This window comes from Bombus huntii, chromosome 12 (genome assembly GCF_024542735.1).
Source record: "Bombus huntii isolate Logan2020A chromosome 12, iyBomHunt1.1, whole genome shotgun sequence".
NCBI classification, from domain to species: Eukaryota; Metazoa; Arthropoda; class Insecta; order Hymenoptera; family Apidae; genus Bombus; species Bombus huntii.
This window is the reverse complement of record NC_066249.1, coordinates 10797687-11788618: the sequence shown is the minus strand read 5'-3', so window position 1 is coordinate 11788618 and position 990932 is coordinate 10797687. Positions and strand designations below refer to the sequence as shown.

General features: G+C 41.5%; 10 protein-coding genes and 3 long non-coding RNA genes across 28 annotated transcripts; 6 read left to right on the top strand and 7 right to left on the bottom strand.

Moving 5' to 3' along the window:
• The first annotated feature begins 84031 nt into the window (after positions 1–84031).
• Positions 84032–84900, top strand: LOC126871987 (uncharacterized). Its single transcript, XM_050631412.1, has one exon. The coding sequence runs from the start codon at positions 84151–84153 to the stop codon at positions 84898–84900; it is 750 nt and encodes a 249-aa protein (XP_050487369.1). The 5' UTR covers positions 84032–84150.
• Positions 84901–85186: 286 nt separating this feature from the next.
• Positions 85187–88358, top strand: LOC126872082 (uncharacterized). The gene has a single exon (XM_050631604.1). The coding sequence runs from the start codon at positions 85187–85189 to the stop codon at positions 88235–88237; it is 3051 nt and encodes a 1016-aa protein (XP_050487561.1). The 3' UTR covers positions 88238–88358.
• Positions 88359–88480: 122 nt separating this feature from the next.
• On the top strand, positions 88481–89774 carry LOC126872084 (uridine diphosphate glucose pyrophosphatase NUDT14-like). The gene is made up of 3 exons (XM_050631607.1): positions 88481–89034; positions 89298–89371; positions 89539–89774. The coding sequence occupies exons 1-3, from the start codon at positions 88592–88594 to the stop codon at positions 89694–89696; spliced, it is 675 nt and encodes a 224-aa protein (XP_050487564.1). The 5' UTR covers positions 88481–88591; the 3' UTR covers positions 89697–89774.
• On the bottom strand, positions 89756–91695 carry LOC126872083 (beclin-1-like protein). Of its 2 annotated transcripts, none has more exons than XM_050631605.1 (5): positions 91476–91695; positions 91095–91255; positions 90623–91035; positions 90060–90548; positions 89756–89983 (listed from the first exon to the last, which is right to left on the bottom strand). In XM_050631605.1, exons 1-5 carry the CDS (start codon positions 91585–91587, stop codon positions 89866–89868), a joined length of 1293 nt encoding a protein of 430 aa, XP_050487562.1. In that variant the 5' UTR covers positions 91588–91695; the 3' UTR covers positions 89756–89865. The 2 variants fall into 2 exon arrangements, with proteins under 2 accessions (XP_050487562.1, XP_050487563.1); XM_050631606.1 differs by having other exon boundaries at positions 91472–91680.
• A 745-nt stretch (positions 91696–92440) lies between these two features.
• LOC126871526 (uncharacterized) lies at positions 92441–220741 on the top strand. Of its 3 annotated transcripts, none has more exons than XR_007691679.1 (4): positions 92441–92774; positions 93016–93123; positions 94289–94357; positions 220172–220741. It is a non-coding gene; the product is annotated as an uncharacterized LOC126871526 (long non-coding RNA). The 3 variants fall into 3 exon arrangements; XR_007691680.1 differs by lacking the exon at positions 220172–220741 and adding an exon at positions 99884–100277; XR_007691678.1 differs by lacking the exon at positions 220172–220741 and having other exon boundaries at positions 94289–100277.
• Positions 220742–239362: 18621 nt separating this feature from the next.
• On the bottom strand, positions 239363–743034 carry LOC126871971 (homeobox protein homothorax). 5 transcript variants are annotated; one of them, XM_050631394.1, is made up of 14 exons: positions 740855–743034; positions 728143–728402; positions 718509–718650; positions 709632–709682; positions 685576–685626; positions 676233–676424; positions 593496–593625; positions 521134–521142; positions 469643–469750; positions 439454–439602; positions 364293–364369; positions 273377–273435; positions 247404–247551; positions 239363–246379 (listed from the first exon to the last, which is right to left on the bottom strand). In XM_050631394.1, exons 1-13 carry the CDS (start codon positions 740867–740869, stop codon positions 247406–247408), a joined length of 1389 nt encoding a protein of 462 aa, XP_050487351.1. In that variant the 5' UTR covers positions 740870–743034; the 3' UTR covers positions 239363–246379; positions 247404–247405. The 5 variants fall into 5 exon arrangements, with proteins under 5 accessions (XP_050487351.1, XP_050487349.1, XP_050487348.1 ...); XM_050631392.1 differs by having other exon boundaries at positions 239363–246376; positions 247404–247572; positions 740855–743033; XM_050631391.1 differs by having other exon boundaries at positions 247404–247572; positions 740855–743031.
• A 50514-nt stretch (positions 743035–793548) lies between these two features.
• LOC126871914 (uncharacterized) lies at positions 793549–797548 on the bottom strand. The gene is made up of 2 exons (XR_007691783.1): positions 797275–797548; positions 793549–796761 (listed from the first exon to the last, which is right to left on the bottom strand). It is a non-coding gene; the product is annotated as an uncharacterized LOC126871914 (long non-coding RNA).
• A 304-nt stretch (positions 797549–797852) lies between these two features.
• On the top strand, positions 797853–799302 carry LOC126872186 (uncharacterized). Its single transcript, XR_007691903.1, has 2 exons — positions 797853–798197; positions 798290–799302. It is a non-coding gene; the product is annotated as an uncharacterized LOC126872186 (long non-coding RNA).
• Positions 799303–799475: 173 nt separating this feature from the next.
• Positions 799476–800630, bottom strand: LOC126872184 (exosome complex component RRP46). The gene is made up of 5 exons (XM_050631807.1): positions 800363–800630; positions 800191–800304; positions 799979–800100; positions 799767–799910; positions 799476–799695 (listed from the first exon to the last, which is right to left on the bottom strand). The coding sequence occupies exons 1-5, from the start codon at positions 800460–800462 to the stop codon at positions 799513–799515; spliced, it is 663 nt and encodes a 220-aa protein (XP_050487764.1). The 5' UTR covers positions 800463–800630; the 3' UTR covers positions 799476–799512.
• A 137-nt stretch (positions 800631–800767) lies between these two features.
• Positions 800768–806244, bottom strand: LOC126872185 (radial spoke head protein 6 homolog A). The gene is made up of 11 exons (XM_050631808.1): positions 805579–806244; positions 804399–804588; positions 804057–804265; positions 803796–803883; positions 803365–803616; positions 802790–802912; positions 802531–802684; positions 802200–802352; positions 801658–801874; positions 801220–801410; positions 800768–801134 (listed from the first exon to the last, which is right to left on the bottom strand). Exons 1-11 carry the CDS (start codon positions 805695–805697, stop codon positions 801076–801078), a joined length of 1755 nt encoding a protein of 584 aa, XP_050487765.1. The 5' UTR covers positions 805698–806244; the 3' UTR covers positions 800768–801075.
• A 5453-nt stretch (positions 806245–811697) lies between these two features.
• On the top strand, positions 811698–974395 carry LOC126872189 (papilin). Of its 9 annotated transcripts, none has more exons than XM_050631821.1 (39): positions 811698–811857; positions 911952–912012; positions 928246–928433; positions 931481–931541; positions 941211–941293; positions 942600–942750; positions 943099–943222; positions 943345–943425; positions 943533–943705; positions 944076–944211; positions 944885–945228; positions 945769–945948; positions 946158–946331; positions 946715–946897; positions 947474–947615; positions 947826–947941; positions 948147–948510; positions 948755–948964; positions 949253–950200; positions 950445–950790; positions 951053–951177; positions 951265–951474; positions 951859–952257; positions 952645–953001; positions 953269–953445; positions 953637–953816; positions 954554–954733; positions 957260–957475; positions 957613–957783; positions 958603–959016; positions 959599–959811; positions 960041–960226; positions 960787–961023; positions 961543–961865; positions 966895–967045; positions 967397–967906; positions 968489–968644; positions 968734–968847; positions 970776–974395. In XM_050631821.1, the coding sequence occupies exons 1-39, from the start codon at positions 811838–811840 to the stop codon at positions 970976–970978; spliced, it is 8607 nt and encodes a 2868-aa protein (XP_050487778.1). In that variant the 5' UTR covers positions 811698–811837; the 3' UTR covers positions 970979–974395. The 9 variants fall into 9 exon arrangements, with proteins under 9 accessions (XP_050487778.1, XP_050487779.1, XP_050487782.1 ...); XM_050631822.1 differs by lacking the exon at positions 811698–811857 and adding an exon at positions 814559–814712 and having other exon boundaries at positions 949256–950200; XM_050631825.1 differs by lacking the exons at positions 811698–811857; positions 954554–954733 and adding exons at positions 814559–814712; positions 956481–956651 and having other exon boundaries at positions 960041–960217.
• Positions 974284–980280, bottom strand: LOC126871986 (potassium/sodium hyperpolarization-activated cyclic nucleotide-gated channel 1-like). Its single transcript, XM_050631411.1, has 8 exons — positions 979735–980280; positions 979420–979641; positions 979062–979257; positions 978833–978967; positions 978272–978479; positions 978006–978197; positions 977705–977928; positions 974284–976333 (listed from the first exon to the last, which is right to left on the bottom strand). The coding sequence occupies exons 1-8, from the start codon at positions 979965–979967 to the stop codon at positions 976052–976054; spliced, it is 1692 nt and encodes a 563-aa protein (XP_050487368.1). The 5' UTR covers positions 979968–980280; the 3' UTR covers positions 974284–976051.
• A 115-nt stretch (positions 980281–980395) lies between these two features.
• Positions 980396–990612, bottom strand: LOC126872220 (two pore potassium channel protein sup-9). Its single transcript, XM_050631912.1, has 5 exons — positions 990202–990612; positions 989179–989334; positions 984146–984489; positions 983742–983860; positions 980396–983291 (listed from the first exon to the last, which is right to left on the bottom strand). The coding sequence occupies exons 1-5, from the start codon at positions 990326–990328 to the stop codon at positions 983033–983035; spliced, it is 1005 nt and encodes a 334-aa protein (XP_050487869.1). The 5' UTR covers positions 990329–990612; the 3' UTR covers positions 980396–983032.
• Between the last annotated feature and the right edge of the window lie 320 nt (positions 990613–990932).

The following is a 990932-nucleotide window of genomic DNA, read 5'->3' as shown; positions in this document are numbered from 1 at the left end:
GATGACTCCCACCACCATCACCGGAGGGGCCGCTCTTCACCCCGACCCTATGGATCCAAGACCTAAGCATCTCTCTCTTTCTCTCTCCTCTCTTTCGCGTCGTTACCTCTCTTTGTACACGCTTTGCGCGCTTGGCCTCTCTCGTATGTCCAGCGCGGCAAGCTCGTCCCGCGCGTTGTATATACGAACCGTCGTGGATACGCTCGTGGTGCACGCACGTACGCTGATCTAGTCTCCCTCCCCCCCATGGATGCTTGGTGCAACACGTTCGTACGTAAGTATACGATTGTGTAAGGAGAATTGGCCGAGACCACGCTGACTCGTGTGTTGGTATTACATAGCGTATGTATGTATGTAAGTGTGTAGACGGCCAGAGACTTTGGATTTCTATCTCTGTCAGGTTAAAGAGGGATCTCTTCTCTCGCAATACCTTTCTAGAAGGCATTACATGATCGTACACTTGCTGCCCTGGACGGTGGATGCTGGATCCTGGTGCACACGCTGGATAACCGCGACGATCCGCTCGCGTATATCTTAAGATCGGTTTCATCGCGACCGTTCGTAAACGCCGTTTGTGTATTCTCACCTCGTTGAACGCGAGAGGAGATCGAGTTCCCCGCTTGTTCCACGACACGACAACACGAGGAACGTTTACGTACTTTCCATCGGGTTCGACGGCGCGGATTTCGTCGATCGGGAGTCAGATTCCCGTACGATGGAGAATTTCAGCACGGAAGTCTCTGACGATATCGAGATCGAGTTGTCGAGCAGTTGTTCAGTTTCCGTTCCGTTTTTTTGCGTTTGGGAATTAATGCTGTTTAATGTACGGTTACACGATCAGAAGCGTAATGATACGAGGATGAAGGGAGAGAAGGGAAGAGAGGGGAAGAAAAAGGGAGACAAGAGGCCTCGACCGCCGAAATTATGTATATTCCGGAAGAATGATTTTGGACGATGAATAATGGATAAGTGGCTGTCGCGTGTCCACCGTCATTATATTGCGGATCGGGAGGCATGGCTCCTCGGCGAGAAATGCCATCGGCGCGGTTCGTCATTGAATTTCTGCCCCCGTATACGATGTTCCGCGTAATTCCCTGTGTCGAGTTATCGCGCGGGCCGAAGGGACGGCCGGTTAAATGGCAATAAATTATCAACGGTAACCGGGCCTCTGGCGAGCTTGAACTCCTTTCTAGTCGTGTCTCGTAGCGCTTGTTGCGCGTTATTCCGCGAAACGGAACATCGCAAAGAAACTTGTAGCGCCTAACGTCGACCGATTTTCACCGACGTTTTAAATACCTTCTAAATCGATTTACCGTAATGTGTTCCACGTTTACAAGCAGTAATATGGATGATAAAATTAATTTCCCCCTGGTAGAGAACCGCTCGATCGCGTTAGCCTAATTGCGATCAGCCGCGCTCGATCTCGAACATTTATTTCCACCCCCTGCGTCTCTCTCTCTTTCTCTATCTTTCTCTCTTTCTCCTGCTGTTCGCGGAAGAAAAACGAGCGTTCATTTAACGATCCCCGCGGCGATCGAAATTAAATTTTCGCGATCCTCCCGGCAGCCCTGATCTCTTCCACTCGTTACACCGGCGAGGTCAGCTCTGGCTTGAAAGAACCTGTACAGCCGAGAGAGACGATACGGCGCAACATCGGAGTCGCCTCTGGTTTCCCTCTCCGTCCGACCGTCTCCGCGAAGGCAGCCCCGCGATACCCGACGAAGTCGAGCTACGACGCTCGGATGGTAGCGTGCCAGTATGGTGCACCGTGGACCACGAACGGACGGATGGACGGACGGACAGCCAGTAGTAGTGGGATACTGCTGCGCCGGTGATGCTGCCTGGACCGCGTCTCACCGACTTCTCTATCTTTCTTCCTCTCGCGTATAATCCCCTTGGTCCCCTTGTATAAATGGTTGTTCGCGTCTCTTTCCCCCGTAGCCTCTCATCCTTCATCTTTTTCCCGTCTGCCTACCGCAGCCAGAGAGCAGTAGGTACTTATATCCTACTCCATCTCTTCGTTCGTTGGCGCGTTCGGTCTTCGTCTTCGACTGGCTTTACCTCTCGAGGGCCCCGAAGAGAAGTTAGCCGGCGGGCATCATGGTGGCTACACCGCTGGCTTCTCGCGTCTCTCGAAGCGCTCGCAACACACAGAGTGTGCCCCCCGAGGGTCAAGGAACTCCCTCGGGAACAGGTTCACCTCCTCCTCCTCCTCCTTCTTCCATCCATGCCGCGCTGTACTCCCTCTTCCCTCCTCCTATCGTTCCTTCTTCTCTTCGTGGCATGGCCCTCCCTCTCGCCCCCTTTCCACCTTCAGCCGCCCTATGCCCCCTCCGGTTCGTACCTTAGGGTTTTACTTATTTTCTCTTATTACCGGCTGGTGGGCATGTGGCCACGCTTAACGCACTCACACGCCTTACCTCGCGGAGTCATTGGTACACGTACGTGTGGTATATACACACGATGCGCGCGTTGGTCCAGCTCGGGGCCCGTCAGTCTTCCTCCGACCCCTCTTCTTCTTGGGAGCATCTTCTTCTCCGTCCTTCCCGCTGTTTTCTTCGAGCTGTTCCCTCTTCTCTCGGCTCTTCTTGGGTACTCCAATATGTGAGCACATTATTACAGCCGCAACAGAGGCAAGAGCAAGCGCACACGGGGCTTTTCAAGGGGGTTACACGGGACTGGGGGGTCTGTAAGGATGGGGCTAAAACCCAAGCGAAACGCACACGCGCTTCTGCCTGCCTGGAGAAAACGCGTGTGCGGTACACGCAAGGGTGTTTAGGTGCAGCCACCACTGTTCTCCGCTCTCATCGTCAGTTTCTTTTCTTCCTCTCTCTCTTTCACACATTCCCGTTGTATCTTCTTGTCCTCTTCTCCGCGTTTCTTGCTTCGCTTCTTCTTCGCTCTTCCTCATCCTTCTCCGTGCCACGCTGTCCCAGGCCTGCCTTTTCGTCAGATACCAGATTCCACCTGTGCTGCCTGTGATATCTTGCCCGTTGCTGCCGTGCTCATCTGCCTTGTCTTCGTTGTCTCCCCTCGTGTCGTGAGACCATCTCGGATTCGTTCACTTGGGGTGTTTCTACTCTTCCCTCTCCTGCCTGCTCGAGTATACACTGTCGAAATAAGAGAAATCGTTCCATAACGAGGATAATTTCGTCGTTCCTTCCATATCGAAGATTTTCTTTAAGGAGATACACGGTTTCTTCGGTTGTTTTAATTTCTTCGAGACGAAAATTTATTAACCCTCGTGACGATGGTTCTTTTCCCGATTTCTCTTCTGGTTTTACTTATCGAGATGCGTTTCCGTAGATGCGTTTCCTTGCTCATTTCCATTTCGATTATTCCCGTGGGTATTATTCGTGAGTCGGTTTACCGAAAGGCCTTCGCAAAATTAAGGCGTAATGGATACGCGACGGGATACAAACCGCGCGAGCGTATACGCTGAGGGATTTTAATGATCTTTCTTCAGGTATTCGTCGGCTGGCTATAGATACCAGATTCCAGCTGGGCCGCCGCCGCGCCGCTTGAAAATCCACTGCGTCTTCCCGTCGTCGTCATCGCTTCGCCGACCGAGAGCTTCTTGCCTCTGGCTTCTGTGTTTGATACACGCTGTCGCGAAATTACTATTCCCTGTTGACGTTCCTAAAGGAACTCCTACCGGTTATGTGACGGAAATACGCGCCACGTCTAGAACGTAACTCTTCTCGGTGTAAACAAATTTACATCGGGAAATTGACTCTAGGTTTGCAAAAAATGAATGAACCGAGAATTTACTTTAAATTTATTTCGTAGAAAATAACACTATGGACGCGAATTTTGTGGCCTAGGAAAACTTCAAAGAAAAGTTGGACACATTATCTGATAGCAATTTAGGAGGATCCTACACAATCACTGAAGAAGAGTTCCTTTTTGAAAAATTATTCGAATACAAAGCAAAATATGACTCTAACAGAGTAATGTCTCTTGTAAGATAAATATAAAATTTTGTAGGTTTGTTCAAAATGAAATGTCTGTAGATTTTATGAAATTTTCTACAATCGTTACTTGATAGAGTCAAGGAATCTCATCGTGTTTAATCTGTACATCTTTCACTGTATTTACAGTACTATTATATATTATTAAAAGATTTGAGATTCGATTTCAGATTCATCTCTGTTTATTCATATCCTATTATCATTACAGTTATTATCTAAATCTAAAGACTGTCGCATGAAACAAATACAAAAAGTACAACCGTACAAATATGAGTAAACAAGCGTATCAAATTAATTTCGTTTGCTTCGCCTTAATTAACAAAACGACTTTATCAGGAAAAGTGGAAGAGATAAAAGACGAGAAAAATTACTCAGGACGGAGTGCTGGTTGATCGATTCCCGGGAGAATTTGCATGCGTATCACGAAGCATCGAGGAACCCGGTGTTCTTCCCAGTTCCGTTAACCACGAACACACGTCAGTTGTCCTTCTGACACGGCACGTTAATTGCTCCGGCTGAAATCGTGTACCCGTTACGTAGTCACGAATTAAAAATCGCATACCGCGCTGTGTTCGCCCGTCTTGCGCGTCGAAATCGCGTCGACTCTCGCTAAATCTAAACGGAGAACGCTTCCACCGTGGCCATGCAAATGTTCGTGGCAGGATGGTGCAATTAGTATCGGTTCGATGGCGGCGAACCACGCGGGAAACAAGAAAAAGGTAGCGAAATCTTATCGCGAATTCTTAGCCAGAATCGGCATCGTAAACTCGCACAATTAAAATCGAAGGACGAAGAAACGGCGAATTATTCATCGAATCGAAAGGCTCGAAAGAAAGCGAAAAAACGTCCGTTGCTTACGGCTTCTATCTTATTAAGTTACTCCAGCGGCTAACAACGTATTAATTCTCGTTCGAAAAGAGGCACAAAACGGTAAGAATAATAGCCCCGTGTATTCAGCCGTTGTTGAATCGTTAAACAGCGAGGACTAATAACACGTCGAGCCTTCTTCGAACGAGTGGACCCATCGAAGAATAAAGGGAAAAAACGGAGGAGAAAGAGAGAGATCCTTCCGCCATCAATAATGTATAATTTTTCTGCGCTGCTTATTGAACGCCTTTTCATCGATGCTCACGCGAGGACACCACGATTTCATGAATTAATAACCCGTGGCCTGGCTAAACATATTATTCAGTAAATTACACGTACCCGTGGCTCGCGCTAACTCGCGTCACGAAATGGGATACAATGCCGATTCCTTAGGTAATTACGTTCGTGCCTGCGAGACACGTTTCGATTGAAACGTGTTAAAAACGTTTGATAAGCGTTGTATCGCGTTGACGTATATGTACGTCGCTAAGTACTTACTCTATAGGTATACATATAGAGTAGACTGCGATTCGAAGTAGAAAGACGAGACGGTTTCTATGTCTGGAAATAAAGTAATTAAGAATAAGAAAATTGCTTTGGAAGCTCCGTTCCTGTCAGACACACGTTTGAAAATCAACAGAGTATTTAAGTTTACCTTAATAAATTCAAAGTTGTAGGACTTCTCTTTCACAATCTTATAATTTTACTTTAAATAAGATAATCAAATGACTTTTCTATTGAATCAATTGTGCAGAAAGGTTATCTGATATTATGAATTTCACTACAGTCCACTTTGTTCTCTTTGTACAGCTGTTAAATAGCATCCAATTATCCTTTTGAGAGAGTATCATATATTGTTGTAATTTGTTTTTAAATGAATACGACGCACGTGACAAGTAATACTATGAATAGTCCACCTTACTTTTACTCGAGTTTGCTTTATTCTTTTCATTGCTTAAAATATGGTAGGGTCACAAGAGAAAGAAAACTCCCAACATAATATTATCATCCTTAATTTCTATTTCATATTAACTCATACAACCATACTCCTACCCCCATTGTAACACAATTTACGATCCACCGTGTATACACGACGAGTACCTGCTCTATGAGCCTCTAATTCGTCCTTTGAGAAGGCGCCTTTCAACCGTGGGGAAACGTGGAAGGAAGGATCCGCAGCCGGGTTCTCGTACCGTTAATTCACTGACGTTGTCAATAACGATCGAAGACGGGCGAAGATGTATAGATAGACGGCCGGATAAAGCGGAGATTTATCGTTGTGGTGGAGGCTCGGATCCTCGATAACCGAACCAAGAAAAATCGACTAGCGGACGCTGTTTAATGTTCGTCACCACGTAAAAAACCACACCGGAGCCTAACTCCAAAGCCGAGCGGTTTACTATTGGGTGGTCGTGTTGCGTTCGTTTTGCGGGCGTAATGCGCGACCACGACGCAAGACGATTTTGGGCGCGGCGGAGAAAAAACTTTGTAATTACACGGAGGATCCCGTGATTTTCTTTCTGGTTGTCTTGGTCGTTAAACGGGGCGGGTCAAGAACGTTTTGGCCCGTAATAATCGAATCATCGTCGATGACGTTCCGGTATGGATACATCGAGAATGCCGCGAACCGGCTGATCGTTCAATTTTCTGCAGGCTGACCAGTCATCGGGGTGACCAGCAACATCGAACAGACCACGAGCGTGTGGCTACGTTCGAGCCATGGTAGACCAGGCAGATAAAAGCAGGCTCGGTTAATTAATGGCAGAGAAAACGGGGCGAGATAAGCAGCGCAAAGAGGGTTTCGTGGTGCGTGCGTGATTTCGCGTGATGGTGGACCTCCTTCGTAGCACTGGCTCGAGCTTCGACGCGACACAAGCCAACGTGTATGCATATTGTGCTCGTTAAACGAAATAATCTAAGCCGAGATCGGAGTAAAAACTCGAGTAAGGACCTATCTAATCTGGCGCGACGGTCGTAGTGCCGCTGATCGGCATCCATGGGCTCGCTCAGCCTCGTCGGTCTCGAGGGTTCGATCATTAGGAACTCCCTTGCTCCGCCGTGGAGCGAGTCCCGAGATATTCTTCGTTATCTCACCGCTTCCAGAGACGTGCTCTCCTGACGCGTGGAAAGGAAAGAGGCATGGGAGAAAAGGGGTGGGAAGGAAAGTCGATCAGCGAATTTTTAATTGAAGATTTAATGAGACTCGCCGGATTGACGTCGAAATCGCTCGTGCAATTCGGTAATGATTTTCGTGATATTGATGGGAACCTGATCGCGTGCTTGATTCGTTGTGGATTTATAAAGTGCATGGGAAGCTGATTTTGATAGTAGCACGGAGACGACCGCCTCGTGAAAACTTGGGCGGAGAGAGCTCGATTAATTCCTTGATAGCGATCTCCCGGCGAGGTTTACGGGACGAGAAGGTGATTCGATTTTTTCGGATCTGTGTTTCTGAGATGCAACTTTCTCTGGTAAGGTAGGGCGAGAAAATAAAATTCTTAATGAAAATTGGAAACTTTGTCGGTGTCGGCGTAGAAAGCGGCTAATAACTATAACGATGATGGCTGAGTATTTAATTAACCTCTGACTATGAGAAAATTAAAAAGAAAAGCACGCGATGAATGACGTGATTGAAAAAATGTAGACGAATGAAAATACAAATAAACGCAAACGCAACCAAGAAATGGAAAGAAAAAGAAATATGTGGAAAAACAAAAGTCATATTTCATTCTCGATTATTGCATTAGGTCACATTTCTTGAAATACCGATTATAATATTTTTACAGAAAATCTAACAAGAATATCGTCGTATATATTAATATTATCAACACAAACCAAACAACATATTACCAACACTAATCTCTTAATTATAATTTAAAAACTCGACAAAATCTTCAAACCGTCAATTTTTGCTAATTCCAACGGTTACAGACAGCGAATATTCGATTCATGACACAAAAGAATTCAATTTATTGCCGTGACACATTCTTCCTCGAAGCGAGAAGAGAGGTGAAGAAAGAGCGTAGTATCCTTAATTCCAGGGAGCCAGCGATCGTTCGATTTGGTGCGTCTCGTCGCCAGCTTGGTTCTTGTCTACTGATCGTTAGTTAAAATCCCATTAGTCCGAAAGATCGCCGGTTTTCTGGAGGAGCCGTCTGTCCGTGTCAGCGGTGTAGCTGCCACCGCCGTGATATATTGAGAGCGAGCGAACCCTGGCTTTTTAACGAGTAACCGAGTGTCCTACCCCGTGAGAGACGATTTTTGGGATGAGCAGAATCAACAGGTGTCCCTTCTACCTGTTTTCAGATTTTCGTGTTTCATCGAACTTCGTTTAACAGTTACGGAAGCAAATATGATTATCGAGGTTTGTCCACTTTCAAGAAAGATCGAAGGCGAGCTCCCTTTCACGTCTGGTATATCAACGATAAAGTGATTTTTACGAATTTCTCTTTTCTATTTTGAAATACGGCTATGAATGATACATTTATTTGCATAGACAAAATAATTGAAAGCTAGAAAGGAAGGGAGAAAGAAAGGAAGAATGGAAGAGAAGTATTACTTTCAGTCCTACTGATCCCAGGATTTCAATAGGAATAACCCAATATTTGTCTGACAGGAATACAACCTACATGCACACTAGGAAATTTTAAATTTGTTTTTCCATATCTCGATCATGATTTTTAACTATAAACGATCACCGTATCTTGTTCGAGGTTCCTACGAATTTTTAGCTATTAAAATACTTTAAATATTAAGTAATTAAAGCAACTAAATATTAGGTTGTCCCAAAGGTTTCTATCTTTTTATAAGGAATTTTATTCCAATAGAACAAAATGGATGATACATAATTCAATAAAACAATATAAAACAAAAAATGTTATGCATCTGTTATTTCCTTATAAACGTTTTATAATATAAAATAATATAATAAAGAAAATTTTGGGGCAACTTAATATATCCAATAATTGTTACAAAGGTTAATTAAAACCCTGTCTCATTGCATGGGTCGGTATTACCTTTTACTATAATTTTATCTTGTTAATTTGTATATTTTAAATAAGCTATTAAATTTATCTCCTCTCTACATTTTTAAAATTGCGAAATTTGAGTTTCGTTTCATTTTAATTCATACAAATGATTTCATTCAGAAATTTACCTAACAATTAACGAGAGGTCGAACCGCAGTAAAAAGAAAGCGAAGAGAAAGCGAATCCACAGGAAGAAGCGAAAGCAAGACTAACGCCGAACACCAATGTCCAGACACCCACTTTGAGGTATTGGGTGTTCCAGTCACTAAATAGAAACACTTGTCCCATCAATTAAGCAAGTTCATTCGGAAAATTGACCATTTATCCTCCCGAAACGTCCTTTGTGAAAATTTAGGAAGACCTTTTAGATACGCACGATAGGTTATTAATGACTTTTGGTCCTCCTTCGTTAAGGCTCGGTGAATCTTTGGTTTAAGGAACCCAGGAAGATCGTACTTGATAAAGGATTACGGTTGGGACTCTCAGTTTGACGACGCGACGAAGTATAGATGGTCAGATTAACGAGCGAAATTTGAGAGTCCATAGAGCCATTCTACGATCGTTCGAAAGACCTTAAGGAATGTTTTAGGTATTCTTTTTCTATCTTCTAATAGACGAGCGTACATAGCGAGGCACGAGGCATAAATTCCAAAAATATTTCGAATATCCTGTCACACGCATGTTGTAATATTATAGAATTCCACTTTTGAACTTCGTTTGTTAAAATGAAATTTTGCTGTTCGATTAATTTACTTCTATCGATCGATTCCATTTACCTAAGCTTGAAATCTTATTACTCGAAGAAGCAATCAGAAATAGTAACAAAATGTTAATCTTCGATTAAAAAAATTTATCGAAGTACCGGAAATCGTTACTTATGTTAGTAGTAATAATTTTTAGATGTAAATCGTGGCTAAAAAATGAAAAATCGCGTGATCCATAGAAGCAAAGAACTTGAAGGGAAATTTAAAAATTCCTTTATCTTCAAATGTTCTACGGTAAAAGACCTATCGGAGTGCAGGAAATTGCTATTGATATTCGCAGCAATAATTTTAAATTAGTAGCAAAATTGCTACAGGATTCAATGTGGATATAATCAGAGAAATGATTGCAAGTTCTTCGACAATAATCATCTGTACTTGCACGCACGTAGAACATTGCGAAGTAGCGAAGATAGTAGTGAACACGTTAAATACCCGGAGCAGTTAACACAGTCACAAACGTACATAATAAACGCCCTAGAATACACCTGTTAATTACGACCAGAATTTCCAAGGGCCAAAGGGAAGCTGCTGAAAGCAAATCGTGCGTACATCCTGCGACACAAGGGCGCCATCGTCGGAATCCCGCAGATCCTTAAGAAATTCCCGGAATGTCTGCGCGTGGAAAAGTCGAGATATACACACGCCGCACCAACGAATTCCAGGCAGTTAATAAGCTTAGAATAAACAGCTCGAATCTCGATGATATTATTTATAGGAGGAAGCGTGGTCGTTCGACCGCGTCATTTTCACTCCAATTGCGTTTCGTGATCCTGAACTCGAATCGATAATGAACTCTTGCGGATTTTTCGTCGCTATATACTCCAGAGAATCGTCTCGAATATCGCGCGTATAAATTATAACGACGGTCGAACACGGATCAGTACGTAATTGACGGAAAAATTATTACCGTTTCCAGATTAAAATCGTGAAACGGCGGCAGGATGGGTTCGAGCGGTATTGAAATTTCTTGAGGTAAACGCGAAGTGTTAGAGCGTTGCTCGCGGGAGAAACGTCGCGATTGCTAGCGAAGATTGCCGTAATCAAGGCTGGTAAACCGAGCTGGCCTGTTAAACCGAGTTTTGTTAGTCGGTGTTTAACGCGGCTCGAGTCAGAACGTTTGGCACCTCGTTCTCTCGTTTCGCTATAAATTCTCCCGCTGGTTTATTGAAATACAGGAGACCGCTGATTAGTCGGGATATCGTGATTAATTCGCGGAATTACAATTGTAAAATGGGCTCGCATGACGTCCAGGCGTGTACGCTCGAGCCGCGGGAAAGAACACGGGAAACGTTTGTTTGTTCTTGCTGCAAACTTTTTCTTGGATTTCAAAAATATTGTTACTTATGGTTCAATGATTCTTGAACTGAATCGCAACCATGGCGTGATGATAAATTGCTTTTAATTTGTTGCAGTGCGTATTGGAATTTTAGTCTCAGATAAATCGGCGAGACGCTATTGATTTATTGAATTACGATAAAATGAAAAGTAAAATTAAAAGTCTCGCTTCTTACTAGAATCAAGTTGCACGCAGTAGTAGAATTTTGCGTGTTGAATACAGATTTCACTAGGGATGAAACAATTAAGTACAGATGCAATTATTGTTATTAATTATTGACAATAACAAGTATCAATCTGATTCTTTAACCGTTCTTCTTCCAAGTGCATTAAATTTCTAAATAGACATTATATGGTGAAAGAAAATATGCAACAACTACTATGACGCAAAGTAAATTCGCCTAAATTGTCGAATAGAAAGCTTGTTGTGATGTAGCTGTCTATTCTGTACTCACCCTATTTGGGAGTCACAAAAAGAAATGTCACAGTTTCAAGTCTCAAAAGCCTTCAAACGAAGATTTTATTCGAACTTATTTAAAATTACACATAACTAATATTCTACAAACATATTCTCCTCAAATCCATTTTAAACCACTAGAAATCCCTACAATTGTACATATAATAATTTTGGAAAGAAAGCTACTAATTAATATGTGTAACTAGACATATCAAATCTAACAACTAGTAGTCCATATCCACCAAAGTCTTTCATCCTGGCACCGGATTCTCGTATCTTCATACGATTTTTCGAATCCGGGAAAGTGCATGGATGGGAGAAAAATCGGCTGACATCGATGACGCCTAAATTTCGTCGAGGACACAAAGCCCGATTCTTATGAATGCCTTTCGGGTACGTGAATGGCGTATGTATCGGCCCAATGGCGACTGGCATCAAGTACCAATCAAAGAATCCCATTAAATTGCAGGAATTTCTTGCCAACCGGCTCCTCTCTTCTCCTTTTCCCTCCCCCGCTCTTTCTCGATCGGTTGCACTCGCTGCGCCGGCGAACTTACTCGCGCGCTCCCTCGCGCGCACACCAACACTGCCGTCAGTTTTATTACTGCTGCGTGTAAGTTTTCAGAAATAATACCGTGGCAAAACTGAATACGTACGTATATAGGATGTCTCAGAAAGTTGATACTAAACTTCAGAACCAAGCAGTGCTTGAAACAAGCAAACGAGTCTTGATAAACGCGTGTCTAAATATTAATTTCGCAGTTATAAAACGTTTTGAACTACGAGCTTGTAACAGTCCAAGAGGCTTTATTGCGCGAAGAAGCTTTCGGAGATCAGAACAATTCCAAGCACTCGGTCAGCATTACGTTTGATAAGATAGGTTGATAAGATGAGTGTGGAAAGTCGAAATTAGATCGTATTTTTCATCAGGTTCATCAAGAATCTACGAGAATTCAGATATAATCTGTCGAAGAGTAGCGTACATGAAGAGATTGTTAGCTATATGTATCACTATACGAAGAATCATGAGACTACCAGTTGGTATCTTCTTACCACGTAACAATTCTAGGTAACTCTGAAACTAATGATATTTGGTTCCATGTACACTCCTGCTGAAAAAACTTACGGCATGTTTCACTCTTAATAAAACTTCAGTACTTTTGTAGATTATCAATTTTGAGCTATATACACGTTATTGTATATATTTTAATACACTAGCACTCTATATACTACAATATATACACAGTATATATAATTAGATATTTTCTGAGTCATATACAGTGTCAAGGTAGATGATATTCACAGGAACATCGTTTAACAATTATTTTACTGTCTTCAGTTCTAAAGTAAATATAACAACTGTGCCAAGATCTTTGAGCGAGGATGTAGATCTTACTGCTTGTTTCTACTAGCATCACATGCTTCTGAATTTTTGCATCAACTTTCTGAAGCGCCATGTATGGAACGTTTGTATGGAACGCGCGAATAGCGACGAAATAAAGGAGTCGAGTACATTCCTCCGCTTGCTGGTTCCTTTTCGGAACGTTTAACAAGTATATGCTTTAATAAAGATAAGGAGAAACATCGAGCTTATCGGCTTGCTCGATGCTGCGGAATAGTCGCCGTGTTGCGTGAACCTCGGGTATCCGAGAACGGTGGCGATTAAACGCGTGAAAATACAGAAAAAAATCGTTGCACCTCGTTGGTGAGAAGCGTTCCATTACGCGGGCGATATTTTAGCGGGGAATGCTCGGAGTAATAAAGTCGAACGTTCCGTATCCCGACGTTTCGCGTGTTAAACGAACGCTGCCCTTGCGTGCAGACGGGTGTAACCCTTTTTGCGTGAATGGCCGCTATATGAAGAAGCACGTAATGTATCGGAGAGAATGTATCGAGCACGGGTATTTAATTACAAGGACACGTCTTTGCGACTGCTAATAGGCACAGGAAAAACAACCCTTGCGGATGAATTATCTTAAATCGGCTTCGTATACCTTATTATGAATCGCATTGATTATTTCTTATAGTTCTGGTCCGATTTCTTGTTAGAAACGACAATTTTGAGACAGATTACTATTGGTGTTCTCGAGAGAGGTTTTTTTTTTTTTTATAACTGTGAATTGTAGCTAACTTGTGAATTGAAATAGATTGGACCGTTCGTCAATGAAGATTCTTCTATTGGTAGTTTATAGCAACGTTGATTTTCTGTACGTGTAGTTAGTAATTTCTCGAGTATACTGGAGGGAATATTTTAGGAACGACGATTCTGCAATTCAGTTTTCCTTCTATTCTACCACCGCTCATTTCACTTTTTATACTCTTCCGCACATTCTGATTTCTGCCTCCCCCTGCGCTACTATTTTTCACTACACGCAGTCATCCCAATTTTTTAAGCAAACTAGACTAGATTTTCTATCAACGACGTTCACTCTGCAATCACAGTTACTTCGTTCGTAGGATTATATAATCCGTTTATTTACTAAGTCGGTTAACTCCGCAAAGCAAAATGCAGGGAGAATTGATAGTATAAGACAGACATCAATAACGTTTAATAAAAGTGCTCTATATGAATATACATTAAAACTGAAAAATTTCAACAAACGGAGCTAGCTATCTTGGGCGGCTCATATATTATTCCGAAGATTAATTTTATAGAATTATATTATCGGCATAATAATGGAACGTACTTCTATCATGATAGAAACGTTCCGATCGAAATAGCAAATATAGCTTCATTAGCGTGCACAGCGACAGCACATTCAACTTTCAAACAGTTCTCCTTGAATCTGAAAAACGGAGAAACGTTCGAAGGCGGTTAGCTAGAGGTGGTCGTGGACATCAATGACAATCGCGAGAAAGCCACGTACGAATAAAAGGCAAAGGGGGGTCGTCAGAGCATTATTCGTGACGTCTAGACGTTTGCATTGACGCGACAGTCGTCAGGATCCGTACGCCTCCTCGTCCCATCCCCGTTTCTCTTCTTCTTCTTGTCTTTCTTTCTCCTTTCTCTCTCTTTCTCCGGTTCTCCATTCAATGGACCGCTCTTCAGGGTCTTACGGTGGTACTCACGCAAAACGCCGCCACGTGACGGGCATCCGGATCGTCGATGACCGATGGAGATTCCTCCCCGTGTCCCGAACAGGATCGACGAGTAATTGCTTTGGTGGAGCACGGGACACGGTGCATTGGCCCACGCAAATCTGGTCTTTGTCCTCCCTGGGGAGGCCATCGGGACGTGGACAAGCTCGGCTACCTTCGGTTTCAAGCTTGTGACTCTGTTTCTACGCGATGAGACAGGGTGTTGAACTTGAAACTCTTGGAATTGTACAACCATGGTGGGCGAGATAGGGTTTTCAGAGTTTTCTAGAGTTTGTTTGATATACAGGAGAATATTACAGCAATAGTTTCTATTTACAATTACAATTTGGAATTTTTGGAATTCTATTGTGATACCATGATACTAATTTTAGAGTAACGAATAATATTTCTGATTACGGTACAGATTTTGTTTTATGTACGTGGAAACTTCAAATTGGTGGTTTTATTTGTAAAGTAGTTTGAAGCTTCTGGAATTGTATTTGCGATAGTAATTTCAAGGTAAAGAACAATGTTTCTGGTTGCAATAATAATATGAAATGTCTGGTTACAATGAGGTTCTTGAATTTCATGTTTCGTATATAATGGAGTCTCCATTTGGTAATTTTAACCAGATTTTTGAACCGTTTGAGTTGTAACGTGATAATAATAAGAGGTTAACAAAGAAGTTTCCGATTGTCGATTAATGGCGATTGAAAAATAGTTTCCTACGTTCTAAAGAAATGGTAATAATAATGGGATTCCTTGATTTTGCTCTGCCATCAGTTAGGTCTAGCAATCGAATTTACGATTTGGATTTTCGATATTAAATTCGTTCAGCTTCAGAGTTATGAAAATGTTCATACGTCGGTATCTCGAATATCTAACCAGCGAGCGTATGCAAGAAAATATAAATACACCTCACCACTCCACAAACACTCGCGCTTAACCGTTTGCGGCTTAACATGCTTCTCCTGTTTCACGTCTTGCAACCTGACTTACTCATTCCAACACCTGAAACATCTACACGTGTACTTTCTAATGTCACAAATCGATACTTTACACCGCTAAACGTTGTCGTTAAAGCAACTTCAAAAAAAAAGGAATTATGCACATACATTATATTTCATCGGACGATTCGAGTTTCCTGGACCACGACTTTTCCTTCGACTTTGCTTGCTATCAGCCATTAGCTATGGATCGTTTAGCAGACCAAAATGAATCCTCAAGGAGATGTTAGAGTTGTAAAGCAACGGGAAAACGAAAGTTTCGTACAACATCTTCGATAAATTGTTGATTGAACAATTGTAATTTGAATTGTTTGATTTTATACCATACGATACGGAACTGATATATTAAATGGGATTTTCCAGAGTATTTCGTTATTACATTAAACATTAATAATCGTGCTTCGTAATTAGGAAGTTTAAAATTACAGGAATTCAGGGAATACGGATACTTGAGAAATATCCCAATAAGAAGTAAGATTCTTGAAAAATATTCGATAAATAAATACAATTAATCTTCAATTTCTAGAGATGTACTGCATAAAAAAGAAGAAGAAGAAATCGAGATTTTTATCGGTAAGGATTTTTTCCACGCCTTTAGGATCTACGTATTGATCTGGTGGATTAATCTACGGTTAGTCTGGTTGAAAAGTAATGATCGATGATAGCGAACCATGTCGGGCGTTATCCGCGATCAATGTCAAGATACTGATCGTGGCTCATCGCGATTTTCAATAACGACCAAGCATGATGCAAATGCCACGGCTACGTAATAGAGGCACGCATAATACGCGGTGGGATAATCACGTTATCCTGCGCGAGAGAGCAGAAAGTGTGTCTCGAGCTTTGGTTAGAGTACCAGTGATCACAAGGATCCCATCTGTTCACGATCCCCGCTGTCGGATCTAATCGCTCGACTCCGAGAACAGATGAAAGGAAACGGCACGAGGCCGTTGTTGCTCGCGTTCACGGTCGTTTCGATTGCGGATAGATTAACCCTTTCAGCGGTGGGATTCCGTTGTGGAAGGAATTCGTCGTAAATGCTACTAGTGGTGTTGCATGCGCTGAAATTTGTATGGTATCGATTATCTCGTTGAAGCGTAATTTGGAATAAATCTAGAGTTTAGAAATACTTCGGGGTGAGATCTGTGGCAAATGTAATTGCTGGAAGGTCCTTATGATGACGATTTTTCGTTGAGATACGATTTGAAACAAGTATGGGAACACATTTTTAAAATGTAGAGAACTTTGCGAAGGAATTTATGGCGAATGCTATTAACGAATAGCGGTTTTCAGATTTATGTGGAATTGAGTGTGTTAGGTATGAATAATTTAGAATAAATTCAGAGTTTAGATATTCTTTATGCAAAGATTCGTGGTAAATATATTATTGGTGGTGGAGCATTTAGTCTGAGATCTACACGGCATCTGCCACTCATGGGGTAGTCAACTTGTAATAGATAAATTTGCCGTATGTTTAGAAAAATAAACGACAAAGGACGTTAATATAATACAACTTCCAATTTTGGAATTTGCAACGGTAATATCGTAATTTCTAATTTTAAATTCCCGAAGCTCTTTTGTTCAATCTACGATTTTCAATTCTATAGCTTGGAAAATCTTTGCTTAGAATAAACTTCAGCATATTTTACAACAGACATTGTAGCTAATTAACCGTTAATTTACTGTTTCTTTGATCCAACAGCATCTAAACGCAATGTCTTCGGAAGTGGTCGGTCCATCAACGACTTATCTTGCGGTCGAACGCACTAGGTCGTAGTAATCACGGCCGATCCGGGTCTCAGCCCCAAAAACCGTCCGATATAGGACACACCGACCTTATCTAAATATATCCTCAAGGTGGAAACAGGCCAAGACGTTTTAATTAACTAATTAACATTCCTGGTGCCGTACCATCGTTCGACCGACCTTCGTTATCTACCAAATCGAACTTCGATCTAACCAAAAAAAGTTTTCTCGAGATTTCTTCGATGTTTAAACTTTCGTCCTCGTGTTGGTTTCGTTCGTTTCTTTTTGTACTCGTGTCGCTGGAATTTCGACGTAAAGTTGCCTTTAAAGTGCTGTGCTTTTGATGCAGTTTTGTGTAGTCGGATGGGTCTCGAATGCGATATTAAGAGTTAAAAAATTGCATAGGCATCGTCTCACCTCCACTACTACGTCCCCCGCGAGAATGGGTCCCCTATGGGCCCCTCACGGAGTGATTCTGTCGAGGCAGGCTAATCGGTGGGGAACACTGCGAGCACGCTTCGCCGCCTCGGTTCTGCTCGAGAGCCTTCGGGGCTGGTATTAATAAACGGGCCTCGATTCTCTCCACCGGGATTTTCGTGTACCTTTCCGAACCCTGGGTCAGAGACCCAGCTCAATTTCATTCTTCAGGTACGCTTAGTGAGCACGGTGTTTGGTACAGGATATCTTGAACAAGGGTTGCACGATTTACTGGAATAATTTAATGGCAGAGTGTCGGATTAAGTTGATAGAGAAGATGAGTAATTACTGAAGTGATATATCGGAGGGCTGGTTTGAATTAATTCTGAGAAAAATAACGTTATAAATGAGAATAATCTGTACAAAATAAAACGTATTGCGAGAAATATTACTATCGTCACAGAATCATTTTATTAGATACAGTTACTATTACTTTATTTGGAACAATCATTCTCAAACTTTGTAACATAGAAAATTTCGTCCTCTAATCTCTATTATATAAAGAAACATAGGACCAACACGTTTCTAAAAGCTTTGGGAAATCCATGTTACATCTTTTAAAACTTTCATTAAATTAAAAATTTTACGCAATTAACAACTCTGATTCGTCAGAATAAGGGAATTTCTGAAATTCGAATTACAGATAGCCTGATTCCAACTGAGAGATGATTAATTATACAATTAGAAAATTTCTAAAATTCCGATTGTTCAATGAGTAGAATTCCCAAAAACCTACCACCGTATCTTTGTTCTGAATCTCTTAAAAGAAACTAGACCAGTTTTACTCGGCGGGGTTTAACCTCGTGCATACGATTCAATTAACAAGTGTACCAAATAGGAAACACGTCAGGCTCGTGTTCGCGCAAAGGAGAATTGGCAAATTAAAAGCGGACAGATCTCGAGGTATCCGAGTGCCGGCGGCGAATTACACCGCGTGATTTAGCTCCGTGGTATCGCGTCGTTTATCCTATTCGGAGATTAGCTTGTCGCGAGCAATTACGTTCGCTTGACAGCCGATAGTGACACCGTTATATCTTGGGCGACTGGTTAACTTTGCCACTGAACGACAACGGAATACAACGACGCAAGTTGAGAGGTTTCGACTTCCCAACGGAGGGGAATTTCGTGGCGCTTTTAGTCGTTTTGTAGCGAGGCTGCGGCGAAAGTTGTGAAGACCGTTCTCGCGGGTCTGTTCTTTCACCTGTCACATCTTGACAGTCGTAGGAGGCCGAAAGGCTAATGCGTTCGGCTAACCGGATTACAGCCACGGATTAGGAGCGGTGAAAAGAAGCTGATTTGCCATCGAGGAGAGTCACGGCTAAGGTTCCAACTCTCACGCGGTTCGCTTCGACCGCAAACATTTCGTCCGTGTAATTAGAATCATAATGGCCGGCAATTTGTCCTGCATTGTTCGCCAGACGGAACGTTTCAAAGCGAATATTTTGAATAGGAAATTTTTCCAAGCAAATTTCATTCCACGATTTTTATCCATTTTTAGATGTCAGATATTTATCGGTTTTCTGTATCTGTCAAATTTGTTTGCAAGTATAATTATGGTATTATAATTGTGTTACTTGGTATGGTTATAGTAATCTAACAATATATTTTTCAAAGTGTGAATAGAATTAATGTTGAATAGAGAAATTTGTATTAAAACATTATTCTATATCTGTATATAAACATCAATAAAATCTGTTATTGTATATTGTTTTTCGTATTTATGTGTATCTTTTTCCTAATGAGTCCATAAAAACAATCGAAACAATAAGCAATTGTAAACAAAATCATCCAATCCGACCTTGAATGTTTAGGAGGTAAACAGGTTTAAGAGCGATCCACTGTACCTGAGAATTATCTAAATCCAACATGAGGATTGAAAATGTTCTATAATCCACGTTTCGAAAGATAACACGTTAAGATAATTTATTCTTTCAATTAATTATATCACATAAAAATATCCTAACATCACAGTATCGCTAGGTTGAAGTTCAGCAAATAAAAAAAACTCCTTAATTTTAGTTCTTCAAATATTGCCTGTAAAATCCAGACTAACCAGGTATTAAGATATTCATAAGGGCAAGTTCAGAAATATTAAATACATTAAATATCACATAAAATTCGCCCCTAATTTCACAGCAAATAAGGGTATTTATTTTAGGTGCAAATTGATTCGAAGAAACGCGCCGCGTGATCGATACTCGTTCGCGTAAACGCGGCTCCGCGTGCAAAGGATTTTACTACTTGCTCCCCCTGTTTCCCTCTGTTTTCGCCTTTACGCTTTTACAACGGAATATTACATGGGTGCCGGCGATTTACGAGGAGCATCGGCCGCCGTAAAAACGCTTCGTAAATTCGTGAAAGGACAAAGAAGCTGCCATATAAAGTTTACTGCTACCCTCGATGCTCTCGTTTCTCCCTCTCAGCACCTGTGCGTTTCACTGGCCGTCTATATACCTTTCACACGAGCCAACCTAACCGCTGATATAATTTCCGGGTAATATACTGAAACGATGTCTGTATCAACCGAAGTGATTTCCCTTCTTCGGCTTGGTTTAACCCTTTTCTTATGAGCTCGTTCGACGCGTCAGATCAACGCCGATCAAGTTTCACTTGCTCAAGTGCAATTTCCTTCATTTCCGCGTATCGTTTTTTCGTTCATTACAGAAGCAGATCAAAGTAATTTTCGAGTTCTTTTTTTCTACGATGATTACATATGGAGTAGAGAATTATATAATGATTCGCATTAATGGAAGAAGAAAACATGCGAGGATTTTCTAGAGCTTTCACTGAAGAAAAAGAAAATACCGCGAGGACTCCTCTTAAAGTTATCGCTGAAAGAAGAAGAGGAAGAAGAAAGTTACGGAGGATTTTCTAAAGAAATCACCAGAGGATCTTCTCCCGCTTATTTCCTAATAAGCATGCAAAAGTTTTCTAGAGTTCCACCGAGGAAAAATCGTAGTAGGTAAAAACATTCCTGTTAGAAGTATTGGATTCGAAACTATGTTTCGGACAACAATTATTTTATGTGAATCGGGTGCAATTTAATACCATCCATGAGAATAGAAACGATAGAAGCCAGAATTGTCTCGATTCCGCTGTGTTCTTCGTTGTGAAAAGGATATACCTAAAGAAAAGGATAGCAGCGAAGTAACTTGTGCAATTAAATTCACTTAGAATCGTGTGAGAAAAAAGATAGACAGAATCGAATACCGTTTTTTTTGTGAAGGAACTAGGGGAGAAGAAAGATTCGTTCTACGTCATCCTTAGAAATTGATACAATTATGCGGGACAAAACGATCAATTTCTTAGGAACCGTCTATTCTTTGTGCCGTATTTCCCTCTCTCTTTCCTTCTCCCCTTTTTTCTTTTCCTTTGGTTCACAGTTCGGTGTTAAAGTCGCCGGTATCAATTATAATACCCGAAAGGTAATAATGGCACGGCTCTAATGACAATGGCCAGACCCTTTCCACACGCAACTAGGATTAAATACGAATTAATATACGCGGCTCGAGGCCCATAGAAAAGCAGCGTGTACGGTCGCAGGCGGTTTCGTAAGGTGGCGGCGAGCTACCACTTTTTGTGTCAATTAATATTTCGTCACGGATCAGAGCCGGTTAAAAGGAGCGTCTAGAGGGCCCTGCGGGTTCTTACGGGGCCATTCAAGCGCGCCAGCGGCCCTCGAAACTGGAATATCGAGCCACGATTTTCTTCTAACAGTCGAGCGCTTTGGTCCCACGAGTTCGATCGACCACCGTGCTCCCGTGTTATTAGAACAACCACGGCTTTCAAAATGGGTCCCCGTATTTTGCCATTTCTCTATTCCTTCATATGTGTATAAAATTTTGATCAAAAATATGGTGTCTATAGATATTTATATTTATTTTCATATATTATCGAATAACAATAACAACAGCAACAGCAACAGCAACAGCAACAGCAACAGCAACAGCAACAGCAACAGCAACAGCAACAGCAACAGCAACAGCAACAGCAACAGCAACAGCAACAGCAACAGCAACAGCAACAGCAACAGCAACAGCAACAGCAACAGCAACAGCAACAGCAACAGCAACAGCAACAGCAACAGCAACAGCAACAGCAACAGCAACAGCAACAGCAACAGCAACAGCAACAGCAACAGCAACAGCAACAGCAACAGCAACAGCAACAGCAACAGCAACAGCAACAGCAACAGCAACAGCAACAGCAACAGCAACAGCAACAGCAACAGCAACAGCAACAGCAACAGCAACAGCAACAGCAACAGCAACAGCAACAGCAACAGCAACAGCAACAGCAACAGCAACAGCAACAGCAACAGCAACAGCAACAGCAACAGCAACAGCAACAGCAACAGCAACAGCAACAGCAACAGCAACAGCAACAGCAACAGCAACAGCAACAGCAACAGCAACAGCAACAGCAACAGCAACAGCAACAGCAACAGCAACAGCAACAGCAACAGCAACAGCAACAGCAACAGCAACAGCAACAACAACAACAACAACAATGACAATAACAATAACAAGATAGAACTTCTCCGAGATGAAATTATTTTCGAAAATTAATTTATTTCTATTACTGTAAGATCTTACGTGTACAAAAAATAATTCAAACGCATTACAAAATTTTCTATCCTTTGGACTATTACAATCGAAATCAGAAAAGGAATTGTATTTGTAGAAAAGTTTATGTGTGCCACTTCTTGCTTGTAGAGACTTGTATTTTTAAGATGTTTTTTTTATTTTTATTACAGAAGTATATTTTGTAATGTACCGAGTGAGAATTATTCTAAAATTTGTAATGACACTTACATTCTTTTTTACAGAGGCAATGTTGGACGTATCGGTGGCATCGCCTTTTAACGCTATTAGTAATTATTTACAAATGGAAATTACTTTTAAATTCTGCATTGTAATAGTTTCATTGGCATGCAGTATATAAAACGATGAAAGAACAACATTTTTTAATTTTTGCACTTACAGCGTTGTTTACAAGAAGCTTTCAATTCTTGGGAGTATTACCATTTGTTATTGGTGAATACTATATAATTTGTTAAATATCGCATGATGATCGGTAATGGACCACAACTTAAAATTGGCATATTGTAAAAATATATGTATTTAATATTATAGCTGTTTTTTAAGCTTATTAAGTTTCATCCAAATCAGATAACGGATACTATGAATCATAAAATCATTAAATCCACTACAACTTGCAACTATTACACGTATCATTGCAAAATATCAATTTGTATACAATAAATTGGAAATACTCAGTGACGTTAACAAGATGAAATTCGCAGAATCTAAGACCGGTAGATTTTTCCCTCAATCTTTAAACTAAAAGACACTTTTGAAATGTTTCCAGGGAATCGATATGTACTATGATTTCCATGCACGTGATCCAATCCATGAGATTACATACTCGATAACAAGAGTATTTCGTTCAAGCAATCTTGGTAAATGAGCACGTACATGGCTTAATTAGAGCAAAGTTGAATTCCGTAAATCAAGACATGAAATTCCAAATCAACCGCTCTTTGGTACGTATCATGATCATACGCGATTTTCCACGATAAAGAGCAGCCACAGGGAACGTGTGTATATTTGTACGAACGAGCGGAGTAGAGGTAAAGTTTCGTGAAACAGCAGTCTCGCAGTTTCGACGCGCTCCGCCGGCTACAAATTTATGAACCGATAATGGGATATATTATTATTTACGAGTAATTACCGCGAGCCGGCGAGTAACGAGCCAGTAAATGCAAACACCATGGACCGTCGACGTCCGGCTTAATGAGCTGGAAAAAATCGGCTAGCCGAGGATTATTTAGCGCGAGGAGTACCGTTGATCTTAATCGATGCACCGCGGAATAAGCACTAAGCACTGGTGAACGTTATGCTACGTTTGCAATGCGGAGTTTAGTGTGGAGCTTGATTGGAACTGCCTGGGAAGGGTCTATTCTAATTTCTGGTTTAGAGGTTTACCGAGCATGGTAATTACGTGTACAGTTGAGCCTGCACCCGTGGGATTTGTTACGAATAGTCGTAAATGCGGATATATAGGGTGCGGCAAAAAACTCGTGATCTACTGTAAAGTTTGTAGAACATGGTATAAGCTATCTTGAACCCATGGCTTTGATCGCAGTAAGCCTCAGTATCTAAAAATTAGGAGTATGAAGAACAAAATTCATATACGTACTCACTAAGGATCTTTACGTTTGATTGTTTCGACGAATAAAACGACTGTTGACCAAAATGCATATGGTCGTAAGAATCATCAGAGAATCTTTAGAACACGCAATCGCTATAACCATAGACTAACAAGTTGTCATGAGAGACTTGCAGTACAGAAATTGATACCACGAGACATCCAGTTCTTCCAGACTAGTTCAAACAATTATAATAATTCGTAGAATTCGATGAACATGAAACGTTCGTGTGAACGATCTCGATTCAGAAGTTGGTATTTATGAGACTCGATACGAGTGATTCAGAGTCCATGGAATTCGGTGTGCGAATCAACTTATGACTCACTTTATGAGACTTCGTATGAACGATCGTGAATCCATAAAGCACGGTAAAAATGACATCAAGACTTATGGACTGTCTAAGTTGCACAAGCAATTCCAAAGACTTTAAAAAGCACGTATTACAAGTTAATTTTTCCCAAGTTTTTGCATCCTACTATTTTCCCACAAACGCGATAATCATAGGATTCCTCGGACGCTTGCAATATGCAGCTTATTTGTCATAGTATGAACAAGCCTTAACACATTCGTGCGAAGGCTCGTTCATTTACGGTTTCTTCGCGATCCAAGGATAATCGGGTAGAAGGTTGGTTCGCGGCGGAAACCAACGATACGTCCGCATTGTCCGCTGATTCAAACACCCGCGATTCCACCTCGAGATTCTTTCTTGCCACTTTCTAAGTAACTATCGGCTACACGATCCATCGATTCTTTCCGGACGAGCGAACAAGCAAATAGCTTCGCTATAACCGGTAGCTGTACGCGATATTCTTTTTTCGATTTTTCTATTTTCCTCGTCGTGAGGCGCGTTAATATCGTCCGGTTTCAATAAACTACGAAATAAAGATCGGCGTGCGCTTCGACGTAGCGAAACTTGCTTCATTACACAACGCAGCTGGAAAATAACGAGCGAATCGTTTCCACGGACGCCGACGTCTGCAACGAACGGACATCCAAGGCCAGGGAATAGCCTTCCGCTCTCAAGGATGCGCTCCCGAGACTCCTATCCTCTTTACGCGACTTTAAACTTCTGCTCAGGTGCATTAAATCGGCGGATGCGTTATACGCTGTTGGCGGCCGACTCCTTCTCGACCCAAGCTGCATCCTCGTTCCCTTTATTGCGGCTCGCAATCAGAATGATGCATTAGCGTTCCTCGAGCTTTCAATGTGCCATTGTTATTGCCAATAAAATTGAGTAGCCACCGTCCCCGAACGCCTTCGTGACGCGCACGGGCTTTTGATCCTCCGGTTCGCCGGCGAGGGTGGTTCTACACGGTGTCGAATGTTTTATGAAGATTATGTTTGATTTGTATATGAGAACTTTTTGTGAGTTTCAAGGTGATGAGGCTTTTTGTGGCTTGTGTGTGCTGTTCAGATTGGAGTGTCGGAACGTTGGTTAATTCGAAACAAGCAATTTATCTTTTGTGTTGATGTGTGTAAGTAGCTTTTAGAGGAGAATTTCAAGGACTGATTCGACTTTTCTTCCCTAAGCTCTTGCTCTCTTTTATCTGCGTTTAGCTGGTTCAATTCGTAAACTGTTTTATTTTATATCTTATCTTTGGTCATTAATTCCATTAGCTATCAAGCTTCACATAATTTTGTATTTGAAGTAAAATAAATAACAGTCAAAGTAGAATGTAAATCGTATGATAATTTAAGAGAAAGTATTTTAAGATTTGTCGAATATGACATTTTCCAGTATTTTAAACACTAAAATCCTTTTCGAACATCGATAAGTATTTTTCCCACAAAACATTGAAATTTAACCGTATCGTTTATAATCTTTAAAATCTATAATTAAATTGGAATTGAGTTAAAGCGGAGACTCTGAATAAAAAATGGATGAGAATGGTCGAAAATCTCTGGAGCATGAACAGAGCATCGATAGAAGCTTCTTCTTAACCTTTCCCTGAGCTCAGTCTCTTTCTCCTCGTATGAAGCGACCTATCTGAATTTCTATGCCCTGGCGAGAGAGCATCGTGCTCACGAATAAACGAAATGCCATCGTACGCGCACCACTGTCCCTCATAAATATCCCTAGAAAACCGGGACGATATCCAACGAGAATGTATGCTGTGTCGCAATACTGGTCGCGTTAAAGCTCGATGCAGACCAGCGAGTTTTGTAATGCGCTGCTGTTTCTCGAAGGCTATTATTCTCTTGTCTGAACGTCACAATGCTCTCAAATATTTCAACGATAACTAGAGGATTCGCAATGGTTAACTCTAATCTCGGTAGAGAGGAGCAACGCAATATCGTTACAAATTTTTATCGGTAACTGGTGATTGGTGGATTTAGATTTATGTTTCCAATGACGCAATGCATTCTATTTTTACGTTTACGCCAAGTATGAAACTATAATAAAAGTATGATTTTATCGAAATTAATATTCGCTTTCATTAAAATTAGAACGGTTGCACTTTCTTCTTCCACACCAATTTCATCCAATCCCAATTAATTAAATTCCAATCAAATCTCCTATTCTCCCCCTATTATATTTCCAGAATAGACCGCAGATTTTTACGTATTTACGAAAAATTTGTCAAATTTAAAAGAAGATGAGGAAATACAGAGAATTCGGTGCGTAATATAAAAAAATACATACAATATCGAAAGTCGTTATCGTATTTTTTGGACGAGAGAAACCTCTGATTTAAGCTTCATTTTCTTAATCCTGGTCGCAGAAATATGGATTTTGCATAAATATCCGCTCATGAGTACGTGAATACATAATTAAAAATATAAATCTGCGGAATCACCAGCGTGAAATCAGAATGACGTCTCGTGGTTGGTCCGTGCAGTGTTTAAAAGCTTGATCGTGATCGTAGAAACGCTTGCGTGCGTTTCGATGCATCTTCCGCGACGTTTTCACTCGTTGATCCACGCTCAATCCGCTTATTCGGGTCACCATTGCGCGAGCGTCTCATCTTCGTTACATTCGCTTAACGAGCCCTGTCCATTGGAGAAATAGCGTCTCTGAACCTCGTTAAATATACGTGGCTTTTTGGCCCGTTTAAAACAGACGCGACACTTTCGCCGAGGAACTTGAGGGAAATGGGTTATTCGGTGGGAAAGTTCGTTTGAGTAATGTGTGAATAAATGGTACGAGTTTTTGAGGAACTTTGAAACCGTTGATTAAGGAACATCAAGTAGTTACACTGATTTATGGGTAGACTTTTTAACGAGCACGATTCCTTTCATGTTTACTGTGTTTTAATTCCATTACCAGTTACTTGTACATTAATTTAACGATGGAAAGATTGTACGTTAATTTGATTACGCCTCGCAAAACGTACGAACGGGCTGTTAATCAAAATTTAGTATCAGTTAATATATTTTTGACGACAACACGGTATGAATTATTAATATATTCGCAGCTGGTAATATTCATTTTACGGAGCTATTAAAGTAGAAGATTGCAAGTTTTTGCAAGCGAGGCAAGGATGGGAATTTTAAGATCTGTATCATTCATCGTTGTTAAAAAATGAGTACGAGAAATTCTCTTTTTTTTTCTCGAGTTACTGACAATTGGCCTACTCTACTTTAACAACGAAGAAATATATTGCGATATTACATGCCAGCAGTCTTTAATACATCAAAAAACAACCGCACAAAATTTCACGCAACAAATAAATTACGATTTTTCAATAACAAAAATCCCACAAACACACTTCTACCTACTGAAACCCTGACGCGGCACACTCCTAACCACTAATCACCACTGTCTATCGCTAACCCTCTCCAATGCCGCAGTAGCCTCACCACAGATCAACAAGCAATACCTTCATCATTCCTCCTCCGAGCAATTTGTAATGCCCGAATATCACCCAGGTTGCCTCTCTAACCCCACGATATACAAACACTTCCTGTTGAGGATCCAACAGAGAAAAACGATCTCCGGAAGCGGGCCTCGGGGGACGAGCTCGGGAATCGTGGAGGATACGGCATTAATCTCGCGGCGGCGGCGTTTAGAATCGAGAGGAGAAGAGAAGGTGGTTGCGGGCGTAGGAGAATAAACAAGGAAAGAGAACAAGAGAGAGAGCAAGATACAGTGAGGTGAAAGCGGTAAGGTGAAGAGTGGGAGGGGGAGACAAAAAGGGGATCGTTTGAGTTCGAGTAAGCGAGGTAGCGTGCCCTGGGGCCCGAGCAGACCGGAGCCGATGTAAACGGGGTCGTTGGTTGCACCGAGCACGGTGCCAGCGCCACCAGCGTCGCCAGCGACTGCCGGGGACCGGGACAACAACAACAACAGCACGCGGACCTGGTCTAGGAAAGCTGGCGGCAGCCGGAGGCGGCCTTTATGAATGCAGTCCTCGCCGCGTTTATGCCGGTAGCTGCAGGCGTTTATAAATAAAGGCTCTATCTCTCTTTCTTTCTCTCTTTCCTCCTCTCTTTCTTCGTCCCGTGTCGCAGGATGGAAGGGAACAGCGCAGTGACTCGAGGTTGAACAGGTGGATAGACAGAGCAGAGTAGAGGAGATCGGTGCGTGGTGAGCGCGGATTCAATTATTCCGCGATTACAACGCGACTGGCTGGCTGCTCGACCGGACTAGCTGCGTACGTTTCTGCGGAGGCAGTTTGTTATACCGGCCTCTAAGTGGGACGTTGTCGTCGATGGACAGTACGGAGGGTGGGGCACAGGGAGATTGCCTGCTCCGTTCGTGAGAATATGCGCGCGATTGCCGGGAAAAAAGAGGAAAATGGAATGAGCGAAGGGTAAAGACGAGGATGTTTAACTGGATCGATTTTGAGTTTCAAACTGTCTGTAGGGGTGAAATTGAAGATCGGTAAAGGTGGGACAATTGTTCTCATCTTTGCAAATGCAAAAGTTACGAAGTGTTAGTGTAGCAGTATCGTATACCATATAAACGAAAGTTACGGGAGAAGAATATGCAACAGAATTGTTACATGTTTGTTATGATTAAACAAAGGAATTTTAATACGACACAATTGAAAATGGAACAACCTATTAGGTTCAAAGGTATTTCAAGTAATCTTTTAAAAATAGCTGGCAAGTTAACGAAGTTTTGTAGAAGCCAAATAATTTCTGTGTTGCGATATTAAAGACATCTTCAAAATTTGGAAGAGAATGGAAAGATACGTGTTTAGCTGCAAAACTAAATAAGGGGTTATTATTGGTCAGCTATGCTCGTAAAAAAATAGGAAATATGACTTAGCACATTCTTCCCCTGTAGTCTTTAAACATAAAACAACGAGTATCTTTATCATCTTCTACTTCATTTATTTTCCTATCAAGATATAGTGTCTACTTCCATTGATGACACAATTATTGATCCACGTTATCCCTTACGTTATTCACACTGCACGAAACGCAAAATAAGGGTAAATTCGTTGTTCAAGCAAGAATGACAAAGCAAACGGTGGATACACGATGGAATGTGGTGGGTCTCGCGTCACGCAGGACACAGTCTGATCGTTGAAATAACGAGTTCACATTCTTCGCTACGGTTGCCGCTGGAAGAAACGGGAATTTTCTGTGTTACGAAGTCGCGTCGGTTTCGTAAGGATGCTGGCTGAATTTTTGCTTGACCACGAGCAACGAGGAAATCGATCCACTGCTACCACCTTTAGCCTCTCGTTATTTTCAAGTAACGACTACCGATTATCATTTATATCCTGCCTTAACGAAGCGTTAAAGACACATTTATCGTCGCTGCTTTGAACTTGCTACGTAAGTAACTGGCGGTGGATAATTTGCTCGTAAATTTGCTGCCTAATCGATATATTGTGGGAACGTTGATAGCAAGAATTTGCATATGAAATAAAAGAATATACAATTTGATAGGAATGTCTATAAAGAGTAGGTAGTGGTTAGTCAGATACTTGCCGAATAAAAATCAGCGCATTATGCGGCCGTTTTACGGACCCCATTACGCATTCGGCAGTTTACGCGCAGCTTCTGAAAATTGCGTATTTAGTTTGTTTATAACGAGTGGCATACAATGTTTGAAGAAGAAGAGTACATCGCCATCGAAGATTTTGTAATTTATCTGAATTGAGATAGAGAAAAAGAAAATACACGAGCATTGGAATATACATACCATGTGGGAAATATGAATATGGATAATCGTTGAATGGGTTAGTCTTTATAGAGAATCGAGAGTGAAAGCAATTTTCTTTAGTCGAGTCATTTGCGTTGTTAAACCATTTTGTGCTGAGTTGTAACGTTGTCCTGAACTGTATGCTTAAGATCTATCACCTATTCGGTTATACGTATAATAAATTATATTTTGAAACAGACTAAAATTAATTAAACCGAGACAATCGTCGAGACCTGCACTAACATCGATAAAAAGAAGTTTAATAAGTCAATTTTCTATAACTGGAATATACTTGACAGAAACTCTAATCAGAATTACGTATATCTAAATTTAATGTGAAGCATAGTTCCGAATAATTAGTTAAATACAAATAAATCATTTAGCAAATCAGTGACGAACAAGTAGAACTAAATTAAAAAAATACGGATACGCGAATACGTGACTTCAAAGTCACGTGGCGTTACAGAAAATGAAATGACTAGGCAGACATTATCAAGCACTAAAAAAATCGCGAAGACAAATAAATTGATCAGAGAAATCATACATCCGATACCATCAATTGCCCGATGATTCCCACTGAATCTTCCCTGGCTCCATTAAATAACACAATTTCCATGGTACCGCGAAATTGTCGTCGATTGGAACGCGTCATCGGCGTAGTATAGGCGCGGATGCTAATTTTCCGCGGCAAATCGATGGTCGCTTCGTCGCGTTATCAATCGCCACCGGCTCGAATGCCGGTTCCCGCGGCGAGTCATCAGTTTCGAATTATCGCGATTCGCCACGGCGCATCAAGGACTTATCATTTCGCGTGTCATAGCCGGGCGCCGATTCGCCGGCGGACAGGACGCCATTAGCGCGGTGTCCAGGCGTGCGCGTGAAATCGATTCATCGGCGATACTTCGCGTCGCTCGTTCATCCACAGCCTAATATCCATCTTAACGGTCCTTCCAGCCCTTTTACTATCGTTCTGTCCTCGGATTTATCGCGTCTTTCTTAATTAGTTCTGCTTCTTCGTCCCGCTCGTTCTACTGGTGGCCGTGCGTGCGTGTGACTTTCGGATCGGTTGTTCCTGGAGGTACAACCAGTCGGTGGAATCGGCGATGGTTCAGGGTGTGTAACCGGGTATATGTTATCGAGGAAGAACGGGAACGAAGCACGTATAATTACGTGGAAAGAATCGAAGTCGAGCGTGGACGGAGGGGTCTCTGGGTCCTTTCGCCAAGTCGAAGGATCAAAGAGGACGATACCCGCGCGATATGCTGGCTTCGACCGGTCCAACGATGCGTCACGGTTTTAACGGGGGAACGAGTTCGGGTATACGCGCTCGACGAAGGCGTTCCCGGTGAATTTGCGTGAAACGACTCCGCGTATCGGTGTGCTACGGACCAAGGATAAAGGTGGTAGCAGCGTGATGGAGGGCCCCCCTTGGACGAGAGCTGACTCGTGTGGAGAGAGAAAGGAAGGGATGAGAAGGATCGAGACGAAGAAGAGGACGAAGCAGAGGACGAAGGGAGAAGGGAAGAAGGAGTAGAAAGAGGAAGAGTGATGTACAAGGAGAAGAAGGAAGAAAATCGGAGGTAAAGGCAGACAGGTACTCACGGGCAGACCAGGTAGCCGAGGCTCGAGCTGTTGCCTCTGCACCGAAGCCAGATACTCTCTGGGGTAGGCAGCCTTGAGCCAGTGAGACTGGTTTCTGTTTTTGCTTCCATAGTTCCATCCTTCGAGAATCTTCGTCAGTCCGTCCTTCTTCCACTCTGGCTTTTTCCCTGGTTCCCGGCTGCCTGTTCGGTTGCCATCCTTCTTCTGTCTTTTCGCCTTCGATCCGTGTCTTTCTTCATCGATATCTTTCACCGGTCCCTTCTCGTCTCGACTTTTTTTTCTCCCTCCGTGCTTTCTACTTTTTCTTCCCTCGTCACGGGGGCACGGCGAAACCCCCTTCGTTACCGTGTCCACGGTGCTTACCCCTTTTGCGGCTCAGTACTCCGATAGTTTGACATAATCGTAAGGGAGAATTCGTGAACTTGCATTAGAAGTTGTTCCGTTAGTTGCTTTGTTTTATGGAGTATGAAGAATGATCGCGAACGAGGGTTACGTGGATCCTCTGTGCTCGAATCATTTACGAGCTTTTCGCAGCCGAACCGGGTAATTATTTAGACTCTTCTGACCAATGTATACACATTAAGCGTTTTTTATCTGCTACTAATTAGTCAATTGGCAACGGTATAAAGGAATATACAATAAATATCAGTTTCATGCTCGATAAGTTCGTTCATTACGGCCGCATTCGTTGCACGTACCCTGCGTCTCCCGGTCATTTTATTGTATTTCCGGCCGTATCTGTCCGAGAAGGTAACTGGCAATAATGAAAATGTCCGCGACACTAAACGCGAAGATCCTGCGATCGCCGTGGCTTTTAATTACGGCGCGTGCGGTTTTACGAGTGAGCTGGAATGGATCTAAAAATTCCAGGCGTTCCCGTCGAGAGCTCGCAGCTCGTAGATGGGCCCCCATAAAAATTTCTTCCGGCGAAGTATGACCAAACCATCGTCTGCCTCCTCTAACCGCCCCTTCCTTTTACTCTCCTCTCTTTCTTTCGTTCCATCGTATCTTTTCCTCAACGTTTCCGTCTTTCGAATTCCGTCTTGCTCGCTCTGCCTTCCTTCTTCCTTTCACCATCGTCTTTCTTACCCTCTCGTTCCTTTTCTTTTTCCTACGTGTTCCCCGCCCTCCTGGTCGTTTTCGTTGTTCTTTTCACTCGTCGCCCTTTCCGAGTGAATTATTCGACGCCATTAAAAAGCCAGGAAAGAAATATACAAGATGATGTCACGGCGTGCAAGGTTAATTCGAAGATGTTGAGCCTGGTGTTGCCTCATTTAAGAAATCAACCTGATTTATACCTGCGTAGATTAAACGGATCTACGTGACGCGAAACAGGAATGCCCGGGAACGAGGACTACGGCCGGCGCGGCGCTCATAGATCCTCAGGCCTCCTAGGTGTCCGCGTAATAAAGACATCCCCGACCTTATTAAAATACTGCGAACAGGTAATGGGTCGGTAAAAGAGCTCGTTCTATTGTGGTCTCGAGATCGATCAACCAACGCTGGGTTAATTATCGCCAACGGGCTTTGCACAATACACGGTCAGAGATAACTCGGTAAGAAAGGATTAAGACAAAAGACTCGGATCGCATACCGATAGCTGTACTGTGCAATATATCGTCAAATATCGAGCAATTAATTAAATATCAGAAATAAAGTTACGAGTGTTTTGGTAATCGAGTATTTATTATACCAGAAAATTGTCAGTGAATAATTGGAAATTTTGTCATTTTAATTGGAGTTAGAGAAATACAAATAATTGTGAGAAATGTGGAGTTGGTAGCGTACACTGATCGCAAGAGCTTTGCGAAGGAGCACGGATCCTATAATGCACTATAAACGCTACAGTATTATAAACTTCGTTTAATCGTGTATCGAAGGTGTAATTTTTCAAGAAATGTACAATTTTTATGGAAACTAAGGAAATATAAATTCCCCGCTTTTTAGAAGCAATACTTCAGGGTTTCGTAATTATCCCGTGGGATCAATGTGAACCGCTAAAGAACCACGAAACCCACAACGACATAAGATGATTCGTTTCTTCTACTAAATCTATTAGGCAAGAATTAAATAGTAGCAGATGAAAATAAGAATCTTCCACTATCAAAACATCAATATCACCAAAATTCCAATTTCCATAGCATAGAAATCCAAATATGAATAATTTCAAAAGCAAACCTCACATCTTTCTCAATTTTTCTAAAGCTTTTAACTCAAAAACGGGTTAGAGATTTCCGTAAACCAATTCATCCTTCATAAAACACGTCGCATAAATACCCAATGCTCGGACGTAAAAACAAACCTAAAAACAGGTCGCATTAATAAAATATCAAAATACGATCGTTTATGAATCATCGCAGTGGTTCTATTCAACCCACAGAAGTATAAATTCCGCGAACTATGGAAGCAAAACTGGTGGGTTTTGCAATTTTTCCGCGGAGAGCTGGCTGGAGCTACTCCGCGAGGGGGCCACGGTGGCGCGATAAAGCGATTTCTTCCCTCTTCTTCCCTGCCCCTCGTTCATCCTTCGCCGATCCCTCGTCGCGGGCTCTCCTTCTTGCCCCCTCGACTCGACTGCACGGTGGTACATGCCGGACAGGTTGGAACGGACCCGGACTGTACACCGGATCAGGACTCGTAGCATTCCTGAGTCGGCTTCTTCGTGCACCACCCCGGTGTTTGCCGGTGTGGCGGAGAAGGGGACGCATCCGTGGCGGACTTCTCCGTTTCGTAGCTGGAATCTGTTCTTCGTTCCGTCGCGTACACAAGTATCAATGGGGTCCAGAGGCATTAACATTAAGTAACAGTACCTGCCGCATACTAACTGCCGTATTATCGCTCCACCGGCCGTCTTGTCCCTCATTCAACCCGTACCCCGTCACCATAATCAGATACCATGGTCCGGATACTTGACGGAACAAGGACGACGTCGACGTAGAAGACGAGAATCACGACGACGTTAAAGTAAAAGATGAGGACGATGATGACGTCTACCACGATGATGTGTTTGTAGAAGACGAGGGCGATGACGACGTCGACGCAGAAAACGAGGACGATAACGACATCCACAAAGATGACGACGATGGCGACGTCTACGTAGAAGACGAGGAGCATGACTCGATGTTCCTGCCATGAACTGAATTTTTCGTTCCTTATGTTCCATTGGATTGGCGAACAACTTGCCTCGATGGCGAACAGGTCGATGCACGGGAAGCCAGGGCCATCTCACGTGCCAAAAACAGAACATTCGTGGTTCGGCCAGGGTTCGTTCAACGTTGAAACTCGTCAGGTTTCATTCACGAATCTGCTACTGCCTCGAGGGAACCAGGAACGTATGATTTGTCGGATGGACCGATCGTTCGATCCTTCGTTGCTATTAGTTTTTGGAAAACAATGGTAACGAGTAGTAGCAGAGCTGATGGAACCGCGTTTTATTTTGTTTTTTAGTTAGGGAGAAGCTGTTTTTTGACGTAAACAGGGAGTTATAGCTGGTTTCGTTGGATTTTTCTTCTTGGTTGCCTGGTTTTTTTTTTTAAAAGAAATGTTTGTTCGAAATGAGAGTTTGGAAAATATTCGTTAGAACGTGGCTTGGGAAGAGAAAGAAAGAGAAACAGACAGAAAGATGTATGTAATTGGAGAATGGTACAGAATCGAGAAGTCGGAGCCAGTGTTATTTCATTGCTTGCGGTTGCTTCGGGAAAGGAGATAATGGAACATCGGGACGACACATCGGGAGCGAACGTGAACAGAGTTCGTGATTGCTTCAGGTTTCGCGGGCATTGGTACACGGGAAAATTACAGTCTGTGTTGCGATGAAAACGCGACAGTGGTAAATGACAATTATTAAATGCCTCTTAAATGCCAGGCGGTATCTTTTTGCGAATAGAACGTTGCTGACGAGGTATGAAAGCATTTCGCGGCTTGTTACTTGAGTGTAAGTGTATATAAAGTACTCGATACATGCATTCATTAAATGTTTATAAATCCACACAAAAACTCGTCATCTGAGGTAAATCTTAAAAGTGAAAATTTGTTGAAAGGATTATGTGGCTAGCAACGAAACGAAGACTTTTCGAAAGTATACAAATTTTCAAATATAAGCTTTAAGAAAATCTCTCTCTAAACTAATTCTCTTATAATCATAACGTACAAAGACGTATCAAAGCTACATAAAAAGTTCCCCTGTGCAGAAGTCTAAAACATAATTAATTTCTCAAATATCCCTCCTCCCACAAAGCTCTCCGATTAATTTTCATCCTCGTAATCGTGCTCCCGATTCTTCGCCACCATACCGATTAACATGGACGAGCAAGGGGATCGTCGTCTGGCAATTACCGATCAGCCATCCGCTAATGCGATAATTCTCGAACGATCGTGCAACGAAAATAATCCTTGCGGCAACTGTCGGCCTGCTCTCGAGTGGCCCGCAGCTAGTTACCACGCTAACTTCGCCCGAGGCACTCTCGTCATCATTATTTCCATCGTGGCAAAAATAGACGAGTTTCCAATCGAGCGTCGGAGTTACTTCGTCATCGGGATCCTCTCGCCACGGCAGACGTCGCTCTCTCGCGACAAGCGTTTCACGATCGCTTCATCGCGCCGGCCAATCTCTCGTTGCACCATAAAACAATGCACACGGCGAATCTCCTTGAGATCGGCAATAAGTAATAACCGTGACGGGTAAGGCCGAGAGAGCCAGGGCCCGGTGAGCAACATTCTTAAAGGGGTCAGCCCGCGTGTCACGGGAAGAAAAAGTCACGGAAAGAGCGCCACGGTTTGCCACGCAGTGCAGCTGCCTGTCGAGCTCCTCTTAGCGAAACCTTCGCCAACGTTTTCTGTTCATTTTTCAGCTATATCCTTCATTGTCACGCAGACCTTCTACGATCCTGTCTTTTTTTTATCAATCTTGGATGCTTCTGAGTACATACTTTGGCATTGAATTATGTTACGTTGTTTGTGAAGCTTCGTATGTTTCATTCTTTGACTTTTTGCAGTATCGAAGACCTCTATTCGAGTAACTGTGCAGTCAGTTAAACGTAAGTAGTAAAGACCGATATCTGTATGAGTCCGTACTAGTTTAAAAATTCATTTTGGCAGAGATAGGTTAATAAATGGTGTATGTTTGCAGTGGGACGTAAAGAAATTTCGATGCTGATTTAATTTTGCAACGAGGAACAAAAATAATTTAAGAAAGAAGTTCAAAGAATTTCTTAAATATAATCTCAAAAGATCTTTCTCAAATCAACCGACTGACTCTTTACAGAAGCGAAGAGTGCACGAATTTTTTTGTATAATAATACCTCAATGTAATGTGTACTATGTGTAATAAGTACCTACTATCCAAGATAGTTTCAACGGTGTATAACTTGCATTTCTTCGGAATTTATAAAGAATATCGGTTTCTCGAAAGTTACGGCCGCACCCGTGATTAAACAACAATACAAAGCACATATTACCGGAGGGTCGACACAGTACAACTTCCGGAACATGAAAAGGAAGCAAGAACATCACCGATAGTTTTCCAACTTCGCAACGTATCTGGCCGATTTATGAAAGAGGTGAAAGCTCGATGTAAATCAGGGACGCTCGCCGCTCAATTAAGCAACAATTTATTGCACAATTATGCGGGATCTGTACGGCTACGTTTTACTTGAACACCGTGGAACGAGCAATAGTAATATCTGTTGCATATGTAAGTCCAGCGACTACCGGTTCCTCCGATCGCGTAATATAGTGATAATTAAAACAGAAGCTAATAAACACTCTATTGAAATGCCGACTGTTTCCTTTCATTCTTTTTATATACATTATTACAATGCTTTTTACCTCTTTTATTAGAAATAATTAAAGAAAGAGAAGGGTACATTTTCGATATGTCTTCGTATAGGTTTAAACTAGGCTTTTTTATTTATATATACACTTTGATGGAGTTTCTTTACTTTTTAATTATATAATTAATTGCACACATTTGTTGCGATACGTTTGTTAACTTGGATTTTTACCTTATACGAATGTCTATTTTGTTATTGGAGTTCAACTTCTTTATTCCTTAGATTTTATTACAATGAAATTTCTAATTTTTTTCATTTCTCTTTCCAAAGCATTTTTGAACCACTTTGAATATCTTGTTCCTTTGTCAGTGAAAGTTGGTCGTAGAACACAGAATGGCACTGTTATTTTATATACATTATTATTTTCCAAACGCTTCTTTTTCAAATAAAAAGAAACATATTGAACTTTAGTTTTAAAATGTCATAAACCAACATGGTACTTTACTCTCCTCTTCAAACCAAATACATAGCTGAAAGAACTCTTCCTTGATAAATACAGCCTGAAAAGAAGAACCTGAGCGTTCATCGACCATAATCAACATACCTCCCTGTTTCTTAAATCCATACCTATATCCACATTCCCCTCTCCATCTTCAAATGTCATCAAACATGTTCGAAGCGGAACAAAGTCGATTTCGAAGGAACGGCGGACAAATCGACGCTTAAAAACCGCTCGATGGGAAAGGTGCAAGAAAGCGAACGTATTGGAACGGAGGGACGCGGTGGCACGGTAATGAGGCTGCGTCCCGACACAGCGGGCCTTTCCGAATGCAAGAAATCGAACGAACGATATCCCGTCATACATACGTAATGGCGAGTCGCTATTATCGGGATATTCGCGGACCGCGAACAATCTGCCGATAATTCCGATCTAACGTCGAGACGCCGGTTGTACTACCGTGCACATGTAACGTACCGGTTAAATAGAAAAAGGAGCAAAAGAGACCGTGTACACGGACACAGAGACGCCGATCGTCGACGTTGCACCTAATACGAACTAATTGGATGCCGAGTTAATCATAGTTTCTCTACCTTCCACCAGTGCCGCCCAATTATCGTATCGGTATCTACCAAGCATTAATTAAGTTATTTTTAACACCTGCTTTGCGTTACCGTCAACCACGCGAGAGAACCTCTCAGTTAACCTGCATTTTTCTACTGAAACGAAACTGCGTATCTACGGGGGGTAGATTGAGAAACGGGGTGAGTTTCTGCGATAAACTGGCGCTCTATGCTTGTTGGCTTCCGGGTTCAACTACTGGTAAGATAGGAGCTATTAGTAGAAATATGTTGGGTTATGGAGAGCAAACAAAGATGATATTTTGATTCATTTATTTAATCCCATCGTATTACGTAGCACGAGGAGGCAAGTTTTAAATATAGCGCACTATAAATTTTGTATCATCGTACTTAATGGAATCATTAATATTTTCTGTAAAAAAATGAAGATACGTATCTCTCACATTTGGTGCTATATATATAAGAAATCTTTCCTATTATCATATTATCAAAGAGTTAGTAGAATGCGAAATGATAAAAGAGGTTCGAAGTTTGTTGTTAATTTTTTATCATTGATACTTGATTATTATTTTATTGAAGTTAAATCAAATCCATCGCTATTTGTTTGCGAATAATGTGAGTTATACACTTCTTTAAGATGATTTTAATTTTCATACGGTATATAAGAAGGTAAGTACAGAAGATATTATAGGATCTATTAAGATGATTTTAATTTTCCTATGGTAAATAGAAGGTAGATATAGAAGATATCAAAAGTATGCGAATCGCTCGTGGCACGAGTTTCGTGAGAGTCGTGCAAAGCAAGCAGCGATTTAACCGATCATTATAGTGAGAGGGTGCGAGAAAGCGACTTTCGGGTGTTACAGATGAAGTTTTCTATGTTTAAAAAGGCTTCCTCTCGGCTTTGATTGTAGTAGCTGTTAAGGTTTCACTTTCCCTTCCCGTTGAACTCGTGAGAGTGTTCCCTCGACCGGCGACGATCATTTTCTCGATTCGCCGCCGGCTCTAACATGCAGAAAACGCATGAATTCTCGGATGATCGCTGAAGCTGGGCCGCATTGGGCATGGTTGAAGCTTAGATGGGTGACTAGGAACTTTTCGACTGGCTATTCGGACTCTACTTCAATCTGCGAATTCTTTATGGCGTGATCGTAACAAGCGCGAAGAAAAATCATGTTGAGTGATCTCGCGTCGTTGATTACTTCCGTTCGGAGAAAGATGCACAGACGATCGAGTATAAGAGAAGATTCTTATGAGGATCTTTAAATTTTATCTTTGACTTCCCTCGCATTACACTTACATAGTTGCATTATCATTCTGGATGTGATGTTAATATTCGAAGAAATGTCACCTTTCGAGGAAAAATCGGGCTGATTATGAGTGATCTCGCGACGTTGATTACTTCCGTTCGAAGAAAGGACTGAGAGATGACCAAGTAGAAACCTAAGGATTCTTCTTACGAGGATTTTCTAAACCTTGTCTTTAATTTCTGCTAAATTATCGTTAGCTACGTTGCTACTTACTCCTTTTTTAGCCCGAATATAATCGTAATGTTCTACTTTCTGTGAAATGTCTTTCCAAGAAATCTTTGGAGGAAAGGTCAGACTGCTTGTGTATACATTATCTCATGATTTAAGATTATCTCTCTACGAAGGAACAATTTTTTCGAATTTTTGTATCTCAATTATCCTCTCGTTTATACAAAAAAAATTTCTGTATAGCATTCTAAGAAAAAACTGTAGCACAAAAACTAAAAAGTAAGAATATAATTCGTAATTTCTTGTTTTAATTCGTAATTTTCTATTGATGCAAGAATACTGGGTCGAAAACGACGCAATCGATGTACCAGGATTAAACTACATTTTTAAACTGTTTCAACAATCGTCACCGCATTACTTACGCTACAATTAAATTCTACAAAAGTCATATGGATTAATCGAAACTGTCTTTTTTCCCCATTACTTAGCCACCTTTCTTGGAACTAACGAACATGTAGAAATTATCTTTTTGTTATGCGTTCTTCAAAATTGAATATTATACTCACGTATATTACGTAAAGGAATTAAGAAATTAATAAATAGTGTTGATTTCTTTAATTTTCTCCCGTATAGAGTAAAATTCCGATATTCCCATTTCCCAGCAAATCCACGGCGAATCAAGCGAATACAGTTACTCATTCAACCCTAGAATCCAGCAGAATTCTCTAATTACTCTCCGGCATACAGTGTCTCCGCTCATGTCGCGAATAGTTGTGGTTTTCGTGCGCCTCCTCCTACCCCCTCAATACCCTGTACAACGTTGGTAATTACAAAGCAGAGCGGGTTTCACAAAGGAGCGACACGAATCTCTAATTACGCATGGCTTGAAAAGGCGCGGTTTTCCAGCTTCCTCGCTCTGGCATCGCGGCGTAGGGAGAGGCGTGAGCGTCCAGGAGATTACAAACGTGCGGCATCGCCCCGTTAGTGGCGGGGTGGAATCGCGCGGGAAAGCGGACACCAGGCGGACGCAGTAAACAGAGCGAACATACGAGTCACCGATCGCGATCCGCGATAACGCGGCAATGCACGCTGATAAGCGACGCCGTGATAATTAACGGCAACGGGCGAAACCGGCTCCTTCCTTTACGCTTGTGCACGCGCGTTAATTGTATTGCTGTCGCTCGTTACCAGCGACGATTGACCCGCACTGAACCGCCTCGCGAGAGAGCAAACGAGTGCGAGGAGGTTCTTCGAGAGATCGTAGAAATAATAACGGGACGGGTTTGCAGGGATAAGGAATATTCTTCGGTGACATCGCTATGGGACACCCTGCCTCGTTACGGGAGCAGGAAGGTAGGTCGTATATACGTTACGACAGGGACGTGGGATGTGTTGAAACGTAGGCGTCGATCTCTTCATTTTCTACTGTTATAGAACGGCGGAACGCTGCAGCTTTCGTGGAAGACATGAATATTGTATTTTTCGGCTGAGTGACATCGTGCAGTGTGAGCTTCGATGAGAATTGTTCCAGCGTGTGAGTTGAGATGAATGTGGATGATATTTTAAGCGGAAAAGGTATGTGAATCACAGGGAAGAGATTTGTTAAAGAGAAACTGTTAAAGATAAATGGAAAAAAATTGCAAAACAGTTTTGGCAATGAGTATTTCAGAGAAGAATTAACAAGGTTGAAAATAAAATAGATATATTTGTAATTTTAACATACCCTTTTAGACTTCTTTTAAACTTAACAATATAATCACGGTAATATAGTCTCATAACAGAGCTGAATACCAAAATGTTTCACACAACACACATAACATGTTCACAAAAAATATGTACAGGTATTCGAATATTTTTGTGAGCTCGTGAACGCAGCAGCAGCAGAAAATACGAGGGAGGAATCTGCTTATAGCCTGGCCACTCTACAAATCAACAAACTCAACTACCACTGATTTAGACAGAAAACAAACATTCTGGAAAACTTTTTCTCTCGTCACCTCGTTTAATTGAAGTTTCTGCAAACGACGTTCTAACGAAGCCAGGTATCTAACAGACGACAAGATGGAAAGAACGGCGGCGGTGGGTCGTGATCGTTTTAAGTCCGGAGTACCGTGAAATTCCGGGACGACGGAGGCCACACACACGGATTTCCGTTTTCTCGCCGATGATAGAACTCGGCGCGCGGTCGCGGCTGAAAGACGAAGCTTAGTCACGCCAGTCATGCAACGAAATTCACTACTGTATCTGAATTTGCTTCCCACACTGTTCGAGCCGTCGGTCGTCGTCGATCGTTTTCTCCACGTGGAGAAGCCATCGGCTCATCCTTCGTAACACCTGAGCTATTACCTGTCGTTATTGAGTCTTAATAGGTGCACCAGTCGTTCGTTGGATGTGCTGATTATCGGTTTACCCGTCAACCTACGCCCATGCACCGGTAACTGCACGCTGTTATGCGTGTCCGACAGTACGAGCACAAACGAGCAACTGTTCTCCTGGTGAGCACGCGTGAGAATTGCTAAAGGGAAGACTATTGCCTGATAGTCATTTAATTTTCACTCGTGTGTAGGATATTATTGCTGTTTAGGAAAGGCTAGGATACGGGAGTAGAATCGAAACGTTTTGCTTAATAGGACTAATCACTGGTCTTAGAAATGCCTAATCGTTTGAACGGAATAAAATCACATAAATCAATGTACTAACCTTTTTTTCGTTTCGTTATTAAATATTTTTTTGTTGTTCCATTACGCATATTAAATTCTCGATTCGATAGATCTAGAGTCTTTTGATCGAATCTATACGATCTAAAATCTGTATATGTATCTTACAGATACAGAAAGTTTTGATTTAATGAAATTGATTTTATCTCACTTTCAAAATGAAAAATTACTTTCTTTCTGTTGCATGCCTACCTGTATGCATGAAACGTAGTAAATAGACAAACCGAATATATGAATTATATAACGTGCCACACATGAGTGATACTGGCCTATAAAAATTTACAAAATATTCAGAATAGACTTTATTATAAATCACCACTGTTATTCACGTATAATATAGGTTCGTTGGAAAGAACCAGAGACGCGATATTGATAAATGTGTGGAAGTTATCTCTCGCTGTTTTCGAACTTTTGTTAAGCTTCTACAAACTGAACGAAATAAATCAATATCCGAATTAATTGCTAATTTATACAGGTGCACGTAGCACCGAAGGGCACTTTGTAAGTATCATCGAGTTAAGATCGAGCGGATTCTCAACGGCTCGAGAGAATGACGTAAAAAGGAGGAAAAGCAGCGGACGCCTTAAGGCAAACATTCGCCGGCGCTGTTGGCTGCGGTGTAATAACAGAGGTTCGCCGTGTGCTTTCGAGCAACGCTTGATATCACGGCTCCCGTTTGCCATACGGAATGCTTCGTGTCTCGATACGATCGCGGATCGAGTCGCCAGATACCACCGAGTCAGCGGTACTATCTACCGTTGATTTTTGGTGGAGTTCACCGTACTAATATGAAGATGCTCGAAAATAGTTCTAAGCCGAAATAAATTAATAAAAAGGAAAGTGTTCTAATACGACACAATTAAATTAACTACCATTGATTCGTGGTTGATTTTATCATACTAACATGAAGATGCTCGGAAGGAGTTCTAAACTAAAAAAAGCTAATAAAAAGGAGTAAATGTTTTAATATGACACAACTAAAGAAGAGAAGAAGCCTGTAAATTGAAAGACGTAAATTGTAGATTGGAATAGATATTTTCTAAAACGTTCACGAGGAAGATAAAGTAAGAAGGTAGTTCTGCTAACGTAAAATTGGTTAGTATTTATATTAATCTCTTCGCAGCAGCTTTTGTTAATAAAAACATATGCGTAAAAGTATTCAAATAGCTTGTAAGTAGATACAACTAATTTTGATATAATAAGTAGCATACAAGATAGGAGTGAAGCCGGTTTTATACCATCAACTAGCACTTCTAGCAGCTGATTATCCTACATTTGGTCTCGGTATCGTATCAACAAAATTATATTTTAAAATAGCTCTCCTACAAGAAACTACTTGTACCTATCTATCTACCCCTATGTTCTTTATACATGATAGATTTTTTCCAAAAATTATTCGTACGCATAAAACGTGTGTAACGAGAAGCAATCAACAGCAACATTGTTAACATGTGGAAAGATAACTCTTGCAGGAATATTCGGTACAATTATCCGAAGTAGAAACTACACGTTCATGATCAGGCAACGGGATCTACTTCCTTTACAGGGCTACCTGTTCTATGACCTTAAATAGTAGCCGGACTTAATAATCGAAATTGCTCGATCGCGGAGGGAATAACGATCGAAGACAGCAGTCACGTAGAGCCTCGTGGAAAATTTATCGAACTCACCGGCGGCGATGAGCCGGCGATAAAATTCACGACGGATTCTACAAGCTTGGATATATACGATAAATATAAATCGCGGTTTTGAGCTTTGTGCCGCGACGCCGGCCCCCGGGTATCGCGATTCCTGTTTGCCAAGCTGGATCGTACCACCGCGGCCGATACGATCACAGATCGACCCGCCAGATATTACCGGGGCCCCTCTTCCTAAGCCCGCGTTTCCGATGTTCTGTTTGCAAGTCGCGAGCTTCGAGTAGCCATCCTCGATCGAGTTTCCAATCGGGACCCAATATCGAAGGCCGTCAAATGCCCGGTTCCGATCGAGAGATCCGACAGATTGCGCTTCAGGCCTCGCCGCGTCAAAATGGATTAAGTTACGCGGCTGCCATTGATTCCTCGCACGCCCCCTTCGATCGATCTACGACTACGATCTACGCGAACTACATATATCTTTATCCTGCGCTTCGATTGCACACAGGCGGGGCTCGTTACGCACCTTTTCATTGTAATGGATGTTAGACGTTAGATTCAGCTAGCCGGTGGCAATGTGTAATTTTGTATGTGGTAGGACTCGGTGTAGATATAAAGTAGGACTCGAATTATAATACTATAAGCGTAATACTATCTACCTTTCTCAATAGTGATTGAATTTTTGTTTAAAGATAAGGTATACCTTACAGGATTTTGCCAAACTCCAAGAATTCATTTTTTTGTTTGTTTGAGAGATGTACATATTAATTTTAATGCCAAGGCCACTGATTAATCACTTAGTATTTTAAAGAGAATGTAGTGTCGTAGAAATAAGAAAAAAACATATGAGAAATTCCAGAAATAAAAAATGACGTGAGGACTGTGGAGAGAGAGTTCCAGGTATAAAGAGTAACACAAGAATATTTAAGAGGAAGCCATGGTTAGAAAAAGAGCAGCGCAAAAAATGAGTCTCAGTACTAAAATAGCAATGCAAGGACATTAAAAAAATTGCAGTAACAGACAGAAAAAAGATTTCATCAATAAAAAGTAGAACAGGTTTATCAAAAATATATCTCGAAGGACTTTCTTGATCTTGATCTGAAGGTTCTTTGACGAGCGCGGCCTTCTCAAGAATATCTTAGATTCTTAAGTACTAGTTTAGAAATGCAGCAGCGTGTTTAAACTGCGTAGAAGCAAGCGTACAAGAGCGCGCAGAAGATACTCTGGAATTTCTTTGGTATCTGCGAGTTTCCAGGGATGCTGAAATAATTGTCATTCTCCTTGCTACGGAGACTCGTCCTACCTTTCTCTTTCATTTTGTCTCTGGACTTTCCTCTCGTTAGAATATCTCATCTCATTAGTATCCAACGAAACCTCCTCAGCCACACCTCTAACGCGTACTTCTGTCTCTCGGATACCAACATCCTCGACATTCCAGCGCTAAAAGAACAACCAGTCCAAAACAGAGCTGACTTCCTGAACCGCTACAATATGTAGGGTAAAGTAGAGTTATTTGAGTCAAGCTAAATAATTTGTGTTCGTTCATTGTAGCATATAGTATATTGATTTTCAACATTTTTCATTTCACAGCAGACATAAACTAATTGCTAAAATTCTGCGGCACATTAAAAAGTATACCATATTTGGTTCAAGATGGCTATTGTCACTTTTTCCTGGCAATTTAAAGGAAGAGCTCTGACAAAGCAGAGGATTGTACGAAGAATCATAGATGAGCAACTATGTTATTTCAAAAGCAATTCTACTATTTCTTTTATTTCCTAACATTTATTCCTCAGCTCGGTAGCCAATGCTACATGTAACAAAAAATTCTTGCCGGTTGAATGTCGCGAGTATAGAGGCCCGAATCATCGAGCCTCGACAGTATACCCAAAACCATATCGTTACGTCACTCTCTCGCCCTATGAAACTCCCCTTATTTCGTAAATATTCAATCGGCGTAGAATTAGAAGAAGTGAAAGCAGCGGCGACCGCGTTTTTAATAGCTGTGTAGGTATCGCTACGTGATACGAGACGAGGCAGAAAACGAGCCGCGCGCGAGATCTCGTAAATTGGCCGATCCGCACGGCCAGAGCTGGAAGCCTGGAATCCCAGGCACTCGAGCGGTACGCCACGAGAATACTAAGTTTACCTTCGATCCGGTTACGAATCGCCGTGGGCCGTGTCGGGGCCGCAGATGCGGCGACGGGACACCGGTGCTCGACGAGAACGGGGCGCCCCCGTGTTTTGCGCCCGCGGGAGCGTTACGCCGCCGACGCATCTGGACTGGTGTAGAGAGGAGACCGTGAAAGGAAGGGAGACGAGGGAGAAAGAGAAAGAGACGGGTCGCCAGCGTCAATGGGGAACCCCGGTGGCACGCACCTGTGTTCGTTTTTCAGCGGTGAATGAGCGCCCTCGCCGTTGGGGCCATCGGTGAACGAGGAGCCCTGCACGAGGGCTGCGAAAACGTCCTTTTAAAGGGACACGCGCGACCACGCATCTGTCGCAATCACCGCGGCATTGTCAGCAGGCCATAGGCGATTTAAATGGGGCTACGCGTTTAGTCGCCGACCCTTCTATCCACGCGCCTCCTCTCCTTTCAACGTACTTCCGCTTTCAGTTTTACGACCATTGGCGCCGCTTTTCGGAACCATGATTTTATTAAGCCTGCTATTATTTACGTGGGCTGTTGTGCATGCGGTTTAAGTTTGGGGAGCGTTTAAAATTTTTAATGGATAGTATTGTTGTTTTATCCTGCAGCAGTCGAGGCGCTGGGTTTTCAGCCAGCCAGGATTGCGTTGCATATTAAGTACTGTGCTCGATATTGTTATATTAATTACTGTATTTCTTCTTCTATTATATTCTACGTATTATATCCTCTGACAGGCATTTGAACATTTCTTTCATTTTGCAACTGAAGGTTAACACATAAGCGTGTCTCAAATATATTAATCATCTTCTCCAAGATTAAATTATTTTTCCAATACTTGCTAGAAACACCTATTACCATTCTAAATAATCCTAAAACAATTATCCACAATTATAAAAACAAATTGAACGTATCATATAACCAAGTAACCACAAACTTTATACTCATAGAACAAACCTGACACGCTTTCGAGTCTTCTGTCCCTTAAATTAAGGAACCTATTTCGAATCAGGTTTGGCGATTCAAGAAGCACCTATGTCGACGCCAATGGTCGGAGGTTTGGCGTCGCAGCTTTGACGAATTTCGTGTTCACGCGTTATCCCGCACGCGCTTGGTGTCTGTGCACGGGCAGAATCCACGTGCGACAGCTTAGGACAGCTCGTAATTCGAGAACGGGAGCGTTTGCGCGTTCGTTCGCCGCTTCTTTTTATCCTGTGGCTCTCTTGTTTCCGAACCCCCATCGGCTAGCTTCCCTTTCCACCCTTCTTCGTTCGTTCTTTTCGTTTAGGCCGCGAGGCTAACACCAGCGGCGCCAAAACGTAAGACGAAACCGTGGAGCCGCTTAAACGAACCACCACTACGCGTGCGCGATACGTATCTGCTTATGTGGAACGCCACGAACGGGTTAATCTTTCAAACGTTGTGTTACGTTGGTATCCAGTTGGCAACTTGAGTTACGGTCTCTCGACGAATCGATGACGATGACGTTGCAACTGACGTAGTGCGAAGAAATGGAAATGGAGATGCGGATGTTAAGGTTGCAGTTGTGTTGCGTGTTTCAAGAGAAAATAGTAGAAGGTGTAAAACGATAAAGCGTAACGCTAGCCTAAGTTTCGACGTATGAAGAATTGCGGTAACGATTAGGCTGCTCATTTTTATGCTTTTGTGGAGAACCTGAAGTTGTATGATGCGCAAGGATATATAAAATAGTCAAAGTAAAATACTCGTTATAATATTCAACAGGTAAAACAGTTCTCTACTTAAATTTCATTTCTTTAATTATATTCGTAAATACATGAATCTGCGTAAACATCCGCTGTTTAGTAATGGTGGATACATAGCGAATCACATCGATATAATATGTAGGTGCTTAGATATTAATATTATTTTATCTCATATTCAGTACTTAAGCGTAATTCTTTGCTTCATTTTCTCTATGTTGCCGCAGCTGCCGCCGTACAAATATCAATAAGTAGTATCTATGTATCTTATATTATCTTTCACGAAAATTCTATTCAAACCTTATACCCCTAGACTACCAAAAAAAAAAAAAAAAGAATTTCACTTGTGAACAGCTAAGCCTTACTGTCTCTTACTGTCTTACTGTCGACGTATCAAAATCAGATAATTTACCGTTAAGATTTTGTATAATGTTTTCACGAGATGATCTCGATAGCCAGGTGCAACGAGGGAGACGTTGACGAGGGATGCCACGAGACAGTTTAGTTAAAATGGAGTGACACACGGGTGAAAGGATGTTGAGGACACTTGTTGTCTTCCCAATGGCGACAGACGGCTCTTTTCCACATCCTGTCGTCGATTGATCGCGTACCCTTCGTCATATATAAACTGATGCAGCATCATGAACATCTCTTGGGGTTGATCGATGGTTTAGCGTCATATTTCACGACTTTCATGTCATGTACTCGAGCGACGAAGCTCTAACGAAACGAGGAAGTTTTATTGTGTCATTTTATTGGGGGTGAAAATTGGTAAAGCGATAGAGTGCACTCTATTAGAGGCATACTTGTGTCTGACTAACGACTGTACTTATTCTACTGAAATCTATCTGTCGTATTGCTCAATATCGCCTTTTTATTTTATTGCATATATCTCTGATTTCGCGTTAATGAAGTAGATCATTACTGAGTAAAAGATAGGAAAAATAAATTATTGAAGAGTATAGATAATTTCTATCCATATATATAAGCCTAATAGTCCACAGATACTGTTCCTTATTTTCCATTTTAATGGTAAATTAATATTTGCTTCTCAACTTGTATCTTACATATGTTGTATTATATTATATTGCATGTAGTCTATAGCTTACCCACAATATATGCAGACTGTTCTAGACGAACATGTCATATTTTTATAATAGTAATCGCGCGAAAACGTATGTGCTATATGTAATATCTGCAGGAAAGTACACTAATGAGAAGTAAACTAAGAGAAGTGGACATAACTAACCAATTTCTACATATGGTCATTTGTACAAGTAACAAAAGTGCGCATGTCCTGTTTTCAAGATTGTATCTCAAAATATACTCCTATTACATCAAAAACCAATTAGATTTGCATTCCCTTCATTTATCCAACCACGGGCAAGGCACCATCCACTTCGAGTAAATCAAAAAACCTTCCCAAATTACAGATCCCATCGCCGAACGCGATACCAATAAACCGAAGATACCTGTTCCTGGCAAAAACACCAACCAACCGAATCTGAAAGTTGCAGGTCCTGTTTATTCCGAGGCATAACAGATTGCTTCCGCAATGTTCGCCTCCAGGCAGCGTAACAAAGTTCGGACCAGCGTGGGGAATCGTTTCCAACGAATGGCAAAGCGATCGAAGGGAAGAAAAAAAAGGGTGGAAGGAGAGAAGAACGAGAGAGAGGTAGTCGCGGAAAAACGATCATGCGCGGTGCGTAACGGAACCGTTGATCGATACGGCGTAATCCAGATTGGCTGTGATCGGCGTAACCCACGATTCGCGATCATTAATTCTCATCTAGCTCGGTCTTCACCGGCATAAGATTCGAGATCTATGGCTGCAGACGCACGTGGAGATTTCATGCGATTTTACGCGGAGCCCCGGAGTGCTCGTGTTGCTGTTGGTAATGATGATATTGCTTGGAACTTAGGCTCGAGTTGGATACGTCTAAGCAGACGGATGGCTGAAGACTGATCGATCGGTTGAATTCCGATGGAATCGCGAGTGCTGACTGCTACAAGGTTATTAATTACTATCAGAAAGATAGCAGCCGCGATTTCACCTCGATGCTCGGATAGACGTCGATGAATCGTTCGCCGTTGGACTAAATGCGGTGTCGAACGGTGATGCATCTAACGTTGCATTTGCTCTCTTCGATATGGTGTCGATCTTACTACTTGTGAGAGGCTGTTTTATTGTTTAAGTTGATCGCAATTTATTCCTGGCTTGAATTTTCTTTTAGAGTAGTTGGCAATGTTCTACATTCGACTGATAATATCGATACATATCACTAGGCTGTCATTACCGATTACATCTTCAGTTTGATTATTTATCTTCTGGGTTCGTTTAGATTGTTTATCCATATTTCCGACGTTCGCTTTTTTATTCATATTGGACTTGTTTATTTGTATGAAACTGTAGGTACTTTTATGCTTCTTTACTACTTTAATGTTGTATTTATTCGATGTTTACTAATATACATAATAATATAAGAAGGATAGAAGATTTCTAAAATATTAAAATATTAAAAAATAAAAAATGTACAACAAGGTTTCCAATCGCCTTATTAATACGGCAATTAAATGTAATGTGTCAATAAAACCCATTCTAATGATAAACCAATTACAATACGTCGACCGCTATTTTAGCGAGGCAATAACGCGTATCAAAAATTGGTTGTTTGAACCGAGTCTGCCAACTGCCACGCATAATTCCTGTATCTTAATAGCCGCGATCAATTCTCTCGGAGAGAATTCGAAGAGGAAAAAAAGATCGGCGAAAGATAAAATTACCGTTTAAAACGGATTGATCCTATTAATGTTTCGATGGTTAATGGTGTGCGTGGACACGCGTATTACGCAATCGCTATCTCGTGCTTATGTTCCTCGAAACGACAGGAACGGCAAGCTGAAAGTCTAATGCAGAACGTGAGATCATTTAGAATCGACGGGGCACTGTCGATATGCGGGTATCGAATTATTAATTACCCTAACCTCGAACAAGGCGTAAGTTTGCACGTGTATTAGTCTCCTCTTACGAAGCTCGCCGAGAAGCTGTCTTTCATCGCGATCCTTCTCCTGGTTCTGTCGCATCTTAACAATTTCTCATAATGATCCATTTTATTGATTTCGTTGACCTCTTAATTCGATTCCACTTCGATTTGATCTTCGGTTAATTCGACATGGTGATACGATAAAAACAAAGGAGTTACGACAGAGATCCTTGGAATCGCGAATAAGAGATCGTTAATTATTCCGAGTTGATCAGCGATGATTCCGATAAAAGAGATTACGTCAAACGGAATCACGTTGAAACCGACCGAAATAATGGTAATAAATGATCCATAATTCACGTTAATGCAGATACAAGTTTATAAATTGCGCTTGACAACCAGTCAGCGCGACCTCGTGTTTCTTCTCGACATAATTCATTCGGTCTTGCCGGGTGTCCACGGGAATAATGCGAGCGGGATACGAAAAGGATATCCCGAAGGATTTATTTCGATAAAATATCGTACTCATAGAAGCATCGTTACACCCTAATACTAAAATTCACAATTATATCGCATGATATTCGAAATTAGAAACTAATAAAATAAAACTGATAATAAATAATAATAATTAATAATAAAATAAAACCATCTTACTATTAAAAATACCATTAAATCACTATTTTACTACAACAAATCAACAATACTAAAAATCACAATTATGTCACAAAATATTCGACTCTTAATGAAAATCAATTTACACAATCAGATAAATAAAAGCTAATAGTTAGTGTAATAAAAGGAAACCATCTTAGTATCAAAAATATATATACTGCTATTCTATTACAAGATATTCGAGCTCGATTCAAATGAAGAACACAAAGCTACTACATAGCCATCCTCCTTAACAAATCTACCTTCTTCACCGTTCGTAGCCATCGCACAATCATGTTCCACTACAACGTATCACGTTATTACAAACAAGCTCTCGCGCACGAGTTTCGTGGATTAAAAAGCCGACGATGCATCCTCATGGTTGGGCCGTTCGCAATCGATCTTTATTACACACACAACATCGTTCGATTTACACCGCAAACCAAAAGTCACGATCCCCGGGGCCGATATCAGCGCGTGGAAGGTCCATCTGCCTGGAGGCCTACCTGGATGACTCGATCGCTCGCAGAATACGATCCGCGAGCGGATCGCGCGCCTATGAATATGAGGCCGGTGCACGAAGGGAGTTCACAGACGGGGGTAGAAAAATAAGGTAAAGAGGGCTCACGGCTAATAATCATTAGCCGGAGATGCGGGAGCAGATATCGGCCGGGGCAATCACTGCGGCGCTCGATCAAACGAATGGAACCCCGGACCACGGAGCGAGCTTACGTGCCGTGATATCTGCGTCACGATAAATCGACGGATTTCTCCACGGCGAAATGTTTTTCACGCTGATTCCGTGCCTTTGTGTCCGGACTGCCTGTTAATGGAGCGTCTTTGGACACTTGCGAGTTGATGAAATGTTTCTGTTTGCAGTTGAAATTCGATGATGTTATCTGGTGAATTTTATTCTTCTTTGTTGTAAATTGGTGGAGAAGAAGAAGAAGGAGAAGAAGAAATTGGGAATAATACACGTGTATTTAATGCGAGTAAGATTTTAAATAGTAATGTCGAAACTTTGTCAATAGTTGTCAAGTTTGAAAAGGTAGATTTTTAAGAGATTATTCTAAATAAAAAATGGTGTCTATATGAATATGCGCGGTAAGCTATAGTTATTAGAAACCTACCGTAGTACAAATTGAATGCTTTCACTATCCTTATTTTCTAGTTGTTTAATTATTTTGTTGCTTTATTCGTATCACGTATGCTTTATAATGTAAAACCCTAAATAAAGTCAAATTTATCAAGGTTTCCCAATAAGTGTAACGAGCAGTACCGATACTTATAGCCGGCAGCGTATACTAGTTTTGAACCACAAAGTAGAAGGTATCATGTATTTATATCTTACAGAACATAAATAACTCAAAAGAAATTAAAATCTTCTAAAAAAAAAAAAAAAAAAAAAAAAGACAGCCAGCATAAGCAGGAATATTAAATTTACATCCAGTAATTCCCTACCAACTCCTGATCTTAACAAATTCAAATTTTATCATTCACCATATTAGTACATTAATTTCTCTCATCTCCCTAACTACTTCCGCATAATTTCTCGCCACCTCTAACCCAAAAATATTCGAACTACCATTTTATGACTATCTCCAAGCAGATGTCAGAGATTCAATAACAAATGCAAATATATACCTACCTCTTTTGATATCTAGTCGTCGATAAATTCGAAATCGCATTTCCTCATGGAAAACTAGGCTTTCCATTTAATGTAAAAATTCGTCGAGGGCTGACGAATTTTACGATGACATCAGCCTGCCCGCGGTGGTTGCGGACCATCCAGGATGAAAGGCAGGGGACGAGGTAATTAAGCTTAACGCGCATCGTCTCGCAAGCCACCGGCGATTCCTGTCCGCGGTATTCCACCGTAGGTTTTGCCGCGGCTGCGTTCTGCGGTTTACCGCATGTCCAACACGACCGCCACGGGGTCTGCGCCTCCATCGACCATAAACCATCATTACGCTAGTATATACAAGCGCATAAGGGGCATCGCGGATGGATCGCCGCGTTCCCGGTCTCCCTTTGCTTCAACCAGCGCGCGGACAGCCGACATCCTTCGCGAAATTTCTGCTAATATTTCCAACCAACCGTACACCGGTCTCCGGTGAACATGAGATCGACTTGATCGGAAGCGGTTCCCATTAAATCGAATTTAATTTCCGATCCAGCCGACCTCGGGCTGCGAATCTTTGTTTTAGCGACGTTCTTGAATAGCAGTTCAAGAGGTAGAAGTATTTTTTTGTTTATAGAATTTGAAGGTTTCAGAAATTAAAAATGCGTTTCATTCTTTTCGATTATTCGATGAGCGAAGGAGCAAAAGAGAAAATATTTTTAAAACGCGAACAGGAGTTGATACCGTAGGAAAACCGAGAAGATAGTTTGAGTTAGGGAAAGATTTAGATTAGATTGTAGAGTTTCTCAGATTTTTGAAAGAATATTAACATTATGCAACCACTGACGATTAGGACGACAGTATAGTAACATAAGAATTTGGAAAAAGGTTTTGGTAATTACATAAGGGCCAAAGTTCACGAGCCGATAAACTTTATTTTTGGAATCTACTGAAGGGTATTAAATTGGTTTATGTTTCTCTTTGGAGTTGAAATTTATTCTCCGAAGGACATAAACGACTAATTTGTAATTACTTATTTTGATTAATTACTATTACTCAAGCCCGGACTAAAATACGAGAAAAGCATAAAGTATAGTAACAGCCGCGGTAATTATTAAATAACGCAACAAGAACACGTTTTATGTCGCGTTCTTTCACTCGACGAGTAATTTCATAAATTAAAGTTTCACTGGTGGCCGATCATTCCCAGGGAAAACTGGTAGTTGGATAACTTAATTCCAGGCACGCGACAATTTTCACGTAATACGAGAGAGAAAGAGAGAAGCAATAACCAACGGCACGCCTATACGCGTTCGTAATTACAATAACCAATAAACCAATTACAGGGGATCAGGATAGCGAACCGTGTATCAGGTGCGTTGTAAAAGAAGCAACCCGATAACGGGTGTCGAAGGCGCGAGGTAATGCCTCTAATAACGTAATCAGTGATAATTTCCGGCTTAATGGTATATATCCGCGCATGTAAAATCAACGTGATTCCCGTTCCCGAGTTTCAGGGCCTGTTCATGGGAGGGACGCCGATAAAACTGGGACCGTTAAAGATCAACATAATTAAACGGGTATTTATAACGAGCTCGTGGTGGACCATACGTACTTATGTGGCCTTACGTACGTGCAAAAGGGTTAACGAAACGAACGTTAATGGGGGCGATTACATCTAAGCGGCTGAAGATAATTTGACTTCTTATCGAGTTGGCGTTAAGCAGTTTTGTTCATTAAGGGGACTGCAAGTAAAAGAGCAGCTCGGTTTCCCTCTCCTAACACTCGACGTAATAAAACGTGTTTGCCGTAACAGGCCGAACGGGGCCGGGCGACTACTTATCAATTACAATAATGGGACTATTAAATAATAATGGCGGACATGTTAGGTGAGCAAGAGCAAGCTTTTATGGCTGCAACTTTTATAATAGGGGGTAGGTGTTAGGCGGTGCTTTGGATTTATAGACGATGTAGTAGTACAAACACTATATCGGCCTCGGGCCGACAACTGCTCTTCAATCTTGTAACACCGCTCTGCCCTCGCTTCCCGCCTCATACATATGCCCGTCTTGTTTCCCTGAATCCTGTAACCGGTGATTTTTTACGCTCCCCTTTCCTTTTTCGCGGCGATCCTCTTTTTCTTGCGATCATCTTGATCGTAAAAAGGTTTATCCTGCAAGCAGACATCCGCTGCTCCTCTTGTTCCGGGCCAATCGAAAAACGGGGATGGAACGAGGGAACGTGAAACAGGCTCTTGATGAAATTATTTTTATCCGGATTATCGTCGCTGTGCAGATTCGACGAAAAGAAGGAAGAGCAAGAGCAAGAAAGGAGAAAAAGAGTGTGATATTCTCATTGGATGGTGCACGGTGTGAATTGAGATCGAACGCAAGACAGGTCAATTAATTAAGCGCAACGCTCTGATTAAAAAGGCTCCAAGGCAGACTCGCTCCAAATCTTACGCACTCCTCCCGCGATTAATTTCCTGTAACGCGCGTATTCGTTTGTTGAAAGGAGGCCACCGACCGGTGGATCTGCGAGATTCACCATCGGTGACAACCGGTTCCTCGCGATAAAATGAAAAGCGACACCGTCCGGCCGGGACCAATTACAACCAGATATCTCGCCGCGTTCGACGATCAAGCGGCTTCAATAAAACTCTCATATTCGAGCAGAGAGAAATTAGTGAGGAACGTCAACAGCTCTCAGCCTCTGCCTTCGATCGACTTTACGAGCCTGCACAAGATCGGCTGAGAACGGAAGGAGAAAATGTACAGGTGTACAAGAGAAGAAGAGAGAGAGCGTAAAAATAAACGGTACCACGAGTCAACACGGTCGAGCACGCTACGAAAGAACGAATTTAATTCTCGAAACGATTCGACACGCATCGCGATCGACATTGATCCTGGATACCCACCACGACCGTGTCATTTATTCTATTAACTTTCATACCACCTTCTGACTTTTTTCGATTTTTTTCCAACATCGTCTCTCGACCCATCTTTTTCTTCCATGATTTTGTTCTCCTCCCCTTTTTCTTCCCGTTTGTTCTCTTCCTCTCGTTGCTCCCTTTTTATCGTCACCTCCCGTTCGCTGAACATAAGACACAGCCAACGGAGAACAGCCCGGAGAGCAGTCCGGAGAGCAGCCCAAGCAATCCGCCTTTCGTGTTGCGTCGATTCCACGGTGTTAGGCACGGGAACGGCCTTCTTGGACCGCCTAGCGTGATCCCGAATGCCCACAAAAAAGCACTCTCTATAACCGTGATACATGCTACAGATTTAATTGGACCGCCGGATACCTGGCCGGTTTTATTCTCTGTTCGTCGCGTTTCTGCCCGTCAATGCCATGCCGACGGTGATCCCTGGGAACTTTTAGCACGTTTTCCGACGGTTGAACGCTTTGGATTCTTTTCTTTCCACTCGAGACGACGAATCTTGTGGTTCGATAGGTTTTATCTGCGGATTGACGAGACAGGTATAACTGGACTCGAGAAGCGGAGATATCGATCGAAGAAAATCGAGGGAACTTGTTAAAAGTCTCTTATTTCCAATTAATATTCTGTAGGATTGAAATACTTGGATTTCTTAACATCTTTGAAACACGCGATGAGAGCTTTTCCTATTACTTACTCCTTATTATGGAGTTAAAATGTTGTTTACTTATGTTCTCTTCTAATGACAGGGAATGAAAAACAGTCTTCCAGTACATCGTGCAAACTAACATTTAACTTCTTTCATTGTCAAACATACGCGCACTGCTTACTGAGGCAACTTTCTATTTTCTCGATGTTAGAGCTTAATAACTTTTAAACGATTAATACGATTCTAGGAAACTCTGATCCTAAAGGAACAAGAAAAAGCAATCTGAATTTTTAGCAAGCATCCCTCATAAATCACCTCATTTCTCGCGCTTACTTTCTAAGAATTCTAGAGCTGCGTGTGCAATATTGAAAGTCATGGAATAATGTCCTTAATAGAGCAAGAATTTATCAGGAACGCCGGAGCAGTGCGCGTTTCCGTGTTTCGTCTACAATACGCCTTAATTAATCAATAAAACGCCGGTATTATCCTACGTTGCGTCAACGGTAAGGCGAATTCAATTAAACGCCAACATAATACCTTGGAACCGGCCGAACAAAAGCAATCGCGACGGGAATACAACTTCGAATTTCCGTCCCTTTTGTTTGTAGAAATCCACTGCCAGTCCTTCTCCCCTCGGGGATTAGCCTGTCGTCTGGTGAACGTCTAAGAGAGCCGTGTGTATAACGCGTAGGCATCCTCCTACGTGTTATCATTCAGTGGGAATTGGCCACGGTGAACAGGCTTGTTTGCTACAAACGCGGCACGCAGTGGCGCTTATTGTTACACACCGACTCGGCCAGCACGTAGTCGTACAGCTCGTGAATACCCATCGAAAGTGGATGGTGTACAGCGGCGGAGGCGTACGATCGAACAATGATTCCTCGGGTCTCCATAGTTAGATACGTGTTCATCGGCCACTCGAATTGGATTCAATCGACTTCGCTCGGCGGAGACGTTCATAAATCATTCGCGTGGCCGGCCTGGAAAAAGCAGGTAATCCACGAAACGAGGCGCGTTTAAATACAGGAAAATTAATGATCCAAGGAGATAATCCCGGCACGGTATCCAACGCGTCTTGGTCGCTTAACGAGACGATTAATTAATCGCTTACATAACGCGGCTGGAAAGTGGCCGGCTGTCTCTCTCGCCGACAATTTCATCATCCTAGCCGGCGGGCTTGACAAATAGTACACGAATTTCTTGCCAGTTACCTTCCACTTTGTAACCTCTATTGACACATCCGCGGACCGAATGGCAGTCCTCGAGACCACGGATCAGTGCGGCTTGCTTTCTCCGATTTTCGGTCCGGGGATCTAGATAATTTGTGATTAATTAGACATTATAAGCGTTATTGATGGGAACAGCGGGGTCGGGGTGACCGAGAGCAAAGCAAAGTACCCCACGCGCGAGACGGACAGACGTACGAGCGTTACGAAGATCAGATCAGGAACGGTAGGTGGTCCATCGAGGTTTGCCAGTTTCGTTCTCCTTCTTCACTCTGCTTGAAAGACGGAGAAAAAGCTCTGGCATCTTCTCGAGAGCTCCCCCTCTTCAGGTATCTCCTTCTTTACCCATCTTCCTTTTCGTATTCCGATCGTCCCTTCTTTCTTTCCCCTTTCAACGTCGTTGCTCGTCTATCCTTTTTGAACATCATCCTCCTTCCTCCATCGCGTCCACGTTCGTTCTTTTCTTCTTCCGTCTTCTCACAACCCTCGTCCCCTCTCTCTCCTACCTCGATCGATCACGATACTCCTTTCCTCTTCTTTGCAGCATCTTCCCTTCCACCCAAGGTAAGCCACGGTACACGGAACTTCTCCTCGACTACCAACACACAACCACTCGACTACCATCGGGTACGCAGCGCGCCGAGAAAGAGTACCAGAGAGGGGTACGTGCAACACACGAGGGTGATCCTGGTCGAGCTTCTTCGTCGCGACGATCCCTCGATACGGACAGACGGAAGAGCGGGACCACCGATCGAATCTCAGTCGAACATCTCCTTTTCCCTCCCTTCGCGTCGATCGTCCGCCGAATCTTGCTTCGTGCCGATCCACGATCTTCGAGGCGCGACTCTGGCGTGCGCGAGCTTTCCCCCTCGACGTGCCTCGTCGCGAATACTTGGGCTCGGGAGGATCCTTCTTGTGACCCCGTGGGTCGTTACCTCTCGACCGACCATCCCGGTGGCCCGTTGACGAGACACGACCGCCCCTGGGACGCTGGACGCAACGCGCCGATCAAAAAGACGACCAGAGACGATCGTCGATCCCTGCCTGGCTGGTGTATGGCCAGGAGGAGAGCCTGTCGCTATGTTTTCGTGTAATTCGACGTGAAACGACCACTGGTTTGGATGGAGTGTTCCTCCTCACTGTACAGAGATGGTTTCGTTGCTTAAGAGTAAGCTTGCCGAGGTGTTATAAGATGGGTGGTTATATTAGCTTTATTTGTATTGTATGTTTAGGTATTACGTACGAATGAATTTTGTAGATTCATGGGAAGAATCGAATGGTGGAGGAAAGGATATGGTAAGACTAGAAATGCGACTGTTGAAATTTTAACAATTATGGGACATTATTAACGCTGCTATTGAAATTCCAACAATCGTATCGATATTCGCAAACCCTAGTAAAGAGTATTTTAGAAACTTGTTCCTTTCTGTGAGATTTTTATCGGCAAAGATAGAAAAAAAGAAGTGGATATATCCCGTGAAGGTTTCGCAAGTTAATTAATTTTTTAAATACATGTGGAAGGATTTATATAGAATGCCAAATTTTTACAATACGCATTTATATATCTGTTGAAACGAGATATTATTGGAAATTACACTCTAATCGAACGGATATCGTTGGTAAATATAAATCGATTATCCTTCGTTAGGACAATTGAGTAAGATCTTATATGCACGCATATCCTCTCAACGAGAAGTGACGACCTTGGTATTCGTAACTTGGTAACAAAACCCGACCTCGCGGGATGCATCGAGGAATTCCATTCAACAGGAATCCCAGCGATGCGCTCGCCTCTGAAAGAATCGAACGTTGCTTGTCCCGCGGCTATGTCCTCGACCCTGTTTCGCACCATTTTGTCGGCACTTAACCGTTGAAGTCATCGCTAAATCGAAACAATCAAGCTCTTATAAACATAGAAGAATAGTTACAAAAAAGAACTATTAAGTCACCATTGGATAAGAACAATACGAGTATAATTGTTTTGGAAGTTAATTGAAGGCTTCAGCTAGAATTATTTGACAAAGCGTCGCGACAGATGTTCCGACGAGCGAAACGAGCGACAGATTATCGGATCAGAGAGTCCCGTCGATTGGTATTTATTCCATTCGTTTGTCCCCCGTGTTTATCTCGATTGAACGACTGCTCCGTTGCTAATACGATAATTCTTATCGGGCGCCTCTCTCGAATGGACGAAAATTAGGCCCAGGCGCGCCGCAGCGAAATTTCGATCCTTGTACATACACGGTATCAGTCTGCATCGTTTGTGAACACAATCTCGGTAATCGAGACCGGTCCAAGTCCTGGTATTACTATTTTTAACGCAAAAAACCCATGGATCCGTACTGTAAGCGGACACTGGCAGTTTGCCGTTCGGACATTGAATGTGAAAGCTATCGTTAACGCAAAGAAAGGGGCGAGTTCGAAGAAACGAGACAGAGTATTGAACGTTCACTTCTAGGAAAAGTTCATTTAATTCGACTTTCGCTCTCGAGGAAGGTTTGATTCGCTTCATTTCAACCAAAACGAAGGAAATCATGAGGAAGATGTTTATTGGTTGTCGAGAGGAACAAAGAATGATACAGGATGGAAATTTTGAGTGATCAGAGGAAATTATGTTTTGTGTAGAGTTTCCCAAATTTGGAGACAATCCGTCTACATCTAGGGGTTATATAAGAAATTCTACTAAAATCGATATGTAACATTTAACAGGAATATCATAATTAAAAATAAATAATATTAAATAAATAACGATATTAAAGATACTCTAGAATATTAAAGATCTCTACAAAAATAAAGAAGAAAAATTTCAACACTTTATCGAAAAACGCACAAAATATGCGTAATATACAAAAATACATAACTATAGTATTTTCTATTATTTAGTACCTAGTTAAAATAATCTTCTATCTAAATTCCGTCTTTTTATTTATATTCATGAAAGTATGAACGTGCATAAACATTCGCAGTCTAATAATCATAGGGACAAATAAAATCCCGCAGTTAGCTACCACTGTGTAATCTAGCGCATTATACCGTCTGATAATAACAAAACTTAACGTCACTGTCTCCAATTGCTCATCGTATTAATTGGTAGAAAGACTTGCCTGTATGAAGTCTCCATAACGTTCCAACCTCGACCCTAACCACCCCGTCTAGGACATGTTTTTTCAAAGTTCTCTGATGGTCGATCGTGATGAGCCCGAGGGAAAAAGGCGGTTACATCGACTGGATCGGATCCGTGTCACAAGCATTATACACGCGTGTACCCGCGTGCGGCGATCGCGCCGGATCTCCTCGGCTCGTTTTCCACGTGGATGGGCATGAGCATGAATCATCTGGTAGGTGGCCGAGCGTTCACACTCGTCGGAAGGACGAGGAAAGGTGGCCGGCTTTCGAGCTGGCGTGGAAGCGGCTAGTGGACAGCTTTCTCATTAGAGACGAGGCTAGTCGCACGGATCTTTGAAATTCCTCACAGAGATGTTACGATTATTGGTTGTCGTGGCGGCACGAGAAAAGAAGAGAAAAAAGGGGAAAACTAGACGATGGGATATGGGAAACTGAAACGAGGACTGAGCTCAGCTGTTTCATGGCAGACGCTCAGGTGCCGTCGTTTTAATATGAAAATATTGCATTTTGACGGGCGCCAAGCTCGCTGAGTCAGTTTTATCTGATTTTGCAACAGGACGTTTTGCAACATGTTATAACACGGCTGTGACTAAGATAGCTTAGAGCCAAGTGGTCGTTGATTTGCTTAAGAGTCGTTTTTACAGGTTTTAAGCGGGCCGTATTCGTATGTAGGAAAAATATCAGAAATTGTTGTTGGATCGCATATATATGTGTGTGTGTATGTATGTATGTGTATATATTTGATAGGCGACAGTTAAAAACTGCAAATACTTGATACTTCTCACAGATTTGCATATATATATGCATCGTATATATATATACGTATATATACATAAATATATGTATACGTCTATCAAATTTCATGCACAGCGTAAAATCAATTTTGAGCATTTAAATAATGTCCCTGCTTAGGTCACTATTATTAGAGCTTTGAGTATATCACAATTTATACACACATATTTCTACCAACAATATACAAGCCCCCTTTCTTGTTCCAATAATACAAAAATGTAAGATTTCAGAATTTTCAGATTTAGAAATTTCTTAAAAATGTTTACAAGTTTGCCTGTACTATAAAAGATCTTCTACTGTCAGACGTCGTACAAATACTTAAAAAAGTGGTAGTCTATTGACGACAGATATACAATAAGTAAGAAAGACAAGAACGATAAACACGTTTCATAGTTCGATTTGTTCACCTTCTGAAACTTTAACTCCGATACAGGTGGGCGGTGTTATCGTGTAAATGTCGTTGGACTTTCCCGACATATTAAAACTACTTGCCTAATACGTCATCTTGTCAAATTTGTAGTACGTGCCTATACAAAACTTTAAATATCGCTGACAAAAATCGCAATTTACATCCAGACAAATAAAACAGAGGGAATGACCCCGAAGAGTCGAGGGGAAAAATAATGCGGACTATTGTCCTGTGAGCGTGCAGGTTTCGCATGTGCTGGCCGGTATTCATCAGGATGGATGGCATGGTTATTGGTTGCAACGAGGGAAACAAGAAACGGCTGCAAAGGTGAATGCAACAAAGAGGGAATCAAGAGAACAAGTCACTCATGGACTCGTAATTACCCATTGATCGTTTCGATCGACTCGTCTCGTCTATTTCGAGACCAACTTTTTCCACTTTGTGATTTCTGCTTTTCTTTGCCTACGAATTTTTTCTTCCTTCCACCCCCTTGATCGGATCTTTCGCAATCGTCTTCGATTCCCACCTTCTTCAGTTGCTACGTGACCGTTCGTTCCGTAGTTTTCGCTCGACAGCTACATGTTGTCTATCTTTAGCCGACTTCGTGGTAATTACGAGGAGACGTTGAACCTCTGTCGCACGATTACGTGCGCCAAAAGTGCCGATTGTCTTCCCGGATTTACGCGTGACGACGATCGTCAGTCGATCGAGAGTAAACTGAACTGAAATATCGATGCTCCAGGCACGATCAAGGAGAACAAAATAGCGTGAATTGTGCGAGAAGAGGTAAACTATATGTTTTGTAAAATCAGGCTTATTGCTTTTAATGTTACGTGTCGTAGACAGGTTAAGAATCTTGATAAATTCTTTCTGAAACTGATCGATTTTGTAGATAGATGGTAATCTACAAGAGTTCTGAACAAGTTGTTCAATTTTAGAGCACTTTATTTTAATTTGTATTCTGCATTTCATGTGACAATTTAATATGATATAGAATACAAATAATATTGAAATATAAATCCAAAATGAAGTAAGTTAAGTCTAATCCAAGCGCTTGTGATCACCTAGGATTCAACAATAATAGTTGAAAGTTACTATATATTAAGAACATTGATTTGTATGTAAAAAATTTGATATTAAACATTTTAGCAGTACTAAAACATTTCTTTTAAGATCACATCAATTACTATGTCTCTAATCTTCTTTAAAAATCTAACTGGAGTACCCTGTATGGAAGAATATATCTATTTCCTTAATTGACGATAGTTGTATCTTTCGTTTGTCACCGATAATACACAGAAACACTACTATTCATTATCAAAAATACATATCTCTTATATTTCCTTATCTTATAACGACAAAAGAGTCAAACTGAGAACCACTGCTCCCAACACTGCGCGTTAACCAGGGACGTTAGTAGATCCTTAATGAGGCGTCGATTAGATCGAACCGATATCGAGGATCCGGAGGATCCACGAAGCATCGCGATGACGAATCGCGAAACACGACCTGGAGAATCTCTTTGTGGTGCAAAAAGACCACACTGAGCTCTGTCCTTCTTCCTCTTGCTCCAAACTCCGCATAGTTTTAAAAATCTTGTTCGAGCTTGTTCTCAAACAAAATTCATCGTTCCCGATCTCATAAAACCGTCAGCCCACGGTATATCGGAATCTCTATACAACCTTGGCACCGCTGAAACAGGACCCTGAAACGATCGGTGGGCCAGGATCAAACGTGACAGATCATTAATTGCATTTATTGGAGCCGGCGATCGAAAGATCACTCTCGAAGCGTGGGTCCACGAGGATGAAACGTCGAGGAGGTCGGCGTAGGTCGAGTCAGGAGGAAAAGAAAAAGACGTCGGAGAAAAAGAAAAAGGAGTATCTCGAGGCCTCGAATCGGTTGGACCCGGTTTTCGTTCGGCAGCTTTTACGAGTCCGATCGCGGCGTTATTAGTAGGACGCTTTGTGGTACCTGTGTTCCTTGAGTTGGGCCCTCCCTGCGGTCGGTGTTTCGCGTTTACAGGTGCACCTTATACGAGATAGTCTTTACACGATCATTCGAATAAATTAGACAATGGCCGGTTGGAGGGGATAAAACGGGTTTCAACGGGTGAACGCCGAGATTGATCTTCGAGTTTCTCTTCATTACGCTCTGCATCCGATTAACCGACGATCGAACCTCTCGGGAATGCTACAGAGGATAGGAAACGCGTTAATCGTACGGAATGGTAATGGGAATGCATCGAATGGCGCTAGCATGGGGAAACCAAAGCGCGTTCAGACGTAACGATTTTGTTTCCATATTTATAAATCCTTGGGATTGAGACCATGGGATATTTGTTGTAAAAGAAAGTTTTAAAATATGTGTTAACCGACCTTCGGGTAAAACTCCTTGACGATGGATTTCCTATCTTATATTTACTAAGAGCCCTTTATAGGGCTCACCAGCAAATGTGTAAGAAATACAAATTTACGTAACCGCTATTTCACGCTATGAATATTATATTTGCAGTAATTGTTTTTAATACACAAATATAAACATATTCAGAATTGGCATGTGAAATTATTCGACGGATCTCTGAATGCTACAATCTTATAAACGAAGTAATGATCATGACTTGACATCTAAATTCGATTCGTTAAAGTAAGTTTTTTCGCAACTTTATACACTATCCCACGGTTTATGAAGATATATTTATTAAGAGAATAATATAATAGATATGTATACTAAACGAGATAAAGACAAGAACTTACTACAAAAATTAACATAAGAACACTGTGTGAATGAATACTTCAAAATTTATAGTACGAGAATTAACTCCTAAAAATCGTTACTAGTTCAATAACATATGTAGTATGCCGAATTTTCTTCAATTTTAATTACACGAGCCTAGTATGTACTCCATGCAAATAATAATTGCTATCAGTCAAACCAGTACGAGTTCCAGTGATCGTTTTCGGCTTTCATTAACGTCCACATTCTTTATTTAATTACCCAAAAAACAAAACCAGCAGATAAATTCCGACAAGAGATAAAATAAAAAGAAATGGCGATTTAACCGCGAAATAAAGCAAGCTGTTGATCGTTTGTGCAAGGTAGACCCTTTCGCCGGTTCCATTCGTGGTTACTGTTATTGACATAACAGACGAACGAGCACGAGAAGTCGAGGCGGCTTTCGATTCGATTTCGAGGGCAAATCGACAGCCTGTACTGGAAGATTGCCCCTCGAAATAACGGGAACCAACTCGTCAATACTCCGCAACCGTTCCATCGACGACCGAGTAATTGGCGCTGTAAAGAAGGCGCGCGAAACGCGCCATGAAAAAGAATTCTCCCAGCGGACGGTTGAGAGTTTTGTGATAAAACAGCGAGATCACTTGTGCGGCGCGACAACGCGTCGTCCTCGTCATTCGCGGATTAGCCGGCAGGAAGAAACGGCCCGGATTTCGATCAAGTTCTCACGAGACTGAGGCCATTTTGACGGACGCTGCAGGCACGTCGATACGGAGGAACGATCGGAACGGGCGTAAAACAATGCGGCAAGAACGTACCCGGAGAATTATAACTGTTTTCAAAATCGAAGAGACAAAATCGTAATTTCCGCTGGATGTTGAAGGAAGAAGTGAAGAGAACGAAAAAAGGATCTGGTTTTTTGTCGAACAATAGATTGCTTCAAGTTTAATCGAGTCGAGCAATAGTCTAAGACTATTTCTATGTAATTGTTTCTATGTATATCGAGTAGTTTGCAATTGGTTCAAACAAATTTTTTCTGAATGAACTTCTCGGTTTTGGGATGTACTTTTATACCTATACATATCCGAATTTTGCAGATGTGTGAAGGATATGGTATTATAGATCATTAAAATGATCTAAGACTTATCTATTTCGCGATGGTCACAGCATGTAGCCTTATTTAAGGAAATAACAATGACAATGAAATGTTGAAAAGTACGAGCTTGGGAAAATTTGTTTGCTTATCGTATTTGTCTCTTCCTCTGACGTCTTACTCTGTGATTGAAAGTAAGGAAGTTAGGTGGAACACCGTGTAAAAACAATAATGAGGCCCATTCACCAAGTACAAATTAAGCAATTTTTAAGACTACGTAATGGATGTCTAACTAGTACAAGAAAATTCCATTCCCAGATTCGAAAAGAATTTTTTAGAAGTTACTTATCTCCCATTACATCACTTTTATACAAATACACAAATTTGTTCGAAAGAATCATACGAAAAAAGTGAACAATCCGTACATGGCGAATTACACGCCTTCGCTCATTACATTTTCTCCGCCTCTTACAAATCTCGCCGAAAAACCAAAAGAAAAAGAACCCGGGAACGAAAAGAAAGACGAAAAAAAATGCAGTTGAACGAAGATCTTCGAAAGTATCTACGTAGTAATATTACTCACGGAGCCCCGCTGGAAAAGGTGTTTTAAATAAACGTTCGGGGCAGCGTATCGGATACACCTTTGCCTGTACCAACCTGTACCTACCTGTCTGACTGGCCGACGTTCAGCCGAGAGCCAACGTACGCCGGTATCTGCGCTAGAATCGTAAAGGCACGAGTTTTACGAGCCGTCCCGTGAAATTAATACACGTGTCTCGCATTCTCTCGAATTCGGTGCCGATTATATACCCAAGGTTCCTAACTTCAGTCCACCGATGTTTCTCTTCTCCGGTAAGATGTCCCCCTCTCACCCTTCAGGCTTTTATTTATTTTCCAGTTTCGGGTTACCTACTCCTCCTTGTCGTGGCCGGCTACTAATTGATCGCCGGCTAATCCGAAATGCAACAGGCAGGGCCGCTCATTACCGTAATGAACAATAAAAGAGGACCGTACCGCGTAATGAGCCACGTCTCGCTGTCCTGAGTCTCCTCTCGACGTAAAGGGTTTTCGAGGCGGAGACGACCGAACAAGAGGGTGGAACGGGGCCACGTTGGTAGGCGACTTCCACGTCGACCGGCTGAATAAATGAGCCGGTGATGTGGGTTCTTGCCACCGTGTTAGGAACGAGCGCGTCCGGATACGTTTTCGCTCGACTCTTCAGACGCCTGGCGTTATCGTCGCGAATCGACGCGAACGTCCGGCAGATTCGATTCCGCGAACCGCGATCGCAGCTTGATGGCTCCTTCCTTTACCTCTAGTCATTGGTACGCGTCTAGTGGAATGTACAAGCTTGCTGAGAAGCGGGACACCTAAATTTGTCTTGTTCGAATATAACGAAAAATGTGAAAAACAGAAAAGCTTCTCTATTTGAAATGGGAAATTAAGCCAACTTTGTGCTTGATTTTATCTTCGAAATTACTTGGAGGTGATAGATAGTATTTTAACTACGTAGCACTATATAGTTTTAAGTTCATAGTATTATGGTTCGGGCCAAGACAAGGTTCGATCGATGTAAACGTATATAATTTTTAAAGCAACAGCGAGTTGTTGGAAAGATTGGTTTATGATGGAATAGTGAATATCCTTGAAACAGTCAGCATGAAGAGAAGGTAACAATTTAAGCTGTACTTACGACTGTCCTATGATTGACAATGTCATTATTTGTACTAGCAATAAGTACACGTTACGAAACGCATTTAAAGAATAGATTTTAGAATGTTCATAAAATTCTTTGAAGAAAGTCTACTTTAACATATAATGATGATATATCTGTTGTTAATAAAGTTTATTGCGAAAATCTAACGCGTTTATTCATGCCCGCTTATCTCACACAGATATTAAACTAATTAGGAAGTGAAAATCGCGACGATATCTGTACAATAGGCATAACAAGAGTTCATTACCATGTAGAAAGCCATACGATTCCTAATAACCAGGTAATAATGATTTGTACCTATAACTTACATGCTTATTATGATCCGGCAATTATGAGTATTATAGTTACGTGAAGATATCCGTAATTTATATACAACGATACCGTTTTCGAGGCACCGCTTCGAAGAAGAAGAAGAAGAGGAAGAAGAAGAAGAAGAAGAAGAAGAAGAAGAAGAAGAAGAAGAAGAAGAAGAGGAAGAAGAAAAAGAAGAAGATGGAGAAGCAGAAGGAGAAGAAGAAGAAGAGAAAGGAAAGTATTTTTACGTAACGAGCCGATTACCGGATCGAGAGCGTGGCCGTGCCGGATCGTTCCGTTAATTTTCGATCGACGATCGTTTTATATCGAGCAACACGACGACTTACAGATGTAAGAAAGGGTATCGCAAAGATTTTCTGCACTATCTCTCAGGGGCCCCCGATGGGCTTTTATTGCCTTCAGATCGAGAACAGATAAAACAGTTTCCGAACCCTTTGTTAATCTCGCTGACCGATGATTTTGTAACCAGAACGATCGTAGGCGTAACCGAGCCGATCGGTGCCCGTAATTGTCTGGGACGCGGAATGCTCTGACGGTTGTTGCAACTTTTCCAGCCAGCAGACGCCGGACTTGGCCCGATGACGAAATTGATTCAACCGTGCGATTCCCTGCGCCCGTTGTGAATCTTCGTCTTGTGAAACATTGATCAAGAATATATCGGTTCTTTGGTAAGAAATCGATCGTTCGTAGGAAAGAATCGTATCACATCGTATCGTTGCTAAAACGAAGAAAAATGGGAGCAACATTAGCAAACTTGTCGAACGCGCGGAAGTGTTTCGTAAGTCCTGTAATACGTGCCACGAGACGTCACAATGAGATAAAGCGTACGTCAACTACCTCGACGGTGAACGTGGATTCTTAAGGCTGCGTTTACACAGTCGGGTTTGTGTAAAGATCGGCACATTTTAATTAAAATGAATTACTGTTAAAAAGACACTGAAGATCAAATGTATGATGCTAAATATTATGTAGAATCGTGAGAGTTTATTTAGATAGGAGAATTGTAGAATCACGTACCCATCATATACTGTATCTGTATAAGGTGTCTTATGAATTTTTCAAATTTCTAATTAAAATTGAAGAAGCTGATCGGAAGATAGTCAGAGAAAACTTTTAGTTAGGTAGTTTTTATAGGATTTACTGCCTAACTATGTAAACAAACCTTAATAACCGGGTCCGAAGACAATGGCGGGACATTTCAAGGAACATAAAGTACCCACACAGTTCTCCTTGTAGAGAGTTTAAAATGGGTGGCGCAACGGATGCGCCTAGTCAGTTTCCGTCTTTTCAGATTTGCGTATTTTCTTCGCGATTAATTCCCAAGATTTAATAAATGTGTTGGACATAAATAGTGGCAACTACAGGAAGTAAGATAAGAAGGAGAGCGGTCTTCATGAAAGTAGAAAACGTGTAAGACGTTAGTTACTTTCGCGATGTTCTGGGATCTTGTACGAAATAACTGATACTTAATCCATATACCATTCCCGAAGATGTTGGAATTAAGAAGATATAAGAAGGCAACCAGCAAGATACTCATGTACATAAATATATTGTCATAAAATTTTGTTCATAATAACCCATGCAGGAATAGCAGCTAATAAAAGGACCCTGCTCATATTTCCATCTAATCGTTTCATCAAATTCATTCCTGATATTCTCTCAGATACCAGAATATCTCCTTACCTTCACCCTTTAACGAAACGTTTTCCTTTTATCCCATCATTCAAACTGTCCTCGAACGTACATACATCAGAATTTAGTGGCGATCACGATCATCCCGTAACACGTTCCATCACAAACAGGCGTAAGCTTCTCGTTAACCCCATTACAGCGCAAATACAGGAACAAAGCGATCTTTAAACGAGAAGCCGATAATCTCTGTATAATTTCAAAAGCTCGAGTAAAGCTTCGTGAATATTAGGCTGCTACAGATAAGTAGATATGGATATAATGACGAGGCTGGTTCGTTTGAGTGAGCTACGTACGCGTCTATTCGAGGACGCTAACTAAGATGCTATCTAACGACCCCCGCTGTGGCCCCATGATGTATCGATCCTATATGCCCCTGTCTCAACCCCATCGGTATTTGCTTCACCACGAATCGTTTCAGTTCGCTTAAATTCATTGGCCGGCTGCTGATGGAACAGCGACACCGACACCACCGGTGCCTGTTCCAGAATCGTCTAACAGAGAGTCCCAAGACGAATCTGGAATTTGGAAGCGGGTCAACGACAAACGTCCGGGACTACCATTTATGGGACTCACAGATCCGATGAGAGATTGACTGATCGATGGGTGACGCGACCGATGATATCGAAGCCAGATAAAACTGGTATGACGGTCTGGTTGCGCGTGCAACGGTCCTGACCACCATTCAGGGATGTTGCATGATTAACGAGGAAAACGAATGAGGGAATTCGCGACGTTTAAAGAAACTTAAGTGAACGAGGAACAAATTTGAAGTCGTAAAAAATAATATCGCATGTTAGGATCTATGTTAGAAGAAATCTCAATAGGTTACCTCCTAGTGCTCTTTGACACATACGAGCTTGTGTTGTATAAGTGATATCTGACTAACTTTCTAGCGATCGCAAGAAATATCATTTATTCTTATATAAAAATAGAAACGTGTGAATTAGGTTTCTCATATCATGACAATGTATTCGCGTCAGTTAATTCTCGTTAACTGGAAGTATCGAAATGTTTGGAAGCTGAAGGGGTAATTGGAGAATTGCAAAAGAGGTAAAAATAAAAATTAATCAAAAAAGGTTAATTGTGACGTATCATTTAGAACAATGATCTACATGGTTCATGTTCTTCAAAAGACGGTTCTTTAACCTCTTTCTTTAAACCTCTGGAGGGAGTCACGCATGATCAGAGCCATTAATGACTCGTTAATGGCCACGGTTCTTCTACTTCAAAATTATATCAACGACGAGAGTCACGATTGCGTTGCGTTCTATCGTCCCGTCGGTGGTCCACAGTCCCCGGAACACGTGAGACAGCGTGACACGATGAATTTGTCACGGGTTTGGGTCACGCTACGTGCTTCAAACTACTTGTTCCGTCTTTTTTCTTCGTAGCTCTCTACGATCCCTCTTTTCTCACCTCGACTACCCACCGCGAGCACGTGCGATAAATTTCTCAAATACAGTTGCTTTTTACCGTACCCGTGGAAAATACTAAGCTCAAGCTCATCCATGAAACTGTGAGATTGGAACGAGTTCGATTAAAGACTGCCGCGAACCGCGCGAAGAAACTCTGGCTCTTTCATCATTACTTTCTTTTTACTGAACAATTTCTTGCTACCTGAACAAAGTATTTACAATCATAATGCTACAAAAAATATTCTTGCACTCATTAAGATTAGTTACAGATAAGACAAAATCTTTATGTCGAACTCACATTAAATCAGTTTATTTAATACTAAATTCCAAATATTTCTTAAAGATAAAGGGAAAGTGATTTATTTGCTATCACGAGCGACTAAAACGTCTTTTTTATACTCTGTGATACTTTCCTCGCTTAGTTATTAGTGCGTCGATCTGTACTTCAACAGCTTCTAAGCATTTCTAATACGTATCATCCTTATCGAATTACTTAACAGAAGACACCATCCGTCGTATCTTTCCTGAAAAGTAAAACATGTAGCTACTTGCGAAACTAATTTGTGGAAGCTGAAGACATACAAGGATCATGGGAAGGATGTTGAATATCTACACGACACACATCGCACTTAATGACCCGTGGAATCGTCCAGACACGATTCCATTTCCTACTTTTGACCAGCAATTAACAGTTCTCTTGGAGTGTGCTCCAGTCGTGTCTTCCGCTGGTGGATACTAAATTACAATCACAGATAATAAACAGGAGACCGTTCCTATTAATCCGACATTTAAAGCTAGTTTCAAACGAAAGACGTTGCAAAAGCGGCTCTAATTTGCCTCTGTAACATTCCCTGTATCCATGAACATTTGTAACAACGATCAACCGAACTCTTTCATCCAGAACACTCTCGATATCGCTTCAGCCTTCTGTGGAGCGCAATATTTAATGCGTTAATAGCGACACGGCTGCTAAACACAGTGCCTTTAACCTACGGTAGTTATTCTTGATCACTCGATCTTTAAATCGTCTTATCTTTATTTCGTTTAAAAGATCGCGTTAACTGGTCGCGAAATTATTTGAACGAAAGATGCGGACACGACGTCGACTAATGGGAATGGGAAATTGCTGGCAGAAATCACGCTCAAAGCTGATCGTCTGTATGAAAGAAGCGTTAAATCAAAACCTCTTAAAGATCGTCACGGTTTGCGGATCGAGATGAACGGCTCGAAAATCGTTTCTTAACCTCAGCTTCTTTTTCACGGCGACAACGTTGATCGTACACGTGCTAGGGTAGGATCGAGTGTATCAACTATCTCGGGGGCGATCGCCAAAAACGGAGAGAAAAAGAAACTACGGGCTGCAGAATATCGGGATACAAAGAAGAATCGCGGGCAAGGGCATGCGCGAATCCGCGCCTAATCACGAGTTTAACGCTTTTTACGACGTCTACGGACCTTCTTTTGCCGGAGTCGATCGTTTTCCCACAGTCAGCACGCTGGCTCCTCGCTCGGCTAGAATCGTGGCGGTTCTTATCGCTTTTTCGTCCGTTGCTCCTTTTTCTCTTACGTGTGTCTACGACCGTCGATCGTTCCACTTTACACGATTTCGCGGCAAACCACCGAAACACTACTGCTTACTAAGAAAGAAAGAATGATCGGGAAAAGAAGTTTCCTTGAACGATCCAAAAGTTATATTCTCGGCTTGTTAGAAGACACGCAAAGTCAATTTTATGATATCAGCAAAAAATTGTAAAACTGAGCTATGTATTAGTACAACAATGATACTCGTGTTTTCCTAATAAAATTATGTTCTTTAATAAGAACAATGTTATAACCTAAAATAGAGTGGATTTAACTCTTTCTTTAATAGCAAAATTCAGCCACTATTAGCTACACTGTTAAAAAAAATTTTTTAATTGCTAAATAGTTGAATAATTAACAAACTTTATATTCCAACCCAGTTTCCCTGTAAGTTTATTTTTCTTACAATTAGTTGTGTTATTCTTCTAGCAAATCGACGATACGGTTGCTTGATCGATCGCCTCGCGTGTCGAACTATAACTCAAGCCAAGTAGAGATAAACATTTCGCAAGTTGAGGTGTTTTTGAACGATTCGATATTAAACCGTCCGATCGATGCTCTAGTTGCAGCGAGCAAGACATAACCAGTTGTTATATGTTCCGTATGATCCCTACTAAATGCTGCCCCGCTAAATTCTTTCTCTGTCATCCTATATCTTTTCTGTATCCTATACATGGGTGTATATTCCAGACCAAACGTTGTTTTGATTCAAAGCTACTCCAACAGTACTGATCGAATTATGTAGCTATAATAGAGCTACCAGTACCTTACGCTATCTTTCACTCCACATCTTCAGCGGCACTAATTAAAAGCTAACGCCGTCGTGTAATTGAAACCACCGATTAAATCGTATCACACTTCGAACAACCAAGAATTAGATCCAAAGGTGAGAATCGATTATACCAATCTATCGAACGTCCGGTAGCAAACTTCCATCTCTTCTCTAGTATGCACAGTCTGTCAAACGTCAGATACCCTATAATTATCACTTTACATGTTCTAATTATTGTCGTTGATATCGTATAATTAAAGATATAGAGAATCGTTGTACATGGGATCGATAGATAAAAATCGATCGAGAATCAGTGATCGCGTTGTTATCGAGCCTCTGGCAAATAATCCCTGCTTTTTCACTGAGATCTGCTTTTCTTGCACGCATTCATTCGTCCGCATGATCGAGTCCGCGCCACCTTGATTTTATCGTAGACGCGTGGAAATAAATAGCTTACTCGAACGAGAAAGAACGGTCTGTTTCAGATTATGTAAGTCCACCTTGATCATATCGTCCTGGAATAGTTGATTCGTACTTCAAACTTCTTTCTCTTTTCTGTCATGATTTTAGAAACGCGTACTGATCGGGGATACGTCGACTGTGAAAATAGGAACGATAAGGTTTCTAGAGTTCCACGAAGATCCATGGCCGTGGTAGACAGCCGCGTCTAAATCGTAGGATACGGCGTCTGAAATTTTATGCGATCGCGTGATCACGCCTCCTCCACGTTTTCACGAGTCCTGACTTGGATGCAGCGAAACCGCTGGCTTCCTTATCGCTATTAGAATTACCATTTCGCGCGAGTTACTTGAAGAATCTCGTTCCAACTATTTTTAACCATGTTTCAGGCATATCTTACACTGAAGTGCCACTTTTTGCAAACTTAATAATAATGATATAATGGTAATGTGCATATTAGTTTAAAAATATTGCAGTTCATATCAAACGAGATAAAGAAAATATCCGAGGAAGTAATTAATTCTAAGAAAATCTTTCACTTGAAACTTTTTAATGAAACTTGCGTGTTGCACAAAAGGCGACCTAGTTATTTTTGAGAAAATTAATATAGAATATCGAGCTATTTTTGTTGTTAAAGAATATATAATGAATCAAGAATGTTCAAAAGTGAATGAAAAAGTAGAAGTGCCAAATACAGCAGCGGACTGAGTCGGAAGTTAAGGAGGCAATGCGATCATTCTCTATGGTTCTTAAGCATTAGCAACAAGCAAAAATGTTCTCACACCGATCACCGTACCGTGTTTGTAGACACTGATCCTGTAAACGTATTGTAGTCAAGTACACGGTGCGGAGGACCACGGGCTGTATAACACATAAAACGGGCGCATAAACGAGATGCTATCGGAGTTGGAGGAGGTTCCGCGTAATCTATCCAATTATCGTTCGATCAGAGCTGTATTCGTGATTGTTCGGACCCTCAGCCACCGGGAGAGACTTGACTGCTATGAAGAACTAGGGTTGTCTGTGCAAGAAATGAACACTCTATGCAAAACGACGTTGGAGAATGCTATTATTTTTATGGGAACTTTAACCTTAGGTGATAAAATATAGATTCTACGTTTAGAAAATAAATTAGTATTTCGTTGCTGAGATACTTATCCTACAAAACTTTACATTATATATAAAATAATATCGAAACATTTTTTAAAATACTTATGTTAAATAACGAAACGCTATATTTCGGAAATAAATTAGTCTTTCTCTAGTCGGTTATACTACTTTGTTACTATCTTCTATATTTTTCGCTGTATAATTACTACAATGAAGACAGGAAATAGAAGCTTACTTAAGTTGAAGCACAATTACATAAATTAGATGTTATAGTAATACCACTGATCATGTCTGTTCCCTTGTAGTTAAAAAATGCTGAAAAATAATTCTGCTACTAACAATCGCTGCTACTAAATTTACAAACAACTCTCCCTCTTTTCTCAAATACATTAATCATCCACATCGTCCCTATTACAAATCTCCTGTACAACGTAGCCAGCCACTCGTCGCCATCCAGTTATCAGCAATTTATTAGTTATCGAACATAGAACCACTTGCTTCTTCATAGGACTCGATTCACGATGTGGTTTCACAGGGTGGGGTCACCGAAGGTTGCGCAACTCGTGGCTATTGCGCGGCGGTGCTGCCTTCCACACGATTGCCACTTTAAGTGCGCCATAATGGCAGTGGGCTCGCTAAGAAGAACGCGATCTTAAGAAACGGCTCACGGTGCCTCGGCACAGGGCTCGCCGTTCGTCTCGGTTTCGCTTGGTCTCTCGTGAGGTTGCCTGTCTCGATTGCTCAGGGCCCCGCGGATGCGGATCGCCGTTGGGCCTTTCACTGAGGCCTGCGGGCTACGGGTCGCGACCTCAACGTGGTCCACTCCCTCTTCCCTTCCCGCCCCCTGCTCGTTCTCCTCTTGCCTCCTTCGCCTCCTTCACCTCACTTCATCTTTCTCCGTCTTTCTCTCTTTCCTATCTTCCCGCTTTTTCTTTTTCTCCAAACATTTTTACCTCCCTTCTCTCTTACCTTTGTGCTTTACCTAACCCGGCTCCCTTTGCCTACTCGCTCTTCTCCGGCTTCACTTCGGCTTCACTCCGGCGGCGCGGCGGCGTCTCGTTGCCTCTCCTCGCGTCTCATCTCAACTGTCCAGGATCCTTCGTAGTCGTCTATTCTTAGTCATTCTCGTTAGTAAAAGCCAAGACGATGACCAATGGGAGTTCCCGACGGTTTAACTTCACCCGCTGGATAGATGCATCTCGCGCGGCTATCAGGATAGATTTGGGTTATCGGTGGTTAGGAGGTTCGGATCGGAGGTTGACATCGCGGCAAAGAACGGGTTCTTGGGAATATAAGAGAGGAGGACGATATACTGTTCGTGAGGTAGATGTCGACGTAAGTTCCCGCGACGTTCCCGCGAGAAGAAGTAGCTTGCCCTGATTTTCGAGGCGAGCGCATACATAGATCGAGCGGCTCGTGATCACGACCTCCGCGATCGGAAGAGCTTAATCATGCGGGAACGTGTAGAGTCCTACGCGACGAGTGGTATAACTCCGCGGAGAGAGAAGAATCGATCGTTCCACCGTAGGAATCAGGTACCCGGTCAAGCCACTTAATTTCTCCCGACTACGATTAACCTACGTTCCACTTCTATTCAGTAACCGGAATTTAATCGCGCGTTCATCGACGAACGCACAGGATTACGTGAATTTCTTAGCTACCGGCACCGTACTTCGACTTTACTTGTGCTTCGTCGCTGTTGCCTCGTTAGGGGAAACACTTGCGGCTGTAATTAACTTTCTGCCAGCCGCGGACAGAGGAATTCATGACGCTGCGCGATACGATTTTTGTCATCAGCTCCGCTACTACTTCCTAACTGTATCTCCGTAGGAATACGTCGTGTCATCGACGAACGTACGTATCCATCGACGAGCTCCGTTATCGTTGCGTAACGAGCTTGAAAACGCGCGAGAATACGCTTCGTCTGTAGCCAGCCCGACCGCAATTTCTTCAAATAATCCGAACGCATCGGATATATTAATTTCACGCGGCTGAAGGGTACCGCGGTAATTTTCAAATTACAAGTTGCCCGCAGGCGAAGTTACAGGCTGTGGCCGTTCGAGGCACCGGCCTTTAAGACATTGTCTAAATAATAGTCTAATGGATAAGGTATTCCATGGCTGAGGCCCAGTCGGTGGTGCCGTTTCCAAGACTTGCACCATTGTGGTTACGCTGGCAACGATAGTCTATATTCCCTTACGACTAGTTTCATTCCCCTTTAAAGTGTTTTAGAGGTTCTCGAAGTGGGTGCTCGGCCGTTTTCTCTGGCAAACTGCCTCTCGTCTCTGGATCCCGGCTTGCACTTCACCGGCCGCTCAACGGTCGTTGCTAACCCGGTTCTTGAAGATTCATCCCGTGTCTCGTGCCGACGTGGCTGGAGCTCTTATGGTTCCTGGTAACGATCTTTTCCGATAGGTTACACGATTTAAACGCGAGCTGCACGTGCATACACGGCCCGGTGAGGCCGCATAATTTCTAGAACGTATTATATTTACGCGAGAAACTCAAACGATCGTTGAACGGAAGTCCTTGGTTTCTGGAAAAAGTGTTCGTATGCAAAAAGTGTTAATTTCATTACGAGATCCTTGAAATCTCGTTGGCTGTCGAGGATTGAAAGGTTTCTCAATACGAGGAAGCTCAAAGCAAGGAAGCTCAAAGTCGAAAGAATTGACACTAGCCATCGTTGGTGAAGCAAATAATCATCTTCTCGATATTCTTTCGAAGGTACGAAAAGAAACGCGACGCTTCTCTGCTGAAGAAGCACGGTAACAACGAGTGGAAATCATAACAGTTACCTTCCAGGAATCAATTGGATCGCCGTGGTAAAAACGGATTTGTGGTATCGAATGACGCCAAACCGCCTAAAAGAAATTCAAACATTTTCTATCCGCCTTTCTTTGGATTGAACAGTTATTCCAATACCATTCTCTGTCCTAAACAATCGTACTTGACAGCATGTTACAGCGATTGCAATGATTTCTTGGCAAGATTGTTCGATTTTTCCTCGTACATTTCTTTCACTATAGCTGATAGTCCAATTAAAATTTCTAGAAAAATATCAGGAAACCTATGGAGTTCGTTCACCTCCGTGTCTTTAGCGACCGACCAAAATTTCCCTTTAGAGACGAGGCTGAACGAATTGACCTTGAGATAAAAACTGCCCAATTCATTTCGCCGATAACATTTTTGGAGCGTTCCGACGAAAATGATTGTTACACGTCCGAGTTAACCAGTCACGAGAGATCGTCGTAAAACAAACGTCGGGGTTAACGTGATCATCCTTTCATCTCTCGAATACTGTGGTGACTGTTGTCACGAGTCACGGTCGCGGCTTTGCTCATTAATTCTGTTAATTTGTGACGCAATCGAATGAGAATCTGGAAGTGTTATCTCCAGATGGATATATCCTACACACGTCGTAGCGTTGCTCTTTCTACGACTACTGTATATGAATGGATCCAATAGTCAGAGAAAACAACTCGGTGAGAATTGCATAACGATTTCTCTCACTTTTTTACTCTTCTTTTTCCTCTCCATATTTCGTGAAGGATTACCATACAATGAAGTAAACCGGGGAACGTCTAGAATGGTAGCGGGCTGAAGTTTATGACGTTGAACAGTGTCAAGCGGTAAATAACTGGCTGTTAATTTGTAGCGGCCATCTGACGCGCGGCTTAGCGCGTTTACTTACGGTTTCCGGCGAGCAAGAAATTGCGCCGTCCGATAATCATCTGCAACGTTATCTGGCTTACGATCACAGACCGTGTCCCCCGTCCGATACGGCTAAATTAGTTCTGGGAACGCGATTACTCGCCACCATGCAAATTGAAATAACATGGCGTGTTACGCCCTCCGTATCTTCCTTTGTATGTATATGTATACGTCCGTATGTATGATATTCTCTTGATTAACATTATTTTCGTCGCCTAATTACGCCTGATAACGTCATGATTTTAATCGAGCTACTCGGATCTTGATTAAACGGTGTGCGATAAAAATAGGTACATGACGTGGACTTCAACGTTGATTCTTAATTCGTTTCACGGTAGCACGTATCTTTTTGTACAGAACAAAGGAACCAATCGGTATCGGAAGATTTATAAATGTATCGAACGAGCTAGAGACACGATATTAATTCTCGAGCTTTTAATAACCTAATAAGATCATTGGTAGCAACGATAACGACCATCCACCGATCGTGCAGCGAAAGGATCTCAGAGAACCACCTACGGCTCTTTCATCGTGGTAAAGACACGCAGCAGAACAAATTGGGGTCCGCTGGGTTGTTTGACAAATTTCGTCTAGCGCCGCGGGAGAGTGCCTTCTAATATCCTCCCGGTTGATTCTTCCTTGTTCTCCGGCATCTCCCATCCCCCTCGCTCCTTCTTCCATGCCCTCTGTTCCAGCACAGTTGGTTCGCCGCCGCCGGCCATCCTTTAGCATTCGTTGCACGACCACTTTTCTCCTGCTCTATGAACAGGTCCGTGTGTTCCGTCTGTACTTGTGTGCAGAAGAATCTGCATGTACATGTGTATATGGATGCGCGCGAGCACGAGCTCGAGGAACGTTCGTACTGGAGCGTGCAATGCATACTAGCACGATAGGTGGTAGGACGTGGAGGATGAGGCCTTCCTTGGCTCTGAAGAAGGTACCGCTATCGCCCTCTGACCTCTGGAGGCGAGCGAACGAGGCCTCCTTCCACTGGCACCGGTAATTTTGCCTTCGGTCCTGGCTTCCTGGTGCTACCCAGATCTAGATCATCGAAAATCGGAGAAGAGGGTCTCTCTGGTTTCGCGAACCTGGCTCTTCACGCTGAAGATCAACGTAGTAGATCGATTTAACCAAAGAGACTCCCTTGAAACTCTCTTGTGCACGCGATATTTCGATCGCCAAACAGATTCGGAGAGTCGATAGTTTGCTTCTGTCCTTTTGTTCTTCTCCCCCCATTTGTCTGGGATATTTTAGGAGGCACTACATTGTTCTGTAGACAACTCTTCTATTAGGTCAATTTACGGATGTTACCCAAAGGAAGTAAATGTTCGTTGGTCTTAATGAAAGTTGGACCCTGAATGGGGACACTCACAGACTTTTACTTGGAAAACGGAAATCGGATGGCAGAACCAGGGAGTCGCTTCGCGGACTTTTCTCCGTGGGAATGGAACATTTACGAAGTGGCGTGGAGCAGAAGCACTCGCATTCCGAGGTAAATAGCAAGCGAGCCGACCGGTGCAACAAAAACATCGGACGTTAGGCGAATTCGAGATGAGAAACCGTTCCTTTCGAGAGAGAATTATTCAAATTGCCGATGAACCCGCCAGTTGGAACAGTATTCCGCGGCGAGCACAGTAACAAGTACGTAGAAGCGGTGGGCGCGCGCGCGCGAGCAAGCCCAAGAACAACTGGAAACGGGGAGCTCTGCAGAGGAAATAATGTCGTGGGATTGTTTCGCGCGCTATCAAGGTTTCAACGAGTTGCTTCGAGGCCACGCGTCCCTCTGGATGCTGAATAAATGAATGCACCGCTGGATATCGGACGACAAATGATTCGATAGATTATAAAATATAAATTGAATAAACGAACGTGAATAACTATCGAGGCAAAAATGTTTAAGCTGTTGCTAACTGCATTGCAATGTAATAAAGATTCTGTAAGAAAATATGATAAAATACTAGATATATAAAATTCTCCTAACTGAAAAGTGGAAATATAAACAGAAAGAAAAATTTCTATTAATGTAAGAAACTACATATGCTTCATGTAAATAACTACCTATAGACGCTACAGCAACATTCCGCAGCGTGCAATATTTTCTGAAATACCCTAATATAATACTATATCCTCTATGTTAAAATTAGTAGCAATATGTTAATCAAATAATGTTGGCTTACCAATCATAAACATGTATTGAATGTACAAATCATACCTACAGTGTTCAGATCGAAAATCGATATGTTTGAGGATAATGATCAACATCATCCATGTATATTATCCATGTATGTATAAATGAGCAAATCGTTTGCGTGTACAGGCTCATCATGGATTAGCAAGATGACTAATCCCAATACCGGACGTCGGGACAAGGGTAACCGCTTTCGAGCAATACCGAAATAACGGTTATCGGCGAGAAGGCAAATTAACCTGACTGGATTCGAGACCGCTACCGTGGAAAAAATCGCAAATCACAATGGTCGATCCTTAAGTGGCCGCACGGCATTTAATTTCACTCGAGCTCGCCGTTTTCGCTATATAATTCTGATCGTTGATACCGAGCCGCGAACAAAAGCAATCCCGCGAGAATCTTGAGTAAATAGCAGGCGTGTACGTCCTCCGGTTTCTACCACGATTTAATCGCAGTCAACATTATAACCAGGACAGCGATCATGTGTAATTTCTTTATAGACTCCGAAACAGACTAAAATGTGTCAAGGAATTCGAATAGTATGGTTGCGGAAACTGTTACTTATCGTTTTTAAAGTTGTTGGATATATGAAGTTATGATCCTGTTTTACGATGTGTTGCAGAACTTTCTGTGTAAATTTTATAAAGGCATGGTGCTATTTATTACGGAACAAACGCTGAAATCTCTCCTGGCATCGTATTTAAAATCGTGCACAAGTTTAAGATTATAAAGAGAGAAAACCAGTATCTTATATAATCCCTAACAAGACTTCGGCAACTTGTATTATCGAAGCGTAAAATGTGTTTTTACTTCGAACCAATTAACTCTTCAATTTATATACTGTACAAGCTCTCTTATATATTACAGACAGAATATTACCCGAAGCACCCTTTTTTTAACACTCCATATACCTGCTGTACCGATGCAAAAATAAATACTATTATTTTTTTTGGACACAAGCTGATAGCAGAACCGATACCATGAGAATTTTAGTACCGTTCTAAAAAGCAGCATGAAAATTAATAACCGTGGCCATAAAACGCAATTAAAAACAGTGGACGTCTGGCGACCAATTTTCGGCTTAACAAGCCCCCTTTTGAGGCTAAATACGATCAAATTAGTGGCCAGCCAGTTCGGTATTTATTTCCGGTCATCCGGATGCCGGTAACCGTTCGCGCGGATTGCGGCCCGCTTGGATTCCCAGGCAAGCGAGCAAGAAATGTCTCCCAATCCTGTCCGGAAAGTGATCATCGTTGCCTCGAGTCGCACGATTAAGGACGCCATTCTCCGTCTCCCTGGTCTCGCGACCAGAGAAAAGAAGCTTCAAAAACGGCCTGGTCGAGTGTCATCGTTGCCAGGTAGAAGATAAAATCGGCCAATCTACACAGAGACCTCTTTCCCCCTTTCTTTTTCTCCTTTTCTAAGGTGAGTCGATAAAAGGCGCTTTATACGAACGTTACTCTGTCCACGCGGTTGGGGACAGTGAAGAAAAGGGCAGCGACAAGAAGACGACGCGTTTTGAACGGTGTAGAAAGAGAGAAAGAGATGTTCGTTCGTTTTAATCGCTAATCGCCAATTACCTGAAGCGTCCCGCGCCCGAAACCCCCAGAAGCATTTTAACGAGCCGCCGTGTCGCCCGGTCCGGAATTTTACTTCTGCCTGGTCGGCTTCCAGAGCGTCTTCCGAACCAGAGGCCACGGCGCATTCACGATATCTCTTCTCTCTCCGTTCTCGCTTTACAAGCCTTCCTCGACCATACGACTGGGTCGCCCCTTTCCGGCTGCCTCGATCTTTACGTAGGATTCGAGTCTTCTTTCACGTGTGTGCGTGTGTGCACCCGTACCAATTAGCGCATACTTCGGCCCTCGGTGTTCGGCTGGTCCTAACGTTGGCCCAGTCGGTCGCTTTCGGTGGCCAGAGTCCAGAACAGAAACCGCGGCCACGGAATGGAACGAATCGTTCCAAGGTTGTTGTTTCACATTTCGGCATCTTCTGAAAGTCTTAGCTTCCGAGGAGAAAGGAAACTATCGCGCGGTTCCTATGACTGCAGGTTGCAACGGACGCAAATGGTCAGCTTGTTCGCGAACAGGCGGCGATTACGGATTATCACGGGCTGATGAGAAAGAATAGGGATGTAAAAGGTGTAGAGCTACCTGGGATTACGCGGTGTTTCGGATACACTCGACGACACCGAGTAGCGGGATTATCACGCGGCTAGCAAAAAAAGTGACGGTTTTGCGACGAGGCTTCCCTTTAGATTTTCGTAACGGTTCTGGCAAGCTGTTTCACGGCGCAAGATTAAGTATACACCACTGTGGGAGCTAAGTAATAACTGCCAATGGAATTAGAGACGCTGTACGGTCGCGTATGCTAGATGGGATATACGTGACTATACGTCGACGCGATTTTTATCGGTAGACTGATGATGGGATATCTATAGACACGGAAGCGAAGTATAGGAAGAGAGTCATTGGTGTATCGGTGTTTAGATTCCCCTTGGAGAAAATTGTCGTAAGAGATAATCCATCGACGCGCTAACTCGATGATGCTGAGAATTTGTAGGAATAAATAGATACATGTATAAATTCACCGATGTCATCAATCATACATCGTACTCGCGATTCGATTGTTACGCATTCGATCCGTCATTCACTCTCGACGTACTGAACCTCCAAAAATTCCCGGTATGAAAATTATTACATACATATAAAATATCATCCTACCTTCTTCTGGATCTTCTGTCGATGCTAATCATTTTCAACACCATCCAATTCCAAGATGTCCTGTTTCGGTGGTAGCGACGATCAAATCTACATGGTCGAAATCCTGATTCACAAGTTGACGTTGACAAAGAGTAAAATCAAAGACATCGGTGAATATCCAGTTACAGTGAAGGTCTCGTTTCTTGATTTCCCCACATTTGAGATTACGCAGCACGACTTTTACTCGGTGAAACCACCACCACCAACCGAGGATGGCACCTTATACTTCATGATAGGCAGAAGTTGTCTGTTTATCAAGCAACCGAAACACCTGGTAGCAGAATTACAATCAACTACGATGAAAGTCGGTGTGTTTCGCCTTGGGGACACATATCCCATTGCTGAAACCGAAATAACGTTACCTGGTTGTTTATGTGATCAAGTAGCAATGGCTCAAAACGATCCAGAAAATCTGCCAAAACCGTTCAAGGTAAAAGGTAGTTTCAATCTGCTGGATCCTGGCGAAAATCCCTCAGGAACATTGGAAATGGAAATGAGGATGTCGTGTTTCGGTAGCTCGATCATGACTCACTATGAACTACATCCTAAGTTCTTCGCCTTTAGGAATAAGGACCGGGAAAGAGAGTTCTGCGTTAGACGCTTAGTACCATCTAGTTATCAGGAAGGCATTGCTAAGAATATTTCGGAGTATCCGGATAGAACGACTCTTGATGAACTGAAAGGAAAGGCAAAAGAACAACCATCAAAAAAGAAGAAAGGAAAAGGAAAGGGAAAAGGTGGAGAGGGTGGAAGGCGAGCCAGATAACAGCTTTTAAGAGCGTTATTAAGCATTAAGAGCGTTAAGGGAATTATTTATAAGATGATCACCTGATATAGGAATTCTGTTAATATGGGTTGCCATGGTAATCATAAGAGGCACATTAAATACAAAACTGACCGATTGGCGTGGTTAGGTATATAAATTTATTGGCCATAAAACGACCGCAAAATTAATGGCGCGTTTCGGCTAGTCTCTCCAGAAGTTCCCGCGGGTTCGCGATTCTTTTCTAAATTCCCGTGTGCAACGAACATCGAGCAAGACAAAACGGAAAATGGCTCTGAAAAGGAAAATTGTGAAATCGAAAGAGGAACAGCTCTATATGCTCGAAGTGTTCGCCGATCAAGTGACTTTAAGTCCCGAAATTATAGACATTAATAAGGATAATTTACTCGTATGCGTGAGATTCGTCGATCTGCCAGAGTATGAGATAAGTGTCCCTCAAAGTAAAGAAAATGATAATAATAAATCACCTGGAGATTCTAAATTTGGAAAATCGTGTTTGTTCGCCAAGACTCCTAATTCCCTGATTAGAGCTCTAAGATGGTCACCTATGTATTTAGACCTATATCGTAAAGACGTTGCTTGCTCAAACAAAAATGGTGCTTTTTTGGGAACCGCAAAAGTGTCTTTGCCTACTTGTATGTGTAAGCATGTGATTGCTTCACAAAATGACACTAACGGTTTATCTACGCCATGTACAGTAAAAAATTCGTTCGATGTAACCGATTCTAGTGGGAAAACGTCTGGTAACATAGCCGTAGTTTTAAGATTATCGTGTTTTGGAAGCAGTATCATCGAGCAATTTTCTCTGAGCGGCAAATCTTTTATGCTGGAGGACTCACCACTTCAAAAATTTCTATGTCCTTATATTCTTCCAGAAAGTTCAAAGGTTGAAAAAGATCCGAAAGATGAAAGTGGTTTGGATAAATCATTACTGAAGCGACCAGACTCTTCTCCACGTATTCCAATGGATCATCCCGCTTTTAAGACTCTAACAATGGCCGAAAAGCTCAACGATCCCAAATATCGAGAACTGATATACAAAGCCTATCCAGATGAGCCGACGTGTAGCTGCTTGCCCAAGAATCGTTCGATACATCCTATGATATGTCCATCAGGCTGTACTTATCCTTGCTGCATGAAATTAAGAAATCCCGATGTACTACTCAAGGACGAGAACAAACGCGTGGAGGATCCATTAGCCAATACTTACTGCGTTGACAATACCCTGCCTGCGTTGTACGTTCTGAAACAGGATTCTTCGTCTAGTAAACCAACTAGATTGAAAGGCGGCGGAGAAGTAGAGCAGATTTATCTGGATCCGTCTAGTTTCAGATGGATCAATTACGATACTGATCATCCCTGGTACAATGAAAAGCATAATATGGAAAGTCGACTAGAAGGTGGCGGCGAGGATAGAGATATGTCCAGCTGCAGCTGTTCCGGTGGCCCGGTTATGGTTTCGGCACAAGCAACTTCCCGAGATAACGACGTAATTCCCATCTTCGATGCTTGCACGCCTCGTATAACGTCGACTGGGACGACTCCTGGTTGCATTTGTCCTGGAAAAGATGTCAAATTTCCTAGAGGAGCTGCTAAATGTATGAAATCACCGTGTTTGGGGATAGATTGCTTGATTCGAGCTTTCAAAGATGCACAAGACTTTGTAGATTCCATTGGGAAAGTACCAGGATTGCCAGGACTCGGTTTAATGGATCCATCAGAGAGTCCTTATTTTGGTAGAGATATCAACAAAGACTACGTGCCTCCAGATCGACTAGCATCGAAGAGGAAGATACCACATGGGACTTCGCAACCAGCAGTAGCGACAACGACTCCTACTTGCACCGCTCCCTGTAGCATCAAACCTATGGACGATATGCGTCCTCACGTTGTTGCTTACTCGTCTTCGATTGCACGAGGAATCGTGCCGCCTCGGTTGGGAATCGTCCGCGAGGCTATACCTGTTTTACCAGAGGCCGGTTTACCAACCGCGCCTGTAAAACATAGGAAGAAGGAGGAGAAGAAGGACGAGAAAACGGACAAACAGAAGGAGCTCGAAGCCACGTCGTCCGCGCTGATGGACTCGGAGGTGGGTCCTTGCGGTGAACCGAGATGCAAATCGAGGAAAAAGAAGCCACCAGATAATGGTAGCGCGACCCAGAGTAGCACTCATGTCTTTTCTAAGACGCGGACCGGTGTAAAGCGTGCCGCCGCTACCGCGCCAAAAGCCCGTCGTAAAACGAAGAAAGGATCCAAACGGGACTTGAAGCGCCGTAGTCCGCACTCGAAGCAGGACAATCTGACGGTACACGCATCGATACACGATCAGCACCATGATGCTAAGACGGTGATTCGACGAAGTGCAAGGGAAAGATCTCTAGGACCTGGTGGTGATCGCTATGTAGCTGGATCAGGTATTATGACCTCGCAACAGGCATTTCCAGTCAGCAGACGAGTAATGCGATACGTCTACTTCGTTGGTGATTATTATCCTGGGATTCACTTCGGTCACAGAGACTGTATCGACATACCCATGAGAGTCCCGGCTAACATGGGTTGGTTATGGAACACGATGGACAAGGCGGGAAAATTGAAGCCGCGCATTGGTTGGAGGCCGGGTGCCATTGGCCGCTATTTGTACGAAATGCTGCAAGATGCGAAGGATGTCTCTATGGATGAAATAGAAGAAGAAAAAGCAGGAATAGAAAGAACTGATCGTGCTCGAGCCGATCGAGGAAAAGTCGATCGTGGAAGAGCCGATCGTAGCAGAACCGATCGTGGAAGACTCGATCGCGTAAAAATCGATCGTGGAAAAACTGATCGCACCAGAATAATAGAACGCGCGAGATCAGCACCTTCGCGGCCAAAGAGTGGCACAAGAAGACAGAGAGCCGGAAGAACTATGAGTTACCAGTCGATGCAGAAGCAATCGAAGATGGAGGGAGAAGATGAAGGATCGGGATCTCCACCGACTTTACATATTCACAGGAAAGATGGCACTTACTATGTAACGATGTATCCCATTAGGCAAGAGACATCTGCCGAGCCTCGTTTGTCCGAGCCAATGAAACCGCTGCAGTTTAAAATCGTGAAGAACAAGGACGATGCTTCTATCACGTCTAGCTCGACGGCGTCTGATATGGAAATTGAATTCTCTCCTCCCGCAGCTGTAACCAGGTATCGTAAAAAGCCTGATGTTGTTCACGTTGATACCCAGGTTCGTCAGCAGGAAATTATAGACGCGTACAAAGCGGAAGAGTTTAGGAGAAAGGCTAGAAGAGGACCTAGGAGGGAAAAGAAGTTGAAAAAAGAGTCATAAAAGAGTTAAAAAGAATTCGTCTAAAACCGAACATTGAATAGTGAAATTTGAAACGTACGATATGATTACAGCATAGAATAGATAGAAACTTTTTGAACAATGGTACAGAGTGTTGGAAAGAATACATTAATACCGTTTGATATATTCTTATCTTACCTAACACAGATAGTGGAATGATTTATGAATGTTACTTGAACTTGAAACTATTCTAATGCAAGTTTGAGACTGCGCATTTCAGTTTGGTATTGAGTGCGGCATCTGCAGGTCTTCAGCGCGCATGTACATCGAAATATTACCGACGGGAGTTAAACGGTTGAATTAAATCGAATAATCAGTTTCTATAGCGCATAAGAAATGGATATAAAGGCACAAGAGAAGCAAAATAAAAATATACGTCGAAGAATACTCGATGTGCAACAATTACGTATAGCAGAATGTCCGTCGGATTCACCGTGGATCAGACCCGTTCGGATACATTACCAACAAGATGGCGAACAGAAAGATTGGGATGTGGTAAGAGCACATGATGGTGTGAGTATAATTATCTTCAACATCAGCCGAAAGAAACTAGTGTTTGTTCGACAATATCGCCCAGCGTTCTTTTATACGTTTCTTCCGGAGAAACAAGGCCCGGTAGATCTTAAACAATATCCACCGTCACTGGGTTTAACTTTGGAACTTTGCGCCGGTATTGTGGATAAAGATAAACCACTTGTCGAGATTGCGAAAGATGAAGTAAGAGAGGAATGTGGATACGAAGTGCCAACAGAAGCCTTTAAATATGTCATTACTTTCAGGTGTGTTAATGGCAAGCATTTATTGAAATTTTAAAATTTTGTTGAGTAAGTTGTAGAGTAAAGAGTTGTCAATATTTCATTTCGTGATGTAAGAAATAATAAGTGAAATGTCATAGTGTCTGTATACGCGCATGTTCTGTACCTTTTTATTCTGTCCATATGTAGAAAATGTTTTATTAAAAATAATAATAATAATAACAATAAATATATGTCATTTGTAATTTGTTATATTTAGTTTTTATTTTATTGTGGGTTGATTATAGGTATGTTTCCACTTCAGTCTGCAAACATACACTGTTTTACGTGGAAGTTACAGATGAGATGCATACACATCCTGGTAAGCTTAATTATAAATATATTTGTTTTCAATATTCCTCTATTTCTAAAATTATATTAGAAATAACGATACAAGCTTTAAATAAATTTATAATGTTCAATAAAATGTTTTTGAAAAAATCTTATGTCTTTTATCTTTATAAGTTTGAGTAATTCGTCAAATTAAAGGAGGGGGTGCTGCATCTGAAGGTGAACTGATCGAAGTGGTGGAACTAAGCATCCCAGAAGTAAAAGAATACATCAATTCTAAGGAAGTTCAAAGTCCACCTTGTTTATTATATGGTGTCACCTGGTTTTTAGCTAATAAATCTCAACATTGTTCTTAACTTAGAATCAAATATCTTTCAAACTTGTTCAAAATAAGTATTACTGATTGGACTCTAAATAAAAGGATTATCCTTTAACTGAGTTTATTTACAAATAACGTGTATGTACATAAATGAGTGTAAGAGAGATGTATCAAGACTGGATGAATTTGCATAAATTAACATGAAGCTAATGTTCAGCCTCATCTTTTGTGAATTGGGAACTAACCCAAGCAAGGCCCCATTTTAAATTCGTTAACAAAAATTTCAATGCCTTGGTCCATTGTTCTTCTGAATTAAATTGTATTCTGAAACGCAAGACATAGAATACATTCATCAAATAGATATAATGGAAAAAATCATACTGATATAAACAATAGTTACTTGATGGAGTAAGAGTTTCCTGTTGCAGAATCTTCTATCTTTCCACGATCCATTCTATATGGAAGACAGAATCCACTGTCTCCTTTTTCCACTTGTTCTTTAAATTGTTGCAAGCAATCAAGAAACGCCACCATTGCTGCATCAAATTTTGTATCCCATAGAAATTTAAATCCTCCACTTCCATATAATGGTAGTTCTCTGTGTTGATCTAAAGCTTCAATATAACTGTGATTACCAAATGGCACTAAACGAAAACGTTTAAATGTGAGATTCATTTTTCTAGCAAGAGCTGTTAATAGCAAAGTGGTCTGTCCCCAAGCAGCGTTTATTTCACTCCAATCTACTGGTGCACTTGGTAATCTACCTAACCGGAAGGAATTTATAGTTCCAAAGTGTCCTGAGTGCCAAATATGAAATGTAGCATTGAAAACGTTTGTTTTCTTCAGTCTCTCTAGTTGTGAAGCAGCATAAGCTAACTGACACTCCAAGCTAAATAAAATTATTACTGTTAATGAAACAGAAATATGAAAGGTATATTTAATGCAACAACTTGTCATTATTACCTACGGTATTCATCTTCTGCTAATATGAGATCTCTTTTGTGTTTTGAATATTCCTTCCAATACCTTTCTTCTTCGCTTTGTAACCTTTCCCTTTCCCTTTCTTGTTGAGCTATGGCATTTCTGGTAGCAATTTCTTCCTTTCTCAATGCCTCTAATTCGCTTATCATTCTTTCTTCTTCAGATTTTACATCTTGCAATTCTTTTGTGAGAGTTTCCATTTCTATATCTTCATGACCCTGATGTTGTTGCTCTATTTCTAATTTCTTTAAGTACTCATTATAATCTGACCATTCCCCTTCAGTCATTCTCAGTTGTTGATCCATTAATAATAAAAGACTATCCGTACATTCATCACAGAGTGGATGATCAGCACAACTACTACTACTAAGGATATCAAACAATGTTGCCCGTACCTTCAACAAATAAATTCCATTAATATTTCTCGTAACTAAGTAGTATAAATTTTAAATACCTTTAAATGATGACTTAAACTTTCTGTTTCCCCAGAGTCCCCAACTAACATGAATCCATTTGTTCCATTTGCAGATTCAGTTAATTTGAATGGTGGCACTAAATGTTCCATACTTCCACTTTGGGGCTCTAGCTCACCCACCACATGTTGTTGAATGGGAACTATATTAATAAAATTAAATTAATATAAATTAATATAAATGAAATATTGATGGTGAATATAATCACTCTTAAGATATAAATAAATCATAAAAAGTCGTAGAATAGCATAATTTAAAAATATTATTACGGGGAAAAATGTTATCTCATTTTTCTTCTTAATAGAGATAAAATAAGCAATGAAACTTATAAAGTCATATAGTTCGAAATAGAAATTACCTACGTGAAAGTTCGGCTAGCGTGTGTTCTCCGAGATGATAAAAACTTGGATCTAGTCTGAGAGGTTGTAGACATCGTTGACACGCAAAACTCACATTACTTTTCATATCAACCATTTTGATGTTTGGTTATTGAAAAGTAACTTCGGCTTCCGATGAACTCGGTACACTATTTATAAATACGCATTTGACGCTTGGAAGACAGGGTCAGCTGATTTTACTTCTAGAATCTTCCGCAAGGAGACGCTGGTATCTGCGTGTATTTTCTGTTTGGCTTATAGAATTTTGTTTTTACAAATAAAATTAAAACAGAAAGATGCTGGGGAAAATTATTAATTATAAATTATATTAAGAAAAACATAAAAAGAAGCACACAAATTACGTATACTTTATACAACAAACTTTTATTGTACACAAATATCGCGTTAAATTAACTTTTAACAATAACAGAGGTAAAATTAATATTTTTATAATTTTTAATTTAAATTTTTTGTCTTAATATTATTATAATGTAAAATAAATTTAACAATTTTCAAGAAAATACCGCTTATTGAACTTTAAGTAACCAGGTTGGCCAACGTTTCCAATATTATTCTAAAAATTAGAACTGGCCGGAACAAACTACGCGCGTCATCTAGCGGTAATTCGTAGAGTAGTACGAAATTGGTAAATTAAACTGGTAAAAATGTAAATAAAGATTCTCTTGTTATCTTTTATGCTACATTTAACTATTAGGTTGTATCGTTGGAGAGAAAATTACTGGATACTGCATCTTATTGCAACAAAAAAATAATATAAACATATGTATAAAGTACTATTACAATTTCCTACTAATAAATAATTTTATTTCGTATCAAAAAGAATATCGTCTTTAATTATCTTCTCTGTTCATTATTCAATTTCATTTGTTTGGATTTTAAACAATGTACTACGAAAATATTGGATATATTTCTAATCTTTTTCAGGAAATGCTTTACTCATGTACGTATATGCATCTTCTAAGGAGGAAAAAGGGAAATATTGAAAATTTGTTATTGCTCCTAGTCCCAGACTTCATAATTCGTTGACTAGGAGAATATCTATGACGTTAATATTTCAATTTTTCGCGCGGTTGCGCGAAAGCAGTCGCGTACCATCCATCCAATAAGGGATCGTCTAGGCGAAGCTCTAACACGGACAATCACTCTGCTCACGAAAATTTATGCGTCAATATGTATTATTCTGTTTGAAGTAATTTCGACTACATAGTATTTTTCTGGATATTCTATTACTGTTTATTGTTTATTATTACCCTTGTTTAATAAGTATGTGTTTATATAATTGTTTCTTGGATATTGTTATCACGAAGTTATACATGTATATGTATAGTTTCTTGTTCCTTTTCCCTTAAGCATGTATTTCATACTTTTATTTTCCAATAGCTTCTGTCATATGGTTTTGAGACAGAATTTGAGTTCGTTTACTTTTTCTTTTTTTTTTTTTTTTGGTGTAATTAATTTCACTCTTATACATTTGTTTTAAATCTTTGATTTTCTTTCCCATTAGATGATTTCAGAAATTATTTCGAAGATGCAGAGGGCGCCCTGACAATTATCAGTCAATTCGGTGATTTTGAATACAGATTTGCTGACGCCATGATTTATCGTAATAAAGGTAAGAGATATAACGTATACGAATTACTTTTATTTAACTAATAATTATTTTTAATGAACAAACGCGTAATATATTTTATATACAATTGATATATGTACATATATACCAAATATGCTCTTCATAACACATAATTCATATATAATATAATTAAATTATAAATAATTTTATATTTCATTCAAAACGTTAAGATGAAAGTGGAAACGGTTAAAGAAATCATTTTTAAAATAGTTCTAAAATATTGAATCATTTCTTTATTTTAAATTATTTCTTTGCTCCAATCTATATTGTAAAGTAAAATTGTGAATAGTTTAATACAGTAGATTTTTATATATTATGGATTTTGCTACTTTACAACACAAAAACGATATAACTTTTTTATTTTGTTCCGTTTCACACGTAAATTCTTTAGTGTAACCATGCCACTGATACTTTATCAACAAACCTTTTAAATGCTCAGACACAAATATTGTCGAATATTTATAGAATATCACATAGCTTATTTCTGAAAAACATGTTTCGCTAAAAACTTCGATAACAAGGTGCAGTATAATTTTTAAAATCAGTTATGTTATCTTTATGCTGTTCTTATATATTTGACACTATACAAAGATATTTTATAACATTTACAAATAGTATTTTACATCTATTTATATCTATTTTAAATGCGTAATTCGTGTCTGTAACATTGGTTATGTTAGTTCGTAAAATAAATAATAGTCAGTTCTGATAGATTTAGAAAAAATAGCAATACTTTTCTAAATAAACGTTGAATTACTAAGTCCTTGTTATTTTCAGAGAATTTTTGTGATCTTGCGCGGTCAGTAGAATCAGTGTTTGCTGCGTAATAATATTTTCAATTATATAAATTATATAATTAATAATTTTTTTAAAAGAATTTATAATTTCTTTAAATACATTTTAATAATTGTAAATTCAATTAGAATTCATACGCGAAATTAGAGTCAGTGTTTGCTTGCCGATTTGTATAAATATTTCTTTTAAATGTTCGCTTTCGGTATTAGAATCAGTATTTCTCTCAAGAAGACCTAATCTTTCCAGGAGCCAAAAATAGTATGCATCTTTGTATATACAATAGCAATATAGTAATGAAGAAATAAAATGTGTTCGAAATTTTGAAAAAGTTAAAAGTAAACATTTTGTATAGTTTCTACTTCTATCATGGGGCCAATGAGTCCTTTGTGATGACAACCTTTGTGTTGCAAGATCCAAAGATGTGAGTATTTTTTAATATTGTACTTCAATTAATTCTATTTTATTATTATTAGGATTTCAATTTTCATTATTATTATCACTAAAATTTAGTTGTCACAAATTTTCAACTAAAATTTAATGTCTGCGCGATATTTGTCCCTCGGCTATTGCAGCACCGAAGGCAACGTTCTTCGTATCTGATCGTGAGTCGCATACATTTTTGTTCCTCCGATCATTCAATCATGACGTGCGATAAAAGGTCCGAATCAGTACGGATGATTGGTTAAATCATGTAGATTTTATGATTTTATGATGAACAAAATTTTAATGAGTATAGTGATTGCGAGACTAGAGAAACAGAAAACATTATATAAGCGATCATGTACCATTGCGAAATGCAATTCAGTTACAAATTAATTAATTTTTGTGCCATTTGTGAGACAAACGCGTTTATTTATGTATATTGTGTTATGATTTTCGATTTTAATGCATATAGTTTCAACGTGTTCATAATATAAAACAGTAAAGTTAAACTGTGGCCAGGTCGATGGTCGATATAGTAGGGAACCGGGAACTGGAAACCGGCTTAGGTATACAGGGCAGCACAGATGATGTATAGAAGTATGGCGATTGGCGAAATACGTACGAATCGAATTGAAACTAGGAATTAATAAATTTTGTTATATCTATATAACAAAAGATCTTAATAGTATCTCCATTATTAATAATTTATCTCTGTGCGTGTTAGTTTTCATTATTTTTTAATCATTCATTTTATTATATTAATAGTATTGGTAATATTTATCAATATTATATTATTGTAAGTTATTGTGATTTTTCATTATTTATTAATAACTTATTTAATTTATTCATTTCGAAAATAAGAAATTCTCAAACTTTATACATATTATAGCACTCGTCGGTACGGTAGAAAGTAGGTTGGTACTATAGACGAGTTTGTTGGTACATCTTCACAATAGGCACATCGACACACTGTTTTTCACAAATTTTATAAGAGGGCAGTAACAGAGTTCCTGGTTGCTTCTGCCCTCTATACGGGAGATCTTTAAATACTTTTAATTGAGAGAAACAAAACAGGCGATAAAACTTAGCATACATTTTTTAAATTCATCATTAATTCCATTATTTCAATTATTGTATAAAATTCATGTTTCCCATAATGGAAAGTGATATTCTAACTCCGAACTGCTGGTTCCAAAGATTCTTCCATTTCATCCATTTCAACAGACAATTCTCCTCATTCTAAGCAGACATCCAAGCAATTACTTCACTATTCTTCCAACTACTATAGTCTATCACGCAATTCACAAAATCTCTCAAGAAAGAATACTACAAAAATGCAACAAATTTGCCCACGGTTAATCTCCGCGTTTTCAAAACTCTTTAAACTTAGCGAAAAAAGAAAAGAACATGAAAAGAGAAAGAAAGAACAAGCTAAATCCTGAACATGTCCACGAATCCAGCGGCGTTTAAAAAGAAGCAGGATATCTGTCGGTAGGGCCACGCCCGGTCGCCAATCACAGCCAGTACCGAGCTTCGACGTGGATCCTTTGTGTCCTCCGGACCCTTTTAAGTCCCTCTTTCTGACTCTCGGGAGCCCAGGGACTCGGTGGCCATCTCTGGACGTCCATTAAATACAGAAATGAGCCTTCCAAGAGCGCCACGAACGGGTCGAACCAGATCCTCTGGTCGGGGCCCCGACCATCGTAGGAAAGAACGAACCGGCAGAAAATAAGAAAGTGCAAAAGAGAACGGCTATAGGATAAAGAAGGATAGAGCCGGGTCAGACCGGGCCACGTTTAGCTGAGGTCGCCCCGGGCCCCCAGACCATTAACAAGGAGCGGAGCAATTTATGGACCGGCTCGCTCATTTCCACTTTATTATTATTTTCTCATCTCATAGATGGTCTTCTGCATCGTTTTGTTCCGTTCGTACCCTCGGCACGCTGTTCCTCTCCACGTCGTAGCGGTCGTTCCCTCTTCTGTTTCCGTTTGGGCCTCTCCTTCTCTCCCGGAATTAATACCCACGGCGGAACCGGGAGAGCCGGTGGCGCAACACCCGAGTCGTCGATGAGCCTCGAATGGAACTCACGGCCGGGCAAAAAATTGCGGAACGCGAAATATTATTGCCCGGGACCGCCTCTGCTCTCTCTGCCCCGACCAACCGTCGATAATGCCGTATAGCCAGCCGTTCCTCTCTTTCGCTAATTCCACCGAGTCTTCCACTCTCTGCCCCCGGAAGTCTACCATTTTTACCTTTCTTCGACGACCGCGATATCGCAATTATAACGAATCATTCATTATATCCGATATAATACAGAATTTAATAAGCATTATGAGCTACATACTTGCTTAAAAAGCAATATCCTCTAGTCGTTAACAATCAACTTGAAACACATCTTTCTACCACTACTGTAAGGGGGCTATATGTGTTAGTCGATTTGTAACATTCGTTTGCTCAATGTCAATCGTAATGATTAAACGTTCGTTGTCCCAACGATACCCAAGAGTATGCAACCGAAGGAAAGGATCAAAGGGGTCAATTCGGAGTCGGCGTACACGATCGTCGAACACCGTGGCTGGCGAGGTACAGAGCCAGCTTGGCGACCGTGCACGTCGTTCTAAGTAAGTAACGTTTCTCGGTGATATAACCTCGCGTGACGGTGTGCCACCACTCGCTCCGATAAATCCTCGGTGCGCGAGTTAATTTTAAACGGTCACGACTTCCAGCGGCGATGACAACGCGGTGTACGTCAACCTTTCCCTACCGATAGTCTGCCGTCAGCATCACCCGCGGCTCGTTCAACCTCTATCGGCTACAAACTCGAAGATGAGCTCTCCATTTTACGACTGGGGGCCACGGTGAATGCGCGGACGCACGGTTGCTGAACGAAATAGGCGGCTTTCGTTGCCTCTTCACCGGGATGGAGGTGGACCGAGTCTCGCAAAGGCTCCGATCTCCTTTACCCTTATTTCTGCTTCTTTTTTTTTTGTGTTATTTGTTCAGTCCCTCGCGGCCAGTCGAGCCTTCGTTTTCGCTGTTTTCTATAGCTGGCTCGCCCATTGGCGCAAGGGTAGTTGTTATGAAATTAGCATGAGCGATCGGGCCGAGGCTACGTAGGTAATCGCTTGCAAGGCTCCACGTTGGGATTGGATAAGCCGGTTGGAACCGGATGCTTTGCCCTGTGCCGCCAATCGTGAGCTCGAGACGGTACCATCGCCACGTCCCATTGGGCTGCAACGATTTACGAGCCTTTTGCCCCCAACGTCTTTGCACCGTCGATGAAGAAGATCTTCCACTCTTTCCACGCACCCCCGTGTGTTCCGTTTCGGCTTCTTCTTCATTCCACGTACGCCGTTGCAATTAAGAGTTCCGATGTCTCAATGGAAGCTGCGTGCCAAGATTACACCGCGGACCCGAGCTATGCATCTCTGAACGACCAGCTCGTTCGGTTAACTAATTGCGTTCATTAGGCGATGTCACTTATTGAGGGATTCTTTCGATCGGGGCTGGATTGTATCGTGCCAGGCGAGAATTTTCGAGACTTTGACTGACATACCCGATATCCGTGTGTTATGGTTCTTAGATTAAGGATATTACAATAGACGCGTGTTCTGCTGAACTATGGTTTCGACGAATAAACCGAAACGATAAAATACGAAGATTACGGAGGAAAAATACGATGAGTCATATTTCCTATTTTTCTTTACAGAGAAGCAGCTTTTAAATTTCGTTCGTTTTCAATGTTATGTCGTCGTGTTTCTTCGAAATTTTTAAAACATTGTTTGTCATAAAATTAAGATATCAGAGACGTTAAAACGTTCCTTATGTTAATAAGTATGCTTTTGACTTCTGCAAAATTTCGTCAACTTCTCAGCTATTTTTAATCCTTGTTTAATTTTTAAGCTACATCTTTAGGCCAGAACAGACTTACATTTTTGATAAATTCATAAAGCCAGTTCATTGGAACACGCATCCATTGTAACCACAGCCTTAGAAGCGAATGTTAATCATTTAAGAAGCCTGATGCGTATTAATGCGATATCTGGCCTGTTTTTAATTAACCCTCTGCCTCGATGTTAAGGGCGGGGAAAGTATTTCGATTCGGACAGAATTCCTCGAAGTACGTCGCATATATTTGCATACAGAAAGATTCAATTACGAACACAGAAACGCTGCATCTGTTAATTTTTTTCCCAACTGGTGGCAATTTTATTGAGACGTGTATTTATGCCTCCTATAATTAAAGCAACGATGGGCGACCGTGTATTCTTCCTTATAAATTACGTAACACGTTCATTTGTTACTCGTTTCTTATTCCATGTCGTACCACCTATGCTATATATTACTTCGCTGTATTGTATTAATTGATAAACCAGTTAGGTTAACCTGCCAACCCTATATACATTCTATCGTACACCATCCATATTGGTTCTTCGTAGAAAGGAAATAGGAAACTTTCTTGAAGCTACACATCGTACTTTCTTTATAAAATAGCCCACAACTCGAGAAACGTATTTTTCCAACACAAAGTATTTCTCTAACATTCTCGTTCAAAAGATTTTTCTCCCCGATAAATTCTACACACCAAATGGTATGACATTTAAACACAAATACGTTTCTTAATCGTGTCCGTTTCGGAGCAACACATTTACTAGGAATCCGATTTTCATCACCTACGATGTTGTATGTTAACAAATAAGTTTCATACGGCACCTATCTGTTTCTATCTTATAAAACTTCGCATATGCAGAGCATAGGGGAAAACGTAAGTGTGATCCTTCTTGTCTTCCAAAATGTTAAGTCAAATACAATAATCTAAACCAAATAACTTGCAACTTGTAAAGTTTGTTTCCGCTTTATAAGTCTGTCATCATTGTGCAAGGGGAATGTAATACTGAAAGCTCGTATCTTGCGACTCGTCAAATTTCACTAACGACATTACTTAGATCGCGCAAGAGGTTCCAGCTAGTCATGATCTTTCTACTTACAGAAATGCCGAGCTTTCTCAAATAAAGCGACACGTTTATCAATCCCCCGGCAATTAAAAGGCAAAATCACGAAGGAACGTTGCTCTCGCCCCTTTCGAATTCCCATCGTTCGTATTTAATTACATACATATCAATAATTAGAGGGCAGGGATGGCGAGCGCGCGACGCTCGATATCGGTCCCGTGCATCGGCCCTCATCGTCCGATATTATCGTCCAACGAAACTAATTACACGCGCCGTGGCCCGCAATTAATACGCGTCGCGGGCCTCGCGGATCCTCCCGTCGGAATTGAGTCGTCGGCCCTGAACGGATTCGTTCCAGCGCTCTCGTTTCGAACGAGAGCCGAGATCGGTTCGTCCGGCGTTGCAGGCCTGTATTCGACCCTTTTTTTGCGCGGTCCCCGGTGAAATTTCGTGGCGTGGTCCATGAATGGAATCCAGGGGCCGAACAACAGTAGCTCGAGCTGCTGGAGCGACAGAGAAAGTCGTTTGACGTTTGACATGACTCGAACTGACAGCCGCCTTGTGTAAGACAGGAATCGTGCATCGTGAAACTGACACTCCCGGGGTCCGTGGCGCGCCCGTCAGGGGACCAAGATGCGATTTTGGGACCGTCGGGGATGATGGATTCCCGTCACGCGTACCATCCTCTCGCGGCCACAGTGGAAAGCTTCTGCTAGGCGCTGTTGGTTCTTCTTCTTGTGTTTGGTCAACGATGGAACTCATCAAACTCGTCAAAGTGGTGCATTTTACATTTTCTCTTTTACTATTAGTAAAAACGTGAGAGCATTTTTGATAAAATGAATGACAATGCTTACTTAGGAACAGTTATAATTATATATAGAGTGGTTGCAGAGAGTATTTTATATTAAGTATTACGTTATATTGTATTACGTTATATTGTATTACGTTATATTGTATTACGTTATGTTGTATTACGTTATGTTGTATTACGTTATATTGTATTACGTTATAATATATCACGTTATATTATATTACATTATATTATATTGCGTTATATTATACTACATTATATTAAATAACGTTATAATATACGACGTTATATTATATTACGTTATATTCTATTACGTTATAATATATTACGTTATATTATATAACGTTATATTATACAACCTTATATTAAATAACGTTATGTTATATTACGTTATATTGTATTACGTTATATTATATATCGTTATAATGTATCACGTTATAATGTATCACGTTATAATATATCATGTTATATTACGTTATATTCTATTGCGTTATATTATACTACGTTATGTTAAATAACGTTATAATATACAACGTTATATTATATTACGTTATAATACAGAACATTATATTCTATTACGTTATTATATATTACGTTATATTATATAACGTTATATTAAATAACGTTATGTTATATTACGTTATATTGTATCACGTTATAATGTATCACGTTATATTATATTAGGTTATATTATATTACGTTATATTACAAAGAGTATTATATACTGTTACTTTTCAATGATGGTTTTTTCATTTAACATTTCACCTTCATAGTATTAAATTAAACTTTTGTAGTTGTATGAAAATATATAACGCTAGATGGTTTGAAATTTAATATACTCGAATCTAATTGATCAGCATGTAAACGTCTTAATAATTACAATCGAATGTTTTCATTGTAGATTTATACTTTTCTTAATTAGAGAAGTAAGTGATTTATCTTGATGCATTTTTGAGATATAATAAGAGCTAATTCTGTGATACTATGTTTACTCTCTACGTAGTAGGGGTCGGATGATATACGAGATATTGGAAAGCATGAAAACGGTGCAAAACTGCGCAATTGCATTTGATATTTTAAAGAATTGTCATATTATTGCATATATGCACCGCATGTATCAGGTAGAACTTGAACAAGAGGATTCTCTAATAAGATCGTGCGATAACGGCGAATTGAATAAGCGCAAATGACATGCAATAGTGCTTCGTCATCGGAGAACGTATTCCAAATAAACGTCGTACAAGAAATCTCACTTCGTGTATTCGTATCTATATGTCGATCTCTCAGGTGTTTATATGATTAATTCATTGGATCATAGGTGTCCAAGAAGGAAAATTGGTGTAACGTTCACACCAATCGTTGAGAATAACGTAATTCCTGGTGAAACCGGGATTCTGCATGGTGTGACGTTATCTAAGCGTAGATCGATTAATTTCATGCTACAAGTTCTACGTTTGACAGCTGACACGACTGGAAGTGACACCCGTTGTTGGTGCACGCGTATACCCGTTCACGCAACACGCGTAAGGAAAGGGAAACGTACGGACACGCACAGACAAAAAGAGAAAGAGATAGAAACGAAACGGTAGGGATTGTTTTTTTCGATCTGTTTGGGACCCCTGGTTGGAACAAGGCCCGATTTGGATGATGGATTCCCGTCACGTAGCTCGTTCGCTAAACGTCTCCGGTGAAATTCCCTTGATACGTCTGATGCGCGTATACGTGCCGCTATAAACGACGTTATTATCGATAATCTTTTATGTAATTCCTTGGCGAATTGTTGACTTACGACTAACAGCTTGTGCGATCTATGACTTCCATGGTGAACGACCAATCGATGTTCCTTTTCCTGCTTTAGGCACTGTGACATTTAGAAAATGATCTTCCTGGTATGCTGCGATACTTATAATTCGTTTAGATAAACTTCGTTGGATACTTAATGAGAGGGAAATGACATTTTTGGTCATTCGGTCTGTTCTTGCGCTTTAAGGTCTACATCAATGTAACATGCAATATTTTCATTCGTACAAGGAAAACTTCTTTTTACACGTTACGGTACAATTTATTACGCTACAACGCTAGTTATTTTTGTTGAGAATTGTGGATAATAGTCGCCGAAATATATGTACAACACTCACATTACACACATTAGAAACGATATTAAAATAGTTTCATATTTATTTAATATGTGATTTACAAGATATTCGTAGATACACATTGTACGTGTCTCAGCATTCTTTTTGTCTCACCATCTTTTTTACCACCATGAGTACGGAACAGTTGCATTCTTCTGTTCTACGAGACGCTGCGCACACATATACTCCCACACACACTCATACTCATATATGTGTGTCACTACTACGCGGCTAATCCAGTATAGCATACAAAATTACATATATCTCAATAATTTTATTTGAGTAATATGATAAATACGCGTTATTTTTATTCCTTCGGTCACACAGCTATATTTCAATGAACGCAATATACTTAATTCGAGACGACATATTTAAAAGATTTTTCGTAACGCAAGAAGTCTCCACACCCTCCAATCTTCCGACCTAATCCTTGCTCCTTTTGACAAGCCCTCGACGATCATCAAGATCGAGGTTCCTAGCGGTTCCAGCTCGAACATCGTTCACCTCCTGTCCAGGGATCCACCAAGTATCCCGGTTGATCCTCGAACAGGACACGGTGGAAGCGGATGTTTACACAGGAGACAAAAAGCCGGCCACAATGATGACGTTACGGTTCCGTTGTCGATCTGTCAGCCTCGCTTACAAGCCATAACGTTGCCCCCTCGAATGATTAACCGGTCTTTGGTGATCGGATCGGTCTCGTCGATCGGATGAAGACCCAGTCAGTAAAAAGGAAGCAGAAGATCAAGACGAAGAGAAAGAGGGAAGAAAAAAAAAGTCAGAGATCCGATGGTCGAGTCGTTTACTCTGTCAAGGGGGCGAGGAGATGGTGAAACGAGACCGAAAACTGGCTCTGGTGGCGAAGATAAAGCGCGAAAGAGCGAATCGTCGAGCTTCCGACGGTGTTCCTGGTACGTGTAAGCATAACGCCGCGAAGGAAAGGTCAACGAACGAAGGAGGAACACGACCAGAACCCCGTGGCGCGACGCCGCTCGATCCAATCGCCCGACAAGATTGATGGTTTCTTAATAACCGAGAAAAACCGGCGAAACGATCGACGCAACGCAGCACTCCAGGTGGTCACAATACGCGTTACCACTCGAACGACATGGTTTTTCGCCGCTGACAAGGACCATTTTCTCTGCCCACGTCTCTTGCTCTCTGGGCACCTTTCACAGTTATACTCGCGGTGGTATAACTCTTCGGTTATGCGAAATGGAGATCAATGGACTCGTCGCGTGATAGATTAACGTGCTCTTTCTTCGGAGAACCGTTGTAGATAAAATAGTTTTTAAGTTCTCTTTCTGTCTATTTCAAGTGGCTAGATACATACGTGTTTCAGAGACGGTGGCTTTTAGGTGTACCAATACGTCAGTAGTTTGAATAACCCGATGTTAATATCGTGTTTTCTGATAAACTTACACGAGAAATACTATCTTATTATGTAAATTTGTTTCGTAGCTTCGTACTTCGCGTGTCATCGATACTTGTTGGTAATAAATCGAAGAAATTGAAAAAGCGGATCAAGTAGGTACATTTTCTAAACAGGTAACGTGTTTAAAATCTTTAGAAGCACGTAGATTCTTTTATTTCAGTATGTTAGTGGATTTTTTCCATCTCTTTTACCTATCCTTAACGTAAAACACTGACAGTCGTACAAAAAAGTTAAACTTGGACAGAAATTTATTTTACCTTCTAAATATCACAAGTACTTTACTCTTGACATTTTCTCCATTTTTAACCCACTTAACAATTAACCCATTTGCATCGTACAGAGCTACATTAAATTTGTCCTTATCGCAAAATATATTTCTTTTATTACATATCACAGACACCCTGTACATTTTTCTATATTCAACAACTCAGATTAGAACATTAAAATGCTGATAAATCTTGCGAAGAATTCAAGCTCGTGTTCTTCGTGTTCACAAGCTGATTATCTCAAGATTATAATCGAAACCGTATGTCAGTGTCTGCAAGATTATCGAATCCTGGAAATGAAACTCGGCGACACAGGAGGGATTTCTTGGTGAGATCGTTGCGAAGATCGTGCGAATAATTCGTGGCGCTGGATACCGTGGCCAGGCTGAGGCGCACACCGTGTTACCCTTTTTTTCGATGGGCGCCGGGGGAATAAGAAGAACGAGCAATTTCGCCACGGCCGCCGCCTACGTCGGTGCTCGAAACGAGCGGGACAGCGAAGTCAGTTTGGTTCTTGTCACATTCTTGTCAAGCGGGACAGCGTGCCACGTCAATCTCCAGCTCGCTACGCTCCACCACGTTGTCCGCCTTCTTCGTCTTCGTGCGGCTCCACAGCACGAGAGAAAGAGAGGCTGAAGCCACGAAGCCTCTCTCGGACGGATAGATGGACGGACAGTCGGACAAGCGCTCGATGCGTCAAAGAAAAATATAACCGGCTTCCCTGACGCAGCCAAACTGCCTCATTAGCCCGGTTTACCCGCGAAGGCGTACCGTTCTGAGACGCCCGGTCGGACACTCGACTCTCCTCGATTCTTCTCTTTTCATTGGTTCTCAATCGTTTGCTTTCGCGTAATCAACAGAGATGAAGACGAGTCGAGTTATTGAGAGATAGATTAGTGTTCTTGAGGAGCAAGTATAACGAGGATAAAGGAAATGTTTTTAAAAGATATTGCTTCCGAGGATGATTGAAAGCTGAAGAATTTCCAGTTGGAAAGTTTCCTGACAGCTATTGTCGGAAACGTTCTTTCCATTATGTGCATCTTCGGTAAATTTAATTAAGTAATATCGACAGATATTCGAAAGTATCCTATTAATTAGGCAAGAGTCGACAGGATAAAATGGGAATTATATTTTTCTAAAAGTAACGACGATATTGTTCTGCACATAAATAACAACACGGTGTTACCGATATTATTTTTCAACGATTATTTGTCATCTGGTATCAAAAAAATTAATCGTTGGTATAAATATTATCGACCGAAGTATCTATCAAAGTAGAGACATCGAGGCTGTACGCGAAACGACTGACAGTTATCAAGGCATCGTTCGCTCGATGAAGTGGAGCGCGAGATGGTGGAAGTTCGGCCGCCAGCTCGTCGCTTTGGACAACCTTCATCGACGAGTCGGGTGTGTAGGGAGCGGAGTGGAAGAGGCCGCCGAAAAATACGGCGGCGAATGGGCCCAATTCATCGCGGCCACCGCGGCCATCGATCAATCCGTAGCAACGAGGGAAAAGGGGCAAAGGGAGAGGCGACTGGAAGAAGGAAGCGACACGATGCGGCGAAGGTAGCCGCTCGATGTTGCATACGGAGGGACATTAATTGACACGAGGTGGAGGCGGGGTAGGGAAGAGCGAAGGAACAGGGTCCCGAATGCTAGCGAAACGAGGGGACCCCGTTCTCTTCATCGACGTGTAGTAAGAGAAAGGATACGCTGGAAGGGGACGAAAACAACGGGTGGTGGCTGTCCAGGAGGCAACGATGCAACAGCAACAACGCCAGGAGCAACAGCAACAACGAAGAAAAGGATGAGCACGTAGGCGGAGCTCGTGCTTTGTTTCGCCGCTTAGGTTCGCATTGGTCGCGTTCGAAACGAACTTCCGAAGCAAAGATCGTCTTCCGTCAGGCACGTGATCGTCGATTGTTTTCCTCGTCGATTCAGCTACTGCTGGTGGTTCGTTCATGCGAATTCCATGCCTGTCGCTTCTTTGTTTCTTTTAGCGTCTTTTCCTCTTCTTCTTTTTCTTCTCGTGTTTTATTTTCGTCCTCTTCTTCTGTCTCTTCTTCTTCTTCGTCTTGTGGCACTGGCTGTGCGTTGTCGTCGTCGTTGTCGTTCACGTTGCTTCTTAGGCACACTGGCTCCTCCGAGGCTGAACTAAGATTTATGCCTGCCGCCAGTTGAGACGTTTGCGCGAAGAGATTGGACGAGATACAGGGGAGGGCCGCTACGCCGTGTGCGCAGCAGAGACACCGCCGGTAACTGGACGATGATAGTGAAATATGTACGGGATCCGTTCGCCGGAGAATCGCTTCTGTACACCTGTAACGCTTTGTAATCGAACCAGTCCGCTGACTCTCCATCTTGCTGAAGGTATCGATGCGAGACGTTGATCGCCGACAGCGAAATTTTGATGCACGACCGACCATAGTTTTTAGGAGCAAGGGATTTGTTTGTTGAAGAATGGTGAATTACAGAGAATTTCCGACCCGTGGCGTAATTATGGTCTTTTATGAGTTATTAAGTAGTAACGATTTATTTTAAAGTAGTAATGATTACGAACGTTCATATTGCTACTGTTTCGTGATTTTAGAATAATCTCTACGAAATCATTAATGAAAAAACATAGTTGCAACACTGTTATAATAAGAACCAATTGCTATGGTACTCGTAATAACGTGACTAGAGAATTTATCGTTGCAATTAACTAATTGCTGTAATTTGTCGACCTCTCTTACTCATGTTGGCATAAATAATTTATAATGCAAATGCAATTCTGAAAATGAAAATACAAATTTTATATATAGTGCAAACTTCACGACTCATAAAGATTGAAATTATTCAGAAACTTAGAAAGTATAAAATTTTAACTCCAGTATGGGAATGATGATTGCATAGCTAACCTTTCTCTACCTTTCTCGTGGGAGACTCTAGCTTAACCCATCTACAGATATAGCTGAAATAAACCCGCATCGAAGCTTCAAATGTATAGTTCAAAGAAAAGAATGAAAAACGTTGTTCGTTCGATTTCTAACGAAAGTAAGTAAAGCTATGATTTTGAAAGCAGGATAAGAATTGTTTATTTAAAACATTAGGAGTATATTAGGATTTTCGAGTCACACAGGTTTTCAGCATTTCTACCGTACGCTGCTAGGAAATATTAAAGGATTATGTATGATCGCCTAGGGCGATCGGTACCCGGCGCGCCCGTCAGGACCGTCCAAATAACACGTTTCTGTTTAATTTCACTTTACTACTGTAAAATTGCCCGGTAATAACGAAAATGAAACTGCTCCGGCGTGCCCACTAATAATGGTGATCCGTCTCCCGTTTCTTTCTTCCGTGGCACTGTCCCGAGATCTTTCCGACCAGTTGCGGTTTTAAAAAACTCAACCTTGGCTGGAAACTATCGCCGATTCTCTTTCAAAAGAACGCTTCAACTTTTATCCCCATAATTTATCTCTTCACCGAATCTATAAAGCTCCTGTTCACGAACCTTTCATCGATTTTAAATCTTAACTTACGTGTCCCCGTATGTTATTCCATAATGTTATCTTCGAAGCTGCGCAATTTCTAGTTTAAAACGTTTCATCGGTTTACGACGGTACATATCCATGTAGAATTTACCTAAAAGAAGAAGAAAAAGAAGACCATGCGATTGGTCTGGGAATGGATCCGCGGGAACGGAACGAAGATTCATGCAACGAGGGACGATCGTCGCGACAAGCTGCCAGCATTCATCAGCGAGCTGCCTCCACGCAGAACGACGCGATTTTCATTAAGATCCGCGCGTGCCGTCGCGTCGCCTTTCCTCTGCACTCGTCGTAACGAACTACACACTCCGCTCGAGCGGTTATTAAATCAGATCCACGGTAAATAACGCGTTTCATCGTTTTCCCTTTCCCATTCTCAGGGCTCGACCACCGTCTCGTTTCATCTCTTTTTCCCCCTCGTCTCTATCCGCCCATCGATCTCTTTCCCTTGCTGTATCTGTATCTATAATCGCACGGTGAACCCGGTCTCGTTCGTTTCGTCGCTAATTATTTTAATTGGCCGGCGCACATTCAAAAGAGATACTAAGAAGAGGAAGGTGGAAGGTTCCCCAACGGCGAGTCCACTTCGATTACCGATCAGACTCTCTCTTCCTTCTGTTCGTTCTTCTTCTCTCTGTTATTCCAAGTCACCCCCACCTCGTCGGTTCTGTCTCACCCCGTTCCGAGCCACGGAATCGCTCGTTAGCATATTGATTGGCGATGACGGGATCTCTCGCTGCGGTGGGCCCGCCTCGAGAAAATTAAATGGAATCGCGAATTAATATCGCCGTTCTAGTCTCCGCGATCGCGATAACCGAAGAAGGCGTCCTTGGAGCCCGATCGTAATGGTTGAAACACGGCGACAGCCGACTTGTGGAATCTTCTCTTCCCTTTGAAAGGCGAGAGTCTGGCACGTGTTGCTTCCTTCTAATCGTTTCGAGTGCAGAGAAGAAGGGAGAATAAGAAATTTCGGCGCACTAGTTTCCGATGTTCGTTTCCTCTCTAGAGTTTACTCGTGCCGAGGTGGCGTTGGATAGCGAATTTAGAGAATGCTGCTTCTTTTCGTTCATTATATTTTTCAGTGCACCTATCGTACTGGAAATTTCTTTCCAGTTTTCGTCTCTCGCCAGTTTCGCCTGTGGTTGTAAAGATAGGCGAAAGTTTCCCAGAACATTTCATGTTCTTTTCTAATACCGAGCCTCCTAACATTTTAGGGAATTAATTTAAGAAAAGTGAGTAAATTGGTTTTTATTAATCCTTTAAATATGGTTGTGGTCGATGAGCGAAGATATAAGATTGTATCCATAATGATACCGTATTTAGCTTTGTCGTTCTTTTCGTTTGGAGAGAACAATTTATGAAAATGTGCCCATACTTGAATTATTAATTTCCAGCTCAAGATCTAGAAACGGGTTGGATTGCAGTTTCTATATTTAACTACCTATTTATCCACACTTTTTCCTCCAATCTATTAATTCAATAACTACTGTAATTGCCGAAACGAGTGTAACGTAATTCTCGGAGAAAGTTACAGATTCTTTAAAAATAACACGTTTTCCATTTGGAAAATTTGAATACGCATTAACTCGATCTTAATTACTCATTAAGCACACTCTTTTACGCGAATGGTCGACGCGTCACTGTCTGTCGATCGGAATCGATTCGAGAGTCGCCGCGGTGCTACACGTAGGAGATAGGAAAAAGAAGCAGCGAAACGATCGGGGACGTGGAGTCGTGAACGAAGGGAGGAGGGAAGGGGGTGAAAAGCGGCGAACTCCCTTTAGGCTTCGTTAGTCAGCCAGCGACTTATCAAAGAGCAGGCCTCGGCCGATACAATGGCTGAAAATCCTGCAGCGTTGCTCTTCTGTAAAAGATGGCCCGGCTGTCTCGTAAATTCACCAAAGACCCGCACGGTCCGTTTCTACTTTGACAGGCAGCGCGGCTCTATACGTAAATCTGGCGCTGCAAACTTCGACGCTATTATGTTTCGACAGGGCTCTCCGTTCGACAGTAATCGATTACGCAAGCAGCAGACACGATTATCGCGTTTCTTTGTTTTGCCTCTGGTCGCCATCCTTGTATTTCTAATGAGAAACAACACTCTGCTAGGTGATTGTACGTTGTACGTTGGTGAAAGGTACGTTTGGTATGCAGAGTCTCTATAAATGCCTTTGTCGAGATACGAATTATTAAAATGGAAATTTTTAATTCAAGTAAAAGTTGTCTGAATAGGTTCGTTCCTATCGGTGAACTCGTGTAAGGTTGTTGATTTCAATTTTGTAAAAATACCGTATCCTCACTGTGTTTCGATATGCTTTTGTTAAGCTTATATTCTTAAAAAATAGTTTAAGATCATGTTTCTGTACGTGCTACTTCTAGAGGAGTAATTGTTTCAAGAATATTATTAAATCAGTGAAAAGTAGTTATGTGTGCTTAAAGTTTAAACCGTAAGAAATGTGGATTGGGATAGGATTATTTAGTTGGGCAAGAAAATGGTATGTTTCATAATAATACGTTTGTTTATAACCGAAACATTTGGAGAATTAGAAAGGAACATTTTTTTATGGTATACTAAGCATCGCACGTGTCCGTGTATGAAGGTACGAATCTACTTGCGTTATACGTTTCAAGCGTAGAGCAATCGTATAGAAAGGAATCTTGGAACATTAATCGTTTCTAATTAATTACTGATTTAGAAAACATTCTAAGCTGACTAACAAAGATTAAAAACCAAATTACATTTGCATCCTAAACGGAACATCCACAAAATCTTCTTTTTATCTATATTTTACTCCTATTTTTTTCTAAACTCGATACTCATCGCGCGTCCCTTCGTCAACGGGTCAATTCCACGGAAAATGCAGCCGTCTCAAAAGAAAAAGGAAAGAGAATAAACGAAAGAAAGAAGACGACACGTGGAGAAAAATCTGGGATCGATGCTATTTTATGCCGTATCCGGACAGATACTGGTGTCACTAGGAGTTGTGTCCGGTCGCAGGTCAGTCGCCGGAGATGTTAGAGGGGATATCCTAGATCGGGAACGACGTTGACAGGGCTGGAAGCCTGGAGGGCGGGTGGATCGGGCCGCGGCGTCGTTTCGCGGGCGTCGTCGTTTATTTTGGCGAACGCTTAAAACATTGTCCCGTTGAAGGACTGCTGCCGTTCGTCCGGCGAAACCTGACTCGCGTTCGAAACGGCCGCGCGCGGCGTTTCATTTATTCAAAGTAAGTTATTGCGATCAGCCCGGCCACTATATTACCGGCCAAAGACTCCTCTCCTCCGCCGTCCATTTCTCTTTCCACCGTTTCCGTCTCTGTCCGACAACCGATCCCGCGTTCACGGTCGGCCTCTCCTGATTTCCAGGTAAGATATTCATCTAATTCCCCCCCGATTAGCTGGCCCCGCGGACGACCGAATGGCGATCCCTGGTCGCCGCCTATATAAGCTTCTCAACCGTTTGGACAGCTACCACTAACTTCTGCGTGGCTGGTCAATCCGTTATATCCCTCGCACACGAACGCGATCCTCGACTCTAGGACGCGTCATCGTCCCCTTACCAAGCGATGGATGCCTGTTTTTCTGCACACGCTTCGTTAAGGCAGTCTCCCCTGTTTACTTCTCTGTCGTTGATTGATCCGCGGATAGATTTGTCCTCGCAGCTTGTAATTTCTGAATTCCCTGGTGTTCCTGGGTGGTTTATACGGTTCCGCGGTGGAAGGAGACGAAGGTTTCAGTGGACGATGGCAGGTTGATGGGGGAAGTTGACAGAGTCTTGTAGGAATCCTATTGATGACAAGAAATTTTTTGTTGGAGGAGTAGAAAGTTCTACATGCTATGAAATACGAAAATATTTCTCACATGTAAATAATATAATCTTAGTGGATGAAGGGTGCCTTTGATTATCGACGACTTTTATTGAAACAATAGAAAACTGTGCGCTTCTATAATGAGAATCTAAAATAACTATAATATATTCAGGCATACAACACAATATCTTATAATTAGTCGGCTGATCACTTAACCTGACTTGTGACCAAAAAATGATTCGTGACACACAATGGTACCAGATACATGACAATTTCGCTATATCTGTTGACCTTCTGAAGAACCTGCAATGCTTAACAAACACGTCTTACACGCTAAATCGTAAACTGGCCTTAACAACATACGATCAAACGCGAAAGCTTCAAATTCTTTGATCTTACGATTAATCTAAGGTCGAAGTTCCGAAATCTTCAATGATTCCGTTAAACAGTTTCTAAGGCTTCGGGCGATGGACGAACGATGATCCTGGAGGACGTCAGGAACGGAAACACAATGGTGAGCCGGACGGAGAACGGAATCGTTGGAAGTTGTCGGATCTGGCCGCTCAGTATGCCGGTGCGCGTCGGTGGAGGACCCCTGGGAAATTTCTTGACAACGGCTGCCGCGCAACGTGGGAACAATTTGCAAGCCCATGGCGGTTCCGAGCCACGGTTCGTAACATTCCTAAGCTGAACGGTAAACGGTTATTCGGGACGCGTCCTCGTACGTGCATCTACCGCGTATAGAAAGAGGAAGAGAGAGAGAGAGAGAGACTTCGTATCCCTCGTGTGACGCCGAAGACGCTGGCTGGAATTCCGGAATTCGTCGGCGAAATTCCATTCCCCGCCAAACGTCTCGTGCGTTCCGGGCTCGTTCGTCTTTCGCCACGGAAGACGCTTCTCTCTTTTGTCCGCGCCTCGCGCTACGGAACTATGCTGACGTACTCGGAAGAAGAATTCTCCGGCAAGGTTCTATTTCTCTCGAAACCGGTAAAACGGCGTCCCCCTGTCCCTGCTTTGTCGAGTTTCCGCGTGATTGCTGTCAGAAAGATGAGAGGAGATGAGAATCATTTTCGGAAGTTATGATGTCTCGGCTGGACATCAAGGTACTTTAATTGTCGGAGAAAATTGAACAGCAGCGCTGGCTTTGGAAGTTTGTTGGAAGAGATCTTGAAGTTTCTTCGTATCACGTTTCTTGTTTGTTCCCTCCTGATTATGATGCAAACGTATTGTAACATACGGTAAGAGCGGGAACTCTTCTTAAAGAATTGATCGAGTCAGAATGTTTTTTATGCGCGATGGGATTAAGTATGACGCGAAAGACGCCTCAATGCCGTTTGTTCGGAGTTTGTAGTATGATTAAAATATGAGTTTGCAGGTCCAACTCGAGGTGATTTGTTATTGAATCTCGGAAAGAGACTGCAGGGAACAGGGGATCCAGTTTAGATGAGAGAAAGATGAAATAATCGAAATTCTTTGGAATGGCTATCTTTTGGGTAGTGACGTTATCAATTTGAAAATTGTAGGTTCGAATGTTTTCTTACGATGACTTTCTTCTCCCTAACCTTGCTAACAAAGCAAAATGTGAATTTGTCGATATATTTACATGAATATCGTTTATGGAAACATATTTCATTCAGAGTCTTATACGTTTCTGATTGTCTTCTTCAACTTCTCGATGCAGGAATTGATAATAACGACGATCGGAACCACGATAGCTAAACTGGAAGGGAATGAGAATAACATGCAATATCGTATAGGTGACAATGATCTTCATGATATCTGACAATTGTAGTGATAAATTTTACACGTATAGTACGTGGTAAACAAACTCTATCAGCGATAAATAACCCATTCTTTTAAGAACGTAACCAGTGTTCACGCGATAGATCACATTATGATTCCTGACTCGTATCAGAAATACGATCTTTGATTCGGTGTTATCCGAAGAAAGGAGCAGATTTTAGGCTGACGGTTACGCGTGGATAACGTGCAGGAAACGGAAAAAGAGGTCTGAGATGTCGCCGTTGCCGTTGGCTAGGAGAATTGTAAACGTCGACGCGGCTGACACGCGTATTTCGAGCACGCGGCAACGAAATCCCGTCGGTTCTATTTGTGGGGTGGCACGGTGATGTTTCACATTGACGGGACGACGAGTCTGTTCGGTTGTACGCGGTCGCGCACGTTGAATCTTCATAGCCGAGGAAAACTCGCCCCTTTTTGCCATTCGAACGTCTCCCGCTAGACGTTCCGCGAATTTATTCCGGACCCGCGCGATCTATCGCCCGGCATCCTCGTAAATTCTGTTCCCGTCGTAGGGGGAATCACGGCCTGATACGATCCTGTTATCGCGGTGATTAAGCGTTCGTCGTGTCTTTCCCGTTTTCCGTGGTTTTCGCTTCGAATAAAGGTAATATTTACACTGGAATTTAAGTTGGTTGTACGTTGATAAGATAACATCTTAGGAATATTAAAAAGAATTTTTTTACTGAAGGGCAACGAAGTTTTTGCTTCTTCGAATGGTAGAAATAATTCGGTTGCGTAAAAATATTAGAATCAAAGGAAATTTTATGTTTTTAATATTTGATAGTTTTAGCGAAAATCAACTCTCGTCAAACGAGACTGGATCGTTACTATAGTGATCAAGCCAAGAATCAAGTGAAGATGTTTTTTTATTTTAGAAAATATAATCAGCAATGTAGTTTGATAAAGTAATACATAGAAAGTAACAAACGTGATTGTTAACTTAGCCTTCGCTGTTCGATGGTTAGAAAACCGTATCTTGAGTGCATGGAGCGTTTCATTATTTCTGTGATTGAAATTCTGTGAAACCAAGTTGCGGAAATAATGGCATGCCATATGATTCCACAGGGCGATTAATTATTGACTTAACTGTCAGCTAAACATATTACTATGATAACATTATCACCGTATTATTTTCACGCTTTGGAAAATCTCGTAAAACCTGAACGTTACCTTGTAATCTGAGAATCAACACAAATAATAAATCTTCACGCGTTTTGAAGCAGACTTGTTTTAATGATTCTTTTTAGAATCATGGCTGCGTTTTTAATTGGAAGAGTATTAAAAGAATCGTCACCTCGCTAGACCTCGAGAGGGGTGTCGACTATTTCTATGGGAATGGGGTTGGAGGCGATTGTTTCAGGAGAGTCGACCAACCAAAGCAATCGTATGCTCGTTACCAGGCTCATATGGGAAGCCATGGTGAATTCACCATTTGTATATCAGTTTGTGTGAGTGACAGATAATGCACACCACCTGCGTGGCCATCGTTTGCGTCTATGCACGCGGTTAGTTCGGTCAAGATGGCGATCGTCAGGCCTCTCGTGCCACGAGCGTGTTCATTATAGCGACCGTGTACCTGTCTTGTTACGCGAAAAATAACGCGTGAATAATAATCTCTCATCGTTGTTACGTGTGAAAGTGCTCTGTCCTTTGAACGTTAATTAAACGGCGTCTCTCTGCTATTCCAGCGGTTGTTAAACCAAATTGAACTACGTAGATTTACTCGGCAGATATTATAAATTACAAGTTCCGTATCTTTAATGTGTTTTGGCTGTTTGATTATTGCGGATGGGATAGTGACTAAACAATTATGATGATCCAAAGGCAATACCTTTAAAAATTTTTTAATTCTGATACATGCGAGGGAAGTAACCCGTATGAGTCTGATAGAATATGTTTTGAAGCAATTTTTAGGAAGGTTGTTAGGTTGCTACAATTTTTTTATCGTTAAAACCCATTGAAAGATAGGATCTCGTTATGAATGGAACGACATATGAAAAAGTACAATTAATCAATTTTTTTAAATTCAAGTCTATCATAGTTTGTATTGTTATACATTTAGATGCGTTACTTTCGTATCGCCTTATTGTATTTCTTCCTTTAAATCTCTACAAATCGTAAAGACACGATAAAATAGTATTCCCAGTACAACTTATCCATTTTTATTCACATTCAGGGTAAAAAAATCTCGGACGATCGAGCGAGTATCGGTGCTCTCGAAAGTATAAAACCTCACCCAGCCCTTGACAGACGAACAAATTGCAACGAAACCTCGAAGCACATTTAAAACGACTTGAATGGCGAGACCCACATCGATCACGCGAATAGTCACGCGAACGTTGGGTGGGGTTCTCGAGAAAAGTGGCGGGCCCTTCGTAACCAATGCGTTGTTACCGTGCCTCGAATTGTTACCGTAATCCGCAACCATTATGGTGGTCGTTCGAAAACCCTCGACCATGTGAACGATCAACTCGAGGAACTCAGGTACACCCACGCGTACGTTTTGAAGTTCGCGCTCGATTTGCGAGGAATCGCGGTGTCCCAGTTAGATGTTGCTCGAATGTATGGGAACGATTCAGCGGCCGGATACGAACGAACACTGGAATGGTTTTCGGGAAATGTCGTCAGTGACGCTGGAAATATGGAAAACGTCACGCCGATGCAACTCGAGTAGGAGTTGTCAACTTTCGGTACATCGATCGAATTTTTATTATCAGAAAGGACTTCGTGGGTTCGCTTGAAATATTTATTGATATTATACAGAATTTATATAACATCAATACGTCTTTTAACTATAGTATATATTTCTATATACGTAATACGAGAGCAACGTAAACTTTGTGTAAGTTTCTCTTAATGATGTAGAAATTTTCTTTTTTAAAAATGTCTACGAGAAGTGGAATCTAATAATACTTGTATTTTCACTACTTTTTAAGATAGTTTTATCGTAATGAGATTTCCAAACATAGTTACGATTTAATCTCCTCTCCAGTACAAATGATTAAATGTCAATTGTAATTTCATTTTCTACATCGTACGTATCTTATTCTTCAATCGACTGTACACAGAATACTACTTAAATTCCTAATTTACACGAACTTTTATTTCTAACCAAATCTACGCCTCTAGTGCGCTCTTCGCATAATAAAAACGTTTACGGCGTACGATCTGCCGATTAATTTAAACACTGGAACCGTCAACCGCTGGCGGAAGTCGAACATAAAAGGCAAATATATCGGCGGCTAGCCGAGAATACGAGGATCCAAAGTTTCGACATCGCACAGCGATTAAAACAGGCCGACAAACCATCCCTGGGCCATCAGCGCCGGGCGAAATTACTGCGGGGCCATTAAACGAACTTTAGCAGCGGCGTTTCACGAATAATCGTGGCGCGTGCGAAGAAGGTAACGGTGCCGGCTTCATAAATCCGCCGCTTTTTCATCAGCGCGCCGCCATTGTAATTTCGTGGGAAGGGTGGATGCGCGCGAGGCGGAAGAAAAATTCGGGCAGATGCTTCCACGACGAGCCTCGCTGGATATGGTGGCCTCCTTCGCGGGTTCCACGTCCGTTATCGGTTTCGAGGAACTCGCAAGAAAAGCAGAGATGGGGGCCGCCGACAGAAAGGGAAACAACGGCCGAGGGTGTAAGTAACGAGTTCAGAATTTCATTAGCGGACGAGCGGCGAGATTATTTTAAAGAGATACGGAATTACCTGATTAGCGGGGAAACAGTCATTAACTCAGGCGAAACTAATTAACGCTAGGCCCAAGAGGAGCCGCTGTTGGAGCAAGGGCGAGCCGTCGAAACCGCGACAGAACTTTCTCGCTTCTCTTTCTTCGCCCTTTTTCTATTTCGGTTCGTGGATACTTCGAGATATGTAGAGATTGTCCTCGCGATGGAAACCGATTCTCTTGTTCGTAGTTGATATCTAGATGAAAATGAAAGAAGTGATTTATCCACGCGAATGAGATATTTATATACTCTTATAATATATTTAATATGTAGATGGAACGTTGATTTAATTCAAATTAACCTGGAGATAATTTTAAACTTTCTTGGTGGTCTGCATGTCACAATCGGTTAATGTTTCAACGCAACGTATTAAGAAAACATTTACGATTCCGCGGGAAAGCATGGTCCGTGGAGCATTTCGTCAGAACGCTTATTTAAAGGGAAACGTTTAACTATGCGTCCATTATCGCAGGTCGGTGTGAATTACGCAGAACGCGTGGTTTCGTGCGTTTATCGAGAACTAGAATGTTGAAGAACCCTTGTCGTTCCACGCGGTAACGTGCCAATGACATCACGAGTATATTACATTGTGTATAAAAATTCTCTGAGATAAGACTTAATTTCCTGCTGGTTACTTTATGATTTCCCCATGATTCAGATAATCAGAGGCAACAGACAGCGGCGTGACTCACGCCTCGACGATCCAATTAGTGGGAAAATAAACACGTTACGCTTATAATTAGAGTATCGACCGCGACGAGATTTTTCAATCGAGATCTCCTGTTATCTCGAAGGTACTGTGTCATTGAAGAAACAATAATGCTCACTCAACGCTTTTATTCGAAGGAACTAGTGCGATAATCGTTCTACTAGGGTAATTATCAAGTTCCAAGCGGATCCTTGCGAGACGAAGCATATCAAGGCGTATTAAAGCACGAGGAAAGACTTCATTGGTCGGACGGGGCGAGAATAAAATTAACCCGCGTCCCTGAGTAGACAGCATTATCCTGAGTACGGCGATTCATAACCGTAACAAGATTAGCCGAGCTCAACCCTACCGTCCGGCTTTTATTGTTTACACTTCCCTTCTTATCCTACTTCCGTCAGGGCCCTCTTCCTTTTGTCTTCCTTCGTGGTTCCTCGCTGTCTCCGCTCACCAGGGATCCTAGGTGTTCCTCGAATCGAGTTACGAATTAAGAGAAATGATCACGCAGATGATACATAGCAACGTGAATGAAGGTGACTGGAGAATTTAATGTTGGTAGTTTAGAAACGCTTCCTGTACGATCCTCTTGCACGATAATTTACCAAGTAATAATATTGGTAAACTGACAAGTTATAAAAGTTTCTAGATTTCCCTCTACGAATTTTACAATTTTTCGTCGAATAAGATAATTACAGAATTTGTAATTTGTAAATGAAGTAAAATGAAGCAGTGACTATTTACAACCTTTCAGAACAACATCTTTTGACTTTGAGAAAAACTTGTTTTTATCAATTATTCGTAATAGGAACATACCTACCTCTTCTGATATTTTTAATAATATTCTTATAAATTAATTTAGCAATAATACCGGTAAAGTAACAAGTTGTAAGTTTATAGATTCCTGTTTTTTAATTTCGTAATTTTTCGTAGTTCAAGTAAAACGGAAACGGTAGGAAATGAATGGTAAAATGGAGCAGTAAGTCGATTATTTACAACCTTTCAGAACCACATTTTTCGACTTTGAGAAAAATTTGTTCTGATCAATTATTCGTAATAGGAGCATACCTATCTCTTCTGATATGTTTGTAAGAAGGACATAATGAAAAAAGATTTGCAATCTTGTTAAAAACAAATAAGTTTATTACGTAGTTAGTTAACAACCTATAAAGCACAATGTTAGGCATACGCAACATCAAAACATAGAAGCATAGACAATAGAATAGTCAGCGTATTTAAATGGGAATTTGAACAGGAATGAATATAATGGTATATACATTCGTACAAATGCAACGAAGTATAATACACGCTAGCTTCATCATGCCTCGCTTCCTTCTGTTAATAGTGAAAATATGTAGATCTGTAATGTTCTAATTCTTGGACGTTAATAAGGTATTCATGAACTCATAGCAACGAGTGATTCCAGACGTTCGAACAGTGGTACGCATTGCCAGCAGTTCATTTCCATAAATTGTGATCCATTAACGATGTTGCGTAGTATCTGATGTTAAACGGGAGGAATAATTAATCAGTTGCCTCCTTTTGCCTCTGCTCCTAATTACCAGTCGCGTTTTTGAAAAAGGTAAAACAAGAAAGGAGAAGAACGTCGTACATCTTGAAGTTGGGAATTACACGAAAGCTCCCGTTTCTCAACATTCAGCACAACATTCAAGATCTTTCACTAATTATCCCGTAATCACGGTTTAACGAAACTATTGTTTTGCTCCCTTTTCCATGGGATAAATCTGAAACGATCCCACGATCATGTTGAGAAGCATCGTCAAGTTTCAAGTTAAACGCTATCATTTTTTGCTAATAGTAAAATATGTAGTTATTTTTCTGACGATTATAATAATGATGGTATTTGTAATGATAAGTTTTCCTGTATGAATAGTTTGATACGAAGTTGAGGAAATTAGCGGAAGATTCTGAAGAGCGTTATGAATTCATTCATTAATGTCAAAAAATTCACCATGCTAAAAAGTCATACAATGGTCCTAAATATTCTTGATTCAGATCTTTGTTTACCATTTTTCGTTACACTGACGATCTTCTGGAAACTTGCATTTATTAACGATTAACTAGTTAAGGAAATATACGACTAGGAAACAATGTCATTTTGATAGTTAGAAAATACTTGATAAAAAATCTAAAATGAAAGAATAAGAGAACCTACGAAACGATTTAATACAAGTGTATTATAAACTGTGTTTTTAAGGAAGAACTATAGAAAGGAGGTCTGGCGAACAATAAAGCATATGTTATACATTCGTATTATCGTTAAATATTTATCCGTTTTGTGACCGTAGACGAGGAAGTATATTGCCCGCCAGTCAGGTTTCGTAATTCTTCGACCAGTCACATCCGTTTCGTATAAATATCTGCTATCTGATCGAAAAACGACTGTTTCCATTGCTTTTGAACGCGTGTAATTCGCTAATTAAATAAAGATACGGGCCACCGCTCGTGCCGGCGAACTGCACAATTTCGCGCCGTATATCCCACTGCTCTGCTTGCACCGATAAAAGCAGCTGCGATAACAGGAGTACGAACATCATGGCTGACACCCGACACAACGGCCGCACGTCCATCGTGATCGCGATTGTCGAGAACGTTGAATCGTTTCCGTGGTTGGTCCTTGTTCCTTTCTTGTCTCTCTTTGTCAGAGCTGGTTTTTGTAGCGAATTAAAACATCCGTGGTTCGCAGGTGTGAAAAAAAGGTGAAGCATACTTTATCAAGGACTTTGAGAGAAATGATTACTTCCTTCGAAACCTACATCCAACCTTAGAAACTCTCGCATTAACGCTCGAACCTGTCTGGGAAAGTTGCGATTCTCGTTTCTTTTTCGTGGTAACGTGGAAATGGATATGCAATAATTTGGTCGCTGTTATCACGATCAAAGTCGATGGTGCTTTCCTAGACGGGGATCCGCACAACGCTACCTAATTATACGAGGTCGTAATGAATCGCGGGACGCCATCAGGAATACGTTCGTTAACGCAACGAAAAAAACCCGCTTCTTCACGCCAGGCAATTATCGCGTTAATAATTTATCCGGCTGAAATATTCATAGATGGTTGTTCGATGCAAAGATGTTAGCTCGAGGCGGAGGAGAACGAGAGACGAGAGAAACAGAGGGTGGATCTCACCTTCTTCTTTCGCTTTGCCACTCGGTTCGAGGGTTCCATCAAGAACCACCTTTTACCAAGTTAATGCTCGAATAAAATTTCGCGCTGGCCGTAAGGTCAGCTACTGATCATCCCCTCCGGGGGTGTTCGTTAAGCGAGAAATTTTTCGAATCTCTTCGTCGCACCCTCATAAAGTTTGCGACTAAAGCCGGCGACAAAAATCCTCGGAGTTATGGCTGAGCCGTTTTAACGTGCAAAGCATGCAGCTCGTTTTTAGCCGTTCGTGGAAGCTCGAGAGGGTTGTTCTCCATCTCTCCTCTGTTCTAACCCCTGTCTGCTTTCTTCTTTTTTTTTTTTCTTTGCTCCTGTCTATTTTACGCCGCTCCTCTTTCTACGGAATTCGCTCTCTTTCTCGTGGTCGCCGCCGTTCCTCCCGCGCATGCAATTCCCATGCATATTTGCGCTGTTCTTTACGAGGTACATTTTTTCTCCCTGTCATCGTCTTGCTGGATATTCGGGAAGGGATACTGCAGTAGCCAAGAAACGTACCTTGCTCTGCCTTTCATGCTTTTAATCGTAGCGGATCTTACCAGAGAGCGAATAGTAAAACGTGATGATTATTAGTTGAAACATTGACTGCGAATATTTGACAATCGTAAAGGATTTATTTATATTTGGTGAAGCCTCTTTCTAAAACTTTTTCGAAGTATTTATACTTTGCGAAGTATAATTCTATAAGATTGATATTCAGATTTACAAGCATCCAGATTAAACAATATGTTTCGTACCAAGTAGTGTTTATGTTATTTGACAAAAGTAAAACATTTCACAGAGGCGAATGAAAATATTATTCGAAGTGTTGTTCAAAATGTCAGATATTTATCCAATCAAATATTCTAACGCCGACTTTTCTGGTCGATTTAATATTGCTACAATTTTGCTATTATTATGACAATCACTTAACACGCGTTACAGGAGCGAGCATAGATTGTTCTCAATTTACTCAATTATTTCAAACATTGGTTCTCATGGATTCAGGTTACAATATATTATGCGTACAAAAATATACTACGCGGCCATTTTCGTGCCTTTTATTACAAAGACACTTAATCGTGTTCGCTATTAAACCGAGTAAGAATTTGCGTACTGAGAGGTTAATCACCTGAAAGAGCCAACTCGAGATGATTGATTCTGCACATTGACCATAACGAATACCATTAACAGGAATCACGTTCAACTACGTCGTTCACCATGAATTACTGACTTTGATCCTGAAAGTACACGTAGTATATCAACGAACAAGCTCTCTGATGATCCGCATCCCTCACGGTTCACGCGACGTTCGATCGACGGCGACGATGATCGTGATAGTTGAGCGTGATCGTTATGCATCGATGAACCCGAGAATGTAACTTCATCGTGGCTGGCTGGCAGCCGGGCATTCCGGGCTGCGTTCCGAACCGGTTTCGCTTTACAATATAACTTACGACGGCAGAAACGGACGGTCGATAAGCTGATAAACAAATCTGTTCGCTACCGAAGGAACGATTATTCTTCGACCCGGTCACGAGTAGGAGGGAATCGTTACCACGCGAAACTGCCTTTTAATCGCGCCAATTTATTGCCCGGTCGCGTTCCATTTTAATTAATAAAAACGTAGATCCGCTGAAAATGCTTGATATCGAGCGGTAGTTGAAACAGACCGAGAACCAACAAGGGTACAAACAATTTCGTCCGGCCATCCACGTTTGTATCGTAATCCGGCCTTCGTGGCAGGGATTAATTAAAAACGGATTAACCGGTGTCTCGTGAATTCGTGATGTATTCCTGGCTATCGGTAACTACAGCCGCTCCATGCCTACGATATAATTTTATATCGCGTTCGTGTAGACGTTAATGTTCGCATTTAGAACCGTACGTTTGTTATGTACGTAATAAATAAGGCAGTTCGTTGCGCGTTGTACGACGAAATTGCCACGACTTAGTGCCTAGATTTTTCGGTTCCCAGTACGACGGTGAAAGCTTGTGGAAAAATGAGCGAGTAATCGAGACAAAGCCGATGCGATTTCTCAAACGATGGTGTTGCGCAAAGTGGAACGAATACCTCGTATAAAACTAGTCGAGAAATATTAAGACTCTTGTTTTATTTGTTCAAATTCCTCCGGACGAAATGTGTTTTCTTTTATTAACAAAATACACGTGCCTCGGTGAGAGTATCAATTTTCTCGAGCCCCGATCTTTTCGCAGTCTCGACAGGTATACCGCGGTAGCCAGTACGCCACTAAGTACATAAGAGCGCGAGCCACTGGTGTTGCAGATCGATACGAAAGAAACCGCGGCCGAAGAAACTCGTTACGCCGAAGGGACCACAAAAATCGAGAAAAATCCTTGCGACGAAAGCCGACTACGTCCGGCAGACGGTTAAGGGCCAGTAAATATCAGGCCGCGTCGGCTGCACGGAACACGATGCAAGTTTACGCTCGGTCATATACGAGCCGGCACGTGTAACAGGAAACTTACCTTAACCTCTTCACCCTGCCACACTTATTTCGTGGTCGCAGCCGTTTTCATGGTCTTGGCTAGTAAGCGATTTCGAGAGAGACTACCGGAAGGTACTATACCGCGGGTGTACGAGCCACGTGAGCACTCAGAAATAGAAGCCGCCGCGCTGTCACTGTCAACGCCTAATGAACAATATATATAAGGCGGCGAACAGCCGGCTAAGAATCCAAGATGGCCACCTGCATCCCGAAGGATCGCTAGGGAATCCTGTGATTACATTCCATGCCTCTACCTCTACACGGCTTGCCAGCATCCCCGTCTCGCACGCTTCCTTCGAAACCATCCTCCAACCCGTAAGAGCTCCGGATCTCCCTGGGACGTTATTTCAAGGGAGCCAAGCGTCTTGGATAGTTTTAGAACATCCTCGAGTGACACAGACACAAGGCTACTGGGTTCCCAGGAAGGGAGAGGTTTAATAAGACTCGCCAAGCTCGATTTTACGTACACGTGTAATAGCGAAGAAGTTGTACTTTGATCAGAGATATTTGCTGTGAGCAACGTTTGTTAGAGATTCGGAGTTATTTAGTTCGTTGTTTGTTAGATCCGGGTTAGGTTTTCTTCATTTCTACGTTTCCGTCTATCATCGAAGTTTGTTGTCCTAGGATTATAAAAAGCACCAGCTCCGAAATTCCAGTATTTTTCTAGTGCTGTCTTAACATAATGCTTCTTTATTTTGGAAAAATTTATTCTCATTGAATAATTGTCTAAATATTTGGAAATAGGACAATTCGTAAGTCTACGTTGTAAAATTCGAGAATTAGTCATATTCATCTTTCTTTATTTCTTTTATCTTTTCCCAATGATCGAGTAATCAGAAAATAACTTAGTTTTGTTTCATGTATTATCCTCTTTACTACTTGTCGATGAAAGATTATCGTCGGTAGCACTTTCTAATACTCTAATATTCCACATATTCTCCTATAAAGGATCATTATTTTTAAATTATACGAATCGACTTCAAACAATCTTAATACTTGAACATTCCAAATTTGAAGTCGTAAAAAAAATTATACAAATATCTGAAATAATATCGTGTTAATTCTTCTTGTTTAGTATGTATAACGTTCGATAAAAATTTGAGACAAAACAAGTAATTCTGCCGATAGTAAAGATTTCGAAGTGGTATTTAAATGTCAGGGAACAACCTATTTTATTGCATTTTTATCGCACAGTTACATAGAATTATACCTGTCACAGCTGTTCACGAGCGATCGTGGTCTAGCGATAGAAACCTCGCGCACGAACTCTGTGACAGCGTCGGGGTCGAGGATCCATCGATCATCAGGGCATTACGATCATTTCGACGTTTCCGTCCCACGTTATACACGCGGGACAATATATTCCCATGTACCTTATTCGATCACGACTCTCGTCGATCGCAAATCGTACACGTTGATCGCGGCACGTCTAAATATCTAACTATCTGACAGTCTCGACTTTCGAAAAATAATTTCCACCACCAAATCTTAATATAAATACATAAGAATAATACATTTTCGTGTTATCGACCGACTCGTTTTATTAGAAAAATATTAACAAACCTTCGACATTAGCAAGCAATCGTTCAACGAACGACTCTTTTACGACCGGTCGATAAATTTTCATGCGCTATTGAACGCGATGGTTATTGGATCGTAATTATACGCGCAGGTTCATACATTCTTTATACTGATGGAAGGTTCGCGGCTGTATAAACGACATAATCCTCTGAAAAACAGTAGATAAGACGTCACATGAGCCTGATAACGATAATCATGCATTAACATAAAATTATTGCGAGCCGAGCTGTTTCTCTAAAATGTCTGGTAATAAACCGTATAACGTAGTATTTAATAGCGAATAAGGAAATTAAGAGCGGAACGGTAAGTCGACATAACCGATTAAAAAGCGTAACAGAGACGTGTATTTTAACGGGGACGCATTTCACGCTGCGACGAAATAATCGATTTCAATTTTCCATTGAGTGGGAAAGAGTGCGCGTAAGAAACGGTTGTTGCGTAATTTAAGTCGAATCTATTTCACGTTTTATTGACATTGGCGTCGATGCCGATTCCGTAGCCGCGTAACGTTTAATTTAATGAACTGTCAATAACCGACTCAAATCGACAGTTAACCGCGGTTCTTTTTTTTTCTCCCTCTCTGGCTGGCGGAATCTGCGAACATCGAGCGTTGTTTATGCACCAACGAGAGGTAGATTACATCTGCAATGGAAAAAGATATTCGACGCTGCAAATTACGTGTCAGTGTGAGCAATAATTACTCGTTTGATGAGCATCGTTCGGAAACGAAAGCGCGCGTTTTATTTCCAGACGATCGAGAATTATTATTTTATCTTCGTTGATTGTTACATCGATATGTTGTAATAAAAGTATCGTTATTTTGCTCGCTTAATTTAGTCGTTCCTTGGTGGGTAATTGATTGGTCGGCTACATAGAAAAATTTTCGAAACGAGTTCCATTACGGAAGGCGTTGTTCGATTTACGGGTTCCGCATCGAACGCGCGATATTTAATTTCGCGTATATAATAACAAATATAAAGCCAGATCGCGGTTTCGAGTCATCGTTGCCACTGTCACGCATGATGAAGCTTTTCAATTTCACTCAACAGATAACACTGCTATAAATATTTCGTATCGATTAAAACGGAGGAAGGAAAACTGCGATCGAAAAAAAAAAAAAAAATGAAACGCAGGAAAAAAGAGAGGGAAAAAGAATAAAAAAAATACATTACTCATGATAATCACGGGCGTATCGACGTACCACTTTGCAAATTGCGTTCATAAATATTCATCGATAACGTTGGTCCCGTAACGAAAGCGGGAACCGTCGAAAGCGCACGAAATTTATCGATCAGCCTGCTCGATCTCGAATCGACTCGAGATCGAAACGTTTTATCCCAGCCTTTCTTAATGCCTCCGAGATTAATATCGGGACAGTAGAATGGAGAGAAATTTTCATCGTCGGAATAATTCAGATCGAATAACGTTAATAACTCAATAACCGTATAATTTTGCAAGTCGCAACGCATCGAAATCTTTGGATAGTAATCGATTAAGCAATTAAAATCCTATTTGTCTCCTGACTCCGGAAATTCTAAAGCTCACACAATGATATTTGAAGCGCCTACATTTTTTAATTTTCCAAGTCAAAAAGCGTAACGTACTTATCCGCGCATACAAATTTATAGGAGCTATAACATTACCTAAACCTAGCTAAATTATCAATTACCAGTTCTATTTTTCTCGGATTTCACAAATTCCGAGGTATAATACTCGAAACATTCGAATTCAATTCTCTAGTTGAAAATTTTACAACTCTATAAAAAAAAAAAAGGAAAAAAGAAGAGTAGCGTGCCATTCAATGCATACGAATTTACATTAATTTAAATCAATACCACAGCAGTCACGAAATACTCCAACTTTAAATCAACGAAGATTAGCATTTCGAATCGCTATTTTCTATGCTCCAACTAAACCCAAAGAACTTGAACACCGGCGCACAGTCTACCAGCTTTCATTCATATCAAAGACGTTGCATTATTGCGTTGACGCGACGATTGACTTTTGCAAACTGTGAAACCTAACAGCATAGCGCGAGAGAGAGAGAGAGAGGGGGAAGGAGGGAAGAAAGGAGAGACGAAGAAATGAAAAAAGAAAAAAAATACGTCGATTGCGCAAGGAATCCGTTCGCTGTGGCATCGACTGCATGCGAAAGTCGGTTTCGAACTGTCCGCGCGTTTTACGCAATACTAATTATGCAAACGAGAAAGGAACTCACTGGAAAAATGCACGCCGGGAATAATAATGCTGTCGATCATGCTAATGGCGGAAGTGAAGGCGAGGATAATCGTGGAGGTAATAACAATGGCGTACGCGTCTCGCCGCGACCGCTGACTGAGAGCGTAGAGGTGATAAGGTTGACGTTAATGCATTGCGATCGGAACGGTACACGATCGCAAACAGTTTCGTCGTCTTTTCTAGAGTTTGGCCTGCCGGCGATTTCGTAATTTTGAACAGACATTGGGGAAATGGTTGTATGGCTGTCGTTAGCTACGACTCCGAGCTGACAGTGACACCATTACCCAGGGAATTGGCGTCGTTAATACGCGCCGCCGCTAAATCATGGAAATATCATCGGCGATATTAATCATCCGACTTTTACACGATTACCTATATGACTATTTCCGATATTTCTAATCTTTGAAGAGGAATGTGGTTGAATGATGGCAATATCAAGGTAGTTTTTATAGGAAACTTGAAGAAAGATCGTTGCTTGCGTCTTGTCATATATCAGAGGTTATTAAACTGACCGAATACGACGCGCGCTTAGGAAGAAAATACGTACACGGTAAAAAGTGGTAAAATTTTAGCGAGGAAATTAGAAACTTTAATTAACCCTCGACCCGCACCATCGAGACCTTGTCGTACATTGAGTGATTTTTTGAGTGTATGCAATTCTTCCGAAGGCGACAGAAATTGCTGTAGTTTTGCTAAACGTGGGCTGAAGAGTAGTTCGATTAACGCGATCACGTCGCGAAGCTTCACGTTCAAGAATAAATAAGTACCACGTCCCTTTCGTTCGCCGTGGCGTTTATTTTACGTTTTCGAGGTAGACGTTATTAGAAAATTCCGGGCGGCGCGCGACTACGCGAAACAACGCGAACAATTGGCCGACTTGGTTTTTGCCCGGCGCCCAGATTAAAGTCGACTTTACGAGCGAGCTTCGCGAGGTAGAACAACGGATCCGAGGAAGTTCATCATCATCAAGTCGCGAGGCACGCTGCGTGACCAGTACGGGACACGAACGTAAAGCGAATTTATACCTTTTACGGCTACCGCTCGTTAGGTCCACGATTCAATGACCTTCGTCCCCGGTTTTCTGCCTCGAAGTCGCCTTTCGACGCGGAAAGCTTCATTGCCTTAGTATCAACGTGACCAGATCGCTAGATATTTTTTGAATGATTTGTGGACTTGTACTGTTCACTCTGATAACCAAGTTTGAATATTCATGGGCGTATCCTGAGCTCCATAATGGACGCAAAGCTCCGATAAATATGGATCACCATTATGATGGTTACTAAAGATCAGTGACTTTTATTACAAGAATATTCGTTGAAATAGTTGCGAAGCTTATTAGATTTTTGATATGTTTTTACAGCAAGTAAATCTTAATTCAATAAACCTTTCGTTTCTGAAATACAATTACCTTAGTTTATGCTAGAAAAGGTAGAATTTACAATATTCCGTACGCTCGTAAGATGTTACCCATCACAATATGTTAATTCATTGCACCATAATATCGCTACGTATCTTTGGAAATGCAGCGAGATTGCTGGAACGCGTGTACATGTCAATGGAGAACGCTTAATACGACATAATTCAATAACTTCAAGTGGCCGTATTTCAAAAACGTAAGGTTCGTGAATATCGGTTTATTAAAACATGGAACACGTGTAAATCTTTCTACTACAATATATTATCGAATATTATCTGTGTATTCCCTTCGATGTTAACTTTTGTACGGTCGTTCACACTGTTTTAAAGGTTCCATTTATATTATATATATGTATATATAACACTATTTTCTCAACTTTTATGTATCTCGACTATTAACTCGAATATTAGCTTATGTTCTTACCTAAAGAAATTATTCCTAGTAACTAGCTCTTTGTCATTGATCAATTAAATCAGATATTCCCAGATATTTTATGGTTTTCAAAGACAATATTTCCCATTTCAGATTTAACTTGCATATATTTATTAAACTTTTGTATCACGCGTATATTATTTATTACGTATCTATTATTACAGTCATGCAAATAGAGGAATAATGCGACGCTACTAAATTTCCCAAAATAGATATGAAAATCATCTTGCAATGATTCCTTTACACGGATAATAGACGTATTTCAGTTAATACAGTACAAGACAATGTCCTTTCTTTTCTCTCTTTTGACAGTAATAACAAAATTCTTATCGGGTAATTTACATAAATAAATTTTATCATAGAAAATGAGATTCGAGGATCGCGTCCATCGATCGAACGCCGACGGAAAAATAGGTTCTTATATAAAAGAATGGCGAGCGTTCTATGAGGTTACGGAGGCTCCGCCGTCGACATGGATAGCCTGCTGGTAGCGGTAATTATTCCCCCTCGCGACTTAAATACAGTAATCTTTGAGTTTCTTCGGCGCGTTGTTTATGGTAATCCACCTGTGCCGCTATAAATATTCCTGCAAATACAAAAATTGCAAGGCTCGCCCGCGCCGCGATCGCGATGGCCGCCGCTCACGCCACAGGAAATCACCTGTGGACGTTAAAAAAGGACGAGGCCCGGTGAAACTCGGTTACGGGACGCGCGCGGCCACCTCACCAGTGAAATATTTTCGACAAGCCCTCGTTAAGGGTTTCACGCGATTATTTTTGTCTGGTGAACGTATGTGTGTAAAGGATCGACGAGGAACGGAAGTGGATGCTCGACGTTCGATCGTTCCGCGATATTCGATGGCATATGCTAATTATCGGGCTATAATTGGATTTATTGCACTGACACGCGATCACTGGGATCGGTTTCAATTGTAATTTCAAATAAAATTTGCATAGCTTCGAGTGACATTCGAATTTAATTTTGTTGCTTTCGACACATGTAGGTACATTGAACGCCTAGTACAAATCGATCAGAAAGTTGATATCTTCGTCATATTTTGAAAATTATAGCGGAACGTTTATCAATTGTTAATTATTTACATTTTTCGTATAATTGGAACCGAGTACTCTGTTAAATTTAAAGTGCAACGGCAAGCATGTTTATATCATTCAAGTTCTATGTTTATTTGTAATGTTTAAAACTTTTAGAATGTGGCTGGGAACACCCTTTTCAATTAAACTTGCTTAACTCAGGCATCTGTACAAAATGAATTGCGTTATCAACTAACTATCGTTATTTAAGATAAGAATAGTTTATTTAGACGGAGGTAAAGATTATATTAAAGAGTTTCATTTACAGTATATCTTATACATTTGCAATAATTTGGAAGCGTCCAAGTACTTGTAGCCTTCAATATAAATGTAATTTCATATAAGCGTTTGATTTTCTTCCTATTTACCTCCATATTTAAAGAACACAGATTAAGGATCGAATTGAATATCATTTACAATTAGATCATTTTGAATCATTACAAACAATTATAAATAATTCATCGTCAAGATCCTATCGTAGACGTATGATCGCTATAGCAGAATCCTCCGACTAATCGTTGGCAACGGAGAATTCCCATCGTCGTTTCTCCCACCGTGGCAACATCCTCTTGCACCACATTCGAGCGCGTGACTGTTAAACTAATCAAGAGGAACGAGCTGCGGGGAGGACGAGTCTCGCGAGCAATGCAAATTACAATTCTCTTTTCATTCGTTCCAGGCACCGATCGTCATTTCGCTTTCCCATTTCGCCCCGGCGGATTCATACTCACGACTCCAATCCGAGACGTCGGTAAATACGTTCGTGCTCGCACGATATTTGCGATAGACAGTCCCTAACGAACAGCCGGGCGAGAAGACAAACGAGTTATTCAGTCGATTATTGTCTCCGCCCACGCCGTGGGCTCGATCCTCCGTCTTCGTTTCTCTGCTTGGCTTTCTGTCTTCTACACGGCTACTCTTTCTCTAGCGTTGCCAGGCGTTATCGACCAGCAATGTTAATGTTAGATGAGCGGGGGCACCTGGCGCTCGCGTTGTAGTTATTGTCACGAGTCGCTGAAACTTTAATCGGCTTCCTCACCTGGCTACCTTTCTCCTATTTTCTTGGAAGAACGCGCCCTTCGACCGGCGCGCAGTCGACGCCGCTGTATTTTCACGTGAATATGCAGCCCACGGTGTGTACATTTCATGGCGTAAATTTGGTCTTTGGTGGCCTCGTATTTAGTCCAGTGTGCAAAGATAAAAATCAACTTGTATGGAGGAGAAGTTGTTATTCAGACTCTTGTATAATTGTATAATCATGGAATTAAAAGTAGTTAGATATTTTTGAAGATAAATCAAACTGAATTAAGTTGGTTCTAATCCTTGAAAATGTGAATGTGATATAATTTATTTTGAAATGAAACAACACGTAAGAAGGTAATAAGAGCTCCTTGAATAAAGAAATTATTACATATTGAGAAATTGGCAACCTGAATGGCTAGTTAATATTTACCAAATGGAACGATAAAACGAAATAATAGAATCTATGATTTCATTTATGAGTCTATGAGCAATACTTAAATGAATTAAAGGCGTTTTCTAGCTTTTACTCAGCTTTTGATCATTGTTTCACGAATTCGTTACTTACACAGATGAACCTACTTACACGATATCTGTTTCCTTGACAGATTCAGTTTCAAGTTCTATTCCTACCCATTGCAGTACATCATATCGTGTTATTCAATATTAAAACACAGTATATGCAAACGGAAACTATTTCACCAAATGAACTATATTCTCCTGACTATTTTATCATCTCCTAATGTAACTACTCTCTCATTTTCTTAAAAGCTTCTATCTTCTAATAAAATTCTACTTGTAAAAAATTCATAGTAATACTCTTCAGTACTGAATCATCTTAAGCGTATACCATTGCAAGAAACCAACTAAAATATTACAAGAAACCCACGAAACCACGAGAAACGTTACAAGGAAATCAGCCGTCGAACCAACCCGCAGACTGTCAAATCCAACGATCGAGTTTTCAACTTTATAATTTCACGATGCGTTCCTCCATCGATTACTCTGTTTGTTAATAATCCTCATCGTTGTCGCGTGATAATTATTCGAATTAAAATTTCTTAATTCGACAATTTAGAAAGCGTAACGTTCGGAGCACACAAATTCAGCCTGATTTAAATGAATATTAAAAACATCATGACATCCTCCGCACATATATCAGCAGGAACTAAATATATCAAATCGTCATTTTCTACTTTGTCAAACCATCCTGCCAACTGTCAAATCTAATGATCGAGCTTCTTACTTTGTAATTGCTGGATACGTTCTATCGATCGTCGTATTTCTTAATAATGCGCATCGTAATCGCGGATGCACGGAACGCGTGTCAGACGCTAATTATTCTCCGGGATGTCAGACATTCCGATCCAATTACCAGACGCGAGTCGACAATCGGCCTCGATTCCGGTTAAGTAATCGCGCGTATTACCAGTAATTACTGGCCGCTGGTATCGTCGATTTATCGGGCCAGAGTTTTCAGAAGGTACCGCTTAAATTAGCCTTCCGCATAATGAGATAACGCGGGGGTATCATTTGTCTCGATCTCTGGAGGAACCGAGCCGCGATGCAATCAACCGCGTGCGCGCGCGCTTATCGCCGCGGCCGTATCGTGTTCTAGTGAGTTGTTATTGGATTATCCTTCTTCGGCCGAGTTCTTTCGTTCTCTGGTGATTAATAGCCGCTCTTAACGGCGAACAATTCTGTTACGTATATACGTGCGAGACGCTGGACCGTGGCCTGCTGCATCACCCTTATCGAGCATCGTTTCCTTTTCTTCGAAATTTTATTGCGTCGGTTTGCCCTAACAATCGATTGAGGGAATCGTTAGCGAATCGATGGACGATGCGAAAGAGGTTCCGTTTCTTTCTTCTATTTTAAATGCAGTGTGTGTAATTACAAGAATTTCTGATTTTGTAGTAGAAACGCGATAAGAGAGCTCGAAGAATTTTCATTCTTTAAGTAATTAATCTATGGTTACGCGTGGATGCGTGTTTTGATAAATTGCAGTTCTAATGAATATGAACAGAGGAAATGTATTTATGTGTAGACAGATTTTTACGAGTGTATGCATTTTGGTTTACAGATATCTCAATTAGTTAGAACAGATATTCATTATAACCATAGAGCCTTAATCATTTGTACGTGATCAAGATCTAAAAGAAATTCGAGGTATTAAGCTTCTAGATACCTTAATTAATTAGACGCTTGATAACAACGTGGAAAAATCGTGATACGGTTTATGAATTAATTGTGAAAAACACGAGTCATGCTTGTGCTACATATCAAAGGCTACAGCTTACGAACACGATTCCGATTCGTGATCTATTCCTGGATCAAGATAAATAGTCATTCCACTTGCCGCGCGTAGTCACAAATAAAAAATTGTAGACCAATCCACGTTTTATTCTATCTACAAGCAACACGGCGAACTACTACAATCTATGAGAAACTATAATGTAAACCAGAGTTTCCTAAATCAACACGTACAGATACGAACAACTTCCTCCGACTCGCAATTCGCTCGTAAACCGATAACCCTACCGCCGTAAAATTGAAACAAGAAGGCCTCAGCGTTTCACGATCAACCGCATCCCTTTTAGAAACATTACTCAACTCTTCCTTTCGTTTCATCCCTTGATTAAACCTTTCTGAGAAAAGAAGAACACGAAAAAATAACGGACCATCGTGCTCCAATCATTCATTTTGTTGCTGATTCTCCGCAAAGCTTCGATCTTCCGGTCTGTCTTCGCGACTGCAGGCGCCACCGAACGAGCCATGAGACCGGAAAACAGCATTTCCTCGCGTTTCAGCGCGAACTTTTGACAAGTACGAAGGGGAAAGTAGCATCGAAACGAAAAGTCACGTCCACCGCGAATCCCTCTCTGACTAGACAGCAAATAAAAAGCGTCGTTCTAATAATGTCCGCGAGTTAAGTCGACTCGTTCGCGCGTGTCACATTTTTCCGTTTAATCGTGGCACGTACGCGGTGAAGTGGATGCACGAGGGTGGCGCGATCTCAACCACCGTGTATCTGGTGATACAGTGGCGCGAGAGAATATTTCAGGGGATGGGTGGTGGATGGGGAAGGGTGGGACTGTTGGAGCTGGCGAGAATGTAATTATGAAGCGGAGATCTACGGGAGGAGATAAGGCCCCGCGAGCGTGATGGATGTTTTCAGCGTCTGCTACGCGTCTGCTCCGTATTACTGACTTACGAGCTCGCAACTATGGACACCGTTGTCCTTTTCCCTCTTCTCCTCTTTCTCTTTCCATTGCCTCGTTGTGTGTCGCTATTGCTCTTCCACCACCTTTTTCGCTTAACCACCAGTCTCTTCTTCGTCTCTTCTGGCCCGTTTCTTCGTCTCTTTCCTCTTCTTCCTCTCCTTCTGCGGGTCTCTAATGCCGCCGATATACGCCCCGGCAGTCGGCCATTCTATGTAAATCACGTCGTAAAAGACCCGACACCACCACTGGACCTTGAGGAGGACCGTAGGACGTGTAGGGCCTCCTCCAAAGGACGACGTCGTGGCACGACATTAAAACGGACGACCGCTTTGATCGCAGGGGAAATTAGAGTGCCGCGGACCCGATGCCGGGGTGTGTACTTTGAATATCGATTTCTTTTTCGTTCGTTCTCCTGTTATTCTTCTTTTCCTTTCGTCCTTCTTCTCCCTTTTTCTTTTTTTTCGGTACCCGGTTCGTCGCTCCGTCTCTTTCGTTCCCCTTGATCGGCCCCTTTGGCATTGTTGCCTCCTCGATGGTATTGATATTGCGGTCGAAACGCGCGCGAGCACGTTAGAAACCCTGAATGGCGGCCTTTTATTGATAAGCTACACCGTTCGGGCCAGAAGCCGCCGCTGGAAGATTTATGGAAATTGGATATTAATGTTGCATCGGTGGCGTTCCTTACTTCACGGACGATCACGGAATTCTGACATTGTAAAATTGCCACTGTATATGCGTAATTCTTACTGAATTCTCATAATGTCGACAGCTAGTTGACAAACCAAACGATGGAAGAATCCCGATAGATTCCTATTAACAGTGTAAAGGTTTTATCTTGTGAATGAGACGCAGAATGACGATGGGAGCCGCTAGAGTACTTGTCAGAAAGGTAAATCAAATGCTTCAGACACTGGGGATAGGAGGGATCGGATCGGAAGTCCTAATTATCAGAACTGACAGACGGAAGGAGCGTTTGCGAGAAAGTGTCGGCATCGATGGACTTTTGGCGGCGAGGGTAGGGAGAGTGTGTACAACCCTATTAATCCTAATATTTCCGCAATCTTCAGGTTACTACAATGAATTAAATCCTACATCTACGATGCATCTAAATCGCATTAATCGTTCTCAACAGTTTCAACAGCAAAGTTCTTTCATCACCGTCAGAGTTCTAGACACGCGTTTCCCGCGAGGAAACAGCGCGGGAACGCGTTGCTGGCTATCGAGATTGAGAATCTATCCTGGCCACATCCCCAGAAAGATCGGCCAGAGGGAACGAAATATTCCAGCAGGCAATTGCCGGTCGACGAGGAACCAAGTCTGCCCCACATACGCGCCGCTGTGTGCACCGGACAAGTTCTCCGGGTCCCGCCCAGGTCTGCCGGCCAATAGTCATTAGCTGGGCCCATTAAACCCCCGGACGTGCACGCACGCACGCAGTCCGCGGGGCCACACGGTACACCGTGAGCGGGTACGCGCGTTTGCACGAAGGCGGTTTCGATGGTGGTGTACGAAGGACAGCGCTAGTCTGCTGACAGAAACGATCGACAGGGATGGAAGAGAGGAGGGCTGAGCAGAAGAAGGGGGGAAGCGTGTTGTCGGAGGGCAGAGAGAGGGGTGCGCTTGGTCATGGAAGAAGGGTAGGAAATGGAAGAACTGCGAGAAGAAGCGCGAGAGAGAAGGAAAGTGGAGAACGAGTCGTGGCGAAAAATTTTGGACAGCTGACGATGCTATTGAACGATTGCTACGGAGATCTGATAGATTTCTACTTGTGTGTTCTTGGAATAGTAAAATGAAGGAGTGTTGCTTGGAATTTGGATTGTTTTCTATATCGGAAGGTTGCTAAAACGGTTGGTTAAAAATAGATTAAAAGTAAATTGGTAAAAAATCGCTCAAGTGATTAGTTCAGATGGATTTTTAGTTTTTGTCTTTGGAATTTTTTAATGAAAATGAATTATTAGGAGTTTGAGTCGACTTTTGTCCAACTCGTTTGAGTTTCTAAATTGAATTCGTACTGCGATTCTACAGTTTCATTTCATTAAATGACGTTAATCAAGATACCGGACTCTACTTACTAGCCTACCATTCATCTGCTAGAACTCTACCAAATCTGTATATCTACATTTTCGTTTCTTTCATGCAACCAGTCGCGTTACCTACTTCATCTATCAAGTCTGCGCACAATCGTTTAAATCTATTTAATTACATTTGCTTCGTATCCGCGAAGCGAAAGTGGGAACAAATCTCAATAACAAAGGAAAAGCTTCACGCTGTGATCAATTAAACAAAGCAAAACGAATGAGAAACCAAACTAAAGAATGTTTGAATAGTCTGCGTAAAACCATTTACATCTTGATCTAGGAAAGTTGATTGTGTCTACTTCGTATCTGCAGAACAGAACTGAAACAAGATCCATGTGGATAACGAAGAAAAATCTGCGCGTTATAATTAATTAAAGAAAACAAAACGAACGATAAACCAAACTGAAGGAGTATATTTGGAAAATGAAGGAGAGAAAGAGAAGACACGGCGAGGGGCACGTTGGAATGGCGTGTTACGTAGCCGTTGGCTCGCGATCGTCCGGCAGTTCCGGCGAGGCGAAACGCCAGCGCGGCGAGCAACTTCATGGTTAGCGGCAGGTCTGGTAGCGTCTCCCGGTGAGAGACGGCGAAAACGGTGGGGGATCATGCACAGGAGGTAGAGGCGGGCCCGAGAGGCGGCTTTAACGCCCGCCTTCCATCGACTTTATAGCGGCTGATAGCGGACAGCGTAATCAAACGGCACTTGCCGCGACGTCGAGCGTTATCGTGACTCCGCGTACTCGCTCGCTCGCTCGCTCGTGCGCCACCGTTTCTGGCTGCCGTAGGAGCAGGGAAGTGGTGCCCGTCGACGTGTAAAATGAGCATAATAATGGCCGAAACTGAACGCGACCGGAATCGTGTGCCACTGGTCCCCGCTGGTTTACGCCGCGCGTTAAGTTACCACGCTTACGAGCCTCTCGTAACTCCATCGTGTATGGAGCGATCAAGCTTTCGCGCGGTATCGCCAATCTTTACGAGGTTTTACGATCGTTTTGGGGCGTGACTTCTTCGCGTGCTTCTCTTCGACGCTTGTTCGGTTTCTTTTCACTATAGAACCGCGTTTCATGGTCACATGAGAAACGATACTCATGCTCGTACTCTCTGATACTCTTAAACAGCTGCGATGAAAGATCGATACTTTTAATTAAAATTAAAATAGAATTTCAAATAGAATTGTGAGCACTAGGGAGCTCGATAATACACGACACTATTGACACGGTTTGAAGTTTACACTGTAAACACTCGAAACACTTTCACTTTGGTTGAACGTCGTAAAGCTGTTTGACGGATCTTGGTCGTGGCATTCCGCGAATCCTGTGGGATTCAGGCGCGACAGGAAAGACGGTGAAGACACTTCCGTGGCGAGGTACGTCGCCTCCTGGCATCGTGCGAGGAACTGCCGCCAGTCTGCTGGCGGCGTGAAGCAGAAGAGGCAGAGCAACGAGCGGATATTTCAGCTGCCGGCTCCTGCTGAGATGCGGCGATTATGTTTGTCCATTAATATGCGCCGAGACAAGGCAGCTTGGTCCTTTATCCGCTCGTCCGCGGCGCTCAGTGGGTCTCTGGGTCTGCGGGTCTTCTAGGGCCTCCCGGTACGTTCTATCATTTATCACCGGGCTTTCACGCACACTTTTCGTCCTGCCCTCTCGTTCCATGCGAGAACGACCGTTAGTCTTCCACCAGAGACCGGCTTGGAAACGAACGACTCTTCTTTCTGCTGTCTGATCGAGAGTCTTTGACTTCTCGAATGTTTTGGTCGAACGTGAGCAACTTTTATTCTAATCGCCATTGATAGATGTAAATTTGTTTTGTGCAATAGTTGAGATGACCACTTTGATTTTGATGATTGGTTTGAGAAATTACTTGATTTCTTTTGGCATTTTCAGCCGAATAAAAAAAGACTCGTTTAGGTAGCGATGCATCTAGAGATCGCTCCGAATGTTTCTCTCTCTTCTGATATAGTGTCACATGATTCACGCGACAGTTCTGTTATTGGTCGTTGTTCGTTTCTAGAAACTCCATCTGTCGTGTAGTACAGCAGAATTCCATTTCTACGTATTTATATATTTGATCGTGAACTCGTATCGTTTGAATGAGAAATCGTATCGTGGTAAGAATGTAACGAATTTCAGTTGTATGAGTTATTTGTCTCTCGACAAATTCGCATGAACAGGAAGCTCATTGTACAGAAAAATTGTAATAGCGTGAACACACAGTGTACGATTATTTGCGATACAGTTTTCAACAGAACTTATCGAGCCAACTTCCGGGTTGAATACGAGATTCACAGTCTCTAATGGATCAAACTTACTCAGACTTCAGTAACGAAATCCACCAATAAGGATATTACAATAACAAGCGGATAATTCCTTCCGGAAGTGGCACGAGGTATCGCGAAGGCGTTAGGAGCTGTCTCCTTGGATGACGAGCGGATTTCGAGTATCATTCATTATTACAGCAAGTAGCCTGTCGTGACGAGACACGGCTCTCTTCCATTATTCCCTTGCTACGTAGCAATGTATCTCAAGAATTTTTCCGCTTCTCCATTCTCATCTGCATACATTTTTATCATTTCTGTTCGCATAAATTTCTGATCCCTTCTCACAAAAAGTATCTTCCAATTATGCTTATACAAGGTAATAATTCAACCGTGCATCTCCTATCATAATAAGGAGGAATAAAAGCTAATATCTTCCCTTTCAAAGTCACTTGGAAACGTCGAATACCAATTTACTCTCGATCCCTTGATTCCTCCTTCCAGCTGGCGGAGCTCCGCTGGACGATTCTATAATTTGGAAAAAAACGAACGCCCACCGAGTGGGACCGGCCGAATCGATCCAATCAACGGGGCCAGTCGGTCGAAATTAGACCCGAGAGGAAGCTCGTCTCCTAACGAGATCCATCGTTCCAGGGTGATCACAATGAACGGAGGCGTCCAGAGTCGCGGCTGTCAGCTATTCGTGAACGAAACCCGGGTTACCAGGATATTAATAACAATTCCTGGTCGGTTCCACGGCTGGGTCCGGCCGGTGATTTAGTAACTCGTCGGTTAACTCGTTCCTTTTTTCCCCTTCCTCGGATGCGGATAGAACGGCGGGGCTCCAAGAACACCGCGTCAATATGTTAATCCACGGAATATAATCCCCTCGATACGAAAGAAGGACCGAGGTTATTAAAGCTCCCGAAGGTCCTGTCCTTGTCCACTGGAACACATTATATACCCGGTACGTCGTCGTAAATATGAAATATCGAAGCCCGGATCCACGAATCGTCGGTTTCGTTCTGGGCCACGAGATCGTCCAGGGCGACGATGATCGTTTCTAACGTCTCCACCTCCTGCGTTCTCGGTTATCTTTCTCCTTCTTTCTTCTACGCACGCTCCTCCATCCCTCTTGCCACTCTACGCCGTTGCAACGTGACTTCCATTCGACTGCTATGCCAATTAAAAATCTTCCTTTCGGCGATTTTACGAGAGAACCAGAGAGAAGAGAAGTTCTCGAGCCTAGCGAGACCGTGGGATCGAAGCACGACCGGATCCTCTTCTTCTCTATGCTTCTATGGAATTACCGTCGGGGACGAGGAAATAATGCCCTCCACGTTCTCTTGTTGCACCACGATCGGCTGGAACTCGAGGACTTTTGTCCTCGTTAATTCCAGCCCGGGTTCGCCGGTCCTTCCTACGAGCGAGCTAACGGCTTGGAAAAATACTTGCGGACGGTTTTTGGACATCGCGCAGGATTATGGTCTAGGAATATTAATGGAAAGGAATTTGGACGCTGAGTTTTTCGGGAAATTATTAGGGATATACCACGGCTTGAAACTTGTTTAAATTTTGGACTAAGTTTAGTTGAAAGGAAATTGTATCTAGTTGATTCAGTGAGTCGGTTGATTTTATTATCTTGGAAATGGAATTTCGTAAGAGCGTTAAAAACGAAGAAAATCAAAAAATTTGAGGGCCGCATTTCAGAAAAAATTATTGGCGATTTATCACGACTCAAAACTTTTTTAAATTTTAGATTAGGCTTAGTTAAAGATTAATGTAAACTAGGTGGTTTAGTTCGAGGGATGATTTTATTACTTCGTAAATGATAATTTATAATAAAAATGAAAATATATTTTTTTAACAGGAACGACTTAGCAGTGATATCTCATTGAACGACAAAAATTCAGAGGATCGAATCGGGTTTCTGTCTTCCATTAAGTGATTCGCTGCGATATAAATGAAAGTACGGTTCGACTCGTATTTCTCGTGGCGCAGCGAAAGAGAGAGAGGTCAGGTACGAGACCGAATTAAATCTGTGCCATTAGCGGCAGTATTTCCCGCGCGTTCTTCTGTCCATTCATGATCGTAATCGGGGATTAAACAAGAACGAAGCTCGCGATATCTGGCTATTTTGTGCATTGATCGCGATAAATTGCGTCAGATGTAATTGCATCCTTTTCTTCCATCCTCGTCTTCTCGTTTCGACTGTTAGAGACGGTCGAAGAAAGAAGCGAAGCCGGTCGAAAAAAAGTCAGGAAGTGGAAGAAGGAGAAAAAGAAGGAGAAGTAGGAAAAAGAATTGCAGCGAATGGAGGAAAAAGATTGCGATAAATTGAAGTGCAAGAGGAATTTGAAGCTCGCCGAAGAAAAAACTGAAGCAGATTCGGTGGCAGAAGAAGCGATAAATTAAAACGTGGTAGGAATTTGAAGCTTGTACAGGAGGGGGTTGAGCAAACGGTAGTAAGAAAAGAATTAAACGGCGAAGTACAGGCAGAATTACGGTACAGGGAGAACAGTAGGAATTTGTAACAAATTGATGTACAGGAAGAATTTGAAACCTCTGAATAAGGAGTAGAAGGAGCCACGGTAACAGGTATTGAAGAAGTACATTAAATTCTGTATTTCTTTTTATATTCTGGGCCCTTTCTAATGCTCTACAGCACTTTAACAAAGAAAAAGAGGCATTTTTCTAAACGTTTTTCAACATGCATGGAAACTTCACTTGGAAAGAAACTTGCATTTTTTTAAATTTATTGCCATTGTCATTGGAAGTTTCAATCAAAAGTATTAAGCGACAAATGTAAATTTAAAACTGGTAGTAGCAGCAAAGAAACTTTCTTAATTTTCATAGACAAGAATTGATATCCTTCCCAAGAGAAAAGGTATAGATTCGGGGGATGATGACGACTGCGTGACCACTGGTGCATTTATCGATCATGCAAAGATCGAAAGTATGAAAATAGGAAGAAAACGAGATTTTTCCGTGAAGCAGCCGCTAATTTCGCGTGCTGCGCAATAAAAGCGTCGTCGAGTGTATCTCACGAAGCAAGCACGGTTATTTATCGTTCTGGAAATTGCGGAGTGCTTCTGCAGAGTTAATATCGTCAGAATATAATTCTATCTTTATAATGACGACGATCTTTTCTCGCGGGCGAGTCCAGGCATATTACCGGTAGTTTATTCTCCACCCGGGAAATTTACACCCTCTGTGTCCCTATGGTGCTCGGTTCTCCGTTGGAATTTTCGGTAAACAGCTTCTTGTTACATTTTAATTATTCTTCGCCCCTTTATCGCTTCACTTCCTGCGTCGTGTTGTACAAATAGGTTCCGCGTTTCTTGTAGCTTGAAACAGGGAACTCATTGTGCTTTGCCTTGCTCGAAATATTTTCTGAATATTCTATTCGTGATTGCGAACAAGTATCAAATTATTTTCCCGTTTTTCTCGCACTTTAGACCATTAGATCAACACCTTGCCTTATGAATCTTTCTATGGCTACATACATCAACGTTAACTATTTACTATGCAAATTTTACTATACAATGTTTTATACAACACGTATTATTTACAATCATCGTAGTATAATTTAGCTGTTGTTCCAACAAGGTAAATTATCTATAATATTCGAAGAAGAATCTTAGCGTATAATTGTAACGAGAAATTCTTTCGGAAAAGTAATTCTTTCTTTCGTATGTTGTTCAAACTTAAGAACCTTTTTAACGACAGAAGAAAACACGAAGAGAATGAAAACGGAAGCAAATAGAATTATCAGACAAGTATAACCTACCTCCTATTCGACGTACACGTGACTCTACATTCTGCGTTATAAGACGAAGGGTTAGACGATAAATTTCTACATAGAGAAAATTAGAGATCTATGTAATACAAGACAAAGACAAAAATCTCTACTAAAAACTAATTTTGCAAAACGATATTAAACCTTTTAATACCATTGAATTTTAACAGTTCAACAAGTAACCACCAAAACTCCCACGAAGGTATCGAAAACTTGCACCTCGTCGTCGAATTAAACAAACGAGAGACCTATATGGAAGGAATGTCCGAGCATCCCCGCGAGACAATTCCACCACCCGACAAAGAGTAACCATCTAACGTGGCGAAACAAGCATGTTCGCGATCCCTTAACGAGAAGCCCGTCTCTGGAGTTTACCCTGGGGCCAGCGTCCGTTCTCCGCTGGCACGATTTTATCTTCGAATTCCGTAACTCGATAAACAACGTCGAGATGTCACGGCAGGTCCCGTGCGCTTCTTCTGTTCGAAAGCAGGGCCTCGTGCAGCCCCGTGTCTCGTAAAGATCCCTCTTTATAGCCGCCCCTCTCGTTTCCAGACCGCTTTTATAATTTCCTTTTTGAAAAATCTCCGAGTGGAGCCAACGGCCAGCGCCGCGCCGCACCTTCTGCCCCTTTTTCTTTTTCTCTGCCTGTACCTTCTTTTCTTATTTTTTCTTTTTTTCTTTACATTGTTATTTCACGTTCGCCATCTCTGCGTTCCGTCGATTCGCGATCCCGAGCTTCCTCGTTTCTCCAACGAACGAAGATTTCATTTTTTCGTCTTTTCTTCATGGAGGTTCTGTATGAGAGAAAGAAACAAAAAGAGAAACGGCGCATAGAATACGTTCTTTCAATCGAGGATTCCTCTCCATTCACGAGATGTTCGAACCGCAGTTCCTCGTCGCGTCGTTCGTCCTACACTGTCGCGATCGTATTAAGATGCGAATTCGGAGACGGCTAGCCTCGTTGATCCGAATTTATTGCGACCGATCCTCGCGGATAAATTCCAGTCTTATCGGTCGTACTCCTCGCTTCTTCGTCTCGGTGGAGGAAACTTCGTTTCTTACTATTTTCTTCGTCCTAGACTTCGTTTTGTGTTCCTCCGGCGTAGGTTTCTGTTCGTTCTCTATTGGCTTGTCATCGATATCTTGTTTCTATTTGCCTTTTCCTTTTAATACCAGTATTGCAGTTCTTGAGAGGTGTTTCTCGACTTTAGTTCGACGCCTTTCATTCTGGAACCATATTGTGTATCTACTATCTAACGTGTTCGATCTATATATTTACATCGGTAATTATAATTACGATGAAAATTGATAGTATACAATCGTGTCTCTATTTCAGACGTTCGATGTCATATAATAGTGAATTTGTTTAATATTTAGGTTTTAATTTCAAGCTACAAAACTCAGTCGCAGACAATTGTTGTTTTTAACAAAAATGTGTTATAATACGTATAAAAATGGGTACAAAAAACAAAATATAGTCTGCGGTGACTATTTTGCTCCTATTCTGTGTGTTAAATAAAAATTAACGTATTGGATGAAAGTCCTCAATATTCCATTTGTCAGCGCTAGAACGACCTGTCCTTAGCAACTAAAGAAGCAAACGAGTCTGAAATTTTTATCAATCTTAAATATCAACCGATTAACTTTCATTAGTACTTGGCAAAAGCAAAAGATAATTCTTCCATCAATTGCGGACTCACCTTTGCTTAACACCTAGTATAATTTGATTTGTCATAATCCCAGGCGATTTCTTACCACTCATACGAAACATAACTCTCGGTTAATCCCATTCGAAGTCCGATCTGAAGTGTTCTCGCGAACAGAAACGTTGAACGTTGCCCCTTTCTCCCGGGAATTTACGTCGCGTTACTTCCAGCGATTAACGAAGAGGTACCCCAAGCAGCAACGACGCGTACAAATTGCAAGCAGCAACATTATAATAATTCCTCCCACTGTGATACCGGGAACTTCGAGTCCATAAACACGCAGGAGACCTGAATTTATCGAACGATCGCTCGAAACGCTTCTGCATTCCTCGTCCGCTTGAATTCCGCGATTTAACCGCGTGACCCACCGCCACGAGAACGCTCGTCTCATCCTTCGCTTATTTCTCCGCGTTAATCCGCGATCGAAGCGCGATCCAATCGCGGAGAACCCACGCGTCGACGTCAGGATCCGAGTCGATTGCAATTTCGAAATATCAACGAAAGAACAAAAAGAGAGTAAAGGAAAGTGTGCATATTCCTACTTGTAAGTATTGGGACATCTCCTTATCTATTATAAAATTCGATGACTCATCGTGTTACGTCTGGCGACACTCTACCCAGACCAGGCCACACACCGCGGGCAAAATGGCAACCAGATGTCCGCACATCCTTACTGCGTACCCTCAATAGTCTTAAGGACCTATCATATATCTCAGGAATTTTCTAGCTAAGGTCCTTCAGACCGAACAAACATTTCTTTACTGAATTGTTTCTAAAGCTTATTGTTTACTACGGGTTGACTCGGGAAAGTTAGTTTTTCTCACGTATGATGCTTACCACTAGCAACATTCTATCGAGGGCGGCTAAGACCCTTCCTAGTCCACCAACCTTCTTATCATCCAATCAGAAGCAATGTCTGCTGCCCTCACTTTCCTAACCAAAATTGTCATCAACAAATCCGATGGTCCCTTGCGTTAGACACACCCATCACTAGCTTTCCTCCGACACAGCATCGTCGCTTTACTTCACTTATTCTTCATCGTTAGAATAGTCAACATATTTTTACCGGGTTTCTACCCTTAAATCAATCACTTACTTAACTTATACATACGTATCAGTGTAACTGTTTTCGTTACAAAGTTGTTGGAATAAACATTAATTTATACCTGTTAATTCAGTGTAAACTCAGTTGAACCACCCCTATTATCGTAACAGAAATCAGGGGATCGATCAGTTCGTGGCGTCGATTATCTAATCGTAACGGGAATTTACGACTCCCGTTGACGTGCTTTCTCGCGATCGCGTCTCTCCGCGAATAGTCGAATAAACACATCGAAATTATCAAAGGAACGACCAGAAAATAAGAACTTTCTGCTTATGCAAGATGATGATTCACAGTTCAAATTTGCAGAAATTATCTGCAAGAATCACAAGGGGAAAAATAAACGAAGATTGATCTATGTATTGGCCCTGGAATTTTTTTTTAACTGATTTCCACAGATAAGATTTGGAACAAATTATATGGAAAATTGATAGCAAAATGTGCCTAAATTTGAAGGTGATTTGTGAAATCGTTTACCGTAGAATTAATAATACAAATATAAAAAGCAAGAAAAATACTTCATTCTATTACATGTGATTCATCAGATTGTCATTACAATACTAAAAATGCTTACAATCTTAAGTTTCAAATAAGACGATAATTCTTAAAGAATGTAACAATTTTCTAATGATTACATAAATTTATTTTCTTTCCTTTAAGTGTTATGATATCTATGAATGAAATTTGTTCACGAGGGGAATCGATCTTTCGGTGACGATAAATAATTACACGGAATGAGGTTCCTTCAGGCAAATTTCGTTCATGATAATGTGCGATGCTTGTATGGTTTTTAGCGCGGGAATGATTTTTAATAAGCACCGAGGTAGTTTGATTAATAAACGTCGATTACGGGTCGTACAGCGACCAAGATCGTCGGCATGTATCGCGGCCAGCTTTTGATTTACAGGCGAATTTTAGCTTTAATGCCTCACGTTGAACCGTTCTCCTCGCGATGATGCATACGTCGTTTGGTTAATAAACCGTTTCACCGAGCAAGGAATCGTTTTTCGGGAAAAAATGAACGAGATCTTTCTTGATAGCGTGCCCGTATTTAGGTGGAGTAATGTACCTAAAGAGGATTAAGCATGCTAGAAGTAAACATTGAAACTTTCCTTTGATGTTAAAATAATTAGAAGAAAACTATTTCCAAGAAACGAGAAGAAACTCACGAAATTAGTACCAAGAAAATTAAAATCCTCCACTTAGATTTCGTTTAGCATTAATACGTAAAGAAAAAGAATTTTTAAGGGTGTTTAAAGGAAATTTAAGCATTTAAATTCAGATAAATAACAATCGTCTACTCGGGTTTCATTTAACGTTAATTATTAAAGAAGAAGAATTTTTCAGAATTTTTAGAAAGAATTTAAGAAACTAACATCAAGAAAATTAAAGTTCTCCGTTGCTAAAAATGAAGTATTTTCATGGGTTTTTAGAGACAACTGAAGAAACTAAGACGTGAAAAATAATAATTAATCAGTCGTCTGTATAATTGGCAGGAATATCCATGGACATTATTCTCGAAGGGTCTCGATTAAAGCGCCCGGTTTTTTACCATGTCAATTTCTCTTTTTTCCAATCGATTCTTTGCAGTGTCGACTCATTATACACGAAATTTAGTCCTTCAAATTTGTTTCCTTGTACTCAATTCGATGATCGAGCTTCGCTCTTGCCAGTTACACGTAATCGTGCTCGAATTCACCGGTGAGCACGCATTCGACCGCAATTTGCATAATTCACGTATCAACGATCTCGCTTTATTGCAGCAAAGAGAGAGAAGAAAGAAGCGACGCGAAAAGGAGAAAAAAAGATCGAAAGGCTTGATACTCGAGGTTATTATTCCGTCTGAACGAGAATCCTGAAAGAACGTGCGGGCAAATATTTAAAGCGCGGTAATATTCCGCGCGGCGCACGCACGAAATCGCACGAGGAATAATAAAAAGGGACGTGTTCCGATGTTTTCCATTTTGAAAACATCTGTATATATACTGGCTCGTTAGTGACGTACCTGAACGAAATTTCAGTTAAATTGGAGTTGATCCGCTAGTCGCTCATGAACGCAAGGCGTGGTTCAAGTGAAAATCTCGATTTTCGAGATGATTATTCGTGTCTTGTTAAGTTTTCCAGCACCACTTCGTAAGAATTATTTCCTACTACTTTCTATAACTATGTGATTAAATTTTTACTTCGTATCAAAAATCGTACATCAATTGTGTAATGACAATGTGAATTTTGCTATTCTTTCTATTCGGATGTTTCTATAGCAGAGCCATTTAAATCCTCGTTCTTCTTAAAAACTCTAATCCTTTGTTTCTGTTCGCTATTGACATATGCTGTTCAGAAATTTTTGCTTCAAAAAATTCCTCCGAGGCATCAATGACATCTCTTACAAAGTTTTAGCAAACCTCAAAGATTAAACGTATATAATAGAAGGATATCAAGCAATAAGAGTACTGTTCCGATATTTAAATTGCATTTATTCGAAGACAAAGAAAGGTGTATATTCAAAAGTGCAAAGCTTATTACTATGAATAATTATTATAATCAACTATGAATTTATAGTACGTTTGAAAAAGTGATTTGATTCCCCTTGAGTTGGTTTATGTTCGTTGATTAAAATTACTGGAAAAAGGGCCTGCTTCTTGTCGCAGCAGTCCTTTATATTCAATTACATTGTGCATTCTCATCCAGTACAGTATCACCAATACTTCCAAAAGCTCGTAATCAACCGCATCCTTACGTAATATCGGAATCAATTAAGCGGGAATCCGTGGTTGCATCACTTGATCGTGGCCGTTCCCAAAATCGTTCGTATCGTCGACAGCGGTGCATGTTGCATCGTTTACACAGCCTCACGCTTGCTACACGTGCACGTGATCGAGCACGGAACGCACGTCAGTTGATTTAGTGTCAGATTGGTCACGGGTTGTCGCCTCACCCTCCGACCTGCAGGTTCTCTCGCTTTCTTTCCGTTGCAAGCCGCAGCCTCCTTCTCCGACTAGGCCCGACACCCGCAATATTTTTTCGATTTTTCCCTATCCTCTTTTTCTTCTTGCTCTTCCTCTCGTTGGCTTCTTTTAGTTCCTTTCTCGGGCAGTTCGTAAGGGCGCAGCCCGGGATCTTTGATCACCCCGCCGACCATCGAGAGCGACCTGATCATCCGCGGTCTCGCGTCGAAAAGAAACCGATCCCCCGACGCGTCTTCTTCCTTTTCTTCCATCTCTTCTTCGAGCTTGACTTCTTCTTCTTCTTTCTGGCCTCTCGTAGGAACTCGAAGGAGGCCTGGGATCATTAGTCGAACTTTCTGCTTCGTCAGAGGATCCGGCGACGGAATTTTTCGAATTGTCCGCAACGTTTGTTTACATGGTTAGCTGGGTATTTTGTGAGAATTGTACACTGTAACTATGGACGAGGCATATTTCGTATTAATAATTATCTCATTAGAACCTGAATAGAAATCTGTTTGGAAATATCGTTATGCAAGTGTAATAGACAGTTGGAAAAACGATTAGACTTTTTTCTGATAAATCCGGCAGAATCATAAGGATGAGCGAAAAGTCCTTGTATTCAGCGAAAGTGTCATTATATATTCAAATAAGACCAAATAGCAACGCGTGCTACTGAGCGATAAAAAATACTTCTTTTGTTTCTGCAACGTACCCGCTGATCATCTTTCCTTTACTACTTTACTTTATTTTAGGTATTTTGAGTATTGTTGCACATCCTGTAGGTAGGTTATATATTACATTTTCCCATAAACACGTTTAAAGTTATTATTTACAAGCATGAAAATTTATCGCATAGAATTGGCAACTTATAATTTACGAAGTTTCATTAATTGAGTTCTGCAGTAGGAAACAGGAAACGGTCAGAAATTCTCAGGAAAGGTCGAGTTACAAGAACAGTAGCATGACGTTGGTGCCGAACCCTTGTTACAAGGGCCATAATCACGCGTGTTTCCAAGTGACACCGACGATATAACAAGCGTTCGGTGACTTTTATTCTCGCTCGCGCGAGAACATCGTAATCTTCGGGGCCGGAAAGTTTGTTCCGTCGCGTGGCCTACCATTATCGCGATTAAACGGTCGAAAACGTTCGTAACTGCTCGCACGCTGCAATTTCGTGGTGCACAGCTGTGATCCGTTCACGGACAGACTGCTCGTGCCGTGTTCACCACCCCGTTTACCCTCGTCCGCTCTCTCTTTCTCCTTTTTTCCATCGACCGAGGCCCGTTTCTCTTACTGCCTCCTAATGCCTAGGTGTGGAAATGACTTGTGGGATCGGCTGGTAGCGGAATGGCAGAAAAGTAGTACTTTCGAGACGATACCCTAAATCATGGAATCGAGGGAGAACCGTACAGCCGGTTTAGCGTCGGAACAGATCGTTTTACTCTATTTTCTTTAATTCTTTTCCATTCCTCGAGATTGCGACGATGTTACGATGGTGTCTTGTAAATTGATAAGAGAAATCAATGTACCGAGCGTTTGACACGGTAATTCGAACTGATTGCTAACTAGATATCAGTGGAAGTCATTTGAGACACGTGAAAAATGATTTACTGCTTATGAAAATGCATTCTACGAAATTAGATGTATAGAATTTGGATAGTGTAGCGAAAGAGCAGAAAATCGAAGAATATCTTGATGTTCATAAGAATTGTACATTCCTGAATATAAAGTCGATGAAAGTCAAGAAACACATTGCACAAGTAAAAAATCGTAAAATGTATCCTTCATAGACATTTCTGATTTTCAAATGAAATCTATGAAACCGAGGTAACTCGTTCTGAAAACAAAGAATCAAAAACTGAATATGGTAGAGTAGAAACTCACGAGCAGAACGGAGAGCGAACGGGAAGCGTTCGAAGCAGAGCGAAAATGGAAAAAGGCAGACAACGGTACAGAAAGGAGTGCGTATTTGATCTTTTTCATTAGAAGGTCTGGTCTACTCTTTCGAACGTTCACGATTATCACAAGTACCACAATTAACGTTTCGAATATACATATAGGTTCGTGCTTGAGTAACAATGTCCAGTTACATGCTATAATACTTCGTACAGTTTGTATAATGCTTCGCATAAAGAAAAGCAGGAACAAAAGCTAATGAACGTTAGGTAGCCAGGTAAAAGGTATTCACGTATTTTGATTAATTAAAGAGACGCGCGATGCTGAGCATACGCTTTGAATACGGCTTTTTTCGTGGGCGGGCAAACGCAAGCGTCGAGACTGAATGGCTGATGAATTTTTGAAAAGCGAGAAACGCGGCTAACGGTTTGGATGGGTCGTTTAAATGCGAATGTGGGAAAGATGAAAAGGAAATACGCCGCCGCGTTCGTCCCCCATTTGATCAAATAAATACCTCGAAGCTAAAAGTTGAAATAAAAATAGAAATAAAAATTCCATCTCTGTCGGAATTTTTAATACGAGAACGCAGATGATATTCAATTATGGAATTCGTAAAAACTTGCGACAATCTCAAAATTTAATTATTCAATTTCCAAGGCACGAAAGAGTGATTGTCAGGCAGAGTGGATATTCGAAGTGTAGCAAAATGAGCGAGAGACGTCGATGAATGAAATGGAATTTTTTAACCTGGCGTTTTGTTAATTGTAATTATGTCTAGGTAGGTGGCTAGGGGCGAACGTTAACGAAAAATGTCTGGGTCACGGTGGGGAATAAAATGAGAAGAAGGGGGATGACGGCATGACGGACAGGAGGCGTTTCAGGGCGGAGAAGGCGTTTCCTCTCGTGTTCACTCGTTCACCGGCTGTTCCATCGTTTCCTTTTTTCTCGATCCATCGAACCTACCGCTAACCTCACTTCCTTTTTTTCCCAGAAGAAACGAGAGATAATCGAACGTGTCCAGCTCGTAATCAACCATTAAATCTTTGTTCGAAAAGCCACGAACATGGTTCTCGTTCGAGCATATCGTTCTGTGCTCGTCAGAATAAACGAAACCGTAACGATGATACGTCGACGAATCTGTCGATCGTGAACTAGCTGGATCGTTCGTGATTCGTTCCATCGTCCATCATAATAGGTCAACCAGAAAAGTAAACGTCGCAACGACAATCTGGCAGAAGTTCCCGTGAAATAACGGTCCGCTCGCGAATGAAGGATGGATGGGCCGCAGTCGGAGATCGCGTGACAAATTATCAATAACTCGAACCGTGAGTCTAGCAAAAAGACACTCGGGCAAGAAGCGAGCGAGGAAAAGGAAGACTAATGACGAGATTGATGTCGGCCGTGGTTGTACGAGCGTTGTAAAAGAGTGGCCGACGACAAGCGACGACGACCGGCTGAAAAGGATCCTCGTATCACCTTGCCAAACAACTGTATATCATTTCGTGGTTCCGTCGCGGGAGAACCAAAAAAATCGCTTCTCGCGCTCTATTTCCCGCCTGGATCTATTTTAGGGATTGTATTAAGAGCTCCGAGTCGACGTATCGATTTAACACTGTATTTTTCAAAGAAGCTGCTCCTAGAAATTGGTCGAGCATAAAATACACTATAAAGATTTTAATAGAAAATACACGTAAGACAAAAACAAGAGATAAGACATAATATGTGAAAAAAGTAGAAGAATAAATTTGATAGATTTTTCGCCAGACAAATTAATTCAAATCTAATTTTCAAGTTTCTACGACGCGTACTTAACATCGGCATTTAATGGAAACAAAACCGAACGGCCAATTTTTCTTAATTTACGTGCCTTGTGTTAATTTTGAGAATTGACAAATCGCTTCGACCAAGTCTAATTTCGTTCGGAAGACGCTTGTTCGACCAGTAAACTGGAAATGCCAGAGGAAACGGGAAGATGAATGCAAATCTCCGATTCGACGTAGATAATACAAAATCGTTTTGAAACGGCGAAGCTCGAGAGGGTAAGAGGCACTTAAGGCTGGCTCGGTTAGAGTTTCACTTAAACGAGGAGTTTATCCGAAACGAGCTCGTTTCGCGGATTAAAGCGTAACGCCGCGGACGGAACTGTCTGCGGGGCCGCGAACAGATGGCAGAAGACGAGGCAGTCCGCCACCAAATTGGCCGGTAAACGTAACAGGCCGCCATGTACAGCGCGTATAATGAGTATGCACGGACCGTGAAATAATAAGGCCGCTTACATGGATGCGGAACGCCGCGCGTTCCCGCGAGAAACACGTCTGTGCGCGTGCTGCAATTCGACGAAGATTTATATGCGATGCTCGCGGGAGAATGGTCAAGAATGTCTGTGGTCCAGATTTCAATCGTGTCCTGCTAAATAACGAGAATCGTTTAGGGAAAGGTAATAAATCATTGGAGGGAAGAGTTCTCAACGTTTCCGTGGAACTCGGGGATGAGTATTTGATCGAATAGTAGGTATATTCCGAAGGCCGTGCAATGGAATAATTTATCGTCGATGATTTTTATCGGGAGAAGATTTCACTTTTCTGTGGAAGTAGCTTCTTTCGGAAGAATGTGCGTGTAAGTCAGAGTGGTTTTTTTTTCAAAAGAAGGTGGAAGTCTAAGGCTGCGATTGAGATGGATGCGTGTTTCGACGAACAGTCAAAAGACGACAAAGAATTGTAGGAAATAAGAAAAAATCGATGTACTGGGACAAATTCGTGGAGTCGTTATTTATTATTTAATATTTATTATCGCGTGATATTGCACGATCGAGGTCATCGTGCTCCATCCTCAACGACACTTGTTCGACTATGACTAAACAAAATTGGATCAAACTCCGCAATTTACGGGTATTCTCTTTTTCTCTCATTAAATCCTACACGAAAGAAAGCTGGTAAAAAGGAAAGGGGAAGAACCGCGAAAGGAAGCCCGTGTACCTCGACGCCAATACTCCGGCTCCTAAATACTAATCACTGAGCCGGAGGCTCCACTCGAGGGAAGAAGTAACGGTGCGAGAGAAGATGGCGAAGAGGAGGAAGGAGTGGAAAATGAAGCGGGAGCACCTTCTCGTAAAGCAACGGAGAAAAGAGCAGGATGATGGAAGAGGAGAGGAGAAGGCAGCAACAACAGCAGCACGGGCCAGCAGTTGGTGCTCGGCTGTATTTTAATTATACCGCAGGCTGCGCGAGAGCCTCATCCAATCTCGTTGGCCCTCTCTGTTCCTTTCTCTGTTCATCTTTCGTTCTCCACCTCTGCGCCTCCGTCGGCCTCCTCTGGTTTCGCAGGCCAGCCGTGGTACACCACCGAAATGCGAACAAACAAAAGCAGAAGAACCGAGGACGGCCCACCGGCTTCAGCCCCTTCAACCACGCTCGTCTCGCTTGTAGCCTCTGATGATCGTTACTAGTATTTCCTTCCTTCTTCTTTTGGATAAGGAACAAGATATCTTTTTATGCAGAGAGAACTACTAGAAAAGCGGACGAATATCAGAACAGGGAAGGAAGGGTGGATGATGGCTCGGAGAAACGACGAGGCAGATAGTAAAAGTCAAGCTCGATGGGCGGTGATGAGTAGTTTAGATCCTTTTACTATTAGGGACACCGAGAAGTGGAGAGTCTTAAATACTTCGAAACTACTTCCGTAGAAGAAATCTAAAATTCGATACTCCCGCGAAATTAAAGACTTGCGTTCTTAGAAACGAGGAATTGGAAAATAACAAATTGGAAAGCTAAGGATTACAGTGCACGAGTATTCTGATAAACTGTCTTTCTATTGAATCTGAAGACCGAAATGCTAATACTCTCGAGTCTTCTATCTCGACGAGTTCCATTGTCCTAAATTCAGTTTTTTAAAAAGCCACACCGTTTGCGCAATTGCCTAATACATTTTTAGAAATTCAGCTGTGCTCTATTTGCATCAGGGCAAGATGGATAGAATTCTTTAACTTGGAATCTCATGCTTCCGAAACTTGCTCTCACGAATCACAGTTCTACTTAGAAATCGTAATAGTATCAAGAAATTAGATCGAAAGCTACGTAATCGTTTAACAAGCGAGTATGCTACGGCGAATTTAAAACATCTTTGATACCGAAACGCAGTAAGGAATCATCGATCCGTTGCAAGGTAGAAAAAGAAACCGATATATTAATCCCCTTATGCATCCGAAAATTTTTCATTGTCGCGAGAGCTTGCTCTGGCTGCTCGGTTCATTACGCATAACGAAGCGATGGCTCATATCGATGCAAAGAGCACGCGGCTGGCCGCGTGGATACGCTTCACGCCAGCAGATTACAAATTACGCTACCAACCGTCTCTTTCCTCTCCTGCACTCCTTCACCCTCCTCGTTCCTCTTCCCTCCCCCTTCTCCTATCTTGTCGTGGTTCCGTTCGCCTTCGTTGACAAATAATTAATATTCATTACATATTAACGAAGCTATCGCATAAATCGCGGCGCCCGCGGCAAAAATGGTGGCAAAATAGCGGACGAGCTGGCGGTTGTTCCGATGGAGAGTTCCGCGGGACACCGACAGATGTAGCGAGGAGTATCGATTGCAGTGGAAAAGGACGAGCCAGCAGGTTGCGAACGGCGGTAGAGAATGGTACTTCAAGGTAGTAGAACCTAGAACTGGATCTCGAGGTGATAGATGAGAAAATATCGTAGAAATTGAGAAAAGAACATTATAGAATTTGAGGAAAAGAAGTGGAGGAGAAGAATTTCAGGATAGATATTTTAAAAGTTAGACAAATGTAGTTTGGGACATTTGCCAGATTGAAATGGTTCTGTGGAGAAGGAAAGAAGTGTTGTATCGTTTAGAGGAATTTATTGTAACAGAACGACGTGGGAGATGGAAGAATTTTTTTGAATTTAAGGGAAGAGGAAATTAGATAGGATTTTGGAAAGGCAGGAAGACGTAATTTCCCGACGTTCCTTTGATCGGAATAATCTTGTGAAAAATGTGCGAGATATGAGAACGTGTTTTTAAATCTGAGACGAACATTTGGAAAATTAAATATAATTTCTGATATCGATTTGGTTTTGCGAAGAAAAAGATGCGTAGAGATTATCTAAAATATGTTGTATAATTTAAAGAAATTTATCGTAACAGAAAAAGAATCTCGATTCAATGTTGTCACCTTGTAACCAAAAGATATGATTTAGTGCTGAAGGATTCACACGGTTTCTTTTGGACTTCGGTAAACGACAATCATAAAACAAGCTTATTGCACGATTTCAACAGACCTGAAGCTACAATATCGTAACAAAATATGAAGTACATAAATCACGGAAATCTCAAACTTTTTTACAACATCTAAACGATCGCAGTATCGTTTCTCAACGTACCGTGAAAGGGATCGACAACACGAGATCTTCACCTGTCTTCCCAACTTTCCCTCTCGAAGCGACATAAGCGTGAATACCAGAGTTAGGCTCATTTTTTTAAGCGATAAAACGCCGTTTTATCGGCTCGTTTAAGGGTTATCGTACAATAAAAACGGTATTATTATCAGTTAGGCGGTAGGCAAGGTCAAGGGCCAGCGAAGAGAATAGAAGAGGGTCGAAGTCCTACTCTTCGGAAGCGACTTGTGAGAAGCACGAGTGACTTTATGACTCGTAAAAAGCTTGAGACCTCTATTCTTCACCCTCTTTCTCTTTTTCACATTCGATCCTGCCTTCTTTCATCGTCGAGGACACACTTCCTTTGTTTGTACGAAATCGCAAAGTTCGGACTATAACGGAGGAGTTTTAACAATGAAAAAAGAACCTTTAGGTCTGATACATACAAGTATAACCGCTGAGCGTACAGATATAGAAAATATTTTCAAAGTAACATAGTGGTTATGATCAGTGAAACTAATCCCCACTTGGATCCTACTCTTTCAGTTTTATACATAAAACTACGAATTTGGATAAATGTCCGCACCTGAATAATTATCAGTCCAGTAGTAGCTAATATGAAAGAAGCTGGAACCAAAACTTTCTCAAAATTACTATTTATTGCTATTAATGATCAATGAACAAATTTCTCCAACAACCCAAGAAGATGTTTAGTCTTCAAAGTATTAGATATTAGACTCTTAAATTACTAAGAATCGTATTAATAATATTCAAATAAATAAGGATCAGGCAGTGTCTCACAACTGTCCGGTAGACTGAGCATGTCAATGGGTTAATTCTCTAGAATTTCGAAATGCCTATAATTTCCATTTCTCTTTATCGTGAAGCTACGTCTAGCTAATCTCGCTAGCCACGGGGACTCGTCCAGGCTTATTTAGAGATTTTCAGATTAGATACGCGCTCAAGATCGCTGGATATGTCTCGCCGTGTGGCAGCCTTTAATTAACTCTTCCGCGATTTTAACGGGGTCCCTCGAAACATACGGCGGATCGTATCTCTCGGTGAATTCTGATGCGAAATAAATTCAGAGTCGAAAGATCGTGCGGTTTCTGAAGAATGTCGCGAAGATGGAAAATAAAGATTGCGCTCCTCGCTGCCCGCGATAATTGCTCGCTGGGAACGCGACTTACCAACGAGCGACGTTGATGAGTTTATATGAAACGTCTGGAGCGGAGACTTCACGCGTAAATTCTGGCCGTGTAACAGGGGGAATTGGGTTAGTCGACTGGTTTTGTGATATCCGTTCGTTTAAGCGAGATTGATCTTGTTTTCTCAAAATAACTTTTTATTGCTTGTTACATCTCTGATTCTTTTTTTCTTTTTGCTTTCTTATTTCAACTACCTCTTTGGTATTCGAAATGTGATTTTCTCCTTTTCTACTTCCCACGAGTATTACAGTTTATTGTTTGATACAAAGAATAATGAAGTCGAAGTACCATGTTTCAAGGTAGCAGAAGATATTCTTCTTAATATCATTATTCAGACAATGTCGTAGGATTTCAAACATATGATTTCATCAAGCGGATAATGCATTAACACTTTACAGCTCACTGACATTGCTGCAATGGAATTGGCAATATGAAAATTGTTTCTTTTATTTGTTTCATTAATAACGAACGAAGAAGGAAAAGATACTATATGAATAAATTTAGAAACATCTTAAACCATCTTCTTCTCGATATACATTTTAAGATGCTTCACTGTAAGTTAAACACTGCGCCAATGTGCTTGGTCGATCGTATCATAAAAGTCTTGTGAATGTAAAAGGTTAATCGTAAAAACCTTCATTAACAATGCTTGACTACTTCGCGTTGATTAGATCCAAGTTTGGTTGATTTATCTGAATTTTGCTTTAATATAATCTTGGCTACTATCAAGTGCCACTCGTTTATTAAAATCAAGATTAAGTTCGCTGGCTTTCTGTAAATACACGAGGCAAAAGTCAAGGGAGCTTTAAATAAGCTTGAAGCGAGAGAGGAAGGAACAAATCGCGGAAGCACGAAAGGGGAACGAATTAATCCGGGTGTAAGTGGAAACGCGTGTCCACGCTGTAAGAGGCACCGTTTGAGCATTGACCCTGAGGGATTTGACAGTGATCGATCGATATATTTCCCGGACAGCCGGCTTATTTTCAGAATTCATAATTCATCTAGTCGGTGTGACACGTCAACGTTCGCTTTCACCGGTGTGATAAATAAAACAGGCAAGGATATCGGTACCGACGAAACGTACATAAGTGCTGTGTCAATGGCAAAACGTTGACTAGTCGGTGGACAACCGCCCGAGATTTATTCCTTCGATCGGATCATTGTTTTCGCGTCGTAATAAATTTATACGTGTAAACATGATGAATTATCCTTTTTTTTTGCCGGAATTGGACCGCTTCTTGTCACGAACCACGTTCAAAAAATTGTTTCTTGTTTTATCGTGAAAAAACGGAAGGAAGAACGTGCTTTATCTTCCCATGGTTGTATCGAATATTTATCGACGTATAATTGCTACGAGACTGGGTAAACATTGGAATAGTCTTCTCGATCGAATTCGAAGGGAAGTTGTCATTTCGAATTAGCGGAGGTGAGGCGGAAAGATTGATCGTTGCGAGATTGTTGCAAGCTGGCAGCCTTTCGTGCGATGGAAGCACAAGCATCCGATGTTACATTCTTAATGACATCCACGTTTAACCTTCCTATCTGACATTTTGCCTAACCTCCGTCGACGTTTCTCGGAATCGCAAGCAGCGTTTGGCGCAGTCGAAGGTTACATACGTCGCAAATGGTGAAGCGCGCTGAAATATACGCACGGTGCTTCGTGCATCGACGCGACGCTATAGTAGAATAAAGTACGATTCGAATAATTAAATGCGAAGACAAGAGGGTATAAATAGCGTCAAATGTTCCTCAATTACCATCAGAAAGGAGTTCCATCGTATAGCAAGTGAATATTAATTTCTTTCGTAATTTATCTATGCCTTTAGAACTCTCGTGACACTCTCTTGCAAAATCTTTTAAATCATAGGTTATAAGTTATCAATTTCATTACCTAGAAATACGACTAATACATTCGATTCTCAAAAAATAAATGATTTACTTTCATAAGTAAGGAGGTGTTGTAAATAATAAGTCGCAAGGTACATGAAAAAAAAAGCTTTTTCACCATATCATTATTTTTCTTTACTTTTCTATTGAGAGACTTGATAAATGTGACTTTTGAACGACTCACACGTATACCTTGACGATTCGTCAACTGTGCAGCTTGATAGAGGTTCGACTGACACATCGATAGTTCATCATAATTTATTATTGTGCCAATTTATTGACAAAACTGATCGAGACACTCAAATGTCGCGATTATCATAATTATCCATAACGATAATTAAAGACCACAAGGATAAAACATGATAAGCCACATTCACAATCTTTTATAGAATAGCAATTTTAGAAATGAACACGTTGTCGATCAATTCCACATCACCTGCTATCTTTTCATTACTTTTCAGAATTAAATATTCTGAATATTCTGAATTTGAATGAATTATTGAATGATTTACGTCAACCACAGGGACATCTAGAAAATATTAAAAACATTAGTTACATATGCAGACTAATAGTAAGCAAAAATTTGAAATTGTTTTTCGTTTCTTAATGTTATCTAGCTATCTACGTTATCTAAAATGTTTTATTATTTATCAATCGTTCTAAAATATCTAGAAACTTCGGTCACCGGTGACCATTGTATCAACGTGTTAATGGATTAAAAAAGCATTTTTCTTCCCAATCTTCTTCCGTCGAATCGAACATCTACGCGAAACAAAAGGAGAAAAATGGAGGGCCAGAACGAGAGTTCGTACGGAACGATATATTTTTCCGCGTGCAACGCGAGACGTTCCGCGCGTGTTGCGTGCAACCGCGACGAAGGCGTCTCCACATTGGCGGAAGGGCTGTTTGAGATCCGAATGCGCGATACGTCGGCGATAACGTTTATGTAGCGTAGTTGGTACGAGCGGTCTGGCGCGAGCAAACTTCCTTCCAGGTTGTACCGGAAACTCATTGTAAATCTCGGTAGTCAGCGAGGAGGAGCGAGGACGGGCACGGTTGCTCGCCGCACGCGGACCCACGCCACGGTTTCCGTGTGCCGTAGCTGAACACGATAACGTGCGCGCCGCGGCCGGGATTCCACGGGCTTTCTCAAATATTGAAGTTGGCCCCGATCTTCTCTGCCATGCCGTGGCGACGGGCCACCGCCGCCGCCTCCGCGCCAAAGGTGGCGTCAACGCGATCAGGAAACACAGCTGGCGTGCCTGAATTAATCGCTGTAAATCTTGCGCGACACCGGCCTCTCTGCTTTCGTCGTTCTCTTGCACGCTGCGGCCCGTCATTCGCACAGACTGAATATAGTGTAGATATTTAACCGGTGATGCATGTCCAACGGATCGACCTCCTTCTGCTGGTCTTTCCTCTTCACTTTTTTTCTTTTTTTTTGTGAAGAACGATTGGGTTCATGGACAAGTGATTTTGGGACGATTAGTTTTGATTCTTTAACGGTACAACTCAAGATACACAGAGAGAAAGAGAAAGAAAAAGAGAGAGAGAGAGAGAATAAACTCATATGCTTGTAAATTTCAGCTCTTAAATATCATCGTACATGACATAATCATTAATATTTCTTTTTCATAAAAAAGTGGGATAATTATTTTATAAGTTCATTTGTCTGTATCATTTCATTACACTGTCAGAAAGTAATAATCGGTGTGAGTGATACGAAGCGTGTCAAGTTATAGGATGCAGTGACTATTAATGGATTTGTTTGAATGAAAGTTGAAGATCTACTTTTGGGTTCCTGCGGTCTTTATAATAATCATCTAATATTGAGTTCACCGATTCTTCTTGCCGTCTATAATTTTCTTATTCAACTAGTAGAACTAGAACTTCAGGTTCAGGCAAATGAACTTAATCGAAGGAAGTTGGTTTAATCGAGCATATGAACTAAAATTTTGTTTTAATGAATGGAATTCTATTGCATTTACGATCGTAAATCTGGCCTCTATGTTTATGTAATATTGTTTATGACCATTTCCTATTAAGAGACGTCTAATTAAAGAAGCCTTGTCTGTTGAGACTGCCAGACACTGTTTAGTATGTCGCATCTTTGAGGGTTTTTTTCTAATAGGAACATGTCGCAGACAGGAGTGATCAGGCATCAATAATTCATCGACTCTAGGACGATTACTTTCTTTTCTGCACTCTCAGAAACTCTTCAGACTTCCACGATATCAAAGAGAAAATAAAAGTATGAAGGAAAGGAACAACGAGATAATCCTTTATGTGTTTAACAAATTTGAGTTTTCCAAGTTAGTGACGTACAGGCAGTGGACGTGGGACGGCTGGGGCGATAATTAACCGCCTTATTCCGTATACCGGGCACCGGGCACAAAGAGGAAAGAAGACATTGAAGAATGAAAAGCTCGGATGGCAGTCGTATAAAGAAGGATTTTCGATTCAACGGAGGGAGAAATCCTTATAAGTTGACGCGCCTTGGATCGGTAATCCCGGCTATCTTGGCAGAAGGACGACAGACCACGCTCTCGGCGTGCACCTCTGATGCACCTCCCCCGGCTGTTTTGCATACTGCAACGTTCGCTGACGCACACGGCCGTATGCAAAGTTCTGACGAGAAACAAATACCAACTAGTCCGTGGATGTTCGAGAGGTGCGTGCACCTCATTATAAAGCAGCAGCCGGATCCGCGATGAGATGATTCGAATTTACGGTAGCGCGCCGCTGGGTTTCTTCGTTTTTTCCACGCTGGAATTCGCCGCGACCTTTTCCACGCGGAGACGCTTCTCTCAAGCTTTTGCTCGAACAGCCGATTGTCCTTTGATTAACGTGCTCAGGATGTGCGTCGCGTCCTGCTGGAACGGGTATGGTAACAATGTCGGGTAAAAGTCACGGTTGCTCCTGAGAATTTGTAGCGGCCTCGTCAATTTCTTGCTCAGCTCGCGAGAATAAGGTATCAGGAATTGTATTAGTTTTGCAGATTTGAGAGATGGATTGTTTACCTAATTTGTCGGCAAACGTACATGGTATACCTGATCTACCGTCTGATGTATCTTAATTCTTCTAATTTGTGTCGTTATTCAATCCGATTTATTATTGATTTACATTGTGTATTTAATTTTTGTAATTTATTCGATTCGTCTAGTTCGCTTGATTTATCTGATTCGTCTAATGTACCTTTGTGTCATCTGCTTGATACAATTGCCCATGTACAACCTGCTTCGTTTGATTCACCTAATTCTTGTAATTAATCAGCTCGATATTATTGTTCTTGCAAGATTCGTTTCGCCTTATTCACCTGATTTGTCTGATTTATCTAATTCATCTAATTGATCTACTCGGTACGACTCTTACGCGATTCATCTGAATATCTCGATTTATTTAATTCACCTAACTGAACGAATTTATCTTCTTGATGTGGCTGTCCTTATATCGCTTGCTTCATCTGCTTCACCTGACTTTCCTGATGTACTTAATTCATTTACCTAATCCGTTTGACAAGACTTGTTTCACCTGTTTCGATTAAATTACCGCACAAGCTTTCTACCGCCTTTCGATCTTCAGGCGTTATCTACAGTTACAACCAGAGAACGCTATTATGTTAGTCATGACAGTGCTAAAACTAAGAAGATTTATCTAAGAAGATATCGACCGGTTCACTCGTTCAAATATCCAGGTACCTGAAAGCATCCGCGGAATGAGCAGTTTCAGCTACCGCAGGAGTCGTTTGCGAGCGTTGTCTCGCGCTCGCGTACGCGAGAGAGAGTAACCTGCATCCTGTCGCTGCAGTTGGGTGCATTCGTTGCCTCTCGACCTCCTGCAACTCGATCTCCAGAGGAGAAAGAGGCCGGGTAGATCTTATCGCGGGAAACGCAGCCGGTTCGACGTAGCAGAAAGATAAAAAGGAAAAGGAACAGGGTGTTCGGAGAGGGCGAGAGAGGGGAACGATCCGCGACATCCCGGTAAATTAACTCCGTTTGCTTCGTTCTGCCTCCCTTCGCGTCTCTGAATTCTCCACTCTCGTTTCGCCTGTTTCACCTCTCTTCTCTTTTCTCTCCTTTCTCGTACTTCTCCCCGATTCTACCGCCTCCTTCGTTCGCCTCGTGTAATTACAGAACGCTTTAAATACTCGAAATGCCTCCATACCGTCGGCGACGGATTTAAAAGTTACGTGCCGCCGAGATCGATAAAACGCGCGATCCATAAATTTCCTCCTGGCGAAATCTACGCTCCTATCTTGTCCTTTATCGTGTACCAGGGCAGAAATGAAGCGAACACATCGGGGACAGAGGTATTAAGTTGACGCGGAGAGAATAAAATATCACGATACAGAAGATTAAAACGATCGTCGTAAGACTTATCTCTGAAAGACAACCCTTGAAACTAATCTCTGTTCGAACGAATCGCTTTCTATCTCCTGAACAACACGACAGATTAAATAAAGCCAAATGAATATCGAAACGAATGAATAACTCGGAATAGTCGCATATATTTTTTTTCCCCATATAGAGATCCAAATCCACTGTCAAATTTTTAATTACTTGCGAAGAACTCTCTTGTATCTCAATCTCACTGTGCCTTTAAAAATTTTATTCTTGCAACGTTGTAATCAAATTTCCACGTATTCTACTACCATGTGTACCAACTCTCCATGGGCATTCTTTGCTTCATCCTTCCAACTTTATCAATATTCTGAAATAGAAATTCGCTTGATTTTCCACCACTCGTCACACACACGAATTTCCACTGCCACAAGATCTACGAACGCGGTTGGAACCACGATGCTCATTACCGCTGCACGTTGCTGGTCTCAGAAACGTCGCTGGCCGCAATAGTGGAGGCTGTAACTCAATGGTCCCTCGACCTAGCGACCGTGAACCAACTGCTGCCGTGGCCCACGCCCACAAATATATATATTTTAGCTTCTCGACCTATGCGGTGGCACAGTAAACACACTTCGACCACACGGTGCACCGTACCTCGACGATATCCGAGAGAAATCCTGGAGAAATCCGCGTGATAACTAACCACGGATTAATATATCGTCTCGTCGGGTCACTCGGATATTGCTTCCACTGGTAGACGATCGATACTTCGTCTAAGTTTTTGCGCTTTCGGTGACTTCGTTTCTCGTCCCTCGGGGAGTTTGCTGGAACAAGGGGGCGGGTGGATGATGGAAGGAGTTGCCGCTTTGGTTCTGTGAAACGGGAGCTTGAGAAGGGTTTGACTTAGTTCTCCTTACTCGTTCTCCTTCGCTCGTGCTTCGCTAGATCTTGGGATGTCCGTGAATATTTCGCTGCTCAGCAAGAGCAATAATACGATTTTAAAAAAGTAACTTTTTAGAAGATGAAAGAGACTAACTTTATTTCGTTAGACTTGCAATTAAACAGCGAAATAAATGTTTGACGATGATACTAGCTAAATGATTGATGGTGAAAGGCGAAATAATTGTTGGTTACTTCGTTTCATTGGAAGAACTAAGTGTTTACGAAATCAAACGAACTTGTAATCAAATATTTCTTCGTCTTTCTGTCTCTTACAGAAAGATTTATCTGGTTAACTAAATGGAAGCAAATCTACTCTAAAGGAGCAACGCGTTTAGTTTGTCCAAAATGAGCACCAAGTCTCTAAGTATTCCAACTTCTGCCCTCAAAATTGGCTGCAATGAAAAGAAGCTTAAGGTTCGTGTCCTCGAAACTCGGAGGAAATGCTTGCGCGACCACGACCACGACCGCGACCGTTCCCTCATAGCTTCCAGTGTCCGTCGGTTAATGGAGTCTGAATATTTATTAAGATACTTAAATCGAATTCTCCGGTTTGGATCTCCCTCGATCGAGCTCTTTCCGAAACAGTTCGTCGAGCATCAAGCATAGCTGGAATTAGCGAATATTTCGTTTGCGTGATAAAACGTCCACTAGCTGCCTTCGTTTCCCAGCTCGACGAGAATCGATGGCGGCGATAACCGGCGTGTTCACGATTCTTTCGTTCACGTTCCGTGGGAGAAAGGAAGATATCACGAAGCGTTATCGGTGCCGCGCCGCGGGACATCGCTCGAGTTTGCGAAACATCGCATGCAAAAATATTCAGCGGCGAGCGTCTCGCTGAGATCCGTGAATTCAATCTACCGAATGATTAAACATCTCACTCCGGAGAGAGATCAGCCCCGGAGTGCTCACCAGTGCCAAGACGAGAGAGAAAGGAAGAGAGAGAGAGAGAGAGAGAGAGAGAGAGGGAAAGAGAGAGAGAGGGAGAGAGAGAGAGAGACAAAGAACGGACGAGCAAACGGAGCAACAGGGAGAAAGAGAAACGACGGGGAACTCGTCGGGGGATGGGGAATATAGGATGAGACAGCCAGAAAGGCTCGGGGTATTCCTCTGCGAAACTTTTTCTTTTCTCCTTTCCTTTATTTTTATCTCGGAAACCGACCGCGTCCCCGTACAAATTGCCTTTCGTCCCGCTTATCTCGCCGTGGCCCCTCGTGCGCACATATTTAATTAGAATTAATGCTCGAGCCGCGTGAAAATTAGCATCGTGTCCAAGCTCGACTCCGCTCTCTCCTACCATCGCCACCTCTTGCCCGTGTCTTGCCTTTCTCCCTGGCTCTTACGTCATTACCGGAAATAACCTGGCCTCGCAAGGTGCGAAAACCCGAGTCGTTCGTGTGCGAGTTCCACGGCCGTCGAGGCCCACGAGGAGTGGCCAGGGGTCGTTAAAACTTGGAATTCTTATCTGGCCGGATCGCGGACCGGTGAACGCACCTTTTGCCTCCCGACTCCATCTGCTCTCTTTCTCGTTGCTTTCACGCGTCAGCTACGAGTGGCTGATCGGCGCCATCGTTGATGGAAAATTCGACGGTGACTTGTTTGGTGTAATTTTGGTAGATGGAAAGTTTACAGGAAGAAAAGTGGGAATTACCGTCAGTAATCGGGTCGGGTTGATTGGGACAAACTATCTTTTCACGTTTAAGTGGCTTTTAACGTAATTGGAATAATGGTATTAGTCGTTTTAATTTTGTTGTGGGTAATTTATTTTCAACCATCAATTAGCAGCTCTGAGCGGTATGTATCCAAGCTTTAATTTTTGTTAGAATACTTTTAGTAGAAAGCTGCTATATTAGAAGGCTATGGGAAACTATCGTAGCCACCTGTAACCAAACAATGCCAGTTGAGGGCTAAGTTTGATATAAGAAGTTTCTATGAAGTTAAATTATTGTTTCATACTCGATTTCTCCAATTATTTTGGATATTTTTGGTAGAAGCAGATATGATAAGCAGCAATTTGATCGGATTTCCACTGTTACAATTTGTCGGATCGCGTTGGTTACATTACAGAAATCTAACTGGGGGCATAAATCATGCGAAAGTGGATGCGCGTGCATTCAGAGAAGCCATCGATGGTGTACGGCGTGGACGGCGGACTGTCGATCCCTCGTATCGCGATCGTACATCCCCCGGGGAGGGAGTCAGGATTTCGCGGGAATATCTTTTCCTCCTTGCATGCTACGATTTTCGAGCGTCGGACATATATTATATTCGGCATTCAGCTTTTCACGCGAAAATAGCATTCCTCCCTCGAGTCCAATACGATAACTCAAGCTCGTTGAAACAACGTTATACACGCTGCTCTTTCTCTAGCAAACACTCGCTCGGACTTGCGTATGTATCATCCGTTCGCCAGGCTTTGCATTAGAAACGAATTCTCATGGATCATCTGTCGTGGTCACCCTTAATCTTCGAATTTGAATATCTGCAGAGAAAAAAGCGACACCTTCTTCCACAGATTTTAAAGTATCGGCAATATTTTGTCTTCTTTATATAGCTGGAAACTCGTATTTCTGTGAGTGGAAAGTCAAAGAATCTCGAAGATCTTTTAAATGTATGTATGTAAATAAGTGTATTTCAACAAAAATTCTATAATTGATGAATCATATTTTAATAGAGGTTGTGTCACACGTCCAATGTAGTTGATAGTTGTGTATGACAGCCTCCATCGTAAATTTTGTTATTATCGTCAAATGTCGAAGGGGTTACATCACAAATCAACTTTACAACCGATATTTTTACATTCTTATTGTCTAAGACCTGATTATTTAATTGACAAGAAACCACTATACTATACCATACTATATACAGGTTAAAAAATATAGTAATCAACGAAGAATTTTTGACTTATTCGTATTATAAGATTCGTATTTCTGTTACGTTTTTCTCTAACAGATACGTATAGATTACTCGTATACTATACGAGTTAATTAAAGATAACTACAATGAACGATTATCAATAGTTCTCTCTTGCTTGGTTAAGATCACAACAAAAATTACACGAGACATAGTTGTCACTTCTGGTATGGCCGATTCCGCGTTTCTCCGATGAAAACGACGCATGACGCTTTAATTACTTTCCTTTCCAGGCCGGACAGTCGGCCATCTGAAAACTGATAGAACGTCCCTCATCTTTCCGGCGGTGACACACGAGCTCGAAACTAGCTCTTTTGTCGCGCCATTGTTCAGCTTGGAAGTGGCACGATGGGTACGATTCGCCGATCCAATTATCTAGCGACAATGTCTCGCGCCGCATCCTGTAGGCGGAACACAGGCTGACAATCACGTTTCTATCTGGCAACGGCGACGCGGACGTTGCCTTCGCGCTGCCTCATCGGATCCGATCGAATTGTTCGAGCTTTCAGTTTCGTGCCTTCATTCCATGGACGAACGAACCGGTCGCGAAAGTCTTCTACAATGAGAGTCGGATTTTATCGTAATTTATATTCTAATTAGGTCTCATACTTGCGTAAGTTAATCAGACATAGGAGTAGATTTGGATAGATCGTATTTACGGAAGGGTTGTATTTCAGCCTCTCAGAAACTAAACTTATCAACTCTGCTTTCAGTTAATTTCGTTATTTCATTATGTAAGAGTGTTCGAAAAGATAAGCAGTTATTATTACTATTAAGTTGGAAAGCGAAATTAAGTAACTTCATTCAAACTACTATATATCACTCAGCATGATCGGTTGAGGATATACGTAGTATCGTTGCGTTATATGGCTATAATAATATATAATAGACCACTAAAATTTAGGCTGTTTCATTTTATTTTGTATGTTGAATTCTCCGTTACATAGCTTACTAGAGTAATTAAATTATCGTAAATATTTAAAAATTAAATAGTCTCATCTTAAACCGTTATAACTTCCCAATGCTTCAACGATACTACTTAAGAGTTAAAACAAAAAACTAACCGTCGAGTCTACTGAAATCTATGATACAATAGAAGGTTATACAACATTTCCTTAACCTATCATCCCTAAAGACATACATCAATCGTAAAACACGAACCACGTCGCTCGCCATTCACGTACGAACGATCGCATTAATGGCATCCAGTTTGAGAAGGTCATTCACCATCTATCCACAAGAACGCTCCCCGTTCAAAGTAGCATCATCGATATCCCCGCGTTCCTTTCGACGGCCTCGATGAAACACGCATCGATCGGAACGTGACGTGGATCCGATCTAATTATCCAGCGATAGCGTCTCAGCGTCGCGGTGGTCAAGTGACAATCGCGCTTCTATATCTGGCGAACGATATCGTCCGGTGGTTCTGGCCGCGTTGCTTCGTCGGATCTGTCAGGGAGAACCAATCACAGCGGAGCCGTTCCCGTGCCGGAAACCGGAAGCGAAGGAATCTCGTCTGACGGTGTACGTGGCGTACGTACGCGTACGTACGCGCCCGTTTCGCCAACGCTTCTCAACGTTACCGTAAACGTGTGTTGGCCCACGGAGGGGAAGGATATTGAGAGCGACTCGCATCGCGCTGGACATAATTTCCGCCCGACGAGATCGGAATTGCTAATGACGTCACTACCGCCTTCGCATCATTCAGCAGAGTACGAAATGCTGCCAGGTTTGCGCCAGAATCTCCGTGCCTTGGACACAACCAACCCCCTCTCTGTCCTTCGATGTCAAAGGGTCTGGTTAAATGTCGCCGGGCCAAGGGTGACACGGCCTTTTCTGAAAGTAGGAAATCGTTGATCGATGCGATGGGACAAGATCTGACAGGTAATTTGTGTCGTGAACGGTTTGGAGAGGTAGCCTCCATTATGAGGAGATTATTATGAGTGAAAGTTCGAAAGATTGAGAAATTAATGAATATTTAGTATTACGGTATCTGTAGGGATGAAGGAAAGATTCGAAATATACATATAAATTAGTATAGGATGCATACTGCAACATGGAAATTTGGCCACGTGAAATTTTTCAGAGTGTAATATAATCAAGAAGAGAGAAAAATTTGCGTAAATCATCGAAGAATTGAGACAGTGATTTGATAGTCGAAGTGGTGAGTTCCGAGAGAGTTAACAGTTTTGAAAATTGACATTTTTTTGGCTAACTACTTGGTTGCACATCACTCCTGAACATTAGTCTGTCCTTTGTTTCAAAGAGATGACTCGTAAGTTTGTTTAACCTCCTCTTATTATAGTCGTAAAACACAAATTTCAACGGATCAGCCTCTAAAGCGTCACCGTTGAAGGTAATCTACGTTCTTCCTTTCTCTCACGGTTACGTCTAAATCACGCTTCCAGAGAACAAATATCCTTATTTTATCCTACTACATAAATCGAGTAGCCGTCGAACTAGTCGGCGAAAACGCGGCGAGTTAACAGATTAATGTCCCAAAAGTAGTCTATGCCCGGATCCAGGGGAGAACAATGCTGCCGAATCTCCCGCGAGTCGGCCGGAATGAAATTCAATTGTTAAGCACGCAACGAGACGTAGTAGATTTACGATCGCGCCTCGATCTTACAAATTCGAAAGCGTCCTACGTTCGTTGACGGCTATACGCCGCGATAAATATTTCCCGCCGTGATCATTGTCAGCTCGATCGAACGAAGAAGAAAAGACAAACGTTCCTGATACTCGTCATCGCGCCACCGTTCTTTTCCTGCTGAAACGATTTTATTTCATAAAAACTGTCTCCGGCATGAAGAGCGTCCGTCTACGAGTCGATATTCGTTCGCGCCGCTGTTTCTTCGCGAATTTCAATCGGTCGCTGTCGTTCTCGCCGGCTGTCTTTCTCATTAGTGTCACACACACGCCGATGAGGTTTTTCATTAGTCCCGCCGATGCATTCCTGTTAGACAGCCCCGTGGTGCCGCTTCGACGCGAAACCTGGGAGCGAGAGCCGATTCGCGAGGGGGTGGTCGCAGTAGGGTAAAAAGAGCGGCGGCCGGAAGGGGTCGGGAGACATTTTTAATTACAAGCCGGAGGTAGTGGCCTCCCTCGCGCTCCAAATACTCGCCATCAGCTGCCAAATATTTCCGGCATGTCAGTGGATGGCCAGCCCACCCGTCGTCCTCTGCCACCCTCTTAAAACGCTCTCGATTCCTCCACGGTAACGAGTTCGCCGAATTAGTTTGAATTTCTACGATTCCGTGTCACTTGAAGGAGGGTAGACTTCTTTTTCCCTGCAACATGAAACCTTTAACGTATAGGGTTAAATGTTAGATCGCGTTGAATGGTATTTAATCGAGGGTGAAGTGAATTCGAATTTGATGATCAGTAGCAAGAGATAGGACAGGTTATACTCATGGAAGGCTTTCGTGCAAGGCTCTTGCGCAAGGTTGTAAGTTTTATTGGGATACGATTAATGATGAATTAGTAAACCCTTTCAGGGAACGTTAAAGGCAAAGTCCCTATGCGTTAGACTTCTAAAAAGTGGAGAGTGGCATCGACGACGAAACATGGGCGCAATTTTATCGTCGTTTTACATATTACATATCGAAGCGCTTCCATTTGATCAGTCCATAAACCCCCCACACGTTTTTATTCTCCCCCTGACGTTTGGAATATCTGCACGCGGACCTGGTAATTCCCGCGGTAATAATTCGTGAAACGAAACAGAACTGGGAACGTCACCTCGAAAAAGCGTCGACGAAGAGTGACCAAAACGAAAAGAAAGGAAGGAGAAATCGAACAAACGAAAATGAAAAAAGTAGTATGCAAAAACGGGGAAAAAGGAAACGAGAAAACGTAGATATATCGAGCCTAACTTTCATATTTGTACGATCTATATGGTGGCTAGCGTGGCGACAGGGACGAGGGGGGTAAGAGGCGTGTTTTCCCTTCCGCGTGTGCAGTCTGTGGCGAGCGTTCCTCGCACTGGTAGGGACGATTTAATAACGACGCGGTAAATTAAAATGATAGACGTCATCCCTCGACTGGCGGCCACTGAGAGCCCATCAATTAATGGAAGCCTCTACTTCATTTGCCTATAAATAAATAATCGTCGAGTGCCTTCGCTCGTACAAGAGGTGTCACTCTGCGTGGGACGGAGAACGTGTGGAGGTGGAACGATGGAGGACGGAGGATGAGAAGCCAGCGGGAAGATGGCTTTCAAATATTAACGTCGTCTCGTGGACGTCACATACGTTACCCTTGCCCCGACGTTCTGTGTTCGAGCAGATGCGTACCGCTTCTATGTAGCGTTTTTCTCGCGGGACAACACGAACAAAGTCGAATTTTGAAGGATTATTTTACTCCTTAAATTAAAGTTATCGCAGGTACAAAAAAAAAAGAGGATTGAAATTTATTCACGGCCATTGTAAGGCACATAATTCGATAAAAGTTTTAATTTTTATAGTGTCTTTAACTCGATACGATCCCCACCAATCCTCCCGCTTATTTCAACAACTTCTTGTCCACAACTCTTACCCCTTGGCTGTTTATTTGCTTCGTGATCCAAGAAAAATCGTTGCACCTCGTTGAATAGGGAAGGCGATGCGAGCTCCGGTTGTTTTAATTAGTTTTTAATTTGTTCTGTAATGGCGGGGCGTGCCTTTATAATTCCAGGTATTTTTACCGCGCGACTCACCCCTTTTCGCTGGCTAGTTCGCGCGCCGTATCTATATTCGTCCCGAATAATATTCAGACCGTGAATAGTCGCTGGGTATCAGCACTCTAGGGACGACTACATCACCGGAAACTTTCTGCAACGGGGAAGCCACGAGCCACTGCTAACCAGGTAGAATTAGTTTACAGTTAAAAACGTATCCTTATCTGCCGCATTGCTACCATTTTTTATCCTACCGGCTACTTATCTCCTCCGCCTCACGGGTGATAAAAAGAGGTCGATTAAATATATTAACCCCGCTTGTCTCGCGGATAGACGACACTTTATCGCCAGCTCGTTGGATTATCGCCGTTGGACACCCTTATTTGCAAGCCTTTAAATTCGGAAAGCGATAGGTTATGAAATAACGCTCGCTCGTAGTAACTTAGATGGCAAAATGAAATTTTATGAACGTAACGGAAAGTTCCGCTTTTATTCGGGCAGCAACGATGAATAAAAAGTGGCCACATCGGATGCGCTATTTCGGTTTGTATTTTCCAGCCGAACCACATTGATGAAGTTCTCCCAGCGCAATAATGTTTAATTGTATCGGCGAGGCTCGCTCGTTTACTCGTGCTCGGTCCCTCGTGAAAAATAATTCGATGCTGTATCGATAACGAAGCGAATGAGCACCTGTCACTCCATATAATTAACAATTATTGCGCCGGACCTTTATTTCCAAAAGCCATGAATAATCGTGAGCCCGGTTTTTGAACAAACACGGCGAACGGAAACTTCGACGAACTTTCTCAGTATCTAAGGCACCTCAACCTCCAAAAAGTACGAGAAAGCTCTGTGCCAGGCGCAATAATGACTTCGAAGCTGTCGAAATCGCTGCCTCGTAAAATCTCGACGAGGTCGAACTTTCCGACCGGTCAGGAGTTAACCTTCCGCAACAAGCGGCGCGAGTTGCTTTCGCGGCGGCAACAGCAAGGTAACGCGGCAGACAGAGCAGTGATCGTTCCGGAGTAACGAGGACGAGGAACGGCCAAGAGAAGTGCCGCACCTAACCCCGAAGAGAACGAAGGACGCACTCCGTCGGCGGGTAAGCTCAGGATTTATGGTAGCGTCGCGACGTCCGTCTTCACTCGCCGTGACGCCCTTCCACCACTTGAAAAGTCCAAGGTGAGAGCGCCACGGGGAACGACGCAGCCAAAGCTACGTCTCTCTTCTTAGCTTCTACTTCTACGCGCACCGATTTCCCTCAACGTTGCAAAAAGAACAAAAGAGGTGTCGCTTTATCGTCGGTGTTTCACGAATTTTATGAAGAAATTAAATTGTTCTGGTATTTTGTTAGAATATACAGCAAAAATATTCGTAGGTTTGCTCTGTCTGAGTAGAAGTGTCTTCATCTACATACGTGATTATATTTGCAAGGCAAAAATGGTGTCATAAGAGAATTTATGATACCTTTTATAGTAAATTTTATGCTCAAACTCAGTCTATATAAAAGGTAGACTATAAACTAGGTTAAAACTTAAAAAGAAAGTTTCATTAATATGTTTTCGAACAATCAGTACGTGTTTCATAATAACGAGGATAAAAACAAAAGTAAAACACATTACTAAAAAAGAGCAGAGGAGAGTATATATTTGCGCAGGAATATCTTTCACGAACAAAGACATTTCACAGACAAAGACATTAATTTATGTACGTAGAATTTCGGCAAATAGAAATTATTCAAGCCTAACAATGCCACCGTGAATCGTGTTCCAAAACTTCAAACTTCTGAAACCAGTCCCATTTCTTCTCAGCGTTTATTTTTCTTCTCGCAATTTCTATTCCCACATATCGACATCAAAATCACCCTCATTACAAAAGGAATGAAACAATACAATTCAACGTACGCGTGCTTTCATCGATCGACATGAAGGAGCGGAGAAAATCGGAGAAAATAAAGAGCAAGAAGGTCCCCGCTTCCCTTGCTCCCACGAGCTTATCATCGGGGGTTAATGGTACGAGCGGCTCGCGTATTTCACGAGCACCTTTCGTGGCGCGCCAGCGAGGCTCCGCCGTGGAAGGTTATCCCGGTGTATATATGCTCCACGAGTATCTGGACTTATGATGGAAACAATTTAGAGGCTTTGGCTGCGAGGCGGACATGTGCGGCGGCCAGATCTGTGCACGGAGCTACGCTCGGCTCGGGGATGTGCTCAGGGTGCGAGCAACCGGTCACAAGGACGAATACGATGCCGTGTGTGCCACGTTGGAGGGAGTTAAGCCGCAATAAGTCGAGGGATGAGCGCGAGATGTGGCCGAATCGTAGCTCGCATACTGATACCATTTTCCCGTGGATGTTACCGAGAGAGAAACGGATATCCAGCAGACCCTTTCGCCATTCCCTCCACCTCCTCACCTTCTCTTTCCTCGTTGCTCCAACGTGTCGCGGTTAGAATTTTCAAGTAATTTCAGCAAAGGCCATCCCGTGTGTCAACGATCCGGTCCATAGGTCCCTGTTTTAAGAGGGATACTCCGTTTGGTTGAAAAGACCAACGATACGGAACGAAAGCGACTGCTCTTTCACTCGAAGAGCTATGGTACAACGTTCTTAAATCGTCGGAGTAATTGCGGGTAATTCGAAGTTCCGAGCAATTTTGTGATCGACTGTGTTGCACGTCGACGAACCGGTTCTATCGGGGCAGCTCTTTTTGCTCGCCGCTACGATGCGAATGGAAACCGGGCGTCTTTCCTCCAGACTCGATTCAGTTTTATTTACCATCGGATTAACGAATAGTTGTCTTTTTCTTCGAACCACTTGTTTCTAATTTTTCACGTTCGGGGAGATATTTGGAATTCCAGTGTATCTGTTTGAATTCCATAGACTATCGCGTCTATTCTTACAATACCGTATGCCAACAAATAACTTCCATATAATAATTTAAATATCATAATTTAAATTTACCATGCATAATCTGAAATTATATGCGTACCATATCGAAACCGTGTCGTATGCAATGAACGTGTTAATTTCTCATGAAAATATCTGTAATTATACGGGATGAATTTCTAGAAGATTTAGTCACGGAACTTTGAGTAGTCTCGTACGAGCAAAGGCGGCCGCTCATTCCGATATACGTTTGCCAATAACCCCAGAGGCCATATACATTTTTATCCTCTCGGTGCCAGGAGACCACCTACCGGCAGTTTAATACCTTTGCATCGAAACCGGCAGACCGGATAAGCGTCCCGATGCGAGACCGAGAATTATGGATCCGGTAGCCGCACCGCGTGGATCTCACGCGGTACCTTGTCGATCCCTCAAACGATCGAACGATCCGGTAACGACAGCGGGAGCAAGCGGAGAAGCTGCCGCTAACGAGTGCTTGAAACGAAATTGCTCCATCCCAAAGTGGAACGGTTGTTTTATAAATTTCATCGGCGATACTTAATCGACCTGGCGCCATCACGCTGCAAGTTTTATGCGTTTGGCGATAGAGCGTGCTGCTTCGAGGACTTGTTTCAGTAACAGAAATTATTAGGAAGACATGTTTTGTTAATTTTATAGTATGGAACACGTTTTTGTAAATGTAATATGTTTATGGGCCCATAAAGTGCAATTACAGATTTCTTTTCTACGGTATAATTGGCTCCTCTTGTAAGCGTGTTTCACGAAATTTACAGCGGTGTACGAAAGTGCCTTTAGGATTGAATGTATTAATATCGAGTAAGGATTTCGTGGAAAAAATTTCTTGCACGGGTTTGCATTGATATGATAATTTTATGGTTTCATCTGTACATTTACAGTACTTTAAAGAAATGTTTTATATATCAGATAACGACGAAAGTCGTGTTATTTTTTCGTGATACAATGTAACAGAATTATTCTATTTATTGAGTTTATAGTTCCCTCATATTAAAGTGCTTTTTCTTATAATCAGTGGGAAACAAGCTTAAACATACAGGTCTTATAAAAGCCTCATAATTTTGAGAAGTGATGCTTTCATAATTGCAACCACAAAGATTCTAAAGCCCATTGTTTCGACAAATTTGGTAGTTCTAGCGTAAGTTGTCGATTTAATTTCCAACAACAACAAGTACAAATCTTCACTCACTCGCCCCACTTTATCCATTGACTTCAAAATCTCCAAAAAACAAACCAAATGTTTCCAACATTCATTATCCATCATATACACTTTACATTCCTTTTGCTACATATGTTCAGTAAAAATACCTTGCTATTGTTAACACACGATTCTGTATTGAAACAGTGAGCATTTCCTTCATTCCATTATTACTTACAAGTAGTACGTGTAAGATTACAATTATTCAATAAACGTCCATCGATTATTGAGTCCTCGAAACATCAATATCATAATTACCAACCCACGAAGGTATCTACTAGGGTACATGTCCCTGTTAACAGGGTCCGGGATCAACTTTAATGTCGTTTTGCGATCTCAACGGATCGTGACCGCGGATGCGAAGGATCGGGATCGCGGAAACTTTGCCATTTTCCGCGAAGCACAGCAGGTGGGGCCGGTGCAAAACGGCACTCGAGCATTCCCCCAGCCAGCAGCCGGTAGCGTCAAAGTGTCGCAATGCGGTACAGAAGATCTCATACGTGTTTTATAGGCGTCGTTGTGTAAACCCCGTATCGGTATGGAACGTTGGCGGCAGGGACGAGCAGGGTGAAGAGAACGAGAGAGAAGCTGGTCGATGGGATGAAACCGCGTCTACGACGATGGAGTCCATGTTCCCGCAGAGCTGTACGGGACGAGCTGAAACGAGAAATACAGCGGCTCACGGGGTTAGATACGAATAGGATGGAAGGGGAGGCGGGCGACGGGATGATAGCGAGGTCTGATTACGTATTTACTAGGAACGGAGGCAGAAACGGAAGGGAAAATTCGCTCGGTTCCGCGGTTCCACGGACGGCTGTGCGACTATTTGAATTATGCATGGACACGGCTTGCCTACAACGTGTATTGTTTGCGCTACCCGATCCTCCGATTCTTGAGGCTTCACCGCGCGCACGTATGACGTCGGGCGAAACATACCCGTGGTCCCACGGTCGTCGTTGAAGTTCGAATTTAAATTCGGCCCCGTTCCCGCGTCCTTCCGCGGTCACGCTTGTCTCTCGTCTTTACGCACGTCGAGGATATTCGAACTACCCAGCAGATAAACGCGGTAAATGCATTTTTATCAATCTTTTGATTTCACTGTCGTTTTATGGTAGGAGAAGAGTATCTTAATGGGACGTAGCTGAAAATGAAAACAATTTGTTAGGTCTAAAGGATGTTTCACCATCCTGATCCTCTGATTCCGTAGGGTTATTTTGCATCTATAATAATTTTGGTTAGATTGGAGTTAGGTTGCTTGATTTTTGAATATGCATATGCAAAAATATCATTCTGTCTTTTCTCTGTCAAGCAAATGCGGAATGTAATAGACGAAGATAGAATGCTAGAAAATTGAGCGACTTATGAGACACCAGTTGGGAGTTGATATAATTACCAGTTGGAATTTAGTTTCTCAACCATTATACAGAAAGTCTTCGCGTCAAAGATCACCGGGCAGAACCACATTCCCGAACACAGCACAGCTATTTTCGGCCTTCTCGGTCGGTTCCACTCTTCCCCGTGTCGCCGTTAACTTATCCCGAAGAACGTGGCGCGGTCGCAACGTGAAACAATGCTCGTCGATAGCCGATATCGAATCCGAAATGGAACGGCGTAGTGGTGGCAGCCAGCAGCCGGAGCTTGCACCGTGCTATTGGAATTTACTGCTTCGAATTTCACGGTGCACCGCTTGCTGGAATCGTCGGAGAAAGCTTTCCTTGGCTCGATTCCTCCCTTCTTCTGTCTCCTCACCTCTTTCCCTTTACGCTCCACCCTCCACGCAGTCCGTGTATTCCTCTTTCAGGAAAGAGTTTCGCGGGGCGACAGTTTAAAGTGCAAGACAGAACCATGGCGCTGTACATTAGCATTCCGCAGCTGCGACGACGTTTTTCACCGGGGCTTGACAAAAAGAAAGGCACGCTCGTCCGCGACGATCAACCGCGCGAAACTGTTGCGAAGGATGGTGCGGGGATAATGTCGAGAATCGGCCGCGAGGGCTGTAAGCCACCCTCGAAGGAAGTCGAGGAATTTTGCAGCTTTTGCAGAGTGTTCGTGTGCCCGTTCATCTATCATTCTTTTTTCTATAGCGACGTTTTACTTTGGAGATTTAACGTACACGCTGTAAAATTGTTGTATTTGTGCTTTTAAAGCTGTGGTCAGATTTATTAAGTTAAAGCTTGAAGCAAACGACCTGAGTTCAAGTAATTTGAAATCGCTTTGCTGACGTTGGTCGGCTGGAAGCTGGTCGGTTAGTTGGAAACTGGTATTTTATTTGATAAGAAATATTCTTTTAAGTGTCAAGAGCAGCTGGGTTTCCTTTTACCATAAATGGTAACGTTATGAGCTGGTGTATATTGTGAGTACCATTTGTAGGTATCTAATACTTGAAAACAAATTTCTTGAATTCAAATTGGGTTTAGATTAAAGCGACATGGATTCATGTAACTTGCACACACTTAACCTTTCACTTACGCACACACATTTAAACTTGTACTCATGTACTTTAATTTAAGCAACTTGAATAATCTGAACAACGAACGTACTTCGTGGAAAGTACACCTTTAACAGGCATTTTAACTTTAACTACGTATAATAAATACGTAATAAATGCAGATCTGCAAAGTTAATATAAAAAATCTTGAATTATCCAAATTTTCCATGCATTAAACCGCCGTATAATACTTGGCATAGCACAATACTAACATCGGTGCAACCTTAATACGGCAAACAAGACAATGTTGGTATAACGCGTTATGCAAACTTACAATTCAGTGATATCCTATATTACGAGATACAATCAATGAAAAAAATATAGCAAAGTCATAAATTAAAACACTTAATGGTTTCGTAATATCGATTGATATATCGCAGTGCCTAAAATTATACTGTTATGAAAAGCTATACATATGCATAGAATGAAACGAGTCTACTCCTCGAACTTCAGATTTGCTTCAAAATAATCTCCAAATCCAATTCACTCCCAAATTCCACACCATGCTGACGAATCTGGTTCCTCGAAGACGCAGGAACCGCGGGTGGTGCAATTAAGCACGATACACGTTCGTCGAACGTGCACGTCCTTTAATTTTCCTAATGGACATTATAGCGTAGCGGGGCCACTTAGCGTGACATTTTCATCGGGAGATTTTCGTGGGATAAACACGCGGCAGTCCCGGCCACGAGAGCCCGGAGTAATGCTTGCGGTTCACGAGGCAGTCGCGCGGAGCTTCGTCCTCCGGTAATCCGGCGTGACACATCGCCGATGCATCGAGCTGAACACCGCCGCCGTTGGGAGAGGGAGATGCATTTGCAGCCGATTGTCACGGCTCTGTGTTTCTGGCGAGGTACCAGACGAGGACAGGGACTAAACCGAGACACGAGTACGCGCCGTTCACTAAAGCGAAACAGAGATGCAACGATACAGAGTGGAGAAGGCCGGAGGGGGAAGAGAATCCGTTGTCGCGGCGCGGTTGCCTTAAGTCGGTTGGTTGTTAAGCCGCGAGACGAATTCCCCTGGACGGGAACGTTTCTTGCTAATGCCAACGCCGTCCCTAATCTGCCTTTCGCCTTTCCTTCATCCATTCCGGCTGCATGGCTCGTTCGGGATCCTTAGCCAGCGGAAAGCTCTTTGCGTGCATTAGCGTGCGCCTGTCATTTGCCTTGTCCATGTTCGAACGCCGCGTGCCCACGGATTTTTCAGTTTAATTTTGGATTTGACGAGATCTCGTGTGACTATACGAACGTTGGTTTTATATATTCGATATCTTGGAAATGTGACTCCTCGATGTTCTAGGAATGCTGCATTGCAGAAATGTTCGTAATAGAATTGTGAAACGAACTATTCAGGGGACACACGATGAACTTCGTAAAGTGAAAAGTACAGAAGAGCGATGATATTACAATTGTTTTTAAAATTTACCTCAATATTTGACATTATTATTATTATTCGTCGTTACGAATGAATTTATGGAAGTAAGTCATTTGTTTTTTGAGAGCCGAATATTAATCGTGTGATCGTGTAATGACGTTAAGAAATTAAAGAGAAGTAGAGATAGCTTGGAGTTAGGAAACAATCCTAACTGATGAACTAGTTAAAGTGCATTACCTTTCAAGATTTAACAATTAAACTTCCAACGTTTTTTCATCGGAGCTATAAAACCATTCTGCAAAATGTTGAAATTACTACAACTCCAACCAAACGAAGATTACCGAAGGGAAGTAAAAATGGCCTCTCGTGGGACCTTATGAAAATTTAGCCAGCAACAGTCTTAAATCTCATTAAAACGCGGAGCTCGCCTCGGGGGTGATCGAAGGGGGTTCGCAATCGAGACAGAGAAGAACAGAAAACTCGCAACGATATAAAGGGGAAAAGTGGGAAAAAGAGAGAGAGAGAGGAAGAGGAAGAGAGATTCAACGGTTGGCTGACGACGTTTCGAGGGAGTAGTGACTGCAGGGATGCCACCCTAATTACCCTTGGCTCGATAAAAAAAAACGAATTAAAGAAAAGAATGAGGTGGAGCCGAGGGTGGGCTGCTCGTGACAGCTAGCTAATCGGGGTGTTTAAGAGTCTACATTGATCGCCCAGGCCTCGTTAAAACCGGGCAGAGGAAAAGGCTCTCGCCGCCTTATTTTTGCCAGGCGTGATAATGGGGGTTGAACGAGGCGACCTGGGAGGCGGCGGAGGGTGAAGCGGGGAAAGGCGGAGCGGGGGCCGAACGAAAGAATGCTGAATCGTATGGCCACGCTTGTGATTTACGGGCCTGGGCTCGCGCCACTTTGCATACCGATCGACGAAATCGCGCCCGGCCATTACCGGATGGCCAATGAGGAGCCCACAATGATTCATGTATTACGTGCAAAAAATTGCCGGATAATTTGGCCGATAATTAAACGCGCGATCGATCGGCCCTTTTCTCGTAAACGCTACTTCATCGTATCTTGGGAGAATACCAATCATGCGACTACGAGTGAAGTGGCTTTCGTATTTTGCAACATTGAAATTCGCGGTACTTTGATATATTAGGATTCGGAGATATCGGTATGGTTATAACTAACTTGCAGTTGCTCTCGTTTTCTATTCCTACGATTTATGAGTCTTCGATGTTCGCTTTAATTCTCAGATATTATATCTACGTGTATATCTATATAGAATCTTGTTAATCCTAGCTTGGGTAACTGAATATTTCAACTATGAAAATGATAGAAGAGTATAATTTTATTGACAGCCGCTTGAAACAAATTCAGATCTACTATTGAGTTACATACACTTCTTGTAAATATGAATTTTAAAAGAAAATGGGCGAAGAACGCAGCATTTCATTATAAAATTCCACAGTTAAAATACTTGAAATATTCGTATGAACTGAGATAGCAAAGAACGTTCAAGAGATTCATCAATATCAATTCCAATTATAATTTGTAATTTCTTTCTGTAAAGATTAAACGCACGGTATCATTTTTTCAAAATTTCTCGACAGCGGAACTGTCTTACTCGCCTAAAGCCAGGCTCTTCGTGCCAAGCTCATGCATATTTTCGAGCTGTTTCGAGAGTCGAGACGAAGCCAAGGCGGGATCATCGATTTCGACGTTAATAATGAAAAGAAACGAGATAACTGTGCGTCCGTTTCCCTGGACGACGTGGAGGGCTGTCGGCGGGGGAGAATCGTAATTAAATAAAGTCAGCTTCTTCCGTTCTCCATTATCTGTTATCTGAGCGTCACGATGCCGCTGCCGTCGTCGTGACGCCGACCGAGGCGCGAGTCCGATATTTTATTTATTTAGATGCCGAGATGAGAAAAAGTAATCAAGGGTGCGCTAATGGATGGCCCCAGCTCTTCCTCGTTTCCACCGTCGGACAACTTTTTGCTTCTGTTTCCTTTGCCCCCGTTGGCCCCATCATCCGCCATAATTACGCGGCGACTGAACTCTTCGCGCGCCTGTCGACTCGCTTCGAATGAATAACGCGTATGAAACTCGTCCGTCTCGATGATAATGACGCGGTTCCATCTACTACTTGTTTGATCCAGCGTTTCTTGAGTATAGAGTCGCACATTGTGATTAACGGGTAATTGCTGGAGAAGGAAATTCGCGATGATGTTTTGCCGAGAATTATGTTACGAGATTAGATGGAGTGCAGAAATGGTAGAAGTAGATCGTACCTTATGTGTCAGACAGGTTTTAATCGCTTTATGATTTTTTTAGCCTTAGACGGGTTTCAGTCTTTTTTATGGTTTTTTAGTTGTAGGGACGATCTACATAATACCTTCTCTTATAATGATTTATTCTAGTTAACATATATAATCTAGAATAATAATGAGACAATTTTACAATAAATTTAAAGGTGAATATAATATGTGGAACATATATAACATTGATGAAACAAATCTGTATCTAAGTTCTATTTCTCCGCTTATATCCATAAGAGTATGAATATGCATAAACAGCCGCATTATTATTAAATATCCACTCACTGATAACATTTCAATTTACGGATTAGACACTTACCCACTAACTTGGTTACAGCACTATTTCCTTGATTTAAATCAAACTCTAAATATAATCTACGTAAGAGAATAGTGTGAACTTAAGCAGAAATTAACCCGTAGATTTTCTTCTCCTTTGCCAATCTATGGCTCCTTTTTTCAGGTTCCGTTTCCTCGTTCCTAGTTTCCCGCGGTCGGTGCAGGGACCATCAGATTGCGCTTCAAGGAAATTGAAACATCCACTGCCTAGAGGCGAATCGAGACCATGATTTAGAGTGCAATTTTGAATTATGCGTTCTCCTATATTAAAGTATTTCGAATGCAAAGTCATTTCGCGCGATACCCTTCTTACACCACCATTTCCGGCAACTACATTCTCTACTATTTTTTTTACGAAAATTTTCTCTCAAAACACGATTCATCGATGCTCGTCGGAAATTCAACGTCGTAAGTTATTAGAGCGGTATTAAGGCGTTTCAGTTTCGACCGAATTGGGATTCGGGGTCGGTATTGAATCTTTTAGAGGGTAGCTTACGATATTAATGTATCGAATATTGGTTGGTCGATATAAATCTATCAATGATTCAGAACGCGTCAATTTCGAACGAGCGAGTCGCTGGAACGTAAGAGGATAAATGAAAATTGATCGAACTTCGGATTCTGATTTATAATGTGAGGAAAAGTCAAGGAGCTATTACTTCCTAACTTCCACCAAGTTTCTTTTTCATTGCCTTATCGTTTCTTTTCCACCTATCCGATTTACCACACTCGTTAAGCGATCAGAGCTATTTTTCTAGCCACGACCTTTTCACTCTCAGTCGTAAAAGCAGGATTGCACCAACCACAACATTATTTCCAATAAGAGTATTAATAGATTTTACTCATCTTTTTTACTTTGTTATTTGGTCGATAATACTTGCCTTCGTACGAATATTTCATTCTATACGTGTATGATTTAATCATAATCAAATTTTTGAAAATTCTAATTCCTAAAATATGTTGCGATCTGTGAGTCTTTAAAGAGTAGACGACATCTCGATTCTTTGTTAGAACCTTTATACGACCCCCTCAGAATTCGAACTGATCAACTCAACTTTTTAGCAATTACTAAATTCTATCACATAAATACACAATTAATATTCAATTATCGAGGGACAAGTTACTTGTCGTCACGAGTTCCATTATTACAAAAACTTGACATAAGCAATAGCAATTTCCAAGGTAAATGAAGAAAATAATGTTCGTCACATCATTATCTTTTTCAGCTTTTCAATTTATGGCGCCGATCAATGTGTCTTCTGAACGGTTTGTATAACGGATATGTATTAACAGTTATTTTCGGTACCTTCTCAACCCCTGTTGAAGTATTCACGAGTCATACATTCTATTCTACGCAACGAACCTCTACTTTCATCCTCACTTTAACCATTTAAGCAACTACAATTTACTCGGACACCCAGCGACGGTATATCCAAAGTAACAACGTGTTTTCCCTCGATAACGCCATAATCCAATCTTCCATCCCACCAACCTCGACAATCAAGACCCGGAGCAGCTTTTTCCTGTACGGAAGGCCCATCGACGAAGATCGATCAAGTCTGATGACGAGAACAGGCGTTGAAGAACATCCACGCTCGTTTGTCCGATCGTCGTCGGCGCGATCTCCCGAGGAACGCGAGTAGCCGAAATCGAATTTGTCTCTCGCGACGATCCATTACCGAGCACATCCCTTCAGCCTTTTTCTCGAGTCCTCCGTGACGTCGGCGGCGTAGGAAAACCGGTGCTCGCGCACGTCTACACAGGTAGCGAGGCAGGCGACCAGGCGGGACGGGCCATGCATTATGTATAATACATCACGTTATTGGTTCTCTCAGTGATTCCACCCTTGCCAGCCTTATCGTGTACCGCGCCACGGCTCGGCCTAGTAAAACATAAGCATCGGGAAACGATAAATAAGGGAAACGTGGGCCGCATGCCGCGCCACGGTTCCCGCAGAAAGCGTGCGCGGGGAAAATGTTCTGGGTCGAGCTCCTCTTTCTCCTCTTTTTCATTTGGATCTCGTGGTTCGGAGAGGGTAAAACTGGTAGTTGTATGGTAGCCAACCTTTTCACAGGGCCACCCTTGGATTCTTAAGGAAGGTTCGAAAAGCAGAACCACTCGACCCTCGACCTATCACGTATGCACATTTCATGCCACCCTCTGCACCGCTTACGTGCTCTTTTCGATATTGCGCCAACTTGTTTAGGTTATTTAGGTTGTTTAGGTTGCAATTTATTAGAGGAATTTTGTAGAATTTGCGAATGGACGAGTTTGAAATTCATAGGAATGATTCGTTATCGAATTTCGTTACCAGAATTACGGGTACGATAATTTACTATATTGCTTGTTTAGTATCATTAGTTAGTAGTAGCTACGTAGTGTGTAACTACGAATGTCGGATTTATTAGTACTTGTTACAGTTACAATTTCATGTTGTTAATCGATACTATTTCTGACAAATTTGTTTTGTGTAAATATTACAGTTCATACTAGTTAATTCCAAAATTATCCGTGCATTATGTAGCCTTTATCAATTACAACTAACTGCAAAAAAGGGAGAAAACGAAAGTAAGGGGAAAAAGAAAAAAAGGTTTCAGAAATTTATAGTTATTAAAACACTCTAAATTGATTGAACCAGCTATAAACTGCTTCAAATAAACTGCTTTAAACCTCACGAAAAGAAAAATAGAAGCACACAGCCATAGTTTCTATTTTCTTTCTATATTATCCGATTCATAAACTATCATCTTTCTCTAAATCCAGCCTTATCCAGCGCTCGCTAACACGGTAACCCATATAAAAGGTGCCAGGGTTCGCGGATATTTTTCCAGCGTGATTCCAACGAAGCGCGTTTCCCTCGAGTCCTGGTATCAGTCAATCGATCATCTCGTCAGTGTCGTGACACGGTTGCTCGACACTCGATACTCGTCGTTCATCGGCAGCCACCATGATAGAACAGGGGGAAAGGCGGTTGGTACAACGGCATTCGTCACGTTATCAAGTCGGCCGCACACGCCGCGTGTTGATACACAATTATGCATGGAAACGTGCCGACAGGGTGGAGTCGCCGCGCCGTTCGTTGGCTAGATTCTGCTCGGAGACGTTCTTTCGTAGAAACAGGGGGCTGTCCAACGTTTATCATACAACGTTGAGTGCCAGCACTCCGGTGATCCATGACTCCTTGGAGAACGCGACAGAACGAGGGAGTCAGGGAAATAGGTTTGAGAACTTGTTCGCACAGTGCTGAAGCGTCCAGCTTCTCTGGTAAGAATACGAAATCGAGTGAAACAGCAACCGGTAAAGTTGCGTGGGAGACTTAACTCTTCTTATGCGAATTTAACATTTTTACTTTGTTTTTTACAAGTACCACCGGTTGAGTATTTTAGTTTAATTATTTTAAATAACTGTTCAATTACACGAATACAGCTTCTTAGGGATTAAATCGATCAACTCTACATTTTTCTAATTTTTTAGTTTCATTATATAGACATACAATTAGCGTTTTACTCTCAAGAGGCGATTGACTTTCACAAATTCATTTATCGCAAGAGAATGACATAAAAAATGACCTTTCTGTATGTTTTTATCGTGGCTTCTAAATGCATCATATCACAGGTTTTATACGAGGCCACGAGGTGTCTTAGTATTTAAGAACAGGAATATATTAGGTTGTCCCAAAAGTTCCTTTCGTTTTATAAAGAAATAATAGATGCACAACATTTATTGTTTTATATTATTTTATTGAATTATGTAGTAATAGAACAAAATGGATCATACATTTTGTAATAATAGAGCAAAATGGATTATACATTTTGTAATAATTGAACAAAGTGGATAATGCATAACTCAATAAGATAATATAAAACGAAAAATGTTGTGCATCTATTATTTCCTTCTAAAACGAAAGGAACCTTTGAGATGACCTAGTACTAAATATTTTTATCTTATCGCGAATATCCTTACTTCGACTTCTGCAGCTCCTTCGATCTTCAATTTATAATCTATCTATTATCGCTAACTACGATGGCGGCACTAAACTTGAAGAAACGCGTTCGATTTAAGAATTCCACGACAATCTCCTGAACCTCGGTCGCCATATCTGCCCGGCACGCAACACACAATAATCTTACCGATGCACGAAACGTCTGCGGGGCACTTTACATTCTCGTGATTTCCTGTCGTTCGGCCATTCTCTCTCCCGTTCTGCATTCATCGACGGATCTCTCCGCAGGCTCTCCTCTCTTTCTTCGGCTGACGAATTTATTGCATCCGAAACGGAGCGAAGATTTCGCGGGACCGTGTGAAAGCGAGCGACTCGCGCGCGCGAAAGAAGCTCCCTTTGCTTGGCCCGGGACGCGGAATCTCATTTAGAATTCATGCAGTACGTACGACCGAGACTTCAGAACAGAGTAGATCGTCCTATCGGGCTGCAGGGGGTTTGGGGGTGGTTCTTCGTGGTGTTGGGAAAGATCCTGAGCGTCGGGAGAATAAGAGAACGAGGAAGGATGGGGACATAGGGAAAAGGAAAGGGGGCGAGGAGGGTGGCAGCGCGGTGACACTCTCATTTCGGGCAAAATTTACAAGCCGTTCCCTTGCGTGCCTCGCATAGTCAGACCTAGTCCAACCTTACTATGTAGATATTCTCGACATAGCTAACGGTCTGATGTAATTCAACGTGCGGCAGCTACTATTCGGTACTTGTCTTTTAGACTCGTTTGACGGTGAGCTGAATTCGGGGTAAATAATTGGATGGATAAAACAACGTTTATTTGATATTGAGAATGGATAGTGAATGAGTATTAAAAACGGATACTGGTAGTAATAAGATATTTTAACTGAATGAAGACCATACAGGAAAAATATGTTAAGTTCATTTTTGTTGATTTTGTAACTTAGATTACTTGGTAGCTAAAAAGTAGTACTTCGATATGAAATTGTTATTATTATTATTCGAAATTGTTATTATTATTATATATAAGCCTTAAGTATACAATTTTGTTACAAGTCGTTTGTGGATGACAAAGTTCTATTAATATCATACCTGAAGGAGGATTGTGAACAGAAAAAATCTATCGAATCACAAACTTTATTGATGTTTATTATTATGCGATTAACGCAATTAAATCGTTTAGAGATCGTATGGTAAGCTTCTTGATGTAGTAACATACGATTTCTTCTGAATGACATATTTAACTTAAAAAGAAACAGTATCTCAGGACACATGATAGTATCATTTAGCATTTTATGTGCCATCAGTAAGTCAAGTATAATGGGTCTGCGACCCATTCGATGGGCCGTTGGTACTTGCAAACATGTTACAAATGTAATGCTGATATGGAGATCAGACAGCTCTCAAGTATTCCAAATCAGGACGGACACATAAACAATACAGAATTCTCAAAGTATTAATATTCTTAAAAAATTTAAATATGCAGGTAACCTAAAGCTTTAAATGCACTAGATAGTTATATTCACGTGTTTAGTAAAAGACAGGTTCCTCCAGAAAGTGACGCCAAGATTACAAATATCATTTACACTAGACAAAATTGCTGAATAACTTGATACATTCAAAGATATAAGCTTTTTGAAAATAGACAATTAATTAGCAGAATAATAGTCAAGAGTACTCGTCTTCAACTTATAGGAACAAACATGAGAATCTTACGAACTTTCAACACTAGAACCAATAAAATAATGTCAAAATGATTAATTTGTCATAACATAGTAAGGGACAAAAGTTTGTTTCTTTTCTAGCATTATGTATCTTATGTTGTAAATATTTTGGTAGGAAAATTCCATTTTTATTTCTTGTTCTTGATACAAGGTTTATATCGCATATTGCCCATAACTCTGCTGATAGAGCTACTTGAATTGTAGGTGTTAGTGATGATAATACCCTAAGTAACCCATACATCAACGCCACCCTGCTTCTTTTTGGCTCTTTTCAATAGGGCGTCCTCCATGTACTCGTCATCCACGAAACACCTCACTACCGGTCGGCACGCAATGATCGCGAGCTGCCCTCGCGATATCCCTGCTGCTGGCCACGCCAACGGAATTGTTGCGCCATTATGGAAGTTACGTGGGCGTGCACGATCGCAATTCGCCGCTTGCCAACTTTATTTACGAATTGGATCGGTCGACGGCACGAGAGCAAGGGATCGAGAAACCTGTTCCTCTTCGCGCGGCTCTTCCGCAAGCCAATCGTGAGTCTCAGGTTCGTTTCGCAGCACAAAAGGCAAAATTAACGATTCCCTAACGAATCGATGTTTATTTGACTTCCTCATGGTATGTGCTACAAGTGGTGGAAGGTTTATCATTTGTTCGGTACTTAATTTTTGGAACCGAAGAATGTCCACATATTTTTGTTTGAAGTGTAAAAATGATATGGAAATGTGTTCAGTACGTCATAGATGGAAGATAGTTCGAGATAGGACATTTCTTGAACTTCGAAGAAAAGTAATATTACTGTCTGACTATTAGCGCCCAGAGTGACCCATCCTACTTAAATACTCGAAATCATAATATAAAAGACGTTAGGAATTCGAAGGAAAGTAACATTACGACCTGGCTAGTAAAGTTTAATCCGACCTATTCTACTTAAACTGTCAGAGTCAGGTATCTACGTAGCGATTATAACAGTTACATAACAACTCTTACGTCCATGACAGATTTCATGTTCTCTTCCGCTTCTCGTAGCAACCTAAATTATTAACTAGACTGTAAATGTTCATATATTTATGAAAATATGTTAAAATATACAGGGTGTATATAAAACACAAACTATCGAGATTGAAGTTCTCATTATAAAATTTGGGAGATGGAACAATGCAAACAACATTTCCTAAACTGTATTCGTAACCATAAGTCCATAAAGTTACAAAAACATTTCACAATCAAATAGTACTAAACAATGTCTTATCACATCCAACACCACAAAACATCACTGCGCTCATATCCGCAACATCTCGACCCATATCTATCCCACGTCAAATATCGCCAGAATTCCAACACTTTGTTCAAGAGTCGAGAGTGCAAAGGTCCTCGAGTCTCGGTTCCAGGTGTGCATCCTGCGTGAGGTCGGGATTCTGGAAGCGGAGACGTTGCGGGATAAGGATATGATAGGACAGGACAGGGTCGGGCGGGGAACGGTTGCGCGAGCGTGAAAGGTACGTGTCGCCGCGAGGGAAACTTACATGCATATCCTGAGGGAGGTCGCGCGGCGTCAGGTTGGCACAAGGGTGGCAGAAATTACGGCGTCTCGACGACGCCACTTCCTAAGTCTGGCCCGGCATTACTTTACCGCCGCGTCTAACCCCGTATCCGTGGCTCTCTGCCGCAAGCTATCCTCTTTCAGCTCGCAGCATCCACGCTAGTCGTGGCCCAGGTGTTGCTTTCCAGCCGGTTAAAGCTACTCCGTCGTTCCTGTCTCACAAGGAAACGTTGCCTAGGCCCAACAACGTGTATCGAGCCTACTCGACAGAGGGTGGAGGCGACTTGCACGGCTTCGAGTTGACTCTGCTTTCGCTCCGTTGGAGCACCTGCAACGCCCAGCTTGCCATGTCGCGGGCGAAACGACGAACTTGATGTGCCTTCCGGGCTGATGCAAGTTTCCCAAGAAGTTTTCCTCCGGCTGGTCTTCCTGAGTTCCGAGAAATTTTAACGCGTGGCCCCGGGAATATTAAATTTGTTTAACAAGCTCCTTTCTCTCTTTCTCTCTCTTACTCTAGCTTACTCTTCCTTTCTCCCTTTAATTCGCTGTCTTTGTTCGTAGAGTGGTTCGGTTCTCGCAGTAAGTTTCGGTCCTTCGTTCGAGCCTTCGGGAACTTAAGGGATCGCAAAGGCTGAAATTAAATTTCGTCTAATTAACGACTGCAGACGGGAACGGCCCCGGTGATAACCTCTCCGCGGAAACGTTATTGCCATTCTGCAAATATTCCTGGAACTTCGCTCGTGATTTTATTTCTCGCTAGATGGCTGGATAATCGAAGACGCACTTATTAATACGATGGAAGAGAGAGATGGGAAAGTTTGCATATAACCGTCGTAATTGCTGGGCCGTTGAAATCTTCTTCATATAATAAAAGTTTTAAAGCTGATATACTTTTAAATGGTTACTTTTAGATCGTGTATTATAATTTGTAACATAAATCGCGTATATCTGTTTTATGTACTAGTATAGACAGTTGAAAAACATCATTATATTAATATAATATCCACTTTAAATGAGTTGAAATTTGTCGTAAAATAATATTCACCTTCCTAAAATCAATTAAAAGATTATAAGAAAGAATGTAGTATAAAGAATCACCATATCATAGGAACGATAAAAAAGAGTAATAGGTGGAAAATATAAATGTAGAATCTCAGGGGTCAAGCTGATTACGCCATTTTTCTTTTTTTTTCACAATTTTTCAGTATTAATTGATTTGAACAATTAATACTGAAAAATTCATTTAATAAATCCACAGCAGAAATGAATCAACCGCCTTTTATATTAAAAATTTTGCAACGCAGATACCTGATTAATATCCAATTCTAAAGGAACATATGATTCACTTCCACAACTTTGCTTAATGCAAGAAGGTGACATAAATAATATTAAAATAATACAATAAGACAAATTTCAAAAAGTAGCTACATCATCGATTTCCATTATTTTACGATTGTACGGAGTAAAACCATTGCTATCAACGTTCTCTGCGCATCCTCTTCGACTACCAACCCCCGTGACACGTTTCTCCATACATTATCGCCGACAATTCGCCAATCAATCTGCGCCGCCTAATTATCGCTTAGAATCCATCAATCGGTCGCGTGTCCCTTTTCGCCATTCTTCGAGCGGTTGGCCGCGATCTCGCATAAAGAAGGAAACGTCGCGACTAATCCGCTCAGTGTGGTGGACAAAGCCGTTCGTCGATCCAGGCGGACGAAGATCGTGGCCGGGATATCTTCATCCATATCAATTACTCCGCGATTAGATGGATGAAGATACGGATGCCGGGGGAACCGTCGCGGCTCTTCGACGACAGACGGACTCGCGCAGACGTCCGGGTGGACCCTTGCGGCGAGGACCGGAGGTAAGAGGCCCCTCGTGATTGACAACGAGGCTGCCACGATCGGGGACCGGCTGATTCTTTGATTGAACGCTGTCACTGGCCCGATAAGAAATGGTCCGTCGAATATCTTAATGAGAGTCGCCCGTAGAGAGTCTGGCCTCCGCCTCTCGGAATACGGAGCCCCGTTTGCGTTTCACGTGGCTAATTAACCAACATAGGATCTATTTACACCGCAGGGTATCGGTCTCTCCTGTTGACGTCGCGAATCGAAGACGCTGCCAATTAACGTTGGCCAATCGATCTTGCGCGCGTACCGCGACGTACTTGCGGTAGCGCGCTTCGTTATCGCTGGCCAAGTGTCTTTTTGCGTGGAAACGTAAACCGAGGGGGGTGACTGAATCGATCGCTGCAATTAAAGGAGGCCGCGTGTTAATTGATCGGCGAACTTGCGATGGATCGGAGCAGGATTATATAGATGGGATGTCGAATAATGAACAACGTGGTGAATAGGTCTGGAAGAATTCTGCGAGGATATGGATTGGTGTACTTGAAGTACAATATGTAGATTTCATGTTTTTCTTATTGCGGGTTCAATGGATTTCATATTTTTAAATGAAATTGTGGAACAATTTTTATACTCACAAGCAGAGGTTCGAAGTATCGCTCACGTTTTGACGAATTTTTCAAGAATGGTGCGTAAGCTTTGAAAAAGCAGAGCTAATAGTATTTTTAATTTAATGTTGATGTTTAATACAGTAGCGTCTCGTTATCCTAGCTACAAGTCAAGACCATAACTCGCCAGTTACGAAGAGTGATATGTTTCTAAAAGATCCCAAGAATGTTTCTTCAACGTTGAATAACATTTGTTCATTCTATATACGTAAGAAATACTCATTCCACAAACTCATCTTCAAAATAGTTGTCGAAGGCCGGCTCGTAACTGGCTGTCGTTGTTCCTAAGCGATTAGATCTTGAACTATTAAACAGCAACACCCACCCACACAGTAAACTTTTAAACACTTACCTTCTCACTGCTATATTCAGAAACTCCATTCCAAGGGAAACTGTAAAATACGTTAAAAAACCACACGTTCGGTATTAAAGTTTCTTTTCTTTCTTTGAATGGCAAACAAAAGAACAATATGGACAAATAGTCTAATCTACGATCGATAAGGAGCGGACGATCGCGATATCGGTACGCAAAGGCGGGTTTCCAAAGCGGGACTAGCATCAGACAAGAGGACAGGGGGAGAGTGGGAGTAACGTCGGTCGAAGGGAAGCGTGGAAGAGTTAAGGAGATGCGGTGCATGTAAGACGCGGTCGTTATCTTGTCGATCAAACAATTAACAATGCCAGCCGGTAGAAGCGAAGCGGTGAGGAAGAAGAAACCGGCACGCAGGAGGTGCACCTTGATCAAGGGGATCCACTGAGTCGAGAGATACCGGCACGGTACAGATAGAAGGGACACAGAGGACCCGATCGCCTGTGTAGGGGAGCCTGGCCTCTCGTCGACGTCTCCTTTTCGCAGTGTTACCGTTAATTACCCATTAATTAGCCGTCCCTTAATTGCCAGTGACCGTGCATGGCCGCGTACTAGTCGAAGGACAAGGTCGAGGTTATATCTGCTGCTCTTTGTGATCGAACACCGTTGCGACGATCTCCTTTTTCACTTCCTTCGATGAAGTCTAATCGCGAAATCACCGTGGTAAAGAGATTAGGTTCGAGGATCTTTTCAATTTTGGAAATTCTGTCGCTGATTAAGTTAATTTTATCTTTTGAAATATATACAATCTGGAAAATGTCTGTAACTTAAACACGTGGGCGAAGAACCAAAAAAGAGAGAAAAGGATGACGAGAGAAGTAATTAACCCGATTTTACATTGAAATACTCGAAACTGAATATCGCGTTTGAATATTTGAGTAAATCTTCGATAAACTGTGGAACTAAATTCCTAATATACAAGCATCCAAATATTTGTTCATCATACACTAGTTAATAATAACAAGTTCATATAAAATCAGCTTGACTCATCTATTACACTTGGAGAGGCAAAACACGAATATCGCTGGCTGAAACTATACCACATCTAAATTATGGTATATCTACAATTTAAAGAGACCCTAATGAAATTCCTCAGAAGAAATCTTTCTTTCCTAGAATACATTTACATTGTCTGAAGTCTTCGATTTCAATTACACGAGATATATCGAAAAAAAAGGAACTATAAATATAGCAGCATCGGCGGAGAAGATATGTCTTAAAACGTATCTCAGACTCCTTGCTTGAACCTTCTCCACAACAGGAACTCATCATCGAAGGAAAAGACACATCACGACCGCATGAAGAAAGCAAGGAAGGATGGTCCCACGATACTGGAGATAGTCGTGGGGGCAGAGCGCGGTCGGACTCAAACGGCGAAAAGCGATCGCTTCATAAGTCAACGCCAATCAGGGAAACGTTGCGGTGGAGGCTGGGCGCCGGTTCGGCTCGGATGGAGAAGAGGAAAGAGCCGTGGAACGTCTGGGGGCCGCGAATCGCGGCGCAACAAGAAATATAGCACGAGGGCCGCTATTTCACCCGCTAAAAGAGAACTGGCAGGACGCCCGGTTCGACGAAAGTGCAAGAGAGAAGAATGAAGAGAAAGAGAGAGGCCTGGCAGGATATAATGGCACAAAGCTTCTTTGAATCTTAGAGCCTTGCCGCCCCGCACTGGTCTTCGCTATCGACGATCTGCTGCATCGTATGCAAATCCTCCTCCTTATAAATACATCAGCCTCCGCGGATCTTAGTTGCCCCTCTTTCAGCCTGGGCCTCTCGGTTCTCCGCGTTCGCCTAACCCGCCGTCCCGCTGTCGGCGCATTGACAGTTGACTGGGGGACGCGGCGTCGCCGGTTCGAATGAATATTCGAATCGGCCGACTTTGTGTCCGCGACGGAACCAGAGATTGATGGCCGAGTCGATACGCTGCGGGATGCTGCCTCCCTCGACAGGATAGCGCGAAGGAAGCTTGAAAATTGCGCGTTCGCTACGTGCAACTCGGTGGTTTAGGTGAGAAGCACGAGGTGGTAAGTGGTTGCGAAGAGTCGATGACTAGGATTTATCGCGCTTGAAATTTATTGCGATAATGAGAGTATTTGTTAGAGTTTACCAGAATTTATCATGGGAGTATATTTATTTATTACAGGAGGTCGTAATAAGTATCGACTTAGGTTTGAAAAATTCTTAGAATTTGAAACAATTTGAAGATAGTGTGATTTTACAAAATTAACGCTTTGTTAAATGATAACATATATAATATTTTTCATGTAGTATTGAGTGTTTTTGCGGGACACTCGTCTTTTCTAATAATTTGTTGGGGTTTTAAATATTCGTTGAAATAGCTTCTCCAGATTTGTTTACTCTTTTCTTATCACAGAAGAGAAAGTTTTGTGAACATCGGAATGAGCGATAGTTGATTCTAATGATTGAACGTTTCTTAATTTTTTTCATCGAATTTTATATAAAAATGTTTCTCTTCAATCTAGAATCTATTTTATCAGCAGTATTCCGTAAAAGTACATAATAAATAATTCTCTTTAAATCTCTCGAAATATGCAATGCACAAAATATTATAGAATAAAGCAATCATTAAAAGCGCAAAGAATTTCCAAGCAACTTAACGTACAGTTTACAAAATTAAGAAGAAAAAAGAGAATTAAAAATAAGTTTAAAAACAAGATGGGAAATCAAAGAGAAAAACAGTCAGTGTTTCCATTGTTTTCTTCTTCAACAACTATTCCCGGTACAAAGCAGCACCCAAATTACCAAAACACTTAAGAATCAATAGACGCTGTGAATGGCCGATTACTTTCGATCACCATCGAAAATCGTCGTTGTCTGACTGGAATGGCGATTTCGGGTGTCGATTTTTCTGAGAAAGATCGCGTGCTTTGGCAATCCGGTCAGGCCTGCCCCCGGCGGTGCGAACAAATCGTTATAATCGACACGACGCATTCGGTACGCTGGCTCCGTGACAAGATGTGGCAGGATAAGGATGATACGTGTCTCATTGTACGAGACCACGCCGCCGCCACGGGGGCCAGTCAACGAGGGCCGGATGATCGGCTCCATCAAAATGCACCGCACCTCTTCTCAACCTCGATTCCCATTGTGGATGGTCTTTCAAAGCCCGTGATAGCCAAGCCGGGCCACTACCAGGACACCTGCACGCCGTTGCATTAAATCACCATCGAAACACGTCCAAAGAGTTTCTCGCGCGCCTCACGGTGGTCCTCATCTCCATGCGCCCTCACCGCGGAAAGCGGACGGACACGCGCCCATTCCCCGACAAGATTTATCGCACCCGTCAATGAACAGGCTACTCGAAGGGGTGAGTTCGGTGAGAAAGAGCTTGGATTGGTGGATGAATTGCGACAGGGAGAGTTTAGGAGTTTTTAGGTGTAGAAGAGTTACGTCAATTGTTATAGTACAATATATATTGTGTATATATTTGAGCTGCAGGAAGTATTTGCACACCGTTGTATTTGTTATTTATTTATTTATCATCGGGTTAAAGAAGAACACTTTAGTGTACAAGTAACTATGCAATTATTATCATCGTGGAAGATAAGAAGATACGAATAAGACGGCATCTAAAGATTGTATGTGAACAAGAAAAGTCAAGGACCTCGTAGATCTCATTAATATTTATTTATTTATTTATGGGTTGAATAATAGCCCTTTGGTGTACAAGTAAATATGTAATCATTGTCATTGTCTATACGAAAGCGAGACACGAATAAGACCCAGCCTAAAGGTGGTATGTGAACAGGAAAGGTCGAGAACCTCGCAGATCTCATTAATATTTACAATGATGCAGCTGATACAACTAAAAAGACCATAAAGAGCATTATATAATTCTTGTATGAGAAGGAGACGCTTTAAGTCGGACTGAGAAACATACAATTTAAAACAGGATTATAGTATTTGGAAATATAGTACAAATAGTGTTACAATATTGAGAATTTGGTTAATTATGACCAAGAGTATTAAATTTTGTATATTTTGAATAAGTTTTATCATTAAAATAAGAATCTTATAACAAAAATAGATATTATAATAGATATTGAGATTTTATAAGTGCTACATTCTTGATATTTTATTTAATAAAAAATGAATCTATCATTCTTACAAAATAAACGAGTCTCAAAATACGTATATGTTAACATACACCTTCGTTTATTCACAGTTTAGTTTGTTCATTTTCATTTTCAGTTTGTAAATTTCCATAAATTTCTACACGTTTCTCAACACCATATAAATTTACAAACGTTCTAACCACCCGACCACAACAATTTTAATCTCATCAAAATCAACGTGTAATACAATTCCACATTGTATGATAAAAAACATTATTGTGTGTTGCGAAACAGAGACGCAAGGTCACAATATACAAGCACAATATGTTACGTTATTACCATAAAAGGAACAGATATCGGAGATCTTGCAACGATTAAAAGATACGTTTGAAACCCGGTCTAACAGTTTTCTTTTGGCCGTGTTTCCCGGGGTGAAATGAATTACTACAGTCTGCGTGGACAGGCTCGTTGAACGCAGGAATTACGCGGGCCAGCATTACGCCATGTTACATCCACCGTATTTCCATATTTTTAATTCTGCCGCCGGTGTAACGAGAAAAATGTTACCTTCGCAATTATAGATAACAAATGGTTTGTTTGGTGGTCGGCACGTTTTTCGGGGATGGACCAACACGGACGTAGCAAGCGTACACCGTCGTTTTGTTCCCTACAAACTTGGGAACGACGGAAAAAGGGGGACACGGCGCGGCGGCGGCCCACGCGCAATAATGCTGGCCTGGAAAAGCTGAAAAAGAGGGCCAGAAGGGCAACCATTACTTCCGACGTTTCGCGTCCAAACGATCGCCATTTGTCTCGTCGCAGCCGGTATTATGCAAAGAGCCCTCTGCCATTCGGTGACTCGGCTCGTACTGCTAGTGAAAGTTATAAACAAACGGCATGCCTCCGTTTTTCTTTTCCTGTTCCTCTTTCGCCATCCTCGTCCTATCATTCTCCATCTATTCCTCTCTCTCTCGCGCGCGCACGCGTAGCCGTCACCAAACCGGAATACGTTGGTGACGTACTGCGAAAACAAGGTCAACTTTCATCCCCCGAATTTATGAATGTTTGAGAATTTTTCGTCCGCCAGTGCGGGAATTTGTGGCTGGCATTCAGCCCAAGAATTATAATCGTGCCTGCATCATGTCCACACCGTAGAATTATGCAAATTCTTGGCTGCTTCAGAGATGAATGAGTTGGATTAAAAAGAATACGAGGTAGGCTGGCTGTGGCGTGTTCTTTGGTTTGTTATAGTAGAATGCTTTTAGAATAGTTTTTGAAGTATTTATGTGTACTACAATATTGGGATATTGGAGATTGAGGTTCTGGCAGGTTGAAGGAAATTGGATAGAGATGCTATATTGTAGGTGTTCGTGATGGAATTTTCAAAGTTATAGGGTGTACTTCTGTTCGTACCTTTCGCTAGCTACCAGCCAGCGAAATACGAACGTGATCGTATGGAAACGCGGGTCAAGAGATGACCAGATGAAGGCGAAGACAATGTATGCCCCCAGCGCTGCTGGACAGAGACATCACAACGTCTCGAACGTGAGTATTCTCCGCGGAGGATCTTGGAGATACCTTCAATCACGATTTATTGTCCCCGATATGTTCTACCCTTTGGACTTTGTATGATTTCTAACCTAAAATATACATAAAGATTTCTATACGAAGAAAATATATACATTTTCCTCATAGCAAAATATCTTGTTGGCCCAAAAATTTTTGTTTTTGCAAAAATTCTACAGAAATTTTATTAAAGTATGGATAATAAAATATAGTTGGAAATAAGAACAGAAATGGTATGTAATAAAGAAGTTATATTTCAAAGATTCCACGTTGGATTCTCGGACGAAATTTCTATTGTTTTCGAGAAACGACGATCGCTGGTGTTCCTCGCCGAGTGGACGTATAAAACGTGCAGGAACCGCAGTAGTGAGTCGGGTTACGTGGTAGACGATGGTCGATCCGACGGCCATTAGCTCTGGGTAAACAGAGCCATACTTTATTCGAGGGGCGTCACTCTTCCTCCAACGCGATTCCGCTCCTTTTTGCCCTGAAACTCGTAATGTTCTGTGTCAGAAATACGCTCGAGATCGGAACGGCAACGGTGTTCGTTTTCGCGTTTAAACGCAAAAAAACGCAACCCCTTCTTGGCTTCCTCTCTATCATCCGTAAGGAAGTATCTCTTCCTTCGCGCCGATCGTGCTTCTTGCCGTTTTCCTCTTTGTTCCTGGCAATCGAACAATTTGGGCCTATTCCTGGTACTATTACTTTCGAAGAAACGAAAAATTTAGGTCGATTATCGCAGAAAATTTATCTTATGAATTGAAGTAAAGAAGTTTTGTTAAGTCGATCAAATATTCTTTTTTAAGCAATTCTGATCGATATTCTAATTTGTAGGTCTTCTGGGTTGTAGGCAAATTTTTATTCATAAATATAAAATGGAATAATAGACATACTTAATAATATGATAACAGGTTTCCGCGAATACGGCTGGAATTTTCTTATTTCTCACAGGACATATAAGGACAGGATACATAATCCTGCCATTTGCAGTCAAATTTTCACGTGACACCATGCATCTCAGTTCATTCGCGCATTCTTCATATCACTTCTCATCGCACACAAGCAATCACATTTGGGATCGATACTTCTAAATATTCGTTCGATTCTTAATCCATATAATTATAAAAACATGTTTCTCGAATACCAAGAATATTTTTAAAAATCTCATCCCTTTTTACTCGGAATTTTAAGAATTATCATCATCATAGCATCAAAATTAATTCAATCTACGAATTGTGTCCTCCATGGTTCACTTACTCGTAAACATCTTCTCTCTCTCTCTCTCTCTCTGTCTCTGTCTCTCTCTCTGTCTCTTTTTCTCTCCTCCTCCTCCTCCTCGTCGTCGTCTGCCTTTGCCTCTCTTCCGTGGCAACTCCTTGACTTGTAAATAAAATATCGTAGTCACGAGGAAAAAAAAGCGTCATGTAACAAGATACAAGCGTCATCGGATGACGGCGTCCGCGTCTGCACGGAAACGGAGGCCGGAGGATCGAGAAATACACCAGGAGCGGAAGCATCGCAGACGGCGGCGTCGGCGAGACATGGCGAACAGTCAGACGAGAGCGTCGATCGAAGAAACGACCTTGTCGATCCACGACATGCAGACCGCGTCTTCCCTTTCGCGGAAACTCGTGGCACGCGAGGAGACGGATTTTACGAGGAGGCGGACAAAGTAACGCGCGCAGGTTAATTGCCGGGAAGGGCAACGCACGGATAATGGCCGAATAGCAGGACGGCAACGCGTCGAACTTTCTTCGAGGGCGCCTTCTCATTGCGATCACGTGCCTCCGTTTGCTCGTCGCGTCTTATTATTTTGTTGCATCTTTTTCGCCATACCACGCAGTCGAAGATCGGACAAGTTATGATTTAGGAATAGGGAAATGAAGTTTTGCTTGTGTGAGTTGTTTTCTAAAGAGATTGTGTAACATGTTCTAATTGGTTGTTCGATTGATGGTACGATTAGTCAGAAATTTTAGTTTAGATTGGTTAGAAGAATTAGTAATAAGAGTATGTTCCTTTCTCGCAGTTTAACTGTCAGTGGATTTAGTGTGCGTTAATCAGACATAGATACATAAAACGCTGAGAAGTTGATTGATTCATTACAGGCATTGTTTTTTTTTAATTTTGACTGAGAACTTGTGATTATTTATGCTATCTCTTTGTAATAAGTAAATGTATGAAAACATGTTACTTGTTTGTTAATTAACGAAATTGGCAATTTCATTGCAAGTGTATTTAATTGGATCTTATACTTAATTCGTATAAAAGTGATGCTAGAATTACACAATTCGCACTATCGAAAGTATGTGGTTCACATACCAGCAATCGACCAATAATTAATACTTCATTCGACTGTGATTTTGTGTTAATATTTCTAATTGTAACAAATATATCAAGAATCTGTAAGATTTGTATCTCATCTTCGTAACTCATACACTATCTCCACGATATTTAAACAACCATCGCATCCACTGAAGTTTAACAGAAACCAAAAAATTGAATCTGAACCATCATCTCCACAACACCTCATCTTTACATCATTCGAAAACACTTTAGACCATCAACAATCGAGACGACCTAACGCCACGATCCCTGCAGAAACCCCATTATTCCCAGAGGCCTGTGGTATCTCGTGCACGGTACGCGCCACCCCCTCGAGCGAGGTTCCGTTGAATCTGTCGGAAAGTGGCTCGTCGATACGTCTTTTCGCGGGGGAAGCCAGTCACCGGGATGGCGATTCACGTCGAAAGCTCCAGCAGGGGATAAGGTGGCCGTGGGCCAGGGCCGTTTAACCGGCGATAAATCCCGGCGTTGGGCTTGGAACAGCCCTGCGGCAGATTCGCGGCGGGGAAATATAAAAAGTCGATTCCGCGGCCGAGCGAACGAGTTCTCCAGGTATCGGGGGACCCCGAAGAAACCCCGAGCAAAGGGGAGAAAAAGGAGGACGGCGAAATGACGGTGAAGCAGACAGAGAGACGATGGAAAGAGGAAACGAGCGAAAGACGAGGAAAAGGAGAAGAAGAAGAAGAAGAAGAAGAACAGGAGGAGCATGGAACAGGGACAGTTTGTGCACGACTCGAAGACGAGAGGAAAAGAAAAGGACCAGGCCTCGAGGATAAGGAATACGCTTAGTGGAGAACGGGGCCACAGGAGAGGAGGGAAGGATTCGTTAAATATACGAGTGTATTGAAATTCCGCTTGGAGACGGAGCGCGATGGGACCCGGTCGTTGTGGAAGGACAAGATCGCATGACGGCTCGAGGGCTTGGGAGCCTCCCGCTGTTTTGAATACGATCCACCGTCCGTAAGTCCTCGTGTTTGCCGCGTTGTGTGCAAGCGAACCGCCCGTACACACACCGGGTCCGTCCTACCACGGAGACGACAACGACCCGACGCGACTCTCCGCCACGCATACCGTCGTCCACTCTAATTTGAATGTAACAACGTTCCGTTCGCCCGCAATCCGATACCATCTCCGAGAGTCTCTCTCTCTTTCTCTCTCTCCCACCCCAGGGTACGACGAGTACCTTCCCTTCGCAGCAAGATTCTCCCTCTGCCTTTCTTTCTCTCTCCACGCCTTCCTTCTACAGTTCGCGGTGTCCTCTTGCTGCATCCGCCGCTAGGATCGCGGACAAAGAGTATCATTACTGGATCAACGATGGTTCCGTACTTGGAAAGGTATCGATATCGTAGCCGATCCGTAGTTGGTGATCGTTCCTTGGTGCGAAATTACGAAGGTGATGATTTTTGATGCGATTGAGGGGACGGTAGTGTAATTTGGTTTGTATGGAAATTGTTAAAGATTCTTCTGAGTCTGTCATATCGATTACACGTTAATCCTCACGTAATGTAGTTGGTTCTTAGTTGACGATGACAATTTTTTTTTAATTTTTTGGAAACTTAGGACGATACAAATAACAAAATTAAGCTCGAATATAAACGTCTCAGTTTACCGGAAAGACCAAAGATTAAGTAACGTAATCCAAATTCTTCGCTTATAATGAAGCAGACATACTAATTGAGAGGTAACATTAGTTCATGGGTACTCGTAGTAATTCACTTCTCGCCATATTTTTGCTAAATCAATCTTCATAAACATCTTGTGGTACATTTGCTCGGTGAGCATCCGATTTATTCCCATTTCGTTTATCCTTACAAGCTGTTCCTGTTATTCCCGAAGCCTGTAAAATGAACACGTGAAATTATACAAGCAAAAACGAATCGAAAGTACCATCTGCAAGATACAAACGTCATTCCGTAACGGCAGAAACAAAACAGGCAATCGTCTGTTTAATACAAGCCTCGGAGCATCTAAATAAAACGTGTGTAATGCCCGAGCTTACCGTCTCCCCGTACGGGTATAATATCCGATTACAGCGTACAAATACGACAGGTACCGAATTAAATGCACGTCGATTGTGTCAAGCAGGCCGTCTGTACGAGCGGGACGTTACACGAATTTACCGTAATGTTGCCTGCAGCGATTCATGTCAGCCGTTCAATCGGGCCGACAGTCTTCGTTTCTCTCGTAGTGCTGCTGCTACGTATCCCCGAAGCACCACGGGGAAAAAAGACGAGCAGCGGATGATGAAAAGGGTGAAACGCCTCCCCGCCGGGGCTCGATCGTTCATGACAATATTCGGTTACACATGGTCCCGTGTCGCCTGGCGAATACGTTGTTGTTTCCCGTTGCGATGGAAAATTACCTGGAGCGTTGTACGTCACCTGCCTCGTCCTTTTTCATTCCTGCCAGCCGATCGGTTGAGCCCAATAGACATGCGTGTTCTCAAAACGTCGGCTGAGCGTGAAAATTCCAGTTTATTTTTCGCCCTATTTCGATACGAAGTGACAGATAAACGCTCCAATTCGTATAGACAGGTATAAACGGTGTAACGCGATTAAAAGTTAACGTAAATGAAGCGAAAGAAATTGAAGATTAATCGATACCGATGTATCTTGCCCGCGGAATTATTCCAACACTATTCACGCAAACTTTCGACTAGTATCCTTACGTTCTAGGTGATTACGATAGTTTGGACCAAATTTATTTTCGATTTCGCGATATTTTAATTTTTCTATACCTCATATGATAAATTCCATTTTGTATGTGTATATGCGATGGTTTTCGCCATACGCAAAATTAAATAATTTCATCTACATTCTTATGGATCATTTACTATTCAACGATACGAATAAAAGGTCAAAAAAACCTTCTTTTAGTTTATGTTCTACGTAATAAATTCCATTGATGACACAGAATAGAAGCTATGAAATGAGATGTCCTAAGATGGAACAACTCCGTTTAAACTCTTACGGATCGCCTACAATTTAACAACACCGATTAAGAATTAAGACAACTTCCTTCAATCTCATCCACAGAAACATACAAATTACATCTTTTATCGCTGTTATCATTCAAATTAGCGGCTGACATCTGCTGTCAGTTTGTGAACCACTGTCCCAAACTACACGCGGATCCTCTCCGCCCGACAAATGCGAAAAAATTCGAAAGAGCAGCAGAAACACGGATTGTTTACACGATCGGGCAGCCGGACCGGTGTTTGGTTATATTACATGCAGAGTGCGCGATGACGGGGACGTGTCTCTGGATGATTGACGGACGACGGTGCACCATGTCGCATCGCAATGCAGGACGTCGCCTGGCTTCCCGGTAGCCGCATGACGCGAATCCGCAAGTTCTGCTGTGTCTGTGCGTGCCCAGAACGGGAGAAAGAATGGGAGAAAGATCGCGTTGAGGTGAGAGTGCGCCGGACACAGTGTGGAACAAGGGAGAAACGAACGAAGAAAAGGGAGATCCATCGTGAACGATTGCGAATGCGTGGATGGTTCGGTTCGCGCCGAGGCAAGGACGATCCCTTATCTTCGGATGGCTCCTCTTCTACGAACTCAAGGGCTCCGCGCCAAATTACTATAAATAGGCGCTAATCGATGCGGTGGGAAAAACGAACGGACGTGGATCGAATACCAGTCATCTTCGTCGAAGATGGAACCATGACTTGCACTTGAGCAAGGAGAAGATTTTGGTGACTTCACTTTCTCGTGATGTCAGATTTGGATTATCGTCGGCTCGTAGGAATTATTTTTTATACCATTATCGATGGAATGAAATATATTAACAACGATATCTGCGGAGTAAAGAAAATCGAGTTTTTTAATCGCAAAACTGATTTAGAAGCAACCCATATTTGATCAGAGAAATAATCACGAACTTCGTTGAACGTATGTGAGAGTTTATAGGACACAATGAATTTTTCCAGCGAATATATGAGCCAGTTAGAAGTCAACCTAATCAACTATATTTTCCAAAAATATCTTAAAATTTTGGATGGATTTTGCTTAACACATGGAAGAATTCATATCATTGAACAAATTTAAGAATGTTAGATCGCGCAGGAAGAAGTGTCTGCTCGTGATTAAAACGATCTATCCTGTAAGAGAATATTTAAAGTATTCTAGAACGATTCGTTTATTGAATCTCTGTTACTTTAGTTTCCAATGCTACAAATAGTATTTATATTGATTCATCAAGATGCGAAACGATATTTTAAATGAAGCATACATGAGACACGATACATAGTAGATTCCCCGTGACCGCCAATAATTCCGTGGCAAACGCAACATGTTAGCTCAGCCATAGTAGACCGAAAACGGTCTGGTTCGTGGCATCGTTCGCGGGAGACACAACAATTGCCCCGATAAATCTATACCGACGATAGGAATCTTCCGGCCGGCTGGACCGTTGGTGGGCTGAATATAAACCGTGACATATTCCTTTCCGCCGATGGAGAACGTCGACGTCTACCGTTAATTAGTTCCTGACAAGAGAGCCGTTTCCCCCCTGTTACCTACACCCTCGTGCCACCCGATCTGACTCCCCACCACCACTCTACCAGGTTCCCCGTGTGTCTGGAATCGCTTTTTTGTCGTTATAAAGTAACCGAACGTACGTACGTCAAGCGACGCCACTAGACAGGGAGAAAAGGCCAGTCGATTGGTAAATGGAAAATACGTAATCCGGCCGACGGGTCCGCGGACAGCCGAGGACAGGCTTCAGAAAATGAGTTTGCCAGCAGCCTCGCATCGCTGCGTGTAACATCAAAGAAGTCCAGCCTCGTTCGTTGGACGTGCACGTCGTCCATACGGCTGTTTCACGTATACACGAACGAACATAGAAAAATGTATGTATGTGTGTGCGTGTGTATTGGAGGATCAGTAGATCGGTGTCGATTGGGACCGGATTCTGGCATCGGTGTGTCCATTCTTTGTCTCGAGAATAATAATTATCACGTCCGTTTGGCGATTCTTTTGCGGCGACGATATGTAGTATCGTGAGCCACGTTTTCGTCGGGCTAGGCAGGCAAATTAAAATCGGTATCGGGCACGGCGATATTTCACAGGCCGATTGCATTACAACGACGACACTTGTGATTGGTTGTCACCCGGGCCTTTGTGTATTTTTTAAACGGCCGATGCGACTACGCTTTAATCGTCCGCGGCTCGTGTTGTTTCTCGTTTCAGAATGCCCGATCATGGCTGTCCTTTTCTACTGCGTGTCGATCGCTCTCCGCTCGCTGACTTTTCCTCGATACATGGAACGAATGTTGTTTCCTTTTCTCGTGTCGGGTAATTGATTATTAATTATGATTGAGGAAATCAAATGGTAAACGACGTTGTCAAAAGTGACAAAAGTAAAGTAAGATTATAGAGAGGCATACGTTGTAGATATATTTTTAGGAATCATTTTAGGATTTTAATCTTCTGATTTGCAATGTTTTTGCGTTAAATATAACGCAATAAAATACATTTGTAGGTTTTCCATGATAATTAAGATCGCACGAAAGGTTGACTAATCACATTCGAGTTCGGTTGTCAAATTAATATTCGATTCCGATGGAGGTCGAAGGCACATTAATGTCGAGACGTATAATTGCTTAAAAAACACTCTTGACATGCTTTTAAAATTATTATTCCGCGAGGATCCAGTCTCTCTTGTCAAAAGTTTCTGCTTCGTAGACGTAAATTAGTTTTCGATGGACACTTGGGTCTGAATTTAACTTCATGAATTTTACTGTATCTGTCGACGATAGCGACAATTTCCTCGATTCTGACAATACTATCCTACATAATAGAAAAATGACAGCTAAGACATTCCAAGATGTAAAATTCGACGTATAGAGGAACAATGGAGATTGATCTTCTTCTTTGATCCAGAACAATTCTAAGAGATATTATATTCATATTTCTCTGGAAATAAAGACATTCGTACGTTAATTTGTAGGATATAAAATACGAAGACGATTGAATATGGTTTCGAGTGAAAACACGGATTGTCTTGCAAACAGGTTAAAAACATTCGATACAGCTGGAGAAATCCTATACGGACGACGAGATTCTTAGATTAGATGAATCACCTTCGACTGCAAGGACCGAGCCTCACGGAGATAGAATTCCCGGGTGAAGAATTTTAAACCCGCTCATTTAAGAAGAAATGCTTCTGTTACGAAATCAACTTTATCTACGTATCCAATCAATTGAATAATCTTCTGTCGACGACTTATCAAATCGTAATTTCTTTGAAACAGAATCTCCATTTATCTTTGACAAAAGTATAGATAGAAAATTTAGATAGAAAATTTCTAGATAAAATACCGTATGTCTCTACTCGTAGTGATTTAGCGTAGATGGAAAATTAAGATAGGAAATATTTAAACAGAGAATTTCTTTACCACAGTCGTGCACAAAACTGTTAATTTTACAAGAAGAAGAATTCAAGATTTCTTGGCGGAAATCAGATGCACAGACGATGGAAACTTGGCGGAGTTAACCGAGCAGAACGTATAACGTTACCGGAGCTAAGGAAAATACAACGTGGACGAGTTTCTTGAGGATCTCGCGTATGGAATACGTAAAGGCTTGGCTATTGGAGAACATTTATTTTCCGGTCGAACGTAAATTTGTTTAGGGGTGGACATCTAAGGGACGAGTGGTGGCGAACGGTTCGCCGTTACGGAACATTTGCCGCGAAAAGTGCTTTCAACGTAGCCGCGTCTTCGGTCGCCTTTCACTTCCGGTGATCCTGAATTTCGGCGGCGTCACGCTACGAGAAAGAGCTCGCGTTTCCCGTAGATAGTTCCGCGATATTTTTCACCGAGCCGGCTGAAACGAATCTGAACAGAGTGGAATGTCGTATCGGGAAACGATATCCGACGTTATTGTAGAAGCTTCGTGAGGGCAGCCATCAACGAGGCTTTTTGATATTTGTTAAAAGCCATTTCGCGAAAGATCTATTACGGAAAATAATCTTCTTGTTGGTGAGTTTCAGTAGCGCGAATTTTGTTGTGCGGTTTACAATCTACGTGTAGGACAGCTATAAACTATTCATAAGAATAATAATTAATTCAGGATCAAAACAATGCCGAATGATAATATCATAAACTCTAACTGTTATTTTTCTACGATTCTACAAGTTATTTATTAAATTTATAGGGTGATGATGGTCTTACGACGGAACTGCCATATACCACGCTGTATATTTTCATTTTAGTTAATTCAGGAACTGCGTTAAGAACGACTTTACAAAAGGAATACTTTAAAGATAGAAAGAGATATTCAGAGCTACCGTAGTGGAGCTGCTTAGAGTTCTGTGAATTTACATGAACATATCCTAAATGGAACCAGAGGTGTGCAGTAATAAAATACCTGTGAATCTGAAGCTGTAACAAGTGTTTCACGAATATCAAAGATATACAAGTATGTAGTAATTCCAATGGATTTAGAGGTGCACTAGCTACAGCTGTTTGCAGATCATAGCTATTCATTAACAGAGTTTTACTTATTGAGAATCGACGAATAAACAGTTCAAAATCCATTGAATTAAAGATCATAATTATATGAGAATTATTTGGAAAATATCATTTTCGGAAGTGGGCTTCTATTTTATTAGATCATGTAACTGCAAAATCTATCTTCAATGGATTCGCATACCAAATATATTACCATATATTCTATCAAAACTTTGTGTCGACATAAATATAATCTAACATCATTCGCCGGTACGAGCAGATCATAGGCAACTAAAAGGCCGGTTCCGCCGACAATTTTATCAATCAGAAATCCATAAGGTCGCCGTCGTGGGTTACGATATAATAAAACGAAGCATCCTGACGGACCACAAGCCGGTACCGTATTTATATGGGACTCTCTGTCGTGTGGCCTCATGTATGGTGCACAGGCGTGTCCAGCCATAGACAAGGTAAGAAGTAAGGACGAGTCGTAAAACTTGGCCATCCGGGCGACATAAGTTCACGGTGTAACGTGACACGTGAACGAGAATCTCGTGTCTTCGATGACGACCACGGTTTCGAGCTTTTCTCCGACCCTTGTGAGACGCTTTTAGATCCGAGTACTCTTCTCCGACGCGAGCACCGCCATGGTAACGTGGCGGGTCGCTTTTATGAGCGCATCATCCGGATTTGTGCTTACTTAGGAACCGCTACCGTGCGCTGCCAGTCTGACCGTCTATGGGAATAGAGATCTTAAACGATGTTCGTTCGTGAGAGACCGAAATGGTCGTCTTTATCGTCACGATTATGATTTATCTCTCCTCCTATTGCTTGAAGTATCTCTTCCGGAGATTGTCGTATGGTAATATGTGATGTAGAGTCGAGCCTCGAGTTGAATTCAAATAACTTCGAGTCACTTGTCAAGCTTCTCCAATACAAATTTTTATTGCAAAGTGTCTCCTCTAAGGATTATCGTATGGTAACAAGCGATACAGAGTGAAGTTTTGGGTCGAATTCAAGTAATTTCAAATTAAATTACTTGTTAAATCTTTTTAAGTTAATTTTCTATGACGTAAAGTGTGTTTTATGGAAGTTATCGAATAGTATAATAAGCGGATTCGGATCACTCAAGTCGTATGAATTCAAGTAGTTTACCTCAAGTTTGTCTTTATATAAACCAAGTTACATAAGTGATTTGAATTCATGTCACCTAACTTTAGGTCGCCTAAAATGAAGTATACTTCAAAGATTAAAATTCGTTTTTGAGGAACTAATATGGGCAAGCAGAAATAATATTTCGTTACTTACCAATCCTCGTTTGTTTCAAGTCAAGAAATAGTTGAAATAATATCAACTTTGTCTAAAACTTAGAAGAGTTAAAACTTCGAGTTAACAAATTGATATTAGTAATATAATTTCAAGAGGTTTGAAGACAAGTGACTCGAGCAATAACAACTAACACGGAAACTTGTAAGGATGTTTGAACTTAGATAACCTGATTCATATAATCGAGACAACGAGAAAGTTATGGTACGAAGTATATTTCTTGAATATTTAACCAAATAGATCAAGCAAGCATACGACTTTTTCATAAATCAACTACGAATGAATAGAAGGATCCTCGAGCATTCTTCTCGGAAAAATATTATCCGAAAGAAATAAATTGACAGTGGATACAACAGGGATGAGACACGCGCGATTTATCCGAGTGGCAATATCAAAGAAAAAGAGGAGAATTCCGCGCAGATGTATCTCTCGCGGAAATAATAACCATGGCGTTATCGTGTTTTTATCGTGCATCGACGCGCTCATCTTTAGCCAATAAAAACTCCGCCGAGTCCAGTTCTATTAATCAACATGGTCACGCCCGGTTCCGGTCCGGTCGTTTTCCATAAAAACTTATCGCACGGTACGTAACGTTTGTTAAGTGATATCCGAGCAGCCTGTGGCACAATGCACGCCGTGTAATATTTCCGCCCCGTGCCAAACGCAATCCGCGCGCAGTAAACATTCATCGGATGTTGTGAGTCCGGCTAGAGGAAGCCTTGGCGAATTGATGGATTCTGAACGGGCTAGCTAGACGGAATTCCGAAATTATAGATTGCCGATTAGATACCACTTTGAATCGATAATTGCCCGCGTAAATTGTAATTTTTTACTCCTCTAGGCGTCATCTCTTAATTCGTCGATTTTCTTAATTTGCTTTATTTCTTCTGCGTTATTTTGCCTTTATTTTAATTGTCTTACGACATGATAAAATTTTCATTACAATTTCACTAACTATTGCGACAATAATGACAATTTTTCACATACAGTTTCCGGTAATAAACTCCATGCCACTTAATAGCGTAAACGTAAATATTTAAACAAATCCACGAATTTACACCTACGCGGAATAGATGAACAAATTCCAATCGCGATATTTCACATTTCGTTCGCCATCGTTCACCAAAATTGCCCGCAGAAAAAAAAGGAGAACAAAGCAGGGAAAAATCTCACGGACTGAACGAACGTGGAAACAAACTCAAATTTTCTATCAAACCGTGAAATCAAAAATACTCGGACAGCAAGTGCTGGCCGGAAACGAGTCGGCAATCATTTAACCCTGGCCCCACGGGTTCCCGTGGGCTAAAGCGGCCGGGTGTATCTGCAAATAAGGTATCGATGGCAACCGGTTGGCCTCGGCACGGCGATCGTTCGGTTATTCGGTGGCGTGCTGCAAATTTTGCATTTGTCCGGAATCCCTTCCGGCCTTTTTACGCGGCCAGCGCGGGATAGCGAAGAGCGAACGAGCGAGCAAGCGAGCGCGAACGCGTAACGGCACCCATAGGTACACACACGTCGCCGATTATACGGCGACGCCCCGAAATCGCAGGTCGGTCATTAATTTCGACGCATAAAAATCAATGAACAGCCCATAAACAACGCCGCCCGGTGTACGCGCTCTCCCATTTTCCAATTTGCAATTGCGAATCGCGTTTTTAATTATAACGAACACAATGGCAGCCATGCACCGAACGGCACACCATCCCCTACCCTCGTGCAGAACTCGTTCTACCCCTCCCGAACCAGCGTGGTTTCAGCGATTTTTCGCCGTCCCTTTCGCTCCGTTTCGTTCCGTTCCGTTCTCCACCGTTTCCGTCTCTTTTCACCGATCTTTCCATTTCCCTCGTTCCCTCGGTCCCCTCTATCTGTCTCTCTTGTTCGCTCACGGCACAAAACGACGCGACCGGGAATGACATCCGGCTGGTCTGTCCCACCCCCCGCCAATCCCCGACACATCCCTTCGTTACCCAGCGAGATATTCCGTTTTCACGATAATTATTGTCGTTCGATTTCTCTCTGATTCTATCCTTCTCCGTTCCTCCGCGCTATTTTCTGCGGATCTTCTCTGTTTGTTTCCATCCCTGCGCCCCTCCCGCCGATTTTCCGGCCTCCCACCAGCGAGATTCGTGTACCAAAAATCGCAGCCAACGCGCGATAACCGTTCGTCCGTCGCAACGGCAAACATTTTACGCGTTGATGTTCTCCGCCCTTTTCCTTTTTTTTCCCGTCCTTTTTTTTGGCGCACGTTTTGTCCTCCTTTTTTCTCCTTTCCGTTTTGTTTCCTCTTTTTCCCCACTTTTTTTTTGTTTTGCTGTTCGATTGTTTGTTTGTTCGGTCTGTTCTCGTCGAAGCGCGCAGCTTTTTTTTTGATCCTACGCCCCGGCCACCCCCTCACGATCGCTCTCTTCTACCCCATTCCGAAGCGTTTTTACGAGCCGTAAGTGTTTCGAACGCGGACGCAGAGTGAATTTTACAGTCCGGTAATTTTTCTGATAATGTCTGACGATTAATTCCAGACCCCTTCAAAGCGCTTTTTTCTCCCGCGTTTCACTCCCGTGGAAAACACCATACTTTTGGAAAAACGATCGTCGTCGTTTCGACGACGAAATCACCGCTGTAGTTCCACGTCGATTTTGTCCTACTCTTGTTCCTCTCGTTCTTCGACATCTAGAATTCAATATATACACCAGTATATAATATATATATTACGTACATACTATACTCGTATCTTTGCGCGACGTTGATGATTGGTTTTGCTTCGTGTCGGCAACAAACGACACCGCGTGCTTCGCCGAGTTTCTTGGAAATCTCACGGAAAATCGCGAAACCATTAATGACACGCACTGACGTCTATTCGAACGTATTATCGGCTGGCAATTGTTCGGTAATACGTTGCGCATTTTATATTCTACATACGTCATACGCATCAGCGAGCGCGGAAATTTCAACGGTGCCACCACCCAGCCCGAGGGGTTGCACACAGCGTCATGACGGGGGTGGCAGAAGGACGCGGGCGGGGAGGGCGCGCACCGGTGGACGGAAAAGCGAATCAGCTTTCAAATAAAAACGTCGAATTCACACGCGCGGCCGCGTCGAATGCATCCTCTATAATTTAAAACGGCTACCGTGAGCGTTGAAGCATCAAATAAAAACAATCGCGTCGCGGGGATATGATGTAATGAACGATATCGGATTTTCAGCTAATTTTTAATCGCACCGCTGCGCCCTCGTTGGAACCGGCCGCGGCGCGGAGGCAGCGGCTGGAAAAACGCAGGTTTTGCCCGGGCTTTCTCCGATCGGTTCGAACGTTGAATTTACATCGAGCTTCGAACTCGTCCTCGGCTTTGTTTAAATATTTATGAAATTCTTTGTCCCGACCGACTGATAATTCTTGCAAACCGTGGGAATTTCATCCCCTTTCTGTACCGCGTATTATCGTGTAAATTTCTTTAATGTATATCTCCCCATTGTTCCCGATATCGCGAAATCGATTGTCGATGGATGAGTAAATTTTTCCGCAAAAACACGGCAAAGCCAATTAAACTTTTTTATAGGTTTAGCTGTATATTAAACTCTACGTAGCTGTTAATGAAATAGATACGAATTAATATACGTAGATTATGTAGTGTCATCTCCTTAACAAAGTGCACAGAGGTGGACGAGAAACAGGAGCACGATGCCCTCTGGGCGAGAAAAGGAAAAACAGAGAAACGAAAAATCGCGAAACGTCGTGGCATCGAGCTTTGATAGAAAATATCTGGAAAGAACAGTAAGAGGCTTTTCCATTTTATTTCCTCTTTTTTCTCTGCGGCCATTCGAGGGGGACGCGGAATTGATTAGAGGGCGCGTAAACGTCGCGCGTAATTGACGGTGAAAGAGAGGAAAACACTCTTTAGGGTGTTGGCACGACTACTTCCGTGCGACGCAATAAAACAAAATACCGGCTCGCTTTTGTGCCGGCGCGATGCTACGGGCTTACGCAGCCGTTAAGAGTTAACGACGTAACGATTATGTCGCCATCCGGGATAATCACTATCGCCACCGATACGAATCTTTATAACTTCAAACGCACCGGAAAACACGCTCCAGAGGCACGCCCCCGGGAGTGTTTCACGGTGAAAATGTACCAAATGCCCGTAAGTTTCCGCGATCTGCGGGCATTTTGCCGGAAACGAAATGCCATCTCCTCTTGATTATTGCTAAAATAATTGCAGAGGGAAGAATACTTTATTCTTTGTACGATTATAATATGGGAAGAGCAATTCTGAATCTATTATATTTCAGTTGGCTTTTAATTGAGGTTTAATTGGATGAAATTGATCGATCAACTTTACCGACGGTGAGATTACTTTGGTGAAATGTTAAAATAGTAACAATTACTAGACTAATAGAAATTTAAATGAACAAAAATACATATATAAAATACTTGAAGAAAATTCTATGTAGATGTAGAATTTCTGTAGAATTTCAATTCTATGGTGAAACGAATTTCTATTTCAGCCTCGCTTCTTTAGTTGTATTCATTATTAATTTTTATTATTATTTTATATCGTTGTTAATCATTTCACTGTTACTCACGCGTCCTACTACTGGTACTAGAATTCAGAAATTTTCATCGTCAGCTCCAACTTCCGTTCGACGATCAGGTTGACCTGTGGCTTTTCATTGACATTCTTAGGCTATCCCACACCAAATACATTTCTTTAACCAATAATACGTTCCTCCTCGTTGCCTGCAATTGCATTTTCCATCATTCTACTAAGTTTCCTACTATGTTTTCATAAAACTCTTACCATCAAAAGTTGCACTATTTTAATCTGAATTTTCGAAGCCAAACCAAGTATTAAATAATAACGCAACATCGTGGACATCTTTATGCAATATTTGCTGAAGAAATAATTTTCTTGAAAAATTCCGTGGACCCTCGCCGCTCTCAATGAACATCCCTTAAAATCTTGAAGCAAAGCCTCTCAAGAAAAGCTTGAAAAGTCTGGAAAGAAAATCCTGAAAGCTATTCTTAAATTTTTCACTAACCATTTCCAAGCTTATCAGAAGCTCGCATGCTTCAGGCGGCGCCAGACTCTGCCAGATATTCGTAGAGCTATCAGCCGCCGATTACAGAGAGGAATCCCTGGATGTGAGCGGAACTGTTGACTTCTCATTTGTTTTCTATTTCTAGCGGCGATGTAACCGGTCTACGTAGCTACGTAGTGACTTTTCTTCGCCGGTATAGGTCGGCCAGAGAGGTATAAGGGTAATCCCGTGGGGTGCCCCGGAGGGAGTTTCATATAGAGGGCCGCCGCGGTGTGGCCTCATATATAAGGATTTATCACGGCTAAGTCTCCCGTATATTGCTACGTACCGAACCCTGCTTCTTCGTCCACGAGCTTCGCTATATTCTCTCTCGTTCTTCTCTTTGCTCTTGCCTTCATACGAGCTTCTCTGTTCGACCAGTCTAAATGCTAGATCTGCTGGCCTGTTCTTCGACTTGGTGCTCGGACACCGAGTCATCTTCTGGCTCATTTCTAGGCCGGCGATTTTCTACCTAGATTTTAATTTGATGTTTGATCTTGCTCGTTTTTAAAGTCGTTTAATTTTTAAACAGTAGAATGAAATTTTTATTGAGTATGTATTACGATAATTGAACTTATAAACTTTATGAATTAAAAGAACAAAACAAGCGATGGTATTATAAGTGTTATTCTTTAATATTCGCCATGGAATTTATTATTATTTATAATGTCTGTTCGCAATTAATAGGTTCGTAAAAGTGAATCATTTGTCTTTTCAAACAGTTGAATGCTGGTTATGTTTTTGGATAATGGATATGAGAATTTCACGAAAGTAAAGCTGGTCAATGATAATGAAGTCATGTTTACTATATAGGAGGATTTTCGTTTAGTTGATTAAGAAAATATATGTGTGAAGTTTAGTGTGGATGTTTGAGTTGCATTAAAAGCTTTTCCTTTATTTGTTATATATATTGTAAAGAAAAGAACGGTTGTTACATTTACAAGCAATGAACATAAATGGGAAACCGGTTCACCACGCTATTAACAGGTACACCATAAAGAATAATAATGCGGCTCAGCTGACTCCTCGCAAACCTCATCAATCTGCGAGAAGTTTGAATTTCAGATGATAAATGCGTGGCTGTTCAAAAGAGTTTCGCTCTGCTGTTTCTTCCAGACTTTCCACTTCCAAGAGAACTTTTCTGCGAAAATGTGAATATCCCAAGAAAGTATTGCAGTAAGATAAATGAAATTGTTTATAATAGACTGCGTTATTTTTTCGTTTCTATTCGTTAAATCGTGAAATAAGTGTTATACATATACGTACATATACCAGCATGGCCAATACTCACCTATTGGCACTTTACTTATCGCAGTCATTAATCTTCAAGAGTTGTAGCTACAAAATGATATATCACATTCATTTTCATTGCCAATCGCTTACTATAAACAAATTTATTTAGTCTCCTACTTATCTACAATTATTTTCCTAATTATGTATTACAAAGAAATGTAATTGCTTTTTACGTCGGCACATTTAACTAGTCGAAGATATTTGCATTTCCTATTTATCGACAGACTCAACTTTAGTTCGCGTATCATTTAAATTTATTCTTCTCTGTTACAAGAATCAATAACAGCATATGTTCTAATGTAGTTGCACAAAGATTATTAAATTAAAAATCTAGACTAATCGCTTACAAATGCGTTACAAAACTACCATTCATCAAAGTGGGAATACACCCTCGGTTTGCAGATTACACGATTCCGAGGTCCACGGAACAGGACGCATCCAATTGGGAAAATAAAGTTATTTGGAAACCACGGCGAGGGCGCATTAGGGGTTCGCCGCAAGTACGGGCCGATAAAACCTTTACGGGTAACCATGACCTCTTCGCGTTCGCGGGACGTCCCATGATGGCGCACACTGGGATCTAGAACATCTCTGGTCTTTTCTTCTTTTTTTCCCTTTTCTCCAGCCAACCCGCAAAATATCTCCTCGCGCCGTTTATTCCGAATCAGATCCCGGATCCACTCGTATGACGTCGCTTCCGTTCCCTCAGGGATTTCAACGTTTCGCCTCCTTTCCGCCTCTTCCGCCAAAGAGATCCGCTGTCCTCTTCAAGCTCGCTTATTCGCGCGTTCTTTCACGAGGGGTGGAAGCTTGGATCGTCCGGAAAAGTAGGGTAGGTTATCGAGAATTTTCCGCTGTTTTGGGACCGGAGTGGCACATCTCGCGGGGATAAAGGATACTTTCAGGATGTCGGTTTTTAGGCAACCATTGTGTTCCAACACATCATCGGGATACGAATGGGGTGAGAGAATGTGATGAGTCACTTTACCTTATCGTTGAACATTTCTTTTTTTTTTTGTGAGAAATCGAAAGATGTTTGGAATTATTTCTATCGAAGTAATATACACTCTCGTTCATATATAACTGGATGCTTATAATAATTGTTTAGGATAAGGATAAATAAATGTTGTAATTATGAAATGAAATTAATATATTAAGAAGGAAGCTGTAATATGTAACATTGTGTCTTATGTCTGATTTAAAAAATTCATTTCAATGAAAATTACATTTGAGACTAATAAGCGTCTATTCATAAGAATTATGAATTGATAAACTCCAGAATCTTAAATATTCTACTGAATTATCGATCCAGTTACTCAGCACAGTAGGGCTGTGCCATTAATCTACAACAAACTATCAACATTTCTAAGAAGAAAGCGACATAACAATAATTTCTCTTATCGGATGTATCCTTACTAAAATACAATAAAATCACCTTAAAAATAAAGAACAAACTACCTACATTAAAAACCCGTATAGAATTTGAATAAACCAAGTCGCTCTTCCTCTAAAAAGAAAAACCTTTTACCTATCCGGAACAAGGAACTCTTCCAATATCCGTTCTCTGGGTGGAGCGGGATCGTCTGAACGTTTAAACGAAATAATCCGGCGGAAATTCCCTCCGTCATCCGGAGTTTAATCGCGTATAAGCGCGCGTTCCACGGCTCGTTCCGACAATTTCGGAATGTCTCGGCCGGTTGTGGCAGCCGACGGAATCGCGGAATTCCTCGTAGGTGCTGGGACCAGGATGTTTCGGCGGGCCGAACAGCGTCGTCGTCGTCGTCGTCGTTCTCTCCTCGTCGCATCAACTCGCGCGGCCACGGCATCGTTAGCGGCATACCTTATCGTTTGGAGCACGGGACCCAGCCGTTTGGAATGCGCAAACACCAGTCCGTTACTTGCCAGGGTCTTCCTGCGCCCTACCATATTAGACGGGATAGAAATGGTTGTCTCTCGTTTCGGCGAGTTTACACGAGAAGATTGACAATGGGGGAACGCGTGAATCATCCCAAGTTTCCGCGATTTATACGGCCGTGAATTCATTCCCCTGGATGGGTCTCGTATATTGGGACAAGTCGGTTTAGCTGCGACGAGAAATTGGTACTGAATGATTTAGTCGAACCACGCTACGTCCCTTGGGTCGTTTCGAACCTTAACGTGTTCTTTTTCGTCGTTAAAAAGTTCCTTAAATTTGAGAGAAATTTGAGAGATAGAAAAGTTGAACAACTTTTATATTTTGTCGTTTCAATATGATATTACCGTTGAAATATTAAAGGTCTCTTTATCTCCGTTGAAATGAACAAACGATCAAGGTAGATCAATTTTGGAAACCGTAATAACGGTAAGATTTTGACGTCGTTAACAAAATACGAGGATGATGTCTGACCATGTATTGTTTAAAATCTCTGTTTCAAGCTACAAGGCAGATATCGAAGGTGCAACAAATGTATCTGTAATCTGTAATTGCTCGATGAATTTAATATTACGATAATAAATAAGTATTCCATGCGAGAATAAAATATTTCAAACGCCTGAAACGAATTAAGCACGAAGTAAAGTTGCACAATGTAATGAAATCCAGCCTAGAAAAATCGACCTCGCCTGTGAATAGCTACCCGAAACGAATTTTATAATTCGCCTTACGTAGGAATTATCAACTTGAGAAAAAAGAAAAGAGAATGGGAGAGGGAAATAGGTGAAAATATTAACGATGGGACGTGCTGAAGAGGATGAAGTTACGACCTTGGGTAAGGTCGAATTGCCCTGCAACGGACGAAACATTTCCGTCCGAGCGTGTAAAGCGGCCTTTAGGCAGAAGCTGGGTTCTATCGCAGTTCGCGAATTCCGTCCTGTCATTTGTAACTGTCGGGCTGCTCATTACAATTCCCCATTCCTCGCCTCTGAACTAACCCCCTTCCCCAAAGCCCCGAGCGTCCCAACCCCTCTCCACGCTGCCCTCGAACGTCTCGTTTCTGCAGCGGAGGCAACGAAGGGTTCTGCCGTTTGTGCTTCCTCGCTTTCTCTCTCCTCGTCTCCTCCTCTGTCTCTCCTACCCCTTTCTCTTGACGTTTATGCGCAAACGCAACCTATTTTGCCCCCATGAAATCATCCCCGCGAAAGCGAAGAAGAAGAAGAACAGGCTAATAAAAATATTAATTTTTAATCGCTCGTTTAATCGTCTTTCATCCTGCTCGAGATCGAATCCTAATTTAACCGGTTCGACGAGCTGCAACCCTTTGTTCGTAGGGGTGAAAGGTTAGGATAAGGGGATTTTATTCTATCGAGCGCGGCAGTCGGCGTGACGAATAATGTTTGGAGGTAAGTTCGTCGCGATGGGGGATTTATTGCGGTCAAATATTGGCGCAAAATTTTGAAGGTTACGCCGGCCCGCTGACATTCTCGTAAATTATAAATATACGAGCGTAACCGATAAATCCCGCGTTTATCCTGCACCCTGCAGATACATCAAAATTCCATCCGATGACTGTCGTGCATGCTACATCGATCAGGCTATCTCTTCGATAAACGTGTCTGGCTGTAGATCAAAACCGAAAGACCGTTATCTTTCTTGGATCGTCAAGAAGCTTCGAGTACAAATTCTTCCGCCCCTCGGAAGTCCGTAAAGCATCGGCGAGAGTAAAGAAAAAGCCCGCAATGGTTCCATTCACGGGATACAATACACGGATCTTGAACGAGTCATCCCGGAAAAATATTCCTGACAAAATCGGGATGACTGCTCGACGTTCTTCTGTTTGCCATCCTCCAACTGGAATCAGCCACCCCCGACTTTGGATCGGCCATTTTCTTTATTACATTCCTTATTTCCTATCCACCAGCCTCTGTAACTGTAATACAAATTCCTATTGTGATTTATGTTGATATCAATGGCAACCCCTCGGTGTCGTGGCGTCCGCTGCTCTCACCCCTGCGTCCCCGTGTCGAAAGGACGCCCTCCACTCACCCTCCTCGTCCAGATATTATGCTTTATTGAATCAGAGTTGTCACTGTTATTGTTGCCTTCTCGCCGCTCTCCCCTGTCCCGCTCGCTTCTTCGACTCGTTCGTTCGTTTCATGGCTGCCAGACCAGACTCTCTCTCTCTCTCTTTCTCTCTCTGTGTCTATTTCTCTTAGGGTGGTTTGAAACCAGCCTGGGGTCTCTATGAATTTTATTAATAAAACAACATCGGCGAGCGGCGCCGACAAAGCGACGACTGACAGGCGTTACGCGTGTATCTCTGTTTGGAGCCGACGAGCGTGGAAAATTTGCACGGCTCCCAACCCTCTCCGCGGAAAGGAAGCGCGTCCCGCCGTCGGATCCCGGTTTTCTAAAGCGGGACAAGCGCGAAGGCACCGCGCTACTTATCGTCCCCGAGGGCGGACTACCTTTGTGCCACGGTTTCAAGAACCGAGCGCAACATTGTCGGCTCTCTCGCACAAGCTAATAGCTAGTAACCCCGAGGAGACTGGTGATTTTTTTCTTCTCTGGTGATGAGTGACTGGGAAGTTCTGTGAAGATCGAGTTAACATCGGCATTCTTGGTATTGTTTGGGTTCTTTAACCTTTCTATGGTACGATGATGCGACAAGGAACGTAACATTAATTATTCTATAATTGTGGATTAAGCTGATTTAGATTCAGGTAGTTGTTTTATAATTATTGTTACAGATTTAATAAGGAGCATGATGAGTGAGAATTCTGTACTTCACACATCAGTGTAACAGTAACATCAGAGTGGATAAACAACAAATTCTTGCTGAGATCTTGAATTCAGCAACAATGGAGATAAATAAAATGTTATGTTCTTCTCTCCCTGCTATTGCTCTTCTTCCTTTCCTTGCTCCGCGCTCCTCCTTTTTTCACACCTTTTCCTTCGATTTTTATATTTTCATTTCTTTCCTCTCTCCTCTTTTACTCTTCGCATCTTTTTTGTTACCCCTTCCCTGATTTCATTCAATAAGGAATTTCTACTAAAATTCTGTTTTTGTCTCAGGTGCATTAGCATTCAGTTTGTGGAACCGGGACAATAAAGGAGAGCTGCTGGAGTATACGCGTGGGAAATATCGTTTCGATGGAATCAATGACCATGCATAGGCCACGTGAACCTCGAAGAATTCACGGTCCTCGGTAATAGAAGCAGGAAACCATACCTGCCGCGTCATTGGCCAACCATTCGCGCGCTTCGCTCCTCTGAATGGGATCTAAGAAGCAATACTCCCATTAGCGGCCGATTGAAACGGTGCTCGAACGCGGAAAGCGAGAGTTGGCAGAGAAGGAATGGGCCCAGAAAGGAAGAGGCTGAAACGAAAAGGGAACACGCGTACGTTTACACAGTACACACGGTAACTTGCGTCAGTGGCCCGCTATAAACGTGATTAATGGACACGAGTCGTTTACCATTCTGATACTCTTGCTGCAGTCAGAACAACAGTGTTCCTTCACCCACCGTCGACCTTCTCCCCTTGTTCTTTCCACTCAACACCTCCATGACTGTCTGTCTTTTTCTGTCGAGTTCATCGTGCTTTCCAGAAGGGGACGCCTTTCATATTTTTGAGAATTTGGTTCGAGGAATAAATTTAGGAATAACGCTCGGGATTGTCAGGAATTGTGTTTTAGACATCTTGACGTTGATGGCAATTGATTATTGAAATAGTTGAGCCGATTATTAAACTAGTTAGTAGTACATATCTTGAATGTGGTTCCTTGAATTTGGTTCTTATTTTTCGAATAATATTCGTATCATAATATAGAATATTGTTTGAAAAATTAATGAGATAAATATAAATATACATAGACGTACATAGAATAAACATAAGAGGACATATATTCGGCCTTCGAGATACAAAATGCAAACAAAGATTACAATTTTTCTACAGATAAAAGTTTCAATTATCCTCTGATGCTAAACGACCAATTGCCAAGAACACTTTTCTAAAAGAAGCAGTTCCCATTGAATCATTCTACGATATAAGCGAAGAATACAACAAAGATATTATAAAAACCAACTATCGATAACGCAACGAAGACACGGTTGAACATTCTCACAAACCTTTTCCGTCGTTCGACTATAGTCTCAACACATCGGATAGCAAGACGAACATCCCTTTCGCAGCCGATGACAACTCGCACGATGTGTGCACATGCAGGAGTATTCTCTCACAGAGGACAGCGCAAACATTCTCGATTTACACGTTAGCCATTCCATTTGGCTCGAATCGGTTGGAAGCCATTAATATTGGCCAGCGTGAAACCCACTCGAGGTTCTGGCTCGCCAACAAGACAGACAACCCTTTGCTCCTGATTCTCTGAAATCGTCTAAATCGGGTTAAAAATTTCTCCAAACAACTCCTTCTCCTTTTTCTTGGTCTCTGTCACCCTATACTCTTCTTCTTTCATCTTCAATTTCTTCCTTTCTATCTTTTGTTTTTATATTCTTCTCGTCGTTCGTCCATTTCGCTCTTTTTTTCAGTACGAATCTTTGCCAGTGATTTTCTAAAATTGTTTAAACTGATGTAAAAATTCCGCTAAAAGTCTCTTCCTACTTTTTCTATATCTCTAGGCCTATACTCTTCTTCGTTCACTTTCAACTTCATTATATTTCCATCCTCTTATATACTTATGTTTCTGTTCGGCCCTATCTTCATCGTTCGTCTAATTCGTCCTTTTTCCAGTACGAGCCTTTGCTCCTAATTTTTCGAAATCATCTGATCCAAGGACGAACATTCCTCTAAAAATCTTCTCTTCCTTTTCTTTGATCTCCCAACCTCGTGTTATCCATTCTCGTATACTTTTCACTTTCTCTACTAGCCGGTCCTCGTCACTCGTCTAGTTCATTCTTTTTCCAGTGCGATTCTCGAAATCAATAAATACATATTTGTTCGCCACACAGCGTATCAACTATCAATGACACTAATACCATTAGTCGTGATCTGACGCAGCACGCGCGTGTGATTCGTGCTTGTCGACGAAAGACGAAGACAGACACTGTTGGATCTATGGGTCAAAGGGAGGTAGGATGAGAGTGGCAAGAGAGTGAGAGAGAGAGTGAGAGTGTATGTGTGTGAGAGAGAGAGAGAGGGGCGAGAGAAAGCTCCTGTTAGAACGGTTCCTCTCGTTCCCCGTGATTTCCGCAGAGTCACGTTACAAATGACTGCGGCCGCCTTCCATCCTCGTTATCGAAGTGACATAATCGTCCGTTCGTAACGCGCCTGCTACCTCCACGTATCGCTACGTAGGCTAGGTACGCAGAAACCCGAGGCGCCACGCGCCGCAAGACCGACGTCACACAATGACGTACCAGCGTTTAATAATCCCGTATCGTCGTCTCTGTCTATCAGGACCGTTGTCGGCGGCTGAGCGTTCATTAACTGGGAAATACTGGCCTGTCGTGGTCAAAAGATACGCTGCTACTACTTGCAGCCAAATGGCCGAGCGCGACGCACGTAATACGCTCCAGTTAATGCTTTGGCCGATGTTACGTGACTTCGATTAAAATTAACTCGTTCCGCTCCTTTCGGAAGATCGACTTGTGGTTGTGTAACGAATTTCGGATTTAAATTTCAAGAAGATTTCGGATTGACCATTTTGCCAGTTGTTGCGAAAGGGTTTCATGACTGATCTGGAAAATTCTTGTTAGGTAGAAGGGAGAAATGATAAGTACGAAAGATAGAAAGAGGTGGAGCTAGAATCAAAATAATGGACATAATTTTTAAATAAATAGTGTAAGAGCTAATGATTATATCGACTATGTTAAAGATTGGTTCATTGTAACTTCTGTCGTGTTATTATATGAAAAGTCTTTTATGATCGTTTTCTGGATATCATTCCGTACGTAACGTTTTCTTTTAATCTTAAGCTATTTATTTGTAAAATCAAACAGTGAGTGTTGTAACTTCAAAAATTAGAGAAAATTTTTGTTACTGTTTTTATGTCACATACGTAATCACGATAATACTTATGCAGTGACCTAGTACAAAGTTTCTGTGATCGAACCAGTTAAGCAAAAACGCCTCTGACTTACAATGAAACAACGTAAAATTCATCCAATTCCCTGAGATATTATGGTAGATCCAGGAAAATCGAGGATCACCGCAAACGAACGGACAAAATCGAAAGGAAAGAAAAAGGGACAGGTGATGGTCGGTGAAATTAATGGACGGGTATCACGTGTAATCCTGTATAGGACAGTAAACAGTGCCGGGAGTCCCTTTCGCATTCTTATATAACCATAAATTATGATCAAAGCCTATGGGGGTCGTGTATTCCCCTCCGGGATTACCGGTGGCAAAACGAAAGCAACGCTGTTACGTTATGCAGTCGTGGACCAGCTACCTTGCTTTACTTCTTGTCACTTTTTTTTTACTCTTTTTACTCTCTTTTTACTTTACTTTTCTTCCTTTTCGTTTAATCGCATGGGGAATAGGCAATTACCTGGCACGATTAAAGCAAGCTTGATCGGAAGACGTTTCTAATTTCAATCGAACCGATTTCGCTGTTATCCATACGTTCAAATCACGGTTGATCGAAAAATTAGTTCATGACTTGCTTGGCTAAGATATTGCAGCTCCAGAGAGCTGCTTCTGCTGCTCGTAACTCTTTGATTTTTCGCGCTGTCTTCCATCTGCAGTGCTCCGTAGGCACGTTTTCTATTAGCACAAATGCAGCAAGAGATAGGTAGCTACTGAATGTTAACATACGTCGCTGGTTCCGAGTATACTAAATCTTTTTCTTTGCTACTTATGGATTAATATCTGACAGAATCAATTTAATTACAAACTGGAAGTTTGCATCGTATATCTTAATTCTTATTTGGTTTTATTTTATTTTAAGATTTACTATCTTCATAACTTTAAAAATATCGTTCGTCGTAATATTTATCTATTTAATATTTGTTTTAGTAGTTATACCTTTTATTATAGTCGAAGTTCATCAATTATGTATACCATTTATATGAATGAACTATATAAGATTCTTCCGATCAAACTAATAGGATTTTTTCGCCTTTAACTATTTTCTATTAAAATATTCCTTCCTGGTCACAAATATTAAAATATTAAAATTATGAAATCGAGGGAACATACTTGTTATGTTTCTTTTTCCTACCTTCGTGTAGAAACAGAAAAATTGTAAGATACACAACATTTTCGTACATTTACCTAATTCGAAGTTCCTACAACAAAATGGGAAAATCCACTCCAACGTCGACAATATTTCCTCCAACCTAAAACTTGTCTATCCTAAAATCATTAAGACACGCATCATTAGCTGCCGACATTTACCGAGACTCGAATCCTTCGGACAACATCTCGTTCAATCAGCCAAACGTAACATAAATCACTCGAATATCCCGCGCACATGTTCGTCCAATTTACGTTCCCCCCTCTACCTAACCCAAACGACTGACTGTCTTCGGTTTAAAATGCTAATTTCAAATCCGACAATAAAAAGGGCCGGTGATCCTGTTGATCAAAAGGAAAGAAAAAATATACGAAGCCGCGGCTCACGGGGAACACCTGCTGCTCCCGATCGGGAAAGAGTCGGAGTAAATTACTTGGAACGCGGCAGTTTTCGCGAAGGACGATGGTTCACCGGGTAAAGCCTGTGGGAAGGGTGTTGCACACAACGCAAAAGGGTGACGGTTCCGTGTATGTGCGTGTGCTAGGGCCACGCCATCTGCGCCAATCGCGGTTACTCCGTTACGTTAAAGCCCCTCAGCCAGTTTCCAGTTGGCAGTTCCAGTACGGTCGTTTCCAAAGGGTTTCAGAGTCGTAGATTCACTCGGTCGGTCGGCCGCCAGCCCGCCATTACTCATTCCAGCGACGCGAATACACGCCACCCTAGACCGCGCAAACAATTTGTTTCAACGAAGGGGGACAGGGGGTGCATCTCGTTCCTGTGTGCAAGTCGCGCGAAAGCGACGACGAAATCGCGGAATGAAGAGGCCTGGAATTCGCTTCCGGGGCTGATTTCGCGGAATTTTCCAGGTACAGGTTGCAATCGAGGTGAAATCATGGAATTTGTGGCGTGCAGTGATGTTTGGCGAAGAAAATTGCAGATCTTGTTACGAGCCCTGCATGTTGAATAATAGAGGGACGAAGGAGGATGTATTAGGTTGATTAATTAAAATCTATATTTCTGTTACCTTTCAACATAGTTTAAGGAAAGCGTAATGCATTTAGAAGAGATAAACGATGTTACCTGTTTGTATTAAATAGATAAAGAGTTTAATCAGGGCAGTAAAGAGATACGGAGATGATACTAACGCCTACCACTCTTAGCTAGTTAATCCATTTTTCCTATAGAAAAATCATTTTATTTATCATTTATTAATCAAGTATGATTAAAATTGTTATGAAAATCTCATTATTGGTACATCTTTATAAAATTTTTAAGCTTCTTCCAACACAAAAATAATATTCTGGTCGTTTATTCTCACATTATAATTGTGAATAAGAAAGCTGAATATTCGTATAACTGTTGAATCATTAATATCATTGCCAAGCTTTTGAATATTAAGGAACTGAAAATTACCCAGTAATGGAAATTTTTATGATTTATTAGTACAATATAATTGTATTACCGAGTATTATTATAACTGTTGAATAATTCATGTATTCCTGAAATATTTCTGAGTGCCGAGCAAGTTTATAAATCTCGATTTCATATTCAATTGCAATTAAGATTTTTCTAATGGAAGATATATTCGATAGATTTAATAATTTCTATCATTTTTCAAAAATCCCTCCTGCGAAAGTAATATCAAGCTAAAAGATTGTGCATTGAATTTAATATATACATACCATTATAAATTTTCAAAAGTTTGAGACTTAAAATACTCGCGATATATTGTGTAATATATAAATCCAAAAATCTCCATCTTAAAGGCTATCTTAAATTCCTAGTAATTTCTATTAAGAGAATTCTACTGCTGACCTACACCATCACAGATAGACGTTCACCTAAATAATCCAGCTGGAATGCACCAGGAAGCGCAATGTGTCGAACGACACGGACATCCTCAAACATCGTCATACAGCGAGATTACTCCGGCAGTTTATCTTCCTTCCACCCGATAGTCAAGGTGCTTTCGTTATCATCGGCCACGCTGTCGGCGGCATAAATTGATACAGATGCGAGTTAGCTGGAGTTTTTCGCTTGTGTATTCTCCTGGAATGGCGAACAGGGGTTGCATCATCTATGGACGAAATCGTTCGCGAAGGAGAAAGGTTGTCCGCGGCGAAAAATGTCTGGATCGCCACAGGAGCATGATGTTCTTTTGGAACGATTCCCATACGAGAAAAACGAGCAGGAATCGTTGACCTCGATAAACGCGATCGTTCGTTTGTCCAACCACGAGAAGCGAGCGATTCGGAAAGGTAAACCGATAATGGTTACGCGAACTAGCTGGACTTCGCGCGTCGATTATGAGTAAAGTGGCCGGAAGAAAAGTGACTTTTACAAATTATCATTAGCATCGACTAATAGGAATTTAATACTGAGAGGTTGCTCTATGTACTTTTATTGGAAGGGTGTAAATTTGGCGGAAGAAGAAATTTTTGACAGCAAAGATCGATAAGAAAGTTTGCTGAAATTTAAGTTGGTAATATGTACACTCTTGTGAGTACGCGTGCACTTACGTATTTGCAAATTTTATGCATTTATTATGCTGTTTTACTATCTTAATGTTATTTTTAGCCAATATTATGTAATATTTATTAACAAATATTGATAAAATTATTGTAAAAATAGGTAAGAAGAAACGTACACATAAGAGTGATATGAAGTTATCAAGATGATAAAAAACAGTTTCAGATGATTTCGTGTCCCATCGATTTGTCCTTTACGGTGCGATCTACTTGATATGTTTATGTCCTGTAAAGTTTGATATTTCTATACCTTTAGTTGGATATCAATCATTTAAGATTCATAAACATGAGAAAAAAGCGATGCATGCGTTCTGCTGATTTCAGTCTTCGTACGGTTTTTTTTCTTATCTTTATAATAACTTTGCCAACATTGTTCGTTAATAAATATCGCTTATGTCATCCAAGAATTGTATGAAAATTACAAAGAAACGTAATCAATTCATTAAAAGAGCTATATTCCTAAGATGTTTATGCGAAGTCCGCAAATACGTAAGCGATCAGATACTTATGGGAGGAAGCGTACATTTGTGGGAGGATAAATATTATATAGTATAAATTAGCGAAATTTTAAGAAAAGTAAGATACATCAAGGTTTTATAACGAAAGACGCAACAATCTTTATGAATTTTTAATCATGCGATATTTTATTCAATTCTTTACACCTTAACTAATTGTGCATATTTGATGAAAAATGTTTCATTTATTTCTTCGATAAAGATTCTAGAATATCGATACTAAAATAAAACAAGGTTTCGCTATATAGAAAACCCGAAGATCATCAAGAATTTTTAATTGCACGATACTATTACACTGATTTTCTAAACGTCAACCAGTTCTAGTCATCATACCACTAACCATCGTGAAAACATTTTTTGTTTCCTTGTGTGATTTTGGAAATAGAAAATAACAAGCGGTATCAAAGTTTCGAATGACGGATACGAGTGGACCTGTCTATAATTAGAGTCAGAACCTTCTCTCTCTCAGGGCGCGGTTGGATCCTGTTGTTCCTGTATTTTCGATGTAGGCGTTGTTCGAGTGTCCCGTGTAAACAGACAACAAATAGTCCAGGAAGGCCGGATAAGCCGCTAACATCGGTGCGGTCTATGTTCAATGCGGTAATTAACGGTGCGATGTCACATAGGGCCTTTAATCTCCCGGTAACGATTCCCGTGGCCGCGAAGTTCCTTGAAAATTAGCATAATAATATATCGTCGTCTATCTCGGCCAATTAAACGGCCATAAAGCCGGTCGAGCTTTGGCGACGGCCCGGACTGCCACGACGTCGTAGCAGGCTAACTCGGGCTGCAGCTATTAATGAATAGTGGTTCCTCGTCGAGGGTGACGGAGAACCATAAACTTGTCCCTTCGCGACTGGACGATCCTTTGATTTCTCTTTTCCTTCCGATTCCGTCGCTCGGTGCACTAGGCGTTTTCGTGTCGCTTGTTGAACGCAAGAATTTAACAGAATTGGAAAAAAATATGATACTAACTTGTTTTATAATATGTAATACAATTCTATATATAATTAAATAAATAGAATATTATCGATGAAATCTTATAGATTACGAGTTAGAAATTACGAGTGAGAATAAATTCTGTCATATGTTAGTAGAAAGTCTGATAATAAAATGGGTAAAGTGAATTTTACAAATTATGAATTGATAATCATTGCTTTATTTGACTTAAAATTACAGAATTGTTAAAGCAGAATTTGCGCAATAGAAGTTTGTAAACTTGGAACGTATCGCACGTCGAATCAGTCGTTTTATTAGTTGATAAATTTGTGTTCAAGAGGACAGTCTACAAATCCACGTCTATCTTCGCGCGTGTATTAAAAATACGAACGTGGATAAGGTAAGAAATTGTTAGAATAATAGGAAACATATTATACTTAGATTAAAATAAACTTCGTTATTTAACTTTTGTCGCTGTATTGTATTAAATGAAAGTACGTACGAATTGTGAATTGGTTCAATAATTATCATTATTGTCAGAGATTATCTCGACTTCAACATTTTTTTTCACGAAGAAAGATTAAGTATAAGTTCTTTATCTACAGAGGGACAGGATGACAATGCGAAGGTTTTTCGTTTTCAGATCCATCAAAGTAACCGATAACCATCTCGCTATTTCTCAGTCGCCCCATGGGATCTTCCGATTTTCTTGCTGTAGAATCGTTGGAATATTTAGACCACAGCATCGTTAAACGATCGTTAACCAGGCCTCCTTGGGTCGAACACAGGATGGATAGAACGATTTGTCAAGATCCGTGACGTGGGTCCTGAGAGGACTTCCGTTGAATAGCGGAAAGTATCAGGAACATAATTCCGTTAAATCCTACTGTATCGTAATTTTATCTTAGATATACTTCGATCTACCATTAAACGAACTTTACAAAATCAACATTTCTCTTTTCTTTGTTACAGAAACAAATATCGCTTCCCACTCTGTCATAAAAATCCCGATATTGGTTCAAAGAAAAGTAGCCTAACAGTCATAATTGTATCAACATAATTTTTTCCGCATTCTGCTATGTCACAATCTCATCCTGAATCTTGATCAGCCTCCCCTAAACATTACAAGATCAAAATAACGCACCGTCTTCCATTTTTCAGTGCGAACGTAGAGGCTGATTTAAAAGAAAATAGCCTAGTACTCGCATATAAGTAAGAATATCAAGAAAATTCCTTTAAGTACTGCTCTATCGAAATTTAATTCCGAACGTACGTACGCACTATAGACAACCTTTCATGAATTTTAAAATATCAGAGATCTTTTCCTTATTAGAGAGCATCGACTCCTTCCATCCTTTCCCGTGGACAACCAGATTAAAAGAAAGTAACGCAACAACTGGAACGTAGAATTATCGGAAATCGTTGGAAGCAGCGAGCCCAGGGATACTTGACGATCGATTAGCCGGAAGCGACGCCAATCTTGCCGTCGATTTTCAGTGCGCGCCTCCCTCGGCCGCGCGAATAGTTGGGGGAGGAGAGAGGAGGATGAAAGTTCATTTGCGCTTAATGCCGCGCGATTAATTGCCGGCCGACTACTCGGCGAGAGGTTGTAAGGCCATTTACGGGCGGCACTCGGGCCCGTGTTAGCCGGTTGCCTACAAATTCGTTCGCACTCGAATTCCACAGCGCGTGGTCGCGAGCCCCCGATTTATCGGCGACTTCCGAGCCGAGGGAGGAACCGCGGAAACGGTGGACGCTCTGCACGACGATCCCCGTGGACGACGACTGGACACGAAGCTATTTTGCCCGCTAGGCCACGACGACAGAGCCGTGCTGTGCGAGAAACGAGCACGGAAACCGAGCAAACGCGAGGCGACAGGCCGCGGCAACAACTCGTTCTCGCGACAACTCTTCTCCATTTCCGTCCGACCGTGTTCGAGGATCGAGCCGCAATTAGCAACGACGACCTCTCGTTGACTCGGGGCCCCCGATGCGCGAACCAGCACGTAGAACCAGCCACGGAAACGGCATTTGAATTGCATTCGCTCCGTGAGAGCATTGCCTGATTCCCGCGTCTGCCGACGCAAGAAATTGCGAGCGAGCTGTGGAAGGCGAGTTGGATTAAAATAAGGAGGGGAAAGAGAGGCTTGAAACGGGCGTCGCAGGACGAACAGGCCGTATTCCCTCTCGAGAGGGACACGCGTAAATGAAATGGGACCCGGTGGAACTGATTCTTTTCCTTCGAGGAACTCGTGACTGGTTGGTTTATCGGTGACTCGGGTTGGCGGATCTCGGGATATGGTGTGGGTTGGATGAAGGAGAAGGTGGAGCTTACGTCTTTTTTGTTAGCTGGATTTTGAGGGGATTAGAGCGATGGTACCCTCGGTGTAGCTGTAGTTACGGCGTATCGAGTCGATGAATGTTCACAGGAATCGTTCTGAATTTTGTCGTCGTTAGGAGATGACGCGGTGGTATATTTGATGGTACGTATTCGTTTCTCGTTTTATATTTTTTGAGGATAAAATATCGGTTAGATTAATTATTGATGGTTATGATCTGGAAACGACGTCTTAGCAAATAGGTTTCCTGTTCTTTGATTTCATCTGTCTTTAGATGCTTGTGGCTTCTCCTTTTGATTAATTTAATGGCTTTCTAAATTAGCTTTATTACCTATCGTATTTTCTACGAGACTATAATCCTAAATTAGTAATCATTATCAGTAGTCAATGCTTATAATTATTGTTATATGCACCACGTGTAACTTAAAGTAATCACATGGTAAATTCTAGTATCAAACTTGAGAATCGATGTGAATTTCATTTCCGAATAGCCTATTACAACGAATTACTTAAATTGAACCTTCAAGCTTCAACGTGATCTAAAATATCCATTTTATACTATCAAACCCCTTTCCTACGTCAGCTATATCCTTCTAAAGATTGCACGCACAATAAAGATCATCCGAGTCTAACAGAGAAAGCACCGTTACCAAATAAAAAAGAAGCGATCTAGCAGAAAAATAGAATGACGAAAGAGAAACGCAGAAGAACGGGAACCAGAGAGGATGAGAGAAAAAAAAGAAGAGAGTCGCTTGTGGAAGAATATCGCGCGCAGACGCCCGGTAACGATCGAGCGGCGGCCTCCGGGGCAGCTTGGTTACAACATTACAGCCGCGTGTTTTACAGCTTCACGTCGCGTCCACCGGTTCGGCCTTAAATTTCTCGATCGTCGCGACGGTGGTCCGTGGGAAAATTGGCGTGTCGGGGCCGGGACCAACGGGCAAAAAATTACATGAATTTCTAAAGGGCAAAGGACACGGGGAATTGTCGAACGGGCCAGCAGCAGTTGTACGCGGACCCCGCGGCCGCTGTAACGCGATCCTACCGTAATTCACGTTGGTTTTACGCTTTATGCGACACGCAGAACATTGCGCGCGGCGCGCGCGAATTTACGGGGAGGCTACGGCCGCGCTAGAGGCCACAGCTCCGGACAAAACCTTTGCGACCGGCCCCCAGGCTTGATGGACGCCTGGCCGGTATTGGATTAAACGCCTGGAAAAAAAGAGAAAAGGAAATAACAACGGGCAGCCGCCCGAGCAGAGCAGCCCTCCTCTCCTTGTTTCTCCTCTCGCTTTTTCTCCGTCTGTGCCAAGACTTTCCGCCGCGGTTCGCGTCGCGAACGTGCCGATCGCGATACGCCCGACCGGATGGAAGAATGGTAAAATATGCAGACAACCTTTGTGCGCCGAGCCGAGGTTTCTTTCGCGAATACCGCTTGCGCGATAGAGACGTGCATTTTTATTGTTTCAAGGAAGAAGCTGCAAGTATCCGTTGTTATCTGCTGGATCGACGAAATATTGCGATGGGCTGAAGGGAAAGATGAATGAGATGATCGATTGCTCGGTAACGGGTGAATGATTTTGGTGAATGGGTGATACACGCTTGGAATAGGATTTTTTGGGATATTTGTGTTGTTTGGTCGTCGAGGCTTAAACCATTTATCGACTTCCTTCCTTTTTTATCTGCGTTTTATATTTTTATTTTGGGAATCTCGAAGGATATCTTACAAGGATACTTAAGAAATTTCTTTGACGGTTTTAATGAATTCCGATATGTTAATGAGAAATCGAAGAACCGCGTAGTAAAGTGTCTCATACAATCATACGTACGTCAAATATCGGAGATGCAAAAGATTTCAAGTTTTTGGTTGTTAGAGGGTTATTACGAAAGAAGTCGTAACTTGAGGTTAGGCTGACACTTAATCATACGGTAACATTTGATGTAATATTTAAGAGTTCTAAGAAACCAAAAGCCATTACAACAAAAGTTCAAAGTTCGCATACATTTATTTCAAGCCTCTGACAACTTTCATAATTCTCCTATTTTATCGTACCATATTTAATATTCTTCTTTTATTGTAGAGCAATCAATCGACCTTCGTTAAAACTATAACCATCGTTACCTGACGTTTACATTTTACAAAATTCATCAAATTTTTATTAAACTAGGATGAAAATTTATCCGCCAACGGCCAAGCATCGAGTCCGTTTTTCGTTGCTGAACGCATAATTGTAAAAATGTCCAGAGCGGTGGGCAGCGGGGTCGGTGGTCGGGGAAAACCATGAATCCGGAATAACGCGTACGATTTTAAACGAACGGCGTTAATCTGTTCTGCAAACTGCGTTACAGCGGAGCGCGCTCGTCGATTTTATTATGTGAACGCGTTCATAGTTAAACGCGCGTAAATTTCGCTAATGTTCGAATGGGGATGCAACGTGTGACACGCGCGCGCCTGCATCGAAAAGTTGCGAATAACCGTTTTTATATTTACACGGTAATCCGACGATAAATTCGCCGCTCTTTTCGCACCGGTTCATCGGTATTGCAAGAGCGCGCGCGCGCGCGAGTTATTTTAAATTTTAATTTCGGTCCGGTCCTCTCACAGCGAAAAAAAATCGTGCATTGTAAATTCGTCAGCGATTTTTCATTAAGCTTTAGCTTGGTCGTCTGAACACGCTTTAAAAACCGCTTTCTTATCGTGCTGAATTCTTTTTTTCTGATTCTTAGTTTCACCATGGAAAAAGAAGGAAAGCGGAGGATGTATTTGATTGCCATGGAATAATGTTAAAGAAGTGGTTGATCAAAACGGGAGAAATATTTGACAATTAAAATACTTGGAATCGCAGTCGCTTGAATTTATACAGTATATGTTGCAGAGCCTTACAAAGTTATCTTTGGTCAGAATCCATTGACCACTCTCTTAAGCTGCATATTCATCGATGACTTAAGCTTTCGAATGTGCACGGAGAAAGAAACATGTCTGCACATCTGTTTTTCTTCTTTGTATTTTTAAAGGGTGCGAAAAGTTTTAGAAGAGCTTTAGGAAAACAAAAGTGAAAGTTGGTTTATTCGAAACGTGGCGCAATAGGAAATTATTAATTACTCAACTATTTATCAATGAAACAATATTTCTTTTCTTACGATTTAACTAATATTCTTCCAATTTTGAGAATTTCTAATAAACTATTATTTTAGACTATTCTTTAGTATTCAAAAAACGCAGATAAGAAATGTCTTAAAGGCTTTTTACATTTCTTCAAGTAAATCTTCTGAGAATGTAAATACTGTTTCATCCATGCCATCCATTTCTAACCCGAAAAAGAAAAAATAAATGAATATCAGCCCTACGTTAACGCTTGGCCCAAAAATTCCAATAATCCACAGACGAAAACCACTTCGCTTCAGTCCAGCTCTCGAGAAATTCCAAGAAAGAATTCTATCCGACTCCGAATCCCATCCGGACAGGTACGCGCCTCGATACACTGGCCCGGTATGTCGACCTTTAAAGATTCAATGGCTGAGCTATCTGCTGGGTGGCTGGCTTTTGTACGGAGTCTGCACACGAGTGCTCGCAACACAACATCGGGGACACAGGTTTGCTGGAAAAAGGGTTGAAAGGGTAGCGATAAGAGAGGATGGCTAGCCGGAGTGCACGGTCCAGAGAGAAGAAAAGAGGAAGCGGCTTGAAGGGAGAAGAGGGAGGAGGGTTTGGCCTGGCTAAACAGGGGGTAGAGGCGTCAGGGGTGGCAGTCATGCATTGTATCGCGAGCTTTTTGAGCGAGCCTGCTCCAGGGACGACGCCACGACCGTGCTAGCGCCGGCAGAGGGTGTTTCGAGAGGACGAGGGCACGGGGGTGGGTGGGAAGCGAGCCGCGGCGGGAGTGAGTCGGTTGGTCTGGTGGGCGAACGTCTGTCTGTTGGCTGCCAGCGAGCCAGTCAATCATTACGGGCTGCGCAAGCGCCTACGACCCACCTTCCTTCTCCTCCACTCACCCTTTTCGTCCTTCAAACCCCCTCCCATCGTCCGTCTCACTCTTCCCCTTTCGCTCTTTCCGCGAGCGCGTCTCGCTTCTCCTTCGAATCATCCTCTCGTTCTTCCTCGCGTTCACCTCTGCTTGTCCTTCTCTCTCGCCTTCTCTCCAGCTCGTTCATCCCCATCGTTTCCCTCAGTAGCGAGTTCACCCCGTTGCTCCGTGCTACAAGCACGCTACAATGCTGCGCGCCGCCGCCCATCCTGCATATTTAAGCGAGCTGTCTTGCTATGCAGCCACCCGCACCACCTACGCCGACCGCTCGACGACCGTTCTCCACCATCACCGACCCCCGCGCCAACATCCACTTCGCTTTGCCGCGTTCGCTTTGTCCGCCGCTTTTGTACAACCTCTATAAAGAATCGCCCCACGCGTTTCGATGTATTCTTCTAACCAGGGGCATTCTTAAAAGAGGACGCGAAAGTGAAACGGCGAATAAAAAAATAGGATCGACGTGAGAATAAAAAGGGATAGAATGAGAATAAAAACGGAAAGGAATAAGTGCTACGTCCCATCGAATATTAAACACCGCCTGTTACACACCATTAAAAAATGTATCGAGTTATAAAACATTTAAATTCTTCAAAAATGCTGGTTACTCTTTTAAAAAGCAACACCATGCCCCGACTTTACCATCGAACTAAAACCTCTACAATACACCCCCGACACGGTGAAACGATACGCGTCCTCAGGCGCCACCAGTGGCGAGGGTGGCGAAACGATGAACCGTCGCGGCTTTCTGTCGGGCATGCGTGTAGGTTGGCGGCGCGACGAGTCTGTTCTACGGGGGTGGTGGTCGCGCGGAGGGTATCGGAGGAACGAAAGGGTGGTATAGCCCGGCAGTGGAGAATGGTGATGGTGGTGGTGGAAGCCCGGGGGTTACGTTCTGCCGGCGGGATGGTAGTCGCGCAAAACCAAGGGTCGCCCACGGCTCCGCTCGGCTCGTTCACTCGCTCGTGCTCGCTCGCTCGCTTACGCCGCTGTCGGCTGGCCGGGGGTGTTTCCATGGATACGGCGCTCGCGCCTTGACATTGACAAATGGCTGACCGAGGGTGAGCCGAACACAGCGCCGCTTTTACATATGCAGGGACACCCATTTGTCCGCGCGGGGGTGGGACAGGGGTGGTGGACGCTGGCAGACAGAGAAAGAAGCCAGAGGACAGAAAGTGGGGACAGTGACAACGACGACCGTCGGCTACGACCGCCGTGTCGTCTACTAATTCGCGATTCTCTGATCTACCCTGGTCGTGCGATGCGTGTGCCGTTCGCGTAAAACGAGGTCGTGAAACGGTTGCAGAACGATCGTTCTCTGTACTCGAGCGACGATCGTTGGTCCCGATACCGCCGCCGTTAGTTAACTGTTAATCTTTTGTAATTGATACGCCGCGCGGCATATCCGTGGAAAATGTTGATGCGACCGCGCGAGCAAACGGGCACACCGCTGAGTAATGAATTAGGGGATGAATTTAATCTTGGAATGGCTGGCTGACTGGTCGGCCTGCACGAGGCCACATCGAGTTTGTTTACCTCGTTATTTTTCGGGACAGGGTGGGACGAACGTGCTTGGGGAAATTCCTGTCACGTATATATTCGAGCTGGTTGATCGTGGAGATTTTCGCCGGAGAAATTGTGTTGGCCGTTTCTAGCGAGTCAGGAGTGCCGATAATTTTGACAAAATTACTACGTCTCTTTCATCGGGGACGATAAATTCTTTCGATTGAAATATTCGGATTTATTTCGCGTCGCGTCGAGCCAGACGTGAAATGTTAATGCGTGTAATGTCTCCCCGGGTGGCTCGTTGAACGGAAAGAATGGAAAAATTAATGTTTATTGAAGGACGATAAAGCCGTCCATTATTTCGCACGATGCTTTCGGTTCTGAACGGAAAGGCGGACGCTGAAAAATAACACCGGGAAAGCGTTTAAGAGATAAACGCGTAGTTGACGCTGCCTCTCAGATCCGATCGTCTCCGTATCGCGCAACCAAGTTTTCGCGATTCTAGTTACGCGCCGAGCGACTGTTAACGATCTTAATGGAACGTGTTTGCTAGTCTGAGATCTTTCTTTTTTATCAAATTAACCCCTTAACCTACAACTACGGGCATAGCCCGTATTACGATGATCGGTCCAAATATGATATATAATATAATATATAATAGCTTGTTTACGTTTTCGGCCCAAAATTTTCGAACGTAAATCGTAGATTAAGGGGTTAATGGCTAAAACAGCACTTGTACAACAGCTTTCGTTTCTTTTCCATTTTTGAGACATTAAGAACTATGCAGTGAAATAACACCAAGAAGTTGCATGAACATTCCTGAAAATGGCAAATAAAGTCACTTATATAATGTGTCATCAAAACACAAAACAGATATTAGAATAGTAAATATTTTAAATACATAAAAAGTTTCCATGATAAAAAAGGGGTATTTTTTTTTAACGTCATAAAATTATAAGATCTAATTAGAAGGAGAAATAGTGACTTAAAGAAAATATCTAGAAATTTCTACGAATTCCCGTTTACATCGATGATATTAATAAACAGAATTCAATAACGTAAATTGATTGAAAAAAGTTACAAATAATATTGAGTTTATGCAACATAGGCTTATGAGATTAATCTTATAAGAATGCAAAGCCGCTTTCAAGCTATAGCTACCAATTTAGTAGATGATATATAGTCTCGTCAAAATATTCTTCTTGAAGGAGCAGGACGTTTCTGACTTCTGTGGTTTGGTTGGCAATTCGGTACGCGAAGACATCGAAGAAAACAACATCCTAATCGCGTCCCAGGAGAGAAAGCGATACCAGCCCCTTAGCAGCGCTCCCTAATAATGACCCTCGAGTTCGTACGGCATAAACGGCTGCCTATCGCGCATTACTACTCCGAAGTGGCCACTCCCTTCTGGCAGGCCAACCTCGAGTCTAATATCTCATTACCGCGCCACCAGTCAGCCGTGCCGTGCTGCCATTACGAGATTGTTTGCTCGCGGAGCGTCTCGTCTAATGTATTGCCGACTTCCTGACGCGTTCACCCGTGTCTGACGAGAGAACCCGCTCGTTCAACCAACTTTCCGCGATAATCAACTCCCATCCGTTATCATCGCTTTCCAAAGTCACCAAAATCTCATTAAATCGGAATTTTTAATTAACACCCGATATCTTCGATATCTTATTTATATTTGCCATTATCTAATTTAACAAAAATTTATGTCGGACAAGATTTCTTATAAAAAGTAATTTTTCATTAAGCTTTTGGTACCTTTGCTTGTACTCAGACGCAAGAATTCTTATTTTGCTCTACCTTATTTTACGAGTATTTCATTCTATCCGTCAAAACATTGACCATAATACCAGAACTCACCCCCGCAAAGCTACTCACGCGTTACTTCGATCCATCTCGGTGGCCGTGCCACCCCCGCGCGCCAAATAAAACGAAAAAAGAAAAACAATCGACGCAGCGAAACGAACTGTCGCGATGGCGAGAAGAAAGGGGACGCCTGGGATCACGATTTGTCTCGTTAGAAGGTGGAAAACGTCGACGACAGAGCGCCGAGTCGGCGCTTTCCCGGCTCTGACGCCCGCCAGAAAGCATCGACGGCAGCGAAAATAATTGGTGCCTTCCCCTTGATTCTCGACACTCGCGTAACAAGGTCCATTTCCATGGAATAACCATCAGCGGTAATTGGCACCTACGGTGGATACGCGGCCCCTATCATATTTCAGAACGAGCACAGGCGAACTAGGAGAGGGTGGGGAGAGAGTGTGGATGGGGTTGGAGAGAAGGCAGGAACAGGAAACACGGTCCAGGGGATGCGACGATGCGGATCGCAAACGCGTGTTTTATACATCGACGGCACCCTTTCGTTTTTCAGTCTGACCGAGGGGGTGACCTTTGCGGATAACAAAGCGGAGCCATCGACAGCTCGCTAACGATTCTCCGTTGCGTCCACCTTGCCAGAATCCGACAACTCGTCGTGCATCCAACATCGTTCGAACGTCATTCGAGGCACGTTGGAATCTCATTTAGTTTGGTTCATATGTCGATTGTGTGAAACGGTCCTGACTATGGTCCGACGATTGGGATGATCGAGAATATTCATGGTTTTCGAGGGTTGATAAGGGTATCTATAGTTGAAATATGTAGCGTATCATGACTTACCTGCTTCGAGAGAAAGGAAGGTGAATTTTCAAAGGCTGTCGAGGTTGAATTGCGATAGAGTTGATAGAGTTGACTTGGTTTCTATAGTTTATAGTTTATATAAAGTGGAAACTTGGCTATTTTTAAAGATCGTATGAGAATTTTTCAGGGATACAAGGTGAATGTTTACTTTATTTTACTGGGTATGTGAACTATTTTTAATGTATAAAATTGCAGCAAAATGAAATTAACTTGATTTGAATATGAGAAAATCGGCCAAGTTCCGTAGACTTCTAGTAGACGGGAAAAAGGAACTGGAGCAACGCCTTGTCACTCGTGATAAAATGCGATGCGCGCGTGATGCTCCAACAAAATTGAAGGACGATTTCTTTCGCGCAGTACTGTTCCCTCGAACATTTTTCAGAAAGAGTCTTACAAAAGAACCAATAAAAATAAGAAAAAGGAAAAATAAGGAAAGAAAAACATATTCGAAAACGAGACGTACGAGCATCACACCCACGTCAACGTATTTACTCGCGAGCACTGTGAAATAAAAGACTGGACACAAGAGGGCGTACACAAGATGTAGCATTTAATGCTCACGTTTCAAAAAAACACTATACAATGGACACTCTCTAACATAGACCACCTTTGACATCGTCCTTCCTTTCATCGTCATCACGTTGCGATCCGTGAGTGTTTTGAACACAATCGATCCGGGCCAATTCACGCGATTGATCGACTCTGTTCCCTCTATGCCAGAGACGCCGTCACGCGTCTCTACGCAAGCCGGGGACGCGTGTACGCGCGTGTCCAGACACATTTTCTTGTTAACGGATGGACGCGTGTGTGCACGTAATCCCACGTATATGTTAATACTAATATTTTACATCGACAGGTATCAGTTTCCGTTTCACTGTGTTTTGTTCTGTTTCTACGTGTTTCCTTTAGTTCCGTTTCACACGCGTCTCTCTCTCTCTCTCTCTTTCGCTCTCTGAGTTGCTCGAGAGAGAGGTGAGAATATACGTAGATCGACGCGAGGGATCAACGAACATCCTCGCCCCGGGGATTCTCGAGGGGTCGAAGGAGGAACCACCTCCCGCACGACCACACGCGTATCGTAATTTCCGCGTCGTCGCGCTATCACAATCGTGCTGAAACAACGATCGAAGAAGCGGTGTTTTTTTCCCGATTTCACAAACACAGAACACAGTTCGATTCGATTAAGTTTTCTTTTTTCCATTTTTTTTTTTTGTTCAATTTATTTACCGTTCCTCTTATTTTTGCATTTTTTAATCTTTTTTACTTAAGAGTGTCAATAGGTCGTCAATACGCAAACAGTTGAAAAAATCTGATTCCATACCGATATAATAAATTTTTAGCTTACTATACACATCATCGTCACCATCAGCATAATCATAATCATCATCATATATCATCATCAGTATCATCATTGTTGTGAATAGCATCATCATCAGCGTTATTTCGTAATCATTTCATCGCTTGATGATCATAATGACGATTAGTGGCGATCTTCAGGTGGCCGACAAACCCCGCCCAACACTCGTTATCGCTGTCGTCATTATGATCATCGCCGCCAACGCCGGCAACGCGGTTACTAACATCGTCGTTCTTCCGTAATTACACGATAATTATACATTACTCTTTCTTCTTCTCCTTTTTTTACACTTTCGCGCCATCTCTTCCTTGTCCATCATTTCTTCCTAGTCGCTTCATTCCATTCGCTCGTTCATTCACGTGTTCCTTTCATACACAGCATTTATTTCTTCGATCGCACCGTTGTCTCGCTACCACTCTATTTCTCTCAGACTCTTTCTCTCTCATTCTCACTCGCGTTCTCTCGTTGCCCTATAGCCGCTCTTGTCGTCGCTCATAAAATCTTTGTTTTAAGTTTCTTTACCTTCTAACATGATTATTACTTAGATACCTTACTGTTACTTCGTATACATTTTTAAGGCGATGATTCATTCAATCGGGTGAACTCATTTAGAAAACGAACAGCCAATAAACGTCGTCCGTTCGCCGCCGTCTTCACATTCCTTTCATAAGCGCTACAACATTATGTTTTCTTTCCTTTCGTTCTTTCATTTCCCTTTTTACACGCCTATACATCTCGCACCAATTGTATAGGCTCTTTTCGTTAATCGTTCATGCGATCCTACTTTTATTTTCTATATTTTTGTTTATTCCTCTTTCCTTCTCCCCCCTTTACTCTTTTCTTCGCCGGGTAACGCGTCGCCGGGCATTTCCACGAAAATATTGATCGCGTTCTCCGACCACGGGGGTGGTGTGTCAGCGAGCGGGGTAAAAAGACGGAGTCGTGTTCGTACGCGAGTCCACCATGGACGTTGCACTTTCGCATGCTGCTACGGAAATGCGCCGACGAACGTTCCACCGGCGTCTGTTCCATCGGGATTTTCATCGGACATCGATCTTCTTCATGAAAAAATAATTTAATCGTCGTTGTCGTAGTCCCTAGTCGCTGGTAAATCGGGACATTTACCGTGTATCAATCTACTCGAGAAATTCATCACAGACGAAAACGACGGCCCAATGTTGCTCATTTACATTCTCGTTTTATAATTTCATCTGTTTGGAAATATTGTTTCATTTTATTTGGTAAAACGATTTTGATAAAGCTCTAGCTAAAGATTCCCATTGAAATTTCTCGTATGCGCGACGACGAATCGGCGCGGAATCGGAAACGATCGACGGAACGGTCATTAACAAAACTAAACAATATATCGTACAACAAATAGAATTCGGTAAGAACACTTCGCTCCGTAAACGATCGTGCTCGATTAGGTATCATTTCGTCGGCCATCATCCGCGTTCGTCTCCATGATTGTCTCGTATTTGATAATCGATTATGTATTATACGATTGTTCATCGGACGTCGCGAGATCGTCCCCTCTAGCATTGACAAGGTCGAATTCGGATAAAAACGAAAAAATTCCACGTCTACGAGAACGACGCTGCTTATTCAGTAAAATGGTATAAAGTCTCAGTCCCCGTGACGTAAAAAGCTCTTACTAAAAATATTGGGAGAATTTGCATCAAAATGTTAAAGAACACGTCGTAGCCGCGGGACGATTTCGAACGCGCGAGATTCTACTATTTTCGCGTTTTCTCGTATACGATGTATCCAGGTAACCAGGTCGTCGAGAAATTTCAACCGGGAAAACGTGATGCTAACGCGTTTTCATGTTCCTGCTTTTCTCTTTTCAGTTTTTTATACATTTCTTTTTTTAGTTTTCGTATTTTTCGTTTCAAGTGACAGATTCGAATTGTCGAAATTTGGAAAAAAATTCGCGGATGAAGGATCGCACGATCGATTGTCGCATTCGTGAAGAGGAGCTACGCACGCGTACTCGCGCTCACCGATCGGAAAATCGGTCGCGATGGATCTCGACGAGTGTCGGAAATTTCACCAATTAACCAGGACCTATAACTGACTTCTCTCGCACCTGAGTCTTTCGGTATACGTAGGTTATCATTTTTTTTTTCTTTCAGTATACTAATACGCCGCTCGACCGTGGCTAGAAAAAAATCGAGCGTCGTTTCGCGTTATCGTTCCGTAGAAGATTGACTTTTCTCGCAAATACAATTTGAAAGATCGTATTTTGAGATCGAACAGGGGTAACGAGAAACGACAGCATCGATTTTCTCGTGAACGTCACGACTCGCGGCAAGAGCAGTGTGTTTACATTAAAATTTTTTATACAAGAATTGCGTGTATGCGGGCGTATTGAAAATATCGATAAAATTTGTCTCGTATGCTCTGTGTTTCTTTCGTTCGTTCGCATCTTCTTTCTCCTAAGCCTCTCTCACAATTTCCCTTCTCCTTACCTTCGTTCCGTTTCTCCTGTTATCGAGCAATTCACCCGATTATCAAAAAGATACCTAGGACGAGCTATTTCGAACTTCACGCTATTCATCCTTCCATGCGTTGATTTATAATCGACGTTTAATTTAATTAAATTTTTAACACTTTCTCTCTAATTCATGTTCTCTCTCCTTTATCCTTACATCACAAAAATTCGCTTCGCTTGTGTATACTCTTTGCTTGTATCGCTTCTTTCTTTCCCCCTTTCTTCGATTCTTTTCTGCGTTTCTTGTCTACCGAATAAAATTAAACGTTGAATCAATGTTTGGAAAGTAATTCAAAATAAAAGTACGAAATAAAAATTGTTCACTAAAGAAATTTTCAGCATCGTAACTGCGTCAATTAGTTTGTTAAAAAAATTGTATGAACAACGGGGTAAGTAATTTCTGAAAGGAAAACGATACGGGAAGGACGAGAAAAGTGTCGAGAAAAGTGTCGAGATCAAAATGGCCCATCTTACAGTTGCGATTTTATTCGACGATCTGTTTCGAGACAGTTCTAAGGCTAGTTCCATCCAATATACACAGCGATTACAGTCACGAGCTGCATTCGTTTCGAGAATCCAATGGAATTTCGATAGATCGTGAATACCGATCAACAGTTTCGTAGAAATGTCGTCCATGTTTCGGACGAAATTTGATCTCGTTCTCAAACTTATTCTTGGAAATGGGAAAAATTTCGACGAAGCTGCAACCAATTTTGGATCGTTGTAAATATTCGAAATTTCATTGATTTTGATGTTTCTCTTTGCCCGAGGCACAATGCGGTGTCGTTGGGTTACTCGAGAATTTCACTGCGATATCGTAGGCAGTTTTGCTAGAAACTTTTCCATTAATACAAAAATTAAATCGATGGGCGGGTTTTCTCCTTTTTGACAGCAAACTAGAAGGATTACGTCTTATAGGGCCAATTCGTTCTGTTTTGAGACATAGGTGAATAAAAAAGGGCATGACATTCGTCTCGATTATTATCTTTAATAGTATTGAATGAAATAAATAGTATCTTCTTTAAGCTCTTGATATTTATTCCATATATATATATATATATATATATATATATATATATATATATATATATATATATGTATCCAAAAAGTGACTAATTGGAGAAAGGAAGAATTACAAACTAAGAGAAGACGAGAACGAAAGAAACCAACCAATGTGTTCCAATACGATACTCCTCGTTGTCGCACGTATTTCCCGATTCAACCTCCACTGTTCGCCGAGGATCTCACTGGTCCACAGATTCTCCGTTTATTACCGAGCCCTTTCACCTCCCCGCGGTGCGGCTAGGGGAAAAGAAAACGGCAGGAAAAGAAAGGAGCGGAAAGACGAGAGCGAGAGAATTCTGCGCGGTCGCGAACATCTCTCGTAAAGCCTTGCCAATCTTGGGTATTCCTTTGCCCTCCTCCCTTCCCACGCTCGCCGCGGTTCAATTAACTATTTATATATATACACAATATATTATATTAATTAAACTTGTAGATCGCATGTAGTTCGCCTGTTTTTAGATTCTCGCGCGTTCCTTTCCTTTCGTAATTATCCTTACGGTGCGGGGAGACGGGGCTTGGGTAATAACGCTCATTTTACGCGCGCCTGTGTCTACGTGTTTTCCTCTGTATCGCTGTATATGTTATATATGTGTGTGTGTGTGTTTACGCGTGTGTATCGTTTTCTATACGTGTGGAGTCGGACAGGTCGGGGAGGAGAGGTCTAACTGTGTCATCGAGTTGTAGAATGACGAAGAACCGTCTGATCTTCTCGCAGGTATCTATATTTTTGTGTATATATGTATATATGTATATACATATATATTTATTTATATTTATATATATACTTTTTTCCATATATATAAATATATATAATCCCTCACCAACTGTCGCTTGCGTATACTATTCTCCTTCCTCGCGCTCGCACATTTTCGCGCACTATCGTCATGTCTGTTTCGGTGTACTTTATCCGCTTTTGCCATCCGTTTCTTTACTTTTTTACCTATTCTTCTTGTTTCCCGCTTTTTTCCTTTTTTTATTCTTTCGACGCGTCTCCTCGATCCAGTACGCACATCGAACACGGCACAACACACACGAGAATAATTATCGTCCCAAAGTCCAATTAAAACGCTTGCTTGTATATATATATTACAATCGGGGGAGGGGGGCGCACATGTTACTTCAGTGTGTGTGTCTGTTATGTATATATTTATATTATATGATAACTCCTTCCTTTAATTAGTAAATTCATTTATAATTAATAACTGTACAAATTTCAATGTCACCTATATATATGCAAGTGAATGTGATCGACGCTCGAGTCCGGCACACGCGTCGATTTCATTCTTCTGTCCTAAAAGTTTCTCTTTTGTTCTGCTGCGTCCTTTTGTTTCGTTCGTTTATGTTTTTCTATTCTTAAATTTGTTCCATTCAGTTCCTCACATTGCCTATATTCTTTACCCTCGCACCGTTTTTTCATTATCGGATTCGCATTTACGTTTTGATCGTGCGTACATGCGTTTGTTAAACGTTTATTAAACGTTTGTACCGACTATTTCTCAATTTTCCCCACACTTATCTTCCTCTCATTTCATTTCCTAGTAGGCTTCCGAAACGCCACCCACCACGTATCTAAAATTCTTTTCCCTATATATATTTATTTATACACCCATATATATCTATACACATGGATGCGCATCTGCGCGCGCGCGTTTGTGTGTATATATATATACATATATATACCGTTCGATCATATTGAATTCCATTCTCCGTAGTTTCGTGCCTCCAGAACTTCTGAATTTTCCGTTTCATCGTCTCTCTCCGCACGTGGATATCTATCTATTAATTAAATCGGATCTGAGTTCGCGAGTACCGGGTTTGCCTTAGTTCTCCAACCCCCTCTACCACTTTCGTTACTTGTATTTTTCTACCTTTTTATTTATCCCGCTTTTCTTACCACTCATTCTTAATGTACACATGCCCGCTAGAAATTGCCTATATCACTCTGTTCGAGGTTACCTCGTTCGTAGCCCCCAATGTCCTCTCTATATAATCGTTAATTAATAATAGCTCGATCGCGACCGTATTAAAATTTAACATTTAAATTCTTCGATCACTACAATATTACACCGCGACATTTGTACACAGAACAATCACATGAATTTCCATCGTATTACGCGGCTCCTCGTACTCTCGTCTTCGTTCAAGCCGCGCGTCTCTCGCCATTTGTTTTCTTTTCTCTTTCTCTCCAGCCATCTTGCTTCCGGTTCCACGCGATCCACACGCCCCGTGTCGGCCTTTCTCCGCCAACGGAGCCTTTCTCTGCTTTGGCGAACGAATCCGCCGTCCTTTGACTCTCTTTCTTTCTCCTGTTCTTCACGAGTTTCTTTTGCCCCGCCTCGATACTCGATTTCCGAGCCACAACCAGACCGACGGCTGTTTTTCCGCTTCCACCGTCCGCATCGTGTACTCCTGGCTCGAACAGCTGGCACCACGAGCCTCGACGTGCGACGCTGCCGAGAAATATCTCTCCGCTTCCGCGTCGATCACGCCCTGGAGGCGACGAATCGCTCCTTGTTGCCCCCGTGCACCTTGCTCTAAACGCCAACCGGAGCACGCTGCGTTTCCGTCACGCTGCTACGTTTCCCGTTCCGCAAGAATCGTCATTCCATCGCCTACCTTTATTTGCGACTACTGCTGCAATGTGACAAATCATATTCTATTAATAAAACCGTTCGTTTTCTATTTGCCCCGAGGACGATGGAAAAAAGCGTTCTTCCCCGCTTTGTACATGCAATTTTCAAAGCTTCAGGGATTGTTTGATTACTGACTTGATTGCTATATCCGGAAGTGACTGACTGAATGGTAATTTGAAATAGTACGAGAATCTATGATTTGTACAAGTCTTCCGATCGTACTTGGTGGAAAAGAGACGATAAGGCCGTGAAATTTGTTAGGAGATAGAATCGATGTGCTTCCAGGGGTGAAGTACTTTGAGGTTAAGACATGAGAGGCTAGTTTCAACTGTGCGATATGTTTATACCTTTTAAAAATAAGAACGCGTATTTTTAATGTAGTCGTAAATTACTTTTTGTCAATAAATGTTCTCACAAGCGCTTGAAAAATGGGACAATTTTTATTGGAATTATTATTCAACGGGAGATATCGTGAACTTTAATAGCATTCAATCTTGATGAAATATTGGAAGCAGTACAGTTTCGATGAAAGACATTTCCCGTTTCAAGCTTTCAAGAATTTCTTTACAACCAGTCTGTTTTTATATAGCCACTTAATACTTTGATTTTTTCGATCAGGAACTTTCAGAGTCACGGAATCAAAAAATGATACCAAACGCAATAACAAAAGCAGTCACATAATATAAAAAGACAAGCAAAGTCCAAGAAATTGAAAATCCTACACGAATTAAGAGATCCATTCACGACCTCGCAATATCATTTCCACCAATAATACCAAGAAATACTTACAATTTCCCAATGATAAGAACGATGTTTCATGTATTTCATCAAATTTGACCCTTTATCCGGGTTTTCATTAACGTTTACCAATTTAACCATCCGTTCGATCTTCGTTTCCGGCTATCAATCTTTCCATCGTCATCGAGCTCGTCACCGACTCGATTATCAAATCAACGATGGCCGCCGGTGTCGTGTTCGACGTCGCACGTACAACACGGAACCGGTCGAACTACTTTCCCACGTACCTTTATAAGTGATGTCCATAGTACTCTGGCGGGTAATGGTACTGATTGTGGAAGGTGGGATCACCGGGCGGCCGGTGCATCATGCTCGCCGCCTGTCCGTCCATCATGTAACCCATCGTCGCGTCCGGACTGTACGCCCCGCTCGGACCTGCGGACAATGGCGGAAACACTACACGTTACTACGGTTAGATCACTGTCCTGTAATTGGCGAGGGGATATTGGAAAAGCTTGTTGGATCCCTTGAAACCGTCATTCGCTTGCCGTTTTCTTCTCTGCGGTAAATCAAATGACGTTTTCGTGAATTTAAAAATGCGATCCAACGAGCTGTGTATCGTTTTCAGTCAATGTCACGTGCTTAAGCTTCTGTTTCTTTTTTTTTTAATTTTGGGGATAATAGGGGAATAGCAGTTGATGCGATATATTAGATATTGAAAGGAAGAATCAAAGATACTAGGATTCTCGCAATCTCGAAGATATATCATTTCTTTTATTTTAATGTGTGGCTAGAATCTTTTATTCTATTCTAATCTCTCATTCATTAAAGTAGTTCCACCTTTGCAGATTGCCACCTTTGAATTCTCTTTTATGTACGTTTCTTCTAAATGATTAATTCTAAACCTCGATAACTACTCCGAATCACTAGACGCCTTGCCATAAATTATCGTATGCTGCAAGTTTTCCACGCAGCAAAATCTTCATTTGGAAGCGATAATCGACATTTAAACTGCTATATTCACGATTATTTCGAACACAATATACAGAAGGTCCACGGCAAAGTTCACTCAAACTTAATTAATTCCCCACTTTTATTTAAAAAGAACTACGATAATTTGCTTAAGAACTGAAACGGCAATGAATATTCGTGACATCGACTACATCGACGCGTTCATGTCACCTGAGAAAATTCATCATCCTTGTTCGAAAGATAGGGAATATCCAAAGTGGTGGATTCTCCTCGAGAATATCAATATATTCATCTATCTAAAACAAGATCCATCCCCCACGCAACCCTAATACCGGGAAAGAGGTACGGACCGGAAACGCACACGACGCCAGCAATTCACTCAGGACTCGACATCGGGGAATTCAATCTTCGTCTTCGTATATCGAAACGGTCGATGCGACGACAGCACCTCTCTCTTTTCGTAAGCGGTAATGGAGCAGGAATCCACGGGAGGCTCCCCTAGTTTTAATGTCGGTATCTTAATGTATATTGCCGCGATAAATCAAGGCCACTGATTGCGTCCTACCCTCGGGCACCAATACGCGGTGAGACGAAGAGCAAATGGGACGAGAGGAAGAAAGAGAGCGGTGGCGGCGTCATCTCGAAATCTCGTACCGGAGGCCGGCCATTGTCGAACACTCTTCTAAGCCTTTCTTATGCCAAATCTGGTCAGGCTATCTTCCAGGGAACGATATTGCTCGTGTATGGTCGTTTATTGCCTGTCGAATACGAGCTCGTTTTGCGAGATCTTTTGTGCGGGTCAGGCTGTTGCGTTAAGTCTTGGTTTCTTGGTAAAATACTACAGCGAATGCGAGTAATTGTTCCACGTGTTGATAAATAGCGATGGTATATATATATATAGAGGAGGTGTGTTGGGTGCTGGAGATTGCGATAATCTGGATGGATAGCTGTATGCGAAAGTAATTTCGAATAACTCGTGATTTATCTCAAGGGGAATTATTTCATCTTCGCTGACGAGTATTGTAATTTGAAAGTTCGGTATTTAGAACGATAAAATTAACAGATTTTGCAACGCGCCATGTTTATTGCGTGTACGAAGCGTTCTTTGAGATACTTTGATTTTTATTTAGGTCAGATTCGCTTAATTATAGTGACATGGATAGTTATTCCCTTTCGAAGAATAAAGCGTAACGTTTACTCAATCTGTAGCTTCAATTTTTCAATAAGGCTCACTAGATAATAATTATGTCTAATTTTTCAGCATTTTTGCGTTTTATACGGTGCAGTAGTTAATAACAAATGTCTGCTTAAGTAGATACTGAAAAAATTGTAAGAAAAGAGGCTAATATCCTAAAACGCAATCGCAAGATTTTTACCGGAAATTCTCTTACAGTAAGGAAAATAATTTTCATACAAATTTCGCAACTGATAATTAATCAAATAAGTGCGATATTTATCTCTGTACTATTCAAGGAACAGATAATTCTAGGACGTGACGCGCTGCAAACAGACTCCTCGCGATTTGCTTCGCGGCCGTACCGTAAATCACAATTATCGCGAATGTTTCTTTGCCTCGCCAATCTCTATCCATCCCACGACTCTTTCGTTTTCCCGGACGCGTGTTTTTCTGCCGCGAATTCCATACTCCGCCAGATTCGTTCGCTCTACCCCACGGAGGAACTCAAAGAATTGCAGATTGACGAGGGAGCACCGACGATGGCACGCAAATAATTTCATCGTAACCTCAATTCCCTCTCCGTTTCTTCATTGAAATAAACAACCAAAATACCATTGGATGAACCAGCATACCATTTCCTGCTGGAAATTGTTGTTAAGTTGCTGTTAAGTGCGACGAAGATGTTGAAAAAGCAATTTGTTATATTAGAATAAGTTTGTCATTTACTATATTGAAATAAATTTGTTCACTTCTTAATAATATATGCACTTCAAGAAATATTATGAAAATATGTTAGTTATACTAAATCAAAGTAGTGGAAAGATTTAAACAGATGGTCAGAATTTTAAGTAACTAGTAGAATGCAATTTAATTTGCTTGAGATAGATGACTTGTAGGATCACCTACTGAGCACTTACCGACATTCCTTCATTTAATTTGAAATTGTTTTGAAATGTAGAAACCCCTTTCCTATAACGAATCAGTAAAGCGTCATACATGATCTCCTTTCGTATGTATATATATATATTTATATATATATATATATATCAAATATATATATAAATATAAATATAATATAAATATAATATATAATATAATACAGAATATAATACAAATATAAATATAAATATATATATATATATATATATATATATATTTGAGAATATATTTGAGAAAATGAAAAGTAGGAATAATACCTAATACATTGGACAAATAAATGTCATATATGAGCTCTTGCCACCCTCTTTCAACATCATCCTTCATTACTCAATTAATTTTAATTTAATTCCCTAGATTGAATAGAAATTAGGTACAGTATTCTGAACCAATTTACATCCTTCCTCAAAAGATTCCAGTACAAATAACAAAATCATGGTATCTGATAGATCCTATAGAATATATTCAAGCAACTTCACAGTAACACCAACCAAACACATTCCCAGTAAACGCACACCCTTTCCACCTCTTCTTCGTCTTGACTCGACGCGAATGTAACTTTCGATTCGCGACTGATTTCGCGAGGAATAATCGAGAGAAGAGACTCCGCGAGTGCGCTTAACGATGCAATTTGCACACGGAGAAAAAGACAAGAAGCTGACGCGCACAGTGGCGTATTCCTCGAGTGCGCGATTTCTTCGAACGCCTCCCGCGCGGCCGATTCCTTAATTTCCCATACTGTGGCCGGTCCTGGACGTCCTGGGACGCCCCGCTGCGTTATAGCGCGGTTTAATCACACTACAAGCGTGCGTCCCTCGTTAGTGGAATATCGTGGCGGCTATAACGCGAGATTACATTCCATGACAGCCTTCGTGGGCAACGCGAAAGACGCTCAAAGGAATCGTTCTCGGACCCTCTTGTTTCATCGGGCTCGTGATAATCGTTCCATGCACCCGTGATTGGTGGAAAACGGTTCTTACCGATCCTTTTCGCCGCGGGATCGCACACAGGGAAACGAATCGAACGTTTGTTCGCTCGTCTCCTGTCAGATGCTGCAATCTCAGCTTGTAATTCTCGTTTTTCTCCTCGTTGTTCGAGCAGGATGAGGCGTAAGAGGCTGTAAAACGATCGGTATGCTCGTATGACTTGTCTCGGGTGGATGATTATGATCCAAGTTTTTGTTGAAAGTTACAGTCTTGTAATGGTAGTCGATAAGAACTTCATATGGAAACGTGATTTTAAACTCGCGATTATTCAGAATGATATTGAAATAGGGATCAGTTACTTCGAAATAGAGTCATTGTATTAGCGTAAAAGCCATATAGGATTGCGATAGAAACCACTTTTATAGACTAATCGTGATATTGAAGTATCTGTACGAAACCAAGGAAACTCTCTCGGTAGTATAAATAACAATGTTACTGATTCGAAGTCCCACCGACACATTATAAAAGATGGAAAGGAATACAGTGATCGTACCGGATTTCAATATAAGTTACGTACAAAAACAATCAGATGCAAAATGATACGAAGAAACGAACTAACACTATGGTATACTGACACCATGAAATACAATTACGATATTCCACAGCGTCCAGCTCTATCCTAAATAACTTACATTCTCGGACACCCTGTATAACTCACTATTTTGGCATATCGTAGCTCAAATAACGAAGCCTACAAAACCACGCTATCGACCATTATCGAATCAAGAACAAAAGGATCGATGGTATCTCCAGGTCGTCAGGTTCCAGAGTATCTCAAACGCTTTCGTACCTTTCATCGTGCTTTAATACACAAAGACGAACTATCGGAGGATATGATCGCCGCCTTAATGGCACTTCTTACAGCGCCTTTGAGCCTCGTGGAGATAGCACTTCACAGTCGTAGAGGGAGTTCGTTAACCGAGGACCCTTCATCACGAGTGTGTATACCGCGTTACCTTTCCTCAAGCTCGAGACGTGCAAGCATTCGAGGACCGATAGACCAATGACACGAGAGGGTCACATTGGTAACGACGAAAAACTTGATGCAGCGTAATAAAGCTCGTACTTAGCTCGAAGCGTGTTACTAACGCGCGTAAATCCGCGAAGTTTCTCGCCTAGGCACGCTTCGGACCCTCCTCGAAGGGGTTTAACACCGAAACTACGAGTGCAATACCGTGGTGGCCGGTCATTTATTTTAAAGACACTCCTGGAGGATGAGGTTAATTGCAGACGCGGCAACTTGCGAGAAAGTATGTCGAGGATGCGCCTGGGAGTAACTTTGGTGTGTCGTTTAAAGGGTCAAGACGATTCAGGCCAAGGATTTGAATCTTCGAATGGCGTTAGAATTATGTTTGTTCTGACTTTTGTGATAATTGTGAATATCTCCAAATAATAAGCAGAATACTTCAATAAATAAAGATGTACACTGATTCTACTGGTAACATGTAATGCCATTGTCTATGTCGTGATATTCATACAAGATTTTTTTACCGAACATATTCTACTTTTCAATTATTCGCGCGAAACTGCTCCAATTTTCAATCGCACCGCAGTTATATAGGAAAATGAGATTCCAAGAGGGAAGATTCTATTCTACATTTCCGATTTATTGTATTTTAGACAGAAATTCTACGCGCAGCCAGATTTCTACGCGACACCCTTTCTATATATTAACACTTAATTAATACGGATCACTTGTTGAGATATTCACACGATTTTCAGTCAGTATCATTTTTAATTCTATCAGATCGCTCACTTTAACATACACATCCGGGCACGTAATCACTTTGTTAATATAACAATAATCGACTGAATGAAATTATGTATATTCGGTACTATATTTTATTAGAGATCTATGAAATTAAAGAGAGGCCGATTATTCAAAGCGAAGATCGCGCGAGGGAAGTGTCAATACTCCGTTTCCTTGACGTCTGGCGATTTATAGAATTGAATAATGACTGAATTAGCGACGATTACAAATTGGCTGGCCGCGTAATAAATAGCCAGCGAATTGATTAATAAGGACGCGTTAAACTGTGCATCGTTATAATCGATGATAAATTATGTGAGCCACTGCGGATGCAGAAACGACTGGCGAAATTTATGAGACGGTTCCCGAGCCGTATGTATCGAGAGTCGATGAAATTCGATGAAGTCCAAAAAAAAAAAAAAAAAAAAAAATCAGGATGGACTATCTCGAAACACGTTTACTCTATCGTTATCTACGAATTGACATTAATATCGTCAAAAGCTACGAGAAACAAGCTGTAATTAATGGACATAAATTAGGCTCGAAATAAAATTAGCGATGGTAAAATTCAAAATCTTATCATTACGTTGCGGATGTTTATGTGTTTATAGAATATATAAAGGTGCAAGATCGTAGAGAATGTATGCGAAGAATGCGGTGAATATATAATGTGCAAAATTATACAAAATGTCTATAATGTAGTAGCTATTGCGATATTTAAACGGTAAAATATATCTCTACCGAGGGTCTATTCGTCTTATATTCATGAATTTTATAATCATAAAAAAGTATAAATTTTGCATAAACTTCCAGACTGCTCGTGATATACACATAAATGACAAAATAGTAAATGTCTCGTCACATAATTACATCGTGGATGCTACGCTATCGCTATCCTTCTTATCGAAAATTTCTAAAATTAGACAGAATACATGTGATATTTAAAATGCATAGTCCATTTTTTTAGCACTGCGTAGAGTATATAGACGACGAAAAACTCGTGAAAGTTTCATCGAACGTCTGATATTCATCTCAGCGTAATTTTACAAAACTACACCTACACAATAATATTTCAAATACACAAAGTATATAAAAGGCAAATTTTCATAGGAATCTCACGTCTCTAGTTATTTAGAAAAATGTGAAACCGCACGAACAACTACAATCTACTGCTCGGCCACGTAACACAACCAACTCGTAAAAGTTAGATCAAACAGCCGCATCACAAGCGCTGCGCGATAGATTTCCTCTCGCGCAAAGTTTCGTCCGCGATTACCTCTGATCAGCGTGCCGGAGCAAACCGCAAAACACGGAAAGACACCTTCGTGCAGCCACTAAAGCGTATCTATTATACCGGCGAAGATAATCCCCTCGGAAACGAGGTAAAACTTCGAAATCCGTTTTGCGGGGGCGTATAGAGGGAGGAAAGGGTTGGGGGTGTGCCTTCTCGGTGGCGCGTTCGCCCGCCAACACGGGAACAACATTAGTAACTTATGGTTGCGGCCCAGCGGCTGGATGGCTGCTTGCGTTTCAGACGTAGATCCGGAGCTACGGAACCGTGGTAAGAGGTCGAAGCCTAGAGAGACCGGCTGCAACCAAGACGAGCGTGGAATCCTTTTGCGGGAAGGGGTTAAGGGGTGGAAGGTGAACGAAACCGAGGCGAACCGAGCTTCTGAACTTAGTTACCCAGCGACACCGTGAGTTTCGGCCGGAGTTCCAGTTCGAAGAGCCTGCCCGGTTTCCAGCCACGGAGAGGGCATAACCCGGGCGAGCGCGGCAGCTAGGAGTTTGCCAGGGGCTTTCACCGGCGGAACGCGGTGTGAAAACCGCGGAAGAAGGGCGGCCACCGAACCTGAGGAGAACCAGCCGAGAACCGTGATAAATATGAGCAGTCTAAGTAACAAGCATCAGTTCCCGGAGAGTTCACGCCGTGGCCGAGTCTAGTAACGAACTTCCGGCAAGATTTAAAGGAGCCGGCAAGTTCGACCCGCCCCCCGTGAGCTCCCACCGAAATTGACGACTTAATTAGCGACGGGAACCGACTGCGAGCCCAGCGAGTGCTATGGATCTGTTTTCTTGGAAAAGTTGAGATATGGTGCAGTAGTTGTCCATGCCTTACCGACATATTCTAACGTTCTATATGGTGGAAAATTGTCGTGAGAATTTCTTTTTTCTGCAAGAATATCGTAGTTAATCACTGATGAATACGAACATAGATTCGATGAAATTACATTTAGTCGTTTAACGCACTTGAAATTGATGATGGATTGCGTACGTCATATGTATTTTTTATCTAACCTGATCGACAAAAAATCATAGTTAACGAAGGATATTGAAATCTTTCTACTATATGAATGGTCTACTTACATGAACCATTTGTCCTTCGACGAATTCAGATAAATGGGGTCATACTGCATATACGTCTCTAGTTTCTAATACTAAGTAGCAAACACATCACGTTACTTCGTATATCATCGTGATATACGTTTCTAACATGTACTTCAAATTTAAGAATATCAACATTTTGAAACCCAAAATGGTCTCTCAAGAATGTTTTGCTAGAACAGTAATGCACATCGGGAGGCAAACTACCCTTGAGTCCCATGGAAGGAGGAAGAGAGAAAATCGTCACGGTTAGTGGGTAGCAGAGGGAGCCAAAATCCTCCCTCTCCCCTTATACAGCCCTTGTCGTTCATGGGCAAGCAAATTCCGAGAGGTTGCGGAGTCAGACACGGATAAGAAGAAGACGGGGAAAGGGAAGAGTGATTCGTGGAGCGGAAACCGGAAATGTGCTCCGGAACCTTCAACAATCCCTCGATGAAACTATTGGTCATCCGCGACGCAATACCGGATACGCCGGATCTAATAACTCATCCGCCTGCTGCCTGCTCTCTCCCACTCTTCGTCTCTCTCTCTCTCTCTCTCTCTCTCTCTCGCTTCCTCTCTCTTTTCCTAACACTCTTTCCCTTCGACTATCCATGCTGTATTTTTTTCTCTGTTTTTCGCTCTCTTTCTATCTATTCTCCTGTAACGGCGTCTCCCACTTTTTCTCTCGTGCCGTGTCGTCTACCGTTTCCTAGCGCATTGTTCGTTTCGACGGCGATCGAAGATAATGTCGTCGGGCGAGGAGAGAATAATATCGGTGTCACGGAGGCCAGTGTGTATTGTGACGATTCCACAATGAATTCCTGCCGAATCGGCGGCGCTATGTCATTGCCGGCTCGTACATGAGATCCGTAAATGGTATGATTAAAACGGCTAATGGAAACAATTCCGGAAACTGGTTGACATCGTCACGGCTCGCTTGCCCGGCCAGTCTTTACATCGCATTGTCAAAACGCGGATCCCGCGGTAATTCATGTCGGATATCGTGGTCAATGTTTGCCAACTGAAGGTTTCCGTTCTTTATCTCTTACGATACTGAATATTTTATTCGATCAAAATTCCAAATATTCAAAATTACGAGCGAGAACCGCGAAGGCTTATTGGAAGATCCGAAGAGAGCACGTACATTAATTATCTGACATTTGACATTTTATCTCGACTGATTCATATCCCATACAAGTTACTTTCGAAACCTGCTCATAATTTCAATGAATTTTTATATTCTCGTAACCAATAATATATTTGTATTTTCGTATTTATGATATCTATATATAATTTGTATATTTCTACCAAATTCATACGTAACACGGAAGAATATAATTTACGTGTTAAAACTATTCTTCATATCTCTACGGTTAAAGCAGAGTCGAACGAAATAGAACAACGAATCTAGAAGGTTAAAAAGTCTGTACCTGGAATCACTGGCTACCGAGACCTTCCTCAAATTCAAGATACAAAAAGCAACAGCTCTATCCTCAGTAAGTCACCCTATCCGAAGGAACCCTGTTGAGTGACGAAACAATACTCGCTGGTAGGACTTAAAACAACCTCTCTGGAGGATGTTCAGTGTGATATACGACACGACGTAATTGCAGGAATTTAATCAATCAGAAACATACCCTAACGTGAGTACACGGCAGTTTCCTAGCCTTGCCAAGCCGAGTTAAGCCCCGAGGGAGTCTCATTTAAGATAAATCCAGGAGTCGGCGACATCGAGTAGAACGGCGAACTCGGGTCATCGTTGTCGTTCCGATGATGAAACGCTAGGACTACTATCCTAGATTCACTCTTCTTTTCTTCAGTTAACATCTCCTCTTCTCGGTCTTTCTTTTTCTCTCCTCTCGAGAAGAACGTTTTCTTCTTCCTTCTTTTGGTCGATTTTTGACTTCGCCTCTTTCTTCTCTCGTACGTGCAGAAACGTCCACGCGAGAGGGGCGAGCGTGTACACGGAGTGGAAACGGCCACACACAAAACTCCCCCTGCAGCCCTCTGATATATAGCCCCTTGGAGGTCGATGACTTCCGCTATTTTTCTTCCGCTGTCTCCAGCAAGCAACTTCCCTATCCTAACGTGCACCCCGCCCGGCCGTTTCGGTACTTTCCTACGCTCCTGCTCTCGGATATCCAGCGGCGGACATCGATCGAGACCAGCCGGCTGTTCTGTTGCACCAGAAGATCCCGTAACACCGACCAAATCTTCGGGAAATCGAGACCACGCGAGCCTTTGTTTGCCCTCGGAACATCGAACAGCCTCTTCGATCGCGTTTTATAGCGCAAATCGAACGACAACTGTATTTTTAGTAATGATGTTTCGCGTTCGAAGAAAGAATATAGAAATTATGTATTTTAGAAAATTCCGAAGATTGTTCTTTAGCGGAATTTGTCAGAAATTCTTTTTGTTGAATATAAGAGTCACGCAAAGTTTAATCCTGAAGTTCTGAATGCAGTATTTTTTAAAGTACAGTAGAGATACAAGTGAGTAGGCAGGCAATGGGAATAGGTATCGATGGAATTTCATGAAATACGGCTTCATTATGCAAAAATGTAAATATCAATCTCAATTATTTACTAAGTAATTAATGTGTTATAAGGATATATAATAAATAAAACTTCGCTACTACTACGCTAGTTCTAGTTCGACTTTTAAATATTTTATAGTAAGAATGCTCTGGATACGAAAGCAGATATATAATAAAAGATTAAATGTAAAATAAGGTGTACAATAATAGAAATTATAAATGGCGCCGAGGTATTTTTATTACAAATGGGAATTATAACAGAAAAAATAGTTCACTTATGACATTCTAATTACTAGCGTTTCATTTATCTAATTGCATTCTGGTGAAAATCATATCATCCTATCAATTTGTTTTATCCAAAGCTCTTACTTGTTCACAAAAATTTAATCCGCGAAAACGTCACAAGAGAAAAGAGCAATAACTCTAGGCTTCTGCAAACAAGAAGACATACTGTATATCAGAGAGAAGAGCAGTATTGATTCGCCTTGAGCAACGTTCAACGAAGTACTTATTTACGAATGCATAAGCAACCAGCGTTACAAGACAGATTTTTATCGTACAAGATGCAGAGCAATCTCCCTAAAGAATGAAGGAGAGAGAAGGAAGATAGGAAGGGGGCTAAGGGAGAGAATGGGAAGAGGAGGAACGAGTATACGAAAGCGGGACGGGGTAGCAAAGAAGCTACTGCATTTATGGATGTCCTCCCCGTGACAAGCCGAAATTAATTTACCCCCTACTCCAGACCGTCGAGCGTTGGCATATTTTAACCCAGTTCTTCAGCCTCCAGTGTTTTTTTCCAACCCCTCGACCGTTCACCCTCCGCCCTCTGTGTGTTACGAGTCCACATAAATTTCTATCGAACGGACACAGACGGATAGAGATTCGCTAAATCCGCCGAGAGGCGATTCGATAAAACCCGTGGAGCGCTCGCGGCTGACTGGCTCCTTAGTTGACGCGATAAATAATTAATGATCGAACGGCCAGTATGGGCCGAGGAGAAAGGCGAAGGAGAAGGAAGAGCAGACGCGTATTGCTGGTCCATAAAACATTTAATATTTATAAGGTACGAAACGGAGGAGAAGCGAGGGGGCGGCAGGACAACCGCCTGACTCGGATATATATTATCGGATCTTATGCGGCCTATACGGTATTTAGATATTTTAATTAACCGATCGGCTATAAATTATGATAATTAAGGAGGACCAGCGCACGGGAACCTGCCTACGCTGTCGAGTTTCGCGTTGTTTTGTCTGCACCAGGGATCTATAGACGAGTTAACATGTGCATGACGTATCGCCGTGGATCGTCTCGTCCCGAATTCGGGGATTAGAAACGTTTCCTGAATTCCCGGGTGTTGCTTATGTAGTACGCCATATGGCAAACCGAGAGACGTCGTTGGTGAAGGAACGGGATCGTTAAGTTGGATTTTGCGACCGTTTCTTCAAGAGCTACTTACTCGGCCTCCTCGAACGTTATTTTACGTTTATGGGAAACGGTTTATGCGTAAACTGAAGTTGAAGAGAGCCCAGGGAGACGTAGAATCGAGCGTAGGAGCTAGCAAGTTACTTATTCTACTGATCGTTCTATCGTTAAAGACCTTCGATATTTGGTGTTTAATTGTGAGCCAGCAAATTATAGATAATTTGTCTGTAATTTGTTGGCGTATTTAAACCGAATATAAGAACGTATGTAATTCGACGTCCACACGAAACGAGAATTCCTTAAAAGCGCTTTTTAACGTCAATCGAAGGTATCGTCTCTCCCTCTGAATATTTATTAGGAGTCCCGCGGGGAATCAAAGTGGACGTCAGCAAACAGAAAGACGCATCACTCGGCACCTTGCACGGGCCTCGATTAATCAAGCGTCTGGAGAGCGAACGTCATCCTGCGATTCCTTTCAATTCCACCCATCGTGCGGTAAGAGACGAAGCGGAGGCATTGAAATAATAATGCACAGCTAAAGGTGGACGAGGAATTACGATTTTAACGAGGCCAGCGGATGCAACAGCCCCGTTGGGGGCACCCCGACCGCTGGATTACAGAGAGCATTCTTAACAGTGTCAATAAACGGAGGTTATGAGAGCCACAAACGTCGGAAGTGTCTCTCCTTACGACGGACATAAATAAGCCGAGCAGCGGCTGGCTGGTCGTTTAAATGTCGCGAAGTAACTCCCTGGCCCGAGTGAACTTTGCTTCGACGCTCGGCTTCCTCGCTGTAATCTGTGGCTGCTTGTTCTTTGTATTCTTTATGCAAGAGACTGAGTGCTCTCGCATGTGTCTGTTTGATGGTCGAAGAATATTGATGGGTGTAAAGTTTAGTTTCTTCGTTGGAGGTTATTGATCTGAGCATTTTATTTCGGTGAGAGCGTGCGGGCCAAATTGAGGCAGCGCTTGATGAATTATTAGGGAATATTTTAAAATACACTCTTTACTGGGAGTTGCAGAAGATGTTTTAAATTGAGTGATCGAGATATGATAGAAGGCAGTGAGATATTAAGGTAGTGGAATATTACAATGCAACTATTTCTAGGCACCTATTTACTTATAATCATTGTACTTTATATTGTTAAACGAAGTTCACTGGTCAAGAGATGAGACCATCTTTTAAAGTGACTTTGTTTGAAAGGATTGGTCAAGATGTTTCTGTCCTCCTGATGTTATAAGTTTCTTAAACTACTGGAAAATAATACACGATACTACTAATCGTTGATACTACGATGGACTACTGCATGTTAAAGATGCCTAGCTTTTTGTTATTTACACTTTCTAATGATATCTAAATCTCGACCTTCGTCAAAAGAATGCCATATGAATAAAATTACATTTTTCAATTATTCAATTTCACTTTTACAATTCACTATATCGATTAATTTTAAACTAAAAATTAATACGTTTCATATACTACCAAATATTCGTTGCAAGATAAAAAGGAAGACTAATTCTATTCTTTTCATTGGAAACGATTACAGCAACAATAGTAAGAGATAAAACCACCCTATAATATTTCTTCTAATAAAAAAAAAAAAAAAAAAAAGAGAAAATTCACGCATAGACCAACACACAACTGAATGAGGAAAGAAGCGAGATGACGCGTCGATCTCATGTCGTGGAATCAAAAAACGGCCCGATGGACGATAGAGCGACTTAACAGCCGAGGAACGGCGTCGATGCGTTTTCACGATACCACTCCCTGCCCCTTGCCTGTCCCTCGAAGCGAGCCAGGTTTCTTCCTGCTTGCCATTACCGCGGCGGAGCCTTGATGGCGAAAGTGGTCTAGGGGGCAAACGGTCAACGAGACTCGAGATGAGATAGAACAGACCATTATGGCTACGCCGATAAGATAGGTCCACCCTCCGTGATACGTAGTAGCCACGGTCAGAACGTTCTAGGTACGGGTTTGATACACCGGACGCGATCCACGGCATGAAAAATCTAGTTGGAAGAGACGAGAATGGGACGATAGACGGGGGAAAGCAGAGGTGGATGGCGAGGGGGTGGCGGCGAATGGAAAGGGGGAGGACGAAGCGAGGGCGGTGTCCAGCGCCCCCGAGAACTCGGACCTTATCTTTTCATAGCGATCGTGACCGTCCAAGACTTCATTTCCGTGCTCGAGGAGCCACCCCAGCGTCGGTTTATACACGTAACGTAACCGGTAACAAAATGGACCTCTTGGCTCGTTTACGTGGGCACGGATTTCGTTGGAGGAAATTAGTCGACGCGTTGTATTCGACGGGGTAACCGCGTGTTCAGAATGCGGTATCAGTAGCTCTACGTTATTAGCCGATGAAACGATTTACGGACAAAAGGTATTTCGATCTAAGGATGAGAGTAAAGTCAGCGTATTTTCGAAGGAATTCTTGCGGAGAAGGTGAATATAGACTTTTATTTTTGTCATTTCGGATATTTAGACAGCCTGATAAAAGTTTCTAAAACTACCGACGACTGAAATATAAGATTCGTATTTGGTTGAGATGAAACGTATATGATGAAATACATAATATAAGAGAGACAAGCTTTAAGCTACGTATTTTATAAAGACTTAAGAGAGACCCTGAAAAATGTGTTGTGTCAAATCTATTAAATTTTTATAAGAAATTAAAAATGGATGGTTTTAACCATTCCGGCAGTTTTAATATAGCGTTGTACGTACAAATACAGCGCTATATATTGATGTGTAAAAAAGAACTGTAGCAAATCTGTAAAATTACTATGAAAAGTTAAGAATTACTTTTACCCACTTCCAGAAATTTGGTATTAAATGCAATGGACATTCGTTTGTTATTCAGAACAGATTAAATTTAACACAGAATTTCGTTAACGATATCTATGGAGAAACTGATGTGCAATGTGCTCGAATCGAGGCAACCTATCGATTCCATCTTAATATCGACAGACGCAGAGAAATTTCAGAAATTGATAGTTTATCGAATAATTCAGAACGGTCAACCTCCGTCGGCTCAATATTACGTTTAACCACTGAAAACTGAGCGCGTTGATCGAAACTCTAATACGACCGGATGCAATTTCCCCGGTTAAGCTGGTTGTGTCCCAGTTCCACTCACCCTCCGGCAAATAATAACATTTCTATAAGTCGGTCGTTTGTATTCGACGACTGGCGCTCATGCACCCCATTTCAATTAACGTATGATGTATGTCGTATAAGGAGCCGTATCCAGCACCTTTCAAACGTTGGGGCCGTAATGCGCGAGGGATCGCCGCTCTAAGTAACTCTATATCACGTCTACGTGACACGAAACGCAGAGAAAAAAAATCTTATATGGTCGAGAAGGACAAGAATTGTCCTTGATCTTTTAACTGTCCCCTCGGTTTCCATTGTTGTTCTCTGCAGACAATGAAATATCGCTCCTTATTCGTCAAAGAATTCGTTACACAACACGTGTTGACGCAAGAAACGTTTATCTGAATATCGTGGATAGAAGGATGTTAATTTTATTAAGACACGATGGAGTTTGTAAAAAATAGAACTGGTGACTGGAGTGCAAATGGAAGATTTTAAGATATAAAAATTCATAATAAAAAATATTCAAAGTATAATATTCGTTATAATATTTGGTAGATAAAGTAAATCTCTGCTAAGACCTCGTTTCTTTAGTTGTGTTCATAAACATGTAAATATTATACAAATATCCGCAAATTCATCCTAACACGTGTTACTCAAATCATCTTTGTTCTCATATAAGAGAAACTCCAACGATCTTTACTTCCGCGATAATTTGCAAAATATCAGTCGTCACACATTATACAATTAACCAAAGTACTACGTTTTCTATATTCCTCATTATTATATATCATTACGGTCTACTTAATAAAGTGACTACCATATTAATTAAGGGTCAGCAAGAGCACCGTACCGCCCAATTTTTCGCCCAATTCAAATCTACCACGATGTCTATATCAGAGCACGAAGTAGTCAACGTCGGCGCTTCCGATGACGTTCTCGGGAGTTGGTTTGGGTGACGTACAGGGTGTTCGCAATTTCTCCCGATTCCCGACCCTAGGACATCCATTTTATTTAGCGCACCGGTGGACCACGAGGCAAGTGAGGGGGACGTTCGACGACCAAGGGGCTTTCTCTTTTTCTCCATCTACCGATATCCCATCAGTGCCAGCAGGAACGTTTACAGCGGGCTGGTGTCCAGCCACCGACAGAGAAAACGGAAAGAGACAAAAAGAGAGAAAAAGAGAATGAGAGAGAGAGAGAGGGAGAGAGAGAGGAAGAGAGAGAGAGAGAGAGAGAGAGCGAAAGAAAGAAGAAAATAAAGAAAAGAAAGAAGAGAACCTTCTTCACCATCCCCCTTCTCGACGAGTTAGCCAGATATAGAGTGGCGCGGAGATCGAACCGCACCGAACGGGGTGGAGAGAGAGACGGGACGGAAGAAGGGAACATAGAGAGCGTGGGCTGGGGTGTCTGGACCGCTCTCCCGAGATGGACACAGAGAATCGCCATTACAAATTGACAAGCTTGATTGATGGTCAGCGCGGAAGGGACGACGCCAGCCGATCCGCTGGCCGGGCGAGAAGAGGAGAGAGAACGAAGGATAGGCCGGGAAGAACGACGAGAAAAGGGGAATCGAATGTGCCAGGAGACCGAGGGGGTTGCGACGGGCCGAAGGGGATGCCGGCCAAGTGAGATGGAGTGGATGTAGTGAACGCGCGCGGCGGACTAAACTGGACTCCGCTTCGAGGGACCTTCTCTCTTTCCAACATCGGTCAGATAGCGTTCCGCGTGCAATAGGGAACGATAAGAGGACGGGGACAGGGGGCGCGTTATCAACCGAGACCTCTCAGCGAGTGCGTGACGAATGGTCCGCGAGCTGATTCGCAAGGGGCTGCTCTCGCGGACCGATCCGAATATTCGATGAACTACGCAGGATCTTTGATCGTACGAGTTTCGTTAAGGCGTTTCGATCGTTCGGCTCTAGGGGCTGAAGGTAAGGAAATGGGGTTGATGCAGTGGATAGATCCGACTGATATTCTTTGAATTTTCGCTGGACTTTGAAGAGAGTGTAAACTTGGTATATAACAAACGAAGTCACATCGAGTAATTTTCTGTGTATGTGTTTCAATTTTTTACTATCAGAATTGAAATAATTTTTTACGCCACGGATCCTGCATTTATGTGCAATAACAGAAATGTCTTCTCTAATTTGTATTTTGATTTGTGATCTTAAAATTTGAAACACTAATTTTCATTTAATCATCATTCATTCATTTTTAGTTTATACTAATTGTAAAAGGGAAAGAATTTGTTATTCTTCTGCTAATTCGTGAAATCATATTACAAAGCTATCACCCTGAAATGTGACCATAAAGTTTCTGTCTCGCAATAGTATCAAGCAATTAAAAGGATATTACACATACGTACATATATACGTACATCCCTCAGGAGATTAGAAAGATCATACATTAATATTACTTTCACATATCTAACGTTTGAATCTTACACGAACAAAAAACATCCTACCACGCTCCAGCCAGCGATCAACCACCCAAAGCGTCCGCACCAACCCTATCCGATTAGGATCAGGCCGTAACGCGATTACGTCGCACGCATGCGACCAGTCGAATTAAAAACAAGCCGGCCAATTAAACACTAATCGCCGGATGCGCTGCGGTGTCGAACCTGGAAGGGACATCGGCTATTAACAGTCGACGGTCACGGACGTTCGCTTGTCGATCTCTGACAGCATGGGAAAACGAACAGGCGATCGTAAACGACAATCGAGCTTCTGTGAAAGTGAGCGTAGAGAGGAAGCTGAAGACGTCGTGGAAAAAACGAAAGAGCGGAATCGTTCGGTTGGAACGGTTGGTGGAACAAAGACGGAAGACAGTCGACACGAAGCCGACCTTTCCCCGTGATCTATGGCTCTGAACTCCCATATTCTCGCGCTGACCCTTGGCTACCGAATGCTGAGAATAATAAGCAAACCCGGCAATTAAGATATCTTCGACTGAGTCGTCACGGCTAGCCGCTGATTCCTTTGCCCTTTTCTTGGCCATCGTTTCTCGGTACGCGTAAATCGAATGCGTCTCGTAAAATCGAACGCGGGCCCGGCCATGTTTATTGGGACTGCGGTGGCAGGCGATTCGCGATAAATCGCGCTTGTCGGGAACGACTGGCCGGAAATCGAGATTCTCCTGGTACTAGAGAACGCAAATTCTTGGAATTACTGAGAATTTCGTCCTTTTGATATCAAAACCTTTGGAAATGACAATCCAAGTTACCAAGATTCTAGCTGTGGGAACATTGCTGTCTCGTCTAATGTTTTTTGTTTAGAGCTTTGAAAATAAAAAATTTCTTAATTGTTGAGAATACAATTCTAGAAGAATTCTAGGGTTCTAGAAGCGTCATGGTTCTCGAAACTAGCCCCTTTAGTAAACGTTTATATTGGAAGTTAAAATTTTCGAAACAAACATTTTTTGGGTGACCAAAATTTCAGACAGCGTTGTTCTTTTAGCAAATGCTCACGTCTAAAGTCCCTTAATTACCATGCTTTTAGCCCTATGCTGCTATTTTAGCCAATAATTACACTGAAAATTTTGAAAATAAAGACTTTGTCAGTTATCAAAATTCTAATCTTCCATATATTACCTTCTTTTTACAAACGCCTCCATTGAAAGATTTAAGAGCATAGAACTTGCAAGTTATCAAGATTCTAATCTGAAACAGGTTGTTCTTTTAATCAAGGCTTGCGCTAAAAGCTTTGAAATACTCAAAGGAGAAAGAAATTTTCTCTTTCGATTAGTAGCACCCTAGTTTGCAAAGAGTGCAATTAATCATCGTCACCATAAAACTCCAATCTTGGAATTCCAATCGTAGGTAGGTGATGAAAAACACTCGACCGACTTCGTGCTATCAGAAACAGCTTGTTCAACAGCGGGAACGAAGGGAAACAACCGTTGGAAGGTTCGCGCGAGCTTGGCCGACGCCTTTTATCGCGGCATCGTTACGAAATGCACCGTACGGTCACAGCTTTACGGTACTTCGGGGCCGCTGTTACGTTTTTACTGCGTCGTTTCACGAGCACGCGAAGGGACCACGATTCTGGCTATGTTGCTTGCGCGTCGTTCGCGCGTTGGCGTCGGGACGTCAGGTTATTGGGCTAAAGGTAAAAGAACGCACGAGAAACATTCTACTATGAAACATAGTAGTTATTCGTGCCTATAAAACGATAAACGTTTCATTCAACCAGGAAGAGATGATCGAACTGAGTTTCAAATTCCTTAGAAGTAAACCAAGGGAAATTTTAGGAAATTTTTGTATCGCGAAATTCTTTTTGTGAATTGTGATAGTACGAATGAAGTAAATTATGATGCGAAAAGTTAATAACAAAAGAATACGTATTTAACAAATTGAACAATTTACGAACGTAATGTGTAGGTTTGTAGGTATAAAGAGTTGCAAGGTTTGTGTAGTCGATTGTTTCGTGATTAAGGGTTGCAAATCTCAGGTGATCTGGCGAAACACTCGTGAAACTAAGTTGCTTGATATTTATTTCCACAAGATCATAGATCACGTATGTGAGATTTATTCTAAATTTATCAATCACCAGTGGATTGGATTTGAGATTTTTTACTACGCAATTATGAAATACTATGAGTTATTACAATTTCATTTACTTTGTTTTAGCTATTACTAACCGTAAATATATTGTAGCGTTGATGGAATATTTTAAGAGGAGCAAGAACGCTGGTTTACATATCTCGTTACCGTTGCACGCTCATTTCTATAGCCGTCAGATTTTTGAAAACGTTGGTAGTTTATTACGAATGATCGGTGGTGTTTTCACGCGTTTCGCCGACACACGTTCCAATCAGCAGATTGTGGAGCTTTGATTCCGTAACGGCCCGTAATCGAATTCAATTTACACACTGACCATCCGATTTGAAAGTGTAATGTAATATTTTAGGAGGAAGTGCGCAGGGAGCAGAGGCGGAGGTCTCTCTGTTTTTGAACGATGCTCGCAACGTAGAATTCACTAATAGGAATTGGCGGCCGCGTTCCAAAAACACGCGGCACCCCTGGATCATAAAGCGACGTCGATACGCAGAAATTTTACATTGTTTCGCGTACAAATTGGATGGATTCTAAGAAGCGAGAAGGCAACCAGAATTATTGACAGAGCAACCACTGAATGGCGCGCTGTTAAACACAAGTTCCTTAGCGAGCGAGAACATCGCTTACAATTAGTTATGACTGCATCCGACTTTCAATCTTTACACACATATATATATACAATATATCAACTAAACTACAACTACATTTGTCTTCGATGAAACTGACATTAAATGTCAGTGTACTACTGTTCAGTGTACAGTGTTCCTATTATCAACAACTAATAAAGAGGAAATTTCCCCTACAACCCCAACAATTCGGTCTACATAATAGGATACTTAAACTTTAAAACCTTTCGTAGCTACAAAACTAAATAACTATCCACTTTATAGAAAGAATAAAACGTCCAATTTCCCCTTTATTCATCAGAAAATCCAAGCATCATCAACGGAAGAGATAGAATCTTGCAAAAAAGCTAAAAGGCACTTAGTGTAAGAAATCAGCAAACCATTCATTTCTACTGTGATCTTAAGGTTATTAAATGGTCCAGGCTGAGTTCATCGGCGATATCGTCCGGATCTAGTCTGTAGCTCGAAATTAGTGTAAAATTAGCCGTGCTCACGCACGCCTGCTATGGCAGTAAAGGCATTCGTGCGGTTTTAACGCTACCGCCCTCCTAATACCAGCCGTAAAACCGCGATCCCTTTTAAATCCTTCCCCATTCGATGGTGAGCACGATACACGGACGAACAGCCACTCGAACTATAAAGTATAAAGCCACGACGCATCGTTTTACGACGTACAAGCTGCCTCCGTGTCTCCCCGAATCCGGATTCTATTAGGTTTATATTGTACCCTCCTTGCGATCAAAGAGACACGCGTTGGGGATTTCCTTGCTCGAATGAGTATAAGGGCATGAGAGCCTGTTACTTGGAAAATTGCCTTTTTCTGCTGTGTTTAGCGATGGGAAATAAGGTTCCAATCGGAGGAAGTTTAAAATCGCCATAAGCAGATTTGAATTATTTACTCGAAGGATTACTTTGATTGGTATACTTTGTCATACATGACATTTGTTCTATTCATTATGTATGTATCCTATTGTGTTCTGTTGTATATATTCCATTTACTATGTATGTATTATATCATAATTATGTGAAATATGCAGGTGTAATAATAGAGCTATAAATAACCTGTTAACCAGAGAAGAATTTAATTTATCACTCGGTAGCCCATCCCTTGGACATAACAATTTCTTGAGATGGATCGTCTTTTACAAGGATTAAAACCAATCTAAATAAGATTAGTTTGCTAACTTGTAACTCCATAAGTCCAGCAATTTCTAATTAAAGAACAATCCGGCTAACAGGTTAACTGAAGCGGATAACCGATTTCCTAGCCATTCATATCTGTCAACCTAGTGTTTAACTTTCACCACAGAATGCTCCGAGTCTTCATAAACGCCCAAGAAAAACGCCATTACCCCGATACAAACTCGGTTCTCAGTAAAACCGACAAATCGTATCCGCTCATCAATATCTTAACCAACCATCGCCAGCCACGACAAGCATCCTCCAATCATCCTTATTATCATCAGTCCTCCAACCAAACCAAACACGTTCTCTTGCAACTGCAAACTAGAACAAGAACCGCGCGCGATCTTCATCATCAGCTTTATTCCTCTGGATTCACACGTTGCAATGAATCGTTATCGAGGCAGAAGCGAAGCATGAAATCACTGATTGCGCCGGTTCCATCGTTATCGCGGGGCAAGAACGTGGCCATAGCCAGGAAACGAGAATGTTTGCGCGACGAGGATGGAAGCTGGGAATAATAACAATGGGCCGCGGGCCACGCGAAGTCAATGCGGAGCAGCTGCGATTCGCGTAATGAAAGTATGATTGATGATCGAGTCGACGCGCGTCATTAGCTCGACACGAAGAAGCGCGACGACGCGGAGGATGCTAACAGTCTACCTCTTTCGAGACCTTTCTCTCGTCCCATCCGGGGAGATGTTGCAGCCATGTCGCCGTGAAACGTGTTCTGAATTAGCGATCTGGCCTAATATAATTCGAACGAGCTCGACGTTCATCCCTCAGCTCCGAGTATTCTTTTACCGCGACGGACGTAATAGTCCCTGATAAAAGAACGTGGGAGACAAATGGGCACCAGAGCAGCGGTTCTTTCGAACAGTTGAAAGGTAGCTACTAATTTATAGTGACGAATAAGAAGGAAAAACACAAGCATTAAAACCATCTTATTATCTGCAAATACATATCACAAATGTAATATAAATCCATCCTGTTATGTGTACAATGTACAGCGTAAAGAGAAACGAAGTAGAATACGTAAGTAGTACGAAACAGTACAGTAAGTAGACAGTAAACGAAAGAAAACAGGCATTAAAATCATCTTATTACCTGTAAACACAGATTTTACATAAATCCACGCTATTAAATCCGTAATCCGTAAAATGAATTAATATATAAAATATAAATCATATAGAGATATGATCAGTGTATTTGATATATCAATCAGAAAAAGAAATATGGATTACGGTTGTTAACTAAAGCGAACAATACAAATCGTATCTCAAAGCCATCTCGATCCGCAAATAATTAATGAACAGTGAAGAGCGTCCACGCAAATTGCAGAGACAATTTTCGATTCGGGGTTTGGAAATAAAACGTCTCAGCCAGCGACCAAGGTTGAAAACCGACGAAGGCTCGAAAGTTGGACGATCCACGGGGGATCAGCAGCATTTGAAAGACACATTCATCTCGCTTCCGTTGGAGCAAAATCTGCCCAGGGGCCTAATGCTTCGGCTATTAAGGTTTAATGGACTGCTGATCGTCTAGAAGCCAAGAGGGAGAACGAACGATGCCAGGATCGAATCCCGGAGGAATCGGAAAAATGGATGAGAACGAGGGCGAATTGCACGTGATCTTGCGAATATTTCTTTCACAAGAAAAGAGTCGAAGCTTCGCCCACCTTTAGAAATATTTCCTGGTCTCTGTGTTTGGTCGAATGGTCCGCAAAATTCACGTGTAACGACATCAATTTCAATTCGAGAGGCAAAGCTCTTTGGGAAGAGACTGAGAGAAACGTTGGTACACGCAAAGGAAAAGGGGTTGCGAAGTGGCCCGTGATCAGGATTGACTCGGGATGACAATCTAACCGTACACGGGTTTCCACTTTACTCTTGATACGGACTGCGACATTTCGGCTCGTTAGTTCCCTCTACCACCGCTCTTTCTCGAACTGGAATTACCCTGACGGTGCACGCATGCTCGCTCTCTAACTGTCGCGATTTGCTAGCGTAACATGCTCCTAGCTGGCCAACGATATTCCCAAGTTAGGAGAGTAGGACTCGATAAACGGACGTGGCTTTTGATTTTGAGAGAAATATATTGGATTTGAATGAAATCGTGTGGTGCCTTCTAGAATTTGTTGACGGCGACAGTGACTTTTTCATTCAAAGTAGATAATGAAATGTTATTGGTAAAACATTCTTAATTTAAGAGCGGATAAGTTGAATAAATATTAATTAATAATTTAGTTCCAGATATAATAATGTAATAAGAATTAGAATTTAGAATTTCTTAAAGATATCAATGATTTTTTTACAAAAAAAAAAAATATTAGAAGCATGATAAGCTTATGGTATGAAATATAGGTATAAAAAGAATCGTTTTCGTTATATTTTGTCGCGAACAGATTTTTCTATCTTAACTACAATCCAATGATTTCGTAATGCTATCCAAGCAAACTAACTCACTTGCGAAACACAGGAGAAAGCTTCCGAGAAGGCAAACTCGGGGCTGGAGCAAACAACCCGTAACTCAGTGAGTGTTTATGAGCGAGTCAGTCGTAAAAATACTCGCTGTATCGAGCATTCTCTCTCGTTTCGAGCGTTTAACCGAGAGAAACAACCCCGATCGCCGGCAGGTTAGCTCATCTACGACGAAACAAAGAAACGTAACGAGAGGAAGGTCGAAAAAGACGCGGTTTGGGATTGAGTCGAGGGGTGAGAGGCATGTTGACTGCTCGTAAAACCCGGTCTGATCACCGCTACCAATTATCCCGCCGTTATCCGAACGTTATCCGAAACGTTATCCACCTTTTGCCCGACCAGGGCCCTCACGAAACAGCCCTCTCCGCCATCATCCGAATCACTAGGCGAACCCTTGAACCCCTAGAGGAGAGGTCCACAGAACGAAGAGAGCGACGCTACTTCCACGATCCCCAATATCGGGCTAGGTAACCGTTGTTGTCGCCTTTTACTGCAAACGAAGTGATTCCCTCCTCGTAAACGCGACGTCTTTACAGATTACACGGCCCGGAAACCGGAGGTTCCTTGTTTTTCTTTCTCCCTCCTATCGTGTTTCGCTGCTCTTTCCCGCTGCTTGAGTATCAAGGGAAATTTTCGAATACGCTATTAACCCTCTATATTTACAATACGAGTAGAATTTTCTTTTCTTTTCTACTTTTCTCTTTCCTTATTAGAGATAAGAATCAGGACTTATATATATTTCAGGATTTTAGTATTAGTAGAATTGTAATAAAGTACAATATTATAGTGGAAAACAAATAAAATAAAGTATAAAATAAAGTATATAGAAGTAAGAAAATATGTAACTTTAAATTTCCTGAAATATAAAAATTAAATTTTCTTAAGCATTTTCGCAACAAACTTCCTTCATTTGGTACTTTAAATACCGAATGCCTGGATATTAAATATTTATTTTAAAAGAAACTCTGCGCCAAATATTATATACTTGCTAACTAAATTTTCTAAAATAAATTATTCTCCTATACTTTCATCGTGTTGTCTAATTTCCTGTAACATTTTTCTTTCGAATAATAAATTCTCGATTATTAAATTTCTAGGTCAAAGAAATGCTACTTAAACAAAAAATTAAGAATATTTCGCAAAGCAAAATTAAGGAAGAGAATTCGTGTTTTGTGATGTGCATCAACTCGATTAAGATTGAATTCGTTTCTGCAGGGGAAAAATGACAAAGTGCAGAGATCGAATTCGAAGTCGGAACGTTAACGAGACAGAAAATAGAGAGGTCGGACGAAGTACACGATTACGATCGACGATAATCGAGTCACGAGGAATAATTGCCTTCCGCCAAAGAAACAAAACGAGCTACCGGTTAATACAGTTAAAATTGTTCGTTTATTGATAAATGATCAAAGTGCTTGGAAACGCGAATACTTCCGAGCAGCCGAAAAATACATAAATCGCACGGACAACACGTCGCGGTCAATTCTTCGCCAAATTATGAAAGAAGAGATGAATTAACGGGCAACGTGATTGTCAGTTCTCAAATACAGTTCCTCATGAATATCTAGAATCGATGTTATATGTAAAAAAAATACATCAATCTAATCATAAATCTAATCATATGTCAAATAACTGTCAGCTTGAAGTAATAAAAATGTGTTAACAAAGATATCTAATTATAGAAAAGGGGAGTATAATTGATTAACTATTTAACTAAAAAGATTTTTCTAATAATCAATAGATCATATTTTTCTTAAAAGTACTCTAAGAAATTATGCTAGAAGAAGAAATAAAATATTGCATATAATATAATCATTTGCTGTGATATAGAGATTAAAGAATATTATAAATCATATAATAAAGAGCAACATTACTTTATGAAATTATAACATCTACGTTAAACAACATAATAGGTAAAGCAATGATTCTAATGGAACGATCTTAGGTTAATAAGAGATATCGAATTCGACGAGCCCTTGTAACTAGGTTTCCTTCGTTACAACACATCGATCTACGTCAAGCGATAAGGACCAGGAGTGTAACCCTCGTGATAAGCCGGATAAACGTATCCGTGATGCATACCCGGCACAGGTGACATGAAATTATACGCATCTTCGGTCTTGTATGTATGTGTGTAAGGGTCTGTTGACAGAATTGGGCTCGTCTTACCGGCTCGATTGCTCTGGTCGATCATGGGCTGGACGATTCTACGCCTCGCATTGATGAACCTGTAACAAAAGAAATGTACCAATTAGAAATGGAATGTAGAATCTTTAGATATTCGATAATTCTATTTAAAAATATTTCTTCTTCTATTTAATCAGTTGTCTTAAGGCTTCCTTAGTGGTTATGTAAATTTTGTGTTAGTTATTTATTGCTATAAAATCATATCATGGAAAATATAAAAACATTATGATTTATATTTATAATTTTATAATTATGTTTGTAATACACATTGAAAAATTGCAGGTCAAGATGCAGATGAGATTTATAAATATTATTAGAGATGTATCGTATTTTTGTTGAATCAATACCATTAGATATGGCGTTGACTATGAAATATCATAAAAGTTAAATATATATTTAATGAAGAAACATTTATAGAAACAGCTGAGTGCAAGGCTCGTCATACAGAAAAGAGTGTCTATTTTAATTATCCCTTCGATATACGTATGAGTCACTCAGAAGGGAACCGAACAATTCTACTTTCTGTAAAAGTTCTTAATTTCAGTAGCAAAATATAGATCAGAAATATGATCAACTTTTTCCATTTTCGTTAACTCCGACAAGAAAATCAACAGTTTCAAATAATTTCATTTTTATAACCTCGAAACCCATTTCTACATTTCCAAACAAGATCTAAGAACATTTGTCAATTTATCTACCACGTTAAATGCGAACTATACATTAGCTTGCTGAAGAAAAATAGCCTCAAATAAATCGGTAATGCCACCAATCAGCGTCTAACGTCGGTCATTTAGCTGCTTACGGATCTCCCCGTAGCAGCGTCCTTGGCAAGAAATCTATTCCGGTAATCAGAGATAACGATAACAGTCAGGTAGCCAGACGTATTCATGACTCATTATGTAGATCAGTGGATCATGGGCAGCGGGCATTAGGCGATCGGCGTGATAAGGTCGAAAGCTCGGTCAGAACGCGCATACGTACGTCGATGTATCGTTCATCTCAATTTGGCCGGCCGGGGCGGTTACCGTCGATATTTCATCGGCGTAAGGTCGGTAATTGTCGGACGTAATTTCCGGCCGAATCGTGTATGTTAATTTGACGAAGTGGCCGAGCGAAATGCACGCCCGAAAGAGAACTACAGGTGCGCGCCGCAATGACCGGAATCGAACTGTCCTCGTTCCATCGATCACATTTCGCCCTATATCTATCTTCTGTACGAAATTCTTGTTTTCTTTTTCAGAAAGTAAAGTTTTTTTTGGAAATACAGACCAACAAATAGCTTGTATAAAAAGACTGACAAATGGATGTAACTTCTGATTGCAAAGACAAAGCTTAAAATTTGTACAAATCTTTAAAATGCAAATCTTTTGTATCGAACTGTTCCAATTCCAATGATCATAATTTTTTCGCTTCTACCGTCCTTTTATAATTCTTGTGTACTTTTAGAGAAGAAAGTAGTGGGAGAACATACAGTAATAAGTTTCTCGTATAGAATAATGAAAATTACAGGTGGATACAATTGTTCATTGCAAACTGCAAGACAGTTAATTAGATTAATCTAGGTCAATTCATCACGATTCTCTTGTTTTTATCATTCGTTAAAAATTATAGATCTTCATAGTAAAAAATCGGAAGTGGATTAGATTTTTACCCATATCTATGGACGAGATATCTCGCGTATTACCATTTCCCTCATTATGACGTATGACGAACGTATCGCAAGATACCTCGCCAAAAAAGTGACACAGTTTAATTCCTTTCCACGATTTAATTAACAATCACATCCATCAATTGTCCAAAACGCTTCGTAAAACACGTCCTCTCAGGATCATTTGTGTAAATCCTGACTAAATTTTTCAAAAAAGATCCTAGAGGAGTATATTCTCCTCTCCATCGCTTCGCGACCTATTATCTGGCTAACAACGAAGAAAAAGGAGGCGGTGTGTTGTCGGCGGAAGACGGAGCAGCCGGGGCCGACAAGAAGAGAGAACTCCCGGGATCCTCGATACGTCATTAGCCACGGTGAAGGAGCTTCCATGCGAGCGCTTTCCAAACAATAGATCTGCGGTCTATTTCGAGTTTGGTAGAGGTCCAACCTGAGAGGGAGGTTGCTGCAGGCCACGAAGAGGGAAACGAGAAAGAGAGGGAGGGCGCGACGGAGAAAGGAAGACAGGCGAAAGGGCGTACGTCAGCCGACGTCAGCGTCGCGGCGCCCTAATGGGCGCAGACGCCGGAAGTGATTGGGTTTCTGCTCGACTGACTCGGGAGCACACCCCTCCTCCCTCTCTCATCGTGGAAAACCATGGTTCCGATGGGCGAGAAGAGGGATGAGCGAGAGAGGAGGAACGCGGTGGCAGCTGCAGCCCCTCTTGTTTCGCGTCGCATCTTTCTTGTTCGGTCTCACGCCTGGCCGGCTCCCTGTCCGGAGACTTATGAATAATAATTATTAAACTCTAACGCTCGACGCAGCTCAGCCAGTTGCGAGTGGCCGGTCCGACCGGCACGAAACTCGCGCGTAAGTCAACAACGGAGATTTCCGGTTCAATTAGAAGGAATTGGAGAGCTGCACGGTTGGACGAGTGTCGATGGTATGCGCGTGGATACTATTAAATAGAACAGATCCGCACATTGCATACTTTACTACAGAAAAGAAATTCTTTGAAGAAGTAAAAGATTCTTGAAACAAACTGCTAAGAAAAATCAAAACCTGACACTTTAGAGTGAATGACAATGCGCGAAACGCCATGAAAGCTTTCAAGATAAGAGAAATCTAGATCGATTTTAATAGCGAATATATCGCGTACTACTGTGACTATTTAATCTTCCTCCGAGTTCCTTCAGTACTAAAGAAAGAAATGATAGGGTTGACACCCTCTTAAAACAAACGACAAGTGGACACGAAACACAGATCGTCGATAGAGCACAGTATAGCGTACTTGGAACGGAGAGCAGCGGGTGTGTAAACGCGCGGGAGGATCGTAACACCGACTACCCACAAAGTCAAGGCCTCGGCTATCGTTGGATGAAAGAGTATCCCTGCTTGTATAAACCGAGGGCCCCTTTCCAGCCCCCAAATACTCCTAAACGCCTCTGGTTCCCCTTTGGCGGCGTAGGCAGCGTGTCACAGCCAGCTGACTACTGCCGCCAACCCCCGCGTCACCCTCCTGGCAACCATCCCCGTGGCTGAAATATCGCCCGAACAATGGCGCACAGCCCCTAGTCAAAGAAGAACAGAGGCGGAGAAGAGAGAGAGTTAGAAAAGGGACGGAAGCAGTGGCAACTGCCCAACCTTTTCCCTCTCTTTCTTTCTTTCGTTCTTCGATGTGTGGGAGGGGGTTGGAAACCGGTAAAAATATCTTCGCCACCGGAAAACTTAAGCTCACCGCACATAGAACGGACAGGATGAAATTTTACAGTTGAGGTAGCGGCTGGCAAACGGTACTGTCATCCCTCGACCCTCCGGCGGCCTCATCGCGGGGTTGGTTTCGCGAATTGTCCGTTAACTCTTCGTTGGTCAGCTTAGATCTCTTGTTTTCACGAAAATAGTGGAGTTTTAGTTAAGCGTCTGATGTTTCAGGATAGTACGAGTGAAGTTTATCTTTTTATAGAATTCTATAGGCTATGGTTAAATAAATATTACTGAAAGTTCTTCTTTAACTGTGTACGTTATTCGGACCTCTAATTTTCTTTTTTAGAAGTTCTTTATTTATGGATTCTTTATTTTTTGAATTTTTTCTAACCTAAATTTTATTACAAACAACCAACTAAAACTTGAAAATTGATTCGCCTTCAACAACTTCTTTATTCTACAGTTACAGGAGCTTCCAATTAAGGGCTGATCTAGTTTACGGCTTGATAACTGCTAACTAAGACGTTTAACAAAATTTTACGATAGACACTAAAAATCTACAATAAAATAAACCATTCCATTTATTCCAATAAATTCCAGCACCTCCAGACACATCAGAGGGCATCATCGTGCAGTTGATCGACAGATAGGAAATTAGTTTTTACGATTATTATCGCGATCGAGGAGGCGCGAGAAAAAAGCGAGCGCGATTAAAACGGTTTCGCTAGTATTTTCGCGGGAAAGCATCGCGAGCGGTGATGCACTTTTTACGGGTTTGTTATCGTGGACGATCGTAATGGCCCGGTAAAATTATCGGTTTACGACGCGCAGGATTCACGCCGTGTTCGGCTCGCGACGCGGCAAAGGGAGAGGCATATTGCGTCGTGCCAACCCCCGTGGGATGACAAAACACTTTTCACCGCGCCCTCGTCGCCGCTTTCAGGATTTTAATGCAGTTTTGATTATGAAGCCGAAGGGATGAGGTGGGGGGCATCTCGGTTTCGCGGCGTGAAACAAACCCCCGTCACGCGAGGGGTGAAAAGAGCCCGGCTCTCGCCGCCTCGTCATCGTTCCGGAAACGAATTTGAATTTTTCATGGAACACCGTGCCCTCTCTCTGTCTTTCTACGCGTCGAAGACGCTTTAATAAATGCGTTTAACGAACCCTCCTCAATCGAGTATATCCGAGGGATGGTTTTAGTTTTTCTGGAAATTCGAATTGATGGGAGAATTAAATTCTTATACTTGAATAAATATTATTTATATTTGAATAGAATGGAATTACTAAGTATTTCCATGAGTATAATGCGAGTGTTTTAAAAGTAGAAAGAATTTAGGTATCTACACCGGAAACATGAATTAAAGAAGTGCAAAGAGGGTTGAAATGAAATAATAAATTCGTAAATTGCAATCTTTTACCATTATGAGAATCTTTATACATCTACAGGAAAATGTATAAAAATTCATAAAAAATGTTCATTATAATATTGTAATACTCTACTTATTAAAGTACTCACTAGTACACACAAGTACTAGTAAAACAGTAAAGTACAATAGGAAATTCAACAAATTTCTATTCTTCTATGTTTCTCTTTTTTAATATGCCCATGAAAATATAAATTTGCGCAATAAATATATAAATAAACGTTCGCAATTTATATTGATCATCTTATATGTAAAATAATTTTACTAAGTAATCAACCTCTGAAAAGTGCATAATCCGACATCGTTTGAAGTCAATTGACGAATCGCTGATGCTCGATGGCGAGGCTTAAGTTCATCGTTACGTTTTTATACGAGTAGGGAGAGAGGTAAGAACATATGACACGGTTCTGCCATGGAAAAAGATATAAAAGCCAGAGTTACGAGAGGGTGTCTCCCGCATGACCTTCCAGCGCCGTGACGAAATTTAGTACGCTCCAAACGCATACATGAATAATGCTCGAATTTGCTTATACGCCGCGTGGATTCGATTCGTACGGTTTCATGGGCATCTACCGTCGTCGTGAGTATCGAGCGAATCGTCGGCCATTTGCGCGTCGACTTTCGGCAAGAAACGGCACCGTCATCAAAGCGAATTGCGGAAATGAAGTAACTTCCCTTCTTGGATGAATAATCTTCTAGAAGCGAATGCTCAGAATGCGGAAAACCTTTGCAGAGAATGTATTCAAGCAGACTTTACTTTCACAAACAAAATATGTTTCCTGCTTTATTATTAATTTATTCGGCTTCTTTCTGATATGAAAGAAATTTTTCTAGAATAACGTATAAATATACGTACAAAGTATTGTATTTCTCCCTGCGTGACATTCTTCTTCATATACAACACTCGAAAGTCTTGGAACATGTGTCATATTCGTTTCACAATTAGAAAGAAAGATATATCATCCAATTTTGAAGTTTACACATCAATAAAAAAATTACTAAACAATTTTCCAAAAAATGTATCGAATCTAAATAATTTATATTAAATAACAGTAAAAAGCGGAAGCTATCGTTCTTTATAGCGTAAGCGTTCTTTATAGTTCGTGCTTTATACTTCTCATTTACCTCGTACATGTTTTCTATTTTAGTCGTAAGAACCAATATTATCCGGTTGAAAAATTTCCCGACTTTCATCTCATCAAACAAACCCGTACTATCGAGAGTTTCTCAACGGCGGTCGAATTCGTTTCGCGATGTGGTAGAACAGCGGTGGTAACGATGATTACTGTCGCGCTGGCAACATTTACTCTCCGGCGGCGCTCGCAATTATCGGAGAGCTTCCATTAGTTAACTGCAGTCGATACGCGGCGGTGCACTGGGGTCCTCGCATCAAAACATCATTACTGCACGGACACGAGAACGCGCGATAGTCAGGCCAGCCAGCGAACGAGCTGGTATTGGTAATCAATTTCGCTGCTGTACAGAGAACCGCGGACTAATGCGACGCGAACGGCGAGCTTTCGCATTAGCGAGGCTCGAACAGCCGTCCCCGTGATCATTGCCCATTAGAGAATGAATCGAATCGCCTATCGAGCACCGCGGAAGCTTCCCGTTGATTTCCCGAAGAACCGTTCCTTCGAGTGGTTCGATAGATACAAATCTCGTATATGTTTTTCATGTTTCTACAGATTACGATTGGTTGAGACTTAATTCTTCGTAGTTATTTTTAAGGAAGTTATTAGAACTTGCGAAAATAAGAATATTCTTAAGCTTTATAGAAATATTATTATATGTGCTACTTAGAAGATTAAATGATTAGAGAACTCCATTTTCTGAAGATTTCCTTAATACTTTCGACCATTCAGAAATTAAACGATTAATGCAGGTACAGTCTACTAATCTAATTTCTGTATAACTCACATCTACTATAAGATTTGTAACCTCAATATGATTTATTTTTGGAGAATTTATCTATAATCTTCATAGTATCTCTATCTATACCTATATCTATAGTTCTGTATCTAGTGAACACATAGTCAGGCATTTCATTAATACGAAGTTTCATATTTCTTGATAAAGTATTTTCAAAACATAATAAATCAACTAAAGATTGCATCGACACGTCGATTAAATCCGATTGCAAAAGCTTAGTACTTTGCAGAAAAACTCGAAGCCTAGGGTCACAAAACGCCAACGAGAAAGAAAAACGGAGGTGACGGTGAAAAGATCGTCGAGCCGCCAATATCCAAGCGTTGCGAGCGATAGAGTCATAAAGCAGGCTCTTCCACGTCGAATTTTTATGCGGCCATTGGAATCGCATGCCTTTCAGGACAATTTTGTTGCACCGGCGAGAAAGAAGGAGCGTGCGAGCCTAGCACGGAGGACATACCAAGCCGATGGTTGTAAATCCAGACGCTCATAAGCCGGCGATGCCAACCGCTGCATTTACGATCGATAAAATCATTTTATCCGAATATAATGCGCGCTCGATTCGCGCGCCATACCTCTCTGCCTCCACCTCCTCCGACCTTCTTTTCTTCTCGCTCTTTCGACGCTCTTCTTCTTCCAATCCTCTTTTTTCCGTATCTCTTTCTCCCATTCCCTACCGCCTATCCCTTTTTCTCCTCGTCGCATCTCTTGTTGGCTCTTTTTCGATCGCGATCGCGATTTCATTGTGATGCATTCGAGCGATCGGTTCGCGCCGCCGGGACCCCGAATCCTCGTTTTCTAACCCACACCCTTTGACTCTCGCCTTTTCTCTGTTCCCCATTCGGACAGCACTCGCGATACATAATTCCCGTTCGACAAATTCAATGAGCATTGTAGACCGTGAGCATCCTTCCAGCGTGTAATCGGGTTTCCTGGCGGTGTTGCGGCCAAAATCGCGGCAGTGCCGCCCCCGTGCCTCCGCCGAATTTAGGGGTTGGCCCGCGTGGCCACATCGAAAATTTGTATCCAAGCGCCTGCCGCGCCATCCCCGATTTTATCAATACTTTATGATCTGTTTAGCGGCCGATACTCACGCCCACGGATATTGAAAAACTCGCCTCCCTCTGTGCGAGCTAAACGGAATCGATCCACGCTGCTTTTCGCCTTGCTCGCTGGTGTTTAAACTGTGGATACACATTCGATATGCCGTTGATACTCATGTGACTCGCTACTTTCTGACGAGTAGTTTTGTGCTATTTCGTAGATAAATTATAGCTACGTGTACGAAACTCTGGTAATTTTACAAAGCAATATTTGTAACGTGTGGACTGAGGATTTTATATGCATACCAGAAGAACAGGTTCCTTTTTACTATTTTCTTCATTTTGATGTTACTCGAGCAACTTGTATAGATTCTTAAATATAAGTTTCCTGAAGGTAGATGATAAACCAAATAATTAGACAAACCATTAAGCGACGAATCATTTTCGAAATGTTATCATTTTAAAAATGAAAAGACAGGTTTGGTAACACGGAATCGATTATTGAGATTTAGGGTTGCTTCGCAAGAAGCTACATCAGGAACTTAATGAAACAAGACCTGAGCCTCTTGCACATTTAAAAGTCACAGATGACAATTATTAATATTAACCAATTTTCTCCCTAACAACAGCAAGTTTAATATTAAAACAAGGAAAATTGTACCTATTAGTTCTACGATATAATTTACCCTCTTAAGTGCCTGAAATACTAAAATCGGTAATAGAAATTTTTAACCTACAATTTGTCATTTATTAATTCACTAATATTATTAGTTGCTAGTTATCAACGTGAATGAGAAATGTGATATTAATCTACTTCCCGCGAAAACAGTAAAAACAAGCAACGCATAAAAGAAATAAAGTGAAAAATAAAAATAGTGAAACAAAAAGTGAGGGAACGGTGGCGTAAAAGATGGGAAGGAAAAAATGCGCGGGCCGAATTTCTGGTGGCTCGAGGGGGTTGTGGGGGTCGCGGCGCTGTGCCGGCCGGCTATGAGCGCGCAACGAGCGCGCGCGGCGATCGCGCGTATCGGATACGCGTAGACAGGTTATGTGTGTCAACAAAGCGATTTAACACGCGACGTGTCACTGATAGCTCCCGCCGCTCGTTGCCACTGCAGCCGCACGGCCGCGTCGCATCGACGTGTGCAGCTCGGCTGCGTTTAATCTATGGCCGTGGCGCAACGCTTTTTCGGAAAATTCCGACCTCCGTGGCGAACACCACCCGTCCGCCCCCGACCATCCACCCCCGTGGTTCTGCACCCCTCACCTCCGTGCCGCGGCCCGTGACCGGTTCGGTTCCCTCTCAGCCGCCCCGCCAGTGGAATTTATATAATTGTTTTGCCGGGGTCGCCACTAAATCGTGTTCCGAAGCGCGATAGCGCCGGCGCGTCGTTTCGCGCTGATGTTGATGGGCGGTTCGACGATCCCGCCAATAAAAGGATCCGGAAAAATGTTCGACGTCCGACGCGACTCGCCTGCCCGATTTTCGCCGCTCTTCCGCTGACTTTTAACGTACGATCGATTTTCCTGCTTTTACAAACGAACTGTTCTTTTTTTTTTTGTTTCTTTTTTTCTTTTTTAGAGCTGTGTTTCGTTGGTTTTTTTCGGTTCAGAGGGGATCAGGCTAGTCTCAAGTGATTGAAAAGAGCGTAGCGAGGTTATTGAATGGAATGGAGCCGTTTTTGGTGATGCTGCTTTTAGGGATTTGTAGCTGAGGCAGGATTTTGACATGCTAAATTTGATATCTTGTATTTTTGGCTGTAATAGACATTGCACTATATTAGACAGGAAAATTTGGTAATATTTATTTACTGAGATGAGAAGGATGAGACTTGAGATTTCTCGTCGTCACATCTAATTACATATTAATTCACTATAAATTTACTATCATTGTTATCTACGTGAATAACGGATCAATCACAATATCCCACACTTCATAATCCACGAACTTTATCAACCCCTAAGGGACCCTGTTTATTAAAGAAAAGAAAAAGAAGAATTTGCATAGCCTACAAAATTTTTGAACATCCTATACGAATTCTCTAATATAAATGTAATATAAATTATCAAAATCATCAATGTGTCCAATTACATCCAAACTAATGTACTTATGATTTTAAGAATACATTCGAAGAGCAGCATCGAAACTCTGAACCATCGTCAATAGAACATCGTGGCAGAGAAACGTCGAGCCAGGTTGTCGCCATTTCAAGCCCTTTGAGGGCAAGCCTGTTCAGTTCGCGGAAGCAAGTTATTGGGTCCACAGCTGTTGCAACCCTCCCCCGTTACTGGGTAGTGGATACTCGAACCGATTGTCACCGGCTACCTCGTCGTCGGGGTCAGACTCATCTCGTCGTCGGGTCGAGGGTTGATACCCGGTTGCGCCGCGCCTAACATTCTCTCCCGTCCGTCTACTTTCCTCCCCGTTTCTATATTCCATGTCTGCCCCCTTATAGCCTGATTTTCACCCTATCTGCGTCGTCCCCGACGAAGGCGTCAGCTTGTAACAGTCTCTTAAACTCTCCGGCACCCGAGTCACTATATGTACCAACTGCTGACGCCGTTATAAACTGCTATACCCCCCCCCCCCCCCGTCTTCGTGGCATTCGCAGGAATCGCGAGACCAGACGCACCAACTACGCAAATAACGATCAGACGTTTCGCGAGTGCGTTTACGCACTTTTCGTAGGAAGAAGTATATTAGATTCTTAATCTTGAGATTTTTAGTGGTGTACTAATTAATCATTTCTCTGTCATCTGTAAAATTGACGAGGAAAGTATTTATCGTTCAAGATGTATGTACGACGCTAACCAGTCGTATTGATCAAAAGAAGAAAAATATTACTTCGTACCACTTCACGTTTCTAACAATTGTCATTCGTAATATTTTTATCTTTCATTTAATAACCAATTGAGTCAATTTCACCATGCCACTAGACATTCTTTCTGTAATTGCCCCTATAGTCATAATTTTTTCTGAAATAATAGAGAATTGTCCTTGGAAACTTATACTACTTAGTATTTCTTGTAACACTACTGTTACTAGTACTGCAATCTCAATGCAGTTTAACAAAAACTTCTTATTCTTTCTTCTTAGATCTCGGGAAAAAGAATTACGAACTGCACCTGGATTATTATTCCGAGATAGGCTATAAACTTTCACGTACTTTATATGCTAGTGCACAAGACACGATATTTATTGTTAAACGTACCTATCGTAAATTATATTTTATGAAGTTTCTCCGTATGGTCCCTGCACCGATGAACGTTACGACACTCTACAAACTTTCTACTTTACTTCCTTTAACATGCAAGTCTCCAATATTCTCATTTTCCCTCTTCTTAGTGTCTCTATTCCCATGTTTTATTCTTTGCATATTTATTACACCAGGACTAAATAAAAAATAATCTTTAAGTACAACAAAATTCTCTCGAAAACTGAAAAGAGACATTGTCTCCACCAACCAAAAGAACCGAAATGAACCACCAAAAGACTTCTACCTCGCTCATTCCACTGATAAGTGAAAGAAATCGAACTAGAAGTTAAGTCGGACCAAGGATTGACTTTCACCACTGGGTGCCTCGAATTTAGGGGCACGTGGCGGCAGTAAAGCAGACGCGTCGGTAAGCACGCCGTTTCTGTAGGCAAATGTGGTTGTTTAGGCTTCTAAAACCGCGGCCGTGCCATCCGTCCCAGACGGTGGCCCGAGGAAAAAGATACCCATTATTCCCGATCTCGACGATCTCTGTGTTTCACTCGAGTAACTACTTTTTATTCAGATTTCAAGCGAGAGGAAAAAGCCTGTCGGAGAAGGCCTGCCTCGCGGTGGAGAGATAAGGGGTCGTTTAGATTGACCGTTCGTCCTCTGGATGGCCCTAAAGCGTCCCGTTTACCATCTCTGCGCGCCATGAAATCTTTTACCTACATCTCCGCTCGGTCGTGCACGTGGAAGCGTTACGTACATCCAAGACGTTTCTCATTCTGACGTTTGGTCCTTCGCGCGACCGGCTGCATCGCGCGGCGTCGCGCGTATTTTCGCGCGCGTGCCTCGCGGCTCCTTTGCCAGGATTCTGCTCACGACTTTTGATACCGAAAATTCGAGGATCGTGGAGAAATAGGGGAAGAGGAAGCAAACGAAATTTATGGAGGGTGAAGTTGGAGTTTTATATATTTGCCCGCTTGAATCGGTGCTGAGTAAGATTTGTGTGAGGTCTGGAAAACGAGACCGTGAAAAAATGAAGAAATATTCTGATAACGTATAAAGAGAAAGTTTGAATTTGTTTGCTACTGTAACTGGTTATGTGGACCAGTAGATTTTGTAAAATAGTTCTCGTAAACGTTGTACTTGAGAACCTGTGAGCTAAATTTCAGAGGAACGAATATTTAAAAAATACATAGCATATATAATATATAATATATACATAGTATCGATTATGTTCAATCATAAACTTAGCATCGTGCACCTGAAAGTAGTTATGTATTTGTATGAAACTGATTAATCACATCCTCTTATGATTGTTTCTGATCAACACCTTCCCCTCTCCTTTTCCCGACAAATACTAAATACGCGGTGTAATTGTCTTACACTTTATATATTCAAAAGCAGATACCTTATTCGAAACTGAACTGCAAAATTCATCAAATTAGTCAATTTACGCAGAACTGACAATAGCACAACAATATAGGTACAGTACGTGTTCTAAATATCCCCATCATAAACCTTCCTCTTATCAAAGATAATCACAGCGAAAAGATTATAAATCGCGAAACCAATTAAAACAACGGAAACTAATATCCGCGCTTAAACAAGTTTAAAAACATTCCTTTGATAGCGACGAGAAAGAGCGTAAAAGAGAATAAAAGGGGAAAAACGAAGAAGGGAATAGTGAGAAAAGAGAGAAAGAGGATAGGGGGGAGATCGAAATTTTTATCCGCGAGAAATAGAATATGAGAGTGGTTTATGGGTTTACACCGCGGGAGGATTCACGGGGTCCAGCCGGTATTTTTTATATTCCTACGGTCTTTCTCTCGTTTTCTCCGGCTCGTCCTCTTCGCCCCGCCCCCCACGAACCGCGGCATGGGGGCTCGCCGTGTGCGCGGAATTTGAATCCTCTTGTAATAAAGTCCGGGCTTTATGCGACGTCTGGTACCCCGTGCGCTCGTGCAGCCCGCGCATTTACCTACGAAAAGGTGAAATGTATACAGGTAGGTTCCGCCTATATGGCCTGTGTCGCTGATCAGGTATAAAACGTCGGTGACCGCGTCCCGCTCACGGAACACGTAAATAATACCACGAAATTGTTACCAGTCTCCTTCCTTCTTCTTTCTGCATTTTTTTGCTCGCGTTTCCATTTTATCTCGCCTCGTCTTTGTTATTCGTTTTTTGATTGCCTTGACTTTAGAAAAGTCGAATTTTACTATTGAGATTATTATGAGAAATCGAAGAACTTCGAATCATTAATCTAGTTTGGAAAATTGAATAACGTGTTTTGAAACAATAAAAACCAAGATTTGTACTGTATCTAAGTTTGTTGGAAACAGGATATGAATCTTTTTGTCGAACTTCGATATACGACCATAACAGTGGATATTTCTAAGAACGGATAATATTAGAACTATCAGATTAGAGTGATCAAAATGAACCAATCGTAATTATTCATAGAAATTCTATGAATTTACAACAGAAATTTAGAAATTTCAATATATATATGCATAAAAATTTGGTTTTTTCTTCGCATCGCATCTTTCATTTTTATATCTCCAGTACAGGTTTTATACTTTAATGATCAATAGTTCTAGCGTTAATCTCTTGAAAAGTTTTGTCACGTAAATATGCGTGCATTTAATTTTCTTCAAACAAGTTTCCAAATTACACAAAAATCAAAATAATTGCTTTCGAGCATTCAAAATATTTCTCAATATTATACGCCCCGTTAATATTCGCAACTGTGTTTCAAGAAAATACATCTACAGAGTCAAACAATCATTATCTTCCTCTATCCTTAATAAATTCATCCTCTATCCTAAAGACATTAATGTGCCGTTCAAACCCTCAAACGCTGCAAAAATGACATCATACTGCCTGCTCTGTGAGGTGAACGACCACTAGTCTTACAAGGAAGAATCGCGATTTTCTCATAAACGTCGTCGCATAAATCATACAAACTCGTACTCATGGATCTACATAATCATAGAGGTTTCCCTCGTGAAATTCGTGAAGATCGTACGCGAAACAGGTGAAATCGTGAGAAACGAAAATATCGGTGTCAGTTTCGGTCACGGTACGAACCACGACGTTTAAAGTGGCGACGACTCGGTCGAACGAGGGAGAAGTGAGGAAGGAGCGGAGCCAGTGCAGTTCTACGAGTCCTCCGGTAATTTGTAATTCGCAGGTGGGAAGCGGAGAGATGCGAGATACCGGGAAGATTTAGTGGAGAGGAGCACGGCGAACGAACAGACACGCCGTGCTTGTCCGGCCTTTTTGTAAACGATGTACCGATGTTGTGCGTGACTATAACGAGGCGACATTTAGAATCCGCCGACTAAATTTTTCCACAGCCGTTTTTCCGCGCGACCCTTCGGATCTCGATCCTCCACGATAGCTAGGAAATTCTGCTCCGCCCGTGTTTCATCTTAGACTTCAAATATCGACTTCAAATCTAGTCAATTTATATATTTCATTTAAGAAGAGGAAAGTATTTTCGAAAAATTAATTCGTGGAGAATAATTGCAGATCAGGAGGGAGAAACGTGATTAAACACGTGCTTGAAATTAGGGATGCAGTTATTTTAAAATTTTAATTCGCTGTCAATTAATTTCATGATAGTGATATTTCAGATATTGATTACTGTAGCATTGTTACAAAAGCTTCGTGTGTTTGTGGAAAATTAAACATTTTTTAAACGTATATAATATTACCGGAATACTTGTTGAGATACTTTGTAAATGATACAAATCTCTAGCTAATTTCTATCATTTAGCTACGTCCACAAACATATGAATTTGCATAAGCACTCACGGTCACCTGACCTCTCGTATTTATCAGATCGTTCTTGTTTTATATAGCTATGTCACACTAAAAAATACTCTATTTTCGCGTGACATCAAAAACAAAAACGTATTACGTTTCTCCCATATATTACCGCACCATACCACGCTTTGACCATGGTAAAAATTAAATTCTTCCATTCTCATCACACATCGACAATACCAAAAGCATTCTTAAAATGCCATCTCCTCATTTACATCTCTGCAATGCATAAAATTTTGTAACGTTGTTCATCGAAAGTCGATCGATTGTCGCGAGCTGATCTCGATGAGAACGACTCGTCTAATCTCTCGTTAAGCTTGAGGAGGGTGCTGGAAGCGCAGGTCGGTGTATAATTACCCAAAACGGGGCGGAGGCAATGACGTTGATAGCGAAGTCGAAGTAAATCGGATTACTCGGATATCATCTGCGTAATGTATGTATGCAGGCATGTATACACGGTCACCGTGTATACACGGGGGTTGGTTGGTGAGTTAGAAATCGGCGAGTGTGGGTGGGGTGGCGTCGTGCAGGGGTGCGCCTCCTCCACGCTCGAGGGAAATAAGGGTGACTCGGGTAGATAAAGGGTGCAGTGCACGCGCGGGAAATGCCCCGGCTACGACATGTTTTTCTAGACAATTTGTTCGGCAACATTAATCACCGGGAACGCCACGAAATGCTCGAAGGGGTGCGGGCGAGCGAACGGAGGGGGTCGATGCACGGCGAACGTCATGCTTCCTGTCCTTTATCCGCGCTTTCGCAGGAGAACGCGGCATCGACGGCCAGCGAATCGTCGATTAGTCGATTCTCGCGAGAATGACGCGTTCCATCCCCCTTGCTTCGTGTTAGGGTTGTTTTATACTCGTGACGTGGAACAATTGAAATCGTGTTTCTCTCTCTCTCTCTCGCGCGCGCGTTACGATATCATGTCTTACTGCTTTCGAGTATTTTTGAAAACGATTTTTATCGGAATTCTTGACAGTTTATTTGATAATTTATCGAAACTCCCAGGAGAATCGGGAAAGATACAACAGTGTGAGAAAGAACTGAGGGAATGCTTATGCCATACTATAAATAGTGATTGAGGGACGATTCGGAGAGTGTAAGTGGTAATTTGGTTGCACGTGACAAGAATTTGTTTTGTACTAGATCTTTAAGAATAATCATACGATTCACAAGTTTTCTGCGAATCGTTGAATGATTCAAAGAGTAATTTGGGAGCCGAAAAGAGAGAAAGAAAGAGGGTTTGACAAGAATAACGAGCTATTCCTCGACTTCTGTTCCACTATCTTACTTTACATTCAATGACTAGAAACTTGTCTGCAGCCTAACTTTTCTACAATAGTTTCTATTCTTTGTAGTACAACAATTACGAGGCAAGGCAAGCTATAAGACAAGAAATTGGACGAGACTATGGAGTGTTGATTTAAAAGTCTATCAAAGGTCAAGTATATAAAAAAGCACCGAATAGTGTGAAAAAATTGATTATCAAATACGCGTTCATAACTAGTCATTAATCCGCATTTGTATTTTAAATCGCGCTTGCTGGCCGCGTTTGTGAAGCTTATACCTCGTCCTCGAAGCGTTTTCACCCTCTCCACTCTTCCCATCCATTTGCTCTCTCGTCCAGGAAACTACGAGACGCAATACACAATGCCGTGAGATGATTATCTGGAAAACTAATTTCAGCAACGCGCGCGCGAGCGCGTTATTGCTACTGCCACCCCCTGCCACGCGTTGCTCTTCATCCCCCGCCACGTTGAAGGTGTCAGACTGACGGTTGTTTTCATTACACTTGGAGAAAGAAGTTATAAATCCTGAAACTACCACTTTTATTATGTTTCGCGTTCTCTGCAATTGAGAAGTTCGTATTTATATCTCCAATTCATTGTTAAGATTTCATAATACAATAGAATTACGTTACTCGTTCAAAGCAATAGTCGAAAGATCGAAGCGACTCGTTATTCTAACAAAATCCACAAGAAATGGTCGTTTTGTGGGATAGTTAATTTCCCTTACGGGAAGTGGTGATTTCTTGTAGGCAATTGGTGGGCTACATTTTACGTTTCAACGATACGCATAAATATATTCTTCTCGCTTGAGAATATATTTCTTCTAGTTCATTTGGAATATATGGCGCGTTTGGGTATAGTACATGGAAGATGGGTTTAAGAAAATTGGTAGTTTGATTTGAAATGCAGGAAAAAGCAAATAAAGCGTAGGATATCGAACACAGAGAAGGATACGCGATTTATTAAATATGATACTATTTAATAAATATTGGGCATAGTACATAGGAAAGAACATATCTGAAAATATATTACAGGCTGAAAAATATAAAAATGTGAAATATGAAACGTGTAATGGAAACGCGTGTTGTGGGAAACCCTGAAGATGTTTACCTATCGCATTAAATTCCAACCCTTCTTACCACCGAATCACTCCATCCTCCGAGAAACCTAGATGCCAGACATTTGTCTCCAGATAACAACGAAACGACGACGACGAGAACGAAGCATAGTATAGCCGGTCAGTGGCAATTGGTTGGAATCAGACTGGGGAGCGCGGTTCGGTCGGTAGCCAATCTACTTATCGGCACTTCGAATGTATTCCACGCGATGACTTGCTTCCTGCCGCCCCAATCCTCGGCCCCAGTCGCTAGCAAATATAACAGCCGACAATTTCCTATAAGTCCAGGGCGCGGCGTGCTCCGCCACACGGTCCACACACTCCTGACATTGGCGAAACTTTCGACGTGGAAATTCCAGTATGGACGCCGGACGCATACGTCCGTGCACGCACGTACGGTGCGGGGCTATTTGTAATTTTCATTATCTCCGCGTAAAGGGGAACATTTAGCCGTCGCGGCACGTAGGGAGTTAATAGGGGAACCGGTCCTTGGGGGGTGTGCACGGCTTCGTTTTTGGTTTCGCCTCACAGCTTCGACGTGCTGTTCTCTTGCTCTCCCTCTGTCTTCTTCTCTTCGTGGCCAGGTGATTCTGCACGCTGCTCGATCCTCGTTATACATCTTCCTGCCACGGAGATCGATCGCTTCCTGTTTTGATAATTCGCCCCGGCCCGCTGATGCATGGCCCTCCTTGGGAAATACTGCGATCGCTTTTACCGCGACGCGACGCTTTGATTCACCAATTTATTGCCACTGACGGCGTTGTTCTTGCCCGTAACCAGGGAAATGCTGGGAAACGTTTCGATTGTTTATGGATGGTGTTGAGGAAGATGAGAATTTCAACGGTGGTGAGGGACTATCCTTGGAGTGATAGTGTTTTATGCAGCGAACAATGAATAGATGGCATATGGATGAACTAATCTTTGTATAATGCGACGCATAATAGATAAAGAGAAAATATACATAGGAATGTAAGAATAAATAATTAGGAAAAACGTCAGCACGAGTTACAGTTAGTTAAACAGAACCAGAGCGAAAAACGTGAAATCAGGAATCGAAAGCCGTAAGCTATCATATCGGAAAGCAAACTCATTTTATCGAATAAACAAATTCAGTGATAAAATCCATCGTTCATTACGATCGAAGATTCAAGATATTACAATCCATTGTCATTGAATCTAAACGTCATAAAACAATGATAATTCTCCAAAACTGACCTCGATTCTATCACTTCGAATCGGACGAAATTTACGGCCTCAGACAAAATTGCAAAGAGAGAGAAATAGGACCTGGGAGTAATTTAGATAGCGAAGAGGCCGTACGTCAGCGATCGGGACGCGTTCGTGACTCTCGACGCGATCCACGTTTGTCGATTCAGCACGCGACACCAGACGCCGTTCCTGGACGCAACAACAATTTCCTGAAATCTGACGAAATTGGCCCCAAAGGCCGTGAATGGAAAGGGCAGCCGCGTAACGCCGTTTATTGGCTACTTGAGGGCAGTTTCTATGCGCGACACATTGTCGCTAAATAACGCGTGAGAGTAGAGTCACCTCCTGGTACACCCTCGCTTCCTTCTGAACGTGTAGAACGCTATCCCACATGCTCGGTGCACGAGATGGGTGTGTGTGGGACAACAAAAGCTTCCACGGAAGTTACGAGTGAGCCAATATGCGGGCCAAAGCCTTTGAGATTCGACGGAGGCGATTGGAACGAAGCCGTCGATGACCAGCTCCTTCTCGCCCCTCTTCCATCGCAGCAACATCGTAAAGGGATTAGGTGAACGCGCAGGAAGAATTGCGGAGGCTTGTATTTGCATCGATTGAACATAAATCTAATATACTCTTTTCTACCAAATATGGTCGAGACAGTGGGAATTTTGATCGAAAAGAAAAATATTTGTGGTATAGAACGTTTGATATTTCGTAGAGAAAAAGATAACATTGAAGTACACATAGAAGTTGGACTATCACGGAAATCAAAATGGATAGTAGATGAAAAAATATATAGTGCAAGAAAAGGAACAAGTTTTTAAGTATATATTTTGAAAATGGTCAAAAGATTCTGCTGTAAATCCATATAATTTTTGTAAGAGGTAAAGAACTATTTTTGCCACTTAGTTATTCTAGTATTAATTATATAACATACGTAGTTTTCTCCAGTTTATTGGCAGCAATTGATTAAACTTTTTTCATAATAAAAAGGAAACAAGTGTCATAATGAAAATGGATGTAATATATCTTTTATAAAGTAGCTTAAATCCGCAAATACCAATGTTCTGGATCAACGAGCTATGAAATGTGGCGTATTACTTAATTTTACAAAAGCATCGGGAAATGTATGTTCCAATATATGTTTCAAAGGAAAAATTCATCTCTGAAGAGGCAAAGAAATATTTTAACGATAAGAAAAAATACGTTTAGGAAAGAGCACAGCAAGGTTGATCTCTAATTTCAGTGCTTGATTAAAATCTTCCATAACTCGCCGTGTCAAAAAATCACGAGTAATTCCCAAAGTGTTTTCGCCACTTAAACAATCGGACCTACAGTCTCTGGACGAGCATCTCGGTTGTCATCTCTATTATCAATGTGTGTTCCCTATTACGCTTCCCCGGATGCAGGCTCATCCATGCACGTACACAGCAGGCTGAGAGAAACGTAACGTCGAAGCATAAAGGCTGCGTCCGAGGAGTCATTCGACCCGCGTATTCCCTCGTGGCCTCTATTAGGAAAGTGTGATGGAGTTTTGCGAGCGCGATTACACACAAATGAGAATTATCCCCCTGGCCGTGACTCTCTGTTCGCTCTGTCTCTCTTCTTCTCGGTTATTCCGAGCAACTGAGAGCAAAAAGGGTTGCCCGGAGTTCAACCCTTTCGCTGCCACGTCGTTACACGTCTCCGCTCGTGTGTGGGATAGGTGTCGGGCGTCGCGTACTCGAATAATGGTCGACGAAGGGGAACAATGGATAGAAAATTGCTTTATACCCCGGTTCTTAATACGTCCGGGGCTGGAGGTTTCCTTCGTAGGAAATTGTGTCACGATGGCCCCGGGTTCGGTCGTTGTTCATTGCAAGACACAGTGCAAGTGATAGAATGTAGAATTTAGAATTTGGTACTTTTCCAATTTTTCGTTGCGTTTCTTTGGTCATTTTAATAATTTAACACACACGCTTGTGACCTGTCTTTTTATTCGTTGAAATAAGATTGATTTATAAAGATTCGAGAATTATAGTATAGTTAAGAATATTTCAACAAATTGATTTGTGTAAAGAAAAAATATCGATATAATAGTTCAAATAGCAACGTAGAAATTCGTGACGTTAGCTAAGAAAAGTAAGAGACAAGAATCGATACATTCTTGTAAAAACAGACCACACTGAAGTAGCAACGAAAATATTCGAGAGACTAATCCGATAAGTCGATAGTGATCCTATTGTAATTCGCTTAGGAAATTTATGCGAGTATCGAGAAACGATGACTATTTCTTTCAACGTTTCCACGATACGATATTCGTACCTATACTCTCCAGAATTTACCCCACGAAACGTTTTCCCAAATCAAATTTCAGTTACGGTCCCACCGCGGCAGCCTCGGAATCATAATTTTTCCGGCCATCTCATTTGAGAGCGGGAGAGCCGGGGTAAGCAAGCTCGGCCAAAAGAGGGAAACAGGAAACAAGAAATGCAGCGGCGTACGTGCCGCGTGTGTCTGGCTTTCGTGTTTTACATATTTCTTCCCGGAGGCTCGCGCTATTTTTACATGGTTCGCTCGTCGAGAATATATATAGAGAGAGAGACGCAGGTGCGGCGGGGCAGGATCGAGATTATCGGCGAAGAACCGAACCGGAAACCGGTATCCCGGGCACGAAGCTCCTCCATCACTCTGCGTGGAGCGGGTTACGCCGCCATTGCTCGCACGACGTGTACGTAGCAAACATCCGCGCGCAGTTTCCGGAACGGTGCCCTCCACAGCGTCCTTTTCCACCTCTTCTGCCGCCTCCACCATTCTGCATACTCCTCCTACGACCACCTTCGGCCTCAACCGATGGATGCACCACCGTCACGGACCACCTATAACCAAATATATGGGAACACGTAACGTTCCCCTGAAGCAAAAACTTGACAAAGCTCTGCGGTATTTGAAGAAAGGCAAGGTTGTTGATAATTGGCTCGGTTTCAAGAAAGAGATCTTGGCTGGAAGAGAAATAGCAAAAAGAGTTCTTAGGAAAAGATTCTTCTCCTATGTGGGATACAATTTTGCGGAGATCGGTAAAAACGAGATATCAGAGAACGAGAAAGATACGTTAAGAGCACTTTGCTTAATCGAGACGACCAAAGAAGACAATTCGATGCCAAGAACGTAAAGGGATGCAGGAAATCTCCATTCAATTTCTTCCATCGAATACTCGAAGCGGAGTCTTTGCCTTTCGAAAACGATCACACTGGAAACACTATTTCGAACGCGACTCGAGGAAAACTGGAAAGAGAACGAGAAGAAACAACGTCACGAGACGCAATCGCAATTTTCCAAGCCGGAAGCGAAGTGTCCCGGACGGACGGTAGCGAGCCGAGGGAAAAGAAAAACTCCAGACGTCGCAATTACGGAACAAAGATCAACAGACCGGAAGGGATAACGAGCTCCAGAAAGGGGTGGTTGTGTAGCGCAGGGTGTACGTCGCGCAAGTAAATAGGCGAATTCGGTCGGGCGTGGATGGCTTAGTTGCCGCGATGGCACACCTGTGGAGCAAATTTACGAAATGTTTACGAGCGTCTGAAGGGGCGTCCAACCCCGACGAAGTCCCCACCACCCCTTCGAACCGTATCCTACGAGAGAGAGAAAGAGAGACAGATATGGTACAATGCCGCGTCATTCGGTATTATTACATCGTCGCTATCACCATCTCGCGGAAGCAACGACCACTCTTGAATCCACTCTTTTCCGATCTTCTCAGTCTCGTCTTCTTGCCATACTGTTCTTCCTGTAAGGGTTACATTCTCGACGATTAAAACAATATTTTGTTTTTCTAGTTCGTCCTTTTTTTTTTGAGACAGAGATGTGAAAATTTTGATATGTTTTCTTATATAGAATGTGGTACGTCGAGTGATTAATTTTAATATTTTTTTCTTTATAACTTTGTACTTTTATCGTTGAAACTTGCGGATGCATTTTTATATACACGGTCATATATATTAAGATACTTACTAATATTTAATGTGATCGAATGCTTTTAGTTTCTGGTTGTTTCATTAAATATCATGGATCTGTTATTTAATTTACATCGTACGTGTCTTATAACGTATGATATTAACTAAAACAAAATTAGTTAGAATTGTAATGTAACAAGTATCGAAATGACCTACTGTTTTTATTTTCTAATTATTTTGTTATAAATTTGTTATTACACGTCCATTGTATGTGTCTTATACTATAAAATACCAATTAAAATACAATCTGTTAGTTTTCCAATAAATGTAACGAATAAGCGTTCTAATACCTACGATCGGCAATGAACATCAATAATCAAAAACCAAATGTACGACACGACCAGTCTAATCCAGCTAATGAAAACCCACGATCAACGTATCTTTACTACTAACCACTACACTCATCCCTATTTATTCATCGAGTTCTTTCGTCGTTGGAACAAACGAGTGCTGTTGGTTGGAAATGTTTCGCTGTAACTCACTGGCGAGTTTCACTCTATGAAAAAAAGGCGACGCGTATATAGCTGTATCAATTACAACAGTGTATTCTTGCGCAAGGGTAGATTGGCCTGCCCCCTCCCCGTTGGCCACGATTTTTCTCTCCCGGTCTCCTTCCACCCCTGAGTTATGAATGTGCCCAATTACATCTTAAAAGCTGTGCTCCATTAATTTTCACAGCTGCTGCCGCTTAATTGGGAGCCCGGCCTGATAATAAACCCCGGAGCTTGCACCCAGGGCCCACTACTGCGTTTATGGCCTGCGAGCGCTGAAACTTCGTGGGGAAAGAATAGAAAGAGAACGAGAATTCGGCGGAACCGGCGTCTTCCCAGACGATCGCATCGATCGGCCACTGCCTTTACCCCACCCTCTCCGCGATGTGTCGTTCGCTTTTACGACTCTGACCTTGATTCCCGTCCACATAACCCTCACTAACCGTGTAATCTGGTTCCGAATACAAGCAATAATAAACGGGGTTGCGTATCTGGAGTGCGAGTGAGAAATTTTTAATTGGCTATCTGGGATTCAGATCGAATTTCATTTTGTTGAATAAATAAGCAATTATATATACTGCACTTGAAATAGGATGATCTTTTCTCAGTAGTTATCTATCTGCACAAACTTCTTCGCTACTTAATAATTCTGCATCACCAGAATCACCTTCGACCATTGTTCATGTTTTTCTTTTCCTAGCTCGATGCACGTTTTAGTATCGAATTGGTGTAACTATAAACTACGATCGCCGTAATGAGGAAGTAAATTACAAAGAAATGGAATTTTCAGACAAGTAAAAAAGCTATTCATGGTATATTGCTTTTTCTGAAATTTATCTGAATATAAAAAATTGACAAATAGGATAAATGATGTTTAAAATTAACGTATCTCCTTAAACTAACCTCTGCAATTGTTTTATCACGACTGTTGATAAATCTTATGCAGCAAAATCTGCAATTTTTGACCAAACTTTTTCCACCATAACAAAATCCGCCTTGGACGGCGATAAACCGTGGAACACGACTAGGGCAGAATAATCCTAGCGGTGACGACACCGTGGCTCGCATTTCCATAGATCATTTCCCTGAAACCGCGGACTCGGAGGATCGCAACGTTGGAACAACAATGACGCGGCGGGACGAGCGTTCCATAAATCGACGCGGACCCTTTTCAATAGGAATCGTTAACGTTATTCCATAAAGTTCGGCGCGGCGCGATTCGAGCGAGCGGCAGGTCGGCTACGGAGACGGATAAATCCGCTGGTGGCGGCGGAGCATCAAGCCGGCATTAAAAATAACTGATAGGGTCGTGGCAGCGATTTGCATGCGCTCGTTACTCGGCTTCGAATGTTCCTATACGCGCGGCAACAGAGAAAGAAGAGAAAAAATGAAAGGGAGAATCACGACCGTGGACGGTGAAGCTTAAACCATCATCGCATACCTACTAATACCGGCAATATCTTTGTCGCGGTATGCCGAGGCCGGCCACGAGCTTGGAAACTCTCTCGCGAACCTGAAAGCTGTGGCGCAACTTTGTGCACGCGGCCAAGCGAGCGAATGATCGCCTGTGTATACATTCGACCCGTTCCACCCACCGCGACTAAACATCTCTCCGTCCACTTGCGAAACGTCTCGCGGTAATATTACCCGAAGCAAACGACCAGGTAAGCCGTGGCCGCGCCACCCAAGTGGACCTTGTTAGCACGGATATCCCGGAGACGCACCACCCAGAAACCGGAGGAGCGTGCACACCGAGACGCGTAGAGTATCCAGAAAGAGAGCCAGAGCAGGAAGGTCCGCGGGTAAATAGAGACTCTGCTTTGTGGCTTCATTATCGAGATAAAGCCGCGGCCGAACGGTGAGTGACTTTATTGTAAACACGCCTCCTAGAGATTCAATACTCTTCGTGGACGAAATGATGGATGCTGAAGATGCAGGTCTGATTAGTTTATAATATCGTAGAATTACCTCAAATAAGACATAATTTTGAAAACAAGGCACATGTATACATTTTTATTATTGATTGAAACGAAATACATCTATAGATCGGAGGAAGACTGAGCACTTTGTTATATAGAGGTAAATCATTGCCAAGAGGAGTCATCTTGTAAATATTCGATATTATCAGTGAGCTGATTGGTCGCTCAAAGTTCAACCTTAATAACTAATAAAACGTGTAGTCACTTATGGTTACCGATTTTATAAGGTGATCTTAGGAATTAGCCAAATACATTTTTTAATCATCAGTCTAACTACGTATAGTATCAATTTGTACTATAAATATACATATATATATATATATATATATATATATATATATATATATATATACACAATATAATACAATATAATACAAGTGGGACAATTAATAATTCACCACACGATTTTTATAGAATCTTTCGAATAAATATCTTTAGAATCTTCACGTATTTCAAACGATTCGGTTAAATGTTCGCTTCGGGAAAAAAGAAAGAAGGACGACTTAAACAGCGTCACGGGGCTTCGGTTGACGCATGGGGTTGTCGCATATCGAGTCATGTGTCATTGGGCCGTACAGAATCGGGAAAAACCAGGGTAAGCACGGGCTTTCTCCTTGCTCCCATGGAATGGTGGAGGAACGAGGGCTCGCGATCAACGAAAAGAAGAAAAGGAAAAGCCTGGTCGGGGAAGAGGGGTAGTGGAAAGGGTACGTCGAAAGGGGAGGTGGGGCAATGGCCCGTGAACCACCGCCACGACGTAATGACGCGGCTCTCCTTTCAAAGATTGCATCGCAGGAAAAGCTTCGTGCGAAGCTGCCTCCCCTACGTCTCCTGCCACACCCCCGTGCACCCCCGCGCCGGTCGATTCCTACTACAGGAATCGATACGATGGCTCCAGGAATCCGGAGGGTTTTACGTTAAAATACTGCAGAAAATAATGGTCCGATATATACCTTCGACCGTGAAAGGATGGCGCTTCGTTCACTGCACGTCTCATGCTCTCATTCTCTTTTCTTTTCTTTCCGTTTGTTCTTTTCTCTCTCTCTCTCTTGTTTTCTCTCTCCCCCTCTCTCTCTTGAATCAGTTCCGAATTACCATGCACAAGGAGCGCATCCCTCTAATTGCAGGCCGAAAGCGATCGGCTTTGAACCGGCGCAGGAAATTGGTAGGAAGGCAATTCATCCTGTAGCAAGATAGCGGACAAGGGGACAGGCTGGAAGGACTCTCGAAACAGACTGGGTGAGAACGTGGATCAACGTGATTTCGTGGAATCGAATCACGATAACGCGGCTGTCACGAAACCCTTTCGTGAGCGTCAGCGATCTGTCAGTCTGGTGACGACACTGGCCGATCCTTGGGAATGGACGAACCATCCGCAGGATCGAACGAACAGGTTTCTTTCACAGAGCCCGTCGATCTAAATCGTGTCGGCTGATGGAAATCACTTTGGGTGATTATTCGTCGATCCCCGAGAGCAACAACCCCAGTACCTTACGGTATATTTAGTAAGTATTACAATGTTAAAAGGTAGGAATTTTCCTCCTTTAACTATCCTATCGCTACCCGAATAAAATTTTGGAACTAATTTTGCAACTAATTTTACGCCTAAATATTCAATTTTCACTCGTATGCAATTGAAAAGAGAGATGTCTAGAATTTTCTAGAAATAAATCTCCTTTGGTAGTTTAAACGAAGACTATGTTGTATGAATACGTTTGACACGTGTCAAATATGGCAATGTAATGATATATGTATCCGAGTACAAAGCATAGGATTCTCAACTACGATACAAGTCAGCAAAAACAATTAAACGATCCAGCGGGAAAGCAGGGTCCCCACCGCAGCTATAAAGGAACGATAAAAAGGGTCACCGGAGTTGGAAGAAACACTCGGCAGGGGATCGAGATAACGCAGAACTTTTAAGACGGCGGTGATTTGATTCCGCGCGAACCCTGCCCCCCGTATTCAAAGTTATAAGAACCAATTTAAAAATCCAGACTCTATCTTTCCTCCCGTCCACTTGCCACACGGAACGGGCTCCACGCATCCATCCGAAAGTTAAATCCCGTAATCTTAGTTAAAAGAGGCAATTATAGAACGGACTACAAGCGCAGATACGAATGAACCGATAAGGGGAGAACTGATCGTCCTCTTCTTCGTACTTCCGCGTCTCTAACTCTTTCTCTATTTCGTCTCTTTTATTCGTTTCTTCTGTTTCTGTTTCTTTTCTCCTCTCTTCATTCTGTCTCACCGACTGGAAAATAGGAACAGTCTCTCAGCAGCGGCACGGTAAAAGCGTCTCTCCTTCCCTGCAACTTAAACGACGAACTTTTGTGGAACGTCGAGGCAAAGTTGCAACCGCGACAAAAGCTCTTTTCTCGCCGCACCCCATCATCCCTCCCCTCTCTCTCTTCTCCTCACCCCGTCAGCCACGCAATAATAGGCGTTTCTATTCTTAGCCAGGCTGCCGTTAGCCATCTTAGGTGCACGCCAGCGACTTCTGGTTCAACCGTGAGATGTTTATTTGCGCTATCTATCACGGCCGAGATAACAAGACTGTCGCGGAACTATGCTCGCGAGGTAATTATGCGGGAAATCGAAAGTGACGCACTGCGCGTATCCGTAGGCACGCTCGCGAGATTTGTACGCGTCGCTCCTTGTCGCTTTAGGCACTTCGACGCGAAGCGTTATGTAATTTTCCTTTTCTGTTTTTCTTAGTCTTAATCGAAGCTATTCTTGGAGGAATGCTATTTGTCCTCTTGCTATGATATGGGATAGATTATATTGATCTTGTTTTATTCTTGTGGCATGTATTACTGTAAACTTGAATTTGTGAATATTGTTTTGCATTTATAAAGAGATTAAATATTTTGATATTCATATATTTGGCGCCAATTAGTATATAATATGTATTTTTTACATGTGCATTATAATTTCTTTCTCTAGTCAAATACGGTCGTGACAACATGTGTTTAAATTAAAAGTACAATTTCGATAATTGTAAACGTTAAATTTCAGGAACATTTCTGATATGAATTTATTGATCATTTAACTGCAGGCAAAAAATAAAATCTGACAGTGGAGGAAGAGACTTTTGAATTTTTTTGACATAATATTCATGGTCTTAATAAGAACGCGTAGTGTGCACGTATTGCATGAACTAAAATTTCAAATAAATATTAAAAATAATCTATTCGAGAGTCCACTAACAATATTCTTATCTTATAAATCTGCAAGTAAAATGAACGTAAGTCGAAAACAAATCAAGCAGCGTCAGCTTTCCAGCAAACTGTGCACTGTCTCGACGGGACGCATTCCCTACTGTCGCGCTATTTGTCAACGAGATCTGCTCGATCGGACTGTACGCTTTCTCGTGGAGAAACGCTGCCTAGCTAACCCGAATCCCCGAACTAGGCGACGTTTCGGGCCTAATTTTCACGAGCTGGTGATCGATCACGTCACGTTCCAGCCCGGCAAACACGGCCACGTGCATACATTTCCACGGCCCCGAAACGAGCCCCAGGCTTTTAGCCCTGGCTCCCTTTCCCCTTGGGCCGTGAAAATGCGAAAAAGGCAGCGCTGAAATTCAGCCCTGCTCCTTATCGGCGTCGACCGATTTTTCGTGTTTACTCGCGAGGAGACGTAGTGCCGGCAATACATCAGACTGAAACGCGCGCGTGCAACCATGTTTATGTATAAGTCTCGCGCGGCCACTTTCCAGAGCGGAATTTGGATCGAGGAGGACGAGAACATAGCATGAGGGATCGACGAAAAACCTGATGGAAATACGTGGATTAAATTGATTTTACGTGTTCGCGTGTGTGTTATTTCACATGCATGAGCAATGGGCTGGACATTATTGGTGGAAATGAAATTATTGCGATAGAGCGTCGAATGCGTTGATTTCGAAATTATTAAGCGTTTTTTGAAAATACATTTTAGAAAAAATTTACGAATACCAACATGATTCCTCTGCCATTTTCGTATTCGTAGTAATAAGTAGCAATAATTATAACAAATCATCTCATATTCGAGCTACTGGTAGCATAGAAGATTCGTTCTAAAATAAAGTCAAGGGGCTAACATTAATTTTCATATAATTCAGATTTAAAATTACGTGTTCGAGACAAAGCGTGCAACATACAGTGGAAATGAAACCGTTTAAAACGTGATATCAGTGTATAACGGTATTCGCAATCCCCCAGAAGAAAAAAGACAAATCGTCATGGCTTTGTCTCAAAATTAGCACTGGTTTAATTTCCCGCCGGAGGCTGTCTCCGAATAATGAGGATTAATTCCCTGAAACACGCGGCGTCCTCGTAATTCCGCGCTATGCGTATATCAGCAACGTCCATTCGACTACGAAAACAAGTACTGCGTGTTACAACAAAGTATCACACTAATATATAACATTTCGTAAAATAACATTCTAAACTAGCTTCGGCAAAACCAATAAAAATCAAATTTAACAATACGAGAAACTTTAACCACGGACGTTCCCAAGAGAAAGCCGTTCGTATCAGCTCTTCCAATAAATGTACGTGTTTCGTTTGTTTACGAAATTCCACATTCTACTTTCGTTTCGCTCGGCAGTCCGTCATGTCGTTGAATCGTCCGTAGGAGCAGAACGAACGGTGACGGAGGACGAGAGAAGCAGAATGGTGGTCGTGAAGGGGTGGGGAAGATTCGTGGATAGCGTAGGTTGAACGGACGGAACGAGGGATGGTGGAGGATGCCAGCAGAAGAGGGTAAGAGGGTGAGTGAGAACGAACAGAAGAGAGAGAGGAGGGCAGCGTGTTTGCAGATCCTCTATCGGCCGCTTCAACCCCCCGATCCCAGCATCCCCATTCCCGGTAGCCCGGCTTCGCCTCCACCAGCAGCTCCATCCGCCCCTGGAGCTCGGATGGTTTGGGGTAGAGCGGCAGGCGGCGCGAGGCAGATAAGAGAATTGCACTGTCAAGCCGGAATGATATATTTGACCAACATTTCCATATAACCCCGGCAGAGGCGCTCTCGCGCATCACTCCGCTCTCTTACTCTCGGATTCTTCTCCTTCTTCTCTCTTTCCGTTCCTATCCCTTTTTTTGCCTCTCCTCTTTCTCCTCCTTTTTTCCCCTTTCTCTCGTTTTCTTCCTCTCCATTCCCTTCCCCGTACAATTCCAGTTATCCTCCGCTTCCGTTCTTTCGATTTGTTCGATTCGTTTCCTCTTCTCCGACGATTCGTTCCACCCTTTCGCCCTGAACGCCGCCGCCTTTTATTTCCTTCTTTCTTTCGATATTTCTTTTTTCACCCCATATCTTTTTCTCGCTTTTCTCGATTTCTCTACCAGCGGTCCAGCCACCTTTCTCCAGCGCTCTCTATTTCCCGCCTCAGTCTCGATCTATCCTCTCGTCCCCGGTCAGCCGCCGCCACTGCCGCTACCGCCCCCGAGTTGCAACCGGGAGGCGATCTGAAATTACGTTTGGGGTCAGCGCGCTTATTGACAGTTTTATACGCCGACATTCTTATTACAAATCCGGCCGTCCTATAACCGGCCCGGAGGTGGAATCTCCGTCTCGATACCGCACCCTCCACCGACGCTCTCTCACCCCCTCGCAGGCAGATCCGATTTTCTGCTACGAGCTCGACGTCGGCGACACGGAAAAATCGAAGGAATTCGTGCGCCCTCCGGGTCGCGATAGATCACACGGAAAATGTCAAAGAAATGGCGATACGCAGGAGAAGATTTCGTCGATTTTAATTTAACATAAGAGTGTAAGTTCTTAATTCCTTGTGATCATTAGCTGGATACACCGCAGGAGGTGAATGAGTTAGAAGCAAGAGGGAAATTAAAAAAAGTAATGAAAACGACGGAATGACGTGTCGTTTCTATCGGTTGAAATAAAGCGAGCGTCGCGGTAACCAGTCGCGTGCTTTCTAGCCTTGAATAAGGGGCAATACAATTTAGATAATTAAACAGATATCAGGGAATCGTTATCTGGCGACTAGATGTAAAACAGTTCTATTCCATTGTTGGAGAAAATCTCTTCCGTTATCTGCCCCTGCCCTACCCTGTTTTCGAAAACGAACCAACCGGCGCCGCGTTACGCTTAATTCTCGCTAACTTATGGCAAATACACGCACATGTGCATACGATGTTACACCATGGTCCTTGAATATTTTACTATTTTTTATTCCTTCGATAACCAGAAACCCGGTAAAAATGGATATAAACAGGAGTTTCTAAAAACGACTAGATTCACTCGATATTCTTCGTAATTAAATCTCTGCCATTTTGTTTTATCGTTAGAAAAAGATACTTGTTCGGGATTTTGAGTGGCCGTCCGTTTATGGCTCGGTCAGCACCTATCCCTTCTTTGGGAAATTCCGAATTACCTGCCTTCCCTGGTGATTCCGAGGTCAGGAAATACTTCAGTCTCAACAAGATCTTACTGTGTTCATAACATCAAACTTTACTTTTATACAATAAGTGCAAATAAAGTGCTAAATTACACAAACACTCGATCTATTAAACCTCCTCCACCTTGAGCTCTAAGTCATTCAAGGTACGCGATATCGTCCGATCGGTTTGACCTGACCGGTTCCTCTTTAGTTGATAATTTGCAGCAATACTCTCCTTTTAAACATAATCGAATCCGTGTTTAATGAATATCCAAGAAAAAGTACGATGTTCTTTCAACAGTAAAATGAAAATTAAGTATCCATAATTAATTGTTTATAGAAATTGTACAGATATACAATGGTACATTTTTGGGTACTTAAGTGACATTTTATAAAACATACAGGCTTGCTTTTTTAATTGCATTATATATCTTTTAAAGTATCGTTGGCATCTTTAATACAAGCTTTGTATAATATCTAATACAATACTGAAAAACACATCTTAAATGTTATCATACGTATCCTATAAAAAAAATTGGAAATATATAGCATCGTATATAATTTTGATGGCAAAGAAATAATTATTTTTTAAACTCGGAGCGTTTCTTCGTTTCATTATAATTAACCAAACAATTAATTACAGTAAAACCTGATCTAATAGACACATTCCAAAAACCACATTTCGCGAACTGTATTTCCACAATTCTGGAATAACAAGCATTCCTAATGCATGAGACTATATCAAACAGGAAACTTCCACTTGAAAATATTTCTGCACATTCTTCAAACGTATCATCCATAAGAAAAATATTATTCAAACATGGGAAGACAGAAGAAGTATATCGTAGCGAGAACGAAGAAAGGAAGAATTAATTGCGTCGGGGTTGGGATTGAAAATTAATCCGCGCTGACTTACGGAGTGTCCGGGCAGTCGCAATCAATTCACCGGGGATCCTTTACCGCGTGAATCAGATCGGAATCAGCCAGAAGAAACTCGCTTACTGAAATCAGCCGAATCACGCTGACGCTGCTGTTTATTCCCGGACAGTTCTTCCAGGCGAACGATCTATCAACTGCGCGTACAACCGACTGCACGGTGTGATCGCAGGTGCAGTTTATGAAACGTGATTTATCTTTGCCGCGTCGATCTTATTTACGCGATTCGCGAGCGCAAACAACCACGTGCCTCCCTAGGTCTCGCGCAACCATCAAAACGACCGCGAACACTGGAATTTATGTCGGAGCACGTGCCTCTTCCGGTTCTCCTTTTATTTCACCGACAAGTGTTCTATACGCAATAGTTGTACATACGTCTTCGGTTTTTCTCATTACCTTTTCCTTATTTTGCATAATTTCTGCAAAGGAAATTTCTTTTCCTTATGTTGGATAATAAACGTTGTTCATTAGATTTTCTATAATTGTAAAAAATTGTCAATTTAAAAATTTCGTTAAAAAATCGTTAACAAAGTTAACAGCCATTTCAACGGAGACAAATATTTTTGTCTGGATGTGGATGCTATAAGTTTCTCACTTTGGACAAGTTTATATTCATAAGAAAGATTGATCCGGAAAACGTGTTTCTGAATGTTACGTAAAAACGAGTACATCTTGTTTCTAGGAAGATGATTAAACCACTAACAGGTATAATAAACTAAACCCTTCTGGACAGATCTGAAAGATCGATACACAGATGAAAATCATTGTTGAACGCTCCGCAATTTTAAAGCCTGTATTTAATTTTAAAAATCTTGATCATTCGGAGCCAATGTTTATTTCGAATATTCCGCAAAAAAAAATTAAGCAAATTCGATTTCTAGATGACTGGTTGGAGACAAAAAGAAAGATTCACGAAAGAACGTAACGACGGACAAATTCTCTGGGGAGATCGGTGGCCACGGGCGCGCGGAACAAGACGTACTTTTTCGAAGCGGGCCACTCTCGGAATATCCACCGACTGGCGTCCCCCGTCGCCAGCGATTTGTCAAAACCGGCGTGGCGCCTGTCATTCGTCTCTTTACTGCGCGATCGTTAACGTGGGGGAGGTGAAGGAGGGCGAAAGAAAGAAAAAACGAGGATGGACCGAGGGCTCGCCAAAAGAAAGACAAAGAAACGCGGGATCCACGGCGATATTATCTCTTCCATACCGCCGCGCAAGTTCCCCGTGGCACAACCTCGGCCCCCCGGCGAGCGCTGCGTGTGTTAATTTGAATCGAGAGAGATTACGCGGGGACTCCCCGCGGTGAGCAGCCATTTTGTATCAAAATGTCGATAAAGGAAGTCAGTGGTCGACCCCTGCGCCCGCGTGCACCAGTCTAGCGATCTACGATCCGTCTTCTAATCGTCGACCCCTGCACTGTTTTTCTCCTCATTGCTTCGAGAATTTCTCTTTTAGAATTTGTTTCAAGTTTGTTACCATTATTCTCAGCTTTGAATTTAACGTATTCACTGCTGATGAATTTTGTACGTCTCGCACATCATATTGAAATATTGTTTGTCATTTCAACGTGGCACCTTGTAATATACACGTGAAAAAGAATAAACTTATTTAAGCATTTATTTCAAACATTCGAAATATTAAAGACTTTACGATCGACGGCTTATTTGATATTAAAAATGTCATGAACCTAAATGTCATCGTTCGTTAAAGACTGCCGCAATTTTATGAAGACGGTCAAAAACATGGAAAGAAACTTTATTCACTCGTCTAAATATATGATATATTAAATACTTTGCTATGAATATTGTATCTGTTTGCATATATTATGTATTCTATACATTTTTACACACTTGAAATGTCCTATGTAAATACGTAAATATCCAGGCTTCTTTAATAAATTTAGTGCAAGTCACTGTGATATCTATGACAACCAACGTGTTAACTTAATATAGCGTTTAATGAAATTCTTAAATGGCTACTTCTCATAAAAGGAGAAAGAAATACAACAGAAGAGAATATCCTTGCGCTTTTTCGAGGTGAAACATCTCTATGCATTACTCCAGCCTCTAAGTTACCCAATCACCGGATACGTGGAGCAGTTCACGCGATTCTCCACGGGCTAGGGATGGCCATTAGTCATTTATTAGTTCGCTATTGTTGTCTCCGGATTCGATCGCAATCTACAAACGTGTGGACTCGAAGAACGTTCAAACATCGAGCGTGTCGATCACAGCCGGTCAGTGGGATTAATTTAATCCAGCGGTTCAGCACATTTCAGCCCTGTTCGAATTTCCTAGATCAAATCTACCGACAGCAGCCTCGTTTCGGGAGGCGGTGGGTGGGTCGACAGGAATTCGGTGCCGAAGTTATTGGAGTTCCTCCGCTGGAGCGTAGCGGAGAGCATTCCAGGGAGCCGTATGACGAGCACCAGAGAGGACGTTGACCTGCCTCGGAAGATTTATTCGACCATCTGGTGAACAGGTGAACTTTTCCAACTCTAGTTGCTCGTCTCTGCACGCATCGTTCCAGAAAAGAGAATTTTGTAATATTAAATCAAGCTACTATTATAGATTACGGTGAAAATGTAACTATACTACCATCTGTGAAGTTTGTGTATCTTTATAATTAACGCAGTTGGTATACGTGTAATTTTAACTGTAAATATAATATTTTATTGTTTAAAGTCATCAAGTAACTATATATCTAATATTTTACATATACCTTCTGCATGTTAATATTTCGCAAAGACAGGCATTCAGAATTAAAATCGAACAGTTGTATATTAAGTAACATATATAAATTATGATAAGCTTCTAATATTTCAACAAATCTTCGAGAAATCACGAGAGAAGGTATTAAGCAAAGGTTCTAGAAGCCAGAAATGATTGAACGTACATATGATTTAATGCGCTTAGAACAAGCCTAAATGCGGAGAATTCTTGTAGTTGGACTTTGCTGGATCTCCTATTCGCTGGAAAAGGTGGAAGAGGAGAGAGGGACGCGCGAAGCGCGTTATATCATTGCCGACATCGTGTAATTCTGCTCGAGCGTACGCGATATGCCCTCTTCTAGCTCGCGCGGCAACACTCTGCACCCCATAAATATCTCTGAATCATCGTCGGTGCCCTTCGTTGTTCTCCCGCCGCTCGAACACATCGCCGGAAACGCGGATTCGCTGGTCACGATCTTGTGTTGCCTCGGTGTCTCGCGCAACGCTGAAGAAATATGGTGTCGCATCCGAGAAACATTTTCCGCGATATGTTAATTTTACTAATCCGTCACACTATTCGGCATTTTCTCGTCGCATCAAAAGCGGTGGACACTGCCAATTTAGGCAGTCACAGTAAGATTTATTAAGAAATCCAGAAGTTTAGACAATGGGAAAGTTTTGAAAATATTGCAACCTTCGCTCGATCTAATTCTTCTTCAAGAACTGAATAGTGAGACATGAATTAGGAAGGACAATAACTAAAATGTAGATTGCGACATAATCATGTACAAAATGCATGAAATATAAGGCTGAAGAACTTGAAAGAAAATAAAAACTTTCTGCATAGAATGAATTTAATAAATTCAATAGAGTTAATCAGTTAAATAAAAATTCATCTTTTACGTGGAATAAAATATTAAATGTGAATGGAACGATTTAGAATTTATTCGGACTATTTACCTACATTTTTACGTTGAACCAAAACACAGAATGATCATAATTTAACAGCATCAGGATGAACGACGATCATCAGGATTTCCTGCGCTTGCAGTGTCAAATGCGAAAAATACATACTTCTAACTTTTAAAAATAATTTTCCTGGTACCTTCCCCGTTCCTCTTTAAGATTTTCTGCAGCTCCAGTGTCAAATACAAAAAATACATACTCTTAACTTTTACAAGTAATTTCTCTACAATTTTACTACTGTCCTTTCCCATAATCGAGTATACTCGATTACTCGCGCATCAGATCCCCACAAACTTTCTTCCTGCACTTAAAAGCCAACTTTCCAAATCCTATCAATTTTCACTTCAAAAATTCCTTCTGTGGCTCCATCGCTAACCTGTCGCCGATATATGGTGTAGGCATTCGGGAACCATGATCAATCGTCGCCCCTTTGTCCAGCCTGTACAGTTTTCAGCCGGCACAGCGATTTGCCGATCTCGCGCTTCCTGTCGATAGTCGGGCGTTGGAAACGGGTCGCGTATTGCGGAACACGCGGCGGCCAGCAGTACGGCCGATCAAATGCTTGCCGGAGCGTTTCGCGCGCGATGCTCGTTTGCGCGGAAGACGAGCGGACGCCGGTTGCGAATCGGGCCAGAGTCGTTGCTGGGATCGCCGAACGCGATTGTTTGCTGCACGGCCGATTAAACGATCATTGTACGATTCGACCGGGACCGGTAGTGGCGCGAGCTGCGAGCAATCCGCGCGGAATATTACGTTTCCAGCGCGCGGATACCACGGAATGGCCCGTTTGCGTTTTCGTCACCGCGGACACTCGCAATTTCCAACGAAGTAAGGTACGACGAGATGGAACGGTGAAACTGCGTGAGAAATCGTTTGGCGTTTTGATCGAAGGGAGATGCATCGTTTTTCGGAAAATTCGATGGTTCACTTTTAGGCCGTTTGTAGTTTATAAATTGGACGTTTGACTTACTAAACTTTCATTTATTGCATAAATGTAATATGATTGATTCCAAATTGTTAAGCAAAAACAACGTGTTGAACTATTAGGCAATGATAAAATGTGCATTGCTGTTTTATAAGAGTAAAGATACGTAGAATTTCTGGAATTTTTCAAACTATTGCGGATTTTTTATTTGTCTGTTCTGCTGGTTATTATATTAGTATTTTTATCAATGTATCGCGGAAAGTTTAATGTTCTATTGAAAGGTACTAAGAAAAAGGAAAGATTACTGTCTCACTTGGGAAACAATGTCTACAAATTATGTTATAGGTATTTATGTATAGTATGAAGAAAGGAGGAAAAGAGATCACCGAAATCGTCCCAGTAAACGTCACGCAAAGAAAATATAGCTTCCGACGGAAAACCCCCTGCCTTTCTGACACATTATTTGGCACAAACATGTTTATTCTCACCCCGTGCGGAAACATCGTGCAACATATGCAACCCCTGTTTTCATCGTCACCCTATTAATGCCACGAATAAACAGTAACGTCATCGTGCTGTCCATCAAGTTACAGGACGGAACCGTAGAAAAGCTAAAACGGAATGATTTCCGTCGAAATTCTTTAACATTCGACCCAGGAGGGATCTAATTTATTTCGTTATTTCAAAAAAGAAGTCACAAATGTTTAAAACTCACGAAACTGGAGAATCTTACCGACAGATCGCACAATAGGTAACAGCAGAGTCCAATGTACTCACCTGTAACAGAAATAGAAAATAATCAAAATTAATAATAATTCAGTTGCAAACTGATTACGAACAAGACCGTATTATAAATTTATCGTGACTCTGGATAACATAAAAGCCACGAAATTCAGAGTATCAGAGATTCAAGATGAAATCTCGATTCCTTTTTACGAAAACCAAGGGACACTTTCTCGCCAAACTCTTTTTCAGGAAAGAATACAGGAGAGGAAGGGGAAAAGGTACGAAAGACTTGCGTGCCACGCTGTGAAAGAGATAACATGCATCACGTGACCGACGCAAAGGGTGTGAACAATCTTCGCGGATACAGACTAAGCAGTAGTATTTCGTTCAACTGTCTCGAGGAACATCGTGGTAAGATGAAATCTCTTCTTCACTGAACCCAGTATTTAGTAATTTCTCATGTGAGTAGGAGCCGCAAGAGAGGTCAAGGACACTATATCTTCGTCGATCCACGCGCGGATCTCTTGATGGAGCCTCGAGAAGTTTTACGAGCGCCTGCAAGAGCGTGTCCTCGTAGTCAGTGACACACGGCAAATGAACGAAGTTGGAATAAAAGGTAGGATGAGGTAGTGGCAAGCAAAACGAAAGAAAAAGGAAACGTTTCGAGAGTCGCACTCTTCGGCAAATTCGCGAGATGCCTGGCCTGTCCGGTGAATTCTCGTATCAGGTTCCACGGCGCGGTAGGTACGCTAGCCTATCGCGATCTTCGACATTCCATCTAACCCAGGACGAGGAGTTCGTCTTCCACGAAGAGGCCGGAGACGTTCGAAAACGATGATGGTTGGACATTGAACAGTTTTGTCATTCCGAGGTCAGTCAGAAGTTATGGAGACATTGCCAGTAAAATATCAGGCCAAGATTATGAATTTCAGATTAGGTTTTGGGAGAATGTGAATTTAATAATAGATATGTTGGAAGAATTTAGTGATTGTCTTTAGTGATTATTTTTAGTATTTCTTTATATCTTTCCTGAAAATATAGAGAACATGTATTAGCTTTATCAGAGGCGAATTTATTAAGACCAGACCAACTATCTTTCATTTTTTTCAACAGAATAAGACGGACGTATGTGAACATTGAGTGTTCAAAATCTAAATTTATAAGTTATAAATATAAATGAAAATTATTCAGCCACTTAGCCTTATCTGTTACCTGAGATCGACGTTTTGACTATATTTATAATGTTAAGTAGTCAAGATAGCCTGACAGTAGCAATTAAAAGCTAATGCCACCCATTCGTAAAACGCTTGTCTACGATCAAGCTTGAATTAAAGAAAACTTAAATGTACCGATACTCCGAGCTATACTTATAATATATACTTATAAACTCTAGCATTCTTCCAATCTATTTTCTAGAAGCACTCCCTTTCTTGTATACCCAATCGAACATGTCCGACTGAATCCTACATAATTTATCCGCATCACCCTCTCGACAACACCTGAAGGTACTCCATCCCCGGCTTCGGAAAGTGACCGGCGCTCGCGATACACGATCTCGAAGCAACGACAAACGTTTCCTGCGATTCATAGATTCACCTACGCTGCCAGTTCAAATTTACAGCGGTGGATGCTCGCATTAAATTACCGCGACGCGCGTTATAACTCTGACCGCCCTGGCAGGCCACAACGTCCTCGTCGCCTCGATAATCTTCAACCGTGTACACGTAGTAAATAGCGAGCGAACCCTTTCCGCGTTTCTTCGAAGCATTAATATTTCTACGAGCTGGACGTTCGTTCGCCTACGAAGAGCCTGTTAAATCGTTTGTGAGGGACAGCTGCGAGACGTGGCGCGATCCATTGCATTTGAATTCGTCGATAGAATCATAGGTGGAAACAGAAGGTGGGACCTTTCACCTGCCACCGTGTTCTGCACATGTTCTCGTGGATAGAAAGCGGATAGACGAGAGGGAGAATCGACGCGAAACAAATCCAATTGGACGTTCCTATGCCCGGTTAGAGAGAGACTCGTCGCCACTGAAGACGTCAGCTCATAAATAATCTGAAATGGGACACGTAGCGTGTACCGCGGCCGCGAAACGTGTCGAAGATATTTATTGGCCAATGCGTCCGCGTGACTCTTATCGATACCGAGCTGATCAATTACGGATGGTTGCGAAATCCTTGCTATGCAAAAGGAATACCGGTATATTGAAGATCGTAATGAAGCGTCGTGTTTTTATAGAGTTATTCAGTGCCACTCGCTTAACTTTCTTACAAATATCGTAGTTGGAAACTTGTATGTATAGAGGGGAAGGTTTTTTAAAATAGTCTTCAGATGTAGAAGTTATTTTCCTTTGCAATTAAAGACAATGACGTAGCAAGTTCTGTTTCGCAAATGAAATTATAAATCATTAATCGTTCTTGTAGCCATCGAGCGATATAAAAATTAGAAAATCAACAAATTATCTCATCATGCTTTCTCCGTCTGATTTTCGATTCTTAAATGTTCTTCAGAAACGGAGTTTTAAGAACGAACGCCATAGTACCAGAAATATACCCAATATAGACAAACTTCCAATTCGGCGCGACTTTCAACATCCACCCCTGCGCCAGAGGACAGATCGGTGGACGATCGGGTATCTATGCGTGAGTAAGGAGGATTCCGCTCGTTGGTTGAATAATTGCAAGCGGCGGTAGACGGAAGGTACGAGAGAAGGCGGAATCGCGGGCGAAACTTCGCGTCTATTATTACCACGATCGCAAGAATGCCGTGGCAGACGTGCAGAAGAAGCCTCGGGGGGAGCGGACGAGGGGATTTCGCGAGGGAGAGACAAGAAGCGGTTGGGAACGGTTAGTAGCCGGTGGAAGAAGGACGAGACGCGAGAAAAAAGGAGCAGCAGATAGAGGAGAAAAGAGTACTAGAGAGAACGTAGAGTTGAAACGAGGTGGTGGATCGACGAGGGGTGGAGGCGGCGGAGAGGGTGCGCGCAGCCCCCTACTTACGTAATTTTAAATTAAACTGTGACGTTTTCAAATTAAGGTTTTTGCCGGAGCAGCCAGCTCTGCTCGCGCCTCTCCTCTTCTCTTCAGCAGCCGTGCACGTCGTCCCTGCGGCGCTTCAACGTGAAGCTCGCGTTAGACACGAGAGCGTAGACCGTGGGACGGAGACAGAAAGAGGAAACTTGCGATATTACAGCGAGCTTTTTTCGTCTCTCTTTCTCTCCGCTCCGTTCCCCACCAAGCGACCGGTGAGTGGGAGCGGTGGGTGCGGAAGCGCGCGTAATTTAGGTACCAGGAAATTGGTTTTCTCGACGCTGAAATAGAAGAATGCGATGCGCGACGACCGGGGCCCCGCGCAAAAAAGACGAGCGGGGTCGGGGAACGCGATGGAGCGGTGTATAGCGTCTCGAAACGCGCGATTCCTGTCCATCGGGCGAATTCGACTCGAAATTTTTCCGACGCGAGTTTTATTAAAACTGCGGAGGGGAACGTCGTCGTCGCGGCTCTTCATGGAAATTCCATCGGCGAAAAGTAGGAAGGAGCGGAAAGCGGCCATTGTTCCGGGCGCAACGCGGAAAAAGACAGCGACGACGACGCTACTAAAAGTCACGACGAACTGGAAATCCACTTCCGCATCCTAATTTCGGGAACAAAGACCCGACGACAACGTTAATCCCTGGGAAACCGAGCGAGGAGAGTCGTCGTGCGAACGGAATTTTCACAAGCATTCGTTTAGCAGTCCAATTATTCGTGGCGACAGCTCTGTTCGAATTCTCGTTCCCCTTTTTTCTTCCTCTTTTTTACGTCGCTTTTACTCTTACGGTTTTTATTCCATCGTTAAAAGAGATCACAATGGCCGTGTATAAGAGCTGAGTATCGCGGGAAGAAACCCAGCCACGATGGACGTTTCTGCTTGCACACGCACACACTTTCTTTTCATTCTGGAGCGTAATTAAGGGAATAGGGACGTGATTTCTTTCTCGTAATGGAGAACGTTGAAAAGAAGACCTCGGGTAACGTGAAAGACGCTGTAGAATATGTGGTCGAAATTGAAAAAATGTATACTTCGTACCTTTGTATGTACGCTGTTCTGCGTAAGAACTCGGATACTTTAGACAATTTGTAGTGACAGTATTTTAATTTGATCAGGGCTAGTTAATATGTAGTTAAAAGCAACATTTAAATATCATACTGTGCCGTTCATGGAATCAGTTTAAAAGAACTTTTGTAATCTAATTCATAGCTTGGAAATAAAAATATTTGAAGATCAAGCTTCGCATAAAATAATTATACAAGATTCGACAATTGCATACCCAAATTTCACTCTTACTCGTTGACATTTAAAAATCAATGAAATCTTATCATAACATGAAAAGCAGTTAGAGCCTAATTTTAAATGATAAACAAAGCTTATTACATACACTTGGTAAGATTCTTCGCTCCATTACAACGAATCACTGCTTCTTCGACATGCGTTTGAGGTTAAACCCGTCTAAATACGGTCACAGATAAGCTTGGCAAGATTAACCACCTAGCGAGTTGCGCACCGGTGGATTCGTGTCTCTCCTTTGCGCATCGTTCGACGATAATTACCGGTCGCGCTCGCACACAATCGAAGTATCCTGCAGCGAATCCTGCGTCTGCATCCTGTGCAATGCGTGTCCGCTAGGGCCAAACGCGGAACAGTCGTAATTGTTCGGTCGTCGGGGCCATTGAATAAAATACAAGCTACCGGTCGCGTTGTCTGTCAGTCCGTCAGGCCTGTCTGTCCGTCACGCTGACGTGGGAAGACGCCGCGTGGTTCCACCCCGAAACGCCTGCTACCGAAAGCTAGTTACGATTGTTGTCGAGAAACTCGGAGTCATGCAATGCTCGCCCATTCCCCTTCCGTCGCGCCGCTTCCTCGTCTTCTGCTTCCTCGATCGCCCGCCCCCGCTCTCGTCACGAGCAATTTCATAGTCATGCAATCATAATCAACTCGAGATAATAGTTTTCTCGGCCGGCCACGCTGTGCTCCGCATAGACGCCTACGGCCGCTGCGGGACAGCCAAGGACTTCCGGTTATGATGGACCTTCTCTCGTTTCCATAAGAGTTTCTGCTAGAATTCGTATCTTCCTAATATAAACGCATTCTCATTATCTTGTGATGATGATTCCTTTTAAGAAGTCGAAGTGTTTTGTAATGGATATCGATGTTAGGTAGTCATCAGATGGAGAATTTAAATTGAAATAAGAGTGGGAGGAATGAAAAATAAATTTCTCGTTTAAAGATGAGAACAAGTATTTCTCTTCTATGAGCGAATTTATTGCTCCAATATGACTATGATTTCAGTTAGGAAATTGAAGTATTTCGTAATGGATACCGATTTTAGTAAAAACTGGTCGAATAACGAATTTAAATTGAAGGAAGACTGGTTAAGGACGAAAGGAAGTTCCTCGCAATAATTTTTCTACGACAAGTGAATGCGCCTGTTTTATTTCGTAGTAACTATTTCTTTCAAGAAGACTTTTATAAGCATCAGAGTTATCGAATGCTGAAATTAAATTGAAACAATGGTAAGCGAAAACGAAGGGAGAGTTTCCTGTAATTTCATACGACCGATTGAACGCGACGTCGTCGAGATATCACTAGCTGCTTCTAAGACCAACGCGTAATTTGCCACATCCTGTTCCAATTACGAGCGTCTGTTAGCTTCCAGCACGATTTCTTTTCTGACCACCTTCCATTTCACGAAATCCTATTCCAGGATTATTGAAGCCGTTAGTATTACGGTTACGCAAAGAACCGCAAGCTAACGAACGCGGAAGAAGGGCGAAGCCGTGGAAAGGGTAGCCAGCGACGAAGTCAAAATATGTCAATGGCCCTGCTGCGGTAGACCGCATAAACAGTTACGGGTCTAACCCCGAGGAAAAGAGTGGGGTGGCTTTGAGTCATGCGAGGTGACGTGTCGACAAGCCTAAGTGCGCCATCGTCTCGCCTTAAACAGGGAATAATGAGCGACGGTGGTTTCCTTTGCAATCGAAAAGAATATGCACCTTTACCGGATGCGACGAGTGCGCGGCACGACGACGCGGCAGCAAGAAACTGGGAAACCGCAAATTGTGGTTTCACCGATGAACGTGCATTCTTTTCTGTTGGAAGCTTCTAGCTGTAATAAATCAAATACCTTGTCCTAATCACGTTTTCTTTAACGAATCTCAAATGTAAGGTGTGCATAACCACAATAGATTATCTTTTTTTTTTAAATCAACAACTTATATTATAATTAAACGTTATAAGTGAACACTTCATTTTAATTCATATTCTATACGCAAGTATCTTATTCGATGAAAGTGATCGATGGTTTCTATCATATGAAACATACAATAAAAAATAGAATTAAGTAAGCCAGACTAGATTCCATAAGACTTAATAATATTACTTGAGAACTATTAATCAATAATACCAAGAATAATACTAAACGAATCAACACGACCTAAATACGCTTTTCCAAGTACTAAAGCCTCCCTAATACTCCATCCAAATGAAAAATTCAAGCACCCCAGTTTTCGCCGCGTTCTCTCATCGAGACTGCGCGAAAGGGCTCGTTGACAATGCTATTCACCATGTCGTTCTATCAAGCGTGCTCTGGAGAAAATAGCACGGGGAACCCATAGTGCATTAGCCTAATCTAATGACGTAAAGAACTAATAAGCGAGCCAGGGCTGAATCCGTTTCCCATTCGGGGATCCCTTTTCCTCCGCCGTTCTCGTCATTCTATCAAGGTCCTTCCATTTCTTCGCGACCCCTCCACCTCTGGGAACCTTCGCCATCAGGCCCGAGGATAAACTATCTGGTACCCGTAGAGCTAATGCATCGCACAATAGATCAATTACATACATTAGTGGCTCCATGGATAGCTGAGGGTGTCTATAAGCTTTTCCTCGTCCTCCTCTCGCTGGTTCCCTCTGTCTGTTTCCCGTCTTCCTTCGACCTGGATCATCCCCCCTTCGTCTCCCTTGGGCTCCCTGTCCTGGCTGGATATCGATATCTCGGGGTAGCATCGGTGCGGAGGCGCGAGTATGAACCGGGCTTTAACTGGCCATTCTCCGTGGCGCGCGCGTAGGCTTACCAGACGTCTCCCGCAGTGTAATGAAGCTTTATTATTAATACTCTTTCGGGTCGCGTTCAGCTCGCGCGCGCCAGAGGCCAGCCGAAGGTTTAATGATTTTCGGTGCGCCAGTTAGTTATTGGGCTCTTTGTCTTGAGAAACGGTCGACCACGGGAGAGCACGCGATGAATTGTACTGTTCTTTATGATACAGACGGATATGCCCGTGTCCCAGCAGCCTTTCTCTTTCTCCTTAAGAAAAAATTCAGTGTACTCCTAGCCCAATTCCTAGACAACTCGTACTTCTACAGTGGATAAGGTTATCAAACTCCAAGAATCGAGTGGGACAGTTGGTTTAAATAGGTGGCTTGCCAGGCGCATTGCAGAGTTGCGTAAAATCGAGTTCCCGACAGTGGGAATTTACGCATTTCTTCGAGAAGAACTTTCGAAGCTGAGGAATAAGGTACGGGACACGAGGTAAGCCGCGAGCGCCATCGTCATCGCCGCCGGCGCCGGTAACAACAGCAACAGCAACGACACGGCAGCAGAAAAAGGCGGAGTAGAGGAGAAGAGGAGGAAGAAGAAAGTGAACGAGAAGCGGTACGATGACGACGAAGAGGAAAAGGAGGAGCACGACGACGAAGAGGACTACGACGACGACACGAGACGTCTCAAGCAAGGCGAAAGCAAGCGGCGCGGGCATGCGAGGGAATCGTAAGTTAAGGTGGGACGGCAAAGGAGGAAGGTTAGCCGGCGTAAACATAAAGTTCCAGACTTACGACGCGAGATCCCCGATAGCTCGTCCGCGGTGGGCATAAAAGCATTAAAAAGCGGCGAGGCAAAAACGCAAGTGCATACATACTGGTACACACGTGTAGATACGATTCGAGCATGTGGGTGAGAGAGAAGAGCTTATATAGGTATATTCAAGAGACTGGCTCGTCTTATTCTTCTTCTTCTTCTTCCATTCCTTCTTCTTCTCCTTCTTCGTTTGCTTCTTCCTCCTACTTCTCCTTCTTCTTCCTTCTCTTCTTCTCCTGGTTGTTGGTTGCATGCGTTCTTCGCGGTAGACCCCCGCGGCGACCAACCTGTCTTTCCAACACCGTTCCCCCCGCTATCTCGCCGTGGATATCCCGATAATACCAGACCGCGTCTAAATTCTTTTATAACCCTCAAGCCCCGCCGCTCGCCGAGGGAGCACGCATCGAGCCGCGATAACGATAATCGACGAGCGTGAAGTCCGGCCGGACCGCAACCGTCCGCGTTCCGTTCGCGTTGGATTACTCCGATGCACGCCTTTGATTGTATTTTTTCAAGCATCGCGCTGCCACACGATTACTCGCCGCCGATAACGCGCCGCCGTCAGCTTTTTAACCCAGTCGCAGAGCCACTCCGCGTGGATTTCCACCAATATAATCCCTGATTCATCGGTAATTTGAGTTACGATTGCTCGAATGATAAGAACGACTTTCTTCTATCTTTTGCTGAAATTACTTTAAGCCGGTATTATGGCTGGTATTCAAGATTTGGATCGTCGAATGGAAGTTGGTTGATCGTGTGGCGAGTTAAGGAAAATAGCCGTTTTTATGAGTTCTAATATGTTGGTTTAATTAATAGTGCTATAGCAGGACTATATACAATCCGGTTGATGATATGTGGAGGAAATGGATACTCTAACTGTAGAAGTGATTAGACGTATAACCGCTTCAAATAAGGTTAAAGCAGCTACTGAGTGGTATTGATATTTCAATGTTAGGAAATGTCCAGGAAACATAAATAACTCAAATGAAAATTAATGAGGTCATATGATATTTCGTGATAATTAGAGTTATTACTGTACCGTATTTGTGAAAATAATAGAACTTCCATAAATTTAGTAGCAGGATCTGAGGTTCATTGAATTTTATATAGCCCAATACTCCATCTACGAGATGTACTGATCAGAGATTCCATAAACACGATTCAGCTATTCCAAGATCTATTGAACTTTAGAATCCTAAACTGTAGTTGTAATGACTACACAATTATCATTACAAAACCAGGGTTAAATTTCAAAGCCCTAGTATACATTTCACTCCTTTACTCGAAAATGCTCTTTCAAAACCGTCATTTCTAACTTCAATCTCCACCATCTCTAGCATCTTTACAATGAGACGACTTGAACACAAAGATTAGTCAAGAATCCCAAAAATTCTTAATGGAACCAGCATAAATAGTGCGATCGTAGATGGAGGAGGAGGACGTACAGTCGTGTCCAAAGTGACGGGGGACAAGCGTAAAGAGGCGAGCGCCGTGCCCTTTGAAATATAGGCTCCCCGGCGATAATGATGAACCGTGTTTACACTGGAGGGAGCTTCGAGGGGCGCCTCGTCGGGGATCCGGATCGGGGGCGGGAGGAGACGGCGGGTCCCGGGCCAAACGGGGTGGAAAAGGTGGAGGCGACTCCTTTCTCATGTAAATACGATGTAGCCGCGTGTAAAGGCGGCTGACCGGTCGTGTATGTGGCACAATGTCGGCTGCTGGCCCCTCGCGGGCCACGCAGAGCTTCACGATGATGCACCGAACCCGAGCCCGAGGGGGAAGAGGGTTATATGGTGCCTCGGTGCTGATGGTGGCTGAGAAGGAGGCGAAGAAGTGAAGGTGGAGGACGGCCGCCCGTAAAATATATCAGCCGCTGTGTGACTTCTCGGGGCAGCCACAAATCACGCGACCCCCCGTCGCTTCCCGCCAAGCCACGGTGTGGGTGTACCTACGTACACGTTGCAGCGACCACGAGTACACCTTCCTCGAGAGCATCGGACCCGGAGGTGGTGGGTGATCCTGCCAAGCTTACTGGCGGCGGATGTTTTCTACGCTCGGGTCAATGCTTGATTGGATACACGCGTGTAAGTATGTTTTTAGAGTATTCGTGTGTTCCAGGTTTTAAGCAGCTTCTTTCTGGAAAGTTCCTGACTGACTTTAGAAAATATAGGTCCATCTGGGCAGACTTTTTTCAGGTAAGTAGAAGGTTTCGAGGTCTTCGCACAGAACATGTTTTTGATTAGACGACTATATTCAGACGTGTTGCATTTATAGATTGATAATTACGAATATATGAAGTCCTATGCACGCAACGTGTCCTAGTCCGAACACATGATAAATTAGTGGCTTGAGTCTTCCACTAGTGTGTACATTTTCAGAGAATATTATAAAAATATAAAGATCGTAGCTATGTAAAGTTGTAGAGAAATGAAATAAGTTACATCTCGATTATAAACAGATTTTATTTCAAATTAATATAACGCAATGTTATGTTGATAGATTCGAGGCAATCTCGATTTGGCGTCATACGATTATCAAAATCGTATCAGAAGTTGGTATTATATGATACATTATTAATTATCATTCATCCCCTAGTATAGCTATTTCCAACATCGACGTTGCTTTAGAGTACGTTTTCCAAAAGGCAGCTGTAACGTTAAGCTTTGTATATTACGTAGCACAAAGCGGACGCTTTTCCTGGCAGCGACACAGAGACACGAAGGAAACAAAGAGAGCATCTCGGCCGAAAATACACCGAACGACGGCAAAGTCCCGATGACGAAGAGCACACGAGTGGGGTTCCGAGGAGCGTGCGTCCCGAGGCAGCCTAATCCGACAAACCCATGTATCATCCGAAGTTCGTTAGAAACCTTAAACGTGGCAGTGGTCAGGAGGATGAGGGAGGATATCATCTCGTATCCAAGCTGAGAGCGTACAACGCGATCAAGCTGGAATCTTCTCCGGTGAATACTATTAATGAGGGCCCGTCCGGGAACGAGAAGCAGAAGAAACGGGGAACGCAGAGAAAAGATGCTGAACCAGCCGGCGTCGAGGGGCACACGGGGTGGGTTCTCTTTTCAAAGGAGCTGCCTTTTGTTGGTCCACGCTACGAGCGAGGAAATAATGCGCCGTGGAATGTGACCCATGCACCTCTTCGACCGTGTGTGGATCAACGTGTGCTCGATCCTGATGCACGCGAGCGGGCACCGTTATGGTACGGACAGAGGATGACGCTGGACGATGATGACTTTTTGGGGCAGCCGGTTTTGAGGCAGATGGCCGAGTGGGGAACAATGTTAATATTGGATATATCTTGGAATGTTTCGGCCGCACGAAACATTCTTCAACAATTTTTGATTTTTCTTACTGAATCAACCTATGAATTGTAGGAGAATTAGGTAAAGAAATTCCTATGTTCAAGTACGAAATTAATTCGTCTTTCTCAATTAACAAATTAAAGACATAATAGCAAAGAAATATAAATTCGCGTAGATTGCCCCGATGCTCTTACTATCAACATATGTCATCCAACTCTTAAATTTCATCCCCTGACGTCCAACGTCATGTTTCTTACTAAAGACTCGACCATATACATAACACACGAAACCGTTGAATCGGACAAAACAAGCGGCGGCCAAGGTACCTCTCAATAATCAGTGGCCGGAGGCAGCAACGGCAGTACGAATCGAGAGGTCCGCGGCGAAAAAACAGGGCAGTCAGGGGACGCAAGATGGAGCACGAGACGAAAGCAAAGGGTCATTTATAACCCCGACGGAGAGGCACGTGATTAGAAGTACCAAATGACCGGCAGCCAACGAAAGAGGAGCATCAGAAAGAACGTGAACGTCCCTCGAAGACCTCCTTCCACTTCTCATTCTACCTTTCTCTCTCTTTGTCTCTCTTTTCCTTCTCCGACCGCGCGTCGAAGGAATGTTTTAAGTTTTAACCGGTAGCGAGCGGAATCATTATAATGATTCAAATCTACCGGGAGGAGCAGCCGGGGAGGCGCTTCTTCGCTCCGTTGGTTCGCTCGTTATTAATATCGAATAACGAGATGCTGCGAACGCCGATGGTATGCGTGCCCAGGGCGTATTCTTTATTAACGATGCACTCTCTGCCGTTCCCCGAGATCGCCTTACCAAAAACTTCATCTAACGCCGCGGACCGAACTATGTTTCCCAGCTGATCGTTAAATGGAACTGGTCTATTAGAGGTTTTGCTCGAAAACTGAAGGAAAAATGCTTCTTGTGCTGCGAGATTAGTGGAAGAATACAGATTTCTCAGACTACAGGCGATATTATGCAGAGAAACTGGTTGTGTGATACGATGGAGCGACATGATAAGCGAGTTAATGGAAAACAAGTGGATTAGAAGCGTTTTGATCTGATTCTAGAATTCTAATCCGCGCAATCAATATACTGTTCTATATTCTGTATCTTATCGAATCAAATCTTCTCGTGTTGTTTCTGTGTAGAATGAAATAGAAGAATTTTTTCCACGTATGTACTTCGTTATATAACACTGAACAGTCTTGAATATAATGAAATCTATCATGATATTTATAAATTTGTGATTTAAATCATATAACCACAAATCATTTTGAACTGTTTATCGTAATTAACATACGTCTGCTCAATTTCATGAAAGACGACTGGAAACAAGCATCGCTCACAGACCACCTCGTTAGACCTTGTCCACCTAACAACCTAACACGTGTCGATAGCCAACGAGATACAGAGACGAAGATAAAGACGAGCCTGGTTTATCGTACAAAGAGGATCAGGCTGATCGCTGACTGCGTCCGAGATGTCATAACTCATCCGGAAGGCGACTTAATTCCGGCCGCGGCGTCACCCCGGCCTCCGTATCCACGTACGTACCAGCTCCGCTCCCATTCCGCGGCAATCCGCGCTTCATAAATTTTCATTTGAGGCCAGCATCGCCGGCCTGCGTGCACCTACGACAAGATAAATGCCCGGCGTAATAAACAAGCCGCGAAAAGACCCGAGACAGAGTCCTCCCGCTTCGATTTTATTAATACGTCGACATCGATCGCACGACTTCCCCCCTACAAGGGCAGTTTTTCTCCTTTTGCGAATCTTTTTCGCTTCCTTTCCACTCTTCTTCATCGGGCGACGAGACATTATTTTCACAAAAGTCGCGCACGTTTCTAATTGCACGCGTAAACCTAATGATAATTGATGACGGTCCAGCAGTTGGAGCAGAGCTGTTTACTTGGGTTGGATCAGAGGATGGTAACGCTTGGCCCCTTCGCGCGTTATGGAAGCGATGCTACAGCCGCGATACTGTCGGCCACCGACCCCCTGCCGCACGACCGACACACACAACTTGATTCACCACGGGGCCACTGACGCGGCGCTGCGGCCGCTTCCTTTTTGCTCGAACCGATCTCATAGGCGATTCACGAGCCCAATAAAAATGCACCGGACCCCGCAAGAAACCGAAAGGAACGCCTATCGCTCAGCGGAATCGAACCTCGGTTTCTACCTCGGCCTCCTGCGCCATGCCACTTCGCCTCGAGACGTATTAATCGCCTGGAGAACGCGCTGTTTTTAGAATTTCCTGATTTTCCAAGAGATTCGGGTATATTTTGAGATATTTGCGGATTCATGTATCTCGGTTACATCTGGGATACTTTTAGGTTTCTCTGGCTTTAGAGGATTCGAAGGTCGATGTATCTTGGCGTGAGCTTTCGCGAGTTTCGGAGACTTTTGAGTAAACTTTTAGCCCTAGATACTATCGATAGATACAGTAATTTCTGAAGAAAAAACTATGGGCAATTCACGGTAAAAATAAATGAAACGGATTCTAAATCCTACGCACAACGAAAATTTGTCAATTCGTGCAACTTGTTCGATGAAGAATTAATCGGCGGATTACATGCGATTCGGTCAGTAGGTCAGTGTATTATTTTCTCGGTCCCGGTACGAGACGAAGAGCGTCGTCATCGTGCGATGACGAGGCGGAATTTGCGGTGTAAGTCGCGCGCACACGAGCGACCGAGTTCTCATGCAAGTTCTTAAGGCTCCTTCAAGAGAGAATTCTCAGCCCGTTTCGGTATTGTCTACGTTTGCACGTGGAACGCTAATTATACCGCAAAACGTTTCCTGTAGGTGGCATGCATAATCGGCCCGGCGGTTGCGAAAGAAAGCGCTAATGGCGAGTCGATCGAGTCGATTAGCCGGCCGAAAGGCGAAAAAGAATCGTCGATGGTGCACAATGCGCTATGAAACGGATCGCACGGGCCGCGACTAAAGACACTGCCACGGCCGCTTTAATTACTTTCTTATCTGAATTCTCTTTAGCCGGCCGTTCCTCTAATGGCGTTCGTTTTTGCGTGATTTAATGGCGAGTCCGGGTTCGTTCTATCGAACGTACAGGAAAAATCGCTCGGTCGTTATCCGCGACCGATGAAAAAAATTGCAGTTAATGGTCAAGGTTCGAGTAACGAGTTAATCGTTTCGTTAAATGGAAACAGTCACCGTGGAAATTAACGATGTTTTGAACTTGTTGTTCGAGGATTATCACCTTTAGAGCTTGTTAATTTTATCGAGACACATAGAATGCGCAAATACTCATTAAGTTAATTATTGTCTACGTAGAACAGATATTGTGCTCGAGTAGAGTTTCAAAGTTCGAACGAAAAAATGAGACGTAATTTTTGTAAGTGATACACGATGTGTTTCAAGACACAGAATCGTAAAATGTTAAATTTAAATCATATTTTTAGTAAATACAATACGAACATGTAATTCAAATCTCGTAACGAAAACGAGCTGTGTCTAAGGTTTATCTTTCTCCGGGGAAGCATCTTTACCTTTAGTTTGTCTTTATTCTTTAACAAAATATTCGTTATATTACATAACTTCTATAACCTACTTTGTAACTATATCGCAGCAGGATTTTGTATTGACTCAAATCACGAAGTTGTGGAGCACATAACAAAAGTTTTTATAGAACCAACTAATTTTCACTCGACAAAAAAGCATTTCACTTACGTAGATCATTTGAGGTAATATCGATTCCATGATGTTGTAAGTTAAGAAATTTGAAAAATTTGAGCTTCGCTTTTCACATAAGTCGCCCAATATTCCTGAATTACTTACGAATCACGGAACCCTTCAAAACGATGTCACCAAAAAATTTCAACGAACCGCGTGCGACAAAGCATCGTAACCGCATTTGTGAATACTGAAAACCAGCTTTGAATGTCCGCAAACCGCAGTTCGTTCGCCTGCATGGTCCGCGATATGGAGAGTTCTCGAGAGAGATCTTATTTTCCTCGTTGAAAAAGAAGAAACGAGAGCAGGTGTTTCTCGGTCGGCTGAAGGGACCGCAAACACGCGAAAAAGCTGCGTCTCGCTTCGTTTCGCGAGGAAACGAAACGAGGGAACCGCAACAGGGAGCCGCGTTTAATGACAGAACGTTTTACGGTCTTATGAAACACGATTGCGGGCAACTCTGGAATCCCAGATATTTCGTTTAGATCGGTCGTAGCCGGGACCAGTTGGCTGGCAGGCGGGCGCGTTTGCTTTCCGCGAAACTGTCTAATTGCGTGCCGGTATCCGTGAGCGCCGGTTTCTAAATTACACGAGACCGATTGTGAATACTTAACGAGGACGAAAGCGTTCCCCGTACAGGAAGTCGGCCGCGTTTGTAGCTAGTCGGAGAGGGTATCGATCTTGGTACGTGGTTTCGTTTCGTTTCGGTGGCTAGAGGAAACGTGATTCGAGGCAAAAAGTATGGCGTTCGTTTGAAGAAACCTGACTGAACCGGTGAATGCCTTAAAGATGGCTACGTTTTTATAAGCGAGTATTATTTTGAATTATATTTCGATTTTCCGGAAGTATTATTATGTCGCTCACGAAGGATACCGTATGTCTAAAAACATTTTCTTGAAGGACTAAGAACTGAAAGGTTGAAGGGCGGCCACCCGAGTGATCGTGTAACTGGTATTTAAGATTATTTGAAAACTAGAGAAGGAGATCGAGAGTGTGGCATTAAGACTCAAAATTATTTGAAGTTAAGGGAAGCTCACCGAGGTTAAGTCATCGAAGTTTAACTTTAAAGCCTTGTATATCGATGAAAATCGTTTATCTCGGTGATACGATTATATCGTATACCATGAAAACCGATGTTTAAACGTTGAAACGATAGACGCTGGAAGTCGCTGGCGACCGCAGAACTTTTCGAGGATAAGCGAAACGAAGTTTGAATTTAACAATGGAATTTCTCTCCCTCTCCCCTGGTACCATCGTGACGCCAGTCATATCGATAACCCCTCCTCGGATAATTGAACTTAACGAAGTGTCTGGCAGCGTGGAAACGAATTCGTCGTCGAAACGCGCGCGCGCTCGCGTTCCACACCCCATACGGCAGTTACGACGACGATCCAAATCCAATCTTCCAATCGGAGTCAATTACAGGCTGACAATGCCCGGACTAGCTCGCTGCCTAAATGTCAGAGCCCGTACGAAGAGCGACGGTGTCATTTCGTATACAAACGGGATTACGCGATCTAATTCACGGGCTGACAAAAGGCCGACAAAGAAAGCCGCGAAAGTGGAAGCCGACCCCAGCTTCCCGGTGTCTTTCTATTACCTTCTCCCCTGCTGATTCGACCTCCCCCCCCCATGCCCTGTCATTCGTGCAATTTCACCGGATCTTCCTAGGCAGAACTTCGATTCGCGGATCCTCGCGATGTCCGCGTCTCTCGTCGATTGACACTGCTCCCAGCGTTTATTGAAATTGATTCCACCGGATCGCTTTTAACGTCGTTCACCGTGGCCTCGTACGTCTGAGATTCTGTTTGAAAACTGAATCTTGAACGGCTGCTTGGGAAAACTGATAGCGTTTAACTTAGTAGATTCTATTTCTGCCTGAAACTCTTTTCATTTCGTTGACGTTCGTAGTTACAGAGAACAGAGATTGAGAAGAGGATGTCATTCGAAATTCTTCTAAATTCCACGAAACAGGAAACATACACTGCCGGCCAGTAGTTTAGAATTACTTCTTCAAATGTATTTATACCAAAGTTCCTGTTAATTTAGTTATTAATTCGAAATTAGTTAATTCAAAATTACAAATAGCAGTTCCCTTTAGTTTTATATCTTTGACTAATATTTCTTAACATTTCAAAATTCCTTCAAATTCCTAAATATTATGTAACACGCAGTACTTTCAAATTTTCAAGCAACAATATTTCCGCGTGAATTTACAGATCAATTACCCACACGGGTTTCGAATTTTTCAACGTCTTACACAACCTACACATGCTCTTCTACTTGCTAGTTTCGTAGCATGACCTCACACGACCCGATTTTTCCTGGTCAAAACACAAAGTCAGGCTGGAACAATGTCCATGCCAGGACACTCGAGTCTACTTCGCATGTTAATATAATGTTTTAGGTGGCCGTAGCCGTGTCGACAAGCCGGGGATACTCCTCCGTATCCCGAACGTTGCCCCTTACAAGGCAGACGGGTAGATAATCGTGGCATTGTCTTACATCGGCGCTCGTATTATACGCGTCGAGAATCTGTGCACACGCTGTTGCACACGCGCGCGCCGTAGAAGTGCAACACGCGTTTTGCATTGCGCGCTAGTACCGCGACTCTTATTTCATCCGGACGACGATCAGCCGCAAACGAACTAACGAAGGTAATCACCCGTCCGCCGTAGAGTTCTCCGCACGAATTCCTTTCTCATTGTTTGCATCTGCAGGTCAGTTCACCTAGTGTCCTCCGGACGGTTATTTGGAGTCGATCACGAATTGCAGTAATCGATAGAAGAACAGGGCTCTATGTAAGTTTCAATGGATCGTTGTTGCGAAAACTCTCTAGTCGCGAAGAAATCATTACTAAGATACGAGCCTCTTAGAAGTCAATTTCATTAACTCCTGTTTTCATTAATTTCTTAATTTCATAGCATGGGTACATAATTAATATTCAGTCCTGTTGAGGTTATTCGATGTGTAAACAGAGAAAATACGTGGATAAATTGTAAGGCAGAAAATATATTTAAATAGAAGTGTAATGAGTAAGAATACAATTTGAGCTGGTCTAGATCCGCACGCTACCTGTGTTACCCAATAACTGAAAAACCCCGAAGCCAACTTCGCCTGTCTACTGTTTATGGCCTGACTTCGTCGCAGTCTTTTGTCTACGCGCTGTCGATGGCTTCAGTGCTTGAGAAAACTAAAAAGACCAGATGTAGAGTTTTCTTAGAAGTAGTAACCACTTCAACAAGTCCTCGGGAAACAAACGACATATTTCGATAATAAAATGTGAGAAATAATAAAAGATAGTAAAAAATCCAGTGTACTTGGTACATAACTAGAGAATTGCTTGTGATATTTCTTTCCTACTATATATTACATCAAATTTTGCAAAAATCTTATCAACAATCCTTCAAAGAATAAAACCAAAATTTACGCATGTTTAATATGTTCCAGCAGAAATTTATCGCGAATCATTTTTACCACGTGTAGCAACCACAAATTAATCGTAAAAATCATTCTTACACTCTAACCATCCTACCAACGATTTCTTAAAAATCAAAACCAAACTTCCGACATCTTCTACTCAAAGCTGCCTCATAGTAACACGTTTCATATTTTTGAAAACATTAGTAATTACTATCGCATAGCTTATGCAGTAGCAACCGCCAAATCAATCGGTGAAAACGCTTTCAGAACTGAGCTGAATTATTCGGAACCGCGACGCAGCAATGTCAAAGAATCTGACAATTTTGCCCATTATTTTAGCAGCCGGTGGTGCACGTTCGAGAGCGTGTTTCGGCCGGTGGATCGAGGGGGTAAATATTGCAGTATGCACTCAGCGCGGAGACAGGATACACAGCGAAGCCGAAACCACCCCCGCCGGTATCTGGTGGCGGCTAACGTCTATGTATTAGCGTCCGCATATATTATTTCGCGGGATAGCTGGCGTGCATGCTGCGCATAACCGAGCGTTCCGCTGTTTCACCGTTGTTCGTGCATCGCTCTCTCACGTGATACCGGAATACGTGGCACGCGCAGGTACCAGTTCACCTGGAACGGGACTTCCAGCGGATATCAGCGTGTGTACGCTCCAGATAATGGCAACGGCAAGTTTTCCACAGATACATACGTATCGAACCAGCTTGAAAATCTAAGCGATCGTGAGCGATGGTTCAAGGGCGAGGCAAGTTGTGGTTTAACGAGAATAGAAAGGGGTGAAATGTTCGGTTCGAGCGATTCGAATTTGCAATGCTTGCTTGAAATTCGTACTTCGGATGGTTAAATGGTCGACTGTAAGCTTGATTGGCACCTGGGGTAGTGTTGGTACGATGGGAATGAATTTAGAACTTGTTACTGGCGTTGTAGATTGCCTGGATATTAGAACAGAAATTCAACAAAATTAAACAACTGATAAAAATGACGTATAGGAATGTTATTCTATTTGATTCTTTAATGAGGCAACTATTTTATTGAAAAGACTCATAATCTATAAATGGAAGGTTACAACGTTCATGGAATACCCTCTCGCAAAAATCGACAGAAGAGTCGATATTCTCACAAAAGAAGTACTAAAATCCTCAAATGGAAGTTCGTAATCTGCATTGAATATTAAAATTCTATAGAAAACTAGATATTCTTCTAAAAGTATCAGAATTCGTAACTCGAAATTCATAGTACACATTGGATACAAAAATTGCATGAAAAACGAGAAATTTAGAGCGCACTATATCCCAAGAATTCTTTATCGAACTGCAGAATTTTAATTTCGAGGTTCAACGCGTGCCAACATCGCACGTTTCTCTTAGAAAATTTCGCAACATCTCGTCCAAGACGGATAGTAGTCGTGAAGAGGAAACAACGGCGAATCCGACGGAAGGATGATCGCGCTTTTACGAAAGTCGCGGTTGCTCCGGGAGAAAGCGTCATAAATAACAGGCGAACTTTGGATCTGCTGTTGTTTTCTCTTTTCGACGCCCTGCGCACCTCTTGCCATCTCGTCCCCTCCCACTTTTTTGCTGAATGCTTTCTCGGTCCACGGATATCGGCCTGGCTCCGCAACCCGTGGCGTTTCGGGGTGTAACTCGGTCTACGGCGTCGCGAGACACAAGTAAAAACCAGCCACGAATAAGGGGGTCGACGGTGCGAGTTACATTCATAAATAACGGGACACGTGACAAGCGAGCCGCCGTATTACCGTGTCTCGTGCGTGCTCGCGCGGCTCGAGCCCCCGAGCTCGCGTGCACGGTACCCGTGGGATGTTTCTGACAGAAAACCTTGTCCTCGTTTTGTCGAAAATTCGGCGACGATATTTCAGATATTCGCCGTGTGACACGTGCTCCTCCTCTGTTTTTCCGACACGTGGGGTTGTACCGTGGGACACGGTGCAGGTGCGTACAGACGTGGAAATATCATAGTTTCGTCTATCCGTATCTTACGTTAAAGTGCTACAGTGTAAAATTGTCAGGGTGCAACTGTCAAAATATTCTGCACGTAGGTTTTTGATATCTCTAAATCTATTTAAAGATAGATTGGATGCTTTAGATTTGCAAACACGCGGAACTTAAATCGGTCAACTCTACGTTTCAGACCCTTTGCAATTTCAATTTTTCCAGATATACGATTCGTGTGCAACTTCTGTAAAACGGAAATAATTTACATTGACCAAGAGTAGCGTACAAGGAAATACCATACATAAAATCATAAATTTCAAGGTAAATTTTACTATATAATATTTGTAGCATCTTCTCCTCTCATCCAATTTATGGAGTCTTTTAATGTTTCTGATGATCGGTTCAATACAGATTCCTTCGATAAAACAAAAATCGAGTATTACCGACAACATCTCTAAAATACGTTGAATCTGCGGTTGCCCCGGATCGTCTGAGAAACTTCGACGCGAAATTCGCAGGTGTGTCCGCAAGAGCACCGCAGAGGAGTTCGCGAAATACGCGCGGGCGAAGGGGATTGGTGGTCAGTCGTAGCGGGCCGGGGTTTAATCCCTTATCCCTTTAAGCGTTGTGTATTATCCTCGTAAAAACTAATACAGAAGCGACGTTGGTCCGGCTCCGCCTAAAGCCTGCTCTCTCTCCCTGAGCGAGGGACGCATAAAAAAGAGGGAAAAACGAGAGGAGAAAGGAAAGGGGGCGGTAGAAAGAGAAAACGGGGAAAAAGGAAAGGAAAAAAGAAGTAGACGAGTCCGAAGAGTGGAAAGAGGGGCCGGCAACGTCGGCCCCAGGGGCTCGAAAATACGTCGGCCTCGTCTCGCTTTGGCTGGCGAGACGAAGATGCAATACAGGCCAGGAAAGAGAGAGTTTTACGCGCAAGAGGGGCGATATATCACCGGGCGACGAAACAACCAACCCCCGACGAGAGTTGCATTTGCATCAACGGACTCGACGTTCTCCCACAAACACGACGACGTGAACCAAACAGAGAGACACACGTACGAAAACGATGTTGCACACACATATTCACTGAAGCAACCGATCGGCACCTTTTACAACCCCCTGTGCACCCCCTGAAGCTGGCGGCACACAGAGGCGCAAGCGCCATCCTTCTCCCTAACCCCAAGGTCTGATTTACATTTTCTTTCCTGGCGCGAAGTCTCGTTCCACTCGATAAGAGGAAACGCCTCGATCCGACGGTATTTCAACCCTTGCGAAGGAAAGATTTCCAAGGCCCGGTTACTCTAAGGTTCTCGCGAAGGGAGAGCTCGGTTGAAGGAAGAATGGAAAGAGAGAGAGAGAGAGAGAGAGAGTGCGTTGGCCTACGGGGTGGATCGTGAGAGGCTTAATAAAGTGGAAAATGCGACAGTGGTGTCGTTGTCTTCTCTTTGATTCGGCAACGTGTTTGTAGACTGAGTAAAACGTGTTTTTTGAGGGGGAAATGGAAAGAATATTCCAAGAGGAGCTTTATGTGTTTTAGATGTTTGCACATGGTAGATGTAATATTGTGTAGATATATTTTAAAGGAAAAAAAGGGCTGGTAATGATTAGTATCTTTCGAAGCAGTAAAGTTTCCAGACCGTTAGACGGAACTGTAATCTGTTTCGCGTCACGTTCGACAAGCATTTACGATTGCTGGGAGCGTCGTAAAGAGCGGAATAATGGGCGACGCTTGACCGCATGATGGACCTGGTTGCACCACGTGAGATCTATACGCAGCTCGATCGTGGAAGAAACACGAAACGTAACGAAGGAAAGAATAGAAGATCTAATTTCCAAATCCTACATACGATCTTACTATCGATGAACATACATCGACATCATTGTTGATAAATATTCCAATATTTCGTTTGGTTTGTAGTAACAGTAGGTGAATTTTATCGAAGCGTTTGAACTAATGATGGATTAGTAGCCAGGAGAAATCATCAGATTGTAAATACTATTAAAAAACATAGTAATAATATACTCGCATGTTACTTATTACTAGTAATTTAAATATCGCTCATCGTTAACATCAGTTGCCTTTTTATCACTTTTGGAAGTTTCGTGAGCAATTATATATACAAATTAAGTTTCATCTAAGTCTCCTGTTAACAAGGGATTACCCAAACAAGAGCTCAAAGAGGAATGCAAACGCAAAGCGGTCTTGTGAATAGCGTGGCAAAGGAAATCAGGAATACGATTTCTAGAGCGACATATAGCTGGGACAAGGTGTCACAGCGATAGGTTAGCCGAGGCGAAGCACAGGATAAAAGCTTCGCCCATACTTTGAAGATCAGAGGTCTGGCACGAGGCTCTCCATTCTCTGTTCCATTCTGTTCTCCTTCTCCCTCTTCCTCTCTCTCTCTCTCTCTCTCTCTCTCTCACGCTCCCTCTGTCACTGTCGCTCTCTTTCTCTCTGTTCGCCCGCGCCGTTTCCTTTCTCGGTTTACGCTCTATAAACGGAGGCAGCAGCAGAAGCGGCGCCGTTACACGATCACTGAATCGTTGTTGGTGATAGATAGCGCAGCTGTTGCGCGCGAGATCACACGATCTCGAAATAGTTTGCAACAATACGCGGTCCCGGGGTTGCCCGCGGCCGAACACGTCGATTTAACGAACCACCAGCCGCTTCCTAACACCCAAAGGTCGATACCTGACCGCCACCAGGTCCGGCTTTATCTTTAGTCGACCGAGAATTATTATCGAGCATCATACTCTTTGTCTGCTAATGTAAATCCTATTGATAACTGAGTTGAGATGCTTTACATCTATGCTATTTAAGAATAGAACAATAGATCTTACATTGGAATTTGATGTCTAGGAATGATTTTTGAGTGCAAGATAGCAGAAAGAAACATTTTTTGTCCAATAAATGTATATCGAATTTCGTTTCGTTTTCTAGCGGCAAATGTTTTGGACGTTTGAAATCATCGATGATTTTCTTTAATGTTGTGATACTTCGTGTAGTAAAGTGCATTCATCGTTGTTGATCTATAATTATAAAACGATTAGTAAGACGTGAAGCTGGGAATAACTTGCAGATAGGTTGAGTTGTACTACTTACAACAAGTAGAAAGATATCTTACATATAATTAGCACTTATTAGTGTGAAATTGAGGTGCTTTTGATATATACCGATGTGTTATACATGTAAGAGGATATAATGCGAATGTTCTTGCACAGCAATACCGAGGTGCCTCTCCATTGAATATTCATCGTAATGAAATATATGTAAATTAGTACAATATGCAATTAGTCGAATACAGCAAACGGTCGATTACCAGAAACAATACGGGACTTGTTGCACCCCTGATCAATTGCAACTATGAATTAATGAAAATGCGATTAAACAAGTCTGTAAACGTAACAGAAATTTAAAAAATAATTACAAAACATCGATGCTTGAAATTGAAAAATTTCTAAACTTTGTTATTGCAATTATTTATGATTTTAAAATTCCAAGGTTCTAAATCCTATTCGAGAACGAGACGGTTCCGGGAAGCGTTTGCAAATTATTGGCTGAAAAATTACGCTGCTTGTCGCACCAGAATAGATAAAGTATCAATTTCAATGGGACAAAGGAATTTCTATATAAGTGGCGAATAATTGAAAGACAGTTCGCTGGCACCGGAGACAGCCCTAAATAGAAACGCGCGAAAGTGCGTTTAAGAGGCGGACGATTAGTCTGATTCATCGCCGGGCGACTCTCAGCCGAAGTTAAAATTTATACCATCTGTTTAGTCTGCGAGGCGATCTCTTTTTTCGCCTCCCGGTACCCTAACTCCTCCCCCGTCTAATCCTATGGCTGATTCGCGGGAAAATTTACTGGCGTGCGAACTTGACTTTCTATTTGGAAATCTGCCTCGAAATCACCGAAAGAAAAACCGTGGCGATCTCGCGACAGCTAAATATCTAAGAAGAGCAAAATATTCTTCTTATTCAATTTACTTTTACTGCGAATTTTTATGTAAATGAAAGAAATGGAATCCGAGCAAACATTTGCTTCTTCCATTCAATATTATAAAGAATGCTATACTTTCGAAGCTTCATATATTTTTACATATACCAGACATTTTTGTATCTTTGAATTTCTCACAAATGCAGAAATAGCCGTGATCTAATTAATACCATTTGCACTTTAGTCAGATTACAAATCAACACTATGCCGGCTAATTTCGAGCACAACTTCTACGCCAAGAATTCGCGTAACATTTCTTTTTAATATATTCATAAAAAAAATTCAATGGTTTTATTCGTTTGACAAATAGAAAGGTAGAAGTAACAAATAACTTAAGAGATGCCTAAATATATGAATAAATATATATACAGCACTGATTGTTAACACTTACATCGCCCTAGTGTAGCTGCATCAGAACTCGTGGAGTTAGAACAATACTTAAATCGGTTTTGACGAGACGTCACGACATAAAAAGGAAGCAGAGATTCAGTATACAAGGGAACGTTATCAAAGATCAGGTCCAAACGGGCGGCGAATTTGAGTAATTGGCAAAATACGCGACGACGGCGAAGGAGAGAAGAGGATGAGAAGTTACGGCCACTCGTTTGCTCCCCCGCGCCGTTATTACGTTATGAGAGATAGGGCGCATTATAGGGAAGACCGGTAGCCGGTGGGACCAACGAGTTTACGGTTTAGGAAAGGCGAAAGGGCGAGAGAGCAGAACGCAAGAGGCAAAGAGAGGAGGCAGTCGCTAGCTACCGTATAATTACACGAACGCCCCTTCCGGAGATGACGCGTTATTGCCCCGGGGCGACTTCCTCGTGCGGCCCAAGCCGAAATCCTCAGGACCCTTCTAGGAGGAGGAGGAGGACCCAAGGGGGATAGAGGGGATAGCGTAATCGCCTCGTTATGCCGGCTCTTGACACGTTTCGGGGATTTATAGAAAAACGGGCACGAAAATCGTCCGGGACCAGGTATTAACTACCGTTTGCCACGTGAAAATTGCTTGTTTCTTTGTTTGCCCGAATTCCTCCCAAAGTAATCGTTTTCTGGAATTGTTGCCTTTATAGTAGGTATATTTCATATGTTGCTGATCCGTGGCTATGTGCATTCTTCTATATTAAATTCTGTATTTCGTCTAGCTATTTTGAGAGACGATGATTAACGTTACATTGGCTGTTTACACTTAGGTGACGCTTAATCTGTGATTCTCCATAAATAAACAAATCCAAATAACTGTAAAATGTTTTGTTAATATTAATGTGAAATTTCTATAATTCTTCAAAAGTATGAATAAATACCTCTTAAGGTAAAGATAAAAAGAATTCTACCTTTTCTACAACGACTAATGCTCGAACATTTTCTTTCATAGACATTGTGACTTTAATTGAAAGTAGGGTTGAGCCATTGTTAAAAACAGGAATTCCTATTTACCGCGAGGTTTAATTTCCCGAAATTTTCCGAAACCCGAAATGGACAGATGAGCAATGGAAAGAATTAATGCGGTCGTTTTTCAATCCGGAACGTATTAAATCGTATGATTTGTATAAAGTAATATATGAAGGAATAATCCGGTCGTTCGCGAACCGACGACGATCTACATTCTCGAGTCGCACCTTCTATGCCCATTCTTTGAACGAGTCTCTTCAGGCTATATTGCTTCGCCTAGTTTCTTCGTGCCATCCTCTCTCTCTCTTTCTCTGTCTCTTTCTCTTCTTGCTTTCTCTCCACCTGGTCCCAGCGTGTGATAAATGGCCTTGTTCCATCCACCCTCGTCCTCCGTCCTTCGAGAAGGTCTTATCAACTTGGACGCGCACCGACTCTCGTCGTTCTCTCCGCCATCCCCGTTAGTGGCCACACACGCAGAAACCCCATTTCACTTTGAAAATTCGCTTCCATCTCGTTCGAACCGTCTCTGGTATCAGTTAGAATTCCTAGCTTCCTATCGTAGTAGTTTCCTTCCATCGTTTTCAATTCGTGAATCGAGAAGGTATCTACGAAGGTTAATGTTTCGCCATTTGGTATCTTAATAAAGAAGGGCGAGACGAATTTTAGACGTCTTGGAAATTCGTAGAAAGAAGATATTTTAATGCATAGTGGGATGCGAGGAGAATTGTGCAGTTTTATATTTTTGTGAACATAAACACGAAGGAATAGAATTTAAGTAAATATATTCCCGCCAGAATTAGAATGTTACCAGATATTGTAATCGAACACCTTAGTTTAGATACGATACATATTTCTGTATACTAAATGCATTTTGTATATTTTCGTGTCCTTAATTCAAGAGAGATAAGAATCCTCTATCTTTGTATTCTATCAAAAATCACTTAAATTCTTGAAAACGGATCATAGTGAATCTATAAAATTACTATAACGATTTCCGAATTAGCTCTCTTGGCTACGTTCAGAGATTAATTATTAAATTCCCCCATAAATGCGTAAATACCCGTAGTCTACTAATTATCGAAACTATAAAGATCTTTATTTCCTCGTTTCTCATCGCCATTTCGCCGAGCAAAATCGGAGCCACGAAGCAGAGACCATACAGGAGACCTCGTTACGATATGACGTCTTCTTTTTCTCGTTTCCGCTGGAGCAGAGTATCCCAGTGAGCTATACTATCGTAATGTCCGTGCTGAATCCGTAGTCCCGCAGGCGGGGGTGCAGGGATGGGGATCGCGACCAGGACGGCGGCGAGGGAGGAAAGAAATGGCCCCCGGAGGAGTAATAGAGGCTACCTAATAGCTCACGGAATTACCCCTGAAACACCTTTTTAATGAACTATTGCTACGGGAAATGAAAGTAGGGGAGACGACAAGCCTCCTCCCTTCGTTCACAGTTGAAAACTTTTTTTTCAGACTAACTCGCGGATCTCTATTATTCTTTGTAATTGACCATCCCCTTGTGTTGATCGACAAAAATTGCCGCATTCAAGAGAAACGAGAGAGAGAGAGAGAGGGGGGGGGGTAGAGAAAGAGGGACATAGAAAGACGTTCCTTATCGCTCATAATAATTTCCCCCGTACAACTAAACACATAAATAATCTTCTAATTAAGAAGCACTCGAAGAATTCCGCTTTACAAAATATTTTCGCGGATGGTTTCGGAATTCGTGGGCCTAAAGAAACGCGAGGAATTCGCAGACAGAGGAAAGACGCGGCCCGACGTATCTATCCACGGAATCGCGAATAAATTCGACAGGGAAGAGTGGGGGATCGAGAATGAAGAAACGCAGGAAGAAAATCCTCGCGTGGACGGGGGCAAGCTGGGCGCAGCGAGAGATCGGTCGAAAACATTCCGGGGAATTAGACGCGGAGTCTCGACAGGAGATAAAGAAGAAAGAGGAAAAAAGTGGAAGAATATAGAAAAAGACGATAGAGAAAAGAGAGAGCTTCGAAACGAAGACGAGGAACAGGGCGATTTGTCAAAACGCGCCACGGCGCCCTCTCTTCGTTCCAACCCCCGGTCCATTTACTCTTTCCCTCTCATTGTTATGCTAAACACGATCATAGACAGCGGTACGGAGAACGAAAGTAGTCTAAAGACTCGAAATTCGTTTGTACGTGAACAGAAAATCGTGTTCACCGCTTACTCGTCAGTGACGATTCTCTTGGATCGTTGTTATAACGCGAGTAAAACGTTCCATCGCGTGTTTTCAATGATTCGTGTCGTCTCGAGGGAGAAACGACACCAAACACCGAATGGTTTCGCCTGCATTTTGCAACGCGACGCCGTTGAACACTCGAAGGAAACGGACGTTAGTAAAGTTCGATGACGTCACAGAGGACACGGCGAACTACCCCCGTGGGAATCAAAACGCCGGCCACCTGACCCATTAAGGGGTGACTCGGCCTCACCGTGGTGGTTTCTGGTCAGCTAGGTAAGGGTTTGGATTATGGCTGTAGCCCGCGGTGTTTACGAGTCCACGAAGGCCGATTACAGTCTGCTCGTCCGGTTAGGTGATCGTTTTACGAGAAATAGGTTCGCCCCTTAAAGTCTTTATGCCCCCACGGCCCACGAACGTGTTCTGAAAATGTAAAGTTTCACGGGACGGTTTCCAGGCGATTGGAATTTTCAAGCCAATAAATGATTGAAAGATTGTAGGTTTAAAGACATCGTTTTCTAACACCATAATGAACGGTATCGAACAACCATTGATATACATTCGCAACTATCCCCTGTTCAACGACATAGTATCAAAACAACAATGTTTACTTGCTCACGCATCGTGAGGTTCACTGTGCGCCTAAATATTAAAATCAAGAAAAAAAGAACGAAGCTCATAAATTACGTAGGCATTAATGACGAACTAAAATTCTATCGATATTTTCGAACTAGTTCTCTGAACTTTACGTTATCCATTTTGTACATGTCGTTATTTCTTCTTGTACAATAATTTACGAGATATAAGAATATTAGTAAATTATGAATTTTCCTTTCAAAATTTTACAGTTTGAATTCAAATACCACAATTAAATAACTTGTATATCAAATCAAATAATTTTATCTATATAAATAAAATTTGCAAAATGTACTTCTTAAATTTAATTACCAAACTTGTTATCGTTGTGTAAGAAAAATTTATTAATACCAATATCTTACGACTTATACAATTTCACTGATAACCTTAGTTCAATTGTGCAGAAAGGCCAGAATCAGCAAATTGGAGTGGTAAAAGAGTATCAATATTATACCCTTGTTGTTAAATAGATGCACTTCTATTAAAATACCTGTAATAACATGAATATGAAGGCCATTAACGTAATTCGATCGCCGAACGGGAGAATTGGGAAGATCGATTCGAGTGTTGAGGGTAAGAATCATTTCTCAAAGCGTTCGACTGTTATTTCGCTGCCACATCGAATTAGCCCTCGTTTCTTTGTTCTACTCCTCGTACGTAAGCAATACACTCTCTTGTCCCCGTCGATCGTTTTCCAACCCTCGGCCTTCTCTCCGGCAACCAGGCCCGATTTCATTTCTTTTACAAGCGCCGCGTCATCATTTTTCATAGACCCCGTCGCCGCTCGGTCTCGCCCTTCTTGAACGGGGGAGAGAGTTTTCACGATACTCCGGAACAGTCACCCTCGACACATTTTGCACCGGCAACACGGTGCGAGTCAAGTCGAAGTTATAAGAGAGAAGGAGATAGGTAATACCCTTATTCTTTGCCACCGTGAACCGCATTGGCACTTTTAAGCGACTCGACCAATAACGCTGCGTCATCGTTGCTAACGGGCTGAATCCGCCCGAGCTGATTTTCTGCTCGCGACGAAAGCTTAGTGGTTCACTTTCGTAAAAAAGTTTTATCGATTGAGGAAAAAATATTCATATGGAAACGTGGGTGAACTTTCATCGTACCGTAAAGGTATTTTCAGATGATCTATAGTCACTTAACTGTTGTATAATATCTGTGTATGAAATCAGTATGAATAACAGGAGTTAATGTGTTCATAGTACGTATCGCAAATTATTATAATGCGTTATCCTAACGTATAGAGGACAGCTTCCCTGTTTTATTTGGAACCACGAATCAAAGTATGTGCACATTTTCATAAATCGTTCCCACTAAGCGCAAAAAGATAACAAAGCTAAATACAGTATCAATACGACACATATCATTGACGTTACTGGTCATCGATGACAGTCGTGTTTCACGAAATTTTCGTGTCTTTCTTTATTAATGGCAACCGTATTTGTCGGATTAAATCAGAAAGCATGAACTATAAAAAAATCAGGAAACTTAGCAAATCTATAAGTCACGTGAATCCCGTCTGCCAAAAAATCTTTCTCAGCCGAGCCATGTATTTAATATACCAAACAGCCACTTCAGTTTATCAAACCTTATTTCCTTCAAATCGTGAAGCAGCAACGGAGCGTGTAATGCTAGGTATCCAGCTCGCATGAAATATTTTCGGAGCAATCCAACAAATTCCTGATAAAATATTCAGCCAGTGACTGGGTAACGGCGGAATGGAAGAGGGAACGCGAGTGACGGCGAGGTGTGCATCAGCCGCGCTTCGCTTGCTTGGCCACCGACAGTCGTGAACTCGTAAACATGGAATGACGTGGAACAAGGACGCGAACATGACACCGACGACAGGAGGAACGACGGGGCCCCGACGAAGAAGACGGCGACGACGAGCAAGTGATTTAGAATATTCGGTGGCGGATGTCAGCTATTGCTCGCCCACCGGGACGTCATTATGTCATCATCATTCTCCTTCGCGCCGACCTATCCCGTTGACGGGAGGCGCGCGCCTGGACATCACTCACCCGGTCCAACGTGGCATCGGTGCCACGACGATGCCCGGGTCTTCACTTACCGACTCACTGTCGGACAAGGCTAAACAATATTTATCATGGTCCCGGGGCCCCTGGCCAGGCTGAATTGGAGTTCCGGTGCCACCCACGGCACCAAGCCCCGTAGACGTCATGGCCTTGTCTGCATAATCGTCTCCGAACGAGATTCGACCGCGTTCGTCGATTCCATCCGCTGATCGCGCTCTGGGAAGCCTTTGACATATGCTCTCCCTTTCTCTCTCTTCCTTTCTCTTTCTCTCTTTGTATCTCTCTGTCTTTCTTGCTCGATTTGTTAGAGAATCGTGAACGAGGCACAGATTGCCGGTCGTGGGCGCGCGCTTTGGTGATCTTTTAATGCGACGTTTGTGGCAAACAGATTAGATGAGATGATCGCTAGGTTGAATGTACTCAAGGTTTTATTATGTCAGATACGGTTCCCAGCTTACTTTTAGCGAAAGTTTTCTAATGCTTTGCGATTGGTTGTTTTTAAGAGATGGATATTTATATCCTCAATTTTGTAATGTTACATTTGGTCGTGTAATAATTCATATTATATTTATTTTCTTGAAAATAAAAAACGATAGGATCAGAAGTTTTTCTAATGTTCGGTGTTTGTTTCATGAGTTTCTTCACGATGAACATCCTTTCAAAATTTGTCGAAAATAGGTGGAAGTGTACTTGTAACATTTGATACACACGTTTATTCGATAAATAGATATATTTTCTAATTCATGATAGTTTTTTTTAAAATAGATGTTTACAATTTCAATAATTATACAAGAAAATGTGCGAATAAAAAGCATGAAATTTCTCAATTAAAAATATATCTGCTTTAAAAAGCATGTTAAATAAACATCTTAAAAGTCCTATTTACTTTTTAAATAAAAATAGTCGAGTGTCGCGTAATTCGAAACGAGGAATTTGTCTAACACCGACAGGGGAATTATTTGAAAACGCGAGTCGATCGTTGTGGGGTCGAAACCATTAATAATACACTCGTTCGGGTGGAGAACAATGCGTAAAGTTCGTCGAAGCGCGGGGGAGTAATTTGGTTTTAACGATTCCAATTTTGCCGTTGCCGTGGCCGCTTTTTTTATTCTTCCCCTCGATTCGGGAATGTGAAACGGCCGAAGTCTCCGAGGAAATCATTGAATATGCAACTTAAGGAAATCCTCGGATATTGCGCTTTATTATAAACGGGCTGCCGCTCTCTCCCTACCGCCCACGAGGATCCCCCAATATTTCGAAGACTTTGCATATTCCCGAATCTGAAAATATTCGCGTGCAAAGTCCCACGGGAGCTCAGATACCCGGGTTATATTTTCCACGGGGGTTAGGCCGCGACCTCATGTACGCCTCTCTAATACCTTTCGCTCTCTCGAACCAATTTGCATAAATAAATCCTCGATAATCAACAGTGTAAGGTGAATTTCTGTAAACATATCGATGAAACTCATTATTGTCTGTGATGTTTTTTATTTGAGAGATTGAAGAACAGAATGTTGTTATGCCGTTGATGGGATACGTTCTAAATATGTGTATTTTGTTGCTGTATCAGCGTCCAATTCAAGTTACGCAATTCTTACACTAATTACGTGTTTATGGAGTTACGCAAAGAAAGAAGTAGAACGAGAAAACTGTACTACGCTCTCAAGAATCTAAATGAGAAATTCTGTAATAAAGAACCCGAATGAAAAAATAAAGATACAATCACAGAAAGTTGATTACAAGGTAACAAGAAATTGAATGAGGAAACTGTAATACAATCACAGGAACATGAATGAGAAAGCTAGAATACAGTCGCAGAAGCTTGAATGAGAAAGTTAGAACACAATCATAAGAATGTGAATAAGACAATTAGTCACACAAATGTAACTAACTACAATTATAGCTACAATTATAAGCTGTCATGTACAAAACCTACGATCCAATCATAAAAATCTGTCAATGAAATCTAATAGAAACGTACACTAACAACGTTTCAAGTATTCATTCCTTTCTTAACACGCTTCAGAACCTTCATATCTGAAACGCCAGCTCGCTCTGAAAACACATACGATGTTTATCACTAACTATGATACCGTATCGCAGTAAAGCAAGCAAGCTCCAGGTTGGATCATACGTCTAATCCAGAACGATCCATTAAAAAGTTGCGTGAAAAGTTGGAATCCCGCACGACCTGCCGTGACTTCGTTATCCGTGTGGACCAATAAGATTCCGTGGCCATGCAGAGAGAACGTTGAGTCGGAACCGTTCGAAAAACCCGAGGGAATCGAATCGATGGAACTGGGTCGAGCGGTGCATTATGGCAGGGGGTTTGCGGTGTTCGTGGCGCGTACGTAGCAATTTCAGCATCCATGAGGAGTGCCGGAAGAGCTAGGTAAACCCAGGTGTACGCGTTGTGCATGTACACGCTCGCGCGGAACCTTCATTATAAATGGCGTCCCTCCGCGCTTCCTGTAACGAGAAGAGGGCTCCTCCTCGGGCTGCGCTGGAGAAAGGGTGGTGTAGAGAGAGTATGTGTATGTGTGTGTGTGTGTGTGAGAGAGAGAGAGTGGTGGCGCGGCGAGAGATTTCGGGTTGAAGGAAGGATAGGTCGGATGTATAATTAGGCAGCGTTTGTAATTAGCGTAAATTGTTTCCCAGTAAGAGGGCTCGTGGATCTAATACCGAGCGGGAGGTGAAAACTATGATAAATTTAATATAATGCAATCCAGTTACCGTGCTCCAGACCGTGGCCGGGGGTGTAATTAATAAAGGCGAACGAGCGCGCCGCGGAAGGGGATCGCGTCTACGTACCTCGTCGCAGTCCACGTTCAAACTAGAAATTAATCGCGTGACAGAATTTTTGGATAACCTTGAATTCAAGTTGAAACTAGAAGGTACCTGTGATAGAAGTTTTGTAAACTTTATTATATCGACTTTGACAATTCATTTCAACCTGCAATGAGATTATTGTGTAGAAGAATGTATAACGGCACACGAGTTAGAAGACAATTCAAATCATGTTGTTGTTTTGCCTTGGAGTATCAAGATTTAGGATACACGTAATGTAAGAATAAATGAGCTCCGGACAGAACAATGTCGCCACTACAGGCAACCGTCGAACAAAGACGAATTTGAATTTTCCGACTTCCGAGTTACAGTCAGTTGTCGATCAGTTATCAACCAGTTATCAACGAATTAACAGCGATCTAATTAACGAGTCATTAGCGATCCTATTTTACGACTTATACACTGTACGAGCGTCTCAGCGAATATTGTCTGTACATTAATTTATTCAATTATTCTTAAATATATTCGACGGTTTCAACAACGAGAAATCTCGTCCAATAAATCTCATGGTCAAACATCCTCTACTAGTCCTCTACAAAGATTTTAGATTTTTTAAGATGAAACTTAATATTGCGACGGAATTTTTGAATAGTCGTTGAAATAGCTTTTGAAATGAAAATAGCTTTTAAAAGTGTAATGGAGTTGTTCGAAAGTGATTTTCAACCCATCTGAGAAGACTTATCGTAGAAGGAATAAAGCTAAAACTGCAAGTGGGATTCGCCGGTGATTCTTCTCCGTCGAAGGAATTTCGTTTTGAATTAAACTCGTGGATAATATAGCCGCAGATGCAAATTACGGAATAAGAGGTTAAAATTGCGAAGGAAAATGAGTGGACTCGGAAAGAGGGAGAGATTCGGGCTGTGGAACGCAGGTGCGTGATTCTGCTTCAGAAATATACTGTTATCCGCTTAACTTAGACGCCGCCGAGACGGAAACCATCGCCGGTCCTCGTAATGGACGATCCAATAAAGATCGGTTATCTTTTCTCCGAGACTTTGCTAGCGAATGAGCCAACACGACGAGAGAAAGCATCGTGCAGGTGAAAGAGCATCGAATCGATACATAGAAGATAGAAGAGGAAAGATAAACGTAAGATAGAATTCGAGTAGGATCCGTGATGTCGTATGTTTTTTAACAATTTCCAAGACTGTCGTTATCGAACGTGTGGTCAACGGCGTTGTAAGGAGCGAGCTAACGATACGAGATGCCGTCTTGAGACAATAACGGCTACATGGGCCATCAACCGAGCGTCCAAATGGCAGAGCAAGGACTTCAGCAGCGCTATAACACAAGACCTTCCTTGCTTTCGTACCAGATACTGGGTCGCGTATCCTTAACCAGCGTCTCTCGTCTCGGTGTCTCCTTTACGAGCCTCGAAACACCCAGACAGTCGTTCCCTTTGCAGCTTTCGCCAAAGACCTGCATTCTCATCGTGAAACTTTCTAACAAGGAAGATATTCCATGAGCCAGTTGGATAACGTCATTGAACGATATATGGCGGACCATATCAACGATTACTAGACGCTGGATTTCCATACAAATTTCAAGAAACGAAGTTCGGTGAAAATTTCTTTCGTTCACAAAAAATCATAAATATTACCACACCTTTGATATTAAAGATTTTATTACATTCAATCGGTGTAATCTTGCATCTTTAAATTTATTATAAATAAATCATGATTATCCTATATTCTTCTTTCTGATCAGATAAAATGCAAATCGGGAAATCAACAAAAATGTCTAAACCTGTGCTTGATATCTTCGTCGATCGAAACATGCACCGAGTATCGGTTGCTCGTCGTTATGGAAAAGCTGGTGCCTGTCTCATTAGCAAATCCAGTTGTCAGACGAGGCAGAGTTATGGCGTTAATCGAGTCGAACTGGCAAGTAATTTTGTAAATCACAGCCGAGGCGTCGCTTTTTCCTGATTTTCCGACCACGGGAGTAAGAAGACGTTACGTCGTTAGTCTGGTATAGCGAACGGAATTAAAGCAAGAAACTCGGCTCGGATGAAAGAGAGGCGCGAGGCGAACGATTCATCATCGAGCTATCGTCATCGCACGGGAACGAGAATCCGCGGCGAACAAAGTTCACGGACAACATCGTAATAACCTGCCCCCGGTGCGTAATAACACTCCTAGGCGGAGTCTTTAATAACGCGGGGATGACGCTAAACTAGGTAGACAAGCGTTAAGTCAGCCGAGTCTTGGGCAGCCGCCGCACAGCGAAGCAATATGAAGTCCGACCGGTAAAACTTCCGCAATATATACACGCCGCGGCACGCTCGGAAATTAGAATCACCTTTCTTCGAAGGAAATTAAAAGTTACCACCGCGAGCAAAGGAAGAGTTACGAAGTGGCTTAGGCTGCCGTCCCTGGTACGGCCAAATGGAACTCCATCGTCGCTACCTTCGCATCGGGGAAAAGTTGGAACGAGAGAAAAGCAACATGCTCTTTGAAAGGTTTGAAAACAGTGGTGAGAATATTAGATTGTTCGGTATGTTCATGGCGGTTTTGATAGTCCATTCGTTGTATTGTATTCCGTATATCGCACGGCAGAAAGATCATAAATCCTTTTGTGTCGATTTTCAGACTTTGTAACGAGTAATCGATAATAATAACACGAGAGCTTAATTAATACTTTTGGTTTTGACGACTTAATACAAATGTATAAAGATTAACAATGGAGCTACTAAACCAATAAAAATGACCGGTGTTAGATCTTTTAATTTTCAAACTGTTACGACCGTTCGCGGAGAGACGCGGAAAATGCGTCAGCGAGAGGCGTAAATTCTCGCTATGATTCGGTTAATCGACGCCGTGAAATAGTCGTTCCCCTGTTTCGGTTAAGATAATAGAGGTGGTTAAATGATTGTAACGCAGTATAGTAAGTTATATATCACCGTTTATTCTAACAACTTATAACGAAGACAGTTACGCTGGTGCGTATGTACGAGATGAGTGAGTGACTGATCTACGGGTGTATTCCCGGTCAAAGGATGTTGACTGTTCGAAGAATGTAAAATCAGTACTGTCTTGGGAGACGATGCTGTGTCGGAGGAAAGCTAAGGATGGGTGTCTAGCGCACGGGACCATCGGATTTGTTCGTGACGATTTTGGCTAAGAGAGTGAGGGAAGAAGGCTTCGTTGTTAATTGGTTAAACGAAGGTTGGTGGACTAGGAAGGGTCTTAGCCGCCCTCGATAGAAAGTGATTAGTAGGAGGAAAGTTGCATCGTACGTTAGAAAAACTAACTTTCCCTTGTCAAGTCGTAGTAGACAATGGTCTTTAGAAATGAGTCGGAAAACAGATGTTTGTTTTGTTTGAAGGACCTCGACTAGGAAATTCCTGAGATTTATGGAAGGTACTTGAGACTATTGAGGGTACGCAGTAAGTATCCGAAGACATCTGGTTGCCATCTTGCCCGCGGTGTGTGACCTGATCTAGGTAAAGTGTTACGCGACGTAACACAAACTACTAGAAATATTTAGTGATAAATTTAACAAAATTAACATTAATTTTTATCAAGACAAAAACATAATTATTATATAGTTATTCTTTCTTATTATACTTCCATATTTCATATTTAAGTACATATTAGAGCTCGGTTTGATTAGTAATAACGTTAACATTTTTGTTCACAGTAAGATACAACAAAATATAATCTACATTGCAGAAACATTAATCAAAAGCTCAGTTTCCCTAAACTCGTCGACGTTCAAAAATCAATAGACTACACCATGCACCCTATTCACCCTCCGCTGCACCCTCAGCGTGCAAGGTGAAAAATAATCACTCCAGCCGCGAAGGCATATGCTCACTTGAGGCGGATCACGAAAAGGCTGAAGGGTTGTGTTTTGGTTCGCCATCCAAGCAACCGAGCACTCGGAGGGTGGCAGATTGTTTGATGGTTGATTGTCGCGCACCGCTTCGGGGGTCGTCTGATTGGGTCGCCGCGAAACATCTGCCGGCCTCCCGCGGGGCTCCACGACGACAATCATCCTACAATCGCGAGGTAATACACCGAAAGACGTCTTCATTCGGCTAGGGGAACACGTCGGATGAAAACGGAGGATTTGTCAGATCGGGACGGAGAAGTCAGCCGGGCCGTGTGTCGCGTGATAAACGAGTCCCCGCGATTAGTGTGCCACTCTCTCTGTACTAACACGTTTGAGGTTTAACATAGCTTAGATTGCGACGAAATTATCGAGAAAAGCGAATGGAGATGTTCTAATTGCAAATATACAGTGGCTACAAATAAAAGATTATTTGCATATATCCTTATCTTGTTATGATATGAGAAATGTATTTTTATCAAATTCTATAAATTTCATTTTCACAGTATGAAATTTTTGTACTCATATAGAAATAGTACTAAATTATATGAAATTTAATGTACTTGAGTCTAATTAATTGATATATAAATGTTATAATAATACACTTGCATAATGGTGTGCAGATATTTTTCACAATTATTATAGGTCCATGAGATCCTATGATCCCATTCCAGAATCGCCAGCAATTAAAGCGTAAATAAAAGAAAGCGAATAAATTGCGTATATATGAAAAAGAATATAATGCATTCATATCTTCGCTATTATAAAGTTAAGCAAATTTCATGAAACATTATGAACTGATCACGTCATTAACACATTAATCGTTTTAGTGTTAATATTTCCTAGTCACTTCTTCTAATGATTCCTAAAACTTTTCATTTCTATTCCTCATTTCCTTTTTTTACTCTGATTCTTAAGTACATAGTTCTATAAAAATCAACGCTTCATCTCTGGCAACTACAGCCTTAAATTACTAGCTTCAACTGCGTAACCTTTATAATTTTTTAACAAATCTCCTCGACAGTTTAACATAATAGCGTTTGTTAAAAAAAATATTCTCGTAAATTCTACCTTTGAACTGGGTTGTTCACCGGCTGCCACGGAAGGACGGTGGAGAGACGACTTTGAGCGGACCGGTGCAGGACGGGAAGAAGCGGCGGTATTGTGACAACGAATTAGAATCAAAAGCGACCCTCTTCCTTTCAGCCGATACGACTTTGTCCGCTCGACGACTTTCTGCGAGGGCCGGTGCTCATTCCATGGCAGACTCGCTCGTGCGCGTCATCCACCTGAAGCGCACACATAATCGCGCGGCCCGGCCAAAGAGGAGTTGCAGAAGAGAGGACCGTTTCTGCCTTTTAAAAGCGCGGCGCATACACCGAGCCATGGGACGAGAGGCGACTGGCTAGGACGGTGAGAGGAAGGCAAGAGGAACCACCGGCAAAGGACGGAAAAAGAAGAAGGGACTTTTACAAAACTCATCCATCCCCCAAACCCTGGCCCGCGTAGAGACACTGATACCTACCGGCTGACGGTACCCACCTACAACCCGACGACAATGGATCCTTTGCGGGCAAAAAAGCGTAAAAAGAAAGGGGTAAGAGGGGTTGGGTCGGTGAAAAAGGAGGAGAGGGCAAAAGAGAGCGGTCCACCTCCGGCACGGGGAATGAAAGAAAGAGCGGCAATGATGAAAGCATTGTCCCTGTTCAACGGCTCCTCTCCCTGTGAGCCTTCGAGGCGGCCAGACCATCTTCTCCACCTTCGCCAGCGCCCCATCAGCCCCTGTCCGTATCCGGCATCCCCCTCCTTTTACATCCGATTTCTGTTCTTTCCGACACTGTGTTCACCGCAGAGGTGACGTTCAAAATTATTTAAAACGACGTTTACAGGAACTATGGGCAACTAGGACGGTTGCCAACTTAGGACGGTTAAATCTTGATACTGATTTTACGAGCAACGTCTTCTTGGTTAGGTTAATTGGAAAAGGGAAGAATGAGTGACGGTACGTAGTCAAGTGACTAATGTGATACGTCCAATTTTGGAACTAGAAAAGTTGTGTAGTAAGTTTTAGCACGAATGATCTATAGCATTTTTATACTCGGAATTCACTATTCTACGTAATATTCTATGTAATAATAATTAAGAAAAATATGATTATATGTTTCCTTAAACTTTAATACTCTGATACTGTTATTAAACTTTGATATGTAGCATTTTCATCTATTATTATTTGATATAGCGAACACATTTGAATTGCTATAGATGGCAGTGTCTGAATCACGGTTCGAACAGCAAATATCGAGACACGACTTAACACGGAAGTAATTACTCGGTCCACATTCTGCCCTCGAGAACGTCCGGACACGTGTCCGTCCGAGGCGAGCTTCCACGAAGATTACGAGACGTGCAACCCCAATTCAGGAATGTAATTCGAGAAGCCAAGTGTTTGCGTGTCTTCGAACGTCGGAGTCCCACGAGCCGATCACAGAAGACCCTTGACTCGTCCCGCGTAATAACGCGATAATCTTCTCGTGCAAAACAAATAATGGGGGTTCCTGCCCCTTGGCTAACTTCAACCCTTTTCCTGAAACTCTGCGATGAAGGAGAGAGAGAAAGAGAGAGAACAATCCCCGATGATCGATCACAATCGGCTCCTTTCGTTCGAGGGTGTTCTTCGCAACGTCGACGCTCGCAGAGAATACAGCCTATACAGGGGTTTAGGGTTACGACCCCTACGCAGCCGTCGCGCTGTTATTCTTCCAACGAAAACTATTTACAAAGTCGGGGCTAATGGCATCAAGAGATTTCGCTCCATATGCCTCGACGCCCCTGCCAGAATTTCGCTCGTTACTACGACTCTCTTGCTTTCTTCTACGACATTAGCGTACTGTTTCTAACCAGATCCACTGAGCCTCCAGTGGCGTACCACCTCCTTTCTTTCGAATTTTTCTATTTATTCGTTCCGTAAATGAGTCTCTCCGAAGCGAAATCAATCCGTTTTTTGTTAATTTCCTAATTTCGTTATACAAGTCCACGATTAACGTTCAATTCTCAATTTGCTTTTAGCTGTTCTCCCCAAAAGGATGACATAAGTGGTGGTAAAATCTAAAGTAAATTTAAAATATAGTGTTTATAACATCATCATTTTTCTGTGATTTCCAATTTATGGAGTTGATCAGTGTGTCCTCTGATCAGCTTAATGTCAGAGTTAATGAAAACATATTATTCACAACATTTAAAAATCTTTATCTTCATCGCCACGTGGCTACTTAAGACAGACTCTTCAATTGTGGCTCAACTGTATTTTAATGTAACGAATGATCTTACATATATACACCGAAGTTAATCGGTCTTCGCAAATTTTTAGAACGCCGACACTTGTTGTGAGATCATAAATACTATCAGCTTTAGGTTTAAACGATTACATGTCATCGAAGCTTTTAGTGGCCCCGTCAAAGTCAAAAACGTCCTTCCTGCCTACGCCAGTGATAATGCCGCTTCTGAACGAGCGTAAAACGAGCCGAGGAAGGGGCCAGCAAATGCACGTGTGGAGCGTAATGCAATAAAAGTTTGTCGAGTGGGTTGAAACGTATGCATATTGACCCGGTCAATCTCGTAACGCTACCGATCATCCACACCTCCATCTTCCTCGCCCCTCCATATTGGTGTCGGTTTCCACGGCTCACCATTGCGTAGGTGCGATCCGTTCATTGAAACGCATTTAACTCGATTTCCAGGACCGGTCTCCATAACACACAGCTCTTTGTCGCCTCGTATGCAAATCGTCCTTGAGAAAACGAGAGACGTACGTACGTGCGTAATTCACGCTGCTTTTCAAAGTCCAAACACGTTACTCGTGTAATTCTCCTACTAAAACCAATCGACACGTACTACATCGCAATCAAATCACACGCTAAAACGTGTCATCCCCTTCATAATATCGATTACATTTGCCCTTAATTTTCCACCGACCAAGTATACAAACGAGTGACAATGGTGTTTTCACAGGTCAACATCCGTACTCGAGAAGAATCGAGAAGGACCGCTAAGTCTACGAAAACGGCGGCTCATTGTGAGAATTTAATTGACCGAGAGCCCGACAATCCCAATCTCGAAACTACCAGCGGAATCGTGGAACAACGTGGATCCACAGAGCGCACCCCTTCGCTCTCGACTTCGGTACCCCTTTCACTCGTGTACACCAACCCTTTCTCGGTCGTCGCCCGTCACGAACGCCTATTCTTCTCGCGTTCTCCTCGTGGCTGCCGCCCCCGCCTACACTCACCCCTAATATCGTCTCGCCCCCTTCGCGACCACGGTTCTTCTCTCCCTTTCGCACAGGCGAACGCGCACAGCGCGCACAAATGGAAAACGGATTGATTAATCGTAGTAATTACCGATCAGCCCCCGCTAATTAGATATCCGACTCCTGCCCACCCTACGGCCCCCAGAGGGTTTCCCGCTTCGCTATACGGGACATAGTGATGGCGGTGGTGGTCGTACCACTGCGAGAGGGGACTTCGCAGACGACCGACGGTACTTGATGAGAGAGAGACGCCGTCAGCCAGCTGAGGGTGGAAAGCACTGCTAAATGAGATTGTTACACGAAGCCAGCCAATGAGTCCGAATCAACGATGTGTACTACACGATTTTGGATTTCTCTGGCTGGACGAGCGCACCAGCCGCGCATGCATTGCTTAGTCTCGTTTGTCAAACGTGACGTGTATTCTGTGAGTTATCTTTGAGCTTGTGGCCTTATTGTTAATAGGGTTTGCTAACTTCTACCATTTATCTTGGATGATACGTTCGTTGCACCTCTTCGTTTTCTAATTAATATTTTGTTTCTGGAGTCTTTAGAAATTCATTCAAATAAATTTATCGTTCTACGAACGATACACGAAAGTCGGTCGATTATTAGAACTATCACAATTTAAACAAATGATTTGAAGAAAGAATTTCACCAAGCCGGAAACGAAAGAAGGAATCGATCAAAGAACTTTGAGGTACGCTCTTGCAAAGAATACTGAAGACAAATATTCCGTTTACCATACCTTTGCAAATGTTTCTGCTAGCTTACTGGCATTTTGACAACAGTGAACTTATCAAATATCGAAGAAAAAATTTTTTCAAGCATCTTTAAACGACATTCTACTAAAGGACACTAAACACACAAACCATCGACCCTACCGTTCCTAATGAAATATCCAATTTCAGTATGATCCAATTTCCACCAACATCAAACCAAAGTTTTCGCACATTTTTCTACGCATCACTCGATGATGACCAAACAGTCTGGCAACGAACGTTGCTCCATTCCCTTTGGTCCGCTTCTATCGCAGCACCATCAATCGCGCGGCGAGGCGCGCGAGCTCCTGCGGGCCTCCTTCGCGTCGCGGATCAAGCTCGACGTTGTGCAGGCTCGTTTGTACGTTGTAAGAGCAGGTGATGCCGGGGACCGTAAGTCAGCCGGGTGTACGGTGTCACCGGTGCGCGCTCGTATCGCGTCACTCCATCACCTCGAGGCCCTTTCTCGCACCGCTGACGCGCCTTACACGGCTGCCCCAAGATTTTCAACTCGGTCGAGCATGAGCGCGGGGGCTTCGGTTACCCTACAGAGTTTCAGCAGCGGCCGCGACCCACGATAAACTTGGATCCTTGTCACGCATCCGGATCTTCCGTCGTCTCCAGAAATCCAAGAGCCTCGAGATACACCGGGCTCGAAAGTGTATAGGATGTTCATACGCTTCCGTGGTATAAATTTGCAGTTTCGAAGATTTTTAAGATGCAGGAAGGTGTGTTCTTTGTGGTCTGGTTGATCAATATTTAATAATCTGTTGCTTTTTGAGTTTTTTAGATGATCCACCATAAATCCTCTTGAAATGTTAATCACACGTTTTTCAACAGGCTGCACGTTCTAACATCGTTGTTTTATTTTCCTTGCTGTGGTACGAATTATGGGACTGAATAAATAAAGGGGAATTGTATTTATAACGAACTATTTTCGAATTCATTTTTATCATTGTGATACGATATTTTTTCGCATATGAAGGGGTTGAAAATATGGACACGAAGATAGAGTATTACGATTCTTATTCAAATGGTTTATACAAATTTAAATTACTTTTTAGCGCCATATAAAGAAAAATTTCTCCGAGAGATCAATTTTCCCAATCCCAGGAACAGCATCAGAAAGAGAAGGAATTTTTCTTTTACCCGACAAAGGCCGACTCGTGCACCGAAGGTCCTGCTTCCCGGAACGAGCTCATTTGCGGCGAATCGGCTGTTCTCCAGCTCTCACGGCTAATCGAATCGCCTAATCTTCGTCGGATTCGAGTCGAATCGCTCCTTACACGGAATGCAAACGACTCAGGCCGTATCCCGCGCAACCTTTCTTCCCACGAGGACCAGGAACGGAAAGCGTCACCCACCATAAATCCAGCCAATACAAACCGACCAAGAGGATCAACCTGTACAATCCCACCTGTACTTCACGCAAACATTACCAAACTCCGTTTGCCTCGTATCAAACGGCAGTCTAACTATACCATATTCAATTACCACGTCTTATTTAAACGCTGTCTGTAGGTTCCGTGGTGGTTCACGTTAACAAAACACGTTGCCACCTCCGCGCATCCGGATGATTTACCATCAGCCATCATTCCATCGTCCCGACAGCGATGGTTTTGGCCCAGCAACGTTTTCGCGGAACGCGTAAAAGAGATTAGTTCGGCCGTGGCCGCAGAAGTGACGTTTAATGGCCATTGCGCTCAAAACTGCGACAACCGCGCGCGCCCGGTGCAACAATATTTGCGAAGCACGCGGCACAAGTAGGATCGGCGATGTGACGAGGAAGGGAGGGTGCAGTGTCGACCAAGGGGGAGGGATATTAACATCCGGTCTGAGGATTTACGGCGCCATTCGCGTGGCTCCCGGGTCTCGGACGATTTTGTAAAACGAAACGTCTCGTTAGCAAGTCGCTTACAGCCGAACGCTCTGCGTGTCCACGTGTTATATGCATGTGTATATATAGACATGGATGTACGTACACGTTTATAACGTACACACCGGGACGAAGACTGCTTGGTGGTTTTACAGCGGTCTAAATTACCCGTGCGACGTACAGTTATGATGTTAACGATCCGCTCGAGGAACCGCGACAACGACGGAGCAGGGAGGAAGGGTGGTCGAGTGCCTGTACACCGTGCTAGTCGCCTGGTGCATGCGAAATCACTCTGTGAATGTTAACAGATTCTTCGGCTCAAAACAGATATCGTATCGCGAGATGAAAAAAAAATAGCGTGTTCCTTTTGATAGGGTGTTGGTAGTAAACGTGTTAGGTTCGTTAGCGGCGTCGATAAAGTTGTTCGTTTTGTTTTGGATGAGTGGACGAGTTATTAAGCTTGTTTCGTTTGAAATTGTCTACTGATTATTCGATAACATCCGATAAGTCCAATAAGCGTTGTAAATATACGAAGATCGATGCGTATTGGCTTGATTTAAATGTAATTTCGATTCTTACTAAACCTGTACCTGCCGAGAGAAATAATTTCAAGAGACTCATACTTCGTAGTCTATGATAAAATCGTTTTGCAAAAATGATATTCTGTGATCACAAGAAACTTGAACCTCGACCGAATTTGTTAGGCACAGTGTGCGACAATGTCTGTTTTAGGTCCATTACGTTACATAAGTTTGAAGAGGATATGAATACAACTACGTGATATTCTTCCATGACACTATTTGACTACCACCTTTTGCAGACATTGCGGAGTTAGTTAGATAGAAGACATATGAATTGTTTCACAAATGGATGACGTATGACTGAACCAACGAGTACAGCATCTCAGTCAAAATCTTCATACAATCATATGGATGATGACAATATGAAACGAAATAATACTATCGTAATGAATTAACTCATTTTTACATTCCACGAAATCACTATTACTTTCTCATCAAGGGAATAAGTAAGATCCGAAGAACGAGAGTTTCAATAAACGCGACGTTGCTGTATGGCAACGGAGCCGAGTGCCAATCTCTTTTTCCTCTGCTTGGAGAACGAAGGCCGGGCCGGAGGACGGTAAATTTCGAGCGGTGATTAAGCGTCGTCTCGGGGGCTTAAGCGAAATCGCTCTTCGTCTCCGTTAACATCAAAATCCTCTTAAGACACCGGTTCGCCGTCGCGGCAGCTCGGTTGCAGCTGTAAGTGATAAAATTATTTCAACCTCCGGTCAAATAGAGCAAATCGCGAACTCCGCGACGGACGTGCATCGCGCGAAGAAAAACACCTCGACGGCGATGCGCGCAAGAGCGCGGGGACGCGGCGCGGGAATAAATGGCCTGGCCGATAAAATTATTTCGGACGCGATGTTAAGAAAGGAAGTCTCGCGGCGCCGCGCGATACTCGTCGACAGCCACGCGGTTGGAGCAAAGAGCAAAATGATATACCTGCGAGAAGCGCCCTCTGAAAATTGATTAACGAACGTGGCTACCTTCTTGCGTAAATTTGTTGCGACTAAGTACTTTGGGAAAGCAAACGTTCGTAATAATTAATGTTTCGTTTGAAACGAACAGACTTTATAGTAGCGTGTGCGCTAAATACAAAAAGAAAATAGGCCCTTTATAAAGATTTATTGATCGAAAATGGTATTCTAGAAGAAGCTAAATACAAAAAATACTGATTCTTCGCAAAGAGTTCTCGATCTAAAATGGAGATCGGAAAGAATAGCACGCTACGTAATAAATTATTATGCTTCTCAACGAGTTACATTAAAATTACGTTAGTTACTAAAGGCCACGCGATAGTAATCTAACTATCAGCGAAATCAAGAAAAGAGAAATAAACGTCATGAGTAGACACGAAAATCTACCGCAAATTGCGCAACGTCTACGAGAACACGCGTCATCGGGGATGAACGGGCCGACTGATAAACTTATTTCGAGCGAGGCGCACGAGCAGGGAGCCGGTAACAGCGAGAAACGGTCGTCAACGCGCGGCAAGGTGTCGACGAAACGAACGGCCTAGGCGATAAAATTATTTCGACGAAATAGAGTAAATGGTGGATTCGCAGCGGAGGAAAAACGCGTCGGACGCGGCGTCGAAATAAACGGCCTAAGTGGCAGTTGCCGCACGTGGGGCGGGAGGAGATGGACCGGGGGGACGGGCAGACCGATAAATAACTGCTGGTTTATTAGCCAGATACGCGACGGTGGGGAGGGAACGGTTAAATTAGCAGAAATATTAGTACACATTTGCGCCACTGCGAAACACGCTGCTGTTCAACGGAAGTAGTGACAGTCGTGTGTCATACTCTACAAACAAGGAGATGGAATAGAATAGTTTTCGAAGTATGTTTTCTCCGACTCGCATAAATTAGAACAACTCAGTCTTAAATTAACTTAATAATAAATCACATCAATCTTATTAGATTTTACGTAATGGAAGTGGCGTAATTGGATTTAATAGATCGTTCTGAATTTCGATAACGATGTTATCGTTACTGTTTGACTATAAACATTAACATAAAGAAATTTCTTAATTTTATTTTGATCGGCTAACTTGTACGAAAGTCCAGGATACCTCTAGTTTTAAAAAGATAATATTCTTCTTTAGCTTTTAGTAAATTTTGTCCTCGAAAATAATTTACAACACCTCCTTTGATATCGCTATGCACTGTACAATCTAACGAATCGAGTTCCACTTCCGACTGTAGGATTAATCAGCCTGGTCCAGGAGAAAATGACATATACGTTGTCCGATCGGATAAATTCCATCTTGAACTCAATTCGAGAGCTGTTTCATCCCCGCGATACACGATTCCTGGTAAGTTAGCACGCGTACGCGGAGGATCGCGAAGGGTTACACACGGTAACAAGCTGGCAACGCTTCTAACTACTGTCCGGGCTGATATATGTGACGGAAAATTGTGGGCGAAGGTAGCGAGAAAGAGAGAGCGGGACAGCGAGCAGAAACAGAGTAGCGAATGGAGAAAACGAAGTAGCGGAGGGGAGTGAAGGAGGTGTATCGCGGAAAGAAGAAAAAGGGGTGGTTGCCGTTGGGCGAGGGCGGACTGCGTCCTTCGTGCACGTAGACGCAAGGGGAACGCGTTTTATTTACGAATTATTTCATTTGTCTCGCGTATTCTAATTAGACCTGCTATTTCTAAGCAACACCACTGGCATCGTCCGTCGACGTCGTCGTCGCCGTCGTTCCTGAACGCAGCCCTCGTCCGAGCTAACGTTCCACGGTGCAACGGCCATGCTCTAATTGCATTACGGAAACATGAGTTTCCCCCGGCGAAATATATCACGAAACTTATCGCGCCACGAAGAAATTGCCGCGGCCCTCGCATACACTTCGCCGGCGCGCAAGTGCAAGCCTCGTAAGCTCTGCGGCCCGCCTACGTGCGCCCTTATACCTGCCCACCCACGCGAAGCATACATCACAGCCCGCACTTTCGGTCTGCGTGAAAAAAGAAAGAAAGCAGAAAGAAAAGAAACAGAACGCCTCCTTTCCATGCCTCTCGCTTCGTTTCGCGAGTTTCTCTCAGGAAAATCCACGAGATTCCGCGACCGAACATCGAAGTAACTTCATCGTTTTTACGTAATTTCTTTAACCTCCTTCTTGGCTCAACCACGATCGACTTAATTAACCTCGAAGTTACCGCGGAATGTGAAGAGCCGCACGACGAGCCTCGTCGAGGTTATTTCGGATGCATCGGAGCATGGTCGAGCGGTGAAAAGTTATGCGCTACTAATTTGCGCGTGGACATCGGTTACGGTTAATTACGAGGCCGGCAGCGACGGAAAATGTCAGCGATATGGACAGATGCCTGAGAAAATATTGGTGGCACGGGGGAGCACGTAAACAGGGAGCCTTGCCAAAAATTCCGCGCGCGTTACATCGCACGCGTCTCTCTCTCTCTCTCTCTCTTTCCCTCTCTTCTTGCTAGCGGCTGCACCGCCGCGACGCAATTAACACCGTTCAGGACTCGGCCGCGCAATTATCGTGGCATCGCGTAGGCGTCGCTAGAACGTGCACCAAATAAATATTAACGCGTGGCTCGATGAAAAAAATCCCGATCGCCGGAGGCCTCCTTAAACTTGATTTGTGCTCAATTACCGTGCTCCACGTCCACCACCCTTTATCCCCCGTCTTCTTGTTCCTTTCAATTCCTGTCTCGAGCCAACCTCTACTCTCTTTCTCCGTCTTATTATACGAGCTCGTCGTTTCGCGAGGCGTCGCGACGATTTTATTTATACGCGCCGCAAACCACCCGCGTCTCGGTGGCGTCGCGATGCAATGAGAACGCGAGCAGACGTGCCGGACCAACCGCGTGCAGCCAAGATGGGCGAAGGGAGGAAGAGGATGGGAAACGTAGAGCAATTCGTTTCGCATTTTATATCCGGCCGCAGGAACCGTCGCTGATTCACCCCCGTGGACGACACCGTAAACGGGAACGCGGATTATTTCGATCCTTGGTGAGGTTTACTGAACCTGAGACAGCCTCCGGGGAATTCTTACATTCCGGTCGGTATAAACAAGATTCTTGCTGAACGACGCCGATACATCGACGGAGTTACAGTGCGATCCGTTAAAGACCACGACAAATTTTTTGACCCGCAAGTCCAATGGAGGTTATGTGCAACAGGACAGTTCAGTCTGAGAAGCTATCGAGTGTATGTTATAGAAAGTTCACACTCACGTGAAAGTTACAATCTTGTAGTTAAATTGTTCTTATATAAGCCGCTCGTTTGCCAAATGAATTTAATTCCGTGAAATAAAGAGTAGAAAATATCGATGAAACTTGGCCTGTGAGCGGTGCATACTGTACCTATATACCGTACTTATTATAATATTACGCGAATGTTCTTTCTTGGTCACTAGCGCATCCCTTTCTGCCACATATTATGTAACTTCTTAAGCAATTATAAAAAAAATAATTCTCCAGAAAGATTGCAAGGATTATAACTTGTTTCTCTGAGAAGCACCTGTATCCCATTTCGTATACCTTCTCATAATCCCTGAAATAAATTAGGAAAGAAACGTTTAAACGCAAATCCAATCCCCTAAACGGTTCTGTACGAATGCGACGAAATTTCAAGGGGTGACAGCGGGGAAGGAACGCGTATTTTCCGAGAACTTGTACGAGAACGGAAGGGTGAAAGGGCCGCTTAAACATCACGGTAAACAGGGGCCGGTGTAATTCGGATGCTGGCGCAGGTGTTACGCGGAAACATCTATCAAGATAGCGAGATACGAGTCAAGGGGGACGCTTTCGTCCTCTGTAAAGAGAACGGCATGGATTGGGGAGGGGGAGAGGTAACTGTGGATCAACTCGAAGAAACGAGGGATTTCACGGGACAGGACGCACTAAGCTTCCACGAGGGTGCTCTCTGGCTCGTCTTAACCCTTTCCGCCTCGTAACGGATCGCGTGGAATTAACTTTTCTTCAGGACGCGCGACTCTTCCAAGAGTTTGTCCAGGAACTTCCTTTGACGTGACGTGAATTAGGAGGATCTTTATTTTGGATTTGGATCAGAATTTCGTGAAACCGGTAGCTTTAATATGTGTCTTTAGGTTTATAAAAAATAGTTATTTAATTATGGATATTGTTAGACTGGAGTGTTTATGCAAATCGATATGAAGTACGATGAACGATACTATGTGTCGTTATATTCAATAGTTTGCTGTTAATGAAACTCGGATTTAGTGTTCCGCCACCGATTAATCGATTAATATATTTGATAACAACACACACGAACGTAACCAATAAGCTAATTCCTAGAAATATTTCTCGGTCTTCACGGTTTCGATTATGGTCTACTCATCTAACTCAATGTTTTCTATGCTAGTGCTTTTTCATGACGTGCGCAAACTATGTTTCCAATGCTAAAATTATTTAGAGTAACGATAACACGAGTTCTATTTATAATACGGTGCGTATGGTATGTCGTCGGTTTTGATTAGGATAAGAATCTATGAATATTTCATAAAGACACTTCAGTCTTTCTGAACTTCGTACAACGATAAAAAAAAAAAACACAGCCACGAAAAGAATATCAAGCGTATTCTGGGAATTTCTGACCACAAACACAATTTTAGAAATTCGAATTCGATAATACAAGTTGAGTCTAAAACGCTGGTCCTAATGATTTAGATGTACCCTATTGACTTTATGGATCTGAAAAACTTACATCTGATCCTTTTTATCTCGATCCAGCAAATAAAAGGAATATTCATGCTAATAACGTTAAACAGATATCTCACTGATACCCGAAAATATTTGAAAAAACTCGCTCCCACTCATCCCCTTCTGAATTTCCTTCGAATTTATCGATTCGTCGTAAAGGCCTACTATCATAAGCGGTCGTGAAACTCACAATCGAATGTCGAAAATTAAACGATTCCCGTGCACACGCGCCACTGCCATCAAACTCGTGGAGAACTTGGGGATGATAATCCTGCGAAGGCGCATCGGCAATTAAATTCGCGTTTCCCGGAGAACGAAACGAAAGGCGGCATATCCCGCGAGACTAATCCCGGCCCGCTATAAACAGCAGTCGAACGATTAACCGTATCATTATGAATCATAAGAGGAACGAAGGCAGCGGCTTATTAATTGCGATCGTTCCGAAGCGGCATTCCGCGTATGGCAAATTGCCGTAAGGTAACGCGAACGACCGTAAAATGTAACCTCGCCATCTCGTTGGCTGGAATCTCGAGCGCGTGTTCGTTTCTTTTCCCCCTGCCCTCTCTTTTCCCCTTTTTTCCGTTCTCTCTTTTTCATTTTAATTCGAGCATCGATGGGGAGAGCGTGAAAAAAAAATCTGTCGACATTTAACTGGAGGCAGCGAGCCACTCGTAACGCGTTCCATATATCAGCGATGCGTTCGTGGAATGTTGCTGCTAACGATTATTGTTCGAAGGTCCGCGTACGATGAACGATAATAAAAAACGAGTACAAAGTGCATATTTTCAGATAGACTAATTTAGCTTGGAATAATACATACATAATTTAACACACGATCAGATAGTTGTTCAGAGATCGGAATTAGAAACCGTGCGGAAAGTATTCCAAGAGCAGAGGCAGCACGCCTTGTCGAGCTTATCAGCCGCACCTGCAGCCGCATTCTAAGCGGATGCAGCCACCTACGAGGGGCCGGTTAACCTGTTCCTCGCGACGATCGAGATCCTGGTCAGCGGACGATACCAGCGTTTGTATACCGCAGAAACCCGCGGCGATGGGCTCGCGGTGTCTCGCATTTTTCGCTATCGCGTTTATGGCGAGCGGAACCGAAAATCTCGTCGGAGTACACGCGCTCGTGAGTGCGTTTATCGGTAGCGTCAAAATTCCACAGAATTTACGGTATTCTTGTTTCGATATACGAACGTCGAATACAAGGAACAAGAGCACAGAGGCGAACAGCGAAAAAAGAAGAAAAACGAAGAAGGTAGAATAAAGAGAAAAGTAGAACGAGGCGGTTTACTTGTCTCGGAAATCGGTCGAGAGCGAAGAAAGACGATCTCTCTGTCTCGCTCCTTCGACGGCCCAGATACGAAAATCGTAAAGTCGCTACATAATAGCGGCTAGTATAATCCGGTACGGCACTTCGCGCCGAGATTAAAGGTGCATAAAGCGGGCTCGCATAAACGTTTTACAGGCTGCTCGCCTACCTGGCTGCCAAGCGTGCAAGCCGCGCGAACGAGATATTATTTTGAACGTCTCGTTACGTCGCTGCGTGGCCGGCTTCGACAGTGTTACGGTTTTATTCCGCGGGAAATATTCGCCTTACCCGTGTTAACGCGTGTGGTCGAACCGCAGCGAATAACAGAATAGAACAACCGTGGTACGGTTTTAAAGAAATAATCGTCGAACAATGCGACACTCTGAGGGTCGTTAAGGTTTACGACCGGTGAAAGTCGAACGACGATGACTGTCGGATAGGGAACGTGGGAAATGCGGATAGAGAGATAGCGAGATGGAAATTAAGAAAACGATGTTGTCACGTCCTTTGTCTTTTCGTGATTTATTTACCTTTACTCGGATCGATAAAATTTTGTTCTCGATAAAGGTGCCATTTGTAAATTTTCGATAATAAAAAGATAAGATTTCTCAGATTGGCACATTCTACTTTGTTGTAACTACGAGTCGCAAAAATCGAATTCCTAAATTCCTGGCCGACAGACCGATACGTCAAATTCTTTTCAGCTTGCTTCAATAGCTTTCCTTCGAACGGAACGCGAAAACCCATTGAAACGGCAGCTTTATCTTCGACAAGGGGCACGCCAGGAATCCCGCGGGCTCAACAATGCCGTCTAATGGTGGTGCGGAGACAGGTATCGCGGGAATTTCGAAATCTACCACACGGTTGCGTACGTTTCAAAGTGTTGTCGATACAGTTCTCCGTATTTCGCGCGATCGACGCGTTCAACTAATCTACTTGTCTCTGTTTGACTAGCTTAACCGACGAACTTAATGCGATTCAGATTTTATGGATAACATCGATGTCGTAACCAGGCAAGAGGAAAAAGAAATTTGTGTTTCAATGAGGCTAAGATTGAGAAAGTGTCTCTGGTTGGAAAACGAAATATTTACTGTCTGTGAAAGACTGTAATTCATGTAATCGATTTATGTATACCTATTGAGTTGTTCGAACAATTCATAGCGTGTTTGACACCAGTCGAAGTATTCTATTTAGTATTTGATTGAAAAGAAGTTCCTAATTGTATTGATACTAAAAGAGACTAAAATGAAATATCTGTATCCGATTAATAATAAAGTTTCGTCTCCTTTACGATAAACTGATGAAGATTAAAATATTGAATCTGAATGGAATGTTGAATTTCATTCACAGGATGTAACAAATCGCGCTGTCATTTATTCAGGCTCCTATAAAACTCTTTTAATTGTCAGAAATAAAATACTCTAAGAACTTAATGAAACTCGAGTAAAATCTCTAAAGTGAAGTAAGAAAAAAAAGGATGAAAACCTTTTCGAGAAAAATTCGTTGAAAAAGAATCATTGAAGAAAAATGAAGATTATATATTTATGTAATAAGACTAAATTTTCACATATTTCGCTACGAGTTCTTCGAACAGTTTAACGCAATAAATTTTCTCGTGGCACTCACCAGTTGTTAACTTGGAGAATCGTCAACCCCGTGTCCTGAGCCAGTTGCTTCTTCTGGTCTTCCGAAGGGTACGGATGCTACAACAAAAAGATACGAACGAACTTAATAACTTTCTTCCTCTAGAAATCTAATTACCACGTACATTTTACAAAATATCATAATCACATGCTATCTGCGACTAACTCAGCGAATCTTCCCCTTCGATGGTAATACTCGAAAACATTTCTAGCCAATGTTACATCTTCCTTACTATACGCGAGAGTAGTCGAGGCGAGCCAGTCGCAACTTACGCGTTATTTACGACGACACAGCGTCGAAGCGAGGGCAAAGCCCGGGTCGTTCCGCGTTCCCCGGCAGTCTATGCTTTTAAACAATTTATCGAGTGATTTATCGCGTAACAGGTAAGTGCACAGAGCGCATAGATGGCACGGGGGACTTTTATCTGCGCGACGGCAGTCGCATTACTGGGCATCGCGTCGTCTGGACGCACCTGCGAAATGCTATATGCTATATTTATTGCTGGGCAACAACGACAATAAAAAAAAAAGAGAGAAGAAGAAAAAAGAGAAAAAGTAAGAGAAGAGTGGTAGAAAAAAAAGGTCGTCCCTCTATAACGGAGCAACAAGCGTTTTATCGTGTTGTGTCGATGCAGATGCACGCACGACGATCAGTCCTTCGATGCTCGTATTGGCTTTCAGGGAAGACAGAGTTTACGAGAGGCCATTCAAGATATACGGGAGAAAGGTCAATGGTGGAGGGACACGTTCTGGATAGGCGGTTTACAAGATAATCTCTGTGTCGCGAATTATTGAAGGAAATCGACGGATCCGCGGCGATAAAGCCCTCGGAAACGACAGCTTTACATGACCAAGCTGGATTTAGTGGTCGCAAGAAAGGTCGTAGCAACTTCGTTGCTGGTTGCACGCTATGTCGTTGTAAATTATTCTCTTGTTGCGTTTTAACGTTACCCTTTTGCAGAAACTTGTTTCCTAACGGCACATGGACGATGTTAACTTTGCGAGCTATAACTTTGTTGCTAAAATGATTCCCCAACGAGGCGCGCCTGTAATTATGGTTTTACGTCGGTCGTACAAAAATTGTTGATTAAATGGAACATGTTGCAAGATTAAATATTTACGATTAAAGCGCCGAGACTTAAAACGTTAATGCTTAATAAAGCGAATGGAATTTCACTCCATGTGAAGTTCGTTTTATATCATCGCAAACTTTTCCATACATTCCGGCAACTTTCCTATTTTTAATACTTTTAATAATAAAACATTTAATAAGTTATTCGTTTCTGTAACGAAATTTAGAGGATGATTATCGATTACCGATTATCGATTTCGAAAATTAAAAAATATAAACTAAGGTGAAACTACAGTATTTACTTGGTTTTATTTGTATCTTAGACAGTATTTAAGAGTTAACTACGTCAAAGTCATAATATAATTCTAATTTGTCGAAATAAAATTACACGTATATAAACGCCACTTTAAAATTCCATCAGGATACATTCAGATTCTCGCTTGCCGTACCGAAAAAATGATTCACTGTGACACAAGTGGCGAAGGGAGCTCGCCATTGGCAAGAGCTCAAAGGCGCGGCGGCGAAAGCGGAGCTAGATGCATAAATGATGCACTCCTCGGTTATTCCATCGGTCTTGCTGCGCGAGTCCATAAATTCGTGTATAAATCTCATCGTTCTCCAAGCGAAGTTACTGCTCGCATTAATTTCGCACTTGCGGCAACACCAACCGCTTCGATGCACGCCGAGCAACAGGAAGACGAACGACACGTGCCCGAACCTACGCGCGTTACAACGAAAACATTCACGCGAAATGTCTTGGTTCGTAAACGGTGTTAATCCCTGAGAAATATAATCTGTGAAAATTTGAAATTTAAAGGTGCGTCTTGATTCAAATCTTTCTTTCTTGAGTATTTTAAACGTAATAAAAACAGTACGATCACTGATCAAGAAAAAGTGAAAATAAATTACCATCTATAAGTACCTAGATACATTAATTTTGTTAAAATGTACAATTTTATTGGTTTATATTACTTATTAAAAGACGGAGCAGTTATATTCCCTCTTTTTGCTATTATGTTTATGTTTTTTATATATCATTATTCGAAATATCAGTAATCTTTATAGTAATTTAAAAGAAACTTAATTGTACGATTTATAATTTCGAAATCAAGCCAATTAACACCAAGAAATAATTTTATTGCCATAAACAGAATAAGGATCAATATTATTCTACATTCTTATAGCTATGATTTTGTAACTGAATAACATCCTGTCAAAGATAAACAAGCTTCCGAACACTATTAAACGATATCATACGTAATTTATGGATGTTACAAATAACTGAATCAATTTTACACAAAACTAAAATGCTAGCTGAATGGCCTGTCAGAGCATAGAATCATATCCTGCATTATGAAGAAAAAAGAACGCACGCGATCCGCGGATAATCACATTAATTACATCACGAGCTACACGAAACGCTCGTCCCCCGGGGACAATGCGTCGTGCATCTTAATTTTCATCTCTTGTATTAATTCCCACCGCGATATTAAAGTCGTCACTGAACAAACAAATCGAGGTTACCATGGATCCATTTATCATAGGAAGCATGGAACTCGTACGAATGTCGAACTTACGTACGTACATTGCTAGCCCTGTAGATATATCATGTCGCATTTTCACATCAGCAACTTTGTAGTTCTACTCTCATCTAAAACTACCATTCTCAGATTTCTGGTATATGTTCTTGAGAATCTTTAGGAGATTCGAAGTATCTTTCGTCGTAGCTTCACTCATGTTCAAGTCATTCTCCTCATGAAACCTCATTCTTTCAAGCGCTTTAGTGTTATCGTGCCTTCTTTCTGATGCCATTGTTGCTTGTTCTTATTTAGGGTATGTATTCTTCGTGTTCCTCGTATCTTCTCACATTCTTTTTTTTTTATTTCTTTGAGTCTTTTTACTGCCTTCCCGCTTCTTTTATGGAGTTATTGCATAGTTTTTCTATCCTTTCATTTTCCGCATCTTATCACGATCTCGTTTCTTTATTTCATTACCAGACTCTTTTTATCGATGTAACTTTCTTCTATGTCGTTACACCGCTAGTGTTTCTCCACGCATTCCTTAAGTGCTGAATTCTCTTTTTCTGATACTCTTGTATTACTTTTTCTCCTTTACCTCGTGATTCTCTCGCACTAAAATTTTTATGATCAAGGTATTTTATTTCCATGCTTCCAGTCAACAACGAAGAACATCTAATAAAACGCCTACTCGACAATGCTACTGTTTTCGATTTTTTTTCACCTCTTCATCCCCCTTTTTCATGTACCTTCGACATCCCCTCGTCGACCTCACGATCATTTCTTAATCGGGGAACGTTCAACCGGAGGAATGAGAAGTGTCTGCAAGATTCATTCAATTCGCGGAGTGTTACCTGTAACTTTCTCGCGGTAATACTTTTAGCGAGTCAAAGTTGTGCATCGTCACGGGTGGCCCCAGCGGGGGTGGGGCGACCCTCCTGGAAAAGCATCGGCGGCGGTACGGAGGAGGGAGGAGGGTGGGCAGGCCAGAACGGACCGCCGCGAGCACTTAAGACTATTGTTTTCAATGTAATTGGATAGCTGCTGCCTTCTCTCTTTCCCTCTTTGTCCCTTTTACTTCCGCCTGCCTTCCGTTCCGGCAGCTACCACGATCCCAGACGAGGGTGGAAAGCAGTCAGCCAGCCGGTCCCCATGTAGCTTCAACAATTATCTTGATTGTTTTATGCATACACCAACGAGGCGGACGCGACTTTGGCCAATAGGAGGGGAGAGACGGTCCTTGGATTTTGCGAACGAAACACGATCCAGTTGAAACTCCTTCGGACTTTTCCGCTTGTTCCTGCCTTTCTCGGTTAATGATAAATCTGTCGCCAGCCAATTTTTCTTCTTATTGTTTCGTCAAGGACAAAAGTGGTTTCGGTTACATTTCTCTGAACATCAGTTACTGACGCGAATTTATTTCAAAAAGCTGTGTTAATAATACACAGACGAAGGAATTAAATGTTTCTAGATTACTTGCTTTAAATCATTCCTTTATACCTTTCAAGGATTATTTAACATTTCTCAGTTTGAAAATAAATATAACAATTGCCCGAAGAATTCAGAATGAAAGTAGAAATATACAATCACAAAATACGTGAATCTATATTAGAAAATTTCTTCAAACGAAATTTTAAATCCTCGTCTGTTCATACTTTCGATAGCTCGTCTGCTCACGACAAGCAAAACACGTTCGCTGTAACTTCCCACTGATTTGCACCCTCGTATTACGTTCCTCGTTATATTCCTCGCTTCCTACATAACAAAATTCGTATCCATAATTTTCCATCAAAGTTTCTTTCTCCCTTCGAGTCCCAAACTCGTCACGACTTGCCTTCCCAAAATAATTGGCGTCTCTCAATCCTTCGCTCTTTATTTAGCCATGATCAATCCTCGTCGAATACGCAGCCACGTCTCAATCGACCCTCTCGCGGCTGTATACCGTCGGTATGACGTTACCGCCGCAAATGGAGAGAACGCTAGGTAGCCAGGCAAGATCCGATAGAAACTCCACGGGCAGACAATGCTCTGGGCCGATTTAATTAGGATAAGAATCGCTTGGATCGCGTATACACGGCCGCACAATGGGCTTTCACGGAGGGGGTGAGGGAGGAGAGCGGTTCGAGCGGAGAGGAGAGTCGAAGCCACGCTTCTGTTGCATGTATACTATGGCTCGCCTCCAAGAAACATGATATACAACGGGGTAGAGGAATTGGCGGCGGGCTTACAGCGGTTTCCAAAAATACCACAGGCTTCGGGAAAAAGTAACGAGCAAAGGGGGGAGGTTAACCAGGGGGGTACGAGGGGCCGGGAACGTAATACCGCGAGCGCCACGTGCTAATTATGTAAAAATATGATGCGGTTCGGTCGCTTGCGGTGCAGCCGCGGGCTTTTATGCGCAGCCGGATCCGCTCGCGCGTTCGTGCGCGCTACCATCGGGTTTGGCATCGGCTCGTGGGGCCCGATATTCTCGTCGAATTTAGTGTTTGCGCGACCTGGTGGTGAATTACGGGCGACAGTGTCGCCGTGCAAAATCGGGCCTGATTTAGTCGACCACCATATTCCACCATACTTACGCGATTATCGCACGAGAAAACGATCGGAACCGCGTTGATTAGAGTAGATAACGTTGGATCGGTATGCGCGTTAAATGAAAGAATTAATAAAGAGTTTGGAAATTTAAAAGGAATATTCCTACAATTTTTCTTAGCTTAATCCGCAACTGATATGATGAGGTTCGCATTGCTGATAAATTAGCAAGTAATGATTATAGAAGTCATTTATAAGAAGGTAGCAGTTGTCCTTGTATTACGAGTATATCAACTAATAGAAGTACAATAGATATTGAAAAAAATGAAAAATCCGGAAGGAAATATGTTATATTTGTCAATGATTTGATCTGTACCACACCAGTTGATGATTGACACATGAAGAGTATTACAAATATTATCTACGTGACCTTAATTCTGTAACTTGAAACTCTCTAACTATAACGTGTTTCTTTTAGTGACGTCTAAATTACATATACGAAATTTCCAAACTTACAGCTCGCTAGACGACTGTCAGATAGATTAAATAGGTTTGCACGAAACGCGAGAAAGAAAATAGAGGTCAGAATAGTAGCCGTTTCAAGCGTAGAATCAGAACTGGTAGAAGAAAGAGACACGCGGAATTGTCGAAGCGGATGACTCGAGTCGGCAGCCAAACAAGCGATAAAATGAAAATGAGCGATAAAAAGACAATATGAAAACCATTTGTGCTCCCGGTCGACTCGGGTTGGGGTAGAAACGAGCGAGGCGGAAGCCCGGCTAAGTGTGTAAATGAGTCCGTAGTTTAGCCCGATTGCCTCGAGACGACCCCTTTTCGTGGTACGCTAACCTCATCGCACGGGCTGCTACCTTGATAGCGGAGACGTAGCTGAAATAACCACGGCCCTTTCGTGGAACGAACTACTCTGCAAGACAATTCTCGAGGCAATGAGATCGTTCGTGACCCAAATTCAAATCAGTACAAACTCGCAAGCTGGTGAAGTATCTTTTCTAAGGAGTTCCAACCTCTTAGCGTATCCACAGGTGTGTGTGTGGTACCAGCGTTCGATATTCAGAATTCAACTGCGATGATTTGGAATAAAAATGAAATTCGGTGGAGAATCAGTATCACGCGCTTTCCTTGAGGATGATCAATTAACGCAAGAAACGGATCGGGAGAATTTAACGTCGTGGCAAACCGACTCCACGTCAAATTAATTGAAGGATTACACCGAAAGATTACTGAAAGAATGATACGCCCACTTCTACCTCGAGATATACGGAATCGAAAAACGTAAAAAGAAGAAAACTAATTTCACTGTCTATTAATATTCAATGTACGCGCATTAGCATCGCGCAATGTTTCAACTTGTAACCTGTTCTCGAGCGCGAATAGCCAGGCTACAGACGATAAATCATAGGAAAGCGAGAAGCAAGCCGAGCCCGTTATTAATCGTCCTCGATAAGCAACCGACCGACTGGTTTCCGCAGAATTGCCAAAGTCTGGCCGACGATAACGACGACGACATCCCCGGCCCCCAGAATGGCCGAGCCACATCTTGCACCCTGATCGGACCAATTGCGCACGTATCCTCGTTACGATCAAACGAGACGATACAGTAACCGGTTGTCACGAAGAAGCCGCTGTCCTCCCCCGGATTCGTCGTCCACCCTTGACTACGCTATCCACGTAACGCCCGACGATCGACGATCTCGCTACGTCGCCGCGAGCACGATAATTTGCTGGCTCTCGATGCTGCGTCAGGTCGCCGATGTCGAATGGGCGGACTTTCACGTCCGACCAACCCGTTTCCTGATCCTCTTCTCTCTTTCCATCCGCGTGTCCTTCGTTCGAAACTCGGGTTTCCCCTCGATAACCGCGGCGCTGAATGACACGTCGATGACGATCGCTGCTGACTCCGACTAACGAGCGGGGCGTTGGGGGCGTGGGAGCAGAGATCGCGCCCCGTCATCACGCGCCTCGGTTTCACCCTTCTAGTACCCGTAGATCTCGCGGCAAAAGTGTTACGCGTTGGAGCAAGGATTCTGCGAAGCTTCGTAATTTTTCGAAGGCTTGGGTTTGATTTTACAAAGGTTAAAAACATTTCTCGGTACATAGCTATGGAATTGTGCTGTCGTTGGGATCGTTGACGAATGTATATCACTCGTAGATTTAGTGAGTGGCAAATGGCAACTATTGTAAAGAGGAAAAGAATTGCCTAATGTTGTTTCCTCTCTTCCTTTTCACTGGGTGTCAGATGATGGTATAAAATTCTATTTTTATACGCGAAATTTTTGGCCAATAACAAGAAATAAATTTGGCCAATTCTACGAGAAGTAACCAATCGAATTCCATCTATAAAATTTTCTTCCAACTCTGCACAACATTTTCATAGAATGGCGTGGTATGTTCATAACTTGAAACTTGTATACGTGAACAGTTTAACTCGTTTATTCGACACTCGCGATGAAATCAATTATCTTAACTTTTAATAACCGTTTTTCCGAGGGTAAAAAGAACCCGGCAGTAAAGCTGCCACGGTCGAGCAATTTGAAAGCAGAGGGTCGGTCTTTGCTGATGCGAGAAGCGGGACGAGCGAATGGCGCGCGAAGGAAAAGGACCAGAGAACCGGAGGACGAAATCGGCGACGTCAGCGCGTCAGTCATCCCTAATACCTTCATTCCGACTGTCTCCTTCCATCGGTGGATAGCTATATAAGGCATTTCCATGAGCGAGCATAACTTCGTTACCGTCTCGGGGGTTATTCAATTTCGGCGTTAAAATCCTCTAATGTGCCGTTATTGCAAGCGGGCTGAGAGCGAAGAGTAGCGCGGAGGTAATGGCTGGCGCACGTCGAAAGGACTTCCACGGGATTTCCTTTAAGAGGAGAGGATCGTCTACGCGAAGATTCGTGAGCCGGTTGGATATTATGGAAACCGGGGCCCGACGATGAAACTCAGCCAAGACCTCGGCAATCGGTAGGAGGACCAGGATAAAAGACAGAATCGAGAGAACTGTAATACGCTCCTTGATCGATGATTCTCTGATTTTGCCGGAGATATAACGTGTCTGCTTGAACGTTCGAAACGTCAGTTACAGTTAAATGCGACAATTATGACAAATGAAACTAGAATGACGAATGTCCATTTTTATTATTCGGCATATGCTTCTCGTTCATATGTATTAAGGCACATTCTATCTTTATACATAACGCGATAATCGGTACAAATTATCAATGTAACGACTGAATTCTGAATTCTGAATTCTGTGCAAGACACTGATTTAAGTATTTGTATAAGCTATCTGTAGACGTTACAGGATAAACGTCATAAGTTAGGAATTATATATTATCTCTAAACAGTTATGTAAACTTCACTGAAAAATGTTTGGACAAATTAGATACAAAACCCAAAGAAGTTTATACGTATATAAAACGTCTGAGAAAAAATTTGAAATCTGGTATCGATAAATATAATATAGAGAATTTAAAGAATCGAACATCAGAATTGGTTAAAAGAACGATGCGAGGATGCAATGCGAGGATATAAGTGGGAAGAAATGTGTAATCTTAATAACGATAAATTCACTTTGAATATTTTCCATAATTTCGCGTATGATGTGCACTCTGTGCATGATAGCGCTTTTAAATTTCCCATATATGGATAAAATACATATTACCATAATCCTACCATTTCTCGATCACAGTCTGTCAAACAGTCGTGTAACGTGGTGACACGACTTTACAGAACATCCGCGAAGCTCGTTACCTGTACGCATTCCAGTGTACGCGAGCGTTAGTAGATCGAACCGTGATGTTTGAACATTGAATGCAGAAACTCGGTTTTGCAACGATCGGAACGCGCTGTCAATGCGACGTTTGGCCGTCAGGGATGCACGATACTGATTAGAATCGGAGATGGGGAACGCATTCTCCGAGCGACGAGCCGTGCACCGAACGAAGACGCGCCATGTCCCCTTTCGGTGTAATTACAGACGAAATACAATGGAATGTATGGAGGTATGCGCGAGGACGCGCCTGCTGGCTATTCGTGGCAAGCTCTGAACGATACGAGATAAGCCAAGCCCAAAGATGGTATGCCGCCGCGATGTTGACCCCCGTTGGAACATCACGACGACGGGAACCGAGCAAACGTGGAGCTCCATCTGCCAGATAGATATCGTCGGCGAATCTGCCTCGTCATTGCGGCGGCCGCGCTTGCTTGCGTTCGATAATCAGCTATTCCGGTATGCTGCATACCGGGCTCGACGGCGTGAAAAATTCCCGGACCACTGACTTCGCTCTTTCTTATGATTTTTCGTGATCGTCGATAACGTGCACCATGAATATTAATAGAAACGTATATGTGTAGTTTTCGTTGATAACTGTACTTGTATCTTTCTAACGACGAAGGATTAAAAAATTTTGTAAAACGTAGTCTTTGTATTGTATGTTTCATAGATACCAAGGAAACAAATATATAAAGACCGCTAATGAAAAACACGTTATTCCTTTCCTTCTACAGGAGAAGATCACGTCTAAGAAAAATGCAGCTTGGAAATTTTAGGAACTGTTGCTTATCGATTACTACAAGGTTTATCTCATACTGACTTACATTACTATACTTAGAGCGTGTCAATTATCCAACGAATTTTAACTAACATTTCTAGTCCTATCACACCTAAGCCTGAATCTTCCATTAATCAATATTATTCATTCTTATGTTATTCATTCTTATGTTAACGTCCTACAATACACCATAAAGCATAACACCTTTCAGACTTTTAATCGATCTGATCCTCCTATAAAAACAGATCTTCCTCAACGAAAAATTCCTAAAATCACATAAAAGGTATCTTTAACGTCTCACAACACACCCTAACACTTACTCGAACCACCTGATCCTCCTGCAAAAACAGATCGCCCTCAGCCGAAAGCCACCGAGCTCCAATCTTCCCGGAACACTACATAACTTATTGTTAGCTTCTTAGAGGTCAAAGAGCAGGATTCGGCAGGGTGGTCGAGGAATCGATGCGAATTGGTACGGCGACCTGCAGGGCGTGGTCGAAGCGGGTCTCTGTGACACGGCCACCTCAATCACCGTGTAACGCCCAGGCCTGTCATTATCACGCGACCCTGTCTACCATGGGGTCCATTCGCGCGCGTACACAACTGAGGAACATCGAGCGTGTCTGCGTTGCGTTTCCCCTGGACCGAATGAAGTGCACGTGCGTTCCAAGTCTCCCACGATCGTGTTTCGTCAAGAACAAGCACGAAGGGTGCGTAAAGGAGGAACCCTGAAACGTGGCGGCTAGACACACCTACCTCATTGTGTCGTTCGAGGTAGCGTTAGCCTCGAGATCGAGGTAGTTCAATCGTCGCGACAACCGATGACCGTTGACCCAAGCTACTGACCCGGCTTTGTCTCCCAATTTCATTGATTAGGCCGCGTCCCGCGCCCTAAGGATCGTCTAGAGGCCGTATCGAACTGATTGGACCGTGCTAATGAAACGTCTGACGGCTACTCCGGACTAATCTCCACCGAAGAGGGACCACTGGTTGCGATTAATTGACCGGTTAATGGTCCGAGGAAAGTGCACACCTGCGATTTCGTTATGGCGTTGTTTTCAGAGAACTTCGCTGATGGAACGTCGGGCGCTTGATTATTTTGCTGAAGTTACGCAAGGAAGTTGTTTTCGTAGGATATCGTCAATAAAAACGTTTGGAAGAAGGTGATATATGTTGCAATAATATTATTAGAGAGTAGATTTTGTAAAGAAATTGGAGAATATTCTGAAGAAAGATGGTTAGGTCCATGGATAAATATATAAGTCCCAAGTGGTATATGTTACTTTATGAGTATAAAAAGAGCAAGGTTCTTTAAGAGCCATTATAATTATCGAGACAAATGTGGCTGATATTAAAATGACAGAACTAACATTTATTCAATTCAGCTTTTTGTCTTATGGACCCTTCTTTTAGACAATTCCTCAATTAGTCCCACTGGAAAAGAGTAAAAAATATATTAATAGTGATTTAATCGAAAAATTCTTCGTAAAATTCTATGGAGAACAGACGTTCAGTAAATTACATAGTCCATAACATACACGAGAGTGTTAATTACCGTTACATCCTCGGATTTGAAAGAAAACAATCATCACAACGATATGTACGTCGAAAATTATAAAACTTCACAAAACGAGTTCTAATGATACATTTAGGGCCGAAGCGTAGGCTGTGCACCGGGCCGACATTTAACTATTCAAGGCAGACCAAAAAGTCGAGGTCTCCGAGGTGCTCGAAAGGTACAACGTCATCGACGCAACACTGACAGAGTCCTGTTTTCCTGGGTAAGGGTTGCACCGGGCCTTTTTTCCTCGCCACGTCAATCGGAACCGTAGAGAGCTCAGACCTCGTGACTTGTGGGAATCAGGATAATTATAACGTTTCCGTTCGGTTTAGACGCGACTTTGGGGTGAGAGGACGGAGCCGTAATAACGTAGCCTCCTCCTCTTCAAAGGGGCCCCCGGGCGGCAATTCCACGCTCATGCTCGCGCCGCTACCCGGCAATCATCCCCAGTCAGTCTTTCAGTCAGTTTCGTTGCTATTTAATTATCCATTTAAACCGTATAATCTTCTGCTACGGGGCACCGCGCGATTCTCACTCGTGCCTCGCTCTCGATTCAGACAACGACAATCAGAAGAAGAAGAGCGAACAGGGGAAAATCGGGCGAGATATCGAGAGACTGTGCGATGCAGATCGAATATGTGGATACGAGAGAGCGTCGGCGTAACGTGGGATCTCTCGCGTACACAAGCACCGATGGACAGGCGTTGGTACATCGATATCGACTTGAAACTAAGTCGAGATAAGGATGGCAAGCAACTTTGTTGCGAAATAACCGTTTCTAGGTCGTGACTATGCGATACGTCGTCGTTTTCGCAAGGCTGATTTATGGCGCCTCCGGTTCGAACTGTTTTTTAACGATTAGTTCGCCAATAAGCAACGTTTTACCAGTGTCACCAGATAGAGCGTGTATATCTAGTAGAATATCTCAAGGACGCTAGTGCTGCTTTGTTGATAAAGATAAAGTTTCTGAAGAAGTGAGTGGAAAGTAGAATTATATCTAAAATTTCCATAACTTCCATTCCTTTCGTATCTATGCGTTTCTTAGATCAGGCATGCTGTTTTTTTAATTGTTGACAAGTTTCTTGAATTTCGAGGAAAATATGGAAGGACTAAAACAAGGGTGTAATAGGAATATAAATATTCAAGGACAGCAACATAGTTAGTAGTCGATTATCTATATGAATTAATCTGCTGGAACCTTCGGAATTTCAAATTCGTTATCCAAAAATATACCATACTAAATAGCAACAATTAAAGCTATCTCGCGGAAAATTTTACAAACTTCAATGTCAGCAGATAGAATATGTCCATCGAATAGAAGGCTTCAAGAACGTCAGTGTTATCTTCTCAACAATGATAAAGAACATCGAAAGAAATAAACAGGAAAAAAGAATTTGCCAGTGATGGTTACAGATGTCGTATATTTTTGCAGCTTTTCGAGATGTTTTCTACGCTTTCTGGTGGAAGAAAGGAAGAAGTAATTGGATTGCACGGCAACAGGAAGCGTGGGAGTTCGGCGTATATACGCGTGGAGGCTGGCATAGCGCGGGAATGGTCGTCCTCGTCGTTACCGGTATCGGTAACAAGGATACGCTTCGCGGCGAGTGCCATTTCGTTCGAAGGTTTACTGTCCGGGCCAACGTTCGACGCGGTTGCGAGATAAAGAGGGAGGGAGATTAGAATCGACGCGATCCGCGAGAGCGTTTCGCTCTTCTCCAACCCTCTGTCCAAGCGCGGAGCAGCGAACGCCATGCTCTGAGATCGTAATTTAGATGATTATACGATACCTCCGCTATTTACGCCGTTACCAGGGCCCGGCGAAAAATGGCAGAAATTACGGGCGGAGAAACAACCGCCCCGCACGACGGAATATCCGCGCGCCGATAAATTACGGGAACGTATCCAAACACGGGCCAAACTTCTATCGAATTACCATCTGTTGGGATAACGAGGATCGTCGTTTCTACCTCCCCATCGACGATGTTCTGAGAAAAATTGTGCAACCTTCACGAATCCTGTTGCGTGAATTTAACCTCGTCGTACACCATATCTTCGATCCTGTGGATGTTATCGTGATAAAAATGTTGTCCTAAAGCGCCAAGTTACTTGAGTCGTTCATAGGACGAAACTGTTAACTCCACTATATGAAACTTCGGAACTTTAGTGCAACTTGATTGATCTTTATGTTTACTAAGTATTTTACAATTTCATCGATTTTCTTTAATTTTTGTTTTGTGCAATAACCGATTTGTCGAATAACCGGCTCGATCGAAGATCAGAGAAGAAAGATACAGCGAATCATATTTTCCATTATTCAATTTTCTGAGGTTCTTCCTTCCTCCTTCTATTTTTTCTTTTATCTTTCTTATTCCTTTTCTCTCATGGAGAAATGTAATTCCTGGAGAATAATGCAATTGCAACTAGCACAACCGCTAACGAAACAAACAACAGAACCATTTCAAACAAATTTTCAAGAACAAAAGAGTTTGCGAAACAACGGACGATGATAGCAGAAATTGGCCCTTCGTCACTCGGCGTGTCGGCTATGCATAGATTCCGGAAAAACACATTCCCGGTCGGCACGATCTCACCCTCTCTCGCCCTAACTTCGGCGCAGGGCGCGTATAAACGAAATAGCTGTTAGGTGATATTGGAATACGGCGTGTTGTGGGAGCATCGATATATATTTCCGGTGTTCCCCGTTGTTCTGAGCGATCCGTGCTCGTAGCTGGATCGCCCGGTTGCTTGCACTCTAGCGAGGAAACGCTGGCGAGGGTAGTTGAGAGGAAGGGGCAGACCCTTCCACGTTTAGTGTCAATTTATTCGGGATTCCCGAGATTCCCGAGGCTTTGCCGAGCGCGATCAGCCCCGCCCGTTTGCATAATATTGTATTTATTTCGTCTTGTAACCCCGTGCAGGGCAACCAACCCCTTTCCGCCGACAGCCCTTCGTAGGGGTGACTTCGTTTAGTCGTCGAGCTCCGCGCGAATGGCCTCATATACGCGAGCTTGAAATGGGCTATACGGGTTACAAGGAGATCCACGAACCTCCACCTCTCGTTCCTTCCTTTTTTCTTCTTCTTTTCGGTATCCTCTTTCGACGTGTACCGCTACCCTCCTTCCTCTGTTAGCTCGTGTTCGCCGAAACGATTTGCCCCGCCATGTAATGGCCGATCGCGAACGAGATTTTCATTTTCCACCGTGATCCCTTACTGCTACGGGGGAACAAGGTTTCCATGCATTTTTGAAGCCTCTCGATGACGAACTAAATTCCCAATCGTCTTAAATATAGCTATAGAATGTAAAATCCATGCACGATCGTGTGTTTCTTCGACAAGTAAAAAAAAATGAATTTGTCGGTATATTTAAAATTTCTAGGTTCCATTTTTCTTGATAGATGGACATTTACTATCGCCGATTACCTCCATGAATCAGCCTGTTAGAATTTTTGCGATTTGAATGCTTTGCAAAAAGATATATAAAGGCGAAAAAAGTAATCTAGTCGAAGTGCCTGAGGTCAGTGAATATAAGTACATTAATTATAACGGAATATATAACAGTAAAGAATATTACTTGCCTAATGAATATTTGACTTCCGTCGACAACCATGAACCACGAAATGTGTCAACCAGCTAACATAATCCTCTCTGACAAATTACCTAACTCCGAGCTTCATGCTTTATCGTTTGATCCTTCGTCATGGACAGATAGAGACGTTACAACCATTCGTAAGGGGAGAGACGTGGAGGGTGAGGAATCGAGGACGAGATCGTAGAAGAATGAAGGAAGGAGAAAAAGGAGGAAAGAGAGCGAGGAGTAAAAGAAAAAATTGCTCGGCCATGCAACCTATGAAGCGGCGCGCGGTTAAATATTCAAATTAATACGGCACGTTCACGATACGACCGATAGCGGACCGTCCGACTTTAGCGATTCGGCTTATCGGCCCTCGGCCCGCTCCTCGCGATGGATGCGAATGTTTGCGTGCTTATTCATGAAAGGAAAGAGCGATAACGGCCGCCTCCTGTCATTCTTTATCGCTGGAGCCACGCTGTTACCTCGGCTTCAATAATTCCGGCCGGCTGTCGTGCCCGGCAACATTAACATTGTCAGGTAGGTGTTTTCTCAAGTACGTTTTCAACGTTCCGCTACGTCATCGGGATCGTGGCCTGCCTGGCACTCCGCGAGCCTAACCCGCCTCGAGAGGAGAAAAATTGCGCGCACGATGGCTGCTTGTCGTTTCGTAACCACCTTCGGAAAAATTCTCCGACCATTGCGAACGCACTTCGATCTGATCTTTGATCCTTCAGCTATATTGTCCGATCGATCGGTTACGTCACCTTTGCGCTTTCGTATTTTGAAACGTTGCTGTTGGACGACCGATTCTTTGTGTGAATTTTTCATTCGTGATACGTGAATGCAATAGATAGAATAAAATTTGTTCAAGATACAATTGCGGTCAAAAGAGAGTTTAGAAACCAAGAAGTATATAAAGTAGTACAATTTCATGAAACGGATTTATCTCTAATAACAACAATAAATAGATATCATATGTACAACAAAACAGACGACTGCAATTATCAATATGGTAAAAAATTTTTAGGATAAAAGTTACTAAAGCTCATTGTGTATCAATATTAAAATATGCGCCGCTGTATTTATACGCATTCTCATGTATATACTATCTATACCAAATAAGATAAATAAAGAGCACAAAACTGATCAAGGAAACCAATACTTCGCAACATTATTTCAGAGTTAACACAATAAACGAGACATACAATTCACAAATAATTTCAATACCATATCTCCATCGCATATCTCGCTTTCAGAAATACGTGTTCTAAATTTCACCTCCAGAACATCAACATGGAAAATTACTGCGAAATCCATCAAAGTCTGGCATTACAACACCATCGAAAACACGCTCATGATTCGACCATGATGAACGCGGTGTCGTGATCGAGGAACAGAAATAAAAAAAGTCGGAAACGGGGAGGAAAGAAATGGGTGGGAATGAAAACGCGCGATCATAAAATACAATATTCATAATGAGGACCGTTGGATGGTCAAAAGCGTGCATCGGATTCGCGTACGTTGGATCGCGGGGACGGCGGGCGGCGGCGCATCGATAACCCGCGCGCGTCGAAGAGTTTGAGTGATTGACGCGATCGGATGGAACAGATCGTGATGCGCGCACGAGAAAAGTGTTGACCGCTCGTTCCGGGCGAACATACGTGCGCCGCTCGACCCATTGACAGCTGCATAACGCTTTCAAACAAATAGGAACAAATTCCTACGTTCCCGTTGGCCACGGCGCGAGCACGCGCGCACACCGCTCACCGTCGTTCTCTTTTGTGCGCGGAATGCATTTTTAAAGCTAGCCCCCGTGCCCGGCAATAAATATCGGCCAACGAGCACTTCCGTGCCCATCAACAAAACCCGCGCTTTTTTTAAGATATTTATAGTACACGCATATGTATGCGAACTGTTTGCCCTAGTAATATTTGCCCGGATTTGAAGGAATGTTTTTGGTGCAGGAAATTAATCTTGTTGCGAGAAGATGGTTATTTGTATATCGTTGTATGTTTGTTAACGTTCAACGGAATACTAATAGTTTAAGGCAGAATAATTCCTGGTTCAAGTTAAAGATATTATATGGTTTGTCGAGATCGGCTCGTATACTGCCAACAACTTTCAAAATCACTTTGGTATTTAATTACATATTGCGCTTCAATGCGAAAGAAGTTTTAATGTAGAAATTCAAATATGAAAAAATAAAATCAAGTAGAATATTCTGTAGTTGTACCTACGTATGGATATGTTCACCTTGTTACTGCGAAACAAATGAAAATCAGCCGCGAATTCGCAAACACACACTAATCTATTTGAATACAAGCATATGCACAACATATAATAATAGGCAAATTATCATAAAGACAACGATGTCGAATATCTCGGAAATGAATCATTTCAAAGAAACTGAAAGGAGAAAGTGGTCGAAAATTAGAGAGGCAAGAGCAAAGAGTAACATCGTGTAGCTCGTCGACAATCAATAAAATTGAGTCACAAACAGGCATTCTGGTAAGCTTTCGCGCAGAACTCTCTGCGAGAGAAGTCTCCCTCGATACGTTATTGCCACCATATCGATGATAATAAACGGCAAGTGGCAATAATTTAAACTATAACAGCGGCAATGATGGTCAGTGGAGGCGAATTAAAATATTTAAGGAGCGGCACGTTAAGGGAAATCGGAGCTCGGCGAAACACTGTCGAGACTTCATAACGCGGACAATTAAACGCTTTCGACGACTACAACGCGTGCACAGGCGGAATATAAAAACGACAGTTCATTCGATTTTACGAACTGGCCGTGGCGGCACGTTTCACACACGGGCCGCCTCTCCACTCTTACGTACTATGCACGACCCTGGACCATCCCAACCGCTCGTTTTCAGTGCGATAATCACGCGTTTATCGGCATTCCGTCTCGCGAATATCTCGACAAACTTTCGCGAGGATCGTTTTTATTTTATTTTTCGAGATTGTGATCGGATAACTTCGTACTCTCCTGCTATGCCAAAGTCTTTAAACATAATCAGAGTTCCTAAATAATTCTGAATATGTAATTACTCGAAATGATAATCTTTCTGTATTCGACGAATAAAAATTTGTATGAAAGGCAATAATTTGTATTCCTTAATCGAATGTAACCAAATTTCTTAAATGTTTGAAACGTAATAACAGTTTAATGGATTTATTGTATCATAATTGCTTCGTTTCTACCAAAAATAAATTATAAAATATTTGTGTTTGAAAGAATTGAAATCGACGCATTCGAAATTCATTTACCTTTATCATCTTTTCATTTCATAAACCTCTGTTATCGAAATCTCCGTGTAAAGGTGACGTGGTTAACAGGTTGAAATTACACGGAAATTCGCAGGGTATAATACTACCAGTAATTAACCAACTAACGCGTATCATATCACCGTGATTCTCACGGATGTTACAATTTTTTGCTACTTGGATCACTATGCCCGGGGCGTGTAACTAGCATGCATGTCAGCGTCTGGTTCGACGCCGGGTTGTAGCCGCGCGAACCGACGCTCTATGAAGATCTCGAGGCGTCGCCCGAGGCACTGACAATCACCTGTCCGGTACCTGGCTCGCGTTGCATCCAGCGTCGGAGCGAATTGCAAGCCGCACAGGTGCACGCTTGGCTACCTGGTAGGATGGATCAATTGCCCGGGACTCGTATAACTCTACGACTCAGCCGGAAGTTGCCATCTGTTGCCATCTGGCTAGAGATACGATGATCGTCTCCATAGAAAATTTAATAGAAGAAAAATTCTGAGATCCTGAAGATTTAATTCGTTACCGACTATTATGTTTCCTCGGTCGATGTGAAACTGAAAGGATCGATTCTTACGATACGATCATCAATACAAACGAACGAAAAAAAGAGAAAAGAGAAACAAAATTTAAAAACAGAGGATGGGATATTAAATGGTATCGAGACAAGCTAATGAAGGATTTGATGGCGAACGGAAGTTTGGTAGAGGCTGTTTCCCGCGCAACAATCCTCCATCGTCCTGATCGAGATATTCTCTTGTATCGCGGACGACGTCGATATAAAAGCAGTAAGGCGTTGTCTGGGATTGTCCAGAGGATAGCTTAATTACTTGCGATCCATAATTCAAACGTCCTTAGAGCATCGCGGGATGCGCTATACCGAGTAATGATTATCGCTGGCCAAGTAGCTGACACGCGGACGCCGCGTTTGGATCGATCGATCATCTTGTCTTATCGACGAACGGCCGAGTAATTACTAAAAACAGAGTACGAGAGCGGTCGATTATCGTGGCTCGAAAGAACCGGCCAATCTCGAGAGCCTTCCACCACGGCTTCCTGTTATCTGATGCGACGCTTAATGCGCCAACGAATGTGGTACACAACGCGCGAGCCAATCGATAGGGCTTTTTCAATTATTCATTGTTCTAGCGATCCTCCTTTTTTCTATTCGAACAAATTACTTCACGCGACAGTATTGTAATTTGTATTTCGCAATTCCATTTTTATTTTTTTGTACTTGTTTTTATGCAAAATATGTGTTGCGTACGATGGAAAATTTGGCTGTTTTTATGATGACTAGAAACCAAGAAATTTGATAGAAGATTGTAATATGTTCAATAATTTACGTAGATGTATTTAATCGTACAAGACTGCTGTTTCAGTTGTTTCATCTTCATTCGCGATAATCGAGATTCCCCATTAGAGCAGCGAATAGCAAACTAACATGTATTTTCCACCTTTCCACCATCCATCAGTAGCGATACTCTTGCGACGACATTGATAATTAGTATGACAATTTTTATTCCATTTAATTTTTTTAATAAAAGATAGGAAAACGGATCCTTCCTATTGGATACTGTGTAAATAATAACTCACTACATTCGATGTTTCCCTTTGCAAAATTTTTCCAAATTTCTCCAAAAGCTCAACTGCAAAAATGTATCTACTACGATTTCTCGTGAATTGTGTCAAAAAATTCTCGGTCTACAAGGCTTAAAATTACAAAGAATCTCTCCTTTTAACAAACCATGGGGAGACTAAAGAATTTCACCACACATATTCGAACTGAAATCGAACAAAACCAGAACGTGCACATCACGATCACGCAATCGGGCAGAATCGCGTCAGGGTAGGAGAAGAACAAAAGGGAGGAAGAGAGTACCCGAAGCGTAAAAGGAAGTCGATTATTTCGTGGCACGCACCGGTCAATGTTCCGGCTAATTAAGTTTGCGAAATTTCTCTGTTGAAATTCGCGTGATTCGTGATCGGATCCAACAACGATGGAGGACGGGCTCTCGCTCCACGAGAAGCGGCGTCATCGTGGGCGATACAGCCGGCAAAAAAACCGCCCCGTTGACGGCGTCATTATCGTTATTTAATATCCTGGTCATTAGCGCGTCCCGTCGTGCCACTCAAGAGTGTTGTTTATGTACTCGTGCCGGCTTTCAGGCCGTGCCGCAGCCTCGCGGGACGATCGGTTCGCGTGCTTTTTGCACGCGAGTGCGCGCGACGCCAGCGAGCTTTGAAGTCTCTGTTTCGAGCGGATGAACAGCGTGACCGCCTCTGCCGCGCCGGTTAAATAGCGCGACGCGACTCCACGATGGTTTAATTATCCTCGTCCGGGATCGGCGCGGTTCCGCCGGGGGATGGTTTCACGAGAACCGCCGGTTATATATCGAGCAGCGGTATGTCGGCCGGCAATCGTTAAGCTCGAAAAGAAGCGATCGCTACGACCTGGCTACGATGCCCGGGGAGAGGAAGGTGGGCGTCTGGTATTGGATTTAAGCGAGCAAAAACAGTCGTTGGAAAAAGCGATCGCGCTACATGGACAGAGTAATAAGGGGTAGAGCGATATCGTCGCATCGCATACGTGGAACGTTCCGAGAATAGCGATCCTCTCTACCAGAAAGGTGCTCCCACGCTGTTTTTCGTGAGACGAAAATTGTACTCTTGATCATTGGCGGTTCGATAGTTGGACTGTCATATGGGAAACAGATGAGTCTCTTGCGATGAAATCGATGAAAGAAGGGTTAATTTTGAAAGTGGAGAGATTTTGTAAGGATTATTTGTGAAACGGGAATTGTTAATCCATTGTTATATACTTATATACTTCTTAACAAAATACGTAGTTCGTGTATACGATAGATAAAATACTACATTTCCTTTTTTCTTTCACGAATTTACAGCGGAACTCCGTATTCAATTCTTTGAATCGAATTTAGTTGCTGTCTAGTCGAATAAACTGCTGATTGAATTCACTAGTCTGGACATAAGCTTCTATTGCACGAACGAACATTCATAGGTAATGGAGAAAATCAGTGAAATCCTATTATATGAATTGCATGCCCCTGGATAAACTCGAAAGTTCAAATTCTTAAGTCCTATTGTACTCTTGGCAAAGAGAGGAGAAAATATAAAAATGTAGGGAAGATTGTTTAAGATACCAAATCAGTGAAGTTCGATATCTACAATCTTAGTACACGACAACAACTCTGTTTCATCAAAGTCCGCGAAACAGACTACCCCTATCATGAGCACTAATTTCGCGCGAGCGAAGAATTCATAAGGCAATTTGCCATATGGCAGCGGGGAACAGCGCGAAGAAGAGGTCGACGGGAGGTAGGTGACCGCGGGAGCGAAGATTGACAGCCGGATATTTTTATGCGAAGCCCCATTCGATAATCCGCGAGTTGTTTTATGGCTGCCGCCCGCGGTGACGTTACGCGTAATGCATGAATTTCCACTGTCCCTTGGCACGACGTATTCACCGCGTTCCTCCATCTCGTGAATGCACACGCGTGTCGATAATGCGTGCATTCGCACACACGTGGCCGCGTCGAAAAGCCACGACGATCGACCAATCGACAGAAGAGTGCACGCGATTCGCGAAAATTTAGCACCGCGCTAACCGTGCGTTCCCATTTCGCCTTCTCTTTTCCAGTAACGCAGCAATTTCTCTCTCGCGCTCGTTCTCTCTTTCTCTCGCTTTCTCTCGCTTTTTATCGGCCAGGTTATTGACAGATGATGCTTTTGCCCGATCGCGATACACGCGTTCTCCGACCTCTCAGCGGTTTACCGCGCCGTGGTCATAAACACCGACAACACCCCTTTTGAAATGGCCTCGCGTGATCCCTCGAGATATTTATAAGCTAATAATAATTGCCAACAAATTCGAGCCACCGCGATCGCCCAGGGATTTTTCGTACCCGAGAAAGAGCACGCTGAATTTTCCTCTCGTGAGTTTAGCATTACGTACCTCAAAATTGAGGTTAACAACGTGGTGAACAAGGCGTATGAGACTGAACGGCCACTGCAGTGAAAAATTGTTATTAAGGTTATTGAACTTTACCTGCCATTTATCACAGTCGAATAAAATCTAGAGAGTTTTGTAAAAGGCCAAGTGTAATTGTTTAATATCCGCTTTGACACTTCTAAACGTTGCCTTCTCAGCAAACGATAAAGGGGAATGTTTGTTGAACTTTACCATTATTTATCTCATATAAATAAATCTTGTACAAAAATACGTGTAATTGCGAATTAATAAAAGATGTGATTACTATTCCATTTGGTACTTCTAAACGTTTTCTCTTCGGCAAACGACAAAAAGAAATAAACACGTCAAAATTCAGCAATCGGAAAGAACGCGATATTTGGTTAACTTCAACATCAAGTATTTTCTTACCTAATACATACAATACAGTCGCCGTAAACTGCCAGTTTAACCTAATACTTTCCGAAACCTTGGCGCATACGAAAACGCAATTTCCTAAAAACCATCCTAACAATGAAGAAAAGGAACATATATTTCAGAGTCAAATTCACTCACACTCACCCCCGCGCCGACATCGAAAGAAAGCGACGGCGGACCGCGGCGTCGCGATGGCGACAACAAAGGACGGAAGAACAGAGACACGGGGAATCGTAGCGAGCGGCGAGAGCGAGCTTTGATTCGGTTAAGCGAACCGCCGCGACTCCACGCAAGCGGCCCACACCGAGTACCCCACCGATATGGCTGGTTATGCAAACAAGACGGACGCAAGGTAGACAGAATCGCGCGGAGTCGCGTTACCATTATTTATCTCCCTGCGGGGCCGGAAAGAAGGGTATCCCGAGCTAACACGTATCCTCCGGCCAACAAAGACCCCCACGCAGAAATTTGCATAGAACCGCGGACGTTTTACGCGCGTACCTTCACCCCCGGTGGGAGCGAGCGAGCTTGATGAAGATCGGATTCGAACGGCGTAACTCACGAGACGCGTTCCACGGCGACGAAGAAGACTCTGTCGCGTGGGAAAGCACGAAAACGCGGCAGAAGAGGAGAGAATCGTGTTCAGCGAGGTTTCTTGGTCGTTAGTATTCGAAGGCTAAGAGCTATTTCACGCGACGTACAATACTTGTACGATGCATATCGATTGCATATCATCACTAGACTGCGCATTTTTGCGCAGATTCATATTCCTGAGGATATAATTGAGAAAGTATAACCTCGATGGAAAATTGTTTTATCTATCGAGTATTATAGAAAGAACTATAATTTGGATATTATATATATACGTTTTCATATTAAATGCATTTTGTATAATTTTACATTGTCAAGTTTTATATGAATACATCAAAATCTGCAGCCTACGTGCTTGCATGTGGCAGCGTTCAAATGGCGATTCTATAACAGGATTCGAGGATCGTAGGATTCGAGAATTTCATAAATTCTAATTCTACATATCTATAGTTTCTATAATACGTTCGAAAAGTCAGAATTGTATGAAAGTAGATCGTTTAACGTGGACGACTAAAAATCACGAACGAAACGAACGTTTCTTTTTCCGCCGCCGAAAGGAGGGAGTAATTTTAATTAACTCGATGAATAGGAGACACGATAGAATTTATTAAAACTCGGTGTTTTTACCGGGCAACCGATGGGGACAGGGTACGCAATTGTGTGTACAGGCTGGTAATTCCTGGACCTTTGTCGGTGCTCTAAGATACGCTGGCGCGCGTCGCTCGCCGCTCGATTTATAGACGCGCAGCTGGATAAAGAAATTCGTGGGCAGCAGGTGCTCGCTAGGGGGACGTTTATTTAAGCCTATGTCGGGAGCAACGTGATGCTCGTGCGCCAGTCACGCTGGAACCTCGAATCAATGAAACCGCCCACCGAAAGGAAAAGAATCCAGTCGAATTTCCGAAGTCGACAATCATCGAAGACAACCGTCGAAACGAAACCGATAATCTGCAACCGATAATTGCATCGTTGATACAAAGAGGAACTTCCAGTCATGCTGTTCGTCCTTTGAACGTGCCACCGATGTTCAGTCGATGCTCAAAGTAGCATTAACTCGAAGGAAGACAAAAAGTGTTGCAGAAGAAACATAAAACGCAATTTCGAGGATCGAATAGCCGCCCATCGACGGAATTGGCAATCTGTAATTAATAACTGTATCACCGAGCCATCGGAACCTTGTAAGCATTCTTGAGTGTACGAAAACCGAGACGTTTAAATATTTGAAGGGGAAAGGTAGGAGAGAGGAGAATGTTCGTCAGAAGGTGCTCGCGCACGCGAAGTGCAATTTCGGTATACTCGGACAGCCGCCTATCGAGATCGAGCCAGCGATTCGTAATTAGTAACCACGCTACGAGAAGGACGTGAAAAGAGAAAGAGATAAGTAGAAGGAAATAAAAGAGGGAAAGGAGAGAGGCAGCGAGTAACAAGCGAGAGAAAAGAGAAGAAGGTGAGTCGCGCGGGCGGTCTGGTCCTCGGCAAATCGTGGCTCTGACCAGTCCCTACGGCAATTACCGTCGGGCACGGCCTCCTCCTGCATCCTGAACCGCACATTCGACCTCTCGCTGCACGTATGCTTCGCCTTCGTTGCGACATTCAACCAAATGCTGATTTTGCGTGGCGATACTTTCAACGGTCCGTGCGAGAATTTTCTGGTAAATTGAAAAATCTTAAACTTACAAAATAATCATTTTCTCTTATAAAATAAAAGAAACAAACGTTAAAGAGGATGAAGCAAAAGCAAGCGAAAGTTTCAATGCGATTCAGTCAATTTCCGGTTAGAGTCGGGGTAAACAGCTCCGACAGAATATTCAAGAGCGCGATCTCGAAGGACGCAAAGTGGTTGTTGGTGTAGGTATACCTGAGGCTATTTACGGAGGTGGCACGACGACGAGCTGTTATGGCTCGCGGACGCTCTGTGTAGGTTTGTACGAACAGACGTGATACGGAATATATGAATAATAATGGGTCGGCAGTAACGCGAAATCCACCACCTCCGCCGGTCGTTGCACAGTAGTCAACCCCCGGAGCACCATCCCCTCAACCCTCTGCACGGACCTGCGAGCATGATGTACTGCGAGACCGCGATACGGCATGATTCGCTCTGATTAGCGGTATCTGTAACGATAGTCACCCCATGGTTCCATTGTAATCGGCCAACGGCCGATTCCGCCAGAGTAAATATTCTAATGATCATCGAATTGATTTCTAGCCATTTCGCGTGTCCGCAAGGAACACTTTGCAAACTGATGTTTGTTTCGTGCTGAATATATCTTTACTAAAGGATCGTCGATGGAGGAAGAGTGAATTGAACGATTTAAGAAGTTTGATGAAAACATCGTTGGAAGTGTTAAGAGGGGTTGGATTAGATCTTACAATTTCAAACTTGAAAGCACTGGATCAATATACTTTGTACGATTAAATTACAAGATATTTTTTATATCCGTACTATTCAATATTGTTTGGACGTTTATATACACAGTGTACATATTTAGTGAATAAAGAGGAAACGATCTATATTATATTAAGATTAAAATAAAATTGATCGACGAAAAGGAAATTAGAGAAAGCTATTTCATTTGTAATAATTCGATTCTTATCTTATTTTTTTACTTTGGCATTAGAAACTTAGACTTGCTAAGCACTGCTATTTTACATCGCGAAAGAAAAGAATTACTAAACTACTATGTTCTAAGGTTACCAGAAGAGAATTCCCTCATTGCTAATTTTGATACATGAATCTTTAGAAGAAAATAACATAATTCTTTCACTACCCAAATCGCGAAGCGGAAAAAACCAACATGACGTTAAGGATATTGTTTTGGTGCACCTCGCCAGTAACTCGGAAGACAGCGCGGATCGTATTTTATCAGTCGAACACCGGCGAACGGTATAATATTCGATGTTACGGATACAGGCGATATCGTAGTCGGAATGGCAGCTGAAACGAGGGACCGCTTGATTTTTCCGCGGGCGCGGCGTATGCGCCGTGGCATCGAGAATGGAAGCCCTTTCAGCAGGGCTACCAACGGTGTAATTGGATCGGCGCGTGATATAGAAACTGAATTCAATGCCGGGGCGAGCTTCGTAGCCCGGGCCCGCGCCGATTCGTAACGCCGATAACCGCTTCATAAATATGCTAGAAGGTGGTGCGCACAACCGTGCTTACATTACCTCTAATATTTCATTACTTTTAAACAACTGAACAAGACCGCGCTAACGAATGCGCACGTACAACCGAGTGGCCATTCTGCGTTCATCGATAACCATTCTCGAGGAATATCTATCTAGACCAACGGTTAGACTTCTCACATAATGAGTACACGCTACCTATCGGTCAACGTTCGACGCTTCGTCCTCTCTCATTCCTTTTCTAAATCCTCTCTCCTATACTTGCTTTCGTCACTTCCTCTTACATATTTCCTCTGCATGCTACGCTATTACTTAAATTGGAATGCGTAGAAAAGTGACAATTGCGTTCATTGTTTCTTAAAGTATTATCTTAGAATTGGTGATTATTAGTATTATTCGTTTATGATAAATAAATTTCGAAAATAAGATTTCTTTGTTAAAATGCTGAATATTAATTAGGTATCTGGATAATATGGGAAAAGTGGAGTCGATCAGTTTGGCGTCTGTGAGGCTCGTATCAAGGTACGGCGTATCATAAAGAGTTTACCGCTACCCATCAGTCAATGTTCGACATTTGGTCCTTTCTTATTCCTTTTTCAAATCCACTCTTCCCTTCTACCTCTCGGCGATTTACCTCCCCCTTCGATAATCTCTCCGCGCGCTACGCTCCGGGATATATTACGGTACGAAGTGTTATAAATATAGTTTATAGGAGAGCGTGCAGCGCACGCGGTGCATTAATGCGTCTGATTGCCCGTACATCACGATGCGCCGCGTTGCACGACTCTCTCTCCCTCTGCCTGTCTCTCTTTCTCACTCTGTTTCCCTCTTTGTGTGTCTCTCGGCCTCCGTTAGCCACAGGTTAGTCGATTAGTTACGGGTGGTGCGCTTTATTAAAATATTGGGTCAGCCTGGTGCGCGACCAAGCCACGCACCCTGACTCACGAATGTTCGCACACATGTACATTGTACATACATGAAAACGTGGGCCGTGTATCCATACACACGTTGCGACAGCGTGGCCCCGAAGGCGCGAGTCGCAACCGAGCCGCAGTTCGAGTTTCGTGGGGGTGGGGTGCTCGTTACGTGGCTCCTTTCAGGGCCTCTAAGTGGACGTCGAGTTCGTTAGAGGGGCCCTTCCAGCGGATCGCGGAAGATGAACAGGGTGAAGGCGGGAGATGCATGGGCTCGTGTTTCCACAAAGAGATATAGCTCTCGCTTAGACGGCAATGAGGCGCGAATCGAGCCTCCCTCGCTCTTTCTTCCACGCTCGTTCCACGGATTCTCTGTCCACGTCGACCGGCTATGCAAGAATCTCTCTTGGATTCTTTGCTATATTACCCGGCCACCACTTGTTCCGTTTGATTACCTGCGAATAACGAGCAGACGCGAGAACCTCTCCACCCGCGCAGTGTATTGCAGCGTTAATTAAGAGCTCTGGATTCCGCGACACGATCGAACAATGAGGATTTTTGTAACACGTATGAGGTGTAGATGATTGCTATAAACAATATAGGATCTACTCAAGACGGGAGAATTCATCGAGTGTTGATATCTTGGGCATTTTTGAAGATTAAGATTGTGCAAGTAATTTTGATGAATTTAAAAAATCTTTATCATCCTCTCGTTGATTGTTTGCTGTATAAGATTACGATTTTGATGTAATAAACATCGAATCTGTCAAGATTATTCTAGAGTTTTTACGTGTTCAATGAGCGAAAAGCCTTTTATGTTTTATGTAAAAGGTAAGAGAACACACTTTTTCTATTAGAAATGTCTATATCAATTTAAGCTTAGTATCAGCAAATAATCCCCTAAAATCAGAGAATAATATCACATTAACATGAAACATTTTTCCCTTACAGTGTGAACATTCGATGTCCGATGAAAACAAAGAGGGAACAGTTTGTACTCATGAACGTGTTAAGAAGCTAGTAGAAACCTGACAAAAAGGAGAAGTTTATTGCGAATACATTAGTCCTAAATCTTCGAGAATAAACAAAGAAATACTGAGCGTAAAAATCTGCACGAGCTCATTCGCTTTCGAAAGCCGAAAAAACTCAGCGATCCATTTAAATTTAAATCACTGCGTGTGTCTATCTTCAAAGAGCGGCCTCGGCCGGTTCGTTAGGCATGGTACGTTCGATCATAATTAAGGAGAGATCGTTTTTCCCGCGCGGACTTTGTACGCGGTGCCGCGCGCTCGAGCGCGAAAACTTTCCGTGCCGGAGTCATCCTATATATCACCGTCATCCGGAAATTACTTGCCCCGCGGAGTTTCTCGACGATAGGGAACACGTGAAAGGGGTAAAGTTACGAATCCCTGAATTATGCTCTCGGTTCTCGACCGATTCGAAACCTGGCAGGGATTAACTTTGACGGTAGGGCGACGGCGACGCGCTTCCTTTTCACCGTCGAATCGGCGACCGCGAGCCGTCGCGACGCCGCGCGCAACCACGCTCCTCCAGGAAATTACCAGTAGAACGCGTCACCATCTGACAGCCAGTATCCGCATTTAGTACATTATGCCATATCTTCGTATTCAAAATTTTTTTTTAATTTTATTAAGATCGACTTAGTGAAAAATTCGTTTATCGTAAGAAGGTTGGATGTTGGCAAAATTCCATTATGGATATATGAAAGTATTTAAAGCTCCTGGGCTTTTGTACACTTTAGTTAAAGATTACGTTCATTTTAAATTGAATAAAGAAAAAGGAAAATGGCACAAAGAAGATAATAAAAATTAGTGTTCCGCTAACTTCGGAACGGTAGATAGGTAATTTTAACCGAGATAAACGAGGAAATTGAAACAGAAGTTTAAAATTCTATCGAGAAAACCTTAACAGACGTTGAGTGCAGATTTACAAAAAATCTATAGAATTTTAAAAGTTCACTAAACGACAAGTGTTCCGAATTAAATCTTGGATTTTTTACCATTAAATTCATTCATAATACCTTTGAAACAATATATGAAAATAGTGACATCTATGACATATCTACGGAAGAAATTTCAATGATTTATCGTTCCTCTGAATTTTGTTAACTTAATAACCAAATTACACCTCGATGGATCTAAAACTTGACAATGTCTACGGCAGAGACCACGTTCTCCAAAAAGCGTCACGGAGAACCGTCTTTGGCGACGCGTAACGGGGCAGATGTTCGAAAGGAAGGTCTCGAACGTTCAAAGACGAAAAGGATGCAAAAGAACGGAACAGGAAACGGTCGAGACGGTCGCGTTGTAGTTCTCGAAGCGGTGGTGTGGTAATGCGCACAAGCCGCGAAACGCGTCAGCGTCTAATGCCAGCGATGCGTGTACGCTTTGATACATTGCGACGAGTCGGTAGCACCAGCGTGTCACCGTGCAGCCCCGTCACGTCTTAACATTTCAGTTTACACGACCGCTGATCATGTCGACGACGCGATACGCGGCGCAGAAACGGTCTGCCAAACGGAAATAGACGACTGGCATCCGTTTCCGTGGCGGCCAATAAAAGCCCTTGGACACAACCTCCAGTATCACGAGGAATCCAGTGTTACGCTTGAATTACGCGCGAACATTCTGAACACCAAACATCACCATTACTACCGGTTCATCATTCTTGTAATCGTAATTCAACTGGAGAGTCTTGTATACAGTGCTGCAATCGTTTTATAGACTTGTAACGTTGCGATTTTATTACGTGACGTTTTGTCGCGAAACTCGAAATTGAGAAAACTCGCGAGGAATTTAGCTGCGTGTTAGGGATAATCGACGGTTGAAACAAGATTTGCAATTGTGGCGACGTATCGGTAGACCTGTTTGAGATGTAAGGACGTGTAAGAGACTGATATGTTTGACTGTATTCGAGAGCAGATGTCTTTTACAAATATTTTTAGTCCCCGTGTAATCGTATAGGCAAGTACCACGTTGAAACTGTTCAAAACAGTACGTCCGAACGAATATCTTTTGTTGCAATTTAATTAATACGCGATATGTGTTTCTATATAATATATCCCTTTAATGATACCATTAATCTTTTGACATTACATTATTAAATACTGTCTCTTTTAAGATACAATTAACCCGAGCAATGCGACAGAATTAAAGATAGTGGTATTAATATCTTTGTTTCTTCCTTTTGGTCGATAAAAATGTTACGCCCAAACAGTTCTTTAAATTAGTAATTAAGTTTCCTTGCTAATATCCAACGTTAGCATCGTATTCCCTTTGAGACGCTCCTACACAGTTTGAAATACCGTCGACAGAAATACGTGTATTCGTACAATCATGAATAAACCTTATCGTACACAGTCGCTGGGAATAAAAGCTCTCTTGAATTTTCAGTAGAAAAGGTCAGTCGGGCACAGACAGCCGTACATCACGAGTGGCCGGGAACTCTCGCGTATTACATCGAAATCCACTAAACCTCAATCACCTCGATTCTGCGTGTAGCACAATATCGTGGCAGATATAAAGTTCGACATTGCGGGCAGAACCAGCAACAAAATGAACTCCTTTCATTTTTATTCCGTGCCCATCCGTGGGATTCGCGGCGAAAGGGCCGTAGGGCGTCGAAGGAGAGGTCGAAGACGTCGAGAGGACGAAAGCTGGTCTCGATAAAAAAGGATGACGCGTACCGCAGCCAACGTCGTTGTAAGTATGTCCTAAGTGCATTTAACGATTATTTTATATTAACGGGTGAATTTATTAGCGGCCTCCATTATCGGGCTTCTCCGAACCCCAAGGCGACCGTCCGTACGCCTTTCGTTTTACCGAGAAACGGCCAAGAGAAACGAGGGATCCTCGAAAAGGGAGGGTAAAAAGAAGCGGCCGAGGACAGAAGGAAAGAAAGGCCGGCTACGTGGGTTAACGGAGCACTTCGCGTCTTTATCCGGCGCCGGTCGACCGCCCTTTGTTCCGCTTCGAGCACCGTGAATACTTCAAAGGATGTCCGGCCTCCAGTAGTATTGATAGCAGCGCTTCCTCGATGGTTTCTAAATAAATTTACGTGGCGCTCTACCGCAGACCCTTTCCCAGACTACCGTGCAGCAACCACGGAAGAGACATCGTTTGTATCACCGAATAGCAACCTTCGAATGTTTGCAACGGAAAACTGTCTTATATAAAACAGGTAAATATCGCAAGAAGTAAACGTGGAGGTAAATTCAACCACGTTCCGCCATCATATCCGACTACTCTTTCTCCTTAGAGTCGCTCCCTCACGATTGTAGCGGGCGAAAAAATCGCGAACGAGGGTAAAAAGTTAAGTTCCCCGCGGCATCGGGGAACGGGAAATTAATAACGAGTTTCCTGAGGGGTGATGCCCTCGCGGAAAATACGAAAATTCATTCCATTCGCGAACGCGGTCTGGTCTCTGGTGGGTAACTAAGGCCTCTTTTCAATCCCCGTGAACCGAGCGGCGGCGATGGTGTTTCCTTCCTCTTTTTTTTTTCTTTTTCGGGAAACCTTGCCAAGCTTCCGAAGAGACTTTGCAGAGCAGAGAAAAAAGGCTACGAAATGGTAAAGGAGGAAAAGTGGGAAGACCAAGAAGTTAGAAAAAGAAGGAGAAGAAGAAACGGAGTAAGACTTCTAGATCTGGTCCTGAAGACCGCAAGAGGTGGTTTCGAGACGCGGGCCAAGCGGAGGGTGGAGAAAGGGCCGGGGGTTGGGTTGTGTTATGCCGCCCCTGGGACAAGCCCTGATGGGGTTATGAGCCTCCGAGGCCTACTCTTTCCACTCGGTTTCTACATCCCGTTTTCCTTCCATTCTATTCCATAATACGCCGGGAGATGTATACGTCCTGCAGGACGGCCGCAAAATGCGTTCTAGATTGCATTCGGATATAGGGAGATTCACGGGCAGAAATAGAGCGGTAAAGAGAAAGAGAGAGAAAGAGTGAAAGACACAGGAGAAACGATCGTAGAGGGAAAAGAAAGGGGAAAGGAAGAAAGAAGCCTGGGCAATCCTTGCTGGAAAGATCGAGCTGGGATTTGCGAGGGTATCCCGATTACTTTTCGCATCGGTGATTCGCTGAATATCCTAAGAATCGAACAACCGTGATCAAGCGAGAGATCGCGAGCGTTTTTACTTACGCCCCTTATATATATATATATATGAAATTCGATCCTGGTCCCGCGGGGACAGCGAACTTCGAAATTGGATGTGTTTTTGCAACTCACCTGAAACAGAAAAAGGAAACGGGGGGATTAGTTGTACTGATTTTAAGCGACTATCTTACGGGACCGATTGCCACGCACGCGAGTATATAAAACGTCTTCGAAATGACTACTCTGTTTCCTCTCAATCAGTCACCGATCGTAACCTCGTTAAACGCGCGCTTTGTGTTCTCGTATTTTATTGTCCATCGTTCACGCTTCGATTCTCCCCGTGTGTTTCTCCATTTTTCTCGCCGTAAACACCATAGTCCACACCATTCCATCTTTGTGTATCGTTCTTGCGAATAATAACTCGCTATCAAACTCGTTATCCTGTAATAACCAGGTGCGGACGTGGCTACATGTATTCCACGATGGAACGGAGAAAGGAAAAAGAACGGAGAACGTCGATTCGGCCTCTTCAACGAACCAAGAACAGAGATTTATGTTGTACGCGCGAAAAGGAAGAAAAAACCCGCATCCCCTCGTTGCTTGTACCGAGAATCGAGAACGAAATCTTGTACCGGTCGGTTCGTGGACAAGGGACGGCTACGAGGGAAGGGAGGGGGCGAAGGGGTGAGACGGTGTAATTAATAAACCGGTATGCTAATTTCGCGAGGACAGAACTCGGTGTTTTCTGCTCGGTCAGTGTGCTCTTATACCAGCTTGATTCGCGGCGAGGTCCACGACCATATCGACAAGAAAGATGTAAATCGTGGCGGCGAATTAAAGTTCGTATTTCAATATCGGCCTCCTGCGCTCACTCAACAACCAGAGGATCATGTAATTAAATTATTAAGTCGATTAAATACGCAGCGTCGCGTTCCTTTTCCTATGTGCGACGTGAAAGTCGCATTCGTGATATCGATCGAGCAAATACGAGTCCTTGGGCTTTGTTTGATTTGGATGTCATTCATCCGAGCAATTCAACGCTCCAAGTTGTTTAACACTTTGAATATTATATTTATATGCTACCCCCGAGTTATGTAAAATTATATGATATATAACGTAAAGTAAAACTTCGTTTGCATTTAGTGAGAAGAATTAAACCTTATTACTTTTAATACAACAATAATACAAATAATTTTCTGATAAATACCCCCAAGCTACCAAAGTTGCAACTAATAAAAGTTCTCTATCTGCGAAACAATAAGTATTTAACAAATTAATTGAATTAACTTAACAATGGAAATTAACAAATTTAAAAAGAAATAAATTTTTCTACTCTCACATTTCAAAGTTACTAATTGCGAAGAGCTGTGTGAGACACCATACGTTAAAAAGTTAAACATCCCTTTCTATTCACTACATAATATAGGTAATTTCCCAACGAAAAGCTTGCAGACAAATCGAGAAGTAGTTAAAACAACCTCGCGGAAAACGCTCTAGGCACTTGAACCAATTTTTCAAATGGCGTCGTTAGCGAGCACGGTCGTGATTTGCACAGGAGAAAAGAGGACGCCGTGGGAAATCGCGGGACCGACTGGCATTTACGCTCGTAACATTCGCAGAACAAGAAGGTGGACAGTGAAATGGAGCGAGAGTGGCGTTGTAGACGGACAACGAACAACCAGCGCCGCTAGTCCGACGGTAAATCAACGCGAGAAGGACTTCCCGATGCGAGGCAACGACGACGAATCGAGGAAGAAGAAGAGAGCTGGCGGAAGACGAGAAAAGAGGGACGTCGGGAGGACACGACGAGTTTTCCGGCGACAAGCAGCCAGCGAGCTTTGTGCCGGAGGCAGCCGTAGGGTGTAACCCCAGCTTATTCATACGCAGGAAACGGCGGACGAAGGAAACGGAGAGGACGCGAAACACGTCGCCGCTTTTACGGCACTCGACTCGTCCGGATGATAACGTCGCAACGGGACCTCTGGAAAATGTGCACGAGCAAAGTCCTGTCGAACTTGTTTCTGTCACTAGGACAAAAAGTGAGCGTTATATTGGAATGAAAATTTTGAACAGAAGATACGCAAATTTGTAACTTGATGAAGAACACTAGGACGGGCATAAAAGAACAGTAGATATGTAGATATGTAGATAGATGTGTGAGTTTTAGAAAATGTACATTGATTATTCAATATATTCATTTATGCAAGACTTAATAATGTCTATTATTCTTAGTAAACGTATTTATCTAGCGTATCATTAGTATGTCCATAATATCGATTACTGTACGTATACATCGACGTAATATATCTTCTCTACCTATGTGTCTAAAATAACAGCTTTTTAAGAACGACAACCAATTTTAGTTTCCAAAGAAAAAATTTAGGAAATCAATAAATAATAATACACGTACGTATCTGTAAGACCTCCAACCAAGTCCAGTCTAACGCGATCAAAAAAGTGGAAACTTCGTAAATCAAAAACCTCGATGTTGCTGCTATCAAGTAAGAGGCTTCGTGGCCGTCTGTTATCAACGGAAAGGACGAAAACACGAAATCGGAGGCTGTTTGAATCACGATACCATGGACCACACGCGAATGAATGACGTGGCCCGGGGTATTAAAACGAGTCGTCGAGCTTGCCGCTGAAAAACGAAGATAATTACCACGGCCGATAGGTCTTGGTGACAGAGATCGAGTCCTGTTCTGGGAGGAAGCGGGGAGCAAAGGAACCTTCTGCCAGTTGATAACCTGGCCGTAAATTAAGATCTGAGACAAAGAGAGGGTGATGTTGGAGGCAGAGGACGGACAACGATATCGATCGACGACGCCTTTCGGTCGAATTCGCAAAAAAGAGAACGCGGAGATTCGGAGGCGTGCTGGGTCTGGCCGGGGCTCTCGCGATCGCCGCCACGAGTACACGTACGTTCGTTAATATCCTCCGAGAAACAGGTACACCGGCATGCTCGACGGACTCAGTGGATCCTCTTTTTTCGCTGTTTCTTCTGCGTTCCCGGCTCGTCCGTCGGTCCGGGGGACCGCGAACGTGCGCTGGATTACCAGACACCCCGCGGCCTCGCGCGTGTAAACGCTCCTTATCGCGGCAACGATGCCACAATTGATAAATGCGCGCGTGATTGTGTCCGACTGACGCGTTTCCTCGTTCGTAAAATTTTACTCCTCTTAACGATCGCGCACCAAGCTTCTACTGCCTTTTATCCGGCTCGAAAAAGTCGCGCGGTTGTCTATTATACCCATGACTAACGCGTTAGACGACTTCCGTGTGAGGTGCTGGCAACTGACCCTTCCGGGAAATTGGCTACATGCGCGTGTAATATATCGGCGATTCTTATCGACCACGACCTGAATGATTATATCGTAAAACGGTGATTGTATCTGTTCTTGATGATTATCTCTTATGGAAATGAAGGTATAATACAAAGATTCTTGATTAATAAACCTTGTGTTACAAATTTTAGTTAACTGTGTATTTGTAATTATCACAATCTTGTTAGCGTATCGTATGAAGAATATAAGGGCAAAACATGACGAATCATATACTACATACTTTATGTAATTTAAAAATGCAGAGTAATTTAAAAATTTCAAGTACACTCGTTTAAACAAAATTCTCTTTTTAGCCGATCTACCACGCTCTGAATATATCGAGAAATCTATCGATTGTCATCCCAGTAACAACATATTCTCCTTTTTTAAAAGACATTATTTTAAACCTTTATCTCTGAATGAAAATTAGAAAATCAACAAACCATAACTTATAGTGTCTCCATGCAATCTTCTGCCATACTTCCACAGGACATAACTCGTTGGAAAATTATAAATTCGCCGCACTCGCCAGCGAAACCAATTTCACTGGATCGTACGAGCGCCTCGAGAGTCGTGGAGGCGAATCCTGGAGGAGCGATCGCGGAGATATCGGGCCAGAGGGCGCGGGATCGCGATGCGGAAGATCGTATTCGAAGATTTGGTTTTCCCCGCGACGGGACCCGTTACTTCGCGCCGTTTCAACTCCCTTTCGCAGCTCGCTACCGGGAAACGAGTCGCTCAGTGCCGAGTTTATGGAGCCCGGGGGCGATGCGTCGCCCTTGTAAAACCATTTTCAGATAACGCATCGCGTCCATTACGACCTGACGCGCGCTCTCTTACGTTCTATATTATGCATACCTATATCCACGCACGACCTTCTTCGCTATAATACGCACCGGCCCTGTATCGTTTTCCCGATCGGTTTATGGACCGACGTGTCTGTCTGGGTTTTACTATGATTGGAAACGCGAGCGGATACGCAACCGTGCGTATGCAACGGTTCTTCGTTCGATCGAGAAACTTCTGACCGGGTTTTGTGACGTTTCGATAGATTCTTTATTCGAACATCGATCAGTGGAAAGTCACCAATTTGTAGCAAAATGTTTAATCATGTATGTCGGTTTTGTATATTAATTCATAAAGTCTCTTAAATTTGTGCATATCTTCACACAGAGAATTTAAAAATTCTTATGATAACAATTTGGAGCTACTACTCTCTATCGAGACATATATACCTCGAAAGTGATACAAGTATGAAAAGCCTAAGAAAAAATATGAAAGTAATCAAATCAGAAGAACAGATGAAAAATCTTCCAAGGATTATTTAGAAGCCTTATCTTCCTTTGCTATATGAATTTCGCACGAAAACGACGAACTCTGTAGTGAAGAAAATTTTATTTCACGAAACGTATATTACAAAGTACACCATCCTGTAAAATAATCGAAGACACAATCAACGAGGGGATGTAAAACATTCTACTAAGAAATTCTACTGAAACTCTACCTCGATAGAATTTAACTTTTCCCAAATGCCGAAACTTTTACTCCCAAGCAACCGCGTGAAATGCGACGAAAAAGAACGAAATGGGGTCCGGTGAGAATATCACGTAGACGCGTTTATATGGTTTCGTAGTTACGAAGAGGCGGTAGAACGTTGGCAGGAATCGGCAGAGCGTCATAAAAATTGCATAAGCAGCTCTTAGGAAACGATCGAGCACAGCATCCCGCGGGAACAGTGGCGCGTATGTGTCCTGCAACACGCATTCGCTCGATTACCGGCGGGGCCACGCTTTTTCGTGTATATGGACGTCGCTTCTAAAGCGGCAGGGGTAGATCGTCGGGCACACGGGACAGATCGAACTCGTTACGTTAAGTGGCTCAACGTGACTCACGAGACCGGATCTCAAACCATTCGGTTCCATTAAAACTCGAACCTAAACCGTTTAAGCTATAACAATTTTTCCAAACGTTCTCCAAAATCAATATTTGTCACATCGGTAACTACATTTATTATTTCTCTATTTAAACAAAATCAAATGATTCTCGAATATCATCGCATTATTAGAACCGAATACCGTATATTAATATCTAGCTGAGTGAACATTGCAGCGTGTAATTATAAGTAGCTGGAATTTAACAGCAGTTAGCGGCAACTAGTGATTGACGTAGAATGTTCTGACGGCTGCATATGAAAACCGAATCCGTCTAACCGTCCGATCCGTAGCAACATGAACCAGCATCCGAAAGCTTGAAAACCGTGATACAGCAACGATCTTGCTAAACAGAGACCATCTCCGCCATTCATCTCGAACCGCATCATTGAAGGTGTTTCAAATTAATTCCCAAAGTGCAACGTACTCGTACTGATTTCCACATGCAGGGGAACGCTGGACGCGAGCTACGACGAAGAGGATGCATAATGCATGCGCCCAGGGTGCAGCAGATGCCAGGGATAAGAATTGGCGCATCGACGTCAAGCAAAATGGCGCTTATCGTCGCCGCCCCGCTCGCGTGAGAACTCGCCGTGGAGGGGAAGTCGGCTTGCAAAGACGCGGCTGCATTTTAATGCGTTCCTTATTCTCGAGCGTACACCTGACCACGTCCGTGTATACGTCACGTCGGCGCGCGTGTACGAGCCTATATGCATACACGCGCAGCTAACATGAATATATACGCGCTGTCGGTGACGTGGGAGACGCGACGAAGGGCGTAGAAGGATGCCCTTCTTTTCCTTTCTCGAAGAAAGCCGGGTGTAGAGGAAGGTGGCCCTGGTTGACTTGTAGATTTATTGACGAATTTGGCCGCACATTTGTTCGCCGAGGATTTCAATACAATTGAAGGGTTTTGCCATTGTTGCCCCCGCGGCGAGACATCGTCGCGGCTCTGTCCACCACGAGGAAGTTGCCTAGAGGGAGAAGAAGAAGGAGAATCGTCGACATTTGGTATTGTAATGGCACCTCGTCGATCGGGAATCAACCTGGACTTTTTCTGGCCTGACGGGCCGGGATTCGCACGTTTCGCGAGTTCTCATATCCATTAACGTTGCGCCCTGCCACGGTCTTCGCTGAATTATCATGGCTGCCGTTCCGTGGGAAACGTCTCGATCCCTCACGTAGGAACTCGATGATTTCTGTTTTGCGTGTGGTTTCCACCCACTTTTTTCTCTAATTGCGTCGTGAATTAATCACGGCATCTCATTGTGAATGAATCTTGTGTGTAAATTCTTCAAAATACGTATACTCTAACGTTAAGAGATTTTCACTCGATTATCCATTCGATCGATGTTTTTTTTTCATAAACGCGTAATTACAGTAAATTGACTTCAATAATTGAGCCGCGACTTCAGTATCATCGACATTTATCACCGTTTAAACGTTTAACTCAAAGACTTGTCTTATATTTTGCCTTTACGTTCTGAAACGCGATCGATCATTCGGCGGCCGGTGATTTTGTCCCGGCCGCGAAGTTGTCAATAAGAAGAACATCGGCGAACGTCGCGAGCGTGGACAAAAGGGGGATGCAGGGGGCGAAATCAGGCTGAAAAGGAAGGAGTTAGCCAGAGGCCCATACGCGATGCGTGCAAGAGATAGCGGCGGCACGTATAGCGACCGGCCGCCGTATCGAATAATTGGCTCCTGCGGCAAGTGCACATCCCGCCCATTATGTGCATCACTGCACCGTGCACTGCCATGCCGTGGACCATGGACGCGTAGGATATCGCCGACGATGCACTTCCCTCCTGTTGTTCGCTGTCCCGTTTCCTCGTCCCTTTCTCTCTTCCTCGCTCCTCATTCACGTTCCTCTCCACTTCTGTCGCGTAACGCAACATTGTCTCGCGCATCGTCCTTCGCCCTATCCTCCTCTTTCAATTACCGGCCAGCCATCGAATTTCACGGCCGATTTTTACCTCGCTCCGCCCGTAATTGATAGACTTCGCTCGAATTTAATCGAAAGACCGCCACGGGATACCGTGTGTCGGATGACGATGGTGATTGTTAAAGCAACGAAACAGGAGACGTCGAGCAACGACGCACCGTACGACGTAGACTGGCGTGATCTTTTCGATCGAGAGTCGATGGCGCGCGAGATCGTTGCAGCGCAACGTCGGGAGACGTCGGTGACGCGGAGTGAACGACGGCGGCGTGCAGAGTGCAGTCGACCATAATTTCATCAACGGCACGACTGTGTGTGCAGTGGTTGTTAGGTATATGCATTTGAATTTGATTAGTGGTGCAAGGAGGGTAGGAGGATTCGGGGGGTGGTCGAGGGGAGGACTGGTGACACCCTTTGCCACAGCAACCCCAACCGAACAGCCAGCCAGCGCCGCTGCCACCACGGCTGCACGGTCGTGGCTGTAACTACTGCAATTATCCGCACACGTCATACGCGTGCATTACGCCAAACCCTGTACGCCGTGGCTGCGGTCACCTCGCGCCTCTGACTAACCGACTACCCCCGCGGTCCCTCAACCCCAACCCACCTCCCAGGCCACCGGCTTCGACCGGAGATATAATTTTAAACTCCGAACTGTCGGAGGACTTTGGCTACGTTCCGATCGCGAGCAGCGAAATCCCACCTTGCGGCTTCGCGTAATTTCACCGACGCGATGGTCGCTCGAGGGTTACCTCGAAACCTACACATAGCTCTCATGTTGTCTCACTTTCCGTCTTGTTTTTCGTTTCGCTTTCGAATAAAACGCAGTTACGCTTTAGAAAAATTACTACGAGTAGGCTCGACGTAAACTCGATGTTAAGAACTCGCGGGTCGTGAACGCCCGAAGGAACTCGCTCGCCTTTCTATTATATCGTAATTTCTGTTCTTCACGGAGATCACGCGATCGTGCAGGTCGATTTTCTCGGCAAATTACGATGGCCGAAGATTTCTCGATACCACGACATCGATCACTCGATACGACCGGTGATCGGCGCGAGACACATGATCGCGTTAAGTCGATCCGTGCCAAGCGATGGTAGCTCCTCTGGCAGGGCGGCCAACTCTCGCCGGCAGTAAACGGTCTTTACGAGCTTTTCTGCCTGTTTATCGGCGCGACCGAATACGCTGTCCTTTTTTCTTCGGTCTCTTTACTCCCTCCCACCTTTCTTTATTCTTTTTCCTTACTTTTTTTTCTTTCAATCGAACGCCACGCCAGGAAACGGAGGGAAGGATAAAAACAAAAAAGAAATAGAAATCGAGAGGGACGGGAACCGGGCAGCGAAACGCTTTCTGTATACCTACGTATATATTTTATCGCTGCCAGTCTCGTACGGCGGAGTCGGCGGGCCCGCCCCCTCGCTCGCTCCGAGTTAGGTTTAATTAAAACCTAAATCGTATTTAACTGCGCCGTAAAACAAACCTGATGTCTTTCGTAGCAGCAACGCGGTAGCTACCAAACGACTCACGCGTTCTCTGCTCTCGATCGTCCAGTCGATATTCCTTTTTGGTCGCCGCTCGCGCGATCGCTGCGCGGGGCTGTCTCTGTGAACTCGCATAATATATTCCCCGCGCTTTCTTTTATGATCCATATTTCCTCTTTCGTCAGCTATAAATTTACCAGAAAGTCACGGCGTCTCTATAGACTATAGGCTTTCTCTCTCTGTCTCTCTCTCCGGAGCGCCACCCTACTATGAATATTTACAAATTGGACGAGCGAATAATTAACAACGAAGATCCTGTAGGCATGCATTAAGAATTAGAACCGAAGAGATTGACAAGTACAGGCGTATTCCGCAAATGTAATTCAGAAACTACGGTTTCTCAGAGAGTAATATCTCGGAGAGTTTCTTCGGACAGTTCTCAGAGTGTTCCTCCTTGAGTATCCCTATAGATGTCCAATATGGCGTCGATTCCAGCAGAAGGATTCCCATCCGACCAATCTCTCTTCTTCTCGTACCTTGTGCACCACCATTTCGTCGATGGTGAATGAGAGAGGCACACCACGGATAAAGAAGAGAGAGAGGGAGAGAGAACGAGAGAAAGGGAGAAAGGACGCTTGACCAAACGCGAGTACGAGAGAAGGAGGGAAGAGAAGAGCCGCGTATAGCCGAGCGGCAATAACGGCGAGCACCAGACGCTAATAACAGACCGTACTGGCTGCCCATAGGCCATCCCGTGCAATGAAACGGGACCAAATAAAAATCACGGGGGAATTATTATGGTGGTCGCTAACGCGGCTTCGAGAAGAACTCGTAGCGCGGCCGAGTTTTGCCAAGCTACGACCTCTTTCACCATCGAGGCTCTCCGGTTTTCCAGCCGGACAATTTTATGAGAAACTGCCGTCCAATTATGCTAGCGCAATTGGATCGATCCCGCGGCTGTGTCCTGTCCGTTCTTCTTATTAATTCTTAATGGGCGGCGTTCCACAATCGACTCGTTTCCTGCAGACCCATTAACGAGCAGTATGCTCCTCGTCGCTTCGTTCCACGACGAACGACCAACAGGATCCCCGCGAATGCGATTCCGCGATAAACGACGTCCAGCTCGGCGTATAAAGCAAACGCTATTAGAATATTTCATGCTGGAATGTGTACGCTATTTGTCAGCCGTCCGGTGAATTAATAAAGTCGATTATTTACGCGACCGTAAGATCCGCACTCGACTATCGATGCACGGGAAGAAGCAGCGCGATGACACTTGCGTTTCGTCGGAAACCTTTCTTTCGTAATTATCTAATAATTTCATCAAGCTTTTAACGAAATCAACCAATGCTTGCGCTTGTCGCGGAGAAAGCAATACGGTAGAGCCTCTTATATGCAAGCAGGTCGGAAGACAAGTCTTCGGATAACGGAGAAATTTCAGTAACAGAGGTTGGCTATTCCCCATTTTCATTACTTTTGGTAATGGGATTTGGCCGTTCCTTCTTTGATACACAGAATTTATTTTGAGTACAGATTAATACTATGTATATAACATATAAATTGTACATGCAACATATATATTGTACATTCGTAATTCCAGATAATGGAAATTCAGTATTAACTTTGCTCCTACAAACGAGATACGGTTGAATGGAATTCTATTTTATGCAACATAGTATAGCCTTTGCACTGTATATCGTGAAATCGAACGAAAGCGCGAGGAAAAGGATTGAAATAGCGGAACATCAAAGGCGAGTAGAAGCCAACATGTCACCACATACAAGTATCGTAAACATCGTCTTCTAATGGCCTCGCCATGATTTTCGACGAAGCCGCGAAGAAAGCAACGTTCAGATACACTATCACTTTCGTACGTTACGGGATTTCACGAAAACGACAGAATCAAACTGAGGCGTAAGAAGAAGGCTTAAGAAAGTATCATATCAAAGACGAGAGGAAATCATGGTGGTACCATAAGAATATCGCGAGCATCCCCTTGGGAAATCTTCTTACGTCGTGGCACGTTCAAAACCTGGTTCTGATTGGACTTCTCTTCGTACAGGAAGATTCCGACCTTCGCGTACACGCATCATTGCCCTCCAGTCGAATGATCGAGGAGGACCGTCGGATGAGGAGGAACATCGGGAGTGGAGCGAGAACGAGAGGATGAACGAAAGCGCGAAAGCACCAGGTGGAGCTGAGACGAGCAGAGGGCAGCTCCGAGAGAAGAATGGCCGACCGCAATGAAGATTTTAACTGGTACCTCGGTCTCGAGCTCTTTCTCTCTGGTCAGGCGGCTCGCTCTTTTTGTTATTGTTTCTTTCTGCCTGCCTTTTCTCTATCATTCGCTCCTCGGCATCTCTTTCCCTCGTTCCTTTCTCCTCGAAAACGATTTACCGAGGCCATTCCCGGCGAGGCTACGATCGTCGGGGTTATTTGTATACCGGAGAAACGTTCACGGAAATTGCGGCAAGGTGTGCGGGTGCGCGCTCGCGACCGCACACAACGCGCTCGCCACGAGGGCGAGAAAGCGAGCGCGGATCGCCGAGCGGTTAATGGTTATGTAATCGCGATAACCGCTGCCCGAAATAGGAAACTACGAGCCGGGGGAAGAATCGTATCTATTTTAGAGCAATTAATCGTCGGTAATTACGATAAATTCACCGCATCGTTAAGGCAGCCATCGCGCGGAATTATTCCCCATATACGGGGGATGATTTAAAATCGCGGCACGGTGGGCCAACTCGCAGTAGCACGGTCACCGACGATCATTTTTATCTACCGATCGAGCGCAATTGTATTAAACGATAACGACAATTGTTACGGTATCGTCATTACCAAAGTTCTCCTCTCGATTTTAATATATACATATATACATCCTTGTTCGTAACTGTTGGGACGTTTATAGAGAAACGAGGGAAATTTAACAAGTCATTAGAAAATTATTAAAGTCTATGAAAATCGTTACCTCGATCAGAACCATCGATTATAAATAACTCGTACTTCTATACATGTTGTTATTCAACCACTTGCTACGAGTTTCGCGCTATTTGATTCGTCCGGAGTTCTTTTAACGAGGTTTAGATCAAAGAGCTATACACGAGCCAAGCGAGTAATTGTCGATTCATTATATTTCTTTGAAACTCTTCCAAGTAGTTCTCACAGTTTCTTTTAGCATGTTTAAATACAAAATTCCATCCAACTAATCGTGTTCCAACAATTTAAATTATTATCGCTTCTGACGAATACGAAACCAACAAGTATTCTAATACTCAAGAACAGACATATAGAGCTATAACCGCGAATTAAGAGAATAATGTAAAGATAGGATAAGATATCGTGTCTCTTGGAGCGCCTTCACTTTCTTTCATACGAGAGATATTCGATACCTCGCTAGAAGCCATTGCACCCGTCATACTCGCGTCTTTTCGCACCGCGTAAGCTGAGAAAAAGTGGGTCAAAGACGAACGATCGATCTTCCCTCGGTATCGTACACCCCTCTAATCAAGAAAGATAGGCAAGAGTGTTGCTAGTCGGCACGCATACTTGTGCATAAATTCCATCGATCTTGACCGTAATTGGCGATGAACGATACCAACGATACGACCGGAGGATCGTCGTCGTCGTGGAGATCGACCTTGTCAGTTAGTCGCGGCTCCTCTTCTTTGGCCTGTCCTGAGAATCAACTTTCATCCTAGTGGAATTCGTCGCGAACAGAGCTTTTGAACGCGCCGAAGGCAACGATATCAGCGGCTCGGCATCGCACGCTCGGTTCGCGCATAATTATCGCGATGACGACACGCCAGGACGGTCGACCGTCTCGAGGATATGTCGCGCATCCAGTGTGCCGATCTACGTAAGCGTACAAATGAAATCGCGCGGATAATTACACGTGTCACGGACCCTCGATGTGTCTGCTTTCCGCCTCGATCCACCGAACCCGCGATCGTATCGGCAGCCGTTCGAATTCCAGATTAAAAGTTCTCTTCCTTTTACAGGAACGAACCTCGTTCCGATCGATCGCCAAACAAATTGGAGACTCACGAGAACCATGAAGATCGCTGACGTGAGAAGGGACGTGATCTACAAGCACGACGATGTTGCTGAGAATTCATTTCGAGCTGAGGTTCCGAAGATTTCGACGAAGTGCTTTTTAATACGCATCATGAAGTTTTTGATTCCTTCTCGGGGATCGTGATGATTGTTTCTGATAGCTTCTGTTGTTCTCTGACGGTATAATAAGACGGTGAAGAATTCACAGCGAGCAATGTAGAAAACAATCACCTATTACTTTGTCTTCAAGATTTCTTGTATTTCTGGCGTCAGATATGGAAAATATGTAGCGACACATGAGTCATAGGACGATTCGAATCGAGGGCGACTCATGTCGTTATGGTATATGAAATGTAATAATAAACAAACTCCGGACAAAACAATATAATTTAATAACAGTATGAATTTAAACTCTCCGATACTCCCCCTACCAGTATAAATAAACGGACAAGATCTTCAGGACAGTCAGTATCAAGCATTCTTATAGCGATTAGCATCGAGCGAACATAAGCATTAGCTTGCATACGCATATCGAACAACACTGAGCAAACAACGATTAACTCTGTACTGCGAATAATTTTAAATACATTTGACTACACAAAATATCAAATTTTCTCATCGCTATATAAGCCAACACGTTTAATCGTCAATCACAAATACATGCCTTCAACTTCTTACACGAAATCAATATCAATAATTCCGTTACAATTAACGCGCTACCTTGCCAGATAGTTAAGTCATTGACATTAAATATTGATTTTGTTATAAAACCAATTAATAGTCATATTAACGATCACGATATCTGAATTATAAAGCAACGATTAAACAAAAAGACCACCGTAAAACTACGAAACTAAAGTTCATCCATTACAATAAAATATTTGCAAATGTATAACCTAGGTCGCTAAACGTTCAATCCCTAAGCAAAAGTTGTTAAATTGAAAATTCGTGAATCGGTAAAAGATCAAAGAATCGATACGACACCATGAATAGGAGCAAGATATTAGATCGATACATCGATACGGAAATATAATAGTGGCGACAATGGCAGCAACGCATGGTAAGCACTCATGAAGAAGTGCGCGCGCGATGTTCACAGTGTATGTGCGTGTGCGGGGACGGTGCACGTACGCACGCGCGCAATTCCACGAGGTGTGCACGCATACACGCGTGCAAACGCACGCCCACACGGTGTGCCGGCACACACGTCCGACGAAACACGCGAGAGACGGGAGGCAGGTGCTCTGCGCGCCATTGGCCACCTCACCAACATGGCCGTACCCCTTTTCCTCACTAACACCATCGCGAAACAGCGCGTTAACGCAACCTACCGAGATGTCCGTACGGTTTAAGCGAAGGTACCGTGGTTATCGTCCAACATGCTTCGTCCTGTCGATCTGCGGAAACTTTGCTTACTCCCTTCTTCGACTTCCAATAAAATTGAAATTATTTCACGTTGCCGGATATTTGAATATTTATTTACCCTTTAAGCGCGGGTAGATTTTCACGAATCCTATCAAAGGCAAAAAGAACGGCAAAGCTAGATACAATATCAAACGGAATCGGCAATAAACGACTCCCGCGTCTCAAACTCAATTAAAATTTTAATATCGTCCATCGATTCGACAGCAATGTTTCATAAAATTCTCGTTTCAACGTCTATTGACAACAGCCGCATTTAAAGGGTTAATATCGAGGGATTATTCGCAAAGATCATACGAAAGTTGTTGGTATAAAATTTTGAACAGTCGAGTTAAATAGAATATATTGTACGTGGATGGTATAAGAGGGTGGTTTATCAATGAAAGAATTCTGCTGATCGTACCGTTAAAAATCCGCAAGTCTTGATTATTTCGAAATGACGAGGAATATCCTCAGGTGTTTTACTCCAAACGTCTCCTCACTCGACCAATAAAGTCATCGACTCGTCGTCCTTCGACGAATCTACGAAACGCCGGCTCGGATGCGCATCAGAAATCCCTGACTCGTCGACTCACCCCTAGGGTGTACCGCTTCAATAATTATTACTTAGAGGCTCAGATTTCGAGCGTGCGCGCGGTTTCGTTCGCTCATCCACGAGCTCGTCGATAAAACGCGTGCACACGAGCGCGACCGGTTGCATCGGTGCAGTGCTGCATACAGAGATACGCGATCTCCGTTCGGCCGTAATGGTAGAGTCGGACCAGGCCGAAGCAATTAGAAGTACGAGGTAAACACAGAGGAGCGTGCGCCTTCGAACGGAGCCATTCGAAAGAGGCCCCCGCCGCGTTATTTTCTTCCCGTTCTTTCTCGACTCCTCGCGAAGGCTGTAATTAAATATTCCCAGCGAGAGAAAGAGAGAGAGGCGGCCGGAGTCTCCCGGAGAGAGACTGACTCTCTCTTCGCGGTTCCATCTCGTCTTTCCCGCCTCTGAACACCGCCAGAGTTCTTGCTTGCGTCCTGTCCGTATCCGGCGTTGATGGAGAAAAGATAGATAGACACGCGGCTCGTTTCGTTGTCCGCGTCTAAAAGAAAGGCGGAGGGGAGAGAGAACGAAGAGCTGCCCGGTGAGACGAGAGCCCCGGGGATTTAAGTTTCTATAAATCATCTCGCTCACTCGAAACTCGGCCCCGTATTTACGACCCTTCGACCTTAGCCAACCGGCTGACCTAGCCAGGCCTCCATTCCATCCGCGCCGTTGTTCCTTTGTATTGCGGGTCGCGAGACCGTTTAAACCACGACGACAAAGTATTCTGTCGATTTCGACTAAGTTTCTATTCCTCTGACCGGTTGGTCCCGGCGAACGCCTCTGTCGTCAACATAAATTACCGGCAGCGCGGCGGCTCCCACGCGGTCCGCTTTACTACCGGTTCCTGGAACGAATATTCAATATTCCAAAACGAGAAATCAGCAGTGGCCAACGACGACGTTCCACGGTCCGCAGGCGTATGGGAATTATTACGATGGATCGGTTACATTCGCGCGAGGCTACGTTCACCTTGCTCCTACAGTTGATTCGTTCCTGTCGTCATAGGACTAAAATAAGACGTTTCCGAGTGATAATTACTCGCGGAATAACGCGCGCCAATTACGATTGCATAAGGCATCCTCCGATTATCATCAATTCATCGAAACCTCCGGTTCATGATCGATTCCCGATAGCTGCAATTAATTCGACAGGCGAGTATTACGCGACTATTATCGGCGCATCCGTGCGAAAAGGAGAAAGGGAGAAAAAAGAAAAGCTCGGTTAAAATGTTCCAACGATACCTACTAGGTACGGCTCCGCTCGCGCTGTTGCTGTCGCGCGCGCTTGCGCTACGATTCGCATGCCAGCTTCACCGGCAATAACAGGCTTTTCGGTAATGCAAAGAGTAATTAACATTCCTGTTTTAATTACAGCCTCCACCCGCCGGTCACCCTCTTTATTTTCGCCACCCTTTCCGTACCATTAGCCGACGTCGGTACTCTCTAGGTACCAACACACAGCCAATGTCACACAGCATCCACACACGTAAACGGTCGGCACGCTTGAAAAATCAAGCTTTTCAGAGACACGCGCACCTGTTATTCGCGAGTACACAAGAGGGTGGTCTGCAGGATTGCTACCCACGGCCTCGAGCTACGCAATTAACGGAATTAATATCAGCTGCTTTCTATTTATTGCGCGTTCTCGCGCGTTTGATGTACGCGGCACGTTTGCATACGCCGGAAGCGATCCGGTCACTCGCAGCCGCGGCCTAAAAGTTGGCCGTGTTTCGTGGACTATACGTGCCGCGGATAGCGGCTGGATTTCCGCCACTAGCTTGTGTGCGTTTGACCAGGACGTGTGCTCGGCCAGAAACCACGTATGCGTACCCCCGTCATATCGATCCCGCCCCTCGCGCTTCGCTTTGTATCGGACGCTGAAATGCTCGGCTGTTAACGCGTTACCGAGTTACATCGATATTTTTTAATTGTTTGAATATAAATAGAGATACAGTGAAAAAACAATTACTTTAAAGGAAAGGATACAATGTATGATTTTTTCACAGGTAACAGATTTTAAGTTTGTTGGGGGAGTAAAACATCTCAAATAAAATCAAATTCCGGGACACATTGAAAAATTAACTTTGAAAGTAATATACTTTTATAGGAAAGTTTTTTTAATAAGAGCAACGTCACAATTGAAAATAGAATTATTTCAAGTCATTTTTCAACTAGTAATCGATACGTCAACGATCATAAACAACACATAGCTTGTTAGAAACTCTGGAAACTCTGAAAACCGAAAGACTAATGGCAAAGTCGTAAAAAAAATATTTCTAAATAACCAAATAACTTCCTGTTTCAATCTTTTAATTTCTAACCGTTTTTTTCTGAAAAATATATTTCTTTCATTCATGCTATTCTTCCAGTAAATCGACGAGATTTGATGTACACACCGATTCGAGGAAAATTTGACGAACCTACTCATAACCATGAACTGCATATGCGCCTGGAATACAAAAACTGCTCGTTGTAACTCGGAAATTTGCAAAGATTCGCAGAAATCGTTTATCGAAGATATTTGGTACGATCGATTAGATGCAATCTTTCGGAAAGACTATCATTTTCTAGCGATCAGGGAATCAAATCGAACGGTGCTGTATATCACCGGCATTTTCGCTCTCCGACGCGGCTCTCCCCGAGTAAGACAAGATCTGCCGTTCGTGTCCTTCGTTCCCGGAGAAGGACGAGAAAGGCCTCGCCTCGTCGCCCGGAGGCGCTCGAGGAAAGACTGGAGAGAAGATCGTCCGGATCCTCCGGACCGATCATTAATCTCCCGAATCGAATCTCGAGCGCCTCGGGACGATTGGAAAAGGTGGATACGCCGCAATGTCCTTACCGAGTCTCGCGTTCCGCTTTTTCTCGCTCTTCGCTCCACTTTTTTCTGCCTTGATGGCTCTTACGAACCTGGTAAACCTTCCTCGACTTCGCGTTTACGCCACGTCGACGTTGTCCGCCCATAGTTGATAGTAGAAATCGAGCTAGCTTGGAAAGAGAGTCGACCAGCGGAGAGAAAAGTTCGTCGAGGTCGAAATCGTGGCTCGTCGAGAGGATGAAATGGCAAGGCGAAGCAAGGGGGTGGTCGGTGGGAAGGGTAGGACGGTCGGAGGTTCCATTTTGTTTCTCTGCCGGCGTGTGGCGGCGCGATAGCAGCGGCACTCTGTCAGAGCGTGACGTTATCACGACACCCCTTCTACTACCTAGCCAGGGGGTGCCCCGCACCCCTTTCCATCCGCTCAGCCCCCCTCCTTGCTGCAGCCCCCATGAGCCACGGGTACAACGTGGATCAAGGCAGGGGTTGCCTGACTGCCTGCCGTACCTTCTCTTCTCTCTTTCTCACTCACTCTCTCTCTCTCTCTTTCTCTCTCTTGCTTTCTCTTTATCTCCTAGGTTCGATTTCTCTCGTCGCGTCGTTCCCTCTCCGGTAAGTAGAAGGCTACGAGAACTCCGCCACCACCTCGAATACGGGGCAAGGGATCGAGAAGGCAGGAGGAAAGCCGTGGTGAGCAGGGCTCACGATAAGATTGTGTAACGGGTCGAAAGGGTTAGAGTTTCACCGTGAAACGCGCGGAAAAGGTTTTTGCGCTCAGAAGCCCGGTTCTAACTGTTACCTGTTCCTGCATTCCTTTGTCACGATCCAACACGAATCTCGTCACGATACGCCTCTGAATAGTTCCGTCTCGAAGCACCAAAAACGATCTTACCTTTGTTCTATACGGAACGAGATAACCAGTTGGAAAAAGAAAAGATACTACGAGCGACGATATTGTAGTCGTCTTATTTTTATTAGTATTCCACTTATTCGCTTGGCCGTATGCGTATCTTCGTTCGCGGGGATGGCGGCGTTTCATCAGGCAACTAACAACGAGCGTGACAACGATAACGCAATTATCGCCTCTGTCGCGACGACTGGGGTAATTAAGCGGAGAAACGATAGACGAGCAAAAATCGCGATACAAGCTGGATCCCGCGGTTTCGATGCGCGATGACGCGATCAAGGCTGTAATTGGAGCCGTAACGGGACGTGCTCGCGCGACCGCGCGATCAATTGCGCCCATCGAGGATTATAATTAGCACGTTCGCGCGGGCTTTCGCGTGACACACACGACGCGCAGCCGATACACACGCTGGTAGGCAGGCAGGTTCGACGCGAGCCGACTCGAGCAAATAAATAAACGGGAACGGAGACAAATTTGCGGCAGTAGGCGCGGCGGAAAAGAGCAGAAAACGCGAATCGCGATGTCGTCGGCGTCAACGATGGGCGGTCGAGGACGACAAACGCGACAACCGCGACAACCACGACGTGAGACGGAACAACGAAAGATCGAAAAGGACGACGAGTGGTTCGAGCAAGACGAATAGATCGAAGCAAAGGGGAGAGGGATGAAAGCAGTAGTATATGATTTCGGATCGGAGCCAAGAACATTTCAGAGATCCCTCTCGGATCTAACCAGGTATGCAGGCAGCGGGTTGAAAATAAGCAGCGACACGCCATCAACATAGCATCGCATAGCGAAGGGAGCCTCGCGTTTGACTTTTTTGCCAGCTGGCAGCCTGTTATAGCGGCAGATGATCTCCGAGTCGAGTTCTCCTCAACCCCTCCTTCCCTCTTCGTCCTTCTCCACTACCACCGCCATCACCTCCTTCTCTTTCTTCCTCTTCTTCTTCTTCTTCTTCTTCTTCTTCGTCATCGTCGTCGTCGTCGTCGTCGTCATCGTCGTCGTCGTCTTCGTCGTCGTCTTCTTCTTCTGCTTCTTCTCTTCTCTTGCTCCACGTCTGCTGCTCACTCCGTTCCTTTTATTTCGGTTCCTTATTTTCTCCGCCGCGACTCCCATCGTTTCTCAGAGGCTCGTGCGCGCTACGTACCTCCATCTGATCGTAAAAACGCGCTACTTTCGTCCACCTTCGAGGAATAGTATGTATCGTCAAACGTGTATTTACACGTACCGAGGAGACGAGAATCCAGTCGCTTGAAAATGATCAAAAACTTCGATCGTCAGATATCCTCTGCTATAAAGCGTTAGAAAAATAGAGCGGAAAACCTGACTACGATTATGTAACTGAATCGGATAGCTCCGGTTTCTACTTTGTATTAGAAGCTACTCGAAGACAAATAGATCGCCTATTTGATCCGTCGACTTTCGCAAGGAAACGCAAAACCATTACGCTATCCTCATAATTACGCAACTTGCAAGGTCTTTCCCGTTACGAATACGAGTCCTTCGAATGGTAGCTCCGTATCAGCTTCCATCCAATAGAAATTCAACGAGATCAATGTTCACGTTCAAAGCGTTATTTTTAAGAGTCAACTTTCTAGCGTCTTATGATCAATGTGGATCTTGAAGATTTTCGAAGAAGGCCAAGACAAGAATCACCGTTAAAGGGAAGAACAAAAGAGCTTCTGCCAGAGAGATGCGACACGCCCGAGCCAGAAATCTACGATCTCTATCGAATCCCCGGAAACGAACGGCGAGGAACTTGATTCTAAATCTAATCATTGCTCCGTCATCAATTGGAGACACGGATCGTGGGATAGTACGGGCCTGCGAGGAGTCCAGTGATCACCAGCAAGCGTCGCCTCGTCGGAGAAGCATCAAATATCGTAAAGGAAGTTTCTTCTGTTCCAAGAATCCGGTCGGTCCGATGGTTGTTAGTTTCAGGTTTAAACAAAAATAATTAATCAGCTCGCGCGGTCGGGCCGTTTCGCCGGCGGCTTGTCGCTCTCTCTTCTCCCATTCTCTCTCGTTCGTGCTCTACCCTTCCTCTTTCTATCCTTCTGCTTGTCGCGGTATCCATTACATTATACATCACCGCGGATATTCGAATTCTAATTTATTCACGGGACGACTGTTCGGGACGAAAGTTCCGTCCTCTTCGATCCTCGCCTCCTCGCTCCGCGTTTCTACGCTCTTTTTCTCCCTCCACCGTGTCTATAAATCTCTCGGACGTCCCGTAATTGTCGCGATCCCCGCTCGAAGGGACTACGCTCCGACCCAACGAAAAAACAGATTTTTAAGACGTTACCCTAGCCACTACACCCCCATTCTCTTCGTTAATCTAACGTGAAACCATAGTGCAAGAAAGATCCATATTACTTTAAAAATTTGCTTATCGAATGTCTATGTTCTGTACCCATATATCAGTCTCGTCTTCTTTGCCAATCTATCCTCGATAATATGAAATCATAATACAACGGAAATTTAGATACGCATTGTAAGGCATTGCGTAAGAACAGCAAGTCACTGTAAGACAAGCATAAGAATTCCATCATTAAGCATCGTTACTAGCTTAGTCTTTCCTACGTACCATCCTCATTCTCTTCACCAATATATCCTCAATAACATAAAACTATAATCCAAGGAAAATTTATGCACGTATGTAAAACTCTGAATCTAACGTAAGAGTACGACCATCAATTATCGTATTCGTTCTCCGATACGAAAATAAGCTATGCAGTTCCAGAAACGTTCCGTAGCCAGTTCTAATGACGGAATCAACCACGCGTGCAGGCTTCGGCCAGACGATGAATTATCGTGCGCGCGTGGAATACACGCGGAGTGACGTCTCAGAAAGGGGGGAACGGTATCGCCTAATTCCAACGCGAGTCCCGAGCACGACTATACGGAGCAGCCGGTGGCCGCTATCAAGGCTGATTCGCAGAGGTGGTTCTGGGGCTGGTTCAGACACTAAGCCCGTAGACGCGGAGAAGCACCTGTGTCCCTGCTCCGCCCCCGGCCGAACCGACGACTAGATCGATGCCAGAGCTCTGTGTTCTCCCTTCTCCATTCCTCTCCGCCGTCTCTCTCTCTTTCTCTCTCTTTCTCTTTCTCTCTCTCTGTCTTTATCTCTTTGCAATATCTCTCTGCGCATCTCCGCGGCGGGTTCTCACGGCAAACAATGCACCGCGCGACGCCCTCGAAAACATCCACTTCTCTTGTCGCGGCGAGGCCAGAGAGCCGCGTGTCGCTTTCGAAATTTATTTCCCGCTAAAGCTCCCGATGCATCGAACGCTCTCCTCTCTTCTCCCCAGAGAACGAGGCCCGTCACCGGCGGACCTGTCCGATGTTTCGCCAACAGCCGCCGCGATGCGTCCGTCCGGGAACTTATTCACCTGCCCTCGGACCTGATCGTGAGCTATTCGATGACTTTTGAAGCGGCTCCGTGTTGCACGATGGTTTCGTCGCATGATACCCGATCCCTTTTATAAGTTCTTGCTATGTTTTGCAACAAGTTGTGGTTTTTTACAACAAGAGTTGTAGCATAGTTCAGCCAAATATATATAGTTCGGTTCAGTGAGAAAATTCGTAGGCTCGGAAATATTTAGACTCGCATCCATCACCGTGAAAGTTCGATAGTGAGCAAAGTATACATTTACGTAAATACAGTATACTAAATAATAAAAGCATAAACTTATATCACAAAAATACCGGTCAATAAGAGGCAAGTAGTCGAGTGCACAAATTTTATACCAAATGCAAATATGATATTATTGAGTAATAAAACTCTTTGGAGTTTATTACATTCTCCGATATTTCGAAATATATTACATCGTGCTACAATTGGGATATCGAAGCATCGATGTGCAATGACCGATGGCTTCAATCCAAAAAGCAGAGAATACTACGATCACAAGAGCATAGATCTGGCGAAGTAGCAACGGTCTAAACGGTCTAGTAGAAAGAGGCTCACCTCCGTTCATAAATCAAACGCCCTAGTCGCCTTCCAGGGATAACCATTGTCGACAGTTCCGGAACCTCTGTTCTATTCGTCGAGACAGATCTAATTAACATCCTAACGTAGGACCAGAGAGACAGAGCTACCGCAGTGAGGCCCATTTTAACCGAAAGCTGGGTCGATTGGCGATAAACCACGATAAACGACGGTCCCTTTTTCGCGACAAGGGGTGGCAAGGGTCATGAGCGTGCGGCGTATTTATCCGGCGTCATCTGGCGACTTCAGAGAATGGAATTTGATTGGCCGTTTGCCATAACCATCGCGGAGTTGGCTCGTCTGGACCTCGATGGTCTGTCCCTACGCGTATCCATTCTCCTAGCTTCCTCCATTTTCTCCCTGTTCCGTTCTAACGCGCACGAACCCAGGCTACGCAGGCACGTGCGTGATACGGTCGTTAGGACATTTCGCGAGGCAAATATAGAAATGCAAATGAACTCGATATCTCGGCTCTTATCGGGCTGCGCAATAAGCCGGAACATTAGATCGTAATAACGCCGGCGTCGAATTAAAACGCGAACAAGCGTCATCGATTTAGCTGTCCGTAACGCACTGACTCCGTTATTATCCCGCGTGTTGCAATAATAGTTGAATTACTAAGTAACAACAGCGGCTCACGCTAGAAGATATATTATCGCACAAAAGCGGCCGATTCGAAGGATCCGTATCTAGTTCGCAGGATCTTAGGACTACCCTCGGAGGACGTAGTTCCTCCGCGATTCTGCATCGATACCTTCGAGAGAAAGCCAAACCGGAATAAATGTCTCGGAAATACAGCCAACTTCTGGCGGACACCGGAAATAGAAGCTTGTGCTCGGATGCGGATACGTACTTCGTTTGCCTCGGCGAGTTCTTTTTTCTTCCACGTTCTCGTTCTCGTAACAGCTTTTGATATCCGGAGGGTAAATATACTAAAGTTCTGTTACACGTTAGAATTCCTAAACCAAACTCAACAATTCTCTTCAATAGATACTTTCGTGTATGGAGGAATCTCAAAAATGTGATTCCAGAAATTCGACAGTGGTTGTCGTTTGTTAAACCATGCGATTCGTCAGAGTTGCCACTGTGTTCTGCAATTAACATAACCGTAGTCGTTTATTTTATTTTCTCTTTTAATCTTCGCGTTTTTCCATAGTACGGAGGAAGATCATACGGGACAAGTTCAAACTGAGGCTGCCATGCATAGAACGTGATTCGAGAGATGCTGTCGCGCGCACGAGAACGCGATCTGCTGGGTTCGTATGTCCGCGACATCCACGTTCGGCCACACAAAGCGTCCCCCTTCGCGGATCAACGTTGGACAAAGGGTGTGTTGTCCAAACAAAAATTCGCGTCGTACGCAGAAAAATGACGACGATCGTCCCAGTGAACGACGAAGCGAGTGGTAGATCGGCGCTGAATCGCGGAACAGGTGGTGCTCGATGCCAGACGATCACGACGACTTCGCTGGATCGCTGAGCGTGCGCTCGCTTACCGCTCGATGATCGATCGATCCGTTCGCCGCGTGTCGAATTCCGTCTCGAATACGGCTCCGATACTCACGTCGGATCGTTTCCGTAACCCGAACTCTGCAACGATCGGTGTGAAAATGGATCCGACCGGCGTGAGAGCCTCTCGATCGCGATTCCTTCGGTTCGAAGACCGGGGACGACAAATTGCTCTGCACGTTGTAAACGTTTAATCCTTCAGGGATATACTAGAGGCCATAGCTTCTTGCGCGTGACTCTTTGAATGTTACACGTTTGAATAAAAATATTGCAATTCGATCGATTATTCGTTTCTATTAACGCGTAATTAATTTACGATAAAAATACGGTTGTACGAGTGCAACGACACAGCTTAGTTTAATTAAATTCAGCGTTAAACTTCTAACGCATATAGGATTGCTAACATTCGAAATTTATATCGTGGGATATCTTCCAACTGAATCCTCGAAGATTAGATCGGACGACTGTACGTTTCCTCGTCCGCCTGAAATACGACGACCACCTCGGCCGTGAAACGAACCGTACGTACAACGTTCACGACACAGCCAAGACAGTGTAGCGTGTACGAAACGTGGTTGCGATACCACGTGCATTAAAACTCACCTTGCAGATTTCGTGTAGCTCGGTAGAGACTGGCGGGCCGTGCGGATTTACCGAGAAGCCGTTGCATTTCGTATCTTTGCGGCACGCGATAAACGACACGACGACGTAGAGGAAGAAGTCGGAAGGGTGGCGCGCGATTAAAAGTCCTTCAGAGAATAGCGTAGATACACAGCTGGCGAGAGGTAATTGCGCCACGTGACTCTGTTCCTGTACACTGCACCGAGCAACCAACCCTCTCTTCACCTTTCTCTTTCCCTTCCCCGTTCGCCCGTCTTCTATACCTTTCTCTCCGTCTCCACCACCAGCGCCTTCGTGCGCCTCGAACAACGTCAAACCCCCCGTGTGGGTCCCACTCGGTTCCCATCCCTTCCACACCCCTCGAGGAACGAGCAACGAGCAATTTCATTACTGCTTAACGCCTGTCATAAATCTCCAGGAGCACCCTCTGCCCCTCTTCCTCCTTGTCCCACTGTTTCCACCTACCACCCGCTCCACGAGGCCACCCTCGACCTTCCTCTTCTCCATCCGTCTTTCCCCGTCTCTCTTACTCCTTCTAACCTTTCGTTCTATCTATTCGTTTACCTTTGTCGCTCTTCTTAACGTTTTCTCCTAGCGTTCCAGCGACTCCAGGCTTTTCTCTCCTCGTTACACCGACATGGTGTTTCTACGTTTCTTTTCTTCTTACCACGACCTTGTTGCCCCGTTCTTCGCCGGAGCACGGATCCGCTCGTTTCGCGTCTGCGTTCGGGTCGCGCCGACTGGAAGAAGTTCGGGTCAGAGGGGTCAGAGGGGGAAAGGGACACGGAACGTCCATTTCTGTAGTCTCTCTGTTTAAGGAGAAATAACGAGGAACCCGTATTTTCGGCTTCTTTCCGCGCAGCCACTCTTCGTTCCGCGACCTAATCTTCCTGCTTGCTCGTTGAAATTGAGTAGAGACGCGGGGAGGAGAGGTGACTGAGGAAAAAGCTGGTACTAGGTAGGATACGTACTTGCAGAGACGGAAGGAAAACAGGAGATGCTCCCCGAGCGACCTACAACCCTCCCCGTCTGTCTTTTGTCGCAGCTTTCTTCGCGGGTGAGATTGTCGTTAGACGCTTCATTTACGCTTGCTCGGTGAAATTCACCGGTTACGACGCCAACGTCGCGCTGATAAATCACGCGCCTCCGTTTAAACGCTCCCGACGAGAGCTACGCTGCCGCGCGTTCTCCCCATTTTCTTTTCGCCCCATGCACATCCCCGAAACGTATTTCGAGTTCAACGAACTTGAGAAGATGCGAGAAAGAAATGGGATTATCCGTTTAATGAAACTGCAGAGATTAATTTCATACAATGCTTGGTAGTTGAAGAAAGTTTCTTTGAACAGGCGTTAGATCTTTAATTATATGACGTATATAATTTATAGTATATATTTGTATGTGTGATGTATGTGTTAATTTAAGCCGAAGATAAGTCGAAAATATGGCATTTTTGTTTTCAAGTAAATCGACTTTCAATATTTTTGTTCAACAATTAAATACGAGGACTGCGAAGAATTAAGAATATATCTAAAAGTATATATAGTGCTATAATCCCGAGAATATTTTGACTCCACGAGGAGCATTTTGAACAATTTCTGCATTATTACAGAACATTCTACGTTGCTTTTTCATTTTCCTGACACTTTATTAAGCTTTCCATTTTAATTTCGAGAAGAAAAATGCTCATAGAAAGTGGTAATTTTCCAATATGAAGGTACCCGAGCTTCGTAGTACCCATATCCACATTAAGACGTAACGAAAAATTTACAGAACTTAAACAGCGATATTTCCTTCGTCTCTTAAAAACACCAACAAGATAAATGAAAAAAATAAAATAAAATAAAATAAAACAACCATGTTGCTGTCTCCCATAACGTACATCAACCCTCAAGACGAGTTTCTGGTTTCCCCAATAAATTCCACGGGGTGAAAGAACGCGGACGGAGAACATTAAACCGGAATTCATCAAGCTGGCGGCAGAGAGTTTGGTGGCGCGCGTCGGTGCCGGACTGAAATCGCGTCAGTACCGAGGGGATAAAGGAGATAGAAGTAAGAAACGACGATCGCGGGGCCCGTGCGGACGGCTTTCTCGCCCTCGGGATCGGAATGCAGATGGCATTGTCCCGGGGCGCCAATGGGTTTCGCCGCGAAGCCGGAGGCGTTGATGAGCCGGCGCGGGCCACGGATGTTTTCTACGGTCTCGCCAACTTCTCCCCGAGCCCTCGTGGCCCGCTGCTCATTCTCACCCGTGAAAGACACTGGAATGCGATTCGCCGAGTCTTCGCCGGCCCGACTATCGCTATACGCGACCGCAAAAACTCGGCCCTCGCCGGCATTTCTACGCTCCGGCGTCGGATCTCGAGGATTTTGCGCCTGCTTCGTTTCGATCTTTACAGGCAAGGGTTCGTGGATGCCGAGTTGCTCGTCATGCAAATCGATGGAGGATGCTCGAGAAACGTACGATGATTCGGAGTAGCAGATACAGATGGAAAATCTAAAAGTTTCGGTGTTAAAGTCGTATTGCTCATCGTTGGAGTTGGTTTAAGAGATACGTGACGATTTGAAGCGATAGCTTTGACATGAAGTTTTTAAGAGTTCGAGGGTTAAAGGGTTTAAAGGGAGAATTTTTCTTAATGTTCCAACTACATTATGAAGAGAGTAAGATTATGAGAGGATGCATCGTTACAGACATCGAAGATGCGATAGGTAGTTTGAGAAGACTGAAGAAACATAGTCTAACTCCAAGAAGGTAACGCGCGACGGAAGAGCGTCCCCGACGCGTTTGACCGCGATCGATACTGGCATACTGGATCACCAACGTAGACGATAGGCGACACGTCTAGAGTCACTTCCAACAGTAATCCGACACGGTTCGTGTAATATAATGTAAAGAAGGCTGCGTAAAGGGCAGAGAGCTATCTCGGTATTGCTGTAAGGTTGTATAAAGTTACCCGTATGCATGACACTAGGCTCGCTCTTCTCTGACCCTGACTACCAATCTGAAGTATATTTTACACATGACTGACGATGGTCGATAAAAAAAAAGAAAAAACTAGCAAAGATAACAAACATTAACCGTATAAACATGTTACGTAACGAACAAAAACAAAAGGTACAGAGTACCATCAACATTACAGGGTGTTACGATCATGATCAAAGGAAAAGGTTTACGAATGCTGCATGAGGTTTCCGTAATTCACCGGATAGATCGCATCTCCGATCGGCGATACCGCGCTTAAAACACTCTTCCTGGATGACACCAGTCTCGACACGACCCCAGTCGCGGTTTCAGTTCCGCGAACATCGAATAACACCGCTAAATCATAGGGGCTTCGACCGGTGCTAGCAGATAGCCCGAAGATAAGAGAGAAGATCGTCGAGCGCGGCTCGGCTCGTATGTATCAAAGGACTCCATCTGCCTCAAGCTACAAGCTTGCGTCAATGTCAACGGCCTAATCATGACTAATGGTTCTTTGGCCGGCCACTCTCTCCTTCTCCTTTTTCCTTCGGTCCGGGCTCTTTCTTCACGCTACCACCTCCTAGCAGCCACGGTCGGACCTCCAGACAGGGCATCTCGTCGGAGAGAAAAAGGGAGAAAGAACGAGTGGCGACTACGAGAGAGGCCGAAGCACGCATTCTGAGCAAGAAGTACGCACACCTAGTGGCGCGGCCCACACGTACTCGCGACGCACGTACGCGGGTAATGCGCCGGCATAATCGTGCGTGCGGAGAGAAAAAGCGGATGAGACGCGGCACAAGGGGGAAGGCAGGGCGCAACGTCGAGATAGGCACTTTGTAAAATCGTTACTCCTCGTTTCCCCGGTGGTTAGCCACGGCTTGTATACGCGTACCTTACCTACAGTGACGCTCACGAGGAGCGAAAGCCGATCCCTATCTCACCGTGTTCTCTCTACGACCGACGATTCGAGCGCGGATCGTTCAGCGGCAAACGAGAAAGTCCGCGCGCTCAAGTACCACCCGATTTTTCTCCAATTAGCATGCACCGCGTTGCGGAATCTCTGGTCCGATGTAATCTTGGCCCGCGAGCCAGTCCTACATCTCGCGATATTACGATTAATGCGATCTGACGTCGGTATTCCGGCCGATCCGAGAGCTTAGTCCATCCATCGCGAGATTCGATCGCGAACGTATCCGTCGCGATCGCTGGAGATCACCGAGAGGATGAACCGTGGCGCGGGATACCTCGTTCGCCAAGACCAAGACACGCGGAACCGATCATTACGCTTCGTTTAGAGAACGCAGGGAAATTATTCTCCGCGTTGTTGGAGAAGAAAAACGGCCGTCTGAGCCTGGTCGGCTGTAACCACTGGCTGGTAAACGATTACTTGTGCTGTGAGAAACGCAAACTAAGGTTCCTGGATGCTTTTGTGCAATTCTAACACCCTTTTACAAGCCCGTGTCTAAACTAACGTTACACGAAAACGCTTTCTATACTCGAACTAGACAAACGACCCTAACTGCTGCTATTCTCAACGAATATTAGTAGATGGTGGGTTTTTACGTACGACATTTGTGGGCGATAGGAAAGTCCAAAAATACTAGGTAAGTTTCATTATAGTTTTAAATAGGCAAGATAAATTGGTATTTAATTCCTATTTCTTATTGATATTTGTATTGGTATTCCTATATCTTTAGTTGCGTCATACAGTCGTCGGCCAGGCAATCTGTAAACGTTTAATGCGAGAAGATTAAGATGACGATGCGTGAACTTCCTCGTGACATAGAGATCTTTGCAGAAGAATAAAAAAAAAAGAAAAAAGGAAAGAGTAGGAAAGGACCGGTGATCGATATGTTCCAATTTCCATCGCGCGGGGATTTCCCAGGCGCCGATAAAAGAGGAGCAAGGCGCAGCCAGAATTGCGTAATTCCGGCGCATTAGCCGAGAGGAAATGTTTCTGGATTCCCAGCAGATCGAATGCCAGCGCTACCGGCAATTCGGATGAGCCAGGACGAAGGGCGGGATTGCTTATATAGAGATGGCCGTCGGTGATATAAGATCCACCGGATCCCGTAGGAAATCCCGGGAACGGATCTATCTTACCCCGAGGGATAGCGGCGTCGCGGCGGGAAGGGAAAGGAATTCACCTGTCAACCTGAATTAAAGGATGGTCGGGTGGGACGCGTGTGAGAGAACCCGTCTGTGCTATACTCGCCTATGCTGGATTCTAGCAATTGAAGTGTCTTTCGGATCAGGTTAACTCCCATTTCGAGGAACCATAGAGAGGATACCGGTGTTTTGACGTCCACGTTCGGCCACTCTCGAGGCTTGTTTCGCCAGCGAATTCGAGCGGATCTTAGTTGGGTTACGGTGTAATACATTAATGGAACCAGGGATTCGTGTGAAATTCGGCGACAATGAGAGAATTTACTTTTCTCTCTTTCGGAGTAGATTTTTTTTATGTTGCTAATAACTGTTGATGGTACTTTCAATGTTTGAACAGATCAACAAAATTATGGAAGTTCATGTATTTTAAATTGTTCATCTTTTATGTTGCTACTAACTCGTTGATATCCTTTCGCGAACACTCCTATTTATTTATCATTACGGGATCCGGCTGCGTTCTCGCTGTCAACCGTACCTTTCTATCTTTAAGAAGTTCCTCAAATTTGAGAAAAATATAGAAAAATCATCGTTAATACGCAAAGTTTTTCATCCCAATTTTTCATTTGTTGAGACGATAGCAATACGAAAACTAAGAAATTACAAGTTAGACACGCATCGTTTTAATCTTCATACCAGACTATGTATATTCCAAACTTTGCCATATTTACGTAGCGTAAATTCGCAACAATGAAATGTCTTCTAATCAACGAACCTCATCAACGAGTTACCGCTACCAGTTAGAATATCCCGCAGCTTAACGCAAAAACCTAGCGGCTTCTCTCTCGTTCTTACCTCTTCTTCTTCAATCATTTCCAGCCGCTACAAACATATCCGAACGTACGCGTAAAATATGCTGGCGGAAGGATCGAGCGGAGCGCGGAACAGCTCAGGCTCTGAGAAGTCGCCGCGTAAGAACGGCGAAAGAAATGAGAGAAGAAGAAAAAGGAAGAGGCGACGAACGATACCGCCTGAAGACCGTGAAATCCGGATCCACTGTAAGCCCCGTTCAGCCGGTAAAGCAACTCTCTTTCCTCTAACGTAGACTCTTCTCTCTCTCTCTCTCTCTCACACTAACCCTCTTCTGGATGCCCAATCCAATAAAAGGAGGATACTCGCGCGAGAAACGCGAGGAGAAACGCGAGGAGAAACGCGAGGAGAACCGCGTGGAGAATCGCCACGGCGATTCGTTCGCTTCGCTGGTTCGTTAACCGTCCAATCGCGATGACGGCGTACCGGCTGCAAAAGGTGCCGCAAAAATCGCGAGGTTGGCTTTGTTCGAGAGTCACCTCGTTCGGTTGGCACGCGTGGACGTGGCCAGAGAAAGAAACCTCTACCTGAGAGACCGCGAGAAACCAGGAACGCCTCGCTCTTTGCGAAGCCGTATCATCGAGTCGTATTTTTCGAACAGCGGGAATGGCGCGCCTCGTGTCAGCCATTGGAACGAGCACAGGTCAACGGACGTAGCAATTATTAATTAACATTTCGTTAATTGCGCGCGATAGAAATTCACGAGCCGAGCGCGCGTTTGTTCGCTCTTCCGGCATAATACGCTGGCCGGCTCGTCGCTATTCGCCCGTAAATAATTTATACCGGAGTTCCGGTGTTTTGTGTTACGCCTTTATTATCGATTGAAAACAACTCGATGATATTTTGTTAACGGCCCGGTAATTAATGTTCCGCACATAAACGTTGCGCCATTGTGTCAGAATGCCGGGAGCTACGGGCGAAAAGACTTGGTTAACTCGAGATGAAGGAGAAAAGAAAGGCAGAGAACCGAAAAAGGATTGAAACTGTTGATCGACTGTTCGCTGCAAATCATTCGTTGATGGAAAGAAGGAGATGCGCGAAAGAATGCGACTCTAGCGTCGCTCTCAAAGCGTCCAACGTGTTGTGAATAATATAATCCACGAGACAGCCCTGCGCTTCGACTAGTAGCTGTACAATCTAAACTGCTAGTCCTGATCGTGGATGAGAGAGAGCGGGCAAATGAACAAAAACCAAGAATAAGATAGATAGATCGGGAAGGTCGTAGACATAAATGCCTCTTGGTCGATCGACACGCACAGGTGCGCGTATCGATATTTGATCAATACGAAAACATTCACACACACATGCGCGTGCACGCACGTACCCGTTCGACGTCACACGAACAGGGGAGCGTCTAATGCTAGTTAAGTACACAGGCTGCTTGGATGTCCGGCACTCTCCTTAATGGGTGCCGCCTGATATCCTGATCCGTGAAACGTTCTCTGGCACAAACACACCTAGACACGATGAATTTTAGAACAAGGCATGGATGAACTAGAATCGAGTTCATAGACTAACAGAAGTACTTCTCGCGGTCTGTTCCGGATCTTCGTCGTGCAGGGCGAGCTGAACGGTTAGAAGAAATTTAAAGGTCCAGGGGGAATCGCGGATAAGACGCCTCTAATGGGATTGGTGTTCGCAGAAGGATCATTAAAGACGACCGGCGGGAGAGAGAAAATTCGAAAGAGGCGTTCGAAAGAGGAGCCACGTTTTATCCGTGGAGCTCGGCTCAACCTAGTTCACGGACAGCGTGGCTCTGGCTCATAAATCCGCCGGAGGCACCCATGGGACCAGCCGTGACTACACTCTTTCGGAGTCGCGATAAGTGCGGTACGTTAAGCGGTTATTAAGCGAGTACTCTTAACAGTAATCGAGCTTCGGCTGGATGCTGATGAAACAGAGTACGCGTACACGTCCGGTTACTCCTCACGCGTACACGCGAGTTCTATTTTAAAGATAAAAGCGATCAGGGGCAAAAGACATTTTTCAGGATAAAACCGCGATGTTTTACATTTGACGTCGAAGTAATTGCTTTGATACGAGATTGAATCGAATGTAACGAGGGACGATGGACGACAAATCAGCGTGCAAGGTGTTCAGCGGAGGAGAGTCGCCACGTAAATTCCGCCGTCCCGGATCCTTTCGAAATCACCGTGACTAATCCTTGCCGCTGCGAGGACGTTTTGCATATGGATGACGGCGCGGACCTTACGTCCATTATTCGGCTTAAACCTTTAAAGTCCAAACCAGAGGAGAACGGCCGTGAAAGAAAGAGAGGGAGAGAGAGAGAGGGAGAGAGTGAGAGAAAGCGGCGAGACGGACAGAGTAGTCGGTTCTTCGGTTTGCTCGGCATGCATAATTGGATTAATTTAAACTGTAACGAAAGCACCGTCCTTGACGGATCCCGAACACGATTCTCACCTGGAAGTCTATCCATCGTTGTACCCTCTCGGTATCGAGCGAAAAATCAGCGTTACCGAATCGTGTTACGTACACAATCGGACACGCGAGAAAATAATCGCAAAGAGGACGGACGCTCGAATCTTCTTGGTTGCACGGCTCGACCAACAGAGTATAATAACTCATTTCGTCTGTCGTCGTTGTACTTTACCGTGGTATCTGATAACGGAGCTAGGAATCCCGTGTGTGTGGCGAAAAGTGCACAGAAGAGGAAGCGGCTCTCGAGCCTAGGCCTAACGAGCGTCACGAGCTGCAGATCTCGACGGCGAAGGTGATAGCCCCGGAAGTAGCGACGTGGAGCAGCGTCAAAGTTAAGCCTGGCCGGCCGGTCGGGACGGACGTGAGATTACGTCAAGCGACAAGTAGGACCAGAAAGGCTAATGAGTGGCCGAGCTAATACCCGGGCTCTACTCGCCGCTTAGCGAGCGTAAGGATGAGAGACGCATACAATCACACCTACATACGTATACACACATAGATTCGATACGAACACGCGTCCACGTTTGCGCTTACGACTTTCTCTTCTCCCCTTTGCCCGCACGCCGGCGATGGGATATACGCGAGCCAGCCCCGCAGGTTTAAACCTATGAATGCATATTCAAGATACGAATGTTTTAAATCCCGGCCGGATTACCCGTCGACGAGTAGTCCAGCGCGCAGCTGAAAGAGGCCAGGCGCCGCGTCGGCGGGGCAAAGGGCGCGCCTGCGACTATAAAGACGCGGCATTTTATTATTTTTCATATCGACAAGGGGGGCGGGAGGGATCAGCAGCACCGGTGGCAGCACCAGGAGGAGGAGGAGGAGGAGTAGCGCAAGAGGACAAGAGACGAGGAGACGAACGGGCGAAGGTAGAAAGAGAATGGCAAAACCGGAGAGGACAACGAGAACAACGGGCACGATGGAGAGAACGCCGAGGGTGAGGAGGGTGAGGGATTAACGGCGATAAATTTCGCAAAAATAGGGGCTTACCCTGTCGTGGGGCGACAGTCTAATCCTGGGTCCGCGCGCGCCACCCCTTCACCTAGACGGGGGATGGTGGCTCTCGACACTGAACCCGTTGCACGCTCCCGGTGCACCGTTCCTGCACGCTAACTTCCAATACCGTCACAACGACGCTAACCGCGTACAGTTTTTGCAATTATCCAACCGGCTCTTAAGAATTCTCTTCCTTTTTTTAATCATCCACGTGGCCCGCTCCCATCCTTCCACCACGGAGAGTTAATCTCCGGGAAACTGAGCTCCGCCAATTAATTTCGCACGGGGATCAGTAGTTTTCCTTTGAAATTGCACGATCGATTGTTACCAATCCTCTTTTCCTTTTTCTCCTTTTATGTTTTTTTTTTCCTGCGAATATAAATACCAGAAACGTAGAATAGAGATAGAGCATGTTACTAGTAACAGACCAGAACTTTCTCGTTTTGCTCGTTGTCTGGTTTCGGTAAAACGCATCAAGCATACGAGAATAATCGTCTCGGTATCTCTCGCCATAGCGGCGGCGTGGGCGAGAGTGGAGGCCTTTCCAAAGAGGGAAAGAAGGAGATTCGGCATTCAACCGGGCGTCCAGGATGGACGCAACAATGGCTGCGCATCAACATAATTACAGTTCGCTTCGGTTGCCGGGACGGTCGCTCGACGAGGGCCAAGTATTATATTCAAATGCGAGCCAAGGCGGCGCCAGTGAGCACGAACCAAAAGCCAGAAGGGTTTGCCGTACCCCGGGGCCAACCAGCGGAGGTTGAAGGTTGTAGGTTGACCGTAGAGACACAGCGTGGATGGGGTATACCTTTCGCCAGACTAGGACAACCGAGAGGACACGGAAACGTCCCTTCGTGCGGACTACCCCACGGACAGAGGAAATTACATCGTCTTGCTTGAACCCTCTAACTCGCCCAAACGATATATTTTCACACTTTGAGAAAGAGAATCTAGGGACATAAACGCACAGTGCGAAAGAGTTTATGATTTATTAGATTTTCTTGAAGTGATTCATTGTGTTTGTAAAAATGGTCTGTAACAATTATGCGTATTTTTTAAACAGAACAAAGTTTGACGAATCCATTGACGTGTCCTAACTAACATACAGTGGTCACAAAAAGAATTTGAACATACTTGAATTTTCATTGAAGTTTTTTCTCGAATTCTACGCTTTATTTTCATAGTATTAAATTGTAGTTAAGTGAAGTTATTGCTAAATGGCATGAAATATAATATACTTGCTCCTGGTGTGCAAATACTTCTTTATACACATCAATGAAACAATTAAAAATCTCGATACAATAAAATTAAATCAATCTGAGAACGTGATTCGGCCATATAGATCTCAACATAAATAAAAGAAACGATTAAAGATACAATTAACTGCGAACTCCATTTAACATGATCCATGACATACAGCATCCGAATCGTGTATCGCTTTCCCTGAGAAAATCCCTAACGTAGGCAGATCGTAAAACGGAGAAACACGTTGGAATAAAGAAAGCCCGCTCAGAGGGGTAAACGAGCGTCGGTATCGGCGCAGGAAGAGGAGAAAGCGAGAAGAAGCATCGACATCCCAGCCAGGGAAAAGAAGGCGAAACGAGTCGCGAGGATTTGTTCGAGCGGAAAACTGCCACCCGATGTATGCAAACGTCTCCTCCACGTTCTTTCGAGCCGATAGGGTGACAACGGGTGCGTCGAAGAAGCTTGTAACTTCGCAGCGGAACAATTGTCCAACCACCAAAGGAAACGATGCAAGGATCACAGCTAACGAACTCATCAAACATAATCGTCAGACGCCATTGGAGAGAGAAGATGAGGCGGGCTCGTAGACCTTGACCCAGCAATTGGCAAGGACGAGTAACCCGGTAGCAGAAGGGAGTCGGTTAAACGGCTGGTCCAGGGGTGGCAAGGGGACAATAGATATCAGCCGGTGTACGCGGACACCACGCCGGGACCGAGATAGTAGATCTAAGTGGGCCATGGTGTGCTACGGTTATGGCGGCATAAAACGCTCGGGTAGTAGTAGTTGCGGCGACGAAGAGGGCGGCACGCGGGCAGAAGCCAACCAGTCAGCCAGCTGGCGGATCGTGGCAGTCGACTCGAGTGTCGTCGAGAGCCCCTTTATAGCCGAAAAAACGGCCGCTATGATTGTCTATGCAAATTGTTTAAAATATCCGAACTAAGACCGTTCCACCGTCTTTTGGGAGGGCGTCGTTCCGTGAAATCCGCTGCGCGAGACTCGTCGACAACTGCCGACGGGGGTTTGTCTCGACAAACAGTAAGAGAAATCCTGCGAACGACCATCGTAGGATATTTTAGTCAATCTGAGTAAATTGCCTTGTAATTCGTCATGCTCGGTTACGAACGATTTTTAGGTAATTTGAAAATAGACCAATTCGACCTATTATTTGTGGCATGATGAACAGTGAAATAGTATATCGTGTATTTACATTGACAGCTCGACAGCCACTGTTTTCTACTTATAGCGGGAATGAAATTAAGCTCATCAAACGGAAAGTTTCTTCAATTAACGTCAATATTCTCGGTTGTAATTATCATTAATCAATAGCGTGTATTACTTTATTTTTACGTATCTATAATCCTATAATAGAGTACTCATTTTTTATATTGTTCCTTACTGCATCTAAACGATATTTTTTCATTCTCTTGTTATTGTATTGTAGCGACACACGAGTCAACGAAAGATTCAAATCCGTGTGACTCATATTGTTGTACCTTTTAATGTCAACATTGTTTTGATTTGCTAGGTTCAAAAGTAAACCAACTCCGCGCAAAACATAATCGCCGTTATTTGTAATCGTCAACCGGAGCTACATTTAAACTTTTTGGAAGCCCACCGATCGATATAGATAAACATACGTGCTCTCTAGGAATCAGAAAAGCGAATCTTACAGTATTGCGAGTCCTACAGTAGCATTGAGCAAGCGACGATTACGACCGACTATCTCTGCACTTATATTTAAAGTGATTGTTCGGAATTTCAGTTGACCGTCCGTTTATGGCACGGTCAGGCTCATTTCTCTCATTAGGAAATTCTGAATTACCGATCCTCCCAGGGCTGTAATTCGGAATTTGAGTGGCCGTCCGTTTATGACACGGACAGGCCCATTCCTCTCGTTAGGAAATTCCGAATTACATGTCCTTCCAGGGCGGTAAACGTAATGACTCGAGGCCAGGAAAAACCCCCAGGAAAGGACCAGCCGGAAGGGCACGGTGGAGAGAAGAAATCCAACGGCGGGAGGAGAGAATCAGGAACGGGGGAGTTGAGTTCATCTCCAACCATCGGACAGTACAGACTCAGGACGACAGTAGTCCTCACTTAGTTCGGTTAAGTGCTACAACTAGTACAAATAAAGTGCCGTCTAAATCTAACACTCGAGTTATTTCATCTCCTCCATCTTGAACGTTATGGTAAGTCATTCGAGGTACGCGATATCTACCGATCGGTTTGACCTGACCGGTTTCTCTTTAGTCGATAATACGCAACAGTGATTTTAATATACACTGACTATTACAATTTTATCACTCGTCTCTTAATAAACCACCTTAATATCAGATAATAGCGAAAACTCATAACGTACAACAAATTTCATAATTCCGTGCAAAGTTCAAGACTGAATTTTACGATGTTAAGCTTAAATAATTCGGATAACTCTATCTTACTGTATTCTCTCGATTTCGGCGAACGATCTCAAGAGAAGATTTCACTCTCCTGGAAGGTGGCTCTCGTGAAATGATGACGTACAACAGTTAGTAGATTTAGAAAGAGACGATTAAAAGGCTTGACCGTAGTCGTGACGGGGAAACATGATCTCGGTCGGAAATAACGGATTAGCAATTCTATTGGTCAGAGAAAAAGGACCGGATTATGGCGTTTTACACGGAGAGAGTAACGTCGAACGTGGAAGAATGCCGCCACGCGTCAGATCGATCTGCCCGTTTTTGTTCGCAGCTTCACGCTGAGTCCCGATCCGATCGGCGCGCGCGATACGGATGAATTAAAGATCGCGGCAAGATATATTGGTATGGCGGCGCGCAATACGCTAAATGAAACGCGGTTCATTATCGATCTTGATGAAACTGCGCTTGCATCTCTCAACCTGCGGTCGCTGGTGTGCACGCGTGCGTGTGCGCCTGTACGTATGCATGTGCATGTGCAGATAATGGCATTGCCGGTTTGTGGTTTGTACCATAGCAGCATTACCTGCCTTAGATGGCTTATTGATTGCCGCGACTATGCTCCGTTCTCGCGTTACAACACGAAACACAGAATAAGAATAGTCGTACGCTTCTCGGTTACTCTATCTCTTTACGCCTTAAACGTTCTTTCGGTAGAGTTCATCTTTCCCTTAATTTCGACGAGACGAAAGACGAGTAGAATTATATCGATTAATGACCGGAGACTAAACGAAGATCTTTGCTGCAGGTCGGAGTTAAACATTCATAGATCTCGCCGAGGAAGAATCTGATACGAAACTAGCTTGCTCGCCGTGAAATTTATTTGACCGAAGGTAAAAGAGATTCCTGGGAGCCACTCGATACGTGAAACGGCGCAACGCGCGGAACTGGCAAATGTAATTTCGCGAAATGTTTCCATTGATATAAGAAGACTCCGGTACGATGTCTAGGGATAAGGACGACGCCGAAGCAGGAAGAAAGATCGAGGAACAGGCGGGCAAAAGGCGGAGATAGAAAATGGAAGAACGAGAGGAGTCAGGGGTTGGAAACGGAAGGCGCGGCGCGGTGAAGTCGCAGGAAACTGCAAGCTAGACGGGATATATCTTCCGAGTAAATTAAAATGGATTATATATGTCGACTCCATCTTCAATCTTTCTTCTTTTCCTGCCCCGCGTACTTCCGCATTATCGCTCGAGCGCCACGCGCAATTGTTACTGGCTCGAGCGAAACTTTCCTAATGAATTTCTATTCTTTCGTTGAAACCTTCCTTCGTTGTCTTAGATTTTCTGGTAAATTCAGATACTATATATCAACTGCAGTTCGATATCAGTCGGCGAATCGCGGATTATATCGCCAGTTTCGTCGGGAAGAATAATTTCCTACATAGAACAGATTGCTACATACATGTACGACAACACAGAATCCTAAAAGGAGGACAATCCTAGAGAAGATTCTCTCGTAGTTCCAAACATCGTTGCCGAAGCAACGTGTGCGAAGGAAGGAACGAACAGAGAGAAGTGGTAGTAGGTCGGTGGCCACAATTCTGGAAAGCCCAAGTTGGCTGGCATGGAAGGTCGGGACACAGAGTCGACCATGATGTATGCTCCTCTTCCGTCTAATTAAACTTGGGGAGGGTCGCAGAGTTGGTTGGTTGGTCGGTTGGTTGGTACGCTGGCTGGTCGGACAGACGTACGGACGGCCGGTGAGGGGCGGCCGTCGGGATGGCTTTCAAAATGACAGCCAAGGAGCAAGAGAGAAGGAGCGAAAGCGGCTGAAACCCGGTGAGAACTGGCGAACAAGAGACCCGCCGGAGAAAGACGTCGCTTCTCCCAACCTCTCGTCGGTACAACCGGAACGATTTCGTACACTGACGGCGTTACGACGTTCTCGCTGTTTGAACATCCTTGTATCGAATTAACGTCGACCCTTTCTATTCGCGAGCACGTCTAAATTATTCATGTTCTAAGCGGCTTCCAGACGACAAATAAATCACCGATCTGGCGTCGTGTCCCGAACGCTATTTACAAGTTCCTGGGTTAAACGGCTCTTTCCCGGCACGACTTTCACCCCGTTGACCGTGACTTTCCCGTTCAGTTTTCGCGTTTTACACGACGCACGTCGCGAAACTTCTCGACCAGAGTCAACATCCCCACTTGCTGTGTTACGATATTTAGTGACACAAAGAAGAAGAAGCTAGACCGTAGAACATCAGACTGCGTCTAACGCAAGCCAACTAAGCGTAGCCACTCCGCCTCCATCAAATTAATTTAATGTATACTCGGTCGTACAAGACTCGGCTGACAACTCTTCGCGTCTACCAATCGTGCAGCTTTCCATGCAACATATTCGTCTTCTTTGATCTAACATCGGCCAAAACACATTAGTTTTTCCCTTTTCATCGTCTACGACCGCGACAAGCGCTTTTATCCGAACTGACCGCCACGTTCCTTATTCAATCGTAGTCATCTATATATGGCTGTATATAAACTATGTCTATGTACTATCTGATGCCGCTTTCCCGCTCCTGTAGCTCTCTCTCTCTCTCTCTCTCTCTCTCTCTTTCTCTTTCTCTTTTTTTCTTTCTTTCGCTCTGCGTCAATGCGGAACGCGAGATTGGCGTTGGCTTTCTCGAACGGGAACAGGTTATTGGCGAGCTCCGACGAATTCCTTGGCGCGGGTCCCCGTGATTCCGAAATGTTTCGCCGACGGGGTGAAACGACGTGGCCGGTGGCCTGCTACGATCTGGAATTCTCGATGAAAACGACGCGACGCCCGACCACGACCACGACAAGACACGATGGAACGAACGACAACGTCGCGTTCGCTTTCACGGTGATAAATTTACCGAAGCGAACAGCTTGGTATTCAAGTTCGACCGTTACTCGATTTATTTGCGCTTTAACGTGACACAATAAGCAACCAGAGAGACACTGCCTGCCGATGAAAGTAGATATCGAATATGTAGAATATATAGATATAATAACATTAAGGTACATCGAAAGAAAAGTAGAGAAGCAGAATGGTGAAAATTCGTGCGAAAGCAGCTTGTACCGTGATTGAGCCACACTCGTTTCAGACATCTGTTCCGCAATAATTACCGACGAAACGGTCCCGCGGGGTGAACAAGGAGAATGTTAGCCCTTGTTGCGGTCGTAAGTCATCGCGAGAGAAAGATTAGGACGCTAAATCAAGGCTGTTGAGGCCGTAATTCGTTTGCTGGAAAAAGGGAACGTCGGAAGGAGCTCTTTAAGAGACTGCCACTCGAGTGAATACACACTTGGCTCGAGTCAGTTACTCTTTTAAGCCGTAATATGTATCCAGTGCGCCGAATGAATTCTGGTTCATGATATAGTTGCTTAATCGCTCGTAATAGAGCCGAGACGAATGTCTGACCAAGACGACCGTCACGAAAAACCGCTGTAATTTCTGGCAGTGAATATCGCGTAATAGTACAGCCATGGAGTATCAGACTTGCAACGAATTCTGCGAGTATATCCCTCATGAAAATTATTTTTATCTTCTAAACGTACTTATCGATACTTTGGTCACGCGGTTAGATTGCTGAAGAAACAGGATCCTTCTAATCAATTAAATTCCGCTTCTATCGTCGAAAATCGTTTGTGAATAGTTTTCTTTCATATCGTTTGTGTGAACAAAATGTACATGGTGCTCTTCTCGACAAATCAGTGTCATAAACTACACAGCAGATCACACACTTTCGTTTTTATTTTACGTACGATTGGTAGTTTCTGATCTAACATAGGAATGATATCGGCGTCTTTATATAAACCATAGATTGTATATACCATACTAAGAAGGCATTATCACCTTGCTTCTAAATTATGTAGCGAAAGTGTTATCTTGTAACATTCTGTTCACATTACCTCGATATACCGCGAATCTAATCTCCCGAGTGAATAATAATTTCCAACAAGTTCGTTGGTTGCTACTCGTGATAGTACGTATTACCACTGAATACTATTCATGATCCACAATATTTGCGAACTATTCGCCAACTCTAGCGCGAAAGCAGCTAAATAACATTTCGCAAAATCGCCAGCTAAAGGAACCTAAAACGACCGAGTATTTGAAGAGCATCAACACAGAGACACATTCTAGAGTAACATTAAAATCCTTTCAAGCACCGCCGCGTTAACCTGCTGCAAGCTCTGGAGAACGCGATTAACCGAATAAGAGGAAGGCCGCGGTCGCGGTATCAGGGGGCGAAGCTCGTCTTTCCACGACGCGCGATATCGTCATCGCGCAAACAGCGTATATGCATTAAACCATGAACCTACTATCCCCGACGTCATATCCAATACACGTTGTTAGGGGGTTGGTGAAGCCGGCGCTAGAGAAGCGTAGAGAAAGCGGGGTATCGGGGGACGCGGACGGTGTGCTGGTTGCGGGGTGGTTTCGAGGGTAGCTGCCAACCCTCCCCCCCGGTGCGGTAATGGCATTAACCGAGCTGCAATATGATTACCGCTCTCGCAAGGTAACCTGATCACACCCGAAATCTATGGGGTGTCCGTAGTATGAGGGACAATGTACCGTGCTCCGAATTGCCGCGCGCAACGTTACGCAACCGCGGCCACCGGCAACCAGCGCGCAACATTCTCTCTCTCTCTCTCTCTCTCTCTTTTCTCCCTTCCCGGTCCCTTTAATCGCGTTGCGCTTTTTGCGGCTCAGATTACCCGTGAATCATTAGATGGCCGAGGACCCGGTGGGTTACGAGCAGAGGAGGCACCGCGGCCACCGCTCCTTATCTTGGCATTAGGAGATTAGTACGTCCCTCTGCTCTCGAACGCGTTTTTCCGTCTTCGCCTTTGCTTTTTCTTTTTCTCATCGTTCCCCGAGCTTAACTTCAGCGCCGGGTAAAAGCAATTTAGGAAATGTTTCTTTTTGCCGCGACGTTTCGTTGCGTCGTTTATCTTCGCTTCTCGGTTTTAAGCGCCGCTTGATAAGTGAATAATCGTTTGGAAACGATATTTAAACGGATAGGTTTTCACTTGCTTTACTACCGTTATTGCAAGGGAGAAACTTAGGTAGGTTTCTTCCATGTAGATCACGTTTGTGTACGGTTTGCAATAAGAAGATATACGAGTGAGAGTCAGAGCGATCGTTGACGAAGACGACGAACGACGTCGTTTGTCGTTGCCTGGCGACGCGTGTGAAAGACTCACGGACAGAGAAACGTCATGGAGACGTGCGATGCACGATGAAAGATATATGCAAAAGACTTACCGTGAGGTGTTGAAATAGCCACGCCCTGAGGATATTGGTCGCGACTTTGGGGAAGATGCCCCTCTTCTTCTGGTTCTTCTTACCCGATGAATCGTCGTCTTCCTCACCGGTGCCCTCGCCGCTGCCGATACTCGCGTTACTCGCGTCACCTGTAACCAAACGAAATTCGATCACATTAATCTTCTATTAAAAATCACCGAAAAAACTACATTTGAAACGATTAAAAATAACAATTGATTAACGTACGATAACGTGCCATTTAAATATTGGTAGATAGCATAAAGAATCAAATCTGTTCCTAGAAATAGAAGAGCTTTCGATCGTATCATGAACTTGGTCTAAGAACAAGCTCTAACAACAATAAAACTTAACATAGATATAAAAAATTACAACGATCACTTCGTACGTCACCCTTTTTAGAACCGAAATATATTTCGAATGTATTATTAAGGGTGAGATTTTAAAGTACTTTAAACCACGTCCCGATTTTCGGCGCAAAGTAGACTGAGCGCGATAACTGTCTCACCCCTATGACCGGTTCCCATGCATACAAACACCATTAAGCCACCCGCAATCACCCTGTCCCTCTTTCTCCGGCTGGCCCCCCTAAACGTTCTAGCCCCGATTCTGATGCCGTGCCTCTGCCCCCCATCCCTCGTTTTCATCCCCTGGGCGCATTAATTCCCCGTCATTTATCAATCTTAGCTTTTTAATTGCACGGTCACCGGGGACTCGAGCAGCGAGACGGTAATGAGAGATATTAAGACGGCTTACGGTCACGCTTTGCCGAAGCAAATATCATTTTTATAAATTATCAGGCCGGAGCCATTTCCAGGTATCCTCCCCGTTCATTTCTATCCCCTTTTTCCGTCAGATCCATTCCTCGCATTAATTAAGAGCCGAGCTGATGAACTCGTCCGGCGCTGCCGGCTGGGTGAAAATTGATGCTTTCGAGAAAGCCACTCGATGCTATTTTTTGCGAAGTCAGCATATTATACAATCAGAACTTGCCTAAGTATCACAAAACAACTCGGATCGTTTTTGTTCAGTTACACATAACGCCAAGGCTGTAGCGACGAATCAAACATTCGAACATTACAATGTATATGCTCAAAAAAATCTGTATATCGGCACGTTCGGTTACATTGACGCCATTGAGTTCGTCAGAATGTCGGTATCGTCCACCGTATACGCATCCACCGTAACCATAGCCTTAAACGTTTACTTTTGGAACTAGTAAGTAGAATAGAAACATCCTGGTCAGATACTTGGTCCCATATTCGAAACCAAATCACTCGCTTTCTAAACGAATTCTTCGTTAGAAATTGCACTAAATTCAAGTCGATTATGTACTGGGCTATCGCTCGCTAGGTGGTACATAAAAATAGTAACGAACGATTGAATCGGAGCAGCAGTAAACGCGATCATCAAAATTCAGCTGGCGTACCGATCGATCTCGTTTGAAACGGCCGGAAGTTCGAGGTTTCCTTTATTCTTATTCCTTTCTCTCTCTCTCTCTCTCTCTTTCCCTGTGGATTGGCGCGGAAGGAGAACGGCAGGCTACTTACGCCGACGGATTATAAATGACCGAGCCTTATCGTGCCGCCCAAGGCTCCGGTTCCCAAGGTTCTATCGTAACAGAGAGATCAGGGTGAGCCTCGGTGCTCCCGGGGGTTTCACGATGACAGGTCGCCCGGGGCGCCAACCCAATATCGCCACCAACGCCACCACCCCTCGAGAGCCGAGGAACGGTCTCGTGACCGAGATTAACTTTGAATTCGTCCGGCGAAAAGGGTGGCCAGCAGCAGGACGAAAAATTTGTCCGTCGTAGGAGCGGACGGAGCGAAACGGCGGGAGATCGATGGAAATTGGAGCCGTGCACGACGTATCTTCGCGTTCGCCATTCTCTCCGGCAACGATCAAGGACTGGAGAAAACCAAAGGGAAAAGCGATCGACTTCGATCAGCCTCCGTGGACCACCTGCCATTCGATTTCACCGACGGGATTTCGGATCTGACGGCGTATTTCAGCGTACGAAATAATCGACAAGCGGAACGCACGAATGTTTAATTAAGAATGGCGAATTCTTATGAACGTGTGGCTTTCGAACTACAATCGCCATGGCTAGATCGATAGTAGTAACAGTAATTCGACAGTAATTCGATACATTCCCTGAGAAGACAATTTATATTATATCCTTCGAGATCGGATAATTGTTTGTCAGGATACGATTTCTATAATCGTTTCTACGGACTACTCAGAAATTAATGTTCGTGTGATTTCCCCATTAATAAAGTGACAAATTTTAGGCTGTAAGAAAATTGTATAATAGAACTTAATTACCTGTACTCCGTTTATATTTACTTATCAAACGAAATTTTAGTTATTACTCGATTAATTGCGCTACTAGAACTTCTATTACACGGATGTGAAGAGAGGGAACATAGAGAGGGAAATTGATGAATCCCTATTACGTGAATCCCAGTTATATAAATTGTTTGTCTCCCGACAAGTTCCAGTAAGCGTATTTCTACCGCATTTATATTTTTCTGCTCCCATAACGTGACCAGACATATCTACAATAGGTAAATAACTCTCTCTTCTCTTCAATATATCAAAGATTCACGGAGAAATCTGGTGAATCTACATCTCGGACTAGCCACGATTTATCCTAGAATCGCAAATTGCTTCTAATGTATCTAACTAAATGTAGAAATCAGTGCGATGGAACGTGCAGATAGAACGGGTATAGACCGCGGTGCAGGAAGACTAGGCTCATGCAATCGCGCAATAACGGCCAAGAAATCACGTCATCACAGCGAGCCATCACGGTTGGATTCACAAGGAACCAGGAGTCTTGGCGTCGATCCGTTTCCCTCTCTGGAGTAGGACGCTTGTTTTCGTCCGGGGAACAAGAGAGAGCCGTTCGTGGTGGTCCTTGTGTTCACAACACAAAAACGACGTTAGGTCCTCTCTCGATTCCTCGTCGACCAACGTTGTTCCACGGGCTGTAATGGTGAGCCCGTACTGGAGAATAGGGCGGTCTAGAGGCGCGCGGAACGGCTAGCAACCGGCTAACGGAATAACGGAATGGCCAGCGGACCGTCCCCCTGATTGCAGTTAATTTACTCGGTGAATCGAGTTAATGTAGCGTGCCGATCGTACGCTGCCGTTACCGTGCCCTGACGTATCGGTCGAAGAAGCCGTGCTCTCCGGCTCCTGCTCGTCAGGAATTTCTCATTTCCGCGAGAGAGAAACTAATCCCACCGAAAAACGAACCTTCCCATCCTGAGCGGCTACAAGAAACGGAAGACGGACGTCGCGAACTAGACACCAACGCTAAAGAGATACGTTTTCCAAGGAGACATGGAATGCTCCGATTGTTTTCAGACAGGAAGGAAAAAGATAGAATAATGGAATTACTCGAACTAAGGTTACGTTTGATCAGAGTTATGTGAAAGAAATACCGTGTCCTATTCATCGACAATAATGTGGAGAACGTGTTAAAGGAACGCACTTTTCAGCACGTGGAATATTTCGAACGTTTTCAGAAACGAAGATGAAGAAATAATGGAAGAAGGTTACGTTTGATTAAAATCCTGTATCGTAAATGCCGACTAATATTCACCGTCGATGATTAAAGCGAGTTGCTTCTTGTTTATATGTATCGTTTTATCTAAAGCATTAAGGTAACTAGAAGTGCTAGGCTAAAGGATACGCATCTAGAGCACGATGCATCTAATTTCCCACCATTCTAGAGCAATTAAGACCCGGCAATTAAGAATCCTGGCAAGGAGAATCCGGTTCTGTATAGTTCGCGCATGTCGTTTCGCAATTTTACATCCGCAGTTTTGCAGATGAACTTCAGTACGCGTGAACCAAGGTTCGAACTGCGATAGGTATCATCATCAGTGAAGAAAGTACCATGAGATCATAACATGCATCGATTAGGCTTCGATATTTAGATGTTTAAATGTCGCAGTAGAGGAATCGACAGAAACCTAAATACATACATAAAGATTAACATCTTAAAAAGAAAGTCTTTATGGAGTATAATTTAGTCCGAATTAAATCTGTATGGAAAATTACGCATACCGCATTAGCTGAAACTGCATGAATCAGAAAGCTACTCCACACGACCTCGCTACGCTACTACTTAATAACGTTCTCGTTTATAATCCAGTCACGGCGCTATTCACGCGTGACCAACTACCCACGTCCTGTCAATCATCGAAACCACATTTGTCTACCTTCCGATCCTTCAATTCAATGACCAACCGCTACCCCAATTTGATTCTCGATCGCCTTAAAATACCTCAAACACATTGCGAAACATTGCTCGAAGCAGAAACAAGTGTCTCCTCGGTGTAACCAGGCAACAACCATAGGAAATTAAACGCGTGCAGGCATCGGGATGAAATTTAACGCGGCGATAAATTCCAGGGCGGAAAGTCGCGAAAATTGTGGATGGCATGCGCTGGTGCACGCGTGCACGCGCGCGTTCCCTCTACGACGCGTTTACGAGCGACACACAGCGGCCAACGCCATGGTGGGAGCTATATCGTCCTCGTGTTGATTTACCGCGGCGCACCGCGCATTTTTACTGCCACGTTATAGAGATTTAAGTGTAGCCAATTATACGTTTACGCCGTTCCTGTTCCCCCTGGTGCCGGGAACATCAGACGACGGAGAGGATCGTCACGTTCTGGGACCAACGCGGATGCAAGAGAGAACACCGATTCCCTTCTTTCTCCTTCTTAGCTTCTTTCTTTCGAAAGCTTTCACGAGCTATATTTAGTCGATGGGTCAAGAATAAGCGAAGTCTCACGTCGGCCTGACTATACGCTATTTCGGGGGACACAGTGAAAACACGCGGTCTCTACGCCGAACTGGTTGCCATCGGGGAAACAATCTTTTCTGCTTTGGTATTCGTACCGATGATAAGAGCGCTACGATTGTAGACATATTTTATGAGTATATTAAAAAGGCGTTGGCACCCTGACCTTCCAATGAAGCGTATTTTTATCAGGTTCTAGGTTTCATTTTCGTATCAAATTTTGGTAGACGTATGAGAGCCCTATTAAATGATACGAAATGCAATATTCTTGGACCTAAATAATTAGTATGTAAATTCTATACTAGATTGAGTGGTATGGCAATACCTTCCATGGGTATTATGCATATGTTCTATACACTGTATGTGTGCTATACGAAACATTTCATTATGCTGTGTTATAGAAGCAAATATTCGACACCCAGCCACCTTGTATTTCATATCGCGTATCACGATACACGTATCTTTATATGAAATAGGATTAACGGTATCAGAAGGAAAGTCGCGTCATATTTTATATCTAAGGCCCGCGAAACAATCGAAGAATGGTTAATTACACGCGGCGATTCGTTTCGCAGTGATAAATACGTTATTCTCTTGAACTGAATAGAGGATAGGATGATCAGGATGATCACGAGTGGAGTTCATGGGCCTGCAGCGTGTTCGCTTGACCGAGCATCGTGCACGGTGATTCGCCTTTGGAAATAATAAGCCACGATGACTGTAATAATCGTGATCGAAAACCAATGAGGCGGACGTATGTACGTGATCATTAGCAAAGTTGCGTGTACGAAGAAGATAACAAGGGAGCAACGAGCTTAAACGCTACGATAACACAATAATTCCGATAGAAGCAAGTAGCAATTAGTGTCACGCGTCGTCATTTTTATCGACGATCGAAAGGGAATCTCATGGTGTTCTGGAAGATGACAGAGACGAGATAAAGAAGCTCAACACCATCGAATACGTCTTCGTCGGAACCGAGAGCCCTACCTCTATTTAGGGTGGCCGTGCGGACTGTCGAAATAAACCGCGCATATGGCCACCGAAAATAAACTCCTTATTCCCATTCCGTCGAACGAACCCTGTTCACTTCAACTCCTCTTCCCTTACTTTACTATCTCTCGTAGTTGTTCGCTCCAGTCTTCGTCCCAGTCTTCGTTCCAGCCGAGCGGATCTGCCTCGAACTCTTTGCAAGTACCAAGCGTAAAGGCGCCACAACCTTCTGTCTACCAGCGTAGGTAGAGGAACGCATCGGATACCGAGGCATTTATTTGCTGATACGCTAGCTGATACGGCACGCATAGAATCACGAAGGTCTGGAAAATGTGTCCAAGCAAAAAGCAAGAAGAAACGAAATAAGAAGTATCGTCCTACACGCTCCCATAACTATCGCGTTTCGTAGAAAAATGGCGGATGTCTCCTACGCGATTGAGATGCTTAAGTTATCGAATCTTGGGTTGCTCCTTAACTAATTTGACGGAAGAGGAAAGATAAGGGAACGAAGAAGTCATTCTTCGAAAGATGTTCGACTTAGCAGTGTATGGTAAAATTACAAACGGAAAAAAGTGGTTTAATGGAAAACGCAAGTTTGTGCATTATTTGAGAGTAAATTGCGAGCAGTATAGCTAAAGTTTGACGAAATATTGGCCCGTTAAAGCCGCGATTTATTTATCGATATTAGAGGATGTGAAATATGAAAGGAGTTAAATCAAGCCCAGCGATACATATATGTGTATATAGATACGTATATATACATTTCATTTTTCAAAACACATCGTGAACGTCACGCAAAAATAAACGATAAAGAGCGAATGCCGTTAAGTGGAAAATTTAATATCCCATGTTTCTCTATGATGTAATATTTGCAATAAACGTTCGTTGTATTTTCACGCAGTTTTCCACGCACGCATTGAACGTATGAAATAAAGTCGTACCGGTGTATATTTTAGATTCGAACGCTATAAAAATGTGCTTTACTAAAATGTCCGCTCTTATTTTCCTTTTTTTTTTTTCAATCTCACGCAACGAACACTTTTTTCTATCAATAACCATTTCGCTTCTAATTCGATTATCCAAACCAGCACGGCCACTATCCATTAGAGGCGCCATAAACGTCAACGAAAGTTCCAACAATCGCGCCGATATTTCCTCCATATCCGTTTAACAGAAAAAAAAGGGGAAAAAAGGAAGGGAAAGCTGGAAAAGATCGAACGGCTGTAAGATAAAGTTCGATACGCCATCTCGACCGGGGGGAGGAAAGGATTTTTCGCGTGGTTGAAAATCACGAAAGGGGTCAACGCACCAAAACACGCTTATTCTCGTTCGTTCAGAACGGCCTCGACCAGTTATACTAGCACGACCAAAGCGAGAGAAGGAGAGTGCAGGTTCTCTGTTCACCGATTCCGAAACTATTTTCGGCGATGAAATGCAGCTCGACGGATCGTAGCCCACCTCCCGCATCCCTCTCTACTTTCCACTGGTGGTTGACTCCCACCCCCATTTTTTTCCTCCACGGCCAGCGGAGGTGGATTTCTCGTGTCGCCCTTGCGTTAAGATCACCACGGTCGATTTCCCGTGGCGCGCTTGTATCACGACTGACACGGACAGGCCGCTTAATCCGAGAATCTGCTTAACCAAAAGATTAATTGGCGATTGTGAGAGAGATGAGGCGCGATGAGGAGTTTGCCCTGTCGCGGTGACGGCGTCCCGCGGCAACGAAATCGGCCCGCGTCGGCGTTGCGCGGCGGCAGCCAACGGCGAGCACGCTTTGTAGGAGTTTGTCTTACAAATGAGCCGAGCGACGGGGATAATTTAGTACGCAGCGGCCGCGCGCGTTAACCTTTCGCTGTGCGACACTTGGACGCGCTCGTTACGCTTTGCTTACCACGCGGCTGGCTATGCCTTATTCGGTGCGAACGATCGCGAGCAGATCTCACGGTTCGATTATATGCGAAGAAAGAAAGTGGTACGCGACGACACGTCGCGTCTTGGAGAAAACGTTCGGTAGGATTCTGGTTTATTCTTTGTATAGAGAGAGAATCGTTGGAGACTTTAAAGAAATTCAAGTTGGAAAAGTTATTGCAAGAGTTGGACACGTTCATCGCTGATTGCATTCTCTGAGAGCTTTTGTAGAAAATTTACCTTTCTACCGTAGAACTTTAAGTAAATCATTCGAAAAGGTATTTTTCATAGCCACATGATTCTAGAAGATAATAATAATGAAATGTGAAAGATTTAAAATCTTCGTGTTCTTTATATCTTAGGTAAAGGTATATTACACAGTCTGTTACGAAATAGCGACCAAATATTTGAAGTAAAATGAGGAAAAGCAGACACGTTTTGTAATTATTCGTAGGATATTTTAATTGAGAAAAATGCTATACGCTAATCGTACTAAGATATATTATTGCTCGTCTAATGAAATTTTTGTCTACTATGAACTATTGATGACTCGCAAATAGAGAAAATAGTTTTCGATTGCGTAACGTACAAAAATGTAGCAGTCAATTCGTCGAAAAGGAGAGACTCTACTTTTGTAAAATTCCTGCAACCACGGTGACGTAAGACACGTCGTCGAAAACCGAACGTAGAGACGAAAATACCAACCTATCGTCATCACGGGGCGAAGAACACGAGTCGAAGGGAAGAAAAAACCAGCGATGACACCGAATTTGTCCGAATTAATGTTTCGGAGTAATATCTGGAACTCTCTCATTTCGAGCGGAGCTGCATCTTCTTTTGTTCGTCTTGGATTTCCGAAAGCGACTACAGAAACGTGGAGGAGATGTTGAATCGAACGAGTGATTTCGAGTAATTGTTTACACGAACTTGGGAAAACGGCGCGCGAAGCGACGAGCAAGTCAAAGTGGTCGAAAGAGAAACACGTATTTTTCGACACCTGACGCAGCTCGTCAACGATGAACGTCGTACGCTCGCCACTTATTTACCGAGTCAAAATAGAAGGTATTAATAGGTCTCGTAAAAGAGGGTCCTGCGTCTTCATTCCACGAAATTATTTGGCACTTCTCGCGGTGGTCGAACGCGTTCAACCATGACTTTTCCGAAACGAATCGCCAACGTAACCGAATCCATTTCCCAATCTCATAACATCCCCTTGCGCAACGTTTTTAAACTTTCCATCCAAAACATTTCGAAACACGAGAGCGCAATTTATTCTTAGACCTGCTCTCACACACGCGCCTCTTAAATAAAGAAACTCTCCGGCGAACCACACCTTCCTTCCATTTCCATCGTCTCATCCGTTAAAGAATAAGAAGAAAGAAGAAAAAAGAAGACCTGTTGCAAAACGGTCAAGAAAATCCATCCATACGAAAGAAGGGAAAAGAAGGCGGTCGGGGACAAGCGTTGGATCGCAGCGCGCGAAGGCGAGCAACGAACGAGCGAGCGAGTCGAGCGGTTGATTGAGACATCGACGGAGCAGCTGTGACAGTTATCTGATTCATGGACATGCCGAGTATATTTTATACCGTACGACCTATGAATACAGATCGATCGGACGCGGGACAGCGGTGGCCGTGGCGGCTCGACTGGCCCGAGGAGATCATAGGTACCTCCGCGTATATGGATATATCAATTACGCGCGCGTACGCGGACGAAGCCGCGCCGCAGCACGTACTCACGCGAAGAAGCTACGCGGCCGAGCAACGATGCAACGAGCGCGTCGCGTTAGACGGAACTGCGCGGCGGGGAACATCGCATTACGATTCATCAGGCGTCCGGGTACCAGTTCCGCGAGGATCCGCGGAGATACTTATCCGGTAACAATCTACGTGATAAATCGCCGATTTGTATCGACGCATCGTGTTGTCCTCCGATACGAAATGACGCGGCGTAAATCGACTCGCGATCCAACCGCTCTCGAACTCTTCTCCTCGTCTTCGTCCTCGGCGAGCGATTACAATTACGTTTGTCGTGATCGCGCAGCGTGCAGGCGATACAGAGGATTACGGGACGCGTGTAGCGTGTGGGAAAGCGATATCGGATCGGTCGGAGAGAAAGTCGAACGTTGGCGGAAGAGACTCCATCGAACTAATCTGCTCTGGTCCCGGCTAACGCATCGTTCGCGTGCACGGATATTCGGCGGCAAGACGAATCCTCGTCAGACGCGGCTGCATTAACATAAAAGTCGCGACGCAGATTTATCGTGGCGAGTAAATAACGATCGTCAGCGGGAAACGACGCGCGGAGCTCGTTGCGCAACCACCGAAGGCGCCTCGGTTAACGCGAGCATTAGCCATGGCGGTAACGCGCCGCGTCAGAAATCGCGTAATTGCGCGCGTGCAAAAGAAGACGAAAAAAAAACGAGTCGACCGCAGACACCAGAGAATTCTGTATTTAGTTCGTTTCGTGTACCTACCGTAAGATGTTGGAACGATCGTAGCAAATGCAAATCGAGGTGACGCGATTCGAATCTGGACTTGCGTCCGATTCTCTGACAGATAGGTAGTTGATGTCATCTTGGAACGTCCAGCTGGCGTCAAAAGCCATCAGCTCGAATGGCAATGCATTCGTTGAACGTTAGCGTAGAACGTGAAATGAAACGAGAAACGTAGAAACGCGAAAGGGAGATATCAACGTGGCCGATGCTGGCAGCCAGGCACGTACGGAGATTGCACTAATTAATGCCACGGGACCGAGAGGCCGACGCTACGGACTCGCTGATGTGCTGCCGCTAGGAACGACGCTGTTACTATGATAATTACCGGCAGAACGTGAGGCTCCGTCTTAATTGGGACTACCGGAGCGAATTAATAACGCGACACCAACGATGACCCGTTTCGCGACACCTCCTACAGCTTCTCGATTGCTCGCTTCCGATTAGTTATCGTCGATGGGAACGTCACCGGTTGACGTTCATTAAGGGAACGCAATTTCTATGCTAAAGGACATTTGATCGAATTCGTGGTTACTTGATAATGGAACGAGACAAGCATGGATCAAAGAAAATAGCAGAGATAATGCACGATATAAATTACAAGGTAGGACGAAAAAATGTAAGATTTGATCGCAGAGAAGTAGGAAGCCGATCAACTTCGTCGGGACTAATCGTTTAAACTTTGAAAAATTAAGCGTCGATCATAAGGTATACTAGCTAGAAATGAAAAAAAAAATTTTAAGTAGATTAATTTCGCGGATAGAAATTTTAACACTTCTGGCTAAAAGTTTACTTTACTTTCTCAAGCGAAGACGAACATCCGCGGAAGAGCCAGTAAAATCGCTCGTATGAGCGGAAACTTAACGCGTGGTAGAAATAAAAGCGTTAATGGCGATGCGCCACCGGTAGATACGTCGGGACGCCGTTTTCGTCGTTTTCTTCTCCGTCTACTCCGACTTCTCTGTTGGTTGACGTACGCGGGATGGCTTTCGGGTACATGTGACGAGCACGTGTCTCGAACTGGTACGTATCGGCTTTCGCCTTGGAATTAGTAAGCGGGTAGAGAGAGATAGTGAGTTTTCGCGGCCGGCGACGGAAGGGAAGCGGTAGGCAGCTCTACTTTTTGTCACCGTGTGCGGCGTCGCGACGCGTTTAAACTTTTCGTCATGCATCACGACGCGTTAACTCCCGTTTATTTCCAGTAGTCTGCCTCATATTTATAACCTAATCGGGTGCGAACGCGTCGAAACTCCCCTTTGAACGTCGACTATATTTACGTTACGTCGCCGTAGAAAATTTTGAAATTCGTATCGAACGTGAAGAAACTCGACCGATTCCACCGACTTTCTTCGTGCGCAATTAGTGCGTTGCTCGTGGCCGAGGCGTCCCATTAACCGGCTAATTAACTCGAAGAATGAAACACCGACGACGGAGAGCCGTGGACCTTAATATCGACGATCTATCAAGCCGACTAGAAATTTAACCGTGACGTCGTATTCACACGGCCGACCGCGTGCACGGCATCAGCATACAAATACGAAACTCGGTGCAATAGCGAGCACAGTTCTTGCCCGACAGACACGAGACAGTGTCACGAAGGGAACGAAGGGAGAGAAACGCGGAGAGGAGCTCAAGAGAAATGGGCGCCGGTGGCCAGTAATGAGCCAGAAAACTGGCGACAGCTACGCTATGCCCTCTATATCCTATCCCAACGAGACGAGGCGCGATATTGTGCGACGTTCTCTCGCATCTAACTCTCGCACACGGCCGCGTCTCTGTTCCTTCGCAGTACGTACACACGGTGCGTTCTCGCTGGTGTGTCGGTGCACGCGCGGGCCCATAACTCACTGCGACTGGCCCGCAGGCCCGTCTTGTTAGCGCCCCGCAGAAACCGAACTGAGGACCTCTCTTAACTATGATACCGTCTGTTCCACCGATATACGCAGCCCGCTCGAGGGACGAGTCGAGGGACGACGATCCACGATGAGAGGAGCAACAGAAGAAAAACGAGAAATAGACGCGAGTAGGAGACGCAAAGGAGGGGCAACGGAGGGAAAGAGATAGAATAAGAAGAATAAGGGCATATATACAAAGACGTGGTTAGAAGCGAGTACGTGGAAGTAGGATAGAAGATCGAAAGTGGAGGAAAGCGAAAGAGGAAGAAGTCAAGATATACCCTCTTGCTCTTCCGATCCTCTGACTCCGCCAACGCGCATAAATGCATAGCTATCTCCGACCGCATCTTCCCCGGCGGAACGACCGAACGAAAAGAGCGCGTTATCGGTACTTCGACCTGATAAATCCCCCCGAAAGAATAATGAGTCGACATTATTCATGCTGACCCGTCAGCGTCGCTCGACCGGTCCACCGCGTTGGCCTTTCTCTCTCTCCCCCTCTCTCTCTCTCTCTCTCTCTCTTTCTCGCTCCCTTTGCCCGGAGCCGGCGCGAGTTTTCGACGCATCGCCATTAGGAGTTCCCGACAACGAGCATCGGGAGAATCCGACCGGTAGAATCGGGCCGGACGATATTAGGAGGCCGCTTAGCTGGATCAACTGGAATTCAGCCGGGGTACCGGGCCTCGTTTCGGAGGCCACGAAGGGGGCAGCGGATCCGTCGGCACCGTTTGGTCGATAGAGGACTGCCTGTGAGACTTTTCGTATCAACGACCACGCGGGATCGTAAATTATCCAGGAGCACGGAAGGAGAACGCTGCCTGTAATGTCGCGTGCTCACGACGACGAAGATCGTTGTTTGAGAACGTTGTCAGGGGAATGGGATAGCCTTCCTACGAATTCGCCACGACACGTGTTGTTAACGTTAATGGCACCGTGACACTCTTCCCTGTCAACGGGAGAATGCCTTTTACGCGGCGTGGCTTGTTTGTCGGGGGATATGGGTAATATAGAATCTAGATAGAGAAACGATTTCAGATAAACGGGTGCAACGATCTCTCACAGAGTTTGTCTTCCGTATGTTCACATATTCACGTAACGTATATTCTATCGAAATTATTTATCGTTTCCAGTTAATTACAAATCGTACGATTCGCCGAATCGAAAGTCGAAGAATATTGGAGTCGACGGGAATAGATTTGCAGAACACAGCCGTCCGACGGTTGTAACTGTTCCGATGCAATTTCCGCTTTCGCCAGAAACAAAACTCTTGTTCGCGTTGGATATTACGGCACCGGCTAGAGTGCGGAATCGTTGCCGCGGCTCCGCATCTATCTGTGACACGTTGAGTGACACGTTTAGCACGCGCGTCCGTTTTATTACGGTCCCGGTTTCGCGTCCCCCTTCGCGCGATCCTGGCCGCGGCTCTCCATCCAATTTCATCGTACAATAAAACACGTGGCGACAAATTCGCTGCTCGGCAATCACGATCGAAACCAGCCCGGCAGTCACGAGTCTCCCCCGCGCTCCGCGACGATGATGACGCGACTTTGCGGTCCGCTCGGCAGGGCTTTAATTTCCCATAAAACCGTCGATAACTTTGCCAACGCTGTAAATGTGATTTACGCGCGCCGTTTCCATTTCCGTGAATTCCACCAGCCGGAGAACGTTTCGCAAACGTGTTTTTCTCTCGTGCGTTTCCCGATAGATAGACGGACAGGGGTCCTTCGATTTTCCGCTGAACGTCGAAGAGAAGTTTCATTATCGATTCGGTAACCTAGGCGGCCACTAGAGTTTCTTGAGTGTAATAGAGAGGTAGGGGAGAAAGAGAGATAGAGAGAGAGAGAGAGAGAGAGAGAGAGAGAGAGAAGTTTGAAGGATCAGAAAGATGACGCGAGGGAGAGTCGAACGGCGACGTACAAAAAGCTAGTTTGTTGCCCGCTCGCCTTTTGGACGCGTCGCGTTATTTAGTGGCGAGCCTCGTCTCAACTCGCTTAAGTGCTCCGGTGACTTACATCCCTTTGGGGCAAGGGCGCGCTAAGGGGGCGTGACCGTGTACCGTCCCGTCAGGGATCGGACGTATAATGGAAAGTTTGTCGAAAGCGGGAAAGGGCGGCTCGGTTCGCGTCCGTCGGCCAAAATAACGAGTAGATTTCTTCGAGTACATAGAAGTAGAGAAACTTCTCAAATAAATTCGCTTGTCTTGTATCTTAAATAGAACTTGTCGTTTTCAAAAATATGGCAATTCTTTGGAATATTTGATCATTCGATTGTAAAGGTAACGAAGTGTACAAAAGAGATGAGAAATTTTTTATACATGCTGGAAATATAAATGATCTTCCAGATCGTAGAAGCAGGCGCGAAAGAGGTGGTTTATGGAACAGTTTGTACCGATATCGAATGCCTGCTCGAATCTCGAGGGTCCTTGGTCGGAAAACAGCACGGTACCAAGTTCAGGCCGGTACTTACGATCAACTGGCGCAGCGAAGCATCGCTGGCGATACATCATCCGGAGAGCGCTTATCTCTCCCGGATCTGCTATCTCGTTGGACCCCCGTCCTATCGAACAATGCCTCGCACGAGATATACCTTACTCGCAAGAGATCGTGGCCGGGCTGCTGTGCATCGCGACACACTTTATGCCATTAAAATTTTTCCACGACGCACACGCGATCCTTAAAGCCCAAGAGTAACGTAATAAAACGAGTATCGACAGAAATAAGAAACTTCCCCTTCAAATTTTCAACTTGTTAGGAGAAGAAAGTTTCCAATACAGAGAGCAAAGTGTTTAGTCAACTAATGAATTTATGACTGCTAATTGTTAATGGGTGTATCACGGAATATTTTATTCGGAATTCCACATTTTCTGAAGCATTGTATAAAACATAGGATATTCCATTTAATAAAGAACAGAGTTGCCTTCAAAAATAATGAAATGCTATAAACAGCCACGAAACTAGATAGCCTTAGTACAGAACGTTTTACATGTGCGAGATAAAAAATTTCCCATGTAGAGATGTATACTAACAATTTATACTCTCTTCTCCTAAATCATAATGAAGTAATCTCTCCGAGATATTACTTCAAGAATCGTTGCGAATCGTTCAACCAATACGAACATTTAAGAAACCTTTCTCAACGTATCGTAATACCACGGAATCAACATGGAAAGGCTAACAAAATATGTCACGTATTACCGTAGCACAATTTCAGAATTACAAGTTCCTGGATCGAAACTTGGGTTTAAACTTCCTGTACGCTTTCTCACGTTCCAAATATCCCCATCCGTCTGCGTGACGTATTATAAAATCGAATACCACGAGCGAAGCTGCGAAGCCATTCGGCAAATAACAGTGCACCGCAGCGGTGCACCGCGCAAAGTACCAAAAGGTTAATAAGAAACAACGGTGTGCGCCGTGGTTTCAAGGAGTTCAGAGAACGACGTCCATCAGCGGCGGCGTGTACGCGCGCTCGATGATCTCGGCGGCCCTTGGCCGTACCTTGTGCTTCCCACCGACGTGCCCTAATACGAGCGGCGTACGCAGGAAACACCGACAATCGTCTTCGGCGGCTGCAGCGTGCGCGGCACCGGGAGAGAATCGCATAAGGGGAAGCCGTGAATGGCGCGATTCGAGAGCTACCTGGAATCCGCGACAGCCGTCTAATCAGCGCGGCGCGATTATTATCTCCATTTTAAGCATACGCGGAACGTCTTGCGGCGCATATAGGAGGCCATATACAAGCGCCTAATATGGCGGTCCGTCTCATTGGCTGCCTTAGGTGGATACAGATCGTTCCCCGGCTATTCGAGAGACCGCGTCTCTCTTTCTCTTTCCATCTTGGTGGATACGCGTCGGCTTCGTAAGCGCGAGAGTCGTCTTAACACAACCTCGCACACATGTTCCGGCACGGCGAAGGTGGGAGAAAGGTGCTGAACATCCGAGACGAGGGAGGGGAGAGGACAGAAGTTAGGGGAGGGCCCCCGTGTGCTTGGGATGGAGGCAGCATTCCATCAAACCAGACTCCATCTTATGTACGTTTAAACCCCAGGCAACGTATCTCCATTCTATCTCCTTTCCGCGCTCGTCCCCGATCCATCCGTCCTCCTTCCGCTCCTCTCTCAATTCTGATCGAACGCTGCTCCATCCGCGGCTGCCTCGTTTTTTATGAACACCGTGTAAAGCCTGCGCGGGATCAAGGGACCGCCGATCGAGAGGATGAGGAGAATAACGTGTTCGTCTCGAACGGAGCAGTTGGCGATTAGTTTCTATTATTTTCGTACGGTTGGGGAACGAAGCGATACGAAGTGAAACTGTTGAAATTTAAACAAACGACTGAAAGAAGTGGAAACGGTGGGACGCGTGTTCTACTTGAATTCTTCTCGAGACGTCAGAATTGATATTCCGTGTCAACAACAAGGGCATCACTCTTCGCGGATGCGAGAAAGGTCGACGACGCGACGGCGAATGGGCGCGTTGACGTGTCCCGATGGATGCATTTTTAACGGCACGAAAATAGCGGCAAAAACGCGGCGTTCGGCTTCGTTGCCGCGGAGAAGAGCCCATGGAGTTCATCGCAGACAAAACAGCGACAGCTGCGACAAAAACGAGCACGATGTAAACGGCTACGACGACACGGTGTCGGAACCGAATTTCATGTCCCCTTCTTTCCACTGTGTTTCATTTGAATCCTCGCGTCGCTCCCTTGGCGTGCACCTTCAAAGTGGTGTAAGAGTACATAAAGTCTAGCGCCGGTTCCCGTTCGTTTCGCATCACACGACTATTGAAACCGCGCGTCTCTCACTAGCAAACGTTGTAATCGCCAAGTCTCGGTCCTCTACTAAACGTCAACGACCAAAGTGAACCGAAGTTGGCACATAATAGCGCGTAAAAAGCCCGTGATTATTCATTCTGAAATATCGCCACTCTCTATCTGTTCCCTTTCGTTTCTTTATCATCGTTAAAGTAGATCCGTAAAAACCGAAACAGTGGATTGTTAGCGCTCCTAACATTTCGCCACGAAACGAGGATAGATTTCGCGTGATCATAGGATACCTGGACCGAGCAAATACACTCGTCGAAGGCGCGGGACCAGGTACACGCGTCCATGGATCTAGAAGTCGCCGAGGTCAGGCACACTCGCAGCGACACGACCACGATATCGACACCCGGCTCGGCTCGTAAACCTAACCCCTTATGGCGACGGCGAGTACGTGGTTTGCACGGCACGTCGCTATCTCACGAGAGGCCAAAACGAGTGAACCCGCGTGAAAGAAGGAGGGAAGAGAGCTCGCGCTGGTCGATATGTAGATAGAAGAAGTAGGTGTACAGTATGTAACGTCGCTCGGGAGACCCGTTGCGTGGGCGAGACCTTCCGTTACTTTACGATTATTTTAGCACGGCTGTCCCGACTTGATGTCGCTGAAATCGCAGCAGAAAAACGTCGAGGGGAAAACACGAGGAAAGATGATCGTTTACGACGGATTGGATGTCCCGCCGGATAATCGATGCTCCGTGATCCAGCGAATTTTATTCGAACGTTCGGCTAACTGTAAAAACTGTGTTTCTCTCAAGTTATGCTAGGATAAGGAAATTGGCTGCTTCGCGCGGAACGTCCAAGTGCTTGTTATCCGTCGATAAATTCTCGAGTTGTCTAGAGCGAGTCCCTTGAATTATTTAAATCTTATTTCTATAGAAGCGAGTATCAAGGACCGATAAAATTTGTCGAAGAAGAGATAGACAATTATGATATAGGATGGAGTAGTCGGAAAATCGTACGACCTCGTGGATGGACAAGTATTCAGATTGCATTCGCATTAGTACCGTTTTTACGACGAGCGCTACGCGATAAAGATGAAGTAGATCCAGACGACCTTCGACAGACACTTCCCGCAAGCCTCGCGGTTGCGAAATATTAGCGATAGTGCCGTATATCTAACCGTTTGGTTAACTATACCGAGATGCTGGAGAAACTATTGGATGGGATCTTCCATCCAGGACGTTGATCCTTGGCGTGTCAACGTTCCGTAAGAACGATTACATAAAAGCTATTTCGGTGCCGTGACCCTTGTCTTTCTCGTGATTAATGAAAGCGACGAATTTATAAACGTTCCGATTCTGAACAGGCAAGGTCATTACCTTGCTATTTTACTCGGCATCTCGAGGTCGTGTATCTTTAAAGAAACACATTTCGATCGACCGATTACACGAAATGAGGGACGAAATCGTAGAAAATTGCTGGAAGTTAACCGATGCACGACAACAGAGCTACACGAAGGCTTGCAGGCCGCGAAATGAATATTCAGCTGTATCGAAAAACGCACTGGCGTGTACCCAGTACTTTTCCCGGTATCGCGTCGCAAGATGATCGACCATGTAAAGCGATCGAAGGGGAATTTGCATCGAGTTTCAGCGCGGCAATTTGTACCGGCGCGAATAACTGCGCAGAGAATGCGAAAAGAGCGACGGCAAGGTAACGACGACTTCTCCGTCGTCCTCGTGTATGTAAATGCGCGGAGGCACCTGCAGTGATAAATTGATTATCCCTGCTGCCCCGTGCCTCCTCGCCTCTCGCTGGCGAGGACCCGATGGAACAACGCAGCCGCTCTCGATCGGCCGGAGCCTGGATCGCATTATAATAAATACATAATATCGGTACTTTACATGTTGCGCGGCCAAGAGACCTAAAGAACGCCGGTAAGTGGTGGCCTCCGGCGAGGACCGTGCAATTTTGAGAATTTTTTACGCCGCCTACGACGCAACAACGTCCGCGAATATAAATATGCACACGGTGCTCCAGATAGTAGCTGTCTTCCATTACCACGCCCCCGATTTTCTGGATTCCCTTAATGCATAGAACGCTGTACTATTTCATCGATATTGGCATCTTTATCGGCGGCCGGCTAGCCTCATCGATATAAAATCGCAGGGATTTCGTGTTTCGAGATCGAACGAGGCTCTCCTCGATACACGATGCCAAAGTGCCACGTAGAAGCGTGTTACACGAACGAGAGAACAGGGACGGGTTACGGTTCTCTGTCAGGGATGCAGAGGGAGAAGAGGAGAAGGAGGAGGAGGAGGAGGAGGAGAAAGCGGAATCGCATTGTTTCTCTTGTCGTGGCAATCCGTTTGTCGGAGCACTCCAGTCGAGCGTTCTCATTCGCCCTTCTACTCCGTCTAGTCTCATCGTCCAGCTCCGGCTTCTCCACGTCCGTGCTCTCGTCGAGTGCTTGGACTTCTCAACCACCCTCGAATCGACCCTCCAAGCAGCAGCGGAAAGTCCCCCCCGGCCATGCACGCGCACCCTCCAAACGCCGACAATTAGTTTCCCATTGACCTATACCGCGGACCCCTTCGTGGTACGGCTTTGCGAAAGAATTAAACCAGAACAACAAACAAACAGAGAAGCGATTACTCTCTTTCGTTGGGGTGGACGGTGTTTGGATGTAGCGTGGCGAGAAATCGTGAGAGCCTACACGATTGCTTGCTACACGCTCCGAACAACACACGTATGGAGGAGTATCTCTCAGCCCTCGAACTGTTGTCAGAATTTATGGAGTCGATTTTCGAATTAAGTTTCAAATTAGGAAAAAGAATGTCTATGTGGTGAAATTCCAATCGACGACATAAAAGTCAGGTAGACGGAGAACGAAGAAAGTCGGACTCGGTCGAGGCACAAGCTCATTACCGAATCTCGCAGCAGATCGAGCAAGGCGACGTGGAACAAAACTGGTCTGGCAGCGAGCGAGCCGCGTATACGTGGCACTGATAGCGGCGATACTAGTCGATACGTGGTGGGAGCGCGTGTTAGTCGCGAGGCTCCGTGTGTCACGTCCGGCAGGTAGCGGCAGAACGTGTAGCACACGCGCTCAACCTTCTTTTCACCCCCCCCCCCTTTCCTATCCCTCCCTGGCCCCGGCGTTGCAGAGACGCCGGTTGTAATTAAACGGCGAGGATGCTGCCGGAATAAAAGTCGAGTGGCTCGGCTAATTAACGACGGCGAGGTGTTGAAATCGAGTCGCAGTATTTCACGTGGAGGAGACCCCGGTTGAACCTCTGGTCGCCGCGCGACGAGCGTGTCGCAAGCCCGAGAAACGAGCCACGGGGACCGCAAGAAAAAACGGGCACCGGTCGACCGTATGGATTCTCGAGACACGGGCAACTAATAGGGCGGGGTGAGAAACACGTCGGCGAACAGATAAGGAGAGAAGAAAGAGACCCATCTGGCCCGGCATAATAATTTGTGCTCTCACCAACGTTCCTCGTTCGACGGGGATGAAGAAGAGAAGATCGAGAGTTAGTTGTCTCAATTATAGAGGAATGAGAGAATCCACGGTAAAGGGAAAAAGAAGAGGGTAAAACACAGCGCACCGCGTGTGTAACGATAAAAGATGAAAGGAGGGAAAAAAGGGACGAAGGCTTGGAAAAGGTGGCTTGACTGACCTGTATCGAATTGCAAATTATGATCGATCCTCCCCCACCCCGTGCACGCCATTTCTAATAAGAAATTCGATTTATCGATGTGGGCGAGGCATCGTGGTTGCGTACACGCTCTCGTACGGCGATATACCGCAGCGTGTAGTAAAACAATAATAAAACGGATGGAAAATGGACGAGTTCCATGTACCGTTATTTCGCAAAAGGAGCGATGGTCGTCGATAATATTTTTTCAAGGAGTATCACCGCTCGAAAGAAGGGAACAGGGATCGTAGCGTGTGTCCCTGTGAGTTTCTTCGGCGTGTTTCTCGAAAGCCCGACCAAGTTCTGACGGTCCCGCTACGAAAGAGGAGAAAAAAGCGAGAACAACGAGGATCATTGTACTCGTGGATCGAACGCGACGGATTCCTTGTACGATGGAATGTAACGCCGTAATAACACGGTGAACGTACTGGTAATATCTGCCGAGGTATATGCGAAGTACCTCTTGTACGACGATGTAAACGCATCAAGTGCCGCTCGGCTACGTTCTAATAGATATACCTTCTCTTCCACCATATCCTTTTAGCAATGAACATCGAACATACTTTAAGCTAACGTCGAAAAGGGACTCGAATGACTATTCGATGCGGTCGCTATGCTCGTAGTGCCGAGCGGCAAAGGTCGGGTTGTATACACGTTAAAGGTACCTGCTGGCACTTACTTCTTGAAAACGTTGTTCCTGTCTGGTGCCTAACGTTTGAAGGATACGCTAGGAATTCCTTTGCAATCGTCTATCGTGTATTGCAAAGGCGTAGACGTTAACGTAACGATACTGTTCCTCGCGTAATAGGATACCCATTGAACACTATGAAGTTTATCGGTGACTTTTATAGTTTTTAAAAGCGGGCCAACTCGTTAATTATCCGGGTATCGGCTGTCAGACTGTCGAGTGCTCCTTTCTTGAAAGGTTACGCCAAGTTTCGTTCTATTTTCGCGCGAAGTCTCAAGAATTTACCGACTCCGTTGTTTCCAGTCCGTTCCATCTGCACGCGCTCTCTCCATCCTTCGCCTCTTCACCTTCAGCGCCCATTGTAGTCGACGAAGCCGGTGCGCGCATTGTGCTCCGACACAATAATAATTGCGCTAATGATCGCGCTCGAAAAGCGCTTCGTAATCAGTGGGTACGAACCCCTTCCGCCTCTTTAGTCATCCTTTAAAGTATCCTACGAAAGTATTACAAGTTTCGTCCAGTCTGAAATCTGTTAAAAAGTGCAAGTTGCAATTCGTAATAAAAGGGGCTACGCACAGTCGTGGGCTCATGAATCGTTCGAAAGCCTCCGTCGTGTCACCGTCGGGAAAAAGCATAAAATCGTTCGAGTATACGCCAACGAGAGAGTCGGATTATAATTCCCTTCCCTTCGGTCCTTCGAACAAGACAGGAAGGGCAGAAAATGAGAGAAAAAAATGGAGAAAAAGCCGATCCACCTTTGTCGAGCAATTTTGTGAACTCCCATCGACAGAGAGAACAATTACGGACGAATTAGCGAGAAAAAAAATGAATCTATCCAGACGCAGACAAAATTAAAAGGGGGGCAGGGGTGGGGGTAATGAAAGAACCGGACAAAATGAAAGAGACGGAGACAGGAGCACCGACCTCCGTTGAACTCGTGCTCGTCACACAGGCCCCTGGTCCACGTACACGTTAAAGGGATAACGTGGACACGCGTGTGAGAACAGAACGTACATTCCTAGGACGCGCGTTAACGTACATAGGAAAGCGGGTAGGATACGCCACGCGGGGGCACTCTCTTCATTTCCAGGCTGTCACGAGCAGAAGAAGATTCGGCCTGCGTTTGACAGCCCCAGGGTCTGGGTTGGGTGCTGCTGCTGCTGCTGCCGGGGCTGGGCCGTAGGTTGGGAGAACTCCGTGCAGGGGCACGTTCGAGGTGGATGTGGATGTGGAGGTGGAGGCAGAGAAAGAGAAAGAGAGCAAAGCGGAGAGAAGACGAAGGGGTAAGAGAGGGAGATGTGGAGAGAAGGATGGGAAGAGAGGGAGAGCAAGTCGGCGTGTGCCCATGTGCCGGTACCACCGATTGTACGGTGCCGTACCGTGCTACATCGAGAAACCACCCTTCCCTCCTACCTTTCTCTATTCCATATAGCTTCGACTCACCCTCCACTAGCACACTTTCAAGCTATATTCGTCTCTTCCACGTTTTTTTTTCTTTTCCTCTTCTCCCTTCTTTTTTTGTCTCTTCGCTTCTCCGTGTATATTTTCCTGGCGTGTTCTTCTCTCCCTGTCCTGCTCTCTGTCCTCTCGCTTCTTTGTCCCCCGATGATGCAGCCGGCAGACTCGCTGCCTCCGTCCTTTCGTAAATTCCGCGTTTTAATTATTCCACCGTGTTTCCTTTGTCCTTTGGCGCGCGTACTCGCCAATGTGCTCGAGCACATCTCTCGAGGTGGACGAAATAGAGCACGTCTGCCCTGAAAAGCTTCTAAAACGCTGGACTAACGGCAACGATTGATGAACGACACTAGGAATACGTTCTACGTGAGAAACGTAATTTTCCGACGAAAAATATGATCTGCTCTAGGAAAAATGTGGGAAATAATAAGTAACCTACATAATCATTATTTCCAGACGGTACGCAGACACGTTTTGCATTTCAATGAAGGACCATGGTCGCTTGGATTTTCATATTTCGGAAAATATCGCATGACCGTGAGGCGATACACGCGTTGCTCGACGCTGAAGTGAGAATAAAGACGCCGTGAGGCAGTCGATAACGACAATGAAAGGAAGAGGCGAAATTCGGAGAGGCCGCGCGGGAGTCTGCTACGCGATAGTTGGAAACACGTACGGAGTAGACGGGAAACGCAGATGCAACGACGGCTGCTGTTTAATATCGGAGTCACATATGGGCACGCTCTGAGACACATTTCACTAATATTGCACTGCGGCCCAGCCGCCGAAGCGAGAGCGGAGTCGCGCGAATCCCAGTCACACACGCTTTACATATATCTCGGCGCATTAATATATTCAACACATATGAATATTGCTCGGAGATGAACAGAAGAAACAAGGTAGATAGCAAAAGGAAGAACAGAGAAGGAGGGAGGGGAGAGAAGGTGGACGGAGAAAGAGAGAGAAATGGTGCATTCTCTCCAGCTAAACCATTGTGCCTATCTTCGACTTCATGAAATCTGCAGTTCTCCCTCTCCGTTTCTCTTCTCTTTCTTCTCCTCCTCTCTTACTCTCTCGCGACTATCACTGTTATGTATGACTCCACCTCTCGCTCCTTTCTCACTCCCCGCTATCTCTCATTGTTCTGCGACAGAGCTTTGTGCTTTGTGCCTCCCGCAACTCCGGAACTATTTCCGTGCCTTTGAGTAAGGAACTAATGAATACGGACCGTGGATAGCGGCACGCCTGTGTATATCCCGCGACGTGTATCACGTTTATCGGGCTGTCGCCTTCCTTCTTCGTCTCCTTACTTCCTTTCCCTGCCTGTTCTTTTTCCCTTTTAACTTGCCGTATCGTCACGTGACGCCTCGATTGTTCCAACGTCCACCGATCCGCTATTTCCACCCGCTGCCACCGGTCGCCTATCTCCATTCCCTGTGTCTTTAATCCTTCTACCGTTTCACCTTTCTTTCTGATACTCCGACGACCATAACTCCTCCGTTATACAGGGTGTATCGCAACGGAACGACGATATTTCATTGAGAAGATAATGACGGCGGATTCGTTTCGTTACAATACGATTCGTACACAGAAAAATTCCATACGGTACACGGAAATTTTCATCGTTCGTAATAAGTTCCCCTCCTCACGTGTTTCGCCTTGTTCAAAGTTCCTCCTACTTTGAGATCCGCGTCACGGCCGAGTTCGTCGTGCAGTTTCGACGGGACGTTTTCGAGCGAGGCGTTTTCTGCCTCCATGGGAACCAATTACCCTCCCACCCTTTCGCAAGAATGGCCGCCCCTCTAGGCGATGGTCGCCGGTATGCGAGTCGCCTGTGTTCCTGTTGCTGAGTGACTGCGTGTAAGTACGCGAGTGCTACGTGCACGCGTCAATGCATGCGTTGCGATGCATCGCACTTGTAAATGACCCAATTACCGTTTCTAAACTTCTTCCGTATGATGTTCTGACGAAACCATAGAGGATAAATCTATAGGAAAGGGAAGATCCTTGAGATTCTTCTAAGAAATCCATTTATACGCGAGATATTTTATTTCAACGAAAGAAATTCGAAAAACTGAAATACAGCTGAAATACATTGGTCCGCGCGATTCTCATATACAGAGACGCCGTACTCCCTGAATACCTCTCGTAAGCTTATGTATTCACCTATGTAGGTATATATATACGAGCGTACATACGCACGTGAACGTGTGTCCGGTTCCTCCGTAAGAATGGTTCCAGAGGAAACTGGAGAGTAAGGGGCAAGAGAGACAAGGGGTAGAAGGAGAGGGAGGAACGCGGAGACGAAGGCTGGAGAGAGAGGAGCGCCGGTGATGGATCGTCCAATCAGTGCCGCGAGATGGAGCACGAGAGAAACGGAAAGGGAACGGAGAGAGAATGAAAGAGCCGGAGAATCTTCTCCACCTATGGCATGGTACGCAGCGGACGAGGAAAGGAGAGGAGAGAGGTCATGGTCGGGTCGGTCTCCTGCTAATCGAAGAACACGAGGTGGCCCTGTGCGGCCTCGCCAGAGAAACCCTGCCTTCTCTCTGTCCTCCGTCGTTTCTTCGCGAAGCCTGATTCTCGGCTATTGTACGAACCCGCTCCTTGCTAACTCCTTTCCGCGAAAACTCTGACCAGGATGATGAATTCGCAATGACGGAATGATGTTTCCACGCCGAACGTTTCAATCGTTCATCGGCAACGCATCGACAGATGGAGAAATTCAAGCTGGTTTCTGGCAGATCTCACGGACACACCGTTTAAGCAACGTAGTGGTAATACAAAGAGAGTTCGAGTCTGCAATTAGAACGGTGGAAGCTCGCTTTTAAGGCGAGCTAATTATAAGACCGCATCGATCACCGAGCGAGACAGTGTTCCACGGTTTTCTCGGGCGAATCGCGATGTACCGGTTAGAATGGGCAAAGAGAAGTGCGGTTACGAGGGTTGGAGCGAAGGGTCGCGAACCGTGAGCTCGAACATCGTTCAAACCACCGTGCTGCGGAATAGCGGAGGGGTTGCTGGAGATTGGCGTTACCGAGAAATCCTACTGGAATGACTGTTTGCGCTTGAAGCGCGGTACAATAGCGTAACTTCGATATCTATCAACGAACTGGATATACGTATAGACGATAAATTTCATCTTCGTTAAAGTATTCCGTACGCTACGAAAATGACTCGAGATCCACCAAATAGAGTCGGAAAAAACAGGGAATATATGTTGCGTTTCCACTGCAAGACAAACACGAAACAGCGGTACGTTCTTAGCGTTATTACCGAGGCAAAATCTCGATATCCGGTCGCGCTCGATGGGCCTTCGAGTGCCTCAGGAAAAAGACGAAAAAACGACTTGCTATTGAATCGACTACGCCACTGGCCGCAGAGAAGGTTAAAAGAGGAAAAGAGAGTGGAGAGAGGGCGGCTAACAATGGCCGCCAACCAAAACATCCGATAAATCTAACCGGCCTGGACCTCAAGCCCCGAGGGGTTTTAAACTCTCTCACCCCAAAACACCGTCGACGCGGGCGCAACCCTTACATTACGTTACACTCGACGGAAAAGGGAGCCATGTCGTGTACCATTGCACCAGTGTGGACCGAGGGTGGCGAAGGAGGAGAGGGTTAGCCTAGAGCACCGTTCCTGCGAGGCGGGCAAAGGGGTGCCGAGGGGGTTGATATGCGATCCACGAAAAACCAAACAGAGAAAATTCCGTCCCGACTCACTCTTCTTCTCTGGTCACCCCTGCCTCGAGTCCCTTATACCTCTCGACCAACCCCCAACACACCCGCTAGGACAGTAACGAGATCTCCCGTGAATGAGCGGTCAAGTAGCTTTTCGACGGAACTTCAACGAATTTGACAAACACGACCGCGTAGTAATTTATTCGCTCGCACCCTGGTTGCTCGCCGACACTGAAATCCCGCCGAGTGGGGCGAAACTGAGGCCGTTTCTTTCTCGGCCGTATTTATTTCGGAACGAAGGAAAATTTAAACGTCTCTTAAATTTGTCGGCGACAGGCGCGACCCACTTCGAGTAACCAAAGCGGAGTGATAAAGTTTTCTCGTTTGACGAACGAACGAAAGAAAAAAGAAGAGGATTCATGTAACCTCGTGTCTTTCGTTGAAATGTAGAGACCGATCTATTTTCTCCAGATGTTTCGAACGTTATTGTCCGTTGAAAAGTCTCTATCCTCATCAAGATAAACAAAGTACACACGATTGACGTCAGATATCTTAACGAAAAATCTGCGAAACGCGTGACGAAGGAGTAGAGAACAAATTAGAATGAGGTCGCGAAACAAGTTTGTCGCTGTTTCCGCGCGCTAATCCCTGTTGGCTCGGTCGACGGTACTAACGAAAATTAAGAACACGTTGCAAACGTTATCGTCGGCTGGATTGAACGAGCGAAAATAGTTACATTTGAAGGCGAGCTGTAATTTTACGAAACTGAAAATAACAGTGGACATCGAGCAGAGACCACAGAGCGAACGGTCCGGCCCGTAATGAATCAGGCGGTAAAAATATATAATCGGGGATAATGCAGACGCGGTAACGCTGTCGTCGATGCGGAAACTCGATTCTCGTGCACGGAAGGGTCGACGTATCGAGAGTTAAGTGACGCCTGGAATCCCGCGATTTCTCGGCAGTCATACATAATTAGCCTTGCGAAGTTGGTCTACGACTGGGATCTTTCACGCGGCTGGTTAAACGGCGAACCACGTTTTCGTGTCGAAGAATGTCGATAGCTTCTAAACTACGTGCGCTTGAACGCTCACACGCACCGCCATCACGCTGTTTCAACGGTCGTCCACGTTCGTCTTCAAGAGTAGAAATTCAAAGTGTCTAGCGAGACTTTCGCGAATTTACCGAGAACTTTTCCATTAGCTTCAACTACGTTTTACCACGCCACTGCGATTCTGAGAAATTTACAGCTTGAACGCTACAAAAGAGTCGATTTGAAATTACGAGGGGTGGAAACAGCGATTCGAAAATTTCATGCAACCGAGTGCGGGATGGGACGCGTAAATTGCAATCGTTGCTGCGGTTCTATTAACGAGCTGCTAGGAAATAGTCATTATTAATAACCGGTGCATCCTGCAACAAAATTTATCCCACGCTTCCGGCCGGTCGTTTAATTCAGTCACCGATATCGGTTGCATTCAAAAACGTGCGCGGCCCAGTGCGATCTAGCCGCAGAGAGACGCGTCGGGGGGAAAGATTATGAACGCATAAATCAAAAATTAGCATTAACGATTCATTATTAACAGTCGAGCTGCGCGGCCGAGATAAAATTTATCCCCCGTTTCCGTATTTCGATTAATTAATGCGGCTCCCGTAGCGCTTTTTAAATGACAATATTAACGCACCGCCGCGGAACAGGCTGACGTTTTAACGAATGGATACCGTACGAAACTCAATAGACGAAGAGAAAACGCGCAATAATAATTCTAAACCTTTGTATACTTTCATCAATCGACTAAGAAGGTGTCGAAGTATGGAACTCGTCCGATTGTACAGCAAACACGATAAACTAAATATATGTACCTATCGTTCTTTCTTCTACTAGTTTGTTTGATTACCGATGAGCTACACCATTATTTACCCCCCTTTTTGCTTAACGTTCTCTACCAGCTGTCTATCAAAGTCCCCTACATGTATTCAAAGTATTTCAAAGTTCCGCGCTCTACACCGCAATTACAATTAAACCTCGATCGGCCTCTGCTACTTCGCATATTTATCCATCGCGTCGATATCTCGGTTTAACCGGCACGATAAAACGGTGCTATTGCTATCGCAATTGTCGTCGTATAGAAGAAAAGATCGCGAAAAGAGCAAAACGAAGAAGCCAGAAGCTTTCTCGAGAGCGCAGATCCCGCGTCCACTGCTCCACCTTCTCTCTTTGCGGATCCGTCGGTGTGCTCGTGGCTCAGTCCGTGGGCGGAAGGAAGAGGTCCATATGAGAGAGGCGAACGAAGAGGAAGAGGGACCAGAAAGAGGGACAGACAGGTCGGTCCGAGAGAGGAACCCGCGGCTGCCATGGTTACCGTCGCATTCCCGCCTCGCCTCGTTGCCATGGAGACGCCTCGTGGACCTCTCTCTTTCACCTTCGCTTACCCTCTGTCTGTCTTCTTCGTCCTCCCAGATTCTACGTCCCTTTCCCCCAAACCAATCGTCGATTCCTTCCCGTTCTCACACCCGGGATCTCTTATACCGTCTCTCTCATTCCCTCTCTCCGGGTTTCTCCCCGTCGCGTCGCGCCAACTCGCCAGGCTTCTCTCTACCTCTGGCATTCGCTCATATTCTCTCCGTTCCTTCGAACGAAGAGGAAGAGAGGGCCCGAGATAAAGAGGAAGCGGCGGTGTTCGCGGGCGCATGCGCGATACTCGTGTCTTCCACGACGAGCCTGGACGTCTTTCGTTTGGAATCGTTCGATTAGTTATCGGCTGAAAGTGATTTACGTCCCCTTATCGAGGTCCTCCTTGGCGGCCGCGTAATTTAATTAAAGGAGAAATCGAAGATGGACAGCTTGACGATCGTTTCCGCGAGAATTGGACGGGCATCGATAGGTATCGATGCTCGACATCATCACGCCACTGCGATCGCGACCCACCGGTAGCAAAACGAGACTAACGAGACACAGACGAGGAATATTCAAGAAATCAATCCCCTCTTTCGCGTCTCAGAGCATATATAATATATTTTTCGTTTTTTATCTCTGGATATTTCGTGCCTGAGTATATCGTCGATAGGCAGCGATGTTGTAACACGTCGAGATGGAACAGGGGCGCGCGCGCGTGTGTACGCGTCGCAGCATGGATAGACAGGCGGAGGTGTAAGCGGCTTGCTTTATAAGCCCCGATTCTGATTGGCCGTCGCGTCACCCGATATCAATATTTATTCAACGCGGCGAATGCCCGAGGCACGATTAAAACTTGTTTATGCCGCGAACGATTGCGCTCCTCCCACTGACGGCCGCGTATATCGCGCGCGTCCTCACTGCACACCGTGTCTGCATGCGTATTTCAGACACTCTCGCTCCCGTTTCGTTCCTTTTTACACTTGTTTCTTCGTCTCCTCTTCGGTGCTTCCTTCGTGGAAATTTATTCGAAGGATTAAGAACGAGACTCTTCAGGTTCCTCGTAAACATCGTGCAGGCTAGTAGCTTTCGATGAGAGAGTGGAAATTCCCGACGAGTACCTGATAAATATACTACGCGCGAAATCACGAGCCTAATCGCGACGATTAATGCTAGTACTCCACGGGGACGTTAAACAGCCAGAGTCCCGTTTAATTAAGGGTAACGTACGAGCGGCTGAAAATTTCCACAAGAGTTCGGCTAGAACGTCGGAGAGTACGCGACCAAAGAAAACCAGGCCGGCCCATATTTCGCCCGGGATATTCAATTTAGAGAAGGGTGAAAAGTTTCAGAAGAGAAGTGAGAAGAGAGAAGTTCGTAAAACTTACCGGGGCTACCGAGGAAGACGGAAGAGTAAAGAACGCCACGACGCGCGTCGCTCGCCGCTCGTTGCGCGTCCGGCGGCGAACTCCATTCCCTACGCGGACACCATTTACCTGAAGCAAAGAAAAAAATCGATTCACCGTTAATCACTGCCTTCTCAATATGACCTGGTATCAAACAAAATCGCCCTCGACCGGTTCTTTTCTAAAAACGCTGAATTAGAACCGCACGGTCATGTAATCGATGACCGTGAGCGAACACCGATCGGAGTACGAATCGAATTTGCATCGTGTGAACGATATCAGAAACGAGTCGAATCACCGAGAGAGTCGCCGCTCGAGAGTTTAATGAAACACATAAATTCCTGCAAATACATAGGGAAACATAAAAACTCTGTCGACCATCGAAAGAGGAGTTCCTCTTGGTGATACAAAAATAAATGTGGCTCTGTAGTAAAAATTCAACACAGGAACAGTTATTACACGGATACGTAAAAAGGCGGAGAGCAATATGTGCGCGTGGAAAGAATGCACCGAGTCTCGATACACAAAGGGCGCAAAGAATTCGTGATGCGAACGATCACGACTTCGACCAGGGAGATTCTATCGCGTGCTGCTCCATATATATCCCGTTACTTCTTTCCTTTCTTTTTCCTGGCTTCACTGGTCGGCATGCGATCTCACCCCTGCCGCGGCTCGTTCGACCAAGAATAATCGCACAATTATAATAATTAGATAAACGCGCGAGGAGAGCTTGTTGCGTTAAGAGCCGGTACTCGCTCAAACGGGTTCACCGCCTACCGGAATGTATCGAACGAATCTTCGTAACGTCGCGCCGGATACGACAGATGCACTGGCGATACCGAAACGCGAGATATTTCGTATTTCACGATTAAATTATCGTCGATTAATATCAACGTTGACGGTAGCGTGTTCGAAAAAATTCTTCTTTTATATCTTTTTTTTTTTCTTTTCTTCGTGACATCGAGAGTACGATGATAAATCAAAGCACTCAGCAGCAACGTAAATACATACGACGAAAATAATCAGGAACTACGAAAGGAGAAATGATCGAATCACGAACCGATTAACGTGGCAAACGGGAGGCCGCGAGACTGATTTATAAGGCGGACAAGAACGAGTTTCGTAGCCAAGGTATTGCAATTTTCCGGATGCGAAAATAGGAAAGGTATCTACTTTATTTCCAGGGAGATCCCAGCTGAATGAGGATACACGGTAAGAAAGGGTGGCACCGGGGGATAAGAGTAAGCCGCGGAGCGAAGTAATTTCACACGAGAGAGTAGGGTCTCGCCCGGGCGGCCGCCGGATCCGCCGGAGCTACAGTCTTATCTACGGAAATATAGCCGACCATCCCCCGGCGAAAATTATATTCTTGAAAAGCAGAAAATTGCTTCGGAAGCTGTGGACCAAGCGCGCCGATATTAGATGTCCTCCTTCGTGTGTCTGAACCACGGACCAAAATAACGAATCATTTTATTATCCATGACACCTAATTAAACAAACCGACTGCACTGTCTTTCAGCTCCTGATAATGCGATGGAAAACTAAAACTTGCGTGAAAAATATAGAATTTTACCCGTGATTTAAGGTGCCACTACGAAAAGTAAAAGTCTCTCTCTCTTTTCAAAAGGTTCAGCGGAGTAAAAAACGGAGCTGGGATTCTAATTCTACGGCCCGAGGAGAAGGTGCGTTTAACCCAAAGTTACGGTTATGGTTAGTCGTGTTAATTTGTAGCCTAGCCAAATGACAGGGCCGAACCAGTGATTCGAAAGTAATGATTATCCCTGGCTCGGGGGACAGCTGGATTCACGTTAATGATGAGGAGATTAGAGATTCGATGACGCCTAACTCACGGATCAACGTGCGTCGAAAGACGAATTCGAATGAATTTCTCGAATATATCCGTGTGACAAACGAGAGTGAAATAATATTTTGGAATAACAGAGACGAGGACGGTATTATGGGAGGAAAGACGCTTCAGGCAGGTAGAAGTATGGGTCGAGAAGGAACGAAGTCGAGACCAGCTCGAGATCCTTCGGAGAAAGCGAAAATGACTGCTTCACGTCGATGGAATCCTGCCTTTCTACGCTGGAAGGAGGAACGAGCGAATAAACGATACATCAGGATTATTCGGAGTCGGTCGCCAGCGTTGTCGACCCATTAAACACTGGCAGACCGTGCGTCACAGTTATCCCCGAAGTCGTCGATGAAACGGGACTCCGGGAATACCTGTAGGATCCTAGAGTGGAGGTGAAGCGGCCGTGAAGAAATTTATAGCCGCTAAGAGACAGGGTGTAATCATACGCGTCACCCCGTCAACTCTGTAACCGTGATTTATCGTGGGAATTTTCAAAGACGTCCGAGAATGTCTGCGATGCTCTATAAACGGATACCACGAATTCCATTCTATTTGTCTATTTCCCGGTATTCATCTCGTTTGATAACGATCAATTTTTTAACAGTTTACCAGCAAATGTAATTCGTCCTATTAATCGAATCGTTCATAGACGAGATAGTCACGAGCTGATAATTGAATCCGGAGGGAAAGTCCATGGCAGACACACGAAAGCGACGATTCGAATTCATTGAAGCGCTCGAACCGCATCATGAATTATTCCGCCCCTGAAACTTTAATCACGGCCGATTCCGTGTTCTGAGGAGAGCAATCGTCGCATCTGGAAACGGAGCACGAGTCGGGCCGAGCGGGGGATTCGTTAAGTGGCATCAAGTGAGACGTCTCTTTTGAACGATCGCTGTGCGGCTAAATTGCGGGTTAACTTCGGGGTTCGCGTGTTAGCGACAGTCATGCCACGCGGTCGAGTCGTGTGTAGCAGATGAAACCCGGAGTGAATGAGATAGAAAGATCGGAGGGAAGGAGAGTCAGGAATCGAGGAGGGCCGAATTGGAGGAGAGGTGGATGATTCGACGACCGTCTTGTTCATCTTTCTCGCCGTCTTAACCGGAGACGAAAAGTCAGGACCCGAAGTCTGATACGTTCTGCGCGAGCGCGTCTCTCACTACGGTTCTGGTTTATTTTTACAGACTATCATACGCTCGACGATTGTAAATTGGAATGTAATTCGAGCAGCGCGTCCATGGATCTCTCATCGGTATCGGGTCCCCCGCTGTCCGCCACTGATTCATCTGCGTTAACGAGTGTCGTGCTTCCAGTTTCAGCGGATGGTTCGTTGAACTTTTTCGCTGGCCAATCGCACGGATATTCTCAATTACAATTCTGCTCTCTTTTTATGAGTCAGCCTCATGCATCGTGTTACTCCATTCGGTAGTCTGTCATCGGTTTTGTAATTCGTTTGGAATCTCGCTTGGCTGAGGGTTACTTGACCCGTTCGTTAATCTTCGACCAGCATCGCGCGAAAATAAAACGCAACATATAAGTGTCTTTTCAGTTCTTACGATTGCTTGCTATCAACTGTATATTAAATGTATATGTGAATTAAACGTGGATGAAACGTCCTAAGGATCGGTATAGATAAACATCTAAAAGGGCATAACGTAACGGCAGGATTCATCAACCATAGAAAACATAGACGAGGTTATAGGCCGGATATAGATACATTCCCAAAAACCCCATCGTATTGAGGTTGCGTCCTCGATATAAATAAATCAATATAACCTACTTCCACTCTGAGACGCCGCCCTCTTTCTCCGTAAGGAAGTGACGTATGAGACTCGCATCCTCTTGAAACGAGGGTTGAGGAGGCCACCCTGTTATTTCACAGTTAGGCTGGCCCCATCCCAGCTCGCGCCACCTTCAACCTTCTTCCACGCTGGCATCTTCTCTATCCGAGACCGAGCTTCGTCCCTAGTCTTGCTTCCAGGCGTGCACGAGTCCCTCGGGAAGCTTTTGTCCTCGAGCTGTAAGCGACTTCCTGACAGGCCAAGTTTGCACCTGCTCTCCTCTTGCCGCCGCCTGTAACTCTCCTCGCCCGTTTCTCTTTATTCTTCTCTTTCACTTTCGGCCTTTCTCTTCCCGTGACCATGTTCCTCTACATTTTTCTCTTTCTTCCGGTAACTTCAATCTAACCTTAATGTCAGCCCATACCACCCACCAACGTGCTACTGGCACGAAATTTATTCGGAATAGCTATCCTCGATCTTCCTTGTCCGTACTCTCGAGACTCTTCGTTTAAGGATAATCCATAGATGAATCAGTGAATATATCGAGATAATAATTAATTTTCAATAATTCGTCGTGTTAAAATTGTGACAACTTTACATCTGTTGAGGCGCATCCAACCTCGGAAGACACTTTCAACTGAGAAACTTTAGTTCTAAGTCTTTAATATTAGATATATTCAATTGCTAATTACAAAGAACTTTATTCCTTTCGTATTCATAAATAGATTGAAAATTTCATAACAATTCAACTACTTGACTAGGAAGTACACTTAACACCTGTAGTATATGTAGCGCCAAATTGAATGAATCTATAATCCTCGTGTCCCTTCTTCCCACTAGACCCAATGAACTTTTCATTTACCACGTGTCACCGATGGCACTATGATAAATTACGTAGAGTAGTTAGTATCTTTTCTCTAACCATTAAGTATCTTCGAATAAATCAGAGTGAAGGGGAAGAAGACGAAAGAACATACACGATAACTCCTAATCCAGCAAGCTTCCACCGTTATCGAGTTGTTCTTCGCATAGAATGGAAGATCACAGCGATAAAACGATCAGAATTTTCCACGACGCCAGAGGCGCACCACGGCTTGTATTTTCCGTTTCGCGTAGTCGGTGTCTTTCTCTCCCGGGGGGAGGTGGCAAAGCTGGAGGCGGAGGAGGTGGAGAAACAGACAGAGAGAGAAAGAGGAGAGGGACGTTCGCAGATGTTCGAGACGCCGGGTGATTAATGACGCCCGATAAACGTAATTTGTTGCGGGGCCGCGGACTCGTCTTCTCTCGGCTCGTCTTTCGAATTCAAATTGATAAACAGGACGCAGTTTGTAATGGCCGGTGGGTTGCGCTGCTACGGGACGGCCGGCTGTCGGACAAGCCGGACGACTTCACTGACCGGCCAGTATAGTAATTAATTTTAAGCAGCATGCTGCGCGATTTTCACTATCTCGACGCTACCGCTCTTCGTCTCCGCCGTTCTCCACCTGACCGTGACAAACACACCCTCGCCACAGCCGGACAGACGATTACCCTTCGCGCTTCCTTCTTTCTAACGCGCGCGATTCCCAGTCACCTGCTAATTCAATTACTTGCGATTTCAACGACCCACGAATGCCGCATAATATCTGAAAACTATCTTAGCGGTACGTTTTGCTTATTAGTTTTTCGTGAATGACTGCTCTTTCAAACTCCGAATTCCTGTTTTTCGCCAGTTGGTTACTGAGAAACTAAGTCCACATTCTCTTCCAAACTTATATACTGCCCTCTTTAGTTAAAATGCCTTACCTAGTGTCTTCTCATTTTTAAGATATGTAGAAATATTTCAAGTTCCCCATGTTTTTTAATTTTTAAGCACAGCTATTTACACAGTCTGTTACGAAAACATAAATAAATATAAAAAAAAAATGAAGAGGGACAAAGACAATACAGAGCAGGTATAAAACATCAGCTTAGTAGAAAGTGACGGATTGCTAGATAAAATATTTTAACTACAGAGAACGACATAGATCTCTTCTAGACTCTCCTACATCAGATCTGTGTTCAATTAACGATAAGTACTATCTGTATATTATGAGTGAACTATGAAGAGAATACTGAATTAACTATAAGCATTCTTCTTTGTAAATCCGCGTTATTAAAATAATATTATATTATTAAATATTATATTATTAATAAAACCACTTTCTAACAATATACTAACAAAGTCCGTATGTAATAATAAAAAAATAATTTGATGAGTCTCCTTAGAACAATTCACAACATTTGGATATTCTCTCAAGACCATCAAGATGGACAATCGTCATAAAGGGATGGTATAAACGGACGGCGAGACGAAAACGAAACGAGTTTGATAGGGATGCGATAGCGTGACACGCGCGCCGAATCGAGTGGACGTTATTAAGAGGAATAAAGATAAGCTGTGGAGAAGTGGGACCGGGATAGAAAACGCGCGTTTCAGATCACGGAGAACACGTAGGCGCGTACAGATCGGGGTCTCGCACGTAGGCGCGGCTGACAAACGCAGCTATGGTCCACGGTGTGTCGCGCGAACGCGCGATTACCATTAAACGCGTAATGGAAACGGGTCCGAAGGAACCTGGTCACCGACGATAACATCGAACAAAGGTGTTAACGTAACTCAACGGAGACAGGTGAGAGCACCAAGCTGCGGTGCTGCGCGCGGCCACTCGCGAACACACTCCGCTTCCGCGACTTCCTCCATAAAACGCAAATCCACAATTAACACTCTTTCCTTCCAGGACGCTCGAATTTACGTTGCCACTTAGCGCGGTCGTCGCGTTCCCCGTCACCCTTTGCCAGCCGATTCGAACAACCGTAAGCTGGATTTTTAAACACCATGAAACGGTCTCAAACGGAAATAAAAGCACCTTGCAAAACGTGGTTTATTAGTTCCTTTAAATAGTGCTCCGATCAGTCTACAGCGTTGAATCGATTATCGTTATTCGCTATGGCTGTTATATGTCATGGGAAAAGTTTCCAGATCGATATGGAAACGAAGACAGACGAAGCATTTCGTTGAGAGAAATACGTCAGCAGACATAATAAACCGAAAGTCCGTGGAATTTGAAGAAGAAACGCTGGTCTTAAAATAGGGAACGTAATAAGGAGCGTAATAATAGGCTATCCCTGACGAAAGCATAGATCCATTTTTAGGATTCGCTCCTGGGAGTACACAAATAGAAGAAGCCTGGAATTTGTTGGGAAAATTTCCACGGAGCGCTTCGTCATGCCTCGCGAAGGTGTCCCTTGCGTTTCAAAATACATACGTACATTCATTCCTCGGACCTCGAAATTCGGCTATTTTTACATTCTCCGCGGAGACCTATCTTGACCGTGTCTATTCCGAATTCGCGAGACGAGAAGAAGATCGAAGTCGAATTCGCTAGCCTCCATTGAAACAACAAACGAAAGGGTGAATTATCGTCGCGTCGACGGAAGAAAACAGGTCGAGGGAAATTCTCGACGGATCCTCGTCGGCCTTCCCTATCCGTATTCACGTCCGATTGTTCGAGTTATAAACGCAGCCCGCAGCGGAGGCCGTTTGATCGATGGCAGCCAAAAGCCAGTCGCGGCGTGGCGCGGTAGAGAGGTGGAGGGAGAGAGGGATGAATACGGAGTAGCAGAGAACACGAGGGAGGAGGATAGAAAGAGAATGAGATAGGAGGAGAAGACCGAAAGGGACGGAAGGGAACTGCAGAACGTGGGGCCGAACGGAACACAGAAGGTAGAGGCGAGGTAGTAGTAGGTGGTTGGGCGGTCGGAGGTGGTCAGGAATCACGGAGTGATGTCAGCCCGTGACTCGTGACACGCGCTGGTTTAATTAGCGCTACAATGCCGAATCTGTGTGCATGTGCAGCCAGAAGGTGGAAACGCAGCGAGAGAAAGAGGAGGCCGAGAGGGAGGAGGTGGAGGAGGTCGGAAATCGGACGATGGAGGACGCAAAGCCCGAGCAAACCGCACCACCCGTGTGCCCTGTTCCCGACTACGATTCACTCCTCTCTTTCTGGCACTCTGCCTGCCGACCTACGACCCGCCCCCGGGACCCCGGGACCACGTTCTCCGAATTACCGGTCCCGTCGCTGCAACAGCGGTGCACTTAGCGTAAATTCAGGGCGAATCGACGGCGCTTGACGTCCCCTTTCCCAGACCCCTCAATTTCCTCCCCCTCCGGACCGCGCTCCTTCTCCACTCGGTGCACCGGTTCGCTTCTATATCTCGTGTATATACCGATCGTCGAGACGCTTTCCTCTTGCTTTTGCTCTGGAATTAATGTTACGTGGAAACGGAGCGGGAGAATTTGAGATGGACGCGAGAGTAGCCTCGATATTTTTAAAATGAAACGCTCTTATGCCTGCTTGTGCTTAGGAAAGATTTCATTCTCTTCTCTCTGAAGCATATATTGATCGCTCGTTCGACTGTTCGATTTGCACTATTCGATAGAAGAGGAGAGACAAAGATGAAAAAGAAAAAAAGAACCTTTACGAGAAACGGGATTTTGATTTTTATTTTTTCTAGTTAGTTGGTTGACGTTAAAAAATCTTTATCGTGACGTAACCATGTTTCCAAACAAGTTTCGAGTGCAAAAACTAATTCACGATAGGCGAGAGATAGGAAGAATCTTTCCTCGAGCGGACAGGCTCGAAAGCTGACGTGCTCGCGCGTGTAGCGAAGCATATGTCGTCGACCAGCGCGACACACGGCCGAGATAGGAGAGATTTAAAATGTTGCGGCAGGTCGGGAGGACTAAATGATGATAAACTATCTCACTGGTCCCGGTAGACTGACCCTGCACACCGACTTGAATTACAGCCAAAAAACAAAACTACTCGCCGCTCGACGTGCACGGGCGAACAACTAAAACACGTCAACTCTGCTCTGACCAAGACGCAAAATCCTGGATCACTGGATTTTCCAGTTACTTAGTTATCATAAATTACACAATTTTGATCGAACAATCGGGACATCCTCGTACAATTATTTGTAAATATGAACGTTCCTATATCTTTCACTGGCGCTGGCTATGACAGATATTTGTACATATTTTCATTTTCCTTAGCTTCTTTCACTTTCCTTCCTTAACGAAGAATTTTTTTTATCATCCGTTACATATCATTATCATAATCATATGAGTATTACTAGGCGATATGAGATTTAATATATGTACTTGGATATATACACATACCAATTAATTGGTATATAAACGTTACAATAAATACAATACTCTGTAAATACTTTTTGTAGTCACTGTAATTCAGAGAAACACGATTTAAATTCGAAAGTGCAATTTAAAATTCGTGATGTAAATAAACCAAAAAGAAAGACGAATTATGTAAGGAATAAAAGTAGATCGACATTTGTACATTACGCAATACGGTTGGAGGTCAAATCTGAAATTACAAATAAACCGCATATACACATCCAGTGCCTTACGCTCTGAACGAATTTTCTTCGTCAAACCATTACGTTCCCTTGTGAAACCAACCGTATCTTCGATCTCCGCTAACGATCGTCCGAAGTAACGCACAGAAAAGCTCCATTTGCAACTGACTCGACTTATCAGCGGCCACCTTGGTACGCGGTCAATCCGTCGCCATTAAACCCCCAGCCACGCGATTATGGTCGTTACTTTTCTCCCTGTGTATGCTCGCTTGAATTCGCCCCGTTGCCTTCCCTCTCCGGCCCTGCCACGTCCTCTCCCCACCACCGCTCCCCGCTTCCCACTCTCCGCCCGTCACCCTCTTTCTGCCGAATTATTAATTCCCTCGTTAAAATCCGACCCGCGGCGTCGCCACGGTTTGTTATTTACGAACGAAAATTGTAAATACAAGGCGGTAGGGGGGAGGCGAGGTAGATGTATCGACGCGCGACCATTCCCGTGGCCGCGGGCAATTAATAATCGCATCGGAGCTAATTAAATCCGGAAAACATGCAAATGCACTGTGTTTATATTTCAAAGGGACGACCAATCGGCCGCGCAGCGGCGCAACGATGACGAAGAGCCGCTCAGAAGCGGCGGGGGGGAGGGGGGTTATGGGTACAGAATGGTAGGGACGAGACCGCCCAAGGGATTCGATTACGAATTGCCCATAAAAATACATAAAACACGATTATGCTCTATTAGTTGCGTTTTTACGAGCTCGTCGGCGTCGATATTTATCCGATCGGCAAAATGACGCTGTAGAAACGTCGTACGCTTATCGTAAAATTTTGACTTGCTACGTGCTATGTTCCATGAATGGCGTGTTTACGTATATACTTACATTGCGTTACATGCAGATAACAGCTATCTGTGAAAGTTGTCTCATCCCGACTGTCATCCTAACTGTCCGCAAGTTCTTCGCGATTGTCGGTTAATTAACTAGTGGCCATCAACGACACTACGCACTAATTATTCAGATAATTAACGAATTTTTCACGTTTCTACACGTAATGCAACCCAATCGCGCCTTGCCTGTGCTGCCAACTAGCGAGGCTTAGGGTAACTACTCGCTGATCCAGTCGAAGCGCCGCATATCGGCAGCTGTCTGAACTAACACGGCTCACTCACGTTATTCGTTGCCAGCGATTACGTATACGAGGAATATGTGTTCAATTCGCTAAATTAATTGAAATTTATGAATACTTGGGTACAAATGGTAGAAGAAGATTGAGGAATTGTGACAATATCGCGGGTAAGCTACAGATTTTTTCTTTTTGAATTAATGCATTATTGAGCGCGACAATTAACTTGAAAAAATCGAATAAACGCTATGTGTATTGAATTCTTTTTATATTTCCTATATTCAATCATGTTGACAATAGAACGGTGTGCTGTATGGTAAGCAGGCAAGAAGTAAAGGAGTTGGCTATGAATAAGAAGGAATATTAAAAGAACTCCATAAAAACATTTTCTTCGATTGTTGAATAAATAAAAACTTTTTTCAATGGCAACAAATATACTAATGAATATTTAACGAGAACCAAACAAACTTAACCTTGGAAACCTATTCCGACATTATCAAAAGGATTCTGTAAAATGCGACATAATTTCCATTTCTATTTCTAGGCTCTACACGGATACGGAAAGGATAAACTTCTGATGTCGTTCAATTTCATCCAGTAAACTTAGAAATAACTTTTGATCATTACATGATATCTATCAATTCCAATCCTTCAACAAGTCTATCATTGAATAGTTTCCTAGTAATCTTCCGCCATTTTTTCACTTTAAATTTGGCGATTTCATATCAAAAGTTATACGCGACATATAGTGAAAATAACAGCGTTTCGCGAGGACGATGACCGAAACATCAAAGAGAAAGAAAGAGAAAGACTACCATTGGAAGTAGTACGGTACGACGGCCATAAAAAGTGTATATCGAAGCGGGTGCATAAGGTGTATGCACGTACGCGAGGTATTACATACGAAGTGTACCGTGCATTGGCAGGTAAGCAGTATAATCGGTAGGGAGGGTAAATACGTAGCCACACAGACGGGAAGAGAGGAAAAGGGAGAAATAGAGGGAGAGGTGGGTGCATTTGGTCGGACATGGCGGCACAGCGGCGAATCAAACGATATCGGGCTTCTGGATTAATTTATGCACCGTGGCTTGTTAAAACGCGAGACACAAAGGCCTCGCCGACGCTGCATTCTTACGGCTCGGCTTAGGCCCAGACGCCAATCAATTCGCCTCGCCTCTGCTTTCGTGCATTTATTCGCGCGTAATAACGTTTAAGCCCCAACGAAATAAAATTACGTCAGCTCGAGCCATTTCTTTGTCGTAGCATAATGAAAATAGATCTTAATATTAATAGATCGTGGCAGCTAATCGTTTGAGAATTCTCCAGCATTTTAACCATCGATTATAGCAAATACATGTAAAGAAATTCTGTATGTAATTACTACATCTATTACGTGGCCTATATTTTTTATATTTTTCAGAAAATTGGAACTAACAGAAACAGCTCTCCTACGCGAACCTCCTTTTGTGTCTCGAGTTGTCACCGGGATAGAAAATAGATCGTGCTCCGTAATGGTTGCCGGATTATTTTGCCAGTTGGAATTCGACGATTTTTAACTACCACCAACGAGGAGCAAGTTTTTCGCCGGGTAGCGCGGACGAAGAAAACCTCGAAGGCTATTTATTTCCGACAGGCCGCCAGTACAAATAGTATGGACACTTTATCAATGTTCCGCGCCGCTATCTTCGGTCCTGATCGTGGCGCGCCGGAACTCACAAGGATCCCTCCACGTCCGTTTTCCCCGATCTAAAAAGTGCCGCGGGATTTTTAACGATGGCCGTTCTTTCGTGAACGTTGTTAGGCGGGGGTGGAAAGAATTTAGCTCAGCCCGCGTATCTTTGCCGGCATTAATTACTTTCGTGGCAGAAAGGATCCGGGGTGATATCACGCCGGTGCAACGACGATACTGACTGCAACTTCCTCGCCACCCTCCCACATCCTGTTCCCCATTCTACTAACCTCTACCCAACCAGTCTTCTTTCAGCCCGATTTCTCTGTTTCTCTCCGGACCGGGATGCAATTTACCGAATTGTTTTTAAATCCCTCGGGCGGCACGACGGCGGAAAAGAAGGAAAGCGCAGCGGAGAAAAAAGAAACAAGAGGAGAGAGAAGAAGGAAAAGGCGGGTAGGAAACGGAGCAGGGAGGAGGTTGTGGCGGAGGTGGAGGAACGAGGTTGGCGGCAGCCATGGCGTCAGCTGTTTTGTCCCGGAGGCGCGCCCCCCGCTTTCTTTATGTTTCTTTGCCCGGAAGCCCCGTTCCGATATCGTCCCCGATACACCGCTTGCGCCCGTTCTCCGTGCTCGAATACCTATACAAACGCATCGGTGTACTTTACGTCCGAACATGAAGAAACGCGAATAGCTCGCCGACGTGTTCCTTTTCTTTTGAAGCAGAAAATCGTATGGACTGATTTTTCCAGATGAATACCACTAAAAATACACCGTATGGTATCTTAACTACTCTGTGATCAGCTATTTCTGATTAATAAATTTTATAGAACAATGGAATCGATGGAAAGTTATATGAAGGTATTACCGCGAAACAGTTGGATCCAGCAGTTTCTATTATTACGCCTCGCGACATTTGGGACGTCAGAAGATACGTATGGTGGAACAAAAAGAAGGATTCCTTGGGAATTACATGGTCTCGATAGACGGATGTCTCTTGGACACGCATGCACAAGTCCGTCACGTGACTGACACAGTGCATTAAGTGTCGCGTTGGCTATCAGCGAAGCAACACGACAGGTGCGCGTCGATAACGGTGCCGACAATAATTGCAAATCGTAGCCGGTCACCGTGCCCCGTCGTGTCGATCAAGATTCGAATAATATGTTCGGCTAACGCGGCAACGTTTCCATTACATAACGGACGATAAACGGTCGCGTTAAGCGCAACCATCCCTTCTCACGTAGACGCCCGAACGATCGTGCACTCAGACTCCTGAATATGCCACTGAAGTCGATGAATCGCAGACATAGCGAGGGTACGCGACATAGAATCTAACTGTAAATGTTAATTACGAATTAATTTCATTTTTACGATATCCTCGATGATTTAACGCAACAATAACGTATCTATTTATTTTATATTTCTAGATAAATCCTTGACTAGAGTCGAAGATTTTTCTTCGAGTCGCTTTAAAAACCTAGATCGCGTTTAAAACGCGAAAACACCATCCTTAAGCTGGAAAACGTCGGATCATCGTCGAGCTAGCTAGCGTTTCGAAGGGTGGAGACGTGGCAAGGGGAAGACGAAGAGGGGCAGGTCGGGTAACAGTAACGACGTCGACAGGGTTGCGCGGAGGGAAACTCCCGTTGGAGTCTCCTCCGGCAGCGAAGAGGGATGGAAACGGGAATACGATTGGTTTGTGAGGGTCGCCATTCACGGGGGTCGCCGGTGCCGTTTGGAGTCTGCGCTCTTCCTTGATCCTAAGAGAAGCATTTCGCTCGTTTCAGTCGAGAGACACGAAAGGAAAGTGGTCGAGGAAAACACGGAGGGGGTGGAAGATTCTCTCTTCGACGAAATCCATAGAGCATAGGGGCTGGAAAGAGAGAAGGCCAAGTACGAGAACAAGAGTGAGAAAAAGAAAATGATAGAAAAGGAGCCAGGATGCTCTCTTGAAAGACCAACCGGCGCGTTTTGACGGACGTCGCGACGCCCTACCTCACCTTTATCGCCGACGCCCTTCTCTATCACCTTCTTATTTCTTCTCGTATCTCCTAAATAGCAGAAAGAAGCGATACCGTTCTTTTTCTGCCTCTTGGATTGGAGTAAAGCTTCGATTCTTTTCTCCCACTAACGTTTCCTACGAATCAGGTTAAGAATAAAAATGAAAGAAACGGCATGTGTACACAGGGAGAAAAGCTGAAGGATTCCCGACTCTCCGACATTTGAGATACTCTGCTGCCGAGAATTACGATCACAATATCAAGAACGATGTATGAATTTTTTTACCGCTCGTTATTCTAGGCGCACGGACTTCCCATAGGTCGGTCTTGCTTTCTGCAGAGGGTCGACGCCGCACCGTGACGCTATACTTAAGACGCTATTTATGACGCCGTTTCGCCGCTAATGTTTCAGTTGGGCCAGGTCGGCAACGATAGTCGATACTTGATATGTTTATGACGATGCGAATCGACGCGAACATTATCGGACGTTGATTAAAAAAGGAAGTTGGAAAATTCTTCGTAAAAATCTTCGACAGGGATATTTTTGAAAATCAATGATATCTCGAGGTAATTGAAAAATAACGTTTTTCGAATGAAAGAACAAGAAGAAAAGAATATAAAGAAGCCGTGTTTCCGTTTCTATTTATGGCCTGACGAAATTACGGAGCAGTTTCCCTCGCACGACACGGACGGGAGAAAAAAGGGGAAAGAAGAATCACGAAGCAGAAATTATATGCAGACACGAGTTGACTGCTCGAGGCCCTCGTTTAATTAACCATCGCTCTCGCTCCACCCTTCGTAGCCTGCAACAAAGAGGACGACGAATCTGGAGGCCGAGCCGACGGAACTCTCACGGGGTACCACGCGATTCGGCTGGTCGAAAACAAGCAGGAATTATTTCGAGTTGGTCACGTGATCGTATCGACTTCAGCATTGTTTTCGCGTGGCCTGCAATTACAGGCCGGGAGTTACGAGGCAGCGGGTGGCAAACTGGCCCCCGTCGGCTCCGAGCGAGACAAGAACGCAAGGAGGAGGGACCAAGAGGCGACAGGTGGGGTGGAGAAGGCGGCGGTAACCGCCTGGCTGTGTATTTAAATTTAAATATAATGCAAATCGACTGAGATAAGATGAATAATAATTGTAACAGTAAGGGAGGGGTGTCTTGGAGGCAACGGTACGAAGAAAGAAGGTTCGTCCTCGATAAGACAACGTCTACGTCCGAGGCAATCTCGCAATTACCAGAGTGCTTGCTACCAGTATCGACATGCAGATGAATTTTCATTTTCTGTAGATAGTCGGCGAACGACACCTGAGTGTACACGATGTCGCGTACGACCCTATATTTTTTCCTAAGTTTTAATAATGAATCTCTCTCGCTCGTGTTTTATTCTGTGTTCATTGATCGACTCGACTCGCATTTATCATTCATCGTGTTTTCTACGGAGTTTCCCTATATAGCCATCATTAGACGCAGTTGGCTTTCTTCGCAGCACAACACACCGTCCTGGTATAACGTTACAATGTAACGTCGATTGGCTCCGGGCGAAGTTTCACCGCAAAGTTGCGACAGTAATGAACAATCGATACGCTCGAGGGGAGGCTAACTATAAACAGGTGGCAAGAATTGGAACAGGGCTCAAAGTTTAATGCGCGGTGTAACTCCGCGAGCGAACAGTCTGACAGTTTTGACGAACTTACGCGACTATGTTCCCGGAGAGTTGCAGGCGGACGATGTGTCCTGATACGCGGAGGAAAAGTTCCAACGTGGAAGAACCCTGTAGCATGGAAAACTTTCACGGCAACTGCTCGTGTGTTTATCGAGGTTCCTCGAAACCAAGATTTCCGGAAGCGATCGTGAAACTCGCTGATGCATAATTCGCGATATACGAACTGCCATTAAAAAAAAAAGAAGAAAATAACGTCGTATATATTATCGATAGCGAGGACAGACCAACTCCAAAATTAGATTAGCGAGTATCACCACCGCGTAATAAATCGCCTCGTAGTCGCCTAGCAGCAGCGACAAGTTCCTATGATCTAATCGAACAGAATTAAAAATAATGCGCATAAAAGCTCGTTACCGACAAAATTAAAACATTAAGGTATCCCAATGCACAATGCAACCACGGAAAGATAGAGAGCAGCCGATAATCGAATTAAAGACAGTTACGATTCCTCGAGCGCAATTCCCTACAAGGCACCAAATTAATTCCCCGATCGAGATTAAAATCTCCCCGTCGACGTTGCGTATCGAGCCGGTACGGTCGGCGTCGCTTCTTTCCCTCCGGTCAGAAAAACGAAGCCGCCGCTCGAAAAGCCGCATACTCGCGGCACACGGGACGGGTTCGTTAAGTATCCACCTCGTGCACGTATGTACGCAGGTACTTACATACGTCGCTCACGCGAGAATGCGAACGAGGGTGGCTTCGTCGTGGTCGTGGGCCCGCGTCGTGCTCGTGTTTGTCGATCGACTGAACATACTACACAGGCTCTCGAACGGTAGCGTGGTGTGTAGAGGGCCGACAAGCGGGTGCATCGGAGCGTTGGGTGCGCTCTCTAAAAACGTGCCTCGATATTATTCCGCCGCGGAATATCTCCATTCGACCCGGCGGCTCGACCGGCAAAAAGGTGAAATACGAAGAACGAGTAGGAGAGTAGGAGGAGTTGCGCCGGTGAACGAGAGAAAAACGAGCGGGAACGAGAAGAGAAAAGAGAGGCGGTCGAGCGCGCGCCGTCACGGGACCAGCGCAACAATGCAGCCCAGAGTGGACGGTAGATACGTAGATATCCGATTAATTCCCATTGAATGTCTTTATTGTATTTAATACCGCGAGTTGTAGGCCGAGGAACTCGGCAGCAAGAGGAACGACGAGAGAGACAGAGATGATAGAGCGTAGTGGTGCAGAATGCGAGCCAAGGAAGGACGAAGGAGAAGGAGATAAGACGAAGGTTGCGCGTTGGGTTCATACGAAGGCAGATATGGTACCGGCCATATACAATACACGTGACTGTGCACCGAATGCGCATGGTGTACGGTTGCGTCGGCAGGTATCTCGCGCACGTGAGGACGGTGCTCGTGTGCTATGTCCGTCTTCTCGACAAGAGGGGACGCTCCCTCGCTGGAAAGTTACATGTATATTTATAATATAATCGCGGATACCGATCTCCGCGGAGAAACAAAAAACTCAACTCCAAGGACGTGCAAGGGGTAGAAGAGAAAGAATAGAATTCCGGAATAGGAACGAAGAAACGCAGCCGAAGCGTGGTCCCGGCTTTTCTTTCTACGGGAAGGAGCAGGCTTCCTGCTCTTTTCCACGAGCTACTCGAGGCCCCGTTTTTGTCAGCTGGTGTCTGGACTAGGTGCGAAGTGGCTGCTTCCCGTCGCGAATTCCTTTCTGAAGCGGCTAGCACGTCAGACCTGTCGAGGGCGACGCGTTAATTAGTGCCGAGGCGAGCAGGTGAACGCCTGTTAGCGTTGCGGCTCGCGTGATTCTGCGCTATTTTTCACTCGCGCGCCGCGCTCGGACAAATTTTTATCGTCCATCGGGAGGATTCTGTTTCTCGATCGCACGATTTTAGGTTCAAGCTCGATGTAACATGCGTAACTTCCCTCGATCAACGATTTCTATCTGCATCGGCGAAGTGTCTGGAATGTTTGGAAAGTTTAAGGACGATTCTAGTGTGTCGTTGGCGGATGAACGAGACAGAGGTCGCAGAAAATTCACGAAATTATCAAATCTAGAGCAATATCGCGGGTACACGCGGACGCGAGAGGGCTGTTTTCGGACGTATATAGATTTCAGTCGGCTCGGGAGCAGCCGGTAAAGCGACGGAAAGAGAGAGAGACAGGGAGAGAGAGTTCAGGGTCGAGGCATACAGGTGGTCCATAACATAACAGTCACTGCGTTTTATCCGGCAGTAAACCGGCGGCAGGCGCTCCGGCTCTATGATTTAATACCCCAAACCCTTCCCTCTCCGCCGCTACCCGCGCATCCCTTACGACCGCCCCTTCCTCCGTTGACTACCGGTGGCCCCTACCCCCGCCCGTCGTCTCCTCACGTTTCTCTATGCTTTCTCTCTCTCCGACCCCTCCTCTTCCAACATTGCACCCGCGTGCTTGCACTAACCCAGTGCCGCGGAATGGCATTATCAGCCGGATGCTTCTATGACCGTGCAAGGGTCAAACGAGGCCCGGGGAGAAAGGGTTTGAAGGACGCATTAATTTTGTGGCCGACACAGTCGTGTCGGTGAAATCACGGGCGTGCGCTCGATTCACGATCATAAGAGAAATTTAATGATCGACAATAGGACAACGTGGAAAAGACACGACCGGCGTCGATGACGAAATTGCGCACGATTCGCGTGGGCGACAAGAAACACGATGGAATTCGTGGGCAACGTTCGCGCCGAGGCGCGATTTAAACGCGATCGTTTCGCGATAAAACAATGGAAACAGATATAAACGAAGAGGGAGACGGGGAGCAGAGTGTATAGGCTAACAACGGGATTCCATCGAATACAGATCTCGTGACAGATTACGCATCGACGATAATCAGCATTCGTGACGAGTTACCACTCCCACGCTGTCCGACTTAATTACCCTATTAGTCCTACGCGTGTCAGGCGTACAAAAAACGCCTGACATCGCTTTAGCGCTGTGTGCCGGTGAATGGTCGTAAATCAAAAGGTGTACGCGATCGAAATATTCGATACGGGGAGTTGCAATTTCGAAGATCAACGAATCGTATCGATGTATCGCCGGAAATAAGGGGGACGCGAATAGTGAACGCATGAACTACGACGCAGCAACCGAGTGCCACGGAGACGTTCTCAAGTTGGTAAGCCGCATAACTCGAAGCTCGGCCGCCGCAGAAGCTCCGTAACTCTGTTAATTCATATCTAGAAAGTTGGCCGTCGCTCGGAAGAGAAACGACGGTGGAAGGAAGGGCTGTTCGACGGGGTTGTCGGTGGGCGGAAGACGGGGGTGGCAGAGGAGGGAGGCAGATGGGTGAGTGGTTGGGCCGACTAGGTGGGCGGAAAGAGGGAAAGAGAAGGCTGAGTTAGCCGACACGGCCGCCTGGGGGTGGTTGAAGGCAGAGGAAGCCGAAGGGAGGGGGTGTGGGGTTTGGTTTCCTTGCCTGGCATCGAGGAATCGATACGCTGGTGGGAGCTCAGCGCCACCAACGCCTCCGACGCCCTACGTCATTGCACCTCGACGACCAAAGCCCCTCTTTCCTTCGCGAGCTAAACTTTTGCACCTTGACTCACCTACGAGGGTTCGTAGCAACATCTTGTGCATCTCCCTTTCTTCAGTTTCGTCCAACGAATATTTGTTTCGCGTTGTCTAGCGGAAGAAACGGAGGTTTCCTTAGAATTGCTACAAATAATTCAGGTAAACTGTGGCATGGATATTCATCAAAAGCTCGTGAAACGCGGTAAAGAGCACTAGGTATGCGAATTACAGTTGTGAAGGAGGTGCTCTAAAGCAGACGGTTCGTTATCAACGATCGATGGAACGAAGGATCAAGGTAGATAAGGGTTCAAAGTGAAAGGTGTAGAATAAGAGCTCGTAGAAATTCTATTGATATCGTAGCGATCCGACTTACTTGATCCACGACGTAGCTGTGAAATTTTAGAACGCGCAAGATCCCGAAATTCTAATCATGCTTCTTTCAAAAGAATCTATTCTCGTTCTCGACGCAAAGTCTTGATTAATTCATTCGGCTTTATGCATTATTGGCGATGACGGAAGGTCGCGCGCAACGTAATCGCGTGCAATTTTAAAATGCATCGAGCTCGACGGATCCGTCCCCGATCCCGAGGTTCTTGGGATAGTTATTCGCTGGAAGAAAGTGGAATGGAAGCGAAAGTGGAGAGGGACGGGCTAAAGAGACATCGAAATGACACGGAGAGCTTAACTTCTGTCACTTCTCGATGTTAATGCTGCATCCATAAGCACGCTGAACGTCAGAAGGTTGGGAAAAGTTGATGTCCCCCGCGGATTTCGCGACCGCGTCTTTGCTTCTTATTCAAATCGAGCTTCCCTCTCTTTCTCTTTGTCTGGTTCACGATGTTTGTGTAAAAGCGCGTTCAAACGATCCCGTTCGCCATGTACTTCATTTTTTATTGATATTTTTTTGGTCCCTCGTTCGTTCTTTTAATCGGACATTAATGACGCGAAGATTAATGTTCAAAGCCCGCACGAACGCATAAACAGACCAGTTATTTATAACGCGATAGCCGAGCATTATAAATGGCGAATATATCCCGATACAGCTTAATCGGCGTTAAATAAATTCGAGATCAAAATCGATGCTTGTTGCTCAAAATTTGTTTTTCGTACCGGGCACAGCGCAACGAACCCGTATAATTGCCCGAAAGTACTGATTTATCGCGTCGACCGTACTGACAGGGTATCAGCGATTTATTTGCCTACTTTTATTGGATCGATCGCAATGTCTCCCGTTAATTAGAAACTACTACATATTGTGGAATCGAGCCGCGTATTACCTATCGCGCACGCGAATCGACACACCGGCAATGCGTATTAATTAACGCGGCCGACGCACGATTTAATTTCGTTTCGCGGACCCGCGAAACGAACCGAGCCCGGGATTAGCGGAAATTCGACGACACGAATTTCATCCCACCCTCTGTTATGAACGAAAACCACGTCGACACGATAATTCGAGTAAAAAACCGTCCCCGAAAACCGTCCGAATTTGACGAAATTCATTAGACTAATTATTTGCTGAAACGACAACCGGCAAATTCGATCGCGGCAACTGCACTGTCGTTGATTCGAAGATGAAAATTCGTGGCGAAAGATCGAAGTTAACGACGACGTTCGAGTTAATGTTCTCTGTTAGCTGGCAAGACTGACTTATAACGATCGATACGATCGAAAGAATGAAGATGAAAGAAGGTCGGATCGGTCTCGCGACAAGGGGAACGAAAAGGACGAGGTACAGTTTCTCTGCGCGGTTTAACCGAGTGCTGTAAAAATAATGGTGCACGTCGAACCGTTAGCTAAATGGCATGTAATAGCAAAAGTCGACTAGAGCAAGAAGCGCAGCCCACAATACGGTTCCCGTGGTCGTGACTGGTAAACAACGTCCAATCGCTAATTAATACCGTGTTTTCCGTTGTCATTTGCGACGTTCGACCAACCTGACATTACCCCGGTCACATCACGACTCTATCCTCGCTGCACCTCCTAATAACAAGCTCCGTCCCCGGCTACGAAACAACCAGGATCGAAGGAAACTTTTCAGAAGCGTAAACACACGTCATTACGTCTAACTGCTTGTTACGAAGGAGCACAGCCATCGTGGAAAACTTTAAGAAACCGAATTCCGCTTCACGCTTCCATGGCAAACAAACTCGTCGATCGATCCGATAAAACGGTTTCTGGTCGAATCGTTCATTCATCGACGGTCTTGTGACCGAATTAATAGGACGATCAACGCCTGCTAGTCTTCCGATTACTTCTCGTTGATGAATCATCCATCCCAGGGAAATAACCGCGGATTCGATCTAATGTTCCGGTCGCGTGACCCGCGATTTCATTATACAGCCACTCGAGCTCCTTTACGTCCTCGTCACTCATATCCCGTAACGGCAGTCTCGTGTTTCTCGTTTCTTAACGTCAAGCTTCGCCTGTATGCGTCCTTACGCGTCCTTCTTAGCTACACTTGGTTGACCGAAGTCAACGTTAAACGTATTCGGTAGTTATAGAAAACCTATCTTTAGACGTAATGAAAACGAACCGACTCGTAACGAAACGATTGTTCGATTTTTCATAATTCTGATAAAATCAGTTGTCTAAAACAATATGTACAACTATATAGGAAGTTTTAAACTTCGAGATATCGTTTCGTTTCTACCAAAGAGAAATCTCTTCATAAACTCTTTCGCATAATGGTCGTTTTAAGGAGTGGCTTAATCCTAGTTACGATAGTTGATCAAACTTAATCAAACTTACGATAGTTGAGCACCAATCCCGTAGAATCGAGATTCCAACACTTACCTGAAACAGAACAGAAAAAAACACGGGTTAGTAACAGAAAAATATAAAAATTTGCTGGGTAATTAGACGCATCGTTTTAACTTTGATAATTCGTTCGGTCGCTAATGACGCGGCGTGTGCCGTTCTAGAACGAAAAGATCGATCGAAACGGAGGATCGATATTTCGCCGATACGACACGGAGTACGTTCGGTAGGCTGTGGGGTAGGTGAAACAGGGGTGGCAGTTTCCCCCAGCGCGTGCGGTCGCAGCGATTTCGCGCAAACACGCTTCCATCTACCTGCGCCAACTTGCACGCATGTCGACGGTTGGCCGCGAGCGCGCGCGTGCTTGCTAGCGCGATCACGTTCGACTGTGTGCGTACAGTCGGCGACATACATCATCGTGCGACTAATTTCCGCGATAAATATTTTACGGACGGCCATTACGCGGGGGCCGCGTGTTCGTGCGATATAAACTATGGATGACTATGGCGGGGTGTAACGTCGAGCTGGCATAGAGGGGGTTACCGGGGGTGGAACCGAAAGGTTTGACGCCCGTAAAATTCGCGGGAACGCCATGATGCAATTCGGCCGCACCGTTTTACTCATTAAAATCTGTTTGTCCGCGAAATAGTGGAGCGTGGTGCTTTCAACCCCCCGTAGTCGTACACCATCGGAGGACGGGTAAAACGCGCGCGGATAGTGGCGCACCCCTTCGACAAGAGCATCCCGCGGGAACAACGTTAACGCGATAGTCGTGTATCCTCTACGAAAAATTGCCTTTTCGCGAAGGGGCGTCAATATCGAACTCTGAAAGCTTGCATATGCTCGCATCTTTACGGCTGTAATGTCGGCTTAATGTGTTTCGCGAGCTACGCTTCTGAATCAAATATCGAATTCAAGCAAAAAATTGATGGATAGTTACGATTAGCATATTTTGAGAATTTCATTATAAATATTTTAATCGTGTGCATATTTAATGGAACAGCCGTGTGGTGGAAGATATATAAGTCAGTCTCTTTACCAACTGCTTCCCTAATTTAATAGTTACATCGACATTCTCCCACGAAACTTCAAACGGTGGAGTCACACGGGCAGAGGGTGTCTCCGTGTCAGGTGACTTCACACGTAGCCATCAAAAGTCGTTTGAAGAAAAAAGAAAGTATCGTCCGTGTTCCACAAAGTTGTCGTTAGGTTTTCACTTAAAAGGAACCTCTATTCTCGGTAGGATTACCGCGACGAACGCATAGAGACTATTCTTCAGCTGTTCCATTCCTGGGGAAGCAGGTGGCGGTCTGTGTACGCATCTGACGCGTTTCATCTAACAAGAAGACGAAAAACGTGAACGCGAGGGCGTGGCGAGGACAGGCATTGTTGCGGTGCGTTCGTTGCTCGGTTTCACGAGGAACATTGATTCGATATGCGAGTAGTCTCTCCGACCGTTTACAATCGTCTCTCGTTGGTATTGTATCTCTCATTGTTCGCGGCCGTCGGAGCCGTAATGGCGTCGTTGCCGTTGCCACGCGGCCAGATTACGCGCCGCTAATTACGTGGCAACGCACTCGATGGTCGAGCAACATCTGCTTGAATCAAGGCTAACTGTTGATGCCGAACAATGCCTCTTAGAAACGTTGGCAACGTTAGCCGCTCGGCCAGATTGAATAAGATATGGTATTGTTGGGTCGCCAACGTTAAACGATGTAGCCCGGGCAACCGGTCGCGTTACACGGGCATTGTTTAAACGGCACCGCCGTTTTCTGGCACCTCGTCCCCCTCGACCTAACCGGGAGGCGATGCGCAAGATATTTTGATTTATTTTATTGGTCCGTAAGCGTGCAGGTTATTCGAAGGTTCCGCTCGATAAATATTCATTACCGCAAAATTTCCCGATCCCGAAGTAATTGGACTTGAATTACACAGCTGCAGCGCATAAATTAGTGACCGCTCAAATAATAAATAACTAGAGCGTAATTTACATTTTCAAACGAGCCAGTCCCGAACTTTTAATTAACATTTCCAACTGATTCGCACGGGGACGGGGAAACGGATTCGACGTCAGGATTACAACTGACACACCGTCGACCAACTTGCGAAACGCCGGTCTTCCCCAATGGCGTATGAAGATGTTAAACCCGTTGGTCGAACAGGAAAAAAATATCGTCGAACAAAAAGCGTGGAACTCGAGCCGCAAGCGAGGCAAAGAAAAGGAATGCGTTTTCCGTTCCCATCGTAGGTACGCGGGGGAAAAAATTGTGCTCGCGCGAGGGAAAAGGACGGCGCCAGGAAGAGGCGCGCGCAATTGGATAAAACGGTAATTGAGTTCTTATCGCGCGCGTCGTGGGCAATTGGGCGGCAAAACTTCTTCCGCTGTTTCCTTTGTACAGCTCCTCGTGCAGCGACGATATTGCTAACGAGGTCGCGCGTTTGTCTCCACCTGCGTCACGCTGTTAATTACGCCCGAGACGCGAGTGGAATGCACCGCTGTTCGACGAACGAGGCGAACCGTGTAACTATACCGAAGTCGAATCACCTACGTTGCTCTAGAGAAAATTGTATGTTGCCATTTGTCCCTTGGCTCAACTCGTAACTTTGCCTCTGATCGACGATTAGTCTTTAATAAAATGGTACCAACGATCGAACGAAATTCCAATTTGACGCGAGGCAATCACGACATCCGGTCGGACGTAAAAAAGGCGGCGCCATTTCAGATCGCCATCGATCAACTTCCCACGGACAAATGACGATCGGGAGCGGCGACGAACAACGAGAAACAAGTGGTAGCGCGACGTTCACCCCCTTTGGTCTGCGGACTCCGCCTCCCCGATTATTCCGATACGAACTCAACCGATCGGGAATCGTCACGGGAACAACTGAACTTGGTTTGGAAACAGGAAACCAAGTGTGGATTCGTGTCAAGGACGTGACTCGGTCTGTGCCTGGCCGCAGTCAAGGAACAGCCCTCGAGGTCGCGCAATGCGTGAAAGTTGATCTGTGTTGAGCGATCACCGCGATGTCCTAACATAAACATTATTTATTAGAATATTTTTGCCACGTCATCGATGATCCAGGAAGAACTAGAGTAACAATCGAACAACCAGGAGAAGCGTAAATAATTAAGACTAACGCTAAACCATAATTGTCTATATTAATTTGATTACGTACGCGCGGTTCATAATCCGCAGCGGTGCCTTTCTGCCTCGGCCTCGCGCTGTGTTTATCGTGGCGCTAATTTTAATTGATGTTACTCGCTTATCACGACTTACTAAGAAGGGTAATTAACGACGATCGAATAATTATCGGTCGTATGTGTATCGTCTAAATTTAAGATATTAAACCGCGACGGACACCGCAGCACGCGTAAAAAATAGGTCGACGACTTAATATATGCCGGTTGCCACGCGAGTACGAAGCAAAGAAACGAGTTCCGGTCGAGGTTGTCGATGGTTGGAATGTAACGAGGACGAACGACATTAAATATGGACTGCGCCACGGGGGAAGAAGCCCCGGGCTCGCACCTGCGGGTGGCTTCTTTCTCCGGCTGGTTCGGTTGGTAAAGCAGGGATTACCCGTGCTAAGAGGCTGAACAGGGCTTCGCGCCTCATCGTCTGGAAAATGGCTTACAGCTTACATTTACCAACCGCCCTCAACCCCTCTGTCACCCCTACGTGTGTACGTTGCACGCGTACGCAAATCGTCTCTCTGCTCGGCTATCTACGTGTCACGTGTTACTTTTCTCTGTCTATCTTGTCATTTGTTATGGAAACCGGTGCAAGAAGAATTTATAATAGACTCACTATTTTGCATATTAGATCATTTGATAATGAAGTAACGATTCATTTAAAGATAGAGGAGTTTAAACTATGGTCGTTGAATTTCTATATCCTAATCTCTTCCTCGTTTCGAACAAACAGATTTAGGGTGTCGTAAGCAAACTTTAGCATAATACTGAACAAGAAGTGATATTGGAAAATGGTCCAAAGCATGTAGCCAAAGCTGTAAACTGACGTGTAGGTTAACGTATTCGTTGCTTGCGTCAAAAAATCTTTTACAATAATCCATGTAACGTACATATTACTAGGAGGATGGAAATAGATTTATTTGCGAGAACTATTTATTCGATTAGCGATAAACGTGTTGATGGATCAAGATGTAATTGAATTGTTATCATCAGTAGCCAGCAAATATTCGCATTTTGGTCAGAGGAGGGTAATTCGAAGGAAGCTGTAGTGAAACTATGTAGCATCGGCAGGAAGCGAAACGTTAGCAAGGAGCAGCCGCGACAGAGGGCAAGAGGAGTGATTTATGCATTCCAGGGTTTAAGGAAAGGGAAGACGGAACCACGGGGTGGATTGGACTTCCTATTCCCGTGGGAAGAGCCATCCAAACCCCTCCTTAACTTCACTCGAGTTAACTTCACCGTTACCTTACCAGAAGGCAGTCCACTTACGGGCGTCCACGAATCCATGGATCCGCAAAATGCTCGCGGGACTACACACACAGAGCGTTTTGGATCGCCCCCTTCTCCCGACTTCTAAGAGAGGTAACCATTACTGTGTGTGCTTCATAAAGCTCGGCCACTTCGCCGCTCGAGTGGAGTGTCGCACCCCTTAAACTTTCCTACCGCCTCCTTTCCATGAAAATTTCGCTCGAACCATCTCCCACAAGCAAATTCGCATGCACAATCGAGCGAGAAAATTAATTCGCCGACGATGCGTTCGCGATAATTCAACGTGACTCGCCTGAAGAATCGGGACGCCTGACATCTTCGGAAGTGGCCGCGAATCTGGCCGACAGAAATTACAAGGATATTAAAACACAAATGAGATTTTACCGAGAACGAAAGCCTTATGAATAGCCGCGATTAAATCTCTTATTCGTGAGATTACATGCATAAGAATATTTCTCAGTAAATATACACGTGTACGATGAATGAATGTAAATGCTATCTAGCTGCAACGACAGGATCGAGAAGCAAGAGAGAAAAATCTCGCAGATGAACGAGCACTTTGTTCGCTGTTTCTAGGCAAATGTGGTTTACTAATATTTTAACAATTAGCCTTAGTTTCTCGCGAATAACAGAGGAAATACGAGAAAAAGACAAAAAGAGAAAAGATAAAATGACCGATTCAAATGTAGGAAAGGCTAAGGGAATTAAAACGTTCGTTTTCAATACGGTGTATATAAAAACACGTATATTATTGCATATACAAAGTCAGGAAGCTGGCAACCATGTAGTTTTTCAACGACTAGCTCTCCACGGTGATGATTGACCGGTATCACGCGACGCTACTCGCCACAGCGATGTACTCGTTTGGAGGAGAAAAAGGGAGAAAACAGTTGATCCTCATGGGTGGATGCGATCAGTGGCCGTTTTCGTATTTCATCGTTGCAGGCTAAGTATAGAAAAATATGGAACCACGCGACCCAGAACCACAAGCTCAGCAAATGGCCGCCTTGGCTTTTTTGAGGGAACGAGACTGGTCCTGCACGAGGCGTCGATTGACTCTGTGCGACAGGAAGATCGAGATTAATATTCACCGGCCGGTGAAATTAAGCATCGCGACGGACACGTGTTCCTAGTGCTCGTGAAAGTCGAGAAACAAGCCGAGCGATCCGGCTCCACCCCCAGCCGATTCGATGGTGTCGGGTGTCCTGAAATCTATATGACCTTCGTCAACCCACCCCTACACTCATTTTACTCGTATCGCGTTTCGCGTGTTCTCGACTCACGGCACGCTCGTGCTGGTTGCATTTTTTCATTCGAACCGAACGTCTCGAAATCCATTACGATTTTTAGTTTATGTAGCAGTTTCGCTAGTTGGCAACGGAGATGCGCATTTTTAGGTAAATCATAGTATACCCATTTTTTGCTAAGTGTATACAGTATATATGGATACTCGAAGCATTTGATTATTTTACATATGTAACATCAGGACCACCTTGCACATCAGAATTAACATTATTAATGAAATTTGGCAAATTACAAATTACCAATACTACCAGTTGGGTAGTAAACCAAATAATTAAAACATAAGAAGTGAATGCGATTATCCTATTCACTTTGAAATTGTAAAAGAGAAGTCTACAAGCTCTAATTTGTAATTTGCCAACTCATTAATATTATTGACAAATTATTGCGCAAGAAGTTTATTTTAAGAATGTTAGTTCCAAGAATCAGCGGCAGCCAGTTAATGAAGAAAAATGCAGCCGGTCAACGTCGTACTATTCTATTTACGTATTCTTTGAAATACTCAACTCGTCGAAACTGAAACGTAGAAAGTGTCACAGGAAATGGAAGAATCATGGAACAGTCTACATAACGAACGACAGTGTCGACGGTCTTTTAATCACGAAGAGGGATCTCGCTGTTTTACGACCCGCGACCACGGCCAATAGACTAGACTCGAGGGGAACTTTAGTCACAGGAAATCCCAGAAAGAAATCGCCATTACCTGAATATCACATAAACAGGTCAAAATATCTTCTAAATACTAAGAAAGCGGAAGGCTGTATCATTCTAAGATTTAGTCAATGAAATTCAGTATTTCCAAGCAAATTCCAATGGAACCATCAATTTCTTTGATCACTGAAGATGGAAGCGGATTCGAAATCCATGACACGAACACAAGCCCCTTTTTGGGCGCGGAGGCTGACGGGTTCATCATGCGGCTGGCGTAGGTGGATCGTGCAAGCTTCGCGATAATATGTAAATATTCCGTTATCTCCGTCGGCGCGGCCCTACGAAGTTTCTCAGTCGGGAGCGGCGATTATTCGAAGCGCGTAGTAACTCGTGCAATTACGCGGCTTACGACAAATCGATAGCTTTTAATTACGTTCCGGGGGATATTTACGAGCGGCGCTCGGCCGGAGCGCACCCCTGCGAATCTCCTTGCGTACCCTGGCGACCGATAGCCCAAGTCGCGCACGCAGAATTTGCGATTTTTCCCTGCTTTCTTCCTGCCTCTTCCTTCGACAATCGATCACCGTTGGCACGCAATCGGAAGATTCGACGAGGGATAGGAAATAGGATTCGCGAAACGATTTAGGGGTTGTCTTTAGCTTTGTGGAGGTCGCAGCCCTAAAAATTTTAGTACTGGTTTGCGGTGTATCTAAAAGATATAGTAAATTATATACGCGCGATAAAAATGTTCAATTTTATTAATGCGAAGGCAATTTATGATTATTAAATAAATATACAATTATTCCCTTGCGAGTAAAGTAATTGAACGATGATTATCAATGTGCGGCGTATTTACTGATGCACATTTCAGGACAAATTAAAAACATTTACAACAAGATTTTGCTCTATCTGTCAGATCAACCGCGACTTTCACAGGGTTAATGACGCTGATGAGAAGAGGAGGAAGCGATCAACAAGCTACGATGTTTTCGAAACCTTCTTCCCATTCTAGTCGCTCGTTATAAGCCACTTCGTGTCTGGCTATTAATAATTTGCTTATCTGATTTCGCTAACGTTGCGTGCCTTACTCAGACAGACTCATACCACTGGCATACAGCAGGTGCTTTTTACAACATATAGACTCCTCTTTTTTCTGTTAAATCTCTAACCTATTTATCTTATCTAAACATCTCTCTCTCTCTTTCTCCTTCTCTCTCTCTTTCTCTCTCTCTCTCTCTCTGATATCCCTTTTATTCTTCAAAACTTAACATCACTTTAGCCTGTTTCTCTCGTTTTATCGCTGTTTCATTAAACATCTGGTAACCTATCTTCTACAGCCCACGATAACTCTCGTTTGTCAACACTAGTTACATTCACGATTAGATGACTCGGTAATTACGTCTGATCCACAAATTCATCTATCCTTATACCGGCTGCCATCGATTCCCTTTTATCGATAGGATCTCGGTTCGTTTGTTCGAGTAAAGACACCGGCGTGATTACGATGCGTATACGCTTGCCGAGGGAGGAGGAGCAAAAGGAGCCGGAGATACGGTAGCGGAGTTCGTCGTCGGAAGCTGCTCCTTTCTCCACAGAATTGCGGAGGAAGAAGAAGAAGCCAGGGAAAATGATTAGTTATTAAAATGCCGATAATTATATATAATTAAGTGGCTGGGAGTGTCCTACGCATACGTTTACCGCGGTTGCACGGGTAAACGTTACAGGAGCTTCTTTTTTTCTTCTCGTTCCCTTGCTCGTCTTGCTTCCGTCTCCTTTCGTTCCTCGTTTCTCGTTCTTACTCTCTCGAAGGGCTCTCTCGATGGTTAGCCGGCCTTCTGGTAGGTGGTTGCCGCGAACTGCGAGAGCAACGAGGAGCAAAACCGGCGTGGTACCAAGAGAAAGAGAAAGAGAGCGGGGTACGCGCGCATTATAAAAAGCCCCTAATAACTGTTATCCACGATCTCGGTCGGCCAGCGGGAGTATCGAGGCTGAGCGTCGAGAGTAGAAGTCGCTACTCTAGTAGGCGGACCACGGTAGGTAATGGTTCTGACGACGAGTTAAAAAGAAGAGTCGCGCGCGATTCAGCAGCTCGTTGTCGCGCCACCTCGGCAACATACTCTCTTACCGGGTTATTACCGAAACACGAAGCTAAATGGTCAAACGTTGAACCCTGATTATTTAGGGTATTATACTTCAGTTGTTGTAAGCGTACAATAAAGTTATTAAGAATTATTCTATGCTCTCTGAAGTTACATACACAGTCACTGAGAAGAACTTAATTCGTGACACTCTCAAGTAATCTCGCTTTCTCTTTCTAAGGCTCATAACGATCACAATCGAACAGATTTTCTTACAAATCCTTCAACCTATCGTCGAAATCCTTACATATTTAATAACTTAATCGTCAGATACAGGATTGAGGGAAATCCAAAATGCTATAAGATGAGAATAAAAATGGACAACGTGGACAGAAGAGGATCGCTAAAAGTTAAACGCGTGACTCTCTAACCATCGTGTAAGGTTAATGCACACCGTGGAACGAATTAGCGGTGCAAATCGGTGCCGTCTAAATCAGTAGCCGAGATCGAAATTAACGCCATATTTCACGGCCGGTCGGGATTATTCGCGGTACCGAGAGCGACCACGGGTACGCACACCGAGAGGCGAGCCAGTTCCTCGATAAGTTCATTCGGTCGAACGGTTGATAAGCCACGTGGTCAGAATACATTATAGACGCGGTGTGTACATGTGTGTACGAGTGTGTGTATATGTCGCGTTGTGCGCGCTTACCTTCGCCACCACGATATCATTAAAGCAGACCAGTTCAGATGCCGTCGCGTCGTCTCGCGCTCATGATCCCGTCTCTTTATCGACGTATCCTTCTTTCAGTTAAAGAAAGATTATGAAAAACCGTGATTTTCTATTCGATGCTTTTTTTCACGAAAGCTGTACAAATTTTATCCGAAGATTACAAAAGTGTGATAAATGTACAGCTGGTAAAAACGATAAGACCGTCTTTTTACTTGGTTTTCAGATTAAATACGTATCTTCAATTTCTTGAATATCCCAAAGATATTGATCATTGTAATAGCAATTCTACCCTTGGTTTTCCACAAAACATCATGAATTTAAATCTAACAACTTGCTTCTCTTTTTAACTCTGTAAACACGCAAAAAGTACTCCATTTTAACAGTCACATAAAATAAAAATTAGAAAATTACCAAAACTGAATTTGTACTGCAATCTCCAAAAAAGCTATCTAATTTGTAACACAACTAATCATGATGTTCAAAACGCAAATCCTCATAGAATTAGAATAAAATGAAACAAATTTTCTCAGAGTTTCGAAAATATTCTGCAATGATATTTGAGGAAATTTCACGTGGAATACCATCGAGGGAGCCCGAATAGCAGCCGATGCGAGCAGATGCAGTCGAATATGCAACGCACCCACGAATCCTGTGAATGGCGGGGCACCGAGGAATCGCGTCAATGAGCCGCGGCCATCAAACTGGTCAGGCACGTATCGCTACTACGTCGGGCCCCGGTGATTTACAACGTGTCACGCGACGAGAGTTCAACCGTGCAGGGTCAAACGAGGCTGGAGCTACACATCGACGTTCGTTTATGTCGCCCCGTCTCTCTTATCCCGACAATAACGAAATTATGCGTCGGAAGTGGCCTGAGCGAGACGAGCCTCATCCTTGAACCTTGCACGACGAATTTTTATGTATACAATGCGAAAAGCCATGAAGAAAACCGTGACCCAATGAAATTATCTTCTTTGTGGGAGATCTCAGACATCCTTTCCCATTGAATTAAACAGTACGCCAAGATTTCAAGGTGCACGCGTTCTGCAACCACTGGAAAATGGCGCAGCGTTTAATTTCCACATTCTTGGAATCGCGCTTGTATAATGTATATTTGTTCCGTGCAGAAGGCATTAATCTAATATTTACACGCTCGTCGATTCCAATATAATTTTCTACAAGAGCGATGCAGTGTATAAATTTTACATTTAAAAATGTCATCGCATGTAACATATTTGTCGTTATTTATTTGCCTGAAAATAGTTGAAAGTAGACACCTTCCGCATCTGATATCAAAAATCCAAACGATCTGGAGAATAAAGAAATTCATTATTTCCCATTCGTATGAAATCATTTGTATGAAATGCTGGATAAACTGTTTCAAAAAGTGAACTTCGATAGCTTGAAGATGCAACGAAGAAGATTATTAACAGATCAATATTAAATTTAGAAGATTGTCACGAGGTTTAGACTTCTATAGCCATAGTTTGAATGAAGAGAACGACAATACGCGAAAATCGAAGCGGGCAGTGAGCCAGTGGCGGAATTAAAATCAGTCCAGCTGCTCGTTTCCCTTCACGGGCTTCTGCGCGTGACGCGTTTAATCCGATTCCATGGAGAACATCGAACGGACTCGATAACTCAACGACGTCCAGGTGAGACGCGATGATCAAACTTTTTCCGTTTCCTCCATCTTCGTGAACAAGAATGTACGATGTGTTTCTTCCATATTTGGATACAATAATTAAACGATAATTAAACGATTAATAATAAATCGATAAAATAATTTTAAAACGATACATTTTCTGTATACCATGTGTATATTAACGCAATTTCCTTAGTCGAAGAAGAGTAAGCGTTTAAACAGAATTCCGGATTTTAATGAAAACTAAATTGCAATTCGTCATTGAATTCGTCATCAGTTCTTTCCTAATGGTTGAATTTACCGCAACCAGATCGGCAAAACCGATATAATGGTTAACGAAGTGTTGATCACTGAATAGATTAACGCAATTGACGAATACCAGGAACGATATAATACAGTTCAATCGATGCATAGGTAATAGTTAGAATCAGCAGAATCTCACAATTGTATGACGCGGAGAGAATTCAATTTATTTTGATTGTTCTTTTTTAGATGCTCCATTCTTGAACGCGGTGACATCATTCTGAGAATTGGGCAGCCTCGTATCAAGGACGGATAAGCAACACGGTTTTTTTCCACTAGCTTCTGTCACGGGCCGCGAATTCGGCTTGTTACGTTCTGACGGCCTTCGAGTCGCGCGACCGTGAAAAAAAGAATGGACTAGATTCGAGATGGCTGCGCTATATTCCCATAGCATGTGCCGCTTTCGTTGTACGTTTGTTCAACGAACAACTCCCTGTCCAGTTTGTGTGAAATAAAAATTTAACAAATGAAACTAAAATCTCTGTAGAACATAGTCGACATACAAGCGAAACTTAATCTTTAATTTTTATTTTTTCGCATACAAAGAAGAATGTTACTATTGCACAAAATGAATGATATAACCTTATAAATTTGAAGGAAGCCGGACAGCAAAATAACCGTAAAGATAACATTTATCACGGACTTTTTACATAAGAGAAAAATTAAAAGATAGCCAGTTGGCTATCCACATGGAATTCCACGCGGGGATTTGCAATTTCCAAGTCAATTTACATCAAAGAAAATCTTTTAGCTCGGCTTAAAGATAGATCTTCGATGAAGCGAGTCGAGGCATCTCCCGCGAACAATCGATCGCCGATCTACTATACAGCTCAGTCAGCTAACCTTGAATTGCCATTAGTTTGAATAAACGCAGGACTCTGAAAGCGCTGAGCGATCATCCGCGAACCGTTCACCTACAACAAGCAGCGATGATTCCAATTCCTCATTGTGCAACGCGAACTAATCAGAAATCAACTCGACCTACGTGTACACACGTCCGCAGATCGTATCACGGCGTAACGCGCCACGTATCATTCCTAGCGATTCCTGGAACTATCGGAGATCGGGACCGATAGCAGGCTTGTTAATAAGAGTTTCGAGGAACTCGTTAATCGACTAGCGTAAGTGTGCGTTCACCAGCGACCAGCGGAGTCCACTTTAATTTCTAGGACAATTTAATTAGCTTCTAACGACCAATGCAACCGCACACGCCCGTACTAATAACTTCTTCATTTGCCTATTCCGCTAAACGACACAGACATTCTCTATAGACGTCGATTTATCGCGGAGTCGCGATAACGCGTCGCGCTAACGATCCACTTTCACCGTATCTCATATCCGCGTGCAACGTTATTCCAGCCATCGGGTGCCGCATTCTTCCAGCCTCTCCTTCCCTGTTCCACGAGGATCTGGTCTCGAGAGGTTCCATCGCTCGCGCGAGCCAAAGCCGATGCTGACGTACCGGCTCGAAGAGAACGAGGTAAGAAAAAAAAATGAAAAAAGGAGAGGGAAGAGCAGAGAGAGGCTGAGAGGAGGAAAAAGAAAGAAGAAGGGTGATGGGGAAGAGGGGCGGGGGATGGAGAGAAAGAGATTGTGCCAAGATAGGCCGCCTGCCGCCGTCAAAACTGGTAGGCCTTGAAGAATTATGCGAACTATTCTTGCCAGTTTGTCCGCCGAGAATTTACGAACGGCGCGTTGACGCGCTTGCCACAGCCACCGCGCGGTCTGTAAACTTGAGCCTGATTGAAGTGGGGATCCAACGTGGATAGATACTTTCGTATCTCGATGGGTGCATCCCTTAGCGCCCATTCACGAAAGGACAGAATCGTTAAGGTTGTGATAGGCTGAGGAGATTCGATTCTAAAACGATACGGAAGATACGGCAGTCGACAGGTTTGACAAACGAACGACGAACGAAAGACGAACACTCGTCGTGGCAGCAGCGTGTATTCTTATTGTTATCAAAGTTTAAATAAACTCGGCACAATATCAAGATAGATCATTCGCAAAACAGGCTCAGTTATCAGGAGCGGCCACGATTATCGATAGGAATTAATTTTAATTTCCATGGGAATTAATACGACCCGTTATTGAAACGGAATATAACAACATACCGTGTCATCGTTAACTTTTAACACAGCAATTAACGTTTCCAACGGATGCAAATCGATTCATTGAACGTACCTAACTCGCGATAATTCCTCTGCCATAAAAGCAAGTTCAATCGACCAACAAATCTGGAACTGAGATGGAATAACGGAATTAATATAAATCCTCATTACTTGCGTATCTGCGAGTTCGCAACGATAAGAATCGATTATGAGCCCTCTTCTCTCTCTCTCTCTCTTTCTGACTCTCTCTCTTTCCCTGTCTATCTTCGTCTCTCTTTTTCTCCATGTTCGCTACCTAAGATCGCCAGTGGTCACTTCCTGTTCGCAACAAGCAGATCCACGAGTACACTACTTCGTTTACTCGCCGCGAATGATTTATCTCCGATAACCGCCGCGATCCTCTTCGATGGATGCACGACGTGCAGCCTAGAGACGTTCGTGAATGCGTCGTTGTCTCTGCGCTTCCTTCTGCCTTCGTCGTGTACTTCGAATTGCGCAACGTGCTCCCACAGAAACGTGTCTGCTTCCTTCTCCCTCGTTTCTCGTCTTCGTCTCAAGCCGCGTGCTTCCGATGCCCGTGCATCATCTCGTGCCTCTCGTTCCCTTTCGCGGTCCCGATCCGGTAACGAAGAGATCAAGCCGCGTCACGCTGCGCTCCCGCTGAACTCCATCCACCGCAAACGGTGTGCACGTTCACCTGTCACTCGGTGATTTGCATCGAACGTTACGTCAACCGGTCGATCTATCGGTCCGCGGCGAGCAAAAATGCGTGTTGCACGGGGGAACCTTGACGACCGGAGAACCGGTGACGTTCCCGACGAGCCACGAACGAACCGACGTACCTACGTCTCTCGTCGGTTCCAGTTCAACCGCCTCGTGATTGCTTCTTGATGACCAAACGGGTACGGCGCGTCAGCGTTCGAAATCGATTTCGATTTACTCCGAATACCAACGGCTTCTTCGTATTATTTAATTCGGATTTATACAGGAAAATATTTCGTTCAAATTTACGTTTCTTACAATTACGTTTGTTCGTGGGTTTTAATAATTGGTCCACAGCGCCGAACGCTGACGGTTAACACGGTTAAGTACGAGTCGTCGAGCGAAATAGTAGTATACATATCATATTGCGTTTTCGGATCACCTCATTATATCGTATCATTGTTATATTACCATGGTTATTATTACCATCGCCATTATCTATATGAGTATAAATACATACATCATCGTAGTACATTTGAATTTTCATTCTAAAAGTCGATTCTTTGTCCGCTGAGATTCAAATTTTCTCGTGTAAAATGGCTTCAAAGGTTTTCCAGGTTTTGCAGCTTACGCGGTACTAGCAGTGTGAAAAGCGAATTTAAGACGCCGGCAGACACGGAATCCGGAGAGCCTTTAGATTTAGGGCAAAGAAACGAAATCGCTCGTGGATGCGAAGCACGGGAGTCGCTAAAATGTCCGGGAGGAAGAGCGGTCGTCGGTGGCGGAGCCGTGCGCGCCATCACGTGAATTCTAAAACGTCGTCTCCGTCTTCCCCGCCCCAGGACCTCCCCCTTTCCACCCCGAGATAGTTTTCTAAATGCACCGACCGCGAGACGCACGAAACTCGCCAGATGTCCAAATGCCCGAGGATCTCGCCGACGGGAATTTCGAATGAAATTTCGATAGCGGACAGAATCCGAATTGAAACGACCGGTGACCTTGGCCGTTGGTATCCAATTATGGGTAAAATTCGCGGTTTGAATTTCCTTAAATCGTCGCCGATTCCGAATGCAGCGTACGAAGTATGACGACCAGGATTGCATTTTAAATTTCACGATGGCGTTTCGGGGAAGCCACAGGACCACCATTCTTATTGTTTAAACAGGTGCAAGAAGTCTTGAGAAATTGCAGAATTTCCACGGCTATCTTTCAATCTTAATTTCGCACACATTATCTCTGCTAGTTGGAAAGTTAGTGGGAAATCGTGGAGCTGATGGAGAATATCGATTCCATTGGTCCTCTGCACGTTTCTTTGGAAGAGTTTACTGGTGAGAAATACTGGGTCAATAAGTTGCTTGCTTCGACTTCACCTTACTTAATAGAAACCTCAATCTTGTCACTATTATCAGATAATTTAGTAGTTATTTCAGAGAGGAAGAGAGAGAGAGAGAGAAAGAGAGTAACAAGAAGAACCATTTAACTGCAATAAAACGCGAAATGCAACGAAGAATAACGTGATCTTCTGTCGTTTAACGATCTGCTACAAAGCTGGAAGTTTTTAACGCAAATCGCCGCACTTCGTTAGCGTATCGCGAGAAGGGACGACGCTCATTATCCGTGACTGACCTTAAAGACTCACTGCGATTATCTTGCCACGGCAACGTCGTGTCACCTGGACGACGTGTGTTGCACGTGCATGAATCATTATGCCGAACGGGTCACGGGACGCCGTTCAAAGCGACACTTTCCACCAATCTTCAGACTTATATTATTTACGGTTTATCGCTGTGCCTAATATATGCATTGCTACCAGCATATCTCTCGACGCCATTGTAGTCGCTGCGGACACGTCGTTTGTTCACGCGTTGAGATCCTACGTGGTTGAAGTCCCCCGCTTCACCTCGACTGAATTCTCGGCGATCCATCGGCCAACCGTTTCATAATTTTCTATTATTCCATACCGTTATCGGCGCCTAACGAGTACATGCGGCAAGCTTCAACGCGATAATTCCGAAAGAAGATAGGAGAGGGTAGAATTACACGAATCGAGGCCGATTAAGCGGCGACAGAACGTCCGCGAATGGCCGACGTTCCCTGTTTTTTCCATCCTTCGTCTCCTCCTTCGCCTTCCTGTCTCGCGTGAGAGACCTCGAGACAGCGGATCGTGTCCGGTGCAATTATCCCCCTTCAGGCCGGCGGGGCCGTTCCGTTCCCTGGTCAGTTCGTTCGTTCGTTCGACCAGGTCTTTGCAGAGAGGTGAACGCGAGCCGAGTGTGCTCGCCTATCGGAAGACAGCGAGCCGGTGGCGAGCATAGTGTGCACAGCTCGTCGAACAGCCACACGGCATTCCCTATTCCTCGCGCGGACGGCCATCGACAAAGCGAAACGTCTCATGAAATATTACACGGTGAGAATTTACGCGTACCAGCGGCCTTCCCTTTGATCAGAACCCGAGGAAATCGTCCGTTCCGGTCCCGAGGGGAACGTGGATCCCGAGCCACACGATGCAACAACATCGTCGTCGTCTGTATCGATTCGTTTACTCTCTTCTCTCCTTTTTTATTCCATCACCGTCGCGTGCTCCCTTTTCTCCCATCCTCGTTCGTTTTATGCGATTTTCGCGCTTCTTCCACAATACACGCCTTTTATCTCGCTCTTATTCTTTTGCGTTACTACTTTCTCTTCTCTCTCTCTCTCTCTCTCTCTCTCTCCCTTCCTCTCTGTCTCTCTTTCTCTCCCGCATCCGTGTCCGTGGACACGATCATACCTTATGTACAGCACGCCACCGTCATCCGCAGGGCGGACACTCGTTCGTTTGGTATTCGACGCGCTGACCACTCGCTACTTTCGTGTGGATCTGCGCGCCTCCCTCATCCCAACCACTCCGTATATATACGTGCCCGTCGTACCGTGGTCCACGGCTACGAGAGAATTCGCCTCTCGCCTCGATCCGACCGGCTGGGATCTACGTACGTGCCGTGCACCGAGGAAAACGTTTTTACAAGCCCGCTGAGAACCTTGGACCGAGGGAGTATATACATTTACTTGGACACCGAGGTGGGTTAGTCGCGTAATTATCGACGTAGCTTTGTCCCAGGCTTTGACTAATTGCAATTATTACGATTTCTTCACACGTTCTCCAGAAGTATTTATCTTTAACGAAAAAGAGAATTCTTGAACTCTTAATCGCATCCAGAGGACGCTTTGGACATAAACAACTTCATAATTTCACTTTCAAGTAACTTCAAGAGATTTGGTGATCTTCTAATGTCCATTTTACAGTTACAGTTTATAGGCTTAAGTTTAAATCTTCTCTTAAGGTACTTTGGAATTTCGTTAGCCGAGTTTTATTTTCTTTACTATAATCATGGAAGTTTATTTTTCTATATTTTTTGCATTCTTTTCTTCGATCAGCATACATATAGTTTTTATCCTTGTTTTAGGAGGACGTGGATTAAAGTCGAGTTGTCCAATGAATCGATACTTATAGAACAGTATTTGATTATTGTCGAAGATTGGAATTCAGAGTAAATATTGGGATCTGACTCTTTGACATTTTTAAGGTAGCGTTTAGGGGACAATATGAGGAACTCAAGTATTTAGATACATAAGTAACGCCGTGCAAAATTACAATTATCGTTTCTGAATCGAATCTGCTGTGCACCTATAAATATAATTTATAGGAATTTGAACGGGTCGATCGAATCGATCGTAACTCAAACGTTTATGACCGCCCCGTCCGATTCCTAGTCGCTCTGCGTAGCTATAAATTTTTCCCGCCATCCGATCGCTTGTTTATTTAAGCATCCGATCGCGAGCTGGAAATTAGCAGACTCATTAGAGTAATTTTCGCGCTTTTTTTCCGACATAGAAATCGAAACACATTTTTAATCGTTTTTAACTGCAACCAAACAAATGTTTATCTCTGTATTAAACATATTTCCATTATATGTACAATTAATTATGAAAAAGTATTGAAATGTTCGCACAAATATCTTTTTCGTATTAACAAAAACTGCTTGAATTTTTATGAAACGGAAAGTAAGTATCTACAGTTGCAAGAATATTAGATATAATAATTATCACAGATATTCAATTTATAACCAAAAGTCTGCTCTTTATTGTACGAAATATTCAAATCTTCAAGCGGAGAACGTGTGACAAGATATCCACATGCATATGCTTTTTCTATCAAAAAAAAATTGCTCTGATCTATATAGAACCAAAGCAAATATCCATAGCAAAGATATTAAGACAAACCATCGGAGACATTCAATTTCTAATTAGTATTCTTCATCCATTGTTCCACCAAATATTTAAATGTTCAAACAAAGATTATTAAAAAAAAAACAAGTTAATCAACTCGGTCAATCAAACTCCCGTTCAAACAAAACCGACGGAAAAACGAACCTAGCCACGATGATATCACAACTCACCCTCCACGGCAACGTTATGCGTTGCCGATAAGCGTAAATTTATCCACAGCAAAGAGCGGCTGCGATTCCAACTAGAACGTCATAGGAATATGATAATCGCGCCACTAAATTCTCCGTCCCGTTCGCTCTTTCATCGGGCAATTTACAATAACCGGCGGGAACACGATAAATCGCGTGACGTCGGCCAATAACACAGGCTCACGAATCTCCGGCGCGTTTACACGCCTCGGCCGACGTGCACCGGGCCGCTTGGTTGCGTACTCTTGGACCAGATTCTGTGGCTTTGCGAGGACACGAAGCAGTTGATCGGGGGCCAACAGCTTATTAAGTTGCAAGACGCGTTCGAATCGCGATACCGGCGGTCCGCGATCTACTACGCGAACACCGCGACGGATGTCGTTAAACCGGTCGTCCGGCTATACGCTGCCTTTTCGGGTTTATGTTCCGCCGCGTGGCCGGATAAACGGTGCTAATTGTACGATAAATCGTCCGCTGAGTAGCCCTTTCCCACCCCTTCCACGTGTGGATGCTACATGGGTAAGGAGGACCAGGTTGGGTACTCGCGATAAGAAAGTCGTTAATTCCTTTATGGATAATGGAACCGATAGTGCGTTGCAAGCACTGTGCACCATTTTAGAGCAATCGTGGAGATGCGCGATTGGAGGACGTGGTCGGTCGAGCTGCAAGAACGAGGCGGATCGAGACCTCCATGAGAGAATGGAAGGGTTGTAAAGAGGCAAAGAAGAGTTCTCAAAATGAGAAAGATTTATACAGTGTTTTTATAGAAATATTGATCGTATGCTTCTAATGTTTGTAATTTAGAAATCGACTGAACCGTGGCACAGGTTACGGGGTCAGAAGCTTCTACAATTTCCTTTTCTCTTTAACCGCAACAGTGGAATCGTGGAAAAAACTTACAAGATCTTAGATATTATAAGCTATTATTCGTACCCTATGTTTTGTGGCATTTATAGCGTAAAATATATACTGAATGCAAATTAACAATTCTAAAATTAAATTACTTGATTCAAATTTATCTTAAATTGTTGTGATCATCTATAACCTATTGACTCCAATCGAGGATTCAAAATTGCGAGAAAATGAGTTACCTAAGAGCTGAAAGAAATTCTCATCAAGACCATATTACCCGGAAGACTGCGAATTTGCATAAATATGAACTTCGCCTGTCTCCAACCTTCCCTTCCAATCATACATCGATAGACGATCGTATTGCACACCTGTCTGACATTTACGAATCGAGTTGCACTTGCATTCACTCAGCCACGACACATCAATCAACTGTAATTGCGATCGTTAGGCAACATAAAATTTCGCGACACGATTTGACATGGTCTTTAGAAAGGACCAAGTTTCCGACACGATCCAGCTCGAGTCCCGTTACAAAGGGTACCGAATCGACGAGGTAACCCGCGTTGTTTCAACCCACGCCCTCCGAATGAACGCTTTCGTAGTTAGGCAAAACAAGAATCGATCGATTCGACACAAGACGGAAGACGGTCAGAGGAACCTCGAGTAACCATGGCCAAAACGACGGATGGTGTTCGCCCCCTCCCCCATAAATCATATTAATAAACCTCACTGGCTTGCTACACACGTTCTATTCAGCGGCGGATAGTCTACCTTCCACCTCTTTGAACAGACATTTTCTGAATATATTTTATTTTCTCTTTTTTCCTCTTCCAAACCGACGCTACGATGTACGATTCAATCTTAAATGTAACATGTTCTAAATAAATATGAAAGTTACGTATCTGTACGCTTCATTCATTTTTGAAAAACATGTACTTCGTTTTTGCACTTGTACCACCTGCCCGTCGATCTCCTTAATTGCAACAGCTGTAACGTGTATTTGAAACTATGTTTTCAGGGACCAAAGAAAGTCAACTTAAGAAACTGCAAAAATTTCAACCTGCCGCTTAAAAATTTGAACGCAACCATATTAGAAATGATTCGGTTCAAAGGCCTCCGCGATTCTAACCCCCCGAATCGTCTCACGGATCTCAAGTTTCCTTGACCATCGAAGCCCTTTTACGCGAGAACGGTCGCTGGAAAAAGCGCTATCTGGCGTGGCGGAGTCGCGCGTGAACGGCTGTCAGGAATTCCAGCGGGAACGGTATCAGCTGCGGCGATTCCAGGATCACCGGCGATCTCGGACGAGCCGTGCACCATTCAAGATCGATCACCGATAAAGCCGGGCTCGGGACATTCCGCTCGGTAGCGGCCTCGAAAATCTGCGTCCGTTGGCGCGGAATGAAGCGATGCATCTTTCGAGCGAGACGGCCGATGCCGCACGAAATCCAGGGAAGACGCAGAAAAAGCCGGAGCACGGAGACGGTACTAGCATGAAAAAGAGAGTGGTCACGGGAGTAGAGAGGAACAAAGACGAGAATACAGAAGCAAAGAGGGCAAAAGAGAGGGAACAGAGAGAAAGACAGGGGAGAGGATCACCGGGGCCAACGGTGGGATGCTTGATGGCGCGATAGTTCCCTAAAGACGGATGGTAGCCGAGTCATGATCGTTGAAAGTTATGCGTACGTTCTTGCCTCAGCTCGGACCAGAGCGGAGCAACCGGCACGGACACGGCTTCCGTCTCTTTCGTAGCCAGATATTATCCTCTTGTAATCGCGGCCCCCGCGAAATGCCACGAACGCGGAGCAATCGTGCCGCGGACGAGGGGACCGGACGATGAGAGCTCCGTCGATCTCTTTTATACACTGTAGATATACGTGCGAGCATCCACCCAGAGAACTGATCCTCAAATATGCCCAATTAGCCCGGGCTGACATAATAAGTAGATAAACAACTCTAAATCCTCTCGCGCGGTGAGATCACAGGCGCGAAGTTTTTCTGAGGGTATCCGGTCTCCGTGACAAGAACAGACCACAAGGTGCTTTCTCTACTCTCTCGTTCTCGTTTCTCTATTTCTCTCAAGGTAGAGATCCCTGTTCTTTCTTTGTTTGGTTGCAGTGTTCAGCTGGTTGGTTGGGTCGCCTCGTGTCTCTTTGTGCCAGGGCGACGGTACTACTTTAGGGTCGATTTAGTCACCCGTCCGTCAAGAACGTTCCGGTTTTTCGCGGCGGTTCCACTCGTTTTGCCGGTAAATCGTGCCGCTGAAACTGTTCTTCTCTTGGGCCGGGCATGCCGATCGGACGGTCGACACGGAGGGCCTAGAGGGGGTCGGAGATTTATCGGGGAACAGGGCAGCCGCCACCGGTGCCCTGTCAAATTTGAAGTCCGATCGGACCGGTGATTATCGCGCTCGGGAACGGGTTTCGCGTTTCTCTTTTTCCCGCTCTGGTCGCGAGATTTGTCCGCGCTTTGCGATCGACAAAAGATGGGCCTGATACGAGCGAAGATAAAACGTTGAAAAATTAGCAAAGTAGAATTAATTTCGTATAAAAGGTCGAAAGTAATATATATTGTTTGTATCCTATGTTAGAAGCGTAAAAAATCTTAAATCTTGGTTTCCTTTGACTTCTAAATCGTACATCCTTAACTCTTTACTGCGCTGTTAAAACACTTTACTTTTGTTCTATGTTGGTACCCGGAAATGTATAAAAGAACACCGGCATACGTAGGTATAGTCTGAGAGTCATAGCTTTGACGTCAGCGTTGCACTGCGTGGTAGTTGAATACATTATAAAGACTGCAATATTATTACTATTCCTACAATATCGCTAGAGGACTGTCCTTCGATGAACGACGTCATCTTCGGAAGAATTGTTAAACTAAACCCTAGAACGCAACGAAGCGCTAGGGTTATCCTCTCGTATGTAGAAATAACATTCAAAGAGAATGTCTTGGACGATTTGAAAGTAAAATCTGTTGAAAACGAGTCGGTTATTCTTACGTGAACGTCCATGAGAGAGATCAGTGATTGCGTTCCTCAACCGATAATTAACGTTTTTAACAGCCTCCGGCTATCGAATGTCCGCACTTGTTTGATTTTCATAAGTTGTCGACTAGGTGTGCGCGAAAAAAAGAATCGTATACTATCGTTCGAGGATCGTGCGCGGTTGATTCGTATGCAAACGTGTTCTTCTAATGAAATGCTTCTATCGTTTCTGGTTGCTCAACTTAAGCGCCGATCGCTCCCCAGCCCCGGCAAATAAACAACCTTAATGACGAACAACGTGTGACCACGCTAATGGGAAATTAAATCCGCGAATCGTTGGTACGAGGCTCTGGAAGAGGCTCGTGATTAATTTCGCGACTCGCGCATCACGAGCCTTGATCAATGGTAATTTATTCAAAGAACATATTGTTCGACACTAATCTTTCGACCGCGTTGCTTTTCAACGGGTGTTTAATGTAATTTGGAACTCTCAAATTTAATGGATTCCTGTCACGGAGCAAAAATATGTACACCCCTGTTCTTTTATTCTTTTACAAGAATAAACTCCGTATCTTACATGTATCGCGCATTAATGCACAATAATACATCTTATCGAATTCATTGGATGGCGTATTAATTAGGAATGAAGCCACTAAAATAAACGGTGGCAAGTATTTTCTTTTCAATTTTTTTTTTTTTTAACAGATGAATTTGTGCTTTTCATTAGGAACGAAATCGGTATCGTAAAGTAATATCTGCATGAATCAGAATCAATCCAGTTTCAATCGAAAATTAATTTCTCAAATGCTGCATATCGCAAACTGATCCACAATTGATAAAAAGAATCGTATTTCCTTCAAAGTAGAGTCACCATCTTCCGTCATATCGAATAGCAAAGGCAAATGATGTAAACGAAGTATTCGAATTGAGTCACGTTATCGTCGCGCGATTAAACGCGATCGCGCGTGCTATACGCGCAAATCGAGGCAAGTTATTACGGTTAATCTATGCCAACCTCTCTCGACGACGAATCGGCGTGGTTCGTCGGTCTCCACCGTTTCGATGGCTTCGACGCCAGTTGAATCGTAATGTCGGCCCCCTTCGAGTGCCGGGCCCCTTTCGCACGGCATACGGTAATACGGGCGTAGATTTAATAATGGAATGCTTAGCGGATCTCGAGCTAACGCGTTGTAATTTTTGGAGAGGAGAGAGCAACACGGGAGGGATGACTACGTGAGTAGCATGTGTGAAGAGTGTCGACGCGAGACAACCCCCTGGAAAACCCTCGACGAGCACGTAATCTATTTGTTGAGCGACCGCAACTTCGTTCGCCCGGGAAAGATGCGTACGTCCCAGCGGGGACGCCAGTGGAAGACAGACGCGAAAATTGGAACCATTTCGCTCCTTTTTCGACGTTCAAAATTGCTGTTTCATATTTCTTATAGAAAAGTAATAGATTTTATTTTATCGAAGATCTTTTGTTCTTGCAAAATGCTTCGAATTTCTATTTACGCTTTGAGAAGGTATCGAATATCTTAATCTTCTATGGAGCTGATTGGTAGCTGAAGGATTAGAAACTATCAGATTTTTTACTTATCTTTTAGTTCTTTTGAAATCTAGATGTTTTTGAAAGTATATTACTTTCATTTGATATTATCTTATATTACATATGTATTTTAATATTATATTTTTTAATGGCTATAGCATTGTCTATTGTCTATTGAAATAAACTTCCCTATTTTTTATTTCGAGCGCCACAGTGCTATTTTGTCCGATTTAAAATTTCTCATTTTGAGATTTCATTTGTCTAAAGTCCCCTGGGTATATTACATACATATATTCCAACTATAGAGGTTGTTAATTACTCGCTTTAAACAACCATGTTCGTGTCAAAAGCATCTCAGAAACTTCCCTTCGATTCAACCAAATTTCTCGATACCTTTATCGCCTACTAAATATTACAATGCGGGCGAAGGAGAGTTCTTGCGATCGTTTCGAGCATAAGCGAAGCAAACAGTCGTTTAAGGAACCGTTCGGGGCATCGGGAAACTCCGCGATGTCTCGAAACTCGTAAGAATCACTATTAGGGACAAATCCGGCGGGGACCGAGCGATAGGAACGCGAAGGAAAATCCCCGCTACGAACGACGTTAACCGGCTCGTATCCATTCCTGGCCGATGTAAAACCGACTTTAATACTGTCGTATTTCCGCTCGTAAGAATCTCTGTATCTCGGTGCCGTTCACCGAGCTGTTGCGGTCTGCCGTTCCATCAGATCCGAACGTCTCAGAAGAGGCGTCCATCCGTTCGAATACCTTTCGAAGGACCTTATTGTCGTGCGTATTTATGGTCACTTTTTAAAGCCGTAAACCCAAAGACGTTTTCATGATTTTTAAAGTCTTCATCCAAGAATTATAGTACGGCGTTAATAAGGAGTTAATTATTTTCAATCGCAAGGCACCGCAAAAAACATGATGTCAAAACGATGTTTTAAGTAATCCACGTTTGCCCCTTTCGTACTTCTTATTACCAACATCAACTGTGAATAATTTTGAGAAACACCATTTCTTATTATCCGAATTACCAAACAATCGGTAATTAATTACCAAATATAATAATCGGATTAAACCGGATTGTTGGTTAATCTCCGACGCGTAGATTTATACGGAAGCAGGGAATTTTACGGATTTCTAGGTGGAAGAGTAAAGAGAAGAGAAGCGGAGGATCGGCTAGCTAGTACTGAATAAAGTTTTACACACGTCGAGCACCTAGTAGATTTGCATTCTAATTATTGCATGATCTGACAAACAGGCGGCTATAATCCGACCCGGCTCGAGGTATCGTGAAAGGAGAAGAAAGCACGAGGGACGAACGGAGAAGATGAGGATAGACTGAGGTGTCGAAGAACGCTGACGGGTGTATGCGAGCTCGTATTCGAGGTAAAGGAGGCAAGCACACACACACACACTCTCTCTCTCTCTCTCGCTCTCTCTAGCGAGTATAGGATGCTTATCTTATCGGTGGGCCGATGGTCCTTCCCAAAAATCATTCCCATTACGTCAGGCTCGATCGAAGCCCGGTAGCCAATAAATACGTGCCCGCACCACGGGATTAACCGCGTGCCCATAAAATTTAATTTTCCTCATTTACCCTGGCTACTGAATTTTTTAATTAACCCCACTATCCCATCCTGGATCCTGGGCCATTTCCTTAGCTACCCGGCTACCCTTATGCAGATTTTATTGCACGTTAAAGTAATACTATGTATCGGTTTGTATCTTTTGAAGAAAGTGGTAATACGGTAGACGTAAAGTGGAGATTCGCCGGTTACGCAGGTGTCTTCGAAAACGACGATCCCGGGGAGGAAAGTACTTATGAACATGGTTATATCATGTTGACCGTGAACGCGCCTGAGTGGAGTTTTAACGTCGATTCAGGTTGTTATCCCGTGTACATAATGTCAGCATTTTTCAAATTGCCCTCTGCTTCAGATGGCCTCAAGTGTTCCGCTTATCGGTTCAGATTGCTCATTCCAATGCGAATTATGCGTCGCTAAACGCTTCGATTCGTTGGCTTACTGATAAGCTGTCCATACATACAGAATCAATTTCTTTCACCCTTGTTTTATAGCGCTCGGTGTTTTAACGCTTGGTACACGATATTGCTATTAGCATGAATGAAAACGAGGGTGCTTGTATCGTTTATGTTTGCATAAGGAAGAAACTTTCGGTTGAAGTTACATCTGAATACAAAAAGGTTGAATACAAACTATAAAAAGAAGCAATAATGAAAAATACTTTCCTCGAATTAATTCTATGAAACGGAGCGTAATTTCCACGAGATTCTCAGAGGGCAAAACTCTCGTACAGCTTTCCCAGGATCATTAACATCAACACCTGAGATGGTCTTTTAATTATCCTTGGAGTGACGGGATGATCGAGTCGCGAGCGATTCGACACAATGCAGACGAGCTCGCGCTGGCATCGATCTAACCTGTCGCTCCCACAAGGGACACGCGGGACCCGTTAATGAATACTCAGAAGCATGGCCGGTAATTACACTTAAACGCGCCACATGGCGAGCGTATTTCGCGCTGATTGCCGCATATGTCTGTCAAAGGGACTCGATCAGAACGGTGAGAAGATCGTGGAACGCACAATGCTGGACATTATGTGATTCAGACGCGGGGCAGCGTGCTTTAAAAATTAAGTCTCGTCGCTACTAACGTCGTTCTGCCTGATCTCCGTTCTCTTTTCCTTTCTTCATTACTCATCTTCTGGTTTCTTTCGTTCTATCTTTTCCTCTATCCTTTTCTTTTCGTCTCGTATCTCATCCTTCCGACGAGCTGTTACGCTGCACGTGCGTGCAACGCAGCCAGGGATCGTAAAAAAATGCAACTAATTAACGACCAAAAAGTCGGTCCAGCGCGGATGTTTTTTGCGCGGTTCAAGAAGCAAGAGAGACTGAAGTCAACGCTTCGAACCTTCTCTGGATCTCTCCTCCTTTCAGCCGCTTGTACACCATCTTTCGACGTGTACGCTGATCAGATTCGATCGATGACCTTTCTTCGTTATCGATTTGTAGTTTGATATTCGTGCGAAACAGGTGTGAAATTTTCAAGTTCTCAGTCATTCGTTCGTTCGCGATTTTACTCGTTTCAATGACAAGCGAAAATAATCGAAATATTCAACGATTAGAAAATTTATCATCATAGAACGATGATAATTCCTTATAAAGTAAGGACTAAAGTAAGGTCAAGAGATTCATAACTCGCAGATTGTGCCAGGACTCGTCCTTTTTCCGCACACTTGCCGTCGCAAAATTATTACCCACGCAATCCGCCATTTCTATTCTTCGAGATTACCCGCGGCATCGCGTCGTCGTTATCCGGCTCGTTTCACCGACTGAATAATACAATACATAAATATTTATAGGCGACCACGTTCCTGGGCACCACCACCTTTAGCCATTTATATATTAATTACTTCACGCAACCGCGCAATGAGTCTGATATACGACCGAATGAATAATCCGCGATAATTCGTGACTCGAGGGCGTTTCTTCCCCGAAGAAGCGCGAAAGTCGCGTAGACGACGCGTCGAACATGCCACATTGTGCTCGTAGGAACGTTCAAAGCATAAATATTCATGGATAAAAATTCATCGACGTCAAAGATTCGACATATCGTTATTAAAGTACGGGATCAACGGAACTGCTCTTTCTTACCGAAGCGTCGAAAGACGCCACGAATGGAAACTTGGTATACTCGGCGAATATACTTTGTGATCGACGCACACGGGTCGATGGTTAAAAAAATATGACGGCAAAACTACACGTTACTATAACGAAGAATGCGTCGGCCGATCTGTCGCATACATATTTATAGGAATCGATTCGGGCCCGTACACATTTTACAGTTTACATATTAATTACGTCGTTAAGGATTCCATGGTGCAGCGCGACGCACGGTAGATTACGCTTTTGATATACGATTTAGTAAAATTAGCATTCAGCCGCGATGCTGACGAGCGCGACCGATACCACACGCGTCTGAAAAACCTATTTATAAATGCGGCGAAACCGGCCGGGAAACGGGCCAGGCGACAAAAATCGTGTAACCAAAGTCGATGGAATGATCGAAATCGAGAAGTTGCGTGTGGCGGCGATTGAAATATTCAGCATAAATACGAAATTCTGCCAGAGATTTCAAATATTTGGAATCAAATCGATCGACTTTATTTCGGTCTCGGATATTTAAAATGGTGATTTATGTTTAATTTTTCACAAATCAAAGGAATCTGTAGAAATCATCTAATTCTGCAACATAACAGAAATTAGAAGTAAGTTATCCACACCATCTGAAATAAAATTGAAATCGGAACAATATATACTTTATTAAGATGATATGAAATAAAATTGGGAAGTTAAAGGCATATGAATCCATCGGTATAACAAAATACAAAACCCCAAGCTTACAGACCGAGACGCACACGAAATTACAGTCGAGAATTATTATGAAAAAAAAAAATGGTGTGGAAACGAGCTCGGTCACGGTTCGATTCTTTAACGAGAATCGCGTAGAAATGAAAACGTAACGTTGGCGGAGGCGATCGCGGATCACGACAGATCTCGGAACGCGCGATCCGCCTCGGCTGCAATCTAATTAATCTAATTAAGCCGCCGGAGCGGCTCGTTACCGCGGCGCGCGCCGTACGCGCCAACACAAAACCGAGTTGAAGAAACGCTCCGCGAAAGACCATCGGTACGAGACATGGATCGCTTCACGATCGTTCTAGTATAGCCACTGTCATTCCTTTGAAATACTTGAAACTTTGTTATTTGGTACTAATTATATCATTGCTATCGAACTAGCCATGTTCGCGTTTGAAGATACTATTAATGGAAACCTGTTGGCAATGAAAAGATTTTGTAGATTATGAAATTGCAAATGATCTGTTTCCAATGCTACTTGCAGATTTGATAATGGTATTTAGTTGTAGTCTATCGCTTCTACTTCTTGCTATATTCATTTAACATGTAACAAGCATATGGTTACCGTTAGTAATGAATGATAAATACCTAGTCAACAAATTCATTTCTAAAATTCTATTGCATATTTTTAGTCTCGTTACTTGTGGCACACCACTAGACTCATCATTATATTTTCCCCCATTTCTTGTACTTTTGACATATGAGATAGATTCTTTGATATTAAAATTCAATTTAATCGAAGTTCAATAGAAATTCAAGTTGGACATATTGAAGCTAATTCCCTGGTGCGTGCTATTTCTAGATTTTAACTGACTCATATATCAAGACGCACGTACATTATCATATTATGTAGATATGATTAGAGCAATTATAAACAGCCTCGAATTTTACCAATTAGTATAAACCAGTCGCGAGAAAATGTTGAATTTGACTCGGGCAGCAATAGTTAAAGATATCGTAAAGTTTTTAAGAGCATAATTATCAATAAAAATACTCGTATACATTTCAGAATAACAATACGTGAAAAATTCACGACACCGACGTCGAAGTATCGGTAAGATAGCGGTGGCCGCGATTAAATCGTTCGAGCGACTAGTTTCGTCAAACGAGGTATTTCATCGAGCACGCGGCATGAAAACCTGCGTAGCCGGCCGAGTCGCAAGAGTTACAAGTGTAAAGAATAACTTCGTTAATTAAGATCATTAAAGTGCGTGAGCGGCAATTGCACGGATGGATTTCCGCAAGGATCGATCCGGTCATGTCGAGTTTACGGACGATCCTTGATTACGAGAAACAGAGCGAAGAACAAAGAAGAAACCGGGATGACGAAGGAGTAGAATAGAAATGAATAGAAAGAAGAAAGAATTCGCTTGTCCACTTACCCGTGACGTCTGAAACAAAAGAAAGGGAGAAGCTTTAGTCGAATTTTCATTTTCCACGATGATTATATATAAAAATTACATTCACTCATCGTGCCCTTTTTTTCTACACCAAAATGCCAATTATATATTTCTCATAATAATGTACCAACGTTCGCTGTTTTAGCAATTTTAAATAACTCTCGCCGCTTCTCTCTTTCTCGATCACTGTCAAGGGGTGAAAAGTCACCCGTTGAACGACGTTACGCGCGAAGAAGGGAAGGAAGATAGAGCGATGCGTAAATGGGAAAACTAACAGAATGCACAGCTAATTCCGAGCTAATTGCCTTCTTGGCGCTAAAGAGCGTTTCACGACGAAAAACTGACTTTCCGTGGCTCCGTGGAAAAGGGGATTAAGAGCGCGAATGGCATTCTTCTCTTCACGGTGTGCCGCGCCATACGGCCACGAGGATAAAAGTCGCAATTACCCGGTGTGCCGTCGTTCCCGACCTCGGTTCTTGTAAAAATGCGAAAATCCGTTCCTTCGCCTTTTGTTGCGTTTAATTGAAACGTACGACGGAAGGCGAGCCGTCGATTCGCCTGTTTTTCCAGCGACAAGAAAGCAATAGAGCGGAGGGATAGAAGCGAGGAAGAAGGCAGATAGAGCAAGACGGAGGGAAAGGAATTGCAATCGAGCCGAGATGCCATTGGAATGGAAGCTCGCAGCTTTTAATCGCGAAGATAATCGAGGTCTCCAGCGATTAGCCAACACGATAATTCGATCTGATGATCGTTGCCGATCGTCATCGTGATACTGAACGATTACAAAATGAGCGCGACCGTGCTCGATCGTACAACACAATAATATAAAGAGCGACAAATTACAAGCGTGCAAGTTTCACGGACGGCTGACGTCGTGCTCCGCTTCTTTCCTATTGTTACGATGACTGCGTTCGCGCGAAATAACCCTATAAATTACGCCGATTGAAAGAAATACATAAGCTATGAAATGTCTCTGGTTGTTGACAGATGATTGACGAAGGAAAGAGACGTTGAGCAATATCGTTGAATAAGGATGAAGTACAAGAATTAATTATTCGCCTTGTCTGGAAACACTGAAGAGGTAATTGTTGAAATGGTCTTTGATATTCGTGGCATTGTTTGACACGACTAATTTACATTCTTTCATTTAGTTCTCAATATCTTTGAATCACAGACAACCCACAACTTGGATCTTTACAATTTTAAACTACCGTATTTTAATTCACATTTTGTATTTTAGTCGGCTATCAGTGGTGATTAGCGGTATATAGAATACCATTAAGAATGAATATTTGAAAATTAAATAACCCCTTAATGAAATCTAATGTAATTATTTACAACCCAAAGATGCCAGTTGAAGCTAAAACAATTTCACAAAATGAATTCTTCCCTCTTTCCGCAACAACTCCAACCCTTCCCACATCGACTGGAAGATTCAACCCTCTACCCTTGACAACCGATCAAGCGTCTATACAACTTGTACCCAGAACCATCGCCCATTTCACGGACGAACAGCGTCGATAGTCATGTCTGCTTTACATAACCTAGAAGCCGGAGCGGTCACTCATAATTCCTCGAGATAATCTCTGCGTGGGCAGGATACGCGACCTCCCCCTGGCCCATGCCAGCTATCTACGCTCCTCTATCTCTATTTATTATTCTTAGGCGGCAGGCGCGACTTGGCGTCTCCGCGCAAGCCAGCGAGAGATAGCACGCTGGAGAAACGGGTCCGGGAACACGCGAGAGAGCGGCGAGTGTGCGTTCTGCCGCCGTCGTTGCGCTGCTCTCCCGCGCGCCATTTACATATGTTGCAGCCGCGTTCGGAGGAGCGAGAGAAAGAGCGGCGAATTTTTCGCGACCGTAGCCGTACCTCGAGTCGTGTTCGAGCTGACTAACCCATTAGCACCTCGGCTGCCGATCGACACGGCGAATCGATCGATAAAGGCGCCGGCAACCGCTTCCTGCTGATGCCACGAAGCTACTCAAGGGATAACCACGATCAACCACGATAGGTATTGTAGAATGGATTCGTGTATAGCTCTTTGTAACACGGATTCGCATAACGCGACGAAAAAATCGCGACAATGTTCGTGAAATACTATTGCTAACCGTGTGCGAGGTGTCAAGTAAATTCAAAACAATATTTTACTCGTTATACTCACCAGGTAATTAGATCTAATGATTTATAGTTATACTGGTATGGCTAATATAAAGATGTAGTTTGTACAACGCGTGACATATGTCCTCAATGTTGCACGACGATTTGCTGGATTTCAATTTATCAGAAGAAATATTTTATAGATTTTCCGGAGTGATCATAATAGAGAAAATTCTGATTAAAATTTTAAACTGATGAAGTCGGAGGATGTAGCATTGAATTATTAGGTGATCGTGAACGGAGCGGGACAGATGTGTTACGGTTTGAATTGAATTTGAGCGTATTGGAAACGTGTTAAAGTAAGACAAAGATTGTGACAGAGTTGCGAGTGATACTGCAGTATAAAAGTAATCTCGATTACTAAAAACCTACTATTAACTGCAATTCCTTACATGCAAGCAGCGTTAGTTTAAACAAAATTTAATTTTCGTGAATAAATTTTAGCTGAATAGAAATGTACGTTATGATGTATGTTATGTTATTTGTGTCCTTCGAAACATTTAACTCGTATATTTATTTATCTTGTATCAATACACTAATGGTAAATTTATGTTAAATTTAATCTACCTATACGTGATAAGCGCGAAAGTAAAATTCGCAGAAGTAATTTAACAAAAATATCGACTGTTTCCAGCGTTAATTATACCACGCCACGAACCAACGGTTAATTAAAGCCAGTAAAAGAACAAAAACGTTAAGATAGCACGTTATCGCTAGAATAAATTGGCGCGATAATTCGTGTTGTCTAGAAACGACCGAACGAGCTGGAGTGTAAAAGGTGTACAACACGGAGAGAGATCAACGTCTTAAATATAGGGAAAAATTATGGTGACAAGTCGGGGGTGAAAATTGGCAGCGCGTCTATAAAACGGCGTGCGGATCCGAATAGTCTCCGCGATGAATGACACGATGACACGGAACGAGCGCGATAAATTCGACGATAATCGTTCCAACGTTGCCAAAAGACAGACCCCGCCTGAGCGCCGCGATGGTCGCCGACATATTCACGGGTCTTCTTCGACCGACCGTTTCGAAATCGTCGTTGAAATCGTTGAACGAGGTCGATCCCTGAAATTCGCCTTCTCCCGTCTTCCTCGAGTATCGAGTCGCTTCTGGCACCCACGAACGTCCTCGTCGACTATATTTTCCACCACGAATCGAGATTTTCAAATTTACGAAGATTTTTAAAGCTTCCATGTGGGAAGTACTCGCGCTCATAAAATCGTAGCAAGCAATTTTGCAGCAAGTGTCTAGGAGTCTCTAGTATTTAGATATAATATTTTTCTTTGGTCTTCGAAGCTAGGAAATTGTTCTTGCCGTAAAATATTTGTAATCGATAGTTTTATAGTCGGATAGATTCTGTTAACTCTTTGATAGTGTAATAAAATGACGAAGAATTCGAAATTGTTGATTTAGAAGATAATTACCCTGAAATTTTTCTGCGTTTCTGATAGCAAAGACGAAGAATACGTACCTCCAACTTTTCATAGGAAATAAATATTAATAATTACATAGAATGATACGATGTAAAAATAGTATTCGATAGCTCGAGCGACGCTATTAAACAAAGTAGTAAACGTCATCAACATCAGGCCCGAGCCAGTCGTATTCTCCAGAAAGGATTCAGCTTCACTCAGATCACTCTAACCATCGTCTTAACAGAAATGAACAGAAATTTCCAACTCCATACTTGTCCATGCATCGAAACAACCATGAGGCTGACGAGGACATTTTTCCCAACGTATAAACGATCGATGAGGTGTAATTAAAGGATCGAATCGCGTGATTCGATCTGGTCCGCGGAATTCCTTAGACGTGCGCAGTGACTCTTTACAACGGTCCAGCGGAAAGGGAAGCATAGGAGGAACAGAGGAAGGAGGCCGAATTTTCGAGATGGTTTCTGCCGATCTGGGCTTAATTTGTAGCACGTTCTTGCGGTCAGTAGTGACGAGCAGGCGCTCTGCCGATCAGCGGCGTTGGCCGGTTAGTTAGCGCGAATCCGAGGCGGCTGGTGATGGTGCCGGCTTCTTGCCCGGCTCATTTTTGCTGCTAAAACATCGTCCCTAATTAATCTCCACGAAGCCCCTCCCGGACCGTGAAGCCAGCCGCTACTAATACGGACGAGAACGGTGACAATGACCGGGAGCCAGTGCCTCCGGACGCCTGGAATCCGCCGAATTCAACACGCCGTGCCGGCCGATCCAACGAAAAACCCGGCCGGCCGTTTAACACCGTCCGAGGAATCGGGAGTCGCGCCTAATGGGAATTTGTGAGACCAGCGAAACGTACGAGCCGCACTTAACGTCTCACTTCGACATAGCGTATAAGAGGCCGCCAAACTCCGGCGACACTTTGCTAGTCCGCAACTTCTCCTTATTCCGGGCCCTGATCAAGGCATCAATTAATTGGTCTAATTAACGCGAGTTCTCCAGCTAGTCCGAACTTCCGAGGAATTTACACGATTTGGGGATAGATCGATGGATAATTTTGGAACGTTTTACTACGACACGAAAGAATTTGAATGTTTCTCGTCTCGTGTGTTCTGGTTAGAATAAAAGAGCTGGTCGCGGCACCGTGGCACGAAAGATCGATTCCCATGGATGAATCGAAACGAGGCTAGCAGGGACCGGTGAACAAGCGGCTAGACACGAAGCCAGATATCCTGCGCAGTGGTCGGCAGAGAGGAAAAGCAACGGCGTGGTTGGAGTGGCGGCCGATCGTCGTCGGTCGGATCGTTTCTGAGGGCCGAAAGACACCGTGAAACGCGAGCACGTCGATCCGCGCGCGCTTAAAGGGGGTTGCCGCGATCGCAAAAAGACATACGCGATGCTCGGGCTCCAGTTCCTTTTTAAGTCTCGCTAAGCTAGCGCCGCTCGTTTCTGGTATCCCGTGCCTCCAATTCCCGGGAGTCAATCAACCGAGTCAGGCCGCGACCGGCTGGCTGCGACTCCTATATACGCCACGGGAACCAGCCGGTCAGACACGAAGGAACGGGAGAAAGGGAATCGCCACTTATTCTCTTTACATTCCCCTTAACAAATTTCCAACGGCAAAAACTCGTTATGCCCGTTCGGGGCCCGACGCCTCCCCGTCCAAGCGGACTCGACCGTTCCTCTCTTTCCTCCCCTTCCACCCTTTCTCGACGAGAGAAACCGCCGCGGGAACCTTCTGCCTCTTCCGCTCCGAAATTTCATTCTGCTTTTCCGTGCTCTCACCGTTTCTCTCTCTCTCCCCCTCTCTCTCTCTCTCTTTCTCTCTCTCTCTCTCTCTCTCTCTCTCTCTCTCTGTTCGCCATTATGGATGAAATTTAATGGAACTAATATTTAATTCATGTTTTGTTGAAATAAATCGTGACGATAAATTTCCGCGAAATCTTGAAATGTGCTTGAAAGGTTAAGGACCTCGACGAACGAAGAGCCTGCCATACAACGGAGCAACAAGAATCCTGCGTCTATGTGGGTGGCGCGAGATAGGCGGGAGGAAAACGGGAGGCTCTAATACGTGTAATTAATGCGATCTCAGCAACGTGTTCGTCGGACCATGACAAGTGACAAGGACTCCAGAAGCGGCGTGCCTCGTATCGCCGCTTCGTTGGTTTCTCCAAGCTCTTCCTGAATGCTCCAACAGCTCCATAGCGTATTTTTCATATCGTCGCTAACATAAATCGACGATGTAGTCAGCCGAAGATACCGCTTTCTCCGAGTAACAGAGGATCGTAAAAAAAGAAAAAATGTCAAAGATTATCCTTTAGAGAAATCCTCGAGAGACATTCAAAGGAATACTCTGAGACTCGAGCTTTAATTCTTTACCACGAAAAACGTCTGCCATTCTGCAGTTTCTATAACCAACCACCGACAAGAAGCATCGAGCGCGAAACGCGATGAAAAGGAAATAGAGGAACCGCTAGTCGGAACGAGTCTAAACTCGAGCACCGGAACTAGGTCGACTTTTTCCAGCTGTCCGAGGTAGACGGGAAGAGGCAACGAACCAAACAAGAGGATGGCTCGTGAGCGTCGATGAGGGGCTAATTGGTGTTCTATGAATTTGATGGCGATTACCGCGAAACCACGGCCACTGGACCCAGTAGACTCGCTTCTTGCGCAACTCGCAGCGAGACAGTGGCGACCGGAGACTCCCGCCGGCTCGCAGCGTGGAATTTTAATTATAAATTAGTTGATTAACTCAATAGTGTTTTTGCTAGTGGCGACAGTGTCCTTCTCTCCGAGCTACGCAACATGTATACGTTTTATGCCGGTGCACGGGTCTCACGAAGAAACGTCAACCAGTCAGGGGTTCTCTCATCGTATGTTTATTAATCGAGACAGGAGGACATTCGATTTCTTGGACTGGAATTAACGAACAGGAAATATTCTTTACCCCGTACATGATGTTGTTTGATTTATTGAACAATGGTCCATAAAAAATGAACGAAACGTGATGGTAATCGTTTGAATAAGAATAATTAGTTGGTGGTTTTACAGTACTATGTATTTGATATTATCTTGTTTAAGATTAAGGAAATCAAGTGTATATCTGTAATCTGTGTCTACACGTGTAGTTATCTCGTGTGATTTCAATTAAACCATCAGATATCACGTAGATATCAGACCTACGTCTAATATGATCTGCTTTCCGCAACTTCTACACTTCGTATCACAATTGACAAACATCTCTTCCATCCATACACGATTGAATATTTATCATCGCCGATATAACGGTTCGAAAATGCGACATTCGAGATCTTGAAAGTCCGCACGTCGAGAAATTTCCGCACGACAGGTGCACGGGACTTGCGTGCACGTAATTCCGTGGCCGGGTAAGCAGGACGGCTCACATACACAGTAGCTCGCGCCCCTTTTCGCGTGGCGGAAGCGGACTCGTTTGTTTCTGTCGCGGGAAAACGTAGAACAACCGGGAGGTTGAGAACCCGCGACGATCCGTGGATACCTACGTCCGAGTGAACCGGCAAACAGGAGAAACACAATGGCCGCGAGAGGATGCGGCCGCGTCGATGCCCTCCTCGTCGTCGTTGGCACGCACAGCACGCGGGAATGCGTTTTATTTCATAAAATTTTCGGGCCGGCCTGACCACCGACATTTGGCGAACGTGCGTCTGCCCCAACGTTGATGATCCAACGATCGAGGAACGCGATCACCGCGATGGATATGTCTTGATACGACCCCGATCCTCCTTCGAGGTAATTGAATAGCAAAAACGTTAGTTTTCTTAAAACTACAAGTATGAATCAAGAATTTTCTTATCGGTATATTGAAGTGGAATAGTTACGATGTAGAATATGAAAATTACATAAATCGTTAATGACACGAAGTGAGGAAAATAAATTGAAGTTCTCGCGATGGAGACGGTTACGTTGTTGCGAATAGCGGAATCGTTTTGATTCTAACACTATCGTCAATTTTATCGGACAAAACGTCGGAAAAATCGTGATTATAGAAGAGTCTGCGTAAACCCGTTTTATTATCTTTTCCAATTTAACGCCGACAGTTCTTGCGACGGTGAAACGTTCTTTGAGGAATTACCGAGGAAGATGCCGAGTGCACGGTCGTCAAGGCGTTGTAATCGACTGTAACTACTAATTAAGCCGAACCACGTATCCATTCGCGTTACGCAACGCCAGCCTGTTCAGCATTCTCATTATTAATTTCATAAATTAACTGGAAGCACACTGTTTTATGCTCGCTGCTAGCAACCGTCTGCACGATCGCTATAACAATCAGGCTTAAGCTCTTTCACTTTGACCAATTACCTTGGCTCGAGTTGTCGTTAACTCTGTACAGAAGCTACCAAGTATTTTATATTAATTTTCACGTACCGCCTCCGGCTATCGAATTAGGGCCACTCAAACCTTTCAACATTTTTCAGTTTTTTAGCAAAGTTAAAAAGCATGGAACTCTATAGTAGCGAAGTTTATCAAGTACCGAGGTGTTATACACACGTATGTTAATAATCTGTGTTTCCCCATTTGTATGCATTACCGTGTCGTGTAATTTACCTTTCCATTACTGCCAAATATCTTGAAACATATAATTTTAACAAATTCCAGATACTTTCAATGGGAATCCTAATCCAATGACTTGCATGTCCATGGAAGTACTAAGATCTTCTGTGATATAACTCCACAGGTTACTAAGTATACCTATATTGAATAAATTACTTAATTCTTATCTTTGTATATAATATGTTTATATATTCAGTATACTATGTATATAATTGTTTATATATTCAGTAATAACTTAGGTAACCTAAATGAATTTGCTATTCATATAACATAATATTCTAATAAGAAATGTGCAATTTTTACATGTGATTCGTTTTTCGGTTTTCTAAAAAAAAAAAAAAAAAATTCATCAAACTCACTCTTTCCGAAATTCCTCTCTGTAATGTCTTATTAAAGTAATAGGACGGGGTAAAAGCAGTGGGCTTCTAATTTGAAAAAGTTTCCGGAAACAGCGGTTAGCGAAAGACTTCTGGCGAACTAGAAGCAAGTTGATGGAAAGCAAAAGAACGCAGTCATGGTGCGTTCGGAGACGAACGGAATCACAAATTAGGGACGAGGTCCTCGCGGGTCAAAAGATGTCCTGGTACGCATACCGAGCGGACGGTGCCGCCGCAGCCGCGGCCGCAACCACAACCGCCTCAGCCACCGGACAAAAAGTACAAAACTGGTGACCCGGCTGCGGGGGCCCCTGGTCCTGCCGTTCGCCTCGGAACCACCATACTTTTTGTCGACACTCCGCGTGTACGAGAACGAACTGTGTCCGGCACGAACGTCAGCAGAATGTAAAATATGCAACACGATGGTTGCTCTCGCCGCCTCCGCCTCTGTCTCTCTTTCTCTCTCTCTCTCTCTCTCTCTCTCTCTCTCTCACTCTCTCTCTTCTTTCGCGTACGCACGGAAGCCTCCGGCTGCGATACGCGTCCGACGTGAGGATTTTATGTTGATAGCTTAGAAAGTATTCGAGTTAAATGGGATTTTTAGAAGGCAAAAGGCTGATTTATGGCTGAGAATTTGACATTTGAATCTCTTCTCTTGTGATATGGAGATTAGATTCGCAATAGATGAATCATACTTGTGACAAAGTTTGAAATGTATTGTGCCAATAATTTTTTGAAGATTTAATACACGTTGTGTTTAATACATTGGCTAAATGTGGAAGTTGTCATTGCGTTAATGAACAATGTAGGTTGTTTGATATAAATGGCTTATTTTATAAGAATACGAGAGTATTCTCGTAAGGAGCAAAGAGATCACACATCGAAAGGCAGTCAGTAAAAGTTAGATAAAGTGCAAATATAACACATAAAACGTATGTTGCTGCATTACTTCAAAACAACTGCCGAAAAAACTAAATTTCCCATCTGACACGATATTAAAACAGAAAACACCTAATGCACACGTGCTGCTGAAAAACAGCTAGAACAATGACTTAAAGTTTCACGGTACCAGTTACATCAGACACCCCGTGTGCAGCATCACGCAGCGGCGATACCCGTACCTCGGCAAAAAGTCGCAAATTACCGCGAATTCTTCCATCGAAGCGAGGATCGCTTTACGAATCCTCTTTCTCCTCGATTCGTTCACGAAGGAACGACACGCAGACGTTCGCGATCTGGCGAAACGGCGCCGCTTCCGGGAACTCTTACCGCCGGTAAATAAGAAATCAATTATAGCGCGGCGTTCGCGCGAAAATACCAAGCTGATCGCTAGTATCACCGCATACTCCGAATTTACACGCGGGGATTCATGCTGTCGCGGCACCGCCATCCGTGGCCGATTCCTCGCGGCGAATGCTCGGCTAGACCAAGGCGATCGCATCGCACGCGACGGTTTTGCCGGCATTCCACGCGCGTTTGCTTGCGCTAACCGCTCTTAGCGCGAGGAATCCGTGCCCGCCACGTACCACAGCCAACTCCTAGAAGGAAAGAGAAACGAGGGAGGATCGTACGGAGGCAACTAGTTTCTTCTTCGCGTTATTATCTGTCGACCGTGCGCGAGGAAGGTAAGTGGCGCGGCTAGAGTGGTCAGAGACGCGACGCAGGGACCAAACTCGCCCGCTTAGTTATGCGAAGATACTTGTACGTTGTATACTAATGATTCCCGGAGACGTTCTTTACGATTTGGTAGTTTTACGATCGACCGTTTTTTCTCCCATGCTGCTGGCTTGTAACGAACAGAACGATCCACGCACCGGAATTCTCTTTCTCCTTCGCCGTAAGAGATCGCTGTCCGTTTCGCGAGGATTCCTTCGAAACGGGCACATCGAACCGGCCCGGTGCACGATTGAAGAGGCAATTAGCTACGAGACCGGCAGCATCGGTAACGATCTCGATGAATCTTTTCCGCGATTCTGAAATTTTACGACCTGGCTACTCTCTGCTCAAATCTTCTGTGGCGACGATCCTACGTACCAGAGGATCTTCTGGAACTCGGGAAACGACTAAGTTAAACGTGAAGCAAGAATTAGAAGACGCAACGAGGATTCTATTCGATGCTATCTTTCTTCTGGACTTCTAGGTCTCACATGTTTGAGCCTCGTTTCATGAATTCTCCGAAGAAAGCCAAGCTTCTTCGAGTGTCCCGATGAAAGTAATGGCATCAATCGAGCGTTCCTTCGAAACATTCGGTCTCAAACGAACGATTATTCCCTTCTGACCGGTAACGACACTGTACTCAGAGTCCCCTCGATCGATCACCGAATTGTACTTGATAAATTCTTTCGGAGCTGAGATATCGAGCTCGCGCGCGTTGACGTGGCTGTGAAACGATGCCCAGCCGGAACAGCGTTGTTCGTACCGCGGGACCGTCGCGATTTCTTGCTCGCACTGTTCGCGGTTATCCTCCTCTCATCCACGCCAACGTTCCGCTACACCCACGCCACGGCCATTTGCCTTGATGGTGGTCATACCATTACATGACTTTTGATCGCCGGCCGTTACCCCGGGTATTTGCAGTAGGTATTTGCATACCTAGTTTGTCAATGTTGCATTGACGATGTTTAAGGGCTGGTACACAGGAGAACATTTCGATTCGTCGCCCGTAGCGTCGTCAGGGCGAAAGCAGCAACGACGATGATTCTGACTGTGTAACGAGATACCAAGCCGATTTCACACGCGCATGCAAATCCCTTCCAGTATAAAGTTATGTCGGCTCTCCTGCCGCGAAAGGATCCTCAACTTTTGTGGAAAGAGATAGCCCGAGGATGGAGGAAAAAAATAAAGAACCGATCCGTTGACACGCCCCACTTTCTGTTCGGGTACGTATTATCCGGTCTGATCGTGGGAAACGTTCGCTTTTCTTTGTTACATTGACGTATTTTATGAGACTTGTTCAGTTTCTGCAGCTCCAGAGCGACCTATCTTTATATCGTACATGTTCAATGTTCAATTTTATTTGTAATCCTTAAGTGGATCATGGATGATCGCAATTATTCGAGTTAGATTTGATTTATTCGATTTATTTAATTTCACAGTATTTATTTTTAATTTATATTCTATATCTCATGTACGTGATAAATACCACGGATGATCTTCGTTGCGTAAAATATAAAATGCAAATTAAAATTTACTGCTTCAAAATTAAGTAACATATATCAGTTAATATATCGACATAACGAGTATCGGGAATAAGTTAAATTAGTCTGGAATAATGAAATTGTACCAGTCTGTCGTGAGTCGGCAGCAACCGAACGGAATCACTCGCGAAATAAAAAGTTGTCGGAATAAAAAAAGAAAACTGTCTAAAGCTGTAGCACGTTATATTCTCACGATCCAGGTATAGAAACCGAGAAGAATATCCATCATAAAGCAATATTCATAGAAAGGGCAAAAAGGAGTCCGATGTGGCATTTCTGCGTCGGTGAGATCGGGCTGACGATAGAAGCAAGGACAGATGAACGGCGAACAAGAAGAAGAAGAGTCAGAGAGTCCGGTCTTCTCGCGGTCCTCTGGATCGTCCAGGTTGAGAAAGGCGCGGGAGTCGAGGGTGGGGGCGAAGGAGGAGCAAAAGGAGACGGGTTATCATTAAGTGAAATGCCGTGTCCACTATCTCCCGGCTCTCACGCGGCTCTTCGCCTCAACCAGGGCTCGTTTCCTTCGTTCTTGGATATCTTCCTAGCGGGATAATCCCTCCGTCACGGAGGTTATTAATAAGGCCGTCGCTATCTAACGCAATTAGACGCCAAGTCCTGGCCCCTTGTTGCGTGGCACACTCTCGACCAACTGCTCGCGCGAGAAGATATCGCGAAAGCGAACAGCGTTTCGCTTCTCTTTTCCTCTCTCACTTCTTTGAGATGAGATGCTATTTACACAGAACGAGGCCTTATTTATGGTCCTGGTTGTACGACCGCCAATAAAAGCCTTTCTATTCCGCGTTTATCTGAAAATTCGTGGTTTATTGGCTGTTCGCTAACACGGACCTTCCTGTCCGGCTAATTCACTTTGATTTGTACGGGCTGCTGTGACGGTGATTAAACCGTAACCGTTCTGTGGATCTTGATTTTTATTTCGATTTTAACGTTTGTACAAATTGATGTTACCGCGGCCCTCTTGAATAGACAGTTATTCACGAAAGTATTCGTACACGTTGTTAAAGGGACAATTTTATTTGAAGTAACGCGTGATACGTCCACATACATAACATTTGGAGCACTAACTTTGCAGTGAAATTTTCTAGCACTTCATTCTGATTAAAGTAGTACTTTTATAGGGCGTAGGAAGATTGTCGCGATTGATTGTGGATTTATTTTTTGGAGCACGAGATGTAATTTCATTTAGAATGTAACAATCGAACCGCGATCTTTATGCATTTATGAGAAACTGAAATGTACAAAAATATACAAACTCCAGATAATATTCAAAGTACTTACTCGTTACAATATTTAAATATTAAAACGTATTTCTACTTAGCTTCCGTTTCTTTAATTACCTAATAAAAATACGAATTTGCATAAACATCTGCAGTTTAATAATGGCTCTAACAAGGTCGACTGATTTTCTAGATATCGAAACAGCTTTATTGCAGGACATTAAGCGGACAAATCAAAGGATACGAGGTTCACCCTGATCGAACGGAGACAGAAAAGTTCGAAATAACCGGAGCCTAGTCTCTAGCGCAGATCAAGATACAGCATAGTCGGAATGATCATCGGTGTCCTCGTCATCGAACGACGCGCAGATATCGATCTCGCGACAGCGAGGAGCCATTCGCGTACGACCTTGTCATTGCACTGCACTGGCTGGCTCCAAGAATGATCAAATCATCTGGACTTGAAAATAATTAAAATAATTAACATAAGATTTCTGCAAAAGTAACATCAATAGAGGATTGAACATCGCTGATATAAAAAACATTTATTATTTAGCGCGCTACTTCATCATTTATTTAGGATTCTAAGACATCGACGCAAATTATTCATTGAATGAATTTCGTGAAGCTTTGATAATTTATAATGTAGGGAATAAATGATTGAACGAAAATCGAGTATTGGCGGAGAAATTCATAACGAAATTCTTTCCTCCAGTGAAAGTCGAACATAATAAATTAATGAGTAATTTTAACACATTCAAAAAATTTTTAATTTCAACCTTGTGTCGAATGAATTACGTTCTATATTGTCAAGGAGGATGGAAAACGGAATTCATCAATCGTAGCTAATCGAGTCCATTGACTAGAGAAGTAATTGAGAACCGGCGTTGATAATTCCATTAATAGCGGAATCGGATAAAACGGAAGATTCATTTCCATGATTAATTTCAATTCTTCGTAACTTCAACTTTTCGTTCAACTTTTCCGACTTTTAGTCGAGCAACGTAATTGAAGTAATTAGCATCTTTACCAGTAACTGTTCATATCCACATAATCTAAACCCTTGTCTTTCATCCCTAAAAAATGTCTCGATTTTTCCAATATTTATCGCCAGACTGCGAATTTTTATGCATTTTGAGATGTAGCAATGAAACAAACTTCTATGGAGATTCCATTTCTTTAGTTATGTTTGTAAAGATATAAAACTGCATAAAAATCTGCAGCCTATTCGTCACTAAAAACATCTTTCAATTCTATCTATTCGATGCAAGCAAGTGTAGACGAACTCTCTGTATCTCGAGCGAGATTTCACGACGAACCTTTCTTGTACTTCGACTTTGAACTTTGATACGTGTCTCGAGAAAGACAAAAAAAATGGAAACTTAATGAACCTCTTACGAGTGCCAATAGAATCGAGTCTCCGTCAAATGCATTGCCGATTATTTTGTCCGGCGAACTAACCAGCAAAAGCAATCAGAGCCGAAGGATATTGACGAACGAGGGAACGACCGTACAGCGAGGCCGAGGGAAGAACGAGCAGGAGAACAGGCAATACGAAGAACGGGAGGACGGGCAAAAAGACGAAAAGTCATTTCTAGCGCATCATTACGACGAAGCCGCGAGTGCAGAGTGCTAGTTACCGGAGGTGTCTCCTCGTAAACACTCGGGCATTTACATAACGAGTGACATCTGCCGGCCCAATCATACACACCACCGAGAGGTTAATGCCGCAACTATACCACTCTGCGTGCCACACTGTCTGCCCGGACTGGTCTTCGGACTCTCTCGCTCGCGCTTCCATCGTCTGCGGGCATCGTCTTTTCTCTTCGAGTACCATGTGCGCCAGCTTTTTGTTCTCTGTCAGGAACGTTAATATATTGTATTTTTCGGATTATTGAAATTGCCGGCGTTATTTTCGAGTTAACGATGCGCAGACTCCTCGGTCCGGAGATTATCGTCCTCTCTTCTTACGTTCCAAGAATTTCGCATTTAGTCGGCGAACCGCAGTATTCTATAAGGATCCTTGTATCTTTCACTTTTCGAAGGCGATAGTTGGTTTCTACACGCTGAGTGATAACTAGAAGATAATTGGAGGATTCTTCGACCATTCGGCCATACAGACCAGTGCCTCAATTCTTTCAAGGATACGTTTTTCTCTTAGCCATTTAATAATGTAGAAAATTTTCCTACTTAATCGATGAAACAGAATCAGTAGAACTAGTAGAGTAGAACTCCGCTTACATAAATTTGTTGGAGAAGAAATAACCTATACACATATGTAATTGGAATTTATACGATAGGAGGCCGCTGATTTTTCATTCATACAATAAGAATTCACATTCAGAGATAAGTTTCTTCAAGCACCATGATTTTATCGAACCGAACACTAACTAAATTTCGTTTAAATGAATACAGCGTATATAGACAAAGTTCTAGTGGAATCTATAAAGATACTTGTATCTTTCGCAGGCGACCGTCGATTTCTATGAACTGAATGATAACTGCGAGATAACTGGAGGATTCTTCGACGACTAGATCATACAGAAATTCCCTCGATCCTCTCAAGGACGCGTTTCTCTCTTAGAAATCCAAGGATGGTCCGATAGAGGTCTATCCGTGGCGAACGTGTATACGATCGTTATAGCCACGTAGCAGACGCGACCTAATTTGTCGCTGGAGGTCGGTTAATTGGAGACAAAGACACGGACGATTCCTCTTCCTTTTTTCTTCCCTTATCCCCGGTTGCACACCGCGTCCCACGTTTTCTTCGACGCTCTCGGTCTACTTGTTTTCAACGCAAAGAGAGAGCTCCGATCGTACCTACTCTTCCAAGATCGGATGCCCTCTCGTCAGGCCAAGTATGAAACGCATCGGCTCTTTCGTAATCCTGGAGACGGTGGCTTTTTGCCAGTGTCACCTGTCGCTCGGGCAACCGCCCTCGATCCTTTATTCCGATCATCGGCCTCGATCCGCTGTCATATTTCTTGCCGCGCGCCCTGCTCGACGGGCCAATTTAGCGGTCGCGATCCGAAATTTTTCCAGACCCTCGAGTCTGGCCACCTTTTTAATACCTTCTTATGAAGAAAATGCACGGTCGACTTCTTTCGGGCATTTTCATTGTGTTATTTTCGAATTAATTTCAGGCTATTAATTTTTCATAAATGACAATTCCATTTATAGCAAAAGCATAGTATAAACTAAATAGTTTTCATTGTTTTCCAATCTGTGGTGAATGCCATCACATGCATGAATGCAAATGAAGAATCCATATATGTGTAGGAAAGCGTGCTAACTTTCTCAATCCTTTTCCCGAATAATCGTAAACCTACTTAAAAGCTAAGTCTAACTCCATCTTCTCGTTAAACCAGCTTCTCATAATTAAACCGGCCTTCCACGGAATTCTCTGGTAAATCTTCCAAATAACGCCACTTTCATCAACATATAATGATAAACTAAATTCGAATGAATTTTCCATTCTTCATTCCATTAAAAATTAAACGCGTGAAAGTCGAGTTAGCCACGATACGCCAACGCGACGCATCAACGTGTACAGGCATTACAGGGATCGTGATATCGCTATCGAGGGAGAAAAGGTGAAACGATGAAACGGCTGGCGGGTCGGTGGCGCGCGAAGACACGCGAGAGAAATTACGAGCAGATTTACCGCGAGTGGCCGGCTGAAAATAAACATCGCGCCGCTACAAATCCTCTCCTCCTCTCTCCTCCCGTCCGATGAAACCAGCCAGTGAAAGAGAGAGAAAGAGAGAGAGAGAGAGGATTAGAGGGGTGGGGGAGGAACAGGCGGTCGGGCGGGTGTGGCAACATATAATTACAGTAATTAGCGGACAAGTAATTAATTAGGATCGCACGTCGTTTGTTATTTCCCGTGGCAGCGGCGCTTACGTACAGGCCGCGGACCGATGTGTGCGTGATCCACAGAAGGCAACCGTCCTGGTACCTGTGGGATACGTGTAACTACCGCGCCATGTCCCTATACGTCCGCATGCTCGAGGGGTTACGTCTTGATCCCAATTAACGAGCGATTTTTTGCGCGCTCCTGGCCAGTCCTCTCGTGGCAGTCACGTGGTGGGGCGAGAGCACGCGGCACCAAGTCGATCCTGCAAATTGTGTGACCGTCGGCACACGGCTCTTTCCTCTCCTCCCTTCGAACGGATGGATCGGTCGATCGACGGATCGATCTCGGATGGAATCGCGGATCGCGGACCACGCCAGCCTTCGTTCACCGCATTGGGTGGTATTGATGGATCGATATTTGCGCGGCTGGTGCACCTTGAAAGAATGCGCTCCCATAGCGGGACGTTCGCCTCGTGACCAGATTTATCTCGCCGCGAAGCGACACGCGTCTACTCGGCCGTTTGCCCCGCGATCATCGCGGTATTTCTTGTGCTTCGACCTATCCCAAGGGGGTGACTTCCTCCTTTGGTCGCGATTTTTTCTTGCGATTTCGAGAATTTTTCAAGGGCATAAGAAAATCTGGTTTTTTTAGTAAGTAAAGAACAAGTGTAAATGGAATTCCTTTTGTTCTTGTAAAAGGATCAATTACGGTGGCTGCAGAAGGTATTGGCACACCATTGTATTTATTGTAACTGTGTTTATTTAATATTCACTGATACTTATGAGGTCCAAGCATATTAAATTTCGTATCATTTAATGGTTTTTCATATGCCTACAAAAATTAATACTACGAGAATAATGTAGAACCTGACACAAAACGCTTTATTGGAGTACACAAAGATATGTATCAATACTTTCGTAGCTATTGCAGTTTCTTCGGAATATTCTGTCATCTATTAATTTCAAAGACAGTTTCCATAGATTCTTGATGCTGCAACGAAGGATTGTGATTACGATCAAATATTTGTCAGACATTTCATCGATTTTTTTTACAGTAATATATCGCAGAGCGAAGAAAAGGAATACAGGGGTGTCCATGCATGGTCAGTTCTGTCTGCAATAAACATAATGGCGCGGATCGTTAATTAAGTGGATTTTCAATCAAGATTCAATCAGTCCCGTTGTAAATGTAAATGCACCGGCTCGGTCCCGGTCGATCAGGACATCCCCCTTGTCTACTTCTTTCAGACTTCGCCGCGTTGGTTTATTTGCTCCAAGACACGAGGGAAGCTACACGACACATCCTGCACATCGTATTACGCGTTTCCTGTTGCTATTAAAATTCGCTGTGTAACGGAAACCGCGCGATTTCAACGAAGGTCTTATACTTTCTTCGCTATAACAACCCAATTAATTATTGCTCCTTATCGAGAAAGATATTTACCGTTGCCACACAAATTCCCTCCTATATTTCAAACGGAAGTTTGAAAAATGATCAGTATAAAAACGCATGACCTATCTGCAACTCCAAAAATCACTTTAAGGGGTACATTACATACTTTCTTTTATAAATGTACCAGAGTATTTTGGAATGGAACATGCTACGACAAATGAATGCTATTACAATCAGTTACTTATCAATAAAGTCAGGATACTACAACAAAAAGGTGGATCCTATAACGAACGCGATTTATTTCCTTCATTTGTGTTAAATTCTTCATTCCTTTTTTTAAGAAAAATTTGTTTGCAGCTATCGTGCAGTATAAAGGTCGAATAAATGAATTTGATATTATCCTTATTACTTTTATATTACATAGGAAATTTGTTTCATATTCTGGAATATATTATTTGCAAAAAAAAAAAAACAATGCATATTAGAAAGAACAAGGACTATAGCAAACAAAATTCCAGAATCCGCGTACATTCCTCTTAGCATACTGACTGCACTGTACTCAAAATCCAAAGATATTCGAGTGGCTTTAAACGGCCTTGCCTCTCACGTACACGTTTATCAAGTAAAATTAATATTCGCGTGTCGAGCCTAGTTTTCCATTTTGACAAAGCTACTCAGCTCGTTTGCCTGTCTCTGAACCGATACACGAGATCATTGACGACACGTTTCGGGAAAGGAACGCGGTTCAAAGACAGAAGCTATGAAATCTTTGTAGAACTTGTTAACGCGTTGTACCACCGGCCGCGCATGTCGAACTCCAAACGAATCGGCACGTGTACAAACGAATGGTTCACGCACCAGTGCCGGTTAGCCACACCTTTGCGACTCATTGCTCCGACGTGTAACGACGGCATCAAATGGTACGCGGCACGAATAATGACGAAAGTCCTTGCAAGACGAACTTCTCCCTCTCTCTTTCTCTCTCTCTCTCTCTTTCTCTTTCTCTCGATGGTTGCGGCGCGTCTGGAATTACCAGTTTCGCGCATTTTTGTAGACGACCCGTGTTACGCCCTCGGGACCGAGATTTTCGCCAGATGAGATTGCCATGGATAACGGAGGTCATAGTTTAACCAACAGCTTCAAACTCGAATCGTTTTCACAGTTATATGCGTTGCATTGTAGGTTTCAATCGCGCGTGAGGTATTTTAAGGCGAAAAATATAGAATAAGATACAAGATGTATACAAGAAATAGACTGAGATGGCTCGCGATCTTTGAATAATTTAATTATTCCTGTAACATAGTAGGAAATTGGAGCAATCTTTATATAACACGGGGTATTTCAATTGTATGATTTTTATAAAGATTTCTTCTGCACAATTCTTAAATATATTGACGTTTCTAGCGGGTAGCACACAATCAGTTAAGTATCGAACGACGACAATTATTCCTTCAAAATGTAAGTGTATTTTGTATACCGTAACCATGACAGTTTTATCATTTCAAGTCCCGTATATCACAGTTTCGAACAACATAGAAGTATCTATTCGATGTTTCTAGCTCTAAACTGTCCACCTTTATAAGCGGATCTATAAATATACGATATAAGTATACAGAAGTATTTGTTGCATGAAAAATACTCAGAAAGTTGTTCTTACAAGCAATCGATAAGAACGGACATTAATATAAAATTCCAAATCCCAATCATTAATAATCCCTACACGATCTTTACAAAGAATAATCTACGATATTTCCAACAGCTAAACGAGTCAGCACGCGTGATCCAGAGTCGGTATAAAAGAAACGGTTGGTTTGCGTCGCGATAACGTAGCGGTTGCAAAACCGTCGATCCTTCCCGGCAAAAATAGAGTCTGCGATCGTCCGAAACGAGGACGAGGAGATATCCCAAGCAAGGAGCAACGCGTCGTGATACACATTTATCAGCGACATGTACGCGCGCACGATATCGTAACGCCATAATTCGCGGCCTCGTAAAAAGGTTCGAGCCGCGGCTCGGCGCGATTGCAGCTCGCGGACGCTGTCCTGAACTGGTGGATATGCAAATATCTCTCCGATGGAACACGGCTGGGGGTCCCGCAACGTCGAGACAAAGTCACAGCGGGATCCATTCAGTTTCGATTCTCGGCTCTTCCGCCGCCGTGCCGCCTCCGCCTCCGTCCCAATGAAATTTTCCACGACATTGCGTTCGAATGCGATTAAAGCGCGTATAGCGAGCTGATACTTCATGGAAACGGATGGAAAACAGCCTCATCCTCTCCCATTCCACACTCCTGTATTTCTCTCTTCCGTACACCGCCCTCTCCTCGTCGAGATCCTCCGTTGTCAGGCACACGAAATCGAATTGCAACTTGTAGCGGAGCCTTACGCAGCCGGGGACACGCGTGATTCATCGGCGAGAGACGCGGAACACCAAGCTGATTAGTTTCTGCTATCGATTCGAGTGTCTTTCGCAAGAGGGTTTAAGTTACGATGAATTCGTTGAGTAGAAAGTTTGACCTTTCCCTCCCCCTTTTTTTTCTTTCTAAAAAATTAAATTATTTTAAGCAAAATTTGTTTGTCGAAGGTGTGGAAGAGTTCGTGTAAACGACCAGCGATAAAGCACACGTTTATACCACGAGGATTCGAAGAATGTATTAGTATACTGGGATGCATAGCACCACGTGGAACTTTGGTTGCACGTGACAAGAATTATAGTGCGCGTGAGATCTGAGAGAATTACTTGAGAGTCTCAGAGAATGTCGAGAGAATCAGAAGGTATTCTAAAAGTTATCTTTGTTATTCTGTTAGGAAGTATAGTTTTGATTACCTTGTTTTATATCGAGTAAAAATAATTTGATTAGGAAAGAGGAAGTTAGTCCCGGTGGAAGATTCCTGGTTTCCGTTAGACCAAAAACAAGCTAGGTATATGAAGCCGTCAATTTTCTACTCGGAGAAGAATGTTGCCGGAGAGTTTTCTTGGCCGACAGTGATGGACGGATATTCTCGGCTGACGTCACGAACGCTTCCTCGTGGATACCTCTGATGTCAGAGGTCTCCAGGCGGAGGCGCGACCAACCCTTATCCTCCTTTCGAAACAACTTCACCTACCTACCTCTATGATGTACATATCTTCTGAAGATTTAGCTAAAGCGAAAATATATCCAGAGAACTACCCAGAGTGTAGAAGCGTTCTTTCATACTTTGATTTTGTTTTTAGTTGACCTTAACCCTTGACCTTTGACCATTAGTCACACGCTGTCTCAGTCGGTCGTGTGAGCTTAAACTTTCTCTTGAAAGGTTACTACACACTGGCTATCAGAAAGTTATTCACAATTAACTATCCATTCGACAATGAGAACGAGAAACTAACCGAATAAACAACTGTATATCCTCCAATACTCCAATAACTGCAGTGGATGATGGGTGGAACTATCATATTTCTCAATAATGGCGTAGGTGACACGATGATAGAATAATCGGAGAAAAATCGGAGAATTTTCCAAAAAGCCAGACTCTCCACCCTCTTTCCACCCTTCGTCTATCGTCTGGCCTCGCTTCCATCACGAAAACTTTGCAGCGCGGTGGCGAGGGTATCCTAGAAATAAGCGATGACGTGGATATAGGATCGTACGGGGATAGAGTGGCTCGCGGCTGTTCGCCGTTCACCAAGAGCAATATACGCGTCATATATCACCTGGCTGTAGCTAATGTTGCCGTAGAAGGAAGGTGTGCGTGAGGCTATCTTCGCGCCATAAAACACTCGCGCTTTGCTCCAGGAGGGGTTGCTAGCCGTTCGGTGGCGAGTGTCACCACAGGTGCGGACATTCTCATCATAAATATCGGCCCAGCTACACCCGTAAACCGTCCGCTGAACCTAATTGGGGCGTGGCTGCGGTTACACCTTCGAAGACTTTGTATTTCGCGCCCTTCGTTCCCGCGAAGACTTTGCCCACCATTTCACGCGAACACTTCGTTTGCGAGCTTATTCTAATTTCTCGCGAAGGATAGACGACTTTTAGTTAATAGGGATAAAGCTAGGACGATTTGATGAAATATTTAACACGTTCGTTATGTATAATGAGGAAATATGTATTTCTATTTTGTGGATATAGTGCCAATCTCAATAAATATAAATTAAAAATCGACGGAAACTGTTAAAATAACTTACGGCAATTATATATGAAGAGTTTCACAACATAGAAATAATTATAGTTAAAAATAAGAATCATTTCTCTGAATGATAAACTTTGATGGTCGAAAAATGGTTAGTGATAAACGAGAATTTTCTGTAACTTTCTGTATTTTATTTTTCTGTAATTTTCTGTATTTTATTTTTCTGTAATTTTCTGTATTTCATTTTTCTGTAATTTTCTGTATTTTCTTTTTCTGTAATTTTCTGTGTTTCAGAAACAGTTTCGACAAATGGATATTCGTGGAAGAGAGGGGGAAAAGTTGACCGAACAAGAAAGATAGGCAAAGGGGGCACCTTTGACGAGATGAAAGATACCCAGCTACCGTCTTCGAATTGGAGCTCGACCTAGTTTGCGTGGGAAGACCAAGATATCACGAGATTGGAAATCAAGACAACGGGAGACATGTATGTCGATTCGCGTGGCAATGAGTAATGACCACTAAAACGTGGGAAAATCCTGTCTCCCTGGAGAATCTATTTACTACGCCCAACTTTATCGAACGAGATACAAATAGAACATAGCACCATCATCTTATTAAATGTATAGAAAATATATAAATATATCCTTCCACCAATTAAACAATGTTAAAGTAAGGAAATCTTCAAGAGTTAAGAACGACATTAAAGAAAGAGGATTCTTAATCAATCCTACAATCAACTCATGTTACGATCTATGTAACCTATCCATGGTCTATGAAATCATAGTGTATTACGATTTACGAAAGTAACAATTAACGATAATTTGTGGAGCGATAGAAACGACTCCACGTAGACGTGGAACCAAGGTGTTGTCCGTAATGGGCCGCGTGCGTGTTTCATCAGAGGGGTGGATGCGAGAAGAGAGTGTTAAAAGGTAGGCCGGTTCAGGCACACCTCCGCTTAACCATCTCGAATCATTTTGCATCCCCCATCCCTCGGTTCCTCCACCTCAATAGTCTGTCTCTGTTTATATCGGTCGAATTTATAACGTCGAACATCCAGCGGACCAGGGACCTTAACTGTCCGCTGGCATGAACCTGCGAACGATAACGAGCGTCAGGAGCACGGATGAGATCTCTTCCTCACCTTCTCTCGCTCGCTAAAAGGCCAGGTGAACGTAACGGTAAGAACACGATGCGTACACTCTTAACACTGGCGTAGCTGAACACCTTTCGCGTCTCGATCTGTCCGTACGATTACTTTCTTCGTGGCGTTTCATAAAATGGGGTACCTAATCGCTGAGAGGATAAGATATTCGGCTTCGAGTAAATTCAGACCGAATAGAATGGAGGAGCTTTTATTCTTAATTTTTTCTTTTGAATAATTCTCGTGTAAATAAGGCGGTAAATAAATTGTGTGCACTTGTATAGGATAGATAAGATATTTGGTTTGGGGTTAATTGGATCAAATAGAACGATAGAATTTTTCATTTCTAATTTAAATTCTTTGTTTTTCGAACAGAGGATTTGTAAATATATTTTATAGAAATTTTGGAGGTAATTGTACTTCGATGATTATGTTGAAGGAACGCGAGATTTCACGTTTACGTTTTACAAATGTCATTCTGTTGGCCGAGGGACGGAAGTTATGTAAATTTCGGGTAAAATGGCCCCCGCGAAGCGAGTTTACCGAGCTATGGCCTAGGCAAAGTTTTCAAAGTAAACAATATGCTGAACACTTGTTCCTTCTTAGTAGTTCTTAGAGCATATATGAACTACCTTACAAGGACCGTCTTACATCCCCAAGACGCTTGTAATTCTGTAATACTGGCAGCCATTCTGTCCCATCGCAAACAAAGTAGAACGTTCAATTCTTTCCTCGTAAATCGGTCACCGTGATCATAAAGTTCCACGAACATCAAACGTCTGACATTTCTTATCAGTCTCACCGCAACTTCGTGCGAACTTTTCCAAACCAAGTACCATAATTCTCCTTTCACGCGCGAAGATTCTAAACCAATCGTTTAAAAACAAAACGAGTAGGGAACTTGAGTTTCCTTATTGGCCTGTACGCTACTGAAAACAAACTGAGAAAAAGACAGAGAGAGAGAGAGAGAGAGAGAGAGAGAGAATGTGCGCAATCCTGTTGTCGACGAGCACGACGAAAATTGTTCTCGCCTCGGTAAGCTTGGTACGTATGCACACGTCTCGGTTCACCGGGAATCCTTAATTATTATCGTCGTTTCGCGACGAGAAGCGGCGAGAATGTACCACGCGCGATAACCAGAGACGCCTGGAGACCCGCCGAGACTCTTTATGAGGCTTCCTCATGGAGAGTAGCTCGAAGACAGGTACGAGATGGCGAGGCATGCGGCTCGATGACGCTCTCTTAAGCGGCGTACCTCGGCTGGCGACGCGGCATTTGCGTTTTGATTAAATCTTGTGCGCGTGTGTAAGTACGTTTCCATGTTAAGAACCGTGCGCGCCACCGACACGGTCCTTCGCTAAGGCACGGCAGAGTTCCGGATTTTTTCTCACCGTACACGCCGGCGAACCAGCTCCGCGTGCCACTTCCGCGAGACGCGACCCCTCGCCCGGAGGCCTGGCGCGCGTGTGAAAACGCTGTTTGATTATGCCAGGAATCGTAGAAATTCGCGTCGTCGGCGTCGCTGAATTGAAACATGGAAAACATCGACATCATGAGAATGTGTTCGATTATTTCTGGTACTACTAAACGAAGAGCGAGAGAAATAGCACAATGTTTCTCAACCTCTCTCGTCGTATTATTACAAAAATTTGTATTACCACTTTAGGTAATATCTTGAATAGAGTTAAGGGACAGATAGGAGTTTGATACATAGCAAGTAATTAAAACAATTTACTTTCGTTCACTCTAATCACACTACGCAGACATTTTCAACACCTTATTAATGTCCACTCTATGTCTCAGATAGTCACGCAACCTTTCTTCACGCTCTAATTTTGAGCTGTCATTCATAAGTAAACCATTGCCAAAAATTATTCTTCGTAGATTTTTAGCAGAATATTTTAACCCGTGGAGAGTTGCAATTTATAATTCTCTAAAATAGAGATTTTCATAGTTACGTAAATGAGTTAACGTATGAAATATATTACACTTTAACAAAAAGGATTTCAATGCTATCACGGAGGGACACTTCGGTAACGTACTCAAGGTAAAATCCGCGCGTGACAAACGGAAGAAGTCACGTTCCTCATTCGTTATGAGATGGAGGCACGAGACCGTGTATGAAGAGCACTTGGCATCGGAGCCTGTTGGCTTAGGCTTAGGATAACGCGAGGCAGACGGGTCGTCGTTCGTCCAAGTGTTGCTCGGTTTGTTGCTCGACCATGTTTGAACATATTTGTCCGCTACTCGAGGCAACGGGACTCGTAGGCTTGTCATTATCGTTAGTACAATCCTTTCTAGCAATGAACGAGCCAACCACTATTGATTCACCCCGAGATACACACATTTTGACCACATCGACGTTATAATATCTTTTTGGAATTATTTCTTTACTGCGTTATAAATTCTCTTAACCACCCAATATCCTACACTATGAAACCTCCCGAGGAATTTTCAGAAACTTTCGGAACATTGTGTTAATCTAAAACGATTGAAGCAACACGAAAAAGCAGAGATCTCCTTGGAACGAAATCTAAAACGCTAGTCGAGTGAAACACTGAGGAGGAACCATCACGAAGAGCAGGATCGATAAACAGGTCCCTAAGTTTGCCTCTTAACAGGCTGAGAAAGAAACAAGGCGTTCATCGCGCGTTATCCAGACGGTACACATCCCACGCTTTGGTTCCACGAGCGTGTAACGCGCCGGCTCGGCTTGAGGGCGGACTATCACCGAGGCGACGTGTGTACCAGCCGGGGCGTCGCAGAAATATACACACGAGGAAGTCGTCGGCGACAACGAACGGGCCAACAAGCACCGCGACGACCATGAGCGCGGCTAACAGGGTAAACACGGAGCCAGTTAACCGGTCAAATATTTGTACCTGGCCGGATCCCCTGGCCGTTATCTCGAACACCGCCGGCTTCTACAACTCGTCCAAGATCGAGGGAAAGAGAAAGAGTTCGAGGGATAGCCAGAAAGGTGGGTCGATTCGGCCCTATTAACGAAAGGGCCCTTTTCACGGCCAAGAAACCGGAGACAATAAAAGCGTGACTGTTTCTGGAGCTCCGTTTTTCCTCGTGGAAGCAACAATTTCCGGTTTCCTACGCGTGATAATCTAATCTACGTTTACGACAGGAGGCGTTCAACCTGTACCTGTCTCGCGACGAGCACACAAGATCACACCGTCGATGAAAGGTGCCGTTGTTTTCGCCCGAATCGCCACGGATGGACGTAATCTCAGCGCGATTTCCGTGAGAATCGTCTTGCTCCGGCAAACCAGTTTAGAGATCCTCGCCGGAAGAGCGATATCGAAAGCTTAAACTTCCGTTGTCGATCAGGCAAACTGAATAAATTTGTCTCGCAATCTTTGTGTTGCAAAAAATTGTCTTAAATTTTGCAGCTATCTCAGAAAAATAACTAGGAATTCACTAGGAGTAATAGAAGAAGGAGGAAATTACGGAAAGTGGTGTTAATCGATTTGGCTTTCAAACGACTCGTGTAACACTCCGTATATTATAAATAGCAAAACATTAGACTACGCTTACAATGGATGAGTGTTCTAACGAACTATTTATTCCAACTAATTGTAGTCTAGATTAAATCTATGTTGCGTTTAGAAGTCACACTGACAGATACTATAAATTGAAAAACGCGTAAAGATGACAATGTTACAAACAATATATTTTTAACTTTGATTGATATAAATGATATCGGTGATATTCTCCTTCATAGGTCTTATACTAATTGTTTAAAAGTGGATTAAACAAACATAACATCCATACGAGGCACTGATGTGCACGCGACTATTTTAAATTTCGATAGAAGTTGGAAGCGCGGGTATTCCCTTACGATACGAACGTTGTCGCATTACAAACGTTCGGAAAAATCTTTCTCTCCCTCATCGACGGAAATCATTTGAACCCTAAGATTTCTCTAATCGACGCTCTGATCATCGGGACGGCACAGACCGAGAGTCGGAAGGATAAATCGCGGTTATTAGCGCGAGATTACGTGGGTTTGCGCTCAGATTGGAACAGGGACCAAATCCAAAAATCTATACATCCGGGGAGGTACTATGATTCTAACGCAACGTCTGGACGTAGAATTCTCTCTTCGTTTCTCTCTTACACATCCTCTAGCAACGACTGGAAGAGAAATAAGGACATGGAACGCGGTAGCCAAGCAAGAAGGGGAATGTAAGAAGATTCCGACGCGTGCACATTGTTAGGGGAATCAGATTAGCCGACGAGCCTGATGTATGTGCTTTCGCCTGGTAACGCACCGTGCCGAACTCGCACCACATTTTCTCTAGAACTCTTTCTCTCTCTCTTTCTCTCTCTATCTTTTTTTTATCGTCTGTTTCTGCTCTGCCTCGTACGCGATCTATCCCACGAATGATGGAAGCTAATACCCCGATACCAGAGTGCTACACCTCTGTTCCTGGATTAAGATCGATCTGGCTCTGAGTAACTCCTAAGCACCGTCCATCGTCGTAATACTTCTTTTCACGGCGCCAAGCACGCAACCGATATACAAGTCCCTCGGAGTAATTACGCGAGGGCTAATCCTACGAATGTCGAGAGTAACGTGTCGTGCTCGATATGATTCTTGGCGATGTGTATAGAAATGTATTTTGTAAGATTTTGGACGTTCTAGGAAAACAAGCCTTGTTAGTGATATTTTGCTGTTGGAATTATTTGATTATATCAATTTCATATAAGGTAAAAATAAAAGTGTAAGATTTTGGAGCAGTACAATCTTCCATTAAATGGATTCTGCAATCCATATTTACAATTTTCGTAGAGTCCCTTCTCTGAATCTTATCACGCAGTTAATATATTTCCATTTCATTACAGCTGTTGAGAATTTAATCTGAATCTGATCCACATTTTATTTTCTCATCTGGAATTTACTTTCCCGTGCTGCAAAATAATTTCCAATTGTTCTCTTCATTTCTTTTTTAATCTTCTTCGATGAAACTCTCACCGCAATAAAAATCCTTATAAACTCAGTTTTGAGAAAAGTCTATGCAAATCAAATCTCTTTTCACTCGCAAAGTTATTCGTAACCTCACAGTATATCGTGAACTACTACGATCAATAATACTACAGATTGTACAAAACCTGTAAGAAGAGTCAACTACTCGACATGTTAATCTGAGAAGGATCGTGAAAAACCACGAGCCAGCAAAAAGCTAGCTCCTCAACGAGGCTCACTTTATCACCGATCGCAATCGTCCGGATAAACGGACTGATTCCCAACAGAATTGCATCTGGCGAGTGGCAATAGACGATAAATCATGAAAACCAGCGACAGAGGATCAAAGAAGGCGAGGAAATGATCAGTCGGTACGTAAATAGTCAAGACTGGATGGGCTAGGATGAAAGCTGTAAATCGATGACTATTTACGCGAATCGAACGTCCAATTAAATTAACATCGGCCGCCGTTGTACACCGTGAACGGCGCCGCGATAGTCACGTTTCGAGCGGAGAAGCTTCGGGCGATCGCGCCATTCTGATCCTCTCCGCCCAACAGCGCGTTTGAGACTGTACGATAGTTTATTAGCTGGTTTTCCGGCTCGAGACGAAAACGGCTTGTGGCGATTCCACGCAGAAAACCGGGAGGCAAGAATCGAATGTGGACACAAGGCATGGGTCCACGATTCTGCTCGATTTAATTAGACTTTGCTCCAATACAAGAGAGTCTTGTCAACTTGTCTCGCGTAGAGACCTCGTAACGAGACCGTGTTCCGCTGGTTGCTGCTTGTACGTCTGTAAACGAGGGAGGATTTAATGGTTTGGTCGCGCTTCGACGATTGTTCGACGCGGGAAGACGAGATTGCCTGGTAATACAATTCCACCAGGGAGTGTAACTTATGAGTAAATGAAGTGAATTACTTGTCATACAGTGCTCTACTTTTTATGGGAAGTTACTTTGCTTGATTGTTTGAGCCAAGCTTTAGCAAGTTTGGATAAGTCGGTTTTTATCTGTTACATGTGGTAACAGTGTATCGTGCTTCGTACTGTTCACATACTGTTTCTTTGTTCATTCGTAAGTACAATTCCAACAATGGAACGGTACTTTATTTATTTTCATTGATCTCGTTGCAGGACAGATAATTCATATAATAGAAGTATATCCATGATTTCTCATACAAATAGTAGAAGTTCATGTTAAGATACTAATCAATATTACATCTCGATAAATGGAGTTTCATTATGCGAAGAAGATATTGTTGCGAGTCTAAGTAAGGTGAATCGCATGAAGGAGATATTCTTGTTTCTGATTCATCGTCATTCGTTATTCTCTTCAAGTGATATACACGTGCAATAAAAGATTAAACAAATAATAATTAGTTAATCTTTTATACTCGTCCAAACATTAATTGATCGTGCTATTTATATTCGTATAATCTGCTAAAGATTTAAAAAGCAATGAACAGTATTCGTGAATAAATCGACATTACAGATCGTGATAAAGACATCGAGAAAATATGTTGTTCGTATTAATTCCATCACAATACTCGTAAATCTTCACGTACAATTGCCATTCTGGACAATTATTACAAAACATTCCAGCAATCGCAAAATTCGATGCATCAAATTCATTTTCTCGACGGTCCCTTACGAAAGAAAATCAAGCACAGTGTACTATGTAGAACTTACTGCAAAGCATTGTCATTAATCCTATCACTCATGTAGAAGGTAGAACTTTTAAAATAATAGAATCTCTTTCGCGTACACGTGGACATTCACTGAGTGCCTAAAAATCATTCATCCAACGTCAAATGACACGATCGTCACGCCGAATAGAAGTACTTAGGCAGAACTTAAATGTAGCCAGGGCTTGTGGCTTCCGTCCCACACGTGTCTCGAACAAGGTGGACTACTCGGATCACAAGAAAACGTGGGAACAGATCGGCGATTTGCTCGACGGTTATGCTACACCTGAACGCGACACGCGGCAGTAGCTTCTTAGCAGCAGAACGCTTCTTACTCGGAGAGAATCCTCATGTGGGTAGAATCAATTACTCGTGACCGCGACACCTGGACGCACCGTCGACGTCGTTAACATTTATACGCGTACACCCACGGCACCCGCCGAATTCGATAAATCTCCGCGGAATTGTGACGGAATAATGGTAACAGGACCGCTAACAACGTCGTTAGTTGGAGAACGCGGAGAACACGCTGAAATCTGCGCCATTCCTTTTCTTTGATCGATGAATCTGATTACATGATCGATAGAACCGTGAATATTTCTATGGATACTCTTGCCAATGATAATTAAGACACGTGTCTTTTTCTGGTCTGGTTAGTTGTATGTTTAGTCGTATTTAATGTAATATACTTGTACGATTAGATAGTGAGAATAAGAGGTGTGATTTGAAATCGATTACCTGGAATTCTTATCGAGTTAGGCAACTAAATCCGGATATAATGTAAAGATATCCTATTGCGGATCAAATAGACTCGAATAATTTGTATATTGATCTATCAGGTACATAATTATTGCTTAACACTAAAGTTACCGACACTTTGTGTATACCTATTCTACCGTGTGCGGTCAAAATGACCGGTGATTAAAGAAGTAATAGTTTTTATGATTTAACTTAGATAATGCTTAATTTATAACTAAATGTATATAAAATGATGAACCTTCATAAAATTTCGTCCAAATTTACTTTTGTTTAATTTCAATTATAGACTTAAATAGAATTACACTTTTATTTATATAAAGATATATCTTATTCAACTTTGTTGCATTTCTTTACAAATTATCTTATTATCAAATGTACATTTGCCGCGTAAATATTTCCCGCATTTTAAACAAATTTTCCTAATTTTGTAACCTTTACAATTTTTTACTTGACGCGTTTTTTGTAGTAATGAATCTGAACTTGTTGATAGTTTTATTGCATGGCTTTTTTCCCCGCGATTTTTCACACTCAACAGTTTCACTCTCTGCTGTCAACGATAACACTGAACAGTTTTCTTTTATGTTCGTCATTTTTTTTTATAATTTTTTTTTTTTTTTTGAAAAATCTTGACACTTCTAGGGTAAATATTTATCACAGAATAGTACCATGTACGGAATACAAAAGTTATTGTCAAATTTGATATGCTTTATTTTTCCTTTTATAAAAATTTTACACAAAACACTCTGAGATGCTTTCTGTCTGCGTTTTAGAGAAAACAAATTTAGATATCGACTAATCGACTTAGAAACCGAGATGTATTCTAGTCGAAAAGACAATAGCAAGTAAAAATATGATCTATGACAGCGATATTTATACGAAAATATTGGTGAGTATTGACCGTTCTCCACCAACGGTTACTCGAGGGTGGAGTTGGGAAAGCTTTTATAGCAATGAGCAATAACCCTAAGAAACTTCTCGACTTTTAAAAGGTTTGTAACAATAGACTGTAAAGAATGCTAAATTTTGTGGCGGTTCTGACTGCGGGCGGTCAAAATGACCGCTCATGGTAGACAAGACAGTGTACAAATTTTTCTCAGAAAATAAAAGAGCAAACTAAAATTAATTACCGAAAAATATACTGTATGCATGTTTTAGGAAAAGTCAGAAATTATGAAGCGATATCATAAAGTTTAAATATGGTTAAATTTGTGTAGAAGTCGAGAGAGCGGTCAATTTGACCGCACCAGTAGGTTTAGTGTTAACTCCATTTTCGAATAAATTGATCAAAATATATTGTAATAAAAATAAAGTTGAAGGTTTATCCATCATATGTATGATTTAAAAATGATTGTGTGAACACCACGAAGTTAAACCTTTAAAGTACTGCGTTTTATACAATTTATAGCAAACAACGAATAAACTCCAAATTTAAATCTTTATCAAATTTCTCAGATATGAATAAACTGTCACTCATCTATGAATAATAAACAATTATTCGTAACAATAAGTTTCGATTCCTAGTGAAACGAAACTGAGAAGGCAGCCCTATTCTTCGTTGAAGTATACGTAGGCACGAATCGAAATCGCAATCAGTCGAGTCTAGATGCAATTACACCGACACCAAATGACTAATGTTATTTTTATCTAGCCTCCCCTCGCGCCGATGTCATTACGGGTCGTTAATGTATCGCCTCTGGTATTTCGGAACCGCCCTCGTTTCGCGCCTTCGAAACCAACCCCCGCTTCTTGTCTCCAAACGAGGCATCGTGATTTCGTATGCGTCGGTACTCTCAGGCTGGTTTAAAGTTGCGCGCCGGTTATCGTTTAATGAAATCAACGGATGAGCGTCCAAGTTAAATGCGATCAAGCCACCGCCGAACCCCGACACCCCCTACACGGTGGCGAGGGTGCCGTCTCGCGAGAAGGGAAACGCGAGAGAGCTCCTCGAATCGCATTTTAATTTCCGACTGCCATTAAGGGTTCGATGGGAAGTCGATCGCGTCGACGTTTCTTTGAGCCATTACCACCGAGAGAATTACGAGCCGAGGATAAAGATTTCGTATTCTGGGGGCACTTTCAGCGATTGCCAATAGTCTGTTATTCAGTGGCGAACATATAAATAGGGGAAGTTCTTACAGCTAGTTTTCTCAACTTAATTTTGTTTGTAATTGGCACTAGAAGTAAAAATTTGTAGTCTATATTTATAGTGCTTCAAAGTACGAGAAATATATTTAAAATTTTATATGAATCGAAAATGTAATTTAGTTTCCGTCTTTTGTATTTATATAACATATAATTTAATTTAATTCCCTGTTTATAGTCCTCGCCACTGTACGTGTTTTAAAAGATTATTACTGTTCTTTGTATTTTGTCTAGAATTGAATAATAATGAAAAAACTAGCTTTTTTCGGGAGAAAAAATAAATGATTTAAAATGATAACACCTTTGAAGATGATCCAGTGAAAATATGTTGTAGTATTTATAAAATATAACAATGAAATGGAAGGAAAGATGAAAATAAAAAAAAAAATCGTAAACGATTATATCACGACGAGACAGTCTACTTAACATATTGATAGTCATCTGAATGTACACGGTGTACAAAATCTCCATAAAACTGCTTAACTTAAACCATGGAACAGTGTTTCAGGTATCAAACAGTTCTTGTAGCGTCGATCTATGTATCCTACAATCTTGTGCGGCCTTAATGTCAGAGCATTCGACGTGTAACAAAGTGTAGTGGTATAACTCGATTCCATGGAACCGCATAAAGTTCGAGCAACGATATGATTGGCGAGGTAATCGCGGGGGAAATGGGCGCGGCGATCAGCGTGTTACGCTCAATTGTAATAACGCCAGGTACTCACGATCCACACGAGTCACGACCCGCCACGCTCAGAAACGAAGTCATTCACACTTACCTGAAACAAAAGAGAATTACTCGGTTAGTTACGCGATCGAAGATAAATCCGGCGCGAAACTCCGGACAGAGATTTTAATCGGCTCAAACAGGACATACGTAGCTTTATTTAATTAGCCGGTGCAACTTCGTCTGGCAAAAAAAAAAAAAATTTTCATATCGACCATCTCGACATTTACATTTTTTTCCATTGTTGCATTCAGACAGAAACATAAACTGTCGGAGGTAATCGTTTACTTACGAAATCCTAAATATCTTTCTTCCTCCTCGTTAGAACGTTACTAGGAATTTAAACATTCCCACAAACAATCTACCCTTCGTTCGATCCTCAAAAAATTTCGAATTCGAGAAGAAAGAAGATTAGATCAGAGTGAACAGCATCGATAAATAAATCGTTCTGGTATAGAATACAGTTCTTTCTTGAGCATAACTTTCTTGATATATAACTCGCGTTATAGGCTTCTTCGAGTTCATGACAGTCCGCTGCTGCGTGTCGTCAAGGGTTGATTTCGAGGAACTGAAGGTGGTAGTAGAATTCATCGACTTCTCCGCTCATTTTAAACGAGAAAAGAAATGAAGAAGGAAAGGGAGTAGAAGAGGAAAAGGAAGCATAGAAAGGACGATCTATCAATTCAGTTTAATCGTCACAGGGAGACATGTAGAGGAAGAATAGAACAGGAGAAAAAGAGGAGAAAAAAACGGAAAAAGATTTACGAGCTCATGCATAGTCAAGGCTCCTATGTTTAAGAAATAATTTCAGAAAGTCACATGTGATAACACGATCCACCAACTTCTCTAATTATCACAAGGACGAAAAAGTCGGAGAAAAAGAATAAATCAGAAAAGAAGAAAGAAAAGAGATAGAAAAAGGAAGAACAAGAGAAAATACGCACGTCCACATATAGCCAAGATCTTTTTACATCCGAAGGATGATTTCAAAGAATCGAAGACGATACTATGATCCACCAACTTCTGTAATCATCACGAAGAGGAAAAAGACAAAGAAGAAGAATGAAACGAAGGAAAAGTAGAAACAAGAGAAACATACGAACTCACGCACGGAGTTGGGGTCAGTCTGTCGTCGATGTCCGTACACGCGGAACCGGCGCAACCCTCGCTGGTAATGGTACTTGGTGGCAAGACTCTTTTGTGGCGCGAGAACGGTATTGTCTTTTTACGGCCTTCGCAGGCAGCGGCGTTTCCCAACGCCCGAGGGAGTCAGGGAACCGTCTCCAGTTCCAGTTTCCTCGAGCTCCTCCACCTCCGGCTGCCGGTACTATCCGCCCGAGATCACCTTTTTACCGGTCGTTGCGACCTCGTCATTCCTCCCTTATCTCGGGGACCCCCCACGAATACCGAGTAAGAGGACGTAGAAGAAGAAGAGGAAGAAGAAGAAGAAGACGATGGATCTCGAGTGAGCGGGGCTAGAAGTCGGCCGAAGGGAGTAGACGTAGCACCGTGACGAGGTCGTCAAATCCGTGGCCCGATTGAAAATTATACAGGGATCAAGTTTACGAGCGGACGCTTTAGCCCGCTTTCGCCGACGAGCAACCTGCTACGCGTGCGATATCCTACAGAACCGATCATCCATTCGTTGCTTTATGAACCGTGTGCGGATTCTCTCGCGTGCCACTGTGTCTCGCTGTATTTTAAGGGTTGCACTGGGTCAGTGGAACGTTCAGTCAGTGGTCTTTGAGCAATGGAATTATCTTAAATAAGAAGGTACCTTTAATTTTGTTAATCGGGTCGTTTCTTAATCAGAAATTTTTGTAATTGCAGAGTTAAATGACTATAAAGATAATTCCAATTAGGTTGATTGTAGTTCTTAGATTTTTAAGGGAAGTGACATGACGTATTAAAAGGTAGGAGATCTATACAGAAACATGTTCTGTATCCTTAAGTGTAAAAAATGATATGTGTAACTGACTTTTAATAGAATTTTTAAAAAGAAATTATTATATTCAAGAAATTAGGAATCACAGTGATGATTTAACTCATATTCCATGCTTTTGTATCTAATGTGCGTCAGATAGCGTCATTGTTCCTTATGGAAGAAATTTGTAACTGGAAAAAGGTTCTTCCACTAGAGAGTTGTATGTTTAAACACATATTCAATAACATCGATAAATGTATCTTATAAAAAGAGAATTGCATAGCTATAGTGAACACTCTCCAATCTTCTTCAAAGCGAAGATCAAGGGTGTCTGTTTTACAGCAACGTCGACGATAATATTCTTTACGTTTCGAAGAATTTGCAATACGCAAACTAGCTTATTTCATACGAAATGTACTTGACGTCTTCTCGACTCCACTTTCAAGTCATGTCTAGCAAAACATGACCAAACCAGTAACCGGACAATTAGAAAAAAAATCCCTAACGACTACTTTGCCCAATGAATACATAAGGATTAATGCCTGAAATTACGAATAAACCGTGGGCACGATTAACGACCAGACAGCAGATTTACGGAAAAAGCCGAACCGCCGGTTCGATGATCCATACGCGATAATTGCTCGTTCCACGCGTACGTGTCCCATCGTACGCGTGGGATTATAAATAAGGAATTATGCAGCGTCGTAAACGACGTGCTTTCTCGCAGGGAACGTGGCTCTCGTTAGACGCTCTCGCTGGCATTATTGTCGATTTATTCGCGCGTTGTCGCGACCACGCTGTAACTGCTCCATTAGCTAGCGAGTGTATACAAATAACCGAAGTCGCCGGAACGTTAAGCTCGATTTGATGGCCGGCCGCGTAAGCAGTCGGCCACCGGAGCCGTGTTCCGTCGCGACGATGCTCTAACGAACTATCACGTGGATCAACCTTCGCGTTGCAAGGAAATTAAACGACAGGTAAGGTCCGAGGTGATTTCAAACGAAATATGCAAGATATACATGCTGTTTGAATAAAAATCGACGGAATTCGAGAAGATGGAACGAAGATACTTGATCCTTGGCTGGTACCGTTGGATTATAGACGATGGCTAGACCGTGAATATTTATGCTTTCATGGGAAATTTTAATGTGCCACGGTATATGTATATAATATGGAAAAATTTCTAAAATGTCGAATATAAAGCACTCATTGCGATATTTGGACAACGAAATGAATCTTTATATTTAAGTTTTATGTTTTTATGTATTTGTGCAAAAATATGAACTTATGTAAAAATCTACAGGTCTAACGAAGAATATAGAATATAAGCTTATAGAAATACTATAAAATTACTATAATTCTAATTAAAATTAGATGTGGATCACCTATGACCCAATAATACTACATACTTCATAGTTCAGAAATACTTTCCGTTAAAATTCTATAAAATTTGGAATTTACTAGTATAGACTTTCCACTAATCTACGCTATGATTCGAGTTTTATCTAAAGATTTTATGACCTTCCCTAATAATTTGTTAATGAGAGTACCAAAAGCATTTGAAGAATAATTTTCTGTCACTAGTGATCACGTAAGTCACAAAAGAACAATAGAGTTCAGTGGTGTCCAGTTGCGTCGTAATAGAGCTGCGATAACGAGGAACGAGGAGAATTTTCGTGATAAGACTATTTTTTATTCACCGCACTCGAAGGTATGAAAACGTCACGAGCAGGAGGCGCCGAGCACCTCTCGTCGTTTTGAACGGCTTCTTCGCGGCCTGTCGGCGTGACGGCCGCGTCAATGACGGCACGTGGTTCTCGCGTGCATAAATAATTCACGCTGTCACGCGCACGAATAGCAGCCGTGGGTCGCTCTCAATTAAGTGACCCGCGCCGTCTAGACGAGCTGACGAAATCCGGCGAGATGCTGTGTTTGGAAAAACCGCGGCAACGAAACATACAACAAAGATCACAGCCGCGATTTCTTTATCAAATTTTAATGCCAGAGCTACCAAAGAGTAAATGAAAGAATAATACATGACTTGGAAAATTGAAGGAAGATATTAAAGTGAACATTTATGGAAAGAAATACATTGTAAGTAAATACAAGCCTTTGAGTATTTTTTATGGATATTAGATTGCGATATATAAAATGCCTGATTTCCTAAGTCATTTTTTTGTAGATAGATGTTTTAACTTTCATGTACGATTTTAATGTTTTACTATTTACATGTGTATTAAATAAACGCATTCTTTCTGAGAGGAGGTATGAATCATTGAAAAATGAGGATATCTTATCAAAAATTATATTAATCCTAAAGATGCATCCTTGACTACTTAAAACACTGAAGTAGTTCTATCATCGAAAAGAAAGTATCTTCAAGGCGAAAGAATTTTTCTACGTCATCTAACGCAAGTATTATATCATTGCAAATTCGATACCCAGCAGCCAGGATATAAATCTAATATTAATAGACAATTAAGCACACAACTTACAAACCTCATAAAGACCAATTTATTTCTATAATGGAAGCAAAGTCGAAGCCAGAGACGCGATATCGCGAAAGGGAAAGTATCGCATTGCGGCGAGTGTCGACTGGAGATTTTCATCGGAACAGGGAAACGTAGCGGGAAAGTTAATGCCTGGCCCGGTAATGGGGTATCTCTGTAAGTAAAGCCCTTCTTCTACCAGCCACCCCCGTTTTCTCTCCATTACAACGAAGCGAGCCGGACTCCATACGTTAGGCGGCCAGACAGCCTCAAATTGCTTCATTAGCCGCGCGATATTTTATATAAATTGGAAGGCTAAATTACCTAGCGGCGGACATCGGCGAAAAATTCGTAATTAGAGCAAGTAAAGCACGCGGGGACAAACGGGGGGAGGGAGAGAGAGAGGGAGAGAGAGAGAGAGAGAGAGCGGCTGAAATTAGAAAAGGCGCGAATGCAAGAACGAAAGAGACGAAGAGACGCGGAGTGAGGCTGAACCTGAGCTATTTCTTAATTATTTACGCGTCATTGTACAAAGTTGTTCTCGATCCTCGCGCGTAAACCGCGCCGAATCGTGCGGCTGTCCTTTTGCGACTCGCTCCATCCTCGGTTCATCGGTTCCGGCCCCATGAATGAACTAATTAGCATTCGGTGGCGTAACGGGCCATCAACGAAAACCTACGATTCGTCATGACGATCCTGATCGTTTCTCCGCCGCGATTTCACCGTAATATTGTGCACCGTACTAACAGAGAGGAACTTTTACGATTGCGGAGCCGAGATAGAGAAATCGATGCTTCAGTGGTGTGCAGGATCTGGATTTTATTTGGACGATTGGCACGGCTGCGAATGTTTTTGCTGAGTTGGGAAGTTTGTAAATAGGAGTGAATTTAATCGTGCATTAGGAATGAATTCAATAAAGATCTTCATTGAAGCTCTATCAACCCATTCCAATTCCGTAAAAATATCATTAGAAACGATTAAAATATTCGAGCTAAGATCGAGAAATTATTGGATGTGATAGGAAATATATAAAACTGGAGACCCCCTTTTAGGTTATATATAAAATCCTGACTACTTCTGCTGAGAATAAAGAATTTTGTATTATAAATAGAAATTAAAATTTTTACTGACGTCTAACCATCCCTTTTACAAGCATTATTTAAACCAGAAACATACAAATCTCTGAATAATTGGTTCCCCTAAGACCAGCTTGTACAAACTCGTCCTTCCAATGAACGAACAATCGCAACCAACCCGCCTAACTGTTTCCATAGCGTAACCCCAAACGATAACACGAGAACGGAAGAGTCGGACGGCCATTAAGGTCGTGCGTACTTCTTTATCGTTTCTCAATGCAGGCGAGTTGCCGCGATTAAGAAACCCTTGCCACCGTTTCAGTCCCTCCACGTACACGTTTTTAAACGAGCCGAGAGCGAGCTGAGAAAAGACAAAAGAGGGTGGTCCGCAGAGTCTTCCCGGTGGACCGCGTTGAAAAAGAGGGTGGCTGCTTTTACTTAATTTCCTTCACGGACGAAAACTTCTTATTATCATCTCTCGACGTGCTTTTTTCTGCTCCCCTTGCAAAGCGAGACAAAAGCAGCCTTCGGCAAGGATGTCTTGCGTTGGCCGGCGTGGAACTGGCGACGGGGGTGAAAGAGGGTGGTCGAAATGAATTGGCAACTTTTAATTAAGATGGTATCGTTCTCGCTTCATCCCGCTCTCGAGTGGCGCGTTCTCCTTTCCGGGAAATCAACAGAGAGAGAGCCGGAACGAGAGTTCGCTCTCGAAACGAACCGAGGGGGTTCACGAGGGTGGTTCGTCGACGGGGCGCGGCCGGAGGGACGCGGTTAGCATTCTTTTTGTTCATGCCAACTATTCATCATGGGTGACACTTCTCGAGATAGAGGGAGCCTTTCTTCTATATGAAAAAAAGAGAAAGCTCAACAGCCGTTCTCCTCTTCCTTAGCCTGGGGGTTTCCTAATGGACCTTGACTACGCCCGTACCACCCCCTCGTATCGTTGCTGCACCGAAATCTCTCTATAACGCATCGACGACGCTTCAAGGCAGATTCTAATCTGTCGCTTTAAACAGACCGCCTTCTACCCGATCATTCGTCCCAGGCGTCCGGCAACGCTCCAGCAAAGAAATTCACCGATCGAAACTTCACGCGTTTTTCACTCGCGAATGGCGATCGGCAGCTACGTTAGTTGTTCCTGGGCACGGGCCAAATGCGTTCAGCTTTGCTCTCGATCATCTCGCTTGAAATGTTTTGTAGATAGACGATTACGAAGACTGTTTCTACGATTTTACTCATAACAAACGCTAGGTCACTGAACGAAGTTGCGAAACCAAGATACTCTGTATTTTCATTAATCATTTCCTTCCTCTGCTCGCTTTAAGGCACACAGTGATAGCGCATAGTACGTAAGCAAGAAGCTACACGCTTCAACTTGACAACCTCAAACTCACGTCAACTAAGTTTTAAAAAGGGGGAAATAAGGAAAAGAACCTGTCGAGGACGCGAGGGTGTCGCGGACTTGAATAATAAATGTAAGTCGCGAAGAAATAACGTAATCATGGGAAGCGCGACGTGTGACACGCGTGCCATTTTTCCCTTCGTGTCTGAACGAAAGGCTTTTCCCGGAGCTTTTCGCAACGGGTCCCTTAAGGAGCGGAGTAGACCGCGTGTACTTCACTGTGGACCCTCCGAAAACGAAACCAGGGATGTCGGGTGGTAAGAAGACGGAGAGGAGGCCAACGTACCGGCAGGTGGCTGTTAACGTCCCCCGGGAGCCTCTGATAAAAACAAATGGTGGCGCGAAGGCAAGACGGAACGAAGAGGGTTCCACGCCCTTGCACTCCTGCCGGAGAAAGAAATAAAGAAATTACTCGGTGCCGCGCCCCCGTGTAAACAGACCCGATGAATGGCAGAGGAGCCCTGTGGGGGAATTTCTTTCCCTCATCCCGGTGTCCGACTTTAATCGCACCGCGCGAAATTGAGGTTCGCACGAACCACCCCCTAATGGGCTGGCTTCTTTGGAACGTGTCGCGTTAATCGACTTTGTCAACCGATTCAAAATTTTCCTTCATCGGATGCTTCAATGGTAATTTACGTAATGGAATATCGCGTTTGATTTGCCAAGTTCTGTAATATAACGTATATAGTATGCCGAGCTGGAAAGAAAGTCTGCGTCAGAATTGCAGATCACATTTGGTCGTAACTAATTCCCAGCCGTTAAAAAAAGCGGATTCGTATGCAATTTTATATTTCTACTAACGTAATTAAGAAAATGAAACCTACAGATTTATGCCTTTTCAGGAAAACATTGTATGCTTATTAATAGAAGCAAGCTTCACTCGTAGTACGACATCATAGGAAAACAAAGAGATTTAAAGTCGAAGTTTAAAAAAAGATCATCCCCTGTCGAGAAGTAACCGACCAAGAAACCACCTTGCCCCAAGCTGGATGGGGGTATGGTTAACGTTAATAAAGTTAGGATTCTCAGTGGGGTGGATGACTCGCCGCGAAGATAGCAATATAAAGTCGTCGTTCGTCCCCGTAATGATGCTTTATATAACTGTATCAAAGAGAGAGGCGGCGACCCCCGTTCTCACGGCGTTGCCACTCCATAGAATATTAAAGGTTCAATTTCATACCATCGCGGTGGGTGTCTCGGTTCGTGGCATATTAAAAAAGAAAGCAATAAAACCGGGGCCTACAAGGTCGCCGGTGAGAAACTAAGAAGAGGGAAAGAGAGGACGAGCATATAAGATCGTCACGCGGAAACCGAAAGAAATTACGAGTCGAGGTCGCCGATAGGCGTCGAGGAAGAGCACAATGGGAACACGGTGCATCCCCCGTGGCGTACCACTTTCCAACTGCCACGTTATGTGCGATTATTATTCATTATGCAACGTCTCTTCTCGCGCGTGTATCGCGCGCACAGGCGATGAGATCGCTAGAGAATCGGCCCGTACGCGTGCGAGTCGCGGCGTATTCGTTGAATTGCAAATGTTGGGCGGGGAAAAAAAAAAGAACAATGAGAGATTCGGTGGGCTGTCTGACTCTAGGACGCGGTAAAAAGAGGAACGAGTGCAAGGCCGGACGAAAGAGCAGCCGAAAACCGACCAGAAGTTTTGCATATACGCGTCCGACCAGCCAGATACCCCTCCATTTTTTCGACACGCTTTTGCATACGTCGACGTGCACACGCCTCTTCTCCGCGCCATATTCCTTCCCCCTTCTTTTCAAACGCGCCGTTTCCTCCGCCTTCTCTTTCCTACAGAGAATCCGTAGCTCTCTCATGCCGCCGTATCATTATGGTTACGATATTAGGCATACGAGGCAAACTACAAGCGGTTATTCCATCGAAACGACCTCGTACCCGGCTCTTACGGGAAACGCTTTCTTCCCTCGTGCTTCTGCTTGCGACGATAAGAAATGGGGAGAGAATTTTTCGTCTCCGGAATGGGATACGTTTGGCCGCGTTGCAGAATATCTGTTCCTGTTGTTTGAAGATGTTCTTGTAAACAGGAGGTTGATGCAATAGATACGCATATATGAAATCTTTTTAGAACTAGTTTCAAACAGACACACTGTAAATGTTTTTATTGCATGGAACGGGACATATATGTATATGCAGTAAAACCCTCTATGAAACTTTCATGAATGAATGTTCTCCTTTTATCAACTAGAGAATTGAATATTCAGGTGTTCCATAAGAAACCTATTTCATTACGCTTTCTTCATATTCACTAATTAATTCATGTAGTAAATTCATAGTCACGCTCCATCAATTACCGTCGCTAATATCGCCAATATCAGCCAATCGATTAAAAATCTAGGCAACATCAAACCATCGTACAAAAAGAGTTCGCTTCAAACAGTCACGATCTATCGATCAAACGCCACGCAACTTTGATCCAATATTCGACTTTAAGATCGTATGCTCAAACGAGTGATCGATTTCACCATCGAATAAACATCCCTAAATTTCGCAACAGCCGTCGACTAAGGATATTCTAAAAATAAAAGGTAAATCATGCATGATCGATTCGAAACGAACGTGTACAGTAACCGGTCGAGCTTAAGAGTAATATACCACCCCCGAGATTGAATATTTCGATTAAGTCCGTGTGTCAGCGACGAGATCATCGTTACCACGACGCAACGTTCGCGATTTGTTTCACTCCCGCTATTTCGCTTTTTATTACTCTCGGTTAGTCAACTAGTTAAAGCCGCGACTGCCTCCAGCGTACACCTAATGACTTGGCGAGTAGAGACAAAGGGTTCATTTGCCAGGTGGCAGGTGTACACTGCCGAAGGACTCGACGAAACAACTTTCCTTCTCCTCTTTCTCCCCGCCTCTCCTTTTTCATCCTCCTTCGTGGCTCCTACGTTAGTTCCCGATATTACAAGTCACCGTTTTCCTGCGCGGACTGGGCCGCGTTCGTAACGCAACGCATCTGCTTTCCAGAAAGCGGCGCTCGTGAAAGTGCAACGACGAAAAAGGACGGAACGAGTAATTAACTGCGTGAAAAAAGGTCCTTTACTGCGCGATCATTAAGCGCTCTTTGTCGATGAATTCGCGGGCCCCGTGATTGCAATCTACGCGTAATCAGAGGGATCACCCAGGCGCTTTTTTACGAAACGGTTCCGCTTCTTGCGCCAGGTCGTGGTCGATGACTCGCAGCTTCGAGACTCCTCGCTGTCTTCCTCCTTTATGCTCGTGCATCGCTTAATTACCGCGGTGCGTTTGTGAATGATGCTTGATTTTAAGGTTTCTTCCTGGTTTTGATGGGATATGTGGGTGTAACTCCTCGATTGTTTAATCAATCTTCAGCTACGTACACCATTATCGTATTTAAATTTGATCGAAATTTACAAATTAATGATCGATACCTCATTAGAACCAGTTTTTACTTTAATTGTTGTCAAAAACAAACAACTATTGTTCAGATTCTTTTGAATATGTGTATTCCTTAGCTTTGATCAAGATTATAGTTAACATTATCAAGTAGCTGAATTACTATTAATGACTATTATTGCACCAAGAAGCTGATGAAAAAGATGAAAGAAAACAATAAGAAAGTAACTTATAAGAACCAGACACATTCTATTCAAAAACTTATCGCAATCATTCCCAAGAATCCTTTCATTTCTCATTTCCCCGATTATCTCTCTAAAAGCACCCATGCAAAAATTCATTCCGCCGCACCACACTCACCCTAGCAGATCAAGGTCACGGTACACGGTTATCTGCTCTCTGAGTCGTAGACACCTGTGACTTCGTCGGAGTTCACGAGCTGTCACTCGAAGGTGTCCTCTTCATCAGATACGCCGCGCTGTAACCGAGGCGAATCTTCGCGCGGCACAAGAACACGCCCCCACCCCCATCCACATCGTCTTCGCTCGGCCACCCCCGGGGGCCTCTCGTCCGACCTTAAGATATTAAGTACTTTACCCGCGATTAGATCTCTCATTGTGCTGCGCGGTGTCAGACAAGCGGTTCGTTAGGCCCCCGGGGAGAGTGAAGCGGAGAGAAGGAGCGGGAGAGAGACGGAGGTAGAGAGAGTGGAGGCTGAGTTCCGTTCGAGACAATACCAGCCTAAGAGACAATTGCTCGCGACCAGGGACGAGGAGAGGGAGGGAAAGGCCCGTTCGTCTAACTGCTGTATAATTTCCTGCAACGACACCTTCATTGTGAGCCGCGCCGTTTCATTCTTATCGCGTCGTTTCAGGGTGAGAGAGGGTTGCCAGGCCGGGCCACGCTTCCGTGAATGCCGCAGCCTCCACAAGAGGCTCCGGTGACGCGAGGAGGATTTTCTCCTCTTGTACGGTAAGCTCGAGAAAGTCTGGTGCGTGAAATCTCGCTCATCTTTCGGTAGATGTGTTTTAAAGGCATGTTAAGTGGTTGTGGTGTGAGACAATGTAGCGGAGAAGACTTGTCGTCAGTGAAAGTGCAGAGAAGAATGGATGAATTTTATTAACTATTTAAGTCAATTTTAATTAATCTCAGTTATCGTGTTGATGTGAGACATGGGCACATTATAGATCATTCTTTTTCCAGTTACAGATATTACGATCTAATATCGCAAGAGAAAGGAAGAAGTTAAGGGAAATTGAAAAGATTTGAAGATATCTATTTAAAATATCTATTAATTAGAAGATATCTAATTTATTTTAAAGGCTTGAAGCTTGTATATGTTTGTACGAATATCATACTTTATACACTGGAATGGTCAATGCAAATTATCAATCGTACGCGAACGATAGATCGTGGACAGGTGGATGCATATGTAAATCTACTATCTAAATAAGAGATCCATATTTTCACGTTAATGAACACGTTACTACTTTATGTCCCGAGTATTAAATCAAACTTTTTACTCATCTTTATTAAACCTTCACTCAGATAAGAACAAGTTAAACCAGAAATTAATCGCCAGTGATCTTGAGCCTTTTAAGAAATTTGAATTCCGATCGACGATCTTCCGCATCGAGGCGTCACGCCAGCGGATTGCAGACCAGTTTCGCACGGGCTACCGAGAAACGCCGCGACGATACGATATACGTCTGGCAAATTTATTCGGAGATTATCTCGCGAGGTGTGAAACGACAAGAAGAGGAGGCGCGTAATGGCAGCCGTGACAAACCCGTCCATCAACAATAATTTCAGAGAAATCCATTATGAATTACGGGGGAAGAAAAAATAAGATTACAGTTGGTAATAAACATAATCGCGATTAGAACGCACTCTACCTTTTTTAGTCTTCGATCATTTTACACCGACCAACACGACAGTGTTATTTTAGCAAATATTCAGATGAATATTCATGAGCCCTACGTTTATTCAATAATATGATTACCGAGTGAAAAATGTTTTAGGTAAAAACATACTTGTTTCATAGTTTTTATATTTGTCATTACGATTGAGTCGAAGTTACACGTGTTTTCTCATATATTTTTCCTTTTTTAAAATATTTTTAACTCATTGCCTTAAACTCTTTCTGCTAGCTATATAACTTAGCTATTCATTGCTGTAACACTATGTCTGACACAAAATATTAAAACATGATAACATAAAATTGCTTAAATTTAGAAATCTTCAGCCTAAAGAAATGAAGCTAAGCCTTGTTACAACTAAAACCTATGTTGGATCGTAACCATGAACCACACTACAAGCCTGACATACATATTATTACAAGACAAAGGATTAAGGTAATATAAATCAGTATGAAAACCAAAACTGCTTTCTGATTTAGAGATTCAGAGTTACTCGTGGTCGAAAAATTTTCAGCACGAGGAATAGTTCCCAGCAGGGGAACGAAGGAATTTCGTGACAGCGTGAAGGTTGTCTCCCACGATCGGAAGAGGGACAGGGATCGCTTGTGCATCTGAAAACCCTCAATGGACCCAATCACGAGCCTGTTGTCCCCTTTGGGGTCGAGGGGGCCTCTCCCCCAATCCAGAGAAAGAGAAACACGGACCAGATTCACAGTTTGTTTTCTCAGCGAAGGCAAACCTGGCGAGATCCACTCGAGTAACGCTCGATTACTCGACACAACAAACATCGTTGTCTGCTTCCAAGTATCCCTCGTTTTCTCTCTTTCTCTTCATTTCGACATACAAGGAGTATATCCAGGTGTAAGATCGTCGCATTGATGACAGAGGGTGATGGAGAGCTGATTGCCACGCGATCTTATGGAATTCTCAAGAATTCAGGTGATAATTACGTAATCGATAAATCCAGTCTCGAGTTTCCAATGAATGAGTAATTGAATGATTCATTGTTTGAGCCGTTTGCACGAGTGTTTTATAAGAGACGGGGAAGAGGAAAACATATCTGAACAAACCACGCTGTTATTTAATGATTCATTTCGATTCAATCACCGTTTAAATTGGTAATTACCAATCATTTACCTTATCTAATTAACCCTTCAAAAACAAACATATATTTTTATACTTTATGGACAAACTGAATTAATGTCCAATCTTAATATTTCTGCTATTCTAGATATGCAAACATCAAATTATAGAAAAAATTCTGGGATATGTATCGATGTACTTACTATATAATTTTTTATTGATATCAATAAAAATAAAAATTTCGCGTCCGTCGTCAAGGATCCAATTTATTTACATAGGAATGACTTTAAAATAACAATTCTAAGAGGATTTCATCATCGTAAATCATTTGACTATCGATGATCTAAGTGTAAGTACTTTAGCGTACTCTCCAAACAACGTTTGTCGTATATTCGACGTTCTCACAGCGAAACGAGAATCGTTCCCGCGGATCTCGAAGGAGGAGCGTCGAAATAAGAGAAAAACGATTCACGACAAGAGACTCGTCGAGGCAGACGGGAAGCTAAATTTCGGAGACAGACGGGAACAAGAGGGAGCGAGAGGGTCAGAGAGAGAGTTTTTGCAGATTCGCCACGCAAGCCGACCGCAAAATCAGAAATGAATGAAGAAGTGACACAATGCAACGTTTGCAGCCAGACAGAGAGCCTAGCGTTCTCGGTATCGCCCAACCCCCTTTCGTTGCTCTATCTACTCCCTCTTGCCCCTCTGTGTGGACCCTCGACACGGAACCATTCACCACGAACGTAGCAAAGGGGGAGGAAGAACGGCCAAAAAAGGCCAAACAGAAGAGCGTAGTGAAGAAGCAGGTCGCTTTAAAGAGCATTGATGCGTGGCCAAAAAACCGACCGAGTGGTGAGTTCCCCCTTCCATTGTATCGATATCGACGTTGTGTAAGAGGCGATCGCAGCTAGCGTAGAATAGTATCTGCATGTGACGGATCACAGATGCTGGAATCCGTCACGAATCACAGGGAATCTGGCCATTTTCCACGACGACCACCCACGGGCACTTGGTGCTACTGGTTCTCGAAAAGGAGTGCGATTTTTCGATCGAAATTTCTACTCGAAAGCTAATCTAATCGATTGCTTCGTGATTTATATAGTAACGTTTGGGCATTTCTAATTTTTGATACTTCCGAATAGTTATATCGGGATTTTCTAGCATTTTGAATTTTTAATCCCGCTGTATGTATAGAACGAACTTTGGACAAGTGGTAATTTTAAATATTTAAAAGAACTGGAATTTCGAATTTCGACAGAGAGAAGGGTAGCGTATTATTGAATTTTCTAACATCGGATAATCGTATTTGCTATGGGGCAAAAGTAGTAGCAGTGGAAAAGAAAACGATTGCAAAGTGGCATTTGAGTTGCGGCGAAAAAGCGGCGAAATATTAAACGGCGCGTAAAAGCGCGAAAGGTTTGATATTCCGAGACGAAATGAGGTAAAACGGCGTTTACTCGCGCGAATCGCGCGAAGGCGTTTAGCGGTCCGTTCGTTCGCGCCTTGTCACGAATCAATCGAGGGAAACGAGCCGTGACCACCGCCGACGTCTCTGCTTTTTTCCTCGTTGCGCGTTAAATCGCTCGACGAAACAAGCCTGACGAAAAAGCCCGGTGACTAATGAAATTCCCTTTCGCACGGCAACACTTTCGTCCGACTTCTTTTTCCTATCGGCCAGAGAACACACTACGCGAAACTCGCTCGCCGTTTCTTCTTTACGCGAGTCGGAGAAAAAATTGCGCTCGAATAAAAAGCGGATGACGCGCCGATTCGATGATCCTTATATGACACCATTCATACGAAGATTCACAACAATACAAAAGACTTTCATCTTTTAAATCATCTGAATATTATTATCGTTATTTTAATGGTATTACTAACTTGAGTGGAATCATAATGATTTAGATTAGATTGCTGCATCTTTAAATTTTTTGAAAAAATATTTCATTTTTATTAGAAAAAAACGTCAAATGTAAGGCTTCGTGAATAATTATATAAAGTATCGTGGAAACTTTTCAGATTTTTGTTGGTATAAAACAGAACAAAAATTAGATTCATACATCGACTACAATATTCAAACGAACAGGGATGAAAAAATATATTTGTCTATATCAGGGATTGATTTTAGAGTGTTTAATTTTCTTGCATATTTTATATTTTATCTACTGCAAGAACTACTAATCGCGAATAGAAATTTAACAATTTAAATTAAATAGCTGGGAGTTAAAGTTAAATAACCTCAAGTAACCTAACTCTAATTATTATTTCAGATACTAGAAGTCAAAGAAATGCAGGTTTTGAATATCGATTCAACTTGTCGAGAAATTTTGTTATGCCCCCACAACACAGCACGCCATTTATTCAAATAGAAAGCATTCGGCGAACTCGCGAAAAATGGCGCGATAAGCGAGGAGAAAAACGCAATTACGTAACGGCATTACGGGACGGTAATGGCGCGCCACGTCCCTTCCTCGACATCGACCCTCCTCGCTGAGCCATTTCACCGGGTCCCCGGCGTTTTCAATCATACACATCAGTGAGTTTCATTATTACCGAGTTTGAAGGCATTCTTCGCATTCTCCTTTTTCGGGACCAGACCTCCTCCGGGGGCAATAAGTCCCCGAGTAATCGATAAACGTCTCTCATTCTCCTTTTCCTATCTCGCATGTACACGTACAACGCCATGGTAAATTATTATTCTGATAGGGGAAAATTACGTTTCTATATTTTACACCCTTGTCCGTCAGATTTAAAATGAACGTTTACAATCGATTGGAAGTTTCACGATATATAATAAGGTAGAATCGCTACAAATATTTATATTTCTTCTATAGTAACGTATTTTCATTGAAACTTGGTCGACTTATGAGAAGGGTGCAGATCGACGATTTCATTAAAGCTTCGAACACTGATAAATTCCATATAATCCTACTTACAAAAATATATAATGGCATTGAAACTGTGTTAAAGTACAGTTGAAACGGTGATTTTAACATAATGAAAAAAATTGTAATCGTAAATATAAGGAAAATTAAGATCTTATAATTGCCCACATATATAATTGAAATAGAAATTTATAAAAGGTCTAGTATTCAATGTATCGATGAGAAGCCTTGCATGCTTCTTATTAAAAAAAGAAACCATAAAGTGTGAAGTTAAGCGGCAAGCAGTTGGAAAAAAGGCAAGTTTCTTCCGAAAGAGCGTGTTTATGGAAGCAGCCACACACCCGTAACATCTGTTCCAGAAACAAGCCAGGCTACAATTCCAAGGAATACCTCGTTCAGACGGTGATGTTCTTTTCCTGTGACCACAAAGCACACCCTCGGTACCGCAAGCAAAAGAGGGAATCTCGTCGAACTATCGCGGTTTCTTCAAACACTACGAACGCAGCTGTAATTTCCATCTAACGGCAACAATGAACTAATACACAATTCATCGCGGCCAGTATCATTTACCGATTATTGTGGGCGCGTCATCATTCGCCGGTCGACGTCGCGTTTTAAAACCGCAACGAGAAGGCCCGAGTAAAAATGGCGGCCGTTAGCGGAAGGTGTTCGCGGACAATAGGGCTCCTTCAGACCTGTTTCTCTTTGCAAACGCGCAACGTCCAGATGGTGTATCGACTCGTTAGCTTCTGCCGTTCGAGTTTAACCGTGCGGTTCTAACGAGATAAAGCCACGCTCGCCTCTTGACGTCGCGTTTACGCCGTACACGCAATAAAAGTCACGACGTCGACGAGGGACGCCAGGCAAAAAATATCAACCCACGAAGAACACCCTGGCTCGCTCCTCTGTCTTCGTCGTTCTTCGCGCTTGCTCTCGTCTCTTTCGACATGTGATCCTCGTCTCTCGCGCCCCTTGCTGAAAACGCGCACGAGGCCCACCCATTTACGACCGTACTTTGCGGTTTCCAGAGTTTCTTGCGTTGCGACCGAGCCACACGCTTGAACACATCATCCGCCGGAAAACTGACTCTGCTGGAACTTGTCGTTCGGGGAATCGATGTTACGCGGAGGAGGATGTGAATATTTAAGTAAAATGGTAACTTTTTGTTACCTGCTTTTATGCGAGTTGGATGACCGTCGCATGACGGAGGCTGGATAATTTTAACTCAGATATAAATCGCGGTCTTTTATGCACTTGTCGGATACTTGAAAATGCAAAGACACACAGAATGCACATAATAATAGGAAAATATATGAAATGTCCAAAACTCGTTAGAATATTCAAGTCCATTTTTTCAATTACAATTAATAAAATTTGAATTTGCAGAAATATCCGCGGCACGTTTATCTGTATTATTACTCTACTCAAAATATGCAAGCGATCTTATTTGTTATGTAAATATAGTTATTACGTCAAGAGAAAATCATTTTCAGACGGCTCTTCATTTTATTATTGTAAAATAAAATATTTCACAATGATGATCCAACCCCAAGTTCTCCGATATTAGACATTACTAGATATTATCCTAATTTTAATTTGGTTAACCGTGAATCAGAAGAAGCTTTGTCGAGTCTCGCACTTTATTACAAACGAAATTACGAAACCTGGAATTGGGTAGAACATTTATAGCCAGTTGATAGTAGCCTGGTCATAACTCGGACATGTGTTTACAGTTATAAAGCATATTTTACAAATCCGCAGATAGGCAGCAATCTCGCCAGTACATGTCCACTTTCTCGAGTAATTGAATCTTTTATCTCGTTTCTCGATAACGCTTCCTCGAAAGCGGTTTTCGTTGTATCTCTTTGCAATTTCGACGATCGTTTTTTTCCAAACGTACAAGGAATGAACAAAGCGCTTACAGCTTTTTCCCTAGTGCAAATTGCTCTCTCGTAAAATCGATGGTTTATAAGAAACACCATGAGAAAGGGCGAAGTGGCTGCTCTTGCTCTTTCTTTATCTCTCTCTCTCTTTCTCTCTTTCTCTCTCTCTCTCTCTCTCTCTTTCTTTGGAACGAGCGTTGAGGCTCGTACGAGAGTTCGACGACTTATCTTGGGTCGATGCCGGATGTTATCTCGGGTGGAGGCGCGGGTGAACTTTGTCTTTCGGTTATCGTTTCGCCTTCCGTATTTCGAAACGCGAGCAATTTGTTTTCGCGGACCTGTGATGAGCACGCTCCTCGGGGAAATGACCCTTTCACGCTTATCTATTCGCGTCTGGTACGTTGGCACCCGATGCGTTACCCGGAGAGGTATTTCGAAACTTTGATCGCTGCACTTTCCATTGCCGCGCGCGGCCATTACGCGTTAGCTGTAACGCACCTCACAGATTACCAGGAAATTACAAACGTTTATCAAACCGTTCTACTTCGAACGCATTCTATTTGGAATTCTATTCGTTCGAGCTAATGAGGTTTATCAATCGGAACGCAACCTCGTTGCGGATGTTCAGACGATTGACCATATGCAAATGAATATTAATATGGAGATCGGGCAATTGTCTTAAGGTTAGAAGCGCTTAAATGTTTCGCCAAGCTTCATTAACTCTACAGCTGGTACGGTTAAGTCACAGGTGACTGTTCCAATTTCGGTTGAACCGAGTTAAGTTGGTTTATTTTAATTTATATCCCATATTTCACAGAATAAATGGCATTAATTGTCTTTACGGTGTGCAATACAAATTATAAGTTGTAACGAAGTAGCTTACGATAAATAATGTGACTGAAAGTGTTGCTGTGGGTTTACTACGATCAAATAATTCTAAATGATTGTTTTACTTGTGTACTTAATTCTTGAACAAATTAGAAATCCTAATATAGATTTTGAAGGTATATAATTAAATCTCCTGTGCGACTTCTATCTTCCACGATTCTCAGGCAATTGCAGTTTAAATTGCTACAACATTTTTAACATGAATCAGACTTTCGAACTGTACTGAATATTCAAATACTTCGATGCAAAAAAATTCTACCTGACTTCTTTCCCAATTCTCAAGCAATTACAACTCAAATTACCGCAGAATTCCCTTCTTTCGAATCACGGAAGAAAACCGCAAGCCTTCGACCCATTGAATGGGTTGATTCTCGTCACCACCCTCTTCGTGCTCGTACGCGGGCACGCTTCTATTTGCGCGTACCGAGCGAAGAGTGATCACGCGCGTGTTCACATGCACTCACGCACATACACAGGCACACATACGCGCGAACGTTTGAAACGCACGGCTGCGAGCGGCGAGCTCTGCGGTTATTTTAACAACGTTGCAACCTCTTTGTAGACCGCACGCTTGTAAACCAAGAATGAAGTCTGTTCGGCGCAGCGAGCGGGAAAAAAGAGCGGGTTTCACCCCTCGCTGCCCCTGGCGCCGTTTACCACCGACAACGTTCCTTTATTTTTCACCTTATACGTCTGCGTCGTGTTTTATCCCGAAGAATTCAATCGTTCTGCGGTTTCCGCCGTCATCTCCGCGACCTTCTCGTGGTCGCGCGGAACCCGTTCCTCCGCCACGACGCGACGTTTCGAGTGTCGAAGCGCGTCCCTCGCGACGACGATCGCATCCTCGTTTTGTCCCCCGTTGCGCATCGCGATACGCTGCCATACGATACACCGGTCTATCGGTAGATCTCGTTTCGCCGTGTCGTTCTCGGCTTCGAGAGGAGTCGAACCATCCAAGAGGAGACCAGAGAGCTCTCTTGCCTTTGGGAATTGGGTTACGAATTCCGGCCTGACGAACGATACCGCCTCGAGTTCGCCTCGAGCATCGTTTCGACTCATCGAGTACACTTGAGGGTGCAACTGGAGACTCCTTCGTGATTGGGGTTACTACAAGGGAAGCTATCTCTCGTGGAAGATGTCTTTGCACCTTGTTTCTGTGGCAAGGAAGTATTATTCAAAAACGGAACAGTTTAAATTTTAAATAGTTCGCGAAGAAGAAATTTCTTATTTGCAGAATATCGAAAAGCGCAGTAGTTTGAAAAGGATTTTTTTGTCTTTGAGTAGAATGGTAGAATTTACAGAACGATGTAATTAAAATATGAAAACATAATAAAAAAATGTATGGTGAAGTACGCAACGGCTGTGACTCTCATCATGGTTTCATAATTTTTGTCTCGATCACTTTATTGACATGTGTACTTCTTGCATAATCTATATTACTACTTGCGAAACCAGTTAAAAAAATACATATATATATAGTTAAATATACTATTTCACATACTTCGTATGACTTTTAATAATCACATTATACACAGCGAAATTTATGTTCTATACTTAATCAATTTATTCAATGCTACATGAAAGGATTGAAGATCGACTGTAAAACTTCTTCGAATTACAGGAAACCAAGAAGGAATATTAAATTATCAACAACGTTATGCAAACGTTTCCAAATATCATACTATTTCCCCTTGAACAGATTTCAAGTGTAAATCCAAAGAGAAGATCCGAAGACATATCGCAAGCGGAAAGCGCGTAAGTACGCGGAAAGCGTGGAGAAGGTGAACGCAGAAAATGCGGGGACACTTCGAGGTTACGTGCACGAGTTCCTCGTGACGAGGCGAAGAGGACGACACTCCGGCCTCTGTATTTTTGCACGACTCCTTTCCTCTCCTCTCCTCTCGGAGCCGCGCGTTACCGTGACTCACGCTCTATATTTAGACACTCGTAGACGCGTACTCGCGCTCGACTGTGCTCACACGCACGATCTTCGCAAAAATATGTCATACTTCTCTTTATATCCATGCATCACGACCACGAGGTATCTTCGCCCTTCAGTCGTAATGTGTGGTCCATCGTAAAACCCTTGGGAACGTCAGCGATGTTGAGAACTTTGTTGAAGATCACCTAATCGCGATCCTAATACTCCGTCCAACTGGTATCTAATATATATTTCATATTGGAGAAAGTTCGGATTTTAGTTGGCCAAAAAACTGGGGATCTTTCTTCAGAAAATTAGGGGTGTGAAATTAAGGATGATTTCAAATAAAGCGTCGCGATAGTGTTCTTTCATCCGGAAAGATTAATTCTCGAACGAAACTTCCAACCGGGGAGTTTTGAAAGATGTAATTTCAAATTATAAAGACCACGATAACAACTTGAAAGTTTGAAGTTTCAGATACGTCACAGGAGTTTGACATATAGTCGACTGTATAAGTAATCGTCCGCGTACCGTACTCGGTTTGCGTACAGATAAATCAATGAATACACGAAATCAAAGTACACAGAAATTATTCTGTGCGGATATAGAAGCCACAAAGAATTAAATGAAATATCATAAGGTGTTGAATAACGTGGACGACTAGTTGTTTGATCGACTGTATATAAATGTAATATACCATGGTAATAAAATTAGAAAAAAAAATTAAAAATTCATAAATAAACCACGAAGATCAGGATGCAAAACGTTCCAATTTTCAACGCACAAAGGAGAAGAGTAGAAAAAAACCAACAGATGTAGCTCTCGATTACCAATTTTGCCCTGGAAAGCGAACGAAGAACGCACTCGAATGACATCGATCCGCCAATGAGAGAGCAAACAGCAAGTATCTCGACCGATCCGAGGAAAAATCGAGAGCAACGGTGCTGGTCGTTCGTTTAAAAGCAGAAACGCCTCGCGAAGGCAGGAATGGCGGCGAATCGGTCGAAAGGGTGGGTTTTAGAGGCGAACGGCGTGACAACCCCTCTTTCTCGTCACGGCAAAGTTTCATCACCGCCGCGACGCAAACTCATTCCCAACCCCTCTCTGTCTCTCTTTCTCTCTTACTCGCTGAACTTCGACCAACAACTTCGGGTCTCCTCCTCGTTTATTCCGGGTGACTGCACTTTCGTTCCATCGCGCGCGGGGCCACCCTTTCTACTCACCCCCTGTGCGTTCCTGTTTCTTCCCTCTCTACACTCCGACCGTTGCCGATCTTTCCTCCACGGCGAAGCAATTTTGTTCGATGGTCGTACACACGATGGAAAATCTGGCACGTCCTCGCTCGTTCCGGCGAATGCTAAAGCATGCGTCTCGCACAGGAGACGAGTCGAGTTTACTCGCGCCGCGTCGCGCATCTTTACGAGTCGTCGCTCTTTATTCCCTTTCGTTCGTTCCCTTATTTTCTCGTTTTCCATGCTGATTTTCTATCTATGGTCTGATTATGGGCATCGCGATATATGCTTCGCTCGGTTTTGAGCTGGCGGAACCGAATTGAGTGCACAGGTGGCTGCGTTGAGATTATTCGAATTTTTATAAATGGAGAAAATAAATGGATATTATATTATTACACGTAGTTTATTTCCGAATATTCTATCCGACTCTTTTCAATGTAACGAAAGTGAAATAATACTTTCGTAGAATCTACTAATTCTTCCATTATTTTCCATCCATAAATCCATTCTCACAAGTCCATTTTCTATGTACCTGTGCCATCTAAATTTCAAAATCGAAGGATTCCGAGAACCAACAAGAGAAGAAATTCCATTTTTAAATTCCACTGAACTAAACCCTTCCAATCCCACGAATTTTTGTGGAAACAAAGAGCTAGCTTCCAAACCGTCGAATCATTCTCGCGTTTCGGGAAGCCTGCGAAGGACTCGCTGAAAGGGGGTCCTAGAAGAGCTGACGAAGAGCTCCTTCGGGAGAGAAGCCGAGTCAGGAATAAGAGACCGAGACGAGCGAAGGAGTAAGAGAGAGAGTAAGAGAGAGAAAGAGAGAGAGAGAGAGAGAGAGAGAGAGAGAGAGAGGAAGACGTAGGCGAGGAAAACACACAGAGTAAGACGCCTAGGGAAACCGCAGCGGGAACGGTAAAAGGGAGCGCGGAAAGGAAGACGTTAGGAGCAGGGAAGAATTAGCTAATGGCGCACGATGAATCCGTAATGGGTTTGCGCTGTTCCCGGGGCCGCATCGGGATTTGAACGAGTTTGCGGGCCAGCCATGTTCGCTACGCGAAGAGAAACGAAGGTGGAGAGGTGCGGGAACAAGCGTCGACTTCGCGAAGAAGCTTGGAGGAAAATCGTGCTACGCCCGTCCGAGTAATACCCCAAGGAATGCAGACAAGATAGAAGCATAGATAGGGCTCTTTCCACGTTGGGGGAACGTCGTTGGAGCAAGAGAAAGAGGACGGGGGAAGAAGGGGAAGGAAAACACGCGAGACCGGTGGAGAAAGAACGACGGTAAAAGGGGTGGCCACTCAAGCTTGCCCACCCGGTGAATCCTTGCGGAAAAGCTTAGAGCGACTCAGACTCTCTTAGAACGAAATGCTGTTTGCGCCTCGAGAGCCGACTCCTCCCGGGGTTTGCCAGAAATCGGCCACGAGGCTGCATCAGTCAACGTATTTCTTCGGGGTGGATCTTTGGTCCTCGTTTCTCTAAATCGACTTTTTATAATTTGTTTTCCGTTTCTTGGTTCCTTTTATTGATACGGCGAGTCGGATAGAGTTGATGAAATTGAGTGAAAAAAGATTAAGTTTGAAGTTTCAGAGAGGTTCTAGCGAGATGCGTTTCGGGATACGGTGATAGTGGATGTTGCCTTACGAGGATGGGTTATGTACGCTCCTAAAATTGATTTTGCTGGATGAAATAACTGATATTGTGAAAAAGGTATATATATTTAAGAAGCTGATAAACACTTTGTAAAATATTTTGTAGTCACTGTATGTTAGAATACAGAAATGCAATTCCCAATTTATTGTACATAGAAAAACGATGTAACTTTTGCAAAAACTACAAGAAAAGAAACAGCTAATGTATACTTTTTCCAACGCTTGCACAATGTCGAAGACGGAAAACCATCATTTACATTTACGAACATGTTTGACAAACGAAACTGGCAGTTGTCGAAGAGGATCGGCGTATTTCTCCGGAAGGAAAGAAGAAATCGGTGGATATCGAACGGCACTGGTCGCGAGCACGCCGCTATCTCTCGAGGATAAGATTTTACTGCCAGCACGGACATAAACTCCAGAAGAATACGTTTCGACGAGGTGTCGCGAGGACTCCCTCGAGGACCGGCGCGATTTATGAGCGGCGTCTTAAGTATCCGTGACGATTCGTAGCGGTGGAACGGGGCGCGTGGAAGCAGCATACCGCAAGAAATCGTTAAATCAAAGTCCCAGCCGGCCTGTTCTCTCTTGTATAACGAGACGAGAGAGCGTTGACACGGTCCAGCCGGCGCGTTATCGTCGCGGCAATTGCAACAGCCTCCATTGTCGCTCGCGTTTCATCGCGTTTCGCGCCACGCCTGCATGTTTGCCCGCAAGAATATCGGCTCGAGGCGTGTGAAAAAGAGACAGGCGAGAGGGGACCAGCCAGATCGGACGGAATAACTTGTTTATTTAGCCGAGATAAAGAGCAACGTGCGAGAAGTTCAAAGGTGGCTCGCTTAAACTTTGGCGAAGACCTCGAGCATGATCTTGATTCTGGAACTTTGTCGAAAATAGAGGAAGCTGTTGATCTTCTTCTCGATCTGCGTATGAATATTTTGTTGGTAAAGAAACAAGATGACGCGATATTTTCTTTCATATGCGATATTTGAAGCTCGATATTCGGCTCTTTCGCAGTATGATTAAAAAAACAACTGAAAACGAAAGTCTTATCGTATACGAAGAATATGCACCGTCAGCTTTCCATAATCAGTAAGTACGTTTATTTTAATAAACATATAATGATATAAGTATGTATAGTTCTATGCTGGACAGCAAGTCGGTTATATGCTAATTACATGAAAAATTCGGAATGCTTCAAAACAGGACACTACTTAAATTTATATCAGTGACGGTTTTCAGGAAACATACTTATATTTATATTTGATAAGTATCAGTCGCCCTTGCTATAAAATAAGATCTATCACGATTTACGATCCTCAACGTTTAATGAAAAAGCTCATTGATGTTTCGACATCACCTCCGTAACCGTTGCGTTTCTGCATTTCGTTTCTAGTTTCTACGTTATATTCGACGCGCGCGATTAATTACCAAGCATCCCCCACCCTCTGTAACGGAACATTTTCCCTTTATTCAAAGCGAAGGGAACGAGTAGAAGGAGAGAGGTTGGGAAACGCGGATCGTTTCAGCGAAGCGAGCCAATACCGCTGACGGTCAATTTTCCGATTTCGACTCTAATTAGCGTTCGAACCAGCCGGCCGAGCGTAAGGCGGCCGATTCGAGACCGCCGCCGCGCCGCGATCGCAATCACGCTCGAGCGTTCGCAATCGATTCCCTAATTACCATATAAAACTCGCGTGCACGCGAGACAGCGAGTTCGCGTTTCCTCCGCGTCGTGTTCGAGGGAAAAAAATATTGCATAACCCCAGTCGCGAGAGCTGGCTATGCTAATTATATTAATAGCGACCGCATCTGCGTCACTGTGCGCTCCGTTCATTAGCATACGATAAAACGGGCAAAACACATCTTCGACGTTGATCGAGCTCGTAGGAAACGCGATTTTCACGCGGGTAAATAGACTAGATGAAACACACGTATTCCTTCTTTTACTTATTTTTATTAGAGGTTGTATAGAATCGAAATCTTCTAGAATTGTTTTAGTTCATAATACAAAATATGATATCAAATTCTTCGACATTTTAGATAATTATACATTCGAGTAGTCAGAATCTACAAATTATTATAAACATCGTTCATATCAGAAAAGATTAATGTTTTTTTTTCTCGATTCAAGTACAGTACCTAGAAACCAACAAAACCGTTTAGAATTCTCTTATTTATTGAACGTTGCTTGATTTAATAAGTACATACTCGAATTTGGGGGGACTTTATTCGAAGTATTCGTTTAATTATATCCAAAGATTGTTTCAAGGTAATTCGTACAGAGAACCTATGCTCGGAATTGGAAATCGGCGAGACGAAATGCACCGCAAGACTAAACGCTCGAACAGACATCGTTCTATCATTTGCCTCATTAAGCAAATCAACAACGACGACTAACATTTCCTAGGATATTTGAAATTCATGAGAACTTCTCTTAACAACATCGAGAACGAGTGAAAAATAAATTCCTGTCTGTTTTTCTTACTAGTAAATTAGGAAAAGCAACCCCTAAAATATTTTAATGGAAATCTTCTCACGAAAAATTTCCTTCTGTTTCGTCCTCAAGATTTGTCACTTTTTAGTTTTTTCGTTCACTGACGAATCGACAGAACGTTTTGTAAAAATCTTCTCGTCAAATTCTCAAATAATACTCTCTTACCAAAGATTTTCTCCTGTTTCAGACAACTGTTCGTCACTTTGTCGTTTCTCCATTCATTGAGGGATCGATTCGACCATACGTTTTCTCTATTCTGAAACTTAACGATTCGAAGAACCCGTGGTCCAAGGAGCGAACAGAGTTTCACGGTAATTCGTGACCGATCTGCTAACCGGCTGACAGGAAGAAAGAATCTCGGTGCTTCCGAGAAGACAATCAAAGGGAGCTAGGCCGCGACGGCGCGACGGCGGCGGCCATTTGGGCATTGACGACTTAAAAAAATCCAAACTGCTACGTCAATACGCACGCACGCGAGCAGAAAGGCGAGTTAGGTTATCTTACGTGGTCGGAACAGCTGTCGGTCAGAGGTGCTCAACCGCGACGGAATAAATTATGGAGACAGATCACTCGTCGTTGGCTTTCCGTCGTGAGGATCGCGTGATCCTGCCTGATCGCCGTCGCCAAGGCTAATCCGGCGTCATTAGAAAACGCTTTGTCGCGGTGAAAAATGGCCCCAGGCCTTGATCCATGGCTCGATTCAACCGCGAATCCTGCTTGCGCCGTGATAGCACGGAGAATCCATCGAGATCGTGTTTTGGACCAGAATTCTCTATGTAATGGAGGAAATTCTTTTCTTAATATGTTCTGTGCTGCTAATGTATACATTACGTCCGTTCATTTATCCGTTAATAATTCTGCTGATGTACATTCCTTTCCTTCGCGTGTTTTTACAAATAAGTAGCATGTTGAAACATATATTGTTGCTTGAAATTGTTCGAATAATTCGTGATGAGTAGAATATGTAACTTCCAAATAGCTTTTCATGTTTTTTATCGTGAACAGAATGAATGATTTGATTTTCGATGCGAGCACGAAATTGACTTACAAAAATTCGAAAACTGCAGTAGGCTTAATTTGTAATCGTACGTGGTACGGTACATGAGAAAGTTTCTTACGCGTTGAAATAGAAACTGTTCAGTTACACGCTGCTGGATTTATATGCAGGCCATAAGTCTGATTTGTGTTAAGTTTGCCCTGTAACGCGTATCGCGAGCGTGACTTGTATTTTTCACCTTTAAACTACCACGGTCTCGGACGTCACTACACAGTAAGCGATTTAATACTAAAGATTGATATTAAAGCACAGATATTTTCATCAAAGCACAGATATAAAAATTAAAAACATTAGTAAATTACGCTAACAGATTATACCGTATTTTATGCACGTCCCTTCAAAGATCACGAAGAGTCCTCGTAGTTTCCAAGTTCCAGCCAATTCGCATTCTCCGCGGGGATACGAAAGAAAGCTGCCCGGTTGAAAACTACCGTAACACGAGTATCCCTATGAGAAATGAAAAAATCGCGGGAAAAAACCTGCATCGAAGTGGAAACTTCCAGCGTGAAGAGCGTCCCGGCGCGAAGAAAAACCAGGCCTCATTATTTGCTGCGTTTTGCTCGAGTATTATACTTTCTAACGACGAGCGGCGAGTAAAGCGTCGCGATCGCGAACAGACGTGGATCGTGATCAAAGCTGCCGACACTGATGTCGCGGGATATACAGGTGCATGTGTCGTCGGGGATGTTCGCCAATGAATCGATAACACATGCGCGATCCACGTTCTTTTTCCCGGGGGGCTGTCACATTGTGTGTTAATCAACGCTACACGCGCCAAGGGACATCGTGGACTTCCTTTCTCGGAAGCAAGGATCCGCAACAAAGCGGGCAAAAATCGGCAACACGAAATTGGACGAGGTTCCGCGAACGAGCACGCGACCTTGCTCGACATTTTAGCCCGATCTTCGCGTCCTTCTCGACTTTCTGCTCCGGTTTCGACCATCTTCTCGTCGATCGATGATAATGTACAGTGGTTGTCAAAAGTTTTTAGGCCACCTGTCTCTTAGAAGGTTATTCGAAGCTTAAATTAATGGAATCTTCTGTACCTAGTTTTCTTTTTCTGTTTCCTGACGAGATATTTTATAAGATACAATAAATATTACGTTTCCCCAGTTGGTTTCTACTTTAACTGCTAGGTCCTTTAGCAGTCACTGTAATTTGTTAATACGTAACTAGTAGCTATAAATCAATTAAAAAAATGTCTTTGATAATAGACATGGATAATATAATAATATATTGCCTCAAACGAACATTGAATTGAATTCATTATTTAACGAAGTAAGACAAATCAAATTATAAAATATTCGAGGGTTGAATTTCCCCCTGAAGAAATTTCTCAGATAACTTGTTATAATTATATATCAGAAGAGACACTGAATTTTCAATTCTTTTTTTTTTTTTTTATTGATTCTCGAATCAGCAAGAACTAGTAAATCTTTAAAATCTTGCAGAATAGGTGAACGTTGCAAGCAGCGGGAAGAAATTTTCCACGTGTAATCATCTTCATCTAATCTCCCTTACATCGCCATTAGTTTTCTTTTCAACTAGACACGTACACGTAAGATGGAATCTCAAAAAATGTGTGTTCATAAACCTTCGTCTCAAGTATACTCCTTATATGCCTCCAGTATAGAATAGAATTTCATACAAGCGAGTCCTATTCTCTGCTACCACTTGATAAATTCTTTCAATAAACCCAGTGAACTAATCAAACAGCGTGGTTGTTCGTATCGATGCAACCCCAAATGTATCCGTATCACAAACGCTGGAGCATCTCTCTCGATATCGAGAGCGTGCTGGTAACAGCGGCAATAATTAACAAAACTAAATACACGTGGGCTGCATTATTTATCTGCCGCGTTCGCGAGCAGCAAATTTCAGAATATTTACCTTCACGCGGCCCGTTTCATCGGCATCCTAATAAACGTCCGTATATTCCGGCTGATTTAAAAATAGTCGTAAATACGGCTCTCTCGTTCTCCCTGCTCGATCCTCCTCCTCCTCTCTCTCTCCCTCTCCCTCTTTCTCTCACACCCGAGCTAACCAACCGGCCAACCAGCGAGAGAAAAATCAATTAAGCCGCTTATGTGAAATATCGATGCAATTACGCGCGATTGCCAAATCTAGCCGGGCTATCGATGGCCGTATTATCGAGCGGCCGGGAGCTCGACCATCGCCGATTTCACCTGCGATCCTCTCGCGCCCCGTCACTTTTTCATCCGTCGCTGTGTTTTTATTAGTCGAACCGAACCGCGGGGATCGCGCTATCGCACGCATCCATCCGGACAATCCGGATCCGTGGAACGCTCAGCCTCGCGAGATTTATCGTTGCACAAGCATCGCACGATCACTTTCGTGTTCTATCGTTAGATATTACATTATCGGCAAGAACTTTTGCAGAGCAACGATAATCGCGTTTATTCCGAACGACGTCTAACCAAGGTTGAATATTACGTAATTATATTATGTAATTAAATACGCACGTTATATTACGTAATTGCAGGGGAAAAGAAGGTACGTAACGAGTAAGCAGACTAATTCTGCACTCGGGTCGGAATCTCGAGTGAGAGGATTTATCGAGGAATTCGCGGTCAGCGATTCGCTCGTTCGATAAGAGAATTTTTGCTGCACCGTGCACTAACGTTTTACCGAGAAATCAGCGAGGAAGCGCGATAGACGAGAATTATTCAAATCAATGAACTCTGACAGTACAGCGTGAGGAATGGGAGGGTATGAAACGGAGAAAAAATCTGCGATTAGAGGCATAGTAAACAGTAATATTAATGAGAGTTCCACCGGCTGTCATGTTCGGCTATCGAACTGTCCCGCGAGCCATCGATAGCTGACCACGCTGACGCGCGACTTTATTATTCATTAACGTGTCGATTAACTCCAATGTCGTCGTGATGCCTGAACCGCGCCGCTTTGTTGCAGCTAGCCTCGTAAACTTTGTACGCGTTCTCGCGTCACTTCATAAAACACATCTGCGTTCACCACGTGCCGTAAGACTCGCTTATCGATTCGGTTTTTCATTTCGAATGGGATATGAACCAGGAAAGTACTTGCATATGGAGAAACTTGCAATTAAGATAAAGATAATATCGAAATAAGTTTTGTTTAGAAGAATGGCAAAGAGAAGCTGTAGATAGATGTGTATTTATACGAAGAGTATCTTGAGAATATTCTTAACCCTCTGAGCACTGATTATTCCGGATATGAACATTTACTATAAATGAAACATACGATGAATGTTTAGAATGAACGAAGTATAAATTGCTTGTGATCAACATTAAAATGCTTGACAGTTTGAATATAAGTATAGTACACGTAAGAATAATTAGAATTTATAGGAATTTTTAACCTATTGATTTCACTTCTTGTTTCATCCAATAAAATAATGTAATAGATGAAACGTTTGTTTTCGCTGCAAGCATTTTAATGTTGAATTTTGGCCATACTTTGCTGGACGCATAAACTGCGAAACGAACTAATTTTTACTTATCGTTGCCAGAATGTAGCTTAAAATTACTCGACTATGCTAAAAAATAAAATATACCAGATAAAAAAATGTTATACTATTAATATAAAATTACGAATAAGCAATCTGCATGATCACCGTAACTAGTCATTCTGGCTATACCTCATACAGCAGAATATCAGAAACCGATAACAATATGCAAGCAATATGTAATAAGAAAATTGTCATATGCATTTGATGAGACTTATGATATTAATGTATTCCACTAGCACTTTCTTGTCGTTCGAGCAGAAGGGAGTACAGAGTTCTCGCTTTAAAAGCGGATTTCTAAACGGCAGCTAACAGAGACACGCGGAAAGGTAGTCGGTATCCGGGGACGAGGTTTTACGCAGGACAACGAGATCTCTGGAGCAGCATGAAAAAGGGGTTACAAGGCGCAGAAGTTCACGACATGAAGGCCTCATTATGCCGCGCGAGGGAAACTCGAAAGGCAGAAAGAGGGACCCCGATAGCGGCGCGGCACGACGTGGCGAACCGTTCGGGGAATACGGGGGCGGAAGATGGCGGTGAAACAGAACTCCAAGAGGGACAAAGAAAGACGAAGGCCGAAAGAACAAAAAAGAAAAGAAGGAGAAGGAAAAAAAGAAGGCCCCCGATAACCAGCCGATACCGCCGCTCGCTGAAAACACAGAAAACAGAGAATCAGCCTCATTACTTCTATCTTCCTCCTTCTCTCTGCCTCCCTCTCCTACATGCGCCGATTTCCAGGAATTCTCCGTGATCTTTGGTCCCCGTACACGCTTTAACACGCTCCCACCCCTCCCTCTTCGTCCCTCGTTGTATCTCTCGCCTCTCTTCCTCGATTCTCTCTTCATTTATTTCTTTCACCCAACCTCCCCGTGCCTCTTCAACCGTCTTCGGCCAGATAGTTGTCAGAAACCGGAGGATATCTGGTCCCCAGGCTTTTTCCCTCTTTCGACACGAGGGAGGAAGAAAGGGGGCCAGGCCAGAGGGGACAGAGACCACAGAGTCGACGAACCGTCGATTAAGGATCTCCACGAGAAGCACGAAAAGTCCCAGCAAGCTTGAGGAAGGTTGTTACCGGAGGAAGACTCTACACAGCAACAGAGGAGAGAAGGAGGAAGAGAGTGGAGGACGACGAGGACGGGCCCTCCGTTGACAGGACTCGTTCCTGCCGAATCGAGAGGGTCGATCTAACTGTTTAAAGTCCGAGGATAGTAGGAAAAAACGATCGGGCGCGGAGGTGGAATGGGTCCCCTTTCACATTGGGGCCCCAGATGGGTCGCCGCGCACATAGCAGATAGAGGGATCGATAGAGACTCACGGAGATTGTTTCGAGGTCTGCGTCGGTTCGCTGCTTTAGATCGTAGATCGACGTCTTGTTAAGCTAACGAACCCCTTCTAACAATCGGTCTCCGGTCAAGAAAACGGAGAATCGAATCGAAGTTTCGGACCGTTTGACGATAGTTGTATTGGAGTTTGTATTTAAGCGCATGGTTAGAAGTGGACGTTGAACTAAATCGTTTGGTTTTTTGGGATCTTTGTTAATCGCGTTTGAGCCACAATGAATATATTTCGTACAAAGTTATCCGAGTGTCTATATTAGTAGGTGTGAATTATATGAACCATACTGATCAACTTTGTAAACTTAGAATTTGGAGGAACACGATGATACAAGCGTAGAATTTACTCTTATCTACGTCTCCTTCTTATAATAAATGAACTTATCTTGAGTTGCCCTAGGATATTTAACTTATAGAAACAAATCATTTCTTAACAATCGAAGAGAAATGAGGGAAACAAAACGAAGAAACTTACAAAAAATGTAGTTGATCGTTTAAGAAGTTTATATATTGATGAAATATAAACTGTTCGAAACGTTGTAAACTTTATTGCGAACATTGACGATTTCTCACGAGGTGCAACAAAGCAAGAATCGAACAGTTCCTCGACTGAAAGGAACGCTTTGTTCATCGAGGACGTATCGCGATCGACCAGCTAGACGAGATAGAATCTCCTCTAGCCTCGACGAGAGAACGAACGTGTTTATCCGCGAGCGATTGCGACACGATATGTTAATGCCCGGGCTGCGCTCTTCCCACGTGACGCTGACATGCGTTTCCATCGTGTCCTGGAAAAATATTCCGCCCCAATGACGTGTATCGATATACCCGTGAGCGAATATAATTTCGTCAAGCCGAAGAAATCATTTACTATTAAAACAAAATCATCACAAACAACGAAGTCAATTTTAATTTACAAAATTACGAATCTAAATCAAGATTCCTTCAAATATATTAATCGGGTCGTCTCCTAAACTAGGAACTTCTATAATCACGAAACTAACAATTAATAATAACAAATCAATTTTCGTTAACTATTATACGATACGATTTATTTGTAAAAGAATCGAAGTGGCACGTAAAACGATAAATAATGTCCAGATAAAGAAATTACTTTGTCAAAGAGATCGACAACTCATCTTCGTCGACCAACGAATAAATACAATCTCTGACCATCGGCGCCGTATCTTATCCCATTCGAGAAATATCCATATCTGTTGATAAGAACTGGCACGCCAAAATTAACTGTGACTCACGAACGTCTGTTTCATTTAGATAATGAAGAAATGGGAAAAAGAAACGGAGTACGAGGCATGAAATTGAACCGGCTGCTTCGTAATCTCAAAGCGAATAATTATTTCCAAATGGTTCGCATTTCTATACCTAGACGAATAGTCGTGGAATACGTTTAAGGGATAGATACTACGATCTAAGCCTCCATTCGACAGAAATTAGGTCCAACCAGAGAGGTTCCACGGTCGCGGACAAGACCAACGCAACAGAGAGACCTCGTCGAAGATGATATCTATCGGCAAACAAGCCGGCACGTTAACGAGCCCACGGGACCAGAGGGAAACGACGAAAAGGGCCGATAGACAGGGCTGAAACGACGAAGAAAAGCCTCGATGGGCGCCGAGCAAATGCCTTGTCCGTCGGTGACAACTTCGATGAGACTGATGCTATCTGGACATTAGGTAACCTGACGAACTCGTGTCCCAAACGCGAACTGTTCGAATCGTATAGTTTCCATACGATCTGTAGAAATGCGTGGGCGAGGTCGGAGGTGTTTATACCATCGTGAAAAAAGCTCGTAACCGTGTGACATCGTTTGAAAATGAAAAAAAAGAAGAAAAGAAAAGAGAAAACGGAGATGGAAACGTGAGATCGGAAGATATAGAAAGGCTCGTTCCGACAAACAAACCGTGCGCAACGGTCACTGGCGAGCACGGACAATTTAAGGCGGCGTGCTTTTCCAGAAATGCGATTCTCCAGCTCGTTTGAGGTATAAACAATATTGTAATTGAGGATTAACGAGAGAATAGCATGCGGCCCGCTACCTCGTTTACCGAGGGGAATCGATTCGCTGAACAACGTTTAACAGAGGTTCTCAATAGAACTAGAAACGTTTTTAATATTTACTAAAAGAAAATGCATGTTCAGGATGAAGATTTTAAAGAAATTTTTCAATAAAATAGTTATAGATCTATACAGTCAAAATCTTGTATGTAGGCGTTTATACTATAAATCTATATATCCAAATCCATTTTAATCTTGGAAAAGTCAAGACGTCGATGTTAAATCTATCGACGAGGAAACAATTTCTTCGCTCTAGCACGCGATCGAGGCGAATCGAGGAGAAAGTCTTGCTGATTGCCGCGTTTCAGCGAGCAGAGGCCGTTTCCACTTTTACGTTACGCGCGAAAATTCCTCGAGGTCGCGACTACGACATCCTTCTCGCAATTCATCGTCTTAGAATTCTCCTCGCGAAGAATCTTTCCTTTAAAATCGATATCCGGTTGAATATCCTCGATTCACTCGGATCGAGCAAAAGATTCAATATGTATTACGTTGGATAATATTTTACGATCGTAGTGATTTCATTGTTGACCGCGTCACATTGGGATAAAGATCGTGATATTCAACAAGGTAACTCGCGCGGCGATACGTTCGCGGATAAAAAGCGCTTCCGTGCTGATCGTGGTGAAACGCGACGACGTTTGATCCACGGGGTGTTGCGTTACCGTTTAGCGTCATTTAATTAATACCGAACGTGCGAGCGCAAGTCGCGAACGAGAATGTGCCTGATCGAAATCTCGTCACGAAACGGCCGATGTTTCTCATGCGATGAATTTTAAAGGCCGATGACAAATATGCGACCGGCAATCGTCGACGCTTAGCGAGAAGAATTCGTGACATCATCGGTGAACGTAAAGATACTACGTGCTTCGTTTACTTCTGGCTAGAATTATTCGATGAACATTATACGATGTAGTTGAAATTAATATTCAGAGTTTATTGTATTTTCATAATATAGTAATATTGATTAGATGTAAGTTTTGTTTGCAAATCGTTTCTCAATTTTCTCAGAACATTCACTGGCCACAAACGCGTGTAAAAGTTTCTTCCTGGAAAAATACGAGTTCTTCGCAGTTCGCTCTTTTTAAATGGCAGTAAAGAATAATCAAGCATTTGCACTCCAAAAATTCTTACGGTACAATCAGTTCTATCACATCTTTACAGTGGACATCAATGTTTTTAAATCAAGTGTTCTGTTTGGTTAGTAAGTTTATTTATAAGTGGACAAAGACAGACACATCGTTAATGAAATATTCGTAGAACAAGTAACTATTCTTAGGTTACATTTCAACTAAAAAATGTATGCTATCGAAATTTATATCATCGACCATTTCATTTCCGCACTTGTCCTTTATAAAATTCAGCAGGATCGATTCTTACTGTAATAAATAAAATTCGAATTTCATCAAGGTCTATTTTCCCTAGTTAACGCGAATTTCAACAAATCTAATTTTGACAAATTTCTTTCATCAATACTAGTTTTCATCAATTAAAGCTAATACGTTATATACACCCCGAATGTAAATGGAGCAACACTCAATGAATCAATCTTCGAAATATCATAGCGTTCATCGTAACACATAAGAATAATATAAATGTATGGATCTGCATAATAATTACGTACTATTTCTAGAATCGATTAATTCACAGAAGATCGTTAATAAATGTATTGTTGACTAATTCGATCAAATTCCGGGATTTTGAAATACACGTTTCGACACAATCTTAATTAATCATATATTGAACAATGCTCGCGAGGCGCGATAATTCGATCTTAATTACAGACAGATTTCGAAGAATTCTCATCAAGAAATCACAATCGCGTGAGATTCCAATTAAGATACAGCATTTGAAAAAGAAACCTCTTAACAAAGACATTATTGCAATCTATGGACCACCTTATCGACGCGTTATTACGAGTCTAATCGAGGACGATGAAACGGCTTAAGGAACTCGCGACACCGTTTTCCCAAGTTGTTCCTACGATCGACACAGCGCAACGCACGCTTTTGATTATTATTGATCAACCGTTTTGACTGTGACGTGTACTTACACGAGCACGCAGAAAAGTGAGAGGACGAGCACGAGTAGAGTACACCTATACGATACACACGCAACAAGAGCGAACTGGCACGCCACGCGGCTCTATAACGCTGCCACGACACAGCGAATATAGAGAGACGGGCGGACCTTAATGAATCTTTATGGGATGGTGTCGTGAACTTGTGTACCCTCCGGTGACTGACTGAACCCGGCCGCGCTAACCATTGGCGCGCCTCATCACCGCGGAATGCTTCTATTCTGGTTTATCCTCCGCTCTTTTTTGTGTTCAACCAGCGTGAAAATCGAGGCAAATTTGCTTCAAACTACCAATGTACCCGGAAATTTTAAAGGGTAAGAACGGGGTAGTTCGTCAGCAGGTGGTTTGGATGTTTAGCAAGGTATGTATAAAGCGGAACGTTTTGTTCGTTCGTGAAATTTGTGATAACTGTTTGCAATCCTGATGACGAGATTGTCGACATAGGAATTGAAATTTTGTATTAGAATGAATGGAATATACTGGAAGCTCGCGATTTTAGAAGAACGAATTAGAAACGTTAACTGGGACTTAACTTAAGAAACTCAAATGACAGGAGTATTCTCGATGACTCACGGATTAATCCATTAATAATTTATTATAATGTTATAAATATTTAGTTCCATAAAATTGTAAAATACGTAGGTGTGAGAAATAGCGACTCAGTAATTGAAGCGAATCCTTGAAATTTCCTTTCATATTAAAAAAAACACTATTCGACGACGTAAATTGATTGGGAAAAAAGTTACAAATGTTCCATTAACAAAACTCTAGTCCTTACTGGATCGATAGGATCTAACTTCCCACCTTTAAGATGCATAGATATATTATATCCATTGTACAAAATCAGATAGTTCCTATAATTAAACTTCTTTGATTAAACTTTCGATTAAAAAATTCTGTAAACCTTGTCCATTTTCGATAGAAAATTTTTCATTTGAAGATAATTCATAGAGAGCAAAAAAAAAAAAAAACGAGGGGAAACATTACGCCAATGCGACGGGTTGCTCATTAGACCCGACGCTGGCGTTGCCGCGGCTTTGATAGTGTTGACGCGCGAGTCGGTGTTCGTAAAATTTGAAGGGCGTGCAGAAGGTCCGTGGGGTCTCGACGAGTCGCATCTTGATTGTCATCAAGCCGTTGCTTGTCGCGTGATATTGTCATTAGCGCGCCGAACCCCGAAGAACGCTGACACTCTCGTCCACGCAGAGACCCACTTCGCGTTTCGTTGATCGATCCACGTTGATCGATTCGTTCGAATGCTTCTCACGATCCGTCGACTTCTACAGAGTGAATCTTCATACGATCGATAAACATTCGGTAAACGTCGATTGCAAACCTGTCGATGGTCGACGATTAGGCGAATAATTCCGTCATCTTTTATTTACATACAAGAGCCATTTGTCTTTTATTTCTCTCGCTTTCCTTCTTTACATAATTTATATGTCGTGAAAGTAGAGTGAAGAATTGAATTTAAAGTGAATTCGAGTTTTATCAATTTTCCGTTTTATTAATAATTTGTACGATTTTATCGATAGACATCATAAAATGTTTGTTTTTATCGTCAAACGTGTGGAAAATCGTTGAATAAGGAGTCGTAAAGCTGAACTTGCACTGTTCCACTTTGGAAGAACACGACGGGCGAACGCTGTTTTTATCCCCGTCTTTTATCCGCGTACATAAATTCGGCTTAAGCTTCAAAATCGAACAGCAAAGAAAGGTCACGCATTGGATTTAGGGAAAAGATTTAAAGAAAAATTTAGAAAAAAATGGGGATACCGTAATTGAATTAAGGACAGAATTGAGTTAGGATTCTTATCGATTTTTATCGAATTAGTAGAAATGGCATACTAAATATACGACGATTTTTGTACCATAATTACTATCGACAATGTTTACCAACCAGCAATTTATATCGAAGATTGCTCCGGCTTAAAATGCTAATATTACACACTTAACACGATACAAGAGAAAGTACTATTCATTCCGAATTTAACCCCAAACTACGTTCAAACTATATTTTTAACTAAAGGCTACTTTTTCAATTATCTAGCAATTATTATATCCAAGTATTTATTAAACATTACCATTTACATGATTAATTTCTACACTTTTATACCAAAAGACACTCCGGTATTTCTATCCTCAACAATCTTGGATGACCAATCGATCATAGAAAAAAGGCAGCTTTTCACAAAATTATTTACCACATAAATAGCTACGTTCTCTCGTACAATTAACAAACAAAAAAAAGAGTCATCAATGTGCTTACCGGGATCCGAAGAGTCCAAACTTGCGGGCGCTTGTTGACTGAGAGGTCCGGGTGTGCCCCCGCTTCCGGGGCTGCGTGCGTCGTCATTACCACCCGCACCGGGGTACGAAAGTGACGAGGAGGGTGGCCTCTGTAATGGACAGAACAAAAAACGATCAGATGATACGCTCAGATACACAGTTCTCTTACACTACATTAAAACAACACACGAAACGGCCACGAAGCATCGAACGACACGGTCATCGAGTTCGAAAAGGTCCCTTTCTTCGGTGTTACTCGAAACAAACGTCACGTCCGAAGGGTTGTTTCGAGGCGTACGCGCGCAATACCGTTGCCCATCCACGGGGAATACCATTGACGAGGCCGCGGCGGCCGATTTCGATCTCGATTAAAGGCGGAGCACACGTACCACTCCTCGAAAATGCCCATCGCATAAACGATTTGACGACGCGCGCGTCCTACGAATCGGCCTCGCGCCAACCGCTGAATATTCTCGAGCGTACGCTCGCTTATTCCGCGGGTGTAGCTGTGTGATAATCACGAAGCCGCGAACCTGCCCATTCGGGAAAATACGCGCGGCAAATTGCCTGCCGGCCCCTCGTGCGAGGAATACGCGACCACGAGGCCCACGTTTCTTTGAACCGGAGCCTAATTGTTCCATTTCGGATCGTTTCGATGTCTCGTTCGATCTCGGGCTTCGTTCAGGCTGTTCCGGATTGACGACTATGTATTTTGAGTATTCGTTCGTGGACGCGTATGGTACATTCAATGGCTACAAATAATATCAACACATCGTTGCAATTGTTGTAGCATTTACATAACACAAATATAACAAAGTTCGCTTTATTTAGTAATCCTTTCATGTAATTGCAAAAATTTGATAGTATGAAAATAAAGAAACGAAACGTGATAAGAAAAAGTTAACTCATTGGAAAATAAGGGAATGCGCTAATACTTTCGCAGCCATTGTATGTACATATGTACATGGAAATTTCTAGTGTTCTTCTTCTCATTTGACGTATTATATTCTTTTTTTTTTTTTTTTTTTTTACTTACTGGTGTGAGATTGTAAGAAGAGGAAGGACTGGTATAGTAATGAGGTATTGAATTCATGTTGAAGACAGGGCGTTGTATACGTATTATAGATAGTGGTTGGAGAATCGAAACAGCATGAGTAATGTAAGAATGGAATTATTATTTTGTTAGCGTTCACGGTGTCGTTGATCGAAAGAAAGTTTTGCTACACGACTGGGAAACGAAACACTCGACTCGAGTAGTCGTTCTCGTTGAACCTCTTGTTATTTGATCGACTACTCATATTTATTTTAATAAACGAATAAATTCACTTTACGAATGCTAACCATTAAATTATTTCGAAGTATACACATAGAATATATTCAACCCTCGTAAGTAAATACCATTTTCATTCATTTGTATCGCATTATTAACCCTTTCTTTATTAAAGTCGTATACGTGTGTATATTATTTATCAGTGAATTTTAAGCAGAAAAGAAATCATGGGATCACGCAGGATCGTTCTACCCTGGCAGATTTGTTTACGCGAAAAGCAACAGTATCGATCGTGGTTCGAGGTCGTAGGATAAGAATTCCAGGCAGGTCGGTATCACGAAGCGAAATGTCTGGATATATCACGTCTACCAGGGCAACAATGAGTGACAGCTGACTCCCACATGCTGTCATAGGCATCATCTTCGCGATAATGTACCGACTCGGTCTCCCTCTCTCGATTGGTCGCTCTCGTATCTGGTTAAAATCGTTACACGGTCAAATCTATAGGACCTTCCTGCGTCCCGAGGACGTGTTCACGTGTGCACGCATCGACGACGACGACGACGATGAAGCTGATGAAAGCACGACCGAGGAAAAGATCGTCGTCACTGCGATTCACCTTGGAGATACGACGAATCATTGAAATTCCATGCGAACCAACCTAACGGAATTCTCAGATATAAACTACTTTACTTTGGCAACGGAATAATCGCATATTCTAGCTTTTGTACTTTAGTTGCAATGTATGATACGTAAGTAGAGGCGCCATGGCGTTCGATTCGCGTGCTTTGTATAGAATTGTAATGGCTACGACTTCACGTGGGTGGTAAGCTTGTAACGATAGAAAATATTGCAAACATGAATTTGATTGAAAGCGTTAAGTAGATTGTAGATATTTATGTGTTCATGGGATGTTTGAATATAAAAAAATTATACAGAATGTACATAATATGGGAAAATATATAAAATACAGTATAAATGTATAAATAATTATTGGAGCTTATGTGGAATTAATCAATTCTTCCCACTATATATGCATGTGTCTTTATTGCTTTTCTTAACAGGATTACGATGTCCCGCTTCCATATATGTACGTCACACGTGATACTCAATACAGTATAACAAAATACAGTAACATAAATTCTTCCCACTATCTGTGATTCTTCCTTGTTGCATATAATAAAAATTCGCATGCAAATAAGTAGATTCAGATAGCAAGAATTGATTTGCTCGAAGAGCAATTAAAGTTTCATCCAAATAAACAAACTTCTACTTCTAACAAAGTACTTCTAACAATAAATAGAAAGTGAAATAAATTCCAATTCTAGGTTCTACTACTTTCAAATTATAAACTTACATAAACATCCACAATCCTTATTAGATGAAGAGTAAAAACAATTTATAAGAATTAAGAATACAGACAATAGGTCATATCTCTATTGTATACGGATGTGTATTGTATTATATTTACATTATCTGCATTTACGTGTCTCCATGGTCATTAATCTAGATTTAATAGCAAAGAAAATTGAATAGACACGGTTGTACACGTTCCAATTAATTTCACATAATTCTCGTCCGGGACGTCTTAATTTTCATTAGAAGGGGCCCGCGATCGTTCGTCCCGGACACACGGAGGATATATACGTCGCGCGAGCGAGTACAAGAGCGGTAACAAGCGAAAGGGGGACATTAATAATGCATCGGTTGTCGCTGGATTGCTTCCTACTAGCAGCAAGTACGAAACAAAGGGCGATGCTTGTCATTGTCACCTACGAGGCGAAGATGATCTTGTCGGCCACGATCGTTCCGATGGGTGAGTCTAATCCGAACGTGTTGACGAATCGATTAAATCAACCTTATTCCCTTCTACTATATATAACTTCGTACAAAACGAAGTATACATATTAAAGATCGCTCTAAGTCAAAGATAACTAGGTTCCTGCAGTTTTCCATCAACATCAAGTTCCATTGAATAAACATTTTCTTGTTCTCTAGACTTTTTATTTCTGAATACAAGAAGAAAGAGAAGATAAAATACATATATGTATTAAGAACTTTATAGTAAAAAAGTGACAAGTGAAGTTGATATCTATGTAAATCTTTGTACTACACACTTTTTACCATATTGGTAAATAACAAAAAGTTATCCTGACGCATGCAGGAAAATGTAAACGTAAATACAAGACTACATTTTCCCTGTCTTCCGTAGGATAAGTTTCACAAAATTAAAGTTAAAGTATCTATTTAAAATTATTTGTTTTAAGACACAAACATATTTTAATACTCTTCAAATACAGATGATAAAACCTTCGTAACGGAACACATCACTTTCGGAGCAGTTATATACATCAGTCCAACCATTTAATTACCTCTAATAAAGTTTTCATTCACCTCCGACCATTTTAAAATCGATGACTTCACCTAGTTACTGTTATCAAGTATAATTTCGTATTATATTACAGAGCTATTTCTTCGTACCATTTACCTTCTCTAAACTATTTTTTATCTGCCATTGAATTTCGCATGGACGAACGACACGGTTTGAAGGTGGATCTTGCCCGGTGACGTCACTTCCTACTAAAGTCCCGTCGGTCTTTTTCGTTTTTTAAATGGACAGGCAAGGGTCCGGCTGCGTGACTTGTGTCGATGCAATGATAAACGGTTAACGGGTCGACGGGCTACGCGGTCTCGTTCCACCTCGTTGCCCGCTCTCTCTCTTTCTCTCCAATCTGTTCATCTCTCTGTTTTTATCTGCCACTCCGTCTACAGGCGCTCTTAAAGCGTAATTCGACAAACCGGATGTCTGGTCTGCCCCTTAAATAAATCAGTTTGCCCGCATCTCATATTCCACCCCCGCTCTGGTAACCGAGCGTTTCCCTCTCCGCCCCCTCTTCGACGATGGAAAACACCGGGTCAAAAGGCGTCCCCGAACGGAAGAAAAGCGATGAGCTAACAAGATGCTGGCGGGACGCGTGATCGGTGACGAAACAAGACTGACGATTGGGTGGCGATCACGAGTTTCGGTGAAATGGGCAACGCGTGATTCCTTCTTTTCGATTTCATCCAGCGACTTCTGGAAATATACTGTTGCTCTCGACGCGAATAAAATAGAGGAATTCATTGGCATAAGTTCACTACGTATTCAAATACTCGTAAACATCTTTTATGAATATATTACGAGCATTATGAGAGGCATTCTGAAATTTCATTAGCATTTTTATGAGACTTGACTATCGTGATTATATTGGTAAAATTTTCAACAGATCTGAAAAAATATATATATGTACGAGTAAATGTAAGCGATGTAAATTACTAAATAATTAGTACAAGTATTTCGTGAGGCAGCTTGTGTACAGTATTTACGAAAAATACTTATTTTTCAATGAAACGTGTTTTTTATCAGATTCTATCTTTTATTACATAAGATCGATGTGTGCCAGAAGGTAAAAAGGATGTTAAAAATGTTGTCGACGATATACGAATGCAAGGTTGGCAAAAGATTCTATCACGAAGCATAAATAAAGATTTACTGCGCAGATGAGAACTGTAACAGATACGCGGAGACAGTCGATAATTGATCGATGATCTGTCAACAGCTGTGTCGGTTCGAATGATTAGTGAATGGCATTCTTCGATAATTTGCGATCACGTACTGAATTTTAATTTGGATATGTCGCACACTGCATTAAACAAGGAATTAAACGTTTTTCTACAATTGTATGTTTCATTGAACAGTTACACGCAACAGAATTACTAACTGCTATAATAGATTAGATATTCTAATATCCACTAACTTTTTAAATGATGCGCACTTAGCATCTAAACTTAAATATTATTTGACTGTTTGAATGACACGCACTGATTCAACCAATCAACGTTTATAAAATTTTGCAAAGGATTAAGGATTTTCTAAAGGATTAAGAAAGATATAAGAATTTAGTAATTATTGTAAACTATCTTTAGTCATGAATAATTTTCTAACGCACGACTCTGCAAAGCAACAAGCCAAATTTGAGCATAGTTCAAAATGTGAAAGTCGGAAACGTCAGGTTCAGAAGAGAGAGAACAATAGTAAATAGGGGATCGTAGTTCACAGCGTAAACGCACGCGGACGATAAATTATAAGGCCGATGGTCGAAGTGGCGACGCGAGATGCGCCGTTATCGGCGTGGTGATCGCAAGCCGATGACTTACGCGCTCGTACTTCTCGCGCGCCTCCGAGTCATTGTACCCACGTATTAATTGGTCGTTGTAACATAATGCCGTATAATTATGTAATTAGCGGCCGAGCATTACTCTCGCTGACTGTTTTACGGGCGAGATACGTAAATCTCTGCAATTAATTTATTGGTGCTCCGGAGGAAAACGACCAGACGTCGCGCGAGTCCCAACGATAGAAAAGGACAAGCACGCCATAAGATGTGTAGGAGCGACGAAGAGAGCTATAGATGAGTCTCTAAAAGAGATGGATGATCCGTGAGGAGCAAGGAAGACGAAGTTTCTAAAGAGAAAGAGGATGAGAGTCTCGAGTCTGGATCGTAGAAGCGAGAAAGCGCGAAAGGTTCGAGAGCGTGGCCATCGAGCGAGGCCAAGATTCATCGAGGCTCGAGCCTGTCTAGGTCGTTTCTCGGCTGGACGAAGAGGAGGCGGAGAAAACAGGCGCAGAGGCCGTCCACGATAGCGAGTGTCGAGGGCGCGACGCGGAATGATCGTCGGTCGCGAGTGACGAAGACGAGTTACCAGAAGAGAAGAGAGAAAGAGAAAGAGTCGAGCTTTCTCGGTTCGGTCTCGCGGTCTTGAATTTCTCGACGATACCGGGTGGCTGTCCGCGGCGATCATAAATTACGATTTATTGCGGAGCCAGCGCCTCCGCTCGACGGATTATCTTGCCGTTATGTCAGCACGCCACAATTATATTTACATTTTCCTCGGTAATGGAATTCCGGCCGACTTTGCCACGGAAGTCCCAGCGATCGTAGCCGGAACAGCGGATTTTCTGGGTTGTTGGTTTCGCGCCTGACACCGCGCCGCGGGAAATCTTCAACGGGTGCCTCGTCACCCTTGCTTCCGGTGGAACAAGAACGACATAGAAACGGTAACTACATTGGTTCACGAAAGTATTTGGACATTTATCAGAGAAAATTTTTACGTCTATATTGTACGTATTATATAAAACTTCTTGAATTTTCATTAGCTCTGTAAGGAGACACGACTGTCATCGTATTGATTAAGTTTGAATTAAATCTGAAAATATACGTAGAAATTGTAAGATACTTAATGAAATTATTTAATGAAATTCTTAAATGTTTCGTATAATACGCGTAATATATTTATAAAGAGTATCTGCAAGTGTTCGAATATTTTCGCGAGCTTTGTATAGGTATTCGCTGAAGATGTTATTTTATAGTTTGCGATGAATCATATATTTTTATTTTCTAGAATTGTTATTCATAATATTCCATATATAACAGAGAGGTAGATAAATATTGTGTGACGTGGTTAAAGCGATGAGCAATTTCTTCAAATTCTATTTCGATGAATTTCAGTTTCAATGATGTGTACTCGGCGAATCGGGGGAAAAAATTGCGTGGAACATTAATTTTCTTCGTGAACAATATAGCAGAGACCGTTTCACCAGTTCTCGCCATTACGATCCATCAACGCCATTTTATCGGCGCGATCGTAAGCGCGATTATAAATAATAAAACGGGCACGTGCACGTCGATCCTGGGTTCAATTATTTCAAAACGAGCAGCTTGTCGATGACGTTTATTGCATCGAGTTAATTTCACACCTATCGCTTGAAAACCTACGCGATCGTGCTCTTCGTTCGACGCTCACCGAAATGCTGACTCTTGTAATGGAAAAGAAAGAGGGAATCCAAGGGGTGGCAGAATTTTTCATGAATTTTACGTTTCTGTCGGTTTTATATTTTTTACCGGTACGTTGCGCGATCGTTGTAGATCGTAGACGAAGACCGAAGGAACGTAGGGACAAGTGTGATAAATGACAGAGCAATTATGTATTGACAGTCTCCATCATGCTTGCACGCATCCATACCATGTTTTACGTTCAGGTGCGTTGCATAATACCCGCGTGTTTCGCTTTTGTTCGTCAAGGAACGTAGTTGCGTCGTGTTCCGACTACCTACCGCCATTGAATACGAGATCGATGCGAAGATCGCAGATATCGACCGATTAAACAGGTAGAAAGAAACACAAGCTATAAAAAAGACATAAAATTCCGATTCCATGAATTTAACTCAGAATTATGTTAATTTAAACATGTACTATTTTATATTTAACACTAGGACTAATAAATCAATTACGCCGATCAATTAAAATTGGTCAATTCCCTTTTTAATATCCGGTGTTCCAAAAAACAGATGAAATATTTTCATAAATTTATGTACTACAAGGAGACAATACGAATAATTATGAATACCAAGGTATAATGTTTTTAATTTTCTAATCTTCAGTTTCTTTTATATTTTAATTTATGAAATTGATCAGATATCGTTCTTGTACGACTTCTACACGTATATATATTTATTCTCATCACACTACTCTAATTGTAACCATCTATAATGTGTCTATAATATGTTCCAGTACACACACACTATAGATCAGTACTTCTAGTGTTAACAGACTGATAGCCAAATAAATCAAGTGAAACTCGCTAAATATAAATTCTCTTTGCCGCTTTATCTCGAGTATAAAGAAACTTCAAGCGAGATAACGCAACGAGAAAAATTGTTGGAGCAAGTATGTTCACACGAGTCCCACTGAACAGAGGCCACAGACTCTCGTCCGAGTCGGACGAGAGAGTTTCAAGAAGGTTGAGCAGAGGAAGGAGGGCCGACACTCGACCAGCTGATGGATCTAATCAACATTCCTCCCTAATCACAATATAGTCGCCTCTCTCTTTTCCTCGGGGATCGCCACCAAGCCTCTTCCTCTTTTTCCTCGTATGCGAGACGCTTCTTCTCGCCGAGAGCCCGGGACCCGCAGAGATTTGCAGATGCGTCCGGCCGACGCATTCGTTTTAATTTAGCCGCCGTATAAATTAGACTCCCAAATGATCGTGCTCCTTCAAAAAACCGCGGCGACCGGCGAAAAACCTACGTCGCTCGGTGATCCTCGGGGCTCCTACGTTTCTTTCGAAATCGAGTTTCACGACTTACGATATCCAGCCTTTGTTGCTGTCGACCGACGACGCGACGATCCAAACTGGTCGTGCAACGCAAACATTTCTATGCAAAAATGACTAAAACATCGTGATTCACGATATCCATCGTTGTTAAAACCATCATGCCGACGTAGGATTAACACGGACAAGACCAATTGTCAGGCATAAAATCCTACAAAGTTTCCTCCATAGAGCGCAGCCCACATCGTCCAGCAGAAAAAGTTTCTTCAACGATAAAACCTTCGCTATTACTCTACAGCTACGATGTTGCGGGACATCTATATCGCGAACAGAGATGAAGAAAGCGAGGAAGGGGCAGCAAAGAAGGAAACGTAACTGATCGACCCGCATGAGCTCGGTATCTCGACAGCCGGCAAACTGAGGATGGTTCTCCGGCTGCAAGAGGCAGGGGATTTTAAGCGACGTCGATCGACGCCTCGTCTACGAGGCTCGCAGGTAACGATAACAGGAACCAGATCGCTGGTATAACAACGCGGTCGAGCCGGCAGCTCGAGCGAATACACTACGAACAGCTCTCCGACTCATATCTAGTAGCACGGTGGCGCAGCGTTCTTCGGCTAATTGGTTTCCCGTGTTGCGTTCGCCTCCCTCGGGATAAGGCGGTCACCTTTCTCTTCTCTCTCATATCGTTCACCTTTTTTCCATCGTGAACAACCTTCCTTACGTCCTTCGCGGTTTCCTTCCTTTTTAATCTCTTCATCGACAAAAAGCTATGGATAACGAGGGCGTAATTGTGATTGGTCAGTGAGAATTATCGATGAGGACTTGTTAATTTTAAACATTCTTCGAATTTATGGAATGAAAATTTGATATTTGCAAACGTGCTTTGGTGTCTTTGGCTAAAAATTCGGAGTCTTCAGAATCTTTATTTTTGCTCTTAATTAACGCCACAAAAAGGAATGCTAATTTCCTTTATTTTCCTGCCCTACCATTTCTCCGTCTTAATAATCCACTCGAAGATCAACGATATTCCCATTATTCCCACAATAAAGCTATCCGCGTAACAAAACCTTGATATCATCACCAACAATATTATTCCAACAACACACTAATCCCACCTCTCTGAACAACTTCAAACCTTTATATTATCCAATCTTTCAACACTCGCGCTAACTCCTTGATTCCAGGTTGCTCGTCCGGTTTCCTGCTCGACAGTTCGAAAGGAAGATCGATACCAGTAGACGGATTTACAATGCAAATCGGATATTCAAGTGCCAGCGACCAATCAGGATCGGTGGATCGCGACGTGGCGGCTCTAACGAGAGGGTGCGCGAATTTTTATCGCACGCCCGCGCGCGCGAATCGTACGGAAGGGGCGCGTGCGTACGGGACGAGCGCTGTCCGCTAACGATTGCCAAGAAGCGAGCATCTTATCGTGAGTTGCGATCGCATTAAGCGTGGACAGTGACACCCAGGCTCCGCCGCTATTATATACGTTCATTAGCGAAAAATAATCGAGGGTTCAGCGAGCGGTGCTCGCGCGGCCCCGTCTCGAGTCGTTAAAGACGCGCGCGTTGCACTAGTAGGCTTTGTCTTTCCGGCGGATAACAACGCGAGCAACGTTCCTCCGATTGTCTATCTGTTATTGAAAATTATGCCGGACGCCCGTCGACGCTTTATTTGGCGCTGTGTAACGAGGAAAACGCACCGACGGAACGAGCTGGCTGGCACGGAGCGTATCTCGAGGGGCCGAATGACGAATTGCACCTGCTGACTCGGTAATGCGCTACTTGCATTTGTGTGAAATCTGGAAATAATGTTTTTCAGCGATGGTTTCGTTTAAGAATGTTAATGCTTTCTGGTTTCTAAGACTGAAGCTTATTTACAAGGCTAATGAAATTTTGACGGCGTGAGTTGTTTCGAAGTGGTGAGCTAGGAATTATAGAGATTGTTTTAAATTTCAGATTATTGTATTCATAACTAATTGTTAGTTCAAACTTTTTTACACTATTTATATTCTTATCGTTTCACTAAAATATAATACGAGAATTTGAGTATTACATTAGATCCTGTCCAATTCTTTGAGTCACCTTTGACGCGAGTAAATTCTTTCTGCGTTAACAAATTTCGAACGTCTGAGGAAAGTACGAAATAATTATTACTGATACGTATGATTCTCCCGATTCCGACTTTACTAGAGACTTTATTAAAATGTTAAAAAACTTCATTTTTTGTTAAAAGAAGTACAAGGTTCGACTACCGCAGCAGAGTCAGATAAACTTGTTTACAGCTTCGCTCTGATATATAATAATCTATAGCTAATGAAGAAGTAACTTTTTGTTAGAAATTGTAGATTGGTAAAAAAGAGTATTTTCGAAGTATTCATCGAGTTTCGATTTTATTTTGAAGATTTAGAGATTAGTTGGACGGACAGAGTAAAATTTGTGAGAACCACTGATCGACAGAGAGCGGAGGGAGTCAGAGAGAGACAAACCGGACGGACGAAGCCTTGATAGCGACCACTCTGTTCACATATGTTAACGTATTCACATAGGCACCGTGTGACATATACTAACGTACACATACGGTAGACACATGATCGAACGAGGGTAACAGCAAAAGTGCCCCAAAATCCGGCAGACCATGAAAATGCCACTTTTCCAGACGGGAAATTGTCCCTGGGAAAACGCTAAATCAAATTGCCAGAAGGACTTCCAATTAAAGAGCAAGGGAATAAAATAATCGACACAGTGAATCTCAATCAGATTGTTACTTATCCTTGCTGTCATTATACTTCCCAGTAATATCTAATAATACTCCCTAATAGAAATTCCTTTAGTAAGGATAATGCTTTCTGATAACTCATCGCAGTATATGTATAATTCTTATTAATTTTTCTGTTTCTATCCTAGCAAATTGAATGATTTTTCAAACGTTGTCTGTGATCATCTCAGCCACTATTGTGCGATTAAAACGTATAAAAAAAGCCCAAGAAATCACAATAGAAAATATTCGAAAAATTGTATGTGTAACTCTATATACACATAATGTAAGAAAAACATCAGGTCATTCGAAAGTTCCTTAGGACCAGGATCCACCGTTGCAAATGTATAAAATTTCCGCGAAAAATTACCAATTAATTTTGTTCATTTTGATAATTCTAGTGTTAATATGTTCTAGTACATTCACATTTCTACATTCATATTTCTTAATTTAATAATCCCTTATTTTCTGTTTCCCGCGAAAAATCAGTATTTAAACCACAAAAGAACCTTCTGAAGCGGTTAGCAGATCGATGGAGCGATCGAACGCGAATATTTCCAGAAACCACGGGCTCGGCAGCGACATTACCGGAGCCGCAACCCCTAGGCGAGGGTGGATCTGATACAGAGGCGCGATAAGGCGAACCGGAGAGGCCATGACATGCGGTTCGCCGTCTGTCAGTCGGTTTCGTCCGCATCCGGGATATATTCACCGGTTGCCACACCCGTGTCACGTGCTCTCCCTTGATCGCGCATCACCAAGGGATCACACATACGTACATAGATACACACCATACAGTCCCCTTTTTCGCGGAATATGGATCCGTGCACGTAAAATGCATCCATATTTAACGGGAATAAGAGAGAACGAACAAGGTTCGCGATGCAAATTTCTATGAAAGCCTGCCCCAACGTCTTCGAGGCAAATGGAAGAACGTCTCCTCAATTCTCAGTCGAGAGCTCGCCGTATCTATCTCCCATGAGTGATCAAATATAGATTTGCATCGAGTGCGTGAACGCTTTTTGAGGAACTAAGGTTTTTCGTGACTGGAGGATGGTTTTACCTTTTGGCGATGCCATATGTAGTGAAGACGATGTGGTTTTTGATGTGGGCATATGTGTTTTGGCGTCGTTTGTATTCTGAGAAGAAATTCCTCGAATATTTAACTTCTTGTGATATGCGTATAATTAGGTATCGAAAGTAGAATGAAAAATTTGTGAGATTCTGAAAGAAGGATCGTCAATCGTTCGCCCAGTTCACGTGAATGCTGTTGACTAACGAAATAAATGAATACACGAGTTTCTAATCTATCTTTTTCCGAAACAAAGATCGATATTTAAGTCGAGCAATATTTCTCCCAAATAAGTTCAACGCGTAGCATAAAAAAAATTTTTCGATGAGAAATATTTTCGAGAGTTGAATCTTCCTTAAATATTCCATTCCTCGAGCAGACGAAAATAATTCTGATTTACAATAGCACTGGAGTGTCCGTTCGATATTTCATGTCTCACGTGGCACATGGAGAATTTAATTCTGAGGTGAAATATAATACTCACGAAAGAAAGTCTACACAGAGTACGGTAATAAAGTTAACTGATAGTTCTGTTTGGCTTTCTATGCGCGAGCAAACGAGGAAATCTTCGCGATATTCTCACGAAGGCCGGAGAGCAGCACGGTCTCAATTACCGGAGGCGAAACCGGAAGCAGCGGCGGGCCTGTTATACGGCGACGGTCCATTCATTCGTCCCGTTGCGACACGAACGCGAAACCCTCGGCCGCTTGTTCTTCCTATACGCTGCTCGCCTCCAGAACTCGACCGTTCAATTACGGCCTTTATTATTAGCGTGCTACTCCAGTCGTCGCTCATTATGCGCCGCTCTACTGTGATAACGAAACGCACGGTCAGCCAATAATGACCGTTTATCTCGACACGCGGCCTGACTTCTGTTCCAATCGATTCCAGCCAGTACGATCTCTGTCCAGAAACGGTGCATTGAACGGATCAGAATGATCTTTTTTATCCTGACTTCATTGTATATATAGTCATCCAGGCTATTTTAGGTAAATTGGTTCGCAAGTTGAAGTGGATGTTGAATTTGTTACAATTAATATGAAAGAGTATAGCGAAGATTATAAATTAAATTAAGAGTTATACAGATAGTACTTTCACTGCTTTATGAGAGAAGATTGAGAAAAGCGATCGGATTATTTTTGTTGAAAACTCTGCGATAGTATTATTTTTTTACATTTTTATGTGGAATTTACATTATGTCAAAAATTATTGTTTTTTTTTAGATTATCTTGGAATTTACAATTCCTCGTAACATATCAGCGTAACATATCGTTCCTTATTAGCATTAGCAACATATCATCCATATGAAAATAATCATTTATTCTCCTAAGGAATCAATTACAGATTTAATGATAAGTTAATGTTCCCACTACAATTGTCCTAATATAGAAGAAATATTTTTAGAATATTTGTACGTTTTAAAATAGTTGCACGAGTAGACCGTTATATATATAATTCATATGTAGTCTCAATATTTCATTTCCATTTGTAATAGCTCGATCTATTTCTAAATTCCGAATATTTGAACATTTCTGTCGCAAACAGAGACACAACGACGAGTAAAAAGTGGTTAGTGAAAAGTCTTCGTGAGGAAGAATGTCTTTTTTTCAAATCAAGAAACATCAGCGAAGGAGAGAGTGCCAGGGTTGGTCACTTTCTCGCGCGCCTCCTTCGCTTACGTCTGTCACAAAGCGCACGCAACGCGTTCTCTCGCATGCCAAGCTATTATTACGCTGACCACCGCGCGTGTTCACATATTTTTCGTGCAGGGCCACTCTTTCGCGGTGGCAGGAAAACCGCAGACCAGGTAAACATCGCTAACAGGTGCATAGTCGCGAACGGTAATTCGATTTCACGTCCGAACGACCCGACTTGACTCTCAGTCTACCGTAGTCATCAGCTAATATTCAATTTCTCGTTTCTTTCCGCATTCGAACAAAATGCGATCATGAGATCGATCGAATGTCGCGAACTAATGTTGCTGTTCCGATACGAAATTCACGGAGGTCGAAACAGTCTGTCACGCTTTCTAACTCCTCTCCCTTTATAGAAAGAAAAGGCAGCGACAGATTGCTGGGTTTCACTTGACCCTCGATCGGAGACGCGTTTTCCATCGCCGTTGTCACGAGGAATCGGTGTGACTCTGTGACTATAACAAGGCACTGCTGGAATTGAATTAGCTTGCATTTATTCCTCCAAGAATGCAACTGTCCGATTTTGGATCGAAACAATCTGATCTACCGGCCAATAGTTCTTCCAGTTACATTTTGATCCAAGCTGCACGTTCGCTGTTGGAAAAAGCGTAAACGAGGAGAAAGAGAGCTCTCTGACCGCTGTACCGACTGCCGTAACTGACAGTTCGTGGAAAGTGACCGTACATCAGCGCGAATGTAAAGGTTGATCTAGAGATCGCAGCAAGAAGAACGTAGTTACGTGTGAATCGGTAGAGTGTCTGTCTGACAAACGAGGAAAGACTATGGAGACAAGAAGTGTTTTTATTCGTTTACGTTTGATACTTGTAACCAGGTTTCTTTTCTAGAATGTTTCTCGGTTGTATGTTGCTTAAAGAAGACGATTATTTTGAGAAGTTATTTCGAGAGTGTTTCTCTTTGCGATTCCATGCTGAACTCAACTCGATATTTTATTTTCTTCCATTTCACAGGCAGAATATGAACTTATTTATTTCTATTACGATATAATAATAAAAATTAACTTACTATTTTATTTAAGGTCTGTTACAAAATACAACATGGAAATATAAATTACGAACGGATCTGGTAAGTAACTTGTTGATATCGAGTATGACTGGAACAAAAAATATCAAACAATAAATAATTTGTTCGAAATTTACGCAGAATCAATTATTCCTTTTGAACTACAAAAATATTTCACTTATTTCAAAATAAAGTTTCGACAACCTTTCCCTCTCAATCATCGATGAAACCGTTTAACTTAAGAATTCTAAGCGAAGAAACGGATGCACTCGATCGTACGGCAAATATAACAAAAACGAGATCGAGGAATAATTGATCACGTGGAAAGATACAACGCGAAGAAATAATCGCGAATTCTCGTCTAGTTGACTGAGCGAATTCATCGAGCGAAGGCGAGGTGTTTCGCGGGGGCTCCATCGTCAGGGATCATCGTGTTTTATACTCGCTTCATAGTTTACGGTAGCGACACGGATCCACCGTATAATTATCATATTACGATTATGTCTACGGTCGGACGCGGCTCTAATTAAATGTGTATTCGGCCGACGAGAGAGATAGATAGATAGATAAATGGAGAAAGAGAGAGAGAGGAAAGCAACAGAGGCAAGCCGCCTCTCGTGTTTACAACGACGTAAAGCCGCGGAACAAGGGGTTCTCCATTGGTGAACTAACCTCGCCTTAGGAACGATGTAACGTCGATTTTATGGATTACCAACGGTCCGCCGTGGCTTTTATTAGGCGACGATGCCTCGCGTTGATTTCTCATCCGATCGTTTCACGCGAACGCCAACCGGAAATGGATTCGTAACGCGTTGCATGAAATACCACTTTCGTTCGACAAATTTATTTAGCTCGCTTTTTGCTATCTGTGATTGGAACTCTTATAATTTTGAATTTCCAATTAAATATGTTTTAAATCGCGCTCTCATTTTAAGAAAGATTAAAACTTGAAGCAACAAAAAGTTCGAACTTAATAAAAAATTGTATTTGTAATAATCTGAGTATTTTCACTTGTAATTGTTAATTGTATATCCGGTGTCCACGTGTAGACGGAAACCGTATTTCATGATGTTATGTCGAATGCATAAACCAATATTGTTGATGAACAAAGCACTTCTGCTTGAAAAGATGACTCTTCTCTTTCTTCAAGAAAGAAGTGTTCATCTCTCTCAAGGAAAAGCCGAATTTCTTTTGTTGAAAATTTCTCGCTACAAGTTTCTTTATTTCTGTTTGTAAATTATTTTAACGAGTCTCGACTTTGCGAATCCTTCTTAATACGATGCCGCCTTGGTCGCGAGCAAGCGATAGAGATGCACCGAGGGAAAATTCCACGGGTTCAGCCCGCAGCAATTGTTACGACACGCCGATAATTTGGCTCGCCGCGTTACAACACCGCAGTTGGTGGCTTTTATTATTGAGCAAACACTTTGATAAACTATGCGTTTATTACCGTCTCGCCGCTCCAATATTCGCATTCCTTTTACAGAACCTTTTCCTCACCACTACTTTATCACTCCATTTTTTCCTCTATTAACTTCTATTTCCAATAGACTTTCGGCAAATATATCCTTCTAAATCAAAGTTCCAATTTCTCCGGTATCACTTTGTCTATTTCTCTTCACTAACCACAGTTCCTCCTAAACTCTCAGCAAACTCGATACTCCAAATTTAAATCGTAGTATAAACCGACATTCGCAATGATGAATAAGATTTACCTCGTCCCTTCTTCCTAATAAATAGTTCTAATAAATAGTTTGATCATTTCCTAGAGTAGCAAACTGTAAATAAATTTCCTTACTATTACTACCACCTCGACAACTTTGGTTACTCCGAAACTTACAACTAAATCAAATATTTCTTCAATGAAGATTCAATATTTCCAGTGTAGCGGCCCAAGGCCGTAGGGAAAGTTCCAAAAGTGATTCAAAATTCAAAACAGGGAGAGACCCACATTGTTGTGTCCTTCGATATAAATGTTGTTTTGGGTTACAAGGTCTAGAAACAGAAGAACTACAAGTAGATTGTTATTGCTGTTTCTTGTAGCCTTCAGCTAGAGTTTCACACTAAGGTTAACTTTTTGTGGTAATGCCCTTTGCTATAAATGTATGAACGTGCTCAGATTTTTTGGTATTGTAGTACTGCGAGAGTGGGGATTTGGATTGGCATACGCTATATCTGTACTTGTACTTATTTCAATATATTTTTCTATTACAAATTCATCTACTCGTTCCTCTATCAGTCAATCCTACACGTCCTCCACCTCACCAGCAATGAATAAGAATCCCTTCGTTTTTCGTTCATCCCTCTGATAAACGGTTAAAAAATCAAGCAAACCCATGGACAGATGTTTCCGTGATGGTTCTGTTTAATCAGGACTGAGTACAGGACTCGGGTAACGCGTTTCTCTACGTGGAAAGGTCCGAGAAGGATCCAGGTGCCAGGCAGAGGAGTCTGCAACGCGGCTCAGAGCGCAGCGGAACTCCGAAATTCCCGTCAACCTTCAGACGGCGTTCGATAACCGGAAGCACATTACTCGACGCATCCGCCCAACCGTCTACATGTCCCCCAATTCCGTCTCGACTCTCGTTGCTGCCACGAACACTCTCTCCCTCCGCCTCTCACGCTCTAAGCTCACTGTCAGAGCTGTTGCCTCTGTCGGTCACTGGGTTAGACGCGCGCAGCGAACGCCCGATGATTTTATTGACGCTCGGGCGGTAGACTGTACGACAATATGGAAATTAGGAGGAACAATTTCTTTTTTCTAGGAGAATTTCTCCTATAGGTGAAAGACAAAGCTATATGAAATGGTTTCTCTTTGAAAGAATCTTTTAATCCTTTAGAATTTGTTTAACTTGTTTCATTTTTCCATGGGGATTTCCAAAAGTTTCCTAAAAAGATTCACATTACGGAAATGTTTTCGTGTCTAAGATATAATTTTTTTGGATCTGAAGGGGATCGATTAATTAGACGCTCGAATTATTAATCTCTTAGACATAATCATATCTTTATGCTTGATTTCTATCAAATTAAAAAATTGTATCATATCTACACGTGCAGGGATTAAGACCAAGCCTATTGAAATTGATTTATCTTTATCATCATCTATATAGTTCCATGTTTATGAAAGATTCTGATTAAGATCCGGCTAACTAACAGGTTATAACGTTAGACTAGTTTTCTAATCTGAAATCTGTTCTCAATTTCTAATTCCATTGCTGCCGCGACTCTCAATCCATCCGTATTTACTATCCACTAAGAATCAATCCAAGAATCTCCGACATCTTTCTGATACCGAAGAACCGATAATCTTATGTATTTTATACCATTTCACATATTACGCTGATCGAGTATCTATCTTTGATCTCCCTCTAACTAAAATGCAAAAGGAAGAACAACGATAAGAATATTCAGATTCATGGCCAAGGTATATACGTGGGCGGTCAGGAGAGCGTTAATATCCTTCGTAAGATACGCCGGTTCTGGAACTTCTTTAAACGCTTATCACCGGTACTCTCAGAACCTCATCCCCTGGCTCCAACCTTTAAACGCCGCTACGTGGTGAAGGTAAACGGAGGAGACACAGATGAAAGAAGCAAACGGAGGGAAGAAGATGGGATACGGGCAAAACATTAACGTCGTTCGAACGTATCTTCCGAGCGCGATTCGCGCGAGAGGAGGTCCCCCAACCGCTGTTTCTCACTGGGGTATTCCGCAATTTTTGGCCGCTAAATGGCTCCGGGTCCGCGGCCGTTTTAACATTCCCTCTCATTAAGGTGCCCCAAGAACGTTATTTCGCCGCTCTCGATCAAGCGACGCGCGCAATTAAAAAGAATCAAAGCGCGAACGCCGCTCCCGAAGCGAGGGAAACTGGCGGGCACCGTTGGAAATCGTGCGGCCGACGACATTTTTATCTTTAACGTGGTTCCTTCTAGCTTGTTCCCCTGCAAATTCGTTCTTCGTCTTGTTTCGTCGTTAAGCGTCTACGACCACAAAGTTTCATCGAGAGATTCGTATCGTTTGCAATAATGCAAGTATATACATGTAATACATTCTTTTTAGCTTCTGGTTCTTTGGGTACTATTGGTTTCATTCATTTAGTTTTGTTTTGATTTTGCATATATATTTCAGGTACATGTAACATTATTAGAATACGTAGATACGTACCGCATTGTATCGAGAGCTATATGTTATGCGAGAATAGAATGGGTATTCTTGTTGAATGAATACCACAAAATAATGCACGTATACATACGAAATTTGACGTCCTGTATCGAGAAATAAGTAAAAGGATTCGTGTTTTAAAGATTTTGAGTGACTCTAAAATTTCGTATGATTTTTATTTAATGTTTTAATTCGAAGTTTGCTAATGTTCATCTTCACTGTCATATAAAACTATCCTGATTTTCTTTCATTTGATGTTTCTTTGTCGGTAACAAGTGTAACAGAATTGAAATTAATTGTTAATTTTCAGATGTAAAATTGTGGTAAATAATTTTCTATATGAAAATTGAGGCTTCATAACATACGTTGCAAGATAAAGTTACAAAAAGAAAATACAGAAGAAGATATCTGTATCTCATAGACGCTGATGATCTTTTTTGTCGCTCGATAGACGTTCATAACAGATACAAGATTCAGTTACCCTGACTTACCGCGGAAGAATATTTTCTTACACAGAGTAATAAAGGACCGAAAGCGGTCGACTAGGAGGAGAATTACGGGCGCTCGGTATAAGTAGAAAACAAACAGGCGAAACGTAACGGCGTGGTGGAAGTTAGCAGCCATTAAAACGTCATAAAAAGAAAGTGTCACGTAAAATTTCTCGCGCGACCAGACCGAGTCGAATGCGTTGTTATTTCGTTAAAGGAGGCGCGCTTTACTTTAACCATGCCACCCAGGCGAGCTAACCCGAGACCAAGAGCATTTTCCTTAATTCTTGCATTAACCTCAATCGACTCGAAGCGATTCGCGCACTACTTCCGTAACAGCGGTTTTCCCTTCGGCTAGGATCGAGCCAGGTCGTTACCGAAAAGACGCATCAGAACTGCACACCGATTTAATGACGATATAATGGCACGCTCGGTCTGCGTAATGCTCTCGACACGTGCAGCACCTCCGTGATTCGCTAGGCTCTAGAATAGAGCAATGATGAACTGATTCTCAACCCCGTGAAAAACTTTTTCTCCACTTAATGAATCTTCTCCATTTAAAGAAAATTTCTTGCTCCTTGTGAAGCGTGATTAATGGTAATTGTCAGAAGAAACCATTATTTGAAATATTGACATTTGTAACGTCCAGTTTTAGGTCTAGAATTCTATAAAAATGTATATTTATATTTTTATAGAATTTTTAGAATGATAGTCTTAGATTTAGAATTCTAGGAATTTTTAGATTAAAATTTTACGGACTTAAAATATTTAGATTTCCCTAATTTTTACCTACAGAATTTTTACATCTTTACTAATAATAAATTAGAAAAATTAGTAGCCAACTGAACTAAATGATTCTAAGCTAGTTGAAGATTAGCAAAACTCTACTGTTCTATACCTACGAGACAAGGCAACATTGGAATTCCAGTTTGATGGCAAAAAGAAATCTGACGACCAGAAAGTTCTCATCGACAGTGGAATCAGTGACCACAATAGAATCGCGAATTGTATACTGTTAACCATTTGTTCCCCGTCGTCGTGAATCGGACCAGCGCGAGAGCGTACGATCTCTTATTTCGCAACGCGGATCGTTCGTAAAGGGCTCGTAAACTCAGCCAGACGGTTTCTAATGCCCCGTACCTTTTCTTAGAAAGTCTCGTAAACCGCCGCGAAGAATCGTTTACGATTCCCTTTCCCAACAGCGCGATTTAATAAATGCTCGAGAGCAAACGAGCTAGCCATCGTTGGATCAGGCTGCGTTCCATCGATCCGACTGAATCACGCAACCGGCTTTGAAAACGTGCCCCGCTCTCCTACTGTTTCGTCTCTCGGTTCAGTCTTCTAATCGAACTACTCGAATGAGCCAACAGCATATACACTTTTCATCTATCCATAAGAATTCATGATTAAAAAATAATTTTATATTTCGAATCGAAGAAATCGCAGGTCTAAAAAACAAAAAAAAAAAAAAAGAAAAGAAAAGAAAAAATCGGCGAAATAAAGGAAAGATATGTATATTAGGTACTAATTGAACGGGAGATCATCATCGTTTGTTTAGATTTATTAGCAGAGTTATCTATGATATAAAGGGAATTTAATAAATTTGTACTGGGCACAACTCTAATTGGGCACAGGTAGCGCGTCTTTGTAGCACGTTGAGAGAGTATTAATTATAATAGCTCTCAAAAAGGAGTTAGATCACAACTACTTTGCTATCTCGATATCTTTTGAATAATTTCTGTGCCAACTCTCAGACTTTTGTGACTTCCAAGCAATCCCTGTGCTTAGTACTTGGCAACCATCGTACGAAGATCGACACAACCGCTGTATTTTTATTTTTCTTCCGATGAAATAATTCAGAAAATTCAACCGAGCAGTGAACAATCTATTGAAACAGTCATTGTTAAAATAAAGACACTTGTAACTCCACACATGGCATAGCCACATTTTAGTATCTAGCATCGAATACTTTAATACTCAAGACAATTTTTGCTTTCAGTCTTCGTCAACATTATCTACCTTTCGACTCTGACAATTTAACGTTTGGCCACAAAATTACCAACGCAACGTATCGAGCAACATTGAAACTATTCTCTAGCTGGCAAAACGATCGAGTTTGAACTTTCGAAAATATAGAAACGGGGAAGCGTGTAAATGACACGCGTGCTTACGCGCGTCAAAGCAACCACCGCTTACGTGCCGCCCGCACACGTCACATTAGGCTCATTTTCCACAGACGGTTTTGCACGCGCGGCAATTACAATAATAACAGGCCTCCGCGGTCAGTTGTGCGAGCGAGTAACCGGTGCCCGCTTCAGCTTCGACTCTGCTTGTTTTGTGAAATTGATTTAACATATTCATTAGCTTATGCAAATAGACGATCCTACGCGACCAAATTGCGCGCCTCTCCGCCTTTTCTTGCAGTTTTCCGCCATCGAATCGTTTGGAAAGGCGCGTTTGCCGCGAGGGCACTTTCGTTTCTCGCAGGTGCCTTCGATTGCCACTTCCTGGATTTCTAAACGATTTCTGAGAGATTTCTAGAGGAAATAGTACAGAAGATGTGGAACGATGAAAAATTTTTGAGCAGGAGGAAGATTGGGCGTTGCGATTGGAACTGTGACTGGTCAGCAGTTTGATCTCTGCAAGTACAAATATTTTATGTCCTCAAAGAAATAATTTTTTATTTTCTACTTATATATAAAATACTTTAGTTCAAAGGCTGCATTAAAAAGAAATTAAACATATTAAGTGATAGATATAGATATATACAATATATAGATAAAATAATGTTGAAAAATATTTTAGATTGTGTGAGTTAATAAATTGAATTGTAGATAGAAACCGAACATTTGACACCAGAGGTTGACCATCATAGACTCTCTTTTTGTGAATTTTCTATTATATTTCTCTCTCTTTCTCTGTGTTATATATGTGCACAGATGTGATTGAAATCAAGTTCTATACGATATAATAACAGAGTAGAAGAAAGAGAGATTCATCGTGAATAGATGGGACAGCGTATATGAATATTTTTCCAATATGTTTGCCGGTTGACACATGAATTACAATCTATCGACAGGCAGCTCATTAACGTCAATTTATGAAAATTGCTCTAATTATTAAATAACCAGTTAGTAGTCTCTGATACCTGTCGGCTGGATCAGTTACTTTGATTTACATACACGTAGGAAAAAGGAGATCTCGATTAGATACTCCTATCGGCTGCTCCAATATTTCAGTCAATTTCACTTGCGATAGACATAAGTTGTCCCCAATACTCGCCGTCTGTACCTTGGAAAATTGGTAAAGAAACCGTAACCAAACGATTCGAACCGAACCGTTTGCCATTCGATTTCCATTGACCATAGAAATTCTTAACGGCAGAAGAAACAGAAGAAACGTAACCCAGAACCGCGTTAGAGAAGAAAGAAAAGCAGCTCGCGGCAAAGATGTCGCGAAAGAAGAGGAATGTAGGAGAGGCACGGTGGTGTGCGCGGTATGCAAAGTTTCTGGCCGCTTTAACGAGGCTTTAGCGAACCTCGAAGACGACGAATACTCGAAGATCTTTTTCGCGTGCACCGAAGGAGGCGTCCTTCGTGTGCGTCCATATGTCGACCCTCTGGACGAAGAAGAGAAAAAGGGAAAGGAATGAAAAGAGAGGGCGAGAGGAAGAGGATCGACGTGCAGGAGGTGCCCCTTTCGCGTCGTCTTCCTTCTCGCCCTGCAGCTGCCTCGAAAAACTCCTTGGAGTCAGCCCTGAAAAACTGCTCTGCCTAACGAACCATCGACCATTCCCACTTAACCGAGAATACCAGTTACGCTCTCGCGACTCGCCAACCCGTTTCCTCCTTATCCCTCTTCTGTCATTTCCATTTGTCCTCTTCTTCCTTCTTCGTGAACTTTTTTTTACCACATTTTTGGCAATGTGAAGTACTTCTTGGTTTATTTTTTTAGGTTTGATATATGGAATTTGTAGACGAACTATAAAGTCAGAGGAACTTTGTAGATAGGCTGGTCATTGTCGAATTGATGATTGTGGAGTTCAATGCCCTTTGAATGTCTTCTTGAAGATAGGTAACAAATGTTACATTGATCATATATCAATTCTTCAATTGTGATGAATATGCAGAAAGACAAGTACGTGAACATGTTGATGGAGAGTCACTTGTGTCGTTCATACATTTGTTTGTTAACACTGAAAAATATTCTAAAGTGATTCAAAATAATGATCATTGTAGCCAAAATTTGATAGCAGTTGTCCTTTACCATCTAATGTAACCATCTTCTAAAACGATCCGAATTTCGTATCTTTTTTGCTTTCCTAAAATTTGTTCTATAATGTCACGTTTCACGTCGCTTTTCACTAGAACTTCAACTATCGAATAATTCTATTTTCAAAGAATTGACACGGTCTACAGAGCATATTTGCCCACGAGATCTTGAGTGATATTCGAGATATGCCTAGGCAACGTCGAGTGTCAGGGATTTCCAGAATAGAAACAATATCGTCGATGTCGTTTCCTCGTAACCAACTACACGTCAGACATGCGTTGATCAGTTAACTAAAGAGGAAAGGAACTCGATTTGCTCGCGACTATGTATTTTCGGCTTATAAGCTGTTGCAACCGGTATTCACAAGAAGGATAGCGATCTGATAAGAGATTGCGCAAGCTTAGCGAGCAGTAGCGGGCCCTCTGCTGATTCAGTGTGTATGTAAACGAGCCACGTGGCTTCGACGACACACCGTTCTTCTCCAATCACCGTCGAGTTTTTCGGGGAAACCACGCGGCGCAATGAAATATTCTTATCGGGTATCGCCAGAGAGTTCGGGAACTAGATTTTAATAGGAGAGGTTAAATAAACGAGTCCCGCTTATCTGGCGGAATTTAATATTTTATTGAGTGTACCTACGCCGCCGGTATCATAATTCAATATTAGCCGGGGAACGTTTATGGTCGCGTCGTAACATGGTCTCGAGGCGCCTCGCATCGTGTCGCGCTACCGCGTTTCTAGCGGGGGAATTAGTCGCGCACGATAACCCGGATGCTGCGTGTTATCCGGAAATTTACACGGTACTCTTGCTTGTCTGTCACTAGGTGTGGCATTTTAACTGGTTTTTTTCAACGGAGAAGTTTTATTCAATTCTGAATTTTCTATTTCGACTTTCGCTCTTGTACAATGTTCAAATAATGTAATTGTTGAAAATGCTACGATGTAATAAACGTTCTTTTTTTTAGCAAAATCTAAATTAGTTTTAAACAAAATCTAACTTAACTTTTAAAATTAAATAACATTTGCAGCGATGTACGTGCTAGTAATAAAAGTCAGTAAATGTCACGCGTGTCAAATGTCGAACAATATTGGAGAATGGATTATCCAAAAAATGTCAAAACCTCGAAGTAACATCGAAATGTCTATTATTAAAATACTTTTCATTGCACTCCGTGAAAAGTATTACTATCCAAAGAGTCCCCCGAATAGACGAAAACCTTGCTCTTGTATTTCTCATAAACGATAAAAAATCATGAACTGGCAAGAATTCGAGTTTTTCGACAAATTACAACGGGACGCCGCCGGAGGAGCTACACTTCCGACTGGAGACTGGATCGAATCGACGAACGAGGTCCTCGCGGCTTCCAAATCGACGAAGCGGTTTCCCTTTATAAATTAAACCGCGTCGCGCTTGGCCAGGCCGCGATATCGCCGCCAACCTGTTGCTCGCGACGGAATACAACGGCCGCTCGATTTTTCTAAATATTTCACGGTAGGCCAGAAAGGAAAGCGCTTCTGCGGGACGAGAGAGCAAATAAACGAGTCTTCTCTGAGAAGCTTCTTGGACGGCACGTGCCTGTCTCCGGGAATAAAACACCTGTCCCCTCCCCCGACAGTTATAAACGTTTACAGCGGCAACATAAACTTTAATTAATTCCCGATTACCACGTAGCGTAGGTCCAAGACTCCTGGTCCTTTTTCCTCTTTCACGTCCGACGTCCCCCCGTCGTCACGTTCACGTGTTAACGAGCCACGGCGTACACAAATATGGACGAGGAATTTCTTGATTGTAAGTTCTTTCTCTCTCTCTTTTTCTTTCTCAGATGAAAAGGAACGAATGAAACAGAGAAAGAGAGAGAGAGAGAGTGAGAGAGAGAGAGAGACGAGAGAACAAACACAGGGGGGGAAGGTGGCGTAAATTAGAGGAACTTACAAAAAAACTGTGATGGCTTTAATGCGCGCGACAATTAAGCTGAAAACGATCGAGCCACGGACGGCCATCGTACGAGGAATGTATAATTACATCGTTAAGGTACGACATACTCGCTAGTCATTGAGGCGAAATCTACAAGAGGAAAGGGATAAGCATAAAAAGAGAGAGGAGATAATTCCTCGATCGAGATTTCGTTAGTCAAAATACGCGCGTAGGAATAGAAACGCGTTAGCAAGTCTTCTCGTTGGCCCGTCGACAAATTTTTACGTTATCAAGCAAGCCATCGTGTTTCGATTACTCGCTGCCCTATCGCAATCTTATATTATCACCGCATTGCGTTAACCCACCCTCGACTCTAAACCTAAAACTACCGTAGACCCTCTAATTGAAGATTCATCAAAGCAATTGAGTCCGGCCTTTACAACGAGATACTGCCGTGGAGCCTGTAAGGATACCATTTTGGATGGTTAAGGGTGGTTGGGTATCATCCCCCTCCTAAGATGCTCCCCCGTGTCTTTAAAAGGTAGCTGAAACGACGTTTTTAGTCGTACTTTGAGTCCTGGTAGCTACTTGTAATTAATTTTAAGAGAGTTTCGAAGACATTGGCGAAGTTCTGATGCTTTCACAGGGAAACTGTTTACGTAATGGAGATGAGCATTGAACGTAGAATGAATTCTAAGATATTTGAAAATTTTCACACAGATTTTGCATGCTTTCTTTCGAAACAGAAAATTAGCTAATTTCCTATTTCGTATATTGTAAGAATATGTTGTATAAAAGAAAATGCGTTGCTTGTTATTGTTCCTCTTATATAAATATTCAATTCAATTTTTCCTTTATCACTAGAGATGCTTTTTTATTGTTTCTAACTACATAAAAGCGACGTAACAATAATGTTTACTCTAAGCTGCTAGTCAAACGTCTTTTAGAATAACGTCTGTAATTCAAGAAACTAATGCGAAGATACAGTTACTTCATCGAAAAATGAAAAAAACTTAAAAGCCTAAAATAGATATCTCGTAAAATATTCATAAATTTAAAAACACTGAGTCGTGCTTATTTGCAAAATAACTTCTGGATTAACGTGTTCAGAAACAGGTATAAAAGGTACAAAAATATATTTATCGAAGGCTTTTAAGCTCCAATGTAAATAGGTATTACACAAACACTCCACCATGCGCGTATCACGTGGGAAGGATCGAAAGACGGAAGCTCACGACGAAAAAAGAAGGCCAGCGGAAACGCTGTCCCATGTCGATGATGAGAACTCGCATCGTACTCGACGATATGCTTTCATACCGAAGCAATGCAACGAGGAGAGTCTAATGAATGTCGCCAACACCTGCCTTTCCTCGCTAGCTACTCCGGATCTTATTCGCCTGCCGTATCTACGGTTTCTTTGGTCGTCGAGTATGACGACGGACCACCCCGTCCTGATCATTCGCGAACGGTCATTCCGTCGCGTTTCCGTTATCAACCGCTTCCAGGCGTCGATAAACGCGTCGCTCGACGAATTTGCGTACTGCCTTTTACGAGGAGAAACCGCGATAAAACGAATAATCATTATTAGTCGTGGAATGCGAACTCGAGGAATCTTTTCTCAGTCGATGACGCGCAAAATTTACTCGATAACATATGGAGAAAGTGTCGCGAAAGTACCGATTCCAAGCTCGATGTTCACCGCCACAGTTATATTAAATTATGGAGGCTTGAAGTGTAAAAGAATATAATATTTTTATTATTTGGATACGTGATAGATAGAATATTTGTGGAATTTCTGCTTCATGATGATAATTAGAGAGATAAAATATAAATTATCTACTGTTCTACTTAAAATATGTATTATGTGTAAATATGTATTAAGTGTTTAATTTTACCTTGAATATTAATTCCACTAGTAAGTAATTCTACTGTTGTTAATTGAAGAGTTTGTACCAGCAAGAAGACAGCTCTAATGTCTAAATTGTATTTACAGGCAAAAAAAGAATAATACAGATCCCATATTCAAAATTGCAAAAGCTTATCGCCACGAACATTACTTAACATCTAGCCAACCGCGAACTATACGTTTCTCACCGCGCTCGAACAAGCCAACCTATACGCTGCCCATCGCGCATTTTTCCAAGTAACGCAGACTAATATTCACTACTTGAAAAACAAAGAAGTCTAAAAATTATCTAAGTGGTCAATTATATTTTGTAGTAATGGTTTTGTTTAACGGATTATTCATAGGATTATTGCAGGTCCGAGCAATCTGTATAGCTGTTGACCGTCTTGGCCGAAGGTTGGATTTAAATATATTTGGGTCACAGGACATAATATCTTATACTTTATTTCTTAATATTTATTTTTTACACCTTATACTATTATAACTTTATTTAGTCATAACTGATAGTGTAACTTTTATTAATTTTAACATCACTAAATTGGTGTATTTTATTATATACTATACTTTATAAAAGCAGAAAAAGTGACGCAATTAGATGGGAACAATTTCAGATAAACTGATAATAACAAAAAAAAAAAAAAGAAAAAATAAAACGCGTTGCTAAGGTCATGCAACGATATACTTTAAAGTGGGAAGAACTCCCTATTCGGTTGGCTAAGTGTTAGGTACACACGAATTTATGACACGTCTGAAAAAATGATTTGATTTTGATTGATTTCGTTCTGTTTCCGCCACAGCAGTCCTTTCGATTCTTAAATCTGACACTGCGGTATATATCCCCTGAACGAGAAAAGCAAGAAACACGTTCGATCGAAGCCACAGTTTGAAGTCCCTTCGAATAACTCTGATACCGGCACAGGAAGAACTTTTAAACGGAAAGCATCTGTGCTCATATTTTTTGGGGTGGCAAAGAGCAGAGAGGCGTCCGTGTTGGTCGACAGCTTTATGTTCTCACCGGTGGACCGACACGCGATAATAACAGGTAGTAGGTCGTCCACCGAACGACAAAAACCGGCACAACGAGGCGATACCGGGGGCGCGGAAGGGCCGCGGGAAAAAGTGGCGCTCTGTTTGTCGGAAATTAGAACGTTTCCGGCCACCGTCCGATAGCGCTCACCGCAGACAGAATTTTTTATGGTCCGGTTCTCTGGGCGCTTGAAAGGAGCCGCGCGTAATAATTGCAGGTTGGCCACGCGCCTCCCCGGTTAAACCTCGGCATTTGTTTGAGAAAAGGTAGAAAAGGCACCGATGGAGCTCTAATAATATGCGAGACCAATGATATTTCGTGATGTCATTGGAAGTTTTAAAGTTTCAGTAAACGATAAATGCGGCTGACGGAAAGATATTTTTCCTCTTTTTAAATACTTAACATGGATTTAGTATGTACGAAATATTCATTCTAATATTTAAAAGGATAAAATATATCTTTTTCCAGGTTCTATTTAGTTGTGTTTGTAAAGATATGAATCTGGACAAACATGAATATTTACAATCTAATTATTGCGATAATGCACAGTAGCAGATAGTTTCTGTTCTTGTTACAATTAGAATTACAATAAATTTAACATAATAGCTGTACACAGAAGACGTCTAAAAGGAGATAAAAATATATGAAAAATTCCTACCCTCCGATTCTAACATACAACCAATCTATAAAAAAAGGAAATGTAGAAAAACATAACAAATATTTTCACCCCTAATTTTAATTTCAATTCACGCAAACCCACCCTTCAACGGTACCAAACAGCATACATTTCAGCACCAAAAAAACACCAGACCCTCATAGATCACGACCGATATGCAACGAAAAAAAAAGCAATGCATTCCAAGCCCACTCACCGTCTGTCAAGACAAATCGATCGACACCACGATAACAAATATCCAAGCAACCTCTTTTCTCCCAACCATCCCATTTCGTCGGAAAAACTAAATTACGGCGTCCTAAGCAAAAGTTTTACCGGGAATCCTCTTAATTAGTAGCAAGCCGCCCCCCGAAAATTCTGTATGTTGTTCGAAAAGGACTTCTGAATATTTTCCAGCTCTCCGACCGCCGAGGACCCGAGTAACCGAATACTCCGGTTAGAAAAGACGAATACACAAGACTTTGAAAAGCCACGTGGGCCGCCCCCTGGGGTAAAAGTCTTTCTCTCGGATGATGGTTTGCTCGCCATGTGTTTCAAAGGACACCCCTGCTCGTCTAAGGTTTGGTGTGGTCTCCAAACTGACAGACAGGCCTTCGCGACGCTTCAAGCCGGTTACGGTGGGCTGGCCGCAAGTTTTTCGTAAAAGTCTGCGTCGAAGAAGCGTGCAGACTCCGCGTCGTCCCCGGAAGAAGCTTGGATTTCACGCTCGTAACGACCACGAGTCGAGCGGCTATAAAAGCGACATAAAGATCGGCTATTTTGACAATCCTCCGTAGAAAGGCAGTCCCCACTCTTTTTCTCTTTCAGTGGTTCGTAAGGTGTTCTCACTTCTGCCACGACGATAAACTTTATGAGGGCTCGTTTCTCGGGTGTAAGCACCCAATGTCGCCTCTTAAGCGCGTCTCCGTTTTTCTCTTTTTCTCGATCGTTCGTCTGCCCGTTGCGGTGTCACACGACGGCTGTTTCCGATCTACGGTCATCACCCCGTCTAATTCGAACGAGATGCACGTCAAACGCTAGAAATGCACCTGCGATGACTTAAAGGTCGTTCTGAAGCGTCATTGAAGCGTAAATTTGAAAAGGGAAGACATAGTTGACACCTTCCTATCAATAACAGTTGGTAGATAAATTTTATTCGTGAATAGAGGAATTCTGGAAGCCAAATAAAATTGGAATGTATGATTAATCGAAGAGTTTAAAGGAAAAGTGATATCTATAACGTGAGAAAATAGCGGCGAACGTTCCTCATCCAGAACTTTAATAAAGAATTCTGATGGGAATTCTAAGAAATCTATATACTTTTAAACACTAAAAAGTCTGAACATTCATAACAAAATCCTTTATGTAAATAAATGTAAATATTATTTATGCATCATTTCCCATGCTTATCTGCTTTTTTTTACAAAGTACATCTGCAACACTTTTCCATTGCAATCTGCATACTAACATCCGTAGTAAACGAAAAGAAGAAATAAAATAAGGCATAAATCATCTATCGCATAATCGTTCACCAGACACCACGACCCTTTCATCCGAGAAGAATTAACAATAAAATCGTGCGAATAGCATAGAAGGTGGATGACACGCGCGATACAAATTTGCCCGTCGATCGAGAATAGAATGTGTCGATCGATCGACAAGGAGGAAATCGGTGTCGCCGGTCGGCTGTGAAAATTCATGATGGTCGGAGAGCCGTCGTCGTAACGTCGCGTCGGTGGGCAAAGAGAGAACGGGTCATCGTGACGCGGAGGGTGCAGAATGCAAGTCACGTCGGGTAATTGCACCGCGCGATCATTACCTCGCGTGCGGCTTGCTTCGTAGGTGAAGGTTGCTCGTAGGTGGTGTACCTTCGAACCGACGCCGCGGCGACGCGTCGTTGGAAACGTTGCTTGCCATTCCGTTCGCGTACGTTTCGATTGACAAGACTTTCACGGAATCGATGGACTCCATTTCCCTCGAACACGTTTGACATTTAATTGTGAACGAGCGTTAAGAACTTGGAAGGGGAAATTGCTCGATTTGCCACTGTCTTCGTATAATAACGTTCGCGAGTAAACGAGTTCTCGGCGAGTTTGGAATTTTTGTGAAGATTCCAGTGCTTCCGAAGGCCGACAAAGTTTCGTTGAAAATGATATTTCATGCATTTGAATCGTTGGACTGTGATTAATATGGGAACTACAAAGTTTGATAAAACTTCAACGAAATTTTTCAGATCGTTTTAGTTTTACGATTATTAAAGAGGGTACGTATGTTTGACAATATTAATGTTGACTTTTATTGAACCACAGACCACCGTATTCCCTCGTGAATAGACATATCTTTTGCCTCGTTAATAAACGCATGCTGGACTACATCACATCTATTAATCATCATATCACATTAATCTAAATTATGAGTCATGTATACTATATACTTAATTACAGGTTAAAGATCAGTACTTATGATGCTAAGAAAATTTCAACGATAAAATGTATCTTTAAATCTCACTTATTGCAATTATCTTCTATTTTTCAAAGACAAAAATTCGATCTTTCCCTTACTTCGAAATGAACACGCAGGAGCATCAATAAGAATCGAAACCAAATTTGATCGCGGTCAAATTTGAAACCACGCAAGCTACTTTACGATTAACACCAAAAGCCACGATGTTCTTGACAAGGCACGTGCGTGCATGACCAATGACTGTATGGTGAATCTGCTGGACGCGATAAGAACGACGGCGAGCGCACACGAGCATAAACCGGAAGCAGCTATCCAAGGTCCTGGGCGCGCGCTGCGTGTAAATATTATTCTCAAACAGTCCGAAACATTAAACATCTCTGCGGCGATAGCGCGGGACAGCGTGTTTGTGTACAGAAGTACACGGGGTCAGCGGAGTCTCTTTCCCTCGTCTCTTGGTGGTTGCTGCTTTCAGCCGCTTCTCCTAGTGGCAAGATAAACGCGACAAGCATAGTCAAACGACCGCGCAGAAGCTTTACCTGGCCTGGAAAAACTCGCTTAAATCTATTTAAAACGGTGAAACGACCCCCTCCCCCATTTGGGGTAGATTCTCTGGGGCTGGATTTGCAAAGAAAGCAGCTGACTGGAGACTATGCTTCTTTTCCCTAGGTCGGAATCTCGGAGGATTCTCGATCTTTTGTTAGTTTCTCTGTCTGTTCTGCGAGCACAGTGGTAGAAGTGAAACTGTGTCTATCATAATTTTTTATTCGCTCCTTTTAAAGGGAATTATAAATTTTGAAAAATTCTTAAGAACTCTAAAATTCTGAATTTAATTATTCACACTTCATTACAGATTTCCTTTTCTAAGTAGTGAGATCGATATACAAATCTTTCAAGTTAAAAAGCCATACATACATCTGTATGTAATTAGGATTCGCACAGAGAAACTTTTCATACACTAAGAGGATCGGTTACTACTGAAACGAAATTTCGCTTTTAAAGTATTTCTTCCTTCTAATTTTTATTGTTTATTATCGGTTATCTGACATTGATAAGTACGCTAGAATTTTTTTAAAACTCTAGCAGAAATTCAAATTAGGAAAAAGTGACTCGGCTTACCGATAAATTATGAAAAAAATGTTTGACTAATGAAACTATGATAGAAATTCAGTGGGATTTTCCGTAGAGGGAAGACGAAGGATGCAAATGCTTCCTCATGTTGGCTCTTGTTCTGGGTAACGATTCTGAGAAATCAACGGGCGAAATTAACCCGGTCGGCCAATGGACCGACCGGGACTCCATCTTCGACGTCTCTAACCTACATACATACACGGCCGACTAAATGATTCCGTGAAACGTCTAACGAGCCAGCGTGCATACAAATCGACCGCGTTATTTCCGACAGATAGCCGACGCCCGATTCCCGAAATGACGATAATCCGGTCGTAATTGACGTCCATTAGCCAGATTTTGAAGTGCAAGATCGTACGTAACAGGCTAATAAATTCACACCATTCAACTGACAAGCTTGAATTAATAGGTACCTAAGTGAAGGAATATAAAAGTGGCGACAGTATTTTAAAAGCAAACTGGTGAATTCTTAAAAGCGGATAAAAGTATTTCGTTTAATATACAAGAGTCCACAGAAAAAATTCTTCATTAGCAAACTTTCAAAAGCCGAATAACTGCGGTAGCTTCTATATAACCCTGCACTTTCATCTATCATAATGTAATAACTTTCTGTTAGATTAAAAATGTGGATTCATCCTCTCGAAAGTTTCTAATTAAATTATTACCTATGTTATACACAAAAAATTCTTCGTTAAAAAAGTCTTCCACAGATTTTCTATATATAATCAGTTCAAACTATCGCAACTTATTAACTTTCACCTTTGGTAATTTAATAACATTTTATCCAACTTAAATACAACACCAGCTACCCTGATCTAGCTACTCAACTGCATCTCCTGCATTAATCAAATTTCCTTTCGTAACCCCATACACCGACAATCTACGTTTGAAAAACAGGCACTGGAAAAGGACAAAAACTGAAAGAAGATCGCTGGAGAAGGGGACGTTTTCGAGTCGAGGTGTTCTTTGAGCGGGTCGACGCGTGAACCACGGTCCCTAGGGACCCACGTTCCAGGGTGCCATTGAACGCGAAACGGAAGCAGCGAACCGCGACACGAGGTAAGAGAGCAACGGGCCCCGGTCTAAGGCGAATTAAGGCCGCATTATTGAATCGATAATGAAATTTGACGATATTGTGCTTTTTACAGGCGGACTCCAGCCGGGGGCCATTGTGAGGAATCTTTGGCCGCGTGACTGACCACCCGCCACGGGCTTGCTCTTCGGGTTTCTATCGTATTATTATTACTACCGACTGGTAGACCGCGTTGGGTTAGCCTATATCCGAAACGGGAACACGTTTCATCTGACAGGGGTGCACGCGCGTGAAATCCGCCGCTCGTTACACGCTTTCGTTAATCTCGACGTAACGATAGAGCATGGCAGAAACGCGCTGTCTCGCACTTCCTGCTCCAGCACGCTTCGCGATATTAAACGCGCCAGATGGATATCTAGGTTTAATTTCCGCGGACGATATTCGTTCGCCGGGAGAACGCGGTTCGGGAGTACGTGACAGGATCTATCGATGCAATTCTGGAAAATTGTGAACCGATGCTTTCGAGAGTTTCTGGTTAAATTGTTATCTATGTATTATCTATATTTGTTCATTTTTTTCATAGACGTAGCATCGTAGTTTCCTATAATTTTGTTTTAATAACAAATCGGGTCTTATCAGGCAAGGAAAGATGGAAAAAATGTTAGTTTTCTTCGTCAGAGAAGATTCGCGAGTAAGTTCATTTTTTAAGTTTAAGTGATTTCTTCTAAGATATGTGTAAGATAGTGCTCCGATTGCTTTTTCATGTATGTATATATTATGCTAATTTCTCTGGTACAAGTTTTAGAACAAAACTTTAGTCGCCCGTATTCATTTATCTTCTTGCACACTTCACTTAATGTAACAATTTAAATGTTTTTTAGCACAGGGGCATTAACTATCCTTGTCAAAGACCTATATATTTTACTTCTAATCCATATCTTGTCTTTTTCAAACAATTCATTACTAAACGTCACAATATCATATTTCATAAAAAAAGACCGTTTATATACATATTGCTTAATATACTTCGCTTAGGTATATTTCAATAGTCGCATATTGCTGGAAAATAGAGCGAAGATATCGGGATAACACGTGCTTTTAGCGCAACCAAAAAAGAAATCGAGGAACAGCAGGGGGCCTGCAAAAGCGGCGACACGCTACTCGTTTGTTGATCCAGAAGGAAGAAGAAGAAGCGGGAGCGACCGATAAGCAGCGGCTTCCGCGAAGTGAACCGCTCTGGCCCGGTTATAAAAGAGAAAATTCCGGCCTCGTTTGTTTGCGGGCCGGTCTGCCTCGTGGAAACGTTCTTCCACGTCCGATCACCGGAATCCTTTTATTGTCCGTGTTCGAAATGAAACGCGCGGCCCGGAACGATCTCGTTTCGGCTCGCCTTTCGCGCGCGCGAGGAACCCGCGTTCTCCACTCGTCCTCGCGCGTTCCTCTCCTTGGTCGTTCGTCGTGTGTGGCCGCTCGTTCGTGCCTCTTTATTGGGTTTACACGGCAATACGGTGCCACGAAGAAAAATATATCATCCGACCACTGTAATCGCCGTTCGAGAGAAAACCGCGGTCTCGGTTTCATCTGACGAGCATGACACACGTATCGGAGAATAGAAATTCGAATTTTTTTACACAGACTTTCATCCCGTGATGATTTCATTTTTTGATCGAGTATATTTTATTGCGAAATAAAGGTAAAGTTCTTGAAACTGAATCTTTGTCCAATGAGAGCTTCGAAATTTCTTATGAAGTATTTGATCTTGCTGTAACTATAAAATATGTTACTGTGAAGTAGAATAAAAGAAATTATTGAAATTAAATTTTTCACGACGTAGGCTTTTAAATGTATACCAATCATCTGGTTTAGTTCATGGTTTGAGAGAAACATAATTGAAATTAAATTCATGCGACAGTAATTTGGAAACTTATTAGGAATCTCGATTTTACGGTACTATTATTAGATCCTAATATATTTGTTCGTAAAGCCATAATTATCGAGATTACATTTTCTCGCAATTTTTCTCAATTATCTTTTTGCTGTTAAATGCTAGTTTAAACTGTCGAGAATAATGTAGAAATCGTTTTCCGTGACATATGAAACTAATCGAAGATTTTACAGTGATACAAAAAATGCATGAGACGAAGTGATTTAAGATTCTTATTATGGAAATAGCGAAACAGAGAATGATGTTTATAAAAAGTTTGAATAATTGGAAACGTCCATTAGGTTTTTTTTCTATAGATATTCTACGTTCAGCTTTGAGCTGCTAAAAAGTAGCCGGAGACAACGATCATGACCTAACCACGGTCACAAATCAAGCAACAGAAAGCGCGACGTTACCAAGAGATTTATACCTCGCAACGAAGAGGGGAGTCTCGTCTTAATAAAGCTTTCCCCGTTCGTCACCGAAGTTTACAGTGCGTGTAAATACGTGACTGAATTTAGTCACACGTCTGCATGCTTCGGTGCATCGCGGATTCATTGCCTTTCCCTCGAGATATAATGATCTTATACATTTAAATTTTTATCAAATTACGTTTTAACTAAATATTACGTTATAACATATATTTGTCCCGTTTGAGAGTAAATTTAAAAACAGGATGAATTTATTTAATTCATTAAAATTAAAGCCACAAAATTCTGTGGTTTTCTCCCCTTGCAACGTTTAACTAGTATTCAAAAAATGTTTCTGATCTTTGACTTAATTTGGTTAACTTGGTTGGTAACAGAGATAAGGACGAGTATGTCAGAACCTTTCCAGGTTTTTTGGAAGCCCAAAACAATAGAAGAAATTATGCTTTCACATGAAGAATTCAATTTAACTGAAGTATAACAAATATTTTGGGTTCACCATTTCACAGTACTTGAACAACTTATTAACTGTTTTATTAGAGAAAATATTTTTATAAAAGACGACTATTAAAAGACACTTGTCCCGTGAAAGTTCCAATCCTGTCACGATTAAGGTTTCAAAGAACGAAACACTGGTCCTGTCATGAAGAAAAATTTCAACAATTCGGCTAATAGCCCCGATAAAGAAATTAAAGCGAACTAAAGCGAATCGAACGACGGAGCGCGACAAGCTCATCGAAAAGCAGCTCGCGCGAGACACCGTTCTACCTGTTGGTAGAACGGGGCTCGGTCGCGGAACTCGCGACATCGAGGTCGAAATTACGCGTTGCCAGGCTTGGAATCACGGGAACGGACACGAGATTACCGGCTGGCGGGCAGAAAGCGGCGCAGAAGCAGGACACGGCTGAGTTCAGCAGCCGACCGATCGTACACGCGAGTACGACGCGCAAGCCACGCGAATCTCGGTGGAAAGGAGCGCCGACCAGAACGAAGATTATGGTACTGGCGCATGGGAAATTGCCCCGGCGCGACAGCTACGTTTCCTCGAGCGTGAACGCCTCGAAGAAAATCCCGAGAAAATCACTTCGTTGATCGAGGCTGTTTACTCCGAAGATAAAACTGGATCGGCGAAGTAACGATCGCGTGCAATGGGATTTTCTATGGTTCATTGAAGATGATTTGCGGAAGGAATCTCGCGTTCTTGTGAGTCATAAGGAAAGCAACGTGATCCGGAACATAAAAATACATACGTATATGTCGATCGATTTGCGTTAATTGGAGATACCTCGGTTTGTTAATAATTCCGAGAGAATTGAGAAGATAGAAGGCGTGTCTGTGGATCAAGTTAATAGGTGCGGTCAAGTTAACAGTTCGGTGAAACTGCATAAATTTGTATCGGAACGGCTTGAAAGTAACCATAGTTTCGAATCTTTTACGTTGAAAGAAATTCAGTAAAGTTTTACGTTTCGTTGCTATTAAATGGGAACAGTTTTAGAATCATGAACTCATTGAGTTCTCAGCATGCATGCATAATAACGGGCATACGTGTCGAGAATTCGTATTTATATCATAAACATTTAAATCACCTCTAGATAACTGGAAACTCTAATAGTACAATTCATGTGAATTGTGTAACACGACATAGATGATCCTTTATCACCTTCACACGATCTTCAGTCTCGATGAGATATAGAAATATAGAAATACAGACTTGACGATTCTCTATGACCTTCGATTGATCTTAAATTAATAAATGCGAACCAAGTCCGACTACTTGTACATTTATAATAATTAATAGAGAAAGTTATAGTTGTCTGTTCAACGATATAAAACTAAAAACAATCATTCGAATAATCGTAAGTATAGCGCATTCCATACGGTAATTAACATTTAGAGCAATCAACACCCCATAAATTCAGTCGAAGAAAGACGCGTGAAGATACCACCGAGGAATACAAAATTACTTCCCGAAGACAAAACCGATCGAGCGAATACTTAAAAAACCGGCAGTATTCTCATCGTCGATTTCACCACGCGAGGTAAAGGAAGAAAAACAGGCGTTAATTAAACCAGTAGCCCGGCGGTTAATTAGAACACGTCCCTGGCCAAGACCGGGTGGATCTCCGAGAGTCGTGGCTTATCGACGTTAGCAATTTTCCAAGTTGGCCAACTCACTGCCAAGCCGCCACGCGTTGTACGTGATCGGAATACAGCGAAATTGCTCGTAACGCAGCCGATCTCCATTCGCGGAAAGAGAGTGAGCGCCATGAAAGGCACCTACAACGAGCTGGCCTACATAATGAAGATGTAAGGGGCGCGCCGCTTTGGTTAGGTAATTAATCGCGATGCATCGTGTTCCGCTCTCAGAACCCAGTTCGATTATCTTGGAAACCGAACACAACCACCATCGCAGACGTCGATCACGGCATCATCGCCGGGACGACTTTCCTTTCCATGAGACAGGTGAAAAATGGGAACAGCCGGAATATCATATGGGAACGATAACACTCGAGACTCGATTCCCGCGCAAAAAGGGATACGTCAACGTTTATGGGATGGATCGTACAAGATTTTTTTTTTATGAACTATTAGATGGTGTTTATACGATCTCGACTCTACTACTAAATTTTTTATTTTTTATTGAGTTGACAAGGGAAAATATGAAAACAGAACTTGTAATCGGAGGTTATAAATGGAGAGCGAATTTGAAACGAGATTTGAGTTATTCGTCCTCTGCATTTTTGCGTTATTTGGTTAATGGATATTTGCAATAAAATTTACTGCGCTCGTCAGTTATTCTCGTTCTGTGTCAATGTTTTCGGAATTAACTGTTACTCGTCGAATAGAGTGGGAATTTCACCATTCGTGCGAAACGATTTTTAGAAAATAGCTTTAGCTGCATTTCTGACGCACTCATTGCTTTTAAAATATACTCGTCGCATATATTTCGTTTCATTATGTTCGTAGATCTAAATATTAAATAACGAGTTTTTTATTTCTCAAACCTTTCTGTTATAGCACACAGGCCGAAGAACAGTAATTACTTTAGCGATATATTTAAAATCCGATAAAGTAAATTAATCGAACTAATTTTACATATTAGACCGAAAGCCTCCGATCACTGTGTTTAAACGAAACGAAGGAAATGAAAAAACAAACTCCAGGTTGGACCAACAAACAAATCTAAAACCCCCATAAAACCGGCGTAATCCCCTTAGCAGCGAAAAATCCGTAGGCGCCGGCTCGCGGAGGGAGGCGCGAATAAGTTATCCAGAAGCACCCTTGACTCCGGCCGGTGTGTCGGAGCACGTGGATATTGTTTTTAAAAACACCATTAACGAGGATGACTGTCAATCGCCTGAAGCACCGAGCGACGCGCGGCCTGCACGCTCGTGTAATCACATTACCCGGTGAGAGGAGCGGCCCGCTTCGGTTCTGCGCTCCTCTCGTCGGCACACAATGGCCGCTGTTTTTGTAGTGTGCTCACGGCAGCCATTGTTACGTCATTATTCGCGTCCTGCGCTAGGGGCACCGCAGAAACGACGGGTAACTATAGCAGGATCTCTACCGTTGAATCGAACAAACCTGCCCTTCTTTCGAGTTAGAAAAGGAGGACGAGCTCTTCTGCATCCTTCTCCTTTTCTAGTTCGTTTCTAACCCTCTGTATTACGTACGTATGTACATCGAAGGTGTTACCTCGTCGAACATAACGTCAGGGACGGTAGACAGGGAGGACTGGTTCTTATTTTTCTTTTTCTTTCCTACTTTTTTCTCTCGCTCTCTGTCTGTTTAGCGGCGATGGGGATGATCGTACGTGGACCAGAATGGAATCGTTTCTTCTGGCGGCTCGCGATCCACTGTCACGAACAATGAAAGGAACCCCCGGAAAAAAGGAATGTTTGCCGGCGCAACCGACTTTTCCGTGACAGCTGCGGACACTCGAAGGGAATGTGAAACGAACCGCGGAAGCGAGTGTGTAACGCGTTGCCTTCCGTGGCCCTCCGAGAACTGACACTGTAACGCATATATACACGACGTGTATTCGTTGATCGAACGTAACCACTCGAATTGTGTCGTACCGTATACCTTTATTGACAATGTCGAACAATATCGGTGCGTGAAGAATGAAGATATCGTAAAGATACAGTTTTATGTCTGGAGATTTATGAGGAGAGATATAAAATGAAGAATACAGAGGAATACGAATCTTCTAATTCGTTTCTACTAAACTTCAGTAGAAATTTTTGTATACGAACACGAATGATTTAAAAGAAATTTTATTTCATCTGGCTACTAGAACTATTGTATTACAATTTTGTTTCATAGAAAATTAATGGCAAGTTAATGTTGCTTTTTATTCAGACTGAAATAAGCGTCGATGTTAGTTCCATCATACCACTGATGTTAAAAATGTATAACATACTTAAGACAACAAATTCTAATGATAAATTTGTCTCTTCTAATTGAATCTATCTATCTGAATTTGAAACGCGATTCCAGCTACTAATATAATTAAAACATCTTATTCGTCTCTTTAAGAAAATTATTTTTCTAATTTCCGATGAATCTATATAACACGAAGTAATCGTGAACACGCAACGAAATAAATAATGAAATAATTATATCGCATAAAAGCAATCCTTTCGTCATTAGAAACCCCTAAAATCCATCCCGGAAGTGTGATCGGTAAAGCTTGCCAATGAACGATGCGGCAAAAGCAAACGGTGACACCTTATCGCTTCTTGGCAAGGGGCTGCACTTCGTTAGTTTCGAATAAATCGGCAGGAAATGTAATATCGTGTCGACTTGACCCTCGACTCGGTCCCGGGCGGTCTGCCCTGTCACTCGACTCGTCGTTTCACGTTGACGCGGGGTTACTGGTCGCATCAGTCACCCATCTGGCATTGCCTGGGATCTGGACCATCCATGCGTGCCGCCTTTACACCGTACCCTGTTATGCATTTGACTATCGACAATGCGCGCAACATGTCGAGAACGTACTGAGGGTGCATAAACGAGAAGGTTCAAGGGAAAGGGGCAGCGAACGTGGTTTCCATGAGCAGATCAAATCAAGAACCGGAGCAGTCTCTCTAGTAACTAAATTGAAAGCTTCTCTATCGGTGAGGCAATCGCCGAACGATTTAACTTGCAGAGAAAATGGAATCTCATGACTATGTATTTTTTTATCCCCTTGATAGGGTGATCCATTGAGCGATAATGTTACGTTAATATCTTATTTGTAACTTTAGTCTTTCTTGTTAATTTAACAAACATTTGTTTGTTGAATTTTGTTTTTTTAATATCGCGATTGTAAAAAGAAATTCCAAGGATGTGTCTAATAAATTTCTCATCGTTACTTTTTCTATTATATATATATATATATCTTATAATGCTATGAAGTTTGAAGACATTGAAAAATTTATAACGCTGTGATAAACTATTTTTAAGGTGTATTTTTAAGTCGAGAATATTTCTTTCACATCCCTCATTTGCGAACTTCTAGAACTTCCAACGCTGATTTAATTTAATTCAATTAGAACTGTACTAGTATCGTTAATAAAAGTATCGATAATAAAAGTATCGTTCTATGTCCTAAAAAAACTCATAAATATCAATAAATAATCATAACATACCGCTATCCCATTTCTCACCATTGTTTCATTTGATCACGCAGTCGAAAACCACCCTCGACGAATTTCATATTTCAAACATCAACTCCCTCAACGTGACGTTCTAAATTCTAAACTGCCGTTTAACAAAGCATCTCCCATAGCCGGAAGCCGCGGTACCCCGTTCGCATCCGGTAAATCGAATTTTCCCGAAGAACGCATTCAAATCGAATAGAAACCCCTTTTCGCGGAAGTGGCACTCGACTCCCGAGCAAAACCCAGTCCACTTTTCGAACGGCGTTGCCACCGACTAACAGGATAAGAGCGTAGACCGCGAAGAAAACGAGGGACGACCGCAAATCGAGCATTCGCCGGCCGCTCGAGTCAATTGGTATTATTAGATTGGCAGTCTAGGGGGTGGCGAGCATCCCCCGATTACCAAGCACCCTCGGTGCTCGGCCGCCGCTACGTTACTGGCTACGTGCGTGATGGTCGGCGGTAAATTTCATTCGAGGAATTATCATGATTGAATCAGCTTCTACTCGCTCCTCTCCGTCCGCCACTTCGCTACACGGACCTGGATTCCACCCCTTCCACCCACGTACAACTACTTCAACCTCCTCACTCTCTCTCACCCCCTTTCTCTCTCTGTCCGCGCCCGTAAATTCAGCCTTGAAATTTTCCGTGAATGTAAAAGACCAAAAGACAGACGTTCGTTACACTTCGCGTGCACGCCGTCGCAGCATATCGTGCAACCCCCAACCTGTCCGCGTTTCTGTTGGAATTTCATTTACCAAAATATTACTCGATATGGAAATTGTGATCGTGTCTTGAAACTTCGCGTGAGTGTGTTTGAGCAGACGAATATTCTGAAGTAATTTTAAGCCGCCTCGCGGTTGTTCAAGTTTGCGACAGAAGAAAATAAAAGAAGGCCATGTTTAAGAGGGAGCAGCACGATATTTCGTAATTATCGAGAAACTTGCTGAAAAGAGGTCTTGTAACAAAAATTTATGCTAATATATACATAGACGGAGAGTATGCTCTTTAGTTTAGTATTTATTGAATTATTTTATTAAGTTTATATTTATTTTGTAAATATGGGAGGAACTATCTTTTTCGAAAGAATATAGATGATCGCCGAATAAAAATCTGACGTTGTTTCAGAGATTCATGAATGGTACGCGAGAATACATAATTTACGAATATACGGTTACGCGTGCGCTCCTTTCTTAATACGCATGAGAATGCGTTCTGTCGGCGACGCTTCTTACGCCGCAGAAGTGATTTATGCACGGCCGTGTCACGGCCAACTTGATACAGTTACAACCCGCTAACTCGTTCCGCGGCCACTGTGACGGGTTATAATTCGAACGAATTTTTTTCAACTCCATACTCGGCCGAGAATCGTTCGAGAAGATAATATCTCGGAACTACATAGATTGGAAAGTCGCTGAGCTCTTAATTGATCAACTGTATCGTATTATCCTTCCAATCATTTAAATTCCGTTTCTGTCAGCATGTGTTCCACATAGCCCCTTCAACGTGCAATTTCTTGCTTCATTTCCATTAAATTATTTTTCCAGATCAAAACTATTCTAAATTTTATGCCATTATCACTAAAGGCAAATACAGAAAAGGTGAGGAATATTGCTGTTGAAATTTTTACAAAATAAAGTTACAACCGTCTGAAGCGTCCAAACATCAACCGTGCAGAAAAAATCCCGGCCAAAAATAGAAATAAAAAAATATAACAGTACAATCTAGAAAAATTTCGTTTGATCGAAACTCGAGCCTATCTGTCGCAATCGAACCAGGAAGAGTTTCGAAGATAACGGCGTGCAAGCTACGCGTCAGCGTGGAAACAATCGGCCACGGATCGACGGGATTCGATTCGAATCTGCGTTCATTTCGATCGATTATCTGCGAAATTAATCAACCGGCCGTGATAGCCACTCTCTGGTCCGAACGTTGTCGACACAGTCGAGTCATCGATCGAACGGTTGTTACGCGAAATCGTATTTATGCGTTGCTGGGAACCACGAGTGACGTTCAACCACGACTCGTGCGTTCTTCGTCGCTTCGCCTAATTTCATCTTTCACTGGCGACCTTGATCGGTCCATTCGGCTTATTCGTTACAATGTTGGTGGATTATCGAACGACGATTAGATAACCGAACGATAACGATAGGCTGGGTTCCGATATCTCTGACTTTCTACGCTTATCGGTCACGACTAAGTTTGCGAAAATCTCGCCGAGAATCACGCGACGCGATGCAGTGTCAGCAGATGCCCCGCCACGATACGGGAAATCGATCGATTTCAGGCGTCACGTGGTCGATGAACTTTGCTGGTGATCCGAGAAACTTTTTGAGTAATCGTCGAAACATTGTTAAAACGTTACGATGAATCACGACGATATTTTGCAAGCGTAAATACCAAGATCTGTGATGGTGAAGTGATACAGTAATAACAAAACTCGACTATTCGATGTAATTGCGGATTTAATCAACTTTGAAACTTCGAGGTTATAAGTAATAGATATCATCAACCTCTTAAATTATGTTTCATTCCATTTCTTGCAGTGATAACGTAGAAACATAAAGTATTTCTGAATAAATATTATTATTGGAAATTATTACAGAAAATAAGAATTATCCCCTTGCCCTATAAACTTGCGCGCAGTTTATTAGCGAATATCATCAAGTTATTATAAAAAGAACAACTTACGACTTAAATGGTTAGAAAATACTTTTCTATAAGATATATAAATATTTTAGCATACGAAATACTCATTGCATTTATTGACTGAAGTAAATGTACTTACTACGTGCCATCGTTAAATAAATAAATAAATAAAATATTCCTTGAGTAAAATAGCTTGAAATACTACTGTGTATTCCTCTAAGAAAAAAATATTAAAACGAATTGTAGAAAGTAAAAATTATTCGAAGCTTGAACAATCGTAAACGAAAAACTCTAAAATAGAAAATCTATTCATTTATCCACTTGACAGGATAGATCCGACCATGAGACGCTGTCAGCGAATACGAGAACGCGCGATTGCGGGTTTGAATCTTCGTAACGGCGCAATAACAATTACGAGGCATTCTGAAATTCATAGTCGCACCGGCTAATGCGATCGACGATACGCGTAACGGGTGGCTCCGCAAACACCAGGGGTGGCTTCACTCGGGGGTAAACCACGAGTGACGAACGAAGGGGCTGGATACGCTGAAAAAATTGCGGAAAAGCCGAAGGGCGACGACAATGGAGCCACCCCGTGTGAGAGAAACGCTCGCAATGTTGTACTACGCGCCGCCCCGCTTGTCTGCCAGTGACTTTTGCAAACAGTGCCACCGAGTACCCCTGTAATGGACATTTGGGAACATCGGTGAGAACACCCTGCTGCTATCTTCTCGAATTTATGCGTATACCTTGGATATTTGGATATTTTGAGAGCCCGATATTCTGTATGGTTTATACGACATTGACATTCTTATGGACATTGAGTAGATGTCGTATACCGCTCTCTTTTGTAATTGAACTGACATTATTCAATATTAATTGATTGATATTACTAATAACACTTTACAAATTGCACGTTTGAAATTATCAGTGTTCATAAATTTTCTCGCCAGCGTAACAAGTTAGTTAATAAAACAAATGAAACTTCGGAAGCATTTGTAATTTTTCAAATTGCAAGTTATCTGATTAACCTATTAAACGCAAAATTGCAAAATCGAAATCTATAACCTACAACTTGTAACTTGGCATCATGAAATATTACTGGTTGATAAATTATTTTACAAGAGAGTCCAGGTGCTGGAAATAGTATTCCCAGTTGAAAAGAAGTCAAGGAAACTTACAAGTAGTTTCTGTCGGTCAGTAATATTGATAATATAATCAAGCTGTAATATTTATTAAATGAAATAAATCTATCTCTATTTGTATATAAAAATATGAAATTGCACAAAGATCTGTAATCTGATAATTAGATAATCTATGCATAAGACCTATTAATTATTGTTAATAACACGTTCTCTAGAGACTTGACTGAAAACAACAATACGATAACTGGTTTTAAGAGAGTGAAAATAGCGATGAGGTATTGAGGGGATAGGATATACCGAAGATCAAGATGCATTTGTGATAGGGACGTTTGGACGATAAGAACGTCTAGAGATATCATTTGTTAATTTAAGACTGCACCTTGCAGCGATACACAGGTAAGGCAGAAATATTCCATTAAGGAGATAGCTATCTAACTGGTGGGAACGATCTGCTTCTAATCCCCTATGAAACGAAATAATTGATGTCTCTGGTAAGATGATCTATCCAGAAACGATTAACATTTCACGATTAGTGCTTGATTAAGTACTCATCCTCTAGACTCTAAATTGATCTTAAAACGATGTAGTTGAATATTTTACAAAGTACTTGGTAATTTTCCTATCAACAGAATCTTTATCGTTTTTATTAACTTTTTAATAAATACAGGTGTCGTTTCAGCTTTTTCTTTGTAAATTTCAAACAACGCAGTGATTATCGTTGTGAATAAATATCGTCGAGTACACGATCAATGATTTCACGAATAATCAAGTTTCACTGCAATGGTCAGTATCGGTTTTTAGCATTAATAACTGTGTAAATAAAAATCAATTCTGTTCTTCTTGTACAAGTAAACTAGATATGTAGAGTTTCCTTATCATATAAATGAATGTTACTTCTATTAGTTATGTGTGAGGTGTTTCAAAGAAATAAATAAAAAGTTAAATAATTATAAAGTTATTCAGTCCAATAAGAATATCAAATGTCAAAGTCTTGCAAAACCAGAGTTAGTATTCATTCTACATATGTAACATGCGGGAATAATTGATTTAACTCAAGACATATTTATTCGCGCGTCTTTAAACATGCAAATTTATCTTGTAAATATTAATCTTCTGGGTTATCTCACTATTGGTTCCAAGAAGCAATCTGTATACATTATTTTTCCTAGGAAAGCAAAAAATCTCTGAATTCACTGCTCAAAAGTCTTGAGACAGACATTATATGTGTTCTGCAACTAGAAAGAAATTAAATAATCTCTGAAAGATATTTAAATGTAATATTTTATCTCAATAATTTTATTCGAAGAATTCTTAGAATTTTTAAGTTATCAAATACGCAAGCTTCGTTATTCCTATTGCAATACTCGAATTTACTATATTTCAATCTTACTCTAGTTTTGGCAAACAAAACAGCTCCTCGATATTAAAAAAAAAAAAAGTATACTGTAGAGAATTGAAATGAAAAATTGTGCGTATCAATGATAATTATCTTATATTTTGTTCGAAACTCGAGATACTTTTTAATATCAGAAAAATATATTTCCATTAAAAATGGAAGACCAACGTACCGTATAATAACATATAAAAAGTAGGAAATTCACTTCTCAGAAAATTAAACGAATAACAAGAAAACATGTCAGAGTCAACGGGCACGTGTTTCACCTCCAAAGGAAAACTATCGTGAATGGATCGCGCTTAGAGAAGAGAAAGGCAATTTGGTATCGGGGCGCGCATCGTTAACGCGTAATTGCCGAAATGCACGGTCGGAACACAGCCTTCGGGACTGATCGTTTCAATAGCGGGGCTTACGGCTTAGAAATCCGCCCCGATCTCGCCATCCCCTGTTCAACCCCCTTCGAACGCCGGTATTACTGATTACAGAACCGCAACGGCGGCGACGTGGCAGCACGTGGCCCACGTCTGCGCCCGTCACAGTCACACCGGCCAATTTGCGTTTCCGTAATTTCCGCCTGACAATGGACCACCCTGTATATAATCGCGAGCGCTGGATAATCCGGCGTAAGATGAAATCAGGGTCCGCGGTCTATCTCCTGCACACATCCTGACGTTTACATTGATCGTTCTGTCGTGAAAAGAATCGTCCACTTTTCACACGGTTATTCTTCTCCTTTTCTCTCACTCTTTTTGTCTTATGTATCGAGTTTTTCACGAATCAAATCGATCAACTGCACCTTTTATTGATTTCTCGATTTCATTACATATGTACGCGATCAATATTTAATTTTCAGAAAACAAATTGCATATTTTGATAAGTTCATTTAGTAGAAAAAGACATTAATAGCAGTACATTTCTTCTACTCTTTATGATCTTGCGTATTACGCGATTGAATGATAATTGGAATGCTCATTTCGATTTGTTCCAACCATCAGACATAGCGTGATTAAACGATCATTTATTTTGGTTTTTACGAAGCTTTTCTGGAATAAAAGAAACTCGATACTCTAGAAGTTTGTGGAAAGGAACTTCAAAAATTCATGGTGGAAAAGAACCGTTCAAAAAAATAAAAAAAAGAAAGAAACGGTCACGATGCAATCCAACAAATTACAAAAATTCTCTCAAAGAAGACACACATATACATATATTACCTAAAATTTACTTCTACAAAAATACGTATCCCTTAAAACTTGATGAGAACTCTAGAACAACCTAGTATTTCCTGTTCAAGAACGAGGAAGAAGAACGAATTTCCACTCAAAGTTAGGAAAATTACAAAGAAGATCGTCCTAATTCTTCTGCTTTTGGACGAAAGACACCGAACACCAAAGAAGAGGGAGGGCCCTGGAAGATCGCCGCTGGAAAATCCTTTCGAAAGCCCCGAATTCGTTAATCCACAAGCTAGCAGGGCAGCTTAGGTATCGTTGAAAACAGGTCGGTTGGGCCTGACGTGGGTTCGAACAATGGTTCCACTCAGCGGGGGTGTTCCAAGGCCCGTTCTTCGTCCATCTATTTTCCTTTTGAATCCTTCTGAGAATTTTCCGCTCAACAAAGGCTGAAGGAAGAAGTTCCACGGCATAGAACCTGGTCCGTTTCTCCGAGACCCAGGATAACTGTTGACAATCCCCTAGAAAAAGGGCGGGAAAAGAAGGGCGCAGAATTGAGAAACACTTTACTGCCGGACGCAGGCAAAGCGAACGACAATTTTGCACAATGGCATTAGAACGGTGCACAGGGAAATCCGTTTAGAGTGGCTTCTCCCGACCGGATGGGTTGAATGCACAACACTGTTGATGGAAAATGTGCGTGAAAGGCAGGACACGGTAGATTTTCGTCGAGGTTGATGTTGTGATCGGTGAAAGTCCGATGTCGACGGAACCACGCTGTATGCGACAGAAGTCCATGGAAAATAATCGAGAATGAGGAAACGGATCTGCATGGTATAAAGAGTAAACAACGCCTAATATGAACTTTCAAAGATATATCTAATTATATTTCGTTTATTTTTCCAAATGTTTACTATCTCGAATAAAGGGAACAGGAATCTATTATTTTCACGAATTTGATGGCTCTAGTATCATAAACTATAAAACATAATTATATATCTCAGATCTACAACGAAATCGTTAGCATCTATAATAGTCTAAATTAGAAATACAATAAACCATATATTGAAACGAATATTAATACTTAAAATAGAAACATTTCTTATAACAATATGTAACTCAAAATTGCAGTAGCTGAATTTTTAATAATGGATATGCTGTTAATCAACAAATTATACATCTAATTAATAAACCATTTGAAAACTCTCAGACTCCCTAAACCCAGCACCATCAATCAAGATGAATCGAACAAACGTGAAAAAATCGAACAACACGCAAGATCGTAGAACAACGCGATTCGATGAATGCCCGTCAGCCGCGTGTCTGGCGAACAAAAATGGTAGCCTCGAAAATCAGCGGTGCCGCGGCGTCCTCGATATGTGACTCGAATAATAGTCTCTGAGGGAGGGGGTAAAAGTTGTCGGCACAATGGACGCGGGAGGAAGCTCTCGAGCTCCGAAACGGGATCTAGGCAAAAGGGGTTGTTAGCCACTCTCTCTTTCTCTCTCCCTAAAACCACCTAGATATCTGTGTCTCTTACACGCGTGCGTGCATATGTACCTATTGCATATATCCGATCTTTGGTCCCGGTGGCGCGCGTTTGCGCATGCAACAGGCCCGGAGCGCAGGACTCTTTATTTAACTGGAGCACAGAAAGATGTGAATGCCTGGCTTGGTGGATTAAAAGCATCGTGACGAGCGGTGGTTGGAGAGTGAGAGGGTTGTCAGGGAAAGAGAGCGCCGCAACATTGGTCAGAGAAAGAGAGATAGGAGATGGTAACAAGTTAGAAAGAGAGCGAGGGAGAGAACGAGAGAAAGACAACGAAGAGAGAAGGAGAACGAGCTAGTTCTGGAGAGGATCATTTGAATGAGTAATACTATACCTCGCGAACCCACCCACACTTCTATGGAAGTCCCGTGCGCGCAGCAGCTTTGTTTGATATGGCGCATTGTGCTCGCTGCCACCGGTTCACTTTATACCTCTGCAAGCACACAGGCATACACACGAGTAATCGGCGTGCGTACGCCAATATTCTTCTTGTGCTCGCACACGGTGGCCCTCTCGCTCTCTCTTCCCCGTGTCTTTCTTCCCTTTCCACCTTCGCCCCACGAGGACCACAACCTCGGCTTCAGCTACTGAAAATTGTATTATAATGCAGCCAGGACAATGAGGGAGCGGCTCGGTCAAGTTGCCTTATGCCAATCTCGCGGCGGAGGCGGTTACGATTTCAATGAAGAGGAACCGAGCGGGCTACGGGGAAAACTGCGTGAAAGAGTTCTACGTATAGACATCCCTCCTCGAAACAGTTCCTTCTTTTCCTTCCTCGGCGATAAGGTTCGTTAGCTGCGATTGTTTGAATCTCGTGTATACGGTGAAATTTCTTGGACCTTTTTGGGTTCGTAGAATATACTTGTAATATGTAACGTTATTCTAAAGAAACCAGGACTATTATTTGTTGCAGCTAACATTGTTGGGTGTCTTGGACTGACGATTTGTAACGTCGTTCGGTGGACGTATCACACAGTATGGTAACGAAGGTGCTTTGATATGGACGAGTTACTTGTTTAGGGAAATCATTGGTAAATTGTGTTGAAACATGTTTTAATGCAAGTTAGTTAATCCTGCTGTATTTTCTAAATCATTTTAGGTTCAATCGTTTTTCTTTTTATTAAGTATGAAAGAATTGATGTTGTATGCTAGGTATGCTACAGAATTTCTTAGAACGTTGAAGATATTTTTACTTGTTGAAACAGAAGCAAGATTGGGATGTAAAAATTCGAGAACCATAGCCGGCTTGATTTTCTATGATTGCATGACGTATTGACAAGATTTAAGAAATGATACGAATGATAAAAAAAGACAACTAAAATCCTATCGTAGCGATTCTGCTTCAAAGATAATGTTACGATAAAAATTAAAACGATTAAATTTCTCTTTTGCAAGTATCCTATTTTGGTATGTAACTACACTTTTAATACTAAAATTCTCAAATTTTTCCTAGCAACAAAGCTAGATCTCTAGCAGAACTGGAAACAATGGAACACAAAGGGTAGAAGTCACGCACCCACACGAAGTGTCGTCTAATCGCGTATCCAGCAGCAGGAACGCGGAAACGAGACGCGCGTGGCAGGACGCTGCAACGATGCCGATAACGGAATGCACTATCCGCACGAACCTAATCCGCGGGTCCTGCGAAATTTATCTGGCGGCGGGGACAGATAAGAACCTGCTCGGCCCTGCTTTATCCCGGCCCAGTTAATAGTGATCTCGGTAAGCTCTCCAACGAAAGGTAGGTTAGGCGAGCTCGCGGATGCTCGACCACGCGGATAAACGTGAATTTCGATTAATCGGGCAAACCACGGACGCTCGTAATCCTACGTCCGCTCGTGGGCCAACCGTGAACAGCTAAGAATTTTTTCCGAAGTCGGTTTACGTTTGCTATATATTCCGACAATGAATAAAATTTCTTTTGAATGAGGTATTGGAATTGTTGAAAAAGATGATCGTGGGTTTGTGAGTACTTTTTCATAGCAGTCTATTCAGGAGGCTTTCAAGGAGACTTTTCAAGCAGAAGAGCTCTTTTTGAGTTCGTTTACTCGTGATTGTGAATAAAATTGCTTTTGAATAAGTAGTTTGAATAAGAGTGTGTCAGTGGATCAAATTTTGTCACAGGACAGGAATTATAGAAAAAGATGATTTGCACAAATCTTTCCATAGGTTCGTCAACAAGTTCTTGAAAATATTTCCAGAAATTGCGACTGAGTTTTTACGGAATTTCCAGAATCGATACGTTTTATCATCAAACTTGTGTTCATCGGCTTAGAACACGGAATAGAATTTTTCGTTTCCTTTCGAGGAACTTGTTTTTTGTATAACTAGAGATAGAGAGCGATAAGAGATAAATTGAATTTTTCATCTATCCCTTTTCGATGAAATTTTGATCACAGTGGTGGGTACAATCGCGTAGAAAGTGTTTCCAACGATCAGAAGGTAGGTGGTGGTTCAATTTTTGAGAGAAAGAAGACAATCGTGGTAAACCAAGGTAAATTCCGGGCCTGATATCTACGATCTGGATAAGCCCTCCATAAGAAGCAAAGATAGAGCGGGTACTACAAGAAAGGGATAAACGTGAATTTCGATTAATCGATGGGACAACAAGTTGTTATAATCTCGGAGTATACCTGAATAAACGAGAAGTCCCGTGTAATCTGGGGGTTGGAACCGGAAATCACGTTCTACCCTGTACGTTTCATTAGCCGGAAAACTTATAAACAATAATGGTAATAATGGTAGCGGGTTAAACTGTTGGGCGTTCGTGCATTTAACCGGCAGAATCAGAACGCGTATTATAGGGGAATTTACCTAACAATTTGTCACGCAATTCTCTAATTTTACGCCAGAAATTAGAATATTTTAATCGCTTAAGCTCGGTCATCCCTTGAGTACAAACTTCTATAAGCTTGGAATTCAAAATTAATAGAAACAAATAAATTTGCATTAAATTGGTTTTAGTTCGTGCGGATATAAACGTGATGTAATTTATCTTTGAAAGCAACGAAATGCCACATAATAGATGTGAAAATCCTCTAATAGAGAAATTATCCAAGAAGATAGCCAATCAAGTAACAAATTAACTTCTCCTATCTGATCAACAAGTTCACGAATTATATCTTCTACACGTTATCTAAATTTTTAATATCTTTGCATTACGGATAAAAATTCCACGAATCTTTCACTAATAGAATATTTCTAAAATAAAATCCTACAAATAAAATTAGAAATTTCTACGTTTACCCAAGGTTCACCTATTTACAGTAAATTATCGGCCAAACATCTAAATGCACGGAACCTCTGGTAACAAGAAATAATCTAATTCGTGTTCATCTGAGACGAAATAAGCACCACAAATTACAAAGAACCTCTCCTTGCCAGTCTTATAGACACATAAACGAAACGGAAAAACAGCAGAGGCCGGGTTTCCAATTTACGAAAGGCGTCTCACAATTTAGAAGGAGGAAAATGTAGGAACCATCTTTTCGCGGATTTTCCGCAAAGAACGTGGAGGAAAGGGGTCGATGGAGGCGGCCGAAAGCTTAAAGGGCTTGCAAGATAGGTGAAGTTAGACAACAAGGAGGATGCGCGCCAGGCTTTATCGCAGACAGCAGGATAATTAAATTTGTCGAGGTGATTTATGGCGTTGCACGAAGGGCTCGGTGATGCAGGGAACCAGGAGGCGGAGACGGGGGTTTGATACGCCTCGGTTCCTGGAGTTACACGACAGCTTCGGCTACCCCCTATTCTCTCTTTTTCCCCCTTGAACGACTAAGAAAAATACATCGAAATTACGAGCAAGATTTATCTCCTTATTTGAAGAAACTACTAACGAAAGAAAAGGACCAAGGGAAAAGATATATTGCAATTACCAAATTATAATATGTATTTAAATATGTTAATATATTATATCAACTTTTCACGCAATCATTGGAGTAGGGTACAAATCTTTGTTATTAATAAAAATTAGTCGGAGGAAGTTCTAGAAGTTAATCGGTGATGGCAAAGAATAAAATTGAAGTTTTAATTAAATCTCTGTGTTGTAACTTAGCGATGATACATACATTGAAATCTGTATAACTTCTGTAGGATGAATAATTTACGATAATGACTGCGACCAAATTCCTATCATCGCATATCAACTTTGACTGTCCCTTTTCCAATAACTCTTGTCTTTTTCCACTTCTGGAATTAGAATTACTTCAATTATAGGAGACCTTCAAGCGAATGTGTGAATCGTCTCACGATTGTCCGACTGATGTCTCATTCGATAAATCGTTTCGTCTATGAAGGATGTAGGATCTACCCTAAGACAGGTGTCGTCAAAACAGCCTATTAAAGGTAGAGACGTCGTAACTGTAACAGCTACTTGCACGACAAAAATTTAACGCTGCGGGACACATGTCGAGTGAAACTTTAAAGAGGCGAACGCCACGGTAACAGGCGCAAAACACGCGGTCCCATTAAAAGAAACGCCTTTGGCTGAATAATTCACCGATATCGACGACTTTCAGTGTCGTGTTACAGTCTCGCCTAAGCATATAAAGCTGGTGACATGTAGCAAGCAGATAAGAGGGTCGCTATCGCTGTGGTTTCCGTGAAAAAAAAAAGGAAAGCAGAGGAGAAAAATTTTCGCCCCTCGACTATCGGGAAAATCGAGGCGAAAAGAATTAGGGGCAGCGGCTGTACACCTCCCACGGGGGTGGGAGACGTATAAGAGTTCGAGAACTTCTTCTGCCCCTCTGGTGCCAAGTGTCGCCCGGACTTGTTAAATATTCAAGCCTGTAATACAATATCCAGCGTGTAGAAGGCCCGCTACGAGAGGGATAAACGATTTGCGAGCGGGGGTGGGACGCACGAAACCGCCCGCTGAAAAAACGCCACTTTACTGCCGCCGTTTACGAAAACACGAGTCACGTAAAACAGCAAACGTTCGTTTGATCCTTCGATTAATTCCTTGATCGCGTGTTGACTTTTAGTATATTATAGTGTTCTGATTTGACAAGGGAGAACATTGACTTCCTAAAAAATCTAAGGGGTGAGTATTAACAATTAATCGATGACGATCAGGATCTTACGCATTTATAAGAAATTTGGAGGTTCAAAAGTGCGAAAATAGAAAGCAGAAATATGTAAAATATCCAAATAGAGTATTTGTTACATTTAACACGAATGTAGAGCAGTAAGGCAATCAAAAAAGTCTCTACTTAAGTTACATTTCTCCAACTTTATTCATAAAAATATGAAACTGAAATATGAACGTCTGTAGAATTGAAGTATTAATTAAGTCTGGTGTCCTATTTTAGTAATGATACATAAATTAAAATGTGTGAAGTTTTCATAAAATGGAAGCTGTAAATTCATATTTCATACCTTATATTAATTTCATATTTTTTATATTTTATTTATATATATATATGAATTTATATATATAATATAAATTATATATATGTATGTATATTTATTTATATATTATATTTTTATTTTTATAGTATTTGAATTTCTTTTTCATTTCCGAATGATTCAATTTATTCACATTCAAACGTAAACTAAATACAGCTTGCCAAATAGATAGAACAAGATCTCATAACACCATCGTGAATACAAAGGGCTCTTTTCAGAAGACTTTCAGAATTCTCCCGCTGAAAGGCAGATAAAGCAACCACGTAATATTTGATAATTAGCAACAAGATAAAAACAACTACCAGATGTTTTTAACCAGCATAATTGTTGATTCGATAATAGGCAAATAATGACGATATATCAATGACACGCGACACGTCGATGAACTCGTAAACACGATAAAAATGCGCTCCTGGCGATTTCGAGGGGAAGTTATCTTTTCGCGGCTGATTGCACGACCGGGGTGTCGCGCGAAAGGGCAGGAAATTTGCAATATTTTTCAATGGAGAAAAAGCGAAACGGGGAACGGGGCTGTGAATGAAAAAGAGCGATTTTTTCGAGGGTGGCCGAGGGTGGCTCATTTACTCCGTTTTAACGCCACTTTCCTTGCAAAATCTTGATTTAACCTGGAAATAGGTCCTTTCATAGATACGATGGAATCTCGAATGGCTAATCGATTTGGATATTTTGTAAAAAAGGATTTTAAAATATTTTATATGAAAATAAGGACATTTTGGCTTAGAACGTTTTTTGTTGCAATAGTATTAAGGATAAAGATTGTAATGCCGCTAATAATTTCCACTAATTTAAGTAATAATCAGTCTGTTCTAGCATCTGCTGTGATAATATTGACCATATCTAAAAAATCAATTCATATTTGTACATACATCATATTATATTGTATTAATATTCCTACTAGCCACTAATTCAAGATATTTTTGACAGTATCAATTCAAAGAACTCGATGGAAATTCCGTACATACACGTACATATCAACACAGAGGAGGAAGTCATTTAATATTCATCAAAAATTTTACCTTTAAGCATCAGTTATAACAATATCTACGTAATTTGCACTTACCGTTTATATCGTCAATCTAACCATCTTACAAATCACTCCAACGATATCAAATACCAATCGTAAGATTCAAATATAACAACATCATATGACACTATTTCAAAGGAATCCCATTCAATCGAGATTTCAAAAAAAAAAAAAAAAAAAAAAAGAAAAAGAAGAGAAATCATAAGGGATTACGCTATTGATGACGAGGAAAATCATTCAAAGGGAATGGGAGCGTTTTCGAAATGGGGATGAGCGCGTCATAGGAGCCAAGAGACGCCCAAGTCGAAGAAGCGAGGGACAGGGGGGCAGAGGAATCGTGAACTAAGTTGGCGAGGGCCGGTTATTTTAATAACGTTATAATAAGACGTCGGGATTGATGCTGAACTATTCGCTGGCAGCGTAGCGGGAGCTTAAAGGCACGGCACAGAGAGACGTCTAGATCTAAAGGCTGTCGCCTACGAGTCATTAACATACTTACTACCGTGCCCGTGGTGGCGTACGATGTTTCCAAGAGATCTCGCCGCGGGAGCCGCGGAACTCCCTTTTTCCGGCGATAAAATTAAACGAGCCGATTTCTGGCGCACCAAGGTTCCCGTTTGTATCTGTCGGTTCGCCGCGTGCCTCCTCTTACCCTCGCGAGCACGCACAACCGCGCGAGTTCTCGATTAATTCGACGCTGTTTACGCTTTATGCGTAAAGTAGCAAACGATGACAGCCATCCGGCTGGAGTTAACATTTGAACGGTGACACGACTGCTATATAGCTGGCATATATAGTGATAGGCATATATATAGTGATACGATATTTGCTAGAATCTTTCTTTAGTCCTTTTTAAGTTGGAACGAATGTACTTTATTTAGGCTAAAAGGGAATTTTCAATGAAAATTATTCATATTATTGATAATTTGTTCTTAGAATTTTCTTAGGCTGCAGTAAGAGAATCTGTTTAAGAAGAAGGGTCAGAAGTTTTGAATGAATATTCTCAAATTTTAGCATTAACATTTATCCTATCGAAATACCTTCTCTTCAAAAGCAATATTATTTAATCTTTCAAATTATTTTTCCACTCGAACGTTTTCCTAATTGAGGTCTTCACATTCGTTTCGGTTGAAATTTTTCTAGTTTTCAAACATTTAAATGACTCTTTATAATCATTAAACATAGCGACGAATTGAACTATCAACAACATGGATGCTCGTAATCTTCACTTTTAGCGGCATTAAATCTTCCACGATGGCCAATTATATAATAATGTAACATTGAAGCAAAAATGATTAATATCATTCATCATGAACCTCAAAGGAGTTATTTTAGAAGCCAGAATTCCAATGTGTATCTTCGCCACTATAACTACACGGTAAACTATCTCTCGAGTAAACTCTATTAAATCATCTCTATTAAACATGCTAATTAATGCTTCCATTTAATAAATGCATATTACCAAACGCTATCATTCGTTTCGGGTCAAGCTGCACGATTAGAAAGTTCCACAGAGTAATATAGCAAATGAAAAGGCATAACAGGCGAAGAGGAAGCGATCAGATTTACATTCGACTCCAATCGACGGATCGTCGTGGCGGGTTTAGAGGTGCAATAAAGGAGGATGTTTGAACACGAAGGCTCGGCCTCTGAGTCTCTTCCTCTCTTGCCTCGTGGCCGCACACGGCCTAATCGTTTCTCCCACCAGTGTCGATAGAAGTGATCGTGGCCGATGACTTTACGGGCGTCGATGCTCGTTCTCTTGATTTACGACGCCCCTAACCTTCGCCGCGTTACCTACATTGTTTCCCCCGCGCTGGTTTCTCTTTACACGCGCTGCTCGTGCCTCCACCGAGCGGAGAGCAACCCGAGGCCGACCTCGACCTCACAAAGCCTAATGGCGTGCACTGTTGTCTTCCAACCGATCGAACCATTAGCATGGTGCACGCTCACGGAGCAACAAATTTTGTGCAAAACTCACCCAAACGGTGGGGTTGTGGCAAGATTCGAGTGATCTTGGGTTGATTATAGATGGTCGCTTTAGTTTGGTTGTAGACGGTGAATTTTTTTTTTTGTGATCTTACGGAGTACTTTAAATGAGTGGCATTCAACGAATTTGAAGTATTGGAAGCTTTCTTTGAGGTTTCTCTTAGATATAGAAAGGAGATATATAAATAAAGTCTACCTTTCGTAGGCTACGAATGCTGAGAATAATAAACGAATATTTTTGTTTGAATATCTACACAAGATTTGTTAATTTTTTAATTATTGTATCTTATACAGACACGATACAGTTCTATTGTAAGCGTAAATCGTAAGTGGTATCAATGACAAAGTATGAAAAGAGGCAAGGAAAATAGGAAATACGAAAGATCAAAATATATATCTCATTGAATGTTTCTTCAATCCTCATTCAATTCTTAGAAAAAGATAAATTCTAGCTACATATTTAATGAACTCTAATATTCCCATGGAACAGACAGAACCACAACGCGTTCAAAACGAAACGTCAAACTCCTTTCAAGATTTCCATAGAGATACCATTTTCCAACGAACTAAACCTCGTGAAAAAATGCCAACCCCTATCACAAAATTACAATTTGCATCAAACATGTTTGACGAGTTTCATTTTCTGCGTTGAACCGAGTGTTGCTTGCTGTTATTTTTCTCTTGGAAATGGAACCTTTCCTTCCAACGAAGTACAGCTGCGCGCCCGCACACGGAAACCGAAAGGTGCATCAGCGTTTGCTAGAAAGGCAGAAAAGAGAGAAAGAGAGAGAGAGAGAGAGAGAGAGAGAGCGTAACCCTCGGTATGGTTGAATTTCTCGGGCTTTCAGCGTTCACTTTTTTAGAGGACGCAGAGGCCAGCTGCGGCGTCAGAGTGGCGCACGCGTAAAAGAGGAAATACCTTGGCAAATCAGATGCTACGAAACGACTGAATTACGAGCGTGGTCGTCGTAAAACAGTTGCGTCGCCTGTACCCCTGGATAACAACTTAATTGCACGAGCTCTCGCGCGTTGTACGTACGTGCATTAACCGTAATTAAGAGGAATCGAATGGCTTGTTGATTGAAGCCGTTTTATCTCGATCGCCCGACAAATTTTCAAAGAATTAACCAATCTGGGTACTTTGTTAACCACCGTATCGTTGTTTAATTGATTCCCGGATTATTACCAATTTCCGGACGATTTTTATCCCGAGGATATCGCGACATAAAGTATATGGAGCTTATATTCTTCTCGATGATACAAGAATTCTTCCTGTCAATGGTTTTTAATTAATCGCGGGATCAGGTAACTGGAAATTCTTCGTCTGTTTCGTATCTCAAAAATAACCTACCGAACCAGTTTCGACGTAAAAATTTATATGGAGTCACTTAGAGGATAAAACAATCAGCTTTCTTAATTTTGTTCTCAGAAAATATCTTAATGTATTATTTTGTATCATTCTACTGTTTTATTTTATCTAAGTTCTGTGATTAATAAAACGACTAATTTAGATACGGTTAAATTATAACGTTATATTATTAAATTATTCTGGAAGCTTTCTTCAAAGTTTCATGACTTCCAGATCTGCATTCTACAGCGAATATTTTACAGACGATGACGCTTCCGCTACGAAACACAAATTAACAATGAACTTTCTACCACTTTCAATGGCCATCCGAAGGAAGGATTCGCGATATTTTTCCACGTGGCCGGTCTCGCGAGGCGCAAGCAGCCAAGAGATAGCGGGCAGGCTAGTCGGACAGGGCTAGAGATGTTGTTTTGCAGCGCCGGAATAGATATCGGTGGTGGCTGGCGCGGAGACAGGGAACTGCCACTATTTCTGACAAGAAGCTTCTTCTTGCCTCCTCTCGGCCTGTCCCACGTCACGGACCCTGGTCCGCCGCCTCCCAGCCACGACGGTGTCCCCTTAGCGAACCAAAGGGGAGAAAGGGGAAAGTCGCGCAAGAGAACGCGCACACGTTAATAGAGGGCAGACGCCGAAGCGGCCAGGAATAACCATCGGGATGTCACACTTCCATATAGACATCGACGCCGAGCGGTTTCGCTCGATGATCTCGTTTGCTGTTTCGTTCTCTTGTTCTCTTCCTACACGATCCTGATTTTGTATCTCGTCTCGTTTCATGGAAAAGTTTCGCGTTCACTAATGTCGGCATGAAGTTGGTGAATAGGCTAGCAATCGTGGATGAAAATTTGAAAACGGAAGATTATTCACGATTATTAATGAAAATGGGGCGTATACACATTTGTAATTACTGCTAAAAATGGAATTGTAGATGTATAGCATGATATTGGTAAAAATGGGGTTGCAGATATGGGACGTTAAGTTAAGAATGGACGTGCAGTTGTTGATACGAATTATTGATCAAAATTATGTACATATGTTATATATATTTATTTTTTTATTTTAATTATATTTTTATTTATTTGTAATTATTTATATTATATATAATATGTATATTAATAAGAATTATTGGTAAAAATTATGTATCTATGTATTATAAAAGCGTACAGGCTAGTAAGTAGAAAATGCTTCAAAGCTTCGTAGATAAAGAATGAATAGTACACCCCAAATGCAGGAAGAAAATCCCAACAAACATAGGTCAAAATTTGATATAAAATTTCAAAACGATAAACAATTTTTCATAGGAATTTATAACAAGTAATATTGGAAAGATCTTGATTGATTTGTAACACGAGACATTTGTTAAAGCGTTGTTGAAGGTGTCCTATATAATGTATCAAAAGGTCGAAAAGAAATTTAAAGGTAGACTAGATACCTAGATTTGGACGGGACGAGAGCAAGTCGAATAATCCCAAAAGACGACAAAGATTAGCGACCCTTATCACTTTCGGGATTCTAACATAGGGGATCCAAGCTTTAACGATCGATCACAGGGAGTAGCTGAACAACGCGGCCAAGATGAATGGAACTGCGTGAAGCACTGAATGAATCCGGGATTTATGAATCTACACCGACGTTCTCGGTTGTGTTTATCTTAGCAACGATTCATATTTTCCCCGCATCCATTGTACGATCCAGACTTTTCGGAGTCGAAGGTTCGCGAATGAAAAAAGTAACACCTTCGGGTTCCTCCTTTGCAATTTCTCGATCTACGAGTCGGCCCATTTAATGGCCCGAACAGAAAGCAGTTGAACGTATAACAATTGGCGTTAATCGTGCATTTAAATTTTCATTAAACGTGTCAGCAAATGGACGACGAAGATCTTTGAAGACGACGGATACTAAACGTTCGTGGTATAAATCTCTTTCGCGACAATTGTGTAGTGCCAACTATATATATTCAGCACTTAGGTGGAAAATGAGTGATTGTTTAAAGTTAAGGGTCAATCTCTTTTCGGTGTCATCAGAATTAGGAAAGATAGAGAAAGATACATTCAAATAAGTAGAAAGTTTTTATTTCAAAACATTGGCGTTGCTCTAAATAATATGAGATCGGTAATGCTTTCTTTACAATGGCAAGCAAAGAGATTGCTCTAATTTTCATTCGACGATTACACGACGATTATAGATCTTGGAAACATTCCCATACTCCAAAGAAATCGCGGAATTTCAAAAAAAAAAGGACAAGGAACTCGCTCTGAGAACGCAGCAGCCTCTGCGAACGATCATTAGATCACAGGTCAACGCTTCTGGTGACTTACGCTTATAAATCCTCAATTAACAAGAACTTATGATTCACGGGATGTGACGAGACGATGAAACGAGCCGGCAACTTCGTAGGCAGCGGGCGTAGCGCGAAAGCGGCGCGGAAAAAGGGAAATCGCACGCGTGATCTGCAACCGACACGGCGGATTCAGCATCGAACACAGGCCGAAAGGGACGAAGAGAAGCAGAGGAGCTGCGAAAAGTAGCATCAGAGGTCCGCGTGCATGCACGTGCGCCTCCTCTACAAGGGTCGGCAAGACGGCCGGGCATTCTAAGTTTCGCGTTACTAAGTTTATCCTAAGCTCGGTGTCACGCGAACGAGCACTTAGCAATACGTCGCCTCGTTCCCGAACCAATGATGAAAGACGTGCATGTTGGACAAGCACCTGCCGCCCCAAGACCGATTATCTGGCCCTGGACGAACATTAAGCTCGATGCAGGCTAGCGATTTTTTCTCGAGCGTTTTACCAAATTGAGAACTGCATACCTTGGTGAAAGATTAAAAAATAACGCTCGTCCTATGTAAATATCTATGTATATGTAGAAAATGTGACAGGACCTGTAATACATGTAAATAGAAGGTTGTTCTTCATGCAAAAATATATAGACACTTTAAAGAACAATTTTCTCATTTGAATCTCCTTCTTCGAAAAAGTCGAGTTTGAAAGTTTATCCAGTATGTGTCATTTCGTATATGTTATCAATGAAACATTGTACCGTACATATCAAGATTACACTGTATTTTAATTCTTAACTATTTCCGTATTTTCCCAATTAGATAGTATTATTTAATCTATACACTAAGTACACATTTCAAAAAGATGGACGAAATGATAAGTGAATGGCGATCAAAAGCCTAGATTAGGAGAATTTTCGACATTATATGTTTTATAAATTTCCTGAAGGAAAAACAGTTGCATTGAAGATATTAACTCGATTCGTACAGAAGCTAAATGTAAGAAGAAAAATGGTTTCTGATATTCAAATAAGGAAACTTTTACTACGAGCTTTTGGTCGAGTTCTCGAAAAAAAGTCATAGAGATTTTTTAAGTTAGAGATATAAAGTCATTTTTATTATTCGCGTTTCGTCTTTTGTCGCCTAAAAGGTACGTCATTCGGTTACTCGACGTAATAATTGGATTTAAGCGGTTTGTTAAAAGCGAGGATTCTTTGTTTGGATAGCGATCCAGGTATTTTGTAGCCGATTAGAAACTCTTTTTTTATTTTGATTAGAAGATTACCTGCTAGAGATTCTTGAGTCGATATTTGGAGCACGTATAACAAACTCGTAGGTCTCACCGGGTTATTGTCACGGCTCGACGTTATCTTGTTATCTTCGCCGGGTAGACAGAGATTTCATAATAGGATGTTTAGTACACGCAACCGTACACGGGTGGACGTGGAAGATGTTGATTGTTAGCTTTTCGTCACGCGAAGTTTCTTTCTCTGTTTGCAAAGTTCGATGACATTTAGAATTGTTAAAAATCTACAGCAAGGCCATAGAGATAGATTTTTAGGTGTAATAACAGATATATATGCAAATATTCGAGTGTAATATTCGAGTGTAATATTCTTGCCATTACTATAAGCATAACAAGAATTGTAATAAAGATTCTTCTATAATTATATTAACGCTTGTAAAATTAAGCTTTTTTTTGAGGCTATGGGACAAGATATTCTTTTATCAATTACTAACAATAGAAACACCAATTTCCAAATTTCTCACAAGTTGATAAAAAAGACATACTATACCACAGTTTACTTGTTGAAGTATAATATTGTATATATTAGAGTGTAAAATGGTTAAGCATTACAATATCCTTAGTAACGTTGTATTATTATCGTTGATAAACGGGTCAGGAACGAATTCCTCAATTTCCCTTCGTGCAGAGACGCGACGAGTCACGAGTCACGAGCACTCGACAGGCCGAAGTTATCGGGCTAATCGAAGATGCTGAGACCATTGTCGAAGAAGATAAGCGAAGGCAAAAGGTTTCGACGCCTGTCTGTCCCTCAACTCGATGACCACCCAAGATCTAGCGCCTATTCGTGAATGACAAATGCGTCCTCGCGATACATCCTGGCCGCTGTGGGAACAACTTGCCAGAAGATAACGCCCGAGATATACTATCGTCCATAGTTCTATAGGATTCCAATACGAGAAACGAGTGACACCACGAAAGGGAAAAGAAGGTTTAATCCTTACAAATATAATCGTGATTGGCCACAAAAGATAAAATATTATGTCTAATCTAAGGAGCAATTTTATATCAATATATATATACCTATAGAAACGAAATTTTTAAATGAATCTAACTCTACTGTGTTTTTTGGTTCAGTTCAGTTGGTAGTGATCCTCTAAATGTGTGGTAAATAAGTAATATCAATAATGGAGCAGATTGAAACAAATAGATAAAGATAAAACAAAACCCTGGATATGGTTTATATAAATTGATATTTCGAGAAATGAAATTATCAGATATCTTGTATATCTTTGTCTGTTACGCGCACTCTGCGGATTTTTGCAATTTTCTATAAATTCACGAACATGCGAAGTCTATAAATAACCGAAAGAATAAAAACTACGATACATATTACGTCAAGGTAAAAAGTTGCGTCAACTAAAAATTTCAAATATTTCATGTCTGCAACATCGAACTTCACGGTGCTTCATCTCTGAACACTGACAAGAAATCATCCACCGAGGAAAGCACTTTGTCCTATCTGGTTGAATGATGAAACTCGCATAGATAGCATAGAGAAGGAGAGAGGCGTAGATAAGACGAGTGAGATAAGCCGGATAGGAAGAGAAAGAGGTCCTTTTTCCGTGATCTCGACAAAGGGAGGGATTCCAAAGAGAGAAGGCCCACGCCCACACGCGACGTTGACAGAAAGAAAAAGATCGTGTCGCGATGTGGACGTGGTTCGCACCAGACCGACTGACTGATCCTCTCAGCGGCGCGTCTTTCAATACGCGCGTGGCCGCGGACCAACGCTGATTGCCGTCGTTCACTGCGACGCGTTTCGTCTGCGCCTTTTGTTGCCAAATCGCCAGAACTACGTTTACGCGTGACTCCCGCGGCGACTACCGCGCGATTACTTCACTGTCAATTCACGCAATAACTTTCTCTTCCTTTGACAACGACGAGGGAATCACGAGTATCGGGGAAAAATGTGAATCAAATAACAATTGGTAGCAACAAACGCATTCGAACGTATTTTGAGCAAAATTGGTAAATGAGAATTTCGACGTGGAGGAAGTTTCGATCATTTCCAGAATGGAAATTAATATTTGAAAGTATAGTTCCGAAATTGGAATGACTTAAATAGAAATTAATTTAATATAGCCTTGGAACGTACTTACAATAACATTCGTATACTTGAAATTTATTAGAACGCTTAACATTTTGTTTGATTATATTAAATTTAATTTAACTTAATTTTATTTCATTTACTTAGGCAATTTGTTCCCTTGTGCACGACGTGAATTCTTGTTTAATGTTTCGGTATTTTCGGAGATATAAAAAAAATTCTGGGATATTCATACACTTCTCTATTAGATCGCACGATTGTCGGTTAAATTAAATGTTTCAAAATATACCCGATAAAAATGAAAATTCGAGATAGAGAAATCGAAGGTTAAAGATGAAAAGCTAAAAAGACCCTAAAGCTAAGAAGATCTTTCGTTCCTTACGACCCAATTTACGTAGGGTTAAAGACGCTCGATCTTATGCAATCAAATTTCAAAAGTAATATCCAATTGGCCACGGTACTATTCAAAACAACCGATAAGTCTCTCGATTCTAAATAAGAAACTAAAAAGGTGGTAAGGCGACAGCAACAGGGTTAATTGCAGCGTATCTATTCGCGAAAGCGAGCACAAGGCTAAGGTCGCGATCGCCGCGCGGTTCGATCGTTCGATCATTTCGTTTTGGTTGGCCGTGGTGGTTCGTAATGCAAATGGACGAGCGCCGCTGTCGAACGTCCCCGAGTGACACACGGGCGTCGCGACTCGGCCTGAACTCCACCCGTGAAATCAGGCTGCGCTGACGTGTTACAAGACAGCCGCACGCAGAGGGCAAACGTAGCACTTAACACCAGCCCGTCGTCGGGCTCTCGAGTCACGCCGATTATCTCGACGATCGACTCGCTTGGAATCCGATCGATTAAACAGTCGCGATGAAACGAGACGAATTCAAGTACGAAATTCGACGACGTCGAAAAAAGAAGGAAATTCGACATGATTTCCGTTATTAAGGCGAAATTATATCGTATAAGAGAGGGAATGGTGAATTTTTGGACAGAATATCGGAGGCACGTCGATTTTTCGAGATTCTCGCGGCGTGCGTTCCCTTTTTCAGGCCGAACGAATTCTGAAGCGGCGACTGGGTTAAATTTAGCCGGCTGAGGTCGAAAAACGAACTCATCGTGACTCTCGAAGCCACTCGCGTTAGCTGGCTAGGGGAACACGGTTATCGCTCGACCGAGAAGAAAAACCGAGGTGGGCTATCGAAAGTAATTCACGGCTCGCTAGATTATCGAAATATCATTTGCATACGTGGAATGTCTCGCACAATTTTTTATAAATAATCAATGTGTTAGAGGATCAACGCGTATAAACTAATTGAGATTGGAATGTAAATCTTGGGAAAACGACTTATTCGACGACGATGTACGGACCAAGATACGGAGGCAATGTTGAAAATGACGTTGCGAAATATTTACGAAGTTTAATACTACTCATTTTTCGACTGTGAAGCTGAAGATATTTGATCTGATTACTGAGAAATGACACTATGTGAAAAACAAGAGAATTCTTCGTGTAATTTCATGCTTAAAGATGATAGCTCGTGATAGACAAGTGATTTAATTGGAAGATGAAACTTCTCTGGCATGTTCTGCAGTATCAGTTAAGAAGTTCTACGGAACGTTTTTTGGAACAGATCTGGAATACTCGTTTTACTAACTTTAAAACCAGAGACTTGTAACAACATATGTATATATGTCAAAAAGCAGATAAATATAAATATTATAAAATGGCAAGATGTGAGAAGATATGAATGAACCGAAAACCACCCCAGGATGTTGAATGACACTACGAAATTGCTATCTATAACATTATAAAGTCACATTCGTACTTAAACACTTTATAAAAAGGAAGACAAGAAAAATATCAATGGAAAATACCGCAAAAAAAGAACCGAAATATATTCGGAGATATTGATAGAACAATGAAATTGCCAATAATAAGCAGGTTATGAAAAATGTATGAATGTTCTATTCCAAAATAGCAATAGAAATTTTATAAATATTATATAAAACGATAGACCTGAAGAACCAAAATCTATTCGAGGATATTAATGAAATCTCGAAATAGTCACATATCACAAGAAAACTGTGCTCAGAATTAAACGTTTCCCAAGAAAGCAAAATGAGTACTAAAAGTACCATAAAGAAAGAAAAAGGCAGAAGAAAAAACTTTGTAAAGAACCGAAATTCACCCCAGGATATCGGTGAAATCTCGAAACAGCCACTTTATAGTCGACGAATCGAGTATCTGTCCCATTGCTCGGGCTCCAGTCGGGAAGTCGTAGGATCCCGAGTCGGAGGGTCGTTCTCGCGCTCGATTTACCCGAATGCATCCGGTGTGGATCGTCGTTGAGACGTCCTTACGGGCACAGTTTCGCAGACGAGGACGGAAGTGGAGCGGTAACGCGCGTGTTCGCACGTACAGTGCGGCGGGCTCGTCCCTCTGATCCTCTAATAGGATTTATGCGTTCGGGCTCGATTACCCTCGCTCGAGAGGATAACACCGGGCTCGAAGTACGACGTAAGCGTGTTGACCGCGTTAATTTCACCGCACGATCGGTTAATCAGCTGGGAAAAAGCAGCTCGCAGACGAGCACGATCGGACACAACCGAAAACGCAAAGAGGTGGCGAGTTTCGATTTGAAGGGACGCAAAAATCGCGCGGCACGAAGGACAAGAGAACGAGCAGAGGAACGGAATGCGTGCCACAAGCGCGAGAAATCTTTCGTAGCTGTGGGAGTGCTCATGAGAAAAATCCGAAAGAGAATCTGGTCGCAGCGGAATCTACTCGCAAGCAAAAAACTAACGCGTTCGTGGAACACCAAACACTATTCTTTTGGAAGAAAATCGCGCGAAACACGTGCCCTCTCTCCATCTTTCTCTTCATCTTCCACCACAACTGCCGCAATAACGATAAAGCCAACGCGCGGTGACGCGAAACGAGGGGGAGATTTCCGTTCACGTAGGCGACTCACGTAGCGTCGCGGTTCTTTCGCGATCGTATATCTAACGGCTCGTCCCGAGCAAAAATCTTCGTCAAATAGTTTTCTTCGCACCTCTTTCAACGTATCCTCCTCTCTTCGTTACCTCCCCTAAGGGTTTATCGGAAAGACCAGTCCATATACCAAGAATCCTCGTGCCTAAAGCCTCGTGTGTGATTTTTCTGAACAAACTCTCAACTGAACCATGCGATGTTAAAGATAACGACGAGACAAGAAGCGAAAGAAAGTGGAAGACGTGGAAGAAAGAAGAATAGTCAAAAGAAGCTTCTCCTGCTGGCTCGCGTTACACCCGCTCCTTTCGGTTTCTGCTTTCTGAGTTCCTGCGCGAGTACGATCGGAAGGCGACCGAGAGACAGGCTGAATCGCAGCTACGACGACGGAATGCGTGTCCACTGGGCTTCGTTTCGCTGGCTGAAAGCGACGGGACGCCGTGATCTCTTCTTTTTTTCGAGGTCCACTCTAGCCGAGCGGCGCGCGAGCAAACGCTTCTCTTATTTGGCGGTCCTTGGCCGAACCGAGCGGATGGAAGGACGAAGAACACGAGCAACCGGCAGCATCGACGATCCTCTTTCGGGGTAGAGAAAGAGAAACGAGAGATGTACACCGAGAGAGTTGGGCCGAGCAGAGATACACAAAGGTGAGGGGGATGAGACAGAGAGTGCCGATCCTCCCCCACTTCCTCCCTTTGGTCGTCCTTTTCCTTTCATGCGAGCCGGCCCGTTAATCCTCCACGGATCCCGCCAGGATCCCACGGAGATGCACCGAGAGAATTTGCATACAAGATCTTCTGGCATCTTCCCCTTCTCCTCCTTCTACCGAGTCTTCTCTTCTGAACAGTCTCTACTCCGTCCTCTTTGCTCCAAGGGTAGAAGATGCAGTATCCTTTTCGTCGTCGCCGTCGCTGTCGCGACCCGCTTCCCGCTATTCCCGCTTCGGCTCTTTCGGTTTCACCTCTCCTTTTCATCCTCTCGATCGAGAAACTCGTCCCTTCGAATGCGACTCGCGGGTAACTTTGTATATACACCGCTTTCTGTGAGGGCAGAACCTCGCGGTCGAAAAGGGATTCAGTAGGGAACAATGGGCGAGACCGTCCATTCGAATTCAAGGTAAGCGACGACCTTGGGGACTAAAGAATTTAGAAGAGTTTAAATCTTAAGACGCGTGGTTGATGAAATTTGGAAATTTTTCACGCGTATTCGGAAGATACCGTACAGTGATTTTAAACGTAGAAAATATGTCAAGCGCGTCTATCAAGTTGTGGAAGATGAAATTAATTACTAAATCACTTGATCCTTAAAGAAGCTAGCAGCAACATTTACGAAGCGTAACTACGAAGTATGTATAATTTCTATCAGACGTGTTTTACACGGAGAACCCGAAGTGTGACAATTTGTACTTGTTCATTCACCACCTTCCAAACCTGACTTGCCACGAATCACGAGCTAGGAACATGACACATAAATGAAGCCAAGACGCACATCTAAGTGACAGATTCGTACATTAGTCAAAATTTCGCCTATCAGTCAACGACGAAACATTTCAAATTCGAATGTCATTTTATATGTCTTGGTCCATTCGTCAACAATATGTAGAGTCGGTCCAATTTCCCGGAAGTGGCTGGCGACCACAGCGAACAAAAGTCGGCGAGCCGTAATCCCGTAGGAAAACTCATTCGATCCGGTAACCCCGAAGAATTTGACGCGGGTCTCCCGCTCCACGGAGCTTCCCCTTCGGAGTTAATCCGAGCCATATACGCGAGCGATTACCGTTAATTATATTTTCCTGGCCTCTCACCAGCACGCAGGCCTGTGTTTGCGCGTACCCGCTACTCATCCCTCGTCCTCGTCTGCGAGCACGTGGCGTGGCGCTCGTGTGCGTGCGTGTTTTCGCTATGGAACGTGGGGTGGCCCCTACGAACTGCGTGGGAAGGGTGTGCACGAACTCCCGTGCTTGGTCTCCCTCGTCGTCGACGACGAGACTCCCGTGCGCCTCCCTTACCGTTAATACAGGCTACGTCGAGCGAAGGGCAGGTTTAAATTGGCACCAATTACCAGCAAAACACCCTCCGCGCACTTTCCACCCCCATCTACTTCCCCCCTCCCCCCCCTCTCTCTCTCTCTCTCTCTCTCTCTGTTCTCCCTGAAGCGTTGACGCCCGCTGTGCGTGGCATCCGCTCCACGAAACCACCCTCCAGAAAAGAAAGTCCACCCCTAAGTGGCGCAACGATATTACATTATGAAAATATACATCCCCAGCTGACGTAGCTAGTCGCCCCGACGATGTTATTATCGGCTGCCTCGCAGTTTTGCACCACGACCACGAGTTTTGGAAAGACAAGGTTAGAAAGACAAGGTTGGAAAGACGAGGTCCTCTGTTCTTCCGCGTTAGGGAAGTTTAAGTGGAAACTGGTGCGAGTGGTTGATGTTACTGGTGCGATATAATCGTATATACAGTACTGTGGATAAGCTGTTTGAACACCTGATGCAATTCAATCAAAAGACTTTCCGTTATTTTTATTACGTTAATGTTATATATTGTATTATTATTGTTATATATTACGTTAGATTTTCGTAATATTTTTAAAGTTACGTTGGGAGTTACGTTTCTCTGTTGTTGGAGCCTTACCTGATATTAATGTCGCTTTACAATAAAAAAGGAGAATTTTAATATGGCGCAAATGAAAATGTAAACGATTTATTAGATCTGAAGATGTAAATGTTTAAAAAGTCGCTGACAAGTTGCGAATTTTAATATCTTCGATAGTTGGAAGATTTGAAAAAGGATAAAAGAACACACGCTTAGCTTCAAAAAAATAAATGAAAAGATTTCAGTGATACGAAACCAATCGACAATGAATTGAATTTTATAACTGCTTTTCTATGTTTCCAAATGTTTATGGTTAATAGTGCATATATTACGATGGACATTTGTTCGTTAATTATAGAGACGTTTAATCGGGGACAGTTTCGATATTCGACGGAATATATTACGTCACTATCTATGACTACGATTATCGATTCGTTGTATAGAATCAATTAGAAACACCGTTTCATAATAATCATGTAATCCGGATAACTATTAGAATCTCGAAAACCAGTCTCGAAAGCCTAAAACACCAATGTAATGGTGTTCTTTACGAAATCTTTATATATACAAAAATTATCGAGGAAGGAGCCAAAACATTCGTCACCAAAAATCGTCTACACACGATTCGTGTATAAACTCGAGTCACAGACGAATAACATAACGTAAACTCACAGACAAAATTGAGTTGAAACTACCGTCACGAGCAAATTACCGCGGATTTATCTATCTTAGGTAAGAGGCACGTGTACACAGAAATTGCTTAACGTCTCGATAGGGAATTTTCCACGAGATGAGAAGATTTACGAGTGACATCACATGACGTCTTTACCTATTCGTACACGCGTGTCGTTGACGAAGAAGACGATGTTACATGATGACATCAAAACGTATGTTTACTATACGTATAGTTTGGCATGTTTACTAGTATAGACAGTCGGTTCTAATGTCACGTAACGCAATTGATCCGTTTACTCGTTATACTTATCGCGAGCATGGGTCTGAAATAAGCGTGTGATGATTACACATCTTTAGGAAGGTTTCTATGGTCGCGTGGGTGTGGGAACGCGGCTCTCCGGACGTTTGTATCGCGCGGTTTTGCGGCGATCCAAGCGGATTTTCCTTTGTGGCTGGTGCGGTCGGGATGCGAGGAAAAAACGACGACGCGGCCATCAGCAGCCTCGCTTTCGTTCAGGATTTATGAATATTACCTCGTGAGCACGTTCCTTATTACGTACTTGGGTTGAACAGACAGGTAGACATTGATGGCGGGATAAAATTTTTGTTAACGAAATTGGGGTGTTCTCTGTTGTATTATTCAATTTTTGTATTTTTCTATCAAATGAGCATGTAATTTTCAAAAGTTACTTATGAAAGTATATCTAAGTGAAACTATGAATGTTCTATTAATAGAATTTGAAATTCGAGGGTAGATAGTATTATCTTCTTCATAAATTTTTTGTAAATTTCCAAAATTCAGTAATACGTAATTGCAGAAAACAAACTACAGAACGTCTAGTTTCCATGATATTATAGAAGATACAGCATCAACTTTCGGAAACTATTTCTGTCCCTTCAATGGTGATGAAAAATTTTCGATATATTCTCGTGGATAAGACACGAATTAAATATATTTCGTTTATGGTGAAAAATTGTAAAGTAGAATAAAAAAGTAAATAGCAATCTAGTGTTCTTAATTAAATCGTTTTTAATTAAATATTCCAATAGAAGTAAATATTCCAACAGTATATTTAAAGTATTTTATTAAAGTGTAATTCAGGAATCAACCTTAAAGTTTAAGAAATAGTTCGGCATGAAGAAAAAAGAAACGAGGTCTAAGAAACGGAGTTATGTGGCATGCACCATAGCTGCTTCGGGAATATTTTGAATAATCGTCGGTCTCGGCACATATATCGTTGTGAAAAATTGCTTAAGTGGTAGGTGCCAAGTGATGTGTATACGTGTAGTGTTGCGTATCACGGATGAGAAATGAGCATCATGGCTTTCATACCCAGGACGACGCAACGTTGTAACTTAATTAATATGCAAACGGGAATATATGTATTATACATTTTAGATTCATCCCTCATTCTACTCATAATGAGAATATTATCAACTGACCCATTGACAAAGACATTATTTCGATTTTTCTTCGTTCATACGTACTTGTATACTTCACTTCTACTATAAAAGTCAATTAAGTGTTTCTCCCCATTATTAACGCACTCGATCTTCTTTTGGAAGAATGAACGCTGCTTTGATTGTATCGTCAATTAAAGATTGTACGTGACTTCAATCTAAACCATTAAAACAGTCAATCGACTAGTGAAATTGCTCGAATAATTACGAGTATCAGTGTGTATCCAAGAACAAAATTTTCCCATGGTAGAAATTATATAATTATCTTTAATACTTTTCTTAAGGAAAAAGATGAATAATCGCGTTAAAAAGAAAAATGCTTAATTACCGGCTGTCCAAATCGAGCAGTTACATCGAAAGAGATTCAGGCAATATGGTAGGTACACGATAAAATTTAATCTGAACTCTTCCGAGAGCCTCATAGCGGCGCTAATTTCTCCACGGTCGCAATTGGAACGATGGCGACTGGTCAAACGGGTCCGATAAACAGCGACCAAAGAATGGCACTGTTCTCGCGATATAATCGCTGGCTGTCCTCGCGATTATTGTCGGGGGACGGGTGTGCCGGACCGTCTTGTATCGCGTTACAACGCTACACGTACCGGTACGCGCATCATCTCGCAAAAGGGAAAGAGGAAGATCCGTACGACAACCGGGCAAAAGTCTGGAGAACGCGAGGATGTCGAAGAGCGAGCAAGAAAGAGCGAGGACAGACGAAAGGCGAGAGGAGGGAGAAGGAAAGGATAATTTATTATGCTGTCAGTATGTCGCTCACAATGACCGCCTCCTCGATTTTAGTGACATGGCGATTATCGTCGCAACCGATCTCAGCCGATCATCGTTAGCATGAATAACGTGACAATGGTAATCCCTTTCGTGAAAGTGCTAACGGCCATATACGTGCCGCGACACCAGATGTCGCTATGAGAATGTAGAAGAGATCGTTGTTGCGAACCCCGACGAAGAAGAAGAAGAAGAAGAAGAAGAATATGGAGGAGGAGAAGAGGAGGAAAAGGCGCGAGGACATTCACCACGAAGCACGAACGGGCCTCGACACGTGGCGCGTATATACGCGTTCGTCACTCGATGAAACGCTTCTAAAAATATTTAGCGGCGGGACGAGCACCGAGAAAAAATGAGGAAAACAAGAGGACCGGAGGGTTCGGTTTTAATTTGGCTAGTGGAACGCAAAGTTTCGCGACGCGACGCGAGTATCGTCCACGTGATTGCCATTCTGCATCCCTTCCGGAAAGATCAAACGTGTCTTAGATCATGTCATAATCTTTGGTCTAATATTAAAAAAGGCTTTGTTAAATCTTTCGTTCTTCGCGAATGGTATCGTAAATCATTCGATTTTCGAAATGTCAAAGTGCTCGTTTAAATTACTTTTTTGACATATAACAGGCAGAAAAATTATATGTTTGTAGCTCCTGAATAATTTGTGAGCGAATGAGTTAAAACATTTTCTATAGACACAAAATTAATTGTACGCTTTGTCATTTGTTTCGATCTAATTTAATCTATCAACATATCACTATGACAACTGATGCCATAAATATTAACGCGTTAAACCCCGCGATAATCATCCTGAAAACAATTCTAAAAATTATTTTACCACCACAAGAGACGAATTATCGCAATTCGTCGTAAGAGAGGTATTCTTTGGGGGCGAGTGACTATCGGGGATATAAAGGTACGATCAAGGGAGCGAAGAAGACTTCTTACGCGTTACGTTCGCCGAGGTAAGAATCTGTCCGTCCCTCTTGGTTCCCCGGGGGCGGCGAAATATTCTCGAAGCAGTTTCCAAGGGTTGATCGCAGCGTGGATCGCGAAGGGTAGGTTAGGAGGCCGTTCCTCTCGCCACGGAAGAGGCCAGCCTCGAAACGGGGGTGGGTTTTCGGGGGATGGAAAGTGGCCCTGTTACAAGTTTTACTGCAGTTTTGCGGCTCGGAACAGCGAGCGCGTAACGGCAGGCAATTGAATTTAAATATTCAATTATGCGATGTGTAAATGAAATAGAAGTCTTATGCAAATCGCTACACGCGCCGAGGGTTGTTGCAAATTTAAAGGGTTAAATATTTATTAGCGGAGGGTTAACCGAGATTTATGGCCAAGCTTCTGCTAATATTCCCTCGTCGCGTCCGGTGTGTGTCGTTCCTCCAGGGAATATCGTCCACGTTGTTCCTCTCTGCAGCCTCGTCTTCGCAATTTGATGATCGATATCCTCCCGCTCTCTCGAAAACGATCCACATCGTCCTTGAGCCAAAATCGAGGCGAATCCAGCGAAATCTTTACCACGCCGAACGCGTTTCCCTGACTCATGTCTTAATTAATTCCCACGATCCCGATGGACGAGTTTATCGTTCCAGGAATCGTTCCAGGAATCGTCTCTATCCTCGCGATTCGTCGTGTATTCGCCATTATTGTCACACGTCGAGAGGACGAAGACGTCTTCCCTTACGCTCAAGCGTTCGACGATGAGTCGAGGGAATTTAATTAAGCCGATCGCAATTACACAACCAACGACGACTATGAGCATGACGAAGACGACGACGATGACGACGACATAGACGACGAGGAACAGCGACGATCGGAGCGCGTTATTCAACATAGTACGATGACGACGCACAGCCGTGCGTTGACGCTTTAATTAAAAAAGACACGAAGGTGTTCTGCATGCACAGGGATAGGAGCTGGAGGCTTCGTTTTTTTTATCTCGAGCGAAGATCTCATTGGTATCGGTGTTTTTTTTCTTAATGGAAATTACCAGGCAAGTGAATGTATTGTTCATCTCTCGTAATTCATTCATATTCTTTTTCTTTTTTTAACTCAACAAAAGGCTAACATTTATTTATAATGAAAATACGTTGATTGAGACAATAGTTTAAACAAGTTTATCATTATCGGTAATATATTATCGCTATGTAATGCTAGTCGTATACAATTGTTCGGGTGAGTCCGCCTTCTTTTTATTTTCTCGTCGCTTCTTCTTTTTCCTTCATCTCTTTTCTTTTCGATACTACGCCCGATCCCTCTCCGTACCAAATCTCATCCAATCGTTCCTTAAGCCTACGTTTAGGTAAAAGATGTAATCGTAAACACACATACATGCACAATGTCCGTCGATGTGTACAAGAGAGAGAAAGAGAGCGTCTCTCCCGACGCGCGTCAATAATTATGTACCGTCGGTTAATCGAAACAGCGTGTACACGTGTGTCTTCTCTTTGCCGCTGAGTATACGTGTATGATCTACGTGTGCAAGTGTGCCGCGTATGTCTCTCCCTATAGTTGTGACTGCTTGTGTGTTCCGTGTGTGCGCGCGCGTGCGTGTCGTGTGACCCTCTAAGTGTCCGTATGCATTTCGTAAACTCATTCAACTACTCACGCGCGTATACATATGTGACTTTGCACGGTGAAAGAGTAAAGTCTCGTCTCGACTAAACGTTAACAATCGCACGAAACAAGATACGAAACGAACAAAATCTAAAAACGAAGAACAAAGCACGTACAATGTTATTCGACGAAAGAAAAGAATAAGAATAAAAGAAGAAATATATAAAAGGCGACATCCTCGACAAACGATAGTTTTTCACTTGATAGAAGGAGGAATCGATCGAACAGCGATTGCTCGCCTCCTCTCGCCTTTACGAGAGCTTCCTCAATGTTCGTCGAGGCCAGCCTCGCCCGCCCAAAAATAATAAGTGTACAGAGCACGTGAGACGCAAGCCATATCGACCGAACATCTCCGTGAAACGATTCGACCACGATCGCAGAGAGATCCATGCATTATCGCGAAATTGAAAACATTAGATCGGTGGAAGAGCTCGTTCTATCGATGCACTAAACTGATATACGCGTTAGATTGTAATACGATACATCTTCGTAACAACTGATCCCTAACTGTCAGTCTCTCGTTATACCTTAAGTAGGAAACTGTCGCAATGAATAACAAATGTGACAATTTATCAACAATTTATTCGAATAAAATGAACTTTTCCACCGAAATCATATTAAAATCGAAGGAAAAACAACAAACGTGGCTCGCGATCTTCAATCAGGAAATGAATCGTGTACAAATAAAAACAAGTAGATTCGTCCCGATTTGTCTCTCATGTCACAGCATCGACTGTCAAGCGATCGTGGTCAATCGACACATGCTTCATTCGCGTCGAAGTCATTAGTTAGTAAGATTTTGATTAATGATAATTAAGTACACAGTCTGAGCGCACGCGTGAGCGCCTGCCCTGCACCTATGGCACTATGTATTCACATCAGTTTTATCATCACCTATGCGTGGTTCATCTCGTGAACGCGCTCGAGAAGACGCTCCGCGTGTGACGTGGATCCGGTCGTTCGTTCGATAAGCGTAAATTGGAGCAAATCTGTTTTTGCGTAAACTTCTAATAATCGTAGTAAGTACAGAACTTTTCGATCAAGTTCTATGTATCGAGAACAATAGTACGAAAAGAAATTATTAAAAAAGACAAAGGAAGAATATCACGTAAATATCGCGATGCAACGATCAATTATATATTCTCTATCTTCTACTATAAAGTTGCGGTAATCAAAAAATATACAAATTCCAACGATTCTCAACTGGAAGACGCAACAAACGAGAATTGAATAATCACAAAAATAGGCGTAAAAAATGTACAAATCCGCGCGCTGAACAAAAAAAAAAAAAAAAAAAAAAATGAACAAACGAGACTTATAATAGGAAAACGCAGCTTATCCTCCAGAGCGAAATATGTAAAAATTGAGCGTCGTTATGGATACATACAATGTAATGATCGAATAGAAGACACGTCGGAGAACACCGGTAGCGCGGTTCTCCATTTCTTCAGCCCGGTCTCTTCAAACATGGCAACTTCCATCGCGCTGTCTGTGTTCCGTTCGACACTCCGCCGTGTGTCGTTTCCCAGGATCCATAGCGTTATTTTCTTTCAGGGGGAAAAAGAAAGAAAAGCCGAGAGACCCGTATTCGAGGTCTCTCGACCCTAGGTTCGGCACTCGTAACTAGGGTTCCGACCGACTGGTGCCGGAGCCCACCTTCCAACCTCCGTACACACCCTTGCATTTGTCTTTCTTTTTTTTAATCGTTGCATAATATATGTTTATTATTGAAATCTTTCGTCATTATATTTTTGTTTCGTCATATTTTTTCGTCTTTTGGTTCTTGCATTTCGTCATTCATTTCAGATCCTAATTTGGGGTTGGTCATGTAAAAGGAGCAAAGGGAGAACATTGAAACACGAGGAGCCTTGGAGAACGTTCCTCCCTCGTCTGGTGCCCTGCGCCCTGTACCCTATTTCCGCGTTACGTACCTACCGTCAGTGATCAACGTTTGTTCCCCATAGACTCTACTCTATATGTATATACATTATATACTTGCATGGTAATTGTGTATATATTTCCCTCTGATAGTAAATGTGTATCGTCGCGTATACCATTAGATCATGTACCTGGCAGCGTACACCCGCGAGACGATTTGGTTCAAATGTTCGCGTGTGTCCGCTTGTATAAGTCTCTCGTGTGCTCCTGTGATTCATAACGATCGTGTTCTGTGTATTAGTCTATAGATGTGTGTATGTATGTATTCGTATAAGTGAGTGTCAGCGAATCGCATATGTATCGGTTCGCGTGTAGAAAATGCTAATTTCCAGGGTCAAGGAGCTCTCGAGGCTCGTTTTCTACGACGGGCACCAGCTGAGGGGCTCCTTCGGCTCCTTCTGCCTCTTGCTTCTCTCGATACCCCTTCCTATCAGTGTATATGCAGAAAGTTTCATCGTTTTGTTGTTTTTTTTTTTTTATTGTTCTTTATTATTATTTCTCTTTTTTGTTTTATTTTTACTGCAGCATAAATCAAGGGTTATTAAGTACGGGGATTGGGGGTGGACCTCGCGCGCCCTGCCGGCCAGGACTTGTACCTCACACAACTCCCTAGTTACGAGTACCGAGACCTAGTGTTCTGGTGATGATAGTTCGATCGCGTACGACTTCTGGACATCTCGCTCAGTTCTCTGCTCTCGTCGCTGTTTTGCACGCGCTTTACCGTGGGTGTCTCCGTTTTTGTTCTCTTTCGATCGCGTGCACCTCCGAGATCGAGTCTCGATTTTTCCGTAGATCGTTACGACACCCTGCTTAATATACCCTTGATAGATTCCTAGACTACCACATTGTTAAATTTATAATTTAAAATGATCGAGTTTCGTATCCATTCAGTGTTCAGAGATATAGGAATATGCTTGCTGAAGATCTATCGATGTACTTTAAGCAGGGTGAAATCGTCGAGACCGCTCTATCGCTGTACAATTAACAACGCTATTCCTTCGTGTCCTTTTTTCAATCAGATCAACGTCAGTTACGCTTGTTCCGCCCGGTAACCATTAATCGAAAGCTACTAATAAGTTAAAAACTATTTTACGTCTACCACCGCTGAACGAGCGTTCCCATTCTCACCTTTTTCTCTAGCACTCGCTCTCATTCGCACTCTCATCGTTTCCACTCTCCGTTGCACACGTACTTCATTCTTAAATTAGAAATAACTTGAACAAGTTTTCCCGTTTAAAAATAGACACAAAATTCATTTTGTTACGCGTTATAAGCCTTACATCCTATTACGTATATTCTGATCACGATTAATAGTTCGGTTCAGCAATGAATTCGCATCGCTCACGCCCCGACGCGATGTCCACGAACGACCGTCTCGTCGTTTTCACTCGTCCTCTCTTTCATATTCTCCTCTCTTTCGCGCTTGTTTCTGATCTATTTTCTTGTTTTCTCGCTCGTTTTCTTTTTTTCTTCTACCCAAACACGATACTATGGTCCACGACACGCGCGACCTTCCACATGCCCACGAGCCAGGACCATTCAGAAAGCAGACGCCGCGTAGACGATATAACGCCTGTCATAAACACGCCTACCGCTCGCGATACTATCGATCGCGCGATCCGCGACGCTGAGCGCGTTTCCCCGGCTCTGGAGTATCCAAACGGGGAACAATCGAGGGGGACAAACGAAAGAAGACAAAACTAGAGCAAGAAGAACGATTTAGGGTTCCCCGGTTTCGACAGACACGCGCGATCTGCTGCTCTCGTTCACCGCGTTCAGAGAACGGGAGATATTGTCAGTCGTTTAAAATAAATTCAATATATCGATGTTCGAATCGAGTTATGTCCTAAAATAAGAGAAACGAATTAAAATAATCTTCCATATCGAAAGTGTAAAAAGTTGCAAGTCAACTATCGTAAATATTATTAGTTCGGGTGACTAAAAGAAACGCTATAGGTGGCAACGAATCGCGCGAAACCTAAGAAACGACCTACCTAAACGACTATCGCTCTCGTTCGTGTGCCCCTCGAATGCCTGATCCTCGCCTAACGACCTTCTCTAGCACATCGAGTCGCCGTACGCGGCCGTTTCTTCACTATAATGCCCGTGTTTGTTCACGAAATTCCGTGCACTGTGCCGCACCGCTACAGACCTTTCGTTTTTGGAGAATAGAAGGAAAAAGGGGGTAGAGAAAGACAAAAAGAGAAAGGGTGGACGCGTCAGTCGTTTCTTCGGCGGAGCACGTGGCGCGTGTACCACGTGCTACCACGACGATGCTCAAGACCGAAACCAAGGAAGGAAGAAGAAGAAGAAGAAGAAGAAGAAGAAGAAGAAGAAGAAGAAGAAGAAGAAGACGAAGAAGAAGAAGCATAAGCGCCTGAGAACAACAGGTTCGAAACGTAGAATTGATTGCATGAGGTCCCGTTCGGCTATAATAGCTCATCGTGACTGGTTGGACCTCGAAACGGCGGTCTCGGAGAGACGAGGACATCTCCGGACGTGTTTTGAAAGCGGAACACTAGCCGAAAATCGATGTCATCGGACGGCTGGTGTCTCTGACTCGGGACGAATTTAGAAGCGTTCTTCCTCGCTTAGCACGTCGCGATCTTACGTAATCGACCGTAAGAGCGAACTTGCCCGAACTTTGGCTAACACATGGTATTTCCGTATAGAACCATTTGTGGAGAAATTCCTGCGATAAATTTCATTGCACCGTCTGTAGCTTCTAGACGAAGGAGGTAGAGTGGAATCTTTAAGATCTAGTGGTTTTCTTTAGCGACCTGAATCAACGCGAGGAAGCCCTCGAAGGAAGAATTCGGAGAATGTTTTGAGACCGTGTGTAAAATTATGTACATACGATGTGAACTGAACGGTTTTTCTCTACGGATTGAGCAACGTTTAACAGAGAGAAAGACAGAAAGGTAGTGACAGAGTGGAAGAGAACGGAAGTAAAAGAGAGAAAAAAAAACGGAACGTGAATGAACTCAAAAGCCAGCCAAGTGCCAAACAGAATAACACTCGTCCTTTGCTTGGAGCAGTACGAGACACTCGCTAGCAACGTACTGGAAATTCCGACAAGTAGCGCCAGTCCAACAATTCGCGACCTATCGTGTGCGTTACCGTAACCTAACGACCCGTACGTGACACCCCTGCAACCCTCGATTTTTTCATCGTCGAAACTTGGTTCGTAAGATTTGGACGAAGAAACGAAGTACAAGAGGAAAGTCGAAGAAGAAGAAAAAGAAGAACTGGAAGAAGAAGAAAAAGAAGAGGAAAGAGAAAGCGTTACGAGCAGAACGTGTCTAGGTACACATCTTTCTTCGAGCGGCTCGCGTGGTTCATTCGGATGGCACTTCTGCCCAGACGTGTACACACGTGACCTCGAGCCACGAGGACGAATCAAGAGGGCGCCGTGCGCGTTCGCGGTGGTTCCCGCTACGGTCAGTCGCGATCGAACCATCCTGACGCATGGGTTACCAGCGATCTCATCAAATTTCTCATTTCAAAAGACTAAGACGCGACGGGATATAACCACGAGGCTGATCGCAAGATAGAAAGAACGTTCGAACTCCTTTAATTTTCACAGCTGACAAAGAGGAAGTAAATCTCGAAGAAAGATTGTCACCAGAGGGGAGTACGAATGACCGAAACGTCTAGATGACGAAGAATAGCCAGACAGCGTATAAATTGGATAAAGGATCGTAAGAAGAAGAAAAAGAAGAAGATGGAGAAGAAAAAAAAGAAGTAGTAATAGTAGTAGAGGTTGAAACAGAATAACGCGCAATGACGATAGAATTGGAAAAAGACTTAATAGAAGAGGGTAACAGAGGGATAGAAAGAGAAAAGGTCTCGCGGTATCGACACGGAAGTCGCGTCGTCTATTACGAGCACGGATAAACGGCCGAGCTGATGCTGTGGTAGGCGGCGAGGGCGGCGTGCGCGTGCGCAGGGGGCGCGGATGCGGCTGCGTGCGGCGAGGTGGCCATCGCGGATGCCGCCGCGGCTGCCATCATCATCTGTTGGTGCGTACGCTTTAGGGAGTTGGGAGTTGTGGCGGCGCTACTTGGGGTAATAGCAGTAGTAGTGGTGGTGTTCGACTGCGGCGCAGGGTGGTGGTTTTGGCTTTGGTTTTGGCTCAGTTGCAAGGGGGTGGTAGTGGCGGTACTGCCGATACCGGCGTGATTATTATTATTGTTATTATTATTCTGGCTCTGGTGGTGGTGGTGGTGATGGTGGTGGTGGTGATGGTGGGGGGTGATCGCGTCGTGCGGATAATAAGACGTTGACGATGGTGAGGTACTCACGACGTCCGGCGTGCTCGCTCCGTCTGTGTGACTGGTGCTGTCAGCGGTGCTCCTTGGTCCGCCACCGTCCAGACCGTTCCCGATCTCCGGCGGTTTCGAGCTCTCCCTATCGTCGATCACTAGGTCGATCGGCATCTTTCCTTTTAAGCAGCTGATGTACCGGTGGCAGAAATTGTCGCATAGTTCATGGACCTACGATTGCATAAAGAAAGAACGAATTGAATTAAACATTGAATTGGACATCTTTGATGGACGTTTGAATGTCACGTAATATAGATATTCGAAATGGTACAAACGAGTCTTGACCTATTCTAGGCACCGTCGAGACGAGTTATTTAAACCGAGACTTTCACTTTCGCTCTCTCTCTCTCTCTCTCTCTCTCTCTCGTCTCTTCGGTTAATTCCGTAATTTCAATATTCTTATAACCGCTATAAATATCGGCTAAATTGGCAATGATTTCGTTTGGTCGAATCGGAATGGACCCACGATCATATGGGCTTCGGGTAAAACGTTCACCCGGTATTTTCACCATCGAAGCCACGGTTCCGAAAGGGCCGCGCGCGGGATGGCGAGGCCGATACGAACGCTGGTATCGATACACAAAGATGGAGGAGGCCGGCGAAGAGCTCGTTGCATCTCGAGGCCGTGGAAGCGGTCCGGCAGCGAGCAACGAGACCCGTTGTATCGTCAATAGCGAGTCGAAGCGAGAGGGAGCGAGGAGGTCTGACCGGTGTCCAGTCGACCAGAATGTTATGTATGCAAATGAGGTCTGACAGGCCTATAGGATACCCGGTCCTCCAGCGTCCTCCTCACGGTTCATCCTCCTCCCGCTCCCCTTTCCCTACCCCCCGGTCCTTGGACCGACTTCGCCTCTGCCTGGTCGCTCGATTCGGTTTAGAAAAAATGTATTATATAAGCAAAAGCAAATAAAAACGCTTATCTTGTTATATGTAAATCGACAGGGAGGAGGAACGGAGAGAAGCCAGGCGCATTACGAGGCGGCGTGTCTTCTCTCGTTGCAAGCGCGTACACGCGCTTTCTTCCTGGCCTCTCTCTTCTCTCTTCTCTTCTCTTCTTTTCCCTTCTCGACGGACTTCTCCAACAGGCTCTGCCTGGCTGCCTCTCGGCAACCTATCCACCTAGTAGATACTTATACGACGTTCTTCTTATTAGGCATTTATATGTAATAGAGAAGACGGCCATCTTTGCCGTAGGCGGCACCGTCCAATGGTGGAAGGCCGTGGCCGACACCGACCACCGTAGACAATGCACGCGTTTATCATGCGTTAAACGTATGCGAGAGAACGCTTGATCGGACGCGAAACCGATCCGCAGTCGATCCTCTTTTCATAGATCGTACCATACCGTATGTTGTCACGTTTAGTACGTTACATAGTACGGTATTTTATACTTCTTGCTCCGAGATTCTTTTCCTCTTTTTTCCTCCATTCTGTAATGCTTCTTCATGAAGAACATCGAAGATCGACAAAGACGGCCGCGTTGGCTATACGTATATACACTGGGTCAGCGAGATCGTGGTTCTCATGGTGGCGCGCACGAGGTTCTCCAGAATTTTCTTCCAAGTACCAACTATGCTACGGAGCACGGTAACACAATGCCTCCTCGAGATGACTAGACTCTCTTTAACGCGGGACCAAAAGGGCGGCGAGGGGGGCGGTGGAGAGAGAGCTCGAAGGACAGCAGCTATAATGCTGGACTGGTTAGAATTTGATCCGCCGGGAGTCGAGTCGAACCGGCCGACAATGCTCACCGAAGAAAAGAAACGGGGTTCCGTCTTTCCTTCTCTCTTTTTCTCTCTTTCTCTCCTCCCCGGGACGGATCGCCGAAAGGAGCCACGGCCTGAACGCTGAGAAGCGTTCACCTACACCGTACGCCTTTCTCTGTGTACGTGGCGAGCACAGAACACGGTTATCGAGCCATTTTTTACCGCTCGTACACGAGCTCGGAACACACCCCGACCCCATCACTGAGCAAAAATCGTTTTTCGAACTTGGCATCGCGTGAAACTCGAATCTCCCGTCTCTATAATCGCTTTTAACCGCTCTAACTTCCGGCCCAAAAGAGACCGTGCCGCGGATAGTTTGTATCGGCTCGCGTGAGTGGATGCTCGAAGTTGATACCGTACTCCGCGTTCACCAAAAACCTCTCCAGTATTCGGCTCATGATCTAGAACATGATACGATGCATCGCGGACACGAATTTTTGCCATCTATCGGCCCTCTGAATCGCGTCACCCTATACCGCAGACGATCGGTCCAACCGGCACTGACACAGGATCCAACGAATCCTCTACGACATTGACCGCTCTCGACTTTTATTAGAAACGGCGTGACCATTTTCTGCTCCGACTTCTTGTCACGAGTAAAAGGGCCTGATGATCTGCCTGCGGTTTTTTTTAAATATCTATCACAGGTATAACAGGTGATATGTCGAGAAATTTACATCCCCACTCATGAATACTAGATTACTTACGAGAAATTGTTAAAATCATTAAAGATTGCTATCTCAGATAAATTATACGTTCCACGAGTTCCCCATTTAATTTCACTGCAAATTTCTTTAATGAATTTTACCTCGGAGATTGTGAGGATAACATGTAATTGTTAATTTATTATTCTTCTACTTCTCTAGCAAACGGTTTCTGCCAATTTTCATCGTACTGTGGTGTACGATTGTACGTGTTGGTGTATGTAGTGACGAGACGGGTTAATGCTTAGTGTAGTCAATGTATTTAAAATTATTTGTAGTGCAGAGTTAGTCGTCGTTCGCTCAGTGTTATACACGGTAATCAGTACGTTAGCTCGATATTAATCGCTATAAGATTGCTCGATACTAACTCACTGATTGTGATACTAACTCACTTGATCGTGTTCGTTTATTTATATTAGTGGGCGGAGTACCAGAAAGTTTAAATTCGACTTCGGTTGACGGTTGCGTGTAGCGGCCATATTGTCTTGCCCGGAGTTTGTTTATTATTACATCTCGTATATCAAAACGGTGTTAAGACTCCGAGGCAAAACAACAACATGAGTCATCCTCGATTCGAATCGTCTTATGACCATGTGTCGCTATAGTACATTTCGGAACCATATTTTGCGCAGGTACAAGGTTCAATCGTTTCTGTGATAGACCGCATCCAATATCGTGTTTTATAGAAGACCGGCAAGTGTTTCGATGTTAGTGAACAAAGATGTACGTAAAGAAGAAAACCAAATAGAAACCCCCTTAAAAAAATGTTCAAATTTAACTAGAAGATTCGAGAACTACCATGACATAATGATAAATATTCAAATTTGAGGCTTCGGACGATTCTTCTGCCGTTCCACTTACAATATCATATCCTTTCACCGCTCGCACTGCCGCATGGTTGACACAGTATCCCCCTGTCCTAAAGCCAAGGATATGCTAGGAAGCGCAGCACTTCTTTGGTATCTAATTCATCCAAGCGGGTACTAGCTTCTCGGATTTTCTGATACGGCGAACGGTTCGCGGTGGTAGAAGAACATGGCACGGAAAATATCGAGTGTCTCAAAGGATCGCCATTTCCTTCTCTCCTCGTCAACTTTCTGGTTCCATCGAAGAAGGTGAAAGCTCTTCTCCTCTTCGTCCTATCGATGGAATTATCCGGCGAAGCGCGGTGGTATTTAATTTCTGCGATGAACCGCGGGCGTAAACTTTCACGTGCCACTCCGAGGCCGAAATAAAAGCCACGAATAGGAATAAAAAGAGAGAGCGTATACACTTGCAAACAGCGAGGGGTATCGCTTTCATCGCGTCCCCGCGAACGCTTCTCGTGTTCCTCCGTAAGGTACATGCGACACCGGAGGCAACGCCATTACCGGAAGGTGGCTCTCCTCTGCGCGTGTAGAAGAAACGCCACAGAAGGAGACGAAAAATCGAGGCTGGTTCGCGATGACCGAGCACGATACCAGCTACAGCGACAACGTCGCCTGTAACTCGAGATTATTCCCATTTTATGGCCGATTTAACAAGTTGCGAGCGGATAGGGGTGTCGATTCGATGGCTCGCCAGTTGTCCAAACCGCCGGATTTCGTCCCTATTGCGCGTCAGAGATTTTTCCGTCAACATTCTATCTTCCTCGTTATCGTTACATAAATACATAAAAATAAAGATCGTAACACGTACCTAAGTCCAAGGATATAAACAGCAAATAAACAGAAAGAAGCTTGGAGTAAACACGCTATTCCGTAAACCCACGTGATATTTTCAAAATTATATTACGATCGACTAAGTAATACTTCTAAGAACTAAAATTGCATTTGTTAGATTATCTAGGGAAAGAAGAAAATTCCCTTGCTTACGGGTGTTCACGCCCAGATAGATCCCCGCGAGTTTCCGTTTGAGAGAGTTCAACCAGTCCGCGGTGACCGTCGATGTTCCGGCTGAAAAGGGACAGCGACAGCGAGAAGAAGCGTGTCGCCGACGAACGGAGAGCAGCGGGCCCTCCATTCGAAACGAGTTCTCGATTCAAAGACTTCTTAAACGGCCCGTTGTCCCTTCTTCCTTTCTCTGCCTCCTTTCTCCTCCCCTTGGATCGTGCGAGGGGAGGTTCCGCACGAGGCGACATTATACCATCGCGACGTGCCCTCTCCGCCCCCAAGAACTTCGCGTACCCCCAGCCTCCCCCTCGTTCCTCCTTTCATTCGACCCCCGAAATTACTCGAGAATTTACGTAAACGAAGAAACGAACGAGCAAGTGTCTCTCCCTCTTTGTACTCTCTCTCCTTGTACCTCATCCCTTTCTGTCGACGGCCTCTCGGAAAGGCAAACGGCTCGAAGAATGGAACGGATCCGGGGTACGCGCAGGAACACAGCGAGGAAAGGAGGGAAAGAAAGAAAGAAGAGGAGGAAAAAAAGAAAGAAAGAAGGAAAGAGGAGCGCAGAGCGAACCCCATTTACGGCACAATGGGTTCCTTTGAAGCCGAAGGTAATGAAGGTTTCGGGGTGTCTGTCTCAGTTCCTCTACCGTGCCCCGATTCACAACCTGACCACCCCTTACGGCACGCACGATACCTATATACCGGGTGTACGCCTACGAACGACTCGTACTATGCGTTCCATTCGGCTATAGATGACATCTTGGTCCTGGCGAACGGAAGGAGTGGGGAGTCATTCTGGTTTTCGAACGTTTAATTCGCGAACAGTGTTCGCCAACACATTCGCTAATGGAGACGCATCTCATATCAGGGACCGTCTTGTGGAACAGATATATCATAGATATTATTATTTAACCTCTCTTTTTGTAGTCAAAACCTTGCAGTCCATGTTAAAGAAGATTGAATACTTATAGTCTGCACTTTTAAAAAGTTATTTTCAATTTTCACAGTTTTTTGCCCCAATTTTAATTTTACAACCGACTCTATTAATTTCGAAATAAACAATTGAGATCCAGATAGGTGAATCCTTTTTAAGGGCCACGGCTACGCTATTCTTCACGATCGAAAAGGCGCTGAAATGGAGGCAGAGGGTAACAGCCTGCGGAGCAACCCGGATGTCCTGGCCGTCGAGATGTCCACGAAAACACATAACCCGAACAACAGAGAAAGGAGGCACGCGGATGTCCCTACAGGACTAGGTATAACTTAGAACCAGTTTCTAAGGTAGGGCAGCTGGAGGAGAGGGTTGTGTCCGCGTGTTGCGCCGGTATGAATCCCGGTTGGTATGCACGGTGCGCCATAATACCCCATAAGAAATTTACCGCTCTCTAACCGGTGATAGCGTGTATATACGGTGGTGTGTGCCACGAGTATACAGGTCCAAGGGAGAAGAACGAACGACGAAGACGAACGGAGGAAAACATGGTAGCTGAACGAAGACGACGAACTAGGCTGCAACTCAAGGAAAGATCGATGTGGAAAGAGAGGTCGACTCGCGATGGAGGGAGGCAGAGAGGTTGTATAGAGCGAACAAGAAAGTTGAACGAAACGAGAGAAAGAGCAATAAAGAAGAAGAAACCTTCCTTCCACGCACCGGGCCCCTGCAAAACGTAATTATGCTAATACGCGATTGGCTCGAAAATGTTAAATGCACGAAGCGCAGCACCGCGGGCTACCATGCTTCTCCCTATTGGTCAAACATCCTCGTCCCTCTCGATACACCTCTTCCTCTCTCGTCTCGTTTCTCTCTTCATCTATCACTTTCTCGTCCTCTGTCTGTCGTTCGCTGCTCGGAGCTCCAGATATTTATGGAATCTTCTTGATCGCGCGTTCGCTGCATTCCGCTTTGCTCGCTCGCTCCGCGTCCTCCATGTCCCGGCTCGGCTCGTCCCCGGAGGACTCCGGGGACCAAGAACGTTTCAATCTTCATTACCGTCGATGCCAGTGCGGCGCACACCGTGCCAAATTGCGGCCAGGTTTTGTCGCGGCTTTTCGAGACCCGCCCCGATATCGCGACCGACAATCTCGCTGAAATAAATCCACCGGTTGGCGTATTGGAATCGTAGGAGCCTGGACTTGTGGGAGGAAAAAGCTACGATCGGGATCGAATATCGGTTTGGCGTCTTGATCCTGGTGAGACGGTTTCTTATCTCTTAGCGGTCTTCCATTGGAGGATAACTGTACGCCGATTTCTTGCAACTCCGATCTGTACTTTCGACGTCCCAGTAGAAGAATCGATTGATATCTTTCGTGGGAGTGTACGTGTAATTCTTTCGATGTATAAAAATTGACGAAACTAGAGAAATGTTACTGTTCTTCCAATTTCTAGAGTCCAGTTTTCTAGTCGTCTTGTTAATACAGTGGGAAGATGCGGAAGTTATTTATGTTTGAGCGGATAGAACGCAACAGAACCTGAACGTTTATGTTACAATTCGTATATACATATTTATTTCTTTTAGTTTTAATCTCGCCTATCGTCCAGTTGGCTATATTTCCAGTCTTCTTAACGCATCTTTCTTATCATCCTTTTTGCCAAGACTTCTTAAATAAACGAACGACGATAGTGATTACGATTTTGCATGTAACGGACCAGGCACGACCATCAGAATTTCTTTGCACGAGTAATCGACGTGCATAAGAAAAAGTACCTACTCAGGATGCTTAAAGAAGAAAGAGAGGAAGAAGGGTTGGCCCGCGTGTACTCCAGGCCAACGTGGATTCGCCGGTAGGTAGCCCCGGCCTTTATAATAATGTAATCGCGGCAAATGAGGAAAATTGGTATAAAATTGCAGGATCGACCGGTCGATCCAGGCGGGCCTGTCGAGAGGGAGCAACATACACGAGGGGCGCATCGAGACGGCCTGGTCTCCCTTGGCCAATGGCTGCCGCCACGTCAGCTGCCATTTCGATGGAAATGCGATGGATGTCCGCTATTTCGTATGATAAAATATCGGCGCAAAAACGGCGTAGCCAGGCCGAACGGGGCCCGCCCCGGTATTCTGCGGCCACGCAAACAGCTCCTCCTGAAAACTTGCACTCTCTTTCCTTCTCCCTTTCTCTTTTCTGTTGCGTACACCGGCTTTACCGGTCGAACGGTTATCAATCGTTAGCGGGGGAAAAACGGGCCGAAACATGCCGGCCTTCTAATGCAATATTTATTTACCCTGGTCCCGAAGTAACAACGCGAGAACGCACGCGGAATATTAACCGGCTGCCCGGTTCAATTAATCCCGACCGCTGTTCCTCTCGTGTCGTCGATTGAACCGTGACACGAACCAACCTGCAACTTTTTCGACGTCCGCTGGGACCGATCGCGGCCGCGGTATCTTCCGACCCTGTCTTAATTAGAATTCGGGGAAAATCGAAAGTTGCTGCCGATAGAATCTTTAATCGTAATACCTGTACTAGCTTTACAAAGCAATGTCGTTGTGGATTATCGAAGACTTGTGAATGAGTTTCGTTTAATTATGTCACTCGTTATGGACCGTCGATATTTTATGCGTCTATAATATTTATAAACTATTTCAACTAATTTAATTATCCAATAATCTTTTGTACGATTGCAGGATTTAAAACTGACGTAATAAAAATTGTCTCGTCTACATTCGTTTTCAACACCATGACTAAAAGAGGTTCTGATTAATGCAAAGCTCGATGAATAATTTAATCACTCGATCTTAGTAATTAATATTTATATTTATATTTTACTAACTACCTTTCGTATTAAGAATGAATATGCTAATACATGTCCTCTATGTTCGGCTTCTCGGTATAACACAGTTCGTACCATTTTATACGATCTAATACGAGACATGTACTCCGATTTACAGGTTTCCGGTTTACGAGAGGGGCAAGGGAAAAAATCACGATCTCGGTGGAGAAAGATGGCCGTTCCAATGCAAACAACTTGGAGCGTGCACCGTGTTCGTACGTCTAGCGGCCATTGGACAGCTAAATGACGCCACTTACGGCTGGAACTCGGCCCGAGCCGAGCAAACCGCCAAGGTGTGCACCATAGCTGACCGACGACCGAGGACGGGTGGTGCCGAGCTTTCACTACAATTACGGAAAATTGCGCTCCGCCCGTAACAGTTGTTTTTCAAGCGTTACGAACGGCTTATCTACCGCGACACCCGGTAATCCCCGACAATTGGAGCGGACGAGAGAACACGCCGCTCGCTGACGTTCGCTAGTACGCTTGAAAGTTCACCTAAACGCGTCAACCTCGCGCTTACTCTACAGTTTTACCTACTTGTTCAGTTGTTAATGGAACTATACCCTTTGGTTTATGCTAGTCATCGTTACACTTATATTGTAGGCCGTAGAGTATGAAGACAACATGATAAATCATATTTTTATAAAATTTATAAGTATATACTTTCACACAATTTCGAAATGAATTGTCTTTGGCATCCTCCTCTTTTCTGAAACCTGAGGAGCTTCTACATGTAGTAGTTGTAAAATACTTCCTTTCAAACGATAAGTAATATAAAATTTAGAGAATTAAGAAACGTGGACGTGGAAGGTGTTTTTATGCGGTTCTTTATCGAGAATGAATACCGTTTTGTTTCAAGAAATGTCCATCAACTATTGTTAATGTATCTAACAATTAAAGGATTAGAAACATACGGGAATGATAAAACGATAATAAAGTAATCTATGAAAAAGGTAAAACTAATTAAGATTTAGAAACTTGATAGCACAAAGTAGGAAATTTCATACGTTACGATATTATTATATCTATTATTACACTACTAGGTATATTACTAAGTATATTATTTTTTAATCGATCTTAACTAATTTATGAAGCTATATAAAATGTTGTAAGAAATATAACTACATCAGACAAAAAATCATAATTCTTTCCAACATTTTATATAGCCTTGGAAATGGGAAGAAAACGTGGAATCTGAAAAGTGCTCACCTTTTCGAGCTCGAGGAGGTGAAACCGGAGGACCTGGATCGCCTGTACCATCTGAAACAAGAAAATAAAAGGAACCGAATAAAATTTGTTCGCCAGAGGCTGTGCACCGGATCGACACAAAGGAGTAAAAGGGGATCGAACCAAAGGGAAGGTGGAATACGAAGCTTCGACGATCTCACAGAATCCACAATCAAAGATTTCGAGACTGGCGTATCGCGAGCGATTCCATTTATTTCCCCCGTACATGGAAAGCTCCGCGGACTATCGGTCGATTCACTCCGCGAGGATTAACGGGAATTAATTATTATTGCATCTGCACGCCGCTAATTGCGTCCCCGAAATTCCGTGTGCTCCATCGAGCGATCGATACGCATCGGGCATAGATGGTACCGGTTCAACGACCGTGTATGTCGATATCGTGTATGTAACGACGTGCAGACCTCTCGAGTAAGAAGAAACACAGCGAAGAGAGACCATTAGAAGATCTTCGTACACGATTTCTTGCTTCAGCCTACGTATATAAGTATTAAGATACTTGCTGATATTTAGTACGAATTCAATTTTTCCCATTGCTTTTATTTTCTATCTATTTTGCGATAAATCTGTTACTTTATCCGCATCGCATCCGCATCTCTTAATTCCTATTTACTCTTTTTATATAATAACACCGTATCCCTTTCGATAAATTTAATTCTATTAACCGAATGTGTATATCGGTCAACAAGCTCGATGACGAAATCGATATTTTTCATGATTCTATAACAGCCTTGAACCGAGTGAGTCATCGCCAACAGTTATTACTTGTAATAACTAGTTTATCAATTATTATTCTTTATCTTATCTTTTCGCCTTTGTCTTCCATCTGTTTCGTTCGTCACGTCTTGTTTGTATTAAATGTGCCAAAATATGTATTTAGCATGTTCTCCGTTAATAAATATTTACGATATTTAAATATTTACGCGTAACTAGTTAAATACGTGTTTAACTCTTAGAACTTGTCGCAGCTTATCAATAAAAGGTAATAAATATATATATATATTTAGACGCCTTAATATTGACCAGCTTACTTCTTCCCTCTTCTCCTTTTTCTCCTTTTCCACCCTCTTCCTCTGGATAATTGCTAAAAATAACGATATCTCGTAATTTTCTCTCGGCACGATTTCACGTTGCTCGATCGTCGTCGTGCCTTCGCTATCAGGTCCGCGCGAATGGACTGTGCTCATCGCGGGCAGTTTCTTCTCCGACTAACCTTCCACTCTTCCTTCTTTATTTCTTCGAATCGGCATCGGCCGTGTATATATAAATACGCGTTTTTCTAAAGCGACACACGGTCACGCTTCTCGGAGGGCGTTTCGTATCGAACGTGTGCATTGTGCATACTCGAGGTACGACCATCGGCATAATTTTCCGATACGGCGTTACGTTTAAAGCCACCTCGAAGCCCTCTCCGGATCCACGTCCCCTCCTGTCCCTCTTTTACCGACCACTTGGCGACCGATCGAACGAGGAAACGGGGTGTCCTCCCTCTTCTCCGCTCAGCTAGCAGGAGCGGCGATTCAATTAGGCAAAGCGGCAATCTTAATTGTTAATTAACATTATATTTATGCAATTATGGCCCATTATGATTCCGCGCGGCCGATAACGAAGCGGCCGCGATGAGTGCTCCCTCAGATAGTGACTGCTTCGAGAGCTACCTTACCTCTTTCTTCTTCGCCATCCTTCTCGACGCACCTTCGTCGTCTCCACCTTCTTCCTACCGGCCCTTTCGGTACCGCCACCGATCAACGAGATCCACAGGACGCACGTGTGCCTCCCGATGCGAGTCCTCGCGATACCGACAATCCGCAATTAGCTTTTAATGGAGTGGAGGTGGTCAACCTCGAGGAGAGTCTTTGCAATCGTAGGTGAAGGTTTTTGAAAGAGGTGCCGTAAGGAAGGCGGTTTGGAGAAATTATTGTATCGGAGAGAGCTCGTTTTGATACGAATCTTCCGATGAAAGTACGGATTTTACAGCAGAAGATTGGTGATAGATGTTGTTTTGTGGGAACGATATAGAGTTTAGAAAAAGAAATTAGTATGAAGAAATTATATACTAGTCAATATAATTAGAGAATTGTTAGCATGGATGATTTTATCGTATCAACTAAATGAACAGAGGGAAAGAAGAAACTCTATAGACTTGAGTAATACGCTATTCGTATGACATTGCGTTAAAGACGGTATTTAAAACAGTTGTAAAAGAGAAAAAAAATGTTCGGATGTAACGAATGTCTAAATAATCCGCTAATTATTTTGAGCAATATACACACGTACTTTTATGCAGAAGTTGGCCTCATTCAATATAATAGAAAGGATTCAGCCGGTTAGTAATATTGACTCATATAATGAAATAATTAATTTTTTTCGAAATTTCACAGAAAAGTGTAGATACGATATAAAATAATACCTTACATTTATTTATATAATCTACTATTTCTTACTAATCTGGTTATCTAATTTATTTGTGGATATCCTCGAGGAGCTTGAAGGCAGATAACCACCCTAATACAAGTTCTATCTTTATATAACGAGAATAAATGCTAATGGAAATTTGTTTAAGCGTTTTAGAAATGAAAGCTTTCCCCATGAGATCCCCGAGCGTAAGTAAGACAAAAATTTGGCGCGGTACACGAAGGAATTTTTATAATGGAGGTAGCACACTTTACTAACTTCCGTGACGAGAGCCTCGTATCGGAGCTTTCTGCGAGATAATAAAGAAGAAGAGGCCACAATGAAAGGACGTCGTCAACGCGTCTCTCGATGCGATAACACCGATTCGTCGAATAATAAAGAACCTCCGATTGGATGCCGACAGTCGGATAACGAAGTGAAAAGTGGCCACGGTTACGAGTCCCGTAAATATCACACCGAACCAGCGCATTGGGTTATAAAATCGAGGTCCAGTTCGCTAAAACGGCGCGTTAAAGCGAGAATCACAGCAGATCGGATCGACATAATTAAATACATGATCTTAGTGTCTTGTTCGCGTTTACTATCTCTTGTTTTCTTCCCCGTCGAAGGAGAGTAAACCAAGCGAGGGAAAACCGATGATCATCGAGGCGCTCGTTATTCGCAATTACCGAGCCACGTAATTGGAAATGAAGGGTTAATTGATGCATGTTCGAACGTAGTAAACCGTTATTAGAATATCGTCGCGACTGGATTTTGTCGCGCCCTAAGCTTTTGCTTATCAAGATGCAAGCAGATTGTACATGATAATAAACGATGAGGAGTTTTTTTATCGTTTAAAATCTTTTTTGATGTATTTTATCTATGAAGGTTTAATAATTTTCGTAGCATCTGTCAAATGTTTAGCATGCGCTAAAATCTATCGTGTATTCATAGGTATGAGGTAAAATTCACGCTGTCTCTTTTTTACAAGCGTATGAGTTATTACTTTTTTGATGAAATAATGATTAAAAATTGAATTGGAGAAAATGATTAAAAACCATCATTCCTCCACTTTTTAACTTATGCAATTAATTGCAGGTTATCGCTTCTAAGCAGCTTAAACAGGAGACAAACAGAAAGAATAATTATTTCGTAGGTACAAATTTCGTCCTACTATGCAACAAACATTATGGATTTCAATAAACACGATAATTTCTAGCCACATATCTGATTAATACAATCAAGAAAGTCGCAATATTTCAGCTCCGTATACCTCTACTCTCTCTACTAAACTAGCGCACTTCATATTCTGCCCAGTAAACTCACATCGCATATCTCATCCCTTCTATCAACCTCGCATTATTACCGATACGCAACAGAAATTTTAAATCAACGTAATTCCTTAATTTCCCACCACTAGTTGAATGAAGAAGAAAATCGCGAGAGGAAGGAAAATCTGTGATCGAGAATCGAATCTCAAACGGTTTGCAACGACTGGACGTTCGTCGACGAGGAACAAGCGAAGGGCGTCGAAGAAGGCGAGGTGAAAAAAGACGCGCAGGCACGCCGCAGCAAGCAGAATGCGCTTCAAGAGAAAAAGAGAAGATGGTATCGCGGTGGTAACGAACGGACGCGCAACACTCGCAGGGGCTGCGAGTGCTCGAGTTGACGAGATGGTGCGAGGCGAGCAGTCGATTCGCTGCGACGCGTTCCTCCGCTCTCTGTCCGCGCGCGCACAATGTGTCCTCTATATCCGAGCTGCGGTTTTGTTGCTTCTCGACCAGCGAAAGCAGCACCCGCTGCCTCGTTCCTCGCCGCACGTTTCGTTATCTGCTCCGGCCAGCTCGATGTTCTCGCGCGTTTCTCTCGCCTCGATCGAACGCCATCGCAAATATGTGTAGCGTATATATGTACGATGATCCTGTGTATGAATTCGAGAATTATCGAAACGAATGCCAGATGCATCGAAGTTTTCTTGAACTTCCTCTGAAAGCACAATATCATCTCTATGCTCTTATAGACTACATATCACTTTTGGCTCACTGTGATTCGATCGTTTATGATTTGAGCTCTAAATGGAATAAGAGAATACGTTTTCTAACAATTTCACGTTTGACACGTTGAGTATAAACAATATTACGTTTTAAATTGTCAATAATTAATTAGTTGATAATTGAGTTTGTGTTTGATAAAACAGTTTTAGTGTACTGTGTCATCCTCGCGAGAAGATAAAAAAAAAGAAAAATATGTTTCTATCGCCAGCAATTAATAACAATAAATTTCTAGCCACAACTTAAGAGACATTCGATCTTGAAACGATTAATATTCTACGCAGTATATTCTAATATTTCGAGAAAAAGCGTTTATAATAACTTAACTTTTACTCTGCAAAATATACCTAACTTATATTATTTCTTCTTGTGTTTAGGATTCTATACTTCTCATTACATAGTGAAATTTTCATACTTTCTATCAATTCCATAGTTCAAATCTCCCATAAGCTTCCAGTAAACGAACAGCAATAAAAACAAGTGAATCCATCCTTTTTAATACCAATTGTAATTAACTACAATTATATTATTTTATGTATCAATTACAGTTACATTATATTATACAATTGCATAATATAACATAATTAGAATTTCTCGTTTCTCTATTTCCATTTCGTCGATTTATCATTTCTCCATTTCTACTTCAAAGAACAAAATCACAAAGATGCAACCGAGCAAGACAACGGACACGCAATACGTAAGAAGCATAGATCGCAAATGATCGAGTCATCGTAATTCACGAGTGTTAACCGTCTCCGTCCCGTTATGCCATTCTCGATGTGCATTCTTCCTTCGCGATCTCGGCGGCGAGGTTTTGCCACGATCGCTCATCACGTGATATTAATTAGCCTTGCAGCAGCATGCTGTAAGGATGAAGAGGGCCTCGAGGAGAATCGGAAGAGGAGGACGAGAAAAACTGCGAAATGCGCGAAGAAACGAGGAGATGGTGTTATTTATAAGCAGACAGGGACGACGCAGTCGGAAGCGACGCCCGATGATGCGGCCTCCGCCCTACGCTCGCTGCCTGCTCGAAACGCCTGTCGATCCTCTTCGCTCTTGCACGTTTTCCGGCGGCGTTCGACGCGCACGCTGCGTATACGCAAGCGTATTTGATGGATGCCCAAGATACGAAACGCGTACGCGCGTAAATGAGCGCCGTGTCGGGGCCCAGCGATTCATGCACGCTGATTTCCACTGTTTTTTACATCCTTGTCCGGCTTCATTCCGCTTTAACGAAGCCTTCGCGAAGAAACGTAATGTATGTGTTGCATTTTTTATATGTTTTAAACATTGGTGGGAAATTTATGACGCGATCATGTTGTGGAAAATCTGCGATGCGAGATATACATGACAAATGAATGTCAGGTTTTCGAAGAAATTTTATTCGCGAGTGTACTATAATGGGTTGGTGCAGTCGTCACTCGTTTTCATTTCGATTGCTTTTGAAAGGTACTAATTTTTCGTTGTTCACATTTTCTGAATCCTCTTGCATAGTAATTTACTTAAATAGTATGTATTGGTGAAGTGAAAAGTTATGTGTATATTGTGTGTTTCACGTTTCACTATTAGAACTTTACAAATTTGGGCGAAATAGGATTATCTGCTGACTTGTAGCTCGTAAAATTTATTTCTGGAGTTTCATTCGCTTTGTTACTAAACTTGTTATCGTTATGCAAGACGTTGTATTGATACTAATAACTCGTGGAATTTCAGTAGTAGTATTAGTCCTATTGTGTATGAGATCTCTGACAATTGAAAGACGGAGACTATTCAGTAGCCAATAGATCTATACACTTTTGATCTAGTGCATCGAACATTTAAATTCCATTTGAATTATTTTTATAGTTAGAATATACAACTCTGTAATATGATATAAGTACAGTTGTATAAAATGTAGGAGAATAAACGTGGTATTCAATGTTCTGAGAATTTTCATGCTTCCTTTGATGTAAGTCGTATCTGCTGATGATTTATAAGACACGTTTCTGCGTCTGACGAAGATTTTACCTTTGATAATTACCATACACTGCCGATTGATTTAATACGTGAAAATAGATAGGAATATGTTTTTGGTAAGCGGAGAGCTCGTTTCCGCGTCGATTGCGTCGTGTTCGGCAACTTTTGGCGGCCAGTGTACTCCTTCAATGCCAACTAATTTGCCCGAATTAAAGAGAACGAGACGGATCGCGAGACTTCAGAATTAGACACGCCGCTTGAAATAATTGAGGATTGGCTGTAATACTACATTTGTTAGAATTCTACTTCTCCAAACTAATACATCCAAACTTTTCGTTCCACATAAAATATGCATAATATTTCACGTAATATATCAAGAACGTAATAATTGATTATTTCTGATTATAAGGAAATAAGAAAAGGAAAACAGCCAGACAAGAAAGCTTCGAATTACTGGCACTATGTAGCAATCTAATTAAAAGCCATCTTGAGACCAAGCCGCAAATTAGCTAACGCGACAACGACGCCCATTAATCTGCGCCAATGAACCCCGTCATCCTCGACACCTATAAACCGCGCGATTTCTCGTCTGCCTGCTCAGTTTCGATCATACCAAGTCGCTCGCCAAGTCGTCCTCGTATTAATTGATCCTCGTTTAGGAAGAGAAAAAGTCAGAAACGAGCCAGACGGACGACACCAACGCCAATTATAAAAGAAAGAGACACCAAAAGAATTTATAAAGTTGCGTTGCATATGAATAAAGTCGATTCATGGAGTAGCTGTGAGAAACGATGAGATAGCTCGTTATCGAGTTGAAGTAGCTAATTAATGGTACGTGTTAGGATATCATTCAGAAGTATAAGTACTCGCAATACATTGTTGTAACATCGATGATACAAAATGTTAATTGCAGTTTCTACTTAATCATTCCAAATCTCACGAAATGGAACTGAAATGAAGGTTGATATATTTTTGCGGATTTAGTATTATAACTATAATGGAATTATATATACCACTAATATGACTTAAGACATTGAATGTTTCTATATTACGCATTTCACTATTGCAACATTGACACTAGAACTATCGACAATTAAACTATGGAACTTGCAACCAAAAAGATCAAAATGGATGGTACCTATATAAACAAATACGCGACGCAAAGCAAGAAACAAATCTTCGTTCATATTCTTTGCAAAAAATCGTTGCAATCCCTAAAAACAAATCTATAACATATCTTCCAAAGATAACTTTATAATAAGTCTATAAAACAATTATAAAATCAGTAAAACAATAAAACTCCCGTCAAAGTATATCGAACCTATATTTCCTTCAAATCACAAAATTTAGCAAATTTCTAATAGAAAATTAGAAGCTAGTAATTCTGCTTGTTAATAGAAAAAAAACCAATGAATTCTAACAATATGTAAGGAGTTGACTGACGGAAGCGGAAGAAGAACCAAGAACTTTGTACGACGACGAAAGGTGGAAAAGGGAAGGTCAGTCTCTGTGCTTCAACGGCCGATATTCAACGGAATTTCCAACTGGTCGAGAGGATCTACGACGTCGTAAATCTCGCGGTTGACGCGGCGCGGTCCGTTGTGATACTAAATAGAAATATGGATAAGCGGCGCGCGAGGCGAAAGAAGCGAAATAAATTACGCTCGCCGCGCGGCCTCCTCCTGTCGCGTCGTCGCCGCGCGACCACCGGAACGAGCCTCGATGATTTAATAATTGTAACCGATAAACGAATCACCGGCCGTTGCTAATTGAATTGCGCCGCGATTCTACGTCAGCGAATCGATGAAGAGTTCCTCGATCCCTATTCGTCTGATTCTTTTCAACGTATCAATCGATCGTGATGTATTGAGAAAGAAAACCGTCAATATCGATGACTATTACTATAACTTATAATACTACTATAGTTTATAAGTATTCGAGCATTTTGATCAATTTCTATTAACAAGGAGTACAAATTGAAAGTGTCTAATTACTGATTAGAATACTATGCAAACTGCATGCATTAATGTCGAGAGTGTTTGTATCAGTTTGCAAGTACCTTCCTAATCTAACCTGTAATTTACTATTGGGTTGGCAACTAAGTGACTGCGGGTTTTGTCATTAGATGGTATTGACCATAATTAAAGAATCCCAAGATAAAGATGATAACATGTAATTTAACTGGGAAGTTATAGACAGAACGAGTTACAGTAGATTTGTTTTATATTATTAGTACAACGATCGTAAAATATTATATCGTGATAAGATTAATTTTGTTTAATTTGTGTATTAGCTTTTTAAACCAGACGAAACTACTTAGTTATTATAAAAGTTCTTTATCTGGGAGCTGCTTAATTTCTGAGTTACAGGACTGATAAAAAAAGATTCTTTGAAACTGATAGAAAAACCACCGCCGTTAATTTAAAACGACTACATGTATAAACGAATAGATTTCACATATCGTCCTATAACGTGTGCGCTAAATCCATAATACGAATATCAGTCTCATCAGAAGATAATGAGTATTACTATCAGTAATTAAATGATCCATACGGTTATACTACCTTTATCTAAAAACTATTACAAGCGATTACACAATGTTATTCTTGTTCGAGCGAGTAGACAAATTATTTTTCGTAGCGTAGCGCAACCGACAAGATCTTAACAGGTACGACGGTGTAATTTCAAATAATAAAATACTATCTTCTAACAAACTTTTCATATCTTACCAAATAGACCAATAAATACATATTTCTACGAACGATTTGTTTCTTCCGTTGTATTCATAACTGTAAATTTGCATAAACATTCGCGATCTGATAATTATCTAATAAAGAATTAATATTTTAACATACCTAAGATTATATTACCTATAATATAATAATATAATATATTGTAATAATATTAGCTAAAAAAGAATAATTTTAATATACCATTCTTGTAAAGTTTACAAGGTGATGTACCTTACGAAACGTAGGGGGAGAACATATACAGCAACTTGACACACTATCGTGCGGTTTATCGTAGAAAAATAGACGACAACGATTCTGTCCAAGAATATCCATAGACCAAACAATTCCGATAACATTGTTAAGCATTCAATATAAGGAAGAACCGATAGTCAGTTATCTCGAAGCGCAACCACGAGACGCGCTAACAACAAAGCGAATCACGTGACGGCGCACCTCGCTGTCGAATCCTTTGCTTTCGTCTTTCGTCTATCTATATACGTGCACGAGCGGCGTCTCTAATGAATGGTCGTTAATTGTATCAATTATTAACGAGGGACATCGCGCGAACGCCGCGACGACTCTTATCGATGTCCAGTGATTTACGAGCCGAGCCTCCTTCTCTTCACTTCGTTCTGCTTCTCCTCTCTCCTTCTATTCGTCTCTATCGCGTATACGTTCGTCTTCTTCCGACATGTAAACCTTGATTCGACTCAACACTTGGCCGATTCGCGACCGCTTCATTATCGGTCGTGCCTCGTGTGCCCGACGTCGAAAATACCGCGCGACGCCCTGCCACCGCCGACGTCGCCCCCTGCCGCACCCTTATTTCCTGGTAATTAATTTCCAACCACCGATCCCGGCCACTGTCACGATCGCGTGTGACTTATTCATTGACCATTTGCTCCAACCGCTTTCTCGTTGTCCTCGTCTACTCCGTTTACTTCTCTGCCTGCGCGATTTTCTCATTTCTTCCTTCTACCTTTCTGTTTATAGTTTCTGTTTTTGAGAATGTTTCCTCATTGTGAGGAGTTTATTCCGTTGCGCGACGAATACCGCAAGGTATCAATGAAAAAGAGAGCTTACGACAACACGAGAGTTGGAATGCCCTATTTTGCAAAAGATTATGACATTCATCCGTCAGTGAATGTATATTTACAAATATTAGAAAACTTTTTAATGGATATTCGTCGAATATCTATAGATATGTTTGATATTTGTCGATATTTATTGACATTTAACGCTTCGCAGAAAGAACCTGCAAATTGGAATAGGAAGATCTTCGAAATAGAAAGAATCATGTAATATCTATCGATATTCGACGATTTTCGTTTAAAGTGTTTTTCTATTCCATATTTCCTTTCGGAAGCGTTGACACTCAATTAAGAAGGAATTTGAAGGACTGTGTTTTCGGGGTTTGAGGAAATCTTTCAGAGAAACGTAAGAGGAGGCGTGAAACAGGAGCGATGGAGGAAACGATCGCCTCGAGGCCGACGAGGCACTTTCGACTAAAACGATGGACTTCGTTTCCCTGGCTGTGTATACAGGAGGAAACTGTCGAGGAAGCTGCGGTACACGGTAGTCAAGAACGTTGTGCAAGCAAAGGACGGTTTATATATGACCCTCCGGCACGTTCGACGGGCCAACATACTCGACGTGACAATATTTAAATATTGCTAAGCAGCGTGATACTTACCATCGATAAACATACCGCGATGAAAATACACCCTGTCGATTCCATTCTGAACCAGTCTGTCGACAATGTGTCGATTCATTCGTCCTCGATTCGATGGAAATAAAATTTGGGGAATTGCTTGCGAAGGAATTCGATCCTAGATACGTTCCAGAAACAAAAATCTTCCAATTATCCGAAAGTTCGACGTTCGAGGTTAGTATTTTTGAATAGGTCGCTTCCCTTTTCCCAAAGAATCGTCCTTTGGCCTTTTCTCTTTCTTTCTTCCCTCGCGGACCACCCAGGCTAGGCGATAACTTCTTTCTTCCCTTTCCTTCATTTTTTTCCTCTTTCCCCCGTCTCTTCTGCTCTCTTCTCTTTTGGCTGCAGCTCTCTCGCGGTGGCAAGAGAGACCTTTCCCCGTCCTCCACGGATCTCCTCGTGTTTCTTCCTGGCCGTGTCCCTATATATACCTACACCTCGCGGTCGTTCTTTCTGCGCTCGAGACTATGGACTGGATTAGGTTACGACGAGGCTGGGCCTGCCTCTCTTACTGCTTCGGCTGTGACGTTCCCGTCGACTCGTCGGGACTATAAATCTCCGGCTATTAAGACGGTAGTCCGCCGTTTTGATGGCCCGTGCCAGGACGCACTGTCATCTTAATATGTATTCTTCGTTATACCCGCCAACACTGTGCCAAGGGTTGCACGCATTCAGTTCCCTGTTCAAACTTACTCGGTTTGCCGCTTTTCCAGGCGAATAATAATTTTTGATGGAATGGAATCGTTGGTCGTTGTTTTCAAACGAATTTCTCAGACATTTATAGATGTTGATTTTAGAAACAGGTCTGTGTGTCGTGAAAAGTATCCACGTGAGATACCTCTAAAGACAATTTCTTAAGTTTAATGGAAGGGCTTAAAACGATTACGATTAAAGAAACGGTTGTTAATTATTACAAGGACTCGAGAATCATAGCAGAATCAAGACGAACATGTTGCCAACAATGTTACCAGTCAGTTACGTTTTTTTCATCACATATGTTTCAATTGTTACTAATTCTTGAATTATAATTGTTCTTGATTGATACGTTTAAAAAGAGGAAACATATAGATAATATCCAACGACCTTTCATGGTACAATATGTAACGCGATATGTACCGTCGTGTATTGTATTAAGATCATTGCATCACGAACATCATTTACGGGATTTCTCATTCTAATGAAATAAGCGATCGTTTAATCGTCGTGAATACGAATGCTGAATATTTAACTGACGTTAGACGAATAGCTCATAGAAATGATAAATATCCCTGCATATAAATCTTCCTACCAGTAGATCAGTAATTTATATCTTTTCAAAGCCCGATTGTTAACATTTCCACGATAAATCTTTTAAACGTAACGCTATTAGAACATCGTCGAAACTCCCGGTGATTATTAACTTAGCGTGTTTTATATAGCATCTGTTTGTCGTTTCTTCCCGCTTTAAGCGATGGCAGAACGATACTTGCTTTCGCGACGTATCGCCATATTTGGCGAAACGAACAAAAACAGAGAATCGAGAGGGCCGGCATAGAAATTTATTCGGCGGCCGAACAGGAAACAACATCGTTAGGCGCCGTTTTTTCGTCGATTCCGCAAATTTTCAATTTTACATTCGTACAGATTAGACCATAGAGATACGGGCGGGAGGAACGAGCGCCGATCCGAGCCGGCAATTACGTTAATCGGCGTTTGATTTACGATAACCGACCGAGAATACATGTAACGAGCACGCGTGGCTTCCCGTGCCACCGCCACCTGCGTTTTACGAAACATTTTCGAGGCTATTAACGTTCTAACAAGGTCTCGTCACTTGACCTCAACAGGGTCAAATTTTGTGAAAAATCCTGTACCCTGAAAAGAAATTCCTTTGAAAAAGAAGAATCTGATTCGATATCGAGTGCGAACATATAAAATTTCAATGTATTATTAGTTCTTATTACTCTGAAGCGCTACATTATTACATTGTATAATAATTATACTCATTGAAATATAGAATAATAGAATTAAGCAACATCATGATAGAGTAGAATCGTACAATTTTATGTAGATCAGAATTCTATAACTCTAACATATTAATTTCTCATTTGCACAATTCTGCATAGGGAAATGAGGTTACGCAAGATTCTTTATAAAATTTGCGGAGAACGTATAGCTCTCCCGACGAGCAGCGGTGCCTGGCGTCGTTCTCGAAAGAAAAACGCGTCAGCGCATCCATTTGCATGCGATCGAGGCCGTGGAATTCCTGGCGCATTTTTCACAGCGATTCGCAACAGGCGTCGATCGTACCTCGTGAACCTATTTTTCAACGTCACCTGCGCCAAGGTAAACAACTCACGCAGAAACACGGAGAATCAGCCAGCTCTCGCTTATCGGTCATTATCGAACCGTCTCGTGCACGATCAACCGCAGTTTAATCGATATAACCGCGCGAAATAATTTTGTATTCAGATATTTCCCTCGATATCGTTGCCATTCCCGTTTCATTGCTACTTAACCGTTTAAAAATCATTAAAACACACAGTTTCGTTTAATAACATGTAAAGCATGTTTGAAGTTACTCGTGATAAGTGCAAGCATGGCTAAAACGGCTTTGCAAAGTGCTTCTGTCATCTGTACTGTTTGCTTCGTAGTTTCTCTATTCGTATTTTTTCTTCCTCTTTTTCTTTTTTTTTTTTTTTTAAGCCACCTATCAGATTGTTTTATAGGAAGTCCTCTAATAGCTGCTATTACGCTTTATCTTGCCAGTTCGCTCTGTTGTCTCAATTGTCCGTTGCTTCTCGACGCTTCTCTTCTCCATAATAATACCCGCGTTTCCGCGATACCATCGGGAGTTTGTAATTTTCTACGACTTTATTTTCCCTCTCGCGTTTGCATGTTTAGCGCGCCACTCCATTAATGAGCGAACGAATGAACCAATAAATCTTGCAGCTTTATAAAGTAACTTCCGTCCACTATCATGCCATATTCGTAAACCTACAAATGACCGTGTACATTTTAGACTGCTTTCCACTATTCGTTATATATACGTTACACCGATTTGTATCCAACGATGTGCATAAATAAAATATAACGGGACAGATGAAAAGTCACGCCGTCGGATACATGGTGCAAAGCTTGCAGGCAAAAATTGCCAGCCATCGGAGAGCAAATATTTCGATAATTTAGACGGGGACACATCTTGCGTCACACAAAGTTGCGAGAAAGTGCCCTGTCCTCGTCGCCAGGAAGACCGGTATAATGGACCACCAGCGTGGCAGCGCGTTCGCCAGTTCCTCTGTTACGTTATACTTTACACATGCTTCTCTGCTCCCCACCCTTTGGAGAACGCTTCTTTAACTCCCGACTCGTCCAACAGAATCTCCACGAGGCACACCTCCTACGAGCTCGCGGACAGCTTTTTATTTCTAATTCGCGAACCGGCCTCCAAAAGAAACCAGACGACGCACGAGCGAAGCGGTGCATCGCTGGCAGAACGACAGTGGCGTGGGCGTAAAGAGTTTCGGCGTAGCCAGCTGCTCCGAAAGTTACTCGAAATCAACGTGAAACTCTTCGAAACAACGTGGAGTCTTTCGCAGAAATCATTCGTTCTTTACTCACAGTATTTACAGCAGATTCGAAGCTTAATCTAAAAATCATCGCGATAATTAACTGACATTTGGCGTGTAAACCTTAGAAAGCAATTTATCGTTTACTTTGAATAAAATTTCTATTTTATATATTTCTATTTCAGTAACGAAAACATTTCGCCGGTACATGCTTGATACTTCTGTGTACAAAAAACGAGAAAAATTTTCTAAGTAAATGACGTCAATAAATAAAGTAAGATGATTTATTCAAGTATTCAGTCATTTGTTAAGATTTCCAGCCAGTTCTTGGAATTTTCTACAAAAAGAAAGTGAGTAAATATAGATATCTGAGAAAATGATACTGGTAAAGCAAGAAACGAGTCATTCAATTACTCAATTATGTTTGTCACATGGATATATAAGAAAGTCAATAAACAACCCTCTACATCGTTCAGGATAAAATCGCCTTTAGACACGAAAATTCCGTGTACGTGCTACGAGTTAGCCACCCAACGATTTCGATTTTCCAATCATACATATAATCAAACACGCAACCAGGGCCAACATCGTTGTCTCCAAGACGGGCAATTATTCGCGCAGAACCTGGTTCGAATAACAAGCTGCGCATCGCGTACCTTCGAGATCCGCGTAACTACCGTTCTGTCACGTAGCTCGTTACCAGCGTCGCTCATTAGATCTGAGGAGCATCCGGGCACGCGATCGACCATGTAAATCATCGTTCGTTCGAAACGATCAACCCTTTACCTAGCATGAGAAGAAATACGATAACATAAAAAGCAAGAAACATTTCCTAATTTCCATTGGTGAAATTTATGGGAAATTTATGATGAAATTTTTTCCTTGACTTTTGGGTAGTGTGAAAAGTGTGATGGAACGAGGGAGTGAAGAATGAAGAAATTTGCGGCGATTCCACGGCGAACACGACACACGTGTGTTAGAGTTTAGGCGATTCACCCAACTTTTAGTGTTAGCTTCGATTGATGAAATTTAGGGACATTTTATAAAGGTTTACGTTTAGAATCATTTACATTTGATATTTATATTCACAGAAATTTATAGAAATAGATCTTTGAATAATAAGAAAAGCGGATGGTGAGAGAGTAACGAACGAGAAACTTCGCGATGATTGCACAATGAATGCGACAAACGTGTCACGCATGATGATCGAGCGACCGATGCAACGATTTTCCTATTATATAATTTCTCCTGATCCACGATTCGCAAATTACAATAAAATTCATGAAATGTTGGATAAAGTGCAAAGTGAATGATATCGAGAGAATGAAAAGCGAAGAAACTCGCGATGATTCCGTTTTGAAGGAGACACGCGCGCTTTGCGATCGAGAGACCGATGAAAAAAAGACGGAAAGATTTCGTTCTCCTGATCCTTGCGGCACAGCTTCGGGTATCCTTGGCTTCCCGGGTACCGTTACCATGCCGCTTCTCTTCTTGTACCGGCTCTCAGAGAGCAGGAGCGCGTTTTGTCGCTTTTATTGGGCTCGCTTCGACGCAAGGTTGCAACCGCCTGCGACCGTAGCGTCGCGTCGTCGCCGATGTGTCCAGCGCGCGCAGTTTATTCATGGAAATGGAGCAGATACGCAACAAAACGAGAGGGTATAGTTTTACTAGCCGATGAAAAAGAGGCTTCTAATGTTTCCTCGCCTGAACTTTCTTCTCTTCCGTGTTCCTTTCTTCCGACACCCCAAGAAGTAGATAATGGGAGGTAAATAAACAAATTAATCGTTTTACCCTCCCTTTTTTGATCCTCTCCTTTGAGAAGGATTTATAGAGCACGATTTGGTGCAGTTCTAGAAACGTAAAAATGTAAGAAATATTGTCAATGTTGTAAATGTAGGATTAATTTTATTTACAACTTTGTGAAAAAAGTAATAAAGAAAATATCGAGAGATTGAGCTCAGACTGCAGACAGGTTCCGAGACAGTTTATAAATAATCAACGTCGAAGTGATCATTCCTCGTACGTGTTTCCGAAGCAAGAAAGAATTCTTACGGACGTGTAAGTTATTCGAATCTATTACCAACAATTTCCACTGATTAACATAGGAATGGGTAATACATTTGAAGAAACTTCGTCTAGTCACTAACTTCGATACTCTAGTTTTTTCAAGAGACCTTTTTCTCTGTGCGTACTTCACAAAGTTCTCTTATTTTGTAAGGCCAAACGTTCCTAAGTAAACGTTCAGAAATACAGCATCGAATTGAATCTTGACAACGTGCAGGTAAGAAAATATCTCGTGAGAAAAAATCTCGTATTTCGCGTGTAATATTAACAGTGGTTTGGCGAACGAGGGTCAATTAATAAATATTTGATCGGCACAAATTGGTGTGTAACAAATTGATAGACGGTATACCAGGGCACGCACGAATAAAATATCCCTGCTGGAAATCATCGGTTCTCGTTCAACGTGTCAAGGAATAATTCCAGACATATTAAATGCATTCCAATTGAAAATCTGCCGCCTTCTTTTTCGCGCCATTACGCGCCCACTTTTCACACATCGATTCCACGACGTGTAAGTACTCGGACGAACCTTTCGCATCCTCTTATTAATCGAACATCACAGATTATTACATGCTTGAGATCACCTCGTTAATCGACTTTCGTTTCCTCAATCTCTGCAATTTCACGCAATAATTCCACTTTCTGTTATTTTATTAAATGGTTTATCTCGATGAAAAAACGAAACTTCAGTTTTTCGATATATCAATTACAAAGACTGAGCCAGCTAATGAGAAATGTTTCATAGAACAGATGGTGGAATTGGAAACGGTCCAAAACTTGCGAAGAAATTTAGTGTCGGATATGAAAATCATCAAGAAAGAAACGGAAAATGTAATTTCTGATATGACAGATGAGATACAACGAAGAAAATAGATGTTTATATTTATATAACTTAGATCCTCGATTCTCATTAACACGCGATATTTTCTTTGTACTATCATAGTAAATATGCGTCGTGAGGATTAGTCAATCTTCTTGTTTTCCTCTGTCTACGTGTTATTACACTCGTGCATCCTCTCGATTTATCCATTAATCATTGACGCTGCACTTCGTCTCATTTTTTCGTCTAACATCCATTCAAACGATACGCGTTTTTCCCGCCACGTAATTAGCTTCTTTGTGTACCTTGTCCGTGATAGACGTTGGCCGACCTATAGATACCACGATACTTCTCCATTTTGCAACGCGTCGGTAAAAACAGCCCTGCGACCGCTGTACAATTTCTGATGCCTCCTATGGGAAGAAAATAACGACTCGCCGAGAATTTATAGCTTCTTCCTCTTCGAGTTCGTTGTCGATAACTGTCTGGAGCGGACTAGAAGGACACCAATTCCACGCGGAAACGAACGACTTTAACCCATTCGAGGTCGCCCTCTCATTACAAGACGATCCTCGGCCAATATACTTTCAGGTTCCAATGACTTCGTTCGTGGATTACTCGTTCTTTGACTTTCACTTTTTAACGAACGTCAATTACGAATTTTATACAGCTCCTCCAATAATTTCGCTCTTGTTTTTTACCCCTTTCGAGGTGAATTCGTTTTTTACGATGAATTCAATGATATAGTAACGCGAACTACAGTACGCTGAAATTTAAGACAAGTATTTAAGATAATTTAAGAAAAGTAAATTAAAGAAAAGCTTCGTTTATACCAGAATTTTATATTCTTGTAGCGATGTCTCAATGATGCAGGAAAATTGTTTAAAATTCTGTAGTCGTTCCAAAGCGATAGGAATCCAATATTTAAGATTCTTCTCAAACTATGGTGCAATGTATCGTCGATTGTATTCGATAAGTCAAAACACAGGCGAGAAGCTACCAAGCTCGACTGGATCATTTTAATGTCTCCGGTCTATTTGGAATTATATTTGGATTAGAGGGTAGAACAGCCATTAACTTCCCGTAACCGGATTTCTCATATTATGATCAGTGATAATTTTTCATGTCAATGAAAGAATCAACAACTAATGAATATCATAAATTGCCATAAGAAATCTACGGAAAATAATGCTACTGAGTAATACTATTAAAAAAATATAGATAGATGATAGCGCTATAAATAAATGGCACTATCTTTACTACCGTAAAAAGATATGTGTACGTCATTGGCGTCGTGTTTTTCTTTGTGAGACGTAATAACGTAAAAACGTAATAATAATAAATCATTCTCAGCATATTTCTTATTTTCTGCTTCTAAAAATCCAGAAACCTCCAAATTGTAGTTGTTCCACGGTTCAATCCGGACGGAAACGATGCAAATCCAAAATCGTGCAAGTATTGGCGCATGTAAAAAGTGGCTCCACACGAATCGGTTCCCCCTCCGAAGAAGCAACATGGAGAACGTCGTCAACCGGTGGCTAACGTCCGAGCGAGTTAAGTATCCTCGTGGTAATAATTATTCTCGAAACGCGAGAGCGGCAATTAGCATCTCATTGGCTCATTTCTCGCTTATGCTAATGGGAGTATTATTTAAAGCGCGTGTGCGAGGGCAGATCCCTTCACAGAGGTCCTCTCACAAACGTTGCTCAAACTCTCGTATGCTTGCTTTGCTCTCTTCCGCGGTCGAAACAGCATAAGACCATTCCTCGTTTCATTTACGACGCCGTGGAAGATGTTTTGACCACCGTTTCCTCCGCCCACGAGACGAAATTTCGACCACTAGCGCGATTCCACCGCGTTGCTTCTTCGTGAAGATCATGGAAACAGCGGGAAAAATTAGCCACGAATTTGAACATTCGAGCGATGGATAGCAGTGATTTTGAAAGATTTTTTAAAAGTTATATCGAGGTGTGGAGAATTAATTTTTATCAGTTACGAGAGGACAACACGTGAGAAATATTTTTGTAAAGAGCAGAAATTAGCTGATTCTTTAAGAGCTGAGCGGAGAAGTTGCGTAAACGTAATATTATTATGAGAAAAGCAAGTTAAAAATTTGCCTCGAATTTCATAAAATTGTTAAAATAAGCAAGTCTTTGGAATTTCTGTTCATAATCACTTTGTTAAAAACAAAAGAGCAAAATTTAAAGCTATAAATTGACTGGAGAAAAACTTGCAAGTATTACATTGGCACAACGTTGAGCCTTGGTAAGTTAAAATTCCCCTCAGCACGAGAGGTATTTGTCAAAAATCATTATAAACTGAGGGGTCTCTAACCATCGAAAAGCTTCCGATCTCCATCAAGATTGGCGAAAATAAGCCTACTAACACCCATCCAGATAACACGAAACAAGGGAGAGAGAAAGTACAAGAAAGATAAGGTTCGATGGAATTAGAGGAACAGGAGGGGCGACTTAAAAAGAGAGTTTTCGAAGGCTACGCTGGATATTTTCGTGCCATCGGAACGCCTCAGATAAGATCCGCATGCCAGCTGGAAAACATGGATTCCAGCGGGACGAATGGAGAGCACGCTTTCTTCGCGGTCAAAGAATTCGCAGAGGGCGAACGTGGATTCTCGTTTTTAACCCCGAAGGAAACCCTTGACCTTCGTTGAATTGAGAGAACGAGCTCGCTACACGCCTTACCTTGTCCGCCATTGTATGTACGTGCCTCTTCCGGCGTGGAACAACTCCCCGACTCCGTTTTGCATGCCGTTGTCGAAGGTTAAAGGTAGAAGGAATGAAAGAAGAGGACTGCTCGACATTCGACGTACTCGCGATACAAGTATCGTTTGTCCTGTTCTGGGGCGTCATTCGCGTTCTAAAGACGAAGAAACAACCATACTGCCAAGACAGCTGACTGAACGAGAATTATTTCGTTTTGATATCGAGGAACTTCGGGGAGGAAGAGAGGGGAGGAAGAAAAAATGATAATCGAACAAACTATGTATGGGGTTTTAATTTTTATTTTTCGTAAGGACTTAATACCGTTAGGTTCTTTCGATCATTTTCGATTCACTGATATTTTTCTAATGAAACGTCTTTTTTAGAAAAGCGTTTTGAATTTGAACAGAATATGAAAAAATTCTTATTGGCGCGACAGGTTTGACATTTCAATTTTATGTTAAACATCTTTTTAAAACACCTTAAGCTCTTTTCGTTTGGAAAATTAATAATAAGATTGAAACAGAATTTTGTTTTCTTCGATTTACGAAATGAGTAAAAATACTTTATAAAGTAGTCCAACTATTTGACTAGGAAATACGCTCGATAATTCTATCACTTCTCACAGATTAATAAGTCCATTTTTTTCAGAAATCTCCTCCAATTTCTTCACTGTGCGGTCCAACGAGTCTTTCGAAATAAAGAATAATCCGAAACGATCGATTCAACCACAAATCGCACTACACGACAGAACGATTCTGAAGCTCGGAAACACTCAGGAACAGCGCAACAATTTCCTTTGTGTTGCACCGAGCTGAGCCCAGCTGAAGCGAGGCTCCTTTTCTACGCTTTCCCGGGGCTTTCCTGGGGACCACCACAGCTGTGTCGCATTTTCTGCCATCTCGAGCCCTTTCGTGGCTGTTCCCTCGACCGTGTCACCACGTCGTTTCCAGGCGACCTTTCCAATCAACAGACACAGGTCGTCGTCTCTCGCGTGTGTAGATCCGGACCTCTGTAACGGAGTACTTGTGGCGAAGCACTTTCCGTTCGGCGAAATAATCGCGGCAAAAACCGGGCTTCTGTCGATCGACGGCCATCTCTCGCGAGACAGAGCAGAGAAAAGAGAGGACCCGTGTGTCGGCGAGAAAGGGGAGGGAAGAAAAAAGGACCCCGAGAAAGGATGAAAAGAAGGGGAACGAGAGGAGGCGGGCAAAGGGCGCGGACAGCAAAAACCGCGGACGTTACGTGCCTGTTCTTTACGATAGAAGCTCATTGCTCGTAGATTGCGATTTGCCACGGACTTAATGAAGCCACGCTACTGGCGTTTGCCGGCGAACGAGCTACGCCGATCCACGACTACGATTTTTTGATTCTCTTCGACCTTCCTGCACTTCTCGAATTTTTTATTGAATTCGATCCGTGGGTCTGTAATAGCGTTACTTTCGAAGAAATCAGAGAGGCAATGGTCATTTTTGGGGGGAAAATTCCACGACCGGGAAGATAGAGAAACGGTGTGCATGGTGATGAAAGATATACGAGATTTGAAAATGATTTGGGCGACGATTTAGTAATTGATGATTCAACTGGTTTGTTATGATTGGGGTTTCTTGTACGAAACGCTTTGAATTATTGCATTTGTAAAAAACAGGTGTAATAATGGCGTAACTGGAGCAATAATGTCCGTGGAGAGAAACTTGAGCGCCCAAAAGGGAATAGAAAAGTGATCTCAAAGAACCGCGTTAACTATCGCTTCATTCTTTGATTAAATTTGGCTGGAAATTACAAATTTGAAATTTTAATTCAATTTCAAACTACATATCTTCTTCCTAATATTTCTTTAATAAATAATAAACTTCACCAAATCATATGTTCAATGAACATATCAAAGAATCTACGTGAAAAGAAGACAGAACTGCATAAAACCTAAAAGGGACTTTATACGTTCGTTGAATGCAATAATATGTACTCGAGCTACCAAATATGGAGGTAAAAAACATTCGAAAGCACGTAGTAACAGTTAATTCCAACGCGTCACTGCGAAATCATCGAAGCGTCCAGTCTCATTTCCTTTTAAAATTTAGATGAAACGCGTGTCTGGCCGTTTCATGCTTACATTTATTTAATATCACGGATGCATAATTCGACGCGGCCCTTTCGATGATACGAAGCTACAGAGGCACACAACACCATCGGTAACTATAGTAAAATATATCTTGCTCGTTTTTTTCCTCTCGCGTGCTTTTCCCGTCCTTTTTCACGCGGTTCTGCGTTTTCCCTTCTATTTTTTATTTTTGTTCCATTCTGTTTCGATTTTTTTTTCGTATTTTTTTTTTTTTTTTTTTTTTGTTTGATTTCGTTCGTTTTCTGTTTCAGCAGATCGAGACCGAGCGACAGTTGTGACAACAGCGGCGCGAGATGCGAGTCGGTACACCTTGCGTGGATGTTTGCGCGCGGACCGATGCCGTCCTGACAGCTCAGATAACGGGCGTGACATTTTGAAAAATTGAGGCCAACGATGCGAACAACGTCAACGAAATGCATCCTCGTCGTCCGTTTTCCTTCTCCCCCTTTTTTTCCACCGCTGCACCACCACGAGCGTTGGCTCCGCGAAAAAAGCAGGAAAAAATGCAACAAAACAGAACAACAAAAAAAGAGAGCCAACGTGAAACAACGTACACCGGTTCACCATTAACACGCTCGATATATCCAATTTTGAATTACGAGCGAATATTCGAAAACGCGCGACACCTTTTTCCGAGCAGACGACGCGCCTCTATAAGGCCTTCACTTCGTTGAATGAACTTTATGATGAAATATCGTAGTGGCGGTTCGGTGTCGCTCTTTCAAGGATGGTTAGAAATCAGATCTGGAAACGAATATAGCCATAAATGTCTAATACACTACTTTTCTTCGCACCTCAACATTTTTACGTTCTCGACAATGCATTTTATATGGTTTTATCGAAGCATTAGAGCGAAGTAATCGAAATATCTATGTTTGTTTTCGTATGCAGCGTCAAAAGACATAAGCATTTTGAAAACATCGAACGTAAGCGTGTGTGTAAATTTTATTATCGAACAACATTCTGTTGTATTAATAAGAATTCATGTGCTGCCGTATATACGCGAAAATCGAAAGAAAAGAAAATCGAAACTAAATGACCAGAACAGGGACAGCGCTGTCTGGAAGAAGGAATCCATAATGGCAGGTCGACGTTGAGCTGGTCCGAGCATCGATGGGCCTCATACACGTCCTCGACTAGCAAGGAATACATCCGAGATATTTAAAAAGGCCACTATCCGTTATCTCGATCGGAGAACGCGAAGGGTCGTTTGAAATATTTCTTCCTCCGGTGTTTCGAAGGTCTGCCATTCGAATGGCTGCCGGCCAGCGCACGAGAAAACAAAGGCGCACCAGCAACGTGTCCTCGTGTCTCGTTTCTTTTTTAATTATCACCCTTCCCTGGCTTCACACGCGTTTTGCTTTACGAGCTGTTCATACTGAATTTTCCATAAGTCTCGTAAGTTATGAATTTCGTAGGGAGTAATAACAATAACTCTGCGCAGCCAGGATGTTTCTTTCTACAGCGATGTAAAAAAACTAATTTACTCTCAGTTCGTAGAAGGGGAAGTAATTTTCAAACTTTTTTTCAATTATCAGATATGCAAGTTACAATCCAGTTACAAGCTGAGTTTACGGAAGCTTCGTAGCAACGTCCGGTTTGATTTTTCCAGCAGTTTGTTTTCCCCTCCCTTAATTTCCACCGATGATTAAACGTTTCCCGTATATAAGGCGACGATCTTTTCCATCGTCATTCTTCAAAAGGAACGCGCCGGGTGGCCAGTAGCGATCGTCAGATAAAACAGAACGATTAGCCTTTGAATGAGTCGAGCGTACGAAACGAAACAAAGAAACACCAACGATAAAGAAAGAAAACGTCTATCGGTAAGGAAATTGTCATTCGTGGCTAGTGGAAAAATCTATATCGCTGTGAACAATATATATATAACACCAATGTACTCACCAGCGAATCGACCTCCGGATCTGCGATGTAGTAAGGTTTTTCTTGTCTGATCTGTAACACACAAACAGACACGTAAGAATCTTTAACAATTAGGTTCGGTGGTAATTGCTGTATTAAAACTATAGAGACGATCGTATCTCGCCCAGTTATATATGCGCACACGCGCGTTCCTTTATCTTGTACGTCCTGGTTCTCCTTCTCTTAGATCGATCCTTCGTTCCATATCCCCTTTTTACCATCATTTTATTCTATTCCCGTGCACCTCGTGGCTGGCCATGGGATTCGCTGTTCCAGCCTAGTGTTTCTCTCCAAGTGATTTCCTCCGCGTGCTTTCTCTTAATTGGACCCCTACGGTTCAATTCGTACGTATAGAAACGGAAACGCGTCGGTGAACGCGATGGAATTCTCTGAAGCGCGCAAGAGAACAGTTCCGACCATTGGGGATGCGTAAAAGAGGGGAAACGGTGAAAAACGAGAGAGGAACGAGACGAGGAGATTCTCAAGCATTTTCATGGCGCCGCATAGTGCCGATCAGAATGGAAACAGAATGCACGGGGGAGAGAGCTCGATGCCCGAGAGCGCTCGATGCTCGGGGCCCGCTCTTAATTGGACCCACGGTGTTCTTACTGAAAGGAAGCGAGCCGGGATCCAAGGGAAAAAAGAAGGAACAAGACGAACGACAAATCTTGATGGAAGTACCGGTTAATCTCGTGGAATCCACCGACGGACCGCAGCAGATTATGCTCTCTCGACACCGAACCGCGCCATCTGATTAGATCGCTCGTCCCCGACTCTCGGATGAATATCGTTAACATTCTTCCCGCGCCGCCACGGTCCTCGATATTGTTTCTCTGATCGGTATATCGAAATAGGATACCCAATGAAGTTTCGTAATCAGTTCCCGCGGTTTTCTATGGGAGAAAGGAATTAAGAGGGTCGAAAATTGCTCCATGACGTGGAAGAACATTAAGTTTTCTCAATTTTCTTTGATATAGGTTCGACGTTTAACCTTCGTCCATTTCTTGTTTCAATTTAACGTTGCTTCGTTAATGACGCGTGATGCGGACGAACTTATTGCTCGAATGTATAAATTTGATAACAAAATTTGATTGGATTTTCGTCATATCGACTTTTTCTCGTCGCCAATTTGACATCGAAGGACAAATCAATTTGGAACTATACATGATGGATGAAGAAAGCGGCTATTAGAAATGCTTGAAGAATCTTAGTAATCGCATTAAAGCGTAATGAACAGGTTATAGTTTCCCAAAGCGCCACACATAATTCTTAAATTCCCCATCGAAATTCATCTCTCTGTGTTTCCTATTGCATAACAATTTATAAAATCGTGTCTTCGGCGAATAAAAAATTTCCCCCGAATAATTCAGATATACAGAGTCGAGCGACCGAAAAGGGGAATCCAGATGAAAAAAACGGGTCGAACGTTAAAATCGAATTACCGGTCGACGACGGAGATCGACGTACGAAACGCAATCGCGAGAATTCTGGGAACGGGTTCGAGAAGCGTATTCATGAGTCTGAATTCTGAATGGGAGTTCCTCTCGCATTGGGTGTATGGATAATGAAGGCGTCTCGTACGCTTCACAAAAATACTGTCAACTGTTCGTAGTGGGGAAACTAGTTCTTGCAAGGTCCTGTCACTGTAGTTTTTCGGCGATCCCCAAGCGGCAAACTAAACGCCCGTTCAGGTAGCCACGACGATTACAAATTGTAAGCAGTTTCGTCTCTTGTCTCTCTTTCTCTCTCCCATCCTTTCGAATTTCGTTCCTTATCATCAACTATTCGACCACTGGTCACGAATAAACGTATAATTTATCGTTCTACCGTAGAATTTTACGTGGAACATGTAAGAAATAGAGATAGTATTGAGGTTAATCGTTTCGATATAAAGATAAAGTAAAATCTACATGAAAGTTTGCGCCTTCTATCGTGAATGATTGAGACGACTGTATCACGACGATTAGAGGTAGAGGGGCTGCGAGTGACAGCTAATTGAGCCCATGCATACATATGTATAAAGCAATACGAAAGCTATTAATGTGACGTTGTTTGCCGTTAAATATCTGAGACCGTCCATATTTATCGCACGCCAACTCGTGAATGAAACGAAGACACATCCGACTTCGACGAAGGCAGCGTTGAGGTAAACTTTCTCTAACCACGTGGAAATTTCGACGGCGAAGCAAAATATTACCGTTAAAAACATGAACGAAGTATATCTGAACACCTTCGTTTTTCTTTTCTTCGCTGTAGACAACAGGGGAAAAGACGGACAGCCTGCTAGTGAAAAATAATAAATATAGAGTACGTCAGAGAAATTCCGCGGGACCTATACAACATCTCCATCGACCACGAGATAAAAATATGTATTGCGCGATAATATTTAGAAAATGTTCTCGCTCCGGCACGTCTATTTAGGACTAGCTGGTATGCACGTAGCCATTCGTGGTGTACGACGATCCCGTCGAGAGATATACGAAGCAGCTGCTCATCCGTCTGGCTGTTACTTCTGTTTCCTTGGCCATCGCTTTAGAGCCACCAAAAACGTACCTTCCTTGTATCCTAAATTTCCATCTTCGACCATGAAACGCAAATGACAGGAATTTGGGATGATTTGTCAAGTCATTTGTATGAATTTGTCGGTATTCTACTAAAATCGACGAGAAATTTAAATAAAAGGGCTGTTTCGGAAAAATAGTGTTTGTGCTCCGAAACCGATAGACTTTAACTGTCTTAGCACGATAAAACAAATTGCACTCTAGGTAAATTTCACGAGACCTTTGTACCTTGCCTGAAATGTCTGGTGGAAATAGCAAGCGTAGCACGTTCCAAAGTGGCTAGGCAAAAGGCACGTTGCCGCAATAAAGCAATAGACAAAAGCCTGTCGAACCTGACTGGACGAGAAGATATATATTCGTTCCTTTTCACGTAACGTAAACCTAAACTTCAATGCTTGTTAACTTCTCCCGGAGGCCTTGATTCTGATGGTCATCCTTTCTAGTTTTACTTGGCGATCGTAAAGAAATTTAAAATAATTGTCCAACTTATTATTTGAACGAGTGCCGATTCGAAATGGAATTGGAGTTACCCTGACGAACACGACACAGGAGACTGTAAAAGGAAATTATTTTATATTTAGGAAATTATGATTATTTAATTGCCATTATAGAAGATAAAATACTCTTCTAAATTTATTAAAGTGTCCTATAGAATTATCTACTATTGTAAAATCGGAAAATAAAGATATAAATTTTTTCTTCGATTGCTTACAATTTATTAATATTAAATTGAATATACAAATATAAATTGGACAGAAACGATGTTTGTTTAACGGAAACTAAATGCAATACTCGTATCTATATCAAATAGCTTTACAGTTATTTGGCCACTCTCGTCACAACGAATCTAACACACACTCTCTCTCTCTCTCTAGCAACTCGATCAATTCTCTCGACTCTACTCTTCGGTGTCTCGATTAATTCTAACGACTCTACTCTTCGACGACTCGATTAGCTCTGACTCTCGCAACACACACACTTTTCGACTCGCACACTCTGATCTTTCGATTGTCCCACCTTGAAACACGAAACCGTCCTTCTGATCTAACGTTGTCTATTGTTTTTCTCATACCTATGTAAGAACTAGGTGACTTTAGTCACATAGGCGCTCTTAAATGTAAACGAACCACAGAAGGACGACGTACACGATTTTTTTTTTAATTTCAACCGACTTCTACTTTAAATTACTTTATGATATTACACTATTTAAATTGATCATTGTAAAATTCCACTTACCTTGATCGAAGTAGTTATAAAATTATGTGTGTATTTAAAATAGACCATAGGATAATCGATTGGTCTTCGAACGAAAAGATAACAATTGAGCGATTAGTAAAGATAACAGAGGGGAGCCAGGTGAGTGCAAAACATATGTAGTAATATGTAACAACCTTAAATACCGTTTGTGGTTGAATAACGAAGAAAATAATTCTTCCACGATAAAATGGAAGAATAATACGAAAGCCAATGAGAAGTATTGTACTAAGCAATGAGTTTGAAAAATCTTACTCAGCTTTCGCAGGTGAGGTGCGTTTGGTTAATTACCTTCGAATCGATCAGCACGCCGCGCCGTTCACAAAGCATCGATAAGCCAGGAATGGAACCTGCGATCGTTCAACGCTCTGGAATTCTGTGTAATCGCGTTTAATTGCATCGTTTTATAAGCGGCCAATAAAGCGAGCAATAAAGTGCGAGTCTATTAAATTTTTCCATTCCACAAAATGAGAGAGAGACAGAAGGATTCGTAAAATCGTATGATTACTGTTGAACAAACGAACCGACCTTCGCATGGAAAGACCGGTAGCGTAGATAACTCGATGATGCATCATCGATCTTTGGAAGCGACGATCACGCCTCTGGCTGCGCGACAAAAGAGATGTCGCGGATGCCGTTATCGCGATTATGATAATCCGGCTTTGCGCTTGTTTACACTACCCCTCGTGCTCGGGGCAGAGGGAATGAAGCGTCCTCGAATGCTACACGTCATCGATGCGGTTATCGAGACGCCGATCGTTAAAAATTATACGCGTAAACAATTCGTTGATTCGTTCCTAATTGACTTAAGTCTGGTAAACCCTTCGAAAATTCTTTAATCATACAGATTGCATGATTCTATGTAAATGCCTATAAATGTTTCCACCAGAGGAAAAGAAAAGAGGCAAATACATAAATTCCTGGGGAACGGTGTCCGCACCTTCGGGACGGTAAAGCAAGTAGCGTGCGCGGCGGACGTGCCTGTTTTGCGGTCGCATTAGTCAAGCTGTCTAAATGCGGGGGCTAACGTTTTACAAGGGTTTAATGTCCCCGGAGGTGAAATCTAATTGCAACGATAAATCACAACGGATCCTTATGCGGCACTTTTCCGTACGTCTCCTTTCTATACCGTTACTGCCTTTACGAATTGGGTCAATGCAGTGACGTTGTACTGACGTTGCAGATCACCACAGTTCGAGTGTCTGAAAGAGTAATGACGTATGCGTTCCAGGTAGTGTGACTACCTCGTGACGTGGTTTAAACTTCAAGTCGTTGCCGCAGGCCACGCGAATAAATCCCCTTTTCGGTGCTAAGGCGAAGAATTTCGTCGAACGAGTTTTTCGGTCGCGCAATAAAAGAGCGTCGATGCTCCCTTGGACGCGCGATTAATTTGGGCGCGGCGAAGCGCAACACGTCGCAACGGGACGCCGACGAAAGCGAAATTTTCACAGCGGAGCGCCCACGGTGGGCACGAAAACTGGGACAGCCGATCCATCTGGTAAAAAAGGGCACAACAATGCGCGTAACGTGGCGCAGCGGGACGCTCCTGCGGTGCGCGCTGCTACGTCGCAGGCAGCTACCAGCCTGGGCTGAACGCGGAGAGGCCAAAACCGAATAGCTCGGAGGCAACGCGAGCGCAAAAAGGGAGCGCGCGGACCACGGGGAACTGGGTTGCGTGTGGAATGTATCGGGGCCCCATAGGGCACGCACGATGCGTGGACCGCACGGGATAATGCCAGGCCCCATTGAATAGATCAATTTACAATGGCAGAAAATGAGCAGCGCTCTCTCCAGCGGCTGCGGAGCACCCCTTCTCTCTGCCCCCTCCAACGTGCTGTGCTCTCGCCACGGTTCGTCGCTTCTCACGACTTGGCGGCGGCGGTGGTCGTGCCGCAACTGAGACTGCGCATGCGCCGACCGCCACCGCCGAGCTACGACGCATGCGCCCGCTCCTGTGCCGCGCACGCAACGAAAACGAAACGCGGACGAATAATCCCGTGTACGCGAGGCGCGCGCGGCCCTTTTGTCACGCGCACCGGCCCTACTATATCTCTCTCCGTCCAAGTATCGACGGAGTGTAAAAGGGCTCGAACGACACGCCTCGAAAACCACCGCAAGAGGATTGTCACCTGCTTATCTTTTCACGTGTACCGCCGATGTGCGTGTACATAATCTCACCTCCCTGACCCCTCCACCTCTGACATTATAAAACGACCTGCCTAGACATCGGCGACGACAGATCGATGGCAAGTAAAGAACGAATGGGCGAGGCGGCGCGGATTTCGCTATAATCGCCGGTGTAATCTTCCCGTCGACGACCATAGACTAGCGAAATGAATTTAACTCTCAGTATCGTGCTTACGAGCAACCAAGAAGAAACGAGAAGATGAATGTACAAAAACTTTCATAACGACCGTGTTGACTCGATATCAAAATTCATTATCTGTACTGGGAAGAAATGGGGGAACACGATCGCGACAACAGGGTAACCGGCTGTCCCCCTCGACAATTTGTTTATCCGCTCTGTGGGGACCGCGGCGTAATCTCTGAATTAGCGAGGCACGTCCCATGGGCGAGGGCATACACTGTGACACCACTTCCTCGTTTCGAAAGTTTTTCACGGCGTCGCGCAATCTTCTTCATCTTCTCGAGAAGATAGTGACAGAGGCGCGCGAGGTATAACGACGTCTGTTCGCGACGTTGCGCGCTTCCAACGGACAGAAAGGGAAATTAATTGCGTCGATAGCACGGTTGAAATACGAGGTCCCTGCGTGAAAGAGCGTCAACGAGAAAAAGAGATACGTTTGCACGGCGTGGATCGCCGCGGATAGGAAGGCAAACGAGCAAAAGGCGGCGCGCAATTTACTACACGCGGCACAACGACGATTCGCAATACGCGACCGCGTTGAGAGAAACGCGACGGAGCCTTCGGCTATCCTTCTTTCAACATTTTTTTCCTTTTCTCTGTTCCGCTCCCGCTCCGTCCCTCGTCCAACCGCGTAATACTATGCACCTTATTAAGATGCAAATGTCATGTCAATTTCGCAATCCTAACGGACTTCTTCGAGAATAGTACGCGCTGTTGTGTCGCTCGGTATAATGTCGACATGCCGCGGATAAATAATAGAACGGGTGAACGATTTAACGAGAATACTAGGCGATCGAGGATAAAGAAGAATCGCAGGCATTCATAAACTCGGTCTTCAAAAAAAAAAGCTCGTAGTTTGTTTTCAAATTACATACACGACGCCGAAACAATGACGCAGCATGGAATTAACGCGAAGAACCAGGCTCACTCCTTATCCTACCTTGCGGCCAGGTTTAACTCTTATCGTTATCTGTGCGTATCCGTAGCTCGAGTCCGTTGCTACCGTGTTACCGACGCTCTATATTTGAACGTTACGACCTATCAGCTGATTTTTCCATCTGTGACGCGCTCAATGAAATCGCACGTAACCCTTCGTACGCTCTCGAACGTTTAAAGCCATCGAGAACCGCGCTCGCACGGCGCTCGTCTGGAATAATTAGCCAACCGTGCCAGGCAAGAGAAACCGAGGAACGTCTCGTCGAAGGCAGAAGTGCAATTTTATGCAAAGATAACCCACGAACAACGTGGCTATCTAGCTCTACGATATACATAGGCGTCGATATCCCTCAATCTAAATGTGCTGCATTCGTTTGCATCGACTAAACGCGCAAAGAACCACCAAGGCAACATTTTTATCGTTCGTACTGTCGGCTCGACTTAATCGCCTCCGCTTTGTTTTGCACCAGCGAACTATCCATGACTATTCCGTGTCTTTGCGAAACCGTTCTATCATTACCTATGAGAAACACTATCTTTTCCGTTTCTTTGCTACGAATCTTCGTTTTTCTAAGCACGGAAAATCGATAATTTATTCGGGACGACAAATCCATCGACATCCCAGAACGTATACCATCCAGATACAATTACGGATGTATACGGCTGAACGTGCTTGAAGACCGATCTACGAACACCTTTCTCGTCGGCCTGGGCTAAGGAACGTAGATGGCGAAACGGTGTGTTTTTAAAAGGCCGAAATGATTTCGCGTGTAGGTTCTCCGGTTACCTACGCGTGTGTCCTTGACAGGACTCGCCTCAGGTGAGTTACCAGAGCGAGAAACGTCGACGAAGACAGAAATACCCAAGGGAGAAAAACTAGGAACGAAGAGTGAGAAAGCAGGAGGAAAGGAGCATGCCGCGCGAACAACAACGTGAATACGAGTCTTCTTCCGGTTGGTTGGCCGCGGCAAACCACGAAGAACGCGGTTCTGAACGATCCTTCGCTCGATGCTCGTCGTCGACTAGCTCGCTGGAATTCCTAAAAATAAGTCCCAACGATGAGAGCCAGCGCTGTTTTGGACCCGAAACATCCCACGGGTTACATCCATGGCCGCGCAACGCTATTTCGTTGTCGGAGAGGAAAGGACGTGTCGAGAGAGTCGTGACTCATTTAGAGCGGCTTCAAATCTTCCTCCCTTTCTTTTTCTTTCTCTTTTCAGAGACCTAGGAGAGGTTACATTTGAACATTCTCTCACGAAGCATCTAAGCGACGACGATGTTGTTGGGTAGGATTGAGGAAACCAGGGGAGTGGACCGCTGTTTCTAGTTTTCGAATTACGAAGGGCGAGAGTATTTCGGAGTGAAATTCGTCTATACTGACTTTAATTCTTTATGTTGTCTAACTAAGCCCAACTATTCTTGAGAAGCTTTAATTTAAAGGAAAACGATTATTCGATTGTTTTTGTACTCGGAACCAAACTGATTTATATTACGTTTTATAAAGTTACCTATTATAAGATCGAGATTTGTAATTAATATTAAATTTTCCAAAACCGAACGAACTTCAATATCGTAATTCTGTTATATAAAATAGAAATTTGAAATAAAATAGAAATTTAAAATAAAATAAATAAAATCGAGATAGATAGAAGGATAGAACCTTTAAAATAGAAATATACTTCCCCACGCTATCAATACGATGTCGGTCGGATATTCAAAATATAAATTGGAGACACTTACCTGTTTAGAGAAGACAGCGATGTCCTCGTTGAAGCTTTCTGACGAGCATACGTCACCGCCCGCGACGCCGGGTTCACGCGGCGTACACGTCGCCAGCTCGCACTTCTCGAAAATCAACGCAAGAAGCGGGAACAAGGGGTGTCTGTAACACAGCAAGAGAAAGCCACGGTGAGATAAATGCCTGCAACCTACCAATTCAACCAGAACTCAAGCAAATGTATTTCATGAGAGGATTTCGAAGTATTAATTAACTCCATGACTGTCGACAAACTCGTTTCATTTCTCGAGCGACTTTTTTTTTCTTTTGAATACTCCTGCTTGACTTTTCATTTGGTCGACTTTCTTTTGCTAAAAGGAAGGAGCACGGAGATGGACATGTATTTAACGTCTAATAAATTTATCCGTAGAACGGAAAACGATATCTTTGATTAAAACGCGATTAAATACTATCGAAGATGCAGATAAGAGCCGCGAAAACAACGACGAAATGGTGAAAGCGGCGCTTATTGAATGCGTCACTAGATAAAAACAAAAAATGTGTTGTCCTCGGTGGCAAAAATAGCTATAACTTCTGGAATACAAGTATTTCGTTGTGTAATAAAATAATAGAGATTAGAGTGTTTTTTCTGTTTATCTAAATTATTTACTTGCGATATCAGCGTAATAAACTGTACGTAAGCGTAATACACTAGCGATTAACACTACGCGGGTATAACTATCGACGACTAAGGTGAAAAATTTGTAACAAAGGAAGTAAAAGTATATGAAAAAATACTTTATTTACATACTTTATAAAAACATCGCGAATATGCACGAAGAATTTCAAATCTTAAAATTTGTATACAAAAATTACAAATCGATCATAATATAAGTAATATAATAATAAAGAGAAACATTTTACCTGCCACAGATATATCATTTCTTCTTTCTCTTTTCTTTTTTTTTTTTTTTTTTTAATAAGTTGTCTCATATTGAGTTGGCAACTAAGTGATTCCGGATTTTGTCATTAGGTGGCAATATTTACATTTGCAGAAACTACAAACGACTAAAATTGATCGCCCTGTATCAATATTTTTAATTCCATTACATAGAAGTTTCCAATTATAGAACGACTCGATTCGCAGGCCAATCAACGTTCACCAAAAAATAACAATCGATCGTTCGTTCGTGTTAAAGTCGTAAGGTGAATCCTTTCGCTGTCCGACGGCCAGCGTTCTTACGAGCGTTGTCCGATAAGTCCATCGACGTTTACACGTAGCTCGTGGCCGATTCACGTGGTTTTTCGCCAGGGGCGACGATATTTTTCTTCTCCCGGCGACGCTTTTCTAATTGAGTGATTGCTCCGCGAGCAAACGAATGTCGTCGTCGCGCTCGTTGAAAGAAACCGAAGAAAAGAGAAAAGAGAATGGAAGAACGCGTCAATTAACGAAGGTGTTCGATCGACGTGTTGCCATAAAGTCTCGCCTTAGGTTTTCTATTTCGCGCCTTAATTATCCCGTTTCTTGTATCGACGCGATCGTGAACATCCGCCGCAAGTTGTACTTGCACTAAACGCTTTTATTTCGAACCAAGGGGCGAAAAGAATATTTCCATGGTGTTCTCAAGCGTGTTGCGTACCGAGCGCGGTTAACCGCGGCATTAGGAGGATCACCGGATAAGATAAGATTAGTCGATGCTGGTGCAACCACACGTTGCAACCGGGAAGGGACCGAGCTCTTGATTTAAAGTGCGCGCAACACGAGTGTATCTGTATAAAAAAAAAGAGAAGGAAAAAATAGAAACAGATATACCCGTGACGATTTACAGCCTTTCGGCTTATGATTTACAACGTATATGTAAATAGTTGATTGCAAGATCGAGCTTAAGGCAAGAAAGGCTTATTAGTATTTTTAAACGTAGTGCGTAATAAATGAATAAAGCGGAGGAAAAGGAAATGACCGCTGAGTTAGTCTAAGGATAATGCTACCTCGTTTGCTAAGTTATTGATGTGTGCGCTCGTAAATTATTTATTTTTTTATTATTTTCTGTTCTTCTTTAATTACTACAATTCTTTCTGATTTAAAAAGACGGCGAGTTTCCTCGCGTCGTGTATATATCTTTCTTAATCAGGTATATAGCTATCAAAAACTATACAAGTATATACGATATTATTTTCTAGATTATATGAATGGTTATTGTTCGATATCCTACCAGCAAGTAGAATTTCACAGAAGGCACGATACGGGCCCGCATTTCTTCCGAAAACCCTGACAACGTGCAGCAGCCTTAATCGCTCAATTATCGTGCTCTAATCGCCAAACAATTCCCAGCGGGAAACGAACAATTTCTCGGTGGTGCGGTCACAGGCAAAGGATAGCGAAGAGAAAAGAAAAAAGAGGAAGAGAAAAGGGAAAAGCACGAAAACGACCTTCTTCTCTTTCTTACCACCTTTCTTACCAACGAAAGAGAGATGAACGAATTTTTACGCGGCCTCGGGAGGTCTCGAGACGAATCGTCGACGAAACGGCTACACGGTGGAACCAAGATACGTGGTAGCACTATGGGCAGAGGCATTGTGTACGCATGGTAGCGGGTCGCGTCTCGCGGCGTGGCAGACATAAAACGAATCGGAACGAATTTCGACAAATTGACGCGGAGCCGCCGCGAGCAACGACTCTGCGAGCCGAGCCGAGCCGAGCTGAACCGTCTAGCCGACAAAAAAAAACGAGCTTCCCTCGTGCCCTCTTTCGTTCTCTTTTCTTCCGTCCACCACGAAGCCCTCCGTGTATTTTCAAACCCCGGTCCCATCCTGTTTTTAATTCCAAGCCGGAGAAAAAACAGAGAAAAACTCCTCCATTTTCTCTCCATTTGTTGACTCGTTCTGCGTTTTCTATCGTATCCCGAAAGGGATTTCTATTTTCATCTATTAGCCTAACCGCAACGGATACCAACAAAACGGCCGAACGAACACTGGTAAATCGCAGAAGGAAAAGCAAAGTTAAAAGTTGGCTTGTCTCGGCCGTGCTTAATTATTGCGTAACATGTATCAACGAACCATTACCGTCACTCGTGAAACAGTGGAATTAAACTATGTGCGTGTTTATTGACGCCGAGGGAAAAGAGTGGCGTTCTTTTCGTCTCTGGAAGATTGTATCGATTTAATTAGTGCCGTGTGGTTGAAGAAGCTCACTCGGTTTTGCGATATTATGGATAGAACGATTATCATGGTATTCCCGATTTATGATATCGTACATGCATAAGTATATGCATAAATACGTGGCTGTCGAACTTCCTAGGACCAGTCGTTTCCGTAATTGGAAGTTTGATCGTTGTACGATCGCAGAAGGGTGGGTATTATGAATTTTAATGAACCGTGAAGCAGGTCTACTTACAACGTGCTAATTAAAAGCGTAATTCTTAATACAAGACCGTGCCTGCACTGTGCGTAATTGCTCAATAAACGTCTACTTCTGAATGCGTATTGGGAAAAAAATATCGGGTTTCCACCTGTTATAAACGTACAACCTAACAAACACCGAAGCAGCGCAAAAAGGACCAACATAAACGATCACTTTCACCACATATATGGCCTGATCGTCACAGGTTCAATCTCGCCGCACCGATCAACCACAAATACCTAACAATAAAACCTACTCCTACTTTTATCCGATCGAACAACGAGCCGTTTAACGGACAACAACCTTGGAACATCCGCGAACAATTACGCTTATACTCCAAAGCATAAAGATAACAAAGTAAAGGTACTAACCACTGTAACATGAAAAAAAAGGAATTATAAAAGTAGCGTCCTCTTTTTTGTACGGGGGAAAATTAAAAGCGGTTTCAGCAGGTTCTAAAAAGGGGCGTGCGGTTTGTCTTTCGTGCAATCAGGAAAACCGCCGCTATGAATGGAGGTGCACGCTTCTTAAGCGGTCGCGGTGCAGCAAAGTGCAACGTCGATGACAAATGACGGGTCGGAACGAGGTGTCAGAATGACGGAACCGCAGAACGTAATGATATGATTGTCCGTTGAACGCGGAGGATATTTGCGGTTTTGTGGTTTCCGCCCTCGATTCCTAGTCCCCGCCGAACCCCCTTTTGCCCTTGCCGACCCAGCCCTTTTTTATATGCGGCCATCGGCAATTTCACGCTGTGATTCGGCCAGTTACGATACACACTATTCGGTGGTACAGTGATTCCGGGATTCGTCAACATCGTGCTTTTTACGTCCATGTTTTTCTGCGGAACGTCTGTAACAGTGGTTAAGGCAGCATGATTATTATTAAGCGTGGCGAATCGCGGTATTAATTGGGCGTAAAAGGTGGATCCATGGAGAGGATCACGGAGATTTTCTGTGGCAAATTAAAAGTTTCTTCGTTTGATGTTACATTCATTTCGAATTATTTTCAGTTCGTATGGTTTCAGCGAATGATATTGGATAATTGGATGATAGTTTTATCTCGCTACGAAGGAATTAAACTTGGAAAAGAATTGTTATTTGGTTATTCTGTTTTTTCGAGTATATAAAACTGGACAATAGAATGGCGGATTGAAAATATCCGAGTACAGAAAAAATTTTTTTAGAAGAAGATTACATGTAAACGTATTAATTTGTAATTAGAAAGGGTTGAGAATTCCATCATTCCGATATTCCAAACACTAGCTGGCCTTAAAGTTTTAGACGCGTGCAACGCGTGAGAAAACTGAATAGGAATATACGTATCCTAATGGTTTAGCATTCCTACGCGTCGAGGAAAGTTTATCAACACGTATTAATCAACATCAACGGCGAATTGAAATATCGAAATGCAACCCTCGCAACACGACAAAGCGAAGCGGCGGCAAACCGTCGCCGGTGAAAGTGAACTCTGCTTCGCATATCTGCTCTTGTACGCTGATTTTATCGCAGCTTAAATAAAAACAACGGAAATGCGCGTTGCCGATAATAAGAGATAAAGGTGGCGGGTTGAAAATCAATCGCGATATTATATTTCCCGAAAACCGCGATCTTATTCAATGTGGTTCATCGAAATGTCCACAGGTGGTTTTTGCAGCTGTTTCCTTGCTCCCTCAAAAGAAACTGCTATCAAGCGTCGAACATTTTCTAATGAAACACTATCGCTTGTCGATATTAAAATCGAATTTAAAATCAATTTTAATGTAGCGAGAAACTAATGGTCCACATTTTTGTCTTTTCTATTCCTCTTAACTCTCCTGTGCCTCTCCGTTCACTACTTTTCACTACTGGTATCTAATATCAAACTGACGGACTTCTATGTAACCAAATAAATGTAATAATTGCCAATAATCAGGTAAATAAATAAACCTGGATTTTTCCGAACATGAAAAGTGTTTTAACCGTTTGCCAAGGGAAAAAAGCCAGACACGTACGCTAGACACCGAAATAAAACCTCGGGATCCTGTTTTACCGGGTGGCTGTCTAACTGCAACGCGTGTGATGTAATCATAGAGCCGACGCGCACCGATCAATTCCATTAAACAGTGCATTAATATTCATTAGCCGCTCATCTGCTGAAACGTCACTCTAATGCACTAATTATCGTCAATCAGAAAAATGGAATATTAAACAGGACCACAGTCCCGTGCTTCAGCGTACGAAATCACGAAGCACTTTGAGCGAACATGGGACGGACAAACGCCAAACGTGTGTTCCGCGGTGTGCTGCCGAAGAGAGAGAACGAGAGATTTGCGTAAGACGTCTAATCCATAAATGACTCGGCCAATCATGCTCCTTGCATAAGGATCCGAGCCCAGCCGTGATTGGCAGATTCGCTTGTGCGTTACGTCTGCCTGCCAGACTTACGTAAAACTCTTTCGTGCGATCGCCGTGCAGCCGTAAAACCATAGCAAAAATCAACGCTCGTTTCGAATAAATTTTTTGCATTTCCCCCTTCTTATTCGCTGTTGATCCGTTCATGATAACATCTTCAACGAATAGAATTTTTGATAGAAATTTGATAGAAATTTCGTCGATCAGAGATTAACAAAGAGAGAGTAGTTTGTTAATTTGGCACTATCAGGTGATCGCTTGTTTGAGTGCAAATAAGTAAAAAACAATTCATGTATATAGTTGGAAATTACATGATTGGCGTTCAAGTTCGGATAAGTAGATTCGATCGGTAAAGTGCATTTAATTGGGCATTAATAATTTATTTTAATAAGTGGAGACAAGGTGTTAGATTTACTATCTACTGTAACGTATTAGATTTCTAATATCCTGTCAGAGAACGTACGTTAACGCGCCGTGGATTAGATGTTTTATCGTTAACCATGCCCGGTAATTTGCGTGACGTATTCTCGCGTTAATCTCGAAAGGGTTAACCAATTGCTTTCCGCGACTTTACATCCTAAATCACCACTATCCTCTGTAATCTCGCGCTGTCCATCCAAAATAGACAGACTATCAAATAAGGCAACGATCCGGTCGCTGTCTTCGCAATGTCCAAATAAATCGTCCACAATTTCCACGTCTAAACGAAGACAGAGACGAGTCGCGGTAGCGAATGAGAGCGGTATAGACAACAGCAGCAGGTCGATTTCACCTGAACGACTCAATCGGCTTGGACGAGCGTACACGATCAGTTTGTAAACACGAGTTTATCAACGAGCAAGGAAATGAACGGCTTAGAAGGGGCTAAACGCCGCCTCGTAACGGCCCTCCGAGACGGTTGCGAGAAAGCGCTGGAATCCATTCGGGATCGGCGGCCAGGGCACACGACGAGTGGACAAATTACAGGGTACACGAAATAATGAGGCTCCCGTTCTAGGATGTATACCAGAAATCGGGCCATCTCGCGGCTATAAATCACACGGAACACGACCGAGCCGCTTCGTAAAACGGCCAATTGACGAGTTTCAGAGCCTGCTGGGAGCGTGGCACGAGGCACAGTCTCGAAACGCGTTTGCTCACCATATCCACCTTCCGCCATCGTTTCCCTCAATCACCTTTCACGCGTAGATCTATGTTTTTCTCTTTTTATTAATCTTCTCATTTATTTTTTGTTGAAATACGTCGATATATTGCCAGAGTCGAAGCGCAATCCATTAAGGTTAGCTATTATTTTTCTGAGCTGCGAATCCAACGCGGTTGATACGAAAAAACGGGAAATCATTCGGTGGGAGAGTCGTAGAAAGCGTCTCTCGATACGAGCTAAAGCTAAAGTTATTTTACACTCGCTTCCCAAAGTTGATATCGAGTACCTTTCATAAATCGTATTCTGTCGTTACGCGTTCCGTTACTTTCATTTATCGACGTACTCGCTTCGACGTTTTTTATCTGCAAGATTTTAGATCGAGGGAAATCTTGAACTTTGAGATTCAGAGCAGCTTGGAATTTTACCGAGAGTATAGAAATTCACGTACGCGCATACCTTAGTAGGAATGTCGATTACTATATGCTGAATTATGTTATTACTGGAAAATGGGCTGGTGCGTATTGAATACACGCGACTAGAATTTTAAGCCACGCCGCTTTGCCACGCGAACTATTAAACGCGTATAATGCGAAAGAAATGCAGGATCGTAAGATAATTTCGCTCACGGTAAGAAATAATATCGAAGAGAGAAAAGCGGACAGCATGGCGAAAGATCGAAAGTTGGACCTCGTTTCGCGAACGAAAAAGAACGACGCTGGATCTTCTGAATTTGGCTGGCTGGATCATGAATCATCGGTCGGGGACTCGTGTACGTGTGCACATTCGAAATTTATTTTATTCGTGTAGTCGAAGGAGGGGAGGAAAGTTCAATGGAAGAAGAACCTTCCACGACGCGACAAGAAACCCGAACGCGTTGAATATTAAAAGTTGACACCGGCACGAAGGTTTTGTTTCTTGATAGTAACACGGTGAGAAGCACACACGACAAGGAATATGCAAAGAGAAAGAGAGGAAGGGGAAGAAGGTGTTGCAATAAAGAAATAAACACGTAACGCGTCATGAATTTTCATGTAAATCACGTGTCCATTACGATTTATCAAACCCCATTGTAACGCTGCATTCCTCCATGTCAGCCGATGTATAGCGAAATTACGAGCAGATTAATGCCGATAGGGGCGTATTAACACGAGTGCCGGCGTTAAACGGTCGCCTCTAAGTATTAACCGACCCCCTTCTGATAATGGATTTTAATTCGACCGATTTTAAACGCGCGTTTTAATTGCGCGACGCTCCAAGGTTCGTGCACGTCGATGGACTTCGAACTCTTATCGTTGCAATCGTACGCAATACCACTCTTCCCTGCTAGACGTTTTCAAATTGCCTGTAATTCTACCGGTTGATAACGAAAATCCTTATCGAACGATAATTCAAGTATTTAGGTATTTATATACTTTTAGGGGGGGGGGGATTACAAAATCTTTATTTTTTGAGAACATGAGACTTTTGGGGGCGAGTACCAATGAATGGGCTTGCAAAATGATCGATAGATTGCAAATTTTTATGTTTATAAGAAATTTAAAGATGTAGAAAATGTACATAGACAGTACATAGATCGCAAATAATAGACGAAGATAAAAATAAAGTGTAAAATATCCGAAGTAAAGTAAACGAAACGAATTCCTACTTAGATCCCACTTTTCTATTTGTGTCCATAAAAATATCAATTTGCGTAAAAATTCACAGTCTGCTAGTAGATCATACTGTCCGAGAAGTTCTTAATTTTAATAGCAATATGTACGATGTATGTGTTTTCGGAAATCAAATGATTACTCTAAATGGAAATTAATTTGATTAATTTAACTATTGTCGACAAATTTCTTCCTTTTTAAATACTTATAAACGCGTCTATGTGTTAGTACTTAACGTTAGTACTTAACTTAACGATTTGTACATGTTACAGCATAATTGTTTGGTTTCTACATGTTCACCGTTCTTCTTTCATTACACTTATACTTATGTATCTTGTACTTATACTTATACTTATACTTATACTTGTCCAAGTAACGAAGATTATTATATCATGTAAGCATCTTTCTCATATTACTTACGCATATTATTGCATCTAGCCATACGTGTAACAGAACTATACGTATCATTCAAACACACCGTTACGTGTATTATCCTTGAACGTTATACGTAATTCGTTAACTCGCCTGTTATTATACTCTATACTATATGGTTAGATTTCATCATTGCGACCGCAATACACCTTGTCATTTATTCTTACAGTTCGTTTTACAATTCTATATCTCGCGAAAAATTAAAAAATAAAGAAGTATAAATATTCGAGACTGAGAAAAATCATTTACACTTTACACTCTTTTTACTTCATTTTATTACTACCTGCCCTATGCCTCGATAGAAGTAAATAAAAAATCAATACTTATTTGTTGTTTGCTCTCCGTATTCCATTTTATTTCAGTGAAAAATGAAAACACCGATGATATACATAAAAGAATAAGAAGTTTCGTCTACTCGTCACATGGAATTACCTTACCATGCCCTTTATATTTTACAATATACAATAATAATGATAAAAATATTCGTCGCTTTCTGTCTGTATTTTCCAATTGTATTTCGCTACTCCATAATACCAACGAAAAGAGGGATAATGAGAATAAAAATCTTCAAGCCGGGAAAAGAGATAGGAAGATGTGGAGACGAGAGAAAGAAAACAGAGAGTAAAGAGGCAAACTCACCCATAAATCGCGTCCTTGTCGCGTTTGTGGACATCGGGTACCGCAGATGCTGCAGCCGCGGCTGCCGCCGCGAGAACGTGTTGGGGTGGTTGCGGCGGGGGCGGTGGATACTGGGGATGTGCAGGTCCCATACTTCCGAGGTGTGGACTGTGATGGAGACCTGGTACACCTCGGGCGCTCCCGTGTGGATCGTACAGCCCTGCGCCACCTCCGCCACCTCCGCCCTCGAGGTAACTCCCGTGCAGCCCGCCGTCGTCATACTGAAACCACCAGAAAGCGAGAAAAAAAAATTAGTACGAATTATCGATCGTATGTATTCGCGTATGCACACGTATATATGTGTGAATATCCGTATATGTATATATGTAAACGCGTAACGCAGTGCTCGTAATTAGCGCGAGACCCACACCTTGACTGCTGGCAGATGTTCGAGGCGACCGAAAAAATTACATCGGCCAAACAGTATCGACCAGAAGGAAATTTACCATTGTTCTTAACTCGAGTGAATCGTTTTACGCGTTACGAGGTTAAAACAGGCGACGCTCGGTTTCATTCAGCTCGAAAAAGTTGTTAATCGAACGTAATTACGAGACTAGTTGGTATCACGTGCTCGCGCAGTTTAAAGCAGCCTTCGCACGCTGATACATATTGTTCTTATTGACTTCTCTAGTTTTACGAGGTTTCCTGAAACTATATCGGAATTAGATGTCGTTCGTTAGCTAGATATAGCAGTACTTCGATAACTGACCGTTTCTATCCCAATCGATTCTTAGAATTGATTTCGTGCAACGAGACTCGTATATATTTTATTTCCATTTAATAGAAAACAGAGACACAGCGCAATTAACTATTCGTATTCAATTCAATGAATTTCTGTCGATTGAATTCATATATCCGAACGTGAACTTCTGTTAATTAATCATAAATGTACCCAGGCTACGTTATATATTCGCGACCTGTAGATTTTATGTGACGCTATAATATACAAATAGGAAAGAAAGAATAAGCCAAAATTTATTTTTGATAAATATTCCTTATTATCACCCGTTAGATGACTGTGACCACAGATTGGAAAATTATACATTGGAAAATTATATTTCAAGCAAATATGAAACATCAAGCACGCATGGATATTTTAGCGTATCGACTGTATGTGAACGACAAATTCTAAACAATAGAGAGGACCAATAAATTTCTACTATATAAACTACTTATTTTGATGATAACTAAAAATAAGTAGAAGTTTACTATACTCGAGATTTCCGTGTCACCTGCGATAACTGACCCGATAAAGTCTCCCCTGATAGTCAATTAAAGATGTACTACATACTCATTCCTCTATCGATGTAAGTCATTTTTACTACCGATACATCGATACCATTACACCCAAACATAATCATCCAACTATCGCAGGATCGATAGAAATCGATGATGGTGCTGCAGTACGTATCATCGTGTGCAGATCGTTTAATATACTCATGGACTGTTTCTGTTTCGTCGGAAGCGCGTACGCGAGCTTTGAAATACCACTTCGCGGAAGCGGCTACTCCTCCATTATCAGCCATCATTATTATCCCGCCTTAGCGGCTCGCGATAATCGCGATAAGTTCGCGTAGATTAAGATATCGAGATGAACGTAAGTGAACGTTCTAACGAAAAACGAGCAACATTGTTTGTTAATACGCTTTTAATTAGTAAAGGCACGAATGAACAGCAACAGCGAGGCACCTTTATCTCTGGCTTATCTAAGCAACGCTCGACTTTGATACAGTTTTATGAAACTTACGATTCGACGAGTGTCAGTGACAAATAATTGAAGGATAAAGTCGAATGTCACAGGTTAAGGCGGTCGTAAACTTTAACGAACCGGATCCATCGATTTCGCGCTATTAATGCATTAAATATAGAAGACTCGACCGTCCTTGTTCCGAGTGCCATAGCCATGGAATGCTGGTTGTTCCGCGCAAAAATAGGCGGAATTTATTTCCGCTCTCCGCGAGACAACCGTCGTCAAACGGGGAGGTGTACGCGCAATCGAAAATACACCGGGTTACAGAAATACCGAGGGGGACACTTGGGAATTTATTGCGAAACCTCTTCTGCGTTTCTGTCTGCGTCTTTTTTTACTCTTCTTTTTATTCTCCTTACATCTATCTATTTTATCACCTTTTTTCTTTCTCTTTTAGCTTATCATTGGACTGGACGTAAGTAGAATATACGTAAGTAGAATGAGTAATCAATATTGATGGACCAAGAAGAGAGGTGATAGAGTAGGGGATAGTACAAGATGGCTAGAAAGCGAAAGCAACGCACGATCAAGCAATTCGAGGTGCAAGTGGAATGAGTGGAGCGAACCTTTAGACGATAGCGACGCGCGTGAAATATGAATTTCGTAAGCGTGCGTGGTACGTGGCGTGTGCGGAATCGTTGAAATTTGATCGAGTGGAAGGCGCTTCGCTGGAATCGTATTTTGAGAGGAATTCGCGGAGAAAATTAAGACATGGCGAGATCGGGACGTTAGCATGAATTAAAGATTCCGTTCGCTAAAATAAATTAACGATCAAATAAATCAAAGGGAATTTAGAAACCTGGCCGCTGAAACATAATGGAGCTTCCAGAAGTCGGAGTCGATTACGGGGAAGATCAGCGTTGAACGTTAAACGGAGAATCGTGCGAGGGAATTACTTAACTTGCCAGTAAATGACGTGCTATTCGAGCGCAAAAAATCGAGGAAGTTTCTGAATATCGGCAAACGAGCTTGTGCGAGAAACGAACGTGAAACGGACGAGACAGCGAAACGTCGGCCAGCAAGTTTCCTCGAGTTTGTATCGAAGATATCTCGATCGTGGAACGATCAGGAACAAGGAAGCCAATGATTTTTCTTGACTCGTCGCGGCATGTACCTTGTCACGATATCGCGGAAACGAAAGCAAGGCGATTATTATTGCTAATTACGTGGCTCGACCGTCAAGTTTGAGAGCTGGTAATTTCGCGACGGAAAGAAAAACGACGAAATAAAGGAAGAAAGGAGAGAAGAAGAAGATGGAAAAGAAGAAAAAAGGAAGGTTAAAGAGAAAATGAAAGAGGGGATGAACGACGGTTGTTCTTCGGCTATCGTGATTTCGAAAGGAATATGGTTTACACGGTAAATCGCGAATCTTTGATCGCAAGCGTTAGCAAAAATGACATGGAAACGTTGAAAAAGTTCTATTTCGTGCGCTTTCAATTTGACTAGTACTATCGATCGAATGTGTTACAGACCGGAGTACAAAATATTTCGTGCAGGACGGAACGAGCCATCTGATTTCACCGCATTATCGTAAAAACAACGCCAGTCGTCCGGTTTGCGATCGAGTGGAGCAAACTCGAAACGATATTTCCTTAGTTCCTTGACCGTTTCCTTAAGTGCATTTTTGATATAAGAGAAACAGAGTGATACGTATAATATATTTTGATATTTCCATTCGTAAGAAGAATTCCTACGCATACTACGTCATAGATGCATGATTTATCCATCTTCGAAGTTGGATTTTTTAATCGAAGTTAAAGATATGCATAATTACTACGTCGTTGATCGTAAAATGTTACGAGGACTCTGTTAGCAGCACCAAGAATCCCGTTTCATAAAAGAAACTACATAAAATATGAGGAAAACGAATCTGAATCGATCTATACGTAGCTTTCCATTCTCGCCGAAATTCATGAAATACGGCAAGCTGCAAAGGAAAATGAATTCGATCGTCAGAAAAGGATAAAGAAAAAACGACTAACGTCTAATAATACAGCATGGAGAGCAAAGCTATGAAGATATCACTAGTCGATCGTATAGAATATCTTAAACGGGAGAGAGAGCAACGGAGGACGCGGTAACTTCAAGCCTTGATCGCAATGGAGCAATACCGGGTTCCACGATTTTATTTCCTACGAAGAACTTGAAAGATAGCACAACTTTTTAGCTAAATTACCCGCTGTTATGATCAACGCTTGTTCCTTTATTTTTTCGTAATAAAATTGAAAGGATAATTTCTTGGTTGGCGATTGTTAGCGTGAAAGAAAAAAACGCTGCGAGTCGATTCGCGACTCGAGATGCAGAAGTTTATCTGGCGTTAACGTAGAAATGTTTTCACGCGGTAATTCCGCCGATGTAAAACGACGCTGAATGCCTGGAGGCGAATTATTTGGCATGAATTTCCACGGTGCGCAGCTGCAGCCGCGATGAAATATTCATAACGCGATTGAAGAGCTTACTTTTCTGAGCCGCGCTCGATTCGACAAATGCGCATAGCGGGAAATTTTAACGATACTCGATAAGAGAGGTAGAAAAATAAGAAAATAAGACGAGTTATTGCAAATGGGTAAAGGCTGCCCGATGCTCGTTATTAGTGCACTACGTTTGCGTTGCGACAGCGTTGATTGAGGATAGGCATTTGCATATTTCTTTGTTTCCCGGATCAAAACGTCTTTCGAGGGTGACGTAATTTTCTTAGTACATAGATGACTATCGCGTACCTATACTAAACGGTAGAATCTCTATAAACACGTGTTATAGTAAGTAGATATTACTAAAATATCTAAAAATATGATCGAAGAAATACATCAAATCATCATTAGTTCTTGATAGACAGAAGAACACTGGGAACGCGAAACAGCGTACACTAACATATCATACGCATTACATGTTAGGAAACTCGATGAAACGTTTAGAAGCACGAAGAGATTCTCGAATATGTTAGATTCCCGAGAAATTCTAAAAAATAAGAATCCTTGGATCGGAAACGTAGAGACGATTTCACCGCAAGAATCTATCAAAAGAATATCACGTACACCAATGAATAACGTTAATATAGCCTACGTGTCGTTAGAAATTCGACAAAGATAACAAAACGCAAAAATTTTCTCCTTTGTAGGTACTTGAAATTCCTAAGAAATTCGGAAGAAACGATCGCTCTTACATGCAAGAATCATCAGACAGGATTTCACCGTTGGAATTTAGGAAGAAAACGTCGTGTACACCTAAAAACATCATACACCGCTATATCGTACGTGTAATGTTATTACATTTGATCGAAATTTATAAATACGAGAAACCGACAAATATTGACACGTAAGAAAATAGATGATACGTTAGAAAGTAGATACTGAAATACATTTGTTTATTTTATAGAATGGGAGCAGATACATAAGCGGATACATAAGGAATTGCGAAAATCGACTGGTTTCGACTCGCAAACACATCGAGTATGGAATTCACATTAGAATGGTCGATACGAGGCATACGGAACCGATCGATCGGATCGACCGGTTCGAGGATTCACCGTGGTCCGAGAAACGTGGCTCATTTGCAAGCGGATAGGTCAAGGCGAGTGTGCTTAAACGCCACGGTATAAATCACCGGGGACGAAGTAAGGGGGCGAGCAGGGGCACGACGCGGAAGACGCGTGTGCACCCTCTCTTTCACGATCAATACGGTGAACGCGCGCGCGCGGCTGCTCGCGATTATAGACACGACCGGAAATATAAATCGACGAAAATCCATCGGGAATGGCGGATCACCCAGCCAGAGGACCTAGAAAATTAGCCGGTGATCGACGAGCAGCCGCCGGCGAATTTTTCGAACCGACGAGGTAAACACCAATAACCCGATCGCGGTCCTTCTCCCCCTCTTACTTCCCTCGCCCTTCTCTCTGTATGGTTTCATACCCTTCACGTCGAAATCAATTTCAAAATGGTATAAACGCGCCGGCAAGAAACATCGAAGCCATTCCCATTTGGCTATTAATCTCGTATGGCCGTGAAAAAAATTTTCATCGCCAGTAAGCGGAGGGATTTTGAGAACTCTGGATAATAACGTAACGCTCCAAGCTTTTTTCAGTGTACTCGCTGTTAAGTTCATTCAATTATTTAAATATTTCTGTTCACGCAAATGTTATGCTTTCGAGTTTGTGTGCGATAAAAAGGCTTAATAATAAGAAGAAACAATAATTTGTTTAAATGAACAGTACGTGGAAATAAACGTTAAACTTTGAACTTAAAATTTTAATGACGGATAAAAAGTGTATTTTTAGTTACGTTAGAAATGAGGATGTATTCGTAGAAGAAAGTTACTGTTCCCATAAATACGTTTTCGTATAAATAGTGAATTAGAGTATTATACACACTGTTACGATATCAATAATCATTATCAGTAACCATTATGTATGCGCTATGAAATTGTTGATAATATGAAAATGCAAGAAAGAAAAGTTTGTCCGACTGAAAATGTTTGCACGTTGCTGAAGTTTAGTCAGAATTGAAAAAAGATAAAAACGGGTTCCGTTGGACGGAAATATTTCGAAAGGTGGTCGTATGGTGTGCTGGTGTCCTATATTAACGTGCAGGCTACCCTGCGGGTCGTCGACATGACATGAGCTTACAGGCTTAGTTGCAATGCTTGTATAAACTTCTGGCCGACGCTAATGCGATGAAACGTAATGTAAAATAGATATTCGAACGCCTCGGAGAAGTGGTTGTAGTTCGCGACGATGATGGCGCGGTGGATTAATCGAATCATGGCCGATGAGTGAGGTTTTCCAACACTTTTACTTCCACCAATCCAATTTAAATTTCATTCGTCTTCTAATCGCACGAAGAAATATAAAAAAAATCCACGCGACAGAAAGAAACGAAATAAAAACAACCACTAAACGTACGATTTTCAAAACTCTTGATAGTTAAATCTAATACTTTCACGCACAACAGGATTATTCTAAGAAATCTTAAAAATCGAGAGGTTTGCAAGTTGCGGATATTCGCGACGTAGCCTAACTTTGCAACGCGTGGCGAAACGACAGATTTCAGAGCGCGATCGTTCGGGCAATTTGCTCAAATCGATAGCGGCTCGGGCCACGTTCCACAAGTAAATCGATTATTAATCGCGCCACGCTCTCGGAGAAATTTATACGGGGCCAGAAACCAGTTGTGAATAGAGCCTAAAGGACGCGGTTATCGAGTACGTTTGGCTCGCAGAAACATGGCTGAGATTCCAGGACGAAGAAAGAAGTCGTGAGGAGAGGAGGGAGGCGAGGAGAAAGAAAGAGAGAGAAAGGGCCCGGCGACTGTTCGTTACTTTCTGATTGATGTCGACATTTGGAAAACATTGCGACGTACAAGCACGCATCGGGACAACGCCATGTGCCTCGCCTATCTTAAGGGCGCATCGTGCATCGTCCGCTTTATCGCGCGCTCTTTTTCAACGAGCTCGTCGATTTTAGCCCTCGAATCGCTCCAAGATTCGGCGATACCACCACTACGACCCTGCTGGACGAAACTGGGCTTAGATTAAAACGTCTTACGAAGATGCTCGAAATAATTGGAAGCGCGAAAGAGTGCGGTAAATTGGAAATCGATTAATCGAGCTTTTTGTCTTTGTCATAGAGACGACTATCGCGAGACATTGGTATTTTTCTCTGCGGAATACGTACAGATACGTTCTTAAGAATTGAATAATTATATGTAAAAAAGTGTAGGATGCGCTTTCTCCGACGATACCGTTTAGACAATTAAGCAAAATATCTAAATTTTTATATGCGTATTTCATGGCAATAAAGACTGGCCTAAATATTCTATAAATTATGAACGCTTCCAATTTCAAGAATACCGTCTGTAATGAAAAGATTGCAGAATAAAAGTGGAGCAATTTCGTCTCGCTTTGAGATAGCAATGAAGCATGTCTATCTCGCAACGAAGATTGTGGCATAATGAAAAAACATGGCTGATTACTCGAAAGTAATCAGTACCTACGATTAAGAAATTTTGACATATATCAGTACAGAACTGAAATTGAGAATGAAGCAAGAACTGGATTAGAATTACAAGTACGTACAGGTACAATTCCAAGGAAGGGGCATTATTCAAGCTGACGCCCGTTGATGTTTAGAACCGAACATGCTACAGAACGCAATATTCTTAATTTTCCCGCGACCTGAATATTTTTTCGACGGTGAAAACAAACGACAGGACGGTGTATACATCTGCTGGAATATTTTCTGGCATCCAAGCAAGACACATGGAAGCAGACGATATTTAGAGACCCCCACTAAATTTCACTCCGAAATAACCAGTCAGGCGACAGAAATCCCTCGATAACTTTCTTTTTCAACAGCCGAACGTTTTCCTCCGACCCGTATACCGTTACCAGAAGGGGGTCCGTCGAAAAACCTACAGAAACCTGGCGAAAAAAGAAAAAAGGAGGACAAAAAAATATCGCCTGGTCGAGGGCAGCGAATGGAACGCGCGAGAAATCGATACGACTTTAATCCACAGGCTAAAGGCCGATATCCGCGGCGATCGGGAGAGCGAAAGTGATTGATGGATACCCATAAATACATAATCACGGTTCGTTCGCCACCGCGTGGACAAAAATCCGCGCTCGTCGCAGCTATTCACCGAACCTTGGAATTTTTAATCCCGAAAACGCTCGGCACACCGGCGCGCACCGATTCGCCAAAACACGAAATTCACGAACATATTGACGAAACACTTTCGAAATTCCCCTCTGGCTGGCGATTTTTTCCAGAAACAACCAAAAGGGGAAAGAGAAAGAAAGGGGAAAAAAAAGAGAATTCATTTCGTCGGAACGTCGTAAGTCTCGTGCGCATTAATCACGGCAACAGCGTCGCTGCCACGACTTGAGGAAGCATACGCAATAAAATTACCGACGAACTGGTTTAATATGACAGGATAAGCTCGATAGACCCGGATGCAACGCACGAATTGCGTTTACGCGGTATTCGGAGCTCGGCGATGGAACGAAAAGAGCGATTCGCACGCGAAACCTGTGCATGCACGCATCTTGGTATCTTAGCAATTTCGAGCAAGGAGCAGTGAAGGAAAATTGAGCGGTAAAACGTGCACAGCCATAAGATAAGCGATTGAGACGCCACGTCGATGCACCGTGTTATTTCGTACAACCAGCCAATCCGCGGCTCTCATTATTTCCACGCTCGCCCGACTCGCAATTAAACGCACAGAAGCCTCCCCTTCTGCTTCCGTCCTCCGTGTCGACATCACCATCGCGATTTTTATCGTTTCTTGCGTTCTTCTCGATGGCAAAGTTAGTTTAACCGTTACAATCGTACTTTAACAATACGTAAAACATCTGATTAGACATTCGGATACCGTGAATTCGATGCATCTTTTAGCATTTTTTGTCGACATTTTTTTGAATTTCAAAGATATTTGGGTCGTCGGTTGTGTAGCAAAAGTCGATGGCTGATGGAAGAGGAGATTTCATCGAATGTTTCGATCGCTAGTTCGAAGTGGATCATTTTTCGCGATTCGAAAGACAAACAGATTGCGTAACAGAGTTGCAATGATGTTTGAGCTAGAGTGTACTCTCTCGTGTACACTCGATGCTATGGTAGTTTTTTTCTGGTATCGATCAGGGTCGCGGTTTGACGGATATAAGTGGCAACGTGGTGTGTACGGCTTAATTAAAGTTAGTGGAGGCGGTCAGTGATGACCAAGATGGCGGCGGACAAGTCGAAAATATATATTTCCTTTTAACAGTGTTCGAAACGAAAGACGAATACAGTAATACAAATGTCGAATTGAATTTTGACTCGAATCGACTTGAATTTTTACTAAATGTTCCAAGCTGTGATCATATTACGGGTTATGAAAGGTTTATGAAGCACGAATGCGTCAGAGAGATTAATAAAGAACGTTCCTTCTACTCGTACTTGGAATATCGGTGCGCCTTCTAGGTGAAGTTTTCTATCGAATTAATATATTAGAATGCTGGATACATAATTCAGACCGGAACACATCAAACATACTTTTGCTCAAATAATATTTCTGAATAATGTACGACTAATCGAAACGCCTCAAGGTAACATTTGCAATATTAACAAATCGTTCGCTCGTACTTTACGGAAACTAACCTCACCTTGCTCGCGTATACATGAGAATTCATTCGTCTCCTCGTCCACGAAATTGCTCAGACAAAACCGGCTGTGTCCGATGTCGAATTTCGAATTATGCATTCGAGACGACTCACTGCCGCTTTTTCCAAACGCCACTGTTCAAACTATGATCTATTATCGATACGTGGCACAAATTTTTGATTAATATTCACTTTTCGAAGAACCCTGGCATTCACAAAGCGAGCCACACAAATATTACACAATAAATATCGATCGCCGTTTCAAATATTCGAAACGTGTCGAATTTCTCGAAGGCGTCCGATTTCTGAACCACTTTTACGTAAGACGATATTTCGTACAAAGCAATTTTGCGCAAAAACGCTGGATAAAAGGGGGAAATTATGGAGCGATAGCGTTAAAAAGGAAATATTTAGCTCGATAAGCAACGTCTACTGATTGGACACATGGAAAATCGACAGAAGCACTTTGTCGAGATACGATACTGACAGGGAAGAGGAGACCGACGGTAGAATCTGAACGAGAGGTAAGTTCCGTCACTTGAAAATCGACCGGCACGCGAGCAATCGTCGCTTATCGACGATCTCGTAAAGCTCTTTATCGACACCGATACCGTTTTCACTTGGCCGTGTCCGATAAAACCGTAATCGTCGCTGGAATTTGAGAAACGTCAGAGAAAATCTGACCGATTAACCCTTTACAAGAGTAGTAACATTATGCTAGACGAAATCATGACACGATGATCGACTAGACGTACCCGCTGATAAATTTTATCTCGACATCTGGTGCTATCGTTCTAAGGGAAACCTTTTATTTCTTAACGATAGCCATTTTCGTGCGTTAAACGCTGCATGAATGGAACGTTAATGAAATACTCGCAGACGAACTTGGATGTCTTTCTTCCAAAGAGTTCTTCAAATTGTACTATTATCTCGGAATATTCATTTCAACAAATGGGAATTTATGGAATAGATTAAACCGCGGTTCAGATTTTGCTCCAGGTATCCTACTGGTTATTTTCCGGTATTCTCACTAAAAGTAATATTTCATGATGAAAGAAATTTCTACCAATTATAGGCCACGGAACGATACTTTAAACTTTAGCTCAAAAATTCTCCACGTTATTTTCTCTAATTTTCACTCAAAATAAAATTTCGCTATCAAACAAAGTTCTATCATATAGGTTTAAATCTCGCAGGAAAAATTCTACCGATTATCTCCACTAATTTTCCTTGAAAATAAAATGTCACAACGATGGAAGGTTCTATCAGATTGGTTAAAATTTTGTCGCGAAAATTCCACTAATTATTTCCACTAATTTTCACTAAAAATAAGATCTCACGATAGAAGAAACTTCTCGTAAATCACGGTGGAAATTTTACTCCAAAAATCCTATGGTTTTCACTGATTTTCCCTAAAAATACGGTTCTATAGCGAAGGAAATTCCTACGTTCCTTGAAAAGGTTCGAGAGGTTTCCCATAGGGAGACATAAAAGTCGAGGTATAAAAGGAGAGGACATCTGGCAGAGTGGACGCAGTTTCACGTCCGACGGACAGTGAAGACCAGCGCCAGCCAGAGTTTCGAGACTGCCGCCAAGTGAAAATCAAGGGGAATACTATCCACAGCGAGCAATGGGTCGGAATGATCGTCGCGTGAACAAAATTCCAGTCGACGACAAGAATCGTAATCAATTCCTCGAACGGCGGCTATCCGCGGGCGTCCAACAGACGCTCTCACATATCGATTCGTGCATCTCGATGGCATGTCAATCCAGCCGTGCACGATATTCACGTAAAATGATAATTTCGGGTTGTCTACCTCGAGAGAGTTTCTCTGGAACGGACCACTTGAACACGGATTCCGGATCGACGACACTACACTTGCACGCGACCCGTTTTGCTCGACAAACGACAGATTTTCCTAGTTTCTCCTAAATATACTGTTTGTCTCGCGAGTATTACCAATTTCTAAGCAATTACGATTTTCTACTCCGTCAGCGATATTCAAGAAATTTTGTCGATTTCACTGCTACAACGGAGATATACGTGGAAAGAGTCGGGAATAAAATTACACGCTTATGAATCGATCCCTCGAGACGCCCTTCGAGTGCTGCTACCTACCACGATTTTGCCTACGTGAACCTACTGAGCCTCGAGCTTCGAAGTTGCTCGATTACATCGAAGCCCCAGTTAAACAACAAAGTCCTATCGAGACCAGTTCGAGTAGCGCAGGAATCGTCTGGCCAGAGTATCGACGCGTACGATACGACGCGTACGATACGACGCGTCCAAAACAGCAAGCGTCCTGTTGCCGGTTACGAACTCGTTTTAACCCGATCTATGGACCACTTTCACGGGATTCTGCGAGTGCACCTCGAAACCTACACTGTCACGTCTCTTACAAACGAATATCCTATGCCCAAACGGTTACGTCACAAGGTAAATCTATCTGGACGCTACGCTATACGAAAGATTTATAGTCCCTTGAGCGTCGAAATCTCCGGTCGATCGCTAGGGTAAGGTCGTAGCCGCGCGCCTATTGGCGGCCAACGATTTTCAAGTTCATGCGTATTGCGGCTATTATTTAGATACCTACATAGCGAACACCTAGAATCGTACGGAACTATAAATCACATTACGCAAGGCAACAATTATCCACGAATCGCGTACCGCGGTTCACTCGCGAGCTCTTTTTATTCCTAACCACGCACCTAAGTTTTTCATCGAGTTCTGATCGAGTAGGTAAATACGCGTGATCTGAACATAGTAAAATCATCGATAAATCGACGTACCCTTGGCTGCGCCATGAACGCCCTGGCCGCGCCGGGGAACTCTGCGTGCTGAGCCACCGTAGCGGCTGTATTTTCCCACAGTATAAGCAAGTAACCTCGAACACTTCACACACACTGGTTTCCCCACTTTTCGATTCGCCTTATCGGGGCGATCGGTTTGCCCGTTTCCCGTTCGTCACACTCAGAGGACTCGCGGATTATTGCCTTCGTCGAATGCACAGAACGACCAAGAGAGAACGACGCTAGACCGTCGCCAGCAAACGTCCGTTCTCGAGTAATTCGCTATCGGCTTCCAAATTTCTGTTTCTTCCTCGTGCTTCGTCACGTCACGATAATGGATCGCAGTATTGTCCAACGATGAAACGCGGCCGACGGTTTGCAATAAAACGGGCCCACAGCACTTGGCGATTGTTCTACTGCACTTTAACCACTATTAACGTGTGCTGTTGGCTCCGTCGGTCCTCGACGATCCCCGGATCCGAGTCGACCGGCGACACGAGAAACTGTATGATGGCGAGAAATCGGGGCGAGCGTCAGCAGAGCTCAGCACGCGCGATTGAACGCTGCAGCAGGACTACGGCTACGGCCGGACACACGTGCTTCCTCATCGTCGCGGTCACACCGCCGGATGTTCCGTTGATACTCACAAACCAAAACAAGCACCCACGGAGCGTGTCTCTTCGTAGCGTCAGTTTCGCCACATTATACGCTCGAGTTAGTCCGCTTTTTCCAACACGTGGTCTTTCATAGATTCTCTGTTCGACGCTATTATTTATGTTAAGTTTGCGGATATTCGACGATAGTGTGGAATAAGTTTCTCTTGGTCGACGATATCAAAGACGGATAAATGAAACTTCACCGATATACGACACGAAACAACAGATTATTTCTGTTTCCCGACGGACAAGATTCACGATCACGTTTCTACTGAAAACTGATTTGTATCACCACGACGTATCACTTGATCTCTAGTTGTCACGGATATTATCGCTGTTGCTGCTGCGTCGCTGCTGTCTGCTCAGAATCGACACACGGTTTATCACGTCGGCCGTCGGAGAGCAATTCTCGGCTGCACTGATTATTATTGTTTTCACAGATAAAACGACACGGGTAAACACCGGAAAGATTTGCATACGTCACTGCCGGAACACGTTTACATCCTTCGTTACGATGTAGTCGTTGGAGTATTGGCGCGAAATCAAGGCTGTCGTTGGAGTTTCATTCCAACGAAAGGAGATAGGGAAATCGAGCGGAGCACACGGGCGGACGGCTTAACTCGCGTGGCCGTTGATCGCGCGCGCGTCACACTGTTGCTTCAAAACTTGTGCACGAAACAAAGAAATCAAGATATCTGCCCGATATGCGGATAATATTACTTTCGCGATAATTCTGTCGGACGATGACGACGGGCTGTCGTTGAATTGGTCAAGCAGAAAGGTTCTCGTGCATAGATCGCACAAGCGCGACAAACAACAGTCCACTGTGGTTAAATCGGATGATTCGTGGTAGCCGAGTTCGTTCGTCGTCTCGTATTCGCGCGACACGAACGAAAAGTCGAGCGTCGGTGGTGCGGCGGTATCGGCGTTGTAACGATGTATCTCTCTCTCTCTTTGTTTGCGAATACTGCGATACCGCGCGCCAAATTACATATCTGTGGTTGCCCGTTGTTTTACGATGATAAACGAATAGACACACCGAGCGATTCGCGGTTCGTACCAGCGGCAATATCCTCCACGCGACAAGGTGGAGAAACGGTGCGGAATACGCGTTGTCGACGGAGAGTTCGCGGCGGAAGAAGAAGCGCGTTCCTCCTCGCGGCGATTACTGAACGAACGAACCGGTCACGCAGAGGAGTGAGAGAAGAGGTGACGCGCGAGAGAGCTGTCCGCGAGACGGCGTCCGACCCACCTCCCTTACCGTAACTACTACTGCGTGTGCCACTCGTAACTCCGGCGGACAGAAGGTGGAAGGTTGGTGTATATGTTGCGCGCGGGCCGGCAGGCAAAGGCAACCACGGGAATATGCGTGTTTCGAGTTCTTCCCCCACGAAAAAGCACCGGGTAGATCCACGGGTAAGAGAAGAGCAGAGCGAGCGAGCGAGCGTGGAGAGCAGCGCCTAGCGCGGTTTTAGATCCTGCGCCGTCCGCAGTCGTTCGCTAACTGTCAATCAGCGCCGTGCTACACGAAGGAGTGGGAGGCGCGCAGTCACGCCCATCGAACGCGGCCAATGCGTCCTCTGGTCCCGCCCATCTCCCTACCACCGGCCCACGAAAGTAGCGCCGCGCCGGCGAAACCGTGAACCACGGGATTCTCCGCCATCGCTACACCACTACCAACGAGACCGCCGACGGACGACGACGACGACGAACGAGACGAGAGGCCGACGAACACGAGGACGAGGACGACGCTGTCGTACACGAGAATGCGTTGTTCCGCTTTTACCTTCTCGCACAGAGGAAAGCCCGTATCGGTTAAACTAGACGCTTCTATCACGCTCTCCGCTCTGTATCCAGGTTTCTACCGTTCACGGTAGAATCTTGTTACGCGTTCGATGTGATGCACGAAGATTGTACGAAGCCAACGGAACAAGCGTACCGTTCTACCCGTGTCCGTGAAACGACGAACAAGTGATAGCCTTCTATGTATGTTCCTGCATTCGTTTGTAGGAATCGCGACTGTATCATTGACGTTGAACGAATCCAACCGTGTGTGATAAAGAATATATTCCACGACTAACCTATGGTTACCACCAGTAAACGAGAGTGTCGAGGCGAGCTAGGCAGTTTCTTCTAATCGCTTGCCGGAGAGTCCTACGAATCTTAACGCCATCGCTCAACTTCCGCGCGCTCTTCGTATTGTTCTAACGGACAGTCGAGGAACACTCGACATTTCTCGTTCGACTCTGCCAAGGCGAGGAAGCCGGTGCGCGTATATCGCGCCAGAAATAGTAGAATAGCCGCGGAGATAGGAGCGCGTCTCTTGGCAAGGAATTCGTCGCGCTAGCTCGACGTCTTAAATAACGCAGCCGATGATCCTGACAAATAACGAGGCTCGGCTAAATGCCGGCCGTCGGACGGACCCGTTGGAACGCGTTCGAAGACCCGACGAATTTACAGAATCGACCAGCGCGTATCGACGCTGTCATTCTCGGCTCGATGCCATATTTCATTGCTCGGGCAGAAGGGGTGTTAGAGCCGCAGTAGGGTGAGAGGTTGGAAAGCCCTCGACTTTCGCGCGTTAAACATCGTTTCGTTTTATCGTTCTTCTTTTTTCTCTTTTCTTTTCCTTTTTTTTTTTTTCTCTATCGCTACTTTTTTTCTCTTTTCTTCTCTGTTTTTTTCCTTTTTATTATTCCCTGGTTATTAATTCAACGCGTCTGGTCGCGGGACGGCCAGCCGGCGGCGGCGGTCGATCGAGCTTTGAATGAACCGAACGAACAGCTGACTCCACGCAGGAATTGGGTCGCGAACGTGCGGTTTCGAACTTTGAATGGTATTCGGCGTTGGGTGAGTAATAGCGACAGGAGGCGGCGGAGGCGGAGGAGGGCAGAGAGGCGGCTGTCACCGACATCACTCAGTGTCTCCCTCCTGGCGTTCACTTCGCTCGATTTTATGACTCTCTCTCATCCCGCGCGTATACTTCCACCCCCCAGACCCCTACGGTTCTGCCCCCGTTGCGTTCGCGACAGTGCCGCGTACACGCGTGTCCCCTCGCGTTTGCATAATATCGCGAATCGACGTGTATCCGTTTCCTTCCATCTTCTCCTTTGTATCTCTCCTCTCAGTCTGTCTCTCGTTTTTGGTCAGACTTTTTTTCCACCATTTATTTTCCACGTTTCGAGTAAGTAGCTTCTTTTTTCTTCGTTTCTGTTCGTTCGGTTTCTCTTCGTCTGCCTCGTCCAGTCAGTCGTTCTTCTTGGTTCGATCGGAGACAGTCGTTCAACAGTCGGTCGAAGAATGCCGTCACCGGCGAAATATGAAAGGACCAGAGCCGCGAATCTGGTTAATATTCGGCCGGATTAAAGGATGGGCCAGACGTCGTTGCTTTCGCGCTTAATCCTCGGCCCCGAACATCGGGCGCGCTTCTCCTCTTCCGTTGGCTTTTTTTCGTCTTTGACTATGCTCGTGGATTTCTGTTTTTTATCTTATTCCTTCGATTTCTTTCGTCTTATATTCTTTCTTTCGTTTTTCCTTTTTTTTTTCTTCTTCCTTCTTTTTTTAAGTGATTATTCATGAGATTTTTTAAGAAGACGATGCCCGATCGCACGAACACTAAATCGTCCCGTTAAAAATTTAAAGCGTCGCGCTTTGAAGCTTCCTCGTAGAAAGAAAGTCGTATACTAGCGTATATGCAACGTTCGTTAGATTGAAATATTTTTCGTCGTCGATGAATGCACCCGCTCGTTTAACGTTTCGTTTTTACTAGCGATACGCATCTGCGGATTTTTCGCGCGGTGGTTTATTCAAATTACAGCGCGACCTCGATTATCCGACCGAAATGGCGGACACTTTGTTCGGATAATTGAACGTGATTACGTTTTAACGAAGCGAAGAACGATCATCCGTTGCATTAATAAACCAACGCTCGCGAGCAAAAACTGGTCTATCGTTTTAACCAAAAGCTGTTCACCACTTTTCGGTTCCTCTCTACTATTTTTCTCCATCCGTTATTCAACGTTTCGCGATCGATTAATTACCGCGTGTAATATATACGCGATATGTTTCTGCGTCTCGAGCGAACGCAATGAATTAAACGACTGTGCGTGGTTACGCCTTTTAAGCTGGCGTGAATTTATGCAAAACGAACGAAACGAAGTGGCCAGAAGAAAGTGCCATAAATATCAAATGACTAAATTGATTCTGAAATATCAGACCGTGCATTCTTCATTATCTAAACGAGTACGCGTCTCGATGAAAATAGGATAATTACACGTTTTATGCACGGGAGTGAGAACGACTATTCATTTAGCCAGGGTGCGAGGCAACGAGCGGGCAGCGGTTCTCGCGATTTATAAGCCCGCCTTCAAAGACAGCGTTAAGTAATCTTAATTCCTTCGTGAGCATAAATAAGTAATACTTTTTATGAAAACACCCGCAAACGCTAATTATTATAAAGTCATCGGTATAATAAACCTATTTGCCACGACTAAACATTTGTATTGTAAATTTTCAGCTATTAAATTTCGCTCGCCAACATCGCGTTACTTCATGTGTAACGCCGGTTTCCTCCAGTTGCAGTAAAAATATTTACGAGCCACGAAGCGACGCAGGCATTTCATATTTCAAATCGCATCTGAACGAAATCGCAAGTTTACCCGCAGCAGTCGATTATTCTACGGGGATCTGCTTTTGATTCTTCTCTGCGATTGATATCGTTACACGCTTCTCCAAGTTATTCGGTGACGCGTTTGCAAATTTCATCGTCTTTTTTGTTATCTTTCTATTTTCTGAATTGAAGCGTCGAGCTTTAGAAATTGGAGTTCTATCGAATTTGTAAAATATTCTGCATGTTCGAGGCGCGCGATATTTTCAGCAGTTATGAAAGCTGAAAGCGCAGGAAACTAGCACGGACCTTCGACGCCACACGCAGCGACGATGAAAATCGCACGATCACTGTGAGAGCGGATCTCTCGCCGGTCGAAACTCCATTTATCCGGTTAATTCGTAGGTGTTCCGGACATTGTCGGGGGTTTACCTGGCACGGGACACTTCGAGCCTGTTATTTCGCAATAAATCACACTGCGAGATGGAACCGAGCTTGTCGATAGTAACGAGGGATTCTCCCCCGTGCGATTTGGCCCCTCGCGGAGTAAACAGCCACGAGCCATTAAACTGCGCGTAATACCCGAAGATGATCGATTCTTACGTAACATGAAAGCCCAGGCTTATATTCTTTGGGAAACTACCAAAATCGACCTTCGACATGTCCGTTAGTCCATCAAATTATTCATAAAAATTTCCATAATAAAATATGCAATTTTATTGTACGTTATAACGTTATAACGTTGCTAGGATAAAATACACAAAGAAATTTAGACGAGGAACGGATGAAAGTTAAGTAAAATAATTTTTCATAAAACTTAAACCAAACCTTAATCGTTGAAACGAAACACGAAGTCGATGTTATCAGGCTTTTTATTCGCGCGATTATTAGAAATTAGTACGCTATTGCCAATATTAATGTTGTATTAAAATGAGAACATAATTACGTAGGTATATTTATTTATTTTCGTGATATCGCTTTAACTCTAATTGACTACACACCTATATAACTGTTTATATAGTTTCAACGTTCAATCAAACACCTGCAATTTAATCTTGGAACCGATTAAATAACAGTTTAGATAGTCGCTTATAATTCAATACGCCTCATTACCTCTAAATAAATGTAAAAAATACATACATACACAGAACAGAAAATTCATTCGGAAAGAAAATATGATTCGCCATTTCTATACGCGTTTCGAAACCTTGTCCTTGAGGTACGTTGGATTTTAGTTTGTCGATAAAGGGTCAGTTTAAGGGATTAAGGAATTACAGGAGGCGAAGAAGGAGGCGAGGATCGCCGACAGTCGGGGTTAGGAAAATGTTTTGCGGAAGTGGAATAATTGGGGTACATCGCATAGTACACGTTTCGTCGACGGCTTAACGGTATAGACATTGACATTGTTATGCCCGGAGGCACAATAGAGGAGACAGTAGGGGTGTTTCGCAGAATTACGCAGGGACAGTGGACGAGTTAGGTCGCGTAGACCCATTGTATGAACGCTACGTTGCTGTATTATACCCGGTGTATCGTTCGGAAATGCCTTCCATCTTAATATAACTCTATTTCCATGAAGCGCGCGTTGCTCGCTTCGTTCGAGGTTACATAACGATCGATCGATCCAGGTACGAGCCGTTCCTCGAGAAAGTTCGTAACCGAATAACGAGTAATCCAGACTATGTCTGATGGTTGAAATTAAGGATTCGTAATGGGTTCCACAACGATGTATCGTATCGCTCAACCTCATCAATTATACAGCCTCTGCATTTTTTTCTTCGGATGGGATACAGTATATTACAAATATTGGTGGAATCTGACTGGAAGATTTTGAATTTCTCGTGAGTAGGCACTCGAAAGAAAGAGATCTAAGTTCGAACGCTTTCCAGTAATTTGAGTAAACCAATAACGACCAACGTAAAAGATCAATCAAAATCAAACGACTGTTTCGAACGTGATATGAATTTGCAGTTAATTAATATTCGTGATAATAAACTTCTACGCTTTTGAATACGAAACATATGCTTGTCTTTCTCTCCCAATAAGTACAATTTAAATATCGGAGCTACCTTCTTGTTGCTGCAAACCAGTTATTTAGAGGAACGTAAGCTATACTTGAAATAGACGTAAAAAAAAGCCAGAAAAACTAGAATTACAACGATACGACCAATGAAAATTCAATGTGTCGCCTGAATGTATAGAAATTTTATATTTTACAATTTGCAGGTTCGAACATATATACTACATAAATTAAGTCAAAGATTTTGGTAGTATATGAAACTTTATAGTCAACTATGAAATGATTTTTCAGCTCGATCGAAATAAATGGGTTCGTCGCGTCCAGCGTGGATTATCGGGACTGGTAGCCCTTGTAAACTATCAGCCGGTTTTTCACGTGCCCGAGGATACGTACGGGCGGTGTTAAACCGCGGATCCAAGGCGATTCTCGCCCGATCCGCCGGCAACGAGCCAAAACTCGACTCCACGGGGAAAAGCTAGCCTCTTCCAGGGCTTTCTTTTGGTTTCTTCAACGTATTTGCGACGGACGAGGAACGCAGCCAAATTGGTTGAGCAAGAATAAGACGAACTTTGAACGACTGGAAGAAAACCATTGTGAATCGAAACTTCGCCTCTTGATATTTCGAGTTTTGTGCAAGAAAACGAATTATGACTTTTAGCACCAGACAGCTGACCTTTGAATTAAGTTCATCTTGCATCTTGGCTTCCTATTCTATTATTCAGTTGTTATATCGAATGTATGTGTAGGTGTTTCCTTTTACGATACGAAAAATTTTACAACATCGACGAATAGCGTTATCGGAAAGGCACTACAATTTTCTGGAAATTTTCTTTTTTATATCTATCCATTTAATGTACCAAGTCGTGCAACTAAAATTATCTTCTCCATTCTGACAGTCTTAATATATTTACGCGACCATCTGATAGTGATTTCTGATGTTGGCACTCAATGCAAGCGTCCAATATTTGATTCAAGAAAATTGGAATCATCCCAACGTTTCCTATAATTCATCTTACTGACGAAAGGATAAACTCGTGCTTCGTATTTACAGCGCTTAAACTTTCCACTCAAAGAAGAAATTAAATTAAAATACGATTCGATTACTTTCGAACCGATGAGGAAACAAGTCAAAGATCTTATTTATTTATTTCGACGTGTGTAGACTCATTTATCTTGTAAGAACCATTTATACACAGATCTATGTTATAAATATTCCATCGAATCGAATTATTGAATTATGAATAAATTTTATGAACTGAATTAGTAATAAATATCGCATTGTATTGAATTAAATCGCATGAATAATTATACGGAGGAAACTAGTACGGTAACAACAATTAGTGCCATTGATAAATTGCACAATAAGAATAAATTATTCATACGTACACTAGTAACAAGCAACAATTACCTGAAGCAAGGCGTGTCTCTTGTAAGAATAAAAAAAGAAGACATAATAGAATACATTAAATCGTTGAATAGCAAGTACAAGTTACAACATTGAAGCAATTAAAATTGAAATACACTACAATGAGAAGTAGGCACTGCATATCTATAAATAGATAAAATAATTTCTATACTCGAAGTATAATATATGCCTTTTTATCTGTAAGAATTAAAGATATTTTATCTTATCATCGATAACTAAGAGTACAATAAGTAATCTTCTCGGAATATTAAATATTCGTTTCCGAAAATTAAAAATATTTTTTTATCAATATTCATGATGATTCATTTGATAGTTGTATATTTATACAATTTCATATTTTTATGAAGACAATTAAATAAATTAAATCTAAATAGAAATTTATTTCACTTATTAAATATTATTACGACGTTACTTTGGATATTTTTATATGCTTGCGATGTGTACACTCTCGCGCCTTTAAATTTCCGATAAATGTATAAATATCCGCAAGCTAGTACTAAAAATAAGTAACCTATCCAAAGTATCAAACGTACCTCTCTCCAAAATTTAAATAAATTTTCTCTAACCATTATTCGGTTTAATATGATTAATGATCGTGATGATCTTTCAACTCGATCAACGAACCACGATCGTACCGATTTCCCGTCTCGTTTCGCCAATTACATAGATGCCTAATTAGCAGCTGTCCGATGGGAACGGTAACGACGCGAGTCGTCGTCGCGCCAATTTTCCAACCCCCTCTAGGGACCATCGAAAAAACGGGCGAGAGGAGGATGGATAAAAACAGCTGATCCCCGATTGCAACGAGGCCAGGAGGATTCGAACCAGCGTGGTTCGTCAGGCTCGCGAAACGCGACACCGATCCGATTATGTTTCTCAAATTACCGAATTCCCGAGGCTTTCTCTGTTTCCTAAACGCGACACTACAGCCACCCCTTCTCTTTCTTTCGTGAGAGTAGTCGCACTCGAGGCACACTCGACTCGCTTGTAATCGTGTTTATGGTTTTTCAACGAGTGCGCACGGCGAGAATTTGTGGGTTTGCGAGCGTCTCACCATCCGGGAGACACGCTGAAGTCCGTGAGAAAAAAGGTCTGTTAGTAAACACGGACCACACGGTTCGGCGTAAGCAGCCTCGAGCGCAAGAACCAGAGCACAAACCGTGTCGCTTGCTTTGCCTCTCTTTCCCTCCCGCCGATCTTCCTGTATTCATTGACCATTTGTGCGTATATTTCGAACAACCAAGCTTTTTCCTTCTGACTCGTGAACATCTTGCAGATTCCCTGTTTTGTCCCATTTTTTTTCTTCTTCTTCTTTTCCTCGCCCCTTTTTTACCAGTCGTTCGGTCGAGACCATTCTGGGAAGTATTCGCGAGACACGAAGAAACCACTGGTTTTTTGTCGATACGCTGTTCGACTAGAAGTTCGACGTTATTCTTTTTTTTCCTCTCGTTGGGGTAATGATCGCGTAAATGGTCGTTGTAATAGTGGATCGGGTTTCCACTTACGTGACGAGACTCAACGTGTGCTGGTAACGACTTGCGAGTTTATGAATTGCTGTTTGTACTATGTATGGTATGGTGTAGTATACTTATTTATATTTGCTCCATTTCGCTAGGATTTCCTTTTATCGTTATCGTGGAATTGTTCTTACGTGGGCTTGTGATTTTGTTCTTTGCAAGGATATTTCAAAGCGTTGCTTTTTTCTAACGCACTGTACCACTTAGTCGCGATACGGTGGCGCATTCATGCGCATAATTCAGACTGATAAGTATGCTAACCAAGGTGACTTAACTGTGTTCATCGAGTCACGTGACTTGGTTATCAACAACTGAATATATAACTTTGCGTTGCACGTAATCGTTTGTCCAAAACTTGGTCAAAGCAAGAGAATTAAGGTGAAAAAGTATCATCGAATTTAAACTTCGTTATTTTACAGTCATAAATCAAATTCAATACTGTATCGCTAATTACTCTCACTAATCGATTAAAAATCTTTTCGCATCTATAATTGAGACATATATAGCAGAAATTTATTTGGAGTAATTAAATTAACATGTAAGAGAGGATATCTAATCCCAGCCTTCCTTCTTTTTTATTCTTTCACGTCCGTTTCTTCATTAATATTCACAACTCTAAGCTTAATATATTCATAAATTACCATATTCAAACACTTTGCTCCATATGCATACCTACAATAATTCGCGTAAACCAGATATGTGCAGTAGTTTGCGAAAGTATTTGTATTTACACTTTCTACAAAAAAAAATGATATATTCGCAATAAATATCTTGTTGCTTCTGTATAAATTTTCCGACTGGTTTCAAACCTTACTGACGTAATTACGACAACAGTCTAATTATAGAGCTTACGAAATTCCGTATGTGTTCGAATACTTCCGTAAGCTACTCTACGTATACCGTAGCTAGACCTCTACAATAAAAAAATGCTACAAAGATTATTTGTATGGTAATGAAAATTCGATCGTACATCAGCTCACGTGTTAAAGTCGTCGAACGTAGTTTTTAATCTCGTATGACCGATTATTCCCGTTAAACAATTAAAGCTCCTTCCCACAATCACGACACACCTACGTACACGATTCTGAAGCAGGTTAAGCGTTCAATTGCTCTCAATCGTATTAAAGGACCAACTGATAATCTTCGGTGCGCGCACACGATTCGCCACACACTCCGGCTACATTGTTTCGCACGTTTCTTATGCAGATGAGCGGCTTCGAACCAAGTCACGACGGAGGCCACCCTCCGCATCGCGATACAAATTTTATTCATGGTAAACACAGTGACCCGATGCACCGTGACGGACGCCTTTCAGGAATTTATCATCTCGTACGCGTGATCTCGTCCTGGAGCCCCGAAAGCGTATACACGTTATACGGGGTGCCGTATTATAACAGGACTAAGGCCGGATAACCCAGTGATCGATCACTCGACGTGAATGCGACACCCCTAGGAACGCGTATCCGCGCCCCATTAAGCCCGCCCTTGCGAACCGCGCGCTTCTATCGCGAGTCGAAACCTTCCAGCCCTAAAACCATTCTATTCGCGCGATGGAATCGTCAGTCTTTTGCCTCTCGAGAGCTAAATAATTGAACGAAATGGCCACGCTCGATATTTTAGTCCGGTGGTCCCCTGCGATTCGTCAGCGATCGATCGAAGTCGATGATGCTAGTTGATGTTTGACCGCTGTTGTCGGATACGTTATTAAGTAATGGGTTAGGTTTAGATTCGGAGGCTAGGTGACAAGTGATGGGGGGATGAAGGGGGCTGGTATGTTTAAACATGTTTTGGAAGCTCATGTGGCAAGTACGTGAGAGTCGCTGATCAAAGGTGCTGAATAGTTCTTGATTTGAGCACTAAATTGCTTGCCTTTGATTACATCTATTGGGGATGATGATGTGTTAGTGAGTATGGAGAATGAAGAGATAGATATGTAGGTGTGATTATTAAAGCTTGTGCATGTTTATCATTAAATTACATGAGTGTTTTTTTATATATAAGGGATAGTTAAATGAAATATTGCAACTACCTAAATGAAGAATGACGAGAAATATGTTGATACATCTGAAGTAAAGATCATGAAAGAACGGAAATTCTTGTTCTGGACACTAGACATACGACCTTGATCGTATTAAAAGAGCCAGAAATCGATAAGAAAATTAACGGACAATAAAAGAGCGAAGATCGTAAAATAATCGCTTCTTGAGCAGCAATTATCGCGATCCGCTAAACTGCTTAGCATCGCGCTGCATCGCTACAAAGAGGGTGGCTTTATATCGCGTGTTTCACGGTTTTTAAATGGCAATGATCTCCATGAAATCGAGGGATCTGCTCGTTGTATATGGACAAACGAGCTCGACGTTGAACAGCGAAATAATTACAAGTCTTTTTCCCCGCTATCCACGGAATCTAGCCGAATGTACCTCTTACGGTCGTTGCGTTAGCGATAATAGTGATAGACAGGCAACGAAGTTAACGTGGGCGTCTTAGCGAGAAGGCGCGCGAGAGTACCGGGGCCCAGGCATAAATTACCATCGTGAATGAAGCAAAAGGGAATCTGATCTCGTCATTAAACGCTCCTCCGCGATACTGAAGTTCCCTCGATAGGCCGTAATTGCGGCGAGCGTTAAAACGAGACCGCGCCGCCCGTAAAAACGCGAGCACTCGAGGAGGGTCTCCGAGACTGTCGGTAACGAGCGTACAAAACGGCGACCGTCTCGTTTCTCGTTCCGCATCGCGCTCCGGCCAATAATCGCGTGTACGATGTTTTCTTATCAACGGACAGCTAATTGTTTCCTTGTTACACTCGCGATTTTTATAGATTACCGGCTACCATGATCCATGTACTTCGATTCCGACAGCTGAAACTTAAATCAACGCTGTCCAAACCTCACACGCGGATAAAACGCGGCTTCGTCAATTTCCATTTCGTGTTATTCTTGTGGCCTTTTAACTAATCGCGGCTAGTTTCGAGTGTGGCTGATTCGTGGATGTTCGATGTTTATGCATTTATATTTTATTGTAAAAGCAGTTTGAAAGTTCAATGATGTATAATATTTCATATTTCTTTGCTGTAGTCTTCATACGATTTTTGTTACGTTCGTAGGCAGATTCGATAAATTTGAATATTTGGAAAAAAGAACGGTAAGAGTGAGGAACGATGATAGAAACGCGAAGAAACGAATAGGATGCTACATATGTGCACGATTCATATCTATATTCCTTTTTTTCTGTGCCAATGACGTACGAAGGGAGATAAAGACTGTAAATCCTACTCGTGGGTAGTATCGATTTAAATGACATTCCATGGAAAATTCTATCGTGCATACATAATTGGTACGTCGATCACGTTCGGATAAAAATTGTAGCAAAGGTGAAGTTGCTCATTGCTAGCACGATTGACAGGCGTGTTAGTGTCAAGCGATCTTCAATTTAGGGTATTTTGTTGCAATGCCGAGGCGAATCGACGTTGAAGTTGCGTCGATTATTGCTACTTGTACCCGTATTTTTGTTTTTTTTTTTTCTATAATTTCCAATTATGTATCGTAATATTAGCAATGGCAATAAGTTTGGTATATTGGAGAAATTTTCCGAGGCCGGTAGTTTGTTGAAATTGAATATCCGATGGATCCATCTTCGAAATATCTAAGGATTAGTCCAACGTTGTACATCGAACACCACATAAACACAGCCGTGAGTTCTTCCAACTTGTAATTATATTCCATCCTCTTGCTCACAAACGCTTTAAGATGACAAGTAAATATAGAATATGATATTGATAACGACAATTGAATAACACTATGGTTGTTTGAAGTCATAACTTTACGAACACAATTAAGTAATAGAACATAAATAGAATTTATTTCATCCTTGGATATCTTCGCCTCCTCGATCTAATCATAGTAACCATGATATATGAAAAGTCTTTTCGGAAACCGATAATTTATCTAAACACAATAAAATAGAATAGTCAAACACATCCAACCGAGAAATATCCTAAGACGAGCTGAAGGTAACGCGTTGAATGCCACAGAGAGACAATTGCGAACCGAACTTGGAATACCGAAAGGTAAATCAAATATCGAGGCGACACGTAGCACAACCCTCGTTTCATTTTCCCTCGGTCCGATCCGGACCGAGTAACAGCCGCGATGCGCATCAAAACGGAATAGTTTGGTCTAACGAGTCCCGAATACCAGCATCGACGACTCGGAAGAGGCCGTCGTGTGGAACTCAGCGAATTCCACGGAGCGCCGGATGGACAAGGAATTTCGTCGCTCGCTGCGTTCCGAAGCGCCTTGCTCGCACGGCAGCAGGAGACGCGGCTCGATCGAGCAAAGGACAGCCCAGCAGAAATCCTCCAACGAAATTCCAGTGTGACTAAACCCCCGTGGATGACTGGCAGGCCGGCTGCATACGGGATGCAGCCGGAGGGGTTGGGGTCGACCCGGGTATTGCCATCGGAACATCTCTTCTTTCTCTTTTTGCCTCTCTTTTTCTCCCTCTCTCTCTCTCTCTCTCTCTCTCTCTCTCTCTCGCTCTCTCTCTCTGCTAACTTAAAAAGATTTTGGTCGAGCCAAAGGGAGGAGTAAGGGGGAAAACAGGAAAAGAGCGGCGGGGAGATGATGCATCGAAACGAAGATCGTTCGAGGAACTGTCTACCGAACGATAGCCATTGACCACGTCGAATCATTGAATCGTGGGATGAGAGTATCGGCGTGAGATATTAATTTCGCGCGAGTGGCGAGTTTGGTGGCTCGTGAAAGTACTTGGATGTTTACCACAGTCAATTTTTATGAATCATACATAGTAGCTTAGGAAATAGTTAGACGCTTACCATAAAAAACTTTTATGCGGATATAACATTTTGAAATTTCATCAGCGTTGTAACGAGAGACGACTGTTATGCTTATAGCAGTGAAATTTGAAATAATTTACAAACGTATATACATAAAAGTTATAAGACATTTATGCGGTAATAAAAGTAGTGCTTAGAATATACGAAACATGTAATAAATGTGAAAGATAGTACCATTAAATATTGTGGTTTATTAATATAACGAACAACCGATTGTGTATATCATATCAAACGAATTTGGCATAATTTCCAATCTTCCTTTTGTAAAACACAACATTTATCTCTTGTTTATGCATGCGCGAGAAAGTTAACAGGTCTGGAAGAATTTAAAAAGCTTCGTTTCTTCCAGCCGAACAGATACAAAAGCGTGGTTTCTCATGCGTATTGCCGTTGTACTTGGGGTCCACTTGCATTGCAACATCCTAGGATAGAGGTTTCTTAGAGGATACCTCTCGAATTTTGAAAGTCGACTCTCTTCTCCGATATTCCACGTTTCAGACCTTGGCTTTTGCTCTCGGCAAATGACGTCAGTCAACTATGACGGCGGGACATTCGTCAGCGTTACAACGGGAGCACACGCGCAGCCTGATTTACGACAGAAAATGACGAACGATCCGGCGGCGACGTTATTGTTTGTACACACCGCGAGATCAGAATCTCGATGCACGCTCGAGGATCGTTCAGTATGCAAGCCGGCACTCTCATTACGTCTGTTGGGCCGCTGTCAAAGCGGGCAACGGTGTACCGGGCTCTTTCTCTATCCCGGAGTCGAAGGAAAAGGAGGCCGCAGGACAGAAAGAGAAAAGAAGGATCCCCCGTCGGTCCTTCCACGCCACTTTCGGTCATTCTGTTCGTTTCTGGTGACGGTAATGCTCGTTCGTAGGCTACCTTATCTCGACTGGAGGCCGTCGAGCGCACGGACTGGTTAGATGCATTTCGTGTAAGGTCGGCCCATACATTTTCTAAAATGACCGAATTACCTGACCCCTTGCCTGTTCGCCCACCGGCCACTGCCTTTCCCACCGTGAAATAGGCATATTTGTATAGTTTATCTTAACCGCGGCCGTCATATCGCCGACTACTTGATAACAAATTTCGAATCCGTGTCGCGATATCCAGCTTCGTGCCACTTGTCGAAAAAATTCGCATATCAATCATCTCTGTGTCCGTTTTCTTAATTTTTGCGAAAGATATTGTGAGAGAATAAAGCTGTACCTTGTTGAACAGATATTTGTTAAAATTCAATCAAAAATCGGAGAAATCCAAGCATACATCTTTCCTATGTCGATTCTTTCTTTTATTTCTTTCTTTTTTCTTTTTGTTGAGTTAGAGGATGGACATATCCCTAGTTGAATTTTCAAAGTTGCCGTCAAAGATTGTACGCGAGGCTGCAAGCGTTGCGTTAATTTGAAACTGGAGTATCCCACGTGAATGTAAAATATCGAAGTAATGGAAAATTAAAGGCAAGCGTATTGGCGAGGCAACGCGCGGACAAACTTGAAATGAATTCGTCGGGGAAACCGTGCAGGCTTCTTTCCGGAGTGGAAAATCGAATGGCGTTTGCCTCACAATGGAGAACGCCGTACACATCTCCATACATATACATAACACAGGCGGGCGATGACATGCGAGAAATCCCAACCCCCGTTGCATCTCCCTGTCGTCACTTGCAAATGCATAGAAATTCTACGTGCTACGGGGTGACGGAGAATAATAAACGCAATTGTGCACTTTTCCTCGTAAATAACTAAACGCAAGATGAACGGATTCTTCTCCGGTTTCTACGACCGGAAGCTTTTTTTTTCTCCATGATTCTCTGTTTTCTCCAATCAGGTTAACGCGACTATCTATCGAGAAACAAGTTTCCAAAGTTTGCTTAATATTTCAAGCTTCACTGGCCAGAAGGACGTTTCACCAATAGTATCTCTTTTTTTAATTTCTATAACACGATCCAATTTTTTCTATTTCGCGTCAACTAACCTAATACCGACGAAATGAAATCGTGAAAGGAGTTTCATCGAATCTACAACCACGACGTGGAAAACCAAAGCCAACGTGTATCAGGGCAAAAAGTAAAGGAGGCGACTGGTCTTCGCTCATGTTCGAGATATTAATTAATTAATTAAATAGAAAAAACAATCAATCAATTCCAAAATCTCGAATCGTACAGATATATCCAAAATAAATATCACATTCGTATTTCATATTGCACGTTCTATAGAATATAACGAATAAAGAATAATGTAGGAAGAAAAGAAGCGGTTCCATACGAATAATAAGATCGAAGAACGGACAGAGATATAGGAACGAATAATTAAGATGAACGATGCGTGCACTCCGACGAAAAAATTGCGATGTCAGAGCGTGGCTGCGATTCGAGATCACGATCCACCGAGAACGAACTCTCCGGATGATCCATGGTACCCCTTTTATTTGGAAATGTTCGATCCCCATTCGACAACCACTTAACGCTCCGCTCGAGCGTCTCGAAAGCGCGGACTCATCCTGACTAGTATGCTGCCATGGTTATTGAGACCAGTCCGATTCTCTCCTAGACAATCCGACGCGGCATTTACAGATCCATCGATCTGACACTGTCGTTCGACGTCGGAGAGATCAGAGATCCGCGTAGGTGAGACTTCACAATGTTTCAATCGACCCGTGCGCTCCGCCTCTACGGACGTTATTAATTATCCATTGAGAAATCAATAATAATAACGACTCAATTGTCGCCCCGCGCCAATTCTATCCTTCTCGACTGCAGTTCCAGTCGACTTGTCAACGCTGTGTGTACTCGAGGAGCGGTTTCACCGAACGACTCGCGCCACAGTATTCGCCAGGACCTATTTATCATTTCTGCTCGAACTGCGCTCGTCGCGAAAATTTATTCGACGCATTCGACGCACGACAACGTCTCGTTATTAATCGCGTAAATTACTGTGAAAAGAGTACACGCGCTGCTGTCGCTTGTGACTCGCGTTGACATTGACGAGAGAAGCATTGCATCGAATTCTTCGAGCAAAGGAAATCGGGGACTATCTGCGATAGGTAATTTCAACGGAGATGTTGAACGATGGAAAGCATGTATGTATGTGTATGATCTTATACACGACGCGTGTCATAGATCGTATACTGGCTATCGTTTCACAAAGTTATACTTACCTACCACTTCACGAGATGATAATCAGTTACGGAATACCTAACACTTGGTCGAACCGATAACGTATCATCAGATCGGATTATAGAGCGCCGCATTCACGCAACGCTTTTCTTTTATTTCTCGCTCGATAGGTAGTATCCCTCGAAGGCAAAAATTAAGAAGCGGTATCGTGCTTGTTCTGGTAACGCAAAATACATACTAACGTCGTAAATCGCTGGTGGCGACGTTGCTCGTTTGATCGCTGGCGTAGCCGTTGCACAGTCGATCGAGACAGAGTAACATCGAGCGTGTTTACAAACACCGATGTTCGCAATAAGGATCGGCATCGCGTAGCAGACTTAAGATGTTATTTCAGTTATTTACGAGATGTCTCGGAACAGGTGACACGCGTCCCATACCTGTACCGGGTAAACGGCCTCGCAGCCACGCTTCACTGACCACTGCCGAACGTGAAACGAAGCGAAATAGAAAGAAAACGAGCGAGGGAGAGAGAGAGAGAGAGAGAGAGAGAGAGAGAGGGAGAAAGAATGAAGAGAAAAGGGGGAGGAGTGCGATAGACACCCTGTAATTACGCGAGGGTGAGTTATGGCGGTAAGACTGCCGTGGTTACTTCGCGACCCGGGGAACGGAGGATACCTTTCCAGTAGATGACACTGGAGGATAACATCGCATCGACCAGGGAAAGGATAAACATTGGAACGCATTTAAAGCCTCTGTATTTTAAATTTCGAGAAAGATTAGGTTCACCAAAATTTGATATTCTTCTCGACACTGCTATTAGAAAAATTCAATATACTTCTGCAAAAACTAGAATGCACAAACCAAAATGTAACCCTGATGATGAAAGACTTTGACATAACCAATGATTTTTAAATGGTCTTATATTGCACGATCTTCGATGGATAATTGTAAACGATTTATCTCAAACCTTCAATAATCTTTATTCGACTTCAGATAATCTTTCAATAATTCAGTCCTTGATCGATCCTTGAATGTTCTTCAATAACTCGATAAGTTCTTGCAAGGCTTCAATTTATTTCTGAATTACCTATAAACCGCATTTCCTCAAATTTGATCTATCTTCAAACTACCTTGACACACTCTCAATGACCTTTAAATGATCTTAGTGTAACCTTGATTTTTTTCAAGTTATCTTAAACGACATTTGACAATCTTTTTAAATTACTATGCATACCATCCAGATAGATTTGACGTGACTTTTAGTGACCTTTAAAGTGTACCTACTGAAATTTTGTTACACGTACGTATAATGAATGGATATAAAAAGAAATCGTATGGAACATTCGCGCGATAAATTTTGAATCGATCAGTGAGTGTGAGAAAAAGTCGCAAGCAATTTCACGTATTGAAATTTAGGACACAGCCAGGGAACCACTCCATCGGAGTGTCTTCAAGCGTCCTTGGGGATAGAAGGTAACCGAGTTTGGGACACGGTGATTTGCGCGAAATCCTGCTTCGTTGTGACGTACGCACGAGGCCGAGGGAGCTGTTGAAAACGGAATTTTTTGCCAGGCCTCGGTGGATCCTGTGACACGATCCTTTGTTTTGACGCGGTCGGACAAGTGAGTTATCTGCCGCTGTAGGACGATCGTTCTTCTTGGACACGGACACGTCGCGGAAGTTCTCTTCCCGAAAAAGATCCATTCGAGTCCCGGTGTAAACACAGCCGATAAAACGACGAAGAGAGATCCGGAGCCTTAACCGGCGGGGAAGAGTGATGCGCCGCGGGAAACCATTCTTTAGAATCCCGCACACATCTCGTGCAGCCCTTTCGTTGCAACCACGGCCCACCTCGGCCAGTAAAAACGCCTCCACGAACTCCTGGAAGATGAACTACTGACGCCACCCTCCGTTAGAGATATCGGCCGAAACTATTTTACTCCCATCGAAGTCGTATCGTTCTTGTTTACTCTCGACCGAAACGACGTACTTCGATGAATCAAAAGATCTAGACAGGTTCCTTATGTCTTAATAGCGCATTGACAGCGAAAGTGTGAATAATGGAAGCAGGGTGATCGATTTGGATTCCTTGTGTAATAGAAAATGTAGTAGTCCAATGAAGAATTAATTGCAGATAATGTGATCATCGATCAAAGATCGTGGCTAGTTCATTGAACAATTCGAGCCAACGAAGGATCAACGAAAAAGCCGCCGGTTCATAAATCCGGCGAAACAAAGCAACAATAAGACCCCGTTACTCTTTCGTCGAGCCCCGTGCCCCGCAAAAACGGCACGAAATCTAATCGCAACGGTAATAAAATCGTTAAACCGTCGGACGTACGACGAAAGAAATAGACCGCGGCAGAAGGAAGAGAGAAGACGTGGGCCGTGAACGGAAGAGCGGAGAGGTTGGTCCAGAAAAACGGGGCGCTGAACAGCGAAAGAGAAGCTGCTCGTCCCGGAAGCCCAAGGGAGGGTTTCTCGAAGACAAGTCGGCCATGTCGACGGCCGTGAGCACGAAAGTCGGGACATCAGTCAGTCAGTCAGTCGGTCGAACAGTCAGTCAACGGGGACGTTTGGTCACACGCGACGGGACATTATCGCATTAAATATCGACAGCCGGCTTTCAGCAGAGAGACGAGCAGCGAAATCAGGAGAAAAATGCCTGAATCCATTCTGGGTTCCCCTCCATGGATCGAGGTTCAGTCGCATCCACCGCAATCCGTGTCCACCCACACCCGCTGCGTTCATAATAGGCTCTACGAAGCTAAGCTCCTCTAATACCTCGCTTCTCCCCCCCCCCCCCCCCCCGCCCCACAGCGTACCTTCACCTGACCGTATCCTCGCGTTGTATCGTCCTCGTCGGTCCTCCTCTAACCTCTGATCTCTGTTCCTCTTGCTCCTTCCATCCCGTGCGCTTGCCCTCGCCTCTCTCCCTTCAGAGCGTGCCTTTGAGCAGGGTTCCCATAGATTATTATTAGAATGCGCGTTTGTGCTCCGGTCGCGGGCAGGTAGATGGACAGTGCTCCGCCCCAGAAGAGAAAAAAGGAGCCCTATGCAGCCTGGCTGCAACTCGTGCTCCTCTCATGACCTGTCTCTCTTCTACCTGAGGAATTCCTGGATGAGAATCAACCGACTGTCCCGAGACCGGGACGGGTTACGAACACCATGGGGACACACCGCGTCTTGGGAATTATTTTCGGGGAAACGGGTTTGCAGGCTCTCGTCCGACCGCGCTCGTCGTTGACTTTTACATCGGGTTTCTGGTTACGCGCTGATTTGTCGCGCGCGTTCCTTAGTTAGGCGACATTATCGCGGCTAATCGAGAAGAATATGACGAGCTCGGCACCGCTCCAATGAGTAAAATCCCTCTATCTGGATGGCACGATCTTATCGCCGGTGCCTTGTGCGAAGGCAAAAGACGCGAGGAATCGACGAAGTGACGAGGCACCCATGGTGAACTCTCGTGGAAGAGTAACACGAAACGAAAATTTATCGCTGGCGCTATAGCTACCAATTACGCGCTGTTTTTCGTTGAAGCCGATTCGTGTCGCATCAACGATCGGACAGTAGCTTCCAAGACGGGTTGCATAACACGTACCGGTTCGCTCTCGTTGGAAAAAGTCAAAGTTCAAGGACTCGTCGTGATTGGATCTACGTCGGGTCTCCCTACCAGAAGGCAGCACCTCACGGTCCATTCGTGGCTGCTTTGGTTTCTTCGATTGGAGTCAGTCATCCACTATTCCACGACTTTTTCCCACACGTTCTGGACCTTTCTCTCGACGATAGTCAACGCGATATCTTCTCGCTATGAGTTAGTGGAAAAGATAAATCGCTTGTTTTGGAGCGACATCCTTTTCGACGTCGTGGCTAGGCGATTCGGATTTGTTCAGGTTATCTTTTAATTCAAGAAAGAGCCAGTGAGAGAAGAGGAGATTATTTTGATGTGTCTTGCGACTTCTTTTCACCGTGCGCGAAAACATTGCTAGCGCCATCGATCACCCGGTCATTTCCGTCGGCTGCCAATTGAAAAGCCTATTTTCAACGAGTTCCGTTGATAACGCCTTATTAAATCGCTGTTCCTCTCCTCTTGGATTCGAACCAATGGACCGATACATCGACCGAGTAAATTCATCCCGACGTGTCCGAAATGATGAATCGTTATCGCCAGAACCACGTGCCAGATACGTATCAACCACCGGTCAAGTTTCCATTAATTATTAAGATAAGATAGGGTTGTTGAGTCACTGGAATATGTAAGCCAAGTTAAGTAATTTTTCTTGTAATTTATCTAATTTAGTTATGAATAATTTTTAAGCAGCATAGATTTGAAAATATACTATGTAGGTTCCTGGTTATTAGTGACCAAGTTGTTTTATTGTTTATTTAATCAGAGCTTATATACATAATACCTTATCGTTGTCATAAATAACTCTACCTTAGAGTTCTTCGAATCATTTTCTCGTTTTGTTTTGCAGTTTTTCTTTTCGCTAGGCCTAAAGCACGCCTAAAGTTTCTTCACTCCTCCGTTATTACTTTAAAGACTAGTGATGCCACGTAATTAAGCCGCGGATTTTTATACATTTATACAAAATTTAAAAACGCGAATGCTCATAGAATGCATATACATATATAATTTGCAAAAGTACGTGAAATATCAAGTGTACAATGTACAGCACTTGTTATAATTTTTAGTATTTGAAACAGGTCTCTCTCTTTAAACTCTATAACTATACTAATGCATATTCATAAAAATGTAAATTTACATAAAAGTCAGTGGTCTGCTCATAGTGTACAGGAAGTTTAATTACTCTGTATAAAATTCAAGATTGACTTTTTACATGTTAAGGCCTAGCTGTCTCAGATAATCCTACCTTATTATATCGTTCTTCGTGATTCAACCGCGCGCAGTGGTTCGCAAAAATATTCTACGTCTTCTCGCGTCTCTATTTGTCACATCGCTCGGAAGTTTTCTAAATAACGACCGTTTTATGCTCGGTGATAATGAAATTCCGTAACTATCGATAATCGGGACATTGATTGGTGGCAGTCACGACTGCTGCCACGTAACTTATGTACCGGAAGCGAAACGCGTACCTGCAAGCGGTTCAATGTCAATTTCAAATAGCTCGAATTCCGTCGCGACGAAATCAGAATTTTATACGGTTCGACTGAACTTGCTCTCTGACTAACGAGCTAGTTCGGTTCCACGGATACGCGCGGCCGTGTCACAAGGGTATTGCAGATGGTATGGCAAATTCTAGGGGTAGATACGTGATACGACGAATATGATATTGTTGGTTCGATTTGGAGAAATAGATATTGTAAATGTCTGTTCTTTTTGTGAGCAAAGAGGTTCTAGAAGAAATGGATGCTAAAAAGTCTTCTAACAGACTGCGCATGTTTATACAAATTCATAGATTTATGAACATAACTGAAGTAATAAAACTTATTCGAAGATTTATTTCCGCTATTAAATAGTACAATGTGTACTATATTTTAGATAGCCGATTATTGAAACAGCATTCCTGGAAAAATAAAGAGGTATCGAATGTGTTTCTTACTCAAATAATTGAATTAGCTACTGTGACATTTTTATTTCGTCCGTAGATACAGGAGACGAGATGTTCTTTCGGAGTCGTTATAATTATCAATTTCAATTCAAACATAGTTTTCCCAGAGAGATTCCTTTTTGGAAATTTTCTTTCCTTTTTTTTTTTTTTTTGAAGTTTCACATTTTGAATTTTTATTTTCTATGATGCAATAGTTAGACGTAAAAGTTATAATATCATGATATTTAATCACGAAACAACTTTTCCTTTGATTACACCCTAAAATATTATATAATTTTTTCAGCAATATCAATGATTAATTACAAACTAGACAAATTTGAGCTAATTTATAGGGTTGGAAACTAAGTGTTCAACAATTACGTAATTACCAATCCAATAATACCTAGAATATAGTATTTAAATAACAGTATTTTGACAAGAAAATATTGCATCGTCGATAGTATCTTAAAAATTACACAATTTCCGCAATGAAACAGATGTTCTGTAGACATCGAAATGATTTGTAACCCTTCTGTTTCCTAGAAAGATCGACGTTGCAAAATATTACGATTACATTACGATAGGTATTATGGTCAATATTGTATGAATTAATGTCATATTTATCGAAAATGCCCCATCGCCGATCGTTTCGTACGATACTCTGGTTATTATTTTTACATATAAATCATATTTTTATATAATAATTTTCTATACATTCGTTATATACTTTCGATTATTATATAACGATTTATTTTCCAATAAATGGAATATTTAATTCATAAGCAAAAGTTCCTTCTCTTCCTCTACAGCATATAGTATTAACGAATTGATATTAAAATTTTAACATTGAGATACTTTATTAACTTTAACTTATCACTTTACTATTTATTACTTATTAAGTTTATTATATTATATAACTCATTAACTATATTAATATATTATTATTAACTTTCATAATGGAACTGATATTTAATTAGAAGACAAATAATTTCTAACTACCGCTTGTTCAATAATTTAGGATATTCAGGAATACTATTCCGACATTAAACCATTTCAGTATCGATTACACCTCAAAATATTATCTTACTCCTACAATCAAAATCATATTGTATTAAGAATCAGATAATTTCTGTTCGATGAAGAGTGCAAAGGGCCAAGCGCTGCCACCTCTCGACCAAGAGCGTAACTATTCACACTCGGCCGATACTTCCAGTACCCTTATCAGCTCAAACTGTTCTAAGGTCATCGTTCCTCGCTTAGAATTCAACCTTATCGTACGTCCATCACGGGGCGACTGCTCTTCGTTACAACCTTCATCCACCAACGATACGCGAATCCAACGATAGGTACTCGATTATAATTCACTCTAGACGTTCCTCGACTTCCGTGAATCACACGATCATCCTGACGTATCCACATCTCGTTAAACTCATCACGCGATCGTACGATAACGTTATCAATGGACCAACGAGCGTACACACGTCGTCGACATTGTCGTCGACGTCGTGGCCCGCTTTGCGGCAACGAGGGTCGTAAAATATTCATAACTTTTCGAAATCCCGTCAATATGCAAATGGAAAATGCTAATCGTATCCTGTTCGCGCCTACGATGAAGGCTATCGTTCCGTTGACACTCGCCCGTCAAGATTTTTGTTTTTCAAATATCCCCCTTGGCTGATCTCTCACGCGATTTTGCGATATCACCGAAGGATCCAGTCTCGTCGTTCAAGGATCCTCGCATCGTAGCTGGATCGTTGGACGTGCAACGAAAAACGCGTTAATCCCCTGCCCGTGAGCATAAGAGACGAATTAGCAAAATCTCTAAGGTAGATTTTTAAGTAAGTAGGTAAGTAAACTTCGAAGGAATGCGTGATAGTATTTCGTGTGTTGCTTCAATATCATACTTACTATCGGTGGGGTCAGTGCATTGGAGATTCTATACGGTTGAGGAGCAATTGTAAATTCATAACTTTCGATCGCACGATTGAATTAAGAAAATTCTATTTTAATTCTATACTATCTATAATTCATGAAGATAAATTAAACCTTTGCAATTCAATCTCTTCATTGCTCCGTAGGAGTTATTTATCCGTGTTCATCGCTTCCTTCTTGACTTTCTGCTGTCGTGTTGCATGAAAGAATTGAAAGTATCGCGGCCATAGAAAATATTTTAGAAAGCGCGACGGATTTGCATTCGTTAAAATTAATATAATTACGTGATACGATTAATATAGAAAATTTTCAGACACCAGGAACTAGCAGTAAGATAACACTTGGTGTCGGCGAACACAAAGGTTCGCCACGGACAAATTAAAAGCCGATTAAAAATAAGACACGCCTCGTACCACGATTTATAGGGCTACGTACCGCTCATGCATGGAACAACGGCACTCGTTATTGTTCCTAATTGCCTGCTTCCCCGTGTATCTCGACGTAGGAACGAAATTCCTGCAATTAGTTCATCCATCTCTTTACGGTGAAATTACGAGCGATCTCCCCGGTCCACGATTTAAATTTAACAACTTGAACCATCAACGCTTGTTTATTTCGCGTGATTAAACGATTTATTTTGAAAAAGGGGATAGAGATCGATTGTAGGAAGAGTTCGGAGAAACAAAGTTTGAAAGAATCGAGTTGTGCAGAGTTAACGTAATATTATTATCATATTATTTTTATTGTTTTGTCAATACTTTTATCTTCGTTTATTCGTCTTTCATTTAAGCCTGAAATTCTTACTTCATTCGCCTAAACTCCTCATGGTCTGAAATAATCCTATCGTAGAATCATTTTCTCATTTTCAATATTTTATCTCGTCGAATCTAAAGTACACGATATTTCCTCATTCCTCTGTTATTAGACCAATAACGTTTTATAATACGTATATTATAAAATTTATTATCCTGTGCGAAGTTCAAGATTGAATTTAGCTGGTTCAAATAATCCTATCTTATTCTATCTTACAGCGACTGTGTTTTAACGAGCAGTCAAATTTTGAAAAAAGGTGCGATCGGATGAAAACAAAGAAACCTATGTCCCTGTGTTTTAAATTCGAGCAAAACACCGCGACGGCCGACCTACACACAGCCCGTAGACCACGCTGGCTTCTTCAATCGCGCCGCGAATAATTAGCGGACGGCGATTAGGGTGATTAAGGGCGAGGGATCGAGTCACTGGGACGACGCAATTAGCCGAATCACTTAACGGGGTCGGTCGACGGGTGTAAGGCACGATGCCGAGCATGCGGATCGTCTGGTGGTCCCTTCCATTGACAAGTGTAAGAATCTATATCTACTTGCTGATTTTATTGAATGGTAGCCGGTGAAAATATTATTTAGAAGATGGTAGATAAAGATAATAACAATCTTTCAGAAATTTCTATTCCCTTATTAAATGCATACACATTCAACGTCACTAGGAGAAATCTTGTAAATTTCATATTGTAAATTGATCAAGAAAGATCAAGAATATTTTCTTTGATGGAAAAATATGAAATTTACAAGATTTCTCCTAGTGACGTTGAATGTGTATGCATTTAATAAGGGAATAGAAATTTCTGAAAGATTGTTATTATCTTTATGAATGAGCATCAGAATTATTGATCTGTAACGTAAATTAATATAATTAAATATACACTCCTCGTCAAAGGGATAGCCCATGTGAACTATCTTTAATTTCTCAATGACGCGTGTAAAGTTTTTCGTCTGTAACGTATAATATCAAAACATTATGAGCTCAGGACATGCGGCTTGCTGGAAATAAGTCACAATGTCGTAGATGTTTTTATACAACCAAGAAAAACTATTCCAATCTAAGGTCGAAATGATAGCACACTCTATTAATATGTTTAGAAATTGCTCAATAGTTCATGATCTATCCACGAGAAAAGGTTACAGTATATATATTGTATAAATTTGTAAGTATGGGACGCGGAGAAGGATTAAACGAGTCTGAAAAAAAGCAAATTGTAGAACTAAAACAGCAACAGTTATCAGTAGCAAAAATATCGAAAGTAATAATAAGAAGTCGTAAGAAGTAATTCACAATTTCTTAAAAAAATGTTGAAAATTATGGCAGAAAGAAAAGTACCGGTCGGCTGTCATCGTTATTCGATCGTGATAAGCGAGCGATTTTGCGTGTAGCATCCAACTCGCAGTTAACGCAAACAATTAACGAAGCAAATAACGGAAAAATCTAGTGTTAGTGTCAGTGTTTCAAGTGTTCGTCGAGTTCTACTATCTTGCAAAAATATCAAGAGGCTAAAATTGAAAAAGAAACCTTCATTCAACGAAGCACAAAGTGGAACGTTTGCAAAAGAACGCTTTGCAAAAGAAAGAGTGCATTGGAAAAAGAAATGGAGAAGGGTACTATTTTCAGACGAAAAATATTCAACTTGGATGGTCCTGATGGGTTCCAATATTATTTTCATAACACAAGAAAACGGACAATGTCAGCAACTCGACGACAAATGGGAGGAGGCAGCGTGATGGTTTGGGCCGGCATCGGTTATTTCGACAACACAAGTATTAATTTCATCGTTGGGAGAATGAATAGTGTCCGATACATAAATTTAATCAGAGAACAAATAAATAATCATGCAGAACGCATTTCTGGACCTGATTACATCTTTCAACAAGATAATGCATTTGTACACATATCACGATTGGTCCAATCATACTTTAATGAAAATAATATATCTATTTTGCCGTGGCCTGCACGCTTCCCGGACTTTAATATTATTGAAAATGGCTGGGTAGAACTTGTTCACGGCGTATACGCGAGTGGAAAGCAGTATCAATACGTACAACAATTAAAAAATGCAATTGTACGCGAATGGGATACGTTAAGTCAAAATTACATCCAGAAACTATATAAATCGATACCAAATCGTACAATAGGAGTAATAGAAAATAAGGGGGATGTACCCATTATTAAATAAGTATATACGTTTGATAAGTAATTATTGTTAGTTACAATTTATGTTGATTATTATTTTCTTATTGTACATGTGCCATCATTTCGTTCTTAAAATAAAATAATTTTTTTTGTTACACACTAAACCTCATAATATTTTTAATTATTTTCAACGAACCGCATATCCTGAGCTAGTGTTTTGATATTATACGTTGCAGACGAAAAACTTTACACGTGTCATTGAGAAATGAAAGATAGCTCACATGGGCTATCTCTTTAACGAGGAATGTAATTGCAATAAATAGATATGTCGTTTACAGTTGGTAAACACACTACGCAATTTATAAAGGAATAGAAACTTTCAATGAATTATTAATAAATAATATTCCGAATAAATATATTCCGAATTAGTGAATAGATAGATGACATTAAACTATACACCGTTCCCATTTAAAATGAACGTCACAGACGAAGAGTCTCTAGAAATCGAAATTTACACTACAACTCACAATCCAGTAAATAATAGATTTTGTATTTTGCGCGTACAATAAATATTATGGGATAAGTGTTAACTCGTTAACATTAAGCATCATCGGAACGCGAACCACTCGATTTCTAAAAAAATCTCGATTTTATATTTCTTACAAACGATTCGATTCTGAAGGGTAATTAAGTCTCGTCGAATAACTCAAAAACTCTACAATGTCTACCATGACGATTATTGCACTATAGCTGCTCAACGCGGCCATAGAGAGGCTACTTTCGAAAAACGAATGTTCTCAACCATGTTCTCGCATCCTTTTCCATGAACGACCGTAACGAAACGAAAAGGCTATACGATCGAAAGAACACGACGAAACCGAAGTCGTAAACACAATATAATTCCTAAAGTGTGTGCTTGAAAACGCAGCCGTTATCGCGACGAAAAAATACGATAACGTTGCTCTACTAATTTCACGGACGATTGTAAACCCACGATACCTCGATTTCTTGGCCGATTTCGTTGATTTACGAAATTATTCGCGTTTAAAGACATCCGCTGGAATCGAACGTTAATTTCCGCCTGGGTTTAATCTTCTTTCCTCGTTCGCGAACGTTTCGTTTCTCGGCCCTTTCGATATTTATGCGAAACGGGCACCGTGTGTTCCTTTTTCTTTTTTTCTTTTTCTTCCATCGGTTCGCCGATTCGCGCCCAGAATCCACGTCTCGTCGTCGACGACGAGGACGGCTCGGCAACCAGGTTCGCTCATCTACATAAACATCTTGGTAGCCGATGCAACGTGGAAGGGAACTTGGAACAAGAGAATGGCCCCTCCCATTCTCCTGTTCGAGCTCGTGCACGCTGTTTCAGGCATCGCTTATGCTCATCTGCATGAGTCCATCCGATGCAACTAGCCTGGAGGACGCTTTCTGCGCGCGGACGCCGGCTCTTTGTCGGTTCGACTCGTCTAAACCTCGATATATTCTCCTACACAACGATCGATTCTTCTGAGGAGTTTGCGAAAGCGACTTTGAAATATGGCTGGATCGAATTGATTTTCCCATTACGTTTCTTCAATTTTTAACGCTTCAATCTCTTATTCTATAATTTTTTAAATATCTAATTACTCGAACGTTATGTATTCGCTACTGTAACGTCATATCAGACACACAGTATTGAAATATTGTATGTAACTTGCAGTTGGTGATCTCTATCGAAGGACTGAAATTTAAATTAGAATCGAAATTAAGTTTTGTTAGGAGTCTTTGTTGAGCAACGATATTTACCACAAATGTGTCTCGATACCATAAGGAAAGGACCATGACCGATTTTATTGCTTCAGTTCAGCAAACATAAGGAAGTTCTATATAGGTTTAATAGATTCTTATATATATATTTATACGATAAGCCGAGAATCATAAATCATAAATCAATCTCATTATAGTGTTAATGAAATTTGAAAATGTCCCGTATAACACACACTATATATTTATAAAAGATTTTTGCAAATATTTGAATACCTCGTGATGAATATCATAGATATTCGAGATAGCTTGTCTAACGCGATTGAACTCCATTCCAACAAAACAAGGGACAAATCAATCAAAAACCAAAGTTTTGGCCAATTAAACCTTAATTCGATATTCTATTTTCAGTTTCAAACTTCAATCCAAATTCGTTCGAGAGAATCCTCTCGATATCGAGGCCGAGTCACTCCACTTGTAAACGAAGAGAGAATGACGAATTCCGTATATTCAAGATAGCTTTTCCAAAGAGTTCGCCCACTTGATACCTGTTTCGAGACTGTTTGCCAGCCTTCTTTCGATTCCTTTCATCGTTTCGCCCGCCCACCTCGCTTCCACCGCGAAGATTAAACATCGTCCCGTTGTAACGGGTACGAAGCGCGCGGATCGTTTTTATCAAAGTCGCTCGAAAACCTCGTGAGTTCACGCGTGTGCCTATACGCGCCATCGTCTGCCTCGGCACAGCGCAAACAAGTGGAGCAGATAGTGGCACGGTAGCAACGTCAAGAGATTAGGATTTGTTTTACAGCGAGCGGTAAAGCTGTCGCGAACTCCGCTGCCGTATTTAAACTCGCGCCCTGCTTAAGCCACATCGTTGAACGAGCTCGTTCGAGCTCTGAATCAACGTTTACATCCTGGATAGTATCTTTTCAGGTACACCGTCTCAGCTGCCCTACAGATAGCCCGGCCTTTGAAACCTTGTTTGTTCCATCTGTAAATTTTACTGCACCTTTATCTGCCGTTAAGATTCTAGATTTTATACGGAGAGCAGTTACGAACCTCGACACCTATACGCGCTGCTCTCCGGTTTTATTCGTATAAACGTTTGTCGTTAACGCGGACGACTGTGCTCAATAATTCTGTTTTATCTAATTAACCAGCGACGTTCTAGAATCTACAACCTAGATTAATCGACTGTTCTCTGATGCAGTTTAGAGTATTGTTTTCAATGTACTGTGTGAAGCTTCGGTTAACGAGTCCATTGATCGAGGAGAATATCAGATTGTTACGGGCGAAATAATCGAGTTCCTGATTACAATCAATGAAATAATATTAATCAAAGCATGGTCAGGTGCAATAGACCCTAGCTATTGTAAAACAAAGTCGTCGTTCAGATTAGTATTTTTAGTTGATCGTTATTGGTACTATTTAACTACATGGTTTATTGTTTTATCTTCATAATTTTCGATCGAAATTTTTCACACAAACGACAGGTTATTTATTCTCCAAAAGCTGTATTAACATTGCGAACAGATTTCCTCGCATTATGCTCGTGTTGAAATTCATATAAGAAAAGTAATCAAATTAGACGTTGATGCATGGTTCGGTTTGAGTAATGTATACACAGTCTCGCAACTTTATAATAAAACAATTCACGAAATACAAATCGTATTGTATTAAGTTAGTTTGCATGTTTAATTACTATAAATTCGGAAATATTTTAAGTGGTTCTAAAATCGGTTGTTTTACATGAGACAACCTAACGTATAAACACTTTAGGGCAAATCTAAATTCACGAAGGGAAGTGTATATTTTAAGATATAATAACATCAATCTTCAAAACAGTATGGCAAGAACTCTGTATCTTCATTTCCTCGACGAGAGTTTCGTCTCTATCTATCGTTTTATCTCTTTGTACCAAAACTCCACAGGTCATGAAACATGTTAAACTCAATAGATGATATCAACGTCGCGTACCTCGCACTAGCGGTTTCATTTTTCGCGATCAGAGCTCGCGAGCAGGTTCGACGCTAAAGCCATGGCATAAAAGTATATCAGTGGACGAGAGCTAGAAGGTTATTCCACAACTGAGAAAACACAATTAAGAAGCAAAGAAAATAGACGTGTGGCGCAAGGGTTGAGCCACGTCGACACGTCTGTCGAAGGCAAACATTGGCGTGGCCGCCTACGCCTCGAATGCAGATGGTGCGCGGCCACGACGAGTATGTGTCATTTGTAAAAACGAGCTGTTTCAACTCGAAACCAACACGCCTCTTTAACATCGGTATCCTCACAGGTGAAACTCCATGATCGTGATCGGAGCACAGACGAGGTTAATACGTTCTAGCGAAACGAATGCATCGCGTTATCGTCGTCGTTAACTCCTTGGGAACGAAGTCGAATTCGTGCAAGGGGAAACGTATAAACCCTATGCCCTTTTGGAGTCGGACATACAGCGGATCTTTTATCTCGGCCGTACGTCCGGCACAATGTTACTGCACCGAGCGTGTATCTGATCGTCAGTCAACGAAGGTCAGCTGCGCGTCGAGGCGAAAAAAATGGGCGAAAAGGTCAAAGTGGATGTTGTCGCGAGGGGACATCAGAGACAACGTAGCCGGGTGACAGGTGCGAGCGACACCTGCCAGGATTTAAGACGCGCCACCCATCGATCGACGTCGACCTACCTAAAGAAGTCGCATGCAATGATAAGTCGTGTTTGCATTCTATGTGTGTGCTATCTGTATCATAATCTAGCTGGGGGCGACACATTCCTTACTACCGAAAGTGTTTCCTTTAATTAATTTTGCTCGGTAAGATTGATCGAATCGAACGATGATTCCAACTGATCATGTTTCACGGTGAACACCTCGATGAACTTGGTCAACACGACCAAAGAACGAAAGCGAATATTTTCCATAGATGGTGGCACAAATTTATAGGCTTTTTACGACGCCGCAGCTCGCGTTACCAACGTGCCGCGAGTTTGCTCGATAAATTACGTGGGTCCGGTGCCTCATGGCGAGAAATCCAGATCCGGACAGGTCGAACGCGCACGCGAATCGCCAGCGTATTTACACTGGCCAGCGCTTTTCTGCTCCAACGAAAGTTTACTCTGGCTCGAACTGATCGCGTACACGCGCGTAACGCGCTCGTTGCATGCTCGACAATCACGAGATTACGCACGGCCGTGTGTGTACAGCAGTATACACGCGGGAGAGCGGCCGGCCCGCGGGATCTCGGGGATCTCTGCGTCTCCACCCCTTGGCCCCGACAAAACCCCTTTCCAGAAATGAAATATGTGAGACGGGACCGCCTCGCGGGATAATTCTGAATTATGTTTGTCCTCGTCTATTCCGCCGCTTCCAGTGAATCGCGCGAGCTGCTAGCCTCTTTCGCCTTTGTCAGCCCTCGCACCCGGGACCATTCGGGTCACCATTCTTCCTACGTCTTCCATGTTTCGATCCGTCCGTTCTCGATTCGTTTCCGAAGAATGCGCCTCGTCGATCTTCGATGCTCCTTCTTCGGTATCGTTCGAGTTAACGGTCGAATATTTTTGGAAATCAGTGAAGGAGCAACGGCGATGATCGTGGTATTTCAAACGATAAATATCGACCGCGACTTGATGGCGCGACGCTTCCCATCATCTTCGATGTTTTGGTAATAATCCTTGTTTCGGTATAAGCATTGACTTTCAAGTTTGTTTTCTTCAGTAGGGAATGTTTGATAGAAACAGAATTTAGAAATTATTGGAACATGGAAACATTGCAATCATTAATTTTAAGCTTCGATCAAGCTACTTTATTTCTTTCATGTTTTTACTTAATAGAAGATTATTATATTGACAAGGACAGGTATATGACATATTTCGTACAAATAATTTCAGATTGAAAAATCATCCCTTGCTAGGGAAGAAAACTGAGATTCCGATAACAGTAAAAATGTTAGGCGACTTCTAGTGAAATGCATCGCAACGGTGAAGGAATTCCAAGGAACTTACGCGATCGGCGTGTTCCACGGGGGCCAAAACGCGATCCACATGTTCGTGGAAGAGGACTACATCGCATGCATCTCCCGATGCATCTCTGAATCCCCCCGGAGTGGAGGATGGCCTCTGGTTCGAAGCCGCGCGTCTCGTCTTCCCCGTGGCGGACAATTATTTAAAGGGGAGGCCGAAATCCAAAGGCGAAACGAGACGAAACGAAGGACGAAGCCGTGTGTGCGCGAGCGGGGAACCAACTGGAGGAAGAAGGGCCTCGTGGAGGCAAAACGAGGAGTTTTCTGACTGGCAGCGAGGTACCAGGGGAAGCAGCAAGCCGAAGAGAGGAGAGATCGGTTCCAGTCCGTAAGAGGGATAAGAGCGGAAAGAAGGAGAGAAAGGAGGGAAAAGAAAAAAAGGAGCACGCACCACCACCCGCTGGGTTGGACGAGACGCATGCGTGCGATCCCATACCCATGGCGTTCCATAGTTGCCCATAAGGCTATCCTCTCGTACCTCTCCCCCTAGATTTCCTTTCCATTTAGATTTCCTTTGCTTTTCGGCTTTCTTTCTGCCGTTCGTTCGAGTTGCCTTCTTATTCGTCTCACTGTTCTCTTGAATTTTCTCTCTTTCTCGAGAAAGCCTACTTTTGAAATTTCGTTTCGTTACGAGAGTCTATGGATACCAAACGATGGGGAAAAAGTTTGGGAGCAGAGGACTCTGGTAACTCCGCTGTATTGTCGCGACATCGTTTTTTCACGCGCCTCACGGATCTCCTGTTTGTTCCTTCTTTTTTATCAGGAACAGGATAAACGACGCGATGCGTAGGACGCGACGAACGGCTTAACCCGTCGAACGGATCGCGAAAGGACGATGTCTAGATAAAAAAGGCATTTACATATTCTTCGAATAGTTGTGCCGTTGGAAACTTGATGCTACCCGGTCGGTCTCTCGATATTCAAATCTTTCACGCCATTGTTGCAGGGACACGGGCCAATGTCTTCTTTTTCTGTACCTTTTTTCCTTTTCTTTTCGATCGAAGAATTAAAAGGGGGAACCTTTTCCCTTGGATCTCTTCCATCCTTTTTATTTGTAGCAAGAAACAATCTTTATTAATCGTTAAACGTTACGATCGCCGTATTCTCTCTTTCGATTCTTTTCTGACGGATCTCGGATGATTACGTCGTGATGAATGTTAAGTTGAGTCATTAGAAGTCGAATAGTGAAATGGTACGAAACATAACGTTATTAGATACTATGTTTCTTCAAATTTCATAAAAATGTAGAATGTAAGAAGATTAAAGAGGAAATATTCAGCAAAATATGAGAGTTTCCTTTAAAAATGGCAATGTTAAAAAGCAAAATTCGATAATGTAAATTGGCTGAAAAAAGTTGCAAATGAAATAAATTTTTTCACGGGATTACGTGAGAACCGTCGATTCAAGGTTTCGCGAGCAGTGAAGTAGAATCATGAATATAGTTTTAAATAGTAAGTAGCAAATATTTCCAGGGATTTATTTCGCCGGCACGTATACGTTGCAACAGAATATTATTTATAGAGGCTGGAGTACGGTCGAGATAAACTTTCTGGTCTTTCCTATCTGAAACACTATTTTACCAGGCTCTGCGCAGGACTGAACGCGACGGCGGAGTTTATTCTAATGAATTCAACCGCGGACTACAATTTTGCACGGATTTACATAGATATATATTTTCAAGGAAATATGTCTTTATTTTAATTGCCTTGACAACCGTAGCAATATCGATGAACGATTAAATAACGGAGAGTTTGAGTACAAGACACGTGATTTAGGCCATTACGTAGGGAAAGAGGAAAAATGGGATTTTTGGAGTATTACTACGTTGCAAATGTTTGCGATTCTACCTCTATAGTGTTACTTCAAATAATTTTCAAGTATGCAAAGTATTAGTTTCTAAAACGATAGTTACGAGATAATTTAAATTGATCAAGATATATTAACCAGATAAAATCAAGTTACTGTTCCTTCATGCAACATTGAACTAATGTTATTGATAGAATTTTGCAAGTTACACAGTCTACAATTTACCCAAACCTGTGAGTTATAACTTGCATGCTACCAAGTTGCATATTACTAAAGTCTTTGCTTACATCACATGTAGTAACAAGTTTGATAATAAAACTGGTTTTACATGTAAATTTTATTAATAGTTTTATTAATAGAATTTTACGAGTACTTTTTAAATCGACTGGATGGTCTATTTAAAATAAATAGAAATCTAAAGAATATTTATTATCAATCATATTATACTACCGTCGCTTATTAATTACTAACATTATTAATTAATAAATTATTGTATAAGAGAGAAAGACAACTCTTTAATCTAATTTGTTCGAACGATTTTTCCATGCCTCGATCTGCATATACATAATAGATACCACAAAATTCGAAAGTGAAAAAGATCAGAATACGTTATGATATATTGAACGAAACGGAACGGAAAGGTCAGAAATCGAATTGCGAAGGGACAAGGATGCAATGGTACGTCACAAAAGAGAAAAATTACCCCTTTTCTGCGCTGCTTTTCCACTGTATTCTGGCAGCGGATTGTTGGCTGTGATAATTTACGATGTTGCAATAGCCGTGACAAATCTTGTATGCAAACATTGTAAAAAGGTAGACCTCTATAAAAACGGCACCTCCTCCTTAACCTTCGTCCGTCGTTAGTGCAATAAAACCGAACTACACACTTTTGTCACTCTTTCAGGTAGTGCAATATCTCGTCACGGACACAGGCGAAGACACGACCGGCCGAATGCCTTCGACCAGACATAAAGCCGACAAGATGCAACCCTAAGTGTCTGCAATTCTGGACTTTTGTCACCGTGATCGTAAACGGCGGCATTTCTTCACCTGGTGACAATATTGGATACAGCTGGAGGTAATTGGCGTTCGCCTTTGGTTCGAGTCATTCGTCAAAAAAGTACTTCCTGCTGGTGAAAGTATATTGGAAATACGAAATTTTGTGAACGAGCCTCTAAAAATGCGAACTGATCAACTCCACTTCTTGTAAGTTTTCTAATTTCATTATCTGGACATGTTCTCGAAGAAATAAACTATTTCCTTGTATATGTTTTTTTTGCTGCAAGAAAAACTGCAAGTAAAGCTAAATATCAAAAAACTGTAACGTTAGCATACTTCTTTTTATTTTTCAATTTACGGTGTTAATCAATATATGGCTTCTGAGCAACTCAACTGTTATGGAGATATTTTAATGCTCGAAAGCTTTCAAGTTTCTGCAAGAGAGCATCTAGTGGAATTGAAAAATTCGATTCGTAAGTTTCTGTGTTTTATTATACACAATAATAACTTTTACAAAAGTACGCTATAACAAGTTCAAGGCGTAGAATCATCTGTAGCCAAGTGACAAAAATTATTTTACATCCTGTATTCTTTAGGGTCATAAAAACGCATTTCTCGAATAATATGTAAAACGATGTTCATAAAATCACTGAAATTACCGACAACTTCAAACTTCGCACACGTATACTTCCAACTTATTTACATTCATGAACTATCTTGTACCACAGTTGAATCTGCCACTGGGACGAGTAGCATAGTAGTGGAAGCAACGTAGACGCGAATCAATAAAGTTAATAAAGCAGCCAAGCTTCCAGTCGGAAATTGAAAGATCAGTTGTCCAGATGCAGCGAGCTTTTTCAATCGATTCCGTCCGATTAATAAGTAGATACATCGGTCAGTGGATGTCGATCCCTCTCCTCTGCTCTATGTTCTACGAGAACAGAATGTTGCGCACGAACCGCAACCAGAAAACGTAACAAACCCCTCCAATTCGAGTATACCTAAACGATTTATCCCAGATTTTCGTCGCGGATAAACGCAGCCTGTAAAAAATGGCCAGCTAATGGAAACGATAACGGGCCACGTGAAATTAGCCGGTTCAACGAATAAAAACAATTATCGAGCGCGGGCTATCGCGCGCGGCAACCACTGAAAAGCGTGGTCCGAATTATTTATGGACTGCGTATAGTTGTTCCGCTTTATTATCCCCGTTCGTTGGTTGGAGAAGGAAAAGACCAGAGAGTAGGAGTGAAAAAACTGGCAGAAGGAAGAAGAAAGAGGGAGGAAGAAGGGCAGAAAGGAGTATCGGTGTCCCGACATCGGGACTAATTATTATCTTGTCCCCGCAGGTACACCTGTAGCATTCGAGACATGAGAAATCGCGCCACTGATCCTCGTCGAACACGACGAGTATTCGTATGGTTCGTATTCTTTTTCTCTTTCTATCTGTCTATACTGTCTCTCCGTCTTCTGGAAGTGATATACAACCGTCAACCCTTTTATGACACAACGCCAGGAACCGACGCACCGTTCGAAACCGTTTCGCGTCACTTCTCTTTCGTTACGCCGGTTCGTGCCACGTAGAGATCGCCACGTTCGTGTATTTACGCGTGACTATAGCGGTCCGCTAAGTGCATAATGCCTGCTTATACCTCCCATTACGACGAAAGCTCCACCGCACAGCACCGACCTGACTTTCAAAGTCTCTATTAAGGGACCACGCGTCCATAAATTTTGCCCCCGAGCCGAGGATCGACTCTTGCTCTCTTTGTGCCGCGTGCAACACATTTCGTATTAGAACGCGAAGAAGGAACAGGGGATACGTATGAGTACGCGCGCTTCCTCACAAGGGAACGGTAAATTGATTTGCGATTCGGGGAACACTGTGAGCATCACCTGATGCTTGCTCGAAAACTTGCTCGAGGAACAAAAGTATAAATGCCTTTCTATGCTTTGACGAATGAGCTATACGCTGTGGTTGATCCAGTTACTTTTATGATAGAAGCGATGTTTGGAGTCTGGATATTTATGCAGATTTATGTTTTTCATGGACCTGAATATTGTGCCTAACCCTCTGATGGTGTAACGTGTACTTTAGGATGAATATTTTGAATATTTTTGTATATTACATTATCTTATATATATATATATATAACATATATATAAATTAATACGAGAATATATATATTGGTCTAACGATATTATATAAGTAATAATGACATTGATCTGTTAAACATTTGCTACTATGTATATTATACTTTAAGATCGATTTATATTTTATTTTACGAAGTAATTCAATTGTAACATTCAGTTACGAAATAAATGAGTATACAACTGATGTATTAACAGAAGAACAAATCTGAAACACTTATATTTTACAGTGAAAGTCAAATATGCTATACGAAGGTATTATAGAAAATATGATCCGTAATGGATATTTAGTTGGATGATCCAACTTCGTACACAAATTTTTTTACAATACGAAAGAAACTAAGTAGCTCTTAATACCTTTTCACTTGCATTCGTAACGCTTGTAAATTATTCCCACTAGACACAATATAAAGACATTTTTAGAACCATACAATAAATCCAAATTGCAACAAAGTTTCACCGAGTTTCTTATTTTCGCATAACCGGCACTCTGTCCTGGAATGTCTGGTTAATTACAAATCAATGTTAATTACAAATGTTATGTTAATTGCAAATCATAGATAAAGGAGTGTCGGCTAGTGATCGGCGCCAAAGAGTCACCGACATTGCACCGACGAAAAGGCAAGGGAGGTATTCGAGGGAAAAAGGGACAGACCAGGTCGAGGTCTGGGTCTTCTACATATTCATACGGGATTAAAGTTGGTCCTTGGTAGAAGGAGCTAACAAAAAGGAGAAAAGGAGAGCCACGTTGTGGATCCTCGATTATTCATGACACTAGAGCACGGAGAAACCTGGTTTGTTTGGACGGTAGAGGGAAACGCGTTCGCCGATTCTGTTGTTTGCTCTTTCGCCTTCCGCAGATAAGATTCGTTTCCGGTACTCGGTGCTCAGATTACCAAGTTAAAAAAAGGGGATGGAGACTACGGTGCGACTAATCAATTCTGAGAGGAAATCCTGCTCTCGAGATACATGGCGTTCCACGCTTTTCTTGACAGCCGCTGAATTCTCCGCGCGGATTTCGCGCGTTTAATCGAGCACGCCCGGAATAGTTAGTTTGGACTAAATGGCAGGTGCTTAGAATGAAAATATACTAGTACGAATGTGAGATTTACGTACTAGAATTTTGTACAGTTGTTGAAATGTATGTTTTCTTTGAAGCTGAAAAAGGATAGAACTTTTCTCGAGTCAAAAGCTAACAAACCAAAGAATACCGTAAAAAGCTCTTGCGCAATTGAATCAGAAAAATAGAATTATTATTGATTCAATCTTACGAATCACAAGTTACAAGTTACCAGTAGTAAATTCTCTTATGTAACAGTAACAAATTTCGCGATAAAAAATAAACGAATCTTTCTAAATAAATTTTATAAATTGCAGAATCTTTACATTTGATATAAAATTATACAATTGTAAAAAACATGTCTCTATAACGTACAGATTGTAACTTCTCGATTTACCGATATTATCAATCGATAGGTAAATTATAATGTAATGACGACTAGATCAGCAACATTTTAATTATCCTTTTAAAAATCGTCGCAAAACTTGATTACTATTTTTAGTCGACGTATCGGCTCTTGGAGAAGCGTGGCACGCAGCTGATAGACTAGATACAAGAAGCGACATCCCTGTCTCGTATTTCTCACGCGCGTTTCTCCCAGCTATCTTATGATTAATTGTCTTCAAATATTCTGGGGGTCATGCGTCTACAGGAGCTCTCCCTGTTAGCCGAGGCATGACTCGTACGCCAGGGGTTGCTTACTCTTCTCCTTTTTCCTTTCCCTCTCCTTCTTTTCTCTTTTAAACACGAGAACCCCTCCTAGCATGCTTTCCTTGTCCTCCACTACGGAAGACTTTCAATTCGGTCCATGTTTCACGCGCATGGTATTTTTAAACAAGAGCAAGAATGAGTAATGGCGAAAGCGTTTTTTCTTCCGATCCCCGAAACCCAAGGGCTCCGAATATAGCAACGTGTGCACAACTAAACACACTGTGTATCGGCTCGTTCAATAATGAAAAAGTCATTCGACAACCCTCGTCGAAATATTTTATTTCAACGAAGTGAATCACCAGATTCGTGAATAGTGAGGTATGAGTCGTTGCAGTTGAATTGAATACTTGAAATACGAATTGAATTAAATATTCGATAGTTTCATGCAATAATTCGTATACAATTGATTACTCAAGAAGATTTTAATAACGAAGACACGCCAAAATTGCCACCTTGTATAAGATAATTATTATATTGTAATATAAGTATATATTATATATATTGCAATGTGTAAACACGAGATATAAATATTTCAAGTAATACCTACATGTAACTTGAATGAAAATGAATAGAAGTAGAAGTGTAATAATAGTAAGAAAATCTTCAATACGTCCCCCTGTCTTTGCATTAGTATCGTGATCAATTTAAAAGATTCAATTTCGACAAAATATTACTCATTATTTACTTACTATTTCACATGATTTAATTTATATAAATCTTAAAAAATGAAATTCTGAAACAAAATGGCTGGAAAGCACTTCAAGACAGTAATAATTGCTGAAAATGATCGATTGCTTGGGAAGCATAGGGACAATACATGGAAAGGAATTCCAATATTCCCGCGATATACCGAAGCGTAACCCGGATTCAATGTTCAGGTGACACGTATCCAAAATTCTACCAAATGTCCAAATCGGATAAATTGTGAATGTAAACAACTAAATAAAAAAAAAAAAAACGTATCCAGGTCCCTCGAAAATGCGGCTTTATAAAAGGATTATGCGGTTTGCAATTTGGATTATGAATTTGATTACATGGTACTATTAATCGCTTTAAACTCCTTCTTCACAGTATCACTGGCTATTGTAAACGCGCAATTCTCCTCTTATTGCAAACTTTCGCTTCCGACACTTTTACCTGGTCCAGGGAAAAGGCTAACCATCCTCAGGGATGTCAGCATAAAATCAAGGATTTACAAGGATTTACCTTGGACAAAATGTAGTTTTACCTTTACCTACCGTTTACAAATACTAACCTCTGTCCCTCCTGCTATCTATTTCATTCTTAAATTCACAGGATGCCGAAATTCAAATCGTTCTCTTTGCCTCTGGCTATCTTTGACGAATTTCAACAATCGATGAAACATGTGCCGTCGCTCAGAACACGACAGACTATGAATCTAGGAGGACTGTCGTAATGTAAGAAATACTAACAAGGAATGCGCTTCGGGAGAATGGAATGTTATAATGTAACCGAATACTTAAGCTTCTGGATCTTATAACTGTTTCATTTAGAAAATAAATTGTGCATTTAGGATTATATTTACATATTAAGTGATTTCATAATCGATATGAAGGAAATAAAATTCCAGAGATTAAATATAATACTCGAATTATAAAATTTTTCGTATTTCTAATTTTCCCGCATTGATCTTAATCTGAACTGAAAACAGTGTCATTTAAATTTGTATATCTATCTAGCACATTTTGCACTTTGCACTTATTGAATTCAATGAATTCAAAACATATTGTTCGTGAAAATATACAACAAACGTCATTTTCATTGTTATCTACTTTTTCTCAGTTCGTTTGTTTTATGCTTATTGCATAAATGCATTATTTTATAATTGTTATTTGCTAAAAAATTAGACAATAATTTATAGACAGTAGTGTCCAGGATATAACCTTTCATATGCCAGTTTTACTACCCCATACTAATGTATCCTGGCATGTACAGATTTGACTTTTGCAACCATATCACAGTTTTCAACTATGCAGGAGCAGGAAAATGACCAGCAATATTTTCCACCAATATATTGACCAGCAATGACACGAACATTTCAGAACAAAATAAATTCGATAATTCATTAAAACATTTTCTTATAACGAATTTTTATTAATAGATACGTCAATATGTTTGAAAGCAACTATCAAATGATCTCGTCGGGCTTTTGAATGAATTATGGAAATAAATATGGTATATAAATCGTAGTTTTGCACAGATTTCGTTAAACGCAGAAGTTACCTCCGGATTAATCGATTTTTGTTTCTCCAAACGAAATTTCTCTGTCGATTATTGATCTGCCTCGTTATTTTCTATCCATTGTAATTAATAGTTCTCGAAATTACTTATGGAAATTGCTGATATCTTCGATAACTGGCGTGGAACTACGGTTGTTTACGCGTCGTGATCGGACTGCTGCATTAATTTTTCGCCGTGACTGGCCGAATATAATTTGTTGGTCTCTCTCTCTCTCTCTCTCGGCCAGGTACCCGTTTCCGCCAGTTGAAACTCGAGGAATTCCTAGACACCGCGACGATGTGTTTTCAACAGGTGTGCCTGGTTCGTCGGCCGTGGAATTATGAAGTCTCGGTTAAAGTAATCGGTAATTATAGGTTTCCTTCGGACTCTGTTCGAAATGAGGATCCCCGGAGCCGTCCGATCGTTCCGACTTATCTTATTATACGACTCGTTTTTAGATTTTCAATCGTTTCACGGATTCCACAGACCGAGCCGACATACAGAAGTTTAGAATCGGCTCGCTTCATTCGTGTAGGTATCTCGAAACGATGAATCGATATCGAGAGGATTGAATTGCAGATTGGAATGGTAAACGGTTGTGTTCGAACTTAAGGCTTCTGATGGAAACGAAAAATGCAATTCTGTTAATTATCGTATTTATAGCTATCATTCATGAACGATATGGATTTTTACTACTTGTTTATCCATTTAATTCTTTTAAAACTCTTCTGAGTAAATGATAAAAAAAGAAAATATCGGTTTGGTTAAATTTATGTATTTATACATTATATGTATTTTTGTCTGTTTCGACGACAATCTACACAAAATCCAGGCACGATTCTAGTACGTACCATCTTGGAATACTTAGACTTAAAAGTTAAAGCAGATTATTCTAGCACTTATAACCTTTTACTTTCGCTAAATTCCCCTTCATTAAAAAAATAATTTTTTACTTTTTCGACACCTGTATCATTTACCATTTTAACTCTTCCAACTCTGCAGTTTTATATCGAAGAAGAGTTCAGAATGACCATAGATAAATTTTTAAGCCTTGGATCACAAACATTTGCAATTTCATAGTACTAAAGAATCTTTCATCTAAAGTAAATAACACGTTTGGTTACTATATTTTTTAATTAAACAACACGTGAAATTATTACCTAAATATAAAGTGTGCAATATCATATCACGAAACTAAAGATATAAAGAACATTACAAATCCATAAAATTCCTATGAGAGATTACCGTTTCGATTACTCCAGCTACAAAAATCCATCTAAAGTAGAAACTATTTTCGAGCAGAGTCGCGTCAAATAGAAGGTACGAGGGAAAGGTACGAGAGGCAGAGATACACCGATACGTCGAAAGATCGCGTCCAGCCGATCCGAGACGGGCGCACGACTTCATAAAAGGATACAATGCGACCTACGAGAAGGAAAAAGTTGGGCGAATGGAGGGGAGACAAAAGGGAAAGAAAAAGAAACAAAAAGCTTCGCGGGGCCAGAAAGAAAAGATGGAAGGGTCAGGAGAAGAGAAAGCAGCGCGCCGTGGGGATCACCCGCAGGGACGAATAATGCCCGGCAAAATGCGGTGGGCCACCCCTTGCCACGCTTTTTAAAAGCGCGCGAGATCGACCGACCCGGACGACCGATCTCCACCAGTTTAGAGGGGAAGCGAAGGGCGGGGAACGGTCAAGATTTCAGTTTAAGTGCCCAGAGGTAACCCGCAGCCGTCAAATGTGGGCGGACGCGGCGGGCGTTTCACCTGCTGTCAGGGTGAAATTTCCCCTGTAGCCCTTGGGTTTCACCGATTCTTTCGAAATTCTCTTTCTCACTCTCCATTCGCTGCCTGCGTCAGATGTACCGGTTAAGAGCTCGAAACTCGTAGTATTTTCCCTCAGCTACTAAGCTGATCTCGTGACAATGAATATAAGTACGAGTATGTATTTACTTGCAATAGCATAATGTGTAAAGTTGATAAAGAAAATATTGTGGAGACACGAAGGATAGAACTGAATTTTCTCGCTAACGATTCTATTAGATCTGTAATATGGATTTAAAGGTTTTGAGAGAATTGGTACGCTGAGAATCATTGTGGTATAAGACACGCTGGTGTTGTTGGCATTAGTTGTAGGAAAAATAATTATCTAACTGTATCTGTTTTGTAGAATATATACCAGGAAACGTATATAAAGTAGTTGTGTCAATTTATATGAATGTAAATTCTCCAAGTAAGATTGACTGGGATGGATAATTCAATTACCATCTAATCTCATAGTCAGAGTTCATAACTAGAATAATTGAATTACTTATTCGAAAGATTTTATTGATTTTTAAGATCATCGATACCTATTTCAAAGTCCCACGTGCTAGACACCAATTGAGCGTTTCTTCTTAACAGTCCACTTATTATATTTAACGTAGTCATTCTACTGATCATAATACAGCTATAAAAATACTTTCTTCAAGCTATTTTAATCTAGAAAAAACAATAAGAAACTCAGCGATGATGATACGTGACCTGGCAATCCGCGAAACTTGTGACGTCATCGAAGCGACGCGATCTGTTTTTTTCACTGAACGATGATTAATGATACACCCACGATTCAGCGGGCAGTGCCGTGTCATCGGATCCTCGAGGATCAGCCCAAACAACTCTATTCATCGCGTTTCGCCAAACTGTAAACTACTTGCTGGGTTATAAATGGAAGTTTAACGATCGCCAGCGGGGCTGCTTACGATGTACCCGCGACTCCTGTCAAAAAGTCGTCGTTAGAAATTGCCGACTGCGATCGTCGTGTTATTACGATCGATAATATTTGGAGTCCAGCGATGAGCTTAAGATGAATGGGAAACATTTGTGAAATAGACTGCGAGAACTAATAATTAAGCAATTGTATTCTTTAACTTCTGACTTATAATGTACTACAATAAGTAACACACAAACTACTATAACTAAAATTATGAATGAAAATGAATAGATAGAATCATGGTTCTACATTAAAAATTAGAAATACTTGTATAATACATGTTTTTAATAATCGTAAAGACCAAAGGCCTGGAACATCATTTTAACGAATTTAGTAGGTCTAGCGTCTACGTTAACGATAAACTCTATGCATTTATGTAACATGAACGCAACACAAAATGCTACATATATAATTCGTTTGATGAAAGACTGATTAGAAAAACTGCATCTAGCGTTCTACTCGTCGGCTATTATATCCTTCGTTAATTTTAGTTGTTGATGTTAACTGTTGCAGAAGCTACTAGCATTAAGTTCATAAATTATCCTCATACATACATGCGCATATATTGGCATTGCGATTATGTTACTTATTATTATGTTATGATTATGTTATCCTCATACATACATGAGCATATATTGCCATTGCAATTACTGTTACTTATTTTGTTATGTTATACTTGTTACTTATTTTTAACACGATGAGATTTAATTACAGGAAGCTACAAGTAAACATACTAGTGACGATTTTATCTTTTTTTACTATTACTATTATTTTTTACTATATTGCCATTGCAATTATGTTATTTATTTTTAACACGATGAGATGTAATTACAGGAAGCTACGCGTAAACATACTAGTGACGATTTTATCCTTTTTTACTATTACAGCTATTATACCACGTAATAAACCTGATTCTCGAAAACTAATATGCAATAATAAAATCTATAAGTACCAAACGTTATATAACAATTATGTTGTTCCAAAAGTTCTTTATCCTCGGATTGTTTTGTTTCTACATTACGGATCGGATGTACTAAATCGTTGTATACTATAGGAAGAGAGAAATGCTATCATGTTTGATTAATAAACAGTGACGTTTCAAGCCTGTGAACACGTCAATGAATTGTCTATTTAATTCCAATATACTGTTGGTAAGTTTTTAAATAAACTACACGAATTTATAATCTGTTGATCTTATAAAATGATAAATATTGCTTTTAGTCATTATTTTAACCACTTGTATATTGTTATTACGAACCTACCCAACTGTCTGCATTACTTACCCATATAGATAAGTGTTACTACATCTATATATATACAAATATATAACAGAAGAGATATATACATCGGTGATTCGTGAATATATTGCATAGTATTTTAAACATCATGATAAAAAGTTACAAAAACCATTGAATAACATCGTATACGATCTTAAGACTTATACAAATCCAAAGATTAAAAGTGAGTTCTGTATTCTTCTGAATAAAATGTATCTTTGTCTTTAACAATGGATATAATTTCGATGTACGTCTCATCGAGCTTTTAAAATTAAAATCTTTTACACGATCTTGATGTTGATTTTTATCAAAAGCAGAATAAATCATTTCCGTAACTTAAGCAACATTTTTATTAACTTAATGCATAACGAAAACATAACATCTATTGAATATACTTTTCATACATTTACGGCTATTTTTTCAATTTATATTCCAAACAGAATGGTAAACGCTATCTAAAAACTCCAATATCACCTCCATAGACACGGCAAAAAGCAACAAGATATCTCAATTTGAAGTAACGTTATGGACCGTAAAACTAAAATTATAAAGTATACAAAATTCTTTCCCGCACCCAATATATGTTATTCAACTACCTACATATCTTCTCTTGCCTCGTCGAGTCGATCATAATGAGTCGATTATGACGCGCAATAAACACAAAACAATAATAACAACGACGGTAAAATGGCCGTCACAAAATTCAGCTGTGCAACGAAGGTTCAATAATACCAGTATCCCGCCGTCGAGAAGTTAATAATAATCATAGCTACGAAGCAGAGGATATTTTTCGCGTATGCAAATACGAGTCGGTAGTGCAATTAGAGTCGCAGCTGCAACTGCTCGCGCGGCCGCCTCGTAACTCGTCTGAACATACGTCGCAGCGAGTAACCAACCGAACACGATACCACGATTTCTCCAGGACTTTCTTTAAACGAGGATACTTTGCACCCCGCGTATACGCCTCGGCTAATGTGTTAAGTGGTTGTACGCGCGAGTCAGGCCAGCCAGCGGGAGAGGAAGCGTGCGCTTTTATCATCGATTTAGTTGACTCTGATGAAGCTTGCTCGGACATCGAGAAACACCTCCGAGATTTAGAGACGATTAAGAAGCACCCGACGTGAATCGAGGGTCGTGAGAACGTCGGAGCCCGCGAAACTTCGACCCTTTGAACCCCAGTGACGATCCACCGGCGGCGAGATCGTCGCGATGCATGTAACGTATCGCGGAGTTCGCGCTGGCTCGTTTTTCTCCTCTTTTTCCACCCGCCACCCCCATCGAGCGTAATAACGACGAGCCTCTCGACCACTCTTGAGTGCACTCGCGCGTACGAAGCAAGCAAAACGAACGGTGTACTAGGGAGTGTAATACGTTCCGCTCGTTCTCACATTTTATGCTTCGTTAGCGTGCATTATAGCGCGGCTCGGTTTCGCCATGCAAGCCGACACCGGTTCCAGCAGCACACGGTGGCAACCCCGTGCCCCGTGCACGGACAAAGTGGCGTAAAAACCAACGAAAAATCCTCGATCCCGATCGATATCCTAATAACTTTTCTGGTAATCGCGCGAACCTATCGCGTCGGTTACGTACCACGTATCTACTACCTTCGAGTCCTTACGAGGAAACGAGGCAACATTGAGAGAACACGGTGGAGATTCGAGTTCTCTTTTATACGGTGGATACGCGAGCTGCTCATTTGCACCACGATCCCACGAACGAGGGATAAGGAGAAGGAAAAGGAGAAGCAGAAGGAGAAAGAGAGAAAGGTAGAGTCTACCGTGGCTACGTATCTCCGTATTATTATGATAAAATATTTTTTCGGCCATAAATACACGTCCAGGACGAGAGACCCCCGTGGCGCAGCCCACCCGACGCACATTGCACGTTGCATCGCGCGATAAACGCGCCTCTCGCCTCGCGGCTACACGTGCACTACTCGCGCGTCCATTCGCGCGCGTTATGAATAAGCCTTGACGACGAAACTCGCGACCCTTCTTTCCCTGTTACCCACGTCGAAAAACGACGGCTATTTGCCGCGATAACGCGTTTTAATACTCGCTCGTATATCGGCGCGTACGCAACACGTCCGTTTGAGGGTAGTTCTGTAATATTCGCGTTTACGAACGAGGTATTCGGGTGGAATGCCTGCTCTCCCGGTGGGTTGAGGATCAATTGCTGTTTTTTATTTTGTTGGACGATTTAATTGATGGGTCGAGTCGAGATTTTTTCTTTTTCACATTATTTCACATTATAATGGTTAGGTATATTTATTGCTAACGTATTGGTAGAAGTTTTTATTACTTTCATCGATGAGTTTATAGGTTTTCGATTTTGCAAAAATATGGGTGTTTAAAGTAAGAGCGAGATAATTTTTGGTGACGCAAATGAGGTTAATTTTGGTGCTACTACTGTAAATACACGGTTTTCGTTGAGGCTTGTGGCTAATAGAGATCGGCGTCGATATATTGGAAATATATATCAATCTCATTTATTTTATTTAAAGACGCGATAAATTTGTTAAAAAAGAGAAGCAAACCGTACTTTGTGTTAAATAATTGCATAGATAAGATGACAAGGATATAGTATTTCTTAATAAAATCCTCGTTTTATATCGATACAATGCAATGGCAGGTATATTTTTTCGTGCATGACCAAATACTTATAAACTCTCAAATATATGTATGTACAATTTGTTAAATATTTTAATTAATTAACCATACGTTATCTACAATATTTGCTACTTCTGTAAATAGTGCCTTATATCACGTAGCTGCATGTCATGATGTTACAAAATTATTCAGAAGTATAAAAATATCTCGGTTACGATCATATTACGATACGAGTGTTTCAAGTTTCCGAGAAATCGGTGCATGAAACGTAGATCGAACGTTCGAGCTCTATGTCGCAACGACGGATCTCATGACCGTCACGTGACAATACCTGAATTTCGATTGTTCCCGGGGCAAAATGATTTATTGCTTCCTCCGACGGTATTTTGCCGAATCAGATAAGAGCTCGCGATTGTGAAGATAAAATCCTCGCTCCTCGAGACGCGGATCTTACTTCGACCGGTTAAATTTCCTTCCCTTATGTTACGAATTTCGATACTCCATAAAACCGATATTTTCTATGTATCGTAAACACGTTTCTTCTAACCGAAGATCGTCGCAAATCTCGTCTGGTTTCAACGCAGTACCAGGCCATTCGGTCCAGGCAAGGATAGCCAGGCCAGGGGTGGAATTAATAATTAATTCACTCGCGTTATTGCTCACTAACACCGTCAAACAACGATCGTTGGATGTGTGCGTACGAAACGTGGCTCGTACGCTGCCGGCCGGTTTATTTAACCAAAGGGTTTACATCAGACGATCGAATCCGTGGCACGGTTGGCCGAGCTCGGGCTGGCCAAACATTCGGCGACTCGTGTTTACACCGCAAGTATTTATGGGCCACGATCCGCCCACGAGAGGAGCACGGTCTCGTTTTCGGAATTCGGAGCATCCCCGCCGAGAACGGATCGAGCACGATCTCTCTCTCTCTCTCTCTCTCTCTCTCTCTCTCTCTCTCTTTCTCTCTCTATCTATCTATCTTTCTACGTTTCTGACCCCCGTGGATAGCTAGGTCTCGTCCGCGGGATGTCCTGGCTTCTAGAACCCCCAGAACCCTGAAATTCGATGCCCCAATGGAAGAAAGTCAAGTAGTAACGTGAAATAACGCGATATCGTTAAATCGCTGTCCCAGATACCTAGGGCAGACGCTAGAAGCCTGACAAAATTGAGGGATGATAATTGCACTGTGCATTCTTAGGCATTTATAGGAAATTTAAAAACAGATCTATAAAATATCCAAAGTAAAGTATGATGTTAGTTACAATATGTAATAGATGAACAATATGATTGCACATAAATATCCGAAATCTAACGATCATAGAATTATTCAGACTGAAACTACATTGATCGCCAGTCAAAAATAACGATAGACTTTTCTCCGAATAGGTTTGATTTCCGCAACAACTTTCGAATTTTTGTACCATACATCTAGGTGAAAATTTGTCTTTTTCAGTAAATCACAAAACTGGATGGGATTTCAGGTTGATACTTTTTCGCGAATCGTAAGTCACCGATGTAAAAGCGGGCAGTGTTTGACAGAATAGAGAGAGAACAGGATGAAAGGGAGGAGATTGGTCGATTTCGAGAGAGAACGGCAATTTGGCTGATGGGGAAAACAGATGAGTTATGTTGGAGATAATAGTTGGAAGATGAATGCTCGGCCGTTTCCAACTATTTGACGCGCGCGTCGACGCTACGCGAATAACGTGTGCGTGTGTGCACCGGCAAAAAAGCCCGGAAAAATGTTTATTTTCACCCGGTAGCCATCTAGGACGGCCGAACAAAATTTCTAACGGCAAAGAAAACAAATCACTCCGAATTCGATCTGTATATTTTGTCGGGTTACGCAAACACCGGGGATCCGCATGCCGGACGCCGCGTTTTCCACCGGAAAAGACGGTTGAATTGTAGGACGATCGTTCGAATGCTGTTCTGCGATCTTCACAATGATTAAATACGATTTTAACGCAAGCAGGTATAGGTACTTAAATAAAATGATGAAAAAATATTTACGGATTATACCTACGTGAAAATTCTATCCCCATTTTATAGTTCTGTATAAAAGTGCCTATCACTAAGTTTTGTTCAGATTACTCAAATTATCCGAACTCAAGCAACTTGAAATTACCATATCGATGTAACTCTCATATATTTATTGAATTTGAAATATTCTTCCAAGTTTTTACTCTCGAGACAAATAAATAAAAAATGTAGAACAAATTGCACTACGTTTGTGTATCGTATTTTTTAGTATTGTCAATTTACTATCTTTGGCTCCAGCATAAGCCTCGATGCACCAAAAGAATCCGAATGATGTCGCATCGCGCTGTCGTCAACCGAATAATATTTAATTATACTATCTCTGTTTGTGGAAAGAAGTTGATAAACGTTATGAAAAGTTAATTTTAAGCCAAATGATATCGTAATTACGTTTCAAATCATCTTGATAAAATACTCACTGGAATAGACGTCTACTGAATTATTTCTTGATCAGAATTTGATCGCGAAATTAAAAATGAATAAAGATGAATTGTTAATAATTATATCAAATTTAACTTCTAATAATTTAAATGTCTTTAATATAAGTAGATAGTTACATAGGTACAACAAAATATTTCAATATTTAAATCCTAGCGATTTGTAAACTCGTTGTATATTTTCTGTGCAATAAAAACACAGCATATGTCACAAATTTAATGATGTTTATACACCTTGAACAATTATATTATTTACTTATAATCTATTACTATAAAGAAATAAAACCATTTTAGTAATCTGTCTAAATTAATATACTAACAATAAATAAACCATTTAATATATCTACGTATTACATATATAAAGTATTTAGAAATTGGTATGCTACCTTCTGTCCTACACATATCCGGCAGAGCAAACAACTTAAAAAGATGAATTCTCAAAGAAAAGCGTGCAACGAAACGTGATCGTTCTCGATTTCCTCGGTGATATCTTCATGTTCGGCTAATTGATTTGTAAGAAAGATCGTAACGAGCCAAGGAATTCCATCCGCGCGAGAGCAACGCTATACTATACCAATAATTGCAGAGTTTCCCGGCGGGACCCGCGTTCGTACAATTATCCCGGCTCTCTTTCGCCGCGCGAAGATCTATAGGACAGTTGACGCGGTCTCGAAGGCGAAATACAATCGCGCTGGCGGCCAGAGCTCGCAGCCAGCAATTACATACGATTCGCGTAATCGTAAAACGAAATGTTAAGTACGGAACTGTTATTTCCCAGTTGCGAGGCGAAAACGTTGCCGAGTAACGCGGCGTAAATCAACCGCTACGCCGCCGCCTAGACGGAACGACGCGGAGGGAAACTCGAGTGGCCGTGTGCATCCTAATAATTGCTCGTGTCCACGCTGGAAATAATTCACTTCGACTTCACAGATCCCGTTTCTCCGTCTCGTATATCTTACAGATTCTATTGAGTCGATGCGTTTAAGTAACCACCGCGTGGAAGATTCCACGCGAACCGATCACTTGTTCAGGGATACAGTTCTTCAATTAAGCCTCGTTTCGATTAGTCGAGTTAGATGAATTCTTACAACTTGATATCCAGCTTGTGTTTATACACGTTAATTGATTTAAAATTTGTCTGAATTCAAGTCATCCCACTTTAAGTAGGACATACTTATGTACTAGAAGATGGATACCTAAAATCGCATTAAAAGGGATGATATCTACATGAAAATGACACTAATAGCACAATAGCAATTATTATTCGTTTCGTATTCAGAAATAATTGAAACAATCTTAAGTTTATACATATATCTCCATTTTGTATCTTCTCCTATAAGATCTTTTCTATGATCCTGTTACGTCCCAATTACGTCCCAAATCATTCTGTTACAAAATGAACGCAGGAGAAGCATTTAAAAATGATGATAGAAAATGAACGATTCTGCCAAGAATATGAGATAAATAATTGTCCCGGAAATACTATATAACCTATCATACCGCAATATTGCATCAGATTTCCGTAGGATTAAGAATATTCTGTATATAATAATTCTACGTACAATTTTTAAACGGTTTGTATAGAATATCTAACTAAATGAACCAAAGAACGCCAAGACTTGATGAACTAAGGAGTGTTCATAAACCACGAAGATCAACGCTACCGTGACACGATCGGTTCTTGTACCGAAGCGAAAAGGGTCGGCTGGCGGTCAAGATACCAGCTGTATTACGTCACCGGTCACACAGGTGCGCGATCGGCTACCCCTGAAGAAGAAGAAGGTGGCCGAGCAGAAAGAGGAGCTACAAAGAAGCGCGACTGCGAGAAGTGTAACGCGAGCGCAAACGAGAAGAACAAGGTACGCGTACCAGATAGAGGGAGCGAGGCGAAGGAAGAAAAATGAAACAAAACGAATGAAGAAAGAACGAAAGAAAGAAGGAGAAGAATAGAAACGACAAGAAGACGAGGACGCGACGTTGGTTGCGAAGAAGGAGGAGAGCAAGCGAGAGAGCGGAAGAGAAGCTTGGAGAACGTAAAAAGACAGAGACCATGGCGCTCCGCCCCAGGTATACGAGCAACATGGCCGCTGAGGGACGGATTGGCGGAGGCCAGCCACGATACCGACGTCGTCGTGACGCCCGCGCTTCACTCACCTCGCCTCAAACTCAACGGTCTTCGTTCCTATCGGCCCCTACGGCACTCCTCCGCTTGAAACGGTCGCCGCCCACCCTACTTTGCTCTCCCCCCTTAGCTGTTCACTCCCTCCCCTTTTATTTCATGCTACGCGTTTCTCCGTCCCCCTTCCTCTCCCTTTTCCTCCCCTTATTCCTCTCCTTTCGTCTTTCACATCGTTACCCCTCTCACTCTACTCGTTTCGTCGAGGCTAGCTGTCTCTTTCCTCTTCGAGATCTCCTTCGTAGGCATTACTCTCTCCACTGTCACCCACGTTGCACGATACGCTACATAGTACACATACGATACACTCATACGCGACTAGCATGCACAGTCAATCGCTCGTCGATGACACGGATAATCGCGTAGGAATACTCCCGACAAGGTTGAAAACCGTCAAGCAAGGACGTTGGTAAGGATTTTTTACGTGTCAGTTAGTTGCTCTTTGCCTCTCGGGAAAAGGTCTAAGATACTCGGCAACGATAACCAGAATCGCGGATAGACCTCATTATCCTGTACGTTAAGGGAACCGTTTGTTGCCAGTTTAGAAACGGAGAACGAACGTACAAGCACGGCTGAATTTCACTCATGGTAACATAGTTACTTTCGAGCAGGTTTGCTTCGACCTCTGACGGAATTACAAATGATAATTGGCCAACTGGCAATTATCAAAGTCGGAGAACGGATCTGGGAAATATCGCAGAGAACGATCATTTTCGTACGGAGATGGTCGCAATTGCATTCCCGCGTAATTGGTTGCCATTCGTTTTTAATAGCGCCGCGCTACGGCGAAAGGTCGAAATATAGTACCACGTGCGCGGATGCAAATTCGCCGGACACGATATCGATATGCACATTTATTCTACCATATTATATAACTTTATTTATTCCACAATGTCACGTTCGCTACACGCCACACTGGCTTTAACGAAGCAACATGCATAACCGATGCATATCTACTCTTGCATGGTAATGCAAAGATTATCGGAGAAGTCTATTTGTATGCATTGTTACATTGTTTCGAAATCGCGCGAATATGATCGATTACTTGAAATATTATGTAAAAGTCAAACTCCTGCGATAATATGATAATATTACATTTGAATTATTTCCACAAACGTGGTATTTTACAAATAGGTACATATATACATTATTTTTTACAGATAGGTATATATACATATGCATAGGTTATAGGTATCTATATGGTTATGCATACTATATTCTTAAATCGTCTACTGCACGGTTCCCCTGAAAGCAACCATAGAAATTAACGCAACCGAAATGATTGACACAGCTGAGTCAGCGATTCGTCACGACACTCAAGCTATCACGATGGAAGAGGGAAGTAACGAAACACTTGTATAATAATTCATTGTATCCAGTAGACAAGATGGCAACGAAAAGTCGTAGCTGTTATTAGAGAAGCATATACACGGTTCGTTAAAGCTGCACGAAAATTTACTATAATTGCAATCTAAGAAACGCCGATTGTTATGGCGTAAGTTAATGGGCTGCGATGATAAATGACCGCGAAACTTAAAGTTATATTGCTAGGGCGACGGAGGAAGTTGAGAAGCTACCTGTTGATTTGAATTTGCTTCTTGATATTTATGCATTACAGGGAAATATTGCACGAGAATGTCTGGTGAGGCGATAACATAACTCTGAACATATTAACGCAATTGCATGCGTTTGAGATATAAGAAAGATCATGCAGGTATGTAATTATATGTAATTAAATAATAAACTGATTAGATGAACCTATCTCCTCAGAAATTGATTGAATTTGAAGTATGACGGTTAGAAGTACTTCCCAATTGATTCTAGCGCTGATCTGAAAATAGAAATAAGTACATCGTAATAAGGAATTGTATTGCAAAAAATGATAACAGAAAAGTGATTAACTAGATTGTTTACTGTGCTCGTTGTATAGTAAAAACTGAATTATGATTTATGACACGACAACAAGACGAAAACGAAATTTTCTTTAAACGTGACAAACCACAAACCGCGAATAAGAATTCTTCACTAAAGCTACAACTAGAGTGCAGCACTTTACAGAGAAATTATTGGAGCCATCTGCAGTTACTGTATTTAACTAAACGCTAATTTCAAACAAAAGTTTGTAGGAATAGGGTGTTAAAGTCTTGTAATATTTTATGTACACTAATAATTAATATTATAAAAATGTTATAAAAAATATTATAAAAAGTATTATAAAAATATAGCATTAAAAATTAGTCAGAATAAAGTTCTTATTCTGTGATATTATATCCACAGAGAAATTCCGCCACATGTTCTGTAACACCGACCATTTAGAGGTTTTATTACGCCCTCTACGGTTTATAACGTTATGTCGAATGTAGTTAGTTCGTTTGACGCACTTCGTTTACTTATACAAAATTTTAATGAAATAAACATTTGGTGATTAAATTTACTTCTCTGGACGTGAACTATTATCATATGAAGAAGAAATTATAAATAGCAAGGAGAATAAGTACGCTTTTATCATATGAACTTCAATTATATGAATTACGTATTTATCCCACGATAAATTCAAATAAATGTAATTCTACTGTATACTCAATTCGAACGTGAAAATTGGTAAAATTTGAAACAAAGTCAAGGTACTGAAGAAGTGGATATAACATAAAGTACTTTCTCGTATTCAACGATTTACAAAGGTTTGGTATTAATTTATAACAGTTAAGTCATTAATTTATAACATCCAAGCAAATTTGAGCATTTAATGGAGTACAATTACTTTTTATTATAGATTTTGCATAACCTTCACTTCCACCATAGGATACGATATTTGAGGGACGATCTTTTCTGAACAGAGATAACATTAATGACGATATCTTTCGCGTCTAATGAGTTGCATGTAACTTTTATTCTTCCAGTCACCCAATCATGTCGTAGGGCGAATAGTCCGAATCGACACGGGTGATTGGTTAGATAACGTAAATCTTCTACCTGCGAGTAATAATATTTTATGCTTCATTTATCAATTCAGGATAGAGTTAATCGCTAATAAAACAATGGTCGCTAGCCACTGTCAGTTGATTTCAGGAAAATGTTACGTTAATTAGAATGTAAAAGTTGTATGTCAGACTCGAATGTTGGAGACGTTTCGGAACCTCTCCCTAGTGTAAGCTTTTCGCATCCGGAAGGTATGTCTGAGAACTGAAGGATGATTGTGTTGGTTTACTTGATTCTTGCCATTTTTCCAAATCTAGTGTTAGGTAGACAGGTAGCATACCTTCTGGTGTGAGTGTTAATTATAAATGGGTAGGATCAGGACAAATCAGACAGTCTCCGATCGGGTAGGCACGTTATAGCGTGTCCAACCTGTCTTTGGAATTCAAATTTAAGAAACCGACCGTAAAACTGGCACGAGTAGAAAATACAACTTGTCTCTAGTTTCACTTATCGCTTAATTAAATTCATTATTACAGTCGTGGTCACAAGATGGCTTTCAAAACGAACTTGTGATTTTATAATTATGTATGGGCATTATAATGGTTTGCACGTACGTATGTAAGACAATGGTTAACCATGGTTCCTTTTTCTTTTTTTTTTTTTTTTTTTTTTTTTTGTAATTAGAGATTTTCGGGACTAAATTTAGAAGAGACCCGACAAATTTAATGCAATGAAATGATAGTTGTGTTTGTTTTAGTGTTACGAATAACGAGATATCGCGATTGTTTTTAGAACTTTTTGATTATTAGTTGCCAGAATTTATTTCCTTATAATTTTTCCCTAAATAAATAATAAATAAATAAGTAATTTTTCTGTTTTCTTATATTTAAAGTTGATATTTGACAAAATTTATATCATTTTGATTAAGATTGAGATAAAATCAAAATACTCATTTTTAATTGACTTAATAGATCATTAAATCAATTTCTTCGCATGTGCTAAAAAGATGGTAATGGCAAATTGCTTGATCCTGACAGAAGTATTTAAAACATGTTTTGCAAACAATATATATATATATTATATCACTTTTGCATACTTTTTTACAAGATTTCTATAGAAATCAAATACATATTGACTAACTTGTTTACATTTTTCCATTGCTTCCAAAAATTCTGTCTCCGTAAAACTACCAACAGTATTACAACATATAACATCTTTATTCATACTATCAAATGCAAATGTAAATTCTGCTCTAGCTTCCTAAAATGGATAGATAATTCGTTAAATATCTCAATTTTTCCCTTAAAGTATATAAATATTCCTTTAAATACCTGTAATTGAGTAGTATCAGGATCTAGTATAATATTTTCAGTGCCTTCCTGTATCATACAATTCACTGCTGCAATAGTAAATTTCATTGGAATACCAGCATTAATAAGTGCCAAGCATGCTGCATTTATTGTACAGGCTAATATCTAAAATTTATTCATATTTATTAATATATAGTATAAGTGATTTTATACTAGGAATGTAAAGATCATACCCCACCAGAATCTTCTAATTCTTGTATATTAATGCATATAGCAGTTGCTGGATGGAAAGTAACAATTATTGCAGCTTCACAAGTTTCTTTGATATACATTTCTGTCATTCTGTCATCCACCTCTTGAAAAATTAATAATGTATTAATATCATTATGTTGTTGAGCAATTGAATCAGCTTTAATTCAATAATTAAAAATTTTGTTTCACTTACTTGCTGGACCTTTGATAGGACTGTATGATACTTCGACTGATGCTTTATCATAAATCATTTTTTGTGGTTTTGCTTCTATCGGCCCATATATACCAGCAACTACAGCAGTATTTCCTAAAATACATAAAATGTTATTAATAAATAATGATAGTGATAATTAAGGTTAACCTACCTTGCATTAGCATTGCCGATCCATCAGGCATTGAAAGTTGGTTTAATTCACAATTCATTGGTCGTAATCTAAATTCACCTTCCGGCGTTTCTTCAGACATGTCCGCTTCTTACAATTAAAAAGCATATGTTGTTTAATTATACTTGGCGGGAAATTCGTGGTTTAGAGGTTATGATACGATATAGAATAATATATATATATATATAGCACGTGTTACAGTAATTCGAATTAAACGTTTAGGAAACAAAATTCCCTAGGAAGGAATTCCTATTTTACCGATTGAAAACTGATCTACAAGAAATGTTTTTTACTTTAATTCTTAAAAAATGCTGTACACCACTAAAATATACAAATTACCATAATTATAATTTTTAATACTTATATTGAAACATTTTCCAAACATTTTTTGATAGATATAAACTTTTAAAGATCATGTATCTTTTCAATTAATTTTTAAATACTAAACTTAATTATAATATATATAATATATAGTATCATAGTTTTTCATATGCAGTATTCACATGAAGTGTTCAACATTAGAATATTATTTTCTTACATAGACTGATTTAAATAGTAAGAAATCTTATTCTCTCTCTCAAGATAAGTCAATTATAAGGGTACCAACAGTCGATTTCGTCTGTTTTACCAGTAAATCTAGATCCCTTTAGATCCAAACCTTACTGATAACGTAGTTATCCAGGTTGCTCATCTTCTTAATCTTCCTCTTCTTCTTCTTCCTCTTCTTCTTCAACTCCTTCTTCCTCTTCCTCTCCTGCAAGAACAATTACTTTTTTGCATAACGCGAGAAAAATAAAATCTTCTCAACCCAATTATACTATTAATTTCATTGATTTTACCCATCGGTATAACTGGCGGAGGTGGCATCTGAGAAATTCTGTAAGCTTCTTCTTGTTCGAAGGTGGGATCTTGTATTTCCATAATCTCGGGACCGATTATGTACTGATCTTGCACAGGTGGCATGGACGGTGGACTGTAATTGTACGTGATGTATTTGTGACCCCAGCCGATGTACACGTTAGCGAAACGCCTGTGGAGAGATACCATTAAAGTAACATTAGCGTAATTTCTCGCGCATTAATTTTCCTTTAACGCGCCATAATTCCTCTTTTCCCGGTTGATTCGCCCCATGATAAAACCGTACCCCTCGTGGCCAAGCTTGGCGTGCTGTTTCTTCGATATCCCAAGGGGAATTTATATTCGTCGGCGACATAAATATCAAAGATACGTCTGCTTAATGGAAAATCATTATTGAGTAGGGGCTAGAGTGCACGCACCTTCCACAGGCGAACGCGAATGCGCCAGGCCAAATATTTGATCTAATTAACGCAACTGCCTGGTCAAGTTGGACGTGAGAAGATTGCAAGACTCTCCACGGTATTATCGAATCCACGATAGCGTCTTCCGATAGCGGTGTCAAAAGTGGTGGACCAACCTCTGCCTGGGGTCCAGCTCTTGTCTCCTCCTCCTCTTCTTCACCCACTTCCTCTTCCTCTCCAATTTCCTAATTTCATGATAAGTAGTCCATAATAGATATTTTCTATGTAGATATTTTCTACATAGATATATGCTAAGTAGATTACATTCTGTAGTACTCTATATACATATTGTCCTTTTTTCAAGTTAATCTTTTAGCTTCCAATGTTAGATCGGTGCAATATTCATTTTAAAAATAAAATTTTGTTCTCGATTAAGTTTATCTAAACTTTTTCGGTAAGATTCTTTTGTTTCGACCATAACGAAGTATATTTGATCGTTTTAGAAGTTTCGTTTATTCTTTACAAACTTGTGTTTCTGTTCTTATTATTATAAGAATGACTAACTTCTTCTTGTGTTGCCTTTGGATTCCACCATACGACGCGGCCTTGTTTCAAAAGATACGGTGCATGATGACACCAGTTCGACATGGAAGGGTCTATTAAATCCTTAATAGGCAAAGGATCGTAATGTACGTTCTCTGACAATTCTCCGCCTATACATGCAATGAATGGTATTTAAAGAATATTATATTTATATAAAGTAGAAAAATTCCTCTTTTATGATTAATAAAACGAGTCTTATATAAAACAGTAACGAGCGTTGCGAATAATTTATAGCACTGATCTTTCTTCTTCGAATTTTCTTCCAGATAAACACGAAACGTTATATACCTTCCTCTACTTCCTCCATCAACTCTTCCTCCTCGTCTCCGGCGCCAAAAGTGAAAAATCCAATCGGCGAAACTTGGGTGGTCGCACTAATCCTGGCTATTTGTGCACGGAGATAATTCTTTTCGGTGCCAGGGAATGGTGGGAAAGTGTGAAACTATAAATCGGAAATATAATCGTGGTTCTTCGATTTTTGATATTTTTCACCTTTCTCTTTCTTTTTTATTTTATTTTTTTGTCTCTGTGGAAAATGAACACGTACCGGCGTTTCCAAATTTCCTGTACAGTAGCGAACAATCTGTCGTGCAATTACTATCTGCTGCGGTGTAACCGGTGGCAGTTCGATCCACTTGTCCAAACCGGGCTCGTTGCATACAAAATACACCTGGAACAAAGTCGACCACCGGGATCACGCTCAGGAAAACACGCCCCGTGTTTTGCGTCGCATATTAATTCGATCGAACGTTGCGCTTTGAATGCTGCTGATGTTTTCCACTCGTACAATGTGATTCCACTTCGATTAATGGAATGTTACGTAATGATATCGTTACGTTTAATCGTTAATCAGAAACCATGACTCATATTAGATAATTTCATTTTTAATTCTGTGGAAGTTGTGCTCCTAACTTTTTACGATACGTCGTAATTTTGCGTAAAAATTGTACGAATACATGAAAAGCGTTTTATTTTTAAAAAATAACACATGAATTACAATTTCCATAAGTTTCATAAAGCTCGATCTAATTCGCGTGTAACAATTAACTTCTATCTCTTTTTTCGGTAAAAAAATTTTGCTGTCTTTATTGTTCCTACATTAAAGATATTCGTGAAGTATACCTTGGTATTCGCACCAGTTCCGATTCTCTCCGACGGTACTTCCGTTGGTGGTACCCACGAATGAGTAGGTAGAGGCGGAAAGACGAGCTTCAAACCTTCCGGTTCTTTTTCTTCCGTTGCTTCAGCTACTCCCTCAGTTTCCTCCGTCGCTTCTCTTTCCATGTTTTCAGCAGCTTCTCTCTCTGCTATAGCCATTTCTTCCGCTCTGGTTCGCTCCTCTTCACGCCTCTGTTTCTCCTCCTCCGCCATTCTCTGCAGACGCGTGGACGATATTCAGAAAGTGCTTTGCTCTCTCTCTTTCTAAAATGAATTTACTCTATCGTGTTGGCTTACAATGTTTCGTGATTCAAGAAAATAATATCAAGATAGACAGTACTTGGATTTATTTCATTGTGAAAAATGAAAGTTTCGTTTCCAAGTCATTCTTTTACCTCTAATCTTCTGTTCAATTCCTCTGTTTGCAAGTCTGCTTCTACCACGTAATAATTTTTTGGACTCCCAAGTACCTTTCCCCAAAATCTATCATGTGAAATTATTAATTTAAGAATATTCTTTAAAAATTTATTCAGAATCTTTGTCCAAAATATATCGCATGAAATTAAATTATTAAGGATTTTTATCCGAAATCTATCGCGCGAATTTATTAATTTTCGAACATTTCTTTTACGATAATAAAATTTCTCGGTATTTACCTGACATTTTCTATAGGAGACTCGGCCATGAGTTTTCGTATAGACAAATTAAGCAATACCATTTGTCCCCGTGGCAACCCCACGCCAGTCTGTTCGAAATAAAATAGAAGATCCAACATGTTGGGTATTTTATTCTTTATATCCCCTTCTTCCTCTTCCTCTTCTGTCTCGAGTTTTTCTCCCTTGTCTTCGTAGATACTCTGAACATTCTAGAATTGCAGTAAGACGCTCAAAGTATCCGTCTAAATAACGACCAACTTTTCCTCGCGATTCACGTTACTATTTTATACGACAGTTAAATCAAAGATCCCGGTTTAATCGTTAATTGCCTACTGTCCGTACCTTGAACAGCTTGATGATCTCTTTCGCATCCTCATACTGCGCCGGTGCAACGTATACGTCTCGTAGATGATTGGACTGAGTCTTGAATCTCTCCTCCTTGACTTTTCTGCTGAATTCCTCGAAAATATCCACCGCGTTCTTTGGCCTCTCGGCGAGTATCTTCGCTAAAACTTCCGTCAAGTGATCGTACCTAAGAATCGTTCAGAATCGAAAATAATATCTAAGGAAATTTTTACTATTACAATACTTTGTATTTGTAGAGATAATGTGATCGACTCCGATCGTCACTATTAATTAATTATAGGTTGAGCAATGAAACAGTCGAGTCTTTATTTTATTAAACACTTCTTTTATATTATAATATCGAGTCACATTCATGTTACAGATTTGGTATCGATTCAATAAAGGAAGATTATATGCCTAACAAAGGTTAATTTAAATTCCAACCTTATTAGCAATTTTTGCAGATTGGGAATTACTAATTAAAAATTGTCTGTGTGTAATCTTTTTATATACTATCGTAACATGATATGGTAACAATTACTAGTTGAAGTTGCCTTAAGTAGTTTCCAGAAGATCGTAAAGCAAACTTATTAATAATAAATCGACCACTAAAATAGTTGATTATATTCAAAAGCGAGTAGTAGTCAAAGATAATATTTTTGATTTGATAACCTCGATAAGATTTCCTCGAAGCGTCTCGCTATTCCTAAGAAGCTGATATGTAATTATTATTAAATTCTAACTTCATAAGGGATGCTAAGAGATGTCTGTACATTTCGTTTCTGTTTACAACGAGTATAATTCCAAATATACAATGATATAGTGACCAATACGATATACATACGTTCAAAAGTTTGGTACGCTGTCAGCCTTTTACATCTAACTAACCTTTTCATACATTCTATCGAGAAATAAGAACATCGTGATCATAACTGTCACTTTGAAATATAATCAATTACAATTCCTAACAAGTTTCAAACTTTTCTTTCTCAGAAATTTCGATATTCCATAGTCATTCTATATCTAGAAACACATCCCAATTTTCTTTTAAGTTTAATCAATTGATCCCACAAGAAGTTAATTCCTCTTTCTTTTTCAAATTTTCTACGTTCAACGATTCACCGATCCACCGATTAAATTCGGTGGAGCAAGTCGCGTTTCAAATTCATGAACTCACAAGCTATCACCTGACTCCGGACTGTGTTTTTGAAGAAACTTTTTAGCACGCCGTATATCATGTTCCACGCAGGGAACATCGTCGGGCGGTACTTCTTCGATGTTATAGCTGTACGCCATATTAAACGTCGATTTATTTTCTCCGCCAACGCATTTCTGTACGATTCTACTCTTGTTTTCGATGCAAACTACGCGAAATGTTTCTAATTTTTATCGTACACTAAAACGTAACCGTTTTATACATTTGATGTCATCGTTTTGTAACACGCGTATATCGCGGTGTCAGACAATGGCGATTCTCTCTTTTTTTCTGTCGCCTTCGTTTATTTTCAGCGTATAATCAGTGTCGTTCATCCGCTCCACGGACGCTTTAGGTTACTCGCGGCTACAGTTTCGAAAGCGTTATCTAATGACCCAATTATATTAACGAACCGAAAACGTTGTTAATCAGAATGAAATTAATTAAACCTGCAGATAAATGTTACTCCGCTGATTTTTCGCTGATACCTGTTTCTGGAAATAATGAGGTTATTCACAATGGAGATTCATCGTGAACATATTCATTTGTATCAAAAGGAGTTACCTTTTGGCTAGATATATGTATTGTCAGATTTAAATTATTGAACTTTGTGTTTATACGACTGAAATTACTTAACCTGAAATTAAGCTGGGATTTAAACAATCTGATTTCTGATGGCTGAGTAGTGGAAAATAGATGTATTTAGATAGAAATATATTTAGATAGAAAATAGATGATAGACTCGGTTTAAATTACACGCAGAAGATATGGTTTTATATTTCTGACGTAGAATGCAATGCATTTTTTATGATTTATGTATACGATGTCGATCTGAATGCGAGTAATAAATTAAATATACGTTATGAAATTAAAACAAAGACTTTTGTAATAATTCAGGTAAATCACAAATTAGAAGTTTTACTATATCGATATAAATTTTATACGATAATGATTCAATAGTGAGTATATAACATCGGAGATAATCAAAATCCAATCAACAATGAACAAGCTAATGGCGCAGTACAGTGAGAGACGCGAGAATGAATTATGTCGCGCATATGAATGACCATCTATCTTAATGAAATTAAATCGCACGCGCCGCTTTCTATCAGGCTGCATCCTGGAGCACGGTTTATCGTCTATCGTCTGCCCTAAATAGAAACGTTGCTTCTCGAGGTCACTAGCTGCTTCCTTTGACGCCCATCCCTAGTGCTGTGTAACAGGACACGTGTCCTGCCATTGGAAAAAGTGACCTAACAGAGCGATAACCGACGAAACAGCTCGATTTAGAATATCTTCGGATAAATACCTTTTGGAAATAATAAAAATAACGAAAACGAAGGAATCATCGCCGTGATATTTTAGGTAATACGTAACCGTACAATTTGAATTTACCGATATTCCAATTATCCGATCGTTATGATCCGGATTGAAACTAAGATTACACCAATAGAGAGATAAACTTCGCAAGGAATAATTGATTTCGTTCGTAAATTACGTAAATTTTAGAATTTATTAACCTACCATATTTACGTACAACGAATTATAGAATTATATAACATTGCGGAAGTGGAAATAACAAAAGTTATACAATTTCGTGAAAGGGTTAGAAAAATTAGTCTGCAGAGTAGAAAGAAAAAGAAATTGAAATTACAAGCAAGTTGAGAATTGTAGCGCGGAGAGAACTTTTACAAAAATATCCACTATTTAAATAAATAGCGATGCTGCCACCGCCCCCGCGAATTTTACGATCAAGATCATCGTTTGTTTAGCGCTCCCATTTTCAGACGGATGTTTATTTATTTGAACACGACCAATTTCTCTTACGATATGTATATACAATTTATACCGTACGACAAGCCGTTTCTAAACACGCGCTCCTCGAACCACGACGGAGATATGCCGCAGAGAAATGATCATCCAACGTAGTGTTAATAGTTTACCAAGCACCTTGACTTTTAAACATGATTACGTTACATACACGAAACGCAATTGGTCTTGTAACTCTTCGTCTGCCAAATGTTATTTATGAAATGTGACGCAACGTTTGACGCATTACCCTGTTTCCAAGAAATTTTTCGAAAAGATCACTGGAAATATGTTTAATAAATTGAATAGAATTTAAAATTCGTATTTAATTCGTATTTAAAACCGATTAAGTATATGTTTCTTGTTCTACATATTTTCCATCAAAGAGCGTAAGAGTCTGTATGTTTACAGTTTCATGTTGCACAAAAAGATTATTTATTGAAAAAACAATTCTGCTCTACTGGAAATGTTTTTAGTTTCTTCAAAATACATAATTTCACTATGAATAACTAATGCCAATAAAGTTACAACGATATATTATTAACAAATTTTCCATCATCGCCGTCTAATTTTAACAATACTTTCAACCGATCTTTTTTTTCAAGTCAGGTTAAATTCGTCTATATTTCTCAATCTTCTTCAGGTCGCGATTCCTTCCTATAATAGAATGACCCGCAGAACTGGCTAAAACGTGTTTTCAATAGGGAACGCATCTAAATTCGATTTATCAAAATACAATTTTAATTTAATATATATTCGACTGTGGACTACTATTGGAAAAGTAATTAAACTGAAGCAATATAACAAATAATATATTTAAAAGCATAATATGGAATGTTTGCGTACGGCGACAAACCATTATAATACGATTTTTATCACATTGAACTAGATAATTACTTTGCTTGAATATTTCCGTGATCAAATTTTCTATACAAACAGTAATTGAAAATAGCTATTCAAAAAACATTGTTGTTCCATCAAAAATCACGACTAGCAAATTAGAGATTTGAAGCCGGAACCGTTAATCTTAATTTTCGTTTCCATCGTCATTGATAAAAATACGAATATGTAGAGTTGCAGGAAAATCAATAGAACCAGGAGATTTGGAATAGAGAGAGGAAATCCTGACTGCAGGCTGACAATCTGTACGCACTAATTAACTGAACGCAATCGCGTTCGCTAATCGGCCACCAGTGGCTTTAGGATCGCGGGGATTACAGAAACTCGCGCCGCTATCAGTTAGTCACACGTGCGACGCGATTTGTCATCGGGGTCAATTCGTCAATGAGGGATCGGTTAGGGAGGGGTCAAACCGCAGCACATAGCGAATTTTCGACGGCTGAATCGCTAATAATCTCAATCTCGTAATTTCGCGAATGGTATAACAGGTGGCGTCTGGCAAAGGGATTCGCGTTTACAACGGCGGAAATGTAAACGTTATCGATCTTCGATCAGTGATCGGATAGCATCATTCGATGGATGTGCAAAGCTAATGAATGTTCGAAGAATGGACTTGTAGAAAAAATAATTAGGTTTCTATTGTATTTTCTTTATTACATATTTTTATTGGAAATTATCAGTGTTTCCATGTATAAAGTATCATTGATGTTTTATATGTTTTTGTGTTTTAATATTGGAACTTTAAATTATATTAGATTGAATTCATCTTGAAATCGTCGACAGACATTGAACAAAGTCAATAATTGTCGGCAAATATTGATAAGCGGCGATAGCTTCCGAGAAGTAACGAGATTTGCTTTTCAAGTTTATATTTCTTTTGTTTTTTATGTTAGAATTAATCTCTTAAATGAACGAGGAGGTACAGAATGCGATTGTAAAAATGCATAATATTTAAATAAGTACTAATCTGTAACAATATTTACAATATATTTAATATCACACGTGTATAATACGTATTCACAGTACAGAACAAAACAAAATTAAAGAGTGGAATATCGACAAAAATATAATAATACAAAAAGTAAAATACACGCCAAATCAATTTCATTGATGTCGATAACCAACGGCAAATATTATCATATAATTGTCAACAACATTCGCATAACTCCATGCCTTCTTTCACAGTTTCGAAATATAAATCTTTCGCAGTGACGATTAAACTGTATCGATGATTATTACAAATATCGACATCGAGATACGGATAACTGTCAATAAATGTTAATCATTCACAGATATTATCACTAAAAACAAATACATAATTTCACTCATTATATTAGCGCTGTAATCTAAACTTCGCGCTTCAATCACTCTCGTCCATATCGATATCATTAGCTCAAAACTTATACACGTTTAGGCTTAAAGGACATGTATATCCTTGAACCTGATACACAATCAGATATACACAGCAGAAATAATGTGCTTTTGGTTTTGGAAATAATGTGATCTTGGTTACACACGTGGTAAACTAGAATAAAATATCAATAAATTTTCTTGTAATTTCCAAAGAGGAATTAATTATAAATTTATGTCATAAATATACAAAAATTGATATTAATCGCGAGCCCATTTCGTCTTAAGCCCACGCAGAGTGGCGTAGGTGTGATCGATGTTGGCCCGATTATTTCGATCGCGGCGATTTGGTAATAGGGGATAATTAACAAAATCGGAGGGTGATTAATAAAAGGCACGTGTTGACGCCGTGATCGAGCGCCGGCGCCGATTCATCCTGACGCGTTAATCCGGCTTGTCGAAATTGAATTGGCGGGTTCGACGAGCGTATTGTTCGTGCGACCATACCACGCGCATTAATTAACAAACGGACGTTAACGTTCGTCCGCTAATCGCGTCCGTCGAATTTCGCGCGACGTCGCGTCCGAGTCGAAATGAGATTCACGCCCGATAGCACCGACAAGAGGCACGCTTCTAATTACGTTACGCTAACGTTTTCCTTTTTTTGTAACATCGTAACAACTTGTTTGATTACTTTGCGTGAACTATTTGCGGCTTAAGGGTGACCTCGTTGCCCGTTACCACGGAAAATATACAGGAGGCCCGTAAGATGGCGATTGGGGTAAGAGTAATATTGCCATATATCGTTAGGATAACGGACAGGTGAAAAACTTAGGATCACTTTCTGATTGCATCTATATTGAATCAGGTAAAATTTTATTCTATCCAGGTCACATTTTAACGAGAAATTTCGATAATTATAAATTTTAGATAAATCCATTTTATTTCTTCCAGATGGAATTATGGTATCAAATATGTCACTTATACAAAAAAAATTATATTATCCAAGAGTTGATTCATCTTCTCTGGTTGTCAGATTATGTCAGCTTCGTGACAACGTTTGTAATTTGATTAATTGAAGATTAAAATCTTGAAGCGACAATCGAATATTTTAAGTCACTATGTTATTGATTTTCCAAAACAAGTAAATATTAAATAAGATACACAAAGATCGAAATATACGTAATTCTAGAACAATACATTATTTATGTACATTATTCGACATTTTCATTTAATTTTTATATTTAATCTATAACGCAACTGATAGCACGATCTAAAGACAAATCGCTCTATCTTATCGCTGAACTCTATATCGTTTATTTAACCTCTTTATTACAATGTTATTATAACACGACGTGTAACTCGGTTGCATTTATACCGATCAGTTCATTCATGTACTCATTCATACAGAATACTCATAAATCTCCAGAAGTGTTCCAACCAGAAATTAAAATCGTACCCAAACACACCACAAACAAAAATCTCTCAAACATCGGTCACCCTTACTTATCAAGGCTTTCATTTTCAAACCGGTTGAAAATCCAATTCATAGAAAAACATCCAAGAAACCCGAACAAAAATCTTCTATTCATGAATCACCGCATTCGTCCGAAACTTTCGCCATCCAATCTTTCGAGCAAGATCAAACCGAGTGCATCGAATTCGTTAATCAAGCAGCGTATAGCTGGCAGTTCGAGCGTGGAGAAGAAGCACCGTCTTTACGGTACTTGCAATTTTGCGGGGGCGTTTGAGTATGAATGAGTAAGAAGTCCCCACCAGACCCTCTCTCCCACCCTCCAACTATTCTCTTCTCTTTTGGTCCTCCACCCTGTCGCTGTTTCTCGTCCCTCCCGCCCCTTCTACGACCATTTCTGCCGCCAACCTTCTATCTGCCTTCCTCTCTCCATGCGTCTCTCGTAAGTCTTTCTCTCTTTCTCTTCGTACGTTCTGCTCTTTCTCTTTCCTTCTCGACTTGAACCGAGAGAGCAGCTCGGTATCGGGGGTCGGTACTCTGTTCGTGTACCGCGCTTCTTTCGGTCAGTTTTCTCTCGTGAGTTCCACGCGCGCGTCCTTTCGCAAGGATTTCACTTGGTGCCGGTCTTAACGTGAATTAACCGGATAAGAGAGGAGGAGGCTTCTTGTCGAAGGATTCCCGCTGGACGGGGAACTGTCATCCGCCACGATGCGCCGTCGAAGCACACGGTTAGTCCTAATGGATCGACTTACGTCGTTTTTCTCTTCCGTGAATATTCGTCTCGAGATTCTGGCGAACGGAACGTTCGATGGTCGAGGGGCTTGTATCTTGCTTGGTGTTTTGCATGATTGATCGATCGGTGGTGAGAGAGTGTATGTATTTGTGTTACAGTGGAAACTTGAATTTGAACGATTTGGTAATTTTGGGACTACTTTAGTGAAGAAGGGTTTTACATCCGACGTTTCGTTCGCTAGTGTTCCCAGTAAATGTTATGGTTAAGGTATTATGTATTGAGCGCGACAAAAAATTACATATATATAAGATTATTGGAAAACGTGGATATGGTAATTCACATTGAAAAATATATTAGAATAATAGGTAGTTTACAGGAGTATACCATACAGGTTTGAGAAAATAAATTATTACAATGTTATAAATACATTAATTAGTACAAATTTCATAAAATCGTAGGACCTAAATATTTAGATTCGAAAGAAAAAGCAGCATCGAAAAAGAAATCCTCGGAATTGTCTTTCATAACCATAGGAACAGTCTGAGAGAATAGGATTCGATACTATAAATTGACTAAAAAAAAAAAAAAAAAATTGCATTAACCTAATTTCCGGAATTATTAAAAATCGAAAAATCATTACGAAAGATCCATGATTTCTTTTCAAATACCGGATAAATTTCATGATGAGGGAATAAAATGCAGTGCGATTAAGGTAGTTGTTTCTCAAGCATCAAAATCGAATCGTTCACAGTAGTAGAACATCTCGGGCATCGAGGAAAACTGGAAATAACCGGGTTGGAAAAAGAAAACGGGGCAGAAACTGGGAAAGGAACGGCGGAGGAACAATTGGTTCTGTGCACATAGGTTGTTAAAACGATTTACCGCCTGTCCCATAGCTATTAAATCTTGTCGTTAAAACTTTCTTGTCGTTTCGAGCTTCTTTCAAGCGTGAGACACGTCGTACGCTTCTCTCGTTCGACGATCGAGAATAGAATCCAGCTAGAATCGCGAAAAGCTGGTCCATGATACCTACATAGAAACGATCGTTGGTGACGTGATAACCTCCCCGTTAAATTTAATTAACTGTCTCGCTACTCCCCGTCATCGACTTTGCCTATCTCTGTTCTTCTGTCGCTCGAGTATCCCATCATGATGGAATCGTGTCGCTGGTTACTACTAAGGGGGCTATCCAAGAAGCACGCGTTCCATTATTCATCGGTCGTTTCTACATTCGCATCGAACGATCGCTCGTAAATCGCCGGTTCACTTTTCATTAAGACGTCCGCAAGTAGAGTGAATGAGCGGCTGAATGAATTTCCAGAATCCATTGCTCTTCCTGTCCACTTGCCCTTGAACCATTCCACACTGGGTCACAACCGTGTTGCTTCATTTTTCTACAGCTTGTCATATTTAACACGTATGTGGGAGAAATAGAGAGATATCAATGGTATTATCGGTTATTATCGAGAATTTTCAGTATAGAAATTGGCGATATTCTTGTTTTACGATTTGAAAGTATTGACGTAAAATATCGAAAATTTATGGTATATATAAAGTGTCCAAAAGTGTAATAGCTATATTTTATCAGTATATTTTATGAATATAACCAAACAAAAAATATTATATGAACATAGATCATTGGTATTGTTGATAGCTATCGACGTAGTATGCGAATTTTGTCGTGGTCAATCTAATAGTTTGCTATGAGGAATGAATATTAATGGTGTTTCGTGTGAAGAACGTGCTAGTTGGTTGGGACTAGGTTCTTAGAAATTGCGTGAAATATATTAACTAAATAGACTGATGTTCACCGAAATTTTCTATTAATATTGCAGAGGTCAAAAGCAAAGGTTGTACAAGCGATAAAATCTTTAATTTGAAAAAATTATAAATAAAGTTGATATCGTTATATATAAAACATATCGTTATACGTTCTTATAAACGTTTGAAAACTTCTGAATAAATCCTGTACATTATTATAAGTGTTACCTATGTATTGTATACCGTTTCGTATTTAACATGCTTTTAGGAGAAAAACGAAAAAATACGCTTGCACGCTTTTTTGTTGAGCCTTTCGATTGATTTAAACACTATGACTGGCTTGTTAGCATATTTAAAAATAGTAAAATTTTCGTCTATACGAAACAGAAACTTTCCAAAGTGCAACGTGCAAATGAAATAGCGTTCGAACCATCTGTTAGAACCTCTCGTATCTCCTCCATTTCGTGAGCATATTTAGCGAACGATTAGCAAAAACGGACTAACAAAATCCTCAAACAGAAACACCGGTGCAAAGTATATTCAATTACGTCTGGGATCATCTATTGCGCCGTAATCTCCAAAAAGATGCCGATCCCAAACTTCACCAATGAAACTACCATTACTTCGAATTACACCTTTGAATCTCGATACTAGAGACAAATAGAAAGCATGCAAGAAAGTAACCAAGCACACAGACGGTTTTCTAAAGAATCAAATTCCGTTGATCAGTGTAAAAGGGATCGTCTGTTTATCGAGGAAAAAAGAAAAGTGTAAACGAAACGCAACAGCTCGGTGAAAGAGAAAAAGAAAGAGGAGTGAGGGAACGAGAGAAAGAACGAAGGGGGAGAAATTGACGGTGACTTGAGTGTCAGAAGGCCGCAGGCTCGTGGTCCCTGACCGGTCGACGCAGCCTCCTCCCGGTTCCAGAGAATCAGAGTCACGTTCAGTCAGTGGCCGACTCCCGTCCGCGGAGGTGGTGCGCGTTGTCGTTCCTTCGGCTCTCATACCAGTGTCGAGAGGGGTTTTCCGGTATCCAAGCCGTGGGTCCGGCCGATCTTCAGCGGGAATGACGGCCATCAGGAGCACGTGGTTAGTGGACAAATATTATTATATTTATTTTCTTCATTTTTCCTTGGAGCATAGATGAAGAACTTTGAAATTTATTATCCATAGTTAGGATACACTAGAGTTTCTAGTGATCGGATATTAATTATTATCGTTGGAAATGACGGCCATCAGGTGCATATAGTTGGTGGATAAATATTGTTATATTTAATTTCCTCGTTTCTCCTTGGAGTATAAACGGAGGACTTTGAAGTTTATTGTTAGGACGTAAGACAGATTAGAGTTTACAATGATTAAATATTATTATATAGGAAATGATGTCCACCAGATGCACGTAGTTGGTGGGTAAATATTATTGTATTGATATTCTTCGTTTTGCCTTGGAATATTTCATGGAATGTTCATAGTTAGGACACATTAGAGTTTATGCTGGTCGAATATTAATTAATATTATGTAGTGTGGTTCAAATGAATTATCATTCTTGAAGTAAGTGAGTAAGCGAATTAACTTTATATTTCGATTTTGAATTTGGGGATAACTTCGAGACGTAGATCCTCTCATCAGGCAATTATTTGACGATGTATTGTATTAGCGACGAAACTCGTAAAAACTTTGAAAATACAAGGACTACACATTTTTATCGGTCTCATTACTCCGCTTATCCGAGTGTTACGCCACATACGCGCGCCGCGTACAATTGTGACATAATTACGAGGCCGCACGTCGCATTTGTCCACTTTTTTCGCAGGTTTTTCGACCTTGCCTTCGCATTTCCTTCGAGCCCAGTTGCTTCTGCTTTCGTAAGTGATGTTATGGTCCATCAAGTAAGAAGATAATGCATCAATGCATATTTGCCTGTGCCGGATTGAACGATATAAATTTCTCGTTAATTTATTGTCGTCAGAAGCTGTCTGTTCGGCGCCATACTAATCAGAATAAATTAGGAAATAGTTCAAGTATCAAACTAGATAGACATTTGATGATTCATAGGAGATATTAGAAATGTTTCTACAATTGATGTTTGAAAGTATGGAAAGTCTCTTTTATTCAAAATTCTCCAATTAGAGGATTATCTATACAAATATTATAATTGTATTTTTCTTGAAAGAAATTATTTCTCTAAAGACTATATTACAATCCACAAGTTAAATATTTAGTATAGGTATTATTCTATTGAATAGAGTTCTCTTATTCCTCGAACCTCAATTTCTTTCTCTTAACCATCAGATTACTCTAAATTATCCAAATAAAATTACTTTAAAAGATTACTTTTACAAATATGTATTATTAGTAAAACTTATTGTATCGATATTCTAAAAGCTCTACAAGAAAATTGTCCTTTATGATCATAAAATAAATGTTTGAAATTTTCAAGTATTTCCTCGATTGCTCTATTCGCCCAAAAAATTTAATCCTCTAATCGCTTCGAACAAAATACACCGGACAATTTTCGAAAGTGGGGAAAGAACGCGGCTCGATGGAGTTTCAGCTAATCGAGGATCGCCGATCGAAAGCTGCAAAGCGGTTTTTCTCGCCGGTTTTCAGCCGAATAAGGCATGACTTTAAAAGCGTAAAGTAGGTTCACATGTTTCCGGCGTTGAAACTTAATTGAACGGGGGGACGAGTCGATAGCTGGGTCCTTCTCGTGTGAAAATTCATCGAAAAATCCTCGGTCTCCGGCTGTTTTCGGATTTTTACGATCCTCCTGACACACAATTCGCATATCCCATGAGAGGGTAGACCCTCTGGCGAGTTCCTCGAGATGCGAACCGAAGACATGTGCACTCTTCTCCCCGAGAACTCTGTTCGTCATTTGTCAAAACACTCCAGCAAAGCTTGTGTGTTGCGTCATGTGCCGTACGGTTCCTCTTTTTTCCCTCATAGTTTCTTTGTAAGCAGTTCTCTTCCTTCAAGGGAGATAAAGAGGCTTGTCGCGTCTTATTACATGTCTCATGAGAAAACCTTATTAGAATTTTCTTGTATTGTTAGTTGGACAAATTTCACACTTAAGAATTAATTTCTCTTCGATTTCTGGTAATGTTAGTTTTATGTGCGGTTACAAATTTCAATTAAATCTTTGATTAGACTAAATTTTTAAACGAACAAAGAAATTAAGATGAAAGATGTACGAAAAAATATATAATCCAAGAAGAAAAACAGATTTTTACTCATATACTTTTACGAAAATTCTAGAAAACGCATTGTTGTAAATTTATAAAATTTCCATGAAAAATAACGAACTAATCACTTTGTCAGATCACCATTCTGGTAGTTCTAGCTTTAAGATTCTATGAGCAGCTATTTAAAATTGGTTTAAAATCACTCGTTGTTGTCTGTGTGTCATCTTCGTTGCAACACTGTAGTCATATAATTGCATACGACACTTACCCACTACTTACATAGTAATTTAATCTACTTAACCTAGATACAGTAAAGTACTATGTGTTATTACTACTACTTAATTGCCATGTCAATGTATTAAACATTTTATCGCGTGACTGATCGATCGTAGTACTAAAGGATTAAGAAGTACATATATAAAAATGAATATTCAGGATGATCGTACTACACAAGCGTAATTACATAAATATCGCAATTACAAGGCGTGGATATAGAAAGGAGCTTGCAATGGCTGTTTGCGTAATTCTTTTTCACGTAGTGCTAGTGTTAATTAAAAAACAAAAAATACTAAATTCCTTCCCTTGCTTCTACTTTATTTCAGTAAAATATTTTTGTTTCGTTAATAAAAGTTTTATTCTTGTCCAGACACGTGTTAGCAAGGGAAATGCATCCGTCGCATTTTTACGAACATTCGTGTGTCGCTATAAGCTATTTTGTCGTAGTAAGTTGGTCTAACATTATATAAGGAAATTTTGTATATTTCGTTTGCTTCTTCTTCTCTTTTTCTTGGAAGTAAAGTTCGGGAAAGTTGAAATCCCGGATGAGATAGAATGAATCACGTTTCTTAGTACACCACTGTTTGCTTCCTCTTTTCGATATAGACAGAAAATATATCTTACGTCAATTGCAAATTCCTGACGTCTAACGTGGTCTCCCAATTAAAACGGAGTGTACAGGATTTATCTGACAATGAGTCTTTGAAGACCGCAAGTTTTGCGTATACTTGATAATTCGCGTTAATATTTCGAAAAGAACGATTGAAACTTACTGGAAGGTTCTGCGGATGTTAGTAGAACGCGTCTATGCAATCAATGACGATTGATATAACAGTATTTACTTAATCGAAAGAGTAATTAAGATCACAGGAAGCTTCCCACGTACTCTTGCACGCGATATTAATAACGAAGTAGACTACAGTCTACTTCCAATCCATAGACCAACCTATAAACCAGCATATAAACCAACTAACCTATATAAAATCAATTTTCTTCTTGTTTCATTCTTTAAGTCAAGTACTTCGTGAACCATCCATTCTCCTCATTTTCAAGCATTCTTTTACGAATTCAATAATTAAGAAAGGTAAAACGAATTTCTATCTTCTCTTCACTCCTTAAGCCAAGTATTTGTTTAACCATCCATTCTCTCTGTTTTTTTTAATTTATTTATTGATCAAATAATTAATTAATATAAAATCATTGTTTATTGTATGGTCATTCTTTTAGTTCAGGATTTTTTAAACCACCCATTCACATCAAACTGCAAGAATTCTTCTACGAATCAAATGATCAACACTCGCAATATCAATTTTTATTTTCGCTTCGTTCTCTAAGTCAAAGATTTCTTCGACCACTCATTTCCGTTACCCTTAAAGAATCCTGCGAATCAAATAACTAATCGATACAAAATTACAGTCTTCCTTCTTTGTTCATTCTCTAAGCCAAACATTTTTTCAATAACTTATTATCAAATAAATATTCCACGAATCAAATAACTAATACAAAATAAGTTTTTCTAGGAGAGTGTCTTCTCTCTTTTAACTTTTAGAAATCTTTACTTATTTGTTCGTAATATCCTTCAAGAATCAGCAAAGTTTCTATTTCAACAACATGGGAATAACCACGATCGATATTTTACATTCGATTACGCGATTGTTTAAATCAATTTCGGTCCCATATAATAGGAGGAACGATTATCGCACTTGGCCTGTATTATCAAGACATCCCTTCGCACATATAATTGAGAGTTGACAATATCTGGCCCTGGCGATAATCTAATCGGTTAATTGGCAAGTCGTAATTCCTCTGGCCAACCGAATAGAATCGCAAAAGCGCTCACGATACGTTTTCATACGATTTACGGTTATAACAGTACTCCACCTGCACTGTATAAAGGGTTATTGTAGCTGGTAGAGCTTTCAGGTACCATTCTCTTGGTCGAGCCGTTGGCAGGACAATGGCTTATGCTAATTCCCTGCCTCTATGTAGATGTCCTTCCGACTCCTGTACACCAGCTACGCGTGTAATACGTCAGATTTAAAATTCAGCTCGGGTCACGCTCGCGGCGAGCACAAGATTAACCATCGGAGCTTGCGGACGCGAAACGAAAAGAAGATACAGAAGAAAAAAAGAAATATGAGGAAAGAGGAGGAGAAAAAAAAAAGAAAATACGGAGGGAAGAAAGTGCGACAGGAGATGCGATTAATTCCACGTGTCTTATCCCGCGAGTGGTTTCGAAAGTGAATTCGTGGGACTTCCTCTGGCTACAGTTCGCGTTTGATTTTTTTGGGATACTCTCTGGTGATTTTGTTAAGTTGCAATAATTGACTAGCAAGATCCTCTCGCAATTTATTAGTTGATTATATTAGTGAATTGACAAGTGAATTCTTAATTATTGCACCTTTAAAACCGTCCAATCAGCTTTTATGACTTTAGAATTTTAATTTTGCAAAATTTGCTTGTAAACTTGTTTTTATTAGATATTTATTAATATCGGCGAATTTTCTGACAGAGGCAGAGTGTAACTGTAAATTTAACTTGAATCTAGAGTGAATTTCGTGAATGCGTGTTATACATGTTACCGAATATATGTATTCGTTTAACGCTCGATGGGACTAAGAATAATTTATTTGCGAGATAAGTAGATTTCACACATAAATTGCTATATTAAAACGAATATGTTTATTGGCTTTTGGTTTCTACAATTTATTACAATTGTTAACGTCGATTACAGATAAATCTGTAAATAGTGGCAAACGTGTTGAACTTACGAATTTCCACGACAGTTTATTTTCTGTTTTATTAGAGCTAGTATTGCAGTCATGTGAAAATATTTCCGTACTTCATTTAAGCAGATTATTCATCCATATCGGAATCGGCGTTTATTTAATCGCAAATTGGAATTTCGACGTAGGATTTTTCTTGCGAATAGACCATATCGTTAATACACGTTAACGGCGTCATCAATCAGCCCATTCGGGAATCCGCGGAAGAAATGTCTGCCCTGACTCGGATCATCGGTCTGTCTCCCTGCACACGTTCCATTTGTACCCTTTATGACACGAATATATATCGCTAGCAACGTTGAGAAATCATTTTGTTCCGTAATATTCCAGTGAGCCGTGTTCGGTTGATGCTCGTTCTCCGCGTACAACTGTACAAGACCACCGTCATAACGAAAGAAAATAAAATCCAGATTGGTGTTCCGAGAAGAAACCCTCTGGAAGCTTTAGATCTCGATAGGAACTGTAATTAACACTCAGCCTAGAACTCGTAAAAACTTTCAACAAACTATTATACCTATACTTGGATCTTTACCTTCGTTTTTACCTTATCTCGATTTTGGTTGCAACATCAGAAAAGAAGTAACATCCGGTTTAATTGCATCTCTGTGATACAGCGGTGTCTATAAAGAAGGAAGTAAAGTTTAAAGTTTAAAAAATTTTGGTTTAACGATTTGAAAATTAAAAAATTTCCAAGTTAGAAAACTTCTAAACGTGTAAGTTTGAATATATGAACATTTGGAAATGAAAAGATCTGAAAATTTGAGAATGAAAGAATTTGGAAAATTGAAAGTTTGAAAGTTTAAATAATCGAAACATTGAAAATTCAGGAATGAAACGATTCGAATTATACGTATTTTCCCTTCCTATGGTTTCGATCCTAATCGATAGCCACGCGAACAAACGATTGTCCTAAAATTTTCTAAAACCGTATACGTAACTACTACGTACTCGCGCCTCAGTCCTTCCACGCCCTCGAGAATCACGCGACAAATTGAACAAGCTAAACGCGTCTGTGAGAACCGATTCGGAGCCATTTAAAACGATTAGCCGAGGCCGCGTTTCCACTGTGTCCCTCCGCCCGTAGAAAACGATGTCTATCAAGGTTAATCTTAATGCCTCCAACGACGGACAAGTGTCTGTCCCAGTCATGGTCTCTTTTCTCATCGGTGGCTCTTATGCCTTTCGAACTTTTGTCTCTTCGCGACAGGGTGTCCGTAAAGGGTTGTCGAAATAAATAACCAGGCAACGACGACGAGGAACAAATGGAGGCGCCCTCGAATATGCATCGACCCGGAATTCCCAAGTTGGGAAGCGGTCTCTCGAGTAAAAAGACTTGTAAGTCACGGACAATTCTGTGTTCCGCCGGGTTATTTTGGCTCCCGTGGGGAAAGCTGTTATTTCTGTTCCATAAGTTAATACGCACGGCGGCAACCTCGGTACCGGATTCTCGTTCTGCACACGCATGCACCTCCTCTGCCTCCTTATTCGCGGTCGCTCGCGAGATCAACTCGAAAGTATTGCCGTTTATTTATTGTAGCCGAGGCAACTTGTTGTTTGCCGAAGTGAAATTACTGTTTTCCGTGCGTTGAGCACTTTACCCACGGAACAGTGCTGTCGAAATAGTAGCTTTGATCTCTCGAGTCGAGAAGAGTACGTTTACCTCTGCTAGACTAAGTGAATACATTGCATCGTTTCGGAACAAAGTAGCTTCGATTATTTTGAATGTGGATGGAAGATGATATTTCGGTTGTTTCCGAAGGTCTTGGTTTTGTGTCGTGAAGAAACGATAGGGACGTAAATGATGAATATGACGGTTTACAAAATGAGGATGTGGTGGTTACAAATTAAGCTTAGATGAGTGGTATTCTACTGTTTCATTATAAATGTTTGGCTTTTACGGACTCATTTCAATTAGTTTAAAGTTATGAAATAGTTGATGTTTGTTTTTTTCAAAAGGTTTCTTTTTATTTCGTATTGTTTCCGCTGGTATATTGTTTTATTCAAAAGGTTTTAGTCTATAATTCTATTATATATTTCACTGGTTTCATCATTCGTTTAAAGCGATAATGTTTTTTTTTTTTTTTTTGAAGGGAACTAGCGGAGAACCATTTTTCTTTATGAATATTACATTTATCCAAGCCCTATCTCTAAAACAACTAATTCGTCCCACAATCTGCATAAAAATGCATCGTTTAAAATGGTCTCTTACGTTCATTCAAAATTTCCATTTTAACACCAGTGATTACTTATTGGAACCTTTTATCCCGATAATGATCTCGAAGCTGTAATTTTTATTTAGATAAATGGAATTTTTTCTGTGTCTAATCTTATGCAGCATAAAATTTTTTCGTTCCGTTCTCATGATAAACGTCCCCATGCTTAATGCGTATACTTGGAACAACCGAGTTCCTTGAATGATTGAGAACCGCTTTTAGAGGGTAGGCGATTAGCATGAATTAATAAGAGGGACTGCACGTTTCTTTGATGCAGCCGACCAAACGTCCCTTTAGTAGTCACACATGTGTGCACGTTGCCTGTAATTGCCACCTATATTCTTGCACAGTAAACGAAATGAACGTCGAGTGCTCATTAAGGTAATTCATCTTTCCTAGTAAAGTGTGATTGAAATGACGGGATGGTTTTAAGGAGCACGTCGAAATACACAAAAATACCCTATCAATTGGCCCTTTGTGTTGAATAATATATAAAATCACTCAACTACTATCTGTAACGCTCCTTCTCTCTACCACTAAAAATTAAGCATATGTTACAATGCAACGATATATTATTGTACTTGTACAGGTTTCTCAATCCATGAATTTCCTAATATATGAATTACAGAGCCATCGTAATACTCTACCCTATTATGCTACAATATGAATATTATGAATATTAACTGCAACATTTTCATAGCAAATTTTATGCGCAAAATATACACCTCCTCTATGTTTTCATCAAACTTTGGCGGGAACTTTAACAATTACTATACTGACCACTATATATACTAAGAAACTTATATAACATTATAACGAATATTTTTTACGGCCATATCCCATTATTACAAACTGTACATTTTTCGGTATACAGATACAATAATACGGTTACGTAATACAAATACAATACTGTAGAACTCTATTTATCTGAACCTGTCAAGGGATAAACAGTTAGTTAATAAAGATACATTTCATACGTAATACGTGTAGGCGTTTACTGATTTTACTTCATTACATACGATTCCTGCAATTAGTGAATGAAAGAAGCGAGAATTTAGATAATCGAACACTAATTAGAATTTCATATAATAGAACATAATAGGCTCTTCATATTATATTATTAGTTTCGATCATCTTCCTTATAAGCGGCAAAATTTTCTGTTTCCCTTACAAATCTAACGCATATGAAGAAAACTCTGTAAATGAGAGTTACTAATTTCAGTAATACACATGCAAATAGTCATTGAGTCATAAGAATGATAGAAGTGTAAGAATTTACATGCAAGTCACCTATCTTTCTTAATACAAATATCCTGTAAGCAAATAAATTTCCACTGTAAATTTTTATTAAACATTCGTAAAAACTACGTAGTTGGCAACACCCTAACCAAGCTACGAGATACAGACAGAACGGTAGTTGAATGTAACCGAACCTGGGGGTGTAAGTGACAAAGCACAGTTTCGTGAATTAAGTATCACGCGTTTCGAGACTGGGTCCTCAACTTCCACCATTCACGGAACAACTCCAATATCTCTGGTGGTCGGTTTTCAGCCAGAGGGTCGGCGGGATCTTGCTGAATAATTCGAAAAGCCAGGTCAATGGTCGACGCTAAACTTTCGCCGTGGCGCACATGTGTTCTTCCCCGGTTGCCCATCCATGTCCCGACACGAGGCTTTTTCGCGGAAGGAGAAAGGTCGGCCGAAAAGGACGCGCGCGTTAACTTCTAGACTTTCCGCCACGACCTTTCCGGCCACGCCATACGACTTTAAATTTACGCCGGCCTGGGAATACCGTGACGCCTATGAAGAGCCACGGAGGAACGTTTTAGCTGTTAAATAGATATGATAGCGAAGGAGGCTTTTAAAAGCCTTAAGGCACTCGTTTTGTTAAAATATTTTTGGTGTGAAGTTTTTAATACATTTTTATTGAGAAAAAAACATTTTTTAATGATATTAAGGATATTATGGGTTTTTTGTTAGTATAATATATATTAGGCCGTTTATACTAAACGTGTATTCACACTTTAGATCACTGTTTTATGGCAGCAAATAGTATTTATATAATATTTAGTGCTTTTTTTTATAGTATTCCGTTAGTGATAGTGTTTATTTGAAGTAAACTTTTTTTATAGAAAAACGTTTTTCATACAATCTAATGTATTTCTCTTTTGTAAAATATTAAACGAAATAAGTCTTTTTTGTATCTTTCGATATAATTCGATTTAAATGGAACATAATAATCGAGGAGCTGAGCGGAAAAGTAGCAGGAATGTACTTTTTTTCTATAATTAATTGTAAGATAAATATAGAAAATAATACGTAGAATCTGTTCTTATCTAGAAGAAAAATGGTACAAATATTTTCTTGTGATAAGCATGATATCTTTAATATTTTAACGATCGTGAGCATAAGGGTTTGTTCTGTAAAAATTAAAATTTTTTATAATTTATATGTATTTTCTTTATAACTAATTAAGTATTTTGTTGCTTCAATGAGTCATATAAATGACGTAAACGGTTTGAAATAGCTAGTTTTTTCTAGTTAAAAATAGAAAAGATTTGATATTCATCGAATATAGATTTTCAAATGAATACAAGTGTACGAAAGGAAATTCCAGTGAGTGGTTCGATTTCTATTTCCATTGCAACAGATATTTTTGTCTTTCGAATGTTAGTCTGGTTACTCTGGATCCTATATATACATTGTCGATGGGTAGCGTTGGCCGACTCGATAATCGTTTGCGCCCGCAATTTCCGGTACAGAGGATCGACGTACCTTTAGACGTAATACTCAATGTTTTTTCAGTCGGGTAAAATTGTTTGCTAAACCATCACGCGCGGAACAAAGTTGGAACGCTTTGTTGAACCGCGAAACGCCGATATCTCCGAATGGTTTCGTATATGTATATTCTTAGTGAAATTTGCGTGGGAATTATTGAAAAGAACCAACGTACTAACGTAGGTAAAAGATACCTTTTTCGAATTCCAAAACGTGGCGCAATTTTTCTTTCAAGACGAATTAGATTTACGTCTCCGGTTTAACGTAAATAAATTAGAGCCCCTTGTTCTTCCCTTTGCCATTAAAAATACATACGGTGGACGAAGATCCATCGGGATATGCTCCACGTGCTGCTCTTCTACGTGAAATAATAGCGGCACGTTGTATCCTCGAATTCACGAACCGTAGTAGCGGCCAGTCAATTCTTGTCAGCGTAAGAATAGCCGGAGAGTAAGAATTCCATTATTTATGAACTCAATGGACGGAGCTCCATTATTTATAGAATTGGATTGATATCGATGACTGTGAAAAACGGGATTGTACTTGATATTTTCGTGTGGCCTTGAACGTCTATATGCACGTTTGTAACATTCATTTGCTGGGAATATCGACTCTTTCTGTCACAATTTTCTACTTTCGAGATGTTAGCAGAATAACGGAGAGCTGGATTGCTGGAATCCCGATAGACCGACGGAATATTAACGTTCCATTAACGACCACAAGCTACTACTTTGTTTTTTCATGATTAGAGCAATATGGGACAATTATTATCGTTGACACTGAGAAAATTTTCTTATATGGATTTCAATTGATACAATGAGTGGACTGTAGATGTTTATGTATATATTTATAGGAAATTTAAATGTACAAAAGTATGCTATACATAATATGTAAAAATATACAAAATATCCAAAGTATTCGTCATGAATACTGAAATTAGCTTTTTTGCCTGTATTTACAAAATATATAAAAAATCGGCAAGTCCCATACGTGATACAAAACGTGATACATATTTGCAACCAAACTCCAAATTCTTATTTGTGTCTTAATCGAATAATCTTATAATATCTTGCCGTAATATCTCGATGAACTTGTCAATTGCGAATGTGTTAGTCAAATGGGCTCAAATTTACATAAAACGTGTTGGACTGAAAGACAATATTGTACATCGACCGACAATATACGTACATATCTCATCAAGCGTCTACTTAATTACATGACAAATATTATACGGATTACATGATATTATACACATAACTACGTTTTCGCATACGTCACAAGAGTTTCATAATTCTACCTAACGTTCCAGCAATTTGGTTAATTACTTCCCAATGAAGCTTCGCTTGTGTACAATCGTAACGAGCGCAATTACAGAATTTCGAAGCAACTTATTAATGCACGATGCATTTTAATATTCCATTGCAGGCTTGAATAACAGGAAGACACGCGAGGAAGGGCGGTGCAGGGGTTAAACAATGTCGTAATAAAAAGTTCGAATCACAACTAACGAGTAATATCCTGTCCCCGATTCCTGGTAACAATGGCCCTTTCGATTGCGCTCGTCTGGTTCTTGCCCTCTCGGTTCGAGAGGGTTGCGTGCTCCTCTCTTTTTACCTTCCTCTCCTCTTCTTTTTTTCAATCCCTGCGAAGACCCTTCCGTTCGATTTCGTGCGTTCCACGTCTCGAAAATAGGTGGTAAAACTGGCGCAACTGGTCCGTGTCTTTCGAGGGATGTCGTCTGGAAAAGTTCGAGGCTGACTTCGCGGCTTAAATATTTTGCCCGCTGTATACAAGCTGACGTGAAGCCGATAAGACCGTGCTGATGCGATACGATGGTGTCGTGGAACCTTCTTTCTGTCTCGTTAGCTCTCCACTCGCGAGCTGCTGTTCTCAGATAATCCGAAATTTACGCCCGCGATCGATATCAGTCTCCCAGGAGAATCGCTTTGAACGTTGAACGCTTTGCTTCTTGGAAAATTAGAAATTTCATCGGACGTAGTTTGCGTGAAAATATTTATGTTGGAATTAGAAATTATTCACAGTGCTTTTTTTAAGATCTAATTACGAAGATTTACTTTATGACGGTGAGTTTCTAGACGAGTATTTTTTCAATGTCAAACTCGATAGGAACGATAATGAATTCTCGGAAGATTTGACCGGATGATCGTTGAAACTAATTGAATCGTGCTCTTACGGGTTACGAAGTCAATGTACTTGCGATAGCCGCAATGCACTTTGCTTGCAGTGTTATGCCGATCGAATATCTTTGGCCCTTTAATGCATAGCGCAATTATTTGGCAATATTATGTATATACCTACGGTATCGTTCAAAAAACACGATACAGCTTAATTATGCAATAAAATTGATTTTTAAGAACTACTTCCCATTAACAATTTTTTTTTGTTTTTGTTGGATTGTCTCAGTTCTTGTGGATTGTATAATTTTTACGAGTTACGCTTTAGTTAAGTACGAATTCTTCTATCGATTTTTCCTCTAGATAAGCACAAAATATTCTTCTTTTCTTTTCTTAAATTAAAAGATACAAAAAGGTGAGGTCGGTTTCTAAGTTATAATTAATAATAGTTAAAAAAGTTAATAAAGTTATTTTCCTATAAGAGTGTGATACATAAATTGACAATTTTAAACAATTTTATCACATTTAGAATTGTCATAAAGGATTAAAAGAGGACATTCAAAATAGTCGTCTACGATTTCTTTACAAATATTCAGTCAGGAGATAAGTTATATTATTTTCAACTCATTCATTAAAGAGTATTATTCTTGAACCATAAATAGCCTGGAATGAAACTCACAGTCTTGCAAAATACATACATATTTACAAAGAGTTGGCCAGATTCGTGGCTGGTTAAACTTTGTGCGATCTCGTAGCGCGAAGTTACAAGTTCTCGACCAGATCTCGAGCCTCTCGGTTTTATATTTTTGAAAGATGCGCAAACTTTTCGCCGAGACGTTTCGCAACAGTATTAACCGTTCCATGAATTATTCCCGTGGTTGAAGTGATTCATGCGCCACCATAACCTTCCATCCTTGTTTATACGATAAGGATATTTCACCACCCGACTGGAGAACACTTTACGCTATTCCATCTCTCTCGTTTGCTCTTCCTCCTTCAACTTCTATATCCTGATTAGGATATACTAGCCCGGCGCGCAGCCTACAGTCTTTTTCTGGAATTTTAACGCGATTCCCGATGAGATAAATAGTCGAATGGTTGATATGCAGTAAACTTCGAGCTTTTAAATCTTCTAGAAAGCTTTAATCTATCGATGTAATCGAATTTGTTATCGCAGTTCCATATTTCACGTCAAAAACACGATTTCGTAATACATATTCGTTTTAAGAAGTCTAAGAAATTGAAGTTAATCTTTCTTACCCAACGACTTTTACTTTTAGGAGATCCATATAAAATTCTCTTAGAAATGGGTTACGTAGAATCTTGGTATCTCCATCACAGTTAATAGTGATCTTCCGTACCGAAAACATATTTAATGGTTCCATGATACTTTCATCAAATAGAACTGTTCTCCACCGTTCGACAAATTTACATGAAATTCTCTTAGAAACGGTATACATAGGATCTTCGTATATACGGAGCTTCATTAGTTACAGTTGATAATAATTTTCCATGTTGAAAAGATATTCAACTGTTCCATGAAGCTTTTATCCTAAGAAGTCTAAGAAATAAAAATTAGTCTTTCTCACAAAATAATCAAAACGGGAAGACATCCGATCCCCAAGAAATTCATACGAAATTATCTTAGAAATGGAGGACACAGAATCCTCTTATTCCACAGCTTTACCTATCACACTTGATAATAATTTTCTACGTGTAAACGTCATGAGCAAATGAGACTACATAAGATATTCTTTGACTATAGCTCTTCAGATCCGTTTGAGAATTATCATATGCACCGATCAAAGAGCATCTTGTATAACCACAATCAATCCACGGCCTCTGCGGTGGTCTATCGTGGAATGTCTCCTTAGATCCCGCATTGCTGAGAGCTCATGATGTCAGCAGCACTACGAAGGGACCAGCGAAGCTACGAAGGGAATCGACGCCGTCGAGTATTCCCTGTTGCAACGTAACTATTCTCCGTTGCATTGTTTGATGATGGTAATTACGAGAGCCGCGAGATGCCTGGCAAAGGAAGCAAAAGGATCGAGCATGAAAGCGATGAGAAAATGGTCGCTGGTTCCTCGGCAAGCTTCACCTCCTGTGTGTGCACGCGTCGTGATTCTTTCCTGGTCAGGATGATAATGCTTCGCGGAAAAAGAACAACAGGCACAGTGCACGGTTCATCTTTCGATGATACGGCGTGATAGGGATGCGACCCTCTAGCCTCATGGTTTGAGGGGATCAGGAGGAGGAAACTGAGAATCGTGGATGCGAAATTGAGGATGGGAGTGAAAAGGGAAATGTAGACTGCGATGAACGCCCTGGAAGTGAGTGGCTGGTTTTGTTTGGATCAGATTTTCGCTTGGGAAACCTTAGGGGATTAGTCCGGAATAAATCTCTTGATGGGATTGCAAATTGAGTAGCTTGGGAATTTATTATTCGAAGGGGCAAGTGAAGAGAAAACCTTGGTTTTTGGAATTTTATAGGAGAGAGAATCAAATGCGATTAAGATTAATCCTGTACTGATAACTGTCTTCCAAGTATCAAATCCTTATAAATTATATATTTATGAAATTATACATTGTATCGTAATCTTTATACGAAAATGAAATAATGAATGTATTGATCGTATTCTAAATTTTGATAAGAGATAAAAACTGAAAAAGATGGGACTTGTTTCAATTACTTACTGAACATTAAAGTCTGTTTAATTACGTGTCAATAGTCAAGAGTTCAATATAGCAACGAAAAAATATAGAATCAGAATTTTATAAAAAAAAAAGACAAAGTTCTGTGTAACCTTGTTTTACCTTGACCACAACACGATCCTTTTTCGATTAAAGGAAGATTAAGCCGAAGATGAAGCTACGCGAAGAATGTTGTTAAGAGCGAAATTTTACTGTTTCGTTGGACGTTTATCGAGGGATCACCGATCAGAAACGAACGACCAGATGCCCATAGAGAATTGCTCTCGCTACGTGTTCTACTGGAGGCAGGCAAAAAGTCCGCGATTCGTTGCTGGCCACCGCGGTGCAGCATGTTTTACGATCGCTTCTGATGCTCACCGCCGTTGTTGCATTAAATATGATTCACATGGCGACGTGCCACGATCCGTGCTGGTGAGCCAGACATTCTGTCTGTCGGGTTCGGGCTATTTGCGTTGTTGAAATTCTGATCGCAGTCAGGGAGTAACTAAATTATTCAAGATATTGGAATAGATATTGAATTAGGGAGATATTTCTCATTAAATTATATGGGGAAAAATTTACTTTCGATATAGGGGGAGGTTGGAGTGAAAATCTTTGAACTTCTCGGTTTAACTTGGCTCGGTAAATTTAAATAGCATTTTTAAATTTAAGTGAAATTCTTTGGGAATTTATTGACGTATTTAAATCGTTTTTTATACACCATATTAATTTCAGACACATTTATGATCGTAATAATATTTTCGATATACAATTTATTTTTAAAAATATCGTACATTCTAATCGTGTTTAGATTAGAGTGGTATTTTTCTTTGATACTTCCCTAACATTGTAAAAAACATTATACATACATCACATAGCTACATAGTCATTACACAATTATGACAAACATTATAACTATACTATATATCTATGGAAACTTTAAATGTGCACATTTGTATAAAAATATATAACATGCAGAATTATCCAAAACGTTCAAAGCATGTACAAAGGATGTAACGAATTTCCATTTAGTTTTCGTCCTTTGACTGTATTCGTAAAATACATTTACGCAGATACCCATACCCCCTTGCCAAAAATGTTTCCTTTCACCCTCATCGTACTCCCCATACGTCCAACTATCCGTGGAACGAAGCCCATACGTAGTGCGAGCACGTGGCGCGGTAATCGCGCAGAAGCGACCACGCGTCGTTCGATCATTCGCAGTGGCGTCCCCGGGTCCTCTGGTGTGTTTGCTAATTTCGTTGGACGTGTCGTGACGCGTGTATCGCGGCTATCAGCGTGGAATTTCTCCGGGGTCGCACATCCCCGGCCGGGGTGGCATTCTGCGACCCCAGCAGCAACTTGTTGCTTCCAGTCGTGGCGTTCTTCTCGGTTCCTCTTTCGGGATCGACCGGCAGAGTTGTCGCGTCTTGCTCTTGCACTGGCTCGTTCCTCGTCGACGCCTGTGCGTTCTCTTTCTGGCTGGTAGTCGGGGTTCTTTCTTTCGCGCTCCGCCGCTGCCTCTCGTCTTTTTCCCTCTTTCCAGGAACGATAGAACGCCCTTCGTCTGCGACTCGTCCGCGTTTATGTTCTCCTGGTATCGCGGAGGCCGGACGCGTCGCACTCTGTTGCTCCGTTCTGGTCGCCTCGTCCTCGTCGCACCGTCGCCGACGCCTATGCCGCTTTCTCGTCGACTCACACTGCCGCCGCTCGTCCCCCGACATCCCAGCTGTCACGCGCCTAGGCTTTTCTCGTCCCGGCTCTTCCTTCTTCGCTTTCCTCGTTCTTCTTGCGATCGCGTGTGCCGTACACGACGTTCCAGCGTCGCGGCGGTGGTACACGCTGCTTTCTAGCCGGGTCGAATTCGCGCCGGCTGCCTCCTCTACCGACTACTGATGCCTTGATCCGATGTTTCTCGATGTAGAAGAGCGCGGTCTCGTTCGACATTGCATCCTATCTTTTTTCTAACTACTTCGGTACTGGTATACGTGCGAAGTCTGCCTAAGAGATATACAGTCATTTGGCATTAAAAAATTAATGATGTGTATAATACATATTTACGTGGAGTAATGGTGCTCTAGATCGTTCAAAGCATTCTACTTAGGGTTTTAATCGTTAATTTATACAATAATTTGAGACGAACTGTTTTGGCATGTTATCAGTTGCCCTGTCACGTTTTCTTTCGGTAACGAAAAGCTTTGGAGAAAGTTTCAGTTCTTAAAAATTAAATCCGAACTCTAGGTTGATAGACACGGGTGATGCAATGCTTTGCCACAACTTAATTATAAATTAATTATATATTACAACTTAAGTAATTAATTAATTAAATGCGGTTATTGTCTATTAAATACTAAATAAATAAATGTCTTACGGAAGGATGGTTGTTCACATATCCACACAGTAAAGTTTTAATTATTTTAAATTATTATTAAATGGCCACAAGATCTGCTCCCTAAATATTTCAGATAGGTGCATAAAGTTTTAAGTTTTCCATAAAAATGGGATTCGCGTTGAAGATATCATAAGAACTTTATGAATACGAAGATTGTTCCTAATGCAAGTTACATTTGTGCCGATTTCCGTCGACCATCAATGGCTCAATTGCCACGGAATGGTGTTAATAGGTATGACAGATTTGCAGTCGTTCTGATAATGTGAGAGGATGGAAGTAATTGGTTCTTGAAAGGTAACACGCGCACACGAAACGTTTAGTTATATCGTTTAGCTTTATCTTTATGGATATTGTCGTGCGTCAGGAGGAGATACGCGAACAAATTGTTGTAGCACGCGGACATCTTTGTGCTAACGATTTATAAGAGGTGTCAGCTCATGAATTTTTATCGAGGAAGGAAGTTAATCGATTCACATAAATTGGTCGAAGCAAGCAACCCATTACGACATCATACGGGGCCAGTTTTCTCGGTTCAAGTTGCAACACCTTTTGATAAAAACTTGTTCTGCTAAATAACGTTATTACGATATGTTATTTAATGATTATTACCCGAGAAACGTTTGACAAAATATAATTTCATCCACACTCCGTTCGCACGCGATAAGAAAATAAAATCACATTAATATATGGTTTGAAAAAAATTTCTGAAAGCTTATTTCGATTCAAGATACATAGCAGATAGCGGTGTAAATTAACATCTTGAAAATTTGGTTTTAGTTGTGTATTTCAACTCTTTAGAGTATCACTTCTCTAGTTTTACAATTAATTAATTTATAGTTTTATTAAAACTATGTTTAAAGCGGAACTTTTTCGTGAATCGAAACAATACAATGCATTTTTTTATAGCGATAGATACAGAACACTATTTCTTGAAAAGTAGCATTGGACCACTGTATAAATCTTACAAATTTATTACGAACTTAAAAATATGTTAAAAAATAAAGAGCTAGAAACAACAAAAGAATGCGTGTATATAAAAAAGACAGAAAAAGAATGGTGAAGTTGAATGACGTCTCATCATAAATATTTGCAAATACCATGGGGTGCCATTGTATCCAATAGTTTGTTCTACGTACGATGTGGTTCGTCAGCCATAACTGTCTTCTAAAAATTATTATCGTCTCTGCACGAGAAGAGAAGCCAAGGTTTTCGAGCATCAAGGGGCGTCTGTGTCGAGGTACGCCTTTCTTCGTCCAGACCCTTGTTCTTTTTTCATTTTTCCTCGCTTTTTTTTCTTATCACTGCAAACGAGACCACGGTGGCTTTCGAGGGCGACTAATAACAGAGCAGACAGTTTGGGACGATTTGCGGTGCGGCGCTTCACCTCTCGTTCTGCGGTCAAAAAACCGCAGAACACCCAAAGTCTGGACGAGTCCCAAGCCGCTGAATGGCTGTGGATTCGTTCATCCTCGAACAAATTTCGCCTTTATAAGGCCGCCTTTGATAATTACTTTTCGTATCCGCAGCAGAAGTTAATGAAACTTATATAATATGAAATTAACGATATATCCACATTAAGATATTTTTAACTCTATTTATCGATATTTTCATCGAAGTTACAAGCAATTGTTAGTAACAACTTTTTCTTTGTCTTAATTTTTAAATATAGAATTCATTCAGAATTATAAAATAAAATTTAATATAAAAGAAATGTAATATAACCTTTGATTATCGTTTTGCAATTGAAGACGAAGTAATTAAATAAAAGTATACATTTAAAATTAAATTCAATGTTAGTTGAATACATTAATAAACAAGCTACATTCAGACAGCTGTAAAATTCTTTCTTCCAGCCGTGAAGAAGGTCGAAGTATAATACTCGCACATATGTAAAGACATCTTGCCAGACAGTTAAAAAGATGGACGACGCTTTTGGTTCACGTTGTATTAATGGTACGCGTCGTTCCCTCAAAGCCAGCGCTCATTACGCGAAACTTCCGGTGCATAGATCGCAATTGCAGCCGCGGCGCAGTCTAACGTTGTAAGATGAGAACGCAGCAGACTGGAACTTCCATCCGCGTGCACGGCGCGGCAGCTTCTCGAGCTTCGAATCAAATTGTTCTCGCTTGACGAGTCTCGGGCAATGTGCCGATTTAGCCGGACATCGTTCAATTATCCTTTTCTTTGCTTTGGTCTCTATTTTATTAAATAAAAGTTCGTCCTTTCTTTAAACGAAACGATACTATGCATAGAACATGTATGAGTCTTTCTGTAATCTGTAATTTTTATTCTTTGTTTTTTTCTTTAATATTCTTCTTAATAATAAATAGTTATACATAGATATTATCAAATTATTGTAATTGGAGTGTATTAAAATTAATATTTTATTTCTTAAAATATTGTACACGACAAAAGAAGAAAAATTTGCGAACAGTATATATTTCATTCCACTCGGTTAATTAGTCTTTATAATTGGTATTCATTATGAATGAAAGAGGAAGCTAGCAAACGATCGATTAGAATCTCTCGTAAGCACAAGCATTTCAGCTCATTTGCTCAAATTCAATTAACCTGATACCAGTGTTTGAAATAGCAATATGTATTTATTGTTCCTTTTCCGCTTGGCCAAACACAATGTTACCAAGAAAACACCTCCATAATTCGTCGTCCATGGCGTTGTATCGTGACATTGACGTAACGATGTTTTTTTATTAAACGCGGAATTTTATATATTTCAACAAAATTTCAATTGCACCAAATATCACGTAACAGATGACATTATGTTGTACATTTTCTAAGCGAATTTTCCTTCAGATATAATAATCTACAAGTATATCTTTCTCCAATCTAATAAAAACCGAAAGACTTTTAATATAAGAACGATTAACATGACATTGAAACAAGAAATCACGCATACATAACGAAAATGCTTTGTTCAGATTCCACAAATTCAAAAATTTTTTTATCGATAGTAAAACGTGATTGAATCAAAGATGATCCACAACTCGTATCAAGATCAATTCTCAATCGTGAAAATTTAAACGCGATCCAAAACAATTCAGAGTCTAATTTTTATTAAAAGATTCAATGACAATCCGTGATCCGCCCATATTTTACCCCAGCTAAAAATTCCATTTTTCTACCAAATACCTACCGAACTTTTCATTTATTTTCACACGAATACAAATTTCATTTCAACCAATCGAAAAAAGGTCAAACAATTCTCATATATTCCGCGCGATTGTTCGATTTGCGGCCTCGATCCCGAGTTAAATTCCTAACATGCTTAGTTATAGGTTTCCGATCACCATCCCGGAAACATTTAGACTGCTCGAGGCCCGTGTGCCGCGCCGTTCCGAGTGCCGGTGGTCTTTTCGAGGTGTGGCGATCCTCTCGAGAACGCCTCGATTTCGTATCTCCGGCACCCGGTTGAATGTAGGACAGTAGGACCTGTTTGTCGAAAGAATTCTAAAGCTGGGACCCCATTACAATAATCCCTCACGTGCTCGTACATCCCCTTCAAGAGGCTCGCTTCATCGTCTGCTGGTTGCTTTCATGCCTGCTGATCCTTTTCAAAACTACTACTCAGACTACTGAATAATCATATAAGAATTGTAGTACTTTTATAATAGCTTCTTTAGCTATCACTATACCACCGTTCAACATAGTAATAAGAACCACAACTTTGCAATATCATGTATGAAAGAAAATTTAAGGAAATTTTCATTTTTATTGTCATAACATTATATAGTTGTATTTTTTTTTTTTGTTTTATTTTTTATTCGACAGAAAGATACGATTACATAAGGGAAACGATAATTATTCTACGGTCGGCGTTTGGCTTTAATCGATATTTATTCGCATGACGTCAAAATTTATTCTCTTTTACTGGTTGTGAAGATCTACAACCACATACATACATATTATACGTATGCGTTCTAGTAATATAAAGGATACAAAAAAGGTTACGAGTTAAAGAATTTTGTCTTCTTTTAAAACTGTAATATCCCAAAAACTGTTAAAATAATTAATTATATGTATAGTATAAAAATTAAATTGTACTATAGCACTAAAATATGATTACTGATGCCGTTAGAAAAATGTGCAAGAAATTCCAAACGTTTTAAAAATATTCATAAAATATATTTCATTAGATTAGTTAATGATCTATTTTTTCTGAAGATGGATGATATAATCCGATAGAATTGCGCGGTTATATTTAAATAAGGAGAGAGTTACGCGACGTCTAATTTTAGACGACTGGAGTGCAGTTGTGTTGAACGTTTATCGGAGACATCGATTTGTTAGGTCGTAAACATCGCGGATTTCTTGAGTTGACAAATTAATTCGTGATTCCCGTACGGACAGACACAATCTGTCTCGTCCTCGTACTTTCTAACCTGGAGTATTACATAAATATCACGATAACGAACTATTGCCTTTACAACCTTATTTGCATAAATATTTAATATTTCTAAAGCAATATTGACACAGAGATACATGTATATTTCTTGCACGTCGAACGAGACGATTTTGTTACTCACCTTCTTACTTTCTACACGTAACATTTACGTAATATTTAGGTATAGTAGGTAAACTTTACCTTATATTGCGAGTTCTTCGAAGAACTTAGTGTTAAGATCTGTAATGCATGTACCATTATAGTGAAAGTGTTATACAGCATTCACTAAGAAGTGGTACATTCATAAAAAACGTTTAATCCATATGAATTCTAAAATCAATACTTTTAGTGTAAAAATATAATTCTCTGTTTGTTTATGGGAGTATTATATGAGATTAACATTAGAACGATTAATTGGATTATTTTAGTCAAGGAGTCGATAAAAGCTATTACTTTCTTCAATAAGTATAGTTATTCGCAATTTTTTGATAGTCAGTATTAATTCTATTAAAAGCACGTTTTTATAATTACTAGACTGCGGATTTGTATGCATTTATAGGAAATTTAAAAGCGCAAAATTGCACAGAATGCACATAATACGAAAAAATATATAGAATATCCAAAGTATAATGCTTTCTATAATATTTGGCAGGTAAAATAACTTTCTACCGAGATCCTACTTTTTCATTATATTCTCAAAAATACGAATTTTCATAAAAATCCGCAGTCTATTAATTACAAAGCTAGTAAAGTAATAGAATTTCGTAATTCTACCATTAACGGAATAAAAATCTACCTTCGCTCCTAGTTCGCTGTTCGTTTTTACATAAACCGTCCTTGACCATCTTCCCGGTTCCCATCGACGAAACACGAACTGGATCTCAGTAGGTCGCGGTATCCCAAACATGCCATTATAATGATCCCGCACGTGTCCAAGGCGAGCGTATCTTCTGTACAAAACGTCCTTCATTGTGAATTACGATTCGAGTAACCGCACAATGAATCAATGCCAACAAAGTACTCGAGCAACGACTTCTTTAAACCACCCCCGCGCTGTAACGCGACGCACTCGCACGGCTATATCCTTTCGAACAAAGCCCGAGATCCTTTCGACATTCCACGAATATCTTACCAGCAACCGGCCCCCCTTTCCTGCCATGGTCACTCGATACACGTCTCACGTGCACTCCAAGTACCTGGCACTCGAACAACGTCGAATTTCGTGGGTCGTTTGTCGAAAATTTATTAGAGTTTATTGGAGGGATTGTTCGTTACTGTTATAGTTTCGTTAAACTTTACTTTGTTTGTTAGTAAACCTCCTTTATGGACAACACGGAGTGTGGTTTACCGACTGACCAAGTTGGATGAAGTTCGCGGATAGATTAAGTTTCCTATGTTTAAGCGTGGTACACGTTATGGTATAGATAGGGAGGTCGTAAAATTGGGTGATAATTGGAATAAGCGTGTTCTAGACGTTAAAATAACGAAGTTGAGAGAACTGCGGATAGTGAACGAGAAGTTGAGATTTTAGTTAAGATTGTATCAAGAAATTTTTAACGTAAAGGAGATTTTTCGACGGAGTATATTTTGGTGACCGTTGCGGTTATTTTTGGTTGAAGATTTTTAACATTTCATTAATACGTATACAGCTTGAGTTATGCCCTGACCAGTGCTATAATTTCAGTGATTACTAGTATTTGCATTTTGTTAACTAAATAGTTTTCGTCTCTTGCAAATAATGCTTTTGCATAATGCGAGACCCGTGCGATAATTGCTGACTTTTAAATTTTACTGCTTTCCTATTGTTCGTTATCTTATCCAAATAAAAATTTCGATGTAAATGATTGGTCGTTCGACATGGAAAATGGTTATAGCAGAGCGAAATAAAATTTCGCGCTAGTTCAGTTTTCGAGATTTAGAACGATACAGTTTTTAGTGAAAACCGACGAGTCAGGTCTCGGTTCGAGCCGTATATTTACGTTCACGAGACTGTTGGTTTAATAACTTTTCGTTGGTTATCCATGTTTGAATATAAAACGAATAGAAGACGATTAAAAAGTGAAATTATATTCTCTATACAGTTTGTTTGCAAATGGTAAACCCAGACAAGAATTAGCTAGAATTCTAAACGAGTATATCAACGATTCCCACCTATGTGTGTAATTCCAGCTCATAAATTTGCCGATTATGCAATAATATTTACCACAAATTAATACCTGGAACCTCGCAGATTAATGCTTCTAACAGCACGCCATTTACCTACTTTAACCCTGAAAAATAAAATCGCAGACGATTATGGTATATCAAAGATTTCTATCTCATAATTCCACTAATTACGTAATGATATTTATTATAAATTAATACCCATAATCTTACAGATTAATATCTCTAACAACCATTTATCCGCTGTAATCCTGAAAAATGACTTGCCATCGAACACACAATGATCGCTGTTGAGAAGATCGTTTAAACCATAAAAGGATTTTGGAACCTCGTACCAAAAACGGAACATCAATCGTCAATGCCTTCCAACGAGTATAGAAAGGAGAGTGTGTAGAAAAGAAAACGACCATTGACCACCGTACATTTTCGTCATCTTGACTCTTACTCACGATATTCCACGACATGACATAGCATAATACGTCGCCGCGTCGTGTTTCTCGAAACCAGCCCTTTTGGTATGTAGACGCGCGTTTGTGCCACGTTGATATAGTTTGGATCTACTGAAGGATTATAGCGTTCTCGCGGGAGATCGATACGTTTCCAGAGGGTTGAATCAGTTGGAAATGGAAACGCATAGGAGCGGCGAACAATATCAAACGGTACCATGATTATTCGAAGATTTTATCTCGGTGAATACTCGTTTCGAAGTGGTTCTATCTGGAGCTCTCATCGTCCGGCAAATGTATTCATTGTCACACAGCTTTGCGTTTCATCGTTACGTTAAACAAATAGAAAATAACAATATCAAGATATAAGCCAATTTGAATAATTTTATTTGATAATATTTTTAGTATCAACATTGTTAGTATAGATTCTAATTTAGTATTAATTCTAAATTTTTAAGAAATTTTGTTTGGTAATTTTAACTTTAAGTAAAAGCGTATGTTCGTTTTTTAGGGGGGAAGAATTAGAATTTGTGATTAGAATTTTTTGAAGTGAAATTTCATAAAAGAAAAGAACGCGTTAGGAGATAAAAGAAGAAAGGAGACCGATTACGTGAAGCTAGAGTTACGAGAGAGTTTCACTATCGCGTAACTGATCGAGCTGATCGAGCCATTCAACGAATGTACGCGCCAGGGATTCAACTTCGAGTAACGATCCTCGAATCCCACTGATTGCGCGTAGATCCTAGCCCGGATTGCAGTCTAATCTGTAATAGAATCTGCCGGGATTCGCGCGGGAATCAAATATAAACGAGACTAGTCAAGACGACACCAGAGACACAATCTTCCACTTGTAGTTCGAATCAAAGATTCTATTTATTCAAGGCCAGTAATTAAAAATTGTTTCAAAATGTTGCTCTTTAACCTATTAGGCAAGTTATCTCTCAATTAGAAACTTCTATAACCGTAGGGTTAAAGGTAAAACGAAGAAAGATCTATTTCAATTTTACAACTGACATAATGTATTTAAAAAGAAACATAAAAAATAATACATTTAGAAATAGAAAATCCATATGACGATTAACAAGATAATTTTTTGTGTTTGTGTGTGAAATAACGTGCAATTTTTTACTTTTCTTTCGTGGAAAATTTATAAGATAATTAATTGTATCTAACGACGGAAGAAATTTTGTCCTTGAACATTGAAAATCTTTGGCCGTGACTATAGATAGAGCAGAATCGAACGGAACAGGATCAGTCGAGGTGTGAGAATATCACGAAATCGAGCGTTTATTGGCACGATATCCGGCAGAACCAACGCTCGCGGTTTTCACCGTGACGTCAATTCGAATTCCCGAATTTTATGAGATCGTTGACATGCCAGCGTTCACTCGAGCTATCCGGAAATCACGGTCGGCTCGTTATTGGCCCGTTGCAATCGATTCAATAGTTCGTACAAGTGCGTTGATCTCGTGGAAAACGTCGCGTATCTTTTTTTTTATTGTCCAACAATTGGAATGCTGTCGGCACGAACGAACAATTATTTGATCGCGTGTTTAAATTATAGCTTTTTGACATAGCGGTCGATGAGAAATGAAGAATTATGTAGAGAAAGTAAATTATGGTATGGAAAGTAAATTATAAATAAACCATATAGATTATACGACTATTAATCGAAAAAGTTAGAAATTTCAAATAGTTTGAACAAGATTAAAGATCCTTATTTAAAAAGACATAACGTTACTTTATGTTAAACTTCAAACAAGTTTCACATATCACATTTCAAAGTGACAATAATAATTTGACCAAGCACTGTAAATAAAAGAGAAATAGCGTTATAACTAGGCTCCACAAACCATTAAGCCCGAGTAAACATAACTAATAAAATATATATAGATCAAAACAGCAATTATGCATTAATTTTGGAACGACGATATTTTACGTAACTGCGTCTTTAGGAATTTTGTGGCGCACCATGGATATTTCAATAGTTTGCCTTACAGCACTTTCCGGTTCATAATAAAACTGTCACTCTTACTCAATGCCATACCATCAATGTTAAACTCTCGAAAACTCATTACCACTTCGCACAAACGCCTCCCGAACTCCATCATCACCAGTACCAACCACAATATCAATTACGAAATTGCAAGGCACATTTCGTAAACATTCCCTATCGACACGTTTACGATTCATTTCGTTTCGACAAAGTCTTTCACCCTAAAGTCTTTCTTTACGACCCCAAGAGTCCCGCCGCCCTTTCACCGCAAGTTCACCCCTTTATTTAGTCTTGGGTTCAAATTCGCCGTAACTAGGTAAAAACATTGACAGATTAGATTTCAACATTCTATAAGTATCTATCTTGTACAAAGAAGAAATACTTCCAAGTAAGTTCGAAATTGTAGATAAGTTCGAGGACAGACTCAAACTTTCTATGAGTGTTTTGAAACATAGAAAAGATATTGTAGATTAAAAGACACGCGATTGGATGAATAATTTCGAAACTTTATAGCCAAAAATTCACTTGAAATCATTTTTTGATTCATGTGATCGAAATTTTTGGACATTTATAAAGTTACAAGTGCGAATACCCAAGTAAAAGTTATTGAGCTTCGAAGTTAACTTGTGAAGATTGAATATTTGACACGAATATTTACAATTACGTAAGTTGTTCAGAAGTAACGTTCATCAACTCCATAAATCGAAAAGTGAAGAAAAGTGATGATTTACCATTATTATAACTTGATGTTATTTATGTCATCTTTTTGCTACGAACGAACTTATGGAAGTAAAAAAATAGAATTGATTAGTTTAGCTCCTTAGATTCTATGTTTTGAGTAAAGTTCGAATATACAGGGTGGTTGGTAACTGGTGGTACAAGCGGAAAGGGGGTGATTCTACGCGAAAAAAGAAATCGAAAATATAGAATAAAAATTTGTCGTTTGAGGCTTTGTTTTCGAGAAAATCGACTTTGAATTTTCGCTCGGTACGTGTGCACTTTATCACGTCTCGTTATAACGGATCTCACTGTAGATCGTTGTCTCGATTGACGTTATTTTTTTAATTTTTTAATTTTTAAAATTTTTAAATTTTTATTCTATATTTTCGTCTTCTTTTTTCGCGTAGAATCAACCCCTTTCCGCTTGTACCACCACTTACCAACCACCCTGTATAATGGATTTGATTGCAATAAGTTCATATTGATCCCATCACTGCCAATTATACTATCCCTATCTTCAATTGTCCTGTGGGAGCAACGTCGACCCATATTCCCTATGAATAAGCCTCCGTCGTGTGTGTCATGACATTAAGCAACGTTCGTGCAAAGGCCGCGTGAGCTCTCGTTACTTCTTCCCGCGACTACCGTGCCTGAAGACAAGTTTCTTGTATGCATAGTGCATTAGCAAGGACGCGTCGAAGCACACTTCCGCCATAATCTCGTTGGACAAAGCGATAGCTTATTTCCCCGCGACGCCATTGCACCTGCAACGCAAAAGTCAACACGATCTCTTCTTTGAATCATAAGCATCATCGTTTGCATCTTTCAGGCTGTGGACTGTTTGGTGTCTTCTTCTTTCCGAAAACCTTTTTCTCTTTTTTCTTTTCTTTTCTCTTGAAACATTCGCAGTGGTTTCTACGTGGTATTCAAGCATTGTCAAGTGAAATTTCTGGCAGAGTTGCTGTTACCAATGTCGGTAGCTGGAATTAATCCTCTCAGTTCTAAAATCCTAGAAAGTTTTCAGGTACCGCGGCGGAGCTGCGGATTATCCTGTTACTTGTAGGCGCGAGTTATACTAATTTGAATAATAATTACAGAAGTTTAGAGATTCTTTGCTCGGGGAGGATGATGGTTCTTCTTTATAAGTGTCTTTTATATAGCTTTATACACAGCTCGTGAGTATTTTGTGTTCGATCTATAGTAACGTGGTGCAGGCATTTTATTAATGTTGTGAAAATTATAATTCTTCTCGTGTAATCATATTATATTATTTGTTTAAAAGTTTATCAATAGCATAATAAAATCGTCTGAAGATTCGCAAAAATTAGACTAAATCAATCCATCTTCATAAATCTTCTTGTCCAAGAAATGATTCTTCACTGTGAAACGATCACGTTAATACATAATTCTACCTTCAATTCTACTTTTACAACATGTATCACGTATAAAACACGTTTTATCATTTGAGTAAATTCTTAAACCAAAAACAATGTCATTCAACCAGAATATGCAACCATTTCCGTGCTCTCTATTCACCCAGAACGGCAGTGAAAGAATACCGAAAAGCGCAAGCACCGAGAATTGCCCTTTGCATCTCTGACTTACTTTTTCATCTTCTCGCCCGTACGACGCTCTCATCTAAACAGCCCTCGAGACCGGTGGAAGAGTACTAGATCCGCCAGAGGCTGGGACTACCAAGCAGAGAACTATTATTAAAAATACAATCGAGCCCTGTTTGCAGGGAACGGTCACGTTGTACCTGTTCGTTTGCAGATCGTCAGTCGCGCGAGATTGTCGCGGAGCAGTGTCGAGCGGCACGTGTCGCATTGTCGACGATTCATCTTTCCTTTTCGATACCGAGACACGATGTAGTTCGTATGAATGAAGCACCCTTGTAGGCAGAAAGCTTTCCACAATGCACTGGCAGAAAATATTTGCCTCGCGAGGGTTTCATCTATACCGAGGCTGGAACAAACAAAAGCTCGTGCGTACACTAGGGGTTTGGCCGAGCCTATCCCTCCCCCCATGTGAATGAAAATCTTCGCCCTGCGTTGTATCGTAAACGCGCAAGGCACTCTCGTGGGGTCGTTGCACCCCTATGCGACAGAGACAATAGACGGCTTCTTCGTGAATGGCGCAATTCGTCGGGTCTCGATGACATTATTGGTTTTTCTGCCAATATTTGCGCGAGATTTATGCCTGCCTCCCTTCCACGTTTTTTTCCAGACCATGATAGTGTATCGACGTACAGGCGTCTTTCCTTTTGCTCATTCACCAACCAATCGCTTTTCTGTTTGGACGGGCCGTAAAAGAACCGAACTTTTGGCTAATTTGGCTGTTGACGGCCGGCCGTGCTTTTTTATTCATTTCACTTCCATTACGTCGGCTCTGTCGCTGTTCAGAAGACGATGAGAGGACGAATTGTGAATTACGCTTCGTCTCTGGTTCTACAATTGCAGACTCTCTCTTTATAATGATAAATAATAATGATACGATAATGATCGTATGCACTGCACTCCAGAATGTATCGTAGTACTAGTGAGTATGATGTGATTCTACGTAAGAAAATTGTGTAAAACGGCACAGAAAGTTATACCAAATTCGGAAATAATTAAAAAATATAGTTGAAAATTGTTTCGTTGAAAGTATCTCAAGTACACCGTATGTAAGCCTGTTTAACTTTTATACATTATATTTTAATGTATAATTAAAGTATAATTGTAGTCATTTGCAGTTGTACTTTACAGCCCCGTTTGTCTTTCGTCAAAGTAAATTCAATGTCAGATGCAGAATAAAAATTATTCTAGACCGCATTTCTTTTTCAAAGATTCGCGATTAATTCGTCTTTAATTAATTTCACGATGGTCGTTAATTATTCGCCATGCAGTGGGAAAAGATTTACGGTGGAAATTTTCTTTGAGGTCTTTCTGGTCCGCTCAGGGAACAATGCTGACCGAGTTTCCTGAAGTTCTTTCAATCTGTCGCCACGGCAGCAGGTGCATTCTTTCGAGGTCCATTTCGTCCGGCACGTTCCACGATTATTTTGTCGCGGTGTCCTTGATGATCCTTCTCCCGTCTCAAACGAGCATTTTTGCGGTCGCGTCAGGTAGACGAGAGCCCTTTCCCTTTCAGCGGTCGCTTCAATCTCCATCGAAAGGTCTCGTTTACAAATTGGCCCCTTGGTTACCTCTGGCCACAACAAATCTTTACGTCGTCAGAGATGAACGAAAACATAATTTTCTGGAAATTATTTGCTTTAGATACGCTTGAAAATAAAGTTTCCATAGTCTCTAGGGATCTTGTGAATGAATAGTGAGCTTTGCGCAAGAGATTATCTAGTCAGAAAGCTGTATAGGCCATAGGTTATCTCATTCTCTATTTTCGTATCCGAAACAGTGGACTAATTACTTAAATTTGTCGATGTAATTTGTTTTTACATAGATTACTTGAACTGCTGAATTAAAGAAATATTCGAATGAATTAATCATTCTTGGTTTATAAATATGTAAATCTAAAAGTTTATGAATTAAGTAATCATTTTCGAAATAAGTATTATTCGATACTACTTAATACTTTTATTTTAAATATTTCATTGATCAACGATATACTTTAGTATAAGTAGATTGCGGATGTTTATGTATTTCTGAAAAATCTAAAGATGATAAATAATCAAAAGTACATAAAATATACGCAGAGTAGCTACTCTTATGACATTCAATGAATGAAATAATTTTCTGTTTATATTCCATTTCTTCAATTATTTTCCCAGAAAAATATCAATTCTCCATAAACACCCACAATCTACTTATAAAATTAGAAGCATAATAATAATTCTAACGCCACGAGAAGTTTGCATTGTCCCATGAATAATGAATCGCCCGGTTTAAAATTCAAATGTCATTCCACGAACAATAGACGAATAGTTCGATGATTATTCGCTTTCGATCCTTGGAATAACCGCGGAAAAAGATCTCCACCAGTGAGTAGTGGGCAAACAAATCTTCCGCTGATGACTATTGACTTAGGATGAACGTCTGTATATTTAGTGTTTTGCATTTCGCAACGTGCACATCTTCTCTCTTCCCTTTCTTTAGTCGTTTCGGAGACTGGTGCGATGTCGATTAAGACACAATACCTTTCGCGATACTTTTTTTAATTGTTGAAAGCTTTCAGTGATTTCGAGATAGTAAAGAAACCATACACTTATAGATTTTTACACGCGAATATAAACGCTCTTATTCATTGATTTTACCTTGATGGGGAACCTTGTACTCTGCTCCAAGAATATCAAAGCTAAATGGCTCATTCAGTTTCACTCCTACGCGAATGTTCTGCAACTAGATTATAAAATCTATAAAATTATTTTCTAGTGATGTACTTATTATTATTAACCGGCTCACAGTGTGATAAAACGAAGAAGAATTCAAAAGGAACAATTTCGAAAATAATGATACCTTTTTCCGCAAAATTTCTTGCTCTCCTGACGTCACATTCAAAAAATACATCCTTGTACAGATACAAAGATACTTTCAATAAATTTTAATAATCTAACTTTAATATTTTCGTAATAAATTTTAATAATTTCATTTTTACAATGAAATGTTCTGTCTTTTTCATTTTTTATGCATGAAATACAAAGAACAATTCTCAAATTATTAATATCCGTAAAACTAGTACAGAGAAGAATTTTCATATTATGTCAGTTAAGTGCAAAGGATTAAAAGAACGTGCTTTCACTTTTGAGCTGAAACTAACTCAGAAAATGAATTTCGGGTTTGCAATGAAAAATAAATCTGTTTCTTACTCGATGTTTTCTACCATACGTACGTAATACAAGATCTCATAAAGAAAAGGAACTTTCATAAGCAACCAGCCCTTGCGACCAGCAAATCACAGCGTCCAACAAGGTCCAGTGGCTGAAGAAAATATGAGCGCGACGATGCTCACGTATGATTAATTGGCCGTTTAAGTACGTACACGGTGGCTGGGACAAACGTCAGCCCGCATTTCGGCCAGCGGAGAATCCAAATGGCTATGGCACACGTGATTAATCTAATTGATGTGACATCTCTTGTCCCGCACGCCGGCATACGCGAAACACGCGTGCGCAGCTGCACTCGACATTCGTGCATGAGTTGTCGCCGCACTGTCTTCATTAATTAGTGTTTTGCCACGGTCTAATGTGCCGAACAGACGGGCGTTCGATGGCCGTTTTCGATATTCTGATCGGTGTCTCCGACATGCGTTCATTGCTGACCATTGCTAACCATGTGGGTGACCACCATTTCGCTCGACGTAGCTTTCGAATCTTGTCACAGTTCGATGGGATGATAGAGATACAGTAAAGGCTGATAACGTTTGTACCTTTAGCTTGTTGTAATTGAAACTTTGAATAAAATAAAATATGTTATTTTGTGGAATATAAAATCTATTCGTATTTACAGTGACCAATCGACTGCGGTTTGTGTAAATTTATATGTTTGTGAACACAGGTAAATAGATCTTAAAATTGGGATCTGTTTTAGCTATTAAAAATTATAACGAGCACTCTATTTTGGATATTTTATACATTATTGTATATGCTCTGTATTCTGTGTCCTAATAAAAATCCATAGTCTAATGAAGAACAATGTACAACACTAATTTTATAAAAAAAAAAGTATACTCAAATCGAAACATTCGGTGTAGATTCTTAGAAATTCGATAGATATCCGAAACCTTATGAAAATCGAAGAAACTAGGCTCGATATCAGAAATTAAGACGCATAATGTCCTATTCACAAGTTCACGAACACCGTGTTACCCCCATAGAGTCTTTTTTCCTCGGAACCGTACTCGAACCGACAATTTTGCTTCCGAGATAGAGGTTAATAAACACCGTAATGGCGGTCTAAGAGGATGCTGTTGAAGAAAAGAAAACGGGATTCGACGTAGCGTAAAAATCCGCTATGGTAACAGCTAGTGGATGCACGAGGGTAAAAAGGTCGCGGTTAATTTCGAGTCCGTTCGCTAATGAGCGATTTTTGCGGAGTCCAACGTCACCCCTTCGTTCTCTCTTTCTTACCACGATTCTCGCACGAAATTTGCTCTTTCTCTTTGCCTGTGTCGAGGAAGAGAGGCGCGTTTCGCAATGAAGAGGTAGAATCAAGCGACTGTCAGACGCCGTCTGGATTTTCGTCAGGAATAAGTCAATTAGCAGTCCTAAGACGAGGATCCGTTTCGTAAAGCTTGCTCCTCCCCACAGCCATCCTTGAGAAGTTTCAAGTGTTCCGAGATGATATTAATTAGAGCTCCCCTGTAAATGAGATGGAAGGGTGTAGCAGTTTCTTCATTAATTGCTTTTTTTATTTTTGATTGGGCGTGTCGAAGAGCTGGTTCGTTTCTTTTGTTGCAGTATACGGGGATAGAAAAGTCGTAAAATAGTAGACGAACACAATGATGTTTCTGGGTGATTTTCGAGCAAATTTTGCACGCAGATAGTTCGTTTCGTACAATTTCACAAAAATTGGCAACTTTTGTGTAATCCAGTATTGTTCTATTTTTCCATATGTTCGTAACAAGACATTGCTTCTATTTTTTAAAAATGTTCTTTATATTGTTAATAAATAGATGGGGAATAAACTGTTTCATTTTATTCATTAGAGATTTACTTTGTAATTATAATTAATCAATTCTGATCGATTGATTAAAGCGTTAGAAATATTATTGTTTTGACATTTTTCTAAGGTTTACTTTTTCGAAGCAAAGTGTAAAGGTTTCCGGGGAAATGTAGGCATGGCGAGAGAAATTTTGGAAAAAATTAAACTTTCAAATATCGAAAGACCGAGTTCTCCAAAGCCTCGATTATATTTACGTTGGAGAAAATTTGAATGTCGAGAACTACGAGCGACAAGATCAAAAAGTCTACAATAGTAGCGTAGGTAGAAAGTCGAACAAGCCTTCTGTGGGCTCGTTCCCAAAACACGTCTCGTTTATTTGGACTCGTTCCACCGACGCGAAACGTTGACCCTTCTAAGCCAGCTCTTTGGTGTCGAGAACAACCGGAAGTCGCGTGAGGCGAGATTCGGTGAATAAGATGACTGCCTGATGACTTTTCTTTGTCGAACAGCTCTGTTGCACCGTGAGAGAACAGAATGAAATGTAAACGCCACCTCGGTGTCTCACGGCTATATTAAAGTACTGTTGAAAGTACTGTTGAAGTATTGTTGAGTAAAGAAACGTGTAAAAAGTAGAGTATAAAAAGTAGAAAAAAATTGATCCTAATTAGCGAAACGTGGACGTTCTTAAAAAAATATCTTTACAAATTTTAAACTAATGTTGAACAACGATATTTTTTAAGTAAAATTTGCGGTTGTCGACAGCTTTATCCGTCGGTACGTGCTTCAAAGATCATGCCACTTCATTCCATGCGAGATAAATGCCCATGAATAACATTTTTGTCTCTTGAACGGACCGTTTCATGAAAATCCGGCTTCTGTTATCTCGCCGTCGTTATCATAGACGGTAGTTTGCGGGTTACACGATAAAGGGTAACCTGCTCCGATGTCTAACTAAATATTATGAGAGTAGGGCGGGCGCAACTCCGACAAGGCAATGATAATAGTATCCACAGCTTCGCGTGGAATCACGAAGATATCTGGCGATTCCAGCGTTCCAAGTTTAAACTCTTTTCTCTTAAAACGCATTAAACTCTTTTCGAGATTCGATGTAGGTCATTTACCTTTCCATTTACTTTTCGTAATCGTGTCATCTTCCTTTCCTTTTTTAATTCATAAGGTAAGATCGCAACATTCATAAATTCTTATCATAAATATAAAATAACGAGGATTAATATACTTAAATCTTTTTTAATAAACATATTTTTTTTTATTACATATAATGCAATCCTTTAAACGCGAACAAATTGATTTTCTTCCAAACATCTTTCAATTATATTTTCTCTTAGAGTTTATTACCTTTTCTCTGTTACAAATGACTCTTCCACTTTCCAATTGAATTCTTCTTCTGACGATGCGACAGGCAATGAATTCTCATTTTCTGTTCGATCCTTCTTGCAATCAGACATCGTTTGAAACCCGGTAGCCAACGTCCTAGTCGACATTAGTTTATAACGTCGCAATTGTGAGTTGCGATCGGTCAAGATGAATATCTACAGAAACGCAATTCCAGCTTCGCCAAGACAATGGGCCTCGCGATGACATTGATGCATAGAGCGGGATAATCATCGACGAATAACAGGTATTCCGTGTATTCCGGGAACCGAAGGTATTCGATGTTCGGAGTAGGCCAATAGAATAGGGACACGCGTATAGAGGGCGAGCGAATAATTAGACTCGCGCGTTTACGGTTCAATACACCGTTGAATGCAATAAAATAGTAAATAGTTGGAAAAATTGTATTTTATTCAATTGCATGTAATACTATTGATTAACATAGTAGTACTAACGTAGTTAACAATATATATAGAGTTAATTAATGTTATTTGCTAACGGCTTAAATACGAGTATCTACTAAATGTCACAATAGAAATAGATCAATGTATTTCTCTCTTCCATTTTTATCTGCGACATACATTAATTTTTAATTAATAAGTATAATAGAGTAATCAGACACTAAACGTATCTTTCGATACGAAATATAGCCGTAATAATTTTATTTTCTCCTACCAATCTCAGAAATTCATCGACATGCACAAGTCGTCGATCTTTCAAAATTTCCATTTCTCACGATCGATATTCCATCTTTGACCCATCGTCTACTTTCGAAGCGTGTTGCGCCCGGTTATCTCGATCGTGGCTCGCCACGATACATATATGTATACGTAAGCTCTTGGTCCTAAGAGCCATTTAACGAAATATGTACCTCGTACGGAGATTGCCATTTATCACGATCATCCCGGTACCATCCGGACGCGCAACTACTTTATTCTCACGCGGTGAGAAATCGGGTTTGCCCCGATGGACTTGTTCGATTACCCTCGCGTCGGAAATTTATTCAATATGGAAGAAAGGACGCGTATGTATATGGAGGCCCCTCGTTCCGAAACGTTGCACCTCTGTATCTCTACGCTCGTATCGTTTTCCGTGAACCCAAACGTGTTACTTGGCGCGCCGATGGTGCATGACAGCCTTTCCGCGGCACTTTCTACGCGTTTATTAAACCGACTACGGTGAAAGGAGTTGCGCGCGACCGCTAGAGAGCCGCGAAAGCCTTTTCAAACGCTCTCTTGCCTGGAAAGGTCGGCGTCGGCGTCGACGTCGACGTCGACGACTAACGACCACCAACGACCGATTCAAATACCGTGGGGCACCGGTTGCGTTTCGTTTAATTAATCTTAATTAATCGCGCCAAAAAAGAAAACTCGCCCTCTCTATTTACCTGTCAACTGTAATTATCGAGCGGGCTGGTTCAACTTTCTACGTAGAAAATGTAGTTGATAGCCCGTTACTCGCTCTGTGACGGCTTTACTTACGTATCGGTGATAAAGTATGTCTATGGATGGCTGGTTCGACAGCGGTGAATTTCGATGGGAATTTCGATGAGACTTTCGACAGGTAAAGATTACTCGAATGTATTATATGAAATAGAAGGATGAATTTCTATAGATTTGAGAAGCAGTCCCTGGATTACCTTAAACTTTAAGGGGTGAAATTTGGGGGGCGAATCTTAAGGGGATCGTAAAATTTATTCTGAAGGGTCGTGGTCATTTTTAACTAGAATCGTTTTTATAGAATTATTTGCTTATCAAATATAATTAATTTATGTCTTTTCTTCTATGACAACTTATGTATTTCAATGTTTATGCTTTGGTACAAGTCAAGACATGTTTATATAATTTTAACGATGAATGTACCTCTACTGTTTTTCATTAAGTAGAAGCTGCTTATACTTCTTGTAAAGATAGAGAAATTATATTTAATTTCTTAATTAAATAAAATTATATAATTATATTAAAATTATAGTCTGAGAAATCCATTTTCATGTATCTACTTTACTCTGTTAAACCTGCCTTTCTACATAATGATAGTAGCGCAATGGTTATACTACAGTCGTAAACATAGTATTGGTACAAACGTACAGAAGTCATTTGGCTATTATGAAAATGTGTAACTCGAAAAACAAAAAACGCTTCTTGAAGATTGTATTGTACCTATTCTATACTCACTTTATCCACCACACTTGTATCCAAAACTCATAAAGAAGTATCTCGTCGAAAGGTAGGAAAGAAGCTAATAAAATCGAGCAGCGAAGCAAGACACGATCGAAGGCAGTCCATTTGAGGAGAGCATTACCGGTGATGGACGCGTAACGAGAACTCGGTGGAAAATCGCAAGCGGATTAAATTCATTACATGGGCCAGTCTCTTGACGGCCGCGAAGCCGATAATTACAATATTCACAGGGAGACGCGATCCGGCGCATGACTTATCGACCGCACGGTGTGTGCCGTGATGATTTCGCGTGGTACGATCGTGCGATTATGTTAGCGTTAATAACAAGTCGGCACCTCGAGCGTGGCTCGTCCCTCGCGGCGTCGTTCCACGGTTCCTGAAAGGGTGCTCTCTCATCAGCCCGGTTTGAAAATCCCAAAGATTAGGTAGGCCATAATTTCCATCTTGGCCCAACGCCATGATATCCGCTTCGGGTTTTCGAACGCCTCCTTGATTCCGCGAAAATGTCGATATTCGGAATACCTCTGCCTCCGCCATTCTCTTCTGCTTCCTTTTACGAGCGTTTGGATGCCACGAACGCCTCAAGGCCTACGATTTTCGGTGTCATTTTTAATAAATTATCGGTTCTTTTGGGAGAATGAAACATTGGATCGCTGCTGGTGGATTTTTGGTTGCGAAAAAAGAAAGGAGTAAGATGCTAGGTATTTGTTAGAACAAAATTCAAGTCTTATTTCATTGAAATAATTCCTGTTATTCAAAGTACGAATGTATTTGAGTCCTAAATTAGTTGTTAGTGTTAGCAGAAATATTTAGAAAATATTTCTGATATAATTTTTAAATTTCTTATATGCCTTTTAAAGAATATAGTCAAAATTGATATCTTTAAAAACGAGTAATTCTCAGAAAAAGTTCCTTTTGTGAAATTAGTTATTAATTTCTTAAAATCTGCCTTCAGAATCATTAATTTATACATTTATTTCTTAATAAATTAATTAATTTCTACACTTTCTTTTCATATAATCTCGACATAACTCGCGAACAGAAATCACCACATTTACAGAGAAATGCTGAAACTAAAAATACGAAATACTTCGCGAGTCGTAGACGAAGCGTTAAAAATTCCTCCGTCCATTTCAATTTCTCAAAAACAAAAAATCCTGCTTACGCTCCATAGCCATCGCGGATTTCGCTCACTCCCTCAATCTCGGAAAAATTCCATCCACTCTTTGGAAGCGCATACCAAACAACTAGGAGCAGATTTTTCGCCTATTTTATTTCGTGCTGGCTCGTTACGTTAACGACTTTCGCAGAAATTCCGCGCGTCGCGTAACGCGATACGAATTTTTCAATCAGCGCGGGAACGACGCAGATCGAGCACACGAGCGCCGGTTAATTAGCAGAAACGCCGCCGTTGGATTTTCGCACGGCGCACGCATTCTTCGGGCATAAAGCACACAAGTAGGGTTAACGCGAGTTACGCTAATTAACCACCGCGAAACATCAAAGTCCTCTCGTTGTTCTGACGTTAATGGAAAAGTCAAACACTCGCGAAAAGAGGTGACACCTTTCACCTAGCGGGAAATCGGCGCTAAAGTGTTCCAACTGTTCCAGTGAGAGGATGTTCCGCGAACACCGCGGACCAGTTTCGCAGGGAAAGCAGGCGAAGTGCATGGACCGAGACGGGAGGTTGATGGAACGAGATTCGAGTTTCTGGTAGGGTGTCGGGGTTTTGTGTCTTCCATTGTTTTCCTAAAACTCTATTAAACTTCGGTGCTTAAGAGTTACATTGAGTTAACGCGCAGCGATCGATTGGATGTTGACTTTTAGGTGAAAAGTATTGGTGATTTGTATAGTTTCTTCTTCTTCAGGAATTTGTTAGGTCTTTTGAAATTACTCCAAATAGATCCAGATTTATCAATAATATCCACTCTGTTTATAATAACTTATAGGTATTTATTCCTTTGTGCACATTCCGTGCACATAATGCGTGAATGTGTCTAAGATATTCGAAGTAACGTATTCATAATGTTTAGAACACAAAATAAATTTTTATTTAGATTTCAGTTCATCAAACATCCATAATTTGGTACTAATATTAACTCCTAGAATTCAGTACCTTTGTTAAAGAAATTTCCCATAAATCAATTCCTCGAACAAAGTTTCTCCAACTTCTCCAAAAATGGAGATGGTCACGTTTCGACCTAGGTGAACGATTTCCTTGGCAAGATATCACTGAAAAGAAAGTTTCGAAGTAGCGGGAGGTGACGCACGGGATGTTTTATTAAAAATCTTCGCTGGTTGAAATCGACGTCTTCGACAGGACGTTTTCGGGACGAGGCGCGAGGGCCAATCGTGGCCAGAACCAATCGAGCATATCTAGTTGGCTGGATCTTATATCTTGGCTCAGCCGCTGTTGCTGACGCTCCTTGTTCACCGAATACCATAAGGAAGAGGATGTGCCCACGATCCATTTATCACTGACCTGGCCAGGAGAAGCCGGCCGGAAGTACAAAGCCACGAACACCGACCCGTCGGTGTTCTTGGTCTGTGCGCCCTTTGGATGACTTAATTACTATCTCCGAATTTCATGACGACCACTCACTCGTGCGGTAGAACGGAAGTTAGATGATTAATGGATGGTTTTAGCGTAATTGAAATTTACTCGTTGCATTGTATAACTTGAGTCTGCGTAAGAACCTTATCCTGCACTTCCAACTGTTCGTCTTTCCCCGAATCTTCAGTTTCGCATATAAATCGCCATACACAAGGATTATATTTGATAAAATGTGATGTCACGATTTTATAATCACGGTACGACTTAATTATCAGATTTAAGATAAAAAGACAAATGATGATTTTAATCTTCCTTAATGTAAATACTAAATGTAATAGAATACGGTGATATGATACATTCTTGTCACCCAACAAAATATTTCAATTTTCCTTCACAATACAATACAAATATCAAGTATCTTCTTCTAACTGAAATTCTAAATCACCAAAAATATCTCACTCCAGGTTATATGATACATATAACTGAACACGTAGAAACTTTCAACCAGAAAAATATTTAAATTATAAAGTATCATTTCTTTACTAGGATTTTACACCACCAAAAATCTCTTCATACGTATTCAACTAACATAACTAAGCTGGTCAAAACGATCGTACATATCGCTTCTAGACGATGGTATCTCGCAGCTCCAAGAACGGAGAGAGGAATTTATAGATCGTGGACAAATTTAGCATCTTCGCGTTCTCTGCTATCTAGTAACGAATCGTTTATTTCTCCATCGGAACTGGGAGCCGCGGATTTTCACCATCGGGCCAACGATGACACGAAACACGTTGCCAGCCACGCCGAACCGGGGCAATGCGCATCGATAATGTCGATTATTTTCCTGGAAGGCAAGCAGTAAATCTAGGCCCGGACACGTCGCCTCCCGCTGAAATTCACCGGTTGCCCGTTCGATGTTCACCTCGATCGCCGCCGGACTAGAAATTTATTTTCACGAGTTCCTTCGAGCGCGATCCGCTTCCGGTCCAGGCGGAACCGTTGTTCGATTTATTGCAAAACTTCCTCTTATTATTTTCCGTTCTTTTCTCGCCGCGTCGTTTTCGCTCGTAGAGACACCGTGCAAACCGCGAGATAAGACGAGAAACCGTCCGCCGCACGACTTCACGCTCAATTGCGATCAGTAGGTATGGCTCGTTATCAAGCTTATAATACTCTCTGCGCTATCGAAAAGTGTAAATGTGCATATAGCTTCAAATGGATCGTAGATGATAGAAGAATCGAGTTTTGGAATTAATGATTCGAGGATTCGGTGAAACGGTATTCTCGAATGATACGAAGTGATTATTTTGAAGAACAATGTACGATCAGTAAGTTTTAGTTTGTTGGTAATGCGTATTGCAGGTTGGAAAAGCAGACGATCGAGTGAAAGATCGAGATCACATTGAGAATTTCTGGATAATTTGTTGATTAAACCAATAATTTCATGATTCGGGGAAACAGTAGTTGTGTATGATGTAAGTTTATTTTGAGTTGATCGCTTGGTATGATTGTGTAGGGATAGTGAGAGAAATTGCAGGATTCTAATTTGTTGATAATATGAAGTGCACATTGCGAGAGTCGTCGATAGAAGAATTGAGGTTCGATTGTGTTGAAAAAACGAGAAATTTCTGGAATTAATAATAAAATATTCAGTAAAACGATAATCGTGAACGATATAGGGTGATTATTTTGAATTGGTTACTTGGTGCAGCCTTAAATATTAGGCCATTTCTTAATAACTGCTTGTGAGTCTAGTTTCACTCGCGAAGCTGGTGAGAAGCAGCGTGTGTGTCGAGAGGATATAAGCGTAACAAGCGATCCAAATGAAAGTGATCGCGATTAAGCGCTAAGAGAGAAATAGTTAACTACGTTAACTTAACTGTAACTCATTACTGGTTATCGATGTACCACGAAGTCGGTAGGAAGCGAAGTCTCACATCGATGCTGTTCACGTTGCTTTCACGGATGTCACACCTCAGTACGAATCGTTCGAGGCATGCAGAATTCTATATTTGTCCGTGAAACTATTTATATCATGGCGCTTGACGTAATCCATGATACTTATTCATAGCCACGAAAAAAGAGCCCAATTAACGTTTGTGATCACATTGCACTGGATGATCGCGTCATTCTTTTAAATAATCGCTCGCTATTTCATTCAAACACTCTCATTCAGCGATAAAACATTACGACAGAAAGTTTCGTTGCAATTTCTACTGTTATTGCCACAATTTCGTCCTCCTTGTGTAAATTATTGGAAATATTTGGATGGTTATTAAAGTTATTCCAATAACAGAAATTAAATTCGAAATATTAAATAAGAGGTAACCTGTTTTAATTGGGTCATAAAATGCTTCCCAGTTTATACCTGAAGTATTGTTATAACATTTAATATCTCTAATAATTCCAAGGATAATAAATCTTTCCAGTACGAAAATTATTTTTCAGTAAAGAAAAACCATGTGTGATGTATGGATTTTTATTTATACACTTATACTAACCTTCTTCTTTCTATTTTATATCCATGAATTATATTCTGATCTTTGATAGTTCTTGTTATAAACTCGTTTTATATATACGTAATTTCGTAAGACGTTTTGTGTATTTTATTATTTAAGGTCCTAGATGTTATCCTAAGAAAGCAAGCTTGCCAATTATAACTCACGTACCTATAATTAAGCTCCCAGAAGTTTTCCTTAAAAAAATAGATAATGAGAAAGTAGAAACGAAAAAAAGAAAGAGACTGAGTTTCTAGTAACATGATGACTGTGGATTCCATGTTCATGACTGTTAATTCAACAATAAACATTCGCATCTCATATTATATCGTTAGATCAGCCAAAGTGTCGCTATCGAATTTGTCTATGAAAATCGTCGAATCTGAACAGAGAGCTCCAAATGGGCAGCACAGATCGAATATTTACCAGGAGTCAGTTGACGTAGCAGGTGGTAATACGTCGGACAATAATTTGCACAGGCGATTTAATCGGCGTGTGGTGTGGGGCGGGGCCGAAGTTCGCTGATTAAAATATAAATCGCGGTGGCCACCAGATCAGATTAAACTGGCTGACAGCGTTGCTCAGTTTGCTCGAATCGACGATGATTTAGAACTGGGCAACGATGTGGTATGATTTAGAGACGTATAGGTATGATCGGAGGTAAAACGCACGGCAAAAATCTACCCCTTGGGATATTTATCTTGGCGTTATATATGGCACTCTGATAGGGAAACCGTGATCGACATCTGATTCATAACTTTAGAAAATAATTGGAAAACTGTGTTATATAGGTTGATTTCAAAATGATATCCGAAAATTCAACAATGTCATGCAGAATTTGCGATCGATGGAAATGTGCGGATTTAAAATTTAGATTTGTGGACTTCGCTGCTTTATTTGAAATTTTAATTCAGCGATGATTCCTCTGTGTACGGGTAGAGTAACGAAGGTTACTTAAAATGCCTTTTCAATTATATTTAATGTTTCTTGTAATTAGCAATTATCCATAATAAAATACGACCTATTCTATATACCTTTATGGATACAAGATATAATTTTCTTATTAAACCACGAATTATGTCCTTGTATTAATATCAGAAACTATTATACTTGCAAGAGAAAGAAGTTTACGAGCCCGTTCATTAAATCTTGTTCGACGCATTACAACTTTCAGTGACGCAGTTTTAAACCTTCAAAGATTACCATTTTAGGAACATCCTGTACGTATCTGTCTCCATGATAAAAGCAGCGGCCAAAGACAACCTTCGCATTCAATTTCACGCAACAAATAGCAAGATCGAGTATTAAGATTCGAAGCTTCTGTCCGTTTTTGTCCTTAAAAGGCGGCGCAATTTCACTGTTGGCATGAAAACGAATCGCAAAGGTAGTCGCTTTCCCAAATACTGATCCCGAGTCGATTCTACTAATAGTCATCGAAATAATCATCCTGGACGTTGCCATCGATCGATTGTCCTTTATTGAACAGCTGGCTGTACCGTATTTTTACGATTTTATTGAATCTGTGTCGGACCACCGCAACGACGACTCGGTTGCGCCCTTCTCTTCCTATTCACTGATCGTCCTTCGATGGAACACGAGCCAAGTCGGCCTCATTAGTCGACGAATTATGTTTTCCGATTGCCACGAATCGATATCGGCGACCTCCGGCCACGTTCACCGTGCCAGCCGCGCACAAGGTGAACACTAACTATTTATCTCGGTATGCGGTAATTACAATCAATTAAACGTCGAATCGTCAACCAGCCATACGTCGATCGACCCAACTTTTCGACGTGCCCAGACTTCGTTCGAAAGTTCCTCGTGTTCTCCGCAGGAGAAACTGTCCCGCCGCGTCACCGATCGTACGGGGTCCCGATTAGTGAAACTTTCGAGAAATTCACGCGCCAGCTAATTTGATCATTTTGGTCCAGTATTTCGTAAGTTCTTTTAACGTTTCGCTTGTTTTGGAGGAAAGTAGGTGTGGATATGATGAGCTACAGTTTAGAAATTGGAAACTCGAAACCAATCATAATATCGGGAAAGTTTTTAATCTTTGCGAGGGATTTAACAAAATAAAGATAAATTTTTATGTAGTTGAGGTAGGTTTGGAAAAGATGAATGTATAATAGTATATAATATTATATGATTTTTGAAAAACTAAGCGAATTATAATTTTCAGAAGCATTTTGTTTATTTTGGTAAAGTGAAAGTGAAGATATGATGCATTATTTGGTTGTTCTATGATTTCACAAGATTTATGTGCTATATAATCATCCCAGCAAGCCATCGTTCTATAAACTTCCCATCTCGTTGTATATTTTAGAAAAGAAACAGTGGTGAATATGATAGGCGATATGATTATTTTGTTATTTAGCGACACTTTAAGAAATGGGTTGTTTAATCACCACAAATAACCGTGGTGATTAAACACTCGAGATATTAGTGATAATGTTCTTAGGTTCAATAACGAAATCACGGTCAACGGGGTAACTCTTTGTTAAACGTAGAATGTATTTTAAAGCACAAAGTAACGTTTGCTGTGACGCTCGGTATAATAATACACGTAAAGACGATGTGCAAACTCTCCAAGGTGATCGCAAGAATAAAAGACTGATGGAAATTTTCCTCTCCTTACGATCGTGTTTGTTCGTTGCATATTGGCCGGGGATATCAACAAAATTCCAGCCGCCGTCGCTATGCAGACCCGCGTAGAGCTGACATTGCTCCTGCCCGGGGTTTGATTGTTAATAGAACGTGTGTTCCACAATATTGGCACTTCTCTGTTAGGTAAAATCGTTCATCCCATGACCGTGGCTACGTTCGGCGACCAGTTGTGTCACCTCGAGCCCGAGCCCACCATCACAAATCTCGGGCAAACGTAATAGGATTGAATCATAACAACTATTTCTAAGTTTTATCATTTAAGTACAGCTATAATAAATATTCTAGACTAAAGTATTGGGGATCTTCCCAAAAATTCCAAAAGAAAGGCCCCGATGTCCCCTCATCTCCGACGTATATATATTCCGCGATGAAAAATGAAAAGTCGAAAATTAGAATGTGAAATATGATGGGCCATATGAATCATTCTACATATAATTTAATAAGGCTTCGTAAACATTGAATAATCGGAATGAACCATAGTCTCGTCAAACTTCCGTCTATGTATCTTTTGGTTTTAGATTAAACGATTAAATACTGGCAAGTCAATAGGACGATGGTAGAGCCAAAGCAACCTAATTGAAGCTCACTTCTCAGTTCGGTATGCATGCACGTAGAACAAGTATAAATGTACGCCTATGAATTAAGCAAATACACGAGATAAAGTAAATATCTCTTTCACAACATTAAACTGTCGGTGAAAGTTCCACCGAAACATTTCCACGTTCCAACGACTTGCACGCGTAAATTAACGTCGACGACTTAAGAAACCGCGCCGGCACATTTCAACTATTCCTTAACCGCGTAACGCGTGTATCTCTAACAGATATAATTTATATCCCTCGATGGTATTTCGGTCTCAGAGCCTACGTGAAAATATAGCCGTGCTTGCTTACGTGTTTCTCTCGTAATAGACTTCACGTCGGTCGAATATCTTATTCCCTGGTGAAGAAGAAAAAAAGAAAAAAGAAAAAAGTTGTAGAAACAACTTACTCTCTTTCTCTTACGAAAAATTTACCGCCGTGGGTTTTCCTCTTATAAATCGACATTTCGTTGCACGCGTCTAGATTTCGATGCACGCAGGAATTTTGCAATGCGAAGGATACCTTTCGATGGAATTCCTTGGCGTACCTGCGTGCCTGACATCTTTCCCACCAAGGAAATCGTCTGATAGAAGAGCATAATCGTGCACGAGCGGATTCGCGAAAATCGTGGACTAAAGAAATACACTTTGTCAGAAGAATGATAAAATATCGGCCCGTGAGTTGACGAAGAGGTACAGTTGAGAGAATAGAGGAAGCATAACATAGATGAAGAGATACAATTCGTGTATGCGTATGTATATATATAAGTAAAATAAGTAGACAGGAAAAGGGTTGGTACGTTTGCCCAAATTACTCTATGGATCTACATTCTATATATGTACATAGTATTTCTGGTTAACTATATCGCATCTTTTATTATTTTTGACACAGTTGTACGCTTTTACTTCTTTATCGTTAAATAATGTCATAGATTTGAGAAAAATATGATAAGATTGTTATTCAGACACGTGAATTTATTGTTTCAATTTTGTGTCTGATGATTTTCTAAAGATATTAAAAATCTTTTAATTTGTTCAAATTCTCCTAAAATTTTACGAACCGGTGCAAATACCAATTGAGCATGCAAATTGAGATATTTTAATCATACAACTTTACCCGAACAATTAATTTGTCTAGATGTGCTGAATTAATTAGCCACGTACCACTCTATCAATATCGTGTCATCAAATACTTTGGCATATGCATGAAACAAAACCTACAGCGTGGTGCATCATTCATGATTTTAGTAAAACAATGGTTATCAATGTGCATCTATCGACTTTAAAGCGGACAAACTGCGGAAACTTCAATCCAATTTTATCTTAAATAAAAAATGATCGATCTTTCGACCAAACTACTTTATTACCTTTCCACGAAGTTGTCGAAAAACTTATCAAAATACATTATTCGAAGTGAAACAGGCTGACAGTTAACAAAAGTCAACCGAATCCGAATCGCTGATAGCTGGGAATATTTATAACGTGGCACGGCCGTAGAGGTACAAAACACGGTTTTTCCCATCGATCGATATATTCTCTTTCGGAAATATCTGGCGGCAGCGTTGTACCCATAAACCTAGATTCACGAGGGGAAGTTTTGCTGCGACAGGAGTTCCCTGAATAGAACGTCTTCATGTGGTCGCGCGTAGGAAGCAAGAACTTACTGGATCAGAACTGAGAATTCAACAAGGAAACCAGTCCAGCTAGAACCAGGGAAGAAGTAACCACGAAATGCAAGTGCCTGGGTAAAATGATCAATCGGTGGAAAGAATGGACTGTAGACACATGTAGATAAAATTTGAGCTATGGCAAATGTGGATAAAAGGGTCAAATGTGAAATCAATAGACAGGTCCTTCGTTGTGAATGGCGAATGGTACGTTGAATTCTTTTCAGTTTGATAAGAGAATTTACTGTGTTTATGAATCATTGTTAATTCTGAGAATTAAATTTATTTCTAAGATTTTAGAAATTTTAGAATTTTAAATTGGTGTTTCCACTGCTAGTGTGGCGATGACACAAATAAAAAAAAAATTGGAAAATCAATATTCTGAAACTCATAGATTCAAACATTTCGCAATTTGAAAATTCGGAAAATAAGGATTTAAACATTCAAAAATCTGAGTACTTAAACATCTCAATATCTGGAAATATATTTAAATGTTTAGAAATATTTAAGTTTCCGAAAACTTGCATATTTGAATATTAAGTTCGGATGTTTAAAAGTTTGAATAATTTGGTAATTTAAACATTTATCCAGTAATTTTTCAATGATAAAATTATTTCAATCTCACTATAAATCTATAGTAATATAAATAATAATATTATATCAATAATACTATATAATATATATAGTATTATTAATACTAAATAACACCATATAACAAGAACAACTTTCTACAGTACAAAAGCATAATCGATGAAATTAAACAATAAACGAAACTATACCGTGAAAATATAGAAAAAAGTAAGTTTCTGAGGAAAAAGACAAACAGTCTGCGTCAGGAAAAACATGGAAAAATTCGTGGAACAAGGAAGAGCGCTATCGTAAGGTTACGCTCAGGTTGACAATGCAGAGGCAGATCAATTCACGTATATAGTCGCGCGTGTCTCTGACAGCGAGCAAGAACGGAAACGTAAGTAAGTAGTCGTTGAATGACGACAAGGAATAGAGAAAAGGATTACCGGGATTTCCCGAGGAGTTCACTGCTCCCATAAACACCTCAGTGCACATAATCGCTGCATTCGCTGATACAACGGTAGCCTGCGTTGGCAACCTGCAACGTCGTCGCAACTGTTTGCGCACATTTCGAGTTGCATTTGGAATCTCGTCAACGAAGGGAAGATGAATGATAGATGAAGATCGTGCGTAAGACAGACGACGTTGACGCCGTCGTTACGGAATCTGATTTTACAACGAGTTTGTCTGCAAATCGTTACACGCATTTCGTGTGTATTTACTATGTATCTACTAAGCAACGTTAACGAAATTACGGATTTTAGTTCTAGTTAATTACGATAATTCCGGTCTAGAAGATTACATAGCGTGTTGTAAACGTATATAACTAGCGAGAATTGCTTTCAAATGGGAATATATTATTGATTTATATAATTTATGATAGAATTCGTAGGTCTTTAAGCGGAAAATATTCTGTAGTATACTTTCTTGCTTGAGGAAAACAAATTAATTGGAAGGAATCATTTGAGCATTTTATATCTCATTCTATTTTTAACCGTTTACATAATCAACAAAACTTTGAAAATCGTTTTGCAAATACTAATTTCTTTCTTTTATAAATCAATTGGATAAGTGATTGTACTATGAACAAACAATAATGCGAATTATCGTAGAAAATAGCTCGAGGGAAATTAACTGTAACTCCAGAAACACATTTTATACATTTGTAATATACATTCGAACAATGAACACATAATCCAATGTTATAATCTCATATTTGCTAATTCTTTTGCCATTTGTCATTTTACGATGTAAATTAGACACCAGTGAATCATGTTAACCGTGCAATGTATGTGTGTACAGTATGTGCATTATGTCACCCCATGACAACCAGAGACTGGTCACACACGGGTTAATTCCCACAAATATATTTCAACGATCTCTCATCCGCTCCAGGCAAAATCTATTTCAAGCTCCCCAACCACACCACAAACCGATCTTCCCAATTACCAAAGAAGCTTCATACAATCCTCAAAATAGTCATACAACCGTCTCACGATTCCATCAATCTTCCACCTATAAACCACCCTCTTCGCACACACTTCGTTGTCCCTAGCTCTTCTTGCGTCTTCCATCCACAGCCTTTTATTCTCATTCCTCGTATACCGTTCGAAGAAACATTAAAACATCCTCACGATCTGCCGCCGGCTCAACCAGATGCTGATTCGCGCGCGTAACTCGTACGCATAAAAAAGCGAACGCGCGTAACTGTATGTACATGCAAACAATACACACACGCAGTCGCATGGATAGGCGCGTACACACGGCTGGTATTGCACAGGCGGCCAGTATGAATCACTGGATGCACTTAGCCGGCGGTGGATAAGCCTCGGCATATTGTTGCAACAAGTGCATCGCGGTGCCGCCTTGCAGTCTCGTCGGTGCAGACAGCGCGGCGCGCTCTCGCACGGCCGTGCCCCCGATCGTGTGTTACGCAACGCGGAATTACGTCGGGAGAGTCTGCCCTTTGGCAACCAAGCCAGAGAGATCGCCGTTCCCTGTCGACGGCTGGGATCACCGGTTCCACAGATATTTCGCGAGATGAATCACGACGAACATCCCGTTGCACGAGAGAATAATGTTGCACGACGCCGGAAACGCAATAGTAATTAGCGGAGAGACGTTGACAGGGTGAATTCGAACAGTTTTATTTGACTTTTCAAAGGTACAATGCGTTTCGATACGGATTAAGCGAGTTTTGTAAAGAGGAATGGATGATTTTATGCTTTTGAGGGATCTTTGTTTGTGAGGAAAACGTCCGTAGAATGTTCCTAATGGAAGTATTTAATTTTGGGACTATGAGATTTAGTTTTTGTTTTATTTGGAAGAAGGTAATACGGTTATTTTTGTAGAGACATAGATGTTATTGATAGATAATATAGGTGTTATAATATAGTTGGTTGCATGTATTTGACTAATTGGAAGTTTTCTTTGAAGTTATTTGGAAATAAAGTTCTTAGGGTAGTGTTTAATGAATTGATAATGAAAATATTTAATTGTTAAAACCGAGATTCGAATGTCTTACGTTTCGGCAGAGGAAAGTTATTTCTGTGCAAAAATATGTGAAAAGTTAGAAGATCTGTTTTATGCAGGTGTTATAAGTAGAATTGGTCAGTTGTATAATTTTTAGAAGTGAGAATTTTTTTTTCTGAATGTGAAGAAATAAAACGGTAAGAATATTCCTAGGATGTTTTCCTTGAAAATAGAGTGTAAGCTTGATCTCTCGATTCCTTATTTTAGCAATTTTATCAAAAGGTAGAATTTATTTCCACGCGAAAAATTTATGAAGGAAATTAACGGATGGGTTTTCAGATGTCACGAAAAGAACTAACCTGCTTGATTTTTAGAGAAATGGACATTTTTTCTGCAAACTGAAAATCTGGAAATATTTATGGAAACAGAATTTTAAGAATATTCGTAAAATATTTTTCATTCAGATAGCGATGTTTCATCTTTAATCTCGTAGATATTTCATTGATTTTCCCGGATAATAAATATAAATCTTTGTAGAGAAAAGTATAACGAAAATTAAAGAACAATTATTATTTGTATCCTTAAGAAATTGAAATTTCCCCCTGTGGAAATATAAAAACGTTTTTGGAAAATGTTTTTAATGGGAACAGTATAGAAGGTTAATCTTCCCATTCCTTATTTCATTCCAATTTTCTCGGAAAATAGATTTATTTCTGTAGAAAGGAAAATATATGAGAGAAGTTAGGAGATGCTAAAAGTAGGATTACAGTGAAATTTGTTTCCTTATCTCTTGGAAATTTGCGTCGGCAACGTGACAAGAGAGCACTAAGTAAACGGGACTCGTGACCATTGGTTCCATCGACTCACCAGTGTCGCCGGTGAAGAGTGAAAACGAATTTTATCATCGCCATTACATCATTCACAGCGACACGACCATCGAGTTACCGGTCCCTTATGCTGGAACGATGAATTTCCGTGGAGCACTTACAGCCGCTTTTAGCGCATCGCCGTCGACGTTTACCCTCCACGTACGACTTTATCCTACGTTTTAGCCCCGGACATGTTTCTGACCATTTGCCTTCACTCGTTTTCTGTCATTCGTACGAATCTCTTTTTTTGTCCATCGAATCGCCACGAATCTAATGCTCGGCGAAAATACACAAATGGACTTGAAGAGACACTATATTTTTTGAATCTTTGTTGAACTTACGTACTTTCTGTTTTTCACGTGGAGAACACAGAACATATTCTTCCAGTCTCTGCTATCAATAGCCATCAGCTAAATTATCTGCGAAAATGAGTATCAGCGACATATAATGCATATCACAATATAAAAATAACCATTCCACTAACTAAAATAAAATTTCGTCCAATTTTTTTTAAGCATCAAATAAACGATTCATCGATCTGTCCCAAATTTTTTGAACCGTCTTTTATTTTATTTTATGAACCATCATTATCTTCATCATTCATTCTCAATTACGTAATTCGCTGTCAACACCACGATTTTATAACTACGATACTCTCGTAGATCATTGCGATCGATAGGATCGGTCTCTTCGCTTACGAAACGCTCATGAAAACGTGAGGCACGCGCTCACCGTTTTGCTTGAATTAACGACAGTAGCTCGATTTCTTTCACTGCTTGTACAATCAAGATTTATCATTCTTTCTCTCCCCATGCGCTGTTATGTGGCAATTTGGACGAACACACGCTACATGCTCGAAAGAGCTTTCCCCTTCTCTTCTTTCTTTTTTGTTCGATTAATTTAAATCCATTCGAAAAACCGCACCATCATGCTACTCTTTTTGAGGCACGTTTCGCTTGATCATTTTTTTGCCGTTCTGCCGATTATTTCTCCACACTCTGTATCCTCTTTAATTTGTGGAACGATGATCAATATTTTCTTTCCCGGCTGACTTTAAAACCGTATCATGACAGTGTGGCCGTCGCGAATCGCACACCGAAAAAATATTGCTTCAATCACGTTCCATGGTTCGAAGAGTCGGCTTAAATCGGTACGACCGATCAAGCGGATTAGGGAGCCTGTTTTATTAGTAGAAACCCGCCTTCGTGAGCACAGTGTATTTTTATTAACTCTTTTAACATTTACCCAGCAAAACACAATAATTTTTATTTGAAGCTTCTTAGTTTATTTATGCAAAGAAATAATTAGCAGAATAAACTATTCAAGCTCTCTTCGTTTGTTATTATTTTTATATAGCTACTGTGATTGATCATCAAATTTGCAAACATTTAATATTGAATCAACACTATGATTGAACTAATCCCTCTATAATGTCCTCAAAGAGACTTCAGTATACTGTCGGAGATATTATAATATTAGAAATTTTATTCTTCCGATGTCATTATACGTAATTGCTAATGTAACATTTACGTAATACATACGCGTAATAATTATATATATAGTAAGTATTAACTGTTCGCACGCTTGACGTGGTACATTCTATAAGCTATTAATTAACTAAACGTTAAATGTATTTGTTTTTAATATAACGAGTTTCAAATCTTCCGCCACTTTATTACACTGAACGCGTCGGTAATCCAAATAAACAATTACTCTCTATATCACCCGTTTTTAATTTCTCCTCGTTTCATTATGAACGGGTTAATAACCTCAATCTCCAATTTCCGCGTTGAAAAATCCACGAGCTAGAGTAAAACCACCATCTCGTTCGAACAAAACGGGGCGGTCGGAAGCAGGGAAAAAGTGTCCACTTCCGGCGTGTCGCGGTGCCGTCTGAATTCGTGCGGTTGGTGCATTGTGCGAGATCGGGGCATCCGTCATTTATTGCGGCCAGGCCTTTCTAAAAGGCTCTCTCTCAGCCCTTTTAATGGTCCACAAAAGAGCCACCATGGAATCTCTGGAGCCGGTCGTCGTCGTAGTCGTCGTAGTCGTCGTCGTCGTCGTCGTCGGTGACGGCAGCGGCGGCTGGCTCGCAATAAATGACGTCGTCCCAATTAAAAACCGTCGCCCTCTAACGTATACCTTTTTATCTGTTTCAGGTAAGTCCCCGTTCCTGTCGTTTTCCTGCGATTCCAAGCTTTAAAGGCGCGCCACTCTTAAAAGGGGGGTGAGGGAGAAGGTCTGGGGAACAAACGTCCCCCCCGTGGCCGTTATCGTCGATTTTAAAGGAAGAGAACCGTGATGCCTCCCAGTGGAATTTCAACGTCTTCGTAGTGAGAGAGAACTTGTTTCGAGGAAGCTCAGACGAACCGCGTGAGTGCGTTTTACCGCGTGGAATTCCCGATGGAACTCAGCGTAGATTAATTGGCCATGATAATTATTTCGTTGGCGCTCGCGTTTTGGATAACAGATGTTGCCGGCAGTGGGAATAATTAATTATGATTGACCATTAGATTGGTTGGCAAGTGTTTAACGCATAGAATCGCTCGGATCTCTTTTTTGTAGGATTGAAGTAATTCTGTTAATGAGATTTGAAACTTGATAAGTCGCAAGCTAGTTATAGGTTAATATGCTTGTCAAACTTTCGAAGTAAAAAGTTATGAGGTTTTGAAAATGAGAGAGAAATAAGAGTTTGAAGTACGTATGTGTTTATCGCATTTTACGCTACATATTATTGATTGAAATAAATATAAGAAAACTTCTTTTAAACTCAGAGTCTTTGACAATGGGGTTGCATGGTTTTATCGTAGATACGAGGAAATACATAAACTTCTACAAATAAATTTTGCAAATTACAGAGCAAATCTGGAAATAATAGAATCGTAAACGATCTCTGCGACGGAAGTTACACGTCGGTTTGCTAATATACTATTAGCTAGTAAATTATCCTGCGAGGAGAACTTAGTGATAAAGATAACGTTCGTTCTGATTTATTAAACCGTCGAGGATAAATTCCTAAAGTTTCTCATTCAGCGGTGTCCGTTGATTCAATTACGACAGAACGAGGAAGATTCGTCTTGATTAAATTCATCCTCGGGTATTTAGCCTCGAGAAGTGAATTACAATGGAAATAGGAGGGAAGCTGCAGTTTGAGAAATTCGGTTTCCGGAGAGGACGCTAAGTTATTCATTTCTTCCGGGGTATCTGTATCGACATCTGGCAATGCCTGGAGAAAAATTACTATCGATTGCGCATACAGCTGCATAATTTCTATAGTGATGGTGATACGTACAGAAAAGCATCTCGGTTTCGCGACCACGGCTCTGCTCTTTCCTTTCTACGGTGGAAGATGCGAGGTAAGAGCTCGAATCGATCGAGCCAACGATGGCCTCGGTAGAGTTAATTAGTAACTATTATCTTGATACCAACGGTGCAATTAATTACTGATCCGGGAATCCCCTTGTGCCACCCCATTTCGGACCTTCCACGCGTCTTTTCTTCTTTTTTCGCTTCCATTCCGCTCCCCTTTCGGTTCGTTCGCCATGCCGTCTTATTCCTTTCGTTTAATTCGAATCGCTCCTCGACGCAAAGGTGAAACGTCGCTTCTCTGTCGGCCAGCGTATGCCTCCTTTTTTCTAAGAGGAAGATTACAGCTTCGAGGACCGACGATTGACCTTTCCCCGGCATTTTCCCGACTTTTTGCCACTCCGAACCTCAAAGAGAAAATCGATAGAACTACGAAGAGACGCGCGATTGAACTAATTGCGTCTGAAGAGACTTCGTCGATGAGGGTTACCGTGTCGCTTCGAGTCCCGTTTCATTCAATTTCCGACACTTTCCGTCTCTTCGGGGGCACTTTCCCTTTATCACCTCGCCCTCCATACAGAGCGGAAAATCTCTTGGAAAACTTGTTATGACAGAATTCTGTGAGGAGCTCGCTTCTCCACGATCGCCAGAGACGAAAATCCTAAATCTTTTATCAATCATTACCGAGGAGGAACGTTTCGATCTGCCAAATTCCTTCTTTCAAAATTAAAATCTCCTCGCTTAAAATTGCTTCAATTGAGAAGAAAGGTATCGTATTTTTTAGCGAATAGTCCAACGACCATATTTTATTTATCAATCGTTATCAAATTTTCAAAGCTCCATCTTTACTTCCATTCCAAAAAAGATTTTTATACTCTACGACAAATTGGCACCGAAAGACCAACTATCAAATCTCTCTCATTTATTGTCAGAGAAGAACGTTTCAATTCCCAAAGCTCCATCTTCTTCAATCTCTCTTACTAAAATGATACATCCACCAAAAAAGATGCTATATCCTCGGCAATTCACGATCTAAAGACCCCTTATCCAAAGTAAGATCCTCGTAGTTTGCAAATCCTACTTTGCCAAATAAGTCCAACCGTTGCCAGATCATCGTATAGGAAAGCAGCGCGATCGTTTCGCGAGAAGCTGCATGGAAGGTTTCAACGAAATCCTGACGCGAATAGCACCGCCGAAAGCCGATCTCCGCGTTCCCCCATAAAAATGTATAGGTATTTGCAGGCGCGTGTGCACACTTGCATATTGTGTAGCTGCACAAATAAGACTGCGAGCACACTCGCTAGCCGACTTCACGGACGAGAGAGGAGGCTGCAGCATTCATACGTGGCGGCGACGCGACGACGAAAACGACGCAGCCGGCGAATGTGAATACAATATTCAGCGCTGCCGGCGTTACTCTTTGTTGCTCGATTTTTCTGTCTCCTCCTGATGCTCTCTGCATCTCCCATCCTCCGCGCAAACGACCGGCCTCTCTCGTTCTCTCTCCTCTCCGCTTCAACTTGCGCGCGGTCCAACGCGTTTCCTCTTCCTCCTCCGGATTTCTGCTCGGTTTTTAAAGAGGTCCTTCTCTTTCCTCTTTCTATTGTGTTCTCCGGTCTTTCCTAGCTCTTTTTGCCTCCTCTCCCCTTTCTTTGTCTTGCTCTCGTTTATTTTGGTCTCTTTTTTAACCCGGATTTCTGGCCTTCTTTTGGTATCTGTTTCCCTCGTACCTCGAATCTCTTTTGTCCCTTTGGCGCTCCGTTTTTCGTGCCGTTTACGTAGCGACTTTGGCTGAAGGTAATTCCATTCGTCTGCTTGAGATTTCGTTTTTTTTGTCATTTTTAACGAGCCAGTTACGAATTTTCGGAAAGGAGTGTTTGGCGTATGGGAATTTCGTTCGAGTAATTTACTACTCGATCAAATAAGTGGATGAACTTCTGGTTGGCGGATTCCTGGATTACACGTACGTTTTTGGACTATTATAAATACTTCTTTTTATTAGTACTTTTGTATATTCTTATAAACTTGTCAAACTTGTCTAAGAAAAATTCTTCCTACTCGGTTTATGGTTACAATTCTATCACGGGATTTTCCTAAATCCTTCAGTAAAGTGATACGGGATACTAAAGTAGTTCTTTGATAGCAAGGTTAATCATTTAATCCTTTCTCCTTTCCTTTCATTTTTGCCCAATCTAATCTCTTTTTCCTTGAAATTACAAAACTTTAATTCTAGCATTTACTTCTACATATGTGTGTATACCGCTAGCTTTTAATCCCTTAACTTCTCTTTGTGATCTAAACCGAATATTTTACTATTCTTTGAATAGATAGCTTTGGAATATTTATACAGATTTAAGTTCTACTATTTTTTGTGAATAAAGTATCTTAGAATTGGGAAAGAAAATGTCTGTAAGGATACAAAGGTAAACACAAGGATAACAGGGTTAAATAAATTAGACTCTAATTTAATTTAATTATTAGAGAATAAATTAAACCAATCCAATAAATTCACCAATAAATCCGACAAACGAAGTATTAAATTTTCCATCCGATGAATATTCCACGGGATAAATTTCCACGAATTTCCTCGTAGCTAATTGCCATCGTCTCACGATGTTTCTCCATTTACTTCTAATCTTCCTTTTGTGCGATTATACAAAGCGAACACGATGTTTACCATTTGTCGTTCGCCGTAAGATTCCCAGCGTGTAACAGCAACGGCGATTACAGCAAATTGCCGTACACCGACGAGAAACCGTGTTTCGTATAAATTTTGTTCGATCGGGGCACTCGATGGAGCTCTTGTTCGCGATAAATGTGGGCTCAAAGGATTGTACTGCGATCGTCAGAGATACGAGGCGGGATAATCAAAAAGTCCGAAGACTCTTTGACAGGATCTCTCCAATGTTTGTAACGGAATCGAGCTGTTAGTCTGAATACAGCTCGCGTTGCTTTGTGAACGCTGTTGAGAATCTTCGCTACGATGGGGATAGATGACAAAGTTAAATTGTTTCGCTAGGCTGGAACAGAAATATTTTATTGTGAATGTTTCGAATGTTCTTATCCTGCTTTATTTTCGCGAGTGTCCTATCAAATCACAATCGATCCGTAAAATCTTTAATTGCTCGTCGTCGAATCATTGCAGTCGCAATCGCATCCGATATATAAACGCTTGATCCTTCAAATAGGATGCATTATTCGAGCGCATAATAAATTCAACAAAGCTGTAATCAGGAAATAGTCAGGTTGACCCTCGCCTCGCCGCGAATATGCAACGTAATCTTCGTGCATGCGTACACCACCGTGTCTTCAGACGCCGTGAATCGAGAAGGGGAAAGGAACGAAACAAAAATCCTTTAAGAGGATATATACGATGTCATTAGAAACAATCCGGTTAATTTCCCAGCCATAATGCAGGTCAAGAAGATAATAATGAATCATGAACGTAAAAACGAATTCCTAGAACAACCAAATTATGTAATAAAATTCTAATTATGAGATTTATTCAGCAACTGGTTTCGCGTATACTGAGCTTGTCTCCGCGTTTTAATAAGCGAATATGAACTTTTCTGCAGGCTGGAATTTTGGATAACCTGAATATCGTACGTTATCTATTTATTATTGTATTGTATACTCAATAATTTTCAGTTTTAATTTCATGTTTCGGATGTTTATATCTATATTTTAATACAAATTATGTTCTATGCATTTATTTGTTTTTTTATCTTTCATATATTGCGATGAAACTTAAACAAATATTATAATCCACAATGACCTGACTGAATATTAAATTAATCGAAATACGTTCTTTATTGTTCTTGCAAGAAAATGATTGCAAGGCAACTTTGTTTTGTATAAAAGTATTTACCAGTGGAAAACACAGAAATTTCATTAATATATTCGATTATGTTTAAAAAGTTCAAGTATATTTAGATTAAATAGAGTCATCTTCATCCCTCATGCAATGTGTTACCAAAATAATGTTGTTAGTCTGTGTAACATAGTATCTGTATCCTTTTATGTTTCTTCTAATATTTCTGAGCATTGAATTTACGTCAAAGTTACATTTATCTGTAACAGATATGAGAAAATATGAGAAAGAACTTCAGCAGATTCCTCAAACTACAGCTTCTACCGAGGAAACATATTTGACAGGTCTGATATCAAACATTTTCATGAATTTGATCTATCGTGAAACTTGTTCCTCCATTGATCATTCATCGAAATTTGCAAACAAATAAGCTTTCAAAACAATCTCATATAGTTTCTTTATCGAAGATAAATCCCCAAGATATTGAAAGTTCTCTTTGTATGTCGTAACGAGATCAAGGTTGACACATAAAAATTCGAAGATCACAATAAAATCATAAGATGTAAGATAACGTTAGATTTTGTTGTTAACTCTGCAGCGTCCTTATGGGCATTTTCAACCCAATTGTATTTCCAACTCACTATCTGAAAGATCTCTTAAATTTAATAAAAAATATCAAAATTCTTCTCAAAATAAGCAAATAAGCAAGATTGGGACGTTGAAGCTGGAAAACAATAACAGTGTTGAAAAATCCTTGAAGAAAGGAGAACATAGAATAGGAAAACGAAAGAAGACGAGATTGCCCGGTCGGATTCATAAATAGGCGTATATCGTTACAAGCAAACTCGGTTTAAGAACGAAATAAGTGGAACAAATCCTCCGTAAGAGGATGAGAGCCACCGTTTCAAGCGATCCGACTAATTTTTCCGAGGTCCGGCAATCAGCTGAAGATCAAGAGTAGAAACCATGACGCGAGAGGGTATCTTCGTCGAGGAGATAATCCTCAGGAACGCTCGAGATGCCATCGTTGTCCCTTTTCTCTCTATCGTTGTCCCTCCTCTCTCTATCGTTGTTCTTTTAGCAACTTTAGCTCGCTCTTCACGGCATCAAGGGATCCTCGTTGAACACAAATGTAACCACAGAAACGTGTCCTGTAACTTACAATGTCGCCGTAATCCGGAACGTACGATATTAGCCTGACAACGCGAGGTCGCACTGCTGACACGTGAATGTAATTAACACTGATTGCCACGTGTTTAGCTCGATTGAGAAACGCGAACGAGCTATTCCACACCTCCTCCCTCCCGCAACTTCCTACAACTTCGCGTGGTTCATGGAGAATTACGATCCTTGTTATGGAATTCGATCGATTGTCTATTCTGTGTTAAATGGAATGAGAAATTGGCGGTTTCTTGTTCGTTTAGAGGATCTTCATTCCTGTCAGATCGCTGTTTGATTACTCTTGTTGAAAATTTCTTGTTCGATTATAAATAAGTGATTGATTTGATGGTAATTCTAAATTTGATTTTCATAAATTGATATTAAAATTTGTTATGTTACCGTACATACACATAATTCGGATATAATAGAATAGAAATTTCCAAGTGTTCAATTTTAGATAGGAGTTTCGATAGTAAGTCAAAATTTGATTTTTAAGATTCGATATTAAAATTCATTACATATCCATATAATATCATATATATAATTGAGATATAATTAGGATCATATTTCTATTTGGTTTGTGAGTTATTATGTATCTTTACCATTCTTGTGAACAGTTCAAAAATATTGATCTAGCGGTAAAACATTCTTGCTGCTTTAATTCTATTAAAAATCCAGCTTACAGCTCTTCCACGTTACCCTGTTGAAAAATTTTGGAATTTTTCACCACATTTTCTCGGCCTACACGTTGGAATTCCGTATCGTGGACGCATAAAGACGTCAAGCAAGGTTTCGCCGTTTATTTCCGACGAGCGACGAGAGGCAGAGGTCCTCGCGGAGAATTAACAGTTACGGTATCGTTGGCTTTAATCAGGAACGTCCGCTCAGCTGAGCCTGAGGAACAGGTAAGAATGATGAAGGGCGGTAGATATTATCGCCAGAAGATGCTGCGTGACGATTATTGTCAAACGTTTCATCGGCTGTAAGATGGTCTATGGGGTGGCCCCGTATAAATCCATTCTGAACAGGTTCCACGAGATCTTATAGTCATCCTTATTTTTCTCGGAGACATCTACAGTTACATCGGTGTGAGAATGAAAAGCTGAAATTAATATCTCTCACTACGTTTTGGATATTCAGCACCAGCTGCCAGGCTTTCCAGCTGCCGCAGAACCGATAAATTTATTTTTCACGGAATATTTATTCCAAGCAGATTTGCCTGAAATTCTCCTAAATCGAATTTTTCTTACGTCCATCTGCGTGGAAACGAATCTTGTATTGCAACACATATCGACTATAAGTTCAATAACCTTTCATCTATTTCCAATGTAATGCGTGTACTACAACTACCTCTACAATGAATCAATAACTTTTTTCGTTCGTTTCTTCCTCGCTGGAATTTCCGCCAATATTATCTAACCTCATTCGATATCAAGAATATAAATTCTGGCTACTTTCGACATGTTGTAGGCCACAAACTTTGGTAGATCACGTTATACATTCACCGTTTTTGAAATCACGATAACGATTCTTTCTATTTATCAAAAACTGCCAATTTAAAAATATTTTGTATAATATATGCAACATATACATAAAAATTTTCTATAATAAGCGTTCAAACACTCTCGTGTACCAGTACATTACATATCCAAAATCACAGGTCCCCTAGGAATCTTCATTCTCAGAGACAACCCTCTATCGTACAGTAAGAATCTTCTAATCGCATCTTCGGAAATTTCACAATTTCCCCGATCGACGATGATCGTTGAATAAAATTCCCAACGAGTGAATTTAGATGCTAACCTACCATTGAACTATAGTATTCACTAGAGAAATCCTGGCTCGTAGAATCCCGCGATTTCGACGGACTGATAAGTCGTCGCAGTCGGGGTCAATCTTCTCTCCTCCTCCTCCTCCTCCTCCTCCTCCTCCTCCTCCTCCTCCCTCTCTCTCTCTCTTCCGCGCGCGAAGATTCTTGCATAAATTCGCATGATATTACGGGGTACACGCGCAACCACGCGGAATTGCGTTCATTGAGTTTTACGTAATTCCTCGCCAGGCGAGCGATAGTGGTCAAGAACGATCTCGAATTGAATTTCCGCCGCGATGGAATAATAGCGGTGTGCGTGGCTTTGACCGCCCTTCAATTGCAATGGGAACTAGCGACTCGTATGACGCCCGTAAACGAGTTGCGTCCGTTTCGCTCGAAACAGGAACGGACCAACAAAAAAAATAATAAAACAGGAAAAAAAGGAGGGAAAAAGGAAAAGCTGGAATGTGGGAGGAGGAAATGGATAGGTGGGTGGAAGTGCACCGATGCAAATGAAAATTTTACTCGTTCGAATTGACGAGCTGGGGACGATACCACGCTCAATGCTGCTGGAAAATCATCGACCGAGGCGTGAAGTTCCTGGTTTTTTTATTTTTTAATTTTTTAGAAGGGGATATGACATTCGAGTGAAAAGTAACTTCGAAAGAGCCTTTGTTGCGTTCTTGTTTCGCGTTTTCGTTTATTGATATGCGATCGTGACTACGTCTCTGATATACAATAGATTTGACCGATATATGGTATATATTGATAACATGTGTTGAAAACATGCACGAATGTAATGACATTATTTAATGGGACTCGATTTAGTTTTTGCGCTATTCATCATGTTCATTTTAAAGTTATTTAACTTTGCTTGTACTAAATACTTTCTATATATTTTTGAATGTTATACAGGCTTTTCACTCCTTTACATTAAACGTTTCCATAAATGCATAAACGTATCTAATCTATTTATTACATGAAAACGTAGTTTCACTTCATCGTACGTTGTAAAAATCACAGAAAGGTACTGTGTAATTTGTGTCTTTTCAACGGAGATATTTCTAATCTTTCTAACCCATATTCACTTTACAACACAACGTAGCACCAGATTTCTATCCACATAAAACACGCAACGCTAGCAAAACAATTACAATACTCCAACAAGGAAACAGGCGTTATCTACTGCAGCTAAAATTATTTCAACAACCTGCCGGCCATAATCCCTTCGGCAAAACCCACGGAGCTTAAACTCCTGCGTCTGAACAAACTCCAACGCTGTGCTGCAGTTGCAAAATTTTATTCGTTAAATAAGGACGAACCGCGTTACAACTACGGCAACGTGGAGACAAAAAGCTCGAAAAAAACATGGCAGTAGTTCTAATGTAACAGGATTAGACGATACATCTACTCTCTTATATTTTCTTCTTCGTACGATAAAGAGCCGCGGGGACCTTACATGAAGAAGATTCCAAAGGACGTTCCTGGAAGAATGGCGTTCCTTGAAAAATTGGAGAAGGAGCAGATCTCCTGGAAGCTTTTTAAGCCCGGAAAAATTACAAGGGAATCGTTCGCATGAGAAACGGGACACGGGTGTTTTCCTATTAACATACGGGCTGGAAAATAACGTCCAAAGGGAATGAAATATTTGTCGTTGGATCTTAATACTAAATAGTTTTCCGATATTTGTAAGCAGGGAATTAACAATGAAATATAATGCAAAGCATAGTGGCGATATTAGCTGCAAACTTAGGTTCTTAATCCTTTCTCGCTCAGTTTTATGTACATACAACATTGTACTTTACTGTAAGCACGGAATTAGGAATGGAACATAATGTAAAACATTGTGATAATATTAGCTATAAACTTTGATTCTTAACGCTTTCACGGGTATATGTATGTGCGTGAATTTGTTTTCTGGTTTTTTTCATTTTTTTTTATTGACACGTTCGATATCATTAGATTGCGGATGTGTATGCATTTATGGTAAACTTAAAATATATAAAAAATATCTAAGGTACACTATGTACTTATCATAGTATATTTAAAGTGTAAAATAAATCTTTATATATGTGTGCATATATTTGTATCCTATTCCATTCTACTCAAACGTGGATTTGTAGACAACTAAAATATTTTTGTTAAAAACAGTAATTTTCATAAATTGCACGGGTTTTTATTTTTTATAATGATGGAACGATAAAATAAAAAATTTTTCTAAAAGTCTTTTTATCACTGTTACACATTTCACGATCTTAACTCTGAACTCGCTTACATATTAATTAGAAGAGTTAGAAGTACATATTTCTATTAAAAATTGAAGAGTTTGCAGCAATAAAGTTCTTCCAATATCTAATACTTATTGGAAGCAGAAGAAAGATATAAGTTTAATATTCGAAAGTGCAAATATTTATTGCTACGAATATTAATTAACAAGGTATTTAGTGCACGCTTGAAAAACTAATTTGATTTTTATTGATTTTGAGTCGTTTTTTATCGGTTTACTAAATTAATAGAAAGCGGAACTGCCTTTCTATTTCAACATTCCACGTCAATTTATAAATTACACAATTCAATAGACAAACTCCGAAAATAGTCTTTAAATTTCACCTACCCTCGTTTTGTTTCACTTTATTATGTAAGTAGTTTTTAAAAATTTCGGCCACCTACTTTCTTATCTTCCTATCTCCAACTTCTATCTCTCTATCTATCAACGAAAATAACAAAATCTCCCACGTTGGCTTCCTTCACCCCGAGATAAAAAGCTAAACAAACATCTCGCACACACGTTTCTCGACTTCAGGTATAGCACATGTAATACATATAAATCCTTGCGTGAGACGGAGGATAATCCCGTGGTGTGGAGTGCACTCAAATTCCAACAGGGAGAACGAGAGAGCGAAAAGAAGAAAGTCACCCTCGCGAGGACACAGACAGAAAGACTCGCTTAGATTACGTAAGAGAGAAAAGAGTGGATACTCTTAGAGTGTTGTTGACGTTACTTCGCAAGAGAAGAACTCTTACGTTTTACTTGTACGGGCATTCGCGGGCTTGATAACACTGAAATTTCGAGCGCCACTTTGGACCGCGTGCTACTAACGGGGTGGAAAGACGCACATTCGAAATAGGAGTTGCAAATGCTGCAGTGTTGCGAATTCACGACGCCCGAACGAGTTTCTGCGAGTCTATTATGAAATTTCCAAGATTCAATCGCTGCTACTTCCGTTTGTTTCCACCCGTGCTCTCGCGTGGAGAAGGGTTAATTTCATTTTTGCCAGAACTGTGTTGTTCGAATACGAACTGGATTCGAACGGAGAATTTCGTTAGTGGTTTCGTTCTTCGAAATTTCAAAATTGTTGAAGCAAGCGAATTCTGGATTCTTAGATTTCTAACCGTTAAACGTATAAAGCGATACACGAGTGATATCGAGATTAAGTGGGATATTACGTTGAATATTATTTATCGCGTATTAGGTTTGGATTATACTTGTAGCTTGTAGGTCTAATTCATAATCCTTGAAACATAATTTGACGAAACTCGAGGCAATTAATTGATATACTGCGCGCCTACGGTAATACGGTGTAATCTGTCGTTCACAGATACCTGTCAAGACGTCGTATTACATGATCTATTACTTGTCAATAACCTACAGCATACAATAGTCTAACAATGTACGAGCTGCATAGCTCAGGAGTACGATATAGAACTTCAAGCGTTAATTGACACGAACAGAACGCATTCAGAGCTCAGGAACGTGTTACTACGGAATCATTATCAATATTTCATCGTCAAACGTCTGAATTCTAATTCATAAGTACGCTTGCTATCTGAAATAGTCTTTGCTATTGAACTTCCTTCGATAAGAACGACTTTAGTTCGTAACGACGTTTTAATGGTAATGATACTTGAAAATCCTGTCAGAGCATAAAGAATTAAATAAATTTATCAAAATTTCAAACAAAATTCGAAATGAAATTCGAAATGAATTAGCTAGTCGATAATTCATACAGATTGCTAAAATACATATGTAAAAGCACTTGTTTCTTTTTTTGGTTTCGTAGAAGGAGGTTAATGTGGGCGTTTAAAGAACCGAGAACATGTATTCGTTCGTATCGTATTTATGGCTAACGAGTATACTGATATTAGGCTTTTGAGCGTTGTTCTTAAAGGCCACTTTACGTGCACTCACGCGCAGTAACGTTCTTGAAGATCCCCCTTACGATGTACGCCGGTGGATCCTTCAAACCCACTTTCGTAGTCCTGAATGCCTTCTTGGAAATGACACGACCCACGGCCCACGGGCCATCGACTTCTCGACAGCGTTGATTCAAATGGATAACGATGAGATAACATGGCTAGATTTTCTATTTGCAACAGCGAATGATTATATTGTATGCACAATTATGAAATCTTGTTCATTTTAAATAAATTTGTATTTCATTCGAACTTGGATAAAACAATCTGTGTTTGATCTATATTTTGGTCCCATTTTAAATCCTAATAATTAGCCGTCCTAAACTTAATTTTATTTTTCTGACTTTTAACAAATCTAATTATTATAAATTATTGAAAATCATCTATTAAATATAGAGGAACGAAATGAATTACAATAAATTAAGATCCAACTCGATATAAAATTGCAAAGGATTAATTTCTAGGATTTAAGGTAACATGTAAGTATAAATTCTTTGATTGCTTGAATGAAGTTCGAACGGGATACAAAGTATACATTCTTTCGTATTCAAATCTTATTTAATAGATGCATATATATGATTTATCAAGTTTGAGCCAGTTTGGATAAAATATTAAAATAGGACCTCAACAGTCTTATTTTAACCTGCAATAATTAATTACCTCTATCTTAACTCGCCTTCAATTTTTTCAGATTTCTGACTTGTTCGTTTATCAAAAAAACTCGAGACTTTGGAAAGAGCACTGAAGAAGTGTTGTCATTAAGTCAGAGAAAAATTGAGTACAAAGTACCTTCTTCCACGAACAGCCCGTGCGTTCCCTTTAATCATCCTACACTAGCTCTTTCACTTATCATAGCTCGGTAACCCGTCAACGAATCCTCGTCTCCAACGTGTCTGGCTTTTTCTTTTTTTTCCAAACACTCTCCACTCGACTCGCGACCGAGACTTTCAGTTTCCTCAATTGCTACCAGGCGAAAGCGAATGCCTGCTTTTTTTAAACTCGCACCAGGCGAATTACACTTGCTTCTCCAATATTCGCGGCGTTTACTTTTCACGCGTGCTTCGTGCACACGTTCCAGTATCTCGTAGCTTTTTGATGGCGTCCAAAAAGCTTTCATTTTGCGCCAGTTTCGACTTTTATACCTTTCAGCGAGAGCTCTTTGAACGGAAGAATTCTATGAAACAATAAGTGCTTCGTCGAGTTGCACTGTAAATAAAATTTAGTGCTCTAAATTCTTTAAAACATTTGCGAACGTTGCGAGTATTTTATTTGAAATTGATAGTTCCTCTCGTCGCAAATGTTTCTATTTTCTTTACTGTTCTGTTTTATATCTCACTTTGTATTTTATGGAGGTTCACATTTTTTTCGATCCAATAAAGAATCAGTAATACAAGTTACTTTTCGTAATACGACATAGTATTATCAAATTTACTAAAAATTCCCGCAGATGGAACTAATTGATATTGGAATAAATGACAAGAAAAATAAAGAAAATACTACAATAAATATATGACGATGGAGAAATATCCGAAGAGGTGTAGAAAGGATGGTTGGGGTGATTTGATGATTAACAGTAGTGGAATAACGTAGTGGAAATTGAATTAATTAAATTGAATTAACAAGCAATTAAAGGAATTAATGAAAATGGTTTACACTTAATTCATCCAATTGAGTCATGTTAAAAGTAAATGAACTCGTGAAACTTATAGTTACTAATGTGTTTACTGCTGATTCAAATTTATACAATTGATTTTATAGCATGAAAGGAAGCTTCTCGGGTTTCCTATTATCTTTTAAACGTTAAATTATTTTACATCAGGCTAAATAAAGATACATATCTGTGCATCAAATCAAATAATATTTTTCGCAACATAATTTCTACGTCGTATTAAATAACAATATTTTTCCGAAACGAGATAATTTTCGAGTACAAAAACTTTTGCAAGTTATAAATCGGGTGAACGCTCAATGCTTCAACAAACAGGAAATCCCAACACGAGAGATCATTATACATTTGTGTTAAATAACAATATTTCTACGTCACATTAATAATTTATAAATAATAATAATAAATTATATAATATAATAATAATAAATTTATAAATCAAAATAATGTATACTATAAAAGCTTCGAAAATCCAGTAAATTCAAGTTAATTATAAGTAAAATAAGTTAAATTTAAGTTCAATCCACCAAAGAGGAATAAATCCAAGCAGAAAGATAATTTCACATTGAAGTTAAATAATCCTTTCTGCATCAGATTATGTAATATTTTTCTGAAAGAAGATGGTTTATACTACAAAAGTTTCGAAAATCTAGTAAACGTCCATCAAAGAGGAAGAAATCCAAGCAGAAACTCGATCGTCAATTAGGAGTACCGAAGTAGAATTCAATGAACTTCCAAGAATTCCATCCCCGTCTTCTCCGAGAACGTTCTCTTTCGCCTCCAAAGATATAACTCGTTCCCCAAGCCATCAAAGCGACGACCTTTCGGATCTCTTCTCTCCTGGGGGAACTTTTAACGGCACCCTTGGCTTGTCTTTTTTACTTCCATCGTCTCTCGGTATAAATGCGTTTAAGAAGAGTTTTATCTGTCGTATCCAAAAATAACGCGGTTCAACCGCGAACGGTAAAAGCCCGGAAGCGGCCGCGGACATTTTGATTATCGCATTGTTAAATTTCTCTTCGTCGATGCAAACCGCTTCTTTTTCCTTTAGAGAGAGAAACTGTTTAAATACAGAGATGACGCAAGCGTCACAAAGTGTCGTGACCGCATAACTAAATTCAAAGTAGTCTCGTACGAGTTTACTTGTTTTTGAATTATTTAACCAAACGACTAACAACGAGGACTTTGTGGGTGACGTTTGTTTTACGAGTTGAAAGTTTCGGAACTTCATAAATTCATATGATTGTGAAGCTGTCACGATGAATAGCATTCGAGCACGTTTTGAATGGTTCGTGGTGGGTGAGGAATGAAACAGCGTTGGGCAATATGTAAACGAACTGACGTTTAGCTGGTCGAAATATGACATATGGATTTTTAAATATCGAAAAAGGAGAAAGTTAAACGGTAGAAATAAGAATGAATAAAAATTTATAATTAGTGGAAGCCAATTTTTCTTCTACCAATAATCTTTTATTTCTCTTTATAACGTTTTTATTCACCAAATGTGTGTTCCTGTAATTTATTTCTTCTTCGAGAACATTTTAACACCTTCAACAACGAGTTTACTTGAGTACATACATATGCTACATGTAAAAAATAGGTAGAATTTCCTCCATTACAAATAGTGGTCAATTAGTTGATGTGCAAAATTCTCTTTATTTTGTCACGTTTTTTTCACTTCTTATTTTATTTGAAGAATATTCTTACAATTTAGATTCTTCTCCAGGAGCCTATTAACACCGTCTCTGTTTTAATATTCATCGCTACAGACAGAATAATCCCCCTAACTCTTTCGCGCATCGGCTCGCAGCGTCTATAAAATCTGGCGTGCAGCGCGATTTTACAAAAACCAGATCGCGTTTTTCGCCCGGGTCATCCAAACATTCAGTGCTCTCTGTCTCCTCGTAAAACGAAGACATTAGGCTCTACAACGTCGTAAACATCTGAAAATTCCAACAAACTCTTGGCGATTCGTTGCATGAAAAGTTATGTTCCGAGGTTGGCGCGTGCCACGTGCCATTAGCCAGGTCAAACGAATGTGCGCGCGTGCACAAGAGGAAAGAGATTCGATGAACGAGATGCAATCGGTCGGAGTTAGCAGAGCGCGTCACTCCATCAGCATACCATTAGAGGATCAAAAGCCTATCGTGTCTATCTGGCGCGACGCCGTCGTCTCGTCGTCTCTATTATAGGGATTGTTTATCGGATGTTCTAAAAGTACCAGCCACGGAGACACGGGAAACCGGAAGCGGCAGCCAGTCGCTGATTGCGCGCATACGCGTAGCTATTTATCGGCTCTTCCTCGTCCGTAACGTGATTTCTTGTTTTCCTCGTCAACGTGTTCCGCGCATTAGCGTTTGCTCGATTTAGACTGGGTATTTCTATTAGTCATAGTTCGGGAAATTTTAAGCGATATCGGTATCGGCAGAGGAATATGGAACCCGTTGTTACATCATTGCCGGTGATATAACTTTCAATATTATATGTTATTTAATATTTACATAATATTATTGTAAGTAATATTTTACATTTAATAAATTTTATATTATTAATAATATTTATGGGAATAATATTTATATTTCAAGCTCCGAAAATTGTAAATAGAGAAATATTTCGAATTTTTACTTCGATTTATTATTTCAAAAATAATACATTCGATGGTAATACATTTATTGGAACGAAATTTTAATCAGGATTAAATGCATCTGATTGAGTTAATAAGAGATATTTATTTGAAAGTGAACTCATATCGTTTGTACGAAAAATTATGGATTACTTGGAAGAATTAATGAACTTCTACTTATATATGAATTTCAGTTGTGTGTTTAAACTGTCTATCTTCGAACAATTATATTAAAAATATTCAGCCAGGACGTAATTCTACTATACACATTTTTGAGGTAATCAAATTTTAAAACAAAGGCTTATTGTACGCCGTAGTTTGTTGAATACATTGTTATTAAATATTTTATATATATAATTTGACCTGAAACGTAGCTACAGTTTGGCTGGAAGCTTTTGACAGTTACTGGATTGTACTTTGTTGACTCCATATTCTGTAGCACTAATTTTTTATACATAAGTTCTCGAATTTCGAGTACAATGAATTTCGGTTTTGTTTTCTCAATCTTCTATGATTTTTATCTATATAATTACGAGAAGTCTGCGAAGTCAATGGACATTCTATCGATATTATATGATTGCACAAGAGACAAGCGATATTAGGCCCATAACGGAAACCCTGCGTCTCGGCTACTTACCTTCACTAATGTCGTCATTGAAATGCCTGATGACTGATTGAAACGCCCACCATACCTAATCTAGCCTGTAACTAATTCCTAATGTACGCGCGCGTTGCCTTGTCCTCGAGGCTACTGAGTTAATCGAGAATTGAATCGAAACAGAGATAGCGCGGTGTTTGGTTGATGGAAAATTCGATCGACCCGTTTCTAATCAATTTTACTCGCTCAGACACACTTCATTATTCATGAGTATGTCGGCTAGTCGCAAATATGATCTTTTTATTACACTTTTAGTTTCTATAAGTAATCCATCAATCCTGCAACATAAATATTTCATCATTCTCTTATTCATTAAAACGTTAGAAATTTGTGTAAATTCTTTAAAAAGTTGGTTTTCATCAGAAAGTTTTGTTTCTTTGAGATAATTTAATAGAAGATTTTCAATTTCTCCGACATCCATAAGAGTAGAGATACACATTATTTTTATTTTGAATCGAGAACTCGTTGAAAATGTAGGATCCGCGGTGATTGATGAGAATTTTCGTAAGCAAATAATTACGTCGTTCGCAAATATTGAACCATCGCTAGAACATCGGTGGTCGAGCTACTAAAATCCAAAAAGCGATTCGAAGTAAATTGTGAAACAACTTCTGCATTACGGGACTTTGTATAGACATTGCGGACATGGATAGTAAAATATACCCGTTACTTTTCGGTTGATTTTTATATTATCTAAAAAAAAAAACAAAAATGATAAAAATAGCATTGCAGCAGACGACTGTCATGTAGGTTTATGTTACCGCTTTCAATATTTTTTGGTAGCAATATCGTAAAAGTTGTATGGCATTTCCATTCAGCTTATTGAATTTCGGAGCCTCCTCGTACATGATAGATTCCATATATCTATGATACCTTGTTTTTCAGTATTATATGAATTGAGAAAAAAAGAATCGTTCAGTGTTTACAAAATTTTTCATTTGTTTTTCAAACACTGCTTTTTAGCTATCCTTTCATTAAAATCTCATAGTAGTTCTAGTTTTATATTTAAAACCCTTTTTCCTGTCTCTTACTCTAAAAACAGGACGTATTGAAATATTATAATACGACGTACGTTAATTTTTGAAGCACGATCTTTTACCTACTTTACAATATCAAAATTGCATTATGTCGTATATTTAAGAAACTTCCTGCTAGTTCTATAAAATATTCTTACTCCAAGAAAAGTACGAATTGAGACATTTATAGCATGAAATTTTAGTAATATCAGAATTACATTGAATTTAATGTTTAAGAAGATTTGTGTCATTTTTGTAGGATATTTTTACTTTGAGAAAAAAAGGAGGCGAAATAGAATAGAACATTATGAAAGGAAAGGAAGCATTTCTATGTTTCCCCTTATCGACATACATAATTTTTTGCGGAACGACACTGGTGTCAAACTAAAACGAATCTCGGCCGCAGTTAAACCACAACGATGACATCGCTCGAGTCATCTGCATACATTAAAAAGACGTGACATAACGCACACGACCAGTATGCGATACATGGTAATCACATCCAGCGCAACGTCATTAATAATTCATTCAACTCGCCATAGAGACGCATCAAAACTTAAAACACCAAATATAAACGTGTCAGAATGTTCGCTCAATCGTGTATGCGTTCCGAAGAATACGCGTTCCACGTACGAATTACTGGATAAATTCACCTGAAAATCTCTTTCACCATAAAATCACATTTAGTAAATTGTAAAAAATGTTTTCATTCGTCCGACGATTGCTCCAGAAGAATCGTACGAATAGATGGAAGATTGTTAAAAATGTAAAGATACATATAGCTCGAAATTTGTATAATATTTCTCATGTTAATCTGCAGTAACGTTATATTATGAAAATTAAATGAATATATTTCAGTTGCATTTATAACTTTTTATATATTGTCATCGCAATCAGCAGTAGTAATAAGTTAATTAGTTCTATTCCTAGACTTTTTGAGAAACCAAACGATTGATGATATTTCCAGTTGAATAATCATTTCACATGTTGTCTCCATAATTTTTCGATTCGTAAATACGTATTTACTCCAATTTATATTCATAACTCTTTACTCTGTATAAGTTGCAAATCCAAGGGACTAAGATATATCATAGTAATATATATACACTTAAATAAGTAATCGTTTTACATTGTACTCATAACACTTCTTTCATCATAAATCACAAATCGGAGGCCTGAAAATACATATCATAGTACAGTAATACATTTATAAAGTTACATAAATAATCATTACAAATTGCACTTCACAACACGCCATTCACCACAAATCATAAACCTAAATCTTCGAGATATATCACGGCGATGTCTTTACAACTAAATAAACATTCACACAAATTGCATTCAGAATTCATGATAAATCATGAATCTAATTCCTGGAGATCCTCAAGAATCCCAACATCCACTGGACGCAGCAAGAACGAAACCCTCACCAAAAAGAAACAGTCACAAGTCACGCCGACAAACCACCATGATGCATAAAGAAGAGCTCTGAAAAAAGCGTCAAAGCGATCCCGCCCGGTCATAATTTACCAGGTTTCGTGGAATCACATACGAGGTTGCAGAAACCTTTTTCATCACTTCATAACGCCAACGTATACTGACAAAAAAGCAGAAAAGAAAGAGGGGGGGGGGGAGAAGATGGAAAGATGGAAACAGAAGGGAAATTCTCCATTGAATTTCGCCATCCACGCCACGTGCTGCTTCGTGTAAAAATAACCAGGAAAGTCTTGCACGATTGCGTCAGCAGATCTCGTTGCTGTGTTACGCGGGCAGTATCAAAAATTCCGGAGGTCCCACGTGTTCCCGTCTCCATGTCTGGCGTTCACGTTAGCGCGGGTGGTCCTCCGCGTCCTTGAGGCGCATTGGTGTTCCTCGTAAATCGCTATAATTGGGCAAAATATCGAGCAATTTTTCATAAATCGATCGATCGAAGGATCCTTTTGAAACGCAACGTTTTATGTTGCAGCTGTTATTTGAGAATCTTACGTAAGGGGCGCAAGAGGATCTGATTCTTTGCAAGCTTATGTAAGCGGATTTCATAAGAGCACTTCCGTACGTGATTGTTGGCGGAAGTTGGTAGTAGATTGGAGATGGTATTGATGGTGATAAGATATGAATAATTCTTTTAAGTGGTAACTATTGAGTTGTGGTGATTAGTGTTGTGGATATTATTAAAAATTATATTGTCTGTATTATGACTAAAATGTGGAACTTGTTTCAGAGAAATCAAAGACAAGTATATATTTTATCAAAAATCACTTGAATCCCCAAGAATATGTCGTTATTGATCTATAAAATGTCTATAAATCGAAATCCTGTAAATTGAGAAATTGTTTATAATTAAATTTAGTGATATTCAGATATTGGTACAAGGAACAAAGGAGAGCTTTTATTTGGTTAGTCAACATCTACCCATATATCCACCAATATATTTTATCAAAAATCACTTGAATCCCCAAGAATATGTCGTTATTGATCTATAAAATGTCTATAAATCGAAATCCTGTAAATCGAGAAATTGTTTATAATTAAATTTAATGATATTCAGATATTGGTACAAGGAATAAAGGAGAGCTTTTATTTGGTTAGTCAACATTTTAAATAGTCCAGGTGAATGTACTTACATGCACGAAATTGATTTCTCTACTTAGGTAAATTTGCATACTTTTAGTGATAAGATCGATGTATGTTAATATGAATATTAGCAAGTCGTTATGTAAATCGTTATCGGAATATGCAGGCATTGGCATATTCTATTTGTATTTTCTAAATTTACAACTGGACATATAATTGATATGAACAGCTATTCTTAAATTTTACAAATCTCCTTAAACATCTTAATCTCCTTAAACTCTATTTCATACTTCATCATTTTATATTTTTATAATTCGAAAGCCTGAGTACAAAAATTTAATCAATGTAAAATAGCTTCCTCATAATAGATATAACTAATCACCATATAATAATAAAAGGATCGGAAACAGCTCCAAGAAATTAAAATCATCAGTGAAAATATAACAATCACCTTCGCTACTTAATTTTCTTAATGTTCTAATTTCAACAATTCGCTTTGAAAAAATCACTTTTGGACAGTGGATGAATCTCAAAGGAGGCAATTGAAAAGTTTCCAAGAAATTTGATTAGTATTTCGCTCACGTGATCAGGGATCACCATGCAATTATAATTAAAGCTGGGGTTTGTTTCGTTCTGGCATTAACATAATAACAATGATATTGGTACGCGGCTCGTGGCCACCATTTAAACAACTTTCAGCCCCGTGTTGTACACCGTTGTTCCTAGTAAACAACGAATTACGTAGTGCGCGGCGATTTCGATATTTGCGATCGTGTCCGGATGCAAATGAAATTGTTTAACGATTTAATTACGACTCACACTGTTTTCGTCGCAACGACGCAACCTTGCGTCCTATCCACACTCGCGAGATCTAGTTTCATGGTTGTTTGGCCTGATGTTGAGGTCCACCGTTCGACCGTGTTCAGGCTGGATGGTGTTTGAATTTTGTTAACTGACATGGTTCAAAGTTCCGGTTTAACGTAAATTCAGGAGAAACAATAGTAAATTTTATGGGATAGAGGATTTCTTAAATCAACCATAAAGCAGTTTTTAGATACTGTTCAATGGTTTAATTATTATTTTATTAAAGAAAGTAAAGCTTGTCGAACAAAGATCGAAGATATTAAAATATTTTATTGATCTTCTTAGGAATAGATTAATTGTTAGTAGTATCATTTACGTTTTTTATAAAAATTATACAAATGGAAAAAGTTTAGATTTTTCTTGTTTTTTTTTAATATTAAGAACTGTCAGAAAGATAAGTTTCAATTTCCAAAACTGAAAGCAAATCAAATGATCATAATACTTTAGGAGAATTCTCCTTATCAAATTCTCGTGTGGACCAGGCTCACTATAAAATCTGTCTAAAATCCTTTTTATCTGTCAAAATTTGTACCACCAAGTTAGCCAACGATGAACTCAATTTCAACGAGAATTTCGTGCGCAAAAAGCTTAATAACGTAACGAAATCGTCGATTCATTGAGCAGTTATTCGCCAGGCGTATTGTGTAGGCGACGATACCAGCCTCTGCCCGTTTAGATAGCAACAACATCCCGGATGCTCGAACGATAGTGCCTCTTCCCCCGCATTTCCTCGCGCTCAATACGCATCATCCTCCGAAAATGACGGAGTTTCGCGTCCTTCGCGACGGATCGTGTGTTTCACGCGATGATCCTCCGATCCTCATACGCTTTTTATAAAACACGGCTGCTGCGAACCGTTCGATTTAACTCTAAAACGATAGTGTTGAATTTGTTGAGATTTTTTAAATATTATAGGATTGCAAGCGATCCAGAATGAAATGCAAATATTTGAAATATTGCTCGATATTTTCGAAATACTTGAAATATTGCTTGATATTTTCAAAATACTTGAAATATTACTCGGTAGTTCGGGAGTATTTGAAATATTACTTGATATTGTCCAAATATTTGAGATATTTCTACCACAGAATATTTCCAAAATATTTGCGATATTACTTCTAATATTTTTTAAAAAATTTGTTTGTAATTAATTTTTTTCACATATATTGAAGAAAAAAGATGACTGCGATAAAACATTTTTAATTGAGAATACTTACGATAATTCTATATATACGTAGAGCGATGTTTGGAAATTGAAGTTGACCAAACCGAGGTTAAAAAATGATTTTTCCTGTAGTGGACAATATTACGAATGATTTGCTTCGTTTCTCATGATGTTGGCTCAACTTTGATGTGAGCAAAAATATAGAAGGAAACAAACGGGGGATGTTTTTGTGTAACAGACTGGAAAAAGAGTTTTGCTCCGATAAATGGAGGGTTTGTAAGCGAGGACATGGAAAGATGGTTCCCGTCGTCGGTTGGATAGGTGGCTCGATGAAAGAAAAGTCTTTTATGTTATTTGTTAGCTTCGTTTTTGTCGATATTTGTTTCGTGTTACAGATGAGCAGAGGACTGTAATATCTCAGGGAAACGCGAAGTTGGTTTTGATCGAAGGAAGCAATCAATACTTTGAAAGTTACCATGTTCTATCAAATAAAATATTAAATAAGGTTTTTCTTTAGATCATCCCGTAAATAATGCGGTTTTGTTTAGAATTGAACTTAGATCAAATTTTCTAAGAAAGAAATTTTATGTATAAAACAGCAATGGAAAATTTGCAATTAGTAGAAATATTAGAAAACATTATAAAATATAAGGAGAAGTACATCAATTGTTGGCAGATATTTTTGTTTAATGTTAAGAATTATATACTGTATTTAATTGAGAAAGAATTATTTATGAGATTGTAGGAATGTAATTTAAAAGCACTTGCAATGCAATGTCAATTATCGATAGATTAAAGATCAATATATCAAGACTCCTAATATAGTGAGTCGTAAGCTCTTCGACAGTTTGGTTGGGAATGCCTCTAAGACGCCAACAAAACCCTTTTGTCTCCTCCTTCCATTCGTCATCACTCAAGAAGGTTCATTTTAATGTTTACATCATAACCTCTCGTAAATTAGCTGTCATCACTTTTAGCAAACCACCCAACTCAGTAAATAATTGTCTTCCCAAAATGACATTAACTGTATTAAACTATACTACATAAACATACTCACTCATTCTTAATATTATAATATCCTCAAAAAAATTATCTGTCTTTTACTAATATTATTTAAAAACCACTATTAACTTCAATCTTTCTTTCTGCAGCTAAAAACTGCAATAAAATTTTTCAACTGTTTTCATCTTATGAACACAACTGTCTTGAACTGTTGCACGTTCAAATGCAAACAACAAATAGGTCAGCAGGTAACTAAAGTTATTTGAAATAGTCGAATTGCCAGCGCGCTATCAACGACAGTTTTAATCGTGTAGATTTGCTTACATTAACAGAATGTTGAGGTACGGAGATTGATGAAAACATCAGCGAGAAAAAATATTTCAATCTTCCGACTATACCAGAGTATCCAACTTGTTGCTGAAAAATTAACGCGAGATTCGATCCTGATTCTGTGCATCATATATTAAACAAAGCATACATACATTGAAAAAAAGCAAGATAGGATCTAAAAGTACTATAAAGTTCTATATACAAAATCCCATATTTATTTTCAAACGAAACAGAATTCCAACCTCCGCAAATACACACATATCAAAGCCTCATCTTACATTCAATTTTTCATCTTAACCAAACCTCGATTCAGAACAAGAGACTTGAAAACATGAGCATACGCCGACTGTTAAATTATTCAACTTCTCTACGATGCTTGATACGTTCACGCATGAAGTATATTACACATCTCGTGTACCGTTTCATGTATTCGGTGAAGCTTCTTTACAAGCTCTTTACAAACGCCCACGACTGCACCGCGGTGCCTTTGGAAACTGTATATGTTCCATTCCTTGAAATTATTTCGCCGTCTCCGTAGCCACTCGGCATCGAGATGAGTAGCGAATTCTCTGAGCGTTCATAGGAGGGCTCCTACTCACGATGATCCTAGGAAGAGGGTCCTTTTCTCGACCAGTGGAAGGAATTCCAAAAGGGCTAGCGTAAAAACGGCAGGGAGAAGAGAGAGAGGTTGGCCAAAGTTGGCCGGCTATACACTTTGAAGAGAAAACCGGCCAGGACGAGAGAAGCGGAGAGTCGATCGAAGCTTCGAAGCCTGTTCTACCTATGGCCATGGCTATGGTTCCGCTCAATTAGCTCGTAGTAGAGACAAAGGGGCTACCGACGGTTTTGGCAGTCGACGACGAATCTCTTTTCTCTCCTTCTCCTCTCCGTATCCTCTCTTCATCCTCCACCCTATGTATCTCTCATTTTTTTTTTATTTTGCTTCGTTACTCCACCGTCTCTCTTAGGGACAACGATCTTGATAGGGGGTGCCGTTTACGCGACCCGTAATTTTTTTGCGAGCTTAACGTAATACATACACGAGGCAGTTGACGAGGGGAGGGTTGAAAAAAAAGGGAATCTGATATATTATGCTGGTGCTTGAAATCGTGGATCATAGCGCTGTGGGCCGTGGATAAAAATATCCTTCCACTGGAATTTCTTTTTCCACTTTTTTCTTTCTCTTCCATTTTTGTCTATTTCAGTTTTCCATTTTTTAATTGTCATAGCGTATGTTAAGGTTGTCTCGGTGGCTTTCTCTTTTTTGATTTCGTTAGTCTCAACTGGTGGCGAGTCTCTCTGGCAAAAAATTGCTCATTAACCGCGAGCCATAAAGCTCTCATCGTTTATTGTTCCGAGAACTACGCGAACCACCGGAGGATACTAGGAGAAAATGGAATCGTCCGCCTGCAGTTAATGCAATGCGCGGGATTTGATGCGATTTATGAATGAAATTAACGAAGTTTCCGTTTAAAACCGGCGGCGGTGGTTGTGTACCACGTATGTTTTTGCTTTCAAAGGATGCCCACATCAAAGAAAGAATATTTCGGAATACGTTTGCTGGAAACAGCTGGAAATTACATTTCTGCTGACGCGGCCGGTTTCCGTAGAAGAGTTCAGGATTCAACTAGCTTTCGCAGCAGCGAATAAAATTGCGTCACGGGAATCTACAATGAATCCATTGACTTATTTTACAAAGCTTCCTATCTTGAAAATTGAAATGATCCTCTAAGTTGGAATTATTTCATATGATCTCGTTATTATTAGTATTCAAACTGAAAGAATCTAATTTTAACTCAAGAGATAATTATATATGTAATAAACAAATAATAAAAGAAATTTTAACACAGTAACGATAATAACATTGATTATAATGATGTTTTTTATCGTATATCTGAAGTTATATATTTTTCAGAAAGGAATGAATAGCAAATTGTATGTGTCCTGTAAAGTATTTTGAGGATACACAATGTGTCACATTTCCGTTAATTAATTTCTAACATTTATTAATTTAATTAATATTCAATGTAATCATCTTTCGATGCATGTAACATTGGAAACAATATTCTAAGTAGAACGAGCACGAAACTGATCAATACTTGAGAATGTACATGAGCATATACAACGAATCCGCTTAGCCCGTTCCGTAATTCATTTAGAAACAACGCGAGCTACAGAAAATAAAACCGTTCGTCGATATCTTGGTGAATCTATTCACGGCGGCCAGACTAGAATTTGCGAGGACATCCCTTTGTTTTCCCTTCTCTTTCACGTGGCCGTGGCCGGGACACTTGTTTTTACGGCATCCGAGCGTGAAACTGGACGTGCTTTCGAAGCCAGTGAGTAATGTTAGCCGCAATTCCGCGTGTCCTCTTTTACTACATTACAAAAGCGACCGTACAACCGCGGTCTTCGTATATAATACAATACAATAAGAACGCTTGTAACCCTTTAATGAACATACCAGACTAATTTTATTACATTTACTTTATCCTCTATTTATAACTCTGTCGACGATTACTCACTCGAATAGTTTTCGAAAATCGAAAATACCTTTTTTCAATAAATCGTATAGCAGATTTGGAAATGGCAGTGATTGTTGTAGAATTGTGTTTAAAAGTAAAATTGAAAAGGTTTACGTGCGTGAAATTGTTAGAGATTCGTGATCAAAAGAATTCTCTGAAATTAATAAAGAATTTTCAGTGTTAACATCCTTTTTTTCTCCTCGACACTAACAGGTTTCCAACGATGCTGAAACCCTAGAAGTTGCAGGATTCATGGACCTCGAGTATGCCTTGGTTACTTTTTGAGAACTAGATCTGGTAGTCCATCATATCTTGATACAGTAATATATTATCCCATAAATTAAATGGTAGTTCAGAGCAAAAATTGTATAATACAGAGATTGAAAAAAGATCTTGGATCATGGAAATCTTTAATTTAGGGAAACTGTAGATTAGATTATCTTTCAGTTGTATGATAAACAAAATAAGATTGAGAAAATATAGAAATTGTAATATGCCATAGAAAGTTATTGAAAATAATCAGAAAGATATAAATCTGGACTAGAGAATGGTATTACTATACACACTATGTAAATACTTTATTTAAACTTTCTATAAAACCAAGTAATTTATTCGGATGATGAACACTGCTCATATTCTTTGTTTAAAAATTATACGTGTGCCAAATTTCTATTATTCAAACAACATCCACCAGTTATCGACGTCGTTCGAATAATTATGAACTGTAGTGTATACACGTACGATTCACCTAAAGCAGAACTAACAAGTCACAAGTACAATATCGGACACCCACATCATTATCACGAACTGAAATACCCAACACCCTTCAAACAATCACGATACTTGTTTGGTCTACCGCAATATCCTCGATTATTCCCGGGAACCAGTCCGGACCTCCATTATTCCCGCTATAGAATAGTCTTTGGCAAACCCAAAGCGCCATAGTGTTCGATGATTCGGCAAAGATACTCATTGGGACGAGACGAAACGCGACGCTTCAAAGAACGCCAGGAATAAGGTTGGACGGATGGAAATGGAAAGTTTCATCAGTGGAAGTAAGATTGCAGCGACCATGAGCAGAAAACGAGGAGACAGATAAGTGTTACAGTGGATAGGGACAGGTACATGACGTTCATCCTCCCCATTGGCAAAGAAACCCTTGAAATCGGTTTCTTTGTCTCGGCCAGCAGACAACAATGTAGCAACACTGGCTCCTCGCTACTTTTTTTCTTTCGTCGCCGCGAAAATATTGCGCATAGTCTTGATACGACATCTGTTATTTTCTCTGGTGAATAGCTTGGTTTCGAAGATCGATTTGTTATATTGAAAAATTCGTAACGTTTTTGACAGTGGATCAACTTTTTTCATATTTTGCGCTTTTATTGTATGTTTGATGAGTAAACTGTGGATTTTTATACATTTATGGAAAATTTAAAGCTGCCAAAATGTGTAAAATATAATAGGCAAAAACGTGCAAAATATGATAGGCAAAATGTGCAAAATATAATATGCAAAAATATAAAAAGTATTCAGAATGAAGTGCTTGTTATAGGATTTAATGGGAGAAACAAATTATGTAGTTCCTATTTTTTTGACTATGTTAATAAAAATATGAAACTGTGTAAAAAATTCTTTCAACTTTTCAAATAATTTAATATCTTTTTGCTTTTTTTCTATAAAGATACACAATCTTCAAATTCTTTTTACTTTTCGAACAATATTTTTTGTGTGAAAGATGTTTTGTTAGAAAGATTCAATGGATCGAGGCATTAGTGAGACTACACATATGGAAGTTTCTCGAGTCAAGGTGGATTCTATTGAAAAAAGAATATCAGGAATAAAGTTAATTTCGAAGAGTCTTTGGGCCACCGGTCGTAATCAGAAATTCATCAGGCGGAGTTTTGATGGGTTTAAGAACAGCTGGCTCTGGTAGCCGTGAATTCTTCGCTGCGGATTTGATAAATTGTTCGCTGCTATTGGCGCAGTGTTCCGTCTAAATCGTTTCCTCGTTCTGTGATAAGTTTCCATTGTGTCGTGCACTGAGTTAAGATTTATCACCCTCGTGCAATCTTCGAATGTTCAAAAATTTGTGTCGCGATGCGATCACCGCGATCCTTTCGATATTTATTATAAATATCGAGTAAAACTCTAGCGAAAATATCACAACCTAGGTTTTAATTTTAATTCAGTGATTGTCAACTGTGATACAGTTTATCCGAAATAGTGATCAATAAAAAAAAAGAAAAGAATATAAGAAAATTTCCTACTGGAATCCTATAACCTCCAAAAAATATCATCTTCGCTACGTTTCTATCACAAGGGTGTAGTATATTATCGCGAACTCTGTCACTTAACGCTTTCACAAAAGGAAGTTGCGGTAACATAGTCGAAGTAAAAATTGAACTTTATCCAGCAAGTGGATCAAAAACTTAACATCACCGTCGAAGGCACGCGAGGTCTATTTATCAGCGGAAGATCAAAGCGCAAAAAGCACTGGATAAAAACGACTAGGCTGAGAGTTGGGTGCTCGGTGGGTGGCTCGTAGCCTTCGGGACAGACTCCATTCATCGAACCAATCAGGCCCTAGATACTTGCTTCTCAGAAAAGAATTCCGATTTTTCGCCAAGAACACTGCCTCGTAATAATCCTCCTCCGGCCGCATAACTAAATATATTCCCCATTAAGACCCTCCTTTGAGCGCTGCACCGCAAACGAATCGAATTATATTGCATCCATAATAATCTTGGTACGAGCTATACAGAGTGTTTCAAGAAGTTAGGGTCAAACTCCAGGAGCACCAAAAGTAATATTCAACGAAACAAGCAAAAATATCTTGTTCCTCGTAACTACTATCTTATAACTTCGAAAATAATGCTATCTATTTTAGCGAGATTTATTAAGTTCTTTCTGCTTATTTTGACGAGTGCTATATGCTCCCGAAATTTGATACTTTTTGAAACATACTGTATATTCAAGAAAAAGAGAAAGGAACACAAACGAAACTTTTTAGTCGCGAGAGTTTATCGCAATGAGAAAATCGCCGGTGACTTAAGGCCGGACCAAGAGTCGACCAGTTGTTGCGATTAATCATCTCGCGAAGAATGCGTATCTAATTCTCTAATGACGACAACGAATAACGACGAACGACGACCCGTTTCCGCCATGCAAAACCTGATCGCTGATTTCCTCGCGCGACTTCAACAACTAGTGTTCGTACATATCTATATATATAGACACGGAGCGGAAAGGAACGTAAAGCGCGGGATTTATTGGCAGTTCGACGGAAGTGAGACTCGTCAGCTTGACCACGGACGCGGGCCAATTAGCGACGCTGCGTAGCCCGCGGTTTTCTTTCCTCGACGGCTCGTTTCTCTCAACCAGCAGTTCGTTTTATCTTCTTTCTGCAGGTAGGACAAAGGAATCAAATGTCTTATAATGTGATTCGAGGGACTGGGTCTAGGGCAAGATGAAAGAATTTCATATTGATCGATATCGGTGGGTTGAGAGATGGATTGAAAAGAAATTCCCGGTTCTTCTAATTCTTAGGGATTTTTTATTAGTATAAGGGAGTGACGTTTGTATTACTATACTTGTATGTGTGCCGTGTATAAGTAAAATTTTACAAGCCACAAGTTGTAAGAAGAAATGTTACGTGTCATAAGTTACCCAAATTGATAAATTCTATTGCATATGACAGCGACAAATTTGGCAATAGAATAAATGAAATTTTATAAGTTACCCGATATCTTGACAGGAAAATTTGTTGGCTGTCAGACATGGACGCATATATGTACATCATACGTACTCACGTACGTACGTACTACAAAGATTAGGAAATTCAGAAAAAGATTCTTCACACATAAATACTCATTTTCTTTTCGGAGAAAGATGGGCTTGTACTATTTTCCACTAAATCCTTTAATTATTAACAACCAATATCGGTAGCGAATCAGCGAACATTCTGATATATCGTCAAAATTCTACATCTATCCATCTCTAGTTCATTCTTCACCAGTTAAAGCTTTAATTTTAGACAGAGTTGAAGGTTTAATTAAGGTTAAAGCTTTCTAATCTCATACACAACGAGTCCTATTCACTGCGTTAAACTCTATAAAATCTGAACTCCATACATATTTTACGCAATCCTATTGAACAACGTAGAATGACGTAGTCTGATTTAACGTAGGGACGCACGCAAACACAATGCCGCCAATATGCTCTCAGTCTCTCATCTTTGTCAAATATCGGCAGCAATCTACATCTACTCATAACATCTTATTACGAAGATGAGTGCCATGAAGTATACTAATCGCGTGTACGTATATGCCTAACATGCCTGTTTCGAGCCGATCGAATTCCGCAATTACTATCGATTCTGAGCATCGGTAACCGGTATTCTTTCGAGAACAATGGAGTATTGGCCGGCTGAATACGACTTAATCCTGCTCTCATGATACAATCGCATTAGGATTGCAACAATATACCTGGCCACGCAACGGCCGGTGTCAGAGAGGAACAAAAGTGGGTTTGTACTCTCTCCGGACGATCCTCGAATCCTCGAGAGCAGGCTAATAAACGGACTTCGTTACGGCGAATCGGCTTAATTGAAAGCTGAAATACGCGGCCGCGGGCGTCAGCCGCAGACTTTTCTACGTTCGAAACGACGCGATGTACGCGGTTAGAGTGATCGCTCGGATCCACCTCTTCGATGTTTTCCATCGACCGTTTTTTCAACGGCTCCTCCTGCACAATTCGAGTAATATTAATAATGAAATTTTACAAGACAAGGGTCATCAATTACTACACAACAGTAATACATTTTCTCGCACAATGCGTTCGGTGCTAAATCAAATGAAATTTTACAATCAAAGTTTGCAAATCATCTTATTACCGTAGTCAATAAATTATTATGGAACAGAGCTCCAGTATTTCTTCAAAATTGTTTGTACGCTTTATTGTGATCAATTCTAAGAATGTTACATGAGACGTAGAGAAAAATGACGATCTTGTGAACGTTACATTTTAGAATACTTAAGTAAAAAAGACTTTGATACTTGCAATTATGTATTTATCCTACTTCGTCCTGATAAACGAATTTATGGAAGTAAGTCGTTTGTTTTTTGATATGCTGAATACTAATCATGCATCTGAATAATAAACTTGAAATTTGCAAAAAAAAATGGAATTGATGGAAGAGATTTATAGACATATTCCGAAAAGACTAACTCCGCAAATAATTGGATTCCAGATCGTAATTCATATTCACGCAACAATAGACATGAAAGGTGCCAAAAATACGAGTTATTGGCGATCTCGTACAGTAAACAAGAACTGCTATTCTGGGGAGAATAAATCCACAAATACAAATATTGTATTGAACGATAAAGCCGAAGTTGCAATTCCAGATTTACGTAAAAGAAGTGCAGAAGGTACCAGAGGTACAGGTTACTGTCAATAGTATATGAAACGGGAATAAGATATTTGAGATTCGCGTGCAGGTGCTAACCAACGGAGTTCTAACCGCGATTTTACGAGGCATCATAATTTCGACCATCAATGTTGGCACGTTGCCAAGAACCGGCCGGCGGCTAGATGCTCACTCGGATAACCGGCTAATGCCGAGGTTTACGCTCTTTTTCGTCCACGAATAGGGTAGTGATCTCCGCGGCGGGCCCTGGAGTCGAGTAATTGGATACCAAAGTCGGGCTATATAATGAAGAGATTATTCGCGCTGCAAAAGATAAGGACCGCGAAATCGCGTTTCAAATTTTCGAGGATCGAGGTTTCTTCGAGCGATCGCCGGTTCCATTTTACGTCGAAACTCGCACCGTGAAATTGATTTGATAACACGTTCAAGCTACATTTTTCACGGTGAAAATTATTGCGATAAAAGGGTGAATTTTATAAGAATAAATTGGCGATTGGACCCGTGAAATTTTTATCGTAGAGGATCTTGAAAGATGAATCTGATTTTCAGATGACGGATTTTCCACGGTGATGGTGGATGGAACTTTGTCGGGTTAAAAGAAGGGATTAGTTACAGCGTATAAAGTCACTACGTATTTTGAAGAATTATCGTAATGAAAGTAAGCAACTTGGGCGGCATTATTGAGTAAAGAAGGACGTAAATGGCAGAGCGTTTACTGTTCGATATTATGAAGGTGTAAAGTACTTTTTATGATAGTTCTTATATCTTTTTATGAAATCGTTATAAGTGAAAAATAAATTCGTGATATATGAAGAAAACATGGGAAGAACGCTATTCAATTGATTTGTTTATTTTTATGTCTCTTGATAGATAAGTTGCAAAGAAATTTTCTAGGCAATCATATTTAATATTATAACAATCGAAACTTTTGAAACTCCAATAGAGTGCAAAGTACATATTTAATTTTACAATCAGATAAAAGGACTGTTTTGGTAACATGGAATTGCTTACCATGTTCTTTCCCTGCGGTCTTTATATTGATAGAATAATTCGATTGGACTTCAGTGGTTTCTCTCTCACATGTATTGGCTGATTTCAGACAAGTGTCTTCACGATTGCTGTAATACCACGTTGTCTATTAGCGACTAAGTAATACCTATCGCATCTCATAAATGTTCACTTGAGAAAAACTAGACGAGCTGCACGCACGCAATTAATAACCATAGCGACGGAGGTGAGGCAGAAAGTGCTCGATAAAATATTAAACTTGCCAGGTTTCTGAGGTCCCGTCTGTCTGGTTAAAGAGTTCCAAGTTAACGCCGCGTCTTAACCAATTTTCTATGAATGGTTGACGCGGTCGTTCTCGTTTATATTCTTCGAGAATTTCTATGCGTTTAAAAATGAAAGAAAAAAGGAAGGAACGATGGATGTGAAAGATGATGGAAACGCGTAGTATCGCCTAAATTAATCGTGACGACCTAAATGACGACGGCTGAGCCGAATCCGAATTCATAAAAATGTTTAAGGCCAATTTGTCCCGGAACACCGTTGGGAGGAGGGGAAATCGTAAATTATGGGGAAAATGATCGATAGTAATTGCTGGAGCTCGCATTGCTTCGCTCGATCGCGATTAATGCGCTAAATACCCCGTGAAATATTGTTTGAGAGAAATGAGCTTATAAAAAATGGAATATCTGAAAAAGATTGAGCTTTTTTCGTGAGAATATGTATTTCAATAATTCATAGAAAAATTGTTTGTATCGAATTTTGCATATTCTTATGCCAATATCAGATGTATAAAGTAATTCAAGTGTCTGGAGTAAATATATTTTATTAATACTGCTATAGACTATCCCAACTTATTGTTATGAAACAGTATTCGAAAAAATAAAATCCACAGATGAGATTATCAAATCGAAATTAGATGAAATTGATGAATTATATAAATTGTTTATATGAAAATCTGGAGGTGAATTTTATTTACGAAACAACATCTAACAGACAATTAAAAACTACAAGTTATGAAAGAATGATATGGATATGGAAAAATTTGGAATGATATTAACGTCGTATCGTAAAGTCGAAAGTTGGTGTATAAAAATTTCCAGCAAATTCTCGCCAAATTACACAATATCGAACAACATTCATAACTCTTATTTGGTGCTGTTAGCACCCAGCCGTATTGTCCACAGTAATCACACTTGATCAAGTACAGGGAGGAGCGAGCTCGCGTTCGATAAAAAGGGATCAGTTTCCCCGGTGCAATCGTGAAAATTACACGTCTCAGTCGGGCGGTCGAATTACGTTAGTGCACGTGTTCACCGAACCTCGAAAATCATACACCTCCGAATCTCGTTCCATTTGCGAGTTCGCATCGAGAAGATCGAAAATCGCTACGGTAGAAACTGCTACTCTTAATCATCGGTGCCAACCGACAAACATATTCAAGCTTCGTCAAACTTCATAAAGCAGATTCTTTATCCTTCAAAACGTTCGTTTTACGCTTAGAAAAAAATCACATAGTCGATCGAAACGATCATATTGTCGATTTAGTTCGAGGAAATATAATGTACGAACGAATGTAAAGCAATGGGGATTCTATAAAATTAAAAAATGTAATATGGCGAAATTGTTCGAGTAATATGGGTTATCATCGTGAAAGGGATATACCGTTACGAAACGCGATAATCACCACGAAATATTTCATCGCGAATCGTGTGCGTGAAACGGGTCGACGCTTCGAGAAACCGATTACCGTGTCGTTAATTATCGAAGCCGGGCCATTTGTTTTTCAGACGATAGTAATTGACCGGAGCCGTTGACGGGGTGCGCCTATCCATTGTACAAGACGTGGTTACATTGGAAAGGTGGTGCATGCACTGAACCAAGATCGGATTCAATATTTCGCGTGGTTTCAAACGACTGGGTGGTCAATGATATCCGTGTTTCTGTTATTGATCAAAAATCAATGTACTAAGGACGCGCGATATATGGGCTAGCGTGTAAACCATCTGTCGATTTTAATGAGATTCGCGACATGATATGAATATTTTTTAGAATTAAAATGTTTCGTTTATTCTGGGATGTTGGACCACAACTGATTCGTTAAGGGAAAAGGAGGTATACATTGTAACAGAAATATGAAAATATTTTAAACGTAAGAGGATATCGTTGTTAACGTAATGAAATTTAATCATTAGAATAAAGTATCGAGTAGTATTTAGAATTTGTCTTATATGTGAATTTGTTCCTTATTTAGAGATTTCTTGCAACCACTTGTTAATTGAAGTTAATTCATATTTGTTCATTTAGTTGTTTAGTCGTAATTTAACACTGTTATGTTGTTTGTAGTTAAAAACGTTTCTTATACCATAAAATTATATTAGCATACTACAATAAACTGTATTGCATAATATCTTACTAATTCGATAGAAACTATCCTGGATTTTCAAAGTCGTGCATCTGACAGTGAGCGAGTAATTTGAATTCTAAAATCGAAAAAAATAAATCAATCCGACATAGTTTGAAATTTTTAGCTCCAAAACGTTTGAATTTATTTATCCCAAAACATCGTATTATTCTCACCATAAATTAATCGATGCATAAATCAGATTTTCGCGTTCTGGCGTTAATCCAATATTAAACAGAATCGATAAAACATAATTTCGGGATAAGTCGTACGTTCACGAATCATGGCATTAAAATTGAAGTTTCGGCCTGGAGGATCTCGAGCGTGCGTTGTTAATAGGTCATTACGCAAGCGTAATGGAAATCGATAATTAATTGATCCGGCGAGAGTGCACGACCCCTCGCACCGTGTTAATTGACTCTTGAATATTTATGATTAACGAATTAGCAGCGTTGCTGATCGCTTAATCCGATGCTTGAGAGTCGCCTGTGTGGAATTACACTTTTAAAGCGGACTTACGGTTTCTTGGTTCAACACGTCGCTTGATTACCACTCCATTTACCGCTTCGTTAAGTGGTTAACGTTTTGGTCTACCAAACAAATGTTCATCCTGTGTGATGATATTGCACTCTAACACACGTATATGTATATGTTGCAGTTACGAATAACTTGTAACTTCAATTCTACTTTTTTTCTTTTTTTTTGTATCTTGTATTTTTGTTTTATTTACACCATTTTGAACATTTTTCTATTCTCAACGATATAAATTTCAAAGATGTAGTATCTGTTAGCATTTTTATATCAAGCTTCGAGTTTTGATATAGCATAAGTCTTTTATCACCAACGAAAAATTATTAATCGTATGAAACTAATATCAAAAAATTTCTAAAAAGAAAAAAGAAATGAAAACCTTTGTAGTTCGCCAAAATGAAAACGAGATTAAGAAATATAAATATCGAGGATCGCAACAGATTTGACACTAGATATCATAACTTGAATCCGTACAAATCAATGATCACGATAAAAAGAAACTGCCAAACGATAACATAAGCACATTATAAACGTATTGGTTAAGCGATCAAAAAGCGAAGACAGTTCAGGGAACAATTTACTTAACCCATAATACAATACGTGCATAATATAATTTCCGTGCGTCTACTCGAAAACACGCGACGTATTCGATACCACGTATGTCCAATTATGAATAACCGATAGGTCGGTTAAAGCGCAGTCGGAAACGTTATCCATTGCAGTGGCATGCAACGAAGGCACGCGTGGCTCCGTGGTCGCGATCAGATACCACATTGCACTTTCGCGTGCGCATACCGCCGCGTTTTTGCAACTTTTGGTATTCTGCATATCGGTTCGCTACTAATGAGCCCGTTGTCCGCGCACTGGGATTCACTGCGATCCCATCGTATCCGCCTCTCCAATTCTCTCTCTCTCTCTCTCTCTCGTCGTTTATCACGATCCTATTCCGTCCGGAGCGCGGGCAATTTGCGGTTTAGGCAGCCGACTTTCGCGTGGTCGCTGAAAACGTGCCACGGCTCGCGCGGATGTTGACGAGAACCGGGGTTGCATAACGAGAAAACGTGTGGCCCTGGTTCGTTAAGGTTCCATCGTGTCCCTGTTGCGATTTGATAAGGTAATGGTTGAAACGTGTGACGAAAAAGCTGCTTTGCAGATTAAGGAGAAGGATATTTAGGAGAATAGAAGCTAAGAGAGGTGGATGCTAAGAATCTTTAGGGGTACGTAGAAAGGCTGTGTTGAAAATTGAACTGGGGTTAGTTGAATTCTTTTTTAAAAATTCGAGCGTCATTCAAATATGATATTTGAGAAATGAATATTCAAGCAGTAGATGATTTTATTTGACTAGGTGTTAGTATAAAATATTTGAGAAAGAATTCTTTAAGTAATGTATGATCTTATTTGTCTATATACAATTTACAAGTGTTAATTAATTTACAAGTGTTTATAACTAGAATGTGAATTTTTATAATTTGTGGGAAGTTTGAAAGTGTGAAATTAATATGCAGAAATATGTAATGTACCCAAAATAAAGTATTTGTTATGATATTTAATGGAGAAAACAAATCGTTGTTTAAAATCCATCTCTTTAGCTATGTTCATGAAAGCATGAAATTGTATTAATATCTACGGTATATTTATAATCTTCCTTTTTTGAAACAAGACACATGTTTAATATTTTCCATGAAGTATTAAAGTATACATAAATATTTTTGAAGTGCAAAGGATTAAGAAAGTTCCTCGCGTTCTCCGTAAATAATCACGAACAGGTAGTATCACCATGTAAACAGCTTGGTGCTGGTTCCCTGAAATAGACCTTCGAAAATTAGACATAAAACCTTGTTTAAACTTCGAGGTCCGCATGGAAAGCAGGATCGTCGTAATTGTTCTGACCTCAGCAACAGGGTAGGACTTGGGTGTAAGCCGAAGAACTTGTCATCTGTAACGAACCCGACCGTAGGAGGTCCTCGTTAGAAGCCTTCAGGATGCAGGTTCGGTCGGTCGCTTCGCTTTACATATTCATGCCGTTCCGAATCTCGTTCGATGCGAACCGTGAATTTCACAGTTGCCAACTGCTCGTCGCTTTATAAGCTTAGCTCGTTCTTGGAATCGTAAAAGATGCTGCGTATTGCCACGAGGGCCAAACTACCGTCCTTTAAAAGCTTACAACGTAATAGAATATTCGATAGGATCGAGTTAATAGCCACGCTGGCAGAAGATTATGTCTCGTGGTTATTTTGAAGATTACAGAAATTTTCTTTACTAGTTGTTCTGTTTGACAGGACACTTAGAGCATTGTTATGATTTTATTTAAGGTAATTTTGAGAGGGGAGTTTAAAGATCTCATATCTAAATATTTCAAGAATACCAAATATTACATTATACTTGACAAAATGGATCAATTCGGCAGGTATGGCATCGTTTTGTGAAATTGATTCGTTACTTTAACTTAAAAATCACCCTTGTAAATTGGAATTGTAGATATATGTTAGTAATGCTTATTTCATGAAAATGATGTATACATGTATTTACTCTCAAGCAACAGAATTACTCAAATTCTTATAAAAATGGGGAAAGGTTTACAAGAATGTGATGCAAAATTCACATATACACTGAATTATAACCACCATAACAGAACAGTACAGATTTGAAGAATAGTTTTAAGAATGAAATTAAGTAACTGATTTGTCTGATCCTACAGTCTTCACTTCTACTTAAACGATCCTATTGTTAATTAATTTTTAATTAACTATAAAAACTCGAGTAACATCAAGTTATACGGAACCAAGAGTTGAAATTTCAACCGAGTGTGTATCTTCGTGGACACCATACGCGTGTCGCATCGTAACATGGTTAGATTTTGTAATTGTACGCGTTAGAATCGTGTCGTCTCTTAGCGGAGCCATTTAATTCCACTTAACATCAATTTCACGTTCGCCACCCAATTAAAATTATTCACCGAGGATCAATTACCGCACCCACGAAGCATCCAGACGTCAAGGCCGAGGTACGATAAACCAGTCTCGTGTTTCAGTGAAACCGGTTGCTTCATGGTGTTTCACGCGCGAACAGAAACATCACACGAGGATTTCGCGGACGCAATTAGATCTCTGAAAACTGCGTTCCAATTAACGCCCCCGTAGATCCCTGTGGCTCGCTGTCATGTTTCATGCAACCGCCTCGGGCAAGTATCTTACACCTGCGACCGGTTACAAAGTAATTGTAGATCGAAAGAGGTATTCGTGCGTTCGCCTGTTTCATTCGATCAAATTTATCGTTACACGTACATACTACGTACATGTAGAATTATGATGCAACTCGAACGCGAATATATGGAGTTTAGATGGATCATCGGAAGAAGTTTTAGTAGCAAAATGAGATATAAAAGTAATAACTCTATTTTTGAATATGTTATTGATTTCTATTTATTGTTCTATTTATATGTTTTGAGAAAATTTAGGTAATTTGTGGGGAAGGAAGAGAATGAAAAGAAAGAAGGATAAGGGGGAGAAAGGGAACCATCAAAAAGTAAACAACCCTTTAGAAGTAGTATTTACTTCTATTTACTGCTGCTGCTATTATTCTAAATTTTAATTAATTATATCATTGACAAATTATAATACAAGAGTACCTTGCAAAGTACAAGAACATAAATGTAGATGCAACTATGATCGATTTCGTTCTATCGTGTAAGAGATATGTTCCAATAAAAATTCAAATTTTCCCGTCGAAGGAAAGTATGCCGTTAACCGAAACAAACATTCTTTCTTTTTCCCTTTCTGACATAATTCACCGCGCGATAAATCCCTTTTCAACCAGCGAGAGAGAGAGAGAGGGGGGGCGGGGGGGGGGTGGAAATGCCGGAAATAATTCGCGAAGGAAGCTGCGTGGCGAAATTTACGGGCGGCGAGCTTTTTAGCAATTTATATCCGGCCGGGGCAAGATTGTTGTTCACCGGCCATTAAAACGGCACGACATCTCGCATTGTTCTGGGCCAATAGCACCGGTGAGCCATTTTTCACGAGAATATTATATCTTCCGACCGATAGCAGAACACGGACTCCCTTTCTTTCTCTTTCTATCTCTCGTTGCCACGATCCGATTCAACGATTCGAACAGCGAATGGCTCACGCCAGTTCCCGGGCAACGTTCCAAACCAGTGAATGACGCCCACTCAAAGAACTTACGTAACGACGCGCGCCGATGCAGCAGAAAAACACGTTCATTCACGTTTTGACGATGGACAAGCAGTCGTTGCACCGGTCGATTCAAGATATCGCCGTTTTTTTTCATTCCTACTTACATCGATGCGCACTCGCACGTTTCAACTTCCAACACGTGTATTCGAATCGTTGTTACTTCGAAACATTACTCGAATATTTTTCGAGACGGAGGATGAAAGGGTCTGATCGATTTTGTCTGTTGGTGATTGGTTTTTGTTTATAGACTTGTAACACCTACTTCCACTTTGTTTAATGGGTTTATAACTTCCTTTAAGAATGTGTGACTTCTTCGAAGACTATGTTGAGTGATCTCAGGATAAATTAGAATAGGAGATAATTTAAACAGATTAGATGAGATTACAGCAGGTAAATTATGATATGCATATAGAGATAGCTGCGATAGGAAAGGATATACATTTTTTTCAGTTACCAGAATTTGTCTTTAATGTACTGTTAATCTGTTGGTAATACCGTTTCAATTTCTTTATTGCACCCTTACAAGGTACAAATTATACTGTAATATAATATGCATTGCTGGTCTTTTATAAATTTACTAAAAATACAGAGCATAACTAGCATAAGAATAAAGAATCTGCATATGTGTCTTAGTATTTTATAATTCACTAAAGATGACGATTTTAATGAGTACAAAGGATATTTTGTATCATTGTTGTGTGATAATATAATACTTTAGTCCTAGAATACCACTCTTACAAGTTCCATTTTTTCCCTCCCACTAATTTTCATCAGAAATCAATACGAACAGATAAATCTTTTTCACCATAAATTTTCCAGTTTCCTTAAAACGACACCCAGGAACCACTACTTTAACACGCTTTTACATGGTAGCACGACGAAATTGCGACCTAACAGCACTCGTACCACGTGAGAACTCCTGATTCGCAGGCGGATGATACTCGCCGATAAATCAGGCGAGAAAGTAGCGAGCGTCGCGACTAATTCATACAATTTCAGACAGTTGGTAGATTTATCGGCAGCCTCGGCGCGTGCTCGCATGTAAATAGCAAGAGAGCGGAGCCTCGCGGCTGCTGCAAAATAATTTATCGCGTCGGTCGCGACGGCGGGGAACAACGAGCGCGTGATGGTTCGCCTGTTCTCTCTATAAATCCTTTCGTCCACAAGGGAGAGCATCGGCTCGATTACCCAGTGGCTCGTTCCAGTTTTGTAACGCACGGAGAATATCTTGAATTTCCAGTTTGTCAGGTGAAGACGTCGACGACATTCTTGAGATGCTATCTTATCAGCTTAATTAGATAAATTCTGAGAGTTAGAGACCTTCGTGGCTTCCATCATATATCTCACGTCGTTTTCGTTACGTATTCAGACGTTTTGATATTATTTTTCCAATTGTTTATGTATATGTATGTATTCGTGCATGTAGAGTGAAATTGGGTCATATTAAAATTTTTTTTAATGTTTCATTGTGTGATAAAGTTACAGCGAATTGCAAAAGAACAGTTGATGTTAAAAACATGACTTGACATTGATAGATTGATAGATTGATTGAATAGAATGATAGATTCTAATAATTATATTGTATATATGTAGCATAATCTAGGATATGAAATTTACGATATTATAATTGTAGTTAATCCAGAACTTAATGTTAGCGTAAACCTCAATGCCAGACCTTGATACTAGTCTTAATATTAATCTACAATCTATGTTAGACGCTCGGTGGCCGAAATGGATTGTTATACACAGAATTTAGGATGGATAGCAGACTGCTTAAAACTAACATCCGGAATCCAGTCTACATTTTCCAAAATTCCATTGGGATTCCAGTGAAATCTAGAATGAATTGCAGATGTGAGACTCGCATACTAACTCAGAACTTCTTGAAACTAAGGCGCTGCACGTATTTCTCCACATTCGATAGAGCTCCCACGAAGATTCTGCGAAAATACCTCGATAGGAGTATTTGCAATTCTGTACAATTGACAGATTTCCTTTGAGAATCAATTGGGAGAAGATATATTTATATTTTCAGTTGTACAATTATTACAGTAGTCCAAATGTCCAATTTGTAATTTTTCATAGAGATTTTATAGATTTAGAACAGTGTATTTGTATGAATTTTTTAAACTTTTAAATAGAATTTATAAACTCACCGTATTAAATTTTTCACAAAATATATACATATATTTTTATTATAGAATAATAGAAAATATAATGCATTAAAATTACGATCTGTTTTATCAACATTAAATACGCTTATTTAGTTTAGTAACGCAACGTTGCGTCGTGAGGATAAGAGGGTAAAAAGCTACAATAAATTATTATAATCTTTTTTCTCTGTATTTCTCATAGAATTTTCATCCTTATCCACTAAAGAGGGTCGTTTCTTATTTTTTCTTTTTTTTTAGCACTTACACCATTTACCATCTCAACTCCTCAGTTACGAAAGCGTGTCTTGACACGAAAACCTCATTATCAGACTTTTTATAAATTTTTATATGTCTATGGACATATATAAATCCAATTTAAATAGAAATTTTTTACCAAACATATTATATTCTTCCATATTATATACATTGTGTGTATTTCTGTATCTTCAAATTTCGTAAAAATGCATAAAAATCCATGGTGTACTGATCGCAAATTCTCATTTCAGAAATCTTCGAATTAAGAATCATTTTTCCTTTCTTCAGTAACTACGGTCAGTAATATCGATGACGGCCAGAACTCGTTTCACCTAATGACACACGTAACTGCGTATCCAAGGCTGACGTAACTACTTGCGGGACAAGTTCGCGGTGAAACTCGTCGCAGCGTTCACGCAAGAATCAAAGTCTGGGTCAATGTTGCCGGCGACCAGTTTCCTCGCCAGTTTGCCTCGCGTGCATTGGTCCCGTTGCGTTTGATTTATCGTGGAAAACGACGGCGCGGCTTGTAATTAGCTTGCGGTTTCTTGGGTGGTTTAATTGGCGGTATTACTTGTTGGATGGCCGAGTGATTGATTCGTATGGGTGAATGTGTGAATCGTGAAAAGGACAGATGTGAATAGATCGTGACGCAGACACGCGTGATTATTTCAGCCATGGTTTATTATTACCTGTCTTGTCTTTTTTCTATCTTTGATTCAAGTAATAAAGGGGATGTTATAAAGTGAATGTTGTAAAGTACAATTTAAGGTACTGATTGGGTATTTATTTGACAGAATATGATTGTATCGTTGATCATTTTTATCATGACTATGACAAATTAAATATCGCTGTGGTATTACTTAAAATGTTAATTTAGACAATAAGATGCGATTGTAAAGATATTGTGTTCGTTTCAGGTTCGGATTAGGTTCGAGTCAAGATTCCTTCAATCTTTGATTTCAGTACTAAACTGAATGTTACGAAGTAAATTTTGTACAGATAAAACTTAGAAGATGCCGATTAGAAATTTATACGGTATAGTTGCATTCCTCTATCATATGATCATTTTTATCATGATCATAGAAAATTAGATAATATCCTAATGTTAATTGAAACGCTAATTTAGGTGATAAAACGAGATTGTAAACGAGAATATTATATTTGTTCTAAATTTAAGTTAGGTTTTACTCTTTTTCTATCTTTGATTTATATAATAAGGATGTTACGAGGTAAATGAAATAAAGTATAGTTTAGGCAACGAAGTATTCATTAAGGATTTATGACTTATTATACGATATATTCGTTTATCATTTTTATCACGATCGCAGCAAATTAGTTATTGGTAGGATACTAATTAAAGTGTTAATTTTGATGATAAAACGAGATTGTAAAGAAGAATATTATTTTGTTTCAGGTCGTCGGTGCTTCTTATATTTATTATAGGATTATGCTTGCACGACGTCTTCGCAAAACACGTGAGTATATAAGCTTGTTATTTTATTTTGCTCATTATTTTATTCAACTTTAACGATAATTACAAAACGTTTTCGACAAAACACCCACTCGATACATTCTTTTCAATTTTACTGTTTTTGAAATCACTGCCGCAGGTTGAATGAGGAACGTTATCGATCGAATTATCTTAATCAACGTAATTTGTACAAAATATGGAAACGTAGAATGTAGAATTTATGTCAAATGAGTCTCACTCATTAGCACTGCTAATTTCGAATTAAAAGCCACGGGTGACCCGTCGCGTTCGATGTAAAACGCCATATTTGAAAAGAATCGATAGTAATAAAATTCGGAGATTACAGCATCGTTAAAATGAATCTTAATGTTTAATAAACAGTCCTTTAACATGGAATATGAAACGTATTCAAACCAAGTACTACAAGGATCGTAACACGTGTTTCCGGAATGGAAAATTTAAGTAGCATATGACTATGTCATCTTATTATACGCACAATTCTTTTACATACTGGGACTGTAAGCGTATTTTTAAAAAATCGTTAACATCTCGTATCGTTTTCTGTTAGAATAACAAGATTTTCTCAAATTTTTACCTGAACTCAACATTACTCACGAATTGAATCAGAAACTTTAACAGCAATATTTTCCCAATTCGCTTTCTAGTGGTAAAACGGAAACTACTTGGCTAACACCATTTTTCCTCGTATAAAGACGCTCGAGAGACCACGAAATGCTATTCAGGGTAAATAAAGCCCAAATATCCTGAAGATATCATCCACGCGGTCCCTAATTTCGAAAGAAACAATCTCGAGGCACGAAAGGCACCACGAGAAGGTAAAAGGAATAAAAACGCGCGTTTGGAAGATCTCATCGTTATGACGCGAATATTCGCGTGTGAAATGGAAGTCCAGCTTTGTTTTGCTAAAGAAGAATTTCAGGATGAGGGTAGAGGAGTCAAGGGGGAAGTAGAAATGTGGAAGACGAGAAACGATAATCTCGTTGCTCGGTCGCTGTTGCTGCCGTTCCTTTTGCTGTTCCATACACGTACCTACACCTTGCATCCGTCTTTCATGAGAAATAACTCACCGTAGGAATAACTCAGGATCGTGTTACCCCCTCTGGCCCTTTTACGCGACACTTTGCTCCATGAACGTGTCCCCCTTTCCCGTATTCTTGCCTCGGGATCAACTCTGCGGGTGTTCGTTCGAAGCTTTGTTCGAAGAAATTTCAATTGATTAATCGTCGAGGAAGCGGTTTTGTAATCGCGATTATAGAGGATGAATTGTGGAATAAGAAATAGGAAAACTCGTTGGAGATTTTGTGTTACTTAGAAGTTGGCTTTATGGCGTGTTTGTGGTTTGACTTGCGAAGTGTGATTCAGTTTAGGTTATCTTGGTTTTCTTTGAATATTCAGAAATACGATCCTCTTAGTTATATATTCTACGACGGGTACTTCAGTATTACGTGGAACGTACATATTTTCTGCTGATCAAGCATGAATTTGACTTAATTTAATTTCTAAAACGATAAAGCTTCTAGACAATCGAACATTTAACTAAGTAAGAAGGCTATTGAGGACAAATATGATAATTTAGATTTTTTACTTTTTTTTAATTCAATACGCTGCCGAATAATCTTATATTACTAAACATGTGTGTTTCTCATCTCGTTAAAAGCTAATTGTATCCTTTTTTTTTCTTTACTAAACTTTGTGGTATTATTTAATGTGGTACTAATTATTTCTATAATACTTAGTAGGGACAATTTTCTGCCAAAGTTCTATTTTCCTAATTATATTCTCAGAAATATAAATTTGCACAAAGCTCCTCAGTCAATTCATTACGCTGCGCATGTAAATAACATTATACTAAACTGACAAAACTAACTGTGAAAATATCAATATTATCATTTGCTGATTATCAACGTTCCAAGACAGCAATCTTTTCATTTCCTCGACGATTCTATTACGCTCATTTGAAAAGAACATCGTACAATTCGGTAATACGCGTGACAGGGTATCCAACAACATATAAAATACCGGCTACGTCCATTTTCCCATTTCGAAATCGTATCGATTTCGTGGTTGTCAGGAACTTGTCATACGCGCCAATATTTTAACCGACATCTGAAAATTACGTTTAAAATCCAAGCTTACAATGCTTCTTTCTGCACAAAACCGTGATGTCTTTAACACTGACTACAAATTATCCAAACTGGTATTTTTATGAACACACTCTAAAAAAATAGAACCTACGCACATATTTCTTTCATTTACTAAATATTTTAACTAGTATCATACTTTAGATATTTTATATATTTTTGCATATTTTGTGCATTCTGTGTATTTTGACACCATTGAATTTCTCGCAAATGCATAAACATCCACAGTGATTTTATTGATGGGATTATTGGATCAGAGGTCAAGAGAGTCGACACCGTCTTTTTGTAGCTATTAATTAGTATTTTCATAAATTTTAGTTAGAATACAATGGTATGTCGTTGGGGAAAGGTGTTAAAGGAATAAAAAGCGCAGAGAAAACGTTGGTAAACCTTTGACTCGCATTTTTACGACATTTTCACCGGGCACAATGGAAACGCGCAAGAAAAGCAGGAAGAAAAGCAGTCCGAGTGTTCCCATTGAACATCGCGCGTCATTTCGACCCACGCTATCTCTTCTACTTTCTCGTTTTCTCGCTTGCACATAAAGTTTATTTCATTTGTAGTTATTTACGCTGTGTTTTTCTATTACATATTTTGTACTATTTAGTGTGCTTGTGCTGTTATAACAATTAGATTCTGCAGTAACCTTTTGCAATCGCAAACGTGGACGCCTTTGGCGGTGTACGTGGTTAATTTGAATTAAGGGTTCTCCTGACTAATTTTGCAGGCGCGATGTACAGAGTTTACGAGGGCGAGAGTACAAATTATTGTTAAAGTTCGAATTCATTATTTCGTTATTCTTAATAATATAGTTCTCCATCTATCCTATCAAATCTATAATAAAAGGAGTGGATTGTAAAAAAACAATACTGTGATGATGTAAGCTGTCCAAATAATAATTCTCGTAATTAATAATGGAACTAAACCACTCACGAAATAACCCAATAATTTTCATAATTACAAATGCAACCAACCAAATTTATCTAATTTACAGTTGAAATAGATTTCTCATTTCCCTCGTTTATAAATTAATTAAATATTAGCTAACTAATTTTACGCTCTGTGCTCAAATTTCTAGATCCGTGATCCACGATCTTCTCTGTTAAATAGCAGTTAAAAGGACGAGAAAATCTTGAAGAGAGTCGCATCAATCTGGCCGCAACTCTTTAGGTCAGTCTCGTCGATCTTCGTACGTCGAACGAATGCAAATGATCTTGAGAATCTATTGGGAATCGAGCACAGTATTCTTGGAACGTGAACGTTGATAGTCGGAAGTTGCCTCGTGATTCGGAGAAAACCTGTCTCTTTTAGATTTGTAATTATCGGTACGGTACTTTTCCCTGTTTATGTGTACATTTAGGTGTATATACGAAGGATCAGGGGGTTCAAAGGATCATAAACGAAAGAAAGGAGAGGAAGGTATCAAATGTGGTACTTTGAAACTATGCTATATAATAAGAGCAATAAAGCACCGTGAATAGCGGTACGATCGGGGTTGTCACGTAACTACGTTTGCAATGAACGAAAGAAGAAATCTCTCGCGACTAATGTCCTTCGTTCTCTTATTAACTTTAAACTCTGAGAGAATATTGGAATATAAGAATATATGGAGCATAAACATAACTCGTGTACCTTGGTAATGAATGAAATTTTTCAAATTATTCGAATTTTCCGCAGTTATTAATCTTTTCGCGTTACATGTTGTGTTAATCCATAAATATATTTATTTTCAATGAAACTGGTCCAAATTTTAGTGCGTTATATTTTTCTTAGAAACAAATCCATTAGAAACAAATCCGTCAGAAACAAAAGATATATAAAATATTTTTGATAAAATTTACATTTTATGTTTTCTCGAACTTTACCTAGGCATTCCTGAATTCCTCTTTTATGACATTTTTTGTAATAATGTCATTCTTCACTTGACATTAAAATCGAACATATTAATTAACAGTATCTTTCCATAAAAAATTTCCTCTTTTCCATTTGTACAACACTTCCTACATCAATCTGAGTGCCCGTAAAAATAGTTACAAAATGAGGATATCATAACGGTACCATACGAGGAAAAGATAAAGGACGATTGTACAGTCCCTGTCTTCCAATGAGGAAATGTGGTGGTAGCAGAATTTACGAGGAGCTCGAATCCGTATCTATCAGCCGCGATGGATTAGGAATGAAGTAATTAATCTCCTTTTGCGAGTCTCCATCTCTTTGTGCTCGTTTTCACAGCATCCAGCTCGTAAAACGAACGTGAAGAGATTTTATGGGCCATTTAATAGAGTAGATATATTTTTTGTCATTGCACATAGAACAGTTTATTTTGTAAAAAGAGAACAGATCGTCAAATCCAATTTTCGAATTAACACGGAAAGTAATTTTCTAACGAATTGTGATAAAACGTGGTTAATTCCCTCAATGCTCTTAAATGCAGTTTAAAGTCATTTGGTTATTTCGGCAACGTTCTTTCCTTGGTGTTTTTAAGCCACATGTTCTTAAAACGTAGCAAAAAATGGAAATAAAGCGGCAGTTCGAAAAGTTGCTGCTCAGGTACTTCTTGGAATTACGCCTTTTCTTTCTTGCAATGCTTTCTTTCTCTTTACTTTCTGTAAACGTTAATTTTCGTACGGTTCTCGCTTTATATTTGGCTGTTTCGCTGTGGCGCAGATGTAAGCCGGGAAACAGGTTAAAAGCAACTTTTAATTGTATCTCCGTGGAATAAGCACCGAATGCAACAGAAATTTCAGCAGCAAAAGAAAACGCGCCAAGTCGTAGCTTACAGGCTCCGCAATAGTTAAGAAACACGATAACTTATCTGTGATTACCCTCGTTGTGACCAGAATATTTGTAAACGTTAATTACACAAGTAACTTTAAAGTAATCCGATAAAGGTTCGCGTTTATGCGCCGCTATATCTAAAAATCAATTTGTAAAATACTTCTCTGAATAAGGTCACTTTATTTACTTTTGAGTTTTAATGAATCTGTAAATCACTAAACTTACTTTCAATAGAATTCTCATGAAATATATTAGCCAATTCCTTAAGCACGTTGTTTTTATAATAATTCTCTAAATAGTGATACTTGCTAGATTACAAATTTTTATGGATTTCAACAAACATTTACAATATATCCATACTGAAGGACAGAAAGAGAGAATAAAACAAAAATACTTTTGTTACTACGGCCATGATCCCACAATAAACAATTTTCTACATAGATCACCCACCAGCTCCACCATAGAAACCACACCAAACCTCTACCACTCACAATTATCCAAGATGATTGCACGCCAAGATATTACATAACTTTAAATGTACACAGATATACAAAGGTATAGAAGATATCCAAATTAAAAAGATGCGAGAAGATTGTCCATTTAGATCTCATTTCTCGAGCCGTATTCGTAAAAGCATAATTTGCATTAACACAGTCCAGCGACAATACTTGGGACAGATCCATCCACACAGAAAATACTTCCCCAAATAAATCGCAGACACAATCACATAATCGTAACGTCGTTTTAAACGAACTCGTTTATCCCCAACTCGTCTCTAAATTGCACCCTCAATGTCGCGTTTAAGCCTACCTATTACCCCGAGCAACGCATCGTACATCATCATTACCAAATCCTGTTAACTCGTCCGTCTGCCAGAAATCCCGCGATTCGGTGTCGTCCGTGATTTACGCGAGCGAGAAGAAAGGAAGAAGGAAAAAAAGAGGGAAGTCTACAGGAAAAAAAAACGCGTTCGTTAACGCGGCGCGCGGTTGCATCGCGCGAAGGCTCGAAACGACGGCTCGTCAACGAACGAAGCGGCGCGATAAATTCACCGTCGTGTCAGAGACATTCCCATTTCGCCTGTGTTATCGGGCCGGATCTCGAGCAGACGAAATCGTCGTGGCAATTTGCACGATTCGAGCACGGTTCGTCTCTGCGAGCAGTCAGACGAGCGGAATGTATACGCAGTGATTATTAAGGGAAAGGCGTGGTGGTGTGTACGGTTGCTTTCGTTCATGGTTCATCGACTGACCCAAGCGACATCAACTTCTCCGAACCATTTAATTAACTCTTTCCTAACCGCAATCTCGTATGACCGTCGAATTTCAAGGACCAGTGGCCACCGGAGATCCTAACGCATTTCATGACTGATCTTCGAACAAACGTTTGCGGCATGAGATTTGTTTTGCAGACACATTGTAGGTAAATGTTGATATGTAGGTACACTGGTTGGTACAGGAGGTATATCATGTCTTAGTGAAATTCTCTGTTAATGAAATTCTCGAGTAATTATTGTAGATAATTCTTGAGTAATTGCGGTTAATGCATGCCCGGCGTGGTTTGAATGAGTTTGCGGGTAATTATGTAGAAAATTGTTTAATGGGGATTGGAAGAGTAAAATGAATTTTTAGTTTACTGTTTTATTGTTTTAAGTACAGCGGCTACAGAAAGTATCGTAAAATAAGTGGAATGAGAAGTCTGTCTTGGTACAAGTCGTGCTCCTCGATTTGAAGCTGTTTGAATAACTTCGTGTGAATACTTCAAATAGAAATGTGAAAGAATATTTCAAGTAAATGACAGGATAACACTGATAAAAGGGTGATGCATGTTGCATGAATTCAGATTGTTTGACCAATTAGAATGAGGTTCAACAATGAAAATGTATACTCAAAAACATGGAGCAGTGGTCAGTATACGAAACGTGATTGTAATATTTCACGGCCTCCAAACCGTGTGCATAACTTCAACGAACGTGTAATGAAATGTGGGTCAGAAGTTAAACGAAATTTGAAATTGCCCATTAACTCTTTCAGGAACAAATTTATTTTTGTCAGTTAGAAAGGCTATTTTTTCATTAATTATTCTCAAATTATTATAGAAACATTTTTTTCGGATGATTTTATAAAACATATATAATGTACAAAAATTAGAACAAATACATTTATTACTTGTAATAGAGATTAGATTTTATAAAAAGGTTAATTAAAATTTATCTAATACGGCATTAAGCATGAAGTTTGGTTGTATCGTTGGTTAATTAAGGCGCAATTATCTAGAAATTTAAGGCCAAAGGGCTGGAGATAATGCTGTATGTGAGTCTTTCCAACGATTCCAGCTATTCTGGAGTTTCACGAACGCAAGTACCAGAGATGCAGTAAGTCGATGCATTTAAATCCTCGTTTTTGTTGCCAGTTCTGCTCCACCTTTCATAACACGAATTCATGGTGTGCATGATTAATGATCTCCTTCTTGCTAGGAGAAGTTATCGTTCTATTGCTGAGACGTTGCTACTAAAAAGCATTCGTGCTTATCTAACCACTAATGTCGCGATTATTGGTCCATGCTCCACGAAAATGTGTTTTAGGTGTGTACATGTTATAACGACGTTCTCATGGGAAATTATGCGGCCGATAGAACTTTTCGTCCTTTAGAAAATTTTGATTGCTTCTTAACCTTTCAATACTACATCCATGCAAAGTTCACTTAATACCATAATAGAGAACTATACATCCCAACTGGGAAAATTAGTCAAAGAGAAGTTTAAATGGATAAAAGTTATAATTTTATTATAGTCATTCAGTCATCTCAAACTGGAATTTTGTCATATAGTTATGAATACTGTGTCTTTGTTTTAAACCTGTTATGTTCATTCGATCACTTTCGACCCAATTATAAATTTCTCCTATTAAAAGATGGCTGCATACTACTGCACACTCAAAATATGAAAAATTAATGTGATACATGATTTCTCATTTCAATTTTACGTTAAACATCTTAAAACATTACGAACTCTTTTCTTTGACAAAAATAAAAGATTATATGGAAGATTAAGATATAAGAAGCTATCATTTTTTAGAAATAACCAAAATAAAAATGAGTGAGAAATGAATTGCTCCACATAATATTTCAAAACTAAAATAAATATATGAAAACTAACATGATTTAAATATATTTTTGGAAATTTCCAGGTAGGATAATAAATTAAAAATTTTCATACATAGATCTATAAGAAACTTTATCTCGACACATAGCATACTTATTCAAATTTAGATGAAAAATTGAAACGACTTTCGAGCTTCCACATTCTAGTCGAGAATATTCAATCTTCCATCAGCTTCATTCACGTCAGAGATCTATCAAATTCGCTTGGATTTCGATTCGACGAAAAAAAATTCTCTATAAACGTATGAAATCGTTTTCGAGTGAATATGATTTCCAATAGAATAGAACGATTGATGTGTTTTATCGAGGTGCGAACGAGAACGAGCCCGACAGGTAAGCGTATACGATCGAGCAGCTTAATTCACTGTCATCGAGATTATGTTAATCTCGATGCGGAGAAGCGGTGGCTCGGCTGAGTTATTCGATCGGTGGTCGCAGAAAGCCTCTCCTGCGGATCGTTGCCCTCGGGATATTGGATTATGTTTCACTGTTAACAGGTTACGTTTCGTATCTCGTCACGGCAGACGTGCGACGCGCCGGAGCCAATGCCACGGCTAATCGACTACAGGATCGATCATGGAAACGAGCGTGATCGACACTGTCAAGATTACCAAGCCTCGATCCGTGTCGATCGTCTCTTGTTTGATCAACGATTCGACAGTTGATGAAACCTACTGAAAGAATCGACACCGTGATTGAAAGTTAATATAGTGTGATATTTTGCCTTGGTATTTAGCATGATAATTTTAGGATTCGCAGCTTTTGTTTGCATTTTCCATGCATTTTGTATTCGGTTAATTTGTACAGGCAATTTGAAGAATGATTCCAGCGAAAAGATTCCGTGAGGTTTAGGAACTTCATACGAATTTGTGAAAGAATAGATGCTAGAATTGAAAGTTGATATTATATGGTATGAAGCTAATAATTGAGGTATATTAATTTTAGGATCCTCCGGGGCGGATTTCCTATTTTAAATGATCTAGAGGAAGTTTCGAGAATATTGTTAATAGAAAAGTTTCATAGAAAGTTTTCGTGAACTCGCAATCAATGAGAAATTAATCCAATGAAGAAAAGATTTTGTTTAATTGTTATTTCGAATATTGAACTTTTGAATTCCATCTGTATTATTTTATATTGACTATAAAGGTAATTTAATAAATGCAATATTTATTATACGATTTTTTTCGTAAATTGAAAACCTATAGAATCTGAAATATACAGTTTTGTATGGATTGCACATATCTCGCGAGATAGAAGTTGAATGAAATGAAAGGCCGTTACAGAGCAGAAACAATTTCTTGGTGCATTCCATGGTCATTTGGATAGCATCGTTTTGGAATGCCGACGCGTCAAGCCGCAAAGGTGCGGACGTTGCACTTCCTCGATGCGTAACCACCTCATATTAGCATAAATTAGCCGGTCGTCCATGGAGCGTCGTAAACCTTAACAATTGTAAGGTCCCCGCTTTGATGTCAGAAACGGCTGAACGATCGTCCGCTTTAATATAGTGACGCGCACACGGTGAAACATTGCACCGGGTTAAACGCATTCTTTGACATAATTTGTGTAATTGTGGCACGGCTTTCGCGCGTTTCTAAATGCTCATACAGGAACGAGCGCAAGCAACCAAATGAACGGTGAATAATTCATCCTCCGCCCACATTCTATAGCAATTTCTAACCAAATTATATTCATCTGCGGACTTTTGGAAACTGTCGAATAAGGATGGAACTTAATCGCCATCTAATTTTGATAATTCTACCTTTTCTCTGTAGTCATTCTTATCAAATTTTCAGTTCCGTTCACAGAAAAATTAAAATTTTAAAAAGAAAGAAATTGTATAAAATTCAAACCTTTAAACAGTTGAAAAGTCATTTTCGAAATGTTCAATAGAGTGCAAAAATATACGTTCAATTCTACGACCAAATAAAAGAACAGTTTTGATAACATGGAGTTGATTATTATTGAACTATAAAATTGCTTATCATGTTTTTTGTCTGTGATCTTCAATCTTAATTGAAGTTTCAACTTTTTGTAATTACAAATCTATTAATTATTAATTACGTTATTACCTATTAATAATAACAACGCAATGAAAAACAATGGAACAATATCAAATAAAGATATCGAATAATACAAAAAAGAAAGAAGATGTAAATAGAACACATTCCAATTTCAATCTAAAATTCGGCTCGCCATAAGATGGTCATTGCCAATACGAGAATATGATATACAGGAGAACTATATATAACAATGAACCATTCTAACGAAGCTTTACGAGTCATGAGACAGCGTACCACGAATAAACGCACAGTCACCAATGACAGACATCGACTCGACTCGCGGGAACTGGGTTAATCCAAGAATTCTTATTCCATGATTAACGAGAAAAAGCGGCTAGAAAACCCGGCAGTTGTTTTAATTGTGTGTATCCAACAGAAGCAACTAGGCTGCCAGAAGTGAACGCCGTCTTGCAATTTAGCCGAGCCGCGTCTGCTAGTCTGGCGCAGAAATAGCCGATCATTTCACGCGCGTGTCGCCCGATGATGTAAACGTAAACCATACAACAGTAGCAGCTGGCTTCACGTACACGGAATGGTTAGTCACCATTTAAGAAGCCGGTTTAATTACATGATTTATCGCGAGCTAGTCGTGATCGCGGCTATATTGCTGTGAGAATTGCTGGAGACCCAATTTTCCCCTTTCATTTTTCAAAAGATCCCTTTATAGCTGCGGTATCAAAGGGAATGAAGTGAGTCATTGATAATATTCGAGATCTTGGAATCTGCACAGCTGCTGGATCAATCTTAGGAACTGTGTCATCGCTTGAATTGAGATCACTTCTTCTCGGGAATCTTTCATTTAAATTTCTTAGCTGAGAGCTTTTTTTGTTTGTTTGACAGAGTGACTTTAGATTAGGAATATTTGGTTGATTGTTCTACTAGGAATTTTGTACGATGTACGAAGAAGAAGATGTAGCATACTATTGCATAGAAGCACTTAGCAATTTTTGATAAATGTAATTCTGTATAATTCTAAATATTGTTCTGTATTCTGTATATTTAAATTTTGTATCCTTCTAAATAAATAACAGATGATCTTCATTTGAAGGAATTTTTATGAGTTGTCAATTGGTTCATATTTACCTTAACTGACTCGGATGTAAGTTTCACGAAGATAGACAATTTTCACTTCAAGAAATTTTGGCGAATTAACTCGTACACACCAGTCGTACGATAAATCTTTCGATATTAAACAAACATATCAACTATTCATATTTCTACTCCGAGGTTGTATTTTGTTATGTATCATCAATAAGCTATGCTTAAAGATTCGAAGATATCCTTAATATCCTTGATAATTTAGAACATAACCTAAAAGTCTACTGACCTAACGAAATTCCAAAATATCCAATATCTCAAATACAAAATTACGCACCCCACATTCACCTCTCGCTTTCCTTCATTGTAAATCAATCCCTACCATTGGTTAACCTTTCACTTGAACCGCGAGTAACTCAGGCGAGCGAGACCGGAAGTCCTTGCCAGTCAGAAGAAAGAACGTCGAAAAATTACGATTCTCCGAGCGACGACGCATAAATTACACCAGCCACCGGGTGTTCGCCGTCGAAGAAGAAACCCGGCGTTTTAATCTGCACGGTTTTCCCTATGTCGGTGGACGTCTTAGAGAGGTGTTTTGCAAAACGGAATCGCGTCTACGGGGTTTTATAGTCACCCACGTTGCAGTCGTGCCATTATTATCGTCGTATATTCTCACGTTACGGTTCCACACGACACACGGCGCAGATGCTCACTGGAAAGAAAAGCCTCTGAGTCGACTCATGCGGAAACGCTGACGACACTTCTAGCCCATGTGTTCTCCCACGCTCCACAAAAATCCACGTACAGCTGTACGAAACTTATTTACAGCCTGCCAGTCTGTAATCTCTTATTTTTTTTTCGCTGTATCGCGGTGGAACGGCCGGAAAAAGCGCCACAAGGAACAGGAATATGGAACCCTTTGAAGCTTGATACGGCCGACGTAGAGACTTCGCGACACATCTTTAATTGCGACTGGAGAGACTGCAAAGGGAGCGAAGAGACTTCCGTAGAATTAAATTCGTCTTAAGTTGTGTGATTTTTCTTTTGCTTTCTTTTTTCTTTCATGTTAACCGGTTGCGGTTGGAGAGTGTTTTAAAATATGGACGATCGAAGATGGTTCGCTTGAAGGAGGCTTCGTCGAAATTTGAAGCGATGATTCTCTGCGGCGTGTATAATAAAAAGTAAAACGTTCCGTGTAAATTTAACAGATCTTTGAAACTTTTGGGATAATCTAAAGTTCGTACAATTCTTAGGAAATTCCATTAGCCGATCCTAAAAATTTTGTAAACTTGGAACTTTTGCTATAAATTTTTCTAAAGATTACAGAAATTTTAGCATTTTCTAATTTTGCAACTTCGCAAAGATTTTTTCCAAATTCTTCAATCTTTTCCAAAATTCTAGTTTTTGTAATTTTTCAAAAATTCAGTTTTGTAATATTTCAAAAATTCAAAAAATTTCCTAACTTTCGATTTCTTCCACAAGAAGTACATAAATAACAACGAATATACAAAATATATATCAATATATATTGAAAATACAATTAGTATATTTGAGGAAAAAGGAAAGAAGGAAGAAATATTCGTGTAGTGTTTACCGGCTAATCTGAAATCGAACATTGGCGTGTCAGTGGATAATTGCTTCGAAATTGTTTCGTTGGAGATATCGTGAAAACCAATTTAAGGTTCACCCGTGGGTTAACTACTATTTTGTGTACGAATAATTGACCAAGACAAACGCAGAGGGATCGGAGAAGGAATGGATGGGTTTACAATGCGTAATTGCACGGATGTTTAATGGAAGATAGATTTATTGCGTTCGTATTGATTATGCCGCGTGGAATTCATCCGATTAGCAAGTTACGGCACAGAGTCACGAGCCACGCGTTAAATTATGCCCAGCTTGTGTTCCAACTTTGATGAGATCATGAAACGAGATTCCCTGAGAGTTACTTAATGTATTAGCCGATGTTTGAATAAATCTCGTTGCGTGTTATCCAACATGGTACGCCGGGTCGGTGAAGATTCGAAGATTTATAAGCTCGGTTCTGAATTACCGCCGCTTGTACTGTACAATTCTTTGTATGTGCGTCAATTAAAATATTAAAACAGTGAAAATTCTCTGTATATTTATGTAAATTAAAGAACGAGAAAAGCAATCAGTCTGAAAGAAGAGAACAGGGATATGAATTTTACCAAACTAAAATATTTATAACAATTAGAGAATTTCAAAATCATTTAAATAGAATATATAGTAACTGTATGTTATACAAATTATTATTTCGAGCCATTTAACTTTTCATACATAAATATATTTGTGCACAATCCGTAGTCAAACCGGTCGTGAATCGCCCATGTCCAAGTTCTTTCTTTGTTACTGTTCTAGTCCTTTAAAAAATCTGAAAAAATGTTGAAATGGTTATGAATGCCTCCATTATGGTACAGAGCATCCGTTCAGTCGAATATCCGAAACTAAAATTACCATTTTCGATCGAATTGAACTGTAAGAAAATATAAAATTTCTAAATTTCGTCAAACATAAATCTTGCCGACCAATTATTTCATGTTATATCGAAGTAGTATCATATCGAGGTTTATACCTTATTTGTCCAAAAGTGTCGATTTATATTACTTTTCCCAGGTCATGTTGCTCCTCTGAAATAGTATCTCGCCTCGGACTATCATCGAGCGATTACTCGCGACCCAGCTTCGTAAATGCGTTACTGGGTTCGAGCCGAGAGCGGCAAGAAATTTAATAAAGTCGGTGAAAAATGAGCGGCTGTTCGGGCCGGTTCATTTATCACCGCTATTTATCGGTCGGAGATACACTTCGATCAAGGAAACTTTCGAAATTGTGTCGCGAGGTTAACTCAGCTCGTGGGACAAGTTTCAACTGGTTACCAGAAACTCTGGAAACTTCCTTCGCGGACCAATAATCTCGAGGAAATGTACACTGACGCCAGTTGAACATGCAACTTCTCCTTTCCTTTCGATTCTAACCAACGAGTATCTTCGATCCATGAGCTCCAACTAGAATAGGATCATTTGAATTAAAAGGATGTTTGAACTAAGCGATTTACCTTACAATTCGCCAAATTTGGTTATGAATAATTTTTAAGTAACTTAAAATGGAAAATGGATTGTGTAACTCGTTGTTACTGATCTCGTTAACATAACGAAATATTTGGATAAAATACATTGCATAGGATACGATATTTTCTCACCCTTTCGTTATTATCTTAAGGAGTAACGATATCATATAAGATACAACAACTTTGATTATTCTGTGCAAAGTTGAATTTTAAGATGTTGAAGCCGACTCTAATAAAGCAACGCTGCTATACTCTAATATCTAGAACCTGGAATCTAGAACTTAAACTTCCCAGATATTAAGATATAGAAACTGGAAGGAAACGGTAGAGATCGTTAAATGAAAGGCAATCTTATCTATCTGAGAAGGAGAGAAGAGCCGAAGGGCAAAAAGTGTGGAGCGATAATTCTATTTGGAAACGGGAGGGCATGCACTTTACAACCAACCAATGCAAACTGGCTTGGAGCCATGCCAGAAATGGTCGACCGGCGGAAACGTTATGTGACTGCCGTTCTAAAGGTGAAAGAAGAGCTATAAAAGAGAAAAGAGGCACGAAGGAGAACCCAGGAGTCCTTTCAAGATCGCACGATTGTCGCCCCATTTGCTTGGATATTAATCTCCAGCTTTTCTTTCTGGGTCAACTGAGCAAGGGGTACGCTCACCCACTGCGATATTTCTTCCAGGTTTCTAATTTGCAAGTATGAAAGTGGGGAATGACTAGGGGAACGTTCGTCTCTTGGAGTGTTCCGTTGCTTCCTTTTGCGGTAGGAGAATCTAGTAGAATAATACAGGATTATGCGGACGAAATTAAAAGAAATAGGGAAGTAGAAAAATATAAACAAAACCAGGAGTTTCTATTATACAGCGTTGTTAGTTGAATGAAGTTAAACTGAATTTTGCTAACGTTGGTTGTTTTGTTTGTGGGAGAGTCAAGTAGAATGATACAGAATTATACGGACGAAAACAGTAGAAAGAGAGGAATATTAGAATATAAGCGTAGACAGGAACTTCTTTGATGGTAGTGCGAAACAGAACTTTGCTAATATTGGTTGTTTTATTTATGGTAGGACCAAGTAGAACGATGCCGAATTATACGGACGAAAGCGGTAGAAACAGAAAAATAAAGAAATATAAATGAAACCATTCTAATACCCTTAATCAACTGCTGAAGAAAACGTTGCTCGATGTTTAAGCTTTTATTACCTATTTTATTTTCTTTTATTAGAAATCTCTTATTCCATAAAAAGGAACTAGACTTTGCGAAAACACCTGTTGCGTTTCGATAAAATACTGTATTTGGTACAAACTGAGTGCGTTCTGTTGCTTTTATTTTCTTCACATTAGAAATCTGTTACTTCACACGTATCCCATAATACTAAAATACCAAGAAAACTACAACAGAAAAATTTATTGCAATTTTCCAACAAATGCGTAGGTATCTTAATACTTATAGCCACCAACTTACGTCATGAATCTAAAATATAGCTATACCATAGTAACTCGATCACCTCACCTCCAACTTAAACCCAGCTGAACCAAAGAAAAACTACACACCTGTGCCTGGTGTTTAACATGAATCTAACCCATAAAGCCATCGAATATACACTTGCAGGCAACGATAACGCAGTTCACGTTTCACCCCTGTCACTAGCTGGCCGTTTATCACTGCTAAAAGCCTATACCTTATCGAAGCCAACCGATAAGGGGATCACGCCTATGTTGCTCCCCACGAAGGTCAGTCATGCTCCTATTGCAACGCAAAACCCAACACACAGGTGAATAAGGAGGCACTTAACGTGAAACCTTCGCCCTGTGTTCCCACGTCTTCTGCGCGACCTCTGATACTGATACTCGATAGTCGAACCTTGCCCTTTATTTAACCTCTTTGGAGGATTTTGTGCTACAGGAACAATGTGCTAAGTGTATTTTCGTGATTCTATGTTTCAGCATCACATAAAATTGAGGCACGAAAGACATCGTCGTCAACATGGAGAAAGCTATTTGCCTAGTAGCTTCGTGTTGGATACGGATGAACCTGAACAAGGAACGTGGGGACCATGGTCCACGCCTAGCTCGTGTTCCAGATCCTGTGGTGGTGGTGTCGCGCATCAGACTAGACAGTGTCTTGATATAGAGTAAGTGATTCGACTTATTCCTTTTGGGGAAGATTTGATAAGTTTGGTTGATGACTTTGTGATAAATTGACAAATATTTACAACTCTACGGTTTTATGTAAAACCGTACTTTGTATTATAGAATTCATTTATAGAACTTCACTCGCTTTAACAGAAAATTTGTTATTAAAATAACTATTATAAGAGATTTTATTATCACTGGTAATTTATAAAATCTTGTTAATATTGCTCTATTATATTTTTTTTACTATAATTGTTATTACATTAGTTGCTAATAATGTTAATTTTACGAGAACATTCAGCATTCTAATGACCACGTTTACCATAGAAACTCTTCCAATTATATATACTTTACATTAATTACACGTATATATACAGTTTAATGTGACGAAGAGAGCGTTCTAATTAAGTCACTATTACATATCCAAACAGGAAGCACCTGAAGACTTTCACGACAATTCTCAGATACGGTTTTCGTTCCTATAAATATTCACGAGATGTTTTTCCTACGTTTAGAATTTCTTATACCGCGTTAATATTTCATTACAAGACATAACTGCAGGCAAACGTTAACGAAACTGAGCTTGAAATTCCAACGACCCGCGAAATGTCCCCAGTCGGACTCGGTAATGGAAAATTAATTTTTTATCTCGTCTTTTCGCAAAAGATGGGTTTATTCAAATTCAATTCGGTCTCGTCGCCGTTTCCACGCTTCGAAGACTTTTCTGGTGAGAGTTTTTGACGGGTCAACTTCTTGCGGAGAATCACGGTAAATCCTTCTTATCTGAAGGGGGATGCACGGCTAAGATTAATCGCGACCACCAGCGCGCGCTTCCGGTGTTCTTCTGAAGCTTCGTCTCAAACGATCTCACAATTTTTTTCGTACAAAATTTGTTTCTACATCGTAAGATTTTATGTTGTGCTTTATATGAATTATGAAGCACTTTTTTATAATACATATTTTTAGATCATATACAAAAGTTTTAAAAGGAGTAAAATGTTCTAGCTATAATTTTCATCATGCAGGTTTTCATATTATGAATTTTGATCAATATTTGTTTTTATATTATCTGCGTGGTAGCCAAAGAAAAGATCACGAAGCATTAAAGAAATATTTCAACGTAATGTCGTCTCAAAACTTCGTTTCCAAGAATTTCGCAATTTTCGTATAGAAAACCATATTTCTTATATTATAAAACTTTACATGTTTAATTTATGTAAATTATTAAGAAATTTGTTTTATTTAAAATATATCTAAAGTCTGTTTAATAATAATAAATAACAAATTATTAATAATAATAATATATTTAATAATAAAGAAATAAGACTAATCGTGACCACTAATGCATTCTTCTGATATCGTTCCAATCGTTTCAAAGAATTTCGCACTGAAAGGAAGGTAGCGAAAACCGTAAGTTCGTTACATAAATGAAACGAGGAAAAGAGGAAAATCGAATGAGAGAACGATGGGTATCGGTCGAAGAAATCGAGAGCCAATCGCTAATAACACGTTCGATGAAACGAGAAAGCGGGCTAATCGTATCTTGTGAAAGCATTCGGCTTGTAGAATGATCTCATGGATGGATCATGTCGTAGGTCAATCTTAATCGCGTTGCTTTGCAGTTCTTTTCAATTTACGAACTTCGTTTCACGACTTCCGCGACTAGAATTTCGAACATTCTGCGTCTAGCGTATATAATTTCAAAGAACCCGATGCTAGATTAATTTCATGTTACGATTATATTGCATCGTAATATCGTGATCCGAAATTGCTGAAGAAAGTGTTCACGATGTGAAATAGAAACTTTCTAGGTGCTATTTTTAATTGTTTCCGATAGAAGTTAATTTTAATATTTTGATTGGCTTATAATCACTGGTTTAATACGATGTTGGAATTAATAAAATATTTAGATTAAATCTTTCAAGATAGGTATTTTAAATTTAATTAGTGGATGTAATAAAATAATTGTATGAACCATAATACACTCAAATTTGAAAAACATAGAAAAACAAGCGTAATTTTCCAAACAAAACACCTATCTAATAATATACTACTCAAAACAAGTAGGGAATTACTACTATCTGTTGCACTTCACCCATCTATTTGTTCAGACGAACAAAGGTAAACAGATATAGGCTCAATATAAATTGACATCTCATTTGTACTATAAAGATTGGCTTTATGATCTAAAAGTAAAAAGTAGTCAGGAATAAGTATCTGAAACAAACTTCAAAACTTCGTACTAAGTATATATTTACTTAAAAAATTCTAGCGAGTAGTTCAACTAATCCAGGACGGTAATTCAGCACCGCTTTACAAGTGCATTAAACTCATACGTTAGATTCCTTCCGCCTGATTTCCGCATGAAAATTTCATTCGAATGGAAGCCGTGTAAGGCGAGGGAGAGCAATTTCCCCGAAAGGATTGCGCGCGAATTATTTAGAAACCGAGCCAGCGAATCGCATTTTTTTCCCAGCGTGTCGAGGTGGAGAACGTTGGCGGTTTACGGTGCGAAAAAAATTCGTCGCTCCACTTTTCCTTCGAGTTTCCTCGAAAGAAGCTCATTAACGAGGAGGTACGACCGACGCAAGATTTAACGGACTGTGAATTTCCGATTAGAGATACGAGCCGCCATTTTTTCGGGATCGTTGGATCTACGCTTTGGAATCGAACGGATCAGTGTAACACGCTACAAATATTCGCCTGTTTGTGTTATCTATTAAATTTTGGTACGAGCAGAATTAATCATAAAATTATCGAATTATGGAATTAATCATGCTTTGTGGATGAAATTGCAATTTTGTGAAATCGCGAATTTTTTAAAATTTAATTTGGTCACAATAAATTTGTGATAACTATGAAATTAATTGTGATTTTGGATTTTTTTAAATTTTCTTTTGCGTCTTGTTAAGAACAATAAATGTGGAATCATTTTAAAGTTAAGTCTAAGATAAATATCGGGAGTATCAATCTTATTGATTATTTGATCCTATATTCTGTTGTGAAAAGGCTTATTGAACGCTATAAAGATGTCTTATCGTTGCAGCGACAATGGCTACAACAGGTGCAGTGGTGCGTCGAGGCGATTTTTCTCTTGCAATATCCAGGTGAGTGTGATCTATAAAACGCGATGTTATTACATTTATTCTACTCAAAATATCGATATGTAAAATATCAATAAAGTTTTAGCACAATAATATAATAAAAAATCCAAATATAGTTGCGTAAATCAAATCAATTTTTTAAGTATTTCAAGTATTATTTGGTAATCATTTAGCAATCATTTAATAATAAACATTATTCGATAACATCCACGTTAATTTGATTGGAACAATTTTCTCTTTATTTTTATATCAGACATAAAGAATAGCATAAGATAAACAAATCAAACGCGTAGTTATACATCATTAATAGTCATGTAGTTAGAGAAAATCTATGTGATCTATTATTGTAATAGGTCAGTTCTCTGGACAATCTATCAAACAGTAACGAGGCCGCGACGCGTGTCACATGCTTCAATTACTTGCATCTGCATGGTCAATGAGTATCGTTCTCCATTATCTAGAATTGCCCGATATTTTCACTTTGGCTAAACAGTTTCTTAATACATTCTACTCTGTTATTATTGAATCTCTACCGGCACGTAAGAAATTATGCTTCTCCTACACATGAGTTTAACAAGAAGATTATATAATGATAGTTCTATAGTAATGATGATAATAACAAGTTTTTTATGCAACTATACATAGATATATGATTTAACATATCCACAACTGATTGCATTTTCATTATACATGCTATGTGGAATAAAACTAATAAACAATTTTCGTGCGAAGTCGACTTCAGTATTATATAAATTTACATTAATAATTTGTTTACATAATTGACAATTATGAACCAGAAAACTAATTCGTGTAAAATACAGCACAGTTCATATTCGATATGTGTGCATATAAATCTGTGTGCATATTATATCGTACAAATATTACAAAAATAAATTTGCATAATAAACTTGCTATAGTTAAAGATTTTCTAAATAATATAAGAAATAATATAAAAATTGATCACACAATAATATTTTATCTCATTCACCTTACATCATTTTATTAAAGAAGAACTTTTCAATTCAAACAAATCATTTTTCACCCTTACTCTTCCCTCCTAAAATTTCGTAATGTATTGTGAAGTAGAAATTCGTCAGCTAAATTTCTCTCAGCTATTCGCGTTTAAAGCAGATCTCTCATCAAACGAACGGCTTTGCTATGAGTAAATATACGTTGCCTGGTGCATGTCCCTAACCTTTAGATATGTCGGTCAATTTCTCGCGGATCGGTTCGACGGTCTTTAATAAAATGATTTATACCATTATTTAATTCAGTTCGTTAAATGTCAGCCGCAGACTGGCTGAACTTTGAACCCGACGACAGATCTCCCATCGACGATCGACGTTTCACGTGTGGCTTGTTCGAAAGAACTTTTGTCCCTTTATCACGCGTCTCGTTCCACCGTTTAACCTGGATCGATCCGGCTATCATTCTCGTCGCTTTGACTCTCCGTACACGTGGCATTGCCCGTTCAACTTTCATTTAAAACCACTTAATCAAAGCGATACTGTTAATCACCATTTCTTTCTGTCCGATTCGCCCCATTTTGACAAATTGGTCTGGCGATCCATTAATCCGCACCAACAGTCGCGATTCGAGGGATGGAGCCGCGGGTTCTGCTTGAAAATCTATCTATGAATGCTATTTTTCAAAGAAGAGAAACGTTGTTTTCGTTTACTAAGCGTAATTTTAACTTGTTTGACTTTATAAATTTAGATGTGTCCTTATTGTACAAACATATTTATGGGTCAAGAAAAATTGTATTATTGCGATCTATGAATATGTATTTGGAGGTGAAAAGTGATAGAAATGATCAAATAAATCCGAAGCTTTCTTTTCGAAAATAATCTCTGTATTATTTGTTCAGAATTTTTGCAAAGAGAGCAAATATGTATTCAGGTCACGAACGCGCTTTACGACTTTAATCCTGGAGTATTACAATAGGATATTGCATTCTCCACTCGTATGTTCTAAGAGATAGCTCTTTGTTATTTATTCTTCTTACTAACTTCTTGACATGGAAAAACGAACAGTTTGAACCACTAACATGAGAAAACTTGTTAGGAGTGGTACGTAAAATTATGTTGTTTAATTATCCAAATTCTACTTTTTACTCAGTTTTATAAGCAGAATATTCACTATTTTATAGTGTGATATTACAAAATTGAGAACTTCGTCAGTTTGAAAAACAATTGGTACTGAAAGGGTTAAAACAATTACTTTCTCAATCCTCGCTCAGCAGGACCCGAATTTCAATTTGATTTGATATTTGATTTTATATTGATAAAGCAAAGAGTCGGTTGAAAAACTTTTTACCTCTATCTGGTAACTAAATTTACTTGAAAAATAAAATTCGTTGGTTTATTTTGACAATTTTCGTCCGGCGATTGAAACTACCTTCTACTTTTCTATCACTCAATTACGTCAGAAACTATATCCCAAAATTTAAAAGCACAGTCATTCGTTGCGAAATAAATACTTCAAACGATATAAAATAACGCACGATTCTAAACACTTAAACGATCACGTTCTGCCAAAGACACGCTCGATTCCAATCAACCCACGACAAAAATGAACGAGAGAGAATTATCGATCAATAACTAGGCGAAACGAAGGGTTAATAATCGGCGACAAGCAGAGCCGGTCCCTGAAACGTTGCATGCCGCTGTATTCCAGCCGATGATTGTAAGCTCACGAGGTCACCGGGACGCCGTAAAATCTCTGGCCCAGGTAGCGTTTGCAGCAGCCACGACGATCGTTTCGCAGTACATCCGTTGGTTGATGGACGCGTTGACCCGTTTCGAAGCCGCGAGCAGGGATTAAAAGTTTATAGCCACGGTTAAGATCGCCCTCCCACGAGCCAACACTAAATCTTGAGTCGAGGGCACTCGGGGGTGTATTCAGGAAGGTTGGCCAGGTTAAAACCGTACGATCTCGCTCGTGGCAATCGTAAACACACATGGAGACCGTACATAGTCGTCTTCGAGGAAAACGGAGTGGTAGAGAGGCTCGAAGTTTGGTAAACTTCTTTTGGAGTTCTCCTTTTTCTTTAAAAGGGATTTGTTGGGGAGGTAGAATGTTAAAGGTGAATTTTTAGTAATTCAGCGGGCAGAGTACTTTTCTGTTCAGAGATAGTATTTTTGGGGAGGAAGAATTTGAGAGGTAGATTTTTAATAATTTTATTGATTTCTCCTTTGAAAAGAGCAGATTTATTCAGGAGAAGTAATTCTAAAAGTGGATTTTTTAGTAATTGTTTATTTATTAGAGTTCCATTTCTTTAGAGAAATAGCAAGATTTGCCAAGGAGAAGAAAATGTTAAAATGGATTTTTATTTAATTCCTTGAGGCCACATACCAGTAGGTTTGAAAACCTTTTCAATTACTGAATGAATTCATTCATTCGATTAAAATTGGGTTGAAGTACAAGCAAACTTTTTCTTAGACTTGTGTGTTATTTAATTTTTTATTCGATTCCGTAGCGAACACTACCTACTTCTTACTCAAACCATGAAACAGAAACAACAAAAACTTTTAAGTATCGAAACGTATTGTTAATACTTCAAGTGGCCGTACGATAGAAGCAACGAAGCCAATTTTTGTTCGTATCGAATCGAGTTGAAACAAACTTTTGAGAAATTGTACGAGAGTCTCGTACGAGGTTTCCCTTTCGTGTTAAAAATTAATTTCCCCGTCACACACGGTCCACGGGATTTTCCCTCGCTGTTCCTGCCGGTAATTGAAGCTACGTCGTCGCATCAATTTTCACGAGCGCCCGCCACGCCAATCGAGCCACCGATCCCACAGCTTTAATTTCATTTTCCCGAATCACGAACCCTCGATCACGGCCTACCAAGACACAAGAAACTACTTCGGAAACAGAACCACTTGCTCCAACCCTCGACCGTTTCTTTCTAGATGGAGAAGATCACTAGTGAAAATGTATTTCTGAAAGTCACGTACCCGCTATAAAAATTATTTCCACCACATCGCCAAACTTATGATGCTTCGAATTACTTTTCTGCTAGATGGATTTAACTCGAACTTCTATGCAGCATTAAGCACGTCCTCATAATCGCGCTTCTTCCGGGAATATAATGGTCTCCGTAGAAGTACAGAGAATTTCTTTAAAATCTTAAAAATTCAAAGATTCATAAATTTCTTTTTTTCAATGGAGTAGTTTCTGGGATATCTTTTTGATGTTTCCGCAATTAAAATATTATACGTAGATATGTTTCAATAGATGTTACATATATGATATTATATATCATACATGCATATCATAATACATATCTATAACATATTTCTGTATTTTATAATACAACAGCATATGGAAATGAATATTTTATAGCAAGATGTGTTATTTCACAAAGATATTTAAGCAGAAACAAAAAGGGAAACTCTTTTTTTTGTATTTGTTTACCCTTATTATTTTGAACTAATGTTTTTTCATAATATTTTGTATTTAAAATAGCTTTTAATTTGTCTTCTTCATATAGAACGTACTAACTTCACGGTGAAATTTTCTAGAAGACTTTCGCGATTGATTGAATACAAATCAAGTTTGAAGATTAACTTTTGAACTATTTAGATAATAGATGCAGAAAATAAAACATTGCAAGAATGAGAACAAGAAGAATACCAATATAAAAGTATTTGTTTAATTAGGATATGAGTTCCAAAACATGATAATTCAACAATATGAAAGGATACATATTATAATACGATAGATCAAACTGTGGACGTAAAATCACGTTAGTTGATAGAAGGAGGATCGTCGAAAATCTTGCGTGGCTTAAAGGCTCTCTAATGATCCTCGAGAGCAACAATATGACCCAACCACCCGATAACGCAGCAGTGCGCTGTCGGAGATGCTAAAATTTATGAACGGCTGGGCATTATACAGCATGGACTCGCGAAGTATTAACTTCGTTAAAGTGACGTGCTAAATGAAACGAGCCGCAAACTGCGTCGCTGTTATGCGTCCTCGGCCTATGGATATTGATCGCTGATTCAGTTTGCCCCACGATAATCAACTTCAAATCTTTATAAATGTTCATCCGCATTAAATATGATTATACATTTTTTTAATGATATTCTATGACAAATATCGTTTTACTTTTTCTATTGTCGTCACATTTTAGATATAACATAACAATAAGTGAATTAACGATAATTAACATTCAAGCATCATCTAATTACGTTTATTCCGTGCGAGAAAGCTGTTGAAAATTGACGCGAGAAGTGTCGCTTTTATCTTTATCTCTTATCTTTGGTGTGTTACAAGAATTTTTTTCGAGACTAATTTTCATAAGTAAATTATAAATTAAATTTCATTATAAAAATTTGAAATTTTGCATTCTTCAATTGTGTTCTCACTGCAAAAGATTTTCTAATTTTTAAAAAAGTATATAAAAGTCCCTTGATTCATCGTATTTCGCTCTATTCTTTCAAAATTATTATCTTTTTCAGAAAAGACAAGAAAGTTGAATCGAACAGTTAAAAGATAGTAACGGAATGAAAAATTTTCTATTTTTGCCTTCGATTCTATTTCAATTTTACTTTATTTTCCTCACATTCAGAACAAGAAAAAATCCCCTGAACACTAATTGATCTCGTTAAATTTTAATACTTACCTAACGTCCCATTGTGCATTCTGCTAAAATCATTCGGCGGGTAATCTAGTTCCCCGGCAAAGAGACGTCCCACGGCTGCGATACATTCCAAGGGAATTGAACGAACGCCAGGCCACTTACGATATCAGGGGCAATCCATTTCTCGCCGCGAATTGCTCGCCGTTGCAAAAATTCCCTCCCAGAACACCGCTCATTGTTCTCGCCCCTTTGTCCCGGCACCGCGAAACATTTCGTAATTAGTAACAATGCCTGCCGGCTAAACAGAGATTATTGAACGGCGGAAACTCCCGGGAGACTTCGGTGGATGAAAGCCAGACCAGAACGAGAAATAAACGAAGGAACGGAAAAGAGGCTGAAGAAGATGGATTCCTTTAACGAGGCAAACCTTTAATTGCGAGTCCTCATAATTGCGGGAATATTCGATCCTGTATTTATGAAACTGTTTCCACTGAATTCTCGCCAACTTCTCTAGTTTACTGCTGGAATTAGATAGGAGAATAATTGTAGGGTAAGATATAAAATTATTAAGATTAATACAGCAATGGAAATTACTAGTTTTTTCCTCCATTTTTTAAAAGATTTAGGACTTAGGTAGGACTTTTTACATGTAATAATTATTTTTTGAGTTTGTAGATTGTGAATCGTAGAAAGGTGATAGTTTGATAATTTTATGGGAGATATTACTATTATCAATTAAATGGCTTAAAGAAAATAACGGAACTTCCTACGATACCTAATATTTTATTTGATTTAAAAATTTTCAAGAGACGTGTGAAAGTAGATAAAGTATGTATGAAAGTCGATGAATCGAACTACACTTGGATTTTGATGGAGGTCTCCCACTCGTCAGTCGATTGCTTCGCCACTTGAGCTATTTGAACATGAGATCGAATAAATTCCTCTTCTTTACGTCTGACACTTCGAAATGACGACATGGAAAATGTAACAGATCTTTCTTTAGAACTATATATTTCTTGTCTGGCAACTCTAGATCTAATTATACATTCGTGAGTATAGTCGATTTATAAGCATTCTACATTAATATTGGATGTTTATTCTATATTCTTTGAGGAAAACATTCTTTGAAACTAAGTAAACATGCATTGCATATTTTTCCTCTTTCTTTTATGCTGAAGCATGTTTGTCGTTTGACGGGATGGACGACACCTGCTAAAGGCAAGTGGCATATAAAAGATCGAAACAAACAGACGTTCCGCATACTCGTATCCCAAACGTGAGATATTGCGATTCTTTTGAGAATTACGACCACGGTGCTGGCAAAATGATAGAGCAATCGTATGCTTTAATACCCCTATGTCCATAAATCACACGGAAAAGAGAACATAAAATTGAATCATTCAGTAGTAGGACTGTACCAAAGACGTACTTCTAAATTCTCTTTCACGGCCTTTATTGCTAATTCATTACGTTTCGTTACATTATGTTCATTGTTCATATTTTATCTCTCATATCATTATTCATTAATAATTTCATTGGTTTCATAACTGAAGAATTTTATTCCATTTCTGTCCATTCTAATAATACCTACAGATCATCCCATTTATTTAAAAAACCACTCCATTTACCTCAGCAATTGGAATAACTTCGTTTCATTTTACTATAAAATTATTGTTTCATTTCCATAATCATAAAACTTGGGCGATGAATTCTTTTTCTGTATGAAGAATGTACATATGCTTATTTTTAAATAAGATCAAATCAAACTTAACTCGTAGCTTTCAAACCCAATAATAAATAAACCAACATCTGCTATCAGTTCTTTTTGATACCACACTACAGAAGTTAACCACAATTTTGAAACAATAATTGCAATCCTGAAAAGAGGCGAAGTCTCTGATCACGAGTCATGCATCTTGCAGACTTTCCACGAGATTCGTGCAGGTTCCTCCGACTCTTAAACGGTGCCCCGTGAATCGATTCCCTACCAAGCGTTCAAGGTCAATCGCAGGACCGCCACGGCAAAGCGGTTCGCCATAAATCACCAGGGTCACAGAACCTTTGACATCGTTTCGGGATCGCGGGTTTCGCGATCAGGATCCTTTTTCTTTTGCGGTCACCAAGAGGCCCGATTTCACCCAATGGCCCCACCCCTTTCCACGGGGTCCCGTGTCTCCGCAAGAAATCTCCCGTCATAAATCCTAGCCGACGTATCCTCGTGCGTGCTGTACCAGTCCCTCCGGGATATCTTTTTGCCCGTTTCACCTCGCTCGATTTATCGACATTACCTGAACAGGCCAACTTTTCTGTAGCTCTTCTGTTGACTCACAATGTTTCCCCATGTGTGATTGGGACCATCTAATTTTTGTGACCAGTTGTTGGTGGAAAATAATGTAGCGGAGTATCATGGTTGGATCGTTCTAAGGGGAATTTTGGGGTGTGCGATATTATTGATTTGGTGGTTGCATTTGATTGATACGGGAGATTCTATAGGGGACACGTGTGGATGTTTTGCAGGTTGATTTGAGATTTGTTGTTCTTTGTTGAACTTGTTAAATGGATAGATGAAATGATATTTATTTATTAGATATGAAAACTCAATGTGGATATTTACTAACTTAATGTGTTTTAACGTGACTAAATTAAGAAAGTTGCAATGTTAGATTATACAGGGTGGTTGGTAACTGGTGGTACAAGCGGAAAGGGGATGATTCTACGCGAAAAAAGAAGTCGAAAATATAGAATAAAAATTTTTCGTTTGAGGCTTTGTTTTCGAGAAAATCGACTTTGAATTTTCGCTCGGTACGCGTGCCGTACGTTATAACGGATCTCACTGTAGATCGTTGTCTCGATGGAAAAATTAAAAAAAAAAATTAAAAAAAGAATTTTTATTCTATGTTTTCGACTTCTTTTTTCGCGTAGAATCACCCACTTTCCGCTTGTACCACCAGTTACCAACCACCCTGTATATGTACCTCTTGCTTTGAAATACATATACATCATTCCAAAACTTAATAGCCTTGATATTTATCATTAACAGGTTATTATTTACTTCTTGTTGCTGCTTCTTTCACACGAAATAACGATGTCTGTGAGAAACATAAATCCGAACTTAAAACTGGAACATGGAAATTGACGATAAATTATTGGATCGCGAGAAAATCTGAGGCGAATAGGAAAAAATCTTGATGTGAAAACACACGAAAAGCTCACAGTTACTATTACGAGTAACGTGCGTTCATGTGCTTTTCTTTTCTGCTTTGTTGCCTACGAAATAATAAAATTGCAGTTTGCCCCACACGATCTTGTGAAACATGGAAATAAATATTGTAACCCAACGGGGGCGGACCCTTCGCGAAGAGATGTGCGTGTGCGTATAGCAACGACGAAGATTAGAAAACGTGCCTGGTCACGGTATATGACGAAAACAAGAGGGTGACTAAATCTAGAGTACAGGTTTCAGATGTGGGGATTTAGCAAATTATATTTGTGAATGATGCAGCAATGAATGACCATTCGATGAATCATTTTTGGCACGGGTTTTTTTTCATCTTTCTTTTTAATAGATGCAATTGAAGAGCGTAAAATGTTGTTTTTCATATGAGAGCAATTTTAGAATCCATTACCTTGTCAACCATTCACATATTACCAAAACTTTTTTATTTAATTTGAATGTGGAGTTCTCTCGAAAAATGTTTACATCAAAAATATTGATTATTTCACTTCGTATACGAAAAAGGTTTTTGATTAATCTTTTCACAAAACTTCATGGATCTGTCATCTATTGCTGAAATGCTTATATTTCTAGATCGAATGCATTATTTCTTTTTTCAACTATGTCATACTTAAATACACCTAAGTTTTCTAATCACTAAATAACATTAAAATCATAAGACCAACAAAATTATATACTAGTATATCTTTCCTCCATTCTCAACAATAATAATACGAATGTGCATTTAATTCCTTGTCTACTTATAAATTATTTGTTTAAAGTTTCTGAATAAATCAAAATAATTCGCACGTTTAGGAAGGAATTTCGCGCAACTTATTAATGCAGTGTTCTTTGTTTCTTTATTCAGGAATGTCCCGGTGAACCGAAGGACTTCCGAGCAGAGCAGTGCGCCGAATTCAACAACGTTCCGTTCGAAGGAATTCACTATGAGTGAGTATCGCAAACCGCGAGTTGCCTGTGATCCATTTTGTCAGTGCATTCGCTCAAAATACTCGTGGAATCCCGATAAAGTTTCTGGATACACGGCAAAAATGATTTATTGTCGACGTCATTTTCGACAAGAAAAGGTCACGGACTTTTTGCGAATCTCCGACAAAATTTAATGGTCGTCCGAAGTTGAAATCCATGCTCGTTTAAATTCGCGTTCAATGCGAGGTTTCACGCTCGAATTTCACGTCACGCTACATACATGCTAAAACCCCGAACTGTTTGTAAAAAAGCACTTTTTCTTGATAGAGAAATATTTTGACAGTATCTATTGAAATGTTTTTATTGTAACATGTTTTCATTTTTTTCTGTTTTTTGTGGGTTTCAATTTTTGGTTTCTACAATCCATAATCCTATTATATTTCAAGGCTATGGGGAAAGAGAACACGATAAATCAATTTTCTGTCTTACACAAGGAAGTACTTTTAAAATTCAATACTTTACGAGTGAATTCTATGTTCTTAAAATTGTTCTTTTATTTAGTTTTGAAGCTAAATGTCGTTATAATATTGGAATATTGCCTATCTTAATAACAAGTTTAGTTATAAAGAAGTCTTAAAATTCGAAACTCAACGAAAATATACTTATCATGTTCTTCTCCTGTGAAACCTTCATTTATTTTATCAAAAGTTTCAGATCTCTTATCGAGTACGAAAATAGTAATAAATTCGAACCTCCATTATAGTGCTCAATTTAGAATACGAATTTAGAATTGACCTAGTAGAACTATATAGCCTTGTTTTGCACTTAACGTCAGTATTCATTACAGAGCCGGTGCACGTTTTTTGTTACGAGTTATACGACTCATATTAATTTTATAGCGGCCAAGAAAGCAGACGCAATAAATATGTATATAGATCCATTTAAACAGTTGAAGGTGACCGATCTTCTTAAACAATAATACTTTGAAACGAGATTGATCGCTGATGTCATGTGTTTATATTTATTCCAAACACGATAAAAGGTGATCGAGCAAGAGAATCATGACTTAAAATTGATTCTCTATTATCTTTTAATTTTAAGATTCTACACACACATTTTTGGTCGATAGACGAAGATCTTTAAAAAATGAAATAAAATAAAAATAAAACAAAAAAAGTGAAAACTCAGTACCTAATCGTGACTGAAAAAACTGCTAACACCTTCAGAAGGGAGAACAGCTAGTTATCGAGAAGATCGATGACGATCGCCCGATTTCCGCGCCATAAAACGGCCCACGGCGAGACTAATCGCGCAAAATCGTTCGCAGTTGGATTCCGTACACCGGCGGGCCGAACAAGTGCGAATTGAATTGCATGCCGCGCGGCGAGCGTTTCTTCTACAGGCACAAACAGATGGTGATCGACGGGACGCCATGCGAGATCGAGAAGAACGACGTCTGTGTCGGAGGCAAATGCATGGTGAGTTAACGATCCTCGATTCACTGCAGCGGGACCAACGCGAATTCGTTTCCGTTCGTGCACGTCGAGTTGTTTTGTCTGTGGGAGACAATCGAATGAACGACGAAAGCTCATGAAAAAGAGTAGATTTAGCGAGAACAAGAAAGAGAAATAATATTTCTCGTTTACTCTCGCTGTATCTATTTAAGTACTATTTCTGTCAGGTTCAGGTTACGCTGAGTTCTAAATACTGAATATTGTAGAATGGGTTTGTTGTTGGGGAGCATTTGAATTTAGGCAAAACAACTCCATTGGAATTTTAGCGAGGAACATTACTGTACCGGCACGTAATTTCTGTTTGATTGTCAGCACGTCGGATGTGACATGATGCTTGGAAGCGACGTGAAGGAGGATGCATGCAGGGAATGCGGTGGTGATGGGTCCAACTGTAACACCGTTTCCGGTTTATTCGATACCGACGATCTTCAAGTGGGTAAGCTGAGAAATTTTATATTTTTAATATTATTGTACGATACGATTGGTAAATGAAACACGATTCAACATACTGAAACAAACTTTATCGTAAGATTACCAATTTTATTAAATTTTCTTTAGGATACATCGATATTATACTAATCCCGCAGGCTGCAACAAACGTGATAATAAAAGAAATCAAACCGTCGAACAATTATCTAGGTAAGTAAAATATCTTAATTATAAGTGATTACCATTTATGATTATCCAATAAGGCGTTGATGAAACTCCTGTCGTTGTTGATGTTTTAATACATTTTATACCGGCAGCTATTAGAAACACTTCAGGCAATTATTATCTAAATGGAAACTGGAGGATAGATTTTCCACGAAGCTTAAAATTTGCCGGGACCATATTCCATTATTCGAGAGATCCGCAAGGTTTCTCGGCACCCGATACCATTACCGCCTTAGGGCCGACGAGTGAACCAATTTACGTGGTGGTGAGTGGCTGCATCGCTCTTAAATAGCAAATTACAACGTCATCCAGTTAAAAAAAAGTGCAAGTTCTTCCCAATAAAATAAGTGAAATCGCTAAATAGTGAAATGGAGCCTTGTCCATAATTTTTTTTATTTCTCTTTCCACTTTTGGTTTATGAAGCTAATTTGATGAAATACGACTACAATGTTTCATCGAGCATAATTTCTTTTGTACTAAAAATAATCGATGCAATATAATAATAGTAGATGTAATATAATAATATAATAATCGATGTAAAATACTGTTAAGAAATGATCAATCGAATAAGTAGGTGGGTATACTACATTATATCGGATAAGAGAAAGAATAATTTGCCGAATTGATTTCGACAGCTTTTGTATCAAGACCACAATGTCGGCGTGCATTACGAGTATAGCGTACCGAAGAGAATCTCGCAGCAAAATGATGCGGATAGCTACACATGGATAACCGATGAATTTTCCAGTTGCAGTGCGACTTGTGGCGGAGGTAATATTTCCAAAATTAATACCGTTACCTAAATACACGGTGAATGTAATCAATAACCGGATAGCCCGTCCGGCTAGCGTACCGAACGCGTTTCCATCGGTTCTAAATTTGATAGAGTAATTTACGAACGGACGGATACTCAGCGTTTGATGAACGTTTATTAATTAATATGCTTTTCATTTAACCTACCTGAAACAGATCATTCTGTGTTCATCGCATATTGAATTATCGAATCAGTAGATCGCCAAAGGTGAAAGTTGTTGTATTTTCGCTAACTATAAAAGCAGTTCTTGCTTTCTAGTTTCGAAGTATCATTTATCGTAATTTATTTACTTAGAAGCCAAATTATGAATTACAGATACATTATTTTCTTAAATTGTTAGATTACTTTTATATTGTATCGTCTCACTTATTATACGCATATTGACAACGTTAATACCTTCATATTTTATTCATAAAATCAATAATACGGTAATTATTAGGTTTCAGTTATTGAAAAATCAATATTCATTAAAAGAATACAGCGTACAATTGCAATAAGGAACATAGTATTAATAAAATAATTTCCCAAATAATAACATATTTTAAAAATTTAGTAAAAAATGTTTACAAATCTCTATAGGTCAATGACTTTGCTTTATAAATATTCATGTTGAATAATTCTCTTTCGAAGGTTATCAATCGAGACGAGTGGCCTGCGTACGAAGAAGGGACAGGCAACCGGTGGATGAGAGCCTTTGCGATCCACAGATGGAACCAGATACAACCGACGCCTGTAACGTGGATCCATGTCCACCTGTGTGGGTGGAGGGCGAGTGGGGTCCTTGTAGCAAGCATTGCGGCGAAGGAGGTGAGCAGAGCAGAGGGATCAAATGCGAACAGGTCATCTCTGGTGGAATCCCTACGGTGGTGGACGATAGTCAGTGTCTGGAGAAGGTGGGACCAAAAGGACCGACCAAACAGGAGTGTAACAAGAACGTGACGTGCCCACAATTTCACGTTGGACCCTGGAAACCGGTACGAATAACTTACGTCTTATTTTTCCAACTTGATCTTTTCAATGTTCACTAAATGACGAAATTGAAAGAAAGTCGTGTTTTTATGAATGTAATGAAAAGAATGGAGCCTAATCAGAGATTTGTTTCACCTAGTTAACTTCATAGCGTTTTTATAATGTTATTTCGTATATCTTTATATATCATGCCTGCTTTTCTACTTTTATATTTTTAATTAAAAGATTGTAAATTTTGCGACATTGTTATAATACTTCTTTAAAATTCTTCCAAAGACGAACAAATATATGAAATTAAAGAAGAAATTATTTAAATCCAGACACCAAATCAATTTCCGCACCCAATAAATTTTTTCTGTAACTTGTCAATCACTGAAAGTATTAATTATAGTATAACTCTATAAATGTGTTTATTCTCTGTTATCAGACAGTGTGGTTGTTTAGCATATATTTATATCACTTTGCTAATATATTTTTAGGCAACTTATTAAACAATGAAACTATCAATTAGAATTCTATAAAAATCTTTGTTATCTTTTGGACAGTGTGATCATTTATGCGGTCCGGGGAAGCAAACGAGAAAAGTGACGTGTTACATGAAGGTGAACGGAAAGATTCAACTGCTGAAGGATCAGGCCTGCGAGGGAGAGGTTCCCAAATCTGAGAAACCTTGCGAATTGAGACCTTGCGCCGGCCTCGACTGGGTCACGTCGGATTGGAGTGGAGTAAGCTCGTAATTTTTCACGCGATACCCACCCGAAGATCACCGCGTTCCATTAAAAATATTCCCCGCGAAAAAGTAGAAGCTTCTCATAGAAATATTTTTGGCAAGCAATATTACAAAAGCCACGTACAAATGAAATGTGTCCCATTTCTTTTCGTGTCACGGACGTTCTTTGCGATTATCACCTGACTCTGGTCACTTTTCGTTTAGTGCGACGACAAATGTGGTCTGACTGAAGAGACTAGGACCACGTACTGCGCTACTCAAGATGGGACCGTTTATCCGGACGAAAAATGCGACGCTGAAAAGAAGCCGGAATTGACGCGAGATTGCGAAGCTGAAAAGGATTGCGAATTCCTCTGGTTCGCCTCTCAATGGAGCGATGTAAGTCAATTACATTTCTTCTTGGAAAGCTTTTCAAATTATATAGCGACATTAAATTTATTTCTTGAAGAATTGGAACTGCAATTATTCTTCATTTTCTAGACATTTACAACTTCTACAAGTCTAGAACGTCCTATTACGAAAATGAAACAAAATGAACTTTAAAAATAACGTTTAATCCGATACTTTTTTCAAATTTAAAAGGATTATAGTTTGTACTGTTATACATATTATTGCGTTCGTTATTAAAATAAAAGTCCGCCTCGAGAGGGTTAATACACCCTTTGATGTTAGTTTAACATAAAGGATGTATATAATGGCACAAAATCAACAAAATTCATTATTCAAGTCACACTTGACACACAATTATTTTGATCCCATAGTGTTCAGCGAAATGTGGGTCAGGTGTACAGACACGCAAGGTGTTCTGTGGCACGTTCGATGATGAAACGGTGAAGAAAGTGCCAGACGAGAAGTGCGACGCAGACAAGAAATTCAACGAGACGAAGAGTTGCACCGCCAAGGAAGAGTGCAAAGGTGAATGGTTCGCTGGTCCGTGGAGCAAGGTAATGTATATATTTGAAATAATCTTGACTATTCCCTAGGTTTTCTCCTCTTCAACTTTTCTCAACGATTCTGACGAAGACCATTCATTTTAAGTATGTAGTTTCAAGAATAATTTCGTATATCAAAGATGAGAAAATTTATTTAAAAAAAAAAGTAACGAATAAAAGGATTATTATTAAGATGAATAATAAATATAAGAGAACAGATGTATAACAAAATAACGATAGAGACAAATGCAAGTATAACCAAAAAATGGTGTTCTAATGTTAAGTAAATACCATTGACACGGATAACTCGAGAAACGAAGTTTCTTTCAAATAATTTCATAATGCTTCATCTAGCCATCTAGTCTTCTTCAATTTCTCCTTGAACAAACGGAATCGTTGACAAGAAGTGTAGAGGCTGATTTTTTTTTTCGAAAATCTCGTTAGCGACGTGAAATATCCGCGAGAAATACATCGTGTCCTATTCCCTCGGTCGCCGAAGAAATTCAATATCTTCGACGGCTTTGTAGCGAACCTAACAAGAAGCGTCCGCCTCAAATTTCTTCCATTAATCACCTTACCGTGTTCCAGTGCTCGAAACCGTGTGGTGGTGGCACGATGAATCGCAAGGTGATTTGCATGAAAGCCAACATGACGGTCACAATGAACAACTGCGACTCTAATACGATCATATTCTCCATGGAAAATTGCAACAACCAAGCTTGCGAGGAAGGTACGTCCTAAATCTGGGCGAAGTACAGAAAAGTTGAAAATTGATTCATGCTGCAATTAAAAAATCAGGTTTTCTAGTGTTTTAATAAGTCACCTAAACTACTTTAATTATATTAATTTATGTATTCAGTGTTCTTAATGTAAGTGCCGTTTCTCTCCAGAAATAAACAATAATCAAGGATAATTTAGTTAATCAAAATCTTGTTTTCAGACGAGGTGATACCAATGCAACCAGAGAAAATCCCAGATCTCACTGAAGAGGACGAAGAGTGCGAAGTGTACGAGGATGAAAACTTCGTGACTGTCTCTTCAAACTTGATACCTAGCGTAAGTGAAATTTGGTCGTAGTTAATCAAATACTTAGTTTCACAGCTTCTTCATCCATCGTTACATTTATATCTCATTTTCCTATGAATGTGATGTTAATTTATCATTTTTCTATTAGTACAGGTGTTATTAAAATTTATTTTCTCAATTTACTTTTATGATTTTCCCGATTTACATAAAAATGTAATTTTATCTATTGATTTAGGATAAATCTAGTAAAATGTTAGATCTTACGGAAGCAACTCCTCTGAGCTCGCCAGATACGAGTGATACTACCGGAAGCGACATATATGATAAAATGCAAGGGGATGCTGGATATACCAGGGGCGACATATCTCCTGGAGAAATGGAAATGGGTGAAGGAAGTGGGACAGATTTCACGGATATATACACATACACATCAGGGTTTGAATCGACGTTCGAAGGCAGTGGAACCAACGAGGTTACCGAAGATGGTGAACTGTTTGCAACGGAATTTGGAATAACGGAAATCGGCGTGACCGAAGAGATCGAATCCACCATGAATTCTACTGACGAATCGACAGTTGAATCGATGACTGAGTCTGATGGTGAGTTGATGTGATTTCATTCTTAAGAATTGTAGCGTGGTAAAGAAATTGCTTAATTGAAATGTCTATCTGTATTCCGAAAAAATAATATTTGAAGACATTTCCTTTTTAACCCGATAATATAGTAAGTTCTAGTCTTTTGCCTTAATTGGGGTATAAATTTAATGTATTGACAACAAATTGTATTGTGAAATTATCTTATTGAATAATTACATTGTTTGAAAAATATCACAAAATAATTCAGGAACAGATATGACAACTGAGTCTGGCGAAACTGAAGAAACAGCAACTGGATCGAGCGACGAGACTACCGAAATGCTGGAGGGCACTGAGAGTGGACCAACCGAGGCCACGGAATCCACTGAATCGGGCCCAACCACTTCTTCGTCGGAAACCGAAAGCACGGTTACTGAGCAGACCATTTCAACAGAAATGACCCCTACCGAGGAATCTGGTAAATCGTAATTCCATTATTGTATAAACAGAAATGTTACGTTAGAAACACCATCAATTAAATATTTTGAAATACTAAATAACAACGCAATTATATTAACAATTAATTATATGTTAATGGTATAAGTGCAATTTAATTATACGATGACTTTTGATATACATGATAAAGTACACTACAAATTCTTCACATAAAGACTTCTACTTTTTTCTTTCTAAAAGTTTTGCCTCTCATTCTGAACTCTGAACTAACTAAGTATTGTTACCGTTAATTATTAATTTTATATATCAGCAGTTACGTTTGAAACAACATCAGAAGTAGAAGAAACGGGTGTGACTGGAGAAACAACAGAATCAGGTGCCACCGAAGAAAGTACCGAATCAGGATCAACAGAACCAACGATGTCTACGGAATCAGGAGCTACAGAAGAAACCACAGAATCTGGTGTAATGACAGAAAGTACGCCAATAGAAATCACTGAGTCGACAGAATATGGAGCTACGACAGAGCCTGGAGCTACGACAGAGCCTGGAGCTACGACAGAGCCTGGAGCTACGACAGAACCTGGAGCTACGACAGAATCTGCAGCAACGGAAATCACCGAATCAACAGAATCTGGAGCTACGGAAGTCACTGAATCAACAGAATCTGGAGCCACGACAGAATCTGGAGCTACAACAGAATCCGGAGCCACAACAGAATCTGGAACCACGATAGAATCTGGAGCCACGACAGAATCTGGAGCCACGACAACATCTGGAACCACGATAGAATCTGGAGCTACGACAGAATCTGGAGCCACGACAGAATCTGGAGCTACAACAGAGTCTGGAACCACCATAGAATCTGGAGCCACGACAGAATCTGGAGCCACGACAGAATCTGGAGCCACGACAGAATCTGGAGCCACGACAGAATCTGGAGCCACGACAGAATCAACAGAATCTGGAGCAACTACCGAAATCACGGAATCTGGTCCGACAGAAACTACCGAATCTGGCATGACAACAGAATCTGGTATGACTACAGAACCTGGCAAAACAATGACAGAACAAACGACAGTTTCCGGCGAAACCACCGAATCTGGCGCCACGACCGAATCAGGAGAAACTACAGAGTCTGGTGCAACCACTGAGAGCGGTGAAACCACTGTGTCTGGCGTAACTGATACTACTGTTTCTGGATTGACACCGATCACTGAGGAAGCAAAATCGGAAGTAACTGAGAAGATAGACAGACGTAAGTACATTTAGTTCATTGATATGTTTTGTATTAATTAGTGTAAATTAAAAGATTCGATGAGATGGATTAGGTAGATAAAAGAAACTTTCATAAAATGAAAATGTATTAATAAAAGTACATACAATAAAAATTATAAAAACATTGACCAATTTTATTTTAGAATATTAATTTTATTATCTAAATAATAAACAGTTAACAAAATAACGTTAAATAATACACGAGGATGAATTTTCTCTTTCAGTATTCGGATTCTGGACGACCATTGGCCCAGAAGAAACCACGCGCAAGCATCGCGTGTGCAAAGTGCTGAGGAAGAAGACCTGTAAGGCCTCGCCCTTCGGTTGCTGTTACGATGGAATTACTAAGGCTGAAGGACCGTTTGGCCAAGGATGTCCCACGGTACAGACTTGCAACGACACTAAATACGGTTGTTGTTCGGATGGAGTGTCTGCAGCCACTGGTCCGGAGAACCAAGGTTGCCCCGAATCACACTGCAAGGAAACGTTGTTCGGTTGTTGCCCTGATGGAATTATCGCTGCTGAGGGCAACGACTTCGAAGGATGCAAGAAACCTTGCAGCGAAACAGAGTTAGCATAATATTTTAAATATCACGATAGTTATTATGTTTTACGATATTCCAGAAAATAGGTTTTATTAATATTTTAAAGACATTGATAAGAGAAACAGTAAGTAGAATCTACATAATGTTTTAAGCGCCATAAGAATAATATTTAATGTTTAATATACTGATATGAGAAATTTTGTTGCAATAATTAGTACGATATTTAATATATATTATATTTATTTAATTTTTAGATATTTGTTAATGACATTAAATAAATATTTCAGATTTGGATGTTGTCCGGATAACGAGACTCCAGCTAGCGGAAAGGATAATATCGGATGCTGCAATGTCACTGAATTTGGTTGCTGTCCTGATGGAATTAAGCCCGCTTCTGGACCAAATGAAGAAGGTACATTGTAATTTTTACTGCGTATATTTAAAAATCCTTAAATGTTATTAATCATACTGAGATGTTTGGTTAATATAATGACTACAGGTTGCGAAGAGGAAATTACTTCTGTCACACCTCTCACAGAAGAGTATGAAACAACTACAGTACAGGAAGATTGCGCAAATACCACCTACGGATGTTGTCCGAATGGTATTTCGACTGCTACTGGCACAAACTTCGCAGGATGCGGTGTTATAAATGCAGAGAACTGCACTATATCGTACTTTGGATGTTGTCCTGATGGCGTCTCACCAGGTATGTTGCATAATTATATAAAAATCTCAAAATATACATTTTCGAAAATTTCTGTAGTTCTCTAGTCAAACTTTTACAAATTCAAATGATTCTATTAGGTTTGCTCTATTATCTGTAAAAGTACTTAATTCCAATTCCCACATATTACGCCATCTTCAATATTTCTATTCCAAGATAAATTCTTCTAAAAGTTCCGTTATGTCAATTTTCTAAAACATCTAATATTGTATTCAAATAAACTAAAAAGAAAACAAGAAACAAGAATCCTACCACGCTAATTTTCTAAAAATAGGCTGGTGATATGTCAGAGTAAATTAAATATAAAAAGAATTCCAGTCTTCCAATTTTCTAAGATAATTACCAGCTAATACACATCACATGTAGCCCTGGGTCCCAACAACTATGGCTGTCACATGCCCTGCGAAAACAGTACTTATGGCTGTTGCGATGACGGTAGCACTCCTGCTCATGGTCCAAACAGAGAGGGTTGTTGTCTGTCGACACCGTTCAAGTGCTGTCCAGACAACATACTTCCAGCTCGCGGTCCAGATTTCTACGGTTGTGGCTGTCAATACTCGAGATTCGGATGCTGTCCAGATAACAGCACCGCTGCTCGTGGTCCAAACAACGAGGGCTGCGGTTGCAAGTATACAGCTAATGGTTGCTGTCCTAACCGCTTCACCCCGGCCACAGGACCAAATTACGAGGGCTGTCCGTGTTATACGTATCAATTTGGTTGCTGCCCTGATGGTGTCACCATCGCTAAAGGACCTCATGGACAAGGTAATTAGGCCAAAAACTGAAATCATGTTAATTCTGATATACATATAGTAGCGTGGTAAAGGGAAGTTTAAAATTCTTATTTACTCATATCTGCCTTAACTTAATTATTACTATTAATTATTAATATTAGAATTTTCCTTGCGAAAAGATCCTTATTAATAATCAAAGCATTAATTATTAATATTAGAATTTTCCTTGCGAAAAGATCCTTATTAATAATCAAAGCATAAAAATACATAGAAATAGAAATACAGATGTAAATGGAGCCAGAAATAGACAAATCTATAATCTTTATCTTTCTTCCTTATACAAATTAATTCTAATTCACTTCATATTGTGGAGAAACATAACTTCAAAATGTACTCAGTACCGCATCGTTTCTTGCAGGCTGCGGTTGTGAGAATACAGAATTCAAGTGCTGCTCGGATGGAAGAACTCCAGCAAAGGGTCCAAACTTCGCTGGATGCACTTGTGACACCTCGAAGTATGGATGTTGTCCCGATGGGGTGGAAGAAGCTCAAGGAGAAAACTTCGAGGGCTGTCTGTCTGTTCCATCTACTCCTGGGGCAGCGTGTGCTTTGGAGAAAGATAGAGGACCATGTCGGGACTTCACCGTCAAATGGTACTTCGACACAGAGTATGGTGGTTGCTCGCGGTTCTGGTATGGAGGTTGCGAGGGCAACGAGAATCGATTCAAGACGCAAGAAGAATGTAAGCAAGTGTGTGTGCAGCCCAAAGGAAAAGGTAAAGTACATAAAACAAAAAAAAATTCAAATTCATTTAAAACGTTGAAATACAATTGGATATTTAAGAAAAATTTAAAAATGATATATTTTTAGGGAATTAGTTTTTTATTAGAAAACATATGCACCTTCTCTGTAATAATTGTGACATTATAATATTTGCGCAATATTTACAACGTTTATGCGTACAAGTTAAATTTTTCTTATAGTTTTAAACATTGCATATTTTAATTATGTCCGAGATATTAGAAGTCAAAACATTTTGCAGATTCATGTAACCTGCCAAAAATCTCTGGGCCCTGCGAGGGTTACTTCCCTACTTGGTATTACGACTCTGGAAGGAAACAGTGTGGTCAATTTGTCTATGGCGGTTGTCTCGGAAACGCGAATAAATTTAAAACGAAAGAAGAATGTGAAGAGCTTTGTGTCACTCCCGATGATTTGGGTAACTTCACCAATTCTTATTAAAATTCCTTTCTCGTTTGACAACATTTACGACAAATCATTATTTTAATATGATAATAAATATTTTCAATTTACAATTTCTGTAATTCCAAAAAGTAAAAGTTAAGTTTATGTTTTATATACTGCTACTTCATTGCTAATATGCTCTCTTGCATTTTGTTACTTATGAAGATCCGTGCGAACAGTCGAAAGAGCCAGGTCCCTGCGAAGGCAACTTCACTAAATGGTATTTCAACGCAGAATCGCAAGCCTGCGAGCAATTCCGCTACGGTGGATGCAAAGGAAATGATAACAACTTCGCGACGGAAATCGCATGCCACCAACAATGCTTGCAACCAGGGAGGACACGAGGTACGTTCTCCAGCACAATTCTCTTGATTCGACATTCGCACGTATCATGCTCGTTCTACTGCCTGAACCCATTTTTCATATTAGATATTCTTTCCTACCAGATTCGTTTGAAAGTGTTTCAGATTTTTATCTATTGTTTTGCTTGTAGAACGAATCGAAGAACGTATATTTCGTATGGCAACCTTTTTGACAATTGTTTTTGATTTTCATTTTTTAAGCGATCTTTTTACAGTTGTTTTCTGACGAACGTGAAGGGAACAGAAGTACAGCTAGCAATGGGAGTGGAAAGATTTATTATTAATTTATTTAATAGTAATTTATTTAGACGATCAGAAAAATAATTCACGCGAGATTATTTTTTATTACATACTGTGAACAGAATTTTTTGATTAGTAGACAATTTTCAAGCTGCGGTCAATCGGAGAAGTTGAGAAGAATAATTGAAACTAAATCGCCAGATAGTTCGTTCAAATTCCACAATACAATAAAACGAAATACATTCGGATATATTAAATGGATATGAACTACGATTTTCTATTGTACTACAATTCTGGCGACTTAGTATTCGTCTGAAAATATCACGCCAACAATCCGAATCTACATTTTCAACCAAACATCAAACACGATCTCAGCAAACATTCAGGCACCACATGTCACATAAAAGCACCAAATTGGCACCGACCATCGTCAAATATATCAAAGCTCTATGAGTAATCCGTAAAAATACATATTTCCAGTAAAACTGACGGACGTGTGCCGCCTGGAGAAAGATCCGGGCCCTTGTCCGGGCTCTGTGTTACGCTGGTATTATGACACCGTGCGTCAGATGTGTAGCCAATTTGTTTACGGCGGTTGTAAAGGCAATGCCAATAGATTCCTTACACGTGCTGCCTGTGAGCAGCGCTGCCCCGTAAAAGGTATCAGAAAAAGCAAAAAAGAAACAATCATAAAGAAAAAAAGAAAAAAAAAGGGAAAAGAATCCAAGAAAAAGAAAGTGATCAAATAAAAAGGATAGCAGAGAAAAGAGAAAACGGGGAGATCAAAGGAACAAGCTTATCTGCTTCTTGTATAACAGTATCGCTAGCAATATTCAGAAAGAGAGTCGTTTCTCGTTCATTGATATTTGAGGAATGGTTTAATATTGGATAATTGAGAAATTACTCTCGATGTTGTCGTTGGTGATGGTTCGTTTGTCGTTGTCTCTATTTGTTGGCACAAAATACGATTAACCCTTTGACAACTAATATTAACTCTGCTGTGATCATCGAATGTTTATTTCAGCAACGAAAAGGATTTGTATTATTTCAAGGAGATATTTAAAACGAAATTAAATCGCGGGATAACGTGTATCAATAAGAATATTTTCATTTTAACGTTAGAAAAATTCGATTGTATCGAATATGCCTAAAAGATATAACAGGGTTTTAACTAACGCTAAAATTCGCATGGGATGAAATTTCATCCATGACAGCTTCCGAGAAATAGTCGTGAAAATTATTATCTCTCGCCAGGTTTCATTCCATGTAAAGTATTTTCTTCAAAGTGACTGATGTCAAGGGGTTAACGAGAAAAGTGTTGATTGTAATTTGAATATCTTGGTTTTACAAATTTCTATTTCTTCTGCCTAACTATTGATCGTAATCGATTATATCAAGCATTGCCTTTTATCAAAGCACAGTATGCACTTAAAAGCACCCTTTCCATTTAAGTTGCACGCGATATCAAGCTGTCGTAGCGTTCTACGAGTCAATCCAATCAATGGAACTTGATTTTGTCGTATTATGTCCTCCGCAAAGCGGTTCTCGTCTCGAGATCGATCGTTCGATAGCTTTTGTCTGGCTTCGAACGAGCTCTCTCAATGGAGTAGTGCGATTTCCTTTCATTAATATTTTATGAGTGATCGCGTCGGTGATTTTTTATTGGTGGTATTACAAGAAAGAAGGAAAGTCATTTAACTTGGTTAATTCGTATGACTTTAAAATTCAAATAATCGAGCTTTTCTTATTCTTTCATGAACGCACTGATTTTATTTGTCTTATTTCTTAATTGGTCGATTGTGATAAGAGAATTTAACGGAAAAATTTTAAACGGGATATTTTTTATGGTGAAATGTAGAAATAGAACTGGTAGCTTATATTTCAAAGGTCGTAAGATAATTGCAATAACACAACAATTTACGACTTACAATAAATTATATAATTATGACCTTTATTTAATCTGTCAAAATAGTGAAACATAAAATTAAATATATAATGGTAGAAATAATTGTACACGATACTAAATATGCTTTAAGAATTATATTAAAGAATTTAAAGATTTATGCCACTTTTTAAGTAGTATAATGCGTATTTTATTTTGGAGATTGCTGCATATCATGTGTATTTTGTAAATTTTAAGCGTTTAAATGTTTCGTAAAATTTGAATTTTACTTGATTAAAACTTTAATCATTAAAACGTGATTAAAATTAACTAATTTCTATCTTCAGTTTTGATTTACTAGTTTGAAGTACTTATTACTTGAAGTGTACGTACATTTTTTTCATTGTTTTAATATTTTTTAGCACTCTGTATCGTGCATTAATTTAGAAAGAAAGACCGCAGATCGTTAACGACAATATACTACAATCTAATATTGCATGATATAATAATTAATGCGATTAACAGATAGTTGCTTGCTGCCACGAGCCGAAGGTAACTGTGGCGAGAAGCAATCTCGATGGTACTTTGATCAGTCGGAGAATCGGTGCATGCCATTCTATTATACCGGTTGCGGTGGGAATAAAAATAATTTCGAATCTAGGGACGCATGCGAGTCTGATTGCCCGACTAAAATTGGTAAGACTTCGTCTAATCACATTCATCTTATTTTCATCATATTTCTTAAACATACAACTATCTCTTCTCTGTTTTGTCTAAACTTTAGGTTCTTTTAAATTATAAAGTATCTTTCAACATATTCCTTTTAGTATAAATTAACAAAAAATAATCTAACGCTTACAACTTAATTAACGCTTTCCGTGTCAGTTTCGCTGTATTACCGTTATTGTTCCTTTCTTGTGTAATTGTTCTCGATGTCAACCGTACCGCATGCACGTAAATTGTTTTACGGATTACACTCGAATGTGCGTTTTTTGCAAAAACAAATATATTCTTAATATACGTCCATCGCATAAATATATTTGCAATAAATTAAGTTATATACGTTGTATGTTGCTTTATTTGTTACAAAATGTGAGGAAAGAAGTTCAATAAATCTTTAAAACGAATGAAAGGAAAACGAAAGAGATTTATTACAGAATTTTTCAAGAAATTGTTCCCGACGATTATTCGAGATTCAGGATAATATTTTAGTGATTTTCCAAGGATTTTATTGAGCTTTTTACTTCTCGGTATCATATGCTGAAACAAGGCAGATTTCTTATGCTATCTTTGTCCAAACACAGAACAAGACACCTGTCTCCTGCCCGCGCTTTTGGGAGAATGCCACAATTATACTCAACGATGGTACTACGATTCGTACGAACAACAATGTAGACAATTTTACTATGGTGGTTGCGGTGGGAACGAGAATAATTTTGTTACCGAACAAGATTGCTTTAACAGGTGCCAAACTACCACTAGCACCATCACACCATCGGAAGAGGACGGATTTAGACCAGGTAATATTTTTTGTAGCTAAAATATCGGATATTTTGTCTAATACAACCCCAATATTTGCAGATAAAATGGAACATTGGGATTACATGAATTAAACATAAAAATGCGAATTTAAAGTTTAATACGTAAAATTTTCCAGATTTCTGCTTCCTTTCGAAGTATACTGGTCAATGCTCCGAAGAACACGTCAAATGGTTCTACGACAGCGGCGATGGTGTCTGCAAGCAATTTATGTATAGCGGCTGCCAGAGCAATGGAAATAATTTCGACAGTCACGAAGAGTGCGAATATCGATGTGGAGATGTTCAAGGTTTGTATCATTACACATTACACATATGTGACTGCGCTTTCTCTTGCACAATTCAACCAATATTATTAACTAGTGAAACTTTGAAATAGAAAATGAAATTAGAATTAATAATGCAGTATCGTGGAAAGATTAATCAAGAAAGACCCGATGAAATACAGTGCAAATAGAAGGTGGAAGTACTCATAGGCCAGAAGGGAGGGAAAATTCCAACGGGCCAAGTGGCTCATCAATATGTCCTTTAGAAAAATAGTTACTTGGAAAGGCGTACGTGACCATCGTCGGTCATGGACGACTGCGGAACGCGTGCGTGTTGTGGGAATACGAAAACTATGATGATAAAGGGATGTCTTGGTGGAGAAAGTCAGTTAGTATAATTGTTCGTTAGTTGAGAGTTAGTTGCGAGCGAGTTGGGGGCGAGTTGCGAGTTAGTTGCGAGAGAGTCGTTAGCCATTAGTTGTCGAGTTGTCGTGAGTTGTTAGTTGTGAATTATCCATTTAGTTGTTTTAGTTATATTACATTACTACATTAAGCTCTAATTAAGTAATCATCGTTTTCTTGTTTCAATCACCGTAAATAAATTTACCATAAATATTAAATTTACCATAATCACTATAATAAATTCTCTTGCACTATAGTAACAAGTTTGACAACAAAAGACACGAAATTCTGAAAATAAGCTTTACAAATTGCAAGTCGTTTAATTATAATTTGAGAAAAATGGAGAAATAATTACTTTAAATATAATACTTACTACTAATTGATCTAATGGTTACACTATGTATCTTCCTCATACTTTTTTCTTTTTACTTCTTTCTTCAGATCCATGCACTCTACCCAAAGTCATTGGTCCCTGCAATGGTGTCGTTAAACAACACTACTACGACCATCAATCAGATTCTTGCTACGAATTCGAATATAGCGGTTGCCAGGGTAATAAGAATCGTTTCCAGGATAAAGAATCCTGTGAAAGGAAGTGTCAGAAACATGTTCAAACAGAAACACCTGCAAATGTTACTGTCGTACCTATTGTATCACTTGAAACTGTCTCGAAGAATCCGATTTGTTACAAGACTGTCGATCCTGGTTCTTGCAATGGTGATATCACCGCTTATTACTATGATTCACACAATCAGTTGTGTCAGGCGTTTATCTATGGCGGCTGTGAAGGAAACGCGAATAGGTTCCAGACGGAAGAACAGTGTGAACGTCTTTGCGGAAAATTCCATGGTCAAGGTATGTGTAGTGATTTTATTACTTTTATTACTATTCAGGCAGCATGGTTTGTAGGACTATAGCTCTATATACAGGATATTACAAAATTTATCGGAAAAATATCTACAGATATATGCATAGAATCGATTCTAGACATCAAGATGATGACAAAATTTTAATGGATTTATAGATATAGCTACATTTGAATCTTTCGTAATGAAACTTAATTTAACAGCAATTTATCAACGTTATTAGTTATGATATAACTATAGCCAAATTCTAAACAAGATTCGGGGTAAAATTGTATTTTTAGAGATTTTAGACATTTTAAGCGGTTTTGTTATCGTTTTATAATTCTTTTTACTATTCTTAGGATATTTAGTAAGATAAAATTCAGTGATATTATATAGATATATAATGATTATATAAAACAGATTAATAAATATTGATTCTATTTAAAATATATTCATGAATTATTGTCTAATTTTTCTATTGTCTAATCAACAGATTATCATATGTATTCCAAAGAAATTGAGTAATAATTTGAAAGATTCCTCTGTTGTGCAACTTTATTAAATCTTTATTAAAAAATTCTTTTTACAGATATGTGTAATCTACCAGTGGATTCTGGCGTTTGTAGAGGCTCTTTCGCCAAATACTACTATGATTATGTCAGTCGCGTTTGTCGCGAATTTCTGTACGGCGGATGTGAAGGCAACGCGAATAGATTCAGCACGATGGCAGAGTGTGAATCGATTTGCATTCATCACGAAGAACCCGTGCCACCTGGAAACGGTACCAGCCTCTCAAGCTTGTGTAAGTACTTCCACTCGTTTGATACGCAAAATTCCACCCAAACTTACTAACAACGTAAACGATCTCCGAAATCTTTAAACGAAACGCGAAAGAAATTCGAAAGAATATTACTCGAAAAGAATTTCTCATAATTTTCTATCAATAAATCTTTGAAAAGAAATCGGGAATTTCTTTTCGAGAGAATAAAATTAGCTCGCGACAACAATAATTTTGAACAATGATGATCCAGCGATTTGCAAAGAACCGGTCGACACAGGATCTTGTGCTTCGGGTCGACATGATTATACCAAGCGATTCTATTTCGACGACGAACAACAAACATGTCGAGGGTTCATTTATACTGGATGTGGTGGAAATCGTAACAGATTCAAGACTTTCGAGTCTTGCATTAGCACTTGTCTTACCAGTAAGTCGAGTAAGTCGAGGAACGGTGTTCCCCAACGATCTAAACGATATTTTTGTTACATGTTTAATATTTTGAGCTTCGAACATGGTGAACACATTTTCATTATTGTATATCACTGTACATTGTAGCCTTAATGTTTCATATCAATGTTGTTACAAATCCTTTGTTGTTACCTTTCCCTAACATCCTTTTTCTATCTGGAGGGGAAGAGCACGATAAATCACATTTTCTATTTCTCTTTTACAAAGCAATGGATTTTAATTTAACTGTTTAATTTTAATCATTTTACTTTAAAATATTCCTTCCGAGTCATAAAGCGACATTGTCTGTTTGTCTGAAAAACTCTGCTTCTTATTTTTCCACAGTTTTTATTTCTCAACCGTTTATCCTATCAGCTATTATTGTTCCTAGTTGTAAGCTTCAAAATTTGTGTAATATTGCTTTCACCGCAATATGTTTTTTATTATTCTTTTATTATTACTTTTTGTATACATTTTTATATTTTTTTCTTTCTATTGTAAGAATGTTTGTATTTTTCTTTGCTGTGACTGTAATGGGTGTTTTCATAGCTACTAACGAGATCGACTCCGAAGAGAATAAAAAGGATCCTTGTGCGGAAGCTCGCGAGGAATGCAATATGATTCGTTGTCCTTACGGCAAAGAGGAGTTCGTAGATTCTCAGGATTGCGGACGATGTCGTTGCGTGGATCCTTGCAGGACACAGGCTTGTCCCGATGACACCAAATGTGCTATTACTCTGGTTGGTACCGAGGATGGCACCGAATACAGAGGAGTTTGTAGATCAGGTAACTGGAAACATTAAGTTCTTTATATTTTCTATATTTTCTGTATTGAAGATAAAAAAGGAGAACATTCGGTAGATCGATAAAATTAAAAATACCTTCTCTTCTTTTTTAATCTTCTTTTCATTTATCGATTTCAGATCCAGTCATAACCAAATCCACTTACAAGAATCCAAATACCATATCCATCCTAACTTTGTTAATTTTTCCCTCTTCTAACGAAAGTCTGCCGATTTCGACTGACGACAAATTACATAGTAAAGTAATTAAACATTTTTCTCCTTTTAATAAGAAACAAACCGACATTAACATCTAGAATTGGTGCTCCTCTTTTTATCTCGTAGACCAAATGAATTTCTCTTGCCATGATTTAACTTTGCAATTTACCGCTCACATTCACGATAAACCTATTAAATATATGACGAAAAATTGTTATACGAATGACGTCAACTAATAGTTTCCCAATTACTATTACTTGCATAATTTAACTGTATATAATATAATAATTCGTTTTTAATTTAGTTACGAAACCAGGCCGCTGTCCGAGCGTGTCGAACAGCACAAGATGCGAACAGGAATGTCTCACAGACGCTGATTGCGCCGGAGAAATGAAATGTTGTAACAATGGCTGCGGCGCTTCCTGTCTTGAACCGGCTGTCGATGAAGTTCTATCGACTACTCCACGACCGGTAATCACTGCACGGCCGGTTGGTTCGGAACCAGCTTCGATCAAGCCACCGGAAGAACCAAACGTTAGCGCTCAGGAGGGTGGCTATGTGACATTGAAGTGTGTTGCTTTCGGGCATCCAAAACCAACCATTACGTGGAGGAAGGGCACAATGCTGGTGAGATTTTTTATAAATTATAAAATATAATCTTAGTTCTAGGAAAACACGCGTTCTGCCTTCATGTCTATAATCTTCAATTTTATCGGATCCTGAATTTATCGGAAAAACGATTGCAAATTGATGAAATTGGATAAAACTTAAAGTTAGGGATATTATTAAAGTATGAGATGTATGGTGTAATAGGTACGGAAGGTACACTCAAGTATGTTCAACCAATAACATTTATTAAACTCTATCACTCGATAACAATGAATAACAATTAACAATTAACAACAGCGACGATTAACCGATCTCTCGAAAATACCCGACTCGTTTCTTTTCGCCATTCGCGCTTCGCGGCTCGGGGTAGAATGTCCTTTTTTCAGATCTATCTGATTCTTCCCTTCGTTACCCCCACTAGCGTGCGTTCATTAGATTTGCCGCCGCGGCTGGCACGTGTATGCTCTTCCGAGAAATTCGGCGGAAGGAGCGTGAAGATATCGATGGCACATTGGGCACGTCGGTGTTGCGCTTTGACGGCATAGAGCTTTGTATCCGCCACAGTACCCCCTTACCAGTGATAACGTTACGTAAATAAAAAATATATAAATATTACAAAGCAGTGCACGTTCGCCGGTTCCTAACGCCTATCCGAAACCTGCCTGAAGCCGATTTAGAAATCGGACTCTTCGCCCAGACCGCGTAACGTATCTATTCCGGGTATTTTCTTCGTTCGTCGTTTGGTTATTGTCGTTTGCCCCGTTTTTGTCACGAACATTCGTTTGGTCTACCGGAATTAGCACGTTGCGAGTCTCAGCGGTTCTTTGCTCGAGGTCTTCGGGAATGACGAACGCGGGCTTCAACCGACCTACGGAAACCATTATGTCGCGATTATTTATTTTTTACCGTATATGTCTTATCGCCTCTCTGTATAACTTTATACGGCCCATCGTACGGTGGCTGTAATGGTCCTCCAATCGCGCGTCATGGCGCACAAACACGTATGGCGACGTCTCTAATTCCTTGAAAACGAAAATTTTACGCCGTGACGCGTAACCGGGTGTGGTCTGATCCTCTCCATACGTTCTCTCAGCCGATTCGCGTATTCCGAGTTGGCCCGTTGACTAGTTGATAAGAAGAATTCCGCCGGCAAACATGTGCCGGTGCCGTAAATCATTTCGGCCGCCGTTGCGTTTAGGTCCTTTATCGCGGCTCTCATACCTACTAAGACGATCGGCAGAATTCCGACCCAGTTGCTCGTGTCGTGGTATTTAATCGCCGCCTTTAGTTGTCTGTGTAGGCGTTCTACTATCCCGTTAGACGCTGGATGGTAGGCCGTTGTACGCAGATATTTGACGCCGAGCAACCGGCATAATTCCTCGAATAAACGCGATTCGAATTGACGTCCTTGATCGGTCGTAATTTTCAAAGGTACGCCGAAACGAGATATCCAGGTAGAAAGGAGGGCCGAAGCCACGGTTGGCGCTTCCATATCGGCGATAGGAATGGCTTCGCGAAACGCGAAAAACGATCTATACATGTTAGACAATACTGGTATCCTTGCGAATATTGCATGGCGATGATGTCTAAGTGTATATGCTCGAACCGGCATGCTAACTTTCCAAACGTTCCAACAGGCGAGAATACGTGCCTGGTGACTTTATTGCGCTGACATGCGTCCACGTTCGGCAATCTTTATTTACGGACGGCCAGACGAAGCGCGTACTTACCAATTTTTGCATATCACGCATCCCCGGATGGGAAAAGTCCATATAGCGATTGGAATACGATGCGCCGTAACGGTTCCGGTACGTACGGTCGCACGGTCTCGGCTGTAATATCGCAATAAGTTTCTCTGCCCCTTTTATATGTCGGATATCGATCGTAAACTGTCCGACGTAGTCCAGATGTCGAAACTATCTTGGCGAACACTTGTCGAGGTTCTGGTTGAACGCGTAAATTAGGGGTTTGTGATCTGTATAGATCGCGAATTCTCTACCTTCGACGGCATGTCGAAAGCGTTTAACCGCGTAGTACATCGCCAGCAATTCCCGATCCTACGCTCTGTATTTTCGTTGCGCGGGGGATAGAATCTTCGTCATAAAGCCTAGTGGTTGCCAAGAATCGTTGACGCGCTGCTGAAATACCGCACCAATAGCGTAGTCGGATGCGTCAACCGCGAGGCTAACAGGCGCGCCGGGGATCGGGTGCGCTAACATTGTCGCGTCGGCCAAAACGCGTTTCGACTCGCGGAAGCTTTTTTCGGCACGCTCGGACCACTCAATAGACGCGTTGCGCTTCGTTGTGCCTTTCAATAAGTCGTTGAGTGGTCGGAAAGTATGCGCGGCTCTCGGTATGAAACATCTGTAAAAGTTAATCACACCGAGATATCTTCGAAGATCTTTAACCAGCCAGCGGCTTTATCCCTTCGGCGGTTACAGTATAACCGAGGAATTGAATTTCGCGGACGCCGAATTCGCACTTCGCGCTATTAATAACGACCCCGTAGTCGTTGAGGCGTTTAAACAGGACCCGCAAGTGTTCGCGGTGTTGCTCGTCATTCTCGGAAGCTACGAGGAAATCGTCTATATATGCGTAGACGAAATCAAGACCTCGTACGATTTCGTCCACAAATCTCTGACATGTTTGCGCGGCGTTCCGAAGCCCAAACATCATCTTGGTCGCTTCGAACAGACCGAACGGTGTTGTTATGGCTGTTTTCTCGACATCTTCCAGTGCAATCAGACTTTGATGGTAAGCGCGAACGAGGTCGATTTTAGAAAAAATGCGCTTACCATGTAAGTCTGTGCGAAATCCTCTATGTGCGGCGGTGTATATTTGTCCGGGATGGTGCGGGCGTTCAACGGCCGGTAGTCGCCACACGGTCGAATCCCTCCGTCCTTTTTTGGAACGACGTGTAAGTCCATGCCCATGGACTTCTCGATGGCTGCATCACGCCTTGCTCACTCATGACTTCGAACTCCGTCTTAACCTGTTTAAGTCGGTCAGGTGTGAGTCGGCGGGGTTTGATGTAGACAGGTGGGCCTGGTGTGGTTTCGATGTGATGTACCACACCGTACCGAGTTTTCTCTCGTCCAAAAGCCGGTGGGCGGGTTAGATCCGGAAATTCGGCGAGGAGTCGGTGATACGTCGATTCTCCGATAATTGTCTTGATCGACGCCGTCTGAGTCGTGGCCGTATCCTCTCGTCGACCGGTTCGAAATAGAATCTATAAGGCGTTTATTCCTCGCGTCCACCCACAATTCGTAATGACTGAGGAAATCCACACCGATGATGGGTGTGTCGACGTCCGCTGTAATGAAACGCCATTTCATCGCTCGACGCAATGCCAAGTCGAGGGACACTAGGATGGTGCCGTAGGTCGCGATGCGTGACCTGTTAGCCGCGAACAATTCGTACGTATCTTCGTTCGCGGGCCCGTGTATTTTGTTGCGCGGAAATACACATACGTTGGCGCCGGTGTCCGCTAGGAAGGAGATTTTTGAGTTCCTGTCCCTCACAAATATGCGGCGGGATGTTAGGCCGTCGTCGCTTGCCGCGTTTACGGATGGCCGGCCTCGTTTCCCTGGTTCCATGTACATGGTGAACGGCACTTCTTCGCGCGTGCTCGGAACGTCGCATGATAGTAACGAAGACCGGAATCCTGTGACTCTTCTCTCGGGCGCGGTCCGTACCGTCTCGTGTTTGGACGTTGGTAGCGGCGCCAATCGAGGCGCAGTGCCTCGATTTGTGCCTCTATTCTGGAGAGCCTGCCATCCGACGATTCAGGGGGGCGATCTCGCCGTTCGCTTCCCGCTCTTTCGGTCTCGATAACAGCGACCTTCTGTCTTCTCAACGAATGTGTCTCGTAGATCCGGTCGGCCGCCCGCGTCAACTTTTCTACGTCCGTTTCATCCACCGCGGCCAGAGCGATGTCTAGATATTCCGGAAGTCGCTCCCTCCAGCATGTGAGGAGGAAATCGTCCGGCATGGAGGGACCGGCTAGTCTTCTCACGTGTTGGTAGAATTGGGACGGCTTTCGGTCGCCCAATCAGTCAGCAGCCTGCGTGACCTCGTGCCGGCATTATCAGCCAACTCTCGAATGATCTCGTTTTTTAACTTATCGTACTGTTCCGCCACTGGTATTCTCTTCACGTCCTCGATATGCGACAGATACCGGTCGCCGAGGCACCTGACGAGGGTCGCGAACTTTCGCTTGTCGTCCGTAAGATCCATGTCCTCGAATTGCATCTCCAGAAGCGTAAACCACGCCGTGACCTCCGAAGGCTGCAGCGGGGGCATGTTAATTATTTGGCAGGCTCGTTGTGTGTCGTTCACGATCCCGTCGGTATTTGCCATCGCACAGCTGTTTTAATTCGCGACGTTTAGAGTCTCAGTATCACTATCACAGTCACTTCTTTAGCTTTAACTCACGTCGAGGTCACCAGTTTGAGGTGTATCGTGTAATAGGTACTGAAGGTACACTCAAGTATGTTCAACCAATAACGTTTATTAAACTCTATCACTCGATAACAATGAATAACAATTAACAATTAACAACAGTTGACGCTTGACGACGATTAACAACAGCGACGATTGACCGATCTCTCGAAAATACCCGACTCGTTTCTCTTCGCCATTCGCGCTTCGCGGCTCGGGGTAGAATGTCCTTTTTTCAGATCTATCTGATTCTTCCCTTCGTTACCCCCACTAGCGTGCGTTCATTAGATGTGCCGCCGCGGCTGGCACGTGTATGCTCTTCCGAGAAATTCGGCGGAAGGAGCGTGAAGATATCGATGGCACATTGGGCACGTCGGTGTTGCGTTTTGACGGCGTAGCGCTTTGTATCACGAAGCCGTTGGAAAGTTCCGTGATCCGTGCCGCCACAAGTATTATAAAAAAGGATTTGTGTTGTTTTAAATTTTATCGGATCCTGCCTTTGTAAGAATAAAAGACTAGAAATAAATGACGTTAGATAAGGATTAGAGTATTGCAAAATTTAAATATTAGATGAAATTGTAATAATAACAAAGATTAATGACTCCAGATTGCAGCTTCAGAGAGCAGGCGTCGCATATTGCTCGATGGTTCTCTTCAAATCATTAATTTAGACCGATACGACGGAGGAACTTATGTCTGCACAGCTGACAATGGTTTAGGACCACCGGTAAGAGTGGAATACCAATTGGTGGTCACAGGTACGTACTATACGTTAAGTACTAGAAAGACTGTCTTGACGTCTTGTAATGATGAATGTATCGTGCATCGTAGACTTAATGATTGATCTCTTTACTTGATCTTTTAGTAGCTGATCTAACCAATTTTATGTAGAAATGTTCTGCCATGTGTTTACTAGTAATAGCACGTTTTAACTATTCACTTAAAAAGAATTGCAATTAATTAGAACAAGAAGAAAATGGAAACACAAATATATCCATAAACCGCGGCAGAGTTAGCTTTACTTTTAAACTACCTTTCTTTGCAATAATTGGTGATGGTATTCAACGTTCTTCTCTTCTGCATGCTGTTTTCTCTTACACACTATACAGAGCCGAGAGAACTGGCTGCGGCTATCATTGGAGAGCCTAACGCTAGCGTGACGGTAACCATGAACTCCCCCATATCTCTGCACTGCTACGCGTGGGGTTGGCCTAGACCTTTTGTCACTTGGTGGCAAGGCGATCGCATGTTACCACTGTCTTCGGAAATTTACGAACAGGATTCCGACTACACGCTTTTGATCCGAACCGTCACGCTGCCCACGTTGGGCGTTTACACATGTCAAGCGTTTAACGCGATTGGCAGAGCTGCCTCTTGGTCGGTAATATTACAAGCTGTCGGTCCAGTGTACAACATCAATCCCGAATACGAACAATATCTCAAGTATCTGGTCGATCCTCCTAAAAAAGATGAGAATATTCTGTATCCCTATAGACCTAACAGAACTCAAACTACTGACTTTCATACCTATGGATTTGTGTACACTACCAGACAAACACATATTTCTACGGTCAATCCTATTGGATATACTACTTTGGACTTTGCTTCGAGGTTCAGAGGTGAGAGGGTACTCTACTGTAGTCTTTTCCCGTTTTCCCATTGCACCGTACTGAAAGATATTGTCAAAATATTAAATATATTATCAATTAGGATTTTGATGTTTTCCAAATTCATATCATAGAATTATTTATAATAATAAAATGAAATGGAAGAAAGGTATTGGTTAATACTAGAATTTTTTAATTCGTTATTCCTGCAATTAGTAAAAATTTGTGAATCCTATAGATAAAATTAATGCTGACTTTTATTGAAATGATGTTAAACAGAAGTGGCACGCATATCTTTCGAGAGCACAGTGCAATTTGGTTTTTCTCTCTTCTTTTGTAACGACTGCGAATGCTTCGGTTTCATTATATGTTATATTGACCATGCTTAATTTGCTTGCATGCATGTTCTTACTAGTAATGATTATGTTCAATTTATGTACAATGTTTATGTTAATAATAAACGTCGATAAAAAGAGGTAAGCACACGATCTATAATATACTCAAATTACTTTCTGTATTTTTTCTTTCTTTCTTTTTTTCTCTTGACAATTTCATTTACAAATATTTCTTAATGTGAAATCAATTATTTCGCAGTGCCTGTCACGGCCAACATATCGATAGGACAAAACCAATTCCCAGAAGGTAGTGACGTTACTATCGCTTGTAACGTCGATGGATATCCGATTCCTCGAGTATTGTGGTACAAAGATAACGAGCTGATCCACCAAAACAATCGAATTCAAATTACTGGTAGGTACTTCTATTTATCTAGCATTATTGAATAATTCATTTTTTCAGCAGAGAAATTCTTCAAAAAATTTGTGAAATTTTATTTCCAGATTTGAACAGACTTGTGATCAGCGACGCAAATCGAGAAGACTCTGGTCAATACCGTTGCGAAGCGAACAACGATTATTCGTCTGCTTTTGCGATGGTGGATATACAAGTTGCTGGTAAACCTTTGTGTTTTCTATATACTGTACAGACGAAAGTATCCGAAAGCTGAAATCAAAATTAATTTTTACTGACCAGTATAATTTTAAAATAATATTTTATTTACCATTATTTTATTTACGCAAATTTTAAAACAACTATAACTTCTAGAAACAGAAATTTTTGAATTTTAAGTATTCAACTTGTCAATAATAATATATATATGTCGGAGATGAAAGAACACCGGAGCCTTTGGAATTTTGGATAATCCCTTAACACCGTAATCTAGATTCTATCATAGGCGTAATTAAACAATTGTCGTCATTCGATCCGATTGTATTTGTTCGAGATTTGTGATAATGAACTTGGGCTCGAGGCGACAGCCAGTCGCCGAACGTAGCCGCGGTCACGGGATGAATGCTTTGTCTAACAAAAGTATGGAGTAATTCTATAGCTCTCCTTAAAAGAAATATTTGTGGCGGCACGCGACAGTAAACATCCCAACGGTTTCTGTCCCGTGGCTCGCCACACGCAGACCCTATTCTTCGAGTAAGATGATTGCCAGATGTCGATGCGTCTCCGCAGTACATGTTCAGCTAGCCTGAGGGCCCGTTATAAATCTTAAGATTTAGTTGACTAAAGTTCTTCAAACAGACAAACAGTCTTTGTCCCAACTACGGGAAGATAGGGGAGACCTATTTTTTTCAACGAACGGCGTCTCCCACTAGCAACGTCAATTTCCCTTACTTTCTGAACGAAGGCTATCCTCGACGAATTCGATGATCTTGTCGCGTAATTTTTAGGGTTGGTTGGTGAAAATAAAATATAGTTGAGTCGTAACACAACAATTAACTTTGTTTTAATCAACCTTTATTGTGAATTCACCAATCACAATGTAACACGCACTGAATTAGCATAAATCACAATTCACTCCAACCACGTTATGTAAGACTTAATTACAACAATACATTAAGTACGCGACTTATAAGGGTAGAGACCGATATAGATATGTTGACTATTCTAAGGATACAGAATAAGTGAAGTTTTACTGACGATACTGTGTCTGAGGAAAGCTAGGGGTGGGTGTGTCTAAGGACACGGGACTATCGGATTTGTTGATGACAATTTTGGTTAAGGAAGTGAGGGCAGTAGACACCGTCTCCGATTGGATAATAAGACGGTTGGTGGACCAGGAAGGCGGACTCGCTTGGTCCGAAGGACCTTAACTATGAAAATGCCAAGGCCCCTGGTGGGCACTTAAGACTATTGAAGGTGCGCGCCAAGGATATGCAGACATCTGGGTGCCATCCTGTCCGTAGTGTGTGGCCTGGTCTCTGATGTGAATTGACGTTACAATCTCGTGTCCCTAGACACACCCCATTATAGTTTTCCTCTGTGGCATCATCGGGACGGAAATTCATTCTCTCTCGCGATCTCATCAACTACAGAGTAACGTCTTTACGATCAGTGATTATTTCACGTTTTATCAATAAAGATTCAGACTTAGATTTTGTGAGAACGTTCATCTATCATTCCGTTGACCGCGGATTCGTTATTGAACCTAGGATCATTGTCATTAGTTTCTCGAATATCTAATTACCACGGTTACTTGTCCAATTCTATAATAATCGTATTTGCACTAGTCAATGTCTTCTCTATTGCATAACGACAATGTGTAATCCAAATGAAGATGCGTTTCACGCCCCTAACCCTAATTCTAATGTAAACCCGACATATACATATAATTAGACAGATAAAAACTCTTTTAAAAAATAAAAGTTTATTTCAACAGTAAAAAAAGTTCAACTGTGCAAGAAAGTGCAACTATCTTCAACCAATTCAAAATATACAAATTCTCAACAATTTCAACATTTTGATAAATGACGTTATTATGTCATGAAAGAAACGAAATTGATTAGAGTTCAAGAAATAATTTTTCTGTTCCTAGGAATCTTCATTCACCCTAATTGCCAGGACAACTCGTTCTTCGCGAAGTGTGACCTGATCGTGAAAGCAAGATACTGTACGCACAAATACTATGCGAAGTTCTGCTGCCGATCCTGTACCGAAGCCGGCCAGCTTCCTTCCAGAGGGCCTCACCTGAACACATCGAGAAGGAGGCGAAGGTACATTCTGAAGAATCTCGTCTAAGAAAGTTTCGTTTGCTTCCTGCGAGCCCGATGAACAAAGCAGAGCAATTACGATAAGGTCTCTCTTGCATAGTTCAATTAGTATTGTTAATAAAATTTGACAAGTCACAAGTTTTCAGCACTGATGAATTTTGAGAAGAAAAAAAAATAAATTTCTCAAATTATGAGACTATTAATTATCCTACTTGGATGGAATATGGAATAGAAAAATTATTAAGAATTCCAGGACATGATGTAGTGAAATTATTAAAAATTCTACGACATAGGATTATAAAATTACTAAAGATTCGATGGCACAGGATAGTAAAATTATTAAAAATTCTAGGATGTAGGATCGTAAAACTTCGAAAGAAAAGTTTACAATCTATAAATTGTAGCTTGTCAAATTCACTATTATCATGCAAAAGAGACGTCTGAAAAAAAGAAGACTCGGCTCTCAAATGTATCGTTACTAAAGAAACGAAGGAGGACGACGACGAGGCCGCGTGGTCATTCGATCCGATTCGAGGACACAAAACTCCTCTGTCTCGAACACGTGCCGCATAAACGTGACGTTAATTCACTGCCAAAGCCTTAGAACGTCTATACATAGATACTTCTAATATATAATTAAGCAACAGCGAGACGGAAGAGCGCGAGAACGAAAGAGTTGCACAACGAGACATAAAATGATTTTATCGTTGCTGTTTCTTCTTTTCCTTTAATTCTGTTTCAACGTCGTCGTTCGTCGTTGTTCGTTTTATGTATGTATATACGATCTGACGCTGGAATCCTAGTCGGTCGAAGCCATATCAAGATAGGAATGATCGCTGTCCTCCGGGGAACGAGAGAAAGCGCATCTCGATCGATTAATCGATCGATAACATTTGCTCTTCTTTTCATTTTACTTTCCGTTTAATTCGCGTTCCAGTCGTTGGCCATCTCAGAATATAATCTGGAATCATGCGATGAAATACAGAAATTGAAAGCCGAAATAGCTAGTGAAGATATAGTCGAGGAAAAATAATTTAGCAATTTATGAGTAAGCCTAGGTTCTAAACGATCTTTTTTTTTAATATCCAACTCTTGCAAAATTATTTTTCTTTAACGTAAACAATTCGACAATTTATCAAATATTCTAAAATTCTCTCTTTGTTTTATCATTTAATGTATTCTAAGTTAAGAAATAAAAGGATTCAAAATTCTAAAAAAACTCCATTACATATCTTAATTCTAGATTTAAAACAAAAATCATACGTTTGCGATAATAACGTATTCTGTTAAATTTTAACAAAAATTTAAGCTCTTGAGGATAGAATAAAAGATATTCGCAAGGTTCCAAGGAAGTCGTCACGATGAATCCATACGACAACGCGATGTATCGATCAATCTGATTCTGTAAGTGAAAGAGCTTCGTAAAATAGACATTTTAGGGGAACAAAGAAAATGTCGCGAAAGAACGAGTTAAGATCGCTATATCTTTTTTTCTTTCTTTAAGCGGATAGATCGCATTAAGCGATCGCATAAAATGAAAAGAAAAGAAGAAATAGGGAATTCGGGGGAGGGGGAACTTGTACCTATTTGTATGAAGCATACAAATATACGCACGTTACGTTGTAAAATATAAATAGTTTATTACGCAGTACACCATTTATATACTCTATGATACTGTTACTACTTATATCCCTTATCAATATTCCAATATATTGCCATAACACAAAACAATCCTCTGTCAATGAACAACATTTTACGATTATCATAGCGACGATTAAGGATGGCGAAGGTGCAACATCGTGACGACAATATGCTGGCTCGTAAAATGAGTAAGAATGGGAAGAATTGGTAAAAAAGGAAAGGAAAATTGACTCTTTGCTAATGTTTTCGTTTCAATTATTTTAAGTTTTGCGCTTTTACGTAGTTTCGTTCTGAAAATTGTATAATAGATTAATAAACATATCGATAAAATTAGAAAGGTTTTGGTGGTTAAAATTTTATTTGCAAAGCTCGTTAAAAAGAGGATCGAACAGTTAAGTCGTTAGAGGTTAATAACAATTTACAAGCATTTATCAGTAATTCAATCACGATACGCACCTTCTTTCACCATATTAACGTGTTGCATTTATATATTTGTTCCTGAACATTTTAATCGTAATGTTAACTACACACTGTTACTATGTATAGCGTATCATCTATCGTGAAGCCTCGATGTTTGAGAATAAGAGCATAAGTTTGTCAATTCCGAACTTATCAAAAAGTAGCGTGAAACTCTTATATAAAATTATTTCCTTTTCTTACACGATATTATATTCTAACAAGTTAGAAACGACATATTTCTTCTTGGTAAAGCTGATACCAATTTTGATATACTGTCTCTTCTTCACAAAAATATAGGAAAAAATGTATTTCTATTACTGATTGACAAAAAAGAAGTTCAGGAAGGTTCAATCAACAAAGGGTTAATTTCAATATAGAGTGGGAGAAGGTTACATATCATTGGAAAATTGTATGCGTAATTCGTTCCAACATCGGTAAAAGATAATTTATGCTTTTAATCTTGAAGTGTCGCAAAAATATCAGTAGCTTGTAGCGTATCAAAATTCTGAAGGAAGGTACCAAAAGCATTTATAATTATATATAAATATTATAGATATATTGTAAGCGTAAGTTTTACTCGATAATGGAAAGAATCCACGGAACTGTAGGAAAAAAAGGATATTCTTCTTTCGTCTGATCGTTTCAGTCACAGTAAATGACAGTGCCTTATTAGAAGCCCTTCGAAAGTGTCGAGGAAGGAGTGCTAAATAGAACTTTACATACAGATTACCGTTAGTGTAAATACAAAAATAGTAGTATACGCGAAGCAGAACGAATTGTCTGAAGATTTTCAATCGCAGAAATTTACTGATAGTCATTAAAAAGAAAAAGATATTAGACGATCGTACCAAAGTGTGAAAAAGCTATTCCTCCAATTTTTTACGTTTCCTTATCGAATAAAATATATATTCGTATATTATTTCCTAATTACGTATCAAACGTATGAAGACCACAAGTGGAAATATGACTCAAGTCACATTTTTTTTAGCAAGTCTTCTATAGAAGAGCAATTTCAAAATTCGATGTTATTGTATATTCGATATTATATTAATGAAGTTAGAGCAACATAATTGTTCGTTTCGTACAAAATATTATAGATTTATCATTTATCACAAGATGCCCTTTTTGAACTATTTCATATTAAAATAGACGTAAAAAATGTATAACAAACATATTAAAATTTTATATTAAAATACGTGTAACAAAATAATGAGAAAATCAACAAAAATGAACTTGTCATATTTTTCTCATGTGTGGTCTTTATGTACAGTAGAATCTAGATAAAATTTGGAAATTGTGACAATCACAGTATTGCTTTAAAAGAAATGAAGCATGTAAACCTTTATTATAGTTTTCTTCATTTACCCGGAGGAATCGTAGCAAGAAAGGAAAGAAACAAGGAATAATGGAAAGATATTGAGTACTCTTCTCCTCCGTAATCCTTTAGATATGACCAAACTAGACATGACACGATTGTAGTAACGTAGCAACACGACATTATTTAGTAAATGTATAAATAGCATAAATTCTCCTAGTTTACATAGATATATCCTACTGATTGCATATCGGTAACAAGCAAAAAATACAAAAAAAAAGAAGACTAAAGAAAATATAGCGTAGAAAAGAATGTATCGTGTTTATTACAAGAAGTGATAACGCAAGGAAAGAACAAAAGGTACATAACGTCAAGCAAGTTGTTTCGGTAGATTTTCTCTATTCTATAGTAAATAATTTATATTTGTACCGTGTGATTTTAAAGTCTATACAATGGCAACATATTCACTTACACGTTATACACTGGACATGTATATAATTATCTCTGTATTACGTACTGTACTCGTTTAATCAACCTATCTTACAGACCGCTGGACAATTCCTTATGGAAACTTTGTAAAATTCGTAGAAACGATCGTGACCGGTTGATTCGTCGATTTCCAATCAATTTTCCAAATATCAATGCGTTTTCTTTTTGTAACACAAAGGTAGTGTGATAATGATAATTAACATATAGTGATGTTTAGAATGGCTATGATAGTTACAATGATATATTATAATTGTATACGCAAATAATTAAGGATTTAAGATAATATAATAGAATTATTGATTCGTGTAATGAATAATTTCAGTCAGTTATTTAGAACTTGAATTTTGTGAATTTAATCGTTTTGGAAAATATAAGTGAAAATAGGATCTTTCTATACGAGTAATTTTGAAATTTATTTCACTTCTTTTTCTACGTGTTTTACAGTTTTGAGAAACGCATTTCATTTAATTTCTGTAGAATAAAGTTAAACAAAAATATGCAATGGAACGTACCTCGCGTAGAATCAACAGAAGTCTTTTCAAAAAATTTTGTTTTAATATTCTTATATAAACTAAAGAGAGTGAAGAAAACTCTTAACGAGTCAGCTACGATTTACGATTGTTGCTACGAATACACCGACGAAGGATTTAAGCGTAAGTTACATGAGAAAAATACGAGGAAACGAGAAAATTCGCCAAAAAAGAGAAAAATGAAAGACGTGAAAGAAAGATTAGATTAATCATACAAATTCGTGTTTCTAATGTATCATCACACACATCGCGACAGTGCTAAAGATTTTAGTGATTTTAGTACTTGTAAGTTATACCGTAGGTAACGATTAATATAATATAAATATATATAATTATATATATAAAATAAAGGTAGAAATGAAGGAATGCCACTATACAAACATTGTATGGACAATAATAATATATAAGATCCTTAAATATATGATTAAACGATTAGCATGATTATTTTTCTTATCGAGGAACTTTGTTGCTATCAGCGACTTCTTGACGAGGATTATTCTTTCTCGTAATTAATAGGTATGTGAATTTTTCTAACAATATTTTGTTGCATCTAAATCTTTATATCACATTGTTTATTTAATAATTACAAGAATTATTAACATAATTACTATATTAACATTTATTATTATTGAGTATAATATTACGTATTATTCGAACTATTCTCTTTTTAGTAACGTCCTACAGTTTTTCTATCAGCTTGAACAGAACTTCGCTTAAGATGACGTTTATGGTGTTCTTCAATGATCATAGCTCTCTCGATCCTCTCGGTCGCGAGTCTCTCGATCTTCGCGAATAACTCCGTGTGCACGGAGATGCACTTTCGAAAATCTTTGCGATCCAAACGGTACACCTCGCACACTTCAATCGCGATCACGCTTGCGACTCTTCTTTGTTCACCAACTAGAAGCGCTACTTCTCCAAAATGGGCTCCGTCGTCCAGGTGACAGATCTACAAAAAAAAAGAAAAAAAAAAGGAAAGACATTAGCTTCGTGAATGATGAAAATAACGAATACTCATTACTGCCTTAAGAAAATTGAATCTTAAGAAACGAAAGTGAGAAACGAGTTGAAAGAGAATTGTGTCTCACATCGAATACCTTTTTTGCAAAAAAAATCTCTCTATATCGATTTTTGTACTCATTTTATAATTACTGCGAAATTCCTTCAAATAATCAAAAGTAATTACAAAAATATATCAGTAACAAGCATTTTATCCTAATCTCAATTAATATGTGAGAAAACTATAACACGCCTATTAGCTCACAATCAGTGTCTTTATAAAGACATCATATAATTTTAACTATGCTCCATAATATTGATCATTACATTCATTCGTTAATTGCCATACAATTTATTCATCTTATAAAAAGGTAGTCACAGAAATCAACAACAAATTACCGCAATAATCACTTCAGTTGAAAGATAGCAAAGTAGCTTGAAAGATAGCAGGAAACATACACTTCAGAATGCTTTTTGTTTTAAGTCGATATCTCAAGTGGTTCCGGAGATACAGCGATTTAAAGCGACGCGTACGAATTTGTGCGAAAAGATAAATGACCGAAATTGCCGGAAACAACGTGACCTAGTTATTGCACGTGCTTACGCGCGTAGTACGGTGCACGTTCCTAATTAGCGCGCATGAGCATGTGTGCAGTAGGTTAGGAAAGCCGCGTGCGACAGAGAGATCCGAGAGTGCGAGAAGGACAGCGATAGCGAAATGCTGCAAGTTATCATTCATTTTAAACTGACGTATCCTAAAGACGAAAAGTCGTAGGACCTTAAATCATAAAGCATTTTAAAGGGAAGGGTTCGATCTTTCTGGTGTGTTAAATTTAAGTAAAATCTGGATCGGGCAAGTATCTTTATGAAAAATGAAATGTAACGTATACAAAATGGAGTTTAATGGTACTTGAACAATGAATGGTACAACAAAATTGAAAGAAAATGATTTTGTTTGATATTTTCTTGTTGATACGTGTATAATTACATTTATAGGGTAGGAGAAAATTGTAGGTATGAAGAGGAAGGACATTCATGAACGGAATTTGGTTTTGAAACCAGGGAAAGTATTTCGGGAGAAATGGAATCTAATGGTATCAGTTCGACAATAAAATTGTAAATAAATGTTTTTTAATATGTTCTTATTAATTTGTGTATAATCATATTAGCATGTATAAACACGTTTAGGGATTAGAGATATAAATAGAGAGGAAAATTAATATATGACACGTTAAATCAATACTGTAATTTAAAAGTTTAAGTTAGATTTAATGGAAATTTTAAATTTTTCTTTGGTTAGAAATGTTAAGGATACACATACCTCTTTGCCAGTGGGTGTTAGTACAGCGACAGTTCCAGCAGATAAAAAGAACATACAATCGCCATAAGCTCCTGCTTTGATGATCACGTCGTTCGGTAGATAAAGCTCGAATTTCAAATTCTTTATGATGGATCGTAAAACGTATTTGGGTAAGTCTTTGAATATTGCTACATTTTGGACTAAACGATGGCTCGATTGAAGCGCAATCTCTTGACGTAATTGTTCTAGATTACAACGATTTATTAATTAATTATAAATCTTAATCAAGAAACGAATGAAATAGTAAATTATATTTGGTTACCTGATAAATTAGATAAGATAGACTTTTCGTGAAAGTAACTATTCCTAAAACGATAATAGTAATAAGCCAGAAGACGAATCTTCATGTGCTTTGGTAATTGTTTTTGACTCGTGTAAGCGCATAACTGATTTATTATTTCTTGAAATTTCGATTCCGATGCTTGTTTTCCTGCTTTTATTTGAATCAGCATCACTAAAACGAGATTCATATACTATTTAGAGATTGAAAATATATGCGTCTACGTGATTCTTTAGAAAATATCTTGCCTGCAATGTAACATTCGAGCACTCTACCAATGAGTATAAGAACAAAGCTCAGTACAATGTGACCGCTTGTTCTTGGCACGAAACCACCGTAACCACTCGCTGCTAATTTCTCCACGACGATAAAGAGTGTATATTGAAACCTGGAAAGTATGCTGCTGCTGTCTAACCCTGTCATCCAACATTCAGGACATTCCTGTATAACGTTTATAAAATTATATTACTATAAATTTTCTATCTACATTTCTGCAATTCTTAGAGGCTATCATTAGTGAAATTTCATCTCACGCGAATTGTGTTTTAATATTATCGTTTTGTAATAATATTTATTTGTTGCAATTTTATTATTTGCAATCACTAGAAACAATTATTTCTCTACTCTTCATATTGAATAAAAGTGAAATATTTAATTCCTCTTGTTAAACTTCATTAATCTTTTTAATTTAAAAAAAGATGCAATGCTATGAACTTTCACTCATGAACATAATATATTATTAAACATTATTTATTAATTAGATTTTGAAATCTAAGAATAGGTACTAGTATATATTTTTCGTCCCTTACTTCTGGTAAAGAGTTACTGAAGTGCAAAACTAACACTGGTATCAAGTAATACAGACACGAAGACCAGTACATTATGTAAAATCCCAGCATGAAGGTGGAAAATAGTTCGTAATAAAAGTGCATCACTTCGAAATGCTAAAATGCCGAATAAAGATATCCGTAACAATGATGTACGCGCGCAGTTAAAATTATTTATAAATTTTTAAAATTTCCTTTAAATTTAAAAAAGGGAGATTACGCTAAAAAGCTCGGAGATTCGCATATTAACGTAGCCATAACGCGACAGCTTCAAACAAGGTAAGAGATTGAGTAGAGAAACTAAATGATTAGATTCTCTTCCAGGAAGACTTCGCCATGGCAAAGTTATGTGATCCCATGGCAATGAAGAAAGGATATCCATTATAAGAAATGTTTTTAAATAGTTCCTATGAGAATAAATCATGTTATTTGTACTCTTAAATCAATCAACTTTCATACTAGATATTTCTTAATATCACACGATATTTAAATCAATTAAAATTTAAATGAATACAAAATATTCTATATGCAAATTCTGCATTCTAAAAAGATATATATAAAGAAAGTACATGAATATCTTGAAGGGAGCCAATTCCACCTGCATGAGTTTCTTGTCGTAATATCCAGTGAAGCAATTGCATACTATATCCATCCAGCAGAAAGCGTAGATTAAAAAATTGAATTTATCCATTCGAATTCTATCATGACTCATGACAATAAAACTGACGGAAAATGGGATCGTCAGAAAGCTAACCATATATACCACTGTCATTACCAAGTCCCATAGAAACCTAAAAAATTTCTTTAGTGCAAGCTGTATCTGTTTAACCGTTTTTTAAAAATATTTTTTATTTTTTCGTTTATGACCTTAATTTCATAGGTACCTCCAACTACTGCAAGGATGAATAATCCGCCAATGTATCAAAGCATGCCTTCTTCTCTCGGCACACACGTGCGCCATACTGTCGAAAAATATTTTCGCCCTCGGTGTTTTCCCATTGATTTGGAACATGTTTATCCATATATTTTTACACGTGATGTCCTCATCTGAACCAAACATGTAGTATTTGTCACTATTTTTTAAGGCACAGATATGGGGCTTCACGCCGGAATCCATGCTTTTCTCTTGCTACAAATTGTCTAATTAGTTGTAATATAGCAATTTGAAACTTGAAACTTAAAATGTGATATTTGAAATCTGGAATTGTAACATTAAATCTTGAACTTCTAGTCGGAAGTTTTGAACGCTAAATTTGGAACTTCGCCCTTGGAACGCCAAACTTTAAACTTCGAACTCTGAAGTATGAACTGTAAACTTTAAACTTTAATTTTGATTATTTTCACACAGTTCGAGTACACCGCGAATATAATTTAGCGTAAAATAATTTCCATATTGACTTATTTCTATCATAACCCAGCTTTTCCTCGATTGTGGATCAAAATTCATAACCTGAAGGGTTTTCACGATTTTCAAATCCCGATCCGAAGTTTGCAAATTTTGAATCGATGTAAGTGAAAACAGGCAGGGAAGAAATGAACGTGAGAAAGAAAATAATGAACTGTCGTTTATTAAAAAACTCTCGACGATAAAAAATATACCCAATCATATACCGTCTTAGAATACGACGAGCGCCTATGAACTAAGGTACATGTATACAAATGAGTGCACATTATCGTTTACTCTGTGCAGCGATGTTCCTATGAGGATCGATCGTGGTTTTGTCGCTATTTTTATTAAACGATACGTAACTGCTTTTGTGCGTGTGTTGATCACTCAGATCAATCATCGATAATTGAATAAAACAGAACGCATCGTTGGGAAGAAAAGAAGCATTGATATGGTATGGTACCGGCAACTGTAAGTTCGAATGTAAGAAACAATAAAACATAAAATATTTTGGAATTCGTTTTAACCCTCCAGTCAGTTTGCTTGCTATGTTTAATGCACTTTCATTTTTGAGCATCATTTTTTCTGGCAAATATTTTTATACGTATGTGAGTTACTCTGAAGCCAGAATAATCAAATTCATCGAAATAAGTTTTATTTGGTTTCTGGCTTACTTTAGTTTGAAACGAAAAATATGCTATTTTCAAATTTATTATATATATATTAATTATATTGTATATATATTTAATTATTATAATTATGATTATTAAAAGTAAACTGTTGTCCTTTTATCCATGTTTCTATTCTTTGTGCAAGCTGTGAAAATTTTGATAAATTTATGACCCTATATTCTGAAACTGAATATTTACGAAGTAGCGTTGAATAATCTGGCTTCACTTGTAAAATGTTAGAACATGCTTCAATGAAATATTTGTAATATTTAAAATGAAAAATTATTTGTCTTATGTTTTATATCTCTAGATACTTAAACCATCTAAACAGATATCTAGACTATCGAAATATTCAAATCTTCGAAAATCTAAATTTTTCCTGTTGGCCATAGAGACTGATCGAAATTAATGTTTAAAAATTCCCTCTAAAATCTCAGTATCTTTAGTAATATCTTAAACATCTAAAATACAAGATACTTAGGAACCACCCTGCAGTTACTTGAAATATTCACAATATATCATTTTTTAGTCTTCAAAAATTTCGTTTCACGTTTAAACTAAACTAAACATGAATGCTTTTAATCAACAACAAATAAGCGACTATTTATCGTATACTTTTACAAAATTCACGATCGCTTACACAAATACTACATAATTACAAAATTAAACAGACAAACGTAGATACTATAATAAATGAATTATAAAAATACTAAAATTACATGAATATTTTACAATTCTTAACTTTTTAACTTTTGGAGGGTTAAAACAGGCGCCTAGAGAAATTTGTGTTAAAAAGATAACAACTAGTCAGTTAATTCAACTATCAGTCTTCCCGGTTATTCCTGTTTGTCGGTTGATATATTCTCTAATCTTAGGTTTAAAAAATACGACGCTGAGATGTATGTATGTTTCTTTCGCATCGCAAGTACAATAAAATTGTTATTCAAGTTCAAGTTACAATTCTCGAAAATTGTACAATCACAATTTTCGTAGCTACAAAATTAAGCTACTTCCTAGGATCGACTTTTTCTTTTCGTCGATTGACGATTTACGTGAAATTTTCACATTTTCCAGCTTTTACGTTTATTAGTACAAACATCGAGTCGTATATATGTATTTAACAATCATGCTAACGAGGCCTGGATATTGTTCTGTTTACGTTTTATATATTCAGTATACATACAAATAACCGAGATCGAAACGGCGATCTCTACTTCTTCAACTTTCATCAAACAAATTATTTTCTCTTTTACGAGGATCGTTTTGTCCGTATAACATTTTTGAAGGATATCAAAATCTAGGCAAATGCTTCTGTCATAATTTATGTAAATCATATACGTACACTTTGAGAACAGATTTTTGTAAAATGTAAAAGATTTTATTAACATGCAACATAGGTAGTGAAAATCATAAAAAATTTTAATTTGAAAATTTATTCGAAGAAACCCAACTTATCTTCGGAACAAAGCAATCCTCTAAGCAACAATTTCTAATACCAATGCAACCTTCATGACTAATCTACAATCTTCAATAATTTCAATAATCGTTCAATACATATGACACAGCATAAACACCGAATACGAATTCGAATTCTTAAATTTTCTAGAGAATTTGAAACTCTCTCGGAATTCACCGGGAGAAAATGGTCCGTGGTACGATATGAAACGTACGAAACCGTTACAAACCGTTACAAAATCGTCTACAAACGATCAAACATTCTCTGAACGTCCTTCTTCTTACGACTATTCGTAATGTTACAACATGAGCCAAGTACAATTCAATAGTTCAATTCTAAAGTCACCTCCGCAGAACAAACTCCACTGGCTGTCTTCAAAATACGTCTTCAAAAATCGATAACGAGTCCTTGAACGTTATAACGTTATAAGGTAGATCTTATAAGAACACAATTTCGAACATCGGTCCAATTTGAATCAACTTGAAAATCTCCATTGTGAACTATACCAATGAAATTATTTCCAATGTCATTGTTTCCTTCACGGATTTTTAAATCCATTTGGTTATATTAATTTTCGAGTCGATCTTTTACACGTCGATACCAAGTAGTTCTCTGCTGTCAGCTCTCGATAATCGACGACGTAAACTGCGACGACGAAACTCCTTCCATCAGACGGATGCACGTTTCACGCGAAGGCTCGAGATTGAAGGAGGCCTGTAGCCTTGGTAACCTTGGTCCAGAAGCTCAGAATTCGGTGGTCCTAGACACGTGCACGAGCACACGCTCACGCAGTCATCCGTGTCGTGAACTATGGGCACGTGGCCAGCTAATAGTTTTCCATTTACAGCGACCACCTCACCGTCTAGTGTTAACACGTGATGAGAAGCTGGTTGAAGCTCTTCGTCGCGGCGAGCGTCACCCGTGTTCCTATTTAACAATTAAGAAAGATTAGAAATTTCAGAATTTTTCAGGGCTTCAAAATTCAAGGTTCAAAATTTCAAGTCATAAGACTTGAGAACATACAATCGGTAGCAATACTTTGATATTTCTTTGATATCTAGGGATAGAACTCTCTTATTAAGTGTAATGTTATAAATATAACTGGAGAATTCTTTTCAATCTTTGGAAATTTTTAATAAAAAAAATTTGGCTGTGAATAATTGAAATTTTATTAAAAGAAACCCTCTTTACTTTTTGATCATTGAAGAAGTGAAATAAGTGGAAATGTGCTCAAAGATATCACATAAATTTTTGAAGAGTAATATCTTGGACGTGACCTACATTTACTGCGTGGCCTGAGAAGACAGAATGGCGATAAGTAAAAGGGGACAAGTGAGATATATGTGCACGCTTTGGGGTGAGGGAATATGTACTTACATCGTCATAAAGCGGAGGACGAGTAAGTTTATGCTGGCAGCGACGACGGCCAGGCCGAATAGTATAAAGACTAAGCTTAAGGCCACGTATCCAGGTTTATTGGAAAGTGCGTGATCATTCTGCAACGTTTTCATCACAAAAAAATATTACAAAAGTCTTTTGCTAAATTTAAATATTAAGATAAAGCGAATTGAAGAAGAAATACTCTCCTATCAACAAAAATGAATTGAGAAACTAATAATAACGAAGCAATAAAATTCAAGCAACAAAAAAGTTCTTGCTAAAAATTAACAAATTCTAACTTCTTATGAAACTTCGATAAAATATCAGGGTTATTAATACGAATTGACAAAGGTTTGATAAGATTTCGATGAAATATTGAATTTATCGTTAGACGAATTTACCTGTAAGGCGACGTAATCACCAAAACCGATGGTAGTCAGCGTGACAAAACAGTAGTAGAAGCTGTCGAAGTAGCTCCATCCCTCGTAACGCGAGAACACAGCAGCTCCAGTCGTGATAATTATGCTCGAAAGTAAACCAGTCGCGAGCATTAGATTAATCTCAGTTGCTTCTGTTTTCTGGCATCTTAAATACGTCTTTGCTCGTTTGATGACTACAGAGGCGAACTTGTTCAGACGTTCACCGATACTCTGGAACATTATCAGACCGAGAGGAATGCCTACCATGGCGTATGCCATGCAGAATGCTTTTCCTCCTATGGTGACTGGCGTTGAGTGTCCGTACCCTTGAAATTTTATAGAATAAATTAAAATAAAATCTTATGATGATTAAGAATATAAATATGTCGGAGATGAAAGGACATCGAAGCCTCCCCTTTGGAACTTCGGGATAACCCCCCCCCCAACACTGTAATCTAGAGTTCACTATAGCTGTAATTAAACAATCATAGTTATTCAATCCGATTGTAATTGTTCGAGATTAGTGACAGTGAGCTTTGGCTCGAGGCGACAGTCTGTCGCCCAACGTAGCCGCGGTCAAGGGATGAACGCTTTGTCTAACAAAGGCATGGAGTAATTCTATAAGTCTCTTTAAAAAAAGGAAATAGCTGCAACGGGCAATGAGGCGCGGTGTCCCTTCTTATGGCATTTAAAGCACGATGCTTTTGGCCATGCGGCCGGTCGGCTTTCCTCCGGGCGTCGGGAGTCCTTCCTCGGTTCCAACTTCATCCTTGTCACGTAAACTTAGGGGTGGGTTGATGAAAATAAAATAGCTGAGTCGTAACAAAACTATTGTCTTCATTTTCTAGCACAGCACAAGTTTACACCGATCGGAGAGATGTTCACTGTTCGATGGTTTTTGTCTATTTCTTCCCAGGTGTTCTCGTCTCATTACGGAGGAAAGCTCGGTGTGGGTGCGTCCTTCTTAATTAACGACGCGGATTCGCTGTTCGCACCTTCCGTTAGGAAAAGTGAGGATAACGATCCACGATGCCAATTGGGTATGTTAATAAATGAAGGTAGGAGGAGAAAGCCTCCTACCAACGCGGCTAGTAGGTAATATTGTTTATGGCAAAAAACAGCTTTTTCGTTAGTCGAGTATTGGGTTTTTCCCATTAAGTAACTACCTGCTTTCCCCGTAATTAGTAAGGACGTGTAACAACCTAAGGGCTGTTTCAAGGACCATCCATAAACAGATAACAGAAATAAACTTAAAAAGTTTAGGTTTATGGTGGGTTCCTGGGGTAATTGAGGGTACGCGGTGAAAACCTGCACACATCCTGCCTCTAATATGAATTGACGTTACATCCTCTTGCGGCATTCAGATATCGTATGTCCGTAACTATTGCAGTGGCGGCACTTGTTCCGGGGGGCGGATGACCTGCTTCGTTTATTTCCGGAGCCCGATGATGGCCTCCGTGACGTAGACGTCCGCCTCTCCTCGTAGAGGAAAGGCTGCATCTCTCTTCGAAATTATTTCACCGACTTAATATCACGCGTGAGTGCTAGTCGTTCAAAGCGTCGATCGCGCGAGCCCATTAGATAGAGAACGGTGGCGGTGACTACTTCCTCCATTGTTGAATTTCGCCACTTCGAATACAGGAGGGAAAAAAATACGGTTTCCGTATGCTCCTGATGTTTCGTTCTCCCGCTGTAGTTCCTTGGATACCTTGATTAGCGACGAGGCTGCTGTTTCTTGGCCAGCGAAGTGCGCGATGAATTGTTCCTTAAAAGCTGGCCATGTGACCTCTTCGCTATCCATTATTTGCATAAGCCAATACGCTGCCGGGCCTTCTAGGGCACGGTTCAAAGCAGAATATAGCGCGCTGTTTTTCAGAGGGTTGTCTTTCATAAGCAGACTAACGACTGAGCACCAGGCGGCTGGATCTGCGTCCGTGGCTTCGGGGTTAAAACGCGGTAACGATATCCTTGTTACCCTGTGTCCCTTGTTCTTGTTTGTTAGCGACCGGATTAGTTCACGCACGATGCTCTTATGATCCCGCATCGACAACATATGTTCGGATCCCACTTCTGATGTCGAGTCACGATCCGAGTCCGGGCTCGAGTCGCTATCACGGTGAGGGCTTGGGATAGGTAATGATTCTTCACTGAAGCTATCCATCTTCTTACACCACGGAAGTGACTTTTATTGACACAAACAAAGAGGTTACAAAGTTGACGCAAACTCACGGCGGTCACACACTCGCGACACTAGTGACAATGGTCTTAGGTTCGCTAACGAATACGCGGTCAATGGAATGGTAGGTGTACGTACTCTAAGTCGGATTCGTTGGTGATATTCACTGACCGTAAGGTGTTAACCTTTTCGTCGATGAGGTCGCAAGCGAGAGAGTGAGTTTCGTCCCGATGATGCCACAGAGGAAAACTATGATGGGGTGTGTCTAAGGACACGAGACCATCCGATTCGTCTTCGTTCAGAGAGAAAGGGAAATTGGCGTTGCTGCTAATTGGTCAATCTCCATATCGGTGGTTAGAAAAAGATGCTAGCCGCCCTCGAGGGAAAGTTGCTAGTGGGAGACGCCGTTCGTTGAAAAAGATAGGTCCCCCCTATCTTCCCGTAGTTGGGACAAAGACTGTTTGTCTGTTTGAAGAACTTTAGTCAACTAAATCTTAAAATTTATAACGGGCCCTCAGGCTAGCTGAACATGTACTGCGGAGACGCATCGACATCTAGCAATCATCTTACTCGAAGAATAGGGTCTGCGTGTGGCGAGCCACGGGACAGAAACCGTTGGGATGTTTATTGTCGCGTGCCGCCACAAATATTTCTTTTAAGGAGGGGGGGGTAAGGTTTTAAAATTTTCTTTTTGCATTTTTTTTATTTTTTAATTGAATGCATAACATCTTAAGAATATTGTGTCAAAATTTCAAGTTGATTGGAGCAAAATTGACGAAGTTAGGAGTATTTTTATACATGTCGGATGATATTACCTACCCGACCCGAGCGTGCTATTGTTACTTCGCAGATGTTTTTTTCTCTATATAATACCTAATCTTACCCCCAGATCTATTTATAGTACTTAACGACTTAAGTACAAACCTCCTTATACCTGTACTGTATATTTTGTCAGTGTAGAGTAAAAAATTTAGTGTAGGAGTAAATGTTCCATTTTCATTAAGTTTTGTGTTAAATTATTACTAAAATGCCTAAAAAAGTTACTAGATCTGATAGACAATCAACTGGTTCGAGACTTAGAAAAATTGTACCTCCGCATAAACGTAAATACGAACTTCACGGCACTTCAACAAATAGCGCGTCAGCTAAAAAAATAAAAGTGACTTAAAGATCAAGTTACGAAGGATCGTGAAAAATATTATAGGATAATTGATTTTTTATTAGTCTTTTCAACAATTGCCACGCTAGTGAAGAGGTAAATCGATAAAATTCACTTATGAACGTTTTATACCAGATTTTTTAGTGTTCGAAACTTTAAAGCGTTTTCCCCACAACTCACGTTTTCAAAGTCGGTGCCCCCAATTACTTCAGAACTACTACACCGATCCTTTTGAAATTTTAAAAACTATTTCTGTATATAATTTGCGAGGTAACATTGTAGAGTTTTTTCAAATTTGTTAATTATTTTTATTTTAAAATAACAAATTAGCCGCAAATTTTCGCACAAAATCGCGTTTTTCCCTTCAAAGTGTTCCAAAAGAGTGAGAAATTGAAATTTTGAAAAAATCTTCGCAGCGTTACCTGGGGAAAACTGTTACTTAACGAATAAACTTTAACTTTTTGATTTCTGATGATACAGCACCAAGTTCTGAGGGGCACCGCAATTATACTTTTTTCCGAGACACGTCCGAATAATTGCTGCCATTGCCGTACTTTTTAATATTTCTCCGTGAAAATTTTATACAATATTCTTCGAATGTCATACTTTAATGTACTATTGGTTTTAAAAAAGAAATTTTCCGAACGCTCAATTACCCCAGGGACCCACCATAAACCTAAACTTTTTAAGTTTATTATTTCTATTATCTGTTTATGGATGGTCCTTGAAACAGCCCTTAGGTTGTTACACGTCCTTACTAATTACGGGGAAAGCAGGTAGTTACTTAATGGGAAAAACCCAATACTCGACTAACGAAAAAGCTGTTTTTTGCCATAAACAATATTACCTACTAGCCGCGTTGGTAGGAGGCTTTCTCCTCCTATCTTCATTTATTAACATGACCCATAACCAATTGGCATCGTGAATCGTTACCCTCACTTTTCCTAACGGAAGGTGTGGACAGCGAATCCGCGTTGTTAATTAAAAAGGGCGCATCCACACCGAGCTTTCCTCCGTAATGAGACGAGAACACCTGAGGAAAAATAGACAAAACTACCGAACAGTGAACATCTCTCCGATCTGTGTAAACCTGTGCTGTGAACTAAAGACGATAGTTGTGTTACGACTCAGCTATTTTTTTATTTTCGTCAACTAACTCCTAAGTTTACGTGACAACCGCGGCTACGTTGGGCGACAGACTGCCGCCTCGAGCCAAAGCTCACTGTCACTAATTTCGAATAATTACAATCGGATTGAATAACTACGATTGTTTAATTACAGCTATAGTGGACTCTAGATTACAGTGTTAGGGGGGGGGGTTATCCCGAAGTTCCAAAGGGGAGGCTTCGATGTCTTTTCCTCTTCGACAAATATAAAAACTCTTAATATGAAAGTTTCTGATATAAATAATGCAGAATATGTCAAATTAATTTATCTAGAGTAATACAAATATAGAATAATAATAAATATAGAATAGAATAATGCTCTATCAACTAAAAACTTAGGATTATTATGTGTCATATAGAATATAGGAATTTATTATGTATTTTATAAATACATACACATTAAAGATACCAAGGTTGTAACTTGATATCGATTATCTACGATACATATTTAACTTCTACTGCACAAAATAAACATTCTAAACACGTAGCAAACACGCTTGAGGGTATCACTCACCTATCATAGCAAGCACAAGAGTCGCGAAATAAAAGGCACCAGCGAATTTCCATTGAGGGCCTGCTTTGTGTGGCTTATTTTCTATTATAACAATCTCCAACATTATGTAATCTTCCTGCGTGATGTTGTACTTCCTGATCATGTTTCGACGAACCTCTAAAATCATTAACATAACCACAATTTTTGATAGTATTATTATTATTATTAATGTATATATTCTACTATTCTTGGCTACATATTTTTCTGTTAATTGAGAATTAAAATTTGCAGGTATGAGAATAGCTACCCCAAATTTACCCTTCCTTGCTATTTTTCATCCCTAACTCTTAACATAATATTTAATCACATACTTAAATATTCACAAGCGGAAAATGCTACTAATTATTATATAAATATTCATCTATGAAAATATCAGCGCTGAATATTATACTGTGCATCCTATCTCTCTATTTTCAACCCTCAACGTTATACGTTTACCTTAATCTCACGCTTAAACATCGACACGTGAAAATATCAACCCCGACGCAGCTGATATGTGCGTGTGTATTTATACTACCCCTCTATATATACTACCGGCCTTATCGCTCGCCATCAGTGTTCTATATATTGTTCATTTGCCTATTCATTTCCTACCAATCTCTTACTCTAAGCATTTTTCACATTCACATACGTGAACAGCGAAACAAAACTCGTCCAATAGAAACTTTCAATTTTATATATTCTACCTCTTTCTCCATACTTTCACTATCAATTCACATCACGAACGATCCATATATAACACACATTCTGTCTTCCACAGATATATCTACCAATCGCATACTCAAATATTTACACGTGAAAATAAGCAAAGTTTATCCAATAGAATTTTCACATTCTATATATTCTGCCTCCACCCTACCTCTATATACATTTTCACCCTTAACTTTCATCATCAACTTTCCATATAGCATTTATTTTCATATCAATGTTCTATCAACAACAAATTCGCATATTTACACTTGAAGACAACGAGACAAGTCTCACCCGATAAAAACTCCCAGCGCTTCCTCTCCGTGTTCGACTCCAACGCGTCGAAAACCGCCGCGCCAATCAGCAAATAAGTAAACGTACACACTACCAACGACAAAGTCCTCACATTCTGCCTCTTCATCTTCACAGTCTGTCAAGAAGAACCGCGAAATCCGGCACACCTCCCAACGATTTGTCGTCACGTTTCTTTCTACACGTTCGATTGCACGAACACAGATCGCGCGTCGTTCATGCTTTTTGCAGGTTCAGGAGAATAAGTAGCAACATATTCTTTTTTTATACATGCAACGCTATCGATCCTTCGACGACATGTCACGGACTGAAAGATTCGAAGAGGAAAACGTCGGGACGCGTACACGATACACGAAGACCAGCACGACTTGGACGATGCTCGGCACACGATTAAGGGAAGTATTGATCAAATCTATGAGCGACGGTAAGCTCCATGGAAACGTAACCAGTGCTGCTACAACAAGTTTGGCTATCGGTAAGAGCGGTGTTGCAGTAAAACGAATCGATCAGGAGTCAGGCAAAGAGGTTTGGTGTGGAGATTGATAAAGCAGAGTTGATATTAGAACAGAGGAGGTACAGAATAAACATGATACGCAATACTTTTTCGTGTCTGGCGAGTTAGGCGTCATCTGGAACTCTTATTTTTCGTATCATATGTAACATTACCGATTAAGTATAGTTGTAGTTTATATCAAAATTAAATTTTTCGATTG

What these genes read in the sequence shown, in the direction of transcription:
- LOC126871971 (XM_050631392.1), bottom strand. An exon ending in GACAAGGACGCGATTTATGG is followed by an intron (nt 718,651 to 728,142) that starts GTGAGTTTGCCT and finishes GCTGTGTTACAG; the next exon opens with ACACCCCTTGTTCCCGCTTC. An exon ending in GGCTATTTCAACACCTCACG is followed by an intron (nt 364,370 to 439,453) that starts GTAAGTCTTTTG and finishes TTTTTGTTGTAG; the next exon opens with CATCCGTACCCTTCGGAAGA.
- LOC126871986 (XM_050631411.1), bottom strand. Translation starts at nt 979,967, where the DNA reads ATGGATTCCGGCGTGAAGCCCCATATCTGTGCCTTAAAAAATAGTGAC. An exon ending in TCAGTAACTCTTTACCAGAA is followed by an intron (nt 978,480 to 978,832) that starts GTAAGGGACGAA and finishes TAATATAATTTT; the next exon opens with ATAAACGTTATACAGGAATG. An exon ending in GCTCGAATGTTACATTGCAG is followed by an intron (nt 978,198 to 978,271) that starts GCAAGATATTTT and finishes ATCTCGTTTTAG; the next exon opens with TGATGCTGATTCAAATAAAA.
- LOC126871987 (XM_050631412.1), top strand. Translation starts at nt 84,151, where the DNA reads ATGTCCTGTTTCGGTGGTAGCGACGATCAAATCTACATGGTCGAAATC.
- LOC126872220 (XM_050631912.1), bottom strand. Translation starts at nt 990,328, where the DNA reads ATGAAGAGGCAGAATGTGAGGACTTTGTCGTTGGTAGTGTGTACGTTT. An exon ending in TCTTGTGCTTGCTATGATAG is followed by an intron (nt 984,490 to 989,178) that starts GTGAGTGATACC and finishes TAAAATTTCAAG; the next exon opens with GGTACGGACACTCAACGCCA. An exon ending in GTCCTCCGCTTTATGACGAT is followed by an intron (nt 983,292 to 983,741) that starts GTAAGTACATAT and finishes ATTGTTAAATAG; the next exon opens with GAACACGGGTGACGCTCGCC.
- LOC126872082 (XM_050631604.1), top strand. Translation starts at nt 85,187, where the DNA reads ATGGCTCTGAAAAGGAAAATTGTGAAATCGAAAGAGGAACAGCTCTAT.
- LOC126872084 (XM_050631607.1), top strand. Translation starts at nt 88,592, where the DNA reads ATGGATATAAAGGCACAAGAGAAGCAAAATAAAAATATACGTCGAAGA. An exon ending in AAATATGTCATTACTTTCAG is followed by an intron (nt 89,035 to 89,297) that starts GTGTGTTAATGG and finishes GGTTGATTATAG; the next exon opens with GTATGTTTCCACTTCAGTCT. An exon ending in TGAGATGCATACACATCCTG is followed by an intron (nt 89,372 to 89,538) that starts GTAAGCTTAATT and finishes GTCAAATTAAAG; the next exon opens with GAGGGGGTGCTGCATCTGAA.
- LOC126872184 (XM_050631807.1), bottom strand. Translation starts at nt 800,462, where the DNA reads ATGTCTGAAGAAACGCCGGAAGGTGAATTTAGATTACGACCAATGAAT. An exon ending in ATCGGCAATGCTAATGCAAG is followed by an intron (nt 800,305 to 800,362) that starts GTAGGTTAACCT and finishes TATGTATTTTAG; the next exon opens with GAAATACTGCTGTAGTTGCT. An exon ending in CTGATACTACTCAATTACAG is followed by an intron (nt 799,696 to 799,766) that starts GTATTTAAAGGA and finishes TATCCATTTTAG; the next exon opens with GAAGCTAGAGCAGAATTTAC.
- LOC126872083 (XM_050631605.1), bottom strand. Translation starts at nt 91,587, where the DNA reads ATGGTTGATATGAAAAGTAATGTGAGTTTTGCGTGTCAACGATGTCTA. An exon ending in CACGCTAGCCGAACTTTCAC is followed by an intron (nt 91,256 to 91,475) that starts GTAGGTAATTTC and finishes TTATTAATATAG; the next exon opens with TTCCCATTCAACAACATGTG. An exon ending in GTTTAAGTCATCATTTAAAG is followed by an intron (nt 91,036 to 91,094) that starts GTATTTAAAATT and finishes TATTTGTTGAAG; the next exon opens with GTACGGGCAACATTGTTTGA.
- LOC126872185 (XM_050631808.1), bottom strand. Translation starts at nt 805,697, where the DNA reads ATGGCGTACAGCTATAACATCGAAGAAGTACCGCCCGACGATGTTCCC. An exon ending in AGATCATCAAGCTGTTCAAG is followed by an intron (nt 804,266 to 804,398) that starts GTACGGACAGTA and finishes CTGCAATTCTAG; the next exon opens with AATGTTCAGAGTATCTACGA. An exon ending in CAGGAAATTTGGAAACGCCG is followed by an intron (nt 802,685 to 802,789) that starts GTACGTGTTCAT and finishes TCCGATTTATAG; the next exon opens with TTTCACACTTTCCCACCATT.
- LOC126872189 (XM_050631820.1), top strand. Translation starts at nt 814,690, where the DNA reads ATGACGGCCATCAGGAGCACGTG. An exon ending in GTGAACCAATTTACGTGGTG is followed by an intron (nt 943,706 to 944,075) that starts GTGAGTGGCTGC and finishes TGATTTCGACAG; the next exon opens with CTTTTGTATCAAGACCACAA. An exon ending in GGTGGATATACAAGTTGCTG is followed by an intron (nt 968,848 to 970,775) that starts GTAAACCTTTGT and finishes TTCTGTTCCTAG; the next exon opens with GAATCTTCATTCACCCTAAT.